Raw genomic sequence first — 897500 nt, forward strand, 5'->3', positions numbered from 1 at the left:
AACGTTATAAGCCTTGAATCACCCTAAGTAAAGTAGACCCGCCTTCTGATAGCTGGTCCTGCTGTGGTCATTCACTGTACACACTCCTGGGGCTTCCAACGCCCTCCCCCTCATCTCTGCTCCCACTGCCCTTGTGGACTGAATTGGCAGATGATCCACAAGAGTGGGGAGACCCATACACAAGACCTATGAGTACTCAATGGCCTGTATCTATGGAAACCTGGGGTTCAGACTTCTAAATGTAGAGCCAGACATTAGTCATACCACAACTGTCTCTCACTTTCATAGAAAATTTTCTTTTAAAACTACAAGTCCACAAGAGTATGCCATTACCCAAAAGAAAAGTGAATAAAGTCTGTAATTTTCCTTCAAAAAGTTTTCTGAATATGAGTAAATAGAAAACTATCCCCAACTTCATTAGTCATTGGGTTAAATGCAAATTTATATATCATTTGACTGCATCATCACTGCTAAAATATAAAAACAGAAAATAGTATCTGTGGACAAGGATGTGGAGCAACTGAAATGCCAAGCACAACAGGTAAGAGGTTGAAACGGCACAACCAATATGAAATGCTTGGCAGCATCTCTAGGCTGGAATGTGCATAGAACCTCTGACTCAGAGGTCCCACTTCTTAGTTCTACTTAGAAGGGATACACAGAACATGCACACTGCAAAGAAGCATGGATGTAAAATAAAACAAGTAATTCTACAAATGCCAACAATGGGAATGACAATACGTGAATTATAACATATTCCCAGAGTAGAATATCCTACAGTGATGAAGATGAATTGAAGACTATACTCACAAAACACATGAAATAGACCATACAGTGTTAAGCAAAAGAAGACAGACATAAGAGTATAAATTATCTGAATCCCTTTAAGCCAAGTAAACCAGGCTAGAATTAATCTATGTCCTCATAAGCCAGGACTATGGTTGTCCTAGAGAGGTGAGTGAGTCACTGGTGTAGAGGAACAAGTATGGTTAGAGTTTTGATAACTCTCTACTTTCTTTTAATCTGGCATGTTGAGTTTGTGTGTGACTTTTCAGTATGTATATATCTTTTATTGAAATTCTGTGTTTATGCTGGGTGGCTCAAAACTGCCAGTAACTCCAGGTGGTCTGGTACATTCTTGTGGCTGCCAGGGGCATTCTCTCTCTCTCTCTCTCTCTCTCTCTCTCTCTCTCTCTCTCTCTCTCTCTCTCTCTCACACACACACACACACTATGTATATATATATATACATATATATGTATATATATTTGTATGTATACACACACATACACACACACACACACACACACACACACATGTAAACCTTTAAAGAAGAATCTGTGTTGAAGTGAAAACTTAAAGGTTCTTTGGAAAGTCAGTTGTGTTGGATGGTGTTTTGCTGAAGCAAACATGTAAAGGAATGTTTTCCTGAAGTGGACACAGATGAAAGACTAAGGCAGACTCCTGAAGAAGCATTTTTCTGAAGCAGACACAGGAGAAAGAATGTTGTGATAAAGCTAGCATGTGAAAGGACACGTGATGAAGGATTCTTTGATAATGACATGCATGTGTTGGTCCACCTTACACTGTGTGGTTGAGCTCCATTTGTTGGGACTCCATAGAGAGAAATGCACCAAACATCTTTTGGTGGTGTGCTGTGTTTCTTGCCATTTTCTCCGACTCAGGTTGATTGGCAGAGTGCTGTCAGCTGAGACAGACTCATGTGACGAGGCAAGATACATGCTGAGACAAACCTGTGGAGGACACGTGATGTTTGGAGAGAGCATAAGTAGGACTTGATGGACAGCGATGGAGGCTGAGCTAGGGTTGCTAATACAGGTAGCTGTGCAACTCTTGTGTGTCTTTCATCTTCACTGATCCTCACTTCGATGAGAGAGACACTAGAACTTCTCCTGGCTTTCCTGCTGGTCCCTCCTGCAGAGGCAGGAGGCCTGGCTGTCTCTGTTAGATAGTGCCACCGCTACTGATTCATGTTTGCTATCCTGACATTACCAAACTGGACTGTATCCTTGAAGGGTTTGCAAGTGGATCGAGCTGCCGCTGTTGATCTGTGAACTGAACTACTGATTTTCTCACAACACATTTGGGATCTGTTCCAAAGAACCATTCTAAACAGGCCCATTTCCCCCATATGCTTTCTTTTCCACTACCTCTGGTGGGTGGTGGGCTAGAAGGGAGGTTAAAGCATTTAAGAACCATCATTAGAAATAGGCTTTGAAAAAATTAAAGTTACACTGTGTTTCTTTTGTTTCTTACTAATAGGCATTAAACACAGATGGGAGTTTGGGTAATTGTTTCCTATGTTCTATAGCATGCATTGATCATAGCCAGCCAGTCTTCTGCATATACACCATACACCTGTCCTGGGTGTAATCACTAGTCTACCTTCAACATTTTCCTCTAGTTTTCACATGCAAGGAAAAATGAGCAGTATTTGTCCTTCTGAGTCTGGTTAGAGCACACAGTGCCCCTCCCCTCTTCCTACCCCAAAGGGATGTAGCCCTACAAAGGATTTCCTCACCTGAGAGCCCAAGACAATGAATGTCTAAGCCAGCTAGAGGAGGGATGGACCATGCAGCCTTTGGAGATAGTGTTGAGTGGATTCAGAGTTCTACTGCTAGTGTTTAGGCATCAGACACAAACATTTTCAGTCTTCAAGAGGAATAGAGCATTTGTTTCAGCTCAGAAGAATTGGCCAACAAAACTTTGCCTTTCAGGCAATCTTGCACAAGAGTCAGTGCCTGTCCTCCAAACCCTGCCACCACAGCACCTTGCTCATGAGATTATGTCCATCCTGGTTAGGTTTGTTTGTTTGTTTGTTTGTTTGTTTTTGTCAGTTTAGAACAAGCTGGAGCTATTTGGGAAGAAAACTCTCAATGGAGAAACTGCCTCCTCATATTATATCTTAGTTACTGTTCTATTGCTGTGAGGAGAAACCAGGACCAAGGCAATTCTCATAAAGGACAATATTTAATTGGGGCTGGCTTACAGTTTCAGACGGCTAATCCATTACCATCATTGTAGGGAGCATCCTGTTCTGTATTGGACTAGCATCTGAGAGCTTTACATCCAGATCCCTAGGTAGCATGCAGAGAGAGAGAGAGAGAGACCCTGGCATGGGCTTTTAAAACCTCAAAGCCGACCCCTAGTAACATGCTTCCTCTAGAACACACCTTGCAACCCTTCCCAAACAGTTCCGCTAACTCAGAAGTAAGCTGTGGAGCCATACTCATTAAAACCATCAGAGACTGTCTGGAGGCAAGTCTAAAGGGTATTTTATTAGTTAATTATTGATATGAGAAAGCCCACTGTGGGCAGAGCCATCCCCGGGCAGGTGGTCCTGAGGTGTATAAGGAGGCAAACTGAACAAACTATGAAGAGCAGACTGGTAAGCTGCATTCTTCTACCATCTCCACTTCAGTTCCTACCTTCAGGTTCTGCCTTGGGTTCCTGACTTGGGTTCCCTTGATGAGAGCTGTAACCTGTAAGCTGAAATAAACCATCTCCTCCTTGAGTTGCTTTTGCTGGGGGGTCTTTATCACAGCAACAGAAAGCAAACTAAGACCATGCCTGACAAGTAGGAGCCGCTCAAAAATCACAACTGTTTTTTTGTTTTTTCTTTTCTCGCTTAAGGCAGAGTCTCACTCTGTAGCTGAGGGCAAGCCTGGAACTCTATGCAATCTAGGCTGGATTTAAACTTGACACGATTCTCCAGTCTCGGCCTCCCAAGTGATGTGATCACAGGTAAACGTGAACCACTATGCCTGGCAACCATCTGTAGCCAAATGGTCCTCTAATATTTCAGTGAACACACATGGATTAAAGAGCGGGCAGTGGGGTTGGTGGGGTTGGGGTGAGTGTGGTCACAAAACCAGTGAGCAGTCTGGAGCCTTCTGACTTCAGTTCAAGAGGCAGAGATGTCACAGGGCTACGCGACACACCATTCTGTGGAGCATGAATTTCCTTGTCATTTGTGAGCTTGTCACTGTTTTGGAGGGAGGAGGATGTGGGCTGGCAGTATCTACAGACTGACCTGTCCCTCTTGACCAGTGTGTCACCTGAATCGTCACATCATTTTATAGCCTCATCGTCTCAGCTGTTCCCGAAGGCTTCGGTGCTGGAATTGGGAGCTCAGGCATCTTCTAGTCAAATCTAGGGAGCATGTGGCTCCTTCTGAGGCAAAGGCTCATGAAGTTGTGCTGGTGGGAGTGGCCTTCATTTCGATAGTTACTTAACAGCCATTGACTGGGAAACATCTCATTTCCCGGTTAACCTCTCAGAGGCAAAACTCTGAGCCCCGCACTCCCACCCAACCCTCTCAGACAAGCCCTTGTGACCTGGACATTATTTTATAGTTGAAATAATTCTGTGAGTACAGAAAGGATTCTGCTTAGCCTCTAGACAACAAATGGCCCTCAGGCAACTGCCTGGGAGGAAATCTTCCTAGGACAAAAGGGTCAGTTTCCTGGGAGCAAGGGACTAATTCTTTGGAAGCTCCATGAACACTTTGGACTCTGGGTTGGGGACATTTGCAGGCCAGAGGACACCCACAGGCTCTCCCCTGGTACAAGATGCAGGTGAGGTATGGAATAGCATGTGACAACACAGATAGGCCCAGGGACATCATGGTAAACAAAATCAGACAGGCACAGGAAGGCACACATTACAGGATCCCACTCACATGTAGAACCTGAGAAGTGTGTCTCCCGCAACTTCAGAGTGGAATAGTGGCAGCCAGGGTGGAAGGGCTGGGGAGATGAGGGGTCAATAGGTTGTAAGTCACAGTTAGGGAAGAGACATCAGTCCTGGGTTGTGACTGCACAATTGGGTGCAGTCAGGTTATAGCAGGTGTAGTTGGGTGACTATAGATAATGACATGCTGACTACATCAAAAAGCTGGAAGGTTAAACTTCTAATATTTTTATGTGCAAAATAAAGGAATGGTTTTGGAATTATATTTACCGTGACTTGCTATTTATTTATTTACTTACTTACTTACTTATTTTTTGTGAGACAGTATCTCTCTATAGATATCCTAGGCTGTTCCCAGAGTCATGTAGCCTATGCTTGCCTTAAACTTGCCTTGGAGCCTAGGCTTGCCTTGAACTTGCTACGTGACCCAGGTTGACCAGTTGTCTTAACTCCTGAGTGTTAGAATTACAGGCACGCACCGCTACACACAGTTTGTGATCTGCACCGAAGCATCACATGGCCTCCCGTCATTTGTTCAATTTCAAAAACACGAACAGATTTGTTTCTAGACTTCAGGTGTCTGGATAATGGCCCCTGCCTAAGGATGCTGCATTCGGGGGCAGGGCAGACAGAATGGATTCATTGAGTTGGAACATGGACTGTGCGTTTTGTACTCCTGCGCTGGAGAGGATTCCTGACCATCTCTCTCTCTCTCAATGGAGTAACAGTCTTAGGCTTGACCCCTTCTGGAGTCTCCAGAGCTTCCAGGCCCTCCCTTGTTCTGAAGGACCTGGTTTCCCTGGGCTGACATCTGAGCCCCCTTCAATGAATATTCATGAGACTCTCCTCCAGGCTTCATTCACTTGAGCAGATTCTTCTTCTTCTTCTTCTTCTTCTTCTTCTTATTATTATTATTATTATTATTATTATTATTATTATTATTATTATTAAAAAGAAGCACTGCCAGTTAGGGAGCAGCCTCCATTAATGACTGTTATTCCTAGCACCAGTCCCTTTTTTACAGGGGAGGAGCATGGGTCCAGAGAACTTCCACAGCATCCACAAGGTCACTTGGCTAAAAAGACTCAGGAGATCCCTGTCCAACAAAAGAGCTCAGATCCCTGTCTGTGAAGACAACTCTGTGGCCAAGTGCCCACCCTGTGCTCATTCCACATCTGCTGGCACCTGGGGCCAGTTCTAAGCCTGAATAATAAAGGAGCCAGGAGCTCTCCTGGGAACTCCACTCCCTCAGCATAAGTGGAGAAGACCACAGTCCTCCTGGGTGGAGCTAGTAAATCTGTGACCACACAGACACAGCACTGGATGACAGGGAGTTCAGTCAGTAGTCAGTGTCTTCTGTCCCCACCCCTACTTGAGGGTTAGCTGTGGGGATAGAGTCTGAATGGTCAGGTTAGATGGCATGGACAAAGACTCCCAAGCTCCCTCCCCATCCCCCCCCACCCCTCCACTCTGGGACACATCCAGATAGCATTCCACTCAAAAGCACACATACAGAATGGTGGCTCTGTCTTCTCTAAGCTTTCTTCTCCAGCAGCAGAGCCTCTGCACATATGCATGGCCTTTCGTCAGCAATATAGAAATGCAGGAAGGAAGGTGCCATCACTTCCTGTCTGTGCACAAGTAGCAGAGACTAGAAGCAGGGACTAGCATGCTTCAGTAGATAGCAGTCTACATGGCCTGGCAAGCACAGTAGCACCTTTATGCTAGCTACTTTTCCTGTTGCTATAGTAACATACCCCAATGAAAGCAACTTAAGGAAGGAAGGGTTTATTCTCTTTCACTCACAGCATGGAGAGGACATCATGGTGGCAGGAGTCATGGCAGCTGGTCATATTGTGTCAGAAAGCAGAGATCCATGAACACTTGTACTCAGCTCACTTTCTCCTTTTTTTTTTTTTTTTTATAGTACAGGATCCTAACCTAAGGAATGGTGCCACCCACAGTGGGCAGCTTTTCCCACCTCAATTAACCTGATAGAGACAATTCTTTGCAGGCAGGCCCAGAGGCTGTTTTCCCAGGTGATTCTACATCTCATCAAGTTGATAGTTGAGGTTAGACCTTCACACTGGCCTATCAAATAAAACTTCCTTGTAGCCCTAGAGCAGCAGTTTTCAATTTGTGGGTCTCAACCCCTGTGAAGGTAGAATGGCCCATTCATGGGGGCTGCATATCAGATATCCTGCATATCAGATATTTACATTATGATTCATAACAGTAGCAAAATTACAGTTATGAAGTAGGAATGAAAATAATTTTATGGTTGAGGGTCACCACAACATGAGGAACCGTGTTAAAGAGCTGCAGCATTAGGAAGGTTGAGAACCATTGCCCTAGAGGAAAGAGATTTAATAGTGGAGCTAGGGGAGAAATAGCCTTCAGGATAAAGAAGGTTACATCACTTCTCAAGAAGGTGCACCCCACTCCCTTGTAAACCCAGCCACAGTTTCCATAGCCCTCCTTAGAAGGCTTCAAGTGCATGCATTAGATGCCACTATAGCTACGATAGGCACTTTGCTTAAGATCCCGATTTTCCCATACTGCAAGTCTGGATTGCAGAACCAAGAGGCTGGGAGGGGGTACAGTAGCCCCCCTCTCCTACCCATGTTTTCTAGTTGTCCCCTGCACACCTCTATCCCTGCCCTTTCTCCTTTTCCCCCTCCCTGCCAGAATGCAGATGCTCACAGAGGCATGGATGTCCTCACAGAACACTGGGCTCAGAGTTGCATAATCTAACTTTCCCCAAGCCCCGCCTGTTGGTCTCCACTCCAGCCACTTTGCTGTGAGGCCAGGATAAATTCGTTTGCAAAGGACAAGCACAAAACCTCTGGTGAAATGCAATGTACCATGGTAAGTGGGACCAGCTTTAAAAAAAAAAAAAAGCACAAAATCCATTGGGGACCCTGTTGCCATAGGAACCGGTGTTACAGCTTGCTTCTGATAATTAATGGAGGGTTTTGCTATCACAGTCTTCTTGAAACTTCGCTTTCCCCTGTGCTGCACTGCAGAATGCAGCATCCACTCCCCATTCATAAATATTTCATGATGACCGGCTGCTGTGTTTCATCACTGTGAATAACACTAGGCCTAAGCCACCCCTTGCCAAATTCCTACTGCCCTGTCAGAGAGCAGCTTCCATTTCTTCATTTCATCCTAAGTCTCTATGCATCTGCTTGGAAGTTGTTCATAGCCCCAAAGAAATGCAGCCTTCATGGCTACTTTGCTTTAGGAAGCTGCACATCCGTCTCCCGGGCTTGCCTTGTTCTCCTAAAGGCAGAGTTGATCCTGCCTGGGGACATGGCACTGCCCAGGCCCCTCCCAGATACAGACAGTGCTGCCTCAGCATCAGGTCTCTCACTGTTAGATGGAGATGCCACAGCCCTGCAGTGCCAGAGAGAGGCTAAGATGGGCCATAGCACACTGAAGGTCTCAGCATGGCCACGCCCTCTGCATCTGCCTCCTTTGTTGGTACTTGAAGCTCATTGTTTTGTTCCAGCAGACATCCTGTTTCAGTCTGAATGAGATAACCTCCATATATATTTTTTCAATTAACAAATAAAAACTGTATATATTATGGCACACGGCATGATGTTTTGATACATCTACACATGGAATGGCTAAATCCAGCCAACAGGCTCTTACTGCACGTTGTTCATTTTCGTCATAAGAATCTTTGAAAAATCTGCTCTCAGCTACTTCAGAGTCCACCATACATTGCCACTGGGCATGCTCACTGTGTGGTACCCCAGGACTCTTGAAATTCCTTTCTAGCTGAAAGCTTTTATCTTTGAGGCAGCATATCCCCTCCCTCTTTCCACCGCCCCAGGGGAAAAGGACATCCTTCTAGTTTCAATATCTGTGAGTTCAACCTCGTAGAGTGCACATGTGGTCAATGTGTGACATTTGTCTTTACCTGGCTAATGTCACTCACCACCATGTCCTCCACATTCGCTTTTATTGTCACAAATGACAAACGGCAGAATTTTTGTTTTGAAGGCTGACTAGTACTCCTTTGTCTCTCTGTGCATGTGTGATGGTGGTGGTATGTGTGTAAAACATTTTTTTTATCTAATCATCCATTGGTAATTCCATATATATCTTGGGATATTGTGAATAGCCCTATAATAAATATAGACGTACAGCCTCCTCTTCATACTGACTTGTTATGTTGGATATATGTGTTTATACACACGCGCGCGCACACACAGAGAGAGAGAGAGAGAGAGAGAGAAAGAGAGAGAGAGAGAGAGAGAGAGAGAGAGAGAGAGAGAGAGAGGAGAGAGACTTGAAGATGGAGCAGTTAGCTCCTGTAAGGTACAGCCTTGAGGGCACTGTTATACTGAAGTCATATGGTCACCAAACAAGCAGCACAGCAGGAGCCCACACACACAAGGTTCATGGAGTTGTTAAATTTGCAGACAGAAAGCTGGACAGAGTTCTGGAAGGAAGGAGCTGTTTGACAGATGTGGTTTAGGATTGAGGAATGAAGGCTGTGGCATACATGGCGGAGACGGTTGCCTAGACACATGAATGTGCTCGGTGCCAGGTCCAAGAAGTCTCTCCATACAGTCACATGGACAGGACAGGGAGCAGGAAGGACAGGAGGAAGATGTCAGAGCATCTCACTTTTTTTTCTTTTCCTTTTTTTTTTTTTTTTTTTTTTTTTTTGGATTTTCGAGACAGGCTTTCTCTGTGTAACAGCTCTGGCTGTCCCAGAACTCTCTTTGTAGACCAGGTTGGCCTCAAACTCACAGAGATCCACTTGCCTGTGCCTCCTGAGTGCTGGGATTAAAGGTATGCACCACCACGCATCTCATCTGCTACTCATCCCCCTCTGCCATCTGCATCAGTCCAAGAAGAGCCCATCCTATACTCACTGTGTTGAGAAGCTGCCTGCTTGGCCACCCTGACCCTACTTCTCTTTTAGGTATGAATTTGGTGGAACTAAGCTTCCATAGAACAAAGGAAGCTGGTGACCCTTGGGCCTAACCTCCAAAGATGCCATCCGCTCTGGCCCAAGACATTAGATGTGCTTATAGGTTAGCTCTGCCATCTGAGAGCAGGAACTTTTTGTCTAGAATGCATCTGTCCTTCAGAGCTAACCTTGGCGCAGAAGTCAAGGAGCACAAGGGTAGACGGAGATTAGAATTCAATGGCGGTCCCAGTGATGGGTGGGGTAGGGAGTGAGAAGCATCACCAGCAGAGCAGGTATTTATTGGAGCTATATTCATAAATGCCACACCTCGGAAGCTACCAAGATGTCTACCATTAGGTAAGTGGATAAATAAACAGTGGTGTGTCTGAATAATGTAATATTATTCTGCACTCGGGAAATGAAATTCATATGACTAAATGAAAGAAGCCAATCTAAAAGACCTACATACTGCAGATGACACTGTATAAAAGATAAAAAGCCTTGGAGAGAATTGAGAGATCAGCTTACCAGGGGTTGGGAAGGAGGCAAAGACAAATAGATGAAGCCTAGAGGACTTTAAGGGTACGGAACTGCTTTGTATGATGCTATAACAGTATTTGTTTGTTATCCATTTGTCCAAGCCTGTAGAATATACCACACCAAGGTGAACCCTAATGTAAGCTATGGACTCTGGGTGATGAGGATGTGTCTATGTAGCTTCACCAACTGTATTAGTTACTTTGTTCACCGATGTGACAAGAAGCAACTTTAGAGGAGGAAGGATTTATTCTGGGTCACAGTTTGAGGTACAGGAGAGGGATCCCCATGAACAATTCCTTTTGCTTCTGCTCTTGGACCCTCTCAGCTCCACAGAGAGTGCATGGTGACAAGGTCCCTTATAAATAGACTCCTCCCAACCAGACACTTGTCTCCTCCAAGGAGTCCGTTAAAAGACACAGCCAGCATGGCAATGCCGGCAAAATTCTAGGGCTTTCTTTCCTTTTCTTCTTCCATTTTCTCCTTCCCAATTTTAACTGTTAAGATCCATCTCCGACACTGCACAAACGAAAGAAATCAACAGCCTCTTATCAGATCCCAAATCTGCCAGCCAGTGTCTACCAGCCACCTAGAGCCAAAAGCCTCTTAGCACATGTGTGACTTGAGCTGAGCAGGGACCGGGACAAGCGGTGCAGACAGTTTTGTTCTGGCACCCTCACACTCAAACATTTGCTCTTTTGGAGGCTGGGAGGCAGCACTGCCTCCATTGCTTTCCCCCCTTAGCCTGCGGTTTCCAAGCAGAGTTTAGGTGTCGCTCAGAAATACCTCAGTGTCAGCTTTCTGTAGGGACCAGTCTATAGTAGTTGCGACAGAGGCCAATTCAGCTCTTTCCTACCCTTCCATATGTACCCAGGAGCTAAGGACACTGGACAGATGCCACAGGTATTTGGATCAGTTGGATTGACAGGGTAGAGAAAGGAGCCCCATCATTGCTGGGACTTGAGTTGAAGGCTTCCGGCACTTGGACACATAGAGGACATGTCTTTGGGTGGCTCACAGCTGGGTCGGAGCAGCTGCCACTGGGCATCTTGCCAAGATGGTCAGATCAAAAGGAGACATAGAAAGGAATGAATGTAAGCCTTCTTAAAGCAGGTTTGGGCTAACCCAGCTATGTATTCCTGGGCTAGCACATGAGACCCAACAGTAATGAGAAACATGGAGCATGGATAATATGCTGGGAAGGTTATATGTGTCATCTATTAGAGGGAGATACTTCTATTCTTGAAGAAAGTGAGAGGAAAAGGTGGGAAGTTAAGGACATTTCTTGATGCAGAAAAGTAAAAGCCCCATGCATTTGCCCTTTAATTTCTTACTGTAATGACTGAGAAACACTGAGGGGAAGAATGAGTGAGTGAATGAATCTGTTTTCTGTGTGTTAGAGGGGAGAGAACATAAGCCAAACGAGAAGTCAGAGTCTGTCCAAAGTAGGGAGCTCCTCTGCTTCAGCTCTGGTGAGAACTGGGGTCTCTAGGTGAGCTCAGGAGTGTGAGAAGCCACAGCAAGGCCTTACTCTTGACAAACACTCACTCTTGGCTCTCCTATCTACTATTCTTCTTTCTGCTTACCTTCCACGATCCACTTGTCAGTTCTCTGAACTTTAAACAAGGCCTTACCTCATAGCAACCCACCTTAGTAACCCTTCCTCCTGATCTCTAGATTTAGCCAACATCCTGCTAGATGTTTTTAGAACCCCTGGTAACGGAAAGGCTTTGTAAGAATAACTTAGACCCCACAGCTGCAGCTAGCTTCCTCCACCTGCAAAGCTCTATTTCCTTTCCTACCCCTCCCCATATTCTGTTTTCAGAGTATATAACCTGTGTGAACAATAAAAATTTTGTCAGCTTGATCAGACTTCTCGACTTGCTGTGCCTCCTTATTTTCTCCCACATCTCAGTCCTCTCCACAGGGTCGGAGGGTCTCACTTGATTGTCCAGCTGGCCTGGACACAGGAGGGCACCAGATCCAGGGCTATGCTTCCTGTCATTCACAGCAACCTTAGCACTAACGGGATAGACAGCTGGAGCAAGGCCTTCTAGATGCTTCAGCATCCCAACAAGGACAAAGAAAAGGGTTAGTCCACATTGTGCTGCTGTAACAGAATACTGCAGGCTGGATGATCTAGAAATAATAGATGCTTTGCTGCCCACACTTCTGGAAACTGGGAAGTTCAAGAACATGGTAGTAATAGCATCTGGTGAGGACCTTCCTGCTGCACCACAGCACGGCAGAAGGACAAGTGAGCACACAAGACAGAGAAAAGGAATTGGGCCGAATGCATCCATTTAGCAGGAATCCACACCCATTGACTAGCTCTCAAAACCTAAGTGGCACCACACTGGAGAGACAAAGTCCTCATGACCTCATCACTTCCTAAAGGTCTTTCCATGTCACACTGGTACAATGTTAACTAACCCAACATGCATTTGAGGAAGGAGCATTCAAACCATAGCAGAAAGGATCTCTGCTAAGGAAAAACAAAAAAACAAACAACAAGAAAGGTGTTTGGTGGTTTACCTCCCTGCAGCCCAAGAGGCCCTTTGTTCTCTGACAGCGTCATGCCACAAGATCACCCCTCATAGAAGAGTAAGTCTGATAAAAATGAAGCAGAGGGAGGAGGTAGGTGTAGAGGCTGTTGTGACTGTCCCATCAGCTCTCAGTCCCCCTGGAGGACAGTAATTCCTTTCGAGGTAGAGAGCATCCTTGATCTAAGCACCTGCCACCAGGTCTACCCTGCCTTCCTTTCTCTTTCTTTCTTTCTTTCTTTCTTTCTTTCTTTCTTTCTTTCTTTCTTTCTTTCTTTCTTTCGATCTAAGCACCTGCCACCAGGTCCACCCTGCCTTCCTTTCTCTTTCTTTCTTTCTTTCTTTCTTTCTTTCTTTCTTTCTTTCTTTCTTTCTTTCTTTCTTTCGATCTAAGCACCTGCCACCAGGTCCACCCTGCCTTCCTTTCTCTTTCTTTCTTTCTTTCTTTCTTTCTTTCTTTCTTTCTTTCTTTCTTTCTTTCTTTCTGGCTTTTCAAGGCAAAGTGTCACTGTGTATTGCTGGCTATCCTCAAACTTTGTACACCAGTCTGGCCTGGAACTCACAGAGCTCTGCCTGCCTCTGCCTCCCGAGTGCTAGGATTGAAGGTGTGTACCAGCTCCACCACCTCACACAGTGCTGGCTCACCAAGGACCAGGCTTTCTGCACGTGACTCTTTGGATGACATCCCTGGCCACTCTGCCTCATGCTTCCCTCTCCTGAAGAGGAATTTATGCAACAGGAGGCTGGCACAATCCCTTGGGGATCTAATGAAGACATCTCTAAAGCTGCAGTGTGGGAACAGGAAGGCACTGAGGTCTCCTCCCCCTGAACATTCTGGATTTAAATGTGATTCTCAGCCACTGTAACCCTTTACATAGTTTCTCAGTGTCTTTATGCATAAAATAAGGTTTCTATTTTCCATTGTTTTTATTAATATTTTTGGGAATTTCATAGATGAATACATTATATTTACATTGTTTCCACTCTCCCTTCTCTTCTCTCAGCCCCTCCCATATCTCTCCCATCCCCTCTAGAATTTATGGCCTCTTCTTCTATAATTATTGTGTATATATATATATATATATATATATATATTACCCAGACCAATTAGTGTTGCCTGAATTTTCCCTCAAAGACCTAAGTGTACGTTCCCCGATCTGTGAATCCTAAAATGACATTTTTCTTTCTGCCTAGACCCTTACCCAATTCATCTTCATATATTGAAAATAAATCCAGATAATAGGCCCCTTATTGTCTCTTCATTTTGCTTTTCATTTCATGGCTAATTCAATATTTATTAGAAAATATTGTGAAATATTTAACATACATATACACTGGATATAGGAATTCAGAGTCAAAGAACTACCGGCTAACCACCACCCAATGGAAGAGATGAGGTATTACAGTATCCTTGAAGCTCTTGGCTCCAGTAACTGGGGTTTAATGTCTTCTCCACAAACAGATACATCCCTGAAACTAGAGCTGCTGTTGGCCATGCTTTTCTTTACAGAACTGGCACATATGCTCGTCTCTCCACAGCCTATGACATTCTTTTGTACTGCCCATAAGTGATTCTTAACACTTGCATTTTAATGAATAATAAATGAGTCTTCACACACACATACACATACACACAGAGAGAGAGTTTTGTACCTTGATATTCATCAGCATCTCATTTTTGAGATTTATATGTACTTATACCTATACATACCTACATATTATACATATGCATGATGTATACAAATATATGTATGTCAATCACTGGGTCACGGTCATATATTGTCACTGCTGCATAGTATTTCCTTATACAACCGACTGTATCTCATGACTTACTTGTGTTTTCTGTATTCTACTAGTGACCATTTCAACTGTTCCTACTTTTGCTTTGTTCTGTTTTAAAATCCCAACATCTGTGCTATGAACATTCTGTGACCTGCATTCACCTCTCAGCACGGCATAACCATTCAACAACATGCTGTACTACCTCACCAGTTTTTACACAAGCTAAGCCATCTCCGCCTTCTTGGGCTAACCCAGCATAATCATGATATGTTTATACCTTCATAACCCTCTGGACTTAGCTGGAAATGTGTAAGAGAAACCTTTGGTTATGAGTGACAGGTGGCCTTTTTCAGGAGTAGGGAAAATCCTTGGAGCCTCATAGAACTTAGGGTGGGTGGCACACCTGTCCCACTCTGCCTGTTACAGGCTGGTGTCCCAAACTTCCCTTTGCTCTTCTTCTCAGAGACACCTCACACATGGAGCAGAGTGAGGGAGTGGGACTCTGCACTGGAGGCCAGCCTTTCCCTTTGTCAGCAGGGTCCAGGTTTGCAGCTCCCACTTCCCTTTTGTGGGCTGAGTTCAAAAACCATTGAGTGGTAAATTCTGCTGTTCTCCCTCATTTGCCCACAGGCATGGAGAGGGTTGTTCTTTGTTCGTGACTTAGATCGAAAATAGTGGTTTGATAGGAAGCTGCAACACCTGGAATTCTGGTCTTGCAAAGTCATATCTGATAAACCGCGTGCATCCGCCTAGGGACCTCACTCGATGGCTCCTGGAGGCTAGCTTTCAAGCTGAGAAAAGCTAATGGGGATGTAGAACATCCGGCCGGAAGGGTGGGGCAGGCTTCTGAGCTTCCTATGAGCAGTTAGGAGCAATGCGTTGCCAGGTCCTCAAAGTCCCATTGTAACTGGTGGCAACAGAGTCCTGCTGGGATTCGGCGAGGGTCTGGGCCTCCTTGTTCCTAGTTTCCTCATGGCCTTAATAACCACTCAGCTACTACATTGTTCCTCATCAGAGCCCGGGAGCTCATGTGGTGGGGCTGTTTGCCACTCCACGGGCTGTATGTAATTAGACGCATAGAAGACACAGGTGGTTCTATTTTATTAAAGTAAAATTAAAACAAATGCAGCCGAGAGAAAAGATCAAACCATGAAGCTATACAGAAAAAGGAAAGGGCCAGAATGTTCTCTGCTGTGTGCTTGGTGCCGATCCTTGAGGTTATCAGGCAAATTGTCTTTTAAAGCCATTTTCTCTTTTTTTCCTCCCTATTTTGAACTAATTCTATCCAGACACCCAGCACAAATTCAGGACTGTTAACCTGGAAGAGAGGGGAGCCAGGGAGGTCTCCTTGGTAACTGTCTGTGCACCGTCTGGAGCTGCTGCCTGAGGTGGATCTGAGCCCAGCGCTTTCCCATCGCTCCAGTTGCTCAGTTCAGCTCCCAGCTCTGCCTGAGGGCATCCAGAAAGGCTTACGAAACACAGGCACCCAACAAGCCTGTGTTCTGAGGACAGTGTTTGCGGGGTGATGGAGCCCCTGCATCCCTCGGGATCTGTAAGTTCACTCATTACCGTCTGCAGCAAATCTGTTCATTTTTCTACTTTGCACACATAACTCCTGCCTCCTTCAGATCATCAGAAGTGTTTTTTTTTTTTATACACATATATAAATGAAATAGTACCTTTTGACTCCGAAACTTCCACCTGGGACTCTAGCTCAAATAAACTAATCTGTAAGATGAGACAAGTCTTACACATAAAGGGGACCACTGTGGTTTTATACTGGTGATTGACAGTAACTGCTCACAAAAGTAGGAGGGCCTATGTAAATCAAGGCATTCAGTGGTCAACAAAATTGGTGCTCAGTAGCAACACAGGAAAGCTTCAACAGTGTTTAAGTTTTGATGAAATATACACATATGTAAGTGTCTGCATGTATGTATGTGTGTATGTATGTATGTATGCATGTATGTATGTATGGTTCCATCCTAAGACCTATGTGTTCAAAGTTTAGTCTCTAGCCTGTGGTACTTCTGGGAAATGTGGGATATTTAAGAGGTGGGTCCTGCCTAATTGGAGGCAATTAGGTGATTAAAGTCATCCCCTTGAAGGGGCTATAAAGACTCACTCACCTGACTCTCTCCCTCCCTTCCTCTTTCCTTCCTCTCTCTCTCTCTTTCTCTCTCTCTCACTATCTCCCCCCCCCCATTTCCTGACTTGCAGGAGGCAAATCATCTCCTCTACTCTGTGCTCTCAGCACATTATCTTGCCTCCCCACAGGCCCAAAAAAGTAAATAAATAAAAATGACTTTCTCTTAAGTTGCTCAAGCTCACCAGGGCTGTAGGATTGTCCTTCATCTTCCTCTTCTGTTCCTATCGGTTTATCATCATTTAAAGTAAAAACAAAACAAAACAACAACAACAACAAAAAAAAACCCAAAACCCAAACTTTTGTTTCCTGTATGGCTTCTAGTTGCTTATTTAATTATTTTTCAGGTGTTTATCATGGCAACAGAAAACTGACTAGCGTGTACAGGAAGTGAAAAGTTCATGTGTAGAACAAGGGTGGGGGAGGGAGGATGACTAGCTACTGGGTTAGGCCAGCAGCTCCAAGCACTAGTGCCTTTCTGCTTTGGTGACAATATCGGTGATAATATTTCCATGATAAAATATCTGACAAAATCAACCTAAGAAAGGTAACTTAACGAAGAACAGGGTTTGTTTGGGCACAGATGAGTGTGTAGTTCATCCATCACGGCAAGGATGTGGCCACAGCAGCATCTTTAAGGCATCATCCACACCACACTGCAGTCAGGAAGCAGGAAGAGACAGATGCTTCTCCTCTCCCCCTCTGATGCAATCAGGGACCCCTGCCCATGGGATGATGGGTGCCATATTCATTCAGAGCAGCTACTTCCTCCTCAGTTAAAGCTCTCTGGACACAAGTTCAAGCAGATGAACTTGACCAAAACTGAAGTCGGGGCCTTCTGCAGCCTCTTCTGGATGAGTGCTTCCCCTTGACCTCTGAATTCGCCTTAGTAAGAATCTTACCAAAAGATCTGCTGCTCCCATCAGGAATGGTGATACACAACTACAACCCTACCCGTTGAGGTGGTGACAGAGGACTGTGTGTTATGGGCTAGTGTGTGGTAACTAAGATGGATGAGGTGGGAGGACACAGCGCTAAGTGGAATAAGCCAGGCACAAAGAGACAAGCAGTGCATGGCATCACTTGTATGTGATGTCTGAAGAAGTTGATTTCATAGTAGCAGAGGGTAGCATGGCAGCTGGAAGCCACTTGGAAGGACACAGGGAGTTTGAGGGATTCTAGTCAAAGGGAAAGCATTCTGATCAGACGGCAGAAACAATGAAGAGATGCACCCGACGTCGTAACAACTACAGATAATAATAATGTGTGATAAAATTGAAAACTGCTTAGGAACTAGATCGTAAATGATCTCATCACATACAGATAATGTGTATATTTGAAATGACAGATATGGTAATTAATTTGAATGTGGTAATTATTTCAGAATATAGGCGTATATCATAAACATCACAGTGCTCATTACAAATATATACAATTATTTTTTCTCATTTATCTGTGAATAAAGCTTGTGGAGAAGAGATTTAGCTCAAGTGACAGAACATATATACACCTCTTTTTTACTTTCTTTTTTGAGACAAGGACTCAGACTTACGGCCTCCATTTACTGAAGACTGAGGTTACACATGTGTGCCCCACAAGGATGTAAATATGGAATGGGTGCTTTACAAGGTGACTGGGAACTCACTAAATAGTCTGGGCTAGCCTTAAACTCACAGCAACTCTCCTGTCTTCTTCTCCTGAGTGTTGGGATTACTGGTATAAGCTACCATATATTTCTTTTTAAATAATAGAACATTAAATCTCTTCATCAAGAAGTTCTTTTAAACCATCTGATAGGTGATTATGCCCCAAATTGCTATTAGCTTTAACTAGGAAAAAGAGAGGTGTGGGGATGCATGCTGGTAATTCCAGCTCTGGGAAGACAGAGGCAAGGTCAACTTGAGATACACAGACAGAGCTCCAAACAAAAGAAGACACCAAAACCACTACAAGGAAGAGTAAAGCAGCTGTTTCAGCTAACTCAGAGCCAGTTCGTGCAGACACTAGGAGACAGTCATGGCTTCTTCCTCCTGTCAGGCACTGCTCTTCAAGGTTTCAGTGTTATCAAAACAGAATTGTCCCTGCTGGACTCTGATCTGGCTCCTGGCCCCCATCTTCAGGTGGAGGCCACACCATTCTTCACTGGGTAACACTTGCATCACTGAACCAAAATGAGCAATGTTGAATTGTGGCCCCAGAATTCATGTCCTGGAGCCAAAGCCTGTACTTCAAAATGTGACTTGACTCCAAGTTGGATTTAAGATGGACTCATGAGAGCTACCCTAAAGAGAAAAGCAGCAAACAGGAGGGAAGATGACAAGAAGACACAGAGAGGAAGTGGTCATCTTTAAGACATGGAGAAAGATCCAGACAAAACCACAACTCAATCTGGGGCATCCATCTCCACAACTGTGAGGAAATGAAGGTGCTGTGTAAGCACACCAGGTTCTGGTTTGAATGTGAGAAGTGACTCCAGACTCATATGTGAACCCTTGGCCCCCAGTTAGGAGAACTGTTTTGGGAGGCTGTGGAACCTTTAGGTGGTGGAGCTTAGCTGTGAGACATGGGCTGTTGATGGGGCTGGCCTCGAGGGACACAGCCAGGTCCTACCTTCTGTCTGAGCTCACTCTGCTTTCTGGCCCATTGAGGTATAACAAGCCATGCCACAAGCTCCCATTGCCTCAAATGCAGCCCATTCTCTGCCATGGCAGACTGTATCCCTTTACACTGTGAGCCTGTGTCTTTCCTCCCTTAAGCTGCTTCTGTCAGATACTGAGTGACAAGATAAGAAAGGTAACTGATAAACCCGACCCATGGAATTTCCTTACTATAAACTAATGTGTCATCCAAGCTAGGTAGACTGTCTTTTCAGAACATTGCTGAACTATGTCAAATATTTAAACACTGTTTTATAAAATACAAGGAGGTGTTTCAGCAAAGTTTTCTTCATTATACAGTTACGTGCCAGTGACTCACTAGCTGACATATTCATGGATTTAACCATATGCTATTTGACTCATTTCGTGTGTATCTTTAGTCTCGTCTCAAGCAAGTCTTTAATTATTCATCCTCACTCCTAAAAGAACTTCTTTGTCTATTGTTTAAAAGAAATCATTAGCTGGAGGGGGAGGTATAGGCAGAGGCAGGTGGAACTCTGAGTTCAAGGCCAGCTTAGTGTATAGAGCTAGTTCCAGGACAGTCAGGGCTACACAGAAAACTTGCCCTGAAAAACCACCACCAACCAACACCACCACCACCAAAAAGAAAGAAAGAAAAAATCCAACTGAAATTGAAAACCGTTGGGTTGGAGGTCAGGTTTCCTGTATTCAGAGTGATAATGCAAATTAGAGAACAGGACACCCCCAGCTACCTTCCTGACTATGTCCATGTATAGGGACTGATGGGGAGCTTGAGAGTCACTCATACACTCTGTGTGAAAACACATTTGTCTTGCTTCCCAGGAAGTGATGGAGAAATTGAGTCTCACTGCCCTGAGTGCTCAAAGAGTGGGGGTCTAACTCCAGAAAATGAGGCAAGAAATGTCAGAAGACAGGAAGTCAGGAGGAGAGTCCCCAAATTTTCCTATATTCCTTCCCTGCCCTTGGCTGGCATATGTAGAAGAGGGTCAAGGTCAAGGAAACCCACAAGAAACACCAGTTCTCAAGAGAGAGAGAGAAAGAGAGAGAGAGAGAGAGAGAGAGAGAGAGAGAGAGAGAGAGAGAGAGCTCTCAGTTCCTTCTCCAGCACCATGCCTACCTGGAGGCTGCTACTGCTCTCTGCCACAATGATAACAAAGTAAACCTCTGAAACTGTAAGCCAACCCTAATTAAGTACTTAAAAAAAACAAAACAAAAAAACAAGCGTAGCATTGGTCATGGTGTCTCTTCCTAGCAATAAAACACTAATTACGACAGTGACAATACTGGTCAATATCCAATCTCCAGATTTTGTTTATTATTTTGAAATTATCTATAGGATTGTTTTTATTTTAGAGACATGCACATAAAGGAATTTATGGGCTCAGTAGCAGGGGGTGGAGTAGGGTGAGTAGGAGAGAGACACTGAGAAAAAAAAAAAAACAGAACCAGAAAACAAGTGGGATGTTTAAGTCTAAACTGTTGGTAAGCCAGGTGAAGGCTATATGGGAGAGTCTTCTGTTTGCCATTTTTCTTAATGTTGAAAATCATAACAACATAAGGCTGGAAAAAAGCCTCTGATCTTATCCATTTTCTCTTCCATTTCTTTCTGGATTGTCTGTACTAGAGATTAAGGGCAAGGTTGCAATGACCGTTCCCCTCCATCCAACATTCGGTGAATATTAAACTGGAAATAGACCTCTGCCACCAGTGGGGCGGGCACACAGGTGTCTACAGCTTCCACCCACTCTTGGACATCATCTTGGGGTTATTAGACATTGTGGTGGTTTAAATTAAAATGGCTCCATTGGCTCCATTGACATTATTTGAAAGGATTAGGACATGTGGCCTTGTTGGAGGGATATGTCACTAGGGGTGGGCTTTGAGGTTTCAGAAGCTCAAGTCAGGACAGATGGCTCTCTCTTCCAACTGCCTGATGACCCTGGTGTTGGCCTTTCAGCCCCTTCTCCAGCATCATGTCTGCCTGCACACCGTCATACTTCCCTTCATGATGATAATGGACTAAAATCTCTGAATGGACGCAAGCCCCAATTAAATACTTTCATGGATATATGTTGCCCTGGTCATAGCATCCGTTCACAACAATAAAACCCTAAGACAAGGATCTAGGTGGACAATAGCCAGACTGACAAGCAAAGCCCAGAGAGCCAAAGGCAAGGGTAAAAGGCCCCTTGTCAAATGATCAGTTGCTATGGCCATCTTGTAAAAAAAAAAAAAAAAAAGTTTAGAAGCCTCTAGACTGGAAAGATGAGAAAGTATTCTTTGAATGATGGTGTGCATGTATCAAGGTGCTAATGTGTTCAGAGGGGGATGACAAGGGGAGAGACAGGTGCCTTTTTCTAAGTATGCTTTAAAGAATAGTATTTGCTGATGATTTGCTTTGAGTAATACTTCACAGAAAGGGACCATGACAGCTAATATTTCTTGTACATCTGTCATAGATCAGCACATTAGCTATGGTCTCACCATCTGTGAAGTAGGCATTGTCTCTGAGTTCCCTGGACATTCTAAGCCACGTCTCCTCTACCATTCTCTGGAGAATAAATATTGAACACAAGGGGCTGACTGCTAAGTCTTCCTTGTGTGAAGTTAGGTAGAGCCCAGCCTCACCCAGCCAAACACATCTTCTCAGACCTCTTTCCTGCAAATGGAGCAGCCACAGGGGACAGGACCTTGGCCAACAGAAGGTATTACCTTTACCAGGACCGCTTGGGCCACCAGGGGCCTGTAGCATCTGTAGTGAGTTTTACAAGATAATATTGGGATGGTCTTGAATCACGGGTATGACTTTCCAATCATCACTTCAAAATTTTAAATTATGGCCTCTCATAATTATGCTCTAATTGTATTTTGAGAGAAAAGTTTCATTGTAACAGGAAGGGTGATGTGTAGGAGGAACTAAGGTGGGAGGAAGAGAAGGAGTAAGAAGAGGAGGAGAAGTAGGAGAGGAGAAGCTAGGAGATGAGAGAGAGAAAGAGAAAGAGGGGGGAGACAGGGAGGCAGATGTTCATGTATCTCCACCAGTCAAAGATAGTTGATATATCTAGGTTGGGTAGTGGGTTACACCTCTCATTGAGCAATACCAAACTTATAAAGCCTTTGATTAACATTTTTTAAAAAAATGTATAAGTGCAAAAAGGAAAAGGGGGCATGAGATAGGGGTTTTCTAAGTGGGGGGGGGATGGGGAAAGAGGATGGCATCTGAAGTGTAAATAAAATATCCAATAAAAAATTAAAAAAAAAAAAAAAAAAAGAAAAACCCCCCAAAATATTATGGCCTCTAATTTAATTTTGGAATATAAAGAAGACAACTGTTGTGAGGCAGTGAACCATGAAAGGAAGCCTGGTAAGGTTGAGCTAAGGCTTTAGAAGCTCCAGGGACCTTGAAGGGACAGTAAGAGTTTTGCCTGCTCCCAGCACCAGGCTCCTGTCATGTAGTCACAGCCCTTCATAGATAGAATGGTGGCCATCAGTCACGTAGGGAGACATGTGGAGACATGTAGATGAGGCGTCCCTAACATCTCAGACCACACCAATAGGAAGCACCTACTCTCAGACACCAACCCATCCCAAAACTGTATATAAGATCCTATCCAGAAGGAATAAAGGTGTGTGAGAGTTACTCTGTCATCTGACAGCATCTGTCACATGAGCTGTCATACTGCCTGGCACTACCTGGGAAGAGAATGCTCTCTCAAAGCTTTCACCTCCAGAAGCTCCCCTGAACTCTGTTTGCTAGCTAGCCAGCCCTGACACCACCCCCCACCCCCGCCTCACTGATTCAGCCCAGCTTGGCTCAGTGCAGCCAGTACAGCTTCTGGTCTTGAAGCAACAGCAGCTGCTGGGGCAGCGTCACCAGAGCAGCGGCAGCAGAAGCTGAGGAGGCTCTTCCTCCTCCCTGCTGGTGCCCTTTCTCCTTCACTTGAACCCTCCCACCTGGCCAGGTCAGAGATCTCTGCAGACATCCTCCAGTACATAGACCGGCAAACTGTTTTTATTATTTTGGGGGAAATTTTATCCTTTACCATTTTAGAATTTTTCAATTGTATAATCCAGTTCTTGATCACCACAAATAGAAACTCTGTTCCTACTAAGCACGGACTTTCCAGTCCTCCTGTCTCCCGTTCTAACAGACACTAGTGTGTGCTCTATCTCTTTGGATTCACCTGTCCTGGGTATTTTGTATGAGTGGAAAAATGCTCTGTGGCCCTGCTTCTCTCCTTAGCACGAAGCTAGTCCACACTGTAGCGTGGACCAATGCCGCACCCCTCAGAGAATATGATTTTGCTGTGTATACAGACTCCATTCTGTTGCCTCTGTCGTCATTGGCTGACAGACACTTGAACTGTTTGTTGCTTTGAGCAATCGTGAAGAGAGCTTATGTGTGTACTGGCACCTACGTTTTGTTGGAACTTGTACTGTTGGTTCCTTGTGGGTATGGTTTTGAGTGGTCAGTGTTCCATGAAGGCTTGTGTGTTTGAACACCTGCCCTCCAACCTGTGGCACAGTTTTTGGGAGTCTGAAGAGCATTTAGGAGGTGGGGGTCTAGCTGGAGGAAGTGGGCTACTAGGGAGCAGATCTTCGAGTTTATAGGCCAGGCCTGTTTTCTTAGTCTGAAGTCTTTGCCTCCTGAGCTGCCACGGTGCACCGAGTTCCTTTAAACTGTGAGCCAAACCCCACATCATTCCTTCCTCCCTTGAGTTGCTTCTTATTGACTATTTGTCCATGGTGATAAGTAAAATGGACAGACATGTGGATATACATCCATGTGGGACTACAGGTCTCATGATAAGCTTACATTTCATTCATTGGGGAAATGGCAAACTTTTCCCCAGTATCTTTTTTAAAAAGTCTTAATGTGTACGGGCATTTTGTCTTCAGGTACTGCTTGTGTACCTGGTGCCTGCTGAGGTCAGAAGAGGACAAAAGATCTCCTGGAACCCAGGTCCTCTGGAAAAGCAGCCAGTGCTTTTAACCACCAAACCATCTCTTAAGCCCCCCTAATACACTTTAAAAAAACATTTTTCCTATAATACAGGGGGAAGTTTTTCAAAGAATTCCAGTGAATATATCTCATTCCCTTTTACAGATGTGGAAACTGAACCCCAGGGAGATGGAATGGTCAGTTGTCAGCACTGAGTTGCTAGGGTTCCACCCTAGCTACAAACCTTGTGACAGTTCACTGACAATAGGATAAGACAGAGAGGTTCTCTTCACAGTTATGATGGCTCCCAACAGAAGTCCCCAGAGGCTGAAGGCTCTATGAACTCTCAGGGTCTGGGAGCTATTTTGACAGTTTCAGAAGCTGTGGTGGATAGTCTGTGTTCCTACATTAAAATAACTTGGGGTATCTACAAGGACAAAAGACCTGCTTTGGGATAGGGTTAAATCACCCCTTGTGGTCATAAAGGTATTGGTGCTATGAGAGCCCTTACTGCTTAGTCTTTGGAGTGGGAAATGAGTAATTGATTATCTGATAATTACTGTTGTCTGGCAAATGAGAATCTCTCAAAAGCCAGGATCCTGTAAGCACTAATGGGAGCAAATACAGAGACAAAGTGTGGAGCAGAGACTGAAGGACAGGCCATCCAGAGACTGCTCCACCTGGGGATCCATCTCATATACAGTCACCAAACCCAGACACTATTGTGGATGCCAAGAAGTGCATGCTGACAGGAGCCTGATATAGCTGTCTCCTGAGAGGCTCTGCCAGAGCCTGACAAATGCAGAGGTGGATGTTTGCAGCCAACCATTGGACTGAGCACAGGGTCCCCAATGGGGTCCCAATGAAGGAGTTAGAAAAAGGACTGAAGGAGCTGAAGGGGTTTGCAACCCCATAGGAAGAACAATAATATCAGCCAACCAGACCCCCCAGAGCTTCCAGGGACCAACTCCACAACCATGGAGTAACCCATGGCTCCAGCTGCATATGTAACAGAGGATGGCCTTGTAGGGCATCAATGGGAAGAGAGGCCCTTGGTCTTGTGAAGGCTCATGCTCCAGTGTAGGGGAATGCCAGGGCATGGAGGTGCAAGTGGGAGGGTGGGTGAGGTAACACCCTCATAGAAGCAGGGTGGAGGTGGGATAGGGAGTTTGGGGGTGAGGGGAAGCCAGGAAAGGGGATAACATTTGAAATGTAAATAAAGAAAATATCCTTTAAAAAAAAAAGGAAAAAGTTAAAAAAAAAAAAAAAAGCCAAAATCCTTTGGAAGAGATACTGCACATTAGTTTCCTGGAGGAAAGAAGACAACAAGCACAATGAGAAGCCCTCACCTGACAGCTCTGGGTCTGGCCTCCCTTCTGCCATGGACATCTGGGGAACCTTGTGTAACCTGCATCAAAAGCTGGCAGAACTCTGGCTGGTCTTTCCAGCCCACACCCACCACCATCTTCCTGCAGCCTGGCCTGAGCCACTACGCTATGCACAGTCTCCCCAGATGGTCGCTTATTCCATGCTGCAAGCCTCTGGGTCATCCAGAATCACACTGCAAGCCTCTGGGTCATCCGTAATTGCTTTCTTGACATTTACCTTGAAGAAGTGACAAAGGCCTTAGCATTTTGATTTCTGGCACTAGAACCTGTCCCTGCCAATGGTAGCACAAGCCTGGTGGGGGCTCGGGGGCTTTGCGTGCAGCTGGACCCATCCCTCCACCTCTCTGGGTGCAAAAGACACTGGGCATGGAATATATATATATATTCCCATGCACCTCACCATGAGTTATGAGTGTAAATAAATTAGCCTTTGTAAAGAGCTCATGAACCCTGCAAGGAAGGGCGTCTGGCAGTCAGTAAACGTGTTTCCAAACTGCTAGCCTCAGAGTGCAATGTTTCAAGCAGGTCACCATTTTCAACAGCCCCAGTGAGGATGTGGGAAGGCTTAGCCATCCGTTGACTCCCTTGGGCACTAGGCTGAAACACTCTCACTTGTATGTAGACCCTGGGATATAGAAGCCAGGAAACCAAGTGCTAGCTGGACTGGCCTCCCCACACTGTTCAGTCTGGACTCAGCCTTAGCTTACTGAATCTCCCTCCTTCCCATGCCCTGCTCAATGAGGACACAGCACAGGAAAGGGGTTGATATTTAGAAATAGAGCCAGGCCCAGAATATATAAACAGGGCTTGCTTAATTCTAGCCAAACACACTTGGAGGGAAGGCTGAGAAATGTTTTCTCTATGGCACTTAGGAAGAGAAGCTAAGATGCCTTGCTCTCCTTGTTCCAGATTTCAGAAGGTGTTGCATGGGGATATGTTGCTTGTGCTTCTGCTGTCCCACTGCAGCTATGGAGGGCCAACACACCAAAGGTGGCAGAGCTAAAAACTGGGAGGAGCCTGGGTCTCAGTGGCAGTGTGGCTCCTCTGACTTCTGGTTCTATGGGACACTGGGTTAAGTCACTGTATAGCTCAGTTGGGTATTCTGATCTTCACAGCCCAACTATCCAAATAATTCAGGCAGCCATTTTACACCCACAGGCCTTGGGAATTCACCTCTCAGGTGTGTGTGTGGGGGGAGGGGTGCTGGACAAATCCTAAAGTTTCTTTCAGGTCAGATCTTCTGGTACATCTTCAAGTACCACAGTTAGCAGACACCTCTCTGTTTTTGTAATCGTTCAGTGGGAACAGTGGCCCTCTGGGAATCTGCACCCCTCAGCAGTCTAATACCAAGAGCTATGGCGCACACACTGTCATTTAATTTTTAGGAGAAGTTGGGGTCCCTTCCTGCAGGTGGCTCTACCTAGAACTTGCATCTGCCACAGTCCAAAGTCGGGGTTCTTAGTCACTCTGTAAACTGCCATGTCCATCTTGACAATGCACCTTCTGTGACCTTCACAGTGTGTCCCACTCTTGATGCTCCACTGGACAAAAACTGGAAGAGTTCACAGCCCCTCTCCTGGCCTGGGTGAATCTCTACAACACTCTAGCGGCAGCTGGCTGGACACAGAAATGGACAGTCATCTGCAGGCTGTGCCCAGCTGGAACAGTGCAGCGTGACCTGTCAGAGCTGGACAGCCTGGGGCGTGAGGCAAGGAAGCCTGAACCTTTTAGCTTTCCCTGACTGGGGTTTTGTGGTGGTAGAGCTGTGTAGCAGGGAAGTTCCCTGTGCTAAGAGGCCCTGCAGCCTGTGCTAGCCAGGTCATGGAGATGATTAAAGCACAGAGACAAGGGCAGGGCCAGCTGCCCTGGCTAAAGAGCTCTGATTTACCAGGTGCTGTCTCCCTCATCAGAGGAGACAAGCGGGTGAAAACGAGGCCCACAGTGCTTCCCTTTGGCGGGAGCTGTACGACATCCTAAGGCTGAATATGGGGCTGGGGCAGCCTCCTCCAGGGTGTCTGGGTGGAAACAGCAGAGGGTAGGGAAGAAGAGAGCTTGTGAAGGAAGGACCACGTAGAACAGCTGGAGGAAGAGAAGGGAGGGGGAAGGAAGGAGTGAGTGGTCTGAGAGAGGGAGGATGGAGGGAAGAAGATGAAGGAGATGGGACAGAAGGATGGAGAAAGAAGGACGGAGGAGTGAAGGAGGGAAGAAAGGTAGGGGAAGGGAAGGAGAGAAGAAGAATGTCCTGGCCTCAGGACCAGGGATTTACTTTGAGGATAGAGAAACAGGAACCAAAAAGGATGACATACCATCTGAATTCCCCATGACAATCAAGACTTCCTTTTCTCTCTTTAATCAGGAGGATGCAATGAGTGTAGCTAAGGAAGCATAATGATGCCAATTCCACAGAGCCTGCTGACCCTCTTGTCGAGGCTGCTTGGAGTCCCAGGGCCCTGCAGTCCCTGAGGTTTTGTTTCCAGGTATGAACCAGGCTGAGCTCTGCGGCACTCCAAGATCAGAGATTGGACACATTCGGAGGAGTCTGGCCCCAGACTCTAGACTGGAGATGGAAACCTGGACCTCACACATGCGAGGCAAGCACTCCAGCACTGGGGTCCACAGCCAGCATTCAGCCTCATTGTTTCCAGTCCTTGCCACTGGGGATGGGGGGAGTTCCTGGAGATTCCAGAGGGGTGGGTCACCTAGCAGTGCAGACATTCATTTGATTATCTGCTCTTCTTGTCATAGGTGTCAAGGACAGTCCATGTTCATCTGTTACTCATGCCCTCATGTGTCAAGGTCATCAGTAGGCAAAACACAAGGCCAGGACACTCTTGATATGAACAGGCTCTCCTTGGCTGGCTGCCTCTCTTCAGTGATTGCAAGCTTGGAGACCCAAGACATTTGAGTCTTAGGTATGTGTCCTGGATCTCCAGACAGAGTTAAGGTCCCCTGACTCTTAACTCTGATGACGCATGCCATCTACCTCTCAAGAGATTGCCAGATGCAGGGGATCATAGGAGTCATGTGACAGCTCAGTGTCTCCTGCGTAGGTTAGACTTGCAACTCTTTCCTAGAAAGGAGGAGAAATCTTACGTGGGACCCTCATCGCAGACTCTTAATTAGAAAGGGAAGTGGCCTCCCTGTTTTGGGTGCTATCTTAGGTTCCCAAGGACTGCCATTACAAAGTACCTCAAACTAGAAATGTATATTATCACAGTTTTTATGGTGGGGGTCAGAATTCTGATGTCAAGTGTTGGTTGAACAGATCTTTGCTTCCCGGTAAAATCTATAGAGGCTCCTCCGGTGTCCTATGGCTGTGGGCAAGCGTTGGAAATCACGAGCTCATAGATAGCTCTGCTGGTTTCTCTGTCTTTGTGTGGTCCTCTTCTCAGAAAGACACCAGCCATTTTGGAGTAGGGTCTAACTCTCCCAGTAAGACATCCTCTTAGCTAATTATGTCTGGAATGAGCCTGTTTCCAAACACAGCCACACTCTGGGCGGCTGCCTACCCCCTACATGCTTGCTGGTAATGGCTACCTCTCATCAAATATTTATCCCAGCACTCTGAGTCTTCCATCAGCCTCCAGCATCTTGTCAGGCCTGGAATCTGATTATTAAGGCTGGTCATGAGTGAAGCAGGCCGACTACAAAGTGCCCAGGATGGAAAGGGGGAGACATCAAAGCCCTGTGCTCTCCCTTAAAGGTCGCCTTCATTCTGGAAGTGGAAGGCTCCTGCAGGGAACAACCTGGGGAGTTGGCTGACCTGGCCCTCAGTGTGTCTCCTGGACTCAGGGCAGCTCTTGCTCCTTTCCTTCCTCTGCACTAGAGCAGGAGGCAGGAAGGTCTGAGCCTATGGGCCAAGGGGCTGGCCCTGGCCTTGGGTTTATGAAAGCAAATATCTACCTTGCCTGGCTTAGAGATGTGACTCTCCACTTTCAAGGGAAGCCTTGGCATTTCATCAGTGGCCTCTTTGAAGCCTGCCCTTTGCAAAACAAAGAAGAGAAGGGAGAAAGGATGGCAGAGACTCAAAGGCTTCCTGGACAGGCTCAGGTTGGGGATGATGATCTGGTTCCAGACCATTGTGATAAAGTGAATTCATCATGAAGGAAGTTACAGGCATCTTTTGGTTTCCCAGTGCATATGGAATTTAGGTTCATAGGATTTTGCCCTCTGTGAGGTACACAATAACTTTATGTGTACACACACACACACACACACACACACACACACACACCCCAATTGAAAAGCACTGTTAAGAAATACTAATGATCATTCGAGCTGAAGGAAAATGGGGACAGCAGGCTTGCTCAATACAGGTGGCCATGAACCTTCAATTTGTCAAAATGCAGAATCTGTGACCTACAGCCAAGCAAAACATAAACACTAGGCATGCCTGCACAATATCCAGTTCCTGAGATCCTTCTCTGTGGCTTCATTCATTACATGGGTGGAAGAGCCTGTCAGGCAAGAATCATGCCTGGTGCTTAATGGAACCCAGGGACCAATTAACCACATGGAGAGCCGATGGGCCAAGCACTTCTAAACGAATAGCAGGGAACTCTTACATCAGTGTCTGTTTTCTCCTTCCCCCAAATAAAAGACAAATGCTATGTCAATGCTTCTAAAAAGTGATCCTTTATTTCCTGAAAGTCCTAAAGCAGACCCATTTATCAAATGAGGACAGACACACTCCAGTTCACAAACACTGTGGCTCCCCCTTTCTGGAGAGTTCTGCAACCCAAGAGGGCTGCAGCCTGTGTAATACCACGACATCAAAAACGGCCCTCCACACCCAGCAGCTGCACAGCGGCCTCCTGCACAGCCTGGTGGACACTGCTGACTTCTCTCTGGGACAGTGTCCGTTCCATGTGGCGGTAGGTAATGCGGTAGCAGTGGCTGGTCCTGTGTGTCCTGTTGGGGGAGGAGAAAATGCAGGTAGGTGAGTGAAAGCGATGTCTGCACGATGGATTGACAGCAGTAGGGGTTATTCTTAGACAGCAGTTGCTACGTCACAGTGATATTGTATCAACTGCTAAGAGCAGACCTAGTGGGGCGGGAGCCAGGCATCAGTCAGGTATTTCCACAGAAGTATCACTGGCCACTAAGGACCACCTCTTTTAAGTGTGTGAGAAGTTGATGGTTAAAGACACAGTAGCTTGAATGATGGAGAAGATGGTTCCATCAGGCTGTGAAGTGGTTTGATAGAAAATGGCCCCCACAGGCTCATAGTGAGTGGCACTATTAGAGGTGTGACCTTGTTGGAGGATATGTGTCACTGGGGATGGGCTTTGAGGTTTCAGATGCTCAAGCCAGACCCAGTGTCACTCTCTCTTCCTGCTGCCCACTGATCCTGACCAGAAGAGGCCACAACATCTCCAATTAGGCAAGGAAGGGCTGGGCCTTCTGTCACATCAGAATTTTGGACAAGTGGGTTTCAGATCGGCTGGACCCTCTGGGAAACCCCTCACAAGAAGTTGACAGTCCCTTATGTGGCCACCAGAGCCCAGAGCCTCTGCTTCTAGGGTCTTCTTGGTGTGTTTGGTTTGTTCTCACATGGTGATCTCTCTTTGTCTCCCACCTTCTGATTTTAGGTCAGACTTGGATGTAGACAGAATAAGATAAGTGTCCATCTTGGACTTAGGCACCCCCCTCCTTTCTTTTATTCACTTTACATCCTGATCACTGGCCCCCTCTCACCTTCTCCTCTGACACTCATTGAGCCTCTGACAGAGTGGAGGCCCCCTGGGTTATTCCCCCACCCTGTCATATCAAGTTGCTGCAGGGCTAGGTGCCAGTTCTCCCACTGGGGCCAGACAAGACAGTTGAGTTAGGGGAACAGATTCTACAGATAGGCAACAGCTTTAGGGACAGCCTCCGCTCCAGTTGTTTGGGACCCACATAACGACTGAGCTGCTCACCTGCTACATATGTGCAAGAGGCTTGGGTCTGCTTATTCTCTGCTTCCAAGTATTTTCTATTTCTTCCCCACTCTGGTTTGTCCACTTTACTTTTCTGTCTTTTTCCCTCCCACATTTGAGCCCACATTTGGGAAGGTGGAGTTTCTAGGACCCTTTGCTGTTCTTTTCAGGGCCTGTCTTTAGTCAGGCACAGAGCCCCCATCTGCAGGGGGAGGCAGGAAGGCGTCACCTCCGAGGTGGTCACATGCAGGGCTGGCTGGCGAGTCCCTTCCTCTTTAGCTTCAGCAGTCCATTTTAGATGACAGGAAAACTGGCTTTCCTTCTACCCTTTCTCACTTTCCCACCTTAGCCCAAGTTATAAATTGAGTCCAGTAATAAGGAGAACCAGGTCTGTTTAGCCCCAGAGATTGGTTTGCCTTGCAAACACAGGCTCATGGAGCTGTGGCAAACTGCCAAACATGTAAGGACAAGGATTCTCTGAAGGGAGGGTTGCCCTTGGGTTGGGCTCAGAGCTCTTTACTGCACCACACCCTTCATGGAATCCTTTAGTGGGTTCACTCTGACATCTGCATTAAGCAAACAGCATCACTGTCCCCAAGATACAGCTGTGAGCTCAGGAGGCAGAAGTGACTTACCCAAGTTCAAACAGCAGGCCAATGTTACAGGAGTGGGGTCAGGGCCAGGCAACACAGCAGGAATAGGAGATAGTGTGTGTTGCTGTGAAAAGGTGCAGTGGGTTTCCAGACCACTAAACGTAGAGACACTACCTAATCCAGTAATTCCTAGGTCTGTGCCCCAGAGAATGGAAAGCGGCTGCCCAAACTCAAAGTCAGACAGGAGTTTGCTGCTGAGCCTCATGATCAGGTCTATAACCCCAGGTAACTGGGGAGGCTAAGGCAAAAGGTTCACACATTCAAGGCATGATTGGACTATAGAGTAAGTTCAAGGCTAGCCCTGGCAACTTCATGAGCCCCGGTGTCAGAATGAAAAGGGAAAAGAGGGCAGGGGCTGTAGTTCAGTGGTAGTGTTTACCAAAGATGTGTGAGGCCAGAGGTTTGATCCCCGCCCCCTCATACACACACACACACACACACACACACACACACACACACACACACAACTAGGGGGGAGATTTCCCTAAAAGCTCTATGTTTAGTCATTACCAACAGATGAATGGTATCAACAGATTTAGAATAGCCAGAGAATGTAATTCCAATGAGTGGAAACTAGGTGAACTTCAGAACCAAAGTAGTAGAAGTCACATATCACACACTGCATAGTCCCACTGTGTGAACATCTAGACTAGAAGTGCCCAATGGCACTGAACTGTATACTTTCAAAATGACTAATTTCATGTTATATGGATTTCATTTCAATAGAACAGAAACGAAACCTAGGCAGTCTGGTTTCAGAAGTCTTTACCACCACACTCCAGAGTCTATCGAGTACCTTCCTCCCCTTCACCTCTGAGCTCCTCCTATGACTCGGATCCCGAATTTCACCAAAGGCCCTGATGACTGGGAGGTAGTGGGGCCGTTAAGATGTAAGGTGTACTAGGGGTACTTAAGTTTATTAGGGATGAGAATGGAGAATCTGCCAGCCAGCAGTGGGCCAGTCGGCAGTAAGAGGGCTGGCAGCTACTTGGCAGTGAAGCCAGCTGTGCCACTCTACATGCGACACATCTGAGGGTCTCCTCGTCAGCCCATGGTGTTTTCCATGTGCACTGGCATGGTGCTGTTCATTTAGTTACAGAGCTGAACACTGCAGAAACTGAAGAAAGAAATTTGTAGTCGCTCTGCCTGTAGACACTGGACACAGGCAGCCATACGTGACCATCCTTGCCTGCTTCGGAGTGATTCAGGACACTCTGCTGTGCCTTCCCCAACCAGCCTGACATCCCCCGACCCCCTTTCAGGGTCCAGTCCAACTGGAGAAACAAAAAGCGTGACTTGCTTTTTCCTGGGTCCTGTTCCCTGCTCCACTGTGAATACCAAGGCTTACCCAATTCCACCTCCCACCCAAGTCCAGATGCTCAGGCAGAAACTGAGAGCTGGGATGGGCAATCCCATGTGAGCTATGGGGAGAGGAGGCAGGCCAGCGGGACAAGCCAGCAGAGGGGGATTCTGTTTTAGTGCCTCCACCTCCTAGACTCCTAACTTTAGACCAAAGATAAAGCTGCGTGGGAGCCGAGAACAGTCCAGTCTGGATCAGTAAAAGGACTGTCAAAGCTTATGCCTAAAAGGGCTCAGTGATCCACTCCGGGTGTGCTGGGCTTTAACAGGCCTTGAGAGGACCTGTACCTCATGCTTACTGGCCCAGTATTCATAGAGCCAAGACAGGTGATTACCACAAGTATCAATCAGGAGACGAATGGAAGAAGAAATCAGGGGGAACACACACTCAATGGAATACTACTCAGTCTTTAAAAAGGTAGGATCCTGTCATCACAGCAACATGGATAATCACAAGGACATTATGCTTAGTGGAATAAGACAATTACAGAAGGGACACAGTGTATGTTCTCTCTTATTATTAGAACCTAAAGAAGCTGGTCTCAAAAATGAACTGGGGGGCTGCCAAAGGCTGGGGTGGGGACAAAAGGTCAACAGGAGGAAAGTTATGGAAAGTGAAAGGAACAGGCTCTAGTGATGGGGCAAAGCAGATGACCCTGGCTAGTAGCCCTGTTCTGAATACTTTAAATCAGCTACAAGAGGATATTAAGTGTTTTCAACACGAAGAGATGACGAATATACCAAACACCTTGATTACTGTATCATCACATATCACTCAAAATATTATATTGCATCCGAAATATTCATATTTGTATCAGTTTTAATGTGAAAAAGGTGAGCAATAAATATCTTAAGAACCAAACAAAATAGAGTGATAAAGTGAACCATTCTCAAAACGACTTGAAGATTAGCTAGAGCTCCTCAGTTCAAAGTATGCCAAGGGGGGATTTTCTAAAAGGGTGCAGGGCTCTGGGACCTGCTGGAAAGAAGGAACAATGGGTCCGAGTCTTGGTGAGGGACGGAAGGCTTCTATTATACAACCACTAGGTTCACCGTGGCAACCAAACTAGCTCTGAACTTGAAATAAAACCATTCCTCACATGCAGTCCAAACCTAGCTCCTACAGCATCCACAATAGTCTGCTTTTCCATCTGTGACAGAGCAGCTACTCTGTGTTCTTGGATGGTACGCCTGACACCTCCCAGAATAGATCAAGCATGACCAGTGGGCACTGCAGACACTGCCTATCCACACAGAGATTACTCAGTGCAGGAAGATGCTGTCCAGAAGCGTTCCACTAACAAAGTGTGAAAGCCGGGTCCTTGGCTTCATCTTCAACTAGTTCCTGCTTGTTAGAGACAAAAGTTCAGCCTGGGCCCATGTCATGAGCGTTCTGCTCAGTGGAGAGGACAAGTCCATTCAGTACACTCATAGGCTTGTTGGACCCAGACAAGAGGCACAGGGTGGCAAGAAGAAGAGGGAGGGAGACAGCTCTATGTCACTTCCAAGTATAGGACTGAGAGCTGATAGGATGTGGGAGAATGGAGAAGAGCTTGACTTTGTAGTTAAAGAGAAACCTGGTCCCAATTCCTATTCTCTTTGCTGTGAGATCTAGGGCCCTCTGCATGACCTCTTGTGTCAGAGTTCTTGCCTATGGAGTAAGACCTCCATTTCCTTCTTAGGTCTCTGTGGACAGGATGGGAGTTCTATACAGCAGTTATTTCAGAGCCTGCCTGTCATGAGTGGATTATCTACTTAGTGGTGGGAACACATTCCAAGACCCCAGTGGCTGCCTGATACAGCACTAGCAACAAACACTATAGATATATTTTCCTAAAGTATGATTGGGGTGCCTGTGATGAAATTTGATTTAAATTTAAAATTTAAGCACACTAAGAGACTAACCCCTACTCCCACCCCAATCATCTGAGGCAGGAGAAAGAACTTGTCCAGGGGTCATGAGAGTGGGTGAGCTGGCCCTGACGGCTGGGGTGTGGGTGAATTGTTGGAGGATATCAGTGAGGGAGAGCTGACCCATGACTCCTCTGCTGTGAGCTAATCTTAATTCCTTCTGGCTCTAATATCCCAAAACTACAGGAATGAAGGAATATTCTGGAGGAATCTACCATCTGCATGGAATGAAATGGAAGGGCTGAGGGGGGCATGACCTCCATTCATTTCTCATATGAGGGGATACTGGGAGAATGGACAGCAGCGGGCTAGCTTCACCAGCTGAAGTTATTGCTTGGAAGAGCAGTGAAAGAAGGCATCCTCTGTCCAGTGAGTCTCCAGTCAGTCATCCATCAGATACCATCAGATCCGGACTTTGGTTCCATCCTCATCCCACCCTTCCCATAGCTTATCAGTCACTTTTGCACAGCCATGACCAAACACCAGACAGAAACGACAGGGGAAGAATTGTTTGGCTCATGGATTCAAAGGGTCTGGTCCATGGCTACTTGGTCCTGTGCATTTGGACAGAAGAAGGCTCATATCACGGCAGACAGAAAAGTAGAGACAGAAGTTAGAGGAAGGGCCCAGGGCAGGATATAGTCTGATCAAACATGGCCAATCTGTTGGCTTACATCACCTTCTAATAGTATCATAATATAAATATATCAATTAATTAAATCAGTGATTAGGTCAGAGGTCTCAGGTTACAGTCCCCCCAAAAGCCTGGAAGCTCTGGAAGACATTTTATATCAAACTGTAACAATAGCAAAGAGGCCTGCCGGCTGAGTTTCAGAACACTTTGTCTTCTTGGCCTGGTGTTCCCTGGAGACCCTTCGGAGCTGTGCATTTCTGTAGTTGTCAGCCAGACGAGGAGCTAGCCACAGATAAGTGTCCCAGTGCCACTGCCAAGCTTCCTGTCTCCCAGAGGGACTTCTGTTCCTCCAAGTCAGTCATAAGAAACTGGACCAGATGGTTCCTCTGACAGTTTCTGCCTGGGGAAAGACAGCTCCCATGCAGGCAGTGATAGAGGCAGGACCAGCAGCTGGGAAAGGAACCAAGCTGGGCCACCCCCACCGGTCCACTCGCTGGTCAGCCTCAGTTGGCAACTTAAGAGCTCTGCAGAGACACATTTTACAGGGAAGCAGTGCTTTTGAACATCAAACACCTGCCAAGTCCTCTGGGAAGTTCAAAGCACCCCCAGGTTTTTTTTTTTTTTCTAACTCTCCCCATAACTTCTGGTACTGTTGAGCAGTGGCTTCTGCCAAGCAGGCCTAGGGAGGGAGGTGGAGTCCAGGCCTCCTGCAGGGTGGGGCTGAGGTTCTGGATCTTTATCTAAGTAAGACTGAAAATAACTACTTTGAGAAGTCTTTTAATGGTCTCTCTTACTACTGCTTCTCGGCTAGGCTCTGGAGCCAGTTTCTAATCTGATACAGGTTCTTATTCTACAATATAAATACAGACTCATACAGGTTTTAAAAGACTGAGAAAAAGAGACAAACCAGGGTAATTGTTTCAGACATTTCAGGCTTACAGTTAACAACTGATCTTAAAGTATGTGCAGGCAGCATGACAGAGCCTTTGCTGTGGCCTCTGAAGACCCAGGTGATCACAAATGTTACATGTGACAACATGGATGCACACTGAGGACACAGCATTTAATGAAACAAACCACAAACGAAGGGCCAGCATTCCATGACTGATATGCAGAGTGCCTAGAACAAGCAGCAGGGGCACAGGCACTGCCATCGGCTGGACAGGTGGTGAACAGGGGCGGGTGAGCGGGGACAGGTGAGCACAGGCAGTGGGTACAGAGTTTCAGGCTGGGGAGATGACTGAGTTCTGGAGATGGACAGAGGTGATGGTTACACAGTGTGCACGTGCTCAATGCCACCGACCTGTGCACTGAAGAATGGCAAAAGTGGAAAATACCATATATATTCTAGCACAATAAAAAGGGAAAGGGGCAGTGCCTAAGATAAGCCAAAAATAGGAATCCACATTATATTTAAACCAAAACCCAAACATCAGAGAATGGTTCTGGATGCCAGTGCTGGTCCATTCTGAGTTCTGCCCTGTTCAGTGGAGTGCCTCCGAAATTCCAGACAGAGAAGCCAAGGTACCCCACATCTTATGGAGATGATTTTTAAAATTCTCCCTTCATAATACAGCAGGGATTTCCCCTTATTGGACAACTTCTTTTCCAATTTTTTTTTTTACTGTCTTCCAAGGCATCTTCTTACACTTCTAACAAAGGTGAAAACATGTCTTGTTTTCAACTGTGTGCAAGATTTGAAGGTGATTTCAGTTTCCTTTCTGGCCTGTCTGCCAAATTCAAGTCGCCAGAGCTAGCTCTACCTGTGTGCTGTTACAGGGCTGCTTCTTGACTGTGTTGACAGTGGCCACCAAGTCAGGTTACAAAAGATTGGTGACAGACAGGTGAGTCGCTACAGTTCCAGCTCAGCCCATTGATCAGCAATTGTCATTCTGTGCAGCTGGTTCATCACAACTATTTATTCTGTGCTGAGGTCTGCACTGTGGGAGATACAGACATGTAAATGAATTGCTTGATCAATATATGAATATTCATGCAGCGGCCAGTCCGCCTGACTCAAGGGTAGTGAAGAAATCTCCCAAAGCAATAGAAAGAGGGATGCCACTGCATAATGACATTGTGGTCAGTGATAGACAGACCACATACATGATTACACTCCTGGGAGTCTGTACCATATAGTGACAAGTATACCCACTTTCATTTATGGAATTAAACTGTAGAATGTTTGGTAGTGTGACCCATGGCCCAAAGCTCCTGCCACCATACCTTTCCTGCTGAGATGGACTGTACCCTTAAACCATAAGCCAAGATAAGCCCATCTTCCCTTAGGTAGCTTTTTGTCAAGTATTTTGTCACTTCAGGTGAAAAGGAACTAAACCAAAGAAAGGCCCTTATTTGGGGCAGCCTCACCGCATACAGAGGCTGGCAGGCAGTTAATGTCAGAGCTGAATGGAGGATTTCAGTACCGTGATCCATTCAGCTCCACCCCATGTTAATAGTTACTGTTTGAGCACACTGTAGACATTCCCCAACTCCACTATTCAGAGTAGAATCCCATGTTGTACAGATTTTAAGACTCAGGATCACATTTGAAAGAATCACACATTAGTAAAGAAAGATTTACAGACTTTCTAATGACATTATTTTGAAAAAAAAAAAACAAAAAAAAAAACAAAACTGGGGGCAGGGAGAGACTATGGATCTAATCTGCAGTGCTGGGGACAGCACACAATGACAGGGACTCCCTGCAGTAAGCCAGAATGGAGACATCTCAGAAGCCCGCTGCAGCTCTTGGTAAAAAAACAAACAAACAAACAAACAAAAAAACAAAACAAAACAAAACAAAAAAACCAAACCAAAAAACCAGTTGTTCCCATTTCTCCTAACCTTAGCCCTGGACAATGGCTGGATAGACTTCATTTGTGCATGCCTACTTTTCAGTTGGCCTTGGTGTGCATAATTATTCTACTATATCTGACTTTTTTGCTTCTTTCTCCTTCTGCTCTGGTGAATTCTGTGAAACTAGATGTTCCTTGATGTAATGATTCTTAGACAATTAAAAATCGAGGCACAGTGCACAGCACAGTCCTAATGGCCCAAGTGCATGCTGTGTGTTCTCATCTTGGAAACAATGCAGTAACTGCACAATGGCAGTTCCAGATTAATGCTTGACTTGCAAAGAAAGTTTGAAGAAATTATTAGAAAATGAAATAGAGCCAACACTGGGACCCCAAGAAAGAAAAAAACTATTAAAGTTATGAAAGATGCTTTGCACAACATTTAAGAGTGGTCCCTGTATAAGCAAATATAGAATATGTAAAATCTTATACTAGTAAAACCAAGTCAAAACACTGGGACTCTTAGGAGAGTCATTGTGTGCAATGCACAGAAGCAGACAGCTAGCGGAACTACTGAGCTAAGGGTTAACTTGATTCTTTCTGACCACTGCCTGGCAGCTTTGCCCATGTCATTTATCATTAGAGCTTCACAGGAAAATGCAAGTAGCTGACCCTGGAGCTCTGTACTCTGAAGTATAGTAAGTCAAAAGTTAAAGTTCAAGTAATGATAAGTTTGTGATTATTATTATTTTGGCCGCAGGCCTAGGAATAGGGAAAGCTTGAAACTTTGGGGAACAATTGTAAATCTTGATTCTTTGTGGGATGTGGCTATTCTTTTGAATTTGATTTGGCAATGATTATACAATGTCTGTTTTTTCTACTTGCTTTTGGAGTATCAATAAAAGATGGGGGCAAGAGAAAGGTGAGAGAGCAAGTAGGAGCATGTGGAGAGTGAGTGAGAGGGTGAGAGAGCAAGCGAGGTGTGTATGGAGAGTGTGTGTGTGAGTAAAAGGAGAGTGCATGTGGTGTGTGTGAGAGCGTGAAAGGGGAACACACAGGTGTGTAGGAGTGTGAGAGTTCAAGAAAAGAAAAGCGCACAGGAGAAAAGCAGAGTGCGCAGGAGAATGTAGAGTGCGTGCAGCCTCAAGCTGCGAGCAAATGAGCGAGAGAGAAAGAAAGCAGAGTGAGACAGAAGAGAGAGAAACTTTAAGCCTTGAAAGATTGCCTTTCAGCTTGTACTCAAAAGTAGTCTGTGTCTATTTATCATGCGCCTTCCAGATAACCCTGCTTCCAGTTGAGAACTCGGATCCGGTGTCGAGGCTGGACCCTGACACTATAGTGCCATTTCTTCCCAGTAGAAAGTCAGAGATCAAGGGGGAGGAGACAGAATAGGGATAATTTTTAGGCAGGGTGAGCATCTGCTATGCTATTCTAGGTTGGGATGATGCAGTGATGGATGGCTTCATTAAGTGTCCCTGCACAAGTGACACAATTTATGAACTCAAAGGAGCCAAAAGAAGGCAGATCTGAGAGCTCTTCCAATCCATGCCTGTGTTATTCCTACAAAATGTGATTGCTACTATGTCGGTCTATCCAGGGCTTCCCCAGTGTGGCCCAAGAGGCTGTTCTCTTCACATGGAACTGACAAATGTGTCCTGTGATTTGTTCTCCTTCCTGGTCATGGATTTAGTCTAGTCTCTTTCTTCCATGGCAGTTGGTTATACTCTTTAACTCATGACCAGCAGAAAAAGAGCAGAATGATTCTGCCTCAGGTACATAAGAACCATCAGGGGTCAAAGAGGGAAGAGATCTTGGAGCGAAAGGTGGTCCATGTCATAGGTAACATCACTGTTTGCAGTGTCAGGAATATAGTCGTCAATCCATTGATCTATCCAATTCATTACTGAACTCATTTTGAAATGAATAGTGTCCACCCTAATCTACTCTGTGCCATGTATTCTGCCAAGTGCTGAGAAGCTAAGAGCGGGATACTACAAGCCAGACATGAGCAAGCTCCTGCAGAGCTTCCAGCCTAGTGCAGGAGATAGGTACTAATCGAAGAATTATGAAAAGTGTAAATTACAACTATATTAAAGGTTACAGAGAAGATGTACATGGTGCTATGAGGCTACATAAAAGGCCCATTAACTTAAAGGTCAGAGAAGGTTCCCTGTGGGCGAATCAGAGCTGAGCCCTGAAGGAGAATGGGAGCCAATGAGGTATAAGAAGCAGGATGACAGGTCATGCCACAGATAAAGGCCTCGAGAGCTTGCAAAAGTAAAGAAATAAAAAAGCAAATTCTAATTTCTCACCTTCTGAGTGACAGAGTCATGCTCAGATCTTCTCCTGTCAGTTTCCTTGAGGAGAGACTTCTTTCTGCCTGTCACACCAGAACCTCATCCATGCACCACTACGCCCAAATGTCCTAGAGTTGTGTGTATGTGTGTTTTCAATAGAACCCAATCTCTCTGCCACATGACACCCTAACAACACGTGGACTCTAAACTACCAGTTCACTAGCATAGTGGAATGTAAAGCTGCCCTGGTGCTGGTGACATGAGGACCTCACCTCTGGTGTTGGTGACATGAGGACCTTACCCACGCCTGCCCTCTTGCTGGGGTGGCCTCTTCCCCTGGTCAGATTCCAGGGCGTTCACTGAAATACTAATCAGGCTTTCATCCCAGAAGAAAGCCAGGCTCACAGAGGCTCAAAATCCACTCAAGTATTAGGTCACAGACAAGGAGTCCAGATGCCTCCAAATGCTCTTACCCTATATAAGGATGTTATCTGACGTTAGTGGTCAATGTCTCAATGGAATCCCTATTTCAAAGTACCTGCAGCTTTCAAAAGGCTGTTTCCACAATGAAACTTGAGGACAAAACTCCAAAACAGTATTTTATAATCTTATAAAAAAAGTGATTTTGCTTGGGGTAAAGGGGGAAAGGGTTGGGGTATTTTTTTTAAGTCACCTCATTCTTGCTACTTGGATGAATCTACTCTCCAATTCTCAATAAGGTAGAAGCAGTATTATTTGCTCCTAAATATTCCCTCAGTTTGGAAGAACCGGTCATGTAAGCAAAGCCTTGTCAGCAACTTGGAACAAAGCGTTAATAAAGTAAACGTCAGAGTCACTAAAACATCCAACAGTATTATTGACTTGCACTTGTCCACATTCAGACTCAGTTAAGAGAAGTGCTCACTTTCTGTATTTTCTTCAAGGAAAGAAACATTTTTTTTTTTAGGCTTAAATTTCTAGCGTATAGGAGAAAAACACGATCAATTTTTTCAACTTAAATTTGTCTATTATAAATGTTTTGGAGAAATTCAGGAGGATTGGCTTAGCCTCGGAGGCAAAATGCCATTTCAACTGAGGGTTCAAAGGCACTGCCACATACCATGGTGAGAAGTGACAATGGTGTTGTCCCTGTGTTTAGGTCCCTCACTTGAGGCTGATTTTATTTCTGGGCCAAGGAATTGGACAGAAGATCTGTCTAGGAGAGATTGCTGGAACGGGTGACTGGAGGAAGTGTCTCTTTTCAATGGTAACCTTTTCTATGTGTGGCACTTAGTTTAGAATAAGACAGGATGACTAAGAAGTTCTAGAATGATGTCAGAATAAGATGACTAACGAGCCTACTGCTGTACACACCCAGATGTGCCAAATCACACAGAAGGACAAATTACAATCATGAAGAATGTTTTAAGGAAATGGTAGAAGATAGCAAGACAGAAATGTCCAGATTCCAAGATGGAGAACATAAGCAGCAGCGGGATGTCTCCAGTGCTTCCAGCCCTGGATTCGGGGACAGTGTTGGTTACTGAAGCCTAGAGTTTGAATTTTAATATCCACTTGTCATGGTTTGTATATGCTCGGCCCAGGCAGTGGCACTATTAGAGGGTGTGGCCCTGTTGGAGTGGGTGTGGCCTTGATGGAGTAGGTGTGTTTCTGTGGGTGTAGGCTTTAAGATCCTCATCCTAGCTGTCTAGAAGTCAGTATTCTGCTAGCAGCCTTCCGATGAAGATGTAGAACCATGTACCCGCCTTGATGATAATGGACTGAACCTCTGAACCTGTAAGCCAGTCCCAATTAGATGTTGTCCTTTGGTCATGGTGTCTATTCACAGCAGTATGAAAAGGGAAGAGAAAGAAGGGGGGAGAAGGAAAAGGGGGAGGAGGAGCAGCAGCCTCGGCATGTAAAATAACACAAATGCTAGAATACAAAGATAAGCAGCATCTGAAGAGGGATGAGATAGTAACAGAAATTTCCAGAATTAATGGTATTCTTAGGAGGCACAGTAAAGTCCTGAAAGGGGAATGTAAAAACAAACAAACAAACAAACAAACAACTCAGTCTTTATTTTACACCCTGGGCTACAAAGAGATCTTTTGAAAATAGCTAGGGAGAAAAGGCCTGGAAAGGAAATAGATTTTCCCACAGCCACAGAAAGGCTAGGCAACATGGCTTAATCCCAGCAGAATATCCCCATGCTCTAGCCAGCTAAGCTGCCACCCTGGACTGACTAAACTAAAATACACTCAGGATTCCCATGCTCTCAGACACTCGTGAGAACTATTTCAGGGAGCAGGCTGAAATAAGACAGGAAGCAAGAATCCATCAACAGCAGGACATGGCAGATGTGACAGTGGGGGTGCCTTCACCAGGACTTTGTCACAACACACTATGGCATCAGAAGCTCCGAGACTCAGTTTTAGATTTACCAGAGGTTCCCTGAGTTGGCATGACTGTCTTAGAAAATGTGACAGTCTGCTCTAGTCAGTGCTCCACCTCACAAGGGAAGGGCTAAGAGGGCAGCAGCTTGGGGGTTACAAAGACCTGCTCTCAGCAATGCCTCAGATTTGACGATTTTAAACAAGACTGATAAAAGGTACTTATAAAGTTGTGTATCACTTATCGGTAGGGTTCATCCTAGGAAATGAGTCCTTCAGTGACTTATGTTGCTATCGGTTGAACAACATCATAGAAACTAGGATGGCCATGACATTGTTGGAGAGCTTTCTTCATGTATTAGCCTATCATTTCCTGAGATTTGACTATGCAGAAAGTGACTGCATGTGTGCAAGATCTAAAGAGTTAATAAAAGAGAGTGGCTAGTACGATGGTCATTACAATTATGACCTTGATTAATTCACTCGCTTAAAACATATACATTTTGAGAAAAGGTTCTGTGTCCCAGGATTTAGTTACATAGGGGAAAAAAACAATAAGAAAATTGACATGAACCGGAATTTGGCCACCATGTGTCAAACACTGAACGACTATTTCCCACAGTCCCTCCAAGTGAGCTTTCTAAATACAGGACAACTGAATGGGTTCTCTGTCAGTACCACCATGACCAGTTCAACCTGTTCTACATTTGTCCTACAGGAAGTGGCTGGTGATTCCCAGAAAGAGATGTAAAAGCTACATCCTGGTTAGTGTAGTAATGTCTACCCACAAGAAGAACCAAAACAGGGCAGAGAATGGAAGACTACAGCCCTGTAGTTTCCTTTTTCATAGATAGGACACAACCATAAAATGCAGCTCCTGTCACATGGGTAGCTGCTGTGTGGAGAAGACAAGACTGCTGCCAGCTCCACGCTGTGCTGATCACTTCTGCAGTTCAGTGAAGCCCAGCATTTACTGTGGACTCCGGGACAGACAGAGGTGGGATCCAACAGAAGCAGCAACTTGCAAAGCACAGGTGTGTGTCCAAAGAGGCACACCTCTGGAATAGTGGTTTAAATAATAATCCTAGGCCTCCAAGAATTATTATCCAAGAAGTCACCTTTTCTCTTTGTTAACAATCAAATACATTGATATCCTAGAGACTCTTCTGCCCACGGTGTTCAATATTTGGAGAAAGTGCCTGGCTTGTAATATTTTCCTATGACATATGTTCTCTTGTCCACTTTCTTCTCTCTCCCTTGCTTCAGTGTGTGTGAACTATGAAGGGATCTTTAACTGAAGAAGATACAAGTCCCTACTTCATTTGGGAGCACGTCTACACTGCCATCTCATTTACTCCTCAAACATGACCAGAAAGAGCATCTGCGTTACCCACGTTGTCCTACTAGGTGGGACAGGGTCTGCTGAGGCCCCTCTTTACTATGCTTACCCTTCCGTGGATGGCTCTGGCTCTGGGTGGTAGACAGGGCTCAAAGAAGGAGCAATGCCTGGGGTCAGGAGGTTGGTATTGTGGTGACGTGAAAATTTCACCTACATCATTCTGAGCAAGTGCCTAACATTCTGGGTCTCAATTCTGCACTGGAATTAGACAGCCAATCACTGAGACACTGGCTACCCAGTTCCATAAGCACCAGTTCTCTCTCAATCTCTGGTAAGTACTGACTAAAAGTTGGCAAGGCGGGGAAAGTACCTTTCTAACTCACCAAGGGACCCGACATTTGTTCTGTCCCTCCTTGGCAAAGGTCATTGCTGGTAACAAACAAGTGGGCTACAGACCGGAAGACCTGGCTATGAGGGGTTCACAGTCAGACTTTGCTATAGCTGCTCGGAATAAGCAGCCACCAAGCTGCTAATTGGATTTGGCAAGCTGCTGAGTCACTGTCGTGTAAGATCAGATCGCTGCACGCTGAAGATGAAGCCCATGCTGTCAGCAGCCGAGAACACGTCTTTGTGATGAAGGAGAACGGGGTGCACAGAGCACACTGTGGATCAGCTTTCACAATTTATGACGAGTAATTAAAATCTAACAAACCACAATTAGAAAGCACCCGCCACAGCCCTATTTTGCCATTTGTCTTTTAATTAAACGTTTCCTATGATTTAGCTGTAGCTCTGCACATGGAGCCAGAGCCCTGATGTATTGGTTGTAGCATCTTGGAGGGGGAGGGGCTGAGAGAGGACACTTAAGTGTTTCCTTTAAATCACTGATCTTTCCTGTCTTGGGAATCTCTGTACATCACAAGGAGACAGTGAGGCTAGCCCTTTGTGATACCAGAAGGGGCAGGGGATGCACCCAGGGGAACCGTAAAAGCAGAGCCAGGACAAAGCCAATTGGAGGGAGGTTTTTAATTTGCTGACACTGACAAGGTGATAAGTGGGAGAAAGGTACCATTATGCTATAAACAAGGAACATTTAGGAGGACTCTCTGTTGGAAACTAGGGTGGAGGGAATAATTTCTAAGTGTAAAGAGATTCTGAGTCCCCTCCCATGTTATCAAGGGCTTATTATCATAAGTGAGAAATGACCTAGTGTTTGCATGCCCAGGGGCACTATGGGATTAGACACAAGATACTTGAGGAAAAGGAGTTATGGTCCTAGGGGAGGGTCTGTCTCCCTGAGCACAACGTGGGAATGCTTTAGGCAGCCAGGCTCCCTCCAGGCCTACCAGAGAACTGAGGCAGACAGAGGATGAACATTCATTCACCTACTTGATTATCTGAGGCTGGAACATGGGAAAGATGATCTGCTCTAGAAGGTTAGGAAGGCTCCATACTTAGAATTGGATTTAAAGGATTTCACACTAGAACAAATGCTGCTTGAGGACAGAGGTGAAGGAGAGCAACAGGATGGCTCACTTTTGAGCTGGCTATCTGCTCAGTAGAAAGTTGTTCGTTACTTGATGGGAATTGCTGCAGTCTTATTATTGGACCAACTAACACGTGTCCAGGACAGCAGTGCCCTATGTCTAGGTTGCATGGTGCCATTGTTTAGCAAGCTAAAGGTTGCATAGGTTCAAGTACATTTGATAGGGCTGACACTGGCTGTCATCGGCTGCCTTCCCTAGACTGACAACCTCTACAATTTCTCCAAGTAACCCACCAAGCCAGCCAGCCAACCAGAAAAATAAGGTAGGCTTGCCAACAAAGAGCTTTGAGATAACCTAGAAGGAGGAGGGAGCCTATCTTCAACAGTCATCCTTGAAGATGACCTTCTTCTATACTGGAGCGTGGAGAAGCTGCCAAGAAATTTCATCACCTTCTTGCCAGCAAACTTGCAACTGGCTCTGTAATGGTATCTTTTAAAGTCTATTTGGCCATCAGCATCTTTTAGCATGCCTCAGATTCTTTGGGACCTTGTCTCACAGCATCCTTATTCTCCTTGTGCCTGCCTCCTCATCACTCCTGGGACTTTCCTCCTCTCAATGGTTTTTTACATGAGCTGAAGGTGAGTCTGTTTTAAAGCAGCTTGCTTTCCATTGGGCTTCAACACTCAGTGACATTTTTGTCATTTGACTCTTCAACATCCAAGCTTCATGAAAACGTGTCTCTTCTCTGTCATCACTGCCTCACTGCCTCGTATACCATAATCCTGACTAACTGAGGGGGCAAGTAAGGGATACAGTCTAGTTGGTGCTGTTTCTGTCACAGGGTATTCTGCATTCCACAAGAGGGGCACTCTGTCAGTGCTCCCACGAGGGCTAGTTCAGGGCTGCTGAGAATGCTATGCTTTTGCTTACTTTTAGTTGTACAAAACAATGGGTTTCATTACCATTTTCATACATGTATATCATTATACTTATTTCATATTCACCCCTTCCTTCCCTGGTCTCCCCCACCATCGTTACTTGTATGCTTTCATGTCTTCTGTATATATTTAAATATGTATTTAAATCTATGTCCACATAAAAGAGATTGTGACATGCTCTTCTTTTCTCTATTACCCTCTTAACCTCCACTCCTATCTTTGGACTCCTTCTACTCTCACATCGTGTGTGTGTGTGTGTGTGTGTGTGTTACCCCATGAAGGCCCAGAAACTCTTCCATCAATACGCAAATGTGTTTTATATCCTGTCAATCACACCTGCACTTCTGCAGGGGTGGGAGGCAGCAGCAGCCTGTACTGCTGTCACAGCTGTGAGATGCTTAGTAAACTGTTAAGATGCTGGAAGGAAGGCATTTCCACACTGGGGACAGAACTCAAACACATTGTTCCCTGGCGGCTTTGAGCTCTGAAGGCTCAGGTTAGGGTTGGGGCTCTTGGTGCAGGGTATTATCTGACACACTTGCTCTAGTTGTACCCTTGATCTCCTCTGTAGTGGTGTCCATTCCAACCCAAGTTAGGACTTGTTCAGAAGAGGAGCTGACAGCAGGCCACACATAGGCCCCCACCAGCCTCCTCCAGAGCCTCTGTCCAGCCTGGCTGGCTGTTCAATGAGCCACCACGGTCTGCCTTTGTATGATGCTCCCCACTCCTGCAGGTGGCCTTTCCCAACCCACTTTACCCATTGCTGGTGGGATCCTTGAAAAAACAAACCTGACAATGCCACATCCCTGTTCAAGTAGCTTCATTAGGCCACTACCACCACTTCATATGGAGAGGCTCTGCAGTCTGCCCTTGCCTGCTGCTGTTACTTTCCTGTGTTTCCACCACTTGGAATCAACAGTCTCTCCTGGGTTCCTCAGGTATTCCTCATGTTGCCCCCCACCCTCGCCTCACCAGAGCTGTTTCCTGGGAGGAAGGTTAGTCTGGGGAAAAGGAGGAAAAAGGGAAAATACATGACACCACGTTCATGGCACCTCCCTGGGGAGGGGCCCAGTCTTTAGATGGACATCTATCCCTGAAGGTTGGCTGGGTGTGGATTCCCAGGGAGGCAGACTTGGGAGGCAGCCTTGGGAGCCAGCAGATTTATTCAGCCTTGTTAGAAATAAAGCCCTATTGTGGTTGTCATCTGCCTGATTGCTATATCTGTTTCTCAGTTATACCTGAACTTGCCAGAGGAAGGGCAATTTGTAATAAGCCTCTTAAAACAGTAGCAAACCCAACCTGTTGCTGTTTCAGACTGACCATATGTAAAGCAGAAAGCAAACTGTCAGGATCCATGGCATTTCCTGAAGTCAGCACTTACATTGAATGGGAGGTATTGGTGACTGGTTCGAGATAGCTGAGTTAGATTCTGGCTACTGATCCAGGCTCTGTCAGTACCTCATACTGTGTCTGAGCAAGTTACCTATATCTCTGAGCTTTGGTCACGTTGGGACAAAACGACAGTGTTTGGCACACTGACATCCACTAGAAATCAATCCTTGCCCTTTTTACTCTTGCTTCTCATTCTTGCCTGTGGCCATGATGCTGGCTGGCTGAGGCCCTTGCCTTTAATATTCTTGGTGAGGGAAACGGTCAAGATCCTCAAGCACAGTCCCTGGAGCTGGGCCCGGGTGAGGTTCTGAGTTTGCCAAAGCTCTCTAGATTCTTTGTCACACTTTCTGCATTTGAGGGGCTGTGTCCTTTGGATTTCTACTATATGTGAGTCGTGTTGTTGTTTTAGCTTTTGCTCAAACAGGAGGTACAGTTTTCTCCCTTGGTCAACTATGAATGAAGGAGTCCAGACTTTGGTAGAGAAGAGTGGCAAGGGAGGCCAGAGCATCAGGGGTCAGATGGAGACCGGAAGACAAAGGCAGAAACAGGTAGGGACAGTGGGGTAGGGAGATTTCTCAGGACTGAACTGATAGAATTTGAAAAGTTTTTGTTGAATTTGTATCCTAGAAAGGCTTAATGGTAAGACATGGTCTAGAATGAGCTACCACTGCCTGGTTCCTCTTAGGACCACTTTCCTCCTCTTAGGCTGCCGCTCCCAGCCTTAATATGTGTCTGCTCTTATTGTAACTTGTTAGGCTGTTTTTGGTTGCTATCCCTGGGAGGCCTGCTCTTTTTTTAAATTAATTAATTAACTAATTAATTTTACATCCTAACTGTAGTTTCCCTCCCCTCCCAGCCTCACCCCTATCCACGCCTCTATTTCTCTTCAGAAAAGAAGTCCACTCCTTTTTTGAAGAGAAATGGAGAGTGAATCTGGGGGAGAGGAGGGAACAACTGCAGTTAGGATGTAAGGTATGAGAATAGAATAAATAAAAATAAATAAATAAAAAATAAAAAAGAATGAGCTTAGAATTAGAGAAAATGGAGAGTCTGAATATAGGCTTTTTAAAATCAACTGATATCTAAATGCAATAATGAGAACACGAGGCATCTTGAGGAGCTAACAACGGGTGATGACTATTTTAGTAATCAGAAAGGATTGTTTAACAGCACAGAGACAGTGAACTGCTGGTTTTCTGCTGAGTTTGCCAGATTACTCTCAGGATGCTGTGTGGCTTCAGCAGGTGACTTACCCCCTCTGAGGCTCCATACACGACCCTGGTGGCTGCTTAAGTGTCCATTCCACTTGCACCCTCCACAGTATCTGGCCTATGACTCCTACCATGTAGTATTCATGCTGTTGTATGATTCCTTCCATGCTGTACCATGGCCCTGGCCTATGTGACCATGGGGTATTGCAGACATGACAGTAAGTTACTTGTTTATATCCAATAGGGACAGGCAGTCATAGAATTGGCATAATCACTATTGAGCCGTAGATGGTGTATAGATGAGGACAATTTAAAAGTGTGTGGGAATTGGAGAGATGGCTCAGTCAGTAAAGTAGCGCTTGCCTTACAAGGACCCAAGTTCGATCCCCAGAACCTAAATACAAAACACTGGGAATGGTGGCACATACTTCTAATTCCAGTGTCTGGAAGACAGAGACAGATGATACCTGAAGCTTTGTAGCCAGCAAGCTCCAGTCTGGTGAGAGCCCATCCTTCAAAAAACAAGAGAGGTGGTGGCTGGAGAATGACAGCCAAGACTGGCCTCTGGCATTCGTATGAAGGTGTGTATATTCCTGCTCACACATACAGAATACAAAAAGTGTGCACATGCTTGGCAAGAAGGCTTAGAGGGTGAAGGTGCCTGCTGCTGGGTCTGAGGGCCTGCACGTGATCCTAGGACCTTTGGAGAAGTAGTAGTGAATCCCAGAGTCATTCTCTGACTTTCACTCATAAATACTGTGGCACATGGACACACGCGCGCGCGCGCACACACACACACACACACACACACACACACACACACACCCCTACCTAAACTTTCACCATCTTCATTTCAATGTCCACGACAGCCCACTTGTGCCTTGCATCCACCTTTTCATCCTGAGTAGGCAAAGTTCTAAGTTATGCTTCGCTATATCTGCTCCACGTGCAAAGCGTTCTCCAGCTGCTCAGAGTTAAGAGTCAGCCTTTCAAAGGCCTACAAGATCTGTGTGATTTAGACCCTACCTGCAATTTCTGAGTATTTCCAGTAAATGTACCCATTCAACATTCAACTTGCTCCAACTGATGCGGCCTTTTGGTTGATTCCTGTAATGTATCCATTCAAGCTTGGGGCTCTCGGCCTTTGAACCTTTCCAATTGCTCTTTCCTCTGCTGGGAATGACTTTTCCAAGGTCACTCTAGGATTCATTCCTTCGTCTCCTGCATGTATTTACTCAGTGGGTCCCATCTGTGTGCAGCCCTCCCCGATGACTAGATTGAACCCACACCACTCCCCTTCAAAACCTAAATGTGGCGTGTATGCTGCCCATTGATTTTATACCTGGTCTCTTCCCACTAGGTTGTTAGCTGGGGGCGTGTGGTGCCTTGGCTCTTGATCATGGCAGTCTCTTCGAGCCTGGCCAACAACAGGGGATAAAGAGTGACAGACAGCCATTGATCACTACTGGTACACAGGGGATGAAGTAAGACCCAACGCTACCCCCTGGTCCCATCTGTCTAGCTTTATCTTGTTTGGCCCTGGTGTTTTCACTAAATCCTGTTGCTGGTCAAATGCTGGGCCACCTTTCTCTGAAGCTGCGGGTCTAAGAAAATGCTAGTTGCAAAGAACTTTGGTTTGCAAATATTAGGCCAACCTCTGTGGCTGGGCAGGGGGATGGGGGGCTGACGAGCAAGATCTCAATGTTATAGGGGTGAAGGCCACCATCTGATTTATCCCCAAAGTGCTCATTAACTACAGCAACCAGACAAGCTGCAAATGTCAAGCACATGAATTAGACATCATCAAAACTGAAGATGAGTCTATGAGTGTTTGTGTGTGTGTATATACATGTATATATGTGTGAGCATATATATACCCATTTAACTTTCCTCTTCCACTTAATGTCACTGCCTTTGTTCACAAGGGCAGGCGCTTAACAGAAAGCCTGGCTTTGGGCTGGTCTCAGCATTGTAAAAAACTAATTGTGTGAGAGTTGCCTGCAAACACTTGGTATCATACAGGCTACCTTAGTAATTAAAATAATGAAAGGAATCATCTGGGCTAGAAACTGAAAGACTCAAAAGAAAGGTTAACATGAGCAGGAGGGGACATCCTCATTAGCTTTTCTCATAGGTAAGCAGCAGCTGGGGACACCTCCTGCATTGAGGGAATTCAGGTTTCTATTACGGGTGAACTTTCTCCAGGGTTCTGCTTGTCCCATGAAGGCCACAGAGGACTCACTTTGGTACAAAGGTGCCTCTACAGGCTCCTGATTTACCGTTTCTCTGCCTTGAAGCGTGGACATTTCGTGTTATCTTCAAAAGGACCCCTTTTTTCTGCTATCTTTGAAAAGAGCCAATAAAGACTCATTGATAAGAAATGTTCACAGATTGAATTTGGCGCTTACCAATGTGGGATACTTATGAAAAAGAATGGCTTATTAAAGTCCAGGCACATAGAGAAGTGTGTCTAATAAAGATGGCCACTCCACACAAAAGGCCAGGATTATACTCCAGGCAAAAGGGGAAGGGCGAAGGGCAAGACCCCATTGAGAAGGACAGTTATCTCTTCTGCTCAACCATTCTGCTCAAACTTAATATTTCCTGGAAATCTCTTCAGAGCTCATTTCCCCCAAGTACTTAGCACGGCAAGAGCCAGAGTGTAGGAAAACGCTAACTAGGGTTCTGCTGCTGCTCTTGTACTGACCCAGAAAGTAGTTTTAGGTTTTTAATGGCTTCCTTGTAGAGCGCCCCTTTTGTTTTGGTTTTGGTTGGCTTTGAATTCACAATGTAGTCAAGGCTGGCCTTGAACAGATTATTTCCTCACCTCTACCTTTCCAGTGCTGGAATTATAGTTGTGCCATCCTGGGAGTCAGTCATGGATTTGTGGGTGTTATCTGTGGATACTCATTATGGCATAAATGGTTTTGTCTATGGTATTAAATATCATGACTTTCTCCTGAGAGTACAAATGCTGCAGATACAGTCATGACCGGGCTGGGGGAAAACACCCAGGACGATCATTGTCACTGATGGTATAATTGCCAAATCTAAACAGATTTTGACTGGGGCACTGTGTTTATAGTGTTCATTATACTGCATATTTGTAGTTTATGACCTTTTCCTGTAGGTGTGTTATATGTCATAATAAAAAAGACTTAAGATTTAACAGGCTGCCTTCTGTGCAGTTCTTGTGGCTACATACCAAGTAGAGGACTGCCCTGGAGCTGGGAGGCTCAGTGCAGAAGCAGATGGGCTTTTGTTCTATGCTCCGATCTTTGTGTACTTAGGCTCCAAGGCAGAGTGGTGTTATACTTCTTCTTGCTTCTCAGAATATTAAGTGCCTTCTGAGTACATGCTGGTCAGGATACAGGGATGAATGGAGACTTTTGGAAAGGAAGGTTATGTAGGAATAAGGCAGAATAGGTTTGTACTCAGCTTTGCCAACTACTAGTTCTAGATGCAGGAAAGCTACTGAGCCTTCCAGAGCCTCTGGTTCCTCCACATATAGAGGCTATATAATACTGATCTCAAAAGAGCCTCATTGATGGGCAGTATGCTTACACACTAATCGCTGTCTCTCAGATGTGTTGTTAGTCCAAACAGAATCCCCCAAGAATCCTCTAAGACTGCAGGGCTGTGCTAGATCACATTTATTCTGTTGAGTATGCAGGGAAGACACTGTCCCATAGTGGTGGCTCTGGTTTGGATTCTCTGCTGCCTTTTCAGGCTTGCTCCTTAGGATGGTCCTCAGATTTGTACCAGTGAATGCAGGTTCTCACTCACAGGCAAACACATTCCCTCAATTACGCCCTAGAGGAGGACACAGGCCTAGCACCTTCCAGATAGCTCATCTTCTCCCTACCAATAACTAATCTTTTGGGTCACCACTCATTCCCGAGCCAGTTCCTGTCATATCAGAAGTTTGTTTGGATCTAGAAGAAGAGCAGAAGTCAATGGTTGAAACAATATGGCTGGAATATAATAAATAAGAGGGGTGATGAGGGGGAATGGACAGTGAGAGTTACATATACACAGAGACACACACAAACACACACAGACACATACTCACAGAGACATACACAGAGACACAGACACACACTCACAGAGACACACACACACCGAGAGAGAGAGAGAGAGAGAGAGAGAGAGAGAGAGAGAGAGAGAGAGAGAGAGAGAGATCATATTTAGCTGTTAATGTATGGAAACCTATTAGTATGTAATAGTGTATAATTGACATTTCTTAAATGCCTGTTGACAGAGTTACTTGTTTTTTATTTCCTTCAAGGAACAGCATTACATCTGGATTTTTAACATCCCTAAACATACAGGTTGGTCATCAGTCAATGGTGCTACTGGGAGATTTTGGAAACTTGAAAGAACGGGGATGAGTTGGACACGGGGATCTTCCTTTCTTTTCTAGGGGAAAGGTATTAATTAGGCAAATGTCTTTGACCAACAATGTGTTCCCAACATGATGCTGTCTGTAATGTTGTAGTTCTAAAAGCAGTGGGGCTAAGCAGAGCATCAACTGAACCATGAACCAGGGACCATGAACCAGATCTTAGGTGTTTTGTTATCATCTTGCAAAGTTGACAAGAGTGAAACAGCCAGCTTCAGACTCAGCATGTTCTCAGTGAATACCCTTTCTAGGATATCTGCCCTTACGAAGCTACCTGAAATATGAAAGCAGTTCTCAGTATGGGGATGAGCCTCCAGTAACTGCACTAGAGAGAACACAGTTTTGTTCTCATCTGTGTTGCTTTAGATCTACCATGAAACTTTCAGAAGATCATGAAAAAGCATGGATTTCACTTTCTAATGCTCAAGCCAATGCTTTATACAGTAAACAACAAAATTAGAAGCACCGGTGAAGTACTCTGGAGACCATAACAAACACAATGACCTTTTAGCCACCACTAGAAAGGTTATGCAAGATTCAGGGCTGACACTCTGTTCTTTAGGACTGCAGGTGCCAGTGCTTGGAGCTACGGTGGAGGAAGGAAGGTCTCCATGTTTTCTAGTATGGCATTTTGAAGGACAAACATGGCTAACTTGAAGCTATCTCATTACAAGATGAGAACAGTGAAATGTTTGAAACGAGCTTCAGCTGCCATTTAATATAACGTCAGAATCCTTGAAGGGCTCCTCTCAAGGCTCTGGACAGGGCTTGGAATTACTGCTGGGAGAGGATAGCAAAACTCACATCACTAGATGTAACCTATAAGGCACCAAAGATCGGTGCCGGTATTGATCCACTAGGCTCACGTATCTGGCATCTGCCTCATGATCCACTTACAGTCTTTTCTGATCTACTTCCTAGGGATAGAGTTAAACACAGTCAGTCAACTGATGACTGAAATAGTAAGTGGAAAATTCTAGAAATAAATAATTTATGGATTTTGATTAAGTTTCATTACAATGCATCATTCTAATTATTCTATTTGCATTATTAATCTCTTACTATGCCTGACTTAAGCAATTAACTTTGTCACTGACATGCAGAGAATGGAACAAACACAGCCTGAATAAAAAGGGTTCAGTATGATTCATGGTTCAGATACCTACACCCTTTATAGAATGCATGTCTTCCTAAAGAAAGAATCTTACATTTGCCCCACTCAAACACATATACCTCTTGGAGGCTACTGGCTGGCCATTGGACAAAAGCATAAATTCTCCCAACAATGCTGACTCCTGTTTGTCAGCAGGAATGTGGGTATTTGCTTTGTTTCTATGTCCAGGAGTTTCTTTAAGATTGGTTTTCTTTTGTAAAGTAACTACTATGGGATAAGACATTTGCCTGCTTGAACAATGCTCCCTGTTTCTCTTCCCTTCTTGGCTGCAATACTCTTAAACACATCTTTCTCTTTGCAGACACTGAAAACTGCAGGGGGCAGGTAGGGGAAGGGAACTACTGCTGAGGCTGGGAGAAAGTAGGGGAAATCGAGCAGCCAACCAAACTAGAAAAAATATTCTCACAGAGGAAAAAAAAGGGGAAACTTTGTACTGAAGCAAAAATATTTGACCAACAAAATTCTCATTGAAGCCAGAGTCTTGAAGGCACCAAGTGCCAGGGGGAAATAAAACAGTTAACAACCTACTGGAATTCTTATCCCATCAGAATGTCCACTCTCCTCTTACTTTCGTTCCTTAGACGTTGTTGTTTGTACGAACTATGTTTAGAATGAGCGGGATAAGAAATCTGGGAAGAGCTGCAATACAGGAAGAAGGTGATGAAATAGGGGACGGGAAGAAAACGAGATGAATAAATACAGAGTCTTGGGAGGGTGAAACCTGCAAGCCAAATTGGATCCATGGGAAAGAGACACGAAAACATGCCCTATGAGCCCACTGCACGTGAGCATTCTTGTAATAAATGCTAGGAAATGATTTAGGAAGCAGCAAACCTAGTGAGATTTTTTTTCCCCCCCCAGAGGAAACTTGGGTGACAAGACTTGCTGCAGGTACTCATTAATCTTAGTCCTGAAAGACGTGGGACTGTCTTTCCCAAAGCCAATATATATATAGACTCTTTCTGTCTGGAGCAGAATAAACAGAGGCTATTGTAGTTGAGTTTACCTAGAATAGAGCCCAGGAGCCTGATGAATTTGGAGATTCTTGACACCTAGAGAGAAGTCATCTGGAGCAACCAGACAAGGAGGCTGTGGTAGAGACCCTGGATGTTAGTGAAGGGTCACAGGGGTGGTAGATTCACGGTACCTATAGGCACAGTGCAAATGCTCCTGAGCTAAGTCATGATACTAGGGACGTTCCTAGCTGTTTGGAGTCCTAATTGCGTGCACAGTGGGAATGAATCAGGAGGAGACACTGACACAGGAGAATGTGCAGAAGGTTGAGGGGAGGTGATGTGCTGCAGCTCAGGCTGGTGCATCAACGCTGACAATTCCATTACACATGAAACCCACATTCCCCCACAGCAGCACAGAGCAACTCTGCTTTCTTGGAGGGCAGCCCAGGGTAAGTGGAGGAGAGAATGTTGGGAGAGATTCTCTGAACCCTGGTCATAGCAGAGAGGAGTGAATGCACCGAGCATCTTGGGATAAGGATGTGCTCAGAGGAAGCACAAGCGTGTGCACATCCAGGGGGCTCAGGCCTGCTGCCCGCTTTGGACTACAGGCTCTAGGTGCTTTTAAACCTTGTGGCAAACTTGGCTTTGGTCTCTGATCTTGGTAAAGTTTATTTTTCTAAGCCTTAATCATTTTTCTCATCAATTGACAGGAGTGACAATATTTATTTATAGAGATACTGAGACCATCAAATCAAATGATGGAAGAAGCACATTTAACAGAGGCTTGAGACTAGGGCTTTGAGGAGAGGGACAGAGGGAATCCAGCCGTCATGGGAAAATGCTGTTTGAACAGGCAGCAGGGAGGGTTCTTGTTTGATAGATGACACATCTTGAAGAGATTTCAAGGGAATTATGCAGTGTAGAAAACCCACTGGGAAAGTCACAGGGAGTACAATTACACGCATATAAAACGACAGTTACAGAGATAGAAAATAGTAGTGGGTACATCCTCGGTACGATGAGAGAAGGAGGGTGGGTGTAACCATCTGATGGAGTGCCCTGGTGCCCGACATGCATGCTGTGGAGAATCGGGGCCAGGAGCCACTGGTTGTTAAATACCTTGAACTTAACTTCACTCCTTATACGCTTTCACTTTGCATCTAGAAAATGAAAACAACAATGCACCAATTGTTAGGAACGTTCTCTTTCAGGAGTCCTACAGCTTCCACTTTATTCTTCTGAATGTGGGGCCTGTGATAAGTATTTTGGATTTAACTGTTGGAAAGAAATCTGACTAGCTTCGTGACTTGTAACCAGCTCTTCTTGCTGTTACCATATGGTGTTTCCTTTAATAAAAAACATTTTGCAGAAATAATGATAAAAAAATTACTTTAAACTTGTATAAAAGTTTGAGGTTTCTGCTGATAAAAGCACCCCTTTAATCATATAGATAGTTGTGTATCTGGAAAACTGGACAACAACCTTTGCTCTCCTGGCTACTTTCTCTGACATAGACTCGGCACTCACTCGTGTGTCTGATTCATCTTTGGTGGTGTTCTGACTGTCGTTCACTGACCTCACTGCAGACTGAACTGAACTTCTGCTCTACTCAGGATCCCACTTTGATGAATTTCAGTAGAATGACACATCCTAGTTCTGCACAACCATGGCACATTGAATAATTTCTGATCAGTTCAGCTACATTCAAACAACATAGATAAAAAATTGACCCAGCTTAAACACATTAAAAAACAGCCTGGAGATGTGCAGATCAAAGAAGATGTTCATGTTGTGATGGGTGATCTAGGCTTTTTCCTCTTTTTCTTCAGCCATCCCAATCATGCACGTATGTCCCAAATGGGTGACAGAAGGCCACAGAGCCACAAATAAGCCCTGCACAGATGAGACATGAAGCTTCATGGGAAAAGGCCACAGAGGCGTGCCAGGCCAAATCCTCTAGGACAGTGGCTCTCAACCTTACTAATGCTGTGACTTTTTGATATGGGTAATAATGGAGGAACCACATATTTTTCCAACCATAAAATTATTGTTGTTGCTATGTCATAACTGTAACTTTGCTACTGTAAAGAATAATAATATAAATTTCTGACATGTAGGATGATCTTAGGTGACCCCTGTGAAAGGATAATTTGACCCCAAATGAGTCATGACCTACAGGTTGAGAACCACTGCCCTAGGAATCTCACAGAAACTTCTAGTCATTTTCCTTAGCCAAAACTGAGTCTCTAGACAGTGTCTAGGACGAGGGAAAGAAAAATATGGATGAAGTTAACTCAGTCAACTGATAATATCCTGATTTAACCTACTCCAAAAGGGAAACAGGTGGGCTCCCTTGCCTCCCTGTGGAATATAACTTTTGAAGATATTTTCTCTTTCATTTGTTCGATATTGCCCTTTAGGGATGCTTGGCACATGGTTCTGAGTCTGTACAAGGTCTTGGCTGCCTTGGTTTGCCTCTGTGGGAAGTGATCATGTAGACTTCCTTTATGCCCCTTCAACTAGTTGTTGATGCCTGGACCAGTAGACATTTAATGTCATTCCTTTCCTGGCAGATGAGGGTAATGTGGCGACAGAGTACGTTTAAGTCACTGTCTTCACCTAGCGTCCTCTGGCTCAGTACGAAGGGCAGGCAGGCAAGGAGAGACTCCCTTGTGAATGGGGTGGAGGAACAGCTAAGAGGCGTGGGCTGTGGGGTATCGTTTCTCAAGCATCTAACACAGACTAGCTTGCTAGTATTCAGCCTCTTAGATAACTCGTCCTTCTGGATTAAAAAAAGAAGTGTTCTAGCACCTATGATGGTTTTACATTTAAAAGAGAGCTGAATTCTGCTGGTCTATTTAAAGATCTGTAGCCACTTCTATGGTAAACAGTGAGGGGACAGGCAAGAGAAAAAGATCCCTCGAGGTTAAACTGCACACTTGTGTCTCCAGCCTTTATTTTAAAGTTAATATTATTAGTTGAGATTGTCGCACATGACTCTACACATGAAACTGCAGATGACTCAGGAGAAGGACTGCACCTTCTCAGGGGCATCAGAGCCTGCTGGGTGATTCTTTCCAGAGGCAACAGGTTGAGAAGAGGAGGAAGAGAAGTAGGAGGAGGAGTGGGCGAGTGCTAGGACAGCTTTGCAGAGATGAGAATGCCTCCTGGGAGCTCCTGAAGCTCTCCACCTCTTGGGATTCCTACTGTGTGCCATTTCTCCCACACTGCACCAGGGCTGCTGCGTGGACAGCACAACAGGGCAGCAAAGGCCTTCAAGCCTGGCTGTGAGGGAAACTGGCTTCTGTATTATGCTCTCTCTTTCGTGGCTCCTTTTGCAAGTCAGTGGCACCTGCTCTGTGAGAGGGCTCATGGTGGGGAGCTGAGTTTTCCCTGCACATCTGAGTGTGAGAACTTAGAACCGGGGTCTCTGGCCCCAGGGGAGATGTCAGGTGCCTTGCTGCCTTTGCTGACAGACTAACTGGCTTTCTGAGACCAGAGGCAGAACTAACCCACTCGGATGAAATATATACCAGTTCTTGGCCCTCAGGGATTGAAGGGTCAGGGTGTGCTGGGTACATCCCAACAACACCTTTCCATAGTGACAGGGACCTAACCACATTCTCTTTTCCCAGTGGTTCAAGATGGCATTCAAGTCTTCCTGAAGATTTTTGGAAAGTTAATGTGAGTCTACAGGGTCTCAAGACAGTGCAGGTAGGAATGGTACTCTATAGCCCTGGGGTAGAGGATGCCACTTGTTTGTTTGAAGCTTTAGCACTACTACTGATTATAGTCACGAACAGTGACAAGATTTAGAGTTATACAATAGCATTTCCAGATTTTACGTTGTTACACTACGTTGAAGTTGAACACACTTAATCCAAAAAAACAAACTCTAAAATGCTCTAAACCCTGAAACAGTGACATGATGTCATAAATCTGATGATTCAATGTAACGACGTTGTTTCATACACACAGTGACTAAGAGCACAGGAGTCAGGAAGATGAACCAGCTGGTAAAGCAGATGCCAGGAGAGCTTGCAGACCTCAATTCGGATCCCTAGCACCTGCCTAACAACAAGTGTGGTGGTGATACTTGCTTGTCATTCCATGCTGGGGAAGCTAAGACAGGAGGAGTTTTGAGGCTCCTTAGCCAACCAGTTTAATCAAATCGATAAGTCCCACATTCAGTTAGAGACCCTGCCTTGAAATAAGGTGGAGAGCTACTGGTGAAGATGCCCACCATTGACCTCTGGCTTCCACACCCATGCACATACACACCTCTACACAACACAGACACAAATGCACACACAATACTGTATGCTGAATGTGGTAGTGCATGTTGGTAAAACCAATACCAGGATGTCTGAGGAAGGATGATCTGTAGTTCAAAGCTAGTGGGAGACATAAAGATGTTCTTTCTCAAAAATACAAACAAAACATATAAAATGTTCTTCAGGCTATGTGGTTAAGATGTATAATTATTATGACTTCAGTGCTACCCATCCCCCAAATATCCATTAGCAAATGGTCCTAATTTTAAAAAATCTTAGATATATTTCCCACATCAAGCATTTGAAATAAGGGTTGTTCAACCTGTAGCAGTTAATGCTTAACTACTTCTAGGAGAACAGAGCTAGGAGTATGCATGTGTTACCAATCACAGCTTGGTGGTCCTGACGGTCCTGCCTGTGCCACAGAGTTGATGGAGCCATATGCACTTACTACTGAACTTCTCATGTCTCCCTTAGTATAATCTACTGACAGAATCTGGTGCTCAACCCCTATCAAGTGGAGGATCATGGGAGAAACACCTAGAGATGGCAGTTGATGGATCCAAATGGCTTGAAATATTAGAGATTCCTAACTAACTAGCTCTATGACCGTGAGTAGGTTATTCATACATAGATGGGAGGAGCAACACTCCCATGTTATTAAACAATGTGACCGCTAATGCTGCTACCCAGAACGATCTAGAATCACCTGGGAGACACACATCTTGGCAAGTCTGTGAGGGAGCTTTTAGTTTGTGTTAATTCGGGTGGAAGGTCAGCTTCCAATGTGAGTGGTGCCATTCTATGGGTGGGGTCCAGGATGGAATCTGAAGGGAGAAAGAGAGCCGAGCACCAGCAGTTCTCCCCTTCTGCTTCCTCAGTGCAGCTGCAATGTGACCCGAAAGTCACACATTACTATTAGTGACTACATACAAATCAGGTGCTAGAACTTGGCAAGAGGTGATGGCCACTGTCTCCAACAAGGTGTTGCAATCCCTCACTTGTTTTTGAAACTCAAAACTTACTGGTGATTACAGTATCTGGCTTTTCTTGTGGTCTTAATTCTATCAATTTATTTAATTCTAAGAATAGATCTGATGATAAAGCTATTCTGACTCCTGTAAACAGGACAGTAAGAGAGATTTCTTCATAAAGTTATACAACCTAGAGGCAGGTGGGGGTCAGAGCCCAGTTATTTGGTTCCATAGCATATACTCCCCTACACCATGGTAGTGATCATGACACAGGAGATCCAGCGGCTCCCTTGTTTCAAAGTTATATTCCAAATTGTGGTAGGAACTGCAATGTAGGACAGACATGGGCTTCTCAGCTTCATCTCCTAAGTGAAATAAAATCTGGTGGAGGAAGCACCGAAGGCTCCACCATCTGACACACCCGGCTCAGGGCTCTTGGGCAGTGGTGGTGAAAGACTGGAGAGTCGGGGTGAATCCTAAAATCAGGGCAAGGCAATGGCAGTTAGTCAGTGAGAGATTTCTGGCATGTTAGAAAAGAGGGGCAACCTCCATCATTTAAGCACAAATGTCCTTTCTTGGTGGCACTGCAGAGATGTGTGTGCTGTGGGGCCCCAGCTGCATCTGAAGTGACTCAGGACCTACCCTGAATGGAAACAGCAGAACTCCAATCTCCTTTACCAAAAACCAAATCCCATTTTCACTTGTGGGCGTTTCATTCATCTTTTCATTTTTTGTTTTTTTAATTACATTGCAGAAGTGTGACTGTAATTTCCTCTCCATGTCATGATGGTGGCACTCTTCAAGAAGGCTTTAATTCTCCACAGCAATTGCTTCTTTTCCCAACTCCAATTCAATCTCTGCCCAGGCAGAAGGGCGGGCTGTTTTGACCCTAAGGTTAATTATCTGCAAATAAGTTAAAATCACACAAACCCTTATCCTGGAGAAGAGAAGTCATTCAGCTCAAGACTTCCTGTAGCTTGTCCTCTGATGGTGGCAGCAGGGAGGAGGGGGCTGGGCAGTCACCCTGTGAGGTCATCATCTGTCCTGCAGAACTGGGTGAGGGGGCAGGCCTGTTTAGCTTGTGGCTGTAGTTTTGAGAACCTAGTATATAGCACTTGGCATAAATTTAAACTCTAGGAGTGGCACTAATTCAGAGGGCTCTGGGGGACGGGGAGAATGTGCCTTAGAAAAGATAAGTATATGACAAATTCCGATTTTGGGGAGAGAGAAAGAAAGAAGAAAGCAACAGGGAAGCTTACCAGGGGTTATGATGCAACTGACTCCTTATAGCTGCTGGAGGAATATGCTGTTCCATTGGAAGGGTCTTAGCTAGCATAGAGCAGCGGTTGTCAACTTTCCTAATGCTGCAACCGTTTAATACAGTTCCTCCTGTTGTGGTGACCTCCAACCATAAAATGATTTCCTTGCTACTTCACAACTGTAATGTTGTTACTGTTATGAATCATTATGTAAATATGCAGAATATCCAATATGTGACCCCTAAAGGGGTTGTGACCACAGGCTGAGAACCACTGTCAGAGAACCTGGCCTATTTCTCTATATATCCCCTCTTGGTAGCAGTACCCCTAAACCAAGAATGTCTGTGGGCTCATCTTTCTACTTTCTGTCTTCTTAAATCCACTTGTGATGAGCAGAACAGTCATTTACTTGCATTTCATTTAGTAATCCCCCACGTGTGTGTGTGTGTGTGTGTGTGTGTGTGTGTGTGTGTGTGTACAAGTTTTAGGAGTTGATTTTGTCCATCCACTGCTGGTTCCAGGGACTGAATTCAGGTTATCAGGTTTGTGTGGTGTGGCCTATAGGAACATCTGTAGGGCATTTTCTTGATTGCCAATTGATGTGGGAGGGCCCAGTTCACTGGAGAGTGGTGCCACCCCTGTGCAGGTGATCCTGGGAGGCATAAACAAGTGTTTGAGAGAGTCATGGGGAGCAAGGCACTAAGCAGCATTCCTCCATGACTTCTGCTTCAGTTCCTACCTCTTTCTGCTCCAACTTCCTTTGATGATGTGGACATGAAAGCCAAATAAACCCTATCCTTCTTAAGTTGTTTTTTGGTTATGGTGATTGCTCTCAGTAACAGAAACCAAATTAAGACATGTGACAAGTGCTTTTTTATCCACTGAGACATAAGACATTTTACTGGCTCTCTGTTGCATTTTTGTTACAATGCTTTTTGAACATCTGACCACATACATGGCCTAATGCTGGAATTTGAAGGGAGAAGAGAATGACAACTAGCCATTGTCAAGTGCCTTCTACGTGCCACATGTAACTGTTTCCCAAGCCTTAATCATGGAGTCACTGTCTTCCATAGACACTTCCATGGAGCATATAAGTGTGACTCTGCCCTGAGGAAATTGTGTGTGCCCAGCTCCTGCCAGTGTTGTGGGCTGATGGCTCTATCACTTCCACTGACTGTTCATTGACTTTTGTAGCCTCAGTATCTAGTATGGTGGCTGGCATATGACAGGACTAAGGCAAAGTTTGCTTTATTATTTAAGTGATCTTTAGTCCTGCAAGGATGGGCACACCTGGAAGAAGCAATTCAAAGCTTCACTTTAAGAGAGCACAGAGGACAGAATTTGGGGCAAGAGACAGAATGATGGAAACATAGATCTCAAGTGGAAGAATTGTTGGTGATCCCATCTCTTTGACAGGACCCCACAGGATATAAGAAGGAAATGAGGAGGTAGAATTGGGGGAGGCAGACCCAGAATTTACGGGGGGTGGGGGTGTCTTCCACATCAGTCTGAGATTCTATGTGGCTTGGGCATGTACAACCCTGGTGATATTTAATGTGGTAAATCACCTCGGGACACTGATAAAGGAAAGGCTACAGCCTCAGGTAACATTCTTTGAGTCTCTAGAAGGGACCAATGGGCCTATTTTTATACTCTTCAATTTTTAATGAGAAAGGATGTTGGAGAAGACAAAGCAAGATCAGAAAGTGGCCATAACATAGGATGGAGTTTCAGTGCAAAGGGGCTTTGAGCTCCAAACTCACAGTCTGCCCAGCTTTTGCCTCCCATGGCATCATGGCCCCCGTGGCTCAATGAGGGACTTTCCAGAGATCACAGGCTAAGATAGCAAACACTGTTCATTAAAACCTTTATAACCCCATGTATTTAAGGCTCAGCTTTGGGCCCTTAGGCTTTGTTAGCAAGCGACATGGGGGTCTAGTATCTCAGTCTCCCAGGGCTGAGATACAGCCTAGCAGAAGCTGTGGGTCTTGAGGGCTATACTGATAGAAAAGAGGAAATAAGAGAATGAGGAAGGGAGTGAGAAGACAACAAGGAAGTGGGTGGAGAAGAGGGAAGGAGGTGTTTAATCTTGTAAGTGGTGGATCCTAGGAGGCTAATTAAAGCACCCTCCTTCCCCAGTTCCTTCCTGCCTTACAAGCCAATCTCCAGGTTCTCTGGAATGCTCCAGGTTTGCTATTCACATGACCTAACTTTTCGAGGCTCTTCAGGCCATGGTAGCAAGGTCACTGAATACACATCCAGATCTCAGTCACTCTCTAGACACACTAGCATCTGATCATTTGAGCTGAGGCTTTCAGAGCCAGTGGTGTAGGTTTGCAACCCTGCTATATCACTTGGTAATTGTGAGATGTCTGCCAAGTTACTTAACTTTATTGGGCTTCTATTTCCTCATCCTCAAATGGCCACTCAGGACACAGAGGATCAAGAGAGTTGATGCAAGTTCAGCTCTTTGTACAGAACTTGGCACACACCCTAATAGTGACTGTCATTACCAACTCCCAGCAACAGGAGGAGTCAGGAGGCACTGCTAACAGAAGACACATTCAGAGGAGAAGATAGCTGAAGCTTCACTAGTGGCCTCTGAAAGGCTGCCAACTCTTGCATAATCTGTCCCCGGGTGATAAGTATTTTTGTCACTTGGACTAGAGGCTCTTGGAAGGAGCTGAATTCCTCTCTTAGTTCTAGGCTTGGACTCAGTCACTGATGAAAACAGATTACCACCCTTTAATGTTTTCAGAAAAGAATTTTCTACCAAACCCTTGTTCTAGATGAACAAAGACTCACTGATAATCTAGAGACTCTTACAGAGACCTAGGACTGGGTTAAATGAAGTCACCATCCCCACCCAGTTTGCCCTCTCTCTTTTCCACCCTCCTTTTCCTCTGCTCTTAGAAGCAGCAGATACTCTTTCCCAAGTTTCCCCTGGATACTGGCTCCTGCCTTTTGCTCTGAAAATGGATTCGATTTCCACTTCTCTGAAGGAAGCTCATGAGTCTTATAAATACATACTTATAAACACATTTGAAGGTTTCTGTTCTGTTTCTCACTTCTTCTAAAAAACTTTACCAGACACCTCTTATCTAGCTAAGGATGGGCCGTTTGCACTTTTTCCTACAACCACAGACTAAGACTTTCTGCAAACCTTCAGTGGTGTGTTTTGGACTTTTGGGTTCGCCACCCGCTTTTGACCTCTTTCTACCCCCTAACCCTGATAGGAAAGAAAACAGGACAGGGAGTGAAGTCACTGTCAGATTATTTCCTGATGACTAGGTGTGTCCAGCTCCTTGGGAGCAAGTTTGATCTGCACTGTCAGGATATTTAATTTCTTCTGCTTTCTTCTTTTCGCATGACTAGTTAACAAACCACAACCAACAGCAACCAATCAACAACCCCGCTTCTTGGGGCCCTAGTATTTATATATCCTCTGAAAAGTCCCCAGAATTCCAAATGTCACATACTCACAGAAATTATCTGCGGCTGGTAAAATCACACCCTTGCTAAAGCACAAAGCAAATCATTTGTCAGCTGCTGTGGACAATCTGAAGCAGTCCCATATCCCACAACTGGGATTAAAACGAAACACATTCCCATAATATTTTTGTTTTTCAAAAAGTCCAAAATTCTCATTATACTATACCTCCTGTCTAGACCTTTGTGATTATGCGTAGTGACCCCAATTTCCTCTTTTGAACCCCTGTCTCTCAGCCTCCTATGGGTTTTGGGCTCAGCGTCTCCCTTGTTTCCAGCCTATACTCCGTTCCTCCCCATGGCCACACCTGGATGTGGGCTCTGCCAGACCTTGTCTCTGATCCTTTCTTTCCTCCACCTCTTGCTCTGTGCATGTGCCTGGTTCCAGCAGCCATGGGAAGTAGAATGCTACACTAAATATCTCCAGAGCCCACAGAAGGAAATGTTTTCCTCCAGTGACATTTGATGAGCTAGAGGCATTTGGAGGGGGGAGGGCGTGTATGTGGTCACAATCGGAGGAGAGAGGATGCTGCTTCTGGAATATGATTGCTAGAGACCAGAGTGGCTGATGAACACACTGCAACACACAGGAGCACTCTGTAGAATGAAAGATTTCCAACAGGGCAGCTGTGCTAGGTTAGAAGGACTCAGAAGTCATCCCTGGGAAACAGGCAGGGGTTTGGGTAAGTGAAGGAGCATACATTTGGAAACCTCAAAAGCAAACAAATTCAAAAGAACATCAAAAGCACAGATACCCATGTTATGAAATGAGGGCACAGGCACTTGTGTTTAAGTGATGTTTAAGATTCAGGAGGAAAGAGTCTGGGAAGGACAGAAACTGAACTCTGAATCTAAGAGTCCAAAGCATTTTATGAAACAGCCAAGAAATCCCCCCAGGAGAAGAGCAACATGATCACAGAGTTCACCTCTGACCACTTGTACCACCAATGTATGACACCTTTTCTGAGCAAGCTCCCAGCTCTGGCATCTGTCTGCACCCTGCTACCCTGCTGCCCTTCCCTAGATCCTCTCCATTGTCCCCAGTCTCAGCCTAGAAGGCCCTGTTCCAGCGTCATGGGACAGTCTGTTGGTCCAATGAGATTCTGGGGGTCATTTATTAGCAAAAACTGTTCAGCACAGTTACTTAGAAAAAGGACAGTCAGTGCAGGCTTTAAAACCAACATGAGCTGCCCAGGGCAGGGCTCTTTCCTGCAGCAGGAAGACTGAAGCTGCCTGGGACTCTTTCTGGGGAGTATAATAGGCTGCCAGGCTGCTGGGCAGACCACTATTATAAGCATATCAGGCACTGACGGGAACAGGGGACATTTCCTCCTACACTCTTCAAAGTCAGTGGGAGAACCAGAGATGATGGGGTTTTGAGGGTAGTCCAGCCTCCACACAGTTGGGGCAGGGAGAGCAGAAGGACAAACACAGGGTAGGAAGGGTGGGGCCATCTGTCTCAAGAACTGCTTACCCCAGGCATATGCTCGCCTCTTTTCAGGAGAAAACCCAAATGTGCTTGAGGGGCTCTAGCTGGGCCTGCTGTTTCTAGCCCTCTCCATCAAGCTTCTAGCTCTCTCCTGCAGGGAGCTCCTAAAGTAGGGCTAACTGTATACACCCAGCTCGCACTGTGATTTAAGCCCATTCGCTACCAGTTATAGTGATCCACAGAGCACAATGTGTTTTTCCTGTCACTTATTGCAGGCAGGGACTCCAGTTAATGTATTCTCAGCTTTGCCAACAGCAAAAATCATTTTGAAGAAGTCATTCTTTCTAGATGAGCAGAATCGTTCCCTTTACCTCCTTGCCCCTCGCCTGTCATGAATAAACAGTCATTTCAGCTTCAGCAAACCTCACTTCAAGATAAGTAAAGCCCAAAACAAAAGAATAAAACAAAACAAACAAAAACCCCAATAAAGCTGTAATGCTCTGAAATCCATAATTTCCCTCGAAATGTCACGGTATGAAAACACCAAGTTCCTTCTAAGCACATTTGCAAGCCATTTTGGGACATTCCCAGCTGTTGGATTATTCTGAAATACATTTAAATTAATGGGCAGACCTACAAGGCAGGCATAATTCCTCCATTTATGTTGTGCGTGAAACTATCCCTGTGACTGGAAACTGTCCACCATTCACAATAAACCTAGGATGCAGCCCTACTGCTGACATGGCCGTCTGCAAGTGTCTCTGGTCCCTGTGGTCCACTGCAGGTTCATCAAGGCAGCCCTTGCCCGTCTCTCACTTGATTCAATTACTTAGCATCCATTAAGTGCCACCGTAGACTCAGCCCTAAGCCCCTGCTGCTGTCCCTCGAACAATTTCATTCCTGGGGTGGCCCTCTAACAGTACAAGCAGACAGACCTCTACCCCCAGACAGCCATCTAATTTAGAATGAACTTTCTGTTGGAAGCCCCTTGTACCAAGTTCCCAAGTACTGAGGACACATGGTAACAATCAAGAGGTGTGTGTGTGTGACAAGGACCCCTGGAAGTGTTCATAGCTGTCACATGCACCAGAGGGAAAGGTACTAAGATCTTAGAGTTCCTAAGTCAGTGAACTCCTCAGATTCACTGAATCTGCAGTCAAGCTGTTCACTGGGTCACTTACCACATGTACAACAAGTGCCCACATGGTACCAAGCATTGCTTCTCTGGGAGGTGGGAAGTGGAAGGCACTGATAGAGGAGAAACACATGAGAGGTTCAGGCAGCAAGTGATGACCAGGGCTGAGACTAGGGCCAAGTTCTCAGTATACAGGCTTGGGTGGATGTACATGCTTTATACTTATGTGCAACTCTAACCTGGCCTTCGTATGTTCTGGTGATTCAGCATCCTGTTTCTACCTCTGAAAGTAGTAACAAATATAAAGGAGCGGAGCTCAATGGAAGAGGCATGGGTGCAAGGGCTCCGCAGTCCAGATGAGGCAAGGGGAGGAATGGGGTTCCACCTCAAGGAGGGGAATGACTTAGAGCTGAGCAGAGTGATGGTGCTCTAGCAATAGCACTGTGACAGTGACCCCACTCACTTACAGTAGCAGCTGCTGCAGCCTCCCTGTGTACTGAGCAGCTTCCCGGGTGCCAAGCAACATATTTTTATCGTTCTTACTTGGAAAGACTCAACAAAGCAGAAACTGTCATTCCACTTTACAGATGGCAAAAGAGAGGCTCAGTGAGGTCACACAACTTTCCACAGGTTTACCCTTTGGGCCTGACAGGAGAGGAGTATAGCTGGTCCTACAATTGGGCTCCTTTTAATTGAGCCATCAACCGACAGCCAAAGGATGCTATTGTCCTTCCACACTCCCTGGAAGGTTTGTCTACGTGGGAGGAAAGGACTCAGTGTCTGAGAGCCTGGAGGAGTCACTGGCTAGGGATGTCTAGTTAGAAGACAGTGCATCCCACGGTGATAGAGTACGCACGGTGCTTGGCTCTGCACACCATGCTGGTTCTCCCACATACATAGCCCTTCTTTTCTGCTGAAAGCACAGCTGCTCAGCAGAGGGTTTCATGAGGTCCAGAGTCCTCTTTGGCAACACCCTCTCCTTAATCCTTTCTACCCTTATTTCATTACTGAAACATAAATGGAAAACCATTATTGTGGTGAGTCAGGCATGCTGGTCCCTGCCTACTTCCATGTGTTTCTGTTTCTTTATGGGTCAACCACCAAGGACAGCGTATATTCATGTTTTTACAACCATAGAGCTTTTGGTTTTATTTGACTTAACATTACAGTCTAAATATTTCCCTGCTGGTGTAGCTGTCATCACTGTCACCATCTTGTTGGGCCACAGCCATGAAATGTGCATCATTTAGCACAGAGACTTGCCAGGGCTTGAAAGATTGCTGCCCAGAGTCACCTGTGGGAAGGGCTTCACTAAACATGCACATGTTTGTTGTACATCCTGAGGAAGGGTGGTTGTGGCATGTGATTAATTCCAAGTGAGGATTTAAAAAAAGGTTTTAGAATGAAAAAAATAGAGTTTCTATTTGCGAGAGGAGGCACAGAGCAGGTGCCATGGTGGTGGGCAGGTGTAGCACACACAGTCTTCTCAAGTCAGGTCTTGAAGTGCCAGTGTGCCCCACTGCGACAGTCACTTACCTGCTGAAATTTACCCTCCTGCCTTCCAATTAACAATCCCAAAATAACAGCACTGATGATGATAATATTAATAGCAGCTATAGCAATGGAGTCCCCTATTACTGTTGTGTGCTTTGGTTTCTACTAGTGCCTCTTCATCAGTGGGACCTGAAATCAGTTCTAGTTCTCATCTGTGGTGTGGAAGGCATTCATATCTGCCATGTTGGTCTCTGCTGGCTGAGAGGCCTGGGTCATTCCTGCTTTAGGAAAAAGGGTCTAAACTATTCTTATGGTCTAGATGTGACAATGTTCCCATAGACACATTTGTTTTACTCCTTGGTACCTGGCTGTTGGGGCTGTTTTAGGAGGCGGTGGAACCTTTGGACCTGGGTCTGTAAGCCCAGAGGTAGGAGCAGAGGGTTACAGTGTTTCCTGATTCTGACGGACTTCTGCATTCTGGCTTGCTGAGAAATGAGTTCTAGCCACATGTTCTTACCACCATTAATTAACTGGATGTGCTGTCCCCACAATTTTGGAATGTCAGTCTGAATCAAAACTTACTTTTGAACCTCCCTTAAGTTGTTTCTTGCCAGGTATTTGGAAACAGTGATGAGAAAAATAACCAATATAATTATGGAATCAGACTAATCAGGCAGATTCCAAAGCTTCTCAAGAGAATGACAGCGTGCAGGGTGGGGGTGGGGGTGGGGGAGTGCACTAAGAACGCCCCTGCCTGGAGTAGCCCTGCAGTTCCCACTGAGGCCCTTCCTCAGCAGCCCCACACAGAGGGCATCCCAGTGAGACCACTGCTGTGCAGGGCTTCTGCAGTCTTGGGGAAATGTGCCTGTCATCGCAGGCTGCTCAGCCGAGGCTGCCCGCTATGGATGATTCTAAAATTCATTTCCAGCCAGAGTTTGGCCCAAAGCCCTGAAGCTTCTTTTCAGGAAGAGAGCACGCAGCCTCCCAATTTCATTTTGCTTCCTTACTGCTTGTTCAAAGAACAATCATCTAAGATAAAAATATCATCCTCAGGCAAAAAGAATTGAATTCAAACATTCTTAAGAACAGATTCAACAACTTTTCCCTCACAAACAAAACAAAACAAAACAGAACCACAAAGCTGCTTCATTTCTGGTCCCTAGTTACCCTAACAAAGAAAGAAAATGGAGAAAAGGCGAGTGTATTCAGAAGAGAGACTTTCTAAGAGACTTCGGAGTGACAGTGGATAGGCTGTATCCCAGTAACCGGTCTCAGCAGCCTGACAAGGGGGACTGCCACTAGTCCACCACAGATGACATGGAGGCCTAGCAGTACCAGCAATGTGCCCTGGGTTGCACAGTTGGTCTTAAAGAAAGTTTCAAATCCAAGCAGCCTTCTCCTAGGACCCATGTTCTTACCCACAATGCTACACTTGGTATTTGCATGCAGCTCTGGTCCAAACAAGCTAGGAAGTTAACTTTTGGTGAATAAAAAATAAAACATGTTGCTATTTGACTGTTTTCCTTTCTCTCCTTTCCTTTGTTTTAGTGGGACTGGTGTTGGGGATAGGATTTTAACCCTGTCGTGCTAAGCCCTCTCTGCCAGTGAGATATACCCGCACCCTTCAGGCCACACATCGCCTGTCATGACTCGCAGCTCCCACAGTAAGCTTCTCCACTTTACTGTCTGCTTTCCTTCACTGTTTCTCATGAGATACAAAATACCTACAAAGCCACTGGGTATCAGAATGTGACCTTCCTGCCCTCTAGGGTCTCCCCAAGCCACCGTCTGGATGCCCCTCTCTCTGGACATTAACACTGCTCCCCAGACTTGCTAACTTTTTAACCCTACCACAACCACAATAGTTATGACTTGGTTTGTATTTTACAAAATTTCATGCCATATATAATCTTTAGGGATTTTCTTTGCACTATATTTGCAATGTTAGAATTTTGAATCCAGCTATGGCCACTTAGAGAAGAAAGGGAGGAGAGACTAGGTAGATGCAGGATATGTTTTTTTTTTGGGGGGGGGGGACTGATGTTCTGTTCTTGCAAACCTTCCCAAGAGCATCTTAGGGACACCTGCAATCACATCAGGCTTCGACCTTGATTTCTGAGCTACATCAGGAGAGGCATGGCACCTCCCTGGTCTTCCTTCCTATCATACTCTCCTCACTGGGATCAGAACTAAGACCTCCATTCTGTGTCCAGAACATTCCATGTATCCTCTTTCCTTGGTACCTGAGTTAGCTATTCACTCTGCTGCTCTTATATTCAGATGAACTGTCACACCCCCCCCCCAAACCCCTGAGAAGCATCTCATGACCATGGAACAGAGAGAACTGCCCAGACAATGCACCCCACTTTACTCTGCTTACACAATGTCCAGCATCTACTGGTTTCAAGCTTTCTTACTTCACAAGAAGAAAGGCCAGAGGATGTGTCTAGTGGCAGAGGATGCTCCATAGGCATCTGTGGAGGCCCAGATCTCTTCCTCAGGTATGCCTAAGGTCAAACCATTTCACGGTGTTCCAAGTGTTTCTCTGTGTTGACACACTGTTGATACAGAAACAACAGATGGATGTATGCTACTTCAGACCAAGGCAATGGGGACATGTAGTTACTAGATTTCCTTTTGCTCTACTCATATTTGTGGGGAGAAAAGTATAATAACAAGTTTCATCCAATAAAGCCAAGAAAAAATGGGGCTTTTAAAAATTTGTTTTTAAAAGCAGTAAAAATTATCTTTATTAAATCTCAAGTCTTTGGCATCCATTTTTTCTTAATAGTCTGTGTGACTAGATAGGAAATACTTGTGCAAATGTCTACAAAATGACCTACCAAGTTGTATCAAAGAAAAACAAGTTGAATGAGCAACTATTTTATAGAATACTATTTTTACTTGAAATAGGTATCGTGAGACCCAGGATGGCTGAGATTACTAACAATGAGTACAGTGAGCCTGCTAGTCATGCTCCAATGAAAATGGGAATTGTGGGAAACGTGTATCCACCAGTAGTTAAGAGACACCCTGGGAATTGTGGGAAACGTGTATCCACCAGTAGTTAAGAGACATCCTGGGAATTGTGGAAAACATGTATCCACCAATAGTTAAGAGACACCCTGGAGAGGGTGGTGGTGTAGATACTGAACACATTTCGTTGATCTTGGATACTGGAATCTGTCAGCATGTGGAAGAGACTCCGAGTGAAGGGAACCAGCATTTCCAACTGATAATGTATCATGTCACAAAATCACACACTTGTAGAAGACTGGTTCAAATTTCAATAAAGACAAATGGAGTACAATGCACAAGTTAAAAAAAAAAGGTTCACTGATGCTCGTTCAGATTCCCTGTGCAGTGAGCTTCCTAAAGACCTACTCATCAATGTACGTATCCCTATCAGTGAAGTATAACCACAGTGTTCTCAAAAGCCACCAGGCATTTTCTCTCCTTTTAAACAGCATATTGGCACCATGGCTGGAGTTTCTTCATTTGCTGGATTTGAGCAACCAGGAGCACCAAGCTGAACCCAGAAGCAGCTGTGCAAGCTGGGGTCAGCTATGCCTAGTTGTTCACATCTCAGCACTCTGGAGGCGAAGAAAAAAGGATTGCCATGGGTTCAAGAGCAGGTTGGGCTATGTAGTTTCAGTTTGGCTCAGAATGCAATACAAAACCATGCTGCCCCCCCCCCCCATCAAAACCAAAACAAATAAAAAACCCCAAGAAGGAAGAAAAGTGATGCCAATTCTTTTCTTTTCTTTCTTTCCTTTCTTTCTTCCTTCCTTCTTTCCTTCCTTTCTTCCTAAGATGCAGACATTAAAGAGGTCTGAGAAAAAAAAAAAAGATAAATCCTGGGTAAGCAAGAAGGAGGTAACAGGAAAGTGCACAGGGAAGACCAGCAAGCCAGAAACACAGATGGAAGTTGATGTTGCTTCCTGAGCCAGAATTTCTTCAGGAAACCTTAGCTTCTGTTCTTAAAGTCTAAACACGGTGGGAAGTGGCTTGCCTATATTATGGAGGGTAATCATCTCAGAACATACTAATTGTAGATATTAATCATGTCTACAAACACTTGTACAATGACAGTTGCATCAATGCTTTTGGTTCAACAGCTGAGTACCACAGCTTAGCCAAGCTGGAACACAGATCAGAGAAATCCTGTCGATATGGTTTGATATGTGTAAATCTGCCTCCCTGACAAGACACTGAGAACAGTGGAGGAGAGCCAAGGGTAGGGCAAAAAGATGAAAGAAGCTATCTGGTTTTTCAACAACTATCTGTGAGGAAAAGGGTCCCATAGTGGAGAGCCTTGAGAAGCACAGAGCTGAACAAAATAAAATCAATTGCTTTTCTGGCAAAATGAGGGGAAAGACATCCTGAGCAGGAGAGACAAGGTATTCAAAGCTTTCAGGGTACTTGATGAAGTCAGCAAGCGCAAAGTAGATATGGGCTTAGATACTTGGACAGAGATATCCAAGTGGATAGTCAAGCAAGGGGCTGGTCCCTCAGTGGAAGCAATCATAGGCTAGGGATTATATTAAAACTTGTCCAGAATTTCTTAGAATGGGAGCATTGTCCTTGAAATAATACTTAAAGCAAGTATGTAACCCCATACAGGATGCTTTGGACTAAAGACAAGAAGCAGAGAAGCCAACAGGGTTGGATAATTATTGATGGACTTATGAAGGCCATCAATTAAAACAGAACTTGCTAGGAATAAAATGGAAGCAGGAAAACAAAAAAATGTTGCAGAGAAAAAAATGCTTAGAAGCAAGCAGGAACTAGAAACTGAGGGAGTGAATTCTAAAGTTGGGAATAATTACAGTGGTTTTATCATAATTAAAGACATAAGATGCACATGCAGTCCATCCCACTCCAATCATCAAAGGGCTCTTTCATCCTAAGCAGAATGAGAGGCTTCACATGATAGGTCGAAATACAAACCCCATTCATTCCACTCAGCCACTGGAGGGCCACTTCTCACATTAACATGACAACACAAACAAGCAGCAACAGCTACTCAAGGAAACAGACTAGAGGAGTTTCATAATGGGAAAAGCAGTACCACAAGTGCACAGGCTGTGTGTAAAAACAAACAAACAAACAAACAAACAAACACACACCGGTATTAACTAAATGTCACAATCAACACAAATCACAATCAACAGGAAGTTACATACCCTGTCCCTAGGCAAACCATAGAAAGATCCATAGAAGAAAGACAAAGCACATTTCTATTCATAAGTTTTGTTCTCCTATCTCAGCAACTGAGAATTTCACAGAACCACATGAGGCGGCATCTTGTTCCATCACTGTCTTCAAAATAACACAACTTTAAGACTGCATTTCCTGCAACTACCCAACCGCCAGTGAGCAGAGTAGCCAACACCTACCTGGACCTACAGGAATGGATTCTTATTGATGTAGGCTTTGGCCTTACCACTGGACTGTTAAAGTGGAGACAATTTATCTTAGGGCAAATTGAAGTAAATAAAAAGAAAGTACAAATCAATGCGACTCTTTATAAAAATTTTATAGTTATTTTTCATGACCGTATATTCTACTTATTCAAAGCTTCATTGTTAAGTTTAAACAAATTAATAAAATACTTAGTAAATTGTTATGGTTGTGATTTTTCAGATGGCCATTATCTGAAGCTATTACTTCTGTAAACACAAACTCTAGAGTCTTCAGTTAATTTTTAAGGATGTGAAAGAGGGCTGGGTGTAATCCAGAAGTTGTGGGGCTCAGGTAGGAGAATTCTTAAGTTTCAGGTCAAATTGGCATAGTGAGAGCTACATATGAAAACAGAACACAGACACAGACACAGACACACACACACACACACACACACACACACACACACACACAAAGCATGCATGAAAGAAAAAAAAAAGAACACACAGGGTACCTAGACTAGAGCTCTAATGGCTTGGGAATCACAGCTGTACTGTTTTTTGTACGAGGTACTGAGTGACACAGGGCCACATACCAAAGACATTCTCTCTGACATCGGTTTCCTTTCTGAAGCTTCTTTCTTTAAAAGTATCTCCAGTTAATATCTGGAAAAACCTATCCTTTGCTTGGTTCACTTCTTCATGAGTGAGTCTTGCAGTTTTAATAATAGCTTACAAATGTAAAAGAGACCCCCTCTTCACTCATGCAGATGAACACCTCAGGGTTATTATGAATGTCTGTAGCAATTTTTTTATCCTTGTCTTTTTCTTAAGTGTCTACATCAAGACAACAATTTTAAAGCTAGTTTTTATAAGAACATAATATATGGCTTTACTGTTAATTTCTGGTCTTAAGGTATTTTTTTTTCTTTTCGAATTGTGAATAGATGGTAAAAAAAAAAAAAAAAAAGTGACAGTATCATTTAAACATTCCTTCTCCACAGGGCAGGACAAGTTTTAAAAGCAAGTCTCAAGTTTCTTTCAGGAAGAGACACTGTGTGCTTGTAGCAATTTCTGTGTAAAATAGAGAGTCCACACAGTGTAATTCTACAAGGAAGCACACTTGCAGAAAAGCAAACACTGAGCTTTACAAGATTATATGTGACTGGGTTGCAGAAACTGAATTTGGAGTTACCAGGCCTTGTGGAAATGTGCCCTCTCTGTTAGAGAGCCATACACAATGAACTACTGGCCACCCTAGATCTTGGCGGCTACATCATCAGAACTTCTGGTAGATTCCACATAAAGTATAGCTTTGTGCTGAAGTGTGAGAGAATGTATGAAGAATGCACTCACATGGTCTTGCCTGGGATTTGTACAACAGAGTCCCTGTTTCCCAAATGCTAGGTTAGCATCTTGGTCTTTAAGGCACAAGGAGCTTTGTCCTCCGACAAGTCTAGCAGAGTCAGTAGTGAAGGGCATGGGGGTGGTAACAGATCTCAGACCTTAAGAGGCGAACATTGATTGGCTTTACACAGGTTGTAAGCACCAGGGACATACCTATGAAGACCGATGAGACAGGCAGCGGCTCAAGAAAAGCAAAGACTCAGCATTACCAAGAAGAGTCTACAGATGGGATTTGTTTTAAAAACACACTGGCCTGAATTTAATAAACAGAATTTAATAAAAATCTTTATTTTAGATACAAAACAATGAACAACTGCCTTAGGTAGAGAGTTGGACTCCTCAGGCTGAAGTTGAATAGATTCCATGTCCTGGTAGGTATGTAGCCCACACATTTTCTGGTTTAATTAGATAAAAAGTTTTAGTTAAAAAGAAAAAACAATGCAATTGAATTCTGAATTGCAGCCTTAGATTTGATGTTCCAAACGTCACTGTGTACATTAGTGTGTCCTGGTCCCTCGCACCTGGATTGATATTTATAGGGCACTGGCGAAACATCCAGAGAGCTAAAGGGGTTCTAGCAAAAGGCTGCCAAGTTAGAGAGCCGGTCCAGGAAGGAGTACCCAGCCTCCACTCAGCAGCCTCTACCTAGTGAGCCCTGCCACAGGTCAGACTGGCCAGTAGCTATGTATTGGGGTCCAGGAGTACATCAGATCTGACACTGGCTCTCAAAAGTTCACAGTCTAGCATAAATGAGCTGAGTGAAATTATTGTATGATTAGCATAAAAAGGAAAATACTCCTTTAATTATCACTACCTCACCATCCTTGCAATTCAAGGGAAACAGTAGTATGGCTGGAAGATCACAGCTGCATTCTCAAGGGTATCTGGTGATACTGATTAGGAAAGCAAGCTTCTCTCATGAACAGCAGATCTAGGCAATGCTTCTGGATGACTGCGAAAATTGCTAATGCAAAAAGATGGTGGAAGGATGTGGTGGCTAGTGTTCGTTGGAAAACAGGCTACAGGAAGGATTGCATGCCTAGAGAATTGGCCAGGTAGAGTTTTCGGGTATACCTGTGAGAGTTTACAGACGGACCTAGCATAAAGGCCAGGGATGAATCTGGAAGACCACCCTCAGTGTAGACCACACTGATTCCTTCTCTTTCCCGACACCAAGGCCTGTAATATGGAATCACGAGCTACACAAACTCTTTCTCCTTTAAGTTGCTTTGGTCAGAGTATTATATCATAGCAACAGGGGAAGAAACAAAGATGTCATCTAATAGGCTGGAATTTTTGTTGGAACAAAAAGTTCACGATAGACACTTTCCCTTGCTTGTGCTTGTCCCCTTTGAGTAGGACAATGAGAAAAACAAACATCTTTTGTTTCTCCTGGACATCATGTTGGAGGTTCCTCAGCCTTTGAATTTAGATGTGCATCAAGGGCTCCTCGGAGTTTCTATTAATTACTTTTCTGCTGCTGTGATAAAACACTATGACCAAAGGCAACTTATGGAAGCAATATTTTATTTTGGCTTAATTTTAGAGGAATAAGAATCCATCAGAGTGACTAATGATGGCGTCAAGTGGCAGGCACTGCTGTTGGAGCAGAAAGCTCAGATCCTCAATTTCAGGCACAAATCAAAGAGAGTGAGTTGAAAATAGGGTAAGCAATATAATCTCTGTCCCAGTGATGTATTCCTCCAGCAAGGCTGTATCATTTAGACCTTCCAAATAGTCCTACTAACTGCAAACCAAGTACTCAAATATCCAAGCCCATGGGAGACAGTCTTCTTTAAACCAACACGGGGGGGCCTTCCAGGTCTTCTTTCTTGGACTGGGGCTGAGTTAATGGTTCTCTTCTGATGCTTCCACCTTCTTGGATTAAGCAGTTAATAGTTTCCCTGGCTCCCTAGCCTGCAGATGGCCACTTCAGGATTATCCAGGGTCTTATCCTCTGGGCTAGTCTAACAAATTCCATCTTATATACATGGTGATAATTTTGCTTCTCTGGAGAATATGAATACATGGGGATTTTATAATACATATATTATATAATATCTCACCTAACTGACTAATCCTAAAGGCACAACAAGAGACATAGTGATGTATGCCTTTGCCAATAAAAGTCTTGCCAAACATACAAAGTAACTTAAATCTGATCAAGCCTCCAGTCTTAGCTAGTTACTTAAAGGAAATCAGAAGACACAAGGGCATGTGAAATGATACCACATGAGATACACTTGTCGGAATTCAGAACAGAAAAATTGCTGAATTCAAATGACCCAACTTCAATCACAACAGGATTATGTGGTGGGGAGGGGAGCTTATAGATGAAGAAATCCAAGAGACATCAACCGAAGGCAACTGCTGGCCTTGTTTAAACTATGGAACAAAGAAGAAAATCTGAATATTATATAAGTTGATACCTCAAAGCTTTTAAAGCATGGACTACAATATTGTGCTTGAACAATTTATACACCTAAGGCTCAGAACATTGTATAAGAGGGTGTGGGAAGACTATAATAGCCAGAGGACCAAGATGCTTACTGTGAGATGGTGCCTTCTAGAAGTGATAGACATGCTATACCCATGAAATCTCAACAATATGGTTGCCTAAATAAGACTGGCATTATAGTTAACAAGTTGGCACACCAGCATAGATGGGGACATTTTTACAAGTCCCCACCCCTACGTGAAGAGCTACAGCTAATCCATGACTGCTAAGAAAGGGAGAATCAGCTTTCTCCAGGGATAAGAGTCTTGATCAGGTTTTTAAACCCAGTAGGCCCCAAACACAGGTTTCTGTGAAAAACATTAATTTAACTCAGTATAAAATAAATGTGTGCATATACCTATATAAATCTATCTATCTATCTATCTATCTATCTATCTATCTATCTAGGATAAGAAGAGATCATGAATTCAAGAGGGTGTGGGGTGACATTATATGGAGATTGGAGGGAAGAGAAAGGACGGAAGTGATATAAATACAGTGCACTCATATGTGAAGTTCTCAAAAAATTGAAGAAATTATGGTCATCTTTCTCAAATGTGCTTTTTCTGCTATCTACAAAATAAGTTTTTGTGGAGAAAGCCCTCTAACTAATGTTAAAAGATTGGTGGACGGTTAGGTGCGATTGTACCTTGTATAAACCCCCTACTCTCAAGGCAGTAGCCTGGCATGGGAGTGGACAACTTTAACTATAGGACTTGAGAGCTAGAAGCAGGTGGATTTCTGTGAATTTGAGGCTACACATCGAGCTCTGAGACAGTCAGGGCTCAGAAAGAGACACTGTCTCCACCTGAAAAGAGGCCGAAGCAGGAACACTATAAGTTCCAGGCCAACTTGGGCTACTACATAGTTTAAAATAATAAAACACAGCAAATGGTGGGTCAGCAAGATGGCTCAGTGAGTAAGGGTGCTTGCTGGTCCGCCAACCTGAATTCCACCTTCACATGGCTGATGTAAAGAACCAACTCCAAGTTGTCCTCTGACCTTCACAGAGAAGCCATGACAGGTACTCACAATAAATAAGTAAATGTAAGGAAGCCCCCCCCCCAAAAAAAAAAAAGAAAAGAAAAAAGAATGCTGGGGAAAGCATATGAAGTGGCCCATGTCATACACTGTTAGAGAAATGCAAACCAGCATCAGAATGAGACAATGGTTTCCTCACTAGGACAGCTGAACTAAAGGTAATTCGGAGGACTGTGAGCTTCTACGTGTATCAATGAGAATGCACAGTGCTAGGTCTCTTTGGAAGGTAAAAGAGTTTGGCAGTCCCTCAAGAGGTTAAACATGGAATGACCTGGTAAGCCAGGAATACACACACACACACACACACACACACACACACGAGTAATGTGTCTGCAGAAAAGTTTGACACAAAGGTTTATAGTAATATTATCATGAGAGTTGACATATAGAAGCAAACACAACATTCATTAAATTATGGATCAATCACTAGAAAGTCATACAATGAAACATTTTACTATTTAAAAAAAATGGAAGGGGAGGGCAGGTAAAGAATGGTGGGGAAATATGCTTGAAGTACATTATATACTTGCAGAAAAATAGCGTATATAAAACTTCATAATACAAATATATACACAATGAGCTATCAAAATGCTTTAATATTTATTTTAAAAATAGAATGAATAGATGCCATAAAATAGACAACCCTTGAGAGTAGACAGAAGTAGCCGCATGTTCTATAACTCCGCATATGTGAGATATCCAGAGTAGGCAAATCTACAGTAACAGAAAGTAGGGCAGTGACTACTGGGCTGGAGTCGAGTAGGGAAAAACAGGAGGAGGGTGACTGACCTAAGGTTTCCTAGGTTTTCTGAGAGGCAGTGTTAACACTAAAAGAGATGGCGGTGGTATGCACTCTGTGATTGGTGCTGAAAAGCACGACATGGTACACTTACCTAGAGAACAAGAAGTATTGAAAAAATGTAGATAAGGACACAGGGAGATACAGTGGAGCACAGAGAAATCTGTTTAAACATGGAAGCTCCAAATCATGCCCTCTTGCTCAGTCCTGGGTCTGATCCTGACCAACTGTGTGACCTTGAGAATACAAGCAGTCTAAACTTCAGTTAATTTAAATATAAAATGGGGGGACATACACATCATGTGGAAGCCTGAGTCATGTTGTGGCACACATGAGACAGATGCTCATAGGACACAACTAATTATGTCTGTTTTGTCAACTAGCTCCTGCAGGGCCCGCTGCCACCGTAGACACACGTGGAGGCTCCTGCAGGGCCCGCTGCCACCGTAGACACACATGGAGGCTCCTGCAGGGCCCGCTGCCACCGTAGACACACATGGAGGCTCATGCAAAGCTTAAGTCTTGCACTGGGTTGGTCTTTTAAATTTGTTGTGTTGCTCCTTACCAGGGTCTATCTCCAAAAACTTCTGAAATTTTGGGACTGAGTTTTCTTCTGAGCTTTAGGATACAGATGGAGATTTAGGGAGAGGTAAAAGATGTAGGGAGTCCTTGGGTAATGATACAAAAAAAAAATCTCTGCACCAGAAGATTTGGCCATCTCACCCAACAGTTTCTAGTGAACCCCAGACTCTCTCTTTGGATAGAGACCTTAGGAGACCAGCTAAACCCAGAGGTGGCGGTGTGCTGTTATTAACATCCATAGGCCTGCCTGGACTCTAACTTAGTCTCTTGCCTTGCACTTCACCTGTACATCAGCAGTGGCCTCCTAAGTTAGCAAGATCTCTGGCTCCTCAATAACCAAGGCATTACATAAACCGAACCAGTGAAATTATAACTAATATTTTATAAATGGCATTCTGAACAAAGAGTGTGTACATATGTATCTGCACACACACACACACACACACACACACACACACACACACTCACATACGCTCTCAAAACAGAACAGCAGTATTTCATATCATTCAAATTTTCTCCAAAACAGACTTCTTAAAAAATTGTTGTTCTATATGTATTAATTGCACAGGGCAATCAGCCAATGGGAGATGTAAGCATATGGACTAAATTTCATAGTTTTGAAAAACACAACAGAGACAGGCAGCAATATGTTCTTCAGCTCTGCTCCCTGAGAATGCTACTCACCTGGCCCAAGTTTGTAGCAATGTTTTGCTTAAACATGCAGTATCCTGTGGGCATATCCGCAGGGATAGGGATATAGCCCTGTGAAAGCTGTTCAGGGAGTGCTGATCAGTCCTTAGGAATGCTCCCTCACAGGACCTTCCTAGAGACATTCTAGATGAGGTGGCAGTCAGAAAGCTCAGAGTTTAGTGCATGTGTGCATCTGACATGTGACTAGGACACAGATTATTATTTAAAGTGAGAAATAAATGTGGTGGTAGTTCAGTAGACAACTAGTCCAATTTATAGGGTAAGCAAGTATATCCTACCAAAGAACAGAGCAAAATGCCTTTGATTTCACTGCGGTAATAGTTATAATGTACACATTTATATCACTTGCCAAAATGAACAACGTCCTTCCCATTTGCCTGTACAATCTCCTTGGCTCCCTCTGGTTTGGTAATTGAAACAGAACTGCATACTGTGTTGCTTTTCAGAAACAACATCAGCACTGATGTTTGTAACTGAGATGCACTTCCAAGTGCACAGCGGACCCTTGTGCAGACTATAATACAGCATCCCTTCCTGTCCAGCAAAGGTAGAGACAGAGCTGGACAAAGCACAATCTCGCAGTTCCCCCGTATGGCACACTACCACGGCCACTGAAGGCTTATGATGTTTCACTGGAGGCGGGGGCATGACATCTGTTGTCACTTGAGCTTTGCTCTAACTTCCAATGGGAGGTATCACAGTGAGGATGGAAGAATCTCTACTACTCTGTTTTAGAATGTGAGGCACTAGGGCAGCAACCGTGCTCCATAAATCTCTGAGACCCTCTGATGTGCACAGGGGATAGACAGGACATGAAGAAAAATATGCTCCTCTGTTGGCAGGCTCATGTTTCAAGGTAGACTGCCAGATGTTGTCTTGCACACCCTCCCATGGGAGGCAGGAGAGACATTTTCATGGCTTACAAGTATCTGGCCATGTTACCCAATAGGGAGACTGTGGTATCCAAAGCCTGGGTTCTGGCCCTGGCCATCCCATTTCATGTTCTCAGTGACTTGGAGCATATCTGCAGGCCTGGCCTGTATCTGGTCACTGCCTCTAACTATGCTGTACTTGTCTCTACCTCTCCTTGTCTGGTGGTACAGTCTGATCTAGCATCAGGGTTTTCTGATGCTTAGCAGCTCAACAAAGACACAGAAGCCACTTTATTCTAGATGCTGAATTTGTTTTTCAAATCTGTCCAGTATTGGAAGACTGGTTATTGCCCAGGTGGCAATGAGAATATGCTTTTATAAGTAATGCAAAGATGGCCAGTATAATGTGGGATAGCCCATGCTGGGAGCCACCGACAGGGTCCACAGGAGACTGCATGGACACACTTGTTTCTTTCAGCAAACATGGCAACAAGGTGATGATATCCAGCAGGCCTTTAATCAAAGGAAGTGGAGAAAGGACACAGCAGAATAGGGGCAAGTAGAGGAAGCAGACACATACAGGACTGGGCTGACTGTGCCTCTGCTAAAACAAAAACAAGACATTTTGGTTCATCAGGGCACACTGGAGAAAGCTGAGCTGCGTCTGCCTGGGCTATAAATATGGCTCTGCTCCTGAAAACACAAGCATCCTAATGGATGCAAAGGCTACAACCTCAAATACTACCTCCAAGTCAAACAAATCTCTTCTCTTAAAGGGCTTCTCTACTGGCTATTTTACCCAGTAACATCTGGTCAATGGCAAGGCTGGAGACAAGTCACAGAAGTAACAGGAGTCACTGAATAAATTTCTCTGTTCAAACATGGAGAACACAGAGAGTTAAAACATAGCCTATGGTCACCAGCTTGTTTGCAGCTGAAGGACTCATGCAGAAGCAAGCTGCATGTCTTCCTATTTGGAAAGTCAGCCATGTGTGCAGCCTTGGAGTTAAAAGAATGTCCTTGGGGTGTTACTGTTAGGACTCTTGGCAGGGTCCTAGTAGGCTGCCAGCCAGCCTTATAACCGTCAAGTCCCTAAGAGGTCAACATCACTTGACATGGGATGGGACAAATCCTGAGCTGACTGTGACAGCAATGACCAGTGGCCAGCTATACCAGAGGGATTTGATGATGATCAAGACATAGTCCCAGAGTGTCAGAGAGCTGTCATCTAACGCAGACAGAAGACCGAGTGTCACTGCTGAACACAGAAGATAAAGGTGATGACAGCCAATGGAGTAAACGGCACAGGGGCACTTACAGCTAGAACAAACAAATGTAAAACAGAGTGGCTGGGGCAGGGACACCCAGCATGGGCAAGAACTCCAAATATAGAGGTAGGGGATGGGAGAGCTCAGATGTGGAGAGCATGACAGGCACTCATGATATGGGAACACTCTGAACCGGTCAGGGTGGGACATATGCCTAGAACATAGAAAGTAAGAAATATTATGGGACCATTAGGGTCCTAGGGACCTGGTTTAATACAGAGAATAAGCAGCAGGAGGCACCAGGCTGGCATCAAGAAAGTTGGACAGCACTTAACAGGATGGATTATAGAGCAAAGGCACAGCAGAGGAAGGAGTGGCTCACACAGGGAGGAACTCCCTCAGCTCTGGGCTGGCCTGCCACCTTGATCAGGGAAGAAGAGGGGAAAGGGAATGGATAGCATAGGGGGCAGTGGAAGGTGATGAAGAAACCCCCCCCCCCCCCAGGTTAGAGACAGAGCTCAGGTAGCACAAGGTAACTCTGTATTATCCACATGTAGCCCAAAGTGTCAGCAGGTCACTCAGGCCACAGTGGGCAGCAGGCAGCTGGGGATGTGGCTCTAGGGTTAGAAGAGAAGATGGCTTCAGGAAGAGATCCAGGAGGTACTCTGATGGGTATGATGGAGGATGAGGGGTGAGGGGAGGGAAATGAAGCAAGCATCCCAAGGAAATTCACACTCAGGAGGTGGTAGGCAGTAGTGAGGGTTCCAGGCACACATATCTACCAGGGAAGCGTAAAGCCATAGCCTGACAGGTCTGAGAGGATCTTTGCCTTGTGTACTGGGGATCCACTAAACAGAGGGGAGTGGGCAAGGGGAGTGACGGCACATAGGCACAGGAAGGGCTGTTCCTCAAGGGCTTCCTCCACTTCATTGTTTTTTTGAGACAGGGTCTTGCTAGGAAGTCTCTGTTGGCCTCAAACTCATGACCCTCCCATCTTGATTTACCACAAGCCAGGATGCCAGGCATGTACCACACCAGGCCATGACTCTAATAGAAGTAAACTATCTTCTGTGATTACCATTTTCCAGCTCCAGTGAACCATGGCTTTTGTGACCAGGCCAGAGTTCTTGGCTTCTAAGGATCAACTGAAGGATATCTGGCACACACATGAGCTGGTGTTATTTAGTAGTTCTTTTTTTAATGGTGAATACACATTGGATAAGAAAAATGCAGGCATTTACAAAAAAACTATTACCTTTGGCTGCCATCAGCAAGGACCTTGCAGTGAGCTGTCTTATGGCACAGCTCTTTCTGGTTACCAGATTCAATATCAGAACACAGCCACAGACCCTGGAGTCTGTCTTGCTTTATGTCATGGCCTTGTTACTTTGGGTAAGTCACTGGGTAAGTCTCTCCATGTTTCTATCTTCTCAATGAATATAACAGAGATAATTAGACCCACTGCCACAGGGTTACCTGAGTGTTCTGGAAGAAAGGGAAATACACTGAGCCCAAGAGAAGGGTATGCAGGTAGTGAGAATGGTATTTATGTCGTGAGAAGGGTATGCATGTAGTGAGGGCATGTATGTAGTGAGAAGGGCACATATGTAGTGAGAAGGGCATGGATGTAGTGAGAAGAGTATGCAATGACAACTATCATAGTGACTCCCACTGCCCAAAACTCCAGTAGTGCTATAAAAAGCAGCTACTGCCAATTTTGGTGGCTTTAGCAGGCTAGCAGTAGTCATAGCAATTCAGAGACAGGTCAGAGTAGGACTCCTCAGAGGAAACTACACTGGGAGATGTCAGATCTTAAGAGCAGAGCAGAAGCTGCCTTGTTCCCTAGGGAAAGGAGGGGCCATGAGGGAGTCAGGGGAGGGTGGATGCCTCATCCTTCCATTACTGCCTTTGTTTCTACAGTGTTTCTTCATGTCCTGCATGTGATAAGCACCTCTGGCCTTTAATGCTTCCTGATTTCCTCTCAAATGAGCAAAAGGAAACCCCAAGGGAAGATGAAACTCTCAGGATCCAGCTGTGTGCACTTGGGTTCAGCTGTCTGGATTCAGATATGGATGAAGTCCTTGATCCTACCCTCTAAGGTGGAGTGTGATGTTTCTGGGCTAAGTTCAGACTACTAAGTACTGAATTCAATTCTCTGTCTTATTAAGTGGCTTCTTGAACTCATATAAATGGGTCTCTACTGCTACAGTCACTGTTCCAAAGGACACTACCTTACTTCAAGCTCATGAGGATAATAAATGCAACTCCAGTTCTCCAGAGCTCAAGAACAAGTCAATACCAGGAGACAGTGTTGCCCATCGGGATGCTTGTTGCTTTGTAGTATGGGGTGGCATGAGAAGAGTCCTTTACAAGAAAAGGACATAAAGGAATTTTCCAGGGTGAATACAATTACTGAGTTTATCCAACTGAACAAGTACGATTGGTATGTTTTACTTATTTTATATAAGTTCTATTACCACAAAGGTTAAAACATTTCAAACTAAGAAAAATCCATGGGAGAATCCTGTCCTTTCCTATTCCTGGATCCAGGTGTAGAATAAGAACATGTAGGATCCACTGTCCCCTCTGCATTGTATCTACAGGCCCAACCCACTGTCATGCTTTCTATTTTAACACCCGAATAGAGTCCAGCAATATCTGGTTGCTCCTCCCTACAGGCCTCCCCAATGTTGTGGGCACAGCCTTCCTTCTCTCCTTCCTTCTGGCCATGTAGTTTGACCACTGGTGATGATCCTTGTATTCCTTTCAAGTTCAAGCTATAGCATGCCTGAGAAGAAGGCTTGTCACAGTTTGGGCTTGGGATGAATATAACAGGAAGTTCCTGCGCACTTCACCTGAGGCACTGGCTCTGTGGTGAAGTGCACCATCGGAAGTCAAAGCAGACTGTCTGCGAACACCACTTACTGGGCTTGCTCTGTTTACAATCCACATCGTGTGACCTCTATGCTATCCCTTAGAACAGGAATACTGCCAGCAGCTCACTCTGCTTTTTCTCCGAGCATAATGCTGTCAAAACATATAGATTTCCCAATATTTAACCATTTTGGATTTTTTCAAGTGGCAATTTTATGTTTTGAACTATATTTCTTACTTATCACACATGCTGCCAGATGGACCAGCTTCTGCACATGTGAGGGGCACTGCTATAGCTTTGCTCATTTCAAACATTAACCATGACATTTGTCTCTTGTGCACCGAGAACACTGTTGTCAACTGCTCTAGAACAAAGCCTTGGGTTTATAGAGTTAGTTGTTAGTAGCATAGACAGCACAGGGGCGTGTGCACAGCCTCTCACCTAAAGTAGTCACAGTGTTCTGAACACAGGTTTTATTTTTAGATAAAAGAAAACCAAACAAACAGAAAATTGCCAATGGCTAGAGCAATGGTTCTCCAGTGTAAGTCAGTGAGGTTCTTTAATACATTCCCTACTTATGCTTTTCTTTCTTGACTACGTTTGTAAAGTGGCCACCCTGGCAGATGCGTGATTAAAGTCACATAAGAAGCTTGTTTTAGTTTCATACTCTATCCGTGATAAAATACTCTGACAAGATCAACAAACAAGTTTCAGGCTACAGTCCATCACTGTGGGGGAGTCAAGGCAGCAGGACAGAAGCAACTGGCCTCATCCCATCCATAATCAAAGAGTATAGGGAATACAAGTGTGCTTGTGCTGGGCTCAACCTTTTAGCTCTCCTACAGTCCAGGAATTCGTGCCTGGGGAATGGTGGCTCTCAGGATAGGCAGGTCTTCTCAATTCAATTAATATAAATAACAACAGCTTCCCACAGCTATGACCACAGCCCCACCTGATCTAGATAGTTTCTCACGGACACTCTTCCCAGGTGTTATAGATTGAGATAACTTGAAAATTAACCAGCAGAAAGCTTGTTAAGTCTGCTTTATGTTGGATTCAGTTCTAGGATTTGAGTATCAATCCCATTTTCTTTTAGATCTCCACAAATGTTTCTGAAGCCCTGTTTTAGTCACCAACAGAAAAGGGCTAATCAGGCCTAGTAGACACTGAGCATGCAACATAGTGAGAGCCAGACCCATAATGTATGAGTCAGAGCCATGGCACTCTGAGGCTTGTCATTCATGTAACGACAATGTCAAGACACATACTCCACTGGACTCCACACGTGTCAGATTTTGACAACCAACTCCATTTTGTTTAATAGGAATTTGAAGAAAAATACTTAACTTTCATGAAATCTTGCTTGTGGAAATGTTTAAGTGTGAGCAGAGCTGATTTTCTTTCGAAGCAACAGGATTGCAGAAAAGCCAATGTCTTCAAATCAAAGCCAGAGTGCGTGGGAGCTCTACTGAAGTCCTATCATGGAGGATTTTTCTACTGTCCCCAAGGGAGACTGGGAGGTTAGTAGCAGCTCAGGGTGTACAGAAAGACAGGTTTTGTTGATCATTTCTGAACTGCTGATGCACCCCAGATCAGGGTCCTCTATCCCACGCCCCCTCATACCCTGTCAGGTTAATGTGTGTGGGAACATGGCAGTGTGTGGAAGAGAAGGGAAACCCAAAGCAAATCTACCAATAATTTTAATTAACCATAAAACCTAAGCAAACTACCCTTAGATAAGCTATATGTGCCTGGTATTGCTTTTTGATGTCAGACCAAGTATTTTTACATAAGTGACAAGTTCCCAAATATGGCATATGGGGCAGTCTGGCCCAATCTCCTTGGCTTCTAAAATTCTGTGATTATTGACCTATGTCAGTCTACTACCGAATTGTATTTTTCATCAAATTCCAGACACACTAATGATTAGAGTCCATTCAAAAAAGATTCCCACTATCATAGAAAGTGGAAAGCTACGTTTTATTCAGTCCTTTCAAAGGCAAGAAGCATACATCACCATAGATAGACAACAGCAAGAGCAGCAATGGGTGGCAGGCCATTCATCAGTGAATACTTCCTGCCATGCCCAAGGCCCTGGGTTAGAGTTAGACTCCAGCATTTGAGCACAGTGAAGGAAGGTACAGAAGTTTAGTTTCTGATTCACTCTAATTAACTAGGGTTATCAGAGTTGACATTATTACCTCTGTAGTCACTGTTCCTATCCAAGGTTTGCTTGTTTTACAAAAACAAAACAAAATGCCAAGGATTACCAGAAATCCGGCTGAGTATCCACTTTTCAGTTCCTGGCATCAGTCCAAAAGCACAAAACAACTGCTAACAGTGAGAAAAATGCTACTGATGCTTTACTTTGGTTTTGTTCATGTGCTTGCCCTCAATGAAACATTTAAAGACCATCCATAGCATTGGCCTTCAAAGCTCTCGATGTTTAGACAATGTGTTAACCAAAATTCCAATTTGGAGTTATGTCAACAGCAACAGTACAATAAAGCAGAAGGCAGAGAAAGGCTAGACTGGCTTGAAAATAGCCACTATAAATCTGAAAATGGCACAAAACTACACATATATATGCAGATTGCTGTATTTGTATTGGACAAGACATCCATCTATTTCTGCCTACATTACTACTCCCAGGGTCTATTCTAATACATTTACCATGTTGATAAGAGTGGGTAATGAGGGGACCCACTACCCATTAAAGGGCAGTATAATAAAAACTCTGTAGTAGAGAGCAATGAATTCCAATGAACCTTTTTATTTACATGCTCTGAGTTACCCACTCTACGCTACTTTTCATTTATTTCATGTTAATGACTACTACTCCTTTGTCTCTGGCATTGTTTTAGGGATTAAACCAGAGATTATAAAAACAAAAAACAAACAAACAAAAACCCAAAAGGGTTGTGACACTGACACTGGGGTCCTTGGTGTCAGTGCTGAGACTACTGCCTGTGAGACATCCTGTGTCTAGCTTCTGAGGCTTCATTAGAGTCCACAATTCTGCACCTGTCCAAAGATGCGTGCAGAATCTCTATTTCCAATAAAAGCCCAACCCAGAGGTACAGCACAGCCTCATTTACATTCATGCTTTTATCACTGGCACAGGCCCCACACCTCCAGGATGCTCACAGGCAATGTACAGTGGCAGCCCCAAGGGAGAGATAACAATGTGGCTCCCAGGCACACCACTAATACCAGCTTTCTGCCTGTGACCAACAGCCTCTGCAGAGAAAGCACTGACTGCAGGCTGGATAATCTGGAAAAGTGAATGGATCCTGTCCCCTGGGACTGGGTCTGTCACAATGCACACTTGTCACAGGTTGGCAGGCCATCTTTCTGCCATAGCCCAGCAAATCCTTCTGTGCCTTCTACAATAAGCTCTTCAGACCTTGATTCTTACTTAATGTTCACATGGAAAAGCAACTGTGCATGGTGTGATCGTAAAAGCCTTATAGAAAATTAACAGCATGTATGGAGGTAAGCATGAAGGAAGACATTAATTCTCTTCTGCGGCTATAAGGAAAAGAAAGCAATACCCCTGTGAGACACAGTCTAGCACAACAGGTGCTGCGGTGACAGAGGGGCCCTTTCCAGAAAGATGGGAACCTTGCAAGTGACAACCTTATTATAGTACAGAAAGTTTTAATGAGGTCATTTACATTTGTTTGTCTCTCAAATATGTGTCACTGATCACTGACATAGTGAAAGAAATTAAATGACAATGACTACTGCTAATCTATCGATCTATCTATCTATCTATCTAAAGAAGCTTCTCAAAGTTAATTAGTAAAAACAAATACATTATTTATTCCAATCAGCTATGTTGTTTAGTTTTGCAGTACTGAGGGTTGAACTCAGGGTCTCTGGGTATGCCAGGCAAGCATCCTACCACTAAACTATAAACTATAACCACTAAACTATAACTTAACCCTAGCTGACAAATTTCTGAATGTTCAGTAATGAATAAAACAAGAAACCATGGTAGTACAATGAGTATCCTTGGGCAATCATCAAGGGGAAATCAAGAGTTAAATTTTATACCTCTGGAAAATACTAACAGTATAGCTTAGTAAATGAATGTGTTTGTATCTTTGAAACTTGTTTCAAAATTGGAAGCATTTTAAAATGGGGTTGTCCTAAGCATTCCCCACACATGGGAAGAAGCATCCACTGGAGAGCTGAGGTAGTTTACCATTACAGTACTCTGTTAGTATGTGTAAGACCCTGGACTCAATCCCTAGAACTTCAAAGAAAAAAGGGGTTTGAAATGTTTTGTGACTTCTGAAAAGCTAACACGCTTCCTTTAAAAGCACAGAGTGTACATGAGGACCAGAGCCCAGGTGGTAACAGTTGGGAAGGGAGATGGCCACAGTAAGTGCCCATGGACACTGCTTGAGAGCAGCAGCACACCTCAGATGCTGCAGCCTGACAGCCAGTCACCTGAGAGCTCCAACAAATCTTGGTGTAAGACCTTACTCCAGACCTGAGGACTGGCCATTTTCAGTCTGCATTTTTTCCTCAGTCCTCCAGGTAATTAAAAATGCTGACAAAGTTGAGAACCAACACTCTGAAAGACATGCTTCTCAAACTCCAGTGTATGCACACTGTGATCCAGCAGGCAGCAGGGAAACTCATGAAGCTGCATTTAAACAGTATCCCAACTTCTGTCAAGGCTGCAAACCATGCACCAGTTTGAGTAACAAAATTATGAGACTGTAGGAAATCTCCAAAACTTTCTGTGTGAGGGCATGCTGTAACCAATGTCAAGTTTTCAAAGATCCACCACATAGTCCTTAGCACGAGGAGGGTTATGGGCACGGATGAGGCAATAGACCTCCATGAGCTCTAAAGAGAAAGGCAGGGCTAAGGCCTGAGTGAATCTAGGAGCAAGTGAATCTTTAGAATTCAGTTTCGCTCCATGAGGGGTTGTTGCTATGGGGTTGTCTATAAGGGTACCACCCTTATAGAGTGGTGTAGAGAAGACCCTATACCACAGAGGCCTTTGCTAGGTGTTCTGTACCAGCAGTGAGTCACCACCTATCAAGGTATGGCATGGATGGATGCTGGGGTCTACCCATTCTTGCTGAAAGGACCTTATTCTCCTACATCACTTCCTATGTCCTTGAAGGCACAGGTTGACAGCGCCTTGCCCTGCCCTCTGCACTGCAAATGGAAGGGCTCCCCATGGCTGCGGATCAGTGCAGCAGCTTCCTGCTCTGGACTGCAGGCGGAACTACGAACAGTATGGAATGCAAAATCTCCATAACTGGAGCACTGAGATGCCCCAGCCATAGGCAACCAGAGCAAGAAACATACTGTGTTACACCGCCAAACTTTCTAGGTAATTTGCCACTATATCTTGTGACTGACCAATCCTGACTGACAGCTACAACCACTGACACAGTAGCTCTGGGGCCTAACCCAGAAGATATTTCTGTGGCTCCCAGTGCCCAGATATTAATTTTTGCGGGAAAGTGATTGAAGATCCTGACAGTGACCCTCCACCCCCGACCTCCAGACCTTGGGGAATTTGGCAAGGCCAAAGCTTCCAAAGGGCTTCTAAACATGGATGCTTTTCACATCTGTAAGTTAATTTCAACGTAAGATACTGCACCCTTGGCCATGGTGTTGTCCTTCTCTTTCTTGTCCTCTGTATCTGCAACTGTTTTACATGGCCTTTGCTTCCACCCTCCACATCAGTACAGACTCCACTGTCTACATGCAGAATCCTAACTAACAGGCACAGCACAGGTCAGCTAAGATTCAAATACTATCAGATGGTAGTTTTGATTAAAAAACAAGTGTTTTTAAGTTCAGAATAGAGCTTGATACTCTCTTCAGACCTTTCACTTCACACCAAACCACAGACAGGTCAGAGAGCTCTAATATCACTCAGCTCAACTGCACCCTAAAATGAGATGTTTGAAGTTTGCAAATGAGTGCAAAACAGGTTCTCCTTAAGCAGAGTACTAAAATAATCAAATAAAACCATTTCAATGGTGAATCTTCAGTTCTGGTCTTATCTCAGGACTTGTCTCTGTTGAGGCCAGACCCAAGTCTCCAGTGAACAATGAACAATGCGCTGCAAAAGCACAGTTGCATCACACAGTGTCAGGAAGTGGGAAGAACACTACACAGAATACTTGGTGTTCTTAAGTGGAGTTGAAAAATAAACCAGATCCAAATTTCTTTTTGATAAAAGAAATGAGCCAGGAATCTTTTTGTCTCCAGATTCCTATGCAATGCTGAGTTAGGATTCTCTTTCAAAAAAATGTGAAAGAGTAACTTCACTTCTCCCACACTCCTAACAAATTTTAAAATTTATTTATTTATTCATTGAGCATATGCTCATGTGGAGGTCAGAGGACAACGTGGAGTCGGTTCTCTCCTTCCATCACGTAGGTCTCAGAGATTGAACTCAAGTCAGCGGTCTTGGCAGCAAACTCTCTTAGCCATGGCTACATCTCTCATGCCCTCCCCCATGTCTTCTACTTCCTTCCATTCCCCATCCTTTTTATGTCTCCTTTAACTCAAGTTAAAAAAAAATCAAAATTCTCTCTAATCCATCTCAGCCATTATGTTTCTTCACTTTGGCTAGGCACTCTTTTGTTATCTGTGTCTAAATCTGCAGTGGTTAGAAAGCCCATGAGAACGTAGCGTGATTTCCCAACTTGACTTAGGTACATAGGAAAAACAAGAGCTCACACACAACCTGCCAAAACTCTTGTGTTTTTCTAATATCTACTAGGATGAAAAAGTAATCAAAGCCACTTGGCTTTGCTATTTTTTTTTTCTCTTTTGTATTAAGTCACTACTGACTGTCTGTTTTCCATGGTTGGTGGATTCTGTCTGTAGGCATGTAGTGATCCATTTATGCAGGCTGCTTCCTGCCCCCAGGATCCTCATAAATGATGTTTTCCGTACTTACTTTGACAATGAGTGCTTCTTATATACTTTAATGTAAGCATATCATAGTAAAATATTCAAATTGTAAATGGTTCTCAGTTTTAGAGATAATTATTAAACATATCCTTTGTATATTTGTTTATGTTCTGACAAGCACAAAATTTGACAATAGTCTGTAGACTACTGCATAACTGAATTCTTTCAAAGTATCTGTCTTTCCCATTTATTGTTATAGAGAATACATCTGACTGACTGCTGGGATCCCATACTATAAACATTCTATGATTTACTCAGTCTTCCATTGTCAAGCCATTTCTCGTATTGTATACATCACTGTAATCAATGTTTGCACGCACACCTTTCTTTGATGGTCTGTGCTAAGATTTGTGGGAAGCAGGTGTGGTGACACACACCTGTAATGTCAGCACTCTAGAAGCTGAGGCTCGGGAGGATGTTGACTTCAAGGCTAACCTGGGTTACACAAGGAAACCCTGTCTCAAAAGAAATCAAAGTAAATTAACTCTAGTCAAAGAGTAATTATATTTTCAATTTTGATATACATATGTCATGAAACTGCTTTTCAGAAGATTCCTATTGCCTGACTTCTACAAATAAATAGAGGAGTAGCATCCATTATCCCACACTGATCTCACTGAGGCACAGTCACTTGGTGTTGATGGAAGAGAGTTCTGTGATCCTGCCCACCTAGACATCCAAATACACAAATATCCATGTCTCCTATGTAGACTGGCACAGTATTTGCATAAAACCTATGTATGGCTTCCCACCTACTTCAAGTCTGGATGGCTTATATTACCTACCGACCACTGCAAGTGCTATGTCAGCAGCAGGGGGACTGTACTGTTTACAGAGAACAATAGGGAAAGTCTGCGCATGCTTGGTGCAGCTGCAATTTTCTTCAGATATTCTTGATATTCAGATATTTTGATGTTGGCTCAGTCCACCCATGGGTAAGGAGTGCCAAGTACAATATCAATCCTTTAAGCCTTTGCCAACAGCTGAAAGAGTGGCCTTCTTTACTGCCTTCAGCCACAAAAAAGACATCCCAGATCTCAGGTGACTGATCCAAAGCAGCAGCTACTTTTTAGGTTAGATTTCAATTTAGGTGACACTGGCACACTGGAAATTAGCATGGAGGTCTACTGTCCTGTTCCCGCTCACCTTCATCCCTAGAACAGAGCTGCAGACTTAGCTATTGAATTGTGGCCATATCACCCACCCTGTCTATCTCCTACAGAAAACTCTAGAATATGGTGACAATATCTCCCAGGTTACCACTAAAGCTTGTTCACAAACACTGTACTCTTTCCTCTCTTGAAACCACTGCCCAGAAAATGAAGGTTCTCACAACTCAGAGCAATCTGGGGTGACACACACTGGGCCCATAGAGGAGAGGTTATGGGTTTTCCTGTCCAATTCCCATGAGTCCTAGATGATACCTGGTGTTCACTGGTGGCACACGATTGATGGTCCTCACTGTAGCCCTGCCATCAACACTCCTGGCCTCTGCATCTCCTCAGAGAAGTCCTCATACTACAGAACTGAGACAAGGATATTGAGCACAGGGAAGTCAGCACCAGGGATTTCCAATTTGGGGGTGATTTGCTACATAGCAACAGATACGGACTTTCATACCAGGCTTATTTGAGAATGGCTATCTTGTAACAGGTGAGGATAAATCATCTCCATAGCTGCTTCAAAACTTCCACTGGGACAGTGTAAACACAGTAGCTGCCCTGCCCATTAATATACCGTTCAGGATCATTCTGTGGGAAGCAAGCCTCCATCCCTCCCACGCTCTGTCAGAGCTAAGTGGTGGATTCCCACAATCAGCTCCAGGATCAGCACTGAGGGTGAAAGTCACAGAGCCCTTCCCATAAAGGAATGAAAATACTCATCCCATCTTGTGAGGAGCTTGTCACAGAGACAGTTGTCACCATAGGTTCTAGCTAATGTTTTATAGCTGTCTCCATGGCTATGTAAAGTGTAAAACCACCTTTCCAGAGACTGTGCAAGATAACTGTCAGGCACGGTTTGTTATGAGTAAGAGTAAACTAATGGGATGTTACTATGTCAAAACAGCACAATGATAACTCTGTGCTAATATTTATTTCACAAAACAGATGAAATATAAGTTCTCTAGCATAAGATCTAACACAAAACACCAGGATAGAGACAAAACTATAACACTGATTAACCTGCATTTATGAAGATATTCATTTCTGATGGCAGAAACACACATACAGGCACAGGCATACACACATGCATGCATGCCAGAAAGGGGAATACAGACATAGGAGAGAAACTTCTAGATTTGAGAAGGTAAGCGGCAATCTGGTGGCCTGGTGACAATGTCACTGATGTGGCCAATTATGAAACTTTGTACATCAGGACCAACATATAAGGACATGAATGCACACATGTATCATACCCCACATAATCATAGTTGGCAAATTCAATATATTAGTATGGTATGAAAATAATATAATTCATGCCATGACCTACTACAGACTATTATAAAAATATTTTCTCTTTCCCCTTCTGATGTTGTTTAGGAATAAACTGTAGCAATTCCCCTAAAGTGGAATACTGTGTAAGCCCATTAGCATCTACATAAATCTGTACTTCCAAGTTTTCAATAATCCCATTATGAAGGCCAACTTTGACTTGCCAGTACCTAGCCCATGCGTGATACTGGCTGAGTACTTTGATAGTATTTTTGATGGCCAGGAAGGGAACTTAGAAGCCAAGAAAGTGTGTGTGGTGTGACGAAGACAGACCTGAGGCTATTTATTACACCCAAAGCCAAGGCTGGGGGTAGTTTTAAACAGCTAGAGAAGGTGAACAGCAACGTTGGTGCTTAGCAGTTTCCTAGGGTGGACTTCGGGCTGCTGTGTGTTCAGTCCAGGTATCACTCTCACTGTGTTACATAGCATCCTAGTGTCTAGCTCTAACCCGTCCTTAACATGGTTAGCTTCACCATGATGAAGAACTAGGAAACTTAGCACACGCCTTGATCATGAACATGAGCTGCTTACAAAGACCAACACATTTGTCAAAAATGTGACACCGAAGTCTACTACTCTGGATTCTTGGGGACTCACCAGACCCCTGGTGGCTTTACTCTTGGAGGAATCTCCCCTGCTGCTGGTTTCAGAAGAGTGCTGGGAATGCAGCCTGAGCTGGTGAGGGTTGCAGTGAGTCAAGGGCTTTATTCATAGATCAGAGCCAGCTCACCACAGATGGTCCTTTCTAAACACAACACTCACTGCCAGGACTGCAGTAACAGTGACCCCCCCCCCCACCCCATGGATCTGGCAAACTTGTACTGAAACTGCATTGGGGGAGCTTGAGTGGGTGTCTTTATTTGGTCACACAGTGTGATTAGTAGAGGTGGGCCAGACCTGAGTGGTGGATCTTAAGCTGCTGTTTTTCTGCTTTCTGGGGACTCCCTTCCCTACCTGACTATACAGTCACCTAGTTCAGGGAACTAGCAACTGATTCCAGGTGGAGCCAGAGATAACAAAAATTGTCCCTCTGTCTCAGAAGGACTCTACCATTCTCCTGGCCACCCACTCCAAGTGGGCACCTACCTTGTCCTCTGACTCCTTGGTTCCTCCTCAGCGTATCCTTTTTCCTTGGCCTTCAGCATGGCACCCACCCCCACCCTTGTCACTTCTGCCAGGCCAGGCCCTTGCAGTAACCTCCACTGCTAACAGGCTCTAGCTGACCCTCCCTCCCTGAGTCTGATCCAGCGCAGAGTAATGATGCAGTTCCGGTCCTCCTGTTTAGAGTTACAGCTGCCCTTGGAAACATCTTTGGGAAGAATTCTACCCCCATACCTTACACTGCTTTAAAATTCAGCACAGTAAGAAACTTTGTTAGAAAAACATAGTGTCTATCAAAGTTCTAGAAAAGGTGAGTGTCCAATGGTTACTACTATATTACTCATAGTTTCCTCTCCCATTCAATTATTTTCATTTTTCAGGCTTCGTCTATAACCTTTCAATACAATGGGCATTTGACATTGTTGCACCACAGCCACATACAGTGCTTTTCATTTTTTGTTTATAACACTTTGATACTGTAACCAACTTCTTACAATCCTTAATGGCTACATAGCATTCCATCAAGGGGATGTATGGTAAGTTACTCAAGCATTCTTCTCTTTGGGGCATTTCACTAACTTAGCTATTGAAGGTTCATGGAGAATAAGAGTGCTGCATAAATCCAGGCAGTATGGGAAGGCTCCTTTTAGTAGAACTCAAACCACATTTGACCAGGGACAGATCAAATGCACACAGCCTTAACTCCTACTCTTCTCCTTGCTGGTTTATGAGAACAAATGGTAGACTGTTGTCAGGAAGCTCTAAATCACTTCACAAATTATTAATGAAAGAATGACTTCGATTGCTGACCAAATGGAGCCACAGACTTTGGAAAAGGCACAACGGAGGGGGGAGGAGTAAAGGCAGCTGCAGGGGTAATGGGAGGAAGACGAGGCAACTTTGCTAAGATCCAGGTCAGAGCCTGTTTTCCTTTCTGGACATCTTGAGAACACAGTCACAGTTTGGGAGCAGATGGTCCTCCAATCTAAGTCAGAGGGGAGGAGGGGCTTGGGTGTCCTGGGGTTTCCATTTTGCCCTGTGGAGATGTTTCATAAGTGGCTGCAGTTCCTTGTTCATTTCATAGGAGAGGATTTCATGTAGCTCAGATGGCTTCAGTCTCCATATACTCAAGGAGGCTGGTCTCCAACTCCTGGTCCTCCTTGTCACTACCTCCCAGGTGTGGGGGTGTAGGTGTGTGCCACTGCCCAAGTCTTCCTTGGCCTTTCATATTTTACTTATGGATTGAAAATGGAATCACTACTATTTTAAATTGCATTTTTTATGATCACTAGGCAGGTTGAACTTTTTTTTAAAAAATCTTTTTATTTATTCTTTGTACGCTTCACATCATGCATCACAATACCACTCATCTCCCCAAGTCTTTGTATCCACTCTCCACTTTTGTAACCTGGCCCCCAAAAGAAAATAAGAAACAAAAACAAAACAAAATAAACCGATCAAACAATAACAATGACAACAACAACAACAACAACTCCATCTTGTCATGGAAGCTGTATTGTGTCAGTGTGCCTGCCCCACAGTATAAACTCTTTGGTTCATAGATCTTTTCATGCAAATGTTTATTGCAATGAATCACTGGTCTGGTTCAAGGCTTTTGCTATACTATCAATCCTGGATCCTCACCTGGACTCCTCTGACTACCCTGCTGCTGCCTGTGGGATGGAGATCCTTTGGCTTTGGAGCTACAGGACTGGCTCTTTGACGAGCCCCAGCAGTACACAGATGGGTAGATGTTGGGGTGGGCCATCTCACATCCTTGGATCTGGGCCTGGGTGGGAGCTGAGTTGGTCAGTCTGTCAGCTCTCCCAAACCCACACCACAAGGGTGAGCTCTCTAGCACTGCCCTAGGTTAGCTTACCCAGTGCTGCAGAGGGTGAAGGGCTGGGCCGGCTCTCAAGCCTGCTCACCCACACCTTTGCCATTGGGGGTAAGGTTGAACTTTTAGGTTTTGTTTTAAATTTAGATAAACTGTTTGGTGAAGTATTTCACCCTCTTGCTCATTCTCCTATTAGAATGAAGTATTCTTTTACTGACTATTTGTGCTACTGTAATACTACTCTGAAGAAGCAAAACAGCACACATTCAGGCATTAAAAAGGAAACGGAAACAAGATCAGAGGAAACGCTTTCAAGTGTTAATTATGGGTTAGTGATGAGAGTGGATACTTGAATTTTCTAGATATGTAATTTAGAAGGTAACCATGACTGACAGGGGAGCTCCACATGGTGATGGTGATGGTACAGGTGGGATGGAGTGCAGGCAGCCTGTGGAAGAGAGTGCGGCAGGATTTCTTTGCCCAACCTTCAATCTCCTTATTCAAGCTTTCTCTGTGTCTGACTCTGCAGAGATCCTCTCTACTTTGCCTGTGGACCCAATGTTGTTGTTTAAAACAAAATCCCAAACACTTGATTTACCAAACAAAGATTTGGGAGTGAAAGCCTGTGGTGAAAGCCTGCTAGCTCTGAGAGGCAGAGAAAGCACCCAGCTGACCTTCCTCCTCTACTGAAGTCCCAGAAGGAAAGCTTCTTCTCCTCCACACTGTCTTAAATGCCCTTCCACTCAAAGACCCTCCTTCCTCTTTCCTGGGTTTTCTTAAGTTCACACTGGGTCAACCGGCTGCTTGCTCAGCCTCTTGACCTATCCTTAACTCTATTTAGCTCTTGTTTACAGAAAGCTCTTGAGTCAAAGGTGTGTGCTAGGGCTGAGCCACACCACAACAAGGCTTTTTTCTGGGTCAAAATCTTGGGGTTCACAATATGATCAAATATTCTGTATCAACCCAGGATGGTGGCCACTGCTGGACAGGCTGGTGGCACAGACAGCTACACATGACCCAACACACCTTCATCATGGGTCACTGATGAAGGCTCTGAGAACCTTGGCACTCTGAAACAACTTTTCACTGTTACTCAACACACAAGCACACACGAGTGTTCAGAGCATAGTCCACTAGGTCTGAGGATCTAATCAATGCTGAACTGCACCAGAGCTGCACTGTTGTGCTGCAACAACCTCTTCTTATGTAGCAAGGAGGAAGCGTTGCTCAATGTTAACTACGTCTGCATCCGCATTAGGCTGGAGGCTCCACATAGCATTCAGCTGTGGAGGGAGAGCTGCTCCTTAGTTTGAGAAAATACTCCAGATTCTTCATTAGGAGAGGAAGGGCTCTGCAGAGCTAGCGGGGCACTTGAAATTGATGCTAACTGAGCTATATGTCTGAGTACAGGTATCACTGTGAGGTACTGTTATGCAGGAAAGGGAGTATTAACGTCTCTGAGTCAGGAAAAAGACACAGGAGTCTTGGGGGAGATTGGGCACTCAGTTGGGGGACAGGAAATTCAAGAATCTTTGTTCTAAATGAGCCTGTGTCATGATGCTGCCCTAGCTGCAGGTCAAAGATGGTCTGAACGTCCGTGGTGACAAATCACTGAAAAGCTGTGAGCCTGCTCGACAGAAACTCAACTGTAAATGGTGTCTCTATTACTGCTAACTTCTGAAAGCTACTGCACTTCTGAGGAGCCCTGGGGAAGTGGGAAGCTGAAGCGATCTGCCCATGTTGTGAAGTTAATGCCAAGGCAGGGAGAGCTGACACTTGGGGATTAATAGATGAGGGGTCCAGAGGCAAGAATGAGAGCTGGAGAAGCAGAATACAAGCAGCCACAGGCAATCTGGAAATACTCAGCAGGGCATGCTGGCGAAGGAAGGCTTACTATTTGTGTCATTTTAAAGGAAAGAGAAAAGGCTGGTGACTCCAGTGTGCACTGCAGCCACTGATTACACCAAAGCGGACAGGAGCCGTCCTGATTACACCACAGTGGCCAGCATAAATCCTAATTACACTGCAATGGGCTGTATCAGTCCTGGTTACATTGCAGTGGGGCATATGAGTCCTGATTACATTGCAGTGGCCAGTATAAGTCCTTATAAGTTTTCATCTCCTGCAGACATGAGGTCTCCAAAAAGAAGAATAGTATTGCTCCTAAGAACACTGCCTAAAGGAAGCATGAGAAAAGAAATCAATTTGTCCCTCAGTTTTCCAGACTTTGGAAATCAAGGAGCAGCATCTCATATCTCTACTAGAAAAATAAATCTGTGAGGCCATTTCCTAAGGATAGGCCTCTGGCAGAATGTACCTAGAGCTTAGCTTGTGATTCTGACCACAGATCAATGTGTTTTGGACATTCCTTAGGACGTGAGAGGTGCCACTTCTGGGTGGAATCAGGGTGTAGCCTCATTCACTGGGTTATCAACTGCAGGGGGCAAGACTTCAGGGAAGATCATGGCCAAGACTCTGCTTCTTGTTTCCTGTAGAACTTTCACATATATTCACAAGTATCATTAGAAAACTACAACAGAGGGCTGAAATGATCAAATGAATTATTTACCATATTCTCCAGTAACGCACTCTATTAGTTAGGGTTACTACTACTGTGATGAGACACCAGGACTAAAAAGACACTTGGGGAGGAAAGGGTTAATCCCACCCAAATTTCCACATCACTGTTCAGAGTAGAAACTTCATCAGGGCAGAAAACTGGAGTTAAGGGCTGTCTCACAGGAGCCATGGATGAGTGCTGCTTCTTCCTGGCTAGATCCTTCTGCTTATAAGACCCAGAAACATCAGTGTCTATAGCCCTCTCTTAAGGGAGGTCATTTCTCAGTGGAGGTTCCCTTCTCTCCAATGACTATGGTTTGCATCAAGTAGACATGAAATTAGCCACTGCACTCACAGACTTAATGATCATAGGCAGAGTTGTTCCCTCCTCATTTACATGATACTTAGCCAAGACTACTTGGGCCTTCTGAAAGGTATAAGAAGCCCTAGAGTGACAAGAGACAAAAATGGTACCCAAACAAGCAGTCCTTATCCTTCACAACAAACTCAAGGCATAGCATGAACCATCAAAGTGTAACTTCTTGGATGTACAGCGGGTGTCTCTGAGAGTTACTGAGGCCTGTGGGATCCACGGAATGTATAGCATGACAGTCATATAAAGACAGGCACAAGATCTGATAAAGCATTTGCTTTGATTTACAAATTCTATTTATCTCTTGTTAATCATCCTTGTCTTATTTAAGATTTAGATTATTATTATTATTTAAGATTTAGAATATTTAAAAATGTTTTAAATGAAAAAGTAACATTTTGTGAAATTGAGAACATTATTAGATGTGCAGGCAATTTAAATATACATCTAGCTATGAACTTGAGAGCAATAATCATCTCTCGGATGTTCCAGGTATGCCCAGACTCTGGAATCCTCACACAGAATCACACTTACTCAAGTCTGTCTATATTTGACTGGAGGAATGAGCAAACACCAGGGCAATCCCGGAGCAAGGAAGGAGAAATTGAAGTCAGAGGGTAGGGGCTAAAATTTAAGGTGGGCTACAAGATTTTCTTTTTCTAAATCAGAACAAAAGAATAAACCAAGCCTAATTAAGTCCAAGAGCATTTAATAAATAATTAAATAAAATGAAATATTTGTATTAAGAAATATGACTTAGTATAGTTTTTAAAGTATTCCAAGGCGTTGATACTCTTCCCTATAAAATCCTATTGCAATGATTTATGTATTGTCACAAGGCAAGGGGCACATACTACCTTAATATGACACTGTAAATGTCCCTATGGCTAGCTTACTGTCTGTAATAGTCTTATTAAAGTGTTATGGTGAATTAAAGCAGATCTCAAACTAGGATACCGGAGGCATGTGCAATGAAATATATTGTTAGTGTCATGATTTAAAAATGGAAGATTAAATAAATCTGAACTTTTGAATGTACATCCAGCCCAATAGGACTACTGTATACAGCAAGTACAAAATGCAACTTTTAGGCACTAGAAGGCTAGTACCTAATCTGAGACTATAAGAGAGAAAGAATCAAAATAATAAAATAAAAACTAAAAAAGTTCTCTTGCAAGCTTCAAGGTAGCATGTTGAACTAAGCCTGTCATAAGCCGGAGTCAGGTTGAGTTGGTGGTTACTTTATTAGATTTTATATGAGTCTAACCAGGTTTAGTATCATCTGGCTTTATTTTAATTCATATTTTTAAATGCCATTTCACCCAATAAGGTGAAATTTCCCATAGGTGAGAGGAAAAGCATAACTCTCATCAGAAGTACATTGTGGCATCAGTTATGACCAAGACACACAGTGCCTAGAGAAGGAGACTAGGAAAAACACTTCTTATGACATTAAAAAAAAAAAAAAAAAAAAAAAACCAAACCATGTCCTACTCCACTGGTGCTAAGCAATGAAGGCATGATGGGAAGAACACAGCATTTATAGCTTACTTACGGATGGGTTCTGGCTCACTTTACCGTCTTCTCTGAACGCTTTACTTTGTTTTGGTGCTGAGCAGCCCTCCCAGTCATTGACACTGTGCTACTCTTGATGGTTCCCAACTCGGTCTTTCCGCACGAAATGTGATAGGAGAAGCTTGGAAGACTGTTCTATCTATCTATCCATTTCTTTTTCTCTATTTTATGCATGAGTGTTTTGCCTACATGTATATATGGGCACCGCACATGTGCAGTACTCAGTGAGGCTGGAAAGGGCTATCATTGTCTCAGGGCCTGGATCGACAGTAGTTGTGGCTGTGAGCAGCCATGTGGCCGCTGGGAGAGTAAACATAGGTCTTTTGCAAGAGCAGCAAGTACTCAACCACTGAGCCCACTATCTAGCACATCAGGGGATCACTAGCTCAAGTGCTTACACTTGCTCTATGACCAGTCCTAATCTAGTGGGGCTCTTTTTGATGCTCTACTTGGTAGGCATGGAAGAGTAAGGCACATGCTCAGGACTAAGCAGTCACTGTAGACCATGCTGCCTTCAGAATGTGAATATGCTGGCATGCATGGCTTTTTACACTACAACTATTCTTGTAGATCATCACTGAAAAGGAGCCTATCATATTATGCCTTTCTTCTTCAACTCTCTGTGCTGACAGAACATGAACTATAACCTCCTGTGTGGTTTTATTTAATCTGTCTCACTATCCATTTTCTGACCTATCTTGTCTGGCAGTCCAGTCCTATATAGTTTATTCTACCATCTCATCTAGTAGGTAAGCCTTAAATACAAGTTCCTATCTATCTATCTATCTATCTATCTATCTATCTATCTATCTATCTATCCATCCATCCATCCCTTTCATCCATCCACATCCGTCTTTCATCTAACTATAAGTGTCATGCATTTTATTGATCGAGTAGTAAAAATATATGCAAGCTTATAAAATATCTTCTAAAAATAAAAATGTGTACTGATGATTTACGCTGTGGACAGGTCCTGCAATCCTCACTTCTTTTCCCTTTAAGAATGCAGACAGTGAGACTTGTTTTCTTTTTTCTTGTGCTGTGGATTGAGTCCAGGGCCTTGTGTACACTGGGTAGGGAAGTACTTTACCTTGGAATCAAACTCCCAGTCCTCAAAGACTTTAAAGCTTGTCCTTTAATTCCCCCAACTATTTGGAAATCTGATGTGAAAATCACTAAGCATCAGAAATAGAAACAGAGAAGTGGCTTTAGCTTCGCTGTGCTGAACCAGACGTGGGTCCTTTCCTTGCTCCTGCTGGTGTCAAAATTTCCAAGTGCATAATGAAGGGACTAGACCAGACAATAGCTTTTAAAAAATCCCCAATACAAAATACCACAGTTCCAAATATGGAAAAGCTTCATAATGCTGGCAAAAATAGTTCTTCCTGAATAACTGAGCAATACTGATCCCATGTAGGCTATAATCATTCCTATGTGAGAAGACAAAAGCCATTTCATATACATTCTCCCCACCAAGAATGTGAGCCTAGGCAAGTGAAATCAGGTATTCACAGAACTGTAAGTGAAAAAAAATCCTGAGTGACCATGAACATTTGCTAATGTAAAAGACAAGCAGCTCTCTGACTGCCAGGACACAAGAACCTCCTGCTCCAAGACCATTTCTTTCCAACAGATCCACCCACTCCTAGTGTCCAGCCACCAGTGTCTTTTAAGTTCTGGTCAACTGAACTAACACCTGAGCCTGCCTGCCTGCTTTCCTTCCTACCTTCCCCCCTCCCCCATCTGTCTGTCTCCCTTCCCTCATTCCCCGATTTCTAAAAAGAATGCACTGAATGAAAAGTCATTTTAAATTAAAAAGAGGAAATGGAGGATATATCTTCAGTGTCACTGGTTTTAAAGTCAGTGTTTGAATACAACACATACATAAATCTTTGGCAGACTTGCTCTTGGTTTCAGCTTAGTGTTCTGCTTAGTGTTTAGTTGGGTTGAAAAACTATATAATAATTCACATGGTTGATTTAAAGTTAAATAAACAACAAAACTTAAGAAGACCATTGTCCACACATCCCAGGATGAGCTGTCTAATTTTAGTTTCCTGGGATGATACATACCTCACATATACTATGTATCTTTATCTCAAATTAATCCCATACTCCAGAAAAATCCATTTGTAGAGAGACTCAGGAGATTGTGGTGTTGGTGTGCCATGTGTGTAGGCCTGTGTACTAAATTGCCAGTTGGGACATCTGCACATTGTCTGTAAGTCTGTGTTCATCACAGATTAAAAAGCCTCACCGACACAGGAGTGAAGCAGCTTAATTTCTTGGAAAGTCCCCATGTTTCTTCTTTCTGCCCATCATTTCCCCAGAACTGGCATAAATTCAAACAGCAAAAGTTTAGCTGAATTCTGAATGTGTCAGAGAAAATTCTTTGCTGTTCAAGTTCCATTTAGAAAATAAAACAACTACAACTGTGTCTTTGCTAACACAGATCACTTCTTGTGTCCCCTGACACCTGCACCATAGTGCACAGGCCCAAACTTGTGCCTTGTCACTGAAGTCCCCTAGAAGGAGCTGAAACTGTCTTAACTGAGAGCTGCTTTTGACAGAGACAGGGAAGCAGAGTCTGTAGGCATGTCAGCTCATTTCAGTTTCAAATGGATCCCTCAAATATGTGCCAGCAAGATCAGATGTGCTTCTGTGCTCATGATGTGGAACTGGAATCTGGAAATGGACACAGGACCTGCATTTGGATTAGTTTCTCTCATACTCTTTTTGGATTATTCAGCCATTTGCCCCTCAATGCATATTATCACAGTTCTAGGACACAGGGGAGATGCACAGTGGGGACTTGACTCCAAGCTGTAGAGGTAGATCCACCATAGTGATAGGCTTTATGTATCTTGTTATGTTATTAATTCACATGTTTTTCTGATAAATGGCTAAAAATACTGTGTCACAGTGGGAGCTACTAGACGCACACATTAATTGCAGTGGCCCATTTTGCTCCATTATAATCATTACTCAAAGATATAATTGCCAAAATATAGTGCCTCCAAATTCTGGTGTGATATATATATATATATATATATATATATATATATATATATATATATGTGTGTGTGTGTGTGTGTGTGTGTGTGTGTGTGTGTGTGTGTGTGTGTGTGTGTGTTAGTAGTGGCAACCAGTCCTAGCTTCTATCACAGCTACTGATTCTGACAGGTTCAGTTGCAGTCCAGCCCTGGGTCACACTGAGCCATTTGACTCAGCTACAGGTCAGCTCTACAGCAGCGGCTCTCACTCAACCTTCCTAAGCTGTAATCCTTTAGGGCAGTTCCTCATGCTGTGGTGAATCACAGCCATAGAATTATTTCATTGCTACTTCATAACTGTAATTTTGATATTCATATGATTATAAATTTAAATATCTGACATGCATGATATCTGCAACCCCCAAAGGGATTGTAACCCACAAGATGAGAATCATTGCTCTACATGATATTTTAAGGGTAGGTAGCTGCAGGGAGATGGGGTAGTGGTGGACAAAAAACTATTTCTCGCCCTGAACTTTAAGGCTCAATTAAATCTCTGCACTGAAACCAGTTATATTCCTGAAGTTACATTACCCACAGTGTCTAGCATGCATACTGCACTTGCTATCAAGGTTGAAAACTACTTCTGTGGCCAAACTGGGCAAAACAGTTTTCAGAAGAGCCTGGGTCATAAGGTTTAGAATTAGAACCCTCTGCTATGGTAAGCTATGTCATGTCAGGGCTGAACATACGGGCTGTGTCCAGGCACTGTACCGTGGAACAGCTGTCTCAGCTGGAAACTCTGGGTTGCCTCTGGATACCCAGGCTTCAGTGAAGGGGACATTTCGATTTGCTGTGGATTTTATGGATTCTACACTCCCCTCTTATTCCTTTTGTCTTCTTGTGAATGGTGATAAAAAGCTGTTCTAAAGAGTGTGCACTGTGAGGGCAAATGTTGCTCCTTTCACAGCTGGTTCAGAATAACCCCTTTCTGAGATGGAAGGCTTAGAAGAACTAACACCCAAATGGGCCCTACCATATTGAAAGGAAGGGGGCATGGAGGGAGGGAGCCCATGATCTGCTGAGAATGTGCCCACATCACTGACTTTGGCCATTATGGTTCCTCTGGTGATGATTGAGTGAAACAGAAGAAAGAATGAAGCAGAATTTCAACCTGAAGCTGAGAGCCCTCTCCCTGGACCATACGAACCCAACACCTCAGTGGATTACTGGCTCACCACTTTCAGCAACAGATGCATCTGACTGGGTCAGAAAGGATGGAGACTGAGTGGGAGGAAGGCTTGCCTGTGCCATGTTCTGCAAGTTGGGCCGTGGAGCCTCATTTTCCTTTCTGAGAACTCACAGCACTGAATTTTTCTCCTCCTTAGTTGCTGGCCAGCAACAGGCCTTAAATTAGTTCAATTTAACTATAATAAACACATGGCAAATGAATTATATTTAACCCTAGCATCCACCCCGGGCTTGTCTTCAGACAGAATAATTTTAGCTTATGCTACCCTAAGTCCCTAACTATGGCAGAGAGTAATTACCCAAGAATTTACCATAATGAGTTCACTGACACTCATTATTTATTATAGTGTGGGGACACTCCAATCATTATAGTTAGGCATAGACTGCAGACTTCTCAATATAGAGACTTGGATGAGAATTAAGGGGACACTGAAAATAAAACTGTTCTAAGTACTTGTGAATCCAGCTAAGACTCATGTGAAGAGTCCCAGCTGAGCCTTGGAATGAGAAGAGAGCAGGGACTGCTAAAAGCATGGGTGGTGGAAATCCAATGCCAAGCTTCTGGATAGGACGAACTGAATGGAAACACAGGGTGTGTGTTAAGGAAGAAAAGAGGGGACTGCAGTGAAGTCCCAGCTCTTAAGAGCATGGGCCGCTCTCCCAGAGAACATGGCTTTGATTCCCACTCAGACCCATGCTGCTGTTCATGGCTGTCTGTCCCCTGTTCCAAGGGATCTGATGTCTTCTTCTGGCCTACTAAGGCATCAGGAACATCTGTGGTGCACAGACATGCATGCAGACAAAATACTTTTACACAAAATAATAAAATACATCTAAAAACATATTTTGAAAAGAAAAAAACAATAAGCAGGCTTTCACAGCTGTGGCTGATACTGAGGACTTACGTATGCTTAGCTGCATCAAAAGCAGGGCTTGACTCAGGAGCCATTGGCTAGCAGTGTCTGCTTTTGAAGCACCTACAAGTACTGGCAACTTGTACAACAGGCTACTTCTGATAAATATTATGATATTCTACTTCAGATTATTTTAGCATATATTCCCATTAAAATTAAAAAAATTATTTTCCCCTGTTACTGAAAAATAGATTACTCTCTTACATAATACACCCTCATTACATTTTCCCTCCCTCTACTCCTCCCAGTTCCTGCCCACCTCTGCTTTTACCTAGATCCATTTCCTCTCTGTTTCTTATTAGAAAAGAACAGACTCTGAAGAGATAGTAACAAAACAAAACAAAATAAAATAAGATAAAGTAAAACCCATCACATCGAAGTTGGACAAGGCAACCCAACAGAAGAAAAAGAACTTAAAAAAGCACAAGAATCAGAGACCTACTCATTCACACACTCAGGAGGCCCGATACGAAACTGAAAGGTACAATATATATGTAGAAGATCTGGTGTAGACCCATGCAGGCCCTGTGCTTGCTGCTCCAGTCTCTGTGAGTTCTTATGAGCATTGCTCAGTTTATTTAGAGGGACCTTGTTTTCATGGCATTTATCGAGTCATCTTTTACATATTCTTGCATATCAGTTGTGTGCCACATATAGTAAGCATAAGGACTTAGATGAGGCATTGCTCTGTTCTCTGGAGTCTACAACTTTAGTTGGGACACAGCCCTGTAATAAGTGATTTCCCAAAGCATAATATCTGCATTGGCTAGTGGGATACACTGCCGGTTGCATATAAAGTAATTGGCTGTGACTGATTTATATTGAGTGGAACAACCTAAATATCACTTGGCCAGTGATCAAACTACCTATGGCCAATCTAGGCCACTGAATGCCTCTTGTGTACTAATGTATAATACCTAACCTTGGGTACATATATCATTCATCTGTTGTGTTTGATTTTCACAATTTTATACTCTGTCTCACTCCACTGGGGATTTCAAGTGGCTAACAAAAGTATGTAATAAAATGCTTGATGATGAGCAAAGAGTTAACTTAAGAGAATGTTTCTGGCACTTTACTGGAGCCAACTCGCTTCTGCACTTTTCTTTCTCATCCCTTTCATAGGTCATGAGCCACATGACCAATGTCATGTGGCTATGTGTAAAGCCATCTGAAATGGTACACTTAGAAATGGCTCTTCAAGGCAGTTCAGTCTCTTTTCCTTTATTCACCTGGCATAAGACCTAGGCTTGGTGCTCTTGTGGCTGATGAGGTGATGTCCAACAGGTATTTTCTTTCAACAGACTCAATTCTTAGGCATTCATAGATGCTGGGTGTTAAGTTCTTGAGTGGTATATACAGTACTATGTTGTCAGCCTTGAATATAATGTGTGGGGGTCAACATTAGTAGTGCTGAGACCAGGAAGAAAAGCAATACAAACCGTAAACCTCAAAGACTGACAAAGAATCAGCAGGGTCTCTCCCTAGCCAGATACAGGGAAAAGGTTAAGTGCAAAATGCTTAATATTAACTTTAACAATATGATGAAGACAGCTAAATTCTCTTACATTGAACTCTTACAAATTTTTTCATAGCAGGCTTTACAGAGGCTTTCAGGACTATGGTGGACAAGATGGTGACCATGTTTATTACTGTGCCTGTAGTAACCAACTGGCTTTTTTGTATAAGATTTGTTGATGGAAGCCAAGGTGCATAATGTTCAAGGACCCTCAGTGAAGTCCATGTTACCAAAGGTCACATTACTACAGCTAGCTTGATGTTAATAAATGACTTGTAATCCCAGCACTCTCCTGTCTTTTAAGGCTGAAGATTAAATTTCTGCTTGTATTTGCAGCAATACTGGACGGTATCTTATTAGATTAGAACCTCTTAGAACATTACGTAGAATTACCATCATTACCACTGAAAACTCTTGAAGCCCCAAGATGTTGTGCAGCCTGTTAAAGCTTATACATCTATGAAAACAAAAGCCAGGAGTATACTTAGAGATGCCTTCAAAGCCATCCATTTGGGCCTTGGATGTCCCCAAATGAAGAAAAACAAGAAGGGATCTATCTGAATGAAGCCATGAAAACCACATAGTAAATGTCAATGGCTTGAGCTAATAAATCTCAGTGATCCCTCTTACTCATGTGTATTTAGTTGTTTAAATTGACAATGGGCCAGCCCCTTCTGTGACATGTCCGTCTCTACAATACCAAAATTGTTCTGGGTATCCACCAAGCTTCCAATGGGCATGAAACAGTACAGTTTCATTTATGTTCCATTCAATCCTACAAGAGTGAAAACAAATTAAATATTTGTTTATGGGGTTGCTTAGAAAATGCATATGAAACAGAAGACAAAGCTTGCATTATGAAAGCAAGTTATCACCGTTTAGAAGTGAAACTCAGCACAACAGGAGCTTCCAAAGCTCAGTCCATCCCTAGGGGGAAAAGGTAAATTTACACATCTCTCATCTGTTTTCTGAGCTATTTACTGTCAGAGTGCAGAGACTTCTGAAGGGGCTGGGCAGAGGAACAGTAAGGAAAAGCGCTCTGATGGTGGGCATTAAAGGAATTCAAGCTGCCAAACATCACATGGGAGAGTGTGGAAATCCCCCGCAGCTCAGGAAACCCCCACAACAGACATACTCCATAGCAATACTACAAAGCTTTCCTCATGCTCCATGAGTCTGTAAGTAGCAGCCAAAATATCTTCAGAGAAAATGGCTTCTGTCTTCCCCAACCTGGTAATATTACAGTACATTTTTACCCTATACATACTGCCGAAGACAAGGGTGGTGGTGTCCCCACCTGAGGATGACTGATTTGGACTGACTGTTCTAGGGGATTGTCTTGCTCTGATATTTTGTTATTCTGTGAATTTTAGCTGCTGGCTCTATATCTGATATTTTATAGGATTTTCTTTTCTTAGTGTCAAATGACACTTCTTTTTCATTTTAAAGTTGATTTTGTTAGATATGATCTTAATCTTACTCTATTCACTTTGTCTCTCTGAAGTGCACATGCCTGGTCCACATAAACCCAACATGTCTAAGGAATGAGCTGCTCATGGTCCTTGCAGCTGGTCAATTTCCTGTCACTTCAAGTATTGTTCAGGGGTTGGAGAGATGGCTCAGCAGTTAAGTACACTGACTGCTCTTCCAGAGGATCTAAGTCCAATTCCCAGCAACGACATAGTGGCTTACAACCATATCTAATGGGATCTGCTGCCCTCTACTGGTGTGTCTGAAGATGGGTGCAGTGTAATTATATATTAAAAAGCATTGTCCAGGAGAGAAGTCAATCCTGACCCTGTGCAACCAAGCCGCTTACTTTGGTCAAGTGAATTCATGGGGGCATTTAGGTGGTGCCTTTTCAACTCACAGTACACTTGGGGAGGTGCAGTGATCCTGTATGAGGAAGTATTTACTCAGTTCCATTCTCTGCTCTGTGTAAACTGTGAAGCACACACGCAAAGGAAGACGGATGACTTACTTGTGCCCCTTTTTAAGTTAGGGAGCAAGTTTACAAGGTTTAGGGAGTTACCAAATTCTTTTTACCACCCATTATCCCTAATTCAAACCATTGTACACAGGAGGACCCCAGAGTGTTTTAGGTTTAGTTGAATACAATCAAGCAAATTCATAGCCTTTTAAATAAGTACAGCACTCTTGAGGGAGTCCATGGATCTGCCATTCCCTCTTCCTGACTCTACCATGGAGCACTGTCATTTCCTCATATGGGACTTCATCAACACCAATGCCTCTAGCACCCTTCTCCAAAATTCAAAGGACATAACTACACCAGTATCTAATGTTGAAAAAGAGAAGACTCCCTAGAGAGGGGATACAGAAAGCTCCCACCTGCAGGCTACTGCCTGACTTTTCATTTACTCCTTCTGAGTTCTGTCAGAGCATTTTATAAAGAAAAAAAAGAAAGAAAGAAAGAAAGGAAGGAAGCAAGGAATGAAAGAAGGCAGGCAGGCAATACTTTAAGTTAAACCTCAGAGAGAATACTTAAAAGAATGACAAAAACACATATTCATTACTTTTCTGAGTAGCTTCATGAACTTTCTCTTCTGGCTTGCTAACATGCACTGTGGTTCTGGCTCAGGTTTCCTAGTGAGGAGAAAATGAATTCAGCGGGCTGTCTTCTGAGGATCAGTCAAGCACCTCAGCCGTACATACCCAGGTCTCTGCAGCTCTGTATCTCCTGTCAAAGCCCTCAGGGATATGTGGACTGAAACTCTGAGAAACCAAGCGGTATCACAGCGTCTGTATTGACCCTGTTAGCATTTGCGCAGTGCACACCACAGTGAGGTGGACCACAGTGAGATGGACACAGTGAGATGGACATAGTGAGATGGACACAGTGGGGTGGACACAGTGACATGGACCACAGTGAGATGGACACAGTGAGATGGACACAGTGAGGTGGACACAGTGAGATGGACACAGTGACATGGACACAGTGACATAGACACAGTGATGTGGACACAGTGAGATGGACACAGTGAGATGGACACAATGAGATGATAGCTCAGGAGCCTCTAAGTACCCCAAGCGCTTCATCTTCCCAACTGCCCTTCTGAGCTGAGGCACGATGATGGTACTGAAAGGGGAATGTGAGGGAAGCCATAAGCATCCTACCCAGCTGAGAACTGGGTGGGCATCCTCAGGACAATAGCCATGACTTTGCTTATGTGTCAAGAGTTCCTGCTTTCTCATAAAGAACTTCCTAAGTTTTCTCCAAAGTCGAAAGAAACCTTTTGTAATTTTATTCTTCTGGTCCTGGGAGCCTCCAGCATACTCCTCTCCCATCATGTATTATCCCTTTAAACATACCAACAAATGCTTCACAATGTAAGAAGCAAAACAGGAAATAACACATGACAGAACTCACAGAAAACAAACAAGAGAAACCAGTGCGATATGACATCCTTTCTTGGTGCAGGTGTCCTGAGCCGCCACAGAGCAGACCCACGCAGACCTGCAGGGACCTGCCTCACATCCCTCATGCATACTGATTCAGTGCCTGTCCTGAAGAAGCTCTCCTGCTGGTGCCCACAGTGCAAAGATGACTGAGGTGAGGGTTCCATCTGATGACTGAGAATCCAGCGCAATCCACTGTCCACTCACTCAGACTTAGTCAAGGCTTCTAGGCCACTCTGTGCTGCTGAGATGCTCTGATGAATCGACAGGCAGATTCAGCACTGAGACCGAAATCTGCATGGAACTGTTGGAACAAGAGAGAATGTCCATGTTTCCAGGTCTGGGGATGTAAAGGAAGCCCTTGCTTCTGACCTGCCCCTGGCCCCTAGGGTAGCCTTGGCTGCTAGGAGAATATTTCCTCTATGGGAGGGAGGAAAGGGTCCATTGGATTATCAGCCAATCAGACAGTTTCTGATTCAACTAGCTTTCTGTTTTTCCTATGTAAGTGATTTCCATTTTCAACATAAAATTAGCATAAGCATGAAAAGTATTCCAGAGAACTTAGAGTGAACTGACATAGGAGACATCAAGTTTTCTGTTTTTAAAATGAACAAAACAAAACAAAACAAAAAAAAACCCCTCCTTTTCTTTGAAACTCCACAGTTGCCACTTAATCTGTGCTTCTCAGTGAAGCTGCCAACATAGGAGCTATGCTGAGGAAGGACAAAGAGGGGGACAGGCGGAGAAGAGTGGAGAAGGGATGAAGGGGCAAGGGCAATGGGGTGAAGTAGGAAGACTAAAAGGAAAGGAGGGGCTAGGGCAGAGGAGGAGGGGCCAGGGGAGGAAGGAGCTGAGGAGGATGGATGGGGAGGGGTGAGGGCGGAGGAGGAGGGGCCAGGGGAGGAAGGAGCTGAGGAGGATGGATGGGGAGGGGTGAGGGTGGAGGAGGAGGGGCCAGGGGAGGAAGGAGCTGAGGAGGATGGATGGGGAGGGGTGAGGGCAGAGGAGGAGGGGTCAGTGGAGGAAGGAGCTGAGGAGGATGGATGGGGAGGGGTGAGGGCAGAGGAGGAGGGGTCAGTGGAGGAAGGAGCTGAGGAGGATGGATGGGGAGGGGTGAGGGTGGAGGAGGAGGGGCCAGGGGAGGAAGGAGCTGAGGAGGATGGATGGGGAGGGGTGAGGAGGCAGAGGAGTGCTAGAGAGGAGTGAAGAATGGGTACAAAGGAGGAGGGTTGGAGGGAGGCTAAAGGCAGAGTAGGCCTGAGGGAAGAAGGGAGAGATGGGGTGGAGGAGGAAGGAAGGAAGAGTGGGTGATACACGGGGAGGGTGAGAGGAAGAAGGAATGGACAAAGGAGAAGGGGAAGCCAGTGGGGATAAAAGAGGAAGCGATGAGGGAAGGTAAAGACTAAAGAGGAGGCTGCAGAGCAGAGCTAGAGGGAAGGGGTGGCAAGCAGAGGAAGAAGGTAGAGGGGAGGAGGGTTAGGCACAAGAGGGAGGCTAAGGGGAGGAGGGAAGCTGGACTCACAGGGACTGAGTGGAGTTGCCAAAGAGGGAGGGAGCTCAGAGGGCAGGGAAGGATGAGGGCACAGGATAGGAACTATGGGCGGTGACAGGGTCATGTGCAAGGGACAGTGAAGTACCCACTGACATCACATGGTGGGTGCAGTCTATCCTTTGCCTCCCAAGCAAACAGGTGCAAACACTAGCTCTGGAGAAACAGGTGTGCTGGTGGCCTGCTCCAGCTCGGCTCTATGTCTGCCTTTGGCTCTCCTGAAATCATTTCAAAGATGTCTTGATTGCTCTTTTGCCAGGATTTCTCATCTCTCCTGTCACTAGGAAAAGGGCTCTGGGTTGGGAGGAGTGACAGGTTTGCCCTTACCTGCACCAGCTTCTGTGTCTTTACAGGCTTTCCCACAGCCCTCCTCTCGGCTATTTCAAGCTCTCCAGTTCTTCCCACCCTTTCTTCAGTGGATTGCTTTTGCTTTCAGGGGAAAATATTCCCCAAGTTATCACTGATAAAAGAGTCTATGGAAGGCTGGCTTTGAGATGGCTGGGAGGTAGGGCCTGTCCAGGGCCAGTGTTAGGCCCTTTCAATTAAGGAAAAGCAGGGTAGCTTTGAACAATGCCACATTCCCATGTTAAAGACTTCCACCCCAAACACAAACACGCTATAATAAGAACAAAATTCAAACATTTTACTCCATTGTTAGATGGTTTAAAGGGCTAAAACACAAGTACTTGTACCAGTGCCAAGCTGGCTAAAAGTGCTCCCAGCATCAAAGGGATGTGTATGTCTGTGTGTGTGTGTGTGTGTGTGTGTGTGTGTGTGAGAGAGAGAGAGAGAGAGAGAGAGAGAGAGAGAGAGAGAGAGAGAGAGAGAGACAGAGAGAGAGAAGCAAAGGAATAAACACTGGTTGCTACATAGTTGGTAGATAGTTGGTAGATAATACACAAGTTGCCGTACACTATAAACTCTTACTGTTAACTCTAAACAGAAATTATGAAAAACAAAGTCCAAAGTACTTAACTTTCAGAGCATAACAAAACCAAGGAGTATCCTAAATGAAATAGTGGAGAAGCATCAGGAACAACAGTGGGAGCCTGGGAAGCCCCAGTGCTGTACGGATCTGGGCTGATACACAGAGAAGAGGTTGATGTGCTCACTGTGTTTCAGGTGCTATTCTATGAGCTCCATGGGAATTAACTCATCTGATCTTATGGTCACCAGGTGAGAAGACAAGTACTCGGTGTATTTTACAGAGAAGAAAACTGGACTACAGTGACATTATACATTGTCTAGCCACTGCCTGGCCCAACATCCAAGCCTTGAACATATGACTGGAAGGTCTTTCCTCTGACCAATGCATGCATTAATTGTTTTTCACACAAGGGCTTTAAACGTGACCCCTCGGCATCACTTTCTTAAATATGAAACTCTGACAATCAAAGGAAAATTACATTTATAACACCTGAGTGAAATACACACTCCTGCTCCTGTGTTAGTCAAAAACCAGCTGAGCGGTGTGGGAAAGCAATGCCTCCTTCCAGGGCAGGGTAGTGACTTCCACATGCCTGGCAACTGCAGCTTTGGAAGGGGACACAGTGGGTGGTCACCTCCATAATTCAGTTTGGATGGAAGGGACACACAGCACCGGGATGTTAGAATAGTCTTTATCTCCTGAACTGCTGTCACTCACATTCTGCAGTGGTGAATGAACCAAACACCCAAACAGCAAGAAAGGTGCTCTAGGCAAATGTGCAGGAAGGGCAGGGAAAGAAGAGAGGGAAGGCCCAGTGCAGAACAACAGCTGCCAAAGATGTACACTACGTAAAACCACGCAGTAGAAATAGGTGGACAATCCATGGCAAGAGATCAGGAAAACTTAGAGTGGCCTAGAGCCATGTCAAAGGTGAGTCCAGTGAGGAGGTGTCACAGCAATGCCCCGAGGGGTCTGTGCCAGAGCCATGTCAAAGGTGAGTCCAGTGAGGAGGTGTCACAGTAATGCCCCGAGGGGTCTGTGCCAGAGCCACGTCAAAGGTGAGTCCAGTAAGGAGGTGTCACAGTAATGCCCCGAGGGGTCTGTGCTAGAAGAGATGGAAGGGCAGATGGGAGCATCCACCTAAGCGGGCTTGCACTCTATGTTATTTCTCTGTTCACCCCACTTTTCCACGTGCTCCCCAACCATCTCAAATATTTTCCAGTGCCTCCAGCCTCTCCCTGTTATTTTTGGAAAGAGTCCTGCAGGTACTTCAGAGAAAAAACCAAGCTACCAGGGGAGCTCTATCACCGTGCAGTGGCTCAACTGAGAGCCCTACAGCTTTGGTCTGACCTCTCCCCAGTGCTGGATGGAAAGGTGTCCTGCTGTCTCAGGAGTACTGCTCCAAGGTGGGCCTCTCTTCTTGGGCTCTCAGAGTCAACCACTTCTACTTTTCCAGACTTTTCTTCTTGATTGCCTACACAGGCAAGCTAACGTCTTTCTTCTTCTTCTTCTTCTTCTTCTTCTTCTTCTTCTTCTTCTTCTTCTTCTTCTTCTTCTTCTTCTTCTTCTTCTTCTTCTTCTTCTTCTTCTTCTTCTTCTTCTTCTCTCTCTCTCTCTCTCCCTCTCCCTCTGTAAAATAACACTTCTTTGATCTGCCCATTAACCCCAACTATGAGCTTGTCTCCCTCCTTTCTCAAATTCACCATATGATCTCTATTTGCTCTAGCCCCTCTTTCTCAACCCACTCAGCTTTTCTCTGTCCTCTAAAAACAACTCTTTCCTCACTATAACTACCAAAGACCCTCATGTTGCTAAGATTGATGGCTGGCTGTCTGTCATTTCAGTTTCTTGATAGTTTTTTGACATGTTGGCTACTCTCACCATCTTTTAAAAATATTTATGTAACACACACACACACACACACACACACACACACACACACACACACACCTTCAGGTATGTCGCATGCCTGGAGGCATCAGAACTTGTTATAGACACTTGTGAACTGCTGTGTGGGTCCTGGGGATTGAACTTAGGACCTATGGAAGAACAGTTGGTGCTCTAACCACTGCGCAACCTCTCCAGCCCATACTCTTACCCTGTTAAGTCTACTTGTCCCTTACACAGCTGACATGTTTTCATACAGCAGCTCATGTGCTCCATTCAGGTTCATTACCCTCCGTGGCCTCTAAATGCTCAGGTTCAAGACTCACACATGACCCCTCGTTCTTCTCACGCCATACTTTCCAGGCTACCTTCTCTATTCTATGTCTTCAGGTGCAACAGACATGTTCCAAATAGGACTGCTTACCAATTTATATGCAACCTCCCTCATGGTCCGCTGATTCCACATTGCCTACGTAGCATGCTGTCTTAGGATCTATGGACCTGTAGCCCTCCCCCTGGTCCTCCAGCATCACTTTTGAAAACCAGAGCTGACCATGTCACATCTAGATATAGTCTAAGTGTGCCTCAAGGGGCCATGAGTTAAAGAGTCAGTTGCTAGTCTGTGGAGCTGTCTTTAGTCTCTTTGGGACTTTGGTCTCTTCCTCTCTTTGTGTCCCACGAGGTGAGCACTTCTGCCAAGTGCTTTTCCTGTGGTGGTATATTGCCTCAACATGGAGGAGACAACAATGGAGACAAGTGATCAGGGACCAGAAGTTCTGACACCATGAGTCAAAACAAAGCTTTCTTCTGTGTAAGTTTGTTATTTCAATTGTTTTTAAACAATGACAGAAAACTAACACACATATCCTTTGCTTTTAACCTGTCAGGGGACTCTTTACCTGGATGAAGTCAAAGATCTTTGTCTGCCTCTCCAGCCTCATCACCATGCTCCCATTTCCTCTGGCTCCAGTTAGCCTTCACTCTGAGCTGCTGGTGCATCAGGTTTCTCTCAAGCATGTCACCTTGCTTCTTAGCTGCCTGCCCTTCTCTTCCCCACCTCAAAGCACCACAGACAGCACTACTTGGGTGTTCTTTTACATTCGTGGCTATTGTTTGATCAAATTTAGTTTCATGTGCTGGTATGGACTCTGGGCTCTTGGAGAACATCAACCATGTCTGTTTTTCTTTCTGTACTATCTTCATTCAGTATCTGGTACCCAGCACCCACTGAGATGAATGAACAAAGGACCCAATGAATGAAGTGAGCAGCTGACTGTAAGCTATGGAGCACAGGACCAGAGACCAGCCTTTCGTCATGCTTCATCCACACTGTCCTCCAGCAGGACTTTTTCAGAAGCTACACACTTGAGACACACTCTCCATTTTCTATGGGTAGCAGTGTATGTGTATCGCGTGTACAGTAGTGTACACCCGAGACTGACTAATCCCCTTTAAAATGTAAATGCTTTGGGGAAGGCACAGTGGAAGCTTAACTCTAACACAGGAAGTATCTGTGGAGACCCCAGGAGAATTTGGCAGGAATGAAACTGTGCCTTCCATGTATCTTTGCCATATTTATATTATAGATCTTTTAACACATTTCTGGATCTTCTGCATGTTCCTGCCTACTTTAGCTAGACTAAAAATTACTTGAAGGCAAAGGCCAGGATTATCCCCTCAGGTCTATATAAGTAACTCAGGCCTAGCTTAGCTTGGGTACTTATATTTTTGATGAATGACTCATAGACAGAAACATGAATGAATAGATAATCAGAGACAAACATCAAAATCCAAAGTACTTCACTTTACAGCAGTGTGGATGGTCAAGCTGAAAGAATTTCTCTCAAGTGTTTATAACACTCTCCACTCCAATGGAGGAATGGAGGCAGTGGTTGGCCACTGGACAATTCTGTTAGTGTTACCTGCTCACCTGTCACTATATGTAACTGGAAGTTCCTCGGGCAATACCTTTTCATTTATTTTTGGGCAAAGGAAATTTGAGTTTGCTTTTCTTTCTCCCTAGCTACTAAATGAATTAAAGTTTAGTCTTAGCTCTTGCACAAAGTATATGAATTAATCTTGCCTGTAAAAGTCTTGTGTCTTATTATCAGGTATTAGGATCACAGAAGTTCAAAGATCTTTCCTTTGGTTTTAACACTTGATGAATCTGTAAGTCACCATTCAAATAAACAGAAAGAGATGGGACAGCCAGAGTCAATATACTAGGTTATATATGTCTCTACAAAAGCTTCCAGATCATTAGTTACTCCAGACATTGCTAGTAAGGACCATGGTAAAACAAACAAACAAACAAACAAACAAACAAACAAAAAAAAACAAAACAAAAAAAAACCAAACAACTAATTCAGTTTGCATAGGAATTTCCAAAAATCCCAAAGTACTATTGGGAATAGTCAAGAGACACTGGAGTGAATGAACATCAGTGTCGGCTAGCCTGACAGTAAAGGGTAAAATAAAATGTAATGAAAACATTACACTGGCTGAGAGTAGACACTAGGTGCTTTTACCATCACTGCCCACAGAAAGGGTGGTTAAACAATTTTATGCGAATTTTCAATTACCCAATAACTTGGTTTTTATCATTGAGGAAAACTGGTAAAATTTTTCTCCTCCAAAATTTCTATGACAGAAATTGAGTTCCATATTTGCCCAATGATTTTTTTCATTCTGGAAAAAAATCAGTTCTTGAATGGAAAATTCCTGGTGGCATTCCCTATGTCCAGTGAGGTAATAGCATCATGGCCATGACCATGCAATACTGGGCTACTGAGCATTCCTAAAGGAGCGAGGTGCTAGAGTTAATACAGCTAGGGAATATGAGAGCATGCTAGAGTGGTCAGCAGCACACACTCACCACATGAGGTCCCAGGACTCAGTGAACTAGTACAATGGTCACCTGCATTTAGTGGGGATTGAACTCATGGAGATTAATACTTTGAAAGATGAGGGTCATGGTTCAAACCTCTGCCAGGAATAACAAGACTATTGTCATGACTGTCAACATAAAGTACATCACTTTGTTGTGTCATGCACTGTTCCCAGATCATCTCACTCATACTCCTTTCAATACCAGAGAAGAACACAATACTTACTACAGTTCCCCATTTCATGGAGGAGGAAACTGAAGTTAACTCATTTAGTTACAAAACCATTGCAGCTAATTGGAAACAAGACTTGAGCCCAGGCAGTCTGCTCTGTACCTATATGATGAGCCACAGTCAACACTGCTACTTCTCAAACAACCCAATGCCCACCACAGAAGCCTGGACAGAAACTAAGAGTTATGAAACTAAACTTGATTTTTGAAAATGGTCTGTCTTCCCCTGCAGTAACTCTGCTTTCAAGAACTGCCAGTGCAATTCAGATCTCATGTGGCTAAGTAGTCTAAAACCCAGAAGAGCACCCCTCCCCCAAAGCTAGGAACATGGGCTTCAGGATCAGCTACAGAGTTGTCACCTTTCCCCCACACTAATAATGATGAAGATCCATGTCCCATATTACATGGCTGTCAATGACCCTGGAACAGAAGGACACACATTTAAGTCACTTCCGACAGCTAATCTTACTTGCTGTTTCCTATTCATAGTTTGCCAGGACCATATAACTATAGACAGTGGAGAGATGCCTTCACTAGACATCTTTAATTTCTATTTGTCCAGCAGGGTTTAGGGTAGTTGTTTATTACTAAGCCAAAGGCTTCCATTATTCCATTATTATTATACATATATATAATTTATATATTATATATACTATTTATATTATATATTATTTATATATTAATTATTATATATTATAACCTGTCTATCTAACTATCTATATTTTAAAATGAAATATTCTTAATGGGCTGACAATAGTCCTTCTAAGAGCCAAAGACCACTTAAACCATAACACCAGGCATGAAAGTCCTCTTTTAAGTCATTGATTAGAGTTGTCCAAATTACTCCCAGAATAAACAGGCTATTGCTATTGTCTTTGGTTGCCTCACTCCAAAGGTAGAGGTGGAAGGTAAGTCCCTATTACTATCCTTCTGTAAGACCCTTGAGGCTCAGAGGCCTCTGAGCTGGAACTGACTTAACTGCCTCCTTCCTGAGGAATGACTTTCATGGTACCAAAAGGCACCATATAAGCTTAAGAAGGGAGAAACAACCAACACTCCTGTCTAGTTATTGACACCTATGAATCACAACAGTGACTAGCATGGCACAACAGCCCTAAATATACAGTAGTAGCAAGCATACCTTGGTAGTAACCAACAGCTCTCTAATTGTTTAAGACCAAGTCAAAAATAAAGATATCAGCCTGGTGCTGGAAAATTATCTAATGATCCGCAAGGCTACTGAAGTCTTCTATGTTAAGGGAAAATCAACAACCACCACTTTACTAAGTCAGCATGATTTCTGACTACTTTTAAAAATGTGTCTTTATAGCCACAGGTAAGTATTGTTCTCATCCTTCATCAAGGAAACTTCTCTTTGTAACAGATGGAGACCATTAGAACATCACAACCAATCAAAATGCAGTGTTGAGGAGCCCAGTCCCAATGAATACATGTACAAAACAACTCCAGTATATACTGCTCAGGGAACATTGCAAAAAAGAGGGCAGAAAGATTTTAAGAGCCAGAGGAGTTTGTTGTGAGATTGTGTCTCCCCGTAATACAATAAGCTACGCCCATAAAGTTTCGCCAGTCATACTAAACATGAGCTGAACAAAGCAAACAACAACACACATGCCAAAGTAGATTGGGGAAAGACGGCAAGTCCTCAACCCTATATGAAGAATTGTAGGAAACTAAGAAATGCTGGAAGAGGGAGAAATAATCAGCCTTGAAAACGCACATATGACCAACATTATACAGACAGAGAAGGTTGTATTTAGGAATATGTGTGTATAACAATGCATAAACACATGTAACAACAATTAATGAAAAAAGAGGCCATGAATTTGAAAAGAGCAACGAGGGGTAAAGGGGAACTTGTGATAAACTGACAGTCACATGGGATACCTCCTGCTGTATAGCTCCAGCTATAGCTGGGCCTTACCTGGGTGCCCGTCCTCGCTCACTTCTAGCTCTTAAATCTTACAAGCCTCTAGGGCTGTGAAGAGGTTGGCAAACATTCAGGGGATCTCAGGGGGAGGCAGGACCAGAACCCTCAGGTAACTAATGTTTATCAGGCTGTTATTCATAGAGGATCTATCAGGGTGACACCTTGATAGATATATTAAACACCAACTCTAGAAACCACTTAAAATTGTAATTTAAGTCTCTGAAGTCATTACCACCTAAAACTATGACGGGCTGGAAAAACACCAGGTGACCCATAGTTTATCAGAAGGAATCAGAGAGGTGTGGCAGGTAGAACGGTCCAGGTAAGAATGATGCTCCTTCAAGACAGATAACTCTGCTTGATACAGCTGGCTTTGGTTTCCCTGTATTCTCAGAGGCTTGCATCTGCCATTCACCTAAGGCCTATGGCTCAAGTCTGACTTAGATCCTGTGGTCAAAGATCTGGACTGGAATGTGTACCTTCTAGTGACACCACTCACTCCTCAACTATCAGATGATGTCAGGGAATTCAAGGCACCAGCACCAGTGTCTACGCTTGCCACCTCTGAGACCACCAAGAAAACAGTCTTGCCTTTCCAGAAGATAAGTGCAACATATGCATATAGAACACTCATTTGAACAGTCAATAGAACCAAGGACCGGTCAGAGCAAGGAGATGTAACTCACCCCTGCCCTATTCCCTTTCCTGTGCTTCCACGAAGCCAGGGCTTTGTTCTGTTCACACTACATGCAAATATTCAGAGACCCCCAACACATACCCAGTATGCATTGGTGTTGAGTTAATGATTGAATGTGTGAATACAACAGCACAAGTCTCTAGGATTCAATTCATGTCTCTTTTTGTGGCTCTGAAATGATCTCTTCCCCACCACCCACAGGACAGTCTGCTTATTTCTTTCCTATGTAATCCTTGTGAGACCTGCACTAATGTCTCTCAGATCTAATGACTGTCCTCTTCCAAGTAAGTGCATAAGGGCTGAACTGGGAGCCGGCTTCATTCGTCACCGCAACCAGGGAAGTTGGTCCAAAGCCTCCTATGAAGTGCATGGGCAATAACTAACAGTGGATTTAAAGGAGTAAAACACACTTTTTCCATTTATTTTTCTGGAGCAGTACGATTTGCATACACAGGATCCATGTGCATTAAGGGTGACATGAGCTTCTTAGTGAGTCTCTGTTCACAAACAAAACACAACAACCTTTAGAAAATAAGGTCACTATATCTTAAAGAAGAAAAAATTATTAAATGGAAGATTATGAGCACACTCTTTTTCCAAAACTATTTTTTATAACTATTTTATAGTAGGAAGAACTCTTGGTTGGCCATGAGGTGATTTAAAATTAAAAACATTTCATGTAGCAATGCGATTTTACACGTAGAAAATTCTACACTTGACTTCATAGAATGAATTATGATAAAAATATAGGTGAACTAAAACGGTTATATAAAATTACCCCTAGGATCTCCACATAAAGTGCACATGCGGCAAAAATGAGCCTTTTGGTTCTCACCTCCAAGGTATTTCATTATGTGTATGAAAAGATTTTGAGATCCAAAACACCTTTGGTCCTAAGCATTTCAGGAAAGGGTTAACCAGTGTTTCCAAATTCTGGGAGATAATTCAAGAGGACCGGGTTCTCCATGGCCTGAGGTCCAAGAAATTAAATATATTTTAAACTCAACTTCTCAATACCTAAGTACTTACGTTAACACACATACATATACGGGCATGTATATGACTAGATTTACTAATTAATATGCTTTTCTTGTCTTTGAAGAAGAGGTAAAAATAAAGTGGCATATTGCATTGAACATGTGGCATATGGCATGCTTTATAAATATGCACACTGCGTCTTCTCTCTTTCCTTCAATTCCCAAAACCCAGACGGCGGATCATGGTCCTGACCTCTTGCTCCAATCTGGACACCTCTGAAGTCCTGAGTACTATCTTCCCTGCTGACTGTCTGGGGAAGCTCACCATTAGCATTAACCAAGAGGGCACTGCATGCTTGACCCTGTGTCCAGGTCCCTTTCCTGACCCCTTTCCATCACCACGGGGTGCTACTGTCTGATCTCAACCACACACTTAACAAAGTCCACAAATGCTAAGGCACACTCATCAACATCTGCCCACAAATCGACTCATCTCTTCCCCCTCCAGTGGACATTAGCAGCTAAGAAATGGAAAGGCTAGAGCCACATGGAAATTCTAACAGGTATCAGTCAGTCAGCCTAGCCTCATGTCGACCCTAAATTCCTGTGTAGCACATGTCCTTGTCCTAGAAAGAGGAAAGAAAAATACTAACATTTGCTAAGTCCTTAGGAATAACAAACAAGCAAACAAACAAACACCTCAGAAGTGTTTTATTCTTTCCCAAAATTTGTGTATCATTTTCATCAAAATTAAATATGTACACATTTGACCTTTCAAATAGGTCTAAAAATTTATACAGAAGACAGACCCTAGGTTCTATTTCTTGCTAGTTGGCTCCCTAGAACAACTTGGGTTTAGTCCTTCAAGATGATTATTTTAGAAGTTATCTTTACATAGTATCATTGCTACTTTTTTCTCTCCAATTTAGACAGTAGAATCCTGCTTTACTTAATGATGCAGGTACAATTCAGAAATAAGTCATCAAGCAGTTTTGCCATCACTAGGTGACATAATCTCACAGCTTGCTGTCTTTAAGCACACCGCCATTGGCTAGAATGTTATACATTCTGACAGTATGCATCCTACAGAGCTTCTCTATTCTAGAAGACTGGGAATTGGCTTTTTCCACATCATTTCCTGATCCTGTGCCATCCTATGTCCATGTTGTGTTCCATCTTTCCAGATCACCAATCAGATCACCATAGGTTCACAACTAAGCCTCACAGTGGCCAAGGATTTCTGTCCCTTTTCTGTGAAACCTTTGACTTCCTCCTTACTTTTATCTATCTGTCATTGTGTCCTTTGTTCTGGTTGATAAGGGGCTGGTGGCTGTGGTATGGGAGTTGTAAGCATGAGCTGGTTAGGTGCAAATCTGTTTTGTCACTAGCACATACCCTACAGGAAACAGATGGGTACTGAATGCATCTGCTTCCTCACTTGTTACATCGAGACAATGACTGTCTACCTACAATGCTATCAACAGGAATTGCTGGCACAAAGACCCAGAGGATATGAGGATTCTTACTTGGTTTAAGTGGTGAGACCTATGGCTTGGTACTCAGTAGTCCTGACCTAGGCAGAGTATAGTCTGCAGTTAACACTCTGGACCATGCAATTACTGCTTATCTCTTCACTTGGTGTGCTATCTCAGAGACTGCAACCTGGCTAACTTACTTTTCAGGGAATACTCTGCTTAGTCTTCTGCAGAAGAGTTTCCAGAGCTCTATCAAATGAAGGGCTGAGGGGCCCTTCCACCACACAGAACTGGGAAGAACATCTGAGCTTTTGCTTTGCAAATGCACTTTTACCACATCTGTCTGTGTTTCCCTCTTTCTAGTACATCTTTCAAGGGAAGCAAGTACATACAGTTCATTCCTGCATCTTTGTAGGGTGGGGCTCCTGGCGGTTCTGGAATCTATGCTTGGCTTCTTCCATTATTCAACTGCTTAACGTGGTGACCACTTTTTCATTGGTGTTTTGGCTTCCAAAAAGATGCTGCTGATTTTCCCTTGACTTTCACTCAGCCCATAATTAATTTATGCGTGGAACACATTACCTAACTGTTTCTATAACAGCGGCTTAAAGGCAACTGAGGTTAATGCTATACTCAATCTGCTTTTGTTAATCAACAGTCTATTAACCGTAGTTTTCTCCAGTAACATAACTGAAGGAGAATGTGAATGATTGATTGAAGTTTAAAGAAGCTGTTACTAAAGACACCTCCACTTCTCTAGGACACACAGATACTTTCTCGGTAGAGACATGTATTGGAGACGTATCACACTTGAAAATGGATGACAGGAGAAATACTTTCAGACTTTCAGACACAGGCAATGCCTCTCAGACTTCTACTGAAACCTCTTCCATTGTGAATGTCCTGGGATTGAGTTTGAAGGGGTCCCTAGAGTAAAATGATTGGGCTCAGTAAGAAAGGCCCCTTTCCTTGCTTGCTATATTAGTTATAGTAATAGTTTCTTTTAGTATTTCTCTGATAAAATATCAGACATGGCAACTTTAAGGAAAGCCTGGTTTGGGTTCTCTGTTCAAGAGAACAGCCCATCATGGTAGAGAAATCACAATAGCATTAGCATGAGGTAGCTGGTCCCATTGCATTTATAGTCAGGAATCAGAGCCCACCTCAATGTTTGCTTCCAATAACTCTCTTCATCTAGTGAACCTCATTCATTTTTTCCTTAATATCTCTTAATATCAATGTACTCAATTCTCCAATAAAAAGACATAGACTATCAGACTGGCTACATAAACACAACCCAGCATTTTGCTGCATACAGGAAACGCACCTCTGTGAAAAAGACAGACCCTACCTCAGAGTAAAAGGAAGGAAAACAATCTTCCAAGCAAATGGTCCCAAGAAACAAGCTGGAGTAGCGATTCTAATATCAAATAAAATAGATTTTCAACCAAAAGTAATCAAAAAAGATAAAGAAGGACACTTCATATTCATCAAAGGAAAAATGTACCAAGAGGAACTCGCAATTCTGAACATCTATGCCCCAAATGCAAGGGCACCCACATACATAAAAGAAATTTTACTGAAGCTTAAAGCATGCATTGCACCTCACACAATAATAGTGAGAGATTTCAACACCCCACTCTAAGCAATGGACAGATCATGGGAACAATAACTAAACCGAGACACAATGAAACTAACAGAAGTTATCTCCATGAATGTTCATGGATTGGAAGAATTAATATAGTAAAAATAGCCATCTTGCTGAAAGCAATCTACAGATTCAATGCAATCCGGATCAAAATTCCAAATCAATTCTTCATACAGATAGAAAGAGCAATTTGAAAATTCATTTGGAATAACAAAAAACCCAGGATAGTGAGAACTATTCTCAACAATAAAAGAACTTCTGGGGGAATCACTGTCCCTGACCTCAAACTGTACTACAGGGCAATAGTAATAAAAACTGCATGGCATTGGTACAGAGACAGGCAGGACGATCAATGGAATAGAATTGAAGATCCAATAATGAACCCAAACACCTATGATCACTTGATCTTTGACAAAGGAGCTAAAACCATCCAGTGGAAAAAGGACAGCATTTCCAGCAAATTGTGCTGGTTCAACTGGAGGTGTCAACTTGTAGAAGGATGCAAATCAATCCATTCTTATCTCCTTGTAATAAGCTCAAATCCAAGTGGATAAAAGACCTTCACATAAAACCAGATACACTGAAACTAATAGAAGAGAAGGTGGGGAAGACACTTGAATACCTAGGTACAGGGGAAAAGTTCCTGAACAGAACACCAAAGGCTTATTATGCTCTAAGATCAAGAATTGACAAATGGGACCTCGTAAAATTGCAAAGCTTCTGTAAGTCAAAGAACATTGTCAATAAGACAAAACGGCAACCAACAGATTGGGAAAAGATCTTTACCAATCCTACATCTGATAGCGAGCTAATATCCAAGATATACAAAGAACTCAAGAAATTATACTCCAGACAACCAAATAACCCTATTAAAAAATGGAGTACAGAGCTAAACAAAGAATTCTCAACAGAGGAAACTCGAATGGCCAAGAAGCACCTTAAGAAATGCTCAACATCCTTAGTCATCAGGGAAATGCAAATCAAAACAACCCTGAGATACCACCTCACACCAGTCAGAATGGCTAAGATCCAAAACTCAGGGGATAGTAGATGCTGGCAAGGATGTGGAGAAAGAGGAACACTCCTCCATTGTTGGTAGGATTGCAAGCTGGTACAACCACTCTGGAAATCAGTCTGGCGGTTCCTCAGAAAACTGGACATAGCATTACCTGAGGATCCAGCTATACCACTCCTGGGCATATACCCAGAAGATGCTCCAACATATAAAAAGGACATATGCTCCACTATGTTCATAGCAGCCTTATTTATAATAGCCAGAAGTTGGAAAGAACCCAGATGTCCCTCAACAGAGGAATGGATACAAAAAATGTGGTACATTTACACAATGGAGTATTACTCAGCTATTAAAAATAATGAATTCGAGAAATTCTTAGGTAAATGGATGGAACTAGAAATTATCATCCTGAGTGAGTTAACCCAATCACAAAAGAACACACATGGTATTTACTCACTGATAAGCGGATGTTAGCCCAAAAGCTTGAAATAGTGAAGACTCAACCCACAGTCCATATGAAGCTCATGAAGAAAAAAGACCAAGTGGGGATGCCTCAGTCCTACTTAGAAGGAGTAACAAAAATACTCAAGGGAACAAATATGGAAACAAAACATGGGACAGAAACTGAAGGAGGGGCCATCTGGAGACCATTCCACCTGGGTATCCATCCCATGTACAGTCACCTAAGCTAGACACTGATGTGGATGGCTGGAAGTGCATGCTGACAAGAACATGATATAGCTGTCTCCTTAGAGGTCTGCCAGAGACTGACACATTCAGAGGACGATGCTCACAGCTAACCACTGATATGATCAAGGGTTTTCCAATGGAGGAGTTAGAGAGAAGACTGAAGGAGCAGAAGGGGTTTGTGGCCCCATGGGGAGAGCAACAATAGCAATCAACCAGTGCTCCCAGGGTCTAAACCACCAGCCTGGGAGCACACAGGGAGGGACCCATGACTCCAGCTGTATATGTAGGGAAGGATGGCCTTGTCAGACATAGGTGGGAGAGGAGATTCTTGGAACCATGAAGGATGAACACAGAGTAGGGAGGAATGTGAGGATGGGGAGGGGGGAGTGGGGGTGGGGAGTAGGTGGGGGCACAGCCTCATAGAAGCATGAGGAGGGGGGATAGGATAGGAGGTTTCTGGGTGGTGGGAGGAAGTCGGGTAAGGGGATGAAATCTGAAATGTAAATATAATACCCAATTAAAAAAAAAGTCTGGGTATCTTCTGAGTAAAATGAGAATGGAAAGAATGTTTTGGGGCAACATTTACCAATAACCTAGACCATGTGTGCCCACTTTGTACTGTGGGTTGCCCCAGAACTGCCCTGCCCTGTAGGGTCTAATGGATAAGAACATGGTCCAGAACCACAGGGTTCAATTTCAGTGTTATCATTTGCTGCTTATATGGACCTTGGCCAAGTTTCTTGGTGTTCTAATCCTTCATGTTCTCATTTGTAAGATGATACCACCTGTGGTATTCATCTCACAGCATTATCTATTCAAATGGGATGTCACATGTTAAGTGCCAGGCATAATAGTTGCATGACGCCAGGCAGGGAAAACAGCACTGGAGTCTCGTATGGTCCCTTCTGGACTGGAAGCTGAGCACATATACATGTAGCATGCAGTGTTGCATGTCCTTCTGGAGTCCACAGAAGCTGGCCTCAGGCTTTCCAGGGTTGCCCCCAGCCACTTATCTTCCATGATGCATACTGGAGACAGAAACTTTGGTTATGTAAAAGTTTAAAAGACCGAAACGATTCAAGCTACTTTAAGGATACCGGAGATAAACGATCTATTTATATTTTTATGGTGAAGACATAAATAGAAAAAAACACAGCACCCGAAGAAATGTTCCTTAAAATATATGTACAGCATGGGTGAGAGATACACGCAGAACACACAGATGCTAAGGAGATACCTTTTCACATCAGCCACAACTTTGCAAGACACATCAATTCAAGGAGATTTACCAGGCACTGATATAATTATAAAGATGAACTGTCTGACAAACTGGGGCATGGGGTGCTTCAGTGATTTTTTTTTTTAAAGAAATCATTATGTAAGCAGTTTGTTAGCACAGAATAGTGAGAATCTCCTCAGTCACGGCCTTGACTCTTGACTCACAGACTTGATTAATAAGCAGGGCCACGTTGTTCTACACAGTCTACCTGACAACTATTTACTAGGTGTCTGCTAAGCACAGGCCAGCACCAGCACTCTGGGTATAGTGCAACAACAGCAGAGATGAGAGTCTCACCTTCCTAAAGTGATGAGACAGATATTGAACATGATCATGGTAGCCAAAATCTTCCATTAAACAACACAACTGTAGGGCTTGCTTGCTAGCTGGTCACTTAAGCCTGAGCATCTGAATTCAATCCTTGATCCCAGGGCAAAAGAGAGAACCAATCCTGAAAATTGTTTTATACTCATGCCCCCTGGTTCATACGCACACACATACACACATGCAGACACAGGATTTTGGATGAAGCCAAGGTAGGAAAATGGCTCTTTGGCCTTAAACCATGTGCATCATGCTCTTCTGCCATCATCAGTGTGAAATGAATCCATAAAAACCCAGTCTAAGCATGGGGTTAGAGGAGCTGACACGTGCCTAGTCCTTACAAGTTTGATAATTTCTTTTCACTCCCTTCCAAGGTAATATTTAAATCAAGATACAGCTCAATTTATTTTGCTTGTGACTAACTGAATAAATTGAAAGTAACAACAGACGTGCCACTCCTGTCTGCATGCAGGTAAACACACTCTGTCCAGTCCCTAATTTTGTCCCAGAGGCACAATGACTGCCATTTGCTGCTTTAGAGACAGCTAATGTTTACTGATAAGTGAAAGCTCTGCAGATGAAGTGTCTAAGAGGAATTGAAGCATCCTTGAAGGCAGAGAGGGCAGCGTTGTCCTCATTGCTTAGTCAGCCTTTAAAGCAAAGATGCTCAATGAGATACCACTCTGTGGCTTCTTGGTATTGCCTCTTCAGACTCAGAAAACTTGGGAAATTAGCAGTCCTGTTAGGGGAGCCTTTAATGATTCTGAGTATAGTCTGAGCTATTCCCGTTTGCAAAGCTCTTCAGAGAGACTGCTATAATAAACTAGCAATCATTCTATCATCTCTTCTTTTTTTTTTTTTTTTTTTTTTGAAGGTAAGAAATTTGAAAATTGTACTCTTACCAACTGGGAGGAAGAATAAAGGTGGGAAGAGTATGTAAGGTGTCGGAGCTGTTGAATTACAGTGGGTGGATTATGCATGGAGCCTCTGAGCCTGGCTCTGAGGGGAGCATGGCCTAGCCCTTCAAGGGAATCTTGGGACTAAAGGTGCTGAGTGAGTCTTTAAGATTACATGGGTAGAACTGCTGTCATTCTCTAAGCCGCTGAGAGACAGAATCAAAGGTACCTGTACGTGATGGAAGTCATGTAAAAAAGGCATGTGTGTGAGCGGCTGTGCTGTGCTCAATGGAGAAAGAAACTAGTGAAGCCACACCTCTACACAAACATGGCAGGTGTGTGTGTGTGTGTGCGTGTATGTATGCATGCATGTATATGTGTTTGTATAAACATGACAAGGCAGTGTGCTCACTGCATTTTTATCCACTGTTCTCTCTCAAGAGATAGAAAGCTGTTCACATCAGAGCAAATGCTCAGCCCTCCCCTGTAGAGACCAAGTGGTCTTGACCACAGTGTTAGAATCAGTCCCAGTCTTTCCTTCCCTTTCCCAGGATTCTGGTGTCTTTTTGATTAGTAAAGTACAGGTATAACTGTGTTGGGCTGGTGGACTGTGCCAGGCAGTCTGTGCTTGAACACCGGCTTCTAACAACAGGGAAAAGGCAACTTCTGTTATATGGTACTGTTCCCAGAGTATGCTTGTGTTTCAGAACAGCTCTAAGACTCTGCACGTGCCTACCTTTGGACATCAGGGCAGCATATACCAAGTTATCTTGATATGACTGCAAATGCTATCAATGATGCTCAAGATCACAGGAGCAGCAGCATTGCTATCTGGGACAGCCTTCCCGCTCATCAACTCTCCCACAGTCTGTGCGCTTCAGCTCCTGCTTGAGAGTTTTCCTTCTTATATCCATTTTGTGCCACTCTCATCTCACATCTTGTTTCTCATCACAGCTCCGAGTGAAACACATGTAAGGTAATTACTCCGCGGTGTACTGTGGCACTGCTCATTGATTAGAAATAATTTTTAGAGTGAGCACCATAGCAAGGACCTTTGATCAAGTTGGGTTATTATTTCGGTTTTTTATCTCAGCCACATGCATCTGCTTCTTCTTCCTGGAAGAACATGTATGTGTGCATGAGCAAGGGGGCGGGGTGGGGGGAGGGAGGGCAAGTGAGCAAGTACACAAGCATGCCTGCCTGCCTGTGTAGACAGATCATGGGGCAGATGAGAGTTGTGTCCCCCTGCCCTCATACCACCCTACTCTGCCCTTCTACAGGGTCTCATGTAGTACAGGTTGTTGAAGATGTCCTTGAATTTGTTTTTCTGTCCCCACTTTTTGTTTTATTATTTTTATTTAATTGAGATATAATTAAATCATTTCCTCTCCCTATCTGCTCTTCTCCTCCCATGTCTACTCCTACCCCACTCTTCCAAATCTAAAGTCTCTACTTCATTAATTATTGAGACATCACACCTAAATTAATAAACCTATAACTACAACCTGTGATGTCTGGTCAGTGTTATCTGAATGCATGCTTCTAAGGCTGAATACTTATTAAATCATGAACCAGGGGCTTACCTTCCCTCTGCAGTTGCTAACTGCTGACAACAGTTCATCTAGGATTAGGGTTTTCTTAGGTAGTGATCTCAACAACATAGCTGTGTCTACTTCCTAAGTGTTGGAATTACAGGGCCATGGCATCAAATTTGAACTACTTTCTTAATCCCAAGTAAGTATTTTTTTTCTTTCTTTCTCTTGGGGGTTGGAGTAGGGTATCATTATATATTCCTAACTAACAGGAAACTCACTATGCTGGCTTGTGACTACTCTCTTATTTCTGCTTCCTAAACTCTGGGATTAGAAGTACATACCAAGAGGTTCCACACACCAGCAAATATTTCTAACAAAAAGATTCGGGACTTGCTTTTTCCTCAAGCTCATACTCTGTACCTTTCTGTCATTCTGCCCATTCGAGTTCCTGGAATGAGCCTGTGTTAAGGTCAAGATTCAGCATGTCACAGAGCTTAACAATATAGACAGTTCATCAGGGCAGTGGAGTTTGGAGGGCTCCTGTGAGTTGGCTCTATGAGCAGAGTGGGCTCTAAAGAGAGCATCTACAGCAGTGTATCTGCACTGACATGGGACCTTCTCTGCAGGTGTGTGCACTGCACATCTTCTGGTCACTGCAGAGCTACAGTCTGCCACACAAGTGTGGCAAGGTACACAGGAGAAAGTCTAAAAGTTTCATTATATATTTACATATATAATATTTTATACACGCATATTTTAAAAAGTATCTTCTGTTCTTCTGAAAGTTCTGTGTTAGATGATTCCACACACAGGAGAAAGGTTGGACAATTCTATAATGCCAGCTTCCAGCTCCTGTTTTAGATGGCAAAGAAAACAAGACATTCTAGAAAACTTTAAAGTTGAGATTTAAGAAAAGTTATTATTACTTAAATTACAGGTATATGTGTGTGTCTCTGTGTGGGTTAGTGCATATGAGTGCAATGCCTTGGAGGCCAGAAGAGGGTGTTACAGTCACAGAAGCTGGAGTTATAGGCAGTTATGACCCAACAGATATGGATATTGGGAAGTGAACTTCAGTCCTCTAGAAGACCAGCTGAGCCATCTCTCCAGGCATCCCTGACTTCTTTTAGAGTAACAATTTTAACCTGGAAGAAGCTATCATAAGTTATTAAACCAAGCAACCAGAAAGCTTAAGCAATGGACAAGAAACTTAAAACAGCAAGTCAATCAGGGATTTTACAGTGCAGAGAAGAGTAACATGGCTATGGATTGTCCTGGGTCAAAAGAAATTATATACTAAACTAAACTAAACTAAACTATGCATGATGTTTGTGCTACAGTGCACAGGAATACATATACACATACAGGCACACACATCTCTACATATATACTGGTGTAAGAGCAGAAATTTTATTCATTCAGGAAATATTGACTAAGTATCCACTTATATCAAGAGATTTCCTGTCTGTGGGGAGTTAACAACTCATTGTGAAATACTTGAAAGTAATAAGTATGCAACAGTCAGTAGTTATTTCATGGAACTACATGCAGGCAAGGAACACCAAAGATGGCTGACTCTTTGGAGCACAGAGGTATCAAGGTAGATTTTTTAAAGACTGTACCTTCAAGTTATATCTGTCCAGTGCCTTTGGATACGAGCACTTTTGACACATCATGGCTGATGAGTGTGGTGACTCAGAGATAACCATAGCTGGTAAATTCCAGCTTGGCTCCCCAGGCTAACATAATCCTGAGCTTCATAACTCGCTTAGTGGCAGGATGTGCACCTGGGAGAAAGCAATCCACTTACTACCTTACTACTTAGATGATCTTAATCCAGCAAGTTATTTCTAGCCACAGCTCTACCACATTGCCAGTATACAACATAGTGTTACATACATATACATACACACACACACACACACACACACACACACACACGCTCCTAAGAAAAGTTCCATCCTATGATATCAGTAAAAAGACAAGGAAATGTTCAACATTATTTTCAGAATAGTTAACTTAATGTCAGATCACCCGTCATCAGAAGCTGAGGCAGGAGTGCATGTGTTTGCGAGCTTCACTGTATAGTAAGACTTTGTCTCAACAACAAAACCAAAGCGGCTTGATCCTCAGAGGATTTTTTTTTTTTTTTTTTAATCAAAAGCAGTTTACCCTGACAAGAGCCCATGATTCTTGACCCTTCCCCTCTGTGCAGACTGGCCCTCCTTGTCACACTGGCGGCCCTCTCACCCTTGGTCACTAATTGAGAGAATGCCTTACAGCTGGGTCTCATGGAGGCATTTTTCATCAATGGAGGCTCGTTTCTCTGTGATAACTCTAGCTTCTGTCAAATTGACACATAAATCCAGCCAGTATACCTTATATAGTATGGTTTCTGAGTTTGTATTTTTTTTGGATTTTCTGTGTACATATGATCTGAGTGGGTATATGCTTCTCTTACTGTTTCTTCTTTTACTTTTGTTTGCTTTTTCCCATTCTGTTTTTTGTCTGTCTGTTTTCTAACGTGAGAGAAAGAGAAAAAGAAGGAGTGAAATTGGAAGGGTCAGAAGGTAGGAGGATATGAGAGATGAGGAAAGAGAAGCCATGCTCAGAATATATTGTATGGAAGAAAAAAAAACTATGGTCAATTAGAAAAGAACATTAAATTAAAAACAACAAAACAAGACAAAACCCCCAAAGAGTCAGGCATGAGGATACACACCTATCATCCTAGCTCTAGGGAAGCACACAAAGAACCTTAAGTTCCAGGCCAGCCTGGTCTATTTGGTGAAGGTCTGTTGCAAAAACAACAAAAACCCCAACCTATTATGCTTCCTTAAAATACTATTTCAAAGTATTGCTGTTTGTAAGTCAGTACACCAATACTATTTTAAACGAACTAGCTAGTAGTTGCTGTTCTAGAAATCACTTTACCATGAAGTATATTTTACAACACCAATAGGTAATGACAGAATAGTGTCATGTCGTAAGAGTGATTGACAGCCTTGTCCCAGGAACAGTGACAGCAGCAACTCCTTGGCATTCACTCACACCATCAAAGGAACTGCTCGCTGCATTCCAAATCTGACTACACAGTCATGAGCCTGCAGGCCCCTCTGCTAAGCAGTCACTAAGGGGTAGACACTGGGCCCGAACTGACACTTGAGAAACAAACGCCTATGTGAAGGGCACTCCTCAGCCAAGCCTTCTCAATCCTGAGTGAGAGCCCCTCCCATTCCTTCCAGGACACTTGGCCAGACAGCAAGTACCATCAAACACCACTCTTCACAGTGGTGCTGGCTGCAGGCACTGACCACAGGCGCACAGTGGCTTCTTTCTATTTTATGTTCCCTCAGGAGGAGCATGCTGCCCACAGGGTTGCTGTGCTTCAAAAAGAAACAGACATGAATTTCCTTACAGATTTCCTCACAGTATTACAGAAGTTGGGATCACAGATCTAAGGAAAAACACAGCTTATGTTTCCTCATGATTCCCTTGTCTTGCTTTGCCCCTTTTCCTCTTTCCAAAACAATTAGCTCTGGAGAAAGTGACTGCAGTATTAAGTGAATTATCAGTGAGGCAAACCAATGCCTGTTTTGAATATGAGCTTTATCGGAGTCACAGAGCACACAAAGCTTTCTTATCAGAACTGGCTGCATTAGGAGGATGCTCACCGTGATGTAGAATTAGTTCCTCTCAGAAGAAATTCCCCCATAGGATTTTATCATTACCATCAGTAGTCAACGCTAATTGTATACTGGCATGCCATCTCTGTTCCCTGCCCCTTTTCTGACACAGGGACTTGCTATGTACCTGAAACTGGCCAATAACTTGTGATCTTGCCTTAGCTCTTGGCTTCCTAAGCACTACCATGTCAGACTTTGTAAAAATAACTTTTAAGGCAGCTTCACTGTTAAATTCATTTTAAAGACTAGGAAGCTGATGAAGCTTATGGAGTAACTGACTCCATTTTGACAGCCAAGAAACAGGCAGGAGCTGAACTCAGGGTGGGCTCCAAAGTCCTTGTCATGCCACAAGCCTGCAGATGCCTCAGTCCTGAGTGATAATACCTTTCTATCCCTTCAGGGCTCAGTAAGATAAGACAGACTAGAACAAAGGTCCCACAGGGAAGCTATGTGGCCAGGTCTGGCTACAATGGCTGGGAGAATCCTAGGAACTTAGTTATCCAATGGGTCAAGGGACCAAGGTATTGCCCTCCATCACCTTTGGTAACCTTAACAAAGGGACTAGGGAATTGTGACAGGACCACTCTGGTAGAAGTGAGAGTAAGGTATCTTTTGGCAATGACAGGAACTTACAAAGGCTGAGTCAGAGACAAACCTGTTGCATGTACCAGCTGGTTTCTGGGATAGCTTTGAAAATGTCTTGCGGAATAATTGGCTTTATATCTTCTGTAAAAGATTCATTTATTACAAATGGTTAATTTTAGAAGTGGCATCAGGGAAGTTGTTTAACTACTCCGAAAAATAAAAGTATGATATTCACTTTTATGGCAGTGTGGCAAAGCCAAAATAAAACTGGAAATGAACAGTTTAATAGTAACTTGAGAAATATAAGTAAAGATCTACAACATCCTTTGAGAATGAAGGACTTTCTACCTGTAAAAGCAATGGAATAAATGGGTGGAAAATGTTACTTGTGATGATATAAAAATGTACCAATGCCTTGGACACTATAAAGGAAATAAAAGGTAGGCAACTATCTGAAAATGATTGGAAACAAGAATGGGAGGCATCAGTCTAGTACTCTGGTCATGTCAAGCTTACGATGATGGGCGAGAGATGCTATTTTGAACGTCCCCAACAGAAAGAAAGTGGAGACAAAAACACTGGAAGCTAAGACAGTAGGAGAGGTCCTGTACAGAGAGACTGTTCCCAGCATTCCTGTGAGCTGTGGCATCTGCCTTCCCACTGAATTCACTTGCATCACATTTTACCAAGCAGAATTTCCAACTTTTCTTTCTAATTGGGAGGTAAAGAGAAAACCAGTATTAAAAATACAATGTTGCGGGGTGGGGAGAGCTGGTTCAAGGGTACAAAGATACAAGAGAGTAGAATGACAGCTGGAAATTTCTAGCACACAGCACTGAAACCATGGGTGAGGCCAGCAGTGGCTCAGGCTTCTAGGCGTGAGTCACCTGCAGCTGCTTTTGCAACAGGGGGAAATGGGTAACTGGGTGGATGTGTCATTTGTTTCCAGATAGAAACCACTTTATTACATGTGACTTCCATGATGTGACCTTGCAGATCTAAGGTATACACACTGAAATGTATTGAAAACAGTGAAAGAATGGTTGACTGTTAGCCTCTTTAAAAATCTGTGATTATTGTTGATTTTAAACTACAACATAAAGTACAAATGAAACCTAACTGAAAGTATTATTTAAAATAGCATAAGGGAAGAACAGCAGCTCCTAGATGCCTAGACTGACCACGTCAGCAGGGCAAAGACACAGGCCTGCAAGATGGTCACATTTGGAAAGGAAGCATTGGATTGGGCACTGCTTGGGAGGGAGTTCCTGGTTCAAATCTGTTCTGAAAGAAGAGGTTCTTTAAGAACCTGGAATCAACCTTGCCTTGAAGGTTAGGGGGACCTTGAATTTCGGTTTTGGACTAACAATTAGAATTTTCATCCTGAATATGTATATTGATCTCCTTTCCTCATACAGTGCTAAGAATAGCACCTACTCACACTAGTCTTCTTGAGAATTTGATCTGTCTAATATTGCAGGTATATTCCTGCATCAGACCTGGTATAATATTATTTCAGATTTAAGCAGGTACATGAAGCAGCAGGAATTCCAAAACTAAGATGTAGGATTCCCCAAACTAAGATGTTCTATGAAGAAATACTCACCAATTAAATCTAGGTTAAAATTTTTTAATAGAATCACCTCTCTTTTATTTCCCCACATCCTCCTTTTCCTGTGGCTTTCTCTCATCTTGGGGATGCTGCTTTGGGCTGCAGAGATGAGTAGAAGTCAAGAACCATGTGGACTTTGTATCGTATTGGACTTTGGTTCCCAAGACAGAGAGGTGACAATTCCAAATAGAAGGCACACAGATTCCCCTGCCACGCAAAGTCGGAGAGAAGTATGTGCAACTTGTAACAAGATTTTTTTTCCTGTCTCCCATTTTGAGAAATGCTGATCAAAGTATGGTTCAAAATCCATTCGCATTCTTTGCATGCCATCCTTTTAAAGTGAGAGTCACGGTTGTGCCTCATGATGTGGGCTTAAGGACTAATGAAACTTAGCTTAGGTGGATTACCTCAGTGCTAGGAAGTTGTTCTCTCTTTCCCCCTAAGATTTATTTTATTTATGTGAGTGTTTTGTTTCCATGTATGTCTGCATACTACATATGTGCCTGCTGCCTGATGTGGCCAGAAGAGGACACTGGATCCACTGGAACTGGAACTAGTTACAGAAGGTTGTGAGCCATTGTATGGAGACTAGGAATCAAACTTAGGTCCTTTGCAAAGATACTTGCTAGTGCTCTTAACTGCTGAGCGATCTTTCCAGTACAGTTGTCAACCTTAAAATTTCAAACATTTTGTATTTATTTAACATGTGTATGCATGCATGTATGTGCACACATGTGTGCCATGGTGAGTACAAGAAAGACAGAAGACAACTTGAGGAGTCATTTCCTGCCTTCTACCAAGCAGGTTCTGGGGACTGAATACAGGCCATCAAGCTTGGCAGCAAGTGTTCTCACCCAGTGACCCTGCTGGTCCAGAGTTCTCATCTCTAATCCAAGTAATTCATTCCCAGAAGGGGACTACAGAGACAGCAGCTGTCTTATCCCACCCTTTGCATTAGTTGTACAAGTATGGAAAATAAAAACATAAATGACAAGAAAAGGAAAAGTTCTCACAGGATAAATGTCACTTGGAGATACCTAAGTAAGAAACAGGTCTAACTTCCAGTCAAAACACTCTGGTCCACAAGACATCCAATACATACATGTTTAAAACAGGAATTCTCCCATCACTAACGTGTGGAAGAGACGTGTGCGCAGAAACAACTCCTTGGGCCTCTTTCTATCACTACACTGACATAGAGACCCTCAGTTTCAGGGCCCTGCCATGAGGCCTGAACTCTGACTGCACAGGAATGGGTTTTGCAAGAAGGCAACCCTCAGCCTCTGCTCCTTAATTCACATATTCTCTCCATCCTCTAATCACCTTGACATTTCCAGAGTCATCCTTCCTTTTGATTTTCTTAGCCAGATACTGAGAAGGCTCTTCTCCCGAGGGTCTTATCTGAAGTAAGAGTTGCTTGGTACACTTTCTAACCCTGCCTCTCTCAGGAGCATGTGTGACCACACCTCCAAATTCGAGAAGTCCAAAATAACCAAGGCATTGTTCCCTCTGCTCTGTCTCCACTTTTCTGTCAAACACTGCTCTCCTGGTCACACAATTAGGTGGTGGGTGATACTTAGGTCCACCACCTCTGCATCATCCTTGAATGGTCCGTCCACCTTTCCTATGGAGTTAATCTAAATATTCTTCCAGTCATCTTCCACAGGACATGACCTTGCTTTAGCCAAGATTGTTTGTCATTCAGATTATTTTTTTTTTAAATTTTAATTATATGAAATGTGTGTGAGTACATGCATGTGAGTGCAGTGCCATGGAGGCCAGAGAGGATGTTGGTTTCTCTCTAACTCTGGGTGCAGGTTGGGGGTGGAGGGAGAACTGTGTGCTGTGTGACATGTGATAAGAGTTAATATTAGAAAGTAAGATAGAAATAAAAGATCTGTGTTTGCCTTGACAAGATTCCACAGTCTGGGATTATCAGGCAAACTGTTCCCTATAAAAGCACCTTACATTGTAAATTTTTATTCAATACATTCTGACATCATAGAAAGACACAAAAATGTTTTGCTTTGTTTCTGGAATAGTGTGCTAAAACAACAAACCAGACAGACAAATACAAACCCTCAACTTGTTTTCAAGCCTCAAGTCTTCTTTATGGCCAGCATGGTCCCAAAAGGAAGGAAAGCATTTTTTGCTTAAAAATGGCAAATAGAATTAGACCAATGACTTTCCAGATTTTCTACCAGATAAGTTAACATTTTTTATTAGGGAATATATGTCTTCTGCTGTGGTTTGAATGTATCTCCCCCAAAGCCATGTGCTAGAAACTTATCCCCCAATTCATAGTGATGGCATCTGGAGGTGGGTCTTTTGGAAGCATAATGATTATTATTGGTTGACAATTTCACACAGCTGGGAAGAGGGGATGTAATGGTTTGTATATGCTTGGCCCAGGGAGTAACACTGTTGGGAGGTGTGGCCTTGTTGGAGTAGGCGTGTCACTGTGGGCATGGTCTTAAAATCCTCATCCTAGCTGCCAGGAAGTCAGTCTTCCACTGGCAGCCTTCAGATGAAGATGTAGAACTCTCAGCTCCTTTTGTACCATGACTGCCTGGACACTGCCATGCTCCTGCCTTGATGATAATGGGCCAAACCTCTGAACCTGTAAGCTAGGCCCAGTTAAATGTTGTCCTTTATAAGGCTTGCCTTGGTCATGGTGTCTGTTCATAGCAGTAAAACCCCAACCTAAGACAGAAGTTGGTACAAGGGACTGAGTTATTGCTGTAATAGGCCTGACCATGCTTTTGTTTGGAGAAATGTGGCTTTTGCGACTTTGGAAAGCAGTGGAATGCTTTAAGTTGTGCTTAATGGGTTATCCTAGTAGGAATATGGAAGACTTTGTTGCTGAGTATGGTTTGAACTGTGAAGACCTGGCCTAAAAGTTTTCACTGAAGAATTTCAGAATGTGGTCTAGAGACTGTTTTTGTGGTATTTTGGTGAAGAATGTGGCTATGTTTTGCCCTTGTCTGAAGAGTTTGTCTGAGGCTAAGGTAAAGAGATTCAGATTATTTGCATTGACAAAGGAAGTCTCAGACACGCCCATCATAGACTTTGTTTTCTGGTTAAGTCTCATGAAGAGCATTTTAAACAAGTGTAGCAAGCTAAGAAAAGAAAAATATAAAATATATGGTTCTGGTATTAATGGGGTACCAGGAAGTGAAATGAAGCAAAATTCTGCATTCAAGGAGATAAGAAATTAAGGGAATGGGACTTTGAGGCAAGATCCTACCCAGCTAAATTTAATATGGTAGTACATGCCTTTAACCCCAGGAGATAAAGCCAAACAGATATCTGTGTTCAAGGCCAGCCTGGGACAGAGCAAGTTCTAGGTGAAAAAAAAAAAAAAAAAACTTAAATCCAGGCTTGGTGGACCACACCTTAAATCCCATTGTTTAGGAGACAGGCATACAGATCTCTTGAGTTCAAAGTCAGTCTACAGAGCAAGTTCTAGGACAGCCAATCTTGGACAGTGAAGGAGTTGGAAAAAAGAAAAGTGGTGATAATGTAGTAGAACAAGAGGGCCATGTTCCAGTCCAAGCAAGCAGCAGAACTCGGCAGCTTTGGCCACATGGCTCTGGCTTTAGAGTGCAGACCAGAAGAGGTGCAGACCAAAAGAGACTATTGCGACAATTGATGCTGGTTACCTGGACTTAAGAAATTAGTGGTGATTAAGAAGAGACCAGCATCACTGAGGTGAAATCTTCTAGGAAATGTTTTCTGAGAGCACAAAGAAGCTGTGTTCCAGAGATAGCCAAGGTTATACCTCCTGCTGCACCTATACTTAGTAATATCTCAGAGTCACCCAGGTGGTACTGGTTTTGAAGGCATGAAGGGGTCATGAAGAACAGCTGAGGCTTGGCACTATGAGAGGCCATGGAAAGCCATTGATGAAAGCACAGCCTCAGTTACAGTTGATGGCCCAGGACTGATGGGGCAATGCAAAGATTTGAGGCTTGGCACCATGAAGAGAGTCTATGAGAGGCTATTAGTGAAGCCTAATTGCAGAGGAAGACCCCAGTGTGTTGGGGATGCCAGTAGTATGGGATGATCACCAAGAACAGCAGCAGCAGCAGAATGGATCAACCTGAACAGAGCTGAAGAAATGACACCAGCCCTTTGGAGGAGCACAAAAGATCATCTCAGACATTGAAACAAGAAGCTATTAACACTGAAGCTGCCTTGGAGACCCCAACATATTTGAGATGCTAGGTCCCTGTGATATCCTCTGAGGAAAGCTGCTAACAGGGAGTGGAAGCAGCCCAGGAAAAGAAGTTTGCTGCTGTCAACAAAGATGAAAAAGGAGTTGGAGAACTGAAAACTGCTTTGACATCAGACATGGAGATGCAGAGTTTGGAGTTTGTCCAGCTGGTTTCCTGTCTTGATTCAGGGATTACAGTTAAGTGATTGGAGGGATCTCAGAAGAGACTTTGAACTTTGTGGACTTTTGACATTGTTGATACTGCTATAGACTATGGGGACTTTGGAAGTTGGACTAAATGTACTTTTTAAATTATGCCATGGCTAGATATGGCCCCTACAGACTCATGTGTTTGAACAAAAACCTATGGGGGCCAGGGAGTGGAATGTGATGGTTTGTATATGCTTGGCCCAGGGAGTGGCACTGTTGGGAGGTGTGGCCTTGTTGGGGTAGGTGTCACTGTGGGTGTGATCTTAAGACCCTTACCCTAGATGCCTAGCAGTCTTTAGATGAAGATTTAGAACTCCCAGCTGTGCCTGCACCATGCCTGCCTAGGTGATGCCCTGCTCCCACCTTGATGATCATGGACTAAACATCTGAACCTGTAAGCCAGTCCAATTAAATGTTGTCCTTTATAAGACTTGCCTTGGTCATGGTGTTTGTTCATAGCAGTAAAACCCTAAGACAGAGGACCTCAGTTGCAAAACTACCACTACCAGATTGGCTCTGTGGGGGCAATTTCTTGATTGCTAATTAAGGGAGAAGGACCTAACTCACTGTGGTTGATGCTAACCTGGGAAGGTGGTCCTGGTTGAACAAGCCAGAAGCAGCATTCCTCCATGGCTTCTGCTCTAAGCCCCTACCTTGGATTGCCTTGATGATGGACTGTAATCTGTAAAGCTAAAAAAATCTCTTTCCTCCCCAAATTCTTTGTGGCTAGTGTCTTATCACAGAAACAGAGAAACAAACAGGAAATGATGGTGACCAGAGATCCCGAGGGAGGAGTCCCACCGTGGTATTTGTGGTATTATGGCTCTGTGAGAAGCATCAAGAGCCAGCACGCTCCTTTCTCTTGTGTTAGGGCCTTGTGAGAAGGCCCTTGCCTGGAGCTGGGTAACAAGTAGATCCATGGTCATATGTTATTTCTTTCTAGCAGCACACAGGGACAGAGGCAGCCTCTAGCTACTTCTGACCTCACAGCTCCGATTCCCTGCACTTTTCCATGCTTGTGTGATGCATCGTTGACTTTCTCTGTCATACATTCCATTCAGTCGGCCTGGGATTTGCTGGGTCTTCCAGTTTAAGCTGTATTTGTCTGAAGATTCAACTGAACCATGACCCGTAAAAGTCAGTTAAGGATTTAAGACAAAGTAAGGTGCTACTCTTGTTTGAAACAATGGTGCTTGTTTATTTAAGGACTTTCCTGAAGACCAGGGTAGAGCTGAAGGTAATCCCATAGAAATCCTTTGGTAAACACTGATGTGTTATGAGGACCAAACCGGTGCTGAGGGACTGAGTGACTGTTTCCATTTGGCTGATGTTGTGAGCACAGAGGGTTGCAGTGTGAAGGAAATGTGATGTATCCTCCATGGGCTACTACAAAAGGGCAGCGTTGGGAGAGCAGGAAGAAAGGCAAAAACTAGCGTCCTAGCTAAAACAGTTCCTTAGAATCGCTGTCCAGGCCGCCTGAAGCATGACAAATGGTTTTCTGCCCCTGCAGCAGCACTGCAGTGAAAAACAGAAAAGGAAGGGGGACAGGTGAGTTCAAAGGCAGACCCCGCTGCCTCTAGTCATCTCTATGGTTCTGTATGCTGTCATTTTTAGGGGACACCACTTCTGACAAGCTCTCTGCACCCAGGGTTCTCCTAAGATTAGCAGGCTCTTCTTAGCAGACTCTTCTACTACTTCTTCTTCCTCTTTTTCCTCTTCTTCCTCCTCCTCTATTATCATCACCATCACCATCATCATGTTTACAAAAGATTGCTAAGAAATCTTTAAGTTCAGATAGGGCCCCCATGTGGTTCCATCACAAGATCAAGAATGACTAGCAAATGAGAGAGTTCCTCACCTGCCCCTGTCCACAGCACCCAGAACCCGAGGAACAGTCACAGTGGTTGCAAAGCTCTGCTGGTCAGAGTTCTCAATTTCTCTGAATAGGTTTTTTTTTGTTTGTTTGTTTGTTTTGTTTTTAAGATTTATTTATTTATTTACTTATTTATTTATTTATTTATTTATTTTATACTGTCTTCAGTCACACCAGAAGAGGGCACTGGACCCCATTACAGATGGTTGTGAGCCACCATGTGGTTACTGGGAATTGAACTCAGGACCTCTGGAAGAACAGTCAGTGCTCTTAACCACGGAGTCATCTCTCCAGCCTGAATTCTCAATTTCTCAAAGGTGGATTTTTTTTTTCTGTTTAAAAATTTACTGAAGTTGAGGGGTGAAGGTATAACACTGGGTAGACAATTTTACTAAGTCCATTTCTTCTCCCCACCCCCAGGACTTGCAGTCTCATATTCCTGTTTCAATGCACTTCACACATGTAGCCCTATTTTATAGCAATTACCTGAGGAAAAATACCACTTCTAATAGCAGATGAGGTAATCAAAGCTCAAGATATTACACATACACATGGGTTCAGGACTTGACCCACAGCTTCCAACTACATGTTGCATGTTCCTTCTACTGAACACATCAGCTCTGCTTCTATTAACCACGTCATATGCTAGCTAACGAGAGCTCCTCTAAGAAGATAATTACCCACTCATCCAGCATGTTAGTGAGAAGAGTAAAGCTCCTGCCACCATTATAAACATTGAGAGAAGATGGAAGTGAGCTACTTCTGTCTTAGTTTATTTTTGCTGCTTATTACCAAGTACCTTATTCAGCCTGGACAATTCATAAATAATTGAAAGTAATTCCTCATAGTCTGCAGGTATGAGATGAGGGGGCAGCAGATCGGTGTCTGGGAAGGACATGTGCTGTTGACTTCATAGAGGCTCCTCTTATGCTCACAAGGCTGGAAGGACAAAAGGAACTGGTACCAAGACTGTTCTAACATGACAGATGAGAAGCACAGTCCAAGGAGCTTGGAATCCTCCACTAGAAGGGAACCTAATCCATAGGGTACAGCCTCATGACTTCTCTAAAGGTTCACCTGTCGGGATCAGCTCAGTGGTAATTAAAGTTCAGTATGAGTTTGGAAAAACAGGCATTCCAAACATAGTGCCTGTTATCCAGTAGCCCTCAAGAAACTCTCATCCTAAACCATAAGCCCTGTAAATGAAGAGTATAAGACAGGAGTGAGCAATGAAGGGCCACCACAAAGCTTCTCATGAGCAGCCTGGACAGGAAGGGAGGCAGCACTTACAGATCAGTTAGAGAAAAACCTGTCCTATCAGCCCTTCTAGAGATTTTATGGGAGAGCAGTGAATATCAACTACACCAGAACTGGATTCCTGGCCTCATTGTGGCCATCTACAGACTGTAAAGGCCCAGAAGGCAGCCTGATCAAAGCACTTTGCCCCAAAGATGGTGGTAGTAAATGACACCAATTGAGCTAGTGGCTCCTTCCAGAAGCCACAAGTAATAATGAAGAAGACTGTACAGGAAGCGTCATGGGGTGTGTGTATGAAGTGGGAGATCTGAATGTAGGCTTGTTGAGATAAGGAAGAATGGGACAGAGTACCCAGATGTGGAGGGTCTCCGGCCTTCTGCCTTAGTTCCCAAGACCCTTGCAGTTATAATTCAAGTATATCCTTAGGTAAATCCCTTCTATCCCAAGAGAATAAAGTTGTCACACTGGAGAAGTACTTCTCTCCCAGTGAAGACCACTTTAGGAGCCTGTGAAAATGGCAGTGATTGGGTATACCCTCTGTGACAATGTAGTGAGAGATGACAGGTTACAAAGGGACACATAATGTTTAAAAAAATGTAGTAGATATATAGAAGTATAGTATATAAAGTATACAAAGAAATATAATAGTAGATATAGGACATGATTTATCCCTGTAGCATTACAACTCTAACAAGGTTACAAAGACCCCATAATGATCATATGAATAATGGCAGTCCTGCATCCCAGAGAGACTTGTATCTACAAGCAGAACTGGTGTGGGGACATCACTGTATCTTGTGTCTCAAGCCAGCCCTGGATATCTGCATTTTTTCACTATTATGCACTTCTTAAGACTCAACTCAAATACAAAAAACCCCACAACATTTCAGTTCTCTAAAAAAAACATCTGTCTTAAGCTCAACCCAAACCATCGTATCTGAGGGGCATTTTATTTTATAATTTATCTCTATGTTTCACAGTAACCTGCTGCTCACTCCAAATGCAGTGTGAGCTTGGAGACATGCGGTGGTTTCTGAGCATCTCTTTACTCTGTCTCATGCCCCAGGCTAGAAAGATTCTGAACAACTGTGTCACATACGAAAATAAACTTGGCACTATAATTCTTAAAGTTGTATGAACTTGGAGACTAAAGATGTCTGGTGTCTCCTAAGGGAGCTGAAGGCACATACACGATGACTTACAGTTTGCCTTCATTAAATAGGACAGACCTAGCCAGCAATAATCCAGAGTCCCGGACAGCAACCCTGGGAAGCGGCCACAGTGGCACTGACTGTCGGTTAAACTTTTGGACTACAGAGTCCCTTTAGGACATTTAGTGGCCCATAGAGGGAATCACAGTGACCTTCTGAAAGAAGGTTCTGAATGACCAGCAAGAACCAAATGCCATTTTTTCCCTAAGCCATGCATCCATCTTCCTGCAGGGGCACAGACTGTTATCTATAATTAAGACAAAGTTCCTCCATTTGTTGAACATTATGAAATTAGCCCCATATTCAGTAGATTATGCTTCCCTCAGACATCCTGAGATGTGCAAACACAATATCCAATTTGTTCAACAACTTGTTTATTTCAGAGAAAATCTGCTGATCCCATGGTGGTGTGTGTCACAGTGGTGGGTATCAGGCAGAGACAGAGTCCGGGCCCCTTTGTAGTAGCTTCACTTAGGTCTGCAGAGAATGCTCACAGGGTGGTGGACACTGGTAAGTATGAGTCCCGGCAGCCATTCACTCTACACCCAGCCGGGGGTGGGGGAGCATCTTCTGATGGAGCAGAAGGTACAGGAAGCTCAGGAAGGCTGGCCTCTCAGGCCAGGACTGCAGACTCACTGTGGGGTCTTGAGTCAGCTGACTGTAGTCCACAGGCCAAATCTGACTCCCAGGGCAGCCTGAGCCACAGCCAGGCCTGTGCACATACTCTTTGTACAATAGGCTGCTTTTGCAGTGGCAGAGTCAGATAGTTTGGAGAGATAAGAAGGCATACAAAGTGGAAACTTTTAACAGTCTTGATCTGAACCGGAGAGACTATGATAACCTCTGTCCTCAAGACTGCTTGAGAATTACCCCAAGTGAACAGCACAGTTAGAAAACATCTTTCCTCTGACATGTTCCTCAGTGTTAAGGGCTAGGTTTATCTTTGGACATGAATGGCAAACACCTGATTTCAATAAGCTACTTCACTCTCACCTAAAATTCTAGGGCTGAGGTGACATATATCCCAGAGCCAGGGTTTTGGGCCTCGATGGTGCTACTTTCCTGACAGCTTCACACCTTGGTACAAAAAAGCTGCTAGAGCACCAGCCATTGCATCTCAGCCAGGCATCTTATGCAAAATTAGGAGGCAAGTAGCACATATAGGCTCCAAACGTGGAGATCAAGGAGAAAGCAAATAGGACGCAGTAAAGAGACACATGTAACTGCTTACCTCAAAAGTCCCCAACACAACAGCTTTGCTTTTACTCCAGGGCTAAAGTTTATAGTCTATAGTGCAAAGAAAGCCTCAGCAAATGTGTGCTCTGGGATAAACAAGAGCATATCTGTTTTGAGCAAGTGTAGATTTAGGGTGGGAGGCAGGAATGGAAGATGAAACTGGACCTAGCAATAATACATCTGTAATCCTCACCACTCAGGAGGCCAAGAAGGGAAAAAACTAAGTTCAAGTTTGACGGGGATTGAATGAATTCATGGCTAGTCTGGGCAACTTAGTGAGATCTCATCTAACATAAAAAGCAAAAATATGTGTAAAAACATAAATCAGTGGTAGAGTAGCAAGCACAAGGCCTAGGTTCACTCTCCAGTCCTGTGAAAAGAGTTGGTTCTTAGAAGTTGAGAAAAAGAAAGTCTTGCTGGTATAAAAACAAGTTACTGTGAAGGAGAACCTGAGCATCCCCGTAGGCCAACTCCCAGCCTCACCTGCCAAGCTAGGAAACCCAAGGCATTCAATGTGAGTGACACAAAGGCACCCATGCCTCCACCACACACACATCAACCAGGACAGAGTGAAGCATTCTGCAGGGACCTGATAAAACCAAGTGAAGCAATCCTCTATGAAGGAAGATGATAAAACAGAAATAGGAAGGAGATGGTGGGATTGGAGGAGCAGGATGTGAACCCTCAGAACATCACAGAGGAGAACGCAGTAACGCAAGATTAGCATGGATGTGCAGACAAGGAGAGGAGACAGAAAAGATAACAGCCAGGGTCAGACACGATCACAGCAAGGAAGCCAGCAGGTGAAGTGAAAATAGAGATTTAGAAGATGAGAAATCCAGTAGGAGCAGAGTCAAATAAAGTTTAAGTTCTCAGAACAAACTTGTAAAGACATAATTTAAGAAAACTTCCCTAAACCAAAAGCAGAGTCAAATCTCATTTCTGAGAGGTCACACATCAGGAAGAGCAGGCTGATCCTGATCCAGCTTTAGAAAGCAAAAATTCCTTTAGGACAAAACACAAAAATGTCAAGTGGCCTTAGATTTCTTTATACTAAGTTAAATTCTCAAGAAAGGAAAGGGCAGGTTAAGGATGTGATGTCTGACCCAAGGAGCACCCATTCAGGTATAAACAGACTGCCAGTCTGAAAACCACAGGGTCATGAGATACTGTTTCCTCAAGTCCTTGAGCAAATCTGCCCTTGACAGTGAACTTCAGGATATCTAAATAACAGGGAAAATGTGCCAAGAGCTGGAAGTGAGTGACAAATGCCATCACAGGGAAAGGAAGAGTTAAAAAAACAAAGCAGAGGGACAATGTTCAGCAGGGCAGAGTGTGGAAGTGCAAGGCAGCAAAGAGGGTGTGATCCCAATGTCAAGACCTGGACAGAAATAGGAGGGCTGCTAGACCAGATCAGGACCATCCGGCCTCTGTCAGCTGGGAGTCCAGCAGGATCTTCAGAGACGGATGAGTCAGGAAGGTAACCATCACCTCTCCTGCTCAAGCACCCCTGGGAGCATCAAATCACAGCTAAGGTAAAATGCAAGTCTCAGGCTTTGCACCTTGTGGCCCTGCTAATCCTGTGGATACAATTCTACCCAAGAGATACCCTTTTCATCTGCTTCCCTTAGAGCCTCTAGTCATATGTCTTTGCTGCCTTCAGCATCTTGCACGTGTCACTGTTCCACCAACAGAGGATTCTATTTCATTTTTATGTTGTTGTATGTAGGTTTTTCTTTTGATCTTTTGAGGCAGGGTCTCACTAAGGCCCTGGCTGGCCTTGAACTCAAGGTAATTCTCTTCCCTCAGTTTCCCAAGTGCTGATTACAGACATGAGCTTTCGAGTCTGCTTCCTGGAATGTTCCTTTCCCATCCCTAGACTGCTCAGCGTACCTTTTCAGAGTATTTTCTATGGTGTGAGAGCCTGAGCCTGAGACCTCACACATGCTAGGCAGATCACTGAGTTATATCCTCAGTCCTTTATTTATTTTTTACAGTTAGTTCTGGATCTTATTAAGTTCCTAGTCTGTCCTGAATTTACAGCTCAACCTGACTGTGAAAACTTGAAGTCCTCCCGCCCCAGAGTCTGGAGCAGCAGAATTACAGCAGGTACCACTAGACCCTTGCCTAATGTACCATCATGTTTATCTCCTCACCATCAATATCTTCCAGAGCTGACCCACTCCCCAGCTGGTGTCAGCTCCTTGATTGATAGATAACATATTTTCCCTCATTAGACTGCAAGTGTGTGCAATTATTTATTCAATATATGCCCCTCCCACAAGACTGCAAACTCCAAGAAACACTGTTTGGAACACAGTAAGTATGAAGGCCTACAGTGGATCTTGTGTGGAATGTGCACTGAGGTACGCTGAGTTCACTTGGAAGCCTTTCTCCCCATCTCATCAGTTCTGGAGTGCATCTAGAAACTACTTCTGAAACCAAGGGACTTTCAAACTTTCTGCTTCATATACCTTCTTTACCAAGGGAGGAAAGGAGAATTCATTTTAGGAGATCATTTGAGAGGACTGATGAGAGTTTTCATAACCCTCCCCCAGTACAGAGTCAGAAGACATTGTGTCTTGGTGTGTGGGGTTTCAGCAAAACTCTGTTGTAAGTCTCCAAGTTGAATCTGTCACACAGAGAAGGTAAGGGATAAAATCGGAAAGTTTCTCACTTACTTTGGATGTTCAAACTTGTCTATAAGATCAACCTTTTCCACCAGGTCTCCTCCGACTGTTCGGACAATGTCATAGAAATCATTCTCCGTGTAGTTCTCCGAGGGCAGCCAGAATGAAATGTCATTGAACACAGCGGGGTACTTGCTAAGAGGCTGACAAAATGGGAGAAGAAGAGACATGCACTTGTTAGTTGCTGAGAATACATTTTTCATGGAAGGTTTCAGCTGGGCAATTAGGAAAATACTTGTAAAACATGATTTTAGTTTTGAATATCCAGAAACAAATGAATTTAAAAAATAACCCAATGTTCAAAATTAGCAAATTCTAGTTTGAATGCTTCAGATTCTTATCACATTCATGTATAACACTATCATATATTTACTTTGTCACTGATGGTCAATTTACTAAAAACCAATTTGAATATATTATGTTTCAGCTTTTTTTATTTGAATACCCCAGGAAAAAAATTTCAAACCTAATTAACACAGGACTCATTAACTTTTTGTGGTACTTTCAGGAAGTCATCGTAATAGAGAAATAAGTAAGAACTTGTCAAAACTGAGATTTCAATTAGTAAAGCCATTCTTTGTTATAATTTCTAATTATTAATACCAGGGACTGGGCTGATAAGCCATCATTTAAAGATTATTTTTTAATTATGCTTTAAAGAAGTGATAAACACAAATGTGTCATTTCCCCCATTTTATTCCACTTATTCTTGGTTTAATAACTCAGTTGTTCATCATTATATTAAGTATTTAAAATTAGCTGTGTATGTTTCAGAGATGCTACATTTTTATTCATGTCTGTCTGTATGTATATCATAATTACATATAGAGACACATACATATAGACTTTATAAGTAATGCCACAATGAGAAATGCTGCAACATGTAACTGGAAAATCCTACAGGAATATCTCATAAATCTGTGTACTTTTGAGATGGGCAGATGTATAAACTGACTTATGCTAAATCTGGTATTACTATAAGCCCTTTGGTGAATCATTGATTAGAAGAAATATAAAATTTTTAAATGGCGCACTCTCTAAAGAACTAAAGACTCATACATAAGTGAATATTGAACTTGAAATATCAATAAGTTGTCAAACAAATGAGTCAGTTTAGAACACACATTTCAAACTGTCACAAAGCTGCAGTGTGGCTGCTCTCTGCAGAACTGCCTGGACTCTGAGAGGCATCCTGTGCTTTCTCTCCCTAAAGGGAAGTCAGGATGCTGTAGTCACAACCCAGGGATGATGAGAGCAGTTGGCACTTCTGTGGTTATGCATGAGGTTTTCCCTTTTTCCTGTACTCCCTTTTTTCTCAAGAAGCATTGGAATTTAGGGAGATTAGAGACAGAGACTATGGTTTCAGTCTCAATGGGTACCTGAGGTACCATATTTTAAGTTCTGATAGGCAAGGTCACAGAGAAATGGGGGAAGGTACCCCAACAGAGAGCATCTGTGCTAGCATAGCAGCCTGTGGACAAGCCAATATAGGGACATGGTCAGGCAAAACGCCTCCTGGCAAAATATTTAAAATATATAGAGTGTAGTAAGTATAGCTTAAAACCCCATGCGTTTAAAAGTAACAATCTACACAATGAATTGCATTATAATCTATTTTGAAGCTAAGAAACATAAGCAGTCTAAAGTACTACTTTAAATGAAGTATGAAGATGGGTGCTGTCAACTTGACAGAATTGAAAATCACCTATGAGAATGGCCTCTGGGCATCTGTGGAAATGTACCTGTACCTTCTTCACTTTGTTAAGCAGGAAGACCTGCTAATGTGGGCAGGACTATTCCCATTCCCTGGGCTTTGATCCAGGGCTGCACATGGAGAATGTGAGCTGTGCAAATTGTGGATCTGATGTGAGCAGCTACTTGAAGCTCCCTCCGCCTTGACTCCCCTTCATGATGGGCTGTGTCTTTGAAATGGGAGCTCAAATAATGTTTTCACCTTACTCTGTTTGTCAGGGTATTTTATCACAGCAACAGCAAAGGGGATGAAGACAGGGAACAGTTACTTTACTAACTAGTAGGTATCAATGGGACACCTAGTGATTTTCAGTAGGAATTCAACTTATACTTTAAATAATGACATGAGCCATGATTCCCAAGATGTGGTCCTCCAAATGCTTAACAACCAAAATACCATGGTGGGGGTGGCGAACAGCTCAATAGCTCAGTAATAGAATACATGTCTAGTAAAAATCCGCCCTAGCATTGGCCTTTAGTTAAAAAAAAAATCACTGGTGGAAGTTCCTAGACTTGAGTTATAAAAGTTAACCTAAAAGCTAATGTCTAAAAGCTTATGCCAATTTGCCTGGTTCTCCACATTTGGAACTGTAACAATACATTAAAAACCTGGATTGAACAGATAATGTCTACTCATGATAGGAAAGCCATAGCAGCAACTATGGATCAAATGAAGTTATTTTTCAAATCTTGCAGCAGGTTAGACTGAGCGTTCATGGTATGGTTCTATCATGTGTCTAGGGTAAAGGAACTACTCTCTGTATTTCATGAGACAGAGAAGGAGGCAAGCTCAGCCCATTCTATGAGACTTGAAGACAAGCTCAGACAAGCCCTGCACACATTTGAAGAAAGCTGTCCATCAGTTTATGTTGCAGCCTACATGAAGAAACATCCTCACATTAGTACAGTTAACATGTATGTTAATATAAAGGTTTGAGATGGCCAAGAAGGGATTATTCTAAAATAAAAGGAGTGATTTCAAGCCAAAATAATTAACATGCAAAGAAAAACAACCCATGATTATTTCATAAGGAGGAAGTATTTGATAAATTCATTATTAATTCATTATAAATGAAAAAAAATCTTAGCAAATTAGAACCAGAAGGCAACTTCCTTAATCAAAGTAGATATCTTAAAAACCAGCAGCAGTCATCAGATTTAATCATATAATTTTAGGAGCATCACCAAAGTCAAGTTTCAGAACAAGTGGGCTACTATTACCACTGTCCTGGCACATAGCAGATCACGGCAAAGCAGTAAAGAATTAAAATGAGACTGGGAAAATGCTCAGTGGTTAAAGCATTTGAGGACCTGAGTTTGGATCCTAAGGTCACATAGAAACAGTGGTTGGGTGTGCTAGCCCATAATCTAGCTACCCTCAGAAGGTGGAGCCAGAGGTCAGAACAGGCTGCCTAGTAAGACTAACTATACTGGAGAGCTCCAGATTTTATTTAGATGCCTGGACTCAGTAAGATAGAGGAGTGATGAAGAGTGATTCCAGACATCAACCCCAGGCCTCTACATGCAAAACCATTCACACACACACACACACACACACACACACGCACACACACACACACACACACACACACACACACACACGTACACACATGTGAAAATGAAATTAAAGAGTATTAAAAGAAGACTAATTAAAAGCTGTGAATAGAATTTCAAGAGGCCAAACTTTGTGAGCTAGAGTTGGTCTTTCACAGTTACTTAGAAACTCACACACTTAAACATTCATGACACACACTTGTTTACCTTTGTATGAAGGCTGCTTCTTCCAATGGGCTTGAAACAAAATCCTTGTTTTATTAGACAGGGTTCATCCTAGAGAACTCTACACTTTCAAACATCACCCTTTAGAACATCTCTCTCTAAATGTCCTTTTAGATATACTGAAGGGCTTAATATGGTATTTTCATTGTTGAGTTTGAAATATTTATGTTACTGTGTTTACTTTCCTCTATGGCAATTACTGATGCTTAGCGCATCTGAGAACGCAGTTCATCCATGTCTGATGCAGGGCAGGAAGATCATCCAGTCACCTGCTTCCATGGCCCCAGACTCACCCTAGGTTTCCTGACTGCCGAGTGTACTGTTTGAGTTCATGTCTCACTGTTTCCTCTAAGCTACCATGCTTTGCTCATCCACGAAGCCTAGCACCCTCTGAAAATACCTGGTGAACTCGAGTTGAATTCATTGTGCCATAGGGTGCATGCCTATGTTCCAAATTTGCCAGTGCAGCTCTTGAAGGAGATGTTCTCTGGGCTACATGACCTTCGCTCCTAATGAGGATGCAAAGCATCAGAAAATGTTTTTTTGTTTTTAATAACTTCTGCCCCAAGTCCAATAACCTTATCCCATTGCTTCTCTTATCATTTATGAGTGCAGTCCCCAGACCAGGGGGAATAAGGAGTTTAGTTTCCAGATACCATGTATTAAATTGGACAGAAATGAGAATGATGGAAGGTTTTTTTAAAACCTCGATTAGTCAGTCAGCCCCGCCCCCCGAGTTTCATCTGTAGTTAGGTGACCAGAAGCTTGAGAATCTTCTACTTGTTTCTCAGCCTTGAGTACAGGAATGGAGCAAGCCTGGCTTGAATTCTCTTATCTTCTTGGTTCACTGGTTTCCATCTGTTCTATCTGAAGGATTAATTCCTATGTTTGGAGGCTTTCTTGCCCTTAAATAAGAACATGTCTCTTTAAATACATCTTTAGATATACTGAAAATATTGTCTTTTCATTGTTGAACATGAAATATTTATATTTTATGTCACTATTTTATATTACTCAGCAATAAATTCTTTTAGTTTTCAAATACATTCATTTAAATATCTGTATCTTTTATAAAATATATTTATATAAATATAGATATATTTCTGAACTGGGAATAAAAATCCTGCTATCATGAAACTATACCTCTAGCTTTAAGAATAACTCTTGCTATTTTCAAATTTAATTGCATAGACATTGAAAAATAGATAATTATTTATGGTTTTGTTGAAACTTGCTCTATAACACAAAACATGGTCAAGTCTGCACATGTTTTTAGTGTTGTTGGAGACTGGACCTGCTTCACTCTGGCACAAAGATTTACATACACACACACACACACACACACACACACACACACACAGCTCCCTCTCTTATTGCACCCTACAAATCTACATATCTTTCATTTTATGTGCTGGATTTTTTTCTTGACCTATCAGTTTTGTTGTTTTGTGGGGGGTGGGGGGGAAGGGAAGGGAGCATTTGGCATCTGTTTTCACATTATAGTTCATTATCAAAGGAAGTCAGGACAGAAACTCATACAGGGAGCAGAAGCTCTAGAGGGGAGCTATTTACAGACTTGCTCATCATGGCTTGATCAGCCTGCTTTCTTAATAGAACCCAGAACCACAGCCCAGGGACAGCATCATACACAGTGGGCTGGACCCTCTCCAATAAAACACTAATTAAGAAAATGCCCTACAGACCTGCCTATAACTTGATAGTTTTTTTGAAACTAATTTTTTATTGGATATTTTATTTACATTTCAGATGTGGTCCCCTTTCCCCATCCCCCCCCAAACACCCATCCCTTCCCCCTTCCTCCTATTTCTATAAGGATGTGCCCCCACCCACCCATTCCCACCTCCCTGCCCTCAAATTCCCCCACACTGGGTTACCAGTCTTTACGGGACCAAGGACCTCCTCTTCCACCTATGCCCCACAAGGCCATCCTCCCCTACATATACAGCTGGAGCCATGGGTTCCTCCCTATGTGCTCCCAAGCTGGTGGTTTAGACCCTGAGAGCTCTGGTTGGTATTTTTTCTCTCCCCATGGGGCCATAAACCTCTTTAGCTCCTTCAGTCTTCTCTCTAACTCCTCCATTGGAAACCCCATGATCAGTTCAATGGTTAGCTGTGAGCATCCACCTCTGTATATGTCAGGCTCTGGCAGACCTCTAAGGAGACAGCTATATCAGTCTCCTGTCAGCATGCATTTCTTGGCATCCATATCAGTGTCTGTCTTTGGTGACTGCACATGGGATAGATACCCAGGTGGAGCAGCCTCTGGATGGCACCTCCTTCAGTTTCTGTCCCACACTTTGCCTCTGTATTTGCTCCCATGAGTATTTTGTTACCCCTTCTAAGAAGGACCAAAGCACCCACACTTTAGTCTTCCTTCTTCATGAGCTTCATGTGGCCTGTGAGTAGTATCTTGGGTATTTCGAGCTTTTGGTCTAATATCCACTTATCAGTGAGTGCATACCATGTGTGTTCTTTTGTGATTGGGTTACCTCCAAATCAAAATAACCCTGAGATTCCACCTCACACCAGTCAGAATGGCTAAGATCAAAAACTCAGGTGACAGCAGATGCTGGCAAGGATGTGGAGAAAGAGGAACACTCCTCCATTGTTGGTGGAATTGCAAGCTGATACAACCACTCTGGAAATCAGTCTGGCGGTTTCTCAGAAAATTGGACACAGCATTACCTGAGGATCCAGCTACACCACTCCAGAATATGCTCCAACATATAACAAGGACATATGCTCCACTATGTTCATAGCAGCCTTATTTATAATAGGCAGAAGCTGGGAAGAACCCAGATATCCTTCAACAAAGGAATGGATACAGAAAATGTGGTACATTTACACAGTGGAGTACTACTCAGCTATTAAAAACAATGAATTAATGAAATTCTTAGGCAAATGAATGCAACTACAAAATATCGACCTATCAGTTTCTAAGAACAGATATTAAAATTACCCAATACTGTCACTTCATGGTAATTCTATCAGCTTCACATCAGTTTTGAATCTGTGCTGTTAGGTACAGAATAGTTTATTATATCTTCAGTAGCTGAAGAGCTTGCTGCTCTTTCGGAATCTCTGAGCTTGTTTCTGAGCACTAGCATTGAGCAGTTCACAGTTACCCACAACTCCAGCTCCAGGGATCTAACGCCCTCTTCTGGCCTCCACAGGCACCTGCACTATGTGTACATAGTCACACAGAGACATGTGCACATGAATAATGAAAAATAAAAGTACTTAAAATCGAGTGAAATGACTTGTTTTGTGTGTGTTTCTTAAAAAGATAAAACTCAAGACAGCTGTCATAAAGAACAGCAAGAGTTGGAAACGGCTTATTGAAGGAAATGAAGATTTTTGTCTTATTTAAGAACTGAGTAGAGACACTAAATAATTATACTTTAACTTACTTTAAATATATAAGACATTTTATGAACTCATTAAGAATTTCATACATGCGTACAATGTATTTGACAATGTTCATCTTCTATTCCTCTCATATCTACCCTTCCTCCTCTCCTTTGTGGCTCCTCCCCCAAGTTTGTACTGCCTATTTACTCAAAGGTGTAGGACTATGGACCACAGTGTGGCCAACCTACCACTTAAGAGCCGAAGCTCTTAAAGAAAACTGACTATCCTTCCCCTAGATGCCATCAAACCATACACACCATCTCAATTAGGGGTTGGACTTATGAACTCCTCTACCCCCATGGCAAAACACTGGCTGGGTTGGCCTTGTACAGACAGCAGCCATTGCGAGCACATGAGTACAGCAAGCCTGTTCAGAAGACATTTTCACTGCTGTCTTCCCCAACCTCTGGCTCTAACAATTCTGTCCCCTCTTCCAACAAGCTTCCTGAGCTTGGGGGCAAGGGCTCTGATGCAGGTGTCTTGTTTATGGCTGAGCATTTCACAGACCTCTCTGCTCTTTGACTACTTGTGAGTTTTTGTTTTAACCACCATTCATTGAACAAAGAAATGTTCGATGAGGTCTGAGTCACAGTCATCTACATGTGGGCAGCCAGATATGATTGCACAAACCATGTCCATTTAGAGAACTGTTTATGTTAGCCGAAATACATTTCACAGCTTCTTCTGTCCCAAGTGAAAAACTATTAGAATAATTTTTAAATTGATCATCCCAGAAGAAGGCAGATGAGGAGAAAACATGTAAAGTCCTACATTGATCACAATCTTGTTCTAGAGTATCTTCAGAGGAAGAAAGGAGCAGAGGCAGAACAGTCTGTGTGTACTGTACCGATGTCTGTGTGTGTGTGTGTGTGTGTGTGTGTGTGTGTGTGTGTGTGTGTGTGTGCGCGCGTGTGCGCGCGCGCGCTGGAGTCACACCTATGGCCTCATGCATAGCAGACAAATTAGGCAAGGCCTCTGCCACTGAGCTACATGACAGCTTGTATAGTTCAAGGACATGGAAGGCACTTGTAGTTGCTACTGGCGTGAGATGGGGTAAGAACAAATTTGTTACCTCAGCAGAATGATAAAGACAATGTTTACCTCAGGAACCAAGGGGAAGCTTCTTAACAATCCACCATTTCAATAACTGAGAAGAAAACAACTGAAATATAGAAAGGTCTCTAACTGTAAGGGTTTTCAGAACCCCTCCCTGTGGTGCACCTCTCCCCTCTCTAATGGAATCAGGAACGGGAGAACCAATACGAAGGGGAACTCATGCTGCCTCTGTGCTAGAGTTAGCCCAGGCCTCTGCCTCTGACAAAGCCATCTCTTGGCATTTTGTTCATACCATGAAGTTAACCTACAAGCAGAGTAAAGTCTTCCACCTTTCTAGGTATTAACTTCCTTCTTACTAGTCTTAGGTTTCCTTTCTGTGACAAAACAGCTCAAATGATAGAAAAGGAGAAATGGCTTGTTTTGGCTCATAGACTCAGAGGCTTTACTACATGGCTTCCTGACCCACTGTCTTTGGGCCTGTGTAAGTCAGGCTGACATTATGGCAGAAGAAAGTAGAGAAGAAAGCTGCTCACCTCATGGCAACCATCGAACAATGAGAGAAACAGGAAAGGCTGGAGTTCCAACATCTTTCTCAAAGATACTTTACAATGACCTAACTTCCTCCCTCCTAAATACTATGTCCCAGTAGTACCACAGGCTGGGGGTCACATCAGTGACACTTGGCCTTTGGACTGTTACCATATAGCACCTGGGTTTCTCTTTTGCTCTGTTTGACAAATATCTTTGAATAGGATTTTTTCCCCCAATAAAAGTCTGTGGCAGGCAAATTGTCTCAGCATTTTCACATCTAAAGCCCCCTGCACTTAAATAATTTGGCAGTGCACAAACTGTGGGCTGTGGTTGTTTCGCCTCAGCACTTTGAAAGTATTTCCTGGTACCTATTAGTAATGATGACAAGTCTGCTGTCAGTTAGTGCTATTCCTTCACAGGTAATGTGTCTCTCCTTCCTGACAGTTTGGAAGGCTGCGTCTTTATCCCTAAGGCTCTGCAGTCTGACTCTGATGAGGTTGAGTATGCATTTATCTTTATTTATTCTGCTCCGTTTGCAGAGTGTGCTCTCAACCAGAGAGCCTGGGTCTTGTTCTAATTCTGAAAGATTCCAGCCACTGCTGCTCAGTCATTCTTTCCACTGTTTTCTGGAACAGCATCAGGACTGTCTGTGGCCACTCCTGAGTCTGTCTTCTACTTCTGTTAAGTGACCTTCTGAGGTTTTTAATCCGTGTCTGCATTGCAGGTGACTTTTTCAATAGCTTATCTACTTCTCCCTTATCTGAGACTCATAGCCCCTGCTTTTTGCCTCTGTGCTTCAATGAATCTATGGCTTGTTTCTGAGATTCCAACTTCTTCTTCTCACCACTATTCATACTTCATGTCTATGGTGCTACCCCCCTATTAACAACTTCCAGATGGTTTACTTGTTTTACAGTTACTTTTCCTCCATCATTCCTTCTTTTGAGGATATGAGGCATTTGTTTTAAATATTACTTTTGACTTGACCGCAATTAAAACCTGACTGTTCATTTACAAGGCTGACAGGCTGATGTAGGTCATCCATAGAAGTGTGTGACGTGTGGGCACACTCTTCCTGGCTGAGAGACTGCTCTGAATGTTCTGTCACTCTTCCTAGCCTAGAGTCCTGTGGTTCCTTCACTTACAACTCCAGGATTTAAGTTGAGGTGGCCATGGTGATCTGGGTCTCTGCCCAGTGGGCCCTGCTGATGAAGCTATGCCCACTCACATCATCCCTGATAAAGCAACAGTGAATCAAGACTCCACATAAGCTAGAGGCCACAGCTGACAGTACTTCTGGGCTTCCCTCCCATTCAAGCAGAGTACAGACTCTGGAGTAGCAGGCCACATTCAGTTTTTCCAGTCCTGGTGCAGCTTTAGGGCTCTGGAGCACACAGCATTTTCAGATTCATGCTCTCTGCTTTGTGTTTGAGTTTCTCTCTTGCCCATAACAATATGTGGGTTTTAAAGTGGGGCAGTGTGACAATGACTTCTCTTTTTGGATTTAAATCAGTTCTGTGTTTTTGGAGCAGGCTAAGAAGTATAGCCTATGAAGCAGCATCAACTGGACCATTCCTTCATGTGACAGCCCTCTCTATTGAGTAAGAGGGCACAGGGCTCTGAAAATGTGAGATTTAAGTCATACTTCCTTTAAGAACTTATTTTCACAAATGTAGACATTTATAAAACACTTCTAAGATTGACAAACTCAGTGATTTTGACAGCTTGGAATATGAACTAAATCTATGTGTGTGCTGGTTGGTTTGTCAACTTGACATGAACCTAGATTTACGTGAGAGCAGGGAATCTGTTTTGGGAAAATGTCTCATAAGATTGGCCAGTAGGTAAGGCTATGGGGGCAATGTCTCAAGCACTGCTCAATGTGGGAGGGCCCAGCCCACTAAGCAAGCAAACCAGTACATGGCTCTTTCATAGCTTCTGCTTCAGCTCCTGCTCTGCATGCGTTCCTGACCTGACTCACCATTATGGAGTGGTTGTTTGGAAGTGTAAGATGAAATAAACCCATTCTTCTGTATGTTGCTTTTGGTCATAGTGTTTTATCACAGCAATAGAAACCCTAAATCAACGTATAATAGTCACAACTGAGGCTTAAATATAGATTTCTGGGATGACTATACTATAGATTTCTGGGATGACTATACTATAAATTTCTGGGATGACTATACTATAGATTTCTGGGATGACTATACTATAGATTTCTGGGATGACTATACTATAGATTTCTGGGATGACTATACTATAGATTTCTGGGATGACTATACTAAGGGAATAAAAATCTAAACTTGTACTTTGCTAATAAATTATATTTACATGGACACATACCTACAATGTGAAGAATATAAATAATTATGGAAGTATGCATCAAAGCATCACTATTATTTTATAGCAGCTATCAGAAATGCTTAACTTTAAAGTCCTCCTTTTGGGAACAGGAGAGATGTTCAGTGGGCAAGAGTACTTCCTGCAGAAACAATAGACCCTGAGTTTGAATCCCCAGAACCTAGACAAAAGCCAACTATATATTAGTCAGGGATCTTTAAAGAAACAGAACTGATAGAGTGAAAACAAAACAAACAAAAAATAAAGTGGATTTATTAGGATGGCTTAATTCAATATAACTGGTATATTTATAAAATTGGGGAAATCCTTATTTTAGAGACAAGTACTCACGCAGGAAGAAATCATAGGATGATAAACAGAGAGTGGGACCACATGTCTTCAAGCAAAAGAATGCCACAGATGAAGAGAACCATCAGAAGCTAGAAGAGAGGCATGGACTATATGCTTAGAAGTTGTCAACACAGTGACGGCTGACTTGTACTGTCCCACACGCTGAGATGATGCATATCTGAGTTAGGCTGCCCTATCTAGTTGCTGATTATGCCACAACTATGAAAGTTAATGATATCAACTTGATGGCATCTCCAGTCACCTGAGAGACTAGCCTCTTGATTATGTTAGTTGAGGTAGGGTCTATGCACTATGGGTGAGATCATTTTGTGGGATAGAATCCTGAACTGTATAAAAGAAAGCCAGGTTAGCACAGACACACTTCCCTCTGCTTCCTGACTGTGGATACAATGTGAGCAGCTACCTCAAGCTCCAGACACCAGAACTTATCTACCATGTTGGACTTGACTTTAAGACTGTGAATGAACATAAACCCTGTCCTCTATAAGTTGCTTTTGTCAGGGCATTTTATCACAGAAGAAGAGTAACTACAATACCCCATTCACCCTACTTGGTTTTTACTGTGGTCCCTTTCAGAGAGAGTAACTAGCTATGGCTTGTCTTTTTTTCTGTAAAGGAACAGCATCCAGGTCTCTAGGTAACTGACTGGGTCCTTTTCTGCCAAACCAAGACCATTCCATAGTGGTGCAGATAACGTGAGTGACATTCATGAACACACATACAGTAGTTTATTGGCTAACTGTTGATTTGGGCAGCCCAATGGGCACATAAGGGTAATAGATGTGTACGGCCACTTTAGAATTTCAAGTTTGCCAAGGAGAATGAAATAAAAGGTTTAAAGGGGAAATTCTGTTTAACAGCACTCCTGTACACTGGTTAACAGCACTCCTGTACACTGGTTAACAGCACTCCTGTACACTGGTTAACAGCACTCCTGTACACTGGTTAACAGCACTCCTGTACACTGGTTAACAGCACTCCTGTACACTGGTTAACAGCACTCCTGTACACTGGTTAATAGCACTCCTGTACACTGGTTAATAACACTCAGATATACTGTTTAACAGAACTCCTGTACACTGGTTAGCAGAATTCTTGTATACTGGTTGGTACCTGTGTCAGACTCTTCTCCCACATATAAAATGCAAAGGTTTCCAGACTGAGGTTACAATCCTCAAAGGCTCTCTTCTTTTCATTCTATAATAAAATCACAATCTCTAGCTTCTATGAATATGTCTTAAGTGAAGGGACCAGCACACAGTGGGGTGCTCCCTCCCAGACCCTGGATTAGGCACAAAGCACACCCACACACCTATTTTCATAGAGAGATGCTTTAGTAAGTGGGGGAAGAAAACTAAAGTGAATGATCTCTGACTCAGGCAGAAAACAGCAGCAAATGCCATTGCAGGTGTTACTTTACGAGGAAAAGAGGGGAGGTCTGTGTTAAAATGTGTTATTATGATATGGTGGTATGTTCTCCAAATTTCCTTCTATTTAGTTATGATACTTGCTTTGGGTTTGGGGATGGGGATTAACTTTGGCCAGTAGTCCAACATTAAAGGGTCTTGTTCCCATAACAAGTTCTTCATTTCTGGAGCTGTCAAGATGACCTTCAGTTAGCGTTAAACCTTTCCTAAGTTGACCCCTTGAATTCTAATGTGATTATATTCTTAAGTACCCTTAGCATCCCTGGGGTTCTGTGTGCCAAGCAGGCACTTTATGTGCACTGTCTCATTAATGCATAATACAGTCCTATAAGACAGATAGATACTATGGCTAGTCCCACAGTGTTCCTGAGGGACCTGAATCACAGAGCTTTAAGTAGTTTGCCTAGTTTGTCTAAGTTCATTCAGGAGGTGCCACATCTAAGGTCAAATGCATATCTACTAGAGTTAGCCTGTATTACTAGTGCCTAGTTTTAGGGCCTCTCATTTAAAACTGAGAATTTTGTCTTAGTTGTAGCTGCTGAAACCAAAGCACCACAGGTTGATGGCCTAAAAGCCACTTTTCATAGCTCTAGAAGCACACCGAGAGGCTGGAAGGTACCTCCTCCTCAGTACCGGTGTCAGTGTGTGTGTGTTTAAGAGAGACACAGAGACAAAGAAACAGAGACAGACATTAAGAGAACACAGGCTACATTGGGGGCCAGAGCTATCATTCTCTACCCCATTGTTTGTTTTTTCAAGAAGGGTTTCTCTGTGTAGTCCTGGCTGTCCTGTAACTCACTCTGTAGACCAGGCTGGCCTAGAACTCAGAGATCCCATTCCTCCCCACTGTTCTGAGACAGGGTCTCTAACTGAATACATAGTGAGGCTGGTGGCCATCAGACCCAAGAGATCCTCCCACGTCTCTACCCCTACGCAACCCTGGTGACACAGCATGTTTTTCCTGCTAGGATTTTACATGGGTACAGGGCTCCTCATGTTTGTGAGTAAGCTTTCCTCACTGAGCTGAGGCCACAGGTCACCTACTCCCGTTTCTGAGGGCTTCACTCCCATGCCCTAACCACTTCACTAAGACTCCCAATTTCCAAACCCAATCATACTGGAGGTTAGAATTTTAACTATGGATTCTGTGAAGACACAAACATTCAGTCCACTTCAGGCTCACAGGAAATGGCTCAGTTCCCTCTACTCTTTCCAGAACTCTATTCATCCTAATTAACAATTATGTAAATAAGACCAAATCTAACATTTATCCCTGTGGTACCTTCCCTGACATTTCCTTTTCAAATGATTCATGTACCTCTTAGGCTAATTATCCTAATATACAAGTACTTCCAGTCTGTTTACTGTCCACAAGATTGTGTTCTTATCTAATGGAACCTAAAAATCACTTTTTGATATAAATAGTATATACTATCTATTTGTTTTTGCATTCAAATGTTTGACATTTAAACCTTTATTTTAAACCCATCTAGGCATTTGGTAATTAAAAACTATTTGTTAAATTTGGCTTGTGGGTTTGGTTTATTATGAATGTTGAATTTTTTTTAAACTCATGACTCTTTTGCTTTGACCTTTACAGATTTTCTTGCTTTGTTCCAATATTTTGTTTTTACTCTTCCTTAATTTCCTTGAGTTCTAGGCACACACTGTAGTCAGAGGCAGGCAGGGTGCCCACTCAAGCACCTTTGGTTTTGTTTCTTCTCCAAGAACTGTATGAGGCTCACTGAGTTCTCAACACTCGTTCCAACTTGGGGAGGAAGGCCCTGTATTTTTCCTACCTTGTCAAACCCTCTCAGTTCTTTCTGAAGATCACAGAAAACAAAGTGCTTTCATCATGGAGTCATGCAGAACAAGCACTGCGGGTACAATTAACTGTCAGAGTCTTTATAACACGGCCTCCAATTCTCCAACGAGTGAGTGCCAAAGGGGAGAGGCAGAATTTGAAGTCTTTCTGAGTGCTCTCACACTTACTTTAAACCCTAGAAGGCTTTATGTAGGATTAATCACAAAACGCCATCATTTGAAAAATGAAGGTCAGGTGTGCTCCCTTTGTTAAACAGGGTGAACATGCCATAGTCTCTGTGGGTCTTGAGGATTCAGTACCAGATTTAAAGTCCCCCCCACCCCCACCCCTCTACCCCATGAAGGAGATGCTTTTTAGTTTAAGGAAAAACAAAATAAGAAAGAGAGAAAGAGAGAGAAAGAGAGAGAGAGAGAGAGAGAGAGAGAGAGAGAGAGAGAGAGAGAGAGGAAGGAAGGAAGAAGTTAAGAAAGAAAGAAAAGAAAGAAGGATTAGACACCATTATTCAAATGTCACATGTGATTTTAGTTAAAAAAGTAACAGCAGAAGACATCTTACACAAGTAAAAAAAAAATCCCCAAATTACATTACTATCTTTTAAGTGATGAAAAGTGTTCTAAGGTTGACAGTAGAGACGCTCACGTTTCTCTGTGAACACACTGAAACCCCACTGCCTCCCACTGCCTCCCACTGCCTCCCACTGCCTCCCACTGCCTCCCACTGCTTCCCACTGCCTCCCACTGTCTCTCAGGCTTCACCTCAGGCTTCTGCACAAGGTTTGCTACATTACTGAAATCCTCCAATAAATTTCTAGTATGCACCTTAATGGTCTTGTGGCATCATTGTATTTTAGGTGAATTTTTCAGTTAATTGTGTTTACCACAAGACAGGTATGAACCTACCATCTGCTTTCTTTAAAGTGAGTGGAGGAGTTAGGTTTAAAATAAAACAAAGCAAAATAGAACAGAACAAAACAAAACACAACAAGACACAATGGGAAGCTAATCTGTGACTCTCTGATATAGACAGAATGTGGTTTGTCCTTGCTAAAACACATGCTGGGGCTTAATTCCATAGCATAACGGTATTCAGAGGAGATGGGATGTTTAAGAGCTGGGGCTAGGAGTAGATGCAACCTTACAAGGGATTAAAGCTTGTTTCTAGGAGGTGGGTCATAAGCAACTGGATTATTTACCAAGAGCGTGAGTTCTTCTAAATTTAGGCCACTTGGTGAATTTTCTTCCTCATCTGGTCACTGTTGCACACACGTCTGCCAAGTACAGCCCTTTGCCTTATAGTGATGCAGCCAGATGATACCATTCTGCATGGACACATAGACACCAGAACCATAAGCCAAATAAGTTTGTCTTCATTATAGGGCAACTGATCTCAGGTATTCTGTTTCAGTAACCTCAAATGGTCAGGCCTGGTTTACCTTCTTATTCATACCATTTTACTTCCTTTTCATGGAATGTCATCTCAGTTCCTAAAGAATTCCATATTCTGACAGACACTAGAGAGGTAGAAATGGGGACTAACCACAGAAAGTGACTTAAACATGGCTGAATACACTCAGAGGTGATCTGCTGACTATCGAGCCCTTGGAGAACAATGAATGACAGAAACACCAGCTGAAAAGGTTTAAGCACAGTTTCCCATAGCTTTTTCAAAGCTCAAATAAAGAAGACCCTTCCTTGCCTTTGGGGTCTCCCTTGGATCTGACTTGCTTCCTCACCCTACCCTTCCTCTATTCCACATGACCTAGGTGCCTTGGGGGTCAGATCCCTCCATATTGTGTGTGAGCCTTCTTCCCAATCCACCTTTCTTCTCTGCAGAAGCTCATCTCCACAGTGAACATCTCTCTGAGTATGTGGCAGTTTTGGTCTCTATCACAGCTGAAGAGAAATAGTTAGGAAAAGAAGGTTTAGCCAAGTTACTTTTTAAAACATTTACTAATTTATCAATTCTAGAATAGTCTACTACCACCTCAAAAACCAATGGGTAGAAAGGTAGCTGAGACAAAAACTCAACATAAGCTTTCAAATCTCTAGAGGAAAACAAACACCTTAGCTGCTCTAGGAAAGGACATAAGGTCTGCAGGATAAAAAGGAGGCGAGGTGGGGAAGAAGAGACACATGGAGGTGACAGGCTGTGGGACACATCATTTTTCACTGGCATCCACTGCACACAATGCTGTGTGATTTAAATATTACATATTTTCTAAACTGAAAAGATAATTACAGGAAAAATATTAATACTTAGTCACAAACTATACAGCTGTGTTTTCCTTCAAATCACCATTTCTTTACATAAAGTTCTAGTTTTTAAATATTGGAGTCTATGCCAAACAAGAACACAAAATCCTCTTGAACACAAAAACAACAAACAAGAACTTGAGTTGTCTTACTTTAGGAACAAATATAAATTATTATTGTCTTTGGTACCACGTTCAAATATGTCTAACACAATGTACAGCAAATTTCACAGAGGATCATAGTTCAAAGTAAGATAAAAGTGACACAGGGTTCTGTGATGGCCCAACCCCTAAGCCCAGGCTGTATCCACCAGAAGAACAAGCACTTCTGCAGTCCAGCACGCGCCTTGCCTGTGCTACCTGCTCTGACCACTCAGACCTCACTCCTATTCTCCACGTGAAGAGGAACAATACAAATGCTCAGTACACACTGTGGTTTAGTGCAGACGAGCTCGTGCCTCGTGGACACAGGACAGTTTGGCCATCACTGTAAAGTCAAAGCCACTATTGGTCTTTATAATTTCTTGTCTGATTTCCAGGGACAACTGAACCTTCTGAACAGGAAATAAAGTCTCCTTAAGGTAAACTCATTCGGAGGACAAACCCTGGGAACACAGTCAAGAGGATTTGGCCCACATGGCAGGTCAATAGTCAAATCTGACAGCAAGAAAAAGAACCAATCTGTTAATTTCAAAAGAAACCATCACCACATGGTACCTTGCTCCTGGGTCATGTTAAGGTCTCTGAACTAGCACAAAATGCCCTCTGTATCCAGGCTTCTTTCCCAGAAAATTCAGGTGTTCACGGGCTGATGTTTAATGAGAACTGTTCCAGAGAGTGTAAGAGGGTACCTTGAGAGCCGGGCATGGTCAAGTGTATTTGAGAAGCACTGTGTTAGACAAGTTAGGCAGCTAAGCAAGTTAAACAAGTCAGCCTGATGAACAGGATCACTGAGCTTGTCCTTCCTAAATCTAAAATTAAAAAGGCCAAGAGAAGACTAAATTGTAGGTCCCTCTAGTTACCTCAGCCCTGCCATTGTATCAGAGGCCAGAAAAAACAAAAAAACCCCAAAAAAACCAAAACCACCCAACAAGGGCATTTGGTGAGCATACTAGTCCTAGTTTCCAGGGTGGTCGGCTCACTTGTACTAAATCCTATAGCTGCCTCTTCAAACTTCATGACAGTCTAGAATTTTAACCATTAAAGGTCAGGACATGGCTTTTCAGAGTTCTATCAAGTTCTCAGAAGCTCTCAGTAAGCCAGATCATCAACTCAGAGGTACTATGCCAGACGTACTAATGACTAATTTCCCTCTTCAAAATATTCAAAATGAGTAACATGCACGCAGGATCAACCCTGAGGCCACATGTTCTGATTTCTTTTTTCTCAGACTTGCCATATATGCTGGTTACCTCCATAGGATTCAACTCTCACTTCCCATCCTCACAGTGCAGCATGGCAGATGGTGTGATCCAGATTCTGCGGATGGGGAAAGGGAAGAGCGGAAGGCACTGTGCTCAAGAGTGCATGGTAAGAGTGAGAAGAGAGGGGATCCACACGTTGCACGTGCCTCCCCAGACTCCCCACACTCATACCTCACAGCACACCTACAATGTGCCCCTCTTCCTGAAGCCCTCCCCAGTTCTGCTGATTCCACCATGGTTGTGCCATTTCTTTTGTCTCTCAGACCCCCTCTGGCTCCATAAATGCAGTAAACTCCTTCATCAAATCTTTATGAATTTAAATGAGATAAAATACAGTCAGATGTTCCTCTACTCTAATGAGAGTCACATCCTGATAAAGCCATATACCAAAAGTGGAAAAAGTGATTAATAAATGCCTTTTCGAGTATCTAAGCATAGCAGTCCTGCATGTGCAAAGCACCAACTGTTTCCCCTTGTGACTGAGAAGCTGGGCATGAGGATGAGTCTTTGCTCAGAAAACCCAGAAGATTAGACTAGATATGGGAACACAGGGTAAAGACAAACTCCTAACTCAAAGCAAGATTCCCATTGAATGTTATTATGGGACTATCAGTCCACAGTCTATACTAAAAGCACCTTGTCTATAGCACAGAGTTGAGTCAGTGTGGCCACTAGCAGCAGCAGAACTCATGCTGCAGGTTTCCTAACTCCTGCAGAACCGGTCTCATCCGAGCTAGGACCCAGGCTGCATAGTCAGTTCTGAGAAAGCCTTCCTCCACCATGTTGATGAGATGCATTGATGTCAGGTTCTTCCTTGGTTACATCATCTTTATGGAAGAGTATCCTTCTGCACTTGCAGAGCCCATGATTCCTTCCTTTCTCCTTCCTTCTTCCTCTCTCAAAGGGTGGTATGTCTTAATAACAGATACTTTATACCAGAACCCAATCATCGATATGGTCTCTGCCATTTACCTAGACTCCAACTAAAATCCTCAGAAAAGAAGGGGCAGGGAGACTAAGTGATGTCTGTAGTTGCTAGCCTTGTTAGCAGAGCGGATTCAAATCAGCAGCAGAAGGGGCAGAAAGCCCAGTTCACAACATGAATCTAAAGAAGGAAATGAAGAAAAGGCAGTCCAGGTGAGTTGCTCGGGGATGACCAAGCTGCCCCAGTGCACATCTCCTGGCCGTCTAAGAAAATTTCAAAAGTGCCAATGTCCTCTTGTATCACCCATAAGGTGTCCCATCCCCACAAAGAAGATCACAACCACATTTCCTCCCAGACAGAACTTAGAGACATCAAAAGAAGCTTCAGCTGGGAAAGAGATGCAACTGTGATTGACAGGACAGAATGAGTATGGACACTGATGGAGACAGCTAGAGAAGGTGTCACTTATGCCTGGCAGGTGGCAACAACTCCTATCTGTGGGGCCTTAGCCAGGGCTTTAACTGTCTAGCTGTTTGCTGCCCTGGAGCCAGGGTTACAGCAGCGATAACAAGCAACCCCACTCTATTAGCTCCAGATTCTTCTACTTCCCCAATCACAGCCTCTGCTATCTAGCAATGTGAGAAATTGGGCCTACGTCTGAATAAAATAGAATCAAACATCTTCCTATAGGCCATTTCTCAGAACTTCTGCCCCAAATAACCTGAGGCCTCAAAATGGTTTGCAGTGCTTCACTGTTATCTACATTTGAAAGGGTTCTTTTTTCTTACAAGCCTAAATCGGATGAATCTGATGGGCAAACTTTATTCTGTGCAGTTTTCCAAGGCTTTTATTATCTTTCTCCTTCTCCTCCTCTTCTTCTTCTTCCTCTTCTTCCTCCTCTTCCTCCTCCTCTTCCTCTTCCTCCCCCTCCCTCTCTTCCTTTTCTTCCTCCTCCTCCTTCCCCACTCTCTGTCTGTCTGTCTGTCTGTCTGTCTGCCTGTCTGCCTGTCTGTCTGTCCCTTTGGAGATAGAGGGTGAGGAGAGTGGAAAGAAAGGGAGGAGATTGCCTCCTCATTGTATTTGTAGTCAGTCTAGTCGAGTTTTCTGTTCTTCATCTGCTGTCTTGCTTAGTCTCAGAGTTAGGAAAATTACTGTGCTGTGGGGCAGAGGCCAGGGAGGGCAGAAAGCCTGGATCCTGTACAGCAGTACCTCAGTGGAAGGTGTTCCCAGAGGAATCAGAGGGCGTTGAGCTAGAGAGCCTTGGACTTCATTCAGCAGCACCCAGAATAAGCAAGGCAAGTGGACAGCTAAGCAAGTGACAGTCACTCTCTCCGGCTCCCTCGTCCTGTGGCTGGTGCATCCCCAAACCTCACTCAGGTATAGCATTCTCTCACACAAGGCTGAGGCTAGGCAAAGTTCAGCCTGTGAGCTGCAGAGCCCCTTCATCCATCTGAATGTCTCTGAGCTCAGCCAGCTGGGGTTACTGTGCAAGTGTTTTATTCCTTCTGTGCTTGTTCTCCCCTATCTGTGCTGCTTTAGATATGGCAGACTAGGATAATTTAAAGATATCAGAGTAAATTCTCATAATTGATAATGATGGTTGGTTACTCTTCATATGGTTAATCCACTTGCCTAGAAATTTCGCTCATTTTAGAATTTACAAAACTGTGTATCAAGAAATGTAAAATGTAAATAATGTAAGAAATTTAAAACATATAAGAGCTAAAATATAAAAAAATATGTATGCAAAAGAAAAGCAAAATCTTTCTTCTTTCAACAAACAAACAAACAAACACAAAGCAAAAAAACCCAACCAAAGAAACAGAAAGGACTGACCAGGTCACAACAATTAGCAGAGTTAAGCTACACGTCAGAGGACTGATAAAACATTGAATAGGGTGAGAACTCAGGCATTGAGTTTAGAGATAAAGATGTGTCTGCATAGTGGATCAGTCCCATTTCCTGTCAGAGGAGTGTATGCTGGGAATATTCCTCTACAAGGTAGGAGGTAGACTGGATTTGAATAAACACTGATGCTCCTGGCTTCCTAACTGAAGGAAGATCTCTGTGTTGGCGATGATGGTCACGATCTCATGAATCGAGAGCACGTGATAGTGCTGGCTGTGTATGTGAGCCCCTAATCAACTAGAGCCATCCTGGTGCAGGGAACACTAATATTTGTCGTTTCCAAAAGATGCTCAAGAAACCCCAATGAATTGGGAGCCAGTGCTCCAAGCTCCAATACTCCAGGCTCTGGTGCCCCAGGTTCCAGTGCCCCAGGGCTCCAGGTTGAAGCATGGAATCTCACTGTTCACTGGCTATACATGCATCCTCTCTACCATCACATCTACCCACAAGACCCAGATGTGTAGGACTGTCACTTTAAATATATTGGCATATCTGTGCTCTAGGTACAGTGTGCTAGGTACTTGTCTTAAGGAGTCCATACACATTTTTAACATATAGTGATCAAAACCCATCTTAACAGATATAAATTATGGTTTCCTCAGCTTATAGAGAAGAAACTAGTGTGGACTGACTTTACCAAAGTCACACAGCCTCTACATGAGAGCTATGACCCCAGCCTGTCTGACATCACAGTCTCTGTTTCTAATCATTAAGATTTGCCAGCTCATTTACACATTTTTTCAAATATGTCCTGTATCTCTAGACATAAAGCTTTTAAATCACATTTATCCACAAAATGCAGAAAATAAAATTCCACTTGGAAATGACTTGTCAAAAAGATGTATATGCAGCATTTACTTTCACAAAACACTTTCCTGATTATGTGTTCTCAGTGTCAGCATCCAGGCTCTGCAGAAGCCACTGGCACTCTCAAACGTGCTGTGTCCCATGGTGCTTCATCTCAGGCTTATGCAGTCACTGCAGGACTGCTGTAGCCCAGTGCATCTGGAGAGGTGAGCAGAGCTTACAAACTGAGCAGGCGCTGAAAAGCACTGCTGAGTGGAGCTACAGGAGTTGTGCTGCTTTTAAAATTAAAAAAAAAAAAAAAAAAAAGTTCTTTTATTGCTGTGGTTACTGGCAAAGATGAGCCAGTGCTGCTGAGAATTATATGTTACAATGATTAATCCCCCAACTACTGAGAGTATTTACTATGTGTTAACTCTGTGTTAAATGCTGCTCTAGGGCTTTCCCCAAAGCCCACACCAGACCCCAACTCTGTATGCTGCCATGGGAGCAGAAAAGCTATGGAACTTGCCAGTATTGCATTCAGGCCATGCAGATCAGGGTGGGCATGGGGCATGCCAGCTCCAGTCCCAGGCTCTTCATGCATACACAGTCTTGTATACACAAGACTTGGAATATACATCTTGGAATATACCTGACCTAGAGAGAATCATACCAAACACTCACCAAACACTTAGAGCATTTGTAGTAGCCTACAGTAAAATCAAGTTGATTTTATAATTAAGTGATGAATATCTCTCATATATTCAGAGATGAGTGTTTTGTAAACATGATGGGATTGAAAAACAGCAAAATATAACATCTGAAAGATAATGTGGACAACACAGTCCTCTGTAGAGTGTAGGTTGTTTTGACTCATGGCTACACCACTGGCTAGGATTGTGGTTGCTTACTGCTGCCCAGCATCACAAAAGGGAATCTGAACACATATTGCCAGCCTGGGAAGAAATCAAGGTTAAAATTGAAGGCTGGGATGTAGCTTGGTGGTAGAACACTGGGCTAGCATGCTTCATCCCAGCATCACAATAAGCATAGGAAAACACATGTCTGCATGAACATGAATCACAACTATAATTTGTTTCATTTTGACTTGATTTGGGAACAAGATCTTATTATACTACTCAGGCTGGGCTCAAACTGACAAGCCTACCGCCTTAGCATCTTGAGGGCTGGGACTATAGGTATGTGCCACTATACCAAACCAAGGCAGTTTCTACTGGATGATAGATCACTTTTGCAGTACTATGAAGTCAATAATCCTAACTCAAACCATAGGTCAGGAAGGTGTGTTCCAGGCTCTATCAGTTTGTGAAGAAGTTGAGAAACACCCACCACAACCTAGTGGCCAACAAGGGCCAGCTCTCTGTCCAAGTCTAAGGAAAACTAGAAAAGGATAAGCTAAAGGTATCCTGGGATGTTAGAAGAAAACAGTTCATCTCATAGAGTATTGATTCCAAAAGCTGACCCCCATATCCAAGGTGTAAAGACAAAGGTGCAGAAAAAGAGGCAGATGTGATCTTGAAACACAAAAAGACCTCAGTCTGTGATCTGATTGATGACCCTTGAAGATCTTCAAGGTTGTGCAGGGAGTACAGCATTAGGTTGGTGGATCCTCACAAGAAATTACATATGTGTAAAAGAATCTAGAAAGTCTATTATCTACTGACAATGAATGTTGATTACTTACAAGATACCAAACATAAAGCCTCATGGGAATGAAGAGAATTTAGTAGGAGAACTAATGAAACACACTGATTTAAAAGAAGAAATAGGCTTTCCCTCTAAGCAGTGGGAAAGGGCAGATGTAAGAGAAAAAGCAAATAGGAAAGCTGGCTTGTACTAACTATCTCACCAACTGGTTTTCACACAGAGTTTGTAGAGCTGGCAGCTCACTGGCCAATATTACATTGCTTTGTGTTTTCAGATGCATGATCTATTAACACAGGAGGGTCAGTGTCATGTGGATTTCCAACTTATCTATTACAACCAGGTGAGTGGACTTACTGGGCTTGGACTTTCTTTGTGGCTACAGTAGTGGCTGCATTATAAAGGGGCTGCAATGCTCTATTGCCCAAAACCCAGAGTTGCTCTGCCTGTTATACTGGACCCCTTAGCTTCTTTGCATCCAATGCTTGGTTCCCACATTTGTGTTGGACTCAACTCAGCACTAACAGCATATTTTGCTGGAGTGGGGAGAGCATAACCTAGAAAAACCTAGGTGCATGTTTTCCCATTTTCATTGAAAAACAAAGCACCAGCCATGAGCACTGGCCTTAGGCATGTCTAGCATTTCCTCCCTCCCCATCAAAAAGTAAAGGTTCAAGGTTTTAAGCACACAGTTTTCATAGAATATATAATTTAACAACACCATGTTTAATACACACATGTTCCCACTTAGCAACCCAGTAAGAATGTATTCATTACTGCCTCCTGAGAATACCGACAGACTATAAAAGCAGGCCAAAGAGCACAATTTGGACAAGGGTGGTGTTGAGTGAGGACGGGATGTTTAGAGAATGTCCACACAGGCCTTCTTTAAAGAACTTTCTACTCCAAGGTAAGATGGCAGACAAGAATGTGGAGCTGATTACAGAATGGGAATTAAAGGGACGAAGAATATTTTATCACACAGTTTTCTACTTCTCTAACTCTGGAATGACTCAATCAGAACCACAACAGATGTCGCCTACCACTGGACATGTGGATTTTACTATGAGCTGGACTTGCTGTCTCAGCAATCCTGAGAACAGCAGCCCCACCTCCACAGCAGGTGTGCCCTGGGCTCAAGGAGGTGAGGAGATCCTTGCCAGGAAATCTATGAAAAGAGCAATTGTAGGGATTTCATAGAAAGGGTTCCCAGGGACTGCTGCCAGGGCCACTAGCAGCACCTGGACAGGAAAAGGCAAAGCTTCAGGAGCTAATCACAAACTCTGAAGAGAGCTGTGGGTATTGCATGGCCCCACAAATAGCTCCTGACCCTGGAAATTGTGACTGGGTGGAATTTGCTCTAGCTATCCACAGGTAAGAGAACAGAGTTCAGAAAATACCACACACAAGGGAGCTGGGAGCCCACACAAGAAGAATGGGGCCATTTAAAAGCAATACCGAATACAGCCCACACCAGGACCAAGGAGCCTCGGCAGCAGAACAGCCAAGGGGAAGAAATCAACGCTCAGACCAGTGACCTCATTTTCATCCATTTCTACCCAGTGCTCCTTCCCTACTGCAGCTATTCTTCATCTGCCAGGGATTCCATTATCTAGTACCTCCCCAGCTCCGTCCCTCCCTAAAGCTTCCCCAGATACAGCAGCACTGCAGCAGCCACCACTGCCCTGGAGCTCCATGCCTCTCTGTCTCTCTCCCAGACTCTCAATCCCATCCCATTCCTATTCCGTTTGTCAAAGAGACCCGGTTGTAATATCCTGGTATATATCATTACCTCTTTTCTCTAGTCCATTGTTACATAAAGTCCTCCACATATTCCTGGGTTTCTATTGCCTCAATTATTCCCACTTTGTGTATGTCTCTCTTCTCTACTCCTCACCTCCTAACAACTTAGTACGTATCACTGCTCACTGTGATTGCTGCCTCTTTTCTTTTTCTTTGCAACCAAACTTACATCTTAGGACTACCAAGAATCCCTTTACTCCCTATAAACTAATCAACAAGGGCGTGTTTTATAGTTACCTGCCACTCTATTATTGGAATGCACCAAATACTTCTGGACAGTGGCTGTCGTTGCAGAATGTATTAACCCATATGGACAGACTTCATATACCATCTAGTAGCCAGAACACCAGTTTAACAGACAAGAACATCACCATAACTGTACTACAACCTAGTCTCTCCAAACAATGCAAATAGATCCACCAAGAGAATTACAAAAACAAAAACAAAATAAAAACAGTAGCAGTCAATCTTAGTCAATAATTTAACACTAGGTGGGCAGATCTTAAGAATATGTTATACAATAAATGAAAAACCAAGATAACTTATCTCCTCCCCAAATTAACAACTCCATATAAAGACTGCTGATTAATCCCCCAAAATTAGCAACTCCATAATAAGGACTGATGATTAAAATGGCATAGATGCGATTCCAGATGCAGAGTTCAAAGAATGATTATAAATTTGGTAAAACATCTAAGAGAACTCCCATGTGTTCCGAGGGTGCACAGACAACTGGATGAAATACAGGAGTCAATCCACAACGTAACACAATTCAACAGTAGACAGAAATACTGAAGAAAGCCCAAACCAAAATGATGATAGAAATGAAAAACACAAATGTCAAATAAAAAGCTTAGTAGAAAGCCTCACTAACAAAATGGATATTGTAGAAAATAGAATATCAGGGCATGAACACAAAATAGAAAATTTGAGTCATATAGTCAAAGTCAAGGATAAATTTTAAAAATAGAATTTCCCAAATGTAAGGAAAGAAAGGCTTATCTAGATACAAGTGGCACACATAATACCAAATCTATTCAAAATAGAAATTCCTTATATTGTAGTAACATAGTTAAAACATTAAATGTACAGAACAAAAAAGTATACTGAATATCACAAAAGAGAAGAGTCAAGACACATGCAAAGGAAAGCCATCATAATAACTGATAACTCTGCAGTCCAAACCATGAAACAAATCGGGCTTGGACTCATGCCTTTCAACTTCCACACTAATCAACCTAGTCTAATATGCCCAGAGAACTTGCTGTCACAATTCTTGGCAAAAAACAAAAAACAACCTTTCGAGCATAGTAGCGCACTAAAGGCATTCATGACCGCAGAGCCAGCTCTACAGAGCATGGCAGAAGGGATGCTTTAGTCTGAAGAGACACATTTAAGATGAGAAAAAAAAACAAGTGGTGCTAAGACACTGTTTAAATCGAGGCTCTCTAACGAACAAAAGTTGATAGAATAGATGTGTGTGTACATGTATATGTGTGTGGATTAGAGTAGTCTATAGACATAGAGACTATGGTCCAAGTCTAAAAATGGTTGTCTCCCAATGGAAAGGGCAATGATCTGGTTCAGTCTATGAGACTAGATGTCTTAACAGCCCCAATCTGGCACTGGAGTTCGAAGGAAGTCCTACAGAGGTGCCAATCTTCAGAGTACACTGGAATCATCCAGAAGAAGTAGGTTCTAATCCCAGTGAAGGAATGCCTTAGCAACAGAATGGTTGAACATGACAGTGAGAGTGAGTCCAAGTAAGCAAATAAAGAAGCGCCTTCTTCCATGTTCTTTTCTATGGGCTGTCACCAGTAGGTGTGGCCCAGATTTGGGGTGAATCTTCCCACCTCAAATAATCCAACAAGAAAAAATCCCTCACAGGGGTGAGGGGTGGGGGAAGGGAGGCATTAGTTAATAACAGATGTAGTCAAGATGTCACGATTATCCACCACATTCTCATAAAACTAAAGACCAAGAAACTCCCCATCACAATTAAATCAATGAAATGACAGAGAAGAATATGTATCCATCAATTCTATTTCTGAATATCAATATACTCAATTCATCCATCAAAAAAAATTTTACAGACTAGCAGACCAGATTAGTAAGCAGAATCCTTTTCCATGCCTCCAAGAAATGCAATTTACCACCCAAGATAAACACTGTCTTAAAAAATTATTCTAACCAAATAGAACCAAGAAACAAACAGGTGTTGGCTCCTCCAATATCTGACAAAATAGACTTCACACCAATTCTTATCCAAAAAGATACGGAGGGTTCCATCATACTGAGCAAGAAATAAATCAAGAGGAAATTACAATTCTAAATAGAAACACATATAATATATGTGCATCCAAACATTACAATGTCTGTAAAGCAAACATTAATGGAGTTAAAACCATAGATTAATGCCAATAGGGTAACATTGGGTGACTTTAAAACCTCACACTCCTCACCATTAGACAGATCGACTATCCATAAACTGAACACTAGAATTAAATGAAACACTGATTAAATAGACTGAACAGACATATATAGAATACTCTAAAATACCAAAGAATGCACATTTTTCTGAGCACTTCAGGGAACCGTCCTAGATCAAATTAAGACACAAATCAAATTTCAATAAATATAGAAAATTTTAACAACATCCCATATTCTGACCACAATGGAATGAAGCTAGAAACCAACAGCACGAGAAACTATTAAAATAACAAATTCATGGAAACTAGATAACACATTATTCAATTATGAATGGATTATTGCAGAAATTAAGAACTAAAAGGCCCTATAGTTAAATGCAACATATCCAAATCCATGGGACACAATGAAGGCAATCTAAAGAAGTAAGTTTATAGCCCTAAAAAGGGCTACATTAAAAAGCCAAGCCAGTTGTGGTGGCACACACCTTTAATCCCAAAACTTGGAAGGAAGAGGCAGATGGATGTTTTTGAGTTTGAGACTAACCTAGTTTACATAGTGAGTTCTAGGACAGGGCTTTGTAGAGGGATCCTATACCGCAATCCCCTCACCTCAGAGAAATCTCAAATATATAACCAGATGATTAACCTTAGGGCATCGGAAAAACCACAGCGTACCAATCTCAATCCCAAAATCAGCACATAGAGAGAAATAATAAATGCCAGGCAGAAATAATGAGAGAAAGACAGATAGACAGACAGACAGACAGACAGACACACACACACACATACACACACACAGAGAGAGAGAGAGAGAGAGAGAGAGAGAGAGAGAGAGAGAGAGAGAGAGAGAGAGAGAGAGAGAATATGAGAATCAGCTCAAGAATGAGTTGGGGGACCGGAATGCGTTCTTCTGTACTCATCTTAAAAAAAAAAAAAAAAAAAAAAAAAAAAAAAAAAAAAAAAAAAAGAATGAGTTGGTTCTTTGAAAAAATAAATAAAATTGAGAAAACCTGAGCCAAATTAACTAGAAGGAATAGAATACCCTAGTTAATAAGATTAGAGCTGAAAAGAGAAACATAATAGACCATGAATATGAGGACATACTTGATATGAGGACAAGAAATGTACAATCCACTAAATTGGAAAACCTAAAAATCAAGGGATAAATTTCTAAATGCAGATGAACTGAGGAAATTAAACAGATGAACGAATTACTTTAAACAGATCTATACCAGCTAACAAGATAGAAAACAGTGATTAAAACTCTTCCACCTAAGAAAAGCCCAGGGCCAGAGGGATTCAGTGCAGAATTCTACCAGTTCTTTAAAAAAAATTAATACCAACATTACTCAAATTATCCCATAAAATCTAAAAAGCACATTTCTAGAGACATTTTATGAAGCTAGTATTACCTGGATAACAAAATCTAATAAAGATCCAAGAACAACAAAAAGAAAAAACAAAACAAAAAACCCCCAAATCCCAGAGATTTATAGGTCAATCCCCCTGATGCAAAAATTCCCACCAAACCAAACCAAACCAAACCAAACCACTTATAAATCACATTTAAGAAAATACCTGTAAGTTCATTCACCACAATAAAGTTAGTTTCATCTAATGATGCAGGGATGGTTCAGCACATGCAAGTTAATAAACACAATTCACCACATAAATGGACTCAATGACAGAAACCACATAATCATTTTTAATTGACGTAAACAAAAGAGGCCTTTAACAAGTTCAACAACTCTTCCTGAGAAGTCCTGAAGAGACTAGGGATGGAGGGAACATATATATAGATAATAAGCCTATAACAAATATATACTCACCATCATGTTAAATGCAGAAAAAAACCCAGAGAATTCCTATTAAAATCGGGAAACAAGACAAGGGTGTACACTTTAATCTCCCTTATTAAATACAGTGCTTGACATTCTAGTTAAAGCATTAAAACAAAAAAAAGGGAACAGAAGAATAGAGAGGAAAGGAAGACAGGAAGATATCAAAGTATCTCTATCTGCAAATTACATTGAAGATACATCACACATCCCAAAGATTCCAACAAAAAACTTCTTAGAGGTGAAAAACACTTTCAGCAAAGTGTCAGTTTATAAAATTAATCAGTAGCTTTCCCATCTATGAAACAGAAACAGTAAGAAAGAAACATTCCTATTCAGAGTAGCAAGAAACAAAACACAATGAATCAAAGATTTCAGTGTTAGACCTGAGACTCTGAATCTCTTAGGAAAAGAGTAGAAACATTTCAGGATCCAGGCTGAGACTATTCTCACACATCCTCAGAGAAGTTTCTTTGTGCAATGGATAGTGGTTAACACACAAACTCACAATGGGTCAAAGTGCAGAGAACAAGTATCAGTGGGCTCAGCCACACATGAACATCTATATCACTCTCACAGTAAGGGACCACCTTAGAAAGGGGGTGGAGACACTGTAATAGCTAGTGATCAGAGGGGATGAGTCAAACAGTGTTGTCTAGACAAGAAAAGACTATTGTATTCAAGAACTCATGGTAACTGTGGCTATCTGCACAAGACCTGCACAAGATCAAGCTAGGTAACATTTAAGCACTGAGTGGGAAGGATTCATGAACCCTACAATTAACAGAAGAGCTACGGAGAGCTGATGGATTCTGGTGGAGGGAAAAATCAGATTTCTTTTGGGATGTGGTCCCTGGTAGGTCTACTACACTCCAGTGGATGGCCCCACACCAGGAAGTACATGGACAATACTAATTAGAGTCCATGGGCTATTAAATCAAAGACAACAAAAAGAGGAGTTGAAAGTAGTAGGGGTTAGGGAGGTGGGGTGCATCAGGGAGGAGTAATAGGGAGGGATAGAAGGTGAATATGATCTAAAAACACTGTATGAACTTCTTAAAGAATTAATATAAACAATAAAAAAAGCTGGGAGTTGGGGAGGTTTCCATAGTCAACAAAGTCCAGGAAATAAAAAATTAACATTTTTTATTATAAGGCTTCTCAGAACCTTTAAAGTAACTCTCTCTCTCTCTCTCTCTCTCTCTCTCTTCCTCCCTCCCTCCCCCTCTCTCTCTTGTTCTCCAAGGAAAGGGGAAGACATGTCTAACATTTCGTCATGAATCTTCCGTATGGACTATTGTTCCATGTAGAGGACGGTCCAAAAGAGCCACGCCGTGGTTTTGAATGAACAATTTTTTTCTAAGTATACAGAGAGCAAGAGTAAAAGAACAAAATAGCAGCAGCAGAACATCAGAGGAGGCACTGACATAATCCAGCAGGAATGACTGGAGCAGCCCCGTGAAGACAGCAGCTGGAGCCCCAGCCTGAGAGAGGGTCCCAGGCAGAATTTCATCCCCTTAGATGAGACTTTCAAGTAAAAGAACAAGTGTGGAGTAGCAGGTAGATGACAAAATTTCATCAAACTGGAGCCTAAACATGCAGGGGAGGCCACTAGGATGGAGGTGCAATGGTGACAGCCATGCTGGTTCCCAATGGGAGGGTTCCAGGCACAGCAGAGCCTCACACTGCAAGACTGAGCTCCAGCTTCTCATGCCCACAGCAGAAACGTTTCTGCTGCAGTATAAGTAGCAACCACTGTTGGAAATGGCTTATTGTGGAGCTGCTAACAAGGGTGCAGCATTCTAAATACAGGAACTGTTTGATATTTCCTTTCCTCCTGCTATAGAGCAGGGGTTAGGGTGAGCCAGGACTGAGAGTTTGAATGATATTTGACATAACTGTGCTTCAATGAGATAAGGATGCCCCTCACTCCAAGAAACTGCTTTCAACATGTACAAACAGCACATGCCAATTTACCTGTGGAATCTGTATCATAAATATAATGTGGTGGAAAGGATGGGTTTTAGAATGTCCTGCTTAGCTATTTGTCAACATGACACAAACTGGAGTCATATGGAAAGAGGAACTCTCAATTAAGAAAATGCCTTCAGGGGGCTGGGTCAGTTGGTAAAAGCATTGGCTACACTTCTAGAGCACCCTGGTTCAAGTCTCAGCACCCACAGGGTCTTTTTCTTCACAACTGAGAACTCACAGCTCACAACTGTTGTAAATCCCAAAGATGGGAGGCGAAAGACCTCTGACCCACTTTATTATGACCAAACTAATTACGTGAGCTTTAAAAAAAGGAAGAGAGGAAGGAAGGAAGGAAGGAAGGAAGGAAGGAAGGAAGGAAGGAAGGAAGGAAGGAAGGAAGGAAGGAAGGAAAGAAGGAAGGAAGGAAGGGAAAATGTCTTTATAAAATTGGCTAAAAGGCAAATCTGTTGGGCCTTTTCCTGATTAATGATTGATGTGGAAGTGCTGTAGCAACTGTGTCTGTGGTGCCACCCTGGGGCAGGTGGTCCTGAACTGTCCAGGAAAGCAGGCTGAACAAGCCATGAGGAGCGACCCATTAAGCAGGATTCCTATGTAGCTTTGGCGTCAGTTCTTTTCTTGAGTTCCATTGCTTGGATTTTTCTGATGTAACCTGAGAGGTATATGCTGAAATCAAAAATTTCTTCCCCAGGTTGTTTTTCATCATGGTAGTTTATCACAACAATTGAAACCCTAACTGAGACAGAGCATAAAAAATAGAAAATGTCAAATCATAAATTGAGCAATACAGATTTAGAAAAATAAATTAAATGTTTATAATATATAACCTTGTATTTATGTAAGGAATATTTCATTTGTAGAAATCCATCAGTTTATGATCATACTGTTTCCTTACTACTTATAATACTCCTAATTGAAATATATCCCATATTATGATTCTATTCATATAAACTGGTACTAACTACAGCTGAAACACTTCTAACAGAAAAAATTGCATCCATATATTATATTTTGATGCGTAGTGACTGACATATTCATTAGTAGAATCTTTATGAATTAATAACACTGTATTTCCATTTTAGGGATAAAGAAAACTAGGTGTGAAAAAGGCTAAATGGGGTTGGGGAGATGGCTCAGCAGCTAAGAGCACTGGTTTCTCTTCCAGGGATCCTGAGTTAAATACCCAGCACCCACATGGCAAACTCACAGCCATAAATGACGATAGTACCATGGGATCTGGTGCTCTCTTCTACTGTGAATACATACAGACAAAGTATGCATATACATAAATAAACAAACCCTTACTTTAATAACTTTATGTTTTAAAAAAAGGTTCAATAAATTGAGAACTGTCAAAGAGTTGCTGAGGGACTGACAGTCTCTGGAGATCTAACGCCCTCTTCTAGCTTCTGTAGGCACTTGATACTACATAGTGTACAGATATACAGGCAAGCAAAACATCTATAAATACTAAATAAATAAATAAATAAATACAGTTTTTAAGAATTAAATGTACTTTGATTTCTATTCATTAGTATCTGATGATTATTTTGGGTGAAAATTCATACAGCCAGCAATTAGGCACAGATTTTGATTCCATATTCTCTCTCTCTCCCCTCCTTAGTTATAGTGGTTTTCAGTGAAAACACTAAAAACAAAGCTTCTTACCAATGTTGTTTACATAAACTATAACACTAGGATTTTTAACACACCAAGAATCTGATCCAAAGTACCAACAATCATTACTACAGAAATGTATCTGGCAAACACTTGAAAAAGAATTGTCACCCTTTCTCAAACTCTTCCAAAATAATCAAAGAGAAAGCAACTACTTCAAATTCATTTTTTTTAAAGGTGAGTGTTTTCCTCAAAACTTCAAAACAAAACAAAACAAAAGACACTGCAAAAAAAACAGTTATAGGTCTGATACACCTCTAATAAACATAGATGCAAAATTTCTTTAAAAAAGTACTATTCAATTCAATTAAATATCACATTTGAAAGAAATGATGGATGGAATAAGTTGGGTTTTCCTTGGGATACAAAAAGAGTTCAAATTATGCAATGGGGCCAATGTGATAGCCCACATTAAAAGAAAGAAGGATAAAAAAAAATCACGTTATCACCTCCAAAGACACTGAAAATACATTTGAGAAAACCATCCCTTCAGAGTAAAACCACTCCACTTCAGGTACAGAGTCTAACAGAAGAGTTGAAGACATGGACTTGGAAGTTTACCTAGCATTTAGAAGCTATGTGGGCAAAATGTCATCCTAATAGTGATGTGCCATAACTGCAGAGCTTCCCTCCTCTTTGACCTGCTGTAATAAGCAACATAACAGGTGGGGGAAACATTCCTTTCTTTACATAATCTTTCCCTTAACCATGAACTATCTCTTTGGATTTGTTATTCTAATTTAAGAGAAGACAGGCAGGTAGGTACGCATATGCTCGCATCTACACACACACACACACACACACACAAACCCCTCCCATAAATTTACTTGCAAAAAGTAGTGTGTTCTATAGGAAACGGGGGTGGGGGGTGGAGGGGGGAGAGGGGTTATGGAGAGATGGCTCTTCCAAAGGACTCACAGTCAATTTCCTGTATTGCTGACAGCTCACAACTGTCTGAAACAGGATTCAACAGCCTCACACAGGCATACATGCAGCAAAAACACCAATCACATAGAAAACAAAACAAACAAAAAAGATTGCCAGGCATAGTGGCGTACATCTTTAATCCCAGGATTTAGAAGGCAGAGACAAGAGGATCTCTATGAGTTCAAGGCTAACCTGATCTATAAAGGTAGTTCCAGGACAGCGGGGGCTGAACAGAGAATCCCTGTCTCAAAAAAGGAAAGAGAAAAACAAAAAGCCAAAAACAAAAACCAACCAACCAACAAACAAAAACCCAAAAGGTCTGAGTTCCCTCGGCTTTAAACAGTTAAGAAGCAGCATGCTGACAGCTCCAAATGAATCTATTATCTTCTGCTGATTGAGGCCTCAAGTTCCTCATTTTTGTTAGCTTTTTTGTTTTCCAAGTCAATGCTTAATAGAAGATGATAAGGTTCTGGTAACAAAAAGAGCATATCTCAACATATATACTCTTGTCATATGAATACATGAAAGGTTTCCCTCTAAGACAATCCGCAATACGACAAGACACCCTCTCTCATCACCCTCTGCCAACAAAGTCTTAGGGTTCACACATAAAGCAAGTAAGCAAGAAAATAAATAAAATATACCCTCACTAGGAAAGAGTTGTTTTTATTTGAAAATGACAGTATCTTACATACTTAAAGCCCTAAAAACGTCATTGGAAACTGTTAGAGACAATAAATGAATTAATTCATGAGGTTGAAGGATATTATATTATTTGACATTTCTGTTGCTGCAATAAAATCATGATCAAGGCAATCTATAGAAGAAAAGTTTATTGGGCTTACAGTTCTAGACAGTAAGAGCCAATCATGATAGGGAGGCGTGGCTGAGCTCATGGAGCAGAAGCAGGAATCTAAGAGCTCCCATCTTCAACTGCAAGACCCACGCAGGCAAGGCTTTTTACTCTCAGTGATATAATCCAACAAGATTGTACCCTACTAACCCGCCAAACAGGGATCAAGTATTCAAATGCCCAAAACGACAGGGGACATTTCTTATTCAACTCAGCACAAATACCAAGTCAACATAAAAAATCAGTTATACTTCTATATAATGACAATGAATTGTCAAAGAAAGAAAGAAAGAAAAGGAAAAAATCCATCAAAAGTATTTTGAAATAAGTAAATCAAGAAAATGAAAGATTTACTGAAATAAATTGAAGGATATACAAATAAATGAAAAGCTATCCATCCTCTTTATATTCATAGATTAAAAGAATTATTTTAAAACATGTTAGTAAAAGTGACCTACAGAGTCTATGAATTCAATCAACATTCTAATAGCACTTTTATAAGACACAGAAACAATACTAGAATCAATATATGCACAAAAGAACAGAAGGGCCACAACATTCTTGAACCTAAAGAATAAAACTAATGATTATGTGCTTTCTATACTAAATTAAAATCTAAACATTATAGCAGCATGGAAACAGACAGAGATAAATGGAACAAACAGAGAAGTCAGAAATAAACTGTCTTACATGGGGTAATCTTTGACAAGGTTTCCAAAAATACACAACTGGGAAAGCATAGGCTTTTCAAGCAATGGAGGTAAGATAACTGGCTATCCACATGCAAAGAGCATGAATTTGAAAGCTTACCTTGCAACCCATATAAAAATCTACCCCAAATTAATGAAAAAGTTTTAAGATCTGAAAACTTAACTTTCTATAGGATAGCACAGGAATAAAGCTACTGAGCACAGTATTATGAATGTATGTATGTACATATGTATGTATGTAGGTATATTACATATATGTGTATGTATATGTATAATATAATAAACACACACATGATATGACACCAAAAGTTTACATAACAAAAAAAAAACCCAAAAAACAAATGCTTGACTACATAAAAAAAACATTTCACAGCAAAGAAAACAATATCAAAGCAAAATTCTACAGACCAAAAAACCTCTGATAGGAACCTCAATAGACTTACTGAGCCAGTACAGAAGCAGGGCAGAAAAATAAATGAATGAATGAAAAAAATGAACGAATGAACAAACCTGGCTCGGTCCTGGGACAAGCTCTTATACCTGCCAGAGGCATAAAGTAGAGATCTCACTGTAATCAACCTTTGGGAGCTGCTTGCACATTAACTTCCCTTATCTGTTCTTTCACTTTTTGCTTTGACCTTTGTGGTTTAGGAAATCTTAAAATTTTCTTTTATTATTATATATCCAGTAAGAAATTAATATTCAAAATATATTAGGAGCTACATTAAAGTAACAAAGCTAAATGACTGCACTTAAAAATTGGGCAAAGGACTCAAGTAAATATTTCTCCAAAGGAAGCACATGCATTTCCAACAGTACTTGAAAGGATGCTCAGTGCTAACAATGCAGGCAATGAGACATCAACACTCATCTCCTAGGATGGCTCTAAGTATGTACAGAAAGGAAACTTGTTTGCAGTGGGTAGGACTGAAACTGGTACAATCAATGTGAAACCAGTGTAGAGGGGCCTCAGACTAAAAGAGAACTACCTTAAGTGCCAGTCACAGCATGTCTGTGCATACACGCAAATCAGGGTCAGAAAAGGTCTGGACTCTTTGTTCATTATTAAAGTTTTACTACAGCAGCCAAGCCATAGTATCAATTCAAGAGTCATCAATGAATGATAGATAAGGAAAATGCAGAACACACACACACACACACACACACACACACACACACACACTACCTCTGAACAGAATAAAAATTTGACTGTGGTAATTATTACAGTAAAAACAGCACAGTCTATGCCTTAAATTCATATATTTGTATTTCAGCTAAAAATCTCTAAATAAAAACAATACAAAAATAGAATTAGTGAAGACTTCTAATCCATACAAAATAAACATTCACCTGAGACCATTCTTTTTTTGTACAGAGTCATTGCTTCAGGTCTCTGGAACTATGCTGTGGTATGACAGAATATAGGATGAAGAACATTACAGTAATAAAAATAAGGCACTTTCCTTCCCTGGCTGCTCCTGTCATTTAGCCTCTGCATATCCTAATTCATATTCTGAGCAGAAAAGGAGCTGAGAACTGGTGTTTTATTAACCCATGGCAGCTCCACACTCACAGCACAGAGCTGCAGTTTCTAATTATGCATCTCACAGAGAAACATCCCTGGCGGCTCTGCATGCACAGGATGCATAATATAGCTTTTGTTTTCAGAGATTTATGTCAAAGACCTCTTCATTAAATGCTGTGGGAGGGCAGATGCAAGTCTATGGTAGGTTAGAACAAAACTGAACATGCTGATAAAATAGTCATCCAGAAACTATGCCACTGAGAGCTCCTAAAGTCCTTCTCCAAAGGCTGCATATCACACACACACACACCGAGAGAGAGAGAGAGAGAGAGAGAGAGAGAGAGAGAGAGAGAGAGAGAGAGAGACCACACAAACATCACACACATACACATACCCCACAAACATCACACACAGAGACACACACAAAGACACATACACGCAGAGACACAGACAGACACACAACAGTCATACACATATACACACAGACACACAAATAATACACAGACAGACACACAGACACACATACACACGAAGATTGTTGAGAACTGGTCGGCTGGGTTTACCAAGAAGCTCAAGCAAGCCTTTGTTGGTTACTCATTTGGTTTGAAGGTGGCACTGGGGAGATGCTGCTGCTGTAAAGTGACCAGGCACCTGTCAAGACTTGGCTGAATTCTGCAGCACCTGTCTTGCAGCTTAGATGAGTCTGCAGCAACAGGATGAGGGAGAGTGGAATTCTAGTCAAAGAGTGGCATCTAGAGCCAAGGGCAGGCCTGCCTCCAAGCTGCAGTGACAGCTGGTGAGGAGGAAGTTGGCCTGACATGCTAGGAAAGGTCAGAACAGAAACATCTAAAATTTTGCAATTTTAGGCTCCCCCACCCCAATAAAAACTGTGATACAGGCCCCACAAAGAAACAGCCACTTGCCTGAGTCCAGGCTGACACTGCCAACAGGACTGCAGGCAGACCAGATTAACAGAATTCCACTATGACTATGCCTGTGGCACTGGACCTGCTATGTTTCCTGTCTTGGTCTCAGTTTCCTCTTCTGTAAAATGGGGCTATTAATACTTCAGTATCTAGGCAACAGGATTTTTATGTAACATCCTTACAACAGAGCCTGAAAGTAGGACATGAAGACCTGTTAAACAATAACTCTAACTGGCAGGTGACTCATACCTTTAATGCAGGCACTAGAAAGAAAGGCACAGAGGCAGATGGAGTTCTCTGAGTTCTACACCAGCTTGGCTTCCATAGCCAGTTCCAGGACAGTGAGGGATACACAGTGAGTCTCTTTTTCAAGAACAGCAGCAAACAATTCTATTTGTAACTATAGAGGAAACGGTATTGTTTGGTTACTACACATGAGATTATTAATAATTTGAACATATCCATGCATCTCTGAAAGATATTTAAGATGTCATGTAAATGAAATTACCTGGAAGTGGTATCACATATATTCATTTTATAGCTAGAGAAACTGAGGCAGAGTTAAGTATGCATGACTCTTCTCCAAATCTTGCAAAAACTGCTCAACTGGTTGAGAGCAGAGCAGACACTTAGTGAACACTGGTGGACGAGATCTATCTGTGCATGTAACAGACAGAAACATCTATTATGTTCTAATTTCTTAATTTTACAGAGGGTGAGCAGTAACGGGCTATGCCTGGTGCACAGAACCATTATGTGTGCAAAGTGCTCCTTAAGCAAAGAAACAGTCATCCGTTGGTGACATACACTGGTGATATACAGTGAGTGGCTGGAATGATGACAGAATGAGGGTTGAAATCAAAGACACTGAGACACGGTTACTTCTTAGACCCCTCATGTGTTGACCAAACACTCACAGGCCATTTCTCAAATGGCTCTAGGTGAGTGCTGCCTGAATGTACTCCAGTGTCAAAAACAAGCCAGCACAGTCCATCACAGTGTCTGCAATGAACCCAGTTTTCTAGAGTGCAATGATTCTAGAAAGTTCATTAGTCTTTGTCTCTGACTTTCAACTAATGTAAAAACAAAAAACAAACAATTCCCCCAAATCAAAACAACAAAAAATCAAAACTGTCATTTTTTTTTTTGAAAAAACAGTACTCTTTTTTTTTTTTTTTTTTTTTTTTAAACTTTGAAAAAGACATTTTGTTCATCTGGTGAATGTGATCAAAAGCTACCCAGTTGTTGAGGGGCACAGACAGAAACGTAGCTGTCCAATGGCAAAGGCTCTGCCATGAATTGTTAGACAGGACTGAATGAAATCACTGGTTACTGACTGCTCTTGATGCCTCCAGAGCTATTTGTCAGGTTCTACCTGATAGTTGTGTAACTCTGTACAAATTTTAAAATTCTCTAAATATCAATTTTGCCACGTGTAAAACATGTACTCAGCACTTACTCTATGGAACGGTGGTAAAAACCACGGAAAGCACCTGGCAAGCACTTGGCAGCTGCTGTGGGAGCTTGAGAGCTTTGTAAAGGTTAGTGGTTACTCACAGGAAGGGAGCTGGCATCTGGCTCTGAGGCTGAGTTAAATGCCTGAGTGGGGTGTCTCACTCGGGATCACTTTCAGACTCACAGGAGAAACAGCCTCCTGCACAGGCCCTGCTGTGCACAAGCAGAAGGCGCCTGGCCCTGACAGCAGTTTCAGCAAAGCAGCTGTTGGCTGTGCAGGAATCCAGAGCTCAAAGCAAAGAATAAGCACAGCGCACACCTTGAAGACACCTGGCTACAAGACTGCCTGTGTGTGATGCTCAGAGAGACGGCGCCCCAAGGGACCATGTTCAGCAACACTCTGGTGGCTTTTCAGCAGCACCACTTGCAGGCTACACATATGGCTGATTTGGGTTTTTAATTCCAAGTAAAAGTGAACTCAGTTAAAGACTTTGAGTCAATCCTATTGGTATCATAACCGTCTTTCCTTTTTCTATGTGTGTATTCTATTTTTCATTTTTAAGATGTATGTATGTATGCATGTACATATATATGTATGTAAGTATTTAAGCATGGTGTGTGTGTGTGTGTGTGTGTGTGTGTGTGTGTGTGTGTGTGTGTAGTGTACATGGAGGCCAGAGGAAGGCATTAGGTCCCCTGGAAGTAAAGTATATACGCAGTTGTGTATATGCCAGGAACTGATATCTGGTTCTATGCAAGAGCAGCAAGCACTCTACCTCTGAGCCACCTCTCCAACCCCTAGGTTTCATTTTAGTGACATGAAAACATGGCTCCTGTATGCCCAGTTAAAAGTGCACTAGCTAGATCCTCTGACAGTGTGCTGACTTCCCCTCTGGCTGCAGGGGCCACAGTCTAAGGATGAGCCATTCTGAATGTTAGGTGAACACAATCTAGGGATCCAGACTGCGAGGAGCAGATGCTGGGACCCACTTGTGTGAAGTTCCTTGCTCTCATCACCCAGCACACCTTCAAAGCTACAAAATTCCTACACAACTTTTTCAGCTTTTTGTGAATTCTGCAATGCTGCTATTATTCCCAAATCCTTAATTCTACATATGTGGAGAGAATATTCCAGAACTAGTGAATAGACAGTTCTCCCATCAGTATTGCTTACCTTTCATACTTAAAATTTTCTTTTGGCAACCCAAGCTTTTCACTAGTCATACACACTGACATATTTATGTCAACAGGTTATAGAAAACTAAAAGCAAGGACTGGCAGTGTATGATTATGACATGGAAAGGGAAGGTCAAACCTGGACTCCCTGACCATTTTTCTATCAAGAATGGTGATCTCTTGAAGCACAATGATAATTTACATCTTGATGGCAACATCAAATTATGGACCTGTTCACAAAGTGACTTCACAGGCAAGGTCTTAGTCATTGCTTTGATATACACGGGCAGGTGTTAGGTCGACCTCTCTGGCATAGATGGCTGCAGGGTCACATGGTAGATCAGGCTGCTCCCCACGTGAGTATCGGAGCTGAATGAAGGTACAGCAGTTAGAAAAGGTGTACTCTGTTTCTACGTGATTGTCTTTCTGAATGTTGAGTAAATGCCCTGAAGTCTTACTTTCTTCAAATAAAAATCAGAAGTAACACAACCTAGAGAATCAATGCTCCTTAAGTTCCATGCTTTTGCTATAGGCCCTAGGTCCTAGCAAAGCAAAAGCAGATAAACCATCAACAGAAAAAGTAGAGCAACAAAGGCCAGGATCCATGCTTGGTCACAAACATGAGAATCTGGTTTTAACAAGCTAGGCTGTGTTGCAGTAGATTTGCAAGCATATGTCTTGCATTATCAATCAGTGAGTGATAGTGTTGTCATGGTAATCCCTTATGTGTTTAAAAAATAATCAGAGAAACCATCAGTGACTCAACAGGATAGAAGATGTCAGTCATACAGAGGCAGGTGCAACATTTTGTATCTAATATACAGTACCTTCATGGACAAAAGGAAAATATTAGTGTGTGTGTGGGGGGGGTGGTGGAGAATTAGGTTCTTCTATTAACCCCAGAGAGGAGACATACTAAGATAAGATGGGGGGCAAAACTATTATTGTGAAAAAGCTGTCAAGACACCATTTCTATATCTTGCCTGTTGCCTCTAATTTATATACTAATGCTGGCTACTGGGCTGTAGGAGAGTATGTGCTAACCTCTAACATAGCCATTTAAGCATGTGCCAGGTATTTATCGGCTATACTAACACAGACATTTACAACTATAATATTTGAGATTTACACAACACTTTCTATATGTTGGCACTGTGCTAAGGATTTGTATTGTATTTAAACCCCTTAATCCTCTTCACAACCTTCTCTGACTAGTAGGAATTAATATTTTCTTGCTTTTGCAGGTGAGAAATCTTAAGACCCACTAGAGCAGTGGCTTGGGAATTAAATTCATATGGTCTGCTCCAAAACTCATGGCTCACTGTCAGCTTTACTGCTGCTTGTCTCTTCTCTCTCTCTCTCTCTCTCTCTCTCTCTCTCTCTCTCTCTCTCTCTCTCTCTCTTTCACACACACACACACACACACACACACACACACTTCCTCATAGCTCTGTGCACAAAGAGGGAGGAACACAAAGGTTGGAGCTGTGAAGACAGTCTGGTTGAGTACAGCCTCCACGCAGCCCTGAGTCCCCTTCCCAGAGTGGTTACAGCTCCTGCCCAGAGTGATGTGTTATGGCTGTGTGAGGGAACAAGGTGTGTGTCCTGTCTGTGGGGCACTAACACTCAACAGGTGTTGAGGAAGAGCTGCTGGGGAAGGTTCCACAAGAGTAACTACCAGTCAGTTTTCCTCAAGTGGGTCAGAATGGCTATGGAATTTCAGAAAATGCCACCAAAGGGCAATGGCAGGCAAGTTATTTTTGTATTCAAACTAATGTGTCATGTTTCCAAGCCCGGCTTTTTGGGTTCATTCTTACTGGGAAAAGCATGCTCCCATTCCTCTGCAGTTTCAGGGAAAAGCTTAAAGTGAAAGGTCATTGCATTTTATAGACATTCTGTGAAAGGAGAAACAGGAAAATATCAGAGTCACATCAAGTTCAGCATTACATTCTAGGTTCCTTGTCTTCTGTTTTCCCAGGCTTAGTCTTTTGAGCAAGGGGCCACTCCTCTTCTTAACGGAAAACAGTATTTGGAAACTGAGGTTATCAGGGTTGCTCACTGCTCTGTTTCAGATGATCACAAAAGGCAGAACTACGAAGGGTCTCTGGATTAAAAGACAAACACACACACAAAGATTCTTTATAGTTTCACAGATATATTTTCAAGGCTTGGCTGGGCAACTTAGGAAGACCCCATACCTTAAAAAGGGTGTGAGAGAGGGTGGTAGAGATATGGCTCAGTGGTTCAGAGCACTTGATGCCCTTACAAGGATGACCTATAGAGCACCCACATGGCAGCTCATAACTGTCGCTCCTGTTTTAGGGGATCTGACACCTTCTAGAGTACTGTATGAACATGGTGCAAACACATATGTAGGCATACCACCCATACATATAAAATAAAATAAAAACCACAAGAGAATAGGTGACAGAATACACTGCAGTGTTAGAGCACTTGGCAAGCACATACAAACCCTAGATTCAATCCCCAGCAAACACATACACACACCAAACCAACCAACCATCCAACTAACCAATCCATTAATTCTTATTAATTTCTCTGATTCTAATGTAACAAGAGTTTATTCTTATCTTTCCTACTCATGTATTATCTCTCTATCTCTCCATCTACCATCTATCCATCTATGTATCTACGTATGTATCTACGTATGTATCTACGTATGATGTATCTATCTATCTATCTATCTATCTATCTATCTATCTATCTATCTATCTTTGAGGCAGGGCCTCACTACAAGTCTTGGCAGGCCTGGAATTCACTAGTTGATCAGGCTGGCCTTAAACTCACAGAGGTCTATCTGCTACTCCCTCATGAGTGCTGGGATTAATGTTTTATACTACCACTATTTCTAGATCCATAATTCATTTTAGAGTTTCATTTTCCAATATTTTGCTTTTCTAAAAAGAATGCAAATCTTTATACAGGGAAGAGCACGAGTGTTCATGTTTTTTATACATACACATACTCACAAGCCAGCTCCTGTCAAAATACAAAGCATTTCCAGTGACCCCAGAAAGTACAGAGTGTGTCTAGAAATCAGAGACAGGCACAAGGACACAGGGGACAGCTGACATCAAACCATTCATGTCAGAAAACAGAAGTCTGCAAGTGTCAGAAAGTAGGTACAGCACATGCTTCCTCACATGTATAATCTAGACAAAAGAGACATGAAAGGAGATGGGGGGCATTATATGGAACAGAAAGGGCATCAGAGGGAGCAGAAAACAGAAGAGATAGGAGGTGAATATCATCACTGTACAGTATTTGCATATATAAGGAGGTTATTGTTGAAGCCCATTGTTTTGTGCAATTAAGATATGCTACTAGAGGTTGGGGATTTAGCTCAGTGGTAGAGCGCTTGCCTAGCAAGCGCAAGGCCCTGGGTTCGGTCCTCAGCTCTGAAAAAAAATATGCTAGTAAAGAAAGTAGATATAAGGAAAGCAGAGCAAGAGAAACTGGGCAGGAAGTGATAATTAGCGAGCAAACAGCCTGGATAAAATTGTAAGGCATTCTAAGTAATGGGAACTATTGAAACGGTTAAAGTAGGACAGCAGCAGCAGCAGCAGCAGCAGCAGCAGGCAGAAATGAGAAGATCCAGACACTCAGGGTAAACAGGCAGTTGGTGTGGCAGTGTGACCTGGGGTTCTCGAACTCTGATGCGAGAAGAACCTCAGAGATCTGTGAGGAAGCAGTTTTCTGTATTCCACACCCAAAGGTTCTGACAGAGGATCACAGATGAATGGAAGCTTACCGGAGAAACCCTGAAATGGGGAAGGAACAGTGGAAATAACATCTAATAGCCTCAGCCCCTTACTGCCCCATCAAGGAGATGAAATTACGGGTGAGGATGGAGAAGTAGTACCAGGAAGCTGCTAAGCATTTCCTCTACATCAAAATAGAAAGCCCCTATCTGTCAAGAGGTCAATCAGTTCTGCCTTATTAGCTTTAGACATGTTCAACATGGAAGATTAGATCCAAACAAGAAAAAGATTTAAGTTTGAGGTTGATACAGCAGATATCTAAACCAGGCTAGCAGATAGGAAAGAGTGCGAGCCATAGATGCTGGGGGAGAGAGATCAGGCAATCAAGGCCTGTGTCTACACTTGAGGAGAAAGAAGGAAGGAAGGCTCATGAAACACAGAGTAGATGGGACTTGGAAGGTAGAGTCAAAGCCAAGAAAGGATGAGACAAACGGCCCTGTGGTTGGGGACAGAATGGAGGGTTGTGGTACATGACAGATGGCTGTGTGGCTATTCATGGTGACTTGTATGGACTTGGGGCAGTTGTGAAGTCTGAGGGATATGCTTTGTTCTCCCAGGTCAAGATAACTGTGGCACTTAAGTACTTTCCTTTGGCTGTGGAGAGAAAGACACACCCAGGGATTACAGATACTAGGACATGGTAGGAGGTGAATTGGAGGCAGCAGGTATGAAGGGGTAAGGTGTCGCCATTAGAAGGCTGGAGGGGGGCACCTGGAACATTACCACCCCTGGAGAATCCTAACAAGCTTTCCCATGTGTTCCTTGCAGCATCTGCTTTCGTTATGTGGGTATTTATTATTGACTTTCTACAATGTTTGGAATGCATCTCAGGGTCTTGAGTATGTTAGGCAAGTATTCTATCACTCAGCCACAGAAGGGTTGCTTTAATTTTTTAGTAATTCTTTATAAAAGGTTAAATCTACACATTCATCCACCCATCTTTCTTTCTTTTGGTACTATGGATCAAGTCTAGGGTCTTATATACGCTAACTGTGCACCCTAACACACACACACACACACACACACACACACACACGCATACACACCCACGCATACACACAAACACACACACACACGAATATACACAGACATACACACCCACACCCCACACACAGACACACACATATCCACGCATACCCCCCACACCCATGCATACACAAACACACCCATGCATACACACACCCATGCACGCACACACATGCATACACACACACATACACACACACACACACACACACACACACACACACACACACACACAGGACTTAATCCACAGTACCAACAGCAGGACAGCAGCAGCCTCTACTCCTTAATTAACAGATACAAACAAATTATCTAAGTAATTTTGAAATAAAAACCCTACCGTGCCTGTCTGTCCCAGAGGAGGTATGAGATAAGTAAGACCAGAATGAACTCTAACAGACCTCACCACAGCTTTCCCATTTCTGCAGCCCCACCCCCAATTACAATAAAACTAAAAAGGTCAACAAACAATGTCTGAGGCTCTACCTCATTTTTTCAGCATTCAAGTTCAGTTTCCATACAAATGGCTGGGTAGCTGCCTCTAATAGATGCAGCATGTGAAAGTGAGTATAATAAGTGACTACCCATTTTAGTATGAAATCACTACGTCCTCATGAAAATACAACAATCAATGGAACAGCCAGGCAATCTGTTTATTTCTCCTCTGGTACAAGAGAAAGTTGATCCCAGGATGAGAAGAAAAATGGAAATCATTCCACAGTGGCAACACAGTGTATATCGTTCGGCACCTCCTTGATAAAAAAAAAAAAAAAATGGGGGGGGGACTCTGATGAGAAGGTCTGTCCCCACAGTTTGGAGCTGGCAAAGCCTGCACAGCTCTGCCCAACAGGCATATTCAGTCTGTTTCCAACCTGCAAGGATTTTTCCTGTTGTTGCTGTTCTGAAATGTGTTAAGCGACCAGCATTTCCTGTGTTGTGATATGGAGGCTCTGCACTCAGGGCACCAGGGTATGAATTGGAATCTATCTACTAACAAGGATAACAAGAATATGGTTTCCATTCCTCTTTTTTTTTTTTTTTTTTTTTTTTTTTTTTTTTTTTGTGAAAAAGGTTAAGTGGTAGAATTCTGTGTGGAGTTTATAAGGTGCTAATTGGAAAACTGGGTAAGAAGGAGAAAAAACAAACCACCCACATAAGAGTAGGAACCCAAATCCTGGGAAGACGGTGACTGAATTACCTTGAGAAGATGCTGATGTTATGGTAACATGATGCTAAAGACAAAATGTCAAATAAGACATCATGGGCTTTATTAATGACATCAGAATGCAAAGGGCACACTCTGTTGCTCAGGGTTGTCAAGACTTAAGTTAATAATGGAAGAAAACTTGCACTATCTTCTTCTCTTCCCATTTGCTTACATTTTCACCAAGATAAACACTCAAGGAAGATCTTCCCAATGCTCAGATGTTCATGACATCTACTACAATGTCAGCCTGGTTTGTTGTTCTTCACTTCTAAGTCTTTGGACAAAGAAGAAGAATTTTTTGTCTAACACTAAAAAAAAGAAAAAAACCACTTAGAAGATGAAATCATTCAAACCTTTGAACAACTTTAATTAAAATACTACTTACTACTACTAATAATAATAAAATGTGGCTGGTCTCATCTTCCATGGTGATTATGTTCATGCAACTGTCTTAAGCAAGTTCAAGGGACTGGAGCATCTTCAGAGAGTTCAGCAGGCTGTGCAGGTAGTGAAGGGCTACATACTGGCCCTGTAGTTCTCCTCTGTTATCAAGGGCCCCATTCCTCCAGGAAGACTCACCCTTGTCACCATGGTAAGCTGTCTGCTTTCCAGCAATTTCCTAGCACCACCTATGCTAGTTAGTGCACCCCGTCAACTGTCTCTCCCTTGGGAATCACTGCCCAGGCCAACCTCACATGAGACCTCTGCTCTGACTTAGCCTCCACAAGAAACACTGTTACAATTCCTTCTTTCCTGGCCTCAGCTGTTCCTTGGTCCCAGTGCCATGTGCAACCATATGCCCAGGACAAGTGCTGACTCTGCCACATTGAACAAGACAAAGAGGACAACAACGTAGCAGTGTTACAGTCATGCCTCCTCTTGGCCAAAACTGGGCTCTTCATTTACTTCTCCAAATGCGCATTATTTTTATTTTCCTATTTCTTTTTTCTAATCCACCCAGTTTCAAAGGCAGAATCCTGGGGGTCACCCTGGATCATATGTGTGTTTTTACATCTGGTGACTAAAAGCACAGACTTGCCAAAGTCAGTTAAAGATCACCCTCTGTTGTTTTCCATGGAAGCCATTCTAGATAATCTTATTCTAGATAATCAAAGAAACAACCACTGCACTTCTGCCTTACATCATGCCCCAATGGCCTACCACCTTTCAGTGCTTGGAAATTCTCTTGATCCCAGAACCACCTTTCCATCTTTCTATTCCTGCCTAATTTGCCTTCACATCATTCCTATGGTGGGTTTTACATGGACTCCTAACCTCATAGCCCCAACCAATGCTTCTTACTGTCCACTGACACTGACAACTAGTGTAGAACTCTGATCAGGAAATGGAATGCTTTACTATTTTCTTTTAGACAAAATGCAAGGACAGACTTCATCCCATAATTTTCCCTGCTCAGGCTGCCCCCTACTTCAGAGCATCTGCCTCCCTCCCAATAAACACCATAAACTGAGCTGCCGAATATGGCTGCACCCTGCCACCATGGTGCTGCTACCTGTCTTCTTCTCATTATTAGTCTGACTACTCCTGCTCAGAAGAGACGCCTTAGGAAGCCAGCCTACTTTATCAAAGCCTTTATATACACTACTGCCCACAACTACCATGAGCTATCAGAGGACAGAGGCTTCTCTATAACCTCAGTGTGGAACAGAGTGTCTTACACAAGAGTATATGCTCAGAAATGTTTTGGGAATGAATAATTCATCATGTTCTTGTGTTTGGGAAAAATCCTGTCAGATTTCACACACATCATCTACAGCTTCAATAAACAACAGGGAAATGAGTCCCTTTGTGGATTCCATGCAGCCTGAGACCATTTCTTCCTTGCTGTGCTGACAACCTAACTTGAATCAGAATCACATATTAAAATGGTGACAGGCACAGACTGAGAGAAAATATCACCTACAAAACATATAGTGAGAAGGACAGAGACAAAAAAAAAAAAAAAAAGGAAGAACAGAAAGAGGCACAGAGAAGTCAGGGAGAGAGGCTGACACTCAACACTACCAGCTTAGCATTAGCCCAGGGCCCCAGCATGACCCAAGCTCTTTGACTTCAGACGCAGCTGCAAGGAAGGAGTACTACACTGAGAGGGTCTTGCTACCAAGGTGTTTTACAAATAGTTCTGGAGGAACTGACTGTAGTAGATACAGTTCTGATCCTCTTAACCCCATGTCAGTATCCTCTGGCCTCTTCATGATCTGAAACCCCAAATTTGTTTTGAGGATTTTGATCATCTGGTATAAGCTCTTTGAGAAGAAGGGGGTCTGCGGACAGTGATAGATTCTATTCTTTCCCTAACACCACTCCTCACCTCAGGGTGATAATGGTAGTGGTAGTACAGCTGGCAAGATTAACTAAAAAGTGTAGTCAGAAGTTAACAATAAAATTAGATACAGACAGGACAAGAGATGAGGAAATCCTACTCCTCACTCTCCATTATCAGAGAACACACATGGCCTTCGAGCACAAAAGACAAGGAGCAAAGACACAATGGGCACAAAACAGCCACTGGGTAACCGAATGGCTCTTTTCCACCAAGGTTTCCAATCCCAGGCCAAGTCTTCTCACCACACATTCAAACACCATGTTGTAGTGAATCTGAGATGCATGTCACACCTGTGTGAAAACAGATGCACACTCAGAAAAGACACTGCAGTCAATTCTCTACCAACATCTACCACCAGAGACAGGTTGATGATAATGAGGTTAGAGTCAACAAATAGTTAAGTAGTTATAGAGCAAAGAATAAGAATTAGGTTTTAGTATGTTAATCAACCAATGCAAAAAATACTGAAACACCAGGTTTATAGTAGTTTTACTCACAGTTATTAGTGACAAATAAATGAATAAACACATGAATATACATACCATTTTCATATGGAGGAAAAATTTGATATATGCTGTAACATGAATAAATGTGAAAGACACTGTGCTAAGGAAAACAGCCAGTCACAAGTAAGTCAAACTGTGTGGTTTCTACATATAGAAGTTAACCTCACAGAGTCAGAAAGCAGAATGACAGCTTCCTGAGACTTGTAAAAAGAGGGTCAGGGAATAAAGATCACAAAGAATCAGGTTTTCAATGTAAGGAGTTCTAGAAATAGCTGGCAGGTGAGTTATAGAATAATGTGAATGTGCTGTTGATAATGAACTATGAGCTTAAAATGTATTTACATGCTAAATTTTCTTACATGTAACTAATATAATTAACACATATGCAGCCAACTTATTACTTTATGAATATTAATTTGACTCTTTAAATGTATATGCACCTCATCTACATAATCTACAACTTCATAGGAAGGTTATACATTATATTATATCTCAAGATCAGAATATTGTTTTAATATTTAAAAATGTGAGGAAGAGGGGAGGAAAGTAGAGTTACTAATAGCTCAAAAGTACAAAGTACTTACAGAGTGCATAAAGAGCCTGAGTCCGTACAGAGGAGTGGGCTGTGCCAAATGATGTGAAGTCAAAGAAAAGGGCTGACTTAATAAGTACAGATTTGGATGAAAAGCTTAGTTCCTGATGAATAACAACTCAACCAAAGATGCTAATGTTAAAGAAATTATTTCCTCAGAGTCTCACTGCAAAATCTTGTTATGATGCTTCAATGAGCTCATGAACTGAATCATCTTCTTCTTTAAAGGGAGCTGTGTGTCCAGGGAAAAAGGAATACTTAATGTTCTTCATGAGTTATTAACTCAAACCCTACTAACATGGTGACTATATAATGAAGAGGTATGTATTCAAAATGGTAGTAGAAGACTAGTTCTCAAAGAGAACACATAAAGGACAAAGAGGAGGCCAAACAAAAACAGTAGAGACAAAATGCAAAAAAATAGCAAAAGTGAGGGGAAACAAATGTGCTGGAATGACCTAAAAGGGCTATATTCAAACACAGAAAAATTAGAATGTGAAAAGCACAATCAACTAAATCAATCAGAACATGAGCCTTCTAGACAGAAAGCTCCAATATGCATAAATGCAAGATCAGGAAAACTGAAGAAGTGTTACTCAGATTTCTTGAGGGTCAATTGTGATAGCAAAAGTACTTAGTAAATATTCACTGAGATAAACATAAATCAATATCAAGATGCATCACAATAAAATTGGAGGACCTCAAATGTAAAGAAAAATTCTCAAGTATCACCTAAGCCAACAGGTAGTACTATGTACAGAGAAACAAACTGATTAAGATCAGACTTCCCCAGAATACAAGCCTGAAGTAGTATCTTCAAAATGCTAAAAAAGAATGATGATCTTCAAGAGTTTTATACCTTGCTAAATTAGCATCCAATGGTGATCTCAAAAGAGCCGATGGAATAGTTCAGTGGTAGACTGTATGTTTAGCATATGGAAGGTGCTGGGATCAATCACCAGCATAGAAGACAAGGAAGAATTAGAAAAGAAAGATGAGGAGAATGAGCAAGTCTAGAATGAGAAAAAGGAGGAATTAAAGATGAAATGGTACAATATGTAAGAGAAAAATAGAATTAGCACATATGTTTAATTACTAAATAAAAAGTTTTAAAATGTCAGAATAATAAAAGAATAGTATCAACAAGTATATGCCAATGTATCTAAAAATTTAAATGCAGTTGGCAGTTCCTGAGGAAGAACAGAAATTAATCAATTAATACAAAATAAAACTTAAAATCTGGATAGCCTAAAAGCCACAAAAGATTTGTAATTTAAAACTTCCACAAAAATCCACAACAATGAAACAATCCAAAAAAAATCCAAAAAAAACCTGACCCCCCCAAAAAAACTCAAAAAACAACAATTTGAGCCACTGAAAATTTGACAAAATATTTAATAAATACCATCAACTTACAAAATATACTTCCAGAGATACAATGTTTAATAAATACCATCAACTTATAAAATACACTTCCAGAGATTACAAAAGGGAAATGCTTCCACACTTGCTTTATGAAGAAAGCATAATCTTTAACACCTGAACCTGAGAGGAATGAAACAGACGGAAAATAAGTCTGTAACTTCTGAATAAAGACTTAGAAATCCTAAACAAATATTAGCAAACCCAATCCACAACTACCACATAAGGAAGGGAATATAACCAAGCTCATATATGTGTTTCAAGAACAGAAGAGTTAATATTAAAAGAGTAGTCACAGAAACAGAATAAAGCCCTAAAACTCATGAGAATATGTCAAAATACATGGAGGGTTTAATAAATTTTAACACTCATTAATGATAAAAATAAAAATCTCAGAAAACTAGAAATAGAAAGAAATATTTCTAATATGATAAATGGTTTTCAAAAAGAATGCACAGCAACCACTTTAAATAAGCATTTCAAACTTTCAAGATCAGACATATAATTAGGTTTTAATTTTATATTACTATAGTTCATTTAGTTCAATCTCCTCAATTCAATTTACTCCAATAAGAATCAAAGAATCATTCATGGTAAAATGAGTTTTTCAAAGACTAAAGTTAATAAATTCCACTTTGCATTCAGATTTTCAAACCCCAGCCCACAGCCCAGAACTCATTTCTAGCTAATGAAGAATCCAGGGTCATTTCTCCTTTTTACCATACAGATAACCAGCTAGCCCTGCTGCATCAACATAGACTATTCCCCTCAGCACTGCTGGGCAGGACCCAGCATGAGCACATGCAGGATGCAGCCATGAGCACAGTGAGGGCAGGAGGTTTGTGTTTTTCAGAGTTCTTCTCGACTCCCTGATTCTCTCTAGGAACTCTTTATCTCTGCATGAGGTTCACAAGTTCCCAAGGTTTCTTGATCATCACTTGGTCAATTCAGGGCCTCTGCATTTCCGTATCAATTGTAGAATTTGTTTCTGGATTTTTTCACAAAGTTTCTCTGCATTTCTCATTTTTAATTGCACTCATTATATGAATAAAACTCTGGGACAACCCTACACATTGTTTTTAGACAAGAAGAAAGTGCAGCAATAACAAGAATGGGAAGCATGGTGCTGAAGCAAGGTGACAGTAGTCAGCAGAGCAGAAGAATGTCACTTGGAAGGGAAAGGGCTCAGACTGAATTCCTCATGTTGTTCCTCTCCAGAGAAACATGGCACAGACTGGAAGGGAGACCTATACAGAGACATAGGATGGCAGCCTTCCAGGTCTACACTGCTCTGAGCAAAACAAAGGGATAAATATTTGTCTACGATGTTCCATCATTTTCAAAACAGGAATGGAAAGCAATACAGTATTAACTCTGGAACAGCAGTTAGGCTGGGGCTCCACTGTGCCAAGCATGCTTTCACTAGGGCTATTATCTCTTATACACACTACACTTCAGCAGTGAGTTACATCTCAGAATTATAAATTATACATCTCACAGAGAAACCCTGGAGAAAATAAAGACTTTTCTCTCCCTGAAAGAAAACGTTTGATTCATTACTTATCTAAGTGATAGGAGAAATAATTAAGCCACCCACTACATAAATTAGTGTTTTCTTTAGCCACATTCTTAATTTTTGAGCTCATCATATCACACATAAAACGTGTCAATATAACTGCACATTTGTTGTTCTTGCAGGGGACCCAGGTTCAATTCCTAACTTATATGTGGCAACTTATAACCATCTGTAACTTCAGTTCCAAAGGTTATGATGCCATCTTTTGGACTCTGAGGGTCCTGTGCCCAACTGGGCAGACATGCATGCAGGTAAAATACCCATTCACATAAAGTAAAATAAATCTCATGAACAAAGGGTATGGGTGGACAAAAAAAAAAAAAATGCATGCACTGGCCTAATCCTAGAGGTTGGAAAAGAATAGGTTGAACTCTGGGTGAGAGATGTGGGCCCTGATTAAGGATGGGGAGAATGCTAGAGGCTTAGGCAGAAGGAGAAGGACTCAGCAGGCTGGGCTTCAGTGCAAGGTACGCTGGCATGGATGGATCTGGGTGGCAGATACGGTGTGAGAAATGATAGGACAAGGTCTGGTGAAGATAGGCAGCTGGGTAGGTCCAGAACTAGTGAAGTCATGGATCTTAAAGGAGAACCTACTAACAACACTGGACCCATATAATTCCTAACTGCATTCTCAATTCTTATACCCACAGATAACTATGGCTCTCACGCTTCATCAAAGAACCTTTTCTGTGCAGCAGATGGAGATTATAACAGAAACCCACAACTGCTTAAAATGCAGAGAACAACCATTCGTGGGTTGGATAGCCCTAGTGAACACATCTAGAACAAAACTGTTACACCCGAGGCTAAGGAGACATCTTGGAAGACAAGGTAGAAAGATTTTAAGAATCAGAGGACAAGGAACTCGGGTGTGACATTGTGTCTTCTAGATATGGCAGGGAAGATTCTTCCATATCTCAGCAATATGGCTGCCTACACCAGACCTGAACAATGATGACACCAACAGAAGTGCTAATGTGGATGACAGGGAATCTCTGGTGGCCTCATCTGTAGATAAAGAACTACAGGCAACTAATAAGTGCTGAGAGAGGGGATCTGTCTTCCCCAGGAATGAGCCCTTAATACCTTATCCCATATTTGAGTGGGGTTGGAGAGAAAAGGGGGAAGAAGGGAAAGAATATAATTAAAAACCTAGCAACACAATGAGAAAGAATGACCCCCAACTATGCCTGTTCCTGCTGCACTGCTCACACCTGTGAGCCAGTGATGCTTACTGAACAAGCACAAAGCTGTTGGCTTTCCCATCTGCCTGTGTACTCCTGTGGCTTTTTCTTCTTGGAAGAACCATCTCTTTTCCAGCAAAAGAAAATGTTTAATTTTAATTAAGAAGAAAAAATGCATAGGGTAGCAGTTAAAAGCAATGTCACCGCAATACACTGAAACTCTTGAGATTCTCACAATCAAATTTATGTGAAGTAGGAGGAAGAACTGTAAAATCCTACTTTAAGTCTCTATCAGACACCATTTATGATAATGACAGAAACAGCAATTCTAGAAGCTCCTCCAAGCCAGGAGATTAATATATAATCAGGTGAGAGCCCTGAGACAATTCTAGAGAGATGTGGAAGGATTTAGAGAATTAACTCATAAGAAAAAAAAAGAGAGAAAAGAAAAAGAGAAGTCTGATCTCCACATTCTGTGGTTAGTATTACTGTAACTATTGATCACCTATGTGTACTTCCACCTCAGAGCTGTTATCTGACATGCCTCAGTAAATCTGATTCTTCCTGTAGGTCAGACACATCTTGGAATTAAGAATTAAGAATTTCCATGTCTACTACTACCTTGTATAGGTAAAAACAGAGCTTACTGAAAATTAACAGCTGTATAGACTCAAGCTTGGCTTAAAATTCTGGCTGTCACTGAGTTGTAGAGTTATGATTAGGTTTACATGGTGGTTGTAACCCTCACATTCATTCCTATAGAATATATCCATAGTATCCACCAAATTCATTGGGTGCATCATAGTTGTAATAGGTAAGTATTAGTTCATGATTTGCATACAGGATTTAGTAAGTGTCAAGTGTTACAAGGTCTTAAGATAATCATGTACAGGACTGGGTAGATGTTTTGGAAGATAAAAGTGATTATAACCCAAGTCTGACAACCTGAGTTGGAATCGAAGAACCCACGGGGTGGGGGGTGGGGGTAGGAAAGGAAGAGACTCTCAAAGGAAGTCCTCTGATCTCTCTCTCTCTCTCTCTCTCACACACACACACACACACACACACATACACACAGACAAATAAAAAAGGTTTTATGATCACATATAGAGGAATTATTGAATTATGCCTAGTCAACAACATAGATACTTAAGGGGAAAGAGCCAATATACAATACCCCTTTAAAAACCTCCAATCCTTGTATAACTGCTGATGACTGCTATCATAAGATGGGTCAGAGAGACTGAGTTTCCTTGGGCCACTAGTTTCCCTAGACATAGCTGACTTTCCCCAAGACCGAGTGGATACCATAAACCAACGCAGCTCCCACCTGCTGACGCCTGACCCCAAATCCTTTGTCTATTGAATTTATGTTTTAAAGTACTTATTTCATTATCTCTAGTTGATATTCATTCTGATCTAAAGACTAACATCTCATCACTTTAAGCAGAAATACAATACTTTAAGTAGAAATACAAGTATCAATAAAGGAGAGGAAGAAATGTGGAGGAGAGAGGCGAGGTCAGGAAAGGCATCTTAAGCAGTTCATCAAAAATTTAAAACGAGTAAAAGTAACTGCAATTCTTAAAAACTTAAAAAAAAAATTAGGGCAAGAAGAAAGGTTTATAGATCTACTTATAAAAGAATAATGCTAAATTTACAGGGAAAATGCACCAGAGGAAGATGGCTCAGAACCAGGCTGGAGGGTCTGCCTCATTGACAAATGAGGCCTCGGCTGCCTCTCAGAGAATGTAGCTTGTGGACTCATGGCGCAGTAATAACATGCAGGGATGAAGAAATTCAAAGCCCCTCTCCCTACATGGAAGCCATGTTTAACAGGATCCAGAGGTGACTCGATTGGATATTAAAGTTTGACAATCATTAATATATGTGGTTTTCTGTGATTAGACTCATAAAGGAAGTTAATAAACCTGGTAGTTTATGTATTTACATATGGGTACAACATGCTTTGGATATGAATAATGTATCCATGAATTTTAAGTCAATTAAGCTTAAAACAAATAACCCGCTGAGGTCCTGATAGAGTACTACACTAGGCTAAGGCTGATACTGAAATGGGGAAGTATCAGTACCTAAGTCAGAGGCTTGTTGAGAAGGTAAAAGCAGTGACACTGCCTTCTTAGTAATGTCACAGGGCAAGGCCAAAGGGAACATCACCCAGGTTTAGGAATAGCATAGTATATAGACTGTGAAGACAACCTGCAAAGACCTCTGATCTGGCAGAAAAGAAGACAGCCACTATTGCTAAAAAATTAGTAAACTACTATGGACAGACATGTGATTAATGACATTTAGGCAAGCTATGTAAATAAAGTGCATGATGTATTAATACTGTATAAGACTAAATATTGACCTCACAGTTATAGATTGCATCAACACACACACACACACACAAGCTGATTTATTGTGCACTCAATTTAGGGCACTAATACACAAGTGTGACTTCCTGAGAGTGCAGAAATACATCCCATAAAGGTACATGTACTTAGTTGGCAGTACACTGGGCCCTGGAGCAGTGGGCAGAGAGCTCTCATGCAGGGCAAGAGAATGCTTGCATGACAAAGCAACCACAATGTTTGTCTACTTATCGAAAGCATCATTCAGGTTGGCCAAAGAGAACTGTCATGTGCAAATTTTTGATCAAAGTATGCACGCTGACGACCAAAAATTAAAATGGCATGAGTCAAGTTTACTCCTTACTAAATCTAAGAAATGGCTCTCAACGTGTTACAAGAGTCTCCTAGATAAGGCTTCAGGGTGCTCTAAATCAGAGACTGCCCTTGCAGCCAGAACACCCTCATAGCTAGGAGCTAATTTATAAGACCATGGAGATGCAGAGGATACAACTACTGAGGCCAAGAGAGCCTGGGGCGTAAGTTAGGAGGACCCAAGGGAAGATAAAGAAGACAAATCTCTGCCCAACACAACAGGATTCTGGAGGTTCCTGGCCAGAGAAGTCATAAGCCACAAGATCACAGCTGCAGAAGGCTTTTCTCAACATTTTTGTTCTGGTCAGGGGAGTATTCTCTAGGATTACAGACAGCTGTGACAAGAGGCTCCTAGTTCCTTCTTAGGGAGATAAACATGGCAAAAGTATAAAAATAGTAAAAGGTGCTACTAACAAAATTAGAATATTTGATGTCAAGAAAAATTATTTGAAAAGGAGAGAGGCAAGCAACAAATGCTACCGAAAGACATCTAGAACCCTGGAACTTGCGAATATGTTCCTATGCCTAGAGAGAGAGGTACCAGAGTTGCCTACAGAGGCAACTAAGAAAGGTCTGGAGAAGCTGGGCATGGTGGTTCAGCACTTGAAAGGTAGAGGCACACTGATTCCTGGGACTTTGAGGACAGCCTGGTCTACACAGCCACTTCAAGGCAATCCAGGTCAATATAGCTAGACCATTTTTGTCTCAAACAAAACAAAAGGAAAAGTATCCTGAACTATGTTACTAGCATTATGGAATCACAGGAATCCTAGTAAGGAGGAGGCAAAAATTCAGAAAAAATGATCAGATTTCAGGAGTTCAAAAGGCCATGTGGTATGTATATAGTCATAAGGGGTCTGGAGAGCTGGCAAAAACACAAGAACAGGCTGTCCCCTGGAGCCTCCCTAAGTAACCATACCTACTCCCATCTTGACTCCAGAGTGCCAGACTACCTATTTAAATGAGATAACTTCATGTTTTAAGCCCCCAACTTTGTAGTCATATGTCAAAGCAATAAGAGAAATTGATACATACTTTGGTTTCTTGAAGTAAGGTAATATTTATAACAAACACTTAAAAGTGGAGAAGTGGCCTTGGGATTAGTTATTGAGTGAAGAAGCTAATAGGTCATGGAAGGGGCTTTCACAGGTCAGACTTTGACAATGAAGGAAGTCAGGGCAGAAAGAGGGCAGAACTTGGAGGCAGGAACTAAAGCAGAAACCATGGAGGGATGATGTTTCCTGACTTGCTCAGCCTACATTCTTATACACCCAGGACTACTCACCCTGAGATAGCACTGCTTGCAGTGGTAGGACCCTTATACATGAAGAAGAAGAAGGAGGAGGAGGGGGAGGGGGAAGGGGAGGGGGAGGGGGAGGGCGAGAGGGAGGGGGAGAGGGAGAGGGAGGAGAGGGGGAGGGGGAGGGGGAGGAGGAGGAGGAAGAGGAAGAGGAAGAGGAAGAAGAAGAAGAGGAGGAGGAGGAGGAAGAGGAGGAGGAAGAGGAGGCGGAGGAGGAAGAGAAAGAGGAAGAGGAGGAGGAAGAGAAGGAGGAAGAGGAAGAGGAGGAGGAAGAGGAGGAAGAGGAGGAGGAAGAGGAGGAGGAAGAGAAGGAGGAAGAGGAAGAGGAGGAGGAAGAGGAGGAGGAAGAGGAGGAGGAAGAGGAAGAGGAGGAGGAAGAGGAGGAGGAGGAAGCAGAAGAAGAGGAAGAATAAGAAGAAGAGGTAGAAGAAGAAGAAAGAAGAAAGAAGAAAAGAAGAAAGAAGAAAGAAGAAAGAAAGAAGAGGAGGGGGAGGGACAGGAGGAGGCGGCAGCCACAGCCGAAGCCCTACAAACATGCCTACAGGCTAATCTTCTGGAGATGTTTTCTCAAGTTTAATTCTTTCTTTCCAGATATATTTAGATTTGTATCAAGGTGACACACACACACATTCATATACATGAGAAAGAAAGAGAAAATGTGTGTGTTTAAATGGAGATACACTCTAAGAGGACAACAATATCCCTTATAAACACCATAGGTTAATAAACTGAAAGCCCAATGCTAGGAATGGGTTACCTCTTTTGGAATTGTTGGTCAGTAAATGTCCCTCAGTCCTTCATACATCACAGGTGTTTTCTGTTACTCTTCGTTACATTCCAAGTCCTACTGCTGAAGACAACTGAACTATAAAACTGGTACATATCTGGAAATGTTATCACCAATGACTGGCTTTCATAGTGCTACACAGTATTATGCACACTAATACACGAATGCAAGCTACCATTAGTCTATTCAGACACGAAAGCTGGGAGCTACAATAACAACCTGACTGTCTGGATAAGCCCACTGGTGCTATCATGGCATGAATGTCATAGGAGCAATCAACCAATATTTGATTAGATTTAAGGCCTGCTCTACAAGGTGGAACCTATATTTCACACCATTGTAAGGGCTAAAATCCTGTGGTTAGACAGAACGCAGGACCCAGGGAACAGCTTGCTGTTTCTCCAATAATAGGACATGATATTAAAACAACTCAATGACTTACCATTATACATACATATTAGTGTATTTCACAAACCTCATGAGAGAAGCTCATAGTGACCTACAACTGGTCCAGGTAAAGAGAATACTAGATTGTTGAGTGCTCAGACTTAAATGAGACATCTATAACAAATTCTTTCCTTCCAAGTATCAGGAGATCACTGCAAATTCGTGAAAACATTGTAAAAGCAATACTTTCGGGACACAACAGAGCAGTTGCACATATGGTCTCTCGGAGACTGTGGCAAGACCAGTGCAAGTTCAAGCCAGACAAAAATCCAAGTATAAGGAGAAAAAGTGATTATGAATTCCCTAGCAAGGAAGGAGAGGTGGCCTTCTTTAAGGGTGTGGCACCTGGTAGGTGAAATACACCCCAGAGAATGCCTGCAGCCCCAACACTAATTGAACTGTTTTATCTTATTTATTTGGGTATGGAACAGATACTGGATCTGGGAGGAATTGGGAGAGAAGTTGAGTATGGTCAAAATTCAATGCATCAGATTATTAAAGAATTAGTAAAGATATAAATTAGATCTATTTTAAAAGAGAGGGTTTATTTTGACTTAAAGATCTAGAGATACAGCCCACTATGGCAGGAATAGCAGAAGAAGCAGAGGACAGCTGGTCCTAATTTGTCCATAACCAGCAAGAGAGTATGGGTGCTTGTGCACAGTTGCCCCTCTCCTTTTAATTCAGGCAAGACAACTGCAGTACTGTGAATGGCAATGCCCACATTTAGGGTGGGTCTTCTGATCTTGATTTACCTAAGCCAGATAATTCCTTAAAGAAATGCTCAAAGATTTGTCTCTGTGGTGACTTTACATCCCATCAAGTGATCGTCAAGATTGTCACACTGATTTTAAAATATTATTTGAAATTTCAACAATGTTCAAGTAGGAGAACCTCCCAGATTTTAATGACCATTTATATCGACGATATCCTAATTCTTATAAGTCATCCTACCTGAAACTTGACACTCTGATTGATGTCTGACAGGTGGAACTGCTTCAGGAAGCGCTCATCCTCACTCCAAAAAAGGCGAATGTCAGGGATATCATAGAGGACCATAGCCAGCCTCTCTAATCCCAGGCCAAAAGCCCAGCCGATTCGATCCTGAGCACCAGCTATGATCAGAAACAAAGCAAAAATGTCTGTTTAGGAAAGCATCAAGATCACACAGATGCCTGGCACTCTCTGACGAAGGCTGGCAGTGCTGAATGGTGCTTCCTAGTGGCAGGGATGAGAAGTACTCTGGGCTCATCCAAGACAACGTTCAATCTTACCTTTGTTACATTTTATAATTCTTATATCCCCCATGGAAGCTTTCTGGAATCATACCAGCTGGAAAATGTCATTGACATCTCAATAAGGTCCAAAGGGAGGTTTGCTCATCCTCTCGTTGTTTACCCCTCCTTCTTCCATACCTCCTGCCATGTGTGTTTGTGTGTGTGTGTCTGTGTGTGTGTCTGTATGTGCACACACATGTGTTTGTGTTGATGTCAAAGGTCACCATCAGGTACCTGTCTTAGTTCCTTTTGCACCTTACTTTTTTAAAGATTTATTTATATTCTTATTTTATGAGTATGGCTGTTTTGCTTACATATTTTGGTGTGCACTATGTACGTGCAGTGCTCACAGAGGCCAAGGGTATTTTGCCTGGATGTACATAGGTGAACCATATGAATGCAGTTCCAGTAGAAGCCAGAAGATGGCACTGGAGCTTCTTGAATTGGAGCTCCAGATGTCTTGAGCTGCCAGATGGGTGCTGGGAACTAAACTTGGGTCCTCCGCAAAAATGAAAAAATGATTTCTAGCCTCTATACCTTATTTTTGAGGTAGGGTTTCTTAATAAACCTGAAATTCCCTGAGTCAGTGAGACCGGTTGGTCTTTGTCTTCACAGCACTGGAACTATAGGCATTCACTGTCTGGTCTGGATTTTCATTAGGTCCAGATCCAAGTTCAGGTCCTCATGCTTGCACAGCAAGCACTTTACCTGCTGAGTCATAAACCCCAGCTCCAAAACCATGGCTTGGCTCCCACCTCTGAATTAGCATTTTCTATAATCTGTGTTTGCTTTGATTCAAAATTAGTACCCTACATGCAGACCACTTAAGAGAAAGGAAGATAAGACCTCTCCTGAAGTGGCTTGTCATACAGAGATACATCTTCAAAATGTGCCACAGCAGATGGTTGACAATAAGAGAACAGTATCAGGCTATTAAGAACAGGGGCCCATCCCTAACTCAGAGGCTATCACCAATTGATAACCACTTGCAAATGAAATTCTAGTTTTCTCCAAGGCAGTCTCACCAGGAAACTGAACTACTCTAAGGGCAGATTACACGCCAGCAGTAGATGCCAACAGAAAATTAACTCAATGCCATCTTTGCAGGTTCCTTGTCATAAAATGGCTTTTTCTTCTTCTTCCTTTTTAATATGCTATCTTTCTTTCTTTTGTTACCCTACAGGTCTATGACATACGTGTTTTGGCTTTTGGGTTTGTGTTTTTCTGGGAGTGGTTTCACACACTCCTAAGTGTGTGAGCAAGTGGGTCTCTACATCTACATCTGTGTCTTGTTTCTTTTCTTGAGCTCTTTTCTTGTGCTTGCTTGTTTGTTTTGTTCTATTCTGGTGTGTCTGTCTTTGTTTTATCATTATTATATTACATTTATTATTCATTAGAAGCCTGTTTGTTGTCTAATGAGACGTAAAGGAGGTAGATGTATGAGATGGGAAGTGGGCAAGAACTGGGAGGAGCAGAGGGAAGGGAACCTGCAAACAAGATGTGTTATATGAAAAAAATTCAATTAAAAAACCCTTCACCTTTTTAAAGATGCCACTTTTTTTTCTTCTTAAGCTATCGCAAGAATGTGGGAAGAAATGTGTCTTCAGCAGCACTTATTCCAAAGGTAAAGGTTCTGTCCAGGTTATGACACAGACATGAACTTTAAGGCTGTATTTCACATATATGAGGCAGGATAAGAAATGATATAAAGCACTGTGTGGAAGGCTTGGGAATCATTTGTACAGCTAGAAAAGCTTACATAAAGAGTTCATGAAAGAACTCCATTCCAACTGGACACCAATGATGCACAGGGTTCAGGGGTGGTCCAAGACCCCCACCATTATGCACATATCCTAGAGAAAGTCCCCGGCCTGAATATAGTGAGGCTTCATAAAGGATGAGATTTCGCTCCTTTGATTAGACATTAGCCCATTTTAGGCTAGACTCCATTTTCACAGACTAGAGAGAATTGACTTTGCTATCTATAAGCAACCATTTGGTCTTAAGGAGCCTCAGAAAGCTGCGAGAGGAAACAAGAACCATAGAACCCTAAGAAACACTTCCCCTAGTACCTCAGCGTGCTGAGAAGTGAGTTTGTAAGTACCAGGTGACCTTTATGCCGGTGCTAGTCCAACATGCTCATCCCATCATTATTCTAGTAAAAAGGCTTGGGCAAGGGGCTGAAGAGATATCTAAGTGGTTAACAGCTTGTACTGATCTCACAAAGGATTGGAGTTTGATTCCCAGCACCCACATCAGGCAACTTACAACACTATTATTCCAACTTTAAGATGGACAAAACTAGCTTCACCAGATTATCTGTAGACAAACACACATACACACACACACAATTTTCAAAAAAAAATATAAAAGCTTGCTTATATTGTGACAACCAACCACCATGGAAGTTTTCAAAAAGAGTAATGTTTGCTTGCTAAGTTCTAACAAATTTTACCTTTAAAATACTTTGGTTTGGTCCCACTTATCTGAAATTTGATCGCATTTTATTTGGAATACACTCAGTACTATATCATCGTTCATTAAGTTATTAAGACAATGTCATGAATGCCTGGTACGGATGCTGGTCACCATATATAGTCTATAGGAGGTCACCAGAAAAAATACATCTTAGATCTAAAGAAATGCCTGTCCAGAACAACTGAGCTGTTTTTAACTTTGAGGATGTCATGTATTACATAATTAGTCATAATAATTCACTTTTTATTTTGGCTCTGTGGAAACTTAGAGACAAACATGTACATCCATCCACTCAGCAACTGAAGAAAATGCTCAGGGTTTAAATCTATGTAACTCCTACCACAGCTTTATTTTAAAGTCCTGATTTCCACTTTGCACTGATTATTTCAACTACTTATTTTACCCTCTTCTATGTATCATATATAGTGATTCAAATTCTTTGTGGAAGAGTGCAAGCCATAACTAAACAAAACTGAAAACTACTGTCAGTTGAAGTGGGAATAAGCTTCAGCTTTTTGCCATACTTGCCTGTAATGAATGACAGATATTCAAGGTGACACAGAGCTTACAGTAGTACTCCCCCTCATTCTAGAACCACAGACTCCAGGAAGCCAGAGTGACCATAATGTAAACAGGAATCCTTGCCAACAGAACCCTTGTGACGAGAGGCACCCATGCACTCTAGTGATGGCCATTTTGCACTGAGTGAAACTCCTATGAGAGAAAGTTCGTGTTTTCATTGTGGCTGAGCATCGTAACGATAAGGCCAGTCACTTACTACATGGAAGGGAAAGAATGAGCAAGAGTCCAGCAAAGAGAAAGTCATGAAAGGAGAGGAAGACACTATCACTGTGAAAGCAGAGAAACAAAATTGACCATATAGTCTTAGATGATTTTAACCCATGGATGTGCCTATGAGAAGCCAGGTTCCACAGGACGCATCTCTGCAGCTATCGAGGACAAGGGAGAACAATACCAGTTAGTGCCCATTAAAAGATACTACCTCAGGAGCTAATTTTCCCCCAGAGATTGAAAGATTAAAAACAAAGATTATAAAACTAAAGATAAAATTTAAGTAAATAAAGTTCCAGGGAAGGGGAGACTAGAAAAAGCACACAGACCAATATCCCTACTCAACAACGGGAGAGACTGATCCCTTCTCTCCTCAGAAGGAGAGAGGTACTTTAGTCTTCCATCTATAATACACGGTCATTAGCCTAGATCAGAATAAACTGTTCATTAGGTATATGATTTAGGTCTAAAGAAATGGCTCTGTGGGGCACGTGCTGATTTTCCAGAGGATATGAATGTGGATCTCAGCAGCCACTCCCAGAAGCCCACACCATCAAACTACAGTGCCAGGAGATCCAATACCCTTTTCTGCCTCTATGGGCACCTACACTCACATGCATGCAGCAGCCACACAGTCACATGCATATACACAAATAAGAGCAAATGTTTTAAAACCTATAATTACCAAAGCTCTATTGGTCTCTCTTTCTCCAGTATGTATTCTTGGCTATTATAAAAAAGAAAATAAATTCCCAGAAGATAATTGTTTCTGTTGTTATAGTGTGAGAGTGAAAATTCATTAAAACTAAAGATAATAGAGTTTTTAAGTAAAATAAAATTTCAGAGGGGCATGCTAGGAAGAAAAAGTGTAGACCAATATTCCATACAAACACAGATGCATAAATCCTCAACAAATTACTAGCAAGCCAAACTCAGCAGCATATTAAAAGGATTATACACTATGATCAAGTGGGATTTGTGAAGAAACGCATGCAAGGGTAGTTCAAAATATGAGATCCAATCAATGTGATATAGTAAGCTGGTAGAAAAGGGAGGGTATGTACACCATTATCCTAATTAATGCAAGAAGCATTTGATAAAATACAACATTCTTTCATGATTAAGTATTTTTTTTAATAATTAGAACACAATGGAATTTCCTCAACATGAAGATTGTGTGCAAATAACTCGTAGCTAATATTATACTCAATGGTAAAGAACTGACAAGAATGTTCACTCCTTCACTTCTATTCACAGAGTACTGACAGTCTAAATAGAAAAATGAGAGAATAAGAAAGATAAAACACCCATTTAAAAATTACAAACTAAAATTATCTCTATTTATAGATGACACAATTTTCTGTATAGAAAACTTTAATGAGTCCATGAAAAAATATGAACTTATAAATTCAAGAAAGCTGTATAATATATATCCAAAATTTCAAAACTCAATTACATGTTCAAATGTTAATAATGAACAATCTAAAAATTGAATAAAAAATTCTTTATTTACAAGAGTATTAGGAAGAGCAAAGTAGTTACAGTCTAGCAAAACTGCCTTTACTAGTTGAGATTTGAAATCTAAATTAAATAATAAAAAGTTAAAATTTCTTAAAAACTACACAGGAAAGAAATCGTCCCCTACCTCCAAATGTATAGGAAAGCCAAGAAACAAACTGAGTTTCATCAATATTTAGATTATTTTTACATGAAACTATAACCTACAGAATGGCAGCAAAGGATTGCCATGTGTCTGATAAAGGCTGGCCCTTTAAGGTAAAAGGGAACTCCCACAACTCAACCACAAATAACCCTACTGCACAGGGGCAAAGATTTGAACACCCTTCCCATGTACATGTGGTCGACATGGAAGGTACTCAACATCATTAGTAATTAGAAAGTTCAAATTAAAACCACACTGAGAAACTAGTCCTCACAACTGATAATAAAGACAAAAAGCACATATGGTGGCTCCTAAGAAGTTACTGAGTTAGGGCTTGAGAGCAACAGCTTAGATGTACAGTACTCATCTAATGTGTACAATGCCTGGGTTCAACTTTAATATATGAGAAACACTTAAGGTTCACATTATTTCAGAGTAACCTGTCTTCCTTCTCTATAGTTCTCTCCCTTCCCCTCCTCACCCAACTGCATACTGGTGTTCGGTAGTACTGGTCTGGGTCAAATGCTGGAAATAAATAATATGCATTTCAATAAACGAAGGGCTGAACAGGATGTATGACTTACATGTAATAGAATACAATTTGGCCCCCAAATTATGCTGTCCTGATACACTACATAGCAAACACGGCTCTTGTAAGGAGAATGTTACACAAAATGTCTGGTCTCTAGAAAAGACAAGCTCGTGAAGTCAGCAAGCTGACTAGAAGTCACAGGATGGGAGAGATGACTAGGGGTCTTGCTTAATGAGCATAGAGCTGCTAACAGTGGAGATGAAATTGCTGAAAACACTGGTCACTGTACAGTTCAAACAGGCTAACGAGGCAAACTTTATAAACTTACAACATAAAATTTATGTTATTGAATCAAAAGTAATTTAATATTTGCTAACAGCTCTGAACTCTATGACATGGCTCACTTTAAAGGACTTAAATCAAGTGTTGATCTAAATAAATGCTCAATGAAATACAAACTATAACATAATGGGTAATATTTATTATTTAACAGAAAAACTAGACACAAATTGTTAAGTCTTCTTTCCTGTGTTCTCTAGTCTCCATGAATTTAGAAGGACACAGGTACAGCCAACCATGATGCTGCTGAGGGGACACGGTATCTCATCTGGGCATGTCTCTGTTTGGATGTCCTTTTCTCAGTGTGCCTCCCTAAGGACACCTTAGACACATGGGCAAAACTCTTCTTCAACACATATGCTAACCACTGCTACTACCTGCTTCTGTAGAAAACCCACTTCACCCCATCCTTCTCACTCAAGTTCTTGTCACCAGACTTCCGAGACACCTTGGACAGCATCTTAGCCTCTTAATCACTGACACAGCACCAGGAGTGTCCAGGCATTTGGCACATACCTCATGCTCAGTACAAATTTGCAAAGAGATAGCAGGAGGCTGTGAAAGAAGGAAGTCTCAATACTTTCACTTTACTTGCTACAGAGAATTTCATATTTAACATGGAGCTTTCAGTAATTTCCCTTTGTTTTGTACCTCTGAGAGCTTTTATTGATCATATACACTTTGAGGTGACATTTTAACAGAAGTGACTTAACATTTTGTTCTTATAAAAGGGATGGTCTCTTGTCAGCCAGGTTTGGTCAAACTAACTATAAAACCAAGCAATGTTTCTAAACTCGTAGTCTCCCTGTCCCTGTAGAGAACTTGTGTGATTACAGGTGTGAGTTACCATGCCTGGCTAGAAAGACAGCCATGTTGCTAAGTCTCAGCAGCTGAGGCTGCACAGATAAGCTCAGAGCTGCCACACCAGAAGAATCATCACTCGGAGAATAAAACATGAGAAGGGGATGTCCTCCTCATTTCCCACTCCCACGGCTTATGAGGTGGGCTCTGTGGTGCAGGCATGAGTGCAAGAACCAAGGCCTATGATCTTAGTTCTGCTTTGCCTTCTTCCCCAGCAACTGAGTTATAGAAAGCCAAACAGCTCTGTCTACTGCTTTCTATTCATTGATTATTTTTTTAGAAGGCCAAGGGTAAAGAAAAATTATTACCTACTAAAATGAGTTTTTGTAATATATTAAATATGTATTTCTTTCTATGTCAAAGGGTGTACATTCTGAAAATTCTTCAACGTAAGGGGACACATGCCCAAGATAATTGGTACACAAAACACTGAAACAACTTACCAATTAGTATGCATGTATCTCATGGGATGCCATCCAGGATATTTCACCCATACTTTCTTGATTTAATGCCTCACAGTGAAGTCATAGAATCTGTCCAATTGGTATCAAGGCTTTACAGATGCTGGAACTCAAACTTATGGACAGGTCAAGTACATATCCACTGCCTGGTTCCCTGGACTCATGTGGGTCTGTCTAAGGTCTTTCCAAACAGCAGAGAGCTGCATTCCATCTGTGAGCCTACTATTTTAGAAGTGCTTGTTTGCAGATTGACTTTGTCATAATCCATGAAAGCTTGAAAAATGGCTTATAGAAGGAGGAGCTCAGATATACCAGGAGAATTCTTTGTTGGGTATTGGCTACTCCAAAAATGGATACAACCTGAACACACACAGAACTCACTTTCCATGAGTTAACAGGATGAGTGCTTAAGCAGAGGCACTGGATAAAAGCTTTTGCATCCCTGGATCAGTAGGTACACTGCCCATCCCAGGAACAGCAAGCAGCACATTGCCCAGAGAGACACTGTGTACATAGAGGCAGGCCTAGAAAGGCCAGTGCAGTGACATCAACTCTGATTTGTCTTTTTCCTACCTAGGATGTGGTACCTGGTCTCCTACTTTCAGCTAGACTTCTTAAACTTTTCCTGTGAGACAGGCTACTGGGTGATTGACTTCTCCAGTTGAGCATCCAGATTGATCTCCTGCCAGAAAAATGTCTCTAGGTGTATATATCCTCGGCCCCACACACTTCTGTCAATAAGTCCTTCACATGATCCAAAGGCAGACTTTTCTTTCAAGTTTCCTGTGGTCTGGATCAGACTGTGCACCAGGTTCCACTGGCTATGAAAAGGGTTTTCTAAACATGCTCTGCACTGTGCACTCCTCACCGTGCATAGATACCATTACTTTATCTCATGAATCTCACCTGGGCCCAGGTCCTTTCTTTACTGGGTACAGGATTTGGCTTTCTGCACTTAAAGGAACAGGAGTTTCTGAAGTACATGTCAATCAACAGTACATAAAGTGATTGTCAAAGACATTCCCCTTGGCAGGCATCCTTAATTTCCCTGAGAGACATGCAACGTACAAATTTTCATCTTTTTGATCCTTTAGAATATAATCCAGGCTAACAGGGAGCCTTCCCAGAAGCCAGCCAGCTCTGGACAATGATGCACTAAAAAGCGATGGACCAACTCCCACAGGCCGAATTTCCTTTTCAAATACCTGCTCTAGGAAAGGACATGACAATGGGCCCTAGATAGAATTGCTGGGATACTCACAGGCTAGAGTTTCACCTCAGGTAAAGAACCCTTTGGAACTCCCCTTTTCATTACCACATTAGCTGCTATCACATGAGAATACAACAACTATACAATGACTATAATGTACTGGCAAGCTAATACAGGAGGCAACAAGCTGGTTGCTGGAAGCCAGTATACTAAGAAGAGAGCAGGTAAATGCATAGTCTTGGAAAAGAACCTTGAATCTCCACATTAAATCCTTGCAGTCTTTGAATGAATGATGATGATCTATGTGACTTGCTCCACTGTTAACTATGGTTTTGCTTCTTGTTGAAAGACATATAAAAACTTAGATGACAAGCAATAGGGAGAGGAATATCAAAAGCTATTGAACTGACAGGGCTTGATGGGGAGAAAGGTGGTTTCAATGAATAGATTTCTTTCTTGAGACTTTCCCTTTGGACAGCAAATAGCAAGTGCCAGCTTTCATCTGAGTTTCAGGTTGTCTTCTTTCAAATAAAGTATTATTCATTATTGGGAGATGTGCATAGCCAGGGTGTAGGTCTCAATGACACAAGACATGGAGCTTTGAGTAGTAATAATATTATGAACACTAAGTGTAAATTTAAAAAAAATGTGGATCAGGAAGCATTTAGGGAATTTAGAAAGAAAGGAGGGGGGATGAAAGGAAAGGAAAGGAAAAGAAAGGAAAGGAAAGAAAGCAAAGAATACTACAGAGATTCATCACAAAAATATTAAGACTAAAAATTTAGCATTTGGTACTCCTAACAGGAAGAGACGTCAATCACACAGTGCCAAGGACACCCCAAGAAGACAACTTTGTGCTTTACTCAGTTTTATTCAATACAACACACAGCACAAAAGTGCAGCCCCATAGGAATATACAGACTTCTTCCCTGTGGAATGAAGTGGTATTATTATCTCATTCAGTGTTGTCTATTAACAAACATCTATAAGGAAGAGGACATGTAATCCCAGATCTCCATCGTGCGTTCAATAGGAATATACACGAAATCCAATGGGACCAACAACAAAGACACATCAATTAAAAGTTAAAAGAACCCTAATTTCGTAAATAATAACCATTCCACAATCGATAGAAGAACTACAAAGGGGCTCAGAGCCTTGGCCCTACAGTCTGAGAAGCAGAAACAGTGTTTTGGTCTCACCCTTAGAGCTTCACAGAGCTCACATTCAGCATTCATTCTACAGGTGCACACCAAAGTATACCATCTACAGAAATGGGAGCGCACTTTGTAAAGACAGACATATAATCAAATTCCCTCAGCCCAAAGAGGGTGGCAGTAGCCACCACTTTATATATTCTATTTAATTGATAGATTTATATGATATATTTGATTCTTATTCAGCAGTAACAATATAACTTTATATTGATATTGCCACATCTGTAATTACTCACTACATATTATAGTAACTATTTATGTCATCTGAGAGTGGATATATATATATATGTATATATATATATATATATCTCATGCTCAGTTAGCCCCTGACATTTTTTGTCTATTTTTAAAATAAATTAAGAGATGAAGATTTCATATTGTATAACACTCTCACCTACTTTGAAACCTACCTTCCATTTTTGAGTCTCTGTCATTATCTCATAGCATTTTTCCATTCAGTCGAAGACTATACATTATCCTTATATATATCATGCACAGCCTCTGCTCACCTAAAAGTACTCCTAGTTTTCCCACATTTTACATGATACTGACATGACATGAAAATCCAAGGTCAGCTGTTCTATACATTGGCTGAACTTGGCATTACCTGGTATTCCTCTGTGACTAGATTCAGGTTCTGGAACCCAGCAAAAACCTACAAATGACACTGCTTCTTCTCCACGCATCAATCTGAGACTGCCTACCCTAACCCCAGGCTATTATTTCTAGCATTTAGTTTTCTGCATTAAAAAAACAAAAAACAAAAAAACACTCCCACAACTTGTGGTTCAGATTGGTTGATCCTAGGTTCTTCTAGTCCTTACTGGGTTCACTTAAGCACACATGCAGGCTAGACTCATTCACATACTGGTGTATTGCTGGGGAACTTTTATTCTTCTCACACCATCCAGGAAACCAGTTTGGGTGAATGAACATATGGTTGCAGGGGTCTACTAGCATCAAGGTTGGGTATGCAAACACTCTGTCGTTTTTGCTATTGACCTGATTGACTAAAGCCAGTGATAGGATCAAGCTGTATATGAGGAGTGGAAAAAGAATATCAACGTAATCATTAGCAAGTCTGTAGAAGGACAAGCTACAGTATCTTAACATATAAAGTATATGTTAATGCCTTATGGTAATCTTCATTTATCCTTTCAGGAGATATTTATTATGACTTGTTTTTATTTAAAAAAAAAAACCCAATATGGTAGATGCTTTCTGATTAGAAATATCAAATAAAATAAGAAAAAAGAATAGACAATTACTTGGTATGATAAGATCTCATTAAATCTTATATCACTATGTGAAGTGACTGTTACCAGCTCTATTTATTAATGAGAAAACCAAAGCTTAAAGAGTTTAACTAATTTGCCCATAGCTATACAACTACCTGTTCCCAAGAAGTAGAAAATCCAACTGAAAATGAAGTACATAATAGACACGTGACTTCTACAAGAAGGGTTCTGAAGGTGGCCATTTCCTGGTTTGGTAAAACAGCTCTAGGATGCCATGATGATTCTTGGCTCCTTTTAACTTTTGTGCCACCCCGCCATGATCAATGCTTTAATTACCCGGTGCTGCACAGAGAAAGAAAGCTTACCTAATACTTCCTATTTCCAAAAAGCCATCCCCCAGAGCTGGGTTGCTAGGCCGCTGAGCTTTAAGGGGTGAAAGAAACATGTCAGCCTGGTTTCCCTAAGTTCAAATGGAAAATGTCTCCAAGGAGAGGTGGCACTGGGATCAGTCAGCCAACAGTGCGTATGTGCCAGATCTAGAATGTGAACCCAGGAGCATAAAGCATGAGAGATCATGTCTGTCACCAAGGGATACATGCTTTCAAAGCAAAGAGACAAGAAGCCATAAGCTCTGTAAGTGCTAAAAATGAGCTTCTGTGGGGCTGCAGAGAAAGGGGCAATTACTGTAAAACAGGCTGAACAGGTCTATTTGGAAATAGACTTCAGCAATCTTCTTAAATGACTGCGGGTGTTGAAGATTGCCAACCAGAAGCAAAAGAAGGCAGGCAAATGAAGGCAGAAGCGTGGCCTGGGGCCAAGCTGGCCAAAGGGGACACAGCACAGGGCAGGAAAATTCAGAGCTTTAAACCTCATGGGAATATCACACATCATACCTCTCTCTGCTATTTTTTAAAAATAATTAAAGGCTAAACACAGTAATACTCAAGTCACCAAACAAGAGCTCATATTCCTATTTCTTCTGTCTCCCTCAGACTACCCTCAAGTGCAGAGGGTTCAAGTTTCAGTATATTTCCCTCAATTTCATTGTAAAACCCTAGATTTTAAAAGAGAATGAAATGTTTTCGAAAGTAACATGTTGCCAGCAAGTTATCTTACAGGAAAAGTCAGCCTCATCATATTTTAATAGCTTTGTTTAACCGCCTCATAGTTTGATACTAAAAATAGTATCTCCCATTTTTATATAGAAATTGTGATTTATTTGCTGTTCTTATTTGTTTGTTTATGTCAAAGGTCTCACTAAGTAGCCCAAGTTGACACTGAACTCTCATCTCCCCAGCTGAATGCTGAAGTGAAGGTTGGCTTTTGTTTGTTTTGTTTTGTTTTGAGACATGGTCTCATGTAGTTTATGCTAGCCTCGAACTGTATAGCCAAGGATGACTTGAAAACTTCTTATATACCTATTCCTAGCTTGCCTTTACTGGGATTATAGGAATGGCCACCATGCCTGGTTTTATGTGGTTCTAGGTACCAAATCCCGAGCCTCAGACATGCTAGCCAAGCACTGTACAAATTAAGCCAGATCCCTAACCATTCGTTTTGAGATAGTGTAGGCTATTCTGAAACTATGTAACCCAAGCTGGTCTCCAATTCCCAGAAACCATCCTGCCTCAACCTCCCAAGTATTAGAATTACAGGGATGAACTACCACATCAACATGAGGTAGTTTTCATGTTATTATTTATTGTGTTTTGTTTTAAATTACCTACACTAAATGCAGATATTTAAGTACCAAAGAAACTGGGCACTACTTGACATGAACTAAGGAGATCGTGACTTTTTACTTTCCATTAAATGTGGAATCTTTAACAAGGTGAGTCATACCCATAAAAGGTGTTTGAGAACATTCCAAAGCATCGGGCACACTTGCCCACGCTGGGAAACACCTCCACTCAAATCAAATGCATCACTAGATTCCCCTATTAACAACAGTTTCCAAACCAAGGCCACAGGCAGAAAACTGAGCAGAGGTCAGTGAGTTCACCATATTATAAACAAGTCTTTCAAAACAGAGTAGAAGTGGAAGGAGGGTCAAGAATCCCCTGAGCATAAATGAGCAGGACCCTTGGATTCTAGGAGCCCTGTGTTGGCCAGCAGGTGAACACTGTCTTTCTAGACACAGAAGCCATTTATCGCTCTGCTGCCACTTAGCACAAGCATCAGTTCACACCTGCGGGAGTCACACACACTCCCACATACATGTATGTTATATACACATGTATGTAACACAGTCACATCATGTACATATTAAGAAGAAAGTCCTAGCCCCCAGGTGAGGGATGAGGTCATCCATCCACCTCAAAAATATTAATCCAAAATTCCTCCTGTCAAAAGGAAATGCAGGGAAATCCAAAGAGTGGAGAAAAGACTGAAGGGAAGGCCACCCAGAGAATGCCCCACCTAAGGGAGCCATCCCATCTTTAGACACCAACCCAGATACTATTGCTGATACCAAGAAGAGCTTGCTGACGGGAGCCTGATATAGCTGTCCCCCGAGAGGCTCTGCCAGAGCCTGACCAATACAGATGTATTGGACCCCAGTGGAGGATTTTGGGCAAGGACTGAACGAGCTGAAGGGGTTTGCAACCCTATAGAAAGAACAACAATATCAACCAACCAGACCCCTACCCCCTTTCCAGAGCTCCCAGGGACTAAACCACAACCAGAGAGTACACACAGGGGTTGGGGGAGGATGGGACCGGTAGCTCCAGCTGGATATGTAGCCTTATTGGGTTTCACTGAGAGGGGAGTCCCTAGGTCCTGTGGAGGCTCAATGACCCAGCATAGGGGAATGCTAGGGCGCTGAGGCAGCAGTGGGTGGGTGGGGGAGCAACCTCATAGAGGCAGGGGGAGGGGGAGAGATAAGGGGTTTGTGGAGGGGAAACTGGAAAGGAGGTTAACATTTGAAATGTAAATAAATAAAATAACCAATAGAAATTTAAAAAAGAATGTTGTATGTTTTTATGAGTGTGGAAGACATGAAAATATACTAATGCCCATTTTAAACATTTTAACCCATAACTACAATTCCTAAAGTAGTAAATTAGATGCCTTATCTCTCTATGCAAAGAGGAAAGGATAGTTTTGATCTCTGCACTAGAAAAATAGCCCCCCAAAAGAAAAGTTAACTGTGCTCTATTTCTTGTGACATTGTTGTAATTTTTTTTTATTGAGAAAAGGAACTTAATTTAGAGTAAGTAATGCCACTGTCACTTAAGTCTATGAATGATGAAAGGAATGTCAGCTGTTCTAATTCCATAATTCCCAGGCATTGACAATTAATGAAACACTCTTTACTAGTGGGAGTTGTTCTAAGCAGCAGATAAAGGAGTCACTGAGCCTTTTAAGATTTATACTCATAACCAAATTGCATATCTCTTCATCATTATCCAAAATATAATTAAAAGATGACATTTAAAAACAAACCTTAAAAAAAAAAAATCAAACTGCATCCCACTCCTGACAGAAAAGTAAGTGAGAAGCAAGGCCTGCCTTCCAGGAGCGGTAGGAGGAACTGCGAAGCAAAGCCCATTGTGATCTCCAACTCCCTACTGGCTGCAGCTGTCACCCCAGGCATCAGTCTCACTTGTCAATACAGGAAATGCTCAATCGGATCACTGAATGTTATTGGACAGATATTAATTGTGCTGTTCCACTGCTGAAAAAAATATTTGTTGACCTTTCCCTACAGAAAACAAATCAATAGGAAGATCTTATGAAAACTGTTTCCACCCTGGGTTTGCTCCAGAACTAGGAAAATTTACTGAGTTACATATTTGTTAGACCATCTGTTATCTACAGCAAGAGAAAAGGTGTCCTTTCATGTCAGCCCCAACACAAAATCCAGAGGCCTCTATAAGTCTCTGACTGGAATCGTGTTAATTATCAAAACATGACATTCCTGAGAAAAAAGCTAACAGCTTGAAGCTATCCATCCCACATATCTTGAGGAGAACTGTATGAATGTGCCTCATTTCAGTCTTTCCTCTCTAGTCTCAGTTCTGCTCATCAACACTAAGCCAGTTTACTTTGTATTCTGCATCATCAGAGGGCACATCCTCTTAAAACACAAGGGATTCGGGTCTACAAGGAGGATCATGAACTGTATCATGAGGTTTTTAGGGCTTGGTTCACACAGCTGTGTGCAACTATTTATAACAACTTCTAAAAATACAGAGAACTTAACCAAAACAACAGTAACAAACAGTATTAAAATTAGAGCGAAAAACCTTTGTCTAATAACATTTTGCATATATTAACCAATACTTTTTAGTTAAAGAATTTGACATAAAAATAAGAAAAAGTCAAATAACTCCTAGAAGGCAAACCCATGTATGAATCAAGGAGCCTCATGCAAATGACAGATGTGCTTCAACAAGTACATGATCAGAACAACTGTGATACGTACTCATCATGGCATACAGGCATACATAATACTGTACAAGGAGTTGAAACATCAGTCCCCGTGAATCTCCAGGGAATGACTCTGAATAAAGAAAGCTAAGCTCTAAAGACTACATCCTGTACGACTGCATTTTGTGTCAGTATAAAATAATACCATTTTAGGAACTGAGACACGTCAGATAAAAACTGTTAGGTCACGGTGTGTTAGAAAGGAAGAACCTTAGAAGTACCTGGTGATGACAATGAAGCAGTTTTGGGAAGCTAGGAACACAGCATTTAGCAATAGTCATAAAACCTGTTAGTCTCAGGCTTTTTTTGCAGGCAAAGAGTTCACACCACACACTCGTAACTATTCTCATGCTCACATAGAATCCTATGTGTAGATCAAGAGAACCTAGAACTCTCTCTAGTGCCCTCTTCCCAGGAAATAACAGGTCTGACCACAAGTCTGTGTGAAGAGCTCAGTGTCCTCCTGACACCTCTCTTCTGCAGGGATATTTTCGCCCTGGCCATACACTACGTATGTACTTTGGACGCCCTTTCTCATGTGATCTCCCTTTGTGTACTATCTGGTGGGGTGTCCAACATTGCCTTTTGTGGGCACTACTCCCATTTCAGAAACAGGATTATAGAAAAGAGTGTTAAATGGGACACTTGCTAGCATCAGCAGAAGTCCCCCAGTCTAGGAAACAGACACTGGGGGCATCTATGTGTTAGGTTTCCAACACCACAACACATTACCACATATAACACACATGGAAGGGTCATTTTGGCTCACAGTTTTTGAGGTTTAAGTCTGTTATCATATATGCCTCTGAGAGTGAAGCAGTATAAAACTGCTTCTCCATGTCTAAGAAGAAAAAAAAAAAAAAAGGGCAGGAATTCCACAGTCATCTTCAGGGATATATTCTCAATGACTACCTACGGGCCACTATTTGTCTCAAAGCGTTGCCATGTCCCAAAAGTGAGCCCTAGGGAACAAGCCTTTAGTGCATGCCTTTGTAGGACATTCAAGATCTAAACCCCAGCAACTGACTATAAGAAGGTGGGACTGGTGAGCTCATCTTCACCTCCATGCTAGAGGAGTGAAAGCTAAACACTCAGTGCTCTTTGCCAAATGCCCTCCTTGGAGGTCTTACTAAGCCCCTTGCTCTATGTCCTCAGAAAGTAAAGTGGCTGCCCACAAGAGGAAGTAGGGCAAAATCTGATCCCATTTAGGAAATTCTCAAGACCAACAGTGCAGCTAAGGGCCATCCCAGGGCCTGCAGGCTGTGTCTCTGCTGGATTAACGAGTTGCATGTGTTGTGGCTTCATGGGCTCCAGATAGAAAGTAGCTCTCCACTACAGGCAGCTGTACCTGCCCTTCCTCCTCTCTACCTCAAAAGGCCTCACTGACTTCCTTCCCTCTTCCTTCCTGTTTCCTCTGTCCCCACCTTGCCCTGTCATTTTTCTGGCTAACAGTTTATGGTCCTAAGTAGAGCAGCACGTTGGTAAACTGAGTAGACAAGAAGGGAAAGAAAAAGAAAGTAGAGTATCATGAGATAATGGGCCATAATTTTCTGGTTCTATTCCCATTTCTTCCAGTGTTAAATCTTAAAATTTCATCCATTTCGCCAAGTCATTCTTTCCAAACAAATCCAACATATCTTTTAGCCATGGATATTGAATATAAGAAGGAAAACAGATGGAGGGGAACTTAAAAGGACATTGGAATAGAACTGCATAAAAATAAGATATCAGTTGGCAAAGCCAAAAACACACTTCCGTCAATCTGAGCACATAAAACTTTAGTAATAATATGTGTTAAGCAGGCACATATCAGTAAAATATCCTCTGTGGAACACAGAGCCAATTGTTTCCTTTTACCAAGTAGCATGGTGAAGTGACACCAACACCAACAGTTAGAGTACATGGTACTTGAAAGGCACACCTCACTGCATTCTCCTTCCCAGAAATAAAAGAAGGCAGAGCTTACAGTCAGTTCCCTGTCCCTTGCTGTAGGGACCTTTGGGATCACATGCTCTAGATGTTATGACCATAATGGGATACTCCACAATAGTCTGAAGGAAAAGTAAAACAGTCAGTGAATTAAGTTATTGAGGTTTACAGTATGTTGTTAGTGCAGCAATGGCTTAACGTATCAGGCATCAGATTCTGGTGAATGGAGGGAGGCATCTAGAGTCACCGAAGGGTGGCATAGCCTCGGAATGATACCACATTCTTAATATCGCCATTTTATTCCTTATAAATAATTCTGACAACTCAGGATACGCTTTTTACTTAGGCTTCAGAGAAGATTTACATAAGCAGAACCACTTATAAATAGTTATGAGGAAGATGACATTGCTAAACTGCACTTAGTAAGCATCTGACTAAAATATATGATATGAAATGCCTGAAAGTCTAAAAAACAATGCAGTGAAACAGATACCCAGAGGGACTGTTGAATCATGATTTCCAGAAGTTTCTATAAAAAAAAGACTGACAACCCATCCTTGGCTATATCAGAATTTTAGTTAACTCTTTGCCAACTAGAATCCTCAGGTCCTGGTCAGGAGAGCCAGGAATGCTTTTCAGGAATGTTTTTCAAACTTTTAATTCTTGGTTCTGGCAGTATTTTTCTGTTTCAAGGTAAAAATAAATGGAAATTTGGTGTGGTTTTGCTCAATAGTAACTATAGGACCTATAGAAACACTGCACAAAAAACATTAGGGTACCATGGGGGATGCAGATTTTTTGCTTCTCCATTCTCAAGATCATAGGCTGTAGAGTATCCACATTTTGTTCAGCTTTGTTCCAGTAGGCGAGGCTTCGACAACACACTGAACATGGCTTCTCACTGTCACTGTCAACCACCAAATATTATTCCAGATACCAAAGGTTACTCAGTGTAAACAGATCTTCCCACTGCATGTTGTCACCCAAACCCAAATCTTAGAAAAAAAAAAAAAAAAAAGCTCAAAAGAAACCTTGGGAGTTTCTTTTGGCCACTGGAACATGATCGCTTCAGATTAGTATCTTGAAAATTACAAAAGAGATCAAGTGAAAGAGAAAACCAGAATGTCACACAGGAACAAAAAAGGCTTCTGAGAACTCCTGTATGTATTTGGAAAAGCTTCCAATAACAAGAGTTCATCTCTGGCTTTATCTAGAATGAGGCAAGAGCAGGGGTAGCTCCTGATGGTAAATTATGTTTGTCAAAAGAAGTCTGACTCTGATTCCTTTGAGAGTAGCTGATGTATTCCTCATTCAGTGGCCAAAAAAAATCGAACAAGATGTCCAAATATTCCAGTTCACTAACATGTGCACATGTTGATATGCTCCCATTTTCTATTGTAATAAATTTATAATGATTTTAAATCAATATTTTACTTCTTTGGGGACTGTATTTCTTTGAAAACTTACTTCCATGTGCTATCTATTCTCAGAAACTCCAAGGATAATTTGAAAAATATAGCTCCATCATTTTTTTTACTCAACAGGATTGGCAAAAAATTCAATGTGACAATGAAAAATGTAAGCAAGAAGGTAGACATACATCTATTTCTGCCAGGATAAGAAAGGGAATGCAGGAGGCTGAAGTTCTATCTGTTACACATTCTCAGAAGCTGGTAATGTCGAATGAGTGTACATGGTGTTGTTCTTTGTATTTTGGGAAATGATTCACATTTTTCTTAACAAAATTTTTAAAAAGCATATCGTGCAAAGGGATATGGGATGGGACTGGTCACTTCCCTTACACCCTGAGAAATAAAAAGTGTACAGACAAGTGTGACTATTAGTACAACAGCTATAACCATGGCTTCTTCTCAAGATGCCTGCTTTCACTTCTCATGGTCCTAACATTCAATGTTAGTGAGTTTGTTTGCTTCCCATTTTGAGAAAGGGCCTAATTCATTAGCCCAGGCTGGCCTACAGACCAAACTCCTGTTAATCCTCCTGCATCAGCATTTCCAGTAGTGAGATTACAGATGAGACCTACACACATAGCTTACACAAACAGACACACACCCTCATGGTCCAGCAAGATTGTAAAAGCTAAGTTTGATTGCCTGAGTTGGAAGTAACCCACATGGTAGAGGAAGGATGAAATCAACTCCTGCAAGTTGTCCTCTGACAACTTTACACACATACACAAACACACACACACAGTGAGAGAGAGAGAGAGAGAGAGAGAGAGAGAGAGAGAGAGAGAGAGAGAGAGAGAGAGAAGCAACCCAGACACCCCACTCTCTCAAAATAGAGTTGAAAAATCTTGAAGAAATCAACCTTACATAGTATCTTTGAACTGGATTTCTGATGCTGAGGTTTGGCCACCTTAGAGTCAAGCAGGAATATGACACAATAGTGCCTGGGATCAAGAGAGAAAACAACTGACAACTTTCTCAAAACCTGTACTAGCCTAGCACTGTGGGAACTCTCCAGGTCAGAACTGGACATCGATTTTAAGAACGTCACCAAAGAACATTAACAGGCAGAACTGAACTTGAAAAGAACTACCAGTCATCCATTTTGTGTACTCAAAGCAACGCTGGATAGAGCCTCACCATCCACTTTTCAACACAGTTCAGCATTAAGACCACGCCTGGGCCCATCCAATGTCATTCAGTGGAAGAAATACTACATTGGTACGTGGGAACCAGACAGTAAAATCTGGCAATACAAGGAAATGTTATTTACTTTCATATATTACTACTGCAATGAGTACTACACTCAGAGACTTACTATTGAGAAAACAAAAAGAAGTCTTGGAATACAGAACTGGTCTTTGCTTAGAATATCTTCTTTCTTGACTTTGTTGGGAATTATGACTGGAGAAACTAGAAGCATTCCTTCCATTTCATAACTAGGCTTTCCTGGTTTTAACTATTAAAATCATGACCATTTGAAAAATATCATATTTGTATGTAGTTACTTTTCTATTATTGTGATAAGAAACTATGATGAAGGCAACTTATTAAAAACTTTTTGTTTCAGGCAATTAAGAGTTCATGATGGTGGAGCAAAGGCAAGGAGGCAAAAGCACCTGAGAGCTATAATTTCCAACCACAAGCAGGAGGCACTGGGACTGCATGAGACTTTTGAAGTCCCCCCAGCAACACACTTCCTCCTAAGCTTTCCCAAGCAGTTCTACCAGGTAGGGACCAAGTATTAAAACTAAAACAATGAGCCATTTTCATTCAAACAGCCTCGCTCTGTTCCCTGGCCCTAGACATGATCATGACCAAATCACAATGAAAAATGCATTTAATCCAAATTGAGAAGTTTCCATAGTTTTGCAGTCTCAATATTTACTAAAAGTCCAAAGTTCAAGTCTCTTCTAAGACTCAAAAAAATCTCTACTGTAACCCCTGTAAACTAAGTAAGCAAGTTGCAGACTTTCAATTTACAATGATCCTGAATATACATTACCATTCCAAAAGGGAGGAATCAGGGGATAGTGAGAAAATATTGGATCAAAGGAAGATTAAACTTCAAATCTGCTAGGTCCATGTCTGATGTCAAAGTGCTTAAGTGGCTCTTTCTATCTTTGTTGTCTAAAAGATACCATCTGTTCTCTAGCTGGTTGCACTCCCCATGTAGAGCTCCCTTTGGCAGATATACAGGGATGTAGAATCTCCAACAATATAAGCCAGGCTTTACTTTCATAGCTTCACTCAAAGGCCTCTAAGAATCTCCATGAAAGGACTCCCCTGCCATCTGCCTGATCTTAGCAGCTCCCCTGAACTATATGGGAGAATATTGTACAACCTCCTTATTAGTTTCATATTTACATCTTTCATAACTCTAAAGGCAGCACCACATGGAAGACACTGACAAGTTTAGCTACCATTCGAGGTAAACACTGGGCCCCCTGAATCACATTAGTGATGGATTTGCTTGTTGTTTCAAGAGTAGGAAATTCCTTAGACAGTCCTTTCACCATTTGCAAGCTTAGTTGGGCAGGATCTTACCCACCACCAAAAAATAAAAGGGAAGGAAGGAAGGAAGGAAGGAAGGAAGGAAGGAAGGAAGGAAGGAAGGAAGGAAGGAAGGAAGGAAGGGGGAGTTCTATACTGTTATAGAAAAGAGGGTTGAAAGATCTAAGAATCAGAAGTTGAGGAGAACTGGAGTAAAACAGTGTCTTCAGAACATGATGGAACCAAGGCAGTCATGAACTCATGCTCATACAAGATCAAGCCAGTCAGCATTCCAGCTTGGAAGGAAGTGGGGCTCATGGGTTTCAACTCCTAGCAGAGAAGCTTTTGACAGTTGTTGGCTTCTGGAGGAGGAAGAATCATTTTTCTTTAAGCTTGTGGCCTTTGATTGGCTGAGCATACTTCAGTGGATGGCCCCAACCCCATGAGCACATGGGCAGTACAAATTGGATTTGGTGGGTTATTTAAGGTGGGTAAAGGATGCTAAGTTTTATGTGTTGGGGAGGGTGCTGATCTCTGAAGAATTAGGGGAGGGATGGAGTGGTGTAATAACCTCGCTTTCCAAATTCTGGGATTAAAGGCATGCACCACCATGCCAGGACCCCTTTCTTAAAGTAACAAATTTGTTTAAAACTCTCTAATAATAGACTACAAAGATGGTACAAAAGTAAAGAGCAGTAACTGTTCTTCCAAAAGAGCCAGGTTCAATTCCCATCACCTACATGGTCCTTGTAACTATCTGTAATTCCAGCCTTAGAGGAACCAATGCCCTCTTTTCTGGACTTTGCAGGCACCAAGCATCCATGTGGTGTACAGACACACATGAAGACAAAACATCCATACACATAAAATAAATAACTGGGGGAAAAGGCAATAATCTTCACTGTCAACTTGACCAGATTTGAAATAACTTAGAAGTCATAACTCCAAGAATGTCCAAGATTATTTCCAGAAAGGTTTAATTGAAAAAGGAAGACCCACGATGACGATAAACAGCCACACTCTATGGACTGGGGTCCTAGACTAACTGAAGAGAGAAAAAAGGAACACTAGTGTGCCCTGTCCTTTGCTTCTTGTCCTTCCCAGATGTGAAAATCCCTAACTCCAATCCTTGTGCCTGTAATATGCTTTGGTCAGGTGTACTGACACACTATTGAGAAAAGAAGAAAACACAACACACTAGCAACACTTTATTTATTCAAGGCAAGAGCCTGTTCACCATCTGCTCATAGCTTTTGGATGCAATTTCTCGTGATTTTTGATGTGTGCAATGTAATCTCAGGCATTACATTTAAGATGTGAAATTTTACCATAAAGTAGACATTCTGCTTTGGTACAAAAATTATCCCACAAATCACTCCAAGTATTATATCAACCCTTACTAATTCAAAAATCTTTGCAACATTGAGAAAAATTCAAGTGCTGATAAAACATCTACTACAAAATTCGAGATTACTCCAGAAACCCTTGCATATTATTAGGAATTAATTTTCTTAGTAATAGAAAATAATTAAGAATAGTTTTATTAGGAATTGTGAGCTGTAAATGAGTATTAAACTTATCAGATAATTATAAAAACATATTTCTTTACCTGGTGAAACAACATTTAAATGACTATTTGTAGATATACTATATTTTAATAAATTACACTGGAAATTAGCAATCTTTGATGGGTTCCATCATAGTCATATACATTGGTATATTTATTTCTGGCTTTTCCTTGAGTATGGACCTTCCTCAGACAACCACTCCTATTTTCTATATTTTACACCATATTTCTTCTCGGTAATCATGTAAACCCCTTCTGAGGGTAGAACAGTTCCAGGCTGCCCTGCTCTGACCTCCTCCCTGAACATCACAGACTCATATACTCTAAAGTACTCTGAATATATATACATCAAGTCCTATCAAGTTATTGTTTCTACCAAATGCAAATTTTGGTTATATCATAACCACATACCAGTAACCAAAGACTGAACCTCAAGAGTGACAATTTCTCCAAATGTCAAGTCCAGATTCAGGCCAGTATCCCCATCATCCACTAGATGGACAAACTTCAAAATTCTGACACTGTACATTCTCCACTTTAAATAGGTAGAGAGCAAATGGCTGAGGAACAACCCCTATAAAATTCTCCATGTCTGTTCACTAGCCACATAGAAGACATCAACAGCAATATGACAATGCCTCTGAGGCTGGGCGTGGCATTTTAAACACCAGCAAACATCAAGCTCCTATAGGCCTCAGCTTTCCTCGCCAGACAGACTCATAATCACTCTTAGAGATTTAGCTCAGACAATGCTTCCTACTTCCCTGGCTATGCCAAGTTCTGAGACCCACACTCCATCCATCCTCATCTAGAACACTGTCGTGGTATCTGACCAAGCATGGGTCTGTCTATACTTCTGACTCTAACACCACAATTTTAGCTTCTCCAGAATGAAGTCTTATCAAATCTGTTCATATTTATACTTCAGGCTTCTTGTAAAAGCTTGTACACAGAAGCAGGTAAGTGAATCTATTTTGGATTTAATAGAGACAGAATGACACATTTACCACTCCTAAATAAACATGTTATATCAATGGTTAATTTAAAAATGTGAAGTTGTATTCTAAGCATGAAGAATGTATAACAGAATGCTCTCTTTCAATTACATACCTGTGATAATATTGTACCTATAATCATAACCTAAATACAATTAATAGATTTAAATCCTGAAGCTTTAAGCTCTCCATCTGATCTACCTTAAAAATAAAGAGAAAATAGCTAAGAAAAATTTAAAGGGATGAATACAAATTTAGTGCACATGTAATAATAGCACCACGGGCAGGTGTCTAGTCAGTTAAGGCTTCTATCACACTAATTGGCTGATATGGCTGCATCAACTACCTATGTTAACCAGATAACACTTAAAAATTACAAAACATCCATACTACTGAATCTTGTTTTCCAGCCCATTTTAAGATGGCAAGGCATAGAACATTCTTTTCAGCCAAAGTTCACGGTGCTACATTCTTAGATCCTCCTAGAATCATGTTAGTAGTTCTAGGCCAGGAAATAGGTGTGAAGGGACATGTGTCTCTTGTGGTGTGAGGCACTTCTATGCCATTGAAGACTTCCCCTGAAGTCAGACCTAGGAGCTTACTGGATGGAGCTGTGACAGGGTGAAACAGGCCTGCTCTACTGCCGAGCTACCCATTGGTCCCGGCTGACTCATCTAGCATTTCCAAGAGCAGGGCATATGCATTTGTTGTGCTAAGTGACTGGGATTCTGAGAGTTTGTTTCTTTCCTGCCACAGAAGCTCCTGCTTAATTACCCAGACTAACACAGACAGCAGACTAAATTACATACATAAGGCTGTGCATCTCCAAGTCGAATGCTGTGCCAAATGTAATTAATACCACTTGAGCTACTGAATACAAATCTACTGTACTGATACTGTGTTACTATTATTTATTTTAAATGCTGTGCTAAATTGTACATTAAATTTAAAATGCTACAGATGTGTAAAATGTAAATAAATTCAACAGTTATGAATGTAGAAAAAGATAAAAATCAAATGTTGAATATGTCTTTATCATCAGTCACTTGGAACATGGGCACTCTCCCAAGCAATGGCAACATCATGCCATGGTCTGGTTTGAGTACAATGGCTTTCTTTGCACTTGGGGATGTCATTCCATGAGAAATTCCAGAATAGGTTTCACCAGTCACCCTTAGTACCTCTTTCTTATTGTCTATCACTTGCATCCTGAATGGCACCATATATAATGTGTATAACCAAAAAAGTTACTATTATTAGTACTACAGCTAGATAAACATATTTCTTTACATTTTATACTTTGCAAATTATTTCATTTCCACTTATGTTACAATACAGGGGAATGGACAGTGATGTACAGGATGCCTATGGTGACTGTCCCCACAGGTATGCTGATACTCGTGTGTACTGGAACATTTGGGAGGAGCTGAAGTTGGTGTCAAGTACAGTTGCTCACAGCAAGTGACAGTGCAAACTGAAAATGGCTTTCCTTTGTATTATGGCAAGAAAACTTTTATCCAACTGGAAGGGGATTCTCTAAGCCCAGAATTTCCATATTTAAATTTCATACTTTAACACATTTACAGCAAATTTCCATATATGTTTAGAGCTTCAGTGCCACCAAGCCTCTCTTAACAACCGATAAGACGATGCTATCTCCAGTTACTATTACAGTATCGGACTCAGATACCCACATCTGAGAAGAACAAAACTTGCCTTTTTCTGCAAACTGCTACTCTGGCATGCATTTCTTTCCATTAAACACTGCACTTGGTTGAAAAGAATCTCATTGTAAGCCATGTGATTTGACTGGATGGTTGGCAGATTACTTGTGCTTCATTTACGAGTTTGGCTGAATAGTTTGCGAATTTGTAAGACACAGAATTATTTTAAAGTCACAGTACACCTGGGACATTCCTAGATTCCCTTTCTCTTTTATGTTTTCCTGTCCCAATTTGTACTTTCATTTTCTGTTTTCTACTGATATATTTTACATTTTTCTATACACACTTTTAAACCTTGTGTGTATCATGAGAACATGCAGGTGTGCACATGAAACTATTAAACACGCTTTAAAATGTTATTTTATGTACATGGCTGCATGTTTTGGCTGCATGTACGTAGATATGTGTACCCTGTGTGTTTCTGGTACTGTGGAGGTTAGAAAAGGCCATCAGACTTGCTGGAACTTCAGTTATAGGTGGTTGTGAGCCATGTGGGTGGTGAGATCCAGACTTGAGGCCTTTGTAAGAGTAGTAAGTGCTCCTAACCACTGAGCCATCTCTCCAGACAGTAAACATTTTTTAATCTAAAAAACAATTAAGTTTTGAATATTTAGAATGTGTAATAACACATAAACCCTGCTGTACTCTGAAACCCCAACAGGTCTCGGGGACAAGGACTAAGACAACAACTTACCCAAAGACTTAAGTGTTCATTTTCTGGGCCTGAGGTCTGCAAAAGAGACTAGTCAACACAACTGGGTAATAAACAGCAGTTACTAGGACAGTCTCAGCCCACTGCCTCCCTAGATGCAGAAGAGGTTCTGAACAGAAGGCCTAGAGGAAAAGCCAGGAAGAGGTTGGGGGAGGTGGCACCAAGAATAAGAATGCAGGAGCACCACGGTAGTATTTTAATCACAAATGAACACATTATATCTTCCTTAGCTAATACCAAGTCATCCTTCAATCCATGGCTAAATGGCCCTTCCTGGGATGTTCTTCCATGGCTTTCTGGAGTAGGACTGATTCCAATTAACTGCTGGCTTTATGCTATCTGATAATCACTTAATACTGCAAATGGAAACCATCCTCTGAGGCAGCCACCACTTGCTCTGGGTGAGAAATGAAAGCATATACAAGAACTCTGCTCCTTTCCTGAGCCCCAGCCTTAGCTAATAAAGTCACTGTCCACCCTCGCCTGTACAGAACTATTTTCTGTTCCCTCCCATAGAAATGAATCATTTGTTCTACCTCATTCTGAACTGTCTTTTGAGCCTAGCTCCATGGTAGTAGCCTACTAATCTTCATCCTTTTCTGGCAAATATTCCCATAATCTCTGACTTCTGAGTCTCCAGTACATGCACTTAGGAAACCTATTTCCATAACTACAACTGGAGAATAAAAGCTGGAGGATAGCAATGAGTCAGGCCAGGGAGAGCCTTAGCAGGACTGATGGCGGACCTGGCTACCTTCCCTCAGCTTCTGAACCTTCCTATGTAAAGCCTCTCCCATACTCAGCTCTGCAGTCTCCCCACATCTGTGCTACTTCTTTTATGCCCAACACTGATGCCTACTATGCCCCCTACTGGCTACTACTGTTAACTCTTATTTGCTGCTGAAGAAAATGAACAAATGGAGGTATTAATTCCTTAATAACAAACAAACAAACAGGCAGCACATTTGCTAAGTGCCTTGCTTGGCCATCTTTGTCTGCAGTTATGTGTTCCTTACATCGACTTCTGAAATCCCCTGCACAGTATCTGTTATCAAGGAAATAGCAAGTCAAGTCTTGAGAATAAACAGGAGAAGAAACGAACAGGTTGATGGACATCATCAGCTGAAGATACAATGGGTACCAGGCAATGATCTGCTTCTTCATGAACAAGCCCAAAGGTATTTACCATTTCCCTTCAGAAATGGGAATGAGCAGGTCATAAGAGGTAGAATCAGCATAAATGACTCCTGGGAAGCCAAGAAGAAGGTATATTCTTGTTTCACTTCACATTTAATTCCTCTGAAATTGACTGCAACAATTTAAGGATAGCACAAAATCATAGACTGTGTGCCTTGGGTGTGAAGGGACCCAAAGTGAACTCTAGCATTCGCCCTGCTTCTGATCTACTGCACGGGCCTTTTATTTATGAAAACAATTCAGCTCCCCACCACTTTTCACTTTTTCCTTTAGTTGGCTTTTTACTATTAAAACTAAAGAGTGTTACCGGTCTATATTTATTTTCCCTGTGACAGAATTGAGGGCTTGTTTTTCCGAATGTTGTTTAACCAATAGATGCAAAGGACTGATGAGCATGTATACTTGGCCACATGGTATCTGGCCCTGACCTAGTCCTAGTTTATTTTTGGTTCTCAATCAGCACCTGAGGTAATGGCAGCCCTGCTTATCTTACTTTTATATTTTGAGGACCTAGAAACAGTAAAAATTAATATGTATGAACAAAGTCTCGATAGTCTGAAAAGACCAGAGAGTACAGATTTAATAAGGAAGACAGACAGACAGCAACCTTGGGACACAGGCCTCTGAAATGACTCTGCCTTAGTCAATCCCGCCTTACTAGACAATTCCTATTTTTATGAGTGCAGTTCCAGCAGTGGAGGAGTCCCCAAAGGAATAGAGAGGAGGGGTGAGCTCAGGTTTGGGACACTGAAAACACATCCTACAACACATGTGACCAAGTGCCTCACTTTGTTTCACCTTCCCCTAAAACGCATATGGAAACATTAAGATAACAAAAGCAATAAAATCCTTCTATTTTAATTTGTGGCATATAATGAAGTTTCCTGTCAGGCATTTATTTTTATTCTTTGTGGCTAAGGCATTCTTTCTTGACTGTGTCTGTTCCTGCAGTTGCTTGGGAAAGTTGCTCATACGTGATTAATTAGCTTTTTGATTATTGCATTTAAGAGCCTTGAGGTCTTTAGGCATGTACACCTGAAAATTAAAATTTATCAACATTAGCATAATGAAATAAAATGATTTTATGTAACTATGATTTATATTTATTCAGTAAGTTCGTTAAGCATAATTTATAGGTTATTTTTCTTCCCACAACTCCTTTTATTCTTTTCATTTCCACCTTCAGGGAAATTTCTGTATTTCTCCAATCCCTGCTTATATACAAAGTCTTCATCTTATCATCGAGATTACTCTCTCTTCTGGTCTGTTCCCCCCCACCACCCCTTTTCATTTGTTCTTTGACTAGAGTCCAGGCAACCTTTGGTAGGCTGTGGGGACCTGAACCAGCTGGCTTCTCATTCGAATTCTTCTGCACCATACTGGGTGTGAATGAGCAAAGCTACCTCCCATTTTTATAGCATCAGTAGCCTTAAGAAAAGGTAAACAAGGGCACTATCAAATTTCAGCCCAGTGAGGCCTTCAACTCTGTGCATCACCAAAGCCCCCACAGGCAACCCAACTGCCAGACACACACTCAAGTCTTAGCAAACAATCAACCATGTTTCACCTGTATTATTTGTTGTGAGGTCAGTTCCTATGGCAGGGTATATCCCAAAGGACAAGACTCAGGACCTCTGGAAGAGCAGCCAGGGCTCTTAAACACTGAAACACCTCTCTAAGCCTTACTTTGTTTTAAAGGCACACTACAGCAGGTATCTACAGAAAGAAGCCAGCCATCTCTGAGCAGACTACAGTCCCAATGTCCTATCTCATGGCATCCTAGGATGTTACTCTCCTGCTCCAAGCTTGATCTGTCTCGTCATTCTTTTCTCCAAAACACTCAGGAGACTAGAGCCTTGCACCTTACCAAGCAGGTCGCCATTTTCCCAGAACTTGCACTCTTTTTTATTCTGTTCCCCCTCTTCTGAGCTGAATCAAGTGTGGCAGTAAAACCCAAGATAGACTGGAATTGTCTTCTACCCCAACAACTCATTTCTTCAAAGCATTCCTTGAAGTTACTTTGTGACACTTTTCACAACTACACAATGTAAGTGATAAGACAAACCACTTATAAGACTGAAGTCCAGCTGACTACCCTAAGTTTAAAGAAGGCAAGAACAAGTGAACTGGACCATGTTGGGTAGTTATTAAAAGCCACCATTCACACTGGGTGAACTGGAATTTTAGTTACAAAGTTACCAGTATGTTACCTAATCTGCACATGCATTCCATATTATTTTAGTGGCTGGTAAAGACCATCCTTCCATCATAAGTAACCACACCCATTCACTTGAGTTTCTTGAAATCCTCCTCACATAAAGACTATTTGGAGACTGGCCCTTATTTATTCTCTTATATATTCTTATAGTTTACAGAAAACGTCTGCGGACTTTTGCTTTACATTCGTCACTAGATACAGTCACTTCTTTCTACAGAAAGCTTCTCAAATCAAACTGCCCTCTTGTGTCTGGTGGAAGCACGACTCACCATCATTTCCAATGTTACATTTTTGCTCCAGAGGGGCTTCCTCAGTATCTAGCTCACTCTGCTTCGTTCCCTTGTTTTTTGCCGGATTCACTTGCTGAACCCTTTCCCACTCATGCCTAAGAACCTGCATGTTCTTAGTTGCCATCCAAACAAGGTTCCAAATTTCCCATCCAGGGCCCTTAATTCTGATAGCCTCACTCCTTCCTGCTCTTGGCACCATTCAGGCAGTGTCCACACTCCTGCACACAACCTAAGTTCACTCCACCACCACAATGGCCTCTGCTCCCCTGCCAGGCCCCAGCCCAGCCTGCCCATTGCTGCGGCAGGGTCTTCTTTTCCCACTCCATGGACCTACCTTGGCATCCATCCTTGCTACACAGCACTCACTCACTGACTCATAAACAGCCATTTCCTACTAGATTTCATTTTCTAGATCTCAGTGGCCAAAAAAATAAAATACTTGAAAGTGAACATGTCAGCAAAGACTCGGTTATGAAGATCTCATTTTTAGGGATGATCCTCCTTACAGTGGGATGCTAACCTGTATGAGATTATGACAGGTGAAGCTCATCTCCATGCACATAGCAATAAGGTTCACATCAGACTCAACTATGTCCAACATAACTTAACATTTTTGCTTTTATTTGCTCAAAGATCCAATTAGTCTCTTCTGGAATACATCATACATAGAAGAAGAGTGGGCTATTTGAAGAATTAAAAGATATCAATGAGGCATAATGTATATTCTCTCCTTTTGTAAAAGCTAACATCTTGTTTATTGTCCATATCTGCAAATTGCAGCTCCCAGAACTAATCACTATTTGTTCAGCAGACCCTGAACACAGAAACACAAACTTTGAGATCATCAGGTCTGACCATTTATGAATAAATGTCTGGACTTCTAACAAAGTAATAAAACTTTGCCCCAGAATCTCTATAGGGGAGACTAAAGATTCCTCCCTAGATGTGGTTCCCTTTGCCTTTCTTATTCTGCTCTCTCTTGGTTTTTTTGCCATATGCCATCAAAATATGCCTGTCCTGCCTACAGTCAGATCTGCCATCCTGGGGGTCATCAGTTGCTAGGCTGGGCCACTGAAAAATGAGCCTGATTTAGAAATTAAGCCTCAGTTATGCTCTCTGGTTCTCTTAAAAGCTATTACCACCAACAATTAGTGTACCAGCCCTCTCTTTATAGTCTCTTAAAACCATCTTGAGCCACAGCTCTCTATCCTAGCCCACCAATTACTCACTCTTGACTGGGAACTTTCACTTTAAACTGCTTTTTCAAACACAAATTAAAGTATTGAAAATTAATAGCTGGTAGCAGATGAGAAAGAATTTGCTTCAAACTCATTTTTAGCCATTACAATTCAAGAAGCACTAACCATCAGACTTGGGGTGGGGGGAGCTTCCTTTCCATGGACAGGTAAACCATATGTAAGAGATAAGACCTCTAACCTCAAGTAGGCTGTGAGCACACAAATGTGTGTCCATTTCCTGTGTTAGCTGCCATGACACACGTAACAATGGCGAGGCAAGGCAGACATGGAAGAGTTAAAAACCTCCTACTGTCAGTCATGGCATACATGTGTTAAGAGCCATGCTTTTTGCTGCCAAATTCTGAAGCTTCTGCCTTTGAAAGCCTATAAGCCTTGTGTTCACAGAGAAAGCAGGTGGCATAAAGAGGTTGGTGAGGTTAGATGTTTCTGTGAATCTTCTTTTAAAAGATCTGAAATCCTAGACAGCAGTGTTCATGCACTCAAATGTGCAGAACTGGGAACAAGTCATCCTGCATTGGAAAATCAAAGTCATGCTCAGAACACCCACATCCAGGACAGGGCCAGGCTTTAAATATATAGTTAGCCTTTTGGCTTCTCTCTGTGGAAAATGCTAGATTGCTAACAACAACACTGACAATTTATTGCTGTACTCAAATTCCCTGCTATTCGATTGTCTGCAGACTTTCAGAGTGGCTTTCTATTTAGTTCTTTTATCTAATGATCAACTACTGTAGCACAGACCCTTCTCACCAGAAGCCAGGTATACTAACTAAATCTGCTCCATGCTTCCGAAGCGGGCCCATGTAAGAGCAGCATTAGCAGTACCAGTGACATTGGTAGATGCCATCTTCAGTATGCAAAGACACATGGAGCCTGAGGCAGCAGCGAGAGCTGCTAAAAAAGAAATGGGGAAGCTCATTCACTCATCACAACCAAACTGAAGGAAACAGCACTTGTCATCAGACTGGTATACCTGAGTCTCCGTGGACAGCCTGTCCCTGGCCACAGCTATACCTATACTCTAGGTGTGATGCTGTGGAAGAGAACACAGCACTATCTAGTCATCTGCAAGTGGCCATTGAGGACCTGTCTTTACTCCAGGCTCTGGTGGTATTGTTTCCCAAATGGGGTGTCCACTGGAAATACTTTCTTCTTTCTAAGGTCTCATTTAATTCACACTCTGCTTCTGCCAGACCCCAGGCAGCTATCAATAGCCCTGAGACAAGCTGTGTTCCCATGAATCCTTCAGGAGCCTCCACACTGGCTGGGAAGTGAAGTTCTCATGAGTAGAACTTCTCACTGCACCATACACACTTTACCAATTACAGTTTCCTGGGGTCAGAATAAGAGGGCATGCATTAGACCAGATCCTCACCAAGTCTTTGAAATGATGTCAAGCAGAAAAACCGCTGATGCAAAGAGTCAGGTAGAACTCATGTCTTCATAAGACAACACACTTCCGAAGAGCACTGCTCTCAGAACAGCTGTCTAAGCTGGCTCCAGCTACCACTTGCATCTGCTAAAGTTCTCAGTGCTCCTCATGTTAATTTATATATGAAGCAAGGAGATAGAGTTTGAAAAACCCAAATCCAACAGGGAAAAATGAAAGCTAACAGCAAAGGAGCAGGATATGTAGGTCACAGCTAGACCCAAAGTGTGAGTAGTTAGTCACTACTATTGAGTCAGATTCAGGTTTCAAAAGTAAACGAGCAATGAATGAGCTCATCAAATAGATATTCTGGCACATAGGACAACAGAACTAGCTCTGTACAGTTTTCTATTTCTGCATGTGATGACATCAATAAGCAAAAGGGAAGCAAACTGGAAGAAAATGATCCCCAAGTTACTTTAAACCATCACAAAAAGTGAGAACTCTATGGGCAACTTAGGAGAGCAGAGTTTTGAAATGGGTACACAGCAGCGTGAAAATATTAGCTATCAGTTTACTCAACTCCCTTGACATCTATTTGATGCTGAGACCCCAAAATAACAGATGCAATTAATCAAAATAAACACCAATGACTAGAACCAAGCCCTCTGACTCTGTCCTTCTCAGCACACTGTAATCACTTCATGTTGCTGCACTGAAGGTCACAGTATACAGTATAGATATACAGTATATGAAGGTGTCTCTCAGCTCATAGACACCTGGGGAAAACCCACAGGCATCCTTTTCCATGGGGCTGGCATACTCCCTTCTTTTTCTACTTCTAGAATTCTTCTTCCTAACAAAAGGTTCTAATATCTTGGGGACCATAATATCTTTGGAAGACCCAAGTTTGAGAACTGTCACTGGCTTAATCAGCGCCCACCATAACAATGCCTACTTTGGTAAGAAATAGGTGCTGCTGGCTTCAAGGGAAGGTTAACCCTGTTTCAGTTTCAAGCATCCTGGCTCATGTAGCTGTGGGTTCCTTCAGTTGAATGAAGATTACTCTTCTTAACTCGGAAGTCTTGACATTCTCTTCATGCAGTTGCTATCCTATTGTGATGGGCAGGAACTCAATCCAGACAGTAAGTAAATATGGCTTGTAGATAAAGGGATAACTGCTTTTAGGAAGTCTGAAGAATTTAATTACAGGCAAGATAAAGCCAATTCTAATTTCGGGAAAACAACAATATATATAAATAATCTAACAAAACAATCAAAGGTCCAACTTTGCAACACCTACTTGAGTGCCCAGCATGCACCATCAGTGCTGACATAAGGGGCACAGCAATGAGTGGACTCTTCCTGAAAACAACCCCAAATAGAGAGGAGAAACACAGAAGCAAAAAGAGATAAGAGCCACAGCTTTAAGTAAAAGGCACTCCATCAGACCTCTCTATTGGAGAGGAGGCTGGCTCAACTATTCACCTTAGTATTTCCACTGTCTGTCCATGCTCCTCAACAATGGCATCACAAAGCCAAAGGTTCAGTGAAAAGAACAAGAGAAAAACAAAAATATAAAGGTCTTGAAAATTCCATGCTTCAGGAAATCATATCTTCTGGAATCAACTGTTTTATCACAGTAGTCATGTTTCCAATTTAGAACTCTAAAATATCAAAAAAATTAATCATTCCCTATTTTTTGAAGCTTTGTCCTAGATTCCATTTTCTGAAACTCTGAGTAGCATAAATTGCCCAACTCAACAAATACGTAAGTCCCAAACACCCCCAGAGAGGCTCCCTATCCCCTAGAGCCACTGCACAGGCAGCCAGAGCAAAGCATTTGGGAGGTGGTATTCATCCCTCTCATATGGCTCCAGAGCTGTGTAATTAGCTACAATTGCTGAATTATAGCAGCCCAGAGAAAGAGGACTAAAAACTATTTGTTTATTCACAATGAACGATAATGTAAAACAATTAATTGCTTTCAGACACTGCAGCTCCTGTTAAAAAGAAAGGTCAATGAATTACTAATTTAGGGTAAAAAAATAAATTCTGGAATTATATTTTTCAAAGAGACACTGTTGAAAACTCTACTTAAAATGTAACTATGCATAGCCAAATGACCTGCATCCCTAGCTCTTGAGCATAACACTGAGAAAACAGTTTAAATATATTTAAGGAACTGTAAGAAGCAAGAACTCCCAATGATGAAACTGGCATTCATTTTTCATGTTAATAGCTTTTGCTCCTAGGATAATAGCTAATGCAAGCAGGAACTGAAGGCGTGAAGTGGTAGAGAAACACTGTGATTTCTATTATTAAATGAGATAAACACACAAGGTTCTGTGTACTCAGTTTTCTGACATTTAATCCACTACACCCAATCATTTCAGATACCACTCAACTTGTCCTTGGCCCACATCAAACACATCATTCTCAGCAGGCCTAGCAAATGAGCCCTTCTTCAGACATGCTCCGTCTTCAGCAGAGTTGTAGGCATACCAGGCACCTGTCCATTCTGTTTCTCTGGTACTCTAGGAAATAAGCATCAAAATGATGTTCTTTCATTAAGCCAGTCTAGGCTTTTGTAGTAATGCTATCAGCTTTGCATAAACTAACCATCATGGTTACCTCTGTGTATAACACAATGACGTCAGCATGCTTGTAAATAGGAATATAGAGTTCTTAAAATCTTCACAGAAGAATGAGTCTTAATACCATCCTGAAAAGATATTTTTCGTTCATTATTGTTCAGAGTTACAGGATTAGAACTTATTAACTAAGTATCAATGCTAACTGTTCCTCTTGAAAGCTTATATCTTGAAAACCAGTATCTGAGAACATAACTACACTAAAAGACAGAACCTTGAAAGGACTAATTCATTCAAAGAAAGCCACTAGGATGAACCACATGAGAAGTGATAAGGACTGTGGTGTATACAGAGGGAACATATATGAGGATACCTAAAGCAGGTGCCATGTACACACCAAGGAGGAAAGGAAGACTCAGAGAAACAGCTTTTTAGACCCTATAGTCTCAGCTTAACAGTTTCCCACATGCCTCAGTTTGCTGGAACTGCTGTGGCAACCTAAGCAGACTAACATGTAAACACATCCTCTTGCCTTCTCTATGACAATGTACAGCTTTTGTAGTGAAAATTCAGTAATTTCACCAAATTGCTCCCTCTCTTGCAAATATTGGCAAATATTCTGGAAGCTGAAAAAAATCTCATAAGGTCTCATTTGACTTTGTCTTACACTGATTTCTATCATCCTTGCAAACACAGTCACCATGTAACATTCAGTGTAAGTGGCCTTCTGGAGAACCATCTTCTGCTTCACAGTAATCACAGAAAGGCAGAGCATTTCAGAAGGCTTGTGTACAAAGCCTCCTTTCCTTCAAAGGGAAAGAAAATGTCTCAGTGCATATGTTCACAGTAACTGGAAAGTCACCGAAGAATCAGTTGGAGTAGGGAACCTTAGTGAATAACCCAGACATGGTGGTTTCATGAGATTTTTTTTTTCATTTATTTTTGACACAGGATCTCAATTGTCATCCAGACTGGCCTGAAACCCACTACATAGCCTAAGACAGTCTTACACACTCAGTAATCCATCTGACTTACTTCTGGAATTACAGACATGAGGCACCATGACTACTCCTGACTGATGATTTTAACAAGGTGACTTTTTCAGCCATAGGTAGACCTTAAAGTGCTGGCTGGCTGCTCAGGCACACTCTCCCAGTGACTGTGACATCCTAAAGAGTCTCATCTGGTCCTTACACTTCTCAGCCTATGCTCTAGGCAACTGCTCAATTAGGGCTGATCTACAAGTTGTAATTGATTTACTCTTCCTACAGAGAGCATATCTAAATAAAGAGCTGACTCTAACTTATTCTAGTATGTGCCTCTGGTTCTTGCTTACATCAGCTGGGAAGATAATTGTTGAGACTCAAGCCAACCATGCACTTTATGAGCCACCACTTCAGTGTTACTGGTTTAGCATTGGATAAAATTTAACTGATGATCTTCTGACCAAACTAAAGAGCAGATCTGGAAGAGCCAATCATGAGGCTCAAAGAGTCGTGTTCCCTTAAAGCCTCATTTACCCTCAAGATCAGCCCTCCATTTTTTTTTTCTGCATGTCTCCTGAATCTTTTGTTCATGACCTTTCACGATTCTGACTAGAACACAGAGGTGTCTACAGAACAGAGGAGAGGTTTCCAATTCATTTTTAATCATAGAGAACAGTTGACAAAATCACAAAGGCCCATGTGCAAGTTCCTGGGATCCCAGTGGGAGCTGAGAGCTTACCATGAGAAGTGAACAGCAGAGTGTGAGTCTTACAATGATGCAGAAAAGAAAAAATAAAATGAAGGTAGGAGTCAAAGACAATTTGCATCTTCCCTCTGGCAGGACTGTGCCTCTGAAATAAGAGACAAAACAACTGCATTCTAATTTAAAGTGCTATGACTTCCCCTAGGATTAGCTAGAGTCACACTGTTGACCTCCAGGTTCTATAGTTGGGAAATGGTTTTATTATTTGAGTGGCCAGAAAACAAAGGTAATGAAAGGGAGAGAGGGAGGGAGGAAAACAAAGTTCTCCACTCTGGCTGACCTTCCTCCCCCAGAAGGACAACCTCCGAAGCTAGTCATTTTTACAGAGTATGTTCTGAGGAGAAGGGCAATTATACCTTCCATAGGCCAAAATGTGCATTTGTTCAAAAAGGGTCAAAAGGAAAGAGTTTCATCTAAGCTATAAGAAAGCTTATAATAGTTATTTTCCATTACTTTTTCCCTTGATAGTTTTCTTTTGACACTTTAGGCTGTGGGGACACCTTGAATTAGCTCTAGGGGAACGGAGAGAAAAATGAAAATAATAAGACATGTCTCTGTACACATCACATCTGAAATTTCATTTACCAAACATATGAACTCATACAGACAATATAGAAAGGAGGATTTGGCAAAGGGAAAGAAGGGCAAACATGACAAAGACAACAAAAAAGCCAACCCAACAGAAGGATGGGAGGGTGTGGGAAGAGAGATTCCCAGGCCTGCATCTTCCGAGGAAAGTGATCTTTTCTGAGCAGAAGGCAACCTCCCATCCCCCAAAGGATAAAGTCTCCACAGGGAAAACCATAGTATTTTTAAAAGAGAATGAGACTATGCTAAAGATCCACAAGAAGGCCAGCTTTCTGAAGCATGCAGAGCAAGGGGCAGTTCCAGCCCCACCACTGTGAAGCTTCCACAGACTTCCTGTCCTTGCTACTGAAAGATAGAAAAATCATAAGTTGATCCCCTGAACCCTACTCTTAAAAGCAAAGACATAAAAACCTGTAAGTCAAACACTGTGTTGCCTCAGTCCCAGGAAATTAGCTGACCATTTGAACAGATGGCCCTAACTAAACAAACCTTAAGATTCATGGTGTCAGGATGCTATGGGCCTGAGATTAGCCTGGCCGGGCTTTGAACTAACAGCCCTGAGACAGTTGGTGCCAGGATGCTAAAAGTTTGAGATAAGCCTGACCCCCTTGAACTGGAGCTCATGATATATAGTGTGAAACTAGTTCGTAATAGCCAATTATAAAGTGACACACCATCCATCTTAAGAATTTGAGATCAAATGTATCGATGACCTGGTGACCTGTTCCCCGTCCTTCCCCCTTCCCTAACTCCACTCTCAGCCTTCCCCCTTCCCTAACTCCACCCCCACCTGGTTTGTAGATTCCCCCTTAAAAGCTGTAAACTTCTTTGGTTCTTGGCTGAATTTGGCTGCCCCTGCTCGGGCTTGAAGGAAAGACAGCCCTGGCTAGCCAGTAAACCTCTTGCGATTTGCATCAAGTTGTGTTTCTCGTGAGTGATTTGGGGTGCGTCTGCAGTTCTCCATGGATCGGTGAGGTCCTTTTCATTTGGGTTTTACACTACACCTCATTTATCAACTATAGAAGGGGCAGGTGGTAGCATCACCAAGTTTTAGACTTCATTTCAAAATCATCTTGGAACCTAAAATCTAGGAATTTTGCTTTGTGAAAATAACCCTGGCTCCAACAGCAATCACTAATGACTTGGGTTCTGAGTAGACCGCCTAGAACAAGCAATCATCAAAGGCCACGTGAGACCACTGAGCAAAAGGAACAAAAGGACAGGTGGAGATGAACAAGCAAGACCTTTAGGAGTCCTTGAGCTCCTGGGCCTCTCTCTCTACCTCCCACCACCATGTTCAGTAGACACCATGAACTTCATAAAATATAATTTACCTGTCATTAATTTTTACTGCATTCATAAAAAATTGCTGGAAGTATTTTAAAACATTTTGAACACCAACTATTTAAGAGATGCCCATTTTGTGTGCTTTCTATATATAGGTTCTTTTAGTCCTTGAACTATCTGTATAAAAAACCAATGTCCCTAATTTACAGATGAGAAATTAAGGCTGAGATAGCAAGAAATTCTATCAGGTTCAGAGCTAGTTATCATATCCTGAATACTGGCTTGGTCATCTCCCGAGGAAACTGTGGCCTCCATTGTCCATTAGCATTATTAGGTCGATCTGTCACAACTTCAACCTGACAACACAAGAACAGGCATTCACTTGACCATCCCTCTTGCAGACATTTCTTCTATCTAGCCAGTGTTTCTAAAATGTTCTATACTAAGCATCATGCCCAAAGACACAAAAACCCTAATTTCAAAGATATTAAACTTTGTCAAGAACAGTATAAATAAAAATTGCAAGCAACTATCCAATAGTTAATTGGCAAAGAGCAATATACACACACCCTTTGTCAGCAGAGGATGTGTTTGTAAACCCCCATGGATGCTTGAAACCATACACGGTACCTAATGCAATGTACCACCCCCCAACCACATATACTCACAATAAAGCTTAGTAAAGCACACTAAGAGACTAATAATGACAATAAAATAGGACAGATACAGAAATAAGCTTAATATAAGACAGCTAATCACACTGCTCCAAATGGATACAAATTAGAACTTAGGACCTGTTCACCCGTGATTGACTTGGGGGACTTAGGCCACAGAAAGTATGACCTTAGGACACAAGTGGTGTGACAGGCAATTCACTTCCACTTAGAAAGTCTATATAACATTTATTGCCATTGGTACCCACTGAGACCATGTCATAGATGAGAGGTAGGAACAGACACCCAAAGTACACTGTTACAGCTGAAACCTCCACATGTGGGTAGCTGGTCAGGAACAAGTTCTGCTGAGTCCAACACAGCTCAGCTTGGCTCAGGTCACTGAGCAAATGATATGGACAAAAGGCTGTGGGGAAAAGAACAAATTGGTTTAATAACACAGACTGGATCAAGTTAAAGCGCCTTCTTAGGCTGCATCAGTTTGGATTCCAATTATATAACAAAGATGTAGAAATAACAAAATTATATAGAGACAAATGCATTTGACAATCAGCAAAAATGGAAGCGAATGAACAAATAAAGTTAACCTAAGTAACCTGGGTCAATGCCGAGCTACAGCCAAAAATCCACAGAGGCAAACTGGGATGGTATCAGATGCAGTCCACAGGCTGAGCAGCATAAAACCCACAACAGCATCAAGGTAGTAGCAGGAAGAAACCTGTGTGCTCCTGTTCTGAGAGCCCACTCTTGTGTGCTGCCTCGATCTACTCATTTGAAAATAAATATTTTTTCCTCACTCTCCATGCCTGCTGAACTTTTACAAGGCCCCCAAGATTCTATCCACTATTAATCTTCCAGAAAGCTTTTCCCATCATTCCCAAGCAAAATGCACATGGTGGCCCTAAGGAACCACTTCCTCCTTCCACACTGCTGCATGAGCAGGCCCAAGCTCCATGTCTCCTTTTCCAATGAAGAGCTGCTAGCCTGTAAGATCCCGGGTCTACTTGCTTTCATATATCCACAGAATAACAGTATGCCTACAATGCAGTAGAAACTTCATAATACTTGTTGGATAGAAAATTAACTAAAATTCCTGGAAGGCACATCAACTGCCAGTATCAGCATGTATAGAATATGTACAATGCTTATCACTACAGAGCAAATAGTAAACAAATATTCCCAGATACCATAGTATTGTTTGGCATAATTCAAAATCGTGATGAAGATGTAAGAAAATGGCCACTTTAACATAACCAGCAGTAAATACTACATGCCAATGTTTACATAATATATTTTGCTTTTACAGTCTACCCTTTATCTCTATAGTTGGAAGAGCTAAGAAACAACATAATTAATCTTTAATAACAACCCAGTGAGCTAGGAGCTAGGAAACTGCTAATCTACCTAACTTTTCATTTCCCTACAGTTCCTTGTGGCTAGCGTTTGATTTTGAGATGTTACAAGAATAATACTAACCTTACGGGAGCTGGTGAGTACAAACTTCATGGTCATTAAAGGACTAGTAAAATCAAGTAAGAGCATAACTCACTGTAAAAACATGGAATGAGTGAGAAAATGGAAGAAGTAACATGCTTGAAATGAAATGGAAGCTAGGAGCACTAAGAACAGAGAAGTAATCATTTACCTACAAAAGAACATTGGATATACAACTAGTTAATGAAAGGGGACAAGGCATCTCAGCTGTGTGCTGTACATCACAACTAACACTGATACATACACACTGGAAGAGACTACACATGAAGATGGTGCACAGGTATGAAGACAAGAAAGCTGGGCTCATTCAAGGCCATGTGGTGGGTTAGCTACCACTCTTAATCATTGCTATTGAACATGTATGTATAAAATCATACAAACATTTTGAAAACTAACCAAATCATATTTTATACTTACGTATTGAATAAACTGTAAAGAAACTGAGTTCATTTGGGTTTGTGATTCTGATCCAAATCAGTGATGGGCTTCAAGCTAGCAGCATCTTGAGATGTCACAGGGGATTTCATAGTAAGAAAAAAGGCAGCCTTGGATAAATGCCTATCCCTCTGGTTTCTGGTTTGAATAAGTTCTAGCTCTCCCCTGACATCTGTCTGATGTCCTCCTTCCTTCTTTCCTAATTCTCTTCCTGGAAAGCACCCAGTACTACCTAGAGGACTTTCTCTAATGCTAACAACTTCCCAAAGGCCCAACCTGGAAACAACACTATCATAATTGCGTCGAAGACTCTTCTATCTCACAATAGCAAGTCAATTCAAGCATTAAATTTGGAAGGGAAAATTTATATTCAAACCACAACAGGCTAAAACTAATACATGTATTTATCCAAAGAAAGATGTACACACATGAGTGTTCACAGAACAACCATAACTAAAAGACCTGATCTGAATGAAATCTAACCATTGAATAGCAGATGTATTCTTAAACAATTTGTTGCATATCTAAACCAAGACAATGCTCACAAAATATAAAGGCAAAATACTAATATATACAACAAACGAATCCCTTAAAAAGTTGGGAAAGAAAGAATGGAAATGCCTTTTAGCTGGGGCAGACACAGAGCTGTTCTGCTCTTGTGAAGATACCATATCCTGAGCCATCTTAAAGGAACCAAGAAACACGCTGGAGTAGCCATACTAATATGGAATAAAATCAACTTTCAACCAAAAGTAATCAAAAAAGTTAAGGAAGGACACTTCATACTTATAAAAGGAAAAATATACCAAGATGAACTATCAATTCTGAACATCTATGCTCCAAATGCAAGGGCACCCACATTCTTAAAAGAAACTTTCATAAAAGAAGCTCGAAGCACACATTGCAACTCACATAATAATAGTGGGAGATTTCAACACCCTGCTCTCAGGATGAACAGATCATGGAAACAGAAACTAAACAGAGACACAGTAAATTAACATAAGTTATGAACCAAATAGATTTACCAGATACCTACAGAACATTTTATCTTAAAACAAAAGAATATATCTTTTTCTCAGCACCTCACGGTACCTTCTCCAAAACAGACCATAGGACTGGTCACAAAACAGGCCTCAAGAAATACAAAAAAAGATTGAAATAATCCCATGCATCCTATCAGATCTCCACGAACTAAGGCTGGTCTTCAATAATAACAAAAACAATGGAGAACCCACATACACCTGGAAACTGAACAATGCTCTACTCAATGATAATTTGGTCAAGGAAGAAATAAAGAAAGAAATTAAAGACTTGTTAGAATTTAATGAAAATGAAGGCTCGTCATACGAAAACTTAGGGGACCCAATGAAAGCAATGCTAAGAGGAAAACTCATAGCTCTAAGTGCCTTAAAAAAAAAAAAAGAAAAAAACTGGAGAGAACTAGAGAGAGCATATATTAGCAACTTGACAGCACACCTAAAAGCTCTAGAACAAAAAGAAGCAAATACACCCAAGAGGAGTAGACATCAGGAAATAATCAAACTAAGGGCTGAAATCAATCAAGTAGAAACAAAAAGAGCTATACAAAGTATCAACAAAACCAGGAGCTGGTGCTTTGAGAAAATCAACAAATAGATAAACCCTTAGCCAGACAAACCAGAGGGCACTGAAACAGTATCCAAATTAATAAAATCAGAACTGAAAAGGGAGACATAACAACAGAACTGAGGAAATTCAAAAAAATCATCAAATCCTACTACAAAAGCCTATACTCAACACAACTGGAAAATCTGGATGAAATGGACAATTTTCTAGACAGATAGCAGGTAACAAAGTTAAATCAAGAGCAGATAAACCATCTAGGCAGTCCCAAAACCCCTAAAGAAATAGCAGCAGTCATTAAAAGTCTCCCCAAGGAAACAAGCCTAGGAACAGATGGTTTTAGTGCAGAATTCTATCAGACCTTCAAGGAAGAACTAATACCAATTCTCTTCAAACTATTCCACAAAATAGAAACAGAAGGAACATGACCCAGTTTGTTCTATGAAGCCACAATTATGCTCATACCTAAACCACACAAAGACAAAACAAAAAAGAAAACTTCAGACCAAACTCCCTATGAATATTGATGCAAAAATACTCAATAAAATTCTCACAAACTGAATCCAAGAACATATCAAAACAATGATTCATCATGATCAAGTAGGCTTTATCCCAGGAATGCAGAGATGGTTCAATATTTGGAAATCCATCAACATAATCCACTATATAAACAAATTCAAAGAAAAAAATTCATGATCATCTCACTAGATGCTGAGAAAGCATTTGACAAAATTCAACACCCCTTCATGGTAGAAGTCTTGGAAAGATCAGGAATTCAAGGCCCATACCTAAACATAGCAAAAGCAATATACAGCAAACCATTAGCCAACATCAAACTAAATGGAGACAAACTTGAAGCAATCCCATTAAAATCAGGGACTTGACAAGGCGGCACACTCTCACCCTACCTATTCAATATAGTACTGGAAGTCCTAGCCAGAGCAATTAGACAACAAAAGGAAGTCAAAGGGATACAAATAGGAAAGGAAGAAGTCAAAATTTCACTATTTGCAGATGATATGATAGTATACTTAAGTGACCCCAAAACTTCCACCAGAGAACTCCTAAACCTGATAAACAACTTCAGCCACGTGGCTGGATATAAAATCAACTCAAAAAAAATCAGTAGCCTTTCTCTCTCTACTCGAAGGATAAACAGGCTGAGAAAGAAATTAGGGAAATGACACCCTTCACAATAGTCACAAATAATATAAAATACCTTGGTGTGATTCTAACCAAGCAAGTGAAAGATCTGTATGACAAGAACTTCAAATCTCTGAAGAAAGAAATCACAGAAGATCTCAGAAGATGAAAAGATCTCCTATGCTCCTCGATCGGCAGGATTAATTTAGTAAAAATGGCCATCTTGCCGAAAGCAATCTACAGATTCAATGCAATCTGGATCAAAATTCCAAATCAATTCTTCATACAGATAGAAAGAAAAATTTGAAAATTCATTTGGAATAACAAAAACCCAGGATATTAAGAACTATTCTCAACAATAAAAGAACTTCTGAGGAAATCACTATCCCTGACCTCAAGCTGTACTACAGAGCAATAGTGATAAAAACTGCATGGTATTGGTACAGAAACAGGCAGGAAGATCAATGGAATAGAATTGAAGACCCAGAAATGAACCCACACACCTGTGGTCACCTGATCTTTGACAAAGGAGCTAAAACCATCCAGTTGAAAAGGGTCAGCATTTTCAACAAATGGTGCTGGCTCAAAGAATTTGAGCTAAACAAAGAATTTTCAAATGAGGAAACTCAAATGGCTGAGACCTACCTAAAGAATTGTTCAACATCCTTAGTCATCAGGGAAATGCAAATCAAAATAACCCTGAGATACCAACTCACAGCAGTCAGAATGGCTAAGATCAAAAAAAAAAAAAAAAAAAAAAAAAAAAAAAAAAAAAAAAAAACAAAACAGGTGATAGTAGATGCTGGTGAGGATGTGGAGAAAGAGGAACACTCCTCCATTGTTGGTGAGATTGCAAGCTGGTACAACCACTCTGGAAATCAGTCTGGCGGTTCCTCAGAAAATTGGATATAGCATTACCTGAGGACCCAGCTATACCACTCCTGGGCTTATACCCAGAAGATGTTCCATATAATAAGGACATATGCTCCACTATGTTCATAGCAGCCTTATTTATAATAGCCAGAAGCTTGAAAGAACCTAGATGTCCTTCAACAGGGGAATGGATACAGAAAATGTGGTACATTTACACAGTGGAGTATTACTCAGCTATTAAAAACAATGAATTTGTTAAATTCTTAGGCAAATGGATGGAACTAGAAAATAATCCGGAGTGAGGTAACCCAATCACAAAATAACACACATGGTATACACTCACTGATAAGTGGATATTAGCACAAAAGTTCACAATACCCAAGATACAACTCACAGACCACATGAAGCTCATGAAGAAGAAAGACCAAAGTGTGGGTGCTTTGGTCCTTCTTAAAAGGAGTAACAAAATACTCATGGGAGCAAATATAGAGTTCAAGTGTGGGACAGAAACTGAAGGAGGGGTTCTCTGGAGACTGTTCCACTGGGGTATCCATCACAAGTGCAGTCACCAAAGGTAGTTACCTGCATGCCAGGAAGTGCATGCAGACAGGAGACTAATATAGCTGTCTCCTTAGAGGTCTGCCAGAGCCTGACATATATAGAGGTGGATGTTGACAGCTAACCACTGAACTGATCATGTGGTTCCCAATAAAGAAGTTAGAGAGAAGACTAAAGAAGCTGAAAGGATTTGTGGCCCCATGCAGAGAGCAACCAACAAGAGCTCCCCAGGGTCTAAAACACCAGCTTGGGAGCACATGGGAGGGGACCTATGGTTCCAGCTGTATATGTAGGGGAGGAGGGTCATGGTCCAGTGAAGGCTGGATACCCCGTGTGGGGGAATTCAAGGGTAGGGAGGTGAGAAGATACAGAAGCTCTTCCATGCGGCAGCACTGAAAACTCTTTAAAATCAAATTTAAAAGAGACAAGTGACGGCCAAACCTTCTGGAGAGTCACATACCTGTAAAGGCAGGAATGATAAAAACCTGAGCAAAACTCATGGCTCCACTAATGAAGAGGGAAAACAGGAAAACATTGTATGACAGTAGAACTGAATGCATTTCTTAAGGGACTGGAGACAAAGGAGAATCAATGGAGACATTACAATATCATAATACAATTGAAACATCAAATGTCAACTTCACTTGGAGACATCTGCTCACTGTCCCATTTTAAACCAAAATATACCAGCCCACCCCAACTCCCACACACAAAACTTCCTATCACCCTTCCCTGTTTCATTTTAAATTGTGTCATTTGGATGTGAAGACAGCAGATAATATGACTTACTCATTTAGTTATGAGCTTGCTCCCTGTACCAGACTAAGTCCTAGTAAGGCAAAGTACCCTGCTTTACTCACTGGTTGGTACCTAGTATGCAAAGCCAGTAATCAGTAACAAATGAAAATATTATTATGAGAAATCAGTCTCCAAAAAAGAAGGGTTGGGGTGTGTGTGTGTGTGTGTGTGTGTGTGTGTGTGTGTGTGTGTGTGAAGAGCAAGAAGGAATTATGTGTTCAGACTTGGTTACATAGATAAGAAGGCCCAGGGGATACAACAGAAGTCAGAGGTGCTGATGTTCTAACAGATAATGGCTAAAGCTTTGCCAACAGTGAGAACCTAAAGATGGCCCTCCATTTCAACAAATCCACAGCTAAATTATAAATGTATCATTAAACCCAAACAGCAAAAATCCATAATACTTGTCCAATGCAGAACATATGCACCTTTATAGAAATGTCTTTGCATGCTGCCAAGTTACAACTGCAGAACAAATAATTCTAGCCCCAAATCAGATATAATTACATTAGATGGAAGCATCCAGGCAGTTCCATAGTAGACATTATCTTTCCTGCATCCTTAAGCTCTGGCAGCACTGTGAGAATTCTTGGTCCTTTATCCAGAGCACTGCACCAGGAAGAGAAGGGTATGTGACTGAAGAAAGCCTGCACAACACTTCACAAATGGATGTCACTATCTTCCCAGAAGTTTGAGGGCTTTTTTGGGGGGGAAGGCGGTCACTTTTGTTCAAGGGAAGGTTTGGAACAGATTTAGAAGGACAGGTAAACATAGGGTGAGAGCTTACAGCCTAGGAAATGAGAAAACATTTGTCTAAGAACATAGCTGACCAGATCCCTACTTTCTACTGAAGAAAAAAATGCGCAGAGAAAGTTTCCACAAAGAAAAGTTGCTTCTTCAGGAAGAGAACAGACCCAGAATAAGCTCCTGCCCTGAAGACCCACTCCCCAGCCCCTGCCAAAGGGAATCCAGAGAGCTCCAACTGCTCAATTGGGATTCATGTAGTCTGACCTCAGGGAACATGCCCAGAGGGAACTCAACTGCCATAAACAGAACTGTGCTGAAGGATGGCTGATAATTCTAGGAATTAAAAAAGAAAAAGAGAAAGAGAAAGAAAATCACAACAAGTTACCAACTAAAAGGATGTTGCAAATGTCTCATCCAAAAACTAATTTCCAATAGAGGCTCAGAGCCTTTGTCAGGCACTGCAGACAGTGACAGAAGAAACCCCGCCCCCCTGTGTGAGCCAGACATCAGGATCTGCCATCAGAGTAAGTGGGGTTGAATACACTTGCCAATGATTAACATATGGGATTGGGCCAAGGTTCCTTTTCTAAGTGTCTGCTCCTTCACCAGTGAAATGGAGATGGTGACAGGAGTGTCAGATATAAGTGTAACAGGAGACACTGCACACCTTAGTGTCCACACCTGGCATGAGGTTTCAAATCAACCACAGTTGTTCCCATGACTGCCAGTGGTTATTAAAGATCAGCTCTTAGGGACTCTGTCCTTGGACACAGTCACTGGCTCTCATGCCACCCTCAACTTCCTCTGCCCAGCTGTCCAGATGCCTTGTTGAGAATTCTGGACCCACACAGGTGCCTCTGCACGAGAGTCTGCTATCTATCTAACACACCCCAGCAACGGGTACTTCAACCCTACACCACTGGGCAGACTCATCAGCAGCTGACCTGAGGCTGGAAAGGGTTGGGTGGAACCTTTCAGTCGAACCTGTCCATTATGAAAAGAAGTTACCTCCATGGTGAGTTCAGAAGCTATTAACAAAATGGGTACCTGCAGTGCAAAGCAAACAGCAAAATCCAGAAGGCTTTCTGCATATGTAGTGCCACAGCAGCAAAGCACCATCTTTTATAAAATCTAACTTTGTGATTTCTTTCAAATAATTACCTACGAACATGCACAGTCAACATTCAACCCCCTTCATTTTTGTCTACAGTGGGAACTTCTGATATTATAATAGTATGGCAGAAACAGCATGGCAAATACATTACTCGAATATATAAATCATAAAATCCACCAATGAAGGCTTTATTTGCTAACAATACTGTCATTATGATTTGCTATAGTCTGATCTCTGCTGCTGTGATAACACTATAACCAAAAACTTAGGGGAAGAAAGGGCTTATTTCATCCTGCATGCCCAGGTGACAACCCTTCACTGAGGAGGTCAAGGCAGGAACTCAAGCAGAAACTGAAACAGAATCCACAGAGAAACAGTGCTTCCTGGCTCACTCTATGGTTCATGGTCAGCTAAATTTTTTTATACAGCCCAGGCTCACCCACCTAGGCTGGTACAACCCAAAGTAGGCAAGACCCTCCCAAACCAATTAGCAATCACAGACATGCCCATGGACCAATCCAAAGGAAGCAATTGTTTAACTGAGGGTGCTGCCTCACAAGTATATCACACTGCCAACCAAAATGAGCTCTCATATCACCCGGTAACGTTATTGTGGACTTTCTTCAGTGAGGGTAGATGGAGACCCCTTCACCAAAAGATAAAGGGTTAGCTCCTAGCAGGCAGCTTATATAGTCACATGATACAAATAACAGTGGGAGGGAAGAAGGTAGCACCAGACTTACAGGCCAGTGGCCCAGCAAGTTAGTTGGCTGACACCATATTTGGTTCATATATAAGAATTCTATTGTTCAGCAACAAGTGATAACTAGCAGAGTAGGAGCAACCAATCAGTACAGTGTTGGCTCTAATTCTGAATAAGCAAAAAAAAAAAAGAGTCATTTATTCTGTGGAGTATTCTCCCTTGAGAGAGAACCTTCATCTCCAAAACTAAGCCAAAAACTTAGTGTGGATTTTTCTCAAAGTTCCCAGAGAGAGCACTCACCTGATAGACAGTTAAAGAGAAAAGAAGTTACAGAAAAGAAACACACAAAAAAAGAACAGGTCAGAAATCCAGTCAGGGCTTGGCTGAGAGGAAACCTTCTCTTTCACTGGCCAGCTACCAAAGCACAAGCTACAGCCTATTAACTACACAAAATATCCAGTTCAAACAATAGTAATATCCTCTTTGTCAAACACAGGGTCTTTTAAATTTATTTTTAAGTTTACAATTATTAGTAACAAAACAGGAATCTTGGTCCATAATATTAATAGCCAGCATTTAGCAAGTGTAAATGGCCTCGTGTTAAGTAATTTATACTCATTAAATCTTGACCACATCCTTGAGAGAGGTAAGGCAATAATTTCCACTTCACAGTTGAGAGAACAAAGCCTCAGGAAGAATAAATAACCAGCTCGAGTCCACAAGGATGGGAAACAATACAGGATTATAGCGGACATAGGAGCAGGGCTTCCCAGGCAAACTTGTCTATGTTCTGGAAATGTTCTGACTGTGCTGTCAAACGATGGCCAGCAGCCAACACATGTCTAAGAGGCACTGGGAAGGTGGCTGATTTGACTATGGAATTGAAATTTCATTTCTGCTTAAGCTGGATTGATTTACATTTACAGATCCGTGTGTGGCTAGTATCTGCAAACTAGACAGGGCAGCCTAAAGCACTGCCTGACAAATTACCAGTTGCCAGCTCACCATGCTGGGAGGTACCTTCATTTATATTGGTTTTTTTTTTTTTTTTTTTTTTTTTTTTTTTTTTTTTTAAAAAAGGACCAGAGAAATGGCTCACTGGTTAAAAGTGTTTGATGCTTGTCCAGAGAACCTAAATTTCTGTTCCAGGCTCCATGTTAGATGGCTCACAACTGCCTCTAACTCCAGATACAGGATCCAACACACACACACACACACACACACACACACACACACACACACACACACCACAGAGAGGGGGGAGAAGAGAGAAGACAGACACATTAACAGAAGATAACAGAGACAGTCAAAAAACTGCACAGCCTAAAACATTGAGTCTAGGCCATCATAGTCACAGCGCCTGGTAAAATAAAAAGATTAAGGAAAGGGGCAAGTGCATCCCTGCTTCTGGTCTAATCAAGCATTCCAAGCCTCTGTTCAGCCTCATGCTTTCCAACAGTCAATGGCAGGGTAGAGGACAGTGTGGCAAGAACCAGGACTAGGCACCACAGAGCTTGTCATGCCTCATCTTACGTTACATAGGCCCTAATCAATACAGCCCTAGTTCATCAAATTCAACACAACTTTTATTATAATGCATTAGGGAAGAAAATTCTGGCAAAATAACTGGAAGATGATGTGGACCAAATAATAAAACCCAATCCAGAAAAAAACAGGGGCAGGTGAGAGGTATCTGCTAGATTGTTTGAACTGCAAGCTAACTCCAAAAGAGAAGTGGCCAGTGCTCCTTGGCTTTGCTCCCTCCACTTCATAAAGCTTAGTTTTCACTCTGGGACAATAATTTCCAATGAAATCTCTGATAATTCTTTCACGATTAAAAGAAATTTTCAAGAAAAACTATGGGTACTTACAAAGGAGTAAGAAGCCACCACCGAGGGGCTACCTCTGCAGTAGAAGAAGCAGGACAGGCCCCAGGAACCTGTACTGACTTGGAGAGTATCTAGAAGCAAAAGAGTTGTCCCAAGTGGCTTGTTGTTCCAACATGATTATTCCCACAGGCCTCTAACCCCCAGGAAAGGGTTTCTTTAAATGTAGTGGCTGAACAAGGAATACAGGAGGAAGTGCTCATATGCTAAGCATAGCATACTCAACCAAAAACTAAGACTGCTTTTAGAGATTCTCGATGTGATAATGGGAAGTCAAGTCCAATTTTTGTTTTGAGTCAACATGATGGATATGAACACTGGACCCCTAGTAAAAAAGTGGCTGGAGACAGTGCCCCCTTCCCACTTCCCAAGTCCGATAATAACAAACTGAAAGGACTCAAAGGATGAGAAAAAGGAAATGAACAATGGTTGTAATTAAATCAGCCCTGTGTCCAACTGACAGCTTTGTAATGAGACCCATACTTCTTTATTCCCCCTTCACAAAACCATGGGCATGCTTAACTAGCTAATAAACAGGCAGTTGTGGCTTCAACTCTGTGGAGCTCAACATGGGGCCTCCCCTCCCCTTCCTCTTAGCACATCGGTCTGGCACCATGTACACACCTCCATGTGTCATGCCTCGGGGAGACACATGGAGGGCTCCCCTGGGCTATGGAGGCAGGTGGTACACGTTCTGAAGGCAGACAAAAGCTTGCTGGTGCCAGAGTATTTTTCTTTCTGGGGAGGCGGGGTACTGAAAAGGGGTGTAAGACACATAAAAGACCAGCTGCTTTTTGCCAATGCCAGTGAACACTGTTGAAATCAAATTGCAAAGAGAGTTGTTCTACGGAGCATTTTCACTAACTTTGAAAAATGTCTGTCTGTCTGTCTGTCTGTCTGTCTGTCTGTCTCTCTCTCTCTCTCTCTGCCTCTCTCTCTCTCTCTCTCTCTTTCTCTCTCTCTCTCTCTCTCTCTCTCACACACACACACACACACATATACACACACAAAATGTTGTTTGATTTTTAAGTCCTCAGTGGATCCTAAAAACTTCCACTTTCGATTGACCAATTGACCATCATTTCCACTCAGGAGAGAGGTGGGTTATATTTCAACTTAGGAGAAAGATGCTGTTTGGTGTCCTTATTTTATGTCACAGACATGGAAGGGGCCTGGAATGACAGGAAGTCAGGAGGGACAGAGAGCTTGTCTTGCTTCAGAGCTCTGACAATTCTCCTAAATGTGTTTCAAAACACTCATTTCCATTTCAAAGAATTTGTTCATAAATTACGTATTCCAATATGCAGTTAGAATATTTGTCCTTAACTCATTAAAATATGTAAACCATTCAGTAATCCTATACTGTAAGTATATCCAAGGTAAGGGCGAGTGGGGGTGAAGGGTATGGGGTATGTGCACCAATCCCCTGAGCTATGCCTGCTCCTATTTGTCAAGGGCTATATATGTGTTTCCATATTACCTACATTCTTCAGCAGACTTGTCATAAGTTAACTCAAATTGAATTTGTGACAAATTACATCCTCTTCCCACCCTGGAGTTGTGCAATTAATTTTCTAAACCTAATTTGAAGATTTTATATTTAACTTTACTATTTTTCACCAGGTTATTTCTGGTGCATTTCAGGTTATCAAGATTTTCTTGACTCAGGACCAAGTCACTAATCACAGTAGCTATGCCTCCGAGCCTGGTGCCAACTTCCAATTTGATAAACATGTCTTTATCAAAGTCATTGATAAAAATCACCAATAAGACAAGTCTGAGGACAAGTGATCCTGAATCACTGTACTAAAATATTTCTTCAAGTTAATATTAAGTCAATAATCTACACTCTGGGAAGATATGTTCAAATAAAGACAAATATAACTAAGTGTAATATATTCTTCTTCGACCCAGATCACATTCTCTGTGTTACTCACAAGGACCTCTGAGGAGATTTTAGGAGATGCCTTTTAGATAGCCCATGTAAGATACACTGCATGGTTGAGTTACTGTTAGGCAAATTAAGGTTCTGATCTCAGGTGGAGGGTAGAACAAGACCTGCATTTTCAAGCAAATTGATAGGACCATAGACATGAGAGCCCACTCAGTCACAGCTGCTGCCTGGTGGCCACAGTAGGTCCATTATTTATGGATTCATGTTGCAAAGCTCCCGGGGATTTCTGAACCTATGCACAGTGTAGACTCATATACATACTATGCTGTTTCCTATGTATACATATCTACAGTAAAGACTATGTTATAAATTAGGAACAGCAAGAGGTTAACAGTAGTTTAAAAATGATAGCTAAGGCTACATATTACAATACAGGTACATGATTGTGGTCTGTCTAAGTGTTTATTTCAGATTACTTTTATGTTGCTATGATAAACATCACAGCCAAAATCAACTTGAAAAAGTAAAGGATTGACTTCATCTTCTAGGTTATACTTGATCAATGAGAAGTCAGGGTGGAACTCATATACAACCCATGGAGAGAAATCTTTGTCTGGGTCATTCCCTAGCTTGTATTCAGCTATCTTTGTTTTAGAGCCCAGGTCCACCTGCATAGGGATAGTAGAGCCCACACACATCAATTAACCATCAAGAAAATACCCCAGAAACATGCGCATAGGCCAAATAGTGGAAGTAATTCTGCATTTGAACCTTCTTCGCCCCAGATGTGTCAGACTGACTAGGAAGACTGGCCATCTCAGCATCTTAGCATATCAAGGAAGGTCTTCCAATCAGAATGATCTGAAATGACAATGGGTACTGAGGAGACAGCAGCAAAAAATGAGGAGAATATGGAAATTGATGGTTTACATGCCAGATGGGAGGCAGTACACCTGTTACAGATTTCAACATGTTACTCAGAACAATGGAAAGGAAAACTTACGGCAAGGATGGAGTAGTTCATGACCACAGTTCTTACTAGCTCCTCTTCATATCAAAGAACAGAATCATTTGCTAGCAGCCTCTCTTTTTACCACAATAATGTGTTGAACCACTGAGATCCATCTTCGGAGATGATTCCAATGAAAAAGTGACACTAACTCAACTCTTATTGAAGCAGCTGAAACATAAAATCTGGGCTGTTGCTATTCTCAAGGAAGATGCTAACAGACTCTGAGACAGGGATCAAGTAGACACATGATGCTATGGGGCCCCACATCTGGCATTTGTATTTGGGTACTTCAATTGTCTTATCTGTAAAAGAAAGAGCCTTTGAGAAGCTGATACAGAATGACCTCATTTCTATACAAGCCTGCTCTCTTCTTACTCAGTCCCTGGTGTTGGGTTGAGAGCTGAGGTCTGACCTATGAAGACACTGAAACATCAAGAATGTTTCTGTGTGTGAAAGTGCTCATGTCTGTGAAGCTGCTACAGTGGGGAAGATGGGACCTCACAATAGACTGAAAAGGGCCTTCTCCTGGTTCCCATTCTTCCAAGCATCACACTCGCCCCTTCTCCTAAGGAGCAGAGTAGCCTCGTGCATCTAAAGCAGCACGGCTGGCTGCTGTCTCCCCAGACACACATACAGATATGGCTGTGTGAGTTTTTGCTTAGTTTCTTTCAAGTTGTTATTTACTCTCAAGAAAACAAACAAAAAAATGGTTGGAATGTAGCCAAAATTATGGTTCAATCCATAGTGATTCTCTTTAACTACTCTGCAAAAAAGTGTGTATATATATATATATATATATATATATATATATCCCAAACTAAGTCCATGCAGAGGGTGTTGGCAACGGTTTCCATCTGCATTTGAGCTATAAGCATATTCTTTTTAAGAGGTTATAATATCTACAGATATATCATCTACAAATAAGAATTGACAAATAGTGATAAAATTTAAAAGATAAACTACTGTTTTATAAATCACTTTATCCCGCTGAAAGCCAAAGGAAGATGAATATCTGCAGACCTTCCCTCTTCTGGTGAAAACAAAAAACAAACCTCTGCCGCTGGCCAAATATTAGGACACCAGAAGGAAGTGAACTCAATTGTGGCTCCAGACGCCTCAAATATTCTAGGTCATACTGTCTTGCTCATGGTGGGATTTGGAATAGGGTACAAGAGGTTTTAATTGAACAAATAAAAAATAACTATGACAGCAAGAAAGAGAAAGGCAAACCTAACACAGTTCAGACAACATGCTAAATGGCCTAGGCCCAGTGAGGATTTTCAATCAAAGGAATAAAGGAAAGACTTGCATTCAGAAAAAGAAAAAAAAAAAAAAAAAGAATCCAAATGTCCATGCCTTTCACCTGACTCAAGGATGTGTATGATATGCATCCCAGCCAGGAGGTGATATAATTCTCCTGTATGACATTTCATATAAGTGCTTTAGTACATTTCAAACCAACAGACAATAAAAGCTATGACTTGTAGGTTTTCACAGTTTAAAAAAAAAAAAACATAGAAAACCTCTAAACAAGTTTGCCTTAAAGTATATAAGGACTCTGTCTTACATATGGGCTTTAGCACCCTCAACTGGGATCAGAGGGGAGAGGGGTAATTCCAGGAAAGCACACCATCGTCTTCAAAAGGAAATGAACAACCAAGTGTTTTGTCCCTCACAGTACTCATACTAAGATGGCTCACAATGACATCAACACTGAGGTAACTAGTGAAAGCTCTCTGCATGAGCTATTTTACCTCCAAACAGAACCATTTTTATAGCAGAGGATTGGTTGCAAGATGAGCTGTTCAGTCAGACTGAGAGTACCATGGTGGTTTGAACACTGGTTTCTCACTTAGGTTCTCGGCAGAGCACAGAGAGCATAGGCAAGGAATAAAAGATTGACACCTCCAACTAGGGTCTAAGAGACAGAGCTCTCAGATTTGACTCATGGGTTTGCCACTACTTATTAAAGATTTAATGTTCTCTCTTAGAAGGAACAGGGATAGTACGAAGGCATGACCTGAGTATCTTGTGCAAACTATGCAAGTGGTCTACTCTAAAACAATCATTCAGCGCCAGTTCTTAAGGATTTATAACCTTTCTGTCTAACCACCCTACCTCATGAATGGAAATGATACTCCTTATTTTGCAGCTGAGCTGTCAGAATTGTATCAGCTTGAAAAGAGTCCATAAAAGTTGCACGGAAATGTTATATTCATCTAGAAAGTTCCTCCTGAGTCTAATATTCTAGAAGTCTACCTAGACAGGCTAGGCAATGTTCAACCACAGGAGTAGATAATGAAATTGTCAGAATGCCCTGTTGTACACATATCAGTCTTTTTGGATCCAATGCCTGAAAGCTCTCCTGTGCCAGGTCAGTCTAAGTAGTATAATGAACTTATTTATTTAATCATGAAAATACCAACTAAAATTAAATACAATAAAAATTAATTACAATATTTGGTAAATGGAAACTTAGATTAATTAATATTATCAATGTCATCCTCCTGAGAGAGTTGAGACTTGGGCATGCTGACATAGTAGCCCATGTTCCTCAACACTTAATTATGTGTCTTGAAGATGCTACACCAAGACAAGTGACAGATTCCACTGATCATACAAGTGAGTCACAATTCAGGCAAGTGAGGAGTACCAGCAAGGGAAGGAAATGGGTGTGGGTATAGGGAGTGCCAGAATAAGTCAAGTCAGAAGCTCAAAAACTGGTTCCTGGGACATATTCTCAGGAATGCCAGTCCTTGTAAAAACCAAGTCAAAGAAGGTCCTTGTCTCTAGATTTCACTTGTTTCTAGTACTGCAGATTGAACACTGGGTCTCCTTAGTGGTAGACAAGCTCTCTGTCACTGAACTACATCACCAGGCCACATACTGTTTTATTTTGCAACAGCCGTACTAAGGTGCACAACATAACTTGAATAACCCTGTAGTCCAGGCAGACACTAGATTTACAATCCTCCTGCCTTCATTCTCCAAGTAGTTAGGATTACAGATCTGAGCCACTGGTCTCAGCCTCAATTGCTTAGTTTAATTTTGAAATCACACACAAAGTACTTGATAGTACATATACTATCAAGGTTTAGATTTACAAACTGAAGTGGACAAGGTTCCTATGTAATATTGTCATATATAAGCATCAGAACACTGATTGCCAGCTCTAATGATAATGAAGGGCATTTTTTTTCTGGTGTCTTCACTCCTATATTTTCAGTAAACAACTAGCTCTCCACACTGATAATACTAAGTGACACTTAATATTCTACATTTCAAAATTGTACTCCCTTCTTCAGAAAGCAGGTGCTCTTCTTCCTGCATCCCCCATTCCTCTCTAATATCCTTGGTGCCAGTTGAGTAACTCCCCTTCCTTCTCTGGCTGAGGATATCCCTTTTGCCCAGCCCTTCACCCATGCTACTGCCAACTCCAGTGAGTAGGTTCTCACTGCCTCTTCATAACTTCTCTGCACCTGTAGCTACTCTTCACCAGACAACTGTAGTGGATATGCATGGTATTTTTTAAAAGGTTATATTCACCTCCCCGATTCTCTTCATTCACTCAACCATGCATACATAAATGTATGCATGCATGCATGCATGATGTATACATGTATACATCAAATACATCAAATAAATTTTTATTAGTCAGCCATAGATGTCTTCATATTGGCTAGGAGTTATGGATTTGACAGTCAACAAGACAGACAAGATCTTGCCCAAATAAAACTTAGATTCTAGTAATAGTGACAGTAAGTACTACAACAAACAGGATAACTCATAGATTGCTAATTTCCATGAAGAACATAAAGCCAGGTAATAATAAAAAAATGCTTTCTGCTCAAACAACAGGGCCGCCTTGAGATGGAAACAATTCCTCTTATCCTTTGCAGTTCCTCTGGGGCCACTTTCTCCCAGGTTCTGGCTTTAACTAGTCACTAGACTCAACACACTGTCGCATTTACTTAACTTCCAGAAAATGAAAGACCAAACACCTTGCCCAATGACTTTTTCAGAAGTGAGGAAAATTTTCCCAGAAGCCTCTGGTTGACAACCTCTTATCTCTCATTGGTCCAGCTGTGGGACATTAAGTGACTTAACTAGTCACTGGTAAAAGAAAAGTTACTCTGGTTTCATCTGACCCATTAGAATCTGCCCTGTATGAGAGATAGGACCACCATCCCCCAAACACCAAAGTGACAATATAAAACAAACCAGGGGCACTATCAAGATCGATGACATCAAGATATCTGGGGCTGAGGACAGAGGAGGCAATGAAAGATTCTTTCTGAACTGCAGAAAGAGAGAGAAGTATCTCTGCAAAGCCCCACAAGAGTGTTGCGGTATCCACACCAGGAGATAAAAGTCCAGCCACTTGAGACACAGAAAAAAATAAATAAAAAAAGATAAACAGAGAAAGAGTTGGAAACCAGCTGTGCCGGCCCCAAAGACCAACAGTTTTCTGGGTGCATATGTTTCATGACATAGTCATTCCTATGTCACTTTACTGTAATCCACCTCGTTGACCATAGACGGAAGTCCAGACTCTGCCTGAGCCCCTAATGTTCTCCCTTATCAGTATCCACATCATGCTCACACATGTTCAAATAAACTCTTGCTCCCCTTAACTCATGGTGACCATACCATACCATACAAGAATTCTTGTACTACTCATACGTAGTATCTATTTCTCTTCTATCCTGGTCAACCAGTTCAAACCATGTAAAGAAATAGTGAAAATGCTAGTTGTTTGGCGACTGGCTATGGGTGAACATATTCAAAGATGGATAGCAGAAATCTAAGGAAAAGTCACTTCTCCTTTCAGGCAATAATGAAGTCTTTGATCAGGTGTGCTTCCATAGCAACTGCCAATTCTCACTTTGAATACAATTCCTCTGGCTTCATCTATCTCTATACTCTGGTTGCAGCAAAATATAAATGTCTGTGAATCCATTTCCCACTTTCGTGTCCACTACATGTGCTAGGCACACTGCTTGGCGCATGACAAACCAGCTGGTAAATAATAAACAACTGAAATAATACTTGGACAAACAAGCAAATGGACAGAGATTGCCTGTTGGACCTGGTCATTGAATTTCCAATTAAATGGACAGAAAAGGCCAGAGACACTGCTATTGGTAACTACTGAGCTGTAACAGTGGGTTCAGAATGCCATTTCCAATCTTCATACTGAGGCTGGTTACAGGGAAGCATACAGTGGGCTAACCAGTGAGAGACAGAGGTTTTTGAGGTTCCCTACCATCTATCTGCAGGAGGCTGACACTCTCTTTGCAGCTCAAGTCAGTGGTAATATCAATGACACAATACTCTGCAGAGATCTCAAAGGGCAATGAGATTCTTCTTGGGCTGATTTTTTCTTTGAGTCTATTGTGCTGGAAGTTACTATGTCCCAAACCACAAACAAATCTATATTTATGTATCTAGAGAGGTCATGCTAAAACACAGATAAGAAGGCAACCCAATTTAGTTGGGGGTAAGGGGTAAAGAAGGTATAAAGATTGTCCTCCCAAATTCTATTAGATAAATAAAGCAACAGCATAAATAGACTGTGTAACTCCCCATGTGTTCTGAATGGGGCAGGAGGTACAAAGCTACAGGCTCGAGTGGCTGCTTTATGTCACAACCTGCCTGGCATTATTTCAGTACAGTGTTTCATAAGTAACATGGATAACAACGTATCATCTAAAGAAAGAACAGAGCATGTTGTTTAAAAACAATGTACAACCACAGCTATAGGTGACAAGCATAGCTTGACCTTGTTATATTAGGAAAACGTATTTGAAGATAAGTTCATACAAATATTTTTGTTTCTTTGTGCACAAAATTTTCTTGGTGATACATATTGAATTTGTATTACCCTTATTACCAAAGTTGGGAGGTGGGAAATCTTATTTCTTCCAAATAACCAAGCATATTGACATCACAGTTTTCTGCTTAGGCAGATTACTGAACAAACCAATATTTATTCTGAGTTACTCAGCTGTGGTGCATGAGGGGATTCACGACATGCTGTGTCTGGTGCCTGTTAAGCTCCTACAAGATAATTGGACTTTGGACCACCTAGAACATTGTGATCAATGGAGAGCCAAATTTAAAAATTCAAAAACACGGTATGAGCAGAATTTAATCAGTCACACCTCCATCAAATTGAGGCAGATATAAATAAACAGGCAATAGAAAGGTGCAATAAAACCAGGATTAATCAAACCATGATTAATTCAGGATCAGATTAAAAACCAATAGTGCCAGCTGCATCAGTCTCTTCTGTGGCATTCACCTCTCCTACTTCTTTTTATCACCACGTTTCCCCATCTTCTCATCCCACTCTGCTTTCACCCCTAGGGCACTTTCCCTGGATGGATAAACCTGCAGGAGAGTTAATTGTCACATACATGGATTTAATCACATTGTCCATCACATTTGGGGCCCTGCCTTCAGTGATCCGTGACTAATTGTTGTGGTAATTTTTCAATCATTAACAGCAGCACATATGCTGCAGACAAATCCCAAGGTGCCTAGTAAGCCCCAGTGACAAGCAGACCAGAGGCTCCAGAAGGATTGCCACACGCCTCAGCCCAGCCCCCAACCCCAATCCTATTAGTCATGCCTCCTTGTTAATATACACTTATCCCAAGGATATGTCAGGCTGCAGAAAGCTCAGAGGGGCTCCAGCATGCCTTATGACTTGCCCTGTTTTCAATCTAGATTCTGAAAAAGGAAGAGGAAAGGAAAGGAAATTAAAACTCCATGTGGGACAAGTAGCTAAGGGCCTATTCTGAATTCTACTTGCTTTTCATTCACTTTCACACAGGCTCCTGAGCTGTGGCAAGTGCCCTTTCTTTGAGTTTCAGCAGTATTAGCAATCTCCATGGCAACCACCAGTGCGCATCTGCTGCACCAAACTGCAGCATCTCTGGCTCAATTCTCAAGTTGCCCTGGTGTCAGACGGGGCATGCCATGTGCACTGGTGGGACAAGACTCTGCCTTGGGGAATCTTTCAGCTGATTGAAGACTGGCTCTAATCACCACATAATATGAGTGAACAAGATCACAGGGAATATGATCTGCCTGCACTAGGCAATAGGGTTCCAGAAATGCTATTTATTTTTTCATTTTCTTTTTTCTTAAGGGTCTTTGTTGGCTAAAAGCAAAGAGGCACTAGCTATCTAACAAAAAGGATTAAATTTCAAGTAGATGCCACGGTGTTTCAAGTCACTGACTTGTTTAAAGCCTATGTTTCATACACCTTTCATTAAGGAAACAATTCAAGAGGAAATGCAAATTCCTGGGGTTTTCATTTGGGTCTTCTTAAGAAAATGGATGTTTTGCACATTAGTCAGAATATGGAAAGGGAAGACAAGGATTCATTGAGTTTCATTGAAATTTTTATTCCTCCTGCAGAGTGTCAGGAAATTCCCTATTTTACTCAGTTATCCCAAAACTAAAATAAGACCTATTTTACTCTAGGTGCCTAACACCAGATCACGGAACAAGATCTTCAAAAAACTTAATTAATAAGAGCAATTCCTGTTTAGCTGCTCAAAAGAGAGATGGCTATTGTAGGCTCTATTACTGTGAAAAGAGAGATGGAGCGCCCTCTGCTGCTGCCTGCAGGTCAGGCTCCCCATGTCTGGAATCCCTGCTGAGGTTCTCTGCTGTTACCATGCACTCTTAGAAAACTCTAGCTTAAAAGGCACTTACTGATCAGCAAGAGGAACAAGAGAGATCCAGATAACAACAAACAGACTGCTGTAAATGGAACAATCCTCTCCACAGCTACTCACCAGTACCTTGGGTATTATTAGAAACAGCTCAAGAAAGAGCTTCAGAAAACTCAGAGTGCTGACTGCATATCGTAAACACAAGTTAAAGAATTAAAAAAGAAAAAAATAAACTTGCATTTCTACTCACAGTCTTTCATGACAAGATGTCTACATGATCTCACTGATTAGTGTGCGTTGTAGAACACTCAGGTAAAAAGAAAAAAAACTTGTTATTCTTACATTTAAAGTCACAGCAGTTGTTTCCAACTTTATTTCACATTTAGTTTGAACAAACACAAATTTGTGTCTATGTAGTGCTGTACAAAAGAAACAATACAGAAACATTTTACTTTTGAACCTCTACAAACCTAATTATTATAAAAATAAAATTATAGAGAAAAATAAAATACAATAAGCATTACTTCTAATCCTCTTATATAAATGATAGCAATCTACATTTACATCTTCAAATACTAGTTCAGCATTGAGTTCAAATTCACTCTAAAACAAATGATACAGAAATTGTGCTTCTTTAGTACAAAACTCCTGTTTTCCATAACGTCTAGATAAAGATAATGACCACACTGCAGTAGATAATACAGTCTACTGAAGTTTAATGCGTGGCAGATTCAAACTCCATGTCACAAACTACCACGAGAGCTACAGATACCATTATTTAATTTTTACAACTCAAGGTCAATGTCAATTTCCCCCATGAATGAAATTAAAAATTAATTAAGAATAGTAGGCAAGCCAGGAGTGGAACCACAAGCCTTTAGTCCCAACACTCAGAAGGTAAAGGGAGAGGCAATCTAAGCTCTGAGTTTGAGGCCAGCTTGATCTACAGAAAGAGTTCCAGGCCAGCCAGATCCTGTCTCAAAAAGAAACAAGACAAAACAACACAGAATTAATATATAGGGGTTTCAGAGATGGTAAAGGACACTGTCAGCTCCTAAAAGGACCCAGTTTCAATTCCCAGCATCCACATGGTATCTAACAACATGATTGAACTCCTGTTCCAGGAGACTGGGTCCCCTCTTCTGGTCTCAACAGGCACTAGGCACAGATGCTGGGCACTTACATACATGTAGGCAAAATATCATACGCAGAAAATTAAAACAAAAATAAGCATCAAAGAATTAATTAAAATTGAATGAAGGGAAGATAAAAGTAAAGAGATAAATATCTAGTATAATACCATATAGTTGACAAATAACAAAAGAGTCTGAACTTGGACTCTATGTCTGACTCAGTTACTGACTTAGATACTGAGCTTTGCTGAACAACACTGAATAGAATCATATCCTGTGAACAGACTCAGAGAGGTAGAATACAGAATCCAGTTCCCTTTAGGGTCGGGGTATTATAAAGACTCTGGTTACCTGAACTACATCTTATTTAGAAGCACAAACATTATCCTATGCCCTCTGACATGCTTCATCAAGTATCATCAGTTTATGCTCAAAGTGAGCAAGCATGACTGACAGAAACCGAGCTTTATGACAGGACACCAGTGTATAGAATATTCTTGATGACCAAGTTCCACAGCCTGACAACTGGTCTGTCTGTGAGTTGCTAGAATAGCAATTAGCAAGTAGCTGGTGGACTCTAACATGGTGTATGTTAGAGTAGAGGGGCATGACTGTAAATAACTGTCTATGGAGAAAGCCATGGGGAATGAGCTACTAATAGCCCATCCTGGAGTCACATGAGCCAGTGCCAGTGGGGGTCCACTATGAGGAGCAGCACACCCACCATGAGCTGCTGTGAGCTGCAGGGGTCCTGGGTAGAATGATAGAACTGCTCTATGTGCAGCAGCACCCCAGGAAGGCTAGGCATAAACATAGAGGGAAATAGCAGAGGACACGGCTGAGCCGCTGGCTGGAGCCTGCCACAAAAGTCCAGAAATGGTCCTAGTGATGGTGACAGTGATGGGGCCTGACATGCTCTCTAGTGGACTCACTGGACACTTTTCAAGGACCTAGAATCTTGAAATGATAACAATTGTGCAAAGAGACTGGCATGAGATTTCCCAATGTTTCCTGTTAGACAATGCTTGGAAGCAGGCTGCGAGATGTCAGGAAATACACCCACCTTACATTTACAGGTACAAATTTCAAACACAGAATCCCTGACCTGATCAATTAAATAGGCATGGTGCACACATTACCTTTCAAAGAAAAGTGAAATTATCACCTTACTCTTACCTTACCACCATTGTCCTATGCGTGACTGGAGACTGCCTGGAGCATCCTAGGCATGCTGATCCTGAGCAGTGTGAATAATCCGGTAATTGTTAGGAAATGGAATAGATTGCTGATTGTGCAAACTCTGCAACTTATTCCACAGACACAGGATATAAAGATCAAGCCCTTACACTTGGAGTAGAGGTATTCCATTTTATGAATGAATGGCTCTTTGAGGTAGATCTAAAGATTTCTAGTCAAACTGTACTTCAGAAAAAAAGTATCCTTTGTATAGTATTATGGATTCTCTTTAAACAGCTCCTTTTTAAAATACAAAGCACTTGATGAGAATATGAAAAGGACTTGCATTCCTTTAATATAACAATAGTTCTTCATGAGCACACACATCCTCCTTTGATTTCATTAGATGGCCTTTTTTTCCATATCACAAATCAAGAGAGAACTGCTCTAACTCGCACACCTAAAAATCTTAAACTGACCCTGCACTACACAGATTTAACTTCCTCATAGTTTGAGAGATTATTTTGCAGCACACTGCAGGATGAGAAATGGCACTCAATGCATCATAGGCTTTGTTATTGATGACATAAAGGACTTCAATGACATCCTAGCACTTAAAAATAAGTTTACCTGAGTGTGTCTAACATTCCACCAAAAGTTCAGGGTTGAGAATAACATAGACCTTCTGCAAAGGGCTGAGAAGATGCTGTCAGAGGCCCTGTTGGCTAATATATTGTCACTATATGTTTAAACTAGATTCTGTCTCTCAGTACGGAAAATGGCTGATCACTACTGCATCAACAAACATTCCATCTAATAAAATTCTGAGGTTGACAACAATGATGAGAAAACGAATGTCTTAAAACAGAATTCATTATTCTCTTGTGATAATTGTCTCAGGTAAAAAAAAAAAAAGACCCTATAATCATCAAAATTACTATCTAAAAACCAAAGAACCACAAATACAAAGGTATAAGTCATCTAAAAAATTTTAACCCAATCCCATTGATGTTACAGATGAAGAAACTCAGAAGCTCACAGAAGGAGGACAATGAGGACAGCGAAGACAACAGTGATATTTTATCAAACTAACATTTACCAAAAGATAGTTAGCTCTGTTCCCCAATTTCAAGCATTTTATATATATAAAAACATCTTTGATTTATAAGACCTTTAAAAAACATTGTATTATTATTTTATTTCCTAGATATGAAAACAGAAATCAAAGAGGTTAAATCATGACTCCATTGCTATCTTCACTCAGCAGACAGAAAATATTGAAGGAAGGGTTGGAACCTGGCAGTGCAACTCCTCAGCACCGCAGGAATCTGGGGGAAGTCACAGCCCTTTAACAAGTTGACCAGGTCAATATAGTTAAATTAATATCAACTAGTGTAAGGCTGAATGGGCCTGGCAAGACATCTCAGCAGATAGACACTTAACATCAAGGTTCATGGCCTGAATTTAATCCCCTGAATCCACACAACAGAAGAATAAAACCAAGTATCCAATGTTGTCTTCTGTTCTCCATGTGCATCCAATGTTGTCTTCTGTTCTCCATGTGCATCCTATACACACATGCACCCCAATACATACAAAATAAAGTAAAGTGGAAAAATAGAAAAAGGTTGAATGTGTATTTCAGAAATTCCATAGCCATACATTTTGAAAATTCTCTGTGCCAGGTACCAGACATACACAAAAGTTTAAGATGGATATATTAGCTTTATGGATGCTATCTTTGCTGGGCTTGTGGACCCATGCCTTTAATCTCAACATTTATGATGCAAAGAGAGATAAATATCTGACCTCCAGGGGAGCCAGCATTACACCTTGGGGTGGGGGTGAAGTGGAAGGAAGAAGCCAAGCAGAGTGACAGACAACAGGCAGATGGAAGAAGGGAGGGATAGAGGGAAGTAAGGAGGGAAAAGAAAAATGAATCAGTGCCAGCAGGGAGCTAAGATGAGTCCACACAAGGAGAGTCTAAAGAAAAAAGCAGATAGTAAGTCCTGTAGCTCATGGTGCTAAGCTCACATGGGATGCACACATTAAAACTTTGGTCAAATCTGGGCATCCACAGCCATAGTAGAGTTTGGTAGTAGTTCTGTATAGCAGTTCAACCATAGTAAAATTCAGGGATCTGTGCTTAGCGGGCAAGGGAAGGAAAGAGGGGAAGGTCATGTCTAAGTGAGACCTGCTGCTTTACAACTAAGATGCCTTTCCTTTCATATTCCACATCACTGAGCCCAGGATACCTACCACAGGAAATAAAACCAGACAACAGGTTTAACTCTCATTCCCTTATGACAAGAAAACTCAGCCATGAATTAGCTAAAGGATTTGTCAGATGTCATGGAAAAAGAAGAACGGATTGAAAAAGATGAATGCCCTGCTATGGCATGTCAAAGCAGGAAGGGGAAAGCCAATAGTTCTAAAAGCCCACATTTTCAAGTACATCACAGAGCATTATTTCATTACTATTTCAGAACTCCTGTCTTAGTTCAGTAAGAATCCTCTGTGGACTCAAGCATGAGCTTCAATGTGTAGGATGTTCAGGCGTCATAATGAGAACTACTCAGGCAAGGGTCATGAAGGCATTCTCAGAAACCTAGCAGACACAATAAGGGCTTCTAAAGTGTCAAGTTACTTCAGATAAATACTGTTATCCAATGTTTAAAATATTTAGTTAAGTATAACAACCAAGAAATGAGGGAGCAACTCTTCAATTTTACTAAAAATATCACTAGTGTCTCATTGACCCTTCATAAACCTTTATTTGTCTTCAATCTTTAAGAAGAGATTTATGACAAACTGAAGAGTATGCAGTTGTCTCTATTCTGGCCAAGAAAGTCACAGGCTATGCTTGTTCACAGAGTAAGAGTTGGTATAGCACATGGCTCTATATGTGCTCTAGGACTCAAAGGACCCAGTGAGTAGCTAATGCCAGTGGCTGACTCAAGGTGGCTCCATTGGCAAAGGCAGCATTCCTCACAAAGAGTCTAGATATGACATGGCATTGGAGATATGCACAGAGCGGCACATGAGTACTGACAGAGCCTGGAGTTGGGACAGGAGTGGACACAGTGGGTTGAACAAGAACTTCTGAAGACCTGGATATGAAAGGCAGGATGAACCTTTATGGATGAATAGAAACAAAGAGGAGAAAAAGACAAGTGGCAGAAGGAATGGTCTAAGTAAAGCCACAGAGGCAGAGACAAGAGACATTAGAGAGTCATACATCTCCCATTTTCTTAAAAGGAAAACTAAAACTAAGCTCTGTAGCAGATATATATTAGGTTTCAGAAGCTTGATAGGGACAGCATGGTGCTGGGATTCTGGAGGATCAGCTACTTGGAGGCTGAGATAAAGCTCTGGAGCTGGGGTCAGTCAGGACAACACTGGGAAATCCTAACTCTTAACAGAAAAAAAATATGTGACTTTGAAAGGAATTATGTCTGTACTAAGTATTATGAGCCATAGGATTATGGACATATGTTAAAAATAAAGTTGATTCCAATATAATGAACATTTTAAAATCTTAGGACAGCAGTCATTTTTTATTATATATAGTGGATAAGTATATGTAGGTATTCATGTGTGGGCAGGTACAGATGTATGTATGTTTGCATACATATGTCACTGTTAGAAGATATCTGCCTTATGATTTAACTTTTTAAAGATATATGTAGTTTAGTTTATGTGTATGAATGTTTTGCCTGCATCAGTGTATATGAACTGTATGTGTTTGTTGTGCTGGAGAAGCACAGAAGAGGTCTTTAGAGACTTTAAAACTGGAGTAAGGGATCATTTTGAACCACCATGTGGATGCTGAGAACTAAACCTTGAACCTCTGTAAGAGCAACAAGTGCTCTTAACCACTGCGCCATCTCTCTAGCCCCATATGCTAATTATTAAGATAGGTCCTCTCACTGGGCTCAATAATTAGGCTAGGCTAGCTGGCCAGAAAGCTACATGGCTCCGACTGCCTTCACCTCCACAGGGCCAAGATTACAAACAAATGTCAACATCCCTGTCTTTTTGTACATGAGTTCTGAGGAGAGAACTCAGATCCTCATACATGCATGTGACTTTATCACTGGAACCATTTCCTTATCCGTAATATATTCATATTCATTCTCTCTGTCTCTCTCTCTCTCTCTCTCTGTCTCTCTCTCTGTCTCTCTCTGTCTCTCTCTGTCTCTCTCTGTCTCTCTCTCTCTGGCTCTCTCTCTCTCTCTCTCTCTCTCTCTCTGTCTCTCTCTCTCGGTCTCTCTCTCTCTCTCTGCCTGTGTGTGTTTCTCCACTGCCACTTATGGTGATGTGGGCACAGATGAGGACATTGGATGAAGAATCAGAAGCACGACCCTCTGTGTAGCTAACGGAAATATAACACATAAATGCAAAGCCTTCCCAGGTGTCTATCCAAAGTCATAAGTAAGAACAAGAAGACACCAGGGGCTAGACTAGAGCTACAGAGAGCTGTAGTGCCATGCCACAGTGCTGGGCACCTCTGGTTTCCATTAGATGCCAATGAGCAAGGTGCTACAGATGTCTGGGCCCAGGTAATTCTCCATGAATGTAACCATGAAACAAGGAAGTAAGTGCAGCAAGCATGGGACAGCACTAAGCACTAGCAGGCCTTCCGCAGGGCACTTCTACTCTGACACATGATGGAGGCTTAGCTGCCCAGTGCTCAATGCTAAGGCTGCTTGGTCTGTATCTGAGCACAACCACAAAGGGTGAAGTCCTCAACATTGCCTTGCTTTGTTTTTCCCTTTTATTTTTGAAACAAAAATCAACTGAAAGACAGTTGGTACAAGAATGGACTTGTCCAGGGATCTTCCATGAATCTATTGCTTTTAAGAGGACTCTGTTTAAATTATTTCTAAGAGATGACAACAGATTGAGGAAGCTTACAAAGGTTCCATCTTGTAGGTACTAAGTTAGTCTCCACAGAGAGTGTATCTTCCTTGTGTCTAAATGTGGCCCTCACGCTTCAGCACAAAGAATTCTTTTAGTTGTGTTTTCAAGAACACTCCAAAAGGCACATCCTCTTCTGAGAAACATTCCAGTTTTCTTATTTTATACTATGTTGAGACTATGTCAGCTAAACAATTCCAACAGTAATCTATCTGAAACAAAGTTGTTTTCACATATGAAAGATGTCCTCCATGGCTTAGTGTTGTTGTTAGTTTTAATTTTTTTAAAGCGTGACAAAATGTTGGCAATTTCATAGTTACCTGAAAATACTTCATATATCTCCATGAAGAAGAGAGATAGGTGGTGGATGTGGAAAGAGCTACACACTACTAAGAAATGTTTTCATCAATGACAACAGAGGCAATGAGTATGTTCTAAATCTAGCCAGGACAAAACAGGCTGGCAGGTATGGGAAAGCTTGATTATGGTAAAACCTCACTCTTCTAAACAGATTCCGAAGTGTGCGAAGGACTCAGGACTTTAAACCTGGTAGCAGCCCAGGGCTCCCAGTGACTACAGCCAGGCTGTCACATTAGGTTTGAAGACACTGGCCTGAGAGCTGCTCAAGGTCATGACTATCCAACCTCTAAGATATGAGGTCAGTCAGCATATAAGGGGGGGAGCCCAGCTGTTCTGCAGTCACAGCCTCCCTGCCACCTCAGTTGGGTAACAGTGTTCAAAACTGTTCTGTCTATCCCAAATGGAACTCTACCCCTTAACAGGATTGACCTCCCTTTGTATCTCTTGGAAACCACTCAGAGCAGGTGCTGATAAAAATTACTGAATAAATGAATACAATGTTTAATAAGTTAATAAAGAAGAATTAGACAATCACTAGGGAACTTAGGGTTCTAAGTCTCCAGGCACTTTCCCTGGTCCAGGTTACAATCACATTAAAGAAAGATGCAAAGGTCAAAGGACAGTGCCTGCCCTGGGTTCCCAGGACCAGGACAACTCCTGATGGCTCCTCCTGTGTCTGCATATATTGACATATCAGTAACATCTTAGCAAAGACTCCTCTCTGTCCCTTGAATAAGACCTTTCTCAAATTACCATTATCAGAGGAGGGGAGGAAAGAAACGAGTGATGTAAACTAAAAGGAAAATGGAAGTAGTCTAGGGTTGAAGCTACCAACAGACAGAACCACTAGACCAGCAACATCACAGAATCAACAGGAAATGGCATATTTGACTAGACATAAACCACTGTATTTTTAGAAAATAAATCTGCTCATCAATTAAAAAATGGCTGAGCCAGATCTACAAAAGCTACTTATATATTTATGCCATAGGCACATGAAACAAAACCTGCAGATGACATATACTATTAAAGTTTATCAAACCTATTTTTGTTGTAAAATTTTCCTGCCATTTTTGCAGGAGCATGATAACGGAACAGTGCTCTTCATTTTTTCTTATGAAACAAAATCAAAATAACACAAATCACACAAAACTGAAGAAAGGAATTTTCCAATTATTAATTCTGAAAGTTTGACAAGAAAGTAGGCCCACTACATGGGTGAAGAAGGCCCCCATCAAGGCATCTAATGTATGGCTTGCAAACCTTTAAACAAAACTAGATTCCCCAAAAGTCTCAGGAGTCTTAAAAACCTTGAAGAATTACAGGATTTTGCAAGGTTATAGAACCCAAGATCAAGAAGTAAGATTCAATCCTATTCTACATACCAGCGGAGAGTAACAATAAAAGAAGAGTTTAAAGGAAACTTCACTCCCAACACCAGAAAAAGAGTGAAACACCTAGAAATAAGTGAGCACTTGAAAAATTACAAAATAGTATTGACAAGCTGTGGCTGATTTTGTCTAGATTTAGCAGGCAGGCTGTTCCTGAAGCACCTCATTCATCCTTCACAGTGCTGCAGCTGCTGAGCTAGCCCACTGTGACAGCAGTACAGTTCTCACAAGAACACATTTACCTGTGCTCTCTTTAAGAAAACCTTCCCCTCTCCCCCATCAGAGCCACGTATACTCTATAGGTGAAGTCAATACGGAAGTCTCTTTAAAAGGATCCATAGATTCAAAGACTACTGTGAAAATCCTGGCTTTTCTTTCTTTTTTTTTTCTTTTCCTTTTTCTAAAACTGGTAAGCTGAGTCTAAAATCTGTACTGAAACAAAACAAAGTTTCAAACTGACAAAATATAATTTAAAATGAGCAACAAAGTCTGCGAAGTTACATTACCAGATTTGTAAAATGCTAGAAAGCTGTATAACCAAGACTGGAACTGCTTAGCATGAACTTTCCCCCGAAAATGTCAAAGCAATCCAAAGGAGAAGACACAAGCATTTCAACTAGTGGCTTTGTACAAAGGGAACCCACAGAGATGAACGTAAAGCTTTCCCTTACACCAGTCACAAATTTTAAATCAAGGTCATCTTATGCCTAAGTATGAGAAAGAACACTTCTAAAATCTCACACAAAAATATAAAACAATTAAATACTAGGACAAATAATCCAATTAAATTTAATGCAAGAGTTGACCAGACATTTCACCCGAGAAGCAGACAAATGGCTAATGAATGTGTGAGAAGATGCCTGCGGTCCTCTTGATGAGCAAAGTGTTGAGTTACTACTGCCAGGGTTTGCCTTGACAGCTCACAGGAACAGCTAATATCAAGAAGCCACTCCGTAATATTGTGTTGGGGAAGGAGAGAAATTAGAATGCTAATGTTCACAGGTGGGAATCCTGATGGTTTTGTTTCTTTCAAAATGGTTTTGTAATTTCTGTAAAAAGTCAATCATAAGCTTACTAAACAACCAGACAATTTTACTCTAAAGTATTACTCAGGAGCTGAAATCATATGGCCCCACAAAGGCCAGCCCATGAACATTCACAGTAGCATTATAAAAGACTTAAACTAAACGTCCACCTCTTTGGAGTAGATAAAGAAGAAAATAAGATACTACTCAATTACATGGAAGGAAGGAAGCCTGAGACATGGAGACAGGATGACTCAATTACATGGAAGGAAGGAAGCCTGAGACATGGAGACAGGAACCGCAGGACTGATGTAAGTGAGCAGGTCTTAGGCAAGGGCTTCCATTTATGTACTATGTATAGAAAACACAACAAAGACTAGGTGAGTTTTTGCCTAGAGCTGGGCACATGGAGGAAGAGTAACAATCAACTATAATGGGCAAGAAACCTTCCGTGATGTTAAAATGTTCTGAAACTGGATTGCTTTGATAACAAAACTCCAAAATTTAACTAAATAATCCTTAAAGTATATAGTTACATTGGGGACTTTAAAACTTCTATGTGTCCAGGTGTTTTACATGTATGAATGTATGTATATATGTATGTATGTATGTATGTATGTATGTTTGTTTATGTACTACATGTATGCCTGGTGCTCACAAAAGCTAGAAGAAGGTGTCAGAACTCCTAGAATTGGAATTATAGCTGATTGGGAGCCACCAAGTGGATGCTGGGAATTTAAAAGAACTGCAGTTCTTTGAACAAGCATCCAGTCCTCTTAACTGTTGAGCCATCTCTCCAGCTCACAGTGGGAAATTTTTATTACTGAAATTATTCTCCAATATAGCTGTAGAGGGAAGTCAAAAATAAATGACCAGAAATTAAAATGTTTTCAGAATCCTAAACATACAAAGGAATTTATACAACAGTTCTAAAGATGGTAGATTTCCACAACAAAAGATATATCCAGACAAAACTACAGAGATTAAATGGCTTCCAAACATTCAAGGATCCAAGGAGTTTATATCACATATCCTTCTCAGAACAGCATGGGGATAAGAACTATCAAGACAAAGAGTGAAAACACACACAGACAGACAGACAGACAGACAGACAGAGACAGACAGACAGACAGACAGACAGACAGACAGACACAGACCTGGTGTGGTATCCGGGGCAGTATGGCACTGAGCACCCATTCCTATTCCCCCCTGTCCTAATGTCCCCTCAGAACATCCTAATATCTAGGTTCACTGAGTGACTTAGTTCCTTCCAATGAGGCACAACTGAACAAGGACAGGAAGCAGGAGAGGAGTCCATCCTTCTGCAGCCTCATCTTTCTCTACAGGCCAGCATGTCACAGGGTGGTGGGTGCTCTTCTATGAGTGCCACTGCCTCTCATCACCAACGTCATAGGTATCTGCACATAAAAACTGCAATGGGGTCTCAGCAGTCCCTGTGGCTAGAGCAGAATGTTCTAGGGAGAAGCACTTACAGGGTGACCTCCTGGTTCTCTGTAGCATAGGAAAACATAAGAAGCAGTGACCCTGCTGGCTGGCAGCTCTGCAGTTCCAAGTCAATTCTGGACACCTTGACTTATACTCCCTTTTATTTTCTCCAGCTGAAGCACTGTGAAGAAAATAAGCTATAAAGAAAGTAACAGGAAACAGTATATCCCACAAAAAAACAGCAGCGAGACACCAAGATCTGAGAGCTAGATGTGGAGATGAACCAGCCTAGACATGAGCAGGTTCTCAGGGTGCTTTGGAAAAATATCTCCAGGACATCAAATAGTCAGAATGGTGTAGCTGGATGAGTGACGAGTGGACGGATGGAGACTGTTTGTGATTCTGAACCAGTGAAAAACTCACAGACAAGAAAATAAACAAATATGACCAACTAAAACACTGCATAGAAGAGAAGAGGCAACCCTAGTTTTACCTACGCATAGTAATCAGTATTTATCCTACAACTACAGCAAAGTCAGTGGAACAAAGAGAGGCTTTAAGGTGTTTTAGTGTGAAGAAAGGGCTACAAACCAATTAGGTTCATATTGTACAGTCATAAGAGAGTATGTAAAGTGAAAAGAAACCAAGAAGCAGTAGTGTGGGCCAATGAGAGTGACAGATGATGAAGACTTACTCCAAGAACTGAAGTTGGAATGACCTAGACCAGTGGTTCTCAACCTGTGGGTCACAACCCCTCTGAGGGTCAGATGACCCTTTCACAGGGGTCACCTAAGACCATGAGAAAACACAGATATTTCCATTACAATTTATAACTGTATCAAAATTTCAGTTATTAAATAGCAATGAAATAATTTTATGGTTGGGGTCATCACAGCATGAGAAACTGTATTAAAGGGTCTCAGTATTAGGAACCACTGGCCTAGGAAATAGAAGAGATAGGAAAGCATTAATGGACTACAGAGGGAGGATTCTCTTAAACCTCACAGAAGTGTTTGGCTCTGTAAACTAGTTTGTTTTTTAATACCGAATATAAAAAAGCAGAGACATGAACCCTCTGGATCACTCTATGGCCAACCACAGTACTTGACATAGCTGTTCTTCTTGATGGTTGGCACATCAATGCAGGCAGAATGCAACCAGTACTTTCCCTATTATAATGGTGGCCAGGCTACCACCAGGCAAGAAAGAGACAGAGGAGAGAGAGGGGCTCAAAAGCAACTGTGTTTGGGAAAGATCCGGTGCAAAAGGAATAAGCTCTTGTAGTAAGGAAGACAAGCTTCAAGTAGAAAAATCATACATTGGTTTTCACAGGTATTGAAAATAATTTTAGATACCTAAATAATCTAAAGCATCTAAAATAATTTTAAGGTGATCACTAACAAATGTCCCATATTTAAAATACTTGTGAAAAATGCCAACACTTTCAGCTGAATTCAAATGTATTTATGGATATCCAAGAGTCCACACTTCCAGAAATACATGGGACAAATTTATCATAGAAGTAGTATGGACTTAGAGCCACTAGTACACTCCAGAGAACCCTGATTCCCTCCATTTCTGGACCCATGGTTCAATGTCACAGTTCTGTTAAACAACACAGGTGATGAGTCAATGTAAAAATTCTATACAGAGACACATTATAGAAACAGACACCATACAGTCAACATGTTTATTCATTAGTCTTTAAGCAATCTTAAAGAATACAGCTAATGGATCTCTAAGAACAAAGGAAAATAAAAACTCCCACATCTACCCACATTAAAATTTATCTTCAGGACAGAATCATACCATTTACACAGGACTGGCCTTTTGTACCACAACAGATAAATTTACACTTGCCTGAGCAAAATTTCATTCTCCCCACAATCAAATAGCTACCAGCATGTTTTGTGAACACTATAAATCTGCCCATGTTGATTCATGAAATGAAAAATATCAAGGGAAATAAATAATCCTTTACTCCCTGCCATTCTCAGGAATAAGAACTTCAGACGTTCTGACGAGATAAAAGAAGCAATAAAAGGTTGCCCTTAGCAGGCGCATGGATGGAAGTGGAGACTCAGCAGTACCCATGTGTACCAGGAGCTATGTAACTGAGGACTGATGGTCTGGATCAGAGTTCTGGTTTTCTGCTCTTAAGTATTCACCATCATTAGCAACTGCAGGAAGAACTGATCACCTCTTGTTCATTCCATTTATGAATTAATGTGAAGTTAGAGAGGCCCTGGATCTGGCTGGCCAAGAAGCCAGAGAGCATGCCTCTTTTTTGGCTCAAAGCATCACTCAGCCCTGAGCAGGAGACAAGCTCTGCCAACCCAGGATCCCAGCATCTCTGGCCCCAATTAAGTCTCCAGTATTCTAACTACAGTTTGATCAGTTCTTGGCTAAACCTTCTTCTCACCAATTTGAGGATGTATTTCCAAACATGGCAGACCATAATCTAAATAATTAAAGAGCACTAAACCTAGAACGATCTGAAGAACAGAAGGCTGGCTGGCTGGAGCCAAGAGTACAAGAGCCAAAGAGATTTTGGCCACAGGAGCAGACATACAAGCTGTGCCCTGGAGCTGATCAGAGGGCAGAAGAAGTAGGGGAGCCACGCAAAAGCCAACCCAGAGTTACTCAACCTAAGACTCTTCTCCATCCTTGGTCACAACCTCTGCAGATGTCAGACGAAGCCATCAGCATGAGAAGGCTCCCACCAAGCAAAGCACAATGCTTATACAGGATGTACATGAACACTTGAAAACAGTTCTACAGGAGGGATGTGCAAGGTTTTAAGAATTATAATGTTCCTAAACTACTGAATTTTTTTCTGCTCTCTTAGCTATACTTCCCAAAGTTTAGTCTTGGCTGATAGACACATCACCTTATCTGTATGTTCTTTATCAGTTGCCCCAAACTCCTAAAAGCACTACAAAATGAAAACCGTATACTTACTCCCATCCCTCAACTTCAACACTCCAAGAATTCCAACTCGCTTTATTTCAGAACCAAGTTAAATATTCATCCAGGTACTAGGTACTTAAGGATATTAAAGAAAATAAATATCTGTTGTCAAGGAGCTCTTAAAAATGGAGTTTTAAAAAACGTCAGTCAAATCAGAAGGTGAAGTATAGTCACTATCACAGAGAACTATGGGAACAGTCCATTCAACAATTTTAGCCAGTTAGGAGGAGGACTTGTTAGGCATCCACAATTTGTCAATGAAACTCAGTCATCTGTACACAGCACTAGGGGATGATCCCAGGGGTCAAGCATCCAGTGGTTCTGATGGCACTGCCACCCAATATCCATGCCCCTAACCATGGGGCCATTGGAAGGCATTGATGACCCTGTAGTCTCTGGAGTGAGAACAGACACACAATGACTTGGAGATGGAGAGCATGTCCTTGCATGCTGGAAGAAACTGAGTCACTCAGCTACCCACTGTTGTGAACATGTGTAGATGAGAGGCAGGAAGGTGACTCAGAGCCTCTCTAGAAAATTAGATGCTTGAACTTTATCTGGAAGGCAGGGATCTCCATGAGCATTCTGGATATTACAGCCGAAAGCTGTTCAAAAGAAAGACTCTTACTAAGCCAAGCAGAGAAGCAAAGAAACTGTCCCTAAGATCCCTCTCTTTGCTGTTGTGCTGGAAGCACATCCAGGAAAAGGAGGGAAGGAGACACCCTGTCCTCCCACTGACCCTTCAGGCACTAACAAAAATGCCCAGGAGGGAGCACACCCTCCAGCCACTTTTGAATGTTGCCTGCCCAGATCTTCATTCAATGGCTTCTCTAGCTGCACCCCTTCGTTCGTGAGTATTTAAATACTATTAAAAGCCCTCCAAAGGCTCTAAGAATACAAGACAGATGAAAAAGAAAGTTCAATTGTTTGCATTCTAATGTATGTCAAGAACCTGGGAGAGTACACAGCACACATTATGTACATAAACAACACTCCTTTGGAGTATTACATGGAGGTGACTGTTATTTGAGAATGTAGTAATCCTAATTATCACCTCTAATTGTTCTGCTTGTAACTGAGAAACTGGACTGTGGCACAGTGAGGAGCTTCCTCTAAGTGACCTGCAGCTGTGGACAGTGTTCGTGGGTTCAACTGGGTCCACCACCTCTGATCCTACAGAGCACGCCTTCTTCAACCCATATTCCTTCTCTTGTATTTTCAATGTCCTATAATTAAGAGCAGTGAAGTTAGAAAGGAGGAGCTTATAGAGCGCCAAAGGTTTTCATTCTAAAAATGCTTAGAGGCGGCACTACGTGCAACATTAAGGTAGTAAAAATAAACAGGAAAGATGGGTGAACCCACCTGATTTTGGGTCAGTGAAATGAAAGCTGCACACTCTGTTTTACAATGCTGCTGCTCAGAATTTCAGAAATTACCTCCATTACTCTGCTTTGAAATTGTTCAGTAAGACACATCAGACATTCCCTGACTAACACTCTCACAGTCTGGTCTTCCCTGCTGGCTCCCTGGAGACTAACACATATCCAAGCTTCAAAAATTCTCCCTTGGCACTAGAAGTGTATATATTTTGAAAGGCGATAAATAGAGGTTTGTGTCATCTTTGGAGTAGCTTTTTGGAATCTTCTGCAAAGATTTAAAAATCAAAAAGCTGCTTGGTAACCATCTGCAGGGTAAGGAACAAGTAACAAATAAGCAGTCCTGAATGACGACAGGAATGACAGGGAAGGGAACCTCTTGGCAGTGGTGATACTGTTTATAAATGAATCGCAACACCTGTGTCTGCATCATGCACTGTGGACACTGTGGGGAAGGGTCAAGAGAAAATCTGACAGACCCTTGCACTGGAGCACTACAGTATAAGAAAAAGGCTAAAATCAGAGACTCTAGTTGCCATTTCAGTGTTGATGATCATACAGAGGAGAGGGAGGCAGAATGGTGGTGACACACAGAGTCCTCTGACTGCCACGTGCCACCATAGCAGAAAGAAGGCCTAACAGAAATGTTGTGCAGGAAACACCACATCCAATGTGATAATGGTCTCCCCAGGCTCTGTGGCAGGCAGGTCAAAGTACCACAGACTGGAGCACTGACAAGGACCTGCAAGAAGGGAGAATATAGACATCATGAATAGCACATCACCATTATGAAATCATCCCCTGGAAAACAACCCTTTATAGTTGTACAGTGGTGTGAACTGCTGGAAATGAAGCAAAGTTAATCAGCACGTGAAGCTTAGTTGATGGCTTAGACAACAAAAAATCCTGTCCTTAAGTCCAAGGAATAAATAGTAAATGCATTAGTTCCAAATAAGACTGACACAAGCTATATCTATGTATGTGACCAGAAGAACCTGGAGCTTCCTGTATAACTAATAAGTTATATAAACTAATAACATATAAGTAATAAGATGTGTATGTGTTATTACTCAATTTGCAAAGTAAACATTTACCTTCCATATTCTTACGGCTGGACTGGCCAGGAGGACTCTAAGGCTCCTCTGTAAATGCTTATACACCTTGGTTCCCTGAGGCACCTGGCAACCTGCTACACAGGAGACTCATCAAGAACTGACTGACTGAGGTAACAGACAAGCAACAAAGAATTGCAGATGTGAGCTGTAGAGATAGTTCACAATTAATTTCATCATGTGTCACACAGAGAAAATCAAATCCTATCATTCCAGTAAGAAGTTTGAGGAGTGTTGAGAAGAACGTTTTGAATGGCACGACAGTTGTATTATAAGATGTTCTGTCTTACAGAGAAAGGGAAATTTTTCCTCAGCTTTATATGTCAAAAATGCTGTCTTCCCTGAAAGAATTTCTGTCTTGTAGGAGCTATAGGTAGTATTAGTAAGTTGTTTCCCCCTTCCCCTTACCGTGAGAGGCTGAGAGGCAAATATGTGTCTCTATAGCAACACAGAAAAATGTTGTCTCTTTGTTGCAAACGTATATCCCCTTTATCTCTTGCTTTTCATTTCACCCAGATATATCTGTACCAATAGATGCCACTGTCGCATAGCCTTAATGTATGAACTTGTACATAAAGAAATCTGTAAATAACACTTAAGAAAAGGATGCCTTAGAGTCCCACAAATTACTCAGCAGCACAGCCTTTGGTGGTTGTTTTACAAACCAAGGCAGTTAATCCACAATTAGGCTGATTTCCTGTAGGGAGAAAATAGAGAGTGGCTCCCTGTGTCCCCCAAGAGAGGACCCAGAGAATGACATAATCAAAGAGTATCAGGGGTCTGTCTCCCACTGCTCAACCATCCTCAGTCCATCGCATATGCTCACTGCCTGTGTCCCACCACTTCTCCTTCCCCAGCTTTCCAGAATCCATCTCCCCGCTTTTGAGTTCCCATTGCCATGGTTGTGATTCAAACTCTCATCGTTTCTTTCCTCAGCTATTGTGGATGCTCCTGAGCAATCTCCATCTCCCAGCTCTGCTCTGTTCAATCTGCCTTTCAGTTCAGTCCACAAATAGAACTCTGTGCCAAATGTATCCATCTATCCACTCACTCAATAAATGTCTACTGAGAATCTACTAAAGGTTAGGCATGTGTGAAGCCCTGGTCACAAGAAAATATAAAAGCCTGATCTCTTCTCTTAAATATTTGTGAATAGTGCAAAAGCAAAACAATAAACAAACCAGCACAGTTTGAGGAGCAAACACTAAGAATTCCCAGGATGCTGCTGGGATGTGTTGAGGAGCAGGTGTGCTGCATACTTACAAGCTCTCTGTGCACTGTGCAGCTACAGCAGGAGTGAGGGGAGAGTCCAGTGTGGTGGTGCATGGCAGTGCATATGAACTACGAAGGCCTATTCGGATGATCACAAGACCATGTCACCCTGGAGACCATAGCAAATTTGCGGCTATCCTGAACTATATGAAAACCTATGGCAAAACAGAGAAGAAAGACAGAAAAGAAACAGGAGAGAAAGGGAGACAGGCATAAACTGGGGAGGAAGGACCTAGCAGACCATTTTATTTTGCCACAATTTCTGTTAAAAAAAAAAAAAAAAAAAAAAAAAAACCCTCCAGCAGTGGCTCATTCCAAACTGAAAACATGGCATCTCTGGCACCAGATGCAGAGCATCTCCCAGTGTGTTCTCACCTCCTGCCCCAGCACTATGCCTATCTCTTTCCTCGAGGACTCTAACCAACTTGTATCCACAGCCAAACAACATTTCCCTCATCCAGTATATGCTCAACCACATCCATCTCAGTCTCTGAACCTCAACAACTAACCCCATTTTCTTAAATGTATTTTAATATTACAACTAATAATTATGAATTAAGTATGGTTCCTACCTCCATAGAGATTAGAGCTTTGTAGAAGAAAAATATTAAATAGCTATGAAATAACTATAAAAGATCTGGAAGTGTCATATGACAGGAATGTCTACAAAATAATTACTTAATTGCAATAATGATATCAGTAGGAGTTCAGTTGTTAAAGTGATATATAGAATCCTGGAAAATGTTTTAAAAGTAAAAAAGCATTTAAACCAATCCTTTTCCATTAAGTCAGGTCTAATCACCCAGAGAGACAGCCAAGCCCATCAATGACTTCTATTTTCGAATCCCACTGTGCCTTGTCCACACAACAAATGGAAAAAATGAATCACATATGAACATAGTAAGTCAAATCCTTAATAATCTATCAGTTTTTTAGGAGAAACCTAGGAGGATTTTATACCATCCCAGTGCTATTGAGACAAATATTCCCATAACCCTGGGTACAGCTTAGGATCACCAATGGAACTGCAATTAGCCATTTCTCCATGAATTATAAAAAGCAATCAATGTGCTCAAATCTCCAATTCTTGTGACAGTTCAAGAACCACCACAGTGACTTACTTGAGCATTAAATACTAACTAGAACATGTTTCTTGGAGACAGGAATAACTGAATTTTCATGAAATGGAATGCAGTGTTTGTTCATTCTATGTAAACATACACAGATTGCAAGCAAAGCTAGATTAACTCCTTCAAAGCACACTCAAGTTTTACAAATATAATGAAGCTGTCTGAGGGAATAGAGCCTTGGAAGTCAACATTTGATGACTTTTTCATTTATTTCCTTATACCAGAAGTGGCAAGACAAAAATGAGATGAAAATGTAAGACTTTTATATGCAAATTAATACAAAGTCTTCCAGGAAATATATAAAAAGTCTCAGAATGTAAGGAAACTACATATGCATAGAGAGGTGAGCAATGGCCTAGAAAGCCTTGAGGTTATTACAGCACCTGCAATTGGATCAAAACACTATTGCCATCATCATCATCATCAATGAAGTAAAATCTTTCCTAAATCCTTCCAGAAAGGAAGATGAAGACAAAAGAACAATGTGGAAGAACTCAAGCAATTGCATGGATAATCACTGAAGACCTTGCCAAAAGGCATGGGCTGCTCTCTGTTGTGCCATGTACTGTTGTACACAACACAACAGAGCAAACTGAGGAAGGCAGTAAGTGTGGAGTCCATAATTGGGGTCAGTGCTGATGACAATTGACCCCATCTGCGCCCCCCCCCCCATTAATAGCTGCAGACTGTTAGAAATAGAAGGGGGTAGGAGGGGACTTGGTACTAACGGAACCAAGTATAAACCTCTCCAGGCTACTGAAGAAAAAGAAAGAGACCAGTACTGTTGGCAACCAGCTTAAGCTGCTACTGATAGTAGCCAGTGAGAGCTGCCACCGATAAGGGCTAGCTGGGCTGTTCATGGTGGCTCAGGGTTAGAGAAACAAACATGACAAAAGAAAAGCACACAGGCACTGGATGAAGCAAAGCAGGTTTCAACCATATTACACACACACACATGTACACACACATATACATATATACAGAAAGACAGACAGACAGACACATATTGGATGAGTAGAGAAAAGCTCTAAGCAACTTACATATATACATATACACACACATTTGGTGGATAGAACAAAGCTCTAACCACTTACATGAATAGATATACACATAGTTGGTGGACAGAGCAAAGCTCTAACAACTTTATTTCTCTTAGCCTTTCTATACCCACTAAGACAATTACTTCATTCAAAAAAACAGATGAAATGTTACACAAGAGAAAGGTAACGCAGGATTGTTGATTATAAATTCAAAATAGTGGTTTATTTATCTTTTATCCCATTAGCTCATTATAAGTTCAAAGCAATAGTTTTTGGTGTAACAATTATCCACTCCTTGTTCACAGCCTCACTTTATCAGGGTGCACACCTGTGGCTTCACTCCTGGACTTGAATGAATGTTTTTTCCTATCATTAATTTGATCCAAGCCTAATTTTCTTCCTAGTACAATTTACTAGTTTGTAGTGCGTGAAAGCTCATTGAACTCCCTGTTTGGGAGAAGGCACATTCCATTTTTGATTCTAACTTTAAACTTTCTATCAACTATCTAAACTTCTTAAAGTTATTTGAATCAAACAGAAATTCTGTAAAATCATTACCAGGAATTATAAAATTATCTAGACACCTTTATTTCATGAAAGTTCATCTTCATGTTAATATTCAGGAAATTTGCCCAATAGGGTGGGGTAATTCCCAGGAATCAATCATAAAAGGCCACAGGCAGAAAGGGTCTTTCTTTGCCCAATCACATCATGTCAGAAAAGTGAGGAATACAGGAATAAGAAACATGAGAAGACACAAGAGCAACAAGAAGAAATACTAGAATGACATCCCTGGGGGTGTGCCTCTCCAGGGTTCACCCATCACAGTCATGCAAAATGATGGGATGTCTCCAGGAAGCTCAACTGGTCACTGCAGATCCTCCTGCATGGCTTATGCCAATGTACCACCAAGGTACTGCTGAAGAAAGTAAGTGATACTAACAAGAAGTTAGTGCTTAGCCTCTGAACCACTCGGCTCAGATAAATGGCCACAGACAAGCGAAGCTGGTTTTAGTTAAATTATGCAATTAAAAAGTCTACTGCTCAAAGAAGTGGAGCTGCACACAGCCATGTTTAAGTCAGTTCAGGGCATGTGTGCTATCTAGCCAGTGTAGTCATGTCACGAACCAACCAGCAACCCTCTGGGAAGGAAGCAGACATACTCACAAAGTTTGTCCAAGGAGAGCCAGAATAATGGTCTGAAAAAGGGAGTAGCCAACTGAACAACAGGTGTTTTAGTCACCATACACTCAAGTTTTGTGTAGCTCACAGGCAATGTGATTCAGTAGAACTTTCTCTGGAATATGAATTTCAGGCTGCTGCAGGACATTCAGGTGGGAATTGGTCTCCAGTGACTTGTTCCTCTAAAAACAATGCGTCAGCAATGACAAAGATGCTGTGTTATTTATTACATTCTGGTGACTTGTGAAATAGAATAAGGGAGAAAAATTGTGGAACTTAGGTAGTTCTAGAGGAAAACACTGCCTAAAGGCCCTATGTGTTCATTATTCTTGGAAATTTCACAACTAGAATTAAATTATTCTTAAATTGGCAATTAATTATCATCCTAGATTGTGGTCAACTTGCATTGTCTCATATATCACACTGCCCCTTGGTTTTCCTGCCTGTCAGTTGTCAATGTCATACTCATGTATATTTCTGGACATACCACTCTAACCATGGCAGGGCCAGTTCCCCAACATCAAACTCATCACATTGTCTCTCTATGTAAGTTCTCTCAGTGGATGGGTACTATCAATGGAATGAGATTTATGGACTTTTGTTCTGCATGCCAAGCCCTGGAAATACTCATCCTGGGACTGGACAATTGGCTCAGTGGTTAAATGGACACCCCACATAGCAGCTTACAAAAATCTCTAACTCCAGTTTCAGAGGAAATGACCTCTTCTGGACTGAATGGGCACCATGCATAGACATAGTGTGTAGATATTTATGCAGGCAAAATATCCATTAATATAAAATAATTAAAAATTTACTTATTTGTTTGCTTGCTTTGGTTTTTTGAGACACGGTTTCTTTCTGTAACACTGGCTGTCCTGGAACTATCTCTCTGTAGACCAGGCTAGGCTCAAACTCACAGAGAACTGCCTACCTCTGCTTCTAGGGTGTTGGATTACAAGTGTGTACCACCACCACTGGCAAGTACAATTTTTCTTTAAACAAAACAAAACAAAAAAATACAAAACAGGAAGAACTGACCCTGATTAGACGGTGCCCTACTTAACTTATGTATCAAGCCCGTGGCTATAACCCAGCAGGTCTATGTATCAGTCACCGCAGAACATGGACAGCTGCTCTCCACTCCTTGTGATATTCTGCATATGGAAAGAGCTATGCTCCAGGTCTATATCATCTACCTTACTCAAGCTCATCGCTCAGCACAAGCCTGGACTCCAACAAGGCCTCTATGTGCAGCCTCTTCAGCAACTACCTTCTGTCTCAACTGTTCCTACAGAACCATGGCACAGTGGCTTCTTCATAACTCTCACTCCCAGACTATGTCTACCTCAAAGGCAAATACCACTTCACCGTGCCTAGTACTGAGCAAAGGGACTGACACACAGATGCTTAATAGTAGGCAAGAAAAACAGAAGGCAATAAAGAAGGGGTTTCAATCCTCAAAAGCTTCAAAAAATACATAGAAGTGATTTTAATAGCTTTTTCTTTAATGTCTTTCTTTTGTGGTAGCTTGAATGTGCTTGGCCCAGGGAATGGCACTATTTGGAGGTGTAGCCTTGTTGGAGTAGATGTGTCACTATGGGTGTGGGCTTTAATACCCTAGTCCTAGCTTCCTGGAGACCAGTCTTCTCCTGTTTGCCTTCAGAATAAGATGTAGAACTCTCAAGTCCTTCTACACCATGCCTGCCTGGATGCTGCCATGCTCCCACCTTGGTAATAGACTGAACCTATGAGCCAGCCCCAATTAAATGTTATCCTTATAAGAGTTGCCTTGGTCATGGTGACTGTTCACGGCAGTAAAACCCTAACTAAGACACCTTTTAAAGCACAAAGGCTGTACTTCTACAGGTACCAACTCCAACCTGCCAAACAGGTATTGCGTTTACATCAGACACTTTCTTTGTGCTAAAAACACATCTATAGGTAAAGTTTTAGAGTATCTCATAGTTATCACTTCATTCCCAAAGTGAATTTCTATCCTCCCCAGAACTTACTGTCAACCTCAGGACCAATACAAGGACATTCTTTAACTCAGCATCTTAGGATGCATACCATAAAATAGTGTTTGTCTTTCTTTTTTGGGGGAAGGGTACTGGATATAAGATGGAGAGATGTTACAGGGCTTTCCTGGGCTAGTCAGCCTAGCAACTGCTGAGTACTCACCTTTCACTTAGAACTGCCTCTTTGTAATCTGGATGTCTAATAGCAAAATACATGTTTTCAACTGATCAATTCCCACACTGAGATCTAATCAACCTCATTTTGTGTGTGCCTATGTGTAGAAATAATTAATAATGTCCAAATCCTAAAATGTCAATTAAAAGCTATGATTTTAAAACATGGCAAAAATTATGCTTGATGATAAGACTTCATTTTCTACCCTTAAACATAATATGGCCATTTCATGGTGCCATTGATTCTAGCCTAAAGTGCAGAAACGAGCCTTGAAAAAAAGACATAAGAAAATATCCTAGTAGATTGTGTTTATCCTCACAGTACCATAAATAATTCCTAAAAACTCTAAATTGCCTTTTTGCAGAGGAGAAAATAAACTTAGCCACTGGGAGCACATCACACCCACCTGCAGAGCTGCTGAGATCCCATAAAGAAAGGTTCCATAAATACTTTACATACAATTCAATTATATGATCATTCTAGTTTTTTGTTTTGTCTCTGAGAATTTCTTTTAAGATGAAAAAGAAACCTTTTTAACCAACCACATATAGTAAAATCTGTCTAGTCTGCAATTTTCCACATGGTTCCACAGAACAGAATGTGCATCCAGGTTAATATTTTTAAATTCTGGGTTGTTTAGAAGACCATACTATAGGATTGGAGAGCTTAAAGGAAACTTAGACATGTCTTAGGTCACTCATTATCAGGGAAGGAACTGAGCCTCCTATAACTTGCCAGAGACCTGCAGCCCAGCAAACAGCTAGGTAGATCTGACCAAAGCCAGGTTCTGATATCAGGGCCTTTGTGCTCCCACTTCATCAGCCAGGATCTCACAGAGCAGCTAAGGACAGAACACACCAACGACAAGCTTGAAAAAGCAGGTCCCCTTACTTCCTACTGTTTTGCTTCTATGAATCCGGGGTGGGGGTGGGGGTGGAGGGCACCCTACCCATTACTATTAGGGATGTACAGGTACTATATTTCAGGCACTGACCTAGAACTCAGAACACCACAGTAATCAAAAACAAAAAATTTACCAACTCAGAAACAACTATTGTAATGATTTCTTACTCTTATACCTACAAATGGGTAAATTCAAACACCTGAAGCTTAATGAATAGAGTTACACCAGAAACTCACTGTTATTTGACATTCTATTACTGTCACTAACTTCTTCTTATTCAAGTAATCAAACTAGAAGGAAGAAAGATTTATTTTGGCAGTTTGAACCCATTATGGTTGTCCCCACTTCTTGGGCCTGTGGTAAGGCAGCATCTCCTGATGAGATCACTTTGCAAAGGAAGCTGCTAAGGCACCACCATCCTCTTCAAAGGCACATCCACAGTGACCAGAAGACTCCATTAAAATCCACCTCTTCAAAGTTCCACAGCCTCCTAATTGGGCCCTAAAGACTCAGAGGACACTAATGTAAACAGGAGCACATGTGCATATACACACAATACTTTGTGTTAGCAGCATGTAAAGAAGCCTGAGGAGATAACTTTCCAGATAAACAGCACTGCTACCTCCTGTCTGGGTCGAAGAACCTACACCCACACAGTCATCAGTGGCTTCTGGACAGTGGGAAAGCCAAGAAACCTCCTGCTCTTCTCAATCATCTTGTCTACTAAGTGACAGAAAAACGTAGAGTAGTAATGGCTGAAAGAAGAGTTCTCCTGGCCTTTCTGTGACGTGAAATTGAAGTAGATGATCTCAAGACCTCAGTCATTGGAAAATGAACACACAATACAACCACTGAGTGCATTTTGTGACTCAGTAATACCAGATGGACAACAAATCAGGACAAATTCATATAACAACCACTTGCAGCTAGACTCAAATAACTCTGAGCATCTCACTGTTTTAAACCAGCAGACTACAGAGGGAATGAAAATTATAAAAACAGCAGTCAAACACTGGGATATACATTTCAAGCCAGTCTTCCAACCACATCTGCTAATATCCCATTGGCTAAATCAGTCAAGAGGGCAAGCACCAAATCAGCAGGGCAGAGAAATGTTCTTCCCACAGAAGAAAGTGCTTCAAAGCTACTGGGAAATGTGAGTGTACACAGGCAGGAGTAGACCCCTGAATAAAATTACAACTTGGAGCAATTTAGCTGCCCAAATTTAAGACTTTTTACTTGGAGACTTCCCACTCAACTTCATCAGTTTGATCACACAGACTGGAAAGGAGTAGGGAACTGAGTGCCAATTACTTTAAACAGTCACCAAATAACCAAGCTTTAGGTGATAAAAATAAGAATACTACATGGGTTTCCAATTGCAAAGGATATACTGGGCAGAAACACCACTACCAACAATGGGCATGCAGCACACAGCACAACTGCTGCAGAAAGCTCCAGGAGCAAGCATAGGCCGCCTTCTGAAGCCAGAGGTGGAGCCTTCACTTTCACACTAGCTTCTAATCCCTTCACTCTCTAGTGAAGGGACTAGAAACAGGATTAGGAGAACTAAATCTCTACTTCCCTGCAAAGGCAGAATGGAAACCCCAGGCAAGCTCCAAGCTACAGTTCCTAATCAAGCATACCTTAAAACATGCCTTTCCAGCTAGGAGAAACTGTCACAGAGGGTGGGACTAAATCTGACAGAACACTAGGAGACAGAGGTGGATGCCAGGGAGGATTAAAAATTTAGAATCCCTGTGTTGAGAATATGAATAATAAGAAAATAAATGAGAGATATAAAGTACCAGGACCCAGCATGACAAGCAGAGGGGTAATCTTCATGGGGCTTGTCAACTTCTACCCACTCACATTTCCTGGAGAGGTGATTTTTTTTTTTTTTTTAAGAATGATGTGATATAAAGAAAACTGAAGCTACTCATGGAAGAACTATATATATTTTTCATATATATAATATACACATACATATACACACACACATATATATATATTACTTTTATGAACTAGCAACAAAAAAAGAAAAGCCACAAACCTATAAAATTATAATACATAAAAATAACAAGTGAATAATAGCTGATATAAATGTAAGAAGCCTACCAATCAGTTTAGAAACAGAAATGGGAAGATAAACCCAGCTGAAATGAAAAGAAAAACTATAAATGTCAAACAAACATATAAGAATGCATTCAGCCACAATATGAATCAGGCAAATGAAAACCATGGTAAACTATTTTTATCATCCCCAGACAGAGGTAAACCATATCAAGGTCTAGTACTGAAGGGAATGTAAGCAACAAGGGATTTTGATTACAGTCTAGAGGCAATGCAAAACAGGCAAACAACTTTAGCAAACAATCTGGTGACTCCCTATCACACACAAGAAAAGCCCTGAAGATTCCCATGAAAACTGACTCGGCAATTAAAACCCTGGCATGTACACACCTGTAGGCATAAGAATACTCAGCATGAGCAACCAAAACTGCAATCAGGTATGCTTTAAGAAGAGATAAACTATGGCATACACACCCAAGTGAATTTAGATAGCATGAAACAAATACACCACAACTAAACAATGCTGGAATTCATATCACACACAGAAATTACAAAGATACATGCAGTATTACTCCATTGGTAAAAATGCAGAAGCAGGTTAACTAACGCATTGTGCACAACACTAATAAAATTAAAGGTAGAACAAAAATGCAGACTAATAATGCTTGTTGGCAGGGGGAAGGTGAGGAGGAAAGGAAGGAAGATATTGCCACAGAAGAAAGGAGACCTGAAGGGAGGAAGAGGGAAGGTGGGGAGAGAAGAGGTGGGGAAAGTGGGAGGGCAAGGAGAGGAGAGGAGGGGAAGGAAGGGGATGGGAGAGGAGGGGAAGGAAGGGGATGGGAGAGGAGGAGAAGGAAGGGGATGGGAGAGGAAGGGAGGGGAAGAGACAGGAGGGGGAGAGAAGGGAGGGGAAGAGAGGGAAAAGGAGGGAGGGAAAGGGAGAGAAGAGTCAGCGGTTAAGAATAAGAACAATTCCTTCATCCAGAGGACCCAGATTTGATTTCCAGCACCCAAAGACTCACAAAGGTTCACAAGTACCTTTAATTCTATTTCTAGGGAATCTCATACCCTCTTCTAGCCTCCACAGATAGTAGGCATACAACTGATACACTGACACACATGCAAGCAAAATATTCATATAAAAATTTATTTTAATAAAAGACAAGCAGAATCATAGAGTCTCTGTAGGGGTAAAGACAGAAAAGGGAAAAAAATAGTTAAGTAAAATCAAAGAAAACCATAGCTGAAAATATAAAAATATAAAAATGTCTGAAAACCAAGAATGGAAAAAAAAAAAAAAACACTGAACGTAGCTAATAAAAAAAAATAACAATATAGTATAGATAGATGAGCAATTATTAGGCGATTGAAACTATGATTTTTTTTTTGTTTGTTTAACCACAGGCAGAAGACAACAAGAGTTTGAAATGCTAAGAAAAAAGAAATGGCCATCAATCTACAATTCTATATTCAATAAAAAGATCCTTCATGATAACAAAGGAAGAAAGGTGTATCAGATAAAGCACGTCTAAGGAGTTCATCCCCAGCAGACACAGCCTGTAAGGAACACCTAAGGAAAATTTCCACACCAAGGGAAAAGAAATAGAAAGAATGAAATATACACTGAATTGTGAGGTTTTCAATGGAGGCAAGCTTGATAAATGTAAATATAACAATAAAAAGGTAATGAAGGAGGAGGAGTATACAATATTCTAATGTAAATAAGCTTCAGGAAAGAATTATCTCATATAAAGATTTATATCTCACAAGGATGAAAGGACAGGTGAAAGGTTCCAACAGGGAAGAAAATAAAAGTTTAACCTGAGAGAAGACAATAAAAAGAAAGCGTGAAGATTTCCTAGCATCAGAAAGAATGTCACTTGGAAAAGTGACATCAGAAAATCTGTTGACAAAAAAGACTGGAAACATGTTCAACCACACTACTGACAAGAAAAAGTGAAGTAAAGTAACAGTGGCACAAAATACCTTCATCAAGTGTAGAGAGTAAGTGACCTTGTGAGGGGTCACCATGAGCATGGTAGGAACACAAGCCCTGCCTGTCACAGTGCTTTTCCTTTGCATGTGTTTACCTCGTGCATCAGGGACCAAAAGAGCCACGGGTTGTATTTACATGACCTAATGCCAGACACAGACTAAAGAGGAACCCAATGGCACACCGATGAAGACTACTTCTAACAGATGAGGAAGTGACCAGAACTAAGTGACCACATGCCATGTGATAATTACCAAAGCTCATCTTCAGCAATGGGAACACATTCATGCCATGTTCACTATGAACAAAAACTTGCCAAATGCAGAAATAACCAAATACCACTTTCAAAAAATATAAGGAAAAATTGACAGGATTAAAGGAAAAAATACAGAATTCATAATGGCAGAGGTTTGTTTTTTTTTTTTTTTTTTTTTTTTTGCTTTGTTTTTTTTTTTTTTCTCAGCTCTAACAGAATACTAAGAGGGGTAAATCAGCAGGCATTGAAAAAGTAAACACCACTAGCATATTACTTTGATAATATTCATTTAAATAGTGATTCTACTTTTCTGAAACATGGGATTCCATACAGAGATATATGATAAGCACACCTATTTATATGCTTAAGATTTTTAACTTGATTTAGGTAATCATGGAATGAACTTCAATCTCTTTTTCATACTTTATTGTTTTCAGTTATTGCAGAAGGCTTTTATATCAGAAAGCTGATTACCTATTTCAAAAAGGGATAAGCACTATGTCCGTATTTGAACAGATCTCTCTAAATGAGCAGTCTGAAAATAAACACATACAAAATGGGTAAACAGATTGAAGTGTATCTATATAATGGAACACTATTCAAAATGAACAGCAATGAACTGGTACAGCACTGACTGATATTACCTTAACAAAGGAAAAACTCAAAACTGCTGCATGCTAAGTGAAAGAAGTCATATTTAAAGAACACATACTGATCATACGACAGCATTTACAGAATATAATAGAAAAGAAAAGCTGAAATAGAATCACCTATCAGTGGTTTCAAGACAGGTTTGGAGATGAAGCAGATCACAAAAAGGTCAACAGCAAACATGTTCATGAGAAAATATTGTTTACTTTGACTGTGATTATAACATCATCTACACCAAAATTAGGGGAAAATTCAAGTGATCCGAAACCCAGAATTTTCAAAGCATGGTGGAGCTCGGTTTGTGAGGTGTGAGTTCATGGTTACTTGGCTCAATGTTTTAGACTAGGGGTAAAGCAGTACACCATAATCAGAGCATGCTACTCACATCACAGAGGTCAGAGACAGAAAGGAGCCCAAATATCCACTAAAGGCATGTGTCCAGTGACCTATCTTCCTTCTAAATACACTCTACATTCAATAAATAGCATCAACTTGGGGGCCAATATTTTAATATAAGAGCTTTGAGAAAAATCCTGGACTCAAACTACAATAATGTAAGTTTTTACATGGAAAAGGTACTGTTTATTATTTTTGTAAATTCTTGGTCAAACACCCTATCTAGATTTTTTAAAAATGCTATTAAACAGCATGCCTAGTGCACCTAACAAGTCAAGGCTGTGCTGAGGCTGACGCCGTTTAAAAGCTGATCAACTTAGGTCACGAACTTAGGTCATGCTTAGGTGAAGCATGTGGAGACTATAGAGATGCATTGTCAGAGAAGGACAGAAGAGAAACAGGCTCACATTCACACAGAGAAAGCACAACAGGAATACCAACTGAGCAGCAGCAGTGACAAGAAATGGAATTCCTGGCAAATAGGAAGCTAACTCACCTGGAGACACACAGTGCCAACCTCTGTAATGTGAGCGCTCCAACCTGCAAATCAATGACATAATCTTTCCAAAGCTTCCTCTTCCCCTTCTTTCACTGTGCTTACAATTCATTCCTGTGACAAATACTTACTACAGGGTATCTTTACCATTTTTATGTCTGTGCCCCCAGACAGTCTCAAAGGAAAAATACTAACTCTATTGCCCATTAGCAATAGAAAGACAAGAAAAAATGCATATACAAACAGGCAAACAATAATTCTTTAACAATAGAAGCTGATAATCAATGGATTTACAAAGTTTTCCTAAGAGTTCATTTCACAATTCAACAAAGAGGCAAGAAAATTATGTCAAGAGTTCTCTGGAGGAAGAGAACTGGTATAATCAACACACACACACACACACACACACACACACACACACATGGGATTTACTAAAGTAGCTTACAGACTCATGTCTGGCCTGTCCAACAATCACTATCTCCTGATAGAAGGCTAAGAATCCAGTAGTTGTTTATCCAATGAGGCAGGGTGTCTCAGACCACATGGGAATCTAGAAGTAGGTACTAATCCCAGTGAAAGAATGCCTCAGCAATAGCACAGATGAACTTACCAATGAGAGTAATAGTAAGCAGGCAAAATTAAAAAGCTTCCTTTTTTAATGCCCTTTTATATGGGCTGAGACCAGCTGTTGTGGCCTAGAATTAGGGTGGGACATTCTACTTCAAATGATCCAATCAAGGAAATCTCTCAACTCCTTAGGTTTTTTGGTGATTCTAGATGTGGTTAATCTGACCACCATTATTAGCCATAATAGAAAAAGATTCTATGTTTTAAGTTATTTTGTACCACAGACCTTCCTCTCTGCCTTGTGTAATCTAAAACTCACAAAGGCTCAGTGAACGATAAATTTCCTGCTGGTACAATCACAACCAGTGACATCTATGGTGGTAACTTTAGAAGTTTGTATCCAGTATCCCGTATGAATAGACAGAAGCATCCCAAGTCATCCCAGTAGGAAATTCAAGTATTGAGAGATGGTACAATATTGTTCTAAAAACATCAGAGATAGGGTGGGGTTGAGGAGAGCCAAATCATCAGGAGAAGTTAGTATGACAAACTTTTTGGTGTTCTTAAGCACTAACTTCAAGTACAAGCAGCAAATCCCACACAGGTGGCCTTTTATAACATCAACTAATTTTTTCCCATTGCTTTAGTCTCCCTCTCTCTAAGATACTTAAATTTCATGCATACAACTTTGCAACGACTTGATTATTGATAAATGGTTCTAAGCATTAACAAAATTCTGGATGCTACAAGATGGGCAGTTAATCTCTACTTCACTGTTACTGTGTGTCAGACTGTTTCCTAAACACTTTTCATTCAGTACCTCAACTACATTTGATATAGAGATTTTACATAGGGCATCCTTGTGTCCACTTCAACTACAAGAAAACCAAGGATCACAGGACATGGGCAAAGTGTATTCATGTGTTGCAGATCAGGATGAATTTCTAAACACCCAAGGGCAACTGAGGACTATGATTTACTCTCAGGCTCTGATTTCCACTCTTCACCCCTAGGTCAGCTTTACACACAGGGGAAAACTGTCTATGAGGCATTTGTCTGTGTGCAGAGCCCTGCAGATGGAGGCGCCCTAAGGAAAGCCAGGGGAGACCTGGGCTCTCCAACTTCAAGTCATTGGATCTTCAGTTTTTGAGGCCACATATCTACATGGAACAATGTGGCCACTGACCTGAGATATGCCAACTGCTTAAGCAGCTTTCCATGAACTGAACTTTGAACTACTTCAAATGGATTGAAAATATCAAGCCCTTAGTCAGATCTGCATAGTTGTCTAATGAGTGGCCTTAGATTAAAAAACCCAACACTCCACCTTCAGGAAAATGAGGCACCATCATTTCCTGGTACAAATCCTTTACAGAGCCATGAGTACTCCCATTCATGGGCAGCAGACAGTGCCCTCTACCCTTCCATGTCTTTAATCCCCTTTCCCTTTCTCAACTATCACTTCTTGGTCCTATAAATAAATATTCCATAACACTGTTCTCACAAAGGCATATTAGAGATCCAGGCTCCTTATATCTGGCATCTTGAGAATGAACTATTTTTCTTGTTCTAAATTGAACATTTTAGTGATAAATAATAGGTAAACCAGACCTTACCTGGTGACAAGAGTTAGAAGAGGGGCCAGGCATTCAGTCTCTTACCCAAGGACAGTTCCAACATTCATGTCACCTTCTTTCTTCTGTCTCATCTCATCCTGAACTGGTACCTCATGACCTTAATCATAATCTCTCTAAATGTATTAGTCACCAAGAATGATTCCCTCCTGTCTACACTGAGGCAGAAGTCTCTGCATCCTACCCAAGCTAAACTGCCTTCTAAGACCACATTATAAATGCCCTTTTCCAAAGGCCAAAATGCAGAGAGTGGAGGACACTGAGCAGGCAATAGCCTACACCAGTCCCTCTCTACTTCTCTGCCTAATCTCTCAACTTCCACTAAGAAACTCAGACTGCACAGTATATATCTATATATTTATTTGGTGTGTTTGAGACTGCTTCAAATATCATATGCTGATCTTGAACTCACTACATAGCTGGAGATGTCCTTGAATTTCTGCCTCTAGCTCCTGAGTGATAGGATTACAGACCTATATCACCATATGCAGGGGATCAAATCCAGCGCTAGGCAAACATCCCTAGCCCTCAAAAAAATGTTTTTATAATTAAATTCAGATATTGATATCTTTAAAACACACATCTCTGAAAGCTAGTCTAAATGGTATCATTTTTATTAGGCAATAGTCCCCCAAAGAAGAATTGCAAAGACCTGTCTCAAATTTTGTTAGAAATTAATTAGTTACCATGTCTTTCCACTTTGCCTTACTTGATGACAACACCTTTGCTGACACTGGGGAGCAACTAAGCAACATGGGCCTGTGTGGTTTTATTTTGGGGCAGTAGTGCACTTGTAAAATCTCTCCTGAATTCTGGCTAATGAACTGAGTGCAATAAGAACAAAAGAGATATATTTATTTGCTTTATTCATGAATAGCTAGGAAGACAAACTGTACTCATGTGACATACCAAATGCCTTTGGGCAGTTACAAAGCCAACACCCCACCGCTACCTCAATCCCCAAGGGTTACAGACTCCTAAAATCAAAATTTAGCTGTCAAGAGCTGATAAAAAGGATCTCCAAAGATAAAACTCATTTGCAAAATGAGGAGTGACAAGCAAAGCATTAGAAAAGAGTCTCATGTGAATTCTCACAAAGGCTGGTGATGCTGCCCCTGGTGAGATAACTATAGGTGACTATGAAAATGAGAATACAGGGGTCCACTAGGAAACCTGTAAGTACAGTGTAGAATTCTTTCTTACCTGAATTGACAAGCTGCTGTTCCATCACCCCACAGCCAAGGACTTCCAGCCATTCTCCACGGAAGTTGATCTCCATCTCGAAGGAAGGGTGGGTAAAGGGAAAGTAGCAGTCCACCCACCGAACCTCCAGCCCTGCAGAGTGCCAAAGGAAAGACACACCAAGTCAGAAGACAGTAAGTCACAGTGGCATGGTAGAATTAAAGAAACTAAACTTTCACTGGACTGTTCTCCAAATCTACATCTCAATAATGAAATAACAATTCGGAGATGTCCTAAATTCAACCACAAAGACCTAATGATGGTATGCTATTTACCTGTGCAGGGGCTTCACCTTTCTGAGTACATGTTGAAATTGTTGACTTGAAATCTGTCCTGCTGACAGCAGCTCAGTGTCCTCACTAAGCCTAGAGCACACATACGCATTCTGGGCTGTTAAATTCATCAGTGCTCTTTACAGCATGCCTTCCAACCCCAAGCTTTGTCTGGAATAATATTGTCCTTCTAATCTATAGGCAAGAAAATTCATCGGACGCCACTTACACCTTCCTCAAATCCATCTGGCCCGGTGGACCTATTTCCACTGGCTCCCTATTCCCAGTGCTGGATTAGTCACGGTAGACCTGTTCTCTGGCTAACATCTGCAAAACATTAAAACTTTGACTCCAGAGATCCCCTGTGTTTTCACAAACCACAATGTCTAGCTGACAAAAATAGGACCAACTTTCACTCTCTTAAAAGTTCATGTTGATAGTTTTATGAATTCTTAAGAGCTAACACGTTAATAAAACAAAGTCTTCCAAATATAAGCAAAATACTTAAAAATATCAAATATTTTTCTCCAGTAAATGGCAAATACATTTAAATGTCAACAAACAAAAAGCAATCCTACAAAATGTCAAAATTGATCTTCAATAAGCTATCAGAAATATGGTATTATTGAGCAATGAACTCATTATTTAGCAAAGAAAAAGTTAATGAACTCAAAATAATGGCTGAGACAGAGATGTGCTGGATTGAATATGCGCAGCCCATGCTGAGGTCTGCAAATCACCTGCTAAGGCCAGAACCGCTGAGGAGAAGCTCTGTGTGCCAGCAACTGCTCATCTACAGCACTACTCAAAGAAGCGCTGTGTATACCTGGGCAAATGCCTGTGAGAAAGTCCAACAGTCCCCGAGAAATATTTCCTCAATCTCCCTACAGGTGTTGTTTTCAACAGAAATGAAGGAAACTGTTGGACACTAAAGCCTGCCTAGAGCAAAGCACACCTGGGCAGGAAAGCCAGCCAAAGCTTTTTAAACCCCACAAGCATGAATGCTATAATCTGTATAACAGAGTCTGTGGGGTGCAATCAAAACTCAGAAGACTCAGATGGACCACAGGTATGTCTACTGAGCAGGTAGCTCTGAAGACATGCATTACCTCCTATCTTCTGAAAGTCCCTCTGGCCTGGCAGAGGGTGCTGAACAGCCCCTACACCATCCATGTCCTCTGCTCCCCCAACTCTACTTTCTTTCGCCTTCTTTGCACAAACAAAAGCTCAAATCTTCCCAAGCCAACTTTTGAGCAGGCTGTGGCTCAATTTCAAACCTAAACAGTGATGATAACATTGTAATGATAATAGTTAATGTATAATATTGGCAAAAATGCCATATTCTCTTATATATTTGAACAATTTAAACTTGTTGCTTTAATATATGAGCAGTGGTTATTTTTAAACTACTGGTAACAGAATCATTTATAGAAAACCTAAGATATTAGCATTAAAACATATTTTCTTCATGGTTTTTGTCACACACTTTCAAGATGATTTGTTAAGTGATTTATTGAGTGCTTCAGTAGTACCACCAAAAAATATACATTTTTCTTTGCTTTTGCTCATGTCCAAAATATTCCTACATTAATTGCAGTTTTAAATGCACCTTAGGATAGTTCCTATATTAACAATGTAGTATTAACAACTAGCTGAAATCATAGTCTATTGCATATGTCAAGTATCAAAAGTAAAAATATCCACTAAAAATGACATAGTTGGGGCTAAGCAGGTCCAAATCGCAAAGATTTAATAGTCACCATGTTACTAAGGTGCTTGAAAAAAATTAACCTATATTGTAATAGCTACTGCAAAATTATGCCCAGGTTTTTTTCTCTTTCTTCTGTCTTTTCTCTCGGCAAAGAGGCATCATAATTTACATTTATAAATAAAGCACAGGAATTATCCAATTAGCTTCAGACCTCTATGCATAAATGCAAAAATACCCTGAACTTTGAGCCCAGGGTCAACCATAGAAAGACAGTTTCTTTAATACATGCATACTTGATTGAGTTCAAGCCCCCAATTTCAAAGGTAAGTTAATTTACCCTTGTGGGTCCAGCTGCCATATCTCCATGTTGTGTGAAGAATATTGTTATCTTATGCATAAGTTTTGAGTAGAGGCACCATAGGAGGCCTACTTCTGTCAGAATACAAGCTTCTCAATTAGGTGTACACACAGACTACTACAAGGAATGAGGGTGGTATGCAAAGAACCACCATTGAGGTGGGTACCTATGGAACTGTAAACTGAAACTCCTCTTGGCCAGTGACATGAGCCAATGGGAAAAGGTCCATGAGTTCTTTCTCACCTCTGAAGGCCACACACATTACCTACCCTACTGCCCCAGGAAACAGGGAATGAGGAATGGCTACACCACAAGTTACCCAGATACCAGCCTCCCAACTGCTACATTGTTAGCAAGATCAACTAGAGACACCATGCATGCATGGGTGGGGGACATTCCATCTTCCTTTGCTTCCCATGAAAAGTTGGAGTTTCTAGCACTTTCACAGGCACACTGTGACTATCACTACAGTTGTCATTCAATTCCATATCCCTGTTACCTCCACAATAGATCCCAGGCTTAACAAGTAACCACATTCAACTTTCCTGAGTAAAGACTAAATGGATTCTCCTGCTGGCTCCTTGACCCATCATATTTTAAATGGGACTCTGCCATGAGAAACCCTTCCACAAGCCGTAGAATCTAAATGTGAAGACAGCCCAAACCAGAGCCTATAACAAGGGTTTTCTAAATCCAAGGCCACCCTCCACTGGAGCAAATAATTTTTAAAGCTGACTACACATATGCCATTAATTTTATGACATTAATTTTCCAATGGGTCCTTCTTTGCTCAGGGGATACTAGGGATACAGAGTAAAAAGCAGCAATTTAAGGCAGTGGTGCTGGTTGCTTTCTGACTTCGTGTGGCAGGCATTCACCAGAGTGAAGGAAGATGGAGAGAAAAACTGAAAATAAGATCCTAAAAAGTGGCACTGGGTTGGCAAAATGGCTCAGCATAGGGACCCTAGAACCAAGCCCAATGACCTGAATTTGATCCTCAGGACCTCCTTAATGGAAGGAGATAATGCTCCTCTGACCTGAACATATGCACTATGACACACACATATATGTCCAAATAAATGAATGAATAAATGAGTAAATAAACAAACATAATAAAAACATATTTTAAAAATTGACAGTACGCTTAAAAACTACATTGTAGTCAGAGAAATAACCCAGCCCCAGTGGCAAAGGCACCTAGCAGCTCATTTCCCCTTCTTTCCAGGAATCCCACTGTCCTTGACCAGAAGGAATAATGAGCATGCAGGCCATGCTTTTCAGACTTCTCAGCAGTGGTCTACTTAAACAACTTCCTTGTTTTGTTTTTCTTCTTTTAAAAAAAATCTTTTTAAAACAAGATTTTTGGTTACATAATACATTAACGGAGTTCAGAATCAAAATACTTTAACACTCCAACTACATAGCAGGCCTTCAGTGAGGCTCCTCCCTCACATCTGTCTGTCTCTTTTGCGCCTCTGAATCCTTACAGTAAACTTATAATTTCTTTAAACTGCCAGGTGTAAGCAAATACAATTTATACATTTCCACTTTCCATGCTTCCTTAGATTTAAAACCAGAATCCAAAGCAGATGACTGACACATGCCGTCTACACAGTGGGCATGTCTGGGCCTCTCTGCATAAAGGCAGAGTACTCATTCATTTCCTTCCTCATTCCTCCAAGGTACTGCACATGGCTATCCAGTGCTCACAGAAGCCCCTGACTGATATGTACTTAGTGCATAGATGACAGTCAAGCAATGCTATAACAAAACACCCTCTTGAGCCCAAGAATAAGTACTTCTATAACTGGAATAACCATGGCTGAGTTGTCCTCTACAGATGTTACATAAGAACTTACACTAACATTATCTCAATGCTTTTCACAGAAGCCTAGAAATATAACAAATTAACAGCGGTGTAAACTGGAGATCTAGACACAGATGAAGATCTAGAGAGCTGCTAATATAAGACCACCTGCCTGGGGACCTGAGGCAAGTGATACAGCCAGCATACATAGTGGGAGGATGCTCAGGCTTCTGCTACCTGCTCAGGCAGTCATCTCCATGCAGCCCTTGTCTCTCCCCTAGCAAAGGAAGAATGTCTTTTGAATTGGCAAATGTGTTGCTAGAGGTAATGAGGAAGAGGAGGCACATTTAACCTCTGAAGCATCCTTGTGGGAATAAGAGTGTGATTTTCACTTCCAAAGCAACAAAAACTCATTCATGACATAGTCTGCATCAACACCTAGGGCCTCGAAAGCCTGCCAATTTCCCCACTACAGCTATTTAGTACACTACATACATCCTCCATGTCCACATAGCCACTTGCTAGGGAGTCCAGTACTGCAGACTGCTAAGTGGAACAAAGTCATCCCTCCCACAAAGCCAAGGCAAACCATCATGTCATAAAGTCCTTTGGTGGAGATCTCTCTAAGCACACACCACATGCTAGTAGTGTGTGGGCCACAGTGACCTTCTGCTAATACATGTACAGAACTAAAGGCTGGCTACTCCCCACCACTCATGACAGTGTGGCTGATCCCACAGCTGTGGGTCTCCTTTGTGTTAGGAAGCAGTGTTTAACGGAATTAGCCTGGGTGCCCCTTCCTAGGATCCCTTTAGGTTAGGGTTAGGTTCTTTTGGATGGATTCATTTCTCCAAATCTCCATGAAGAGAGGAATGGCCACCAGCATTTTAAATACTGAGAATGTAGTTAGATGTGCTAGAACAGGTGACTCACTCTGCATGGCTGTTTATTAAGCAGCAGAAGAAAACGCCTAACAGCATTCTACTTTGAGGTAAAATCCCACTGCTCCTCCGCAATGCAAGGTAAAAGGAAATTAATCACTGAAATGTAAATTTGATCAAAAAGACTGCAGATGACCATCACTGCTGAGACTACCACAGACCTATCAGATCCTAGCTCTACTATGTATACCTTACTGTACTGGCTGATTTTGTGTCAACTTGACACAAGCTGGAGTTATCACAGAGAAAGGAGTTTCAATTGAAAAAAATACCTCCATGAGATCCAGCTGTAAGGTATTTTCTCAATTAGTGATCAAGGGGGAGAGGGGCCATTGTGGGTGGTGCCATCCCTGGGATGGTAGTTTTGAGTTGTATAAGAAAGAAACAACCCTCTATGACCTCTGCATCAGCTCCTGCTTCCTGACCTGTTTGAGTTCCAGTCCTGACTTCCTTTGGTGATGAAGAGCAGTGTGGAGTTATAAGTGGAATAAACCTTTTCCTCCCCAACTTGCTTCTTGGTCATGATGTTTGTAGAGGAATAGAAACCCTGACTAAAACAAATTGGTACCAGCATAGTGGGGTATTCCTGTGACAACCTGACCATGTTTTGAGAAGGACTGTGGAAGGACTTTGGAACTTTGGGCTAGAAGAGCCATTGGGATGTTAAGAGCTCTGTGGGACATTCTTTAGGAGCTTGGAAGATAATGTTTAGAACAGTGGAGAAGATGGAGGCCTGGCTTGTGAAATTTCAGAGGGAAGACTAAAGACTCTTATCAGGGCCATTGCTGTTTTGATTGTGAAGATTCTGTGATTTTGATTAGTTGGGACTAAAGAATCAACTGTGATTAACAAGATACCAGAACTATTAAAGCAAAACCTTTGCATTACTGGGACTATTGATGCTGGTTACCTGGAGCTAAGAAATAAGTAGTGATTAAGAAGAGACCAGCATTGCTAAGGTAAAATCTTCTGGGAAGTGTTTTCTGAGAGCACAAAGAGGCTGTGTTCCAGAGATGGCCAAGTTTGTACCTTGTGCTGTGGCTAGACTTGGTAATGTATAAGAGTCACCCAGGTGGCACTGGTTTTGAAGGCATGGAGGGGTCATGAAAGCAAGCTGAGCAAGGCAGAAGAAGCAAGCCAAAAAGAAACATCCCTCCATGATGCATGATCTCTGCATCAGCTCCTGCTTCCTGACCTGCTTGAGTTCCAATTCTGACTTCCTTTGGTGATGAACAGCAATGTGGAAGTGTAAGCTGAATAAACCCTTTTCTCACCAACTTGCTTCTTGGTCATGATATTTGTGCAGGAATAAAAACCCTGACTAAGACACTTAGCATGTTGGTATCTCAACTCCTCTAAATGACAGTTTTGTGACAGTTTATTAAGGAAGGTATGCAAAGGGCACAGCACAGGACCTGGTCACTGGCAGGCTCCATAAGTGCTTTTAATTGAAGGCAATGGAAGAAAGGTCCTAGAGTCCTGCACATCCTTACAGACCATGAAATGAACACTTCTAAGCTGTGTCCTGAAGGTAAATGGCATTTGCTGTCCAGTTTTTACATATTAGGTACTGCATGTATTCAGACGGCCTGCTCTCATTCACTGTATCAGGCTAGCAACCACCAAACAAGATGATTATTATTCCCCTTTCACAGGTGAAGGAAATGCAGTTCATGCTACTATGGAGTTAAGTTCCCATGCCAGGATTAGTACCAAGTATGTTAAACAGTAGCCTCCCATGCTGCCTGCCTTCCACTAGAGCAGAGAGAAACTAATAATAAATGAGATTAACTCAGCTCCTGTCCAAAAGGCGCTTACAAGGCCAAGATTGTAGGTTGGGTAATTGTTCTATCACAATAGAATAACAGATAAAGCAAAAATGGAGGGGAAAGAAAGCATAGGCTAAGTTCAGAGAAAAGAGAAACATCTCCAGGAGCAGTTAGAACAAGCTCCGCCAGACTCCAGGTCCACAGCCAGGAAGCATCATGAGCCTGGTTTCTGCAGATCTCACACCCCTAACTTGGGACTAGGTGGGGAATGCTAAAAGCTTCCTCGGAGACAATGACCAGGTGGATTCCATGATGGTAGAGAACAGGTGAAGAAAACTAGCACCCAAATGCAGCCTGGCGCTGTGGCTCTGGAGAGCTATAGGTTTAGACAAGGTGCGACACTGGAAAACATGGAAGTGCTATGTCAACCATCATTAAGCGATGGTTTAACAAGAAGAAAATCATTCTGCTTAAGCAATAATGCCAAGAAAACAATCTGTACAGACAGATGGATCCACAGGAATAAGACCCATGAACTGCTGGACAAACATGCACAAAACAATGCCATTCAAGCCTGGGGCACCAGGGAAGCAGGAACACTTATCTCTGAGAGATGAGACTTAATTCCTCTCCAGGAAGAAAGGAGGCACAAACAGCACAGCAATCTCCCTGAGTTACAGAGACAGAGCTGGACATCTGGACAACTTATCGAAGCTGGAGTGCATGGGACAGTGCAGAAGAAAAGGGAGACACAGACTGAGCATGTTCTGTGGCTCTGCAAAGGATCACCTTTGCGGAATGCTACCTACTTCATGTATGTAGAATAGGCCATTTGCAGCCAGAAATTGAGACTCCTCAAGATAGCTGGGAATGATGTTCTCTTAGGACCAAGAATGGTTCTAGTTCCTGGAAGCCAAATGGAAAGACTCATAATGCACTGGTTATCTAGCATAGGACTCAGAAAGTCCCTGCATCAGTAATGGGAGAAAAAAAGTCACATTCTAAACACTATCCCAGTTCTACCCAAGAAAGATTAAAATAAAGAATGGCTTAGAATATTTTGGAGTAATCCCAACACTGGTTAGATACAATTACCCCATGCATCACACAGTGAAATAAGCACTGCTGGGGGTTACATAAATAATCACCAGGTTCTCAACCTGTGGGTCACAACCCTTTGGGGGTCACATATCAAATATCCTGTATATCAGATATTTGCATTACAGTTCATAAGAGTATCAAAATTATAGTTATGAAGTAGCAGCAAAACTAATTTTCTGGTTGGGGTTACCATAAGATTAGGATCTGCATTAAAGGCTCCCAGCACTAGTTAAGTTGAGAACCACTGCCGTAGACTCATGTGTCCTCACATTTGGTGCCTACCTAGGTGGGAGCGCTGTTTTGGAGGTTACTGAATCTTTAAAGGGTTCTTCTGTAGAACGGACATCAATGAGGGCAGATTTGAATGTTTATAGCCTCACCCACCTTCCTATTCTTGCTCCCTGCAGTTGGAAGTTATCTTTCAGCTTCCTGCTCTTGCCACCATGGACACCTAGCCCTCTCAAACCATGAGCAAAAATAAATTCTTCCTTGAGTTGCTTTTGGTCAGACTACTTTATCACAGCAACATAAAAATTTAAAAAAAAAAAAAAAAAAGGACCATAATAGTCAGCAGGAAAACAGCAGGTTTAAAGACCATTAGCATGAAATGCTTAAAGTATTTTACACTAAATTCAATTTTAGGAGCAAAGTAGAACATTTACAAACCTAATAGTCTCAATCACTTTCAATTCATTTACATTACCAGGGATTTATGGATACAGAGAAAAAACAAAAACAAAAACAAAATGTTCAAGGCATGTTGTCTTTATTCCCATTACCTCATAATCTCACTCTGGACCAGGCCACTGTTCACAGCACAGAGCCCTAGAAGGCTTTGGTTGAATGTGAGCATATATTGGTCCCTATGCAGGTCTAACTGGCAAGCAGGTTATCTGAGGGGAATCAGCACCTGTGGCAGAACAACATGGTAGGGAGGAAGTTAAATAAGAGGAAGAACACAACCTGCTGTCAGTCTTGCACTTGCAGAGGGAGGAATCACCATCAGAACAGCACCACTGAAGATACTCCGGCCAGACTCAGACTCTGGACATGGGAAGGGATGTCCTTTGAAAAGGGGGCTCCTGACAGCTTAAGGTTGTCTCCTGCTGGCTGAAGCCTTCTTGTACATCAGGAAGGGGATTCTTGTGGATGTGTTTCAAAGAGCACCACCAGCAGAGAGGCTCTCTCATGAGGACATCCCTGTCAGGAGGGCAGCACAGCCCATCCTTCAACTCATTCATCTAAACTGCACCATGAGAGAGACAGCACTGCTCTAATGTGAACACCAATACGTGTCAGACACTACTCTGGAAAAAGGATGTAAACACCAAAAGATAAAAGAAGAAATTAAAATTCTAGGAACCCAAAATCCCTATCTTAGATAATATAAAAGAAATGATCACCAAGCAGGGTTCAAAGTATAAAGGATGCAGTAGCCATCTGGAACACAATAATCAATTCCACAAGCATAAAAAGAGTCTAAGCGCTATCTTATTTCTTTCTAATTCTAAAACCTCTCTTATTACAGCCTTAGGATACTGGTACAATTGAAATGTTAGCAGAAAATAATAAGCCATATTTGAGGACAGGGAAAAGCTGAACCTAACGCTGCTATACTAAAAACAAACTGCCACAAGGACAGGACGTGTTCTAATTTTTAATTCTGCTTTTCAAATACAAAGCAATGCAATAATAACAAGTGAGGAGCCCAGGCTATATAAACAAATGTAAAAGAAGTCTTGACAAGTATGTCTGTGCCCATTATTTACATGTGGAAAGAAAGAAGTCTGGGTTTTTATCTATCCTTTGGTACACAAAATGTTAATTGAGTGTGATATAGTAAATAGACAGTTGTACCAAGATGACCCAGAACAAGAAAGAGAGGAAAAGCCAGAGGGCAGACTGGAGAGAAAGGCCCAACTCAATTAGATTGTCTGACATTTTTACCATAAACTTCATTGTCTCTATCACAGATATAATATTAAAATAACTAATATATCTCATTTACAGAGAGAGAGACAGAGACACAGACAGACACTGAGAGATGGAGACAGAGCTCTCCTTTTAATCTCTCCTGAAAGGTTCTTAGTTATGTGGCCCTCAGATAGCTTTGATCCTGCTGCCTCAGCTGCCCAGAATCAGGAACTCTTAGACTGTGGATTGATGAAATAGTTTATTCTTATCCTTTCTAAATAGCTAACCTCTATATTAGGCTTCAAAGTCAGAATTCCTGGGCTACATCTGGCAGCAAGATCTGATTCACGTGGTGATTGAGTTCAGGAGGCATAGATCGAAAGAAACAATTCCTTCAGTAGGTGCTCAATGTCAGGTTGGCTGTAAAGACTCTCTCTGTGAAGGCCACTGTCACTGAGTCTCAATGCTACTCAGCATGATAGTACTGAAACAATTTCCCAGCAATCTCCCAGCTCTCCCCAGACTTCAACTTACATGAACACTGTTCTCCAAGAAGACAAGTGTTTTATATATATATATATATATATATATATATATATATATATATATATATATATAAAATTACATTCTATACCTCTGCAAAGCAGATCTAACAATGAAAAATGAATTTGAAGATATATAAAAACAGTACTACTGCCAGGCACGATGGCTCACGTCTTTAATCTCAGGACTCTGGGGGCAGAGGCAGGAAGATCTCTAAGTCAGAGACTAGCCTGGCCTATACATAAAGAGTATTGGGCCAACCAGAAATACACAATGAAATCCTGTCTCAAAAACAAAACAAAATAAAAAACTGAACAAAAATTCAGCAACACTGATCTATTATAAAATCTGGATTAAAAAAGACCAAATCCATGAGACTTTAAAAATCAACAAACAAACACATCCTGACAATAAGGCACTGCTTCACTGCTGTTTCAAAACTGAAAACTCCTACATTTAGGCAACAGTATACACCCCATATCAAGACAGGCATTGCAGTTAAAACAAACCGAAAATGTATTGCAGAAGTAGTTTTTAATAATGAAGTTTCATCTCAATGCATGGTTTTAAAAGGTATGCAAGTACAAAAACAGAACAAAAAACAAAACAAAAACAAAACAAACAAAAACAAAAAACCCACCAATATAAAGGCAACTTCAAGACCAGAGTCCCAGAACTGAAGCTCCTCAGTCAACATGAAATCTAGCACAGGGTATTCATTCACTCATTGATTTGGAAAGCACCTCCCACAGGGCCTGGGAAGTGAGAAAACAACTTTAGAGAGTCAGCTTTGTCCTTCCACTGAGTAAGCCCTGGGAATGAAGCTCAGGTTGTTAGAGGAAACCCTGGGCACATTTATGTACTGAGCCATCAATCTGGAACAAAAATGTCTTAATTTTGCACCTCTTCTTTGGGATTTTTTTTTTCCATATTTACACTAAATTTAACATTTTCAACTTATAAGGCCTAATCTGGATGTTGTATTTTATTTGATTTGTGAAACACATATTACTTCAAATAAAAGTTACATAACAGAAGCCTAAGATACCAAAAAACTAGCAACTACATCAGGGTTTCAAAGGTAGAGAAGTGATTTCCATGGAAATCTCAGATCCACTTAGTATTCCTCAGAGGCACAGGGCTCACTGCAGGTCCCATTCCTTCCTCTGGTTTGCTTCTGACCCTGTTGTAGCCCCAGCCATTTTTGCAATGTTCAGTCCCTATGTCTGCACACTTGGTTATTCCTGTTTCTTTTCCACACGATTGTTTAGCTGTCTGGTCCCTGACCTGCTAATTATCCATCATCCTCTGTGACTGTTCTCCACCAGGTACACTCCTGAGTACAGGATCCATCCTGGATGAGGCATCTCTCCTGAGTACATCGACACTTAATGTTGCCTTGGTAGAGAATAAAGATGCCTAACTCCTTGAAGACAGGAACTAGGTCTAGATTATACCACACTGTTTTATATATATAACATAGCAGAAATGAAGTTTATAATATCTCATAAACAGCAACTGTAATTATTTGATTACAGAAATATGTAAAAATGCAGGACAAGGAGGGACACAAAAATTCATACGTAACAACATAGGAAAAGCTGCAGATAAAAGCCAGGCATGCTGTGTGGAGCTACTAGAGACAGAAAATCTCTCCTTACCACTGGGGTCCCCTCTCCCCTGCCCTGTCTTTTAAGTATTTGAACAATATAATCTGTCTCCCTACATTTCAATATTAAGTAGATTATGTAACTGCTAATATCGCCACAATTCTTTTATTTCGGAAGTAAAACGGGGCTAGCTATAAGGGGATTTTTGAAATAAACAACCTCAAACTGAAATCTGTTTCACATTAGATCATTTAATATGAAATGCTTCAAATCTGACCAGAAATAGAAAATAGCAACCATCCATGCAACCATTATTCTATTTTATCAAATCAAAACATTTTGTCATATTTTACTTCATACTTTTACAAAATAAAACATTACAAATATAGATGAAAGCAGTTTCCCACACCCTCCTGTTACTATTCCTTACTGCCCAGAAATGTGTACATCTGATGTTGATGTGCAAATTTAAAATAATGTATGCCATATAAAGAATGTATAGTGGCTTCTTAGTGACTTCTTAAATGTTGTATGAATTATGCATCTGATGATATGGAAGCAAAGATACTCCTATAAGCCTTGTTAAAACAGAGCAGCAGAGCCTCACTAAAATTACAAGAGTCATCTTAAACACAGGCTTTCCTTCATGCAAGGAGGGAAGTCTGGAGGAATGAAACCACGCAAGGTAACCAGATCAGGGGGCTCTGAGATGCAGCTGGGGATGGTGACTATGGCTCCAACAGGAGAAGGAACCAAGAGAATCCCCTCCTCAACCTCCTTAGAGGAAGATATGAAGGCAAGTATATAACATGAGAGCTAAAATCTAAACAGTATTATTCTTCCCATAAGAGTGCACAGTTAATTTTTCTCCTAGTGACAGTAGTGATCAGTATATGAATGTATGACTGTGCCATGGGATACTCCACATTGGGAAGAATCATGTTCATGGGATATAAAAATACAAAAACAAAGCCAAGCAAACCAGACACTTTCCATTGATGGCATCACTGTTCCTTCCGTAGCTAATTCCATTCTAACCTATGAAACTGCAAGTTGAAAGAACCTCCCTTCTCCCTATAACTTAGACAAAACCAAATCAACAACAAAAGCCTTACTTAAAACCAGCCTTGATAATTTGTTGCACAACTTTTGAACTATTAAGCCTTAAAGCAGGAAGATTTCTAAGTACCTACCATCTCCAAAAAGATGTGTCACAAGCCTAGTCAGTACTTGTTTAAGGTCAAACTCCACAAGCTTCACAGCCTCCATGGTGTGTGTCTCTTGCTTATGAGCAGAGCGAGAACTTTCTTCAAAGAGCTGCAAGCTTTCTCCATCCTTTACTCCAGCAAATAACTGTAAACCAAAAGGAATAATGAAATGTGTAAAACAAGGTCCTGGCCAGTCTCTACCAAACAGCATAGAGATAATGGTAAAAATAATTATTACTTCAGTTACAATGTGGGGATAAGAATTAGATGTTAACAATAAATATCAAAAAATTAAATGTTAAAAAGAAATTTTGTAGTTAATATGCACATTGAAATTTATGGCATTTTGTACTAATGTTGAGGCAAGCTCTGAGCTACCCAGAGTGGAAGGTCTCTGGGAATTAAACATGATGCCGAGATCTTTGATGATCTATTTTGCATTTGCCTGAATTTATATTCATCCTTACAGGAGACATTATCGAATTCTAATAGAAACGCCAAGCTTTAGAGACTAAAAGAGTTTCCCTCAGTGTCCCACAGGAGCTTTCCAATGTGATCTAAGACTAAGTAAGAAAGTACAGTTTAAGAATTAAATCCTACAAAGTCTATAAAAACAGGAAGTTTTTATTGGAGCTTTAATACATTATTTCTAAAAACCTGTTTCAGGGTTTTGCACATATTTCTGTACTTATTATATGTGAAAGCCTGGACAAATTATATGATAGCTAAGATGTATCAACCCATGATACGTACGATGAGATCATGCTGAATTCATAGGTTTTTATGGTAAGTAATATATGAAAATACAAAGTACAAGGCACAGTCCAACACCTAAATACAGCTTTCTTAGCATCATCATTAACCACAAATGTCATTAATCATATGCTATTTTCCCAACAAAATCGAGTATCAGAGGTGATGAGACAGTTCAGTCTATAAGTGCTTGCCACATAATCATGAGGACTTAAATGCAATCCAATCCCTAGATGCCACACTCAACGCCAGGTACAGTGACATGCATCTGTGATCTCAGTGCTGAGGAAAGTAGAAACAAGAAGATCCCTAGAGATCAAGCTAACCAAAGTTCAGTGATAGATCCTGCCTCAAAATACATAGTGGGGAATAATAGAGAAAGTCACTTGATATCCACCTCTGGCCTCTGAGTACAGGCAAATGTGTACACTCAGGCATACATGTTTGCCTGGTTTTACAGCCACTTCTGTACAAGAGACATTATCCATTAGAAATACCAAGCTTTAGACTCTAAAATAGTATCCCTTAAGTGTCCCAAGGGATCTTTGTAATGTGATCTACAACTAAAAAAAAAAAAAAAATACAGTTTAAGAATTATATCATATAAAAGTCTATAAAGACAGTTTTAATACACAGAGGCACATATAGACACAGAGACACACACAAACACACAGACACACATACACACACACACACACACACACACACACACAACTCTGGTGACATAGAAGATCAACATTACCTGTGAGGAAAGTGGGTCAAGAAAGAGAAATAACCAAATGGCTACCACTGTTTACACAAATCTCATAGGAGACAATGTTTTACTAAAGAGTTGCCAGTTCTAATAATGTTATACTGGATGATTAGAACAATGCTTGTACTGGAAAAAAAAAATTGCTAAAGGCAAAAAGAAAGTAACAAAGTAGATAGGAATTACTAAATAAAAGTCTGCAAAATAACATGAACCCAGTAAAACATTGGACAAAGAGTCCCTGAAAATGTCTGCCTTCCCAGCACAATAAGGGCAAAACTGATCAGGAATGACAACTTAGTACAGCTAACAAGACAAAGTGCAAGCCCAGTAGCTGACCAAGCCATAATGTCTGCTGAACAACTCATACCCCAACAAAGACCAGACATGTAAAACAGAACTTATGGAAATCTCCAGTCAGGTGCCACACCTTGTGAGCAAAAGGAGAGTTACAGCTGTGACCACAAACCAAGGAAGTCCTAGACTGAGTTCTCCTCTAAATGCTATAAAGTCTTTTCAGATTTCATTACCCTGGACCTTCAGTGAGTTCCATGAGTGCTGAAAATAACTCACCTTCTGTTCATCTACTACAGTTAAGAACTCAAGCCTAGAGAATGGTGTTGCCCACTATGAGGTTAATTAATGTAAAGAAGAAAATGCCTGACAGACTTGTTCAGAGGCCAACTGAACCCAGACAAATCCCTCTCTGAAACTCTCTTCCCAGGTGGTTCTATACCAAGTGAAATTGTTGACTTAAACCAGCCATCATATTTGTACAATGCCCTTCTGGTGTTCTTGCGAATTCAAAATAATAAACAAAAATTTTTATGTTGAAGAAATATTTGAATAAATTGTGGTCAGTCTACATAGATAAATGAACACTACTCAAATGTAAAAGAGATTGCAGAAGACCGTCATAAACTTCTAAAAAAAGGTTTCCAATATGCAACAAATAAATAAAACAAATAAACAAATAAATAATAAAAAATTTTAAAAAGCTAAGTACAAAGGAGCAAATGTTGCCTTTCTTGAAAAATGAAGCACGGACAAGAGACACATAGTCACCAGGTAACTGCAAATGACTACCGGAAGGATACATTAGATGCTGAAGAACAGCCTGGACACAGGGAGTGGAAACAAAGAATAAGAAGATGAGTGAGAAAGAAGTGTGAATATGGCCAGGATACAGATAGTAATGATTCTCTAAGAAAAACTTTTGTACAGTTCTGGATTCGAGAATCAAGATAATATTTAATCCACTCAACACATGAAAAAGAAAGCCTACATAGAGGTGAAAGAATCCCAAATCTGCTCTCATTTAAATGGAACAGTCACACCAAGGAGAGTAAAGCACTGGCTACAGTAACTTTGAAAAACAGTACATTAAGCTACTTTATAAAATTAAAAGGGCAGTATCTTAGAATTGTATATTGCAGAATACTCAGCCTCAGTGTATCTACTCATCAAGCGAGCTGAGCAGACCTGCTCGAACCTCTGATGTCCTGGAATTCCAGCTGGATGAAGACACAGCATCAGAGGCTTATCAATTTACTCTTCCCCCGCCTCCTGCTTCTCTTCTAATATCTCTACGCTCTTAATCAGCTTGAAGAAGTTAATGAAGAGTCGGCGCCCCTATTCCCAGGGCTTGGGAACTGAGGTGGTTAATATTGGGCTGTCTTTCTAGGGAAAAATAGTGATTTTGTTGGAACAGGGAGGATTAGCTAGGATTTGTTGCAAAGCCACAACCTATTGGTAGAAATATGTATAATTGTTATTAAGATGAGGTTATGATTTCTTAAATGGTACAAAATTTACTTTGATTTCAAATTTAATGTTCTCATTGGTACGAGCTTCTTATTGATATAAAAGTGAGATTAATATTGTTACTCTCATAGGCATTGTGCCTGTATAACACATTTAGAAATAAGTCTTAGACCCAGTCCTTCTTTAACTTTTTTAACTGATTTGAGATGATTAGCCTGTGAGTTAAGGGCCTATAGCAAATTTATGGCTCTGAGTTTATTGTTAGAGTGTTTTCTATATTTTATTTGGAAATCGCTGAGAGGAGTTAACAGACAACTGTCCAGATTGCCTTACATGGATAGTTGGTTTTCAAAACATCACAAGTCCACAGAACTGACATTACAAACATTTCTGTAGTAATGCTCATTTTGATTAGAGACCTGTCTGCTCCTGACAGCTTCCTTTCTTGGATTCTAAGAAGAAATTGAGCATCTTTGGAGTTACTCCAGTTGTGGTGAGACAGCCACTAGGCAAGAATTGCCTCTTTTCATCTACAGACAAATCACTGTCCAGAAAAGGACACACTTGTGGAATAGTCGACTGATTATATCTGACAAGACAGAGTAATCAGCCCTTAATAATTCTGCATCACTCGGTTTGTCAGATGATCCTGGGCCAGAAGGCTGAAGATCAGGTGCTTCAACATTTTGTAGTATAGAGACTGTCCAGGTGTTCAGCAGTCTATATAATTTGGCTATGTTTTAGAAGCTATGCTTTGTGCTTCCCATAATTTCAGTTAACTCAGTCATTCTGGATTTCTGCTGGGGTTGAAGATTTATAGTCTCATAGCCAATCCCGGCTATTTACTTTGAGAAAAAAGATTTGAGAAGGTGGTTTTCAGCTGACATTCATTCTAAAGCCAAGAAAAAAACCCAGGTTCAGAACTAAGTCTTTTAGTTAGGAGGAATGACAGAGGTTCTGGTTAGTCAACAAAATGATGGACTGGGTATTAAGTCTATCTTGTACCTTACTGACCCAAATTGGTATAGTTATGCTCTAATTGAATTTTAAGAGGAAAGTTTTATTTTAACAGGAAGAGTGATATGTAGGAGGAGCTAAGGTAGGAGGAGTAAGGAGAGGAAGAGGAGGAGTAAGGAGAGGAGGAGCTAGGAGATGGGGTGGGGGGAACATGGAGGTGGATGTTCGTGTGTCTCCGAAAGTCAAACATAGTTGGTATATCTAGGTTGGGTATTAGGTTACACTTCTGATTGTATGGGCATCATCTTGTTATTGAGCATTACCAAACTTATAAAGCCTTTGATTAATATTTTAAAAAAGTATAAAAGCAAAAAGGAGAAGGGGGACGGGATAGGGGTTTTCTAAGTAGGAAAAATAGGGAAAGAGGATTGCATCTGAAATGTAAATAAAATATCCAATAAAGAAAAGAAGTCCATGTGGAAAAAAATATTAGAAGGGTAATTATAGGGATAAACATGGCACACAAATCAATCTTTTTCTTTCAAGAAGAATATATGGTAGCAATTCTGAAGCCACTTTAAGCTCCTCTTATGGCTTATTGTGCATTAAATGCATTATGGGTGAGAAGAACAAGATCCTAAAAGTCACTGTCAAGAGCAATGGAGATAGCCAGAACTAGCCATTTGCTGCTAGTCTGAAATTGGAGGTATCCACAGAATGAACACATGTTCAGATACATGCCAATATAGAAACATATGTATACAGATTTCCTGAATGTGTCTGAGAAGGCCTATACAAAATTGTTACATTGCTTGTAACAATAAGCACACTCAGGTTTGGGTTGCTAAATACCATTCTCACATAAAAGAGGAATTCTTAGAGAAATGACTAATTCTAAAAGATGAATCAGGGATACTATACTGGACACAAATTAACAATAGGCCAGGTCATAGGAGACTACTACAGGGGCTCCCATAGCCAAATCTGGACCTAACCAAATAATACACAAATAAGTAGAACATATACTACACAATAGATATAGAAAGAAATATTCAGGAAGCCGGATGAGAGCAAATATTGAGTAAATACGCATGGAGAAAAAAATTCTAATGAATGCATTTAGAAGAAGAAGGCTTGTCAAAGCCACAGTAATTCAGAAGATGACCCGTGTGTTCTAGCATTGGTGGGGAAAAAGGTATTTACATATGTAAAGCAGGTTCCACAGGAAATGTCCTAATTATGTCGGGGAAAATAGTAACATCAATGGATGAGATACATGCTATCTTTATCAAGTAATTAACCCTAGGATAAACAAGAGCTATATATTATCAACATGCTGTCCCCACCAAAAGATATACTGAAAAGGGCAGAAATTTTTTCCTTGATTTTTTTTTTTTTTTTTTGCCAAAAATATATAGCCCAAATAAGATCATGAGAAAATAACAAATACTGTCTAAATCTGCTATTCCTGCCAAAGATTTTGAAAGTGCTGTCAAGACAGTCAGGGTCACTCTAAACCAGTGGTTCTCAACCTGTGGGTCACAGCTCCTGTGAAGGTTGAACCCTTTCACAGGAGTCACATATCAGATGTCCTGTATCCCAGAGATTTACATTATGATTCATAACAGTAGCAAAATTACAGTTATGAAGCAGCAATAAAAATAATTTTATGGTTGGGGGTCACCACAGCATGAGGATCTGTGTATTAAAGGGTTGCAGCGACAGTATGGTTGAGAACCACTCACTGCTTAATACAAAGAAAGACTGAGGATTGTCACCGTTTAGGGGAAGGTAATGAGGATATGCCCATTATACAGAGAGTCATTCTGAATTGAATTCTGCCTCAGTGGGAAGAAAGGTTTTAATTCCAGCAAACGTAACTGAATGTTCTATTTCACACCTCAGAGCTGCATGATTCTTTTTGTTTTGTTTTTGATTTTTTAAAGACTAATTTTCAAGAATAGTTTTAAGTCAGCACAAAAGTAAGAAGGTAGAGCTATCAATATGCTATCAGTCCCCAACACACACACAGACAGACAGACAGACACACACACACACACACACACACACACACACACACACTGATCCTCTACTACATTACACACATAGGCATCCTCTACTAACAATATCTGCACCAAAGGCCAGACCTTATGTGAGTAATGGCCACATTAACAATCTGTCCTTACTGTATATTAGCTGTGCTCACTGCAGCAGAGTTTATGTTCCGGATCACTACCGAAGCTAGGGGTTGTATGGTTTTTCTTGATATACAGTGAAATGTAGCCACTATTTAACTGCTTCTCCAACAATTTCAATGCCCTAAACCTTATCTGTCCTCTGCCAATGTGTCTCTCACCAGTAAACCTTGGTGATCACTAATCTTTTCACTTCAGTCTATAGTTCCATCTTAACGAAACTACCATGACTGGAAGCATGGAGTATCCAGACTTTTCAACCTGGCTCTTTTCACTTAGCCATATGCACTTAACTTTTCTATCTTCTCTTGGCTTTAAAGTTCAAGTATGATGGTTTTGAAAACAACAATTTTTTATTATTAATACATTTTTGGACTTGATGTTTTAATTTTTTTTTAATACTTCGTACTCATGAAGTATGAATACTTCATGTCTTAGGGTGACAACAGCTGAAACAATTGGGTACTGTTCTGCCACACCACCAAAAGCACTGTCCAACAGTGTATGTCTGTGCTAGGTGATTTTAGGTCTGTAGAATGCTGCTAATCACTAGGAAGTCTGAAGGCCTATTGAGGCTGAGGGCCCTTCCAACCTCAAAGACTGTATGAATAGAGTATTGATGGCAGAGCTGCATGCAGAATCCCACACAATGCATTTGTGCCTTCTCCAGGATCTCAGTTCAATGTACATGTCCTCTCCTCAAGGAATTGTCTGTCCCATTTCTTTAAGTTTTAAATACAGCAAAGTTTGGTAAGATGGTGCAGCTGGTAAAGTTGCACAACACTGAGTGTAACAACCTGAGTTCAATTCCCAGAATTCCCATGGTAAAATGACAGAACTGACTCCCATGCAGAATACAGACAGACAGAAACACACATGCACAGGCGTACACACACACACATATGCATGCATGTGAAAAAAATCAATGTTAATATGTAAAGAATATCTTTAAATATAGCAATAGTATTTCATGTATTGCTTATCTCTTTTAATCCCTTCTGCCATCACATCTAATCTGTACTTAAGACAAGCTTCTGGAACTTGACTGTGTAAACTGGTTTCAGAATCATATTACAAGACTTCCAGGAAGTGAATGTCTTTCATACTTTATTCCTGATTGTTTGTTTGTTTGTTTGTTTGTTTTATGGAAGTGGGTATTAAAGACAGAATCATAATATGCCTAGTCCTATCCTTTTTTGTTATTTGTTTAAAATAGGACAGTGTAGCCCAGGCTGGTCTGAAATCTGGACAATTCTACTAATTCTCACACTCAAGTTCTAGGTATTAACTGCCATGACCAGCTTGGTTTGTAATGAAACGTTACCTAGTTTGATAACTCAAAATTCTAGCTGTCTATCCAAATGACAAGACTTCCAGGAAGTGAATGCTTCTCATATTTTATTCCTGTCTGTCCGTTTGTCTATTTGTTTGTTTTACTGTATGCAAAAATCTAAGTCTCTCAAGCAATATGATCTGAACTGGCAATATGTCATCTTAATACCTCATGATGATGAAATTGAAGACAACTTCAAAAATACTTATAAGGGCTGGAGAAATGGCTCATTAGTTAAGTGCACTAGCTGCTCTTCCAGACAAACAATGTTTGGGTCCCAGCATCCACATAGTGGCTCACAACCAGTTACACCTCCAGAATCAGGGGATGTGACAACTCCTCTGGCCTCCACGGGCACCAGGCATGCATCTTCTACACAGACATACATACACTCACACACATAAAATAAAACAAAGAGAAAAGTATTCTAAATACTTCCAACATCTTTAGCATTGTTTGAATGTCCCCTGAAGAAACTAGATGAAAGAAACTAATAGCCGTTTAATTACTAAAATGTTTTTCCAAAAAAAAAAAAAAAAAAAAGAAAAAAGAAAAGAAAAACTTCCCAAGGTAATGTTTATGCTTTGGAAAGGGAAATACTTTGTAGAGATTGTGGTTCATAAACACTATTTTCCTTTAAAGGCGAAGAAGTTAGTAACTGCATGAAAGTAACAAGCAACATCAGTCTTTCTTCATAGAAAAGTTTATATGAAATAATGTTATTCCATTATAGGATGAGGTTAAGCCATAATACAACCATTAAAATTCAAGATTTAAAAGAAAACCATAACAGTATAGTGTTTATCATTTCTATGTGGTAGGATCACTCATAATTTTCCCTTATTTTTGCTGTTATTATGTGTTTTGTACATTTCCCAATTTAAAAAATTACACCTGAAGTTAGTTAGGAAGAATACAAATGTCATTTAAAGGACAAAAACCAACATGATGGGGACTGGAAAGAGTGTTCAGTGGGTAAAACATTTTTTCCACTAGAGAACCTGGGTTCAGTTTCCAATACTGTACTGGGACTCTCACACCACCCAGAACTCCAGCACTAGAAGATTCAATGGCTTCCCCTGACCTCCATGGGCATAAGACACAAAAATGATGTGTGGTGTGTGGGGGGTGGGGTGGGGGGTTGTCCAGGCAAACTCTCATATGTATAGAGAAAGGGGCATAGAGGAGTATTTACTCATTAGTATTGTCACTACAAACAATACAGTTGTCAACTCTTACTGTTATAGCCCACAATGCTTTGCTGTTTTGTACAGAATCATAGAGATGGCTACTTCTAAGACTGGAACCACTCCCCAAACAAACTACCTACTGGGAAATAAGAAGAGAAGTCATATGAAGGGAAGCATTTCATCAGTGGTAGACAGGTGAAAGCATAGGTATGCTTGGTCAAAATCCAGATGCTCAGTATAGAATGTTTTAGATTTTTTTATGACATTTTCAAGTATCATTTACTTTTGTGACTTTTTCTTTCTACCCTCCTCTTCTCCGTCTTGTAGTTGTCTACATTAGGTCGCCTCATATTCAGCTATGTCCTTCTGCCTGCCCCTTTCCTCAATACCTGTTTCCCTGAATCATTCACTGCCCCCTTCTGCTTCCATGACCTACACCCCCACACATACCCACATATATACAAGTATGTAAACATTTCAAGGCAAGCTCCACATATGAGAGGAACATGCGGTACTTTTCTGAGCCTGGATTACCTTGCTTAATGCAATATTTTACAGATTCATCCACTTCCCCACAAATATCATAATTTCATTTTTCTTTTCACTTAAATAAAACCCCATTGTGCATATGAACCATATTTGCATGATCCACTAATGTGCCGATGGACAGCTAGCTGAGCTCATATGCTATTATAAGTAGAGCAGCAGTCAAACCGGGATGGCGAGTGTCTGTGAGGTAGAATGCACATAGCACTTCAGCTATTTGAGCAGAGGTTGGTGGAGCTGGGTCATATCGTAGCTTTTCTTTGAGTTTTTTGATAACTCTCCACATTAATCCCCACCATGGCTACAATAACTCCTACTTCCACCACAATTCACAGGGTTAGCTATTTTTTCCCCATCCTAGCTAGCATCTCTTATTCTTTCTTTCTTGGTGGAGGCCATGCTGACTGGGAGAAGATGGATTCTCAGAGTTATAATTTGGATTGGTTAACAGCTAAGGATATTGAACACTTTAAAAAATTATTTATTAGCCATTTATGTTTCTTCTCTGAAGAACTGTCTATTCATTCACTCATCAATTTCTGACTGATAGTTTTGTTCTTTTGATGTTTACTTTTTTTCTTTATACATTCTAGATATTAACCTTTTCTGACAAAGATCTTCTCCCACTCTGCACGCTGTCAACAGAACAGACAGCCTACATAAACTTTTTAATGTGCTAGTCTCCTTGTGCTTTTCTATATTCTTAAGTTTATGATCCTTCTTTGGCACAAATGCCATAACATTGTTAGTAAAGAAAAATGGAAACTTCTCTCAAATCTGTTTTAGACCTGAAGAAAGATTTGACTATGTAAGAAGTCCATACCTTCAACTTTAATCCAATGTAGCTCTTTCTGTTTGTTTGTTTGTTTGTTTGTTTGTCTTCCTGAACCACAGCTAAGGATGGGCACCTCAAACAATAAAACCTAAAGCTAAGACTTAGCCAAAATCTTCCCACAATGCTACAAAAAGACTAGTTCATTCCCCCCTTTCCTAAAAGTTTAGCATGGAAGCTATGACAAAGGAACCTGGAATGTTGGGACAGTACTCAGGCCTGTATTCCCTTGACCAGAAGTTTTTATATTCTAGACTTATACTGTGGCTTACGACAATGTCAAATAAAGAAGACAAGCATTATAAGGCTATTTTTAAAACTAGTAAGAGCTACTTAGTAAATTTCAGACCTCTCCAAGCCCTAGAGTATATGAGTATAACCAAAATCTATATGGAACATTCACAAAACATTGAAGATTGGAAAACACAGAAATAAGGTGAAGGATTAACATGTGAGGCCATCTGTACAATTTGGCACAAAGGAAAAATAAGAGTATCTAATCATAGCCAGCTATTATTTCTAGTGAAATATAACATGAGGGCAGGAAGAGATTGTGAGGATCATCTATGCTCAGCTCAAAAAAGAAAAAAACCCTGGAGATGCTGATCTACAGGGGGTAAGGTCACTTAGACAAATAGAATCAAACCCAGATCAAAAGAATGGTCTCACCCCAATCTCAGACATTTAAGGGGTAGTTTCTCACTTAACCTCATGATTGAAAGACAGATTCACAGTGTTGATGGCCACTTAGCTTTCCATCAACCACACAAAATATGTGTCTTACCTCTTTTCACGCTAGGTCTTCATTTATTTCTGACATTTTCTTATGTATCCCAATACAAACCCAAATGACTCTAAATGACTCTAAATACAAATTCTATCCTGCCTGCAGAAGCTAGCGAAATAGTTCAAATGAGAATATAATATGGTTTAACTTCCTTGTCAAACCACTTTCCTTAGTGGATAACAAAAGCCAATTAAATCTAAATTTTAGAAAGCAAAAATAATTTTTCAGAGTCCTAGATGTTAAGCTTATATTCCAAGACAAAGTTAAAAAAGAAGAAGAAGAAGAGGAGAAGGAGGAAGAAGAGGAAGAAGATGGAGGACAAGGAGGGGAAGGGGGAGGAAGACTCAAAAGAATAATATACAAACATGCAAAATTCTCAATATCCAAAGGAAAAGGGATCAGAGGAAAGCAGAACTACAGGTGGGTCTAGGCTATGATTCCAGTGCAGCCATTACTTTTCTATTTGCTCATTGAAATATCCAGAGACCACTTGCCCCTTCAGCACCACAGCCTTGCTTGCGTGTAAATGCTATATTCTACCCATGCTGCCTATTTCTCTGGGTGTATATGACAGAGCTTTTGACACTGCCACAGCTTACAGAACCATCAGCTGATAGCAACAGATATTTTCTACCTTGAAAGGCCATTGCCTTACCTAATACATGCTTTCATTTAATGCTTATAACACTTATTAACCCCAGATTCTCCAGTAAAAAATCAGGGGTTTCAGAGGGTAAGCATTGCACAGTAAGGGATGAAGGCTGAATCCAAACCCAACTCTACAATTGTGATCCAATCTGGGAACCAGATCCCTCACTCTGACTTTAATACAAAAAGAACCAGACAGACAGGATGAAGAACTTGATATAAAGCATGAACAGGACCAAGCTTCCACACCTCATACACTCATATTACTTGAGAAACAGTGCATAAAATGATTATAGTTTAAGCCTATTAAAACATATTTGTTGTATAAAGATTGCTAAATTATCATCATCACCACCACCACCACCACCACCATCATTATAAACTGCAGGAGGGAGACTGTGGGGCAAGTGGAACTGTGACATCAGACCAAAACTTGGTAGGGTTGAGTGGATTCAGATGATAGGTATTTTTTTCTACTTCTGACCAGATTCCTGTCCTGGAACACATGAGCACCACACTGAATGGAGAGGATCATGACAATCAGTCATATATGAGACATCCGTTACATCTCAGACCAAGCCAATAGAAAGCATCTGCTCTTAGACCCCAATCCCACCCTCAAAATGTATGTAAGACCCTGTCCACAAGGAATAAAGCACGAGTTATTTCATCAAAGACCGTCTGGGAATCTCTGTCTTATATCGATCTAACACTTTGGGGAAGAGAAATTCTCTCCAGATGCTTTAGTCACTGGAAGCTGCTCGAGCCTACCACGGCTCAGTGGCTCTGCTCCATGACCTCAACCTTGGCTCTTAGCCACTGCACTGGAGGCCTTGGAAGACCAACTCGCCTACCCTACCAAGAGTGCAACTCAATTGTTCTGTTCCAGCCTGGCTAGAGCCAGGCACATCTCCACAGACAGTGTCTGGTACAAAGACCAGCAGGAAATAGCATGGTCAGTAAAGTGAGGGCACTGCAAATATGGGGCCCAAAAACATTTAAAAAAAAAAAAAAGTCAGATATGATGATGCACACTTATGATCCCCATGCTAGGAAAGGGGGGACGAGCAGATCCCTGAACTCTCTGGCTAGGCAGCCTGATGCATCCCAGTGCAGTAATGGATTCTGACTTAGCATAGGGTGAAGAGCTCCTAGAGAACAGAAAAAAAGGCTGACCTAAAGTCTCTGCAAGCTATGTAAACACATGCAAGCACAGACATAACAACAACCAGTTAAGCCTTTTGAGTAGACTAAGCATCTGTGAATTTGCACCAGTATGGACAGCTGGGAACCATTCAAGGACTGCTTCCCATACAAATGGAATACAGTGAGTGGTACTCCACACTAGCAACTACTCACAAGAAAATGTCCTATGCTAGAAACCATGTGAACTTCTGAAGCAGTGTACAATATGAGAGACCAGAGAGCTACAGCATTCTGGAGTGAGCAACATAGAGCAGCCTGGAGCACGCTGGAACATCCTGGAACATATTTTATGGCCCCTGTGTGCCATAATCTGTGTGGCCCCAGTGATCTCAGCCCTTTCACCCTAAACTGAGAAAGAAAAGTGACAGGAAGAAAAATAGAAGAAATTGATGCAAGAAACATTTAAGCGTTAAATAAATCACACACAGAGATCCAAAGGAATTAGAAATACTTCTCAAATATGACAACTGTTCAGAAAATTCACCCAGAAGGAAGTGCCAGGTCTGTGACATTCTGTACAGTGTATAAGACTCTGAAAAATGATGTATCCAAGAAAATAGTCAGACAACCCCTACAGAAGGTGTATGGATAGACACATACTAAGAAGTCAAGAGTCCTTGGGCACTCAGCAAGGGTTTCTAGAGAACACACCTAACGCATTCCACATCAACCCAAAGATGCTAACAAAAACAACCTACTTGTCAGCAAGAATCCTGGGGCAGGACAAGGTGGAAGGAGAACATGGTCTTCTCAGGCTCACAGGAAAATAGGTAATTGTGCGCTCTTCATAAATAGTCTACACAATGTCTGGCATACTGTTAATCTAGCACTCAGGACACCCGAACTGGTGGATTTTAAGACTGAGGTAGCCTGGGCTACATAGGAAGGGTCTCTTTCAAACAAACAATATTTGGGGGTAAGAAGACACATACTAGCTGGGGAACTGCTGACTAAGGAACTGTGATGAAAGTAGAAGTAACACCATGGCTGGGAAACAAAACATGAATCAAGGGCAATGTTACTAAACTGTACAAAGTTTCTGCACTGTAACATTAAAACAGATGTAATAAAAAAACATTTCAATCGCATTTGAAAATTACAAGCCTTTGGTAAGACTGGCAGCCACTATTATATCAGCAATTTGGCCACGTGGAAGCTTCTAAAACAATCGCTGTAAGAGGTAATAGAGCAAGAAGGATACAGGACTGTGGGCAAAGCATAAAGTACTCATGGTCTGCACAGCATCAATGTGAGGGAAAGTGGCACAGTGAGCAGATCATAAAGAATAGTGTGACTGGAAACTATGGCTGGGGCCTGGAGCCAAGTAAAACAGGTAAGTGCAGAAGTTGAAAGCTGAAAGAAAAGAGGGCAGAACCGTAAACCTGGGTTATGCCAATCATTACTTTAATGGGGTTTAATGGGGGTACGGGGGGGGGGGGGGCAGTGAATAGGGAAGGGACAAAAATGACTTCAAGACCTGCACAATAGTGTGTGAGTGTAATTCTGGTTAACAGCGTCTTTTGTGTACATCATGGTATATTTCTCCAGGTCATCCTGTTTAAGCCTAAGTTAGTCACATAACTCTATCAAAAGGGTCTAATAGAAAAGGCTGAAAGATCCACAGAGTGAAAGATTCACAGTCAAATCAGGCAAAACAAATAGTTACTTTCTCAGTAATATGAAAGGACTTAGGTAATCTGAGAAAACCAGAAGATACTGTGTAACAGACAATAATACTAAGGTGTTTGGAAATAAAAACCCAAGAGGTCCATGAAACACAAAACAGTAGCTAAGTATTTCCCTATGATAAGCAGTCCTTTTTACCCTCCTTCTCAAATTTTACAATAACCTAGGCCAAGGAATCAGTTATCAGAGAACTGAGTTCTATACAGAGGAACTGTGGGGAACAACTATCCACCAACAAGTGAAAAGGGGGCTTAGAAAGAGCAGACAGATCCATTACTGGTTGCCTAGAAGAGTCTGAGTAGATTACAGGACACAAATACTATCCATCTAGAAATTCCTCACTATTCATCCAGCATAGTGGTCAGTGAACACGATGGAGCTCCCCAGTTCTGTGTTCTGCTAAGAGAGAAATAAGTAGAGAGGGGACAGCAGAACATAAACATAATGCCAGCCAGATAAAGAAATTTTCATTCCAAATCCTATAGCTTACGCATTGCAGGGCAGTATGAAACCAGTGCCATCTAGAGGCAGAGGACAGTGAGTTGGCTTCACTGACCAGGATACAAAATTTGTCATCAAGAAGTATTCTCTGTTATTTATTTCCACTTTCAAAAGATTAATTTCTAGCAAATTGCATTTATAATACCTTTTAAATTAAAGTCAGATATGACTGACACCAGGGTCACATTAAGTTAGTAAAATGCCAGTTAATTTTTTATTTCTGCACTTTTTACCCTGAGTGGGGAATTTCTGAAAGTATTTCAGAAAATGATCCCAAGGAAACAGAGAGACAGAGAGCCCAAACCACTGCTTAGCTCTGCATGTGGGAGCTGCCAGCTCCTGACACAGTGATCCAAGGAGCTAAAACAAGAAGGCTTGGAAGTAGTGAAACAAAAGCGAATTCCGTAGTAATGCAGAAAAAAAGAGTTCAGGTTGGGCACAGCAGCACATTCCTGTCATCATAGCCAATGAATGCTGAAGCAGGAGATTCACCTGAGCCAAACAGGTGGACACTCGCTTGAAGACAACAGCAAGACAGTGTCTTAAATGAAAATAACAAAAACAGAGAAACAAACAAAAAATAAAAAGCAAAGAACTTTAAGGCTGAGATCATAAATGGTCCCTAAAGGCTTGTCTGTGAAGGGCAGGTATGCAGCCTGTGGTCACTGCTAAAAAACAGAAGAGGAAGCCCTGTTGTTACGCTGTGTTCTTCAAGACTGTGAGAGCTCAGCCACTTTGTCTCTCTCTGTCCTTCCCATACATCATGAAGTGAGCCCCCTGCTGCACTATAAGTTCCCACCACGTGTCATTGTAGTTGAGATTCAACAGCCAAGTGACTACACTGATATATTTTAGAAATCTGTTATGGTAATAAAAACCTGGCTACTACCTTAATTAACTGTCATAAATGTATCATGCAAATAACTGTTTTTAATAGTGGGAAAGCTAGTGTTGGGGATCTCAAGATCATTGGCAACAGTTCTGCAAACCTAAATCTATTCTATAATAGAAGTGCTACTAAAATACTGAATAGAGATTGAAAATATACTCCTTTAACTGAAGTTCAAATGACACAGAAAGAACAGAACCCGGACAGTCACATCAAGCTCTTTCTGTGAATAAAGATGGACAACCATAATTTTCAAATAGCTTCAGCACTAGCTAAGGGTACCGGCAAGACGTCCAGAGCAAGGACCATCACCACAATGCCTTTAACATGCCTTTAACACCATCCTTAATTACTTGATTAATTTAGAACTACACTGAGTTATGGAAATTTCAGAGTTGAAAATTTTAACTGTTCTATCCAATTAACAAACTCCACATTTGAACATATTCCACTCCTTAGGGAATTACCAACCCTCAATCTTCACTTGAAAAAAAAGAAAAAGAAAAAGAAAAAGAAAAAAAATGGTGTTTCCCTCTTCCTTGAGAACAGAAGCCATCCAATAGGCTCCTAGTGTCTAGTCCTACATCCCTTTCCACAACCATTGCTGTCTTTGATGCAGTTTGGCTTCAGTCCTTCCCTTGGGCTTGATTTTACAGAAGGCACCCTTCCTTTAAAGCACACCCTCCTCTGAGAGGTTCTAGAGCGTCCCCTGCCCTGCCACCTAGATACACTTATCCCATCACTGTGTCCTTAAGGGTCTTTCTTGGAGTTCATGGCCTCACTCCTGTGCCTGACATCCATCTTCTGGCTCTTCCATTTCAATGAACACATTTAATTCTTCCCTCTAAACAAATGAGCCAAACAAATGAAAACTGGCCGTTAGGCCAGATCATGAATCCCAGTCACAGGTTTACAGTGAAGAGACTCACTCCTTTGTCATCTTCCACACAACTTCCCTTTCCCACAGCTATCACTGTGCATTTGGAATTCATAAGCCTCATTCGCAGCTTTCCACACTCCTTGGCCAGCTTTCCACACTCCTTGGCCTTCATCTGCATACCATGCCCTAGAAGAACTGATTCACCTCTTAACTCTAGCTTTCAAACATAAGCCAAACCCTTTGACTTTCAATGTCACAAGTTCCTAGGAACTTTGTCCAAAATAGCACTACCCCCAAAAAGCTGTGCTGGGACCCAAGAATATACTTGTGTACAGAGTGTCTGCATGTACAATTCTCCAACTAAACGTAGCCCGGGCTCATTTTTTTTCCTCTTCCCATCAGAAAACATAATTCTTTTGTAATCCTTAACTCTGAAAATGAACCAAGAAAACTATGCCAGGGCTCTTAGTTTCCCTCCCTGACCACTGAATGAAATCCAGTCTATTCTACCCCCTACAAGAGCCTTTGTGCCTACCACCTTGCCATCTCCTTGGGAGGCCTGCACTCCACCAGTCACTTGGGATGTAACCATTTTCTAATACGTCTTGCCAATCTACACAATGATGCTGTACTCTGCTTACTATTCAAGTGTCAAATAGATTGCATCATTCTCATTCCTCAAAATTCCTCATGAGCTATAGGTTTTGTTCTGTAACCAGAAATTCAGATGTCCAGACAGTTAAACAGGAACCCTTCATGAAGCTGCTTATGCGTTCCTCTTTACCTTCATCACCTATCACCTCTCAATGTGCAGGCACACAGAATATATGCTCTAGGGATGTGTCACAATTGTCATATTTTGATGCTGTCAAAGATGTTACTCTTAATACCTGAAATACAAGACTATTCTTTTCTGCAACCATAATATTTTGCTTAATATTCTTCAAAATACCTTTATTTCTTCCTATAACAGAAGTGATTTCTCATTCTATGTGCTAATTGCATGGGGTTACACAGCCTATAGCTGTGTATCATTCACAAGGCTATGAGCAAGGAATAGTGCTTAGTCAGGATCTTAGTTTCTATCAGCCCTTCTTAGGATTAGGTCCTAAGAACATATGCCATCTAAACACATACCGAAAAGAATATATATATAGCTATATAGATATATACACGTGTGTGTGTGTGTGTGTGTGTGTGTGTGTATCCAATTCAGCTCAACCAAAGCCTATAGCTAAATAAATGGAAGCAGGACAGTCATATAGAAAATAACAGATATAGCCTTTAACTCCAGTAAGTACTACTTCATCTGTTAATCCTTGGTTCAGAACGAAATAGGTAAGAATCTCCTCAAAACAGAATCACATGCACATACGTGCACATAATTTACCACAGGAGTGTTGAGGCCCACACTCTGCCTCAACAGTTTGCCTCAACGCTTTTGGGGCTAAGTGCTCTGATCAAGAGAGAGTGTGGCTCTTGGAGCAGGAGACGCAAAGAATGGAGACAAGGCAGGATGTGATTCAGTCTCTTCTATTTTCTCAAGTCTCCCTTATTTTAGGGAATTCTGAGGTATTTATATACGCAAGCAGGAGAACACAGGTGAAAACATTTTACCACGTGCACCATACAGCTGAGGTCACTAAACAGCAAAACAAGCTATGTGGGATAAACAAGATATTTATCAGAGTGTGCTTCAGCTGTTATAGGCTTTTGAAAACCAAGTCTTTCATCAGGGTATATGGTTCCAGATGGCTGCAAAGTTGATCTAGCCGCTTTCTACTAAAGTCGGCTACCAACACAGGAGCTCCCAGACCTTCACATCCCATCAATGTAGCAAGCAAATTCAATAATATTATTCAAATCCAACTAAAGCATTTCAGCAAATATTAAATATTCAACTCACTTTGGAGAAAGGATTGGGAATCTTATATTAAAGAAATAGCAGATTCATCTAAGTGGATTTGAGCTGTTAATTTCCATGGTTTTTAATTTCTTTAAACAACTGGGATTGTCTGCTTCTCATCGGGGAGGACTTGTGTTTGAAAGGGCCAGTTAAATACCACTCTGTCCTTGGGTCTCTGTGGGAAGTCCATTCTAGCTTCAGTTAATTGATATCGAACCAGCTTTGTCTTTCCTTAGATTTTCTGTAATACACCACATGCCAATTAATCAAATTACAGAGATCAGTACAGGGGAGGAAATTCACTGAAACTGTGTATTACAAAAAAGAGACTTCCCTCTTTCCCTGCTGCTATCTTATTTCCTTACCCTGTAATGAGACTTTATGCCAGTGGAGTAAGAGGAAGAGATCTGAAATAGGCTGAATAGTAAGACACTGTAGCTGAGAAACAATGACTGGCAGACAGCTGAAGCAAACATTGCTTGTAAGGGTATTGTCCCAGATGAAGTGCCCGCCTTCCACTGGACACACTCTTCTGGGTTCAGTCTAAGCTTCTTCAGAGAATAATTATACTTCATTGAAAATGACATTCATTTCCAAACCCACATGATCTGCCCAAATCTCCCACCATGTATAGCTCAATTGGGATAGTCAGATAACTGGCTAAGTAACCCAAAGATATGTTCCTGACATGCCAGCGTCAGCAAAACTTCTCAGGAAGGAAGGGTCACCAAACATTACTCCATGGGTTTTCCAGGGCATGGGCTGAGGTTCTCCTTCATGACTGATGAGCGCAGCACCACCAGAAGTTCCTGAACCCCAGCACTCATCAGGAATAAAGAAGATACAAATGACTATTTCAGATTAACAAAAGCATCAGAAATAAGAAGGAACAAACAGATACCTGAGAAATATTGACAATATTCAGGCAGCTCTGTGTGTGATCAACACAGAAGAAGCAAACACTAATTTTTAGGGTGAGGGCAAGGATAAGGGTAGCCACCAGGTGTTAAGTGCCTTCCAACCATCAGCTAGCCTTCCAGACATTGTCTCTACCTCTATTTATTATCCTCAACTGAAGGAAATTGAAGTTTAGAGTAGTTAATCAAATGAGAAAGCTCATCGGAGAGTGAACTGAAGAGCTAGGATCTAATGTCATTTTAATCAGCTCAAAACCTGGTGCTTTTTCTAAAATAAAATCACCAAGAGGGACTAAGGACAAAGAGTTTGCCTTGCAAGAATGAGACCAGGAGGTCTGTTCCCAGAACCTAAGTAAAAAGTCAGGTGTGATGACATAGGCTTGTAATCCCAATATGGGAGATATGGAGAAAGAAGGCTCCCTAGGACTTGCTGGCCAGTGAGTCTAGCCAAAACAGTGATTCTGTCTCAAAACACAAGGTGAAGCAAACGAGGGTAAGACCCTATTGCTGCAGACAACACCTACACAACTCACTGAAGGTGGAGAAATTGATATAGTGCTTACCTAGAGCGTCTACCTCTATTCAATAGTGTCCCTGGTACTAAAAGATACTCACATATCATCAAAGAAGAAAGGTAAAAAACCCAACATCAAACCTGTGGGGACCATGGAACTGTGGGGCCCTGGGTTGTGCAGAGCAGACAAAGAGCAAGAGTGAGGTCCAGGCATGTCCAAACCCTGTTTGCTTTGTCTCAATCTGCTTTGTTTTTATTTTATCTTATTTATATTTTTCAATCCGTTTGTGCATTCTAATGAAAGAAAGATAGGGTGTAGATTTGGGTGGGTGGGGAATTGGTAAGGACCTGGGAGTAGTTGGGAGGGGAGAAATATAATCAGAACATATTATATGAAAAAAATATTTTCAATAAAACAGATTATACAAACAAAACAAAAAAGAACGAGGTGAAGAGATCCTGAAGATTGACAGCTGAGCTCCTCTGGCTTCTGTTGCTCTAGAGAACACTACTACTAACCATGACTAACAGACAAATTCCTAACCTTAGAAATACATTTGGAAAGCTGGAATCCCCACAATTCTTCTGAAAGAAAGTAGCAGCAGATCATTGATGATGCCCTGTGTCAGCTGATGGAGCCTCTCAATAATAAATCAGCATTAGTACAGATGATTCATTGTAAATTAATTTGTTGCAGACTGCTTGATAAATCCTGTAGTATATATGAATATACAATAAAATCAATATCTAACTATCTGGTTTTAAAATGATATTTTGGGCACCAGAGTTCAAATAATCAGTTGTAGCACTACTGCCAAAGCAGTGAGATGCATATTCCACATCAAAAAACCCCACTGAAGTGAAAGAATACATCCTGAGAGAGGAAAGAAGCAAGGAAACTTACTCAGTGGGCTTTAAACTTATCAGGGAGTCAATGACCTTAAAAATTTGAAAATTTGGAAGCATCAACTAGAAGAATAGAAAAACATTTTCCATTAAAATTTATCTTCTCACTCAGAATCTGTACAGTAAGAATGTTATGCTTTATATTTCTTTGATCCTGGCTCACAAATCCTTAACAACATAAATAGCAAATTATTTAAATCTGAACACTTAACAGGGCTCCAAGGATCAATGTGTACTGAATGTGCTTAACTGTCCATCCAGTGGGATGAAGTGGCACCACTGTCAGGCAGGCTGACAGAGAAAGCCTCTCACCTACCACCTACCAACCTCCCAAGCTAAATATGTGAAATGATGCCAGTCTATCTCTGCTAACAGTATCCAGGTATGTATATGCACCACACAAAGAGATGTGGTCCCCAGCAAAGTGTGAAGTCTACTGTGCAAGAGTGTAAGAACACTGTGAGAGTATTTCTGCCACTTTGACACATCACTCAGGCGAGTGGAAAAGACACTGTTATTGTACTGACATGGTTTTAATAAAGCCCAAGGAGGCCTCTTGGCCTTCTACAGCAGCACAGTGTAAATGGCAGCCATTTCCTTAAGAACTAGGAAGAATAAGATTGAAGGATAATCAGCTGTTTCTTCTGATGCCCAGGAACACAGACAAGTGCACACTGTGCAGTACATCTTCTAGCCTACTGTCATTCCACTAGGAAGCCGTACTGAGGAAACCTACACACTAATCGGACCCAGAAACTTTAAATTAGTGTTCACAACAGATTCATGTGCGTCTCTAGGTGTGACTTTTCCATATCAACCCATTTACTGGAAGAATGATACCCTGTCTCCCACACGTCACTCAACATTAAGGAAAAAGGAGCACCCCGACTTTGCCAGGTATTGCTTTCCTGCTCCGCCATCATCGATAATCCTCCTTTGTCTGCTCCCTGAGAACCTGGTCGGCCATTGAAACATTTTTTTTTTTCTGCCAGCTGACACAGTCAATAGAAACAGCTGGAGAGACATCAGAAAAAACAGATTTTTTTTTTTTTTTTTTTTTTTTTTTTGGTTTTTTGAGACAAGGTTTCTCTGTGTAGCTCTGGCTGTCCTGGAACTCACTCTGTAGACCAGGCTGGCCACAAACTCAGAAATCCGCCTGCCTCTGCCTCCCATGTGCTGGGATTAAAGGCGTGCGCCACCACTGCCTGGCAAATAGATTTTTTTAAATTACTATTTCTTATATTCCGACCACCGTTTCTCCTCCCTCTTCTCCTCATTCCTTCCTCCACCTCCCCTCTGCCAGACCTACACCCATTCCTCCTCTATTTCTCTTCAGAAATGGGCAGACCTCCCACGGATATCAACTAAACATGGCATATCACGTTTCAGAAAGACTAGGCATCTCTCCTCCTATTAAAGCTGGACAGGACAACCCACTATGAAGAAAAGAGTCCCAAAGGTAGGCAAGAGTTAGAGACTGGCCCTGTTATGACTGTCTCACATGCAGACCAAGCTACACAACTGTAACACTTATGCAAACAGCCTAGACCAGACCCATGCAGGCTCCCTGGTTGTCAGTTCAGTCTCTGGGCCCCTATGAGGCCAGGTGAGCTGATTCTGCAGGGGTTTCTTGTGGAAGTTCCCTAGGCAATTCCTCCAGTCACTCTGTGTCATTTGCATCAGTACTTTTTGCAGGCAATGCTCCCAAGAAAGCCTTTGCTAACAGGGATATTTTTATCAAATCCTTAATTGTATTCCTTCCCTGATGAATCTGTTTCATGTTTTGTGGTGTGGTTTTGTCCTTATGGTTAGGTCCTTCTACCCTTGCTCCTCTGGAAGGAGAAATAACTCTAAGAATGTCTGGCTGGAAAAGCAAACACATGAACCACCATGTATTTAAATGTGGTAGCTATCTTTTGCAGTTCAATTTGGCAGTCTGGAGTGAAGGACACCCAAAAACTGCAGGTACTACCTGCCTCTCTCATCAGGATTCTAGTCAGCAGAAGGGTCACAAAGAAGATAGTCTGGCACCCTCAAGAAACCTATTAATCTGGGTGGACACCAGGAATAAACAAAGGGATTTTTCAAAAAAGTAAGTTGCACAATGCAACAGTGAGTGTCATGAGTTTATATACAAAAGGCTGCATGAATCTCAAGCTAAGGGGCTACAAAGTCTATCTTGCTGCAATCAAAACTGCATTATCTGAAAAAGCCCTATGCCACAGAAAAAGACTGCTTAAATCAAATATGCTTCTAAATCCATCTGTATCTTCCAATAAAGGGGTATTACCCAAATCGCATGAGATATGGATTTCTGTGACCAGTAATTTCACTTTCAGAGAAAACTCTAAGTACACATCTGGGTAAACATATGAAAAATTAAAGACAAACTGGTTCTAGTAAGTGTGCCTTTGACAAGAGTCCTGCCTCAAAGATTTTTTTAAAAAAGAGATTAGAAAAATGTGGTCACTGTAATCTATCAAGGTGAAATTAAAATGCCCTCAATAAAACTCCTCCACATGAGGCTATTAAGGAAACCCAATAACCACACCGTAGAAAATAAATAACCATCATTCACTGAAAGACAGAAAAGTAATTTGGGGCTGAAAGCAGAAATAAAGAGAGTACCGTTGTCTCACAGAAAGTGCTGCAATGGGGACGCTCAGAGAGAGAAGCCCAATGGGAGGTTCTAATGAACCATCTGGAACCAAGGCAAAGAGTTATCAAAGGAGGCAAAGAGAAACAGTCTAATAATGGTTGACAGTGACTTCCTACAGGAAATCAGAGAACGGTTTATATGAAGCATATGTAGTCCACTAGGCTTCAAATGAACGGTACTCACTCCACTTGAAAACATGACAGCACAGTGGAACAGCCAAAAAAAGAACACTCTCTACACTGACCTATAGAAATGGTTAATGACCATAACCACTTTTTAAAAGGTGATAAGTGGTACATGAACTTAACACAGACATACTGATTGTCATTTCAATAAATGTGTTCTGATTAAAATTACATCGAAGCTTTCGTAAGATACCTTCACATATCCTTTCTATGAAAAGATTCTTAGTTTCAACATCAATATTCATGAGTTATGCACTTACGTTAAAATATTTATTGCTAATTCATGAATTGTATCTTCATCTATTAAGACCTAAATTTTTATACTTTACAGAAGAAAAAAATTCAAATACATTCTAAGGACTAACGTAAGCAAATCTTTATAAATAAATAAACAACACTTTGTCAGGTGCAGGCATGGATTTAAAATACTATTTCTTGTTGGGAGCCGACTTTTAGCAGAAAGCGGCTAGATTATCTTTGCAGCCATCTGGAACCATATACCCTGATAAGAGATTTGGTTTTCAATGGCCTACAACAGCTGAAGCACACTCCGATATCCCACATATTTTGTTTTGCTGTTTACTGCCCCCAGCTGCAAGGCGCACGTGGTAGCCACGCCTGCAAGGCATGCGGTTCACATGCTGTCCACGTGCTATCCAGGCCATATATGCCTGTAAGACGCACGTGGTATCCAAGCCTGCAAGGCACACAGTGCACATGCTATCCATGCTATAGACGCCTGTAAGGTTTATGTCATATCAACACCTGCAAGGCACATGGTATCCACGCGCCTTGCAAAAGCGTATAAATACCTCAGAATTCCCTTCAATAAACGAGACTTGGTATAAGAGAAGAGATTTGATAAAAGAGACTAGAGACTTGATCACACCCTGTCCTGTCTCCATTCTTCGCGTCGCCTGCCCCAAGAGCCCCACTCTCTCTCTTGACCAGAGCACTTAGCCCCAAAAGCCTTGAGGCAGAAAAGGTTCGCAACAATTTCTGACACTTCATAAAAGAAAGTAACCCAACCCTCAAGACAGTATCAAAGACAACTTTATAAAACTTGCTACACTGCTACTGTGGTTTCAGTATCCTGTAAGAGCAATAATACCTTGGACTAAGCAGAAAGATGAGAAATAAAAAGATGCACACATTATTGGATACAGTAATTTTAAATTGTTCACTTAATGTGAGTTTTTAAACTAATTGAGTCAGAGTAGAAAGTCTCATCAAAAGAGATAAAACTTAGAAGTAATGACTGCATGTGTGCATGTATAGACAGAAAGCTGCATACACCTGCCATGGATGCAAGACACACTTAGGAAGTGCAGACTGGGCAGCCTTAAATGATACACAAACTGTAGGGCATCAGTCTCTTCCACAGCTCATCACCACAGACCATCAGTGCAGGCAACTGGTAACCCTGGCTGGATAGAGCAGCTTCAAGTACACCTGGAAACAGGACAGTTTTAAGCACTGCTCAATGTATATTTTTTATAATTACATTTTCAATTAATATTTTAACCAAACTACATTGACATGGGATTTATAGACTCTCCAGTTGGTCTATCTAATATACGAAATTTGCCATTCTTTACAAAATAGTTTTAAATCTACAGAATAGTGGTTCTCACTTTTTTGTTGTTGTTGTTTTGGTTTGGTTTGGTTTTTTATCTCTGAATCCCCCTAATATCCTAGGAATCATAATCTTCTGTCCAATGTGTAAAGACTACAATGCTTATCTATGCCATTCACCCCTCCTCCTGATTGGTTGTTACTGCCCTGATGATTGTTTTGGGTTTAGTGTGTCCATAAAACTTCTTTCACACATTCATCACATAGTTATTTAATTTGAAAGATGTGTCTGTATACAATAAGGCAAAGAATACAAAGGTTTGTACCAGCATGAAGTGCTGGGCATACTATGAATAGCTATAAAGAGACAGCAGTTTAGTACAGCTCCAATTGTGAGATCACCGAGGACATATGTATGTAGTTTATTTTACAAATAAGGCCCATTTTATTTATGATTTCCCCTTGTTGTTAATTTAAGTCTTTAACTTTTAACAAAAAAAGGTCAAGCAAAACATAAAATTGCTACTTTCATAGAAAATGACCAAAGTGCTCTGAGGAGTGGTAGGAACTGTACTTGCTTACAGAAGGCTGAGAATCTTCTGAGTTCACTCAACATTGGCAATCACCAAGATTATTAAATATACTGATCTGCTTTTCTATTTACACATGTCCTAATCAAGCTGGCCCTTACTCACTGATCAATGATGTACGATGTTCTTCTATCAAGAGTTCTTGATCTTACTCACTGATCAATGATGTACGATGTTCTTCTATCAAGAGTTCTTGATGGTGTTCACCCTTAATTCTGATTTGTAAAGCATAGTAAACTTGAAAGAATGTAAATGTACCATGTTTAAAGAAGGAAAGCCCTGAGTGTGCTTACCACTCACACTTGCTTGTAGAAAGAACATTAGCCCTAGAAACTCTGGAAAACCCTTGCACCAAAATCTGATCACATTGGCTCATTCTTCAGATGGAAAATAATTTTTTTGTTGTTTACTACTGTCTCATTTCGCTTTGCAACTTCTCACCATATACATGACCCCTTATAGAATCCATTGGATAAGTATGCTCACTTTTCAACTTTACACAAATGTAACCATACTACTGAAGCTTCCAAAGCTTTATTTCACTTGCAGCTAAATACTGATTCTCCTATTCATTATGTGTATAGAGTTGTATTCATTACACTTCTAGAGTTGTGTTCACTTCTACAGGTCTATGATCCTGCACACAACCAAAAAATACAGCCCAATTTAGTTCATTGTTACCGTTCTTGGTTGAAAATGGGATTATTCTAGTTTTCAACTACTTCTAATACTTTTATAAAAAAAAATTAATTTAGTGTCTATTTCCTGGTTGAGGAGACTCACTCAAGAACATGAACAGGAGAGTAGGTGATCAGTGCAGGCTTTTACACTTTCACACTGACAGATGCATGGCCCACAGTTACTTGCACTCAGTGTCGTGCGCATTTCCAGAAAGGAAACATTTCCCAGTGCTGAAATATTTTAATATGAGCAACAAATTTTTAAATGAATGCAGGAATCTCACCCAAACAGGCCTTATCTTTGTCTCTCTTCAATCAAGTATGTCCTTAAGTGGCAAAATATGGAAGCTTTTATCACAAGTTTCAATCACACACAACATTTTATCACAAGTTGTAATCACCTTTACCACTTTTTCATCAAAGCACCTCACAATTTGGCCATTATATTCCACCAAGGGGGAAACGACTTCCTAGACTTTCTTCCACAGTGTTTAAAGACTTTCATTTCACATAGGATTAAGTCATCAGGAATGAATTATGAATCCACAGAAAGACTAAGAAATTTTCTCAAAGATAACTGTCTCAGAACAATTAAGAGAAAATTTATTATCTTCCCATTTTGCAATTGCATTCCTATTTGATAGGATTATATATGCAAGTACAAGTATTTCAAAATTCTGCATTTTACTAACTTTCTGCCACTGCTAAATCATCTTTACAACCATAACTCTGAAACTTGAATTTCATAACCAGTCATTCTGGTTTTCCAATACCAGAAAACACTATCAGATTTAAATCATCATTATGCTGACACTGTTTTCTTACTTCTAAAAATACATATATATGGCATATCCATCTTTTCTCCCTTTATCATATAATTAATGACCTTGGATCACTTTATCCATAACTATCTTGAGTATCCAGAATTTATATGCAGGACTTCAAGGTTCTAATTGTATCTGTGCATGGAATCTTTATGGGGTTACCTCTACCATTTTGTTATTGCTTATGAGAAGAAATGTAATGTTTCTACATTTTCTTTGTACTCAATACCCTTGCTGAATTATCTTTCCACTCCAAATAAATCTGGATATCCTATTAAATTTTTGATGTGTATAATTTTATCATATGCAAAGAAAATAGCTTTAGTTTGTTTCCCAGTGTTTCTATCTTGTTTTCTCTACGATATCTCTCTCTTTCTCTCTCTCTCTCTCTCTCTCTCTCTCTCTCTCTCTCTCTCTCTCTCTCTTTCTCTCTGTCTCTCTCTTCTTTGAATATATGTATGGGTGGATCTGTGTACGGGTATGTGCATTCAAGTACAAATGCCCAAGGAGGCTAGAAGCATTGGGTCCCAGGAGGTGGAGTTACAGGGGTTGTAAGCTGCCTCACATGGCAGACAGGAACGGAACACAGGTCCTCTGTAAGAACAGTTCCCACTCTAACCACTGAAGCACGCTCCAGCCTTCAGGTTCTCTTTCTTTCTAAGTTCTTGGTGGTACTGAGGAATCAACCAGGGCTTGAGGTCCCTGTTTTACTGTATGAGGGAAAATTCCTACTTCACTAATGAGCAGAATCAGGGAAGCAGGTGACTCTGAATGGTGGACAATTTTGATAGAAACATGGATAATGATTCATCATTAGTCATGAGGAATGCTGTGAGTGCCTGACAGATATCGTTTGCAAGGTTCAGGAAGTTCCTTTCTATTCTTAGTTTGCTTAACTTTTTAGCATGTGTCATTAATGTCATTAAATGTATTTTTAATGCTATCAGATAATTAAATGTCAAATTATTTTCTACAACTATTAAGATAGTCACATGCTTTGTTCTCTTTTATGACTTAATACAATAGAACAAAATGTATGTAAACAGAAATGGAATAGGACACAATATTGAAATAAAATTGTAACTGCTTCATTTAATAAATATTTGCCTGCTCATTAAAACAGAAGGACTGTTACCCAAGAAGGTGAAATGTCCAAAGTTTCCTTTTCATTTAGCATGAATATAAACAGGTATAACTTCATAAAATTAGTCTGATGAATGTCAAGGTTTCTCTTCTATGAAACAAACTACATAAGTCTTTTAAAGTTAGGTAAGAACTTATGTGCCAAGTCACAGGGAAAATGGGAAAGCTATTAATTCCAGATTTGATGTCTTTCAGATTTCTATTGTGTGTCATTATATTCTTTTCTTTAGTGTATCCTGCCTTTTAAAAAAAATTGGTATCCTTCTGGTCTGGGCCTGGGCATAGAGGGGATCCCGGGCAGCAGCTCTGCCCCCAATCTCACAAAACCCAAAGGAAGCAGGGCTCCTAGAAGCTCTAACCCAGGCAGTATCTTAGGTAAGAGGAAAGCAACACCCACCCCAAACAAGGAGTAACTGGGACCCACTGGGACCCAAAAATTTACTCCTGGTCCTGAGCACTGGTTCCTTCCTGTATGCACCTGAGCACTAAGCAGATTTTGGGCCCCAACTCTAACCCCAGTAATAACACCCACCCCACACAATTCTGATACAACCAAGATAATAGGAAGGACAGGTTCCAGTGAGGGACAGGGCAGGTAGCACTAAGGAGATCCAGATGGCAAAAGGCAAGCTCAAGAACATAAGCATCAGCAACCCAGGGTACTTGGCATCATTAGAACCTTGTTCTCCCAGACAAGAAAGTCCTGAATTCCTCATATCACTAGGAAAGCAAGATTCAGATTTAAAATCACTTCTAATGATGATGACAGAGGACTTTAAGAAGGACATAAATAACACTCTCAAAGAGTTTGAAGAGAACACAGGTAAACAGGTAGAAGCTCTTAAAGAGGAAACACACAAATCCCTTAAAGAATTACAAGAGAACACAACCAAACAGGTGAAGGAATTGAACAAAACCATCCAGAAGATAAAAATGGAAGTAGAAACAATCAAGAAATCACAAAGGGAGACTACGCTGGAGATAGAAAACCTAGGAAAGAAATCAGGAGTCATAGACGCAAACATCACCAACAGAAGAATACAAGAGATAGGAGAGAGAATCTCAGGTGCAGAAGATACAATAGAAAATATTGACACAACTCTCAAAGAAAATGCAAAATGCAAAAAGTTCTTAACACAAAACATCCAGGAAATCCAGGATACAATGAGAAGACCAACCTAAGGATAATAGGTATAGATGAGAGTGAAGATTCCCAACTTAAAGGGCCAATAAATATCTTCAACAAAATTATAGAGGAAAACTTCCCTTATCTAAAGAACGAGATGCCCATAAACATACAAGAAGCCTATAGAACGCCAAATAGACTAGACCAGAAAAGAAATACCTCCCGTCACATAATAATCAAAACACCAAATGCACAAAACAAAGAAAGAATATTAAATGCAGTAAGGGAAAAAGGCCAAGTAACATATAAAGGCAGACCTATCAGAATTACACCAGACTTATCACCAGATACTATAAAAACGAGAAGATGCTGAACAGATGTCATACAGATCCTAAGAGAACACAAATGCCAGCCCAGGCTACTATACCCAGAAAAACTCTCAATTACCATAGATGAAGAAACCAAGATATTCCACGACAAAAAAATTTACACAATATCTTTCCACAAACCCAGCACTATAAAGGATAATAGCGGGAAAGCTCCAATATAAGGAGGGAAATTATATCCTAGAAAGAGCAAGAAAGTGACCCTCTTCCGACAAATCTAAAAGATAGCCACACAAAAATAATTCCACCTCTAATAACAAAAATAACAGAAAGCAACAATCACTGTTCCTTAATATCTCTTAACATAAATAGACTCGATTCCCCAATAAAAAGACATAGGCTAACGGATTGGATATGTAAACAGGACCCAGCATTTTGCTGCATACAGGAAACCCACCTCAGTGACAAAGACAGACTCTACCTTAGAGTAAAAGGTTGGAAAACAATTTTTCAAGCAAATGGTCCTAAGAAACAAGCTGGAGAAGCCACTCTAAAATCTCTAGCCTGAGAACAAAAAGGGGGAGACTCATGGCTCCACCTGTATAGGTAGTTGATGGTGGTCTTGACTGGCATAAGTGGAAGTGGATGGCCTTGGTGCCTGAAACTTTGGATTCCCTAGTGTTGGGAAATTCAAGAGCAGGGAGGCAGGAATGGGAGGATGGTAGGAGCACATCCTCATAGTAATAGGAGGAGGGGGGATGGAGTAAGGGGTTTTTTTTTGGGGGGGGGGAATGGGAGAGGAGATAACATTGAAAGGTAAATAAATAAAATATCCAGTTTTTTTAAAAAAGCAGATAATGGGTCTGGCAATTGTAGTTGAGCAGTCAAGAATTTTTGTCAACAATTTATTAGGGGGATTTCGAATAATCCTCAAAGACAAGGAAAGGTATTGTGAAAGAGGCCCATGGAACTTTAAAAAGATTGGTAAGACACACTGTTGCTGAGACAAAGAATGATGCCAACCTGTGAGCTTGCTGAGTGCCCTGACAAGGGTGACTGGGGAGCTGTATTGGACATATATTCCTGATCCACCTTTGCTTGACTATAACCCAGATGGCACAAGCTGCCTTGCCTCAAGTTTTTAGACCTTGTGCGATAGAGAATCAAAAAATGAAATTATAATGTCTCTTGTATTCTTCTTAAAGGTGACCAGCTATTAGGACTCAATCATGTACTGGTCTAGAAATCAATTCAATATGGGAAATAACAGTCGACTTTTGGAAGACTGGATCTGGACTTTGTCAGAGACATATTTGGAAGCTAGCTGTAGCTCACTATGATGTTAGGATAGCAAGAGATAATGTTGGGACAGGATCTGGATTTCAAACAAGGGTTGGTGCATGTTTTAAGGCTCTTCTAATTGTTAAGCTAAAATTGGTTTTATCTCTTCTATAGCATTTATTGTAAGATGCATTGACTATATAATTTCCAATTATGTTAGTGTGTTGAAACCTGGCATGTCTGTTATGGGGGTCTATCAACCAGCTTTTGTCTCACTGCCCTGAGTATTAGAAAACCTTGATTCTCTGAAAAAAGCTTTAAAGTACTGGAAAAAGTGAGTTACGCTTGAAGCAGAAGCAAGAGGGTAGCAGACTTGATTACTGCTGGTATAACAGCTTTAATTCCATTAATTACTAGAATCATTGCTTCTGCAATAGCATTGACACAAGGAGTTAAGACAACTATTTTTGTTAACTAACCATCTAGCAAAAAATGTTACTAATGTATTGAGTATAAAAAAGGATTTATATAGGTATCTGGAACAACAACTGATGCTCTATAACCCATTCAAATTATCTGAAGGAGGTTCAGGGTTCAAGAGTTAGGAGCCATCCTAGGTGTCATGACAAATATTATTGGAGTAGTGTTATTTTTGAAATTCATAATGATTGTCATTATAATTAGATAAAAGTTTAAAGACACCTGTAGGATATTTGGCATATAGAATAGGGGGTTCTAGGGAGGGAAAATGGGGAAAGGGGATGACATCTGTACTATAAATAAATAAAATATCCAATTAAAAAAGAGAGAAAAAGAGGAAAATAAAGAAAAGAGAGGAAAAAAAAAGAAAAAAAGAGAGGGGGAAAAAAAGGAATTGATAGTCACCTTCCCACGAAAGCAGAAGCCACATTACATTATACGCTGAGCCAATCTCCTTGACTGCCTGATCTCAATGTTTTACTTTGTTTTGGTTTTGTAGTAGACGAATTTCAAAAACATGTAAACCCAAAAAAGATGACTCTACATGTACACAATACCCAATTATAATTCAAAACCTACCCTCGTACACCCACCTTAAAATGCCAAAGCCACTATTATTATGAACCAAATCCCAAGCCCTGTATTTATCCTACTGGTACTACAATATGTATTTCTAAAATAAAGACTTTATAAAAAAAAGTTTCTATTCCTATCACATTTTACAAATAAAGAAAAGAAACATATTATCTTCAGGTGTTTAGTTAGTATTCCAATTTCCAACCACCTTAAACATTTTTTTCTTTTTTCCCTAAAAATGTTTTTTCTTGGTAAGATCTGCTCATTAAGGTCAGACGAGCCACTTCTACCCCAATCCTTAAGTTCCATTCCTAAAAGTTTGCTTTGCTTGCAATTTGATTGAACTAATTCATTCTATTGAGTGGTACTTCCTAACAACACACACACACACAAAAGGATAACCTCAGATTTCTAATAGCTTATAAATGAACCTATGGGTCTACTACACAGAGAACCACAAACACAGAAGCCATAGGAAGTATTTAAGAACATGTGAACCCCTCTACACTCTGTCTACTTACAGAATTCTGGAAGTCCTGAAGTGCTAGAGAATGAGGAGTACAGTAGTGCTGGGGAAAGGAGGAGATCTTCCTAAAGAGCTGCTCAGAGAGCAAACTTTCTGTACTAAATCTGACATGGCATACTACTAAGACAGTAAGATTGTTAAGATTGAGTGTCAGTAATTACCATCATCAGAAGGAGGGATTCAAGGGCTTGGGAGGTAGCCGAGACTAGAAAGTGCTTGTCATGCAAGTCTAAGGAACTGAGTTCAATCTAGGCCGAGAGCTCACCAATTAAGCTAGGCTGGATAAACACTGAGCCCCAGGGATCCTCCCTACTGTTCTTCACCAGCAGTGAGATCTCAAGTGCACAACCATATCTAGGGTTTGTGGAAAGCTAGTGTGGCTAGTGGGGACTGAACTTCCAGCTGTCACGAGTAGGTTCCTATACAGGGACACTCTGAGGAGAGCCCTGCCACCTAGTTATGGCTAGATTTTGTACGCGTTTACTTTTGTGGTTTTATTTATTTATTTATTTATTTATAACTTTTTATTGATTCTTCGTGAATCTGACATCATGCACCCCAATTACATTCATCTTGTCCCTTCATACCCACCCTCTGCCCTTGCAAGCTCCCCTCCAAAAGAAAATTTGATAGAAAAAAAAGTTATGGAAGAAGCTGTAGTATGTCACTGTGTATCAGACAGAATACCCTTTTGTCCACATAGCTCTATTTGTAAATGTTCACTGCAATAAGTAGTTGGTTTGTTTCTTGGATTCTGGCTTCTGCTATACTATCAATGCTGGAACCTCACTGGGACTCCTCTCAGAAAGCCTGTTGTTGTTCTGTGTCATTGAGATTCTACAGTTTTCGACCTGCATGACTGGCTCCAGCAGTTCATAGATGAGATAGATGTTGCAGTGGACTAGCTCAAATCACTGGATCTAGGCTTGGGTGGTATGTGAATTGTTCAGCCTAGCAGCTCTCCTGTGTACACACCACCAGGGTTAGTTCTCCAGCACTCCCCAGGCTAGCTCCTCTAAAGCTGCTGCCAGCAAGGGGAGGGGCCAGCTCTCCCACTCTCTTGCCTTTGGGGTCAGTTCACCTGCACCTTCCCCATCAGAGCTCTACTCTGTTGCTCAGGTGAAGTGCAAGGCCCACTTTCAACTGAGTACTAGAACTGGCAAAGGAGTAGGGCCAGCTCTCCAGCTCTCAGGAGCTCCTAAGCCAGCCTTCCTGCCTGCTGCAGGTGGCAAGGGGAGAGATGGGAAGAGCATCTGTCCCTTGCTCATGCCACCCCGTGGCAGTAGAGTGGTAGGACCAGCTCATCTGTGTCCCTGCTACCAATGCAAGGTCTATTTGCTGCCCGGGAAGGTGCAAGGCTGCTCTCACAAATGCTGGAGCTGCTGTTTTGCTGTTCCAATGGTTCAGTTCTTCTGCAAAGACTTGGGATATTCAGAACTGTAGATCAATCTACCTTCCATTATTTTGTCTAAAACACTTTGGCATAATTCTAGTATTTTAAAATAAATACTAAATGCATTAATTTGTATACATCTTGTAAATACAAACAACAAAGAAAATGCTTAAATATAAATTAAGCTCGTTGATCAATTTTCTGACTTCTATACCTTTATTCATTTTGTCTAAATAATCCATGTCTCTGACATTATCATTTAACATCTTTGACCATAATCACAAATTTGTCAAACTCAACTGTTAAGTCATCAACGTTGCATTATATATCAAGATTATATAACGCAGTGGGCAGATGAGAGTCCATATTTCAGAAGGCTTCTTAGATTGTCTATTTGGGGCTTTAGCCACATTTATCTTTTTTTTTTCTTTAAATTCTGCTTCTAATGTTAATACTGATGAATCGGACACCTTGCTGAAGCACTTACTGGACAAATCTTCTTGTCCTTCATGCCACCCTCTGCCATGCTGTGATTTCAGAGTCTCTGACTATTTCACGTGATCATGCATTTCTGTACCTGTATGCTTAGCCAACACTAGTGTGTGAATAGTCATACTTAAGAACAGATATTAATCTCATAATCTGGGCTTTCTTTCTTTTCATTCTGATGTCTATTGAACTTTGATCTTTTTATACATTACTCCTTTTTCCATATTATTCTTTTCTTCCTCCATCCATTCTGAAGCCATAGATTAAATCCCCAAGTTTGCTTCAACAAAGAGTAACCTACTCAGTGCTTCTTTCTAGCCTTTCTCTGAATCAGAGCTTCAGCGAACTACCTGCTAATTACGCCCCAAAAATTGTTGCAGATGCTGCTTTATTTACCCTTTTTCAAATAACAAAGGGTGTTTTATTCAATTACTGCTCAATTAAGACACTGTTGTTCATGCATTCATTTCCACTATTACCAATATTTCTCTCTCTGCATTTTCTTCTTGAGACAGGGCCTCACTATGTAGCCTAGGCTAGCCTCCAACCTGAACTCTTTGTTCCTTGGTCTCCAGGTTTTGCTGGCACATGCACCATACTCAGCATCAGTGTTTCTTTTACTCTATGATTTTAATAAATTGTCTTGCACATGTAATAATGAATACAAAGATTATGAAATAGCAAAAAATAAAACAATATATTGTTTTAAGTACATATGTACACACATCTAAAAGAAAAATGTTAAAGTCTTATTTGTGGTGAAATAAACAAAAGGAATACACTTGATTTGTGTTACGAGTAGAGAAGATTTAGAATCAACACTTGATTAGAAGACAGGAATTCAGAAACGACCTTTCTGCAGTGCTCACGATTACTATGCTAAGCTTACCTTGAATCATAAACAGGAGTCACCGACAAGAACAGAAATCAGCAGAACACAGTAGGTGAGGTACTGGAGTTAGGAGACCTGTTTCCAGCTGAGTTCTACCCTGACTGGCTGTTCAATCCTGAGACAGTAGCTAGGCCTTTCCAGATCTCAAAACCTCTGTGCTGAAGTGAGATAACTTATTCTACAAGTTTTTATTAAGAAGAATAAATGAAGCATTGAAATAGAAGCACCTTGCAACATGAAAAATAGGTACTTACATATGTCTGTAGGTGCATAATTTATTAAACAATGAATCAGAAATCAGTCATGGTCTCAGACTGGATGAGATACACATGGTGCGTGGAAAGCTGAAGTGCACTACAACAAATATAAACCAAGGCAGGATTCCTCCATGTGTACTTTTTATTGCTAATTTCCTATTGTAGCCTCAATTTTTCCCATCGAAATGTCACTGTGAGTCTCTCAGCCATCACTGCCTCCCCTCTACCATGACACGCAGGCTCGCACATTAGTGTGTTCTTCATTGCTGTAATCCCTGGGCAATGCTATGCCCTGGACATACAACACGCTGTCACCACTGTTCCTGTCTCTGGCTGGTCTCTTTCAGTTCCTATCAGTCCCCCATTTCTCTATCCTTGCTAACATCTACCTTGGAACATAATGAGCAGCCCAAGTGCTAGGAATGTTCCACTGTACTCCCCAGATGCAGCTCTGAACCAGTTTTGAGAAAGGCTGACCCATGTAACAATGTCAAAGATGTATTCTCAAGCAGATAGAAGGAAAAGGAAAGGGTAGTGCCCTTCAGTTGTTTCCTGCTAAATAACTTATCTACTAGAATAAAAAATATTTATCTTAGTCTAAGCACCCTATGCTGTTATTTTCACATTAAGGGCCCATTATGCTGTGTTTGCAATTTGGTGTTTTGTAACCATAGTAACTCTCCTTTCCAGTGAACAATGTTTGGAAGGAGTTGCTACAGACATACAAGAGATACCTAAACTTACTAAAATTCTGTCTGTTTTTTACAATAAAAGATGGAAACAGTCTCTAACATATCAGAAAGAAAGAAAGAAAGAAAAGTATTGCTACCATTTTAATTATTTTTTCTTTCTTTTTTTATTTTAATACTGGGTATCACTACATAGCCCAGGATAGCCCTGAACTTGCAGCCTTATTTCTGCCTCTGCCTCTCAAGTGCTGAGGTACAAGGCTGAGCTACCATGCTCAGTATAGTTATTTTTTAGTAAGTGGATTCAAGCTTGGGGGAGCTTTCATACTCTGCAGAGAAAAGTAAATATGTATCTAGTATACTAGGATAGCATCAAACAGATGTATGAAGTTGAAAACTTCTGAAGGATGGCCTAAACATCAGACTTCCACTCAAAAGGGCAATATGCATCCAAACCCAATTAACGATAACAAGTAAGACACCTCCCACCTCAATGCCAGGCAAGGGGGAAAGAGCTTAGAACAAGAGCTCAGCTGATGGTCCAACCCAGTGAACTGCTAGTCACCCTCAGCCCAGGAGCTCATCACTTTCCAGCTGCAGGAGGTCAGCACTACGTTCCACAACACAAACGAGATATCCAGAGCACAGGTTTCAGAATTCTGCCTTCACTTAGCCTGGATTAAGCCTGAATTCAAACCATTATCCATCTATAAGCAATAAGCCAGTGTAAAGCAGGTCAGTAATGTGAAAAGGAGACAAGAAAAGACACATAAAAAAGAAAACCTTGTTTTAAAGTCTACAATTTGCAGTAGTGTGAACCACAAATAACTCACATACATTGTGGCCTGGGAGGCCAATGTACACACAGACATCACGACCAGTCTCTAAAGGAAATGAAGACCGAGGACAACGCTCCTTGTTGTGCTGAGCATCAATCTTTAGTTACACAACACAAATGTCCTTCAACAACAAGACACATCTAAAAACTCACCTCATGCTTGGAGAAGAGCCGGACACCCTCCAGCTGGTGGAAAACTGGGTAGTGCTGGGAATCAATCTGGTCACGCCGATACACATCACCTACTACGAGGAAGGCATTAAGTCCCGCATGCAGCAAGTCCCACTGATGTGCTGATGTGTGTGCTCTCAGCATGTGTACCCGATTCAAGTAATAGTTGTCCCCCTTCTTCCTGCTGGGGTGGTCAGCTGGGATTAGCAGGCTATCAAAGTTCTGCCAGGTGGTGACCACTGGAGGAAGCTGGTCATAGACAGAGAACAGAGGTGTCCTGGAGCGCCCCATATACTGCTGGTAGAAGTGCTCCTTCACCCGCTCCTTGATCAGCCACAGAGGATGGAACTTCTGGTTGTGCAGGTTCCTGCCCACCTTTGAAAGGACCTTCTGGGTAAGGTTAGTGTGGTCATCCTGAGGGTAGGATTTACCAAGCAGCTCCAGCACACTGCCGGGAGCACCTTGGACAGCAAACTGTGATGCAGCTGGCCTTGAGCCCCAGGCCCGATGTTGACTGCATCTGCAGACATGACTGACTCTTCTCACCAGGTAGATATGCTCACGGGCAACTCTGATGAGGGCCGAACAGACCATTCTAGAAGCTTCTCACAGATTCTGAAAAGAGCACACAAGAAAAGCAGCAGTCAAGTTTCATTCTGTAGACAACAAGTGTGTCCTTGTGTTTACTCAACAGGCTCATGAGTTTCCTAGACATATACATTTCTCTGCCATCAACCCCACAGCACAGAAATAACACTTGAGAAAATCTATTGTCAAGCCTGCTGTAATATGAAAATCTATTGTCAAGCCTGCTGTAAATGTTCTCTCCAGAATTCATGTTGAAATTTTCACTGTCATCTAACAGTACTACAAAGTGCAAAGCAATAGGGGCTCTGCATCTAGAATAGAAGACTGAGTTAACTGGAGTGGGAGTGGGCTCGTTGTACAAGGAGCAAACCCTGTTCTCTCACTTTGTCACCTGATGATCCACAAGATGGTCTGGCCTTGCATTACTGCCTTAATATTTGACCTCCAAAGCTGTGAGAAACAAGCTTCTCTTTATTGTAAATTACTCAATGTGTTGAATTAGGTTAAAGCAACAACAACAAAAACCCCAACTCAATGTTGGTGTACACCTTTAAACCCTGCACTCAGGAGCAAAAGCAAGTGAATTTCTGTGAGTTTGAAGCCAGCATGGTGTAGCATAGCAAGCTCCAGGTGGGTCAAGGCTATATAGTAAGACCCTGTCTCAAATTTTAATTAACTAGTTAATTACTTAAAGAATTAAATAATCTTAATTAATTAAAACAAAACATGACTAAGACAAAGCCTTAGTGTTTATTGCTACAAATCAGAATAGTGAAGGTGTTTATTTCCGATCTCTAGGTATTCTTCTCCTGTAATTTAAATTCTTTCCTCTACAGAAAAAAAAAAAAAAAAAAAAAAAAAAAAAAAAAGCCTTCATCATGCTGCTCTGTCAAACTCCTCCTGAAGGAGAACACAATGAATGTGCCAACTTCCTTTATTTTCTCTGCATCCTAACATCTAGAGAATCTCTGAAGGATCACCTAAAAGTTATTCAAATCCAGCTAAGCAGACCTGCAAATAAATAAATAAATAAATAAATAAATAAATAAATAAATAAATATAGCTTCAAAACCTTATAATAGGATCTTAGGAGATGGCTCAGGTAATAATGTGCCCGCCAGGCAGACATGAGATCCCAAATCTGGATCCCCAATGCCCACAGAGCAATGGTAGGGACACCCACAAGCATCTGTAAGCCAGTGTTGAGTCACAGACTCATGGGTGAGCCAGCATTGCTGAATTGATGAGTTACAAGTTCACTGAAAGACCCTGTCTTAAACAATAACATGGAGAGTGTGAAAGGCCTTGTATCAAAAACAAGGAGAAAGTGTATCTAGTGTGGAGCCCTGACTTCCACATACATCCACACATATGTAAATATGTACCCAAATGTATATATGCACACAAAAACATATACAAATACACACAGATCTTCTGAATAAAATTACTACTTTATATGGTGATTTCATTTAGTGATTTTAAAAAATGAAAAGAAACTTAATAAAACTTTATACTAAATAACAAACTACACCAAGGGAGGGTAGAAATTGTATTTGTGAATGTAAGTCTTCTCTGCTCTCATTGGTCATGACATTTAATATAAATCCCTTTGCATCACTCTATCAGTAACTGTTTTCATCATAAAAGAGAAATTCTCCACAGCAACACATGTACACAATAAGTACAACACAGGACAGAATTAACTGGAAAAAGAACACAAGGCTGACAGAAGACAGAGGACTAACCTGGGGGTACAAAGCACAAAAAGGAGAAAGAAAAAAATGCATATAACTTAGTAAGACAGTAGAATTTAAGAGCCACCTCAGCACTCATGTGGGATAGGTCATTAACTTCTCAGGTAAACTAATAAATATCCAGAAATAGATGCCCAAACTCTGTGACTGTTAGCAGAAAGACTGTGAGCTACTAACATTGTTTATTCCTTATGTCAATAAAAGCAGTTTTCAACCTCCTCAGGAACCATAGTAACAAAGACCAAAGTTGAAAATTCAGAAATAATTTAAGTTCTTAAACTTAAGATACTAGAATTTTTTGAAGATAGAACTTTCATTTTGAGATAGTTTCAAACATACAGCTTGGTTGCTTTCTTCAGGACTCATAAATCCCACCGTGAGTCTATAACTCCATGGTTCACCTCTGGCTTGTTTGTATACATAAAGCTTCCTAAAACACAGCAAAGGGCATTCTTCAAAGTGACTTCTCCAATAAACACACCCCCAAGAAATGAATAACCTGCGGCATAACCTGATCCTTATGAAAACTGCTTGCACTTCATTTAATTCACTGACAAGTTTTTGTTGTTGTCCTGGGTTTTGTTTGTTTTGTTTGCACTGTCAGTATAATCTCCTTATTTCAAAATATATGTAGACTATACAGACAGAGAAAGCAACAAGCATATAAACATATATATTAAGTATTGACTTTAATCCAAAGGACAAAGGATGCCATCTGAAAGAAGGGCAAAACAATTGGGCAGCTGGCAACTGCAGAAATATTCCTGTGGTTTAATCCTTAAACACTTCTCTTAGGCTCCTTATCATAAAACAAAAAGATGAAAAAATATACGTCTCATAGAGAAAGAATTACTCCAGACCCTGTTCATAAGATACTTAATTCACTGCCCAATGTGTAGAGCTGAGCTGAAGCAAACTGACCCAGAGACTCCAAGAAATCAGTAACATAGAAAGTAGTCATGCTATTCACTGAGACTGAGAACTCAGAATAACTAGAAATTTTGTTTGTTCAGATGATTTCCTATACGCTGGTAAGATGCAGAGCGATTGCACAGGAGAAAATTATGACTGAGCTAGCTATGCTGTCATTTCCACAAAACAGTAAGAGATGCTATTTAAAAGTAAGGTAAAAGATTAGATATAGAAATGGAGACTTTGGTGGTGGCAAGGTTTCTCAGTGGGCAAAGACACCAATGCCAAGCTGGATGATGAGTTACATCCCGAGGACTCACATGATGAAAAGAAAGAAAAACCTCCCAAATATTGTCCTCTGATTTCTACATAGACATCACAGTACAAATATGATGCCACAAGGCACCCACACACAAACACACTAAGATAAATAAATGTATAAAGAGGGTGGGGGTGCGTGCTGGGTGCTGGAGGGACAAAGCTCAGCAGCTAAAAATGTTTGCTGCTCCTCCAGAGAACCAGAGTTCAGTTCTCACCACCTATGCCAGGCAGCTTGTAACAAGCTGTAACTCCAGCTCCAGGGAATCTGATACCCTCTTCTGGCCTCCAAAGGCACATATATTCACACAGACACACAGACATATATATAAATGAAAATAAAATAAATCCTTAATTTTTTTTTTAAATGTAAAACTTGGACACAGCTGGTGAAAAAGTAAATCATATAAAAACCTAGAAAATCCTGTGCACAAAACAATCAAAACAGGTTCTCGGAGGGAAAAATGCCAACTCTTCATTCCAGTCATGTAAGAGGCTAAGGCAGGAGCATCTCAAGTTAAAGACCCCTGGGGATACAAAGCAAGACTGTAATAAACCACAAAAACCTTGATTTCTAAGACCGTATCTTAATATATACACTAGCTTATACAACAGCATATGAAGTCTTCAGATTAACAGGAAAAAAAAATTCAGTGTAAAATGACCTTCAGAAGTCATTCAGACCAAAGCTCAGACTCTATATATTAGGACATGCAAACAAGTGTAGTGAAATAATCTGAACAGATGATTGTGGTGTTTGGAGTAAGAATGGTCCCTATAGACTCATATATTTGAAAGCTTAGTCACAAGAAAGTGGAACTGTTTGAAAGGATTAGAAGGGTCAGGAGGCATGGCCTTGCTAGAAGAAGTATGTCACTAAGAGTGGGCTTTGAGGTTTCAAAAAGCCCACATCAGGCCCAGTATTTCTTTCCTTCATAGCCCATGGATGCAGATATGGCTCTCGGCTACTGTTTCAGGACCTGCCTGCCACTGTGTTTCCTGCCTTGATGATAATAAATAGACCTAAAAAAAGTGTAAGCAAGTCCCAATTAAATGCTTTCTTTTATGAATGTTGCCTTGGTCATGGTGTCTCTTCATAGCAACAGAACAGTGACAAAGACAATCACTGATCCCAATGACCCGATTCTCATGTAAAACGCCTTTCTATTATTCCATGCTATTACAGTCTCCTCTTTCTGACTCCCTAGAAGATTAATCTTGCCATCCGCAGTCAGGAGTGTTCTATTAGGCCACTGTTAGAATTAAGTAAGTTAACAGAGGATCCTATAATACCTGAGCCACAGTAAACTCTCAATAAATGGCAGCTATAACTGCTAATAGTTAACTTACCCAAGTACACTGGACATCAACTTACTGAAAAGCCTAGTCCAACAAAGACTAGGACAGCAGGTTAACAGGATACCAAGCCTCCACAAGGGGATGCTAACTGCCTCCTCTGCACTGAGCTAAGAGGATTTTACAACTTGAAGCTTTTATCAGGGATATAAGCACACTCAGGGAATTTCCATTTTTAGAAGGATGAGGCAGGAGGATTACCCTGAGTCCAAGGCAAGGCAAGGCAAGGACATACTATCACAAAACTGCAGGAGGTGGAAGAACATAAAACTTCACTTTTATAGCCATAAATTTCTCCTCAAATTTGAAGATTGTTTTAGGATATTGGCAATATTAATAATACTAGAAACCTTCTTTACCCCCTCAAATCTAGCATAGTGACTAAACTAATAAAATACTAATTAATATAAAGTTTATGGGGACTTATTTAGATTTTACTTAGTTTTAATTTTGTGTGTGCACATGCATGTGAGCATGAATACAGGCACTAAGGGTAGTGAGACGAGAGGCTCAGATCCCCAAAAGTTGGAGTTATAGTTGTGAACTACATAATGTATGTGCTAGGAATTGAACTTGGGTTCTCGGTAAGAACAGCACATTCCCTTAAAAGCTTAACATTCCTGCAGCCCTAATGGTAACTTTATAATGGTTCAACAGTCCTCTCCCTGCCTCCCTCATTCTAGAGGGAGACCAGAACAATGGTTTCTCTGAACTACAACTGCCTTGCTGAAAAGGGTCAATCCTGAGTAACCCTAACTCACACAGGTCAGCACTGTGCAAAAGCCATCAGGCATATGCTATAACCACAGATAGAGTATACGGTCTATACAGTGAAAATATAAATCACAGATGTAATATATAGTCTATACAGCAGAAATATAAATTTGACTGCTTCAAACGACATGCCACTCTACTAGTTTCCATTTTTACTCAAAAAAGATTACATCAAGAGAGTATGTTTTGCATCCTGCTGACAAGGATGAATAACAGAAAATCTCTAAGCAGGCAGTTTCCTCCATTACCTGGGAGAGAGTTATTGGCATAAGCTTTTTAGAAAGCAATTCAGCACTATCGTGAAACTTAATACTGTTCATATGCTGTGGCACAGCAATGGAAACTGTCATAAGGAAAACCCAGGTAAAAGCAAGAATTAAATATACAGTTATTTAATGATACTTATATTAGAAAAAAGTAAAAAATACAAATATCTCAAAACAAAAGAATGATTAAGCAAATTATAGAATAACCACAAATTATGTAGTCATTAAACATAATTTTGGAAAGAATCCTAGAGATGCAACAATATACCAATGATGATTAGGACATATAATTTTATGTATAAAACCTTACCTATACATACATTAGGACATATAATTGTATATATAAAACCTTACCTATACAAACACACATTTACCTATAACTCTGCACATTACACAGAAAGCCACAGAAAGAACAACATGAAAAGTTTAATGGCAGTGATCACTGGCTCTTTATTCTATTCTATACTTTTATTAAAATTTTCTAAATACATTTCTATTATACTTTAAATTTTAACGTGAAAACATAGAACTATTAAAAACAAAAAAACCTTTTTTGAAATTGCCCAGTTGTATGCTAGACATTGTATGGTCTGTGTTGAACAAAAGTATTGGTTCAAATGCAGCCTTGGCAAGATTACTGTAGTGATACCTGCCTCCTACACCTTCTTACGAGAGCAAAAGCAGGATGCTTGCAAGAAAAACTTTGTAACTGCCTAATTTTCTCCATTCAGCCATAAATCAGCTATCATAAACATGATGGCAGTTATTTGGTTCCCCTTCCTGAGAAGTAACTTGGGAAACTGGTCCAATTGTAAACAAATTTCTCAATCATACTCATGAAAAAAATCTTCAATATGTGGGCAACCTCACATTAAGCATCACTGAGATGCTATGTGGCATCTTAGTACAGAAGAAAACAGGTCTTGCTTCTAAAAAAAAAAGATTCATGAAAACTTGGGTGAACCTAAGGCAGTCCTACTTGTGTAAGAGGTTCCTCACTCAGGGATGCTGGGGGCGGTGAGGAAGAGAGCCCAGCCAGAATCCAGCAGCAGCAGCAGCCTTGGGTGGAGCATCAATAACAGCACATGGGAAGAAGGATGAGTCCTTTGGGAAGGCCTAGGAATGCGAGGAATCTGTAGAAAGCAAGCATTTCATTTTGCTTTTGAACCTGTGCAGACCTGATGTTCAGGATTCCTTGCCCACTAGACTACCTTATAAAGGTTTTTTACTGTTGAGAAACCAAATACCAAGACAACACTTTTCACAGTAAGCAGAGAGGCTGGCTAAAAGAAGAGCTGCTAAGATCTCCTTTCTCTTTTCCTGGCCCAGCTCAGCTCACTGAGCTCCTACAGAGCCCCACAGAAATGATATGCAAATATGTCCTCCAACAGTCTATCACTTCAGATGTAAATAATGAAGCCTAAAGAAACCACATACTCTTGTCAGTAACTTGGGTCTTCTGTGGCATTCCCTGTCAACTTTAGTAGATGACATACCCAAGACCAACAGAGAATGCCTTGTCACAGAAACTGTTCACACAGACTTCTAAAGCATATATTTCTTATAAACCTACAGTAAACTCCTGGATATTCCTACTCACTGGCAGTGCATCCTGTATTTGTTGTCATGAGTAATAGACCTCTCACTAGAAACTTTCAATTCTTTAGCTCCCAACCCTATGAATACAGCCACCATCTTTCCCTATGGCTATATAACCTTTCTTGTTTTCAGTTCTCAGGACCACTCTTATGCAGTCTGCTGCACTGAAGACATCTCACAGCCAGTTTGGAGCAACTCTATTCTCTGTGCTGCTGATGACAGATCTTCCCCTTCTCACTGCTTCAGGTTCGTCAACTCTTTCTACATTTTAATAGTGCAATTAAATCAAAAGTCAGAGAGAAAGAGAAAAAGAGAGAGAGAGACAGAGACAGAGAGAGCTCAGAAATTGCTATGGCCCCTCCTACACTAAAATTCACAAGTCAAATCAGTTCAAATTTTGTATCCAACTAAGTTTTGGAATCTATTTATAAGGGGAAACAATTTTTTTCTCAGATGTGAGAATTTTGAATAAAAGGCCTTGGGCTCAGGTTTCCTTGATCCCAAGTCTACTACTGGCTGTCAGCCAGGACTCAATGACCACCTTCTCTCTGCTCTCATTTTTTTACTTCTCCCTAACAATGAACAAAATGTGAGGGTCTTCTGGGCACATGTGTCCATATCACTGTTCTGCTAGGAAACCTGTCACAGTCCCAACACTAAGTCTAGACTTACTATGGTCCAGTCCCAAGCTACTTTTGTTGTATCTTCTTGGAATCTTTACTATAACATGCACCTATTTTACTGTTCAACACCTATATACTAGGAAATGATTCAAGAAGGTTATGATAATTTTTTGACTAATTCTGATATTTCAATACATTAATAATGGTATTATAATTTTAATTAATAACAAAACAAATAGGTCCTAAAGTAGTTTCATCTCACCTTACCTGAGCCGGCTAGTTCCTTGGCAACTTGACACAAGCTACAGTCACTTAAGAAAAAAGAAACTCACCTGTGAAAATGGCCCCACTGAAATGATCTGTGGGCAAGCCTCTGGGCCATTTTCTTGATTGCTGACTGATGGAAGAAGACTATGGGTAGTGTGATCCCTGCATAGCTGGTCCTGCGTCCTCTAAGGAGGCAGGCTAAGCAATTCATGATGAGCAAACCAGTAAGCATTGTTCCTGTATGGCTTCTACATCAATTCATGCCTTCACCTCCCTCAGAGTATGAGATGTAAGATAAAATAAACCCTTTCCTACCCAAGACGCTTTGGTCATGGTGTTTATCACAGCATTAGACATAGATGATCAGTGACATTAATCAAAAGAAAGATGTAACTGTAGAAATAAAACAGATTGATAGGATGTGCTAGATTTAGAAGCAGGCCTAGAATTCATACTACTTTTAAAGAATATAACAAAAATGCCTACTTTTCCTGAACCAAAGAACTTGAAGAAGTCAAAAACACAGCTGAAACTTGGGCAACTATAACAAATGCCCCCCCCCAAAAAAAAAATTAAAATGGGGTCTGGAGCAATAGTTCAGGGGCTAAAAGCAGTCTGTTCTTTGTGAGGAGCCAGGTTTGATCTCTAGTACCTACATGGTTGCTCAGAACCTTCTCTAATTCCAGTCCCAGGTTATTCAAGGCTTTCTTCTAGCATCTGAGAGTACTACATGCACCTGGTGCACAGATACGCATGCCTGCAAAGCAGCCATACATAAAATAATAAACTTATAAATTTTAAAATTAACGATTAAAATTCACAATCAGCGGGCCTAGTTACACTGGCCAGAACTTCTTTCTGAGAAGTGGGAAAGGCCAGTTGCCATGAAGTTAGTCATTAGAGACAAAGCCACACAACAATATCCAGATCTCAATCTTGAAGAAACCCTTACAGGTTACAGAAGAAGCAGCTTTGTTCAACACATCAAGATCAACAAAGGGTCAAGCTTTGACGTGCATCAGAACAGAATTTGCTGCATCTACACATTTTGAAACTAACTGAACACTAAAAAAAGGTATCTGCTATGTGCTTCATTGAAACCAATGAAAACAGTATGAATATTTAAACTGAAAAAAAGTCACACTTTTGCATCAAATGATCCACTCAGTAATTATTTGTGAACAGGGATTTTTGCTCCATTGAAAAGAAAGCACTTTAGAGCAGAAATGATTAATTTTATTATTTCTCTGAGGTGGTAATGCACATGAAGTACGTACACCAGGGAAGGAATGACCAACTCTTCTCAATGCTCACACAACTGTTTCCAGGAGCTCAATATGAAACAATCCAGCCAGCAGGATCATTCACATGACATACAGTCAACAAACAGTACACCTTGAAAGCATCCACTTGCAATGGCATCTATGCTTAGCAGGACGTATTAATACAGATGAGATAGTATGAACAATACCCCTCACCCCCTTCCTTGTGTTATCAATTTACACAAATGTAGTGAGAATTCTGGAAATTTGGTTTCTTTTAAAAACACAGAAATATTCTAAGAATATGTTTTCATTTTAATTCCAGGTGTGGAGATACAGAGTTACTTAGCAGCAGCTGACAACATTTTACTTCCTGCTCTAGCAGAGGCACGATTCTGCCAGCTGCAGATAGTTTCTGCAATTGTGTGACATTTGGAATTCTGGGAACCTTTCAGAGGATATATAAATGATAGAGACCTGAGAGTTGTGGTTGGTGGTCATTCAGGGGGGTTGGTTGCAGTTTGCTAGTAGTTGGACTCAAAGAAGAAATGAAAGGAAAGAAATTAGATTCTAGAATCTCTGCCTCTGTCTCCCTTCTATCCTTCTTTCTCTTCTATCTAGTGATAGGGGGTGAAGCCAGGGGGATAAAGGGTGGAAACAGAAGAACACACAAAGTAGCCAAGACTGGCTACAGACATATTTTTCAGAGTCTGGTGCACCTGAGTCTTAGAAACCGTTGTAGCTCTGATTAACAGTGGCCGTGTTTCTATGCCTGGTACTTTAACATTCTTCACTAGCATCAAGTGAATGAAGTCTTCTGTAATGATTCATCACCATGTGTTTTCCTGATTGATTCCAAACCATATGTGAGACAATGGAGAAGCTCTCAAGCTAGGCAACTACAGATCCCACACATATGAGCCTCTAGCTGCCCCTTACCATGCATCAGTGCTCTTGGCTTGTGTACATAAGTGTAAATAATTTTTAGCTCAAATGGTGATTGATTTGCCTATCACTGGCCTCAAGGCATATTTAAGGCATGGTTTCTAACCATCAGCAAGTAACTGACACTGGGCATTGCTGCCCAAGGCACATGGCTTCCACTGGTTGGCAAAGGCCCATTACAATATTAATGAGAATGCCATTTGTCAAGACAATTATGCATGAACCTGACAGCTACAGAAAGCAGACAGTCACCCACGTGAAAGATGGGCCCAGGGCATATGGATCAGAAGCCTGAGAAATCTCTTGGTACTTCTGTTTTTGTAATAGTGGCCTTTTGTGTAGATAATGTCTTATTAAAATATTAAGTCTGAGGAAGAAAAAGCAGTGGGAGATCAAGTATTAACACAACTATTATCTGCGTGTATAATCCCCTTTCCATTCAGGAGTATCTTTTCATCGGTGTAATTCAGTTGAGAAGTGACTACTAAATCAATTTTTGATAATAAATACAATGGTTTTAATAATGAAAATTCTGAAAGTGTTTTTTCAATCTGGGAATATCTTTATTTATTCAAAAATAAAAGAGCACCCATGAGAAAAGTACCATGTGATAGAATCAAAAACACGGGGCCAATTCCACTTTGAAAGGTTTTTCTTCCCCATTAAGTACAAGTTCCAGGAGGAGTCAGTCTGGATGTCTAAAGCCAAAGGTTAAAATATGCAATTAAATGAATGCATGAGGGACTGACTGCAGACCAAAGATCCTACACATGAATCTGAATGCCGGTTAATAAGTGACATAAGCTATCACTGTATTTGGAATTGATGTGACTCTCACTCACTCTCTTACTATTTTTAACTTCTCAAAGTGTCATGTAAAATTAAGTTCATGTTATCAGCATCTATTAGTGTGAATGTTCTCTTAAATATGCCAGGAGAAAAGTCTGCAGTGCACAAGGTACACCACACACACACACACACACACACACACACACACACAAAATATATACAAAGAGCAAAACAAAAATAGATCACACCTCATGTTCCTCACTATCTCAAGAAGCCCAAGTGAAACAGCAAACTGCTAGTTAATTTCAACATATATCAACTTCTTTTTTACCTTATTATCTTTTACAAAAAAATAACTAGTATTCTATATAGTCCATATTTTGGGAGAAATGGTGCAGTTAATTATCCACAAACTTGCCCATTTTAAAAGGTTTTCTATTAATCTTACTAATGTATAGGTACATAACAGGTTTTTAAAGTTTAAATGTTCACCTAAGAAGAAAAGATTTTTCACCCAGAAATAATTTAGGAAGGAGAATAATAATGGCAAATAAAATTTAAAAATGTTTCAAGTAAGCTCATTAATTACATATTAAAAAAAACTGTTTCAAGGAATTATAAATAATACTGCTACACAGAAAAATAACCACTGGGTTAAATTTATTTTCCTAAGTAATCTAAATAAGCTGATTTTTATCTATGATTATCCAAATAAGTTCAGGGCATATAAAATTCTGGATGCTGGGTCTGGGAGAATTGAGAATAAGGTACAGCACACAGCCTCAGCTAGTCCCGAGCCCAGGACAAGTAAGTAGAGGCTAACATCCACAATTATATACATACGTTAGCTGACCCAAAGCCCCATCCACTTACAGAACGGTGCTGCAGTTTAGAATCCTGATTCACCCATGCTGCAGCCCATGCCTGGCCTCACCAACCAACAACAGCTTACCATGTTTTATTCAATATGTTCTCTGTACAATTTCCTCATAAATTGAAGCAATCTTCTCATTAATATGATTCAAACTGCCACTTATTTTTTATCTACATTAAAAACTGTCTTAACTAGCACGATGTCTGTTCCTGTAATCCTAGCACTCAGTGACCTAGGTCAGAAAATATGAGTTCTAAGCTAGCCTGAGCTGCACTGCAAGAACCTGTCAATAATAACAATAACAAACTTGTAATAACAAGAAGGTGCAGGAGAAAAAGGAGAAGGTCACAGTCAGCATCTCACTTTCCACATCAGGACCTGAGCAGTCTCCTCTTGCTATAGGTATTTGCTGTTTCCACACAGGTCATTCATGGCAAGAAAAAAAAAAAAACAAAAAAAACAAAAAAAAAAAAAAAAACAAAAAAACAAAAAAACAAAAAAAAAAAAAAAAAAAAACACACTGTATCAGTTAAGACCCTAGTCTGTCAGATCTAAAGCTACCTGAGAACAGGACAAATACTTTGTCATTAAATGTAATGTTATTCTAAATCAAAAAGAGTGACTCTGTTACGAACATCTAATTTAATAGATTTCCAAACTACTGTTTAGTGAAGAACCCAGAGCATTCACTCGCTTCCCAATATTTCCATGGTCCCCTCTATTATCCACAACAGATCTCAACAGACAGTGATGAGAAAGCCAACTGCAGTCAGTGTTGGAAGCCAAGTGCAAGCATAAAATCAAACATCACTTTCAAATTGTAATAATCCAAACAGCACTATACGCCTGAAGATAGCAGAAGAGTGGGAATCTACCCTGTCAGCCTCACCCATCCACATTCAATGTCGTCTCTACCTAAGATGACCTTCGACCTCTCCAGGTTTTGTAGGGACAACGAATACTGAAGGTGTTTAAATTACCAGCACAGAGAAGCTACTCACTCATAGTAGTTAATGTTACCCTACAAAGTCACTGTGACTACAGACTTATAAAGAAGCGAAGCAATAGAGAAAATACAGGGTTGGTTTCCTGAAAGCTTCCAGTCACATCATTACCTCATGATCAATACATATCTTGTTGTAAATGTTTCTGCTTAAATGTACTTTACATGGTAATATATTACAGTAGCATCGGCTTCATGGCCAACACCTAAACGAAGCTTCTAACACCCGTCCTTTCTCAGTTGTATCCCACACTCAGTTCCTACACTAGGGGTTCTAGAAGGAACTGCAGCAAAATGGTTGAAGGTCATTTTAAAAAGTGAAAACAAAAATGATGAGTATGCAAAATATGATACCAGACAGACCACGGGAAAGGCCGTTGAGCCAGGATGAGAGCTGACGACTGGCAGTGAACCACTGCCTGCCTCAGCCTCGGGGGCAATGTACAAGTGAGCCTACCCTCCTGCCTGCTCGACATGGGTGATAGTGAGTCTCCAGTCCTGATTTTAGGTACAAAGAAATCCATAAAGTGAGTAATTACAGAAGCCTACCAGGATGCAGGCTGTATGTACCAACATACTGTTCACAGTAGATGCCTCACAGTAGGGAAACAGGTAGCTAGGCAAAGGAGGGAGAGAAACTTGTAGTTTACTCTGAGCCCTTTTATCCTTTGAGTTTACAGGGGGTGGAGGGCTCTGCTCACATGAATGAAGTTTATGATGATATGTATATGATTAAGAAAGCAACATTAAACCCATTTTTAAAATTTACAAAAATAAAATTTAGCTTTGGGTTTAAATAAAGAGGGAAATGAAACAAAAAACTGAAAGGACCACAATTCTTCCCACACAGAGACAATGTAAGCAGACTCTCAAGTGAGGAAGTAACACATAAAATTACTTAAAAGACAAAATATATGAACACCCTAAGTTCTCAGTTCCCAACAAAAGGAGAGACCACAGAGAATGTGATACACTAAGAAACTACTTTCAAAGAACCACATTAGAAAAATAGCTTTACACAACAGCTATGCAGCAATTTATATTTAAATGTAATACTTTGTACAACACCTAAAAATGATTTTCTGGAACACAGCTCTCCGTGTGTGTTCCAAAGACCAGAAGCAACAGCAGTAGCTCTAATCAGTTTCACCAGGCACTGAGTAGGGAGGCGACCATTACTTTAAAAACCCTTGGCAAATTCTGATGCCAGGTAAAAGTTTAGGTCTCGTGAAAACAGAAATATATCAAAACACTATTCTATTAGAGAATACAAACTTTTCCTATGGATGATGATTGATCGTTAAAGACCTGTAGCTATTTTGTGCAAACACATGAGAGTCACAGACCAGACAAACTGCCCTATTTTCTTTATGTAACATAAGCCAGAAAACTTATTTTTTGTGAGAAAAAAGAAAAATTAGAATAAACATTCTCTGGAAAGTACTGGTAATGAGTGGCTGACTAGAAAGGGGCCAGAGGGCACTTTTTTTTTTAATTTAACCACACAGGTAAAGAACAGTTTATTCATAAAAATCAGTCTGTACAATATGCACTACAGCACACAATAAGGTGCACGGCACAGGCCTGGAAGAAGTCACTTTACATTACATAAGTAAGGGGGTCTGTCCACTGCTCCTATGACAATGTCTTGAGATCTCTCAAAAGCCACGTCTTGCTATAAATACCATGTCTTGCTATAAATACCACAGCAGACAACTTGGATATTTGCAGATAAGATCAGAAAGCTGAGACCTTAGCCAGGAGCTGAGATCCACTCAAACCCCAATTTTTCCTGTGAGGCTCCAGGCTAGAAGAGAGAATTCCTTCCACATCAGCGTGTCCTCTGGAAAGACCCACAGTTTAGATAACTATGGGGGCTATCCAAATGTCTCTCCTCTTCAAAGTTAGCTGTTCACCACAAAACAAAATCTAAAAAGCATTAAGCCGATAGATTGTGCTGCGTGACTAACAATCTCCTGACATATTACAGAGACAGGGTGTTAAAGGACCTCCAGGAGACAAGCCCTGAGGTGGTCATAAGAATCAGCAGCATTGCCAACTCTTTCCTCTACATGAAGTAAACTGTGGAGCAAAGTCAGGTGAATAGACAATGTCACTGCAGTCAGGTAACCACCAGTGCATCCAGAATCATCCATGACAACTACAGTCTGCTGTCCTTAAGTCTCTAGGAGAATGAACATATTTTTAGCCTGGATTGACAAGAATCATCAGAAAACCTCTGCAGCTTGACACTAAATGCCTTGTCTGATTATCTAGAAATACAAAACCTGCTGTGAGGGTTTTTTTTTTTTTTTTTTTTATTGTTGTTGTTGCTTTATTTTATGTTTGTTTGTCTGTTTTGTGGTAAAGAAGCATTTCTTAACATTGATTAATACCTTGATGTGTTTGAACTACACAGGTATAAATACTGTCAGAAAGAGATGGATGATATATCTTTTACCTGTGTATTTCACTGTATGTAAATGTATGTGAGTCCATCAGTCATACAAATATGAGCTCCAGTTACATAGTTATTGGCATTTAGGAAGGAATTAGCAACTCACTCTGAAAATACCCCTCATGAAGAGACAGATGGCCATATGAATGGAAAGGGAAACAGGGGATGGCAAAGCATATAAAACCACGTTAACTGAAGAATGCAGAAATGTACCATGCAGCTCGTTCAGCCCATTCTGGTATGCATGTAAACATTCAATATAATGATGACAGGATAAACAGGTGCTCAGTTGTACCAAAAATACCATGCACATGGATTTCAAATCCTAGAACATTGTGACAGTGGCTCAGGCAGTGAAAAGTGACAGAAAAATGGGATTGGGACCCTGATGAAAACACAGGAGATTTATTTGAGGAGCTGCCATTTTATAATAAATAGGTATATGCTCCAATGACGAAAGTAATGTGAATGCATACAGAGGAAAAATATTGTGGGAGGTAATTACACATATATCAAGAGCCTCAGTAAGAATGAAACACTCCTGTCTTTTACAGAAACATGTAAATAACACACAGAGAGCTAGAAGAAAGTTTTTACTATGTAGCCCAAGCTAGCCTTAAACTCTGAGTAATCCTCCTGTCTTAGCCTCCAGGTGCTGGATTAAAGCCATAAACTACCAAGTTTAGCCAATGCTACACATCACTGGCTTCATGTTTTTTACTTCAGAGATGGGAAAGTTGGATCCAGATGGCTGCTATTCCAGGAATCAGAATGAGGGTGCCTGGGTGCTGAAGGCACTGCACTGCTGGTCTACAGCCCACTGTTTCACACCACTAGGCCTTGCAGACACCCCCAGCACCCCGGAGTGTCTTTTAATGAGATTTCTCCAGTTATTTCTGTGACAAAGCATTTGGAGGAAAAAAAAAAGAGGGGGAAAAAGGGGATTTGTATTTCCTATAACAATGCTTTGAAACCAGACAGTCCATTTTCCTTTTTAATTGCCTATGAACAATTTACATGCTTTCTATTTTCTGACTTTGACATTTATTTGAATTATTCAGATTCTCTAGTGTAACCTAATACGAGCTATGGAGATAATTAATATAATGTGAAAACTGCAAGATAAAAAGAACGAAGAAAAGAAACATTCTTATAGTTCAAGCCTCTTTCCTATGGCAGTGCAACACAGTTAACTGTCTGCTACTCTCAAGCACACAATTCAAACACTGAGATAAAATTCTTCCTCTCTATATCCCATTGCCCTGTTCTGCATGAAAAGGAAATGTCCACATTGTATGTGTCTGTGACAGAAAGCTGGTAGGAAAGGCCCCACCTCAAGGAGCTCTAGCTTTAGTATCTTTATCTGCGATCAAGATGCTTCTCCTAATTAATTTACCTGAGAGTGAGGTAACATCCAGTCAAATACACTCCAGAGAGCAGTGTGTGAATCGAGGTGTGTTGCTATAACAAAGCACCTGAGGCTTAACAGATTATTTGGTTCAGAATCCTAAAGGCTTCATAGGTCAGAATCTGATGACAGTATTCTCATTGGGAAAGTCCTGAGGTAACACAGGCATCCCACAGCAAGAAACAAGAGGCAGGAATACATGTCTCTTCTGAACACACTTCTTGTAAAGCCTCTGAGATTCAATAATTGGACTCCACCCTGAGGAGCTTCTCTACTCCCAATCTTATTACAAAGGCCTCGCCTCTAAACACCATAGAATGAAGTACCACCTTCCTACTAATTTACAATGGAGACTCAAACTGCATCTAAACCCAAGGCCCATCACTCACATTCTACACTACATCCTAGCACTCCTTGGTATTTTTCAGTATAAAAAAAGCTGCCTTCCGTAAGATGACTGACCTCGATAGGACAGGAAAGAATGAACATCACAAAAGGCAGCTATTGTCTTACCATCTCCTCCAGCACAAGATAGGGGAGAACTGATGAGTACTAAATAATTACATATAATATATAACTCATACACACACACACACATATATATATCATAATATCATATACATATAACATATGTATCATTATTTGTGAGTCACTAACTATGCAATTCATATATATCAACTCATTTAGTCATTATCCTAATTCAACACCACTACTATTTTATAGAAGCTGGTCAAAGTAACTGACACTTGTAATCACAACACTCAGGAAGCTGAGGAAGACTGCCATGAGTTCAAGGGTAGCTTGGGTTATATACAACAAAATCCTCTTTGCAGGGAGGAGAGGATGAGAGGCAGAAGTTACATAGCAAGGTTGGTCTACCAAGAATCCAAAGTCCACCAAATTCAATGATAAAACTCAAGCATTTAAATCCAGGATAAATTTCTGTTACCCAGGCCAAGTCTGCTCACCCTCCATTCTGTGCTTCTGCCTGATGAGCAGAGTTTATCATTTGTAGTAATGGGCCCTTTAATAAGGCAGTGGTTTGGTTCTAGCCCTAATCCCTAGATCAGATTCTCAACAGCCTTTCCTGAAACAGATTAGAGAATTACAGTATATTCAAGTTAAGTGTGGGAGCCCAGATGTAAGAATATGCAGCTAACAGCAACCATGCATATGAAAATGGAATTTGAAATCTATCACAGGGCCAAACACCGCTGCAGAGGTCAAAGTACCAGGCCATTGCAGTGGCTACTTCCTGAACACAACTGCAATGGTGTTTCGAATTCATCCTTTAGACTTATATAAACATAGACTTGCAGCCTGCCTGCTTTGAATTGTCACATCAAACACTGTGACTTCTGTGACATTAGGTAACCTGAAATAGAAGCATCCATTTGGACGACCACATAACTTGAAACAAGCAGAGCATGGAAAGACACCACAGCACACTTCCCATCTGAAAAAGGATAGTTACAACCACTGAAATGAACAAGGACTACTTCCAAGTGTTTCAAATTTTGGAACTAATATCTTTTTATTCCCTAAAGAAACTAGAGTAGTAATTTCACTGCTAAAATTCTTTATGTATAAAACTTATGGAAAATACCTAATCACAGAGACATGAGTATCTGCAAGATAGAATGGCCGTTCTCTCACAGATCACTCCAATAGGTCTGTGTGACACTATGTTAGGAGGGCTTGCCTTTCCAACCCCCAGAGTCCCTGCCACACTTGAACCACCTACCTCTCTAGGCATCCACACGTCCATGATGCTATACAGTTTAAAAGAAAGTTTATATGGCTCTACTTTTTCATCTCCTTCCAATTTCCCTACACAAGCTGTTATAGCATACAACATTTACTCTACTGCAAGTCTTCTCAATTTTTCTAGCTAGGACAAAGTCAACAGTAATAGTTCTAGCATCTCTGTATATGAGCTGGGGTGGGGGAAATGACAAAAATATAATCAGCTTGTTCAGATGATACTGAAAAGAACTATGCTCAGTTGCAGTACAGGATGTGAATAGATAGGATAGTTACCAAATGAGCAGTCCACCAAAAGGCTATCACAATTCTCAACATACACACATTGAGCACATGTATACCAACTCCATTAAAAAATCTACTGGACATAAAACTCCAACTACACTGGTAGGAGGTGACTTCAATACTCTATTCTCTTATATGTTTGGTTGTGAGCCTAGCCTTTAACAGTTGAGCCATCTCTCCAGCCCAATACTCTATTCTCACCAATAAACAAGTCATCTGGAATAATCTAAAAAGACAAACACTGAGGTTACATAACATTAAATATCAAATGACCTAACAGGCCTCTACAAAACATCCTACCACTAAAGAATGTGCATCTTTAGAATTCTTATCAACAGTTAATTTTCTCCAAAACTGATCATATTTTAGGATACAAAGCAATTCTCAAAACTTTAGGAAAACTGGAATAATATCCTGAATTCTACCTGAACACAGTAATAAAGCTGCTTACCAACAGCAAAAAGAACTAAACGTAGACATGAACTTGTAAAAATTGAGCAACATACTACTTACTAAATGATAACTAGGTCCAGGAAGACATCAAGATGGATTTTTTAAAAATCCCTAGAATTCAAAGAAAATGAAAACAAAACACATCAGAGTCTATGGGACACAATGAAGGTATAGTACTGAGAAGAGAGTTAATAGGACTAAGTGCCTACATCAAAATATTTGAGAGCTCTAAAATCAATAAATTAAAGACAACTTGTTGCGGCCTGAGCTGCCCCACATTTGGGGGCCAAAATGTCTCGGACTGTTCTGTCAATGTTGGAATCCTTACTGCCAAAAGCCTTGGGGGCTAAGTTGTTAGAGCCTGCACTGCCCCAGGCTGCTCCGGTCTGTGGGTCGGGGTTCAGCAAGAGAGAGAGTGAGGACAAACTCGAGGAATGGAGACCAGACAGTATGATTCAATCATGTTTATTCTTCAGTCTCTCTTCCTAGTCCAAGTCCCAAGTCTTGAGTTCCTAGTCCCTAGTCCCTAGTGCCTCCAAGTTCCAAATTTCTTCTTCCAAGTGCTAAGTGCCTAATGTCTAATTCCAAGTTCCTCCTCCAAGTGCCAAGTGCCTAATACCTGTTCTTCCGAGTTCTCTAGTCCATGTGTCTTCTTCCTCAATGCCTAATTCCTATTCTAAGTTGTATTGAACTCTTCTCTCTGCCTCTCTCCTTTTAAATGTCTCAATTCTAAGCTACACCTCTAAATCACGCCCTTAAGTCATGCCCTTAGGTCTTATCTCTAAATCTGATCTCTAAGTCACTCCCTTAAGTCTCGGCTCTAAATCACACCTTTAAGTCTCACACACCCAAAGGAAGATCCTGGGAATCTAAACTAAGATGTTATCAGAGTGTGCTCAGCTGTTGTAGGCTACTGTAATGAAGTCTCTTCTCAGGGTATATGGCTCAAGATGGCTGCAAGGGTGATAGCCGCCTTCTCTTGGCTCTCCACAATAACTGAATGGCTTAGAAAAACAAAACCATAGATGGGGAAAGAGAATTAAAATCAGGACTGAAAAATGAATAAAATAGAAACAAAAAGGTACAAAGGTTAGTTCTTTACAAAGATTCACAACATTAACAATCTTCATCCAAAATAACTAAAACACAAACAGAGAGACCGGGGAGGCAGGGAGGGAAGGGGGAGACCAAATTAATGACAGATAAAAGAGACACATCACAATAAATACTGAACAATTCAGAAAATCTGTTTTGTTTTTTTTTTTTTTTGAGATTCAGAAAATCTTAAGGATATACTCTAAAATTTTATAATCCACTAAACTGAAAAATCTGAAAGATTAATTTCTAGATGCAGATGACCTAATAAAGTTAAACCAAGATGAAATAAGTACTATAAACAAACCCAACAGAAGTATTTCTTTCCTTTTTTTGTTTTTTTGTTTTTTTGTTTTTTTGTTTTTTTGTTTTTTGTCTTCCAATTGTTTCATAAAATAGCTAGTTACTGACTAGCTTTCATGCTGTTGGATGGTGCTATGTGTGCTGCCTGGAGAGAAGAGAATCAACAGTCTTACCCAGCAGTGAACTCAACTTCAATAACATCCAGCCCTGGAGGGTACACTCAGTGGTGAAACAGTAAGCACAAATGTTACGGGAATAACCCTGTAACTGTTCTTACACTGAAGGCTCACTCCACGAGACAGAACTCATGTCTGGTACTATGAAATCGGCCAAAACTCCATGGCTGGCTAGGTCATAGGTCCTACTGGAGAACCTATACTGTTATTCTCCTAAAAAGACATAGTAGTAAACTTACCTTTATACACAAAAAACAGTTCATCTCTCAACCCTCATCAAAGAAGCATTTTTTGTTTGTTTGTTTGTCTTCTCGTAGACAATAGTTAAAACAGAACCACAACTGGTCAAGATGCAGACTAAGAGACAGTAAAAAGCTCAACTCTAAATGAAACAACTATGTGACAATCTGAGCAAGGACTCTCACAGCCACTGAAATGAACAAGGATCACTCCAAGTGTTTTGAGTATCTGAACTAATAAATAATTTCTTATTCCCTAAAAAAAAGCTAGGGGAATAATTTCATTGTTTGAATTTTTAACATAAAAAACTTATGGTGATTACCTAACCATAGAGACAAGAGTATCTCCACCATGTGACATCTCCACCCCTTTCATAAAAGAGCAAACAGAAAGACTGTGAGAACAAGAGGTAGCAGGAGGCTGTAGCAAAACAATATTCTCTAGACATACAGGGCACCACACAAGAACTCACAGTGGCTATGACCGCATCTACAAGATCAAGCAGCCAAAATGACAGCAGGAATAGGAGTGGAACTCAAAGTCTCAGCCACAGCTAGGAGCTAGCAATTTGCAACTGATGGATGCTGGGATGAAAAATCAGTTTTCCCATTGAAGCTACCCATATGGTTATTTGAAAGAAGAGAGAGAGACAGAGAGAGGGAGAGGGAGGAACTGTGCAAAACAGGTTTATCAGTGTAGGAAATTTCTGATACAAACTTTAACATATTTTCTGGATAAAATCATGTCATCTGCAAATAATGAGGCCTGGCTTCTTCTGTTCCTTATATTAGTTCTCTGGCTGTGACTTCATGCTATATAGTAAACAAAAGTACAGGTCAACCACACATTAGCGAACAGTCCTACACCCAGAAATATATGGACAGTACAAATGGAAGTTGAAGAACTGTTAAATCAATATTTTTTAAAGAAAATATCAAGTGGGGGGGGGGATGTCAAACCAGAGATAAGTTAAAGAAACAGGTTGGAGCTAAATATGATCAAAATAAATTGTATGAAATTCTCAAAAAAAATTTTTTAAAAACTGGTAAAACAGAAAAGTGGTAGGGAGCATATCAGAGGAATTGGAAGAGGAAGAGAAAGGAATGGGTTTGATTAAAGCATACTACATAAATGTAAGAGACATGCAAACAATTACAAAACAGAAGATCCTGCGATCAGACAGGCTGTAATAATACTTGGAAGATGCAGAGAGGAGGATCAGGAGTTCAAGGTCATGCTTGGCTGACGAGTTTGAAGTCATGAAGTCTACATAAGACCCTACTATAAACAAAAAATAAAAACAACAATAAAAATCAGAAGACAAGTTTCTTCATCTTAAACAGGAGAATAAGATGCACAAAAGATTTTCTTTAGTAGAGAATTCAAGGCACTGTAGAATGTTGCATTGTACATCCAGACTTCACACAAGGAATGCTTACAAACATAAGAGTTCACCCTCAAACTACCTTTATAGGCTAAACAGGACCTCCCATGCCTTAGTTAATAAAGAAATGCATCCTGCCACATCATCCCAATGAAGCACAACCATCAATGACTCCACACTGCAAGCAATGTTAACTTGCGCAATGACTTCAATGTGACACATTTATGTTACTTTGTTTAAAAACGCAGCCAAATCCAGCCACTGTAACATTACAATAACTGTGGCTCACACTACTAACTCAGCCATCAGGAGAGTGCAGCCAGAGTCCTACAAGGAAAACAAAGGCAGGACTATACCAAACCCACCTCATGCATTCCTATTCTACCCTTTACAACATGCTCACCAATGAAAATTACTTAAAACTGCACTGACAATTTATTTCAGTGATTAGAGCCAGTATTCCTGCTGACAGAAGCAGAATTTGAGCTGTAAAATAACTAGTTTGCAAAATTGTCAAAGATACAATTTAACAGATTTTAATGTTGTTAAAAACCCATTTGTATTGCATAAGTCTTGAAGATAAAAATTTATATTTATAACTAGAAATGTTATACTGTTTTAGTTCTCTAGAAACAAATAAATCAAGTGTCTAACTTCTCTATATCAAATTTATGTCATCTTTTCCAGAGCTGGGTTATGAGTAGAAAAAGAGGCCAACAGATGCTAACAAAAAAAAGATCAGAAGCCAGTATTCTTGCTCAGACATGGTTGTATGTTTTCTTTGCAAAGCTGTCTCTTGCTGGATATGGCATGGGCTTTGTGACTCTGGCTAGGAGGAAGCTGAAGAGGAAGGTTGTTGGTTTTGTTTGTTTTGAGAGAGTTATATAGCCTAGACTGGCTTGGATTTTACTACATAGCCAAGAATGAACTTGAGCTCCTGGCCCTCCTGTTCTACTTTGGGAGTATTACAGGTGAGACTCCACAGCCAGTGTCAGGGCTGAACCCAGGGCTTCACACGTCCTGCACAGGCACTATATCAAGTGAGTTACGTCATTGGCCCTGGAATAAGCTGCTTTTAGTCACTTAAGTTAATGGTCCAGAATTTCCAGATCCTCAAAGAACTTCAATTCTGCCTACCTTGATTTGAGTTTGGGTAAAATCCCAAGTTCTGAGTAAGCATATGGCCTAAATTGCACTGCAATTTCAGCCTTGTAAGCTCCTGAGGAGTTTCCCCAGAGAGCTCTGACTAGGCATCTGCAGAATATGGAACAGTTAATGGGTGCCATGGAAAGCTGTTAATCTTGTGTTAATTACTACACAATAACAGAATATACAGTCAATAAAATTATGTTGAATAAGTGACTTCTAACTCATGTTAAATGCTTTGCATACTAAAAGGAGTATCTATCAAGGCTCCCAGAGATACACGCACGCATGCATGCACTTTTGATGTTCCAGCTAATAAGTCACTTTATCTCCAAGCCAAAACAGTTGATATGCTATATAATAAAAAATAAAGCCAGAGAAGTGAGCATAGTCATTGCAACCAAACCAAGCATGACAGTGAAAGTCGGACTTCAAAACTGAACAAAGTAAGTAAATACATAAGGACCAACGGGGGCTTCAGTGGTTTGCCATGAAATGTCAGCCACCAGCCCCTGTTTGAACACTTGCTTCTCAGCTGATGGTGCTACTTCAGGAGGTTTTTGCACCTTTCAGACATGTGGCCTCCAAGCGTGCACCTTGAAAGATATATATTGGCCTCTATGGTTGCCTAGAGTCTGAATCATGTGAAGAACTCCACTTATTGCTCCAAAGCACCACACCTTTTCCATCATGACGGATGGAAAGTGTACGCCAAAATTAGGCACTCCTCCCATAAGCTGTTTCTGTTGAGTATTTTGTCAGGATTAAGAAAGGTGACAAATGCAAGGGTTCTTTTCCTTCTCTTTTCTCTTGTACTCTCTCTCTCTGTACATCCCAAATGGTGGCTCTGAATAAACACTATGGCTGCCACAATAACAATGTTTTAAAACGCCCACAACTTCTAGCTACTTGGACATGAAGGGGGCCTTGAGATATTAAAACCATAGGACCACAAGGTCTTTGCTCTTCTAGAGGAAGAGCTTGTATTTTGCAATGATTTATAACCCTGAATAATATACTCAGAGGAAATATTATTGGCTATCCTTGGAGTGCTCATAACAAAAGAAGCAATCTTAGCTTTGGATTTATTTTAATCCCCCCTCAAATATAATATTTTAGAAATAAGACTAAAATGTTAAGGGGAAAAGCAGCTGAAATCAAATCAACTACCCACACACCTCTGCAGCTGTTTTATGAAGTCTAACAAGAGCTCTAGGTTGAACCTGTTTTCTGTCCTCCAGTCTCCACAAAGGCATCTAGCAAATGAACCCAGCACCTTTGTGGTCAATAAATCCAAACAAGAAAAATCTATTCTTGTCTAAAGGGTGCGTACAGGTATGTGCTAGCTGTAACATTTACTATGCAATATGGCTAGAAAAAAAGTGATGGTGCTACAGAGAAAACATTACCCACTTTTCATTTTCCTCTTTGCTAAGTATCATAAGCTATTTCATTATTGCTCATATAACTTCTACAAAATTTTTCACATGCTAAACAAGTCAATATAATTTGGTTTCAGCTAACAAAAGTGACAACCAATTAGTAATTATTCAAAAACATGTTAATCTCAAACTAAGAAGATTTGTTCAAAATAAGCACTCGATAATTTCTATCCAAAAGACATCTGTACATTTAATTAAAATAATTATATATGTCAAGACTGATCAAAAATAACATCAGTACATAAGTACAAGACCCAGAGAATAAAAATATATCTATTAATAGCATTATAGATACAGCTCATCCATGCATAAGGCTCCCAACATTGAAGAATAAACACAACATACTTGTATAGTGTTGTTAACTATGGCTCTTCTGACATTGAACTTGCTTCTTATTGCCAGGTCGCAGTATAGCATGTGTGTCTTAGTCAGGCCTAAGCTGTCTAACAGATCACAAAGGATCAGAGGGAGACACAGTGAAGCAGACAAAGCCTTTATAATACACTAGCCACTGAAAGCAATGAAAATTCCTCCAGCATGGACATGGATTTAAAAATAGAAATTCAGGACTATAGCTCAGCAGGGCATATGTACATGTGTCTAGGAAACTTACTCTCTGAAGGTCAAATGTCAACAAATTGAGGACAGGACTGAAAAACAAATTCATCTCTAGTAACTTCAAATAAGTCATCAGGTCATCAGAGAAATCACCAAAGGCAGGATCAGAACCTAATCATAGATAGAGATAGAGATACAGATAGAGATACAGATAGAGATACAGATAGAGGTGATACAGATATAGGTGACATACATATAGATAGATATAATATTCATATAGATATATAATGTATACAATATATATTATACATAAGATTAGGGTCCATATGGAAAAAAATATATATATTTATATATTCCTTGCTTTTTCAGATAGAGCAAACATACACATAAGACAGCAACATTAACCAAATAACTAGAATTAAACATGATTTACCTGTCAACACTGGCTAGATGCATTCTTTTTCATTTCTTGGCAATATAACTTTTCTGACTAGTTTCCTTCGTATTGAGTAACTTATACTTATTTTCCATTTAAAAGCAACTAGAAAATATTATAGAGAACCAAGAAAATCCATGCACAAGAACTATTAAATATCTCCTACTTTAGGCTGTAATCTTTAAGATTACTAACAAACCATGACAATGAAAGTCACAGTTTCTGAGTCTAGGTTCGTTTAGGATAAAATCTTGTCATCCGTCATTATTAGCACCATGACAACAGCCACTTTTTGAGCATCACCGGCTACTAGGACTGTAGAAGCTCTGCATACGTCTTATCTCATCTTCCAGGATTATATCCACAGACTTGTGAACTTTAACTCTGTGCTTACAAATACAAATATGTTAACAATTCATCTTGTCAGCATAATAGCACATGACTTTAATCCTAGCACTCTCACTTAGGAGGCAGATTCAAGCAGATCTCTATGAATTCAAGGCCACCCTGTCTGCAAAGTGAGGCCCAGGACAGCCAAGGCTACATAATAAATTAATCTCATAGTTCATAGGTAACTTAACACATGGAAATAAGATTCTAATAAGTAAATTAGAAATGAAAAGCTTGCACTGTCCCCTCTAACTTCTCCACTTGTGCTTCGTATGTGCACATATATACATAGGGATATCAACACATCCTCAGGCTTAATTTTTAAACAAATTCTTAACACACCACTTGGCATCACTGTAAATTAAAAACCTGTATTGATGGCTTCCTATGGCTATACAGCAGTGAGGACATATCCAGCTCACGAACTAAAAGGGCCAAAACACTGACACTCATTTTCTATTGAAGATATGTAAGCAGTTTCGAGTATTTTATTAAAATGAATTGCTTTATCAAAGGCATAGTGTACCTGCATGTTTGCATATACATAAAAGCGTTTTTAGGACAAACTAAAACTTAAGGGTTTTAGTATGGCTTCCAAAAAGTCAAGAAGTTCATATACTTTAACTCTTCAGAGAGAGAACCAAATGGAATGCTAGAGGAGAGTTCCCCTAGAAGACAGCACCAGATAGGCCTCCAGTGTGTGCAGCCACACTCCTATGCTCTTCACAATAACTTCTGTGAGGAACCTATTTTTAACTCTACACTGCCAGATATTTTTCCCTAAAATAAAATTGCATTAATATAGGAGAAGGTTCAAAAATAAATGTTACTTTGCAAAAACTCTGTTGTTTAAATGATCAAACCTGACACCAAAAGTTTAAAACGCACATGTCTAGGACCGACTAAGACCTATAAGTGCATTTCTAAGGTGAGATTAAAAACAAGGTAGTCCTAAAGACTCTTAGGTATCCATGATAAGATGTGACAAAAACAGAGAATGCCTAGAAGGCACTCATAGAAGAGGCAAGAGGTGAGGCTCCTACCTTGTATTCCACAAGCCAAGCCAAGGAGTCCAAAACAAACGTGCTACAGGACAGGAGGAGCCTCAGAAGAATTCAAAACCAGTACAGATGATGACAGGACAGGTCTAACACCAGCTGAAGGATGAACTGCCTGGGAACAGATGAGTCTTCTCTGACTTATCAATGAGCTAATCCAATGGTATAAGCACATTATCACAAATAAACCTTTTCAAAAAGTGTGGAAGGAACCAGACATGCTCAGAGGTAGTGATTCAGAAAGACTCTAGTCTCTGCTCCACTTGCACAGATCCTCAGTAGGCTCCCTAACAGGCAAGACAACTTTAGACACAGTCTAGCCTAGAAAACCTCAACTTGAAATGATGGTTAGCAAAATAAAAACAAACTTCAACATTTCTATACAATATTTTATACTGAGTGTATCTTGCATTTTGAACCAGAGGCAACAGCATGTTCCAGCCAAAGCAAGACAAGTTCTATGTTTAAATTAATTTTGACCCAACCCCAATCTCAAAGTTACAAACTTAATGAGACTACAATTTCCAACTATGTAAAAGGGTGACTAATTCCAGGGGGATGGGGGAGACATCCAGATCAGCATCCAGAGATATAGCTCACAGATGATGGATAAGTTCCACATACAAGACTTTCTAGGTCTTACCCACCAGTCTCTCTCATGCAAGGCCAAAGTACTTCATATTATTTAATTATCACATCTTTTACTTTCCTCTGATTTCCGCTGACAGAACTCCAACAAATCAGTACAAGGTATATGAAGATGAAAAATGCAAAGACAATTCAGAAAGCAAAGTGGTGAAGTACTTTATAGAGATTGCTGATGTAAGAAAAAAATGGGTATATATAAATGTAAGAGCTGACTCTACTATCATCTGTGTTAGTAAATAAAAACAAATCAACATCTTCTCTATCCCAGACCCAGACCCACATGTCTTGCTTCTAACCACCATTGCAGATAGGCAGTTTTTCTCTCTGTACTTGCTCAGTCAGGAACCAGTTGGACACAATATCAAGTGCAAGATAATAACAAGTGGGGTTGAAAGGCATAAGATTACCCCTGTTTTAGGTTTTTCCTGTTGGAATCTCTAAGATAATTTATACCATTAAATCCATTAAACTTAAGATAGTTTGACTGAGCACAATTTTAAATAAAGTAACCGATGTTGGCCTGATTATAGTAGCTACTTCAGGTATACATGTCAATCATCAAATCAGCCCCAAATTGCTAGCACAGCATCTTCGAAGGGCATTTATAAGTCTGACAGTTTCTTATCAGCTCGTGCTTTCCCTTAGCCCTGTGCTGTCTTTTTTATATCCATTTACTTCTTTCTATTGATTCTCAATATTTCATACATTGATATGAAACTACTGCCAGCTGAAATAAAGCCATAAATTTATGAAGTATTTCCATGAATTAATTCCAATTAAGAAGACATATAACAACCTTTCACTGTGGTTCACTTAATGCTTTCTTGTACTTCCAGGACCCCACAGAGTGCTGGCTGCATACTTGTACTCAGGGAATCCTGATACCTTTAAGTCCTATAGTTATGGCCAGGCAGTGGTGGCGCATGCCTTTAATCCCAGCACATGGGAGGCAGAGGCAGGCAGATTTCTTAGTTTGAGGCCAGCCTGGTCTACAGAGTGAGTTCCAGGACAGCCAGGCTTAAACAGAGAAACCCTGTCATGAAAAATCAAAAAACAAACAAACAAACAAACAAAAAGTCCTATAGTTGCATATCTGAAAAGCAGAGATCTCAGAACTGGTGAAATGGCTCAGTGAGTAAAGGCGTTTACCACCATGCCAAACAAACAGAATCTAGTTCCCCAGGAGAAAAAAAGACTGTCACAAGCTGTCCTCTGTCCTGACCTCCTCAGACACACAATCAGCCACAAATACACATGTTCACACAAAATAAATATAATGTTTTGAAAAAAGAATATTCATGTCCATTTAGTATTGCTCACATGTATGTGTTTAAGAATGAGTACCTGAGAATGGAAAACCTATCAGGATGAGCTAGATAGATTATGTCAACTTGACACAAGTTAAAGTCACCTAAAAGAAGGAAGACTCAATTGAGAAGATGCCTCCATAAGATCGAAATATATGGCAATTTATCAATTAGTGATCGACATGGGAGGGCCTAGCCCATTCTGGTCCTAGATTCAATAAGAAAGCAGGCTGAGCAGGCCATGTGGAGTAAGTTAACATCTTTCCACAGCCTCTACACCAGCTGCTGCCTCCAGGTTCCAGCCCTGTTTGAGTTCCTGTGCTGGCTTCCTTCAATAATGGACTACAACACAGAATAATAAACCAAATAAAACTTTTTCTCCCTGATTTCATTTTTTATTCAGTATTTTATTTATTTACATTTCAGATGTTATCACTTTCCCCATTTCCCCACCCCCATTAATTCCCTACCCCTTCCCTCCTCCCCCCTTTTTGCTTTTAGGCCCTTTAAATTACATGCAAAGTATTAAGGTCAGTTCTAGGTTGAGGAACTAGCAATACAATAGATGCAAATAGTTAAGGAACTAGCAAGACAATAAACTCAGATAGTCAAAGAACAAGCACAGTCAAAGAACGAGCAGGACAATAATCAGAGTCCCCAGATCACTCCTGTGATCACTATTTCTAAGGGCTTATAAGGATGACCAAAATATCTGAGCCTACTTCCCTGTCCTAGCCCAAAGTCATTATTATGTCTGAATCCTACTTCTTTGTTTTAGCCTAAGATTTAGTTTAATGCTTGAAATTACTTCTTTGGTCCAGCCTAGGATTTACATTCCTGCCTGAAATGACTTCTTTGTTCTAGCCTAATGTCAGATTCCTGTCTGCAGTCCATTTCCTTGTCCTTGGCCAATGTCAGATTCCTGCCAGGCAGCCCCAAAAGCTCTTTACATCTCTCACTTTTTTAGTGCATAAACCAGACTGAGCCTGTATTAGATGATTCTGACATGAATGCCTTCCTTATCCATCATGAAATATGCATTATCCAAAGCAATGCTCTTCTGTCTTGGGTTGGTAAGGCTCTGTGAAGAATCTTACCCGTCCTTGGCTTACCAGCCTGTTAAATTAATAATTATGTCTCGGGGTCCATTTTCAGTTTCAAGTCATGCACTTTGGCGGCCTACATGTTGATGTTGTTAGAGACAAGCATTAACATGATGGGCAGGAATAAAAGTATCCCCAAAACAAAAAGGGCTAGCATGATCAAGCTATATATGTGATTCTTGAGGTTTGACCAAAATGGCAATACTGACCTCAAGCCATGGATAATCTTAGCAGCATTATCTGCAGCAACAAAGCTCAGCAGAGCAGCATCCTTTAAATTCATAATCTCACTATGCAAAGTTAAAACATCCAGAGAGGTGTTAGAATTCTGTCAAATACCCTACAAGTATCTTTAAACTTTCTTCTAATTATACTGATTATCATTGTAAATTTTAAAAGTAACACAACTCCAATGGTATTTGGCATGACAATCGAGAGGGCTCCTAACTCTTAAATCTTGAACCTCCTTCCAATAATTTGAATAGGATATAGAACATCAATCTGTTGTTCCAAACACCTATATAAATCCTATGTATACTCAACACATTAGTAACATTTTTTTTGCTAAATGATTAACAAAAAGTAGCTGTCTTAACTTCTTGTGTCAAAGCTATTACAGAAGCAGTGGTGCTAGCAATTAATGTAATTAAAGCTGTTATACCAATAATCAATCCCACTACCCTCCTGCTTCTGCTTAAAGCCTAACTCACTTCTTCCAGCACTTTCAAACTTTTTTCAGAAAAATCAAAGTTTTCTAATATTCAGGGCAGTAATACAAAAGCTGGTTGATAGACCCCTGTAACAGACATGCCAGGTTTCACCACACTAACACAATTAGAAAATATACAATCAATGCAACTTACAATAAATACCGTAGAAAAGACAAAAGTAATTTTAACTTAATAATTAAAAGAGCCTTAACACATGCACTAACACTTGTTTCAAATCCAGATCCTGTCCCAACTTTATCTCTTGTTATCATAACATCATAGAGAATTACAGCTAACTTCCAAATAAGTCTCTGAAAATGTCCAGAACCAACTTTGCAAATGAAGACTGTTATTTCCAATATTGGATTGATTTCTAGGCCAGTACTTGATTGAGTGCAAATAACTGGTCACCTGTAAGAAAAATACAAGTCATTATAACTTCTCTTTTTGATTCTCTGTCCTACAAGGTCTAAAAACTTGAGGCAAGGCAGCTTGTCCCCTCTGGGATATAGGCAAGCAAAGGTGGGTCAGGAACATATGTCCAATACAGCTTCCCAAATTACCCTTATCAAGACACTCAGCAAGCTCACAGGTCAGTATCATTCTCTGTTTCAGCAACAGTATGTCTCACCAATCATTTTGGCAGCTACCATGCTCCTTTATGATCCTGCATAAAAAACACAAATATGGCCTCTTCCCCATATTAGATACCTGGTCAGAATCATGCAATATGCCAGTAAGTATGCCTAGTTGAAGAGTACCATAGACACTCAGCAGAAAGTTCCTTGGCATCCATATTTTTTTAATTTAAAATAAAAAGAGCATGATTTAAATAAATTTGTGGTGCATGGGGTTATACCTCCTACTTTTTTTATTTTATGAAGATATTGTTTTAAAGTTCCATGGGCCCCTTCCACAATACCTTGTCCTTGAGGATTATAAGGAATCCCGATACTAAATTGTTGACAAAAAGTCTCAACTGCTTGACTACAATAGTCAGTTCCATGATCTGGTTTTTTATTGGATATTTTATTTATCTTTCAAATGTCATCCCCTTTCCCCACCCCCCCATCCCATCCCCACTCTTCCTACTTCTGTGAGGGTATGCCCCAACCCATCCACCGATTCCCACCTCCCTGCTCTCGATATCCCCAACACTAGGGCATCTAGCCTACTCTCCCACTGATGCCTGACAAGGCCATCTTCAACTGCCTATATAGGTAGAGCCATGGATTCCTCCCTTTGTGTTCCCAGGCTGAAGGTTTAGACCCTGGGAGCTCTGGTTGGCTAGTATTGTCACTCTCTCCATGAGGCCACAAACCCTTTCAGCTCCTTCAGTCTTCTTTTTAACTCCTCCAATGGGGACCAGACAGTCAATGGTTAGCTGCAAGCATCTGCCTCTGTTTATGTCAGGCACTGGGACAGCCTCTCAGGAGTCAGGTGTTGTCAGGATCCTGTCAGCATGCCCTCCTGACATCCGCAACAGTGTCTGCAATTGGTGACTGCACATGGGATGGATCCCCAGGTGGGGGCATTTCCAGACAGTCCCTCCTCCAGTCTCTGCTCCACACTTTGTCTCCATAGTTGCTCCTGTGAGTATTTTGTTACTCCTTCTAAGAAGGACCAAAGCTCCCACACTTTAGTCTTCCTTCTTCTTGAGCTTCATGTAGTCTGTGAGTTGTATCTTAGGTATTGTGAGCTTTTGGACTAATATCCATTTATCAGTGAGTGCATGCCATGTGTGTTCTTTTGTGATTGTGTTACCTCACACGGGATGATATTTTCCAGTTCCATCCATTTGCCTAAGAATTTCAAGAATTCACTGTTTTTAATAGTTGAGTAGTATTCCATTGTGTAAATGTACCACATTTTCTGTATCCACTCCTTTGTTGAAAGATATCTGGGTTCTTTCCAGCTTCTGGCTATTATAAATAAGGCTGCTATGAACATAGTGGAGCATGTGTCCTTGTTATACGTTAGAGCATCTTTTGAGCATATGCCCAAGAGTGGTATAGCTGGGTCCTCAGATAATATGATGTCCAATTTTCTGAGGAACCAACAGACTGATTTCCAAAGTGGTTGTACCAGCTTACAATCCCACCAACAATAGAGAGGAGTGTGTTCCTCTTTTTCCACATCCTCGCCAGCATCTGCTATCACCTGAGTTTTTGACCTTAGCCATTCTGACTGGTGTGAGATGGAATATCAGGGTTGTTTTGATTTGCATTTCTCTGATGACTAAGGATGTTGAACACTTCTTTAGGTGCCTTCAACCATTTGAATTTCCTCAGTTAAGAATTTTTTTTTTGCTCTGTACCCCATTTTTTAATCAGGTTATTTGATTGTCTAGAGTCTAATTTCTTCAGTTCTTTGTATGCATTGGATATTAGCCCTCTATCAAATTTGACTTCATTTTTTTGTTATGGTGTTTCATTACAGCAATAAAAAACCCAACTAAAACAGGAAAAAACTATTGTCCCTCTCTTAGCAGCTACTAATTGCCTGTAGGGCTTCTTCTTGGGGTGAGGCCTAGTGAGATTTTTTTCATATCCACATTAGGAATCAACTAATGTCATTGTACAGGTGGTTAAGCAAGCATGTAGTTAAGATTTCTTGGGCGTAACACTGTCATATATAGAAGAGACTATCTCATAAAATGTGCTCGTTCTCTGGCTCTTACAATCTTTCTGTCCCCTCTTCAGTGATGTTTTCTGAATCTTGGGTATACGGGTTGTGTTACAATTTACCAACTGGAGATGGACACCCCCAAAGTCCGCTGTTCTGCAGGATGGATCTTCTTGGAAAGGATTCCTCTGAAGAGACCTCCAAAGAATTCATTATACCTCAAAAGCCAACAGAGAGGGTATGAACATGGTTCAGTTGGTAGAGTACTTAACTACCATGTACTTAGCATCAAATTTGATACCCAGAACCACATAAAGTAAGCATGACACACATCTGTAATGTACTAGGAATGTTTGAGGCAGGAGGATCAGAAGTCCAGGATCATCCGAGGCTACATGGGAATTTCAAGGCCAGCCTGGGACATTCAAGAAGCTGTTTCAATAATATTTTTTTAAAAAAATTAACAACCACCAGAGATAAAATAGAACAACAAAATAAACAACAAACTCAAACTAGAACAAAAAAAAAAATCAACTTCTAACACATTCGTTCCTTTACTTCACTATAAAGACACAATAATGAAGATATCCGGACTTGTTATATTTTAAGACTACTACAGGCAAGGGAATGAATTGAAAACATGGAAGAATATGTGTTTATTGTCTCAATGGAGTCCAGAGAGCAGATATCAAACAGAGCCTAGGGCTCCTCACTCTCGAGCTGAATGTCTTCCATGGCTACAACACAGGAAATGAAAAACAAATTCAAGGCCTACTTATTTTTAAGGGAGAAAAGTCTTTTACTTTTAGATCTGTCATACATGAAATTCATTGAGAAACAAAAGTACTCTCAAAGAATGTATATCCTATACATTAGGTGGTCATTTTCAAATACAGCCCACCGTAAGTTTAAAGATGCAAAAGTGGTAAGAGGCAAGAAAGACAAACCAATCCCAGGTTAAAATTAAAATATTTTTCATGTCCATAAAAAAAGGGGGGGAGAGATAATATAAAAACATCTGGTAGACACCTAGTAATGCTACCCTGTACTAGAACCCAGTAAAAACAGATATCTCCTTTAACAAAAACACAGTAGATGTTCATTTAGTTATCTTAAGATCTATTAAGCAGGTATTTTTAAAATGATTTTTAAAAGTCATGAATTTCAAGGATTCTTTACTTCTTATTATGATCAATGAATAAGGTAAATTTTCGCCAAAGCAATTGTATCAGTCATACAAGCCAGTGGCTAATACACTATTTTAGGAAAGCACAGGTCACTATCAATGCCAAAGGACTCAGCTCAAGAAAAATGTCAGTGGAGGCTTCACTACCCATTCCTCAGAGTTCCTGGTTACATAGTCTAGTTACTTAAAGAAACAGGTAAGAAAGGAGGCTGCAGAAAAAAATAAACTCAAGATTTGTAGTATGTAGTTATCTTGGAGGAAGCTGCAAACCTAAGGAAATTTCCTCATAATCTACAAAATCTACAGTGTCATGTCGTCTATATTTCTAATGTTCATAAACTGAACTAGCAATGAAGATTTCTTTAAGGCAGGATGTGAAACTCCTATAAATGTATTAGCAGAATGCACTTTTAAAAAAAAAATAAGGTTAAAAATGTAGCTGTTTTTCTTTACCTTATTAATTTATTATGGGAGAAAAGAGTTAATTCAGAAAAGAGATATGCAGGCATAATTTCCCTGAATTTGGTAATTGAGATATTAAGCCAGCATAAGGAATTATAGCTAAGAGGCAGCTACAGCCAGCTGCATTTGTGAACAGTCTAAGCGGATTTACCAAGATCTGGATTTTTACAAATCAACTCAATAATTAATGTCTGTGATGCCCATTAAAGGTATGGGTTGCCCATTACTGCAGGGTTGGGCTGAAAACTGATAGTAACTGCACAAACTACTTGGATTAATTAGAGAGAATCTGAAATCATCACAAGATGATAGATAAGTTAATGTAAACTGTATATAAACAGATTATAAATGTTGCCAGGGGAAGAAGGGTGAACCACAACATAACCATTATGTACAGGTACTAAGAAACAGCACAGAGCCAATCCTGCTGCTCTGTGAACATCCTTCAGAGTGACATGTGGACAACTAGTCCAAGCTCAAAATTCTAAAGAGGGGAGGGTCAAGCCTGCTGCCCTCAGAACTGGAGCTTCAAGAAAGATGGTAGGCAGCAAGAAGGAGGAACTCCAGCCACAACCTGCCTGTCCCTGCTGGAAACCTCGCAATGGGAGAGACCACCACCATTCTCCTTTACAAGGACATGCAGGAGAGTACCATAGCAGCCACCTGGGCTAGGCTGCATCTGCAAAGTCACATAACAGCCATAAACGGCTGTTTCCCAGTACCCAACTCCAAGAAGTTACACATCAGAGAATGGGAATGCAGACCACACAGTCTACAGACGATCTAGGCTAATAAATGGTGCTGAACTGGACAATATGGACCAGCAGCCTTCCAGGGGCTATGTATGACCTATATGATACAGTCAGGTAGGAAGCAGAACTGTCACACAGATAAATGTATAAAGGTGTCACCATGTACTGCCCAACAACTCTGCACAAAGACTGAGAATCAGTAACATAAGAAAAACTACTCTCCAGTTCTTCATAAGCATGGCACTAGTGAGGCTTTGTCCCATCTCTGCCAGTGTGATGATTAAAAGGATATGCTTTCACATTCATGCATAAGAACATTAAAACTGTCTCACACTTGGATTAAATGTCAGTACTTTTTTATTGATTCCCTATTCTAAGATACTGATTATTACCTTAGTAATTTGCCCGTCTTATCTACTACAAATACGGCATATGCTGGTCACTTGTCTTTTATTCATCAGTCTAGTATTTAACAATTATTCACTGAAAGTTTTCATGAAATACATGGTATCTTCATAAGCAAGTGGACCATTTTGCTAGTGGCTACTGTGATAACACACACTGACACCTGATGAGGACCCTGTTGTCTGAGCTACAGGAAGTCTGTGCCCAGCTTCTGCTCTGCAGTGAATGAGTGGTCTCACAGACGAATCCAGCATGGAGGCTATACCCCGTTGAAAGGGATCCCATTCAGGTGAGCACCCAGGTTGGATCTGTGGGACCCTTGTCAGGCCCACTTGGTGCTGACAGCAGAGAGGACAGGGTGCTAAAGCACCAGCTGGACTCAGCACTGGGGAGCAGAGTTAATAAAGCATCTCTGGCTATGCAACTGGGACTAAACTGGCTGGAGACTTGTCTGGGTGCTCAAGATAGGGGCTCAAGATGAGAGGAGGCCAGCAGTTCCTTTCATTCTTGACTTTGGAGATTGAAAACCAATTTGAAAAATGGCCATCAGAGCTGCTAGCCTGGAGATGGTGAGGATCCAAAAGTGGTTTTATGCTCCAGCTCCAGTAGTAATCCTGCAATGTTCTAACACTCTTTTAACTAAAAGGCTAAACTTTAAAGGGTGTGTTTTCCACAGCGAAAGTCATTTTTTATAAATACTCAAACTTGTCAATCTGAAACTGTGAGGGATACAGGAAGTACAAGGAGGCAGATGTTTGCCAGTGCTTGCTGGCAACCTCCTTCTTGCTGCAAGATGGCATGTCTCTCAACATGACAATCTCAGGAGGCAGGTGACAAAGGAAGTATGTGATCTGTCCTCTATGGAAAGCCATTTTTACTTGCCCTCAAATGCACATCTTCAGGGGAGATGGCAGCTGGAGGATCAGAGAGCCAAAGAGATTTCAGGTTAGAGACAGCAGAAAGCTCCCAATCTAGGCAAATTAGTTAACAGCTTTCTATGTGGAACAAAAGTAACTTGAGAGGATAAGCTAAATAAATGCAGAAGACATGAACCATGTGGAAGATGGAGATACAACAGAGTAGCGCAAATCCTTAGCTAATTCACTACTCTTCATCGTATACAAGAAAGGGTGCATGACCAAGTACTGTAAAGGAAGACAGACAAGAACATCTCTTGTCAGTGCTTCCTGCAGTCCTGCTTCTACTCCTGCCCTCCTCCTACCCATCCAGGAAATGTCATGAAGGCTCAGCCTACAAGCAGTATGTGAACAGATAAACACACTAGATTTTCAGTCTCGGAGCATCAATCAATTAGCTCAATGTAATTAAGCCTTGAATACACAAACATTAACAGGAGAGGAATACTAGGAATATAATCACCTTGTACATGAGATTCAGGAACAGAGATCCTGTGAAAGCAGAAGAAAACCATTCCATTTTTTTATTCCCTGATGTCCAGGTGACCCTAGCTCAATGGTAAGCACTGAATTTACTACTTGGATGAAAGACGACTCTGGATAGACTTCTAGCTGCTGTGGACTGAATCTTTGTGTCAAGCTGAATTCCAAACACCTACCGTGTCAGATAGCATGACTCGATGGGACTTCTAGAAAGTGACTAAGTCTTAGAGCATAACATCATAAACGGGACCAGTGTCCCCGTGAGAAGCAGAGACCTAACTTGCCTGTTCCCAGAATATGAGAAAACAAACAAAAAGGTGTCATCAAAGAGAAGTGAGCCACATGAGTCACTATTTGCTTTGATCAAGGACTTCCCAAACTCTAAAACAGTGAGAAATGAACTTCTGTAACTTAAGCATCTGGAATAAATTGAAACATGGTTTCCAGGTGAATTAAGTGCCCAAGTAATGTGCTTGTCTTCTTCATTCAACAAATCAAACAAGTATTTCCCTACTGTTTGATTAGTTCTAGGTGCTAAGTTAATACTCAGGGATACTCCAACTTGCATCTTAAATCCTTAATGACAGATATTATATATCCTGTAATCTTTCCAACTATAATGCCATGCAAGAATATAAGGAAGCTTCTCAATAAATATTTCTTAGAAAACACTTCTTTTACACATTACACATAAATTCAATTACTAATCTTTCTAAAATTCAAAATATTACTACTTAAATAAGTTAACATAACATTCATTTAGAAAGTGCTCAGACAAAGAAGAGAACTGTTCCAGACAAGCAGGATAAGTCTAAGTGTACAATGATGAAGATGTCACCACACATTTATTCTCTAGGTCTGACTTACATGAGGCAGGGCATCAGGAAGCCACTCTACCAACCACCACCCTCACCATTAGATCTGGACCAGAATTTTCCTAACGCGGAAACACCAGATGTTGTGTGTAAACCAAAACTTACAAGTGCCATCCCTAACACTAACAAGGTTCTATATACCAGTGTTCCCACATTCCGCACATGGTTCTCCAACATCTCCTGGGCAAAATTTGTACCTGAGAACCATGTCCAGCTCCAAAAGAAAGGGACTTAGGGAAACTAAGGGAAAGCTAACTCACAAAGAATACAAAACACAAAGCTATTTGTTGCTTCATGCCCCAGATGATCCAGTGCTCACTATCAGAACCCATGGATGCTTACTTAGCTGTTCTAACCTGCTTTCCTCAAGCAATCAGAATAATCCTCCTGCTTCAAAAACTTGCTGACTAAAATCTTTGACTCCATAAATTGCTCTATAAATAAACTCCCATACCTTAGTATAATGCATAAGAGTCTTTATAAATTGGCTCAAAAATTCCCCTTATTGAAACACAGTGAAATTTGGGGAGTTTTTATAATTCCCAGTGTTCCAGGGTGCATTACAAATCAATTAGCTAAGATGCTCAGAGAAGGGAGATTAGCATCTGTAATGTCTTCTTAATTCCCATTAACTCACATGTTGAGCAAGCTTTGGGAGTGATTCACTCACCATCACCTCCTTCTCTAGATCTACTTTTACCATTCCCACCACAAAACCCACCCACTAGAACTCTTTTCTCCTTTTCAACATGGCCTCACAATTTCTCCTTTGAAGGGCTGTGCCTAGAGTATGCCCTTCTTCTGGAATTCTACTCCTCCGTTAAGGATTGTAAAAATCTACCTCCCAGAACAGCTCAATTCCACCAACAAAAAGGGTTCTTTAAAAAAAAAAAAAAAATTACTGTGCCAGGTGTGGTGGCCCAAGCCTTTAGTTGGAGCACTTGTGAGGCAGAGGCAGGTGATCTATGTGAGTTGAAGGCCAGCATAGTCTACAAAGAGAGTTCCAGGACAGCCAGCACTACACAGAGAAATGCTGTAGAAAGAGGATGGATGGGTGGATGGATGGATGGATGGATGGATGGATGGATGGATGGATGAGTGGATGGATGGATGAGTGGATGAGTGGATGAGTGGATGAGTGGATGAGTGGGTGGATGGATTACAGGCAGCACTAGGTGAACTAAAGAAATTTAAGAGAGATCAGATGAAGTTATGAGAAAGTCTGGTAGAGGAATGGGTATAGGAGGAGTGGAGAGGAGCAGTGATCAAAACATTATACTCATGTAGGAAATTCTCTGCAAGTTTTTAAAAAGAAAATCAGGCCAGAGAGATGGCTCAGTGGTTAAGAGCACTGACTATTCTTTCAGAGGACCCAGATTCAATTCTAAGCAACCAAATACATAATGGTTCATAACCATTTGTAACTCCATTTTCAGCAAACTCCCAACTTTCCTGGCCTCCAAAGACACCAGGCATGCACATGATTCTCAGACATACTATAGAGAAAATGCCCATACATTAAAAAAAATTAAATAAATCTAAAACGAAAAAGAAAGTAAATGTGTAGCCATGGGAAACCAATGAAGCAATCAACAAGGAAAGCACACATTAAATAAAAATTCACATAGGTCTGTGCTATAACAGCTGTGAGTATGATGTGGGAATCAGCTAACATGATAAAATATGGCCCTGCACTCACTTTATCCAGTGAGTGTTCGTGGGTAAGTAAAGAGCACAGAATTAAATCACAAATAATTGAGAAAGTAAAAAGAAAACCAGACCTAGCTGATAATGGTCCCCTATTGAAAGACCCTGTAGCAAATCCCAACCTGAGAACAAGGGACATTTGTAACAACAAAAGCAGACGGCACTTAAGCACATGGTCATCTGTACAGAAAACACTGAAGCTTCTTTTGAAATGTAAAAATTATATTCACATTGGTGAAATGAGAAAAGAGAAAGACTTATTTAGAACCCACAGTTCCAGAGGGTCTCAGTTCACCCTGGTGGGGGAAAGTCTGCTAGAGTGGCTTACTTCAAAGCCATTAGGAGCACACTGCAAAAGCTGTTGACATCGCTGCAGACCAGGAACCTGAGGCCAATGAAACCTTTAGAGGCCTACCTCTATTAACCTGATCCCCAGAGAAGCCCCACTCCCTAAGATTCCAGAGCTTTCCAAAATACTGTTCTCAGGGAAAAACACACACAACACAAGCCATAACAGAGTAACTAGTTCTTTGCTCTTTATAGATCACCTTGCTTTGCTTCCTACAACATTTCAAACAGACACATCCATTCCAGAACCCTCAGATCCTAGCCACTTGTCACAGCTATGCACTTTACTGTTCCTACTAAACTAGTGAACACAAGGTGTCTAGGCTACTCCTCCAATGGCACCCTTCATGAAGGCCCAGGCTCCTACAGAACAGGTACACATGCAGTTTGGTGAGTAGATGAGAGGGTAAGCAAGGTAGGGTCCACTGTTTAGCACTGGATCTCCAGCAGTTGATTTGGTACTTTTTGCACATAATGGCCACACTAATTGTTATTTGAACCCCAAGTGGACCTCTTGGAATTTATATTTGGAACCATGGCATTGAAAATCTGAAAGATGATTCTTCAGAGAACAAGAGCACAGAATAGAGGGCAAGAACAGACAGTTCCACATTTTCTAGTACATCCTGTGAATAACCCTATTTTTCAAAACTGTCCTCAATGAGCACACTCCCCACAGCTACAGAGACAAGCTACATTCTTGATGTATTGATAGTCCCTTGATTTTTCCTCTGTTTTACTCTAATATTCTGCACCACTGTTAACATCTTTTCTAGGTTGGCAATATTGTCTCCAAATATCAAACAATAAGGCCTTGGATAATAAAGGCAATTCCCAGTTGACTTCTCACAATTGTCATGAAACTTAAAATGAGAATCTATGAAGAAGAAAAAAGCTTCTGAAACACAGAGAGTATCACACAAATATAAGTTACAAGACTTATTATGGATTAATAGTAAGGAAAGCCCAGAGGAAATTCTCATTGAAAATGCTTTGCTTTAATTTCTGGGGATAAATGAATGTATGATGAAGCTGCTGTACTTCTGAATTAAAAGTACATTCAGAAAAACTGAAGCTTTATTCATAATTTGAATTGCTTCTAGACAATGGTCCCAAGTTATTTGCTTTTTTCAAATTACCAACATGTATTGACCACCATAGGTATAGAAAGTTCATTAGAAGTCAAGGAGCTCTATGCTACTAAATTCTGTTTGTAGATGAATGTTTTATCATAAACCCAGGAGCATTCAAAGGATTTTATAATGAAGAAAGACTAGATGAGCTAAATTACAAGCCAACCACATGTGTAATGAGGAAATTCACACAGGACAACAATGGATGTGTCACAAGAAATGACAAGGGCTAAAACAAAGCAAGCTCCGGAGCTTTTAACAAGGTCAAACCCAAACAGGAACCACTTCCTCCAATCCTTTCAAACTGTTCTGACCCATACTCTACGCTCATGGTTAAAACCAGGTATACAACTTCCTTAGCTAATTAATTAAACCAAGGTTGAAAACTGAGCAAGTCGCTTAGAATACTTTCATATATCCCAAAGTCAAGATAATAAATAAAGCTGATGTCTCAACAGCACAACGGCTATAAAGATCACTTTGTACAAATTTTTGATGAAATAACATTTGAGTGTTATATCTCAATGCACAAAGTGAAAAGAAAAAGCCCTGTACTCTCACACACAGGTTGGTCTGTCAGGAGGAGCCATGGGTCGGTAACATGCCGACAAGCACAAGGTCCTAGGTGTGTGTCCACCATAAACAAACAGACCTTGTCAGTCAGTGTCTTCTGCTACACACACACACACACACACACACACACACAATTTAACCATATCACTCCCTTTCCATTTTTGCCATTTCTTATCATTTTCCTCAGTTTCCTGTGACCTATCTTGGCAGAGTGAATCTATTGATATAACATCCCTCTGTTTCAGGACACTCCCTGCTTTTTATTTCCTAACAGCCTGCCTTGGAATCCACACCCAGGCCCTCCTCACTCCCAATCCAGCCAATATGTGGCCAGTGTGCTGAGTGTTACCAGGACTCTGTTTCAGCAAACCTCCCTAAATAAAGACATAGTGCAACAGGAAAGCTCTGCTGGAGAAAACCACGCTCAGCTCCTCACAGGAAAGGGTCCTTACAAAGAAAAACATTTCCACTCACTCATTCCACATGGGCTTACTGAGCCCTAACACTTCTACACATTCAGAATACAATGGTGAATTTCATCTAAAAATTGAAAAAGAAAAAACCCTCTGTGTACCTCACATTCAGATAAGAAGTAGATTTGCCCAACTCTCATGATGAGGTAGGAAATTTTCCACTGCACAAGTCTCACTGGGCAATGTCTTACTGCATATCTGTCCAGTAATTATCCAGGAACCTACACATTTATAATTTTCGTAAAACTATAAATGTAACCTACTTGATAGCTTTTTCACTATTAACTTCTATAAATTATTTCACATTGTTACTAGCAGCTCTTCCACTGCGGCTTCATTTGGCATTCCTCTCGACTGCTGCCCTCCTATTAATGTGCTGATCTTCAGCGTTTCAATCATACAACAATGCACGGGGGTGAGGGGTCATGGAAAAAAAGGAGGAAAAACAACCCACAGCAAAACCAACATTGACGCTGAGCTTTCAATCACAAGAGAAATCAACAAGCCTAAAGTTAGTGCCCCCTTCACAACCTTACATAGCTTCTTCTCTGGGCATGTGGATCACAATGAGAATTTTATTAGGATCATGATTGTGGAAAATACACCCTCAAATCATCAGTCATATTCATCACTGCACATATGACCCTTAAAATAAAGACCCTGCTTACAAACCCAGAAGTAGTACCAACTTAACTTTGTATGGAACTGAATTTGGATCCTGCACCATCTATTGGAACTCAGTACAAATCTCCAGGCCTGTGGCACTCTGGACACTCTAACAGAGTCAACTAAAGCTATCATCCGAAACACACTTCTGCTCGATGACAAGTAACTTGTGGGAGGCACAAGTTACTCAAGGCTCCACAAGTTCTCCCCATAAACAGAGAAGAAAAGATGCTAATCCAGAGATCAGGAGTCCCTCTTTGGAGTTACCAGTCACCAACCATCTGTGTGGCTCCAGAAAAGACACTGATACCACTGGGCTCAAGGCCAAAGAAGAAGACAGTCCCACCAGAAGTCTTGGAAGACTACCTACTCAAAGGAGAAAGAGCTCAATTAAGGCATTTTGGTGAGAGGTGATTAATTTTCACTGTCGACTTGATTGGACTTAGAATAGCCATAAAAACAAACTTCTGAGTGTTTCTATGCAGCTGTTTCCAGAAAAGTTTAGTGGAGTCGAGGACATTCCCCTGAGGAAGTGGGTAAGAGTCTCCTGTACTGGAGCCTGAATGAAAAGGAGGACATGAGTTGAGCACCTATGTGTGTACATCTCTCTGCTTCCTGACTTTGGACAAAAATGTGATCAAGGCCTGATTCCTGAAGTGACATCTTTCCCATCATGATAAACTGTAGTCCTATAAACTATAAACCAAAAGAAACCCTTCCTTCTTCCCTTCTTTCTTCCCTTCCTTCCTCCCTCCCTTCCTCCCTCCCTTCCTTCTTCCCTTCCTCCCTCTCTTCCTTCCTTCTTCCCTTCCTCCTTCCCTTCCTTTCTTCCTCCTTCCCTCTCTCCCTTCTTCCTTCCTTCTTCCCTTCCTCCTACCCTCCCTCCCTCCCTCCCTCCCTTCCTTCTTCCCTTCTTTCCTTCCTCCCACCCTCCCTCCCTCCCTCCCTTCCTTCTTCCCTTCTTTCCTTCCTCCCACCCTCCCTCCCTCCCTTCCTCCCTGCCTTCATATTGCTCCATGGTAGGTGTCTTAGTTAATGTTCTATGACTATGATTAAATAATATGACCAAGGCAACTGTAAAGGGAAGTATTTAAGGGCTATTTAAGTATTAAAGGGAAGCTGAGGGCTTGCTAACAGTTTCAGGTTGGTCCATGAACATCATGGTGAGGGGCACAACAGGCAGACAGGCACAGCACTGGGGCAGCAGCTAACAGCTCACATCTGATCCACAAATTGCAGGAAAAGAGAGACTGGGTCTGTCATGAGCTTTTGAAACTCCAAAGCCTACCCCAAGCAACACAATTCATCCAATAAGAACACACCTCCTAATCTTTCCCAAACAGTTCTAGTAACCAGGGATAAAGCATTCAAATATATGAGCCTATGGGGGCATTCTCATTCAAAGCACCATGGCAAGTGTCTGGTCCAGAAATGAGAAAAGGTTCTAACACATCTGCCCTAAATTCTTCTGTGGAAGTGCTATGGTGAAGCATGCTGGAGGTTCCCACCTAAGCAAGAGAGCTGTGGGATGGATCTGTTGCCTTATCACAGAGCTTTGTGCCATGAAGATCAGGAGGATAAAATACTCATTTCCCTTACTCAACCAACCAAGAGACACAAAATCACTATATACACAATCACATACAACAAGACTCTCTAAAGGACAGGCATAAAATTCATGACCTTATGACATATGTTTATGATTCAAAAGAAAAGATAATAAATTGAAGAAAAATAAATAAAGATCATAACAAACTACCAGCCATCCACAGAACAGTCAAACAGCATCCCGGAGTCCTCACCTGGTGAGAAGTCATATCTGTAGCCCAGGTGAGGCACTCTCCTGAGCACAAGCCCAAGAGTTTCTACCTCCCTCCCCATCTGTACCAATTCCCCTGATCATTACTTGGACATGCAAGTTATGAGGTAGTTCCAAAAGTCAAATGCCAATAAGAACCCAGTGTTTATAGCTGAATATACTTGTTAGGTCACCTATGTTGCCCTTAAAAAATCATTGCATTTATTTACTATTGAAGGGGAAGCACTCAAATGCTGAGGGATGAGTATGTAGGTCAGCAGAAAACCAGTGGCAGCTGGTCCTCCTCTTCCACCATGGAAGTGCAGGAATCCAGGCAAGTTTGTCAAACTTACTAGCAACTGCTTTTTCCAACTGAGCCATCTTTCCAGTCCATCCACTGGGTCATTTCATCAGTCCTGTATTCTTTAAATGTCCAAATCCCAAAAGAGCAGGAAACATCTATAACTTGCTCTTTCCCACATTGGGTGTACTGTCCTACCAGTCCTAGGACTTCAGCCAATATACAGAAATACTAGAAAGTTACACACCTACACACACACACGAACTTCTGTTAGAGGCTGCAATCCTAACCCTATGGCCATCTGGGAAACAAACACCTTTGAGATGGCCTTATAAACTCGTTTGAGCTTCAGGAAAGCAATCTGGCTGTATGTTTTAGAAGCCATAAAAATGTTCCTTCTCTCACCTCATGTTCCAGTTTGCTTTCAATTGCTATAACAAACACTATGACCAAAAATAACATGGAGAAGAAAGGGTTTATTTGGCTTAGACATCTCAATCACAATCAATCACTGGAGAATGTCAGGGCAGAAATTCATACAGAAGCAGAGGTAAGAACCATGGGAAAACTGCCTACTGCTTTGTTCATGCTTTCTCACCATGTTTTTCTCCTCCTCCTCTTCTTCTTTCTCCTCTTCCTCATCCTCCTCCTCTTCCTCCTTCTTTAAGGATTTATTGGTTTTGCCTGTATGTATGTCTTTGCGAAGGTACCAGATCCCCTGGTAGTGATGATACAGACAGTTGTGAACTACTGTGTGAGTGCTGGGAATTGAACCCCAGTCTTCTGGAAGAGCAGCCTGAGTTCTTGCACACTGAGCCAGCTCTCAAGTCCCCTTGGCATGCTTTCTTATAGAGGTGGGAACACCTATAGTGGATGGGGTGCTTACACACCAATTCCTCCCAGATGACAAAAAAAAAAAAAAAAAAAAAAAAAAAAACCTAACAAGCACACCACCCTATAACACTCTTTCTGAGACTCTCCTTCACAAGAAGGTGAAAATTATTAATAACTAAAATCTGGAACATACACATCAACACATTGAGGAAATTAAGAGTGTAGTGGAACAACAGAATATTATGCAGCTATTAAGATGGCACAATGGTTATACCAATAAGGCAAAGTACAGATACAAAACAATAGGTTCTGCTAGGAAAAATCACAGGAAAAAGAAACTGGAGATGGTTGTTTCAGAGTAGTAGATGTGGATGTGTCTTCCTATTTCTAAGCTTTTTATAAAATTGTTGCAATATTTCTAGAATTAAAAAACAATCTCACACAATTAAAGAACATACATTCTCTCTGACAGAGCCATGGGGCCACAGTATAGCATCTAGCTTACGCAGGAGGAAGGTGGCCACTGTAAGTCTAAGCACACACAGGGCCTCCAGGACTGGGATACAGAGCTTGGCGCGGCACACAGGGCCTGGGGAAAACAGGCACATGCACATGAAAGGGACATGTCACATAATGGAGATAGGAAAGAGGGTCATTAAGGGTAAGATCACACAGAATTTAAGAACAAAGGTTGGCACACAGGGCCTGAGAGTTAGAACATACATAGCAGTTCCATGGAGAGCCTCCTTGAGGTGTTGTACATATGCATAGCAGGCAAACAAAACAACAACAACAACAACAACAACAACCCACCATGTCTCTGCTCACCCCAGGCTTCAAATTGCCCTCAAGCAGAGCATTCCCCAAAGACAGACCATGTGCTATCCATTGTTAGCCATCAAAACAGCAAATACTTCATCTTGAGACCACTGATGTAGACTCAGCCTTGTGCCCAAAACTGGAGTCAATTCTACCTGGAGGATCTTAGGAACTAGTGTGCATCTCTTTGGTACCACACACACATATATGCTTTTATCCCTGAGTTCATAACTAAATTCTTACCTTGTCTACACCTTAATTTCCTGAGTTCTTGCCCAGGGAGGTGTAAAGCAACTACATCTGTCTGAACATTCAAGTTAGGCTGATCCCCTGTGTCCCTGAGAAAAGCTTAGCCCCTTTGAGCCTACATTTGCTCCACTGTAGAATCTGAACTAGAGCCCCAGGACTAATATAAAGTTTGGATGGAATCAATGAGACAATCTCAGTCCCTGGCACTTATTAATGAATGCTGACGGATAGCTGTGTGTATGCTTTCTTAACCTGCAACATCTGGCACCTCTTCCTCTATCGGGCATGTCTCCTGAAGATGCAGAGCACAGCCTGACTCTGGGACAAAGACATCCCCACACCCCAGACTATGCTGACCACATGCCTGAACTCAGCTTGCCTTCTGGAAGCACTCTTGTTCCTGCACTGAGACACTTACCATTGGCAATCATCCAATGCTATGAACCATACTCTTTGGACTCAAACCATGTGCAGTCACTCGTTTTTAACTTAGCTCCTAGAGTACATAAACCACAGTTACCAAGACTAGCACATGTCCTTCCATACGCTGAGTGAATTGAAACTCTGACTTCAGTACAATCGAGGTTCTCCACAGAACAGTCTGTGATTACCATGCAGTCCACAGCAGACCAGCAGCAGCAGCACCCATTCAGTGCTGAAACAGAGACTTTCTCCAATCATAAGTTGCAGACATAGTCACTTGGACTTCTTGCTCAACAGCACAGGTAGAGATGGAGTCTGAGAGTCTCATCTTGAAGACCAGGAGGAACCAGACTGAAAGGTGTCAAACAAAAAGCACCTCAAAATGTGAAAATACTGTTCAGTGTCTGCAAGTGACAAGAGAAATGGGGTAAGACTGATAATTGGGGCAAAGCCTGGAAAGGGACACTTGGCCAGCAGCTTACTATGCACTAGAAAACCCTCAGAGGGCAAGAGACACATTGAAATCCGGCCGTATGCTCAGCTGAACACCTAAGGTATCCAGATAACCTCCCAACACTACCTTCTGCTTTTGTGGGTCTGACAACTAAACTGGGATAATATTTGTTACAAACAACAAAACTGTTTCACATTGGTTACCCCTACCTTCCCTGTCCTAACACAGCCTGGACATCCTTACACCTCAAAGTCCAAAACTCTACAAATATAAAACTTTTTTGTGCCAACATGACACTACAAGTAAAAAGTACCACACCTGACCTCCTGACAGACAACAGTCAAACAGAAGTAAACAAAAGATACTGAACAACTTTCAGCCTGTGCTTACAGGTACACCTGAGACCCAAAACATTAGAATGTCAACATAGGTTTCATGTCCAAGTTATTTTACTATTTGTATATAAAATATTCAAAACAGAAAACCCAAAATATTACAGTCCCATAAGGAAAGGGACATTGAGGCCATACAAGATCCACACTTCCTACCCTGTGAGCCCAGAGAGCTCAGAACTGCCTCCTACAGAAATGATGCTGTCTTCCAAAGTCCCAGGAGTTGCCAAGGTGAACATGACACCTCATGCTTAAGTCTAACACTTACAAGAATGAAGCAGAAGTCATTTAAGTTTGAGGGCAGGATGGTCTCCACAGAAAGTTCCAGGCAACAGGTCTCTAAGACCCTGTCTCAACAAACAAGGGGGGGGGGGGGGCGGAGAGAAGAATGGAGAGGCAGGAGGAAGTAGAAGGAAGAACAGAAAGAAGAGGCTAGGCAAAAGCCCAGAGCTAGGAAGTAGGGGAGAGGAAGAGCTAGCAGAGCGTCTCCACGGAAGACTAGGCTCCTTTTAAAGAGGATTTGTTGTCACCTTGCTATCATTTTATTTCCAATTTCTAGAATATTTTTTTAAAATAACTAAGCAGCCAGCATGGTGGTCAACAATCTAATGATGCAGAGAAAATAACTAAGTAAGCCTAGAAAAGCCAGGCTAACTGCTCCTAACTGCTCCTAACTGCTCCAGGGGACACTGGGGAGCCCCAGGAGCACAACCTCATTTTCTAAGGCTTTGGAAGGTGACCAGATGCCACAGGCTGTTCTCTAAGTAATCTGTCTCACATCCATCAGTGCCTCTGTCTTACTCCCACCTCTACAAACATCTGTCACCTCAGAAATTAACTAAGGGAAGAAATCTGCATAAAGATCAGAAGAACCATTTCCCATGTCACCACACTGTTAGGATATTACCTAAACGGGAATGTCATGCCAAACACAGTATGCTCCTCTCTGAAAAGACCAAGCAGAGTCACAGCCAGTGTCCCCAGTAAATGTCACAGGCCAAAGATGAGTGAGAACCTTCACATCACTCTGAATCAGCAGATATAAATAGATATAGAGACCTAAAATTCAGATAGTTTATAGTATGCATACTTATATGTGCACATATATGCACACATGTATCCAGTTCAAGGAGTCTATGTTCATGAGTTCAAATATATACGGGATAAAATAATTAAGGCCAAAAAAACTCCCCCATTTGTACTAAACACATACAGACTATTTCTTATTATTATTTCCTGACAACACAGTTCAACAGTCTTCTGAATAGTATTTACAGTGTATTAGAAGCCGTGAAGACATCTAGACATACTTGAGCATACTCAGGAGGACATACACTAGTGACATACAAGTACCCTGTTGTACAAAAGAGAACAGCATTTGTGCACTGTGGTATCTGCAGTGGCTTCTCAGGAGATAGCCAGGAATCTGTGTATGAAGGCTCTAACTCCATCAGAAATGGTTTTAGAGTAGGTAGGGCATTCCTTGTCCTCAGGTACTCAACTCTGTGACTTTTATCCATCAGTAAGACCTCTGAGACACACACAGCAGGATGGCCACAATCAGTCCTACAGTTTTGTTGCTGCAACTATGAACAATGCTCTCACAGAAAATAGGACAGAAAATAATAACGCCATTTTCAAATATTATACCTATGCATTCTTTCACTTAATTTGCAGTTTTTGAGATGGTCTTATTATATAGCCTAGAATGGCAGTGAAATCACAATCTTTCTGCCTCTGCAGGAGTATGCTACCAAGCCCATCTTAAAACATACAAACAAAAAAAAAAAAAATTAAGGCATGGAGAACACACACACACACACTTAAATCGCATCCCCAAACTCTGGGGAAATTTCCACTAAGTAACCTTAAAGTCACAGTCTACCATAGCCACTGTCCTGACAGAAAGAAAAATGCGAGAGGCACACCTTTTTCCTTTCTGTCCTCCACACATCCTAAGACTACACTGGCTCTGCAGTCCACTCACAAACAAACCCAGGTCTTCTGCATTTAGTGACATAGCTGGGTGTTTCCAAACACAAGAAGTAGAAGGAATTGGAACAGTGTGCCTCAGAAGAGGTAAACATTTAAATGAGAAGCCTTCTGGTGCAATCAGAAATAACCTCAAAAAGGCAACACTCTTCTGTTACACAATTCAGTAGCCACCTGTAATGGTTATTCTTGGTTGTCAACTTGGCTACATTTGGAATTAACTAAAGTGCAAATGGCTAAGCACACTAATAGGGGATTTTTATTTTCTTAATTAAATCATAAAGTAGAAAAACCCACTTCTAATCCAGATCTTTGAGATAGGAAGATACACCTTTAATCCACATATTTTGAAGTGGGAAGATTCACCTTTAATGTGGGCTGGCAGTGTTAGCAATCTGTCTAAACTCAACCCCCACAGTTACCTGGCAACAGCCAGGTAGGTCTGAGCAACTATAAAAGGGGCTGCTTTCCCCCTCCTCCCCCTCTTGCTCTCCTGCCCTGTTGCTATTTTGCTCTCTCTTGATCTCTTGATCCCTCTGTCCCCTCGCCCCTTCCCCCTCTCTCTCCATGTGCTCATGTGCCAAGGCCTCAGCATGGGCCCACTGAGACATCCCCTTCCCCATACCTCACCTACACACCCACAGAACATATTCTCTTTATCCTTTTATAAATACATCATTTGTGTTGTGACTCAGATTTGAACTGAGGTTGCTATGGCAGTCTATATAAAGGACATGGAAAAAGGATGCTTGCTCTGTCTTCACCTCTTTGCTCTAGCTCTCAATAGCAAATCAATTCCTTCACTGGCATTAAAGTCCACTTCTTCAGAATTCCTGAGTATACTGAAGACTAGCGGAAACTTCCAGTCTCATGGACTGCACTACCACTGGATTCTTGGACCTTCCCTTGGTAGACAGCCACTGTTGGACTAGCTAGAGCACAGCCAGTAGGCCATTCTAACAAATCTTTGTATATATTTACCGATTCATTCCATATGTTCTGCTCCTATAGAGAACCCTAATTAATACCACCACACACAGAAGGTAACCTACAGCTTGCACTGAAATCTAGAGAGGCAAATCTCTGTCTTTCCTCTGTACTTTGGAGTGCATAGCTCTACAGAGTAAACTAAATCCTCTGCCATGGCAACCAGCACTAAAGAGAAGAGTAATTTTCTGCCACAAATCAAGTAATAATAAAAGAGATTCCCTTTATATATAAGGAATATACCCCAACAATCTTAGCTAATGAGGATGGCATGAGAAAATACATTTTTGTGATGCATCATAGTAAAACTTTTGAGACCTAAAGAACAGCAACCATATTAGAAAAGGGTGAGAGAGAACAGTCAAGTCCCCACATCTTCACCAGACGGGTCTTAGCATCTCTTTGTTTCTGTTTACTGCTGGGACTGCACACAGCCTCCTGCATGACAAGAGGCACTCTGTCTCTGAGTAGTAGCTCAGCAGGATGTGAGCCAAAGGCTGGGCTAGTGTTTCTTTCTCTCCTCTCAATCTTGCAAGAGAAAGCTGAGGACAGAGCACACTCTGGATCCCTGCTTATAAGGCAGCTATGAGGAGGCCAGCTGCAGAAGACCCTCCTGTATCCTGGCTAGTAGCAATGTGAGGTGCTGGAGACCCTGAGACATGAAGGCACCCCTTGTCATGGCTCTATTTCTAAAAGCCACATAGCCCCATGTGTCCCTTTCAGAGAGAACCAAGTTTCTAAGCAAAATAGATGCAGGAGAATGAGTATGTTCCTACTTTTCCTCTGTGGATAAAAGCTGTAAGTTCACTTTATCTGTATAAAAAGAAGCCCACAGTGTTTACCACTGCTCCCCTCCAGGCTTCCCCAGCTTAAATCAGCTTTAGATACTTTGCTTGGTTTTATTTCAAAGCAAGCTTCTGACAGAGAGGGATCGGATAGAGCTATATTTTAAAATTCACTAGAACCAATGCATATTTATTCAAAAGGTTTAAAGAAAAAATTTACTCAAGAAAGTCAAAAAGAAAACCAAACAGTGCTGACATTTTTAAGATAATATTTTAAATAAAAGAAACACTTTAAAATATAAATTCAGAAAGTCAGGGAAAAGGCATATAATGGCATTTAAAGATTACTGTATTTTAAATAACATTTTCACATCAAGGGGGAAGGCTAACAGTGGCTTCCCAGCACCAACTCTTTAGCAGACTTTGAATCCAGTGCTGCTGCTTAGTCTCTGTGCCTTCTCACACCTGTGTATCATGCGTCATCATTTGGAGTCTGATGGTTGAGTGTAAATTCCAGTCCACACATATGAACTGATTCTATCTGTGTGACACTCACTTAGCTTCTCTCTGCTTCTTCCTTCCTGCATTCTAACACTAAAGGCAATCATACCTACCTCCTAGGTGGAGACTGGAAGCCCTGTGCAGTTTCTTGTGAGAATGTAAAATCAGGCAGCCTCCTCACGAAACAGTACAGAAGAGCCTAAAAATAAAGACAAAATTATCCTATGGCTCAACAGCTCCAAGCTGCAAAGTATGACAACAAGGACTGAAAGCAGGGACACACTGAGACACCAGAAGTGCACTGTTATGGTCATATCATCCACAAGGGCTAAAAACGGAAACAATACAAAGTCCATCAGAAGATGTATAAATAACTAAGATGTGTTGTAACCTAGAAAGGGAAAGTGCCCATATGTGCTATATACAACACACATGACCTTACAATATTGTGCCAAGTGAAATGGACCACTCGTGAAAAGACAACTGCTGCGTAAGTCCACGTTAGCTATATTCAGAGACAGAAAGCAGAACAGCAGCGGCTGTCTCAGGTTAGGTGGGGAAGGAATGGAGAGCTGATGTTTAATGGATGCAAAGGTTCAGTTTAGAATGACTGAGATGGATGGTTGTGACAGGCACAAAAACGTGATGTACGTAATACTAACATACTATATGCTGAAAATGGCAGTGTTTATGTCTTGTGTGCTTTGCCATGACAGAAACATTTCATGTTAAAAATAGAGTCGTATGTCAGGATTAACATACATGTGCATGACCTGCATGGCTTTCAGAATGGCCTGACTGGGGTGATGAGGAATGAAGAATGACAAGTAAGAAAAGCCGGAACCATGCAGGCCATATGCTGTAATGGAGAGGCACCAGCAGCCAGAAGAGTCAACACATTCACTACCACTGAACAAAGGCAGGTTAGCTATTTTCAGTCTCTATAAGGAAGCAGTCCCCTGGGAGGATGAAGCTGTAGTTGGTACTATCTGCACAGGGATGAGTCAACATCCATACTCAGACATCTGGAAGGTCTTGCCATTCCTCTGTACCTGACCTGAGAAAGGTCTTACCATTCCCATAGAACTGAGGCATTAGGGAGCTTGACATGACTGTGCTCACATAACAATACACATTTACTTAGGATTTCATCCACTCTCCACACATATGGACTCTCTGACATATGGGCTAGCACACAGTAAATACTCTCATGAACAGCTCCCGTCTTACTCACCTGTAAGTAAGAGAGGCTGCTATTCACAGACTATGACCCTCCATCTCTGAGCTGTAAGCCTTCGGAGAGTAGCACCTTCCAGCACTGGCCTTCTCTGTCAGGAAATACTCTTCCATCTAAGCATCCATCGCAATACAGTTCAACCAAAGAAGCCCCATATCTCCACACTATAAAGCTAAGATGATTATAGATAACTGATTGGCAAACCTCACTTGCTAGACTGTCTGCTACAATCATCTCAAAAACAGGCTCATAAGGCTATCATACAGATCTGACAGGAGGAAGGGAAAAGGAAAACTCTTTGCTCTTATAAATATTCTACTTGACAAAAAGCCAGAGACTATATCACATCTATTGATGCTTTTAAAGTACTTAATGGGGGATGCATGGACCTCCCTGGAAAGGAAAAATAGAATAAACTTAGAGGGTGGATTAGGGGTAGGTAGAAATAGGGACAATAGGAAAGGGGGGGGGCATACAAGGAGAGAAAAAAAAAGAAAAAAGAAATACTTTAGTAAAACTGAAAACAGAGTTCACACTGCCCAGCCTCCAGGTAACCAGCAACATACTGCCTGTTTACCCTGGATGCCTACGAATCTAAATTATAAAACAAAGTAAGTTTTAAAAACCTGAAAAGCAGCTCTGCTGAAGTAATTCCCACTCTAACAGCAGCTATCATCATCTTCCTTCCTGAGGGTCTTTCTGCCATCTTCTCACCTCCTCTTACTTATTCCATGTAAACTAAAACAATTTTAATATTTTCCTTACCAAGGTCCTTGTGTGGATATAACATACATGCAAGTACATATAGCTCAAATATGCCCTGAAATAGGTCCTAAGATGTATGTGCTCTTCACACATTACTTCCTCAGACCACTGTACACTTGGATTTTTCAAACCCTACTTTAACAAGGGGTCTTTAATGCCTCTACCTCCCTTCTAGCCACCTACCAGAGGTCAGGAAAAGAAAGGTTAATAGGAAACAGGTTATGGACTTGTTTAGAAATTGTTCTTTGGTGCTACTCCAATCTTCATTGTCAGCAGTCCAGTCCACTATCAAAACACCAAACCCGAATCAGCAGGAGCAGTCCAGACTGATCTGCACAAACCCGTGAAACCAGCAAGAAGCCCCCAGAATATCAGGAGTTCTTTGGTGATTTATGCTCTACAAAGTCTTCACAAGTAAAGATCAGCAAAGCGGAGCAAGGTGAACCAACGCAAGAGCTTCATCACACTGTCTGTAGGGTTCTAGTTCTATTTTTTTCTAATCTTCTCAAGTCCTATCACATGTCTGCTTCAGCAAAACATCACATAACATAACTGAGTCTCCAAAGAAACCAGAAATTTCCACTTCAGACCATCACCCCAAATATCCTCCTCTTTCTCTTAGCCCAGTGGGAGCTACAACTCTCCTGCCTACAGACTTCCTTCCTTCCCCCACCACTTTCTCCTAAGCAAAGGATCACAAATCCAAGGCCTGATCACAAATCTAATAACCTGAAAATATAAAGTCAAATACAGTGAATGGCTAACCTCAAGTACTAGAGTCAGTACCAATGTCTAAATTAAAAATAAAAACACAGTCATCTAGTGGTTGCATATGTTTATAAACATAATGAAAACAATGTGTTTAATATACCTGAATCGTATCTTAGGTCATTCATGGGTGTGTGTGTGTGTGTGTGTGTGTGTGTGTGTAGAACATAAAACTTCCTTTTTGATGATCCAAGAAGTTTTAATTGCTAATGAGATTCATTTCCGTGTAGTACTTCTAACCTGTGGCAAATCTAGCACATCTAATTTGTTTTAAAATGAATTTTAATCACCCAATCAATCAAATGCTTGACCTTCAGCCTTCACAGTCACTTCACTATGGTCAAAATCAGCACTGAAAATTCGTGCTGCAACACTTCTGCTGTCCTCAAGCTCCAAAATGCCCATGACCAGAATATAATTTGAGCAAGCTCTTTGATAGATGAAAAAGTGGTACATAGAGTTTTGAAATTGGCTTTTACCAGGACTCCTTAATAAAAGTAACTATCTATATTACCACTAAGTAATAAATTTTTCGCCATTGAGGTTTAAAGACTTTAAAACAATATATGTTTCTATGCGTTGAAATTTAAAAATTAAAATAATGTTTAAAAAAACAGCCTACTGGGGGTTTACATTATTTCTTTTCTTCATACAAAGATAAGGAGTCAGGACCCTTCCTGCACTCTTCACACCCTCCATGCATGCACACATGGGTGCCCATTCTTCTGCGTCAACCTCTGTCAGTAGAGAAGGAAGCTTGCATCTTGCTCAGGCCGAGGCTTCATGGCTCAGTCACTTCAGCATACACACAGACCCACGCTTCTCCCACTAAGACCAAAAGCAACTATTCTGCAAAACCCATTCAGTGGTGGCTTCTGTTCTTTTCAGGAATTTATCTCTTTCTTTCCCAAGGAACAGATTTAATATCTAAACAGAGCTTCCTAAACATTTTCAATTCATAACCCTTTGTCCCAGAAAAATTTTGCACTGCCCTGGATATACAGTATATAAAGCAGATACACAAATCAAGTATGTATTGATAATAAATCATAAATATATTTTAGAGTATTTCTTAGTATGTACATAATTTGACTATTTATTATGTGAAGTAAATTTGTTTATTTTTACATAAAGAATTCAATCTTGATTGAAAGTTTAACCCTCTGTGACATAGATAGATAAAATTATATTCAATGTTTTTAGAGTTGATTGGTATGTTGATTTTATAAGTATCAATACCAAGCGTGTCAGTCAGTTCACACAAATATACAGTAAACAGTGGCATAAGTATGTTTAGGGCCACTTCAGAAATTGCTGAAACTATGTCCTAATAACAAGCCAAAATTTATGGAGTAATTTTTTACAGTCTATCAAACAAGTCGGCAAATCAAACAATTTTTAAAATCATACATCCTAAGACAATACAAATCAAAGATAAACCAATTCATTCATGCTGAAGAATGAAGGTAGAAAATATTCTTTGTTTCCATAATGAAAGTATTTGATTTCTATGAGGGAAGAAAAACTTGTATGCACAGTAAAATGAGCAACAACCACCAGCACTACAGTGTGTAACCCCGAATAGTCCTGAATCAGAACCCAGGCTTTTCAGGAAGCTTTTAAAGTCCTCAGTGTGTAGTGTGCACATGGCACACAATATGCCTGTGTAATGTGCTCAGAACCAAGACAGCAGTAAGGTCACAGGACACAGCACAGGTGAGTGTAGCTAGAAATACTAGGAGTTCAGTACAGGCTAGATTTGAGTTAATTTTTGGTTGCTGCAGATTCAGAAACTGTCAATGTTGTCAAAGCCTGCAGAACCCCCACCTGGAGTTACATGACCCCATCAGGCAATGCAGTCTCAGAAACTGACAGCTTCCACATTCATCTCTAATTTCTCATCCAGCTGTCTGTCAGCCCAGAGAGCATTGCCTCCGCTCCACTGTCCTGGGAGCGATTTCCACCACTGTTGCCCAATGTGTTCCAAACAGTAGCCACAACTGTGTTTTTCAGTTGCAACTTCTTCAAAACTGGGCCTACTCTGGGTATTTAAGGATCTTCTTTCTGCCTTTCTCCCATCTCTCTAAGTATTTCAACTCAGCCTCCTTCAAACTCTTGTCCTTCAATCACCCTCTCAGAGATCAACGGCTATCTTTACACACCCTTTTTTTTTTTTTTTTTTTTTTTGGTGTTTTGATCTAATCTATCTTCAAGCAACATGCTCTTCAAATGGCAATAATATGTCAAGGTTCCTCAAGGATTTCGATTCATTACAGCATACTGTGACACTTCAGCCCATGTGTTTCCATGTGTGGGGCTTCTACATGTGGGCGCACCTTGGAGATCTTCTACTTGGCAAATCCAAACTCTCTCCACAAATTTGTTAATTTACCAACTGGGGTAAGTTGGATAAGGCACTCCACTCTGAAAACTAAAAGGCATCACCAGTCTTCCATCTCCCTTTTCTGCCATTGCTGCTAGCTCAGTCCATCATTCTTACCTAGATTATCAGAACAACCCACAAACACAGGTCACCGCTGCCCATCAACACATGTATCCCTGACCAGCAATGCTGGTTGCTGTCAAAAGTATCTGTTTCATAAGGCCATTTTCCTAGTTAAAATTCTCTAGAAAAGTATAAAGAATTTTAGATTCATAACTTGTTTCCTGAACATCTGACAAACCTCATGTCTTGCTATCAACACCAACCATCCAGAACACAAATCCATGTCAACGGTATCCAAAGCCAAGAGAAGCCCATAGACGCTTCCTAGCTAACTCCGCTCACGCTAACAAGCTCTGACCAAGGTCCCCTCCACCTGTCTACAATGGCGGGAGACCCTGCTCTCAGAGCTCACATCACTGTGGTGTCTACAGATTCTGTTGTTGCTGACATCAATCTCTCTCACTAAAATATCCACTCTTTGGAGGAAGGAAATGTGTCTTCCGAGGCTTTTATATCTAACTAGCACATATTAGTGTAATACATCAATGATTTTTCTATAAAGAAACATTATTTTTCAAATATATTGAATATTTAATTCTAAAGGCAACAAAAGTAGATAAATCTCTAACTCATTAATAGTACTCAATACTGCCAAAGAAAATAGACAATTATTTTTCATAAAGTAGGCTTAAAACTTCAGTTTCCTATCATTAGTAAAAGGTGAGCAAAATACTCTTCTTTCTCTCTCTGACACTGAATATTCTAAGGATCTGAAATTCACCAGCCTCCTGCCAACCCTGTGGTGCCTTGCCATGAAAAAAGGGACTCCAGGTAGCAGTGGATCTTAGAATGGGGCTGAGATAAAGCTAAAGGAATAACTTTACTTTTAAAATCTTCATGATACATACACTGACAGGGGTTCAGCTAGCACTTTACTATACAGAGAAAACAGTACTCCATGGGCTGGGGAGGTGGCTCAATGGGTAAAAGCACTTGCCTTGCAAGCCTGAAGACCTGAGTTTGATCCCCAGTGTCTATGGTAGGAGAAAACAGCCAATTCCTGAATGCTGTCCTCCAATTTCCATGTATATAAGTGCACCAGCACCCACACAGTCACATACAGCAACATACACTAATGATAAATAAATAGGTCATGTTCCTTACACTATAAAATGTTAGCAAGAGTAAAATTATAAAAGTAACAAGAAATAAAGACTAAGGATCTTATGCCTAATGACATATACATATACATATATATCCTACTTCTACAATGTTTCAAAGTAAGAAGGTACGTTCCTATATATGGTCCTAGATGTCATTTGCTTCCAGTGAGACATTCCAATAAGTATTCTATGAATTACTATCATAGCCTTCTTTCTGCAACTATTTAAATTGGCACCAAACAAGCTAAGAAGAGGGGATATTAGCTACTAAGGCTAACATCACTAGCATCAACCAATCATACATCACCTAAACTATGGCATACCAACATCATCCAGTCACATGTTATCTAAACAGTACTGTCACCCTAGAGCTCTGTAATTCATGTAGAAAAACAGAACTGTATACTACTAAGAAAGCACGCTGTTTTTCCCAGGCTGTCTTGTTTCAAATCCTAAAATCTTACAAGTAAGCATTACTGTGTGTGCCTGTGCATGTGTGTGTGCATGTGTGTTTGTATGGGTGTCTCTATGTGTGTCTACATGTCTGTGTGTGTGTGTCCATGTATTTTACCAGGGATTGAACATAGGGTCTTTGAACTTCATAGGCAAATGATCTATCACTGAACTATATCCCAAGTCAATTAATTTTTAATTGCCAATTAGTGTATATATATATATATATATATATATATATATATATATTCAAATTATATGAAATAAAGTTTCTGTATAGCAAACAAAACTATCAACAGACAGACAAGCTATGGGAGAAAATTTTTCCCAGCTATAATTCAGATAGAAGATTAATATCTACAATATATAAAGAACCACAAAAATTAAACACAAAATATTACTCATCAACAAAAAGGCTAGGAAAATGAACTGTCAGTTCTTAAGAGAAGCAATACAAATGTCTAGTAAGTATTTTAAAAAGCTCAGCATCCTTATCCATCAGAAAAATGCAAATTAAACCCCATTTGAGATTTCACCTTATGAATGGCTATCATAAAAAGAAGAGACAACAACAAATGCTAGTAAGAATCTAAGAAAAAGAATCTTTACTCATGGTTGATGGGACTGTAAAATAGATCAGTGATTATAAAAATAAGAAGTTTAAAAATAGACCTACCACATTACCCAGCGATACTCAGCTCAAACACAAAAGACTATCTACATCCTATCATGGAGATAACTGCACATCCATGTTTATTTATGCATTATTCACAACAACATGGAATCATTAAAAGATGGATAATGAAAATGTATATTCAAAAGGAAATTGTATTCTGCTATAAGACAAAATTAAATCATTAAATTTGTAGGAAAATGGATGGATCTAGAAAGTATTACAATGAGATAAGTCAGACTTAGAAAGACAAAACTTGTATGTTCTTTCATAAACAAATTCTACTTTATACTCTTTTATATGTATGTGTGGTGAGTGGGGTAGGGGTGTGGATGTTGGCTGTAAAATTAGAAAGAAGACCATGAAGGGAAAAAAAAAAAGAAAGAAGTATTGAAGAGGAAAAGGGAACAACTGGAAGGAAATGTGACATAGTAGGGGAGAGGTTAGGAGATGGAGAGGCACAAGGAGGGAGTGGGCAGGTGTTAGGGGATGCCAAGTGCCACAGCTGAGTCCAGAGAGTAAAGGACTGTGCATGAGGGAAGGTGCTGACCACTGGGAAGCTATCAATGAACTTGGGACAGCAATGAGGAATCTGATATAATCCTCTAGCAGTCCTAAGCGCTATTGTTAAACTCTATGCAAAAATCACAAATAAAATATTAACAAATAGAACCCTGTTAATTGTTAATGGAAAAACAGTATTGCATGGGAGTATAGGATATCACAGTCACACACAGAATGTGGGATAAGTGTTATTGAAAATTCATTCTTCCAATCGCATGCCCCACCCCACCACCAGACTCTCCAAAGGCATCTGATAAATACTGAAGCCCTTGTGAGTAAAACTACACTAAAGTACAAGGATTACCATTGCCTTAATTTTATTCCAATGCATCAACCAAAACTCCACGAGAAAGCACAGTAGTAAGCTGGACTCCACAGTCCAGCTTCTGAATGGAAAAACAGGAATCGCTCAGAATCAGAACATTTCCAAAAAACCTCTGAAAGTTATGAAAATACCTATTCCACTCCAGAGAAATGAATATTCAAATGCTGAGGTCATTTTAAATAATCAAGAATTGGAAAAGATCCAGTAATGTAAGAAAAAGAAACTGCTAATAAAAATTTAATGGGAAACAATTTGGGACAATCCATCTCATTTTTAATGCATATATCCTTTAATCAGCAATCCCATCTGTAGCAATTTGAACCTGCAAATAGACCTATTAAGATGAGGAAATAACACATGAACAAGGACATTCACTAAATGAAAAAAAAAAAAAAGAAGTATTTATTTGTGTGTCTAAGGACAAAGTAAGTAAGGTTAAGAATAGGGCCACTCCTCTTGGTAACAGCTCCAACCAAGAAATAGTTTAAAACATGAGCAGGGTTTTATGTACATGCAGCATAGCTGACCTTGTGGAAGTAATGCAAACAGAGTTTCTGTGCATGCCTAAGAAAATGCACAACAATTAGTGAGAACTACAGGACAGACAGGAGGGAGGCTCCCCTTATAACACACACATTATACCTTCGGATCTTCGCAAACCCATCACAGCCTAATGCTCCTGACCTGGTGGTGCTCTCTGCATCCTGTGCACAGAACAGCTTTTGGGGCCTCTACCCTTACAATCTCCTAATCACTTCCACCCTTGCTTTCTCTCTCTCACTAGAACTGAAACAACATAAAGATCTTCTGTGCCTTCCTTCTAGATGAGTCACCACAGGCACCAATCCTGATCTGCCTTTCAAAAATGAAGTTTTATTTGGCTTCCAAAGACCAGGGACTTCCAGGCCTGTCAAGTGTTCCACATAGGCTCAAGTCTCCATTTTCTCCCAGGAACTGTATTCCATAATCTAGCTCAACACAACAAACCCTAAGTTTCTCCTAGCACCAACCTAACCTCTCCTGTTGTCCTCCCTCGGGCTGTACCATTCATTTCATGTACGTGAGTCCTCCCCACCTGCACTGCTAAAATAGTCTGCAGTCCTCATCATCACAAGGATTGGCACTTACTCAGAAGCCTTTCCCTCATGCCCTCTCCCGAATGCTGCAGCCAGTATATCTGCATACCTTGGACTCAGGCTGCCTTTTAGGCTACACATTGCCTCTTTCCCCTATGTATGCAGGCCAATGTACCTCCTGCTCTTCCTTGAGTCTCCTGAACTCAAGAATGTGTCCACAGCAACCTCCAGAGCAAGGCATCTGGGGAAAGGAACACTCATCCAAATTCCAAAAGTTCATGTTGCTCATTAAATGACTACAAATTCATCTTGAAATCACCGATTCATACATACTGCTCTACAGCGTGGGCCAGTGTCTTTATACTGATAAACCAGAACATATTTTAAAAGTGTGACTGTTTCAGTCTTTCTTGATGGAAACTGGTAAAAAGTTTGAATGCTGAGTATATACTCAAGAAACTCAATCTTAGCACCTGTCACTTAAAGGTAATTTTCAAGAATTATTATTTTCTTAAATGAGAGAAATGATCAGATTTAGGGGGAGATGTAAGGTTAGTGATGGCCAGAAGCAGTGACTAAATTGGATGGCTCTGTGTCCTTAACAAGAAGTCTCTCCCATTTCCCAGTGTTAGGCAATTAGTGGGCTGCAGTCATTTTAAACGACATGATCCCTGAAGACACTCAGGTGTCAGTGCCATATACTAGCCTAACAGTGACTATGGACACAAGTTTTTAATGCATGACCAAGCTCGCAGGCAGGAAGTAGAATGATTACTGAGTGCAGGAAGTGAGAGAAATTGGAATCACTGTATGGGAGACTCAGAACTTCGTCTCAGTGATTTAAAAACAGTTCTGAGGAAAGCACAGTGGTGATGCTATCCCATGCTGTCAGTGCATGAGAGGTCAGTGTACAGTGTACATACAAATGGCTAAAGTGGTAAAAACTTTCTGTTATATGCTTTACTACAACAAAACATCCATCCTGAAACATGGCTGCAATGCTTATTCTTAAGGCAGTAAAAGGTTCAACTCTAACCTCGTTTTATCTCTTATCCTTAGACCTGAATGAGGAAATATAAACAGAACAGCAACCTGTCTGATGCATCAAACCTATTATAGGGCTACATAAGATCACCTGAGTATGCCTGACCTCAGCAAACCTAATTAAAGTCTGTTCTGCTAATTCCTCATTAATGCTTACACTTATTGGAAAGTACTATAACGTGCTAGTCAGGTTCAATGTGACAATTCTCTTTTTAAATCTTACTCTTCACTTGAAAACTGGTTACCCTCTAGGATCTCTCCATGCTGCTGTCAGGCACACCTTAAACAATGACAATCCACACAAAGTGCAGAATACCTGAATGCAAAGTAAATCCAACCATGTTTCAGAAGACAGTCTCTCAAACATAAGCCCAGGATGGCTACAGTCAAATTAAATAATACAATTAAAATAGTAAAACCAATGACTAGACAGAACATGCAGTAAGACACCATAAAATTATTTAAGACTGTAATTTTTTTACAAATTTCAAGTAAATCATACAGCCAGCCAACCATATATAGAAAATGAATTATATACATGGTACTACCTTTATAGGGTCTTTCTAGCTCTAGAAATTACAAGTGTTTGCTGGCATAGTAGTCGGAGACAGTGTTTTCAATTGTCAGAAATTAATAAAATCTCATCCTAAAGATATGTTATTAAGTAATCACTAGCCATCTGTGACTAGTTAATTAAAATTATATGAAACAAAGTCTCTCTATTCCACAGTCATACTGCAAGCACTCCAGAGCCATTTGTGGCCGTGACTGGCTTATTAGAGAAATAAGAAATGCATCCACCACCAGACTGTCTGCTAGACACTCCTCTAGAACTACTCAAAGCACCTAAGTGTCTTTTTCTGAAATACACCCTTGTCCTGCTTCCTTCAATAAATGTTTGTAGGGTGCCTGTTCTATGATGGGCACTGTACTAAGTACAGACAGAGACCAGAGAAAGGTGGCAATTTAAGAAAGAGACTAAGAGAAACCTTAAAGGTGGGAGTGGGAAGCCATGTTTTTAGATTTAAAAAAAAAAAAAAAAAAAAAAAAAATGACAGGGGAAGCTTATCTAAGGAAGCCCAGATTAAACAAATCAATCTTCATAAAAACAAGACACAAACCAAGTTTCAAGACTCTGGGAACTCAGTATCATGGTGCTCAGAGTGGGGACGGCCAAGCATATTCTAGACACTAAGTTTAGTGTATTTCGTAGCTGTCTCATTAACTTGAAACACCAAGCAAAGTATTTAAGTGACACTCACATCTGTTTCACGGGGAAGTTAGAGAGCACAGCCCATATATAACCCAAGGCACCTCCTTCCTTTAAATCACCTGTCTTTTGTAATCTTATTTCTTGATGTATCAACTTCTGAGTGGGCATGTACAAAAGAGCTATTAATTTTGTTGCTTCTTAAAAGAGGAAAGAGAGACCTGAATGAGCTTCTAAATTACTGTGAATTTTAACTGGCTGTGTCTTTCCATGCCACTGTTAACATGGGCAACGGAGATATTTTCATCAAGCGAACCTACATTTTAAGGGCATTATCATTATTTTCACCAAAGGCAGACAACCCCACAGCCTTCAACAATATTGAGCTGCTGAGAATAATAAGTCAGAGTGAACAACCCTTCCCAGTTGGCTGCAATTCCGTAGGGCTCTCAGAACAGCAATTATGGGGAATGGCTGGGGGATGAGGGGTTAACAGACCCTCTGCAATCCCTCAGTGCCAGTCTGAGGGGGTCTCTGCAGGTATCTAGGTAGGGAAGCAAACCCCCAAAGAGTAAACCTAGCACAGAGGCAACTAAATCTAAAAAGAAAAGAAAAAAAAAAAAGGCTCTTCTGTGCCTCCAGCTTAACCAATTACAGATCCTGAGACCTTTCAAACTCAATTCTTTTACTGCATTTTAGATGCATTTTAATCTATGGGGGTGGGAACACATAAACCATAAATAGACATACACAGCAACTCCCAGGTCCATTTACATGAAGTCTGAGGTTCTATCATCTTTCTCTCTGCCTTTTCACTCACGTTTCTGACATGAGGTCATCAGGTCCCTGATGGTATTCACTACAGTACACCAACTTCAACCCAAGCCACCTTTGGAACCCACAAGTCCCTGCAGGAGGCATCCCTGTGACTCCTGACCAGACTGTAGGAAGAGCTACAGAGAACAACTACAGCCTTTGTCCTCTTGTGTATGCAGGTTCTCCTGAACATGACAGCAAGATGCCACCGATGCCACCCTCCTCTCTGCTTCCAGGGAGCTGAGCAACCCACATGTTTCTCTCTTTGCTGCATTTTCTTTAAGGGGAAGAAAACAGAACCCCCTCTGCTAGAAAGTGTTTAAGAATGCCACAGCTCTTACTGACTGATGAACTGAATGCAAAAGATGTGCCATGACAGCCTTTCAGTCGTGTGCTGGTTTAATTAGGGTTTTTTAGCTCTACTGCACTAAAGATGTAAGGTAAATTAACAGGACCCAATGAGGGTAAAGAACTGTAAACAACAATGCTAAAGAATGTACTTTAAATCCACACATCCAAACATTCACAGCAGAGAGATCCTCTGTCTAAACATATTTCCATAATTAAAATTCAGCTTCTTTCAAGTAAAAGGTCACTAATGTGGACATTCTGAGTAAAATATCAGACTGCGACACTCATGGTGCCCACTGTTTCAGAAGAACAAAAGAGAGAAATCAAAGTGTTCTTAAACTATACCTCTGAGTTTCTGAACCTTCCTGATGCTGCAAACTTTAATACAGTTCCTCATGTTGTGGTCAATCCCGATGATAAAATTATTTTCATAGCTACTTCATAACTATAATTTTGATGTTGTTATGAATCATAATGTAAATCTCTGTGTTTTCCAATGGTCTTAAGTGACCCCTCTGAGAGGATCATTCCTCCCAGGTTGAGAGTCACTGCTCTACACTGTCTCTGGGGTAAGGAGAGGACAGACAATTCACTTCATTTTAGACTGAAGAAGGCAGAAGAAGTCAATATTTATGCCTGGGGCCCACACAAGCTGGGGAAGATCAGGACTCACTGTGGACTTAGGATGACATTCAGTCCTGCATTTCAAGATGATAATGAAGTAACTCAAAGTGTCAATATCTGGGGCCTCTGGGAGGTATGATTTGCTTTAGGAAGAGATGAACTATACTATAAGAAAACAATGTTTTAGATAACCATTGTGCAGTTTAAACAGAGCTGGGTCCTGACACCAACTCACGACTATCTGTTCCTCAGCACGTCCATCATCTACTCAAAAGGGGGATGAGAAACAGGCATCTTGTTTTAATTTCCTTAAAACAAGAGCTGTGAATGCACAAAACTATGTTAGGATTATATACTGAGCAAGTAAATAAGCAATGTTCCTCCATGTTTTGAATTAAACACCCAGTGGACAATCAAAGCACCATAAACACCTGAAAACATTTGACCCTAAACCAGGTACTTCTGATAAGATGCTAGTACCAAAAACTCAGTTCAGCTTTAGTATTTTCAGCCCACTTTATGCCCTATAAAGATTACTTACGAAAGTATTTGGGGCTGGATATGTGTGACTTAACAAGTTCGACTATGTACTTATCCCTTTCTTACAAGCACATGTGTTCTTGGACTTTAGAAAGAAAGCACATCTAGTCATTCATTTGGAACTGTTGTCCACTTCCCTTCCTCAACAAGCAGCTCTAAACCTCTGAAGTCAATTCCCTTTACTTCAAAGGCAAGCCATTCTGCAGTCTACATGGCCACTTTGGCTAGGTTTCGATTCCTTTTAAGTCTTTCAGATGGCCAAAGGTCAATAGCTGACTTGTATCAAAAGGATGTCTGCACCTGACTAGTGACAAAAAACATCCTGTGGACCAGTCAAGCCTACATATGCACGAGTTTTGAATAAAACTCTAAAGCTCTCACTCCTTGTGGCTTTATCCCACTCCTCAGTTACCAAATAACTGAGGAGAAAGGAGAAGTTAATTACAAAGTGGCATCCAGTTGAATCTGGCTTAAATACCAGAAAAGGTAAAGAATCTCCTTGCACCACAGTATTCTGTGGTTGGACAGAGTAGTGGGCACAGATGGTCATTATTTCAAGGCATACCAATCAACTCTGGTCCCTGGGCTGCACGGTTTATAGAGTCGGGAACATGTAGATAAAAAGAAACCTGGTCCTTCTCAGCTGATAGAGTGTGTCACCACATGGTCATTATTTCAAGGCATACCAATCAACTCTGGTCCCTGGGCTGCACGGTTTATAGAGTCGGGAACATGTAGATAAAAAGAAACCTGGTCCTTCTCAGCTGATAGAGTGTGTCACCACATCTCCTCTCCCTGGATATCCCAAACCCCAACAGCCGCCACTTGCATGACTGCTGATACAGCCAGGTCTGAGGTACAGCTCTGTTTCAACAGTGGTTGCATGCCAGTCCATGCTTCACTGGAAGATGCAACAAATATAAACTGAAGGGGGGGTACGGATGCTCCATGACTCTTAAGTTGGTTACATCCAGTAAACCCATGCACAATAACTGATCTTCACTATCAGCTTGATACGATGTGACACCTAGGAGACACACAGCTGCTCCTGTCTGGAAGGGTGTACCCAGAAAGCTTTAACTGAGGAGGGAAGATCCAGCATGAATGTCGGCACCACTCCATGGGCTGGGATCCAGAACTAAATAAAAGGAGGAAAGAAGCAAGCAGGCTGAGGACTAACACTCATATCTCTCTCTGCTTCCTGGCTACAGATGCAATGTAACCAACTGTCTCTTACTCTAGCTCCCAGGATTTCCCTGAAAACTGAACCCTAACCTTCAATGTAAGCCAAAATGAGCCCTTCTTTAACCTTTTTTAGGAGGTACAGGGCAGGTGCTTTGTCACAGCAATGAGAATAGTATGCCATTGCAAGTTTAAATTAAAGCCTGAAAACACATTTAAACCATGTAAGGAAAAGTAGAGTCTAGCTCAGCACACTGTAGCATAGATGACACTCAGGCCTAGTAACCACAGCATTGACTGGGAGGAGTAGCTCGCTGCCAATACACAGCATCCAAGAGAAGATCTTCTCATACAAGAGAAATCCTTGGCCCTGCAAAGATTCAAGTTCAAAATTCTAGGTACACGTTTCTATGCAGTCAACTCAATGTGAATTTATAATGCTTTTGTACCACAGTAAATTCCACAAAATCAAAAGTCACCCATCCTAAGTCATTTCTACCTATATTGCAAAAGAGATATAGTTCACTAGCAAATATCTTTCTTCAGTTCTCAGGGCCTTATGCATGCAGGCAAACACTTAACACTAAGCTACATACTAAGCTGCACCCTAAGCTACATCCTAGCCCTGTTTTTACTTTTCTATTTAGAAAAAAGGCCCAAGGTGCTCCTGATAATCAAAAACTTGTTACTAGGCTCAGGCAAACCTGAAACTGACAATCCTTCTGTTCTTGCCTCTCAGATACCAAAGATTGCACATATGAGCTTCTAGACCCAGCTCATTTTGAAATCTTTACCATGCATTTAAAAGAGACACAAGGTAGCATCTGTTGAGGCAACAATGAAGAGTACAGAAGAGGCTCTGACTTCAAAGACTAGGCTAGCACCACCAGATCCTGATCCCTAGCCCATGCATGGGCAATGGCTGCGATTTCATCAGAGGCATGCATCCTGGGAAGTACTAAGACCATCTGTCCTCACCTTTTCCTAAACAGCAGATAAAATGTGAAGCTATCTTAAAATATTCCTGTCAAGGCACAACCTCCAATGACTCTGATAGATTGTGGGGCATGTGTTTCCTGACAGTAATTCTACTAACAGCCTATAACTGTAATGTGTAGCCAGAATCAACCACTACTTCCAACTTATAATTTACAAAGTTTCAGGAGTGTGAAGACCCAAGATGCCTCAAACTGCCTCTCAAATTTCCAGTTATTCAATTCAGCTTTGAATTTATGAAATACCTAGTACTCTACTCAAAAAAAAATGTTCTGTTGTATGTTTCAAATACTATTTCTCCAGTTCAAATTGCGTCTAGTACATAACTGCAATTTAGAAGGCCATACATACCCTTAGGTTTTTTAAGTTCCTAAATTCCCACACATTCACTTTGCAGGCAAATACTACATCATATGAAATTTCATTATGAGTTAAAATTTGACATGAGTAAAAACATTTATTAAAAATCATAATATTTTGCAAAAAAGTTGTCTATTGCTGTGAGAAGACACCATGACAAGGCCACTCTTATAATAGAAATCCCCTAATTGGAGGCTTCCTTACAGTTTCAGAGGATGAGTCCATCATCATCCTAGTTGGAAACATGTTGGCAAGCAAACAGATTATAGTGCTGGAACAGTAGTTGAGAGCTACATCCTAACACACACACACACACACACACACACACACACGGCCTAGTGTGGACTTCTGAAATATCTAGTGACATACTTCCTCCAACAAGGCCACACTTTACTCCTACCAAACAGTTACAATCAGCCTACGGGGTTTACTCAAGACACCACAGAAGTGAAAAGCCAGAGGTACTGGTCATTTTCAGGAAGCTCCTAACTTTCCTTCCTGTTTTCTGTATAAAGTCTGATTAAAGAGCACTTTGCCAGCAAGTTGGGATATAAATCCAGGCCACAGCATCTGTAACATCTGATTTGGCTGTATAGATTTGCTGTTAAGGAACTGAAAGTATGAGGTACATACATTATGAGAAGACTTGTTAAACTGGGAAGCAAGAAGTCATGGTGTAATACTGTAACATGTCTCAAGATTAAAGACAAGATAAATCCTAAAAACTGTCTAGTAAGAGAGGGAAAGTTCTAGTAAAGGGCTCGTTCTGCCTAAGGAGCAGCTTTTCCCTCCAACCAAAGGGGCTAACTAAGCAAAGTTCTCAGCACACCTAGTCAGAGAGATCTGAGTGCTGTGCCTCGGCGCTGCAGTGGGTACAAGGTATTCATATCATTCTCCTGAGTTCAGAGGTTCAATGCCACAGGGTTGATAAAAATGGCATGAGCACACAGGTACAGGGGCAGTGAACACACACACACACACACACACACACAAACACGTCTTCTGCTATTTCAGGCAGCCACCTGGGCCTGCTGACATAAATGTCCCTAAAGCCTTTTTTTTTTTTTTAAATAGAAGCCTCACTACTAATAATGGACTAAAACTAGCTTCCCTTCTCCATATTTCTGGCCTATGGTACAAGAGCCCTGGCATTGACACGTTTTTCTTTGCTACCTAACAAAAGACCATGATAGAAAACCAGTAGACAAATAAAGACCAAAAATGATCTGTCAGTTAACATAGCTAGAACCTGAAAACTGACAAAGTCAGCATGACCTATCTCCTACACAGAAACATGAAGGAGTACATGTGTGAGGGAAGGAAAGACTTCGGACATACTGTTGTTCAAATGCCAGCTGCACCCTCAATTGGCAATGTAGCACTGGCTCATTTGTGAGTACTTTCAAGCTTCCATTTTCACATATATAAAATAGAACTCATGTTTTATCAAAGCTTTATTAGGATGTAGTAATAAGGCTCAAAGCTAGGAAAGCAGGTATCCAAAACTGAGAGTGGTGTCAAGCACAGACAGTAGCTGGTGGTGGAAGGAAGCAATGCTTTAGCTCTGTGTCCTATGCACAAGTAATCAGTATACTCTTTCTCAGAATGTTACAGCTGGAAACAAGCTGGAAACAAACAAGCCCAGGCCAGAAAGGACACGACAATACCTGATGGCAAACTATGGAAAACTCTGTGCTACACACCATGGATAGCCATGCCAAACTGTGAAGCAAACAGACAGGATGAATCTGAATATCAAAGACAAACGCCTGAGAGGCTCAGCCAATCCACCTCAGGGAAGACTGGAAGACTCAGTCTAGAAAGAATCCCAAGCCCCAAAACAAACAGATGACTGTGGCTTTGAGGTCCTACAGCCTTGGGTTGGAGGTCCAGCTTTGACACTTCAGCAAAATAAGCTTCCCTGCAAGCTTCAACTTATGGTTATTAGGCAGCAAAGTACTTCTTTCTCCGGAATCCCCATTACAAATTGAATGTGAGGTATGCATAAAGTGCACAGCATGGGTGGAAGCTGAGTATATCTGAATTTATTTCCACTACTCTGTCTGTGTTTTTGGCATCTAATCTACTCTTCATGAATCAGATTCTGTTCAACTCACAGAGCAAAACTTGAGAGATGACCCAATCAAAAGACACTGGAAGACGTCTTTCAGATTGTTTCCCTCTTGATTATTTAGATTCTCCCTGGCTCCCACTCAGGCTGGAAACCACTATGCCAAATGACTGAGTGGGCAAGGCCAGGGATCTATTTTGTTTGTGTTGTTGTTTTGTGTTGTTTTGTTTTGGTTTTGAGGCAGGGTTTTTCTGTATAGTCCTGCTGGCCTCTACTCCCTCTGTAGACCAAGCTGGCCTCAAACTCACAAGAGATCCACCTGCCTCTGCCTCCCAAGTGCTACCAATGCCTGGCCAGGAATCTTTTAAAACTCCCATCAATTTTCCAGAAGTTGCAGGACCTAAACATGGCGTGGAGGGTGGAAGGAGGCCAGGGGAAAAGAACCTGATACCAAATTGGGAAAGAAAAAAAAAGGCAGGAAGGGATCCTCACCAAACTATAGAACCACAGCTTGTTAGCATCCATCACTGAAGAAAGGCTCACTGCATGCATGGTGTGTGTAGGGAGAATCATTCACTGTAGTCACCCTGACTGACATTCACACCAACTCTAATTTCTTTAAACACAGAACCAAAGAAAATGCAGAATAGCCAAAACTAGAACAACAAAGGGATTGGAAATGAATGCTCACCCAGGGTAGAAAGATGAAAAAAAAAAAAAAAAAAAAAAAAAAAAAGTAAATGTAACTTCTTTCTTAGGCTTTCAAGGTTGTTTTTAGACTTCAATGACACTAGCAAATGGAATGTGACATGACAGCATACAGAAAATGCAAACATTTCAGGATCAAACAGTCTTCAGTTCAAATACCAGTATCATCTGAACTTGCTACTGTTTAAAGGTCCTAAGCTTCAGGGTGGGTTTCTGGTTTTATTTTTGCAAAAATTTTGGTAACAATATTTGTTTAATTTACCTGGTATGAGAGCAAGTCCCTGTCAGATTCCTTTATCAATGTCTGGTAAACCTTGCAAAGAACCCTAAAAACTGTCAGTGACCATCTGAATGAATGACCAAATGAAGCTTCAGGCCATATTATGCTGACATGTAATCATTTTGCTTTGGAGGGGTACCCTGAATTGGACACCCTGAATCAGCCCAGGAAAGACAACAAACAATAGGCCCCTATGAAACCCCAGGGTACAAAGCTGCAAGGGAAAAACCCTGAGAAACCTATAAATGTCATGCTGTTCAGTGCTAGCAGAAAGGCTTGGTCACTCTGTGATGTTTCTGTAACAATTCACAATACAGAATCCCCAACAATAGGACTGTGATTGGACATAACTACACAGCCATAGTTCCTGTATTAAATCAGATGATGGAAGTAGACCAGCGCCCTCACCTGAGTTCAGCCAGCGGATCATGCTCAAAGAGTGTCAGCCCTGAAGCAAAGAATGCCTTTTACTGAACCTCAACATCTGCCTCCCACCAAACAAAATCAAACAATTCAAATATTACATGCTATCAAATAACTGTATTTTGAAATGCCTTGGATAAAACCTTTCAAGTCTCTAGGCAATGGTGAGGACACAGCCACTCTCTGGAGAAATAAAGACAAGATAAGCCAATTTAGATATCAATTCTGAGTTCTTAAATTTTTTCTGTCTCTGCAAACAAAATAAATTATGTCTTTCCCTTATGAGAATGGAGATATGGTTTCAGAATACCTTCAGACACAAAGGCTTGCAGATGAACAGTCTATAACTGTTAAGAATAATCCTGGGATCAAACTGTATGAAAATGTTTGTGTCTCTAAGACAACTGAGGTGCACGCCAGTGTCCCAACATAATTATTAAAACACTCACCTTCATTGATTTCAAGTATCGTGAGTTAGGAAATGAATAATGTCATCACCCAAATGCTAAGTGAATTACCTAAAACAAAATGAAAAGTCTGCACAGCTGTGAGATACAAATGCTTCTCACAAAACATACAATCCTCCCTAGATACAGCAAAACAAATACCAGCCTAAGATCACAGCATAGGATGTACTAGAAAGCACTGTAAGTCAGTAACAGTGTCAGCAACTCATGAGACTGTTCTTTAAGAAGCAGACATGGCTCCAGATGCAGGGCTGACGGTGTCCACACAGCCATCTATCAAAGGCTCACTTCCATGCTTCCAGCAACATCCAGGAACATGCAGTAACAATTTTATTTACCAGACATTTCACTCAAAATTACTAAAATTATGCCAATAAAGCAGGCTTTCAGATAACACAAATTTAAGAATAAAGTACCAGAGTAAAAGTACTTAAAATATGCACTACTCTTCTAAAAGAACATGATGCTTGCCCCATTAATAGACTCACAGACAATAAAATCTACACCCAAACGCTGACCAACAAGCAACAGTGAACAAACTCTGACACAGAGAAACAGCACGTTACCTCCAGTGATCAGAAAGACAAGAGATGCAGAATCTAAAGAAGCTTCTTTTCTGTCATTCACTCATTCACCAAATGTTTACTGAGCATGTATGTTATGATTACAGTGATAAAACAGACATGGTCTTCTGTCATGGGATTCACATACTTATATAAGAAATCAACATTTAGCTATATAAGAGTAGATAGGTTCAAAATAGAGTCGCTTGTGTCCAACCCTGACAAAAACCAAAATTAATAAAGCTGGAAGGTTTCTGAAGAACAGGATCCTTAAGGCCATATGCTTGGTATCAAGAACTATCTATCACAAGAAACTGTCAGAACCACAATCTTATACAACAGTGGGTGTGTAAGGATTTGTTTGCAATAACTATCTGCTCAATCATATCACTGATTCTCAAATACCTTTGTAATTAATCTTGTGGCCAATGTATTATTTTAAAATATTGATAAAACTTTCATTCACCCATAAAATTCTGTGTATCCATTAAAGTCACCTCTGTACCTCGAAAAGTCATCTGCATGCTCATCCCCTTTAATAAACTCCTAACATTCAAGTCACTGCAAAACTTCCTGCTTATTAGCAATAAATATCATTATTCTTCAGCAAGTCTTTGTGACACTAATAACTTATCATTATATAGACATATAATTTTAAATCATAGAGTTAAGGGAAAGAACGAGGTACTAAACACCATAATGAAGCCATGAGAGTGTGACTTAAATTGCAACCTGGGAACAGTCATTCAACACATGACATTTAATCTAAGTGATCCTGAATCAAGTGAAGACTGTGAGAGATGAGTGATTATTCTTGAGAGGCTTTTGTGTACAAACATTCTGAAGTGAAAAGGATCTTAATCTATGTGTATACATAACAGATTTCTATAAAACAAATACATGAAAATATCCTAAAACTTCCTAAGTAGCAAAGACAACCTCAAAATATGTAGCAATAAATTCTAAATCAAAACTTTAAAAAGCTGAGGCAAGAACACTCAATTTTATTTATAACAAACTTATTTATAACACTGTTATGGTTTGAGTGTAAAATGCTCCCCCATAGGCTCATATGTTGGGACAGCTGGTCCACAGCTAGTGTTGCTGTTTGGGGCACTGGGGAATCTTTAAGAGATGAGGGCAAGCTGGAGGAAGTAGGTGACTTGAAGGGGTGGGGGGTTAAATTACCATGACTGCCTAAGACCATTCATTTTTAGGACCCCAGCAATGGTCAGGAGAAAGCAGTTAAATACTGTCAAACTCACAGCCAACTAACAGTATGTTGGATTCAACTGCTAATTATCACAGGTGAGCCACTTAAGAGCTTAGATTAATTAGTTCACTCAACCACTGATGTTCATTAATCTAATACTATTGCAAAGCTAAATATAAAGCATTGGGGGAAGGGTGATAAACAGAGACAGTACTTATTCTCAAATCTTCAGCCTAACATCCAAGATCATTATTACTTGAATAGCCACATAAAGAAGCATGCAACTCTGGCAAGACCTCTCTAGTGAATTTTGTGGCTCTCTACAATAAACAATGCCCCTCCCTTGTCTTCACTGCTTGTATTTCAGTGTGTGTAGCATACACCAACATACTCATCCCCCAACTTTCATGCCCACCCACTGAGATCAGCTGTATCCACCTTTCCTCTAAAAGTCAAGCAGGAGATTCAAAGTAAATAATTCTAACCCTGTTCCTGACATCATATTGCCTCATTAGATGGGGACAATTGATGAAAAACAACAACAACAACAACAACAAAACAAAACAAAACAAAACAAAAAACAACGAACTGGCACCCCTTCTCTAGAAGCTCTGTTCCTCTTCTCAGGCTCTAGAAACATGCACCCAAGAAGTATTAGTGGTAAAAGCAAAGATTGGCTGAAACCTGGAGAAGACTTGTTATGAACAAAACCAGGACTTTGGCAATGTCACTCAAACCAGGAAACTGTAAGGCTCCATCTGGATTCCCAACCCTTACATCACAGGAATCAACAACGACCACAAAGGTGTGACTCTGCTTGACTCAGCTGTCTGTGGTGAGTCCTGTCACTCAAAGTTTAAAAAAAAAAAAAAAAAAAAAAAAAAAAAAAAAAAACCACTTCACAATTCTGAGGCACAACAAAGTGGAAGTCAATTAAAGAAGGTATATTCACAAAGTAGCTCTTAAATACAGTAAGAAGAAAGAGCATTCAAGGTAGCTAGCTGACCTAGCCCCAGCTTAGGTATGGGACAGAAGGGAAAAAGTTCAAAAGAACTAGAAAATGACATATGAAAATAATGGAGCAGGCTGGAGAACTGGCCATGGACAGTAAGGGCTTGCAGTCAGTGCTAGGAGTTCAGACTACATCCTGAACTGCTGCAGTGTGTCAGACGGAGACAGGATCATAGAAATCAGTCGACTGTGTGATGAAAATTACGTATATATCATATCACAGACTGGCTGACCCCATAACAAACATTTTATTCCTAACATCTCAAGGGCACAGAAAAAGATAATGAGAAAACACTACAACTGAGCACTTGAGAACTCTTCTCAGTGGTTCATAGCACAAGGGCATCAAAACTCAGGCTGGATAGGCAAGCTCTAGGAGTGGGATGCCACTCCTTTGGCAATCTGTCCAGGCACGTATGAAAAAGCAAGCTGTACAAGCCAGAAGGAGAAAGCCAGTAAGCAGCACCTGTCCACAGCATCTGCTTCTGCTCCTGCCTCCAGGTTCCTGCCCTGTTTCATTTACTGTCCTGGTTTCCATTTATGTTGAACAGGGATGTAAAAGCAAAGGCCAAAAATAAGCCCTTTCTTCCCCAAGGTGCTTTGGTCATGGTGTTTCATCACAGCAATAACCCTAACTAAAATACTCAGGCTATGATATGCCTCCATAAAATTAGAGCACAGTCGTGAGGCAAAACAAACCTTTCCTCTTTCTCATTAGATTGTTTCATATATATTGCATGAGTGACAGAAAGATGACACATTTGAATCTTTGTCTCAAAAACTTCAAAAAGAGAGTGTGCTACATGCTAAGCTTTCTCCAATAGCACTACTCCTTAAGATATGTTCCTCCAAGAATTACTATAACGATCATTTCCCCAATAAAGTTATCCTCATTAAGTAAACCTAACTCTGTAGCACTGTCTGCCAATATTACTATAATCCATTTCACAAAAGGCTATTACTCTTAAACATTATTAGTTAATTCAAGCTAACAAATCCACACACAGAACAAGTTTACCAAGCTAAATGATTTCCATTGTGCTCAGAAAATAAATGTTTTGGTTAATAAGTTACGAAATATTAAATCATATACAAGTATTCACTAAGATGGCAAAGACATCATGCATGAACTCTATGCATGGACTCAGGTTAATCAGAGTCTCCAGCATAATTTCAAAGACATAATATTCTACTGAGAAATCAGTTACTGTAATATCACAGACTTACAGGCTAAAGGTATGGGGCAGTGGGAGATGCTTGCCCTCCACACCCAGGTCTCTGGTTTTGATCCACAGAAGTAGAAATAAGGCAGATCACTAAGTGTCAAGTACATCAAGACTGAGGTAGAATTTCTCCAGTGACTGACAAACATTAACAAAGTCAGCACCTCAAAGCTCAAGTGTTTTCAGTAAACAAGCAACTGATGGGCACAAACAGGAAGTGAAAGCTCATTCAAAAGGGTCAGTCACAAGTTCAAATTTATCTTTAGAAAAATTACTAAAATGGGATGCTAGTAAACTGACTAACAAAGCTCAAATAAGAGAAAATACGCCAAATAATAGCTATTACTTTTTATTACAGCTAGCTTGATTAGTGCATCATTCTCATATACATGAAACACAAAAACATACTAGCTATCCTTCATAAGTAGCAAAAAAAAAAAAAAAAAAATGATGGTACTCTATAATAGAAAGTTACCCTTGTCAAAGAATCATCATGTTTATGATAACTTTGGGCAAGAAAGTATGATTTCTTTCCCAACAGGAGGAATTATTTGGCATAAAAAAAATAAAAATTCTGAACAACTGGCTGACAATTTCATCATTGTTGTCCACAAGCTAAGGAACCTAACCACTAGAGAAGACAGATTCCTTTAAGTCTATTTGAAGAGATGCTCTATAGAAACGTGTCAATGAAAATCCCATGAAGAAATCTTCCTCTCTTTCTCCCTCTCCCCCCTCCTCCCTCACCCCCCCTCTCTCTCTTTCTCACACACACACACACACACACACACACACAGAGAGAGAGAGAGAAAGAGAGAGAGAGAGAGAGAGAGAGAGGCAACAAACTTTTTTCTCTTTGAAATGTAATTAATACCATTAAAAAAAAGAAAAAGCATAAAAATACTTCAGAGTTACATTTGATTACAGGATTTAACTTTGTGGAGGAGTTAACTTTACAAGTATGAGAGGATCCAACCAAACTAAAATTCAAATGTGACTAAAATTTACCATTATAAAAAAAAGTTAGTAAGAGATGGCAAGATGGCAAGATAGGCAAAAGAGCCTGCTGTCAAGCCTGACAACCTAGGATTAAGATTGAACCCTGCATGATAGAAAGAATGGACCAACTTTCTCAAGTTATCCTCTAACCTCCAGATGCACACCATGGCACTCAACACCACACAGAGGAACAGGCTAGTTAATGCAAACAATTGAGAGGGGAGACAGAGACAGAGACAGAGAGAGAGAGAGAGACAGACAGACAGAGAGACAGAGACAGAGAGCAAGAGAGCAAGAGAGCGAACAAGAGAGAGAGATCAAACCAGGCAGTGATGGAGCACACCTCAATCCCAGCACTTGGAAGACAGAGGCAAGTAGATCCCTGAGTTCAAGGCCAGTCTGGTTGGTCTACAGAGTGAGTTCCAGGTCAGCCAGGGTACACAGAGAAACACTTGTCTTAGAAAAACAAACAAGAGAGAGAAAGAGACAGAGAGATAGACAGAGAACACAAGAGAGACAGAGCAAGAGGGAGAGAGGAGGAATCAATTCAATTTCAAATTCCTGAAGCTAGCACAGGTATGTATGAAGTATGATAGTCTAGTACAACTAGACTGAATACATCCTCTGCCAACAGCCACTACAGCCCATTTTCAACTTTCTTATCCTGGCGAAATCATCTACTGTCTCAGCTTGCCTTTCCTTAGAGGTAACAACTGTTCCCTCTCTGCTTGTGGAATAACTGACTGAGATTGCATGAGGGTTTAGATCATTTAGTGTCTTCTCAGGGCATACCCTTACCCCCAGCTCTGGAAAGAATCCATTCCCCACCACAGTCCCTAAGCTACAGTTATATTCTCTCTAACCTCAGGAGAGTCTCCCCTCTACTCTCCCCAAAATTTAAAAAAAAAAAAAAAAAAAAAAATGCTTGCTCCTCTAGAAGGCACCTCCACACCCATTAATCCAAAGCCACTGCTCTCAAGGCCCAGCTCTAATCTGAATCTTCAGAGCCAAGCCAAACACAACCTCCATCTTAAAGGCTCTCTCAGGGTTCAATGTTTCGACACCCTAGCAATATCCAGTGACAAAGGGACACAACCAGGAAGCAGGAGCAGGTGGACCTCTCAGTTCAGTGTCAGCCTGATCTACAGAACAAGTACCAAAACAGCCAAGAAAGAAAAGAAAGAGAGTGGGGGGGGGAAGACTTAGAATAGCATTAACTAATGCCATGTTACATCAGTTGATTTGAATAAAGAAAATCATAATGGCATGAGAATCAAGCAACAAATCCAAAACCAAACAGAGTAGACGCTAGACTCCTAACAACAATGTGATCTGAAAGCACTTACAGAGAACGCCATCGGCAGCAACAGTCATCTACTCAATAGCTTCCAAGTTGGTTATTGAAATGGTTATAGAACCTCTTGAATAGTGTTTAATTACTATGATTAAACTCTACATTAGATTAGTCAATTCTGTCCATTACTAGTATAAAGTCTAAATCCATAGCCTCTGACAAATTTTACCTAACACTAAGAAGTTATCAGTTTCCTAATCCCAACTGCTTTGACAGAGCCACTGCCCAAACTTTTAACTCTGCAATGCATTCTATGAGCTGCATTTGATCCCACAAAGATGAGCCATGTAGATACACTGTTGTACACATTAGTAATTAACTCCTTTGTAATTAGCCATAAACTACATACAGTAATCCTAATTTCAATTTCAAGATGAAAGTAAAATACATTAAAAATGTATTCCCCACTCTTTTATGACAAGTCAAAATAAGTTAAAAGGTTTTTCCTTCTCTTTCTGGTGATTTTGTCTATCTGTAACTTGCAATGTGTAGTTTTTCCCGGTGCCTTATACTTTATACCAGTAGCTACCCATATTCTATTACCTCAAGAGACTACAGCTCAGCAGTGACTCTGTAACAATGTGAAAACCTACTTTACAGTCATCAGCCATTTAAAAAGTTACAAATAAAGCTAAAACTATTCATGGATCACATTAAACTTGAGTCAATGACCTGACCAAACAGAGAGGGAACGAAAGTGAAGCAAGTCTGTTCCATTTATTTAAAAATTAAATTTAAAAATCTATTTTGACTAAGGCAAAATCAAACAGGGGCTTAAGAGTGTTTCGATAAAAGCACTATATCATCAATATCTTTGGATGTCACTACATCATGACTAGTAACTTACTGAGATTCAAGGACAACAGGTTGCAAACACACTAAAGTGTGTCCAGCATTAATGGTCCTGAAAACACAAGTTGTTTCAAATAGAGAACACGCATTGTTTCAAAACTTGATACACCAAAACAAATGATAAGGCATGGTAGGCTGACTTTAGTCTTATCGTTTAAATTACTCTTTCCTGTGTTTAAGGGAGGGGAATATGAAAAGAATGGCTCATTGCACCATCTTAATATAAAACAAGATTCCAAAACTAACGAGTGCATTCCAAACACAATAACCAAAATTATCTGACGCTTCTCTTCACACAGTCAGTCCTAAGAACATGGAACAAACCAAGAAACGTAAGTACTTTAACAAGATGGTCCGTAATAGCTAAATGCTGAGAAAAACTCTCTTTTTGCTTTGGGTCTGAAATGATGCCTAGGAAATTCCCTAAAGTCCTAAGGGTTCCCTAATTAATCATGGCATCTAAAGTCGAAATTTTTAGCTTTTTATTTTTTATTTTATTTTATTTACGCACTACAAAACTGTGCTTTTAACAAACAACAACAAAAGTAGTGCATGGTGTCCCACGCTTGTAATCCAAACACTAGGAAAGCTGCGACCAAGAGCTCAAGAGCAGTCTGGACTACAAAACGAGACCTCCGTCTCAAAAATAGAAAAAAAAAGAAAAAGAAAAGGGAGAAAAAACAGAAAACAAACAAACAAAAATAGTGTAGCACCTCAATGAAGATACCGGAAATGGAAGTCACAGCTGAATGCAAAGTGCGTAACAACCCGCGACTTGACACCTCTCGTCTGCAGCAAGGCCAGCACTCACCCAGCGTATGCCGGGGAAACCAAACGCGGGCGTTTCGAAGTTCGCAACGCGGCCGCACTCTCACTCCGCAGTCACTGAGCTTAACCTCTGGCTACCGAGACTCTGTGCGCACTGGGCGCCGCCATCTTGAAGGAAAAAGGCCCGGACCCGAGGTCCCTTGTGCCCGTCGTCCAAAGACAAGCCGGTACTCCAGGAAGTCGCCAGCTAGTTACCTCCACACCTCTGGAGCTGCGACTTCCAGCCAAGATGACACTTATAAACTCAGACTGCCAATCAGGCGGAGCCAAAGCAAAGTCACCCTCGCTGTCGCGCATAGAAGCTCAGGCAACGCCAAAGACAGCCGAACCGGGCAGGGGCGGGGCTGAAGAGCGCGCCTCGTAACCCAGGCAACCGGGCCTGGGCAGGAGTAGGGGGCGTGGTGTCCGGAGACACAAGGGTCTCGGCCACGCCCCCGGGCGGTTCGGAAGGCTGAGTAGGCTGTGAGTCGCGGTGTTCGAGCCCGTGACTCTCCGCCCGAGGAGCAAGCCTGGGCCTGAACGACTTGGCCTCCTGCCACTGGGGCCGCCTTTGAGGAACGCGGAGCCTCCGGGACAAGGGCGCCTCCCCTTAGTTGCCCGCCGCCCTGCCTGCGGCGCCACCTCTCGCGCGGGACGCGAGCCAGGCCGCGAGCCAGGCCGAGCCGCTGCTTCTGCCTTCCAGCGTGCTTTTTGCATCGTTTGACATTTTGGGTTCAGTTAAACTTGGGACCTCTACGAAGAAGAACCTGTTTGGTTTTGTTGTTAGTTTTTTTATTTGTTCCCAACATGGCAGCCTCCAGCCGCGCACAAGTTTTAGATCTGTACCGGGCGATGATGAGAGAGAGCAAGCATTTCAGCGCCTACAATTACAGGTGACCCGGGGGGAGGGCCGGGAATCGGGTGCCCAGCTCTGTCTGCGGGGGTTGCGGATCAGGCAGCCACAACCTGTGATCGTGACAGTCTCCACTCCCTCCCATGACACGCACGTGCAACTGCCCACCCCCAGGTGTGACCCTCTTAGTCCGGGAGGGGAGGAGCCAAGCAAGGACTTGCCCTTCAAGTCCTGGGATCTTCCCTGAGCTGACACCCAAGTAGTGGCTTTAGGACTACTGGTCAGTGTCTTGTTTCTGCGGTACAAAGTGATGGACGTGAAGCTGCAAGTAATAAGTTAGGACAAGGAAACTTACGGCATACGTGAAACTTGCCTTGAGATTACAAGAGTGGAAGCAGTCGGTCCAGACCACGTGGCCACAAAACTGAAGGTTTGCTCTAGGGCCCCCTTTTATTTCACTAGTGTTTTGATCTTCGACGTTGGTTCCAAGTACCAGATGCGTTCTTATTAAAAGATGATGGACAGGGGCTGTTAAAGGTAACAGGAGTTGCTACGCTTTAAAAACTGAATTCTTAGCTTATCCTGGCTCGCCAAACTGAGATCTTCCCTCTAGATCCTAAAGTCTGGGACCTATAACAAGAGGACAAGAGCATCAATTCTTCAAAAACGCTTAAAGCTTAAGTTTATTTTAAGTTATACATAAACACAAAAATGTATGTTAAGTACTATGTGTGCACCTCATTTTCATACACTAAAAAACTCCTGCATTTTTAACTTAACCCATTTTTTTCCATGCTTGGCCTATTCCCCTGCTTGTGTATGAGTCCCTTATACTTACTGCCACGTGGTAGTGGTGCACACCTTTGACCCCAGCACTGGGGATGCAGAGGCAGGCAGAGGTCTGAAATAGAGGTCACCCTGGACTATCCAGGGAAACCCAGTCTGAAAAAAGCAAAACAACACACATACACATGTACACACAAACAACAACAACAAAACTCTCTACCTTGAATCCTCTACCTTCAGTTTCTGCTTCTTTGAAACTTCTGACCCAACGTTTTTGTAGAGCCTTTAAGGTTTTTCTGAGATCTGATGTCTTATTGATTAATTACTTGAATCCTTTGAGATTGAACCATACTCCAGAGAACAAGAGTCTAATGAAACCAACTCATTTGTCCCCAGTGGATTGCTTATTTGCAGTTATTTCCTGTGTTCAATTACTTAAGAAGCTGTTCTTCACATTTCATCATTTCAGACATTGTCAACATTATGCCTGTAGGTGGCTGACTGCCTAGGCATAGGCTGGGTGTCTTTTCAGTTAACTTCTAAAACACCTAAACTATGTTCAGTTAACTCCTAAAACAGAAGGGTTCTAGGTGCACCCTTCTCTAGGGATTGAGCTGCTGGGTCCTATGATAGGCAGGCTGTGCACTACTTTAGTCTGTAGACATGCACCAAACCTCTCCAGCAGTCATTCATATTTTAGAAACCTACTGAGAAAATGTAGTTGTCATAGCATCTGAGAACAGCACATGGGTTGGACAAGTGAGCTCATACCTAGTGAACATATGGTTAAACAAAACAGTTTTAAGTGATGCCATTGACTCTGGAGAAAAAGGAGCATAAACACTAAACCTCCTGGTAGGAGTTTCTGTAAATACCTGTTATTACTTAGTATTGATGGAAAACAGGAAACATGGAAGTAAATGCTTGTAGAGTTCCTTACAGTCTAGAAGATGTCTGTCTCAAGAATAAAAATGGTCTGAATAAGCAGAGACTAAGCAGAGGTTCACACTGGGAACACATCTGGGAACAAGTTATATGAAACACAGGTAGCAACCCTCACAGAATATGTAACGTTGGAGTTACTAGGCCTCCAGGATTCAGTTTTCTTGATGGTAAAACTAATTTACTGGACTAGACAGCCTCTTAAGGGCCGTTTCATTCTAAACTTACATCTGGAAGTGACTTAAGAGCCAATACACCTAAAGTTTTCCAAGACCTTAGAAGTAAACAGAAAAACCTAGGCTGTGCCTAACAGAAAATTGAGGATGAGCTTCAGCACAAGCAACTATATGCTGACAGGCACTCAGAGAGTAGTCTGTGCCTCACACTGATGTATTTTCCACAGAAATCGGGGGGTTGCTTTTTCCAGATATTATGTATCTAAAACCTGAGAACCCTGCCACCATTATGTCTCTTAGTAATGAAACTAGCTTTGTATAAGTCTGCCTCTACAATACCCCATAGAATTCAAATATAGCCCTGTCCCTCCTTTCTCAATCCAACACAGTCATTCACTAAGAGTACCCACTGATCACTTCTTTCTGGCACTGTGTTCTGTTCTGTAGGTATATGAGCACATTCAGTTTTAATAACTTTGTAATGTACTATTTTTCATTAACCAATCAAAACTAAGCACTAGAGAAACTAACTACAACAGAGGGTAGAGAAGACCACACATACAAGGACTTGTAGTCTCTGCTGTGGAACCTAGATTTTGTTCTTAGGTAACAAGCTGCCAAGCCACCATTTGTGTTTTCAAGTTGTCAAATGACAACCAGTTCTGAGAATTAGGTAGAGTCCTTTGGGCAGCAAGGTAAAAGAATCTCAAGCTAGAAGTAAAGCTATCAGAGGGAATTGCTTGTAATGGTGCAGAGATAACTTAGAGGACGTAAGAAAACAGACTTGGTAAGCAGGTTAAGAGAGTGTTGAGACTGATGATTTGGATGCTGTCTTAGTCACTATTGTATTGCTGTGAAGAGACACCATGACTAAGGCTACTCTTATAAAAGAAAACGTTTAATTGGGGCTGGCTTTCAATTTCAGAGGTTTATTCCATTATCAGCATGGCAAGGAGCACGACAGCCTGCAGGCAGACATGGTGCTGGAGAGGGAGCTGAGAGTTCTGCATCCTGGTCTGCAGGAAGGGGAGAGAGAGAGAGAGAGAGAGAGAGAGAGAGAGAGAGAGAGAGAGAGAGAGAGAGAGAGAGATAAAAAACCCCAAGACACACATCCTTCAACAAAGCCACTCCTCCTGATCCTTCTAATCTTTTCAAAAAGTTGTACTCCCTGATGACTAAATATCCAAATATATGAGCCTTTGGAGGCCTTTCTTATTCAAACCACCATAGTTACCATATTCAGTGGGGAAAAGCAAAGGGAGTCTAGAATGCAGGTGAGGTTAAACCTGAGGCCCAGGAAAGGAGAGGCATGGGAACCCTGCTGTTAACTGACTGAAACAGTAAAGAAAGAGCTAATCTGGAGAGATTTTCTCTCACATTGGGTATGCCCCCCAAGTGAGCACAGGGCACCCTGTAGAAGCAAGTAATCACAGTCTGTACAAGTGGGGTCCCCAGCACTGGGACAGCCTGAACCACCAAGGCCATGTAGCCTGGGGGACCCCAACATGCTCTGTCCTACATTTTCTTATTTTTAACATTTAAAATTGTAGACTTCAGTAAGTATAATCAGCTTGAGGAGAAGCTGACCTAGATACATAAAGTAAGAGATACAAGTGGCCATCTAGAGTTTCTATACTTCATTCATTTTGCAGAATATTTATTAAGTTTGTTTAATAAACAATTTTTTATTTGTCATTTTGGGAAGACCTATACTGTAACAATAATACTTTGGTCTGATGACGAACAGCAGCCACAATGATTATTCTGGACCTTCACGTTGGATAAATTCTATTTCTTCTTGGAACATAGGTTTCCTTATGAATTGCCAAGAAAACCGTTCATATTTCTTCATGTGTGGTGGCCCCTGATACATCAGAAAATCTAAGGATATACTTCCTTTAAAATGTATGAAATTGTAGAAGATTGAGAGGGTAGCCTTGCTGATCTCAAGCTTCTGAGGCAATGTGTTTAGGATTGACTCTTTTGTCAGGGAATCTTATTAATGGAGCATGTGTCTTCACTCCTGGCACAGGCCCATGGGCTGACACCATCTCTATGCCCATGGTGACCCCTATCCCCTGAAAGTTATTAATAGATACAGGGATGATTCTCTGTCTCCTCTAAACATATGCCCACTGATCAAGAACACCAGAGTGAATTGGAATGAGCCTGTCAGGAATCATATTAATACCAACCAGACAGAACTTTTCATTTTCTAAAACAAGGATATGGAGATGGTTCAGTGGGTAAAGCGCTGTGAAAACTCGAGGCTCTGGGTTCTGATCCTAAACACCTAGGAAAATGTCAGAGGTAGTAGCGCACACCTGTAACCCACACACTGGTGGGCAGAGGGGGTTGCCTAGAGTACACTGGCTATCAAATCTGACCAGGTGGTGAGCTCCAGGTTCGGTGAAAATGGGGGAGAGAATGGAAGAAGACCCTGTAACATCAGCCTCTGGCCTGCATTTATGCACACTCAAAACCTGGTAAAGAAGAAGCCTTGATGCCAAAGAGTCTTCCCTCATAGAACAAACTGAGAAATTTCTAATAGTTCCTTTTCTCTCTCTCTCTTTCTCTCTCTCTCTCTCTCTCTCTCTCTCTCTTTCTCTTTCTCTCTCTCTGTGTGTGTGTGTGTGTGTGTGTGTGTCTGTCTGTCTGTCTGTCTGTGTGTTTGTGTATGGGTGTGGTGTGGTATGGTGTGTGTGTAACTGCATAGGGCCTGGGAGTAGATAGAATTCAATCATAGGATGGCCCTGCCATGAAAAGATTGTGGTGTGGTTGTGCATAAATAAGGACTACTTCAGAAACTAGCAAACCCAACAGCAAACATGGACCTGAGTGGTAAACTACAGTGTGCAGTGGTTTTCAGGGAGCACTTCTAATGATGATTTGGCTGCTATTTGTAGCAGTGCTGTAAAAATATGCTTAACTAACAGTGAGACTCTCATTTCAACCCTCTGGGCACAACTCAGCTCCATTTTGATCTTAATTGTATCATTTCTTACTTAGAAACTAATGTAGCCTGCAGTGCCCTTCCTTTCTATAAAGGTATCTTCAGTCCTCCAAGGACCATTTTGGATCTCTTGTCAGAACATTGCCTCCTGCTACCCAGCAGTTGCTGATGAGTGGGAAACTCCATCCCTCTCTCTGGTCTTTTTCACCTCTTCCCACTTGACTGAATTCGAGCTCCCAGAGCCTACCTGCCCAACCACCATCAGGTCGGTGAGTGTCCTGTCCATTGTATGTTCTTGCTGCTGTTGCCTTCCTTCTCTGGGTGCTGAGGACCAGACTCCACCTCCACATATGACGAGCTCACAAACCACCCTGGGTTACAGTCCTTACCTTTTGTGTGTTCTTAAGAGTGTTTAGGGATACTCTCCCTTCAGTTTAAAAGAAAAAACCCTTTTTCCCTCACATTAAGCCTTGAAATAATGCTTTTAAGATGTATGTAAATCATGACCTACTGGAGAAGACATAAGATTTCCTTTTAAGCAGCCAATTAAGAATTTTACTCTGAAACACTAAGCAAATTATACATCTTAGTGAAAACAGCCTTACTATTGGAAGATGTACAAAAGCAAAATTTTTAAAAGAAAATGATTGCTTTATTCAATTTATTAAAGCTCCTTGCAGATTTTGCTTTAATATTCTGAGTTCATGCAGTTGAGCTCATGCATAGCCTGTGGCACTTCCTTAGGAAGAATGCTCGTGCTGGTCCTGTCTGTGGTACCCCACAGACAACTAGAAGCAATTCGTGTGTGCTTAAAGATGATTGCTGAGACTTGGGAAAGATTAATTACTATCACTAACTGGCTAGAGATTCAAAAACAGTGGGTTTTTTTTCTCTCATAGTTGTTAATTTTTGTCATATTGGTTAATGATTTTGAAAAATGCTTTGAGAAAATTGCATTCAGCTTCTAATTTGGGAGATAAAAAGTGTATTTGTTTACTGTAGACTACATGATAGCAGAAAGTAATTTGAAAGTATTAAATACAGAGCCTAACATACACAGCACCCTTGTTTGATCCCTAGCACGCGGTTTAAAAGGGCAGAAGGAAACAGTGTGACTTCCTTGTAATTTCCGCACTTAATAAGTAAAGGCAGGAGGATGAGAAGTTCAAGGTCCTTCATTTCTGCCTATATGAGACCTACGTGTGTCTACATGAGACCTATGTGTGCCATTGCTGGGGTTTGCTTTGTTTTGTTCTATTTGTTGGTTTGCCTTTGAAAGTATTTCCAGTTGTATTTAATCTATCTATACTTAGGCGTAGCATTTTGACAAAAGAATCAAAGCAAAGAGAAAATGGAGGTAGAGAGTAAAGAACAAAAGGCTACAAAATGCTACTCCAAGTAACTTGGAGGCTTGTACATTATCTAAAAAGTATTCTGCATTATACCTGGATAATGCTATTTGTTTACAAGCTGTTCTGTTTGAAAATGACTGAAACAAAATTATAAAGATTGACTGCCTCTCACAGTCCTCAACAATAGCACCATATAAGTGTCACTAAGGACAAAGCTAGCCCACGCCATACATTTCCAGCCTTTTCTACTTTCTCTCATTGTTCTCCCTCTAATTATGTCTTGTATGTGTTAGTGTTATAAATTTGCCTGTTAGTGTTCACCAGCTCTCATTGATTTGATTGATCCAATCTCAGGGTAATTATCTGTTTCATTTAATTAATGGCTGCTGCCACATTCAGTGCTATTAATGTATTACCCTTTGTTCCTGGGGTAATTTTTGAAATATGTTTAATCCTGCCTTTAGCCTGGTTTATTCAGCTTGTGTTATCAACTCATTATGACTGTTGAACATCTTTACTATTCTCGTTTAATGACTTCATATGGTTTTTTTTTCCTGTCTATCCATACCACCATTTTCCTTAAATAATTATCTCTCCTCACATCCAATGTCTAAGAATCATCCTGGTTTACCAAAAAAAAAAAAAAAAAAAAAATTTCTGTGAGCATAAATGTCTCATCTGAAATTATCTTTACTTTGACTAAACAAAATGCAAAATTAAATAAGGAAGTATTCCCTTCCTGACAGGTTGGAGGCAGACACAGCCACTGGCCCAGCCCTTATCAGTTGAACAGGTTATTTCTGAGCACTGGAGTGCCGTGGAGTCTAGAAGGCCTGATCCTTTCTCCTGGTGGAACAGATAGAGCTGTTGCAGTACTCTGGGCTTGATTACTGAAGGACCTAGTGAAGCTTTCTCTGTCTGTTTATTGGCCCTGAGCTTGACCCAGGAAGGAAGAAAAGCCCTAGTGGGTGAACAGTAGCCTAGAGCTCCCCTTTGACTAGCAGCCTTCTGTGCTAGTGTTCTGCCCACCCACAGTTTTGTCCACAACAGCCTGCCTCTATATCTGACTTGGTCTGCAAGTCATTCCTGCACCTCCTACCACAGCAAACCTGCCACACAGAGCTGGCGTGAACTCATCCAGGACTCCTTCTTCGCCCTAGTTGCTTATAGTCTTCCTGGGCCCTTCTCAGGCACATCCCCTCCCTGATGCTCAGCATCTCAGCCAGCCCATTCTGACTGCTCACCTAGATAGCTGTGTATATATGCTGCCATCCAGCCCTCCGTGCCTGCCCTTTTTCCTGCAAGGTTTCCAAACTACACTGGCAACCTCTTCATCTATGTTGTGTACACTCAGCTAAGCGAGGCCCCCAGATAATTTCTGCTAAGACCTTATGCGAAGCAGAAGAGACTTGAATTTGAACCCAAAACTCCAATCCTTCTCCCCTTTATTTCAAAGGATATATGTAGCTTTTGGAAATTAATTCATGGAAAATTCTTATGCCACTCACTCTTCTGCCTTTTCTCCTACTCTTCAGTCCTAACAAACTCCATGCATGTTCTCATGAAGACTTTGTCTCTGTGTGATCACATAGTAGTTCCTATAATCCTGCTCCCATTAGCCAATCCATGCACATCATTTAGAATTCTGCTAATAGGCCATTTTAGAAAAAGCTCTGCAACCTCCCACTGCACTCTGTTCCTTACTGAAAAGTCACAGCTTTAGGTTTCCTTGCTCTTGGGATAAAGTCCCAAATCCTCCCCTGCTTAGGCCTGGGCTCCTGCCCCCCCTCCCCCCCCCCACTGTGGCATGTCACCTTCCCACTTAAGGATGCTCAGAGCCATAGCCTTTTCTCAGGCTCATAACCAGGCTGTTGTTCTGGACTGGGCTACTTTGAAGCATGTTTCTCTATTACTTCTGCATCAGCTCCTGCCCCCAGGTTTCTGCCTTGATTTTCTACCCTAACTCCCTTCAGTGGATGAATTAAACCACTTGCTCCCCAACTTGCTTATGGTTGTGGTATTTTATTGTAGCAGTAGCAACCCCAACTAAGACAAAGGTCTTCCTTCCCCACTCACCTCCCACTTAGCCTGGCCCAGCCGCAGTGTTCATTCCTAGCCTTGTGCACCTCTCCATAGAGACACAAGCTGCACTTCGGCATTTTTTACATTTCCCTGACTACCTGATGGCAGTTCTAGGATGTCAAGGCCTTGTGTATTTGTTCACCATCACCCCAACACAGACATTTACTTGGGGGGACAGACACAGGATGTAGCAATCTACGAATTCCTCTTAACATGAATTTAAGGATTTATGAAGCTGTGAATTCCTTTCAGACACTCTATACAACCTTCTACCATAATATTTCCCTCATTGCTACCTTTCTACTAGATGCCACCTTTCAGACTGTGGTGAGCATGTCAACTTTGAGTGTCTTCCTCTAGAATTCCATCTAATATTTGTATGTTTATTCATTTATTTTGATGTTGTCATTGTTATTTTGTCACTGTACATCTAGCTCCAGCTGGCCTGGAACTTGCTATGTAGACCCGATTTGCCTAGAACTCAGATCCACCCTAATGCTGGTATTAAAGTCACTGATTCTCTCTCTCTCTCTCTCTCTCTCTCTCTCTCTCTGTCTCTCTCTCTCTCTCCCTCCCTCCCTCCCTCCCTCCCTCCCCCTCCCTCTCCTCCTCCCCCTCACTGAATTTAGAGCTCATTATTTTTGCTAGGCCGGTTGGCCAGTAAGTCCAAGGGATGCACAACCAACATTCCTAGAGCTACAGTTACAGGCACAGATCACCATGTTTGGCGTTTATGTGAGAGCTAAGGATCTGAACTCAAGTCTTCATATTTACACAACAGGCACATCATTGACTGACCATCTCCCCAGTCCTATACCACCACATTTAATCACATTGCCATTGTCACTGCAGCTTTCTGGGTGCCTCATGGTACCTGAAAATAAGACATTTCCAATCCTCTGCCTGAAGCCAGTATAGAGCTGCTCACCCAGAGGGACGGGCTTAGGGTTAGAAATGAGTCTTCCTGTGTTTTTACTGACATGACCAGCTGTCCCACACAGTGGTCCCTCTCCCCCTTTTTTCAACATTCCTACTTGCATGCCCTCAGCTCACCTTTCCCTGAGTCCTTTAGATTTGGTCTGCCCCTAAAGGAGGGGCAGAAGTGTTATGCTAATAGGGTTTGTGCTTTAAGTAGACTAAATACAGGAAGCAAGATATGTCAGAAATATACTTCTTAGACATCATTTCCTGGTGCTGGAGTGTGGCTTAGTAGTAGGGCATGTGCTTACCATATGCAAGCCTCTTCCCTGGAAATTTTTTCTGTTGTAAAAAGTGAAAGTCAAGGGGTAAGGGAGAATACCCTAAATACTGATGCAGCTCAGCTGATGAGCAAAATCTAGTGTGAGAAGACAGTCCTTGTCCTTTGCAATGTCTTAATGGTGCACATTTTGTCAAGACGTGCTCCTGTTGGTTTCACGGTCAATTTTCAAAGGTCAGAAGAACAGGTCTGAAAGGTAATGTGTGGAAAATTGGCTTCCTTGTTATAATTAATTAGAAAACTGAAATGCAGAAACTGTGTCTTGTTTCCTAACCTCTGCTTGCTGTCACACACAGTCACATTTCCATAGTAATTAGTGTTAATCCGCAGCCTCTTCAAAGGGAATTGCTACCCTGCATTTCCTGACCTTAGGGAGTAAGGATGAATCTAATGCTTCTTTTTGGCTGTGCCCTCTATTTTTTCCTCACTTCTTTTAGAACAGAGGAGAGAGGCACACCTTGCAGCATAGCTTGTTTTTAATTTTACAATTCTTCTATAAATTTGCTTGTCAGCCTGGAGGAAAATGTTTCAAATATTTTTTTCCTTGCTCTCTATTCTTTGAGCCTTTTTCATATGCAAGCCCTCCACCCTCCACCCCTTTGCTTCTCTGTGAAAGAGATATACTGAATAGTACCTGGCCAGATGAGAACAGACTTGAAAAGCCCTACTCTAGAGCCAGTTAGTATCACTGAATCTCTGTCAGTTTCCTTGTGTGTCCATGGCTGACTGGCTATAGGACCCATCTTGAGTACCAAAATCCCCAAATGCTCAAGATCTTTATAGCAAATTGCATAAATACTGTGGAAATTGGGGTCACTGTATTTTTGAGATAAATGTGTACGTGCTCACTCTGTGTACTAGTTTACGTTTGTTTGTTTTGTTTTTTCTCATACAATTCTAGTACTGGTTGATTGAATCTTCGGACACGGAACCTTCCAGATATGAAGGGCTGACTGTGCTTACTATCCCTTGACTTTAAAGTACATGTCAGAATTTCCTAAATAACTGCCTTTTTAACCTTTGATTTGGCATTGCTCACAGAGCTCTGTTGACAACAGAAGCCCTCCTAGAGGCTCACAGCTCCATCTGTGGGAAGATTCAGACCCTTGTACACTGTTGTCAAGGGCATCTCAGCTCTGGATCTCCCCTCACCAGACAGCTCTTCCTGCACTCACCTTAAGAAAGAGGGTAAAGCATAATTAAAAGCTGTCACTTCGTAGTTGACAATTTAATAGATATTGCTCCCAGCTGTTCTTCTGGTAGAAGAGTTCCTAAGTAAATGTTTTGAATTGTTTATATATACCCTATGGCAATATCATCACAAAGGATGCCATTTCATAAATTGAAAATAAATTATCTTAGTTACATTGCCATATTCCAAAATATCAGCAAAGGGTGGGAATAGTGTTAATGAAAAATATTTCTGCACTGTGTAGTTGTAATGGGAGGTCAAGAAGTGGACAGGTAAGAGGCCAGATCTTAGCAGAGAAGAACAGAAGAGCAGACTAAAGCTGGGAACACTAATGTGCCGGAGGAGGAGCACATTCTGTGGGAGAATACTGGCCAGGCCTGCCTTGGCAGAACCTAGTAGAGTTCTGAAGAGTAGCCAATGGTGGACTGTTTACCTCACTGGAGAAAAGCATTTTTGGACCACAGAGTGCAGCCTCTGCCTAACTGGCTCCAGTAGTGTGAGCTTCCTCTCTGCTGAGGTGCTGATCTCCAGAACTTCTATCTACCTGTGCTGGGTTCTATCCCTATGGGGGCCAATGAGGATGTTGCAAGGAGCTGCATCCAAGGAAGCTCAAAGCAAAAAACACCCAGGTTTTTTAGAGCATAGCCTTACTCTCTAAGAGCCTCTAACCTTTTAAAACCACATGTGGCCTATGCTGCTGGGATGCTCATGAGGAATGTTCTCTACAGCCTTGCTAGTCTCTTCCTCCTCAGTTCACCACAGGCTGGCTTAAGGATCCTCATGTTACCTTTGTCTTGGCCTCATTTGATCTTCCCTTAAAAGACAACAGGAACCCCTGTCTCATGGCCACCCCAGTTTGCTGACCCTGCTCCTCCTCTGCCTCTTTTCCTTTGGCAATGGGGGACCCAGTATTCTGTCTTTCCCCTCTCACCTCATTCTCCCCCTATCTCCATAGTAACAGTGGCTTCAAACTTATGTATTTTAATGATTCTTCGTAGTTAATCCTTGTCTCCTGAACCACACCCCCATCTTTCCAAGGTCCTCCTGGACATTTCTGGGGGTGTTAAGAGCATCTGAAGATAACCAGATGTGAACTCTGATGCTGCATCCTGCTTGAACCTCTGGCTCTCAGACGCTTCATCCTGCTTGAACCTCTGGCTTCTTTCCCATGGTCCAGATACTCATTGCTTAACCTGGAAGTCATACTGATTTCTCCTGACCTTGTCTGGGGTCATAAATTCTTTAATTTTCATGGAGTCTCTCTTAGCTATTTCCTTTGCTCGCTGGCTTTGTGTCCTCACAGTGAGGAGCTTTGTTACCCATCAGTTTTATCTGGCTTTGTAGCCATTTCTGTTGATCACTCAGCACCAGCTCTTGATTGTGCCAGGCATCCTCCATGCTACAGCCAGGATGTCTTGCTCCATCCCTAGTCTGACTATAAAAAGAAGCACAAATGACTAACAGAGGCACAATTCTTCCCAAAAGAACTAAAATTTGTCAAGAAACTTTGAGTAGGCTGTATTCAAATTAACACATGCTGAAGACAAGGCAACTCCAGGGAATAGTGTGGGACTATGGATAACTTATGTCTAAGATGTTGCCCCGTTTGTCTATATGAAAAATGTTGAATTAGCTTATAAAATTCAGAAATCTAATAGATTACTTCTCTACTACTCAGAATATTAAGGATTAACCCTAGGTCAAAATTTGAATTTCTTTCCTATCACACAAAAACTATAGCAAATAAATAGGATCCTAAAATTAACATTTTATTGCTCTTCAAAGATCTGTATTCACTTCACTGCTCTCACTGAATTAAATTACTTAAATCATTTGCTTTTGTAAGGAAGAAAACAAGTCAATTTGGCTGAATAAAATATGGAATGTTTATAAAGCCCTTGAACGTTCCTTTAAGTACTCACAAATTTGCTTGTTGACTTAACCTATCCGTCTTATGTGTAGGAGTTTGGATAATCATTGATGTCCCATTAAACACAAATTCTCCAATAAGAAGAGAACTTTGTACCATGAATATAGATAGACTTACCCTGCAGGGTATATCTTGAGTAGCCTTAGTGTTTACCCTAACACTGTCATTTGTTATGTTGGAGTAAACTTCCTTGGACCTGGTCTGGAATTGTACCATTATTTCATTTTGTTCTAAATTCTCAGAAAGACTTCCAGGGCTGTGAATATAGTGGTGTGATTTTTAAGCATGTTGGAGGCCCCAAGTTCAGTTCCATAGCACTGGAATAGAAAGAGAGAGGAGAGAGGGGAGAGGAGAGAGGGGAGAGGGGAGAGGGGAGAGGGGAGAGGGGAGAGGGGAGAGGGGAGAGGGGAGAGGGGAGAGGGGAGAGAGGAGAGAGGAGAGAGAGAGAGAGAGAGAGAGAGAGACAAAGAGAGAGACAGAGACAGACAGAGACCTATCTTTTCTCATATATACCTGGAGGTGATTTTGCTCTTGCCTTGGATTAATTTGTGTTTTCTTAACTGATGAATCAGTATTGTATGTGAGTATTTTAGATGAAAACATCTAAAAAAAATAAAGAAAGGCAAACCAAAGTTAGACCTGGAATGAAGTTTGCAAGCGTGCAGGCTGCTTAGAAGACAGAACAGTTGACACCAATCACCATGTCAGGTTTGACTCTGAGCTTCCAGGAGGAGCACCTCCAAGAGAGAATGGCGAGAATGGCGCTGGGTTATATGAATTAGTGACCACAACATGTGAGCAGCCAGTTGCTGAGAGGAATTGCAACTCTTCATCTTACCATTGTTTCTTCAGAGGTCAACACGCTCACGTAAACATGGCCAGGGGTCACTTAACAACCAGGTGCTTTCTGAGAAATAAGCAAAGAGATTGTTTTATCATTTCGCAGACTAAAATGCTGGATATCTCTGAGTGGTAGTTTTCTGGGACTGCATCATATATGAGGTCCCCTCATCAACTAGAGCAACTATTCAGCAGATGACTACCTAGCAGTCTGAAAGGCAGTTTCATGGTATACTGTGTTATTGGCTAATTGATACTGTGATGTGCCACAGTAATGAATCAGTTTGTGAAGATGCAAGCTCAAGTCCTGAGCAGAGCCCACAGATAAAGCTTGACATATGGAAAGGACTGTGTAGAAGATACGCCTTTTTGGTTGTACTCCACGAGTAATATTCTCTTCAATTTTGACATGTTCCAAATAACAGTGGATAGGAATTGGTAAACTGGTGGAAAGCCTAGACTTAACTGAAGGCCAGTCCTTTGCTTTACTCCATAGAACTTACGGGACAGGGCACAAGGCACCTAAGAACTGCACACCTTCCAGTTCCATGTCATAGAGGTTTACTTAAGAGACTATTGTGGTGAATCACTTATTTATTAATAGTTTTGTTTCTTTATTAGTTAACTTGGCTTTTTTAAAACTAACTTTTGTTTGAGATATTGAAGTAAATTACAAAATAAATCCATATATAAAACAATAGTTTGAGCTAGTGTCCAAGAAGTAAAATTTTTGTGGTTATGTCATAACTATTCCATAATCTTCCCAAATGGCACTACCAACTAGGGACCAAGTATTCAAATGCATGAGTGTATGGGTCATATTTCTCATTAAAACCATAGTAATCTCTATTTCATCTACCTGTGTCCACCCCCATAATGCTGAGTTACAAGTATGTATGCTCATGCCTATCTGTGATATCGGTACTAGAAATTCAATTCCAAGTTCTGTATAGCATGCACTGTTAGCCTCTGAGACATCTCACTAGCCCTCTGATCTTATGCTTTGAGACAAGGTCTATCACTGAACCTAGACCTCACTGGTTAGACAAGACTAGCTAGTCATTGAACTCCAGAGATCCACTGTTTCCGCCATTCTGCACAGGGTTACAGACAAACCCAGCTTTTACATGGGTGCTGAGATTTAGACCCAGGTCCTCATGGTTATATGACATTTCATCACAGAGTCATCTCCCGAACTTCTTTGAGGTTTTTAATACTGAAACACATTTGTGGGAACAAGGAGTAAACTCCCTTAGACTTTACCACTTACAGCATAGACTCCACATAGAATTTTCTTTTCAGTGTAGTGAATTCATCCCCTCCCCTTCTTAACTTGTCACACTGACTTCCTTCTTTGTAACATCACTCTGTCGTTTCTTCTGTGTCTTATGCCTAAACAAAACATGCTCCATGGTGTCCAAAAAGTGTTACGACTTTTGAAAATTACATCACCCATAGCCTAAGATATTTTCCAAGAACTGAGCAGCCCAGGTAAGCAGACCTGGGAGATCAGTGTGATAACTGCAGGCTCCTGGAAGGTTACAGTGGCTACCTATGGCCAGACCCATGTAATCATGATGTGTTCTGAAAAGAGAGAAGCTCTTTTCCCATTGAATAAAGAATGCCAGTCTTGTAGCACAACAAGGAGATTTAAGTCTATGTTAATAATCAGAGGTCTAGACTACAGTTTTATTTGACCTACCATGTACATTGTGTGCTTTGGCAGATAGCTACCAAATGCCATTCAGTGTTACCTAGTTACCATTACTGTGAGTGGAGGGAAATAGTAATTTGGTTGTAGGAGATTGAGGTGTTACTGGTTTTTCTGTGTGTTTTGGTTTTAAAGTAAGGTCTCAGGTAGCCCATGCTGGGCTCAAACTTGCTGTGTATCAAAGATCATGCAAGTTTGCTCCTCCTGCCTTTACTTTCTGTGTGTTGCTGTTGAAGGTGTGCAACACCACCACTGGTTTATGTGACTGGGGATCAAGCTTCATGCATGCTTGGCAAACAACTTGATGAGCTGAGCTACATCCAAGGCCAGTAACGGGTTTTCAAATGCAAATGCAAAAAGTTGGTTTTCTTCAACTTCTTAAAAAGATTAGGCCTTAACCTACAGCACATATTAGATGAGACATAGATAAATTATGGAAATAATGTAATATATAAAGTATTTTGACCAACTTCCAAGAAACACATAAATAGGTATTTGCATTGTCAGTAGGCAAGCAAGCAACTGGTAGATGACAGTGTAGTATCTGGGTGAAAATAACCATCTCCATGTAGGATGCACGGTGTTATGCCCTACCCACTCTCAAGAGATGAAGAGGGCCATTTGGTTTCATTTGGTTATTTGAGACTAGGTTTTGCTCTTTAGGCTAACCTGGTCTCAAAATCTGTATCTTCCTGCCTCGGCTTTCCAAGTAAAATGATTACAGGTATGTACCATCATGTCTAGCTTCCAATGGTATTTCTAAGTTGATGGTCCTTGATACTGAACAACAACTGTCTTTTCTAGAGGATAGACAATTTTAAAGTAACTCAGTGACTACCAGATTTTGTGTGTAAATCCAGAGGTTAGTATGTCTTTGCAAACATCTACAGATAAAACTGAGAGCCTTTCATCTCTAGTTAGATAATTAGATGAGTGCTCAGGAGTGGACCCAGGCCTCCGTGTATGCTAAGCATGTAATGTGCCACAGAGCACAGCCTGGCCGGCAACATTCAAGAGCTTTAGCCACCCTTCGCAGTCCTGCAAGCAGAGGCGCTGACGATGTCTCTGCAGTATTTTGTACAGATTAGATTTGTACAGATTAGATTTGCGTTTGGTTGGTTGATTTCACTTCTGGGTTTTTTGTTTTGTTTTGTTTTGTTTTGTTTCGGTCTGTTCTGTTTTGGGTTATTCCACTGTCTAGCATTAAAGAAGAAGAGGTTGTTCTGCATTCTGCCACCCTGTAAAGTATCCTTGATAATACACTGAACTCTGGTAGGTTTCTTACACGCTCCCCTTTTCTCTTTACTCATTTATTGTCAGTGCCTGTGGCTGGTAACTAGTGGCAATAAAAAGGATAAAAGGGAAGGCGTTTCAACTTGATAGGCCGTTTTAATGAATTTTCAAGTTCATTGACCAGGGGAGATTTCCATTGCTCATTAGATTGTTTTTCTCCCATAAAGAAGTCATTGAACAGCCTGCTATAGGTATTTATTCTCCATAAATTTAAATACTTTAAAGGTCATGTCTTAGGTTTGCTAGCCTACACTATAATTTTGAAATAAAAAATAGTTATATTCTGCTGTCTAGTATTTAGGCCTGTTATATATGAAAGCTTCAGGTTTCTTTTTTGGTATTGTACCAAGGTCCCTTCTCTTGTGGGTTGAGGTGGAGACAGGAAATCTCACTCCTAACCATGGAGCCTTTATGTCAAAATACTTGTAAAATAAATGCAGTCAATTACTAAAGAAACATGTGTAGACATAAAGAAATTACTAGAATGTTCTGTTTACTTCTTCATAAGGACAGGTCACAGGACTCTGCAAATGAAACCGGGGTTCTTATCCTAGTCTGAGGACAAATGAGAGGGGAACCATGGATCTTACTTAAAACAGCTAACACCTTTGGGATTATAGCTTACTGTAAATCTAAACATGGAGGAAGATGAGAAAGGGCCGTGCACCTCCCCACCTGGTTTGTATTACTGGGTGCAGAGATGGCAGAGCCATTTCAAGAGTAGCCTTTACTGTGCTCACATGGTTAACATTTTGGAAAATCTTGTTGGCCACAAAATGTCAGTGACTGATAACAGATCCAAATGATAACAAGAAGTTTAAGTTTGAAGAGTTTCAGTGCTTTTAAGCCGTGTGAAGGATGCCAAGACAGAAATGCACCTCAGCTGTTCCCCCGGGGTAGAAATGCGCACCTGCTACAAAATGGTGTGCCAGCTCACTTTCTGCTAGCCTGTTAATTTTTAAAACAATAATGTTATTTTCAAGCATCCTTATAGACCCTTACCAAAAAATTACAGTTCTAGGAAATTGTTAAGTCACATTATTCTGAATATGCTCTAGTTTGCACATAACTTTTCATATTTGCACAATTTTATTGTTTCAGTAATTTACTATAACTTCTCAGAGGTTGGGTTTGTTTGCTTGCTCATGTGTTTTCTGAAGGCTTGGGTTAGGACTTGAATCCGACAGAGGAAGCTGAGTGACTGTGGAAGGGAAACATTCATAGCTCCATCTTTTGAGCCTTGGAGAGAGTCTCCTCTTCTTTGTCCTACTGTTATGTCTGCTTTCAAAATCCCATCCAAGTGTTAGCATCCACCTGTGCTCTCCCTGTGTTCACCTGTGCAGCCGCACACACCTGCCATTCTCAACAGCCCTCGCTCTTTCCTGGAAAGTTTGAAATGTATTCACACTGATTCTGAAATCAGTTTTCAAATCTTCAAACATCCTCACTTTTTTTCTTACAATTTTTTTCTCTAATATATGAACAAGATACTATCACATTATTTAAAAAAAAAAAAACTAGCTGTCTTACCTAATTTCACTTGACCTTTTTTAAATTTTCTAATTTTAAATACATTGTTTTCTATTTTCTCATAAGGAAATGTGAGAAAACAAAATACTATTTTTTCTAGAATATAAGGAAATGTTTAATTTGCTGAATTTAGTATTGATAAAATATTTGTCATTGTTGTCATGTAAGTATGACTTTGACTATATTCCAAAGATTTTACATATTATGTCATTATTAAAAACATTTTCTTAATTGTGTTGTGACTTTCTTTCTAGCCCTAATTGTTGTTCATGAGTGTGCTTCCAGAGTTAAGACTTTTGCTACTCTCTACTCGGTTGTGATGGTGCTGCCCCTGTGGATATTTCTGTTGGAATCCACAAAAACGGTTTCCTCCATTCTCTGGAAAGATTGCCTTGTCTTTCATTCATCGCTCTAGCTTTCCTGCCTGCCTTCTGACCTTTCTTTCCCCCACTCTTCTTATAGATGTTTTTTCCCTTGCCTGTTCTTCTATAATATTAGGACATCCCCGGGGCTCTGTCCAGCTTCTCTTTGGTATCTATTGCTTTCACTGGGAAAGCTCTTCTGGCCCTGTGGTTGCCTCTCACCACCAGCCTGTCTCTCTCCTGAGCTCTGAGGGCCTATTTCTGGAACCCTGTTGAACACAATACCTGTTGTCCTGGTGTTAGTAGTATTTCTAGGATCTTGAATCTCTGAGAAACTGCATAAGAACCTGAGCATGAAAAGACCTTTGATTGTATGCAAAGACCTGGTTACCTAAAGGGCCAGAATAGAAGGGGGGAATTTTCACATCACACATTTTAGACCTTTGACTTCTTTTTGAAAATACTTGTCTCAGAAGCATAGTGTCTTAATTTATGTAGCCACTTCTCCGATGTTGAACATGTATGTTTCTTCCTATTTATAATGAAACCATATCTGTAATGAGTATTCTACATCTAACTTTTTCTAGATTACTTCCATGGGATAGATCACATAAGGTGAATTTTTAAAATTAAACTTGAGGGGTATTATTATCCAATATTATGCTACAGTCCCAGCACGTGTTCCCAACAGCTGGGTGACTTAATTCCTTCTCTTTATCTAAATATGTTGCTAGCTGAAGATGAAAGAAATGGTACTTCATGCATTTCTTGAATGTGTCCTAGGGCCGGCCATTCATAGAGCTCTGCCCTTCTAGATTTAGTCTCTGTGTACCCTCCTTTAAAGTGCTGGCCCATGCATGCCTCTACTCACTGATTTACCAGGGTCCTTGTTGTTTTGCTTGACTTAATGTGTGGTGTTTATTCAAGTAGGATATTAATCCTTTGTCATATCTGTTTCTAACTGATTTATATCTTTAGAAATGAGTGGTTTGGAAAACAAACAAACAAACAAAAAAACCTCCAGCACAAAAACACTTAGTGTACACAGAGCTAGATTGCCTCGAGGAGAGAACTGAAGAAGAGGCATACCTTCCCACATGTCTGGTGGTTTATCCATGCAAAAGGTGCTAGAACAAGTAGGAGAGATGCCCAGGTGGCCCAGAGTTCTTGATAACCGATTTGACTGTGATCTCTGGACAGTGGAAAGAAATGAAAGAATATTAAACAGAAGTATAGTAGGTTGTATTGATAGTTCCCCCAGAATTCAGAAACTTTGCGTTGGTCCCCAAGGTGTGTTTTCTTGTGGTAATTTAATGGCTTTGCTATACAACCCTTCAGTTTTCATTGCTTCCTTTTGAAACAATTAAATTCAATTATTTCACTTCCTCTTGGTGCTTATATCAACAGCTCTTTCCCTCTAAGGCTCTCAGCCACTGTTTGTAAGACAGGCTCAACACTTGAACTGTTTGTAGGAACACTTGACAGTGTTGAGAGATAAGATGACCTTTTTAAGCTTTTCTGTGCCAGAGATCATTTTTATAATGCCTTTTCAATGAGTAACGGCTTGGCTTGGCTTAGTCCAGGCACTTATCAAATAATGGATAGTTTGTTAACCTTGGGTGGCATAGTTTAGGATTGAAAGGTTCAGAGCCCAGCATTGCCACATACTAGGTCAAATCTGTCTGAGTCAGTGTGTGAGGACTGAATGAGAAAAGACATATCAGGTGCCATCCACCTCATGGTTGGTACTGAACTGTGGCTTATTAATGCTTTGTTATCCTTGTGGGCGGCCATGTGTATAAAGTAGTCTCTTTCTTTGAGGATTAGAATATGTATAGCTGAGCACATATCTGTCATTCACTGTCATCTGCTTCAAGGTCTTTCTCCTTTAACATTATTGTCTTCTCCAACCTTGGAGTTGGAGATTTGTAAGTAGATATCTTAACACTGTCCACTAGTTGTTAAAATTTAATAAGTCTTGTCAAGTGTTTACACTCAACTCTGAGACATTCCCTTCCGTTATAACTTTAATTACCTAAGTAATTTGATTTGTTCACTCTTAGTATTCATGTTATGTTCTTTCATCTTATTCTAGGGACTTCTCACTAACTTTCTTTGACCTTAGTGTCCTGAGTATTAAAGGCATACACCCCCACACCCACCTAAAACTTATGATAATGTTTTACACAAAAAATTTAGTAGTCCACTTAGTTCAGTGTGGATATTAAGGCCTGGTGAGTCGTGAGACTTAATCCTGAGAAGTAAACAGATGATCATGTCAGAAAGGTTTACAACAGGGCATAGACTCAAAGATAAGAAAGGATAAACCAGTAAGCTAGACAATAGGAAGAGTTAAGAACCTCTCTCCTTGAAAAGAATTTAAGGCAGAAACTCAAGCAGTTAATCATATCACATCCACAGTCAAGAGCAAAGAGAACATACGCACTTCTTTTCTCACTTGGACCCAGTTAGCTTTCTTTTAAACAGTTCAGGGCACAGCCCATGAAATGGTGCCACTCCCCTTCAGGGTGGATATTTCCATCTCAGTTAATAATCAAGACACTCTCCCATAGACATGCCCACAGACTAACCTCATACAGGTAATTCCTCAGTAAGGCCCTTACCTGGGTGGTTTTAGCTTGTTTCAAGTTGACAATTTGAACTACCCAGTACTGAGGGCAGTTGGAGGTTGGGTGTTTACTCTAAGGAGACCACATAAAAGAGTTGAGCTATTTTGTCAGTGGGATACTTGACTTGGGTTTGGATGGCAGACAGTCCACACTTTGAATGCTGATGAAAAATGACAAGTGAGAGGTCATACATGAACTGGTCAGGTCGTTCTTCGGATTCTAACATGGATTTGAGCATTCAAGTGCTGGAGGCTGTGATTGTGGCTTGCATCCTTTTAGCACGCAGCTCTGTGCACAGAGTGCATGTATTATGTAGCATGTGAGTGTTAAACTTAATTTCTGGCAGCATCTCCCTTTGAGGATCATCTGTTAACATGAACTGTATACAGGCTGGCTGACTCTGTCATTATAGCACTGCACATTTTTATTTGAAATATTCATAGTGATATAAGCAAGAGGCTGATCATCACAGTGTGTTTAATGATAAATGTTTTCCCTTAGTTACCAGAATTAAATACATTAAAAGAGGAAAGGAGAAAAAAACTGTAAGAAACAGATTCAAACAGGATTTAAATAACTGGTGGTTCACCGTCCCACAATGTAAGGATTCTGTGGATTGTGTTGACCTTCCCCAAACTGACAATTTGGAGTAGAGTGGCATAACTGGGAAAGAAACTACCCATGCAAAAATATGTCTGTGGTTCTGAGCCAGTGATGTGCCTTCTCTTAGAGCCAGTAACACTCCATGCCAAAGGGTAAAAAAATAGAAGGGCACCATGGTATGGTCATGTCAAAGGTATGTCTAGAAATTGAAATGAGGTTTTTGACATTGTGTGTATTTGTGTGTGCATGTGTGTGTACCTGTGTTTGTATTGGGGAGGATGACATATAAATTTCACAGTGCATATATGGAGGTCAGAGGGCAACATTGTGGAACTGGTTTTCTCTTCACTTTTATGTGATTGCTAAGAATCAGACTCAGATCACCAGACTTGAGCAGCAAACACCTTTACCCACTGAGCCTTCTCTCCAGCTGGCTTTGGCGTCTTTAACTCTAAGATATATATAGCTCAATTTCCTTAGGCTAGGGCTTTGGAAAGCTAGGAGACAGTAAAAGTGTAGAGCCAAGTCTTCTGAACTTGACCTTAAGCTAAGATGGTATGAGTTGTAGAACATTTTGAGTAACTCTGATTTTCTTAAACTTTGGAGAATTTTACATTTATTTCCATTCTGTGAAGTTTTCTTTCTCTTTTAGGTATTCTGAACCACTTGCGTGTTATTAAAAAAAAAAAAAAAAATCAGGGTATTGATGGCTTCTCTAGGCTGTGGTGTTCTTGCCAAAGCTTTGCTGAATGGTTGAAGGGTATGAGCAGAGCTCAATAGACAGGCACATGCTTTGCCTGGAGCTCCAGCGACAAGAAAAAGCTGACAGTGGAGATCAGTTCTTGTTATAAAACCAGTTTGCAAGTAGATTAAAATATTAGAATTAAGCCAGGCGGTAGTGGTGCACACCTTTAATGCCAGCACTCAGAAGGCAGATGGATCTCTGAGTTCAAGGACAGCCAGGGCTACACAGAGAAACCCTGTCTTAAAGAAAGAAAGAAAGAAAGAAAGAAAGAAAGAAAGAAAGAAAGAAAGAAAGAAAGGAAGAAAGAAAGAGGGATGAATATATATTAGAATTAAGCAAAGAATGGAAATTCATGCCTATAATCCCAGTATTCCTCAGGCCAAGGCAGAAAGATCACAAGCTATAGACCACCCTGTCCTACATGGCAAGACCTTGTCTAGAAAAAGTAGAATTAAAATAGTTGGTACCATGAAGAACAGCAACAGTGTGTCATTTTAAAAAAGTACACCAAAGATGCCATGGGCCTGCTTACCTAGCCGTCATATAATGGACAGGAATTAGGAGGCTGATCACTGTCCTTGTACATGCATATGAAATGCATCATTTGTCCTCTGAATCTGTGGTTTGTCTCTTCATAGTAAAGATTCAATTATCCGTGCTAATGGAGGGAAACCAGACATGCATAACTGTGAAGGGCCAGTGGTCTAAGGAGTATCCCAGCAACAGTTTGCCATTTGTATGTGACTTATTTGGGATAGACTTGTTTTCCTAAAGCTGCTTGCTTAGCCATCCTCAAATAGACAAGCAAAGATCAAACTGGGTTATCTGTAGGAGAATATCCAACCATTAACTCTAGAGAAAAAAATATTTTAAATTCATTTAAAAGCAGAACTTCATACCTGCTGACATCTTTTCTTTTTTTCTCTGAATTCATTAGAATGTATGCTGTCAGGAGAATAAGAGATGCCTTCCGAGAAAATAAGAATGTAAAAGACCCCGTAGAAATTCAAGCCCTGGTGAATAAAGCCAAAAGAGACCTTGAAATAATCCGCAGACAGGTAAGATGGTTCAGTGACAGACTGCTTTTCATTGTTCGTCTTCAGCTTTGACAGTCCCTCCTGGATTGGACAGCACTGCTTTGGTGTTTGTGATTTACACCACAGGATGGTGAGGCACTGTCCTCTTTCCTAATGCAGACATACAAAGATAAACTGTCCTATCACCAGATTCAAGGACATTCTACAGGAAAATACCAGCTTTCTGGGATTCCTGGGGCCTGGTTCTTCTAGGAAACTGAGCTCTGAGCTCTTAGGCTTTATTGAAGTTCATGGTTTCAGTGTGAGAAACCCCAGGGAAAAGAAAACTGTGTTTTAATCCAAGTGTTTTTAGGATGTTCTGTACATGGCTATGTGGCACATACCAAAGCATAAATATATCCTACTTTCCTAATATTTGTCATCAGAATTTAAGATGAATAGAATGGGTTACAAGCATTAGGTATGTTACCATGTGACAGGTGTGTTTCTAGACAGAGTGTATCTGCTTACATGCTGGCCCACAGTGAAGCTGAGAGGTGTTTCTGATTTCGTTCTGCATCACCCTGACTCGGGCTTGTTTTTCTGGATCTTTGTAAGGTGAGCCTAGCCTATATGCAGCATAGTCTCCTGGCTATGCAATACTATAGCATCCGACTTCTGAATAACTGAAATGTCAAAGACTACTGTAGTCTCCTATTGATCGGCTTTCTGTCCTAAACTTCCCATTTCACTTTTCTTCAAATTGCCATAGCTCCATTTCTTTTTTCATCTGTTTTCACTCTTATAGCAAATTTGTTTATGAAGTGCTAAGTACGGAGGGTGAACATTTGCAGAGCTCTGTTGTGTTCTAGTATGGCTTTGTTGGTTCCCCCCTTAGAAGACTCCTGCATGGCCAACGTCACACCACATTCAGTCTTTCCCTGGTTCTTTTCGTAGTTGTCTCAAAATAGAAGTTAAACAAGAAAATAGTATGAAAAATGAAATTTGCATTTTATGTCAACATTAAGTGTGTTTCTGTTTTTACAAAGTGGAGCAAATTCTTCTTGAGTAGCATCAAGACTGAGAATCCTCTGAATTCTGAAATTACCTAGCGAGAGAATATCAAGCCACATTCAGCCATGCCTAGGGAATGATCATCAGCTTAAGGCCTACACAAGCTAATAAGGTCACCAGGAAAAGACCAGTCCATACATTTGCATACACTTGAGAGCTACAGCTACATGAGTCACTTGGAAAACTTGAGGCTGATGGTGCTTTCCAGGCTCCAGTGGTTGCATCATTTCATGGGATCCTCTAGCAGTAGAACTCAGGAAAATAAGCAGCTTGATTCTGTGCATTGTATAAACACAAAACAATCCTGTGCTTCTGCATGTTTCTCTGTGTAGAGGTCAGCAAGCATGATCAGAATACAAACTGCATTTGAAACAGGACCACCATCTCTCATGTCATCTTTAACTGTTTGTATTGCCCTGCGGTTTGAAATGGTGAAACTACTCTCAAAAGATAAGCCAGGGTTAGGGTCATGGTTTCATGATAGGACACTTGCCTACTGTTCACAAGGCCCTTTAAGTCTATCCCCAAAACTACAAAGAGAAAATATCAAAAAATATAAAAAGACCAGACAGACCGTGGCCTTCTGCCAACTTCCCAGTGAGTATACACTAAAAACATCATGAGAAATGAACTGTGAACAAGCTAGTGGTGCCTACCTCAGGACAGCCCAATGACTGCACTTTCCTCATGAGGGATGTACACTGCCTTCTTCCAAGGCCGGGGTTGCCATGTTAGATCTTACTGCACCGGAAAACTTAGTCAGTTACATCTGAGCAACCAGCCAATTCCTATTTGCTTCCCTTTTGTGTCAAGTCTTCTGAATCCAAGTGCCACATCTACCATAGTAGAGTACTAGCTGAGCCGACTTGCTATAAGCTGCCATACGCTGGCCTTAGAGCAAAGGCCTAAAGGAGGAGAGGAGACTAGATTGTCATACCATCCTCTGCACTGGCCACTGTCATAGCCATGCGAGTTGCCTTACTTGTATCCCCTGGGATCTGTTTACACACCAATATGATCATTTTCCAAAAAAAGATGAGATCCTCTCACCATCCTGCTGAACTTTCCCCAGAGGCTTCAAAGAAGCATCTTAACAATAAGTCTGTAATTCTTGTGAGATCCTCAGAGGCCCTTCACTGTTTTCCTGGCCCTCACCCACACTGTTCCCATTTGCTGGGCACGATGCACAGCCAGCTTTCACCTACCACTTTCCAGAGGAATCCAGCCAGATTCACATGCCCCTTATTCTTCAGATTACTTATCAGTACCTAAAATACTAGTATGCAGAGCCTTATCTGTTTTGCCCCACCCTATGAGGACAGGATCTGACCTGTGCCATAGTCACTGTCCACAAGAACCTATCTACACTAAGTCCAAACTTGAGCTCCCAGTGTATGACCTTGAACAGGACACTTAACCCCTCAGTGCCTAGTGGGAAATACAAATGGAATTGTGGTAGGCATCCAATTAGGTAATATATGAAAAGCCCTGAAATGATAGTCACACCTGAGAAATATTTGCTATTCTTATCTACCATATAAAGAACAGTCTCACATAGAACTAACTCCTAGTGTTGGTTAACTAAATGGAAATGTGCGATTTGTCCCAAGATTACCTTGTGCACAGGATCTGTGCTGCCAAAGTTGTGTAGTCTCCTTCCTGTCAAGCCCTCTTCTGGAGCTGGTGGACCCCAATCACACAATTCAGCCATAATTCCCCTCAGTCCTTTGAACCAGAAGCCTTGGATACCAGCTCAGCTGCCAGATACACTGATGCTAAAGACAATTGTCCAGCTGAAATCCCCCCACTTCATATGATGTGGCCTGCTAGTCAGCTTCTCAGGGCAGCTTCCCCTGTCACTTTAATCATCCCTGATGCTGAGACCACCAAAAGCACAATAAGATTTTTCAATTTTTAAAGAACTCTCCAAACAAAACCTAAGGTTCAGGAAAGCTTTTTCCAAGGCCAAAGGCCAGACATGAGCTCAGCTCTGTTCATTCTTTAGCAAACTCAGAAGTTCATGGACATGATTAGCTCCTGGCTCAGTAGAAACAGATAGATAAAAGTCATACTTGCCTTTCTGTTCCCAGAATGATAAGAATGTCACTTCCCTAGCTCAGCCTCTCCTCGGGCCAGTCAGTCTCTCTCCACATGCTTCATATGCAAGATATTGAATCTCCATTGTGGCAACCCCAAGGGATTCAAAGTGGCACCAGTATTTCTTAACCTTCACAGAGCAGTGGGCATTGTTCTCATTTCAGGAAGAAGCAGATTGCTTTTCTGTGAGCAAGTCAGCCTCCTACTTTGTACCCATAATAATGGTCACACATGTACCTGTTTTTTTCCTTGACATTCTTGCCAGCTTTCTTCCTGAAAATTGCAGTCTGGTGTGCCTATCTCAAGTCTCTTGGCTCTATTCACTGTATCGAATCTCAGGGCCAGCAGATGCATTACTCTGCCTTCTGCTAAACTATCATTCTGTCTGCATAAGGTGCCTCGGGAAAGACACTGGCCCATGGCAGTGTATATTAGCTTCTCTGCCAAAAGCAACTTCTGGAGTAGTTGTAACTAACCCTACCTCCCCTGTTTGTTCATCAGGTGGAATCAGAAAGGTTGGGTGACATTTAGAGTATGGACCAGATAGAGCCATCCAGTAAAAATAGACTGAGGATGGGCCTGGTGAGTAGCTCACAAGTGGACAGGCAGCAAAGAATTGCCCATGGTGTTTCCATCTCAGGCAAAGAGCAAGAAAGTCCGCCAGATTCAGTCTTGGGTCTCTTGCTGCTGAATGAGTTCCACAACCCTTCTGTAATTGCTATCAGTTAATCATCCTCATCGATTATGGTCTGCAGTTTGCCACACTCTCTGGATTTTCTAGCTTTGTTAGTTTTTTAGACAGAGTCTCACTATGTAGCTCAGGCTAGCTTCAGGCTCCCAGATGTTAGAATTAAAGGTGTATGCCACCACACCTAGCTGGCTTTTCTCCATTTAAAGGAACCTGATGTGAACACCATGGCGTGGATGATTGATTACTTGTCTTGTATTCCTTGGCTACTCTGGCTAGGGAAATGCCTCCAGCATCTTCAGCCCTTTGGGCCTTCTTTCCTGTGGTGTTCATGGAGATCATGTGTTCATCAAAAATGAAATGGTTTCTGCGTATTATGAAGTAATGTTCTGACCTTTGTTCTAAATCTAGCTTACTCACCGCATGCCTGACATGACTCTCTCACTGTCTTGTGAGCAAGACAGAGGGAAAGACTGTAGGGAGTGGAACACAGGAAATGCTTAGGGGTCTGTATTGATAAGATTCATCTTGACACATACATATGACCATGATTTCAGGAATTTCCAGCCAAGTCCTGATTGATAGCAGCTCTGCTTGAAAGATTTCCAAAACTAATTCATCTTAAAAAAAAAAAAATCATCCCATGATTTCAGGAATCCTAAATTCTGAATCCTAAATATCCTAACTAATACGAGTTTCTCCTATTCTAATATCCTAGTATCCTCCTTTCTACCTATGCCATGCAAACAGGGCTCGTTAGAGTGAAATGACTCTTGAGTGTCAGGTTCTCACATAGCAGAAAGCCTTGTTAAGGAAGTTGGTTAGTGTGCAGTGTTGGAGACAGTATATCCCACAGACCTTTTCCATAATGAAGTGAACTAGGTGAGTCTGTGATCTGTAGGAAAGGAGAATTGTTCTGTATTGAGATGTTTCTGGCCACTAGCTTCAACATACTGCTGAATATAGTACTAAAAGTATTTCAAAAGTATTTGGTAATCTTATCAAGGGCAGGAGTTACTAAAATGTACTTTGATAGAAAGACAGCAACCAGAAAACTATAGTTTCTCCTATTTCTCAAGTACTAGTATGAAGAAATACATTAGTGCCATTGTATGCGACTGCACGATAAGAAGATAAAGTGGGTGTGCGCTGGTTCCAGATGATGTCAGGGTTCAGCCATAGTAATCTTAGCACCAGTTTTCCAATAGTCATTACTTTGTGCTCCAATGTTTCTTCTTAAACTTCTTTTTTTTTAACTATGCAGCTCAGACAGCAGAGGGTTAGAATTAAGAACCTGTTGTGGAGCCGTCAGGAGTTAACAGTGTGCTATGTTAAAGATATAGGCGGTTGGAGTTTGGTTAGTCTGAGCATATAAATGAACAGAGCAAAGTATTTTTGTGTTTCTGAGTGTGAACTTAATTATTTCTATAGACTTCCAAAAGCAAACTAATTTGCTCAATTCATGAGTATTTTGAGTAGCAGATAAATTCCAAACCATATTTGTTCTTATTTTCTTTGCTGATCTATTGCTGTTTCTAAGGGATTGTTCCTCTGAATGAGCTGCTATGACATGAGCAGTGGGTAACTCTGACACCTCTGTCCTTGTCTGACACTGTACTGTGTACACCAGGACCCTAGGTGGTGATGAGAGTGAATGTGAGATCTAACTCATAATTCTTATCCTACAAAACACCTCTGAAAAAGGTAGGATTATTTTAGATTCTGCAGGGGAAAAGATAGTATATCTTTCACATGCACACATTTAGCCAAAGTACTAGTGAATATCCGGATCAAAAACATAAAATTTAGCTGTAGTTTTGGTGGGCTAAAATAAGGTTAGTTCCTATATTAGGGATATTTGTAACACACTGAAAGAATTTTACAGTCTACAAAAGTCAAAAAGTCCGAGTAACCCTAATGTCTGTTGACAGATGGATAGATATGTGGTCTGTACTTACAGTGGAGTGTGAGTCACCCCAGCTAAACATGGGTACAACACGAGAGTAGGCTGTTGAGTTAAATAAGCCTGACATGGAAGCACAGCTGCTGCATGATTGCATCTATATGAGGTAATACTGGTTATAGTCAGAGAGATAGAAACAGAACTGTGGTACCACAGGCCTAGTGGGAGATGCTGAAGGGTACACAGTTTTGGTTTCAGAAAATGAAAATATTTTAGAGATCTCATCGACAAAGTCTGAACATAGTTAACACTGTTAAACTATATAGTTGAAAATGACTAAGATGATAAAGTTTATGTTAGGTGTTTTTTCACAGTTAAAAACCACCCTAAAGTAAATTACAGCTACTTACTTAATTTTAATTGGGAAGAGTAAAATTAAATGCTTTATGTACATGTATTTGAGAGTAGGACGCTAAAGTCATTTGAAGCTTGAACTAGCAAATTTACATCTACGAACCTTCAGTTTGCTTGTTGGGAAAAATGAAACAATTATGCTCCAATTTCTAAAGCTACTTCCAGTTCTCAGCTCCCATGATTGTCATAAAAATCTGTCCCCTTCTTCTCTGCAGAAACTACTGATACATTTTCAAATAAACTCCTCTGTGGTGATCTCGCTGATCATAACTCACAGAGAACTTAATTCTGCTGAGTTTAGGCTGTAGATGAGCCAAGGTGTACACCAGCATTTATTCATCATAAATTTCACATTCTTGTCTTGGCATAATGCTTCTGCTACCAGAAAGCTGAATTATTTCTCTCATGTTGCCAACCCCTCTGCTGCAGCTTTCTTTTATTCGTGAGAAGAATTTTAGTATGACTGGAGCAAAAACAACTAGACTGTTTTCTTGCCAGAAAATGAAACAGTTAAAGAACAATATAACCTTCAGGCAAGAGAAAGATTAAAATGTTTTCCTAAGCCCCTCCCGAATGGCAGTACGGGTTTCATCTTACTTTTCCTTGTCCCCTTACCAGGTGAGCTTCTCAACTGTATTTAACATTCTTCTACCTCAGTCCAAACATTGTGCACTTTGCAGTTCTGCATGATGTCTTTTCCTTTCATATTTATAGACCACTGCTCTGTACCACATAATTGATAAGCTTTTTGGAAACAGACTTGAGATGAATTATGAGGTTTATCAGGACCTTATAGAAGCTCTTTTTTATTGAGGTTCTTCTCAGATCTAGATCTTTTCGCTTCCCTCATCTAATCTAACAGGAACAGAGCTTAAATTTTATCCTAAGGTATCAAGAAATGACTCAGCCATTAAGAGCATTGGCTACTCTGACCAAAGGCCCAGCTTCTATCCATTTCTGGCACCCACATGGATATTGGAAACATCTGCAACTTCAGTCCCAAGGAATTCAGTGCCCTCTTCTGGCCTCTATGGGCACCAGGCATGCATCTGCTACAGACATAAATGCAGGCAAAACATCCATACACATAAAATAAAAATTAATCATTTTTTAATCCTCTTCTGACAGTGCTTTCCCCTATGCCTAGATAGATCAACTGAGATTAGCTCCAAGGATCGATCTTCACTTAAAAAGTGATAATAAAGCAATCAGCAGAGGAGATGGTCATACTCTGTCTTGGACTTCAATAAAAGGCTCACAAACACAGCATGAATTTATATACAGTGACTGGAATTGCACCCAACGTGAACCCTGTATCTTTTGGATAGATGGAGCTTTGAGGTATGAATGAAATATTCTTCAGTCCCCTGTTGAAGTTTAAGAAAGAGCAAAGAGAAGGGTAGTTTAGTTTTATAGCTTGGCCTATATAGAACATTACTTTTTTTCCTGTTTGTTCAATATATAGCTGCTCTGAAGCTATAAAAAGACCTCTTCAGTGAGAATTTAGAATAATTCCCTGCCTCCCTGCTTTCTGTAGGAGTTTTCCAGTTAACCCTGAAGTCTGGGCAAGTCTTTCCAGTCAGCATTCCTGTAAAGAACATGTCTCTTATCTGTTTGCAGGGTGCCTATATGCTAAATTCCTCCAAAATGGACATGCATAAAACAAGGTTACCTTTTCTGTCTAGAAGAAACCTGCTTTCTTTTAGTAGTTCTTTAGCATGTTCTATACAGATCACTCTATATGGATATATGTGCTGTGCTTTCTCTGGACTGCACAGGAATTTCACTGGGAATTTTTTATAATAGTATCCATCTATTTCCCCCCTCACGCCACCATGTAGTCCCCAGAACCATGGCTCCTGATGTTCCATGAACTGTCTTTGAGCAGTGGTGAGGATTGCAAACTCATAGACAAGACTCTCAGTGGAGTCAAGTGGGCAAGTTGTTTGTCTACCACTGTACTGTGTCCATAAAGCAGCAGGGCCATGTTGAAAAAAGAAGGTGGGGGTAGTGATGATAGTATGCACTTGGGGTGCCACCTTGTGTCACTCTATGCACAGAGACCACCCAGAGTTCTTGGGATACGCTGTGTAAGTTTCTTTAATGATAGCCTTAAGAGACAGACATAGACAAGGTGACCTTAGGAGAGACAGACCCACACATCTACACCATTCTCACTTTTAAGCCAGCTTTCAGGAAGACTCATACTTTGGGTGGCCGTGTCTTAACAAAAGGCCAACAGGCTCTGAACATGAGAGTTGGTATGTGGGTATTTCCTTTTCCTGTGTGTTCCTTTAGATTGTATTGGAAGGTAGCAGTTTTCTTCTGCAAGTTACAAACAATTTGATTTCTACAGGCCAGGCTCCAATGTCCCTTCTTTAAAAACCACCTTCAAAAAAGTGTAAACCACATTCTCAACATGTTAAAGTTTAGCCATCTTTTTAAGAAGTATTTGCCAGAATGTCCCCATGGATTTGAGGTTGCAGCCCCAACTGTGCTTTTCCTGACAAGCAATGGCTAAAGTGGCCTTCACTGGGAAGCTTTTCGTGCCTCCCTACTCAGCTTGTTTTTTCACAAAATCAAAGCTGTAGCCAGCCATGTTACAAAGCATGGGACAAAGGGACAATGTTGCATCTTTTAGGGAGGGCAAAGAAGGGCTTCCCTTTTGCTTGTGTTGATTTATGTTTTTCTCTGGTATCCTCTGTGGGGAGATGATGACTTCTGTTTTGGTGCAAGGCACACTCATTTACTGAGCACTTACTAGCCCAGGTGGAATTTCTGTTGGGTCAAATGCATTTTACCTGTGTATCTATGACGTGCACTTTCCTAGGTAATGTTCGAAAGGTAAATTATACATCTTATTCTCAATCACCATTTGAGTTCTTTTGGTTTTGCCTTCCCTGAGCTGTAATAGGAGTAATATAAGAGAAGAAATATGTTTGAGCAAGATATACCTCAGTGAAAACATTTATTCAGACACTCTCTTCCTTGGTCATTGTATTTCATCTCTTTTAAACGTATTTATTGTTAAGTTTTTTGGCTGAAGATGAAGGGATAAATCATCATCTTTTCTCTTGCAGTGCTAAACATGGAACCCAGGACCTCACACTCTCCCACTGTTCTGCACTCCCTAGCCCTATTGTTTGAAGTTAATGTAGGTCTACACTGGGCATGTTTTTAAAACACCAGGCTTTGAGTCACAAGCTAAGTAAGGCTGTCATCTCAAGGATTAGCCAACCACAAATCGTAGACTAGCTCTAAATTTTCTCTAACGTGCCATAATGATCTTCATTGAGACAGACATATTACTATGGAAATAAGTATGTATTTAAGTATTTTCCTTTTTTCCAATCAGACCTAGCCTATAAAAAGTAAGGAATTGGGCACTTAGTTCCTGAGAAATAGTATCTTTTTTATAAATCATATGTATATAATAATCTAAATTGAGCAGCCATGTCAAGGACATTGAAGAATTGCTTGCACAGACATAGACCAACTATAACAGCTCTGTAAGTACCCACTCACAGACTTTGACCCAGGAACCAGGAGAACTATGGCCTGCTCTGACCTGGAGCCAGCCATCCCACACAAAGAAGCTGCTCCATAGACTTCACATTCTTTATATTTGATATTTTCTGACACCAAAAATAAGTGATGATACTTGTTAAATTCCCCAAAACATCCTGTGAATGGTGAATGCTGGGTTTACGTGAAGACAGACAATATCACTGGCTGCCACCATTACTGACTGTCCAGTACTCCCCAGCAGTACATGATGGCATTGTATGCTGGATTAGGTAGTACCTGGTTATGTGCTGTGGGCTATTCACTGTCAGCTGAAACAAAGGCCTCATGGAGAAAGACCTTTGACTCCTTCCTAGTGAGCATTCCTGTCCTGGGAGTCAGAAGAGCTGCTCCAATGACTAAAGTAGAGAGGAAGAAAAAATAAAGAATTTTCTTATATTAAACAAGGTCTGCCAACAGAGCCAAACTTAATGGGTTTTAGTTTTGTTTGCTTTTAAATAATCATGAGCTGTATTTGCAGTTTGTAGCTATCTGAGAGGCTGCCCACATTTTTCCTAATACTAAAGTACTTTTCTTCCTGGAAGCTTAGCCTGTTTTGGTTTTTCCTACAAGTTGATGACCATACATTCTTACATCCCACAATTCATATCTAGCACACAGCCCTAGCAGCACACAAGGCTTTCCCAGGAGCCCTTCTACTTTCACTAGCCCTGAAGGAGGCCCCCGGTGCTATTTCTTTGCCTTTCTTTCATGGTGAGATTTTGAAGTCCTCTGAACTAACAAAGTTTCCAGATGTGACTTCACACTCTAACATGTATAGCATGCTTTACTGTGACATTTTTCTTAGTCATCCTTAGCCTTATCCTGAACTTCAAACTTCCATGGAGACAGGGTTGTTTTCTTATTCACAGTATTGATCTGTGTGCCCATAGTTTTACTAAGCATTTTGCAAACACTAATAAAAGAGGAATGTTCAAACTAGAACTCAGGGCTGGTTCTGGTTCAGGCTCTTGCATCCCCATCACCTGGATACCAAAACCTGTTGATGCTCACACTTATAATAGGAAATGGTGTAATATTTTAGTATAACCCATACATATCTTCTAATTATCCCTAGATGACCTATAATACCTAATATAATTTAAATGCTGTGTTAATAGTTGCTAGAATGTATTTTTAGGGAATATGACATACTTAGTATAGATGACTGAATACACATGTGTAGAACCCATGGATACAGAAGACACAGTAGGTTAGTAGTATCTGAGCATCATGCATGTTGGTTTGTAGTTTGTTTTCTGAGACGGGATCTTACTGAGACGGGATCTTTGTAGACTGGCTGCAAATCATGATCCTCCTACCTCACCCTCCCCATTGTTGAGAGGAATACATGCATGTACCCTCTGTCTGGGTCAAGAGACATTCTTCCTTAGGCAGGTAAACGAAAGGTTTTTATTAAGATACCTGATTACATAGAAATAGACAAGAATTAGGAAGTGCTCGTGTGTGTCTTTGGTTTCTTAGAGTTAGGGATGTACCTCAGTACTAGTATACTTGTGTGGCATGTATAAGGCCCTGGATCCAATGCTGGGGGCTGGAAGAAAGGAAAGAAGGAGAGAGAGTTGAGGAGGAAGGAAGGAAGGAAGGAAAGGGAGGAAAGGAAGAAAGAGAAAGAAGAAAGACAAATTCAATAGAATCTTGGCTTACTAGTATTACATGGCTTTGTTTCCTTGAGGACAGCAACTGTCTTGGCTGTCCTTATACCTAATATAGCACCCTACACACTAATACTGCCATAGAAATTGCCTGCTGTACCTTTAAAGGAGTGACCTAGACATATTTGCATTTCTTAAATGTCAGTCAGTATATTTGGGGAAGAGGTTATCAATAAAGCAAAAGTTCTTAGGCTAACATTTGCCCATACCTTGGAACAATAATGAAAAATCATTATAATATTTTTTCTTTGTAGTTGGCAGCCATGGTATATGTATAAACTTACAGCAATTGGCTATAGTTTGGATCTTGATTATTCCCCTATAGTCCTCTCTGTGAAAGCCTTGTTCTCCAGCTTTGTGCTTTGGGGATGCAATGGAACCTATACAATGTAGGGCCTGTGGGAAGAGGTTTAATCTCTGATTGGAGTTTTGTGCCCTCATGCAGATTGTGGGATCCTGTCCCTTCCTTTTTTGTTCACTTCTCAGCCCCTAAGTACCTTTGCTGCACCTGTATTCCTACCACCCCTGTCTCACCTCAGGCTACAGTGTCACAGACAACTAGCCACAGATGGAATCCTCCAAAACTGAGCCTTTTCCTAGTTTAAGTTGATTCTGTCAAGTATTGTAGTTACAGAAAGCTGGCTTCCACAAAGTCTGTGCTTTCCTAAGAAATTTGAGAAGAAACTAGGAGAGTAAGGTAGGTAATGCTACTTGCAAAGCTACTCTTGAAGGAAAAATGGTTGTACAAAGAGCAGAATGAAAAAGACAGTTTGCTAGATCATATAGCATGGCCCTTCCATAGCCACGCCTTTCTTGGGCAGCTTCTTAGGGGAGCATATAAAGCTTCCTTTTTTCCTGTTTGTACATGAAGAGATCAGAAACAGTGGGATCGGCCTGCCTGTGATAAGCAGAGTATCAAAGGCAAGTCCAAGAACCAAGAACTACTTACTGAGCCACATTCCCCTCAGCTCCACAGCGTACAGACAGTATAACCACACAGATCAGCATACTGTAATTTACTCACTGTTACCTAGGGGAGAACACTATTTTGTGAATTCATACATGCCTGAAAATGCAGGAAGATACACAAAGCAATGTTCTTGCTAGGTGCTTTGTCTACACAGATTTTTTTGTTAGGTTTGCTTGGTTTTCTTTTTCTTTTCTTTTTTTTTTTTTTAATCAAATGTACCAAGAAAATAGAAGAAGAAGCCAAATTCGAGTCCCTAAAGTTGAATTCTGACTATGGCCTTTCAGTGACAAAGATAGAGGGGCTTATCTCTCCCCAGAATGCCAGTCTCACAGGCATTGTACATTTTACTTATGGTGACCCTTCCTGCAGACCACCACCTTTTTCAGGTAAGTAAACAGGTTTGAAAATCATCTCAGAGGAAGAGCTATAGGCTGCATATCAGTAAAGGTCAGATCAAGGCTTAAACTGAGGCTTCTGTCACCATTACTGGTAATACACAGTGCCTCAAAGTAGCATCCTTCAATTGTTGGAAGGGTTTTGTTGTTCGGTACTATGCTGTTCTGTGTTGGAATTGTATAGGTTGGGTAAACTCTCGACAACTAATGCACACTTTAGAACTTTTAATTGCATTTTAATAGAACTTTATAAAAAACATAGGATCTAATATACTTCTCTAACCTTGGGTAAATAAGCCCTTAACACCAAGCGTCATGCAGTGATAGAGGCACCCAAAGCTCCTTGTTCCTTCTGTGTGCCCTTGGTCCTTTGGAGGACACAGAAAATTGAGAAGCAGCCAATTCAAGCCATTGGGGTGCTCAGAAGTTCACTACCAGTAGAATCAGAAAGAGAATTCCCTATAGAGCAGCCAGTAGGCTAAAGAGGTAAGCCAGAGCTGAACAAAGGACCTCAGAGAGGATCACATCTGAAGTGAAGTGACTCATGGAAAGTAAACTCAAGTCCTACTGTCCTGAGTGGCTAACTCATCTTGATCATGGGACAACTCTCTAAAACCTTTGATCTCCAAACTACACCTTGTTTCAGTGTTGTTTTTAAGCTTGTTACATTTTTACAGTGATTCAGACTCTGTACAAGTTTTAGAGATTAAAAAAATTAAGCTGAAAATGTCATGCGCTTCTACTTAGTAGAATTGATTACATAGTGGGTGAGTCAGCTCAAATTCCTGTTGATAGCAATTTAAGACTTAAACATTTTCCAAATCCTGAAGAATCTAAAGATATTTTTTCCAAACAGGAAAGAACATGGTTACCTACCATGCACTTGTATTCCCAGGACCTGTTAAGCATGCATGACTGGGGTTTGGCCATCTGCTTACTCCTATTTTTCCATGATGGAAACAAGAAGCTAACATAGAAGACTAGCACATTCTATAGCAAGTGTCCCCTCTTCTAGATGCTTTAGATCTTACAGAAGTAGAATTTTTCATTCTGAATCACTTTATGGTATTGGGCAAAGAAAAGGAAGGGGGAGAAAACTACAATCTCCACAAACAACCCTAGTACAGTTCTCCTGAGAAAAGAGAAAAAAATTAATCTTAACCCCAAAATGTTTAATATGTTGCAGGACACTTGACATTTACTCTAACTTTTTATTTTATGCTGCCTTAGTGAGAAGGCCAAGGCTATCTGGTCTTGAGATCATCAAAAACAGGACTCTTCACCTTGCACAGATAGTACCCAGCCTGGACAATAGAGTCATCTGTGATACTTTAGCAAGTCCCCCAAACCCAGTCAGTCATTCTGGAGCAGTTGCATTTGAATCTCTGAGACTGGGACTCTAGCGCTAGCATTTCTGATGCTCTCCCAGAGAATTGGGGAATACAGCCCCTGTTAGAAAACCAGTATCTCACACTAAGCCTAGGAAGAACCCTTGCCTGCCTGCAGTCATCTTGAGAACTAGACAATGAGCTAAACCTGGATTCCAGGGCTGCTTTATCTTCTTACTCTTTTACAATGATTGGGGAGCTGCTTAAGTTTTAGAGTTTACAAATAAATCCATTGTAACAAAAAAATTCCCTGTGATTTTGCTCAATACGATAAGAGTACATATTTCTTATGATACTATTGGAATTGAGGGTGACATTGCAAGATAGTGTTCTTTTTTATTACATTTTTATGTATTTATTTTGGGTCTGTATGTACCACAGTACACATGGGGAAATCAGAGGGCAATTTGAGAGAGATCCTTCTCTCCTTCTACCATGTAGGAATTGGGTTCTAATTTAGGATCTCCAGCTGCTAGTAGGCACCTTTATATGCTTAGTCTTGCCAACCCATAAAACAGCATTACTAGCCAAGCAGAGTAAATTTAACGTCAGAAGAATAGCAGGTCTTTAAGAATGGAGCACTCGTCCCAGGGAAAAGTTTAAGTTATTTGGGAAAGTATTCTTTTCTTCATAGAAAATGTAGGTTTTTCCATCTTGCACCTCTGAGAATGGACTGTCATATAAACCCTGGTAAGAGTATTCACACACAGTATCTTCATGAGAATCACTTTTCCAAGTCAGATTCTAAGTGTGGATGAAATGACGGGAGATGCACAAGTTCTCTTTATTCAGATAGAATGTGTAGAAAAAAAAGAAAATAAAGTTAGCTCTATACCAGGAAATTTCCTTGTCTGATTTTTCTCAACTTGACCACATGAAGACTAGCATGTTGATGCTAATAGACCATGTGATGTCTAGCATGTTCATACCAATCTCTTTGACCATTTCAGTCTGGAGATATATATTAGTCAGGGTTCTTTAGGGCAACAGAACTTATAGAATAGATATATATGGAAAAGAGATTTATTAGAATGACTTACAGGCTGTGGTCCAGCTTGTCCAATAATGGTGCCTGTGGACTGAAGGTCCAAGAATGGTCACAGGCAGTCAGGACCACACAGGCCAAAAGGACTATGGATGATTCTATGCTTTCTCAATATTCTTTTTGAAGGCTAAAACCTTTCTCTCTTCTTTCTGCTTCTATTGATCCTCCAGAAGTAACCATTAGTCGTGAGTATATGGGGACATGTAATCATGTTCCTAGAGAAACAACTATAGTCATACTGAGTAAACCTGTGGGAGTTGTGAAGAGCAGTGGATCCTGTTTGCATCACTGCTCTGAGGAGGCTGTGTCTGATCAATAGAAACTTAAAAATGGGGAAGTTGTATCTGATTAATAGAAATTTCATCAGGAATTGATGGGTGCAGATCAGGAAAGGTTGCTTTATACAGTGAGCACATCTCTGTCTGCAATAAGAAAAAAGTTTTATGACGGGTGCTATTTGATGAGTAGGGAAAAATAAAATTGTTATATATTAAAATTGTTAAAATTGTTCAAAGATGGGGAAGGGGGAAGGGAAACTGTTGGGGGTTTTATAATGATTGGGGCTTATGAAGCTGATGTTCTTGTTTCTTTAAATAAAATAACCAATAATACCACTGCTCAGGTGAACAGGATTGTGATTGTATAAAGACAGCTTGAGCTATTCAGAGCCACTTGCTTCGATATCAACACGTGGTCTGTGTCTTCACTTGCACCAGCATCCCTTCCCTTTCTCAGGACCTGAACCCTTCTGAAGTGCTGGTCAGGAGCAAAAGACCATGACCAGTAGCAACTTGTGGAAGAAAGGTTTAATTTCAGGTTTCAGTTCCACGTCACAGAGCATCATCTAAGGGAGTCAGGGAAGGAACTGGAGGCAGGAGCTGACAGACCATAGAGAAGTGCTGTTACTGGCCTGCACCCCATGGCTTACTCATCCTGCTGTCTTACATACCACAGGACAACCTGCGCAGGGATGGCACAGCCCTTAGTGATCTTGGCTCTCAAGTATCAACCATCGATTAAGAAAATGTCCTACATATTTTCCTATGGGCAATCTGATGTGGACTTGTTCCTCAGTTGAAGTTCCTCTTCACAGATAAGTCTAACTTATGTCAAGTTGACAAAGAGGAAGAGGAGGGAAAGGAAGGAGAGCAGAGCAGGACATGGCCTGGAGTTTATGCCTGGACTAACTCCTTTCACATAATACCTTTTCAGGGTAATCCATCCGCATCATATTTCAGTACTTCATTCCACCTTGTTACTGGATTGTACTCACTGTAATTTTATTCACTCCTAAGTTATTGGTGAATATTTGGTTGTTTTCCTTTTTTGCCCTCTTAAACAGCTTTGTACAAGTTTCTGAGAAGATATTTCAAACCATATACTTTCATTTCTCTTCAGTAAACACCTAGGAGTGAAATAATCAGGCTTTTACTCTGAGGGACTGCCAAATTCTCTAGAGTGGCTGCACCACTGTGTATTTCCATCAGCAGTACATACGGATGCCAGTTTTGCCACATTCTCCTAAGCATTCATTCATACCTATAGTTTATTTGTAGTCCTCCGACTGCATATGAGTTGACATGATGTATAGAATAATGTCTACCTTTGTTACACAAACATATAGATTTGAATTAGAAGGCCAACTTTGAAGCATCTAAGGAAGGCTAAAATGAGGCAGAGTACAATGTAAACCCTGGGCCTGACTTTCTTGGTATCTATGAACTCCACTCTGTTTTTTTAAAAAAAAAAAAAAAAAAAAAAAAAAAAAAAGCCCCTTGCTAACTTTACAGTGCTGGAAAGAGAAAATGATTGGAATGGGAAACACCACGCATGGGATGATTCAGCCCTCAGCTCTAGATGAGACTCCTGATTTTCACTCTCTCTGTGGCCCTTCTCTAGTGTGTGGATGAAAGAAAATGGTCTTCCCTCTTCCCAGTTGGGACAGGACCATATGCCTTTTTTATTTCTTCATGGAGGTCTTCAATACAGTGGGTGTAGTTGATATGTATCTCAAGTTTTTTGGAAGCTAGGTGCTTCTCTATACAAATTCAACTACTACCATAAAGGCATAGGCTTCCTTATTGTTAATCCAGTTAGATTTTGAATCCACTTCTTCTGTCTAACTCTAATAACATTGACTGTATCTCCTCTTTGGAACTTCATCTTTGGCTCTCTTCACTCAAACAATTTCTTTGGCTGCCTTATCCTGAATCCCTAGTATGTTGGTTTTCACTGAGTAGATCTTCAACTGAAGTTCTAATAGAGCTTTCTCTTGGCTCCCTGCTCAATTGTTTGAATATTCTCAATTTTATTGTGAGAGCATTGTTTCCTGGCAGCCTAATTGCTCTGCATTGGTGGTGACTAGATGTGTATTGATGGGCATTACTCTCTAACTGCTGCTGTCAGTGCAGTTTGGGAAGCTCGTCAATCTTGTGCTTCTATAATTGACATCAATAATATGTTTGCATTTATCAATATTTCCTAATTACCAGGTTATAACAGTGAAACGTCTACAATAAATCATATGTACAGATAACTTCAAACATTATGGCTTTAGATTCCTGCCAATATTTGATGTGTTGTTTTCTGGGGCCATATTTTGCATGTGAAAGGAGAAGCTGTGTCAAGAAGGAAAACTGAGCCCCTGCTGCCAAAGGGCTGTAAGTTAAAGAGACAATTGTGCCTATTTAAGTAGCTATTCCAGAGCTACACAGTCCATTCCACAGAGTTTAGAATCTTGTTCTAATGAGTGCAAATGTACTCCCCTGAGAGAGACACACTGGGCAGAGGGAAGAACCTAAGAGTGCCATAAGGGGAAACAAAGCAGACCCTGTTTTTTTAAATAACTCGCCCAGAGTCAGTGACTTTACAGGACTGAGGTTCAAATTAGGGCCATCTGAGTAGATGTGTGGTCCTTTAAGACAAATTATCCAAATCTAAGAGGGCATCTGTGTAGCTGTTGAAGTCATAAGTGGTGGTTTGCGTGCATGAGCCGAGCATTGCATTTTGTAGTCATGTCTCTTTAGTCTTTAACATGGAATTCTTGTGCAGTTTTTATTAACACTCATGACATAAGCATATTTAGCCCAGAATGTCCTCCCATCTGACTTTGCCAGGTTATTATCTAGTGACATATTCAAAATTATACCCTTGTCAAGAAAACTGTGTGGGTAATCTAGGGTTTTTTTTCCATTGTTTATTTCAAGAAACGTATAATGTCTTTTGTGCTATTGTTTCATACTTAGTTTGGTCATTTGTTAGAATGGATTTAACCAGATATTTTCATTGTAAAAATCCTGTTTCTCTCTATAATTAATAATCTATTTCTTTTCTGATAAATAAAGCTCCAGCAGCTTTTCATCCAGTGATTTTTCAGACCCATTAATATACCATGTCTGAGTCAATTCTTATGTTAGTGGCTACAAAATGATGGCTTTTCTCATTCTCTTATCATCAATTTCTGCATAGCACAGTGAGATTCACATTTAGCAAGACTAAATCCTAACTTATAATCAGTCACATTTCTTAGTCTGTTTCACTCCCCATTTGTGGTTGAACACACTCATGATCTGGCCCATACTAAAGCCTGACCTTGGAGTTAGTGTTTTACTGTTCCTTCTCAGGCCTGAGGGTCAGGCTGTGTCAGAAGCTTTGCTTCCCTGGGTTGCCTGAGATACCCCTGAACCTGCTTGCATCATTAAAGTGAACAAAAAGAGATCTGCTTCTCTTTTCTAGCCCCTGTGCAAAGATAACTTGCATGCTGGGTTTATTAAAGCTATTTTTATCTCAACATAAGGTGAACATTTCTCATATGACTCAAGTTTATTTTGACTCATGTTTTTTAATGGTTTCCAGTATTTCATTTTTGGCTTCCTATAATTTGTTTACTGGCCTGAAAATGTTGAATATTTACTTGGTTTCTGTTTTTTTCTAATTATAATATTGCCATAAATATCTGCATGTATGTGTATGTCCCTGATAGCTTTTATAGAATAAATATATATCATTAAAAGGACTAGACTGTGTGATAAACATGTCCTTTAAGTCGTTGAAGCAACTTTTAATACAGCACCATAATAAAGAATAAGTCCTTGCACTTGCCTCAGAAACAGCTACTTGTGTACATAGAGATGATATTTTGCATACCTTATTGGGGGTTCAGATTCAGAACCTTTGCTTTGCATGGTTAGAATCTGAAAATTTCCCAAGACCACACTGACTATGAAGCTTTCTCAGATTTAACTCTATTTAACTAGGTATGAGACTGATAGGGGCATTTCCACTATGTTGATAAGTATTTATAATTGTCATCTGTCAGATTGCCATTACTGAAGAGAAGATTTGAAGTATGTTCTATTGGTAATTGAGTCTGCAGCTTCTTTTGTAATGCTGATAATACATTGAGTCCCTTTCCACCTGTAATCAACCTCTGCCTATTTGTGCTCTGTGTTGGGTAGTGTAGGGTAATGGCAGCTTTTATATTGTACATTGGGCTGGCATTTCCCTTACCATAGTTGCATCAAACCACTTACTCTAATCCAATTTATTTATAATTTATAAAACTTATTATAGACTCTTAGACTGGCAATTCAAACTACTAGTAGAGCCTTTTCACGTAAGATTAGAGTAGGCTGTGCTAACTATGACACAGAAACAGTGGGAACTAGATTGCTAACATTTGTCTTCTTCTTCAGTAGTGACAGAGCATGTTACCAGTGAACTCTCTGAGAGGGGAGATCATGCTTTTGGGGTTTCTGAAATGAGTAACTGTTCTTCCACCTTGCCATCAAAACACACACAGTGTAGTGTGTGCTGTCTGCACCTGTCTTTCCAAGTACTTATTTCTGGGCAACTGAGACATGGAACAGAGATGTCTGAAAGCACTGTCTCTGGAAAGAGTCGTTAAGTCAGAATGCTTCCCAGATGTCAGAGGGAAGATCTGTTCAAGGTTCTTGTTCCTCGACTTCAGTGTTGTAAGTCACATAAAAGACAGATGTATTGTGTCCTGAATATGTGTTATGTGTCGCTGTGTTTGATAGAGATACTTTAATCAAGTACATATCTGCCCATTGCAATTTTATGTCATAGCCTATTAGAGTCATCATATTCAATTTATTTCTCATTAAGATGTTTAGAACCAACACTACTACAGAATACCACATGAATTTTCTTCTGTATAGGTTTTTTTTTCTGAAATAGAGTCATATTGGGCTAGAATTCATCTTCATATATGAAAGCACTTTGAATCACAGCTATTTTAGTCAAAAAAGTTTAGCCTTCTTCTTAAGCTAAATTGTGCTTTCAAAAACAAAATTTTAAGCCTCAAAATCAATTGCCTCACGCCTGGCAAGGAACTTACAGAAACAGCAGTGCTGTCTATGCTGTGTGCTTAGTATAATACTTTATTATTCCAGAGTAAACTCAGACCTGATTTTAGCAAAATCCTATAGAAAAATTAAAGTGGGGAAGCAATAATCGCTTTGTGTGGTAGTTGAGGCAAGTTAGAAAGCATGAAGCCTTGAACTCATCTGATTGTGTCATTAAATCACAGCAGAAACTTGGAAAAACTCCATAAATCACCTTTGTTCACGTGATAAACAGAGATGTTCATATTAGTCTGCTTTGCTATACCAGTAAAGGAATTCTTTAGATCAGATGGACTTCAGGGTTTAAACACAGTAGCATCCTCCTAATGAAAATGCCTGTTTAAGGGTAGCAGTGGTTGAAGCATGTGTTGGCATGTTTGGACAGGTGGCTTTACCATCTTGGGGTACTTTTTCTTCTCTGACTTTTCAATTGTTCATACAGACATTGCATGTAACATAAAATGAACACAGTGCCATCTTTAGGGGTTCTTTGTCTCACAGTGTGCTGTGGCAGGGCCTTGTTTTTTAACCTTACTGGTCCTTTGCATATATATTTATAGCTTCCAGTTTTGTGGTTTTATGGGGTTCTTATGTGTGCAAATGTACTTCTTGTGCTTTTCCTTTGGCTGTTTTTCTTCTGTTTGTTTTTTCATATTCTGATTTGTTTGTTTTGCTTTATCTTTTTATTATTATGCCTTAAATGTTTATTTTCTAAGTAAAGACAGAAATGGTGTAAATCTGGATAGGAGGGGAGTTGGGGAGGAACTGGGAGTAGTCAGGGAAAGGGAAATTATAATCAGAATACATTGTGTGAAAAAAAAAATCTTTCAACAAAAGAAAAATTATCATTAAAAAAGTCATAATCATCCACAGAATTGAATCCTAAGTGGCTTTTTGCTTTGTCCCAGCTACCACGTGGAATGTTATAGACTTTGGGATTTCTAATGCCTAAGATTTTGGAATCATGTGGAATGGTGTGTCTCAAAATTAAGGGGATTGCTGTGTTTATGGATCTTCTGGCTGTATTATGGTATGAATATAAACTCTCTAGCAAGTTCTTAGTACTTGTTCCCAGCAGCCAGAGACTCTGTGAAAGCTTGCAGGTGTTGAGTTTGATCCAGCGGAAGGAAGTTCAAAGTTCAGTTAGAGGTATAGGAGAAGACTTGTCCTCCAGACTTATACAGCTCCGGTGTCATGGACTTAAGCAGTATGTGCAGGGTTATCTTCCTGAGTGTTCTACTTTGTTACCACTTCTGAGAGTACTCTATAATTCAGAACCATTTCCTTACATTCAGATCCAGAAGTATCTGATCTGCATTCGTAGTAAGGGTTTATCGTAGGTAAGTAGACATTAGAAAGCAAACCAGTTAATTCATCCTCAGCCCAGAAGCAGGACCTTGAATCTCTTCATATCATGGGTTTGTTTTCTGTCCAGAATAGGATTCATTTTCTAAATATCCAAAGTCTTAATAGAGTTTATTGTTTATTATTTTCATATACATTTATTATTTGTATGAAAAGTAAATAAATCCTTTTTGGGTTTGTACCATTTTTAACAGCATCTCCTCATTCTAACCTGGCGGGTACATAACTGGTGTAGGCCCCATCTGAGCACAAGGTATTTAGTATCCATTAGCTTCCAAACAAGGACAAAAAAAAAGAACATTTTTTTTTCTTTAAAAGAACCAGTTCTTGGGAGGAAGGGGAGACAGCCTGATTGTAGTAAAGCTCTCTATTGTGAGGTCTCAGTGCACACTATCTACCTGACCTTGGTTTCTACAGTTTGTTTGTTATGACATAGCATCTACAGGTATGTAGCTCAGTGGTAGAGTATTTTTCTACCATGTAGGACTTAGGTTCAGTCCCCATTGCCTCGTCAAACAAAACCACATGAAAAATCATTTAAAGACAAATGAGAGTAATTGGAAAGATAGGAAATTGGATAGATTGTCCCATAGTCCCTTACACAGAAGTTTTGATGCACAAGAAAAAAAATATAACTTTTATTTGTGTCCTTATTTTTAATTGACAAATATAGATTATATGTTTTTAATGTGGAATGTGTTACATTGATTTCTATATGTTGTAATATGATTTTATGAATCTAGCTTCCATAACCATCACTTCACATTCCCATTGCATGCATCTGAGTGACAACTTCATCTGAGGTCTTCTCTCAGCGGATATAAAGTAGAGAGAGAGTTACCACTAACTCAGTCCCTGTGATAGACCATAGATTCCAGCAGGAGCTCCAGAGACCTGGTTCTCTGTCATAGTCTTTGTTCTCCTCTAGTTTACCTTTAGCCATCAGCAAAGGATGAGAAATGACTTACTCAAGCACTTACTTCCTGGATCTGAGAAGAGTCGGGGAGCAGATAGATAAATGAGACTTGGTGTGGCGTCCCAAATAGGAGATTCTATAGGACACATCACAATAAATTTTATTCTCCAGAATTGTTTTTTTACCAAATAGAATCTAAGAATTATTTTGTTAGTACACAGCTCTTCTAGGAAGGATAACCATGCGTACTATAATAACTATCATTTATTGAATTGCCAGATGCTATTTCTGTTGTCACTGACTGGGGTGAATACAAACAATGAATGCCTCTTCAGGCCACAGAATTAGACATTCAGTATAGAAGTGGTTTACCCAGCAGCAAATGGAAGATGTAGTGTAAGATTGGGGGGTACAGGGAACCTCTAGTGGTTTATACGGGGGGGGGGGGGGAGGGGAAGGACAAACATTACAATTCAGTACATGTGATTGATTTTCTTTTCTCAAACATATGCCCATGAGCCCTGACTAAGCCAACTAGAAACCCAGTTCCTGAATGCCTTCCTTAATCATGCCTGTGAGCTTTGGTTGTACTCATCTCCCCAGAGACACCCTCACAGAGGGTGAAGGCAAAGGGGTGAGAGCAAAAGTCTTTAGTAATTAAATATGTCTCAATGGCTAAGATTTCTGCTTCCATTATAGCTTTTCCCACTGTTTCTGGTAAATGGTAGATAGTAAGGATAAAGCATATGTACAAATACAATCTCCTTATAATAAAAGTCTCTGCAGTATAAGATATTCTTCTCTCTTGTTAAAGCCTCCTTAAGATTGATGCATTTCATCTAAAGAATGCCAAAGATCCATTGATCCCAAGCAAAATGAGACTGGACTAGTAATCTGAGTGTGACACACAGATATGGGTTATTATACTCTCTGTACTAATTAACAGTGGACCTGAACAGTGATTCCACAAAGGGGCAGTCCATCAGAGCCACCTTATGAGAATACACATGTTCAGGCTTGTCGTTCTAAGCACCTGCTCTCCCCTATTTAAAGCCATGACCCCAAGCCATTAAAACAAATAAGAGATATATGAATGATGTACACTGAACATTGATTGGTTTTTAATAGCCAGAAGGCTATGACCATGGATAAATTCATCACACATAATGACCAGTTTATTAATCTTAGTATCCAATAAATGAAACTTTAAAATGGATCTTTGGTAAATATTTAAGCATTGACTAAAATCTAATCTATGTTTCTTTAACCAATTTAAAAAGCAGTTGCTATTCTAATATAGTTGGGTTTTTTTTTTTCTTTAATTCTAACAGCTTAAAGAATAGCTAAAACAATACAAAAACAGTCATTACAAAGCCAATTACTACATTTGCACTTGGACCTGTTCTAAAATGTTAACAGCATTGGTTTGACTTTACTCTTCATTATTTCTATACAACCTTGTGGGGTTTCAGAAATATCACATTAATTAATACCTGTCTGGGTTTAATAATCCATAATAGGACCTAGAGGCTACTGCTCTACCTGATTGCCAGGGCACAGGCTGAGCTGCCCCATTAAGAACAAAGTTGGCTTCTTACACTAGTGTGAGTGTGTGTTCATCACTCAGTTCAAGGAATGCGGTTAACTACAGGAGGGAACAAAAGAAAGGCAAATGAGGGAAGGCAAAGTTCCCTCAAACTGAGGCTAAGTTGCCAGTTCTTGACTTTGTAGGTGCATCCATCAGAATGCAGACCTGGAGCTCAGAGGCTGCTCGACCACCTGATAAAACATACAAGTAACCCATGTTGGATATAAGAAAGTCAGAGAGAAAAGACAGAAGGAATAGCAGGAATGAGAGTGGGAAAGACATGGAAGAACTGCTTGGGAGGAAAGAACAGGGAATGGTTAAGGCAAGCGTTTGAAGACAGGGCCCGTGGGTCTGTATGTGGGTGTGAGGATGTGACGATGTTAGGATGTGTGTTGACTCGGAGCAGAGCTACTGCAAGGAATCACTGAAATCCAATAAAGAGTGTAATAGGACATGGTCCTCGAGCTACAGGGGAAGGCAGTCTTTCTGAAATTCCTTGTATGGAAGGAAAGAGAGAGAAAGAGGGAGGGGAGAGTGTAGACTGTACAACATACAAGGACATACAAGGGACTGAAAACACTCATATTTCCCTTCTTGTCATTTACCTTTCATCCTGGTTCTGTTTAACAATGTATGCTCAGCATTATCAGATAAGCCAGGACTCTCCTTTGTGTTTTTCTTTATATTGACAAGAAAATTAATTCTAAATGGTCCTGATCCTTTCAGAGACTTAAGAGTGAAATTTTCTGAGTAAAGTCTGGGTTATACGATTAAGACATAGTTATGTGAGGAAAGTGAAAAGTCTGTAGTGTGGATATTTGGGAGAAACACACCATCAAGTCAGAGTAGAAGGAAAGCAGGCATAGATATAGTAAAGTTGAAATTGAATCACATGTTTCATAGCAAGAGCATCCAGCTTTGATTCACAGTATTTAGAGCACATAAAGAGATTGGCACATTTTCCCTAAGCTACAAGTAGCAAAGACAAGACAACAAAGGGAGTCATTGGAAGAAGGCCACACTCAAGGACATCACAGCAGTGACTGATGACCAATGCCAGGTTAGCAGAGCAGCAAGGCCTTTGAGACTAGGATGATGGAAGGGACCAAAGAAGCAGAAGTCACATTGAGGAAGAGGAAATGCAAGGGTGGCAGTTTGAAAAAAGCAGAAAGCCAGGAGGCTGGTTAAAGACATGGACATGTTCTGGATGCCAGTGAGATCCAGGTTACAGTGCACCTGAGGGTGGGCAGCATTAGGGAAGCAAACAAGCTGCTGAATTTGAACATGCTAGATGTTGTGATTGAGCCAGGATCTTAGGGAGATCATTAGCATAGATGCTGAAGAGACTACACATGAAGGCAGAAGGATAAGTGCACAGGAAACTAGAGTCAGCTGATTCCTAACTTAGGCCTGGGTGCTGACCTTGGCTTATTTCTTTTCAGGTAAGAAACTGGTGTGTGGCAGGAAATTGGTTGACTTCTATTCAACATAGAAAGCCTCCATCTACATAGTCTCATCTTCTCTGATTAAGCATAGTAGGAAAGAATTAGAAACTGGGCATGATGGTGGATGTCTTTAATCCCAGCACCTAGGAGGCAGAAGCAAGTGGATCTCTTTGAGTAAGGCTGGTTTTTATAGGGAGCCCCAGGCCAACCAAGGTTATGTAGTATGAAACTGTCTCCAAAAAAAAATTAATTAAAAGTATTGAAAAAAGACCATAACCTAAAATGTATTATAAACACGAGGGAGCACAATAGTATAAAGCCCGACAGAGACTCCCTCTCTCAAAGTTCCCATGTGGCCAGCAGCTCCACTTCTGAGTATATTGCCTTAACAACTGAAAGCAGAGTAATGAAGAGATATTTGTATGTCTTTATTCATAGCAGCGTGTTCTTCAATAGCCAAAGGTAGTTTGTGTTGGTAGATGAATGTCCAGATAATTCTAATAATTCGGATAACAGCAACCCCTACTCTCTTTCTCGTCTTCTAACTCTGATCTCCCTCCACACCTGTGTACCACAGGTCCTGAATACCAGGCCCAATTAGTCATGAAACCTTCAAAACTGAGCCAAAGAAACCATTTTCTCCTCCTAAGTTGGAAGCTAACAGCACAGTTACTTTGATCATTCTTTTTCCTGCTGTGTGGGAGACTTCTCTTTGGCCTGGATTAGAGCTACATCTTAAGTTGACAAACCTGTGAGCTCCATGTCTGTCCCATCAGCAGTAGCTGCAGTGCAGGCCAGCCCCATACAATGGAAATAGGGTGGTAGTGTTTCTTCTGTTCCTTTCCATAGCTTTGCCACAGCTTCACAGACATTTAGGGAGCACCTTTTTGCTTCTTAGGCCACAAAATAGATATGGTGACATATCTAATACAGGCTTTCTGTCTGTTACCAGAAGGTCCCCAATTCTCCAGCTATGCCTGGGCTCTCTTATCATACCCTTGATAACCTGTCTGCCCCTCTACTTGGAATTTCCACTGCACTGCCTAGATAATGCCTGCATAACACCAGTGTGTATTTTCAGTTTATGTCTCATTTGGCATTTAAGGCGTGTGCTGGGCAGGGGGAGTTAGAGTTGTAATCTGAATTTCAACTAAATCCTCCCTGTCTTCCATGTGTTACCTTGATAAGCCATGGCTCATAAACAATGTCCTAGAGCCCACAGGAACTGCCAGCAGAGCTCATACAATCCTTAACTGGCTTCTTTGAAGGGGGAGATGATTTTGAGTCTTTGAAAATACATAAGATGGCCCTGATTTCAGGAGCACACTGCTGATGTGGAGATAGTTTTGTCCAGAAATCCCCATGTGCACAAAGTCCTGAGTGAACAAATGGCATTGCTTTTATCCTAATAGATTCAGGCTGTCGGCTGACATTGGTCCGACTGAACTTCACCACATATGGGTTAGAGAAATTACCATTTTTACCAGTACCTGTAGATAGTGCAACAGATAAGCATAAGCCAAACAAAGATGGAATGCCTAGATTGGGATTTCTAGTTATGCCTAGATTGAGATTTGCTTTTCCTGAGAAGTAAAGCAGTAGAAAGACTATAGAATAAAAAGCCACTAGAGAGGGGCAAGTGTTGGGCCTTCACACATGCTAGAATAGCAAGCCCATCTGTATTTCACTGCACACTCAAGGAACACAAAAACACATGCACATGTGTGCACACACATATATACACACTAATGAAGCAATAAAGAATTTGCTTTTTCAAGCCTTTTTTTAAAAAGTTACAGTAGGAATCCCTGAGCAGTTATTCTTCAGGAGTTATGAGATTCCTTCATCTGAGTGATTTTGCATGGGAATACCTTCCAGTTAACTCAAATAAGTTTCCAGAATGGTCTGCCATTTTAGCTTATGGTACATGTAAGAAAACTGCACAGTACCAAGGCCTGTCTCTATACCTCACTCTGAATTACATTTGACTGGTTCCAAAAGGCGGAGTGACCCTCAGAGGATGAAACTGTCAAAGAACAATATGCAGAAGGATGTGAGGTACCTGCTCAGTAAATACTTTCAAGTTCCCAGGGGTTCTGCCAGTCACAACAAGTGTAAGATGAAAAGACATCTTCATTTCCTACTCTTAAGCTGCTGAAAAGAATTCACATGCTTAACTCTGTAGTTTTTAGGAGGGTGGAACACATGAGCATCTTCAGAGCCATAGGAAGGAACAGCGTTCCAGAGTGCTCTGACCATGGGCAGAAGCATCATCCCTGGCATGCATGTCCATTTCCCCTTATGACGTGATGGTCATAAGGGATGTATGGGGTGGATGGAAGCGCTCTTCACTTCCTAATAATCAATTCTTGTCTTTCTGTACATACATCTAAACTTGCTTGTTTTTTGAGAGTACAGAACAGACACTGCTGTGGAGTGATGATTTGTCCTTTAGCCCCTGAACAACTCAGAGAATACAAATCAGTCCGTCTGTGATTCTTGCTGGATTTTCTACTTTCGTTAGTTATTGAAGTAACCTACTATCATAAGGACATATTTGACAGCTATGGATAAAAGGATTAGAGGAAAGATTTAAAGATTTCTCAGGTCAGAGCTCAGGTCAGGACAGAAACTATAAGTCCTTGCCGGACAACCTGGAAAAGTAAGTCTTAGAAGTCAGCTATCAAATGTCTGTCTCCTAAGTGATGACGTGCTGGCACCAGGAGCTTGTGTACCACTGGACTGTGGCCTTGCAAAGTGGGTAGTATAGGGAGGGCTTACCCTGAAGAGCCGAGGTAGGATTCCTGCTCAGGAGACAACAGAAACTTTTTCGAGAGAGACTCCTCCAAGATTTCATGGGCATTTAAGACAACTACACAATAGAACAGCTGTTCTCAACATGTGGGCTGCTACCCCTCGGGGGTTAAACAACACTTTCACATGGGTCACATGTCAGAATCTTGGATATTACATTATTATATTCTAAAGTAGCAACAAAAACAAGTTTATGATTCATGGGTCACTACAACATAAGGAACTGTGGTATGGATCACAGCATAAGGAAGGTTGAGAACCACTGCAGTAGAGGATCTAATGACATATTTTCAAACAGCCAGCAACCCTAAACAAAATGAATGCAATTTTCATAGTATTCTACAGGCACTAATATGTCAAAGATCTGTTGCTCCTGGTCCAAAACTTAATAGAGTGAAGAGGCAGTGCCAATTTTTTATCATGCCTACAGACTCTGGGTGTCAGGAATTCTGGCAGTATGTTCTGGCACTGCCTTATAACTGATAGAGAATGTCAGCCTCTGTTGGAGAAACCACAACATGGAAAACTAACGCTTAGGGTCAGGTTTGGCTGTGTATACTAGGATCGGCAGTAACCACTGATGAAAACATCTGTGTCTGGCTTCTTCATTTGGACTTCCTCATTCCTCAGGGAAGTCAGACTTCCTACATGGACTCAGAAGTCCATTGAATAAACCAAACCTGTATGAACTTTTGTAACACAGTTTTGGGGGCACACAATATTGCTCCTGTGGCATTGGACTGGTCAAAATCAAGATTCAAGGAATGAGACCATTCAAGGAATGACACCAAATGGTAGTGTCACAAGGTTTATGACCATGTTTTAAAGCCATCAAAGACCTCTTCTCCTAACTGTTGCACCTGCCCTTTTACTTGGAATCCTCAGAAAATAGCTCTTATTCTACTCTCTTCCTTCACATCTCCCACTGTACAGTTCAGCGTAAGAGCCAACAAGCTTGCCTGCATCCCGTCACCTCCAATCCATGGGTGAAGCAGAAAAGAAAGGAAGAGTGTGGACATGTGCAACAAAACAAAAGTGAAGAGGTTGTCCTAGGTTCAGGGTCCTGGGTTTGACTCCACTTCAGCAGGGGTGGTGGCACATGCTTATAATCTCAGCACTTAAGAGGTTGAGGCTGGAGGACTGCCATAATAAGGCACAGTCAAAAATTAAACAGTTGAGTGAGTTAGTGAAGTGAGCTATGGCTCACTGCAGTGTTAGTGTGTTTGTTTTAAGGGAAACTATTAGATTGGAATTAGGACTGTGACTTTTATTGTAAAGCCAAATGTTTTTTAATGCCTGGTTCATTTCATTTTTTTTTTTAAATATGCTATAGGCTAACCTTTGAACCCTTCTTTCTATGTACTGGCTCTCAGCCCCTCTGCAAAAGGGCCAGGACTCACAAATAAGATACTATCAAAGAATATCCATTTATAATCTCACATTGGAGTCTGGTATGCTCTCACGGTTTAAACATTGCATACTTAACAACTTACAAAGAAAGTAACTGAGAGCATAGGTTCTGATACATGGCAGACAGCTTTCCTCTGCCTATGTCTGGCTGTTGTACTGTATGAATAGAGCTTGGTAATGATGGAGCATGCCCAGTACTTAAGAGGCTAAGGCACAGAAAAACTATTATTTTGAGGCCAGTCTTGGGAAAATAACAAGTTCCAGGTCAGCCTGATCTACCATGTGAAGTCCTGTCTTAAAGAAAAGAAAAAAAAAAAAAAAAACCAGACAACAAAAAAGTATGTGTATAATGTTTGTAAGTCTCTAAACTGTATTGGTTAAGGAATAGGTTCTTGATGGTTAATTGCAGAAATGCTTCCCTTTTGAAGCTAATGCTAGCTTGTATTTTATATTTCCAACTCTTCTTGTATTATTAGAATTCAAAGCTGTTTAGAAAAGGAGGGGGATACTAACTACTCATGTATGCATCTTAATTTAGCAAACAAGGCCTTCTAGATGCCGGTTATAAGTGTAAAGATGAATAAAACCTAGACCAAAACACGAATTCACAGTGGCTCAGACAGGATGGAGGGAATCTTACTTCTGTCTCCCTGCCCTTCCTGACCTAAGCATCAAGTTTGCTCTGAGAAGAAATGTCCTAGTGACATCTCTCAGGATGAGACACAGGAATGACCTTCAGTTTCATTTTTGAAACTGGAGTCTTTGTGGAAACCTTTCTCCCTTCTTCCCTCCTGTTCTATTCATTATCACCTCTGTGTCGTAACACCGCTGGTGAAGCAGCGAGTAGGAAGAAATGGATATATTCCTCGCTCTAACCACAGTAATTGATTTTAAAGGTGATACTCCCCTTAGAAACATGACTGGTGCCCTGTAGGGGTAAAATTTCTTGCTTCTTCTGTGGATGAAAGATTGTAATGATTTTTATATTCTGTAGAGCTCTCAGTGCAAAATTTATTACAAGATCTGAACATCTGCTTATGGAAGGCTCTTGACTCCTTGAGGGATGAGAGAGAGGGAAAGACAGCTGTTTGCAGAGATACAAGGAGCAGCTGGGGTCCAACAACAACAGGAAAGGGCTGTAGAGAAGGGTTTTATGCAGGTTGCATAATACATACTACCATGCTCTACAAATGCTGGAACTTAAGACCATAACTGATGATTCCTCTAACCCCCATCTATCATGGTCTTGGAGCAGGGTCCTCTATCTGCCTTTCCAGGGTCATGTATGTGTCTTATTGCTCAGCACTCGGGTCTTCAGGAATTTGCAAGTGTCTATAAGACAGCTTCCTGTTGAAAGCAACAAAGGAGATTACAGCATATTCATATTTGTGGGAGTAAAGGGAATGTTGGCAGGAGGTATTGACTTTGCTTTTGTTAAAGGTGGGCTTTTGTTTTGTTTTGTTTTGTTTTGTTTTGTTTTGTTGAGTTGGACTTTCACCATAGAAGCCAAGATGGCCTGGAACCTCATAAGTTGTTACTGTATTTTGGCACATTACTTTAACATTTACAATCTTAGTGGATGAAGTCTTCTTTTGTGTACATGCTAAACATGAACCCTACACAGAAAATTAGATCATAAAAGTGACTAGCACATAATAGACATTCAGTAAACAATAAGCTAGAAACTGAGGAAAAGGCTGAGATTTTGATGTGATGTATTCTTGGTCCCTCTTGTACTCATTGACTATATGTTTCAATAACATAATTTGTTAAATTTCAAATCTGTCAACATAGATAAACTTAGCTTATAAGGAAAGGTTTGTGACTTTACATATTATGTTTCTCTTCAGAGCGAGGCATCTCTGGTGCTATTTTTCATTTTTATCCTACAGTTGATTCAAACCTTATTCCCTGTGCATCTTGGGAACATACCTGAATATACTACTTACATAGATTACAACCTTTGGCTGAGAGAATATTCAGACCTAAGGTTCTGGTTCCTTGAGGAATGCTCAGCCCAGAGAGTAACCTCCTGGACAGTACATGGAGCAGTGTTGGCACTAACAGTTGTGTATTGTGTACTGGCACAACACATGAGAAATCTCTGGCAAATTAATGCAGAAAGAATGAGGGACAGATAGTTAAATATCTATCTAGACAGCAATGAAATATCCTATTACATGCCTGTAGAAGTCATTAGCAATTAGAGGTATTATTAATGGGTTACACTCACTTGGGACTCATGTTTCTGTAATACACATTAAAGCAATGATACTTCTGGTATTTTTAATGTAATTCGTGCCAAAGACAAACATGTCTTTCTGCATAATTAGAAAGTGGATTTATTGACAGTAAAGAACCCACTTTCTAGCTTGACTCTGGATCACTTGTAGAAATTACTGCTTTTACCATGTAGCACCAAAAAGTGAAAAGTGAGCATAACAGAATGCTCGCCCCATAGGTCACTGAAATGGCGTTAGACTGTTTCTTTGCTCTATGTTGGAAAGATAGGGAAAGGCTGAAATAGTTCTTTCTAAAAATTCATTTTTAACTGCCTTGGCTAACCTGCTTGTGAACTCTGCAGGAGTAATTTCTGTCTACCAAGTGTTTATTTATGTCTCTTTATATTTGAAGCCAGTCTTGGGGGTTTTTATTATAAACATATAAGAGCAAATTTGGGTGCTTATGCTGAGAGATCCCAGGACAGAGTTTATAGCCTTTTGGCATCAAAAAGTCACTCTTCAGAACTTTGAGCACCCTCAAGTGAGGAGTTGTTGGTTTTAGCCTATGTTGATGAGATAAGAGTACCACCAAATTCCTAAAAAACAAGTCTTACCCAATCTGTACCATGGCACCCACTTCTCAGGTATTATCTGCAGCTAAGTCAATGCATTACAGAAACATGAGTCCCAAGTGAGTCTAACCCATTAATAATACCTCTAACTGGAAGACCAAGTGTGGTTGCCTTGGTCCTACTTAGAAGGAGTAACAAAATACTCAAGGGAGCAAATATGGAGACAAAGTGTGGGGCAGAAACTGAAGGAGGGGCCACCTGGAGACCATTCCAGCTGGGTATCCATCCCACGAGCAGTCACCAAAGGTAGACACTGATGTGGATGTCAGGAAGTACATGCTGACAAGAGCCTGATATAGCTGTCTCCTTAGAGGTCTGCCAGAGTCTGACATATATAGAGGCGGATGTTCACAGCTAACCATTGATCTGATCAAAGGGTTCCCAATGGAGGAGTTGAAAGGGTTTGTGGCCCCATGAAGAGAGCAATAATACCAACCAAGCAGAGCTCCCCAGGGTCTAAACCACCAGCCTAGGAGCACATAGGGAGGGACCCATGACTCCAGCTGTATATGTAGGGGAGGATGGCCTTGTCAGGCATAGGTGGAGAGGAGATGCATGATCCCATGAATGCTGGACACCGAGTGGGGGGGGGGGTAGGCAGCAATTTGAGGGTGGGGAGGTGGGAGTGGGGGATGGGTGGGGGAACATCCTCTTAGAGCATGAGGAGGGGGGATGGGATAGTGTGTTCCTGGGTGGGGTGGGGGAAATAGAGTAAGGGGATAAAATCTGAAATGTAAATATGATAGCCAATAAAAAAGAAAAAGAAAGAGTACCTCTAACTGCTAATGACTTCTGCAGACATGTAATAGGATATTTCATTGCTGGTTTTAACCATCTAGCACTGGTTATATATAACTTCTAAAAATTGAATGATGGGCTTGCATACCTCCTAGGAGCAGGTGAGGTGAGGAAGGGAAAGAGTGTTATTAGGTTCCCCTCTACACATGGTTGATTCCCTGGTGTTGGACAGCAGAGTCAAGGAGATGTTACAGAGATGTTGAGAGATGTTGCTGCCTGCTGTCATCTTCACTCCACAAGGAGACTCTGAGCCCTGCAGGGCCTACAGGTCAGGATCAAGAACTGGGGTCTAGGGGAGTGCAGCATACTGCACAAGCTAGGAGATAGGCAGCTGACCCAGCACCCAGACAACAACAACAACTCCTGGACCAGCACATAGTTCTTGGGTAGTCAGCATTTTGTCTCCTGCAGTCTGCAAACATACTACAAATTATCTGTCCTCTGCTGGTTCTTTTCCTGAACGTCCTAGAAATTGTTGCTCATTGAATAGAATTCTTCCTATAGCAGAGATCACAACATGTTAGTACAAACTAAACTGTGGCTTCTAGATAGGGCTGTGACTTGGCAGGTCACATGTCTACAAAGCTTCTTGTAAAAGTTGGGGAGTTTTTTGTGTATTACCTGTGGTCATCATAAGTGGTCTATGCATTCTGAAGCCGGGAGTACATTGTCATAGTCACAGACACAGCAAGCCTGTTCATGCCCCAGCATAGCTGACACTGGTGTCACTGATGGGTTTATAGATTCTGTCCCCTTGGAGTGGTGATTTACGGTGTTCTTCACTAGAAACTGATGAGCTCTGAGTAGGTTTACCCCATTCATAATCCTTTCCTTATCCTTTCAACCCAAAAATAATAAAAAATCAATCTAAAGATGCTACATAAATCTGCTGTGTTTGACCGTAGTACCTCCAGTGACAGTAGAGGAAAAGGTAATGTTTTGTTCAGTGAGTCTCCAGCACACAGAGGGTGCTTTGTCATCACCGTAGACTCTTAAAATGTCTATGTATCGTTAACAAACATCAGCAAAATGATGACGGCAAAATGGTTCTTACAGCAAGATTGTGAGAAGTTTAAACTTCTTGATGTATTTCTAATTATAACAATTACTTCTGGTCTTCTTTTAGCCTCCTTTGTTCCTCCACTTACCCACCCCCAATCATTCATGGGGTTTTTTGACATTTCTGTGTCTTTCTCCGATAAGAGGTGTTACTGTGAACTAGAATAAATCATCCAAATACTGCATGCTAAAGGCAATGTGAGTCATACTGGTTGATGCAGGACTTGAAGGGACAGAGGACTCTCATGAAACTGTGTTAGTGCTTTGCCTGGCAGGATAAGAGAGGTAGAGAGGAATATAATATTGATGGATGGAGAGGCATTTGGTTGATATGGACAACTAATGTAAGGGAAATGTTGTCTTTTGAATACATAAATAGTATGTAATTTTTATAACGTGTAGGGACAAAAAAGTAAATGTATGGGGCTGGAGAGATGGCTCAGAGGATATGAGCTGGTATTGTCCTTCCAGAAGACTCGAGTTCACTTCTCAGCACCTACACAGGGCCCCCCATAATCTCCTCTAACTTAATACCCATAGATCCTATGCCTCTGGCCTCTGTGAGCACTGGCACACACACATAATTAAAGTAAATATTTTAAAGCAAAACTAGTATTAATATTTCTGTCATGAAACAATGTTGTCTGTAACTATTTTCTTCTACAGAGTTGCATTTGTGTGTGTCTTTATGGGTGTGTGTCTGTGTGTGTGTGTGTGTGTATGTGTGTATGTGAGCGAGAGAGAGACAGAGAGACAGAAAGACAGAGAGAGTTGATGAAATCCTACTAGTCCTTTGTAGTTTATCTAAGTTTAATGCCTCTCAAGACAGTAAATAATATGCCTTCATAATCATTTTAAAGAGAATAAGACAGGGTGACACTCAGTACACTATTTCTGCATCCTTTATATACTAGTCTCCTGTGTTGGTCCTTTAGGTCACTTTCTGGCTTTGCTGGTATATACAATATCATAATAAACAATACTGTCAACAATATAGATGGCTGTTTGTTTATGGTAGATTGCTGAAAATAAAATTGACTGATCAAAATTTATACCCAATATGAAAACATTTTTATAAATGCCAAATTGGAAAGAAAGATATATATATTTGATTTTAATACTTATATATTGGTTGTATGATTAGAGATTAGATGAAGTCCTGTTGTAAGGGAAGCAGTTCCCAGACCTCTAGTTGTATTGTGAATCGAAGATGTTTAGAATCTAAATGTTGGGTGCTCCACTTAAAACTACACACAATGATATTTCAGTGATTGGTTGACTCCTGAATCTAATCTTAGACTCCAGTGAAATCTGAATTGCAGTTTCTTAATTAGTTATTATGTTGTTGTTGGGGACTGAGGGGGTGGCAGTGGTTGTAATTGTATTGTTGCCATGCAAGTTAAGAATGGGGAAAGGAATTGACTGAAATGATTATGGAAGCAAGCAAGTTCCAAGACCTGCAGGGTGGGTGATCAGCATATCCAGGACCCAGGAACAGCCAGTGTTTCAGTTTGAGTCTAACAAAGGGCACAAAATATTGAGCTCCATTTTGAAGGCTGGTATCCAGGCCTTCCATTATTGGATAAGGCCCACCTACATCATGGAAGACCATCTGCTCTACTTGGTCTCCTGGTTTCCATGTTAATTATCACCCACAAACACTGTCAAACACACAGAATAATGTTTACCCAGATATATGATCATCCCATGGTACACAGTAAGATGACAAAATTAACTACCACACTCAACATTTACACTTACTAAGAGATCCCGGATGCTATGGAACTTACAGAATAATCAGATCAACAACCGGTAGTAAATAAGTCAACATATAACTGTAAGCTAGGATTTAGAACCCTAAAAGAGAATTTTTTTCAAGGTTTTAATTAATAAACTATATATGGCATGTGCCCCTGAAAATGAGCATGTTTCATATCCAGTCATTCATCATTTGCAGGTCCCACACTTCACTAAATTGACTAAAATCTCTTTGTAACGTCAGAATCAGCTGGCTGTGGTGGCATGATGCACACCTTTAATCTCAGCATTCAGAAGGCAGAGGCAGGTAGAGTTCTGAGTTCAAAGACAGCCTGATCTACAGAGCAAGTTCCAAGACAGCCAGGGCTACACAGAGAAACCCTGTCTCAGAAAAACAAACAAAACAGCAGTGATAGCATTTTTGTCTTGTGTGGTTATTGGCTCATCTATACTGCATGCCTGTGCCATGACAGGTTCTGTTGTGAACCCTTGCTTGTTATTAAGGATTTCCTACTTGAAAATGCTCATATGTGGATGAACAAATGCACCTTTACTTTTTTCTATGTAACTTGTTGCCTTGTGTTTTGCTGTGATCAATTTTATGTTACTGTTTGTCTTAGTTAGGGTTTTATTGCTATGAAGAGACACCATGACCATGGCAACTCTTATAAAGAAAAACATTTAATTGGGGCTGGCTTACATTTTCAGAGGTTTAAATTGTTATTGTGATGGCAGAAAGCATGGAGGTGTACAGGCAGACATGGTGCTGGAGAAGGAGCTGAGAGCTCTACATCTGGATCTGAAGACAACAGAGAGGGACACTGGGCCTGGGTTAAGCATTTGAAACCTCAGAGCAACACTCCCATTGGCACACTTCCTTCAACAAGGCCATGTATCCTAATCCCTATAAATAATGCCACTCCCTATGAGCCTGTGGAGGCCATTTCCATTCAAACCACCACTCCATAAATTTCAGAATGACCACATCTGATTGATGTACTAGAAGTTATGAAATTTGAAGTTGCAGTTCAGTCATTAACCCCCTCCCAGTCCACCATCCCATGGTTCTTCATCCCATTCCTCCTCCCCGATGTCTCCAAAAGACTGTCCTCACAGCCACCCCTGCCACCAGGCCTACCCACTTCCTGGAGCCTCAAGTCTCAAGAAGGTTAGGCCATTTTTAACTGGGTTATTTATTTTGTTAATATCTAGGGGGGGGTTGTTTGGTTGGTTTTGCTTTGGTTTTGTTTTTTGATCTTTATGGTTTTGGATATTAGCCCTCAGTTGAATGTATAATTGGCAAAAATTATATTTTTTTTTCACATTCTGTGGACTGCCACTTTGTCCAAATGATGGTGTCCTTTGCTTTAGAGAAACTTTTCAATGTTATGAGGTCCAATTTGTCAATTATTGATCTTAGTGTCTGCTTTAACAGTGTTTTGTTTATAAAGTCTTCTCCTGTGCCAAACGAATTTAAGACTATTCCCTGCTCTTTCGTCTGTCAGGTTCAATGGACCTTGGTTTATGGTTAGACTTTGAGCCATTGGAATTGAATATTGTGCAAAGTGATGAGGATGCATGTGTTGGATTCCTCAGCATGCAGCAGTGATGCAGCTTGACTAGCGCCACTTGGTGAAGATACTGTCTTTTTTTTATTGTGCCTTTCTGGCTTCTTTATTAAAAAAAAAAAAAAAAAAAAGTGAGGTGCCCGTAAGTGTATGGATTTATATCTGGGACTTCAATTTGATTCCATTGATCAAATTCTTTGTTTTTGTGCCAATAACATGTGGTTTCTATTACTATAGCTCTGTAGTACAATGTGAGGTCAGAGATAGTACCATCTCCAGCAGTTCTTTATTCAGAGATAGTACCATCTCCAGCAGTTCTTTTATTCAAGATTACTTTAGCTATTCTGGGCTTTTCATATTTCCATATGAAGCTGAAAATTGTCCTTTCAGGATCTGTGAAGAATTGTGTTGGAGATTGTGTTGAATGTCCTTTGATGTGTTGAATATGTTGATTCTGTAGATAACTTTTAATAGGATGGCCATGCATAGTGGATTAATCCTACTGACCCATGAGCAAGGGGGTCTTTCCCAGCTTCTGACACCTTCTTCAGGTTTTTTCTTCAATATCTTAAAGTTTTTTCAACATAACATTTTTATTGATTCTTTGGAAACCTTAAAGTTTTATCACGTAAGCCTTTCACCTGCTTTTCTAGAGTTATCCCAGGGTATTTTATATTATTTGAAGCTATTATGAAAGCATTCATTGCCCGGATTTCTTTCTCAGTCTATTTGTATGAAAGAAGGTACTGATTTTAGTGTGTTAATTTTTCTATCTACTTTGATGAAAATGCTTATTAGCATAGAAGTTTCCTGGTGGGATTTTGTGTGTGTGTGTGTGTGTGTGTGTGTGTGTGTGTGTGTGTGTGTGTGTGAAGTCATCTGCAAATGATGATACTTTTACTTCTTCTAATTTGTATCCCTTGATCTCCTTCAGTTGTCTTATTGCTATAGTTAAGACTTCAAGTACTATAGTGAACAGGTATGGAGAGAGAGGACAACCTTCTCTTGTTTCTGGTTTTCATGGAATTGCTTTGAGTTTTCTCTATTTGGTGCTGACTATGGGCTTTGTGTAAACTGCTTTATGTTGAGGTATGTTCTTTGTATCTCTATCTCTCCAGGACTTTTATCATAGAGGGGTGGTAAATTTTGTCAGACCTTTTCTGCATTTAATGAGATAACCATGTGTATTTTATCTCTGAGTTTGTTTATATGGTGGATTATATTTATTGACTTACATGTGATGAACATCCCCTACATCTCTGAAATAAAGCCTTCTTGATCATGATGGTTGATCTTTTTGATATATTCTTGGATTTAGGTTACAAGCATTTTATTGAGAATTTTTACATCTATGTTCATAAGGGAAAATGGTCTGTAATTTTCTTTCTTTGTTGAGTCTTTATGTAGTTTGGGTATTGGAGTAACTATGGTGTCATAAAACAAATTGAACAGTGTTCTTTCTGGGTTTTTTTTGCGAAATATATTGAGGGATATTGGCATTAACTCTTCTTGGAATGTCTGGTAGAATTCTGCACTAAAACTATCTGGCCCTGGGCTCTTTTTGCTTGGTAGACTTTTAATTACTGTTTCTTGTCCATTTCTGACTGTATAACATCTGATAACAGATATCCCTGAGTGTTTCATGTGAGTTTATCAGTTTTGTGCCTAAACTCTTGCCTGACTTCAGCACTGAATTCCCTTCATGTCTTAGATTGCCTTGTCCTCGCTTACAAACAGGTGGGAATAGAAACTTCCTGAGTGTATGAGGCTTCTCTCCCCTGGAAGAACAGCTGTTGCAGCCGCAAAATGATTTGGCTAGTTTGCTTTCTACTGCTTGAGGGCCGTGTGTATGTTGCAGGTTGTCTTTGTGTTGTTTCATTTTGTTTATCCCCATCCTTTGACTACAACATATAATATCAAAGAAATTTATCAGGCTCCAAATAACTTAACTTTTATTTACTTGAGTAAAGAATGTCCCAACTTTTAACAATTAATTCATGACAGTGAGCCTTTTATTCCTCCTTATTTTAAGCAAATTGTCACTCTCTTTTGTCTCAAAAAGTAAGCACATGAGAGATAGCTCTGTGACTAAGGGTGCATACTGTTCTTCTATATGACCCAAAATCTGTTCCTCATTCCCATATCAGGCAACTCATGAGCACTACTAACTCCAGGCAGAGGTGGCAGTGCCAGTTTCTCTGGCTTACACACACACCTGCAGCATGGACACAGACACAAATACATACACATAATATTAAAAATTAAAAATCAGTCTTCTTAAAAAGTAAGCATGTGCATCCCAGTCTTACCTGGTGGTGTGATGGCAGTGCCCTTGTCAGTGTACATTGCTATGGGGTAAAATGATGCTTGGTGTCCACTCCTTGACAGATGTCTTGAAATAAATAAAGCAGTAAAAGAGATATAACTGAAATCACCTTCTCTTTTCTACACAGAGACCAAATCCAACAGAGTCCACAGCACACATTGAAGAATATATGGCTTAGATTCATATGTAGGCTGGACTCGCTATGGCTCTTTAAAGGAGCTGTCAAATGTTGTCCCGTCTCTGCACTGAGGTATCCTGTGATGCTTGGAGTAATGTGTGCTTGAGGAGATCTCTAACAGCATGTGGTGTGGGTTAAGAAAGCTTTCCCTCGAATGACTTTCAGTACCACCACAAATCTCTATGCAGTAATAGGTTATAATATATCATCTTAAAATGCCTTCCCTTTGTTTCTGTTAGATTTTTTTCTCTTGAATTTTTATGTATCGGCAAAAGCAGGATTAGCACAGACACACAGCAAGCTGCTCCTCAGGTAGCCCTTTCTCTGCACATTCTACCAATGTGAGAATTTATTAGTGTCTAGAATAAGGATTTTTGTTTGTTTCATGGAAACTTGAGTCACATTTTTATTTATAATTTTTAAACACAGCAAAATTGCCTACTAGCCATTTCTTGCGATGCTTTTGTAAAACAGTCTTAGCTTTTACCATAATTCTTAGTGTTGTTTATTATTTCCATTGGGTAGATTATAGTAGCAATCACAGTAGCACATTGCCTAGAAAGAGCCTGAGGGGAAATAAGCTACCTGCTTTACACATTTATTAGGAAACTGGGCTGTCATATCCAAAACTGAATATGCTGGAATTCTGTAATTTCACTTACTATTACTTTTAAATTGACATAAAACTTAAAAATAACTGGGCAAAGAATAGTGTGTTGATCCTCTTCTTCTTAGATAGGAAGGTGTAAGGGCTTTGAAGATAGTTCTATCATTAAAGCACTTTCGTTGGTGGGGTATGCCTTTAATTTAAGCACTTGGGAGGCAGTGGTAGGCAGGTCTCTGAGTCTGACGCCAGCCTGGTCTATAAAGCTAGTTTCAAGACAGCCAGAGCTATATGGTGAAACCATTCTCAGAAACCAAACCAAACAAACAAAAACTGCTTGCCTCACAAAAACGAGGACCCAAGTTTCATCCCCAGAACTCACATTTTTAAAAACAAGCATAGTGGTATGTGCTGTAATCCCAGCACTGAGCGGCACAGACAAGAGGATCCCTGGACTCAGTGAGTAGCTAGCCTAGACTTACCTGTGAGCTTCAAACCAATCGGTGACCCGTCTCCAGGTGAGTGGCATCCTGACATTCCTGATCATGACACCTGAGGTTGACTTACATATCTGCATAAGCACACATGTTTTTACCTGTTGAGAGTCAAGTTTTAATTCTGTAAGAACTCATGATGATAAGCACCTTTTAACATATATACTGCTGGATAGATATCCCCTAATGAAGTTATTAATGTTCCAAATATAATGTTGATAGATGAAATGCTGTCCTGTAAGATTGCTAACAATTTTTTGGAGACTAAGACTCTCAATCATGACATGAAAATTCAAAGACCCAGAAGTGGTGGGGCATTCTTAAAGGAGAGGATGAAAGCTGTTGAGCCTTCACTATCAGATTTCAAAATCATTCTAAATCCCTAGTAATTGAATCAAGGTTAGGTAGACTGATTGAGACTGATTGTGGAACAGAATAGAGGCCAGGAAGGTGCCCACTTATGAAAAGCCACCTGGTGTATGGTTAAATGCAGTACATTGGAAGCAGCACAGCTTTTTCAATAAGTGGGTTCAGCCATTTGGATAAATTTTAAAGGAAGAAAGTGTCTGAACTCACATTTTATTTAAAAATGGATTATAGACTTAAATGGGAAAGAAAACATTTTGTAAGAAAAACACCATCTTTCCTATTTTGAAATAGGCAAAACTTCCTCAAACAACTCACAGGTGTTTGAAATGAAACAAAAATGTTAGAGCATTACACCATATCAAAATTAGAGAATCAAGAATACCATTATTAAGAGAGTGGCAAAGCAGAATAAGGCATATGACAAAGGACTCTGTCGGTAATACAGAGTGAACTACAAATTATCTTCTCAAATGTCCTCATGCCATCTTTTAAAGACGAGTAACTGATTTGAGCACTCCATTTACAAAGGCAATATCTCAGTAGTCAAATGAGAAATCTTTTCTCTTTTTCGTTTTCTCTTGATTTGTAATAGCAGAATATGTATATAATTTTGTTTTGTTTGAGATATGGTCTCACTTTGTAGATCAGGCTGGCCTCAAACTCACAGAGATCGGCCCGCTTCTGCCTCTGGAATGCTGAGATTATAGACATATACCAGCACACTTTCCTATGACTGACATTATAAATTAATGCTTATGAAGAACCAGTACTATGTGTGAGTCCATTAAAATCCTATGTCCTATAAATATTGTTGTTTTAGGCTGATGATGTTTTGATGCTATAGACATATAAACATGCAGTATCTAAAGGATTTGACAGCAGGACTCAACAGATGGCTTCACACATATTTATAACCCTAAGAAAAATGTAGCTTCCCCATTGCCATGAAATTGTGAACAAACAAGATCTTTCCCACCAACCTGTGTGGCCTACTCATTCCTTCCCTCTCTCTAATCTCTGAGACATAGATGTCTTATCCCATGCACAGCCACCTGAGGCTCCCCTTTGCAGGTTTGTAATGCCATCCCTAGAGGAAATAATGAAGGGGTGCATGTGTGATGGAATGGATGGAAAAAGGAGACCTCTTACATGTCTGCCTGGGAGTTATACAAAGCTGGGAGTTGCAGAGGTTTGAAGAGGGAGGGACTGTGATAAAGAAAACGAGTGTGCCAAAGTGACACCAAAACCAAGTTAGCCAAACGCTCTCTCTGGTAACCACTGCATTGGGACCAGGGGCTGATGCACCCAGCACCTCATCCTGCCTGGCTTTTGGGTCCCCTCAGAGTTTAAATATGTGTTTGCACCATTAAGTGACCTTTGGGCTGTTAGATTTGTGTTTAATTGTGTAAGAGAGGTCCTTGACCTTTTTGCAGCTCCTTTCTAGAGACTGTCAGTCCTGAGAACTACAAAGAGGAATTGATAAACTATCTTTACAAAAATAGTTGACTTCCTTCCTTATCCCTAGGCACCCAATGCTGTCTGCATTGCAAGATTCTGTAACCAGAGGGACCTGAGGGATCATATTGTCAGCCTCCTTCTGCCTGGCTTCCTCCTCACCCTCACCCCCACCCCAACACTAATTAAGATTTCATGACAGCTCAATTTTGTATTAATGTGACTTGTTCCAGTGACAAACATGGCAGCACTGGTTGCTCAGCTTTGGTTTCCATGCCATTTGAATACAGATAGGTTGTGATGAAAACACACATACAGCCTCTTGGGAGGTTCAGCTTCTATCACTAGCTGATTGCTTTATTTGCTCTGTTGTCCGCAACAAAATTTTAATATTTTTACTATGCTGTTTCACTGGCTGTCATAAGCTGTCCCAAATGTTAACTAGAAATTATTTTTTATACGCATGTGATAATCTGTCTCAGGCCATGGCAGGAGCTGCTGCATCACAGAACACAATGCAACAGAACGTTTTCAACTGACAGGGATTTTTCGTATCTTATATTTTTATGTTTCTTCATCTATCTCTCTGCTAAGCAAAAAAGCTTGAAATAAGATTTTAACTTATAACCTCCAGCCAGTTTCTGGCTAACTAGATTCACTATATCAGCATATCATTACATATTATCAATGCTAAGTTCTCCACATTTGCAACAGATTAGGACAGGATAAGAATAATTGTCCTTTGTTTGGTGAGAAACAGAAAGCATAAATCAGAGACCTTAGGCCATGACTTTCTGTGTTATTAACACAGCCATTCCATATACTCCATTTTTTTTCCTATCTGGGCTATTTGCTCACCCTACTGTTTTGAACATCTTCATCTCTGAATGCCGTCATCTCTTGGACCTGCCTCTTGGCAAACCCAATCCAAAAGTCTGCAGATGCTTAAGTCCCTTGTATGAAATGACATATTAATGCATATTAATGTACACCCTCCCATATAATTTATAGCTCTAGACTATTTGTGACACCTACCATTGTGATACTATGTATTCTCAAGGGAATGGTGCAGGAAAAGTCAGTGTGTAACTGTTTTCAATACTGATAGAATTTTTTGGTTTTTATTTCTAGTACAGATGTAATTTTAGTAGTTTTTTTAAAAGAGCCAGAAATAAACAAGGAGCCTTCCAGTGTTCTGCACTCTATTCCCAGCCAAGTTCATGGGGGTTCAGAGAGGTCAGGGACCAAATATCTGCTAGGCTGAACTGTTTACTTTTCAAGCTGCAAAACAAAAGTCACATTCCTAAAACATAGAGAATCAGGAGTCTTCTAGGAAAAGAGTGTCCTGAACTGCTTCTGCATAGAGAAAACCACCACAGCTAAAATTAAGAGAGGCCATTTCAACAAGAAAAGAAAGGAAAACATCCCAGGACAGGATGATGTTGTTGGGCTCTGGCATGCGCTTGAGCATAGGTCCTGTGGGTTGAACTGTGGGTCCCAAGTCTGCTGCCCCCAAGGGGCCAGGGCCACTTCTCAGGGCTCAGAGAGGCAGAGGCATGGGAATTTGACTGTGTTTACTCCATGCTGGCACCAGGTGGACATCAGGACTTGTTCCAGGGTTGGGAGGAAACATAGTCTGAGACCCCTCAGGGCCAGAGCTCTTGAGTTGGGGGTCCCTGGGCCAGGTGGCAGCTGGGAATCAACTGGTTCTCGGGCCCTTGGGTTCTCAGTCTCTGCTGAGAGGCCAAGGAATAGTCCAGATGGGAGGGGCGGGGGGATACAAGCTGGCTCAGCTTGCTTGCTTGAGTTGGTGGCCTCCATGGCTGGAAGTGTAGAGAGGTTGTCAGCGGGAGATTAGAAGGCAGCTCTTTAAAGACCTTCTCCGCAGTTCCCCATGGAAGGTCCCAAAGAAGAGAGATAGTCCATGGACTTAAGATATTTATTGTCATGGTAGAAAATGGATGAAGCTGTCCCCCGTATTCTCATGGCAGGCCTGAGGTTAAATACCTTTTGCAAGGAGGAGGGTCTGGGAAGGAATGCTTAATTGGCTATGCCCTCTGGCCTTTAGGTATCTCATTAATATGGAGCTCTGTCTTGAGGCTCTGTGGCCTGTAGTCACACCCTCTACCTGTGCTACTTGACCAATGGCCACAAACCTCTCTGTGGGAGGCTGTAGCTATGTGAAAGGAACCAGGGGCCCATGAGCAAGACCAAACTCCTGCTGTCCCTGAGGATCTTCAGGGGTCAAAGCCCCCACTGCCTCTCACAGCCCCACATCTTCCTGTGAGAACATCATTAACATGGGGTAACAGGGCTCAGGAAACAGGGCTGGAGAGATGGTTCAGTGGTTAATAATGGACACTGCTCTTACTGAGGACTCAAATGTAGTTCCAGCCGTGTCAAGAGGCTCGCATCTGCCTTTAACTCCAGCTCCAGAGGATCCATCCTTACTTCCCAGGCATACATGCAAGCAGACACTTAAAAATAAAGCATTTAATGAGGTGTAAGTAAAACAAAGCCAATATCAAGCCTGTCTGGTGGATATGGTCTATTTCACAGGTGCTATGGATCATATATTCACATATAGACTTTTTGAAGTTTAAATATAACTATCAGGAGACCCCTAGTGCTATCTAGCAAAGTGTGATCTTTTTTTTGAAGTGGAAGCTAGATACATACTTAGGAAAATAATTGAACAAAGTATCAGAATGGAAAGATTCAGAACCCAAGCATTCATAGAATACAGGTTGGTTTTAAGGGTGCTTGTTTGTTTGGAGAGAAATCTAGAGATAGGTCTAAGTTGTCCCTCAGAGACAGTGAAGAATAACTGATGTATTTTATGCAAATACAGCCGATACCAGTTACCAGTACCCTCTTTCTTGGAAATACAATGCATAAGTTATAGTGAAATAATAAATTTTGCCCATCCTTCATCTTCTGTGATCTTTCTTCTCTAGCATATCTGGTCCTCTGCCTTCTTTCTCACCCTCATGTGCTTTGGGGATTACCAAAGTGGTAGCAATACCCAAATTTGCACCTACTAGATATTTTCTTGAGAGCAGCAGCTGTCCCCTCATCCAGCCTTCACTGGCTGTCTCTTTCCTAGACACTGACCTAGTCATGCCTCTCTAGGTTGAAACCCTCCTTTACCGATTCCATACAATATATAGCTTCTCTGTTCTCCACCAGCATCCCTGTGTGTTCTAGCTGATGCCCTGTTCTGAGCCTGCTTATACTATGAAGGAGCCAGTCTTTTACAATACATGACAGTAATATAAATACTTAAATGTTTAAACTAGTTATTCTTATCTATCTCTTTTTTTCTGGGTTTGCCTTCTTGTGGACTAGTCTAACCTCGAAAGCTGTACAGGCCATGGGTGGAAGCCCACCATACAGCCTCTGTGGCTTATATTCCAGAGAGGAATATAGCTACATTCAGTATGCATTGCTAGTAAAACCTGTCAAAAGTTTTTGTTCACATATGCTTATGTGGCTTGAAATTCTCTGAAGAACCTGCTTCTTTTTATTAGTATGTACATAAGTAACTATACCTATACATACTGCGTATGCATATCTAATTTGCATATGTATGTGTTCATATACATACATAAATGCGTGCATACATATTTTTAGTGGGTAGGACTATTCTTTCTCCTTCCCCCATATTCCTTTGTATGAGCCTAGCCATGAAGCAAACAGAGAAAGTTGTGTGTGGTGTTGTTGCCATGGTGTTTGGTACAACACACATACACAATGCCCTTGTCTTGTCTTCATCAGACTTGGACCTGGATGACAGTGAGACCTACCAACAGTGTCCACAGTGTTGATGCTGGCCAGCAGTTGTTTGACTGGGAGGTCCCACTGCAATTTTTGCCTACAGGGTCATTTGAATCTAACTCATATTGCCCGGCTATGGCTCAGGCACTGTAAAAATTGAGAGATATATTCAATTGTAAACAAAGAATGGATGAAATCTGTCTTCTAAAGTAAAGTAGGAACAGCCTCCAGCAGTATTTCTGTAAGGAACAAATATGTTGATCTTGGAGAAATTGGGAGCCGTCTTTCATGTTTTCATTATTAAGCCAGGTGAAATGAAAACCAAATCTCATTTCTAAATGACTCTTCTGGGAATTATCCTGTGTTGTTTTTATTTTAAAGTAAACTGCACCATTCTTCTGTAGTTAAAATGCAGTTGAAAATATTGACTTTCGGTGTTTAAAGTTTTTGCTTTTTAACTTTAGTTGCTATCTTAGTTACTTTTCTGTTGCTGTGACAAAACACCATGGCCAAGGCAACTCATTAAGGAAAGCATTTCATTTGTGGACTGTAGTTCCTGAGTGTTAATGTCCCTGCCCATCACACCTGGTGCTAGAGCAATAGCTGAGAACTCACATCTGAACCACAAGCACAAGGCAGTGACACTGCTCCTCCAACAAAGCCACACCTAATTTTTCAAACATATGAGCCTAAAAAGGCCACTTTTATTCAAACCACCACAGACACCATTTTTGTGCTTCCTTTTTGAAAGCAGAGCTTACACAGAGAACATTTGATAACATTAGCTAGCTGTGGATATCCAACTGTAAGAGGTGGTTTGCAGTGGACCCACCTTCCCCATTGAAAGAAGCTTCCTTGCAACCCAGCAATAAAGCACCAGTGAATAGAATATGCATCAGAGTCCTCATTCACATAAATGTGAGCTTTTCATGAAAATAGCGAGAGTAAACTCAACACATTAGATCAAGGCTTTGACCCACTAGGTCATTCTTAATGATGTAGGTGAAAGAGAGAAGGTAGGGGACGGGAGCTTTCACACTGTTTATAAATCAGCATATGTGCTTACAGTTCTAAGGCTGTGATAACATAGTCTTTGCCCTGTCTTTTTGTCTTTTGTCACAACCTGGCTAACCTTGCCTGCTGCTATTTATGTGAGTGTACTGGGATATTCCTGGAGATGGCTTTGTCTTCTTTCACCAGGCAAAATTAGAGTACAGGATATGTGTGTGCTCATTCTTCCCACCAAACAAGAGTTGGCCTGAAGCGAGGGGTTGAAGGAGGTTGCAATACTCTGCATCACAGTATGAAACAACACAGGTATCCAGTTGCTGCAGAGTTGCTTAGCCAGGCTTCAGACTTGCACACTCTCACACCCTCACTGCACATCTCTGAGAGAGCCTAGGCACCACCCTGTGTCAGGTGCAGAAATACAAGAGGAGGTTTGGGTTCAGGTTGCATGAAACAGATCTGGCATAGTGCTTTTATTCTGTTTGCTGGTTTGAAAAACTGACATAGAATAGTACATAGTTATGATGTAGACCTTCATTCTAGATTCCTAGAACAAAGTGTAGCTTCCCAAGAAACCTCGGCAGGTCTCCCTCTCAAACTACAAGTATTTTAAGACATGGCCACAGCTCAGCGATCATCCCCAATACACATCCCTTCACACTATTGCACTCTGTATCATCTTGTGCCTCCATTTCAAATGCTGCTTCAGCAAGCTCAGTGTGAGCAGTCTGCGCATACACACACGGTGCTTGGGTACAATGCCTGCCCCCTGCTCGTGGGAAGACCTGAACCATCACAGGTATCTCTGATCCCATACCTTTCTCAAGATCTGTGTATTCTCTGAGGTCTTAATATGGAAGGAGCCATCTTTTATCATTCTTGAGAGAAGGAGCCATGTGCCTCAGCTCTGGAGATGGCTGCCATTCATCTTGACTTCTGGCTGATCCATGTCGCATAGTGGCATTCTTCAGAATAAACAAAATTGTCCACTGGTTTAGATGTTTTAGGGACTGCTCTTGCTTTTCATGCCTTCCATGGCAAATATTCAATAAGGAAGATTCCACCCATTGCAAAGTTCGCAGTCGAGTATGCAAGATTATAAATATGTATGGTTACCTCTGGAGAATGGCATGTGAAGTAACAGGTTGGCCCAGCCTGCCTCCAAACAAATCTCAAGACTTTTTTTCTTTCCATGTTTTTGTTTACCACAGAAAGCAAATGTGTTCACAGGGATTAAAATATGTATGATACCTTGGAACATACACAAGTCTGAGAACTATAAAATGCCAATTAGGCATTTTCTTGGCTTAATGCTTTAAGCCTTTTTAAGTACATTCCTATGTATCATCATTATAACCTCACAGTAGCTGGGACAAGCAATTACTACCTTTTGACATGATAAAACAGGTCTGACACTGTGTAAGAAGGGAATAGCAGAGCCAGCCTTGAAAGTCTGGCAGGATTTCCACTCATATGCACAATTTACACACACACACACACACACATGGGGGGGAGGGACTGAAACATGGTTACTGAAAAGTAATAGAATTTGCCAGCATCAATATTTCTATTCTGTGTCTATAATCATGATAGCTAAGTTCAGTATTTACCTCATAAAAATGGGATCTGAGCACTTGTCCTGTGTTTCTGTATTATTGTTTGTTGGTTATAGTCCTGCGTTCTTCACAGGAGGGAAGTGATCCTACACAAAATATATATATATATTTTTATATATATATATATATATATATATATATATATATATGTGTATATATATATATATATAGTGATCCTACACAAAATCATAGCAAGATTTCTGAATCATTCTTCTTTCCATCTATCCATTCAACCAGCCAATCTGTTAGAATGATGTTGATATTAAAATCCCAGACCTAGAGCGTGGAGACATACACTGTGCTGCCTCACTCTGACACAGTCCAATTCAGAATATTGTGCAAGCTTGTAAACTTGACGGCTTTTAAATAGGTAAAATAGATTCTGAGTCTTATTTTCCCCTCATCTGTGTCCTGTGTGGTACTAAGTCTATACAAGCTTTTCTGTGTTAGGTATACTCCTCCCCTTGATGACCACCTTTCTCACCCACCTGGGACCAGAGACTAGTGATGAGGAGCCGGTAATACATTAAGACATCAGCCATATATAGACCCAATTTGCAGTGTTTATGTGAGATTCCCTTTGCTGTTTAATTCTACTAAATTGCATTTTTATGTTAACTTAATAAGCTAATATTTTATGAACCTGTAAGATTGAATATGTGGGATGGAATCAATATTTCTGATAATTACTTGATGGGGGTGGAGAGGCTCAGTAGAAAGTCATTTAAAACTTCCAGGCTGGTATTGATTAAAATTAGTGGCTTTAAGATCTAGAATATCTAATTTGCAGGGTTGGATTTTTTTTCTCCTTATGGTTTATTCTGGAGCTTAGGTTAAAAAAAAAAAAAAAATGTTGCCCCAGCATTCAAGACAACATTCTACAGGTAATTTTCTTTACTAGATTTAGCCAGTAATTTAGAATTGATGCATTCTGTAGAGGATGTTCTCAGCTTTATTGCTGCAATTTAACAAACATGTCTAGGATGTTGTGCTTCTAAAGGACAAGTTCTATGTGTCTTCCTTTGTAATTGTTAGAATCTGTCTTTGTTTCAGCACTCACTGAGTACATGGTCATTTCATTCAAGTGTTCGTGAGTGGCTTTAAAAACATCAATAATTTCTTAGATCTGAGTCCAGTCTAACACTATTCCCCAATTCTAACTGTACATCAGAATACATGTGTAAGATATTACAGGGTCTGACAGAGTCTGACTGTCAGAATACATGTGTAAGATATTACAGGGATAGTCTGACTGTCAGAATACATGTGTAAGACAGTACAGGGATAGTCTGACTGTACATCAGAATACATGTGTAAGACAGTACAGGGATAGTCTGGATGAGCTCCCTGTTAGAAAGCACAGGTTCCAATGAGAGTGTTGAGTCACTGTTCACTTGTCTCTGCACCTCCTCTGAGGACAGAAGCACCATATGTGCTGTTGGTAATCCTCTTTTACAGGGAGGGAAACGGAGGCTCTGTAAAGTTAGGTAAGGTTTCCCAAGGTCATCTGCTTAGTTCTGAATGCCCAGTCTCCCTGCCAAGGTGGGCAGGCACAAGGCACCCACTGTTGCAACCTGAGCTCTTCACCACATTTAAGATTATAAATAAAAACAAAACTTAATAAATGTATTTTTGCTAATTGTGAGGACATGGGCAAAATTGGGTGAATTTAAGGAGCCTGGGAGCTCAGAGATCTGAAGTAAACATATTAAAGACCTGCCATCAGTTGTCATATTCGTGATCTAGAAATTCATAAAACACTGTTAATGTTAATTATATAATCAGATCTCTTACCTTTCACCAAAACATCAGTACAGATCAGAGTACTGGACCTCTGGTCATATTAACTGCCTCACCTGCCTGGAAAGTAGACCTCAGCCATCAAGAAAGCAGGCCCAAATCGGAAGGCTTCAGAAAGATATTCTCCCACATTCGAACAGCTGGATAATGAGATTGGTCTGTCCTCATCTAAGGAAGCCGTATATAGGACCTCTGTGGTCATATGAGAAGGAGGAGGAAGATGGGGAAGGAGAAGGAGGAGGAGAAGGAAGAAGAGGAGAGTGTAGGCTTAAAGTGGACAGGCAGGCCAGAGACAGCAGCCTGACAGTCAGCCGCCACATCTGCTGTGTGTGCCTCAGCTTCTAAGTAGAATAAAATATACTTTCTTTCTTCAATTAGGAAGATAACAGGTTGTTAGATAACTGTTCATATTCCTTGCTTCATCTAAGATATGCAGGACACTGGAGATATAGTACCTGCCTTATCATGTTACAAGTTGCTTACTGTCTGTGGATGTCTCCCAGAGTGACTTTAGGTATTGGAAGGTAACATTTTCATAAGAAATGATAGCTTCTGCTATCATGAAACGGCCACCCAGCCCTGTCCAATTGCTCAGGAAAAGAACATTGCTGCTCAGGAGCACAGTGTTGAATTCTTCCATCTTTACTTGCCATACGCGAGCCACCTAACTCTGGGTAGCACTGCTTCTCCAGAGCTCTGTTGTCAGACCATGGTGCCATTAAAGGATGATGGAGCTTTTAGGATGTACATACATACAGCCTAGAAGTTACATCGTTGTGGGATGTGCTCTTAAAGGGAGTATTGAAACCCTTGGCCCATCCTGACTCATTTTTGTTTCCAGCCACCTCTGCCATGGTGTGTTCTGCTGCCACAAGCCCAAAAACAACAGAGAAAACCAGAGGTTTAAGCTTCAGCCAAAAATGACTCCCTTTTAAGTTGATTTTCTCAGATACTGTGTCACAGAGATGGAAAAGTACTTTGAGTTTGTGACATGTCTCTGAGTTTTTTTCCATCTGTGGTAGCATGGTTAGCATAGTTTTGCTCATGCATTGCATGAGTCTCTCCTCTCCCAGATGCTGGGGGCTGTGTGCAGTGCAATAGCAAATCCCAAGAGGATGTTGCTTTTCTAGATCCTTCCATCCAACAGAGGGTGAAATTGCACAAACAGTTCTCAAAGAAAGTCAAAAGTGGGAAATACCAGTACAGAAGGACATAGACAAATACACATCTGTGAACTGAGTCTGTCTTGGTGCCCTGAGGAATTACTTGAATTGGTATACATGTATCTTATGGTCAGTATTACTGTGAAGAGACACCATGACCATGGCAACTCTTATAAAGGAAAAAAATTTAACTGGGGCTGTCTTACAGTTCCAGAGATTTAGTCCATTATCGTCATGTTAGGAAGCATGTTAGTTATATGCAGACAGAATTGGTGCTGGAGAAAGAGCTGAGAGTTCTACATCCAGATTAGCAGGCAGCAGGAAGAGACTTCTTCCAACAGGCCACACCTACTCCAACAAGGCCACACCTCCTAATAGTGCCACTCCTCATGGACATATTGGGGCCATTTTTATTCAACCACTATAGCAGATGATCTTATTATCATAGTATCCCAAGAGATGAATTTGTGTGAATTTACAGGCAAGAAGTCAAACATTCCAAGAGTAAGGGAATGTGTTCCTGGTGCTGCAGTTCCTAAGTGGAGGCAGAACTTGCTTGGGCTTTCTTGACTGGAAGCTGTGCTTCTTCGTTCTGACCATTCTACCTCTTTCCTGGGAAGATGCTGAGAGACATATCAACAGGTTGTAACATATACCTTGGATAAAGAAAGCACCTTTTAGTGGAAGAGCCATTTGATTAAGGGCCTAAAAATAAGTAGAAATAGTATGTGTGAGATGGGGAGAGAAGGTGATAGTCAGGTAGGAGCCCAGATGCTTTTCTGTAAGCAAGGGTGGTAGCAAGAGGGAACAGTGGCCCTCAGGAAGTGGCCAGGCCATCTAGGACCAGCTGAAACATGCCTGAGTAAGGATGCTTGTGAAGAGGAGAGGTGAAAGCTGTTGTGGTTGACTCAGCAGACACCTGGTGCTCTGCTATTTGCAGTTCTCACGTGACAGCTGCTGAAGGGCAGACTATGCTGATAGCTAACAGTGACTGTCTATATGCTCCAGGCACATACCTTAGACCTCCCGTCCTGAAGAGGTAGGTGCTAGCATTACCTCTATTTTACATAGGAAAAAACAAGACAAAGTTCAGTAACTTAACCAAGATCTGACAACTAGAAAGTAGCGGAATTGGTGTGGTGGCTTTGGGTTCCCCAGGTTTGCAGGGGTTGAGGGGTGGAGGAGGATCTTACTGGAAAAGAAATACATGTAGAGCAGATCTGGCCAGTGGTGTCCATTTGCCATTCACAACTGAGACTCAGGATTGAAGATTTGCTTTCAATAAATGGGTGCCTGGTTCACTACCATTCATAATCACTTCCTAAAGTTCACCCACTGAGCTGCAATAGAACAGATGACTGCAGCATGTTCCTGCCCCCTTAAGATCCCACATTGCATTTACCTGGATTATTGGTTAATTTCTGAATGTTGACAAGAATTCAGAGGTAGCAGAGACACACAGGTCTCATTGCCTGTGTGCACAACAAAGTTTTCATTTAACGTTTGCTGTGTTTTATATTTATCCTAGAAGTTAACAGTATTGTTAAGAAATGGATAGTTTACTTGTAGAAAATGAGTCATAGCACAGGATTGACAGTCTTACTTCCATGATGTACCAGGGCAGCATGTCCTTGGATTGGCTCCCATCTGCACACACATTTATATGTGATTTTAGATAGGATTCTTTGTGTACATATATAGATTTTTACATATATAGATTATTTTATAGGCTGCACATAAATTGCTCCAGATTTTTCTATTCTGTCATGATTTTATTATTTTAGTCAGTGCTTACAGGAATGTATATCTGAAGCTCTGGCCATTTACCTCTAGACCTGGAAGAATTAACTCGCTGATGCTCAGCTACCCTCAGTCTGGGATTGGAGATCCCTCACAAGAAGCCGCATAGAGCAGCCATTCTTTCCCAGAATGCCTTTCCCACACATCTTGGCTTCTTGCATGTCCACGTTTTATGATCATCACCACTTTGGTACCTGCTTCACTCTAAAGCTGAGAACATCACTTACGTTAACGGATGCCTCTTTAGTTGTTGTCGAGCACTCAGAACTGTACCTTCAACAGAAACTAAATATCACTCGCCCAGTAATTCCTCTGAAACGTGTCACCCTAAAACCCTGAAGTACAATAATTAATGGGAAAGCTTAGGTTAAAAGTATAATTTTGAAATATAATGTCAGAAAATGAAATTTTGTTAAAGGAGCTATTTGGGGGGTAAAGAAATGAAATTTTGAGTTCTGAAAAAAATTACAAAACATTTGATTGTATCCTTGGCAATGCATTATAAGTGGCAAGGTAATTTTATATGTATATGTATGGCTTAACTGGCAGCCATGTCATCATTTATTTCACATAAATAAATGAAATGAAATGAAAAAAAAATGAAAAGAAATGAAAAAAAGTTCCCAGTAAGAAACTGTGTCTTCAAGAAGTATCATTGGGACTGTTTGGGAAGAGTTGATTTTTTTTTTTTTTTTTGGGTTGTTTGTTTGTTTGTTTGTTTGTTTTGGGTTTTCTGGGCTTTTAAAAATTTTTTTTTTTTTTTTTTTTTTTTTGGTTTTTTGAGACAGGGTCTTTCTGTATAGCCTTGGCTGTCCTGGAACTCACTCTGTAGACCAGGCTGGCCTCAAACTCAGAAATCCGCCTGCCTCTGCCTCCCAAGTGCTGAGATTAAAGGCATGCGCCACCACTGCCGGTTAAAAAAATTTTTAATCAGGAACAATTTTATTAGTTTGAGAGAAAAGCTACATCACAGGCGAGCTACAGATCTCGGCAGCTGCCAGAGGGAAAGATATGGATAAAAGGAAAGAGGTCGTAGTTGCTGAATTTATTTTTTGCTTATTTCTTTTTTAAAAAAAAATATATGTATCGGTAGTTTACCTGCGTGCACACATGTCTGCTTTACATGTGTGCCTGGTGCCTGTGAAGGCCAGAAATGTCACTACATCCCCCTGAAACTTAAGTTATACTTAAGAAGATAAGAATGTTATGGAGTCTTGGGGCTCCTGTTACAAGGTTCAGAGTTGATTTTTATGATGACATTAAAAGCACAATTCTTTCTCTCTCCAAAGGGAGTAAGAGATGGGTTATTCTGCAGCCAAATTTGAGTGGCCAGGACACAGATTTAGATTATCCCAATTTCCATGTTCCAAGGTAGTAACAATCTCAAGAGGTTGTTACAGTGTCAAAGCAGGGACACTCAAGTGAAAAGGCATTTTCCAGATACTCAGTAGAAGCATCATGTGTGGGGCAAGGAGCCTGGGTGGTTACAGCAAAGAGGGAAACTCCGCTGTGGGCCTCAGATGCTACCTGATAACAGTCTTAGTCTTGGGGTTGGTAGAAAGTATTGATCTACCAAGGCATCTTAGTTAGGGTTTTACTGCTGTAAACAAATACCATGTCCCATGCCCCAGACAACTCTTGTAAGGACAAGATTTAGTTGGGCTGGCTTACAGGTTCATCAAGGAGGAGGCATGGCAGCTTCCAGGAAAGCATGGTGTTGGATGAGCTGAGAGTTCTACATCTCAAAACCCACCCCAACAGTCACACACTTCCTCCAACAAGGCCACAACTCTTAATAGTGCCACTCCCTGGGCCAAGCATATTCAAACCACCACAAGCAGTTAACCTGATTAAAATGGAAAAAAATCTTAGGATTGCCTTGTTTCCCTGAGAAAAATCAAAGGAGTTCAGACAGAATGTAAACCTATATTTAAGTTGCTAGTAAACAGGATTATTTTCTTGCTAAAACACAAATATCTCAGCAAAACGTATCTTCTGCTGCCCAGTTGAGAACATCATTAAAGTAGAAAACCCCAAATCTCTTCAGACAACCAGTGGCCATAGTTTCACATCTGGCCTTTGGATTGTGTGTCCTGGCTAGGAAAAGCTCCTCTGAGAGGATGTTGTGAGCTTGCTGTCAATAATATAGATAGGCATGATCGTGTCTTCGTCCACAATGTCAGAATTCATGACTAGCAATAAGTTCCCAATATATCTACTTTGATTCCTGAAACTTACTGAGTAATCTAGGCATTCTTTGTGACTGTGGCCTTTAGCTATTGTAGGGCCTTTTATTCCTATCTTCATTACTGTCAGTTCTTCATGCCACATTTCAGACAGTAATACACGAGATTGGATGGTTATGAAAGGGTTACAGATGGGTCCTTGGAAAGAGAGAGGCAGAAAACCTGAAATGCAGAGTCACTGTCTGTGGTTAGGTAAGTTATTAAGGAATCCAGTTTGAGAGCTGCTGAGGTGCCCAGAGCCTGACATGTAGGACCACCAAGGCAAGACAGGACCAAGTGCATAGGTGAATGAACGGTCAGAAGTCAAATGAGCCACATAAAGCACTGGGAACATAGTGAGCCGACACCCTAGGGGCAGCCAGGAGTTCTCTGTTGTCAGTGCCCTGACCAGGCACCAGATGATCAGGTGACCGCTTGGTGGCCTCACTATCCCTCTTTCAGGGATATCCAGGTGAGGGAGATGTCCTGCTCTGGTGTCATGGGCCAGGCTTTTCTGATAGGATGTTAATATGGCTGGCACCTGCATGCTCTCAGTCTCCTTCAGGAGATTCATATGTAGTAGCACTTTCACCTACATGAAGAAGTTCCTCGGGTTTTGCGCTGTACAGATGGTGGTGCCTATCACAGACAAGGTGCAGTCATTCTGCATCAGCATTTGCACTCAAAATGGAGCCAGCTGCTGCTTTGAAAAGTGGAGTCAGCCAAGGCACAACCTGAAAGCCACTGTAAAAAGCCACTGTTTCCCACAATACAGAATAACTTAGAACAGGGCAATAACTCAGCGCAGGACACAGCGTGATTCCAGAGGACAAATGATGACTGGAGCATTCACAATGATCTTGGTGCTTTTCTGCAAATTGGTCCAAAGTGACTGTGGTCTGCCTCTCCCTCTCCTCCATCAAATTTCTAATATAAGAATTTTACAGTTTTCTATGATATGAAGCCTTGGGATAGTTAATATTGGAGATCTGATGGCTTCAACTTGGCAGTATCCATCAGTCAGAACAGAAAACCTGTGACTCATGTCTTACTATTTCATTACTTGTTTTAATTGACACATGTCTGAGTTTTCCTGGGGATACATATTCACCATTAATAAAGAGGGCACCAATACATCAGGAAAGGGATTCTGGCAAGTCCAGCTGTGTGAGCCATTGGATTCATTAGGGTTAATTACAGGAGCATGCATGGAATGAGCAGCTACACCATGAAGAAGTCCCTGGGCAACCTTACACTTCCTGTGTGCTCTGGCAGCACCTTCAATTCACTGGGGCAGAAAAGAGCCATAGTCAGGTTAGATTTTCTTACTTGCCCAGTCCTTCCAGAAGGGAATGTCAGTAGCCTTGCCATTGCTGTAGACCCACTAGCAATCAACTGTATGATTCTGCATATTTCTTTGCCATGCCAGTCTTTTGTCTTGATTGTGTCTGATTCATGTCTGTCTTGTGTAGGTCACCATAGCAGCTCTGTCTAACCCAGAGGAAACCGTTCCACTGCAGCACATAGTAATCATTCATATTTATGGGGTATAGTATGACATTTCAATACATATATACCATGTGTAGTTTTTTAAAGCATATTTGTGTCCCCTAAAGGGGGATAAAGATTTTCTAACCAACACTAGTACCCTCTACACTAGTTTTGTTAGCAGTTGTGTTGTAGAATTGTGCCCAAGCCATTCCCTACACAACTACTATGTTCATATCAGTCAGAACTGATGGCACAGGGCTACATGGACTTCCCTGGACACGTGGGAGACTTGAACATTCTAGCATTCTGAGGGGAAAGTGGAAACAGAAAGAACTGTCCAGGCCTGTGCTGTTGCTCCGGTCCGCAGGTCAGGGCCTAGCAAGAGACGTGAAGAATGGAGACAAGACAGGGTGTGTGATCAAGTCCAGTTTCTTGTTTATTGTCTCTCTTCATGTCTCTCTTATTGTCTCTCTCCTTATTGTCTCACTCTTTGAAGGGAAGTCCGGGGTATTTATACACTTTGTCATGTGCCTTGTAGGTGCATGGATACCACGTGCCTTGCAGGTGTGGATAGCACGTGCGCCGTACAGCTGGGGTCACTAAACAGCAAAACAAGATATGTGGGATAAACAAGATATTTATCAGAGTGTGCTCTGCTGTTGTAGGCTGTTGAAAACCAAGTCTCATGTCAGGGTATATGACTCAAGATGGTTGCAAAGCTGATAGCTGCTTTCTGCTACAAGTCGGCTCCCAACAGAGAACAACCTAGAACAGGTCATCAACAGCATCATCTGCCAGAGTGGATCCATTACAAGGGGTCCAGGAACTTGTATTCAGTACATACAGCGGGTATTGCCTGGTGGCAGTAGTGAAACGTGTACTTGATTTTGAATCCTGCCTCCTCTTTTACTGGTTTTGTCACCCTGGACAAGACCTCAGCATTTCACTCTTCACTGATTAAAAATGAAGAGCATAGTATCTCTTTCAGAGGATTTTTGCATGGTAAATACTATACCTGGCACAGTCTGTGTTTCCAATCAAGTCTAATCCTAAGGACAGGACATAATCAAGGCAGCCTCAGCAGTGTCTGGCATTTGCTTACTAGGACTGAAGAGGGTGAGGATGCTATCGCTGTGCCATTAAACTAGCAAGCAGTGATACAAGAGTGTGTGAGACACCCTATACTCTAGCCCAGGGAGCCAGGTCAGAACACAGTGTTGAAGCACCATATGTAGTAAGAGGGAATTAAAATATTTCTGGCAGTAAAGTGATAATACAAAAATGTCTATGTTAGAGAAATTGCAGTACCAAGAAAATGTAATTGTAGAGAGTTGATAATGGAGGCATACTATCCAGGTAGAAGACCTGCAAGAGCTCTGAGTGCCGGCAGAGCGGAAAGGGTGGGCGAAAGGCATCACGTACATGCTGATCATGCTGGGTTAGGAGTCAAGAAGGTGCTCGGGTCATGCAGTCAATACCATCAGAGCATTAGTAATGAAGCCATGGGGATAAATGAGACCATAGGTAGTCTTGTTTATTTTTATGATTATTAATAAATAATATTTATTAAAGACATTGGTGGGTTTCTGGTATTCTGTAGCATTTCCTATTAGTATGCATGAGGAATGTTGGCATGAAATGAATTTTCTGTTCCTTCACAGCAATCTCTCCTGTGATTTCTTTCCCCACCTATTGCTTTTCCTGTAGATGAAGCTTTTTTTTTAAACTCTGTGGACAAGAAAGTGTTCGCTGTCACTGAGAAATACCACAGCTATCACCCTCCCTGTCACAGTGATGAAGAGCACTGGCAGGAGCTAGGAAGACTCTGGGTCTTAGTTCTCACCCATTTCAGTTCTGACTCCTAGGTATTAGCCATAGAAAGTCAAGGCATTTCCTAGTCTTCAGTTTCCTCTTCTACAAAACAAGGCTAACAGGACCAACTGTGTAGAACAGTCATACAAGCGCCCCACAATGATGCAGTAGGATGGTTGGCGTTCACCTGGCCTACAGGAAATGGTCAAATGTGAGCTGTTAACACTGATAGCCATAACTGGATTGTCTTTCCCTTGTATAAATGTATACATATATGTATACATACATACATGTGACATAAATGAAAAACTCTTACCTATCAGTTAGCCAGATGTTTGAACTAGGATGTTGGTGGTTCCCACGGGATGTACCTGGTCTTCCCCTGATTTATAGATGCTGTCTCCTTGCCAGAAGAGAGAACCTGACTTTCTGCCTCTCATTGTTTTCTAAGTAAGACATTTTTCCTTCTCTCGGAGCCTGTCCATTGAGCTGAGGCACATTGATATTGTGGCCTGCTCTAGCACCCGTGACCACCACACAATCACATCATGCCAGGCACCAGGCTGACTGCTGCACACCAAAACCCAGGCAAATCCCTGCTCCTGTGTTTACATAGCTCTAACTCAGTATTGTTTAGAACAATGAAGAGATTTCCCAGCTCCTGCAGCTATGGGTAGCTGGGGTTATCTAGAAAAGACAGAGAAAATCTTAGAAGTTTATTTTGCATAAGTCTCAAAAAATAACCACTTTTCCTTTTGGAAACTGAGTCAGACATTTCCTCTCCCAAACCCAGTGTGTGATGTATACTAAGAGGGAAATTGGGGGACAGCCAGCATGGGGGAGGCCCCAGACAGCTAAGCCTCAAGGAAACTGCCTGACAGGCATTTGCTTTTCTTCACACGTACTCGGTAAGCTGCTCTGAGGATGTGGTCACATCAAATCTCTCTCCCCGCCTATAAGCAGTTCTTTTTCTGGGGTATGGAGCAGCTCTTCAGGGAAGAAAAGCAATTTGATGTCAGGGGCTCCTTTGAGCCTTGGGAATTAGGCCTCAGAACCTTGGAATTGGAGCTCAGCTGCTGCTAGAAAATACACTGTGAATGTTTTATTCAGTAATGCATATATAACATTGAGCAGAATCCAAATACATAAATCACTTATACAATAGCTGTTAGGAGCTACCTGCCAGCATTTCAGAACCCACTGCTGGACTCACTTCTAAGGTCCTTTACTGCCATCTGCTGGCCAAAAGTTTGTGTTGGTAAATTTTACTAGCTCATAACTTTATCCATAAAGTTTTTGAGATTCAAGAATTTCTGAGGCAAAATCCCCCACACATACACTGAAATATACAACTTCCTTGTCTTTTAAGAATTTCTGAGAGACATCCTAGCACTCTAAAAGTGTGATGGACAGAGAATGGTGACAGAGGCAGGTTCTCCTTCCTGGCTTGATTCTCACTCTGTGCTTTTTCTGAGCCATCTAGACCAAGGCCCTGCTAGCCTGCATCTCAAGATCAAAGACAGGCTCAATGCATCCTTAAGATGGGTCCTGCTGTTGATACAGTCAGCCTCTCAATAACTTTGACCTACTGTCACCAATACATTACATCAATGAGATCAGAATTCTGAATATCACCAGCAAAACCTACCTACAACTATCCACCAAAAGTCTGTTTAAAGTGCAAGTTCTGGCCTCTTCAGTGTAGCCACTAAAGGCCTCAGTGTACTAACAGATGTTATTTGATCCTCCTGAAGTGAATCAGCATCACGCCAATGCCACTCTGAACATGAAGTGGGAACATACTGGTCTTTTCTCCTCTGAAACAGTGTATGTGGCATCTCAGCTTTTTGGAGGTCCATGAAGGGGTGAGCAGGAAACACCTAAAATGAGTAGACCTTGTTGAGCCATGCCAGAGCTGGGTCAAAGGGATGCTGTAGAAGATGGTACTGGCCTGCAGACTATGAGATATGGGGGCTGGGGAGGGCAAGAAACCTAGGGACTCTGTAGTGAATAAAGACTTTGTAAAACAGAAAATGACTGGACTGCTATTGTATAGTACAGTCTTAAACTCTAGATGTTGTTGTAGTCCCAAAGAGATGTAACATTAACTTTTGATACAAAAGGATGTTATTTTTCAAATTTAAAGGAGAAAAAAATTAAACATGGCTTTTCATTTTCTTCATCAACAGTGGACAAAAGTGCCGAATGGAAGAATAGTAGAAGTTAAAATAACAAATGTAAGGTAGACTGTTATCTCAAGGATCAAGTATCTTTTTTTTTTTACAAATGTTCCCAGCAGGTTAAGTAGCATATGGAAAACCTAATGGGAATTTTTCTTTTTTTTTTTTTTTATGTTCATAGCAGCCGTATTATTATTATTTATTTTTTAATTGGGTATTATATTTACATTTCAGATTTTATCCCCTTACCCCACTTCCCCCACCACCCAGAAACCTCCTGTCCCCTCCTCCCCTCCGCATGCTTCTATGAGGCTGTGCCCCCACCTACCCCCCACCCCCACTGCCCCCTCCCACCCTCACATTCCCCCCCACACACTCTGTGTTCATCCTTCATGGGACCAAGAATCTCCTCTGCCACCTATGCCCGAAAAGGCCATCCTCCCCTACATATACAGCTGGAGTCATGGGTCCCTCCCTATGTGCTCCCAGGATGGTGGTTTAGACCCTGGAGAGCTCTGGTTGGTTGGTATTGTTGCTCTCCTCATGGGGTCACGAACCCTTTCTGCTCCTTCAGTCTTCTCTCTAACTTCTCCATTGGGAAACCCTTGATCATATCAGTGGTTAGCTGTGAGCATCATCCTCTGAGTGTGTCAGTCTCTGGCACACCTCTAAGGAGACAGCTATATCATGTTCTTGTCAGCATGCACTTCCAGCCGTCCACATCAGTGTCTAGCTTAGGTGACTCTGCATGGGATGGATACCCAGGTGGAATGGTCCAGATGGCCCCTCCTTCAGTTTCTGTCTCACGTTTTGTTTCCATATTTGCTCCCTTGAGTATTTTTGTCACTCCTTCTAAGTAGGACTGAGGCATCCCCACTTGGTCTTCCTTCTGCTTGAGCTTCATGTGGTCTGTGAGTTGAGTCTTCGCTATTCCAAGCTTTTGGGCTAACATCCACTTCTCAACAATAAAAGAACTCCTGGGGGAATCACCGTCCCTGACCTCAAACTGTACTACAGGGCAATAGTAATAAAAACTGCATGGCATTGGTACAGAGACAGGCAGGAAGATCAATGGAATAGAATTGAAGATCCAGAAATGAACCCACACACCTATGATCACTTGATCTTTGACAAAGGAGCTAAAACCATCCAGTGGAAAAGGACAGCATTTTCAACAAATGGTGCTGGTTCAACTGGAGGTGTCAACTTGTAGAAGGATGCAAATCAATCCATTCTTATCTCCTTGTAATAAGCTCAAATCCAAGTGGATAAAAGACCTTCACATAAAACCAGATACACTGAAACTAATAGAAGAGAAGGTGGGGAAGACACTCGAATACCTAGGCACAGGGGAAAAGTTCCTGAACAGAAGAACACCAATGGCTTATGCTCTAAGAGCAAGAATTGACAAATGGGACCTCATAAAATTGCAAAGCTTCTGTAAGTCAAAGGATATTGTCAATAAGACAAAACGGCCATCAACAGATTGGGAAAAGATCTTTACCAATCCTACATCCAGTTGAGGGCTAATTTCCAAGATATACAAAGAGCTCAAGAAATTATACTTCAGACAACCAAATAACCCTGTTTAAAAATGGGGTACAGAGCTAAACAAAGAACTCTCAACAGAGGAAACTCGAATGGCTGAGAAGCACCTTAAGAAATGCTCAACATCCTTAGTCATCAGGGAAATGCAAATCAAAATAACCCTGAGATACCACCTCACACCAGTCAGAATGGCTAAGATCAAAAACTCAGGTGATAGTAGGTGCGTGCAAGGATGTGGAGAAAGAGGAACACTCCTCCATTGCTGGTGAGATTGCAAGCTGGTACAACCACTCTGGAAATAAGTCTGGCGGTTCCTCAGAAAACTGGACATAGCATTACCTGAGGATCCAGCTATACCACTCCTGAGCATATACCCAGAAGATGCTCCAACATATAACAAGGACATATGCTCCATTATGTTCATAGCAGCCTTATTTATAATAGCCAGAAGCTGGGGAAAACCCAGATGTCCTTCAACAGAGGAATGGATACAAAAAATGTGGTACATCTACACAATGGAGTATTACTCAAATATTAAAAATAATGAATTCGAGAAATTCTTAGGTAAATAGATGAAACTAGAAATTATCATCCTGAGTGAGGTAACCCAATCATAAAAGAACACACATGGTATTTACTCACTGATAAGTGGGAATTTTTCTTTATGGTCATGTTCATAGCAAATGAGTATCTCAGGGATCTTGTATGCCCATTATTGTTGCATAATAAATGACCTGTCTGATGGTGGATTGCAATAAGAATCTTCATTTATACCATACTTTACTTCTGCAGGTCAGAAATACAAACATGGCATGAAATACAAATACAACATGATACTCCAGGATGAAGTTCTGAGACTGAAAGAGACTGAAAGCTAGGCACCAAGTCCTCTTATTCATTTGTCAGGCAACTGGTGCTAGCTGGCAGCTGAGGGCCAGACCACACAAGCATGGGCTCTCCCTGTAGCCTGGGCCTCCTCACATCATGGCAGCTTTCTGGAATTCTAAGAACAAGGCAGACAGAAGCCACATTACTTCGAGTGCAGTATCACTTCTGTTGTCAGGGTGTAAGAGTCAGAGTCACAGAACCTTCCAGGCTCAGTAGTAGTGTCTCCATGAAGGTTTAAATCCCATTGGGAGAGGGGCATACAGGGCACAAGTCTGTCCTTGGAAACACCCCCTACAGGGCTTGCTTTGTACATTACTGTGGGCTCCTTGCATGCACAGATAACTTCGCAGACTATGCCACAGGCCCTTGGTGGCCTCAGACCCATTTTCAGCGGGTGATTGGTTGGGCCAGTGGGGCAGCTTTAGTTCCAAATTCCTCTCCAATTTGCAGTCTGACCAAGTCCAAGGCTTTCTCAGCCTTTCTTTCTCCATCTTGGAAAGAGAAAGACTAGGACCTAGCAAGAAACTCTATGGTAAGTTTCCAGCAAGCCTGAAAACCTAAGTTGATTCCTGGGACTCACATGGTAGAGGGAAAGGGCCAACTTCAGCAAATTGCCTCTTGCCCTCTGTACATGATCCATGGCACACATGTATGTGCACACACACAAAATAAATGAATGTAATTGGAAAAGAGAGAATGGGGAGGTGGAGCTCAGTGGTGGGTCACATGCCTGTCAGACATGCACAAGGCTTTGCGTCCCATCTCCATTGTGGAAGAAGCAGAAAGGCTGAGCTCTGATCATTGTCCTGTCTGTAGATAAACACTTGCCCCAGTGGCAATTCCAGTTGGAGTGTTCAGAAGTTTGAAAAATCCTCTCTCAAATTCTAAGAACACTCCCTGCCCCCAACTCCCCCAGTGCCTTCATGGTCTCTAAAATTCCTCCCCTGTGCACTGAGATTTTGGCCATTCGTAGCTGTTCTGAAATTTCAGTTCCCTGCTCTGTGAAATCTGGGGCTTCTCAAGTCTCCTGTCAGTCAGTAAACATTTTCACAGAATGAGGTTCTGTTGGACAGTTAGTTACTATGGCTGTGAGGGCCTGCCATAGAAGAAACCCTGTCCTCAGGGGCTCTTGCCTGGGCTACTTGAGATGTTTTCTTGATGGAACTTTATATGCTTAGAGTGGCTTTTGTGGTCAGCGGGGACATTTGAAACTATCACCTGGCATTTTACAGATGAGGAAGATGATTTCCCAAAGTCAAGGGCCAAGTTAAGTGGCAGAGAAAACCAAAACTCCATTCCTGACAGCTGTGCACTCTACTATTCATGGGATGGCCTTTTAACAGAAGATATGTAATCATGGGGACCTGAGGCACGTCAGCCTCCTACCTCTCCCTCTGCATTCCCAGGAGGCAGCCCAGTGTCTCTGGCAGTCAATCTGCTCACATGTGATAAGTGCCTGTAATTTTATAAAGTCTAGGCTTTCATACATGAAAACTCCATAGTGGAAGACTAAAAGTCCAGCATATTGTATACAAAGAGTCTCAATCACACATGGAGGCTCTTGATGTGATGATGGTGAATATAAAACTGGCTATTTTTAAGGCATGCTGATCAGCTTTTCATGTAGGGAGCTGGTTATATAGGGAGTGGAGGGGAGCAGAGGAGCGCTTTCCTGCCAGAACACAATGGAAGTATAACAAGAAGGCTCTGTGTCTGCAGTTACTGTGTCACTCTTTCATTGTTACTTATGGTAAAGCACACATAGAATCTGTCACGTTCATCATCTTGAATTATAGGTTACATTTACCAGACCTTAGGTGAGTGAACTAGAATCCCAGGAGCAGCCAGCTAGAGCTAGCCTTCATGTACACAAGAGCAAGTCAGTAAAACTTTTCTGAACCCAGTTTGAGGACCAGGGTGTAGGGTTACCAGCCACAAATGTAAATGTCTATAAAACATGGAAACATTCTCTTTTTTTTTTTTTTCTTGTTACAGTGCTCTTTATTGAGTCCAATATCAGGGGAGAAAAAAAAAAAAAAAAAAACACACCCTGCCATCTTTCATGAAGTTCCACCATAGTAGAATCATATGCTGAGGGTAGGAGCTTGGATTTTGGCCAAGAACAAATAGCTAGGGCATCCTTTCAATCCTGACAGTGACCACTCCCCAAAAGGTAGGAGCTGAAATGTCCAACAGCACCCTGGGACAAGATCTGCTCAGGCCTCCACTTCATCACAGATGAGACAGAATGGACACATGTCAGCCTGTCCCACAGGCTGTTCCCACCTGTTTTTCCTTGGTGTGAGAATCAGATCTGGCCCTAAAGGCAGAAGGAGGTAACAGAGAGAGAAGGCAGAGAGCCAGGTGGAAGGGGTACAAAATACAGTCAGGGCTCCTGGGTAGTGACTGGCTTCCAGGACCACCACACCTGGGGTGAAGTCTTAGCTATTCTGATGGTTCATGGAAACATTCTTATCTGTAAAGCCAGTGCCCACATCCTCATTGGTCTAAGCCTGTATAGTCTACATATTGTTCTCAGTGCTAACACCTACATGCTTTGGGGATATTTGTGATATATGTGCAAATCTCTTGGCTTCCAGATAATATTTTGTAAATCCTACCAAGTGTCAGCTAAGCCTTTAAAAAAATCATGTGTAATATTAGCTGGGATTATCACTAAAATTTCAGTCAATACAAAAATCTTAAAACTAGCCAAAGATCTGCCTTTACATAATTCTCCTAAGTCTTCTGCTTCACTTTTTGGTTTTGTAAATGCAGTGTACTGTCATGTCATATCTTGTGTCATGGGTAGGACCTGATACTAAGGTCTGATTTTGCCATCTGCCTTGCCTTGGTCAGAATTTTAGAAACAATGAATTTCCTGTGCTTCTGTTAGGAAAGGGTTTGAACTTTGACTGTTTCTCCATTAAATGAGGTGAAAGTGCAGTGTGGTACCTGGGAATGCCACGTGTACTAGGCTAGCAGGCCTATCTGGCCAGCTCTGTCTGTCACCTGCTGTGTCACTTAGAACTGCCTCTTTAACCCTTTGTCTTCCTATTCCTCCAACAAAGAGCTTTTGGTTTTAATTGATAAATAATTGTGCATGTTTGCAGCGTGATACTTTGATATGTGTATGTAGTATGTAACGATCAAAATAAGCTCTGTGTTAGGAACATTCAGCCTCCTTCTGCATATTTTTGAGATACATTGTTATAAACTATGGTGACTCTGCTGTATGATAAAACACTAGAACTCAGTCCTCCTATCAAGGTGCATGTCCATAGCCATTATCCAACCCCTCTCTACCTACTTCCACCAGCCTCTGAGACACACCGTGTTCTACTCTCTACTTCCACCAGCCTCTGAGACACACCATGTTCTACTCTCTACTCCCATAAAATCAACTCTTAGCCTCAACATGTGAATGGAAATAAATGCTTTTTTTCTGTCTGTGACTTGATGGTTTTAGTTAACATAATGTTCTCCAGTCCCACAAATGTTGCCATGGGCTACAGAATAGCATTTTTTATGGATTAATGGTGCCCTGTCATGTATATACAACTGGCCAACAAGTATATGAAAAATACTCAGCATGAGAAGCCATGAGAAAAATGCAAATGGAAACCACAGTGAGTTTCTACCCGATTCACAATTAGAGTGGTTATCACCAAAGAGACAAACAAATGCTGAAGCAGGTGCAGAGAAAGAACTCTCGAGCACTGCCTGTAGAAATGTGAGTAGGACAGCCTATAGAAAGAATATGGAGGTTCCTCCAACAGCTAGAAACCATTCCGTCAGTAGGTACAGACCCAGAGTCAGTGGAATCAGCGCCTTAAAGAGACACCTGTACTCACATGTTCATAGGAGCCAGCAGAGCCAGCCAAGGTGCCCTCAGTACATGAATGGTCCGGTGTTTGAACGAGAAATATCTTCCATAGGTTCTGGATTAGGACATGGTGGTGTTATATAACTTTTAGGAAGTGCAGCCCTGCTGGAATATATCACTGGGAGTGAGCAACTTTGGGGCATATAGTCTCCCCATCCCGCTCACTCATTTCTTCTTCTCTTTCTTTTTTCTGTGCAGTTAAAATGTGAATCAGTCAGGTCCCCACTCTGGCCAGCTGCTGCCATGCAATCTTCACCATTGTGGACCCCCACCCCCAGACCTGAAGCAAAAATAAACTCTAGGTTGCTTTGGGTCATGGTATTTCATCACAGCAACAGAAAAATAACTAATAAAAAGAATATGTAGATATACATATAACACAGATATTAATAGTTATTTCCTCTTGTTAAATGTTAAAAAGACAGTAATGTTCACAATTCAAGTGCCTAATTTAAGTGACTGGACTGTAGCAGACATTCAGCATTGAAGTTGTTCTTTTGAGAACCTTCTTTTGACTGCTCATACGACTTACCACTCTAAAGTCCTAGCATGATTGTTGAGAGCAGAACATGTAGATCTAAAGGAAGGATGCTTCCAGCTTCCCTCTGACCCTTCTAGCACTTGCTCCTGTGTGTCATCCCAGAATCTCCTTTCTCTTAATCTGAACTGTTGTTGACTTATGTTTGTTTTGATTTTGTTTTTCTTATTTCATCTGCATCTTAAAGCCTCTGGTTCATCTAGCATGGGATTGCTTTCTATCACATGTTGGTATACTCTCTGAAGTAGAGTGAGGAACACAGTGGGTTCCTTATATAGTATACAGTCATTACCATATACTATGTAAGGGGTTTGTGACAGTTTAGAAATTATATATTTTATAATCATTCATTCTGATAACTCAATACTAAATTAGTAAAATAGTTTAACATTCATTTTTATATAATAATGTATTAACTGATATTGATAAGGAGTAAGAAAGATGACTTTTGAAATCATGATTCTGTATGAAAAAATCCCTAAAGGGCTGTCTATGGTATGGTTTTGTTTTTATGAACAGAGTAGACAAACCAGAAATCAAAAGGATTAGTCATTGACAAGTGATGAGAACATTCAGAAGTCTGAGGAGTCATGTATAAGTCAGCATTTTAAATAATACAACTAAACTCCTGAGTCAGGCTACTTTATATAAATGATGAAAAGGGTTTATTTTTCATGGTTCTGGAAATAAACAGCATGGACCAGGCTCTGACAAAACACTACCCCACCAGGATCTCATCATGAGGAAGTCCATGTATAGTCACAGGAGCTTCACCCAGTCATATCCAGACACATCCAAGGCCCTGAACAGTGCTGATAATTAGATTAGGTTTCCAGCCTTTTGCAACTATGAAGAACTTGAGATTAAATTCTTTGATCTATCTGAGGAAACAAGTTAAACTGCAGTATGAGGCCGCAGAACAAGTGTAGTGAGTCTGTCAGAGGTAAGGAAAATGTTCCAAGTTTAATTATAGTAAGATATGCACAACTGTAATTTTTCTCAACATCATTGCTTTCGGTGAAGAGTCCTTTAGAAAGAGAAATGGACAGTTGGTGCAGGTCCCCACAGGTCTTCAGAGACTTAGCTGTACATTAGGAGAGGTGGCAAGGGACTGTGTCAGTCACCCCTAGCCAACACCAGTGCTACTGCAGAGGAAGGAGTCTCTTCAGTGGAGCTACTCATCGAATGCCACCTTCCAGCCACTGACACAATGTAAACAGAAACTTCTACAAAACTGGAGTTACCTCCTGCATCCTGAGGCTTCAGTGTTCTGTGATATGCCCAGCGACTGACAAGGACAGTATTGTCATCAGCTGTGCTTCAGACAGAGCCCATACTCTTCTCCATGATAGTATCTGATTCCTACTCCTTCCCAAGTTCAGCCCCATTCCAGAAGGCAGCAGGAGACTTTGGACAAGTCATCTAGAAGGATATGTAATAGAATTACCATATGATCCCATCTCTATTTTTTATAGATACCCCAGAGAATTGAAGCAGTGTTCATAGCAACATCATTCTCAACTATCCATCAGCAGGTGATAGATTGTTAAAGCACAATGGTTTAGGTAAAATTACAGTTGTGAGTGGGGAACAGTGGTCTAGGAACACAATGAAATGTCTGCCTTAAGAGGGAAAGAATGCTGACACAAGCTACCAGAGGAGTGAACCTGAAAAAGACCTTGCCAAGTGAAATACACCAGTCACAAGGAACACATACTATGTGAGTACACTTATACCCGAGGCTTCTAGGCTAGTCAAACTCAGAACCAAGAGTAGAATGGTGGCCACTGGGAACTAGAAGAGAGTGGGAGATTAGTGTTGAAAGGACGTAACTTCAGATAGTAAGGGTGAGATGCTCTAGAACGCTTGTACTAATAACAGCCCTAGTCACAGTCCTGCTACTGTAATAAAATGGGCCCTGACATATGCAACTTAAGGGAGAGTTAGCTTTGCCTTACAGTTTCAGGGGGATGTAGTCCATCATCCCAGGGACAGCAGGAGGCTCAGTGGTCACATTGCATCTGCACTTAGTGAGCAGAGAGTGAACAGGAAATGCCTGCCCTGCCCCAAGAGATGCACTTCATCCCTTTAGGCTGCCTAAAGGTTCCACAACCCTCCCAAACAGAGCTACCATCTGGGGACCAGTGAACCTCACTACACCACTATGTGGAGCTCTTAGTCCCCTAGAACTATAGTTATGCACATATACATCTTACCACAAACAGACATACCCAAAACATAGTATTAGGTTTATTTCAAATTCTAAGGATAAAAAAAAAAAAAATGCTTTTAAGTGGATTCAGCCAGAAAACTTAAAAGGAGACTCTTGTCTTTGAAGGAGACAGGGCCTGAGGCATACAGGGTAATCCCCACCTAGGGAGCTAATTCCATTACCACATAAATCTTTCCTGCAGGGAATCTACAGTGCCCAGGGAACACTGAAGGAGGTGAGGGTTTCCTCTTTGTTACTTCCCAATGGCTGAGAGTTTAGTTTGGGGGGGGTTGTTTGTTTGTTTAGATTTATTTATTTTATGTATATGAGTACACTGTAGCTGTCTTCAGACACACCAGACAAGGGCATCAGATCCCATTACAGATGTTTGTGAGCTACCATGTTGTTGTGGGGAATTGAACTCAGGACCTCTGGAAGAGCAGTCAGTGCTTTTAACTGCTGAGACATTTCTCTGGTCCTGAGAATTTGTTTCTTTAACTTTCTCTTCCTGAAAATAAATTAAGTATATGCACAAGGTAATAATCTAATAAGCCATGTTACCCATCAGCATTTTGACAGTTGCATGAACAGGGCCACTTTTTTTTTTAACCTGTGTTTCTGCCCACAGTCTCCCATGTTATTTTAAGAAAGATTTTATCATTGTGTTGAAAATTATTTTAGTGTTATTCTGAAAATAATATTCTTCTAAAGCATAACTTCAGGACTATCACTGCATTAATAAATTAGTAATATGTAAATGTTTACATTTCCTTGTACCACAAATATAATTTTTCAAAATGTGTATTTGAACTAGGATTTAAAAAAAAAATAGGCCTCAGGCTGGAGAGATGGCGCAAAGGTTAAGAGCACTGGCTGCTCTGCTCATCCAGAGGTCCTGAGTTCAATTCCCAGCAACCATGTGGTGGTTCACAACCATCTGTAATGAGATACAATGCCCTTTTCTGGTGTGTCTGAAGACAGCTATAGTATACTCATATACATAAAATAAATCTTTTTAAAAGGGGTTGTCTCAAATGTCTTTAAAAAGAAATCTGCAGGTTCTACTTACATATTTTCCTCTCCTTTTCTTTATAATTAGTTTGATGAAATAGTCAGCTTTAGTGTCCAGATTGCCAACTTAGTCATTTTTTGTTTTTTGAGCTTTTTTTGTTGTTACTCAGATTGTATTAAAATTGACAGTTGATCTTAAACAACCTGAGTCTGAGTCTTAGCCTGACAGTAAAGTAACCTGGGAAGATTTTGCCAACCTGATGAGTGGAAAATAGCTTGTTTCCTGAATAAATTCTCTGTGGAACTGCTGTCTTACCAGCAGGCACACTCGGAAAAAGATTAAAACAGGTGTTCAAACAAAATTTTGTGTGTAAATGTGCAGAGCAGTACTATTTACAATGGCCTAAAGATGGAACCAACCCAGGTGACCACGCCATGATCTCAGAGTCATGAACAGCTGATGCATACCAAAAACCAAGTGAGCGTGACACATGGGTGACTTCATTCATATAGAATGTCAAGAGAGACAGAAAGTAGGTTATTGGCTATGTGTGTTATAAAATATCATGCAACAGTGGCGGGACTAAGGGGGTACCTGACGGGCCCATGCCTAGGTGTCCCCCTGAGAAATCACACCATGCGACAGACCTGGTATAAGGGATTTTTTTTTTTTTTTTGAGAAGGAATGGGAATGATGACCTGGAGAAGGGGTAGAAGCAGACAGAGCCATGAGGGCAGAGAAAGTGGAGATAGAGGAGCAGAAAGGTCAGAAAGAGAATGAGAGGGAAAGAGAGAATGAGAGGCTTTCACCAGGAACGTGTAGGAACAGAGAGAGAGGGTGGCTAAGAATAGGAAAGGAGAGAGTGACAGATTGAAAAGGGAGACGGGGAGACAGAGAAGTGGGGCTGAGGTGGCGAGTAGTCAGTCCTCTTAGAACTGCCAGGCCACCTGCATCTGGTGTTGGTGCAGGTGATGACCTAATCTATTGCTAAGCCCCTGGAAGGAGTCTAACAGAATTATCTGTAAGCCAAAAACATGTATTTTTAGAAAACCTGATGGGTAAACAACACTCCAGATCAAATGAGTTCTAGTCTCTTGTGTGACCCCAGTATCCACGCAGTCTGAAGTCCTTTGAAGTCCTTCTGGCATGGGATGGAAGGCATGGGATCACAGATGGAAAGGATGGATGAGGAGTTGTGTTTTCATTCCTCTGTTCAGTGTTGTGGATGAAAGCAGGGACATTGCAAATAGTAGGCAAGGACTGACCGCTGAGACACACCTCCAGACCCAGGACTCCTTCTGAGCCTTCATAGCACATGGTAGTGCTGGGCAGTATGTAAACACATGTCAGCCTGTCTGCTTCTTCTAGAGGATTCCCAGGTTTCTCTCCTCAGCTCCTACCGGACAATGAAGACTATCTGAAATCTCCTGTCCAACATGTTCTCTTTCCTATTCTTTCTTTAAAAAAAAAAAATTCAGAAAGCGTGAGGTAAAAGTAATCAGTCATCATTCCCTCCCATGATTGGCTTTTAGAATGACAATTTTCTTTTAAGTTTTCCTGATGAATCCACTCAGAAACTTTTCTACCTTTAGAATTTTCAACAAATGTAATAGTATTTTTGTGAGTGTTTGTGCATGGTAAGTTACAGATAAGTGAAATGGGAACTTCCTCAGAAGAGTGAAGGGAAGCCAATCAATAAGGGTGACGCTCTCCCACACAGTGCTTCATGCCCAGGTGGAGTTTGTGTGGCATGTGAACAGAGGGTTCTGAAGATGTGTTCTTGGAATGGCCCTGGAGATGAAGAAGGGGATGGAGCATCGTCTCCAAATTCTCGTTTTTGTGACTGTCAGCTAATGCACAGCGGACCATGAGATCTTCAGACATCATCTCTGCCCCTGTAAAGGCAGAAATGAAGGGTGGTCGTTTTTTATTAGCTGTCAGTCAGCTGGCAGCCTTGTCTCTTTGACTTTCCTCGAGGGGAGTATGTGCAGCTACTGTCAAACCTGACAGCTTCATTTAGCCTTTAGTGATTGGTGTGTTAGAGACAGAGTTCATGTCTACCAGGCCACTGTGTGCCCTGATTCTGCAAGTCCATGGCAGCCCCAGTTTGAGGCAGTGTGTGGGTGATGTGAGATGATGGTGTACTGTGTCCGAGAGGCAGGTCTGTGCATGCTGACAGATGCCGTAAACCACTCCTCTGCGTACAGTGAGGAAGAAGCCTGCATTTGGGTTCTACTTAAGTTTTGTTGTTCCTAGAGGACAACTAGTTATCTTACTGAGAATCAGCAGCTTCCAGATGCTGCTTCCCATTATATCCCCAGACTCTTCTAATGGAGGGCTGATGGGTGATCACAAAGAAAAAAATGTAAATGTGTAAATGTCACTTTGCATACTGCACTGTAGTTCTACAAGTGTGTACCACCAGGAAAACTGAACCAAGGCAAGGAGCACATAGGCCCTCGATGACTGTATATGTCACCTTCCCATTTCAAAGACAAAATCAGGGTCAATGTGGTGAATTGCACAGTAATACAATGTGTAATTTGCCATCTTAAAAAAAAAAAAAAAAAAAAAAAAAAAAAAAAAAAAACCTTCCTAAAAGTTAAAAAAGATAACATTTCTATACCTTCCAATGGAAGTAAAATAAAAGGTATACGTTCAAGCCAGCCGTGGAATCTTAAATTACCTAGCAACAATAATAAAATTAACAAAAAAAATCAGGCAGGTTTAGTTCTAGGGTTCTGTTGTCTTCAACTCAGTGTGTCTAAAACAAGTCTTGGAAACTGTGAATCTTACACTCACAGGGCATCTCAATTTGGAGCATCCATGTTTCAAGTGTGCAGTGGCCCCCATGCTGCACAGGACCACAGTCCAGATGGCATTGGAGCAGCAACCGCAAGCTCATTTAGGATTGTTTACAGCTTTACAGAGACTCACCATGCCACAAATATACCGATTTGAAGTATGTTCCTGTTTTTAGGGCAGTCTGTGTATGGCAACCAACAAAATCACTTTTAAAACATTTTTCAGGATACCATACAGGAACCTCACAGCCATTCAGTCTCTCCTTATTCTCTCCTCTTCTCTCTCCATCCCCAAACAAATGATCTGTGTCTGGTTTTTACAGATTGAATGTTCTAGCATTTTCAGATGAACAGAGTCAAACAATGTGCGACTTCTATGTCTGGCTTCTTTCACTTAACATACTGTTATCCAGGTCATCCATGTAGTTTATGTCCAAGCTCAGTCCTTTTCTTATTAAGTAATGATCCATCTGGGCATACCGCCTTCTCTGCCACCTTTCCTGCCATTGGTTCATCTTTTCCTCACTGAATATGCATCTGGGTTCTTTCTGCTCATTTGTGGCTGTGAACTGTACTGCTGTGAACATCATCGGACACCTTTTTCATATAACCATATGTGTCCATTTCTTTGATGTGTAATTGCACAAAATCATTCCTACACTGTTCTACATACATTTCCTTAGGCTTTATCTTTCTGTAGTTCGAATTTCTTGAATGTGTGAGTATTTATAGCAGCTGCATTGTGATCTCTTCATCATCTTGAAGTCATAGCTTCTAGTCACTGAGTTTGGGCATCATAATTACTTGCAGTGATGGCCCTCCTTTGTCCAGGACGGTTCCTGAGGACCTAAGATGTAAAGGGCTTCTTCTACCACTTTCTTCCAATGGAGAGGAAAGCTTGTGTTCTTGAAGCTCTGGAGGAGCCAGTTTTGCCTTAGCACAATTTAGGATGTGTCTAACAGAAATAACAACTATAAATCCTGGATATTAAAAGCACTCAGGACTTAAATTTAAGTGTTTTAAATTCCGCAGCTTCCTATATTAGGGTTCCAAAGCTAAGTGATGGGAACATGTCACTCAATAGAAGCAACTGAGCACAGCAAAGGCAAAAGGTGACATCGCTACAAATTACCATGGAATAGGGTCTTGTCACACTGGCAGGCATTGTCAGGGTTAGATCCAGGGTCAGGGTTTTCTTTCTGTTGCTGCTGAGTGCAGTGACAATCTATGCTGTGTGAACCAAAACACATCAGAAATTGAACAATGTCTATACCAGATTGTATTTGAGATTGACCGGTCAAAAGCCCTTTTGTCACTGAGCTCATATGCGAAGACCAGGAGTACTCTTCCAGACCCAGGGCTTGTTGGTTCATAAGTGTCATGAAAGTGCTGTATCCATGAGAACGGCTTGGGGGAGCAGCATAGAGAGGGAACCCTCCCTTGCCATATTCCCCATGATGGCACCCAGTACACCTTCTGCCTTCCTACCCTACCAGGCTCTACCTGGGATCTTGGACAAGTTCTCTTCTTGAAATTCTTTCCAGTGTTCATCAGAAAGGGACTGAGTACTATGCTAAGCACTGGAACAGATCAGATCGTGGCCCCTTGGTGAGCTGTCTGTGAAGCTGGCAGTTGAGGGGTGTGGAAGTTAGTCAGTGTTGGGCTATATTGGTGTGGACTTATTCTTTCACAGGTTTCAATCCCTGGTTGGCTAGCTCCCTTGCTTTTGGGTCACATCTCACTTCAGACCACATAGGCTGGAGAAAGACTTTTCACCTCATGGCAGCCAGAAAACAAAGAAAGAGGGAAAAAGGAAGAAGTCCCAATATCTGTTTCATGGCCATACTCCCAGTAACCTAACTTTCTTCTAGACCCTGCCCCCTAAGGTTCCAGAACCTTTCAGCGGCACCTCACATCAATGATCATGCCTTTGTTATGAGGGCCTTGGGTACTAAGATTCCAACCGTAACAAGTGTGTCTCCACCACCCATGCTGCAGCAGACCATACCCATCCTTTACTTAAAGCCTTGACAAGACCGAGTTGGAGTGAGATGAGTAAACTGTTGAGCCACTGCAGGATGTGTGCATCCTATCGTGGCCTGGACTGTCTCTGTGGGTGGACCAACAGCTTAAGATATGTTGAAGCAGAGCAAGCCTTCTGTGTGTGCACCAGCCACATATGAAGAATCATGAACACCAACATACTGACCAAGTATGACTTCCCTAGTATCCCAGGGCCATTAAGACATGTGGCTAAAAAAGCCCCCGGCTGCACAGAGCTGAACCTCTCATTGGAGACAATTACATAAACTACATAAAGCAAATGCCAGCAAGTGTGCTGAGACAAACAGTGCAAAGACCAAGGTTGCTACAGGCACTCAGGCACCTCACACTGCACTGTGGGGAGTAAGCCAGAGGTACTAGGGAAGGCTCCCCCCACAGAGGCTAGCAGTGTGTTCCTGATTATATTGTGCTGATGTCCTTGAAGCCATGCTTCCCACCTAGAGGAAGCAGGATGTTGGTTCCTTTGCTATGGCTGTGACCAAATACCGTGACTAAAATCAGCTTAAGGCAGAAAAGTTAGTTTACTTGGGCTTACAGCTCCAGAGAGGTGGGGTCCATAGCAGCAGGAGAGGCAGTAGGATAGAAGGCTGGCGGACGGATCATAGACAGTCGTGTCCACACGCAGGAAGTAAGCCAAGGCTGTAAACCCTCAAAGCCAGTGACATACTTTCTCTACCAAGACCCCACCTCCTAAAGTTCCTAAACCTTCCCAAACAGTACCACCAGCTGGGGACCGAGTGCTCAAGCAGGTGAGCCTACAGGGCAGATTTCTCAGTCAAATCACCACACCTGGGTCAAGAAGGGAAGAAAGCAAAGAGGCGAAGACACACAGGATGAGGAAAGTCTTTTTTCTCACCCTGAATCCCAGGCTGACCTGGAGACCCCTAGAGAGTGCAGATTGACCTCAGAGCTGGGACCCATCTGCCCCTGCCCCTGCCCCTGCCCCTGCCCCTGCCCCTGCCCCTGCCCCTGCCCCTGCCCCTGCCCCTGCCCCTGCCCCTGCCCCTGCCCCTGCCCCTGCCCCTGCCCCTGCCCCTGCCCCTGCCCCTGCCCCTGCCCCTGCCCCTGCCCCTGCCCCTGCCCCTGCCCCTGCCCCTGCCCCTGCCCCTGCCCCTGCCCCTGCCCCTGCCCCTGCCATGTTGGGATTACAAGCCAAGTTACCACACCAAGCAGCTTAGTCAGTCATGTTTACCTTAGGCTGAGACTCAAGCTACTGAGATACAGTGTTTGCTGTGTGGTGATAGAATTCTCACTGTCAACACGAAACAAAGCTTTCACTTCAAAGAAAAAAGTGGTTTATTCTGGAGCCAGATATGAGTGATCATTGCCCAGGAATGTGACAGTTCACTTTGCCCCAAATAAGATCTTTTATAGTTAAGAGCAAAGGAAAGTCAAAAGTCAAGACACTTTGTAAACACATTGTTGAAAACGTCAGGTAAGCAGGTTGCAAGAGAGTGGGGAAATCTCTGTTGTAGGTTTCAAGTGTTGATAACATGCTTGGCTTTTGGGTTAATGGTTACTAATTATCTCTTAATACCTCCCAAAAGGTTTCACATGATAGTCACAAGGATGATAGATCAGGCAAGTGTGGCAATGAACAGATGTTAATGGGACTAAAGACAGCCCAAGATAATTTGGCTCTGGATTTGCAACATTCCAACTCTCCTCAGTCAGAGAATTCTGATCAGTCATTCTTGCAGACTCTAACAAGGCTTTTTTTTTTTTTTTTTTTCACAGACTTCAGTTCACATCAGTTAGTGGACTGGGTTAACTCAGTGTTAAGGCACCCCATGTCATGCTGAACGCCCTAGGTTCTATCCCCGATTAGGAACATCAGACAGCATAAGTCTACATATGAAGCTAATGACTGCCTGGCCATTTAAAACTATCACAGGATTCATATGCAGAGCTAAAGCTAGTTTATGGTGAAGGATTGTGGTTCTTTGTTTTAATTTTTTTACACAGACTTTTTAATCTATATCATATTCATGGGATTAATGAAGATTTTGTATGTAAATTAAAATTATTAATTTAGAAATAAGCTTCAAGTCAAAGTGCTAAGTTTTAACTCTATGAAGTTTGATGATAAATAAATTTACCTTTAGACCCTTGATCGCTGTACCTGTAGAGATAGTGGCAGTGGCCTTGGTAATGGTGGTAAGGGACTTAGTCACTGTGCTATTGCAGAGAGACACCATAACCAAGGCAACCCTTATGAAAGAAAGCACTTGCCTTGGGGCTGGCTTACAGTCTCAGAGCCTGAGTCCATTAGCATCTGGCAGGTAGCATGGTGGCACACAGGGCATGGGGCAGTAGCTCAGAGCTACATCCTAGACCACGGGCAGAGAGAGAGAGACACTGCACCTGGCAAGGGCTTCTGAAACCTCAAAGCCTGTCCTCCAGTGACAAGGCCACACCTCCTCCAGCCAGGCCACACCTCCTCCAGTGACAAGGCCACACCTCCTCCAGCCAGGCCACACCTCCTCCAGTGACAAGGCCACACCTCCTCCAGCCAGGCCACACCTCCTCCAGTGACAAGGCCACATCTCCTCCAGCCAGGCCACACCTCCTCCAGTGACAAGGCCACACCTCCTCCAGCCAGGCCACACCTCCTAATTCATGGAATCCTTTCAAATGGTCCCATTCCCTGATGACTAACACTCAAGTATATGAGCCTATGGGACAATCATTCCTATTCAAACCACGACAGTGACGAAGGTGATAGTGGTGATGGTGGTAATGGGATATCCGGGTAGATGTGTCTCAGGGATGTAGGATGCCAGCAAATGTCACCCTTAGACAGTGGTGTCAGGAGCAGAAGGTAGACTCTATTACGGAGGTAGTTTTGTTTGTTTGTTTTTGTTTTGTTTTGTTTTTTGAGACAGGATTTCTCTGTTACCCTGGCTGTCCTGGAACTCACTTTGTAGACCAGGCTGGCCTCGAACTCAAAGATCTTCCTGTCTTTGCCTCCCAGGTGCTGGGGATTAAAGGTCTGTGCTACCACACCCGGCTATTAAGGAGAACTTTCTTAAAAGATTTGTGTTAAGCACACTGTAGCTGTCTTCGGGAGCATGTGCCACCATGCTACCTGCCAGATGCTAATGGACTCAGGCTTTGAGACTGTAAGCAGCCCCAAGGCAAGTGCTTTCTTTCATAGGGGTTACCTTGGTCATAGTTGGAGTCCTCACGGCAATAGACTTGTAACTAAGAGCATCAGATCCCATTACAGATGATTGTGAGCCACCATGTGGTTGTTGGGAATTGAACTCAGGACCTCTGGAAGAGCATTCAGCACTCTTAACTGCTGAGCCATCTCTCCAGTCCCCTATTAAGGAGAATTTTTTAAAGTGTGAGAATTTGAAGAAAATGAGGGAAAGGCCTAAGGTGTTTTTGTTTTTTATTGTATGTATATGTATATGTATGTTGCCTATATTTATGTTTGTGAATCATGTGCATGCCTGGCACCTATTAGATCCCCTGGGAATGGAGTATAGACAGTTATGTGCCACCATGTGGGTTCTGGGAATCGAATCTGGGTTCCCTAAAAAAAAGCAGCCAGTACATATAACCACCAAGCCATCTCTCTAGCCCCAGGCCTAAGATTTTAAAGGTTCAACAGAGAAAGCAAAGCTCTTGTGAAAGGGGCTCCAAGAGGCTGACCACTGAGAGGTCTTACATAAAGACTTAATTGAGAATTATGAATGAGATATTGCTAAGATAATTCTATTAGTTCTAACAGTATTATTAGAAGTCCCCATGCTCTGTGCATGTTAACCCTGGCCAAAACAAGATGATCATGCTCAGTTCATGTCCTGCCTGCCCAGTTAGGAGTGGCTGAAGCCCACCTGCCCTCATCTCTGAAGCCCCATTTTATCTGTTGATCTTGACTGTTTGCAGCTGTCTTCCTGGCTATACTCTTTGTTCTCACATTTGTATGGTGGCTTGTACTTCATGATGGCGGATCACTGACTTATCACAGCTGTCAAGATGTAACTACAACTGTTCCTAGTTACCTCATGTTTAACTCTTGATTCCTTTGGGCAACTTGGATCTCCTAAAATGGATGGAGGCTTTTAGAAACTGCCTTTCCTTACAGTTTAGCCTCTACTGATTAGCTGCTTTAGAAGCATGTCTTAGTTATAGTCTTACTGCTGTGAACAGACACCATGAACAAGGCACTTCTCATAAGGACAACATTTAATTGGGGATTGGCTTACAGTTTCAGAGGTTCAGTCCACTATCCTCAAGGCAGGAACATGGCAGCATCCAGGCAGGCATGATGCATGAGGAGCTGAGAGATCTATGTCTTCATCTGAAGGTAGCTCATACAAGACTGACTTCCAGGAAGCTAGGACAAAGCCCATGCCCACAGTGACACACCTAATCCAATAGGCCACACCTACTCCAACAGGGCCATACTCTCTAATAGTGCCACTCCCTGGCCTGAGCATATGCAAACCATCACAAAGCAATACCATGTAAACGAGCATGTGCTCCACGGAGGGTCCATGGATCCTAGACAGCCAGCCCACAACACTGGCCTCACTCCTCAGAGCCTAGACAGCCAGCCCACAACACTGGCCTCACTCCTCAGAGCCTCTGTCTCTCTTTTTAGGTTCACTTGACCCACCCTTAAAGTTTTAACTTGATATTCTTTTTAACCCTGATGTGTGTTCTCACTGTAATGTAGGAGCAGCTCCTCTTCTTCCCTGCTGCCTCTCATGAACTCTGGCTTCAGTACAGAAGGGATGTAAGCCAGGACCACTTGTCCAGCCAAGGCTGGCCAGGGTCATGTCATCAGCCTGAGCTGCTCTGGGCAGTGAAAAGCAGAAAGGACCAGTGTCCCCAGCCATTGCAGAGTACTGGTGAAGAGCAGCCACTGTGGGTTTGTGGCTCAAGACCTAGCTCATTCTCTCTGCTGGCTGATAAAGCCTATGATTAACATTATTTTTAAAAAAAAATGTATAAATGCAAAAAGGAAAAGGGGGCATGGGATAGGGGTTTCCTAAGGGGGGTGGGGGGAATGGGGATAGGGGATGCCATCTGAAGTGTAAATAAAATATCTAATAAAAAAAAAAGTAGTATTCATCCAATGCTTGTCTTGGGAGCCCTGACTCATACTGTGAGCACAGAAGTGGGCGGAGGATGCTCGGATGCAGATGTTGACACCTCTGCTTGGGGCCCAAGGAGGCCTTCAGATATTGATGCTTCTCTTACTTGGTGTCAGGGTTCTATTGCTATGAAAATTACCATGACTTCAACAACTCTTAATAAAGAAAGCATTTAACTGCGGCTTGCTTGCAAAGATTTAGAGGTTAAACCTTCACAGGTTCAGTCCGTTAACAGCATGGTGGGAAACAGGGCAACATGGGAAAATATGGTGCTGGAGGAGGTGAGAGTTCTACATCAAAATCTACAAGCAGAAGGAGAGAGACTTTGGGCCTGGCTTGAGCTTTTAAAAACCCCAAAGCCCACTCCCAGTAAAACACTTCCTCCAATAAGGCCATTCCTCATAATCCACTCATTCCATCAAGTGGCCCCACTCTGTAATGACCAAGCGTTCAAATATAAGCCTATGGGGCCACTCCTGTTCAAACCACCCCACTTGGTATCCGATTGGAAGGGAAGCTCAGTAACAGCCTTGGGGGACCTTGATAAGAGTGTTGTTTCCTCCAAGGTCCACAGTGAATTTCCCATACACTAAGTTAGCTTCAGGACTTCCCTTGAGAGAAGAGCTGAGGGGTGCCACAGAGCTACTATCAATCAGTAGGCTGACCCAAGGAAGCAAAAGCCCTGGCTTGACGAGGGCCACTGGCATTTCAGGATCCACTTTTGCCCTCTCTTCCTGCCCCATCCATAGTAGCTTCCTACAGTAAACTAAGGGCCATGGGCCTCTTGCTTCCCTTGAAAAGAGGGAAGCCTGAGCAATGTGACCAGCAGCCTGTCCCCACAGTCTAGACCCCTTCACAATAGTAGCCCAGACTCCTCCTGAGCTGTATCCCTATGGGTGATGTACAAGGCATTGAGGCCTTTGAGGCCTGGCCATGGTCATTCTGAATGAAAGATGGCCAGGCTGGAAAGCAGAGTAGGGGCATTAACAAATCACTATAAGCATGGGGCATCTGGGAGGAATGAGACAGTAACATTGACGAATGTGAGGGCCAGGCATCTGAAAGAGGTGTGGCCATAGGGAGCAGCTGTTTATTTAGGGATGGTATAGCTTGACATTTTCACAAGTCTGGTATAGATAGCTTTGTCCTATCCCCTAGCCAAGAGTCTTCTTTACCCAGACATTTCAAGAAAGGCAAGAATCTTGCACATGAACTCAAATGTCTCCTTGACCCTGTGATCTGAGAGTTCTGGAGGAACATTCAGGAAGTAGCTCTTTGATGCCTGTGTTAACAGAGTGTGTTCTGCCCCTGCCCATGTTGCTGCTGATGTCCTGGTTCCCTGCACTCCCCTGTCAGCTCTTTCTGAATGTTTCTAGCACAACTCCATTGAGCTGGAATAAAATCTCACACAGGACTGGGGGCCCCTCTGAGGGCCTGCCAGGCAGTCTGGATTACAGTGATATTTTTCTCTCAGTGACTGTTGTATGCTCTACAACCTGACAGGTAGAGGGAGAGATATGGGGAGTGCAGTTAGTCAGAGTGACCCGGGATTGTGATGTCATTCTTGCCAATGCTAAAGCACTGGAAAGTAATTACTGCTAACCACATACCTATAGTCCTTGGGTGTCACTCACAGCTCCCTGTGGGCCTGTGAGCAAGGGGCCACAAGGTAGCCACTGCAAACCTGTGGGCCCCAAGAACAAGGGAACCTCTCCAGGTGGCCATCAGGAGAACAGCTGTAGGAACCTGCCCACTGACACGCCGGTCCTTTGTTTCCATTGTTTCTCAGCCTCTCTAGCATGTGCTTCATTGACGTCAGAAATGAGGGCACAGGAAGGGGACCTGCTGCCAGCTGTCAGCATCCTGTTAGGAATAGTTTGGGATAGAATGCACCCAGAGAAACTTCCAGAAAGTACTGGATGTACAAAATGATTGATCACAACCAGAAAAGAGGACACTCACTGTGAATCATGGGGAACTTTTTCATCAAACTTCCCAAGGCAGCTTTTGAAAGGGGCCAGTAAATGAGGGCATTGCATAGCCTGAATCTGAAAATGAGCGTGACCCTGACTCCTACTCAGTCTTTTAGCACTTGATCTTCTGTGAGGCTTTTACCTTGGCTTGGGTTCTTCTGTGTTCAGAACTGAGGAAACCATGACTCTCAGTAATGACCCCTCAATTCTGGAAGCCCACAAAGTCCAAAACCTAGAGAATCATATAAAGCAGTGCAAGATGACAGAACTGTTCCCTGTCCGTCCAGGCAAGGTGCTGGGCAGTTACCAACCGGTGACAGTGACAAACTGAAAGAAGCTAAACACAGGTAGGCTGGAGCATCTGCAGCTGTCTGAGCAGCGCCTCTGAGCTTGCCCTCTCATTCACCCTAATGATAGTGGTCCTGAGGGAGTAAATACTAGGGCAGCCTAGTGCTCCACTGTTCATCAGAGATGCTCCCCAGAGCAGGGACCAGACAGATAGTCAGGAGGATAGACAGAAATTTTTTTGCAACCTACTTTTAATAAGGGTTCAATCTCTCCTCTAGCCCACCACCCAGCAGAAGTAGTAAAAGAGAAAAGTTACTAGGCTATGGGCAGAATGGACCTGTTCAGCCGTAGTTCTTTGGGGGAGATCTTGATCTTCTTGGGCAGCAGTTCAGTCCCATAGCAAACACCAAATATGATTCAGCAGCTGCACACTAGTCCTCTAAGCAGGCAGACACCACACACTAACTGGCAGCTACAGTCCAGTCCATTCAGCAAGCCAACATCAGGCACCAACCAGCAATTGTAATTCAATTCTGAAGAAACAGACAGGCTCTCTAACTTGCCTGAGGCAAGGCTGCAGCAGCAAGCTGCTGTAGGATCCTCACGAAGAGTGTTTCTCAGTGTTGGAGTTATCACAAGTTAAGCTCAACAACACTATGTAAGGCGAACAATACATATGTGTTTTTATCGAAGAATATGGAGGCGGAGCAAGCCAAACCTAGGCTCAGTGCTCGTCTCCCACCGTCTGTGAGATCATATTTATATTCCTTTATCAAGCGTCCTTTCACATGTCTGCTGTATCACAACATCCTGTCACCTGTGTCTGCTTCAGGAACACAGTTTGCTTTAGCAAGACATCCTTTCACCCGTGTGCTCCAGCAAAACCTCAATTGATAAAACTAACTTTCCAAAGAACTAGAAGTTTCCACCTCACAGGAGTTTGCTCATTCTGGATGGGGAGCGTTTGCACAGCCTTGCCACTAACTGGATTGGGACAGGGCCTAGTGCTGAGGTGCTGGTGACCTCGGTGTTGAGTTCAAGGGCTGATGTCTACCAAGCTTGGGTCTCACCCTTAGTACAGGACCATGACCTCCAGTGGAACATTGTCTCTGGCAGTGCGCCCAGACTCTGCTGTCACCATGCCTGGCAAAGCACCAAGTTGTACTCTGACGTGATGTTATGGTCTCGGGTTTTGCTCAGTTCCAAGAATGGCCAGGTGCCTGAGTTGGATCTGCTGTTCAGATACTTTCATTTCACAGAGCCAGTTATGCAATGCTCCACGAAGCTCTGAGGGACTCCAGCTGGGCATGTTTGTGTCTTTGTCTTACCTGTTCTACCCCAGCCCAGCAGAGGTGGAAAAATATGCTAGAACAAGTGCCTGTCTCCTGCTCTTTGTTTTGCTTTTCTTTTTTTATAGAAATGTGCTGTTTTATTACAAAGAGTCTCACAAAATGAAAATATCTCAAAAAGGAAACTAGGCTAACAACCTCCACCTGCAGAATTGGGGAAGACTGGGCAACCTAAGTTTTTCTGCTTTCCCAAGACCAGTGGGAAGGTATAAGCAGAACCAATCTAAAAATGGCTGATATTACCTAAACCTGAATTCAGGGCTGAGAAGACCCAGTCACCCCTTCTATAGACCCTAATAAAGGCATCTTCACAGAGCTCCTGAGCAGGCACTCAGAATTTTTGTCTTCAGGTTGTTTTCTTTCCACTCAGCCCCTACATGGTTCAAAACTAAGATGAGGGCAGGATGGACAAGGGAGCTCTGGGAAGAGTTCTTCCAGCACCACTGCCCTGGGCCTGACCCTAGCTAGTCCCTGGGGATATTATATTTAATATATTTTGTATAAATACACAGAGGAATAAAAAGTATAAAATCCAAGAGATTAAGGAAAAGGGGGGAACTAGAGGAGAACACAGGTGCAGATCTTGCTCAGGCCAACTTGACCTCTTCTTTGACCCCTTTGGCTTCTAGCTTCTCCTCGGTTTTCTCCTCTTCTGTGACTTTTTTTTTCTGGATTTTTCTCTTTTTCATCTTCTGTTTTGACACTTTTGGCTTTTTTGAAGTTAAAAGAGTTCTTAACGACTACCTTCTCCCCCCTCATCTAGATCAGAGAATTCCTCCTTGCAGGCTATGGGTTTGTCAGAGGAGCAGATGGAGATATGTTAGTCAGCATCTTCATCGTCCTCATGACCACTGTCCCCTGGGATGGCATCCTAGGGTATTGCCTGCATTCGGACCCCGGGGCATAGGGCAGCATTCTCAAAGAGCCTCTGCTTGATCTTTCCTAGGTAATATTAGTGTTCTGGTTAGTCATATTGGATGTAAAGGGCTGATGTAAAGCCTAAAATTTGGTTCAAAGTTTGCAAAGTAGTCGTTGTGTGGTAGCTCTTTAGGGAGCTGTGTCCAGGGCCACAGCTGTTTCGTAAGCCCAGCACGGAGCAACATTACTGATGGCGTAGCCACCTCCTCCCAGCATTAACATAGGCTAGTTCAAACTCTTAATGAACTCCACATGCCCTTTGATCATCAGATTGAAGCAACATAACCAATCCTCAGACAGGGGATCTGAGCCACACTGTAAGACCACTGCACTAGGCTGGACCATCTCCATTACTTTGGACATGACTGGCTTGAAAATGGCTTCATAGGACACATCATGGATCCTCACCTTCTAGAAGGACTTAGTGAGAAACTACTCCACTCTGGGGTGGGTGGGTGGGTGGGTTGGTTGGTTGGTTGGTTTTAAAGAGTACTCATTCAGTAATAATAGTAAGGGTAAATGTTTGGCCCAAATTTCCTTAGATTACACTCCTTGTCATTTATTACCCAAGAATGTCAATCAGAAGAAAAAAGCAGTGGCTTGCCTGCCCTCCCCTCATGCCATGGCTTCCCTAATGAGCAGTCTCCCAGTCAGGGATGATATGGGCTTGTTAGGAGGAGCCTCTGTGCCTACACGTGCCTCCATTCAAAACAGACCTGCCCCTGGAGCGGAAACCAAAGGATTGTTGAGATGGGAAGCCTTCTGACTGTAACTTCAGTCTCCTTAGAGGCCACAGTTCTCTGACATCCCTTAAAATAGTTATATTTCCCCTGGAACACAAAGAAAGGCCCTCATGTAGTGGGTTTACTTCTGTAACTGAACATCAGACAAGCAGGCAAACAATAAGATGGCCCAGAAAGCTGGGACAGCAGGTGAGAGTTATAGAACCATGCCATCCCTTGTCCAAACCAGAACACTTGAGAGAAAGACCACTGGATATCACTCGTCCTGCATGGACAGACAGTGTACACAGGCTGCAGGGATATGTTAATGAGAGCACACACACGTGTGTCTGCTTTCTCTGTCCTAAGAGCAAGGATAACAACAATAATTGGTAGCCGTGGTGTGGGATGTAAAGCAGGGAGTAGATTTGATATCTTCTTTCTTTTCCTTTTTGTTTTTCTTGCTGATAATTATGCCTGAAAATTGCTAAGCAATTGCTCCAGCAGTGAGCTCCACTCCAGGGCTATTCTTTACTCTTGCCAGGAGCAGTGACTGCACGGGGACAAGTGTTAGGTCACCACCTCTGTCCTCATTAAGAAGGCCCCAGTGTCTCTAACTCAGGGCTTACAGACAGAATGGGCAGTGGTGACAAGGCTGCCGTAGTGTCCCAGAGAGTGGCTGAGTGGATTGCAGTTGGAAAAGCTGTCTGGCTCTGGCATAAGCCAGAGGCCCTGATACTGTGCTTGCCCTCTACAGTACAGGCCAGCGAGAGTGGGCAGCTGGGTACTTGCCCTCTGAGAAGAGGCCTCAAGCTGGAATTGCACAGGAGATTCATTAATTGGTAGCTGAAAGGCATTTTGTTGTGTTTGTTACCTTCCAAGTTCCCTGTTAAGTGTAGCCATGTTGAGAGAGTAGGCGAGCTTTAAAATGTGTTCTGAAAGTCAGTGTATCCTCCAGAAATTCATGATCACCTAGAGAAAACATTTTCAGATTAAAATTAACAGAAATATAAAGCAATAACTGCCATATACTTACGGGTCTATAGGATACTTCAGAGAAATGGTCTCAATGACCCCTTCAAGTCTAGTCCCAAATCCCCAAGAGTAAGACTGTGTTTGTCAGCTAATTGATGACAGGGTCCAGTGGGAAAGGCTCTGCTCTGTTGACCTCTCACCTCTGGCGAGTGCCCTGCTATTTTGGTTGTATCCCAAAATTGATTTCAGAGTTTCATTTTCACAGTGCTCTCTGTTTTGACATCATTGTCTTTTGGACGTTTGTCTGTCTGGAACTTTGTTTTGCCTTGTCCCGGAATCAAATTTTCCCATGGAGCCCAGGCTGGCTTCAATTGAGTCCTCCTACCTCAACTAGAGGCTGGGGTCATGAGCGTGTGCTCTACTGCAGCCTTATCCTCTTCTCCCTTATTAGCCTTTCCATGAGATGGCTGGTCTTACATTTCATTAAAAATTGGTTTTAGAAGCGGAGCACAGTTGCTCACACTTGTAATCCAAGCATGTGGAAGCAGGATTTCCAGGAGTTTGAGGCCAGCCGGGGCGACATAACTAGTTGTAGGTTAGTCTGAAGCTATAACGTGAAACCTTGCAGGAGAGGGGGTAGTCTAAATTTGTAAGTTTAGGCGGCCAGCTTTAGTCACCTCAGGGAAGCAGCAACATTCTTCCCTGATCTTTCCAACACAGCCACAAGTCTTCATCTCTCTTGTCACTTCCAGTGTCTGAGCAATCCCTTCCCACTAAGCCCCCAAACCAGTTAAGAGTACAAGGGCCCTCCTGGGCAGGAAAGCACAGCTCTAGAGAAGATAAGAACCAGTGAGCAGTGACTTCTCAAGTTCAACCCAATTAAAAAAAAAAACAACCCTCATATTCAAAGCCACATGGCCTTATCATCCATCACACTGGCACGTCCCTTTAATCATTACAGACCCATAGGCTGCTGCAGGAGGCCTTCGAAGGTTGCTAAAGTTGATTCACATCATGACTGAGATGGGCCATGCTTATACGCAGTCTGTCATGTACACTTGCCATGTGCCTGCCTACATTTGGACTCTGGGCATAGCTAGAACAGTTGTTGAGTGCTCTCTATACCTGTGGTCTAGTTGGTTCCCTGCTGCTCTGTGAAACAAGCAGGAAGTAGCAGGGGCAGCTTTAGATTCCTGGCAGGGCAGATCCATTCCACTAGCAGGTCTTTCTACCCCCTCTTCTGGCTGTTGAGCCCAGCTCTCCTACCCTTGAGTCTCAGGTGCATTGGAGGGTGATTGCACATCACTTCTGAAGAGTTAGCAGTAAAGACCTCAAGGACCAAGATAATTGTGTTTTCTTGGATCCCACTTGCAGTTGAATTATCTGTCTTTTTCAAATAGACTCTAATGCCAATTCTGGAAGTTTATAGAAGAAAAGTGTGATCCATTTTAATGGCCAATTTATGAACAGTAATTGTCTGGCCTGGCTGTGGAAGTCAGTTGCGGATTCTGAGGGGGCTGTAAATTGAAATTGCTAATTGCACTTCCTTATTTTCCTTGATATGACTGTCTAACCTGCAGCCTAGTAGCAGCATACTGTGTCATCAGAGCTGCAGCCTGAATCCCACCAACTTCCTGCATATGCTGACAGGGCCTTGTACAGGCCCCAAAAATGCAATAGGACAGTTAGATGTACATTTGTGGGCTCTCCTCCATAGCACTCATTGAGATAGCTGTTTGGAATTCCCTCCCTGTGTAAATTCAATGTTTTCCTTACCTATTCTGTAATTGTTCCGGGTTAATCCCTGTAACCCTGGATTATGGCGTAAAACTCTCTGCTCTGCCAACCTTATACTGTTCAGTGGACATTATTGTCGCAGGAAGTGGTTGTCCTATTGCTGTTTTTGTCAGCTTGCCCTCATTGGGTCTGTATTTATACACTTAATCACAGCAGATCTAGGTTTCACAGTATCCAACATAGAACCTTACTGCCACAGGTTGCAAGATACCACTACTTTGAGTCACAAAGTAAAGCCATACATCACTGCATGATGGGATAGGTATGTCCTGAGGAATTTGTCATTAGCCCATTTTATTGCTATGGAATCATCATAGACTCTGTTTACACAAACTAATATGGCTACAGAGCTGTTAGGCAATATTATTTTATAGGGCCATCATCCCGTAGGACATGTGTCCTTAATCAGAACATCATTATGTGGTAGGTGACACTTACTGGACACTGCCAACTTGCCTGTCCTGCCCTGAGCTGTCCTGTGTTGCTATAAGAACAACACAATTCAGAAATTCCATGCCCTCCTGCTCCTCCTTCCATCGGTCACCAAAACAGGTCCATTTAAAGTCAGTAAGTATGTATGAACATCACGTGAGTCCTGCATCTCTGTCATGCTCTCCTAGGAAGAGCTCCCCATCTACAGAGGAGACCAGGGATACCTCAACCTCTGGGCCAGAGGGTAGGCAGGCTTTGCTTGAGTGAACATCAAGGGAGCCTCTCTTGATAGTAAACTAGGCAGAGAGGCACAGAAGTTTGAGACCCACAGACTGGTTGCTGTGTGTGAGACATTCAAAGACAGCAGTGGGCAGCTAGGGGGAGGACTGGAGAACAGAGAAGCTTCTAGACAAGCAGATCTCATTCACCCTTACATTTACTTAACACTGTTCACATTATCGAAATCTGATTGCATGAACCCCACCCCAAGCATAAAACTGCACAACTGAATGGACTTATTTAAGAGTTGGGGGTGTGTCTAATATAACATGCATGTAGCTCTGGATTCTGTCTCAGCACTGAAAATTTAAATGGACTTTAAAAACCTAACTGATGGCTAGTAGGTAGGTGGTAGCACACACCTTTCATCCCAGCACTTGGGAGGCAGAGACAAGCCAAAGATCTCTAAGAGTTTGAGGCCAGCCTAGTCCACAGATCGAGTCCAAGACATCCAAGACTATATATGTAGAGAGAGACCCTGTCTGGGGGATGGGGGAACAAACAATGAAAAAAAACCTAACTGATACTTGGGTCAAAGTGAATTGTGAGTTGGGTGCATTTGGCCCCTGTCCATTTCCCAGCCTTAGGTTACTGGGGTTTGTGAAGCTTGCTCTAGGCTCACTGTCATAGTAGGGGCAGGAGGAGAGTTCATTAGGAATGCAGCAGCAAATGCCTCTGTACCTGCTCTACACACCCAAGTCCATATACCCTGTTATGTGGCGCAAGACACATTGGTCATATGCTTATATCACACAAAGCCTTCAAACAGGCCACCAGAGGGAGCATAAGCTGGAAAAACAAGCAAAATTCTTTTGAAAGCAATTTGGAAGCTCCCTAGGGAGTCCTAAGAATGTCATACCTATTCCCAGTAACTCTGTTTCTAGAAACTTTCATTAACAAAAATATCAGGCACGCACACAAAAAGACATATTAACCTAGCATTAACCGGAAGGAGGCTACATGTTTATAATGTGAAACAACTAAACACATCTTTCTAATGAAGTACTATAGTGCTATCAAAGATTCAGGGGCTGGAGAGATGGCCCAGCAGTTAAGAGTGCTTTCTGCTCTTGTAGAGGCCCAAGAACCCAGCTTGGGAATCTCACAACCACCTGTAACTCCAATTCTAGGGAAATCTGACACCTCTTGCCCCTGTGGGCATCTGCACTCATATGCACATAAACACACACACACACACAATTGAAAATCTTTCTTGAAAGAGACGTTAGATCAAATAATGGTGAATGATTGTAACATGAAGTTAAATAAAATGAACAAGTTACAATTCCAAATTTAAATACCTTGTTTTGAAAGTGTGTGCTCACACTTTCTTTAGTTTGGATGGTTTTGATTTTGTCTTTTTGAGACTGGTTTTCATATAGCCCAGGCTGGACCTGAAATCAGTATGCACCAAAGATGACTTTCAATATCGATCTTCCTGCATCCACTTCCCAAGTGCATGTTAAACAGGTGTGTACCTGGTTTATGAAGTTCTAAGGATTGAGTACAAGGCTTTGCATGCTGGAAAACACTATATAAGTCAGTTATATTCCCTGCACATTTAAACCTATATATAAATTAACAAACAGGGGCAAGGGTTAGGAATGTAGTAGCCCAATGGCAGGGTATTTGCATGTAATGTGCAAGGCCCTGAGTCCAATCCCAGGATCCCCCCACCAAAAAAATCCCTCCAAAATATAAATATCTGTACCATAATGTAATTGGCCCTGGATTAATAGCTGCTTCAAGTTCCTATCAACTGACTTCCCTGATAGGAAATAGTTGTGAAACTGTGAGCTAAAATAAATTGCTCTTGTCAGGCAATGGTGGTAAGTACCTTTAATCCCAGCACAGAGGCAGGTGGATTTCTGAGTTCAAGACCAGCCTGATCTACCAAACAAGTTCCAGGCCAGACCTACACAGAGAAACCCCATCTCAAAAAACAAATAATAATAAAAATAATGCTGGTAGTAATAATTATAATAATATCCTCACAGCAGTAGAAATGGAGCTGAAACAGGTTTCTGCCACCACAGGTCTGCATCAGTCCTCTGCTACACACGTTTTTGTGGCTCCCACTTTCTCAAAATGATTCAAGAATCAGGATCTAGCCCATGTCGTCTTCATTTTATTCTCTCTGTCTCATGATCCCATCCCTCTGCTTCCAGGATGAGCCCTTGCTGGCTTCGACACTTTTCAAGGATGGAACCCTCTTGTGTTTCTGTTTCTACAGAGGTACACTGGCTCAGAGCCCTCACACCACAGAGATTCACTGGCTCAGAGCCCTCACACCACAGAGATACACTGGCTCAGAGACCTCACACCACAGAGATACACTGGCTCAGAGCCCTCAGTTGAGAGGTGAGACTGTCAGAGCACGTGGAACTGTAAAGATCACCTAGAAGTGCTCAGGCCTGTCATTTAGCAGAAAAAGATGTTGGGACTAAAGACAAGGAGAACATTATTTCAGGTAGATATGGGACTGTGGCCCAGTACTCCATCAACCGAAACCTAGGCCATTCTGAGACCACAGAGCTTTAGTAGAGGCATCCACAATGGATCTGCAGATGACAGTATATTCTCTACAGAAGCTGAGCATAAAAGGGCACCTAGAAGATCAAACTGTCTGCCATCTGAATTTCTTCTCAGCCTTCAGTCTCTGCTCCTCACAAGACAGTAATCTCTGAGCAACTCCCAGCAGTCTCATCTGCCATAGAACAGCTCTGTCACAGAGTGCTTATATAATCCCATCCCATAGGAGCCTTGTGAAGAAGACGGTGAGCTCTGTCAATCACTCATAGGGCACTTACCTGTCAAAGCTTCCAAGAAGGGGTGCCTGAAAAACCTGGTATGGTGCTACCTTTAATCCCATTACTCAGGCAGTTGGATATCTGTGAGTTCAAGACCAGCCTAGTCTACCTAGTGAATACCAGGACAGCCAGAGCTAGTGTTATATAGAGAGAATCTGTCTCATAAAACCAAAACAAAAATAACAAAAAAAAAAACCAGAAAACAAAAGCTCCTGTTAACACTCCAAAATTGACCAAATATAAAACACACTCCAACCTAGTTGACCCATTTGAACTGTTAAAATCACATATATGTCACCTGGCTCAGCTATGTAGATATTTCCAAAAAGTAGTGATTTGGTTACTTTGTTTTAAAAATCATTTGTTTTAACTTTTCTGAAAACAGTTTGCTAGTGAGCCCATGGGTCTGTTTAAGATGGGAGGAAGCCACACTAGCCGTGCTTTCGGTTTTGAAGGAGTACATTAGCTAAGGATACAGCAAGCAGGAATAAAAAACTAAACCAGTAAAAAGACAGGAGGACATGAGACCAGACATAACATCCAGAAACCAACTGGGCAAGCTCCTGGAGCCAGAACAGTCAGCCAGAGCGTGTGCTGGAGAAGAAGGGCCCAGGAAGAATGTCTGCTCCTGGGTGAGACTTCTAGTTAGCCATCCACCACAGGCATTTCTTGTTTGTCATGGGATAAACAGCAGAGCCTTGCTTTGGGAAGGTGCATGCGAATGATTTACCTCCCAGCTGTGTTCAAGGACATGAGGTTTTTGTTCCAAGAAGCTGCTCTCCCAGTCTCAAGGACACGGCATCTTCATGCTTCGGCTGATTTCTGTTCTCCTTTACATTTCTCACAGGGATGGTAGACAAGGGGCCTTTGGAGACATGCAGAGATAAACATGCTTGGGTCTGAAATGGGGCTGGGGGCAACTCAGCCTCCAGAGCCAGCTCCTCAATGAGTTACAGAACACCAAACAATTTACTAATATATATTTCAAATATTCAGGATTGAGAAAAGCACTATAATCCATCAGCAATAACTTTAGGTTGTCACATTGAAACCCCCAAAGGAGTCCATGGCTCCATTCACTGGGATTGTGATATGATTCCTTAGAGATTCAGAGAATGAATGAATGAATGAATGAATGAGCACAAAAGCTCTACCCTGCTAATCACAGACCTAAAGAAGGTTCGAGCCATATTTATAAAAATGTCAAGTTTTGTTTCTGAGAAATGCAGCTTCCAAGGTCCCATCCACGTGGCATTCCATGTGCCAGTGATAACACAAGACCACAGACACAGAACCAAGTGTACCACTGATGTCCTGCAGATTATCCTGAAGTGCTCCTTCCACCTTTGCTGGCAACTGGGGTGTCTGCACTGATGCCTGCAAGCTCAGGTGCAGACTGCATGCAAGGCAAATGCATGGGGAAACAGGGAAGTCAGGAGCCCTCTGCAACTGCCAACATTGATACAAGTGAGCCACACTGACAGTGTTCCTTGCTAAAGACAAACTCCCTTGCTCTGCCCCTCTCTTTAAGCCACGGCATGAATACAGCAGAAAAAAGAACCCTTGAAAAAGCCCTGCGTTGTAGTACACGCCTTCAATTCCAGCACTGGAGGCAGAGGCAGAGGCAGGTGAATCTCTGAGTGTGTGGCCAGCCTGATCAACAAAGTTTCAGGACAGCCAGGGCTTCAAAGAGAAACCTTGTGGGAGGGGGAGTAGCAGGGGTGAACCCCTCTAGAGAGTCTGGGTCCTGACACATGACCACTCTGGGTGGCAGCCCTGGCCTTTGGGAGTGTGCTCTCATTTGCCTTTGTAAAGAGAAATTTCTCGCCCCAGATGGTCCATAGAGAGTGTCCAAGTGCTGAGATCAGACAGACATCCTAATGCTCAGGACTTCCTTCCCCAGTTCTGTTTGTTCCTTAAAGGATGGCTTAGGAAGTGCCGTTAGTGAGAAACCATGACAACTACTCTCTGTTTTAGAAAAGGGACAGCCCTGCATTGCTACTGCAGCATCTGAGGTAGTGGGAGCTAGGATCCCAACAGAGACACTTAGTTTAAAAGGACACAATAGAAGAGGCAGGAAAGACAGGGAGCAGGAGCCTGGTGAGCATAGACTCCCAACCCCAGCATAGGCACAGTACTGACTGCTGTCTGTAGGGGAGGAATTCTCAGAGGGTGGAGAGCTCTGCACATCAATGGCTCTGCCTGCAGCTGGCAGCCAGGGAGCTTGGTAGATTGCCTTGCCATCTCCAAATACCCGGCCATGGTGACATGGGAGAGAAACATGGGGGTCTTGCTAACCTTCCATAGCAAGACTAGGAGGTGGAAAATACGACTAGCAAAGGCACATGGGAATGAAGTTTACCGTGTAGCACAGCTTCCAGAGGCATCAGCCTGGCAAGACAGGCACCTGCACATTCTTGTTAAAAATGAAAGCAGGCTGGTATACACATCTAGAATTCCAGCAACTGAGAGGCTCTCAGAAGGATGGCCAAATCAAGGCTAGCCCAAATTACATAGCAAGGCTCTCTCTCAAACCAAATAGCTGACAGAGTCCAACAATTCTTAACCAGTGTCTTTTCTTTGCCTTCAGGTCCATATTGGCCAACTGTACTCAACTGACAAGCTTATCATTGAGAATCAAGAGAAGCCCAGGACATAGGAAGCCAGCACTTGGAAGCAGTCTCCGCAGCAGAACTGACCACCTTCAGCATCCATTCTATATGGGGGAACCTCCCACTACTGGGTGAAATAGCCTCTTGCTCTACCTTGTAGGAGCTGATAAACTGAGTCACGTTTGCATTCTGTCACAGCTATTACATGAAGAAATGGCTGTACATCCTCAGTTCGGGTGTTAGAATGAAGAGCTGGAGGTCACTCAGATTAATGCTGTGTTACCGTGTCTCCTCGCCATCCCACCCCATCTTACAGATCACCCACAGTTGTACAGAGCTCTTGCAGACTTGGTGTCTTGGTCCTTAACAGTAAACATAATTATTTCTCTATCCTTTTGTACCAAATAAACCCATTACAATGAATGTGCATTTATTTCCTGACACAGTAGGAATGGTAGAAGCAGGATCTCAAAAGGAAGGCCTTTCAACTCAACTGAAGGTTGCAAGTCTAAGCACCAGTTCAGACACAGGTGGTGAGGACATGGATCAAGATGAGGAGCATGAGGTCCACCTGGCCACTCAAACCTACAGAAGCAGAGTCCCAGACCCTCGAGTCCCATGCACACTGAAGTGTGCCATGTGTAATCCTGAGACACCAGGGCACTGGGAATGCCTTATGAATGCATGTTACCTATGTTGCTTAACACCCTAGTGTCAACAGGGAATGAAGAACACAAAGATAGAATGTTTAAAATACAGTTATCAAGGTTAGAGAGATGGCTGAGCACTTAAGAGTACATTTTAAAATTTAAAAAATATGTTTGCTCTTATAAAGGGCCCAGGTTTGATTCCCAGTGTTCCAGGTGGTCCCCTGTAATTCAAGGTCCAGGGATCTGATCCTCTCTAACAGCTACTACAGTACCAGGTATGCACATACATACATGCAGGCAAAGCATACCCATAAAATTAATTATACCTTAAATTTAAAAATAATAAATAAAATACAGTTCTCCGGGTGACTCTGATGATCAGTCAGCCTTGACCACTCACTACCTTTGAGCCTTTCCCAGGTATTAAAGGTATCATATATTGTAGAGAATGCACTCCTTCTAAACACAAAGCACACACCACATAATATCTTCCTTCATTTCTGGGGAGGTTCCAAGGACCTATCTCATGGGAAAACTTTCTTCTCGGTGCTAAATAGACTGGACTCACATCAAAGCTGAGCCATGCATGCAAGTACTACAGGTGCTACAGTACCTAAGGCAGTGTGTCACGAATTCCTGTGGCATTCATGTGGATTAAGTACAAGCAGTCTGTCACCCCACCTTAAAAGTCATGGACATGGGGCTCGGGAGGGGAGTCCATGCGCAGTAAAGTACCACCACACAAGCCTGAGTTCAGATTCCCAGCACCGAGCTAAACTGGGCAGACCACCATACTAACCCTGGTGGCAGAGGAGCAGACAGATGAACCCTAAAAGCTCACTGGACAGCCCATCTAACCAAATTGTTCCAGCATCAGTAAGAGACCTTGCATCCAAACGAGGTGGAGAATGATTGAGGAAGACACGCAGTGACAACAACCTCTGGCCTCCACATGCATGCACACATATGTATGTGTGTCACATGAACATATGTAAACATGCATACAGCACACACATAAAGTAGGAGTGAGCCAAGTGTGGGGTTGCACATATGTGATCCTTGGCACTTGAAGGCTGAAGCAGGAGCGCTGTGAGTTTGAGACTAGTTTTGGCTACATACAAATTCTAAGCCAGCCCACACTACATGGGGCCTGTCACAGGTGTTCACCCTGTCATCTGTACAGTGTAGACTCTGTCATGACATGCTCAGCCATTCTATTTTGCAGTTCAACTTCCTTAATTTCTTAAAACTAGTGTGCAACATAATGAGTTTTGTCTTAACCAGTGTTCTATTGCTGTGAAAAGACACTATGACCACAACTCTTATAAAGGAAAGCATTTGTTTGGAGCTGGCCTACAGTTTCAGAGGCTTAGTTCATTGTCCCCATGGTGAGGAGCATAGCAGCACACAGGCAGACATGGTGCTGGAGAAGTAACTGAGAGCTCTACATCTGGATCCACAGGCACCAGCAGAAGAGATGCTGGTACCAGCTTGGGCTTCAGAAACCCAAAAGTCCACCCCCAGTGACACACTTCCTCCAACAAGGCCACACTTAATCCCTCTCAAGTAGTGCCAGTGCCTGATGACCAAGCATTCAAATACATAAGCTATGGGGGCCATTCTTACTCAAAGCACCACAGGCTTCATTTGGGAATTTTCATACCTGTGTGACATGCTTCGTTCTCACTCATCCAGCAGTGCAACTCTTAGTCTCAGAATGAAGTCTCGTACACCTGTGAAGTGTGTACACGCTCTTTACACACTAGTGAAGATCATTGGAAATCACAAATCTCATACACACTGGATCTGTTCCTGGGAGCTGAGGTATTCAAGAAACAGGTGGCCTGAGTGACAAGCAGGTCACCTGGGGCTCAGGGAGCAGTGTCGCCAGCCCTGGTGGAGGTGGTCCTTGCTGCTGTTCATACTGAGCATCTGTAGAATAAGTGGTCACTCACCATCCTACATCAGTGCTGTGAACAGCACTCCCAGTTTACAGTTATTTTTAAGTACCAGTTATGTGCAACCTAAGTAGTCCCCCTGAAAGTGTCACATTGCCAGCAGAAAGGCAGCTCCATGGGAGACTCCCCACAGGATCGCTTCCACAGACAATCATGGAGTAAACTTGGCTTGTTCTGCAAACCGTTGACAGCTGGCTGGCTTTGTGTTAATTAAACCTCGTAAATGGGTTTGGACATGCCCAGGGCTTGATAAAGCAGAGCTAATTCTTGTCACTTAGATCAAATTAACTGTATTTGGAATCTGCACAAAAAACAAAGGAGACTTGAAACAAAAGTGCACCAACAGGAGTTAGCTGAGCAGAGCCTCATACTGGGGTGTTCCCCAAATGCAGAGGACTGTTGAGATTTGGTCTTTTGCTGTCTATTGTAATGCTAAGTGTGGGCCCCCAAGACCTGGCTGTCACAGAGATGAGAGTCCACAGTCCACATACACACCTTGGCACCAAGTTATTTCTGGTTGGTAAACAAAGCTGCCAACAGCCAATAGCTGGGCAGGAGAGACATAGGTGGGATTTAGGTTTCCCAGACTTGGGGGTCAGAGGAAGACCAGGAGGGGAAGAGACAGGAGTGAGAAACCTCCACAGGTTAGGAGTCGAGAGAAAGTGGCCCTGAGGACTGGCCAATGGGAGTTAAGAGCAGCCCAGATCAAACATAACTCGGGGTTATCCATAAGAAAGTAGATTCTAACAGCATAGTGGGTAGGCAGCTGCCTAGCTTTTGTTAAAGGCTTATTGTAAATATAAAGGTCATGTGTGTTTTATCTGAGAACTAAATGATTAAAGGTAAGGTAGAAACCTCAGGTCAGGATTAAATAATTTTAACAACAGAGGACTTCAGAGAAAGTGGCATTTACCTGTGTTTGTATAATGCAGCCATCTGCCTGCCTGATGGCCCCAACTATAGAGCTTGGGCCAGGCAATGTGACAGAGAAGCTGTACCACTGGACCAGGCAGTCTCAACTCTGCTCTGAAAGTGCCAGAGGTCACTTGGTCAGCAGCTGACAGATGAGAAATGCCACCAGAAGTTCACTTCTGTGGAGGCAAAAACCACTTGCCAGGAAGTCTTTTCTTAGACCTTCGGATGGCATTGGGTGGGCCTATCTGGTTCTCTAGCTCTGATTCTAGAGCAACAGTGCGTAGCCAAGTGTGTATCTATGTAGCTTTTTTGGCTCTTGTGCTCTGGATGGTGAAGCTAAGAGGGCATCTTCAGCCTGTTGTGGGGCGGTGGGCTGTGAGAAGCAGCTGGGTGCTTGGTGGAGCATGAGCTTGGAACCCAAGACCATTATTGGATGGCAGGAGTTCAGCTCTGCTCCAGGGCCCTGGTTCTTTTCATTTAACTTCAGCCCTCCACAAACACTCCCACAGAGAGGTCTATGGCCAACAGTCTTTTGAGAAATAGGCCTCAGGCCCTAGAGAGATTTACATACTAATGAGGCACCTGAAGGCCAGAGGGTAGAGCCAATTAAGCATTCCTCCCCAGCCCCTCTCCCCTCCCTCCCTATTTAACTCAGGTCTGCCCTGGGTTTTGGGGGGGGGATGCACATCCAGACTCAACCATCATCCATCATGCCAATAAACCCATTTTGGAAACCCAAGGACTTTCTCGTTCATTAGGGCTGTGCTGTGAGGAGCCATGGAGCCACAGCAGCCATGCCTAACTTCCCCCTGGAGGAACTCTCAGAGCTTTCCAGCCACAACTACCTACAGCCTGGTGTAAGGAACCCTCTCTGCATTTCCCAGCCGCCCAACTACCTACAGCCTGTGACATAGATTGATTTACATGCATGCTGTCCTGCAGCAGTCACCTTCGGCTGTGCCCTTTATAGCCATACCCAACACTGAAAGCCTCTTATTTCCAAAGAGTAGAAACGTTGCTCTTACTTCCCCCAGTGCTGCAGACACCCCTGTGTATGCTGGGGAAGGGCTCTGCCTTGTGTCTGTCATAAAACAGTTAGAAAATCCTTCATAGAGACAGTTGACCTGAAGCTCGGTAGAACAGATATGCATCTATAAGAAGAGCTACCTCCAGAGATTATTTTCTATATTTAGCAAAGGGGTGGGGGAATGAGGTTTGGTGTGGTGGTAGCAGTGGTAATGGGTTTTTTTGGTTGTTGTTGTTTTAGTTTTAGTAGATGTGAAAGATGAAGCTACATGTTGTCCTCCTGGTGCTCAGAAGCACGAAGTAAAACATCAGGTTTTAAGAAAATTCAAACTCACATTTTTGTGACTAAGTGAGCTGCTTTTTCATTGTTAAGCACAGTCTGCCCTCCATAGCACAAGGTTGCACACCCATGGATTTAACTAACCACAGAACAAAACACTTGGAAACACAGGAGTACCAAGCAGGTACAAGCTTTTTGTTGCTTCTGTTACTAACAATACAGTATAACAATTACTTGCACCCACTTATAGTGGTGTAGATAGTATAAAAATGATTTGAAACCTAGAGAGAAATCTATATAAGTTCTATGCAAATACAACCCCTTCCCGTGTAAGAAATGAGCATCAAAGATTCCGAGCTCCACGGGAGCTCCTAGAACCAGTTCCCTGCAGATACCAAGGGACCATTGGACTTCCTAGCAACTGCTATTACATTCTAGAATAAAGGACACCTTAGGTATTGGGGCCAGGCTATAAAAACAACAAAAGCCAATGAAGAAATAAGGCCCTCAAAAGCAGAAGGGGAAATGTCTTACACTCAAGATAATGTGCTCTGAATTTGGGAGCTCCTTTTGGGGGATTTAAACTCACAGATGAAGTCTTTGAGAAATATCACTTGAACCCAGATGACCCTACACACAGATACCCAGCACTGGAAATGAATGTTGGGGTCCTGGGCAAGTGCTCTCTTGCTGAACCATATCCAAACCCAACTATGACAAGACAAGCATTACCTCTGTTTGAGGGAAATTTGTGAACGTCTACTTAAACCAGCCACCAAAGTACAGGTCAAAAGTCACATGGAATAGGTGGGTCATTATAAGCATATCTGTTAAGGTCACATGATGAAGCTGGCAAATCTCATTTAGATACACAGTATATAAAAAAAGAAAGAAAGAAAGAAAGAAAGAAAGAAAGAAAGAAAGAAAGAAAGAAAGAAAGAAAGAAAGAAAGAAAGAGAAAGAAAGAAAGGAGCAGCCAGCTGGAAGCCCTCCATACATCCTGTGTCCACATGCTTGGCTGCCAACCTAGCACTTGCCGGTTGTTATAAAATGAACTTGGAGACCAAGCAAACCTCTCTCCCCACTGCTCTCTGAAAGTTTACCTAGAGTCATCTATATGGACAGTTGCTCACCCCCACCTCCCTAAAAACAGTAAGATCTTTTTTTCCCATCTTGGCAGTGCTCTGTAGCTTTATCAGTACTTCAGGGAGCCATTGATGAAAATTGCTTCTCATGTTGATATCCGCATGAGGAGCTGGATGGGTCTTGTGCCTTTGCTCAAGAGCTCAGTTTCAAGTCCAAAGACCCTTTGGAGAGAACAGGAAGAAGAACATTCAATGATGAATTTGACTGTTCCTTACCTAGGGGGGGTTATTGCTGCCACTGTGCCTATAGCAAAGTCTGTGTCTTACTTTCTTGAAATTAGATCACATGAATTACCAACACAAATAGACCTAGATTTGCACATGTTGGATGGTCTTGACTGAGCAGTGTGGCCCATGTGAGTTACCTGGCATCTGCCTGCACCTCCCTAGGGAATCAGGGCTTCCAAGAACAACAGCTGGTTACAAAGGGAACAGCTTCTAAGATCCGTAACTTCTTCCTACCCCAATGGTAAGCTTTCTAAGAAACTGCACAGTATCTGAAAAGTTACTTTATTTACTTTGTCTCTTAAATGTCTTACATGTTGTCAAAACACTTCACTAAAACTTTGTAAATACTATATAGAGGACCCATGTAACTTCACCTGTCTAATATCACTGTCAATATAATCAACTCTTTATTTTTTGATTTTGAAGAGTTAATGCATTTATGTGCATCTGCTTTGCAAGAAGCTTAAGACATATGACCAAGGACTGTAATGTAAAAGGTAGGAATCTAATCAACAGTTGCTAATGTATTCTTCCACTGGGCTTCAAATGCAATTAAGAGTCTTTCGGATTTTAGGATGTATTAAAATATTTCAAACATAGACTTACATTTCCTTGCAGCTTTTTACAAATAAAAGAATACCCAGCCGGATGCAGTGGGACACACTCTTAATCCTAGCATAGGCAGAGGCATAGGCAGGCAGATTTCTGAGTTTAAGGTCTACATAATGAGTTCCAGGACAGCCAGAGCTACATAGCAAGGCATAGAAAAACCTTGTCTTTGAATGAATGAATGAATGGATGGATGGATGGATGGATGGATGGATGGATGAATGAATATCTGAGGCACATGCCTTTAAACCCAGGACTTGGGAAGCAGAGGCAGACAGATCTTGGTGAGTTCAAGGCCAGTTAGGCCTTTTTAGGAAGACCATGCCCCCATCCCCAACCTCTCCCCCCCCCAAAAAAAAATAATATCATCGGCTAGAGAGATGGCTCAGCAATTAAGAGCACTATCTGGTCTTTCAGAGAGCCTAGGTTCAATTCCTAGCACCCACATAGTGGCTCATGACTCTCTGAAACCCCAGTTCTAGGGGACCCACCTCCCTATCTTAGCCTCTATGGGTACACTTTGCACGAAAATATGTGCAGGCAAAACACTTGTACACTTAAAATAAAATAATAAATAAATCTTTTAAACGAGTCAGTCTCTTTTCTAAATCAGACACAGGGAACGTGGTGTTCTGGGAGTTATGGTAGGACATCCTGATCAGATGATTGCCTTTTGTAGGGAGGCTCTGGTTCCAGTGGGCACACTGGTGTTGCCAGACTCCTCGATGCTGACACCTCTGCTCCTTCTGTTGGAAACCTGAATTCTAACTCCACGAGTCTGCAGTTCCACTCAAAAGAAAACCCCCAAATGCTAGTTCTTAGCATAATTAGCAGGAAATGCCCAAGGCAAGCACCAGCAACAGTGTCTCATCCCCATGAAAGTTAGATTCTGTTGGAGATAGACTAGAGCTGTCACCTTGACCCATAGTGGAAGAGAGCCCAGACCTAGGACCATCTATGCAGAGGAGCTAGCCACGGCCACAGCAAAGGAATGGTCCTGTGAGAAGAGGCCTTGACTGATCAGATTTCTCAGCAGCCCCTGGGCCAGCATCTACAACAAATGTAGTTCTAATTTTTCTAAGAACCTCCTGCCTTTCTGTGTCCTCTGCAATTACTCTGTATATTTTAGACCTGACTGGAAAAAGGGAGTGGGGAACACTCTATCTAGCTTTCCCAATAGTAATTTTTCACTTGCATATCTTTTCAACTGGAATATGATGATTTTTTTTTGTTTGTTTGTTTGATAGGTTTGGGAAGGTTCCAGGGACTCACTATGTAGCCCAGGCTAGCCTTGAATTTATAATCCACCTACCTCAATATCCTGAGTGCTGGACCTACAGGTGGGTACAGGAATATGGTTTTTACATAAGCTCTAAATGTTTTCTCTTACTTGCATAATGTAGAATTAAAATTGTGTGTGTGTGTGTGTGTGTGTGTGTGTGTGTGTGTGTGTGTGTGTGTGTGTATGTGACAGTTCTGAATGATCTGAGAAGTGGGCAGTTTGGTCAGGTCCAACATGATCAGGGGTCCCTGCCAGAGGGAACCTGACTTCATTGTTGGTAAGACCAGATGACTGGTGTAAAACACCTGGAAAACGGCTAAGAACTAGACTGGCCCTGAGAGTGAGGAAACAGGGCTCTGGGTCTCCGTGATGCTCAGGAGGGCCAAGCGATGGAGCAGCACACACTGCAAACATCCTTCAGAGGTCTAGAAAAGGCATCCATCTCTTCCTCTTTCACCCCACCTCTGTCAGGTAGTAACATCTCCAGTAAAGAGTCTCTGAACTCCATAAGCGGGAGGTAACTGTTTAACTACATACACAGTTCCTGTAAGGTTTTAAATTCATGGCATAAAGTTTTTGCACTGAGCTTGATAGGGAACACTTATGCAATCACTACTAACTTCCTTATACGAAACATTCTAGAAACCATCTAGGATCCAGACAGGGTGCAACATAGGTCCGTCCCTTGATCAATATACATTTAATCCCAAATGCTGGGACCAAAGGCACACACCACCACACACAGCCATTAAAATCTTTAAATTACTAGATTATCAACAGTTATTTTAAGGTAACTGTAACTTCATGCAGGACCTGTAGAGGTTAATCTTGTCAACGTAATAGGATCGAGAAACGACTAAGAGAAATACTCCGCTGGACAGGTTGGTGAGAACATTTCCAGAAAGGACTGAAGGAAAAGACCATCCCTCAGATGGCCACAGCACCTTCCAATGAGTGGCCCAAATACAAAGATGCCAAAGGGGACAGCAATATTACTGCCTGCCTCTACAATGTGTCTGTCTCTTGTTCTTGACTGTGTTGCTGTTGACTGTGTCTATCCCTGTTGTCTTATTGACTGTGTCTATCCCTGTTCTTGTTGTTTTGTTGACTATGTTTATCTCTGTTGTTATTTTGACTGTGTCTATCCCTGTTGTTGTTGTTGTACGGTGTAAGGGGATCCCACACTCTCTTCAGGCTTCCGAGGGCACCAGGCACGCAGGTGATACACATGTAGGCAAAACCCCCATACTCATAGTAAATAAATATAATATTTTAAAGTGTTTCCTATAGGCTAAGATTCTCACTCAGGGTTAGAGAAGCTGACCTGTTAATCTGCAAACCTAACAAGTCTGCATGCTCACAACAAAAATGTTTGCTGTTTTGTTTTGGTTTTGTTTCGTTGTTTTGTTTTTGAGACAGGATTTCTCCCCACCAACTCCCTGGAAATAACAGAGGTCCACCTGCCCCCCACGTGCTGGGATTGGATGGGTATGACACCACACCCAGCCCATGCTTACTATTTCCAATGACAATACTCACTCAAAGGATAGCTGTTTTGTGAATAATTCTCAGCATACAGCTTTAAAAATAGTAAGCAAGGTTGAAGTGCTTTCTAGAGGGTCAGAGAGTAAAAGCCTTACACTTTGCATCTGCTTAACTCTGCTGTATGCCCAGGAGAGCGTCCACAGAATGTTCCAGTGAATATATATGGATGGTCAAGTTTGAATTCCATATAATCTTGTTTGTGGTTGGGTTGCTTTTGTTTTTAATCCAGAGCTCATTATGCTAGCCTCCAACAAGCTGCAGTGAGTCTGCCTAAGCTTCCAGGGTCCTGGGACTGCAGGGATGGTACACTCCACCTTATTTTTTGTTTAATATAATATTTCTAGGTCACCAAGGCTCAAACTCTTGACAATTCTGCTTTAGCCTCCTAAGTGCTGGGATTACAGGAGTGTACCACTATATCTGACTTTAAGATAGTTTTCAAGTCACAAAATGATAATTCTCTAAAATTAAAAAAAATTTAACCACGTGAAAATCATTTATAGGTTGTATGAAGACAGACGTTGGGCCATGTTTGACCTGTGGTAATCGTGCTGACTCATACAACCACGAAAACACCCGCCCTTAAATTTAGTTCACTAACCACAAACTAATTATTTGTGCTAGCCACATGCTAGAGAATAGGACACTTTGAATAATAATAGGTATCATTTTTATTTCTTTTCCTTTTTTTTTTGTTTTTTTTTTTTGTTTTGTTTTTTTTGTTAAGAAAATAAGTTGCTCAGAAAGAGTGGAAAGGAAGAAGCTAAGTTTTCGCCCAGGACGCCCTCCCACTCCGACCTGGACTTATAGAGACATCCGGAGTGAAAGAAGATTGTCCCCACAAGGGTCCACACTGGGGTTCTGCTATGCAGAGTGCCTGTCCCCATCTAGTTCTGAGCAGTGCTTGCTGAGCGAACTGTGTTGCCACTTCTTCACTCCTTGTGCCTCTGAGAGAAGGAAGCCACCTTTCCAGCCCCAAAACCCTGCACTTGGAGTGCAGCCTACAAGAGCCCAGCGTCTCTGACTGCTAATGGCCCAGGGAGTGGGACAGTTCCGCTGCACAAAAGGGGACGGATGTGATGGGCTCTTGCAACTCACAGCCAAGGCCTGTGGCATTTTAATTCGTCCAACGTTTTGCCATGGCAAGGGACAGAACACTTCTTTAAAAACATTTTGAAGATCTTTTTTTTTCCCCAGTGTGGGGAACTTGGACTAATCCATACCAAGAGAAAATGTGTTAATACTGTTGTTTCATAATTGTCACATTGCCATGTCATCAGCCAAGCATTCCCCCGATTGCCATGGCCCAAACCCTCGGAAGGTAAAACATGAAGCACAGAGGGGACGTATGTTCAGTCGGTCTTTACTTTCTTAAAAGACATTTGTATCCAATCACGGAAGAAAATAGCATCGCGTCTGGACAGGGGTTTCCAGGGCCCAGTAAAAAGGACAAGCTAACCCGCACCCGCCTAGCCTTCTGAGAAATCAAGCCTGGCTGTGAAGATTCCACGTGTGAAGGCCTTCCTTTCCCATGTGGAGGTGGGCTGCCTTGTCCTTTCCCTGCAGGTTTTCAACAAGCTGTAAGGACCACGTCTCACATTAGAAACAAATCCCCCAAGGTCACACACAGGGTTCCAGAGCCTTTTTCTTGGAGACAGCCTCTGCCTGGGGAACGAGGGTTTTCCTTATTTTGATGCAGGCTGAGAATTCTAGGAGGCGAGTAGAAAGGTCAGTGGAAGTGATGAGAAGACTGAGGGTCAGAACACTGCCAGTGCTTGCTAATGCGTGGATCTACGCTGAAAGTGTATCGTTTAACATTCTGCTCCATCGCTCCAAGCTCTGTTAATGCCAAATCTGCGTCGGTCAGCTAAGGATCCCCGGGGATCCTTGCTGGAACTTAGCGTGCTGGTCAGCCTTTCTCCAAGTCCCGAAGTTCCCCGGACTCAGAGAGGGTCTGTGGAGCACACATAGCGCAAGGTGTAGTTGGCCCCCTCGTTGTTGTCCCAGTATTCGCCCTGCTCGCAGCGGTAGCAGATGGCAAAATGAATAGCGACGCCGCACGCGTCAGCATCCTCCCCTTCTTTGGGCTGCAGACCCGGGGGCAGGCACAGCGAAAAGCAGAAACGCTCGGTGCCGGCCTCCTCCTCACCACCCTCAGCCCCTGGTCGAGAGTCCCCCGACCTTACGGGGTGCAGGGACTCCAGTGACTTCGGGTGCAGCTCGGCCGGCACGTCCAGAAAAGTGCGCCACTCGGTAAAAGTGTAGCGCACCGCCACTGCCCTAGGTCCGGGGCAACTGATCACCCGGCCAGAGCCGGTCACCTCTGCGCAGGGCGGCTGGGAGCACTGCACACTTTCCAGGCACACTCGCTGTCGCCGCAGACGCTCCTCCGCAGCGCCCAGCTCCGGGAGTTGAAAGAGGGGTCGGAGCCCGGCATGCGGCGCCAAGAGGGGCGCGGACACCTTTGCCACTGCCAGTAGCCCCTCGAGCTGCTGCAGGTCCTCGGAGCACAGCGGGAAGCTGTGGAGACGGGAGAGCACGGCGGGTGGCACCTGCGGCTCCTCGGTCTCGCTGAAGTGCTTCACGCTGGCCAGGCTCAGTCCCAGGGAGTCGGCGAACTGCACGCGCTTCTTACACTTGGAGCAGCAGTCCCCAACCGGCTCGTCGCCGTCTGAGCTGGGCTGCCCCGCCTGCTGCCTCTGCTGCAGGAGCTTGGCCGCCTGCAGGATGGGGTCTGCGGGCAAAGAGAAGGAGCGCACTCGAGAGCGGCGATATTCCTGTAGCTCCTCCTGTTCCGGGAGAGCTGCCTCTTTCTGCCGCGACAGGGGCCTGTCCTGGAGCTGAGCGTCAGGGATTGGGGTCTCAGAGGTGCCACTCTCCACGCAAAGGGCCTCGGGGACCGACAGCTCTTCCACGGATGGCGGGTCTCCGGAAGACGTAGAGCTAGAAGCCTCGGATCTTTGTAGCTGCTCTCCCGAGGGCTCCATGACAGTATCGGATCAGGCCCGGGATTCGTCCTGCGGGAAACGCGAAGACTTCCGTGGAAACTATCTACTCCCGCAGCAGAAGGGGCGCATAGTACCGGCTGGGCTCGCTTACCCTGGCAGAAAGCGAATTCAGCCTGGAGCCTCCAGCTTTTAGCTGCGGCTGCCGGGACTTAGAAAGAGGAGGATGCTGGCCTGGGGCTAGATCCCAAGGGGAGGGCCAGGGCGGGGAGGCGCGGCTGCCAGAACACCTGAGAGCTAGGACTGTGGAAACTAAGACTTTCTGAAGGTCGTAGGCTAGCTGATAGCTTTGATCCACCCCCGCGGTAGTGCTGCGCGTCTGTATCATCTCTGGGGCGGCTCTCAACTTTCAGAGACTAGAGTGCAGACAAAGTTTTCTAGCCAGTGAAGTTACTCTTCCGGAGGAGCGCTGTGGCCCAGCGGAGACATCCTGGCTGTCACTAGCCTAGGGAGTCCGTGATACAAGAATGTCGTTAAGGTTAGCAATTGACCCTTCGGAGCGAGGTGCATCCCTTACCTTTAATCCTGTATCCCCAAAACCTCAGGAGTCCCGGGCTGCATCTGTGTAGTTGCTCCCCTCAGTGGTTCTAAAAGTTGGGAGGCCGAGGTGGACCGCTGATGGACTTGAGCCGGGGACAGAGCAGGAACTCACCGCGAGCTAACAAGGCACCCAGACCAGAGCAGCCAGAGGCCATTCGCGTCTTGCACTAGAGCACGTCAAGATCCTCCCCCTTGTCCTGCCCGAAAAGAAGAGGGCTGGCACCTCCCTTCATGGCTAGGCGCCTTCCCTCAAACTTCAAGGCATCCCTCTTGCCTGGCCTGCGACTGTGGAGTCTCCTCCAGACCGTCTAAGGCTCGGGCTTTGTGGGGTTTGCGGGTCAAAACCCAATTGCTGGAAGATAGGAGAACGTCTCATTATATCCGGGCACTGGACACTTACTTCCTAAAGCGTTGTATTGTGCCTTTGCCTTCGGGCTAACTTTGCCCTGATCAAGCTTCAACTGCTAACTTCATCACCAAACGTCATGCCCACCTTTCATCTCCCCCAACCCCATATCTGATGCAGGATTTCTAACAGGGAGATGCTGACGATGGGCTCCATTTAGGAATGACTAACTGCCTGACCGTGGCTGTGTGTAAACTTACTTAAATAAAAAGTTGGGTATTCTAGAAACACTGATCCACAAATCAAGAAACAAAAAGCAAAGCTATCTTACCCAGGCTTTTAAACTGAGGTTTAATCCCTGAGGACAGTATGGCAGAATTTAACAAGTCCTCAAAAGTTACTAATTTTTAGTATCTATTGAGGACTCACAGGCTGCCCATCCCTCCCCAAGGCTGAGGGCCCCTCCCATGAGATCTTATGCACATAAAATTCAACACTTCTACTCCAGTAGCACTCAAAGGCTGGGAAAGTCTGTGCAGGACCCAGGTCAGGTTTGACCCCAGGCACTTGGGAAATTATTTTTATGGCCAAAGACCCTGAGCTAGAGAGGTATTTTGAGAAACACACCCCATGGTCCCTTGGCTGGGACTTCCTAATCATTAAGTGTCCAGTACAGAACCCCATAACTACATACTAACTTGGCCTGGGGCTCCCACAGGACACATACATGTTCAAAAAATGAGATACTGGCCTGATCAGAGAATGCTGACTTTGGTCCTATGATATCAAGAAATGGTCCATAAAACAAGCACGAGTAACAAAAGTAAAACCACTTTCTATCCCCTGAAAAATAACCTAGGCAACCATTATCGTCACGACCCCCACATCAAGGGTGTTATCTACAGCAAAGCCGGTGGGAGACTAGTATGTTGCTAAGATACCTGGCCTCCAAATTTTGTGCTTTTTGAAATCAACCAAAAGCAAGTGAGTCAAGAGCTTCATGCTACCATAGGTCTACAGCTCAGGAAGTCTGGTCTGAGCCTTGAGCGACTCGCAGAAGCAGAAGCAAAAGGAGGGACCTGCGGAGCGAATGGGGATGAGCAGGGTCTAAGGTTTCCTAGAAACCAAGGAAAGACCTTAGGGGCAGAGGCAAGGAGCACCTCACTCAGCCATCATGGGGACTTGGGGATACTCTGGAGGGCACAGTCTGACTTCCACTGTACATCTGTCCTCTGGCAGAGCTGGTGTGACATAAGACATCTCCCTCAGTCGTCCTCTCTGGGACAGGGACAGGGACAGGGACAAGCGGCTCCCAGACTTTAAACAGCTGGTCTCTGACATAGAGACGGTTCGACTCTTGGTTCTTCTAGATGATGTGAAAGTTACACACTTTCAGTAGAAACTGTAGTTCCAGTTTTGATTTTGAATATTTCCAGAGATTGATAGGAGAAACAACAGACCAGGTATAGGCCACGCCTGCTACACTACATGGGCTGCTGAGCTATAGTCAATGTATTTTCCACTTAGGATATTCTCAGCATAAGGTGGATGTACTGGGACCAAACCCCACTCTAAACTGAGGAGTAGCTTCAGCTAAATGGTGATACAACCCACAAAGTAGCTTTTTGAAAACCTAGTCTACAAGTATGTGCTTAGATCAACCACAAACCTTACGTGGCCACGTGGTCTCAGCTGCTAAAGTATTTACTCCCAAGCTTTCAGACTTCTAGTTTTGTTTAATTTTTTAATCGTTGTTGCTGTTGTTTTGTAGGGGCCAAGGAGTGCTTGCTACGTAGTCCAGCCTGGCCTCAAACTTGTGATCCTTCTGACTCTTCTTAAAAGGCTGGAGCTGGGTTCATCTGATCCCCAAGTCTGAGGTCTGAGGCCTGGGAAGTCTCAGATGGTACAAGGAAAGTCAGTAGAAAAAGAACCAACCCCCCCCCTTTGCATTAAAAATAAAAATGACAAGAGAAAGTTACAATATCACACTGTTGCTGAACCCATGGCTGGCATCCTCAAACCAAACCACCAAATGTTTCAGCCAGGTCACGGGCCACACTTGTGCAACCTGGGACAGTTCGGATGCTCACCTGGTTCTGCCGCCTCACAACAAAAGTTCTGAGTGAGTATGCTCTGGCCTGGCTTGGTCAAGTGTCATACCAAGCCTTAGAGCTGCCAAAGTCAGACTGCAGGCCTATTATGTCAGATATTTCACAACCTGTTCTGCTCTTCCAAACTGAGAGGGAACGTGGAGGACAGAGGCCAATGTGACCAATAGCAGCAGGCTTAAAGGGACTCCGGCCTGGAGAACTCCCACTGTGTCTTTAAGCAGCATCAGTCCTTTTAATTTATATGACAACAAGATACAAAAGAGCTCAGTCCAAAGAGTCAAGACAAGGAGGAGGCAGCTGACACGCTCACTAGTGTTCTTTGTTAAAGTGGTGGTACATGAGAAATCTGGCCCAGTGGATAAAGAAATTGCTGGGAAAGTTTAAAGACTGGCATTCAGGTCCCCAGAGCACATGTAGAAGCCTGGCAGGTGTGACTGCTGTTATAATCCCGGCAGACAGGGGATTGATTCCCTAAGACAAGCTGGCTAGTCAGTAGAGCTGGAATCTGTGAAACTTGGGTTCAGAGAAAGGCCTTACTTCCATTTATAAGGTGAAAGTGCGGGTATGGTGGCCCACATCTTTAACCCCAGCTCTCAGAAGGCAGAGGCAGAAGATCTCTCTAAGCCTGAGGTAGGCCTGGTCTACATTAGTGAGTATTAGGACAGCCAGACTTGCACGATAAACCCTGTCTCAAAAAAAAAAAAAAAAAAAAAAAAAAAAAAAAAAAAAAAAAAAAAAAAAAAAAATCTCTACGTCTGTCTACTTGCTATAGGCCAACTGAGGAAGATGCCCAATGTCACATTTGGGCCTCCACACACATGTGGACACACATGCACCCATACACCTCGGAACATGCATCCAGCACACACATGTGCAGAAGGCACAGAAGCCCTCAGGCCCCACTTCTCTAGGCCTCCATTTCTTAGAAATGCAGGCCTCTGTGCACACATGAACATGTTCATATTACATAAAATCCCCTCTCAGAGGTCCCAGGCTTGAGGACCAGCACCCACATGGCAGCTCACAATAGCTTAGAACTCCAGTCTCAGGAGTTCAATGTTCCCTTCCTCTATATCTGGGCACCAGGTTACATATGTGGTACACAGACATACATGCAGGTAGAACACCTATACGTAAAATAAATGTCTCTCTGTTCAGTAATCTATCTTTTGTAAATTTAATTCTCAAACCGATCATGGCTTCCAAGGCAGTAAAATCTTCCCTGTCTTATGCTAGCCATATGTCAAAGTATTTTTGTTTTCTTTTGTTTTGTTTTGTTTTGTTTGTTTGTTTGTTTGTTTGTTTGCTTGTTTGCTTGTTTATGAGGCAGGGTCTCTCTACATAGCCCTGGATGTCCTTGAACTCACAGAAATCCACCAGCCTCTGCCTCCTTGAATGCAGAGGTTAAACGTACGTACCACCATGCCCAGAAACTTTTATTGTTGGTTTTTTTTGTTTGTTGGTTGATTTTTTTCTTTTGGTTTGGTTTGGTTTTGGTTTTAGTTTTGAGACAGGGGTCTCTCTACATATCCCTGGCTGTCCTAGAATGCACTATGTAGACCAGGCTGGACTCATAACAACAGGAAAAAACATATTAATAGCAGGAATCTTTCCTTAAATGTAATCTTTTTGGCCTTTCCTAGAGAAGCAAATCTATCTATAACTTCAACAGTCCATGGAGGAACCATCTCAGGAAGATCACCTACTAGTTTTTAGCTTCTTCTTGATGGCTCTTGGCAATCATCATGGTCACTGTCCCCACTGTCACCATTCCTGATGTCACCATCTCTACTGTCACCATACCCACTGTTACCATCCCCACTGTCACCATTATCACCACTGTCATCATCCCCACTGTTACCATCCCCACTGTCATCATCCCTGCTGTCACCATCATCACCACTGTCATCATCCTTACTGTCACCATCCCTGCTGTCACCATCATCACCACTGTCACAAAAAACTTTGCACATAGTAGGTACCCAATCAGGGTTCCCCTCCCCCTTGCCTCTCTGACCTCCTCTTTCCAGTGTGGTTAAGTAACAGCCACGGGCTCTGAACACCTGAGAATGGAAACAAGGCACCAAGACAAAAATGCAGGGCGACAAAACAGAGCCTAGAAGTCATGGGACATCTGGATCAGAAACATAAACAGGTATTTTGACGTGTGTTTTCCCTAGCTGATCACACCTCTGTACTCCAAAGTTTGCGCTTGCCTGCGATCAATAGTCGCACACTCTGAAGCTGGGACACAGTAAACAGTGGCGCCCGTACTGTTTATGGTCCCAGGGCTGTCCCCTTCCTGCCTCAGATGTTTCTGCACTTTTGCTGCTGTGAGAACCTTTCATCATGTTTACCTTCCTCAGCTCCCTGGCAACCATGTTTTCATCATAGTCCAAAAAAGACCAGGGCGGCTACTTTGACCCAGCCACCCTGTGGTGTGAGAGTGCAAAGACCACAGTACTGTACAGAAAGCATCCAGCACAAGCAGATGCCCCAGTCCTTCACTCAGAATAGTGGGCCCAAGCCTAAAATAAACCTGAGTATGGGCACGTGCCCTAGCTGTCTGAAGGAAAATGTCAAACCTCCTCTAAGCATCTGTTTCCTATCCCACACTCAGCACTGTGGCAATGTGTTCTTGCAAGGTTTGAGCCAAGTGAAAGTTCAATGTTAACTCATATTATATTAATACTCAATTTTATTTTCTATTGTTGTAGTGATTAAATTTTCTCAACACAAATTGCTACCAACTGCTGTGAGATCTATTTTGATGCTGTGTATGCCAGTTAAATCTTACTTGGATTAAATCTTTCCCTGCGTTCCCTGCCCCCTTCTAATGGGCTCTCCTTCTTATCCCAGATAGCTCCAGTTTCTGCTTTCATTTCACATGGATCCCATTACCTACTGCTGCTCCCTATTCCCCTAAGACCTGAACAGAGTATAACATCACACAGGGTATGTGTCTTAGTTAGGGTTTCTATTGCTATGATGAGAAACCATGATCACAGCAAACTCAGCAAAACACAGCAAACACAGCAAAAGAAAAACATTCAATTGGGACTGACTTACAATCCAGACGTTTAGTCCATTATCGTCATGGTGGGAAGCATGGCAGCATGCAGGCAGACACACTGATGAAGTAGCTGAGAGTTCTGCATCCAGATCAGCAGGCAGCAGGAAAAAAGAGTGACACTAGGCCTGGTGTGAGCATCTGAAATCAAATCCAACAAGGCCACACCTACTATAACAAGGTCACACCTCCTAATAATGCCACTCCCCGTGGGCCTATGGAAAACATTTACATTCAAACCACCACAGTATGAAAATGTCATAATAAATTGATTACTTTCTATGAAAAAACTGTATGCCCATAACAGTATTTGTCATGGCAATATTCTCAGTATCCCAGGAACCTGATAATGGATGAATAAAGAAAATGTAGAAGGTATATACAAACATACACATGCATATACACATACCACACACACACACATACACACACACCTTGCATCCCATACACCTGACATACAACACACACACCACAAACACACACACCACACATATATACACCCCACATATACATGCACATACCACATTCATACCACACACAAATAAAACACACCCAGCACACATAAATGCATATACCACTCATACAAATACACATACTACACATACACCATACATAGATGCACACACCATACACACACCACATATATACACGCATACACCACACACCACAAACACACCACACACACACAAGACCACACATACACACTACAAGCACACAACACACATAACATATACATCACACATTCAAACACACAGACACCACACAAACACACCCTACACACAGAAACACCACACACACACACCATACACCACAGATATACACACACTGAGATTTAATTTAGCACAAGCAAAGAAGAAAATTATGTCATTTTCAGGAAAATCCATGGAACTGGAGATGATCATGTTAAGTGAATCAAGAAGATAACACAATGAAAGTGAATCTGAGCAAAGCCCATTACACCCATGAACAAAACACGATGCATTCATTATTTGCATAATACATATGTGCTAATAAAAAAAAAAGGAGCCAGGCGGTGGTGGCACACGCCTTTAATCCCAGCACTTGGGAGGCAGAGGCAGGCAGATTTCTGAGTTCGAGGCCAGCCTGGTCTACAGAGTGAGTTCCAGGACAGCCAGGGCTACACAGAGAAACCCTGTCTTGAAAAACAAACAAACAAAGAAGAAGAAAGAAAAGGAACATATATTGAGATTTGCTATTTTTCCAAGTATAAACATTTCTACAAAAGCCAAAACTCAAATCTATCAATTTCTGTATGTGATGGCCATTCTCTTGGATAGTCCAAAGTGATTTTTACCCCCTGGTAAAATCCTCCCACAACCCTCTGAGGACCTGAGGACCTGTGCAATCAAGAGTGTGTATAAGTAAGAGTGTCTAACTCCCCAATCGGTCACAGAAGACACTAAGGACTCCCATCACTCTTCCTGCTCTCTGGCCTCCAGCCCTCAAGTTGTGAGAACCACCACCACCAAGAGCAGTGGGAGTGCTCCTGGGGGGGGGAGGGGGAGGGACTCTGAGCTGGCAGGTGACTGTAGCCCTGACCAACACCTTTGCTGCAACACCTTAAGAAAACAGGCCAGGAACACTTTTATAAAACACTCCCAAATTTCTAGCTCTGAAGGAATAAAACATGACATTTGGTGTTGTTAAGTCACTATGTTTCAGTCCATTTGTTAAAGAACACTCATAGATTGCTAATCTCTAGCTAGCTTTTAAAAAAAAAAAAACTCTGGACAAATTATCCTATGAGCATGTCTATGGGAGAGTGTCTTTATTGTGAATTGATGGGGGAGGGTTCATCCCACTGTGGGCAGTACCATCCCCTTAAAAAAACTAACTAAGCATGAGCCTGAATAAGCCAGTGTTGCAGGATATTTGATCACTCAGTTAACCCTGCTATTGTGTTATTTACTAAGAAAAAAAAAATCTGTTCCTAGTTGTGGCGTGGCTTAGCTTTTAGTGCAAACCTTTAATCCTAAACAATGAAGGTAAAGTTAGTCAGTAGAAGGAAGCACCCATGTTAGAAAGAGATGTTTAATTGCGTGGCAGACAGAGTGATGAATCAGAGAAAGATTTGACAAAATAGGATATGTCCAACTCTCACGAGAAGAGAAAGAAAAAAAGGGTTACTTGAGAGAGCAGTGCAGAGAAAAAAGAGAGGAGAGGCAGTTCTATCAGGACAGTTGTGCAGATAGAGAACAAGCCAGACAATAAGAAGGAGCCAGAAGATTAGAATATATGTCAAATTTAGTATGAGGCCAAGCAGAGCAATTCAGGAGGAGAGAGAGAGAGAGAGAGAGAGAGAGAGAGAGAGAGAGAGAGAGAGAGAGAGAGAGAGACCATGTTGAATCAGCCAGCTTGGGGAGGAACATAGCTGAGTTGAACCAGACAGCCAGAGTTCAGAATGAACACGAAGGGTGAGCTTATTCAGCAGTAAATCTCAGAGGCTGAAAGCATTGTAAGCCTAGATTAGATTGTAAGAGGCTGGGTTAGTAAGCCTCAGAGACAACAATTACATCAGGCCAATAAATGTTACCAGTGCAAGTCAGCAAAGTGGGGTAACCCCATTTCTACTAAGCTTCCTGCCTTGAGCTCTGACTTCCCTTCAATGTCAGACAGTGACCTGGAAGTGTGAGCCAAACAAATCCTCTCTTCCTACGTTGATTTCCATCAGGGTGTTTTCTCACAGCAACAGGAAGGAAACCGGAGCAAAAAGGGAAGTGGATGTTTTGAGGAAGAAGGAGGGTGATTGCTCCATGTGCCATGAAAGCAGAAAGAGAGCTACTTGGGTTGAAACAAAGGGGACGAAAGAAAAGGAAGGAAACACAAGTCATATAGAAAATTGCCATAATGAAACCCACTACTGTGTAGGATAGTGAATAATAATAATAATAATAATAATAATAATAATAATAAAAACAAGTCAGGGAAGGTCTGGAAAGAAGCATGTGGGGAACGGGCAGAGACTGGTCATTATTAAGTTCATATGTACTCCCTGCTCAACCTCTCCTGCAGATACAAACACATTTAATGAGGAAGTAAAATTAAAGAGTAAACCTAGAATCAGCCAACACACTCTTCAGTAGTTCCGGTTCCATCTCCGTTGCTGTGAAAGAAACACCCCAACCAAAAGCAACTTGAGGAGGGGAGGGTTCATTCAGCACACAGCTCCAATCATAGTGCGTTGGGGGAAGTGGAGGCAGGGGCTCAAGTAGACAGTCACATCACATCCACAGTCAAGGGCAAAGAGTGATACACACATTCTTGCTTGCTGGCACCAGGTGCTTCTTTCTCTTTTACACTGTTCAAGGGCCAGCACATGAAGTGATGCAGTCCACCTGGAGGGAGAGTCTTCCATCCTACCTCCACGAGGGCAGGAAAGGCAATCCCCTTCTGCAAGCACGTACATAGGTCAGTCCGATCCAGGCAGTTCCTCACTCAGGCTCTCTTGCAACGTGATTCTAGGTTGCAGCAAGTTATTTAAGAACTAGCCAGAACAACAGGTAAATGAGTACACAGAGCACAGTGCATACAATAGAGTATTGCTTGTCAATGAAAATGGAAGACGTGCTGGCTAGCTGGATAATATAGAATGACCCTATCTCAAAAAGGAAGGAAGAAAAGAGGGGGAGAAGGGAGAGGAGAGAGGAGAAAGAAGAGAGCAAGGGAAAAGGAAAGTAGAGAAGAGAGAAGAGGAGAGGAGGGGAGGGAAGAGGAGAGGAAGGAAACAGGGGTGGGGGGGGAAAGAAGAGAAAGCATGATGGTTTGTATATGCTTGGCCCAGGGAGTGACACTATTTGGAGGTGTGGCCTTGTTGGAGTAGGTGTGTCAGTGCAGGCCTGGGCTTTAATACCCTTGTCCTAGCTGCCTGGAAGTCAGTCTTCTAGAGACCTGCAGATAAAGATGTAGAACTCTCAGCTCCTCTTGCGCCATGTCTGCCTAGATGCTGTCATGCTTCCACCTTGATGATAATGGACTGAACCTCTGAACTTGTAAACCAGCCCCAATTAAATGTTGTCCTTTTAAGAGTTGCCTTGTTCATGGTGTCTGTTCACAGCAGTAAAACCCTAAGACAGAAGAGAAAAGAAAGATAGGGAAAGGAAGCCAAGGGAAAACCACAGGAAACTTAAATGCATATCGTGGGAGAAGCCAGAGTGAGAAGCTGCCTTACTGTATGGCTCTTCCAGCCCTTAGCAAGAGGCAAAATCATGGAAACATCAAAAGACAAGCAGTTCCCAAGAGCTGGGCAGGAAGAATATGAATGCACAGACAGGTCCTGAGCAGGATGCTCCTGTGTGTTGCTTTGCTGGACATACACAGAACCCAGTGATTGGATGACAATACTGTGCCAGAGCAGCATCAGTGAGTGACAGGGTATTGACAAAAGAAATGTGTGGTGAACAGGTGAGGAGGGAACAGGGTGAGGGTAGGAACTTGCTTCTTGCCACTCAAATTTCTAAAAATGTAAAACCAAAACCTGTCATCCGGCCCTAGGCTACATGACTTTCCTCAGAGGTTTTTGGGGTTTTGGGGTGTGAAGGCTGATTGGTCACAACACAGTACTTAATATCACATGACTGGAAGAGCTGAGAGGAACTTACTTGCTAAATCATGCAGCTTCCAGGAAACTCTATGCAGGGTCATTCTCTAGATAAGGTCAGGTGCCTATGCTTAGAGACACTCTCTAGATCAGATCAGAAAGAGAAGAGGAAACCCAGCTGAGAAAGGACATGGTAGACTGCAGCCTTAATAGCAGGGTTACAACAGAGGATCACTGTCAGTTTGAGGCCAAACTAGGCTACTAAGCAAGATCTTGTATCCAAAATAAGATAGATAGATAGATAGATAGATAGATAGATAGATAGATAGATAGATAGATAGATGGATGGATGGATGGATGGATGGATGGATGGATGGATGGATGGATAGATAGATAGATAGATAGATAGATAGATAGATAGATAGATAGATAGATAGATAGATTCATACATACATACATAATCAAATGAAAGATACTACATAATGGTGTCTGATAAAGACAGTGTTTGAACTAATCAAATCATTTGGAATCTCTTGGTAGCTAGTTCTGAAATAACTATTTGGGAAATTTAATTCTAAACCTCAAATTTAGTCTCAGATAGATTAGAGTTCCTAACGTACAAATTGGAACCCAAAAGTACTAGAATACAGCAAAGGAGAAAAAAGAGGACCTCTCAGACTGTGTGGAGTCCAGTGTTCCTGTAAGACAAAATGAGCCATAAACGACCCAAGACAATCAACAATGGGACTAACACTTTGATGAAACATGCCTTCTTTAGGGCACTATGACTGTCTGTGAAGCATCTTCCCTCTCTGTAATGCTAAGGATCAAACCCAGGGCCTCCATCATTCTGAGCACATGCTGAGCTGCATCCCAGCCCATCAACATTTGCCGACCAAACAGTTTGAAACAACAACTCAACTGCAGCAGCTGAGTGTATGCATCCACCAGCATTTCCCCAAAGTACTGTCTGTGCCAAGGAAAGAGCAGACAGGATCTCTATGGTGGAGCAGTCCTTCCAGGCCCTGGGGTTGATCTTCACTTGCGTGTATGACCAACCCCTGGACATGCACAAGGTTGTATTTGTTACTTTGCTCTCTGTTGTGATAAAACACCTGGCAAGAGCAACTTCACCGAAGAATGGCTTATGTGAGTTTGAGGAGATTACTGTCCATCACAGTGGGGAAGGCATGGCAGTGGGAATTGGAGAACAGTGGTCACATCCTATTTAGTCAGGAAGCTGACAAAGATGAGTGCTGGTGTCCAAGCTCTTTCCTTTTCCATTCCACAACCCCAGCTGTGCTGGCTACTTTTATGTCAATTCAACAGAAGCTAGAGTCATTCTGGAAGAGGGACCCTCAATTACAAAAATGTCTCCAGCAGATTGGTGGGCGACAAGTGTTAGGACCTTGACCTATCTTGTTCTGACAATGTGGGTCTTCTAGGTTAAGAGCAGGGAACATCCAAGACAACCCAGCATCTGAAGAGGCGGGATGGTCACCTTGAGGACAGCACTTGGCAACTAAGTCTGACTTGAACTGGTTGCTTTCTCTTTATTGCAATGATGGCAGATGAGCTCAGAGCATTCTAATGTAAGCGTGAAGATTGGTTGGTATTTTCTTGGAAAACCATCCATGTGAGTCTCTGATGACCGGAAAATGCATTGCTGCTGTGAAAATCTGAACTTTAGGGGGAAGTGGTAATTGGAGAATACTTTGTGCAACACAGTTTGACAGCCTTCTGGCTTTACAGAGTTCACCCTGACATCAGCAGGAAAGCAAATGTGAAATGTGTACTGTAATGGTAGGTGTTAGCATTTGAAAGGTTGCTGCTTGGTTGGATGGCATTAAAGCATCAAACCTGGTCAGTGCAATATAAACCAGTTATAACCGAATGTGAAACCCCGTAAGGTTTCAGATTCCACACTGTAATTGCCTTAAAGAGACTGTATCCCTGTGCACCCACACCTGGAAAATCAGCATTTCAAGGGTGGGAATAGGCAGTCAAGAACTTGAAGCCTTCTTAATGGAGCCACTGGTGTACAGGGTAGGGCAAATGAAGTGGTGAGATCCGGTAATTTACAAAGAAATATCAATTCTGGTTTCAATATCTTGCCTTAATAACTGTTGCAGAGGCCCCTTGCTGCCATTTGTAGCAAGCCCCTTCTCTGCTCAGCTGCTGCAGGTTGGAGGAGCCATGCCTGTGGTGTTTGGGAGAAATTCGCTCCCTCTAAGAGTTTCTGGAAAGGTTTGGTGCTGCTGTTTTAATGGTTGTTCTCTTCGTCCGTTTTCATGTAAGATGTCCAAAGTGCCCAAACTGAGCAGCTTACAAACAACAGAAGCCTATTGCTCACAGTGAGAAGAGCAGAATCGATTTACTAGTGATTAATGTCTTGTGGTAGCCTGATTTTGACCCATGGACAACACCGCCTCTCAGAGTATGTGGCAGCAAGGGAGTGCCAGCTCTTTGGGGTCCTGACCACTAATCCTGCTCATGAGGACTCTGCCATCAGGACCTGATAACTTACAAATGGCCTCACCCTGCCTAGACCCTTCCTTCTCTCTCCTTCCCTCTTCTGTCCCACTCTGTCCCTTCATACCTCCCCTGTCACTGTCCCCTTACTCTGCATCCAGGGCTCAGTATGAGGTAGAAATGTCCTGAAGCCAGTCATCTTCATTATCTGCGTTCTCTGTTCTGCAAGATGGGAGGAAAGGCTGTGTGTGGCTTGCTCTCTGATAAGCAAAGAGAAAGCAGTGGTCATGGGAACCCTGACCTGGCTCCATGGTCACCATGACCCCTTCCTATTTCCTACCGCTGGCAAGGCCTCCCATTTCCACCATCTGCAGCTGAGCCTGGGGGTGACTGCTGGACCACATCGTATTCTAAAAAGCTAGTGCTTTCTGAAAACCAGACTCAAGAGAAATGGCTTGCCTGCCTTAATGGTATATGTAGTCAGAATGCAGCTTGCAGTTTGCATGACTCGCCAGATCAAGAGACAGGAGCTGGTGTGTGTGGATACTTTTAATAATCTCAGAAACTGATTTTTTTTCCAAAGTGACGCTGTGTTGTTAGAAGTTTTCATTGCCTGAGCTTGAGTTTAGAGGAACAGATTATTATTTTTTTATTTAAAAAGATGTTCATTTAGAGGAAGTGTAATGAAATATGGAATCTAAGAAATATTGAGGCTGAAAGTACATTGTACAGTTTGCTTTAACAGTAAGGCCTCTAACAGGATCATGTCAAGACTGTGTCAGAGTATCGAATATGTAATACAGATATGTATATTTGGGATCAAGTTGTCTATTTTACAACAGTAGAGTATGACGTGGCATGTGAGGAAAGTATATCAAGTGTTGCTGCCTTGATGCATAAGTAATGGGTAGTTGTGGTGGTCGTGGTCTGGGCACTTAGTGAGAGACCGTGTGAGAACCTGAGACTGATGCTCGCTGCAGAGAGCAATAACCTCCAGTCATTTTGGCTGGCACTGATACCTCTCCTGGTAGGGGAAAGTATGAAATATACCTTGAGTTCTAAAAAAAACAGGAAGAGGTCAGGATCATGGGCTAAACCAACAGTGAGCTCAAGATACAAAAAAGAAAGAAAGAAAACAACCAATGTCTGTTGTCCATTGGGTGGTTTAAGGGTGTCCCTGGGTGAGGGTCTCGGAGTCCAAGATGCAGATGCTCTGTGACTGGGGACAATGTCATCTCCAGTAGTGGCTCTTGGGCTCTTCATGTCTGAAGTGATGTCTTTTCTAGCTGTGAGCTCCAAGGTGATGTCATAAGTGCTGACAAAGCTGTTGGCATAGGCTGTGCAGGAAGGCATACTGTGTCCCTTTGGAGGTGCCAACAGCCAAGCATGAATGAGTGTGTTGAGATACCCACTGAAGAGAACACAGCAGCAAAAACTACAATAGAAAATTCTTTACCAGTCACCCATGGACCGAGATCATTGCTCCTGCTGAGGAGATCCTGCTAAACCCCCATCCTGCCCTCAGTGTCCGTCCTCCACGTGTGGATCAGGAAGCAGGGATGTGAAGAGTTGGACCCCTCCATCATCCACCACACGTGTTTAGGTGAATTGAGCATGCACTGATTCTAAAGCTTTGGTTTGTCCTGGCAGATGTACATATCTCCTGCTGGACTCGGGAGCCTGGATTAGCCTCTGAAGAGAAATGTGTCCTCGAAGCTTCTATCTAGCTGATATAGAGTCTGGGTAGCAGGACTTGGTGCTGATTTTTGACTTCATGTTCAAGTTAGCCATTCCGTGTGTGTGTGTGTGTGTGTGTGTGTGTGTGTGTGTGTGTGTGTGTGTGTGTAATGCCCCGTGCATATCTTGACTTCAGTCTTTAGTCCTTGTGACTTGGGTCACTTGTGGCTGAGGACAGTGTAATACAGAAATAACCCCACCCCCCAGCCTGGTGGACTTCTGTGAGTTCAATGTTAAGAACAGAGCCAACTGCTCGGGAAGTCTCAAGGCTGGTAAGGGTTCTGGAGTACTTTCCACTTCTGTCCTGTCCAACAAGGTAGGAGAGCCTGGGCCTTAGGACACAGTGTTCATTCTGGCGTTTTTCTTCTGACTGTTGAAGGTTGTTACCTGGGGATGCTTGTAATTACATCTGAAATTTATTTGTCCTTTTGATTTGTGTACTTTTTAAAAATCAATTTTATTTAAATGACATTTTTTTTTTTTGACAACTCACCAAGAACATAGACCCCAGCAGGTCACCAGTGGAGCAAAGTGAAGAGCTTCTGTACACCAGGGTGAGATGAAAGGGCAGAAATGGTACCACGAGTGGTTGTATATGTCCTTAATGCCAGCACTTGGGAGGCTGAGGCAGGCAGATCTCTGAGTTAGAGGCCAGCCTGGTCTACAGAACGAGTTCCAGGAAAGCTAGGACTACACAGAGAAACTCTGTCTCAAGAAAACAAAACAAAAGTGAGAGAAATTAGCACTCCCACCTCAGGAGGAGGCCCTGCTGTGTGTCACAAGGGTTTCTAGAGCTGCCACGTGATTTTGAGCACTTCCTACCACTCTCAGTGATGGGCACACGTCAAAGCTGACAATCACAAAACCTCCAGGCTGTACAAGTCGAGTGAACAGACACAAGCCAGGAATGAGGGCTGAGAACGGCGACTGGCCTTACTCATCTCTTCATAAACTCTCAGAGGATTTCCCACTTGAAGAACACTGGGGCTTCCAGTCAACCATAGCTGATTTTCCTTGGTAAGGAAATGAGTCTCATGCCAGCGCCCATCACTCGGTGTACCTGGGCTTTTGCTGTAGGTTCTTTGGCCTCCCCTGAACGAATTTCATCTCCTCAGTTCACGCTTCTCAGCTCTGCTAGCACGGGCACACCAGAAATAACTATCTTCACAGGATTTGGTTTTTGAGCTCCTCAATTCAATTCCATACAACAGTGGGCAGAAGCAACATCTTTAGGACTGCAGTGTGACATAATGACCAGCAGGTGGCGCCCCATTCCTAGTTTGTCTCTAAGGCTTTCTGAAACCAACTCGTGGCCTGTCATTTGAGCCCTAGGCCATACTAGTTTGCTCACTATATCCGTCTTTCAAAATATAATAGATTGCTAGAAATCCCGAGGTTATGTAAGGATAACTGGAGAATAATTTTTTTGGTATGAGAGGTGTTGAAATGGGGTCTCTATAACCCAGGCTCCCCTCCAACTCCTGGTGATCCTCCTGTATCAGTCTCCCCAAAGAGATAATTTCATGTTTATTATTCACAGGGTTAAAGCTATGACTCAGTAGTCAAGGAGACTTGTTGGTCTTGTATAGAACTTGGGTTTGGTTCTTAGCCCCCACATGGCAGCTATAACACCAGTTGCAGGGAATCAGAGGCCCTCTTCTGACCTCTGCTGGCATTAGGCAGGCACATGGTTCACATGGATACAAGCAAGTAAAGCATTTGTGCCCAGAAAATAAACAAATCAAACAAACAATAACAAAACGTTTATTGTTCATGATTCCCAAGACACACCATGGGAAAACATCATTGTTACCCAGAGGCAGGGGGACCAAAGAGCTGTGGGCAGAGCCTTTATTGTGGTCCCCATGGAAAGAAACAAGTGATGCAAGGCCGACATGTCCACAATGGGAATACATGAGTTGTTTAGGAGATTCAGGGACTTGGGGCTATCCCTAGTTGTCTGATCCCTAGTCTCCTGTGGTGAGGCAGAGGGTAGAGCCTCTGGGAAGGAAGCGGCACTGTGTGCTACAGTTTCTCAACAGCCTACCACGGAGATCGCTGATGTGGTGGGAGGATCCTGATCAACTGGGAGGAGAAAGGTCAGGAGTGAAGGGAAGAGGACAGGTGGGAAAGCATAGTAAACACACCTTCTTCCTGGACCATCATAAAGGCCAAAGGGAGGGGGAACAAAGTTCCATCCACCCTCCTGGTGATAAAATGATGGACTTTATCTTACTTTAGAAGAAACTTCCCCACTCTTAACGCACAGTAGTTACTTTATATCCAGAGATTATATTTATTTTCTTCTCCCCAGCTCCTCTTTTCTTTGCTGCCCTGGAACTCCCTGTGAAGAACAAGCCACATACACACACACAAAGATCTGCCTACGTCTGCCGCTGTCTCCTGAATTAGGATTAAAGAGAGAGCAACAATGTAACAGAGAGAGCAACAATGTAACAAAGAAACAATTCCATTTAGGTTCAACTCAGTGTACCAGTGTGCTCTGTATTATTCAAGCAGCATGGGTGACTCTAGTGGCTCTAACACTGAAGTCACCCTAGCACTGGTAGCCATGCATGAAAGCATCACTGAACTTTCCTGCACAACTTAGAGGCGGTGCTGCCGGAGGCTCATCTCTCTCCCAGCAATTGCTATAGAACCTTGGAGGGAGGCTCCATGACTCCTCAGGGTGTCTTGAAAATGCTGTTTGCCTCTGAGCCTCCCCACTTCCCCCAGGAAGGGATGCTTCAATCCCCAGGAGACACCTACACCAGTAACATGTGCTCTTGACTCCTTCTACTTTGCTCTGCTCTGGTACTTGCTGTGCTCTGCACAGAGCCTGGTCTAGAAAAAGGAACAGTAAATATTCATTAAAAAAAACCAGAAAACCAGAAAAGTTATCATTGTTCATCTGTTTTGCTTAATTGAAGTCCCTTGAGCTATAAACTTAACAGTTTCAAATGAGCAGATTAACATTGTGTTCCTTTAAATATTGTAAATACTTATCCAGCCTTCTCTCTCTCTCTTTCTGTCTTTAAATCTGACCTATCTGCAATAAAATTCTGCTGAGCAAAAAAAGCTTTTGCTTCGTCCAAATGGAATCATTAAAAATTTGGGAGAAGCAGTTGGAGTTAATCGGTTTCTACTCTGTTCAGAGTAATTATAGAATTTCAGAGCCACGGAGATCTTAATTTGTGCATGTGTTAATTAAGCTTCTCTAGGTTAGCTAAGGAGATAGGAGGGGGAGATGTACCTCACAGGCTGTGTGGGGATGGAAGGAAGGTCACTTGATTCACAGACACCCTGATGTGAAACACCTCAGAGTCCTGCACAGGGGCCTCTCCAATACCTAAATCAAATCAGGGCTCACTTGGTGGGCAAGGGCTCCCCACTGAGCCACATTTCTAGCCCCGCCTTTGTCTTTGACATAATTATTCATAGTTAAATTTTAAGGTGTCTGATACCCCTGGAACTTTCAGCAAGTGGGCCTACAACATGCTGCTTTCTCCCACTTGATATAAACAACTAACTGACACATTGTGGGGATAAGGCTCATAGACGTTGTGCTGGCTGTCTTGTGGCAACTTGACACACAACTAGAATTATCTGAAAGTAGGAAACCACCATTGGAAAAATGCCTCCACAAAATATGCCTGTAAATCATTTTCTTAATTAGTGATTGATGCGATGCGGGAGTGCCCACTCCATTGTGGGTGGTGCTATCCCTAGGCTGATGGTCCCAGGTTCTATTAGAAGGCAGGCTGAGCAAGCCATAGTGCCGAAGCCAGCTTTGATAGGTCAGATTGAGGGGTGTGGAGTCAGCAGTTAATCACTCAGCAGACTTTTCTCTGAGGGAGTAAAACTTAATTCTCTGGGGCTGTCGAAAAACTCTGGGTAAAAGAAATTAATCACCACCTTGATCACCATCCCAGCTTCAGCAAAAGACGCGTGTGTGCTAGTACCAGCTGGGCTGTGTTGTTCTTGTTCCCTGACCTCAAACAATCCCTTGTTCAGTTATCAAGAGTGTGCCTTTCTGAACTTTAAATTGTTCCCTAAGATTATCTGCATCAAAGCCACTAACAAAAACATCTCCACCTAACTTCACTGACAATCTACATCTCCAAATTCTTTCTAAGGGTGGTGGTCATTGCTAACAATCTACATCTTTAAGTTCATTCTGAGGGTGATGGTTGGATCATTAATCTGCTCCAGCAGCAATGCTTGAAAAAGATCAATCACTAGCATTGTTAAGTGCTTGAAAAAGATCAATCACTAGCATTGTTAAGTGCTAAAGCCCCAGTGAGGGCTGGAAGCCCCCTTATGGTTTTCATACAACTCGTCGGCTATGAGGGTGTGACAGCTGTGGAGCAATAAGCAGAGCCATGCTCTACACCAGCAAGACAGCACTCAGGACATGCGGTCCTCGGGGATCTGCCTCTCCAAGGCACATCCATTGCAGTTGTGCCAACCTGGTGACCAGATTCCTTGAGTTCTAAAACTGTTTTGCTGTTCCTCTTGCACAGCCCCCAACACCGTAGGGAGCAAGCCAGTGAGCACCCCTCCATGGGACTCTGAATCAGCTCCTGCCTTCAGGTTCCTGCCTTGCTTGAGTTACTGTTCTGACTTCCTTCAATGACCAACAGTGAGTGATATATAGTGTTAGCCAAATAAACCCTTTCCCAACACAACTTGCTGTTTTGGTCATGGTGTTTCACTGAAGCAAAACCCTAACAAAGACAAAAGGCGATGTTAACTGGAGGTTATTAGTGTTGCTACAAGCTCTTATGTAACCCAGGCTGGCTGGAAACTTTTAATTCTCCTGCTTCCACGTTCCAAATGCTGAGATTACAACTGTGCACCCTATGCCCACTGTCTTATATTGCTGGATCTTAGAAAGATAAGGTAACATGTTCATTTAATTGACACTGAGAACTAATTATGTGCCGGGAATATTTTTAAACCCCAAGAATGTGGCAGTGGAGAAGAAAGGCATGGCAGTGGTTAGACAAACAACTAGAGATAACCAACTTAAAAGGAGGAAAGGTTAATTTGGGGTCATGCTTTTGAAGTGATCATGGAGGACATCTCCTGTCTCAAACTGGGTCCTTGTCCTGCTCTCCTCCAAGAATGAAGTGGGCAGACAGCAAAGAGTACAGCCAGGGAGCTCTATTGTGGGTTCAGGATGAACAATCTTAAGTGGCATCACACAACTTAAGTCAGATTGCCACTTCAGGATTTAAATGAAGCAGATTTGAACTGTTGGGCAGCAGTAAGATGCTAGCCAAGAGTTATTTTAGCTATGACAAAACTGGGAACTGTCACAGCTCAGAAGCTTTCGAGAGGCTTTGAGATGCCAATCAAGAACAGACACTTTCGGAGTGTGTCTACAGGTCAGCCGGGGAGCGGGAGTAACAGCACGAATGTCATCTGCAGCACGTCTCAAAGGCAGGGGTCGCAGGTTTGGAGCAGGGTCTTAGAGGCAGGAGCGGCTACAGGACTGTATCTCCTCCATGTTTAGCCAGGTTCAGGGTCTAGGAAGCTGAGTCAGGAGTAAGTCCCTCTGCCTGCGGCCTCTGGTAGACACTGGAGGCTGCTCAAGAGGGTTCCCTATTTAGGGCAGAAGCCTGACATGTCTGTCACTGGTGAGTCTTTCTTTGGTGATATGAAGGCTGGGAATCTTACCTGCAGTCTACAGTCTTCCTCTGAGGGAGCAGAAACATTCAGAGGCTGGGCTATCAGCTAAGGCTCTGAAGTCTCTTCTTCCTCTTGTCCTGTCAGCTACTGTGCCTGTTCTGTTAGCGAAGGTGCAGGGTGTCTGGATTTGCAGCTGAGCTAGGGTGCCAGCTGGGCCTGGATTGGCTGAGGGGTAGATGTGGTGGTTCGAATGAGACTGGCCCTCAGAGATTCAGATAGATACATATTTGTCCTCAAGTGGTGGGACTGTTTCAATAGAGCTAGGGGGTACAGCTTGCTGAAAGAAGTATGTCACTGAGGTTCGGCTTTGAGATCTCAAAAGACTCAAGCCATTCAGTGTGTTTCCATGGCGTGAGCTCTCTCTCCCTCTTCCTTTCTCTTCCCTCCCCCCGCCCCCCCCCCCCCCCCCCCCCGTGAGATTTAAGATTCGAACCCTCAGCTTCACTCCCATCCCTTCGCTTCATCATCATGGCTAACCTCCTGGAACCATAAGCCCAAATAAACACTACTAGAAACAAAATGGGTTGCCTTGGTCATCCAGTTTGATCACAGCTATAGAAAAATAAGTGATACAGTAGGTATGCAAATAAGGTTTTTTTTTTTTAAAAAGGACCAATCAGAGAAGAGCTGTTAAACCTGGTAGAGAAGGGGGAAGAACTCTGAGCCTGCCAAGTTTCTAAAAGTTTGATGATAAGGTTGCAGCAGTGGTAGAGAAACTGGAAAGAAATGTCCTGTCCATTGCCAGTAGCTACTGGGGCCTTTAAAGCCTGGGGGCTGCTTCCCTCCTTCCCTGCTCAGCCAGTGGGTTTCAGTTTCAGTTTCAGTTTCAGTTTCAGTTTCAGTTTCAGTGGTTTGTCTGTTAGTGCTTGGCTCTGCTGCTTCCTCTGACTGGTTCTACCTCCTAAAGGTTGTACCACCTCCCAATAGCCACAACGGAGCACCAAGCCCTTCACACCTGAACTTTTGCAGGATATCCCAGATACACAGTGACAGTTGTCTTCTTCATTTTAACCAGCAGATATTTAATCAATCGTTTGTCTACTTTGTATTTTAGAACCGTGAAGAGGAAGTTTAGTGGTAGAATAGAACGAGAAGTCTCAGAGACCTGCAAAGGGTTTTCTACTTAAATTATGAGGGAAAGAACCCGCTTGGTGATATTAGCAATTTGGAAAGTTGCACGTGGCCGCTCACTCCAGCTTTCAGGCAGCTGTGCATCAGACAGTACCCAAATCAGTTTTTAGATCATTAACATAGGTGCTTCCTTTCTGTTCTAACGCCATTCCCATTTTTCCAGACGTCTCCTTTAAAAAAAAAAAAAGGAAGAGGACTCCTGTGCAAATAACCAGCAATTGACCTCTTAATTATTGGATTACCGTTAAGCTTCCTGAGTGCTGCAATGGATGATGGGATTTAGACCCACAGCCCTAGGTAATTCTGAGTTCCTATCACAGAACACGAGTGTAACCCCAACCGAGGTCATTTGTGTTTTCCAGGCAGGGAGAAAGACCCCGCCCTCCTGTCAGCTCTGACTGACTTCCTTCAGCAGATTCATCCAGGCTCCACACAGACATTGCTGTATAACCCAAGATACAGGCATGAGGAGGCTACTCTCCGTATCAGGGAGGGCATGCTGCCTGCTGCGGAGCACCAATCAACTTCTGGAACTACAATGTGACACCGGCAACTCATCTCCTGGGCAGTAGTGGCCCTGAGCATCAGGCTGCCTTGACCTCCAGGTCAAACCCAATAGGCGAAAAGTACATTTGCAAACCACAAAGAGACTCAGCCTGGGATTCCAACACAGCGTATGCTGACCAATGTCCTCTCCCATTAACATCACTTCACTAGGAACATGAACTTGCATCTTTGTAGAGTACAGGGCTCAGGGTGCAGGGTGGAAGGATGCAGAAGAGGGTGGGGACGGGGCACAAGCTCATCCCCATGCTTGTACAGGAAGCTTTTTACAGAGCCATCTTCCCAGTCCCATTTATAATGTTGTTGTTGGTTTGTTGGTTTGTTTCTTTCTTAAAGCAGTTTTTATTTGTTGTGTTATCATTGTGTAGGTCACAGGACAACTTTTGGGAGGCCCTCTCCTGTCCTGGGTTCAGGGATCAAATTCGGGTCATTAAACATGCACCATGCACGAGTCCCGTTTACCTGCTGAGACATCTTACCAGCTCTGTGTTGACTCTCTAGATGACGCTTTTCTGTGTAACCTGGCTGGTCAGACTCACCATGTACACAGGACTGGCCTTAAATTTTCAATTTTCCCCCTGCCTCTGACTCCCAAATTCTGGGACTTGTGTGTACTGTCACTCCCATCTTATGGATTTCTATCATTTCGTGACACCCAATTCCACTTTCCTGCTTTGTATTCTGAAATGGTTTGTAACCACCCTGGCCCCTTGGAAGCATCTTCTCCTCCTCTTCCTCCTCTCCCTCCTCCTCTTCCTCCTTCTCCTCCTCCTCTCCCTCCTCCTCCTCCTCCTTCTCCTCCTCCTTCTCCTCCTCCTCTCCCTCCTCCTCCTCCTTCTCCTCCTCTTCCTCTCCCTTCTTCTCCTCTTCCTCTTCCTCTTCCTCCTCCTTCTCCTCCTCCTCCAGTCTGCTCCCAAATGACACAGTATCATAATCTCAAATTCTGTGACCAAGCTCCCTACTTAAATGCTTCTGAGTTCTCTGTCACAGGAATATGGAACCTCAGGCAGATTCACCTGAAAGCCACCAAGCCAGCACCATTCAAAGGTGGCATGACAAACAGCTCAATCTTGACAATGATTGGAGCATAGCTATGTAATGAATTTTCTGGCAGCTTCCTCCTGACTTTGGAAGGATGGTTGCTGAATTCAGTCTTGGGACAATACTTTTTAATCAAATGAAATGAAAATATTTGTTATATTGGTCAATTTTTAAGATTAGAATAGATTTTTTTAGAAAGGCTTACTTTTATTGTGACAATTTTTATATTTAAGAGGAATAACAATGTCAATTATTGCTCAAGGCTGGTGGGTGATGCTGTGGTTTACTGATAAAGGAGCTCAATGCGCTTGCCCAGATGTTATTCCCCAGGGACCAGGAGAAATGAGGTTACTGGTTTGTAAAAAATCTGCTGCCTGGCATGGAATCCCCAGTAACTCACTATTTCCTCACTGGGTCTCTGTACATAGTCAGAATGTTTGTTTGTTTGAGACAGACTCACTCTATGTAGTGCTGGATGGCTTGGAACGTATTATGTAAACCAGGTTGGTCTCAAACTCACAAACACCCACCTGGCTCTGCCTCCTGAGTGTTGGGACCAAAGGCATAAGACACTTGTCATGACCTGTTTTTACTTTAATCTTAAATTCTTATTTACTTACTTTTACTTATTTTTAGATTATATTTCATGTGTATGAGTGTTTTGCCTCCATGTATGACTGTACACCACATGAGCTCCTGAGGCCTGTAGAGGCCAAAGGAGGCATCAGATCCCCAGACAGCTGTGAGCTACCATGTGGGTGCTAGAAATCAAACCGACTCATCTGAAAGAACAGCCAATGCTCTTAAACACTGAACCATCTTTCCAGCCCTGACTTAATTGTTTTTTATAAGGTGATTTAGGAGGTTTTAAATAGGCTTATCCATTTTTTTAAACTAACATCTGAAATACAACATTTAAAAATATTTTCAAAAGTCTAGGCTCACAGGGGATATGTCTATAAACCCCTGAGAATTCCGAGAAGCCTGACACAGTTTGTTTCTGCAGAAACAATTCAGAACTCCATCTGTTCCACTCAGGTTTTGGAAAGTCCCACAAACACGCCAGATTGATCCACCAGCCTCGATGGCATGATTATGCTAACAAGTCTGTTGTAATTACTAGTTACAAACCTCAACTGAAGGAACTTAATTTTTGTAAAATATGCTTAACATTAGAAGATTATAAAATACATTGTCCTCACCTTCTTGCAGTTAACAATTGTCCACCCTGGTCTACAAAAACATTACAGTTATACTAAGAGAATCAGAAACAGAGAAAAAGAATCTGTGTGGGGATAAGTAAAACTCCAGTTTAAACTACCTGCAAGTAGGCAGAAGATCAGACGAGACTGCTCAAAGTCCACAAGGTCCACTGTGTGTCCACGTGGGTATGAAGTCAAGATCATCTTCCCCAGAGACCAGGGCAACTTCCAAAAGTATGACCAGAACTTCCAAGAGAACTACACTAGAATGCTTTAAAAAAAAAATGTGATTTCTCCCAGACAGAAACAAACTCTTTAAGTTTACGGTGTACATGCAGGAGGTGATCTGAGGCTGGGAAGAAGGGGTGGCCTAAATGAGGGAATATCAGAGAGCTACATAACCTCTCTATGATGCACCTACAGGGCCACCGAGCGCCCAAGGGTCATTCCACCACGTATCACTTGGCTTTGAAAAAGGCCTCCATCCTTAGCTCCCTGCACACGGGTCTACCACGAGTGATCTCACCTCTGGACGTGTGCACATAAATCTGTGTGGAGCCTTTCCTGACGCCCCATTCCACTCTGTGTAAGCATCTACCTGCTGGATGTGTTCCGCCACTCAACTTTGCTTTGAACACCTCCATGTCCTCTTCCCAGTTCTTCTTGTACGTGTGTTGACCTAATGGTATGCATAAACCTTAAGTTATTTGCTTTATTTGGGGGTGAAAATTCATTTTCAGACTTTTGGATCTAGGTTTCTGATTACAAATATTGTCAAGTATCAACAGCACAAGCTACATGTATAAGAACTGGCACTGGAGGGGAGAAGCTGACAGAAGTTTTATTTTGTGGGGGTGATATCTTTATCTATTATGTACTAAGATATTCTTGCTGCTGCACTGCAAAGCAGTAGCAGATCTGAGGTGCTGCTGAGGTCTGAATTATTCTCCGGTATGAAGATACTCAACGCTGTATTCAAACTAAAGTGGGGAGGATCTTCAGGAGCATTGCATACACATGGTGCATGTACATATATGTAGACAAAGCACGCATACACTAAAAAAAAAAAAAACCAAACACATCTAAAAACCATTTAAAATCAGAATATGAATATCCCAAACTGAAGAATGCATTTATAGACAGAACATATGTTAGTAGGGATGCTAGTGAAGAAGAAGGGAAGGAAGCAAGGAATATGAGGAGTAAGCAGAGAATTTTCCAGAATTAGTAATAGATAATGAACCTTACCAATTCTAAAAGCTCAGAGAAAAATAGGCAGATAAATACTGGGGGGAAAAACTATACACTTGGACATGTCAGTAAAACTACAGAAATTCAAAACTAAAGAGAAGATTTAGGAAGAAACTAGGAGATTGAGAGAAAAGCTTCCCATCCTCCCCGCCCCCAGCTTTCCTAACCTTACTGTAGAGGAATAAGGGTAAGAATTACATCAGCAAGAAAACAAATGACAACAAATGCTAGTGAGGGTGGGGGAGGGGAACACCCACCTAATGTTGATGGGAGTGTAAACTGGTGCAGCCTCTATAGAAATCAGGCTGGAGTTTTCTCAAAAAACCAAACAAACAGAACTATCATGTGATCCAGCTACACCAATCCTGTGCATATACCCAAAGGATTGTATATCCTACTGCATGGGTGTTTTGACATCCATGTCCATTGCTGCTCTGCTCATCACAGCTAGGAAATGAAATCATCACAGATGTTCATCAACTGAATGGAAAATGACAACGTGGTACCTATAAACAATGTAATTTTATTCATCTCTAAAAAAATGAGATTGCTATGTTTACCAGAAATGCATAGAACTTGAAAATGTTATACTAAATAGGGTAAACCAGGTTCAGAAAGACAAATCTTGGAGTCCCTGAAAAGTCCTGGAAGCAAGAAAGGATGCATTAGAAGGGTCATGGTGGTGAAAAAAGCCTGGGGGGAAGAAGGATAAAAGAACACATGATATGAAAGCAGGAGGAATATTGGAGTGTGTCTTAGGGTTTTATCACTGGGAAGACGCACCATGACTAAAGAACACATGATATGAAAGCAGGAGGAATATTGGAGTGTGTCTTAGGGTTTTATCACTGGGAAGACGCACCATGACTAAGGCAACTCTTAGAAGGGAAACATTTATAAGGGGCTTATAACTTATAAGGGCTGGCTTACAATTTCAGAGGTCCAGTACGTTATCACCAAGGCGGGAAGCATGGCAGAATGCAGGCAGACATGGTGCTGGAGAAGGAGCAGGGTTCTACATACATCCTGATCCAAACAAAGACAGGAAGCGAGTCTCATCAGGGCAGCTAGGAGAAAGGTCTCAAAGCCCTACCCCACAGTGACACACTTCCTCCAACAAAGCCATACCTACTCCAAGAAGGCCCCACCTCCTAATAGCGGCACTCCCTGGGTCAAACATTTTCGAACCACCACAGAGTAGAAAGGTTTAAGTGTGGATAGGGACTGGGGAGTAAGGAGAGGAGAGGTTATGGAGGAGTGTTAACCCAAACTAAAGATGTATGAAAAAGCCATTCGGAAACTATATTAGTTAGTTTTTGTCAACTTGGCACAACCTTGGGAGACGATTTCAGCTCAAGAATTGCCTCCAACAGAATGACATTTGGACGTGTGTGGGGACATTTTGTGATTAAATATTGATATGAAGGAACCCAGTCCACTGTGGGAAGTGCACCCTAGGTCATATGAAAAATCAGATTGATCTGTAGAGTAAAAAATTATAAAGGCCATTTTATGAAATATGTGTAGATTTTTCCGCCTTACAGAACTCGGAACTGAAAATAAGATTTCAGGCCTTCACATTCCAGGTGAAGGACACTTGCTGGATTACATTCCCCAAGCCTCACCCAAGGCAGGAAGGCATTCCTGACTACAGATAAAGATGTTATCACCTAGGTGGGGCCATAGCCCTATAGCCGGAAAAAGTGACTCTAGATCATTTGGGCTAGATTCTCTGAAATGTTCCACTGTTCTTGGTTACCCCTCCCTTGGTCTTCCCAGTGCTATGTTCAAAATTTGTAAAACAACCAATCATGTGTAAGCGCGCGAAAATGCCTTCCTTCCCCCACCCCATGCTATAAAAGACCCTTTATCCCACCACACGTGGCCAAAAACCCTGCTCTTGGAGCTAAAGAGCTTGTCGTTTTTGACCGCCGGCTCCTCCCCCAATAAACCTCTGCTGATTGCATCCAGGTATGGTTTCTTGTGATTTTTGGGTGGTCGCGATTCCGGAGGCTTGAGGAAGGGTCTCCCGAGTATGGGGGTCTTCAGATCAAGCCATGGAACAAATCAATAAGCAGCATTCCTCCATAGTCTCTGCTTCAGTTCCGGTCTCCAGGTTCTTATCTTGAGTTCCTGCCTTGGTTTTCCTCCATGATGGACTACAAGCTGATGAAATCAACTCTTCCCTCTCCAAGTTGCTTTTTGGTCATGATTTTAATCACAGAAACAGAAACCAAACTAGGACAGAAACTGTCTGTTGTGTAAGCTGCCTGAAAAATAATTTGAAAAGAAGGTTGAGAGAAGGTATCATTCATGGACGGATAATCCTGCTTCTAGAAGCCATAAGTTCTTAAACAAAAATCCTAGTGTCAAGATAGGGTACCTCTTGATAGCAACAGCACATGCTATTGGCATGGCTCTTGGTTGTCACAGAACAAGGTGAAAAGATCCTAGTGTTGCAGGGCATGGAGAAACAAATCGGGGACTGAGCTGGAAGGCTCTTCACTTCTGACTAGCTTTCATACTGCCAGAAGTTACTATGCAGAATAGCTATCAGTGGTTTTATCCAGCTGTGAGCGCTGCAAATTGTAACAGCAACACAGTAAGCAAGGCATCTATTGGTACGATGGTCGCCTACCATCTTTGGATTTGATTTGAAGCCTGCTCCACAGGAGTGAATTCATGCCTGGTACTATAAACTTTGCCAAAAGCCCACGTCTGTAAAGGGCATGGGCCCTGCTAGGGGAATCCAATCCGTTGTTTTGGTAAGTGGACATGTCATCAAACTGCCTTCTAACCATTTATGGTTATACGTATAGATTGGTGCTGGTCTCAGCCTTGCTTAGAGAAGCTTTTGTTTCCAGTAGGTAACAGTTAATGCAGCAAGACTCCTAGAATATCAAAGTACTGTTGAGTGCTCAGCCCTAAATGGGGCATCTATATCACTCTTTCTAAGGCTTGGTGGACATCCTGGAAGAGGGGGCAGAAAGAATACACAAAGGTCAGAGGATGGAGAAGAGTGTCACAAAACGCTGACGTCTCCTGGGCAGGGTGTGGTTGTTAGACTTATGCACTCACCATGGCGGTGATTACTGCCCATCAACAGCCCATCATGGTTGGGGCAGGGGCTCAGCAGGCTCACTGTAAGGAGTTAATAGTTGCTAGGGCATGGAAAGCCATATTGCTCAGTGGTGTAACCACTGGTACGTTGCCCTTGCTCAAGTGACTAAGCAGCCATCCATGCTGAAGTGAATAACCCCATTTAAATGGAGTGGGACACACATACAATCTGACATCAACACAGGAATGCTTGCTGGGAAGGAAGCAGGGGTTTGCTGGGACAGGATTAAGACAGGATGATAAAGTGAGGGGTATGATCAAAAATACACTATGTATGCATGTTATTATGAAACATCACATAGATTTGTTAAGAGAGAATTACAACAGATGTCTCTTCAGATACCATGCAAAGAAGAAAAGGGAGAGAGAAAGCAGAATTGGGTGTGGTGGTGCATGCCTTTAATCTCAGCACTCAAGACAGAGGCAGGCAGGTTTTTGTAAACTGGAGGCTAGCTTGGACTACGTAAGTTCTGGACCAGCCAGAGCTACATAGTGAGACCCTGCCTCAGAAACAAAAGAAGGGAAACAAAAAGGTTCTTTGTACTGGAATTCTGTGCCAGTGAAATTATTATCCTTTACTGGGCATGGCTCAATGGCAAAGCACTTGATGCATTGGATTTGATCCCCAAATGACAGGAACAAAGAAACAGCCATGAAAGCACAAACAGTGGGATTCTAAAGTTTTTCTTAAAGAAAACCCTAAGAAGGCTTTCTCACAAGTGCTCTATAATCATATGAAAACACACTCAGCAATACTAATCAAGAAGGAAATGCAAATCAAAGCCGCAATGATATCTCCTCACACCCATAAGGAGGTCTCTCTCTCTCTCTCTCTCTCTCTCTCTCTCTCTCTCTCTGTGTGTGTGTGTGTGTGTGTGTGTGTCACACACACACACACACACACAGAACAAAAGTCAGGAACAGTTTGAAAGAATGATCCCTTATTCACTGTAGGTGGTACTATAAAACATACAGCTACCCTGAAAGGTAGTATGGTAGATTAATTCTTCAAATTTTTAACATAGGCTGCTGAAGACGTAGCATGTCTGAGGCCCTAAAGCCCAGATTCTGCCTTGGAAATGCTGACAATAAACTGTGCTTGGTACAGATACACTACAGTGTGCAGATCCTACTGAGCCTGAGGGATGGTACCAAGTCTCTGGTTGACATGCAGCTGCTGATTTTACAGCTGTGGGAAGGGCTTGACCCAGAGTGCCACAGAGATGGGGGGCAGGGCTGGCAGAGTGGTCGCCCTACATGCCCTGCCTCATGTCTGGTTGATGAGGTAAACTGAGAGTGAGGTACCCTCAGGAAGAACATGGGGAGGTTTGCTTGTAAACATTGTATTAGTGCTAGGCATCTTTAATTGTAATACGCACGCAGGCAGGGGCATTTCTGAATTTGGAGATAGCCAAACAAGATGGCAAGTTCTAGGCTAATCAGGGATACATAATGAGACCCTATAAAAAAATAGTATAGTATAAATTAATTGCACAAAAATAAGAAGTTTCATTGTGTCGTTTTATACATGCTTATAATACGCGTGGTTACCTTCCACCTCGCTCTCTGAGACAGTCTCTCTCTGCCTTAAAGAATATGTCTTGTGTATTTAAATTCACTTACAAGCTGGGGAAGTAGCTCTGTTGGTAAAACACTTACGCTGCAAGTATGAAGACATCAGTGCTCTCCTCAGAACACAAGTTGAAAAAACCATCTGAGCATGCTGGCACCTGCTTGTAATTTCAGCTCAAGGTGGTGCAAGCAGGCTGATCCCTGGGGCTTGCTGGCTGGCCAGCCAGGTTTCGTTGGGTGAACTCCAAGTCAGTAAGACCAAGACTATCTCAAAATACTAAAGGTGGACAGCACCAGAGGACCAAGGTTATCCTCTGTGAGTCTGTATGAATCCACATGCATTCACACAGACTCACAAAATGAATAAAATTCATATTCACATCTCTTTCTATGAATGCACAGATACCACATATGTGATGGTAGTCCCATAAGATTGTAATAGAGCTGAAAATTCCCATCTCCCAGTGAGGTCACAGCCATGAACACGATGTCATATTATTCATAGTTTCTGTGATGATGATACATTTAAAAACACCTACTGTGCAGCCAGGTGTATGATGGACTACACATGAATGGAATACTTAGGGATGACCAGTACCCCCACCTGCCAAGGACCAGCCTTGGCTTGGAGAGGGGGTCCTGAGAAAGAGGGGTTTGGGAGAGGCGAAAGAAACAACTCAAAGTTAAATGATGGAGTGCAAGCTGACATCCTTGTAGTATGCTCAAGATGACTCCCTAGACAGCTCTCTGTAGATAGCTCTCTGCTTGAGATACCTCTCTCTTGCTAGAAAAAAACATCTTAAAAGCTCTCTGGATAGCTCATGGGTTTTCTGACCAAAGTCAGAAAAGCTGCTATTAAAAAAAATTCTAAAAGAGCTGTGTTCACTCTCCAAGCAGTTCCCTTTGGGTAGCTAGCTCTCAAACACCAAAGCCCAGCTGTGGAGCAAAGTGACTGGCTTTGTCCCTGCAAAGACTGCAGGAAGCAGGAGGGAGCCAGCTCCCCGAGGATGTTGAATTTTTCTCTTTTCTGATTACTTTATTGGCTAAGCCAACTTTATTTCCCTTGCCTGCTGATCACTGCTCTTTGTAGGGACTGCTTCAGGGAGAAGACTGGCCTTTCCTATGAAGTGCTTGTTAAAATTCCCTTCTAGAATTATATGGGTACATGGACCCTCTCACCTCTTCTTTTTCCTTTCTCGGTTCTTAAAAAGATAAATTTTCTGTGGTCTGTTTTATAACTAGTGTGTGTGTGTGTGTGTGTGTGTGTGTGTGTGTGTGTGTATGTGTATATATGTGTGTGTGTGTGTGTGTGTGTGTGTGTGTGTGTGTGTGCATGTACATGGTGTATCCAGATGCCAGAGGAGGACATTGTGTGTGTGTGTGTGTGTTTCCTTCTATTACTCTCAACCATATTCCCTTCAGTCAGGACCTCTCACTGAACCTGAAGCTAGGATGGCAGGATGGCTACTGAGTTCCTAGGACTTGTCTGTCCCTGCCCCTGAATGCTGGGGTTACAAGCAAGTACAGCAACACCTGGCTTTTTTTTTTTTTTAAGTAACTATTCTTTGTTAATGTAATATATGTAAACAATGTATCTTGATCATATCCACGCCCACTTTCCACTCCCACTCACTCATACCTTCCCTTCTTTTCTTTTTTAACCCACTGAGTCCAGTTGGTGTTGCCTGCTGCAATGCTGGCTGATCCTGTTGGTTTTATGCGGGTGACTCCAGCTGCTATGAGGACAGCAGTGTAACAGCCATGTCACGTCCAGAAGACAGCGCTTTTCCAATCCTCTAGCTCTTAAACTCTTTGTGTCGTCTCTTTCCTGATGTTCCCTGAGCCTCCCTGGAGACTGATACAGAGTTCCATTTAGAGCCGAGCAGTTAAAAAAAAACTCTCAGTGCTTTGACCAGTCCTAAGTCAGCACTAACTGCTGATTCCTGCAGAGAGAACCATATCTGGACAAGACAAGCATAGAAACACAAAGATTTAGAAGGCAATCTGACAGCCTCCACATTTAGCAAGACGACAGTAGTAAGCTGCCCCTTGAGGACTCTGACCTCCCCAACAATGGACTTCTACCGTCCCAGACATAAGGTCTGTCCTGTGGAGCAGGCCTCAACTCCAAATCAAAAGTCTCCCCTATAACCTGCCTTCCACTGATTGAACCAGTCATAGCTGGCTTTTTCACTTGAGGTTGAGAATTCGAACTCGGGTCAGAACCATTTCCCGGGTCCTTTCTCAGTTCCTGCTCTGCTTCCTTCCAAGAGCTCTGAACACGATGAAGGGGCGGTGTCGCCATTTTGTAAAATGAGTTTTCCATTTTACCAGCATGTGGAGAGCACACGTCCAAACCCAGAACAATATGTGAGAAAATATGTTTCTTTGGTCCCGCAATTCAATACATTGACTTCCTTGGACTTTCCAGTTTGGCTGACAGCCTGTGATACGACGGAAGTTACCATGTCACACGGCCCTCTACCGAGATTAGATCATATACCTCCTTGGTCACCTTTCTGCCTAAGTTTGTGTAGAGAAATAAGCCACTTTCCACAGGAAGGCATTTGCTCGCAGCCTTGGCAAACATCTGCTCCTTGCACTTCCTATAGACCTCGGAGTCGCGTATTTTGAGCATTTATGAAAAACGAGTTTCCCTGTTTAAAATTCCCCTTTAGTTTTGGTTGATCATTTTAGTTTTAAAGGGGAATTTGGTGTCTCTTGGCTCCTCCACAAACTCAGAGTGCTGCGGATCCTTTGGAAGATCACATCCCCTTCCAAGCTGGCAGCCCTGATGGATGCTTTTCAAAAGTGTTTCCGGCTCCTCAGTAGGGGTGCAGCGGGAACTGCTGGCAAACTGCACGCCAGAGCTCCGAAAGTAATTCTACTTCCAGCCTAAGTGGCGGAGCCAGGGAAAGTACCAGTGGGGATACATTATTAACTTTGTTGCCCAATGCTAAGTATGCTGCATCCCTTCTCTTCCATCCATACTGGGAGTTGACTGGCATGGCCCTCGTTGCTAAGCTTGGCTTGGGCATCTGCCTACCTAAAAGAGTCCATTTCAGCTGTGTGCAGCCTTCTTACTTCAGTTCAATGGATCAGTCTCCCTCTGTGGAGCAGAAGCCTTGAGCATTCGTGCTAGTTCAGTGCAGGGCAGACTCTTCCCACAGACTCTTCCCACTCTTGACACAGCAGGTGTCAGTACTACTATGTGAGTATTATCATGCTGCCATGAGCAAAATGGTCCATTTGTTTATGAAGGTGCCACAATCCCATGCTTTATGAGGAGGATTTTATAATGATTGTGCTAAATTGTGAAGCACCATAAGAATGATCAAATGCAATGACCAAACATTTGCAGCATGTGTGGTAAATAAAACTGATGGGAAAAAAAAAAAACACCCGAGAAGGAAGATATCGAGAAAAGACAGGGATTCAAGATTTACTTTTAGAGAGAGAGAGAGAGAGAGAGAGAGAGAGAGAGAGAGAGAGAGAGAGTGTGTGTGTGTGTGTGTGTGTGTGTACATGAATGCAGTATGCATGGTGCCAATGGTGCCAATGAAGGCCAAAGTATCAGATCCCCCTGGAGCTGGAGTTACTGGTGGTTGTAAACCAATTGATATCAATGCTGGAACTGAACTTGGGTCTCTGTAAGAGCAGTGTGCCCTCCTAAGTACTGAGCCATCTCTCCTTCCCTCAAAAGCAGTTCTTAAAAAGAAATATAAAAGTATAATAAAACATGAAAATATTTCAGACATTACTAATAATAGCAGAAATATTAAAAACTGAGATTCAATCAGCAGCACATGTGGGAAATGGGAAAATCTTACAGTTGGTCATGTCAGAAAGAACTAGGAAAGCACCTTCCCATACACTGTTGGTGGGGATGTGCATAGGGATGACGTTTATGTAAAGCTGGGTGGCAACGACAATTTGAAGTCTGCATACGCTTTCCAGTGTGACAGTTCCCTCACCCTAACACAACAGAGCAAAGCCCACAAGACTTTGGCCCACACTCTTTAACAAGACAACATTTATTTCCCTGGACCATCTGTGGACATCTCGTTCTGTGTCCCCTTTCTTTCATTATGTAATTCTCTAGAGTCTGGGCTTAGTCTTGTTCAAAGCTCTGTGATAGTGACAGAGAAATCCTGGGTAGTCACATAGACTCAGAAAGACCCAGAGCATTTTCCTGAAGCCCATCCTTAAATCTTGCTGTGGTCACTGTGCAACTCTGCAAGACCCTTCTGCATATTCTCTTATAGAAGTGGGTTCTCTCACACCGTGACTGGTGTCAGCAGGACAGGCTGAATAGGTCTGCATTTCCATTTCTTTCTCCTCCCCTTCCTCCTCTTCCTTCTTCTCCCAGTTCACGGAGAAGCATCCTGTCCCCTCACCTAACATCTATAAATACATTCCTGGAGCTACTTTGCATTTCAGAGACACTGTGGGCATTCTCAGAGAAACAGGTTGGTCAATCATGATGACAGTGTCCTCTTGAACAAGTGTTATTCGTGGTCAAGTAAGAGTGTGACTGCTTTGTGTGACTCTTCTTGGGGAGACATGAACAAGTGCCTATTTGCCCAAGGTAGGGTGCTGATGGCAGATAATGAAACAATTCCATCCAAGTTCAGCTTGGTGAAGTAACGGGGATATTGAGCTTAACCGTGAGAGCTTAAATTAGGGTCTACTTAAAAGATTGTCAGTGATTGCCAAACATCTGCATCACCAGAGAACACCCAAACCCCAATAATGATCTTCCGAAAGCTGCATAGATAGAGTCTACCTTTCAATTAACCTTCTACCTCTCAATATACTCTAGCACTCCTTAGACCACACGTCACTGGGGCAGCATTACATGGAGATGAGGGGCAGGTGGGAGGGAGTGGCTGGAGTCTCAGCTGAGGGATTGTGCTTACAAGTTTCATGTCGTCTTGACAAAAATCTAAAGTTAGGGGAAAAAATCTAAAAAAAAAAAATCTAAAGTTTGGGAAGAGGGAACCAAAATTGAGAAAATACTCTCACCAGATTAACCTGTGGGGGATGTCCATGGTGCATTTTATTGTTAATAACTGATGTGGCAGAGTCCCACTCACTGTGGGCAGTGCCATCCCTGGGCTGGTGGTCCTAGGAGCTATAGGAAAGCAGGCTAAGTAAGCCATGGGACTCAAGCCACTAAGCAGCATCCTTCTGCATCAGCCTCTGCATCAGCTCCTGCCTCTAGGTTCCTGCTTTGAGTTCCCATCCTCATTTCCCTCAGTGTTGGAGTGTGATCTGAGTGTTGTAAGATAAAATAAATCATTTCCTCCCAAAGTATGTTTGGTCACAATCTTTATCTCAGCAAGAGAAACCTATTCCACTCCTATTAGTAGCCCTGATCTGTAGGTAATCACAAGTTCTCTGATTTCAAGATGATAATTGCTGTGTTCTACCTGGAGGACAGTTTCACAACATACTTTAAGTTTAGGATACATCCTAAAGCTGCTAGGTGCCGACAGAGTCCTTGGCAGAGACCCATCAGGTGAAGGCAGGGTGTGGAAGAGGCTGCTGCAAAGAATTTCAGAATGAGTTAGCAAAGCTGGGCATATCACCTGCATTAGAAATTCTGCCAATCCAGGAGCATGGAAAGTCTCTCTACTTTCTAGAAGCTTCTTTGGTGTTTTCCTTCAGGGTTTTACAATATTCATTGTAAGGCTTTTTCACTTCCTTGGTTACGGTAGTTCCAAGATATTTTTATTATTTTTGAGTCGATTGTGAATGGGATTATTTTCTTGATTTTTTTTCTCAATGTGCTTGTTGATAGCAAAGTATAGGCTACTGACTTGTTGGTTTTGTAGTCAGTCACTTTGCAAAAACTGTCTATCAGGTTCTATAAGCTTTCTGATGGGGTCTTTAGAGTCTGTTATATATAGGATCACAACATCTGCAATTATGGATACTTTGACTTTTTCACTTCCATTTGTGTCCCTTTTATTTCTTTATCTTGTCTTATAGCTCTAGCTAATACTTCAAGTACTATATAGAGTAAGAATAGAGAGAGTAGACATCCTTGTCTGGTTCTTGATTCTAATAAATGTATTCATGGATTTTCTCATTTAGTATGTGGTTGGCTATAGGTTTGTCATATATAACCTTTACTATTTTGAGGTATATTCTTTCTATTCTTAGTTTCTTTCTCAGTGAAAGAATGTTAGATCTTGTCCAATGTCTTCTCTAAACTTATGAATATGCCTCTGTACCTGAGTCCATTTATATGATACATGTATTGATTTGCCTGCAAAGAGCTGTCCCGGGATTTCTGAAATGAAGCCAACTACGTCATAGAAAATGATTTTTTTTTAAAATGTGTTCTTGAATTCAGTTTGCAAATATTTTACTGAGTTCTGCATCTATATTCATCAGGGAGATTATTTTAAAAGCTTTTTGTTGTATCTTTATCTGATTTTGGTAAGTGGTAATAATAGCTTCATAAAAAGAGTTTGCACTGTTTCTTGTCTCTCTCTGTCTTATGGAATAGTTTGAAAAGCATCTTAGGGGGCTGGAGAGATGGCTCAGTGGTTAAGAGCACTGACTGCTCTTCCAGAGGTCCTGAGTTCAATTCCCAACAACCACATGGTGGCTCACAACCATCTGTAATGGGAGCCGATGCCCTCTTCTGGTGTGTCTGAATACAGCTACGGTGTACTCGTCATATAAATAAATAAATAAATAAATAAATAAATAAATACATTTTAGTCTCTTTTTCACTTCCTGGAAATGAAACAAATTGGTTTGCTTTACCATTCATTTCTGCCATGATGTTCTGTCTCACCACAAGCTTAGTGCAATAATACCATTGATCATGAACTAGAAACTCTAAATGTCAGTCATAATTCTTCTATCTATAAACACATTATATCAGGCATTTTTTAATAGTGACAGAAAGCTTACTCAAGACACTGAAGATTGAATTAAGGTGTAGATGAAAACAATGGTAAATAATTGCTAGTTGTTGAAGTTGGGTGAAATGCCAATGACACTATTTTTTTCCCATGTACGTCTAAACTTGTATGTCAGAAAGTACAAAGTTAATGTGCCTTTTGCAGAAGATTTGGTTACATTGTGAACCCCAAGACTGTGAATTGGAAAAACTTGTTTCTTGTTGTGGTGTGGCTCAGCCCTACCACACACCTTTGACCTAAGCTTTCTGTAAATAAGAGCTTAATAAAGTCAAGGTCAGGTCAAGAGGCAAAGGGAACACCAGTTGACAGAGAATAAACATAACAAACCCCAGGAAAGAGAAGGAGAGTCTTTGAGTTGAAGAGCATTTAAGACAGCATGGATAAGAAGGAGCATTTACCTTCAGGGACATTGGTGGAGTAGGAGGGTCAGGTGGGTGCTTTCTCTGCCTCTCTGAGTTAGCAGGCTTTCACCCCAGCATCTGACTACTGAGTCTTCATTGGTAAAATTGAACATTTAGGATTTTATTTTTTAAAATCAACATACAATATTGGGTATTGAGGGTTTTTTTTTTCTTTTTTGAAGGCAAGTGAAATGGCTTAGCAGGTAAAAGTGTCTGCTGCCATATCCTGGCAATGGGAACTCATAGCAGAGAAGAGAAACAAGACCTCAAAGTTGTACTCTGACTTCTGATAACACTTTGTGACACACATGGACCCACATTCACACACACACACACACACACACAACAAATATAATAATTTTGAAAAAAAAGTTGTTATCTTTGAGAGAAGAGAGAAAATGGCTGCCAAGAGAACTTATTTTCCTTTCCCTACTTCTATAACGATATGCACTTTGTAATAATTCACTAAGTTTTATAGGATAATGTTTTGTCCATGTATGTATGCATCTGTATTAGTTAATTTTTCTGATGCTATGACAAACTACTGAACAAAAGCAACATAAGGGTTGGTTTACTCTGGTTCAGTTCAAAGGGATACAGTCCACCACACACAGTGACAGGAGTGTTTAAGTACAGATGGTCATACTGCATCCACAGTCAGGAAGCAGAGCGGTGACCCCAGCCTGTGGATGGTGCCACAGGTCTTCTCATCTCAGTTACACATCTCTGGAAATGCCTTCATGGATATATTCAGACGTATACATTCAGACATGTGTCTTCTAGGTGTTCCTAAATCCCAGCGTTGATAATGAAGAGCAAGAAACACAGTACACTATATTCCAATGAAGGTTTTAAATTCTATGTGAGTGTTTTCTTTCCAAGTGGCTCATAGTGTCATGTGAAGGCCACGGTATCTATCAAGGTCCTGCACACATAAGCTCTCAAACCTGTGGACCTGGAAGCATCAGTGACAAAGTAAGCAGCAGAGGTATGCCTATGCAAAAACAGCAAGTGGATATTGTAGGTAAGACTGAAAGGCTACAGCTTCATAGTAGATGCTTTGTATTCATTTGAAAACATTTGTGAGTTCGAGGCCAGCCTGGTCTACAGAGCGAGTTCCAGGTCAGCCAAGGCTATACAGAGAAACCCTGTCTCAAAAAAACCAAGAAAAAAAAAGAAAAGAAAAGAAAAAGAAAACATTTGTAAGTAATTCACCAAGACAAGTTGGTTTGAAGTGATGGTTTTCTGTCTTGTCTGCACACTACAATCACTGGAGAACTTTAAAAAGTACTGAGGCCTGAGGTCCACTCCAGAAATCCTGATTTAATTTATTCAACCTTCCTTGGACTTTGGCAATTCCCAAGGCTCTCAGGTCTTTGGAACAAAGAGACCTCAGTGAGAAGCTCCAACTTAGTTAAGGATATGTTGTCTGCATGTCTTCCCCATGGATGCTGAAGAGACTTACCCCATGGCAGTGTCTCAGTTTTGGAAACAGTCTTGTCCTGTTAAACCAAAGGCTCCTTCAGGTTGCCCTCAGCCATTGGACTAAACTGCAGCAGGAAGAACTGCTTCTCAGCAGTTTTATTTTTATGCCTTGCTTTCAGACTATGAGGTTGTTTCAGGCATCATTTGATTTGGCTTGTGATGAAAATCATAAATGGCCTACAAATACCAAAGAGAGATGAAAAGAATTTACAAACATGTGGAGTGCATTACTCGTGTTTTCAAATTTATCCTATGATTAGAAATGAAAATATAGATCGCTTGGTCCTTGTTTCCTAAACTTAGTCCTCGGTGATTTTCTTAAATGATTCCAAGGTCTTTCAAGATACTTTGGCCTTCTCTTGCCAAGATTATTCCAGTGGTGAGAGGACATGACTCGTGCCTCTTATAGATGTACCTCTCTCCAGACCTGCAAGGGATGGTGTATTAGCAATATGGTTGAGTGAAAGGCTACAGGCTCTGGAGTCAGGCACATCTGATAAAACTTAAGTCCCAGCCCAGTTGTTTACTGGCTGTGAAGCTTCAGACTTCCCTTGAAATATTAGTCAAGCCTCATCTGCCAAAGTATTTCTCCTTCCTCATTTGTGCCTTTGCTTTCTATGATGTGGTTTTACAGTTGTTCCAATTGCTGGATAACATGTGTTTCTCCCACACTGGATCTGAGCTGACCCTCTTCTGGGCAGAAGAATTAGACAGACATGACTCTGAGAAGAGGTCTTGAATGCTCCTTACTTTTTCTTTCCTGAGCCCTGCCACTTCCATGGGAAGAAACCCACTATAGGCTGCTGGAGGGTGTGATACCCTGGAGAGGAAAATCAAGGTTGCCCAGAAGTAGAGTTACCTAGACAGTCAGCACTGGACAACATAGATTCACGCACATGTGCACACATGCACACATACATGAAGAAAGGCCTAGCCAGGCCTTTACTTAAATGGCTCACCAGGCCAACCATGAGATAAATTTCAGACTAGTTTGTTATGCAGCAATAACCAACTAATACATACAGGATGGGGTCCCAGTATTTGATGGTATATTGATTACCAGTTGCCCTACAATTACTGACTTCCTTTTCTTATTTAAAGTCCATTTTCTTGAGTAATAAGGAAATGCATGCAGACATGTGTGTTTGTGACTAGAGTTTCAACTACACAGTACATTATAGAAAGAAACGGACAACCTCTCTCTAACCAGGACGGCTCTGAGGAAAACTGCAAAGTTAGTTTTTCATCTGTTTCCTTTCTTATCGAAATTCTAAAAAATAGAGACTAGACATGAATGAAGATGGGGTTCCCTCTTGATAGTGCCACTGGGGAAAGAGACTGAATCATAGCAGCAGCAAGAGGGAGGGAATGGCCACCTGTAGAGCCTTCGGCTCAGTTTCAGGCATATTGTTTTTTCCCAGTGGGCCCAAGGAAAGGTGGGAGGGATGGACATGTTATCTCCCTAAAGTGGGGGCAGGTCAGCGGCCCTCACATCATCTTCCTGTGGCAACCAAGCTAAAAGGGAGACGGAAGAAGGAAGCTTTCCATTTTGCCACCTTGCCTTTATTCGGGCTGGCAAGTTCATCTATCTTGTTGCTTCCATCACTACATTCCTTTACTGATATTGAAGCTTTTTCAGGCTTCCCACATAGACAAAAGGCCAACTGTTCTCCTACAGAACCAGACTGGAATCACGAAGACTCCCAGTCTCCTGCACTGAACAACTACAAGAGCTGGTCTCTCCGATGTGAGACAGCCTTTGTCACAATACCCAGACCTTATCATTCAGTCAGAATCCCTGTAATCTAGTGAGCCAACCCACACAACAGAGGTCTGGCTTAGCAGAGGCTCTTGTGAGTGCATGGCATTAGTACGTGCGCCACTTGTGCCTGGCACTTAGATGAAATAAGAACAGAGGGAGAAAATGTCCTCAGCTAGAAGCACTTTTCTGTTGTTATTATCAGGATGGAGGGCCAAATGGAAATTAAGTTGATTTGTAGAAAATAAAATCATGTCTTACATTAAAACATAATGCACAACCAAATCAATAAACATATGTAATGTCCTCATGTCCACCGTAAATGCTGCCTTATAAACATGGAAGATTCAATGTGTGTTAAGTCCAAAGCAGTTCATTAAGCACGTATTTCAAGGCTTGGCTGCAGGTCTCTGTATTCTTCTTCTCCATAGAGTCTCTTTCCTGTGATCAGGGAAAGGGCCAACGTTATGTCTACAGCACTCAAAACCCACAGGGGTTCTCTTTCCCTAGCATATCAGTATTTTTATTTTCTCATTTCTGAAATACTAATTTCAGACCACACGAGAGAGAAAGAACTTGGTGGGTTCACGCTGGAGTGAAATTATATGTTACATTCACAAGCACAGCACATTCTATAACTAAAAGCAGGCGTAATTCTCAACAATTCAGCAAGGTCCCAGCACACTCAGTGCACACCAGGTCTTAGATTATGCCCATGTATCACTGAGGAGACTGTGTGCTGAGTTCAGGGCAGACAGGGGCTGGTGTTACAAAGAGGGCAAAATTCCATAGCACCCTAAACAAATCATACTCTTTTGAGAGAGCAAGCATGAAAGCCAAAGTTAGCTTACTCAAGGGAATGTCCTGGTTTGCTTCTCCAATAAAAAACATTTTCAGAGAGTTGAGGCCTAGTTAAAATATTGGAATACTTTGATAGCTGCCCCAGAATATGACTGGACTCAAGAGCGATAAAGGACCCACAGCCCCCAAACACTACATCTGTCATGGACATCAATGTGAGCACCAATATTAGAAAAACACTTCTTCAGTTCCTATTTGGTTTGTACTGTTAACTTTATAAAACCAACATCTCTGATAATGCACTTAATTTTTTCATTGTAACAAAATGCACACAATGTAGTTTACCACCTTAGCCATTTGTAAGTGCAGAGTTTAGTTGTTAAGAGATTTCCATATAAAAAAAATTTTTTCAAAGACGGAGATTTCCATAGTTCAGCACTCCCTAGAACTTTTCATGCAGCAAAACTGAAATTAGCCATTCAGATGCTGCATTTTTGTAATAAAAAAATCTGAATATAAAACGCTTCATTTCTTCAATTATTCATCAACAATGATTGTAATCTGCCCATTCTATACAGACTATGCTTCCTGGAACTGGGTAGAGATGGAGAAGAAATAACAAATATTATCCTCATGAGATAGTAAGCCCTCTAAATTGGAAACACAGAGATAGTACATCTTGATGCTTTGCACAGCATCTGTCCCACAGCTAGCTCCTAAGGGAGAGGTTAAAACAAACTGAATACTTGCAGTGGGCGTGAAGGACAATGAGGGCTTTCTCCTAAAGGTATACCCTGGAGCTGAAGGGTTGCAGGCATCTGCAGCAGCACTATCTGCTCACTTCCTTCCTCCCTGGGACTGTGACTCTTCCCAGCCCCAGCTCCTGTCTCCCTTCTTCTCCATCGTCTTTCCCTTAAGCCTGCAACCCCAGCTATACTGCCCCTTCCCAGCGGCCTTTTCCTGTTCAATATGCAACAGCAGCTGCCCTCCTCCACCCCTCCATCCTCCTTTAGCTCTTTAGTCGTGTTTCTGGTCTCCTTTTCCACAGTAAAATAAGTATTTCCTCACTCTGCCACATTCACAGTCGCTGGAAACCAAAGTCCACCCTATAGCTTAGCACCCCCACCCAGTTTGGGAAGTAACTGAAGTCCCTTCAGGATCTGGGAAGAAAGCTTTGTATTTCTCACTTCCTTTGATTTTTCCTCAAACAGAGTTATTCAAAATAAAAGTTTACAAAAAAAATATATTGTGGTGGTCATAAAAAGAAAGTACGGACACATGCTATGACATGCTAGTAAGCTTGAAGACAAGGTGATGGGAAGAAGTCACAAGAAGCCTTGTGCTATGTGAGTCCTCTTATGAGACATGTCCAGAAAAGGCAAGTCTTCAGAAGAGGTGGGTGGCCATTTACTGCTGGGGAAGCAGGTGTTGAGGATAGCTAGAGAGTGTGGGCCTTGTTTGCAGTACCAAAAATGTCCTCACGGTCACGGCAGTGTGGACTGTGTGTTTGTGACTATACTGAAAACCACTAACTTAACACTTCGATGCAGGAAATAGGCTATATCCCACCTTCTTCAACATTTTAAAAATATGAACCATCTTAAAAAATATTTTAGAAAATAAACCATTTCATATATGCAGAATTTTGTGTATATAAAATTTATGATAGAAATAAATTGGTTACCTGCTTAATAAATATAACTTTGCCACCAGCTTTGAAGTCTTCAGATTTGGTCCTTGCCAAATCTAGCCTTTTACCTCCCCACCCAAAAGAACAAAACACCTGAGGCTTAAAAAAAATTCACTTGACTGACATCATACTTTTATTAATTAATATCACTAATTAAAATAGTTAATTATTCATAATATATTGTTTACCTTATAAGTGTCTTGACTTTCTTTTCTTTATAGTTTTATTTACTCTGTGCGCGCGCGTGCACACATGTGCACGCCTGCGTGTGTACATGTAATGGAAAGAACATGAAAGTTAGAGGACAGCTTTTGGGAGTCCACTCTCTCTTTCCACTGTAAGATCTAGAGATCAATCTCAAGTCCTCAGGCTTGCAGGCAAGCAAGCCATCTCACTGGCCCACCGTGGCTATCACAGAACCCTATAGACTGAGTACCTTGCAAACAGCAGACATTTATTTCTTATGGTTCTGAAGACCACAAGTTGAAGGTAGAGTGTCTTTCTTGTTCCCAGTGTATTCTGTGTTCTCACACGGTGGGAGAGTACTAATCACGCTTATCACTTCCCAGAGGCTCTCAATACCAGCACACTGGGATGGCTTCTATCATGTGACCAGAGGCGTGGGAACAGAAGACACTCACATCACAGCAGGTTTTGGTTTCCACTGCAGCTGTCTGGTTAGGGCCACTCTGCTGAGAAGTGAAGCTTCAGTCTTGTCGTCCTGAAAGGTTGTTTGCAGCAGGACCTGGAGCCTGTTGCAGAAAAGGTGTGTGGTGTGCTGTTCAGGCTCAGCAGGAGGCAGCCTCTGATTTCACACTGGTGTCTGCAGTAATTACATTCCCTGCACTGCTGGGCCAAGTTGTAATAAGATGGTGTTAAATGATTCCTGGCGGTGCAGGGGTCACTTTAGGTGCTTCTGAGTCAGAGACCTCTTTCTCAAACACTACACAGATGTGTATATATTTGCATATATTTGCCAATATGTGTATTTGAGCACTGTGATTTTAACTTTGACCCAATATTAATTTACTTTAAACAATATTTTTAATGCTTTCCAGGAATTGACTATCTTTCAATTCTGTTTTAGTTGTTTGCAATGTTATTGTACCATGGCCCAGAAGTGTCTGTACATTGTTTAGTATTTTATATTTACTAGGTAAATGGTTTTGGTTTTGGAATATGATCTATTTCTCTGCAAATATCTCGGCTTGGGTTTACTCCATTTATTGCCATATTCTTTGGGGAATACAAATACAGAACAATCATAATTTCATGAATTTGTATGCTATTAAATTTTGGTTTATTTATATATTATTTTCTTATTTATTTATGGGAGGGGAGATTGAGACAGCATTTTATTCTGTAGCCATAGTTAGGTTAGAACTCACTATGTAGCCCAGATTGGGCCTGAATTCACAGTAATGCCCCTGTCTTAGCCTATAAATGCTGGGATTATAGATATGAATCATTATGCCTGATTATTGTAATATTTATTTTTTTAGCTCTAAAACAATATTTTAAAATTTAATTTTAAAGTTAACATACAAAGTAATGGGCTTTTTCCATTGTGTTTTTCCATAATACTTGTCATTACATGCTATTTGTATTCATGCCTTCCCGGACTGCCCGGCCTCACTTCCCCGTACCCTTCCTGTTGGTCCCCTCTTTTTGCTTTATTTTTACTGGTTTTTGGTGTTGTTATTGAGACTCCCCTCACCCCACAGCCTCCTTCTTTCACATGCACTCCCTTTCCTCTTATTCCCCCTCCCACCTCAGGATCTTCTCTTTAACTCTTATGATACTCTTCCTGGCTTCATGACCCCTATACACACATATTTAAATCCAGATTCCACGAATGAGAGAAATCATGTAGTTTTTCTAAACCTGAGTTATTTCAGTTAAAATAATGACCTCCAGTTCCATCCATTCTCTTGGAAATGTCGTGGCTAAAAACAATTGCACTGTGTACCCAAGCCCTGTTTTCTTTTCTGTGCTTTTGTTTTTTGAGCCAGGGTCTCACTCCATAATCCAGGCAGGTAGGCAACTTCCTAGCTAAGCCAGGAAGGCCTCAATTCTCAGTAAATCCCCTGCTTCAGCCTCCCAAGTGCCACCATACCCAGCACATTTTTTTATGCATTCATATTGATGGACATCTAAGCAAGTTCCCTATCTTGGTTATTGTAAATTGAAGTGGAAGTTTCTGGTTATTTCATGTGATACAGGCTCCTGTGGTATCTTACTGAGGCAGACTCATGTGGTGTCTTGCTGAGGCAAGATTCACTCTACTCCCAGCGGTTGCTTGAGGAAATTGCTTGAGTTCCTTGCTTACACACACACAGACACACACAGACACACACAGACACACACACACACACACACACACACACACACACACACACAGAGCCTTCTATTTTAATATGCCTCAAACAGCACAAGGGCTGGGCCACTCTCATACTTCCACGTAGCTAATGCCTCTCCTCCAATACTCCTGAGTTACTACTTACTAAAGTCTATATTCCATCTTTGCTACCCAGACACAATTGAGGGAGGGGCCCCTGGGGCCACTCTCCCCCCACCCCTACCCCCATCCCCACCCCCATCCCTGCTTTTGCATGGCTGGTTCTCTGTCTTCTCTAGCTCTCAAGCTTGCATCCTATTTCTTTCCTGGCTTGGCGATTCTAAATTCTTCTTCTTCCCATGCTTCCCTTGTCCAGGAAATCTAAAGTCCCGCCTCTGTCTCCCTGTCCAGCCACTGGCAGTTTTATTTACCAATTAGAACCAGCTGGGGGCAGGGACCCTTAGCATCTCACACACAGATGTGTGACTTCTCCTGTGATTAGGAACCCGATTAACATAACATAAGCAATAAACCAAATCCACAGCGAGACCTCTGGAGGACATGTAATGTTCGGAGAGAGTGTAAACAGGGCTCAGTGGACAGTGATGTGGCACTTTCATAGTTAGCCTTTTGATGCTTCCTGGGCCTAACATCTTCGCTGATCTTCACTTCGTTAAGAGAGGCACACAGAACTTTCCCTGGCATCCTGGTTCGTTCTGGTTACTCCCACTGACTTGTGCCAATTCAGTGGAGGCCTGGCAGTTTCTGCTGGATTGTGCCACCACTGCTGATTTGTGTTTGGCATTCTGACGCTACTGAACTGGACTGCTAGTATCCTGACAAAGAGATTGGAATCACTCCAACCAACTACTTCCAAACAGGTCCACATCTCCTTGTCCTACTTATCGCCTTTTCCCTCCTAGCTTTGGATGGTGGGCTACAAGCTGGGGGTGGGGGAGGGGTGGAGGAGTGGGGAGGGGGAGGTCGGAAGCATTTGAGAACCTGTAAATAGTGCAGTGTTAAACATGAGTGTGCAAGTATAAGGGTCTGTGATTCACAAACAGTGATACCCCAGACTCAAATAGCATGCCACAGCAAAGAGCATTTATTCTGCAGAGAGCCCGCATGCAGGCATCCACCATACATTGGAATGAAGACAGAGGTGTGGACTTGGCAGGGTCAATTAAAAGCCTGTTCAAGTAGGGCTGGGTGACTTTTACCTTTCTTTCCTTTGATTGGTTGGCCTTATCTCCGGGGTATGGATGTCTTTGTGATTGGTTAAGACTCTAGGGGCCTTTTGCTGATTAACTATACTTGACTCAAGCTAGGTGGCGGGGCAGCTTCTACAGCTCCTGATTGGCTGCCTGTGAAGTTGGCTCAGCTTCACAGTGAAGTTGGTGGCGGGCAGCTTCCTGATTAGCTAATCATCTAATTGTGTTTTTCCCCTGCAATTGACTGTTTTGGACCTTCCCAGATCTGGGAAACAGAAACTTAGACCAAGTTTCCCAAACTGCCAGTTTTCATCCTGACATGGAGTCAGCCTGGCTCTACTTGACTCAAGCCTCATACAAGTATCTTTGTGATGTACTGAATTAGAAGTCTTCAGGTATGTACATACCCAGGAGTGGCACAGCTGGTTCATATAGTAGTGCATTACTAGGTTTGTTTGTTTGTTTGTTTGTTTGTTTTGAGGAAACTCCACACTGATTTCCACAGTGGCCACACTAACTTACATCTCTAACAGCGGTGTGTAGGGGTCCCTTTTCCCTAAGTCAGCATTTGTTGTTTGTTTTCTTGATGACAGTGTCTCTGACTGATGTGACCTAGAACTCAATGTAGTTTTTTTTTGTTTTTTTTTTTTAATTTGGGTTTCTCTAGTGGTGAAGATTATGGAATATTTTTACATATATCTATTGGTAATCTGTATTTTCTCCTTTTGAAAACTGATTCATTTGTACATTTGTTCATTGGATTTTTCGGTGTTTAATTTTTGGTGTTCTTTATAGGTTCTGGACATTAATCCCCCATCTGAAGTATATTTGGTAAAACTTTCCCCCTATTCTGCAAGCTGTACCTTCACTGTGCTGAGTATTTTCTTTGCTGTGCAGAAGTTTTTAACTTTATGTAGTCTTAATCAATATTTGGGGTCATTCCCCGTGCTGTTGGAACTCTTTCCAGAAGTCCTAGGTTGTGTCTACATCTTGAAGCATCTAGTTGCGTTTTCTGTAGCAGTTTTGGACTTCTGGGTTTTACATCCAGGCCTGAATTACTAACTTTTCTGCTGTGATAAAAATTTCCAGCAAGGCTTTACCTCCTACCGTTTCCACAACCTTCTCAAACAGTGCCACCAACTGGGGATCAAGTGCTCAAATACATGAGCCAATAGGGGCATTTCTTGTTCAAACCACACATTCTGCTCCTGGTCCCATAGGTTCATGGTATAAAATGCACTGAGCCCCACCTCAAAAGTCCCCATAGTTTGTACCAATCTCAACACTGTTCAAAAGTCCAGTCTCTTAACTGTAACCCCCTGTAAAATAAAACAAAAAGCAAATTACATACTTCCAGTATACAATGGCACAGAATAAACATCCCATAGAAAGATCCAGCCATACAAAGGCTGAAATCAAGCAAGGAAAATACCAAATCCTGTGCCTGTTACCTGGAGCTCCAGTTTCAAGGGGTCTGTTCCTCCAGCGTTGCTGCCTGTAACATTCAAGTCTCTCTTGAGCTGGTTCTGCCCCCTGCGTGTAGCTTCTTCTAGTTTTATTGGTTGATTTTTCTGGATCACTGCTTGTGCTCTCCCCACATCAGCACGAAGGGATTGCTGGCATGCATGATGGATTCCTTCCTACTTCTCCTTTACTCAGGCTTTCTTCTCTTGGTTTATTCTTTCTGCATTCTCATGACTGAGACTGTCATTCTTCTTCCCCCATGTGCAATATTCCTTTACTCATCTTCTGTAAGTGCTAGCTTGGTGATCATCAGCTGTCTTTGTTTTTACTTGTCTTGGAACATCTCCATTTCATCAATGATTTTATTTTGTTTGTTTGTTTGGTTTGGTTTTTCAAGTTAGGATTTCTCTGCATAAAGAGTTCTCTGTCTTGGAACTGGATCTGTAGACCAGGCTGGCCTCAAACTCAGAGATCTAACTGCCTCTGTCTCCAGAGTGCTGAGTGTAAAGGTGTGGCCACCACTACTTGGCTTTCATCAATGATTAAGTTAATTTGAGGAAATTAATTTTTTGATATGGAGTATTATGTAGCTCTTGCTGATTTCAAATTTCTAGATAGCCAAGGATAATCTTGAACTCCTGAGCCTCCTGCCCTCACCTTCCAATGCTAGGAGCAGAGGCATCTGACACCATGCCTAGTTTATGTGGTTCTGGGGTCAGAAACCAGGGATCTGTATGTGCTAGACAAGAAGCTTACCAACTGAACAATATCATTGGCTTCAGTGCTGATTTTAAAAGACATTTGTGCTCCATATAGCAAGCTTGGCTGGCAGTTATTTACTTTCAGGTCTTGTTATGTTGGGACCCGCAGAGAGCGTGTCAGCATCCGCCATTCCAAGATGGCGCGGACATCGTGTCCTCCCCACTAGTAAACAATTAACTGCGCAGGTGCAAAGGCAGAAAGCGCGCCAAAGTCACTGGCCAATCCTGAGGCGTAATATTGGGTGATGAGTGAACAGCCAATCAGAAGTGAACACGTCACTCTAGGGTGTATTTAAGCTGTGCCTCTTCCTGTCTTTGGCCCTTCCACGTCTTTTCCACTTCTGCTGTTACAAGTAAAGCCTCGTTTGTAGTAATACCCGATGCCTCCGTGTCCTTTTTCACGGGCGAAGGGGACACGAGAGGCGCGCGGAACATTGTTATATATTGTTCCATGCCTTCCTGGCTTTTAGGGTTGAAGCTGAAAGACATGATGTTATTCTTCTGTGTTCCCCTTTGTAGCTGAGTTAGTATTTTTTCCCTTACAGCTTTTACTATTATTTCTTTGCCTTATAATTTTGTGTCTTCATTATGTTATGAAAAGGGTCTGGCCATGCCTATTTGAGGTTGTAAATGTCTCTTGTATTTGGATGTCCATCTATTTCTCTAAATTTGGCGGGGGGGAGGGGAGATTCTTCTATAATCTCATTGAATAGATTCTCTATGACTTTAGTTTTGATCTCAGCTCTTTTCTGTCTCATAAATTCTTAACTTTGATCTATTGATCATAACCCAGAGTTCTTGAATATTGTGATCCTGTTCATTATTTTATTGATATTTGAATTTATGGTTTCTTCAACCTCCTCATACCCTTTGTTCTGCTTAGTCATGTCTATTGGTAACACTTTACACTTTGAACTTTTACTCTTTTTTTTCATTTCCCCTATTTCTATTTGTGTAAATTTTTTTTTGGTCAAAATGTCAGTGTCTTTGAATAATTATTCTTTAGCTATCGAGTCTAAGAACTCTGAAGCTCCAATAGATAACTTGATGTCCACAACTGCATCTCTCCAGTGGGTGATTAATACTTAAGAGATACTGAAAATCACAAGACAAGCTCTCTGCCCATTCAGGCAGTGCTCTGGATTCTTTCCCCTTTCCCAAAGGACTAAGGAGACAACCCCTCAGCTAGAACATTAGCACCATAGGAAATATGATCTGGGGAATCTCAAGAGAATGAGAGAGCTTGAAGCGTAGACTGAAAAGCTGGTCAGCAGAGGCGCCTGATGAACAAGGTGAAGTTAATAAAGACAAGACAGCTCTGGAGGACACATAACACTTGCTCAATACAGCTTCAAGACAAGAGTCTGCAAGTTCAATGACATCCTCTCCCAGCCTATTCCAGGCACCCCGGAAGAGGCTGCTTCAACATCTCATCGCTTTCCTTTCTCCCTTTCCTTCTACCTTTCTTCCCTTTTTCTTCTTAGCACACTGTTAGTGTTTTCCCTTTGTTGCATTCCTTAAAAACATTTTATTCCCTCTCATGATAAATTTAGGCTTGCTTTCATTTTCTTGCTATTTTCACACTTACCCTACATAATCATTACCTCCTAGCATATTCTACATTAGTATTATAAGTTTCTGTTTCATGGTTATCAGTAATATATTGCTGAACTTCAGTAACTTTGGGTGTATTTCTTTATCTTCCATTTTTTTAGAGATTTATTTATTTATTTATTTATTTATTTATTTTATGTATGTGAGTACACTGTCACTGTCTTCAGACACACCAGAAGAGGGCATCGGATCCCATTACAGATGGTTGTGAACCACCATGTGGTTGCTGGGAATTGAACTCAGGTCCTCTGGAAGAGCAGTCAGTGCTCTTAACTGCTGAGCCATCTCTCCAGCCCTTTGTCTTCCATTTTGTTACTGTCCCAGCAACGTGTTTTCTTCTTTATAAATAAATAATATTGGGGACTGAGTCTTGGAGAGTAGGGTGCTCAGTAAGAACAACAGCAAATAAACCCACAGACATCTCCAAATCAACAGATGTCAAAACCACACACAGAAACAAACGCAGGAATGAAAACCCATGACAACAAGAGTCCTCCAAAACCAAATCAATTATCCGGGCGTGGTGATGCACACCTTTAATCCCAACAGTCAGGAGGCAGAGGCAGGTGGATCTCATCAAGTGTGAGACCAGCCTGGTGTACATACTGAGTCCCAGGCTAGCCAGGATGAGACCCTGTCTCAAAACAAAACAACTCAACAACTGGACTCAAAGCTCCTGAAATAGGTAAAATGCTGAGTGATTCCAGAAGTTTACTAGTAAAAATTCTTTAAGACCTCAAAAAAAGATTAAAAAAAAAAGATTAATTCAATCAAGGACCTGGAAAGAAAAGTCATTTTGGGAAGGCTCAGTGGGAACTTAGGGGCCTGCGGGTGGGTAAGCATTAGGAACTGGACCATGTGAGGAGTCAGGAAAACAGTGTGTTGCAAAGCAGATGAATTTCCTGACTGTACTAGGCCTATCCTATCTTCCTCCTTTTCATAAGGTGGCAAGGTGCAGGCCTTCTCTGAGTCCTGCTCAAGTATATCCACTGTTCCTCCATGGAGAAACTCTGTGGGACCGAATGGATGTGCCAGGGTCTTGAGAACCTTCAGACCTAGTGCCTCCAGGAACTGACAGAAAGGGAGGGGGAAGAAAGCAGGGTTAAGGCGTGGTGGAGGGAGGGGCGTAATCCGAAAGGGGCGAATGGCCGGGTGAGGGGCGGGACGAGGGGCGGGCAGGGAGGCGAGGCTCGCCTGGACTCCTGCTTAACATGGCCACGCTGCGAAGGCTGCAAGAGGCGCCACGGCACTTACTGGTCTGTGAGAAATCCAACTTCGGCCACGATAAGTCTCGCCATAAGCATCTCGTGGAGACGCACTATCACAATTACAGGGTGAGTCGGGTCCACCCGGCCCCCTTGGGCTGGTGAGGTTTAAGGTAGAACCACGCTTCACCTGGCAAGACCTCCTAGACATGCGGGAGTGGGCGGAGATCTTCCTTGGGCATGCTGGGAATTGTAGTCTCTTCACGGTTCTTGACTGCCTTTCTTGGTGCTGCGTAGGACTACAATTCCCAGCATGCACCAGACACAAGGCGGTGCTCGGTCCTAAGAGGAACAGTAGAGTTTTAGTTTGTAAATTTGGCGTGGTTACTGCCGGGTTCAGGATTGAATCCCTGGGTAGCTTGGTGGTGGGTCTGGCAGGCACGGAGGAGTTAGGAATGTAACCTGCAAGTTCGGAGTGTGACCTGTACAACATGTAGCACCCTAAGTTTGGGCAGATCTCTGTGGATCAGCTTGTGGATCTTTCCAAAGCATTACGAAGTTTGAGGAACCAAGGAACTCAAACAAACAAACAAAACCTTTACCTTAAAATGAGAAGGGCTTAAATGTCTTACACCTTAAATATCGGCCTGATAGGATTCTCAGCTAGACTAGCTGCGTCCTTGTCCCGCAGGATCAAGCTAGGCTGGTTGTTGGGGCTTTGCGGGATGGAATTTATATGTGCACTTGGGAAGCATTTGAAATCCGCGCGGATTTTGCATCTCTCTGGTTGAAGGTTCATCTCTGCGGTCAGAGATGTATCGCTTATCTCAACTGGTCTGACCTAGGTTTATCAAGGAAATGGAAGCTTCCAGGAGCACTTCTGCTTCTATGTAGCTTCTAACTAATTGAATGTCCCTAAATCCCTTATGCTCCCAGGAGCAGTTCCTTTGATTTTATGATTCCAGAGTAAACAAATCAAGGCATGTTGAATTATACTCTGTTTACTTGAATATAAAGTGTGAAGGACATAACATATATTGCTTATATGCAAAAGATAAGATTCAAGTAAGATTTCCATTACAATATTTCTGCATAGTCTCTTACCTCACATTGAAATGCAGAAATGAAAAACTTCAGTAGTCAAATATCTGTTTGCCTGAGATTAATAGATTAAAAGATTTATTGCCTACCAGGTTGGTGGTGATGCACGCCTTTAAACCCAGGCAGAGGTAGGTGAATCTCTGAATTCAAGGCTAATCTGATATACAGAGCAAGTTCTAGGACAACCAGGGCTACTCAGAGAAACCCTGACTTGGGGAGTGCCTGTCTTAGTTAGGGTTTTACTGCTGTGAACAGACACCATGACCCAGGCAACTCTTATAAAGGACAACATTTAATTGAGGCTGGCTTACAGGTTCAGTGTTTCAGTCCATTATCATCAAGGTGGGAGCCTGGCAGCGTCCAGTCAAGCACAGTACAGGAGGAGGAGCTGAGCGTTCTACGTCTTTATCTGAAGGATGATAGGAGAAGACCGGCTCCCATATGGTTAGGAGGAGGGTCTCATGGCACACTCCCACGCCAGACTCCAGAGATGCACGCGAAAACCCAGAGACGCCCACTACAGAAGACAGATCCAGACCTTCCAGCTACAGATGAACTCTTTTGCCAGCCACATAGCTAAAGTTACATGTTAGTGAGGAAAACATAATGTCTATTTAGATTAATCAGATGTCATTACCCTTAAACTGTACAACCTATATTTAATTGATTCAATGATTCCTTGCCTTCCCAACCATACCCTCAATTCCCATTACCCTTGGCTTGGTTATGCTACACCCTCCGGCCTACATAGTGTTTTGTTTTTTGTTTTTTGTTTTTTGTTTTTTGTTTTGACCCCCTCATCCAAAATTTTCACTAAAAAGAGTGAGATTTGGGTCGTGAAGAGATGGTTTGGACATAGCCTGGTCGAACGAGCTTTTGAACCACGGAAGGCATTCAGCTCTGTTCTTCCCCCCCCCCCCCCCCCCCCCCGTAAAGCGCTGGGTTTGAGATAGCCGGGACCCAACAGGACTTTGCCTGTCAGGGACAGCAATTATCTCCCCATGCTCCCGGATTCCAGACCACTCCATCTGGTCCACATCTCTCATTAACCTACACCTTGTAGACTACAGATGACGCAGAGTTGCCCCTCCTTTAATGAAAGAAAAGAGAGTGGGATGTCGGGCCTTGGACGAGGTAACTTCATTTAACCTGCACCATCAGTCACGTAACACACAGGTAGAGGGCATGATTAGCAGGTCTCCACCTCCAGAGATTAAAATATTAATGAGTTATCTAAAGGTGGGGGGCGTAGCTAATTAAGTTATTCTCGCCCCCTTTCCCCCTACCTATAAAAAGCCAGGCCCTCTGACTTTTTGGGGTGGCGCGCACCATCTACACCCATTCACCATGTCATGAACGATAAAAGCTTTGGAAAACTGGACTCCACGTGTCACCTGGGCCTACCACCGCCAGGTTCCCAGCCTTTGGAACCCTGAACCTTCAGCTGAACTTACAGCTGCTGGCCTGCCTGTGGCAGCTGCGTGAATGTGGGACCCTCCGCCAGTGGTGTGGGAAGCCCGCCTGGGACCCTGCTGTCGGACCTCAGTGGGACCCTGCTGCCAGACTCTCCCCCGCTCGAGGTTTTTTTTTTTTTTTTTTTTTTTTTTTTTTTTTTTTTCCCCACACATACCTATTCCAACAAGGCCACATCTCCTAATAGAGCCACTCCCTGGACCAAGCATATTCAAACCATCACATTGCCCATGTTTATATGTCCCAGTAACACCTGTGAAAGAATAACTAGCAATTTGGATATTTCATTTCTATAAACATGGGTTAATCTTCATAAACTATAACTTCGTTTGTTCTTCTTGCATTCTAATAGGTTTCATTTCTTATTCCTGAATGTGGGCTGCTGTCAAAAGAGCTAAAAGGTGTGGTCATGGACATTGGGCCCTATTACTCTGTGAAGAACTTACCTCTTCATGAGTTAATTACACACGAATTCATCAACACCTTTGTAAAGAAAGGTAGGAAAAAGCGTTTAGTGTCTCACATGAACAAGACAAGATGAAGAGCTATCAGAAGACCTCAGCGAAATATTGTGGTTCTTCACTTGTTTTTAAAAGGGCCTGTGGGGGTTAGGTCGTGTGGTCAGCTGCATCTGTCACTTCTCCATCCGTCAGTATCATCATTTTCTTCCCTGTGTCCTCTTTAGGTGATAGCTAAATGTCTTGCCAAATTTAATTAGCTTTTTCGATAACAGTTAATTAGATTGGATCCTTACAGATGATGACTAAGTAGCTTTTGAATATTAAACTTGCCCAAATAGTTTCTGAATGTTAACTTAGAATTTGCATGGAAGTTTGTCCTCTTGCCTCTTTATGGTGAACCTTTCTCCTAGAATCCCCGAGATTACAGATTTTATTCTGAGCCCATTCTCAGCCTGTTGCTAGTAAACTTGCACAAGAAGACCCTGGATGTGGCCAGAGAGGCAGGCTGGTCTAGCTGGAGCCTAGCGTGTTTTTATTCCAATGTATCTCTGGGGTGTATTGGGCTTATTGGATGAGTTAGAGCTGTGCTGGATGCCGACTGTAATCCGCCGGCAAGACTTGTTGCCATGTGAAAATAATTCACAAACAAATGTTGTGCTACTTTAATGACTTAATTACTCTTCTTGCCTTTTTCTTGCAGGTTCATTCTCTGCGTTAACTTACAATACAAGTGTTGACGAGGATAATACTGTTGCTCTCCTACCAAATGGTGACAGCATTCATTTTTTTTCTTTTTCTTCTTTCTTCATTAGAAAAGAATAGTACTTCTTAAAAAAAAAAAAAAAATTTAAGGAGGGTAGAGAGATGGCTCAGCAGTTAAGAGCACTGGCTGCTCTTCCAGAGGACCAGAGTTCAGTCCCACTTGGTAGCTTACAACTATCTGTAACCCCAGTTCCAATGAGTCCAGTGCCCTGTTCTGGCCTCCAGAGGCACCGGGCACATACATGGTACACAGACATAATATGAGGACAAACCCCCATACACATAAAAATAAGATAATTTTTTTAGAAGTCAAGTCATACAGCTGTAAACAGAGTAAAATGAAGCCCATCTTTGTGCCTGACTTCCTTCTTAGATGAACCTGTTTGATGTTTTTTCTTTGAGAATTTATAAGCATACATTTTTGTTGTTATTTGTTTTGTTTTTTAGACAGGTTTCTCTATGTAACTTTGGCTCCCCTGGAACTCACTCTGTAAACCAAGCTGGCCTTAAACTAAGAGATCTGTCTGCCTCTGCCTCATGAGTGTTGGGATTAAAGGCGTGCGCCACCACCGCCCGGCAAGCATAAACATTTTTTAACATTGGTTATATGTCATTGTTTCTCAGTAGTCTTATTTCCCAAGGTGTATGTCATAGACATGTTCCTGCTTCAGCACGTGACTTAGAACATTTTGTTTGGTTTTGAGATAGGATCTTGCCACTTAGACCAGGGTAGCCTCAGATTTTCATTCCTTCTGCCTCAGCTATCCAAGTGCTGGGATCACACACATGAACCAGCACAGCTCTACCTGGCTTTAACATAGAGCTTTTAAATGTTTTGAAGATACTTGAAGTAGGGGCTGGAAAGATGGCTCAGCAGCTAAAAGTGATTCCTGTCACAACTCAAGTTCTAAGAGATCTGACATCCTCTTCTGACATCCACAGGCTCCTTGGTGTACTTATAAGCAGGCATACAAATACATATTAAATTAAACTAAATTAAAATTTAAAGAAGGTATTTGAAGGAATATAAGACCACAGTTGTTTATTTCATCTTTTATACAAATGTAATTGTTGTTTTTAGTTTTCATTATTGTTATATATATATATATATAACAATATATATATATATTACCACCAAGCATGGTGGCTCACACTTGCAATCCTGCTATTTGTTTAGAAGGCTGAAGCAAGATGCTTGCCACCAGTTTGAGTCCAGCCTCAGCTACAAAGCAAAGTTCCAGGCCAGTTGGGTGCATTGCTAGATAATATCAATGTGCTATAGACAAGTTCTTCATGTACATTTACACTGACATTTCACTGCTCAGATGTCCAGCTTTCTTAGAGAACATCAGCCACATTTTAATGTCTCTAATGTAGGAACTCTTGTGTGATTTGTAGGGAAATTAATTTTATCACTGGATAAGGATACTTATGAAGAAACTGGACTTCAAGGTCATCCATCTCGGTATTCTGGCAGAAAAAGTATGAAGTTTAGTAAGTATTTCGTGTGTTCCATTCGTGGCTAGCAAGTCAGTTTTCCTGTAATAAAGTATAAATGTTTGCCTTACCTCCAGTCTTTATTCAGAAAAATATGGTTCTTGCCTTTGAAATCCTGACTCAAGGAGCTATTGGTTGCACTTCCTGGGGGATTAGTTGGTACTGTTAAATTGTTCCTCTTTGTCTGTACACTGCATTTAATAAGGGTTGTAGGACTACCCCTTGTGTGCAGTGGAGAACAACTTGGTGTGCTTCGTACACAGTTTGTGATTACTAGTGGAAATTCATAAGTGAAGAGGTTGTTTTGTGTTATTGATATATGGACATCAGTAACTAAGGTTATCACAGACACCGGTAGATTGAAGTTGATCTCCTGAAGACCTCTGGCCTTGATCTTTGACCTAGGAAGGATGTAAAATATTTAAACCAACTATAGTTAGCAGCTCTCAACAGTAGAAATAGCCCGCTGAGGGATGCGTTTTTGATGAAGTCAAAAGGTGAAGAACAAAATAATCTGTACTACTAACAAACTTACCAAAACTGTAGGTGCTTCTCTACAGTGTAAGCTCTGTATAATTTGAATGAAACAAGTATTCCTCTTTCTATTTTAAGTCATTTCCATTGATCTAATGGATTTATCCCTTGACCTGGATTCTAAGAAGTATAGAAGAATATCTTGGTCCTTCAAAGACAAGAAGCCTTTGAAGTTTGATTTTCTTTTGGCTTGGCATCATACAGGTATGAAGTGTGAATTATTTAATGATGCAATGATTTTGAGATCTCTTGGGCGTCATGGAGGATTGAGTGGTGATACACTGCTGTGGTCAGGGGACATTGTTTACATAGGTGTGCAGGCTTTGTGACAGAGCTGCTCTGGCTTTCCAGATGTCCTCAGCACCTCAGCTCAGGGTAAGTTTTGAAGCAGTCTGCCCCAATTTTCTTGGGTTTTCTGCAGATCTAGAGAGCTTCACAGTGGCTTCAGAACAGCTAACATGTAATCTTTCTCTTCTTTCCCTCTGCTTACATTAGAAAGCCTTAGCTAGAATAGTTTAAATTAGCATCAGTTATAATTAATGTGTGTGATCTGTTTATCATTATTACAGGATAGTAACCCAGGCAGACTATTAAATGTCAGATGCATTTGTTATGACTTTTAATTGATTAGAATACTAAATTTAGCTCCAGCTTTAATGTTCATCAAGTACATTAATTTGCTTACAACTTCCACATGTATTGCTCCGTTTAGAAGTACATCTCTGGCCCATTCCAAGATTGAAACGAATCAGACCATTGGGAATTATGGTGGTGTAGTCTGTCCTGGAGGACAGGGAAACAACGTACATTTTGGAATTCTACATCTGTCTGTTCCTCATGGGAGGTTCCTCCATACTCTCGGCCCAAGATGGCTTCTCTCTGTCCAACTGTTGTAATGCTTGATGCCTCTCCTCCTTCTACATACAGCAGATACATACAGATGCAAGAGGGGAAGATGTTTAGTGACGTTTCTGTCAGTTGGCAACGTCTCCAAGGACTCTGTACAGTGGGTTTTGTGCAGCTTCCCGCGCCCCTTTTTTTTAAGATTTATTTTATTTGTATGAGTACACCGTAGCTGTCTTCAGACACACTAATAGAGGGCATCAGATCCCATTACAGATGGTTGGTTATGAGCCACCATGTGGTTGCTGGGAATTGAACTCAGGACCTCTGGAAGAGCAGTCAATGGTCTTTAACCAGTGAGCCATCTCTCAGTCCTTTTGTAGTTTCTTATCCTAGACTACTAATTACTACCAGAGAAACTAAGGATATTCCTGAGATTTTACACTCTTTACCAGCCAGCAAAGTCAGCCACAGATGTCATGGGTACAAGTCCTGGGTCAAAAGACGAAGGATTTGATTCCTCAGAGTGGTAGCCACTGATAAGTTAGGAAGCCCTGCTGGCAAGCTGATATTGTCACTCTCAGGACAAGACCAAAGGCCTAAGAACCTGGAGCCTGGTATCCAGGAGCAGGAGAAGCTGGGCAGCTCAGCTCCAGGAGACAGAGTGAATTTACCTCAGCCTTATTGTTCTCTCTGGGCCCCAGCCTTTGGAATAACCTACATGTCCAGCCACCCTAAGAGTGGGACTTCCCTACTCAGTCCATGACCTCACATACCAATCTCCTTTTGAACACCCTCACAGACACACCTAGAAATGAGCTTTACCACTAATCCAGTGTGACACCTAGACGTAATCAACAGATAGGAGAATCAGCATTCGAATAAGTTCACCAAATCCCAGTAGGCATAGAGTGTCAGAGTTGGTGCATGTTCTGTGGGTTACATTACAGAACAGGAGGGTAGAACCCTAGCGACCCAGTGCTTTTACAGTGGGAGTAAGCCTGCCTGCTCTGCCCACAGATGGTGAGGGATCATTATTTCTGTGTTACTAGACAGTGAGCCAGCCCATCCTATGCTCTAGAGGGGGTGTCTGTTTCTGTCTTCCAAGGCTGTTGGTTGTACCAACCTCTTTGAAAAGATACAGTGGATTTCCTAGGTCTTCAAAGGGATGAGCGTGAGATTCTGCTTTCATTCAGTGCCTCTAGTATTTCCTATTAGATTGTACAAATAGACTTCTTTCTATAGACTTCACTCACATCCCTATATAAGGAATACTTTGGGGTTTGTCTATGAAGATCAGATTTTCTTGTTAAAGCAAATATGGGCCTGAGACGGAGGCATTGCGTAATTCCAGGAAAGGTGGGGAAGGTTCATGGTGCTTTAACATAAGCAGTGGAAAGCAACTTCAAGTGACTGTAACTAGGATACACCCCTGCCTGACTTCCGTTTTTCCTCACCTTCAGCCTTTTCCCTTTAATCTTAGCTGTTCATTGTAACTCCAGAGGGAGCAGGAAAGGTGTTGGGCATAGTGATACATGCCTATAAAGGGAAGGGAAGCAGATAGGAGGATCATACATTACAGGGCAGCAATATACTGAGAGCCTGTGTCAAAAACAGGCCTCCAAAAGAAAGGGGAATGGAGGTGAATCAAGACAGGTTGTGACAATGTTGACTCGGTCTTGTCTGGTGTGTTTTAAGGTACAGAAGAATCAACCATGATGTCATACTTTTCCAAATACCAAATTCAGGAGCATCAGCCAAAAGTGGCATTGAACACAGTGAGAGAGCTTCAGTGCCCAGTGCTGCAGAGCAGCAGGCTTGCAGGAGAGCCAGAGGCGGCCTGCAGTGCCCTGGAGTTCTTGGACTGGCTTGGTGCTGCCTTCTGCAATGCGGACCTGTGGGTATATGAATGCTGGAGTCCATCGCTTGTGTTCAGTATGAGTTTGATACTTTGGATATGGCTATGTCGTGGTTGTAAATGCTTTTTGTTTTCCCCCTTTTCCTTTTTATGGCAGAAATAACGAGTCTTATAATTTCATATCAACCTACTGCTGTCCCCAGCCAAGCACAGTGGTAGCCCAAGCCTGTCTGTGTACAGTGACAGGTTTTATATTGCCAGAGAAGATACTTGTCCTTCTGGAACAGCTGTGGTAAGGATTCTTTTGGCTGTGTCTCTTACTTATTGGTGCTACGTTGGGGTGATAGGGACTTCTGTTAGTGTGGTCAGTACAAGGCAGGGCCCCTCACATTTATTCTTTTTTTTTTTTTCATTGCTCGGCTCAAAGTATATAGTGACAGCAAAACAACAACAAACAACAACAAAATCTTACAGTTTTTAAGATTTGTTTTATTTATGCTCATGTGTATGTGAGTACCACTGGAGGCCCCAAGAGGGTGTCAGACACCCTGGGGCTGGAGTTAATCGGCACCTGTGAGTCTACCCATGTGGGTGCTGGGAAGCAAACTCGGGTCCTCTGGAAGTAAGTGCTTTTAACTACTGGGCCATCTCTTGGGGCCCGACATAATTATTCTTGCTGATAGTGAAGATGCGATTTGAACCTACTTAACCCTTGTGGGAAGAGAAAGCAGAGCCTCAGAAGGCTTCTGGAACCAAGCTGCTAATTTTCCTGGTTCTGTTTTGAGCCACTTTTATACAAAAGTATGACACAACTTGAAAACACTTCAATATTCTGTGGAGCAAATTATCATCTACATTAAGTTTAAGAATTCTACAGTCTTTCATTCAGAATTAGATAGGAGCCCAGCGTGGTGGTATATGCCTTTAATTCCCAGCACTTGGGAGGCAGAGGTGGGTGGATTTGTTCAAGACCAGCCTGGACTACATTGTGAATTCTAGGAGAGCTAGACCCATAGAGAGACCCTAATTGTGTGTGTGTGTGTGTGTGTGTGTGTGTGTGTGTGTGTGTATTTTCCTTCCATGCTGTGAATCAAGCTTAAGGCCTTGAGCATGGGAAACAAATGTTAAGCACTAAGTCCCTGACCCAGCAAGAATATAGGAAAGAGCTCAGCGAGAGAGCTCAGTGGGTAAAGACACTTGTAGCCAAAACTGACAACCAAACTTTGATTCTCAAGACAAACAGAGGACCTGCAAGTTTTCTTCTGACCCCCCCACAGGCACACATTTACAAACCAACAAAACCCCACCTCAGTAGAAGGGAAGCTGTTACGTTGTTTGGGCAGGGAGAAGGTTGTTCTCTTGGTCTTAAGTGATTTTTCAGGCAGTGAGTAAGAGCTACTGCAGTTGTCTTAGATAATCTTTATGGATCTCATAATGAAGCACCAAGTATTTAATTCACATAGCCTGGTGTTTATAAATCAGAGTCTCAGTTTAAGGAGAACATTAGATAATTTCTTTAATGTGGATGTTCTTGACCTCCTATTTATAAGAATTGTCTTTCTTTTTCAGTCACTACTTTGATGAACCAAAGTTGGCTCCGTGGGTCTCCTTGACAGTTCAAGGCTTTGCAGACAGCCCTGTTGCATGGAGAGAGAAGGAACATGGCTTCCATAAAGGAGGAGAACACTTGTACAATTTTGTGGTTTTCAATAATCAGGACTATTGGCTTCAGATGGCTGTTGGGGCAAATGATGACTGCCCACCATAAAAATGCAAAGTTTAAAACCACACCTTGTTTGTTGTCATATTTCCTCATCGTAAAGGGTTATGTGTCACCCAGACTTGCTACGTGTATTAGTGAGGGTTCTCTAGAGTCACAGAACTTACAGTCTGTAGTCCAACTCCCCAACCATGGTCAGCAGCCGCTGTGAATGGAAGTCCAAGGATCTAGCAGTTGCTCAGTCCCACAAGGCAAGCAGGCGAGAAAGAGTCTTCCTTCTTCCAATGTCCTTATGTTGGTCTCCAGCAGAAGGTGTGGCCCAGATTGAAGGTGTGTACTAACAGCTTGGATGTGAGACTTGCTTTGTCCCAGGTGACCTTGAACTCAGAGATCTCCTTGCCCCAGTCTCCTGGGATTAAAGGCATCTACTATCTTGCCTGGGCCTAGCTTTTCATAGCCACCATGCCTCAAGATCAGGATCACGGGTGAACCTTCCAATTCTGGACTGTAGTTCATTCCAGATATAGTCAAGTTGACAACCAGGAGTAGCTACCACACTAGGGTGATTAGCCTCAGAGCTCGGCACTGGCTTGCTTGCTGCTCTGCCGGGACCCCTGTGCACTAGCTGCTGATCCTACAATCAGCTCTGAGCTGATTTTTCAGTTGAACACAGAGTGTTGCTTACTACAGAGCAGGGTATACTGGAATGAGAGGAAACGGCAGGATTGGAGCGCTCGGTGAGTTTTTCAGGTGCTAATCATGTGTGAACTGTTCTGGTTTGGTTTTCTGTTGGCCAGAAGCCACTTCCATGAGGAAAGGATGTCATCAATGGGAGTTGAGGCAGGAACTTAGAGATAAGAACTGAAGCAAATGGGCCGGGCAGTGGTGGCGCATGCCTTTAATCCCAGCGCTTGGGAGGCAGAGGCAGGCGGATTTCTGAGTTCGAGGCCGGCCTGGTCTACAGAGTGAGTTCCAGGACAGCCAGGACTACACAGAGAAACCCTGTCTCGAAAAACAAACAAACAACCTGAAGCAAATGGGCTGAAGAGATGGTTCAGCAGGTAAGAGCACTGACTACTCTTGGAGAGGTCCTGAGTTCAATTCCTAGCAACCACGTGGTGGCTCACAACCATCTGTAATGGAGTCTCTTCTGGTGTGTCTGAAGACGGTGTACTACTCATATACATAAAATAAATCATAAAGGAAGAGGAGGAGGAGGAATTGAAGCAGTGACGATGGAGGAATGCCACTTTCTGGCTGACTCACCTAGCTTTCTTATATAGCCCAGGACCTGCTAAGGAGTGGTTCTGCCCACTGTTAGCTGGGACCCCTTCCATCAACCAGCAATCAAGAAAATACCCCATAGACATGTGTATGAGCAAGGTCAATGGAGGCCATTCCTTAACTGAGGTTTCTTCTGCCCAAATATATCAACAGATAACCAAGATGGACCATCACAATTTCTGTGTGTCCCCAAGATCTCATGTTAATATAATAAAATACAGTACAAATTGAAAAGTCTTTTAAGAGCAGCATTACTTAAAAATTCAGTGTCTCTTTTAAAAGTCCAAACCTTCTTAACCATGACTTCCTATAAAATAAAGGTTAAATTCTTTCTTACAGCAAAAGGGAAGAACCACAGTTAAAACCAAAGTCCAGAAAGGTAGCTCCAGAATCTCATCACCTGACATCTGGGACTCACTCACCACCTTCTGGATTCCAAAGCAATTCTCTGGCTTTTCTATCCTCAGCACACGTAGCACGTCTAGCAGGCTAAGGCTGGGTTCTTGTTGACATGACAGCCATCATCATCTTGTGTGCTTGTGTGATAGTGGTGTGGACAAACCCTACTGTGTTGCTGTATGCAGTTCAGTACATAGAAGTGTGTACGGCACATGACACTTAACTTACTGGCTTGTGAGTTTACTTATAATGGTTACTCTGGGACTTGTTCCTTCTACTTATAAAACAGTATGAAACACCATGGGATGATATTGGGAGCAGCTTCCCTTAATTGCACATTTTGTTCATCATGATCCTGGAAGCAATAAGCGTGCACGTGTGTGTGTGTATACCACATATCCTAGATGTTTAGCAGGTGATACCATCTGGGTTTGTGCAAGTGTCTCCTACAGTGTTCACATAACAACCAAATTGCCTGTCAATACTTGCCTCAGTCCATGTCCCTGTCATCATGCCACCCAATACTATATATACCTGCCCTTGCCCTGAAGCTTCCAATTGTTCCATTCTTTCTCCCTCAAGAGTGTAACCACCAGCCCAACAGGAATTCAGAGGTGGTTTGGGTCTTGGGGTGTTTCTGTTCTCATTCATATGCCAACTGCAGTCAGGAATATGACTTATGGCTGTTCATTCTCTTGATTAGTCCCAGGTTGCTTTTTCAGAATTTCTTTTCCGACTAGTTGATGAGGTACTTGACTAGAGTCCCGTCCCTGGCACCACAAACAAAACTAGATTTGAAACTATCTACACCTGCCAATACCATATTAATTAGTTTCCTTTTTAATGGTGTGTTGCTGGGATAGAATGGCAGGGCCTCCTTGTGCCAGGCACTTGCTCTACCACCAAGCTACATCACCAGCCCCTATTTTCCATTTAAAAGCAAAATCTATGGAGTTTAAAGAATAAAATAAGAAAACTAACTTGAAGCTGCCATCCAGGAAGACGTATCAGGGGCTGGAGGTGGGAGTGGGAGAGCCCTACAACCCAACCAAGACAGTTTTCTCACATTTAGAACAAGATGTCGACAGTGGTGGACCAACAAAGCCAGGTTGGTGGTTCTTGGGAGGAGCCAAGATCGTCCCCAGGGTCTCTCAGTACATTCTCAAAGGATATGCACTGAAGGCCTATCTAGACTAGTGGGGAAGCTGTGTACAAACTTACGGCACTTTCCAACAGGAAGCCTGTGCCTGTAGCAGAATTTTAGCAGATTCTTTGTATCTGACATGAATCTGGAGTGATGGCACCTAGGCTTCGAAGTAGCCTTTTGTCAGTGATTGTTATTTGAGATTTTATGTGGTTATTCTCTGACACACACACACACACACCCTTCCCTTCTCCCTTTCCCCTGCTTGCTCCGGCCCAAAGGGTTTTTTTGTTTTTTTTTTCAAATCTATTTATTATAGGTAAGTACACTGTAGCTGTCTTCAGACACCCATATGATGGCATCAGATCTCATTATGGATGGTTGTGAGACACCATTTGGTTGTTGGGATCTGAACTCATGACCTCTGGAAGAGCAGAGTTAAGAGTCAGTGCTCTTAACTGCTGAGCCATCTCACCAGCCCATGGTTATTTTTTTTTAATGATTCTCAGAGCCTTTGCATAATTTAGGCTAGCCTAAGGCAGTCACCTGGGTGAGAGACAAAGATTAGGCCCAGAGACTAGGATGTAGGGCTGTCTCTGGGATCTGTGGGCCATCAGGATCTGTCTTGCCCATCTTAGGCCTCTGACAGGCTTCCATGTCTTTGTCCCTATGGGCAAGTTTTAAGCATATAATGCCTTCTGAACTTCCAAAATGTTCTCCTTTCTCTCAACTGGTAAGCTTTGCCCCTGTCCCATTTTGAATCCATTCAGAATTTCTAAGAGCAAAGCAAAGCTAGTGGATTTGATCAAGTGAAAACAATGGCTGACATTTCTGGACAGTCACCGAGTACTTAGGCAAGCTAAGCATTTAAAATACATTCCACCAGTTAATGCCCATGAAAGTCCCTCAGAACAGACATGACTCACATTTTACAGATAAGCCTAGACCTTGTCATGGCCACAGGGTGAAGTAGGTAGTATAAGCCAAAACTTCTCATTAAGTTTTATTCTATCCCTGGAGATTTAAAAATTCATATTTAGGGGCTGGAGATATGGCTTAGAGGTTATGAGCACTGGCTGCTCTTCTAGATGTCTTGAGGTCAATTCCCAGCAACCACATGGTGGCTCACAACCATCTGTAGTGGGATTTGATGCCCTCTTCTGGTATGTTTGAAGATAGCAACAGTACACTCATACATAAATAAATTAATCTTTAAAAAGTAATATTTATAGCCAGGTATGGTGTCACACTTCTTTAATTTCAGTACTTGGGAGGCAAAGGTAAGCAGATCTCCATGGGTTTGAGGCCAGCCTGGTCCACATAGTGAGTTCTAGACCAGCCAGAACTTTATAGTGACACCCACATCTAAAAGAAAATAATTCATATGTTTTCATAATACCTTTTCATAAATTTCATAAATATCCTTATTCATTACCAAAGTGAAACTGGAATATAAAAAGTTGTTCATTGTTAGATAACAAATATCCTCCAAATTCAATCACTTTAAACAACAATTTGTTATTTCTCATGATATTGCTTATTAATCAGAAGATTGTTTTCTCTCACTTGATGGTGGGTTGGCTGGAAGGTCCTAACTGTCCTCACTCTTGTGGCTAAGGGTTCAGCTGACATGGGAGATTATACAAGGACATGAATCTTGGGAAGTGGTTCGTTGGGCACAACAGTCGATCATAGGCTGTGTGAATGATATTCTGTATGGCTGAGAAACATCTTCAGCAGCTGGACTTTCAAATTGAGCTTATGAATCTTTACCTAGTATTGTCTTTCTTTTCCCCAAACTGAGTCTCATGTATCTAAGCCAGGCTGAACCCCCTATGTAGCTGAGTACAGCCTTGAACTTCTGATTCTGCTGTCTCTACCTACTGAGGGCTGGGTTTATAGGCATGTGTCGATATGCTAGTTTTTATGCAGTGCTCAGGATTGAGGCCAGAGCTTCCTGCATGCTAGGCAAGCACTTGACCAACTGAACTTCATCTCCAGTTCCTGAATATATAACGTTTGAAACTTCGATGATGTTCAGAATGATGACCCAATCAGTAAGTGGCTAGATAATTTGTAAATTTAATATTCTCTGCTTTCAGTTTAATAAGAAAGATGGGTGGCTGTCCTAGTTAGTTTCAACAGTCGACTTGATACAGTCTAGAGACATCTGAGGGAGTCTCAATTGAGAAATTGCCTAAAAGCAGACTAATCTATGACCATGTATGTCTGTGAGGGATTGTCTTGATTGTTGGTTGACATCAGAAAGCCCAGCTCACTGTACACAGCATCAATCTTAAGCATGTAAGAGACCTGGCTGAGCATAAGCCTACGCACAAGCCAGTGAGTGAGCCAGTAAGTGGCATTCCTTCCTCCATGGTTTCTTTGTACGTTCCTGCCCTGTCTTCCTTCCTTCCTTTGTGACCTGAAAGTATAAGCCAAGTAAAGCCTTTCCTACCTGTGGTGGCTTGAATAAGAATGTCCTCCATATGCTTATGTGTTTGAATGCTTAGTCACCAAGGAATAGAAGTCTTTGAAAGGATTAGGATTAAGAGCTATCACCTCGATGGAGCCTGCCCTTCTCTTCTCTTCTCTTCTCCTCTCCTCTCCTCTCCTCCTCTCCTCTCCTCTCCTCTCCTCTCCTCTCCTCTCCTCTCCTCTCCTCTCCTCTCCTCTCCTCTCCTCTCCTATCCTCTCCTCTTCTCTCTCTCTCTCTCTCTCTCTCTCTCTCTCTCTCTCTGTCTCTCAGCAGATCAGGATGTAGCTGTAAGTATCTGCTCCAGCACCATGCCTGGCTGAATGCTGCCATGTTCCCTGCCATGATGATAATTGACTAAGTCTCAGGAACTATAATCAATCCCCCAATGAAATGTTTTTTATATAAGTGTTGCCTTGGTCATGATGTCTCTTCATAGCAATAGAACACTGACTAAGACACTACCTTAAGTTGCTTTTGGTCAGAGTGTTTTATCACAGCAACAGAATGGAACTAGAATAGTGACTATCCACTGCAGTTAGCCAGCTGGAGAAAAGGACTATCAGAATGTCAGCATGCCCCTGGGATTTCTGCTCCATAACTAAGCTGAAAGATCTATCTCTCTGTGGCCTCTTCCTCTTGCCCTGCCATTGTTGTTGTAATCATTTAATAACGGCGGCCAGTCAAGCCGACTGTCTAGGCTGCAGCGTCTCTGCCTAGATCAGACGCCATGTTCCAATGCCACGTGTGCGCAGCACCTAGAAACAGCCAGCCAGAGACACCAGCCCTGCCACCCACAAGATGCCAGCGTGGGAGATGGTTCTGCCAGTCTTCATGCTGTCTCTGCAAGGCTGGGCATGCCCAGATTATCCTGCCAACCACATGGGCTCAGTACGGAATAGACTCTAATGCTTAGATTATCCAAAGGCTTATATAATTGGTAATGGTCAATAACAAGATGCCCATAAATCAGAAGTGTAACCCAATAACCAATCTAGATATACCAACTACCTTTGACTGCTACAGACAAGCGAACATCAGCCTCCATGTCCCCCTCTCTCATTCTCTGTCTCCCCAATTCTTCCCCTTCCTTCTCCTCTTCCTCTCCTTTTCTCCTCCTCTTCCTCTCCTTTACTCCTCCTCTTCCTCTCCTTACTCCTCCCACCTTAGGTCCTCATACATGCCATGACTCCAGACATAAAGTTCTTCAGACACCAAGCTTTCTTAGACACTTACTGTCTTTCCTGATGAGAAACATTCCTGCTTTCCCCTTTCCATGGCCTGCAGTCAGCACATACATTGTGACCTAACCACTATTTTAGGAGTCAGCATTGAGGTCAGCCCTCTGGGGAGTCTTCTTAGAGACCTGTAGTGGTTTGAATGAACATGCTCCCCGCCTCATAGGTCCATAAGGAGTGACACTAGTAGGAGGTATGGGTTTGTTCGACTAGGTGTGGCCTTTTTGGAGGAAGTGTGTCACTGAGGGTGGACTTTGAGGTCTTAGATGCTCAAGCATGTCCCAGTGTCACTCACTCTTCCTGCTGCCTGCAGATCCAGATATAGAATGTCAGCTACCTCTCCCACACCATGTCTACCTGTATGCCACCATGCTTCCAACCATAATGTTAATGCACTAAACCTCTGAGCTGTAAGCCACCCCCAGTTAAATGTTTTCCTTTATAAAAGACGCCATGGTCATGGTGTCTCTGCACAGCAATAGAAACCCTGATTCAGACAGGTCCCTTGACAAGGCAGGTGCCCCTCATGTGGAGTCTGGACTCCACACATCCTGAGCTGTTGTGCAGCTTCCACTCTATACGAAATGATCAGTTCCCAGGCTGCAGCCCTTCCACTCTGAAGTAAGACTTCCCTGCAGGCTAGAACTACAGTTAAAATAATTTTTTCCCTGTCTTTTTTTGCTTGTTCAATTGTGGTAAACCATTATGAAGTGGGCCACTATAACTTTAGTTAAGCACAGAACCCAGTGGTATTACCCATATTCACAGTTATGAAACCACTGCCACTATCCACTTCTAGAACGATTTTTCAAATCCTAGGTGAAAACTCCATACATAATATAGTACATAATATCTCTGATTTTTGCCTTGTCCTGGTCTCTGGAAATTTCTGCTCTCCTCCCTGTATCTATAGGACTGCTTTTGTTGTTTAAGTGGGATGACACAGTGCTTGTCTTCTGGAGACTGACCTCTCAGGACAATGTCTTCAGTGTTCATCTTGTTTTCAGCCTCTGTCAAAGTCCCCTTTCTTTTAAATAAATATATATTACTACATCCCACCTTACAGATGCTCTGCTTGTCAATCTCTGTATGTCTAGGCTTTGGGAAGTACTCAGTCACTGTTCGGTGGATGCTGTGGTTTGCATGTGAAACGTCCCCCATAGGCACCTGCATTTGCACACTTGGTCCTTAGTTGGTGATGCTATTTTGGGAAGTTGTAAAACTTTAGGAGGTGGAGCCTTATGGGAGTCACTGAGGAGATTTTATAGTCCCATTTCCTATTTAATCTGGGCTTCCTGACTGCAGATGCTATGTGGCCAGCCAGACTCCCATTCCTGCCCCCAGGTACCTTCCCTATCATGGTTGAATGTATCCCCTAGAACTGTAAGCCGGAATAACCCTTTCCTACCTTGAATTGTTTCTGTTATATATTTAGCCACAGCAATGAGAAGAGTTAGTCTGAAGGATGAAGGGATGAGCAAGCAGGTGATGTACAGAAGCCACGAGTGCCTGAACTCATTAAGGTTGACCCAGTTGCCCAAGTCACCAACGTAAATGCTCAGTGACCCGAGTTCAGGCTTTGCTTTTCACAGTGAGAAAATCAACATTTCTCTCCTGATATCATCAGAAGCATAAGCAAATTCCTCATAGTGGAATATGATCTCAAAATCAAAACTAAATGTCTGTATTTCCCCAATGAGTGTGCCTCACTCCACTCTGGGGAAACAGGGTAGAAGATGTTCCTCAGACTACAGTTAACTCCTTGCATGTCTTCCTTAGTGGGTTTGGTTTGCATTCCCCTGGTGATTAGTGGTAAAATAGTACAGACTCTCTCAGCTCACCTCTGAAGCCTCTCAACTTGGATTCTGTCTCTTTAATTTGCATGTGTTTTTTTAAAGCACATATATGCACATAGATATACAGATATATTTACTGTGCATTCTGTGATATGAGATTAGAATGTAAGAACCTGAGTTTACCTCTGCCAGACAACCAGGGTGGGTGGGATTATCTGGCGTATCGCTGCCACTGAAACTGATGGGCCATGTGAGTTTTAAATTTACTGTTACTCAGTAAATTCCAACATGGTGGAAAGGCATAAATGTTTTCACCTACGTTTCTGATGTAATATACTCACAGTAATACCTCACTCTCTAACAACAGACTCCTGACTGTGTGGAGCCTGACCCAGTGACACGTGATAAGAATCATTAAAGTCCAACTATGATTCCTAGAGTCCCACTCCATCGGCCATTCTCAGGAGGATAAGTGGTGTCCAAGATCTAACTCCTAACAAGATAGTGAGTCGTCACCTCTTAGCTATTTCAATATGACAATATGTCCCCACACAGGTAGCTGAGAAAGCAAGACCAGGACACTTCTCTTTGTTATTTTGTCTTTTTTTTTTTTTTTTCAGAGTTGAAGTCCAAACCCAGGTCCTTGTGCTTGCTAGACAAGTGCTCTATCACTGAGCTAAATCCCCAACCCCGAGGACATTTCTCTTAACTGCTATAAAATGTTCCCTTTCCTTCCCAGGGCTACAATTCTCTGGGAATTTACTTGCTGTGTTTCTGTCCACAGTATTTATCCTTTATTAACACCCCCCCCCCAAAAAACCCCTCAATTCTGGTTTAGGGGTAAAATACTTTTTACCTTATATTTGGGCTCATCATTCCTGGAAACAGATGGCATTGCTATTATTTTCACTGTTAAGAACTGAGTTTATTATGTACTTTACACAAACCACTCAGCTGAGATGTTCACAAAAAGCCTCTCTGGTATTGCAGGTTGTTTCTCTTTTGCTCCACAGAAGTCTGTGAGTTTGGTATTTTAGCTTCTGTGTGTTGAGACCATGTCCAAGCAACCATTCCCAAGACCCATGCCACTGAGTTTCTCCCTAGTGTTTTCTAGGGTTTATATCCTTAGACCTCACATCAATGACTTCAGTCCACTTGAGCTGTTATTTTTGTGTATGACGTGGGTGGAGATTGAATCTCATCCTTTTGCATGTGGATATGCAGTTTTCCCAGAATGCTTTGCTGGGAATTTCTTCCCCCTTTGTGTGTCTCAACATTATCGGGAAGGGTCAGCAGACTAAAGTGCTTGGGTTTATTCTTGACTCTGTCCCATCAACTGATACAGGGTGGGAAGATGGGAGAAGAAGAAGCTGGCACCTGGAGGTGTGCTGCAGTCAAGCCGGGCTGTAACATGCGCCCTCTGCAGGGCATTAGCAGAATCGCGCGGCATGGTGGGTAGAGAGAAGCAAGGGCTTTTCCTGGATCACATCCTGATGGAAAAACCATCCCACCAGCCTCGCCAAGAGACACAAGGAGGTGTCAGTTCTAGGGTTCGTGGAATCCCACTGGAGTGGATTGCTGGATTTCTATACTTCCTGAAAAGGCTGTTCCAAATGTCACTGAGTGCTGGCCTTAACAACAAGCAGCCAGGAGTGTAGGTCCAGCCCTTGGCCAGGGTCCAGGGAGGTGTGTGAGAAAAGAGCTTCGCGTTTCTCTAGGCGTTCTTTAGAAGTGGAGGGAGGAAGCTGGACACGGTGCCGCACAGATGAAGCAGAGGGATAAGAAGGAGTTCAAGGCCATCCTTGGATATGTAGCAAGGTCCGGGACTGTCTGGCTTACATGAGACCTTGTCTCAAAATAAATAAAATGAAGGGAGAAATAGATGCCTCGTAAAATATCTACAAATGTCTCAGTTTAATTTATGGGTAAAAACCAAAATGCCTTTCACAAAACTACTTCTCAAAGGGTACCAGGATTGCTTGCACCACTGTGAATATCTCTGTGTCCTCCCCCCCCCCCCATTTAGCCCAGGAGCTAAAAAAAAAAAAAAAAAAAAAAAGAAGAATATTTGCCTCGTTTCTCCTTCCTTCCTTCCTTCCTTCCTTCCTTCCTTCCTGCCTTCCTTCCTTCCTTCCTTCCGAAGGAAAACAGATCCAAGCTGCTGCTTGGCATGAACCCCAAACCTAGTGATTAAATAAAAAAAAAACCATGTGCAGCCGGCAGACAAATGAATTCATTTCCTCACAAGCTCACTTCCAGCCAGAGAAGGTGATCTGGGACGCCCTGCCTTTTCCTCTAGGTCCTGGCAGTAACCTGTGAGCTTTTGGCCACAGCCACTTGGTCCATGGTATAGTCAATAAGAACAGCACACTTTAACAGAAGTATAAATCTTACATGAAAATAAATGGGTGGCTAGGCTGAAATGGGCCCTGCCAGAGAGAGGAGGGGGGAGGGAGGGAGAGGGAAAAGGAGAGAGGAAGGGAAGGGGGAGGAGGGAGAGACACACACACACACACACAGAGAGAGAGAGAGAGAGAATTTATTTAAATATCTGATTTGTATCCAAGTCTGTTCCATCAAAGACCCGGCTCCAGCAACAGCACAGACATTTCTGGTGTGCCTGTAAAATGGCCCCAACATCCCATGCCACTAGATCCAAAAGCCATAATTGGCTCTGAGGGTTGGGCATCAGGTTTCGGGTCCCAGGGTAACACGTGGTCCAGTTCTCGTGCTGAAACTCGAGCTGCCCCAAGGCTGCTTTCTGCTGGCTTAGGGCCTGTATTTCCTCAGTCACAGCCAGATGGGGCTAGAGGCTGTAAACTGGTCTGGAGCTGAGGGTACTGGGAGAACGGGGTTCTAGTCGCCTGGTTCATCAACATTTCTCCCACTGTGACATCCTCTTTGTCCCCCGCCCCCCCCCCCCCCAACACACACACATCCTGACTGCCTGCTGCTGTTTCTGTATCCTTCAGTGACAGATTTCCTAGCGTTCCTGCCAGAACTCAAGACAGCCAATGAACAACCAGCTGATGTGAGCAAGTCTCTTCTGGCTTGCAACTGTTGCTTTCATTCAAAATTTTCTAGAATCTTAGCTCCCTTTCAATCTTCTCACTAAGTGGTCCTTGCTAGGCCTTTGGACCTCACTCATGAGGCAGGCATGTGGGAATGACTTTAAGCCACTTCCCCACAAGAAGACACAGGGGACCCGAGGGTGGGGGATGGAGTGTTTGTGGCTTCTTCAGGGGAAGGGCACACCCAGAATTATAGACTGCCCTACCCTCAGCTATGTGCCGGTGACACAGGACATCTCTGTGAAAAGGCAAAGTAGGAAAGCATGCAAAACATTGACACAGACAAATCCTGCTCCCACGCCTGGTTTGCAGTGGGTCCTCGTCAGCTGAATAGAGTTGCTGCTCAAAAGCATTGCCTCACTGATGGGAAACTTCTTCACGATTTGAAAAGGGCAAGTTCCTTGTACTGCAGTGCCTGCTCTGGGCAGGACTCCTCTTGATGGAACACACACACACACACACACACACACACACACACACACACTCAGAGAGAGAGAGAGAGAGAGAGAGAGAGAGAGAGAGAGAGAGAGAGAGATTTTGTCTCTAGAATCAAAAAGTCACATGAAAGATGTAGACAAATTCTGTGGAACCCTTTTCTGTTATTTATTTATTTATTTATTTATTTATTTATTATTTTTTGGTTTTTCGAGACAGGGTTTCTCTGTATAGCCATGGCTGTCCTGGAACTCACTCTGTAGACCAGGCTGGCCTCAAACTCAGAAATCTGCCTGCCTCTGCCTCCCAAGTGCTGGGATTAAAGGCGTGTGCCACCACTGCCCAGCTGTTTGTTTGTTTTTTGAGATAGGATCTCTCTTTTATGTAATTCTGGGTGTCCTGAAACTTACTACATAGACTAGGGTGGCTTTGAAGTCATGGAAATCCACCTGACTTTGCCTCCTGAGTACTGGGATTAAAGATGTACAATAACCTTTTAAAAACTATTTGCCTGTGTTAAATCATGGTAAAACACAGTATGAGATTTATACTCTTACCAGCTTTAAGCATGTATGTAGCTCAGCAAGAGTAGATAAAGTCACAGGGCTGGAGGTGTTGCTCAGGGGAGGAGCACTTGCCTGGTGTGTTCAAGGCCCTTGGGTTCATCCTTAGGACTACAAAACTACCCAGAGAGGTCTGAGAAATACAAAGAAACAAATGTATATATGTGTATACATGTATGTTTGTATATGTATATATACACGCTCCCAGGATTGTACAGACATTGCCACCATCCATCTATAGAACTTTCTAGTTCTTCCCAACATAACCTCTATATCTATTAACATTGGCATCGGGCCCCTAACCCCACCCCCAAATCCTGGCAACAACCAGCTTCAGTCTCCATAAACATGACTTTTAAGTACCTCACACAAGTGAAAGGAAGTTACTTTGTTTTTTAAATTAGAATATATTTCATGACTAAAGAGGTAATAGTTTTTGACTCTCAGAACTGGCATTTCTGTTAATGAAGTCATAGGCACAAAAGCTCCTGGTGCCCCCCTTGCCCCATTACCATGATCAGCATTTCGGGGGAAGGGGCAGGTCTCTGAGCAAGTCTCCATTCCTGAGGAGGTGGAGTGAAGAGGCATCTGGATCTAAAGCATCTGGATGCAAAGCGGAAGACCCCAGCCGTCAGCGCGGCCCCTTTGCTTGGCACAGACAAGGGCTGTGGCCCCGACTTTCTCACCCTTTCCTTCCCTCAAGCCTTGTTTCTTCTTACCTGTTAGAGACTCTTGTTTCTGGCAAGGACTCCTGTTTTCTGACCCCCTCGGCACCAGTTAGCCAATTGCATCAGACTGTGACTCTGAGCTCCCATCACTGGGCTGAGATGTCGTCACTACCTTCAACAGGGATAAAAGAGGAAAACTATTTTGGCCAAGTGTGCTTGCTGGCCAGGTTTGGGTCTTAGACACTGTTTTCAAAAGCACTGCCTCTCCAGGCTACTTCCCCACACACACCACCAACACTCCGCTCTATGAATGCTTTCTTCGTTTCTAGCAGTTGACTTGTTCAAATCTCTCTGGTGTCTTGAGGTGTTTCTCCACCCAGCCCCTGCCCATTGTCCAGCCTGCTGACGCCTCCTTCTTCTCTTTACCTCAGCCCTGTCTTCACATCCTTCCCAGGGGTGGGAGATCCCAGAGACTCCCCACACTGGCAGTTGAATCACAGCCCCTCAAATTCCTAGAGTGAAGTCCTTGCTCTAACAGTCTCGGAAGTGGTAAGTACTGCTTGCAGACAGCTCCTTCAAAATGAAGAGAATAAAATGAAGTCCCTGGGGGCCTTGGGTACATGGGTGGTGTCCTTAAAAGGAAAGAGATGACGATCCAGACACATGGATCCAGGAGTGGTCGTGAGCACACACAGCAAGAAACAACCAGCAGAAGCTTCAGCAGAGCCCACCAAATCTCTTTGATCTCTTGCAGAAGTAAGTGTCAGTGTTGGGGTATGTGTGTGTGTGTATGTGTGTGTGTGTGTGTGGTGTGGTATATGTGTGTGTGATATATGGTGGTCATTGATATGTGTGTGTGGTGTGAGATTATATATATATATATATATGTGAGTGTGTATATGGTGTGCACTGTGGTGTGTATGGTGTGATATATATAGTATAGTGGTGTGTGTGGTGTGTGGTATATGGCATGTATGTGGTATGTGTAGTGTGTGGTGTGGCAGCAAACACACACCAATACCAAGCTCAGGTTGATCCCCTCTTTTCTTCTATTCTGGTCACACACTTTCAAATGTCCTTCAGAGTCCCATCATCTATATGGCTCCTCTTCCTCAGATTGTCTCCAAAGTGTTGGTGCCACTCGGGGACCTTCTGCGTGGGCTATGAACACTCCCTGGACCCCTCTCAGTGTCCACCTTACTCACCCACATAAGACACTTCTCTCTCTCTCCCTGCATCTCAGCTGGGGCATCCGGCTGCCTGCTGGGCCTTTGTCATGCTTGTCCACGTCATCTCCAACACAGCCTGGCTTCCTGCCACCACATGCTTTGTTTCCCTTGTTTCCAGGCAGTCATTCTTCTTTCCAAACCACACACTGGGCAGCCATTTTCTCTTCTTCCTCCAACTCTCCAGATCCAACATCAAGTCCTATTAAATAAGAAGACCATTTGAACTCATCAGCTGGTATTCACAGCAGAATACCAGACTTCAGATCTCCGACTCTGGCTCTGCCCCAAGCACATCTATGCCTGTGGCTCTGGAACACCCAGCTTGCGTATTAGCTGCTTTTCTCATTTCTGTGCCAAGATATTGGCAGCATAAAGCAGGGAGAGTTTATTTTGATTCTCAAGTCAAGGGGATGCATGCCATGGCTGGGACTATGTGAGGGGGTGTTGGGGGGGTTATGAGGTCACATGCTCACGATCAGGAAACAGAAAATATGAATACAGATGCTCGGCTCCCTTTTTCTTCTTAGTCTATGACTCTAGTCCATGGGGTCTGCTACCCATATTCAAGGTGTGTCCAACCTTAAAGCTCTCAGGAAACACGATTGCAGACACACTTGGAGGGGTGCTTCCATGGTGAGTATAAATCTCATCAAGATAGTGATCAAGATAAACCATTCCAGCTTTTTCTCTGACTCCTCTCCCTCCACCTCTAGGAAGGCTCCCCTGAAGACACAGGACGTGCTGCCCTCCCCCTTCACCATTGCAACCATGGTCTCACTATCTTCCTTTAAATTTTTAAAAATTTATCCTTTGACAATTTCCTACACATACAGATTCTCCCCCAGTCCCTTCCCTTCCACCAACTGAACCCCACCCCAACATGTGCCCTTCCTAATTTTGTGTCCTCTCTCTCTTTTAATAACCCACCGAATCCAATGGACACCTGCTTGAAGAAAAATGACACTCTATCAGACACTGTTCATTTTCAACAACCCTCAGCTAAAGCTGGGGTTTTCTCCAGCTTCCAACTGTCCTGGCATGGCTGGCTGGCTTGGTCTTGGACAGGTCGTGAACCACAACTGCGGTTAGCTCATGAGTGCCACAGCCGTCGCACCCAGAAGACGGCAATCCACAGCACTCCTCTTTGTTCTTGGCCCACTGGGTCTCTCCTTCCTCTGCCTCTGCAATGGTCTCTGAATCTTTTTGGGGATGATGTAGATGTCTCGTTTAGGGCTGAGCACTTGTTCTCAGTGCGTTTACCAGTTATGAATCTCTGTGTTGACTCCAGAACTGTTCTCTCTCTCTCTCTCTCTCTCTCTCTCTCTCTCTCTCTCTCTCTCTCTTTCAGAGAGAGTATTACATATATATATGTACACTGTAGCTGCCTTCAGACACACAAGAAGTGGGCATCAGATCCCATTGCAGAGGGTTGTGAGCCGCCACGTGATCGCTGGGAATTGAATGTGCATATGTCACAGTGTGCTTGCAGGTTTTCTTGCCATTGGGCATGCAGAGCTCTCACACAGTGCTGCTGTGGACTCAGGAGTGGGAGCCGCCACCTCTCTGAGAGGCCGAGCTATGGTACTCCATCCGGAGCCTGGGGTCTCCACCTCTCTCCTGTGGTCACTTCCTTCCACACCCTTGCTCTCGAAGCCTCTCCCCCCAGCTTGACTTTGTCTTTTACCAAAGTTGAAGAAACTTTGAAGCTTTTAGTTTGGATGCTTCCTTTCCCACCCATTTTCTCCTTCTTTCCCTCTCTCCTCTCTATCTCTCTCCCTCCTTTGTTCCTTCTCTCTCTCCTCTCCTTCCTTCTCTCCTTCCTCCATCCTTCTCTCCTTCCTTCCCTCCTTCCTTTCTTCTCTCCTTCCTTCTGTTTTTTTTCTCCTTCCCCCTTCTTCCTTCCCTTTCTCCCTGCCACTTTCCTTCCTTTCTCCCTCTTCTCTCTTTTCTTCCTTCCTCCTCCTTTCACCCCTCCCCTTCCTTCTTCTCCTCTTTACCTGTCCCCCACCCATCTTTTTTTCTTTCCTCCCTCCTGTTGTGAGATTCTTATCAAAGGGACAGAATGCAAGGTTTCCTAAGGAAAACCAGCTTTTAATTATGCTAGCAGACTTGACCAAACTTTATTCAAAAGAATCAAGTAAAGCCTTTTATGGGTCTTTTGATTTTTTTTGCCTCCCCCATATATGGTAACATAATTTTTTTTGATTACTTTAAAGCCTTAAGATGTGATTGTAAAGATGTACCCAGGTGTGGAGGAAGGCTGGACCACTCCGAGAAACACTTGGAAGATTTAGCCAGGTAAGCATTTTGGCAGAGACTAAATCACATGCTGGTCTCTTTGTCTTTTCCCCAAGGCTTCTGGGGAGGGTTACTAAGTATACAGAGTGTTATAGGAGAGAGTGGTTAAGTTCAAGAACATTCAAAGACATTGCTTGGCCAGCAAAGCATAGCTGTTTATTTTCTTCTTTTTCCTGGCTCTCAGAGGCCCCACCACATTCTCCCCTACCCCCACGTGGGCCTTCTACCTTCCTTCCTCTCTCCCTCTTTTCTTCCTTGCTCGTTCCTCCCTGTCCCCTCCTTCCTTCCTTCCTTCCTTTCTTTCTTTCTTTCTTTCTTTCTTTCTTTCTTTCTTTCTTTCTTTCTTTCCCCCTTTCCCCCTCTTCTCTTCTTCCTTCCTAATCCTTTATCTGCTTTTGTAAAGAACTTATCGGGTTCCTTCTGGTCTGAGCCCAGGAACTGAGCAGATCCAAGACGTCAGCTCTGCCCCCATTCACACAGAACCCAGAGGAAGTGGGGCTCCCAGGAACTCTAACCCGGGCAGTATCTTAGGTAAGCAGACAGCAAGACCCACCCCAAACAGGGAGTAACTGGGATCCACAAGGACCCAGGAAGTCACTCCCGGCCCGGACCACTGGCACCCTTTGGTCTGGGCCAGAGCACTGAGCAGATATTGGGCAGCAGCTCTGCCCACAATCACTAAGAACCCAGAGGAAATGGGGCTCCCAGAGCTCTAACCTGGGCAGCATCCTGTCTGCGCTTGAGCTCTGAGCAGATTTTGGGCCCCAGCGCTTACCCCAGTAATTACACACACCCCACAAAGTTCTGATACAACCAAGATAATAGGAAAAACAGGTTCCAGTCAGGGACAGGGCAGGTAGCACTAAGGAGATACAGATGGCAAAAGGCAAGCGCAAGAACATAAGCATCAGTAACCCAGGGTACTTGGCATCATTAGAACCTAGTTCTCCCACACTAGAAAGTCCTGAATTCCCCATATCACCAGGAAAGCAAGATTCAAATTTAAAATCACTTCTAATGATGATGATAGAGGACTTTAAGAAGGACATAAGTAACACTCTCAAAGAATTTGAGGATAACACAGGTAAACAGGTAGAAGCCCTTAAAGAGGAAACACAAAAATCCCTTAAAGAATTATAAGAGAACACAACCAAACAGGTGAAGGAATTGAACAAAACCATCTAGGACATAAAAATGGAAGTAGAAACAATCAAGAAATCACAAAGGGAGACTACCCTGGAGATAGAAAACCCAGGAAAGAAATCAGGAGTCATAGACACAAGCATCACCAACAGGATACAAGAGATAGAAGAGAGAATCTCAGGTGCAGAAGATACCATAGAAAATATCAACACAACTGTCAAAGAAAATGCAAAATGCAAAAAGTTCTTAACACAAAATATCTAGGAAATCCAGGACACAATGAGTAGGCCAAACCTAAGGATAATAGGTATAGATGAGAGTGAAGATTCCCAACTTAAAGGGCCAATAAATATCTTCAACACAATTATAGAAAAAAAACTTCCCTAATCTAAAGAAAGAGATGCCCATAAACATACAAGAAGCCTATAGAACGCCAAATAGACTAGACCAGAAAAGAAATACCTCCCGTCACATAATAATCAAAACAGCAAGTGCACAAAACAAAGAAAGAATATTAAATGCAGTAAGGGAGAAAGGCCAAGTAACATATAAAGGCAGACCTATCAGAATTACACCAGACTTCTCACCAGATACTATAAAAGCTAGAAGATGCTGGATAGCTGTCATACAGACCCTAAGAGAACACAAATGCCAGCCCAGACTACTATACCCAGCAAAACTCTCAATTACCATAGATGGAGAAATCAAGATATTCCGTGACAAAATCAAATTTACACAATATCTTTCCACAAACCCAGGAGCTTTCCTGCTATTACAAGGAGGGAAATTATACCCTAGAAAGAGCAAGAAAGTAACTCTCTTCCAACAAATCCAAAAGAAGATAGCCACACAAAGATAACTTCACCTCTAATGAGACAACAATCACCGTTCCTTAATATCTCTTAACATCAATGGACTCAGTTCCCCAATTAAAAGACATAGGCTAATGGACTGAATACATAAACGGGACCCAGCATTTTGCTGCATACAAGAAACCCACCTCAGTGCAAAAACAGACTCTACCTTAGAGTAAAAGGCTGGAAAACAATTTTTCTAGCAAATGGTCCTAAGAAACAAGCTGGAATAGCCATTCTAAAATCTCCAACCCAAGAACACAAAAGGAGGGACTCATGGCTCCACCTGTCTAGGTAGTTGAGGGTGGCCTTGCCAGGCACCAGTGGAAGTGGACAACCTTGGTACCTGAAAGTTTGGATTCCCTAGTGTTGGGGAATTGCAAGAGCAGGGAGGCGGGAATGAGAGGATGGTGGGAGCACACCCTCATAGTAATTGGAGGAGGGGAATGGGGTAAGGGGTCCATCAGTGGAAGTGGAGGGCCTAGGTGCCCGAAAGTTTGGATTCCCTGATGTTGGGAAATTTGAGAGCAGGAAGGCAAAAATGGGAGGATGGTGGGAGCACACCCTCATAGAAACTCTCAGAATTATATGGATTAGACATGACAGAGGCAGGCCGCCAGAAGACTAGATTCAAACAAACAATTATCTTGATACTCAAATTTGTTTTGAGAATTGTATATTGCAGAATACACAGCCTTGGTGTATCTACTCATCAGGCAAGCTGAGCAGACCTGCTCGAACCTCTGATGTCCTGGAATTCCAGCTGGATGCAGTGAAGACACAGTGTCAGAGGCTTATCAATTTACTCTTCCCCCAACCCCTCTTCTAATATCTCAACACCCATAATCAGCTTGAAGAAGTTAATGAAGAGTCAGCGCCCCTATTCCCTGGGCTTGGGGACTGAGGTGGTTAATGCTCAATATCAATCAGAAGTGTAACCTAATATCCAACCTAGATGTATCAACTATCTTTGACTGGTGGAGACATGTTAATCACTTTGGCCCATTTTTTTCTACCTTCTTAAAGTAGCTTATAGAAATTCTTTCTTCACTATAGTTTGGAATCCTTGTCTAGTACATAAGTTACAAACACACTTCCTCACTGTGATTGGCATTTTTGAATCCTAAATGTCCCCTCAAAGGCCCAGGTATTAAAGGCTTGGTGCTATTGCCAGATGATGCAAGCCCTTAGAGGTCGAGCATTAGGTCATGAGGGCATCTCTTGAAGGAGGTGGCAGGCCTTAGCTTCCTTTCCTCTTTCACTCCCTGGCCATAAAGGCAGTGGTTCTGCTCTCACCACAGGCCCAAAGCAACAGTGCCAGGTGATTTGCCTTTCTAATGAAGATGGCGAGGTCTTAATCTTACTATATCTAATTTATGATATTCTGGGTTAGTGCCTTCCAAGTCTGTATCCTCCTCCTGTGGAGTTTTGTTTATTTAAAAAGCTTTATACTGGGAATTGAATGTGAGCCTTATACTGCTAGACAGGTGAATTACAGCAATCTCCCACTACCCCACACCTTGTTCTCCTCCTCCTCCCCATCCTCCTCCTCCTCCTCCTTCTCTTCTTTTTAAAAATTTAATTTTATTTTTTGTTTGGCTTTATTTTTATTAGCATACAGCAATTTCACAGAGTAATTAGTTAGCTTGCAGTGTTTCCATACATATGGAATAATGTCCTTTGATCTAATTTACATCCTGTGTACATTTTATTTTGAGACAGGATCTTTCTAAGTTGCCCAATTTGGCCTTGAACTCATTGGATAGCCCAGGCTAGAACTTGAACTTGTGATCCTCATGTGTCAACCTGTGAGTAGCTGGCATTACACCTCTGCCTTCCCAGGCCCCGTCTCCTGTGAAACTTTCGAAACCCACATCTGCCCAGTAAGCGCCACTATTTTGAGACACAAAATTAAGCAGCACTTTTCACAGACTCATTTTCTGTTCTGTACAAAGCCTATACAATCCACGGCACTTCCCCAGGGTGTATATGGGATGATTTCCATGCTTTCCTGACACTTGAATACCAGTTCTGCACTGGTGATACTGGGTCTGAGGCAGGAATGGTACCATTCTCAACTCTAGTGAGTGTGGGATCTGCAGAGTGGAGGGGTGGCGTCTTTAGGAAGCCAATGAGAACAGAAGGAAAGTATGGAAGAGTCTACAGCTCTGCTGTAGGATCTATAGTATAGGATATATGTATAGTGTATACTATAGTGTAGGATGAGGAAGACCCTGCGGGCGCAGAACAATGGAGAAGCAGCGCTGGCAGGGAGCCCAGCAGCCTCCTGCATTCGTAGTTCCATGGTGCAGGTGACGCTGTGGCAAATGGCTTCATGCACCACACCTCTGCACCCAGTGTTTGGTGATGACCACAGACTGCACAAAGCCTGCCTTCCCTGAACAAAGAAATGTAAGAAAAGGGGTACCATAGAACTTGTGGGGGATGGGGCAGCGCAAGTGCTGGTGTGTGGGGCAAGGGCTCCGTGGCACTCAGAGTGTCCCAAGGATCGCTACCTGTTCTCTTTCTCTATTCCCTCCGCTCCTTCCCTCCTCCTCTCCTTCCCTCCTGGAGTTGAGAATTTGAAACAATATAAAACACCTTCTAAAGGAAGGTGCTTGCTCAGTCCAGAAGCCTATTGTAAATAGCTTGGAAGTCTAAGGATTGTAACCTGAAGCCTTTCTGTGCATTGCTGGGTGGGAGAGACTGGAGAACAGCCTAGGAGAGGGGCATCCCAGAGAGGTTCAAGAAAGCCTTTGGAAGTGACAGCCATGTAAAGCGTCTCATGATGGTTATCTCACGAAGTCCACATCTGCTGACACTTGTCAAACTGCACAATTTAAATGTGTGTGATCTTATCCTCGATCGAGGCTGAGCGCTCTCACAAGTTTCTACGAATTGATTCAGTTGTTCACTAGGTAAGCATCACTCTCCAAACCTGCCGGCATCACTTCAAGTTCCATGTACTTGGATCCTTATTAGCTCCAACTGAGGCGGACAACAAAATCGTGTAGACAAGCAGAATCTCTACTCGTGTGTGTGTGTGTGTGTGGGGGGGGGGACAGGTGAGGAGAGAGAGAGAGAGACAGAGAGAGAGAGAGAGAGAGAGAGACAGAGAGACAGAGAGAGAGAGAGAGAGAGAGAGAGAGAGAGAGAGAGAGAGAGAGAGAGAGGAGGATGGATACAGAGCCCCATTCATGCTAGGTGGCAAGGCACTTACTAGTGGGCTGTCTACCCAGAGGGCAGGATTTTTGGTCATAAAGGGGTCACCACATGTCTGACAGTCCTCAGTACAGAGCTGAGGAATTTATGGTTGGGAATGTTAGTACATCATTTTGTGAAATGAAGATTATAGATAATTTTTCCTCCAAACACCTTGTAGATGTGTGCAAATTTCTTATTCTAGGACAGTTTAAACCTTCATAGAATATCTCTAGTAATCGCCAGTGATGACTGTCACAACAGGTAGCTATTAGCAAAAACTACAGTCAGAAAGTCAACAGTCTTCTATTTTTTTTTTCTTTTTCCTTTTTTAATACCCAAATGGTGCCTGGTTAGGGAAGTAGTATTCAGGCAGTAGTGTAAGTGTGGGTAGCTATGGCAGGGTGTGCCCAGCCTTTCTGGGAGGTGACTGTAGTCCATTGCAGGCATAGGCAACCTCTTTGCAATCCTCTGCTGATTGTTATTGAAGACAGTGGGCTGCTGGGGGTCTCTGTGAGGGACCAGAAGCCACAAGCAGGTCTCCATGCTAGCACCACGCCTCCTTGGTGAACCACCAGTCTGACCAGGGAAGGAAAGTTGAGCTGTGCTCAGCTTGTGAGCAAGCTACCCCTGGAAACGGGGGCTTCATGGTAAATGAACAGGTCCATGGTGAGCTGCCACATGGACACATGTAATTCCAGCACATGGGAGTTGGAAGCTGGAGGATGGTGTTTCAGGGCAGCCTAAGGTACATAGTATGAGCCTGGATGCCCCTTTAAGCACTGGCCACCCTGAGAAATGGCACAGTGACGCTGGGAACCTTAACATGGAACCAGTTCTTCAATGGTGGCATCAGATTCCACTCATTCAAGCAAGCTCCTCTTTGAGAATCCGATTTATGCTTCCTGAGATAGGAAGAGACCAGACATCCCATCAATAGATACATGTGATAACAATCAACTAAACAGTGAAGATTAAAATACTATAGCAATTTATTGGGAAAATGTTTCTTGTAGTCAGTCATACACTAGAGATAGGCAGTGACAATGAAAGACAGGGCTTGGTGTGTTTTCTGCATATGGAATGACCCCCTTACTACTCAAGCCAATTGTTGGCCAGAGGACTTGGGCGAGAGGTGTGCAGCCCAGATGACTTCCAACCCTTAAGACAGTGAGTGGTAAGAGTTCATGCAAATAGGCAAAAGTTATCTCACTGTACTGGAGTCTGGGCTTGGTTGTAAAAGTTGGGATCGCGGGTCAGTGAGAGGGCTCAGTGAGGGGAGAAGCTTGCAGCACAATTGCTCCTGGCAAGCAGAGCTCAGTTCCTAGAACCCATGTAAAGGTGGAAGAGACCTGACTCCAAAAAGTTGTTCTCTGGGGCTGGAGTTGAAGGACAAAGGCAAGAACATATCGGGAAACCCTGCTACCTAAGGTTGAAGTCTGCCATGTCTACAGAGCTTCCCTGAGCTTGGCACACAGTGGACAACCCCTTTCCCAGTGGGGCTTCCTCTTCTTTGCCTTTCTGGGGAGCCCAATCTCCACATTCTACCTGAGCAATGTCCAGTTCAAATTCCCGCAACACTTCTCCATGCAAGTGAGGTATCTCCCGAACAATAACCTCAGCCAATGAAACTTGGGCTCATGGAACAGAATTCAGGAGAGGCAGTGACAGTATTTGGTAGGTGCCAATTTGGTGAAACGTGCCTTCCTTCTTTGGAGAAGTTGCAGCCCGCCATCCATCCACATGAATTAGTAGTAGTGCACAGTAGGCTGTGATCTCTGAACCTCAGGGAAACCCCAGAGAAAACACCTCTACAGGAGACCTGGCAAGGGAAGGACACATGGAGAAACACTCCCAATGTGTTAAGAAATATTAGTTTTATTTAACCAGTTTTCACAGCTGAATATTTATTCTATAAAAACTTTACAGAGTGTACAGTTTATATATAGTTCAAACTACTGAACAAAAGAGTAGGTCCCACAGATGCAAAAATACTGTAGCAATCCATCCAAGGTAAAGACAGATTTACACACTGCACGGCCTCCACGTGGCCGGGGAGGCGTCAGTTCTGAGTATAAACTTCAAAACTGTACAAAAATAAGGTTTTGATTTTATTTCAGTCTTCATACATTCAATATGATTGCAAGCCTAGAAGCCTTAGTAGTAACGGGCGTCTGTAGTTAGTCCCCACACCATGGGGTACTTGTGAACACGAAACCGTGTGCAGTATATGGCAGACATAAAAGCAGAGACCGTGGATAAATGTCAAATATAAGGTAGTTCTTTTCTGTTTTGAAAGGAGTTTATGTATTTAATAGTGTGCCAAGAGAATTTTAAATTAAATAAAATATATTCTAAGTGAGCCTAAAAATTACACTTTATAAACATAAAAAATACTTTTGGTGTAATACATCAATCATATCTGCAGATAGACAAAACTATGCAAAGTAGTATTTCTCACCCAGCCACAAGAAGTACTTATGTAGTTATTTTTCAAAAGGGTCAGAAAAACTGTTTGAACCCACTAACGCCAATTCTTAACTTAGTAAGTAACACTCGAGCTATGGAGTGACTCACAGACACTGGACCACCCGCCTTCCTCCAGACACTGGGTTCTTCATGGTGGCTGGGTAAGAACGGGACATTAAGAAAGGTAGAGTTGGTGGGCATCTCAGCACAAACCCACGTCCCTGTGGGATTTCCATCAGTGATGCTCTTCCTACGAGGTTGGTCTTAATTGTGATCAGAACTGTTTTCAGCATTGAGGTACTTACACCTCCCCCTTCCCCCTAAAGGCAGGAACATGTTTCAAACATTTCTACATGTTTCAGTAGAGGGAGGGGGACAAGGCTGGCTAGTATTCTTTAGGGTCTGTGATCTAGATTTAAGGAAAAAAAAAAAAAAAGAAGTAAAACAAACATTATTCCGAACTCTTCTGTCACCCAAAATGAAAACATAATTTCTTTTAAAAACAAAAACAAAAAAAAACCACAACTAGCTTACAAGAAAATTAGACCTTCCAAGAGCAGCCTAGTGCTCAATTACATTTTTATACTTGTGTATACATGAGTATAAAATAAAGACGCTTAGACAAAGAAGCTTTGTAGTTACTTTAAAGTTACAGTACTTAAAAACTCCTCGGCAATAAATAGCTTGGATGTTTCCAGTTCTGCCTCCAAGCAGACGCTACTGTGAAGGATGACCGTAACAAGTGGGAGTCTCACTGATGTCCCGCTCGGCCTGCCAGTCAAAACTCATCGATTTTCCTCTGTAAGTACTTTAACATGGAGTCCATGCCCTGGGCCGAGCCCCAGATCTTCTTCAGAATTTCACATTCCCTCTCGTTGGCCTGCTCCAGCTCCGTCTTCATGTTGCAGCGCACGAGGGCTTTGGATTCCTCCAGGACCTGAAGCAGGGAGGAGCCGTTAGTAAGGTCGGTTGTTGATAGACACTAAAGCTTTGCTCACAGGCATGAGAGCAACCATTACATCTTTACATGTTGGTTCTATCACAGTTTAGCACTGTCAGCCCTGTGTATCTGAGTTCCGCATCCCTGGGTCTCAACAATGCTGGACTGAAAATATGCAGAAAAACCAAACCACGTTCATGCTAAATACTTTCCTTTCCATCTCCAAACCCAGCACAGCCTGTGTCAGCACTGCATTGCAACAGGCACCAGACGTCACCTACACAAATGAGCTGCAGCGTATGCTGAGGTACATGTCGACTACAGCAGACCATGTAATTTTTTGGTTACAGCTTAATTTTAACTATAACTGTTGCTTGTATATCTGCACAAGTTTAGGTAAGAGTTGATTGGATCAAAACAAAGCAAAAACAACAAAAAAAACCCCACTTCACACATTTTGTCACCAAATGCAATGAATGTCAAGAAAAGACTCACTGAAGACCCAGGCCTCCACCTATGTGTATGGAAGCATGTGATTGCATGAAGGACCTTTCTTCCTTGAAGAAAGGTGTCCATTTCTTCAAGGAAGACCAGGTGAACACATCTGGAACATGCTACCAGTCTAATTTAATCTCTGTGGAGGAAAAGGTTTCACTCATTATTTAGAACAAAATAATACAAGGCTCTGTGACGTACAACTGGGTTACACGAGGCCAGCTCCTTGATGCGAACCATGACTTCCTGTGTGAAGGTTCCTGGCCAAAACACCTGGGAGACCAGGCCCTTGCCGCATGCCTCCTGCGCCGTCAGCTTCCGCCCACTGAGAAGCATCTCATTCGCCTAAAAGGAAAAAGAGTTGACAAGTCGTGAAACACCAGGGGGGAACGGGTGGAGATGACATCTTGGAAATTCAATTCTCAGAGGCACAAGCTGAGGATGGAGTTCTGAAGTTATCAGAATCTACCTCGTACTGTCTAGTGTCAAAGACCATGGACAAACCATGACCAAGGGGGTGGATAGAAGAGTAACGCCATGGGCCAGTTTTAAAAAAAGAAAATAAAAAAAGAAAGAAAGAAAACTGTTTGCTTCATGATGTAATTCAGATTCACCAGGACTTGGATGAAACCCAAGTTAGAGGCTGTTTTATGCTAAGTTTGAGGTTTTGGTGTAACTTCCCCTTCACGAGCTTCTTCTCCCACTTCTCTACGTGAGTGAACAGAACCAGAGTCCGAGCCAGTAACAAAAATAGATAATGTGTGTTCTAAAGGAACTGAACCCAACATAAAACTATGTATTTCCCACAAATGTTCTAAAGACAGTGGCATGTCACTGCTGAAGGGGTCACATCTTAGAAGCCACACTTCTGTCATGGAGATAGTAACTATCCAGGAGGAACTGAGTGTGCTTCAGTTACTGCTGTTCATTGGGGTCTCAGTTACCTTAAAATTTACTGGAGAAAACTAATGTAACTTTGCTTTTGAAAACTACAGAGTTCTACTGGATTCCAGGCCAAGTTCAAGCCCTGGCATAAGGTGTACAGATGTCATATCACTGATGAGAGCTGAGACGAACTAAGACAGAGTGGATTTGCCCAATAGACTGTCCAGTAGCTCACGTGACCATGACCTAACTGTGGTTTTTCTTGTGCAGATAAATCTTGCTGAGACCCCAAATGGTCCCAATGACCTGATCCTAAGCTTCTTGGCCTAGGTAAAAAGATAACAGATGACCCCTCTTTTCAGAGGCAAAAACATGGAGATCCTACAGTGACCAAACACACTGTATTTGGATCACACTGAGGATAAGTCTTGTACAGAGCAAACAACACACACTGGGGATCAAGTGTGGCAGCTGACTCCATGCCCTTTTACCAAGGCAGACACTGTAAACGTGTGTGTGTGTGTGTGTGTGTGTGTGTGCGCGCGCGCGCGCACATGTGTGTACAGAGAAGAAGAGTTTGCACGGTCTTGAGTATATCATCTAAAGTGTATCGGGCAGTTTGAGTTCAGTCTTGCACAAGCTCAGAAGTCTGAGATGGTCTCTGAATGGACAGCCTCTCAGTGAAAAGAAGATCCGTAACATCTATAAAACCCCGATGTGGTCTTATTTTGGTAGTTAAGATAGTTTCTCCAGAGGAATATTCCAGGGAGGTGAGTGGATGAGAGGAGTGATTCCAACCCCGCTGGAAGAGCTCCAGAGCACCTGGAATGTTCTTTCCTAGACTGTGTTTCTTTAGCAATGACACCACCACTCACTCATGTAAACTGTCCTCAGGACAGCAGACACTGGTAACTTGCCAGGCCCAGCAAGGCTGTGAGCATTTCTTCCTGGGCTCTCCTGTGGTCTAGATCTGTCTCCAGTCATTGCTTCTTCCCCACTTTTGAGACATAGAGCAGACCAGCACCGAACTCACAACCCTCCTGCTCCAGTCTTCTGGATGGCAGTTCCCAGCTCTCTGTGTGGCTTTCGTCCTGAGTCTATCTCTTTTCCTTGTGTTGCCTATCTGGGCCAATCACAACTGTCTCTGCTCTGGTCTACACACTGTCCTGGCATCTCCTGTCTCCTGGTCTGCCTGGCTCTACACCCATTTGTTATTAGACAGTCTTTTACGGTTTGTGTTTTCCCCTCCCATTTCACATGGTTGGGATGTGCAGGAAAATGAAAGGAATTTTAAATTTTATCCAAGAGTTAAGGGATAGAGCTGATTCTAGGCTGCTAATGCACGCCACTTAAACAGGCAGAGTCTGTTTAAGACAGAGGCTTGAAGAACCAAGAAATCAAAATAACCCGCAATTCAAATCCAACCACTACCATCAAACAAAAATCCATTAAGAAAAACCACTTCCTTGGGCAGACTAAACACACAAAGGCCTACCCTGCGATGGGAAGTTTTCGAAGTGTGGGGAGGAAGGTGGGCAGATCACACTGCTTCAAGATGACAGCTCTTGTGGATGAATGTGGGGTTTAAAAATCAGTCCTTGGCTTGGCAAACCTTCTGTTGGGTGCATGCATGTACACACACACACACACACACACACACACACACACACACACACAGTGTTTAAGCTTGGGCTATCCTTTCTGTTCCCCCTAGCGAAGGCTACCAAAGTACTGCACTGGCCCTGAATGTTTCCTGGCACACAGGTGTGTGGATTCTTGAACTAGGCCAGTGTCAAGGTATATGGTGCACAGTAGTACTCTATGGATGTCTGCTGTGGGGTGGGGGATGGTAGAATACCCACCAGCAGCTAAGCAGACCAATGTCTGGCCCCTGTGGGACATACTGAGGCAGGCTCCCACAGCTTGTCTTACTGCAAGTTTTCCCCTGACAGTGGTATGCTTTCAGAAAACCCTCCTGACAGAATTTGTCTACCCCAAATAGGGAAAGCCAAACTTTTCCCACCCAAGCTTGCCCCTGGCTCTGAAAATTCACACACCAGAACACCACCAAAGGCAGTAGATCCTTTTAGCAGTTACAAGTCACCTCAACAGCAATCAGTCACCTGCTACATAGGCTTTAGTCAAATACTCTATTCACAAGGTGGGAAGTTACACCGTGTGTGGCAGGCTCTAAAGCATAGGCTCACCAGATTCTGGGGACATCCTGAACTTGGTGAGTGTCTGGGGTAGGGTCCTGTGCTGGAGAATGTGGACTTCTAATGACCAGTATCTCTTCAACTGTGAAATCCTAAAATGTCTCTAGTCGTGGCTATATGTTAAATGTGGCCACAGCTGAGAAGAGTATACCATCAGACTCCAAGGTGAGACAGAGAACAATTACTGCTCTGAACTTATCTAACTAGGAAACCATCTACCAAAGAGCAGGTGTTCATAGGGACTGACTTCAAGCCATTTGGGAAAATTTCCAAGGCTAGTGTGTTCTTTAAACTTTACAATTATATTTATTTGGTGCGAGAGAGAGCGACAGAGCGAATATATGTTGCAATGTAGTTCTTGAGAGCAGAGGACAGCTCTCAGGAGTTGGTCTTTTTCTTCCCCCATGTCTATCCAAGGATAGCTCTCAGGCATCCTTGCTAAGCCATCTTAATGGCCCAGTGCTCGTGAATTCTTGAGACCCCACACTGACAGTATTTGGCTCAAGGGCTCTAAAAATGCAGCTGCTGAGTGTTATATGCCGGTCCAAGACTGCTCAATACTTCCTTCAGATGGGTTCTTCATATGTGTCTTTACCCATCATCTGTCTACACAAAGTATTTGTCTACAAGGGGAGGATACACTGGCAGACTTTCAAAGCAGATAGGTGACAGGATTCTTTATTGCCAGAATTAGAAGTAACTGTTGGCAAATATCTATTTTAGTAACAGCTCACAATGAACCTAAAATTGATTTTATTGATATAAATGACCTGTGATTGTTAATCTTGATGGGATTTAAAGTCACCATGGAAACAAATGTCTATGAGGGATTTGCTAGTTTACGTTATGTAAAGTCAGAAGATCCACCTGAAATGTGGGCGACATTACTCTCTGGGATGGAACCCTGTAGTGACTAAAATCGAGAAACACAGCTGAACAGGAACATTCACCTCTCAATGTGACTGGTACTTTAAGCTCCTGCTGCCATGATGGACCGCCCACAACTGTAACCTGAAACAAACTCTCAAGTTGTTTTGTCAGGTATTTTGTTCCAGCAATACATAAAGTAACTCGACAGGAAATTAATCCTTGGAATCAGGAGTGGTCCTGTTACTGTGGTAACACTGATCATGTGGTTAGCCCTGGGCTAGGAGACCCTAGAATGCCATAAGAAGGGCTTAGTTATCCTAGTAGAGCGCAGAAGACCAGAGTGCTGAGAGAAGTGGGCAGGAGGCCTGGCTCCCTACGTCTACAGGGAACCAGGTGAAAGGCCATTCATTCGACATTCTGGCCAGTGACCTAGATGCACTCCAGTCACACCCTAAGACTTGACTGAAGCTCCATACAGAGCGGATTCATCTGTCTGCTGGAGGAAGTCCCAAGACAGAGAGCATGCTGATGGGTGGTACTGTTTCTGCTCACTGCTCTCAACCAACCAGGTCTACAGAGTGAGCAAGATGTGGAGCAGAAAAGTATGTAGGTTAATGAAGAAAAGGACATGAGTGAGTTTAACGTCAACAGAGAAGGCAGATGCAACTGTTAAAGAAATTAGTGCCCTTAAAGAGAAACCTGATCCTCTGCACTGAGACATCAGGAATGGCGCCCTGAAGGAGGAGATCTCACTTGGAACACACTAACTTCTCAGAAGGCAAATTCCTTTGAAACGAGAGCCTGAACTGAGAATCCTGAAGAATGGTTTCCCCGATAAAAGTCAATTGCCTACCAAAGTGCTTTTTGTAGATGCTATATAGCCAAAACACAGATGGCGCTTGAGCTTTGATTCACAGGGACCGGTCTCCACCCATTAAGGGCTGATAGCAGAACTTGGTAGCAATGCCTGTGTAGTACCTGACTTTATACACGATTGATAGGGTCACTGAGTCTGTTGCATGGTTTCAGAGACATGCAGTGATCATCAGGATCCCCTGAAAGGCTACTACAGGGACCTGAATATGAAGTCTCAGTTGTAATGATGATTCTGGAATGCAGGGGATGGCAGGGAACATGAGACTGTGTACTGTAGACAGCAGAGTTTGGGGGTTGGAGGTCTGGTAATCCCAATTCTTTTGGAGCCCAGACAATTCTATTATCAGTGCCAGATGACAGATGTGGGACAGATACAGGATTTGGTGTTTGATCCATTGACTCTGGTTCAGTCATGTGCCTCCACCCTTTCCCTGTTGGAATGTATTTATCCTGTACTATTGCATGCTAGAACTATGCTTTCCTTTTATAGTGTAAGAGATTACCTTGAATTTCAGATTAGTCGTGGTCTTTTAAAAGACCATGAAGAGCTACTGTTGGACTGAATGCATTTTGCATTATGAGATGGCCATGAGCCATGCACTGGAAGGTTACAGCTTAAAAACTATAGCTTAATAGTGATGTTTGCTAGTCAAGTTGACAAGGAGTGGGCTTAAGCCTACTGTCAATGGGATTTGGAACCTCCATAAAACAAAGCTCTGGGGAAGTCTGTGGGTTTTTTTTTTTTTTTTTAGATTATGTTAATCAAGGCCAAATGACCCACTTTGGATGTGGGCCGCATCAATCCATACACTGGGGTCCTGGGGAGGAATCAAAGCAGCCGCCTTCATTTCCTTCTGCTCCCTGACAGCAGGTGCAATGTGGCTAGCTGCCTTCGGTTCTTGCTGCCACAACTGTCCAACTATGAGCCAAATAATTCCTTCTATAAAATGCTTTTGTCAGTTATTTTATCCCAGCAACCCATAAAGTAACTCTGGATCTGCAGAGGCTGACAGAAGACTTACAGCATCACTAATTAGGGGGTTCTCCCAGGACACAAATTTATTCCCTGGCAAGTTACTCAGGGAACAGATTGCCCTTGCTCCTGGGATGTTTCTAAGGTAGAGACCGCTAAGGAGGAAGTGGTTCCAGGCTCAGTGAAGGTGGCAGACCAAGACTCCTGTTGGTGACAAAGGACAAGATGCCACATAGGTTGTGGCGATATGCCAGAAGATCCCACTTCAGTCCTGGTGTTTTGGAGTGAGACTGGGCCACTCTTGCAGCAAAGGATGCATCTAGTGTCTGGGGACATTGAAAGATCACCAGGCATATACACACATATATAAATATAAATTAAAAAATATGAAATGTCCACAAATGCAAGGTGTGCACTGTCTCTATGTGGCACAGACAGCAAGTTAGATAATAAGGACCTGTACCAGATATGGCCTTGAGTGGCCAGGGACCTGAAGGTTGGAGACAACAGTACATAGGGTAGAGGTGTGTAGGAGAGGAGGACTGGAATGGAAGGGAAAGAGTACAACCTGCGGTATCAGGTCCATACTCAACAGAGAACTCAGTCTTGGAAGGGGCACTGAGTTGGGCACAGCTAACACTGGCCAGTCGTGGTTGCTGTCCATGGTGGTGCTGGCACTACAGTCATGATGCAGAGCATCTCAGCAATGCCTCAAAAGATGTCATGTGACTGTCCTCCCAATAAAAGACATCTAAGTCGAGATACTGGTGTGGAATCATTCCCAAGGATACCAGTTCCTGGTGGTAACCTCCAGCCTGTCCCAGCCCATAGGTCTTCAGGCTTTATCAGGCATGGCAGGGCACTGCACTGGCCTGAACACACTTGACAGTAGAGGATACACAGGGATGACAGAAGCACAGAGCTGTGTGGCCTGTGTATGTGTTTGAGGTATAATGAGTAGGCGCTGTTTTCTCACCGACAGTATATTGTATCTTCAACAGCAAAGAGGCACTCAAGTGAAGCAGAAGGTTCTTGGTTTTCTCCTGATCAGTGGCAGCCATTATGTTCTAAGTGGGGCAGTGATTGGGGCTGAAGCCCTTGGGAACAATTGTCCCGGCAGAATGAATACCTAGGCTAGCAAAAGGGGAGCTGTGGGGGCGGCCTGCACGGCACTGAGACCAGATGGGCTATGGAGGCCGGTCTCTTCTACTAGCTTTCATTTTAACATTTCATTAAATACTTTAATACTTGACATAAGTCTAGATTTATGGAAGTTTCAAAAGTTTCCCTCTATTTTCCTAGGTTGCATTCTTGATAGGCTGCATCTTATAATAATAAAACTCCAGAAAATGACCACCGATTTCCCCTTATTCACTAGGAATGGTACTGATCTTGCCAGCATCCACACTGATGTTTTTTTCTGTCACCCAGAAGCCCACTTAGGGCCCTGTCATCATCTATGTCCTGCTGCTTTTGAGGAACACTGCTCAACCAGTATAGTGTGGGTCTGTCTGGGGTTTTCTTATTGACTGGACTGAGTGATGCTTTGTCAGAGGGTCCACAGTGTGGAGGCTATGGCTGTCTCTGCATCTTCTTGAGTATTCTGGGGTCTACATGCCCTATTTAGAGGTTGACCACTGTAAGGGGAATACTTGCTAGGCTTTCCCACCACAACCAACAAAAGGAAGCAAGCATCTTTGCTGTTTTTTGTCATTAATTCTTGGGTGGTTTTGATTCAAACTTATCTAATCTCTCTCTTCAGAGTCTGTTCCAGGCAGAACTTGGGGAGTAAAGACATGTCTTTCCCTCAACTGTGCAAGAGGTGGGGCTCAGAAGCAAGGGAATGGACTATGGCGGGCAGAGACAAGTGGTTGTGGTTCCTTCCAAGAAAAGCCTGTTGCCCAATTTGGGAATGGTGCAGATGGCTGTCAGCTCCTCAGGGAGAGCATTAGCTCGGCCACTGTGTTAATGGGCAGCACTCTTCCTGGGAGGGCCCACACAGTGATGAGAGACATGGAGCAGCCATGCAAGTCCACAGGGCAGGATATACTTCAGAGCTCCATGTGTTTGTGTATGTGTGTGGCCAAGGCTGCACTACAGCCTGGCTTCTCCTTCTGTCCAGTGTGACTGTCTCAACAGCCCAACACCAGGTACTTATTGTCTTGAGATTTGTCCTGCCAAAGTTGCTTGAGTTCTGCTTTTGGAGAACCCCATCCATTACATAGTTTTGGTCTTAGTTCAAATCTATAGTTGCTTGTCAAAACACAAGCTACAATATAAGCATGAACAAATATAGATGAATTTGTTTAAACAGTTTAAGAAAACAAAACCATAAAAGTGGGGAAACCTTTGCTTTTCCTATGCACACTGCCCCTTGAAGTACAGGTTTTTCGATGGATAGTGGATATCATGTTAACTACGCAGAGCTGTAAGCTCCTAGGGAATGGTGCGCAATAGTACAGAGTTCATAGCATTCCATGAACCAAACCAAACTGTTTGTGTAGCTGGTATGGGGTCCCCACAGAATGGCATGCTATATACACTGAGTACAACAATGACCAAGCTACATCTCAGGACGTCTTCTAGAATGATTTCGTTTTAAATGGTACTCACAGATGCTCCTCCCATAATCTTGGGAAACATAACGGTAGAGCAGCCATCTGGACTCTGTCCGAAGGTGGTATAGGGTGTTTGAAACCAAGCCTTTTCGTTAGCCCAAACCACATCACAAAGAGGCAATATGGATGCTCCTAGTCCAATGGCTGGGCCATTAACAGCTACAATAATAGGCTTCTTAAACTGAATGAAAGTATTCACGAAGTTTCTAAAATAAAAAATAAATGGGGAATTACTGAAAACATTGCATATTTGAGCAGATGAAAAAGTCTATCATGGAATTCAATTTACCAGGATGCCATTAAGAGATGAGGCTTACATAAGGTGCTCTCTGAAGCTGTGAGCCATGGGTTTATTTGCTCTACATTGTATGTAAGGTTTCCCTGGCCACCACACAGGGAAAGGTGCCCACAAGTTCAGTGCCTGTAGTCGGTGCTTGGGCTTTCTAGCCAGTACACCTTACTCCTCAGCCCCAGGACTCCTAACCAACCACGGAGTAATCTTGTGGAACTTCGGTATGAGACACACCAAAAAATGTCTGATGTTGAGTGAATAACAGTGGGTGGGTTAGGTGTCAGAAAGCATGGGGTCAGAGCTAGTGTTGGTACATGACCAGTGACAGCTGTTATCTGGAGAGAACCTGACTTCCAGGAGATAGAGATGGGCTGGTTTGAGACATTGGACTGGCAAACGAGGCCAGTAAGTCCTGGGAGGCTTGCAGTGGACTCTGCCAAGGGCTGTGGATCACACTGCAGCAGGAGTGTCAAGACAGCAATGCCCCCATAGGGGACGTGCATGTCTAGCAAACCCAGTCAATGCTATCTGAGGGCTTGCCTCCAGCTAAGGCTAGAAAAGCAAGTCACTTTCTGGATGTGAAAGAGTGGTGTCACAGCACACCAGGGATCCCTCTCTCCATTTCTGGAGGCTGGCTATGTGTTCAGAGATGGCTCTTTGTTCACGATTTAACATAGTAGGGCAAAGGGAAAAAGAAGAAAAATGAAGACCGGAGTCCCGCACAGGCAGAATGAGGCATGATGGGGAGGCCCTGGAGCTGGTCACGACTAGATTCTAAGCCTGTGCATGCTCTTAGCACTACAGAGAGCCAGTGAGCTGCTTCCCACAACTCACCAATTTAAAACACTGAAGGGATGAGCCACATTCTCTGAAAATCATGACACCTAGCACTTTAGGTTGTCCCTAGTGAGGTGACCAGCCAAGGCCTGCAGATTTTAGCAGCTTATCGCCAGGCTGAGGGCAGCCTAAGCAGAAGACACCCAAAGTTCATGAGCTTTCTGACTAGCAAAGACTTAACTTGTGAAATGAATGAGCGGCACTCAGGCTCTACCGAGGAAGCCTGGCGCACTATCAGAAAGATCACAGGGGGTTTGCTATCTGAAGGGCCAGACAGCCTTCTGAGCAGGCTTTGGAAGCAAGCAGAGTCTTTATCGCCTTTTGAGGATCAAGGATCAGAAGCCTCGGCTGGGACTACATGTACAATGTTGTTCCTGACAGCTTTTGGAAAGGTGACTGCTAAAACGGTGGTCCGTATGACATGGAGCAAATATTTCTGAAATATGTGCTGCAGGTACCCAGCGTGGCTGCCACAGTGCTGAGATCTAGAAACCATAATGGGATGGTAAATTAACGTGAAAAGAACAATCATAATGCTAAAATAATTCTACAGAAGTCATAAAAAGCTTTATAATTTGTGTAACACTGCTATACCCGTTTACATGTTTGTATAAAAAAATATCAAAAGATGAACTTTATTGTTGCTTGGAATAACTTCAGCTGAACTGATGGCCCTTTCTGGAAGGGGCCAGAATTCTAGTCTTGAACAAAGGACCCCTCACCCCCCTTCAGTGGGAACCGACCACTGTGATGTGGATTTAATAACAGCAAGGGCCACACGGAAAACCCCAAACCTGCACAGCATCCTGTCTAGTAGGAACCTCCCAGAGTCATGCCAGCTTAGTCTTGTGAGCATCAAGATGAGACACAATGCTCCCTGAGGGGAAGGTTGTGACTGTCCTTGAGCCTTAGTGGGGAACCCTGAAGAGCAAGTGCCAGGGGAAGGAGCTCGGTAAAACTTGGTATTAAGCAAAATACCTGATGGGAAGAACATTTACTAGTTTAGATAATCAACTACTAATGTTAGATAATCTCACACAAGGCTAGGAATTGCCCGGGGAAAGCAAAGCAATGAGGATCTGGAATTGTTACAGCCAGTTCGCTGCCCTTTCTTACTTAGCTGGGTTAAACAGGACTGAGTGGAGGAGGCCATGCTGGGGGCAGCAGAGGTGCCTGTTGGGAAGAGAGTGGCACCTACAACACAAGCAGCTCCTGTGCTGGTCCACAGACCTCAGAAGCCATAAATAGACTCCTGGTCCTTGTGGCTATACTGCCAGTGTCCTGGACACTTTATCATAACTAATCTGTAACATGGCTCTTAGCAGCGGGTCTGACCGTAGACAGCCCAGGGTCTAACTCAGTCTTCCTCTTGCTCACTTTTAGAAACTCCTGACAACGAAGTCCCTTTGTCTCGTACTTCTATGGGATCTGAGTACCACAGGGGTACCACAGGAACAAACACAGATGCAAGAGAAAGGCTAATGGAATCTGGCATGACTACCTGACCTGCCAAAGTATATCAAGAAAAATCCCTATCAACAAGAATGTATTTGCTTAAAGACACAGATAAGTTTGGCTGAACTAGGATTTAGCATATGATAGAACAACAATCCAGTCTTGTGGACACAGGGAGGCTGGGAACCAAAATGAAGAAAATAAACCTTTAAAATTACCTAAAAATTCAAGAAATGAGATTATTTGAAATAATGTCTTGGGTTTTTTTCTTTTCTGTTTTTCTAATTCTAATACCACTAATCTCAGCTGCTGTCCAGAGTAACATCACTGGTGGGAGGGAGGAAAGGGGAGACTCATCACTGGAGGGAGGGAGGGAAGAATGAACCTAGGGAAGATTTACAAGTGGAGCTCAAGACAAATGGACCTTGAAAAAGAATCCAAACTTTCAGACACTGTCTGGCAATCCCCAATTTTTTTTTTTTTTTTTTTTTTAAATCGGGCCAGGGCTATCAGAACACACATCTTCTGTGTGGATCCAGTTTGAGCACATGGAAAAACTCAAAGTTGCCACAAAGTGGAGGGTGATTTGTATAAAAATGAAATCTCAAATTGATGCCCACTGATCCCAAATGGGGGCTGAGTGTGATGAACATCTACAGTTGTCTTGGAGAAGATCCCCACTGGCATAATAGCTAAGTGTCTGTCAGACTGCTATACAGCTGTTTCTCGGGCACTGATCTCTCTGGGACTTAGGCACATCGAGCAAGCAATTTAATTTCCAAAAAAAGAAGACTGTGCCATCTACTACTATACCAGAAGCCTCAAGTTATTCAGGAGACCAGAAATAACAATTTGGAAAAATATTTAGTAAGATTATATGATTATAAAATTCTGAGAAAAAAAGCAGTCAGGTTTTGATTATACTCAGAAAGAAAATCAGCAGTCACAGTCAATCTTTTGACACTGTGACATGATACTGCCCTGTACATGTTTCATGCCTGAGAACCGTGCAATTAAGTTATTAAAAAACATTAAGTTTTAAGTAAGCTTCTAATTTTGTGTTTTGCATTCACAGCTCACCTTGGCTGTGTATAATCTATGGATTGGACACACTTGCAACAGATGCTGGGTAACCTCCTAAATCAGTGTCTATTAATTCTGAAAATAATTAAATATGTTGTGTAAGGCCAAGGCAATGCCTCCTAATTCCAAGGTCTGGGGTTACAGGGCCTGTAGGCAGTATCCATGAGAACAATTTAGGTGATCTGCCAAAGAGAAGATTTGTCACACCCCAGACCCACCAACCAATACAGAAAAACAAACAAAAGCCCGCCGCATCTTGCTGTGTCTCCCAATGGCTTATAGGGAAGCAGAAAAGCCCAGTGACACAGTGGCAATGCTAAGCCCACTGACTCTCAGAATCTCAGCCCCAGTCTACAAGCACCTAGGAGTTTGGGAGACAGCTGAAGAGACTTACTGACAGCGACAGTGATTAGCACAGTAAAGGAGAGGTGCTTTGCTGACAATGGGATTGGGAGGTTCTAACTATTAGGGCATGGTAGCGAAACCAACCAGAGGGGAATGGGTGTGTCTCCAGGTTGTTTATATTACAGGGAAAAAGCAAGCTTCCAATACTAAGTTTCATTACTTGTATGTATATATTTTAAAACGCTTAGATTGAGAACATCATGTTGATTATAACTAAAAACATGCTGTACACTTGAAAATAGTTACAAAAGTAGACTTCAAGTTGGGCATGGTAGTGGCCTAGATATAACCCCATAACCTGGAAAGTTTGAGGCAGGAGGATTATAATTTCAAGGTCTGATTGTCTATGAAGCAAGACCTTGTCTCGAAAGGTTTTCAATGTTCTCACCACAGACACACAAGGGACAACTCAAATGATTTAGCCACTTTATAATGCACATGCCTCAAAATACAGTTTTTTATCATTTTAAAAAATTAAAAATATATTTAGAAAAGGCTGAGAACACATTTTCTTATACTTCGGGGGAAGTATAAGAAAATGGGGCTTTTAGCTGCGTTGTTTACTTCTCTGTGTGGTTGGAAGGAGGCTGGGACAGACAAGAATGAGCATTGCTTACACTAAGGAACAAAAAATCAAGAACCACACCCATTGTGTGAGTTTATGGGACTGTCACAAAGCCTGGACAACTTAAGAGGACAGCAATCAGTGTGCTATTGTTTGGAGACAATACACAGCACAAATACACAGGCTAAATCATCATAATGGTCCCCAAATGCCCAAGCTTAAGCCAACCTTAAATTTTGCAATAGGTGCAAGGCAGGTAATTAATCTTGCTACCAGTGCCTTTCAGGGGACCATGTACACTTTACTCGAGGCTTGTGCAGGCTTGTTCTTTCAGAGACTGGTACCCTGTAGCACCCCAGAGCTCAGCTGAAAAACCCCATCTGTACATACCTGATAGCATCTGCCATTTTAGTGCTTTCTCTCTTTCGGTCATCTGTGAGGCGCCGGATAAAATAAATAAAGTCCAGACCACAGCAGAAGACGCTGCCCACAGCGCTGAGCAGCACCAGCTTGCTGTCGTCGGCCGCAGCCGTGCTCAGGGCGCTCTGAACTTCTTTCATCACCTGCAAGTCACCACAGGTGCAAGTGGTCAAGAGCACTTTGGGCACAGAATCCTACGAAGCACTTTATAATGGGACAGTTTAGATCTAAGATAAATGCATCTCCAGTCTGATGTGGTTCACTCCACCCACCCTGACTGTAAATACTCTGCATGCTTTTCATGTTCTGTAACCAGGGCATAAGGTTCGAGGTTACTGTGGCAACTTATAATCATTGGTGCAAAGGCATATGAATCTCCATCATCTGGCTGTTCTACACCTACTGCAGGCTCTCGGCAGACAGGACAAGGCACACAGCTGCTTCTGGAATTTCGTATTTGGACAGCAGGTGGCACATTCAGCCAATTTCAAGAAATGAGTTCAGTTGTAGGGTTCTAGGGTTTTTGGCTGTTTTCCTTAGCCACCTAACACTATGGGGACATAAGTCTAAATCATTTGCTGCATAAGTGCGCCCAGTAGGGGTGCACCAGCATTGGAGGGCACATACCACTTGAAATGACCTCCAAGAAGCATCAAAGGTACCCTGCAGTCTGAAAGTGGACCAAGGACCAGCCTTTTGCAATTCTGGCCAGATCCCCATTTGCCTAAGATGTGCACAATGGCAAACAAGCAACCATAAGAAAACGGAAGAACAAATGAAAACTGAGGTACAATGCAAATTCAAAAACACTGGGTTCTAGAGCCTTCACAGAATTGGTTTCCAAACTCTGTGAATACATTACCCAGGGCCATTGAAAGCTCTCTTACTTATTAGTAGGTACTTACTGACAAGACACGTGTCTGCTATAATGCTGATGGAACCTGTACAGAGGGATGACGGTCAGAGTCTCTAAAGGGACTAAGACCTGGGGTTACTTCAGCTAAAGCAGAGTCTGTGCTTAAACATTTCCATGTGACTTTAGGAAGGTCATAGGTCGCTGCCCTATGCTCTGAAGATGACTTGGGAGGTAGTGGACGAGGACAGGAAGGATGCAGCTACTGTCCCCACTTCAAAACCATACTTTCCCACAACAGGAGAATGGAGTGTCTCCTCAGCATCCCTCCTGTGACTGTCACTATGGCCACAAGTGTGATGAGAAGCAGCTGTCATCTCCCCAGAAGGCTTAGAAAGATCAAAGAGTGCTACTGAGCAAAGCAGGCCAGGACGCCAGGGCATGGAGAAGCGTGAAGCCACAGCCTGGGGCATGTCTCTCACCTCTGGGTTTAGTGAGTTATTCTCTGATGATTTTGTGGATAACAAGATGTGGGTGAAGCCATCTTGCTTCCTGACGACAATATCTCTGTATCTGTAGGCACTCTCTGTCTGCCTCACACTGAAACGCAACCGCTTGTCAAAAGGTTGGTCTCTTCTGTCGTCAATAAATTTCCTTTTCCCGGCTGTCACTCCTGTTACAGATGTCTGTATGGTGACTGTTCCGTTGGCTGCTAGCGCATCCATGAATGGAGATGTACCTGCCAAGAGTTTGAAATCACAGTGGTCTGTGACGTCCTACCATTAATCAGTTCCCAGTGTCACCTCTGAATTAGAGAGAGGCCCGTCGCAAACCCAGGACTTAGCTATTAGAGAACAGTACCAATTAGAGGCTTGCCCAAGTTCACTTTTAAAGAAACCATTTTGCTAGTCTAGTGTTCAAAAAGAAAAATGTTGGACACACACACAACCAAAAGTGTTATAAAGAAAACATCAGAACCCAAGCCTTGCAGAGAATGGAACTTAGAGCCTGGGTCTCACACAAAACACTCGCTCTGAGAATTTGAAAAGGTAACAAAGACCAGAAGAGCTAAGGGGCCATCTCCTATCTCATCAATCAATGTTCCTTGTTCTAAATCTAGGAGAGATACAGAGATAAAGCCATGTGTTTTGGCAGGCCTATGGAGAAGTGGCCACTGTTCTTTGTGGATATCACAGACAGCAAGGCCTTCTTCCTCAGGTTGTCCCAGAAGATGGCTGCTAGGTCTGTCTACTGGATCCCATTCCATTTCACTAAGTCATTCTTTTTTGTTTTGTGTTTTTCTGAGACAAGTTCTCCCTATGTGGCTCTAAACCCACAGATTCTCCTGACTCTAGTTTCCAAGTGATAGAATCAAAGGCATGTGCCATGACACTCATCTTTCAAGTTGTTTAAATTAGCACTGGTTGGGGAGGACCTGAAGATGGCTCTCCTTTCCCTAGCAATGTCCCATCATGCACCACTCTTCCTCAGTATCAACCAATCTTGGCACATGGTTCTTCAACTTTTCTTTTTAGTGCCAGAGATCAAACCCATGCCCTCATGCACGCTGGATACATGTTACTGACTGACCCTCAATGTTTTTTATTATAATAGAGTGGACAGTAAAGTACCTTGACTGTTACAACAGGAGCAAACACCACCCCTACTTCAATTTTTGCAGTAAAAACCATTCACATTTAATCTTTTGATACATCTAAACAGGTTATAAATGCATATGATTCAAGAATCTAAAGAGAAGGCTGAAGAGATGGCTTAGTGGTTAAGAACACTTGCTGCTCTTTTAGAAGAGAGAGTTCAGTTCCCAGTACTCACAGTGCTGCTAACCACCACTGTGACTGAAACGTCAAAGGATCCTATACTTTCTAGACCCTCTGGGCATTTGCTGTATGCTCACGGTACCCCGACATATGTGCTGGCAAAACACCCATACACATAAAAAATTTAAAAAGAATCTAATAATAAGCTGAATGTAGTGGCACACACTGGCCACTCTGGCACCCAAGAGGCAGAGACAGGCACAGGCACAGGCACAGGCACAGGCACAGGCACAGGCACAGGCACAGGCACAGGCACAGGGTGAGACCCTGTGCCAATCTCTGATCCCCTAATCTAAAGCTATAGAAGATATATGCAAGCTTCCTACCCCACTGCTGAACTCCAGACCAGGGTTTCTAAGGTGTCCTTTTGCTTGTGTAAAGGTACCCTGGCATTCACTCTCTCTCAGGACATGTTCATGGCAATTGCTGTGAGCTACCTTAGAATTTATTTTCCCAATTCCCACTGGAAAGAGCACTATTCAATGGGTTAATTCTCTCAACAGTGGCCTGTAACGGTCCCAGGCAGGCAAATCCAGACTACATGTTTCTAGAGGATTTGTAACCCCAAGTCTTGCATTCTCAAGAACAGCCGATGTCACCTGTCAGGCAGCTTTTTAAGTTTCATTTTCTTCTCTGCCAGATCCTTCCCAAGCAATGCTCAAAATCTGTACCTGAAGCGCCCTCTGCCTGAGCTTTCCAGCACCATTCTCTGTTGCTGTGCCCACCAGAGCTTCCCTGGTCTACGCTCACTATCCACACTTCTTCCTTGGCTCTCCACTCCCTGGAGAACAGAGAGATTCTAACTACTGAGCTCAATCAAGTTAACAGGATGGGGTCTTCACAGGGGATCCTGGTAAGGAGACACTGGCTTCCCCGAGGGAGAAGATACTCATGGAAACAGGCCAGGGGCTGGGGCCTCCAGGACTGGAGATCAGTATATGAGAACTGATGTCCAGAGATAAAACTGACAGAGCAGGCAGTACCTTCACAGGAACAAGCAATAGTCTGTTGCATGGTTGGGAATAAGGCAAGCCTTTTTTTTTTTTTTTTTTTTTTTAAATGATCAAGCACGTTACATGCGTGTATAACAATAAAATCTACTACTTTTTACAATTGGTATATACTAATCATTTAAAGTACAACCCTTAAAGCTAAGAATGTAAGCTCACCGAAGGCTGTAACAAATAAAATCAACTTGCTGAGCATGGTGGCACATGCCTTTAATCTCAGTACTTAGGAGGCAGAGGAAGGAAGATTTCTGTGAATTCAGGACAGCCAGGGCTATACAGTGAGACTCTGTTTAACCACCCACCCACCCACCCACCCACCCACTGTTGGCTCACTGTGCTTGAGGGCCCCGCTGACTCCAGGCTCTGGGGACCCTGTTATCCATCATGAGTGGCATGAGGCACATAGCTATGCACTGTTTAGACTGAAGTGCTCACAGAAGACTGAGCTTTGACATCCCACATTGCCATCCACAAGGTAAGTCCTATCCTGATTGCCCACAGTGTTGGCACCTCTCTGCTCTCACTGGACAGTCAAGCTATGTGCTCTTCTTGTACCTACCCATCCAGTGTGTTCCACTTCTTTACCTCTGAACATACTATTCCTCTGCTAGAATACTTTGTCCTAGATGTAAGTACAATTCTTTGGGGGATTTTCTATGTTCCTTTTATTGCTATATGACAATAGCATGTTTTTACACCCTCTTTTCCAGCCCACTTTAGCTCCTGAATACCAGATTCAGAGCGCTGGCATTTTTATTAACAAGCTGACAACTGAGCTGTTACACCCTCTAAGCTATTTACCTCCTAGCCACAGACCCCTGGTCACTTGCACTTTGAGTCTCACTCAGGCTAGCTCTATTCCACTTGTGTCTTCCAGGTGGATCCGGTGGGACCTGTTCATCAGGACTCCTTCTGCACCCTCTGCCCTCTCTTTTCTTTCTCCCTCCTCTCCCTTGGATCCTCCCACTTGAATTGGAAGTCTCATCCTATTCTCTTTCTGTGCAGTTAACTGGCAGATCAGCTCTTTATTGACCAATCATAAGGTGATGGAGAAGAATATTTACAAAACACTGAGACAGGTGATGCCTCATAAAAATAACAATACCAAAGTCCAGCCTGTACTCAACTTTCTGCCATATAGAAATTAGCATTAGAATACTACAAAGACAGCCTTTATACAGGGAAAACAACAACAACAACAACAACAACAACAACAACAAAAAAAAAAAACAAAAAAAACCCACGGGTATCCCAAGACCTTCAAATGGCTCTTCTGGACATCAGCCAAGTCTTTAATGAACCTACCCACTTCCTGCTGATTCCTCACCATCTCCACTTCCTTTATAGGGTCCCTCAAAGTTGTATCTCTCAGTACACTTTCGTATGTATTTACTACTGGTATACTCCAGGAAGGCCTGTGAGGGCGGGGTCAGTGCTGCAACATTCACAACACTCAAAGGGTCTTAACCTAGTCAACAGTTATTCGCAATGCTAATCCAGAGACAAGCAGTTCAACACCCTGGGACAGAACTGCTGTGTAACAACGGTCCTCCAGATTGCAACACTCTGCTTTAAAAGGGGCACCTGAGAAATCAGGAAGTAAGCAAACTTCCCAAGCCTCAAACTGCTCCCCCACCCTTTTAAGTCCTACAGGACCCCTCTCCTCAAGGTGAACTGTGCCCAGCAAGAGCTGGGGAGAGGGTACTCTGAGCTGTGCGGTTGCCTCAAGTAGTGCAGTGAACTCCAGGAACATGGCTTTGGGGTGATGCAGCTGTCCCTATAACCTTCCTTAGCCAGATGTGGAAGCCTCTTGTCAGTGCTCTTGTTCACTGCTCCACCATGAAAGAAAGCATACAACTGCTAACACACAGTAATCAACTGCTAATGACTGGACCCAGGAAGAACTACCCTTCATACCATAAACAGACCATCCAGGGACTCACAGGCCCTTAGGGAAATGGGGGTGGGGTGGGGACAAAGATGCCTCTGAGACTTAAGGGCTGACACCTCCGACCATCACTGTCATCTCATGATTCAATAGCATAAAATTTGTTTATATATCTTTATCTATCAGTATCACTTGGTTTTCTTTTGTGGTGGCCTGAATTAAAAACATCCATTCTCCAGACCTGTTTTTGAATACTGGGAGACTGCAATCTTTAGGAGAGGCCACTTGGGCAGACCTTCTTAGGTTATACTTGTCCCTGGGTTCTGGACAGTTCTCTCTGCTTTTTGATTTGCCAAGATATAAGTAGGCTCCTCCTGCCACCCTGAACAGAGCTGTTTCCACCATGACTTTCTAGTGTGATGATTAAAGTCCCTGAAACTGTGAGCCAAACCTTCTTTCTCCCTTAAGCTACATGGACTACAGCTATAACAAAAGCAACTAGCAACTAATATAACAATATGCAAGCATCTGTCTCCAGACCCTGGGCAGCAGGCAGGGAGGGCAGCATAACGTAACAGCTTTCTACCCAAAGAGAGAGGAAAAACACCGATGTGCATACAGATGTTGTGGGGCAGCATACAAGGAGAAAGTTCTAGACCTTCTCAGAGATTCTACTGAGTCTTGGACCATTATCAGTCTGCATATACGTAGAGAAAAATAAATTAAGTCTGGTCTAAGATAAAAGCTGGGTGCAGTTTCACAAAGCTCACACCAAGCCAGAACAAAGCTAACACTTTTTAAAAATTATGTAGTGGGACTGGAGAGATGGTTCACCAGTTAAGAGAACATACTGTTCTTGCAGAGGATCCAAATTTGGTTCCCAGCGTGTCAAGTGGCTTTCGACTGCCTGTAACTCTAGCTATAAAACCGGATGCCTCTGGTTCTCCCTGGCATCTGCATTCACATATACATATGCACACACATACATGCAATTTAAAACAAATCTGTTTTTGGTTTGTTTTCAGTTTTTGAGACAAGGTTTCTGTGTAGCTCTGACTGTTCTGGAACTCACTCTGTAGAGATCCATCCCCCTGCCTCCTGAGTGATGGGGTTAAGACATTTGCCACCATTGCCTGGCTCACAATACATATATAGCAAAACCCAACACCCTAAAATGTAAAAACCACAATCTCCATTAAGCAACCCAAGCTGACAAGAGTAGAAAAAACAAGACTGATGTCCAAGATTACATCACTGAGTAGGAAGAGACCCACAATGTGAAGTGATGAGATTAACAGAAAAAGACATTTCAAAGTTAAATCTTCCAGATATAAGGACTACCACTAGAACAAAGACCTAATGAAAGGGGAGGAACATGGGGGGAGAGAATCAGACATGTTAAATTGATAGCCCTTGACTTGCTAGCCAGTCCCTAAGCATTCCAGGCAGACAATAGTAACAGTTTACCACTTAATTGTGCCCCCATCCCCACCCAAAGGAGGCAGGAAGTCTTGCTCAGTACTGCAGCAGCTAGGACTTTAACTAGGGTCCACACAGAAAGGAGTTAAAATGTTTTTGTTTCTAAATCCTAGATGTGTCACAGTTAGCTCCTGCTGTCAACATGACACACCTGGAAGAGGGACCTCACTAGAGGCATTGTCTACACTGGCCTGTGGGGTGTGTTTCTTTGATGGCTGGTTTATGTGGAGGGCACAGGCTGTGTAAAAAAGGCAGTTAGCAAACGAGGAGGAGGAAGCCAGCAAGTGGCATTCCTCAGTGGTCTCTGCCTCAGCTCCTGCCTCTGAATTCCTTCCATGAATGCTGGCCCTGGCTCTCCTTAAGCCAAACAAACCCTTTCTTCTCCAAGATGCTTTGGTTATGGTTTTCATCACGACAGAAACCAAACTAGGACAATGTAGTTGTTGAAAATATGTTTCTTATTATGCCTTCTTAGAGAGGCAGATCTAAAAGAGGGAATAGTTGTATTTCCAAAAGAATGAGTTTTAGGATTGGAAAATTTGTTCAAACAAACAAACAAACAAACAAAAACAACAAAAAACAAAACCAAAAACCCAACCAAACCAAGTCACGCCTCTGAGGTTCAGGATGGATGGAAATACATGATACTATAGAAAGAAGAACTTGATGTTTTCCACATTTTAGGAAAGTCAGAAGCCTATGGACCCAGGACACTTAACAAAGATCAGTCGGCATGCATGTGCATCATGTGTGCACACACAGACACGGGCACATCATGAATTTGAAAATCTGGGGGTGTGAGACACCACAGATTGAACACTCTACTTACCTTCACAAGTCTAGGGGAGAGAAAATGGAATGGCGCCTTTAACTAAAGCAGAAAATACCACTTGGACTCATCACGAAGATTTCACCTCTCCCTTACTTTTATGTCAACAACAAAAGTGAACAAAAATCATTTAGAATATACTAGAAATGAGAACATCTTCAAAAGATGTACTGCTTGGAAAAATACTATTTCTCAAGATGAATCTCTCAGCAGAAATGACAAAACATAATCAAGAAAGGACAACCCCTGCAGCAGCTACCTTAGAAGCACATCTGTTTAAAATCAGTGTTCTGTGGCTACAGCAACATAGAGCAGATGCTGGGCCAGCAGGACAGTGCCAGCGCAGCATGCATGAGCCCTGGACTCCGCACTCACAGAAAGGTTGATTTTATTGCATGGTTATGGAGGTTTAAGTCCATGATCAATTGGTCCCGTGTCTGGGGTCTCTGGCAGAGCAGCACAGCAAGGCGAGAACACACGGGCAGGTAGTGTACACTTCACAGTCAGGAAGCAAAAGAGAAAGCAAGAGATGAGAGGCCCATGCATCTTGAAAGCATGATCCTAATGGCCTTGACCTTCCGCCAGGCCTGAGTCCCAAAGGTCCCACCAGCACTGCCCTCAACACATGGACGTGAAGTAGGGACACTCACTTGTGGCACTACAATCCTTTTCATTAACAGTTGTGTAAGGGCAAGAAAAACAAGTAACACATTTCACATTCTAGTTAACAGGTAGAAAATATACATTAAAATGTATTTATAATAGGAACTGAATTTTGGAATAAACTTAAAATTTTCATGAAATATACCGAATAAGGCTAAGGATGGTGGCACATGTCTTTAATCACGGTAGTCTGGGGTCAAAGAGGTAGACAAGTGTTTGTGAGTTCTAGGCAGTGAGACTGTCTCAAATACAAAACAACCAGGACGAATAGATGCCATCAAATTTTTGTCAAAGAACATTACAAAAGAAAAATACCATGATTCTTGAGAATACCAGACACTTTGAAAACATCTTCCAATTTAAGTTCTAATAGACTTCAATCAATATTTTTAGTAAAGACTTAACAGGAAAACACATGACATTTTTTTCAGAGAAATTAGATGTGCCTCACTAGCTACATAAAACTACACACGGTACATGAGTTCTGGTACAAAACAATAGCACCAGTTCAGATCAGGAAGCACACGTTTATAAACCAGTTAGGTTGCCCTGGACCATGCAATAAATGTGAATCAAGTTTGACTGTTTTCCTAAAAACAGCTGCATTCAATGAAAAATAATGCAGCATGGTTTCTGTGGGAAAGATGTTAAAGGGTAGATCAGGGACACTGCTCTCAGGACTGCACGTTACTGCTGTGCTGACACAGAGGCACCAATGTGCTGTGAGAAGAAGGACCACATACAGTCACACAGACGCAGAGACACTGTCACACAGGAGGTGTGCTGCAAACTCCAAGTCAAGGGATAAAACCACCAAGTATAAAAGTGATCACATGGGCAGAAAAAGGAACTACCATTTCTACCTTTCCAGTAGCAAAGGTTTCAATGTGGCAATAAATTCAGGGCCAATGAAAGCACATAGCCACCAACTGTAAGACGGCCTGTCTATCTGTCCCAGTAATTCCACTTTTAGAGGTCTACTCTGTGGAAAAGGAACAGAAACGATGTGAGGTCTTGTATTTTACATACACAATGTATTTAAATATCTCTACTTTTAAAATGGAAAAAGTTATTATGCATGCATACATGATATCATATGGTTGTATTTCTAAAAATCTCGCCAAATACGAAAGGCGATGTGGTGGTTGGTTTATGACAACTTGAACAAACCTAGACTTACCCGAGAAGAGGGGAACTTAACTGAGAAACTGCCTCCAACAGATTGGCCTGTAGGCAAGTCTGTGAGGGCCCTGTCTTGATTAATCATTTAGATGGGAGGGCTCAGCTCACTTTGAGTGGTCCTCAGTTGGTAAGAAAGCAGGCTAAGTAAGCCATGGGGAGCAAGCCAGTAAGCAGCACTCCTCTGTGCCCTTCTGTTTCAGCTCCTGTTTCCAGGTTCCCACCCTGACTTCTCTCAGTGATAGTGTTACTTTAGAGTTCTCATCAAGTTGCTTTTGGTCTGGTGTTTTATCACAACAACAAAAAATTGACTAAGGAATCAAAAGTGGCATGTGGACAGACGATGGGATTCCATGTTATTTTATTAAGAATATGATTACACAAACGCTAACAGTGGCTCCAAATGATACAGATGGGCACAGGATACTCTTTTTATAACTTTGCTACTTTGTATATTTCTTTAATACTATATAATCCTGATTAACCAGGGGCACCCAAACTGTAGGCTGTTAATTTCCATTCAGTAAACACTCATTAGTTTTCCTCTTAACTGTATTTGAGTTTAATATGTTGTCAAGGCAATATAGGTCTCAAGCAGAGTTTAAAACTGACTTTAACTATCTTAGCTATCCACAGCCACTTTTATCTCCGTAATTAGAGAGCAAGGCCTATGGTGTCTACAGAATAACCAATGTTTATACGGTTTAACATTTGAAATTGTTATTCACACCTAACTCAATCCTGTTCAAACCTACAATCTTTTCAGTTTATTCAATCTGAAAATTAAATTTATTGAGGAAGGTATTTTTGTATGAACATGACAGTAAGTAAAGGCAGCCTTGAAACATTAGTATCTATTTAATAATAAAACAAAGAATACAAAAGGCCCCTTTCCCTCTATCCTTTCAATTACACGTTCCAGCCACAGGGATCTGAGTTTCCCGGTTATAAATGTCCTCCAGTCATAAACAAGGCAAGACAATGTTGGTACGACTGTTTGGAGAAAGTTCATGTACAGCGCCCAGCTGAACTTAGCTCCTTGGGAACACACACAGCTCAAACTTGCTGAGGACCATCACTACAAGAAACCTCATGATTATGAAGCCAATTCTTAATTTGGCCACCCAAATTCTGCTTAACAAAGCCACAGCCTGTCACTGCCTATTCCCAGAGCTTGGCTGTAAGAGTGGGTGACCCCTCAGCTCCAGCCAAGCATTTTGATTAACTGTCAGACACTCAGGGTTCTAGACATAGACCAACCACCCAGGGGGAGCACAGAGAGTAGAAGGACCAGACTGACCGGTGAGCATCACTACACAGCTCTCAGGCCAGATACTCAAGACTGAAATACCTTTCCTGCGCTGGCTGGTAACGGCTAGTTCTCACACTGGGACTCACTGCAGTGTGGCTAACACAAGTACTCTGACTATGGCTCTGGGGCTACTGAGGTAACAGGTGAGAGATACAGTGTTCTCTCCCTGGAGGCCACCCCCCTGCAACACACAGCAGTACCTTTAAAGCTCTGGGATACAAAGGCAGTTTCATGATCACCAGTCAGTATTTGTTTCAGTCAAGACTGTTAGGAATTAGAGATCACAGTATATCTGTATTGTGGCATGGCCCTCACAATGGGTCATGACAGGGTCTCTGAGAATGTGGCTTCCACAGCAGCACCTATGTGTTATATTTATCTCACGAGAAGCTTCCATTATGTCCTAGACAGGCCCACCCAAGTCATCTGAGCCATTAGGCAGGATGCTCTACCTGGTTTCACCAGACTCTCAGCTACATTTGACGGATCCACAGACTTGATATTCAAGCCTACCAATTCAACCTGTGTGCCTGGTTCCTGAACACCACCACTGCCAGTGGCTCTGTGGTGGTTTGAATGAGGATGGCTCCCATGGGCTCATATATTTAAATGTTTAGTCCTTAGCTGGTGAACTGTTTGTGAAGGATTAGAAGGATTAGGAGGTGTAGCCTTGTTAGACTATGTACAGCCTTGGAGGAGGTACGCCACCATGGGATGGGCGTTGAAATTTCAAAAGCCGATGCCAGGCCCAGTGGCTCTCTCTGCCTGTCTGCCACCATGTCCCTCAGCATGACTCTAATAGACTAAAACTCTCTCTGAAACTGTAAGCAAGACTCCAATGCAGTGCTCTGTTTTGTAAGAGTTGCCTTGGTCATGACTAAGTCAGTCGGGAAGACAGGTGGTTGGCTGGGCAGAACAGTAGGTCTCATCCTGACTCTCAACAACCATGGTGGAAAGTCACCAGCCTTTGGCTGTGGGAAGGGATGGACACAGCACCAGCCTGACCTGCCCTGTTCTTCCATATGCAATCCCAGCCCCTCCCTCCCTCCCTCCCTCCCTCCCTCCCTCCCTCCCTCCCTCCCTCCCTCCCTCCCTCTGCCCTGTCTGCCTTGCTCTGGTCTGCTTGACTCACGAGGCAACACACTCTTTAGACCACCTTTATTCTAGTGCACAATGACACCGTCAAGTCCCCTTGGCCACTAAAATTCAAACCTTTCTTAAGTTGTTATTATGTGATAGTGTGTTTATATATGTGCGTCTGTCTGAGAAGTTCAGAGGGCAGGGCTGTTGGATTCCCTGGAGATACAGGCAGTTTGTGAGCTACCTTGTTTGTGAGTTGACCTTTGGTCTTCTGCAAGAACAATATGCACTCTTAATTACAGGGCAATCCCTCTAGCCACCTCCTCAAATGTCTCATTCAACAATTTTCTCTATGAATTAAGAATCAATACCTAAACATCATTAAACTTAAAACTTAGTTGAACAGTACAGGCTTTTTGGGACTCCAATCTATTTCGTACGTCTCTGAGGCACTCATGATAATGACTGTTTCCAGGCCTGAGCACACATAAGGACCCAGCTTTCTACTGAGAACCGGGGTTGTCCTTGGGCCAGGGAGGGGGCCATAACACCTTGTGCCATACAGCTGTGGTACTGCCTCAGCAGTGGGAAATGACATGATACTACATATGACTCCTTCTTTAAAGGACAAAGGGAGCCTATAAGTGGTAAATGTATAGGCACCATCTTATTCGCAAAACACACAGATTAATTCATTAAAACTACAAGGTAACTCAGCAGTGCCAGAAACCGACAGAAAGCAGATGGATGGAAAGTTGTGAATGCAAACATTAAAAACCCAAGAGCACACAGGCTTAGGGACCAAAGTGCTGTGGTGTCTTCAATTAAAGTGATTTGCCTTAATAGCTAACTTTTCAGAGAGCTAATCTAAAAAAAAAAATTAAGTACACAAAGCAGTAAGGAGAGTTAAATTGAAAAATACTATTTTGAGACAAAAAAGAACTACCAATTAATGAGACTATGTAACTTTAAATCAACTGCAAATACTTAATTATACCTTCCTAAACCTAAATAAGACCAGTCTAATTAAATCAACGGCTACATAATAATGATGTGTTTGACACGAGATTGTGGTGTGCTGCTATGTGCAGTAGGCCTTTTCACCCTGACTCACCAGACTCCCAGGGAGCTCTTTGAAAATGCTTTTGGTCCACACTGCCAGGCCCCTGTGGCTCCTGGGGTGGAACACAGATACCTTTTGAAGGTGATGTGGACAAGCACAACTCAGGAACTGATGCACTTGGTACCCTCAGTGATGGACATACTTAAGGTCTAAAATAGGGAGGTTGCAGCAGCCATTTCCTTCACAGCACAGGAAGAATCACAAACTGCCAGCAAGTAAACTTAAGTCCCAGCTGCCTGGGAGCTTAGACTCCAGCAGGGAACTGCGGAGCACTGGTCAACCCCTCAGATGACAGGTGACTGGTTCTGTGACCACACATTCTGCACCATGTGGAGATAGCATATTGGTTCTTTATGGCATAGTTTCGTAAGGCTAGTGAAAGGTTCATATTGTGACCAGTCATCTTCCCTCATAATATTCAGTCATAACTCTTTCTAACTTATTTGTCACCAAATCCAAGAAAAAGTACTCTTTCTTGAAGTAAAGTGATCACAGGTGGCTGAATAGGACAAAGGGTTGGCTCCTAACACTGAACGACAGGACCTGCCGATGCCAGCCCTGCCAATGCTTGCTGGGGGAAACCAGGCACCTTACTATATCTCCTTACAAGAGGAAAACCTAAGGTCTATTGTTTTTTTTTCCCCCACCTGAGATCGCCCAGTGGTTGTCACATTCACTTCACACCCAGCAGCTTCCCACAGTGGTAAACACACACACACACACACACACACACACACACACACACACACACACACACCAGCAAAAGCTAAATGTTGGGGGAAATGAGGAATTAACTAACGAGAATCTTTGAGGTTAGGAACATCTCCAAACACTCCCGGGTTGAGACTTGATGTGACTGGGATTCCAATGGTTCCCAAGTGCTTTGCATACTACAGGGACTCAGTGGGTATCTGCTGAACATAACTGTTAAACAGAATGTGGCGCATCAGGATGTGCCAATCAGCAAGGTGTCAAGATATGCCAGATTCAGGGGACACAAAAAAAGGCTTACCAAACAGCCCGGATGAAAAAGAACAGATGGAAACCAGCCTTCAGAGGGTTAAACACCACATTAAATAATTATAGGCACAACACTGGAGGCATGGGGGGATTAAATGATCAACAACTCACCCACCTGCCAACAACAACTGACAACCGAGCTCAGGGAGAGAGGAACGCTTGGGAGCATCCAGGGAACAGGAAATGTGTTCTGAGCTAGTTAGGAAAAACCCCGAGGGCTGATGGAACTCCCAACACAGGTCTCATAGCTCATTAAAATTTAAGGGTTCCATATAGGGCTTCTTTTCTTTCCTCTTTCTTTTTCTTCCTTCCTTCATTCTTTCCTTCCTTCTCCTTCCCCTTCCCCTTCCCCTTCCCCTCCCTCCCTCCCTCCCTCCCTCCCTCCCTCCCTCCCTCCCTCCCTTCCCTTTGCCATTGACATGAACAGAGGACTGCTTTTTACAAATGGGAAGAAAACCACTGTTGGGCCATGTGTCCAGTGACCTGGGAAGAGATGGCCAGTCCTCATCCACATTCAGATTTTCCTTCCTTGGTTGATAGTTTGAGAAGAAACACACTTAAGATCATATTTAAGTTCACTCATTGTGCTTAAAATACCCCCCAGCTCACTTGTCCTAAATTATTATTATTATTATTATTATTATTATTATTATTATTATTATTATTATCATCATCATCATCATCATCATCATCATCATCATCATCATCATCATCTGCTAATAGGGCCCTTCACACAGAACCAAAGACCACCACTACCCAGGGAACAGCTCATGCTAGGTGATTATTACAAAATATAAACACATAAAATTCTAAGCAGGAGTTAGGAAGATGGTTCAGTGGGTAAAGTGACTGCCATGCAAGCATAAGAATCTTGAGTTTGAATCCCCAGTACCCATCTGTGCCCATCTGTACAGATGGTGGCCCATCTGTAATCACAGCCCTTGAAAGGTAGAGACAGGATCCTCAGGCAAGCAGGCTAGTTGGACTAGCTGGTGAGCTCTGGGTTTAAGTGAAAACCCATGCTTCAATATGCACCTCAATAACATCTTAAATGTAAGGTAACTGAGCAAGGCACCTTTGTGAGGTCAACCTTTGCCCTTCACACACGAACACCTGCACAAATAGGTGCCTCATACAAGCGCAAAAGGTCTTGCTCACACCACAGACATACATATTAAATAAAGCCAGTGACCATGATAACATGCTGTTCCAATATGTTCATGGTTCATGTTCATGGTTTCTACCTTCATCCCCAACACTCACTGAATGAAGCTGTGAAAAATGTCCCTGTGGTGAATACCAGGGTTTGCAGGGACACCACCTATCATGCATCTGTACTCACTCTTAAAAAAATCTATAGATTCTGTCTTTGGCATAAACACAGTCCAGATATCTCAAGAGTCCCCACTAAAGACCTGCAAACAACTGGGCTATATTATGGCTTGATGGTTGTTTCTAAGTAGGTCAGTGGCATCAAACATTCACAGTGACATGCACCATCCTGATAAACACTGACGTCTTTCTTCTGTCCTCTTTGTGTTCACTGATTTGGCTATTTTGGGGACTCCTGTAAGGGTAACCACACATCTGTCCTGCGTGACTGGCTTGCTTACCCAGCATGATGTCCTTAAGGCACAGTTCTGCTACAGCACAGAAAGGACTTTCTGCTTTCATGGTATGGTGATCCTGTTGTGTAGACAGACCACGGTGTATGTATCTGTCCACCAGCCAATGGTGGCTTTCATTAACAATCTCTCTACAGACTCTGCTTTTCATTCTCTGAACACACAACTACAATGGAACTACTGAATCTCATGAAATTTTATGTTAAAGTCTTTAAAGTTACACTTAATGTTTTCCTGTATTATCTCAGAATGTGTTCAACAAACGGATATAGCTGAGCTCGTGGAAAATAGTGAAATTATGGACTATGCTCACTTCTATTTCTTGTTAAGTAAGCGCCTTTGTTTCGATACCCTTGGAATGGGCAAGCAGGGGAGACGAGGCTATAAAAGTCAACGGCAACAGGAGCTACCCTAACTAAAATACACAAGGAGACACGCAATTCTCAGAGTCCTAGTCTTTACCCATCTATGGCGAGGTGCCGATGTTTCCTAGCCTGTCCCAGAGTGCTGACACACAGAGGCAGCATGCACATCTCAGTATCCTGCCTTACTAAGTGATCTCCGGTTCTGTGCCAGAGTCTGAAGACATTCAAGGGCTTGCTGAGTGGGTTTTAAACATGATTTCAGCATGCAGAATTCTCAGGACAAGGATACAGCCAGAAGCCCTTGGCCGTGTGCTCAAGTTCTGTGGCACAGAGGGCAGTGCTCTGTGGATTATTCTGTGCATAAGAGCCCTCTGCCAGCTTTGGTCTTCACTCAGAGTTTGCTGAGCTCCTCAGAGTGCATTAATCCTAAGGGGATTTGGATCCCTAAATCTAGAAAAACAAGGAAGTCTTTAGTAGCACAAAGGACGCTTGAAATCTTAAGTTTACAGAGTCCTTCACAACATATACTCCAGAAGCAAGTACAAAGCTGTCAGCTACAGTCCACACTTTAAAGTACAGAACATTAAGGAAACTAGAATCCTTAAATGGGAATCATATTTGAGAGTCAAAGGAGATTATCCAAGTCAGATTGGTCTTCAATTGACAAAGGCAAATTCCATGGAGGAAGTTTAGTTTTGATCTCAGAAAATAAAACAAGAAGATGGACAACTGTTAGCAACACAGACCCCTCCAGTCTAAGTGGATCATGTTGGCTTCTAAAGCAAACCCAGGATAAGTGAGATTGTAAATGTATTTATTTCACTTGCATGGTTTTACAAACAGGTCCATACAGAAAGCAGGGAAGGGGGTCTAGTAACCTGCGCAGTGCAATGCCACTTTAAAGTACTGTAAAGTGAGCAGTCATCAAAAGACCCATGTTCCCTTTAGTGTGGAGCACTGAGACTAAAAGGAGAGACAGAGATAGGTGAAAACAGAACACTGCTAACAGGAAGCTGGAGGTGTAGCTCAGTGTGCATGGTGGTTTGAACAGGAGTGGCCATAGGCTCATATATTTGAACACTTGGTCCGAAGTGGTGCAATCTGATAGGAATTAGGAAGTGCAGCCTTCTTGGAGGAAGTGTGTCACTGGGGGTAGCTTTGGGATTTTCAAATTCCCAAGCCAGGATCAGTGTACCTTTCTCCTGTTGCCTGCAAATCCAGATGTAGAACTCTCAGTTACTTTTCTACACTGCGTCTGCCTGTGTAATATCTTGTTTCCTACAATGCTACTTGCCACACTGACAATGAACTAAAACTACAAACCTTAAGCCAGCCCTAATTAAATGTTTTCCTTTATAAGAGTTGCTGTGGTCATGGTGTCTCTCCAGAGCAGTAGAACACTGACTAAGGTGCTTGAGTCCAACCCCAGGAACATGGTGGTAGGATGGTAACTGGAGGAATGACAGGTATAGTTCTGTAGTAGTGGGGGGTCTTACTGTTGATTACATCTTTAAAAGATTATTTCTGCACAATGATTCTACTTTTCCATGAGATCTATTTCTTGACATTTTCCTCCACATTCATCTTGACTTTTAGAATTAACCAGCTTTTGCAACTACATTTTTAGTAAGATAACTAATGAATAGAAATCTAATTTCCCTAGTTCATGAGTAGGATAAGGCCATTAATTTCAAAGCCTATCTATTATAGGGAGGCATCATCTTGTTACATTCAAACCTCTTCAAAGACTGTTAATTCACAATATGCATTTACTGTATCTGGCATATTCTAGGCTAACACGTTCAGAACTCATTTTTTCACCTTTACTGCACAGACAACTCACAGAGCAAAAACTTCAAACACCTTCGGAAAGTATATGACTACCCAGAGTTACACCGGTCACAATGCTTGCTGACATTCACACCGGAGTTTATCAGCTTCTACCCGCAATGGCAACAGCAGCAGGCCGACTGAAAACCTGTCATCTTTTCTGAGTGAGACCATTTTGACAACCTCTTTAGAAGTCAAACAGAGCACACCACAGGACAGCATTAACCTTTTCCCTCTGAACTCATTGCTTCTGTAAATCAGAGATATTTAAACTGGAACGGGGTCTGCATTAATCTTGACTGTGTTCTCAAATGTTATTCCATTCAGCTCGGTAGTGGCATGTTATAGATCTTGAAGGGCAAAAGACATCATTAAAACTGCAAAGCCTAACACTAAAGAAAGCACAATGGGTAACCTGCAATAAAGAAAGGAGGAATCAGCACACAGCAGCCTGGCCTGTAGTCAGAAACTAAATGCAGGCCACAGTCTTGCTTCAGGGGTATACATAGTAACTCTTAAAAAGAAAAACAAACAAACAAACAAAAAAAAAACATGACTTAAAACAAGGCAGTACTTCTAAAATCTAAGAGAAGCTTCTCAAGGTCCCTAAAAGACAAAAATCAACACACTCAGCCAACCACTCAAGTCTTATGTCCAATTCAAGAGATATCCCAAAGCACACGAAGGTAGCAACTACCTTAGCATTTTCTAAACCCACAGGGTCAGTTCCCTGGCCACCTAAACAAGGATCAAATACTAAGTGCTCTTATGAGTGAGTCCCTGCTAGCTCTGATCCTCCATGGCTGGCCTGCCAGAGAAGGATGCAGAGCTGTATTGGTGGCTGAGCCACTGCCTGCTTCTTTGGATTTGTAAACTACTCTGAGACTTGCAGCTAGTATGAAACAGGCTGTGAAGGGAAAAGAGTGTCCTCATCCGACCCAGTCAATTGCCAGAGTTGCTGAAGAGGTCAGGAGGCCCAGAAAAGAGAATACTAGCTCCGTCCTGTCACCTTCGAGATACCCACTGGCCTTTCAAGCAGCTTCCAGATCCACAGCGAACACTTTAGCAGTGCTAGTGGCATTCAGGTGGTCTTTATTTTCAGTGTTGCCAGTCAGTATTCCACCTCATGACCAGGTAAAAGGAAATCTGTTCACAGGAAGACAGAACTTATATAAAGAATACCCTCAAATTTAAAAAGAAGAAAATGTGTTATGGAAGCTGGGGACGATGACAAATGCCTGCAATCCCAGCTATCTGGGAAACAGAGGCAGCAGACCCTCCCAAGTTCCAGGCCTGCCTTGGCACTTGGAAAAACCCTACCACCCAACATTTAAAAGGACTGGAGATGTAGCTCAATGGCAGAGCGCTTGCCTAGCCCTGGGTTTAAGTCGTAGGACTGGAGGAAAAAGGTGTTGTGAAGTATCCTCACAGAAGGGGAGAAGTGTAGGCAGTTTATATCCAAAAGACGGTCACTTGAGACATCTCTGCAGCTTTATTTGCTCAATAGGATTTATGGCTCATTTCTGCCCACTGAAAGTACAAAGCAAGCCAGTTCATCATTATAATATTCAAAGAAACGCTTGAGTTTAGCTACATTAAGCCATTTAACGCCAGAAAACTTAGAAGTGTACACAACAGAGAGAAAGCAGAGCAGCCAAATCATTTTGGAGGGTGGAAACCCGTGACACAGGTATTCAACTAAAGAAACCACAACCCTCTTAATCTGGGCATTATCCTGAAGATTTCCACCAAGATGTAACAGAAGGATGTGCCCTGCAGTGAGTGTCTGAGCACAGGAGCAGCTGCTGTAACTAAACACTACATGGTCATGCCCAACAAAACAGAAAGCCGCCACTCAGGCTCTGCTCTGAGGAGCCATGGGCAGATGATGAGGTTCTCAGACAAAGCACACACAGTTCAGCAGTACGAGGATGAGCACCAGAGCCAGACGCTCTAGATCTGAAGCTGGTGGTACCTCACTCTCATCCAGTCTCACTTGCAGATCCATCCCTGACCTCACCACAGTGAGATCTACCTATTGCCTCCCTCTCCCCCGTAGGTCAAAGGGCAAGTGTGTGGGGTAGGCTCTCTCCTTCTATCTTTATGTGGCTCATGCCCCTGGGCATATGTGTACTATGTGAGGGAGTTTGAGGAACACAGGGCAAAATGGTAGCAAGCCACCTGGATCCAGAGCTGTCCCACAAAGGTGATGCCACCCATGACTCCTCAGAGAAACCTTCAGTTCCAGATCCCAATCTGCAAATGCTATGCTTTTCTGCAAAGGAAGGCCAGCAAGGAACGAGATGGACAGTTCAGAATGGACAGCAGATTTACCACGGCAGAGTGCTAGATAAACTACAAAGTGCAACTTTCCTTGAGCTCAGAGAACTGAGGGAGCTAGACAGACAGCTTACAATCTACACAGGGAACAAGCCCACGTGCAAAAACTAAGACTAGGGCACTGTCTCTACTGTGTCAGAGCAAAATGCAACTGTGAAAAGCCAGAAAATCTGCTGTGGTGAGTGTAGGCTACTGTAACAGTAATGATCAAAGCCATCTCCCCTCAGGGATGCTGATGCCCCTGCCATGGGCATCCACCACCACCAAGGGAAAGGTATGGACACTACCCTCATCTACTCTCTTTATCAGGCCGTTGGTGGGGGTGGAGAGAAGAGCAAATCCTGCTAACCCCTTAATGTCAAAGAAAAGATGGGGGTGGGGGTGACAAGGAAATAATGTGGAAAAGAGCTACCTCACCCCTCCCAGAGCTGAGACATGGAGGTCCTATGACTGAGAAAAGGCAGTCTTTGCTCCAGCTTGCTCCCCTCAATCCCCAGTAAAAAAGAATGAATAAAACTAACAATATACTGGCTGCTCCCAGGCAAAGCCAAGGCCTAGAGAGAGAAGCGCCCTAAGATTCAGATTCAAAGATTTTTCTGCAGTTTTTGACCCCAGCAAAAAGGCCATCTGGGAAGCTGCAGCTCAAATGTCCGGAAGACAGCCAGAGCATACAAGTGAAGTATCCCATGCTGACCATGGAAAGCCGCGACTACTCCAGGAATAAGCACTAATGCCATCAGTCTTACCTGCTTTGGATAAGATGCTCATAATCTAAGAAAACTTGAGACATACTCATATCAAGGTATTAAAATGCTACACTTTACCGTTAGGAAACTGAGATGACTTGAGATGACTCAAATGATGTTCTCATTACATAGGAATTTCAACTATAAAGGATGCTAAAGGATCTTTGGGAAAAAACAGGACATTAACACGAGCACATGGAGAATTACAGCAACAACAAATGTAAAAAGGGCCAAATACTAAGGGTAGAAATACAAAGCACTGGGAGAAAATTGTACTGATGGTCTTATCCAGCTGAGACTACTATAAATGCCATAATTCAACAGACAGGCTACGCACATTGGTGCAATACTGGCATAACTGTTATGGGGGCACCTAAGTGCTCCTGGCTCTGCAGCTCAGTATACAAGAAAAATATCCACATCTAGTACTGCAAACCTGGTTAAAACCCCACAGCTGAGGAGTTCCGGCCCTGGGGTGGGGTAGGGTCACACTATTGTTGTCTATCTAAACCCACAGTGCCCCAGTGTGCCCACAAACACTGCTCAGTCTCAATCAGAGAAAGTCTGTGATGAAACACAGTACATGCAGACTCCGTGGCTGTTCAAGACACTGGTGTCCCACTGAGACCAGGTGATGGTCGAATGTTCAGCCCACACAGGACATTCACGCCACCCCCTCTAAGGCTCAGGGAACAACAGGAAGAAAGGTGGAGAGAATAAGAGCTGGAAGACAGAAGAGTGGCGAAGTGCTATTTTGTGGGTATGACACTGGCATTGCAATCTATTTGTCAGACACCCTGCCTAGACTCGGTAGGTCAGAAAATAAAAAGACATGAATGTGGAACGGGAAATGCACGTGGGTGGGACGGTTAACAGGCAGGAGGGGGAGAAGAGAAGGTAAGGGTGGTGGTATCAGAGACACCATATATTTGTGTAGTGAGCATCGAAAGATCGGTAAAAACCAACCCAACAAAAATTTCATGTGTCAGGGATTAAGGAGGCTTCCGCAGGCTCATCAGGAAACAACCCCACCAACTGAGGAAAGACTCAGTTACCAGGATTATAAGAGGACCAAAGCTCCTGCTCTCCAGCCTTGAAAACAAACAAAAACAATCACAAAACCAAAACCAGAACAGAGAATAAAAAGGGACTTAAGGAACTTGAAGCAGAATTTAAAACCTTACTCTTAGACAATCGTTTCAAATTTATAAAAAAATCCATATAGACTAGAACAGGCCAATAGAAGACACACACTATACAGGGTCTGAGCACCAATTTTCTCCACAGAAACAGTGATTCAGAAGATGGAATGGCATTTTAAACTGAAACACAAATACAGTGTAATAATAATAGTAATAGTAGTCGTAATAATAATACCACCAAATTAAAACATAAAGGACTCAACCAATCCGCAGCATTAAATGCGTATTTTAAAAGGGCTGCCATACTTGTGATCACAGGACTCAGGAGACAGAAGCAGTGATTGAAGGTCAGCCTGGGCTCTGACATCTGACCTCAAAATACAAACTAAAAGCTGCTAAGAAACCTAACAGCCATCACAGCAAGTCGGTGTGGTGTTTGAATAAGGACAGGACCTCACAGGCTCATATATGTGAATACTCAGTCACCAGGAGTGGACACCCTTTGAGAAGGATTAGGAGGTGTGGCCTTGTTGGAGGAAGGAGTGGACTCTGAGGTTTTGGCCCAAATAAGGCCTAGTGTCTTTCTTCCTGCTGCCTGGGGACTGGCTGTGGAACTCTCAGCTAACTCTCCAGCATCATGACTGCCTGTGTGTTGCCATCCTCCCCACCGTGTTGATAATCAACTAAACCTCTGAAACTGTAAGTCAGCCCCAATTAAACATTTTATCAGTTGCCTTGGTCATCATGTCTCTTTACTATCGTTATGTTCTACTACGCAGAACAGTAACCAAGACAATCAGTAACAGAGAATTAAGTCTAAATAAAATAAATAAATAAAATGAAAATGCAGAAAATGCTGATAACAATGAAATGAAAGAAACTTCATACAGAAATATCTTTAAGAAACATGACAAAAATAGGTAACTTGCTGGGAAGACAAATAAAGGAGGGAACCAATAACAGTAGACAGAACTACAAAGATAAGCAAATATGAAGAATTGTAGGCCAAAAACTTAGAAATTAAAAGCAAATCCTAGGCCCACCTTCCACTGGCTGGTGTGGAAATACAAAGTCCAAATGATTGACATCACTTGAAACAGTAATGGCCTTTGAAATCTTTTAATATACTCAATGAGAACATTACCAAAGCCAAAAAAGGGAAGAAAAAAACAAACACAATGTGATCCAGAAAGGGCTGGAGAGAGCCCACTAAACACACCAACACATGCATTACAGAAATCCCAGAAGAGACAAAAAAGACACAGATGTAACATCTGGACAGAAAATGCACCCAAACTTCTAAAAGTAGATGAAAAAATATTGATCTATATATCCAAGGAGCTTACAACTGTAAGCAAAAATAAGCCCAAAGAGGGTCTTTCGAGACATGCTAACTTGGTAAAAGTCAAAGACAGAACTTTCTTAGCATCGAGAAAGAGGCAAAAGTGATTTACAGGTTCAAGGGTTTTCTATAGAAACTGGAGGACAAAGTGCAGTACCAAAAGGATGGGTACAGACACTAAAGCTGGAGCCCAGGGAGGCCAGCGTGGGAATGGGGATGTGAACCAAAAGCTCCACACGGAGTGCAATTATCTTTCAACAATATTTAATCATCCCTAGAAAAAGTACGAGTAAGACAATCCACAGTGAGCGGCAAAGCCCTGCATCGGAAACCTGAGGAATGTTTTGGGCTGAGATAAGGACACTAGAGAGCAACTCAAGTCCTCATGAAACAATGAGAACCACTGGCAGAGGAGGACCAGTTAGGGAACTATAAAAAGCAGGATAAGTGTATTTTGGTTTGTAGTTCTCTCCAGATCTGATTTAAAAGACATCTAATACAAAGCAATAATTTTACTCTGGGCCAGGCATGCAATTTGAATGACAGTAGTTATAGAAGGAGAGAGAACAGATGCAGTTATATAGGATCAAAGCTATTTTTAAAAATATTATTGAATTTAAATTTGTGTTAACTCAAACTACATTTTCATCGATCAGCATTTAACTAAAACTTCCAGGGAAGTCAATGAAGATGGCTAAAACTACCCAGTACATAAAACAGAATTAAAGTGATAACATCGGAACATACTTAACACAAAAGAAAGTACTAGAAGAATGGGGTGGAACATTAAGATATACAACGTCCCATACACTCGGGCGGTCTCTATACGCTAAGGTGGCATGGAAGAGCCTGTTTTTTCTAGGTCACACTTCAACAGCATGTTACTGCTGAGCTGTGAAGGCTACAGGCTGCTGTAACACAACCATGAGTACGTGTGTCTGTAAATGCATCTATGAGTTCAGAGTATGCGTCAGTAGTTGAACTCTTGACTGGCATGTGTACATCCCTGAGTTGTTTCTTAACACCACAAATAAATGTGCCTGAAAACACTGAAAAGGCACAATAAAAAATAGTAGGAAAGGAAGAGGAGGAAGAGGAAGTACACTTCTTTAGGGTACTTAAACATGAATGGAGGTGGCAAGACTAGAAGCTGGTACCAGTGACTGATACAAAGGCTAAGGATATTCATGCCCTTGGCTGTTAGCAGACGTTACAACATTTATAAAGCTACTCTTAATCTATAAATTAATCTTGAGTTATTATTAATATCTATAAATGTTCCTATAATTGGGTTAAAAAAAAAAGACTATGTATAATAACCCTGTCTAGATAGTCAACAACAGACTAGCCTATGTAATGTCTGTTGAGGTGGATTCTCTCGATTGTTGTTTGATGTGGGAGAGACCAGCCCACTGTGGGCAGCATCATTTCCCAGGCAAGTGGTTCTGCACTGTAGAGAAAGCTACGTGTGCATGGGTCTGCAAGCAAATAGTGGTTCCAACTGTACTTCTTGGCTGGCGTTCCCTAACTCGAAGCAAGCAGTCATGCTTGAATTCCTGGCCTGACTTCATTCAGCGATGGACTGTAACTCATGACCTTTTTGTTGCTCATGTAGCTTTTAGTCACAGCAGCAAAATGAAACCTAGAAAAGACCTCTGTCATAAAACACAAATTATAAGCCATCCATCCGATTTTTTTTAACCTATTTTAACTAGTGGGACCACTGTCATGTGTGTGGGATCATCAGTAACAACACTGTCATGTGTCAGTGCACGATGAACCTACTTTCAATGGAATGACAGCATAGACACTCCATTTCAATGGCAAAGCAATTAACAACAGGAATGAAAAAGCATCATACCAGTACAGGCAGAGAACAGAAGAAAGACAAAGCAATAACTAGACTGGAGTTGGAATCGCTAACCCAGTGTCAGGCAGAACAAAACAAGAAGCTGGGGAGGAGGCTCAGCAGGGAAATGCTTGCTCTTGTATCAGGACAGTAGTGCAAATCCCTGTACCAACTTAAAACTCAGGAGAATGTGGCAGCCTGCTTGTAATTCCACAGCAGGGATATCATGGGAGAAAGCTGCTGAGCCAGACTAGACTAGACAAGCAAACACAGACACAGGGGAAGTACAAAAAGTTGTTACAAGCGGAGAAGAGTGGGACACGGGGTGTAGCTCAGCTACACTACTCTGCTAGTAATAGACGATACTTTGAATTTCACTCCTAGACCTTAAAAATAAACAAATACGGGTGGGAGGGGAGGAAAGGAGAATACTCTGTAACCAATGGTTAATACACAAAGACGGGGCAACAAAATGACATGTCCAAGAAACAACAGAGCAAATGGAGCAAAACCAGATAATGACAAGAGAGAACAGATAACCCAGTACCAGTAACTGATGATTTCAAAATGGACACATCAGACAGAAGGAACAGAACGAGACAGAAGTCTAATGAGGGCCAAACAGACTTAGCAGACCACTGTAGAACAATGCAGCTCTCCTTACAGGACACTCCTATCCTAGGGCATGTGAAACACTGCAGGGCCGAGGATGAGTACAGACAAAACTCCAAAAGGAATTTTGATTCTGAAAGCACTGAATGAAATCAGAAATCAGCTAACAAAAGAAAATTGGGAAAAGATTTTTAAACTGTTTTTCTGAGACAGGTTCTCACTCTGCAGCACTGGTTTGCCCTCCCTAGTGCTGGGATCAGGTGTGTGCAAAAAAAAAAAAAAAATCTGTTTCTACTAGCCTAAACATTCAAGACTACTATATAAAACCAAAGTTAGTTCTTTTAAAAGCTCAACAAAATAAACAAACTTTTATCTAGATGTTGCCAAGAGAAAAAGAGCGTTTATAAATACGACAATCGGGAGAAAATGCAATCTCACAGCAACCTCACAGATAAAAGGACCATTGTGAGAATTCTGGAACAGCTCTTCAGTATAAGGTAACGTGACACAACGGGACACTCCTAGGAAGATACAAACCAACACAGTGCAGAACAAACAGAAATGTGAATAACAAATGACATGGGATTAGTTTAGTCATCAAAAAAATTCCCAAGAAAAGCCAGGACTACACAGATTCCCAAGCACTAAAGACAACACTGGCTGTTCAAATACTCTTAGGAGAAATAGAAATATATTCATCCCACGGGGCCAACGTTGTTTTCATACCAAAACCAAAGACATTGCAAGGAAACCACAGTCCATTACAAATATCACTCATTAGGATCACAGATCCAAAATCCTCTATAAACCATAGCAAACTGAATGCAGCAGCAGGTTAAAATGATTACATATCTACCTTCAACAACTCTGTCTGAATGCAAAACTGGCTTAACATACACTAAAAAAGCAGCAATCCTTGTAACCAGCAACTAAATTATGCAAACATTTAATTAATGCAAAAGTAATTGTGGTTTTCACACTGTTGAAATTTGCGTGTGATTGGATTACATTCCTAATAAACTTGGCTATGTTATACTTCATTTGATGTGTCTTTCTGCTTTATGTTTTTTGCTAATGACATATTACTTGTTTATTTTACATGACAAAGATGTTAGAAAAAAAAAAACAAATTAGAGAAACTTTCTTATTTGAGTTCAAAAGCAGCAGAGATGATGTTCACTGGGAGCCCAGGGACGGCTGACGGACCAGCAGCGCAGGGTGGGTCAGGGGAGGAGGGCCTTGAAGATGAGGAACAACCATCAGGGCCTATGTGATGACTACTACATGGGAAGCTGGCGGAGAACTCGGTGTGGATGATGCACCAGTCGCTCCGCACTTGGAGAAGTCAGAGTGTCACAGGAGGGCCAGGAAACCAAGAAAATAATTCTGAATTGTCTCCCTTTCAGAATGAAAAGCAACGAACCATTTCTTGGTCAGACTGTGACAATGTGACAAAAAAATAGATTATTGCAATGATTTAGTAGTTGGACTGAGGAATGCCAAAGCATTTCCCAAGGCCAAACTTGTACAAAATAAAAAAATCAAGGTCACCATTTGGTGGCCCTAACACCAGCCTCACTGACTATAGTTTCTGAATCCCAGGACAGCCATTACACATGAGAAGTATGCTCTCAACAAAGTGATGGGATGCAGTAAACCCTGCATTACTCATGGAGGGCACTGGTCAGAAGGTACAGATGGCTCTAAGCCACCATATGGGTACCAGGAGCCAAACCTGGGTCCCCTACAAGTGATTTGAACCTAAGAGTTATCTCTCCCACCCTGGAGGACATTTAAGACCAAAACTGTAATACATATTCTGAACACAGGGTTTTGGCAAGTAGCTCTGTGGGCTGGGAACCCTCAACCACCCTATCTCAGTTTCTCCAGAGTAGAAGTTACAGGTATGTACCACTGCATAAGGCTCGACACACTTTCAATGGTTTTTCTGTTATGCTAGCAACAGTATCATCCTCGTTTTGACTGAATCTCTTGATGCCATCAAGAGACAACAAAGAGGAGCTTACAGCATCAAGGTTTATGTGAGTAAGCTCTGGGGTGTTCACACAATGCTAAGTTGCCTATGTATTGTCAGGACATACCAGTTAGTGATGCCTGACTGTGTTGCTATTGTTCTTGAGGGGTGAACCATCTCCAGTTCAGCAGATACTCACTCACTCTTATGTACTGACATGATGCTGGGTGTGTACTTTGCACGGGTATAGGGTCTGTTTTCAACCAACAGTGGAATCCTTTGAAACTATTCTATTTTTCATCCATCTAAACAACAACCACCATTGCACCCAGGCCCCCTGTTGCTCTGCTTTTTATCGCATCTGATACTTTAAAATAAATATGGGGGGGGGGGAACAATGGTCATTTCAGTTAAAAAATGTTCATAATGAAAAAATATGTAATCCAAACTCTGATATCATTAATGTCAATGTTGAATCTGGTTTTTTTTCTTCAACAAACTTAAAACAATCACAACAATAATAACAAAGCTTCATGGTTCACAGGGCAGGCCTGCACTGGGACCGTTCCCAGCTCAGTGTGTTCTGCCGTGGATTCCTACCCTGCCCTGCTGTCTGCTGGGAACAGAACATTTCTGTACTCTCAGAACAATGACGGCCACAACCTCCAACTCCCATTTGTCTGTGAAGTTGTCATCATTTCCCCATGTCACGTCCTCAGAGCTTGAAGTACTGTTAAGTACTCTTTGTATACATGGAGATATTAGACAGAACAACAAATCAGCACCTGCATCTCTTCACAGCTTGTCCATTACTCTCAGTCTCCTGTGGTCCCCCCCTTCCTTGTGTTTCTTACCTGCCAGTTCCTACCCTTTAAGACTTACTCCATCAGGGTGACCTTACAAAGTCCTAGGCGCTGGCCACCCAATCTTACGTGTTCCATGATAACTGTGAGCCTCTCCCACTCCTGGGTAAGCAGCTCCAGTGATTTTCTAGGGACCGGCTGGTAGGGTGAAGGCCCCAGATGCTGCCCTAGGGAAGATCTAAACCACTCTGTCCTTCCCCCAAGGTTGTTCCTTCCATGTGTCTGCCTTCTCCATCTTTACCTGGAAAGAGGCAGACTCATGAGTGGCCTCCTTCTCTATAGAGAATGTAATAGGTATTGGGACCGAGGTAAAATATTAAGGCTTAGGTAACAGTTACTTTCTCATGTTTCTGCTGTTACTAGGAAACTTCATGCCGAGACTACTTACATATCCTGCTATGTTCTGTGCCCTTGAAAATCAATCATGGCCGGGTGGTGGTGGCGCACGCCTTTAATCCCAGCACTTGGGAGGCAGAGGCAGGCGGATTTCTGAGTTCAAGGCCAGCCTGGTCTACAGAGTGAGTCCAGGACAGCCAGGCTACACAGAGAAACCCTGTCTCGAAAAACCAAAAGAAAAAAAAAAATCAATCATGGTAGAAGTCAGTACAACTTTGTATAGTTACCCACAATAAGCTTGGACACAAACCAACCACCCAACAACACTTCCTGTACCTATGTATAAGCTGCCCCTGAGATGGACCTCAACATAAGAGAGACACCTGCTCCAATTAAGAAATTATTTGGAAGAAGACTTCCATTTTGAGTACTGGTCAAGTAAAGTTTGAGTTCCCAAGGCGCCCCTGGGCACTGACATTCTACTTGGCAAGTTAAAACATGAATATTGGACAAGGCAAGTAGTCCCCTGCCACAGTAGAATACCCCAACCAATGAAAGGAAATCAGGATAAATGTACAACAAAGACATGCTCTTAAGGAACTTCTATCCCTAAATCCTAACTGGTAAAATAACTTGGCACAGATGCGTGTGGATTTTGAGCTTTAAAAAACCCTGTAGACTCTTAATTTGGGGTCATGGTTCAGTTCTCAAATCTGGACCATGACCCTGATCCACCAGTCCTGGGGTGTATGCTTAATAAATTATCCCTGCCTGACTGAGATCAGTGCTTGTGTGGCTTGTGAGGCAACTCCTGGACCCCAACAGTAGGAATAGGCAGTATCCTGCCAACAATTCCTTACTTCAGGGAGTAAGCTGCCAATAGCCCTATAATCAGAAGAACTCCATGCAGCCCCTTCCCACAAACACAATAAAATGACTTTGGAAATATTTTCTGAACACTACCCAATCATACTATCTAATCAAGTTATCTTTCCACACAGGGCTCTACACCAGCCTATGTTTACAGTGGTCGCTGCAGGGTCACTGCATGCAACCAACCCACCCTCCCTTCCTCCCTCCCTCCTTCCATTCACGAATTAGCTTCTGGCCAGGAACACAGAAATAAGACCATAAAGTCTGTTTAAAGAACTCAGTCTGGCTAGAAGAGCACATAAAGAAAATTAGCACCATAGTCTGTTCCTGTGCAGGTAGCCTCGGGCTGTCACTGTCTAAATGCTGACCCTACTCAGGGTGGAACTGACCTAGAAGGTTCCTGGTGTCCTGTAGCTTAGACAAACAAACAGAGATGCTGTGAAGCTGGACAGCAGTTTAGATCGTAGAGGATACAGAGGCTAGGAGACCAGAGGTGGCTTCTAGAAGGGCCAGCTAGGCTGAGGCCAGGAGCATAAGGAGCTAATGAGATTTAAAAAGGGAGGAGGAAAAAGGGGGATACATGCACAAAGGCAGGAAGATAGAAACCTGCCAATAGCAGGTGAAGGGAGTCCCCAGGTTTCGCACACCAGTATGGAATTCCAGTGCTTCAGAAAGTCAGGAGCCTAAAGCCAGACCGTGATTCATGATTCCCATCTACAGCAGAGCTTTCTAGTGGCCAGATGAAACATCACTTAAAAAGGTAATACCAAAATGCAACTGCCAGCCCAGGTCATTGGTTCTCAACCTTCCTGAAGCTGCAACCCTCTAATACAGTTTCTCATGGTGTAGTGACCCCCAACCATAACATTATTTACATTGCTACTCCATGACTGTAACTGTGTTACCTTTAGGAACTGTAATGTAAATATCCGACATGCAGGATATCTGACATGTCACCCCAGTGAAAGGGCCACCCTAGGCTGTCTGAGCAGCCCAAAGGCTACACAGCAGGAAAGCCCAGTGTGTACTGCTTATTAAGTGCCATGTGAGAATCCCTTGTGAACACTTAGGAATAGGTCATATGCTATGGTCCCTTCAAACGCCCAGAATTATCTTCTGAAGAAATTACATTCTAAAAAACTGTTTAGACCACCTAGTGGGAATATCACCAAAATTTGGAATAAACCATCTCTTCCCCTAGATAAAACCAAACCACACCACAAGTCAGGGTTATTTTAAGTTCCTCACTTGTCCTAAGGCTGAGACAACTGAGAAACTCTGTAAATAGCTTCCTGTAACTATAAGGCCTTTTGTCCCAAGTAAGCCATTTGGAAGAAGAAAAAAACCTAGCTTAAGACATGGAAAAGGAGAAAAAATTGTTTTCTAACTTCACCTTTAAGTGCACACAATGGTGGTTCAAATCTTGACACTATACAGACATACAATGCTGCCGTCTGTAGCCGACACACTGCACGGTCACCAGACAGGCACGCAGCAGCAGCAGCACGCGCCTGTGGAGCACAGGTAATTAAGCAGCTTGATCTTCCTTATCAAGTAGAGAATGCTCACTATTATCTTTTCACAGCTTTTGCTACAAAACCAAAATGGCATTTAACTTTTTAGAGGCAATACCAACTATGGAAACAACTACCACGCTTTGATGGAAATGCCTTCTAGAGAAGAAAACACTGTAGTCACAGTGCTATCAAGGGATCCATCACTCAGGCACCAGCAAGATGAAAAATAAGCTCTATCTAGTTCATTATGAGTTTCAGGCAATAATGCATAGTATATCCAATAAAAGTCACAGCACCCAGCCCTGGGATGGGCACACGCATTAGCAGACAAAACGCACCGCCATCACTAATACAATAATTAATTAAAACCGTAGGCATCCGCCTCATAAACCATGCCACCTTACTATGTAAATTTTAGATTTTACTAAGACTAAGTCATTTTCTTTCAAGGTTTCAATCACTATAGCAACAAAGGAGTTTCCATTGGACTGGAACTAAAACTGAAAGTGGACTATAAACATAGACTCTAGGGGTCGCAGAGATGGCTCAGTGGTGAAGACCACTGACTGTTCTTCTAGAGGACGTGAGGTCCGTCTAGAGCACTCACCAAACCACCAGCTCTAGGGGATCCAAAATCCTTTTTTTTTTTGACCTTCTCAGGCAACCTCACAGACATATAAACTTAAAAAAAATTGATTAACAGTCCAATTTCTGTTAGTATAATGAAGTACCTGAGAATAGACAGACAACTTTGTAAAGAAGTTCACTTAGGTCATCAAGTGCCTGGTGCCCTAGTGAGGACCTCATGGCAAGAACAAGAAGAAGAAAGGGATGTATACATACACACACACACACACACACACACACACACACACACCTTTCAGGAGTAGTCCCCATACCCAATCACCTTCTATATCACCACTCTGAAGACTAAGCTTCCAGAAAACCCAGACTTTACAGCAGTCAAGCTGTATCTAAAGCACAGCACAGAGTAAAATCTAAGTATGAGGTGCGGTAGGCAGGAGCAGCAGGTCTGGGGAAGTGTGTCCTCCTACAGGAATCCCCTGACTCTAACTCAGATGATTTCATTTACCCAGTACAGATTCTCACTCACTCAGAACAGACGGCTTCCCTGGCATAATATTAAAAAGCAAACTTTACAGAGGACTCCCCTTTTATTACTAAAGACTAACACAGCAATTTGTTTCTCACACATCAGTTCTAGACATACAGGTCAATTCTCCAAAGTATTAATCATGCCACTTCAGAAAGTGTGGGCTCTTCGGTAACAGAAATGTTTTCTAAAATTGGAAGCGCTACAGTCCAGGTGTGTGTCAAGAGAGCAGAGCTCAGCTCCACAAGAAAAGCATCTTTCTGAATGTTCAAGCCTGACCCTGACAGGTGGGATAATAAAGCTCTCCCTCCAGGTTGAATACTCCTACTAGTTTAGGGGGCGGCTAAGAGCACTTGCTGGCTTATGTGGCTGCAACCTCTCATTTGCCAGGTCCAGTGAGTCTGCAATATACAATCATCATTTCAACCCCATGCTACCAGGCTGCCCTTTAATGGAGGCCATAAGAAGGGAGGGGCTTGCAACACCTTATCTCCATCTCCAGGGGATCTAATGTCTCCTTCTGGTCTCTATGGTCACCCATACATTTTGGGAACAGGTGCTTCTAGGGCTTGTATCTATGTATACAAAGCGTGGCTGGAAACACAGGCTCTGATGAGACCTAAGCTGCAGATTAAACATCGAGCTGCTGATCATCTGCAGTGCACTCAGGGCAACACCCAGACTGAAAGAAAAAAAGCCAGCATGGTGCTTGTTTCCTGAAGTGGAGAGGAGGGTTCAAGGTAGAATTTTGAAGGAAAGGGACTGAGGGAACAAGAAGCCTGCTAATGTGACAATGGCAGGGGTAGTTAAGGGATGTTCATCTTAAACCTGGCTTTTATTTCTTAAAAAAAAAAAAAAAAGACAGCATCACCGTTAGGGTGGACATCAGAGCTGTAGAAGGAGAATCAGAAACAGACTATGACTTTGGGCTGTGGCACTGGTGCCTTACGGCCTCTGGCCTCCTCCTCCTCAGTAAAAGGCAGCCAGTCACCAGTAGTGCAGTGATAGCAGACTTTGCTATAACGAGCACAGCACACTGCAGGGCTGCAACTTGAGAGCCTACAACACTGAAAAATATTGGAATAGCAGACCAAGAGCTAGCTCAAGTCAAAAGTCATGAGGAGGGGACAGGTACCACAACTCAGGCTTTGGTCAGGAAGTGGTGTGTCCCTGGAGCAGTGTGGGAGGGGTGCTCCATCCCAGAGGGCCATGAGAGGAGCAGGTAGAAGGTTTGGAGGGGAAAAGCGAGAGGATACTCATGAGAGTGAGTACCAAGACAGCAGAGGCAAGCTTAGCAAGTTTAGAAATACAATAGTTCTGAACACAATGGCTGTGGCTTCGGTTGGGAGGCAGATGATAAGCTAGCTCAAGAAGAGAAAATGAAAGCAAGTGTCCTGGGGCCACAAGGAGGAATCACCCAGAGCACACCCAAGGTGAGGGGCTGGAGCTCATTCTGGAAGCTAAGCTCTGGGGTGAATAAATCCAGTGGGGTCTACAGAGGACCAGCAAGCTGCGGTCTAGGTGCTCACAGAGGACAACACGTTCCATCGGTGCTAATGTACACACGCCTGAGAACACGCACCTCACCCTGCCTCGAGATCTCTCACTACGAATCATTTCCTTCGCATCTTCTCAGAAGACAGGCAGTAACAATGGAAGAGCAGTGATAAAATTCCTCCAACCACACATGCAAGCACAGAGGAACATCTGCCACGACTACGTCCAGGTGTAAACAACTGGACTGAAGAAGGAGGGGAATCTCAAACTATCAAGACGTTTACCATGCTGACTCCCCCAGCTGGATCACTGTAAGTGCCAATAGATTTATGCATCATTCTGGATCTTTCTCTGAGTCTCTCCTACAGGGATTCAGCTTAACCTGACTGCAGCCATCTTGGGGGTTAACTGAGTTGGTGGCCCCTCTAACTCTGGTCTGCTCTCTGCATAGTCCCCACCACATCAGAAACAAACCCTCAAGAGCGGTGTGTGTGGGTTCACGAACAGACTTTGATACCAAGTGTATGAGGAAGGTGCTTGTAGTTTTTGCTATCACAGTAACCAGGCACACACCAGTATGAGCAAAACCACTTTCTCCCCGACTGGCATAAAAGGCCCCTCCTCTGACTCCAATTGCAGGAAGCCTCTGTCCTTGTTATCACCTGTGACACCTGGGAATCCTTATAGCTCAGGTGTGACCCTGGATCTACTGGCCTCCTTGGGATTCAGCTTACCTTTTGCTAGCCTCAGCCGGTTCTTTTACACCAGGGTTTTCAAGATCATTTCCCATCAGATTTTTTTCCCCCCAGATTCCTTTAGGAAACTAACTCTGATTCAGTCCCTCAACCCAGGAATGATTCTTTAAGATGACTCTATCCACAGCTAAACCACTTTGGGGCTTTATTCCCTAGCATCTTCCTTCCAGGGATCCCTGACACTATGGTTAAATAGTCCTTATGTATGGATGAGGCTGGTGTATACAAGGTGTTATATAGGAAGTAAAGGCAGAGTATACCCTCTACAGGTGGGACAAGAACAGTCACTATGGATCCTAATACAGCAAATGGATGGACAGACAGGGTGTGGCCTACCAGGAGCACAGTCCAGAGCACAGCTATACTGGGAGGGCTAGCTGTGTGAGTCAGGTTAGATACTGAAACATGGCATAACTTGAAAGTATTATTCAAATAATTAATTTCTAACCTCACGATAATCTCGCCCCTTGGAAAGTACTACACTTAAATGTATTTGGTGAATTTAGTTGTGTCAAGATTATTTACTGCTGTGGTTCAGGTTTGCCCTGTTTCCAGCTCTGGAGATTCCTTTAGAAACTACCAGTTAGGTCAGACAACTTATGTGAAGTTAGTTGTCCCCTTGGAGCTCTGGGGGAAGAAGTTTTTCTTGGCTGGCCTACTGTGAGGTCAGGACACCAACCCACTGTACCCTGGGTTGTCTGAATGAGGCAAATAGCCTTGAGGAAGAAAGGCCGCAGTTGAGGCCGCTTCCAGCCCTGTGTCCAACTGTACCCAATCTGATTACATGGCCATTATGTCATTTCCATTGGCTTGTTTTGAATTATTTACATTTATTTGAGATGGGCAAGGAGGAGAAAAGACATAAGCCTTGACTACTATAATACCTACTGGTAGCATGAATTATGTTTAGGAAAACTTGCCTGTCATTTACTTGATAGAGCAGAGAGAAGTCAGTCAAGTCACCTTCTTTTTCACCCTCGGTCTGCACTAGGAAGCACAATGCTGGAGGAATTTAAGCAGAACAATGGCAACAGAGTAGCATGCTCAACAATTGGGGATATAGTCAACCTAAACAGAGGATGCCAGCAGACTACTGCAACAAGATAGCAGATGCTTAAGATGGTGGACGGAAATGGGAAGACAACAGATTCAAACAGAATTAAGCACAGGTGTTTAGCTCTCATAGTCTAAGAGTAAATAAAGCATCAAAAAAACCACTACTATACACAGTTAACTTGAAAATATTCCCAGCTTTACTTCCCTGTACCATGCAAAATTCAAGAAGCACAAACTACAGTTACATTCTTTTTCTTTTTACATCTGATCTAAAGAAATGCAAATTTCTTTTAAATTATACTTTTATGAAACTTCAAATTAAATTAAGACCCTTTGGTATATTCAAAACTGGGAAGGAACCAGCTCATTAATGGAAATGAATCCGAAGGTTTTCTGTCCCATACCCTGACACGGAAGAGCCAGCCCACGAGTGGGTTGCAAGAACCATGAACAAGCATGCCACACACAGCATGACGGCTCAAGCACACAGGAGACAGTATGGCTCCTGAGAAAGACATGAAAGTGCCTGAGATCGAGTCTCAAACTGTTAACCACCAATAGGAAAACAGGTGAGGAATATAAAGCAAAGAACAGAAAAAATGCCCAAACTTTTCCCGTTGTGAGATGGCCCCTCGGTTGTTTTCTGTATCCCCTGGCAGATTCTGTGAAGTAGATTCAAATGCTCCCTAAGAATAGGTAAATGAGCAGTCACAGTCTTGACAGCCTTTTCAGACAGCATCTTGGCAACACCTATCAATTCCTCAATTAATTACAGCCCCACTGCTTATAGCAGCAAACTGCCAACTCAGAGAGGGCAGAAGAATATGCCTGCACACATGTGTACGTAATTATATTGAACCACGGCTGCAAGAAAAGGCAGGAGAATAAAACAAGGGAAGATATGAACTGGGCAATCTAGGCAAAGGATGTGCAGGCATTTCTTACACTGGTCTAGTAACTTCCATTACTAAGACAATTTATATAGTTTAAGACTTCTGGAGAACTTGGAGTGGAAACAAGGAAGGTCCTCTAAGACACATGTTAATAATGTTTATAGTAAATAGTTCTGTGACTCAGCGATTAAGAGCGTTGGCTGTTCTTTGAGAGAACCCAGGTTTGGCTCCTAGCACTCACAGGGCAGCTTACAACTATCTGTAAATTCCAGCTCCACAGGATTCAATGTCCTCTCTGGCCTTGAAGGATTCCAGGTACACACGTGGGGAGCATAAATAAATGCAGGCGAATACTGCTCATCCCCCACAAATATAACAACATAAAAAATGGTCAAAGTTCACATCTGGCCAGTTTCTAGACTGGCAACAAGGGCACTGAGGTTGGCTCATTGGGTTTTCCCAATGAAAAGCCAGCCTATAAGTGGGTTGCAAGAACCATGAACAAGCATGCCCTCCACACAGCTTGATGGCTCATTGGGAAAGCACCACCCTGAAAATATTACAACATACTCACAAGACAGGAAGGAGAAACACTCCCAAGGAGCCTGTTCCCCTGTTCAGAGGTGATCGGCAGTGAGTCCTGGCAAGCCATCTGTGCTGTGCAAGATCAGAAAATTTCCCTCCTCTCAAACATGAAGCCACAGAGGGAGTATTCCTACTGTGTCTTGCCTTTTTCACACCGAAAAGCACTTTATCACTGGAGAGACAGACCCATCTGCTCAAAGAAACCTTACCTCACAGTTTGACTCTGCGTGTGTATCCACCCATACTTTGCCACCACCTTTCCTTTGTGCTATGCTTCTGCACAATATACCGTCCTTTGTTAAATAGTACACAAGTTCTTACACATGTCGGCTACTTCCTCATTTCTGTGGCACTTGCATAAAAATAGTTAAATGGCCTATACCTTTCATTCGGCTCACTTGTCTCATAGGCTCAATTAAGTTGCCTAAGAGTGTCGGCAAATGTAACTAGTTCAGTCAGCCTAACATACACAGAAGAGGGAAAAAAATGAGATTTCAAAAGGGAGATTTAATACTTCAATAAAACTACACCAGATTCTTTGGAAAGAGACTATATTAAATATAACTGTTCAAATAAGAATATAAAGAAAAATCAAGCAAACCAAAGCACGAGAATATGCACTCAAAAAGTTCAAGTGTATGTTATTGGCCAATTCTAAAGAAATCCAAACTATATGAAATAGTGATACAATACAGTGTGCTTTTCAAGAAGCCCCCATTCACACTCACAGGCTTTTACTCCTGTAAGTAACAAATGGAATTACCGACTTTGTGTACGCACACATGCTTGCTTAAGTGGGGCAAATGGTCTGCCAGTGAGGCATAACCAAGCATCTTTCCCCAAAGGGTCTTAGTTACACTCCATGGATTGGCAAATACCTGCATATTTATAAAGTTTAAAACAAAGTGATTACACTTGCATACTTTGAAGGCGTCTTAGGGATAACCAAGTTTTTATAATGGGTTATTAGAATTTGAAAGTACACTAAACTCATCACAAGGAACAAAGGACCCATCTGTTACTGAGCATCACAAGGCCTGCTTAAGGCATCAACTGTCACTGGGTAGGGAGCTTCTCAAGTAGTTGCTCGCTGGGCTTCAACTTTTATAACCTTTCTCAGTATTGAGTAGGAAGTGACATAGTTACACAGGAGGCTCTAACAAATGTCTACCAGGTCCAGATGGGGGGGGCACGTGGGGGGGGGGGCAGAGAGGGGAAGAGAGAAGGGGCTGGAGGTCAGAGGACAATCTTGGACAGCCAGCCAGCCAACCACACGCACACACACAGTGTATCGGAACACAAGCATGTGTGGAGGTAGAGAGGATAGTCTTAGCTGTTGGTCCTGCCCTTCCACATTGCCTAACACTGGGTCTCTTGTTATTTTTTGTTGATGTACCAGACTAACTGGCCTATATCAGATAACATTCAGTCACACTGTCGTGCCTGGCTTTTGCATGAGTTCTGGAGATTCAAACTTAGGTCCTCAGGCTTGCACGGCAAACATTTCACCTATTAAATGAATGAACCATCTCCCCAGCCCTCCACTCCAATTTTTTTGAGGCAAGCTTTCACTAAATCTGGCACTCACCTAATTTCAGTATTGAGATTTCAGGCATGTGGCATCATATCTAGCTTTTACCTGAGCGACAGGATAAAATCTCAGGTCTTCATGCATGTGTATAAAGTAAATTATGATGGAGCCTGTACAATCGTTTTTTTGTTTTAAATCCGATTTATCATTATTTTATGTATGTATGTGCCTGGTTGCTTGTAAATATGTACACCATTTTTCTGACCCAGAGAAGCCAGAAAAGGGTGTTTGAATTCATGGAACTGGAATTATAGACGGGTGTGAGCCACTGATGTGGGTGCTGGGAACAAACTACATGGTCCTCTGGAAGAACATCGAGCATTCTTAGCCACTGAGTCATCACTCCAGCTTCCCCCAAACCAAATGTTTGCACATACAACTTCACGTGTGCGCCTCCTTCCATTTCAGTTTTCCCGGCCTTATTCTGTAGTACTCCATGCCCCAGAAATCACTATGTAGCCTAAGCTAGCCTAAACTTCACAGCAATCCTCCTGTGTCAGCCTTCTAGATGCTGGGATTATGGGCCTCTGCCATTATACCCTGCTCAATGACACTTCTCAAGAAAACATTTCCTTGTAGTCCCAGGGGTTACTGCTGGGCACTGATCTTCTAACTTCATCTTCCCTGCTTCAGAGCCTATGGGACTATAGGTTAGCTGTTAACCTAAAACTTACACTTCCTTGAAAGTAAGAGGAAAGAGATCCAGGTCACAAGTCCACATCCTCGGCAAGTTAAGTCCTTCTGGTCACTTTCCTGGGATGGCGGTTCAGCTCCGTGTGGTAACAATGGTAGGGTTTACTTCTGGTTTTATTTAATTTTTTTTGTAAAGTTTGTTGACAATATTCTCATATTTCCGACTTGTGAAATGATGAACAATTACGTACCTGAATTTGTGACCAGAAGTTGTAATAACAGCTTTCAGAAGCAATTACTTCCTTTGTAAAATTAATTCAATTCAAGAAATGACCTTTGACCTCCTGGTAGAAGAGTATGAAAATAACTCACCTATATTTATGAGAGAAGCTATACATCTACCTTCTAAGCCTTTGTTTTTATCTCAAAATAGCTAAAAGCCAACTATATATGGTTATTCTATAAAAGTATTAGTGTATTAAAATGGCCCAAAGCATTCATTCTGATTCAGATACTCTAATCTGTTTTCAGCGGTAAATACAGCCCTTGAACATATGATTAATGTTTTGAACAGAAAGATAGTTTATTTCCCAATGATTCTACCAGTATCTGCTTCGATTAGTTTTAGAAAAACAAATCTGTTTTCTTACACAGAAGAAGCCCTAAAATGGATCTGGAAAGTAAAAACAAACAACTGCTTAAAAAAATCTACGGATGTGGACCAACAGTTGAGCAGAGCTTCACTGAGAAGAGAAAAATGTGTTGGAGGCTTGTCCAATTCTCTCCTAGGCCAGAAAGGCCTCTTCAAGTCCTTACCTTCCATGAGCATGTGTTCTGTAGGAGCCTACCTATAAGCTTTTCTCAAGAAGCGGTCCATGGCAGGCACAGTTCTGCTCACAGTCTCTCCAGTCCCCACTGGCCTCCATGTTAGTGTCTGCCTTAGGAGGGAGTACTGGTCTACCTGAGTCTTGTTTAGCTACTTTGGTATCTCACTTGTCCAGAAAGTACTTGTCAATGGTATTCATTCTTATAAATCTGCAAGTCTAGACTTGACATAGGCTGGAAGGGATCAGTCCGCATTATCCTAAACATATTCTCAAGCATCTTCTATTGGTCCCCTCAGTGTAGACTGTTCTCAGAAGTATTCCAGCACAGGGCTCTATCTGATCAACAAGCATAAAGGCAAGCAGAAACTGTGAAGAGGACAGAGGGGGATATAACAGACCTGGGATGATACTTCACAATGACCCACCGAGCTCCACAGCAGGATTAGAAGCTGAAGCTCTTAGGCTCACATAACCTTTGCAGAAGTGTACAAACTTTTTAAAAGTGGGAAGCTATTAGAGCCCCAAACTGGAGACAGTACCCTCCTTACACAAGAATCTGAGCCTTTGGCTGAGGGCTGGTTTTGCAGATTGTGGATACTTAAGAGGGGCACAATTCACGCTGGGGCACACGACGGAGCAAGAGAAAGGTAGTGCTGTCATGGGAATCTACCAAAGCTAGCCTTCTGGGTTTAGAGCTAGCACACTGGTGGTCTCAACTTTGCTGAGTCCAAGGTTTGAGTATCGTATGTTTCCTCCCATGAACCACAGAAACTACCGAGAATGATAAACGAGGATCTCAGGCCTTCTGAAGCCTTTACGGTCTACTTGAAAGTTAAATATAAACGCCTAAAAATGGTGACTTCCTGTTGCAGGGATCAGTAAACTTTAAGCCACACAGGCACTGTCAGGACTCAGCTGTCCGTGTAGCAGACACACAAGCACATGGAAAGTCCATGCACAGATGAACACAACTGTGTTCTAGTCAGACACACAGACACACAACTTTACTCTGTTCCATTTTCACATGAAAGCCTCTTGGCTCCTAAGTCATCAGGAGAAAGTGAAGCTCACTCTCAGCCTGCGGGCCATACAAACCCAGGTGGTAAGTGAGGTCTGCCTCACAGGCTGTCACTGGTGCCAACCACTGTACTAGTGCTTGTCTATGTCCAGAGCTGTGCACAGTGCCTCCCCTGAAGTCATCAATGCAGACACAGATGCCCACCCCCCACCCACTAGTCAAGGCACCATGGGAAGAACATGGGAAATGAATGGAGATATTTGTTTTGATTCTTTCTGTGGCAGTGGCTCTTGCTCTGAACTTTCACTTTCTCTGGACTTGGGAAACAGAGATCACTAGCAGATGATTAAGTCTTTTCCAACTCTGAATGTCTGTGATGCTGCTGGATATGGAATGTCATCATTCTTATAAATGAATTCCCATCCACATGAGGCTGATCTGAAACCAGCAGAGCAGGACCTCGTGTCTAGTATGCATCTGAGAAATGCTGCCAAGACATCAGATTTCAGTTAATAGCCAGCTTGAGGTCCCATACAAGTCAAGACTAAGAGGAAGACTTGCTGCACATACCATGGCAGGACTGCTAACAATGCTAACGTGACCCTTACCCGTGGAGCTAAGTGGCTCCCCCAGCAACCCTATACTCTATCTAGGAAGCTCGAGCTGAGAGTACACACAGAGAACACTGTAAGAGGGCCAAGTGAAGCTCAAGAGGTAGATGAGAACAGTCTAGGGTATGCTGTCATGGTGCTCGCACAGGTTGGGGCAGGGGCCCAAGGGTACCTAGAAGTACTCCAGCTACTTAAGGAAGTGAGACAACACACTAGCTTGGTCAGAGGGTATCATTCTGTCCATTATTGAATGAAACGGATGGGAGGTGTCAAAAGGCATAGAGCAGGAAGTTGTGGAAAGCTACAGTAGAGCTAGCTGCTGGGGCTGGGGCTCAATACTACAGCGCCCACATAGTTAGCATGCGGCTCTGGGTTTCACTGGAGTCCCGTATACAGAACCAAATCTGAGAAAGCTGCGTCAAGAAGACAGGATCAAGACATAAGAGACCAGCAGGCCAGTGGGGTATGGATAAGTATGAAAAATTCATTAAAAACAGGCAAGCATTAAGGTGTGATGGGCAAAAGAAAGGGTCCCTGGAAGGCTGTCTTAGGAGATGGGCAGGTCATGGGTGTAGGGAAGCCAAGAGATGGTGACAGACAGCACTGTACTGAGTGAGTTCCCACTCCCAAATAACATGTGACAGATGTGATCAGCTGTACATAAAGAAACAGACCAAACTCCTAAAGATGCCCTTCACTGGAAGCATTTCTGGTGATTCACAATGCTAATGTGACCCTTACATAGGCAAGCAGAATAAAGAGTATGGTGTCTAAATCTATACTGGCCATGTGAGAAACTGCAGGTAGGCTCTTAACAAAGACGTGTGTAAGAGATGTAGACAGCATCATAAAACCTGCTATAAAATACCACCAGACTGTTTAGGAAGAGACCCTGTACAGAGCGCTGCACAGTGGGGCACAGCTGTGGGGGCAGGGACAGCCAGTGCTGATTTGTGATGAGTAACAAAGGTTTTGAGGAAAGCAATATATTGTCAAGACCTCCCAAAGGCCTGGGAGGTAGCTCTGTGACCCCTCCCTCCCCAGGAGGATTTGAGGACCCTTCTATAGAGGGCCCTCTAGGATCACCTACTGCCCAGCATATGAACAAAGCCTATCACACCCCACCTGGACACTCACCTTTTCCATTAACAGCTAAGCCTGTGGCCATGGCAGCAGTCACTGGGCCAGAAACCTGAGGCACTAGTGGATGTATTCGGGGCCTGCTCCCCATCCTGGCTCGTTCTGCACCAGGGCCCAGCAAAGCCCCAGTGGGCTTCTCTGCAGTCACCTCTGGGGCTACAGTGTCCTCAGCACCCTGATCCACAGGGTCCAGCTTCTCGGGGCTCTCCCCCTGAAAGCCATCAACCGAGGTCCTGCCCTTAATGGGGCTCTTAGGCACGAGAATTTTGATCCCTGACTTGGCGAGGTCCATGTTCTTGCGGTTTGCAAGAGATGGAGCTGTGTTTTTCCTGAACTTCTGGCTGGTAGCCAACAGCTGGCTGGTTTTGGACTCATGATCTTTGCCTACCACAAGTGCTTTGGGGTTGGTCTTGGAGAGGGCGCTGTGGGTGGACCTGGAGATCTGCTTCCGGGCGTTGCTGGGGGAGGCTCTGCTGGCACGAGCCAGGGTACCTTCCTTTTGCCTCTCACTGTGGCGCCGGTTGAAGTCATGGATGTATTCCTCACAGTTTACCAGGTGCTGCTCCGGCTCCCACGTGTCATCCTCACTGTCATAGCCTTTCCATCGCACCAGATACTCTGTCTTCCCTTTCTTGTTTTTCCTTTTGTCAACAATACTTTCCACCTACGTGTGAGAGAAAGGTTAGAAACAAGCCTCATTACTCGAGAAAGCTACAAGTTTAACAAGGAAACATTCATTAGCGTCACCAACACCATCACCACCTCCACCACCTTTATCACTACCACCACCACCACCCCCCAACCCCCCCAGGTGAGCCATACAGTTATCTTTTCTTTCCTGTCCCAGTCAGAAAAGAAAATGGCAACAGAGAAGTTGGGACTCCTGTGACTCCCTTGCAACGAGCTCAAACTACATGCTTACATTTTATACTCAAAACGTATGAATAGTATACACAAATCAAAATGTTGTGTGGCATCCCATTAACATGAATTTTTATGATGTTAATATTAGTCAAAAAAAAATTTTTTTTAAAACCACACATACAACAAAACAAACGGAAATGATACTGCCTCCCAAAAGTCGGGCCTAAGCAGGAAGACAGTTGCAGTTTCAAGGCCAGCCAGGGTTATAACAGAAGGACCTGTCTTAAAACATCAGTTGTGTTTTAACCACAAGAAATATTATAATTTCAGAAATGTATCTTCATTTTAAGTATCAACTGGAAATACACTCGTAGCTATAAAACCAAAAATATATCCACGGATGTGCATCAGGTAGCTACTCTGTTTATGGTTCAGAGGGGCTTTTTTTTTTATTTTGACACTCAGCGTCACTGCCTGAGTTGGTTCTAAGGATCACAGCTAGGGCAGCATCAACCACCTGAAGCCTGTGACCAGCAGCAAGCAATAAGCTATGAGCAGCAAGAGCCTTCTGTGTGGTGTGCAGCTGGCTCACCCAAAGGAATGTGAGGGTCTGGTAAACGTGACTTTGAAGCACCCAACAAAGCACGTTCCTCTTAATGGAGTACTCTAGGACAGTCAGGCTATTCCCCGCAAATCTTGGATTTTATATGCTAACACTTTTAAAAGATGATGTTGATCTTTCAGTGATGACTGACATATTGTGTATCAAATTTACATCAATTGTAAATACATTCTATTATTTGACATTCTAAGTGTAAATGGCAGACTTACAATTCAGACTAAGGAAAACATTTGACAATGCCCACGTTATTACAGAAACACCCATAATCTGTTGTGACACCCACACTTAATGTAAAAAGCACCACACTGACCACAGTGGTCAGGTGTGATTTTGTATATCAGCCAACAACTCTTAATTAAGGCCACAAAGGCCTAAGGCCACCATTTTATAAGAACATCAGCACATTTCTTGCAAAGTTCCAGGTTAGGAGATCCAGTGTGTTACCAAGTTCCCTAATAACCCAAATAATGCTGTTGACTGACCACAAGAGCAAAAGCATGTGGAAATATTCCATCTTTATCCTAAGAGATACTTTTTATTCTTTAAAAAAAAAAAAAAAAGATGAATTCTCCAACAGATCTACTTAAGATACAGACAGAACTAAAGCCCTTAACTGTAGGCCATCCTTAATTTAAACATTATTACTTCTATGAGGAGAATTAAGAACAGAAAGACTTGTCTCAATGGGAAGCAGATTTCACAACCAACAGATTTCCTGCATCAAGAACTGCAGTCAGGTAGGTGTGAGCTGGTCCACACAACCGCTAACAGGAGAGCTCTGCACAGTACTGACAGGCTTCTTCTCTTGGAGAGTCTTTCAAAACTCCATTTCATGGCTGTAGTTTAAAAGTTTTAAGTGTGCAGTGGAAAGGGATTATGTCTAAAAGAAAACCTATGTTTAATGCTGTTTTGTTCCCCTAAATCTGTTTCTACCCAAAAAATGTGTGCATTCAACCAGAACACCCTCCTTTCCACGTCCCTAAAGCTGGGACGACCATGTGAGGACACAGAATGGTTTCTTTCTCTCTCCCCTTTCCCTGAATGCTGGCTTTTCTCCTCTGGGCCCCCAGGACCCTGCCCCTTTGCCAAAGGAGATGCAGTATAAGAACCAGCCTCAGCAGTTACCTGACACAAATGTGGGCTTCTCAATTGCTCAAGGCTGGACTGTTCCGAGATGCCAAAAAAGGCAACACTTAGCCAGTGGGTATTGCTAAAGAACAGATGTTTTAAGCTTCACAGTCACATGATCTCCCAACCACTCAACTCTTCTCTGAGACAAGGAAGCAGAAGCACCAAAAATCAGCGACACCTACAAAAGCTAACCATGTACAATCTTCTCTTCCCTGTGCTATAAAAGGAAGCCTTATTTATTACATTATTTAAACTCCATTATTTGAGTCCACCATAGTCTGTAGTTGCTAAGCCACTCAGACTGTGTGGAACAATCAGACACTGAGTGGAGGCTTGCAACTCAATCTTGTGATGAATTCACCATGTAGGTTGCCATTCTACCAGTGACAAGAGGCAATAAACCTGGTGTTGGAGAGGGGCAGTTACAGGAGACTCAAGACTGCACAAGGTACTAACTCACACTTCACACAGCTGGGCACATGAGTGTGTTCCTGCCCCCAACTAGAGGACACTGTCTCCTTTAACACAGGAAACTGCTGTGGGTTGACTATGTATTGGAGTAGCTAACGTTAACCTGCAAACAGACATCACTTACGCTAAACAAACTGTTGAAACAGTAAACCTAAAATTACCTTCTAAGACCTTTCACAGTGGTCAGGGAGAAAATAGCCACAGATGTACATTAAAACTCATCTGTCGTCAAGCCTCAGGCCTTTTCTGAGCTTCTATATCCCAGATAACTGTTTCCAAAACCTCTTAGAAAGTGCCTTTCTTACAGTATGTACAGAAGCGCCACTCCAGTGATACCAGGTTAATGGCAAAAATTTCATACAAACTAATGTTCTGTGGAAGGAGCTAACATGCAGACCCACAGAAAAGCTCTATGACTTTTAAAGCCATGACTCAATGAAGGAAGAAGGCAGGAAAATCTCAAATTAGCATCTTTAATAACAAACCTACAGTTACACGTGAAATGAAATTTTAAATTTAAAATTCAATCTCTATGGTCTTAGCTGTTACTGAAATTCTGAGTTAGGATTTTCTTCTAAAACTCAATCTAAAAGCTAGAGTGTAGGACAAGTAAAACCCAACCTTCTGTAGTATTACAGACCCCTGCTGATGGCTTGCAAAATTACAAAGTCATCCTATTTGGACCATAGTCTGGGGTCTCTAGGTCCGGCAAGGTGCACTGAGGTGCCCAGGGCTGCAGAAAACAGAATGGAACACAGGGCAGAAAGGCTCTGTTTGGATGCAAGCAAAGAAGACCTAACTCCATTTACCATTACAGTTTAAGGAAAACCAGAGCAAGAAATGCAAAATGCCAATGCTTGTTGCAAAGCCCGGACAGCAGAAATCTGGTACATCAGATCACTGTCCACACGTCCCCGGGGCAGCATGTTTCCTCAGGAGTATGAGGAGGCTCCCTGCACCAGTATGAAGCCACAATCAATGTCGGGTGGAGAAAATAACATAAAACCCTACTTACAGAAAAAGAACTTTGATAACCTGTAAGGTGCAAAAAATGAAGAAGACATACCAGCCACTGGAAAAGTTGTCATGACTGTTGAGAACAAGAAAAGTTGCCTCTAGCTTTAAGAATAGTTTTTATGTAACAGCCTGACACACTTTCTGGCTTTATGCGGGCATGAAAGCAATATAGACTCCATAGAAACGGTACTTCTGACTTCGGCATCCTGACCTTTGAGGCTAGTGGAGACACAGCCTGGTCCTGCTGCGCTGCACAGCTGCAGTGCCTGTCGCCAGGGGAAACAGCTGATTCTCTCTGGGGGGGCTGAGCTGCACAGCTGTGATGCCCCTTGGGTACTGTGTGAAAGGCTTTAAAAAAATTTTTTTTCAACTTAACAGGTTTACCAGGAGGTAATCCCAAGTTGAGCATCTGTATTACAAAAATAGAGCATTCCACAGCCAGAAATGAGGAAGAATTTAAATACAACTGTCTGAAGACACTATAAAGAAACCCTAAGAGAAAAGAGAAGGGAACAGATTCTTATAACAGGGAAGCAGCCCACATCAGCTTTTGCTTTGCAGAGGATGGGCTTTAGCTGGTAGAACTCAAGACAGAGAGCACAGTCAGTGGGCAAAGCCTGGGTTGAAAGTAAAGTAGAAATCTAGGTGGGTGGCAGACAGGACATGTCACAAAAGCAGGAGGACCAAACTGAATCAACCCGTTCAAGCTCAGGCACATTTCTGAGTAACAATGTATCTAAGGACCATGAAAACTCAGCATGGCTATGGCTTACCACAGAAGAGGGATACTGCAGAAATCAGCAGAATAAAGGACCCTGGGTGACATCTGTATGGGGCAGGGCAGACGTATATTTGTAAGGCTCCCTCCCTGTGAGCCATACAGGACATACACCTGCATAACCTTGAAGCAAAGAGCTGCTGTCTCAGGTGCTGGATGTGCAAATGCCTCAAAAAGCAAAGGAACTTCCCTCTGGGGTAGGGAGCAAGGTTCTCAGTAGACAGCACTCCAAAGTAGCAAAGCTGGCTGTGAATAAACAGTACGTGAATTCCCTGATGAGAAGCAGCAAAAGATCAAGGGATTCCTCCAGCCAGCACAATACACTGGAGGCTCTACTCCAAGGTGGCCAGGCAGTGCTGGGCTTGCATCAGGCCCTGGGCTGGTGGAGTGAGTAGAGATCAGAGGTTATACCTCAGTAGTGCTTCAGACACTTTGTCCTGGGAGAGGAAATCTGTAAGACCCCCAGATAACATGTGGCTAGCTGCATAGTGCAGGGAAGTTCCCACCTAAAAGTGCCCCCAAAAGAAAGAATGAACCATGGGGGGCAGGGGAGGTGGAGATTGACTGAGACCTATGAGTTAAGTACAAATGTTTTCAGAAACCGGCCTGCCTAGATTTAATGGGATCAGACTGGGGCAATGGGGTAGACAACAAGCTTTTAGTATGTAATAGTATGGAATGAGCTAAGTATAACACCAAATAACAACAACAGCTTAACACTGTCACTGACCCACCAGCCTCCAAGGGCCATCCCGTTTCCCCTTCCCCTCTTACTGTAAGAGCACTCGGATTGTGGGCATGAGCTAGGAATCCAGATTTTTGTGAGTTCTGCAGATATAAAACTCAAGTCTCACACTTATGTAGCAAGCGCTTAGCTCACTGGGCCACCTCCCCCAGACAATCAAGTTTCTTTACAGGCAGCATATGCAACTGGAAAAAGTTACAAGTAACAAGTGGGATGCCTCCACAGACACAGCCACAGTATAATGCTGAAAATAAAGGCAAAGAAATGACTCCATCCTGTAGAAGAAAATTCTAGTAAGATTTAAGCTGACTTATCATTGGGAATAATAGGCACAGAAAAACAGTGGTACAGCACATCTAAGGTGCTGTTTATAAACTGTCAGTCTTTCAGACAGTGACCACATCTTCTGCCTATTTGATACTCTCATCAGATCCTGTCTCATTTTGGTGATGTCGCTTTTCCTGCAGAGTTTTGTTGCTGTTGTTTTGGGGGTTTCATTGTGGGCTTCCTGCACTATACTGCTGTATTTATGGGCACATAGACTTGTAACATACCATTCTTCTGCATGCTATAGACTCAATAATACAATTCCACCTAAGAGTCTATACACTTATTGTATTGAGTCCAGAAATATAAAGTCCAGCAATAGAGACAGGGGAAAGGCCAGCAATACAGATAGGGGAAAGGCCAGCATCTGGCAAAGTGGGAGATGAACTAGCACAGAACTTCAGAAACTGCTCTGTAGGATACCACAATGGCTACTTTCCCCACTGTCAGTTAGAATGCTGCCCCTCAGCTGTGGGCTGCCTGAACGCACATTTCCCACAACGCACCACTTTGCTGCAGTCTGTTGGTAAAGGAGGAGGCGGCCGTGGGTCTCTTCCTAAGCCCTCTGTGGAACTATCTTTACTCTCTGCTCAAAACAGTCTGCACTTTGTATTGTGAACATAAGACTGTGCTAAATATTCCCAGATAAAGACAGATTCTGTTGCTAGTGAATCTTCTCTACAAGAAATACTGACACACTTCTTCAGACTACAAGAACCCAAATGGAAATGTGAATCCACACAAAAAACATGTCTCTTAATTACGTCTGGCGGGCTGCATAAAGATGTCAAATAGTATTGAAAGAGGATTCATTCACTGAGCTGACGTGTCATTTTTCGTGGCTGAGGCCATTAACATAAGTGTAACTGGATGCTTCCGTGTCTGCCAGGATCCTGTTGTGGCCTGAGAGAGGAAATACAGAACGTTCTATCATCCATAAAATGCTGGCCAGTGAGTCAAGGTTAACAGAGCATCTCCCAGTGCCAAGGTAATTTCAAAAAAAGTTATGGATGAACATCTTGTCACTCTGTGGCTCACACAGGGTAGGGACAGCCCATAAAGAACATACACCCAGGCACATCAGTGATCCCTTCAGAACGGATCCAATAATCAGTGGGATTTCATTTGGAGAGATGCCCACTATCTCAGAGATATGAAGGCTAAGTGAGCTGATAATTCCTTTCTGTGGGTACTTGAGGCTCGACTTCAACCTTAAGATGTAAGTTATCACATTTTTGGGAGAGAGAAGGCCTGGCCTTCAACACAAGAAATACAGCCCCAACCATGCACACTGGCTCTGGGAAGCAACATGTCACAGGACCCAGGCTGACTGCCTCCAACAGTGCTTCTGTACAGGTTATATTTAAGATGAATGGTTCAGTTCAAATTATGGAAGCTTGTTCTTTTTCCAGAGGCCTGTCTAAAAACAGTCTAAAAACCTGACTAGCCAGGTGGCACCATCCTTCCTCTGGGGTAACTAAGTCAGCTCTGTGTAGGGGAAGGAGTGGAGCCTCTCCTCTGTTCTGGCAGTCTTTTCAGACTGAGGCCCAGAGCTGTTTGGTCCTCACCTGAACAGCCATGTTTGACCACCCCAACAATTTTGCAGGCTGAAAGAAGGGTGATTTTAATCTGCCATTTGTGGTTTTCTAAGCAACAGAACAAAAGCTAGACAAGCATAGGGAGTAGGTACACACGCAGCAAGAGTCACAGGAGAGAACTGTGAACTCTGGCCTTCCACCCAGGAGCAGGAATGTCATGTTCCGTTTGTATTTGCTGCCTATGAAGCTGCAAAAAAGCAGCTAGGGGACATCACAGCTTGTAGTTTACCTGAACCACCAGCAGCCCAGGTCAGGGCATTGTGGGGAACTCTGTAGACTGAGTGTAACGCCCTCCCCTTGGAGCGGGAGCAACAGACAGACCAGCAGCTCTGCCACTTTGTCACAAAAAGCCAGGATGCTAATAGGGCCAGCCACCCAGCTCTTCAGTTTAGTACTTCCAATGAGCCCTTGGGGTTTCTCTATACTCTGTCTCTATCTGAGTCATAGCTACTACAAGGAGGGAAGAACAAGTCACAGGGTCACAAAACCTGGGAGATTTGGGGGAAAGAGACAGGGCTAGCAAACAGACAGGTAAGCAGAGTCCTAACAGTTATCCTTCCAAAGGAGTATGGGGATATCAGCCATGGTGGATGAAATCTAAGGGAATTATCTAGAAAGACTCCCATCTGTGCAACCATACACTGATTCTATAAAGGCACCCATAGCCTGGGAGACCAGGGAAGAAAGCTTAGTTGGCAGAGTGCTTGCAAGCGCACAGGAAGCCAGGGATTTGATCATCAGTCACCAAGAGAAAGAGGCAAAAGTCAGACCCTCAACTGTATCCTCAGTTACAGACTTTGTTCCTTTAATGAACGCCAGCCTGTGCTACAGGAGACCTGTCACCACAAAATAAAAAGGTTCCAGAATACTGGGCATCCAGTTGGTAAAAAATAAAATAAAATGGGACCACAGTCCTCATTATCATGTTAATTGAAAACATAGTATAGACCAGGAATAAAATCTAAAACCATAAAGCTTTTAGACCAAACACAAAGACACTATCCTTATGGTTTGGGAGGAGACAAATATCTCTAGAGTCACAAAAAAGCATAGTCATGAAAGCAAGAAAATGACAAAACAAGACTTCATCAAAATCTCCCCACAGGGTGTGTGTGGGTGGGTGAGTGGCTGACACAGATGCCAACCACTCCACACCCAGCACCTGCCAGTGTCCGTCTATTGGGGCTGCTTACGTTACTTACAAACAACACAAGTTTACTGCTCAGTCAGGGTACAACTGTCCAATGGGGACCAATCCCCTCAGATGGGGATGTCTGTGTGCTCCCACACAGTAGAAGGTACCAGCGAACTTGCAACGGCGGCAGCACAACAAGGATTGTGTTTCAGTATTTGAAATGGAGAATGGGGGACAGAAGCCTGATACAAATGAGACAAAGTTAGTTCTGTTTTTATAAAGAAATCTGTAAAGACGCCTCCTGGTAGATGCTCCTCCCTAGTCAGCATCTCTTTAAGATCCAAGTACATGCTGTTCCGGGTTTCACTGTTCCCAACATTGTCTGCTATACTTCAAAGTCGTACTTCACTTAACAACTGTGCAGCTTAATGTGTTTTACAGGCTTGGTCTCCTAAGTGCGTGGTAATCGAGAGTGACACTTAAAGGGGACACTGGGAACTCCGGCCCGTGCTTGTCTCTGCTTCCAGGATGTGGTGAGATAAGTGCCTTCCTCCACTCCCCAATCCTAACATGGCATGCTGCTGGCTGCCTCGCCAAAGGCACCAGAGCCAAGCAACAACCATGAGCTGAAATCTCTGAAACCTTGAGCCTAAATACATTTCTTATAAACTGACTTACATTGGGTGCTCATTAGAGCCAAGGATGGCTACCGACTCAGGTGACAAGAACAACCAAACCTTGTGTGTCGGGCAGTGACATGCTACACGGTAGAAAGGTATGGAAAAAGACGCTGGACTAAGTTTGTGTGTGGCGGAGGCAATGAAAGGGACACAAGTGAATTTCATGGATGACAACGGTCGTAATGTCTGGCAGACAGTAGTTATACAAGTGCACACATCTGTTAAGATTCTATACACCTGAGATCTAAGCATCTTCTACTGTACCTCACACAGAAGACCATCTACATGGCTCTCGGCATGAAAAGAGCCTCTGGCCAACAGTATCTAAAACTACCCTGGGTGTGCAGCAGCCCGTGTAGCTATGCAAAAGAGCTTCCCATGAGGAACCCAGCATAATAATACCCAAGGCCTAAGCTGAAGCACACAGCCATCTCCAATGCCAACACTGCACACGTGTGCCTGTGTACAAAACACAGCCACCTAAGTCAGAGCTGCTGTGTGTCAGGAAATTGATACTGTATAATTTTGTCTTTCATATCAGTAAGGCCAGCACTACAAACTGAGTGTGGGACAAATTCTAAGCAACTCATAAACAAAAACATCATCGGTAAACACAAGTATCATTTTATCTCAGCCAAGTGTAAGGCTTACCAGGCTGTGAGGAAGCTCTTTGGAGGCCAAGTGTGGATTGTACAGAGCGCTGCAACCTTGCAGTGAGCACGAGAGGTTTTAAAGCAGTCTACTTACTAGTGGGGACGCGGCTAAGGAATTCCAAGGAAGGAGCTGGAGACACCCACATGTGCTCATGCTCAGACAGGCGGAGGGCAGGAGAGTGGGTGGGCAGGTGAGAGGACTCCATGGCTGTGCTCACACAGCTGCATCCCCGTCTGTGTGCCCATTCAACCATCTTGAGCACACCATACCTCATGTTATACCTTCATTACTGCATTCACCCAGTTTATCCTTAAAGCGGGTTGCAGGAGTAAGGCTGCAGTTTAAGTGTTTTCCAAAGTGTCATATATTAAGCTAACTTCCAGAACAAAGACAAAGGAGAAAGGCTGTTGCTTAGGTCAGTAGCACGTGTGAATTTCCATCCACCCCAACTACTGCACATCACAGCGATGCTGTGATCTACTTTCCCCGTCATGCAGACACTAGATGCACAGCAGTAAGATGACAGAACACAGTGACTGTGTATGAGGCCACTCTGGATATTGTAATTCTCTCCACCTCAATGAGATCCAAAGTTCTCTATGAACAAAAAGATTAAATGGATCTTTCTCACTGAAAGTCCTGACACTTGTTATATTATCCACCCATTTTTGAATCAATCAAACTCAAGCTGTCAGACTTGGCAGCAAATGAGTTTATCTACTGAGCTATCATGCCAGCCCAATCCACTTTTTTCTTAAGAGGTTTACCCAAATCAAAATAAATTAAAAATATTAAGGGAAATGCTGCTGAAAAAAAAGACAAGGTTAATTAATCATATTCCCGGGTCTGTCTGTCTGTGTATCCTTTCTCTACGTGCAGAATGGCATCTGGTACAAATAAACCTGTTTGCTGCTTTTATACTCGACAGATTACAAACTGAATCAAATCTGCATGTATGTACTATATACACAGGGTGATCAGAACCACTTCACACAATGCTACAACTGCAAACACAACTATGCGCTCACTTCACAACTGCACCCCTCTTCAGATTCCTCAGAACAGAAGAAAGCATTTCTATTTCTCTTGGGCCATGCAAACCAAACATGATAAATGGAATGCTTGAAGAAGTCATAGAAAGAGATTTCTGTCGTGCATCTGAATGGCTGGTACCACGCTGTACAGCCTGGCTTTATTAAATGGATAGAGACAAAGATGGAACTGTGGAGGGGTTAAAAATAGATAACTAGAAATTCTGAGGCTGGGAATTTTCTGTCTGGTTCTATTTTCATAACACCACAGAAAAGTTAAAAACTACAGTTTATCTGAATTTATCTTAAAATTTTAAACTTTTGCCAGAATACTCACTTTAAAACCTCATGTTCCATGAGCAAAACACTCAGCCCTGTACTGACGTGGGTATGAATGTTCTGGCCAGGCTCATGTGTTTGGACCTCCTGTTGGAAATTAAGTGGTCTGGGAACCTTTAGAAGGGCTCAGCTGGAGAAGCTGGTGGCTGAAGACTGGGCTTTCGGGCTTATACCTGTCACCTACTTCCTAAACTGAAGAGCTGTGAGCAAGCTCCCCTGGCCACAGGAGTAAGCAGCTTCCAGCTCTGCCTCCCTGTCATGACTGACTGTGCTTCCTCCGCTACAAAAGCAAGCAGCAACTCCTGGCTTTGAGACCCTGTCATGACTGTATTCTCTTAAACTATGAGTCCCAATGAATCTCCTAAGTTTCTTTAGCTACATATTTTACAGCAAAAAGCAAAGAACATAATACAAATCCCAAAGCAAGCCAAAACTAAACCAAATACAGAATATACCAGGCATCAGATAAGCAGGCTCTTCACAGAAGAGACATTTGTACATCTCACCCACTGGGTTTAATTAAAAATGTTTTCAATTATAAGCTGTTACTTTGTTGTTAAAAACCCAGTCTTCTGCTAACAGTGCACATCCATCAGAGGAATAAAACTCACCCCTGTGTGAAATGTAACAAGGCTGTTCTATAGTCCACAAAACACAACTCAAACCCTAAGTGGACACTTGCACACACATATAAGTCTAACGGCAGACAAGGATGTTTGGGAGGCAGGATGACTTGACTACACTGACAGAAATCAAAAGCATCTTCTAGCATCAGCATCACAAGGCAGACTCCTACCTATCGTGATGCCTCTACAGAGCTCAAAGGTCTGCTCTGCGTACTCATTGGCAGACAACTCTGTCTTTACATGTCTGTGTGTTCTTCCAGTCAGTCACTGCCCATTTCCACTGTTCTTCCCAAAGTACAGTTTTTATGAATACATATTCCTCCATCTATCACTGTGTGCCCAACTGTATGTACAGAGTCCTGAAATGTCCTCAGCTAGCAAGGGGACTGGAGGAAGCAAGCGGGAGGGTAAGCAGCTGGATCTCTACCACACCTTTGCAGAGCTTGGGAGGTGGTACCCAGGGTCGCAGCTGCTTTTGACTTTAGGGCATTTTCAAGTTGCAATAAGTTAGTCAAAACATAGCTCTACTGTAAGCTAAGAACCATCTGAAGAACAGATTTTGCTTTAAAGCACATCCAAAACAACAATTTAAACTACCAAGAAAAGCTGAGATCACAGATGAAATACAAACAACAAAGCATGTAACTGTTAGCATGAGGTGACAAGGTGGGCTTAAGGAATCCATCCACTGTCTTTTTGTGGTAGAGATTTTGTACTGGTTTGAAAATGAAAGAGAAATCAAAGTAAAGGTGGAATGTGAGCAATTCGCTCTTCTGAAAGAGGAGGAGACACCAGTGAGCTCTGTGGGTCTGGAATGTTGGTGTGCAAGTGTGGGGTCTTGTCTATGCACTGACCCCATGTCCTCAATGTGCTCCTTCGTCTTGAATATCAATCTGGGCAATCATTTTTATTACACAGATTGCAATGTCTACCTTGATAAAGACAGACATGGTCTCCTTTTCATTCCCAATACTTAGCTCAATCCTCTCGTCCTTTTTTGTAAAGGGCCAGGTTTTAGATCTGTATCTTCAACGGAATCCGTGTTTTTATTTTCTCTTATTATTTTCTGTTCTTGTTTTTCCCTTTGACTTTCCTGATGTTCTTCCTGTAATCCATGACTCAAACACAATGCTAACAACTATTTGATTCTAGGTGTTCTCTTAACTCTCAAAGGCTCTCAAGATAATGAATTTAAATTTCCAAAATGTTTAATTAAACATTCAGTTTCTAATCTAGGAACTTATAATCAAAGAACACATTATAAATTTTAGTCTTTCTTGGTGTTTGCTTTCTGGTTTGGTACAAGGATAAATTAAGAACACATTTTTCAGGCATGGTGCCACATAATTTTAATTTCAGCACTTAGGATAAAGAGGTAACTGTTTCTCTGTGAGTTCAAGGTCAGCCACTGCTAAATAGTGAGACAACATCTGGAGGGGAGGAGGAAGGGGAGGGGGAGGAGAAAGAAAGTAGGGGAGGGGAAGAAAGGTGGAGAGGGGTGCCTTTGTCTTTTCGACTTTAAAATAATTCTATTTTATGTATCTGATATTCTAGCACTTAATTATGATTAAGTTATCTGTGTCTATTTTGATGATTTCATTCTATTTATTCTTGTTTTATGTATTTCTTTTTCCCTTTTCATGAGTTGTATGCTTTTAAGTGACTGCCCTTAAATCTTCTAATATGCTGTGACAGCTGAGTGACAGTTACTCTCAACTGCCAACCTAATTAGACTGAGTCAAATAGGAAGTAGGTCTCTGGGTCTGCCCAGGGCTTATCATCTTGATTAGGTTCACTGAAGTGGGAAGACCTGCCCACAATGGGCGGCACCATTCCCTGGGCTAGGAACTAAGTGAATTAAGCACAAGCATTCACTGCTCTTTGACTCTTGATTATGAATGCAATGTGAACAGCTGCTTCCAGCTCCCACTGCCTTGACATTCCTGCCAGGATGGACTGCATTCTGAGACAAAATAAACGCTTTTATCATCCAGTTGCTTTTGTGAGGCTATTTGTAAAAAGCAATAGAAAAATTACAAAGACTATCGTTGTCTGTTATGGTGTCTAAACATACTCCCTCCTATCAGAATAACAGGACAGGAGATAAGATTATTCTTGAGAGTCTTCCCAAAGTTACAAAACTTACTTTCACTTGATTTTTATTTCCCCCAACTTCAGCAGTATTAATGTTGGCTGCTCTGTGTAGCTGAGAATGTTCAGACATTCCTGCTACCTCTTCCACAGCTTAGTCTTTCTTTCTCTCATCTTTCTGGCTCTGGTTTCTTCTTTTTCTTTTCTCCCCCCGCCCCCAAATATTTTTTGATGATCCGATTTTCAGTATGCATCTACTAGTGGTAAAGACTCCCAGTGCTTGTTTGGAGGCATCTGTTCTACCTGGATTCCATCGGTTCACAGCTGACTTCCTGATGGAAGGGATCCAGAAGGATAGCTATTTTCTCGGCTTCTTGCTCCAAACTGCTGCCGAGACCTACACTGTGGGTCCTTCTCAGGAGATGCTCCTCCTCCTGTGCCAAACTCTAGCTCAGCTTTCACCTTCTGTGCTTTATGGCAAGAACTTGGGTCCAGATTGGCTTAGGTTTCAGTATACTTCAATTTGAAAATATATTAAAAAAAAAAAAAAAAAAAAAAAAAAACTACAATGGAATCTTCTTAGGCACTATTATTTCCAAACCTTTTTAAAACTAGGTCCTGTCTTCTTTCCTCAGAAACACACAAGCAAACTTCTTGTGCCTTAGTAAATGGTCTTAGGTCCCACAAGAGGCAAGGGGATGCAGCAGTAAGGACAGCCAGTTTTGGCCCTGAGTTTTACACATCAATACAAACCTGAGAAACATGGCTTCGTTTTTTTAAAATTGCTTTTGATATATTTGTGGAAAACAATGGCTGTCTTAGAGAAACTTCCCATCACTCAGCCTCATGGGAAGAGTCATTTTGCGATAAGAAAACCCTGTTTGTCAGAGACCAGCCAGCTTAGGCAAGAGTGAGGCAACTATGAATGACAAGGCAGCCTTCTGGTTAGTTGCTGAGGACTGTGAGCCTCTCTTATTGACCATGCAATAACCTCATCTTTGCTCCAAAGAACAAGAAAACCATGCGCTGCCTTTCTATGTTGACCATGAAGCAGGGCAGACATCCCATGTGCAGACATGCCCTGCTGGACTTGGCCAGGGAGGGACTGATGTGTTGTCAGAAGAAGGTAAAGCTGATGAGAACTTGCCCTGCACAAGCTCAAGAATAAATGCCATCTCTTTAGGTATTTATGAGGAAATGGCTTTGGAGTTACAAACTAAAGATGAACAAATTAAAGAGCTATCCTGATAGCTCACACTGTTATCTACAACAGGCTTTTATATTTATTAAAACAAGCTGCCCCAAAGTTAGAAGTGTGAGGTATTTGTTTCCTTGTTACATCATGTGTTATAATAATGAGTTATTTCACAGGGTAGCTGTAAATAATACTGTTTCAGGTAATGCTAACAGTTCTGTGTCCAGGAAAGGATGAGTTCCTTTTATAAAAACAAAAGTTGGTGGAGTCAGTTGTTACCAGCTGGAATCTCATTCATTAAAGCACATTTAATAGTCTCAAGCCAGACAGTAAGCTCATGCTACCTCCTTGACAAAAACAAAACAGCAGAACTTATACACATCTCTCAGAGCTTAGATCTTTAGGCTGTATGCCAGGCTGAGGCCCTCTTAGTTTGCATCCTGGAGAGTTTTGTGTGTCCACATGAACTATAAGGCTTGTGCCCACAAAGGCATCCACAGCAACTCAAGAAGCGGGAACTAATATTCTTGATAGCTATCTTGTTTCTGGATTCTAGAGAATGGAGTTAGGAATCTCTTCAAAGTCATGTACATGGATGAGCAACCATGACTTAATCAGGAATGCATTATTTTGTGTTAGAATCCAATTTTTAAGGACATTGTCAATGGATCTTTATAACCTGGCCGGAACCAAACCCTTGTAACCAAGATGTTCCAGGTATACTGAGTAAAACAGCACAAAGACAAATCAGATTGTACCCAGCTTCATGAGTTAGGATGAGGTCACCAATAAGCTAATCTCTACTGCACTACTCTAAAGAGCAACTCATAAAGGCGAGACACCCTCACACAGTTGACCCAATGACCGCTGTGATATGGAAACGGATTCCCAGACATCGTATGATGCATTTGGGGAGGGTAAGGGTGGCAATCTCCTAAGAAGCCCAGACTGGCTTGGAACTCTTCATCCTCTAGCCTCAGCTTCTCAAGTGTTACAGTCACACAGGTCTCTGCCGCCATGACTGACGAATGCTATGCTTCTAAGAGGTGATCACCAACATCATCTTCAAGTCCTGTTCTCCCCTTCCTCCATAGAAAGGCTGCTCACAAGATCTAACAGAAACATAGCTCGAATCTGGCAAAGGCTGGGGCAGTAGGTCCTCCAGCCTGGTTATTTACTCTATGACAGCCCTATCCACAGCCCACTAAAGACTTTGTCTTTCAGGCCCAAGTGGCTATCCTAGAGGGTTAATCTAGGTGTCACCAAATGAACCATAAACGCAGGACTAGAAAAAGGCATGCTTTGTTCTTAGTACTACACTCGTCACTGACATGTGGATTGTGCTACACATGTCTAAGCCTTCTTCATGAGCAACATAAATGGTCTCTAACAAATATCAACTTCCATATTGTTCTTACTGACACTAAGCTCCTAGTAGGAGAGTTACCACCCAAATGTTAACTCCTGTTGTCATACCACCATACTCATTAACGGAAACTCCAAGACAGGGTTGGTGGGTTGGATGGAGTGAGGAGGGCCTAACTAGAAAGCTATTGTGATCATTTTAAGTGTACATGTGTGGAATGCAATGCTCAAATCACAATTCAAGACAGTTGAGAGCATAAGCCTGATCTTGTGACAGTATGTCCTCCAAAGTCAAACCTCAGCCCAACTATATTGGGCCCAGCAAAGGGGTTCTACACACAGGTGCTCCTTGACTCACTGAACACCCAAAACTGCCTGAAGTGTCCCATAAATACAAATTGTAATGTAAATATAATTATCTAATGCCAAAGCTCATGATAAAGATGTTCTTTTATGTAAATAGCTGCAAGAAAAGTAGCCACCTTTGACCAAGACTTGAAAATGTGAAGTTCCAGGGACCACCCTTGGGTTCTGCTATAGGAAAACTGCCATTTCCCCATCTGTAAAGCAAGGGTAACCAGATCAAAGCTGAAGAAGTTGATTAAAAACATCTGCATCAAGCAATGTACCCAGGCACGGGTGATATGCAAAAGCCAGTAGCCAGTAGGAATTGTGTGTAGTAATTAGTACTAGGACAAAAGATCAAGGAGACACACACAGCCAAGACAGGCGCTCCCCTTGAATTAAAATCCTTGCCTGCAAACTTCGTGGAACAGAAACTAGTCCAGAAAGCTTCCTAGGGACCATCGGCTTCAAACCAACAGAAAAAAACGTACAGTGAACAAAAACAATTCAGCAAGAAATGTGCACAAGTGTGATTCCAGCACTAAATGAATCAGTCATGAACAGGCCTGGAATGAACAAAGGGCACAGCGGGTACCTGACATTTAACACAGCTGATTAACATTTTCAAGAGCTTATTTGGCAATTGCTGGTTTGAGTTCTTTATGTATTAACTCATTTAATTCCTGAAAACCCCTAGGTGACAGATCTTAATCTATCTTTTCCTTTCTACATAGGAGGAAGTCAGAAACAAGGTGAAAACGAAAGTCTTTGTCAGAGGAGTAGCCATGAGAAGGGCTAGGATTTGAATCTCGAAAGTCTAATTTAAAAGTCCACCCTTTTATATGCTGACAGCCCTCAATTATAATATATACAAAGATACAAAAAACTATGGCATATGCTTGAATTGGAAAACCAAAGGCAAAGGAGGGTAACAAGAAAAATACACGATAAGGCTGGAAAGCAGGAGGGCTAGGCATTGCCTGAGTTCACACCTGCCTAGCTCTGACAGGGCTCTATGGACTCTGGGGTGCTCATCTGTGCAACTAGGCAACACTGGTACAAGGTGAACATCCTTTACTAAGATGCCTGGGGACCAGATGTGATTGAAGGAAACCATCAGGAGCTTTATGTCAGGCTCTACTGCACATGGAGGAGGAGTCATCATGGAAGAGTGACTGGGGAAGGGGCTCAGCTCTGCTTACACCTCGCAGCAGTTGCCATATCCCCCATGCATTTCATAGTAGAGCCTGCCTTTTACCCCAAGGTACAATTGTGTTTCTTAAATACAGAGCTAATTTTACTTGGGAGACGAAGGATGGGAAGCAGGCTCCTTAGACAAGAAGCATTCTTAGAGAAAAAGTAAATGAATGAGGCTTCTATGTGGAATCCTCATCTTCAGAAATAAACTCAATTTTGAAGGGCAAGGGAACTATGAGGAAGAGAAGGGCCCAGAGCTAGTGCAGTGCAGAAGCACAAGTGACAAGAGATGACTGTGAGGTGTGGCTCCTAGCCGGGCTCATTCAGCAGAGGGCGCTCTCTCCTAAAACAGGAGGAAGTTCAAAGAGAAGCATCAAATATGGGGCAATTCCCTGTAAAAGGTGGATGAGGGCCACAAGTCAGACTTTACCCTGTCAGGACATGTTGGGACGGGGTCTCAAGTAACCCATGCAAGCATCAAAGTTGCTAAGCAGCCAAGGCTGGTCTTGAAGTCCTGAACCTCTACCTCCCAAGTGTGGGAAATACTAGGTATACACTGCCAGGCCCAGCTTTGTAGGACACTTTCAGAAGCAGATAGCAGAGACAAACCTACATTCAGTCCACGATAGAATTTACTGGACACACACAGTGAGTCAGTAGATAGGTAACACTGTGAACACTGGTCACCCCCACATGCCATTTAGGAGACTCAGACATCACAAGGCAACAAAATGTGCTAAGCAGCCCACCTTATGTTGAGGGCCTTCAATCTGCAACAGGTGTTAGTAGGAAAAGCTAGAGTCTCATTGGATTTCTTTTCGTAGAACTCTCCCCAAATTTTAACCCCACCTACAGCAGTAAGTGTTCCACCAAACCAGCAAGCCCAGCCTCTTTTAAACCAGTATGGACTGTTGTGCATGAGAGTTACTGCATCTTTGTATTACACTTCTCATGGGAGGTTGGGTAATTCTGTGCTACTTTGGGGAAGATGTATGAGTGAGTGTGAAATTTCATTTTTTTTTAACAGTTCTGGGGCTGCCTGGTGATGGTTGTACATTACACAACTGTTCTCAACGCCACCAGATTGTGCCCGTGACATCGGTTACCGAGATGCAGTTTGTGTGTGTGACTGCTACTACCAGTTTTACACCCCCTGCGTTTCTCTAACTAGACAAGGTCCCCAGGTTCTGTGTCTCTCGCACAGCAACTCCCCTGGCTGGTCAGAGTGGCTGCCAGGACTCTCAGGGCAACAGGGACACTACACATAAGTACTTGGAGCATCAGTAGCAGGTGCTAGCTGAAGGTCCTAACACTTGGACCTTCAGTATCATACAGAGGCAGCACCTGACTTCCTGTGTGCTGTAAGCTGGCTGGGCCCTGATGCTCTTTCAATGCACAGACTACTTTGTTTACCTGCTTTCTTTCTCATCAGGTTCCGGTGCTGGTGTTCTATGCTCAATCCTCTTTTCTGGCCCAGGTCTGTTACTTTAGCCACCACTATAACCCCCAGTGCCTGTGTCTCTGACCTGGTGGGCTCAGGGTCCCACACTGTGTCAAGCGTACTTCTGGGGCCTGAGAACATGTGCACTGATCACACTGTACTCTTTTTTAAAATTTTTTAAATTTTTTATTTTTTGGTTTTTTGAGACAAGGTTTCTCTGTGTAGTCCTGGCTGTCCTGGAACTCACTCTGTAGACCAGGCTGGCCTTGAACTCAGAAATCCGCCTGCCTCTGCCTCCCAAGTGCTGGGATTAAAGGCGTGCGCCACCACCGCCCTGCGACACTGTACTCTTTATATATCTTCTGTGACTGTGGCACGACACCCCCAAAGCCCAGCAGGGCCTATGCCTGGACATCCCCTGCTGTCGCAGGCTGGGGACGCCTTTCTTGTCAGTGCAGTCCTTCCTACACACTCTTCCCTCCTTCCCTCAGGCTTTATCCAAAGGTCGGCTAACACCTCAGGACCTCACCTAATGCATCAGGTCCCTTCTGCTTTATTTTTTCTGAACATTTATCGACATCACACACGTCATGTGACATCCTGTTTATTTGTTTCTTCCTCACCTGTGTGATGAGCTCATTGCTACATGCCAAAGTGCTTACCACGCCTGTAAGAACGAGCACCCTACTGTAGTATATAAATACTGCAGGTCAGATCTCAGTAGCTTAATGTACCAGAAATTCAATCTCCCTGACAACCTGAGGTTGAACATACAGCCAGGTCTAAGCTGCCCTTCTTGGCAACAAATAGAAAAGAAACCCAAGAACCATTGTCTGAACATCAGAAACCGTGCATGACCATTGATAAAAGCAAGAATCTAAAGCCTGGCTCCTTTGCACACAGAGAATTACCCCTGTCTAATTGACACTTCTGAGGAAAGTGGTCACAAGTGCTGGCCAAGCTGAAATTTGTTTGGCCTGTTTTAGACCTGGACACATTCTTGGGACGGGCAGAACCATGCTCCCATAAACAACCACTGTCTTATCTATGAGGCACACTGCTCCCTGCCCCTGGCGGTCTTAGAACCTTGCTTCTAGCACAGGAGGGTCATAAAATCTTCCATGGCTTAGTATTTCCTCACTTGAGAGTACTTGCTGTAGTAGAAGATGTGACACAGAACACTTCTAAAAGGAAGGGGATGGGCACATACACAAACACATGGACACCGACACCAACACACACATGCACACGTGTGTGGACAGACAGATGGCCAAACAGACTGACATGCACATACTCTTAGGATACACGACAGACACTCACAGCTACCAGGTAATCAAAGATCCTGTCATTTGATCCACCAAAATGAGTCACTTGAGCCTTCATAGTGTGTGTAGGCTTTGGGTATTGGAAGAATCCCGAATTCTAATCCTGGCCTGCTAGGAACAAATCCATGACCAAATTTGTGTATTGCCTCATATAAAGAGTTAACTGTGAGAGCTGACTTTTCAGAAAACTGGGCTGAGGAAGAATGTCCTGAAGAGAAGAGAAGTTGCCCTGCAGGATGCTCACTGTACGAGCATTCATGTACGAGCTCAAGCAATAAGAACTGGCCTGCCCAAGTGCATCCTGAGGGCCAATAATCCACACCTGTGTACACTGAACAGGACCACAGCAAAGCTAGGTCAAGCCTCACATGCACAGTGGACTGTATTCCAAGAGACCTGGACTGTGCACGTCAATGGGCTCATCAGGAACAGAAATGTTTCCCAGAAAGCCATGCAAAACAATCCCCAGAGATGCTGGATGCCTGGGTGCTTGGAAAAACTATGATGTTAATAGTGCAAGATTCAAGGCAGAAGAAAGAAGGCATGTAAGGGAACAGATGATATGCAAGCTATCCTGGAACACTAGACAGATGGGAAATGCCTGGGGTGGGCTTGAAGACAATATACCAACAGGGGACTCGCTCCATCCTGTGCACAGCACTGGTAGCTGCTCTTTGTACAAAGAAGGAAAAGGTCTTCTGTCATACGGAAAAAGGGCAAGAGGCAGAGCCCTAATCTACAACAGGGGCCAGCAGGTCAGCAAGAAGGTGGTGCCACTGGTAAGAGGATTTTGCGCTATCCTTGGTACTAAACAAGGGATGGAGGGCGGGGCAGGGAGACAGCTGCTTCACTGTGAACTATGATCAGCACTTTGGGAGTTTGAAAGCTTGACTGGACTATATTCTCAGTCTGACACCTCGCCCAGAGATTTCCCTACTGGTCAGTTTGACAGACTCAGCTCCTCAATTGAAGTTCCCTCTTCCCAGATGACTCTAGCTTGTGTCAAGCTGCAAACAGCTAGTCAGAATAAGGATGGAATGTGGTAAACATCCTACGAGGACCACTCATTACGGACAAATGGGGTCTACACACGCACATGCTCGGTGGCTACCAGCCAGCTACTACCTTCCTCAGCCCCAAAGGCCTGCACCACCTTACATGTCAATGACAGGAGGTGTCAGAACCCACAGAAAGGTTCCCACAGCTACATGCTCAACAACAACAACAGCACACCCGTCACACCTGTAAGAGTTTAAGCCCGCAGTGGTGCACACTTATTACTTAACTTTTGTATGAACTTTGAAAACTGGTTTAAAAGTAGCCCTACCTTTCTTATGACTTCCATTGTTGAGAGACACTTCGTTACAAAAACATTTTCCTACTAAATATAGAAAGAATAAACCCAGAGTGCCCTCACATCCCAATAACCACCAGAGACATGCATTCAGTGGGAAACAAACCTGGTACACGTAGGTGTCACTCAAGGGGAACACAGCCCTCCTCAGCAGACTGCACATCCATCAACCAGCACCTGCCAGTAAAATAATCTGCCTCTGGTTCTGGCAAGTAGTGTTTCCTCATGTTGAAAGGTCAACATGAGTATCACTGAGCCTTTAAACCCAACCCTCAGTTCTCAGGAATACAAAAGACACAACAAATTTCCTAACACTGTTAAATCAGGAAACAATCAGACCAGCCCAGTTCATGAGAGACAGACCTAGAAACTGACCCAGCCAGGCCAAAACTCCACGAGAAGGAAGGAAGGAAGGAAGGAAGGAAGGAAGGAAGGAAGGAAGGAAGGAATCAACTACTGCAGAAAAGGGAATGATGCGACACTGGTTAGTTAGCACAGCCAGTATTTGAATCTGATCTCTTAGGACTCACCACTCCATAGTTCACTATCCAACAAGGACTGAAGACCGGAAGCCACATACTGCCTATGACGGAAGGCTGGCAGAGTCTGAACACATGCATGGCTACAGTGAGTCATCTATCTAGGAGCAGGTGGGTGCAGTGTATCAACAGGAAAGGAGAGGTGGGGAAGGTTCATTTCAGAAAGGACCTTTAACTACAGACAACACCCAGGCTCTGCTTCCTGATCATATGCAGAGACAGCTTGCTGAACATTACCTGCATGAAAATCTCTAGTACAGCAAGATGCTCACACCTCTGTGAGAACAGTGCAGGGAGCTAAACCTCAGCCCTGGATGATCTCTGCCCAGGCTCTGCTCTAAGGCCTAAGGCATATCACAGGTTGCATCTCACTACCATTTTACCACCCATTTCAGACAGGAAACTAAACTAAAAGAAAATTAAACTAAATTAGCCTAAGGCTGCAGAATGAGCACAACAGCTCAAACATGGCTCAGGCTGTTTCTGGAGAGTGAGTCACTCTGGCTTTGAAGGGATGGCAAGGCCCAACTATAAAGACTGCCTATCTTGCCAAGTAGGTGCTGATTCCACACACATAGCTGTTACCACAAAAATAAAGGATGGGTCGATCTATAGACAGTGCTGGCTGTCATAGGGTAAACCAGTCTTGGTGCTTGATGCTCAGATGCAGCTATTACGGTCACCTGAATACCTGCCCTTCCAAATTAAAAAAATTTTTTTTAAATGAGAGGTATCACGGGCACCACCCTCCTCGTCAGCTCTTTATGTAGCTCCTAACGACGCAGAGCACACTCACTTGTTAACGTTTTAGGAAGATCTTCATTATTATTATTATTGTGTGGCAGGGAGATGTGCACACTGTGGTGGTGTGTGAGGTCAGAGGACAAGTCTGAGGAGCTGCCGGGTTCCAGGGATTGAACTCTAGTCATCAGGTTTGTAAAGCAAGCTATTGAGTTGCAGTGTGGTTTTCACAATCACACTCAGTGGCTGCAATGGCTATTTTTTCCATTTGCTAATGCATACCACCACATCGAAAAGTTGATTACATTCGGTGTTCTAAGCACCATTGTAGATGTTGGGGCTATTGTACAATTCTTAAAAGAAAAGGAACTCCACAGTTTTAAATTTAAGATGCTTATGGAATCAAAAAGGATTGCTCTTATAAATAGTTCAGAGAGTAATAAATGGGAAAATAAAACCGGTCTCCTATCACAAGCTTTAATAAAATATAAACTTTTCCAGCCAAGAGTCACAAAATCGAAGCATTTAATAAAATACATAAAAATGTGAATGATATAAATCACAGCTCCATCAGAGTCAAGACAAGAGATCCCTGTCTATCTAAAATTCTGTTCTAACCCCAGAGACCGGCACCTCTGTGTTCAAGAAATATTTGCTGAATTTGTCAAGGAATGAACTGCACATCGGGCCCTTGGCTTGGAGCTTTATGGTGGAGCTTCAGTAAGTTAATACTGAGTAAAGTCAACTATTAGTGAACTACTAGCATCATCTGCACATGTAACGGCTTTTTACCAACACCCTCCCGCTTACCATCACACACATTTTTATTTTTACCTATGTATTCATGAGACAGTAGATCCTAATATCAAATGACTGACCTGCAGTCAATCAGTTAATACAACCAGTGTAGCATCCCTTGCCTAGGTTAGTTCTGTTTCAACTGTATCTTCTCTTATGGCTGTGATGGTTAAGCTTCATTGTCAACTTGACAGGATTTGGAGTCACTTGAGAGACACCTGTAAGTGTGCCTATGAGCATGTTTTCAGGGGTTTAACTGAAGACAGAAGACCCACCCTGAATGTGCCTGGCAACTGAGAGTTTTGGGCTGAATAACAGAAAAGGAGAAAGTGAACAGAGAAGCACATTCCTCGGCCTGCTACCTCTGCCATGCCTTCTGCTACTGGACTGCATCTACTCAAATTGATGGCCACTATCCTCCCTCTCAGAACATATCCTCTCTAATTGTGGAGTACTTGAAAAGAGTAATTCAGTAGCTTCCATACATTATGAGGTCCACTCATGCAGGATCTGCTTTTTTCCTGGCCACTGGACATGGGTCTAGCAGGTAATAGGCACAGAACAGTAAGAGCCACTTAACTATGTAACCTGGATAGTGAAGAGGAACACTGGTTTCATCGGATCTATAGTCTGGGAATAGTCTTCAAACAGAAAAGCACCAGAGAAAGACAATATAACAATCTCCAATTAATTCCTAACAAAGCACATAGACTAGAATCTTGGAGGAAAGAGTACCATATAGACATGCTGTCTGCTACTAACAGCCGCGTCCACAGCTTCCTGCTTATAATTCTTTTAACCTCAAAAGTTCTTGTACTTGGCAGGTGGTTGCAACATATATTTCCATGAAGGCTCACTGTGCCAAATCAATATTATCTGGTTTTGTAATTGGCTTCTCACTCCGTATTTCCAATAGGCTTCAACATTATCATGAAATCCCTGTACCATAGAATGGTGCTTCACACAATCTTAATGCCATTATTTTATAACCCTTGCCTTCAAGAGCTTAAAGGCAAGATGATGGAATAAGACAAGAACTTCACTGACAATGCCCCTAAACAACCAGAATGTTCTTTAAAAGGCCATCATTAAGGCAAATGGGATTAAACGTACATTTGATCAATAATAACAACGCTGACAACTGAAACTTGATGTATTACAGCTCTTTAAAGTTTGCTCTGTTACTCAATGGTGACTGCTTAAGGAAACTGATCAAGTTATTTTCAACAAGCCAAAGAGTAGTCTATATCTGGGATATACAATGACCTTCAACCCTCTGACTCTTAGCTTTACAAGAGGCTGAAGGAGCTACCAATGAGAGTCTCAGATGGCTGCAGAGAGGCCACAGGCAGCTAAACGGAGCTTCCCATGTGACTGAGACGTCAGACCCTCAATACTCTGTGTGTCTTACAACTAAATACGGGGCGAAGCACAGGCAGCGTGCAGTCAGGTACCAACAGTCCCTGGACAACGCTCCTTTCCTGGCCGGCCAGCCAGCTTTTCACTGCACTAGACATTCAGGGCAGCTGATCACAATGCAATGTGACTCTTGCCTGTGAAGAACTTTGCTGATGACATTCCAAATAAGCTGCGTGCTGTTCTCAGATGACTGCTTGTTTATGCGTTTGTCAAAAAAGGGCATTCCCACTCTGAAAACAGGCAAGTGACGCCGGTACAAGCAAGTATTTTCAAACTGACTCATGGGAGAGACGTTATTATCAGTAACCCTAAACACTTTTAACTGCCATAAGAGAGCACTCCAATTTCTGTGAAATTGTTATGCAAAACAACTTAAATCACCAAAAAACCAATCTGCTGTCCTGAAAGCTTTACCATATTTGATCATGTGTTCTCCTGATGGAACAGTCAGATCATGTTTATCAGGCACTGAACTAAGAACAGAACTCCCCCGTTCCCTGAAACTCCACTACCATCCCTGTCTCACAAAGCCAAGCTTTATTACCCTGAAGAGCTAGAGGCTTGATGTGAGACACTCTACCCTCTCTTTAGAGATCAAGGTGTGATTGGTTTTAAAACACAACTGAACCTTAGAGGACTTTTTCCTTTTTTTGGCCTGCCCAAATGCAAATTTGAAGTTAAAACTCTCCACCCCAGCTGACTCGGAAGAAAGCGTGTTTTTGAAGCAGAACATGAGCAAGGAGCCACATGAAGAAGCGATACAGACTCAGATGCACACACAGGAACAAGTTTCAGCAATGGGAAGACTGTTGCCTTGAGCTCCACGGATAACCCCCAATCAACATTCACAAGTCTCAGGAACATGGCAAAGAACACACACATGATCTGAGAATAAACCCTGCTGTGTCACACGAAGCCTGGAGAGAAACAGAATCAAAACATGACAAACACAACTTCAATAGAAAGTGAAGTGTGACATCTACTGAGCTGGCAGACAGATGTGATAAAGTCAGACAAATCCACTTTACAACAGTGGGGGCCACAGCAGCTGCATGGAGAACACAAGAGAAGAATGATGGGTAATTAAATAACAGACAGGAGTGGTGCTGGAGCAACGGTTCAGGGGTTAAGAATGCTTGCTGTTTGCTGCTCTGTCAGGGGAAACTGAGTTCAGTTTCCAGCACCTATATCAGGCAGATCACAACTGCCTGTAACTCTAGCTAGCTTCAGGGCATCTATCTGCTATTTGTTTCTGGCCTCTTACACATGGGATACATGTACACACACACACACACACACAGACACACACACACAGACACACACACACAGGCATGGAAAAACAAAAAAACAAAGTAAATCTTTTAAAAATAGATGGGCTAAAGTTTCTGATATGCCAGTACTTACTGAACTAAATTCGAGACAGGAACCAGAAACTCACTGCTTCCCTCAGGTGCTAAGCACCCTTGTTCATAACACAGGTGAAAAGCCCTTACTGACACCCACAGGCTGTCCACGATGTGTACTAAATAGAGAAGAGACGATTGTACCTGAGTCTCCGCGTCTTGAACTGCAGGGGACACTTGATCGGGATCTGAGACTGTTGCAGGAACCGCATTACTTTGCTGACCAAATTGAAACAAGAGAAGAACCATTCAGACTCCAGAACGCTTGACTTTATGGATTTAAGTAGGCTAACCTTATGTCTTGTATGGATTTAACTTTATGTCTTGATTTGCCAAGGACAGTCTTACACCTGTTGTCACATTAGCCAAACTGGGTTGGTTTTCCATTTTTAATTACATATTATGATTGCATTAAAATAAGGTAGTATGGATTCAGTCTGTGCCTAGTTTGTCTTGCATCTTCTGTCTTTATCTTGTCTAGAGCATGTCTCACACGTGCAGTGAACAGAGTTTCAGCAGGCTCCTGCAGCCAACCCGCAATAAACTACCTATTCTGAGCCTTTTCCCGACCCCAGGTGCCCCCAGCACATGCAGCACACACTCACTACCATAAAGGGAGACTGTGACAGCAGCACTCTCCAGTTCTGGGACCACTGGGGAATCAAACAGAGTGGACTCTCATGTGTCTCATTTATGGTCTAAATGTATTCTTTGTTTCGATTGCTTTCATTTGGCAATAGGCTACTGTAATAGTAATGACCTAAAAAATTAAATATAGGCTTAGTGAAAAAGAATTGTATTTTCATTGCTCAAGCAAATTAATGATGACTGTGTAATTTGCATATCTGTCCATATGTGCCACAGTGGACCCATGAGAGCCTTTCTTTTTTCTTTTTTCTTTTTTTTTATTCCCCCTTTTGTTTTCAAGACAGGGTTGTCCAGGCTATCTGGAACTCTCTCTATAGACCAGGCTGGACTTGAACTCCTCTGAGTGCTGGGGTTAAAGGCATGTGCCATCACCACCTGGCTCAATACCCACTGTCAAGGAAGGAAGTAGATGGAAGTATAGCTGTGACGTTCCCATTTGTATGGGTACAGCGTTCTGCATGCTTGCCAAGTCCCACTTCCCATTTACTAAATGGTGTGTTCTGATTAATCGTGTTACCTCCGGAAATGTCCTGCCATTAAATGACGACACCAGATCATTTCCAGTTTTCTAAGAGAAAATCAAGTGCTTTACTGACTCTGTATTTTTCACCTAACCCACAGGATAAGGGCCTCTGGGCCCAATCCTCCTGCCTCGTGCTCAGGCCCAATCCACCTGCCTCGTGCTCAGGCCCAATCCACCTGCCTCGTGCTCAGGCCCAGCCCCCAAAAATTATTAGGCATAAAAAGTATAAAAATTCATATCTTGGTGTTGGTAAAGGAATGTTTACCATTCCTCCATGCATAGCTACACACTTATTTGCATATTGTCAATAGTTATCTTTGGGCCACCATAGCAGACCAGTACACATGACACAGAGCATTTCAAATCGACCCACTGATCCTTTAGAGGTTTGTTGAATCCTGCACTGCAAGGTAAAAAACCTCACAGTATTAAACGTTCAGTGTTTCAATGCAGAACATTATTAGATTTTGTGATTTTCACACAAACACAAGTTTTCTCATATGTATATAAGATAGGTAGGTAGTTAAATGTAGTAGGGGTGTGTGTGTGTGTGTGTGTGCGTGTGCAACAAAAAAGTACTCCATCTTAACAGTAAGTAGTCTCTTCTTGCTGCGTACACAGGTAGACCCTCAAAAGACTACTTTGAAAAGTCAATCAGAGTATCACAAAATGACTTGGGCCCTTTTAGATGAGGTACTTAAGACTGGGCTGTTTCTTTGTTTAAAACAGTGGGAAGTCCATTGAAACATTCAAAAGCCATTAATTCCTAGAATATATGCGAATACACACACACACACACACACACACAAACACACACCTTGTACTTTTTGAAGCCTTTGGCAAATGCCAATTACTGGAATCAGAGTTTATAAGTAAACAGTGAAATAAACATAAAACCAAGTAATGAACTGAAGAAGTGAATTTTAAAGCCCCCGAAAGCTGGAGTACACTTGGAAACACTGAGAGCGGTGGGAAAGAACATTTTTGAGCTCCTATTTTTAATTGGAGAAAGGCTGGGTTTTACACCATCTAAATATAGCCATCCATTTGAAAGGATGAAAGTGGCAATTTATTTGACAACGTTTTGTCTTGTTAAATTATCTGTTGAACAAAGGTATTCTAAATGGAGGTTTAAAAAAACAGTTCTCATAAAAATATTTTTGCTGAAACAGGCCATACTGAAATTAAAACAAAAAAAAAAGTACCAAAAATATTTTCTCTTTTCTAGAAATTACTTTGTACATACTACCTATCAAGAAAGTTTTGGGTTTTTTTTTCCCCCAGCAGGATGAGGAGAAGAAACTTGAAGATGCCACCAACTTCCTATGTACTGATTGGAAGCATACAGACACACCCAACTTCAGGAGACCCACAGGCACAAAGCCACAGAGCAGCCTGGGCTCACTAGACACACAGCGAAGTAATGAATGAAGTAAAGATAGCAAGACTCCTACAGTGGACAGTTACTTAACTTCATAGAAGTTTCCTTGTTTGTTGTACAATAATTTCCCAAATAGGCCCGTAGTATGTCTAGCAACATAATAAAAGCCAACATCGGTCAAAATGCATTTTGGGAGAGCATGTAACTTACATTCTTAGCACTTCTGCTCTCTCTCAGAGGTTTCCTGGTTTATAATGGTTTGGCTTATAATTTCTCCCCACTGTATGAATGATGCGTGTATCAGGTATTAAATGATTTTTAAGTGGGGACTGAAGCACTCCTGTGGTGCCCATAAGAACACTGTGTATGTCCACCGTAACATATGCCTTCACCCATGAGGTTACACCCTGACAAATGTACTGCACATTACATGTACCATCTCCAATCTACTCACAATACAGTTAGCTTCATCTGCCATCAATTTGGTAAGAACGTGACACTGAGCAAAACCATCTAACACAAAAACTACTTTATAAAGTACTGGACACAAGTACTGAATACAGTACAGTGGACAACACTGGTCATTACCCCTTAACACCACAGCTTCATATCACCCACCCAGAGAGAGAAAATAAAACAAAATTCAAGATTTTAACTATAGTTTCTATCAACAATGTATTGCTCTCATACCATCATGAAGTCATTTGCAATTTCAACATCCAATCAGGAATGAGTGCTGATTCAAATTGGTAAACTAAAACTAACTGCTTTCTTATATACATGCACTTCCCTGGTTCCACATCTTCAAGAATGATGTCCCTACCTTACCTATGCTCTTACTCATTCAGTAAGGGAGTGTCAACCACTTACAAACTGCGATCATAGAGGAGACTGGGTCAGACACCATCCCTGCCTTGTTCTTTTATCATCCACCATGAAGATGTGGGAGTAACACATGGCAGAAGCCCACACCACTATTCCACCCCAAGGACACACACCTCACCCTGAGAAAAACAACTCTCTTAGTATATCCAGGACAATGCACACATGTCGCAGGACTATCTTATCTCTAGTAGGGCACTAGACACATAGTCCATAGAGGCTGGATTAAGAGATGCCTAAGACCAGTGAAGCACACAATGAGTGTTGTCTGCAAGGGTATTTCTAGAGAGGACTGGCGTGTAGGACCACCATGGCCAAGAGGGAAAGCACTATTCTGAAATGTGGGCAACATCAAACAACAGGCTTGGGGCTGGATGAAAGGAGGTGGAAGAGGAAACCAGGTAGCACTGCAAGCTCTGTTCTTTCTGAGTGCATCTAATGTCTTCAGCTCTCAATGTGGTCTTTTACCATCCACTCTCCATGGAGCCACTACATCTCAGCCTCGGATGGGGACTGTATCATCGGTCCTCTTGTTCAGAGGCTTTCAGAGTAAACAGCTACTGGGTTCATTGTCTGTCCACTCTACAGCTATCCAACCTCTGATTATATAATCCAACCAAATAAATCAATCTCCCCCCCCCACACACAGAGAGAGAGAGAGAGAGAGAGAGAGAGAGAGAGAGAGAGAGAGAGAACAGACAGACAGACAGAGGTAACCATATGTTACCACCATCTCACCTTTCAGGTGCACTGATGACTAGCATACAAGGGGATAAACCCCAAGCCATGTCCCTTGCTGCTTTTTCCTTGTGTGATATTGATTACAACCTGTTTCTCTCTCTATTACATTTGCATTTCCACTTTTCTCCTACTGCTAACATATTAAAGACATTTTAATGAGCAATGTCAGATCTGCCAGGCATGGTGACATGATTACATACATGTAATCCTGGCATTTGGATCTAACGCTCAAGCCTGGGTGACACAGAGAGACCTTGTCTTAGACAAAAACAAAACAACACTAACCAAACAACAGCAATTATAAGAAAACCTTCCTCAGGGTCTTGTGTAAGAGCCTAGCTTGGCAGTGACGCAGAAAGACAAGAGGCATGTTTAAAAAGAGAGCAGCAGCACAATCAATTCCCGGGACCCTGCAGGATAAAACTTTTTAAACCAGAGGGAAGAAGTCAAGTGGAGCAAATGAGAACCTTATTGGTTTAAAATCCCAACTCCTCTGGGAAGCTGGAACTCTGAAAGCACACACAAATCATTAACCCCCATAGTGGGTCTGGAGAATTCACTTCTACTTTTGTAGTCACAGGTGACATTTGTGGCCACCACAGAAATCTTAAGTTTTATGAGTAATGGTGATTTACACGTTCCAGATTTGGAAAATAAAAGTGACCAAAATAAAAAACACTTTGGACAGGGTCTGACTAGCCTGAAACTCTCTCTAAGGAGACCAAGCTGGCCTCAAATTCAAAGAGACCCACCTGCTTCTGTCTTTGAAGGGAGACAGGCAGAGCCAGAGAGAGAGGCAGAGGGAGGTGGATCTCCTAGAGTTTGAGGCATACTTGGTCTATATGGAGAGTTCCAGAATAGCCAAATCCTGTCTCAAGGCCAGCCTGGTCTAGGTAGCAAGTTGTACACTAGACAAGGCTACAAAGTGAGACTCCGTCTTAATCCTTCTCCCACTCCAAAAGACACTGACATAATGCAATATCAAACCAAAAAAAACCAAAATACTACCATTCAAACAAAAAAGAACTCAACATCAACAGGTTTGTTGATGAAATGTCTATAGCTCAGATTTTAATTTTGGGAACTGAAGTTTTCAAGAAGGCTTGCTTTCAGCACCCTGATCAACACTGTACTGGGAGTTACAGGCAAAGCAATCAGGCAAGAAAAAGAAATAAAAGGAGTTCAAATTGCAAAGGAAGCAAAGCTATCCCTATTTATTCACATAATGATAGGATTTTAAAATACAAGATTCTAAATAATTCACAGGAAAGCTATCAGGGCTAAGGAACTCAGTGAGGTTACAGAACACTCCATTAACACACAAAAGTCAGTGTTCTCTCAACTGGCCGTGAATACTATTGAAAGTAATATGCAAACTGGATGCAATAACTATTAAAATCGGAATATCCCTTTGTATAAATAGAAATGTCTGTCCTTAAACGCAAATCAAAACCACGAGAGACCACTTTACACTGATTAGAACAACTATAATATATATTTATATTATATAAATGTATGTAGTATTATATATTATAAAAACTACATATATACTTATTATAATAAAAAACTGAAAGTAAATGCTGATGAGTATTGCTAATGTAAATACAGAATGGTATCCACTAAGTAAAACTGTTTGGTAGCTCTGCACAAATTCTTGTCATATGACCCAACAATGACCAACCCAATGGCATCAAAAATTATTAAAAACATATATTTATATGTTAATGGCCACAGTAGTATTTATTACTTGTAATAGACAAGCCACAAAATAACAAGAACAGTATCTAATGTATATGTACACAACAGAATAATGTTCAGACATAAGGTTCTAATACAGTCAACACAGATGAACCTTGAAAACATGGTGCAGAGTGGAGAAAGGTGGACAATGAACATATACTGTATATATAATCCCACTGGTATCAACTAGCCGGCATAAGCAAATTCACTGAAACCTAACATATGCTAGACATTTCCATGAATGGGGGATTGCTACGAAATAACTTCAAAGCTTCTATCTGGAACTATATCAAAGTTTAAGAGACTGTGAATTAACACTGTGATGTTCAATGTCATAGAATTGCAGGCTGAAAGTGTTCAATTGGCATAATACTTTCTATTACATATATTTTACCAACAGAAGCAGAGACATGTGGCTACACTGCACGTGATCAATCAAGGCTCCAAGAGAGCTAATTAACCTGAGCATCCGTGCCTTCTTATCAGGGACAAGCTGGTGGAAAAAAAACACTGTTACTTCTGTTGACCCCTGTCCACTAGAACGTCATAAAGGCTGAACAGTCTAACAAGTGTGAGTACTAGTGTGTACTTACATAATCTAATCCCTATTTACAAACTAGGATGGACAGGATGCCCACATCTAGATGGGCTTCAATAATCACTGCATTTTCTAGTGCTGTTTATTCAAAGCCCCTGTCAAAGTGGGATGAATTCAGGTGCATGATAAACCCTCTTGTAAGTACAGGCAGAACTCTGGGGTTATACCCAGATACACACCTTGATAACAGTCTGTGGGGGCAGGCTCTCTCTGCTGTCTACATAACTTAGACAGGAACCCTTTTTCCAACTGTAAGGAAATCTTAGCATGGATAACAATGGTTCATTTTCCATACTGAATGGCAACAATAAGAATTTAGCCCAGGCTCTCAATCTGTAGGTCGTGATTCCTCTGGGGATCAAGCAACCCTTTCATGGGGGTTGCATATCAGATATCTGCAATATGATTCATAACAGTAGCAAAATCACAGCTATGAATCAGCAGTGAACTAATTCTATGGGTGGGGGTTATCCCAACATGAAGAGCTTATGGTATTATGAAGATTGAGAGCCACTAGTCTAGAGGATAGATCTCTCATGCACAGTCTGATTGTTTTGTTGCTGTTGTTTTTTTTTACTGTGCTGCACAGTATTGGAGGAAGAAGCATTAATCATTCTGGGTTGCCGCCTTCCTCATGACTTCCAGCATGTTCCTCAGCTCCTCCCGCTTCCTCTTGGCATGGATGTGCAGACCACCCACTGTCTTCTTGATGAACTTGAGCGCACTCTTGTCCTTGGACCCCTTGAGAGGTTTCAGAGCACACCTTCCAGATCACAACCCACAGGAACTTGATGTACCTGGTGAGGCGCCCTGGCACTGGCCCTGCTATGGGTTGCTTCCTCTGTCACCTCATGGTCTTTGATGAAGCCAACGGCTGTGGAGTAGAGCATGGCCTCCCTAACAGAAAGACTGCAGTCTGATATCAACCCCATGGTTCTAGACTCCTCAAAACCAAAGTGAACTTAAGTATTAAATTTCTTGGTAACTAAACTTAAAAAAAAAATGCTGGTCATCTTTTGTATTTTGTGTGTGTGGCGGGGGGTGGGTGGGTGGGGGCACATGTTACCTAAAGTTAGTCATCAATCAATAAATGCTACTTATATTTCACTGAAATGAACCTTGTCTATTCGTGCGCAGTAGACATTTATTTCTGTTGAGTGATATTCCACTACTTCACTCTAATTCTAGAGTTTATTTTTAAAAGGAGAGGTAAAAAGAAGTTGATTTATTTTTTAAATAAGGGAACAATAAAGGTGGTGGTATAGTTTGAAAGTGTCTAGCACAGGCTTTTATCTTAGAACCTTCGAGCCTCAGTTGGCAGCACTATTTGGGGAGAATATGGAAGCATGCTGGGAGAAGTATGTCATGGATACATATATCCGTGTATATGTGTATGCATGTGTATTATTTGGAAAAGATTAGGAGGTGTGCCCTTATTGGAGGAGGTATGTCACTGGGAATGGACTTTGAAGTTTCAAAAGACTCATACCATTCCCATTATGCTCTGGGCTTCTTGCTTGTAGATCAAGATGTGAGCTCTCTGCTGCCTGTCACCATGTCATCACAGGCTCTAATCCTTTAAAACTATAAGCCCAATTACACGCTTTCTTCTGTAAGCTGCCTTGGTCATAGTGTTTTATCTCAGCAACAGAAAAGTAACTAATACAGATTCTCCATCTGGAACCATAAGCCAAAATAAATGTCCCTCCTAAATTGCTTTTGGTCATGGTATTTCATCACAGCAATAGAACAGTAATGAATAAAGGTGGCAAACAAGATGTTGCAACATCTGAAATTCAGGTTATGGCTCAATCAAAATTAAGTTAGGCCATGGTATGACTGTGACTTTATAATGGGCAATGTAAATCCATTCTACTCACAACGGAATGTTCGTTACATTTTCTAAACTACACATTTTAATACCATATGGAAAGGAGGACACTTTAAAGAATTCCCATATGGTGATGGCAATCAGTGCCCTCTGGTTTACATTTCATATCTCTGACCTGCTGCTCGGACCATGAGACTTTGGCAGCCACTAGGGTGAAGAGGTAAGAGAGAGATTAATAGTGGTGAGGTGAGATAGGATTCCACCTCACATCATTAAAAGCAATATAATTTAGTGCATGACCAGAATATACAAAAAAAGTTGCCTCTGCTGCTATTAACATCCAAGAATGTGTGTGCCAAGGACAAAGTAAGTAAGATTTAGAAGCATTCTGACTCTCTAGATTTCACTCTGGATTTGAGTCAAAGCCTTGTTCCTACGGCATTCAGTCCATTATGGGCATGTCACTGTATCTCACCGCCTCCTATGTTGTTAGGGTTGCAGGAACCACTTCCCAATGCACTCACCCAGCACAACGACCCTGTCTCCCCTCACACTGCTCTTTGTGTACATGTCTATCATGCTTCTTCTTCTGAGGAACCGAAACAGACAGAGATCCATTTCCCACTGAACAAGTGGCTGGTGCTACATACTGCTAAATTGTTTTAAACAATCAGTACTAACATTAGTAAATTCTTACTGTAAGCACTCCTTGTGATGCGTACCTCCCTGTGCATACATAAGCAAAACATGTCACTGGGCAGGACAACTGAACTCTCTAATTGACAGCTGCGATTCATGGTGTTCTGGTTCCCTTGAGTACAGGACTGCTAGTCAAGCAGTACCCTGGGGAAAGATAGCTTGGGGAAACTGCAGGAAGATTACAGCTGCTTGCTATAACTTCTCAAAGTGCAGCTCCAGCCACAACCTTTGTGCTCTCTCCTGCTTTTTCTTCTTACTCTGAAGAAGTGGAGTAGAACCGAGCAACAGTTAGCTACAGTGGACACCCAGCTATTGAAAACTGAAAGAGACAGAGCTGGGGCCAGTAGTGACATCCCAGAGAGGGAACTAGGGGTCATTAACAGATGGCAGAGGCAGAGGTGCAGAAGGAAACCCTGTAGCCTTGACAGTGATAAGAGGCAGAGCTGCTCTGACAGGCAATGGTGGCAGTGGTAATGAGGACAGTTGTAGACAGGACCTTAAGGGTTGATATTCGAAACTACACCACTAGAGGGTGCCACCTGCTGTTCCTGCCTGTCAAAAGTTCAGGCATGCAAAGGCTACAGAAGACAAGCCTGAAGCTTCTCCTTGACCACCACAACTTCATCTGGGCAGACAGAAGAATAGAACACTGCTCAATAGAGTGTCCAGTGTGGTGAATGTGGGGTCATTTTATTTACTGAAGACACCAGAAAAGGTGTAAAAGGATCCTGAAGAACTTGATGAAGAAAGAACAGACTTGACTGGGGGAATTTCACAGCATAGTCTGGTTTAGTTGGCTGCTAATAATCTAGACTGATAAACGGCTAGCACAAACAGCACCAAAATGCTGGGGTTAGAACAAGACACCCAGCTTTAGAGCCACCTCTTGGTGAAACTTTATTTTTAAAGAAACTTAACATCTTTTTTGGTCCTACAAGAGTGTATATGGATCTTTTCAGTAATCACTTTTGAGTCATGGAGAAATGCTACAAAGATCCACTAAGCTGCTGAGAACACGCAAGCCTATCTCCCTACTGGAGGAGCACTTACGTTCCCCTCATGGGAAACCCATTCAAGATGATCTGTTTATCTGTGTATCCCGAGGTTCAACCACCATAAACAACACAGAAAGGAGAGAGGTGTGCAATCAGTGTATAGTTTGCATCACTATTCTAGAATAGTCTGCATGCGCGCGTGTGAGCACACACACACACACACACCACACAACTTTGAGATGGAAAGAAAGGAAGCTCCAAGTCACTGCAGAAATGAAACTGATGTTGTGATCCATGGTCCAAGAGATGGTACCAAGGGAACATTCACTACACTACTACCTTCACTGCCTGAATTAGGAAAAAACACCTAGGATCCTACTATGTTTCTGCGTGAGCTCCGTCAAGCTGACAGGAATGGCAACTGACACATCTGCCAGAGCTAGTCCTAGCTTTGGTTAACAGGGGGTCATCTAAAATCATATTTACATGACGATTCCTAACAGTAGCAAAACTACAGTTATAAAGTAGCAATGAAGTAAGTGTATGATGAGGGGATGACCAAGACAAGAAGAACTGTAGCAGCACTAAGAAGGCTGAGAACTGCTGTAGTAAGTGCAAGTCAGTGACTTGCAAGTTTTCCCAGGGCTGGAGAGATGGCTCAGTGGTTACAGTACTTGGTGTTCTTGCAGAAGACTGGGGTTTGGTTCAGTTCCTAGCACCCACATAGTGACTCAGAACCATCCATAACTCCAGTTTCAGGGAATAAAATGCCCTTTTCTGACCTTCAAGGGTACCAGGTACACATGCAGTACACGCAGTGCACATCCATATATGTAGGCAAGCACTTAGACACATGAAAATAAAATAAGTCTTTTTTTAAAAGTCAACTAAATATAAAAGCAGTTGTTTATAAAATGCTCTACAAAAGTCAGTCCAATATTGTTAGGAAACATTTTATTCTCTATAGTTTGCTAGAATGTAGAAGTTAAAAATAACTGGAATGTACAGTTTTACTCGAAACACAAAATATGTCAACAAATCTGTTTACTGTGAGTCTGAGAAAGAAACTCTGGGCAAATTTTCCCAAAACAGAGAGACAAAAAGCAAGATTGTAATAACTACCAATAAAGCAAAACCAGAATGGTGCAGAAAGACCTCATACACAACCAACTTCCTGAACAAACAGCATAGCAAACCGAATCTTTTGGTGCCCCCCCCAAAATAAATTAAAAAATAATAAAATCAAAGGTGCCTCAGTGTACAAAGCATCCCAGGCACCTGAGAGATGCAGTTCTAGGAAATCTATGACCTGTTTAACATTAGATGTTTAAGAGGATCTAACAATAGCAAGCAAGGAGCTGCAAAAGTGTGCCTTCAAAGTCAAGCCCACTCATCCCTCTCAAAGGCAGTAACAACCTCCTCACCAGCAAGTGTGGGCGGAAGAGTATCTTCCAGAAACGTGGAAGACACTCACTTATTGGTGAAATCCTGGAACACTCCCAGTACCTACATGAAATCTCCAACGTTATCTACTAAACCTATCTGAACAGCCCTTCCTGGAAATCCCCAGCCTAGCAGACAACAAAATGTAGTGAATATAAAATTCCAAGGAAGAAGGCGTTAACAGAAAGTTATTAAAGTACAACACAACATATACACGTGTAAATATATGTACATATGCACCTAGCCACAAAACAAAGGGATTAAAAAACAAATTCAGAGACACACCATCAGTGTTTGAGTATGACTCAAAATTAAGCAGAAATTCAATGCAATATCCTACCATGAAAACTCCAGAAGGTCTCACAGAACCCCGTAGAGTGGACTCAGCATCTCTATACAAGAACACTAAGTTTCCTGAAAAGCCAAAAGAACTTTTATAATAGCAGGGGGAGAGCTCGCCAATTTGAGATGAAAACTTACAAAGTTGCAGTAATTAAGCCCAAGTCATACACAATAAGGAACATACAACCGTAACCACAGAAAACAAACTTAACACTCAAATTGATCCCACACTTGGGCAGGCAACTGGCAGGCCCTTTAATACACACCCTTCCATCTGACTACCTCCTGGTACCTTCATCTGATTCACCCGGGGAGTTTACTGCTACACTGGACTTCTAAGAGGAAAAAGAAAGGGGCACACCACTGAAGCAAAGTTAGGGAACAATAAAGAAAGGATGCGGCAGGTCTACCCACAGCAACATGAAAAGCATCAGCCATCTGGCTGATGGGAAAAGCTGCAAGATTAGACCCTGTGTGTGTGTGTGCACACGCACACGCACACACACAGAGATCATATTTAAGTACATTGTGGCCAGAACAGCCTTGGCTGTTGGTTGTTACCACCCCCTGAACATTTCTTAAACATTTCTTCAACATTCCTCTTCCACCATTAACCAACCCCATCACACTGTGAATCAGAGTTCCCACCAATGGAAAGAGACAAAGTCATCACCTACATCAGCAATAAAAAAGGAAGCCATGTTGGCCCTGGTGTTCTGCTAGACTAGTTTGGGTTCTGGGAGACTTTTTACAAAAAGAATTACTTTACCAAGACACTTCTGCCTTGTTTGTTGTTTCTTCCATACCAAAATGATTTATTCATTATTTCTAATAGTTCTCAGTGGTCTGTCTACCTTTCCTCTTTTGGAGGTCTCTCAGTGGCCTTGAACTCCACAGGCTAAGCTGTCTGTTGCTGAACCCCAGAGACCACCAGCAACGGAATTACAGGCATGTACCATGTCCTACTTTCCTTCCCCCGCCTCTCAATATGGGTTCTCGGGATGGAGCACAGGTCCTTGTTCTTGACCAACGGAGCACTTTCTATGTAAAACAGTGTGTCTTCCAAACACACACATTCAATTCAGTAGGTCTGGGGGACACCCGGGACTGCACAGCGTCTTGTCACCTCCACGGATCATCCCGCACAGCACACATGCTCTAGTGACAATGAAATGATTTCTGAAGGAACTGTTTATTGCAAAACTGAAACAAACACTGAACTTAATAAATTAGATGAAACAAAATTGAGTGGCAATCAAACTACAGTGGGAAATGATACTCTACAGGAAGTTTGCTTGACAATTCTACAGACCAACGGTGACTCAAGTGGGGAACTGTCTGGAAGGAACGTGAGGTCACAGGCAAGAGCCAAAAGAGGAGTCAGGCTTATTTACATTTCATTTTCCAAGAATAATGTAATTGAGTGCTTGTATAATTAAAAGCCAGTCTTTTAAAACCCAGAAAACTTGAGAATTTAGTTACTAAAATCTAAGATTATCATAATAAAAGTACAAAGAGGGTCAGGTCAATGAATGCTGGCCAGCACTGCTCCTCAATCAAGAATCAGCCACGGGACCAGAAAAGAACAGTGGAAAAAAGAATCAATCCATGTTTATGGTAACAAACCACAACTACTGCAGGTCAATAAGTCAAATGCTGTCTTCATTCAAAGCAATTGTTAATTGTTTCCCCCAAGTTTTTGCTCCTGCTTTACCTATTATTCTTGCCATAGTAGAATGCGTAACAGTTCATCTTGATTGTCATTTGATGGGACTTAGAAAACACCATGGAAACACAGCTCAGACTATATCAATGAGAGGGTTTCCAGAATGGCTTAACTGAAGAGGAAGGACCCACCCTGAATGTGGGTGGCACCGTCCACAGGGCTGGGGTCAAGGGCTAAATAAAAGGAGAAAGCAGGGGCTGCAGGAACAGCTCAGTCAGTGATTTAAGAGACCTTGCTGTTCTTCCCAAGGAGCTCAGTTCCTAACAGGCAAATCAGGTGGCTCATAAATGTAACTCCAACTGCAGACATGACGCCCTCTTCTGGCCGCTGTGAGTATCTGCATGCATGTGCACACATAAACATACAGACACCCCACACACATATTAACAAAATAGAATGGATCCGAAGGAATGAGAAGAATGTATATAAGATGAACACCAGCACACAGCTCTACTTCCAGAGTCCTTCCACCATGCTTTCTCCACCATGGACTCTATGCTTTCTGCCCTCTGAAATGCGAGTCAAAATAAACCCTTGCTTGTCATGTATCTGATCATAATAAGCTGATCATAGCAAGGAAAAAAAGCAATATACTACATAACCTAACACGGAAATGTTTCTGCACAGCCTGTTTAATCCTACTCATACTCTAATTACTCCTACAAGAAATCCTTAAGGGCTCATGAACTTCCAGAAATGGCCCTTGAGTTAGGGCACCTAAACCTGAATCATTACTAGCTGTGGTGAGCAGCCATAGATGGTAAGCACTTGCTCCCCTTTCAAATCACTAGGTACAAAGAGAGCCTCCAGCAGCAACTGAATGGACATGAATGGCCATTTACTGTGGTGAGAAAGTTGCCTACTAAAATACCACAATGAAACTTAATCCCCAATATGATAGCATTAAAGGTGGGGCTTTTAAAAAGTAATTAGGCCAGGAAGTTCCAGCCCTGTGAAAGACTTCCTGTCATCATTATGGAGACCCCTGAGAATTGCCTAGCCCCTCTACATCTGAGAACACAGTAAAAGGGCATCATCTATGAATAAGAGAAGGTACCCAGAACCTAGAATTCTAGCCCCTAGTTCTATGAAGCAATAACTTTCTGCTTTTATAAGCCACTCAGCTGATGTCATATTATTATTACAGCCCACACGAACTAGGCAGGATATCACTCAAGTTATCACTGGAATTTATAGGCTTTATTATATACTGGGTAGAATGAACTCATAAAATCCAAGTCTCAGGTCCAAATAGTTCATCACTACATACAGACACGGGAAGTGACTAAATCTAAAACTCGTTATCATGTGGTACAGGCCGTATGATCACAGGCAGTCATTGCATAGCACATGCATATCAAATGACTTAAAAGTAGCACCTTCCAAGAGTTAATTAGAGCCATTTACTTTTTTCTAGTTGGGAAATCATTTGGGAACTGCCCTTAGAGCTGAGTCCTGCTCACTGGGGGATGGAAGGCATCATGCACACAGGAGGAAGAGCGTGTAATACAGTTACAGAAACATGGCTTGGGTCACTCTCATGGAGGCAAGAGGCGGCGGCAGGAGGGCAAAACTAACCCATATCATAATCAAATTCAGAGTCCCCAGGAGGAATCAGGAGTAACCTGTGACTACTGCATTCAGGAGACCAGGTAAACTGCTGCTGCTGCCTGGTGAGCTAAAAGCCAACCCTGGCCACATGAGACCCTATCTCAAAAAACACATTTTTAAAAAAGTCATCATGGGGAAATTATGTGTAAGAAAAATCATCAAGATGATTCTGACCATACAAAGAACTCTTAAAAGGTGAAGGATGTTAAGAGCTGGTAATAAATGGAAAAAATATAAAATGTGAAGCAAGCAATTCATATCCAAAAGAAGTAATAACAAAAAGTATAAAATACCCAAAAGAAAACACTTAGAAAATGATAAGAAAAACTGAGGTGAGGTGTTTCTAAGACTATGGAAACAGGCCCATGACACCGGTGACAACCTGAACTCCAGCAGCCCACTCCTCTGGAGACAAATCTGACAACATACAATTTACACTTGCATTTATATTTTCTCCCAGTGGCTTCACTTAGGAACAAATCTTGGACACATGCCTCCAACAGTGTAAGACTGCACACTCACACATGGTTTTTCACTCCAGCACTGTTTGTAACCATGGAAGAACATGACAGACTTTCTAAATGCTGTATCTAGGAGGGAAACTGAATAACCGCAGCGTTCTGTATCACCAAGAAGTGAGGAACTTCAAGACAGACTTGACAAGAGCAACTCACAAAAGGATACAGTCTATGATCGGCTGCTCACTAGAGCAATACCAACCAGATTCATACACATGTATTTGCTGATCTGGTCAAGACATACAAGACGTCACCCACAGGGGATGAGAGGAATAGGTGGACAAAGTGGAGACCTTGTCAGAATGACAAGAGGAAAGGGCGGGACGGGGGGGGGGGGGGCACTGAATCTGGTTTGCCTTTTTATATGGTTCCACCACTTCATTTCAATCAACTGTGGGAAGCCCTACAATGCAAATACAAGGACTAGGGAGTGTGCCCAATTGTCCAAATGAGTAAAATCCCCACATTGAAAAAACAGAAGAGGAATAAACTGGAAAACATCTTCACTCAGTAAAGCTAACGACAGAATTTCATATAAAAGTGTATTCTCAGAAGAATTCAACAGTTAGCAAGCTCACTCTGTGAGAGAGCAAATATTTTCAGTTTTAAAGACCATCCATTCTCTGAAAGAATTGACTTGATCATTGTACTAAAAGCAGCCATAGACAAACACAAACAGATGGGCAGGCTCTATTCCAAAAGACTGTCTATAACACTGGGAAGCAGCGTGGATTTGGTCCATGGGCTATCATTCATTAAAACTTGATCTAGTTAATAAGGTTTGTTCCTCATAAGAATATGAGTGGACAAACTCCAACAAGAACTGGACAAATGAGAAAACGCAGTATAGCTAAGGGGGTGGGGGTGGGGGCTGGCGCTTCACTGACAGAAAGACATCCAACCAAGTTAAGGAAAGTTAAAATGAACACTGCTGGGCTCGGTTGTGGAGTGCATATGGGAAGGACCCAATCAAAATGGCTGCGTGCATGAGCACCAGCACCTGCCCGCCCACCTGCCCATGTATACATACACTCACAGTTCTGTCCTGTGGGTGGCTAAGAAGCAATAACACCTCAGTAGCATCCAGCACTCCCTGCTCCCTGAACTGGGGTTCTACGTATCATTCTCCAATAAAAGGGAACAGGGATCTTCAGAAAATTGTTAGCTCTAGAGCAGGGCTTCAGAACAAAATCCAAGATGAGCCCTGAGCATTCCTGAGGGGCTGAAAATAGAGGTGGGGGCGGGGTTGGGTGGGTGAAGAGGCAAACAGGAACCAAACTGGAGGGGGCAGTGACCAAAACTGGAACGGAATAATAGAAAAATACTAGGTTGTAACACAAATAATTAAATCAATTTACATTTATATACACACATGGATGGGTAGGAAGATGGATGGATGGATGGATGATGGATAGATGGACTAGCACATACAGGGAAGAGTCAGAACTCCATCTAACAAATGTAGAAGAACAAAGAGAATAGATAAACAACAGAAATGATAATTACAGGCAAAATTTGCCAATGGAGCACTAAAGTTACTACCCGAAGTTTAAGGAGAAACATCGTGTGACACCTTAGCGAGGCCAAGACTCTAATGCTGGTGGCTCTGGGATTCCCACTTATTCAGGGAGCAAGAATTCACCCTGTTCTGCTCTTCTGTCCTAATGGACCCTCAGACAATGCTGCTCACAGCTGTGAAATGATCTTGCCCAGTGCCTACTCACTCTACTGCTAATCTCTTTCTGGGACAATTTCAAAGATACACTCACAAATATCCTTTCCCAGCGGTCTTGACAAAAAAGTTGCAAAAATGGTAGCATTCTCAAATACCGAGTCACCACCCAACTTTCTGAATTTTAACATTGCCCATGGTCATAGCAGTCACCCAAACCTGAATTTTCACTGAGTACATTATGTAGATTTTACTCAAATATCACCATTTCCCCTTTAATGTGCCTTGCTGTTCCAGGATCTGCCCTGTGTTCCTTTCATTTCTTTTCGCTCTCTATCTGGGGCAATTCCTGTCTTTTTTATCATGACCTCTGCATGTATTTTTGAAAGCTGTTTTCCACTTATTTTGTAGACTGTTCCTAACTTTAGGTCTACTATATTTTTAGAAAGAAATGGCCTTCCACAGGGGCTTGCTAGGGATGCAACACACAATGCAGGCTGGAGCAGCAGGGATGTGCCTTCTGCAGAAGGGTGTTCAATGCACAGTGGATTCCGTGGGAGCCTTCTTCCCTCGGGCTGTCCCTCACATAGGCCCTGCCTCTCAAGCAGCAGCTTCGTAACTGTAATTTTGTTACTGCTATGAATCACAATGTAAATACCTGTGTTCCTGGTGGTCTTAGGTGACCCTTATGAAAGGGCCATTCAATCCCCCACCAAGGGTCACAACCCACAGGTTGAGGACCACTGCTCTAGATAGCACATGGCTCTCAGCCTGTCTCCTGCCATGTAGCCTAAACTGACGTTATATGTGATTCTCCTGCCTCAGTGCACACATGCACACAAGATAAAGTGTAATATAGTAAAATCATATTTAAAAGATTAATATTAGTTACGTTTGTTTTTTAAGTTTCTAAAAATAAAGCATTTTTATGTTTAGCAGGGAAAAACTAATTACTGGTTAGCACATTTTTAATGTGCTTAAGACTATAGCAGTTCAAATATAGTATTATTATTAAGACATAATGTTTAGTTCTCTTTTGGGAGAGAAATTTGATTTTTGACTTAAACCTTTATGTAACAAAATTTATTGCTAACTATTGGCTCTATATTTTTCCATACTTGAAACAAATATAACCTTGGACACATAAACAGACATATAGAAATGGGACAGACACCAGTGTTAAATGGATCAGTGGTTCTAAACAATTAGCCAATTTTGTGTTGTCATTTAAGCCATGAGCTTACACATATTTAACAGATTATCTACCACTGAAGGACATTTTCTCAAATAGCTTCGAACATCTATCACCAGTCATGGGGTAGACTAAACAGGGACAGACACAGACACATGGATACACACACACATGCTCTCTCTCTCTCTCTCTCTCTCTCTCTCTCTCTCTCTCTCACACACACACACACACACACACACACACTCATACACTATAATCATCAGTTTGTATAATAATCAAGTGTAAAAAACTGTGTCTGTCTAGAAACCCAGGAAAGGTTACTTTATTGGTTTTAGCACTTGGGACAAGAGAAGAAAGGACCAGTGTCACAGAGAGTGGAACAAGTGGGGTTGAGCGTGCTCTGAAATGTTTTTACACAGATGTAGACCCTCTTCAGCCCTAGAAGGAGTGATGAGCACCTGCCTCACTAGGGTGTGCGAGGTTAGTTCTTGTGTTTGGTCATGTCTGGTCATCCCATTCTTTCTCTCCATCTCAGCACCCTCAGCTGTGCAGAGCTGGAGGGTGGTCAGTAAGCTGAGGCCTTTCCTCTGTGATCTCCCTCCAGTCTGCAGTGTGGGCAGAACCTGACCTTTGGACATCTAGTAACACAGGTGTTGCACCTTTTCTCTACCCACAGTCTACTGTCTACACACAAGTGACTTAGAAGCCCAATTCTAGCAAAACGCATGGCTTAGCACTGGTGTCCTAAGGAGCGGGTGAAGGATATACACAGAGCACAAGGCACTTCAAAATCAAGGTTTAAACCAGCAGAGGGCATGACTGAGCCAAACGAGAGAAGGCATGAAATAGGGTGGGAGGAACAACTTCCTAAAGTTTTCATTTTCTCCGACATGGTAAGTAAGACATTCTTCCTAGAACAATACACTCACAGTTGAATAAAATATCTTCTAAAGCCAGGTGTGGTGGCACATGCCTTTAAATCCAGTACTCAGGAGGCAGAGACAAGTGGATTTCACTGAGTTTGAGGCCAGTTTGGTTTATAGTTTGATTATAGTAAGTTCTAGGCCAGCTAGGGTTACACAGTAAGACTCTTCTTAAACAAACAAACAAGAAAGCCTCTTAAGGGCTGGAGAGATGGCTCAGTGGTTGAGAGCACTGACTGCTCTTCCAGAGGTCTTGAGTTCAATTCCAGCAACCACACTGTGCCTCACAACCATCTGTAATGGGATCTGATGCCCTCTTCTGGATTGCAGGCATATGTGCAGGCAGAATATTTTATACATAATCAATATAGACCTTTGAAGGAAGGAAGAAGGAAAAAGAAAAGAAAAGAAAAGAAAAGAAAGGAAGGAAGGAAAGAAAGAAGAAAAAAGAAAGCCAGCTTAAGCTGGGTGGTGGTGGTGGCTGCAGTGGAGCACACCTTTAGTCCCAGCACTCAGGTGGCATAGGCAGTTAAGATGTTTGAGGCCAGCCTGGTCCATTGTGAATTCCTAGACAGCTAGGATTACATAATTCCTCTCAAAAAACAAACAAACAAACAAAAACCCAAAAAACTAAAAACAAAAAAAGGGAGGAAAATAAAGAAAACGTTTTAAATACTGCAAGACAACCATCATTCTCAACTGGTAAGAAGGGGTGTTTTCAGAAATATAAAGATGAAAAAGTTTTTAAAGTTCAAGGCAGCAAAAAGCCATTGGTGCCTATGATGTAGAGTTGGGGACACAGGACTGTGTGGTGAGATGGGAGGTCAGATCAAAGTTCCTTCAGGCAGGAAAGGCCCCAGGTCAAAAGGCAAATGGGGAATGGACATGAAACAAAACTACTTCTCAGTCTTGGTTATATGGCAGATCTTGCCTTCATTCCAACCTTCAAAGCAGGATCCAACCTGTTCACCTCCAGAAGACAAAGGATGGGTGAGAACGAAGGCAGCTTTCATCTCCTGGCTCTCCCTAACGAAAGTAAAAATCCTCAGACATCAGCCAACTGTAACCAACAAGCTACAGAGCGCTCCAGAGGCAGGGTAAAACTAGCAAAAGCTAAGGCACACTGCATCGGACCTGTGCAGAAGGGACAGAAGTACCCCAGCAGATGCACAGCAGACGGAGCCAACATCAGCACAGCAGTCGAGACCTCTATGGGTGTCTGCATAGTGACACCCACCAGTAGGTGAGACTGTACAGGGGACTCTTGCAGGTAGTCTGGCTGCAGTGGCCTAAGGCTTATGGGCTCCTGGAGAATCTGCCACTACTGAAACACTGCTGGGGACAGCAAGCAGCCAAGGCAGAAAGAATGGGAGCAGGGAAATGGAAGGAACCTCCCAAATAAAGGGGAGGGGGAGAATGACAGACAGACCCTGGGGTCTACAACACCAGGGTACCTTTTCAAGTGGCTGCTGAGGACAGGAGAGGGCACTCTAGAGCTGTGGCTTCAGAAACCCTCAATGACCCACCCCTCCCCTGGAGAAACGCAAGAAGATGAAATTTCAAATGAGTCTGAGAAGAAAGAGTCTAACACAAAATCATCTCGATTTAAACGTGAACAGAATAATGACCACAAAGGCAATGACAGCTCAGCGGGAGGCCATGTTCATGAAACAAACTACCCTGCTATTTACAGGGAAACTGAACAATACACTTTTCCTCACAGCAGAATACTGAAGAGGCTACTCTGGCACCAGCAGATATCATGTGTGAAAACTAACTAAAAAGAGAAATCCAATGACTACACAAAATAAAGCCAGAATAGGTAGGATGGTGAGTTTGTATTTTCTGGCTTAAGGTTCTACCCTATCCCCATTGTGAACCTGTGGAGTAAGAGCTAGTCTTTCTGTTGGTACAGTGGTCCTCAACCGTAACAGTTGCTCATGTTGCAGTGACCCCCCCCAACCAGAAAATTATTTTTGTTGCTACTTCATAACTGTAATTTTGCTACCGTCATGAATCATAATGTAAATATCTGTGCTTTCCGATGGTCTTTGGTGACCCAATGAAAGGGCCATTTGACAACCCTAGGGGGTCACAACACAGAGGTTGAGAACCACTGGGATAACTGGTTGCACATACCAGAACTCTGAGTTGGAGGTGATGCAGGTCACAGGAGAACAAGGAAGACGCACAAAGTGCTCCACCTCAGCCTCTGCACCAGCAGACCACAAGCAGTATGGCGAGAAGGAAGCTGAGCCCAGGAAATGTAAGCCCAACAGAGCCAAGTCCAAAAATCTGCTTTCCCAAGCAAGCATGGCTCAGGCAGCAGAAGCTTCCAGTGTGGGGTGTGCAAAACTCACAGCACGCAAAGCAGGAGAGTCTATTTCAGGTCACATCCAGCCTTCAGACACACGAAGCCCAGCAGAGTGGACTGGCTAAGCATGAGACCACAACAACCGGGAATAAGCAGCTTCAAAGTATAGAGGGAATAGTCTTTGGCCTCCATGTAAAACTCCACTGTCTGCTACAATAAAAATCCAGTAACCCTCGTGTCTTAGTCAGGGTTTCTATTCCTGCACAAACATCATAACCAAGAAGCAAGTTGGGGAGGAAAGGGTTTATTCAGCTTACATTTCCACATTGCTGTTTATCACCAAAAAAAGTCAGGACTGGAACTTAAGCAGGTCAGGAAGCAGGAGCTGATGCAGAGGCCATGGAGGGATGTTACTTACTGGCTTGCTTCCCCTGGCTTGCTCAGCCTGCTTTCTTATAGAACCAAGACTACCAGCCCAGGGATGGCACCACCCACAAGGGGTCCTCCCCCTTTGATCACTAATTGAGAAAATGCCTTACAGCTGGATCTCATGGAGGCATTTCCTCAACTGAAGCTCCTTTCTCTATGAAACTCCAGCTTGTGTCAAGTTGACACAAAACCAACCAGTACACCTCGTAAGAACTTGAAAGACCTGAGTCTCTACGGCACATACACAAATTTCAAGAGAAGAAAAGAAAAACAGCAAGGTAAAACCCAATACATAAACAAAAACTGTAAAATCCGATGCCAAGTGATTCCTAATAAATGAAATATTTGAAATAAACAAATTTTTAAATAATGCTCAAAAAACTTATAAAAAACAAGCTGTCAATGAGTGAACAGAAAGAAGTCTCAAAACCGATACTAGGAAAATCAAAATTCTAGAGCTAAACAAAGTATTTTTTTAATTAATTAAATCTGAGGGTGGCCAGAGAACTTCAGGTGTGCCTTCAGGTACCTTCCACGTCGTTGCAGGGTTTCTTGTTGGCCTGGAATTTCTCCAAGTAGGCTGAGCTGGAGGGCCTGGGAGCTTCTAAGGAATCTACCTGCCTATTCCTCATGTTCCACCAATGCTGGGGAGTAGCCAGACACCAGCAGCTTGTTTCTGCGACAGGGTCTCTCTGTGTCTCTCTGTGGCTAGGCTGTGTCTGCCTAGCAAGTGCTACTGCCAGAAAGGCTCATGCCTACACTCGGTTCACCACTAGGCCTTTTATGTGGGCTCAGGGAATACAAACGAGGGTCCTCACACTTCTAAAGCAAAATGATCTATTTACTTACTGAGCCATCTCCTCAGCCCTGCACAAAGTATTTATTAAAACTACACCTGTTAAGGAAGTATGCTTGCTTTCTTTCATCATCTGAAAGAAAAGTAAAACAAACCAACAAGCAAGTAAACTGAACCAAATAAAAAGCATAAAATAACAAAATAAACAAAAAACAGAAAGAGATGAATTGTGACATGAGAATTCAAAGACTTGGTGACAAGAGGAAACGAGCGGAATGCTAGTGGGGAGACCGTGGGAGTGTACAAGGAAGGAAAAAGGCTTAGAAGTGTAATACCCACAACTGCTCAGGGAACTCCAAACAAGCACAAAACCCCCAGAGGAAGCTTAACAGAGCACTGAGTCAGGTAAAGACCACCTTGAAGGGAGCCAGAGAAATGCATTCTGTGAGCAGGAAAGCAAAGGCAGCAACAACAAAGGACAGGCCCTCCCCAGAAACTACGGGCCCATTAAGACACAAGTGCCATAGTCAAAAGATTAAAGAGGAAAATAAAGAGCCAGCCTTCCAGCAAAGAATTCTAATAACTCTAGTAAACCCATCCCTTTAAAAAAAAAAAAAAAAAAAAAGGCAAACCCAGGGGACATCCAAACTCCAGCTATAGAAAGTGCTAGGTCCCACAGTCTAAAAGGAAATCACACAGGATGGCACCTTGGATGTGCAAGAAATAGAGTCAGGAACAGTATTAATGAGGATATGTTAATAAGCAATTTCTATCTTCGTTTCTTTAAAAGAATAGTTAGAAGCAAAATCTACAATTATACCAAGGGAGGTACAGAATACATGAAGATTCTAGCACATGACCACTGGAGGTTAGAAGAAAATGAAAAATTTTACCACAGTAAAAACTGTTTCCCCCAGGTTTGATACCCATGATAAGTAAATTATGATAAAGCTAATACTGTAATCCTTGAATCAATTATTCTATTTCCCCCCCCCAAAAAAAACCAAAGAAATATAGCTAGAAAACAAAAGAACTGATGGGATAATTAAAAATTAATATAGAAAAGCAAAAAATTCCTCCCCCTGAAAAAGAAAAACATCAAAGATCTAAATATAACCATATTAATAATGATTTTACGTATAAATAGTAGGCTGGGAAATGTGACTAGGTGAACAGAAAACTTGTCAGGCATGCAAGCAGTAAAAGGGGGGTAGGGTGGACAAAGAGTAAAACAGTTTAAATGTTAATGAGAAGCTGGAGAGATGGCTCAACCACACAGAGCATGCACTGCAATTCCCAGTACACACATCAGGCAGCTCACAACTACCCGTTAAATTCCAGCTCCAAGGCCATCTGACAGTTGCCAGCTAGTTTCACATTAACCTCACCTCTCCCATTACCTCCCTATAACATACATATAACTACAAATAAAAATAAATGTAAATGGTACAGATTCTGATCAAAAGAAACAGATCGAACCTTTTAAAAGGCAAAACACCACCCCCACAAAAAAAAAAAAAAAAAAAAAAGCCCTCTATAATCTGTTTTCTAGAGAGGTACTTTAAATACAAATATGAAGCAAACTAAAACAACCCAGATGGATAAAGAAACACCAAGGCTACTGCAAAATGAAATCAACTTCAAAGGTTGGTTGGTTAGCTTTTTGAGACAGGGTTTCTCTGTGCAACAGTCCTGACTGTCCTGACTGTTCACTTTGTAGAACAGACTGGCCTTGAACTCACAGAGTTTTTCCTGCCTCTGCCTCCCGAGTACTGGGATTAAGGGCATGCACCACCATACCCAACTAAATCCAAAGGGTTTTACTAGAGTCTACAGAGATTTTTAAAAGTCAGTCTAGGATGATATATGAATGTTAAAAAATATTCATCTAATGGCAGCTTCAAAATATGTGAAACAGAAACAAAGGGAGAAGCTAATGTTGGAGACCCTAATACTGCACAAAAATAAAGATGGACAAAAGACAACACGGGAATCTAAACAACAGCAACGAGCTCAAATCAGCAGGTACCTAGGAGAAAGTCAACCAAGAAGGAGAAATCTACCATCTTTCCAAATACATAGAAAAGTCACAAAAGAGACCATTATCAAGTTCACAAAAACAAGTATGAATAGACCAACTTTCACAAAACATTTTTTGGCTTCAATGGAATAAAAATAAAATCTAGAAAAAAAAAAAGTCTCCAGTATCTAAAATTAAGCCAAGTCTGAAGAAAGCACAATTAAGTAAATAGGAGAGCCTGAGTCCAGTGGTTCAAGACTAGCCCAGGAAATACAAGGAGACTATCTGAACAGACAAATTATTACTTTATATGAAGTAAATTCTTTTAAAAACACAACTCCAAAGTTGACTCAAAGAATAAAGTCTGCATAGCCTTATGTATTTTAAAACAGAGAGATCCACAATCTAAAAACTAATCACAAAGAAATTCTCTGGTTTCACTAATGAGTTCTAATAAGCATGTGCAGGAGAATCGAAACCAATGGGAATACGACCAATTTCAGAACAGAATCAGGGAGAGAAGTCTGCCTTTCATGAAGCCAATGTTCACTCTGCTAGGGATCAAGGGAAGGACATTAGGAACCTATATAACCCCTCAAAGCATCAACATGTACTACAGGGAACAAACCTCCCCAGATCATGTACATTCAGATTAAAGGATCTTATCTACTTAGAACGGCTGCAATAAAATGACACAATTACAGACTCCAAGAAATAAACCTGACAAAACCTCCAGTGAGAAGAAGCTAGAAAAGCAGAAGTCGTCTCTGGCTCTAAGACTAACAAAAGCTGTGAAGTGCAGGGATAATCTTTTTGTGCACTGTGTAAAGTTTGTCCTTGTATTATTCAAGTGCTCATTTCTGTACCAGCTGAGAGCTGAGTGCAGACTAAACTTCAGTATTGTCATTATTATGAAACATAGCTTGTCTTAGTAATTTGTATTTCTACCACCTTCTGATTGGTCAAATAAAAAGCTGAACAGCCAATAGCTGTGCTGCAAAGTTGGGGGGGGGGTCTTCCAGGCTGAAAGAGAGTCTGGGGGGGGGGGGACCAAAGGCAAAGGGAGGTCATCAGCTGGACATGGATGAAGAAGCAAGTGCCAGGAGAAGACTAGAAGGAACAAATAACAGGCCACATGGCAGCATATAGGCCAGGCCAGTATTATCAGGTTAGAACAGTGGAGAACCGGCCTAGCTAGTGTCCAAAGCTTATTAATAAATACAATGTCTCCATGTCCTTATTTAGGAGCTGGGACCATCCCCATGGTTATGTAAACCCATAAATTTATATCCAGCTAAACAGTCACTAGTATTGTTCACAGTATTGTCAGTGGACATGCAACAGCAATAATCCACTACCTCTAATCCTCTCTAAAATAATCAGACCCTAAGTATAAACTCATATGTTCACAAAAATCTACCCTGAATATTCAAAATAGCACTGCTTACAATAAACAATAATACAAACAACTCATATATACAACAACTGATGAACTGATAAACAGAGTATAAGACAGACATCCAAAAAAAATAAAGCATTAAATAATAAAGATACAGCACTGAAGCATTCCAAAACATGGCTGAACCTTGAAGACATTATACTAAATGAAAGATGCTGGAGATAAAAGCCCAGGTACGTACGTCATGGTTCTCTTTATCCGAATATCCAGGACAGACAAATCCAGGCTAGTTAGTGGCTGCCAAGGTTGAGGGGAAGGATGGAATACAGGGTTCCCTCAGAGAGTGACAGTGTCCTGGTATTAGAGTGATGGTGATAAAGCTTTGTGAAATATGACAAAATTAGTCACCTGCATACTTTAAAAGGAACAATTCTGTTATTTGAATTGTATCGCACAAAAGAAAAAGATGTTGTTCAATACAAGGAAGAAGAACAAAATAAAGCTCAAATGTAACATTGGAAAAATTAATCTGATTCAGCAAAAAGTAACAAACTAAGAGTATCTTTAAAAACCAGCAAAGATGTAACACTGAGCTTGGTGGTGCACACTCAGGACTCCTGGAGGCAGGAGGATCAGGGCAAGGTAATCCTCAGCTGCATAGCTAATCTAAGGCAGCCAGGCCAGAGTCCCTGTCTCAGCACCAAAAGCTCCAGAAAGGTTTAACAGAAATATTCACCTAATCAGGCAGAAGCTGGAGAAGGTAACGGAGGAGAGCAGTGCACAAGTCTCCTGGCCATCCCTTCTAGGAAGGAAAAACAGAGAACGCCTACTAAATACACACCCAACTGTTACATTGATGAGAATACAAAACTCTGGGTGACTATGAGAGATGCTGCATGCAGATAGTGAGGCAGGTTAGGTTGGCATACACACAGATGCCAAAAGGTGTCACCTAACGACCTAATGACCTGATGGTCCTTGAGTAAGCCAGCAGAATGGAAAGAAACAAAGGACGACCACAGGGCCAGACATACAATCTTATCTTCCAAAGCAAGTCTGTATCAAAATATGTCTTAGAAGAAAGCGGAGGAGGTAGTACCACTCAGTACTACTGAGCACCAGTGTAGGGTACTCATCTTCCACGCACACAGGACTCTGGGTCAGTCCCCAGTACTCTTTAAAAATTCCCCAAAGAAAACAGCAACAGTAGCAACAACAACAACAAAACAAGAACCATTTCAACATTGATAAAAACCATGAAATTCAGAAATGATGCTGCATTCATAAGAAATAAATTATGGTTCGTTTCCAGTAGGAAGTGTGCAGGGCTCAGCATGGAATCACAGATAAGCAGGAGGCACTGGGCCCCTCTCTTCCCCAGCTGACAATGGCTTGTCCTGGAATTCTGAGAGCTGGAAAGCAGCCAGCAGTCTGAGCCCACGATCAGGCATCTCAAGTCCCAGGAATTCATAAGATAAGGCTCTGCATCCTGACCCAACAGGACTGGGGATGTGGAGACCCGGCTACACTAAAAGAGGGTGAGGCTGTAACTCTCTAGGGTATCAGCCAATGAGAGGGCAGAAATTTCTCATGACTGGAAATTTAGAACTGCAGTCTGGCACTTACCGAGGTGGCTCAGGGGTTAAGTTGCTTCTGCAGAGGACCTGGGCTCTACTCCCTGACCCCACATGGTGGCTCATAACTATCTGTAACCACCAGTTCCAAGGTATCCAATGCCCTCTTCTGAAGCCTGAGGGCATACACATAAAAATAAACAAATCTTGTAGGAAAAATACTGTCTGGCATCAAACCAGTACACCAGCCATTTTTAAATCTAGACCAGTGTTCTTTCCTGCAGAATCAAATACTAAAATTGTTTTTCCTTCACCAGTGTCACCAGTCTCTTAAATTTGTTTTAAAGAAGTGAGGGTAATTTCTTATATTTAAGGTTTATGTTTGTTTGTTAATTATGGCTGTATGTTGCTTGCAGTTCTAAACAAAATGCAGGCAAGCACGCATCCTTTCCTACCCATCTCTTTTGCTTTGACATGTGATCTCACTATGCTGCCCTTAGTATGACAGAACCAGTCCCTTTCAGAACTAGAAACAAAGCTGAGATGCTTGCTACAACTTACATTCAATGTTGCCAATAGAAGAGGAAAGCGTTCATTAACAAAAAAAGGTATGTCTTAGCTTTAAGACAGTCTACACACACACATACATTATATGTAAAGAGATATGCATACATACACATATGTGCATATCTATATTTATCTATATATGTAAATATATACAAAAGCCAGCTCCTCATATATATACATACACATACATACATACATACATACATACACACACACACACAAACACATACACACAGGCACACAGAGGCGGGGAGAGAGAAGGATTTACAGATTTTCCAAGTGACACGGTAATTTTAAAGGTGAGCTAGACATAACATCAAACCCAAACATCCTTTCAACATGCTGGTTGGTTAACAGCCAACTGCTCTTCCATTAACAAGAGCCACAAAATTCCAGTTTCTAGGAATAAGACTGTACAAAACTATCAAGAGTTCAGACTAGTGATCATAGAGAGAGCTCAGAAAGAAAGATGCAGCCTAAGAATTGCCTCTCTTGCTTCTCAGCCTCTTTTGTGTTTATGGTCATCTCTCCTGAGCTCTTCAGTAAGTGTGGCCAGAATATCCAGTCTTCAAGTCTCCTCTACATTTGACCTTACTCTGTGTGGCTGGACGTGTTCAAGGCTTTAGCCAAGTCTATACACAGACAACTCCAAGTCACCACCTGTCTTAATCTCTCCAGGGTGGCTCACTGTCCTCTGGACATAGGTTCCTCAAACTTGACACCCAAAAGCCAGCTCCTCCTATTCCCCAACCATCATCAGCCTTCCCTGGGAATAAGAATAAAGCTGTCTCCTCCCTAAGCAGTGTGCCCTCACCTCGATAAGTGGCAAATCCATTTTGCTCACCCAAAACTAGAAACAACTTCCTTCCATTTCTCTTACTCCCTCCCAGGGCTAACCCAAGCTCAGCTCCACGTCCTGCAGTAACTACTCACAACCCCATTAGTATTTGCCCAATTCTCCCTAGGTACCTCATCTCTACTGTTGTGCCTGCCAGCTTCCTCATCTACCTTCTTGGTCTTCTTGCTCCTACAGAGCAGCCAGCAGAACCTTATAAAATTTACTGTCAGTGGATTCTTCAATGACTTACCATGTTATGCTACTAAAATTCAAGGTTCTCAGCATGGGTAGCTGTAAGGTCCTAACTGTGTCACTTTTACTCTAACCCTACCTGTTATCCTCTCCCCATCCAAAGACACACTGGCCCATGCTGGCCCTGAACTCACAGATCCACATGTGTCTGCCTTCCATGTGATGGGATTAAAGGTATTAAAGGTGTGTGCTACCATACTCTGCTAGAAAAAATTTCTTAAACAAATAAAATTAAGGAAAAAATATGGCCCATAGCTTTAATCCTAGAACACAAGAAGCAGAGGCAGGCAGATTTCTGTGAATTTAAATCCAGCCCGGTCTACATAGCGAGTTCCAGGACAGCCTGGGTGGGCTACAGAGTGAGGCTCTCCTAAAAAGGGGGGAAAAAAACCAAAACAAAAAACATATGACAAACAAGTTCATGGAAAAGTCTACAATTCACCAGGGCCACACCCTTAATCCCAGCTCTAGCAGGCAAAGAGGAAATGGATCCCTGACTCTGAGCCCAGCCTGGTCTACATAGCTCAAGTTGTAGCTGCCTTTAGCCCATAACCTACTTTACACATCCACTCTTCTTTCTGCATTTATGCAAAGAAATGTGGAATAATGCCCCTCCTCCATGTTACGTGTTCAGTCCCAGGAGAGTGGACAAGGAGCTCTCATCAATCCATTCTTTCAACAGGCATACACAGAGCCTTGACCACAAACCACAACTAAGAGAAGGAGACGTGATTCTGCATGCTGGGTGAGTGTCGGCACACAGTACACAGTGACTGAAGACAGACATATCATATTTCAAAGAGGCTGTGGACAGCAAAACACCTTCTCAGAACTTTCTCCTCTTGTACAGCAACCCTCAGATGGTCTTTTGGATAACCTCCATAGTGCCCAACCTTCCCTCCATAAGTGAGAAACAGAATCTTGGAATACACAAAAGCGACTAAATGTGTCTTGAGTGAGGCTGATGACTATGCAAATCCAAAGAGCACTTCCCTACAACAGTCTCCTAAGAGGAGACATCACCAGACTCAGGTGTCCTCCACAACTCCTCGATGGCCCAAGCTCCTGAACTTCTACACACTAAATGTATGACCTATAGACTCATTCTACAACAATATCCCTCGTCTCTCTTTTTTTTTTAAGAAAAGAAATTTAAAAGACTAATTTTATGGGCTGTAGAGATGGTTCAGTGGTTAAGAGCAGTGGCTGCTCTAACAGAGAACCTGGGTTCAGTTCTCATCACCCATTTCAGAAGCCTCACAGATACGTGTAACTTCACGTCCCAATGGTTCTGGCTTCCTCTTCTGGCTACTACACCCACATACACAACCAGGTTAAAAGGCACACACACACACACACACAAACTTTAAAAATTAAAATATTTATGTGTATGTGTGTACATATTTTGATGTGTGCATGTGCATGTGAAGGCCAGAAGAAAGCAGTAGATCCCCCAAGGCTGAAACTGAAAGCAGTTTCGAGCCACCCCACATGGATGAACTGAACATTTGGATTCTCTAAAGAACAAGCACTCTTAATGGCTGAGCCATCACTCCAGCTTCATAAATGACACTTTAACATTCATCCTGGACAAATCTTCTGTAAGTCTCCAAACACATGTTGCTCCCGTTCCTTAAAAAAAGCTCAAAGGGCTGAAACAAAAGTCTAAAAACAAAACAAAGCAAAAACAGATACCCCCCCCCCAACACCATCAACACACAAAAATCAAAAACTACTAGAGAAAGGGCTCCGGTGGTTAGCATCACACAAGCAGAAGGGTGAGGAACAGAGTTGAACTCCCCAGAGCCCATTAAGGTCGACATGGTGACTCATCAGTAATCCCCAACCCTCAGGGGCCAGAGAGGGAATCTTAAGACTTGGCAAGATGCTCTACCAAGTTCTGGTTCAACTGAGAGACCATGCCTCAGTGAGTAACCTGGAGAGCAACTGAGGAAGACTGTCATCACCCTCAGGCCTCGCCCACACAAACACACCCCAAACCCCACATTTACATATAGAAATATCAAGTGTCATCACACACGTCAAACCATGGCTTACGCTTAATTTTTATTTAAAAGAAAGCTCCTGTTGATTCTTCTCAGACAAAATTTTCGATCAACTTGCCTGAACAAATCCAATCTCTGATTTGTTTTCTTGTACTCAATGATGTTTTAAGCATCTTTTTAGACATCTCAAATTTAAGTCAGTCAAAAACTGTTCTTTCCTCAAAAGCTAATTCAAGAGTGCATTTTCCTTACAGACTGCCTTCATCTTGTATAAAGTTTATTAATTTTCTACTCCATCATTAGTCATTCCTTTTTGTCCACACAAAAGATTTCCATATACAGAATATACTGGCAATATACAGAAACCTACTGGCTGTCTGTGAAATAACCGGGAATTGGCCAAGCCTTATTTGGCTTCCACAACAGCATTAGAAAATGTCTGTCTTTAGTCAAGTCTCTTGTGTGTTTTACTTTAAACACTTCCCACCCCCAGATATGGTCACACTGAACAAAAAAGGAAGATGGAGATAGTGATTAGGATTCTCAAAGAACCTTGCTGACAAGCATGACAGCCTGAGTTTGGTTCCCTGAAACCAATTAGTAGGAGAGAACCAAGTCTCACATTCTGATCTTCATAGGTACACAATGGCATCAATGGCATGCATGTCCTTCAATAAATACAAAATATTATGGGATGGAATAATGGCTCTGAAGTTAAGAGTACTTCCTACTCTTCTAGAGGTCCTGAGATGAGTTCCTAGTACCCATGTCTGGTGGATCACAACCACCTATAACTCTAGCTCCAGGGAATCAATAGCCTCTTCTGACCTCCCTGGGCACTTATACACGTATGTACATATGTATGTATACACACACACACACACGCATACACAAGATCTTTTTCCTAAAGAACTAAAAAAAAACCTGTCATCTGTCAACTTATGTCATTTAGGAAATTCTTGAGTCTCTAATGTTCTCCAAGAAGACCAAGCTATTTCATGTCATGAAGTATGAGTATGCATCTTATAGGACAATTGCACCTCAGACACAACAAAGAAACAACAGCCACAGAGGAACATTACCTACCCTGGACTCTATGCAGCAATGTATTAAAACCTCAACAGATGCCGATGTAAATATGAAGCTATGACTTTAAGCTGAACATTAGCAACTAAAATACTGTTAAGTTATTAGTCTTCACATTAAAAGATTTCATTATGGCAGAGGCAGATTTCTGTGTGTTCCAGGCCAACCAGGACTACATAATGAGACCCAAAGATTTCATTAGAAGCTGTGAAACGTGTAGCTTGAAAAGCTAAAACATTGCAAACAGTAGTTCAAGGCCAGCCTGGGCAACAAAACAAGGCATGGTCTCATTAAAGAGAACATTTCATTATTTCAAAAACACAATTCAGTTAAGCCTTTCAAGTATCGCCTTTCTTTTTTTTTTTTTTTTTTTTTTTTTCTTTTTTTTTTTTTTGGTTTTTCGAGACAGGGTTTCTCTGTGTAGCTCTGGCTGTCCTGGAACTCACTCTGTAGACCAGGCTGGCCTCGAACTCAGAAATCCGCCTGCCTCTGCCTCCCAAGTGCTGGGATTAAAGGCGTGCACCGCCCGGCTCAAGTATCGCCTTTAACAAACACAGGATGCTTATCAAAAGTGTAAATAGCTCCTTGCTATTATATATCCAAAATAGATCTCTAGGGAGAAAAATCAATTTTCCCATGTATTTGTTACTCATCACAAACATTGTGATGTCCACAGACAATAAAGACCTGAACAGGTCTGGGGATGTAGTGTGGTGAAGCAACAAACTCTTGGGTTGGATCCCCAATAGCACCCAGGCCTGGTATGGTGGCACAAACCTGTAATCCCAGCACTTGGGAGATGGAGGCATGAGAAGCAAACATTCAAGGTCACCATAGCAAGCTTTCAACCAGACAAATCCCAGGTTGGAGAAGGTGAAGTGGGTACCAAGTCACACCGGTAACCTAGAAGCTATTTGCAATTGATAGTATGTATGTTTGGGGGGAGGGGGGTAGAAGGACAGCTTTCTTTAATGGAATGGCATTGAGTATATTAACCGCACTCTAAGGACAGTCAGAAGGGCAGGAATAGTTGGCCAGCATGATATGGACTCTATGTGCTCTATGTATTTGGAGGTGTTGACCATCAGTTGTTGGGGTGAGGGGATCTGGAAACTGAGGGAGGGGAAGCATATGACCAAAATATATTGTATTTGATTTGGGGATTAAAATAAAAGAGGTAGGTCTTCCTTGTCTACCTAGCTATATTCTATTCAGCCAGGAATATGTGAGATCCTGTCTTACTGAAACCTAACTCTGTCCTGCGATGGTGTGCTGTGTGTGGGAGCACAAACTGGTTTTCTGCTGAGTACAAAGAACCTATAGGAAAGTGGGCATTTAGTTTGGAAGTTGCTTGTTTTAGATCAGTGGTTCTCAACCTGTGGGTAGTGACCTCTTTGGGGGTCACATATCAGATAACCTGTACATCAGATATTTACATTACAATCCATAATGGCAGCAAAATTAGTTATGAAGTAGCAATAAAACAGTTGGGGTCACCACAACATGAGGAACCATATTAAAGGGCCACAGCATTAGGAAGGTTGAAAAACGCTGCTGTAGACAGATGGAAGGATTGTGTTGTCCACCTGATGGTGTTCATAAAAACCAGTACAGAGCCTTTCTTAATGGGAGAACATGAAAAGGGACAAGGCTAAAGAAACAGTCGTGAGTAAAAAGAGAGAGGAGTCAGCACAGTCTTCCCTCCACTCACTCCATCCCTCTCCCTGATCAGAGACAGATACCATAAACGTCTGTTTAAAGTACATCCCTCCCCAACCAAAGAGCTTCTAGTGCTAGAAAGAGCTACTCAGTGGCTCTCAATCTTCCTAGTAACAGTTCTTCCTGCTGTGGTGACTGCAACCGTAAAACCATCTCATTGCTACGTCATAACTGCAAGGTTGCTCCTGTTATGAATTGTAATGTAAATATCTAATACACAAGGTATCTAAATATACAACCCACAGGTTGAAAACCACTACTCTGGATGAAGCTGTCACACTGGGCTATCCTTGGAACGAAGAATAGTGCAGAAGCATCTAGAGACTGTGGGTGCAGCAGCTCCAGCTACACAGCAGGAGAGACTTTGGCTCATCACACATTACAGAAGGGATGGCTCTTGAAGGCCACCAGCAGGCACAAAGGGCATATCAGCTAGACCCCAGATCTCTGAAGAGCAGAGCTAATAACTGGTAAGGCAGGGAAGGTTGCTGTCATGCACAGGTAAATGAGGGTCACACTCAGATGTGACCTCCCATGTCTGAGTGGAGGACAGCAGTCCCAATGTCCAGAAAGGATGAGTATTTCCACCCTACCTTTCTTCCCACCCATCACCTGGAGCAAGAGCTGAGAAAAACAGAGATGCAGCCCAATCTTTTGCTACAGTTTTATCAAAGGGTACACACAAGGGTTACTTGAGCCACCTTCAGGACAACAACATGCTTGTTTGTCCCAATGCTTCCTTTAAAAGTGGGTACTTTACCCTCGTAGTGGGAACCAGCTTCTCAGTTCACCCACACCCCACCGCTGCAGAATAAGCTGCAGAAGCCTCAAGATGAGCTCCCAAGGTTTCACCTTCTTCTTTAGTCAACTGTGACTGAAAAAATGTTAGAACAACTGCTCCCTACCACCACACTGGCATTGTGCTCTTTCCTCTCTGGGGACTTCCTTCTCACAATGGGAGAGTACCTACTTACTAGGTGTCCCTACAGCTACCCAGCTCTGAAGGTTAACGTCTGATTTCCTCCTATCAACATGAAAACATATATTTTCGGGGCCAGCAAAGTGGTCCAGTAGGTAAAGGTGCTTGCCACATAAGCCTGGCAGACCTGGGCTTGAACCCTGGAACTAATGTCAAAGTGGAAGTGACGTAGAAGAAATTCACATCAATTCTATCACTAAAGGAAGAGAACAGCCTCTACCTAATTGTTCTCTGACCTATGTACCGAGACCACGGCACACGCAGCTAAGTGTACACATCACACCCATACAATTAAAAAAAAATAAATAAATAAAAGAAAACCTTCTAGCCCAGGTGGTTGGTGATGGCATACATTTTTAATCCCAGCACTTGTGAGGCACAGGCAGACAGATTTGAGTTTGAAGCTGGCCTGATCTACAGAGTGAGTTCCAGGACAGCCAGAGCTACAGAGAGAGTAAACAACGTTTCAAAAAACCACCCTCCCCCGAAAAAATGTATTCTGTGACATTTTAAACTTTATTCTGTATAACCACTACAATCTGAAGCTACTTAGGAAGGAACTGACTGAGAGGTATCCATCCATTTAACCAAACCAAGCTCAGAAGGCATGTATGAGTAGAACCTAGTGACAAGCTAATCTGAAGATTTTCCTGAGGTAGACAGGTGAGTGGTAGAAAACAAGTAAGAGAGAACTCTGCCCCACCGTGAACAGCATGATGTAATCCAACAGAAGCCTGCTTGTGTGCATCAGCCCCTGTACAACGTATCCTGGTATCCCAGCCGTATACACTACCCACCATTAGTCACCTGATAGCCATCTGGGCTGTAAACCTATCACAGTTACCACAGGGCTCACAGTTAAGGAACTTGTATTTTACCTAATGGCCCCAGAGATTAAGGATTAAGACGTGTCAAATAGAGATATAAAATATTCCTTCAAGTGAAACTGTACAACCACAAATGGGCACTCCGACAGGATGCATAAGCCAACAAGGGAGTGCACAGCAATAACACTCACTAGAGAATATTGATTACTCTCTTACCATGCCTAATTTATAAAATAAGACAACACAGGTGTGTGTATGGATCACTCGCTTTCCATTCCTGCAATGCCTCAGAAAATCACTTTCAGAATTACGCTTACTTTCAGCAAACAAGTGATTTGCTCCAGGCTGTGGCAGGGAGCACGTGCTGAAAGCCAACAGTTCACCTCCTAGCTAGGAGGCAGGAGAACACAGGTTCTCATTATTCCTGTGAAGGACAAGCCCCACAGTGACCTACACACCTCCCATTAGGCCCCACTTCTTAAAAGCTTTTGACAACTCCCAATAGGCACTTGAGCCTTCAGGAGACACTGTAGAGCCAAACATCTTGAATAGGAAGAAGCACAGCTGACAGAGGGACCCAAACTACCCATCATTTTAGGTATCAAACTACAGATGCTACTAGCATTCTCTATTATAGCCTGAGGAAAAGCACAACAAACCATTTGCTAATGAACTACGCACGCACGCACGCACGCACGCACGCACCTCTTCATGTTCACCTGTATATCTTGGGATCAGAGGAGAGTATACACTAGACAGCCAGAAGACTAAGGCAGTTTGAGCTCTGCTGCTTACACTCTACTTCAGATGCCTGAAGTAAGAGATAGAAAAAGCAAACTCCTAGAACACACAGATAAAAACATAGGTAAATAAAGTAGGAGTCAGGCCCCTGTCCCTGGTCCAGAGCTCTGCAAGGCAGCAAGTGCAGAGCCAAAGTTGAGAGTCTGAGCCAAAGATCTGGTAGGGAATAAAGTCAAGTCAGAGACAGGACACGGGAACAAGAAAACTCAGGCGAGGAAGCCTGTCAGTACCCAAGGCAGACGACCAAGGTGGACATAAACATTTCAGGACTGCATCTAGAGCCTGTGGTGAGATGGTGAAACTTGGTGAAGTAAAACTAGCTGCTCACTTCATGGTGGCCAGAATCCTAATAGTTCCCTCCAAGACAGCCCCCAGGGATCAAGGTTTCCTCCAACCATGGCCCCTACCCCACCCACTGCACCCCATTCTAAAGGGCCCAGTATTTTCCAATAATGCCACAGGTTCGTGATCTATCAAGCCTTTAAGTAGCAGGCCTCTGGAGGACACTCCTGATGTAAGCTATAGCATCTGGAAGACATAGCTTTCTGACAGCTTTGTTGATGGGTAAGGCAGCACTCTGAAGCAGACAGGGCACTAGCGGCTGACATTGACCATGGCTCTCTAAGCAGGAGACTGAGCTGAGTCTAACACAGCCCCTTCTGAGCAGCCAGCAGGAAGCTTTAAGTTGCCTGAAAGCTCTAAAGCACTGGAAACAATTACTGACAGAAGATGGTTTGACCATTTCAAATCTCACTCACACATCACCAAATCAGCTTATACTTCTTTCAGTTAAGGATTGTTCTAGAAGACAATGCACAAGTTCCTACTTCTTAAAACAAGCTTGGGCGCGCGCACGCGCACACACACACACACACACACACACACACACACACACACACACACAGAGCAGGAGATCTCAGGCTCCACAGAGCCACTAACATGGCTCATCTTCCTGAAACATTTCACAACATCTCATAGCAACCCTCCCCAGGTCTATGGAGTACAGAGCATCCGAGTTCTAGAAGAACATAAGAAGTAACAAGTAAGGCTAGTTAAAGCCATTCAAGCCCCCAGTCCATGTCAGTTCTTAGGAGAATGCTCATTTTGCCGCTTTTAGAATAAATGGCATGGGTGAAAACTGCACAAGGCAGATCATAAAAATGACTTTAACTTTACCACTTACATGCCAAAGCTCTGAGAAAGTCCTTGTAGGCAGTTCACTCCAACACATACCTTTGCATAAATACACCTCACACTATGCTCTCTCCAAGGCTCGTGACCTACAAAACTATTAGCTCAAGACCCAAAAGTCCCACCACCTTAAGTCATGTATGTACCTACCTTGGCAGATCCATGCTTCTGCGCTTTGAGATCATGCTATGGAAGCCAGTGAAGTCCAAGCAAGCCCCGACTAATATCAACTTAAGCAGTCCCCATGGAGTCCCAGAGTTGAACAATGCACATGAGATATGACACTATTTTTACAGACAGAGAATAGAGTAGGGACGTCCCCTAGTTCTCTCAGGTGCTAAATAGCTGAACTCTTGAGATTAGTTACATGGTAAATTAGGAATTGCTCCAGTGTGCATCTACTTGATGCCCTGAAGTTCTAACAGTAAATTACTGACAACAAGAAAAGTACACTTTAACTAAAGAATGTCCATAGCCCGCAATCAACAATGCTGGGCTCTACCACATAAATAGTGGGAAAGGATCATCTTCTAGAAAACTGAATACAACCGGAACGATTACAGATGGAAATTATACACAGACGAAGGCACTCTGCGGGACTGGGGCTGACTTTAGCTACTTGACACTGTGTTGGAAGAAAGCACCCCTTTCCACACATCGTGTTCACAAATGAAAACATAAAATATATTTTAAAGATTTTTAAATGTTTTATGTGTGCCTGAGTGTATGTATGTGTACTACATGTATGCAGATACTCATAAAGGGCAGAAGAATGCACTGGATCACCTGGAACTGGAGTTATAGGCATTTGTGAGCCACTGTGAGCTGCTGGCAACTGAACCCAGTTCCTCTGGAAACGCAGTAAATGCCCTTAACTGCTGAGGGATCTTCAGTCCCGTATTTCATTTTAATAACAGCAATGCAATGTCTTTCTAGGAAACATCTTTCCTCCCTTCAAATAATTTCTGCAAATTTCAGGTTCTAGTTTACCTCCCAAATGACTGCCTGGTAAGACACCTAATGAAGCACTATTGCATATAAGCTGTGACTTGAGACTTCAGTCACTAGTAATAAAACCGATTGTCTACTACATTCATGTCCCCAGACATCATCCTTAGGTATTCAAAAACACACATATGTATCCAACCACTCAGAAGACAATTTATACATCACACCTGGGACAGAAAAAGGTGAAAAGAGGCAGCTATGATGTGACACAAAATGGCCCTACACTTTGAAGGAAGAAGTTCTTTGTTTCAAGGTCCGTGAAGTAAGGATTCACCTTTGCTAGGCAGGCTGGATGAAGATAGAGGCTGGGGCTGCAAGCTCAGAGCAAGCCAGCCTCGGCTAAAGTTAGAAAAGATGCTCACACAGTAAACTGGGCAGGAGCAACTATATCTGCAGTTCCATAAACAGTCCCCACGACATCCAGTTTACACTTTGTGTTTCAGTAACATCAGGTAAATACAGTGTTGGCTAAAACCATCCACCCTGTCATGGTAACTACAAGTTCCAAATCAAAAGGGGCTTCTTCTGATGCAGGAGCCACAGCAAATGACAGTTCTGAGGACCCCCAATCCAAATAAGCACATCTTTAATACAACGTAATTCTTCAGGCTTTATTGGGTTTGCAGAAGCAAGGAAAACCTCAGGCACACCTCCAATGCCAATCTCGGAGAGTGAGTAAATCATAAAAATAGATCAACACCCATGGCAGCTAATACTGATCCAAACTGGCAGGATCTAAAATCAACAAGAAGACACCCTCTGAGCCCATCTGCCAGGGAGTTTCTAGATTAGGTTAAGTCGAAGAGGGAAGACCCTACATGTTGGCACACTATTCCTTACGCTGGGGTTCTGGATGAACAAAAAGGAGAAAGCCAACTGGGCACTGCTGCCCATTCTTCTGTAGGTCTTGCCTAGAGACACAAGTGACAGCTGCCTCACTCCTGCAAGTGAACCACTACTTCATGATAAAACAAATCCCTGATTAGACTATGCGCCAAAATAAGGCCTTCCAATAGTCACCTCCTCTAGGAACTTGTCACATCAAGGAGTAAAAATTACTGCAACACCAACGACAGAGGAAACAAGGGGGTGAAGGAAGACAACAACCGTCACCCAGAACATTTAACAGCAAAAAACACTGTCAAAATACTAAATGGGAGAGTTAAATAACAGCATACAGCCTCTTAAAACTATCCCACTCATAACCCTTTCATCCAAGAAATTCTTAACTCTAGTACACAGGTATAGAAAATTGGTAAATCTTAATTTAGAACAGTTACCTGGTATCCATATAATTTTACCATTTATTAAAGATGAGAGCAAATTTTAGCACTATTTTACTACATAAAGAATGACACCTTGGTTGAATATTTGACACTGCAGGGCAGAGCATCCTCAATGTTTGTCAGAGTTAAGTGATCATTTCAATTGTTTAACTTCACCTACATACACAGTACAAGTTGAGAGAAGACTGTCTAGAGCTATTTCAGAAAGTGTTGAAAGTTCTGTCCTAATCCCTAGCAAAATTTAGTATTTTTATGATACTTAAACTAACTATTTAAACAATTTTAAAATGAAATATTCTAACATATATACTCCAAGGACATAGTCATTTGATATTTATACGCTACAGAATGAGAATAGAAACATATTAAGTCTTTCTTTTCCATAACTAAACCATTATGCTTCTTAAAGAACAGAGAACTTGTGTGCATAATACAAACACTATATGTCACTGCAATAATCCGTGACATATAGGTCTCAGATCTGAGCCACAGTGTCAGGCAGCAACAGCTAGCATTGTGTGTGGTAACAGCATCCACTGTAACGTACAACATACATCTTAGTATATACAGAACAGGCTGTAGCTCCAGTGAGGTCACCCAGGGCAACACAGGTATGCACTGCCGGCAACACCCAGAGTTGATTACACATTTGCTCTTGATTCTTGCACATTCAGAAGCCTTGACTATTCCCGACTTTTTCACCACACTCCACATTCAGTTATGTGACCCACTGAACTGGAATTACCAAAGTAAACTCAGTTCAAAAGAACTAGAAGCTAGGGTCAAGGAGATACAAGGTTATCACACAAAAAGAAAACAAACAGCAACAATGAGGAAAGTTAAAAAATGAAACACAATCAAAGAGATGGAAATGAGAGGCTAATTAACGAGACACTAAGAAGACTCAACAGACACCTAAGTGGAACCCAGGGGAGTAGGAGCAGAGTGTGCTGGTGCACACCAGCACTGCGGAGGCTGAGGTTAAGAGGACAGCAGTTTAAAGTGAGATAGGGCTACAGAGCAAGACTCCCAACAAAAGAAGCAGTAGAATGGGTACGGGTATAAAGAAGAAACAATATTACAAGACAGAATAAGACACAATAATAAGATAGGACAGCAATAGATAAGACACAAGTCCACAAAAGTAGTGTAACACAAGCAAGCATATTTGTAGTAAAAGTGTCATAAAACATACAATGTAGTAAAACTACAGAATGACAAAGTAAAAACCGATCTCTAAGGCAACCAGGAGACTGGTTTTCTTTAATGAAACTCAGTCCCAATAGCTAGCTCCTCAAGAATGATGAGAAAGCAGATGATGGTCTTGTATCTTGGAAATGCTGCAAGAAAACAACCCACTTAAAAAGAAAAGGAACCAATGAACTGGTTTTCTTTTAAATCACCACTATCACCCCAACCCCCATCCCCCAGGACTCAAGGGCCAGAACATGGCCAAATAGTTAAGAGGTTTATGAGGACCAGAGTGAACCTGTGTCCTCTGGTCATGACAAGACAGATGCACTCAATTCAAGACATGCACAAGAACATGCCAATCCAGCATCCCTGCTGCCCTTATCTGTAGTGTTTCAAAGTCCCCCGTGCCTGAGATCTTTTGACCGCTTCTTGCTCTAGCTCATCCAGCAACCAATAACTACCAGTTTCAGCCAAGCCTCTCATGTGTACCCACCCCTTCAAGTCCCCACTGCACACCAAGATCTAAAGTCTGAAGGTCTTACCACCTGTTCCCAGCTTCCCACCCCCTGCTTCATTCCCTGGTCCTCTATTGATGCCGTTCCCAGCAGCCACCTCAGCTCCTACTGGAGTGGGGCTTAGCTGTGGATCCAGCTTAACTTAACATCTTGCCTTAACTCTGGATCCAGCGGGTCTCCTAGGTGCAATGACACTCATGCTCAAGTGGAAACGGAAGCTTTGCAGATGCCCTGGCTGTGCCCTTGGACAGCTCTGCTCTACTGTGAGATCACTGGTTACTTCACCGTCTCCAAGCCCAGACCCCACACTCACTCTGCTCACAGTATAAACAGAAACACTAGCCAGGTATGTCTGCAGCATCTCCAGACCTGTGTCCAGATGTTGTCTCAACTCAAGACATGCACAAGAACATGCCAATCTAGCCAGGCAGTGGTGGCGCACGCCTTTAATCCCAGCACTTGGGAGGCAGAGGCAGGTGGATTTCTGAGTTCAAGGCCAGCCTGGTCTACAGAGTGAGTGCCAGGACAGCCAGGGCTACACAGAGAAACCCTGTCTTGAAAAACCAAAAAAAAAAAAGAGAGAGAGAGAGAGAGAGAGAGAGAGAGAGAGAGAGAGAGAGAAAGAACATGCCAATCAACCTTCTGGCATTGCACACCCAGAGGTTCACCAGGCCCTATCCACAGTTGAAAAGTTATGGACAGCTGATGATTTCAGCACGTGGGATAGTTAGTTCTCTTTAAGGGTGTGGCTCCTGATAGGTCAACTATGTATGCTCAGGTAGGTGGTCCTATCCTGAGTGTGTATATGTATTTTATGTGTGTGTGTGGACTCAGTGAGTTATTTAAAATAAAGCAATAGAGGAATGAGTAAGAAATTTGGGAGTTAGGGGAAGGAATGAGGGTGAATGTGTTCAAAAGACATTGTATAAAATTCTTAAAGAATTAATAAAATATTATACGAAGATGTATGCTGTTAATAGCTAAGAATAATCTGCTATAACTATGGCATGCTTTTTTGTAAACCCAATGGTAACCACAAAGCAAAACACACAAAATTAGTATTAAGAAGATACATGTCTAGTTTTATTTCTATTGCTCTGATAAACACCAATACCAAAAGTGGCTTGAAGAGCAGACGCCCTTGAGCAGGAACTGACCTGACAGCTTCTTCCTTGAGGACTAGCCTTCATAATACAAGAAGAGCCATGCTAGCTTCCACAAGAGGGAAGCAACTAACAGTCCTACCCAGCTCTGATACCTAAGAACCACAGCAACCAGCACGGCAGAATAAGCCTACCTGAGTAGTAGTGGCATGCATTCCTTGGTGAGAGACAACAGTTCTCTAATTGGACTTAAAGCCCACTCAACAAGAGGAAACTCATGCCAACTCCCTAGGGCTAGTGAAGTCAGAGAGCTTGGAAGAGAACCTAGACCACCACTTTACTAAACCAGCGTAATCCCTAACTACATTCTAAATATTTAACCTTATACACAAAAATAAGTGAGGTGCTCACCTTTCATCAAGAAAACTTCTCTTTGCAACAGCCAGAGACAGTACAGAAAACGATAACCAATCAAACTGCAGAGTTGTGGAGTCCAGTCCCAACTGATACACATCTACAAAATAACTCTCAAACGTAAGGCTTGGTAATCGGGTGGGGGTGTTGGGAGAGCCAGAGGATCAGGGATTTGCTCTGGGACTGTGTCTTCTAGAAATGTCAGAAGCTACACCCATGAAGTCCCATCAACATGACTGCTGGACATGAGCTGAACAATAACTAACATGCTAACTCAGGTAAAGCTCACCAGGCATTCACCCGACACAGAAAACTAAGCAACTAAGGAAAGCTGAGAGAAGTACCCTTCCCTGGTATCTTAGAGTTTCTACTGTTGCAACAAAAACACAGGAAAAGGATTATTTAGGTGACACTTCTAGATCATTAATTCATCAATGAAAGAAGTCAGGACAGGAACTCAAGTGGGAATGGAGGCAGGAGCTGATGCAGAGGTCATGGAGGGGTGCTGCTTACTGGCTCAATTCCCATGGCTTACTCAGTCTGCTTTCTTATAGAATCCAGGACACCAGCCCAGGGATGGCACCACCCACAACGGGCTGGGCCCTCCCCTATTGATCACTGATTGAGAAAATGTCTTACAGCTGCATCTCATAGTGGCCTTTCCTCAACTAAGGTTCTTTCCTCTCTGATGACTCTAGCTTGTATCAAGCTGACACACAGACTAGGCAGAACCCCAGAGAAGGGCACAACTGATTATCCAGTAACAATGTCAGCCCTGAAAACATACATAAAATAACAGTATACAGACTGTTACTGTATTTTTGTATCCAGGAATATACATGCATGTAACATCAATTTTTTTTAAAACAGAGGTCATGTATTTGAAAGAGAGTAAGGAGAGGTATATGGAAGGGTTTAGAGGAATGAAAGGGAATGGGTAAATATCTCAAAAATTAAAAGAAATTTAAAAATAGTTTACATAATAAAAAAGAAATTAGAGAGAAATTGGTTTACTTCATCTTACAGTACACAGCCAATCATAAAAGGAAGTCATGGTAGGAACCTGGAGGCAGAAACTGAAGCAGAGACCAGGGAGGAATGCTGCTTACTGACTTGCTCCCCCTAGCTTGCTCAATTTGCTTTCTTATACCACTCAGGACCAGCAGCCCAGAAGCAAAGACTGATGGCTTCACAACTTCACTCTTCCAAACACAAGAACAAAAGCACAACTAAAGAACACTACAACTCACACCCTGAATGAATACAGTGCAACAATCCTCGACAAAATACTAGAACACACAATTCAATGACACACAAAAAAGAAAACGAATCCAGCAGCATACAGTGTGATCCATGCTAGGATGCAAGGTTGGTTGAACCACAAATACATCACATGAACAGAACAGAGAACATAAGCTATATGATCATTTCAACCAATGCTGAAAAAGCATCTCTTAAAGTATCATTCCTTCTGAGAAAGACCCTCATAAATCAGGTAGTAGCGACCCAATAAAGGGTATCTATGACAAGAACATGGATTAGCATCATATTCAAAAGGTAAAAGTCACATACTCTTTGTCTAAAATTTGGAGCAAAACTGATAGTCACTCTCAAATCACTTCTAGTCAGCATACGGAATGTCCTAGATGGAGCAGAAGAAAAAACATAAAGACACCCAGACTGAAAAGAAATTCAGCTATCCTTGTTTTCATACAGTATCATTTCATACAGAAAACTCCAAAGATTTCACCAAAAAACTCTTTTGCATATAAAACCAACATATAAAAACCAGCAATGTTTCTATACACTTGACTAGGTATCTGAAAAACCAAATATGCTGTCACATTTGCAATAGGTATATAGTAAAATAATGTAAAAGACTTAGTAGGTCTATCAAGGCAGGGGTTGTAGTTCACTGTTAGGGCACGAGTCTGTCATACACAAGACTGTGTCTATCATGGATCCTAGCACCAAATACACACATAGAAGTAGCTAACTGCAAAACACTAATGAAAGACACAAATAAATGTAAAGATATACCATGTTCATGGATTAGGATCAACAATATGATAAAAATGTGATCTGAAAATAAACGAGATCCCCATCAAAATATCAAATAAATTATTCCTTACAAACAGGATACATTCTAAAACTCATACATTTTAAAAAAAAAAAAAAAGAAAGAAAGAAAAAAGGTTACCAAACAGCCAAAGTAATTTTTAGTTAGAACAACAAACCTAGAGGCTTCACACAGACTTCAAAATATACTACAACGTTATCACAAATAGAGGTGCACAGTCTGGCATAAAACAGACTCAAAGACCAACCAAACATGACAGAAAGCCTAGAAACAAACCCAAGCATTTATAGACAAATGATTTTTCAACAGCCCTGCCAACCAAGGAGCGAAGACCAAAGGATCGTTTTCTTAATAAATGGTGTAGAAAAAACTGGTGGTTGAATGCACAAGAAGGGAATCTGTAAAGGGAATCCCTTTTTTTCATATACAAAATGATACAACTACTAGAAGAAATCAAAATGGGAAGCACAAAGACACTGTTCTAGGAAATGACTGACTGACTGACTGACTGACTGACTGACTGAAAGCAAAACCAGACAAAATCACAAAGCAGGCAGCCTACAGAATGGAAGAAAATACTTGGAAACTTACATCTGATAATAAGTTAGTAATGAAAATATATAAAGTATCCAACAGCATGGCAACAACAACAATAAAAACATGCTAAAGATCTGAATAAACACTTCTTATAAGACACACAATTGGCTGACAAGTACATTCAAAATATTCAACACCAATAGTAACGAAAAATGCAAAGCCAAACCCCAATCCAGACCAGCAAAATGACTCAGTGAGTAAATACACTGCCACACAGTACAGTGACATGGATTCGATTCCTGGAAGCAAGAGAATCAATGCCACCAAGTTGTTCTCTGACCTCCACACACACATCCTCACGCACAATCATCAATTCTTAAAAACTACAGCCAAGTGCCTTCTGTTGGAACGACTTTATGAAAAACACAAAACCAATAGTAAAGGGGCAGAGAAAAAAAAGGAACTCTGCATGGTGATGGTGGGAACACAACACACAGCACACTGTAGTCAAACTGCACACAGGGTCCTCAAGAAATGAGAATATGATCTTCCAGGCGAGCCAAAGGAAATAAAGCCAGGATGCTGAAGAGGCACCTACACCCTGTGCTTACTGCAGCAGTATTCACAACAGCCCAGATATGGAGTGATCCTGAGCTCATCAAAGAAGGAATAAGAGAGTATGGCATATGCACACAGTAGAATATCATCCATTCCACCAGTAAAAAGAAGTTTGTCATTTGTGACTCTGAGAAAAATGGAAGTCATTACGCTGAAATAAGCCAGGCACAGACAGACAGACCGACTATGAACTTAACTTGTAGTCACATAAGAGATCCAAGTAGAATCCAGTCAGTTGAGGGAGAACAGGCTGGGGAAATGTTGCTACAGTGAAACAAAAGGAATAAGTTCTAGAGTCTACACAGCAGCAATGGTGACTGTGGAATGAGGACATACTATGTTACTGAAAATGTTTAACATACTGTTTCCATCACAAGTAACAACTGAGACACTATGTCAACTATTGCCACATTTAAGGGACTGTACAATGCACACATATACATCAACACATTAGATTGTACATGATAAACATACAACTATAACAATCTTTAAATGCAAATTTTTAAAACTTTAAAACACAAAATATTTGGTATTTTAAAAAATTATTTATTTCTATGTTATGTGCATTGGTGTTTTGCCTTTGTATATGTCTGTGTAAGGGTTTCAGATCCCCTGGACCTGATGTTACAGACAGTTGTGAGCTGCCATGGGGGTACTGGGATTTGAACCCGGGTCCTCTGGAAGAGTAGCTAGTATTCTTAACTGCTGAGCTATGTCTCTGCAGCCCCGATTTTTGGTCTTTTACAAAACCTATATTCTTATTTATGATTAATTAAAAAATAGGTCTTGGGCCAGCAAGATGGCTCATCGGATGGCAAGACTCAGAAACCTTTAACTGGAAGGAGAGAAGAGACTCCAAAGTTGCTCTCTTAACTTCTACGCATGCACCGTAAGGAGTGACTCCACATGAGCCACATACACACAAGTATGAGTTCACTCAGCCCCAGCTGCTGGAGATACAGGGATTAAGTCTATTCTATCCTTGAACTAATGAGCTCTTTGGATTCTGAAAGACTGATGCTCTACCCTTTTGCAGATCGTTCCCTTGTTTTTCATTCAGAAAACATAGTTCCAATAGTCACTAGTCACACTAAGGATCTACTACTATATACAGGGTTCCAGGCTAAGTGTCACAGACATAAGTGAGAAAGCTTAGTGAGTGGTAGGACCACCCACTACAGTTTGTGAAAACCCACCCTCCTATCAGCGCAGGTCCTTAAGATCAAGTCTTTTCAGTGCTCTGGATCTGAAAAACCTCAGGCCAAACACAGAGCATTTCAATTTAGGGACAACCAGAAAAAACATGACAAACCTAGTCTCCCTTGACCTGGCCTCTGAAGCACATGGTGTTCTGCCTAGCCAGCCAGACCATAGAGTTCATCTACAGTTGGGTATCACTCCTACTGGACAAATAAGGCCTCCGTGAGCAGACGCTGTATCTTTTTAAACAAAAACAGGATCATTTATAGAACAGGGCTGAATACCTCTTTCTACATGCTTGCTGTAGAGTGTGTTTTATGTATTTCCTCATATAAACCTCACAGCTCTCTAAGCAAAGCACTGCTCCCACCTCCACAGACGAGGAAATAGCTTTCAAGGTTAATTTACTCAACATGACAGTTGGACTTCAGTAACAAGCTATTTGACTCTAGATTCAGACTCTCTGCCACTATACAAAACTTCCAACACCATTTTCCTTTCCCCCCTTTCTGTAAATGTACTCATTTTACATGTTGAGTTTTTGTGTGTAGGCTCCAAGTGACATCTGTAGGAGTCAACTCTCTCCCTTCACCAAGACGACGACACTGACCAAACTCTGGTAGTGAGGTTTGGTGGGAAGAGCCTTCCTTCACCTGCTAACCCCTCTCACTGTTTGTTTGTTTGAGACACAGGCCCACTATGCATCCCAGAATGGCCTGAAATTCCTGATCCTCCTGTCTCAGCCTCCTGAGTCCCAAGATTACATAGGTGTGTAACCTCAACATCAACTTTTCTGTTGTCTTTTTGACTTTTTCCAGACAGGGTTTTTTGCATAGTTTTGGCTATCCTGGAACTAGCTCTGTAGACCAGGCTGACCTCCAACTCCCAACTCTGCCTCCCAAGTGCTGTGCCACTACCCACCCACCCCCAACATCAACTTTCAATTGTAATACAGTCACAATGTTTCCACCAAGTAAAGAAGTTAGAAGAAAGCCTAAAAGATACTAACAAGAACACACCTACAATGACTTTCATCACTTCAGTCATATCCCCACGTTACCTTTTCCCTCAAAACAAACTAAGGAAAAACCCAGACTCAAAACTGCCATTGCCCAGGTGCACCACTTATTTGCAATGTAGTTATCTCTTCCCTGAGAGCCGCTTCTTGGGAGCACTGCCCATCACGTGCCTCCACCTACCCTACGAAACCTCCATCCATACCACAGGCACGAAAAATCACCCTGAATGAACACAAACTCGGTATAAAATGTTATTTATCTGTAAGTGACTTCTGTCAGGAAAAACAGTGAGTAGAAAACAGGAAGCTATAGAATAAACAGAAAGCAACTTTACTAATTCATAACAATGATCAGTGTGTGTCATCTCCTTTACCCATGAAAGATACAACTTCTATATAATGTGCACCTCTCCCCCAGATACCAAATGGGGCCGACAATTAGAATCCCCCCAAAAGCTCAACAGTGAACACACAAAAGTAAGCCATCGAAGAATGATCTAATGAGAAAAGTAAGTCCCCACCTTGATCACACTCAGTACTTTCTGTACTTTCCACGATTTGGTGAGTAAGACATCTTGCCTACATCCTAGCCTCTACTGTGCCAGCCCCCATCAGGACACTTCCATTCCTGGAAGCGAAGCTTCTTAGGAGAGGGGTAGTTTTCTCTTCATATCCCCCAGTGACCTAAGAGAGCATATCGAATAGAGTAGTGCACTGCACTGCTAATGTGTAAAATGGTTGAAAGGGGGAGACACTTTTCAATGGTTGGTACAGTATAAAGGGCATGCAACAGCCTTCCCTTTGGTCTACAGAAGGTAGCCTCCTTCGAAGGACTTTTGTAAACATTTGTTTTTTTTTTTTTTTAAAGCAACAAAAACAAATCAAAAAGTTGCTACAAGCCTCTCATTGTTGTCAACAAAGCTTCAGTTCAGGCCAAAAGCAGTAATACCCACTGAAGGCGGTACCCCTTGGAAGGATCACGTAAGGCTGTAGTTACAGATGCCCATTTCAAACCATAAACAACCAAGTTCCTAAAGGCATCATAAAGACGAGTCTGGATAGAATCCGGAAAGTTTTAAGTCTCTTAAAAATATGACTTTATAAATATGTGAGATCAACAACATATTCCAAAGGCACAGCTTTTTACCCTTCTGTACGCCCAGGAAGTCTACTTTGAAATACGTCAAGGAGTTATATGGAGACATTCAGAACCCGTCCAAGATCTAGACCGATAACTCTCAAACTTGAAGTTAAAGCTGGCAGAGCCATCACCCATAACTCATCGCCTCGACTCTTAGAACCCTTTCCTACTCGCAAGGTTGCGACGACAGCGCATCGGCGTTTAAGTTCAATTTCCTGGCTCCGGCCACAATGCTAACCTAATTAAAGCATGTGGTCAACGTTCAGCATTTTCGGTGCGAAATTTTGCATCTCTCTAGCTAGTACCCGCGTGGAGACAGCCGCACCGGCCCCCGGTGAGGCGACACCCTGTCCACCAGGCTCGACCAAAAAGGCAGGAAAAGAACCCCCGCGCCGCCCACGGACCCTGCCGCGCTCAGGCACGGACTCCCCTCGCCAGCAGCACTTTGGGCTGAGTCTGAGCAAGTCGCTCGTGTCAGCGCCACTTCCCCCCGGCCCGGCAACTCCGGCGCCCCCGCCCGTCGGCCCCTCCGGCCGCCACTCGCTCCGGGGGCTGGCGCACGCTTCCCGTCCAGCAAACCGGGCACGGAGGCCCGTGGGCCGGGGGCGCCGCCGGGGGGAGGGGAGTACCTCGTACAGCTCCTCGGAGGCCATGGTGGGCGGCGCAGGGGCGCGGCGGGGTCGGGGCGCGGCACCGGGCGGCAGACACTTTGTTCCAGTTGGGTCCCTGCGTGGCCTGCGCTTCCTGCTCCGCGGCCGGCGCCGGGCGCAGTGCACGGACCAGCCTCTCGCTCCGGGCGGCCGGTGCGGGCCGGCGGCAGCGGGGTTGTGCGCAGGAGCAGCTGCGCAACGCGCCCTGGGCGCCCGCGCTCAGTGCCCGGCGGGCCGGCTGAGGCTCAGGCGCGGGTTCATCGCGCCCGCCAGGGGCCGGACGGGCTGGGGCAGGCGCGGCGGCGGTGCGGGCTGCGCGGCGGGATCCGTGGCTCCCGGTCTCCGGTGTAGTGCAAAAAGCTTCCTACTTGCGACCGAAAAACCTGCCCCGGCTACTGAGCATGCCCAGTGCTGCCGCCCGGCCCGGCGGAGCAATGCTCCCGCGCTCCGGGTTTTCGGGCCGCCCTCGCGGGAGGGGTGGGAGGCGGCGGGGCGGGGCGGCCGAGGGGAGCACGGACTCCGTTCCGGGCCTGGGCGCCGGCGGCGGGCTGCAGGGAGCAAGCCGGCAGGAAGGGGAGGAGTCGGGCGGGGTGGGCGGGGCCGCATATAGTGATGGGCGGAGCCAGTTGGTGTGGGCGGGGCTCCGAGTTACCAAAGTCTCGCTCCCTGGGGTCCCTGTGTCCACGGCACCGCCCACCGGCCCTGCCTGGACGTGGGCGCCAGTTGCCCAGCAGAGGGCGGGACCGGGCGGCGCTTGAGGGTCGCGGAGAACCGTGACTGTGCCCGCCGGGGCAGGTAACCCGACTCAAAGTTGAGTAAGGGACCTAGCGGGACGGTGGGCTCGCGTCTGAAGTCGCGACCCGACGGCAGCAGCGGTTCTGTTCGCGCCTGTGACCGGGACAACACAGCAGATGCCTCGGTGCTCCCGCAGCGGGCGCCGGCCGGGGACAGCGCCAGCCATCTAGGGGCCAGCGGCGTGGCCAGGTGGAGTCTCCCGCCCTGCCACGTGCCCGCTGCCCCCGCGGCCGCAGCCAAGACCCGGAGCCGGGAGCGCGCCCCGCCGCGTGTCGCCAGCTGGGCCTCCTACTGGGGTGGGATCTGGGTACGAGGGAGGGCTGCGAGAGGGAGCGGCCGTCTCACTCTGCCCGCAGCTTCCCTACGCCAGGCCTCGGGTTCCTCCTAAGTGTCCACCTCCCCTTAAGGGGAGCGGAGAGCAGTGTTCCGTATGTGGACTCCAGGAGGTCTACGTTCTGAAGAAACGAAGCTGTCAATGGTGACGCTTCTCCTGGGGACCGAGTAGACAACACTTCCTCTCAGTCAGCTGCAATGGATTGGCCTTTCCTTATGTTATAGGTGAGATGGGTAGAGTGGGCCCTGTTAGAACAGCTCATCTGCCAGGAAACTGGACGTTTCTCTAACGATAGGGAAAGAGGCTATGAACCTAGCTTTCTCCAAACAGCTAACAACACAATGAATAGAACGTCCCATCGGGGCACTACAGATACTTTCTCCCCTTAAGTCGTACTGGAAGTCAGCATCACTTCCCATTGCCTCCAACGCTTGCTCTCTGGTCTCAGAGCTCTATCCTAACCCACCTCCCAGACATCGGGCTCGTCATACCAGTTTTCTTCTTTAAACCCAACTAGTTCGTGTACATCATTCTAACAGCCACAGACGTCTAGTTCCCTCCCTTTTCCCATACCCAGGGAAAAACAATTCGCCAGCTCCTTGAGTATCCGGCAGTACAAATGCCAAGTCTTCGCGAAGGTGCCTGTGGTTGACTCCCATGCCTGCAAACCCTCTTGAACCTTAAAACTACCACTACCTCGAAAGCCTGGTCTTCCGTACTTCTCTCCGGGGACCCCCAGAGCACTCGATGCAGCGCTATCTCAGTATATTTTAGTGTTTATACATTCTTCATCTTCACATTTGAATTTCCTAGCCCAAACACCACCCTCTACCTATGAAATAAGTTGTTATTCAATGAGCTGGAATTTCAGTGGCCAAAGAAAGCATAATCAGATTCCTAAACAAGAACCACAAGTTAGGGAGTCCAACTCATCAACAACCTAAGGTACCTCAAGCTCCGCCTTTCACAGGTGGCTCAGCCAATGATGTCCCACCTCCAACAGGCCTCCTTCTCACTTGGCCGTTTCTTTGTTTGCAACACGAGAGGATCACCTCAAGTCCTACCACACTAATTCATTAACCTAGTCGTTAAGCTCGAAACTAAGAATGAGGATTTTATACAAAGGCATCTCAAAGCCTTTGGCGCGTCAAGTGCTCAAGTGATGAGCAAACCATACTAGGAAATTGAAGGAAAAAACAGGGTTCCTCGACACACAATGAGCGGGTAGCATCTCACATTCAAACCCATATCCAAGAGTGAACACCAAAATAAGTAAAAACATTTCTATTCTTCACACTAATCACTGCTGCTTTCTGGACAGAATTAGTTAACAATTTTCAAGGTATTGCACCGTGTATTATCTCTAAAGAGCCTTCAATCCTTTCCTACCTCCAAGGAGACAAGAGGATGGAGAGACGACACAACAACCATATTCAGACCACACGCCAGTATAAATTCTTAGTCGTAGTAGAAAAAGACGGGGGGGGGGGGGGGGGGTAAGAGGATAAAAACCTGAGGAGAGTAACCTAGAAAAGCTCACATTTGACAATATCGAAGATCTAAATTTTGACTAACCACAATTAGTCCTCTACATTGAAGAGGTAACTTCTAGTAGAGCCCACCAAAACAGGAGCAAGCCATTCTTCTAAACTCAGCACCAACTGCCTCTCCTCCAATGTGTTAGGTGGCTTCCACTAGAGATGGAAAATCTGACCACATGTTCAGCTATCCATTTACCCCTTCCCTGACTTCCTCGTTTCCCTCCATTTAAAACAACCACTGGATTATTAAATGCTATTTTGCAAATTGAGGATAAGTTGAACTTATCTTACTTTTAAATGCCGCTTTCCTCCTTCACTTTTTAATATAAACATTTTATCAGTGCTTATAGCAAAAGTAAATATGCCTAAGATCGCTTTGTGGCTTTGAATTTATACCATCGTTATGAAATAGTGCAGTTTTTACCAGTTACCAAGACCACGTGTGTGGGTGTAGAAGTACTCCCAAGCTCTTCAGGAAGACTGTCCCAAAATACATACCACACAGCAGTCAGTGCAGCTCACACAGCACATTATCTTAAAAGGTTATGGAAGTGGTCAACTTGAGAGACAATGGACACACATAATTACAAGGCACATCAATAAGCTTCAACTCTTACCTGACTTGAACCAGTGGAGGAGATTCAAACAGTCCATTTTACTCTTTCTCCAGAAACACTGAAACCAATACCACTGAATGCAACTCTTGAGATCAGGTACCATAGCCATTTCCCACCTCTAGAGAACAATGGCTGAGAAACTTAAAATTAAAGGTCTACTCTTTTCTTGCTTCCTTCTCCCTCAACAGCCAAGGCAGCCTCTGTTGGTCCTATTCTCCCAATAATCTGCATGCCATCTACATTTGAATCCCAAGGCATGCTGGAGGAGATGGGGGATGGGGCTTTAAAGACAAAAGAAGCCAAAATCAAGCGCCAAAGCCTCTGGGAGCCAAAGGCATTTTCAGGATGGGTGATTGTGAAAGGCCGCAGATCAAGATTGCCTACAGCAATTCTGTACCCCAAAAGCACACTCCATCTTAGCTACTGCCTCTAAAGCTCAGAATTTAATTATGGATTTTATGAAGAAGGGACCTAGAGTTGGTTTGTTTAAACATAATGAAGCTAAAAGGAAATTAAATACCACTCTTGTTATATGTTAAACATTCCACGAAACTAAGTGGAATTCCCATCTCCATCACCTGCAGAGAGAGAAAGGAACAGCTCAGAGCTAGGAAGAAAATGAGAAACAGGAAGTCAGATGATGTGTTCTCTGCACTTGGAGACATCCATTCTTGCTTTCCTGAAAGCTTAGACCGTATATACTAGTTAGTGCACCTTTCCAGCCAACTAATACCTTCTGATTTCTAGCTTCACCCCCCACCCACCCCGTTTCCTTCTTTGGCTGAGTAGTCAATCTCCCATTTCCACTGCAGCCTCTCCTTCCCTCTCTAGCCAGGACCTAGCTAACATCTCTCCCAAGCCACCAGACTACTGCTTCCTTTCCAAGCATCTCCACTTTTTTTTTTTTTCCTCTAGAAAGGTCAGCTCTGAGAATTCTTTACATTTGATTTCACCAATTTTCTCTTAAATTGGGGAACCACCACAGCTAAACTGGGTAATTTGCAACTAAGGGTCATTTTTCTTTTCTTGAAGTCTATTGGGGGTTGAAACATGCTAGGGAAGTATTAGATAACCAAGCCACCACCACCACCCCCAGCAAGGGTTATTTTTTTCCTAACTAATACAGTGGTTTTGACTGCTTTCCCCTTTTTATTTAGCTCATGGTGATTCACCAAAATAACCATTATATTTTATTAAATTATTTCTATCGAATGGGAGCAAGAAAGCTTTTTTTGTTTTAAATTAATAACTCTGTACAATATCTCACCTTCTGAAAAGAGAAAAGACAGATAACCACAGATCGCTCCAATTGCTTTTTGGTTGACTTTAGGCAGAGCCAACTCATGTTAGATCCTTGAAAAAGCAGCAAGTAACTTTTCCTTGAATTATTGTGAGAATTAATTACATTTATCACTTAACTGATACTCTAATCCTCTACTCTTCAAATGCGCACACACATACAGAGAAAGACAGACAGACAGACAGACAGACAGAGAGAGAGAGAGAGAGAGAGAGAGAGAGAGAGAGAGATTGATTGATTCAGAGAGAAGCCACCAGAGGACATTTGGGCTCATGAGGAAACAAAGAACAACAAGGTGGCCAAAAGCAACCAGAAACCAGACTTAGCCTGGGATCTGGGCAAGAATCAAATGAGCCTGGAATCTAATGCAAGGAGTAGGTGAATTTGGAAGTAAAGCTGGGGCCAGAGAGACATACAAAAACACAAACACTTGGTTTATTTATTTCATATTATTCTTATCTTTAATGTGTATCCCCAGACCACCAGCAGCAGCAGTGACAGAAGCACCTTTTAACTAGTTAGAGGAGTACATTCTCTGGACTGAAACTTTAGTCCCACAATAACTATATTCAGGGCATGGATTCAATTCCCAAATCTTCTTACCAAAAGAAAAGGATAAAAGCACTTGCAAAGCAATCTGTACAGCTAAGTAAAGCCCATTGCTAATGTTTGAGATGCAATGGTTTAAACCAACATTTTGTGTGTATATGTATGTGTGTATTTCATTTTGGTTTTGAGACGGGAACTCACTATGTAGACCTGTCTGGCCTCAAACTAATAGAGATCCACCTGTCTCTGCTTCCTGAGTGCTGGGACAAACAGTAAGAGCCACCACTCCTGGCTATATAATCTATTTTTACATATTGAGCTACATCAACTTTTTAAAAAAAACTAATATTTGAAAAGATCAGGCCGGGTGGTGGTGGCGCACGCCTTTAATCCCAGCACTTGGGAGGCAGAGGCAGGGGATTTCTGAGTTCGAGGCCAGCCTGGTCTACAGAGTGAGTTCCAGGACAGCCAGGGTTATACAGAGAAACCCTATATCGAAAAACCAAAAAAAAAAAAAAAAAGATCAGTAAGGTTTGTAAAATTAAGCAGTCAGTTATGTATAAATTTTATTGTTTTCAAATCATTTTTTTAAAAAAATAATGGAGTGATCCTTTTAAATAAGGTATTTTGCCAGTAGGGTGGTATAAGTCTTTAGTGCCAGCACTCAGGTGGCAGAGGCAGGCAGATCTCTATTAGTTAGACGCCAGCTTGTTCTACATAGAGAGCTCCAGGCCAGACAGAGCTATATAGTGAGACCTTGTCTCAATGCATTTATTTCTTTATTCATTATGCACGTGAGCGTGGTGTACATGTGTAGGCATAATATATGCCACAACATACATGTGGAGGTCAGAGAACCACTTTGTAGAGTCAGTTCTCTCCTTTTACCTCTACATGGGTTCCAGAAATCAAACTCAGACCATCAGGCTTAAGTGGCAAGTACCTTTAACCCGTCTCACCACCACCTTCCAAACTTGTCCTTTTTAACTTGGATTCTTTATTTTTCATGAATTTATTTATTGTGTATATGTATCCACTCATACCTTGGGGCATGTGTGGAGGTCAGAGGACAATATGCAGGAATTGGTTCTCTCCCATTTCTAGGAACCAGGTCAACAGACTTAGCAACTATGAGTGACCCTTTTTCTGTAGTACACATAGTTTTTTGATTTTTTAAAATGGTCAAATTAAGCTCTTTTCTGAATTATCCCATACCCTATCATATCTCATTGAACTGAAAAATATATATATTATAATATATATGGTACATATTCAAAAGGGTAAACATGAATTCGTATGCACATATAGTACAAGTATCAACTGTCTTCTTCAGTCACTCTCCACCTTGTTTTTTTTATATTATTTGTTTGTTGTTTGTTTATCCAAGGCAAGCTCTCTTCCTAAACCTGGAGTTCATTTTTAGCTGAACTGGCTATCCAGTGAGCGTCCAGTATATTCTCCTGTAGCCACCATCCCTCACTGCCCTCCCAAGCACTGGGAGTACAGATGCATCCTGCCATCCCTGGTTCTTTACATGGTCCTGGAATCAAAACTCAGATCTTCATGTTTTTCATGCAAATGTTTTACCAACTGAGCCATTTCCCCAGCCCAAAATTTATAGCACTTGTTTTAACCCTTTCATTCCAGGGAATCTAACTAGTTAAAGCAAGAAGATAAAATTTAATTTGGTCAGTAGGAATATTAGAAAAAAAAAAAAAAGGGAAGAGAGAGGGAGGGGAGGGGAAGAAAGAAAAGAACACAAACAAAAGTCCTGGCCCTGTACTGGGAACTGTTCTAAAATCCTCACAAATATTAAGCTCTTTAATTCAACAAACACCTAATAAAATTATAGCTAACATTTACAGAGATCTCTAAGCAAGCACATTCAACCACCAAAGCACCTTTAGGGATATGTACTGCTACTGACTATATGCTAGTCAGTGAGGAAAGTTCCCTCCATGTCCCGATGCATGCAGCTTGAAGGTCTGACAGCTGAATCACGAAGTCATTCACTCATTCAGTTAAAGTTTATTGACCCCCTGTGAGCAGGCCTCTTGCAAATCAAAATTAAGCATGAGCCTGTGCACATATACACACACCACGCACACACACATGCACACACACACACACACACACACACACACACACACACATACACACATTCCTGCTCTCTAGCAGCTAATAATTTGTTGGGATAAACAAACACTAAACTGTCTGGGAGAGATCACTCTTGGTCACCAATCAGGAAAAATGGCAGGAAGCTGTTAGCCTGAGCTACCGAACAGGACTGAGATCTGTCTCTTTCCTAAAGGCAAGAGCTTGTCACCCTATGAGCACAGACTTGGGAGCCAACAGAGACAAATCATTGAGTTCATAAGTAGTTCCGTACCTCAAAACAAAATCCCAAGAGAAAGAAACACCTTTACTTCTGGACAACTGTTTGATAGTCTCTAAAACTTGAAGTACTGAAGCTGGTGAGATGGCTCTGTGGAGAAAGAATTGGCTGCTGCTCAAGCTTGATGATGTGAACTCAGTCCCGAAAGTCATAGCAGAAGAGGAGAGGGGACTGCAAGTTGTCTTCTGACCTCCATGTGCACTGTGGCATGTACACACACACACACACACACACACACACACACACACACACACACACACACACACACACACACACACACTGTATCAAGTCAAAGGAAAAGGAAATGAACTATTGGACTTACAAAAGGACATAAAGACATCACAAGGTCTATGACCATCTCTTTGGTTTAAGAGGAATAATATTCTCTATTCATTGCAGTACTTGGAAGACTTAAATAACTCATGGAAAGTAGGAAGCATCCATATGTTTTCAGTCTTTTGGGAATATCTATTTTTTTTTTAATAAACATTTCAGGTTTTTTTCTTTTATTTTGTTATTTTGTTTGTTTGGTTGGTTGGATTTTTGTTTGTTTGTTTGTTTGTTTGTTTTTTGAGACAGTGTTTTCTGGCTGTTATGGAACTCACTATGTTGACCAGGCTAGCCTCAATTTCCCAGAGATCCCCATGCCTCTGCCTCACAAGTGCTGGAATTAAAGGCATTAACCACAATAGCAGGCTCATAAACCTTTTCTTATTTTAATGAATTTTTTGGTTTTTGTTTGTTTGTTTGTTTTTGGTTTTTCAAGACAGGGTTTCTCTGTATAGCCCTGGCTGTCCTGGAACTCACTCTGTAGACCAGGCTGGCCTCGAACTCAGAAATCTGCCTGTCTCTGCCTCCCAAGTGCTGGGATTAAAGGCGTGTGCCACCACGCCCGGCTAATGAATTCTTTAGAAATGTGAATTTAACAGAGTCCCCACATCCTCTGTACCCAAAGCTCCCTGGAATCAATGTCTTCTTCTACTCTGTTGTATTTGTCACAACTAATGAAGCAAGACTGATACTTTTTTATGTACGTGGTGATACAGATCAGCTCAAGGATGCCTACCTACTAGGGGTACACTCTATGCTTGGGCCAACCCTCCTGGTCCATCACATTAACCAAAGTCTGTACTTCATTTAGAGACCCTTTATTTTTACCTAAGTCCCCTTTGTATGCCAGTCTGTCAGCTGGGGTACCTCCTGCCTTCTCTGGCTGATCTTGACCATGACAATTTTTTGGGCTCCTTTTCTATTCAATGACCTTGACAGGTTTGAAGGATATTTCTCATTTTGGCTCAAGGCCATTTTGCAGAATGTGTGATGAGTGTGGATGGAATGTGTCTGATGGTGGACTCCTCATTAGACCAAGGTTTAGGGAGAGTGGCTGTGTGGGTAAGATGCCAATCTTATCACATCTCATCCTGTTAGGGTACATCCAATGGTATTTGTTAATGATGATCAATCACTTGACTATATCTCTGCTCAGAGCATCCTGCCCTGCTTTCCCTGTTCCATGCTGTACCTTTGGAAGGGACTTGATATATGTAGCCCTCCTTGAGGAGGAGGACATTTAGAAAAGTATTTGGAATTCATGTGAATAAGAATGTGCCTCGCCTCTACTTAATGCATTAATCATTAATTTCCATTAGTCCAACCTCCTGGATGTTGGTTATATACTTTGGATTGTAAGCCATACTGCTTTATCTCTGGACAGCAGGAGGTTTCTGGTGGCTCCTTTGACTCACTCTCACCAGCCACAGAGTGTGTGTGTTTTGAGCATTTCCATTCTTTCTGGCACTATAAGATGTTCCAAGATCATCTTGCATATTTTCCTAGAATCAGCCATTTCCACGAGGAGCTCTGACTCCTTTCACTAGAGAAACACACTGAGAAGAAACATCTGGATGCTGAGTGTGCTTAATTCCTAGTGGGGTTTTAGGTTATACCTAAACTGGTGAGCGAAAAGAATAATTTTAATTCAGAGGGCAGAGGAGATGCTTCAAGGTTTGGAGAAGACATGATGGAAAGACTTAGATGTGAAACAAGACATCTCTGAGAGTTCAAAAGAAGCTGGGATGCAGAGTCCAGGAAGAGGGACTTAAGATGGAGTGAAAAGGCAGATGAGGCTAGAGGTCATAGCAGTATCCTAATCTCTTAAACAGTAATCTGTTAACTATCACTTTTAAAAAGATTTATTTGCATGTATTTCTCTATGTACCTATCTGTGAGTGTATGCCATTCACGTGTGCATTCCCCGAAAGACCAGAAGATGGTGCTAGATTTTCTAGAGCTGGAGTTATAGTCAGTTGCAAGCTGTTGGATGTGGGTGCAGGGAACTCAGCCTTCTTAAAGAGAATCAAGTGATTTTAACTGTAGCCTTCTGATCTGTATTCTTAAAAGACTTGGCTTTTACAGGGCACAGTGACTCACACTTGCATCCCCAGCAAATGGGAGGAGGAGACAAAGCTGCAATTTAGTCATCTTTGGTGCTTATTGAGTTTGACGCCAGCCTATCTAATACCTTGTCTCAACAAACAAGACCGGATATAGTGGCTCATATCTTTAATCCAACCACTCACAGTGGAATGAAATAAGTAGACAGTTATCTATGAATTAAAGGTCAGCTTGGTCTATGTAGACAGTTCTAGGTCAACCTGTGAGTGAGATCCTGTCTTAAACAAATAAAAAACTACCAGCTAAACAAATGAAAGCCTGAATCTAAGATACAGAATCAGCCTATAGACCCATCAATAATTTAATGTTTAAAAAATTGTGGTGTAACAACTCTGCTTGCTTTCCCAGGAACCTGTAGGTAAGCCCCTCCTTCCTCCCAAGCCCCATGCTGGCCAACTCCCCTGAAAGCACACCTAACAGTGGAAAACTCCACCCCATACCCTGTGCTTCATTCACCTCCCCACAACTCTGCTTGCTTGCTTGGAGGCTGGAAGGTACCAGTGACACCAGGTAAGCACCCTCTCCATCAAGCCCCTGCCCACCAACTTCTCTGAAAGCATACCCAACATAGACAAACTGTATCCCACCCCCCACCCCCCCAGACTCCATTTTCCAGCCTACAACTCTATCTGCTTTCCTGGGAGCCCTCTGGCACAAGGGACTAGGAATCCCAGGGGCAAGGTGAGCACCCACATCCTAGAGGCCAAGTGGGCCACAAAAAGCCCAGGGGGGCACCCTACTAGAGCTGAAGACTGTTGCTAGTCACCAGAAACCTAGGCCACAAAGGGTGAAAGACAGAGAGGAAACAGAAACAAAGAAAAAAAAAATCCAAAAACCACCCATTCAACAAAGATAAACTCAGAAATCAGCATCTAAACCTAGAACAAACCAAACCAAACCAAACCAAACCAAACTGACCAACCAACCAACCAACCAAACAAACAAACAACCAAAACAAAACAAAAACCAACCGGGGCAACATGGCACCACTGGAGCCCAAGCTGTCCTACTACAGCAATATTCTAACACAGCTGAAACACAAGAAAATGACCTTAAATCCAACATTATAAAGATGATAGAGGCCTTTAAAGAGGAAATGAATAAATTCCTTAAAGAAATACAGGAAAATATAATCAGGCAGATGAAGGAAATAGAAGGAAAAAAAAAAAAAACTATTTAAGAACTGAAAATGGGCCGGGCAGTGATGGCGCACGCCTTTAATCCCAGCACTTGGGAGGCAGAGGCAGGTGGATTTCTGAGTTCGAGGTCAGCCTGGTCTACACAGTGAGTTCCAGGACAGTCAGGGCTACACAGAGAAACTCTGTCTCAAAAAAACAAAAAAAAAAAAAAAAAAAAAAAAAAAAAAAAAAAAAAAAAAAAAGAACTGAAAATGGAAATAAAAATAATGAAGAAAACACAAGATGAGGAAATCATGGAGATGGAAAACCTAGGAAAGAGGACAGGAACAGACACAAGCATCACCAACAGACACAAGAGATGGAAGAAAGAATCTCAGATGTAGAAGATATTGATACATGAGTCAAAGAAAACATTAAATCTAAAATATTCCTGACACAAAACATGCAGGAAATCTGGAACACTGTGAAGAGATCAAAGCTAAAAATAATGGGAATAGAAGAAGAATATTCCCAAGTCAAAGATCCAGAAAATATTTTCACAAAATCATAGAAAAAATTCCCTAACCTAAAGAAAAAGATGTCTATAAACTTACAGAACAACAAACAGATTGGACCAGAAAAAAAAAAAATCCTCCTGCCACATAATAATCAAAATACTAACTATACAGAACAAAGAAAGAATATTAGAAGCTGCAAGGGAAAAAGGCCAGACCTATCAGAATTACACCAGACTTTTAGAGTCTCACAGAGACTTTAAAAGCTGGAAGGGGTTGGGCAGATGTCTTGCAGTCTCTAAGCCTGTATCCTGCAAAACTTTTAATCAATGTAGAGAAAGAAAACAATATTTTCCATGAGAAAACTAAATTTCATCACTATCTATCCACAAATCCACCCCAACAGAAGATACTAGAAGAAAAATTCCAACAAAAAATGGCATTAACTATTCTCAAGAAAACACAAAAATAATTAATTCCACACCTGCATAAACAAAAGACACACACACACATACACACACATACACCACTATAAAAACTACCACCCCATCATCAAAATTACAGAAAATAACAATAATTGGTCTTTAATTTCTCTCAACATCAATGGACTCAATTCCCCAATAAAAAGATACAGGCTATCAGAATGGATGTGAAAATAAGATCCATCATTCTGCTGCACACAAGAATCACACATCAGCATCAAAGATAGAGTGGCCTCAGCATAAAGGGCTGGAAAAAGATTTTACAAGCAAATTAACCCAAGAAGCTGGAGTGGGCATTCTAAAATCTAATAAAATAGACGTTCAAGTAAAAGTAATCAAAGAGATGGAGAAGGACACTTCATATTCATCAAAGGAAAAATCCACCATGATGTTGTCTCAATTCTGAAATCTGTCTCAAATGCAAGAGCACCCCCCATTCATAAAAGCAACATTACTAAAGCTTAAATCACACATGGAACCCCACACGCTAATAATGGGAGATTTCAACACCCCACTCTCACCAATGGAAAGGCCATCAAGACAGAAACTAAACAGAGAAATAATGAAACTAACTAATGATGATGAATAATGAAACATAACATCATAAAAATGATGAAATAATGAAACGTAACATAAATGATGTTATGAATCAAAAGGACTTAAGAGATATCTACAGAACATTTCACTCAATCACAAAGAAGCCAAGGCTACGCAATAGAAAAAAGAAAGCATCTTTAACAGATGGCACGGGTCAAACTGAATGTCTGCATGTAGAAGAACAGAAATAGATCCACATCTATCATTCAAGTCCAAGTAGATCAAACACTTCAATATAAAACCAGGTATAATAAATCTGATAGAAGAAAAAGTGGGGAATAGCCTTGAATACATTGAGACAGAAGACAGACAGAACAGACAGAACAGAAGACAGACAGAACAGTCCTGGACAGAACACCAATAGCTCAGGCACTAAGTTCAACAATTAATAAATGGGATCTCATAAAACCGAAAAGCTTCTGTAAGGCAAAGGACACCATCAAAAGGACAAAATGGCAGCCTACAGAATGGGAAAATTCCTTCACCAACCCTACATCTGACAGAGGGCTGATATCCAAAATATACAGAGAACCCAAGAAACTAGACATCAATAGGCCAAGTAACCCAAGTTTAAAAACAGGGCACAGATCTAAATAGAGAATTCTCAACAATGGCATATCTAGTGGCCAAGAAGCACCTAATGAAAATTTCAACATTCCCCAGTCAGCAGGGAAATGCAAATCAAATTACTCTGAGATTCTATCTTACACTTGTCAGAATGGCTAATATCGAAAATTCAAGGGACAGCACATGCTGGTGAAGCTGTGGAGCAAGGGGAAAACTTCTTCATTGCCGGTGGGAGGGCAAATTTGTACAACTACTTTGGAAACCAATGTCACAGTTTCTCAGAAAATTGGCAATAATTTTACCTCAAGACCCAGCTATCCCACTCCTGGATACATACCCAACACATGCTCCCCTATACCAGCAGGAAACTTGCTCAACTACATTTATAGCAGCTTTATCTGAAGGAGCCAGACAGGAAAAAGCCAAACTAAGTAAGATGAGTGCCACATGAGTTCTCTCATAGATATGGACTCAGATTATATATGACACGAGAGAAAAAGAGCAACTATTAGAAGAAGAAAGGCACTGGTGGGGAAGTGGACAACAAAAGGGGGTAGTGGGGTCAATACGTGTGTGTACAGATGATAAGACAAAACCCATTTATTCTGCATAGCAATTAAAAGACTAAGTAAATAGAAAAGGAGAAAAAACCAAAAACCTTGGCTCTATAAAGAGTAAGCAGTGGTACAGTGTAGTTTATTATGATTATTCCTGTAAATGTGATGTGCTATATGTGTTTTACTCATTTTTTTAGTGTGTGTGTATTTGTTTATTTAAAGTATCTATTTTAGCCGGGTGGTGGTGGTGCACACCTTTAATCCCAGCACTTGGGAGGCAGAGGCAGACAGATTTCTGAATTCTGAGGCCAGCCTGGTCTACACAGTGAGTTCCAGGACAGCCAGGGCTACACAGAGAAACTCTGTCTCGAAAAACCAAAAAAAAAAAAAAAAAAAAAAAAACCAAACTATTTTAACATAAAGTTTTGGTGACTCTCATTAGCTGATGCTTACAGTAACCAAGTATCACATTGAGGTCATCCCTTGCAATATTAAATAAAAGTGGCAATACTGGACATCCAGTTTCAGTTTTTATTGCAAAGGGAGAACACTTCACCATTAGGAATGGTAGCAGCCAAGGAGGTTTTGTAGGCATCATCAGTCAGTGTAACACAGTTGCTTTCTAAACACAGTTTGAAGTTTTGCAGGGAATAGTGGCCCACACCTTGAGTCCCAGCACTAAGAAGGTCTGAAGCCAGTGGATCTGAGTTCAAAGCTAGCCTGTAGTGATTTCTAGGTCAACCAAGAATACATGGTGTGACCCTGTCTCAAAAACAAACAAACAAAAACAAAACAAATATGGAAATTTTAGATCATGAGTACACATTAGATTTTAAGATCTACTAAAGGGATCATGACATTATATTTTCATTTTTTAAATGTGTTAACCTAGAAAGCAAAGTGTTAACTTTTGGTGTGGGGCAATTTTTTTTTTTTAATTTTCTGGGATTTACTAAACAAGTTTTGCTACATTGTCTATTTTATTAATTACTTGATTTTGTGTGTTATTAATGAGTCAAGGATTTTAATTTATATTCATAAGAAAGGTTGGCCTTTATCTCCTTCTCGGGGTCTACTGTCACAGCTGCATGGGGCCCAAGAAGCTGGTGTCTTATCTGTTAGGCTGCTGGTCACTGAATGTACAGATCTCATGCTTCTTTTCCAATTTTTTAGCCTGTGTATAAATGCTACTATTTCTGGTTGTAAGCATTTGATTTTTAAATTTCTTCGATGTTAGAACATTTCTCTTGTAAATTTTCAAAGTGACGTTTCGAACTTTTTAAAAAGATTTTACTTATTTTGCTTAAAGATTTATTTATAAATAAAATAAATTTATTTTTAATATTTTTATTTTCATGGTAAATTCTATTTATAGAGAAATTGTTTTATTTACTTATATAATGTTTTGTTGTAAGTATGGTTGCATATTATATGCATAGGTGTTTTGCCTGGAAGTATCTCTGTGTACCATGTAAATGAAGTGTCTGCAGAGACCAGAAAAGGGCATCAGATCCCTGGAACAGGAATTATAGACAGTTGTGAGCTACCATGTGGGTTCTAGGAATTGAACCTTGGTTTTCTACATGAGCAGTTAGTGCTCTTAACTAATGTTCTCCAGTCCCCAAGATTCAAGTTCTTTACCTGTGTATTTGTGTGTCAAACCCATTTCAGTTAAAATTTCAAGTTCAGCAACAAGAATTCCCACCAAATCTAGTATTGTAGGATCTGTAGCAAAATCTCATTCTAATTTGTTAGGTTTTTTAAAAAGTGTGTATTAGTGTCATGTCTGCATGCCTGTATGTATACTACATGCACTCTTGGTGCCCAAATAGTCAGAAGAGGACAGGAATTATAGACGGTTTTGAGCTGCCATGTAAGCATTGAGAACCCAAGGTAAGTCTTCTGCAAGAGCAGTAAATGCTCTTAACTGCAGTTCCTTAAATTTCAATCTTTTTAAAATTTAAATTTTGACACAAATTTTATAAATATCCTATGATCGTTTTAAAAAAAAACAAACAAATTACATATTCTGTAGCTGTGTATAATGGTCCCTATCTGCCTGCCTGCCTGTCTAAGGAGATAAATACATATACAACTTTATAATTTGTAGGCTTAGATTTTTCTCTAAACCTACTTTATCTAGAATTCTTAAATGCTTCAACCTCCTTTCTAGTCCACTGACCATAGGTAGGGAAAAAGAAGGTTCATAGGAAAAGGGGTTGTGAACCTGCTTAGTAGTAGTTTTGGAGGGTGATACCACTCTTCATCATTAGGATACCAACAGTCCAGTCCAATAGTAAACACCAAACATGAAACAGTAACAGTGGCTCCTTCCAGCAGAAACCGCAAGGCTCTGCCAAAGTCAGAGTCAGAGGAAGCAGCAAGAATAAGCTGGAATACCAGGAGAAGTTCTTTGGCATATTTCAGTGAAGACCAACAAAGTGTTGCACAGTGTTGCAATGCGAGAGTATCTTTTCACTGTTGGTGGGGTTCCTTCTATGTTCTTTCCAAACATCACGCATCCTCTCAACGTCCACTCCAGCAAACCATCACATGCCCTCTCATGTGTCTGCTTCAGCAAAACATTCTCTTACAAGACGGCTTCCAGAAAAATATCACAACTGAGTTTCCAAAGAAACCAGAAATTTCCACCTCAACCATTTATGTTGTTCAAGTATTTCAATTACTGGGACAAGTATATTAAAATTTGCCATTATGTTCAGTTTTTGCTTTATATTTGTTTAAGTTATATTGTTTGGCACACTCATTTACAATTGTCATATTTAGCTGGTAAAGAAAGAATTTTTGTCAGGGTAAAGACACCAATAAGGCTTTTGACTTTGTCTACATTCTGAAATTAAGATAGCTACAACCAGAGCCAATGAGATGGTTTAGAGGGTAAAAAAGTACATGCCTCAAAGCCTGACAACTGAGTTCAATTCCCAAGCCCCATATGATGTAATAGGAAAACTAACTCCTGTGCCATGACACACACACACACACACACACACACACACACACACACACACACACACATGCGCACATGCATGCGCACACACATGCGCACATGCATGCGCACACACATGCGCACATGCATGCGCACACACATGCGCACATGCATGCGCACACACATAAATAATTAAAATGTCTTAAAAATACGAAGGTTTAAAAAAGAGAAAAAAATGAAGGTGTTGGGTGGGTATGGTGCTACTTGCAGGCAGATCTCTGTGAATTCAAGGCCAACCTGGTCCACAAAGCAAGTTTCAAACTTCCAAGCCAGTCATTCTATCTCAAACAAATGAACAAAGAAACCCAATAAGTAATAGAATATAATTTAAAAATGTGAAAATATCAACAATTAAATTTCTTTTGATTTACATTTATATAATAGAAAAGACTCTATCTTTGCATTTTTAATGTTCTGGATGCTGATGTTTTTCATATGTTCCTCACTACTGCACATTTCATTTCTAAATTCACTTTGACAAGCTTTGTTCACTCATTGGTTCATTTACAATAAAGGTAATTATTGGTCTATGCAGTTTTGATTCTGTCTATTTTTAGTTAGGGTCACTTTTACTATAGTGAAACACTATGACCAAAGAAACTTGGGGAGAAAAGGGTTTATTTGGCTTACATTTCCACATTGCAGTTCATCATCAATGATGTCAAGATAGGCACTCACACAGGGCAGGAACCTGGAGGCAGGAGCTGATACAGAAGCCACGGAGGGGTGCTGCTGACTGGCTTGCTTCCCATGGCCTACTCAGCCTGCTTTCTTATAGAACTCAGGACCACCAGCCCAGGGATAACACCACCTACCATACATTGGGCCCTCTCCCATCAATCACTAATTAAGAAAAGGCCCTATAGCTGGATCTGATGGAGGTTTTTCCTCAACTGAGGTTTCCTCCTTTCAAATGACTCTAGCTTGTGTCAAGTTGACTTAAAACTAGCTAGGATACCATCCCTGCCCCCTCCCCCCTTAAACATCTATTTATTCATTATGCAAGCATGTGAATGTCAGAGAACAACTTATAAAAGTCCTTTGACAATGTAGGTTCAGGATTACAAGTATCTTTCCTCAGTAAGTCATCTCACTGGCCCTGATTCCACCATGGTTTGCTATTTCATGTTTTATTTTGTGTATTCCTTCTGTACTTCTCCGTCTTTCCGCTATTAATTAATTGTAGGTTGATTAAGAAGGTTTTTTAAAATTTTTTCTTCCTTATTACATTAAAAGTCATGTTTTTCTTCACTATTCAGTGATAATCTTTTCTTTTTACTAAATATATTAATACTTGTTTTTTTTTTTTTACTGAGACACATCACTTGATACAACTCATTTTATACTCCATTTTTATTTCTGTTTTTTAAAAATTTATTTAAGTTTGATTTGTGTGTGTGTGTGTGTGTGTGTATACTAACCACACATATGATGCTTGTATTTGAAGACCAGAAAACAACTTGGTAGAGTTGATTCTCTTCTTCTATCTTTGTATAAGTTCTAGAACCAAACTCAGGCCGTTAAGACTTTCTAGGTATAATGATTAGTGTTGTCAATTTGACAGACTTTAGAATCACCTATGAGATGGGCCTCTGGGCATGCTCGTGGGAGGGATTATCTTTAAGTTAATTGGCATGGGAAAACCTGTCTACTGTGGATGGCACCATCCCCTGGGCCTGTGTAAGAATGGATGAATCCAGGTGAGTACTAGTATGTGTGCACTCTTTGCTATCTTCTGACTGTGAATGTAGTGGGCCCAGGTGCTTCAATGGTGGACTGTAACCTGGAACTGTGAGCCAAAAAAATTCCCTTTCCCATAAGTTGGTTTTGTCAGGATAGTTTATCCCAGTAACAGAAAAAAGCACCTGAGGTATGTGCCAACCTGAGCCATCTTGCTAGCCCTATTGCTTTGTATATTAATTTTCTGTATGACTAAAGTCACATATTGGTTTATGCTGCCTGGCAATTTTTCAACACACCAAAACCTCTAAAATTATTATTATTATTATTATTATTATTATTATTATTATTATTATTATTTTGGTTTTTTGAGACAGGGTTTCTCTATGTAGCCCTGGCTGTCCTGGAGCTCACTCTGTAGATCAGGCTGGCCTCGAACAGAAATCAGCCTGCCTCTGCCTCCCAATGCTGGGATTAAAGGCGTGTGCCACCACTGCCCTGCTAAAATTATTTTTCATCTGCTCGATGAATAACTAGTATTTCCTTTTAGATTGATGGTAATGTTTGTGTGAAAAGGTCTTTGTGTTTACCTTCACTGTAAGGCTATGCTGCTCAGAACTTCAGGTTAGCAATTTTTTTTTAACCACATTCAACATATTTAGTTTGTTGTTTTCTTTCTTTTCATTGTTTCCTCTGAGAAAAACTAAACTTTTGCTCCTTTGAAGGTAATTTGTCTTCTCTCTCTCTCTCTCCCCTCTCTCTCTCTCTCTCTCTCTCTCTCTCTCTCTCTCTCTCTCTCTCTGTGTGTGTGTGTGTGTGTGTGTGTGCGCACACATGCACATCAGAGAACAACTTGTGGGAGTCTTTTTCCTCCTTCTGCCACGTGAGCCCCAAGGATTGAACTCAGGTCATCAGGCTTAGCAGCAAAGCTTCCTTACCCATTGGGCGATCTCGACAGTCCGATTTGTTCTCCTTTATTCTAACATTTTTCTCTTTGGTTTTGTTTTCAGTTTGCCCTGTTTGATTATTTTGGAGTTGATGTTTCAAACTCCAGCATCTGGAAGTTTTGTGGGTCTGTTTCCAATGTCTGCTATTTCCGTTGATTTCATTCAAATTGTTTTAATTCTAGGATTGTGTTGGTTTATTCCTATGTATCTCATTATTTTATATTATGTGCCTGATACTGTATTTGCAACATTGTAGAAATGTTGGAGATGTACTCTTCAGGACAGATGACAACCCAGATGGGGCACTCCTCACTTACATATCCCCTCTCCAAACAGGATTAAATTTGCTTCTGCCAGCTAGCTAGGTGCTCACATATTCAAAGGTCATCTAAGACCAAGGTTATAGGTTGAAATAATTCAAAGCTCAGTAACAGTCTCTAGAAATATTTTCTTCTGTGTTACCCTTAAATTCCTTCTGATTTTAATCTGTGTGAGAGACATTTATACACCAGGGCTGCCACCCTAGGATGGACCTTGGTCACTAATCCCTGATAACTTAGTCCTTTATGGTTTTCAGAACCGTGCTTGGCCATTTGATCTCTGGCTCTTTGGGTTTCTCCTGAAGGAAAAGCATATCAAAATCCCAGGCTCACCCTCTCAGGCTCTTACACTTTCTCCTTTCAGCTTTCCATTATTTGATTGGTTTTTCTGTGAACCAGTGTGATGGTTTGTATACGCTCAGCCAATTGCATGGCACTATTAGAAGGTGTTGCCCTGTTGGAGTAGGTGCGACTTTGTTGGAATAGGTGTGTCACTGTGGGTGTGGGCTTTAAAACCTTTCATCCTAGCTGTCTGGAAGTCAGTATTCTGCTAGCAGCCTTCAGATAAAGATGTAGAACTCTCAGCTCCTCCTGCACCATGCCTGCCTGGGCGCTGCCATGCTCTGGCCTACACGATAATGGACTGAACCTCTGAACCTGTAAGCCAGCCCCAATTAAGGGTTGTCCTTATAAGAGTTGCCTTGGTCATGGTGTCTGCTCACAGCACTAAAACCCTAACTAAGACAACAAGATTCTTACAAATGTTGCCCCACAAGCCTTTTCTGTTTATCCTCAGTAGGAAAGTTAGCCTGGTTCATTTTGTCTGCCATTTCCAGAATCCATATCTAACTTCGAGCACCACTCTGTAAAACAAGGACTATTAATCCTGTATTACAGAGAGGAAATGAGTTAGAGGTGACTGTAGAATGGGGCTAACCATAGATACAATATAAACGCTGCTTACTGTGCATAGAGTGTAGGTGGTCTGGGGGACGGGGTCCTCAGATGCTGCCATATATGCAGTTCCCTTTACTACCACAAGGGCGGTGCATTTCCATCAGATCCAGGTCTGCAACGGAGCCACCCAGGGAACTTTCAGTCCCATGCATTGAATTATTTCTTGAGCAACTTTGAAAAGATCTATCTAACAAGTGCTACTGAGGAGTGCTCTATCTGGGTTGTCATTTGCCCCGAAGAGCACATCTCAAACTAGCTATGAGGTTGAGAAAGAGTTTAAGGACATGTGTGAAACAGTTGGGAGCAAACACTAATTTTCTCACAGTTACTTTGAACATCTCTATGAAAGAGTCTTCGCTTAATATGATAGTGTGGTTGGAGAGACAGAGTCTGAGCTGAGTTATGTAACACGAACAGTGACTCTCAAATCTTCATAGCCAGAAATGAGGCTAAGCCAACATAGGTTCTAAGAGGCAGGACCGGGCCAGGGATTGGGTTAGGCCATGTCTCACTCATCCACCTTCTGAAAGTTAAGGCTCTCCTCTACTCACACAGAGCTCCAGATACTGGACTAATGCTCCACACTCTCTTTCTACAGATCTTCCAACCAAGTAACTTCTGTTCTTGTTGGCATTCGTTTTTGCCCCTTTTTTGATAACTTCCTCATAGCTTTGGCCCAGATTTCTCACTTGGAATAGCTCAGTCTCACATCTACCTTCCTCTGAGTCAGAAATAGGCTCGCTCCAACTTTGCTGAAGTTTTTCGCTCCTCTCTGTTTACTGCCAACCCCATGAATACTCTTGTTAAGTGTGGCAAACTTTTTTCCCAACCAATCTACAGAGAGCGGAAGCCTTCCACACTCAGCAATCAGCCAGTCAACTCTGACAGCAGCAGACACCTTTATTTATTCTTGGGGGGGGGGGATGTTTTCTACCTTGGTTGTCATTTGTACATGTTTGAATGCTTCGGAGAGTGGGTTCCGGGTGAGTCTTTGAATCCACCAGCTCCCCCTCAACAATCGGGAGAGCAGATGCCATCCACTCTGCCCCACATCCCTACAATAAACGCTTATGGAACACAGAGCAGGGATGTTCTTTCTTGGGGATAAGAGGATGTGCCTATATCCAATTGAGGTCAGTTCATGGGGAGGAGAGGTTGTTTCTACTCTAGGTTGACTGTCTAGTTCCAGCAGAACAATAGACTGGCTCTGAGCACAGACACAAAATGAAGCAATGGTAATCTGTTCAAAGACAGCTATTGAGCATGTCCTAAGCCTTCCCCAAATAAAAAGATGAAGGTGCTCTTTCATTCAAAGCACTAGAATATATACAATTTAAAGATCTGATATATGACTGAACAATGGTATACCTATATAATAAAAATATTGGGGAGCCCTTAGAGCCATGGTTTTAAGATTTTTTTTAAAAGATAGTAAAATGCATGTGCTTTGCATAACAAGATACAAAGTCTGACTACAATATAGAAAATATCTATAGAAGGATATGACAAAACATTTTAAATTGGAAACAATCACTTTCATCCAGAATGAAAGGTGACACCTGAGGTGGAAGGTCAGATGGAGCTGTTCCTACTACACCTGTTTGTCCTTTCTAAGCTTCGAAATATTTAAATTTCACTTACTTAATACTTGGGTGCATAGGAATCATAAGAAAATACAAGGACACAACCTGTATAATCCCAACTATGCAAAAATATACCTAGCAAGAACAAACTTAAAAATATCAGTAGTTATTTCTCTGGAGATATTAGATTTTTATTCCTTTTTTAAATTTCTGTATTTTCCAGAGATTTATACATTTAAAGCTTCTCTTCACCTCCTCCATTTAAAAAACTGGGTCTAAGGTCTTTAGCTCAGACAGGCCTCCAACTCTCCTGAGTAGTTGAGGGTGACCTTGAGTTTCTGAGCCTCTTGCATTAACACCCCCAGTTTATATGGTGCTGAGGATCAAATGTAGGATCTGTGGATGCTAGACAAGCACTCTACCAATCGAGCCACATACTGCTGGACCCCAAACTTTATTTAAAAATAAGTGGAAAATTAAACTAGTGAAGAATTAAGAAAGCATATTTTTAAAACCATTTAAAGATACATTGTTAGTGTCTTAGTTTCTTTGACTGTTGCTGTGATAAAATACCTTGACAAAAGCAACTTAAGGGAGTGTCTGTTTCAGCATACCCTTCAGGCACAATCCACCATAGTGGGGGAGTCAAAGTGGGAGGAACTTGAAGCAGCTGGTTACATTACTTCAGATAATAGGGAGAGAGCACTGAATGCTTGTCTGTCTGCTGCTCAGGATCCCAGCCCAGGGAAATGGCGCCACCCACAGTGAGCCGGCCTCCCCATTTCAATAAATGTAATCAAGATAATTCCCCAGAGGTACACCCAAAGTCCTTTCGGGCCAAGCTGGATTCTGTCAAATTCATAACACTGACCATCAAAGCTTGTATTACAATTTCTCTCATTTGGTGGTAAAGCCATTCTTCAGGGGGATTTTAATACATTAGTAGTAAATAAAATTTATACAACAACCTTTCTTAGATGTCGTATAGAGAACAGATTTTTCTTCCTATTTGTAGTAAGGGCAGTTTCTCATTTAAAGTATGAGGCTTAGAGAGCTAACAGAGCCTACTGGTAATGAATTATGTGATCTTGGAAAAGTCGTTTAACTTCTGCACGTTAAATCATTCTCAACTCCAGAGCAGAGAGCTTGAGCTAAGTTTCCAAGCATCTGTAGTGACATGCACTTTAAAGCAATCATGGAAACAACACCATATAAAAGAGAGAAAGAAAAGTTTAGATGCAATGCTCCAGGAATTAGTGATAGGGAGTGATAGGGAGGAAACTGTTTATGTTTTTATTAGCACCTGTTAACTATTCATAATGATCTCATGTGACATTTTCATATAGATATATAATGACTCCTCCTATCAGTCCCTCCTTCTGTCCACGTTCACTCCTGCTGATCCCCTTTCTCTCCCCACCAAGTCCTACCTTTTTGTCTTTTTAAAAGAGAGATATTCTTATTTTCAAGCTCCTGTACTTAGGTGAAGGACCATAGACAAAAAATAGGAAAACATTTGTAATAGAGAAAAATAAAAAGACTTTCATTCTACCTATGTCTTGGGAGGCAAATAATACATACATTCAAATTTTATTTTTGTGATCTGTTCATTGGGGCATCAGAAAAATTTCCACTACCTTTGTTTGTTTGTTTTGTTTTGTTTGTTTGAGACAGGATTCTCTCTGAGGACCTGGTTGTTCTGGAACTTATTCTGTAGAATAGGATGGCCTTGAAATCAGAGAAATGCCTGCCTCTGCCTCCCTGCAAGGATAAAAGGTGTGCACCCTCACTACCCAGACCCCCACCATTCCGATCCTCACCACCACCCAGGACTTCTCCACTCTCTTATTCTTAATTTCCTAGTAGGTAAACCCAAAGTGTTCAATGCATTAATAAGGGATTAAATGTGGATTTGTTTTCTTAAGACAGCATCTAGCTCTAGTCTAGACTACTATTCACTAATGATCCCCTTGCCTCAGATTCCCAAATGCTGAGATTACAAATATACCCCAACGACTGTCCTGAGATTTGTCTGAATGCTTTTTAAAGACATGTGGTGTGTATGAGTGGTCACTTGTTCTGGTGTGTGTGTGCAGCAATCATAGGACTGCTTGTGAAGAGTCCTTTCTTCTCTTTCTACATCAAGGGTTCCAGAGATTGAAATCAACTGCTTGGGCTGGGTGGCAAGTGCCTTGACTTAACTGAGTCAGCTCTGTGAGTCCGAACATTTATCTATTTTGTGTGTGTTGGGTGGTGCATGTATGCCGCTGAGCACACGTTGAGGTCAGAGGACAACTTTCTGCAGTGTGTTTTCTCTTTCCATCATGTGGAGTCTGGGAATGCAAGTCAGGTGAGTAGTCTCCGTGGCAAGCATTGTCACCTGATGACCACCTTACCCACTGGAGATCTATATTTGATATGGTTTGTTTGTTTTGAGACAGTCTCACTGTGCAGTTCTGACTGACCTGGAACCTTACATAGGCCAGCCTGACTTTGAATTCATAGAGGTCGGCTTGCCTCTATTTCCCATGTTCTAAGATCAAAGGGATGTGGTACTATAAAACCATCTGATGTAACACGCACACACACACACACAAAAGTTAACTTTCTTGTTAGTGCTAAGTCTTATGTTAATAGCTATCAGGATGCATTTGAAGTGTCAGTTAGAATTATCTGGTAGGTAATCTGAGACTGGAGGTTGGAATTCAAATGAATATTTGGGACAGTAAAATCAGTTGTTGAGGTTTCTTACAGAAGCAAAGAAATAGTCTAGCAAGCGTGAGGGAAGAATTGGCCAGGCCTAGTGCTGACCTTGGCCACACCCACAAGTTGGGAACAAGGAGAGGAGTAGAAAATATTTAACAAGACTAAGTGCTTAGACTTGGTAGCAAGTGCGTATACTTGAGTCAGCTCAATGCTTCTAACTATTTATTTTGTGTGCTCGGGAGTGGAAAAAACAGAAAAAAAAAAGAAAAGGAAAGAGAGAACACAACAATACAGAGTTCAGAGAGATGATTATCGAGTAAGAAGATAATATTTTGAAATGTTTTACAAAAGGCATGTCAGGAATTTCTTAAATTCAGAGACATTTAAAGAATTTGGAAAGACTTTCAAGATATATGAGTAAATGATTTCATTTACAGGCTATTTTCCAGCTGTACATATTTATCACCACCAAAGACTGCCTTCTTTAGAAACTAGAGTAATCAAATGTGAGGTTAAAAAAAATGGGCTTGAAGTCAACACATCAACCCATCTGATAAAGCAGACCTCAAACCAAATCAGTCTAAAGGGATAAAGAAGGGCACTCCATATTAATAAAGGAAGCAATCTATCAAGAAAGATTTAACAATTGTAAATATATGCATCTGGGTGTTGGGACACCCAGTTTTATAAAACAAAACAACACCCCAAACCAAACCAAAACAGTAATAGGAACAATATGTCAGATAACTCCTAGTATAATATTAGTGGTGACTTCAATACCCTACTCTCGTCTTTAGACAGGTTATCCAAACTAAAACTCACAAGAGACACTTCAGAGGTAAACTGCATCACAGATCAAATGAGTTTAGAAAATATCTATAGAATATTCCATCCAACAAAAATGGAATACTTGGAACCTTCTTTAAAATAGACCACACTCTATGTCACAAAGTCTTAAGAAATACAAAGGAATTTAAATACTTTCTTGCACCATATCAGATAAAAGTGAAACAATACGGTTAATTGAAGACTGACTAATATACTCTTAGAAAAAGAAAAACAAGCTAAAGTTAAAAGTATTGGGAGGCAAGAAATAATAAAGATCAAGGTAGAAATTAATGTATGGAGGCTAAAAGAACGGTACATAGCCTCATTCAAATAGAGTGATTCTTTGAGAATATAAATAAGACTGACAAACTCTGGTCAAAGATATCAAAAGAATGCCAAGCAGCGGTGGCGTGCGCCTTTAATCCCAGCACTTGGGAGGCAGAGGCAGGCGGATTTCTGAGTTCGAGGCTAGCCTGGTCTACAGAGTGAGTTCCAGGACAGCCAGGGCTACACAGAGAAACCCTGTCTCAAAAACAAACAAACAAACAAACAAAAAACAAAAACAAACAAACAAAAAACCCCCAAAGATATCAAAAGAAGAGAAGATCTGAATTTGTAAAATTAAAGATGCAAAAGTGAGATTATGGACGACTCCAGTCCATAGGAAACACTTTGAAAATGCCTATTACCCCCCAAGATGGAAAATCTAGAAGAAATGGATAAATTTCTAGACACATATGACCTACTGGTTTGAATAAGATGTCCCTCATATTCTCGGGCATTTGAATACTTGGTCCCCAGTCATCAATGCTAATTTGAGGAGGCTTAAGGTGTGTAGCCTTGTTTGAAGAAGTATGTCACTGGCATCAGGCTTCGAGTTTTCAAAAGCCTATTCCTATCTTCAGTTTATTCTGTTTCCTGCTTGTAGAATGAGACTTGAGCTCTCAGCTGTTCCTGCTGCTATGCCTGCTATTTGCTGCCACACCTTCCTATCCCCCAGTCTCCCCAGTGATGGCTATGGAATTCTGTCCATCTGGAACCCCAAACCCGACATAAGCTCTTTCTTTTATAAGTTGTCTTGGTCATGGTGTTTTATCACAGCAATAGAAAAGTAACTAACAGTACCTAGCAGAATAAAGTCTGGAAGATATAAACAAGCAGATTCACAGGCAATGAGACCCAGAAAGTAATAAAACATAGCCTCACAAAATATCCCCAAAAGTATACCATAGAATGTAAAGGAGGTGCCACCCAGCTAAGTATTGTCCTGGTATCCAAACTGGATAACCATATAACAAAGGAGAAAACTTACAGGCCAGGTTCCATGATGAATATAAATGCAAAATTCTCTAAAAAATCTTTAATTAAAAAAAATCCTGAAAGTCATTTTCAAGAATATGTTAAGAAGACTACACATCACAAACAAGTTACAAGTGAGTTTTATCCCAGGAATGTAGAGTTGGGTTGTCATCTGAAAAATCAACAAATGTAGTGCAATATATAAACAGATTTATGGGCAGAACTCACATAATCACAACAAAGGCAGGACAAGTCCAGCTTCCCTCCAAAATAAAGATCATCCTGAAGAAACCAGGACCAAAGGAACTCAATAGGTCAAAGGCTGTATACAACACAATTCATACTAAATTAAAAAATGAAATAATTTCCTTAAGAAAAATCAAGAATTAGACAAAAGTGTCTAGGTTCATTGCTTGAAGTCTTAGCCAAAGTGATAAGATAAGAAAACAAGAGGAAAAGAAACAGGACAGAGGGAAGGCATAATGTTCCTTTTTATAGTTGATGTGACCCTGTGCTTACAAGGCTTTAACGGGGCTGGAGAGATGGCTCTGTGGTTAAGAGTACTGGCTGCTTCTGCAGAGGGCTTGGCTTCCATCTCCAGCACCTGCATGGCATCTCGTAACTGTACGTAACTCCAGTTTCAGCGGGTCTGATACCTTCTTTTGGTTTCCCAGTGTACTGTGAAGACATGTGGTGCACATGCATGCATGCAGGCAAAACTGCACCTACATACACGTGAACAAAACATTCATACATGTAAAAACAAATACTTTCTAAAAAGAGCTTAATGATTCAACCAGAAAACTTGGATCTGAAAACAACTTTTGAAAAAAGCATCAGGATACAAAATCAACTTACAGAAATCAGTTAACTCTTCTAGACACCGATAACATGCTTTCTGAGAAAGAGATCAGGAAAAAGGAATCTCATTTATTGTATCTGAAAAAAACAAAGAAACCTAACCAAGGAGGCGAAATACCTCTGCAAAGAAAACTTTGAAACTGAATAAATAAATTGAAGAAGGCACCAGAAGACTGAAAGACCACTTAGGTAAAAGATTGGCAGAATTGGTGTTGTAAAATGGCTATATTTTGAAAAATGATCTATGTATTCAACACTACCCTCATCAAAGTTATAGTTGAATTATTCTAAGCAATAGACAATTTTAAAATTTCCATGAAAGCACAGAAGATCCTGAAAAGCCATAGCAAGATAAATACAAAAGATAAACAAGCATGCCAGTCTGTGATCTCAAAGTATACCAGCCAGCCATAGTAACCAACACAACAGGGTACTTGCACAAAAACAGACATGAGGGCTGATGGGATAGAACAGAGGATCCAGAAATAGATTCCTATTGCTACAGCCACTTAATTCCCACCTTTAAATCCCAGCAAGTGGTTCTAAGTTCGAGGCCAGCCTGTTCTACAAAGCGAGTTCCAGGACAACAAGAACTACACAAAGAAAACCCCTGTCTTGGAAAAAAAGAAATAAAAAAGAAAAGATAGCCTTTCAACAAAATGTCCCAGGGAAACTTGATAACATATGTGGAAGAATCGAACACACACTGCGTATTTCAGCTTACCAAAAAGTCAATGCAAAATGGACCAAAGACCTGAACTTTGAAATCCTAGAGGAAAGCATAGCTACAACACTTCAAGAGGTAAGCACTGGCAAGTGCTTTTTGAAAAAGACTCCAATAGTGCAGAAAATAATTCTAAGAATTGACAAATGAGGTTATATCAAACTAAAAAAACTGTACAGCAAATGAAAGGATCAGTAGGGCAAAGAGCTTGCTGGCGGGATAGAATATATATATATATATATATATATATATATATATATATATATATACACACACACACACATATATATATGTATATATATATATATATGCCAGTTACATGTCAGATATGGTATTAATTTTTTAACTATGAAAATTAAGCATTAAAAACCCTAAACAAATCAACAAATGAATTAATGAACTGAATAAACAGTTCTGAAAAGAAGAAATACAAATGGCCAACAAATCCTTGACAATGTGGGGGCTGGGGAGACGGCTCAGCAGTTAAGGAGTGCATGCTGCTCTTGCACTGACCTGAGAGTTCAGTTTCCTGCACCCTCATCTGGCAGTTCGTAAACCACTTACAATTGCAGCTCCAGGGGTGCCAGTGTCTGCTGGCTTCTGTGGGCACCTGTGTTCAGATACACACACCCTCACAGACACACAGAGAAACATAAATTAATTTGATAAAGTGCTCAACATATTTAGCCATCAGAGAAAGCAAATTAAAACAATTAGGAAATTCCTTGTTTCTTCTAAATTGTGTTTTGTACCCATTTCTGTGCGATATTTAGATAGGATAAACAAGAGGTTTCAAGTCAGATAATATTTGTTAGAAAAGAAAAAATGGAAATTAAATCTACCCATGTATTTGCTTCAAGACCAAAAGTAATAATTCACACTGTGTCTAGAATTGCATATATATTTTATAATTGCATATGTATTACAATTATACACATACATATAAAATCTGATTTCAAAGGCTTTACATTTAATAAAACTAACAATAAAGTATTATTTCAACCCTGGTCTATGACGATAGTAGAATACATCAGGAGAAATGCTTCCAATATTAGAATCTATAAGACATACCCACCCAAAGAAAAAAGTAAGAGAGAAGGAAAGAAAGAAAGAAAGAAAGAAAGAAAGAAAGAAAGAGAGAGAGAGATTGAGAGAGAGAGAGAGAGAGAAAGAAAGAAAGAAAGAAAGAAAGAAAGAAAGAAAGAAAGAAAGAAAGAAAGAAAGAAAGGTAGGTTGATTTAGGGAACTAGGCAGGTCTTCTGAAATGAAAGTGTTCTGCTATGGACCAGACATATGTTTGGTTTAACTTCATTACTTAAGCTTGCCCCCCAAGCACAGCTGAGTATCACTCAAGGCCTAGCTCCAGAAACACTCAGCTTGAAGATTTTTCTTTTTCTTGTTATGGTGCTGGGCATCAAACCTAGGGCCTTTCACTTGCTGGGCCACCACTGGATTACATCATCAGCCCTTTGAAAGTTTCGAGTCTCACTGTCATCCAGGCTAATGGTAAACTCACTCTGTAGTTCAGTAGAGCTTAGACTTGCCGTCTTCCTATCTCAGTTTCTCAAGTAGCTGGGATCATGTCCCTGCATTATCAGGTCTGACTGACTAAAGGATTTTGGGTAAAGGTTGAACTGAAAAATGGTATCAGAAACTTAAGTAAAATTCGTGAAGTATTGTCATTGATATCTATGTAATATATATATATATGACAAAGTTTCATTATGTACTCCAGGATGATCTTGAACTTATCCCTTATTTTAATCTTCCAACCAAGCTCTGAGATTACCAGTGTGTGCCATTGTGGTGATTAATATTGTCAATTTGACAGGATATAGAATCACTATGGAGACAAGCACCTGGATTGTCTAGATGACACTGAGGTGAAAACACCACCTTAATGTCTTCAACTGGGACACTGGCAGCAATAAAAAGGAGAACACTATTTAAACACCAACATTCTTCTCTTTCTGCTTCCTGACTATGAATGCAATGGGACCAACTGCCTCAGACTCCTGCTGCCATACTTACCTGTATGCCCTCCCATGGTAGACTGCACCCTCAGACTGTGAGCCCAATGAACCCTTCCTTCTGTAAGTTGCTTTTGTCATGTATTTTATCACAGCAAGGAGAAGAGCAATTAATACATAAACTAAGGCTAAGGATAAGATTCCTACAGACTAATAGAATCCAGATAAATGTGCCTCTATGTTTCCTAGTGGCGACAGCAGAAAAGAAAGTACTCCATTGGGAGTTCCCAAAGTGTGGCAATGCTACAGGCTGGCTCTCTAGTTTATTGCAAAGTGATGGGAACTTTAAGAGGTGGAACCCTGAGATGGGTCTGCAGTTGCTGTCATTTCTCTTCTATTTCCTTGCTGTACTGAGCCGAGCGGTTCCCTAGGCACATGCTCGTTGCCACAGTGTACTGCCTCAACCTGGACTCAAAAGCAAAGGAGCCAAGCGTCCTTGAAACCAAGAGCTCAAATGAACCTTACCTCTCTCAATTGATTACCTTGAGTATTTGGTGGCAGTAACGGAGGGATAACACCCCAGTCAGTTTAATGCTGCCCTTTAGATAAAAAGCTATGCTGAGAAGCCAAGGTTCTCCTGAAGCTGCAACCCCAGGGGCATTTCTCCAGCACGTCCTCATGGGGAAGAAGCTGGTGTGCTAGCAGATCAGGCTAGCCATGAAAATCTCCATGTTTAGAATAAGAGCATTTCTCTGAGTGGAGTATGATTAACGCCCCCCTTCTCACAAGTACAACTCAGCCGATTCAGTTCTACGGGAAGCAAATACCTGCAATCTAAATACACATGATTCTGCAGATCCAATCTGATCCAAAGGTAAATTTTAGGATAACCAGCAGAATGAAGAGTTTGTAAAAACTTTCATCAACATTATTTTTTAAAAGAAAAATTTGTGTTTTGCTAAGGGGTTAGAGAGCTAGGAGTTCAAGGATAGCTTGGCTTGTAGGAGCAGGTGTTGTGAATTAACAGTATATGTCCTGACCACTGATGACTTGAGGGATTAGGAAAAAGTGTTCTCAAAACTATTTTTGTGGTAAGTGTCCCCAAAGACCCATGTGTTGAAGACTTAGTTGCTAGCCTATGATGCTATGGGAGTTGGCAGAGCCTATAAGAAGTAGAGCCTAGTGAGAAGTTTTCTGATCATTGGGTACCCTGGAAGGAGATGAGGGGACCCTTGACCCTTTCCTCACTTTATTTGCTTTCTGGCTACTAGGAGGTGATCCACTTTCTGAATTAAGTAATCCTACCATGATGTGGCATGTTATCACAGTTCCAAAGGCAACGGGGAGAATTAAACATGGACAGAGACCTCCAAAATCCTGAGCTCAAACCAACCTTTTACTCTTTTCAAGTTGACATTGTGAGGCGTCTTGTCACAACAAAGAAAGCCTGAAGCTATTTTCCAGTTTCTCACATAGGTGGGTGAACACTTCCTGACAAACGGGTCTCATCACCACCAGACTAGTTTGAACCATTTTTTTCCTCAGTTTAAGATGATAAGAAAAATCACTAACTCATGCATTATTTTGGTTTGCTGATGTGAAAAGGGCATTTTGATTTCTGTTTGTAGAACTCAAGGCAGTAGGCATGCTGGGTAAGTAAGTGCACATTGATCTACCCCAGTTCCAGACAGGCTCCCTGTCTGCCTGATTTGGTTGTGATCTGGCAAGGCAGGTAAAATGTTTTATACACAGGGGACAAGATAGAAGAAGTGGGTTCTACCCCATATCTGGGACTAACATTCCATAACTTTTGCCTTGAAGTAAATATCTTGTCGCTGGCCTTTCGGGGTGAGACAGCTGAGATTGTTTAAGCATGCACCTATCAATCCTTTGTGGGATATAAAACTCTTAGGAGGCAGGCAAATCAGTCCTAGGGAGGGTGCTAGATTTTGGCGCAAGTTATGCAGGAAAATCTTCTCTGAAGTAGTAAAAGTGTTAAGGTCAGAAATGTAAGTTGAAAAAGCTTTTATGCCACTGGATGGCTTCCAGCTTTAAGTAGCTGGATCCAGCCTTTATTTGGAGACACTACCAGCCCCCTGTTAGTCATCCACAACACTCATCTCATTGAGTGTTGCTGGAAGCTGCAGCCCACCCTTACTCTTCCAAGCTTCCGTGTTGGTTAACAGTGGAATACTCAGGAGCGCCCACCCAGGATCCACTGTGCATATTAACACGGTCAAAAGCCTGCTGGGAAGCTCAGATGTCCCCATGTTAATTGCCCAAAGTCATTATTGTTGCTGTTTTCTTCAGGGGATTGATTCACCGGGTCACATGTGCAGCTGCACACGTTGGAGACCAAAGAAGCTATTTAATGGCTGAAAAATAGAGGCCAGCCAGGCTGCCATGCGGTGGTGGCATCATCTGGTGTTACCAAGTTCATGGAAGGCTCAGGGACAGCTGGACAGGCACAGAAAAGATGAGCAGAGCTTTATAGAGTGTGCCAATATCTCCTCAACTCAATTCCTGCTCAGTAAAGCTGTTCAGTATTTACAATGAACAAAAATACAAAAAAAAAAAAAAAAAAAAATTTGCCACGCTTGCATTTCTTTCTTTTCTTTTTTTTTTCTTTTTCTTTTTTTTGGGTTTTTCGAGACAGGGTTTCTCTGTGTAGTCCTGGCTGTCCTGGAACTCACTCTAGACCAGGCTGGCCTCGAACTCAGAAATCTGCCTGCCTCTGCCTCCCAAGTGCTAGGATTAAAGGCGTGTGCCACCACCGCCTGGCCATGCTTGCATTTCTAAGTGGTTTCATTTCTACCCCTTACTCCTTTAAAGTTTTAAAAATAGAATGATCTCAGATAAAGTTAAAAACTGGCCTAGGCCAGAATGAAGCAGATGTCACCTGAATTTGAGTTTATTTTCCATCTTTATTCCTGAATCTAGAGACCATTTGAAGAACACAGGGTGTTCCCACCTTTTTGACTGTTCTCTATAGATAAAAGCCACCTTCATTATTATCATGAATGCTCTGGACTAACACTCAGAAGCAAAAGAAATTGTACTTTGGATCTATTTTATAAAGGAGATCAGGACAAAAGCCAGGAGAACATATTTAAATGTTAAAGTAAAATGTACTTTGGGGGAAGAATTAATAGGTATATTACATTGCTTCTCAAATTCAATGTGCCTACGAATCATCGCTCTCATTAAAAGGATGTTAAGGTAAAGGGGGCTAAGAATTTGCATATTTGACAGAGTTCAGGCAATGCTGACACTGCTCACTCATGGACTATGTGAATAGAAACATACATTTTCTATCAATACTTCTATCACCTGAAGGATTATAAAATAATCTTGATTAGTCTTTAAAAAATCTTGATTTTGTTTGTATGCTTGCTTTCGAGACAGGATTTTTCTGTATAGCCTTGACTGTCCTGGAACTCGCTTTGTAGACCAGGCTAGACTTGAACTCAGAGATCTGCCTGCCTCTGTCTCCCTAGTGCTGTGATTAAAGGCAAATATCACACCTGGTTATTCTTAGAATATAAACACACACACATGTGTGTATGTGTGTGAGTATTTTTCTGGCATGTATGTGCATGCCATGTGAGTGCCTAATGCCTGCAAAAGGCAGAAGAAGCTATCTGAGCCTCTGAAACTGGAGTTACAGATGGCTGTAAGATGCCATTAAGTGCTGGGAACTGATCCTAGATCCTTTGTTAGAACAATAAGTGTTCTTAACCACAGAGCCATCTCCCCAACCTGGAGAAGAATATTTTCCTAAAAGTAAATATCTGTGATTAAGAATTTGGAAAGATACATATGACTTTTTTTTTTCATGAGATAAATTTATGTGTACAAACTATAACATCTACAGAACCTCCCATTATTTTCTTGCCTTTATTATTCATAAATACTTTTACCCCAATTTTAACATATCACACTTATTAATTTTAAGGAGACTAAATAGTAATTAAGAATCAAAGCGTCAGGCTATGGAAACAGCATGTGCAATATCAGGCCACCAGAGCACATAAACACTTGCCTTTCTATTTCAGCTTGTATTCCTTACTTGACCTCAAGATACAATTGACCCTTATGTTCTTGGCGTAATTATTAATACAGTTCCTTTTCCTATCAAAGGGGACTCAGGCTAGAAAATAAACTATAATCACCATAGTCATAGCTCATGCAGAGTTTACATTGTTAGCATTTAGCATAGTTTTCCTGTATCATTAATCTTTTCTGCTTATGTACATGTCTTTGCTTTCTGATGAGATTACAACTTATTTAAGAACATGACCCACCAACCTCATTTATTCATTAGATCAATATTTACTGAGTATTCTTTAAAACAATCTGGGATCATTGCCCATGTACAGATGCAAGTTGCATGTGGCTAGGATAACTCTTAATGTCAGAAAACATACAACTGGGTAATGCTTGCAGCCCTAATACACCTCATCTACCCATCCATCCATCCATCCATCCATCCATCCATCCACCCATCCATCCATCCATCCATCCACCCATCCATCCATCCATCCACCCATCCATCCATCCACCCATCCATCCACCCATCCATCCATCCATCCACCCATCCATCCATCCATCCACCCATCCATCCATCCACCCATCCATCCATCCATTCATCCATCCACCCATCCATCCATCCATCCACCCATCCATCCATCCACCCATCCATCCACCCATCCATCCATCCATCCACCCATCCATCCATCCATCCACCCATCCATCCATCCACCCATCCATCCACCCATCCATCCATCCATCCACCCATCCATCCATCCATTCATCCACCCATCCATCCATCCATCCATCCATCCAATAAAACTTTATTTAAGACCTCTTCATGGCAGGCCTCAGCTGGATCTTAGCACAACTGTCAAAAGCATAGCCCCTGGCTAGTCTTATTTCTTCATATAGAAATCTCTCTCTCTCTCTCTCTCTCTCTCTCTCTCTCTCTCTCTTTCTTTCTCTCTTTCTCTCTCTCTCCCCCACCTATCTTTCTCTTTTTTTCAGATCTCTCTCTCTCTCTCACACTCTCTCTCTCTCTCTCTCTCTCTCTCTTTCTGTATCTCTATCCCCACCTATCTTTCTTTTTTTTTTTTTTCAGATGTAGGGTCTCACCATGTAACCCTGGTTGACTTGGAACTCACTATGTAGACCTAGCTGGCCTTGAACTCATGAATATCTGCCTGTTCTTGCCCCACAAGTGCTGGGGTTGGAGTTACAGGTGATTGTGAGTCATCCTCTATGGGTTCTGGAAGCTACATTTAAGTAAGAACAGTCAGTACTTTTAGCTAGTTTCCTCTTTACTTTTTATTAAGATGTGTATCTTCCTTGCTAAGCACACGTGCCTCCCTGTCTGAGCCCCATTTGCCATGCCCCTTCACCGTCAGAGCTTCTGTGACCTCCCTGAACCCACCCCTGGCCTCCAATATGCTCTGGTTCTCATTATCTGTTCCCATTTTTGCCTTGTTAACCATCTTCCTTCAAAAGCCAATTGCACAACTGCCACAACTTTCTCAGGTGGAAGATGGATCAGCAGGAATGTTATGACTCTTTCAAACCCTGTGTCAGAGCTGTAGAGATAGCTCAGTGGTGAAGAGCACTGGCTGCTCTTCCAGGGGATCCAGGTTCGATTCCCAGCCCCCACATGATGGCTAACAACCATCTGTAACTGCAGTTCCAGGGGATCCAACACCATCCTCTGGTCTCTGTGGGAGCTGAACACAGGTGGTGCACAAACATACACACAAGCAAAATACCTATACATATTAAAAACCCCAAACCAAAATCAAACCAACCTTGTGTGACTCAATAAAATCTGACATACTCTATGAATGGTATCATCTCTAGTCATGCATTCATTCATCCAGTAGTTGATTCATACAACTGACACTTGCAGCTACTTGTGCACATGGGCTGTGGCTGCCATCTATCCCTGCAGATTCATTCATTTATCTGCCCAGCAACCAATTTTAAATTCCTGCTGCATGCAGCATTCTCTTAAGCGCAGGGTTATAGTGTAGAAGAATGGGTAAGATACAGTATTTCCCTTTTTGGAACTTGTGGTTTTGAAGTCACGACAGAACCACAAACAAAAGACTCACAACACAGTAAGACAAACACCATACTGCCATGGAAACGAGGTGAAGGAGCCATGGTAGTTCCTAAGGGAAAGCTTCCCTGGGGTACTGCCATTTGACTTCTAAAACCTGGTTGTTTCTTCTCTGCTACCCACTGCCAGGCAGCCCTGGCTCGGAAATCTTACCTTGGTGGGAAGCAGACACACATTCCAATTCTGTGTTGTCTATGACTGGCCCTAATGTGGTCCCAATCTGAATTTCCCATTTCTACAGAGGAACAAATCCACTTGGTTTTTGGAGAAAGCATGTGATTGAAGAGAAAGCTAATAATGGCAAAGGTGGGGGGTGGGGTTGAGGGCAATTCACTGGAATAACTACCTATTCAAACATAAATAGGGAAGAGAAAGCAAAATACTTGCAGGCATGGTGACTCACTCATGCCTGTAATCCAGTACTTGGTAGGCTGAGGCAGGTGGACTTCTGTGACTTTGAGGCCAGTCAGGACTACAGAGTGAAATCCTATGTAAAAACGAAATGAAACGAAATGAAACCAAACCAAACTAAACTAAACCAAACCAAACCAAACCAAACCAAACCAAACCAAACCAAACAACCAACCTAACAAATCAACAAAAAGGGCAAACTTATTATGAATTAAAATTCTATTGATTACTTACTATTAACATTTAGACATGGGGCTGGGGATATAACTTGGTTAGTAGAAAGCTTGCTTAGTATGTATGTACAAAGTTCTTGGTTCAGCCCCCAGTATCATGTAAAAAAAAAATGGCCATGGTATTAACTGCAATCCTAGCCCACAGAAGGCTGGAGGATTGGAGCTCAACACCAGCCTTAATTAGGTTGCAAGTATTTATAATTTTACATTTGTCTCTGAGACAATATCTTGTGTATCCTAAACTGACTTCCAATTTCCTCCTGTTTCCACTTCTCAAACACAGATGCTTGTCATCAGGGCTGAGATTTGAACTCTGGGCCTCATGGATGCCATGGGAACATTCTACCAACTGAGCCACGGTCTCTTCTCTCTGAGTCTGTGTCTGAGCTATGTCTGTCCTTGACAGTTTCTTGGTGGTACCCTGCCTTAAATCAGTTTTCAATCATTCCGTTCCACTGTTGGAATGAGCACCAAGTGTCCCCTTGTATTTAGCATTCAGTCTCCTTAGGATCAAATCTCTTTTGATTCTCTTGTTATATAAAGACCTTCACGATTTGACCTTTATGTGGATTCTTGTCATAGGCTTACCAGTGGTGGTCAAGGTCCAGTAGTACCTCACAGTTCTTGAATATATGCTTCTTCTTCTCACTTTGGCATTTTACACATATCTGCCACCATATCACTGGGATTGCTCTCCTGTCCCCCCACAACCCATTTTCAACCTCCACTGAGCTTGGCTATAGCTTCTACTTATCCCTTTAGGTCTGGCCTGGGGCATTGTCTATGGAAGCTCTTTCTGTCTCAGACTGGACTGCAGCAGAGTGCACATACATGGTCCTGAGCTTGCTGGTACAGGTACCAGCAACCCTGTTCTGTGAATACATAGCTGGGCTTCACGATGTTTACAGTCAGGCATGCTAAGCATGAGAGGACACTCTGTATTTAGCTAAAGAAGAAAGGAGGATGGTAACAAAGGGGGGGGGCGGTTCAGGAGAAGGATAAAAGGGCTACACATCAAACTTGATCTGTTTTTTTTCACTTTGCTAAACGATAACTTCTTCCTCTCCCCTCCTTTCTATGTTTAAAGACCATAATGCACGCTTGAAAATACCAATTATGAATGAGCAGGTACAGTGACTTTCTTCCTGAAGATATGAGACTGATTATGCATATGATTTATTATGCATATGATTAGTGATTGTGTAGCAATCAAATGACATTCCTTCCCCTGAGGAAAAAAAAACAGAAACTCCAAGTGCCTAGGATTAGCTTGACTTTCTGGGACCCGAGTTCCAGTCCAGATTCTACCACTTGCTTTGACCTTGGGTAAACTGTTTAACAGCCTTTAAGCCTTAGGTTCTGTTTTAATTCTCTGGAGCTGGAGTTACAGGTGGATGTTAACCACTGTGTAGATGTTGGGAATTGAACCTAGGTCCTCTGGAAGGGCAGCCAGTACACTTAACCACTAAGTCATCTTTCCAGAACTTTTTTTTTTTTTTTTTTTTTTTAAGAAGATAGTGTCTTAATATGTAACTCTGGTTAGACTGTAAGCCAGGCTTGGTCTCAAACTCAGATATCTATCTGCCTGTTTTTCCCAGCCCAAGTGCTGGGTGTGATTAAAGGTGTGTGTCACTGTGTTTAGCCTGCAACTGGAATTCTTATGTGGGTTCTGGGATCCAACTCAGGTTCTTTCTTTCTTTTTTTGTTTTTGTTTTGTTTTGTTTTGAGACAGGGTTTCTCTGTGTAGCCCTGGCTGTCCTGGAACTTGCTCTGTAGACCAGGCTGGTTTCGAACTCAGAAATCCGCCTGCCTCTGCCTCCCAAGTGCTTCGATTAAAGGCCTGCGCCACCACTGCCTGGCTGAACTCAGGTTCTTATTGTTTACAAAGCAAACACTTAACTGAATTATCTCTCCAGCTCCATGGCTTGTTTTCCTTATTTGTAAAATTGTGATGACAGTGGTCCGTGTCATAAGGATTTTGGAGGATCGTTAAAGTCAATGAAGAACCTAGCAAATCATTGCTGGGCATGTGGTGTTTAAAATGTTAGCTATTGTTGGGCTGTGGTGGCACACACCTTTAATTCTGACACGTGGGAGTCTGGGACAGGCAGATCTCTGAGTATGAGGCCAGTCTGCTCTACAAAATGAGTTCCAGGACAGCCAGGGCTACACAGAGAAACTCTGTCTCAAAAAACCAAAAGAAAACAAAATGACAAAAACAAACAAAGAGAAGAGTGTTGTGGCTAAGTCCTGAGTACAAGGGAACTCTGGGTTTCTCTTTGATTTGAAGAGCCAGCTCTCTATGTTTCTTATAACCCAGCCATTGTATCGTCAGATTCTCTGTTGGTAGGCCTCAGGTGGTGGTGGGCTTTCCTGCACATCCTTCTTCCTGGTTACATCTAGCCTTTTGCTCTGATCACCAATGATTAAGGCTCTGTCACCAATCTCCCCCCCCACCCCCTGCTGAACTTCTTGGTAAGGAGTTAGTGGACACTGTCAGGAAATCTATGGATCATTCCTTAAGTGACAGTAAGAGAAGCTTGTTAGCACACTCAGCCTGGGGCACTTAGTCCAAATTACAAGTCTCAAATTAACAAGCTATATGTGTTTGCTGAAGTTGATTATCTCACGTATCTGTATAGTAATGGTTAAGCTGGCCAAAGAAGTGTATTCCTGATACTGCTACAATGGCGTTGCATGCTTGACAGGTCACATCTCTGTGTTAGCACCTTGTTCTGTGTTTAAACCAGTTATTTGGCCCTCTGGATTTGCATGTCTGCCATTTTAACCAATGTGGATAAATAATATTGGAAAGCCTGCATCTGAACCAAACATGTTCAGAGTCTATGTCATCATTTTCTAAACAATCTTGCATTAAAATTTATGTGGTATTTGCAAAATATTAGCCATTATAAGCAATCTAGAGGTCGGACGTGTATAGAAAGGTGTGTATTGCTAATACTATGTTATTTATGTATATGTGTGCATGTGTACGTATGTACATATGTGTATAAAGGTCAGAGATCAACCTCTGTTGTAGTTCCTTGAAGCCATCTACACCTTGCTTTTTTTGAAGCAGGCTCTCTCACTGGGACCTAGGACTTGTCAAATAGGCTAGGCTAGCCAGCAAGTCCCATCAATCTGCTTGTGTCTCCATGCTGGGGATTGAACTCAGGTCCTCATAATTGAGCGGCAAGCACTTTAGCAATTGAGCTATCTCCTGAGTCCTTATGCTATGCTATAATAAGGGATATCCAAGGAGTTCTGGATCCAAGCTTGTTTGCTTTCTGACGGCTAAGAGGAAAACAAGTGCATTCTAAGCAGCTTTCTGGAAGACTTCTTAAGGGAAGAGCGATGTGTCCTCTGCTTCCCACTCTGCCAATCTGACACTGGGGTTCGGGAGTACTCCAGTCAGTCACCATCTTGGACTATGAGAATGAGGGTCATACCATAGAGGTGGCAAAGATGATGTCATGGAGTTACTAAACCAGTTCTGGGCGGCCTACATATTTCATTTAAATTGACAGCATAATAAACTTTGATTTTATTTATGCCAATATATTTGGAGGTTTTCTAATATAAACCTGAATCTAATTATTGACCCTGTCTTCAATGGCCAAGTGGACTTTAAGAACATGAACCAGGGCTGCCAAGGTGTTCAGCTACTAAGGGTGCTTGCTTCTGTGCCTGACAACCTAAGTTTGAGCCTCAGGATTCTTATGAAGGGAGGGGAAAACAGACTTCTATAAGTTGTCCTCTGAACTCTACATGTGTGTCCTGTCATGTGCATGTCCCCAACAAGTACACAAAATGAATAAAATAGTGGGTCATGGTGGCACACATCTTTTGGGAGGCAGAGGTATGTGGATTTCTGTGAGTTTGTCTGCACACTGAGTTCTAGGGCAGCCAGAGCTACATTGTAGACCTGATCTAAATAATGTTTTTTAAAATGGTAAAATAATTTTAAAACAATACAGAGAAGACAGAATAATGGTGTGGATTTGAAGTTTGGTATATGGAGCAGCTGAATCATATTCCGGGAGGATGAAAAGAAATAACCCACATCTTGTTTTCTTTAGCTTTAAAAGAGCCAGAATTAAACCAAATTAGGATGGAAACCTGATACATTTAAGGAATTAAAAAAAGCACATGATTTCTCTGTATAGCCCTGGCTGTCCTGGATCTCTCTATCTCTAGACCAACCTTGCCTTGAATTCACAGAAATCTGCCTGCCTCTGCCTCTCAAGTGCTGGTATTAAAGGTGTATGCTAGTACAGCCCGGCATAACCTGCTTTCTTATAATCCCAGGACCACTTGCCAAGGGGTGGAACTGTCCAGAGTAGGCTGGGCCCTCCTACCTCAATCATAAATGAAGATTATGGTTATGAAAACCACTCATGGGGACATTTTCTTCTCTTTAGATGACTCTTGCTTGTGGAAACTCGACAAGTGCTCTATGATTGAGCCATAACCTCAGTTCTTACATTTTTGTACCACCTAATTTTCTGAGATGACAACCCTTACAGGTTATTTGACTGATCTCTGAACTCAACCTTCTATATCCTGGCAGAAATACCCTCTGCACAAACTGTCTCCAGGTATCGCCAAGTGTTCCTTGTGGGTGACCATTGCTCCCAGTTAGAAGCCATTGATGTGACATGTCCTTTCATACTGATTACAGGTTGATCCATAGTACACAGAACTGCTTGTTAGCTGGCACTCTGGCTTGGGAAAGCTACCGGCTTGATGGAGTTGGGACCCAGGACCAAAGTGCATTTTTCTTGTCTATGCTTGGTAGATGACTTAGAAAATTGCTATACTCAACACAGTCTCCTTACTGAATCATATTACTGTACTTATAGAAAGAACATTTAAAATGCTTATTGATTTATTTTTGTGTGCATGGGTGTTTTACCTGCATATATGTTTATGTACCACATTTATGGTTGGTATCATTTGAAGCTACAGATGGTTGTGAACTGCCCTGTAGATGTACAGAATCAAACCAGGGTCCTCTGAGCCATCTTTCTACCTCCTGATGGGGATAGTTTTCAAAAAGTATAAAAAATAAGTAACACGTATTCTTTTTTCTTTCCAGCTTTCTTCCACTTGATGTTTGGTGTGTATCCAGACCATATTCCATGTTTTATTTGTCAACTGCTCATTGATACTTCAAAATCAACTTACAGGGAGAAAAGGTACATTTTGCTTCATGGTTACCTGGCCCTATTGCTTTTAGCCTGTGGTATACCAGTGTATCACTATGGGAGCATGTGGCAGAGAAAGTCTGTTCTTACATGTCTTTTCTTGTGTGAAAATGTTTAACATTGGCACAGTCCAATTTATGTGTATGTATATATAATCCTTTGTCCTTTGGGGGCATTCTTAAAGAAACTGTCTCCCATTCCGAGGACAGTACCCTACATGTCTAAAGGTGTTAATGTTTTATTGGAATAATGTTTTATTGGAATTGCACAAAAGTCTCTTCTCTTGTTTTTCTCAATGAGGTATTATTCTTTCTTTCAGGCAGACCTGGAAATCACAATTCTCCTACCTCCCTAGTCCTCAGATTACAAGAGTGGTGGCCACCATTCTTGGTCTCATCTGGAATCTTTTCCTGTGTGCAAGTGTAAGGTAAGGATCACCTGTCTCTCAGCCTCACTACAACCTTCTGGGGTAGATAGATGTTATTCATCACAGACTGAATAGTCTGAGCTTAGAGAACAGAGTTCCAGGCCAGTCTGGGCTATATATGCACTTCTGACTCTGTCTCTGTCTCTGTCTCTGTCTCTGTCTCTGTCTGTCTCTGTCTGTCTCTCTGTCTCTGTCTCTCTCTCTCTCTCTCTCTCTCTCTCTCTCTCTCTCTCTCTCTCTCTCTCTCTCGATGCTAGGGCTTCATGTGCCTCTAGTCTCTTGCTACAATGGAGTACGTGATGTTAATTCACTTTCATTCCAGTGTAGAAGTGCAGGTCTACTTGCACAAGTGTACAGTTGACCATGGCAAGCTGTTCCTTTTGGCTCCCACAGCCCATTTATCCTCCCAGGTCCCAGGAGGTACTCACTGCTGACAGTTTCCTAGATAGCCATTTTGGAATACTGTTGTGGGCATGGGGTACACAAGAGAATTCACAGTGACTGGTCACTTTGTAGACAACTGTAATCTAAGTTGCATGTTCCAAAGATGAGGACAACTGGCCTTGACTTCTTTCCCAAAGAAGTTGCTAGGTGACCCTGAAGATCTCACCAGCAGGCCACCAAACCAGCCCTGCAGCCACCTCCCCTCCACCCACGCTGACCTATATATAAGCAGACACAAGAAAAGATGTGGGTGGATCCCCTGTAGCCTGCTAGGATAATGCTTCTTCTGTCCTCAAAGGCTTGTGGGTAGAATCCAGGGGGTCTATGGGCAGGGATAGGAGCCAGTTCAGCCAGTTAATTCTTGTTTCCAATATCCTCTGGGTGGGATTTAGCATTATCTTCTAATTGTGAATTCAATCAACAAGTTGTAGTAGTATTAGCAACAGCGGTGACAACTTTGTCACCAATAGAAACCACAGGTGTTTCCCCACCACACACAATTGTGTGTATCTTAAAATATCACCTAAATTCATTCTTAGAATTGCTACTAGAACTTGTTACATTGTGTGATAAGGAAGAAGCAGCTTCACATGAGTGGAGTAAGCCACACCGGGAAGAACAAAAGGACTGAACCTGAGTAGCCAAACACAGGAAGCAGAAGAGTGGGAAGGTGGGAGCTGCTGGGAGGGAGAACCACCAGTACTGATCCATGAGTACAAAGGTTCCGTATGTAAGGTGAATCTGCTGCACAACACATTAACAACACTCTGCTGCACACTTAGAAAATTGTGAAGAAGTTAGCACTTGTGCTAAGTGTTCTCATAATACATAAATGAATGAAGGGATGAAGAGATAAATAAGGTTGGAGGATGCTTTTGAAGGTATGCGCACACATACACACACACACACACATGTATGACAGATTCTAAGGGAGTTTTGTGGTTAGACACTCATCTGCAAACTCTAAGACATTGTATATGTGTATTCTATATTAAAGGCATGTAGATTTTTTACATGCCAATGGAACCTCACTAAAACAGCTCAATAAAATGCATTCTTATTAAAGTACACGTTTAAAATGATTTTGATATTGTATCTCAGTAACAATTGTGTGTCCTTGGTAAGTCATGTACCAAATCATGTTTTGTAAACGTAAGAAAGTTTTTCTGAGAAAGGGTCCATAAATGCCACCTGATCTCCAAAGGCATCCAAACACAAGATTCCAGAGGAGTTGTGTGGGATGTCTGCTTCCCTTACAGATGACCCTCAATCTAGAATGGCTCAACTTGTGTGAGGTTTTGCTTGTTTTTTCCTGAAGGATGGTGTGAGAGTCTTGGAAGTGTGATTTTGGGTCTTCTCGTTGGCTATAGTAATATGCATGCAAACTGATGCTCCATGGCAATTCCGGGCCATGGCTCTCTGTCAGTGCTACAGTTATAAGGAGAGAGTAACTGAAGGTCTGGCATGTGCCATATGGTAGCTTAGGTGAATTACCAGCCTTCGCTACTCCCAGTACCTTCAAGTTTATGATGATGTGGGTGGTGGTGGTGGGAACCATAAGCCATATCTAGTCAAGCAATATTTATGGCCTAAACCAACCCTCCACAGATAGGGAGAGTGTAGTCTTTTTGTCTTGCTCGATAAGATGCCAGGACCTGAAAGTGTACTCTCTCACGACCACTGTTTAGAGCAGTGATACGTTCCTACAGAGGAAGGTCTTTTTTCACCACACCTACAATTAAGGGGTCTCTATGAGCCTATAAGATGGTCTTTATTTTTTTTTATCTGGAGAACCCAGAATGCCAAAGTTTTGCTAGAGTAGCCCACCCCAGCAGGCGAAGGGGAGGCAGCCCCTGTTCTCACTGTCCTCATCTGTATTGTCTAGATAAAGAATATGCTGCTGGTGTGAATTCTGCAAAGGTGCCTAGGCTGATATAGATGCCCTCAGGCTGGGACTCACATGGGTGGTCCAAGCCTGGGGTCAGGATGCCACAGACAAAATCCAGACAATAGTATTTCCCAAAGAACGTTCCCAGGAGAACCCTCCTAGGAAGCAGGCCCAGCTGTTAGGGCTAGAGCCATATTCCTTAAGGATTCTTCTAATTCACCTTCCTTTCTCCCAACTGAACCCAAGAGGAACCAAGAGTGTACAAGGAGAGAAAAAGAAGGATAATGAAAAAAAAAAAAAAAAGCTAATAAGGAATCCTTCTTTTAAAAATACAAAACCAAAAGAACATAAAAACAATCTTGGGGGCAGGGGAAGACTCAGAACAAATAGAAAATTAATCTCTGACTTAGCCTATTGAATATTTAAACACCTGAAATGGATTAATGCCCTGCATGCAGGTGATTTTCAAACTGAGTTTCTAAAGAGGTATCCGTTCAGCACAAGGAAATTAGTGGCCAGACACATGGAGATCTGGATGCAGGGCCTAGAGAAACCATAAAGCCATTTGAGATGCTCACACAACAGTTTGGACTGTGGATTTGTTCTTTGCTCTGGTTATCTGTTCTTCTTTCAGACTTAGTTTTAAAATACGATTAATTTTTTTCACCCAGGTCACATATATTGTTATAGTTGCATCTTTCAGAAACAATTTGCCATGTTGTGCCAGGCAGACATCTTCTACACCTGAAGTCAGACTCACCCATGTATCCAGGAAAGCACACTTACCTGGTAAGTGTCATCAGTAGGTTGTTCCTCTTTCTCTTGAAGTGTGCAGGACTCGACTTCCTTCGGACTAGGCTGGCTACTACTGCCTGTGCCCTGCGGGAGGAGGACAAAAGAGTGTAAAACTGAGTCCTTGGGATATGTCATGTGTGTGGAGAATCTGTATGGGTAGCAGGGAGGAAAGAACAAGCTGAACAGGACAGTGAAAGTTCAGTGTTATCACTTGTTGGTTCTGGTCTACAGTCTAGACAACAGTGAAGGCTGACATCCATCCTTGGGTGGCAGAAGCCCATGGCCTAGGGGGAGGGTGAATTTGCTGAAGGTTCTTAGAGGCTCTGAGGCAGCTTTCTGTTGCTCTTACCCATTTCTCCATCACTCTGCAGAGCTAGGGGGACTCACTGTGGCACTATGTCTTAATCTACCACCACCATTATTCCTGTCTGACAAACATCTTCCAACACTACTCTTTCTGCCTGTCTTCTAGGTCTGCTTCTTTATTATTTTTCTCCATCTCCACTTTAGATGCATTTTCCTTTCTTACATCTTCCCAATGTTTTTCCAGTCCTCAGTTTTCCCCCATAACTTTTTTGCTTTATTAAACATTGAAGAGATGCTGAGATTTTTTTCCCCCACATTGAATCACCCCTAGATATTACTGTAAAATTTTGATATTTAAAATTATTGCCATCTAGCAGTTTATACATTCAAGGACTCTTTATGGTTGATTGACACCTTCCAAAATTAAAACAATCATTTCATGGCTGCCTACTTGGTTAGCACTATCTTGAATAGTATTATGTATTGATCTCTGCCGGGGGTGGTATTCCAAGGACTATTTTGTTGGTCTGCAGTAGAAAGATAGAAGACAGATGGGACTCTGGCCCAGCTCCTGGAGTTCTCGCCATGCAAATTTGATCCTGATGGTCCTTTTCAAAGGCATGCTAGTCACTTAGGCTGTTTAATACACTAGCACCCTTTAATACTGTGAGAAGGATTTATATCTTGACTACTCATAAAAGATGAAAATAGGGCAGAAGCCCAATGATTTATGTGAACACTTCATGTGAAAAAGACCTGGAGGCTTTAGTTAACTACAAGATTTATATAAGCTGAAAGTGTTAAGTGGCTTTGAAAAGACAAATATAGACATTGAATGAATTACCAGAAGTGGAATATTCCAAACACAGGCGACACCAGCAAGGCAGTATTCCCACAAACAGCCAAAGAGCATACTTAATGCTGATCACCATGGAGCAACCAGAAAAATCCGAGGCCCATGCCCACATATGGACGGACACACAGTGGAAGGAAACATCAACCTCATGCCTAATCTCATTACTCCAATGTCGTTTGTTTAACATTTTTTTGGGGGGGGAAGGGGAGATGACCTCCTAGTATGATTGCCAAAAGAGTGAAAAACCAATAGGCACAATGACCAAATAAACAGAGAAATCTGGTTGGGATGGGTGGTGAGAGGAGGCGTTAGACTGTACTGTGGAAAAGGCTGTCAGGATTCAGTGGAGCCTGTCTATTCTGAGTACTCCAGGAACACTATTAGTCATGGCAGAGAAGGAAACTACTGGCAAGGAGGGGCGTTCTTAAATTCAGTTCATCGTCTCTGAGCCATTTTTCCATTGTTCTTACTTGCAGCTCATCACCATCCAAACTGTTCTGATGGACAGTGGAGCTATTCTTTTAAACTATGTCATTATCCTCAAAAGAGATAGAAGCTCCTCTGTCTCCAGGATGCCTCCTGACGTTAGTGAGACAGAACGTTTATTCTTGCATGATCTACTGTGTATTATTTCATTCGATTTCTCTTTTGAGATCTTTTTTTTTTTTTTTTTTTGTGGTATCTTGGGCCTTGAATTTGATGTGCAGCTGTGGATGATCTTGGACGTCTGGTCCTCTCCTTTCCATCTCTGGGGTGCTGAGATTATAGACATACATGAGCTTACTTGGTTTGATGTGGTGCTGGGATGGAACCGTAGCTTTGTGCATGCTAAGCAAGTACTCTACCAGCATGAGCCAGATCTCTAGAACCTAATATTTCATTTCTAGTCTCATCTCCAGTGATATGGCCAATGGCATGCCATGATTACAGAAGGCCTGATCATAAGACCTATTCTTCTTCCTCTCTGCACAGGGAGCACTTCAGAGCTCTTTCCTCTTGCAGTGCCTAAGACTAGCAAACTGTCCTTGCCTTCAGTAGCTATTGATTTTCTTTTTAATCCTTCACTCCTTCCCTGGATGGCTCAGCAAGGTCACTCTGCACTGTCACAGCACTCTGCATTGGGTTATAGCTCTGCCTGGACCTTACGCTCCTTAAATCAACAGCTTTGTCATTTTTCCTATTTGTTTTTTGATTTGGGAGACACTGTCCTCCATCCCAGCACAGGCAAACTATTATAAACTGTGCTAGCAAGTTGACTACCAATTACAGGGATGTGCAAATAGGAAATGTACAATCTATGTGTTTCCTTGACTCTTTGCTTTGGCCCAGCAATAGCTAAGTCTATGAACAATGCCTTAAGGTAGATTCACTGAACAAGAAGACATTTGGTGCCAGCAGTGAAAACATTAAGCTTTGGCTTCTAAAGATTTTTTTTCCATCCATGCTTTGAAGGTTTATAAATCATATCGTCTAGTTATAGACTCTTAAGAAGACATGAAGTCCACACTTCCTCGGCTGAGTCTCTAGTTTACCTCCAACGATGCTTTTAATCTCAAGCTAGCTTCATTGTGCCATCCCAAATCTGACTTCGTGAAGTCAGACTGGTAATAGATCGTTTATGCCTTGTCCAAGTAACATTGGTCAGCAGTTACGAGAAGTGGCAGTTGTTCCGGGGGACCTGGTTTTGATTTCCAGCGTCTACATGGTGGTTCATAACTGACTGTGATTCCAATTCCAGAGAGGCCGACACTTTCTTTCTGGCTTCCAAGGACACCAGGCATGCACACGGTCCACAGACAAACATGTAGGCAAAACATGTACATACATTTAAAAAATTGAATTGTATTTGCTAGTGTAGGACGTAAAACCATGCCAGGAAGTTTGGTAATGTAGAGCAGGACTAGATGGGAGACACAGTGGACACACACCTGAGACTTAGGCAACTCCCAGCTCCACGCTAATGAGGTACCTAGAGGCCTAGAGGGTGTAACCAATAAGTTTCCCTTCCCAGATATTCCTCCCTGCAAAAGGTATTTAATCTCAGGCCCACCTGAGAAGTAGGATAGGGTTTTACCCATCCATTTTCTGCCATGACAATAAACTGTTTGGAACCATGGACTGGCTCTTTTCACCAAGATCTGCCGTGGGGAGCCATGAGAAAGGTCTTCGCCTACAGAGCCGCAGCCTAATCTCCCTTTCAAGGCCTCTCTTCGCTCCCAGCTACAACCCTGCATGCTAGGGTAAAATAACAAATACTTTCAAACATGTAGAACATTTCCTTACCATGTGCCAGAGGCATGAGTGGGCCCTTGAATAACAAAACCAAAAGGTGATTGGTATACTCTTTTTTTTCCACTATAGATTTCTGATTTCTTGAGGGACAGACCTTTAGTGTTTGGATATGTGAGAGGACTTATTAAGACTCCATGTCTAGTCTAAGAATGACAAACATTCACTTCCTCCTCTGAAACAATGAAAAATCTAGGGGGTAATCCCAGACTGGCTGAGCTTTAGATGTGCCAGAGGTCTGGGGAGCTGGCAGGATCTGGAAGTACAGATGAGCGTGTACTTCCGTTAGGTAGGTAGTTTAGATATTAACAGGCTTGAAAGTCATGGAGGATAGACCCTTTTACCAGCAGCTGGTAAAATCGGAAACCAGAAGTGCTGGACTCTGGTCACTGTTCCAAGGATCTGAATTGTGTCTCTGGCCCTGGGTGGAGACTTGATGTTCTGATCTGTTTGGAAGATCATGGGATTAGCTATCTAGCTGGAGGCTATCTGGTAAGGGACAAAGACATACCATTGTCCACTCCTCTAAGACAGAATCAAAATGGTTCTGTCAGTCACCTGGACCTCTCAGGGAAAACTCTGTTCAAGAGACTCAATAGAGCATATCTAAAATATAGGTCAAAACAATGGTTTCTCTGGCCGTTGGCCACTCTCACCCTGTGAGTGTGTGCTTTTTCCACTCTCTAATAAACTCTGTCTTGGACATTCTGCTGTGTATCTTGGCTTTCAACAGAGGCCATGATGACCCAGGAGCAGAGCTGAGCCGAGGCTAGCTTAGGATCCAGGTGACACTCCCTGTGCCACATGTTGACTTTGCTATCTGTGTGGTGACTGTGAGCCTCGAAGAAGCAAGGAATGAGAAAAGGCTGTGAGGCTATTCTCTAGGACCTTTAACCTAGATTGTGCCTCAGCACCAAGGAGAGCCTGTTCTGGGAAATTCCAGGTTCAGCAAACAAGATGCTATGGAAATGACGTTTGTGATCTGGGGCTTCTAAGTCACGCCCGTTGTCCTGCTCAGTCTGTGGTGTCATTCATGAGTCCGCATGCCTGACTAGTGTTATGGGAGTGAGGAAGCATGAAAGAGTCGCACATGCACAAAACATTTCTTAGACTGGACTGCTTTTAAGAGGAGAGAAGGGAGCAGCCTGGGAGTGGGTGCTAGGAAATCCAACTGACGAACGTATGCATACGTTTGTGTTAAACTAAAAGATTGCAAGGGACTGTATAAACAGCACTAGTAGGCTATAGATCACCTCAAGATTGCTTTGGATTGTAAGAAACTCATCTTTATATTTCAAATGGCTGTTTCATCCTGAGCCCTGACATGCACAGAAGGAACCCTGATCCATATCTCTGAAAAATGAATAGTCCCAGACCACTTTACAATCAGAAGCAGAGAGCATTCCCGGCAGCCACAGGCTTTCTAGAATTCTTTGTCAAGTCTTCAGGAAAAAGAATTTTCTCTTTAATGATCAGGAATCTGAGATTCGTGGTCAGGAGTAAAGAAGAAACTCCATTTTGGGGGACACTGGACCTGTTTTGTTCCTTGCTTCCCAGTGCCTGTCTCTTACTATCCATGCATGTGTCAGTTCAGCCAATAGTATGAACATAGAAACTTGAAGTACAATGTGTTATGTAACCATTTGCTCCCTATTCAAATGTTCCCGTCTGGAAGGAGAAGTTCAGGTAATGTACAAGACTCAGAAAGTTTGGAGAGTCCCAAGGTCATATATCATATAGGCAGTCAGTGGGGGAGAGGAGACTGTCCAGGGGGCTGAGCTGCCTGCAAGTTTGCAGGAAGCTCAAGAAATACAGCTTCAGGGATTCAGCACCTGAGCTGTTCTGGGTTCTCCAATGATACAGCTGTCTTTGAGTCATCCACACCCCAACAAACTCACTGGTTTGCTGTGTGGTAGACTTGGGTTCGATCATATCTTTGGTCTGCTGTTGGTGCCCTATCTAAGATAAACAGATCTCCTCAGGAAAAGGCACACAGTAAGAAATAATTGCAAGTGTTCTAGAACCAGGAAGGAAAGTGAAGAAAGGCTGAGCATGAGAAAGGAGGATAAGGACAGACTCTGAGAGAGTCCAGGGCCAGGGACAAGGTGGCAGACCAAGGGGCTGAGCCTGAAGTGAAGTCCAACTAAACAGAGAAGCTAGGGGGACTGTTCGGCTGGGCAGTGGCTCAGACTATGTCTAATCATATACAAACAAGCCTCGCTTTACTGGGTGTGTCCAGAGATGAGGGAAGTAACACACCATTCTCGGTTAGTGCATGTGTATGAAGTGATAACACTCCAAGAGAAGCTATTGAAAAAGAAATTATATATATATATATATATATATATATATATATATATATATATATATGTATATATCTGACATATGAAATATGTATATTAAAGAAAAGCAGAAGTTATAAATTATATACATATTATTTAATATATTGTGTAATATATAATATATTTGATTTGCATATGCTTGGCCCATGGAAAGTGGCATTATTAGGAGGTGTGGCCCTGTAGGTCTGGCCTTATTGGAGGCAGTTTGTCACTGTGGGGTGGTTTTGAGGTCCTATTCTCAAGCCATTCATTGTGGAAGAGACCCTTCTCCTGGCTGCCTTTGGATCAAGATGTAGAACTCTCAGCTTCTCCAGTACCATGTCTGATTGTATGCTTCTATGTTTTCCATCATGATGGTAATGGGCTGAACCTCTGAAACTAAGCTAGCCCCAATTAAATGTTTTTCTTTACAAGCATTGCCTTGGTCATGGTGTCTCTTCACAGCAATAAAACTCTTAGACAATATAATATGTATTTTATATGAATATTTAAATTTTATATATTTATATAATATTTTATATATAAATATTTATATAAAATATGTATAAATTCTAAAGCACAAAGTAACTATAAAATCCATATTTATTGGCCATCTCAAGTATGACCCATCTAAGCAAAAAATGCCTTCTATCACACAAAGCTGGCTGCCAGAAGCTGGAGAGAGAGGGAGGACCAGGCTGTAAATGTGGAAAAGGCTGCTAACACATAAGATGGAGCCAGCAGAACTGAAAGCAACCCATCCTGAAACCACAGACACAGAAAAAAACCGTCAACATGCCATTTGTCGCTGGTTCACGCTGGCTCTGCTAAATTGCATTCATTGAGGACATTGAACCCCCAAGTGGCAGCTGAAATCCTCGACACTGTATTTTATTGTGGTGGTGACCTGCCCCAGAGGGCAGCTGGGAGTAGTTTGTCAGTGAAAATTCAAAAAAGAACTTAAGTCTACTCTGAGCTTATGTTAAACACAATTTCAAATGGAGTTATTTGAAATTTTTCATTTCATTTGAGCTGAAGAGAGGGGAATGAAAAATGGGTGGTGGTGGGGGAAACACATGGCTTTGGGAGAAGCAAGTCATACTTGGTTAGAGTGTTGTCAAGAGGGATGATTTGGTCTTGGTCTCCTTAGTGTCTGGGTCATTCATACTCCCTACAATAGGCGGCTCAATCATATAATCTGCTCTGCATAGACCAGGGATTTGACCTATGGAGTCTACAAGCTTCTTTCTCCTGAGTGAGTGTGTGTCATCACACCCTTTGGAAATACATTTAAGTTATTACATTAAACTTACTCAACAAGCTTCTGAAATCATATACCTAGACACCAGAGCACACTGATTTGCAACCTGTGGGCCACGGCCCCTTTGGGGGGAGGGTTGAATGACCCTTACATAGGGGTCTCAGATCAGATATCTTGCATATTATATAGATTCATAATAGTAGTATAATTACATTTATGAGGTAACGATAGAATCATTTAATGGTTGGGGTCACCACAGCACGAGGAACTGTATTTAAGGATGGCGTTGTTAAAAAGGTTGAGGACCACAGCACTAGGGAGAGGTCCAGTGGAGGTGGTAGGGGATGGAATTTAAAGGCTATTTAGTGTGGGGTATATGGAAATTATATTAATCCTGGTCAAAGTCTCTGAGTTACTATTACTGTCTTTGTTTTACAAGGAAGGAAATGGAGTTTTCAGAGCAACTTGCTCAAAATCCTGCTTCACATGAAAAGACTGCGTTTTCTTGAGCTGGTGGTTGCGATGCCGGGACACTTGTGGAGATGCTTATCTTTAAGAAGGGCTTTAAAGCAGCAACTGGGAAGAACCCCACAGATGAATCTAACAACGACATCTCCTCAGTGCAGAAAGAACATGCGGTTGGAACTATAAAGGACAGGAATGAACACAGGACTCACCTAAGGGTCAACCATGCAAATACAGAGGCAAATAGGATGACTGAATACTCTCCGAGTTATATATTGTGGGAAAGATTAGATATGGTTTGTCCCTTACGAAAGACATTGAAATTCATTGCCACTATGACATGCCAAGAGGTGGGACCTGTGAGAAGTGCTGAGGGCTCTGCTCTTTTACTAATTAACTGTCTGTTGCTGTAGCAAATACCCAAGGTGCCTCAGGTAATCAGCCTATGAAAATGTTTATTTTGGCTTGCAGTTTTAGTGCTTTCAGACCAAATGAAATAGTGGACAGGATGTGCAAAGTTCCAAGATGCAATCCCACCAAAACAGGATACGCACCACAACAGAAGAGCATGTCATACTTGAATACGACTGACAAGTGATCAGAGTTCTAGCCAGATGTTGAAAACACACAATGGCTTATAAGATAACAGTGCTACCCATGGCCTGGCTGGTACAGAGGCACACATTCAGCATTGGTTTTAAGTACTCATCTTCTTTGAGCACCTGGTCTGTGCTTCAGAATGCTGGAAGATGTGCATCCTGAAGCAGCTTCCTTTCTTCTGCCTTCAGGGAGGATTTGGTCAGTGGGATGCATTAGTGCACGCCTTGGGGCTCCCTCCCTGTTGGCTTATGGTGAGTTCAGGCTAGACAGCATTGCTTGGTTCTTTAGGTGCACATGGCTCCCGACTGTGTTTCTCCATATCTGATTCCCCTAATGCTGCCTATGCCTTTGTAAATAGCCTCTTTATGAAACTTTCCTACAGTCATCCAGTTTGACCAAGCTGACTAGCCCATGACTTACTCCTGTTCAGCACAGTCTGCTCTACACAGTACAGCATTCAATAAAGGCTCCTGGAGGGCAGTCGAATGTGCTGCTTTGTCACTGTATTTCATTTGGATTGTTGAGTGGTGACCGATGGTCTCAGTCTCGGTGTATGTGGTGGGTTTCCCAGACATAAGGCTTTTTACTGCAGCAGAAACTCTCTTGTATAATTTTCACTGGGTTTTACAACCATTATCTATGTTTAAAAATAGATTTCTATGTTTATATTTAGGCTAAAGTCGTCTTCTTATGCACTAACACAATCTTCTGATCTATAATGAAATCTGTGTCTGAAAGTCTTAAAGTAAATGGCTGTGAAGTGAACAGAGCACATATTGTGCTGTGCTCGGTCTGAGTCTGTGGTCTCTCTGGGGAAGTCACCCAAGGAGCACACTCTGTAGCCAAATGAGATGGATAAATGCTTGTTAGGAGGGTTTGGAAAGAGTGGCAAGCGCCTCACCATAACAAACTGCTGCTGAAATATGGTTTCTAGTGTAAAAAAAAAAATAAAAGCCATCTTTAGACATAGTTCCTCGTTTTCCCTGCCCTTCCTGCAGAGTATTGGCCCAAGAGCAGAAGAAGATGCTTACATGCTATGAAGAACATACTATATTGCTTTGTGTTGCTCTCTCCGTTTGTTGATAGTTTTAATCCCTTGGTGGTGGATCAATGAGAAGGAAAAGGGAACAGTCCTAAACAGAGCTAATATTTTGAGAAACAATCCTTATTTGCACTGTGGTAACAGTTGGGATATAGCATATTTTACTTTTTATCATTATAAAAGTTTATTAAATGACAATATTAACGCTTATCATATTGCATTAGTAAATAGACTGCCTGGGAAGAGAAAACCTAATTTGTGTGGAAATCCACCATGGTCTGAGTGCTTTCCAATTCAGATTTTTTTCCTGGTGTTTTCCAGTAGCAGAGCTTTTGAAATATGTACTCCACAAAGACAGGATTTAAAAGATGTCTCCTTTTCTCTACCATTTAATATCAGTTTTCCTGATTAATTTCTGATCTTCAAATCCACGCAAGCTCCTAAAAATTTGGACAAATTATTAAAAACAAATTAGGAGTATTTACTAATTAAAGACAATGGTTAAAGACAATGGACTGGCCTGAAGCTCCACCTGCCTCTGCCTCAGGAGCGCTGAGATCAAGGTTTACTGCTATAGAAAAGGGTTCTTTTTTAATTGAAGATTTGATAACTGCAAGCTTCTTAGGGAAGTTCTTGACACTGTCTTTCCATTCTTCAGGCAATAAAATACTATTCATAAAAATGGTTATTTCTAGTATTATTTTCCAACTATAAAATACTATGAGAATGTGTGGTTTAGGTGCAGTGACATATGCCTGCAATCTAGCACCTTGGCAGAAAGAGGCAGGAGGATCAGAAATTCAAGGCCAGTGTGGTGGTTAGAGTAATCTGGGGGACTAAGCCTCTGGGTAATGCTTGTGGAAGGCAGGATTATCCAGATTATGTTAATTGAGATTCAAAGACCCACCCACTGTAGGTGGAACCATTCTCTGGATGAGATCCTAGGCTGTAAATGAGAGAAAGAGAGAGAGAGAGAGAGAGAGAGAGAGAGAGAGAGAGAGAGAGAACTGAGTAGCAGGCTGCATTCATGGATGTCTTTTGACTGCAAACTTAATGTATTTGATATGAATTTGCTGCCTAGATTTCTCATTGGGATAGACTGTACCTTGAATTGGAAGCTAAAACAAGCCCTTTCTTCCATAAACTGTTGATTCAGAGAATTTTATAGTCGCAACAGCAGAAAAGACTAAGATGCCTGGCTATAATAGATCTTGTCTCTACAACCAACAAACAAATGAAGGACATGGCCGACAAACAGATGTGGTTCATTCTGAGAAGCATCCACTGAATGTCTACTATGTATAACAGGAATCCACAGCGAGAGGCCATTTATTTCCAAGTTAGACTTTTGAAAAAAAAAAAAAAAACACCAAAAAGAACAGCATACACTGAAATAAAAGATTGCTCTGAATTTGAGATCAGTCTGGGATATGTTATAAGTACTAGACCAGCTTAGTCTATGGAGCAAGGCCCCATTTTAAAACATGTAGTGGTGGTACACACCTTTAACCCCAGCAGAGGCAGGCAGATCTCTTTGAGTTCAAGGCCAGCCAAGTTTATGGAGTTCCAGGATAGCCAGGGATACACAGAGAAATCCTGTCTTGAACCACATCCCCCACCAAAAACCCCCCAAAAACAAAAAATGAAGACAAAAACACCCCGCCCCCCACACAAAACAGCCTATATGATATAGGAAGACCCCGTCTGAAAAACCAACTAAGCAAACAAACAAGAAAACAAGTAAGCAATCAATCAATTGCTCAAAAGCCTGGCTGGTGGTAGAGACCTGTAATGCAACTCAGGAGGCAAAGACAGGAGAAATTTCAAATCCTGCCTGGATTATAGAGAATGCAAGGCCACCCTGGGCAACCTGGTGTGACTCTGTGTCAACAGAAAAGTAATGTGACGGTGGGGATATGGTTCATTGACAGGGCTCTCCCCTAACAAGTAGAAAGTGCCTAAATTCAACCCCCAGAACCACAAAAAGTCAGCACACAATCATCCTGGTTACGTTTTAAAGTTTGAAGTAAAGAGGCAGGAGAGAGGGTTCAATGGTTAAAATGCTTGCTCACTGTGCAATCATGAGGAGGGAAGTTGATCCCAACATCCCTGTAACAAGTCAGGTGTCCTGTGAACATCTGTAACCCCAGCTCTGGGAGAGGCTGAGACAGGAAGGTTATTGGCTTCCAGTCTATTTAAAAAACAAGCTCCAGGTTCAACACCATCATCTGACCTCTGCAATCACCCTGGTACACACACCTACACACACACACACACACACACACACACACACACACACACACACACACACACACACATGAATACATAGATCTTTAAAAGCTGTATCAGATATTTAGAGACCAAAATTGAGACTGAATTTTAAATTTGAGTATCATAATGTTTTTCTTCAGTGTCCTAGTTAACTTTCACTGTCCACTTGACACAGCATAGAGTCACCTGAATCAGGAGTCTCAACAGAGGGACTGCCCAGATCAGACTGTCCTATTAGAGTTTATCTTGATAGCTAACTGATGGAGGGAGGCAGCACCATTCCCTGGGCAGATGGTATTGGGCTATGTAAGAAAGCTAAGTAAATTTGAGTCTGCAAGTGAGCCAGCTAGCAGAGTTCCTCTGTGGCTTTTGCTTCCAGCTCCTGTTTGAGTTTCTGCTTTACCTCAATAGTGGACTGTGACTTGGACATGTCAGCCAAATGACTTTCCTCACTTAAGTGGCTTTTGGTCATATTTTAAAAATCACAGGAGCATAGAGGAAACTAGAGCAGTTGGAGGCATGAGAACACGGAATATGATGCTTGGGTCCCTCAGGAAGCTCTCTGTGACTTTTGTGACTTGCTCTCATGAGTACTGCGACAGCTTAGTTTGGGATGGCAATGAAGCAGCTGGCAGTGCACTGGGAGCTAACATGAGTGGACTAAGGTAACCACAGGAACATATCCTCAGTGTCCTTAACTGTGAAAAAGGACCACAGAGAGGAATGCCAGTTACTACAGGAGAGAATTTGGTCCGTATGTGACCTTACTCTGGCAGCACGGGCAGTTTTCCTTTCTCCATAATAGCCTGAAAGTTATTCTGGAACAAGTGGAAAACGATGTTGGAAATAAAAGTCCCGGTGACCATTTGAATAAAAGATGGCTTATGAATGATGCAAATATTCCATGCAGATGGACGGGTTTTCTTTACTCACAATGTGTCCTCCTCACAACAACAATGGTTGGATTTGAAGTACTTTAAAGACCACACCCATGTTCTCTCTTGCCTTCTTCATTGTGTCATTGTTCCTGTGGCTGTCTCTATGTCATTTGTGTCTTCATAATGGATCATGACTTTTAAATCAATAAAAGTGAATATCCTCATGACAAAAAATGATCAGGTGATGGTTACCTCAGGGATTTCGGAGGGCAGTCAGATGTAGCCAGACTTCAAACCATTTGACCTTCCTCCCGGTTTCTGACTCCCTCAACGTCTAGCCACTTGAATCCAAAGTTCCAAGTTTCTGTTACACAACTAATGCCAAAGAATTGAGAAGCATCTGTAGGCTGCCGGCTCTGATGCCATCTTGACTTGTTAAGCATTTCTCAGCAATAAAGAAAACCCCTTTGGCAGATAGTACCAACTTAGATAAGGACAAGTGAATCATAGGCAGAGTCATAGTGACCTGTCCCCTGAACCTTTACCCAGGTGATACCCTGTTACCTGATACAGGTGAAAGATATCTGTACTCCCCCTGAACACCTATGTTCCTGTGTCATCTCCTTCCCCACATCCTGCATTTTTGTGTTTATGACCCCTGTGTTAAAAAGTAAAAATTATGATTTGATAATTAAAAAAAAAAAAAGAAAACCCCTTTCTTGTTCTATCTTGCTCTGTCAGGAATCCAGATGACCCCTTAGTGAAACTTAACTAAAAGAATTAGTGAAGCCTTTTCTGGCTCTAATAAACATGGGGGGGGGGAGCGTGGGCTATCTTTCACTTGGAGGAAGTGGCAAAAAGAACCCAGCCAAGTATTTCTTGGGTCATCAAAAGTTATTAAAGGGGCAGGAGAGATAGCTCAGTGGTTAAGAATACTGACTGCTCTCCCAAAGGTCCTGAGTTCAATTCCCAGCAACCATTACAACCATCTGTAATGAGATCTGATGCCTTCTTTCTAGTGTGTCTGAAGAAGGTTACAGTGTATTCTCATATACATAAAATAAATGAATAATTCTTTTAAAAAAAAAAAGCTATTAAAGAAAGCAGTAGAAGAGACAAGAGCAACCACTGTGTGGTAATGGAAGTTCCGGCTTAGAAAATTAATTTAGGGAAGACACGTGGGAGGAGCCAGAAAAAGGATAGGCCCACTTTCAGGGGAGCAGACTCTGTAAATAGAATATGCTATTGTGGTGTGGCTGTGGCATGCCTCCACGCTTGTATCACAGAGTCGGACTACGCACCAATACAATCTTTATATGGGGCGATCTGATAATTCTGCCCTACTCTCCCGGTACCAGTTTGGCTCCTGGCTGGTCTTACCATTGTTTTCCTTCAGAGATAAATTCCAGGTAGGGCTATGTATTTCCAGGCTGTACTCTTGCTTTCCCTCCAGGCTGGCTGTGCTCTGTCTTGAATGCCATAAAATACTTTTGGGGTCTCTGTTCTCTGACCGCCACCTGCAACGACAATTGCGACAGGAGGAATTGACTACAGTAGAGTGATAAACCGAGGCTCACGGCCCTTAGGTACTTTCCCAGGTCCTTACTGAATCTGAGAGCCAGCAAGCATTCTGTGCTTTGCTGCGGAAGTAGTAAATATCATTTAGCACCAAGTCAAAGCAACAGCACATTAAAGAGGATAGCATAAAAAAAAACAATGGTTAAAGTCGTCAAACTTGCTCTTTTTCACTACAGTAGAAACTGATTTCTTGGTTCCTTAGTCTATCAACTTCTATTACGATATATGTAAGAGTGAGCCACAGTGGTTAGAAGGCTATCATTCTTAGCCATTTGTATCACACGTGAAGAATCATCCCAGCTCATCCTGCCCCTCCCAGAAAGCACCCTACAATTTGAGGTACCCTTGGTACTCCATTCCTTTCTTTACCTTCTGAGAGAGATTGGAGAATACAGATGGACAAGGAGATGCTCCTGTCCTCAGGTGGTCTATTAGCCCAGCAGGGAGGCAGATATGTAATGACTATCTTATTCAAAAGGATAGGAAGTGCAAAAGGAAGGAGGTGCTCAGACAGACAGGATGTGATGCGTTCTAGGGATCCAGGATGAACAAGCAGGAGCTGTTTACAGAGCAGTGGGTGGTTTGACATCAGAGATGGTGTTGAGTCTATGTCCTTTGGAACTTATTTTGGAAAAACGAAACTGAGGCCATTTCCCTTGCTTTGTAAGACACAGAAGTGAAAACTGAGCCCACCGTGGGCTTCATGTGAATGTTCTTCTACATTGCTTTGATTTAACATCAATTACATTGTTTTTCCTGGAATTTGAGGTAATGCTCAAGAGTTCTGAAAGTGGAGAAAGTTAACAGCTGGGGAGAGATGAGCCACCATCAAGGGGACTCCAGAGGTATTGGGTGTCCTAAACCATAATTTCTTTTCACATTTATCTATCTATCTATCTATCTATCTATCTATCTATCTATCTATCTATCTATCTATCTATCTGTGCACAGGCATGCATGGAGTCAGTTCTCTCTAGGGATAACTTTTGGGGTCATGGGCAAACAAGGAGATAATGTCAGATCTTCAGAGTCACATAGCACTTCTCCAGAAACCCTCAGGTGGGGCCCACAAGAGAATTCGACTCATTGACTAACTTAGAAAGACCTCAGTTTCCCCAGTTCCTGTTTTGACAACAGTGATCTTGATCTAACGGCTCAGTTGCCTGTGTATGACACCAGTTAAAACCACTTCAGAAATGAGAGACTTTTTCACCTTCGTGTCTTATTAAGCAAGGGAGACGGCCTCAGTATTATTTTCCAAAAATAAATCTCAAAAGGCATAGACTGTGACACCATCTCTTCTGCCAAACCACCCACTGCTCTGCAAACAGCTCCTGCTTGTTCCGGATTCCCTGGAAATACTATTTTTATTTCTAGACTGTATTCTTTCTTTCCCCCTAGGCCAGGCTGTGCTCTGTCCAGATGTCATAATGTCCTTCTGGGATCTCTTTTCTTTGCCCACTACCTCCACTGACAATCTGACAGGAAAAATTTGCTGCAGTGGACAGGAATTAACACATGCCAGTTCTTCAGAATTTGATTCTCTGCTTCTGTAATTAGTACTCCCAGGATCAAACCCAGGTTGGCTAACCCAGTGAGCCAGTGAGCCATTGTGCTAACCCTGAACCACAATTTTAATATCTTAGGTCTATGAGAGTATAGTATGTGACAGGCAGTGCACTAAGCACTGCATATGGATTCTTAAATGTTTACATGACCCTTGTGAACAGTATTCTTTAGTGCTTCTTACTTTGTGGATGAGGCGTACAGTTCATAGAGGTTAACTTTCCTCATGTAGTAGTGGCAGAGCTAAAACTTGACCCCAGGTACCCTGCTGTTGTTAGTCTCTGTACCCTGTTAAAAACTGATTTGAGAAATGGCTTTAGAAATGTACTGATGCCTGGTTTAAATATTCTGAAGCAGGTATAGGGTGTCAAGGAAGGGGACTCTGAAGTTATTCCAACATGGGCCTGAGTCCTGGCTTCATATCTCTCTCTGTATCCAGATAACTGACCTCACTGTCTAACCTGAGATGGTCCATCAAGATTGCTATTGTTGACAGCAGGAACTGGGGAAACGGAGGTCTTTCTAAATCAGGCGATGTGTGCAATTTTCTTGAGGGCCTTGCCTGAGATTTGCTGGTGGAGTGTGGGTGTGACCCTGAAGATATAACATCACCCTTGTTTGTCCATCAGCCTATAGTGAGAGTCACATGAATGGCAGCTGGCCCTCATCATCAATTGATCTAGCTTCAGAATGTCTGTATCTGCAATGTGCTAGCCACATCTCTTAGACGTCATGAATACGCATGAAAGGACACAGACCTCTGACACACGATGACACATTTACAACTACCATGCAAGCCTCCATTATTAGCTAGAGTTACACAAGCATTTCACTGGTGGGATACTTGTGTTTTGCCAAGCACAATTTAAGCAAAACCAAACATTGTCTGCACTCAATTTTTTTCCCACTTAATTTTTAATTAAGTAATAGTGGACTGTCTACTCGATTACTCGAAGTTCAAATGACACATCAAAAAGCCAGGTGGCCTTTTAGTCCCTCCACAGTAGAAGTTAACTCACTGTCAGATGCTGGGTAAGGCTGATGGAGGGACAGAGAGATCATCCCTTGGTATTTGGAAATTACCCATGCAACTCTTCATCTTGGGATTGCAATGTTTCTTCTGGTCTTAGGTCTTAGGTTTTTCTAAGGTTAAGAACCTGCTTCTGGGTTCTCCTAGAAAAAGCATGGCTGGGAGTCATGAGAGCAAGGACTTAGGTGCTTGCAGAAACACCAGATTTCTGGAGGGAGTTTCCAATCCTTTTCTCCCTGTGGGCTCAGTGGTGTTATTCTTACTTCCTGATTATATATGAGACTTTCGATGTTCAAGGGGCCATTCTGCTTGGACCACCCCTGACCTTATTTGATGGATATGGAATGAATCTGATATGCTAGCCAGCGAGCTGAGGGTCACACTTTCAGTGCATGGCAGAACTAGGTGTGCCCTCACCACCCAGTTCTCATGGCTTGGCTTGCTGTAATCAAGGAGTTGTAATAATTTTGTGTTGCTCTTATCTCATTTCTTATGAACTGGAATTATTTTAACTCTAAAATTCTTTGGCTATAACTCTAATACTTGTTTTTTTTTGGGGGGGGGGCACGAAAAGTAAGTGGTGCCAGGTGACAGGATGTGTAACTGAGGAGGGTCTCAGTGTATCAGGACAGAGGGTATGAAAATCTGCAGTCCTCAACTGTCCTCGTCACAAGTATCCTCCAGCTATGCCTGGAGAGAAGACTGAATCTGGTGCATATGGCTGCCCTAGGCTACCGTCTGCCTCAGTAAGGGACAGCAGTCATCTGTGTGACTCATCTCTTTCTGTCTTTCTCACTTCCTTTACCTTGTCTGGGGACTCTGCAAGCAGTGTACCTCTCTACATTATGTGAACACAGAGAATGCTCTAATGTCACCAGAGGAAATAGGACATCTGAGCCATTATTGTAGGAGTTTAGGATTTTAATCCAAATATTCTGTGCCAGGATTCCCAGGGCCATTGCTCACTGAGCCACTACAAGAGGAGACCAAGGCCCCTTCCCCCCCAGGAGTGTCTTCTTGCCTTTAGGCTGACCCTAGAGTTTTGCACAAATTGGTGGCCCCAGGATTTTCTTCTACTTAATCTGATGTTTTTGGTTTTCGTTTGTACTTTTCTGCCTTCCTTGGTCTCCACCACCCTCCCTGGGAGGTTTAACATTGGTATGTCTTCTATCTAAACTATAGGCAAGCTCAGTTTTAGACATGTTTCTGATAAATACACACACAGGATGATCTTTGTGGAAGGATTTTCAGAAAACAGCATCTGCATCTGAGTTTCCCTGCATGCTGAGGCTCTCCACTTATCAGACTCCCTCACCACATTCTTCAGGTGAGTAGTCCATGTGGGAAAGACACAGTATATAGAGCACAATGTGAGAGACAAAAATCTCTTGTTTCCCTTGAAGGAGTCTGAGGAGAGATCAGGGAGCCTGTCCTCTCTTTCCACTATACAGGTCCCAGTCACCAAACCTAAGTCATCATGCTTAGTGGCAAGAACCTTTATCCACTGACCTTTTTGCTGGCCCTGGGAGCTGAGTCTCTTCTACCTTCTGACAGTCACTAGGCGTGTGACCTTTAGTAAGTCACAGGCTTCCTCTTTACATCATTTCCTCATCTGCTACAGGACAGGGTTGGGTCAAATGTCTAGGATTCTATTCAGTTAGCACCCGCTTCCTTCAGATAGAGGCTAAGGTAGCAGTAGGGGAAGAAGGGAAGAGAATCTTCAATATATAAGGCTTCTGTGATCTTGGGAAGGGAAGCACTGGGCTGATGTTAGTCAAGACCATTGGGGTTCTTGTGACAATGAAAATGACTTTTTGTTTTTCTCCTTTATAACAATTATTATTTACCTTCGTTTTCTTTTGTAGCATATACTTAACTTGTATAACTAGAAAGCTTTTTGACCATATTTTTATTTATATGTGGTGTGTGTGTGTGTCAGGGTGTGTGTGTTTCTGTACATGCTAGTGCCAGAGGAGGCAAGGAGAGGACATCATATTCTTTGGAGCTAAAGTTACAGGTAATTTGTGAGCAACTCATCATGTTTGCTGGGAGCACAATTCAGTTCCTCTGGAAGAGCATCAAATATTTTTTAACTGCTCTGCCATTTCTTCAGTCCCTGGTAATTTTTATTTATTTATTTTTAAGGCATAGTCTCATGTATTTCATGCTGGCCTCCAAATTGTTATGTAGACCAGTCTGGCTTTGAATTTCTGATCCTCTTACTTCTACCATCCAAGTGCTGAGATTATAAGCAAGCATCACTGTTCCTGGTCTATACGGTGCCGGTGGTTGAACTGAGGGCTTTGTGTATGCCAGGCAAGGACTTTACCAGCTGAGCTACACCCTCAGCCACAGTTGGAAGTTTCAGTTCACAGGTTGTAATGGTTAATTTTGAAAGTCAATTTGACCTGGTTCAGAGGTGCTGAGGAGATTAACCAAGCATATGTGTTTCAAGAGATACTTAGACTGTGAAGACCCTGGCCTGAGTATGCTATTAGGAGGTATGTGGAAGGTGGGTATGGCAGGAGGAAGTGAATCCTGGGAGTGGCTTTGGGAAAGAGGTCTAGGCAATAACTCTTTCTTCTTCATCCCTCTATTCCTTACTTCTTTTCTTTTATCCCCCTGTCTCCTGTAACCATTTGTTTGTGATGAGGGCATGAAATACAGTAGTGTATTTCATTGCTTAAAATGTTTAAAGAACAGCTGGTATCATAGCACATGCTTTAACACCAGCTCTCTGCAGGCAGAGTCAGTCAGAGTCAGTCAGAGTCAGAGTCAGTCAGAGGCAGGCAGAGGCAGGCAGAGGCAGGCAGAAGCAGGTAGAGGCAGGCAGAGCTCTGGGAGTTCAAGAGTAGAGAGTTCTAGGACAGCCAGGACTACATAGAGAGACTTTGTCTCAAAACAAAATAAAACAAAACAAATGACCCCCAAGAAATGTGTAAAAAGGTAGAAAACTGAAATTGATATAATCATTATAGACATTCATGAACCAAACAATATAATCTTGTACTATGTCAAATAAATAAGAAAATACATAAATTAACTATTATAATTGGAAGTGACTTAGTAAGCATCTTTAAGAATTATAGATCCTCTAGAAATAAAAATAGCATGGATATTGGCTGAACATACAACAAAATATATGTATAACCAAAATAAACAAAAAATGGAATTCTTGCTCAACATTTACAATAAGGCCATTAAAGAAACTTCAATAAAGTCCAAAGATGCAATCCCATTTGACAGTGTTTTTCAATTATAATGATATCATATAATTAACACATGTGAAAAGATGTCTAAAAAATTCCTCATTATTTAGAAGCTGGAAAAAAACATTATTAAATAATGTCCAGTCTCAAACATACTCTGAACTAAAAATACTACATGTTAGAATTTGTGTAACATATCTGAAGCAGTATTTAAAGGCAAAGCATAACTTTAATTTACTAATGAATAAGAAATGTTAAGAATTGAGGCTGAAGAGATGGCTCAGTGGTTAAGAACTGACTACTTTGGTAGAGGATTCAGGTTAGGTTCGCAGCATCTACCTGGTGACTCACAACCATTTGTAGCTCCAGTTCCAGGACACTTAACACCCTCTTCAGGCCTCTGAGGGTACTGCATGCACATGCTGCACATATATACATGCAGGCAAGAACACTCATATACATAAAAATAATCTTTATGAAAAGGAAAGTTAAAAATGAATGTGCTCCTATAGTTAGATAATGCCTTGTATTCATTAGGGTCACTACTATTGGAAAGAATTTCAAGGCTCAGCTTAGCCTTTATATTAGGTATTATTTTCATATAATAAAATACACCTATTTTAAAGTCTGATGTATATGTATATGCATATGATTTGCTTATTTGAGACTGCTTCTCACTGTTTTGCCCTGGCTGGTCTTAAACTTGCTATGAAGATCAGGTTGGCCTCAAACTCATAGAGATAAACCCGTTTCAGCCACCTAAATTCTGGAATTAGGGGTGTGTGCTATGCCTTCTGTCTAGTTTTACTCTCTATCTCTGTCTCTGCCTCTGTCTGTCTGTCTATTGGTCTATCTGTCTCTCTCTCTCTCTCTCTCTCTCTCACACACACACACACACACATATGCATTTATGTGTGTGTGTGTGTGTGTGTTGGGGTACAATGTTATGCACTCATGACAATGTTATGCTCACATGACTGAGTGTAGGTGCCATGAGGTCAGAGGACAACCTTGGGTGTCAGTCCTCTGCATCTGAGGACCTTGTCTGAGATAGAATCTCTTGTTTTGCTGTGTGTCTGTCAGGCTGGCTGGTCCACAAACTTTGAGGAATTCTTCAGTTCCATCACACATCTGGCCATAAGAGTACTAGGATAACAGATATTACTATGCCTGGCTTTACATGGGATCTGGGGATCCAAACTTAGGTCCTTACTCTTGTGTGGCAAACTCTTTACTCTCTGAGCCATCTCCTCAGCCAAAGTTTGATTTGAAAATTTTAATATTAGTGAATGGGTATTTATGTCATGGGTGTGTGTTCTCTTCTTCCATCATGTGAGTCCCAGGATCAGCCTTCTGTTATTATGCTTGATGGCAAGCACTTTTACCTGCTGAGCCATGTGGTTTACCTGAATCCCATTTGTTGAAGGTCCTCAATGCCCAGGTAATAGATTTGGATGGTCAGGGGTTATATGATGATACAATAAAACATTCAACAATCCTTGACACCAAATTAATGGCTTCATCACCTCCCTTACTATTCTATCTTAGGTAAATTATTGAGTCTCAGCGTCTCATTTCCTCTTTTCTAATGGTGATGGGGGAGTTATGGAAAAGATCAAATAAAGCATTGCATTAAATGACAGCCATGATGGAGAGACTTAAACTCAGGAAGGAAGTGAGAGAGGCTCCCCATGGGAGGGATTACTGGTGTCATAGTGGGAGGGAAACTAGAGGCTTAGTAGGAGTGCCAGTCTCAGAGGTTGTAGGTAACAGGGTGCATGGAGATTATTCTGGCAGATGAACAAAGATCAGAGTTTGGAAAACCCCAGAGCTTAACAGTGTAAGGTAGAGTCAAAGAACCATACAGGAAAGGACTAAGGTCACGTAGCCAGTGTGACTCCATCTTTATCTTAATATCAATATAATAGTTTTTAAACCTTTTTGTATCAGGGAAGTAGATAAGCTGTGCCTTGTGAGAAGATCATGTGGCTGCTTTGTATGAATAGGATTAAAGAGCAGTCAGAAAAGTTTGGAGACAGTTCGGATGACAAAATGTGACCATGATGGACCAAAGATGGAAAAAACCAAAGGCAGAGAGATTTGGAAAGCAGACCAGTTTTTGGTGACAGGTAGTCATGACTGCTGAGAAAGGAAAATCAGTCCTCTCTGAGGATGAGTTCCCTGATTGGTTAGCCAGTATGAAGTAGTTAATCTAAAATGACATGCATACTAGCAACATTGAATAGACTTAGCAGGCTGTATGTGAACCACCATGTGAGTGCTGGTAATCAAACTTGAGTCCTTTGCAACAAGTGCTCTTAACTGCTCAACTGTCTTTCTCCAGCCCCTGTTCCCCCTCCCCCATTCCTTTTTGGAGACAGGATCTCACTATGAATCCTTGGCTAGTTTGAAACTCACTATAGAGATTAGGTTAGATTTCAACTCACAGAGTTCTAACCGCCTCTTCCTCTCATTTCCTGGAACTAAGCTAAATGCCAGCATACCTGGTGTTTTGTAATTAAATCAGCATGCAAAGTGATAGGTTTCAATACAGCATTTTCTTCTTTTGGTCATTACGTTTTATTCTTCATCCCTCTCCCCCTTCACCACTCTTCCACATTCCAAGAATCTACCTTCGTCCTTTTAATCTAATTCAATCCTTTATTAAATACCTAGATATTGGCGTCAAAGTCTTGTCTCCTAATTCTGGTCTCTATCCAGACCACGATAATCAAAATTTTAGTTAAGGATTGTCTTAGCTAGTCTATTCCTTTCACAAACCTTTGGCGGCTCCCTGTTGGCCTGAGATGAAAATCTCCTGACTTTGGTTTGGAGTTCAATGCCTTCTGTGGTCTGTCTACAACCAATTTTACCGCTGTGTTCGCTCCTGCCACCCCTCCCCCACCCCAGTGCTGGATATCAAACCCAGGGTCTCCTGCATGGAAAAACAAGTGCTAGACCATTGAGTTATATTCAGCCCCTGTACTTCAGTAACTCTTCTGGGGGTGAGAAGATGTCTCAGCAGGTAAAGCGTTTGTTGGTGAAGCATGAGCACCCAACTTCACATTCCTAGCACCCATGCAAAAGCCTGATGCTGTCTGTAACCCCCAATACCCAGGACCTGGGCCATGCTGGCTGGCCAGCCCATTTGAAACTGCAAGCTTCAGGCTCAACTAGAGATGTAATCTCAAAGATAGATAGATAGATAGATAGATAGATAGATAGATAGATAGATAGAAACACATTCCCACACCAACCTCTAGCCCTCTAACCTTCCTATAAACACACTCATGTGGGTGAGTGTACCCTCATTGCTTAGATCCACCCACTTTTGTAATGACAGAAGCCCTTATTCCAAAACATGGCCACTCCTTAAATAGAGTGTGTGGGAGCAGGGCTTTGGATTGAACCATGGTAGGGGCTCTGATTGGGTATCCCTTGCCTTCATTCTTTTCCCACTTGTACCTGCTTTGTCACTTGAGAAGTGTCCCTTCTGGACCCTTGAGCATCTCCTTCAGGTGAGTGCTCTTAGGTAGGAACAGATGTCCTCAAGGAACAAGTGGGATGCCAAACCACCTCAAAGCAAGATACCCTCCATCATACCTGGAAGCTGCCTCTGCCCTGGCTTTCTTCTCACAGGCAGAGACTGCCTCATAAAAGGTCCCCTTTGTGATGTAATGTTAACACAGCCACACATGAGTAGCAAGTAAAAACAGCAGTTCTGAGTCATACGGCTTCTTGTAAGATCCTTCCAGAAGCCAAGGGCATCACAACAAATCATAGCTAAGTTTTATGGGGGACAAGTATGGCCGTGGGCTGATTTCATCTGGAAAATGTCACATAAAAAGTAGTGATCCAGCCACTGAGGTTGCTCAAGGGTGAAGCGCTTGCACACAGTCCTGATGACTCTAGCTGGATCCCTGGACCTTGCAAAGATGGAAGGAGAGAACAGAAACAGAGTTGTCCTCTGACCTCCACATGTACGACACACACACACACACACACACACACACACACACACACACACACACACACACACACCCCAGATGAGCAAACAGCAGTGATTTCCAAATCTGGCAATGTGGACCTGTGTTTACAGATAGTATCTCAAAATTCAGGATTAGTAAAATGAAGGGTGTTTGAGAGACCCTAACCCTGGCACTCATGCTAAGATGTATAGTGTTCTCTGAGGATGCCACATATGAAGAGACAGAGAGCTGGAGGTACAAAAGACGTGTCTGGGGAATTGCTTGCTTTTTATTTTGAGCAGATGAGATCCGAAATATCAGTGGGCCACTGAAGTGCCTATTTGTAGCAGGTAGTTGGCCATTTAGGGGTGGAATTCAAGAATGAAGCTAAAGTGGAGCTGGCATCATCTGTAGAAAGGAGGCAGTCAGAGTTGTGGAAGGGATTGGCCTATTTTAGGGAGAGAGAGGAGAGTGAGGCTTGTGAAGTGTGCTTGGGAAGAAAGTAATGAAGGCAAGAGCTGCACCCACAGACGGGCAGAGGAAAGCCTACCTGTGCAAGGAGGGAAGCGCTTCAGGAAAGATGGAGTGGCTACTCGTGAATGCTCTAAACTGTAGTTCCTGGAGAAGGAAGAGAAGCCAGCGACTCTGGAATTTAGGATTATGTTGCAGTTTCACAGGGATGTGTATGTTTGGGATGAGTGGAGGAAATGGTTCCCAGAGGCCAGCGTGCTGAGGATGATCTGACCTCTCACCTTTGCTTTCCAGGACCCCTCAAAACCTTTGACCAGTTTTCTTATTCTTGTTTTATAAAGGAAAAAAAAATATTTTTAAAGGAATTCAGTTATTTACCAAAGATGGATTAAATACAGAAACACTGGTTATCTTGATTCTGAAAGTTGACCCTCATAGATAAGCTATTATTATTATTACCGATATTTGCCTTGAAGTTCCCATTCCCCAGCCTTTTGAAACCCTTACATGTTTGGAGCCACCATTGCAAAAATCCACTGAGGTGGATTTAGTTCTGAATCTGTAAACAGGTGTCTTCAAAGCTGCCATCTCTTTTGACCTGATACTGGTGAGCAGTCGCAAACAATCTAATTTGACCATAGACAGTGAAATTCCAAGGGAGATGGTCCTGAAACAGGATAGTGATGTTATGAAATCAACCTAATAGTAGTAGTCAGTGACATTCTTTAATACTGGGAACCTGTCCTTACCCGTCTCTCTACTCAGAGCATATAATAAGTCCTGGGAAATCTTTCTTCTAGAATACATTGTTTTACTTGTTTTTTTTTTTCTTTTCTTTGTGCCTGTGCTTGCGTTTGTGTGTGTGAATATGGGCAGTGTGGTACCCTCCAGAGTTAGTCCTTTCCCTCCATCTTGTCTCAGTGTCTTCTGCTCTTTTGATGCCACTGAATATACTAGGCTAGTCCACCTAAGAGCTTCCAGGGATTCTCCTGTGTCTGCCCCCATCTTACTGATGAAGCTCTGGGATTACATATGGGTGTTACCATATCTGGCTTGCTGTGGATTCTGGGTATCTGAACTTAGGCCTTCAACCTTGTAGAGCAAGCAGCTGATCCATTATATACATTGAATTAATGTATATAATTATACATTGTATATATTTATATATGAACAAATATTTTTTGGATTAAACAATGATTGCATTATTTAGTTTGTTCTTTTTTGGGTGTCTGTGGTATATTTGTGCTTGCATATTTGTGTGTGTGTGCACTTATGCAGTCCAGCAGAAGATATCAGGTGTCCAGTTTTATCACTGCCTTATCCCTTTGGGACAGGGTCTCTCATTGAATTTGGAGCTGATCTGGTAGCAATGAATTCCCAGTAATCCTCCTGTCTCCACCTTCCACAGGGTGGGGGTTACAGACAAACATGACCATGCTCGGCTGTTTGCATCGGAGCCAGGAATTCAAACTCAGACCCTTATGCTTGCATAGCAGGTGATTTTTTCTACTGAGACATCTTTTCAACTCCACCTTTTCATTTTGAATTTTATACTTCATTTTAAAATTGCCTCTGTGTTATGAAATACTTAATACAGAGAAGTAGAAAGGAGAGTACAAAGAACCCATATAAATTTAATACTTTTTTTTTTTTGCCATGTTGACTTCTCATGTAAATATATGTATTCAATTGCTTCTCAGATTCTGAGAGTTTGGCTTCAGGGCCCTCTAAGATGACAACAATCTATCGCTGCTCACATTCCTTGAGTAATATGGTATAGCATTTACACACAATCTAGACACAGCCTCCTGTGTATTTTAAATATTCTCTGGAGTACTGATGATATCAAACACACTACAAATGATGTATGAATCACCTGTAGACTCTATTATTCAGAGAACAATAACAAGCGACGGTGAGTGAATATTCAGTATAAGTTCCTTAAAAGCTGTTTTCTCTTCTTTTGATTCTTCACCACTTGAATCTACAGAATTAAATCCGAGGATACTGAAGGCCAAAAATACATATACAGAGACACCTGATTTGAAAAAAAAAATTAAAGTTACATATCATTTTCTAGAAACCTTTCTAGAGCTAGGCATAGTGATACATACCTCAACACTTGGGAGGTTTAGATAGCATAATTGTGAGTCCCAAGCTAGCCTGGGGTATACAATGAGATCTTGTCTTTAAAACAAAACAAAATCATAAGCCAGAAAATAGTTTCATCTCTAAGTGCTTTAACACACTGTCAAGTGACACAGTCCCCACGTCATGCCTGTCTCAATTATAATTGTCTAGTCTAAGTCTCCTCAGTCTTCCACAAACATCTTGTTTTTCATGTCTGAAACCAGATCTGGTCAAGCGCATCCTCTTAGAGTAGATGACCATTCCCCACGTACCTTACTCTTGGTACTGTTGGCTGGTTTCTTAAGGATGCACCTTATTCTGTAACTATCTGGGGTTTTTTTTTTGGCTGGCCTGCTCTTTGGTGTTTCTTGTATCTGGGACATGCCTAGATAGAAAGTCACCTCATCTGAGGAAGGCATCAATGGGTGACAGTGTCATTTCACATCCTGCTACAAGGGAGGCACATACTGCCTGGCTTACCTGTTTAAGGTGACGACAGTCAGGCCTCAGCACGGAGAGGTTACACTTCCCCTTTGGGACTGGAGAGTCATCTGTGGATCGATCTGTAGCTACCTGGGTGTGAACATCTAGTTTACCGCCAACATTTTGTTTTAAATGCTATTTTTTTAAGCTTTTGTTTTTAATCGACAATGCTTCTATTGTACTCAGGGGACATAACGCGGTGCTTCCATACTTGTGCACATTGTGGACCGATCAGAGCAAGTACATCCATCTCTCCCAACTTGTGTTTCTGTGGTAAGGACAGAAAAATCCTCTCTTGATTAATTTGAAGTGTACGTCACATTATTAGTGAGCACAGCCACTACTTTGTGACAGAACCAGAGCTTCTTCTCATCTCAACTTTGTGCCTGAGACTGAGGACTCCTTCCTCTCCCAGTTGCTCCCCATCATCTATCTGATTTAACGCTTTTAGCATCCACTGATTATTCTTGCTTGGATCAATATTTACAAAAAGTGGTGATTTTTTTTTTTACAATTTTACCATTTTTCTATATTATCAGCTAGCACTTTCTTGTAAATACAGGGTAAATGTTTACTCCTCTTCCCACTCTTAGTTCTTGAGATTTAACCCAGAGCCTTATGCATGCTAGGTAAACACTTGCAGTAGTCTGCTTTCTGTTGTTTGATAAAATGCTGACTAGAACCAACTTGGGAAGCAAAGGGTTTATTTTTTTCTTACAACTTTTTTTATTGGATATAATATTTACATTTCAGATTTTATCCCCTTACCCAATTCCTCCCCCACCCAAGAACCCTCATCCCATCCCCCCTCCTCCTGCTTCTATGAGGGTGTGCATCCACCTACCCCCCACTCCCACCTCCCCGCCCTCAGATTTCCACCCCACCCCCCACTCAGTGTTCAGCCTTAATGGGACCAAGGATCTCCTCTCCTACCTATGCCCGATAGGGCCATCCTCCCCTACATATACAGCTGGAGTCATGGGTCCATCCCTATGTGCTCCCAGGCTGGTGGTTTAGACCCTGGGGAGCTCTGGTTGGTTGGTATTGTTGCTCTCCTCATGGGGCCACAAACCCTTTCAGCTCCTTCAGTCTTCTAACTCCTCCATTGGGAACCCCTTGATCAGATCAATGGTTAGCTGTGAACATCTGCCTCTGAATATGTCAGACTCTGGCAGACCTCTAAGGAGACAGCTATATCAGGCTCTTGTCCGCATGCACTTTCTGACATCTACATCAGCGTCTACCTTTGGTGACTGCACATGGGATGGATACCCAGGTGGAATGTTTTCCAGATGGCCCCTCTTTCAGTTTCTGTCCCACACTTTGTCTCCATATTTGCTCTCTTGGGTATTTTGTTATTCCTTCTAAGTAGGACCAAGGCACCCACACTTGATCTTCCTCCTTCATGAGCTTCATGTGGTCTGTGAGTTGAATCTTGGCTCTTTCAAGCTTTTGGGCTAATATCCACTTATCAGTGAGTAAATACCATGTGTGTTCTTTTGTGATTGGGTTACCTCATTCTTACAACTTTTAAGTCATACTCCATCACTGAAGGAAGTTAAGTCAGGAAAGCAAAGCAAGGGTTTGGAGCAGAAACCACAGAGGAATCTTGCTTATTGGCTTGCCCTCACTATGGCTTCTGTCCAACTAGCTTTCTTATATAGCGTAAGACTAGTAGGATGGTACTGCCCTTGGTGGACTAGAACCTCTCACATCAGTTAGCAATCAAGAAAATGCCTCAGAGACATGCCTAATCAAGATTCACCACCACAGTACTCTCTCACCGAGTGACAGCCCTGACTCCATTTCCTTCCTCTTAAAGGCGATTTTTAGATTCAGAAGTTGAGAAAGTCAGCTTTCTTTTAGTGAGTCATTATGGCCTTCTGGATAAAAATATGTCCAATCACAGTCATTTCATTAAAAGTATTTAATTAATCACTTTTGTGTACATGTTATACATGTTCAGGTGTGTACATGCCACGGCTCAGAAGGACAGCTTGTGGGAGTCTAACCGTGTAACAGCTGAGGACTGAATTGAGGTCTTCAGTCTCACACTGAGTATCTTTATTCTCTGAGCCACCTCATCATCTCTTTTTATACTTTCTAACGAAAACTTGTCTTGGACGTATTTAGTGGCTACATCTCAAGCTGGTCACTGGGCCTTCTGACATGTCCTTACCCACCGCCACCTCAAACATCTTAGTTTCTGTCACAAGGTATGTCATTGTTAGTGAAAGAGTGAGAAAAATTATTTTTCATTCATTCATTCCTATCCATTCACTTGTGTGCATGGTGGCGCACGAGCCTGTGTGTGTGTGTGTGCGTGTGTGTATGTGTGTGTGTGTGTGTGTATGTGTGTGTGTGTTTGCTTATGGAGGCCAGAGGACAGCCTTGTATCTCGTTCCTCAAACACTATCCACGTTTTCCACATTTATTTTTGAGGCAGTTTCTCTAATGGGCTAGGCTGGCTGGCTAGAGCATCCTAGAGATCCACCTGTCTGCCTCCCCAGCCCTGGGATTACAAATGCACACCATTACACTGAACTTTTTTTTTTTTTATACTATTGGTTTTGGAATCTAACTCAGTTCAGTGGCATGAAACTGTAGTGCCAGCTGTGTGAGATGCTAAGGAGAGGAGTTCAAGGTCCTCCAGCCCAGGATCCGTGGTTTTTCCCATAAGATTAGACACTTCTGATGTTTCCAAATTTATCAACAGACTACTACATTGGTTTTTCCAATCTTCCAATTTAATATTGATGTTTTTGAACTCAACCTCTTTGATTCTGTTTCTACATCTCTTTTTATATGGTTATTTCAGTTTATAATAGTTGTACTGCATTTAATTATATCATCCTATGATAATCTTAGCTTCAAAACAACATCCCAGTATTTTCTTTAGCAATAGAATGGTTGAGTGAAATCTAAGCCTTCTCTGCAGGAGGGTGCCCCCAAAGACGGGCTGCCAAATCGTTGGCCACAAAATCTGGTAAAGACTCTTTTTTCCTTCTGTGGGGCTGCTTCTAAAATTGCTAGTTTGTTTTAGCTAGTTTTCAATTCTAGGGCTTGCCTTATTTTACTTTAGGATTAGGCTATGATTTGGATATGTAAAAATAATTGCACAATTCAAGAGTTAAAACTATATAATTAGAGAAACTCGTTCAGTCCATATCTTTATATTTTGTCTTTCTTCTATAAATAATTATTTTCACTTCTTTTTAATTATAGATTTATTTATATGTGTGTGTGTGCATGTGTCTGTGTGAGTGTATGCCACACCTCTGTGGTTACCCATGGAGGCCAGAAGAAGGTTTCAGTTCACCTGGAGTTACAGGCTATCAGATATAGGTGCTGGGAACTGAACTTGGGTCCTCTGGAAGAATAGTAAGTGCTCCTAACTTGGGAGCCATCTCTCTGTCCCCTTTTATTAGTTCATTTATTCTCTTGTCCTGTCTGTGGTGTGTGTATGTACATGTTTACATGTTTATGGATGCATATGTGTGCTGTGTATATGAAGGCCCAAGGCCATATTGGGAGTCCTTTTCATTTGTTTTCAACCTTATTCATTGGGGCAGGGTCTCTGAACTGAACCAAGGGCTCGACAACATCTTACTCCAGGAATCCTCTCTGTCTGCCTATAGGGTGCTGGGACTGCAAGCAGGCTGCCATGCCCACATGGTATTCGTGTAGGTAGTGGGGCTCTAACTCTGGTCTCCACACTCGCACAGCAAGCTCTTGTTGAGGCATCTCCTAGTCTTTATTTATTCCTTTAATGCTTCCAATAAATGCCATTCATATATGTGTATAAATACTATATTATACAATGTCAGTAACATTCCATAGTTTATTTTACTACAAAAGGCTTTTCTCATTGTTGTTCTCCATAATGTTGCCTGCCTCCCCACCCCTCTCTGTTTCTCCCCCTGTGTTAGGGATGAAGTTCAGATTTTCATGCATGTTTAACACATAATCTACTACTGAGGTAAAATCTTCCTAGGTCCACACTATAATAGATAGATGTATGATACATATGATGTATGGTGTATGATATATGATAATATAAATTATAAATATATTTATATTTACAGAACATATATTGGAGCCATCATAGCCTTAGAATTCCTCCATACATTTCACAGTGGAATCCTGCATCAATATGCTGAATGTGTCTTTGTTCCCAACTTACAGCTGTTGGTATTATTTCTAAGTTTTTGTCATTTTAAATAATACCCAACAATAACATTACACTGCTGTCATTTCATTTCGTGCTGGTATGCCTTTAGGACTGGATTTATACTGTTGGATGTGCTAATATCTGCCTTTTTTTCTTGCCTTCTTATCTTTTATTTTCTCTAACACTTAGATAATGAAGTTAATTATGCACAGTAGATAGGAGAGTCTGTAACAGCAAGTAGTGTTCCAAGCCCCTACTTTGGACTGACACATTGCCGCTACCCTGGAAATCCTCTCCCTCTCCCTTCCTCCTTCCCTCCCTCTCTCCTTCCCTCCCTTACCTTCTCCCTCCCTCCTTCCTTCCCTTCCTCCCCTCTTCCTCCTTTCCTCTTTTTCCCCTCCTTCCACCCTTCTCTAACTCTGTGTGTATACACATGTATGTGTTTTATTTGCTTGCTTTTGAAACAGTTAAATGTAGCCCAAGCTAGTCTCAGTTTTCTGTGTAGTTCAGAATCACCTTCATCTTCTGATCCTTTCAAGCGCTGGGATTAGGGGCCTGCACCCCAATACCCAGTTTCACACTCCTTTCTTACAACACTCTCATTTCCCCACAAAAACTAGTAAAATTGTCCTAAAGTCTGTGTTGACTATTTCCTATGGATTCTTAGTCTCCTTTTACATTCTTTCTTTGTTTTATTTTATTTTGTTCTTGATTTCTTTGAGAGACTCTCAACTATGTAGTTCTGGCTATCCTTACACTCACAGTCTACCTACCTCTGTCTTCTGAGTGCTGGGATTAAAGGCATGTGCCACCACATCCAGTTCTTTATATAAAAACCACATCATTATATGTATCATTTATGTGCATGTGCCATTGCAAGTGTGTAGAGGTCAGAAGACAGCTTGCAGGAGTTGGCTCTCTCCTTCACCAAATGGGTCTTGGGGATTGAATTCAGGTTATGAGTTTTGGTGACAAATGCGTTTACCCTCTGAGCCATTTCCCAGTTTCTTTTCTGGTATTTCATATAGGATCTCACTCTTGGCCAAGTTGTCCTGCTACCTCCATGTACTCTGGCTGGTCTTGAGCCCATAATACTTTTCTTGCCTCAAGGTCCTGGGAGCTGAGATTATAGATGTGAGCCATCATTCTTAACCATTCTTGTGATTTGTTTACAGTCTTATCACATATCTATGTATCTTCAAATAACACCTTATTTTAGTATGCAGGTGAAATTATTTAATGACATATTTGTCCAATGTAATCCCTGTTAAATGACATAGGACTGTAAATAAAATCATTATACTCACACACTTTAAAAAATGGTGGTTTAAAAATTATTTATTTTTGAGAATTTTACATAAGAACTCTATTACAACATTTCTGTTGCACCCTCTAATTTCTCCCATGATCTCTCTACTCTTTCTCAAATTTATGAAATATATACATATATACTTAAAAATATTTGAATATATATTTGTATGTATTTGTATATCTCTCTGTGTGTGTGTGTGTGTGTGTGAGTATGTGTGCATGCACTCATGTGTGTATGATATACAGAGTCTCTTTAGTGATTCTCTTATGTGCATGTATTTAGGGCTGACAGTTTGGGATCGAGTAACTTATCAGGAAGCTTGTCCCCAGAGAAAATTGATTATTTCTCTCTCTCAGCAGTCATTAATTGTCTATAGTTTCTTCATATAGGGCTGATACCTTATGACATTTCCCCGTCTACATTGGCATGTTTACTGGTATTGTCATTATGAAGTTCTTGTTTTAGGCAACCATCTTTTTGGACTTTCATGGGTGCAGTGTCCCTGTAATGTCTAGAAGACACTGTGTCCTAATGATGTCCTGGTCTTTCTGGATCTTCCCATCATTCTGTTCTCTCTACCATGGTGCTGGAGAGTAAATGAGGGTCTTGTATATGCTAGGCAAATACTGTACATGTTCTGTTGTGAGTTTTTCACTGAACATCCATTTTGTAATCTACTCAAAGAGAGATGAAGACCCAGCTCACTCATTTCCTATTTGTGTAGTGTTCTCTGGATTATAGCATGAATTATTTATCCATTCTCTTCTCAATAGACCTTGGGGCATTTCTAGTTTTAAAAAGCTCCTAAAGTTAGATTTATTTATTTAATGTGGGTGTGTATGTGCATGTGCTCACGTGACACAGATCATGTGATTGTTGGGCTGTAGAGGATGTGTGAGCTCAACTTTGCTAGGCGTACTGATTTAAGATGGAGCTACAAAGGACATGTTCATTAAAGGACAAAGGGATTTTATTTTATTTTTTTTATAGCTGTTGATCACTTACAGAATGGTTACCAGGGTTGAAGAAATAGACTCCTGACAGAACTTGTAGCAATAATTCACAAAGCCACACCAAAGGACAGGGCCACCATGGAAGCCACCACTTTCTCTTTCGAGAGGAAGCTGTGCTTTGAACCAGAATGCTGCCAGTGCAAATCTGGATCCAAAGCCACAGGTCTTTAGATACAATTAGGGAGCCGCTCCAGCTAAATCAGGAAGCCATGGTTAGACCTGCTGGCTCCGGAACCAAGCCTGTGCTCTGAAACCACCTTCTCAAACTGGGAAGCCACCATTATAATCCTTGCTCAGAAAATGAATACCCTTAGCCCCGCTTGGCTTTCCACTTAACTCAGCTCATGTCTCACTGGGGACATTAGATGGGTGAAACCTTAATTACGATGGAGTGCTACTGGTGACTTGGAAATACTTTCTTAGTTTTCTGCCTTTGAAATCTAGGGAGGCCTACTAGAAGGAGGTTGGAACGAAAGTTGAGCAAGCCAGTTTCCAGTGTTTGTCATGTGGAGTAATGCCAATTTCTTTCTCCGGTACTTGGGCCAGTCTGCACTCCTGGCAGCAATGTATGAGAATATCTGTGGCTCGCCGTCCTTGCCAGTGCATGGCTTTGTTGGGTTTTTGCTTTTGAAAAGCTATTTTAGTATGATATTAACTTGTGTTCTATGGGTAATAATAAGTTGATCTATGTCTTATATCCTTTAGCTCTGAGTGCCTTCTCTCTGCAGGAGACCCTTTGCACTTTCTCTGTTCTTTTTCTTTCTCTTTCTTTCTCCCTGAGATGCTCCAGCCTTCCCGATAAGGAGCCTCTGTTAGGTATGTTACACATATCTTCACAGGCTCAGGCTTATCTTTTTTATTTTATCCAAACCATGCAAAAGCCTGAATATCACTCAACTTTAGTATTCTTTATATATTAGTTTATATTTACTAGTTTGTATTTTCTTGCTTGGTTTTAAAAATAAATCTTATTCTACTTACACATCATTAGAATATTTTTCAGGTCCTAACTTTATTAGTAGCTCCTGACCCATCAGAGCTAAATTTATTTTTATATTAGATGGAATTTTGTTATGTTGCTCAGACTGCCTTTGAACTCCGGGACTTAGTGATCCTTCTGTCTCTGTTGCCACAGTAGCTGGGACTATATCAGCTAGACTTGCTTTATTTTTTTTTCATGTGTAAGACAGGAATCCATGTTCACTTTCTGCATATCTCCCATTCCATAGTACCAGGTCCATTTGAGCATGTCTTATTTTTACAATCTCCTTTGTGTTCCATGGGTCTGCTTTTCACCCATTTTGTTTTTAAACACACAATACTAATTGCTTCTAGCACATCTGCAAGAATACTTTTATTTGCCTAAGCCCCCTCACATAGACTTTAAATACATTCTAGGATTTCTTTAAGTCTTGAAAAAAATGCCTTATTAAGATTTTTATTAGAATTGTATTTGAATTTGTGTAGAATTCGATTTCTTTAACATAACCTGCCTTCTATGTACAGTGGAATGATGCCATTCTGTGTATTTAGGTCCTTCTTTGTGACACTAGGGACTGAACCAAGGGCTTCGTGCATACTAGGCAAGCAAGCACTATACCACTGAGATATCCTCACCTTTATTTAATATTTTCATGGGCATTGCATGTTGTTTCGTTTTTTTCCCCAAAGGTCTTGCATATTCTTTGTGTGACTTATTCTGGTGCTAATTGTAAATAACTTGCTCTTTGGAGAGGAATACTGTGTTGCCTATGCTGACCTCAAATTCCAAGGCTCATGCAATTCTCTTGCCTTAACCATTTGAGTTCTAGGATTATAGGTATGCACAGCTGCACTGGGGGGCTTGTACTTGGCGGTAAAGAGCTGTGTTGTATTGCTGCCCTTGTGAGTTGGGAGGTGCTCCTTGACCTGTTACATATATTCTTTCCTTTTACCCATCAGCAATTTTTGCTTCATGAATGCCGGTTTGAATTTTATTAACTGCTCTACCATATCATATTTAGATAACAATATGATTTCTCTTCCACTTATTATGAGATAGATAGAATATGTTACTATGTATTCTACTATTGACCTAAGCTTTTGTTCTTGGAAGAGACTCAGCTTGGTCATTGTGGTGTTCTACTTTGCTGAGTTGCCAGATTCAGTTTGCCAAGACTTTGTTTGGGATTTTTGCATCTATGTCAATGGACAAGATTGACCTTCAATTTTCCTTTCAAAAGCTGTGCTCGTTTAATTTTCTATATTACATACACAGTATAATATATACACTATAGTATAAAATATATACTATATATTACATATATAATTTTTTATTATATATAATATATAGTTATTCATTACATATTATTTATATATTATATTATTTATATTATTTATTATATAAAAATAATATACAGGCTTAGAAATTGCATATAACATGAGTCTGGGCAGTATTGTCTTTTAAATTTTTACTGTTTTGTGAGGACACTTAAGATCTACTCATTTTGTACATTGCAAGCACACAAAGCAGTGTTGTTACCATGCTGCACAGGAGACCATCAGAGTGTGAGCATCCTGCATAATGTAAGCCCTATACTGACTGCCGGCATCCCATCCCCAGCCCCTGGCAAGCAGAAGTCTACTTTCTGTTTCTGTGAGTTTACCTAGTTTAGTTTTCTTATGTAAGGAAGCTAATACAGTGGTTGTCTGTCTGTGGCTATCTTTTCCTACTTAGCATAATGCCCTCTAGTTTAGTCTATGTAGTCCCAAATGGAAAGCCTTCCTTCTCTTTAAAACACAGATGATATTCCATTGTATATATGCACCACATTTTCTTCTGTTGATGGACACTTGGGCTGATTCTGTCCCATGGCTACTGTGATATGCATAGCAGAATAATGAAGATAGGAATGCAAATATTTCTTCGAGATCTTGCTTTCATTTCCTTTGGAAATATATTCAGAAGTCAGATTGCTGGATCATATGGTAATTCTATTTTTAATATTTTTGGGGCTCTTTCCAAACTTCCATAATGACTGCACCAATTTACATTCTTGCTAACAGTATGCAAAGGTTTCCTTTTCCCCACATTCCTGCTTGTTATCATTTGTTATTTTTTCCCCTTTTTCTTTCTTTCTTTTCTTTTTCTTTTTTTCTTTTTGACAATAGCTAAGCAGTCTGAAGTGATGTCATTATGGCTTTGTCTTTAATTTTCTTGATAATTAATTTTTCAGATTCCTCTCTTTGGATTATTGGGTTTTTGAAGCTGTGGGAAGCTGTCTGTTCAGCAGAGAGGCTAGTCTCTGATGTTTATTATTTAGTTGCTTCAAGCTTTTGAGGGTAAGTTCCAGGTCTGAGACCCAGTGTCCTCCCAAGTCACACGGATGTAATGGAGCATACTCTCTGTGCTTTGGAGACTTGTTGCACTAGTCTGAGTGGTTAGCAGTCTGTTTTGTCTAGGATTTCAGCATAAATCCTTCAAGAAAACTGATCTCAAAAACTGGATTTAGGGAAGATACTGTCCTGAGGGTTCCAAGCAGATTCTCCCTTTGGTGCTGTGAATTAGGTAGAACAGAAATGTGGAGACTCTGTTTGTTTATAAGGTTGAAGCCAGAAATACTGACAATGTACTTTATTTATTTACTTATTTATTAATTTATTTTTATTGGATATTTTATTTACATTTCAGATGCTATCCTCTTTCCCCTTTCCCCATTTCCCCTCCCTAGAAAACCCCTATTCCATCCTCCCTTCTCGTTTTTGCTTTTGTCCAATTTTTTTTAATCTTAATCAAAGGCTTTATAAGTTTAGTAATGTTCAATAACAAGATGCCCATACAATCAGAAGTGAAATACAATACCCAACCTAGATATATCAACTATCTTTGACTGGCGGAGACGCGTGAACATCTGCCTCCATGACCCCCCCACCCTCTCTTGTCACCTAGCTCCTCCTCTCCTTCTTCTCCTCCTTTCCTTACTTCTCCTCTTTGTCTTCTTATTCCTCCCACCTTAGCTCCTCCTATATATCACCCTTCCTGTTAAAATAAAACTTTTCTCTCAAAATACAGTTAGAGCATAACTATACCAATTTATGTCAGTAAGGTGCAAGATAGACCTAATACCCAGTCCATCATTTTGTTGACTAACCAGAACCTCTGTCATCTCTCCTAACTACAAGATTTAGTTCTGAACCAGGCTTTTTTCTTGGCTTTAGAATGAATGTCAGCTGAAAACCATCCTCTCAAATCTTTTCTCTCAAAGTAAATAGCTGGGATTGGCTATGAGACTATAAGTCTTCAACCCCAGCAGAAATCCAGAATGACTGAGTTAACTGAAATTATGGGAAGTACAAAGCATAGCTTCTAAAACTTAGCCAATTTATAAAGACTGCTGAACACCTGGACAGTCCCTATACTACAAAATGTTGGAGCATCTGATCTTCAGCCTTCTGGCCCAGGATCATCTGACAGACCTAGTAATGAAGAATTATTAAGGGCTGATTACTCTGTCTAGGCAGATATAATCAGCCGACTATTCTGCAACTGTGTCCTTTTTTGGACAGTGATTTGTCTGTAGATAAAAAGAGGCAATTCTTGCCTAGTGGCTGTCTCACCACAACTGGAGTAACTCCAAAGATGCTCAATTTCTTCTTAGAATCCAAGACAGGAAGCTGTCAGGAGCAGACAGGTCTCTAATCAAAATGAACATTAATACAGAAATGTTTGTAACATCAATTCTGTGGACTTCTGATGTTTTGAAAACCAACTATCCAAGTAAGGCAATCTGGACTGTTGTCTGTTAACTCCTCTCAGCTATTTCTAAATAAAATATAGAAAACACCCTAACAATAAACTCAAAGCCATGAATTTGCTATAGGCCCTTAACTCACAGGCTATCTCAAATCAGTTAGAAAAGTTAAAGAAGGACTGGGTCTAAGTCTTGTATTTCTAAATGTGTTATATAGGCACAATGCCTATGAGAGTAACAATATTAATCTCACTTTTATATCAATATGAAGCTCATACCAATGAGAACCTTAAATTTGAAATCCAAGTAAATTTTGTACCATTTAAGAAATTATAACTTTATCTTAATAACAATTATACTTATTTCTACCAATAGGTTATGGCTATGCAATAAATCCTAGCTAATCCTCCCTGTTCCACCAAAACCTTTCACCTAGAAAGACAGCCCAATATTAACCACCTCATTCCCCAAGCCCAGGGAATAGGGGCACTGACTCTTCATTAACTTCTTTAAGCTGATTATGGGCATTGAAATATTAGAAGAGGGGCAGGAGGAAGAGTAAATTGATAAGCCTCTGATGCTCTGTCTTCACTGCATCCAGCTGGAATTCCAGGACATCAGAGGCTCGAGCAGGTCTGCTCAGCTTGCTTGATGAGTAGATACAACAAGACTGTGTAATCTGCAATATACAATTCTCAAAACAAATTTTAGTATCAAGACAATTTTTTGTTTGAATTCTGGAATCTAGTCTACCGGCAGCCTGCCTCTGTCATGTCTAATCCATATAAATCTGGGAGTTTCTATGAGGGTGTGCTCCCACCATCCTCCCATTCCCACCTCCCTGCTCTCGAAATTTCCCAACACTAGGGAATCCAAACTTTCAGGCACCAAGGCCCTCCACTTCCACTGATGCCTGGCAAGGCCACCCTCAACTACCTATACAGGCAGAGCCATGAATCCCTCCTTTTGTGTTTTTGGGTTGAAGGTTTTAGAATGGCTACTCCAGCTTCTTTCTTATGACCATTTGCTTGAAAAATTGTTTTCCAAACTTTTACTCTAAGGTAGAGTCTGTCTTTGTCACTGAGGTGGGTTTCCTGTATGCAGCAAAATGCTGGGTCCTGTTTACCTATCCAGTCAATTAGCCTATGTCTTTCAATTGGGGAATTGAGTCCATTGATGTTAAGAGATATTAAGGAACAGTGAATGTTGTTTCCTGTTATTTTTGTTATTAGAGGTGGAATTATCTTTGTGTGGCTATCTTTTTTTGGATTTGTTGGAAGAGGATGACTTTCTTGCTCTTTCTAGAGTATAATTTCCCTCCTTGTATTGGAGCTTTTCTGCTATTATCCTTTGTAATGTTGGGTTTGTGGAAAGATATTGTGTTAATTTGGTTTTGTTGTGGAATATCTTGGTTTCTCCATCTATGATAATTGAGAGTATTGCTGGGTATAGTAGCCTGGGCTGGCATTTGTGTTCTCTTAGGTTATGTATGACATCTGTCCAGCATCTTCTAGCTTTTGTAGTATCTGGTGAGAAGTCTGGTGCAATTCTGATAGGTCTGCCTTTATATGTTACTTGGCCTTTCTCCCTTACTGCATTTAATATTCTTTCTTTGTATTGTGCACTTGGTGTTTTGATTATTATGCGTTGGGAGGTATTTCTTTTCTGGTCTAGTCTATTTGGAGTTCTATAGGCTTCTTGTATGTTTATGGGCATCTCATGCTTTAGATTAGAGAAGTTTTCTTCTATAATTTTGTTGACGATATTGATTGGTCCTTTAAGTTGGGAATCTTCACTCTCTTCTATACCTATTATCCTTAGGTTTGGTCTTCTCATTGTGTCCTAGATTTCCTGGATGTTTTGTGTTAAGAACTTTTTGCATTTTGCGTTTTCTTTGACAGTTGTGTCAATATTTTCTATAGTATCTTTTGCACCTGAAATTCTCTCTTCTATCTCTTGTATTTTGTTGGTGATGCTTGCATCTGTGACTCCTGATTTCTTTCCTGTTTTTCTATCTCCAGGGTAGTCTCCCTTTGTGATTTCTTGATTGTTTCTACTTCCATTTTTATGTCTTGGATGGTTTTGTTCAATTTCTTCACCTGTTTGCTTGTGTTCTCTTGTAATTCTTTAAGGGATTTTTGTGTTTCCTCTTTAAGGGCTTCTACCTATTTACCTGTGTTCTCAAATTCTTTTAGAGTGTTATTTATGTCCTTCCTAAAGTCCTCTATCATCTTGAGAAGTGATTTTAAATCTGAATCTTGCTTTCCTAGTGATATGAGGAATTCAGGACTTTCTTGTGTGGGAGAACTAGGTTCTTTGGCATCTATTGATGCCAAGTACCCTGGGTTGCTGATGCTTATGTTCTTGTGCTTGCCTTTTGCCATCTGAATCTCTGTAGTGCTACCTGCCCTGTCTCTGACTGGAGCCTGTCTTTCCTATTATCTTGGTTGTATCAGAACTGTGTGGGGTCGTGTTACTACTGGGGTTAGAGCTGGGCCCCAAGATCTGCTCAGTGCTCAGGCACAGACAGGAAGGTATCAGTGCTCCAGGCCAGGAGTGACTTCCTGGGTCCCAGTGGATCCCAATTACTCCTTGTTTGGGGTGGGTGTTGCTGTCTCCGTACCTAAGATACTGCCCGGGTTAAAGCTCCTGGGAGGCCCACTTCCTCTGAGTTCTGTGTGATTGGGGGTAGAGTTGTCACCCGGGATCAGCTCAGTGCTCGGGCCTAGACCAAAATGAGACAATGTACTTCTAAAGTCAAACTCCAAGTCACTGAATCATAGATTTTTAGCTCTGGGAAGATCTTAAAGGATTATCCCATCAATGATAACTTCTGCCAAGAAGGCACTTAGTTATTTAGAGCTTAATTATCTCAATTTTAAATTGCATGCAAATTTTTTGCATGTAAATTTTAATTTATAATCATGAATACCTTCTCACAGCAATCATACAAAAGACATCCTGAATGAAATGAGAGACATTTCTCTTCTTCAGCCACCTCAGCTCAATTTTCTTCATAGGTATATAACATTCAAAATCTGTATTTTTGAGTCCTCCTGGTAGTTCCTGCCATAATTCTCAAGAATGTGTTCCTTGATTTGTAAGTTTCAAGGAAAGAGGTATTGTTTCCCTGTCATGATAAGAGAGAATCTTTTTTCTTTTTGTTTGTCTTGTTTTATTTTTAGTTCCCCTCCTACCACAGCACCTTTAAACAATTCTCTCTCCCTCTGCCTCTCTTTAGCTCTGTCTTGATGACTCACTGCATCTTCCTATGTAGACCCAGTTGGCCATGAACTCGTAGATATCTACTCACTCTGCCTTCAGAATGCTGGGATGAACAGCATATTCCATCATACCCAGTAAAACAGTGTCCTTGAACTTTTATATTTTGACTCAGAACTGGAGTTTCCCTGGCTTCACATTGTGTAGAGTAAGAATATCAGGTCTTTCAGATTTGCCTGCCTTGTTCTGGCTCCAGTCATCTCCTAGACCCTGGCTTCTATAGTGGAACATTTCAATGTCTCTTATTCTGAAGCCTTCAGAATGGGAGATAATGAAGGTACCCTCTAAGCCCTCAATGTCTGGTTTTCTAACACATGTTCTCTTCTATAACCACACAGTCTCTTTACGCTTGGTCTGTGGATGGATTCTGAACATTGAGAGCCAATATATGGAGTAGAATATTAGAATTATGTAAACATATGTTCAGTGGACAATTATGTGATATAATTGCATACACAGAGAAAGAATGGCATCCTAAGTTACTAGATCTGGGAAGCTGATGGAGAAACATGTCTCAAATATCAGCAGGGATAGCTATTTCTATGAAAAGGGAAGAAGAGTGGTAACTAAATCATCCTTGAATGTCTAAAGAGATGGGTTTCAGAAATTTAAAACCAAATGTCTAATCTAGGCTTAATATCTAACATGATTTGAATGTTACATAAAGTTGCATACTGCATTGTGTTTAGGGACTAATGACAAGAAAAATTGTCTGCACATGCTTTATACAGATAGAGTTCTTTCCTGTTTTATTCATGGCTGGTTGAATCCAGGGTTGCTAGACTCTTGGCTTTGGAGGACAGATAGAACCACTTTTGTCATTGTGGTATATATTCATTTTATATTAAATTATCCAACTATATATTTCTTGTGGGGATCCATTTTCTTTATGAATGTACTTATTTTTAGAATGAGTAGATTTTTTTTTTTAAGTTTTTGAAGTTCTTATTTGGACTACTTCTTGAGGCTATTGCATTGTTACCCCCTCAGGTGGGGTGAGGGTCTTTTCATTCTCTCATGGATCATGATTACTGGGTCTGTAACTTTGTGTGCATGTGCAGCAAATGTTTACCCGGTGTACCTGCATGTGTGTGGTGTATGTGCTCATGTGCGGAGGCCAAGCAGGATGCTCAGTGTCTTGCTTTTTCACTCTCTGCCTTATTCCTGGAGACAGGGTCTCTTACTAAACCCAGGCCTTGCCATCCTCCATCGTCATGCTAGTCTGGTTGGCAAAAGTCCCAGAAATCCTTTGACATTCATTCCTTCTCCACTCCAGCGCAGGGGTTGCAGGCTTGTGTAGCTATAGTTGGCTATTTTCTATGAGTGTTGGGGAGCTGAGGGATCTTAGGTTCTTGTGCTTGCAAATGCTCTCACCCCTCGAGCTATCTTCCCAGTTCCCCTCTGTAACTTTTTAAAGTTACTCTTCTCATTGATGTGATAAAATATCTGACAAAAGCAATTTAAAGAAGGAAGTCAGCTTTCCTTTGTAGTTTACAGGGGATGTAGTCTCTTAGAATGGATAAGTTACCATGGCAGAACTGTGAGGTGCTGGTCCCATGGTGGCTGTAAGAGATGCAGAGAGAGGATGAGTGGAGCTCAGCTGGATTTTGCCCTTTTCCTTTCTATTTAGTCCAGGACTTCAGTCCAGGGGAGTTCTGCCTACAGCCAGGGTGAGTCTTCCACAGTCAGTTAATACCCTCACAGACATGCCTAGTATTTTCTAAATACTTGACTCCAGACAGAGTCAAGGTGACAATGAAGTTCCACCATCACCTACTCCTTTCTTGCTTAGCTGAGATAGGTACTTGAGCAGTGCTTGGAGAGAAAATCAATATGTGATAAGATCAGTCTGAATTTAGACATTACTGTTTAGATTTTACTCCTACTCTTGATACCTTTGGAAAACATCTAATTTGGTGCTTAGTATAAATTTTCCTAGAAACTTAAGACCCATTGTCTTATGGCTTTGACTGTTGGTGCCAAGAGCCCCATTGCTAGGCTAGGGAATAAAAGTTAGTGGGAGAGATCTTGTTTAGCATTTACCAGGTTCTGAGTTCAATTCCCAGTGCAAAGTAGGAAACTTTAATGTTGGGGTTAAATATGTAGTTCAGTGGTAGAAAATATCCTGGGTACATTCCAAAGAACTGAACCAACCAACTAACCAACCAACCAACCAACCAACTACCCACCACCACCACCAACAACAACAACAACTCAAACCAAACCAACCAAACAAACCTTCACTAATATGATTCTTATTACTTTGTAGGTGTGGTGGTTTGAATGAAAATTGTCCTCATAGGCTTCTATGTTTGAGTACTTGGTTTTCAGTTGCTAGAACTGTTTGAGAAGGATTAGGAGGTGTGGCATTGTTAGAGGAGCTGTGTCACTGGCTGGGGAAGCTTTGAGGTTTTAAAAGATTCATGCTGTCCCAGTGTGCTCTCTTTGTCTCTGCCTTCTACTTTCTGATCAAGACGTGAGCTCTCAGCTGTTCCTGATACCATGCCTTTGTGGCCTCTTACCCTCTGAAACTGTACACTTTCTTTTATAAGTTTCCTTGGTCATGGTGATTTGTCACAGCAATAGAAAAAAATAATTAAGACAGAAGTCAGAACCAGAGACTGGACTATTGCTGTGATAGGTCTGAGCATGATGCTTTATGGAGGAATGTGGAAGACTTTGGGGGCTTTAGACTAAAAAAAGTGATTAAACACTGTAAGAAGGGTTTAATAGTCCATCCTAGTAGGAGCTTGGAAGATAATAGTGCTGAGAACAGTGTGGACTGTGGAGACCCAAATAAGAGGTTTCAGAGGAAAGCAATATTAGCAACTGGGTTTGAGACTATTCTTGGGACCTTAAGAATTTTCCCGAGGCTAAATTCAAAAGTAATAAACTTATTTATTTATTTATTTATTTATTTATTTATTTAGAGGAGGAAATTTCAAGAAAACCCAGTACTGACTCTGTTCTTTGGTTGTTAGTAGTCACTCTTATGCAGGTCTACAGGAAAAAAGAAGAATCAGGGAGCAAAGATGTACAAAATATACAGTTTGGAGAGAAAAAGTGTATCAGGAAATTTAATATTTGAGCTAAGGCTTGTGCTGAAAGAGATAACGAGATCCAGATGAGGTCAGGTCTGCAGGGGGATGAATGGAGTAAGTGACCTCAGGGCAAGATCTCACCCAGCCGAGTATCCAACTTGTGGAAACAAAGCTAAAGGCAACAAGATAGCAAAACTGCTGAAAATGGGCGTCCAGGCTGCCAGTCCCCATCTCAAGTTGGTAGTGAGACTTAGCATGTAGTACAGGTGGTCCTCTGGCTGTAGAGTCATGAAGAATACACGAGTAAAAGGGTTGTAGAATCTTCTTCTGCAGTTAAGGATTGCTGGTGAATCCAGTGTGTGCAGTTGTGTCCCTACATGAGGCCCGAGAGGTTATTTTGTAAAGCCGAGAAGGTGGGGTTGGAACCAATTGGAAACCACAGGATGTTAGATGTGCCAGAGCTATAGGATACATGTCAAGAAAGATGCACACAGGGAGTGTAACTAGCCACACCCCTCCCCCCCATACTCAAACACACTGCAGGCAGCAAAGCTCGAAGACCAGAGCCCTTCAGAAGCCACTTGTCATCAGATAGAGCTACAGGATTTAGAGTTTGCACTGCTTGGCGTTGATCTTTCTTTGTCCACTATTTCCTCACCATGCTGGATTCCTCCCTTTTCGAATGGTGATGTATATTCTCTGCCATTCTGTATCGGAAATATGTAACTTGACTTTTGACTTTACAGGGGTTATAATTAAGAGATTACTTTGAGTCTCAGAAGAGACTTTGAACTCTTGACTTTTAAATAGTGTTGAGACTGAAAGACTACAGGAACTTTTTAAGATAGATTAAATGCATTTTGCATTATGATATGACTACAGCTATATATAGGGCAGCGAGTGGAATGAAGTGGTTTGAATGAAAATGGCACCTATTGGCTCTTATATTTGAATATTTGGCCCTAGTTGGTAGAACTGTTTGGGAAGGATTAAGAGGTGTGGTCTTGTTAGAACTGGTGTGTGATGTGTGGAGTGTGGAAAGATCTAGGAGATTTCAAAAGAATCACACCATTCTCAGTGTGAGCTCTCTGTTTTCTACTTATGGATCAAGATGTGAGGTCTCATCTGTTCCCACCACCATGCCTTTGTTCTACCACCATGTACCCAAAGTCTCTGCCACTGAAAGCCTGAGTAAACATTTTCTTTTATAAGTTTCCTTGATTGTGATGCTTTGTCACAGCAATAGAAAAGTAACAAAGATGGTAGACAGTTGACTTTTTCTGTAATCCTTAGGTTTGACATTCTAAGCTTTCGTGCTAATGAGTGTATGGGCATTTTACCCCTCCCCTTTTCTTATCTAGTTTGATAATGTCAGAGAGAGAGAGAGAGAGAGAGAGAGAGAGAGAGAGAGAGAGAGAGAGAGGTTTTTCTTTTGTTCTGTAGACCTTTTTAATAGTTCTTTGTCTTGTGTTTTCTCTTTCTTAAACAGGCACTATTTGGACAGTATGCTTTATGTATGATCTAACTGATTCGCCTATCTATTTAAACATTTTCTCCCTAAATGTTTGCTTTTAAGTTTATATCTGAGAAATGGATGTTTTGCTTTTAACTCATTTGTCAGTCAGATTTTTAGATACATTTTCCAAGACTTTTTTCTGTTTTTCTTTCTTCCTTCCTTCCTTTCTTCCTTCTTTCTCTCTTTCTTTCTTTCTTTCTTTCTTTCTTTCTTTCTTTCTTTCTTTTCTTCCTTTCTTCCTTCCTTTCTCTCTCTCTCTCTCTCTCTCTCTCTCTCTCTCTCTCTCCCTCCCTCCCTCCCTCCCTCCCTCCCTCCCTCCCTCCCTCCCTCTCTCTCTCTCTTTCTTTCTTTCTTTCTTTCTTTCTTTCTTTCTTTCTTTCTTTCTTTCTTTCTGAATTTTGTGTTAGAATTCTTGTGGCCTTATTTTTCTTTTAAAACATGTCTTAGGGTTTCTATTGCTGTGAAGAGACACTATAACCACAGTGACTCATATAAAGGAAAACACTTAATTGGGGCTGGCTTACAGGTTCAGAGGTTTAATCCATAATCACCATGGCAGGAAGCAAGGTGGCACACAGGCAGACATGGTGCTGGAGAGGGAGCTGGGAGTGCTATGTATGAATCCGCAAGAGGAGGGAGTGAGCTATTGGGCCTGGCTTAAGCTTTTGAAACCTCAAATTCACCCTTCAGTGACAGACTTCCTCCAATAATACCATACTCCAACAAGGCCATACCCACTTCAACAAGGAAGCATACCTCCTAATAGCACCACTTGCTATGGGCTTATGAACACTATTTTTGTTCAAATCACTATATAGTGAATTCATATACTTTAATAAAAAAAGAATCTTATCGAGCACACAGTTTTGGAGCATAAACAGCTCCACTGACATGGTCTCTGGTGAGGGCTCAGAGGCAGGTAGCATTATGGTAGAAGCATGTCTAAGGAGAAATGACATGGAGGGATAGAAGGCTGGAGAGGGACCAGTCTCTTCTTTTTGTTTTGTGAAATAGAATCTCATTGCATAGCTCAGAGTGGCTTGGAACTTGTAACCATCTGGCCTCAGCAGCTTCTAAGTGCTGAGGTCTGGAATTACAGATGCTAGCATCGTACCCAGCTAATGTCTGTCTGTCTGTCTGTCTGTCTGTCTTACATGCATGCGCGCACACACGCGCACACACACACACACACACACACACACACACACACACACACACACACACTACCTCAAGAAAAACTCCTTCAGTGACTCCAGTATTAATCCCTTCTAAAACTTAGGCCCTCAGTAACCTAATCACCATCCATCTGGTTCTACCTGTTCCTCCTACCACTCTATGACTAATATCCAAACACAGGTTTTTGGAAACAAGTTCCATATAAACCACAGAAATGAGTTCTAACATTTGTCTGAGAAAATAATTAGAAAATATTGATGGTTTCCACTATTGCTTGTATTACTTGTTTCTTCTAAGGCAGTGGTTCTCAACCTGTGAGTCATGATCCTTTTGGGGATAGCATATCAGATATCCTGCATATCAGACATCTATATTACAACTCATAACAGCAGCAAAATTACAGTTATGAAGTAGCAATGAAATTTTATGGTGGGGGGGGGGTCACCACAACATGAGGAACTGTATTAAACAGTTGTACCATTTGGAAGGTTGAGAACCACTGCTCTGGGATCTTTCGTTTCTTTCTTTCTCTCCTTGGTTATACCTTTCCAATTAAATATTCTCTAATTTATTAAAATGAACACTGATTAGTTTTTACCTAAGCTAACACTGAGCAAGACAAGGTTTCCAACCTCCTGTGCAGGGAAGAAGTTGCAATTGTGTAAATCAACAAGTAAGCAAAGCCTTCAGTGTGTAGTGCTGTGAAGGAAATGAACAGGGTGATGTGACAGGTAAATGTTCATTAGACACAGTGGTCAGGAAGGCAGCAGTCAGAATGGTACATGGGACCTGACATCTGGAAGATAGTGTGGCCGCTGAGGTAACAACAGCTGGGCAGTAATTATAGAGTGGTAGACTGTGGGCCTCTAGGCAGGCCCTGGGTGAGAAGTTTGGCTTTAGCATAATTGCAGCCATGAGAGTATTTTGAGAGGGGCGTCATGGTCTGGTTTATGTTCTCTTTTTTTTTTTTTTTCAAAGACACACAATTTATATATCTTTACTTTCAAGTCTTTGATCAACATTTTGATCATGATCTATAATAACTGACTTTGGGGCACTTATTAGAATATAGGAAGAATGTGGAAAGAAGTTGAATATGAACAAAATGCATTATCTAAATTTCTTTTTTTTTTTTGGTTGGTATCAGTTCTTTTTTTAAATTGGATATTAAATTTACATTTCAGATTTTATCCCCTTATCCCATTCCCCCCACCACCCAGGAACCCCCTATCCATCCCCCCTCCTCCTGCTTCTATGAGGATGTGCCCCCAACTACCCCCCATTCCCACCTCCCCACCCTCAAATTCCCCCACACTCGGTGTTCATCCTTCATGGGACCAAGGATCTCCTCTCCCACCTATGCCCAACAAGGCCATCCTCCCCTACATATACAGATGGAGCCATGGGTCCATCCCTATGTGCTCCCAGGCTGATAGTTTAGACCCTGGGGAGCTCTGGTTGGTTGGTATTGTTGCTCTCCTCATGGGGCCACAAACCCTTTTCAGCTCCTTCAGTCTTCTCTTTAACTCTTCCTTTGGGAACCCCTTGATCAGATCAAAGGTGAGCTGTGAGCATCTGCCTCTGAATATGTCAGACTCTGGCAGACCTCTAAGGAGACAGCTATATCAGGCTCGTGTCAGCATGTACTTCCTGACATCCACATCAGCGTCTACCTTTGGTTGGTGACTGCACATGGGTTAGATTTTCTCACGCATCAGGTAGCTGCTGAGTGGAGAAAGCCCAGAGAATGGCAAGAACAACAATAGATTGCTGTGAGCTCTTGTAATTGTCTAAGCAAAGGAAGTGTAGGCAATTAGTTGTAGCGGGTGGACATCAAGCTGTGGTCAACAGGACTGCATGTTGTTACCAAGGCTGCAGAGAGCGTGTTCTAGGAAAGAACAGACATTTAGTGAGCTGTTGCTAGAAGGTACAGATAATCAGGGGAGAGCTGCAGGTATCACATGGGCAGGTAAATGTCACTGGTGGCTTCACCATATCAGGAGACAGGTGACAGAAGAACTTGGGTGCAGGGCATACAACAAGCCCTGGTATTACAACTGCATAAGAGGTTCCTGTGAGTGGGTTAAACAGGATCTACTGACAGCTCCCTTGAGTATTTGCAGCCATCTCTAAACACTTTGTATTGATGTCCATATTCTCTCTGTACATTTCTTTCTATTATGATTATAACATAAATCACCCCAATGAGAAGTGAGTGGTTTTCAGAATCACTTTTTATTTCTGATATGTCTGATTATCTACAAACAAAAGGGGCTTTGAATTCTGTTTTGTTAGTGTGATTATGTGCGGGGGCTGAAGTTTTGTTCAGATGGCTGGTTTGTTTTCTGGATGGATTAGAGCAAGAGCTGGGGAATTATACAGAAGTGAATATAAATGTTGAAACTATGGTATTTTATCAATATATCCATTTTGGAAAACAAGAAATTAAATCTCGAGTGTGCAAAATTCCCTTGGTAGTATAAAGACAATAAAAACAAACTTATTTCAAGGTCACATTACAATGATGTCAATCTCGAACTCTGTGGAGGTAAGGGTTTGATTCAGCTGCAAAGGAGTATGAAGAGACTCGAAAGTGACTAAGCGGTTCCAGTCACCCTAAAGGGCATTCCCCTAGAGGGATCATCATGGCTGTGGAGGATGGAGAGTGACTGGCACAGCCCCACTGCTAGTGTGTGTGTGGGTCACACCTGTCAGTCAAACTCACATCTGCTCCCTAGGCTTCTGCTCACTCCCTTTCTCTTTTCTAAAAGGCTGGCTTTAAGTTTTAGTAAAGTTACACGTGCGTAAAGTAGAATTATAAACATGATGCCACACGACTGATTGTGAGATATTTAAGCTGCTGCCATCCCAGAAGAGCTGCTTACCATGGGGTCTCATGCCCTGTCACCAGCCACACAGGAGTCCTCCTGCTCTCTAGATTCCGAGTCACAACTGTATTTTAAGCACATGTATATAATATGATAGGTTTAACAGACATCTTGATTGAAAAAGAAACCAGGCAGTATTTCCTGCAATCAAGGATTTGGTTTTTTTTTTAAACACCTGACCTTGGGAACATAGTCAACTTCTGCATTCCCCCAATATAGATAAATTTTAATTTTTCTTGCCTCCTTATTCAGTGTTATCAAGACTCTGCATTCTGAGTGGTTTAGTCAATGTAATTAATTTTCCTTTGTTATGCCACTTTCTGGCTTCTTGTTTAATTTGCTTAGTTTGCATTGTAATAGTCACAAATTCAGTATCAACTCTTTCAGTTTTGAATATCTGTCAATATGTTCATTCAGTCCCAGGCATGGAACCTAAGTCCTTGCACATGCTCAGCAAACACCACTGAGCTTCTCCAAGACACATGTGTTTCATTTTGCTTTATTTTTTAAAGCATTCTCTTTTGGCTCTGTGTTACCCTTTTTGTATTAATGAACATCAGCCTTGGTTTTTTTTTTTTTATTCATCCACCAGTTTTCCTCTCTCTTTGTGGGTCTGAAAAGGTCTTCATTCTGTTGTCTGACATAATTGGTAGTTAGGTTGAGTATAAAATTCTAGGTTAAGAAAAATGTATCTCAGAAACGTAGAGGTTTTAGTCCATCACATTCTGGCCTGTTACATGAAACCTGTAGTTATTTCATCTCTTTCTCTTTTGGAGTTTGTAGCGTTCTTCTCTCAGTCTTGTATTCTGAAACAGCAGTGATGTATGTGCCTCCACACTGGTCTAGCTTGCTTTCTTTTCTGGGACTCGATGAAATTTCATTTGAAGAGGGGGCATAGCATTCATGCATGTGCCGGTATGTGTTCATGTAGGTACATGTGTGTGTGTACATGGATGTGTATGTGCATATATGTAGAGATCAGAGGTCAGCATTGCATGTTGTTATTTGAAAGCCATCTACCTTATTTTTTGAAAGTCTCTCATTAGGCGGGGCTAATGAGGGGCTAATGAGAGCAATCTACGCTGGCTAGCCAGTAAGCCAAAGGGATCTGCTAGTCTCTGCTTCAACATCACCAATGAATACCTGAACACCCACCTAGCATAGGTTCTATAGATGGAATTTAGATCCTCATGTGGGTCTGATAAGGTCTTCATTCTGTCCTGTTACTTAACTGGTATTTGGTTGGGTATAAATTCCGTGTTTAAAAGTGCATGACAAGCACTGCACTTTCTGAACCATTTTTTTTTTTTCACACTGAGATGCTTTTAATCCAGAGTTTTATGTCTTTTGGTCCTAGAGTACTTTTTCTTGTTTTGTTGCCTACGATCCATTGCTGTAAGTGCTTTCTTGTGCTTACAAAGAATAAGTGTAGTCATCCGATACATTTGT

At 42.0% G+C, this 897500-nt stretch overlaps 5 protein-coding genes and 3 pseudogenes across 16 annotated transcripts; 3 read left to right on the top strand and 5 right to left on the bottom strand.

Annotated features, from left to right (window-relative positions):
* Nucleotides 1-30239: 30239 nt before the first annotated feature.
* Nucleotides 30240-443560, bottom strand: Fars2 (phenylalanyl-tRNA synthetase 2, mitochondrial). Of its 7 annotated transcripts, none has more exons than XM_034510757.2 (8): nucleotides 443192-443560; nucleotides 414737-414822; nucleotides 360772-361404; nucleotides 322914-323073; nucleotides 309656-309787; nucleotides 214151-214311; nucleotides 153502-153653; nucleotides 30240-30534 (listed from the first exon to the last, which is right to left on the bottom strand). In XM_034510757.2, the coding sequence occupies exons 3-8, from the start codon at nucleotides 361381-361383 to the stop codon at nucleotides 30396-30398; spliced, it is 1356 nt and encodes a 451-aa protein (XP_034366648.1). In that variant the 5' UTR covers nucleotides 361384-361404; nucleotides 414737-414822; nucleotides 443192-443560; the 3' UTR covers nucleotides 30240-30395. The 7 variants fall into 7 exon arrangements, with proteins under 7 accessions (XP_034366648.1, XP_076795300.1, XP_034366647.1 ...); XM_076939185.1 differs by having other exon boundaries at nucleotides 443108-443497; XM_034510756.2 differs by having other exon boundaries at nucleotides 443094-443497.
* Nucleotides 374594-376369, top strand: LOC117713811 (interleukin-19-like; annotated as a pseudogene).
* Nucleotides 443561-443704: 144 nt separating the features above from the next.
* On the top strand, nucleotides 443705-564535 carry Lyrm4 (LYR motif containing 4). The gene is made up of 3 exons (XM_034510763.2): nucleotides 443705-444080; nucleotides 467363-467483; nucleotides 564091-564535. Exons 1-3 carry the CDS (start codon nucleotides 443995-443997, stop codon nucleotides 564157-564159), a joined length of 276 nt encoding a protein of 91 aa, XP_034366654.1. The 5' UTR covers nucleotides 443705-443994; the 3' UTR covers nucleotides 564160-564535.
* Nucleotides 553991-557822, bottom strand: LOC143443413 (histone deacetylase 1 pseudogene; annotated as a pseudogene).
* Nucleotides 564536-575097: 10562 nt separating the features above from the next.
* On the bottom strand, nucleotides 575098-577275 carry Ppp1r3g (protein phosphatase 1 regulatory subunit 3G). The gene has a single exon (XM_034509678.2). The coding sequence runs from the start codon at nucleotides 576735-576737 to the stop codon at nucleotides 575694-575696; it is 1044 nt and encodes a 347-aa protein (XP_034365569.1). The 5' UTR covers nucleotides 576738-577275; the 3' UTR covers nucleotides 575098-575693.
* Nucleotides 577276-607985: 30710 nt separating this feature from the next.
* Nucleotides 607986-608052, bottom strand: LOC117714508 (U7 small nuclear RNA; annotated as a pseudogene).
* Nucleotides 608053-624022: 15970 nt separating this feature from the next.
* Rpp40 (ribonuclease P/MRP subunit p40) lies at nucleotides 624023-639151 on the top strand. Of its 3 annotated transcripts, XM_076939188.1 has the most exons (9): nucleotides 624023-624185; nucleotides 628858-628963; nucleotides 631761-631905; nucleotides 632570-632638; nucleotides 634030-634125; nucleotides 634741-634866; nucleotides 637204-637402; nucleotides 637521-637655; nucleotides 638933-639151. In XM_076939188.1, exons 3-9 carry the CDS (start codon nucleotides 631818-631820, stop codon nucleotides 639129-639131), a joined length of 912 nt encoding a protein of 303 aa, XP_076795303.1. In that variant the 5' UTR covers nucleotides 624023-624185; nucleotides 628858-628963; nucleotides 631761-631817; the 3' UTR covers nucleotides 639132-639151. The 3 variants fall into 3 exon arrangements, with proteins under 3 accessions (XP_076795303.1, XP_076795302.1, XP_034366383.1); XM_076939187.1 differs by lacking the exon at nucleotides 628858-628963; XM_034510492.2 differs by lacking the exon at nucleotides 624023-624185 and having other exon boundaries at nucleotides 628841-628963.
* A 23589-nt stretch (nucleotides 639152-662740) lies between these two features.
* Nucleotides 662741-869479, bottom strand: Cdyl (chromodomain Y like). Of its 4 annotated transcripts, XM_076939189.1 has the most exons (10): nucleotides 869336-869479; nucleotides 859868-860004; nucleotides 846190-846282; nucleotides 749066-749140; nucleotides 721688-722354; nucleotides 679617-679873; nucleotides 678252-678424; nucleotides 673220-673430; nucleotides 664988-665131; nucleotides 662741-664288 (listed from the first exon to the last, which is right to left on the bottom strand). In XM_076939189.1, the coding sequence occupies exons 2-10, from the start codon at nucleotides 859868-859870 to the stop codon at nucleotides 664130-664132; spliced, it is 1782 nt and encodes a 593-aa protein (XP_076795304.1). In that variant the 5' UTR covers nucleotides 859871-860004; nucleotides 869336-869479; the 3' UTR covers nucleotides 662741-664129. The 4 variants fall into 4 exon arrangements, with proteins under 4 accessions (XP_076795304.1, XP_076795305.1, XP_034366585.1 ...); XM_076939190.1 differs by lacking the exons at nucleotides 846190-846282; nucleotides 859868-860004; nucleotides 869336-869479 and adding an exon at nucleotides 799928-800465; XM_034510694.2 differs by lacking the exons at nucleotides 749066-749140; nucleotides 846190-846282; nucleotides 859868-860004; nucleotides 869336-869479 and adding an exon at nucleotides 799928-800460.
* Between the last annotated feature and the right edge of the window lie 28021 nt (nucleotides 869480-897500).

Source organism: Arvicanthis niloticus, chromosome 8, assembly GCF_011762505.2.
Source record: "Arvicanthis niloticus isolate mArvNil1 chromosome 8, mArvNil1.pat.X, whole genome shotgun sequence".
Classification (NCBI taxonomy): domain Eukaryota; kingdom Metazoa; phylum Chordata; class Mammalia; order Rodentia; family Muridae; genus Arvicanthis; species Arvicanthis niloticus.

What these genes read in the sequence shown, in the direction of transcription:
- Fars2 (XM_034510757.2), bottom strand. Translation starts at nt 361,383, where the DNA reads ATGGTCTGTTCGGCCCTCATCAGAGTTGCCCGTGAGCATATCTACCTG. An exon ending in ACAGCAGCTTGTCAATTCAG is followed by an intron (nt 214,312 to 309,655) that starts GTAAGAAAGAAT and finishes TTCTGATCATAG; the next exon opens with CTGGTGCTCAGGATCGAATC. An exon ending in ATCAGAGTGTCAAGTTTCAG is followed by an intron (nt 153,654 to 214,150) that starts GTAGGATGACTT and finishes CCATTTTGTCAG; the next exon opens with CCTCTTAGCAAGTACCCCGC.
- Lyrm4 (XM_034510763.2), top strand. Translation starts at nt 443,995, where the DNA reads ATGGCAGCCTCCAGCCGCGCACAAGTTTTAGATCTGTACCGGGCGATG. An exon ending in TTCAGCGCCTACAATTACAG is followed by an intron (nt 444,081 to 467,362) that starts GTGACCCGGGGG and finishes TGAATTCATTAG; the next exon opens with AATGTATGCTGTCAGGAGAA. An exon ending in TTGAAATAATCCGCAGACAG is followed by an intron (nt 467,484 to 564,090) that starts GTAAGATGGTTC and finishes CTTTGCCTTCAG; the next exon opens with GTCCATATTGGCCAACTGTA.
- Ppp1r3g (XM_034509678.2), bottom strand. Translation starts at nt 576,737, where the DNA reads ATGGAGCCCTCGGGAGAGCAGCTACAAAGATCCGAGGCTTCTAGCTCT.
- Rpp40 (XM_034510492.2), top strand. Translation starts at nt 628,841, where the DNA reads ATGGCCACGCTGCGAAGGCTGCAAGAGGCGCCACGGCACTTACTGGTC. An exon ending in CGCACTATCACAATTACAGG is followed by an intron (nt 628,964 to 631,760) that starts GTGAGTCGGGTC and finishes GCATTCTAATAG; the next exon opens with GTTTCATTTCTTATTCCTGA. An exon ending in GTCCTTCTGGAACAGCTGTG is followed by an intron (nt 637,656 to 638,932) that starts GTAAGGATTCTT and finishes TTTCTTTTTCAG; the next exon opens with TCACTACTTTGATGAACCAA.
- Cdyl (XM_076939189.1), bottom strand. An exon ending in CTACTGATGACACTTACCAG is followed by an intron (nt 749,141 to 846,189) that starts GTAAGTGTGCTT and finishes CAATTTGGTCAG; the next exon opens with CAAAGTAATGCGGTTCCTGC. An exon ending in CTTAGCTGTTAATGGAAAAG is followed by an intron (nt 679,874 to 721,687) that starts GTGAGTGTCCAG and finishes AACTCTTGGCAG; the next exon opens with GTACATCTCCATTCATGGAT.